The sequence below is a fragment of the Pinus tabuliformis genome, chromosome 3_1 (genome assembly GCF_031772625.1).
Source record: "Pinus tabuliformis cultivar Carrire ecotype Pingquan chromosome 3_1, CPIR1, whole genome shotgun sequence".
Classification (NCBI taxonomy): domain Eukaryota; kingdom Viridiplantae; phylum Streptophyta; class Pinopsida; order Pinales; family Pinaceae; genus Pinus; species Pinus tabuliformis.
This window is the reverse complement of record NC_142301.1, coordinates 54,727,335-55,880,767: the sequence shown is the minus strand read 5'-3', so window position 1 is coordinate 55,880,767 and position 1,153,433 is coordinate 54,727,335. Positions and strand designations below refer to the sequence as shown.

The 1,153,433-nt window shown below is 39.4% G+C and overlaps 3 protein-coding genes across 4 annotated transcripts; 2 read left to right on the top strand and 1 right to left on the bottom strand.

Moving 5' to 3' along the window:
• Nucleotides 1-54,553: 54,553 nt before the first annotated feature.
• LOC149185744 (uncharacterized) lies at nucleotides 54,554-93,294 on the top strand. The gene is made up of 2 exons (XM_089409134.1): nucleotides 54,554-54,608; nucleotides 92,522-93,294. The coding sequence occupies exons 1-2, from the start codon at nucleotides 54,554-54,556 to the stop codon at nucleotides 93,292-93,294; spliced, it is 828 nt and encodes a 275-aa protein (XP_089265260.1).
• Nucleotides 93,295-131,873: 38,579 nt separating this feature from the next.
• Nucleotides 131,874-137,407, top strand: LOC149185743 (uncharacterized). The gene is made up of 5 exons (XM_089409133.1): nucleotides 131,874-132,079; nucleotides 132,398-133,143; nucleotides 133,497-134,706; nucleotides 135,148-135,364; nucleotides 135,644-137,407. Exons 1-5 carry the CDS (start codon nucleotides 131,874-131,876, stop codon nucleotides 137,405-137,407), a joined length of 4,143 nt encoding a protein of 1,380 aa, XP_089265259.1.
• A 335,540-nt stretch (nucleotides 137,408-472,947) lies between these two features.
• Nucleotides 472,948-1,025,895, bottom strand: LOC149185742 (uncharacterized). 2 transcript variants are annotated; one of them, XM_089410788.1, is made up of 19 exons: nucleotides 1,025,097-1,025,894; nucleotides 1,008,104-1,008,190; nucleotides 999,525-999,659; nucleotides 998,642-999,043; nucleotides 940,927-941,016; nucleotides 908,016-908,072; nucleotides 907,814-907,885; nucleotides 907,491-907,574; nucleotides 863,291-863,410; nucleotides 863,032-863,175; nucleotides 862,865-862,945; nucleotides 791,919-792,009; nucleotides 733,496-733,572; nucleotides 664,954-665,009; nucleotides 664,759-664,854; nucleotides 643,902-643,986; nucleotides 567,809-567,910; nucleotides 473,399-473,574; nucleotides 472,948-473,315 (listed from the first exon to the last, which is right to left on the bottom strand). In XM_089410788.1, exons 1-19 carry the CDS (start codon nucleotides 1,025,556-1,025,558, stop codon nucleotides 473,198-473,200), a joined length of 2,535 nt encoding a protein of 844 aa, XP_089266914.1. In that variant the 5' UTR covers nucleotides 1,025,559-1,025,894; the 3' UTR covers nucleotides 472,948-473,197. The 2 variants fall into 2 exon arrangements, with proteins under 2 accessions (XP_089266914.1, XP_089266915.1); XM_089410789.1 differs by lacking the exon at nucleotides 940,927-941,016 and having other exon boundaries at nucleotides 1,025,097-1,025,895.
• Nucleotides 1,025,896-1,153,433: the final 127,538 nt, after the last annotated feature.

The following is a 1,153,433-nucleotide window of genomic DNA, read 5'->3' as shown; positions in this document are numbered from 1 at the left end:
GCAGGAAGAAACAAGGAATGAGAAAGAGGAGAATACAGATTCACCCCGGCCTACCCAAATTGCTATTGAAGAAGTAGTTACACAAGAATCAGGAAATGAAGAAGAAAATACAGACTCATCTCGGCCCACTCAAAGTGTCATGGAACGAGAGGAAGAAATAGAAGAAAATAAGGAAAAAGGTATAGACTCACCCCGGCCTACCCAAACTGTTATGGAGGAAGAAGAAATAGTTTCAGGAGGAAATGAAGAAAAATTGGACTCACCCAGCTCTATTCAAATTGCCAAGGAACGAGAAGAAGAAGAAGGAAATGAGGAAAAAGGCACAGAATCACCCCGGCCCACCCAAATCACCATGGAACAAAATGAATCAGTACAACAGAAAGAAGAGACACTAGCCAGAAATGAAGAAAAAGATGTTGGATCATCCCATCCTACTCCAACAGAGCAGATTATCCTTGTTGATGCCTTTACACAAACAGAGCTTCCCTCTGTTAGTGATGTATGCACAGAAACAGATAGTTTTCAAGCATTAAAAGGAAAGTGGTGGAGAGAATATGAGCAGGCACAAGGCAAAGCATTCCAACAGCAAAAAGGGATCTGGTTTAGTTATGCATACAAGAACTGGAAAGCACTTGAGCAGTGCAGAGCCCAGTATAAAGAAATCAAGGATCTAAAATCAGATTGACCCAGATGTTTGAGTTATTCCAAAGAATACTTGCCACAAGGAAACCCTCTTTTAATTATGCAACATTTTTGAGGGAAAGACTCACATTTTTATAGATAAAGGCTGTCAAAGAAGGTAGACCTCATCAGGTAGTTACATCAGAGCAGTTTATGCAAACCTTTGCAGAGGCACCTAAAAATGATCAAAATTTGTTATGCGAGCTCTATCTCCATAATGAAGCCATGTCCGAAGAAAGAAATATGAATATGATACCTGTAGTTGGTGACATACAACTGAGAGCCTTTATCTCCTTTTTAGCTAATCAACTTACATGGCAGAATGCCTTTGCTTCAGCTCAACATAATGAACAGAATTGTCTTCTGTGGATTAGAGCTGAACCGCAGAACGCAGCCACCTTCATTGCACAACACCTGAGAATGGTAAGTGATCCTAAAATGAAGGACCATGTTAAGCAACTGCAAGCAATGGTCCTGAAAGACTGTCAGCATTATGTAAATACTAAGGCATCCTTGGCTGTCAAGGCAAACAAACTGTTTTGGGAAAACTGCCCCAAGGAGAGGCAGGAATATCATCCTTATGATCCACCTAATTTGCAGGTAGAACTCTCAAGGGTACCTCATTATGTTAATTGCATGCAACACTGTGCTGGAAATTGGATGGGTTGCAGATTTAGATTTCCACTTTTATGGCTATCTGGTGAACAATACAAAGGATAGTTTGGATTATCCAACAGGGAAGAAGCAACAGCATGGAGGCAAATACAGACTGTCTGTGGATTCAGGAAGAAGTTTGATGCCACTTCCTATAACTATTGTCTCAGTAATCTACATTGTTCATCCCAGTACTCCGACTCAGACTCAGAGTAGGCATTGCATAGGGACATGCAATCTCTTCAGTTGGGGGGGATGTTAGGACTCAGAATTGACCAATTTTGACCTTATATTTTTGCCATAATATTATCCTTTTCAGTCATAAGTTGTAAGCTTTGATTACATAATGACTTAATCACCCCAAGGTACGAAGTAACTTTCCGCATATCTATATGTTTAATTGTTCATTGCATATTCGTGAGTATCTTTATATTTATCTTTGAAAAGCTGACTAAGTTGCCAAGTAATTGTCTTAAGCCTGCAGGAATTATAATTTATAGTTGCTGTAACACCAGAAACAACAACTACGCAGTTGCCGCAACACCAGAAACAGCAACTACGCAGTTGCTGCAACACCAGAAGCAGCAACTACACAGTTGCTACAGTCAGCAACAACAACCATCTAAATCAGGCTATTTTGCAACAGTTGGGAATAACAAACGGCAACTATCTGAAGAATGCTGACGCGGCATGATCATGCAGCTGTCTAAAGCGGGTAGAACACAGTTACCATTGCCTAAATCAGGAACAACATGGGGAAACGATAAAGGAATGCGAGGATCCCAAGAAGACGGTCGAAGTCGGTTATCAGCTGTGTAACAGCCAGAACCTAAGAAAGAATATATTATTATACTGTTGTAACAGCGTTCTGTAATTCTTATTTTTGATAGAATGGGTTAACTCAATGAACTGTAATAATATATTGTAATAGATGTCTCCTCTATAAAGAGGAGACATCTACATTAGAAGGGGGTTAAGGTGTGATCTGTAAGGGAGATTTTGAGAGACATCAGCAAGTCTGAACTTCATTGTACTTGAATCTTTTGGCAGATGAATAGAAGATTGTTCTGAGCACTTAATCTAGCCTTTGTGTTTTGGGGAATCTTGTGAGAGGGACTGGGCCCACCTTCCTCACAAGATTCACCCATTTACTTTTCTATCAAAGTGTGTAAGTGTGTGATAGATTCTTTCCGCTGGTACTATGTTTGGATTCTGTAGCATTACCTCTGGTATTTCCGTTTTGCTAGTACTCTGTTTCATTAATTGCTTGAAGTTGTGCAAGGATATTTCACCGGTGAATTAGAGTGCAGTGTGTGTTAGCAATCTGGTTACAGGGGCAGGTGCTGAACGTCCTCACCTGGAGGATAGGGTCCTGATCCTCTGCCAACAGAGCATCCATCACTTTGCTTTTCAGATTTGTAATCTTAATTAATTACTTGTACTGTGATAACTTAGCGTAAGAATCACGTATACTACAGCTTTTTAATGCTTTTAGAATTAAGTACATACAGTACGCGGTAGCCTTTGGAATAAAAAGACTTTCCCAGGTTGACAATTAATGTGGTACTTGATTGTTTAATCAATAAACAATTCAACTAGCCAACATTTACATGTATAATTGGTTAATTAGTTCATTATCTCTTTGATTATATGTTGTATGCTTTGATCTCTTGTTTTTCTTTATCTTTGTAGATCTATTTCAAAACGTTGCGGAGAAGCTGTTGGGAGTGACGAGAGGAAATTTGGAGCATCAAAGAGCACGTGATTGAAATCTTTGAGGGACTTCATCAATCAGTTTACTAAACTGGTAAGAGGCCTATTTCATTCTATTGCTTTCAAATGATTACAACTTAGAGAAAGGTAGCAGTTATTATGTGTTTGTTACTGGGGTTCTTAGAAGTCTAGGGAGATCGCTATTGTCCACAAGAGGGATTTGTCCTCATAACAAATTGGCGACTCCACTGGGGAATTATTTCAATCTTTGTCTTTTTCCTTGTTTGATCTTTTCAACCAATTGCACAAGCCTTGCTTGAGTGTTTGGAAATTTTAGAAATTCAGATTTTGGGTTGGATTTGATTATTTTTTCTTGAATTTCCTCATTGCGCGCACTTTTACTTTAGGCACAATGCACATATCTGCGCACTTAGCCTTTAGCAACATGGTGCATGAGCACGAGTTTACTATAGAGCTGACACACATGCCTGGAACTTTTGAAAAACTAACTTGTTTCCTTTTCAAATCCCAAATTTTTGTTTTTTCCTATTGTTTTACACCTGTTAGAACCTCATGTGAGTGTTTTCCAGTCTGAATGTTGTTTTGGTATTTTGCTTGTGGTTGGTCTTATTTTTCAAATTAGGGTTGAATCTTGCCTTATGAATGGTTGACCTATCAAGAGAGATATTTTTTGGTCCTTTTGAATTGATTGTCTATCTTTCTTCTGTCAATTAAATCAAGTTTTTAGTCCAGATTGCTCTTTTGCAAAAGTTTATTTTGAATGTCAAAGTGAATGATTTACAAGTTTAGGTTTAATTTATGAAAATACTTCATATACTAGTTTTGGAATGAAAAAAATATTTTTTTTCTATTTGCTGGAAGTGTTCATGAACTGAATTAGTTACTGCAAGCAAAGTTGTAGCATTCAATTAGGGAAAAGTTCATTTTTAGTCATCTTTGGTTTCTTGTTGCATTGTTCGAATTTTTTAGTGCTTGTATGAAAAGAGATATTTTTTGTTTACTTGTATTATTGGGAAAAGTGAAGATTTGAATTTGTTTTCAATATTCGGGAGAGTTGAAATTGGTTAGTTTCATTTTAGGGAAAAGGTTATAATGATATTTTGAGTTTCTGTTTATATTTTAGTTGAAAAAGTGAAATAATCTTTCCCTACCTTAGACAGATTTTCATTGAAACAAGAATATCATATCATCATTTTCGATTGCATTAGGATTGTGTCAAGTCATAATTTCATCAAGTTTCACGTCCATTACCTTTGTATAACAACAACTATTAAAATCAACGCTAATTAAAATCATTTTAGAAAGTTTTATTCTTAGGGCTCACCTCATTCTCCATTTAACAATACTGAAACTTTTGACCCAAGAGTTCCTTTCTCTCCTTTCTGACCGGACCCTTGGTATTCTACAACTTTGAGTTTTTTAGGTCAGAATTTGTCACCGCCATGCATTCCTTTTTATTCACCACAAGTAACTATGTCAAAAATTCCTATTGGGAACAAACCTATTGATTCATCCATGTTTACCAGCTCCCCAGAATCACTATTGTATGGTGGTCCATCAATTCCTCCTGGGTACCAGTCACTTATTGGAACTTTTTCAGGAGCTGCTTCTTCTCCCCAACCTTCTACTTGGTCATCTGGTTTATCTATGTCTACTGATCAGAGCATGACTTGGATGCCTGAAGCATTTATGGCATCAAGTCAACATATTCATACTGTGTCTGTTAATTCAAGTAACCCTCAAGTAACCCCGACTAGTGTTTATTACCAGTCTGGGGGGGAACCACCTTATCCTCCACTTGGAGGAAAACCTATTGCCGAGGGTCAATATTTTACCATAACTTATGGTCAGGTACCTCAACCTTGCCTAGGTCAACTTAATGTAAATCAACCTTTAATTGGTACTCCTTATCTTGGGATGAACACAATTTGGAATCTTTCTTTTAATCAATAGTATGGTCAAGGTGCTCCACAAGTGCCACTTTATCAACCCGTTCATCCTACTAGAAACTCTCTACCTCAGATTCCTATTCCAGGTATTGTTGAATCGGTCCAACAACTCGTTCAGGGAATTCCTGAAACAGTTTTCCAACAACCTATTCAAGGAATTCCTCAAACACCTGTTCAACAATTGATTCAACGGCCTTTTAAGAGTTCACCACAGACCCCTGTTCAAACAACTGTTTCACAGCTGCTCCCAAGTTCTCCTCAACCACCTATTCCAGGAGTATAAAAAATGACCATTCTAGTAACCCCTCAAATATTTTTTCCTCAGACTACTCAAGCAATCCCGTAGGCTTCCGCTTATCAAACGGTTCTTATGGTCTAGTCTATACCACATATTCCTATCGGGCAACTCATTGTCAAAATAGGGAAAAAAACTTTTCAAGGTCAAGCTTTCCAAAGCCTGCCTTTTCAAGGTCGAGCCTACTAGGTTCCACCTTTTCAAGGACAAGGTTTTCAAAGTTTGCCTTTTCAAGGTCAAGCTTTCCAAAACCCACCTTTTCAAGGTCAATTCATTCAAAGTCAACCTATCCAAAGTCAATTTGTTTAGGGTCAACCTTTGCAAGCGCAACCTCTGTAGGGGCAATATTACTTAGGTCAAATGGGTCAAGCTCAACCTTTGCAGAGTCAACCATACCCCTGTCATACTTATCAAGTCCCTATTCAACCTCAACTCGGTATGGTTCACCCCGGTTACCTTGGTGGAATTCCAATTCCAACTACTTAGGCTATTCTAGGATATCTTGCATATCCGCCTCCAGGAGTTGGTCTTAATCCGCAAGGTTATCAAACTTTACCGCAAGATCCTAGTCAACAGTTACCATTTATTGCAATGTTATATCTACCAGATTTATCCTGGTTAACTAACGATCCTATTTATTGTTATCTTGTTTGGCCGACGATTCCTACCAAGTGACCACGTGACATGCCTAAATTCGAAGGGAAATCAAGAGAGGATCCATCCAATCATGTGATGACATATCATCTTTGGTGTGCATAGAATTCTTCAATCGATGATTGCATCCGTTTATGCCTTTTCCAATGAACTTTAATCAGTTCGAAAACTAAATGGTACATTGAGCTACCTCGTGCCTCTTTCGATAACTTTAACTCCTTGGAAACAACATTTTTAACCCACTTTCAGCTACCAATTTGTTATGATATTGGTACCAAACTACGGACTTCTTTAAGACAATCGAAGTCGACACACATCTCTCATCACATCCATGAATGGAGACGTAGACGTTGCTTAGTCGAAGTTTTCATTCTAGATCAACTTTTAGCTGAATGGTTTACAACGTCTCTTCTTCCTGTTATCACAAAAGATGTTGACAAGGGAGGTGTCATCATGGAAGAACAAGTAATTTCTTGTACCCAGTACTTGAAGTTAGTCTACACTCAATCTGGCACTTTGTACGAAAAAATATCGAATTTACTTCACCCTACGGGTGAACCCATTATTACATCTCCTACATGACCATGATATAATGTTGTTGATGGCATTATAGGTTTTGTTAGCTAATAGTCTAAGGGAAAAAAGAAAAATTCTAAAAATACTCAGACTTTGGCCATACAAGATACACCATCTGAAAGCCTTCCTCCAGAAACTATTTCCGAGATCAACGTTGTAGAATCATCTACTGGAAAGATGAAATCAACTAGAAATAAGAAGAAAGGGAAAGGTAAATAGAAACAAAATGTTGCTTCAAAATAGAAACCTGCTAAAGCTGAGCCTACTGATGAAAAATAAAAACCTCGTTATCCTTGCCTTATTTGCAATGAGGATCACTATACAAAGGAATGCCCACATCGGGTAGAGGTTTCTAAATTCATTAAAGGTTCTCCAACTCCTGCTATTTTGAAGGATCCATTTCCTTCTTCAGACAGAAAAATGGTTTCTCATAACACATCTTCCTCTTCCACATCGCAAGAAATCCTGATGATTCCTTCGTAAGAAGTTTTGGTAGCTACGAGATCCAAATATTACGGGTCTAAGCATCCTGTTGAAAATGGAAATGAAGCTAGTTCGACTGGAAAACCTTCTAATTCAATCCATCCTTATCCTTCTGAAACATTACAGATTGAGAAGCTAAATCTCGATATGATGATCCGACCACCTCTCAAAGGTGTGCTTCGGAAACCAGCTTTCAAATCGCATGTTAGAGCTGTGCAAAATTACAACATTGTTGAAAACCTGGCTATGTCTCCTTCCACAATGTCAGCTATGGAATTATCACAAACATGCCTGACACAACGAAAGCTTTTATTGTCAGCTATAGGAGCTATTGATCCACATGATTCTAACTTAATAATATTTGATCTTGAGATTCATATCTCGAGACTCCCTCATCAACTGGAAATCCAAATTCCACTTTTTGTTAAAACTAGACGAGTATTTCGTACAATTGTTGATGAAGGAGCTTCTACGTGCATTATGTCAATTTCTTGTTGGAAAGATTTAGGTCCTTCAACCATCAATCAATCACCTACCACTCTGAAAGCCTTTGATGGAAAAGGCTTTCGTCCATATGCGATCCTGAACGATTTGCCCATAAATCTAGAGGGAAAAATGGTCGCAATTGAAGTTGAATTTGTGGATGCTCAACTAGATTACAACCTTTTGCTTGGTCGAAGTTGGACCTATGATATGTCAGCAGTGGTCTCGTCACTATTTCGAATGATACAATTTCCTCATAAGGGAAAAATTGTCAAAGTAGACCAGTTGTCTTACTACACTTCAGACCCTAACTCTGCGGGTAGCATACCTTTTGTTGGAAAAATGAATTCTCCTTATGAAGATATTGGTGTTGGTTTACTCAAAGACTCATCATTGATGGGAACCTTTACGATGCCTCCACTGAATTTTCCTTCTAATTTTGCCGAGGTAAACATGATTACATCAAGCACTATGCAATCTCTTGATCCGTGGATAGTGCCTTTAGAGTCTGAGTTATCCTCCTATGGCAGTGAGATTCCTTTAAGCCCTTTTGTGTTGGCTTACCAGGCAATACAATTGTTTTCTGACCCAGCATCTACAAATATTGATTGAGTGGATACGATCAATGAATATTAGTCTCCTTTTCCTTGGTTAGAACCCGTTTCATTCTCCGATCCTTTTAATCATATGTTTCCAACTAATGAAAGTATCATGGAAGTTATGACTTCGGATGAAGTTATGGTTGTGCGCACGCATGCAATCCAACCCATTCAGCGCTCTCACCAAGGCGAAGACAAGAAGCAAGTCCAATTGAAGCTGAACATGTACTTCGGCAATTTGATGTGCATGACCAACAGCACACACTTGAAGATCAACATGGATACTATGCATCAGTGTGTTGCCGGTTCAACCGCACCCAAGAAGACCATGCACATGTTAGAAGACGATTTGGATGAAGGGGCCAAACCAATGCACCGATTGCAACAAAGGTAAGAGTTCACTTCAGCAAGATGTCACCATGAGGTACATGCACACAATCACGGATGACCAAGCTTGGCATCAGTTCCACCAACTTTACCATCACAAGCATGTCAAAGAGTTGGTCTCACCACAGCAGACTGAGTGTCAGTGATGTCTTGCAAGGCTTGCTCAAGCCATGTTGTCTCACATAAGTACATGTGCATTGTAATGTTGATTCATGTCAAGTGTAAGTCAAGTGTCAACAATTGGATGTAATAGTCATAGAGTAGGTGAAGAGTCATGAGGGTAGTTGAACTGTCACAAAGGGGAATGTCAAGGGTCACCCCACCCTTTGCTATAAATAGTCCCTCATAACTCATTGTACATGATTTTGGTCAGCCAAGCTTCTACTAAGACTATTTTGAAGAAGGCTTGGACAATATTGTAACACACCTTGGCTTCTCCACTTCATGGAGCTAGTACATCTCTTTGGAGGAGCCGGTGGATGTGGCTATAACGTTCCACTGTTGGGGATAGCAGGTTTACATGGATGTATTGTATGATTGTGACTTACACTTCTTTATATAATAAGATCCAACACATTTTCATGCATATGTTGTTATTGTAGTTGAACTACTCTGGTTGCTTTAATGATATGTGTTGTTTAACTAACGTACTTGTGTATGAATAGATTCACATGAAATTATATGAATCTTGTTGTTAATGATGTCACCGTCTGCCAGACATTAGACAAAACTTTCACTTTAACCTTGCTATAACAACCGTCACACTCATCTCAGAATGATCCGTGAGTGTTGTACGTGTTATCTTACCTTGTATGATATGACTGCCGCATCTGAGTGGATTTCTCTGCCGGAAGCTGTGCATGTCCTTTGTGTTGTGTGTTCCTAGCCGAGTTTGGACCAATTCCTTTCAACCTGGAACTCACCTTCACCTCCTTCCCCTTTTGAAGTGTTGGAACCTCTCATACACCTTCCTTGACTCACTGCATCAGTTACACCCTTGTTATTGATAGAGTTATTCTACTTGCCTCTCTGCGACACCGTGGTCAAGGCATTACCTTATGACCCACTGTTAGGACTCCTACACCAAACAATTTGAGGTCTAATTGGGAATTCTTACCGGGGAGATCCCCTTGACATGTTGGCAGGTCTAGCACCATCAACAGGTTCGTTAAAAATACTTTGGAGGACTTGTCTAAAGGACGAGCTTACATGACAAGCATATGTTATCCTCCTCAAGCTTGTAAAAAATAAAGAGGTACTTTCCATTAATGGTGGGGGAAAAGTGAGAAATAATATTTTTTTTGCATTTGTAAAAGGCAGTATGTCACTCTTGAACATGACACTCCATCACTTTCGTGTCCGGGTTGGGAAATCCATTTGTTACTCAGTTGACCATACCTCATTGAAAGTATTCAGTTGGGTTGGGTTTTATTTTTTGAGTCAAATGTTGCCAAGTCATCATGTTGTGTCTCTGATATGTTCAAGAGAAGTTCAACCTCAGTCAAAATTACTTTTCCTGTCTTCGCCTTCAGTTTCATCAACCATCCCTGAGTCAGTACTGAATTACTCCAAACTGTTGTTGTTCAAAAATTGGCAAAAGTTTCGTGTCATAGGCCCTCCTGCGATGGATCACTTCCTATCAACTTAAACTCATTATCTAGGAAGTTGATCTAGAAAACTTCAGTACCTTGAAGCCTGCACGCCTTAATGGAAGGTTCCTCACCTTCGATGACAAGTTCTCATCAATGAACTTCAATTGAATGATTCTATGAGTGTTCGACATTAAATCATCTATTAATGCTTCATAGATTGTACTAGAGGTACCTTGAGAGCCATTTCCATTATTGGTGGTTTCTATCGCACTTGTTAACGGTTCTCATCATTGACTGATAATCAAGTGGTTTCTACCATATTTAACTTTGAGACATTCACTCATCGAAAGATGGAGATCAAGACCCTGGATATAGTTTCATCCATCCAGGCTGCATGGAGTTATTAAATATTCATGATTGTAAACATAGATCCATTGATGGTTGCATCCATACTATGTCGTCTTTTGACATGGATCTTCAGATGTATTTCCATATTGTGCTTTGAGACATTTATGTTCTGAGTATGGGAATTCCTACCTCAGCGATGATATTATATATTGCATTGTAACATTTGTTTGATTGTTTCAGGTCTCCAACTATAGTCTCTAACCCAAACCTTCACATGATAAAGCACTTCAGTCATCAAAATATTTCTTCTGACTTTGCGCTTTAGGGGGAAATCTGTTACACATCATTTTGTCGCATTAGGCAAATGACCATCGGTTTGGATCTCTTTCTATCCACACATGTGTTCTGGAGCATTACCCTACAAAGTTTGAAACTAAATTATCCCAAAGAAAGTGGAATTTCTATATCCTATGGTACAAAACCTTGATTTTGGCTATGTTCGCAGTTACCTAGTTGATTCTTTCACATACACAAGGAAGACCATTATTATCTATGCATAAGTATGCACTGTCTTCCACTATGACTTGCGAACATGAATTGAAGTACGTAAAAATAAAAAGTAAAGTCTAGAAGCATTGTTGGTAGCATCTATCCCAACCAAAAAGCTTTGAATGAGTGCCTATTCAGTTTTGATCCCTCCCATCATGGAGTAACTCCCCTTCCTTTGTGGTACCTCTATCCCACTAATAGTGGATCTCATCCCTTGGAGAATGGATCCATAACTTCTCATCCTTGGCCTATAAAGCCATTACAGGTTTGAGGTTTGAAAAAGGACTATTGGAAGTAGGTTTATGTTGTTGAGATTAGGTTGGAAGGCTTGTCTTGCAAGGGAGAGGGTTGGAGATTGTAGAAAGGGCTTGCTACATCAAGGCTACATGGTTGTAAGGCTTTTCTCTAGTTTTATGAATATAAGCAATTGTTCTTTCTTAGTTACATCTCTATTGATTTGATTTGTAGGATTCCTTGATCACCTACATGAGTTTTGGTTGCATAATTGATCAGTTTACATGTATAATTGGTTAATTAGTTCATTATCTCTTTGATTATATGTTGTATGCTTTGATCTCTTGTTTTTCTCTGTCTTTGCAGATCTCTTTCAGAACATTGCGGAGAAGCTATTGGGAGTGATGAGAGGACATTTGGAGCATCAAAGAGCATGTGATCGAAAGCTTTGAGGGAATTCATCAATAAGTTCGCTAAAGTGGTAAGAGGCATATTTCATTCTATTGCTTTCAAATGATCTGAACTTAGAGAAATGTATAAGTTACTGTGTGTTTGTTGCTAGGGTTATTAGAAGTCTAGGGGGATTTCTCTTGTCCGCAAGAGGGATTTGTACTCATAACAGAAGGTGAATAAATATTATCAAAGTTGATTCCAGAATATTGATTGTTCACAATATGTGTGCCGTTATTGTGTGATACATCCATTTTGTTTCCTTCTATTTGAAGTACATGTATGATTGCAACATGTTTTCTTATTTAAATGTGCAGATTTATCTATGTTTCTTAACAATTGCAAAAGATACCTATGATTTTATTTTCAGAAAACCTTAATAAGTGCTTCATTACTTCATTACTGCATTTTTCTTTTTATTTCACGAAGAAGTTTTCTTCTAGGGTTTGGTATATTGGATTCTACAAAGCCCAACATATAAAACCCTCACACTTATATTTTCTTCTTATTATTCTACAACTTCAGAAAAGGTTGTGATCATTAATATCAGGCCAATTTGAGTAGTGTTTCTAGCCTCCAAGATTAAGTTTCCATTACACCTAGGAGTATTCGTCAATGGGAATTTTTTTTAATTTTTATTATTAAATATGAAATCAATGTCCTAGGCATTGGTTCCATTTTAGCCAAGAACAGTCTCTAGGGAGACAACATGGATCTTTCGATGGAGTGAGTTATGAACATTTTATTTTGTGTGGCATTAAGAGTTTAGTCTATTTTTTAGATTATCATTATTTCATGTTCAAAGTTGGTCTTGGTTTAGGTTTAAACACTTTAGCAAAGTAAATGGATCTGAAGCTTCTACTATCCTTATCCAAGGAAAAACATTGTACTAGAACCTAACATTCTAGTGATTCCTATTTGGTGGTTAATTGTATGGGTGATATATGTGATTTATAAGATATTACATTTACTCCATTAGGGGAACATCTGAATATGAATTCTTCTTCTTTTGAATTTCTTTCCTTTACCTACAATTCAAATAACCTAATCAAGACGTTGATAAAATCTCAAAGGAATGGTTGCAAATTGAGGTTGATTTCTAGGTGGTTAAAGAATTCAAAGAAGGCATTCAGTCATACTCCCTAAGAAATTTTCATTAAACAATTTCTTAGAGAATAAATTTTGTTTTTCTTTCCTTTCTATTTAGTCATATTCATTTTTTGTTGGTCTTGATTTTGAAGCCTTAGAGCTTATGTCGCAACAACTTATTAGTTGTGTTTTCTATTAAGATGTAATATTTCTTGAATTGTGTGACTTTGTGGAGAAATAGTTATGGGGCGGTGGAATTTTTAATTCATTCTTTGTGTTGGAAGAACAATGTCTCTAGTTTTATAATGAAAGGCCTAGACTTTTTTTGGATACAATAGTGCTTAAGCACTTGAAGAATGTAACTTTGGTCTTTTTTTCCCCTTGGAAAAATCGTAATTTTCATTATATTAAGGAAAATTACATGTAGATGCTATTTGCATATGTAGTATATGAGGCTAAGTTCCTGTCAAGTAGAGGAAATACAAAAAATATAATTAGCTCTCCATGTAGGGAGGCTCTGCCATCAGTAGAGTTCATATAATGTTATAAAAAAAATACTCTACTCAGAGAGTATGTCTGTCTGTAAATAAAACTGGTAATATATAAACATGATAATATTAACATATAACAAAAATAACACAGGCTCCTGCTGAGCCTATACTATATGGTCCATGAAAGGGCGATGGTAGTACTGGTAGTGTGCTTCATCCCTCTGCTCCTGTATCAACCATGTGTCATGTGGCCTGACCGTTGCCTCCTTGGATAGCATATCGACAAGTGTGTTGCATTCCCTGTATATATGATGACAAGCAAAGTTGTCAAATAAAGAGATGAGTCTATGGGCCTCATCCAGGATAGGCCTCAGAGTGTATGCATGACAGTTTGATGATTTATTAATCCAATTGCAAACTATTTTTGAGTCCCCAAATAGTTGTAGATTCATGCAATGTTTTTCTAATGCAAACTGTATGAGATATTTGGCAGTGATGAGCTTTGCATAATTGTTTGTGCCCCCTCCAAGCCCCATTTGAATTTGAAAGTGATGGGAGTCTGACAGATATAGGATGGCACCGCCCCCACACCCTGCTTCTTGAGAAGATCCATCAAAAAAAGCCCATGGCTGGGTGTGGTCAATGGTTTCAGGGACAATATGTCTGGGAGGAGGATTATCATCGTCATCAGGAATGTTTTTAAAGTCTGCCAAAAGTCGAGCAGAGATGGTGGGCCAATGAGGAGCAATATCCTGAAATATGAGACAGTTACGAGTGATCCAGATTTCCCAGCAGATGAGGAGGGGAAGGTTCCTGAATTTTGTAGGGGATGCGGATTTCCACCATTTAGTCCAAGTTTCTCTGGCAGTCTGTCCCCTCCATGTGCACTGTGAAGGGATGTTTGAGAGGACAAATATCCAGAGGTCTATAGTGATAGGGTAGGTGAGGAAGAGGTGATCCGTAGATTTTGAGTTGTCTTTACATAAGCTGCACCAAAAAGGTCCGTGCAATCCTCTCTTGATCAGATTGTCTCCAGTGGGAGTCTTGTTTTTCAAAATTGACCACATGAGTAGTCTGGTTCTAGGGGGTGCTTTGAGTTTCCACATGCCTTTCCACCATAATTCTATAGGCTCAGGTCTATGATTGCTTTCTAAACAGAGGTATCCCTCTTTGGGAGAGTACCACCCGTTTTTTGCATGCGCCCAAATAATCTCATCCTCCCCTTCAACTATTCTGATATGAGATTTTGTTAAGGCAGCTGTGTAGTCTATCCACTGTTGATGCCACTATTGTGGAATGTGCAAACTGCGGGCATATTTCCAGGCCTGATGGAGAAAGGTGGATCATTCCATGTCAGCAATGTGATGGATGTGAGTAATGCCCGAGTTGGAAAGGAGGAGCTTAAGTTCTTCAGGGAGCTTGTGGGCATTACCACACCCAATCCATGGGTCCAGCCCGATGCGAACAAATGTACCAGCTTGAATTCTCCAAGTGAGTCCATCTCGGATGAGAGGCAAAGAATTTAGCACTGCTTTCCAGATGATTGAGATCCCTATTTTATTCCAGCTTGTCTATCTGAGCCAGTTCATCAGGTTTAGGGGAGCTATGTACTTGGAGGAAGCCACCATAGTCCAAAGGCTATTTGTTGTGATCAACTGCCAACCTAGCTTGGCCACCAGAGCTGATGAGAAGTCATCCAGTTTTTTTATGCCCCACCCTCCCCATTTCTTTGGGAGAGTAAGCAGATCCCATTTTTCCCATGCAAAAATCCTCCCTGTTTGATTTCCTTTCTAGAGGAACCTGCAACAGAGATTTTGTATTCTAGTAAGGATTCCTCTAGGTATCCAGGCTAGGGACATCTAGTACACCGGAGTGGCTTCAAGAACAGCTTTGATAAGAACTAGTCTTCCAGCCCTAGAAAGATACTTATGGTACCAGATATTGAGTCTTCTTTCTAACTTTGAAATTAACCATGTCCAGTCAGCTATTTTGTAGCCATGGGGCTTTAGCTTGTAACCTAGATACCTTAGTCCATCCTCCAACTGTAGAAGGGTGAAAGGGAAACAGTGAAGAGCAAACTGGATCTCATGAGGGGTGCAATCAAAAGCTGTGATGGTGGATTTAGAGTTGTTTATGACCATGCCTGTTGCAGATTGAAAGAGGGAGATGGTGTTTTGAAGGGTAGTCAAATCCCCAATTCCACCATTTAGGAAGATCAACACATCATCCACAAAGAGTAAATGAGTTATTATGCATCTGTCAGTGATCCTGATTCCCATGAGTCTTCCTCTGAGGTGCATATCTTTAATAAGTCTACTAAGTCCCTCCATAACCAACAAAAAAAGCAAGGGGGATAGGGGGCACCCTTGCCTGAGGCCTCTTTCAGAGTGAAAGAAAGGTGTTGCCACTCCATTGACCAAGACATTAAAGGATATGCTTGTGATGCAACACATGATCCATTTTATAAACTCATATGGGAATCCTAAATGAGTTAGGAGCATTTGTAGGTATAACCAACTTACCTGATCAAAAGCCTTTGAGAGGTCTGCCTTGATGATCATGCCTTTAATATTCTTCGTCTGGATAGAATGCATCACTTCATGAGCAGTACCAATCGCTTCATGAATCTGACGATCCTGTAGGAAGGCAAATTGTTTTGAGGAGATGTGGGTGGAGAGAAGGGGCCCGAGCCGATTTGCTATGATTTTTGCAATGATTTTATAAATGCAATTGCACAGGGAGATGGGGCGGAAGTGATCAAAGGAGGTCGGATTGTCTAATTTGGGAATGAGGGCGATGAAAGTGGAATTGATGGCCCCATGCATACGACCCGTGGTCCTGCATTCTTCAATGACCTTAAGTAGATCGTCTCCAAGAATTTCAAAAAAGGTTGTATAGAACTCCACCGACCATCCATCAGGTCCAGGACTCTTGTCTCGCTTAAACCATTTCAGAGTGGCCTCTAGTTCCCCTAGAGTGACTTCCCTGTTCAGCTCCATAACATTCTCCTGATCTACGAACCTAGGGAAGAGTTGTGCTACTCTGATGACTTCAACAAGAGTGGCATTGGGGGGTGCTTGATAGATCTGCTTGAAGTGAGATGTGGCTAGTGAGGCTAGTTGCTGGAAAGTATGCACTTCATCCCCCTACTCGTTTGTTAGTTGCCATATGGTATTGATTGCCTTGCGACCATTTGAAAATTTGTGGAAAATTTTTGTGTTGTCATCTCCCTCCATCAACCATATTGCTCTACTTCTTAATCTCTAGGTTTCTTCTCGATCTTTTAGTATTTTTCCTCTCTTCGATATTAACTCAGTGAGCTTATCCTTTTGATCTCTTGATATAAAAACCCCTCCTTGCTCGTCCTCCAAAGCAGCAATTTCTGATTCAATTTCTCTTAGGGTTTTCACTTCCTGTTCTCTCTTACTGTGAGCCCAGATTTTTGATAGCCTTTTCAGCTCTTTCAAGTTGCTAACAAAACCTTCTGTAATGTTCCCTCTAGCAGCAGGGGGTGGGACTTCCAGAAGTCAGTGACCAATCGAGTATAGGCGACATCCTTCAACCAGGTGGTATTGAATTTGAAGGGGGCTCTAGGTTTGCATATTCCTCCCCTTATGTCAAGGAATATCGGCAAGTGGTCAGATATACCACTTGATCCAACCCACTATCTGTAGATGAGGCCTAACTCCAGTAATCATTCCTTGATGAGGAATCGATCAAGCCTTCTTGCGAGGCTGTCCTCTCCAATCCTTCTGTTTCTCCATGTAGGTAGAATCTTTGCAGATGGTATATCAATAAAGTTGTGGTTCTCCAGGATATTTTCAAACAAAGTAGATAGGGGATCTACCTGGGCATGATGACCCCAAGATTTCGAGAAACCCATAGAGAAGTTAAGGTCCCCACCCAGGATAACGTTGTCAGGTTGCAATATGTTAGAGTTCAAAAGATGTTCCCAGAATACTTCATCTAACTTTGGTCCTTTATTTGAATAGAAATTACTTTTTCCTTGGAAAAAAAACATCAAATCCAAGGGAAATACTCTTAAAACCAAGGGTTATTATGAGAGTTTAGCGATGAATAGATTCTCAATACCTACAACATGTTAAAGAAAATGGTAAATATGAATCAATTTAGGGTTTAATAAATGATAGGAGGGTTGGTGGAACCCAATAATAAAGGGTTGGAGGGAGAACTTTATTTTCCATGTTTTATATTTATGTAGTTTAAATGTGTATGTTAATCCATGTGTAGGGTGTAAGTTGACATCTATTCCTCTATAGGTAAACATGCCCATCTAGAGAGGGAGTTTAAGGGGGTGAATACATACCCCCTAAGTGCAACAACTCTTCACTATAGTTTGACCATCCTTAGCACCATGCCATACATATATAAATAATCATATTCAGTGATCTTATTGGTCCTATGTACGACCTATCATAGGAAGGATCGACAACTCTCTCTATCCCTCCGTATACATGTGTGTGTGTGTGTGGAGTTTGCATCTACCAACAAGCAAAGGAAATATCCATAACAATGGGGGTATGGGGAACATAGAAAGTGATAGCAAAGCTAGTGGCAGAGAAGGGCGAGGAATAATTTATCAGCCAATAATGGAGGGTGAGGAAGAATTCCTCACACAACAATAGGGGGCGAGGAAGAATTACTCATCTTTAGTATAATAGCGAGGACAAATTACTCATATTTTGGTATAATAGTGAGGAAGAAGTAATAATCTTTTAGTACAAAAAGTGAGGAAGAATTGTTCATCTTCTAGTATAAAAGTGAGGAAGACTGGCTCATCTTTTAGTATAAAAGTGAGGAAGAATTACTTCTGACAACAAATGGGAAGGGATAATTTCTCATCTTTTAGTATAAAAGTGAGGAAAAATTGCTTGCGTAATTGTTTCTTTTGGCTATTGTTGGGTTGTACATGAGACATGATTTAGGGATCTTTTTAAGTAGAGCTTAAATAGCCCCATTTTTAGTGAGGCACATTAGAATCTCAGAGGAAAAGGGTACAATTATAATGAAATGGTAGAACAAAAGGTTCTAGCCCACATCATAATATAAAAATAGAAATGTAATAAATCAATATGTAGGGCTTAATAAGGGGTTTTAGGGTTAACATGTGGCTTTTATAGGGATTAACATGCCCCTCCCATTCAAATAATTGTTTTCCTCAACACTTGGCTAATTGCGATTTTTTTTGCATGAACAACTCATCTTCCCATGTCACCTCTTCCACTGGTAGGTTCTTCCATTTGATGAGATACTCAATGCTTGCTTAATCTCTTAGATGCTTAATATTTGTTTCCAATATTGTTTATGGTTCTAGTATGATTTCCCATTCTTCATTAATCTTTGGTAACACAGTTTGGACTGGGATCTTCTCACTAATTACCATCTTTGAGAAATAAACATGGAAGATTGGATGTACACATGAAGATGGAGGAAATTCCAATTTGTAAGCCATTCTTTTGATCCTATGCAACACCTTATAGGTGCAATAATACCTTGGTGCTAATTTATTGTCGTTCTTTTGTTGCTTGAGGGACATTTGTCTATGCGGTTGTAGTCACAAATACCCAATCCCCCACTTCAATTTCCCTTTCACTATGGTGTTGATATGCTTGTTGTTTCACCCTATTTTATACTACAACCAAGTGGAACTTTAATAGTTTGAGAACCTCTTGTTGGTGCCCTATGTGGACCTCCACTTCTTGGGTCTTAAGAAAGGGTAATGTGATGGATGGAGGATCAAAACCACAAAGTGCCATAAATAGGGACGTTCTTGATGAAGTATGGAAGGATGTTTTGTACTAATTTTTTTTCCAAGTGCAACCACTTGACACATTACATTTGTTTAATAGATGCAACACAATTCATATATCATTCTAAAGATTTATTCAAAATCTTAGTTTTCCCATTGGATTGAGGATGGTAAGATGATCTATGAGCCAATTGAGTACCCAAACAAGAACATAATTCATTCCAAACTATTAGAGTCTTATAATATAGTAATCAAATTCATTTTGGTCTTTCTATGTATTTTGGTCAAGTTGTGAAGTTTAGTCATGATATTATAAAGATCAAGTCTAAAGCATCATTTGCAGAAATAATTGATGTTATCGGGAAAACTAGTGTCTATACAGAGCTGCTAGTCCCACTAAGGCTGGTAGCTACCTTAGAAACAAACACACTAAAAACTACTTTCGTTTTCCTTTATGAGAAATAGATAAGAGAAGAATAAGGAGACCAACCTCTGTCTTGTGCTTGGTTCCTTGCTTGATTCCTCTCTCTTCTAGTAGGTCTTTGCCACTTGCTTCCTTATCTACCCAGCTTCAAGGAGTACCAATAGAATCAAAGCAACATAACACTATCCAAGAACATAGATCTATTATCATAAACAATATAGGATCAGATGTACATTGACCACACAAATGCATAAATCATCAATCATACAAGAATGTGGAGGAAAACTTGAATAGCTTTATTGATAATCAAGAAAGAGCAAAGAGGATTACAACCAATTGTTCTGACCCAGCATCATCCTCTCAGCAAGAAAGCCCTTCTTCACCTCATGAAAAGCTTAGATCACCCAACACTATGATATTGCACCAAGAAACCAACAACACTTCCTTACAAGATACAAAATTCCAGCCTCTGGATCTCTGGGATGAGGGATCCATATATAGATGTCTGCAAGGGAGGTGAGTCAACTTTTGAGATTTGATTAGTGTTTGCTCTCTGATAGTTCTTGATTCCACTTGGAGATTGATGATCTCTTACTCATCCCTGGTCGAATTCAGAGAGGCAAGTGTCACAGGAGAGGTTTCTGGAAGATTCCATGCTCCTCCACCTTGCGGATTGACCCTGCCATTTGTCCCTTCTCGCCCATCGCACCCCATAGAAGGGTTTTTTGACATGCATCGCACCTACTGTGTGTATTCAGGTGGGATGCAACGCACTTTGCCTATGGAGCAGGTGAAATGGTCCAGTTTTGACCAGTTCTGAGTAGTTTTTCATGGAGAACTTCTGGGAGATGCTGTAATCAGTTGACCTTGTTCTTTTAGGGGTTGGAACAACACCTTTAGGGACTTAGGAGCCCTTGGTTTATGGACATTTATGCTTGGGGTTGCAGTGCCCAAAAATGTCTATAACAGTTTCCCCTAAAGCATGAGGTCGTTAATCTTTTGATGTCGGGTGAAATGATTTATCATGAGGATCCGAAGTTTTTTCGAGCTGGAAGGCGACCTGTAATAAGATACAATACAATACATTATCTTCATATTATTTTCATGATCTAGCTGAGGTGGGCATTCCCATGCTCAGCTTTATAAATTCATTTTCATGTACATAGGACAGATAATCGTCTGAGTGTAGACTGATGATTCTGGTAGAGCCATCATCCCTTAGATTGGATGATTATCTGTGCAGCAATGATGTACATTTGATGTCTTCCTCGCAGCCTGGATGGATGAAACTAGATCTGGGGTCTTCAATCTCGTTCGATCTTCACTCAAAGTAAAAGTCGATCCATGTGAGAGATGTTCTGGGGTCGAACATGGACAGACATCGCCTGATTACCAGCCAATGATGTAAGCTATTAACAGGCACGAGAGGAATCACTAATAATGATAATGATCCTCAAGGTACTGAAGTACAATTCACGTGGTGTGAATAAGGGACTTGGAGTTGAACACCACACAAAATCTTTTGATCGAAGGCCATTGATGTAAACCTGTCGCCGGAAGTGAGAAACTTGCCATTGAGGCATGCAAGCTTCAAAGTACTGAAAGGGTTGTTCCTAGATCGACTTCTTGGATAATGAGCTAATGTCGACAAGAAGCGATCTGTCATAGGAGGGCCTTAGTGAATCCCACATCAATGACACAGAACGAAGCAAATGATTTTAATGGAGGTGAAAACGATCTGGTGATATACGGTTCAGGGTGGCGGTCATGAAAGAATGGAGCGAAAATGTATTATAGTGGGTGAGACACAGGTGAATTCTCTGAGCGACTTCTCTTGAACATATCGGCGACACTGACATGATGGATTGGTAGAATTAACCCCAAATTTGGATGGTGTGATGGAACCATGGTGATGTGACCAGTGAATGGAACAACCCAACCCGACTCGGATGTGGAGTGAAAGTGTCATGTTCAAGAGCGACTTGCTACCAACAAAGTTTCTTCAAGTTTTCTTCCCAATTTTTCCCCAGTCATTGCTGACCAGTACCTCTTTATTTTTGTCAAGCTTGAGGAGGATAACATATGCTTGTTCTATAATTTTCCCTTCGGGAAAACCCATCTCTATGTTTTAACGAGCCTAGCAATAGTGAAACTCGTTCTTGTCTGTTATGGACAAGTTTGTTGCTATTAGGTTTTAACGAGTTTAACGACAAAGATAACTCAATCCTTTTCAATTTTAGAGAGTCTGAAAAGGGACGTAAAGGAAACTCCAAAAATCCTTTTTCGTCATCTAATCCCTTAAGTCCGAAAAAGTATAAAATAATACAAAAGGGATGAATTTTCAGTAATTTTAACGAGCCGAACAAAACAAGCGCTCGATCTTTTTGTGTAATAATCCCTCAGGTCCAAAAAGATTAAAATCTAGAGGAGGGATAGCACTTCCGGTCACTTTAATGAGCTGGAGAGGCCAATGGCTTGGAAATCTTTTCATATTTTACGAATCAGTTGAAAAGAGCTTAAAGGAGACTCTTTTTTTGAGGAACGAGTGATAGATTTGGGTAGCAGTTGATTCCAGGTAAGGTTTGGAATTTTCAAATCACGACAGTGTCACAAGGATGGCTAACAAGATCACTATTCGCAGCTGTTCCTCAAAAGGGGTAAACAATCAAGTGGAGGTGAATGATCGGCCAATACAGAGTGGAGGTGATGATGAGAACACGACAAGGCTTCAAAGGCTGAAGTAATACATTCACGATGGTTATTTACCGGGAATTGGTTCATTTTTTATTTTAAAATGAGCTTAAACTCTGGAGGAACATTTGCTCATTGCTTATGTTTATTTTTTAACGAGCTTGAAGTCCGCGTTAAAACTGCTCAAGGCAGGTTTATTTTTTAACGAGCTTGAACCCTACGGTAACACTGCTCGTGATAAGTTTGCATGCCCCCAGCATAATAACACAAATCAAGGTGCATGCCCCCCAACCTTCATTGCATTCAACACGGTGGTTGGAATGAAGCGATTCTACAGGAGCTTCCAATGGCGGTAGACTAATTTCTGACGAAGAAGGATATAGAGTGATCCCGACTCCAAATCGCGATGGAGTACTCGATGGAGGATCCTCCACAATCTCTTCTATAGCAATCAGACCAGGTGGAAGAGGAAGACTGTCAGGTCCGTAAAATATTTCTGGTGCCGAAGAAGGTATAGAATCTGCAGCGACAGATGTTTGGGGAATAACACCCTCCGAATCAGCTGTAGATGGAGCTGGCTCAGTAACACAAGTGTTTACCTTCACACTAGGATCAGTTCTACTATCCTTTGGTGGCTACTGAACTTCTTCTGTAAAGGCAGGGATACCAGAAATGTTTGGAGTAACCGGAGTCTCCGATGGTGTCGGAACACTTGTTCTAACTTTACCAAGGGATTTGGAACCAGTTAAACGAGTTCGCTTTGTCCGTAACAGTTTCGACTCTGGAGACAAAGACGGTTGACTCGTAAGCCTCCGCGAACGACAGGGTTTCAATTGACTTTCTTCCACGATTGCGGATTACTCGATCAACTAAAAATCAAGGGGAAGTATGTTTCCGAATTAGATGAATTTTAAACGCTTTGACACAACTTGTTTTTTCAATTTTTAAGAGTCGAGAAAAAACAAAAGATGACTCTAGTCGCCTTCGATTTTTAATGAGCCTGAAGTGACAAGTGCTCAGATGGACCTTTTCCGTTAAGGAGTCTGAAAAGGAACGAAAGGGACTGCTCTGGAAATCTAGACAGAGGGATTACCAAACCAATCGCAAAACTACAGAATACTTTTTACGGTACGGCAGTCAATCTTCCCGAATGTTGTGTTCAGTGCATTGCGATCGATAGGGCGGCAGACACGGCTTCCTATGGATAAAGGATAAAGCCTATTGTGGTCTCCCAAAATATACTCGATGGTACGTGGGAGCACAAGTCCATACTGGCACTTATCGTCTCAAAGTGGAGGAATCACCCAACCAACAGTGAAAACAACAGTTACTAGGCTTTACGACGCCGGAATACGTCTCTAGCCTAGACTTCTAGATGTTGTGCGTTAGGTTCCAAAGCGTTTTTAGGTTCATTAAATTTATTTTATGGTTGATCTTGCTTAAGAAATTTGCCTTTCAGGTTCACCGCGTGATGTAGATGTACAATTCCTAAAATGCAATCTAAGATGATAAACAGTCGTTTAATCTTCTTTCTACAATGAAAATCCTAGCTACTAAGGAAAGAGAGATGGCATTCTTTCAACAAAGAGCACAGAGCACACACTATATGCACTATCCTAAATCAAGCCAACAAATTGTCTAAATGCAAATGCACATGCATGTATTTGTTTTCAGCCTTCTTAATGTTTGAATGATAAAAATAAAGCTAAGCGCAAATCTGAATTATTTTCCAAAGCGACAATTACTAACAAGTTTCTTTTCAAAACAAAATGAGGACAATGATGACACTTTGTTATTTGGAATTGAAAACTTGCTTTCGACACTTGGAAAACTACTAACTCAAATCAAATACAAGAGTAAAAGTGTAATCGACTATCAAGAACAATCAGATTCTCTTCTATGACTGGAAACGACACTTGCGACACTTTCAAATCAAGAAACGACAGTACAATTACGCTATATCTTTGTAAAGGAGAACTGAAAATGACTCAAAAATACATAAAAACATTTACAGTTCTTTGCACAATGGAGGCGGAATAACAGCAAGGAAATGGGTTTCAAACAGAGGTGTACTAACTACAGGCAGCAAAAATCCTAAATAGAGTTGAAAAGAGTGAACACAGAAACCAAAATTTAGGAACAAGGCCTTGTCTGATCAGCGCACCTATAACACAGTGAAACTGAAATGCAACGCACCTACTACACTTGGGAAGTGCGATGCATTTGAAGTTCACAGAACAGACAGTGCGCTGGACCAGGGACGAGACTTTGATTGGGTTCCGGGTCACAGGAAGCAAGTGGTAATCAGTAAATCAATCACAGGGGTAGATCTAAGGAGGTTACTAGAGCCACCACGAGGGCAATTAGAGAGCTTGTAAATCAATCGTTTAATTCATAAACAAAACCTGGAGATTGACTGAAGCAGCATTGATCTACTTTGCACTTGCATAGCAAATGCAGTTCGAAGGCTAGCTGGCTTGACTTCAGGTTCCGTCTGTAAGTTTATAAAGTAAACAAATGTAGATGAACAAACAATCTACTCGCTCCCCAGAGGAGTCGCCATTTTGTTATTGGGAAAACTAGTGTCTATACAAAGCTGCTAGTCCCACTAAGGCTGGTAGCTACCTTAGAAACAAACACACTAAAAACTATTTTCATTTTCCTTTATGAGAAATAGATAAGAGAAGAATAAGGAGACCAACCTCTGTCTTGCGCTTGGTTCCTTGCTTGATTCCTCTCTCTTCTGGTAGGTCTTTGCCACTTGCTTCCTTATCTACCCAGCTTCAAGGAGTACCTGTAGAATCAAAGAAGCATAACACTATCCAAGAACATAGATCTATTATCATAAACAATATAGGATCAGATGTACATTGACCACACAAATGCATAAATCATCAATCATACAAGAATGTGGAGGAAAACTTGAATAACTTTATTGATAATCAAGAAAGAGCAAAGAGGATTACAACCAATTGTTCTGACCCAACATCATCCTCTCAGCAAGAAAGCCCTTCTTCACCTCATGAAAAGCTTAGATCACCCAACACTATGATATTGCACCAAGAAACCAACAACACTTCCTTACAAGATACAAAATTCCAGCCTCTGGATCTCTGGGATGAGGGATCCATATATAGATGTCTGCAAGGGAGGTGAGTCAGCTTTTGAGATTTGATTAGTGTCTTCTCTCTGATAGTTCTTGATTCCACTTGGAGATTGATGATCTCTTACTCATCCCTGGTCGAATTCAGAGAGGCAAGTGTCACAGGAGAGGTTTCTGGAAGATTCCATGCTCCTCCACCTTGCGGATTGACCCTGCCATTTGTCCCTTCTCGCCCATCGCACCCCATAGAAGGGTTTTTTGACATGCATCGCACCTACTGTGTGTATTCAGGTGGGATGCAACGCACTTTGCCTATGGAGCAGGTGAAATGGTCTGGTTTTGACCAGTTCTGAGTAGTTTTTCATGGAGAACTTCTGGGAGATGCTGTAATCAGTTGACCTTGTTCTTTTAGGGGTTGGAACAACACCTTTAGGGACTTAGGAGCCCTTGGTTTATGGACATTTATGCTTGGGGTTGTAGTGCCCAAAAATGTCTATAACAATTGGTGTCATATCATGAGTTTGTGGTCATGAATTATAGTTTCCATTGAAAAATCAATTGTGTCATCAAGTCCTTATCATCACAAAAGGTGCATTGCGCAACTATGCTGCACTTTTGCTGCAACAAGATATTTTGAAGTTTGAAGGTTTGTGTTTGGCCTAGAAGATTTCTCACATGTTTACAACGTTGTATGGACCATTTCACACCAGCCCAGTGCTTTCAGCAGTTTAGAGGATGGCCGAAGGTAGTATAAACTTGGAGCATTGTGCTTTTGGAGAAACACAATGAATGTGTTGCGCTTTCACACGATCAATGTATTTTCACCAAATATCTTCAACACTGTACCTGTTTTCCATGAAATTTTTATAGGAGATGCATGGGGGTGAGATGAATAAACCCACTTAATTTTAGGTCAAAATGCTTCATGGTTTTTGATAAACAAGCCACTATCATCTACATCCATTTTTGGATTTTCTCAAAAACTGTGAGTTGGATTTAGCCCATTTTTTATGGAGAAGATTTATAATGATATTATCTTGTTGTCAAAAAATCAGCTCAATTAGGCTCACTATTTAGGAGATATTAAAAAAATATAAGTCGATGTACTTCTATGTTGCATTTTTGCCGAACTAGGAGGTTGCATAGCATCGACGTTGCACTTCGACATAGTCAGAATTTTAACTGATAAATTTATGTCTAAAATATATTTAATTTGTTTTTATCATCTTGGTTAATATTATGAGGCATATAAGGACCTTGGAGCTCGATTTAGGCTTTGAAATTAATGTAAATTTATTTTAGAAAGCCTTGGTCAAACAGTTCCTAGTTTTCTGAAAAACAGTTCTATTTTCACTACATTAGGTAGAAACAAAAATCCTATTAGGGAATTCAGTTCCTAGAGGTGGGAACTGATTTTTTTATTATCTATTTATGTTGTAATATGATGAAGAAAAGGGTTGGTTAGGTTTATAATAATATACATTTTGTACTGCAATTTTCTGATATATATTTTCAGTGAATGAAAAGACAAGGTCTGATTTTATAGGGATTCCTGTGTCAGTTTCGATGGAGATGTGCTTCTTTGTTTTGTAAGTTATCTTATGTTATCAATCATGTTTTGAATGTGTGTCTTCCTGTTTAGCTAAACAAAGTCTTGTCTCAAAATTCCCTTTAAAAAGTGTTATGTTTCAGTTTGTTAAAAAAATTATATTTTCATCCTGAATGGCATTTAGGATTCATCCCATTGTTTGATGATCTATATGGTACAACCTTCATGCATCTGATCAGTTTTCACTATCAATAATCAGATCTGAAACTTGATGGTTCTCTCCCGAGGAAGATGGAACCTTTCTGTCCCCAACAATGGTGCCACTATGTTAGTACTCTGTAATTCCTCCAAGTTGAGGAGAGGAACCCAAAGGTAACCACAAACCACTTCGAACCTAGAATCGAGCCCTTCCAGCTTCAAAGAGGGCTCTCTCTACCTAAAACTCCAGTCACTTAGATTTTAGGCTAGTTATGTGATCCAAAATGGATCCTAAAACCCTCTACGTCTTTCAATACTTAAAAACTATCGCAAAGGATAAACCTTCAAGAATGGCGGAAAACACTATCGCAAGGGAAAAACATGAAGAAATGGTGAAAACAGAGTTAAGCAGAGGCTTAAGGAACATCGCACAGGAGCCGTCAGATCTGGCCGATCAACGGTCCAGATCTAATTGGCATATCGCAATCGGAGGTCGCAAGCGGAGTCCATCAGAGGCGACCTTATGGGAAATTGCGAAAGTGATCAGCGCGATTAAACAAGGGTCGTTAATCAAGCGTGCAGATCAACAGTTTAGATCTACTCGCACTATCGCATCGCTAATACACACATAGAAGGACTTACCGGGGGCTCGTAGACCATGCAATATGCGATTTCGATATATCGCATTGCAATATCACATCACAACGATAAAAAAGAGCGGGGCGATACAAAGTGTGACATGCGATAAAGCCGGACCCGACGGGTTTTATGGATGCGAATATATAGATTTTGAGTTCCAGAAAAAAGGGTTTTTCTATGTAAAATTGCATTTTCGTTAAATAAACGAAATACAAAGGAAAGCACCTGGAGTGATAAAATGGACCCGAAAGGTTTATACATGGAGTGACATATATTTTTAGTTCTATAATGAGCGAGATTTTGGGCGGGCCTCAGGCGGTAAGTGGTATTGGATAGGCTCCACCCGAGTCCATACACTGGCTGACACGTGGCTTGGTGCCAGAGAGAGAAAACCTCCTTTTCGGGCAAGTAATCCCTATACGCATAAGCCTCCCAAAGATAAGTATCAACCGTTGGATCAAAGATCACCTAGATCAACGGTGGACTTGCGATAATGACCAAAGGTAGATTCGAAGATTTTTGAAGTCCGATAGAAAGAGTTTTCATGTGTTTTTAGTGTATTTCTCTATGTAAACATAGAACAATTGTTTTGGGATTTCAAACACACCGATGGTCCCATTCGTTTAATAGCAGGTGGCCACCATACCTGAAGACGTTACACCATGATTAGTTAACGCTTAGAGGGGATTTGAGTGGACAGAGGCCAGAAACCAGGGAGCCCGAAGGGGGAGATGAACAGACAAGCGCTGATAGGCTTAAAAACTAGTCAGTGGCAGAGACAGGGACAGGCAATGCTGAGACAGAGAGAAAACAGAGACAGAGAGCAAGAAGGAGAGTCTATGTACTCAGAAAGACTTAAGGGATTCAAGCAAAACTCTGTTGTTTGTTTCTGTTGTGTTGAGACTCAATTTGAGCTCACATTTTTAAAAACTCTTCTCTTGAAGACATAATAGAGAGGTCACCATTGAAAGATGGACCAGGAGATGTAGCCCAAGGTTTTGGGTGAACTCCTTGATTATTTTCTGTGTTATGTGTGTCTGTTTGTTATGTTTCTTTAATTGCTGATTGTCTATATTATTCGCAATCTTTTCGATCTATTGCACTAAGTAATATAGGCAAGTCCTACACATGAGTCTATAATACCTTAATATTAATCTAAGATCTCATTTACAAATCAAGTGGTGTCAGAACTTTAGGTTGCTAAGGTTAGACAATCTTGTGCTGGATTTTTGAATGCTAACTAGGTCAAAGCTCAAACTAGGAGAAGGAGAACTTGTTGAGGCTAATCCAGAGATTGGAAGAGTCTATCCTAGGAGGAGAATGGTAGAACAAACCCCATTGGAATCAGAATCTCAGTTCATGGACAATTTTATGGCCATGTGAGCCATGGTGGAAGAGATGTATTGGGAATTTAAGAAGGGTCGAGGTGAAAGCACTTCAACACCCAGAAAAGACAAAGGAGCAGAGGAACCTTCTCTAGATGCCCCTATAGAGGGAAAAGGGAAAGGGGAAAAGCTTCCTCCCTCATCTCCTCCACCATCACCTCCATCATCCTCATCTCCTAGCCCTGAAAAGAAAAAGAAGAAAACATCTTTGATTAAATTAGATGTGAAATTTGATTTGCCAATTTATGATGGAGAACTAAATGTAGAAAAGCTAGATAACTAGATTAGATAGATTGATGTATATTGCAGGGTGTAGAACATTGATTCAGAAAGGAGAAAGATTCAGCTGGCTAGCCTTCGCCTTGGAGGAACTGCACTAGTGTGGTGGGAAGGCAAGACACAAGCTGATCTGAAGAGACATGGTAAAATTCTTTCTACTTGGAATGAATTTGTTTCTACCATCAAAAAAAAATTCTATCCTCTAGCTTATATGCAGCAAGCAATGATGAGTTGGCAAACTCTTCGCCAATTAAAGGGCCAAAGTGTACAAAGTTATACCCAAGAATTTAGAAAAAGAGCTTTAACTCTAGGCATATCTCTAGACTCACCTAAAACTTTGTTGAAGTATATAGGTGGTCTGCATAGCTATTTGAAGCACACCATTCTCATGTTTAATCCCACTAGCCTAAATGATGTATCGGTTCAGGCTACACATCTAGAAGCTAGAGGCAAGAATGTGAACCCAGAGGTTTAGGGATCATCAAAACCCTCTGCAAGCAAGAACAAGCAAAAGAAGACGCTGAAGTGGAAGGAGAGGAATACAAAAGCTGTACAAAAGGACAAACCTTCATGCACTCACTGCAAGAAGGATGGGCACGATGATGAACACTGCTAGTCTTTGCATCCGGAGTTGAAACCTAAGAAGTTCGGTGGTAAGAAGAAGAATACTGCTGCTACTATTCAGAAAGACTTGGGGTCAGACTCAGGTGATGAAACAACAGTCACAACCACCGGTATAAAAGGTAAAAATTCTGAAGCATCTACAAGTAATTCTGCACAATCTATTGATAATGAAGATAATGAGAGGAAAATACATGAGCTTTTTCATATTAGAGTTATTTCCAAGCACCAAAAGATTGATACTTTATTTGATAGTGGATCACAAGTAAACTTAATCTATGAAACAATTGTAAAGAAGTTGGGATTACTAACAACACCTCACAAGAAGCCATATCCATTAGGTTGGGTACGTGATAAAGCAAAGCTACAAGTGACTAGACAATGTAAACTTAGGTTTGCTATTGGGTCAACATTTTTAGATGAGGTTGAGTTAGATATAGTTCCCTTGGATATATGTGGTATTGTTTTAGGAAGTCCTTACTTGTATGATAGAAAAGCCATTTTCTATAGAGATGAAAATAAGTATCAACTCATTAAAGATGGAATAGAATATACTGTAAGAGCTCATAAACTCAAAAATAGCTATTCACTCATAAACTCAGTGCAGATGAAAAGAATTGTAAACTCATGCAAGCAATTTTTACTAATGGTTGTAAAGGAAAATAACCCTCATAAAACCAATGTATTTGAAGGTTGTGATGCTAAACATAAAGTTTATTTAGTTAAAGTTGTTTCAGAATATGATATCCTATTTTGAGAACCTAAAGGTTTGCCACCCAAAAGGGAAATAGTACATGATATTTATTTGCAGCAAGATGCTCCATTACCTAACATTGGAATATACAGGTTATCCGCTTTAGAGAATGCAGAGATCAAGAAGCAGGTACATGAGCTTCTCGATAAAGGCTTCATAAAACCAAGGACATCGCCATGTGGATCTCCAATCGTACTGGTGAGAAAGAAAGATGGTTCGTGGAGGATGTGCATTGATTTAGAGCACTAAATAAAATAGTGATCAAGAATCATTATTCTCTTCCTCGCATTGATGATCTATTACATCAGTTGAAAGAAGCAGTTTACTTTTCCAAGTTAGACTTGCATAGTGGCTATCATCAGGTCAGAGTTGCAGAACAAGATGCATGGAAGACTGCTTTCAAGATAAAGCAAGGGTTGTATGAATGGCTGGTTATGCCTTTTGGCTTAACTAATGCTTTTGCCACTTTCATGAGAGTTATGAATGATGTACTCAGACCTTTTATTGATGATTTTGTAATTGTATATTTAGATGACATACTTGTTTTCAATAAAACACGGGAAGAACATTTGAGGCATGTAAAGCAGACTTTAGATATTTTGAAAAGAGAAAATCTCTATGTGAAGTTATCAAAATGTGAATTTGGCAAAACATCTTTAAATTATTTGGGTCATATTGTAGGGGGTGGTGAATTGAAGATAGATCCCTCTAAGGTCGAAGTCATTGTGAACTAGCCTAAACCCAAATTTTCTATAGAAGTTTATTGCAACACATTATTGGAGAAATTTTATTGCTAACTTTTCCTTGATTGAAGCTCCCTTACATGCTTTAATAGGATTGAACAAGGTGTTTCAGTGGGGAGGCAAACAACAGAAAGCCTTCGACACCTTAAAAGAAAAAATTAGTACAACACCAGTACTAGCACTACCAGATCTTCAACGACAATTTGAGATTGAAATAGATGCCAGTGAATATGCCATGGGAGCAGTGTTGATGCAACACCGTAAACCCATATGTTATCATTCTGAGACAATTACTTCTGCATTAGTTAATTATCCCACATATGATAAATAATCGTATGCATTAGTATAGAGTGTGAAAAAGTGGAAACATTACCTAATGGGCAAGGAAAAATCATACATACAGATCATCAACCACTTCAATATTTGCACTCACAAACTAAATTGCAGCAATCAAGACATTATAGGTGGATGGGTTTCCTACAGCAATTTCATCTTGTCATCAGATATAAGAAAGGCATACACAATAAGGTTGCAGATATGCTATCAAGACCAATCATAAATGCATCTACTATACTTAAGCATAACTCAGTAATGCATGAAAGCTACATTGAAAAATATGCTCAAGATGTAGATTTTAAAGATGTATATGCAACTTTAAGTCATGGCAAACAAGTAGAAGAATTGGATTATTATGTTAAGGACCAACTCTTGTATCATTTGGGAAAGTATCAGCAAAATGTGTATTTTGATACCTTGTAACAATCAGGTTACAACTGAACAGACAACGAAGTTGTTCTTTCAGCATGTATGGGTTCATTTTGGGTTACCAACTTCTATTGTATTTGATCGAGATTCCTGATTTGTTGGGAAGTTTTGGTCAAGTCTATGGGAGTTGATGGACGCCAGATTGAAGAAGAGCACAACATTTCATCCACAAATAGATGGTCAAACAAAGGTGGTCAACATGACAGTGATCCAGTTTCTCAGAGGCTATTGTAGCAAGCATCATAAGCTTTGGGATGAACATTTGCGTTATGTGCAACATGCTTACAACCGTGCCAAGAACTCTTCTACTCAGAGATCTCCTTTTGAGACTTGTTTTGGTTTTATACCAAAGTCTCCCTTGGATTTTGTCTTTAGTAAAGACATAGCAGTTGATGGACACAATGATGTGGACAAAGCAACCAAGTTCATTGAACAGATCCAAGAAATTCACCAGGCAGTGCAGGAACAGCTGGAAAGAAGCCAGGCCAAGTACAAGGCAAGGCATGACAAGCATCGAATTGAGAATAGCTTCCAAGTTGGTGGTCAATTCTGGCTGTACATCAACAAAGACAGAATGCAAGGTGAAGGTAAGAAGCTGAAACCAATAAGGTATGGGCCTTTCAAGATACTTGAGAAAATTGGTGAAAACACTTTTTGCCTTGATTTTCCAGCTTATATGCATATGTATTCAGTCGTTAATGCAGAGAACTTGAGACTGTATGTGTTAGAGCCTAAATCTACCTCAGGCTGAAGGAAGGCAGGTCTAGGGTAACATCAAACCACGCTTAACCAGGTAGCTAGCCCTACCAGGTCGGGAGAGGGCTCTCTCCTTGTCAATATCAATTAGAATATGACAAATAGGGCTTGAGATGACTAAAAATAATTGTTGATTTTAGGCTAGGTAGATTAGGTCAGAGAATTTTGTTTGATTTTGATGGTTGGTTGTTGGATCAAATGAAGAAGGCAGTTTTGGGTCCAGGAAATCAACTCAGATTTGCAAGAGGTTCTGTGGGGCGAGGTAGGTAAGTGTTTGGGCACTTTGAATTGACTATGATGGTGAGTCTAAGACCAGTGAGGAGTTGGAAAGGGCATGCAAATTTCATGAGTCCTCTTCAAACAACATAAAACATTAAAAACTAAATGTATCCTCAAGGCAGAGCACTGAATATCAATGGATTACACCTATTTATCTTGATTCATTTAGTTATGAAGAAAGAAATAGTTGCTGACACATATACACATAAGAGAAACTAAATAACAAAGGAAGAAACAATGCCAAGACACATTACCGCAAGAATCCCACAAAATGCTGCAAAACCCTGGTTCATTTCCTTGCCAAACTGCTGAAGTGATTTACAATGAAGCTCAAAACATCCACAAGAGTCCAACCTTTACAAATGACTAAGAAAGTACATGATATAGGCATCAAACCACCTATGCTAACCATCAGGGGTCGAATCCATGAGTCAAGGAGCTGTTTCAACAACATCTAAACTAGGAACTAGAAAATAGGCAATGGAACAGCTTGCCTCTAAAATTATGGAAACTGATTCATTCAACCTCAAACTACCTCTAACTGATGTATCTACCCCCTCAAGTAATTTTTCATCAAATTTACATCATCTTACATGATTTACCATTACAAATTTACCAAGGAGAAGAGAAAAAGTCAACTGATAGTCAAACTAGGCGAAATTCTGGAAAATCAGGCAAAACTGGCAAAATTCCTCCTATGTGCAGTGCTTTTTCTAGGCCACTTTTGGAAGGCTTCCCGAAGTCCAAATTAGGTGCAGAATAGCTCATTGGAAAGCTTGGTGAGTCTACTTTCTAGAAAAACTTGAATTTTTGGATTTTGAGTCCATTTTCCCCTCCAAAAATGGAATCTCCCAAGATTGCTTCCTGTGTGGCAAAAAAGTGGCAGAGATGGCACTTTTTGGGTGTTTTTTGCCCTTTTGGAGACCCAGAACTTGTCCAAAATTCTCAGCCATTTCTGAGCATGCATATTTTTTCATGCTGATTCCAAAAATACAAACTTTTTTGCAAATGGATGCCCCCAACAAAAGCACAGTGCCACCGGCTAAAAAAACCTGTTTTCTACTTCAAAAATTTCGAAAATGACAAAAAACGCTCCAAATTTCTTGAAATTTGGCATGAGTGATCATTTTTAGGTGCTTTACTGGGCCAATTATGCTTCAGCCAAGATCTTGAGCTTATATTGCTCTTTTTTGCTCCTCAAAACTCTTTTTATCTTATCCTTTAACCTCTTCACCCTTGTTTTGCAAATTTTGTTCCGAGTTAGATAGTGATAGGCCATATGGCGCAATATTTTCTTCACTTTGTTGGCTTTCTCAAGAAATTTCTCCAGGTGAATGTTTTCCCTCTCTAACCATGATTCCCGGTCATCCTCAATTTCTTGCTCAAGGGAGGTCATCTTGATCTTTCTCTTCTTTGCCATTTGTCTATTCTCCCTAATCATTTGCAGCTCCATAATAGTTTGTTTATCTGTCAGCTACTTGTTTTCCTGCACAAGAAAATTGATAATCCATTTGACCCTCTCAAGGTCAAGTGATAAGGCTTGTACTTCAGCCTCCTTCTCTTTGATAATCATGTCTTTGAGCTTTGAGCTTTGAGAACCTAAATCAGTGACATCCTCCTCAACCAAGACAAAATCCCTGTCTTGCCCTTTAGTAGGGCCCTCCTCATGCATCAGTTGCTTTCCTTTGTATTTACTCTTTGATTGCTGGCCAACTTGTATAGCTGGAGAAGAAGGCAAAGCCCCTTTCACCCCTGGTGAAGATAACATTTGCCTGTGGTCTGGTGAAGAAAACGAGACCCCTTCCACCTCTGGTGGAGATAGTACTCGCCTGGCAGCAACAAAAAGCCTCCTGGTGCCTCTCTCATAGGTGACAAACACTGGCACACCTATAGTTTTAGTCTCATGAACATCTAACTGTCTTGAAGGCCCTCCTTCCTCTTGAGGCACTGATGGAATCACATGAGTGCCTTTGAAAATCTCATGTGCAATGAAGGTATCCCATGGTATGTTCAGCAAGCTTAGCTGATGCAAGACAACAATTTTAATTAGTGAGAAGTGGTAAATGCTGTTGATGATCTGAAAATCACCCTATGAGTGACATCAGTTAAGATTTATTAAACAAAAGGTATTACAGACTCATGTGCTGGTGTGTGTTCTGTGTTATTGAAACAACGGATCGATCAGATTGACAATACATAGACGTTTTGAATGGAAAGACAGCAGAGAAATACAGTAAGAAACACAAAGACACAAACAATTTTAATAAGGATTTCACCCTATCCTCCAGGGCTACGTCTCCGGTCCAGCTTCAGTGGTGGCCTTATTTTATTGTGTCTTTCAATAGAGAAATTACAATGCAGGGACTCAATATGAGTTCTCCTGAAGCAGGGTTTGCTTGGTAGGGTGGTTCTTGGATTCCCCAAGCCACTTGGAGTACACAGACTCTTGTTCTTCCTACCAGATCTGTGACCCTCGGTCTACAGTGGAAAGAGCCAACTGTGATGCTCAATCTGGACAAATTCCTCTATGGGAAGGCTTGATTCTTCAAGATCTCTGGTGCTCAATGTTGCCTGTGGTCATCTCGGCCCTCTGTCTCCTCTGCCTGGCTTTACTGCTCTCTGTGCTCAGTCCTCCTCTTAGGGTTCACTGTTCACTGTCTCTCTTGGTCGCTTGGATTCTTCAATCTGAATCTCCCTTCTGATCCCCGTTCACTACCTTTGTTCTTGGCTTTAGCCATTCGACCTCCATGCCTGTTCGTTTCCTCTCCCGCCTGCGTGCTTGGAATTCCTTGTTCGGCGTCAGCATGAACGCTCAAGAAGTAGCCACGTGTCCTCACTGGAACGTGCCAGCCCACTCGTCAATTCGTTGCTTTCTCCACCGTGGCGGTCAACGGATTCCAAATCCTCTTAAATCGCGGCTTAATCCCTTTTCAATTCTGCTCTGTCTATCGGGCGAAATCTCAGCCATCTAATCTGGGCTCCTCCAAATCCAACATCATTCATACGTCGAGCGTGGTTGACTTGCTCGACCGATAACGCACGATCGCGACGGTTTTTCTCTCACGTTCACTGCCACGCGTCAATTGCTGAGGGTGCTCGCTCCGTTTTCTCCGCTTACCATTCAAGGGCGACCTGATCAATACCGCCGGTTTCCAGGTTGTGGGTCCCACCTTCGTACGATGGCGCTTTACCTTTTTCCACCCACAGTCCTCTGGCTCCCAACGTGACCGAGTGCTTAAGCTCTACCATTTCAGCCCTGTTTTCCCAGCGATGCGCATTAGCACTAAGCACTAACGTGCATCGAAAATCAGCTCCTTTTCCCGATCTGGGGCTCCCAGGGGCTATTTTGACCTCCTGCGCAGTCTACATGGGCCTCAGTCAACGCGCTTTGACCGAGGTCCTCGTCGTTCCATGCCGGTTGCAATGGCCACTGGTTCAGGGGGTTTTCAAGTGCTGTTTTGGATTCTTCAAGGATTTGTCTCGTGCCGATATGGTCATGGTTTTATGACAGTCGTTTGTGGATCCGATTCGGATCACGGCCTCCCAACTAAAAAGCTTTTGGACCACCAAAACTTGGTTTTTCTTCAAGCATCGACTAAGTGAGGAAACTGTTGTTTCACTTGTCCAATCTCAGTCCACTTCGCACTACTCGGCTTCGAACCTTTAAGCCTAATTCTGAGGTATTCCACCTGTCCACTATGCGTCATCTGTAGCTTCCTGTCCAGCACTGTATCTTCCTACAACTCATTAAGATATTCAGGTAGTAGGTCATCAACAAAAGGCAATTGACTCTACTCTTCAGGGTCCTCAATCATTGAAGGTTCAAACAATCTCAAGCAATCTGCGTTCACGACTGAGTAGATGTGCATGTAAGCTGGCAGATCAAGGCGAAAAGCATTTTCACCAATCTTCTCAAGTATCCTGAAAGGTCCATACCTGATAGGTTTTAGCTTCTTACCTTCACCTTGCATCCTGTCCTTGCTGATATACAGCCAGACTTGGTCTCCAACTTGAAAACTATGCTCCATCCGATGCTTATCATGCCTAGCCTTGTACTTGGCTTGGCTCTTTTCCAGTTGTTCCTGTACTGCCTGGTGGATCTCCTGGATCTGTTCAATGAACCTAGTTGCTTTGTACACATCACTGTGTCCATCAACCACGGTATCTTTATCAAAGACAAAATCCAGGGGAGATCTTGGTATGAAACCAAAACAGGTCTCAAAAGGAGATCTCTGGGTAGAAGAGTGTTTGGTTCTGTTGTAAGCATGCTGCACATAACACAAATGTTCATCCCAAAGCTTAGGATGTTTGCTGCAATATCCTCTCAGTAACTGGATCACTGTCCTGTTAACTACTTCTGTCTGTCCATCTGTTTGTGGATGAAAAGCTGTGCTTTTCTTTAATTTGGTGTCCATTAGTTTCCACAAACTGGACCAAAACTTTCCCACAAATTGGGTGTCTCGATCAGATATAATAGAAGTGGGTAATCCAAAATGAACCCACACATGTTCAAAAAATAATTTTACAGTTTGTTCAGCTGTAATCTGTTTGCTACAGGGTATCAAAATACACATTTTGCTGAACCTATCCACAACAACATATAGATAGTCACGACCTTTCCTAGATTTAGGCAGTCCTCCAACAAAATCCATGGAAATTCTCTCCCAAGGGTGAGAAGGAACTGGCAATGGAGTGTACAAGCCTAGTTTTTTGTTGCTGGGCTTGCTTTTAGCACACATAGCACACCCCTTTACATATCTAGAAATTGTCTCACTCATTCTTGGCCAATAACAAAACCTTTGCAGCTGTGCAACTGTTTTACTTACTCCGAAGTGACCTGATATCAGAGAAGTGTGTGCTTCCCTAATTATCTTTGCTCTCTTGGTTTGTGGAATGCAGAGTTTCCCACAATGATATAAGAGTCGGTCCTTCACATGATAGTCTAATTCTTCTACTCTTTTGCCTTGACTCAAAGTTGCATATACATCTTTAAAGTCCATATCCTGAGCATATTGTTCTATGTAGCTTTCATGTAGCACAAAATTATGCTTAAGTATGGTAGATGCATTTATAATGGGTCTAGATAACATGTCTGCAACCTTGTTATGTATGCCCTTTTTATATCTGATGACTAAATGAAACTGTTTTAGAAAACCCATCCATCAGTAATGTCTTGATTGTTGCAACTTAGTTTGGGAGTGTAGATATTGAAGTGGCTGATGATCAGTATGTATTACTGTTTCTTTGCCCATTAAGTAATGTTTCCACTTTTTCACACTCTGAACTAATGCATACAATTCTTTATCATAGGTAGGATAGTTGACTACTGCAGGATTAAAAGTCTCAGAATGATAACATATGGGTTTACCGTGCTGTGTCAACACTGCTCCCATGGCATAGTCACTGGCATCAGTTTGGATCTCAAATGGTCTTTGTAGATATGGCAGTGCTAGTATAGGTGCTTTACTAATTTTTTCTTTCAAGGTGTCGAAGGCTTTCTACTATTTGCCTCCCCACTGAAACACCTTGTTCAATCCTGTCAAAGCATGTAAGGGAGCTACAATTGAGGAGAAATTTGAAATGAACTTCCTCCAATACTGTGCTACTCCTAAGAAGCTTCTCACTTCTGTAGCAGACTTGGGTTTAGGCCAGTTTACAATGACTGCCACTTTAGAGGGATCTATTTTCAATTCACCTCCCCCTATTATATGACCCAAATAATTTAGAGAGGTTTTGCCAAATTCACATTTGGAAAGTTTAACATGAAGTTTTTCTCTTTTCAAAACATCTAATGTCTGCTTAACATGCTTTAAATGTTCTTCCCACGTTTTACTAAAAATCAGAATGTCATCCAGATACACAATAACAAAATCATCAAGAAAAGGTCTGAGTACATCATTCATTAATCTCATGAAAGTAGCAGGGGCATTGGTCAAGCCAAAAGGCATAACCAACCATTCATACAATCCCTGCTTTGTTTTGAAAGAAGTCTTCCATGCATCTTGCTCTGCAACTCTGACCTGATGGTATCCACTGTGCAAATCCAGCTTGGTGAAATAAACAACTTCCTTTAGTTGATCTAAAAGATCATCTATGTGAGGAAGGGGGTAATGATTTTTTATCGTTATTTTATTCAGTGCTCGATAATCAATGCACATTCTCCACGAGCCATCTTTCTTTCTCACCAAAATGATTGGTGACCCACATGGTGATGTGCTAGGCCTGATGAACCCTTTCTCGAGCAACTCATGCACCTGCTTCTTGATTTCAGCATTCTCTAAAGCAAATAACCTGTACATCCCAATGTTAGGCAAAGGAACATCTTGCTGCAAAATAATATCATGTTCTATTCCCTTTTGGGATGGCAGACCTTGAGGTTCTTGAAACAAGACATCATACTCTAAAGCAATCTTTTCTATATCAGCTTGCTGATCAGAATTACAGCCCTCAAATACATTGGTTTTATCAGTTTTCTTTTCCTTTACAACCATTAGTAAGAACTGTTTGCATGAATTTATCATTCTTTTCATCTGTCCTGAGTTTATGAGAGTATAATTATTCTTGAGCTTATGAGCTCTTACAAAGTATTCGATTCCGTCTTTAACAAGTAGATACTTGTCCTCAGCTCTATAGAAAATAGCCTTTCTATCATACAAGTAAGGAATTCCTAAAACAATTCCACATATATCCAAAGGAATTACATCTAACTCAACCTCATCTACAAATGTTGACCCAAAAGAAAACTTGAGTTTGCACTGTCTAGTCACTTGTAGTTGTGCTTTATCATTCAACCATCCTAATGGGTATGGTTTCTTATGAGGTGTAGTTGCTAATCCCAATTTCTTTACAATTGCTTCAGAAATCAGATTTACTTGTGAGCCACTATCAAAAAAAGTATCAATCTTTTGATATTTGGAAACAACTCGAATATGGAAAAGCTCACGCCTTTTTCTCTCATGTTCTTCATCAATAACAGATTGAGCAGAATTACTAGTAGATGCTTCAGAATTCTTACCTTTCATACCTGTGGCTGCAATGACTGTTTCATCTCCCGAGTCTGACCCCAAATCTTTCTGAATAGCTGCAGCAACTTTCTTCTTCTTGCCCTTGGACTTCTTAGGTCTCAGCTCTGGATGCAGAATCCAACAGTGCTCATCATCATGCCCCTCCTTTTTACAGTGGGTGCATGATGCTTTGCCTTTTTGTGCAGTGTTAGTCTTCCTTGCTTTACATTTCTGCTTTCTTTTCTCCTTTCTTTTGCTTACAGTGGGTTGGGATGGTCCCCCAACTTCTGGATTTCCACTCTTTCCTCTAGCTTCTAGATGAGTAGCTTGTACAGATACCTCATCTATACTAGTGGGATTAAACATGAGGATGGTATGCCTCATGTAGCTGTGTAGACCACCAATGTACTTCAGAAGAGTTTCTGGCGAGTCTAATGAAATACCCAGCATCAATACTCTCTTTCTGAACTCTTGAGTATACCCTTGTACACTTTTCCCTTTCAACTGCCGAAGAGTTTGCCAACTCATCATGGCTTGTTGCATGTAGGCCAATGGATAGAACTGCTTTTTGATGATAGAAGCAAAGTCACTCCAGACAGAGATAGTCTTACCATGCTTCTTCATATCAGCTTGGGTTCTGCCTTCCCACCAAACCAAGGTAGTGCCTCCTAGGCGTAGGCTTGCCAACTGAATCTTGCTCTTGTCTGAGTCTATATTTTGTACTTTGCAATACACATCAATTTGTCTTATCCAATTGTCCAAATTTTCAACATTTAACTCTCCATCATATATAGGCAAGTCAAATTTAACATCTAACTTAATCAAAGATGCTTTCTTATTATGCACAGGGCTACTAGGAGGTGTAGGGAAGCTTTCTTCTTTCCCCTTTCCTTTAGAGTGGTCATGGGAATGAGATTCATCTTCTTCTTTATCTTGCTTAGAGCCTGATGAATCTTCACCCTTATGCTTTCTAAAGTCCCTATACATTTCTTCCACCATGGACTTTATAGCTAGGAAACTTTCTATGAATTGAGAGTATGGCCCTATAGAACCTTCTTCTGACATTGTCTTTCGAGAATAGACTCTCCCAATTTTAGGATTAGTTTCCACCAAATCTCCTTCTCCTAATTTGAGCGTCGATCTAGTGACCATTCACAACTAAACCAACACAAGCTTGTCTAACCTTACAGCCTAGAGCTCTGATACCACTTGATCTGAAAATTACCCTATGAGTGACCTCAGTTAAGATTTATTAAACAAAAGGTATTACAAACTCATGTGCTGGTGTGTGTTCTGTGTTATTGAAACAACGGATCGATCAGATTGCCAATACACAGACATTTTGAATGGAAAGATAGTAGAGAAATACAGTAAGCAACACAAAGACACAAATAATTTTAATAAGGAGTTCACCCTATCCTCCAGGGCTACGTCTCCGGTCCAGCTTCAGCGGTGGCCTTATTTTATTGTGTCTTTCAGCAGAGATATTACAATGCAGGGACTCAATATGAGTTCTCCTGAAGCAGAGTTTGCTTGGCAGGGTGGTTCTTGGATTCCCCAAGCCACTTGGAGTACACAGACTCTTGTTCTTCCTACCAGCTCTGTGACCTTCAGTCTACAGTTGAAAGAGCCAACTGTGATGCTCAATCTAGATAGATTCCTCTATGGGAAGGCTTGATTCTTCAAGCTCTCTGGTGCTCAATGCTGCCTGTGGTCAGCTCGGCCCTCTGTCTCCTCTACTTGGCTTTACTGCTCTCTGTGCTCAGTCCTCCTCTCAGGGTTCACTGTTCACTATCTCTCTTGGTCGCTTGGATTCTTCGATCTAAATCTCCCATCTGATCCCTGTTCACTGCCTCTTTTCATGGCTTTAGCCATTCGACCTCCATGCTTGTTCGTTTCCTCTCCCGCCTGCATGCTTGGAATTCCTTGTTCAGCGTCAACATGAACGTTCTAGAAGTAGCCATGTGTCCTCATTGGAACGCGCCAGCCCGCTCGTCGATTCGTTGCTTTCTCCACTGTGGCGGTCAACGGATTCCAAATCCTCTTAAATCACAGCTTAATCCCCTGTCAATTCCGCTCTGTCTATCGGGCGAAATCTCAGCCGTCCGATCTGGGCTCCTCCAGATCCAACATCATTCGCACGTCGAGTGCGGTTGACATGCTCGACCAATAATGCGTGATCGTGACGGTTTTTCTCTCACCTCCGCTGCCACACATCGATCGTTGAGGGTGCTCGCTCCGTTTTCTCCAAAACTGCTTACCATTCAAGGGTGCCCTGATCAATACCGCCGGTTTCCAGGTTGTGGGTCCCACCTTCGTACGATGGTGCTTTACCTTTTTCCACCCACGGTCCTCTCGCTCCCAACGTGACCGAGTGCTTAAGCTCTACCATTTCAGCCTTGTTTGCCCCTAAGCGCTAACGCGCATCGAAAATATGTTGCTTTTCCTGATCCGGGGCTCCCAGGGGCTATTTTGACCTCATGTGTAGTTTCCATGGGCCTCAGTCAGCGCGCTTTGACCGAGGTCCTCGTCATTCCACGCCGGCTGCCATGGCCACTGGTTCAGGGGGTTTTTGAGTGTTGTTTTGGATTCTTCAAGGATTTGTCTTGTCCCGATATGGTCATGGTTTTATGATAGTCGTTTGTGGATCTGATTCGGATCAGTTGAACTGCTGAGGAAAAGGTTTCCTTTGCACATAGAGAGCCATCTTCTCAATATTCCTGCATATAAAGTATGGGAGGTTCATCATCCTCACTCTTGTGAAATGCATCAACAATCTGACATGATATGTATATAGGTGGGAAAACCTCCCTTCACAGGTGAAATACTTGATGATGAGTTTCATGAGAGGAGCATAGATGTTCTGCAAGTATTTGAAAGGAAAAACCCTACTGATCTGCCTGTGATATCCAACCTTAATGTAAGGCTCATAATGTTCTCTGCCCACATGCTGCCCCTTATTCCACTGTTCACCTACATTAGGGATGCCTGTTGCTGTTGCAATGGTTTCAGGTGTCAAGGTGAAAGAGACACCAACAAGGTTCACCTGGCCATTGTGAAGATGAAGAACAAACAACCTAGCAAGCTCATGATGATATTTCACCCTCTCTACCATTTCACAAAACTGATAACAAGACTGGTGTTTAAAGCAAGTTATAGCAAGAGGGCAAGCAAGTAATTTTGTGAGAGTGGTGGGCTCCTCCCGGATGATCTTTCCTCCTTTATGTGGCTTTCTTGGTACATGAGCTTCTTGGGAAGAATCACTGAGAGTTTCCTCTTCCCTCTCATAGTCTGAATCTGTCTCCATGCTTATGAATTTGAAGTGAAAGCTGATGAGTATGAAGAGATTTTAAAATATGAGGGTGAATAATGTGTATAGGAAGTGAATGCTAGTTTCTTTTGGGGAATGAGGGAAATGATTGGTATTATGATTGTGGAATGAAGGGTTTGGTAATGAAGTGAATGTAGTGAAGGAATAGGATGTGGGAATTAGGGTTTGGGAATAGGGTATAGGTTAGGGTTTGGTAAATGGGAGTGGGGTTTGGGGAGTGAGTGTTGATGATTTTGGGAGAGGGGATAGGATTTCAGGGAAAATAGATTAAGGGAATAGAAACAACAGCAAGCAAGTACCCTTGCAAAGTTATGAGATAGTTTGGAGGATGGCTAGGGTTTATGTTAGCAATTTAGCTAGGGTTTTGCTTAAAGGAAACCACAAACATCCAAGATACCAAACACAACTTCCCTGAGCAAGGAAGAATGCTTTACTTACTTGGAACAAGCTTTGATTTCATTTTTAGGAAGTTGAGATGAGTTTTGAAGCGTTCCTGGCTTTTGGAACAGATGCGCAACGCTAAGGAACAAGTGCGCAACGCCGGTAGAATGACTGTAATTTTCCTCTATTTTTGCCCTCTTTCTCCAAAAATGTGATTTTTCTCCCTTTAGCTCATTAAATTGCAACAATGAAGACTCAAACACGTGGATTGGCTTTTATATCCCCTTGCTTTTTAATTTTTCATTAACCAAACCCCCTTTTCTAATGTTTTGCTAGCTTTTTCACAAATGCCATGTTTCACTTTATTTTTTACTTTTGCCTTTTTTGCAGGTGGACTTTTACATTGATTTCTTGAATGGCAGGAGTTGGTTTTGTTACCAGGTCACCAGGAACAACTATTGAATACATATTACATATAGAAACATTGAAATTACATGAAATTTTTACAATAATGGAAGAAAACCCTATTTTCACCTAAAAACAGAGTTTTGAGGTAAAAAAGAGTTATTGAGCATAACAGAAGTAAAATTTATGATTTTATGAGTTTATTTATCCTCCTCATGTGCCTGCTAACCTTTTATTTAATTAAGATGACCATGATGACAAACCCTATGACCTAGTGAGACTAAACCCTAGAACTAATTTTTATAAATGAAATGAAATTGGATGACAGTAAACGACTAAAAAAAATGTGTGAACAGGTCAGCAGGTGAATGTCATGAGGGAAATTGACATGAAACCACTACCACGAGTTGATCCATGATCTAATGGAATGCAGCTGATCGGATGGGACACCTAATATGCATGCAAAAAGAGCAATTTGATCACTGATGGAAGTGTGAAGATACTAACACTAACAGTATGAAAATTCATTGATTGAATATCCCAAAGAGAAAAGTCAGTTGCCTTCTATTGATGATCTGTTGCCTGAATATCTCAATGAGTTGCAGGAAGACACAGTTTTGGACAGGAAGGTGAGAACTACACACAGAGGGGATGTTGAGTACCTGAGAATCAGACTCAAAGGTTCAAAACCAAGCAGTGCACGATGGATAGAGATTGGACAAGTGAGGAAGCTGTATCCTCACTTGATCGATGCTTAAAAACCAACTTTTGGTGGTCCAAAAGCTTTTTCAGTGGGAAGGCGTGATCCAAAATGGATCCTAAAACCCTCTAAGTCTTTCAATACTTAAAAACTATCGCAAAGGATAAACCTTCAAGAATGGCGGAAAACACTATCACAAGGGAAAAACATGAAGAAATGGCGAAAACAGAGTTAAGCAGAGGCTTAAGCAACATCGCACAGGAGCCGTCGGATCTGGCCGATCAACGGTCCAGATCTAATCGACATATCGCAATCGGAGGTGGTAAGCGGAGTCCATCGGAGGCGGCCTTATGGGAAATTGTTATAGCGATCAACGTGATTACACGAGGGTCGTTTATCAAGTGTGCAAATCAACGGTCCAGATCTACCCGCGCTATCGCATTGCTAATACACACACACAGAAGGACTTACTGGGGGCCCGAAGACCATGCGATATGTGATTGTGATATATCGCATCGCAATATCGCATCACAACGATACAAAGGAGCGGGCCGATACAAAGTGCGACATGCGATAAAGCCGGACCCGACGGGTTTTATGGATGAGAATATATAGATTTTGAGTTTCGAAAAAAAGGTTTTTCTATGTAAAATCACATTTTCGTTAAATAAATGAAATACAAAGGAAATGTGCCTGGAGCGATAAAACAGACCCGAAAGGTTTATACATTCAGCGAGATATATTTTGAGTTCCGTAATGAGCTAGATTTCAGGCGGGCCTCAGGCGGTAAGTGGTATTGGACGGGCTTCGCCCGAGCCCATACACTGGCTGACACGTGGCTTGGCTCCAGAGAGAGAAAACCGCCTTTTCGGGTGGGTAATCCCTGTATGCATAAGCCGCCTGAAGATAAGTATCAACCATTGGATCAAAGATCACCTAGATCAACGGTGGACTTGCAATAGCAACCAAAGATGGATCCGAAAGGATTATAGGGCGGATTCGAAGTTTTTTGAAGTCCAATAGAAACAGTTTTCATGTGTTTTTAGTGTATTTCTCTGTGTAAACAGAGAACAATTGTTTTGGGATTTCAAATGCGCCGATGGTCTCGTCCATTTAATAACAGGTGGCCACCTCACCTGAAGATGTTACACCGTGATTGGTTATCGCTCAAAGGGGATTTGAGCGGATAAAGGCCGGAAGCCAGAGAGCTTGAAGGGGGAGACTAACAGACAAGCACTGATAGGCTTAAAAACTAGTCAGTGGTAGAGACAGGGATAGGCAGTGCTGAGACAGAGAGAAAATAGAGATAGAGAGCGAGAAGGAGAGTCTATGTACTCAGAAAGACTTGAGGGGTTCAAGCAAAACTCCGTTGTTTGTTTCCGTTGTGTTGAGACTCAATTTGAGCTCACATTTGTAAAAACTCTTCTCTTGAAGACATAATAGAGAGGTCACCACTGAAAGCTGGACCAGGAGACGTAGCCCAAGAGTTTTGGGTGAACTCCTTGATTATTTGCTGTGTTATGTGTGTCTGTTTGTTATGTTTCTTTAACTGCTGATTGTCTATATTATTCGTAATCTTTTCAATCTGTTTCACTAAGTAATATAGGCAAGTCCTACACATGAGTCTGTAACACCTTAATATTAATCTAAGATCTCATTTCAGATCAGTATGGTGCTCAAAGGGATATAAATTTTAAAGGTTTGCTGGCAGGCGAGAAGACAGATCCATTGGGCAATACGGTCATATATGCTGATTTCTTTTTCAGTGAGAGGATGAAGGGAAAGAGGGATCTTCTACATGGGAAAGGTAGGAAGTATTTTTGGAGTTTTTTAGTCAAATTTTTTGTAGGAGGGTGAACCTGACATAACCATCAGCTCGGATTGAAGTGCCTCGACAACTTGGGAAAGTTCTAATTCACCAGAGGATGGGTCATCAAAGATCGGTGGCTTAGAAAGATCAACAGTGGAAAAATAAAAATCATGATCAATTGAGTCAATGAAAGATCAAGACAACCACGATCAGAAAGCTCAAGATTACAAATAGAGGCATCCTCGTGATCTGATGAATCGTAAAGAGGGGATGATGGAGAATGAGAAATTTCACCCTTTATGTTTTTAGAAAGATAAGATGAGATACTAGGAGGATCAGGGAAATAATATTTGTCCTCTCCGCATTCAGATGAAAAAATGGCATTCCACGTGTTCTGAGAATGATTGAAAGTAGTATTATCAAGAAAAACTAAAATTTCACAAGATTCAACAGGAATGACAGAATTGTGGAGAATGTCAGGATAATGCAGAAGAGGTGTAGACAGAAGGAGGTCATCCTTCACTGCATATTCTTGTTCAGATTCCCACACATACTCATCGAAAATGATATCGCAATTTGGTTGTTCAACACTAATTCCATCCAGAACTTAATCCTTGTGAACATCAAAAGAGAGATTCGAAATAGGTGAACACAACACATTACAATCCAGATAATCAGAGGGACCAAAGGATGGAGGATGAGGAGATAACACTTCATCACAACCATCAGACTCATAGTCCAAACCAACGCTGAAATTATAAGTATGTGAGGAGGGAAAAGATGGTAGTAGATCAACAGATGAACTCTCAACTTCTCCCACCTCAACTTGTGTAACTAGAGTTGTTTAATAAGAAGGGACAGAGGGTCACTTGGAACAACAACCTCATCCATCGTAAATTTAGAAGCTCTAACACCGAGGTATGTTGGGAGTGGTTCAGAGAATTCAAGCTCACATGGATTTCTTGAAATGTGAACAGAATATTTAAATCTCCCTAACAAGAAAGGCCAATCAACTTCATCTTTAGGAAATTCAAAACAAAAATTCATGAAATAATTGTGAAAACGATGTAGTGATTCATCAGGTGGTTTTCACAATTCTAAAATTTTCTTGCACAGATGTTTACGATCATACATATCAAAAGTGCGAAACAATTTTGTGACAAGATGTTCGAAAGAGTGTATGGAGGCATCAGGCAATGTGTGACACCATTCCCTTACGTGCCCTTCAAACATGAGAATGAACAACCTACAACCAACATCCTCACAGTGGATGTTGTGTTCTGTGCAAAATTCAAGAAAATGAGCAATATGCTCAAATAAGGTTGTTTCACCCTCACCATCGAATTTTAGAGTTGACAAGTCATCTATGATACTCACCAACACTTGCAGACTTACGTTTCTAGAAAAACATGTCGGGGTTATGATTGTGGAAGAAGTCATTAAATGAGTGCAGAAATTCAAAATAGACTTCAAGGGCTTAGCTTGTCATCTGTCCCTCCTTCTAGCACCAGAAATGTTGACGGTGTTGGACCCGCCAACATTCAGGGGATCTCCCTAATATGAAGTCCCAACTAGACCTCACACTGTTTGGAGTAGGAGTCCAAACATCGGGTGGTAATGTTACGCCTTGACTGCGAAAACACGCAAAGTGAAGTATGGTAACTTTGGGTGAGAGCAAGTGTGTGACCCTGCAGAAAGCCAAGTGCGATGCATGAAGGTTCCAACACATGAAGGGAAAAGAAAGTGTGCCCCTTGGAAGCTTGTAATAGTATGCAACTTGAAAGGAACACATGAGCATAATGACATCACAAGGTAAGATGTGGAATAGTCGGCAAGTTCAAGTGATGAATTAATACAACAAATAGAATTCAACAAGATTCATACAAATGCAAACGAAAAAGTTCATAAGCATAAGCATAAGTTCAATAACATACATTGCAAATACAACAAGAATAATCCTACTATATTCACAACATATAAATGAAAGCGTGTCAGATCTGATTTTTATTATAAGTGAAATTTCCATTCATACATACACCATTATTACCACTAGCCCCAATAGTGGAACATTAAATTCAAGAACACATACTCCTCCAAAGAAGTGTACTCGCTCTACACTACGAAGAAGCCAAGGCTCTTCATAATAACCCCAAGCTCCATCAAAGCTTAAGCCTAGCCAAAATCTTGGCTCCAAAAATCCCTTTACATGATTTATGAGGTTCTATTTATAACAAGAGGGCATGACTATTCAACTCCCCTTTGTGGACTTTGGACAACCCTCATGACCCTTCAACTTCTTTACAAAATGACTCATTACATTACATCATGACTCTTCATATTCCAATATTGACACTTGGAATTTCACTTACAACATAATTACAAATAATATTACTTTTTACACTTGTACCCATATAAGAAAAAATAGGGTAGAGACAACATAACAACCTAACAAGACACAACACTATGATGCTTAAGTTTGGGATAAATCTAGCTCAACAACCTCCACTTGCTGCTTCTTTGTTATGAGCATAATTCATATAAAAATAATAAATATAAATATAAATATAAACATAATAATAATTAATTAAATAATAGTTAGTTAGTTAGTAATGAAGAGACATGACCATTCATGAAAGGGCCCTCATTCTTACTTGTAATCATCGTACATCAATTCAATACACAATAAGAAATATACGGTTACATGTCTTACAATGGACATTTATGTATTTGAATAATTCTAAAGATTTCCTCTGCATATACGACTTTTGATCGTTACACTTGTATCAGAGTTGTTCGATCGTCTGGACTCTCTACCACTGCGCAAAGTCAGTCTGATCCGGCTTTTGGCCATCAACCTATCATCAACCTTGTTGTCATGTAATTGAAGCGTTTCACTTAGACTTTGGAGTTTCCCCATTTAGCAGTTTTGTCATTTAGGGCTTGGGCCATTTAAAAAGAAAGAAAAATAAGTTATCAAAAGTGTTAGTAAAAAAAATAGATTATTAAAAAAGAAAGAAAAATAATAATTAAAAAAATTGTTTAAAAAAAATATTAAAAAAAATAATATATATAAAAAAAGGAGATTAAGATTATACAGAAAAAGAAAGTTAAAAAAATTATTTTAAAAAAAAGTATTATATGAGAGTTATGAAAAAAATAAATTAAAAAGTAAATATAAAAAATAAATAAATAAATAATAATAATAATAATAATAACATCAAGACAATAACAGAAAAAAATGACAGCCACCACCCTGAATTCCGACGACTGGTTGAACCCACCACCTCCACGGCCTCCGATTGACCACTGTAACACCATCACCACAACAAGGCAACCAAATCTAGCCCACACTATGTTTCTAGCCCACAACCATTACTCCGCTATGTATACGAACCTTGTTCGTTACATTGGTATCAAAGTTACGTTGGTTGATCACCAGGCCTTTGGCCATCAACCTCATGTCAACCTTGTTGTTGTGTAATGGAAGTGTTTTGCTAAGAGTTTGGAGATTTTCCATACCGCCATTTAGGCCTTTGCACCCCCTCCCCGCCCAAAAAAAAAGGCCTTTGGCCATTGACATTTCAATGATTCTAGTAAAAATAAAATAAAATATAGTCCAGTGTAAATTTTGAAGGAGAACATTCATATATATAAAAGGGTTCTACATTATTGATAAAAGTGCATGATAAAGTCAAAAAAGAATCTTTCCAAATATCTTTAAAACTATAAGTAAGAGAAGGAAGAGTAGATAAGATTATCTTCATTCTTCATTAAGTGGTTTACAAGCTTGTGGTTTTAGCAACCCATGGTAATTTCCCATGGTATTTTCAAGGTATAAGAAGAAAAGAGGAATACAAAATCTCTTTTTGTGAATGGTAAGTTTTAGTTTTTATGTGGAGAAAATTAACCGAGTCAAAGGCACATAAGTGGACATATATTTTATATTATACCCCAAAGAGGTGAATAGCACGGTTCACTAGGGTTGTAACTTTTCAAAATGAGTAAAAAAAGATTATAAATATATATAGAAAAAAATAGTTTATAAAAAATAAAATAAAACAAAATAAAGTTAAAAAAGAAAAAGAAAGAGAGTAAAAAAAAGAGTTGTTAAGAATATCTATATATATCTATATATATATAGATATATTAAAAAAAAATTAAATTACCAATAAAGGTTATCAAGTCAAGAAAAATGGAGCCTAATTCGAAAATATTGAAGGAAGTAGTCAAGATTAGTCCCACACACAACAATCACTATTTTGGACTAACTATTCATTTTGTTTAGAAGAAATTGGATATACTTATATTAAAAAAAATGCAATTTAAGATGTCCAAGTTGTGGAAGATTATTTAGTACGGAAGAGAATAATGATAATGAGTAGATACAAATAAAAAAATGAAAGGAAAAAATCGCAAAACTTCAACAAAGGAAGGAATCATCAGAGAAGAAATATAAAAATCTCGAAGATCAATTCATGAGAAATCAACATAAAGTAATGGGGAGATTTTGTGCCTTAGAGACGATAATAAAAAATTACTTGAATAGGTAAAAAAGTCCAAGATTAAGAAGCAAAAATTAAAGCAAGAGAACGAAAGTTCTAAGGAGAAATTCAACGAGAATCTATCGAAGAAGGAAGAAGAAAATTTGCATTTAAAAACTCTGAATCAAAGGTTATTAGAACAAATCAAAAATAAAGAAAAGGATACTAAGGACAAAGTCGACAATTCAGAAAATGATGAACTTTCACGTCTAAGGAATCATAACCAGGCCCTACTTACACAAATTAAGAAGCTTAAAAGTGACAAGAAGTCACTAAATGACAAGTTAGAACAACTTCAAGAAGAAGTATTGAAGTCTCCAGTCGTTTCAGTCCAAGTTGAAGAAAAAGGAATAAATACCGATCCAGTTAATATCACAACTCAAGAGGATGAGAAACCAAAAGAAGTTAAAACATATTTAGAAGTTGCAGTTCAAATGATGGACATTCTAAATGATGATGCTAGCTCAACAACAACAACACTTGAAGAAAATTAGGGAACTCCCACTAACATGCTATGGGAAAGTCCAACCAAAAGAACTCATCGACATCTAAATCAAAAGGGCGGACTTTCAAATCAATCTACGTACTAGTATCACTCAGAACGAAAATAACAGATTTATGTTTCAAAGAATAATGAGGTTTGCAGAATCCAATCCGATGATAACAATCCAGTGAAAATTTCTAGTGACTAGAAGATTTCACATAGGATTAATCTAGGATGGTCAGATCCATTTTCTATTCAACAATTTTATTTATCGCTCGAAGGATCATATTGTCTTGTAACAATGAAGATGACATTTCCGCGACGAGTAGAAAAAGAGATCCAACCTTTCATCAGTAAGCTTTGAGGACAAAGATTTTTTAAGAGAAGGGCAATGTTATGAATATAATTCATATAAAAATAATAAATATAAATATACTAATAATTAATTAACTAATAGTTAGTTAGTTAGCAATGAAGAGCCATGTCTTACAGACATGGCCATTCATGAAAGGGCACCTGTCTAGGGTATATAAGCAGGTCCTCATTCTCACTTGTAATCAACATACATCAATTCAATATACAATAATCAATATACAACTACATGTATTACAATGGAAATTTATATCATTGAAGTATTCTAAATATTTCCACTGCGTATATGACTTTTGGTCGTTATATTCTCGGTCACATATTGGTGCCAAGCTCAGTACTATGTGATGATGTCCCAAAACTGTGTGATGGTTTCTAGTTGGAAGCAGACTCTCACCTCCATGGCATCCAGGTACAATGCCTTGGAACCAATTTCAAGTTCGTTCTAAAGCATGAGCAACATTGTTCTGATTTGCACAGGACCACTGATGTAATTCTGCATGTTTTGTTTGTTAAACTCTAAATCTTCCTTGGTGGCAATCTGTCTCAGCAGGTCCAAGTACTCATCGATCTCCTACCGGACTTGTCTCCTAGTTTTTTCTTTGATGAGTGAACCGAGTGATGGGATATGGTGTGTTTTCACCAAGACATCCAAACTGCTGAACAACCGTACATATGAGGATTGAATGCTACCAATAAATAAGGTGAACTGCTTGTTGTTTTGAATCAACATCTGAACTTTCGCTTTCTCCAGCTCTGCTTGTGGCTTCATTTTCTTCACTAAGTCAAGTGGTTCCCCTTTGTATCGTATTGTCCACTCTTGCACATAAGTAATGGAAGTTTGTATGTTCTTAAGAGTTTTAACAAACTCTTTGCTCTATTGATATGGACCATGCAAACAAACAATTACTTTATGTACGGTCATAAACCCCTCATAGAGCTTCCGCATGGTTTCTCTAAGTGTTGATAATTCAACAAGTATCGTTGCTCTCATCTCTTCCAAGTAAACCTGCATAGAAATTGCACTTTGTGCTGCTACGCGAAGTTGTTCTGCCTCTTTCCTAGTAGCCTGCAATTTCTATGCTAGTTGCTCATTCTCGACCGTCAAATACTAAATGTTTGATATCGTTGCTCTTGTAGAGGCCAAGTTGGCTTCGACAATAACATTTGGATGCTTCCTGGTGTCCCCCACTATCACCCTTTCTCTAACAAATGCAGGTGATGCATGATCATCTGGAAAACTCTTTCTCAGTGCTTGTACAATCCTCTTATGGAACTCATAAAATGAAAAATTGTACACATCCATTACCAGATCATCAACAAGGGGAATAACATCCCCTTTTTCGCTCGAGGTCGTCTCTACTGGTAGATGTGGTGGAGACCAAGTGGTGACCTATGGTGCACTGGGCATCAGATCAACATCTTCATTTTGCGACTCCTCTTCCATCTTCATGTCTATTACCTCAATCAAGTGCTCAATATGCTGAGCAAGCTCTCGATCCTATATCTGTTCACCTTCCTCCTCAGCTGCTTGTTGGTTATGTTCATGATATTCAACCTATATCAATGCTTTTTCTTCCATCATTGCGCCCTGCCTTTCTTCTTCCTCTTGCTTCCACTTCTCTTCTTGTTCCCTCCTTCTCAACTCCTGTTCTTCCTTCAGTTTCTTCTCTATCTCTTGTAACTTCAGTTATGCTTCTTGCAACCTCTTCTTTTCTCTCTTCCTCCACTCTTCTCTCTGTATCCTCTACTTCCTCTTCGCTTCTGCTGCTAAAGTTCCCTTCATGAGCATAGGATCTTCTTTCATTTTGAAACTTTGTTCTCCCTCTTTACTATCAACAATCTTCCTCTTTCTCTTGTCTTGCATGGGATTGCTGCCTTCTATTGTTGTTTCTTTCAGAATTGCTACTATCTGTGGAGCTGCCTGTGAAGTCCCTGCCAAACTGATCAGCTTATTGAGTCTGCAGGCATTGTAGAAATTCCTCCATGGGTCCTCCTCTGGCCAATGGAATTCCTCGCCAATCCATGTAAAGTAAACTCGCGCACAATGTTCTTTACAAATACCATGGGGATCATATGGATTAAAGTGCTGAGTACCAAATGGAAACCTGACTATCTCCTTTCCCTCGACATCTACGAGTTTCAAGTTCTTCATCTCATATAATCCAATTTGCAAAGGAAGAGTGGGCCATCGTGCTTTTTTCTTCTTGTGCAAAGCTGCTGACAACGATGTGGCGAGATAGTATGATACTTCTTGCATGACAAGCTTGTCAGTGGCATACCTGGTGTTATCACATTTTTCTTTATGAAAAGTTTTTAAGAAAATGACGCCATTTTTTGTGTCAACATCTTTCCTTTGTAATAAACAGGGAAATCTTTGTAAGAACAATGCACTGATAATGGGGTTATCAAAATTTTCGGGTTTGGTTGACAAGCCGACTATCAGTGCCAAAATAATTTTCAAAATTTGATTTTTCAAATTGCGCTGACCACATCAACATAGGAAATGATGGTTTTTGGAAACGTGCCATGTCCAACTCAAAAGAGTAAGTACTTGTTAAATCAATGTTTTCGACCGCCATAGGATATGGTTAATTCAATAATCATCCTGACTATAATTATTAACCCAACATTGTAATTATTCACCCCACTGTTAAGTCATTTCACGGTCAAGAATTTTTATCATTAGCTTTGAAATTGGTTGCCCCTGAAAAGATTTTCATCCGAGTTTTACACAAAAATCCAGGATCAAGTCTCGATAAATTTTCCTCCATTTGAGCACACAACAAAATAGGAAAAAACGGCAAGGCTAACATAACCAAGCTCAAGATGCCTGACCTTTAGATGGTCTATCCCGACAACCAACAACAATTTCAGCTGGCAGGGTGGGAGGAATTCTTCCACCGATGCAAAAACTAACAATGTCATAGCTCATGCGTTTGCTCAGGGTTTTGATGGAAATCGGTTGGACATAGATGAAATCTCTTTCCCAGTTATGAAGGAGTTAACTGCAGATGATACGGCCCTACCTGCAGATGGGGAAAGGCTATTCAGAAGCCATGTTCTCATTAGGATTGATGTCCCATTTTTCTTGAAGACAAAGTTCAAAGACAAAATTTGAAAGATAGGGGTGAAAATATCATAGCTAGAGGATAAATGGCACAACCTGCTTCATATTACTTAACATATGTGAAGGGCGTTTCAACTAGGTAAATATTTACCACTTTCATTTCCTAGCACATCTAGCTAGTCAAGTTAGGATGAAAACTTGTTTCTATTTACTGGAGAGTTTAAAACATATGGCCTCTTGTTTTAGAGCGAGAAATGACCCTTCTCCTCATTTTGTCTACCATAAAGCTCCGATCAAATAGTTGATTGAAAACTAACTGGCCAAAGTAGGGAGAACTTGGAGTTATTTCTTATTTTGGGGAGTTTTTCAACCTCAATCCCCTAAATCTCGAAGAGGAAGGAAGAAAGGTACTAAATAGGGGAGGAAGACTCATGTAGGAGCTCCCACTGAGCCAACCCCTAGCAAAAAAGACACAGATATCCCTTCATCATCCTCTAGTCCTAAAATCCCTAAATTTTATCAAAGGAGAAGTGTCAGGCTCAAGAAATTAGACCCTGCATCCCCTGAAAATTTACCCTTTGTTATCAGTTCTCCTTAGGCTGTAAGTCCACTCTTTGAAGCATCCCCTACATACAATAATTTACCAGAACATATTAAAGGCAAGGAAATTGAAATTGAGAGTCAAGTTGAAGAAACTCCATTGTTTGAAACTTTTAAAGGAGGCAAAAGACCCCATACAAGGCCAATAAACAAATTAAGGTTTAAAATAAAGCTGAGAAGCAATCCAGAATTGGCCAAGGAGGTAATTGATGTAGACAACATGCCATTAAAGGACCTTATAATCAACAGAAAAAAGACTGTAAGTTCTAAAAAGAACAAAGATAAAGCAACCAAGGGGAAAGGTCCTATGGAAACCAGGCAAAGCAAAAGATAGAGAATGGAGAAAGTAGATGTGCTTTTGAAGGCAACCAACACCCTCAACTAGGAGGAGAAAGTAGGTGTACTTCAGTAAGGGACCTATTTCTAGCATCAAAGGAGATATTATGAAAATAATTTTTCTTAGCCCAGATGTTAGCATATTTTCCATCAAATACTTTTATTTTAGAAAAACTTTATGTATTTAGATATATATTTCAGATACATGAACTTAGAAGACTTTACTATTTTTTTATTATTATTGTAATTAAGTGTGAAGCTATAATATTATCAGTGGTTGTTGTAAAGTCCATAAAGACAATTTCTAAAGAATGAAACAGGGTTGGATTTTACTTGAAAAGATAATATTCTGGTTTATTATTTGAATAGATCGTAAATATATATATCGTGTTTGATGAGCATTTGCAGAAAATTCTTGTGTTGTAGTTCCCTGTCCATTTTTCCTTTGTTTTAAAAAACCTTCTTCATGTATAGAAAACTTAGTATCTGAAATTGGGATTCTTTATGCTCCTGTTTCGTTATTTCTCAGGCATTAGTACTTGTTGTTTAGTTAGATAAAATATTGTTTTCTTCAGTTCTCTTCTTCCAAATTTCTCAAATTGTCAAAGGAGTTATTGCTACCCTGCTTTTTGTGTCTTTCTCATTAAATTTGTAACATCATCTGATAAGCCTAGACTCCATGCCCAATGGTTTATTTTCTATACAACCCAACCAAATTTCATCATTCTGTAGAAAAATATGGCCATAGAGCTTAAACTAAAACCTACTACTATAATGATTTAGAGTAGTTGTGTTTTAGGGAGAGATCCCTCTCCAGGTTGAAGGGCCAACTTTCAACCTCAATGAGATTAGAGGTTACCTTAGAGGTTTTACCACAACCAGGTTTCCTCTAAGAGATAACACCTGGGTAAAACATGCAGAGGTTTCTCTTCGCTAGACACTCTAAGGAAGGTGCCACTTGGTGAGGCATACCAATCTGTGATTACTGCCATCATCTCCATTGCTTCTCGTGACATGCAAGGTGGATCTTATTCAAAGATAAGCTTGTAAAGCAGGATGATGAATTGGTCAGTTAGTTGTGCCGTTACTCATCAATGACTGCAATCCAAAATCAACTTGCAATAAATATGCATGACAATTTCTCGTGGTGTCCATGTCCATTTCATGCTAGGAAACTGATGTTGTGCATAGATTTCATCTAGTACATATTGAGATATATAGAACCTCGCTTGCTCACCATTGGAAGGACTCCGAGCCTTTGCTACATGAGCTCTCACCTGTCGAGCCAACAAATATGTGTAGTTGAACGACTTCTCCTCGTTCACTAACTGGTTCAAAAAGACTTCCCACCCTTCAGGAAAGGTTTTCGTGCTCTGCTGACCATGGATCCTGCAAGCTAAGATAACCAAGAGATGGTAGGCCTTCCTGAGGGACTTTGTCTTATATACATGGGTGGGTGTCTGTCGAAACTTAAATGGACATTTCACCCAACTTTTGACAATGTATTTTGTGTTCACATAGCCGTGGGTGAAATAAAAAAGTGAGTCCATGAGCTGCACTCACTCGGGAAAGTGATACATGCATTGATAATCTTCTGCCCGGAAGGTGGAAAGATTTTGTCTGCTAACACTGCTTAATGTCATGGTCTTCTCATTAATGTGTGAGACAATCCAACTGATGACATCTGCACACAGAAAGGATGGATATCTGCATGCAACCTTGTGTAGTCCTGACTGCCAGTTACTGAGATAAACATGTCGGTACTCTAAGTCTGCCTCAAATTCATTTGTAAAAGAATATTTAACCTACTTCCATTATTTAACCTACTTCCATGTCAGTGATGATCCCTTTTCTATAAACAATTGAATATCTGCATACACTGGCAAGTCTATTGGTGTTTTCTAAACTGCTTCCCCAGTATTGCTTTCAGTGGTCTCTTTTGAAGAAACTCTCTTTGATGCCATGGTAATAATGACTACTGGAGATGTGCTAAAAAACTATTGTACCTATGGGAAAGAAAAGACACTCATGGCAAGAAAATATCAATCTTAAGCAAATCTACTTACAAGGCATGATAAAGCAGCAAACCGGGTATCTGATGGGGAGGATTGCACAATTTTCATTGACAAGAGGGACTAGCTGCCTATGGGGACTACGTAGTTCCAACAACCAGGGTTGAATCTTGCGGCTTGAGACTACGCAATGCGCAGTCCCAGCCTGGGTAGAGACTAGGAGAGATTGTGCATTGCGTAGTCTCAGTGGCCAAGGTGACAGGATGGCTCCTGGAAATGCGAAGTGCGTAGTTGGATCCAACCTGTACTGTGCACTACGCAGTTCCTGAGACCAAGTTTGTGGATTGAGCCTTAGGGTTGCGCAGTGCCCAACAGGGCAAAGTGAAAACCGACCAAGGAAAGTGCAGATCTTCCTAAGGGAAGTGTGGAAACGAGCAAATATGGGAGATAGTGTGAGCTTGAGTTCAAATATGACTAATTATGAGTAAATCACTATAGATCAAGTGCAATAACTAATTAAATAGAAGGAAAATCAAGCGTGTGAGGAGAGTCGCCGCAACAATGACCATCCATGAAAAAAACAAGAAAGTTGATGCGACACTTGTGAAAAGAAAACGAAAACTTAAAACAACAATTCTACAAGTTAAAACAAGTTGAAACACCATCAACCATGAAGAGAAATAATTAAAACAATACTCACACAAGCGAAACGACAAAAAGCGACAAAAAGGAGCAAAAGACAACAAAAGCGAAACTCACCCGAAAAAGCGACGACGACCGCACCGAAGGTTCCTTGATCTCCTCAGAAATTCTAGAGATCCAAGATCGAATGTGAAAATGAGCTTTAGAGGCATCAATTAAATAAATTTGAGCAAATTAGGGCTTATGATGTGCATGCCTAAAATCAAGGAAAAAGCGAGATTTGGTGGAATTTTCTAAAAGTAGCAAAAGTGTCTCCTTCAAGACACTAAAAATAGATCACTATTTTTAGGAATGATTTTTTATTTTTTAGCTTTTTTATTTTTTTATTTTCCCAAGGAAATTTTTGATGCACACTACTGGGACAAACTACGTAGTTTTGGGGAATTGGGCAACTTTTTAGCTCAGTGCATTGTGCAATTTTTGAGCTTAGTGAGGGATTCTGTAGTTTATGGGATCAGTGCTGAGCTGCCTTCCATGAAGGTGTAGTTTCTGAGCTCAAGGCTGACTTCCATTCAAAACTGCGGAATTCCCATCATCAAGGCTGCTTGCCCTCAAGGATTGTGCAGTTTTTAGAGGCAAGCCCAAAACTGCTGTGGAACCAAGTCGGGAGATCAACTTGTGAGCTAGAAAGATAAGCTAAGTGTGAAAACATGCAAACACAAGTGAAATAAAAAATATAAGTCTTGGTTAAAGCATGAATACCTAAATCATTGCAAGATGGGCTCCCGTGGATAGGAAGGAAGGCTCCAAAATCGAAGCATGGGAAAATTTTTGGAGGGTGGTTGTAGCTGCTGCAACACCCTCCTTTTTGCGCCAGAAATGTTGACGGATCTGGACCCACAAACATTGAGGGGATCTCTTTGATATGAAGTCCCAATTAGACCTCACACCATTTGGTATAGAAGTCCCATCTGAAATATGACCCGGTTGTCGATGCAGTGGGTTTAATGATGTGCCTTGGCTACAATAACATATAGAGTGGTATATGGTGACTTTGGTGGGAAAAAGTGTGGGACTCTGCGGAAGGTCAAGTGCAATGCATGAAGGTTCTAACACATGAAGGGAAAATGAGTGAGTCCCTTAGAAGCTTGTAATAGTACGCGGCTTGAAAGGAACACATGAGCATAAAGACATCACAAACTAATCTGCGAAATAGTTCACAAGTTAACAATGATGGAATTATACAATAACACAAATTCAACAATATTCGTACCAATGCAAAGAAAATAGCTCATAAGCATAAGCGTAAGTGAAATAACATACATTGCAAACATAACAAGAATAGTCGTACTATATTCACAACATATGAATGAAAACGTGCAGGCTCTAAGCTTTTATTAAGTGAAAGTTTCAATCATACATATACCATTGCCGGAACACTAGCCCCAATAGTGGAACATTGATCCAGGTGGCTCCAGAAACACTCAGTGATAAAAAAGGCCTTAGGAAAGGCTCAAAATTTTATCAAACTAGAACCAAGTTGTAGTGCTCTTCATTACGATTCCGATGGTGCAAACAACACACAAATTTGAGCCCATATGACCAACTTATTAAAATTTGAAGTTTGAGAAAGCAAACAAAAATAGGGGGCCCAAAGTGTGCCACATGGCATCCTAGTCAGAAAGTGGGACCCACATGGTAGCCCATCAACCATTGACACATGAAAATCCATTATTGGCTCTTTTCCTTTGCAGAAAAGACAAAAAATTAATAATATCATCTCAAATAAGACAAAAATTATTAAAAATAATAATGTAATAACCAAAAACAAATATAATAATAACAAGAGTGGTTATTGTATAAAATAATAGGGTTATTAAAATAATCATATAAATTCATATAGTTATATAAAGTCCAACCAACGAATATTAAAAAAAGAGAGGGTTTTATGGTTATTCAAACCATATTTGTATAGTCGTTGGAACAAACATTAAATATGGACATGACCTACGGTTTTTATAAACAATATTATATATAAAATATATGCTAAACCGACGGGATTTGTTATATAAAAAACAATCGTAGACGACTTGAATTCAAACGACATGATTGATATATATATTCAACAACGGGCAAAAGAATAAATGTTTTTTAGGTCCGTGGAGTTAAACCGATGACGCGCCTAACAATTATGTCTTCATAGTTAAGCGCCAACCAAACTGCCAATTAGCGAAATCTTGAAATGCTCATCGATGCTCACGTATAAAACGATTAATCATTTGCGAATCGAGGAGTGCGTGTGAAACCCTGAGGAGGAACTACTTCCAGGTTGGGCATGATTTTTGAGACAGAGCATATTCTAGGGGAATATTTTATAAAATATTTCTAATGCAAAATTAGTGAGGAATTTTTGAAATTTTTTGGAGGCCAAATTTTCGCAGTGTCAGATTCATGCCAACTTTATATTCATTTTCTCAGTTTTCTGTAAGGAATATGATGGTGTAATCAGTTTCATCATCTGAGTAGCAGATATTCAGTGAACTTGCAAAGAAGAATCTTTGTGGAATCATACGGTATCTAGAAGATTACCTTGAGGCCAAATTTTTATAGTGACATAATCATGCCAACTTTATACTTAAACGAACCAAAATTTAACTAAGAGACCGATGGAATGATTGGTTTTATGATATGAGCAATGAAATTTTAGTCAACTTGCAGAGAGGAATCTAAAAGATTCCCTAAGGGCCAAATTTTGACATTTTCAAAACTAGAACAACTTTATACTAATTTTACTCAGTTTTTCGCAAGGAGCGCAATGGCGAAGTTAGATTCGTCATCCGAGCAGTGTATTTTTCTCCCATCTCCAAAAAGGAATATTGAGGGGAATCTTTGAGATTCTCGAGTCCCTGGAATTGATGGTGTCAGAAAGGGGTCAATTTTACAACCATTTGACATGATTTCATACCACAAATTCAACAGTGTAGTCGATTTCTTTAGCAGAGTTGTACGTTTTTAGGCCATCCCCAGAAGTGGAGGTATATGATGTAGTGATGCCATGTCTTTCTTTTGATTTGCTAAGATGATGATTTTGATGTTGAGATCCTTGTTTACCACTTTGTTGGAGGATATTTGTATGCCACTTCATGTGAGAATTTGATATCTTGTCATGCTAAAGGAGGGCCCATGTGAGTGAGAGTTCCTATAGGAAAACGTCTCGTGGAGAGACATGCCACTCTAGTTGAGGGAGTTTATCCTTGTAATGACAAATAATACACCATGTACTCATCATCATCTTGCAACATTTAATGAAGCGACCTCCCCACTTTGAGCAGAGCTTGAAGATGTAGCCCACACTGGGTGAAATCTGTTATCAACCTGTTGTGCTTTGTTTCTCATGATTGCCTTTCATTTCTTTTTAGGTTATGTGTGTACATTTTATGGTTACATGCTCTTTTATATGTGATTCTGAATGCATCAATGAAGTAAAAAGATTCATATCAAGTTTGGTATCAGAGTGGTCTTCTTGCTGATGTGAATTGTGAGTGTGAATGATAACCAGAGATTGAACATGCAACAAGAAGGAAAATGGAGGATCACAAAGATCTCTATGAGGACCTCCTCAGGATGGCACACATGGTAGATATAATGTATGCATATTATGAGGAGAAAATGGAAAAAGAGGAACAAGAGAAAGAGAGAGTAGAGGATGATGCTCCATCTCCATATTCAGGTGAATATTCTTCTTCTTCATCTTCTTCTCATCATTCAAATGAAGAGATAAATGAGAGCCTTCAAGAAAATAATGTTGAATTGAAGAGAATTCTACAAGAAGCAGAAGAGGAGAAGAAAAGATTGCAGCTTCAATTATGAGCCATGGAAGAAGCCTTGGAAAAGTTGAAGCGCAATGAAGGCTTAGCGAAGCCATCATCACCAGCTTCAGAATCAACAACTAAGGTAAACAATGTTGATAGTTCTTCAGTTTCATTTTCACATGACACTATTTCTGTTGGAAGCCTTAAGGTACCCATTTCAGGAACCAACATGAGATTCCTTACCAAGATGGGATATAAAGGAGGAGGACTTGGTGTTAATGGCCAAGGAATGACTCAGCCATTGGATGTTGTAAAAAGACCTCGATTTGTAGGATTGGGATACCCTGAAGGAGAGTGCTCGAAGGTAGAAGAAACTTCTGAGGCATTGTCGAAACCATCAAGGAAAGAGGATGGTGGGAACACACCACAATCCTCCCATGACATTGCACATTGCAGAGGAAGAGCTAAGGCAAGTTCTCATTGCCAGGATGGCACCAAACACAACCAAGATATGTATAAAAAGTCTCAGTATTATAAAGCTCATTTTGATTACAAGCATATTGTTAATGATGAGCATAAATGATGGTGTAGAAAACCAAGTAGTTGTTGTGGCTTGCATAATCATGTGGTTTCGGAGTGTCGGAAGAGAATGCCAACAAGAAAGAGGATGAAACGTGAAAGGCCTTCTCCACATCAGGGAAGTAAGAAGGTTAAGCAGTTCTGGAGGAAGAAGGTTTTTTTAAATCATTACAATAGAGGTGGGCATAAAAGAGCCACATGTTGGAGGCTCTACCTAGAGCAGCGTCTCAAGGACAAAGCACCCGTGCAGGAACCAGTTGGAAAAACTGTTCAACAAGCAAATCAACTCCGGGATGATGAACCATTCACTTTGATGAGTGAGAGATGGTTTTATTAAATATAGTAGCTTGTCATGGCCGCATTTTGTAAATGATGTGTTGCGATATAATTGTAAAAGTGATGACGTGTTTTCCATCGCTTATTAAACCAAGGATGATGTTTTGGCCTCTTTTGTTGATCGCTGGGGTATTGGTTTTTATTATGATGTACACTTGACCAAAGAGTGTGTGTTATAAACTCTTGGAAAGTATGGGGATGCTTGGTCATGTAATCGAACATATATTTTGCAAAAATGTACTACAGGTTTGCAAAGAGTACATGTGTCAGTTCATCACTTATGGCCATGAAGAACAAAGGTGAAGGAGAAAGAAGTGGGGCCTATGAAGGCACTTGTGCAGATAAGGGAGTACAACAGATCACAAATCGTGTTCATGGTTTTGGAGGACCAAAATCCCCTCAGTGGAGAGGAATGATCGAGATGGCTCTAGAAACACTCAGTGATAAAAAAGGGCTCAGGGAAAGGGTAAAAAATCGAAGTTTTAAAATGTTTATGAAACTAGAACCAATTTGTAGTTCTCGTCGTTACAATTCCGATCGCGCAAACGACACACAAATTCGAGTCAGTATGACCAACTTATTGCAGTTTCAAGTTTGACAAGACAACAAAAAAGAGGGGCTCACAGTGTGCCACATGGCATCCTAGTCAGTGAGTGGGCCCACATGGAAGTCCATCAACCATTGGCACATGGTACTCCATCATTGGCTCCTTGCCCCTGCAGAAAAGACAAAAAGATAATAATATTAAATCTCTACTAAAAACAAAAATGATTAAAAATAATAATATAATAATCAAAACCAAATAAAATAATAACAAAAGTGTTTATTTTATTAAATAATATGGTTATTAAAATAACCATATAAAATCATATGGTTATATAAAGTCCAACCAACGAATAGTTCAAAAAAAAGAAAAGGGTTTTATGTTTATTCAAACCATATTTGTATAGTCGTTGGAACAAACATTAAATATTGACGTGACCGACGGTTTTTATAGAACAATATCATATATAAAACATATGCTAAACCAACAAGATTTGTTATATCAAAAATGGTTTAAGATGATTTGAATTAAAACAACATGTTTGATATATATATTCAACAATGGGTAAAAGAATAAATTTTTTTTGGGTCCGGGGAGTTGAACCCATGACCTGCTAAACAATTATATCTTCACAATTAAGCGCCAACCAGACTTCCAACAAGTAAAACCTTGGATTGTTCATCAATGCGTACATATAAAACACTTAACCATTTTCAAATCGAGGAGCACGTGTGGAACCAGGGGGAGGAACTACGCCCAAGTCATGTATGATTTTTGAGACATAGCATATTCGAGGGGAATATTCCATAGAATATTCCACGAAATTTTCTTCATGCAGAATCAGTGAGGAATTTTGGAGATTCCTTGGAGGCCAAATTTTCACAGTGTCAGATTCATGAAAGATATGTACTCATTTTTCTCAGTTTTCTGGAAGGAATCTGATGGTGTAATAAGTTTCCTCATCTGAGCAGCAAATATTCAGTGAACTTTCATAGAGGAATATTTGTGGAATCGTGAGGAATCTAAAAGATTCTCTTGGGGCCAATTTTTCATAGTGACATAATCATGCCAACTTTTTACTCAAACGAATCAGAATTTTGATAGGAGATTGATGGCGTGATCGGTTTTATGATCTAAGCAACGAAATTTTAGTCAACCTGCAGAGAGGAATATTTGTGGAATCGTGAGGAATCTAAAAGATTCCCTAAAGGCTAAATTTTGATAGTTTGAGAACTAGGCTGACTTTATACTCATTTTACTCAATTTTTTGTATGGATCACAATGATGAAGTTAGATTCATCATCCAAGTAGAGGATTTTTCTCCCATATCTAGAAAGGAATCTTGAGAGTAATCTTTGAGATTCCCAGGTGCCCAAAATTGATAGCGTCAGAAAGGGGTAGAGTCTACAGTGATTTGACACAATTTCACACTATGAATTCAACAGTGTAGTACATTTCTTCAACAGAGTTGTGCATTTCAGGCCATCCCTGGAAGTGGAGGTATATGATGCAATGATTCCATGTCTTTCTTTTGATTTACTGAGATGATGATTTTGATGTTGAGATCCTTGTTTACCATTATATTGAAGGATATTTGTATTCCACTTCATGTGAGAATTTGATATCTTGTTATGCTAAAGGAAAACCCATGTGAGTGAGAGTTCCTATAGGAGAACGTCTCGTGGAGAGACATGCCACTCTAGTTGAGGGATTTTATCCTTGTAATGGCAAAGAATACACCATGTACTCATCATCATCTTGCAACATTTAATTAAGTGACCTCCCAACTTTGAGCAAATACTAGAGACGTAGCCCACACTGGGTGAACTCTGCTATCAACCTGTTGTGCTTTGTTTCTCATGATTTCCTTTCATTTCCATTTATGTTATGTGTATGCATTTTATAGTTACATGCTCTTTTATATGCGATTTTGAATGCATCAATGAAGTAAAAAGATCTGGATCAAACATGAAGTCAACACTTTCTCCTCCAAAGAAAGATACTCCCTCTATGCTATGGAGAAGCCAAGGTTATCACAAACTCCCAAGCTCCTGATTCTAAGCCTAAGCCTAGCCAAAAGCTCGACTCTCAAAATCCCTTTACATGAGTTATGAGGGTCTATTTATAACAAAAGGGGTGATTGTTATACAAGATTTATGATCGTGGACAAAAGTATCTCCCCTAGGTTTGGTGGCTAACCTAAAACAACAGAGAGACAAGGAACCCAATGCTTTCCTTAAAGTAAATAGATGACAAAATGAAGCCTACCTGGAATTCGTCACGGGCTTCGCTCCTTCTTTAGCTTGAATGCTCCAATTCCAGCTCCGATTGCAAAAATTAGAACTTGCATAGTCAGATAACACAAGCCAAGAAACTATGAGATCTATGCAATATCATCTAAATACTCTATTCAATAGATCAACATGGTATTGAAATACATGAAATAACAACATCACATATAGGAAAACAAAGAATTATTTGCATTAATATAAATGGAAGGAGTTTACAACCATAAATAGGTGTTGATCTTGTAGAAGAGCTCCTCCAAGTTGACTTGTCCTTTCCTTGTCACAATGTGCACCTCCAATCACCCTAAATGCATGAAATGAAACCTATCACCACAACATCATAAGGGTAGAATCACTCTCCAAAATCCAACCCCTTGCATATGGAAGGCTGTAAATATATAGAGGAGTGGGGTAAGTTGGGAGTTCTTATCCAATTACCAATCTAAGGTTTTAGATCCACCTTTGATGGGAGGATGGGATCAAAGGATAAGGGATGGAAACTCCAAAGTAGGGTAGGATAGGATCCGAATACTTTATTAGAGGTAAATGGTTGTAAAATTTTTGGAAGCTTCTGGAAGAGGAGGCTTCTAGAATTGATCTATTTTTCTTGAATTTCTAGAACCAACGCAGGTGCAAAGGGGAGAAACCTATAAGTGATCAACATAGGCCACAATGGAGAACATTGTAGGTGAACGTTGTCCAACAAGAGGCCAAGGTGCGTTGGTCCTAAAACCAGCCAAGATGATGCAATTTTAGGAAGAAAATTTGGGGAATGAAAGATACATGCTTAGGGCTTTGTGAAAAATAATGACGAGGGAGAATATGATGTTTATTGATCCCCTCTGGAGGCCTAATGATCGGATGTGAAAAAATGGCCTATAACAGATCCCCCCCCTAAAGTGAAAAGTTAGAAATGACAACTAATGACTGAAGTGCTTTACCTTGTGATAAGTTGGGATCAAGAACAACTAGCTAGCTTCATCTACAATACATTTTCATCATGACATCTTTGTAGCTGAGGGAAGCATACCCATACTCATCACATAAGTGAACATAACATTACAATGATTAAAAGACGCATCCACAAATGACAAATGGTGGACCCATGACTGGATGATTCTCTGTATGATCATGGACATCATACATTGTGATCTCTGTATAACTCCTGAAATTGTAGCTTGGATGGATGAAACTAGATCTAGGGTCTTCTATCTCGTTCACACAACGAACCAATGTATGAGTCTATCCATGTGAATCAATGAGATGAGGTCGAACATGGTAGACTCCATATAATTATCGACCAATGATGTAAGCCGTTAACAAATGCGAGAGAAAACACCGATGATGTTAATGGCTCTCAAGGTACTACAATACAATTCGTATGGTGCGAAAAAATGATTTGATGTCGAACACCACACATAGTATTTCGGTTGAAGGCCATTGATGTAAACCTGTCGCCAAGAGCGAGGAAACTTGCCATTGATGTATGCAATCACCAAGGTACCAAGGAATGTTCCTAAGACAACTTCTTGGATAATGTGCTAATGTCAACAGGAAGTGACCCATCACAGGAGAGAATTGATGTATCCCCCATCAACGACACAAAATGGGTATCGTGATTGAGACATAATGATGTTGATATGAAATTGGATCAAGAAATGCAAACATGGAATGAAGGATTAAGAGTATTGTAATGAAAATTAACTAAATGACTTCTCTTGAACACACCAACGACACTGAATCGAGTTGGAAGCATTGACCCAAAACTAAAATGGAGGCTCTGAAAATGGTATGGCAACTAAAATACAAGCAAATTACCCAACCCAACAGCCATGTAGATGAAGTGGAAGAGTGTCGTGTTCAAGAGAGACTCGTTGCCATTAGCAAATGGAATATCCTGTTTTCCCAATTTCCCCAACCATACTGGTTAGTACCTAATTATTTTTTAACAAGCTTGAGGAGGATAACATATGTTTGACCTATAAGTTCACCCTTCAAATGAATCCCTCCGAGTATATTTAACGAACCTTAAGAATGATAGGTTTGACCTTGTCATGTTCAATAAGTCCATCGTTGTTTGATGTTTTAACGAGTCCAGTGAAGGTAAAAATCAATATTTTTTTCATGTTTAGAGACTTTGAAAAAGAGGCGAAAAAGAAAACTCCAAATATCCCTTTTCGTAGATAGTCTGTTAAGCTCGAAAAGGTAGAAAACAATACTCAAGAGAACCTCTTAGCCATGTTCGACTAAGGTATTCTTTTTTCGTAGATAGTCTATCTCAGTCCAGAAAAGGGTTAAAATTATACTGAGTAAACGCCTTTTCATTTGCTTTAACGAGTTCAAAAAGACAAGTGCTTGACAATATTTTCATATTTTGGGAGTCGAAAAAGAGTTGAAAAAGGACTCCTCTTGGAGAAATGAGTGGTATAAAAGGTAGAAACTAGTTCCGGTCATGATGGAACTGTTCAAAACATGCAGAGGGCAAGATGTTGGCTAATAAGCCCACTCATCACATTGGTTCCTCAAGAAAGGGTAAAAACCAAATGAAAGAGTATGATTGCCAAGAAAATGGTGACGATGGAATGAAAAAACCAAGGCTCATCTGGAAAAAATAGGTTGATAAAAATGGCAATCACGAGGGATAAGATAAGAATGGTTTCATTTTTACATAAGCTTGAAACATGAGAAACTAGGCTTGAAATTGGTTTCATTTTTACACAAGCTTTAAACAAAGGAAAATTATGCTTGAAATTGGTTTCATTTTTACACAAGCTTGAAACAAAGGAAAACTATGCTTGATATAAGTTTTCATGCCCCTAACATAATGACTCAATTCGAGGTACATGCCCCCCAAACTTCATTTCATGCACCTAAGTAGACTACTGGGTACTAACAGGTGGATGGAATGAAGGTTAATTTACGAGATCAAGTGAAAGAATCGAATGGGAATTTACGAGACCTAATCAAAGACTCTAATTGAAATGGGATTTGTTTCATTTTTTAACGAGCTTGACATAGGAAAAGAACTATGCTTATAGGAACCTATTTCATTTTTTAACGAGGTTGACATAGTAAAAGAACTATCCTCATAAGAGCTTGTTTCATTTTTTAACGAGATTGACACAAGAAAAGGAAATCTGCTCCGAGGATCTTGTTTCATTTTTTAAGGAGCTTGAAACAAGAAAAGTAACTCTAGTCCCGGAACCTTGTTTCATTTTTTAACGAACTTGACACAAGAAAAAGAACTCTGCTCCGGACCTTCTTTCATTTTTTAACCAGATTGACACAATAAAATGAACTCTGCTCCGATCCTGATCATGGCCTCCAAGAGACCATCACTTTCAAGAGGTTCTTGTCAGATGGGAGAACAACGCTCTGGAAGGGATATATATCAAGGGATCTAATGGAAATATTAAACTCCAATGCCCCTAGTAAATGACGTACTACATAACCTACTAGATCATTAGTAGACATAGACATGGAATAGGTTGTCACATAATTAATATGTGGTGGGGGAGATACTGATTACATATAAGGACCATTTAGGGAAACTGGTTTGATTGGGATTTAAATTAGGACCATCGAACAAAAGCTGGTCAATAGTCACGATTCTTCCTTCATGCGGGAAACACATCACACGAAAAAGCGAAGAGACAAGAGATCTCATGCAATAAACATAGTCACGACCAAGGAGTAAATTAAAATCCAAAGGGCCTTGGACTACCATCACATCAATATATACTATCTTTCCTCCCAAACTAATAGGAAACTTAGGAAGGATCCCTAACGGTTGAATCACTCCTCTATTAAAGGGAAACAGATTCTGGGTAACAGGCACAAGTTGCAGAGAACCTAAAGCTTGCCAAGCAATTGAGGACATAATACTAACAAATGCGATCTATGATGGTGCTAGGTACAACCACATTATAAGCTTGTACCATAATATGGAAGGGCACGTAAGGAGGAAGATGATATCCTATCAGTTGACTCCAATCAAATGAAGTGACCATACTACTTAGAGGGGTGTCATGGAAATGGGAGAACTGCCCCCTTGTGCTATGGGAACATGAGGTTTTCCCCTGAGTTCATGGGAATCTAAAGAAACAAGAAGAACCTGAGCGGTATTAAGTTCACTCTCTACAGGAAAGGTATGATCAACTGAAGGTGGAATCGAGTCAACCATTTTCTCAACCAATGTTTGGTTAGGAACAGACTCATGGGATTCATGTTCAGAGAGAGTGGGATTGATTGGATTCAGATTCTAATCAATCACTTCATCAACTAGTGGAGGATTGGGAGAAAGCTTTCGGTAACCAGTTGGAAGTCGTGGCTGAGAAACTGTAAGGTTTTCCAACACTTTTGAGGCTTCATCCATATAAGGAAAAAGGTGAATAGGATGATTTCCTTCACATAACTTACAGGGAAATTTAACTTTACCATTTTCCCATGGATCTTATTATTGTTAGTTGAGGGTTTGTCATCAACATGATCTTCATAAGTTGATGACCAAGGCTGATGTGAGCTTGTAGACCACACTTCTAATACCTTGGGAATACCAGGATGATCTCTAATAAGGTGGTCACCATTACATAACATGTAAGGGAATTTAACTTTACAGGGCTGATTGGAATATTTTCCCATACTATTCGCGTCCATAGCAATGGTTGCTTGGTTTCCCCCTTGCTTCTTCTTCTTCTTAGCTTCCTGGTTACTAGAATCAAGAATTTCACCGAGCGAAGAGGAAGAAAGGGACGAAGAAACAATAGGTGAAGAAGGAAAAGAGTCAACTTTAGGATCAACATGAGGTTGATGTTATTTAGGTGGAGGAGAACTTGATTGAGAAGAAGTTTGGACATTCGTAACCATAGGGGTCGAAAATAACCAAACTGGCAAACCAATGGTAAATTTGGGAAGGGACAATGTTTCCATATAAGGAGCACCAATATTTCCAAAAGAAGGAAAAGGACCAGGATTCTTGTCAGAGGGGTTCCCTTGATTGGTAGACTCTGGAACTGTTGCCATTAGTCTCAACCTAAGATCCACTAAGGAGTTGTTCCACGGGGAGGATGTTGTTCTGCGGTCAATTAATTGATTTTAGAAATTAAAGACACAAACAAAACAAAGGGGTAACTAGGCATAAAGGTTTACCAAGCAACCGTGAACTGCAATATACACCTTGGCGAACCAAGGACTTAACGTACATGTAGGCAATCTCCCCAAATGTTGTGTTCGGTGTATCACGGTATACAAGGCAGCTGACTTAGTTACCTATGGATGGATAGCAACCTATAGGGGACTCCTAAAATATACTTGACAATATGTGGGAGTGAATTCTGTAGTAGTGTTGTCTAATGTGCAACCGTTCAATGAGAGCGTTCCCATATACTTTACGTGCGTGAAGCGCCATCCAATATACCTAACGTTACATGGAGAACAATCATATACACTCACATACGTGGAACGAGATTTCCCCCGGGATGTAACATTGGAAAACAACGACAACTCCTACGTTTAACAACGTTGGAACACATCTCTAGCCTAGACCTCTAAATGATTGCGTTAGTGTTACAAATGATCCTTAGCTTAATTAAGGTGAATTTTAGAGTTTATCCTGAATTAGATTTCAGTTTCAAGGCTCAAAAATCGATGTCACCTGAACACACCTATGATGCAACTAATATGAGAAAAATAACTCTTTTCAATTTCGATGAAAGCTATCTAGTGTAGGGAAGAGGTGCAAACAATGATGCAACAAATAAGAGCTTCCTAACTAGATATTTCAATTTCACTATTCCAATTCAATTCAAAGCATTAAAAGATGCCAATCCATGCAATGTAATCTATGCATGATTCCCATGAAAACTATGCAAATGAAATCTATACACAATTTCCTTTCTTGCTGTGAAAATGAGAATTATAACTATGCAAATGATCTATGCAAGAGAATTCTTCAAACAAACACAAGAGGATTCCAATGAAATCAAAAGTAATCTAAGATTTCATGAACAAAGGACTCAAATTGAAATTGGATGAAAATTTCAAAAATCAAAAGAGATGACACTCAAAGGCGATTAACACTCATACACAATTAAGGCCCCCCTGGTGATTGAGGGGGATTTTTTTTTTTGAAAAAATGAAAGAAAAAACACATGATTTCATACTAGGGAATTCCAATTTCATACACAAAACCCTGGATGAAAATGCAAAGAATTTTCTTTTCAACACACTTAAATTTCGAAACGAGGAAAAATAAGATGCAACAATTTAATCACTAATTCAAATGCACTTTTCAGAATGAGGACTAAAACAACAATTCATCCAAGCGGTCAATGACCAAAAGAAATTAGTTTGCAAGCATCCAAATCATAAGAACAAAGAAAAATAAAAACCAATTCTTACCAAAGGAAATCAAACACGAATGCAAACCAAATGGAGAATTTAGAGAGACCATAAGACACTGAAGACTCAGGGAAGATCAACTAGAAGTAGGTTGAACAAAGAGACACTCAAAAACCAGGGCAAGTTTTGTGCAAAAGTAGGGGCCAATGCTAGTGTAGAAGAGGCACCAGTGCTTTGAAATGCAGGTACAAAAATTTCAAAATAGTTCTTGACTGGGAAAAGAAACAAAGGTCTATCAAGAAGGTAATTAAACAAAATGGACAAAGGAACCACCAAGGGAATACACTGTTCCCCAGTATGGTCGCCAATTTGTTATACAGGATTTACAATTGCGGACAAAAGTATCTCCCCTAGGTTTGGTGGCTAACCTAGAACAACAGAGAGACAAGGAACCCAATGCTTTCCTTAAAGTAAATAGACGAAATAATGAAACCTACCTAGAATCTGTCGCAGGCTTTTCTCCTTCTTTAGCTTGAACACCCCAATTCCAGCACTGATTGCCAAAATTAGAACCCGCACAGTTAGATAACACAAGCCAAGAAACTACGATATCTATGTAGTATCATCTAAATACTTTATTCAATAGATCAACATGGTATTGAAATACATGAAATAACAACATCACATATAGGAAAACATAGAATTCTTTGCATTAATATAAATGGAAGGAGTTTACAACCATAAATAGGTGTTGATCTTGTAGAATATCTCCTCCAGGCTGACTTGTCCTTTCCTTATCACAATATGCACCTCCAATCACCCTAAATGCATGAAATTAAATCTCTCACCACAACAGCATAAGGGTAGAATCACTCTCCAAAATTCAACCCCTTGCATATGGAAGGCTGTAAATATATAGAGGAGTGGGGTAAGTTGGGAGTTCTTATCCAGTTACCAATATAAGGTTTTATATCCATATTTGAGGGGAGGATGGGATCAGAGGATAATGGATGTAAACTCCAAAGTAGGGTAGGAGAGGATCCAAATGTTTTGTCTAAGGTAAATGGTTGTAACAAATTCGGGAAGCTTCTGGAAGAGGAGGCTTCCGAAATTTATCTATTTTTATCGAATTTATAAAACCAACACAAGTGCAAAGAGGAGAAACTTGTAGTTGATCAATGTAGGCCACATTGGAGCAACCTATAGGTGAACGCTATCTAACACAAGGCCATGGTACGTTGGTCCTAAAACTGGCTCAGATGATGCAGTTTTAGGCAGAAACTATGGGGAATGAAAGATACATTCTTAGGGCTTTGTGCAAGTTGATGGCAAGGGGGAATAGGATGTTGATTGATCCTCTTAGGAGGCCTATTGATCGGATGTGAAAAAATGGCCTATAATAGTGACTATTAACTTCCCCTTGTGACTCTTAGACTTCCCTAACGACTCTTGAACTTCTTTACAAAATGACTGTTTACATTCATTACATCATGACTATTCACATTCCAATATTGACACTTAGAATTCCACTTAAAAATTAATTACAAAATAATATTATAATACAATTGTATCGATATAAGACAAAATTGGGCAGAGCCAACTAAACAACCTAATAAAACAAAACAGTTAAGCTTGAGTTTGGGGAAACTCCAGCTCAACAACTTCCAGTTGATGTTTCTCGGTTATGTATCGGTGCATAGCTTTGTACTGCACGATGACATCCCCAAAATGTGCGATGGTGTCAGGCTGGAAGCAGACTCTAGCCTCCATGGCATCCAGGTACACTGACTTGGAACTGGTTTGTGTTTCCTTCTTGAGCAAGAGCAACATTGTGTTGATTTGGACATGGCCACCAATGTACTTCTGCATATTCTGTCTATTTACTTCAAGATCTTCCTTGATGGATATCTGTCTCAAATGTTCCAAGTATTCTTCAATCTCCTTCCTGACCTGATTCTTGCATTTGGTCTTCATGACTGAGCTAATTGATGGGATCCCGTGTGATTTCACCAAGAAGTCTAGGCTATTGTACAATCTTTCATATTAGGCCTCAGTTGTTGGCAATGAAAAAGGAAAGTTGTTTGTTATTCTAGATGAGCATACTAACCTTTGCTTTCTCCAACTCTACCTCGTGCCTTGTCTTCTTTCCCAATTCAAGCGATGCCCCTTTGTATTGCATTGACCATTCATGAAAGGCAACAATAGTTGATCGCATAACCTTGAGGGTTTTGACATAATATTTACATTTCTGCTGCAACCCATTCAAGTCGACAACTTCCTTATGCACGATAACAAGCTCCTCATAAAGTCTCTGCATGGTCTTTCCCAGTGTCGATACTTCACTGAGTATCGTTGCCTTCAATTCTTCTATATAGACCTATGCAGGGGATGTATTTTGTAACTCTGCTAGGCGTTGTTCAACCTCTTGCTTAGAAGCCTGCAATTTCTTTGCCAAATGTATGTTCTCGACCATTAGATAGTCCATGTTTGACTTTATAGCACTTGCAAAGGCCAAGTTGGCTGTGGCAATGACTGTTGGATTTCTTCTGGTGTCTGTCACGATCACCCTTTCTATGATAAATGCAATAGATGTGAGGTTGTCTGGAAAATGTTTCTTCCATGCTTATGCAATATTTTTCTGAAGCTTCTCATAAGTTATATTTTACGTGTCCATAACCAGACCATCATCAAGAGGAACAATTTCCTCTTCCTCACTTGGAGCTTGCTCTGTTGGAGGATGGGGAGATTGAATGGTGACCTGCTATGTACTTGGAATCAGATCAACATCTTGGTTCTGCAGCTCCATTTCCTCCTCCATGTCTTGTATCTCGATCAACTCTTCAATCTCTTGAGCAAGCTCCTTGTCCTGAATTTGTTTTCTCTCCTCCTCTAGATGCCAGTTCTGCCCTTTTTCTTAAATTTGTCTTTGTGCTGTTTATTCCGCTATTACTTTTTGCCTTTCTTCTTCTTCTTGCCTTTGCATTTCTTCCCCCAATATATTTTGATCTCGTTCTTCCCTCTACTTCTGTTCTATTTCCTGCATCCTTTGTTTCCTCTTCTTCTCTATTTCTATGGCTATTTGAGTATGATTTGGTCTGCTTTCATCTTGCAGCTTCGCTCTCCCCTTGGACTTTGCACAACCTTCCTCTTTCCCTTCTTGCGCACTCGGTTGTGCTCTTCTGCTGGTGTTGCCTCTGGAGTGATTTCCTTCTATGGAGTAATAAGTGAAATTCCTGCAAAACTGATGGGCTCGCAGGACTTGGAGGCATTATAATAATTCTTCCATGGTTTTTCCTCTAGCTAGTGAAAGGTCCCGCTTAGACACTAGAAATGATTCCTCACATAGTGGTCTCTACAAAAATTATGGGGATAGTACGGATTGAAGTCCAGAGTACCGAATGCAAACTTTTATATCGCCTTTCCTTCAGTATCCACGACTTTCATATTCTTGATCTCGTACAATCCGATTTGCATAGGAAGAGTTGGCCAAGGGGCTTTCTTCTTCCTGTGCAAAGATGCTGAAAACCCTGTGGAGAGATGATACACAAATTCTTGCATGAATAACTTATCGGTGGCATACATCGATAAAATATGTGGAGAATTCTGTCTGCTGAACAACCTGAGGAAAGTGCCATCCGTTGAGGCAAACCAATCTGCTATATTCGATACTGCTTCCATTTCCCCACGTGACATGCAAGGTGGCTCTTCCTCAAAGATCAACTTATACAATGGAATGAGGAAGTGATCAGTTAGCTTCTCCATTACTTCTCTGTGGCTGCACTACATGACAAGGTCTTGTGGTTTCCAAGTCCAATTCATGCCAGGGAATGCATTGTGTGTGTAGATTGCATCCAGTAGATATGTAGACATGTAAAATCTAGCTTTCTCGCCTTGGGAGGATTCAGGGCATTGACTACATAGATATTCAACTACTGGGTTAACAAGTCTGACCAGTTGAATGGTTTACCTTCATTCACAACCTGGTTCAGTAAGAATGCCCACCCTTCAGGAAAGGTCTTGGTGCTCTGCTAGCTCTAGTTTCTGCAACATAAAACTATCGAGATGATAAGCCCTCTTGAGATATTTTGTCTTGTAGGTATTAGTGGGTGTCTAAAAAAAATTTGTTGGCTCTTTCACCCAACCTTTAACAATATCCTTGGTGCTCAAGTAGCTGGGTGTCGCATAAAAATAAGAATCTATTAGTGATTTTGGCTAAGGAAAATGGTATATGAGATGATAGTCTTCTGCCAGAAAAGAAGCAAGCCTCTGTCCACTGGCATTGTTCAAAGTCATAGTCTTTGGATTTGTATGAGAAACTATCCAGCTGACAACGTCTACACATGGGAACGTCGGATACTTTCATGCAACCCTATGTAACCCTGACTTCTAGACATTGACATACACCTATTTTTCTTCTAGATCTGCTTTGAAGCTTCTTGCTGAGAATGCTTCATTCATTTTCTTCCATGTGATATATGATTAATTTTCTATAAACAATTGAGTATATGTGTAAATTGGCAAGTTCATTGGCATACTCTCAACTGCCTCCCCGGTGCTGCTCTCTGTGGTATCCTTTGAAGCAGATTTCTTTGGTGCCATGATGTCAGTGACTGATGAAGAGAAGTGCTCAACAACTGCAATACCTATGGGAGGAAAATGTACTCATGGAAAAGACAAATTAGCTTCCACAGATCAACTTACAAAGAAAGATCAAGCAACAACCACATGGACTAATGAGGAAAATTATGCAATTTTGAGGTGAACGAGGGAGACTGGTTGCTTGAACTGCTCATTGTACAGTCTCAATAGCCAATGGTACTGCTTGAGGCTAGAGACTACGCAATGTGCAATTATGCCTGGGTAGATTGAGGTTGATCCAGGTGGCTCCAGAGACACACAAAGGACAAAGAGGGCTTATGAAAGCTTCAAAACCAAAGTGATTATAATGTTTTCGAACTAGGACAAGAGTGTAGATCTCATCATCCTGATCACAACGGTGTGAACGGTTCGTCAATCCGAGCTTGTATGAGGGAGAATGAGCCAGTCAAAGTTCATGTCGGCTTTGGTGATTGGGCAGGCTTAAGGGGGTCGCAATTTGGACAAAATCCGACCAACAGATTTTGGCCAACCTGGGCCAGATTCCGGGCGAATTTGCGGCCTGATTAGTTTGTCTCCTTCGGCTTAAAATCCGAATTTTTAAGAATGGCCTTGTATTATTAAAAATAAAAAATAAAAAATAAATGTGGTGGCTAGCCACCACCCCCACCACCCCAATACCATATAAACAAAAATAAATAATTGGAAGGACTGATGGCCATGACCTCGCTGGTCCAACCGCACCCGTTACACAACGATAAATAAATATATATGGGGTGGGCACGGGCCACCTCTGGTGGAACCGACCCAAACCCCCCAACCTTTAACCAAGTGCCATGTATGGAGTGCAAGGCTGGCGAAGATCGAACCCGCCTGGCCCACATGGGCTGGCCCCCACCGGGCGGCCTCATGTCATTTGCCACCACCAAAAACGGTGCCAACACAATTAAATGTGCCCCATTAATACATGAACCTTGTACCATGCCCAATCACAAAGCACGCCATTCTGCGAGGAGTTATTGGGGGAGGGCCGCCCATGTGGACCCGACCCCTCCAAATACATTTTGGTTTCAAAATAAAACTGTAATGTAATAAAAATAGGAAGGGGCGGGATTTGATCCCTCGACCCCTCCTCAACTATTCTCCTTACCATTGTGTCAACCAACCCCACATGGGTTAATCCACCCAGGATTTAATATAAACACTCATTTGCACAGTGCGCCTAGGCAGATGGAGGAATGAGGAGCGGGCACAAAAAATGAGGCAGAGTTAATATTTAATTAAGTTTTATGCAGGTGGAACCATGATTGAGCAAAATTTCTAGGAGGGTGAAATATTTGCAGTGTCCAAATTGGACAAACTTTATGTCGATCTTACACCTCTCGGCGACGTGAACCCGATGGCGCACTCAGTTTCCTGATCTGAGCAATAGAATTGCAGAGGACCTAGAGGAGGGAATCTTTGTGGAATCTAGGGGGAATCTAAAAGATTCCTTAAGCCCCAGAATTCCACTTTCTCAGAATTCAGAAAGTTGACAGTCGATTTTGCACTATTCGACACCACAAATCTGATGGTGCGTTCAAATTTTCCATTTTTGCATTTCATTTTTTGGCCACTTTTCTAAGTGGAGTGCAGGTATTAGCATTCAGCGTGCAAGCAGTCATTCCATGAGATTCGACGTAGCGAGGGTGATGGTACGAACAACTTCAACAGTTTGACATCCTCTTCTTTAGATGGCCCATGGATGTGAGGTATATGCAGTGTGTTCATGTACTTCTTTTGCTATGCATTATGCTGCACAGATCCCTGTTTGATGTTTGATGTGGGATCTTGTTTTCATACTTGCTTCATGATTCTTGCTTGATGTGATGCAGAATCATCTGTGTGATGTACTTGTTGTCATGATTCGTCATGTTTTGTTCGAGATCCCTTTATCGTCATGTGGATGGGATACTCATGTTGTCACCATGTATGTTTGCATTGAGATCCCTTTTATGCCATGTTGGCAGGATGATTATCATGCCTGAGTTTTATGTCATACTGATAGGAGTCCTTTTGACTGTGAGTTCCTGTAGCGGAACATCTTATGGAGCCGCTCCTGCATGAGGGCATTTTTCCTTGTATGACAGTGACATCACCTCTTATGTACATCATCACTATTGGCAACACTTAATGTAGCAACCTACACCATCTTGACATCGAGGCCTAGAGATGTAGTCCCTCCTGGACGAACTTCGTTATCAACGACTTATGTTTTCATGTGCTGATGATTGTCATGTTCCTCTTCTTTACAACATGCACATGTATTCATTTATGTTCTTTTAAAAATGCAATTTAACACATCACGAAAGTAAAAGGTCTTGGAAGGGTCCTTTATCACACCCGGACCTGGATCAAGTGGTATCAAAGCGGTCTTTGTGTGGATGTGAATTGCAAGCGTGAACAATGGAATGTGCAGCGACAGAGGATGAAAAAGCGATGTACGAGACCATGCTCAAAATTTCCAAAAGGGTGGAAATAATGTATGAAACTCTACAGAAAGAGACAGAGGAAAAGGAGCGATTGCAGCTTTAGTTGCAAGCCACGGAAGAGGCCCTGGAAGAACTAAAGCACAACAAGCAAAATATTCAAACAGAGAATGTTGAATTGAAGATGCGTCTACATGAAGAGAAAGAAGAAAAAAAAAGTTTTCTACAACAATTGCAAGCAAAGGACGAGGCCTTGGAAAAGCTGCAGCATGACCCATGTGAGGTAAAATGTGATTCTCTGAATTCATGTATGTGTCCTAATGATGATTTCGCTATTTTTGAAAATCATACCACAAGAATTGGCTCCAAAATATTGAAGAAAATGGGGTATGAAGGGAAAGGCTTGGGCGTTAATGGCCAAGGCATTGTCAACCCCATCAAAGTAGAGGAATTACCGTGTCGAATAGGACTTGGGTATGTTAGAAAGGAACTCAGGGAATGTGCCACGACCGTTAGCGAACCACCAACAACAGATGATGAGCAGCCCTCATCAGTTCTTTCCAAATCAACATAGGAGGTAAAAGATGTTGATTTCCTTTCGGTTTCATCTTCACATAGTATGATTTCTGTTGGAGATTTGGAGATCCCAATTACAGGGACAAACATGAGGCTCCTTACAAGGACGAGGCATAAGGAGGAAGAAGAACTTGGTGTTAATAACCAAGGCATAACTCAACCTTTGGAGGTTGTGCATAAACATCGATTTGCAGGCTTGGGATACACCAAGGGAGAATGCTCGAAGGTGTCATATTCTTCTGAGACATTGTCGAAATCATCAAGGAAAGAGAATGATGGGAACACATCCCCATCATCCCATGGCAGTTTCCATTGCAAGGAAAGAGCTGAGGCAAGCTCTCATCGCCATACTTACACCAGAGACAGCAAGGAAAGGTATAACCACTTTCGACATTCGAATGTTCATTTTGATTATAATCATGTTGTTAATGATGGACGTAAAACATGGAATCGAAAAATATGTACCTTTTGTGGATTACATAACCATACATTTTCTAAGTGTTGGAAAAGAATAACAGCACAAACAAAGAAGAGGCGTGAAAGACCCTCTCAACAGCAGGTAAAGAAACATGTTAAACAGATCTGGAGGAAGAAGACGTATTGCAGTCATTGCGACAGAAGTGGCCATCAAAGAGCCACTTGTTGGAGGCTCCATCCAGAGCAGCACCTTAAAGACAAAGTGTCGGTGCATGAACCAGGTGAAATGATTGTTCGACAAGCAAAATCGCCACAAGGAGGCGACCCATTCACCTTGATAAGTGAAAAATGGTTTCTAGATATGTTAGCATCTCATGGTCGTGCTTTTGTAAATCATTTGTTGCATTTTAAAATGTAAAAGTGATGATGTGTTTTCCATCACTTGTTCAACAACAATGATGTCTGGTATTATTTTGAGTTGCATGATAAACTATGAAAGTGATGTCATGTTTCCATCACTTGTCAAAGAAAAACAATAATGTTTGGCCTTATTTTTGTAAATCATGTGTTGCAGTGATGATGTGTTTTCCATCACTTGTTGAAGCAACAATGATATGTTGGCCTTGTTTTCGTAGCTGGGGTATTGTGTCCATCTTGATGTAAACTTGACCACCGAGTATGTGTTATAAACTCGTGGCAAGTGTGGGACGCTTGGGTCATTAGTTGGTCATGAAAGTCAAGCATGTAATTTGCAAAATAATGTACTACAGGTTGCAGGTGTCGGCTCATCGCTTAAGGCTCCGAAGAACAAAGGTGAAGGAGATGGAAGCGAGACCTTTCAGGATGCTTGTGATGTAGACAAGGTACATAAAAGTTGCAGATTGTTTTTCATGCTTTTGGAGGACCAAAAGCTCCTCAGTGGGGAGGATTGATCCAGGTGGCTCCAGAGACACACATAGGACAAAGAGGGCTTATGAAAGCTGGAAAACTAAAGTGATCAAAATGTTTTCGAACCAGGACTAGAGCGTAGATATCGTCGTCCTGATCACGGCAGTGTGAACGGTTTGTCAATCCGAGCTCGTATGAGGGAGAACGAGACAATCAAAGTTCAGGTTGACTTTGGTGACTAGGCAGGCTTAAGGAGGCCGCACTTTGGATAAAATCCGGCCACCGGATTCCGGCCAACCTGGGCCATATTCCAAGTCAATTTGCGGCCTGATTAGTTTGTCTCCTTCGGCCTAAAATTTGAATATTTAAAAATGGTATTGTATTATTAAAAATGAAAAAAATAAATAAATGTGGTGGCGGGCCACCACCCCCGCCACCCCAATACCATATAAACAAAAATAAATAATTGGAAGGACCGATGGCCATGACCCCGCCGGTCCAACCGCACGCGTTACACAACGATAAACAAATATATATGGGGTGGGCACGGGCCACCTCCGGTGGACCTAGCCCACACCCCCCAACCTTTAACCAAGTGCCATGTATGGAGTGCGAGGCCAGCGGGGATCGAACCCGCCCGGCTCATGTGGGCCGGCCCCCACTGGGCGGCCTCATGTCATTCGCCACCACCAAAAATGGTACCAACACAATAAAATGTGCCCCATTAATACATGAACCCTGTACCATGCCCAATCACAAAGCGCGCCATTCTGTGGGGAGTTATGGGGGACGGGCCACCCAGTGCGGACTCGACCCCCCCAAATACATTTTAGTTTCAACGTAAAACTGTAATGTAATAAAAATAGGAAGGGGCGAGATTTGATCCCCCGACCCCTCCTCAACTATTCTCCTTACTTACCATTGTGCCAACCAACCCCACATGGGTTAATCCGCCCGGGATTTAATATAAACACTCATTTGCACAGTGCACCTAGGCAGATGGAGGAACGAGGAGTTGGCATGGAAAACGAGGCAGAGTTAATTTTTAATTAATTTTTATGCAGGTGGAACCATGGCTGAGCAAAATTTCCAAGAGGGTGAAATTTTTGCAGTGTCCAAATTGGACAAACTTTATGTCGATCTTACACATCTTGGCGACATGAACCTGATGGTGCAGTCAATTTCCTAATCTGAGAAATAGAATTGCAGAGGACCCAGAGGAGGGAATCTTTGTGGCATCTAGGGGGAATCTAAAAGATTCCTTAAACCCCAGAATTCCACTTTCTCAGAATTTAGAAAGTTGACAGTCGATTTTTCACTATTCGATGCCACAAATCTGATGGTGTGTTCAGATTTTCCATTTGCTCATTTCATTTTTCGGCAATTTTCTAAGTGGAGTGAAGGTGTCAGCATTCAGCGTGCGAGCAGTCATTCCATGAGATTCGACGCAGCGAGGGTGATGGTACGAACAACTTCAACAGTTTGACATCCTCTTCTTCAGATGGCCCCTGGATGTGAGGTATATGCAGTGTGTTCATGTACTTCTTTTGCTATGCATTGTGCTGCACAGATCCCTGTTTGATGTTTGATGTGGGATCTTGTTTTCATACTTGCTTCATGATTCCTACTTGATGTGATGCAGAATCATCTGTGTGATGTACTTGTTGTCATGATTCGTCATGTTTTGTTCGAGATCCCTTTGTCGTCATGTGGATGGGATACTCATGTTGTCGCCATGTATGTTTGCATTGAGATCCCTTTTATGCCATGTTAGTGGGATGATCATCATGTCTAAGTTTTATGTCATACTGATAGGAGTCCTTTTGACTGAGAGTTCCTGTAGTGGAACATCTCTTGGAGCCGCTCCTACGTGAGGGAATTTTTCCTTGTATGATAGCGACATCACGTCTTATGTACATCATCACCTATTGACAACACTTAATGCATCGACCTACGCCATCTTGACATCGGGGCCCAGAGGCGTAGTACCTCATGGACAAACTTCGTTATCAACGACTTATGTTTTCATGTGCTGATGATTGTCATGTTCCTCTTCTTTATAGCATGCACATGTATTCATTTATGTTCTTTTAAAAATGCAATTTAACACATCACGAAAGCTGGAAGGGTCCTTCATCACACCCGAACCTGGATCAGAGGTGGAGAATATGAATTGTGCAGTCTCAATGGCCAAGGGATGGGCTTGAGCCCTGGAACTGCGCAATGCGTAGTTGGGCTAGGCAAGTACTGCACATTGCACAGTCTCAGAGGCCAAGCAGATAGCTTGAGCCTTGGACTTCCACAATGCCCAACTAGACAAGACAAACACTGACCAAGGAATGAGTAGATATACTCGGTAAGAGTGTGGGAAACAAACAAATCTGAGTGATGGTGCAAGTTGAAGTGCAAATTTGACTAAGTATGGATAGATCGGTGCAAAACAAGTGCAGAAGATCAACATGCAAAAGGAAAAAAAACAAACATGCATGGAAAGTCTTCGAAACTCTGACCACTAATAGGTAAAAACAAGAAAACTAATGCGTCACTTGTAAAAGGCGAATGACAAACTGAACCAACACTTGTACAAGCTAATATACATTAAAATGCCAACATCCATGAAAAGAAATAAAAAAAATAACACTCTTAGAAGCCAAATGACAAAACGCGACGAAAAAAGTGACAAAAGATGATAAAAGCAAAACTCACCTGGAAAAGTGCCACAAACTCCACCGAAGGCTCCTTGATCTCCTTGGGAATGCTAGAGCTCCAAGATCGAATGTACAAATGAGCTCTAGGGGTGTCCATTATATAGATTTAGATCGATTAGGGTTTATGATGTGCATGCCTAAAATCAAGGAAAAAGTGACACTTGGCGGAAAGTTCCAAAAAGATTAAGTGTGTCACCTTCAGGAAACTAATTAATGAATCCCTATTTTCTAGGGATGCTTTTTGTTTTTTTTGTTTTTTGTTTTTGGGAAACTTGCATGCACACTGTCAAGAAGGATTGCGCAATTTTCGAGGATTGGAAAACTTTTTGATTCAATGCATTGCGTAATTTCTGAGCTCAAGGGATGCTTTGTGCAATTTTCATCATCAAGGTTGGGCTACCATCCAGAATTGCATAGTTTTCATGCTCAAGGCTAGCCTGTCAAGAAGAATTGCGTAGTTTCTAGAGGCAAGGTTGTCTTGCCTTCCAAGATTGCGCAATTTCTGGAGGCAAGTCCAACAATGCTGCAAAATCAAGTCAGAAGTTAGCTTGTGTTTGAAAGATATCAAACCGGGGTCATTGTATCACAAGCAAAGCATGAGAAGATAAGTCTTTTATCATAACATGAATACTTGACTACAGAAAAATAGAAGCTCTTGTGGACACAAGGAAGGCTCCAAAATCAAAGCACGGGAAAATTTTTGGAGGGTGGTTGTAGCGGCTACAACATGTTCTTATATGTCTATGGTTGAATGCATTGAGCGTTAGCTGTCACTTTCTGGTGTAGATCAATATCTGCCTTTTTTTATAATATGGGGCATATGGAAAAGTCAGAATGTTATCATCTTTGATGGTATAAATTATTACATTGACAACATAAATGCTTCTATTTGCGCCTTGTACAAATAATATGGTTGCAAGGTACATAAAGAAAAGCCTCAGAGGCATATCATGATACCACATTATGCTCAATATCTGGCTAGTTTCTTTGATGGGGCTGCCCAACATGAATATTGTGGTTGTTGTGCCCACATTGACATGTGAGAGATTATGAAGTATAACTTCTATTGGAGTGGAGGTATGGGTACAAACACTAGGGTAGAGGTGGTCGCACAATGGGGACTTCCTCTTTGTGCAAGGAGGCTTGATATTGCTTCTATCAATATATATGGTAATGCCAGGGTGATTATTGACTGGATTAGAGGACAAGTTGCTTTAACTCCACCTCTAATTCAAAATTGAGGGTGTTAAAAGGCTCTTTTCATAGGATCTCATTTACACATTTTAGCAGGAAGATAAAATGTCTATTGTTTCCCTTTCAAAACGAGGTCTCTCGTCTCATCCTGGAAGCATACGTTATGAGATATTTTATCAAGGCGTGCAAAGGCAGTCTGGCTCTTTTCTGCTACTATCCTATCAGACGAGCATAATAGGATGGAATCGATCTTTATCCAGTTGATCATTATTGTTAAATATCGCACTTTTATTTGTTAAGTGATTGTTGGCCATTCCATCTCTTATATCTTTGGCACCTATACGATTTCTATTGGAACCTCTGCCATCTGGATCCTTGTTCCACGAACTTGTGTGGTCATTTTAAAGATTGGTTGGTCTCAACGCAATCGCTTATTCTGCGCAGAACACTCCATTTCTTCTACACCATATTGTGTAATAGCTATATACAAAATCGTTGCAGACCCTTCACTCTAGTGATTCGATTTGATGGTTTTTTCTTAGTGAATTCATGTCTTAATTTTCTGGAATACGATTACACATTTCTGTAACCAATGGTGTTGTCATCGCGATTAATTGCACCTTGTCAGGTTTTACCCGGGCCTCTATTTTACGAGATGATCTCTTTTTAAGCAATTGGAAGGCTATCGAATATTCTTCTGTAGATATTTGTCTGGTATGTTATCACTAAACAAATTTCAAAGAAAAGGGGTAAGGTGAGGAAGAATTGGTCTTGGTCACTTTCATGTTCCTTTCATGCATAAGAAGCACTTGGCAAGCTCAGGGTCAGCATAGATCAAAGTTCTCCATTTCAATTCAAGCAAGGCAGTTAGCACTCAAGAAGAAGAATGTAGCTTTGAGGAAGTCAAAAAGGAAATTGATGTCTACCAACCTTGAGATTTCCCAATTCAAGGAAAGGGCAAGGAAACATGCAATTGAAAAGGCAAAATTGAAGATCTAAAAACACAGCTAAGCCAGTGGGAAAGGTTTCCTTAACTAAGGAAAGTCACGTAGCAAGTAAGGTTAAGTCCTCAAATTTTGATGATTTGCCTTGTTGAATTTTTCCTTGAAAAATGATGCCTCTGCATTTAGTTTTGAACAACTTTAGAACAGATGAAAGGGACATTCCAAGATAAAGAAACTCAAGACAGTCGGATTTCGGCATTAAGCTGTGTTTTTGAAATTACACAGCAGTTTCGCAGCGCGCTGCGAAACCCCTGTAGCAGCCTGTTTCAACAGAAAAAACTCTGTTTTCTGCGTTTACTAGTAAATGTCCAGAAGGGGTTCTGAGCAACTGAAAACTTAATTTTGAAAACTGAAAGAGGCTTTTATTCCTAACATACCAAACTACAAAAACCTCTTTCCGTTTCTTCAAATTCGTTCTGAGGTGGGAGGAATTTATGGTTAAAATTGCGCTACGAAACTGCTGAAAGTCAAGCTGTGTCTACTGGTTTTAGCAGTGTTTTTCAAAATCCGTTTTTGGTTACAGGAAGACGTATTTTGGAATTCTGAGGGAGGTTTCTCTTCATAAAATGTCCAGCTACAATAACCTATCTCACTTTATTCATAAGTGTTTTCAGTTGGGATATAATAAGCTTTCATTGAGACCCTAATTTCAGAAAACGGATTTTTCCTGTTTGCCACGTGTTTTTCAAGGACAGTTTCTGGACAGCTGGAGAAATGTTTTCAAAAACCAGGAGAGGTTTTTGTTCTATACAACATGAGCTACAAAAACCTCCTTCAGTTTCATAAAATGTGTCATGGATGAAGAGATAAAGGCTCTGAAATTTTCAAGGATCTAAACCTAAAAACAGGGAAACATGTTCCCTAATTTCTAGGGTTTGTCATCAGCAGTTGGGTGACCACGTGGGAGGCTTCATCAAATTCGACTCCTTGAGGTTGCAAGTTGTCAAATAATGCTTTAAATGCTTAGATAAGGTTGTTGAATCATGATAAGGAGTTACACTCCTAGTTGTATTAAGTCTCTAGGACTGCTAGTTAGGTGTCATTTGCATTTAATAGTTAGTTTTGAGTATCAATAGGTGTCATAGTAGGATGAATTCGAATTTCCCTCATGCTGGAGGAGGAATCTAAGTTGTGTAAAGAGCTCTATATATAGCAGAAGAGCTGATGTACAAAGGGTTGGAACATTTTATGGAAAAGCTTGTATTTGACCTATGTAAGACTCACTTTCAGTAATACATGCTTGACTTTACTTCTCAGGATTCATGAAGGGTTTTTTATGTTCAGAATATGTGATGTTGTCCTTTTCTTAATTCTTACAGTGGTATGGATGTATAATCACTCAGAACTCACTGAATGTGCTCTGACTTCCTGTATACATTTATAAACTGTGTGGTTCCATATGAGTTTATGTTCTGAATGTTTAAACGCTGAATGCCCTGACTTCCATGTAGGGTTGAGTTCATTGTTATATTGAGGTGTTGTTGACTCCATAAGCCCAATGGATGTTTACTGATCATGTTCAACCATTCATATTTTTCACTTGTTTCATAGAGTTAGCCATCTAATCTTTATCAAAATCATTAACCTTTGAGAGAGCCCTCTCAGGTTGAGGAGGCTAAGCCTCAGCCAAAAGTTGGTTTGAAAGAGTTACATAAGGTCTTCCTGATCAGCAGCCTATCAGGGTCATGATTTTGTGATAACATTTTGGTGCGTCTGCCGGGAGCCTGAAGATTATTCATTCCCGAAATCATGAAGCTGAACTTCTGAAGGTAGCAGGAGCTCAGAAGGTTTTCGAGGCTGCATTCTACCTTGGCGACTCCACACATCGAATAAGAAATTGGAAGGTGACTCAACTGCTAGAAGATCAGTAGCTTGATGAAGTTTCAAGATGAATTCCACTGCAAGAATGAATGCCAGGTATGCTCCTATGAATCGGTCTCATATCCCTGGTTTTCCAAATCCTATGCCAAAGGTTGATTGGTTAGAGGATCTTTCGATATTCAAAGATGAAAAGAAAGACAATGCTGCTCTTCATTTGGTTAGGTTTCATATGCGTGTACGCAATCTTAAGGTTCACTTTCCTGAGGATTGTCTCATGAGGATGTTTATGACCACTTTAGAAGGAAAAGCATGGTCTTGGTATAAAAGTTTGGAAAATGGTTCATTATATTCTCTTGCTGATTTCCATGATGAATTCTATGACATGTATAAAGAGTGTCATCCCTCCTTATTTCTGGTCAAAGATTGTTGTAAACATTCTACGAGTTTTATTCAATATTTGGAGGATTGTTATGATGATGATGAATTTATGGATGAAGAAATTTTAGAGGCTCTTCATAACAATGCATTTCAACACCAAGAAGAAAGTATAACATCTCATGAAACGCAACATGAAGATCAACAGGGGTTTACTTATGAAAATCATATTACATCCTCTGAGATTGATGTAGAGATGCAGCAGATTTGTCAGGCTTCAGATCATTATGAGTATGAAATTGATTGCAAACAGCGAGAAGAAGTACTGGAAGATAGCTTTTACGACCCTCAGGCAGAGGAAAAGGTTGGTTTTTTATGTCAAACTTCTCAGCAGCTTACATCAATAAATGATCATAAGAAAGAGGAAAATTACATTGTTTGTAGGCAGCATTTAGAAAAGCAGTTCGATAGCATATCGAAAGAATCTTGTGTGGTTGAGAATCAGTTGTCTAAAGATGTAGAATGTTATGATGATCATCAACATAACTATGTATTCTTTGACCCTATAAGTGAATATATGGACAAGCTTTGCACTCCGGTCTTTCATTTTCATTTGCATTATGAAGATCAAGTATATTATGGGTTGATTTGGTCATCTCACTACCATGGTTATTTTGAGGTTGAATGCAGTCAAGAGCCTCCAATATCAGAGAAGACAATTGATTGGCTTTATTGGAAATATCATGTTGCTTAAGCTACAAGTGGAGCTTGCAGCTGATAGGGTAGGTAGATAGGAAAATGCAAATAAGCTCAAGGTTGACTGAGCATTTTTTTTAGTAGATGTAGATTTCTTTTTCCTACAGTGATCATCAAGCTTAAGCCTGAGGTGAAGGCCCAAGAAACTTAAAGGAGATGTTTTTCAAATAAATTTTTGTTTATCATAAAAGGATAAGGCACTGGAACTGCAGGTTCTTAGTGTACCACAAGGGCACACTATCCCAAGTGGAGCCACTGTTATCACTAAACAAATTTCAAAGAAAAGGGGTAAGGTGAGGAAGAATTGGTCTTGGTCACTTTCATGTTCCTTTCATGCATAAGAAGCACTTGGAAAGCTCAGGGTCAGCATAGATCAAAGTTCTCCATTTCAATTCAAGCAAGGCAGTTAGCACTCAAGAAGAAGAATGTAGCTTTGAGGAAGTCAAAAAGGAAATTGATGTCTACCAACCTTGAGATTTCCCAATTCAAGGAAAGGGCAAGGAAACATGCAATTGAAAAGACAAAATTGAAGATCTAAAAACACAACTAAGCCAGTGGGAAAGGTTTCCTTAACTAAGGAAAGTCACGTAGCAAGTAAGGTTAAGTCCTCAAATTTTGATGATTTGCCTTGTTGAATTTTTCCTTGAAAAATGATGCCTCTGCATTTAGTTTTGAACAACTTTAGAACAGATGAAAGGGACATTCCAAGATAAAGAAACTCAAGACAGTTGGATTTCGGCATTAATCTGTGTTTTTGAAATTACACAGCAGTTTCGCAGCGCGCTGCGAAACCCCTGTAGCAGCCTGTTTCAACAGAAAAAACTCTGTTTTCTGCGTTTACTAGTAAATTTCCAGAAGGGGTTCTGAGCAGCTGAAAACTTAATTTTGAAAACTGAAAGAGGATTTTATTCCTAACATACCAAACTAAAAAAACCTCTTTCAGTTTCTTCAAATTCGTTCTGAGGTGGGAGGAATTTATGGTTAAACTTACGCTACGAAACTGCTGAAAGTCAAGCTGTGTCTACTGGTTTTAGCAGTCTTTTTCAAAATCCGTTTTTGGTTACAGGAAGACGTATTTTGGAATTATGAGGGTGGTTTCTCTTCATAAAATGTCCAGCTACAATAACCTATCTCACTTTATTCATAAGTGTTTTCAGTTGGGATATACTAAGCTTTCATTGAGACCCTAATTTCAGAAAACGGTTTTTTCCTGTTTGCCACGTGTTTTTCAAGGACAGTTTCTGGACAGCTGGAGAAATGTTTTCAAAAACCAGGAGAGGTTTTTGTTCTAGACAACATGGGCTATAAAAACCTCCTTCAGTTTCGTAAAATGTGTCATGGATGAAGAGATAAATGCTCTGAAATTTGCAAGGATCTAAACCTAAAAACAGGGAAACATGTTCCCTAATTTCTAGGGTTTGTCATCAGCAGTTGGGTGACCACGTGGGAGGCTTCATCAAATTCGACTCCTTGAGGTTGCAAGTTGTCAAATAATGCTTTAAATGCTTAGATAAGGTTGTTGAATCATGATAAGGAGTTACACTCCTAGTTGTATTAGGTCTCTAGGACTGCTAGTTAGGTGTCATTTGCATTTAATAGTTAGTTTTGAGTATCAATAGGTGTCATAGTAGGATGAATTCGAATTTCCCTCATGCTGGAGGAGGAATCTAAGTTGTGTAAAGAGATCTATATATAGCAGAAGAGCTGATGTACAAAGGGTTGGAACATTTTATGGAAAAGCTTGTATTTGACCTATGTAAGACTCACTTTCAGTAATACATGCTTGACTTTACTTCTCAGGATTCATGAAGGGTTTTTTATGTTCAGAATATGTGATGTTGTCCTTTTCTTAATTCTTACAGTGGTATGGATGTATAATCACTCAGAACTCACTGAATGTGCTCTGACTTCCTGTATACATTTATAAACTGTGTGGTCCCATATGAGTTTATGTTCTGAATGTTTAAACGCTGAATGCCCTGACTTCCATGTAGGGTTGAGTTCATTGTTATATTGAGGTGTTGTTGACTCCATAAGACCAATGGATGTTTACTGATCATGTTCAACCATTCATATTTTTCACTTGTTTCATAGAGTTAGCCATCTAATCTTTATCAAAATCATTAACCTTTGAGAGAGCCCTCTCAGGTTGAGGAGGCTAAGCCTCAGCCAAAAGTTGGTTTGAAAGAGTTACATAAGGTCTTCCTGATCAGCAGCCTATCAGGGGCATGATTTTGTGATAGCATTTTATGACACAGCTTGTATTTGGCTTATGTAAACACTCATTTCAGTAATATAATTTCAATTTTACTTCTCAGGATTCATGAAGGATTTCTATGTTCAGAATGTGTGATTTTATCCTTCCCTTAATGTTTTTTACAGTTGTGTAGATGTATAATCACTCAGAATTCACTGATTGTGCTCTGATTTCCTGTATGCATCTATAAACTGTGGTTCCATATGTGTTATGTTCTGAACTTCAAATGCAGAATGCCCTGACTGCCATGTAAGATTAAGTTCACTGTTACCTTGAAGTGTTAGTGACTCCATAGGCCCAATGGAAACTTGTTTAATATATTTCCAGCATTCATTTTTGTCACAGTTATTTCACAAAGAGTTAGCCATCTTATCTTAATCAAAATCATAAACCCCTCTAGAGAGAGCCCTCTCAGGTTGAGGAGGCTAAGCCTCAGCCTAAAGTAGGTTTGAAATAGTTACTTGAAGTCTTCCTGGTCAGCAGCCTTCCAGGGCCTGATTTTGAGATAACATTTTAAACAAATTTCAAAGATTACAGATGGCTGAGGCTGCCAACTCTTGAATTGCAGGAGACCCACTTTTGAGGAGAACTGTGAGCTGCTTAACAAATTCAGAGGACATCAAAAGGTTTCTAGAGAATATGGATTGTAAGAGACGCTGTGAATTGTGGTTTAGATGGTGTGAATTCCGCAACAGATACAACACGTTTCAAGTTTCATAAAGGATTTCGGGAGGAAGTGGCCAATAAATTGAACAAGGAGACAAGGCAATGTGTATCAGCAGTAAAATTCGTGGTCGTCAATAAACTCAATCTTCATCAGCGCGATTTAGAAATTCTGGTAAAGAGCGGGGTGTTGAGAGAATCCAGTAGCGCCATCGTGGTGTCGAGGCCGGGCCCCGGGGCGAGCAGGGACGATGTGAGCTTCTTCATGAAAGATCTCTTTGCGAGGCTTCAGATTGGTAATACCCAGCTCAAAGGGAAGGCCTTGATTTCTCTTGTACAAATTCTGCAGGAGAATGATAAGGATATTGTTAGAGATGAAGAGCTTGATATTGGATACTTGGTACATTTGTTGGATTCAAATATTGCTACTATTAGGGAATATTCGGTTCTTGCAGTATCGATTCTTGCTAAGTCGGATGCCTGCAAGGCTTGTCTGGTTGGAGAGGATGTTAATGTTATAGCACCGTTGATTAGGTTGTTGGAGTCCGGAACTTCTGTGGCCAGTGAAAAGGCTGCAGAGGCCTTGCTGGGATTGACTGTTGTGAGTTGGGAAGTGAATCACATAGATAGGGAGAATGCATGGGCGGTTTCTGCATATGGTGGGCTCTCGCCTCTCATCAAAATTTGTCGAAATGGGTCTTCAGAATTGCAGGCTTTTGGATCAGCAGTGTTGAGGAATTTGGGCGTTCGTGGAGCACATAAGAGGGAGCTATCCCAGTGTTAATTAATCTTGTGCAGTCCGGAACACCCCCTGCAGGTTTGAATCCCTTGTTCGGATGTTGGAAAAAGCACCGAATACCCACGTCCAAGAGATTGCACTGAGGACAATCCACAGCCTCTCGCAATCCATATTCTCTAGAAACCTTTTGATGTCCTCTGGATTTGTTAAGCAGCTCACAGTTCTCCTCAAAAGTGGGTCTCCTGCAATTCAAGAGTTGGCAGCCTCGGCCATCTGTAATCTATCACAGACAGATGAAATAAAGAGAGCATTAGGGGAGGCAGGGTGCGTTGGTCTGCTTGCACAGATGTTGGATGGCAAGCCTAGCTTCTCTCAACAACTTGCTGTAAGGGCACTCTCTAGTCTATTTGTTGTCGATACAAACAGAAAAGAATTCATTAAAAATGATGACCATGTATCTTGTCTGGTGCGGTTATTAGATCCTCAAAATGAAACAGTGACAAAGACATTCCCCATTTCTGCGTTGTTGGCCCTCTCCTACAGCAACAGTTGCAGGAAGAGGATTGTGTCTGCGGGAGCTTGCCAATACCTTAAGATACTGGCAGGGATGGAGGTTGTCGGAGCAAAAAAGACTCTTCGGAAACTAGCAGGGAGCAGGCTTCGCAAGATTTTTAGCGCCAGATGGTGAGACTGATCTAGTATGCAGATGAGTAGGGTTGAATATTAGGGACAGAAAAGAAAGTGATCTTCTAGTTATAATCGCATTGGAGCTACTCAGCATCTAAAATATCATATTATTACCACCATTAATCAGGTTCGCACCCTGTTTCAAACAGATGCTGGAGGAGAGGTAAAGGCATTTGTTGGAAGAGTGGATACAATATACAAAGTAACCATTGAAGTTTTCTTGCCACGAAGATTTAGTGATCTGGACCGTGATCTATGTTTGCATTGGGGTCTATATCTGTCAAATTCTTCAAGATTGGTAGTTCTAGATGTTGCTAGTGTACCTAATGGTACGACATCTGTGACTGTAAATAAACAGAAATTTATGAAAACTCCATTCCAGCAAGATCCTACAGGTTCCCATACCCTGGACTTAGCATTTGATTCAAGCCAAGCACCTTTATTTCTTACATTTGTATTAAAGAGTTCCAATGATCTTTGGGTCAGGACTCATTTGGGTAAGAATTTTTGTCTGCCTGTTGGTTTTGGTCGAGGAAAACCAGATCATCTTGGATTTTCAATGGGCAGGGATGGATCTGTCAACTTTGCTTTATATTCAAGGAGTGCAGAGAATGTTGTCTTATGCCTCTACAATGCCACAAGCACTGATACTTCTTTAGAGATGGACTTGGATCCTTATATGAACCGGACTGGAGATAGTTTTCTGTTTCATTTAAGGAGATGGGAGAACATTATCAGGTCCTAGAGTTGCAATTAAGGAAATGCATAAGCTCTTCAACCTTTTTGACTCTAACGACAAATGTTTTTATTTTTTGAAATTTCAAGTTCAGGGGAATTTAAAGTGATTACATAATGGATTCAAGAAGGTGCTGCAACAAACAAATTACAGCAATCTGCTTCGATTGAGTTCAAGATATATCAAACGGTTTGCCTGCAAGAAACTTTTGCCTGCACACATGTTCATGGACAAAGCTTACAACGCATCAAGAACGTGGCAGTTTTCCACATTTTGGGTAATTAAAGGCTAAAAGACATGCTTCTGTGCATTCGAAGATTTTGGAAAAACTGAAGCCGAGAAGCAAGGGTAACCTCCAAATATCTCTGAGCAGTTAAAAAGTTTCAACATTCCAGGTCAACATGGGGCATTAAATACCCATCTCAGCCATCTCAGCCAAACTAAAAGAGGACCAGGTGTCAAAGAACGAGGAGAAGTCATCATGCATACAATTTGGAGTTAGAGTCATAGTAGATTTAGAACTCTAAAAAAGCTCCAGTCAGCACTTTATTGTATTTATTAGTTAATTAAATAGTTGATAGGTGTCATTAGAGGTAGTTATCGAATTCCCCTCATGCTTGAGGAGGAATATCGATCAGTTAGAATAAGAACTCTATATATAGCTGAAACAGCAATGTAATCAGGGTTGGGAAATTTTATAACAGAGCATTGTTTTGGCTTATGTAAAGACAGAGTTTCAGTAATATAATTTGGCTGCTTTACTTCTCAGGATTCATGAAGGATTTCAATGTTCAGAATGTGTGATTTTATCCTTTCCTTAATGTCTTTTACAGTTGCATAGATGTATAATCACTCAGAATTCACTGATTGTGCTCTGATTTCCTGTATGCATTTATGAGCTGTGGTTCCATATGTGTTATGTTCTGAATACTCAAATGCTGAATGCCCTGACTTCTATGTAAAGGCAGTATCATTGTTTACTGAGGTGTTGTTGACTCCATAGGCCCAATGGAAACTTGATTAATGTTTTTCTAGCATCCATATTTATCACAGATATATCACAAAGAGTTATCCATCTTATCTTAAGTAAAAATCATTAACCCATTTAGAGAGAGCCCTCTCAGGTTGAGGAGGCTAAGCCTCAACCTAAAGTAGGTCTGAAATAGTTACTTGAAGTCTTCCTGGTCAGCAGCCTTCCAGGGCCTGATTTTGTGATAACACGGTATTTCAATGAAATTGTTACACAGTAATATTCTCGTGTCACAGCTGGTATTAAACAAAAAGCTTTTCCTTTGCGAATTAATTGCATCCTTCTGGGTTTTTTTCGTTACAGCATGACTGGGACCTTTACCTTTCTCTATTCTAGATAGTGAATTCTCTATTCTATAGTGAACTATAAATTTGTGGTATTTTTTTACAATTTTAACATATTTTTAATGACATCAGCATAGATCCATCTTTAAATGCGGATCTAATATGAGCCCAGAAAAATCCATTTTCTTCACAGGGAAGTCTTTTTTTATGAACTGATATTATTTAAATATTTTGTATATATATATATATATATATATATATATTTCATTTTATTTTTTTATTTGGGCCCACATGAGCAAAATTTCTACTTTGATGAAGGACGAGCAGTGTTACACATCATACTACACTGTAGAATGAGCCTCTAGGCTGAATGATTGAAGTATTTGTGTTTTGGTGGGATCCCCTATGGATTGCATGCCAATATTTCTCAACAATTTTCTCCTCAAAGACCCCGATTTTCTATTGCCAATTTAGAGAACTACTTTTACATTTTGATTACCTCAATTTCAGCAATTTTATGAGATCTCCATTAACGATTTCATCATATCAACAAGGCCTCATAGCTAGCATTCCCTTGCCACTTAGTTTAAATAAAATATTTGCATGTCATAATATGTTGTAAGAAGTGCTCCCAACAATGACAAAATTGTACAATGAATTATATAAATATTTGTTCAACTCTTTTTCCTTTTTTGACTTTGTAGGCATAAAGTGGCATTGTGCTTGACATCACACAAAATCAATCACTATGATGGCTATACTTTTTAATCTATCATGGGTATAACTACTTTGAAATAAAAAAAATTTGGTCAGTAACAACACAGTTGTAAATTCATACATTAGGGGTTTCTACATAAAGATTTGGGCTTCTAATGTTTCTAATTTCATGCTAATATGGTCCCTTAAAAATTTTATTTCATACATATATATAATGAACAAGGTGCCTTATATCCATGGTCTTTCGTGACCAAAACTTATGATATCAAAGGTGTCAAAGTATGATAATACCAAATTTAACATATATACATATTGTTGTAAAAGACATAACTTCCTTTTTTTTCCTTTATATTAAAATTGATAAGAAACAGAATCGTCCAAGTTTCATTATAATATACATTTTGATTGTTGCTCACCTGCAATAAAAATCTTAATACATATATAATATATATCAACATTCAGATTGTCATGACAAATTGTTACAGTACGTAGGCACATTAAATATGAGTTGGAGATGGAAGTGATGTTTAATGCACCAAGTTGTGGTTGGTGTGTCACATATCTCTTAATTTTATGAGCATTTCCCTGCAATCAAAAATCCAACTTGACAGCTCGACTAAGGGCTTTCCTTCTTGATATGGCTAACACGTAATTATGCAAAACAATTTCTTATGTATTTCTTGAAAATACCATAATTTATGGACATTTGTCAACATATCAATTGTCGAAAAATTAAATTTATTGTATAAAATTTAATGACAAGAAAATTGAGGTTATTTATTTTTTTAATACTAAACTTTCAAGAAACAATAAATGATCTTTGTAAAATTAAATTAAAAAAAACTTTGAATTTCCTTAGATTAAAATACGAAGATAAATGACGCTTGGAAAACTAAGTGATTAAAGAAGGTTGGAATTTTTATTTACTCGTCCATAATTCTTGAATCAATAATAAATAACACTTTAATATTAAATACAATTTAAAATATTTTTTATTGAGAAAAATATAAAATAATAAATAATTTAAATTTTTTTTTTTTTAAATAATTTAATTAATATATATATTTTTAATTTTTTATAATAATTTTAAATTAAATTTAAAACTAGACCTTACTTAATTATGACATCTAAAACTATTTGTTAACATTCTTCATTAGTGCATACAATTTACATGCAATGTGAAAATATTTGGAGTGAGCCCAACTAAATACCATGTGAGAATTAATTCAACATAATACATTTTATTTGATGTATTTAACCAACCTAAGTAGTAAATCGTAACTTCGGGTTACACACATGGAATTTGACAGCGCTAATTTCCCATTCGTCATTGGCACAATGATTAAACCATGCTATTTAAAGTCTACCCTTGAATTTGACAGAATATATAAAGATATTGCAGACCAGTGAACCGTTGGTAATCTACCTTGCTAACCCACAAGGAGGAAGCTCAAGTGCACTCCGTATATTAGGGTTGCTCACCAATTTTTATTTTTGCGTTGGGTTAACGATTGAACCTAGCTACCTCGGCACAAAATTATTTAATCTAAATCAGGTTGCGGGATATGATGTGCCACAAAGAGAGGGGTAAGTAGGACAATGCCAAAGTTTAGTCACTTTTGAAAATTATTGAAGTTACACGCAAATAATAATTATCATGACCAGGAAACTTTGATGAATAGGTAGTTAATAATTTGTTAAACATAATGCTGAAAAAGCAAGGTGTTAAATATTTCTTTTGAAATTTGTGAGGTGAGGTGTTGAATGCAACGACTCAACATCATCTGACTATACAACCTAAATGAATTGGACACAGGGAATGTAGAAGGATGATGGTGTCAATCACGTGGAATGATTGTTGAGCAACAAAGAATCCTTCTGTCGTTGGAGTCTTGTCCATACAAATACGGTACATTAATATCAGACATTATGTTTTCAGTACTCGAAATGTGGTACCATCTCCATTGAGTTTGCTGACACTGACTTCAATAGTGCAAAGTACAATGATTGCGCAATAAGCCATTATTGCTCTTGGCCAATAGAAATGTAAATAAATAAATTAAATTAATAATAAATAAAAATAAAATCAAATATACTAATGTTAATTGTGTAAAATCTGGTTTAATTTTTGGTCAGAGGTGGAACTAATTAAAAATCAACGCAAAATTGATTGCGTTACCACTGTCTGTAGAAGGGTAATAATGACATCCTTACAATCCATGTTGTGTACATTTTGATATAAATATGTATGACTAAGAACTATTAGATATGATGAATGTTGACCAATTTATAGAGAAGAAACAATGCCTCATTGTTTTGATGTTGAATGCTCATCTCATGAGAACCATTAATGAAAATAAACATTGTGCATTTTCATGTTTTAACTTTGATGACGGATTAAAAAAAAAGGCATTAAAATATTGGGTTAAAATATCCCAAAAACAATACATTACTCATTTTATGTTCATGGATGATGCACTGCTCCTGGGTTTAGGCATTGTCGCTGAATGGAAGGCATTTCATAGAATTATAAACTTCTTTTGCAGTGCTACTAGAATGGAGATCAATCTTAACAAAATTTTCCTTCCATCAATTTGTCGTGAGCCTGGACATCTTCTCGGATATTCAATCTTTCATGCATTTGCAAATTGTCTCATTGGAAAATGGTATTAATTATCTAGGGTTCTTTATAATACCAAATGACTATTATAAAGATGATTAGATGGGGATGATTAGAAGGGTGGAGCAGAAAATAAATTTATGGTGTTACAACTAGCTATTGTTAGGGGGAAGAATGATATTGGCTAAATCTGTATTAGAAAATATACTTGTTTATTGGTTGTCATTAGCTAAAATTCTTTGTCCTGTCCTCACCACTATTAGACAATTGATGTTCAACTTTCTATGTGATCCAGATCTTTTAACTTCAAGGATGCATATAAAATAACATGTAACCAAGTAATTTAAACACATGAAAAAGAAGCAGAAATCATAAAACAACCATGAGATCAAAGACACACAAACGATTTGATTACGGATTTCACCCAATGTGGGCTACGTCTCCGAGCCCTGCTCAAAGTGGGGAGGCCTTCTTTCATTAAATGGCAGCAAAGAAATGAATTACAATCAACTTTACATAAATGACCCTTATACCTCCACTTCTGGTGATGGCCTGAAAATGGAGACCTCGGCTGGAGAAACATACTGCATGGTTGGATTCCTGACGAGAAATCGTGTGAAAATGACTAAAAACTTGTGTCGTTCTGACACTGTCACTTCTGGACCCCAAGGGAATCATCTAAGCATTAACAAAGATTCCTCGTTGAAGGTTCTGCCCCCCTGGCCGCTCAGGATTCCGCTGGTTGGACCCACTCCGCTCTCCGCTAATTCCCATGGAAAATGATTAAGGGTTTTTATATAAACTTGTGAACAAAGATTTCAAAAACAAGTTGTTGGCTTGTTGGAAACTGATGGCAAGTTATATGGGGGTGGTCTAGGTTCAAAATCCATCCACCCCAAATTTGGTTCGGACTTGTTAAAATACGCGACAATGTTTTTTGATAGGTTTCGACATTTTTTTTATAATTGGGGTCGGCCCATGTGGGCCAAACGGGTTCTAACCCCACCGACCTCTTTCCACGTGACACCATTACATTGACAAGTTGGGTAGGTCCGTTGGTGGGCAGTCTGCTCACCACGGTTATATTAAAACATATATATATATATATATATATATATATATATATATAGATATTATGCTTGTTGGAACTGTTGGGGGGTGGCAACCCACCAACCCGAAATATGCTTGTTGGAATTGTTGGGGGGTGGCAACCCACCAACCCGAAATTATATATATATATATATATATATATATATATATATATATATATATATATATATATATATATATAATGGTTAAAATTTTTCTAGACGAATTAAGGAGGTGACAAATTCACCTTTTCCAACTTTTGTTTTCTGTGCGCTGTCCCTTCGCCAAATTTTTGCCTCGTTAGTGACTGCTACTTCACCTAGTTTGAATATAACTTTGACCAACTATAACTTGAGCATATGAACTCGTATTTGAGTGTCGTTCACACCATTGGAATCAAGACGACGAGCACTACGATTTGGTCCTAATTTCACTTCAATATGATGACTTTGATTTTTGAGCTATTTCAAAGCCAATTCTATTTATAGAGCCACCCTAATCATTCCTCCCCACTAAAGAGCTTTTGGTCCTCCAAAAGCATGCACACATCTTGCACACTACCCGTGTTCTTGTCAAGCCACACTTTCACATTTGCATTCCATTCAAATCTAGTACATTTTTCTGTAATCACATACAAATCCACACATGACTCAAACAATTCCATACTTGCCAAGAGTTTATAACACACACTCTTTGGTGAAGTTTATATCATAATAGAAACCAATACCCCAACTATCAACAAGAAGGCCAAAAACATCATCGTTTCTTTAACAAGTGATGGAAAACATATTATCACTTTTACAATTATTCGCAATGCATGATTTACAAAATGCGGCCATGACAAGGTACTATTTTTAGTAAAACCATCTCTTACTCAACGAAGTGGACCACCATGAATGTGGAGGATTTGTTTGTTGAACATATTCACCAACTGGTTTCTTTAACGGTGTTTTTTGGGCATGGAGTTACTGACACGTAACTCTTTGGTGTCCATCATCATTGTAGTAACTACAATGATTATTTCTCCTCCAAACTTTTCAGTTCGTCTTGGAATGCTTATTCCTGGTGCGCCTCTGATAAGTGCTCGTGGAATCCTCACTATCACTGGAATGTGATGAAGTGCTCTCATCATCTGTTGTTGGTTGGTCACTAGCTGTCTTGGAGCATTCCCTAACCTCTTTTCTGACATATCCAAGCCCTGCATAATGAGGCAATTCCTCCACTTTGATGGGATTCACAATGCCTTGGCCATTAATGCCGAGGTCCTTCCCTTGATACCCATCTTTTTCAACAATTTTGATCCAATTCATGTAGTATGTTTCTCAAAAGTAGTGAAATCATCATCATGAAAAGTACATGAAATTGAAGAATCACTTTTTACCTCAGGCTTGTTATGTTGCAACTTTTCCAAGGCCTCCTCCTTGGCTTGTAACTAATGCTGCAACCTTTGTTTCTCCTCCTCTACTTCTTGTAGGAGTCTCTTTAGTTCAACATTCTCTACTTGAATTCTTTGGTTTATTTCTTCGAGTTCTTGAAGCCATGTAATATTTGGTGCCCTCCTCATTTTTGGCACAACATCTACTGAAATCTTTGCCTCATCGCCCGAATCAAAACCCAAGTTGATAGGTCCATCTTTTGCAATCCCAAGAGCTGCAATCTTCATTTCATCACCTGAGTTTGATCCCAGGTCAATTGGCCCAACACCTGCAAATCCTGTAGCTATGATCTTCTCATCATCCTCTGATTCAGATTCTTGGTCTTGTTGCATAGTTGCAACTGCCTTTTGATTCTCTTTTCTGTTGTTCCTCTTTGGCCTCAACTCTGGATGCAATTTCCAGCAATGTTCCTCATCATGCCCCTCTTTTTCACAATGAGTACAAGAGGGATTTTCTTCCTTTCTCCTAGTTGTTGCTGTCCTCTTTGGGCAGTCATCTTGTTCATGCTTCCCCCTGCTTTCAAGATGTACAACCTTCACACTATCTTCATCAAGAGACTTAGGTTCAAATAATAACAATGAATGATGTAAATAACTATGCAAAGAGCCAATATATTTCATCAACGTCTCAGAAGTGTCTAGTGGAACATTCAATGCTAATGCTTGTTTTCTAAACTCCTCTGTAAAATTCTGAATTGTTTGACCTTTACTTTGTTTCAAAATTTTCCATTCCATCATGGCCTTTATTATGTATTCCAATGGGTAAAATTGTCCTCTTAAAGCATAAATAAACTCAGACCAAGATGAAAGAAGTTTATGACTACTCTTACCACCTTGCTGCAACTTGCCTTCCCACTAGACAAGAGCAGTGCCACTCAATCGAAGGGATGCTAGCTAGATCTTGGCTTCATCCTCTTTGATTTGTTGTATGCAACAATACACTTCAACTTGTCTTATCCAGTTATCTAGCTTTTCTACATTAGATTCTCCACTAAATATAGGTAAATCAAACTTGACATCTAGCTTGAAAAAGGGATTTTTAGATGCATTCCTCTAATTCCTGTTAGAATGATGAGAAGAGGAAGAAGAAGAACTTTCACTGGAGGATGGAGAGGGAGGAGGCTCTTCTCCTCCACCTTCATGATTTACTGAGGCATGATCATCTGGTTCTTTCTTCTTAGGCTTGATTGTCTTCTCATATTCTGCAAACAACTTGTCAACTTTCTTTGCCATGGTGAAAAAGATATTGTGATAATTTCATTCTTCCTCCAATCGAGCTTCCTCATCTGCTATATTCTGTCTTCATGCTACACACCCCGCTTCGAGATCAAAATATTTGAGTTTTCCTTCTCCTATTTGGAGCTTGTTCCTGGTTAGCATTCACTCATGCAACTCACATTGAGAAGACTTGTTTTGATACCAAACTAAATCCAAATATTTTAACTTCAAGGATGAATACAAAATTGCATATAAAAGAGCATGTAACCAAGTAACTTAAACACATGAAAAAGAAGCGGAAATATAACACAACCATGAGATCAAAGGCACACAAACGATTTGATTACAGAGTTCACTCAATGTGGGCTACGTCTCCGGACCTTGCTCAAAGTGGGGATCCCTTCTTTCATTAAATGAAAACAAATAAATGAATTACAATCAACTTTACATAAATGACCCTTATACCTCCACTTTTGGTGATGGCATGAAAATGGAGACCTCAACTAGAGAAATGGGCTACACGGTTGGATTCCTAGCAAGAAATCGTGTGAAAATGACTATAAACTTGTCCCATTCTAACACTGGCACTTTTGGACCCCAAGGGAATCTTCTCAGCATCAAAAAAGATTCCTTATTCAAGGTTGTGCCCCTTGGCCGCTCATTATTCCACTGGTCGGACTCGCTCCGCTCTCTGTTGATTCCCATGGCAAATGATTAAGGTTTTTTATATAAACTTGTGGGCAAAGATTTAGAAAACAAGCCGTTGGCTTATTGGCAATCGGTGGTGAGTTATGTGGGTGCGAGCTAGGTTCAAAACCCACCCACCCCAAATTTGGTTTGGACTTGTTAAAATATGCGACATTTTTTTGATAGGTTTTGGCGTTTTGTTATAATTGGGGCTACCTGTTGGGGGACGACTCACGTGGGTCGGTTGGGTTTGAACCCCGTCGACCTCCTTCCATGCGACGTCATTAAATTGATGGGTTTGGTTGGTTCGTCGATGGGTGGCCCACCCACCATAGTTATATTAAAACACACACACACACATATATATATTATGCCCGTTGGGACCATTTGGGGGTGGTGGCTCGCCACCCCAAAATTATATATATATATTTTAATACGATGATTAAAATTTTTCCGCCAGATTTTAAGGGTTACTAGACAAATTTAGGAGTCAATAAATTCACTTTTTCTGAGCGCCATTTTTGTGCACCATCCCTTCGCCAAATTGTTGCCTCGTTAGTGACTGCCACTTAGCCTAATTTAATCAGAACTTTGACCATCTATAACTTGAGCATACAAACTTGGATTTGAGTGTTGTTTGCACCTTTGAAATCAGGACAACGAACACTACGATCTACTCCTGGTTTCACTTCAATATGATGACTTTTATTTTTGAGCTATTTCAAAGCCACTTCTATTTCTGGAACCACCCAGATCACTATGGGTTGGTAAAAACAATAAAGAAGGTGTACATCTTGTCAACTGGGCCTCACTATCTATCCCAAAATGTATTGTAGGATGGGGATTTAAAAATATGATCCGGTTTGCAAAAGCTTTGGCTCTAAAAACCCTGTGGGGAGGTATATTCTGTGAGAGACTTTGAAACCAGGTTATAAAAGAGAAATATTTAAGAAGACTGACGATGGTGGATTGAATTAGAGGACAAGACAATAAACCTGCCAAAGAGGCTCCATAGTCTATAAAGCACTCATGGCCTCCTTTCTCTTCCTTTTCAATTAGTTAGTTTGGAAAGTTGGGGATGGAAAGCAAGTCATACTTGGAAAGGACCCCTTTGGCATAGGTGGTGCTCTTGTCTACAAGCTATCCTTTGAATTAATAGAATTCTTATATTGCAAGGGTATTTCTTACTTGCATAATATAAAAAAAGTGGACTCCTCTCAACACTCCCTAAACTACTTGTTGACCTCAGCCAAGTTAGCACTGGCTGGTTCACTTGCTAACGAATGGAATTTATTCATTAAAGAGATAAACCTCAATGGGGTGAAACTAAACAATTCCAAGGACACTTTGTTCTAGCGCTGGGACTTCTCATTTGGAGAGATTAGAACCCATTCTGCATATGAAGTGATAGCACATTATGAGGTTGTAGCGAATAACACATGGTGGAATAAACTTATTTGGAGATGGCACATTTCCAATAAGTTAAAATGCTTTGCTTGGTTGGTCCCCCACAACAAAATTTTGACCTGGGATAACCTTCAAAAAAGAGGCTTTGTGGGACCAAGCAAATGTAGTTTATGTAGACAGCACAAGGAAATTATTGACCACATATTAGTAAAATGCTTTTTTTCCCAGGAAATCTGGTCTACTATTCTACAGAGCCTGGGCATTAGAGAAGACTTGGGATAGACCTCATTTGAAGAAATGCTATACTTTTGGGTGAAGAAATATGAACATCTTTGTGCCCTGGCTATCTTTGTTGCGTGGGGCATATGACTACTAAGAAATAAGTTTATATTCAAGAATGAAAATAAATGTATCCTTCCTCAATCCACAAAGATCATTTCACTCATAAGGGAATATCTCCCTCTGCAGAGCTCTAAAATCCAGAGAAGAGTCCAAGTTCCTATTATTCCACAAAACCTTCCTGTAGGTTTCTTTGATGGAGCAATATTTGTGGATGAGGGGGACCAATAAAGATTCTTGAAAATAGATCGGTCCATTTCAGAATTGGCCTTGGTCTTTGGACAAACACCAAAGCAAAATTGATTGCAATCTAAGCCCTCATGACATCAACTAAGCTAAAAAAAACATTAAAAACATTTTAATTCTCAACGACTCGAAATGTGTTATCGATTAATTGACGAGTTATGCTCAGTTAAAAATCCTAAATCTAACAGCGTGGAAGCATCGATTGAAAAACAAAACTTCATTTCCAGAACATCAAATTCCAACGCATTTACAAAAATATAATAGAACAACAGACAAACTTTAATGAAGAATTTCCATGTTTTAACTTTGATCAGTTAAGAGAAGAAGTAGAATTAAATAGGAAAATAAAAACTTAAAGGAATAAAGTAATTTTATTTATTTATTTATATTTATGTTAACGTAAGTGGAACTTATCATTTGCAAGGGATAGTATGAAATATGCATTCTTATTCATTAATATAAAGTGTACCACAAACTATACTAGAGTAAAAGTTACATGCACAAAAATATAACTAATGTCTTGAAATGTAAGAGAAATAAAAATTTCAGATGTTAAATAATAAATTTGTCTTCTTACTTAAAATATAATTTATGTGCAAAATATAAGTAATGTGTTGAAATATAAAAAAGAGAAATGGCAAAGGTCACATAACAAATTTATTTTATTCTATGGTATTTTTTGAAATTTATTTATTATTTTTTACAAAAATAAAAAATTAAAATTAAATTATATTTAAGGAATAGATGCAAAGTTTATTGGCACATTAAAATAAAATGGAGTTTAGGTTTGCCTTTTATTCATTGTATTTGTTTTTCAGTTAATTTTGTAAATGTTGAGATTAATTGACAAGATCTTGAGTGCAAGAATACAATGATAAGCTTTTGATAGTAGACACGCATTATGGCATGGGAGAAAAATTATTAAATAAAAATACAAAATGTAGAAATCTTTTTTTTTTTAATGGAAGTGAAGACTATGTAAAATTTGATGCTTTGCCAAACTTGCAATCTTTCAAATTGCCTTCATTATCTTCTATGCATTCTTTTTAGATGCAAATTAATTTACACATGGCTAAGGCTTAATTGATATTTTTCAACTTTCCAAAGAGCACAAAAGAATGCAACAAATACATTGTTTCTCAACAAAAGTTGAAGGTTGGAAAAAAATGTTGCATTATTCAAATTGAAATTTATTTGCTTGTCTTTATTATTCAACAAGTACCCTTTCAACATGTGAATTAAACTTCTGAAGATTTAACCTTTAGTTAATTTATTTTAATCTTCCAATTACCAAGTTAACTTATTTATATATTGAAAAACAAAACTTGGTGAAAGTGTTGAAACACTATGATAGCCAATTTTTTTAGCAAACAAAGGTATGAAGCTACTTAAAATAAGTCTAAATGAGTGTTTGAACAATATTAAATGATTAGAAAACAAAACACAATCAAAAGCAATAGCCAATGGGAAGAAAATGCAATAAAATGGAAAGTTATTGTGACACAACTAAAATCATGATTGTTAAGTGACATGCATTAATCATTCCACTTCCATTCAAAACATGCATTTAATTAAAGTAATGACTTTATTTCAATCACATCAGTGGGTCACCATCCCATGAAAAAAAATTAAAAATTATGATATAAAATGTGCAAATCCAAGAAACCAAGAAAGGAAAGCCATCAGATTAGTTCTTCAAATCAAGCGAAACAAAATCAAATACAAGAAAAGAAACAAAATCAAATACAAGAAAATGATAGTGATTTCAAAAATTTAATAGGAGACCCTTTATTTTTGCTAAAAATAAAGAGGGGTTGTTGAGGGCTCAACAAGTGGTTTATTCCATGGTTTTCTAATTTTGGTTTAAAGAACTACATTGTATTCTAATCCAAGATTAATGGAATGGGAGTTTATGGATGCCATGGGATATACATATTGTGTTTTAACATTGTAAAGAAACAATACACTTGAAAATCTTTTTGGTTTTCTAAGTTTGGGCTTCTAGTGTAAAATATTTGTGTTAAATGTGTTTGTGTGTGTGTGAACGCACATGCATGTGCCATTATATCTCTTTTGTTTTATTAAGGATATATTTGTGGCAATTAATTGTACGTAGTTAAAACCAACAAACAAGATGGTCAATTACTTATTTAAGGTTGGTTTCAGGTATACATATGGGACATCCTCTGAAGGCACATGGAAATGAGATTCCATATATAGGAATCGTCTCCTGTGATACACCTCTAAAAGGTACTAGCACGGGTTATAGGAGTTTCTAGTCAAGTGAAAGAATGTGTAGTTCCTACACGTATTCCTCCCAACTATAGTTTTACCTAGTAAATGACATATCATTATGTTATTTAAATATGTATGAATATTTCTCTAAAATAAATTTGAAAATGAGTTTTCTAACCCCTAAACAATCTCTTAAAATAGCTAGTAGAAAACCCAAACTATTAAAAGATTTTATATATATATATATATAATGAGTCAAAATATGATTTTTTTTTCACACATAATTCACTGTGTCAACCCTAGATTCTTAAAATTTCAGCGTTTGAAACTTCACCAATAAATGTGACAGTGAAAATTACAAGGTGACTCTTTCATAAATGACTTCATATTGGTCACAAACCCTATCTTTCATAGAGTATATCTCTAAAGATATAACAAACTAGAACTTGGATTTTTTTACCATTTGTACTATGAGATTTCTTCTCAGAGTCCACAACATTTCACCAATTGAAATACCCCATTTAAAATAATTATATAAAAGATTCCATTATTACTTATCTAAAATTAATTTCAATATTAAGCATAAACCCTATCTTCCATGGGATATATCTTCAAAAGTATAATGAATCATAACTTAGAATTTTGACCACCTATACCTAATTTTGAAATTTGAAACTTCCCGAAAAAAGAAATTATAGCAAAAATGCCAAAAATGGTTTGGTTGAAGAAGAAAAACTCTAGGATCAAAACTCAGATACCAAATGTTATGAACCAACGTCTTCAAAATGGTAAAAATTCAATGAATAAAAAATAACTTCAAGGGGGAAACCTCCTACGATGAATCTAATACACATAACAAGATATGATACCTCCACAAATGAATCCCCTTATTATAAATAGTGTTGCACTTAGTGTTGTCATTGATGACAACCATTGTCATTGATATCAAAGGGAATGCTTAAGGAAGCAATTGTGTTAATTATGAAGCAATATGATAGCCTGACCTCTTACATGCCCTCATCAAGATGATTGAATTTTATTGAGTTTTTGATGTAGTTATGATGTCCTAATGATCCTATGCGTAGTATGGTTGTACAATTCTTGTTAAAACTTTCCAATGGTATATCACACTCTAGAAAACTCCTCCTAGATGAGAAGTTATGGCCATTTGAAGACCAGCATTTATGAAGGACCTAAACTATGGAGTAAAACCCAAAAACACCAAATTTGTTAAAAAATGTGCATCTTTCTGGCAGATCTATGGTTGAGTAATTGAATCTATAACTACTAGCAATTCAACTTGCAGGGAATTTAATGATGTTAAAATTCGATGATGTTTTCTCAGATCAGACATATTTGATAGTGCTGATGGCCAAAAATGACCTCATCAAATTTAAGGAAGGCCATCTGGTCAGAGTATCATATAATGGCTCCAACTAGTTCAATTGGGTCCAATTACCCCCTCTCTCTCATTGTTGGGTTATAGTTTGTCTATTGCTTATCAACAGAAAGAGAGAAATCAAATTTTCTCTCTTGCAACGCACATGGAATGAAGAAAATATTTAAGTTGACTTAATGGCTGAGCCAAGCCACAACTAAGGTCTTCCCCTATGTAAGGGGACTTCTAGAATGCAAAATTAAATCTTTATGGAAACTATTCCAAAATGAAAGTGATGAAAAAGAAAATCTAAACCTATCTTGATGAGACTCAGATGTAGATTTGATTCAAATCAAGAGCAAGATAATTAATTGTGTTGGGGATTAAACATGAAATATATAATTGTATCTAGACCATTGAAAAAGTTCTAACAATCAATATCTTTAGTATTATACATGCTCTGTTTGGAGATATAATAACAATGAATGATTAACTATCAAAACTAAGGAAACAATTCACATAATTTCAATAGTAATCTAATCAACTTAGATAATAGATTTCTGAGTAAATAGTTACTAAGAAATCTGATTCAAACAATTGAGAAAAAATAAATTAGATAATAAATATCTAAAATATTAGATCAGATAGCTAATCTAGAATGAAATGATTTCATATCATACAAGAATGCAAAAATATGAAACATATGTTGGAAATAATACTAAGAGGGGGGGGAGGGCGAATCAGTATTATCAGATCAATAATTTTATTTCCCAAACAGATTTGTATACGCTACTTCAGCTAAGTGAACTAGCGTGTACACAAGATTGTACTTAAAGAAACCAACCTATATGCAGAGAACTTCTAATTTAGCCAATTTATCATGCATTGAACTTTAACCAGTATATTAGAGATTTATTAGACAGTGCCGTAAAAGCAGAATAAAGCATCACACGTAAGCAACACACATGAACACAAGATATAAGGTGGAAACCCAATGTGGGTAAAAACCACCTGCTGCTGTCGTCTCTGTCTTCTTTTAATAATAAGAAAATCTGTGTACAATCTTGTACTGGTGTAGACTCATACCAGTACGTAGGCTTCTACCTGTAGAAGGTTACAACCTTTTCTCGTTCTCCAACTTCTACTGGAAGGGAGCTACAACCCCCTAGCTCTTGTACTAGCCGATATGTTTACTAGTACGTAGGCAACGACCTACAGAAGGCTACAACCTTCTTTCTTCCTCCAAGGACCACATTTCATAAATTTTCAGACTGGATCCATCAACAACATCATAATAATCAAGTACATCTGCATCAACCAGTCACTGAAACTCAATCATCACTTTCTGAATCATCCACAACTGAATCAATCAATCACTTTGACAACCCATTGCCACTGTAGTAGATCACAATCAATCTGATCATTCAGAATACTGTCACCAGAATACAGTGACCAGAATCCAAAGCAGAACCCAGAACTCTGCAACAACAAACAAAAACCAACTGAAACATAATTCATAAGGTATACGCTACTTCCATGTGTCGAACCAGCGTGTATACATGCTTTTATCAAAGCCAACCAAAGTACACATCTGCAGATATTAATTCATAATTCTGCAGCTATTCCAGACTTCAGTTATACCCATATCATAATATTTATAGAATAACACATGCGTTAGTATTCAGATCTAGACTATACATGATCAAACCACATAATGATAATTCATTTCAAGCCTTAAGATCCCGATCCATCATTAGATCTTATCCTTCATCAACTGCTAAGGTTCATCCTTGGTTCAGATCAAGCAAAGCACAATAAGCTAATAACTTGCATACTAGATCTCACACTTCATCAGATATTCGATACTTGCACACCTGGCCTAATGATCTTCTCCTCCTTATATAGTTTTAGGCCTTTCTCAATACCATGGACCAAAACCACTTAGGACCAACACCTTGGACCAAATACCTAGGGTCAATACCTTGGACCAATACCCTGGATCAAAATACCTTGGACCAAATACCTCGGACCAAAAAATTAGTTTTCCAAGATATACACGCTTTTCCTTCTGTGAAAGTACGTGTGTACATATACGCTACTTGTGTTTAGTGAACCTGTGTGTATACACAGATTGGTTAAGGTGAACCTGCATATATCTCTCTTTCTTCATTCTTTGTAGTATGATCTGTAATTCTTTGCTGTTGACATGCTGTACTGTGATCTTTCATCTGAGTGAGTTGCCATCAAGGACAACACCTGTATCATAATGCCAACAATCTCCCCCTTTGGACTTGATGGCAACAACAACACCAAGTCACTCTCCCCCTTTGACATCAAGGGCAAAGGGTGGACCAAGATAATTTCTCCCTTTGACATACATTATGTTGGTCATGCTCCCCCTGAGTACATGTTGAATTCTCTGATTGAGATCCCCTTTTGTACATGCTGAGATGCACTGAAATCGTCCATGCTCTTCCTGAGCACAAGCAGAGTCTGCAAAAAAAAAATATTTTCTAAAAGAATAACATGACTCTATAACTCAACTATGTGAGGATGACCTTCCTATCACCAATGACTCATACATACATCCATCTCCCAACCAAGTGGGGATATACCAATTGTTTATACATGACAGAAACAAGAAATATTACATCATCCATCCCATGTAAAGTGGGGATACAAATTACATCATTTGTCCAAGAGGACTCATTCAAATGTATGAGAAGACATATCACACCCTAGACTTTTACATGAATTGAGCAACAAATGGTATAAATATTTGAAGCCATAGTTGGACTCAGTAACCATAATGCCAACAATGCTGAATGTATGTGAAGGCTAATGCTCCCCCTGAACCGATGCTCCCTGTGCATTGTTAACAAGTCAATGATCAAGGCATCTTTGTCAATCAGATAAAATTAATTAACAGAGCATATTGATAGACATTAATCATCAATATCAGTCAAATCACCCATATCGGAGCCTGCCCCACTGTTTTCTTGTCTGAAAAACATATACGCTCTTTGAACCACAGAAACCCGCAGGTGTACGCGACTAAACTTCATGAAATATGCGTATAATAACCTTTCTCAGAAAAATTGGATTTAACAGCAAGATGATGCAGCAACTGCTCCCAGCTTTTGTCTGAGATATTCAAATGTCTCTTTGGGCAGTGGTTTAGTGAATATATCAAGAACCTGTTCTTTGGAGGGAACATACTCCAATTTGACCTTTTGTTCAAGCACTTGTTCATGTAGAAAATGGTATTTGATGGGTATGTGCTTGGTCTTGGAGTGCATGACTGGATTCTTGAAATACTGATGGCACTTGTATTATCACATAGAATAGAGATGGGTGGATTACATGTGATCTGAATGTCTTGCAGGGTTTGCATCATCCAAAGTACTGTGTACAGCAAGATGCAACAGCCACATATTTTGCTTCAGCTGTAGATAACGCAATTGAACTTTGTTTCTTGCTAAACCACGATACGAACCTGGAACCCATGTAGAATTCACCACCACTAGTGCTTTTTCTGTCATCAACACTTCCTGCCCAATCTGCATCTGTATATGCATGAAGAGTGAGATCTGTATCTCTAGGATACCATAAACCAAAGTTCTGTGTTCCTTGAAGATATTTGAAAATTCTTTTGACTGCCTGAAGGTGTGATTCCTTTGGATTTGCTTGGAATCTTCCAACTATTCCTACTACATGCATGATTTCAGGTTGGGTACCTATTAGATAAATTAGACTGCCAATCATGGATCTATAATTCGGTTGATGTATTTTTGTTGATTCATCATTTGAGTTGAGACTGCATCCCATTACCATTGGGGTACATATAGGTTTAGAATCTTCCATGCCGTACCTTTTCAAGATTTGTTTGAGATATTTGGTTTGTGAAAAAAAAATACCATCTTTATTTTGTTGAACTTGTAGACCAAGAAAATAGGTAAGTTCACCAAGCAAGGACATTTCAAATTCTTGCTGCATTACTGAAGCAAAATTCTAACTCATGGATTCTTCATTGCTACCAAAAATGATATCATCAACATAAACAACAATAATTAGCAATTTATCAGTGTCAATCTTTGTATATAGATTGCTATCTGCTGAACCTTTTGAAAAACCTTGTTGGTGTAGATATTTGTCAAGGCGATAATACCAGGCCCTTGGAGCCTGTTTCAGACCATAAAGAGCCTTTTTGAGTTTGCATACAAGTTTTGCATCAATTTCAAGAATGAATCCTTCTGGTTGTTCAATATAAAATTCTCCTTCTAAATCTCCATTAAGGAAAACAGATTTTACATCCATTTGGTATACTTTGAATTTCTGAAAGCTAGAAAGAGCAAGAAACATCCTTATGGCTTCAAGTCTAGCAACATGTGCAAAAGTTTCTTCAAAATCTATACCTTCTTGTTGAGCATACCCTTTACAAACAAGTCTGGCCTTGTTTCTAATGACTTCTTCATTTTCATTCAACTTGTTTTTGAATATCCATTTAGTTCCTATAATATTTTTATCATGAGGTCTAGGAACTAATTCTTAAGTATTATTCTTTTCAATTTTCTCAAGTTCTTCATTCATGGCCTTGACCCAACATTCATCTTTGCATGCTTCATTTACATTTTGAGGTTCGGTGGAAGATAGTAATGCTAGATAGCTTGAGGTTTCTATAATAGTTCTTCTTGTCTGTACACCTGCCTCTTTTCCCCCTAAATTTGAGTTTCTGGATGATTTTTCTGAACATACCTGGACGAAGTCTTTTCTTTTACTGTTATCTCTTCTTCTAGTGCTTCATTGGTTTCTTCTTCAGAATCATTGTGGTTTGATGTGGGAAAATCCCCATCTTCTTCATTGTTATAATCTTCAGTTTTTATCGGTTTTGGATTTTTGCATGCTTCATCAACTACAACATCAATACTTTCAACAATTTTCCCAAGTCTTTTATTATAACATTTATATCCTTTACTTCGGGAAGAGTAACCAAGAAGAATACCTTCATCTGCTCTGGGCTCAAACTTACCAAGTTTTTCATTAGTCCTTTTGATATAACATTTGCTTCCAAAAACTTTAAAGTATTTTACAGTAAGAGTCTTACCATACCAAAGTTCATGTGGAGTTTGAGTGTTGTTTACTTGAACATTTGCTTGGTTGAGAATAGTTACGACGACGAATGCAGCTTCACCCCAGAAGGTTGCAGGAGTTCCAGATTCATCTAGCATAGCTCAAGCCATTTGTTGAATAGTTCTGTTCATTCTTTCTACCACTCCATTTTGTTGAGGACTCCTTGTGGCGGAGAATTGCCTTTTTATTCCACGTTGTTCAAAAAAATCAAAAAATTCATCAGAGGTAAATTCCCCTCCTTGATCAGATCTGAGGCATTTGATTTTGTGATCTGATTCATTTTCAACCAAAGCTTTGAAGGCTTGGAAATTTTCAAATGCTTCATCTTTATGCTTTAGAAGACCTATCCAACACATTCTAGAAAAATCAACAATGAAAGAAATAAAGTATTCTTCTCCATGAGGTGACTTTTTCCTTGATGGTCCACATAAATCAGTATGGACAAGTTCAAGAGGCTTACTAGCTGACCCTTCTTTTTCAATGAAGTGAGCTCTGGTTTTCTTACCGAATTGACATGGTTTACATATTGTATTTTTAGGGATGCTGATATTAGGAAGATCATGAACTGCCTTGAATCTGCATGCTTTTCTTATTTGAGAAAATCTTAGATGTTCCAATCTTCTATGCCACAACCAATTTTCATCATTTTTGCTTAGATAGCACTGTTGTTGTTCTCCCTTGAGTATGTATAAGTTGTTTGGAGTTCTTGTACCTTTGATCACGGTCTCCCCTGTATCAAGCTCACGAACAACACATCCGTTTGATCGAAACACCACTTCATTTCCTTGATCACACATTTGACTGACACTCAACAGGTTATGCTTTAAACCGTCTACATACATAACATTTCCAGCTTTAACCTTTTCTTTCAAGAAAACAAATCCTTTACCTTTTATGACAGTAGGAGTGTCGTTTCCAAATGAGACATTCTTTTCCTTTTCTAAGGCATTATATGAGTGAAATTTTTCTTTGTCACCTGTCATGTGTTTTGAGCATCCCTTGTCGATGTACCATTGATTTTCTTGTCATTTTGCATACAAGGCTATACCACATATTTCTGTTTGAGATTCTTTCCTTCTCCATATCTTGGGATTTAATGGAGTTTGCTCCTTTTGAGATGTTTTCCGAAATTTTCTCCTGCATTCAGATTCTTCATGACTAAAGTTGTTACAGATTGAGCATTCTATTTCATTTTCAAGAAGAGAAAAGATATTATAGGAACTTTTCTTGACCCCTGTTACATTCCTTTGATTTTGTGCTTATTTATTCATGATGGTTTTATAAGCAACACATTTAGTAGCTTTGTGTCCAAAATTATGACATGAAAAACATTGCCCATTAAAGAAGTTCTTGCGACTATCGAATCCATTGACTTGGTGATTGTAGTCTCTATTGATATTCATCTTTGGATCAAATTGAGTATGATTTACCTGAGGTTGGTTGTGGCTTCTATTCATCCTTGGAATAAATTGAGTCTGATTTATCTGGTGATCTGCTTTATGCCTTTGCTGATGATTGTCATACTGTTCACTGGTCTTTGCTGCATCAAGGTATCTTTTAGTGGAGGTTGACGACTTCTGTGATTGAGATGCTTCTTCAGTATATCCAAGACCTATCTTTATCAGAGGAGAACGCTGCACTTTGATAATTTCATTTAAGGTTTCTGATCTTTTAGCAAATCTAAGATTGAGAGATTTCGTTTTCTCAAGATCATTTCTTAGACCCACAATTTCACATGCTAGTTTTTCATTATGTTTTTCTTTTTCAACAAGTTGGCATGTCAAGCTATCTATAATCATATTCTTTTCTTCTAAACAGATTTTGAGTTTAGAGATTTCTTCATGAAGGTCATCTTCTTCTAAAGCATCCCAAAAATTATCATCGTCATAAGCCATTACAAGTCTATAGTCATTACTATTTTCATCTTCATCACTATTTGATAAACCATCGTTGTCTTCATGAGTATAGTAACTCCTTTTATGTTAAACACACATGGACAGTAAAACAATGTGAAAGATAAATCAATGAGTTCAATTTTTTATTAACAATAGATATACATTTATAGTACAGATGTGTGACTCTTGGGATTCAGATCCCAAGGTCTCTTGGACTGCTTTTGTCCATTCGAATTCCACACTAACCCTTTAGGATTAGGTGTCCAACATTCCCCCCATTAATCCGAAGGGTTATGTATGGGTCCAAGAAGAGAGCTGTAATACAAAATGTGCAAAAAATGCATGGCAGCACTAGGCTGAATGTGCTCTATGAAATGTTGGTAAAAAGGGCGGTGGTTTAAGGATGACCACCAACACTGGAACGCTTAGTGCAGTTCCCGGAACTCTTCCAAACTGGTGAGAAACTGAAGTTTTCTGCTAGAGGAAGTGATCCTATTGTTCTAAAGAGGGAAACCTTCAACCATAAAAGGGAGGTCTCACCCCGCATAAAAGGTAAAACTTCAACCTGAAAAGAGAAGTCTCAACCTGTGATGGTTTAAGGATAACCAACAACTCTGGAATGCTTAATGCAATTCCTGGAACTCTTCCAAAACTGGCAAGAAGCTGGAGTCTTCTGCTAGAGGAAGTGTTCTCAATCTGTGTTCACGGGCATCTTTGTCTCCGGCTGCAACTCTGAAACTGGTGTGGCAGGTTGTGGCTCAGGCTCGCTTGATGTGACTTTGAAGCTTGTAGATGACCATCATTTCCCCCCCTGTCAGGTACAAGGTGAGAAGATGGAGAAAACTCAACTGCAAGACTATTCAATACTCTGGAACAAGTTCTGACATGTGTTTGGAATATCTTCTTGGCTGTTGATGCCCATTGCCAAGAAGCGATCCATCCAAGATGAATCTTTGTTCTTGCAGGACGTTTGTTTCTGAAGCATCTGTGTGAAGAATGACTGGTTTTATGACAGTGCTTACATGGATGAAGATCAAAACAGTGATCTTTCAAATGGCCAACTCGGTCACAGTGTTGGCATTTCACGATCTGTTGTTTTTGTTGTTGTTGTGGAAGAGGGGCAGAATCTGGAACAGCTGAAGCTGAACTGTCATGAGGAGCAGGTGAACTGTCATCAATGAATCCGGCACTCTGAAACTGAATGGGCTTTGAGTAGTCTGGAATATGAAAGGACAAGTCCTTGTCATATCCAAGACCAGTTTTGTGCTTGTTGTGGACAAGCTGTTCCCAAGGTCTGATGATGGGTTTGGGAAGTGCAGACTTAGTTTCTGCATCTGCATATACAACTGTTGCTTTATTTGATTCTGGATCTGATTCAACCTTAATCTTACTAATTTCACCACTTGCTGGTTTAACCTTGAACACCATATTGTTTTGAGCATAAAACAATTTGGAATGACAAATCTGTTGAAGCTCATCTTGCTGGAACTGAGATTGTAGTTGCAAAAAATCAATCTTTTCTTGTGCATCATGCAGGCAGGTCTGAATGTCACAAAGAGTGTCTTTGCTAACATTTACCTTACCACCAATAGTGGTGTGTATTAGTGTATTGAGTAACTCTAATACATCATCAAATCTAGCCATTGTCTCAACAAAGAAATGAACACCCAGCAAGAATGAGAGGCTCAAAGTCCTTCCAACACAGATACAATAGATATGTTTCACCCTTAAAATGCTCAGGTATACCAAGATACGCTTTGTATGGATGCACAGCTAAATGACTTCTTCCTTCTTTGAAATTCGAACTTCAACTACAGGAATGGATTACATATACCTCTTGACAACTCAAATAATAACAGAGATTGGAAGCAGATGAACAGCTAATATTTCAGTGAAGATTTGCTCAAGAGATTATTAGAGACTGATGAACTAATAACTCCAAACAGATCAATACATCACTGAAGTTTGTGTTGCAACCCTCATGAAGATGGAGAATAGCCCATCTTAAAGATGTAACAGGACAGTTCGCTCTTGGGAGGCCGCTTCTAGCTCTGATATTTACACTGGATCGATGAACCACGCAGAGGTATTTAAACCTTCAAACACCATAAACTTTCCTGGGAAGAAGTGCAAATGGGCGGAATTATACAGCACAATATGTAATTTAGCGTGGATGTTTATGAAGAAACCAAAAAAGACTAAGGAACCAAGTTTATAGTCTTTCTGTTCTGGAAAGGAAAGAAACCGAAATTGCAACAAAATAAAGTCAGCCTGTATCTGTAACTTTGACAGCTATCCATAAACAAGAGACAAGGAAAACTCTGATACTATTAAGACTATTATGACAATTCTATTTGAGCTTCTTTGATCTTTTAGGAAGTTGACTGGGCTTTGAATCTTCTTCTTCAGATGAGCTCTCTTGGACTTCATCAGGTACATTGCTCTGAGCCAAGTGACAGACTAGCTTTAACACACGGTTGGGGTGCCTTATTTAAATCCTGACTGTCCATTGCATCGAGAGTAGTAGCACACAGCTATTTCTTATATGTGAGTGGGCAAATATGCTGTGTCGACGCAGTTGGTTGAGATCAGTTTCTGGAGTGAAATAGTCCAGTATTTCCGCGTTCGTCCCCAGTAGAAAACTCAGCCTTCAGAAGAAGATATGGCCCTTGCTATATTGCTCCCTCAACATAGAGAAAATTAATACAATGTCTCAAGCCCAGAAAACGCTCAGATTATTCTCCTTAACGAGTTCAGTCTCCTTTCAACGAGCTGCTGCAGGTAGGAAAAAGGAGTGCCTTCAAATCCGGAATTCTGGATATATTAGTGGCTCCTCCGATTCAAACTCAGTTCCTTTCGAACATTTTCAAGCAAACCTTTTTTTTTTTTTTACGGTGCAATGTACTGCTCGGCTTCTGCAATTTCACGACCAACGTGCAACATTATGCTGTCAATAGCATCAGGCGTCTTGCGCCTGCTCTGTCACCAATGGGTGAGCGTTAACCTCTTTTTGAAGTCTGTTCTGCACTGGTATCGGTTTTAGCGTCCTATTCAACACACCAGCAAACAAAAAGAGGGCTCACAGTTTTAATCAGCGAGCAATAGATACTCGCACAGGCACCTGCAGAGACACAAACTCCTCCACAAGGATGAAACTCGCGTCCCAGATCCCCTGAACTTGTTCTACCCAACAAAACTGGGAGAGATTCTCGCGGTTCTTCAACTGTAAGAATGGCTTCAGATTTTGCACACTCCTGTTCAAAATTGAGAAAAGTTCCTCCAATAGTTGCTCAGGAGGTGTAACAAATACCAATTCCTATTGAAATATTTGGCCTTCACAAATCGATCCTCAAAATGGTTATCCTCTAGAAATTTACTTCACGACCCAGATAAACATTTGTCTTTAATATATGCTCACGGGTGACTCAAAATTCGTGAAATTTGCGTTTTTGAATTGACCCTGGCCCTTCTAAATATTGAAATAAGTCGGCCCCATCCACGAATCGCAGCGTTGCTACGTTACACAGCGGCCCTTTCATTCACAGTGAACGACTAGGAGTGCCTCTATGAGAATGTCGGATACGAAGGAGATAACGTCTCTGGCAATTTCGTCGTTGTCGACCACGAGATCTTCTGGTCTTCCGATCACCCTGGAATTGACTTCACGGTAACAACACCTGCAGGCAATGTTGTGTATTCCTTGAAAGGAACATTTGGAGAAAAGTTTCAGTTTGTAGCACCACGGAGGGGCATGTACAAATTTCGCTTTCATAACAGCTTTTCAGCTCCAGAGACAATTTCCTTTTACGTACATGTTGGCCATATCCCTAATGAACATGATCTTGCTAAGGATGAACACCTCAATCCCGTCAATGTCAGAATCGCAGAATTAAGGGAGGCGTTGGAATCTTGTTACAACTGAACAACAGTTTCTCAAAGCTTGTGATGCTCGACATCGTCACACAAATGAGAGCACATTCAACGTGACAGAGGGAGGAGGCTGAGTGCAGTCCAAAGGATAGCGTTACAACCTGTGGTGTCTTTCTATAATGGCATGTTATAATTGTGATTGTTATAATCGAAACTGAAATGTTTTCATAGGATACCAGCGTTACAACCTGAATAGCGTATGAGAAGCGTAGGGAAAATTTCAGACCATTAACTGGAGCATGTATTCCAAGTGTTACCCATTATCACACAGAGCGCAGATTGCTGAGCAGATTCAGAATGGTAGAGACAGCGCAGGTCAGAGGAGCGTAATCAGGCCAGAGGGCGCTGACTTCAGAGGCGCAGTCTTCAGAGGGCGCAGTCTTTAGAGGCGCTCAGGACAGAGGCGTTATAAGGCAGCGGCAGCATGTCAGGAGCGCTGGAAAAGAATATGGCAGAGGGCCAGAACTGTCATGCACATAACAGGCCACAGAAAAACAAGTGGCTCTGATACCATGTTAAACACACATGGACAGTAAAACAATGTGAAAGATAAATCAATGAGTTCAATTTTTTATTAACAATAGATATACATTTATAGTACAGATGTGTGACTCTTGGGATTCAGATCCCAAGGTCTCTTGGACTGCTTTTGTCCATTCGAATTCCACACTAACCCTTTAGGATTAGGTGTCCAACATTTTATTTACAACCTATTTTCTATTCCATTTTGCATATTCCTTCCCTTTTTCATTTTTATCTTTATGAGGACATTTGGTAGCATAATGACTGACTCTGCCATAGGCAAAGCATTTGAAGGGTAGCTTACCTCTAAATCTTCCGGAACCCCGTTGAAGTTTCTTGACAAAGTTTACCTCATCTTCTTCTTCTGAAATATGTCCTAATTCATTGTGTCCTTCCTTTCCTTTTGCTGAAGCTTTAAATGTGGCTTCTCTCATAGCTGATGGACCTCCTTTTCTCATCTCAAAGGTAGTTAAGATTCCGTGAAGCTATGTCATAGTGATAGTCTGCAGATCATGTTTTTCTTCTATGGCAGGAACTTTTGATTCAAATTTAGCAGACAAGGATCTCAAAACTTTCTCAACTAAGGTAACTTCCTTTATATCTTCACCCAGATTCTTCATACAATTAACAACCTCATCTATACGTAAGAAGTAACTAGCTATACTTTCATCACTGTGCATCTTAAGAGTTTCATACTGAATTCTGAGAGTTTGAAATTTAGCATGTTTTACCTGAAAATCTCCTTCGTAGCTCAGAACGATTTTGTCCCATATTTCTTTGGCTAATTTGAGCTGCATGACTTTGACAAACTCTGATTGTGATAGACTTCCCAATAAAATATTGACAGCCTTGGCATTGGTTTCATATTGCTTTTTACCTGCCGTATCTATAGGAATTGCTGTTGGAAATGTATATCCTCCTTCCACAATTTCCCAGACATCTGTTCCAAGTGATTGTAGATAGGTTGTGGTTCTTATTTTCCAATAAACAAAGTTGCTCCCATTAAAGATTGGTAGTCTGATGGATCCCACGCTTTCTTGATTACTCATGATGATGGATCTCCCTTCAAACGATCAAGATTCTTCTGAAGGATCTGCTCTGATACAAATTGTTGGAAATAATACTGAGAGTGGGGGTGAATCAGTATTATCAGATCAATAACTTTATTTCCCAAATAGATTTGTATACACTACTTCAGCTAAGTGAACTAGCGTGTACACGCTACTGTACTTAAAGAAACCAGCATATATGCAAAGAACTTTTGATTTAGCCAATTTATTATGCATTGAACTTTAACCAGTATATCAGAGATTTATTAGACAGTGCAGTAAAAGCATAATAAAGCATCACACATAAGTAACACACATGAACACCAAGATGTAAGGTGGTGTTGTAGCCAGCAACACCCCCCCCCTTATTCAATTAAGTATCAACCATGATACTGAATGAATGGGGACCCTTAGTTAATTTTTAGGAAAAGCAAGAGTTTCTTTTTGAAGTCACAATCATACGCTTAGAAAAAGCCTCTTGGATATTTAAAGCCTAAGTCTATGATAAAAGAGAAAACCTTTAATGTCGCGTTGCAAAAGGATAGGAAACACCTTCATTTCCCTTTTTATGCGCACCATCCTCGTGTTAATAATGATATCGTATCGCAAATTAGTAACGCTCATGAAGAAAACTTAAAGATTCGCCGATCTGCGATAACGCCGATCGCTAGATCGCATATCGCAGAAATGAGCCAGCCAAGATTTTGTGAACATCAAATTCCTATGATCTGCGATATTGCGATCGATGCGATGCCACATCCATGCGATTTGCGATGATGCGATTAGCGATCACGCGACATGCGAGGTTACGTCAGCAAATCATAAATCACTTCGGTACGAATCCTTCGGGCGCGCCATTCAAAGAAAAGCCACTTATATAATCTGACCCGAAATCATGCGCTTTTAATGATAGTAAATGAATTAGTTGTCAGTTATTAAATGGATTAAAGACGCGTGCCTTGGTAGAGATTTGCTTCACGTAAGGTAGCATATTTGATTTATCTCTTGCATTTAAAACTCTCCCATCACCTTTCTGGATCAGTCATTTCTATTTCACTCGTAATCTGCAGGAACAAAACGCGAAGACGACTCAGACAGGAACGCAAAGCGAAATGGGAAAGAAGAACAAAGCTCAAAGCTCCGAAGCAAGAGAGAAGACCAAGGAGATGGCGCCCCTGTACACAGACACAGCCCGCAACAAAGACGCTGGGATATCAACATGGGAAGGCATATACAGGCTGCTAGAGGAAGAAAAACCTAGAATAATGAAGGTGACTGCTGTCGCGGGCGCACCACGCTCTTCTGAGGCGTCCTTGGAGGACCTAGCATGTTCATTCCTTCACAGAATAGCGGAAAGACCCAAAATTCTACCATACACAGATATGATCAAGTGGATATTGGATGATGCAGAATTGAAAGGCAGACAATTCAAAGTTCATGGACATGGGCTCGTGGGATCGTTTGCTGCCCAAGATCTGAAGCTTATGTATCATCTTCCTGAACCGCAAGCGACCTATAATGCATAATTTGTTAAGAAGTTCGCGGTAGAGAATCCAGATCTATCATACACCACTAAATAATGGTCTAGAAGAGACGAGCCGTTAAAAAAGGATAAAAACGGTATGTACAACACTGGTTCCCTTACCTCTCCATATTGTTTTGCTGCAGCCATGCTCTGTAGGTTATTTGGTATGCCCGATATCAACAAGTTTTCATCTGAATGGCTGCCATTAATTGATGCTGCCACTAGCGCCGACATCCTAGATTGGGCCAAAATCCTTTCTGATACTCTATACACGGCTGTTCTCAATTACCGGTCTAAGAGATCCTTCTCTCAAAGGGTCTACCCTCCTTTTTATCTGTCTGCCTATATTATGGATTCTGTTTGTCTTATATCTAATTTTCCTACTATGGGTTGGAAATGGACTACCCAAGACCCATTACCCATCCATGTTTATCATAAAATCTTATGGGATTCCCAGTTTGCCCCTCATTTTTACCAGATTTTCCATGGGGTTATTTTGCCCCTATATAGAATGATATACGATAAGGACCCCCCAAGGTGCTCCCCCGAGGCCCAAATTGACATCATCCCCGTCGCAAGATGGTTTGGGGAAGAATGGTTTACTTACATTAGAGTTTTTGGAAGCACTGTACCTCCGCATGTCCTACCCCTATATATCCCTGATAAACTTTTGGCCCGGGAAATCGCTTATCAAACCTGTTCTGAAGGCGGCTTGACCAAGGACCTAAAGGACAAGAAGAAGGCCATTTGGCCTCAATTTCCCGTCACTTGTGGGGCCTTCTCTTTGTTCGATGTAGGACACGCTTTTGGCGAAGTGGAGAATGTGACATGTCTTCAATTATTTAAGTTCCCAGCGAGGCCATTCGACCCAAATAATGTGGCCCAAGAATTCACAACGAATGTCAAGATAAGAGTGTTCTCTGAAAAGAAAGATCTGTTTGATGATCTCTTTCAGAGTAAGAGCTCGCTCAAAGAAATTTTGCGGGAAGCTCAGTCGAGGTTGTCTTCAGGTGACCTCCAGAAATTCACATTATACAGAGAAAGAAGGCTGGCTAGTATTCCACTAGAGAGGCTACGAATACCTACAAGAGAACCGACTCCGAGCATCAGCCTCAGTGAAAACTCCAGCACTTCCAGATCTAAGTCCAACGCCGCACAAGAAGTATCTGAGCATCCTGAAGAGTCTGGTCACGAACAAGGAAAAAACGAAGAAACAACCAAAGACACAGCTCAGTCGAGTACAATGTCTCAGCAGCAAGTTATTGCCTCACCACCAAGAGATGTCCCCCCTCATGTCATCGAAGCACCACTCGTCACGACAGAGCTAGATAAAGAGTGGGAAACCTTCAATGAATTGATCAATCTTGAAGGGCAAGTCCCGAAAACACCTGTGAATAATACACAGGTGGTGCAAGAAGTCGTTTCGACCATGGTCAGTAATGCCACAGAAGCTGAACACCTTCCTATCACTCCAACCTCAGAACTTCTACTTAACGTAGAAGAAATTCCTCCACTGGATGTATTCTACAGTCCCCAACACAAAGCAGTTGTAAGGAGACAGAGAAAGAAGAGAAAGCTTGAGAATACACTGTCTCAAAATGCTGAACATTTGGACGTCTTGTGGAAAGACCCAAATAATAATCCGACCGAAAATCTCACGAAGCTGTCTCAGATTGCAGGAGCATATGCTTCTGCAACTATTGACAAGGCCTCTGAAGTTCAACAACTTTTAAAGGAACAAGAAAATCATATACAACTGCTACAACAATAGTTGCAACAAGCCAACGCGAACACTGAAGCTTCCAGACAGCTCGAAAAGCTACAGGAAGACTTTCAACAGATGCAGATAGGCTATCAAAAAAGTCTTGAAGAAAAAGAAAAACAACTGCAGACGGTGCAAGAAATGCATAAAGATGAGCCTAAGCTGGCAGAGTTTATTTCAGAATCCATCGGCTTGAATGAGCAACTACTGCAACAACAAGAAGAGTTGGGATGTAAAATATCACAGTGGAGGCATTTTTTTGAGCTGAGCGACAAAATCACCAGTCAGGTGGTGGAATTGCGGAGCGACTATGATCAGAACGACAAGAGGGTGACAGAATATCTGACTTGGCAAGATGATGAGGAAGGGAAAAGAGCAGGGGCACCCAGGATTAATGAAAATCATAAGGAGCTTCTCTTTAATAAATGGGACGAACAAATCACGCAGGCGGAGCAAGCAGCAGAGACAGCGGCGACACAGGCAAGCATTCTTATCGACTGTGTAAATGAGAATTTACACAGGGCCAATTTAATTACAGAGACCACCCCGGGGTACCTACCAAACAAGTTGCAACTGGAGGCAGAAAGCGCAGGCAAAAGGGAAAGCAATCCAAGCATTGGCTAGGATGAATTGGGAAGGTTACTGGACGTACTTGGTTAAACCACACAGCCAATGGATGACGGTGAAGTGCATTACGAACGCAGCCGAGAAGGTAGCGCCAGCTCTCATAGATGCCATTTTCGCAGCCCAGCTCAGCGCAAAAATCAGCCAGCCGACTCTTCTCAAGCCTATGCTGGACACTTGCAACTTCAAAGATCAAGTTCACAAGTGATTTCATTTAGAATGTTGTTTTTTCCTTTTTAACTAAATTAGAAAAAGGACGGTCGTTTGAAAACCGTATCCTAAAATTTTGTAATGATACTATTATTAGAATTAGGAAGTAGTATTTTAACCCTTCTCATTGCATTGGAGAAGGGTCCAGAAATTTGTCAAAAACTTGTCCTCGGAACATGCACTTCTGCACCCTCAGAGGAGGTTTTGATGAATGGAAGGATCGAGATTTATTTATGTTTGCATTTTAATATCTTCTACTGATGTTGCACTTCTGTACTCTTGGTAGATGTTAGAAGTAAGTAGAGATGAATCGTTATTGCTTGAAGTTTGTGAGTGAAAATCAGTCGGACCCGCTACACCAAACGGGCAAGGAGCCGCCAACCAGGTTCCGGACCGGGTGGGTATCCCCCTTGTTGTTGACCCGATTTCGGGGCCCTCAATAGGTGGAAACCAAATGTGGGTAAAAACCACCGGCTACTGTCGTCTCTGTCTTCTTTTAATAATAGAAAATCTATTCCAATCTTGTACTGGTGTAGACTCATACCAGTACGCAGGCTTCTACCTGCAGAAGGTTACAATCTTCTCTCGTTCTCCAAATTCTACTGGAAGGGAGCTACAACCCCCTAGTTCTTGTACTAGCCGATATGTTTACTAGTACATAGGCAGTGACCTACAGAAGGCTATGACGTTCTTTCTTCCTCCAAGGAACACGTTTCATAAATTTTCAGAATGGATCCATCAACAACATCATAATAATCAAGTACATCTGCATCAACCAATCACTGAAACTCAATCATCACTTTTTGAATCATCCACAACTGAATCAATCAATCTCTTTGACAACTCATCGTCACTGTAGCAAATCACAATTAATCTGATCATTCAGAATAGTGTCACCAGAATACAAGCACCAGAATCCAAAGCAGAACCCAGAACTTTGCAACATCAAATAGAAACCAACTGAAACATACTTCATAAGGTATCCTCTACTTCCATGTGTCGAACCAGTGTGTATACATGCTTTTATCAAAGCCAACCAGCATTCACATCTGCAAATATTAATTCATAATTCTGTAGCTATTCCGAACTTCAGTTATACCCAAATCATAATATTTATAGAATAACACATGCGTCAGTATTCAGATCTAGACTATACATGATCAAACCACATAATGATAATTCATTTCAAGCCTTAAGATCCCAATCCATCATTAGATCTTATCCCTCATCAACTGCTAAGGTTCATCCTTGGTTTAGATCAAGCAAAGCACCATAAGCCAATAACTTTCATACTAGATCTCACACTTCATCAGATATTCGATACTTGCACACCTGGCCTAATGATCTTCTCCTCCTTATATAGTTTTAGGCCTTTCTCAATACCATGGACCAAAACCACTTAGGACCAATACCTTGGACCAAATACCTAGGGTCAATACCTCGGACCAAATACCTTGGACCAATACCTTGGATCAAAATACCTTGGACCAAATACCTCGGACCAAAAACTTAGTTTTCCAAGATATATGCGCTTTTCATTCTGTGAAAGTACGTGTGTACGTATACGCTACTTGTGTTCAGTGAACTTGAGTGTATACGCATCTTGGTCAAGGTGAACCTGTGTATATCTCTCTCTCTTCATTCTTTGTAGTTTGATATGTAATTCTTTGCTGTTGACATGCTGTATTGTGATCTTTCATCTGAGTGAGTTGCCATCAAGGACAACACCTGTATCATAATTCCAACAACATATCTGCTATTAAAATAAAATTTTCATTTACAAATATAAATATTTGAATACAAATTTATTAAACCTGAATTGCTCTTTCTCTCAAACGAATCTCCAATGATCTCCTCAAAACAATCTGCTCTGCTAGAAATAAGAATTACAAAAGTGAAAGCTATGCCCCACTAACATAGATCAAATTATGAAAAGAAAATCCCCTAATACCCTCAGATCTGAGTATTTTCCATCTTCACCTACATATATAATCCCCTTTATAAAAGTTTTTCAGAGCATAAAGTTGCAGAGAAAAGGAACCCTGAACATCAATATCAAATATGATATTTAATAATTACAAGAAACTCCAAAAATGTAGAACTGTTGAGAGTGGTTTTCTAGATCCTCAATTAGATATGTAAATTCTTCATTCTTCTCTTTGCTAGTCTCTTTCCATTCTTCCAAAGTGCCTTAGGTTCAACTTCTCCAACTGATCTCCTGCTGCAAACCATTCAAAACCAAAATAAAAATAAATTAAATTGCATACTAGAAATCTAAAAAATAAACTCCCATGAAATCACTAAATCAAAATAAGTAAAATCCAAAGAAATTCCCATGCTACGATTATTTCAAATGGATATAATTAGCCTTTGAGTATCGGCGGAGAATGAATTAGTGATAGTAGTTTTCCCAAGCCAATGAAATTTTCCGAAAACAAAATTGGGAAAACCATTTTATTTTAATCACAAATTCGTCACTTTATTTTATGCTAAATTTTTGGGTCATTAAATGATTAAATCTACTAAATTTAATATTCCCAGATTGTTCTCCTCGGTCTTAGCTTTCCAATGAGCTATTATGGGCTTCATTTGGCCAAATAAATCTCTAGATATGCCTATCCAAAGCCAAGAACCAGAATTGTAAAAAGGAGTTGTCTTTAATGTGACTTTTTGGACTTTCCAGTGCTGGAATCCGATGGAAAAATTTGAGGTGAAATCTTGATTTTTGTTATTTAAACTAGTTTTTTTACTGTATATATGGATTCGGCACCCTTAAAAACCCCTAGGGCACTTCGATTGCACAGGATTACCCATAAAACTTGTGATTTCAATAAATTCTTGCCGGATTTTAGAGAAATTATGTTAGGCCCCTATACTACTAGTGTAACCCCTTATTGTATTAGTATAACCCACTTATTATATTGATGTACCCATGTAGTGCCCATATTGTTACTATTGTGCCCCATAGAAGCCCATTATTGTTTTTATTGTGCCCTTACATTATTATTGTTATGTCGGCTCTGATTATGTTATGACCCCTTAGACTCCTATATATAGAAAGGAGGTCTTTTCATTTGTATCATCCAAGAATTGTTCATTTATGTAATTTAAAGGAGGTTTCCCCCTCGAAGATGCTGAATTCTAAGGCGTTGATCAATCTTTTCTATCTTTTCTTGAGCTGGTTTCATAACATTTGGTATCAGAGCTTTGGATTCTAGGGTTTCACTGCTCCAAACAGGTCATTGTGGAATTTTCGCTATAACATTTTTCTGTGACGTTTCAGAAGTTGCAAAAAAAACCCATTTGAGAAGAAATCGTGCTGAACCTTGGGTCCGAATTTCAAAACTTTTAGCACGATATTTGCGGATATAGGATCTGAGGAAGTTGGTCTTTTTGCAGACTCCTAAATTACATTCCAAACAGGTGACCTGGGGAAAATCATCATAACTTTCTCTCTGGGGATCAGATTGAAATTTCATAAGAAGGTACAGAAAGAGGATGGACTTTAGTTTCTTGTATGCATTTTTCAGATCCAAATGTCGAAAAAGTGACACGTGGCACTTCATACAAGTTCGCTCTTCTGGAAAGGTCTATAATCAAGTCATCTTGGGAGATTGTGCATAACTCTTTTTTAGAGAATCCAATTTGGATCATACTGGTGGCATTGGAAAGAGGACACAGAGGGCTACTATAGGTCACAATTTCAGAACTTAAAGATTTGAAAGTACAGATTTACAGTCGTTTCAAGGTCGAGCTCCTAAAATCAAGAAAAAGCAAGATGAGGAAGTTTGATGGCAAGGATCCGGTAAATTGGATACTTCAGATGGAGCAATATTTTGATCTACATGGTGTACAACTGTTACAAAAGGTATGTATTGCATCTTCATATTTAGAACCAGATCAATTTTTATGGTACGAAGGGCTTTGTTCTCGTAAACAACTTGTTACGTAGTCAATTTTCAAGGAGGAAATGATAGCACATTATGAGGATACAAAGAGCAACACCTTCTTTAGAGCAACACCACAATAATTGGAAAGAGTAAAAGGGCTTTGTGACATAGTGGAAAGAAAAATTATGGAAACCAGGAAGCGTACCCGTCACAACTATAAAGCTGGAAGTGTTGTTTCTCCTAGCCTTCCACAACCTACAAGGGTTACACCACAACAATTGGAAGAAAAAAGAGAAAAAGGGCTTTGTTACAATTATGATAGCAAATGCACTAAAGGTCATAAGTGTGCTGAGAAGAAATTATTTTACATAGAATATGAAGAGGAGGAAGAAAAGGATCAAGAAACATCAAAACAAGAAGATATACGCCAAGACCCCACCCCAGAGAAAGAAGAAATGAATCAGACCATATCTTGTAAAGCATTGGCAAGAATTACCACTCCTAAAACTCTCAATATAGAAGGACATATCAAGAAGAAAAATGTGCAAGAAGTGAAAGATCACATCGAGAAAGAAGAAATGAATCCAACCATATCTTGTAATTCATTGTTCGAAATTACCACTCCTCAAACTATCAAGATAGAAGGACATATCAAGAAGAAAAATGTTCAAGAAGTGAAAGATCACATCGAGCATCAAGAAATGAATTCGACCATATCTTGTAAAGGATTGGAAGAAATTACCACTCCTCAAACTCTAGAGATAGAAGGACATATCAAGAATAAAAAGGTTCAAGCAGTGAAAGATCACATCGAACATCAACAACAAGTTCTCCAACTTTTAAAGGATAACGCCACTTCGGTGCAAAATCAAACGAAACAACAGGTAGATAAACATCGTAGTGAAAAATGTTTTGATGTAGGTGATTGGGTATTTTTACTGCTACATCTCAAGCAAGCTATTTATGAGAAGGAAATGTTGGCAATACTACATGCACTTAAAAAATGGCGACCTTACCGAATGGGAAGACTCTTCAAGGATGAGGATGTGGAAGCATTATTTTGTGCTATTTATATTATCCAACCAGATTGGATAAACGAAGCAAGGGATGAATGGAAGAAGGACGAAGAAGTATGGCCACTTATTCAAAAGTTGCAAAAGATCCCAATTCAAACAATATTTCCAGAAATTGAAGAGGAAGGAAAAATCATATTGGAACCTGGAGCAGTCATAGAAACAAGAACCCGACAGATACGAAATCGATCAATTTCAGAGTATCTCATAAAGTGGAAGAACTTACCCGCTGAAGATTCCACATGGGAGGACAAGAATTTCATACACAAGCATCAAGAACTACTCAAGCGTTGAGGACAACGCTTTTTGAAGGAGAGGGGCATGTTAGGCCCCTATACTACTAGTGTAACCCCTTATTGTATTAGTATAACCCACTTATTATATTGATGTACCCATGTAGTGCCCATATTGTTACTATTGTGCCCCATAGAAGCCCATTATTGTTATTATTGTGCCCTTACATTATTATTGTTATGTCGGCTCTGATTATGTTATGACCCCTTAGACTCCTATATATAGAAAGGAGGTCTTTTCATTTGTATCATCCAAGAATTGTTCATTTATGTAATGTAAAGGAGGTTGCCCCCTCGAAGAGGCTGAATTCTAAGGCGTTGATCTATCTTTTCTATCTTTTCTTGAGCTGGTTTCATACCAAATTACACCCGAAAACTCACCGTAAAAGCTTCCAAAAAGTCACACTAAAGACAACTCCTTGTAAAAATGCATGCTTGGGTAAAAATTAACCGTTTTTAATTAAAAATTCTAATTTTAAATTAGATTAATAAATATTTATTAATTAAAAAATAAAAAATTAGAAAAAGAAGATCGACCGCAGCGTGACCTAGCTCCCGCGCCGCCCCGTGCTGCGATCGCCTGCTCCTTGCTGCTGCGGCCCTCCTGGCAGCCATGCCTAGCGATGGGGAGGCGGATCCCCCCCCTCTCCCTCCTGAAGTCATTGAATTTCAGAAAATGATTGATGCATGCAGCAGACGCCCTCCATCTGCTCAACAACAGAAATTTGTCAAGAAAAAAGACTGCATCCCCATGGTGGCCCTCCCTGAGGAAGAAACCTATCGCTCTGCACTGAATCTAGCTGATAGAGGGCTCATTGGGTAGTTCACTGGCCTCTGGCCATCACCCAAATCTGTAGAAGACTGGATCAAGAGAAACTGGACCCCTCTGATCAAGGAAGGGATCAAATCATATTTTGTAGGTAAAGGCTTCTTTGTATTCGTCTTTGAATCAACAAAAGACCAGAGTCTCATCTTCAGGAATGGGCCATATTTCATGGGGCCATAGGGATTATATTTCAATAAATGGTCTCCAGATTTCAACCCGACCCAGGATGTTCCTTCTGCGGTTCCAGTGTGGGTGTGGCTCCCCCATCTCCCCTTGCATTGCTGGAGTCAGAAATCTCTCCAAATCATCAGCAACTCCCTTGGTAAATACATTGATCAGGCCATAAGGAAAGATCAGTACTCCCGTGCCCGAATATGCGTGGAAGTAGATCTGGAAGAAGGATTACCTGAAGCAATAAAACTCACAGTGGCTGGATGGTCCCATATTCAAGAGCTGGATTACGAGCAGATCCCCTTTAAATGCAGACACTGCCATGGCTATGGACATTTCGCAAAACACTGTAAGAAAAAAACGGAAGAGCAGAGCCACACCCCCAAGGGAGATCAATGGACCTCAGTCCAGAAAACGGGCCATGCAAAAGCATCAGGGAAAGGAGCCACAAAGGGGAATAATCAAGGAAAACCCAGCAATGAAAATGAAACCCACCAGAAACTGGACGAGATCCCAATCCCCGAAGAAGCCTCTCCATCAGAACCCCCAGTTACGGATCTGACCATTCCAGCACAGGTCGAAGAACCACAGGCAAATAAAGAGGGAGGCGGAGATGTATCGCTTGGTTCTCCTCAGGGCAGCCCCTCCATGCCTTCGTATGCAGATATAACAAAGAAGAAAAAAGTGCCAGAACCTTCAGACTCCTCAGAGGAAGAGACCTATGAGAGACCCTCGAAGAAAGCAGGTAGGAAGACCCACAAAGCAGTCAGGGAGGAGGAGGCAGAGCGTCTCAAAATGCAAGGCAGCCAGTCCACAATAGAGATGACTATAGGAAGAAATACTAGAGGAAGATCCACCAAGGGAGGAATCCCAAATCCCTCGCCAGGTAAATAATGTGTATAGTCTCTTGGAACTGCAGAGGCCTGGGGACCCAACCAAAAATTGAAGCTGTCAAAGATCTGATGAAAATAGAACCCTCAAACATCCTCTTGCTCCAAGAGACCAAAATCGAAGGGCAAGCCCTTAAGGATATCAGCAAATCTAAATGGAAGAAGAACGAAGGCATAACAGTCAGCTCAAGGGGAACCTCGGGAGGCGTTGCAACTCTCTGGTCGGAAGATCAGTTCCACCTGTTAAACTCCCATGAGACCCAACACTGGATCTTCACGGAGCTCAAGCATCTTGAAAGTAAGTTAACTATAGCCTTATTCAATCTATATGTTCCTGTTATTTATGCAGAAAAAAGAGACTGCTGGAATACTCTCTCGGCCTTCTTAGATCACCACTCCCTAAATAACATCGTCCTGGGAGGAGATCTTAACTTAGTCATGAAGCCAAAGGAAAAAAGGGGGGGAAACAGCAGCAGAGATCAGCTGCTGCCTTTGGTAGAGGAATTAATGCAGCAGAGGGATCTTCTAGACTTTGCCCCGGTGAGAGGCAAATATACTTGGACCAATAACAGAACTGGGCCTGACCACATCGCTGCCCGGCTGGACAAATTTCTAATTCAAAGCTCCCTGCTGATGGAAAATCTCCTCATATCAACAAAAATTCTCCCCAAGCTCTCCTCGGATCACAAGCCAATTCAACTCCTTTTGGCCCCCGAAGAAGACCTTGGCCCTATTCCCTTTAAATTCAGTCCACTTTGGATTGAAAAAGCAGGGTTCATGGATACTATCCAATCGGCTTGGGATATCCCCATCAACGGATCCCCAAGCTTTGTGTGGGAGCAAAAATTAAAAGCCACCAAAAAAGCCTTAAAAGAGTGGCTAAGGAAACTCCACAACCCCTCTACCCAGCAGAGAAAAGTCGATGTTCAGCAGCTGGAAACCTTGCAAATTGGTATGGAAGGGCTTCACATCACCCCGGAAATTTTAAACAAAGAAGCAGCCTATCAAAGAAATATCCATCAATCTTTCAGAAGGGAAGAAGAGCACTGGAGACTTAAATCTCGCAGCCTTTGGTTAAAGGCAGGAGACCGAAACACCTCCTTTTTCCATCGACAGTACAAAGCCCGCCTATCTCGGAATCACATCACTGAGATAAAAAATGATGAAGGGCAGATCTGCAACAAATTTGACCAAATAAAAATTGCAGCTGAAAATCATTTTAAAGATCTATACGGCACAAGGCATGAAGGCAGCAAAGAAGATACTGAAGATCTCCTCTCTCATATTCCCCACCTCATCACCCATGAGGACAACCAGGCTTTACTGAAACCCTTATCTGAAGAAGAAATCATCAAGGTTATTTGGGCAATGGAATCAGATAAGGCCCCTGGGCCAAACGGATTCACAATACACTTCTACAAAGTCTGCTGGGACATCATCAAAATAGATTTGCTGAAAATGATACAAGGTTTCTTTGGAAAATCCAAGGTTGGGGGAGGCATCAACTCCACCTTCCTTGCTCTAATTCCAAAAGAGGCCAATCCGGAAACTTTCGGCAGGTTTAGGCCCATCTCTCTATGCAACGCCTCCTATAAAATCTTGTCTAAAATTATTGCAAATAGAATCAAACCCCTTCTTGACAAACTAATATCCAATGCCCAAGGGGGCTTCTTCAAAGGCAGACACATCTTAGACAACATCATCCAAGTGCAGGAAGATATCCATTCCAACAAACAGAGGAAAGAGAAAGGGATGCTGATCAAGCTTGACATGGCTAACACATTTGACAGAGTCAACCATTCCTTTCTCCTCCAAGTCCTCCGATCCTTCGGCTTCCCTCCTCAGTTTATCAATCTCATCAAAGCTTGCATCTCAAACCCCTGGATAGCCCCCATGGTCAACGGTCACCCAACATCCTTCTTCCAAGCTCATCGTGGACTAAGGCAAGGCTGTCCACTCTCACCTTTCTTGTACATTCTCATGGCTGATTCTCTTAGCAGGAAGCTGGCCACGGAAATGAACTCTAGAGATCTCCCAGGAATCCGAATTGCAAATGCTCTAAAGCCAATAAATCATGCTCTCTTTGCAGATGACTCCATTCTCCTAGGCAGAGCCTCTACTAGAATAACAACTAATTTCGATGCTGTGCTAAAAAGTTATTGCAGAGCTTCAGGAGCTGTGATAAATGACAGAAAGAGTTTGATCTTTGGATGGAATGTAAGTCAACACAATCTCAATATCATATCCCAGACCCTTGGATTTGAGTGCTTCGCACATTGGGACAACATCAAATATCCCGGCTTACCCCTCACATCTGGAGTCAACAATAGATCTCTATGGCATGGCATCATTTGAAAAATTAAAGACAATATCACTTCCTGGGGAGGTTATTGGCTAACCAAGGGAGGGAAAATTATCCTACTTAAATCTGTCTTATCTGCTCTCCCCATTTATCAAGCCTCTTTCCTTCTGGCCCCGAAACACATTATGGAACAGATCTCTTGTCTCCTGAGAGACTTTCTCTGGAAAGGAGGCAGAGGCAATCACAATAAAATGCATTTGGCAAACTGGGAACTAGTCAAGCGGCCAATACTGGACGGAGGGCTACAGATCAGAGACCCTGCTCTTTCTAATCTGTCACTTGGATGCAAGCTCCTATGGAAAATATATTCAGATCCCTCACACCCGGTCAGTGAAACGCTCACCTCCAAATACGCGCAGGGGATCTCTCTCAGGCACCTGTCAGCAAACAATACAACCGCAGGCACACACACCTGGAACCTCTGCAGGAAAAGCATCAGCAGTTTCAGGAAACATCTGTACCGCATTCCGGGCAATGGGGAGAAGACCCTTCTCTGGAAAGACCGCATCATGAACAGTCCCCCTCTCAACTCCCACGAAGAAATCCGGGACCTCAGAGATTGGCTCCACGAAGCAGGAATAAGAAAGCTGAATGAAATCTCAGCTTGGGATAGTAAAGGGAACTGGATCGACTGGGTGATCCCACCTGTGCCGGCGCAGTTCCAATACCAAATCGTAATTCTCAAATCGCTGCTCTCAAACGCAACGCCGGTCCACCGCAACAACGCAGACAGATGGGGGTGGGGTGATACTGGGTTTTACACGTCAACTTTGGGTTATTCTGCCCTGCAGATCAAAAAAGATAGACTTAGAACGCCATCGCTATGGAAACATGTATGGAGCGCCAAGGGGCTACCCAAAGTTAACTTCTTTTTTTGGATCCTCATGCAGAATAAACAACTCACAGGGGATAACTTGTCAAAACGAAATTTTGTTGGGCCTCATAGATGCGCAATGTGCAGAAACTCTGGAGAAACAACCTCCCACCTGTTCATTGACTGCGTTTTTGCCAAAGAAGTTTGGAAACTAACTCTCCTTGGACTGCCCGCCTCCCCTCCCCATCACAGCTCCGTGGCTGATCTATTTTCTGAATGGTTTCAATATTACCCTCAAATCATCCCCAATAAATCCCTGTGGTTTCACATTTGGCTCTCCATTCCCAAATTTGTATGCTGGGAAATCTGGCTTGCCCGGAATGACTTAATCTTCAACAATTCCTCTCGCTCTCCTGCTAAATCCGCCTCAATTGCAAAAGCTCTTCTTATCGAATCTGTCCTCCTGCATTCCCAAATCTCTGACTTCTCCCTTCTCCCCTCTGAAAAGGCTTGGCTGAACCTTCATAGCCCTCATCCCATAAGCAAAGCCCGTCCCCTTCCCCCTCCCCTCCCCTCTCCATCTTGGAAAATCAGAGAACCTGAAGCTGCCTTTCAAACCTGGTGGAAGACCCAAAACACAACTTCAATCTTCTTCGATGGTGCCTCCAAAGGAAATCCGGGGGTTGCGGGAGCTGGAGGAGTCATCTACTTCTCAGATAACCCCAGAAAAGTCCATTTTTGCTGGGGGCTCGGTATTCGCACAAACAATCAGGCAGAGCTCCTTGCTCTCACAAAAGCCTGCCAAATAGTTCGGGATAAAGGCATCAAAGAATGCCAAGCATTCAGAGACTCCGAAATTCTCATTAAGAAGATCAACTCGGATGACCAGTTCAACAATGCTATTCTCAACAAGTCTCTGAAAAGGTTAAAGCTAATTCTGCAAGATTTCACCTCCTTCAAAATATACCATATCCTCAGAAGTCTGAATAGGGAGGCGGACGAAATGGCAAACAAAGGCTGTCTCTTAAATGGAAAACAAAGGCTGTCTCTTAGCACCGGGAACACTCAACAACAATGGCAATAGTGCTAACTCATATTGCATTCCTTAACTCAAGGGCAGAATAGAACAAGAAACAGGAAGCATGGATTACAACATATTGAACATTCTTGAGAGGATTATGACTGACAATTTCGGCACATCAACTGTAACAGTGTATAGCATGATGTGCACAGGTAAATCTGGGGACCTTTCTCCATCTTAAAATCAATCAGACTGTGTAGTAGCTGCTTGATAAAGACGACGGCCTGCAATTGCTTCGTCAAGGATATCGGAACAGAGGAGCCATTCATTGTTACTGCCAAGTCTTTCTACCTCTGATACTGAAGGCGGTATATGCACTTTACCATGGCACTCATATGGACACTGTTGGTAACCACTCTGTCGACGACTCTGCATTCAGATTGGGCTCGGATGGAGGACTTCTTATAAGGACACTGTTGGTTAGTTCTTTACCGACGCTTCTGCACTCAGATTGGGTTCGGATGGAGGACTCCAGCTTTGACATCAACTGATGGTAACAGCCTGATTCTGAAAACAATAGCCTACAGTGGATAGTAACTCATCACGCGCCAGAACCTCCAGTGGTTTCCAGCTAAAGCCACTGCAAACCTTGTCATCATGTCGGATAATGAGCAGAGTTCTGAGAGGTACCCTCTAGTGTATCGTCCAGGCATTCCAGACTTCTTAGGCATGTGGAATCTTCTTAATGGCGGAAAAGATGTAAGGAAAAGCTATGTAAAAATGGTTGATTAGGCTTAGGCCCAACCAGACTTCATTAATAAATTATATCCGTTACAGTTAAAAAAAATAAAAATAAAAATAAAATAAAATAAAAATTAACAGCAATTAATATATACAAATTAAATTAACAAGATTAAATTACTAACAAAATAATTCAATTACAAATTAATTAAAAATTAAATTAGATACATTATTAATTAAATATTACATTAAAAATTATATTATCTAATTACAAGATTAATATATATATATATATATATATATATATATATATATATATATATATATATATATATATATATATATATATATATATATATATATATATATATATATATATATATATTTTAAGTGAGTGGCTATTTGGGCTTCTCATTAAGAGGCCTGAGAATCTTTTAATAAAATGAAATGAAATGATATTTTTACGTCCGCGAGACTAAAAATAGTCTATGGGACTATTAGTTCCCTGCTTTTTGTATTTTACAATTCAATTATTTTCTTGTTCAAATTCATGGTGAGTTGGCCCAACTTTCCAACAATCCCCTCGCTGAAAAGACAATGCCAAGAAACTGATGCTAGCATATTCTCATAACTTTCTCTGATGTCTTTGAAATCATCACATCCCAAAATGAAATGTTTTTCTGATTCCACTGCCCCATATATGCAAAATGTACTCACCCGTTCTTCCCAAGCTTCTTTAGGCCTTTTCCACCATCTTGTTTCACACCAAAGTTGATGCAAGTTGTTTATTAATTAAGCAATAAGAACATTTTCCCTCCACAAATTGCTAGCTCCAATGAACTCTTTTTTTGGTAGATCACACGTAGGGTTGAATTCCTCAATGTAGCATTTCTTCTTTCTACCCAGCTCTTTTCCCCATACCCGTTTATGAAACTTCTCCATAACAAAATCCTTTAGCTCCTTGCTATTTGTGGGATAGGCATTGACGTAGATATTCCATTTTTTCATCCATATGTAGTTTTGTTTCATCCATTTTTTCTTTCTTTCACTCATGCCTCCATTGAAGATAACACTAGACCATCTGCATACTCCCATTTGCACAATTCTTTTTAGATATCTTATGAGCCGCACCATAGCAATTTCTTCGATGAGAGTTGCTCCTGTTTCAATCAACATTATCTCATAAGATACCAGACTTTTTATTTTGAACTTGCTCATGATCAAACGTTTTTGGATTTCCTCAATTTGTTTCCATTTTGAGATGGGGGTGCTGCTAGCCCACAATTCACACCCATATAACATCATTGGACAAACTAGGAGTCCAAAAAGTGCTTTAGTAGTTTTCCAATCCCATAACTCTGCCTCTCTACATTTGTTTTGAAGAGCATATAATGCTTTCCACCCTCCTAAAATTCTCTTCTTTCCGCAATCCTCCCAATTAAGTTTATTGTTGAAATCAATCCCAAGGTACTTGTACTCATTTAATTTTTCAAGAATGTTGCCTTCAAAGAAGAACATATGTTGGAGCTGCTTCTTTTTATTAGAGAAAATCATTATTTTGGTCTTGCTGGTATTGATTTGCATCCCCATTGCTCTACAAAAATGCTCAAGGACATATAGTTTCATTTGCAATCCATGGGCCGATTTAGAAATCAATACAAGATAATCCACATATAAAAGAAGCTTTATCACAAACTCCCCCAACAAAACACCATCTCCACCTTGGAAAGGGAGGTTTTGGAGTGATAAGGGGGAAGTAATAAGGATGAAGGAGATCTCGTGGCTCGAGAGATATAAGGGTCTTGGGAGTTATAAGGAATTGAGTTACGAGAAATGCAGGAGCCAAGATGGGGATGGTTCGAGGTAAGGTGAGAGGCGAGGAGGGAGGAGAGGAGGGCCACATGGGGTTGTCCCTCTTTCCAAAATGAAACATCAACCACTATTGAATGTTATGTGAATTAAAAATAACAACAACCATTTTTTTATTATGTGGTATTAGAATGGCAAGAGTTTATAAATTTTGGAGTTTAAATTAACTTATGAGCTGTGAGACTCTTATTGAATATATATATATATATATTATTTTAAATATTTTAAATTATATATAATACAAGATTCATATTATATAGTTTTAACTATTATAGAATCTCTGCCATGGTGGTTCTCTAGGAAAATTAGCAAAATAAAATAATAATTAATAAAAATTAGTATTTACATAAAATTAATTAATTTACAAAAATCAAAGTAATATACATTTGGTACAGTTTTTAGCCTAGGTGGTGAAAATCACTTAACTTCGGATAACCGCCATTTGTAAATCGTGAGTCCAAATGAGATGAAACGAGAACCAATGGAAAGCTAGCAAAAAATTGAACGCAATGATGCAATCATAATGTAAACCCAAAGAAAATAAAAATCTCACAAAAATGTCGCACAATTAACCAAAATAAAATATTAAAGAGCGATATGACCATAATTTGTGTATAAGGTCCCCATTTTTTTTTAACAAAGTCGGATATTGGAATTACTTTTCAAAAAAGGGGAGGGAGCAAGCTCCCATTACAAGATTTTTGGAGCCAGCCAAATTCTAACATACTGCTCTAGAAATACCTGACATTTACATTTCATGATGCAAGAAACTACTTAGTTACAATGCTTGAAGTACTAGAGCTGATGCAAGGTTAAAAAACCACAAAAAAGATCCATGAAAGACTGAACACTGGTTCATCCTATTGCTGGTTTACAATGGGCTCTTCTTTTGGTTTGTTCTTGCTGCTTTTGTCTCCTGTGACTGAGTTTTCCCCAGTCTTGTTGGTGAGGATACCTTTCAAAAATGTTATGGAATTTTCCAAATGTGCACACTTATTGTTCAGAGCTTCGATTTGTGCATTCTGGTTGGAAAGTCGGCCCATTAAGAAAGCATTCTCTGACTTCGACTGACGTCATATTTATTTTATAGTTTCCCTCAGCTGATCAATCATAAACTTGTTAGCTCGACAATAGACGCATGCCTCATTCTTGGATGCACGTTTGAGGGGATCCATTTGCCCTGTGCTGCGATTAGAAACCTTTGCTGAATTTCGATTGGAGATAGGATGAGAATGATACTTGGACAAAGATAAGCGCAACTCAGAAGGCCTTGATAGTGACAGGATCAACACAAAAGTGTTAATTCCCTATAATACTAGTGATTTCCCCATTACTATTGTCATTGTAGCCCTTATTGTTATTGTTGTGCCCCTATTGTCCCAATGTTGTTATTATTGTGCCCCATAGAAGCCCACTATTGTTATTGTTGTGCCCTTATATTATTATTGTTATGTCGGCTTTGATTATATTGTGACTCGTTAGAATCCTATATATAGAAAGGAGGTTTTTTCATTTGTATCATCCAAGAATTGTTTATTTGTGTAACGTAAAGGAGGTTTCCCCCTTGAAGAGGCTAATTTTGAAGCCGCTGATCTATCTTTTCTTCTATTTTGTGAGCTGGTTGCATAACATTTGGTATCAAAGGCTTTGGATTCTAGGGTTTCGCTGCTCCAAATAGGTCATCATGGAATTTTCGCTATAAGTTTTTTTCTACAACGTTTCAGAAGCTTAACAAGAAACTCATTTGAGTTGAAATATCTCTTAACCTCGGGTCCAAATTTTAGATTTTTCGCTATATTTTCAGAGATATGATCCAAGGAAGTTAGGGTTTTTGCATTATCCCTAATTATATCTCAAAAAGGCGACCTGGGGAACATCGTCATAACATTTCGTCTAAGCATCATATTGAAATTTCGTAAGAAGTTACAGAAAGAGGATGAACTGTAGTTTTTTGTGTATCAGTTTTAGGTCATAAGGTCGAAACAATGACACGTGGCACTTCATACAAGTTCTCTCTACTGAACTAGTCTATAATTAGGTCATCGTGGGAGATTTGGAATAACTCTCCCTTGGAGAACCAATCTTGATCATACTTGCGAGGTTAGAAAGAGGACTCAGAGGGCTACCACAAGACCCAATTTCAGACCTTGGAGATCTGAAATTATAGTGATACAAAAGATTCAATATCGAGATCCCACAAAGTGAAAAAGGGTGTGTAGTTTTTTTTTTTGAAATTTTGCATAAGTTTGGTTTGAAAAATTAGTTTGAAGGAATTCAAAGGGCATAGTGAAGCATTATTATCATTAATTGATGCCCCAAAGAAAGAAAATGGAAACACCTAGTAAGCAAACTGAAAGCTCTAGCACGACTCATGAAGAAGAGGAAGAAATGCATCATGATATATCAAAATTACGAGACCAAGTGCAACATATTTCACTCTCAGAAAAAGCAATAGAAGCTAAGATGGACGGTTTAAAGAAAGACATGGAAGCTAAGATATATGGTATGAAATAAAACATTGAAGATTGGAAGAAAGACATGGAAGGTTGGATGGAAGGTTTGACAAAGTTTCTACAAGGAAGGCTTCCTAATGGCGAAAAGGCAGTAGAGGAAACTCGTAATGAGAAAAAAAGAAGTGTTAATCATGATTCAAAGAATGACAACATTGAATATTTGAAGAAAGACATGGAAGTTTTGAAGGAAAGTTTGACAAAGTTGCTACAAGAAAGACTTCTTAATGGCGAAAAGGTAGTAGAGGAAACTTGATCTGAATTTGAAACTACTTGTAAATTGTTTGCAAGGTATTCAATTCAGAAATATACATGTTTAAAAGATTTCCATGTCGTGCAGAAAGAAAACAAATGAAATTTTCAGCTGTTCATGACCCATTTAAGCATAGCAGATTTATTTCCTTTTACTGTTTAACACACTAAAATGAATTTGTTCTGCTGGGTCCAAAGCTCCTAAATGGGCTTGTCCTTGTTTTCATTAAATGCTAAAATTGAATATATAGCTGAATAGAAGCATCTACAGGTGGAATAGATGGTAAAAATGGATTTAGAACACTTGAATCCTTCAGGATTGACTACTGGTTCACCTCCAATGGATACCTACAACCCTATACAGTCTTCACAATCCTGGGCCCTAGTGGCTCCTAGAACTTTCACGGCTCCAAAAACTCAGCAAATGACCTCTGATGGCTGTAAGACCTGCACCAATGGCTTCAGAAGGTCGAAAATACCCAAAATAAAAAAAACATTCGTCCAAAACCGCCTTTCCTAGCCAAAGTTATGGCCAATTAAAGTTTTCCTCCAGTTATGCCTAGAAACACTCCAGCTAACTTTAGTTGGAGTCCTGTTAGGCCCGCCAAATATGGCGGGCCCACCAATTTTGGCGCTCCTGCCAGAATCTCCGCCAAACGAACTGCAGTTACATTAAATGCTGGCAGTTTATCTCGGATTTCATGCCCAGCGGTTAGGGGGTTGTGCCCATGGTTATGGGCCCAGGGGTGGCCCCCTTCGGGCCCCGCCCAACAGAAAGTTAAATTTAAATAAACTTTGGTCCGCACTCCTTTCAACATCCGTTGTTGTGGCCCAACGGTAAGGTAGTTTGCTTGTAACATAGAGGTCCCGTGTTCAAATCTTGCCAATGCTAAAATTTTAGATATGCGCCCATATAATGCCTGCTGACGTCATCTTATGCCACGTGGTGGCCTCTGGGCCTGCCACGTGGAAGCCTGTGATTGGTTGCTGAAAAGGAATATTCCTCAGAATTTTTTTTTTTTTTTTTTTCTAAAATTCAAAAATTAGGGGTTATTGGGTGATTTTGTTTTTGGCATAACTTTCTCATACGACGACCCTTTTTCGAACCGTTTGTGGCACCGGAATCAGGAAGACGAGCACTTTCCAGTCGTTCAACTTTGAACCAGTTCTCAACATTTTAAATTTTGATAATTTTACGACACTTAGGACATGAGCACCTGATCACGCCTCCCCATTGGGAAGCTTTTGGACCCCAAAAGCCTTCAACTACCTGTTAAAGAGGTGAGGGTACAGCTCCCTCACTCTATCCACCTCCATCCACTTTGCCTTGTTCGGTTTGCCACCTTTGAAACCAACCCGAACATAATCTACACTGCCCCTCCTTGAAGTGCGTGTCCTTCTGTCAAGGATTGTATCTTCTTTCAGCTCATCTAAGAATTCTGGCGAGAAATCTTCTATAGATGGCAGCTAAATAGCACTTTCATGATCAACAATCAAAGGAGGTTCATACAAACGTAAGTTCTCCACATTGACAACATAATACATTTGCATGTAGGAAGGCAAATCTAATTGAAAAGCATTATTTCCAACCTTCTTGAGGATTTTGAATGGACCATAACAAATAGGCTTCAGCTTTTTACCTTCTCCTTGCATCCTTTCCTTACTAATGTACAGCCATACCTCATCCCCTTTTTGAAACTTGTGATCGACTTTATGCTTGTCGTGTCTTTCCTTGTACTTGCCTTGACTCTTCTCAAGCTGTTCTTGATTTGCTGATGTATTTGCTGAATTCTTTCAATGAATGAACGAACTTTGTCAATATCAATATGTCCCTCAATGGCAACATCTTTCTCAAGAATGAAATCAAGAGGTGATTTTGGCAAGTAACCAAAACAAGCTTCAAACGATGAGGTGTTTGTGGAAGAGTGCTTGGCACGATTGTAAGCATGCTGTATGTAGTGCAAATGTTCATCCCACAGCTTGGGATGCTTGCTGCAATATCCTCTCAAGAGGTGCACAATGGTTCTGTTCACAACTTCGGTTTGTCCATCTGTTTGCGGATGGAAAGCAGTACTTTTCTTCAACTTTGTGTCCATCATCTCCCATAGGTTGGACCAAAAATTCCCCACAAATCTGGAATCCCTGTCACTAATAATGGAAGTAGGAAAACCAAAGTGAATCCATACATGATGAAAAAATAATTCAGCAGTTTGTTCAACAGTTATAGTTTTCTTACAAGGCATAAGTATACACATTTTGCTGAAACGATCAACTACTACATATAAATAATTATGCTGCTTTCTAGATTTTGGCAAACCTCCTACAAAATCTATAGAGATGCTCTCCCATGGTCTAGAAGGTACCGGCAAAGGAGTATACAAACCAAGCTTCCTATTGCTAGGCTTTCTTGTACCACATAATGAACATCCTCTTATGAACCTTGAAACAGAATCTACCATGCGAGGCCAATAGCAATACCTCTGTAGATGTGCAATTGTTTTGCTTACACCAAAATGGCCAACAATAACAGAAGAATGAGCTTCTATTATGACATTTATTCTCTCCCCCTGTGGTATACACAACTTTCCCAAATGAAACAGCAAATTGTTATGCATGTGATAGTCATTTTCCTCTACATGATTCCCTTTACTCAAGTTAGCATACACATCTTTAAAGTCATCATCAGATGCATATTGTTCTATGTAACTATCATGTACAATGGAATCATTCTTAAGTAAAGTAACAACACCAATAATAGGCCTTGAAAGCATATCAACAACTTTATTCATAGTACCTTTCTTGTACCTTATTACCAAATGGAACTGTTGCAAGAAGCCCATCCATCTGAAGTGTCGTGACTGTTGTAACTTGCTTTGTGATTCCAAGTACTGTAAGGGCTGATGGTCGGTATGTATAACAGTTTCTTTGCCCATCAAATAGTGTTTCCACTTTTTGACGCTTTGCACCAACGCATACAACTCCTTATCATATGCATGATAATTTACAACAACACCATTAAAAGTTTCAGAATGAAAAGCAATAGGCTTACCATGCTGTAGAAGAACTGCACCCATGGCATAATCACTAGCATCGGTTTGTATCTCAAATGGCTGTCTCAAATCCGGTAATGCAAGGACTGGAGCTAAACTAATCTTCTCTTTCAAAGATTCGAAAGCTTTTTGCTACTTGCCTCCCCATTGGAAAGCATGCTTCACACTTGTCACTGCATGCATAGGAGCTGCTATAGAAGAGAAGTTAGAGATAAACTTCCTCCAATATTGAGCTGCACCCAAAAAACTTCTTACCTCTGTTATGGATTTGGGAGTAGGCCAATTCACTATAGCCTCTATTTTAGCAGGATCAATTCTCAAAACATCTCCTCCTACTATGTGTCCCAAATAAACCAAAGAAGTCTTTCCAAATTCACACTTTGACATTTTAAGAAATAACTGATTCTTCTTCAAAACATCAAGTACTTTCCTAACATGCATGACATGATCTTCTCTAGACTTGCTGAAAATTAAGATGTCATCTAAGTAGACAATAACGAAATCATCAAGAAAAGGACGCAAGACATCATCCATTCCCCGCTTGAAAGTTGCAGGTGCATTGCACAAACCAAACGGCATCACAAGTCACTCAAAGAGTCCTTGTTTGGTTTTAAAGGCTGTCTTCCAAATGTCACTTTCTTCAATTCTTACTTGATGATATCCACTGCGCACGTCTAGCTTAGTGAAATATCGAGAATCTTTCAGTTGGTCTAGCAAATCATCTATCCTTGGGAGTGGGTAACGATTCTTTACCGTTATCTTGTTCAAGGCCCTGAAATCAACACACATACGCTAAGTACCATCTTTCTTTGGAATCAATACAATCGGTGACCCACATGGCAAAGTACTTGGCCTTATGAAACCCTTGTCCAACAAGTCCTTAATATGCTTCTTTATTTCAGCATTCTCCATAATAGACATGCGGTACATGCCTATGTTTGGAAGAGGACAATCTGGATGCAAATGGATTTCATGCTGAATCTCCCTCTTAGGAGGCAAACCTGTTGGCTCCTGAAACGTCTCATGATATGCATCAACTACATCATACAGTTCTGACTTAAGTTTTGGATCACAATTGTCAAATGACTCATGATTCACATCAACCTTGGGCTTAATCATAAGAAGAACAAAATTCTTACTTGAATTGACCAGCCTTTTTACCTGTCCTGCATTCACCATCGCTATATTTGTCTTCTTGCGATGAGATCTAACAATGAACTCCTTGCCATCTTTGAAAAGATGATATTTGTTTTCATGGCGATGAAAGATAGCTTTCCTGTCAAACAAGTAAGGAATTCCCAAAACAATTCCTGCTATATCAAAAGGTACCACATCAAGTTCAACTGTGTCAATAAAATGTGCAGTAATTGCAAAGCGCAATGTGCACTTTCTTGAAACTTGTAAATTTGCATCCTTGCAAATCCATCCAAGTGGATATGGCTTCGGATGTGGAACGGTCTCAAGTTTAAGCTGCTTGACCAAGTCCTCTGATATAAGGTTTGCTTGTGACCCACTATCAAAAAGTGTGTCAATTTTAGTATGTTTTGAAATCACCCTCACATGAAACAGTTCAATTCTTTCTTCCTCATTAGGAGCTTATACATGGCAGTTTGAGGTACTAGTGCTGGCTTGAGTTTCAATTTGTTTTCCCTTCAAGTTTTTCAAACGCATGGCTGCAATTTTGGTTTCATCACCTGAATCATCCCCTAAATCCTGTGGTGTAGATGTAGTAGCAGCAGTTTTCTGTTTCCCTTTGGATTTATTAGATTGAGGTCTTTTTTCAGGATGTAATTTCCAACAGTTTTTCTCCTCATGGCCTGGTTTAGAACAGTGTTTACAGATCACTTTCTCACTCTCCTGTTTGACATATGCATTCTTTTTTCCCTTTTCCTTGGAGGTTTTCTCTTTGTTTTTCCCCTTGGGGGGCTTGTTTCTACCCTCTTCAAATGTGTTTTTTCCCCTTGCCTCTAAATGGGTAGCTTGGACACAAACCTCGTCCAGGCTCGTAGGGTTAAACATCAAGATGGTGTGTCTAAGGTAGCTATGCAAGCCACTAATGTATTTCAACAAGGTTTCCTGGGTCTATAAATCTACCCCTAACAAGAGAGCTCTTCTCCTGAATTCTTGGGTGTAGTCTTAGACACTCTGACCCTTAAGTTGTCTGAAATTTTGCCAATTCATAATGGCTTTCTGCATGTGAGCAAGAGGATAAAACTGTTTTTTAATGGCTAACAAAAATTCAGGCTATGTTAAGGTAACCTTACCAAATTTCTTGATCTCCTCTTTAGTCTTGGCCTCCCACCAGACCAATGCTGCTCCATCCATTCTCAAAGAAGCCAACTGAATATTTGTGGCATCATCATGCATATTCTGGATCCTCAAGTAAACTTCCAACTGCCTAATCCAGTTGTCAAGATTTTCTGCATTCACTTCACCATTAAACATAAGTAATTCGAATTTTACATCAAGCTTCAAAAAAGGACTTTTTCCAGAGGATCTATGCTTATGCACTGAAGAAGAAGACGAGGATGAAGAGGAAGAAGGTGACGATGGGGGTGGTGGATCACCATTTCCTCCATGTCCTTTCTTGGAATGATCATCATCCTTCTTACCTCCTGAAGAGCCCTCTCCTTCATGTGGATGTTTGGACCCTTCTCCAGCCAATTTCTCATTTCTTTCTTGGTACAATATCCTCACCATTTCAGTGAGGTCCAAGAAAGCCTTTCTGAAGACTTTTTCTTCTTCTTTTGGATCCATGTCTGCAGGAATTTCTCCTTCATGTGCAGACATTCTTGAAGCTTCTGCTGAGACTCTTGAGGGTGAAATTGAAGGTGGAGATGATGGCTCTCTGGCCTTCCTTGACTGAGGATTCTCTCGTTCTCTAGTCAATTGTCCTTCCCCTCTTTTAAGTTTCAACCTGGTAAGCATCAATACTTGCAAGACAGTTAGAAGATCTTTGCACAAAACCCTGAGCTCTGATACCAGCTTGATCTGAATTTGAAACTACTTGTAAATTGTTGCAAGGTATTCAATTCAGAAATATACATGTTTAAAAGATTTCCATGTCTTGCAGAAAGAAAACAAATGAGATTTTCAGCTGTTCATGACCCATTTAAGCATAGCAGATTTATTTCCTTTTAATGTTTAACACACTAAAACGAATTTGTTCTGCAAAGTAAATCAACCACAGATGCAAAAGAAGTTGATAAAGCAGTTCACCCCTCCTGGGCTATGTCTGCTGGGTCCAAAGCTCCCAAAAGGGCTTGTCCTTGTTTTCATTAAAAGCTCAAATTGAATATACAGCTGAATAGAAGCATCTATAGGTGGAATAGATGGTAAAAATGGATTCAGAACACTTGAATCCTTCAGGATTGACTACTGGTTCACCTCCAATGGATACCTGCAACCCTATACGGTCTTCACAACCCTGGGCCCTGGTGGCTCCTAGAACTTTCACGGCTCCAAAACCTCTTCAAATGACCTCTGATGGCTGTAAGACCTGCACCAATGGCTTCAGAAGGTCGAAAATACCCAAAATCAAATTTTTTTTTGTCCAAAACCGCCTTTCCTAGCCAAAGTTATGGCCAATTAAAGTTTTCCTTCAGTTATGCCTAGAAACGCTCCAGCTAACTTTAGTTGGAGTCCAGTTAGGCCCGCCAAATATGGCGGGCCCGCCAATTTTGGCGCTCCTGCCAGAATCTCCGCCAAACGAACTGCAGTTACATTAAATGCTGGCGGTTTATCTCGGATTTCGTGCCCAGCGGTTAGGGGGTTGAGCCCACGGTTATGGGCCCATGGTCATATGGGATGGGGGGGCTGGCCCCCTTCGGGCCCCGCCCAACAGAAAGTTAAAATTTAAATAAACTTTGGTCCGCACTCCTTTCAACATCCGCCATTGTGGCCCAACGGTAAGGCAGTTTGCTTGTAACATAGAGGTCCCGTGTTCAAATCTTGCTAATGCCAAAATTTTAAATATGCGCCCATATAATGCCTGCTGACGTCATCTTGGGCCACGTGGCGGCCTCCGGGCCTGCCACGTGGCAGCCTGTGATTGGTTGCTGAAAAGGAATATTCCCCAAAATATTCCAAGGAATATTCCGTGGAATGTTCTTTTTAAATTTTTTTTTTTTTTTTTAAAGTTCAAAAATTAAGGGTTATTGGGTGATTTTGTTTTTGGCATAACTTTCTCATACGGCGACCGTTTTTCGAACCGTTTGCGGCGAAGGAATCAGGAAGACGAGAACTTTCCAGTCATTCAACTTTGAACCAATTCTAAGCATTTTAAATTTTGAGCATTTTACGACACTTAGGACATGAGCACCTGACCAAAACTCATGATGAGAAGAAAAGAAATGTTAATCATGATTTCATAGAATCTAACATTGGAACAAAGACCCACCACATTCCAAAGATCAATATGAGGTAGTTTGATGGCAAGGATCCCGTAACATGGTTACTACAGATGGAACAATATTTCGATCTCCATAATGTGCAAAACATACCAAACGTATACATTGCAACTTTATAATTGGAACCAAATCAGTTTGTATGGTATCTATAGCTTTGCTCTCGTAAACAAATTGTCACTTGGGAAATCTTTATGGAAGAAATTATATCACATTATGAGGATACAAAAATCAACACCTTTTTTAGCCAATTGATAAATCTCAAACAAAAGGGTTCAATGATGGAGCACATTGAGGACTTCCAAAAATTGAATATAAGGGTAAAATATATTCCAGAGGAGCATAGGATTGATGTGTTCATAGGGACTTTAAAGGATAACATCCAACATGAGGTTCACCTTTGGGAACCTGATTCATTGGAGAAGGCATTCAGGTTGGCAAGAAAAATGGAAAGAAAAATTATGGAAAAAAGGAAGCCTACCACTCACAACTATAAATATGGAAGTGTTGTTGCTCCTAGCCTTCCACAACCTACAAGGTTGACACCACAACAATTGGAAGAAAAAAGAGCAAAAGGGCTTTGTTACAGTTGTGATAGCAAATACACTAAAGGTCATAAGTGTGTTGAGAAGAAATTATTTTACATAGATTTTGAAGAGGAGAAAGAAAAAGAACAGGAAACATCAAAAAAAGAGGATATACACCAGGAACAAACCCTAGAGAAAGAATAAATGAATCCAACCATATCTTGTAATGCATTGGCCGGAATTACCACTCCTTAAACTATCAAGATAGAAGGACATATCAAGAAGAAAAATGTAATAGTGTTGATTGATTCAGGAAGTACACATATTTTTATTCATTATAAGATAGCCAAGGAATTGAATTGATTCCTATATCCAGCACCAAAGTGTCAAGTGATGGTTGCAAGTGGAGGAGCCATAAATTGCTCTGGAAAGTGCCATAATATCAAGCTGTCCATGGGAGAATATGTATTGAATATCCCAATGCTTTCCATTCCACTGGGTGGTGCTGATGTTGTACTAGGAGTCCAATAGCTACAATCCTTGGGTACAATAGATTTTAATTTTCAAGAACTTTTCATGAAATTTTCTTCAGAAGGAAAGGAAGTTGAATTAAGGGGTATCACATGGAAACCAAGAAAGACAATCATCTATAGTGGAATGAAAAATCTTCTAAATAAAGAACAACGAGGAGTAATTGCACAATTATGTTCACTAGAGGTTCCCACTTCGAAATCATGTATTTCTCCAGATCTCCAAAAAGTCTTGGACAATCATTCCAAGGTATTTGAGACTCCCAAAGGCCTCCCACCTATTCAGGATCATGATCATGATATTTATTTGATTCCACGAAGTTTTCCTCCAAATATGAGGCCTTACAGATATCCCTATGCCCAAAAGAGTGAAATTGAACGTATGGTTGTAGAAATGTTAGAGGCTGGTATAATTGAACCTAGTCAAAGTCCTTCCTTTGCTCCAGTAGTATTGGTGCACAAGAAGGATGGGTCATGGCGCATGTGTTTGGATTATATGGAGATCAACAAGCTCACTATTAAAGATGAGTTTCCCATTCCTATCATTGATTAATTATGGGATGAATTGCATGGATCAAGATATCATCAAATCAGAATGAAGACTGAAGACGTTCCGAAAACAACATTTAGAACTCATGAGGGTCATTATGAATTTTTGGTCATGCCTTTTGGCCTTACCAATGCACCTTCTACATTTCAAGGTTTGATGAATTCCATTTTCAAACCCTTCCTTAGAAAATTTGTGTTAGTATTTTTTGATGATATACTAATCTACAACAAGTCTTGGAAGGATAATGTTCAACATGTTGAGAGGGTTCTCAAACTATTGGAGGAGAAACAATTATATGCAAAAATCTCCAAATGTTTCTCTGGAGTACAAGAGGTGGAATATCTAGGTCATATTGTATCTCATGAAGGTATTAAGGTAGACCCTAGCAAAATTGAAGCCATTAAGGAATGGAAAATCTCCACATCCATAAAGCATCGATGAGGATTTCTCGAGTTGACAGGGTATTATCGCAAGTTTGTTAAGAATCATGGGAGAATAGCAACACCTCTAACAACGTTATTGAAGAAAGATGCATTTTCATGGACTCCAAAAGCAATGAAAGTCTTTGAACATGTTAAAGAGGCAATGTGCCAAGCATCGGTCTTAGCTATGCCGGACTTCACAAAAACCTTTATTGTGGAATGTGATGCCTCAGGAAATGGAATTGGTGTTCTTTTAATGCAAGAAGAAAGACCCATTGCTTTCCAAAGTTGTCCAATCAAAGGAAAGTATTTACACAAAGCTATTTATGAGAAGGAAATGTTGGAAATACTACACGCATTTAAGAAATGGCGACCCTACCTAATGGAAAGACACTTCAAGGTAAAAACGGATCATGATACTCTTAAATACTTTTTAGAAAAAAAATTATCTTCAGAATAGAAGAAAAAACGGGTCACAAATATGTTGGGTTATGACTTTGAAATCATCTACAAAAAATGGAAGCAAAATGTTGTGGCAGATGCACTCTCAAGAAAGCATGAGGATGTGGAATCATTGCTTTGCGCCATTTATATTATCCAACTAGATTGGATAAACGAAGCAACGGATGAATGGAAGAATGATGAAGAAGTGTGGGCACTTATTAAAAAGCTACAACAAGATCCCATTACATCTAATACATTTAGCTGGAAAAATGATTCATTATGGTACAAAGATCGCTTATACCTATGTAAGAATTCCCAACTCAAACAAAAGATTGTTATGGAATTGCACTCTTCTCCCTTAGGAGGGCACTCAGAATTTTTAAAAAACTACTACAGGGTTAAGAATGATTTTTTTTGGGATGGCCTTACATCAGATATTCAAAAGTTTGTGGAGGAATGTTTGGTTTGCCAACAAAATAAAGTTGAAACAATTAAGATCCTAGGTCCACTACAACCTTTATCCATTCCAAGCCAACATTAGGAGGAGGTTTCAATGGATTTTATCACAGGGTTACCCAGGTCCGAAGGAAAGAGTATCATCATGGTAGTAGGTGACAGACTTACCAAGTATGCGCACTTTTGTGCATTATCGCATCCATTTAAAGCAAATATAGTTTCTACTACATTTATGGAAACAATTCAAAAGCTACATGGAAACCCAAAGATTATTGTAAGCGATAGAGATCCCATTTTCGCTGGAAATTTTTGGACAAACTTATTTTCTTGTCTTGTTACTCAGTTAGCTCATAGCTCATCTTATCATCCTCAATATGATGGCCAAACTGAGATACTAAACAAATGTTTGGAAGGATATCTTCGTTGCTTTGTATATGATAAACATACATAATGGGTTAAATGGTTACCTCTCGCTGAATGGTGGTATAACACTTCCTTTCATACTGCATCAAAAATGACCCCATTTATGGCACTTTATGGATATCATCCACCGTCCATCAAATAATATTTAAGAGAAAATTCTAAGGTTCAAGTAGTGGAAGATCACATCGAGCATCAACAACAGTTTCTCCAACTCTTAAAGGATAACCTCACCTTGGTGCAAAATAGAATGAAACAACAGGGATATCAACATCGCAGTGAAATAAGTCTTGATGTAGGTGATTGGTTATTCCTATGGTTACAACCATATAAACAAATGTCCCTCAAGCAAGCTAAGAAGGATAATAAATTATCATCAAAGTATTATGGTCCGTACAAGGTGTTGCAAAAGATTGGTAATATGGCATACAAATTGGAGCTTCCTGCATCTTCTCGAGTGCACCTAGTTTTCCATGTTTCATGCTTAAAGAAGGTTATAGGTGACAAAATTCGAGTTCAAACAATATTGCCAGAATTTGACAAGGAAGGAAAAATCATATTGGAACCTGAAGCAGTCACAGAAACAAGAACTTGACAGCTATGAAATCGATCAATTTTGGAGTATCTCATCAAGTGGAAGAACTTACCTGCTGAACATTTCACATGGGAGGGTGAGAATTTTATACAGAAGCATCCAAAACTACTCAAGCGTTGCAGACAACACTTTTTTGAAGGAGAGGGGCATGTTAATTCCCTATAATACTAGTGATTCCCCCATTACTATTGTCATTGCATCCCTTATTGTTATTGTTGTGCCCTTATATTATTATTGTTATGTCAGCTTTGATTATATTGTGACCCGTTAGACTCCTATATATAGAAAGGAGGTTTTTTCATTTGTATCATCCAAGAATTGTTCATTTGTGTAATGTAAAGGAGGTTTCCCATTGAAGAGGCTGATTTTGAAGCCGTTGATCTATCTTTTCGTCTATTTTGTGAGCTGGTTGCATAACAAAATATCTTGACAAAGATGGAGGTGATTGTATTGGTCTTTGGCCTGACAAATGGAAGCCCGACTTATGCTGGAGGCCAGAGAAGAAAAGAGGCCTGAAATGAAGGAAGCTACCCAACCTCGTTTTGAAGAAAAGGGAGAAGGGATAAGGGGAGCGCTTTGCAAACACGCAACAGGGACACAATGCGAAGGGAGAGGTCGGGGAGGGAGTGGAGAGAACTGCGGGGGGAGGAGAGAATAAATAGAAATACAAGAGGGATGGGAACAACATGTGGGAGGAGGACAGGAGTTGGTCATGGGAGAAAGGAGAGGGACGATCTTTCAAATATATCGATATTGGGCAGAGAGCTGCAACGAGGAAGATTTGTAAAAGATTATGCACCTGACATGAAATGATAGGTGCAAGATTTAATGTATGCCAATCCAAATTATGAGGTGACTGTATTTGGATTGAGAGGATGGACCAATGATTATGGAATTGGAATAAAACAAGTTTCATTTTCAATCCACACTTCTCCTGGGGATCGTGCCACTACTTTATTTGCTTGACTGTCTGCTTTTTTATTGTTTTCCCTTAAGATATGCAGGAAGGTGGTTTGTCCCAAATCTTTTAATTGCTGACTGATCCTGGTTATGATTTGGCCTAGTGTTGCGTTTTTCAGTTTGGTCTTCTTGACCATTGCTTGGATGAGGATGGAGGAATCACCCAAAATGACTGGGTTCATTAGATTTCTTTTTTTTAAGATTTTGGCTCCCAGAAGGAACCCATATGCCTTTACCTTATTGTTTGAGACCGTGCCCAATCCCCACTCAAAAGAGATAGTGTTTTTCCTGTCTTGGTCGAAAATAATGCCTCATGCACCTGCTTTTCCTGGGTTAGACTTTGATGCTCTATTGAAGAAAATACATGGTCTGTTAAGTGCATTCAACCATAGTATGAATTCTTCCTCCTTCAAGCGAATTTTCTAGCTTTTGTTGACCTCTTTTATTTTAGGTATATTTGGCAATTTTGGCATGCTGTCTACATAGCTAATCCATGCTCTTTCTTCTTGTTGTAGTTGATTGAAATCTATTGTTCTTGTTCCTTTGGTTGATAGAAATTTTGTTGCTAGCCCCCATGTTTTTGAGAGCACCTTGCCAACTTCTGGCTTAGAGTTTTGAAAGATTTGATTGTTCCTTGCAAGCCAAATTTGCCAGTAGAGGAAGGAGGGTAAGCTTGTCCAGAATCTTTTGATGGTGCTCTTATTTTTAAGAGAGTAAGGATACTTGTTTTTCCATGCTACATAGAATTTAGTGATGGGACGAGATAGATTCACAACTATGTCCAAAGGGCACACAAGAATATTCCAACATTCTTTTGCAAAATTGCACTCAAGAAAGAGGTGTTGGATGTTTTCTTCTGCATTGAGACACATAGGGCATCGAGAAGGTCCGATGAAACCTTTTTTCCTGAGATTTTTAGCTGTAAGGATTTTCCCTTTTAAAAGTGTCCATATATATTTTTATTTTTATTTTTGGGAGGTTTTTTGTTTTCCATACCGATTTCCATGGAGACCAGTCAAGGTGCCCTTGTTGTTCTTGCAGTTTTAGATATCCAAATTTCACTTAGTAGTCCCCTCTAGATGGGTCCCAAATGAAAGAGTCTTGGATTCCTTGTTTGATTGGGGCTGCTCCTTTGAGGAGGGAGATTAGAGAATCCCACTGATGTTTAAGATCTTGAGGGAAATCTGGTGTCTTCCAATCTTTCCATGAGTTGTCCTCTTGATCCCATTGTGATATTGACTCCAATGTACATAGCCCTTTTGAATTCATCCACCTCCTTATCCTTTGAACTTCTTGGTGGCTGGATAATGGGGGATTTCCCATTATACTATCGTTCCATATATTTATATCTTGACCATCACCTGGAAACCTTGATGTATTATCCTTGATGAGAGGTAGAGCCTTTTTTATGAGTTTCCACATTTGGGTGCAGGGTCTAATTGGTGTTTTCCCTGAGAGAATGGAGAAACGAGAGTCATTCAAATATTTGGATTCCAACACCTGCTTCCACCAGAAATTATCCCTAGTGATGAATCTCCATACTATTTTTCTCCAAAGGCCAAGTTCATCAGTCTCGGAAGTCTAATTGAGAGCCCTCCTTTCTCATAGGGAGTGTGATAAAGGAAAGTGTTCCCTCTGTGGACAGAGGCAACCCCTCTAGCCCTAGAGTGGGTCTAGTCATAGCAAAGACAAAACAACAATCGATTCCCTTAAATAGTCATCGTTGGAGGCCTACCTCAAACCGGTGGTTGATGAAGTTTCCGTTGCGCTGCTCCAGCTTCCGTTTCTTTCTCCTCAATGAGCAATCAACCTGAAACACCACAAGAAAACAACAGAGCACATAACCAAGAACAATAATGATCTATTTACTTGTAAAGTCAAGGAGTCACAAGCTATCAAGTATATTATACACAAGATATAGGAAATCATCACTACTTGTATTAAAAATGAAACAAGAGCAAACTTACAACCATGCCTTAACGTCACAAGTCTTCTCGGAGGGTCCAGTCAGTAAGTTCCTTCAAGCATTCACTCTTAAGAATGGGTCTCCCAATAGGACAATAACTCTCTCTCTCTCTCTATCAAGCCCTCATGCAAAGCTAAGATACTCCACAACCTCTTATCAAACTATTAGCAATCCCACACTTTCCACACTCACACCAAAGCTATCTACTTAGTCTCAAACCAAACTCAAAAGAACTAGCAAGCACTAATTCCAGCACTAAAGAACTAGGAGATCATAGCAATGGTGAGTGATTTTATAGGAGAAGGAGTCTCCATGAATTGAGGGAGAGGGAGCTTATCTTCAAGGGAGGTTGCACAAGAGGTGGAACCACCATCCCAGAGGAGGAAAGGCGACCCAAATTGACCCAAAAACTAGCTCTAGAAACACCCAGAAGGCCGACTGTTTAAACAAATTCACCAAATCTGGATTGTCGCAGGTAATGAACTAAGGCTCAGTGATGACATCACAAGGAAGCAATGAATTCAAACCAATTGTCGCAATAAATAGCTGGGAGCCTCACGCCGAGCCTTAAAATTCGACCGTCGTGGAAAACACGTGTACACCAATGACAGTGTCGCAATGAGACTGTTCATGACAAGGGATCGTTGCACATTTTGATGGCTTATTAGCGATGATGTAGAAACTTAGGAAAAAGGGTCAGTCTTCAGCATCAGCGAGCACTGTTTAATCTTTCTGCATAAGTGGGAAAATATGGATGTGTTTATTTGCTAAATGACACAACAGAGGGACTGAGATGAGGATAATGACAAATTACTATGTAACAGATGCCCCCTAAAGCATGAAGCCCGAGCGAGTGGGAGGGGTAAATTCTTTACGAAACCATGACCGTACTGGAACACCACCTTGAAGAACCTGCAGGTGCAAGTACAACTGATATCTCTGATAGTGAAATATATGTAGTCTAGGCATGGGCGCAGCCATCCAAAATACATATGAAAGTTGGTCTGTGGTATGGACGCAGCCACCCAGTTGATAAGACCATATATAATGATAAAGGTATGGTCACAGCCATCGATAAAGACTTAGGTATGGTCGCAGCCATCCAATCAAAGAGTCATGTATGTAATCACGAACCAATCCACACAGCCCGAACATAGGTAATCTTAGTATGGGGTCTTGAAACCCTAATCTATCTTAATACAAATTCTAGCATGCGAACAAATGTGCTGAAGTTGAGCACGATAGAAAGTCGCTTGATTACTGTTCAATAATGAAAACCGTTAACAAGCACGAGAGAAACCACCAATAATGCCAATGGCTCTCAAGGTACTACTAGTACAATCCACTAAGTGTGAAAAATGGTCTAAAGTCGAACACTCGTGAAATCACCCAATCGAAGGCCAATGATGAAAGTCTATCGTCAGGCACGAAGAACTTGCCATTGAGGCATGCAAGCTCCAAGGTACCGAAAGGGATCTCTAGATCAACCTCTTGGATAATGAGCTGATGTTGACAGGAGATGATCCGTCACAGGAGGGCCATAATGTTTCCCCCATCAATGACATGAGACAAGGAACAAGTGGTAGATGGTGAAACAGAGAATCAGAGGAGGAGGTAAGGGTGTAAACTGCAAAAGGATTATACTCTTGAACATATTGGCGACACGACTCCGGAATGCGGCAGCATTTTGGTACCAAGGGATCGGAGGTCTGATGGAGACAACATGGATCAGATGGAATGAGGCAAAAATGGCAACCCAAAACCTCGGAAGGCCAAATGACGAAGTGGATATCCCAACCCAACGAGAAGCAAAAGTGTCGATGTTCAAGAGTGACTAGCTACCGTAGGTAACTAGTGACGACTTCCAAATTTCCCCCCACCATTGCTGGCGAGTACCCCAATTATTTTTGAAAAACAAGCTTGAAGGGGATAGCATATGCTTGTGATATAAGTTCGACCTTCGGACGAATGCAACCCAGTAATAGTTTAACGAGCCCTAGGGAGGAGAAGCTCGAGTCTCGTCATGGTGACGAGTCCAATGTCGTTATGGTTTAATGAGTCCGACATAGGTAAAACTCAGAGTCTTTTTCGTGTTTAGAGAGTTTGAAAAAGACACGGAAAAGGAAACTCTAGGGGGGTCCTTTTTCATAAATTTGTGTCCCTCGAGGCTGAAAAAGTAGAAAACAATACTCGAGAGAATTTCTTGACCATTACGATCAAGGGGTACTTTTCATAATTAGTGGTCTCGATCTGAAAAGATAAAAATGCGACCGAAGATACATCACTTAATAACCATAATCGAACTCGAAGTGACAAAAGTCCGGCGATCTTTTCACATTTATATGGTAAAAGAACTATCCTCATGATATTTGTTTCATTTTTTAACGAGGTTGACACAAGATCAAGAACTTTCCTCAAGACTCCTTGTTGCATTTTTTAATGAGCTTGACACAAGACAAGGAACTATGCTCAACACCCTTGTTTTCATTTTTTAACGAGGTTGGCATAGGAACAAGAACTCTCCTCGGGACTCTTGTTCAAGGGCCATACGAGAACATGGCTCCCAAGAGGTCTTCACTAGATGGAAGAACCACGCTCTGGGAGGAATACATGTCATTAGGCACCAACAACAGGTCGAGTTCCAATGCCCCAAGTACATGATGTACGAGACCATCCACATGATCATCAAAAGATGTGGAGATGAAATGGGTAGCCACATAATTGACCTGTGGCGAGAAAGGCACTGCGTGCGAGCAAGAGCCGATAGGGGATGATGGTTTTACATGAGGCACCGGGTGACCAAAGAACGGCAATTGATCTATGGTCACCATTCTTCCATCATGTGAAAAACAAACCACACGAAAAAGTGAAGAAACAAGAGCCCCCATGGCATAAATATAATCACGGCCAAGGAGAAGACTGAAATCTAAAGCACCTTGGACAACCATCACATCTATATAGACAGTTTTGCCTCCCAAAGTAACAGGGAACTTTGGAAGGATCCCTAAAGGTTGACGAGTTCCTCTGCATGCACCTTCATCCAAGAGAGTGCCCGGTACGGCCTTATCATAGGCGAGTACAGTAATTTGGAAAGGCACATAGGATGGCAGGTGGAATGCGGTCAAATGGCTCCAGTCAAAGGAAATGACCGAACTACTTGGTGGGGGTATCGTATGATTGCCCCCTTACTCTACAGGAACCGGAGAAGGACTCCCTTGATCAACAGGAATAAGAGAGTTGTTCGCGGACTCAGTAGGATCTAACGAGATGAGAAGAACATGAGCAGTGTGATCATGACGCTCTTCCGGAACAGAGTGATCAACGGGTGGTGAACCCAAGTCGAAACTCTCTCCAACCAATGGTTGGTCAGGAACAGGCTGAGGACAACCAGGTTCGGGAAAAGGAGGATGGACAAGAGAAGAGTCTAAGTTAATCTATTTGTCAACCAGGAGAGGGTATGAAGAGAGCCTTTGATAACCAACTAGAAGTGGAGGTGAAGAAGCTCTAAGACGTTCCAAAAACAACGGAAGCTTTATCCATGAGCAGACAAAGGTGAAGGGGATGGTTACCTTCACATAGCCTACAGGGGAATAGAATCTTCCCTTTCTTCTTACCATTGCCAATTAAGGATTGAACATTGACATGAGCTTCAGAGGACGATAAGGGACGAGCCAGATTGTGAGACCATACTTCTAAGGTCCTAGGAATGCCAGGACAATCATGAAGAAGATGGTCACCGTTGCACAATTTACAAGGAAACTTAACCTTCCGCGGAGGAGCAGAAGGTTTTCCGACCTAAGATGTACTCGGGGAAATAGTTGCATGGGTGGCCTCGCGCTTATCTATCTTCTTCTTCTTAGTCTCCTGGTTACTAGATGTGGAACTTTCACCAAGCGAAGTAGGAGATGAAGACGAAGAAACAGGGGAAGAAGGCGCAGGCTCAACCTTGGAATCACCGTGCCGTGATTTAGACGAAGGAGAAGGTGGAACAAGATTCATGACACTCGGGACCATCGAGGTTGAAAACAACCAAATGGGAAAATCGGTGGTTAACCGAGGCAAAGACAATGGTTCCATGTACGGAGCACCGATATTTCCAAAAGAAGGAAACAGACCAGGGTTCCCATCTGGGAGAAGACCTTGGCCAGTAGACTCGAGGAATGTTGCCATCAGGAACGAGCCTGAAAAACACTTGCACTGTAATCAAGAACTCGAACTGTTACCAAGAATATTTCGTGGGTAGTAAAATTTATGACACAGGAACAAAACTTGAGCTTTTCATTTTTTAAGAGTTAAGAAAAGGACGAAAAGGTGACTCTATCTCTTTCGAGGTTTAAGGAGCCTGAAAGAACAAGTGCTCAGATGATCCTTTTCTTTTAGGGAGTCGAAAAGGAATGAAAGTGACTACTCTGAAGAGCTAGGCAAAAGGTTTACCAAACAATCTGTAAAACTGCATATACACCTTGGTGATCAAATGAAAGAAAAAATGACCAAGGACTTTCTGTACGACAGTCAATCTTCCCGAATGCTGTGTTCAGTGCATTACGGTTTGTAAGGTGGCAGACACGGCTTCCTATGGATGTAGGATGATAACCTAGTGGGGTCTCCCGATATATACTCGACGGTATGGGGAGCACAAGTCCGTACTAGCAGCCATTGAGTCGCAGAAGGAGGAATCACCCAATCTTAAACGAAAACAATAGTGACTAGGTTTAACAACGTCGGAGTACGTCTCTAGCCTAGACCTCTAAATAATATGCGTTAAGTTCCAATGCGTTGTTAGGTTCATTTAATTGATTTATAGTTGATTTTGAATTAAATTTCAGTTTTCAGGCCCTACTAAATGTATCTCAACAATTCCTAGGATGCAGCTACAATGAGTAAAGCATCAATTGTTTCAATGAACACCTACTTTAAGGAGGGTAGAAATCTCATTCCCAAGCAAACACAAGCGAATCCAAACACTAAGAAACATAATGCATCAATACACTAATCTTACGATGCATCGATACCACTAATGAAAGATTTAGAGTTCGCTTTTCAATTTCTCAACACATGAAAATTTGAAATGCGCATATACTTTCACTTTCGTATATCAAATGAATGCAATCCCTTAATTATTTTTGTTTGTTTTGAATTTATAGAGACAAATAAGCAAGTGTAAATCTGATCGATCCAAACAATTATGATCTATGCTTCGTAGTGAAGAAATTGAATCAATATGAAAAATTGGTTCAACAATCAACACTAAAATCGACCAGCAAAACAAGTGGCAAAAACTTCAAGCAAATCAATAAGACGGTTGTGGATGAACCTTGGATAGACAAGAAACCCAAGCAAACGGTTTGAAATGCTTAAGAGAGCTAGGTCACAGGGTCTAAAAACACAATATTCACTCAAATGAAATCAACGAGACAGTACCTTAACCAAAAGCAATCAAAACAAGCTAATGAGAGACAAGAAACAACAGGGGATGAACAAGACTGATGGATTCAGGAGGTAAAGTTGTAAAAACAACTTTACAGGAATCGTTGCAGGTGTTACACTGACAACTAGAGACTAGTTGCAAGAATACACCTATTTTCAGAGATGTCGTCGCAGGTGCTACACTGACAACTAGAGACTAGTCGCAAGAATACACCTGTTTTCCAAGACGGTCTGATTTCAGGACTCGTCGCGGGGATTAAGCTAGCAACCTGAGACGAAAGCCGAATCATCGCAGGCACAAAGCTAGAACATCAGCGACGTCGTCGCAGCTGTTAGGCTATCTTCAGTGACGATCTTACTTAAGAAAAAGACAAAGTAAAATCACCTAAATGACACCAGATTGATCTTCCAAACAGTAAGGGGAATTCCCAGATTGACCCAGGTAACCCAGAAAACTGATGGTTCAACCCCCAAAATTCAAGAAACACTAAATCAAAAGGCAAACTAAAAGTAAACAAGAAGAAAACATACAAAGGACTCCCCAGTGGAGTCGCCAACTTGTGATAAAGGAAAGTGTTCCCTCTGCGGACAGAGGCAACCCCTCTAGCCCTAGAGTGGGTCTAGTCACAACAAAGACAAAACAACAATAAATTCCATTAAATAGTCTGTTAGCGCTTGAAATTTCACCTCAGGCTGAGAAAGGTAAACCTCAAGGCAACATCAAACCACTTAGCCTCGTAGCTAGCCCTACGGGGCTGGAGAGGGCTCTCTCCGGTCTATCTCGGTAAAGATCTTCAATGGGCGAGATAACCAATAGGGTAACACTGATTTTAGGCTAGTAAACTGATCAAAAGGGTTGATTTGGGATTTTTAGGGTTTTTGGTGGCAAATTGAGGAGTGGCAATTTTGGGTGCGGGGATAGGACACAATTTCTGCAGGGGGTTCTTTGGGGCGAGATAGGATACAGTATTGATGCCTTAGATTGAGGTGAATGGATGTGAAAGACAGGTGAGGAGCTAAGGAGAGCAAACAATAACTTTGAATTCTCCTTAAACAGTAGAAAACATTGAAATTAAACAAACTTAAAAGCAGAGCATGACAGTCATGAATTCTACTTTAACACTTCATTTGTTTAATGTGCAGAAGGAAAAGAAAGGAAATGATTCACATAACACACTTACAAGTACATAGAGAAACACACCATCAATACATGTAACCACAAGAATCCCAAAAAGGACTGCAAAACCCTGGTCTTCCTTAGCCAAAAATTGCAGAGATACAGTGAATAATACAATGATAGCTTCTCCCTCAAGAGTCCAACCATGAAAATGACCAAGAAAGTACATAATATAGGCAATCTAACATCTTTCCTTGCCTCTAGGGGTCGAGCTCATCCTTCTAGGAGCTGTTTCAACCAATTCTAAACTGAGCACTAAAATCTAGGCAGTCAAAACAACTTGCCTCTATAAGCTAGGAAACCAATTCATTCATTAAATGTTTGCTATTTCATGAATGAATCTTCTAGAATAGGTAAATAAGTGTCATGTCAACATAAAAATACATAAATTACATCAAAGAGGGTGAAAAAACCCATCAAAAGTCAAAACTAGTAATAGCTGGGCGAATCCATGAGCTTTAAGTGAAAAATTATGAAATTTCCCTGATGGGTCGCGCGCCAAATCCTGACGGGTCGCGCACCTTTGAGAGCACTTTTGGGGAACTTCCAGGTGTCCAAATGAGGCAAGAGTAGGCTTGTTGGAAAGGTCTATGAGTCTACTTTCCAACCCAACTGTAATTTCTGAATTTGGTTGTCATTTTCCCCTCCACAATTTCAATCTCCCAAGACTGCTTTCTGTGTGTCAAAAATGTGGCAGAAAGTCATTTTTTGCTTGTTTTTTGACTTTCTGGAGGCCCAAAACTTCATAAAATCTCTTGTCCATGGATGAGAATATGTAAATTCTCATGAAAAATCTAGAAATGCTGAGTTTTTGCAAAATGGAGTTGCCAAGATAAAGGGTCGCGCGGAGGGTGAGACCCGTTAATGGAGAAAACCTGTAAATTGCCTGAAAAAAACCAAAATTTACCCAAAATGCCCAAAATTTCTTGGGATTTGTGATATGGCTAGGCTATTTAGTTCCATGCTCAGTCAAAGAGGCTTTGGCCAAAATTTGGAGTGGATCGGGCCTTTTCCGTCGTTTTAGTGCCTTGGCCAACCTCCTTGGATCTGGCGATTGCAATTTTGACATTTCTCTAAAACCATGACACCTGTGCAAAAAGTGAAGGAGTTTTTTCTTCTTTGGAATGTTGTGGACAAAAACCTCTCTCAGTTTTCAAAAATTCATCTTTTATTGCTCTGTAACATCATTTGAGTGCGACTTGTCCCGATGTGTGAAACAAGGAATTTTGCCGAAATGGAGCGAAATGAAGGGGATAGGGGGCTTCTAAATTCTTGAGGAAATTTTGGGGAGTGGGGAGGGATGTTAGGAAGCAGGGGAAAGTGGAATCTCAGGGATTGAGTGAGGGGAAGGGGTCCAAAAGGGAAAAACACAGGCCCAACCTAGAAAATTGCCAGGTTGTAGCTAGAAACTAGGGTTTGTGCAAAAATGAGGAATTTGGCGGATCTAAGGGATGGGAAGCATTTGATAGGGTATTTTAAGGATAGGGGAAGGTGTATGAACATCAGGATACAAGTTTCGCTAATGATTTGACTGTCCAAGAGATATTGCGATCAAAACCCTAGGAGAAGGAAATGACCTTACCTAGGCGCAACTGAAGCATGAACAAGGTGTACAATGACTCATTAGACACTGAGATGATAATGAAAACCCTATGAATGATGATAGACTCATCTGAATGATGACATGGACTGACATTTGGAAAACTTTAAAAGGAGTGAAAGCAAACCCTAGACCTAATGCCTAGTGACCAAATTTTGCTTGAAAACTCACTGAAATGACAAAATTTGACCTTGACACTCTGAGACCACTTTGTAAGAGCATATTTGATCACTGGAGGAAGGCTGGAAAGACTGACACTAACATAGTCATCACTGGAGGTCTACCTCAAACCGATGGTTGATGAAGTTTCTATTGCGCTGCTCTAGCTTTCGTTTCTTTCTCCTGAATGAGCAATCAACCTGAAACACCACAAGAAAACAACAGAGCACATAACCGAGAGCAATAATGATCTATTTACTTGTAAAGTCAAGAGGTCACAAGCTATCAAGTAGATTATACACAAGATATAGGAAATCGTCACTACTTGTATTAAAAATGAAACAAGAGTAAACTTACAACCATGCCTTGATGTTGCAAGTCTTCTCGGAGGGTCCAGTCAGTAAGTTCCTTCAAACATTCACTCTTAAGAATGGGTCTCCCAATAGGAAAATAGCTCTCTCTCTCTATCAAGCCCTCATGCAAATCTAAGATACTCCACAACCTCTTATCAAACTATTAGCAATCCCACACTTGCCACACTCACACCAAAGCTATCTACTTAGTCTCAAACCAAACTCAAAAGAACTAGCAAGCACTAATTCCAGCACTAAAGAACTAGCAGATCATAGCAATGGTGAGTGATTTTATAGGAGAAGAAGTCTCCATGAAATGAGGGAGAGGGAGATTATCGTCAAGGGAGGTTGCACAAGAGGCAGAACCACCATCCCAAAGGAGGAAAGGCGACCCAAACTGACCCAACAACCAACTCTAGAAACACCTAGAAGGCCAACTGTTTGAACAAATTCGCCAAATCTGGATTGTTGCAAGTAATGAACTAAGGCTCAGCGACAACATCACAAGGAGGCAATGCATTCAGACCAATCGTCGCAATAAATAACTAGGAGCCTCACACCGAGCCTTAAAGTTCAACCGCTGCGGAAAACATGTGTACACCAGCGACGATGTCACAATGAGATTGTTCATGACAAGGGATCATCTCACATTTTGATGGCTTATTAGCGATGATGCAGAAACTTAGGAAAAAAGGGTCAGTCTTCAGCATCAGAGAGCACTGTTTAATCTTTTTGCATAAGTGGGAAGATATGGATGTGTTTATTTGATACATGACACAGCAGAGGCACTGAGATGAGGACAGTGACAAATTACTGTGTAACAGGGAGTTGTAACTTGTTCCCATTTTATGAGACTTAATTTTTCTGTCTCAGTTTTTCCTCCCTACTAAAGGAAGCTTCTTATGATTAATTCGAGTTGCTTGTGCACACTTGCCAGAGCTAGAATTGTAGCAAATTGGTAGAGGGGAAGAGCTGCAAGGATTGATTTGATTAGTATAACTCTCCTTGCTAGATTAAGCCAAATCATTCCCTAAGTTTGTATTTTTTTTTCATTTTCTCTATATAGTTGGTCCATAGTTTTGCTTTCATATTTTCTTTTGATATTGGCAAACCCAAATAGAGGAAATGGTTCCAATGTTCTTGGAGGGGAATATCAAGGATTTGTGATATTCTTTGAAGGGTACGGGAGGGTGCATTCCATCCATATATTCTTCTCTTACTGTTATTGAGCAAACAACCTGAAACTTCCATAAAACTGTCAAGCACTTTTTTGAATCTTTGAGCCACTATACAAGATGCTCCTCCCATTAGAAGAGTGTCATTTGTGAATAGGGAGTGGTTTATACTCTTGGTTCTAGAGCTTATTGAGAGACTTGTTAGAGTGCGATTTCTTCTGCAATACTCTAGGTTTCTGCTCAACAAATCAACCATTAATATATAAATGAAGGGAGACAACAAGAATCCTTGTCTCAATCCTCGAGAGCTTTGAAAATATTCACAAGGCCTTCCATTGATGAATGGGTCTATCTAAGGGCTAACAATACACGAATTTATAATTTCTATAAACTCGGCAAAGAAGCCAAATTTGTTTAGGACATCTGATAAGAAAGACAAGTTGACTCTGTCGAAGGCATTTGACATGTCAAGTTTGAGAATGAATCCCTGCTATTTTCTTGCTAAACTAGAGTGTAGTGCCTCTTGAATAATCATGATTTTGTCCATGATCTGCCTTCTTGGAACAAAACCACCTTGGTTTTCTAAGATTAAGTTAGGTAGTAGAGGTTTGATGCGATTGGCAAGGATCTTGGAAATGATTTTATATGATGAATTGCATAGAGAGATAGGCTGAAAGTGGTTGAATGTTAAGGGTCTTGCTTCTTTTGGGATGAGGGCTAGGAAGGTCGAATTTGTGTATCCTCCCATCTTCTTTTTTCGAAAGACATTTCTGATCATTCTTATTAGATCTTTTTTAATAATGGGCCAAAAGGAGCGGAAGAAATCTATAGAAAAACCATCCAGTCCTGGGGATTTATCAGGTTGAAGGCCCCACACTGCTGCCTGGACCTCATTTTCTTCAACTTCTTTCAAGAGATCTAAGTTTGTTTCTTCATTTATCCTCTTAGGAATGTGCTTTGTGAAGCTCTCATAATTTGGGTTTACTGGCTTAGCTGTTAATAAATTTTTGAAGTGGTTATATGCTTCATTTTTTAGTGCCTCTTGTCCTTTGATCTCAGAGTCTCCTTCACCTTTTATTGTGTCAATCTGATTTGTTATTCTTCTAATATTTGTTGTGTTATGGAATAATTTGGTGTTTTTGTCCCTCACCTGGATCCATAATTTGTTGGATTTGAGCCTCCAGTCTTCTTTCTCTCTTTTGTTGTTCCCATAGATTTCCTAGTGTAGCTCTTTCTCTTTTAAATGGTTCTCTTTTGTGTCTTCCATGCCTTCAATCTTTTCTTGAACTTTTTCCATTTCTCTCTGCAATTCAACCTTTCTTTTCCTTGTAATTATTTTTTGCCCAAATTTTTAGACTATTCTTGACACTTTTTAATTTTGTTTCCCAAACATAGCTAGGCGAGCCCGTGATATTTTGATTCCAAGTTGTTGCTATAATTTGATTGACCTCTTATTTATTGTTCCATAATGGGTTGTATCGAAATGGGAGAGGACCCAAGTTTTCGATTGCTCCTAGACTGATAACCACTGGTTTATGATCAAAGGCCGCTGAGGGAATAATTTTTGAAGAAACAGAGCTGAATTCTGCTATGATGCTATCTTGTATTAAAATTCGGTCCAGACACTCTTTTATATTTCCTTTCCCAATCCTCTTATTGTTCCAAGTGTATTTCCCATTCTTTGGGGGAATGTCCATTAGGTTATGATACTCTATTATGTTTTCAAGGGAGTCTCGAGATGGATCAACATGAAAAATACCCCCTGATTTCTCATCAACATTTAGAACCAAGTTTAAATATCCTCCTACTATTAGGATTTTTCTTTGGACTAGCAATAGGTTCTCATTGACAGATCTCCAACTTGGTTCTAAATGTAAAGGAAGATTTGTAGATCAAATATTTTGTTTCTTAATTCGGTTTTGATCCAATGTAGATCTATTTGTTGGTTTTGTAGCTCCCATTTATCCTTCCTCCACATTGTACAAATTCCTCTCGATGCCCCAATTTCCTGAAGAATTGAGCCATCATAATTCCTTAGTTTTTGGATCATTTTTTTCATTTCTTGTTCATTGGTTTTGGTCTCCTGGATCATGAATATATCAGGTTTTTCCATTGTTAGGAGGTCTTTTGCTGCATTAAATTTTGTAGGGTGTCCCATAAATCTACAATTATAGGAGACCAAATTCATTACTTGCTTTGGTTTGATGCAGAGGGACCTTTCCCTCGGATAGGTTGCTGACTGTTCTCCTTGTTTCCTAAGATTTTTTTCAAGGAACGAGTCCATTGGTTGTTGTGTTCCCATTGCCATTCTTTCTTCCTTGTCTTTTGTGGTGGTTTGAAGAGAGGAGGGATTCTCTAGACTAATTTCTTGTAAGGATTCTATCAAAGGTAAGAGGAGGGGGGCTAAGAGGGAGGGTGGGGGTAGAAAGGATAGGAGGAAGGGAGGAGGGGCCAAGAGGGTGGGGGGGGGGGGGTGAAGAAGGATCAACAACGAGGGGGGCATGAGAAGCAAGAGGGGGGTCAGGAGGAGAATCAAGAGGTCCAAAGGGATTGGAGTCAAGGAGGGGATTAGATGAATGAGATTGGGGAATAGATGATTAAGATATAGGAGAACTCAAGGGAAGAGGAAAAGACGAGGATGGAATTGATGGGGCAGTTTCTTTATTCACAGTTTTATTTTTATTTACTAATTCCCATTTTGTTTCTTGAGCTTCTACTACTTCCATTTCTTATTTTTTTGGACATCTATTAGCGAAATGACCATACTCGTGACATACCTTGCATTTGAATGGGATCTGCTCGTAGTCCAGTTGCTGAATATGCGTCCAACTATCCACCTTGATATTTACTACTTCAGGGAGTCCTTTTCCTAGGTTGACTTCAATGCATATCCTTGCGCATGCATGCATATTCTCCTTTGGCTCGCTTCTATCTATGTATTTTCCCACTGCATTTCCTATTGCTTTTACTGACTCATCTCCCCAACAATGAAGAGGGAGGTGAGGAAGGCAAACCCAGACTGGAACAACACTTGGGACATCCAGCTCAGGATCAAAGTATGGCATCCACCTATTTAAATATAGGCCCCTTGTATCCATGAAATAAGGCCCATTCTTGAATATCAGATCTTTGTCCTCTTTGGTTTCAAAATGGAAGGTAAAAAAACCTCTTCCACAGAATCGAATGGAGATTTTCCCATGGGTTGAGTGAGACTAGTTCCTCTCAACCCATTTTTGCACAGTTTTTGGAGAGGGCCAAAGGCCAGTAAACTGACCCACCAAACCTCTTTCTGATAATGAGAGAGCTGCTCGATGGGGCAAGGAAGGAGGTAGAACAATTTTAGGGATATCTTCTAGTTTTTTTACGAATTTGGAGACAACAGGGCGAGTTCGAGGAGGACCCAGAGTAGAGATAAGACTGGTGAAGGTTGAGTCAATTGCGTACGAAGGGTGCTGAGCTGAGAGATGAGGGAGAACAGGAGGATGAACCCCTCCTAGATCCGACTTCGGAGGGGCCATGCCGACGACAGGAGGCCACGACAATGGGAAGTTGTGCAGGGGGATGGCTCAGGCAGCAGAGCATGCGATTTATGAGTAAGAGGTATAGGGTCCTCATTATTATTATAAAGATAATAAATTAAAAATGGGGAGGTTGTGATTTTACCACAACAATGGTGACACACGGGGAAAACCATTTATCTTTGGTTAAAAGATGATGAGTTTAACTTTGCCCCAAAAGGATAAATTGAGGAACTCTATTAAGCCGTCAAACATTAAAATATTTTCCATGGGACCCCCGTTAATTGATCAAGCAATATAAGTTTGGAAAGATAAGTACTTGGAACAAATATGAGTTTAAAACCATGCATCCAAATTTTGGGGAATATTATAAAATTTAAGATTGCCTCGTATGAGCGATAGAAGAAGGTACCGATAAGGAGTTTTTGATAAAGCATATATTCATCGATATAGATAATCTCCTTTTACCTAACATCGCTTCACTCCCATGGAGCTTCCATAGCCTCGATGAAGTAGTCTTATTACCACACAAGCATAGCCCTGATGCCAGTGAGTGTCCATAGGCCTGATGAGTTTACTTGTGCTTCCCACACATATGTGCTTTCAACCCTCTTTTACCACCCTTTTGATTAACTTTATTTAGAGAATTTCTCTTTCCCTACTACAATCAATCTAGAGGCTTTTTATGTGAAGTGGGGAAAAATGGGAAGATTCATTGAGTTAGACTACTACCAGTTTTTTCCTTAGAAATATGAACCCTATCACTTGGAAACATGCATGTTATTCCATGGAAAAGATTTAAGGCAAGAGGGATTTATAAATCCAAAAAGATAAGGTAAATGAAACCCATGAAATTGACCAAGTAAAAATTTCCCATGTCTGCCAACCAATGTTGGGTAAGAAAAGCCCTTTTACATAAATCTTGGTAATATCAGAAAAATCAATCCATAACCAACAACAAAAGGAAAAATAAATCCAAACTAAAGTGAAAGAAAAAATCAACATACTCCAAAAATGTCAAACAAAGAAAGAAAAATGAAAGAAAATCCCAAATTAAAAAGACAACCCCAACAAGACTAACTAAAAAATGTTTCAACAAAAGAGAAAAATAAGAAAACCATGTGAGTTCATCTTATGTTGATATTTTAATAAATTCTATCTTGTAGAGTTATAAGAAATTAGGCTCTCAAACTGTAAAGTGAATAACAATCATGAGGTAAAATGAAGCCAAAAGAGAGGTTTCTACCCTTTGCAATTTTTTGGTTTCAAAACAAATATTACATGAGAACATCTTAACCATTTTCCTAATAAAAACAAGGCTTGTGAAACAAATTGAAGGTTCAAAGAATCCCCGATTTAATTGATTTGTTGAAAATCGTTACCACTCTTCCAAAACTAAAAAACAAACAACAAGGAGAATGAGTGTCAAATATGAGCTGGTAGGGTTGTGAAAAAATTCTTGAAGACCTGCAAAACAAAGATTTATATCAACAAAACTAAAAACAAAATTGAAACAAAAATGTAAATAAATGGAAAAAGGATGAAAATGGGCATATGAGACTTGTGATTAAAAGAATTTTGTTAAAATTTTACTTGAGAGATATCAATTTTCTCCATCAAAAGAGGTTGTATTCTATGAAGTTCTCATTGACCCAAAATCACCACTTGTTAAATCTAAACTACAACAAGCAGTAAAGCTAAGAAAATAATCTTTCATGTTCAAGGAATCAGAAGCAAACAAAATCAATCAGAAGTAAGAATGAAGATGTGCTTCTTTATGAATTGCAGCGGGAATTGTTCTCTTTGTTTTTTTAGATTTCATGTCAACTCCAAGGTTTTAATAAAATCTAATAAATTAAGACCAAGCCCCAACCTAGGTAACACTTATGTGTATATGGAGAGGACTTAAATCTTTTGCAAGATAAGTATTGAGTGATATATATAAAAAATGAAAATCATAAGAGAATTCAAACATAAGTTTACCATGATCCACTGCCTTTGAGTGTTTTGTATTTGCTTACTAATTGGCCGCATTACCATAGTGACTTCTCAAGAGTGACTTGATAAGAGGAGTATCCAGTAGAGAAATAAAGAAAAAAATTCAAGTGAGCCACATGTGATGAGATTTTTGTTAGATCGGAAGATTGTCGTGAAGAGTAAAAAGATGCCCGACTATACATTTGAGGATATATATATATCTAATGAAAGCACAATGATAAAATCCATATGCATACACCATGAAGAATGGATATTCAAAAAGTCATAACTTAGTTATCCTGAGGAATGAATGCTTGGGGGTTTGATGAAATTACAATTGAAAATACATCCAAGCTCTCGAATACCAGGGTAACATGGAAGTTAGGATTGAATAAAGCATAAAGATATAGAGAGGTAAGCAAAGAGAGGTCTCCGTGTAGGCATGACGAATAGGACAGAATGTCAAGTAATGAATGAGTTGGCCAAAGACCTGTGAGATTAAAATAGTTTGATGCCTCACGGGTCCAAGATATTAAGATGCTCAATATAGAGGGAAATAGGAATCTTGGAAGGAAATTTCGTATTGTATTTAAAATAAGCTGATGAGAAAAGGAATATGAGATTCAATAATATGATTGAGGGGGAATAAATTAGGTATCGTAAGTCTCAAAAACCATTTTAAAAGCTTTGGGGAAAACGATGAAGTGGGACCATTTCCTTTATTAAGAGTTTTATTGCAAAAACGTATGAATTGGGCGTGATAATTGAGAAAAAAGGCCACATGGATATCAAGATAGAAATCTCAGAGCATATTTTAAAATGCTTTTGATATAAAATGGACTCGAGAGTCCGATAAGCCTTAAAGTTCAAAGTCTCGAGGGAAAGATCTTGGAAAGGTTATTCTATTAAAAAGGAAATGAGAGAGCGGTATCCTGAGATTCTGAAGGTTTGTTATTTAGAATTCTTGGCATTATTGTTAATGTGTTGTCCTTGATGGAAACCTACTTGATAAATATGTCAACATTACGATAACACGATGATTATGGAGGTTAGAATAGATGCTACATAAGTGATGAACATAGAAATGATAGTTCAGATACAGATGGATGTTGAATATAAAATTTGGGAAAGTATATGCATATCCTATGCAGAAAGGTCATGCACATACACAGGTATTGTGAAGAAAAGTCATTTGCAAGAATCCACATGACGGTAACTTGAATACTAGGGGTCTTTACCATGGTATTGGCACATAGTAATGAGTGCGACAATGATTATTTGATCCCAGTAAAGAATACCAACACCATTATTAAGGTATTTTCCTAAGGTATTGGCTAAAGCTAAAGCTATATAAGGTGATGGAGATCAAAGTGTTAGGTGTGCAAGTATTATGTTGTCTATGAATGATTTGATATGAAATAGGTGTGCACCAGGGAGCAAAGAGAAGACTCAGGTTTGAAAGATTTGAAATATGTTGACATGTATGCTTAATTGATTACTTGTTGCAAATGTCTAATATTGTGAAATTGTGATACTATGATCTAAACAATTTATTCAAATGTTTGTAGCATTGATAGTCAAGGCTGCAGAAAGTGAAATTTTGTTTACATCGAAAGTTTTCAAATCTATATGCATGTATGTTTAGGTATAGTCATGTACATACACAGATCCACCTCTAAAGGGTCACGTATATATTTTACGAAATAATTTTTCAGTATGTACAAATCTATATGCGGGTGTTGTGTATGGAAGTGTGTATATACACTGATATTCCTTATGGAGGTCACATACATAAAACAAGGTTTGATATGTTGATATATGCTTACAGATATGATGATTGATGTTTACATTTGATGTTATTTGGTTTACTTGTTGCTGTCTTTATCATGATTAAGGTGAATTGGTTGATTTGTTCAAGTTTAATGGCACAAAAGTGTGACTGTGTGTATGATCTGTAATTGGTTCAGAAATATGTGATTGATTTTATGATCTGTAGCTGGTGAAATGGTCTATGAATGGTTCAGTTATTAATGATTTAAGTTTTCAATATTCTAAGATCTGTATGGGGTGTTATACAGAGAAAGCGCGTATATACGTGAGTTTTATTCAACATAGTTGTGTATATATTAGGGGAATTTTGAGGTCTAAAATGGGCCTCCTAAGGAAATTATAAAATAATAGTGTAAATAATAAAATAAGATTACATTACATCATCAAATTTTAGAGGAAAAAAGGAAAAACTATTTTTTTTCAACTCGTATTTTCAACTTATCTCCCTATGGGTTTACTCAAATTTCGAGCGGAAACACTCATTGGATGAAAAATTTGATTCCTCATCTAAGGAGTACCCATGTTGCATACTTTCGATGGACCCTACCACATGAAAAATGAGAAATACATGAGAAACGTGAGTGCAATCACATTTTTTCATGTATTTCTCATTTTTCGTGTAGCAGAGTCAACCGAAAGTATGCAACACAGTTACTCCTTGGACGAGGAATTAAATTTTGCATCCAATAAGTACTCCCACTCAGAATTTGAGTAAAACCTTAGTGAGATAAGTTGAAAATATGAGTTGAAAAAGTAGTTTTATTATTTTATTATTTTTTAATAATTTTACTTTTTTACTCCAAAAATGGTGAATCATCCCCCATGGTTGACATAATCATCTTGAATACTATTGGTTCGTATAAAGTTTATTTTGGTTGTACATTTGTCTTAGGAGGCCCATTTTATACCTCAAAAGTACCCTAATATGATCATTTGATATTTATTGTTTCTGGTTGGGTTCTGCATTCAATGACTTGAGAGTTCATAATTTCAGCTGATTTATAGTGTGACAATGTATCAAATTTAGTGCTTAAGTTTGTTTGGGTTTATGGTTTATATGGGTCCAGTTTGAAAATTTGATGAAAGGTGGCCTACAGGTTGGTTTGATGATTGTTTGATAGGTGGATCCAGTTTGAAACATTATGAAAAGTGGTCCACAAGGAGCTAAGGGTAAAATCCTTCAGAAAAGGGGGTAGGATCTCCCTTCTGGTAGGAGTCGGTAAACAGGTTCAGGGGTTTGTAACTCCCTCTATTAGGTGCTAGAGAATGAGAGAAGGTTGTAGCCTTCTGCTGGTGGGTGCCTGCGTACTAGTTAGAGTTTACACCAATACAAAATTGTAAGCAGTTTACCTTTATAATAAAAGAAGAAGACAAAGATGACGGCAGTGTTGGTTTTCTCCCACATTGGGTTTCCACCTAAAATACTAGTGTTCATGTGCATTGATATGTTTCTTATGTGTTGATATGTTTCTTGTGTGTTGATGATCTATCTTCTCTTTATTACTGCTTAATGAATGAATAATGAAGTAATGATGCATTGGTTAAAGATGAGCAGTTAATGAAATTAATGATAAACTAGTTATATGGATATACACGGGTTACATTAATCACAGTCACGTACATACACTTGTTTCCTTAATGAAAACAACGTACATAAATCAAAATAAGAAATTGAAAAATTGAAGTGTGTAAAATATTGATTTACCCTCCCACCTCTTAGTATGTTTTCTTAACAATTAGTATCAAGGAAGGTCCCTTAGAAGAAGCTTGATCTCTTAAAGGGAGATCCATCAAGATGAGAAATAAAGAGGGAGTATATTCTATCTAGCCACCCTTATTTAATGGAACTAACTTGGTTTTCTAGAAAGTTAGAATGAGAGCATATTTGTAGTAACTTGGAGCTAATGTTTGGGCAATCATGAAGGAGGCTATCAATATCCATCCTCCATTCCCACAGATGATGCAGGGAAGAAATAATATGAGACCAATGCAAAGGCAGTCAATGCTCTCTTAGGAAGCTTGGAAGAATCAGAATTTTTGAAGGTTATGCAACTGAATACCAAAAACGATATATGGGAAAATATTATCCAGAGCTATGAAGGTGACACTAAGGTAAAGAGTGCTAAACTTCAAATGTTTAGAATTCAATATGAGACTCTCAAAATGCATAATAATGAAAGTATTGCATGTTTTTTCCTTAGGGTAGATGAGATCATTAACTCAATGACAAATCTTAGTGATGAAGTAAAAGTTTCAATTTTTGTTGAGAAAATTCTAAGGTCTCTAATGCAAAAGTTCGATTCCAAAGTCTCTACCATTGAAAATGCAAGATTTAAAGAACCTCACTATTGAACAACTCCATTGGATCTTAGCAACTTATGAAATGAGAAAATGGGGTCCATCAGATATCAAAGAAGAAACATTCAAAGCTACATACAAAGGAAAGGAAAAGGGAGAACTTAAGTAAATAGGTTACGTTTCAGATGAAGAAGAATGAATTTCGTGAAGAATCTCCAAGTAGGAACTGACAAGTTTAGAAGTAGGAATTGACAAGTTTCGAGGTAAGCTTCCTTTCAAATAGTTTGTCTGTGGAAGGGTTGGTCACTATGCTTCTAAATGTCCTTATAAATAAAACCATGAGATAGGGAAGAATTCTTCAAAATGGAATGTTAAAGGAAGGTTTAATAATAACAATTTTTTTTCTACTCATAAAGATAGTGAATATTCTTCCAATAACGAGGATGTTGAATTTGATCAAGATTGTCAATTACTTATAGCATTTGAAGAAAAATGTGTAGATGAATATGATGATGTTTTTATGGATGCTCTAGAAGAAAAGGATATCTGTAAGGAAAATACTCTTATTGAAGAAATAACTTAGCTAAAAATCCATATAGAAGAAGCTAAATTATTTGAAGAAGATTTGAAGAAACAAGTTCTAGAAAGGAAAGACGCAGTGAAAGTTTAGAACTTGAAATAGTGGGTCTAAGAAAGGAACTTGAGAAAACAAGGGTTCTAAATATTAGATTTTTTAAAGGATCTGAGACTTTAGAAGAAATCATCAAAGTGAAACACTATCCTCTAATTAAGATAGGTCTTGGATACAATTCAAATGGTGAATCATCAAAAACTATAAAATATTCTGAAACAGGTACAAGAAGCTATCTCAATGCAATAAAAGGAAGCAGTCATCAGAATTCAAACTCTCAACAAACGAATGAATGATAAAATATGTCTCAAGCAAAACAACCTTACCACAATCAAATGGGAAGCTAATCAAGAAGGTATGATACTCCCAAGTACTGCTACTTCAATGGTCAATGTTTTACTTGTCATAATTTTGGTCACAAAGTTGTTCAGTGTGTCACTTATAAAATCATTATGACTAGAGAAGTAGGAAAACAAACAATGAGATTGGGGCAAAGAATCTTCTTATAATTTTTTCTCACCTCTTCAAGGTGAAATTGAGTGTTCTCTTTGCAATAAATTTGGTCATAAAGAAACTGAATGTAGAAGCATAATGAGACCATCTTACCAACATGAATAAAAGACAACAACACCCAAGGTATGGAAACATAAAACCACAGAATCTGAAAATTGTGATCCAAATTTATATGCAGGAGATCAAGAAAATATGTGGTACATTGACAACTGATGTTTGAAGCATATGACAGGTGACAAAGATAAGTTTATGTCTTTTAATGAAATAAAGAAAGAAAAGAATGTAACTTTTGGCAATAACTCACCTTGCTATCAAAGGGAAAAAAACCATGTTGTTAAAGAAAAAGGTCAAGGTTGGAAATGTTTTATTTGTTGATAAATTAAGACATAACTTTTTGAGTGTTAGTCAAATGTGTGACCAACGGCATGAAGTTGTTTTTAGATCAAAGAACTACGTGATAAGAAATATGGACACATGCAACATCAAAATAAAGGGAACAAGAACTCCAGGCAAAGTCTATGTCTTGGAAGGTGGCTAAGAACATTATTACTTAAGCAAATATGAAGAAATATGGCTTTGGCACAAAAGTTTGGGACACCTTATCTTTTATCAATTATATAAATCAAGCAGAATGGGAGCAGTTAATGACTTTCCCAACATCTCTCCGCCTGAAAATAACATCTGTAAATCATCTCAATTTGGTAAGCAAACCATGGTTCATTTTAATGCTAAAGAAGGTACTTCAAGTAAGCCACTTGAAATTATTCATATTGATTTATGTAATCCTATGAGAATTAAGTCTCCTCATGGTGAATAGTACTTCATATTATTCATTGATGATTTTACAAGAATGTATTGGATTGTCTTACTAAAATATAAAGATGAATCATTTGATAAATTTAAAGTATTCAAGGCTCTCATAGAAAACGAGTTAGACTTTAAAATCAAAAGTATTAGATATGATAGAGGAGGAGAGTTTATATTAGGTGATTTTTTCAATTTGTGTGAACAATAGGTGTCAAAAGACAATTTTCTATAGCTAAGACTCCTCAACAAAATGGAGTAGCAAAAAGAATGAACAAAACAATCCAACAAATGGCACGTGCCCATGCTTGATGAGTCCAGAACACCACATACCTTCTGGGGGGAAGCAACACATACAACCATGAATATTCTTAACAAAGCTCACTTTCAGTAAACAATGATAAAAATCCATATGAACTATGGTATGGTAAGTCTGAAACTGTCCAACCTTTTAGAATTTCTGGAAGAAAATGTTACATAAGGCACAATGATGATAAGATTGGAAAATTTGAATCTAGAGATGATGAAAGAATCCTTCTTGGATACTCTTCTAGAAGCAAGGGATATAAATGCTATAATAAAAGGATTCAAAATATTATTGAATGAAAAAATGTTGTAATTGATGAAGCATCCACAAGCACCAAAAAATAACCAACAAATGACAAACCTCTCCCTACTACAAGCCAAAAGGTTGTAGGAGAAGAAAATATAGAAGCACCAGAAGAAAGAAATGAAAATACAGATACATCAGTAAAGACTCCTTCAAGGTATGTTTAGAAAAATCATCTTAAATCTCAAATTATAGGTGAAAAGGATACATGAATACAAACTAGAAGAATTCTTGTTGGAACTTCTAGTTACTTAGCCTTACTATCCACAATTTAACCACAAAATGTGAATTAGGCAAGTAAATATGAATTTTGGGTTAAGGCAATGCATGAAGAACTTGTTCAAATTGAAAAGAAACATACATGGGAATTAGTACCAAGGCCTCATGATACAAATATTATTGGGACGAAATGGGCATTCAAAAATAAACTGAATGAAAATGGAGAAGTGATTCGAAACAAGGCAAGACTTGTATGCAACGTCTATTCTCAATAGGAAGGGATAGACTTTGAAGAAACATTTGCACCTGTAGCTAGAATTGAAGCCATAGGAATGTTTCTTGCATTTTCAAGTTTTCATAGCTTTAAAGTATATCAAATGGACATCAAATTTGCATTCTTAAATGGGGATCTAGAAGAAGAGGTCTATAAAGAGCAACCTGAAGGGTTCATTCCTGGAAATGATAAAAATCTTGTGTGTAAACTTAATAAGGCATTGTATGGATTGAAACAAGCTCCTCGTGCATAGTATTATCTGTTGGTGTTCAGATATGAATCATGAAATTCACCCAATTCCACATTAATTGTCAACCTAGGGATTTATGAGTTATTTCAAGGCTATCATGCAAAGTATATGTAGGCCACAGTTTCCCTACCTAGTACTGAACGTTCAAGTATAACTTAACAATGTGTAACAACAAGTGATAACTGCAACATCGAATAAGAGTAACATCAGTAATGACTGTGACAAAAACAAGAGTAACATCAAGGCAAAATCACAACAACACACTGATAATCATTCACAACGATAAATAAATTAACTGAAATAAACCTATGAACACATCTATCCAATAGAACCTGGTCAGGAGAGTGGGCCCAACCCCCTTATCAGGGCTGTGGCAATATCAAGAAGTCATGAAATGATCAGAAGATCAGAATTTCATTAATAAAAAGGATAACACATGTATGCTATTACAAACTCAAAGTTAACATAATTCTTTTCAATCTTAACTGCTAGCTTTCACAACCCCGTAACTCTAATTATACAATTTGTTAAGACTAATAGCTCCTAGAATTACAATAGATGTCTGCCTACAATTACATAGTGGTTTCTTAAGCAAAACAAAATATAAAGATAACAGTGCGTTGATTGAAAGATTGATCCATCATTGCAATTGATGTCTCAAGATAGCGCTACCAACTGGATGGTCACCATTTGTTGAACCATGACCTTGATCATACTTCCTCCAAATCTGCAAGAATAATTGAATTAACAAGCCTCTTAGGAAACAATCCCTTATGACTATGCTTTATTGGTTAATGATTCATAATGACATGAAAAGAGGTATACCTGTGCGGTTTAGAATGTAAATTGACCAACAATGGTGTAAAATGGATACAGGAAACAAGGTAAAAAGGTGGGTAAAAACATGCAAATTTAGCCACCAACATCTCCCCCCAACTAGTCTTTCTGCATGTCCTCATGTAGCCCGTCGCCTGCGCAGATCTAGGTTGGAGTTGCGATGATCAGCATGAAGCTATGCAAGATCATATTTTGTAGCCATTTCTATCCTCGGAGGCTTATATCCATATGTCTGGAGGACTTCCTTCCACCAATCCTCGCCTACCTCATAAGATGGAGTATACTGATTAGCTGGCAGCCAGATAATGGGGAACCGAAACCTCAAACCCATCCATCGGACCCCACGAAGCTGCATGCATGAAATATATTGAGGTACCCTGTTTAAAGCTCGAGCAAAATTGGGGGCCCCAAAAGGTTCATGTATCCTAACGGCTAATGACGATAGCGTCCACCATTTCTGGCAACTGTCCCGGGCCTCCTCTTGACAAGTAAAAATTTGTTTTGTGCATATGTCAACGCACCATTTCTGGGTTTCCAACATCTATCCTTTTCATCCCTCGATCCCTAAGAAGGTTTGGTGTCTGTTATAGACGTTCACAAACTGACAATTCTCCATTTGAAGGACAAGTGGCATGTTTGCTTGATTCTCTTTGAATGTGTCGAAGGCCTTCTTCCATTTAACCTGATTAACTGTGTAGGAGGTAAAGGCTCTCAATTGAATATCTCCCACGTATGGCACTGGGTTGAATGATTGATCATTGCCCAGAAAGTAATCATGCATATAGAGTTCACACATCAAGTGTTGATTCAGAATATTGTGGCTTCTCAAGATGCGCAAAAACTGTATTGGGTCGTCTATCACATGGTTGATTTCCTGGCGGACACTTTCTAAACAAAATAATAGATATTGTTCATGGAGGAACAAAGCATAGCTGTGGGCAGGGGGTCAACAAGCCATTACCTGTTGTGCCAGAGCAAACATTTCTTCCTTATCAACCTTTAGTAGCTGCACCTGCCCTTCCAGTTCCTTGATTTTCTTCTGCTGCTTCTCCTGCTTTCATTTCTCTTTCTCTATTTGCTCCATGTAATTGATAACTATTTTCATGGCTTTCTCACGAACTCCCTTCACTCCTTCCCGGTGGGCTTCTAAAGGAATGGTCCCCTATTGAAGGCGAGTTGCAGCAACTTGCCACTTTTGAATTTTTGCAGTCATGAAAAATTCTCATGCCTCGATCACATGCAAAAACGACTCGGTCTATGTAGTCATGGAGATTGTGGGTATTTCTTTGGTCTACACGGATAATGAGATGGTTTCAGCCCCAGGTTTCACAACATTCTTCTTATGCCTCCTCACTTTCCTTCGTAAGCACTGTACCTACTTCCTTAGCTTGACAATTTCCATTTTTAGCTGCATGTTTTCCCTAAACTATGACTGGTACCTTTCTTTAAGAGGAGGCCTTATTTTTTCACATTGCTCAATGAATTCTTGTTTGAAAGCAACCTCCTTGACTAGTCTCGCAGCTGGTGTGGGGTTTGGTGGATTGATGTTGACAAATTCGTCAACCGGCTCTTGCTTTACCCTGACCCCCTCTATTTGTTCCTCAACTCAGGGAATAGTCCCAACGTCTTCCCCTTCGGGTCTCGAAATCTCCATATCTTCCCTTGGTGGTTCTGGAGTCACTACAAGCCCTTGCAGGGTAGTGTCTTTGACACCCTTTTCTTGTGACTACTCTGCTTCCCGACCGTTTTCTCCTTCGGGTCTCGAATCCTCCACACCTTCCTTTGGTGGCTTTGTAGCCACTGCAGGTCTCTGCGGGGTAATTTATTTGACATCCTTTTCTTGTGACTGATCCACTTCCCAACCATTTTCTCCTTCAGGTCTCGAATCCTTGAAAGCTTCCTTTGGTGGCTCTGTAGCCACTACAGGTCTCTGTGGGGTAATGTTAACAACAACATTCTCCTCTAATGGCCCTGTGGAAACAGTATTGGACATAATCTCTTTAGTTTATTCTTTGGTTGGAACTGGTTCTTTTGTGATAGTGTTGATCACCAATCCCTCAATTTATACAAATTGTTCACCATTAGACACTGGTTCTTGTGTAACAATGTCGACGATGGTGCCTTTAACTACCCCAACAAATTTTAAGATCGGGGGAGAGGCTTTTTCCTTCACTAAGCACCTAGGGGAACGAAAATTCCTTTCCCCTATTGGTAAGGATGTAAGAAGTAGAGAACGAAAAATTATTTCTTCAGTGTCCATTCTCTCAGTGCCTACTATCTTAGGTCCTCCTTCCCTTATGCTCACTGGCTGGTCTGTGCTCCCTTTTTCTTTTTTTGCCTGTGCTTCTTTTAGTTTGTCCTCCTACTCAACAGTCGACACTGGTTCTTGTGGAGCAGTGTTGACTGTGACCCCTGCTTCTTTCAAGGGTTCCTTAATCGCTTGAGCAGGTGATGCTAGTTCTTGTGTATCAGCACCACTTGTAACCTCATCCAAAGGTTCCTCATTTTCTTGAACAAGTGATGCTGGTTCTTGTGTGTCAGCACCACCTGCAATTTCATCCAAGGGTGGCGATTCTCTCCTCAAAGTGGCAGTCACTGCTGGTTCTTGCGGAACAACGTCAAATTCATTTTATTCTATCTCCATTTCTTCTACTCCCATTGGGCCAACAGGCGACGCTGGTTCTTGTGGAGCAGTGTCAGCTGTGGCCTCTCCTGTCTCCATTGCTTCTACTCCCATTGAGCCAGTAGGCGATGCTAGTTCTTGTGGAGCAGGGTTCTCTGCAGCTTTTTCTTCTTCCATAAATTCTTTCTCATCCTCCCTTGCAGGCATCATAGCCACAAGTTCTTCCTCTGCTAGCTCGGTGAATTGTGGCCAAGCCACAAAAGTTTGGGACAGAGCATGCACCACTAATAGTTTGACCAGCCCATGATTTGTAAGGACCGTTAATTCTTGTTGAGACCAACAAGTAGACTGTGCCATTAGCTAAAGACTGTTCCATAGAAAATATGGCATGTCTAGAGAATGAATCCGTGCATGCTGAAACCGAAGGCATGTAAGAATATTAAAATGATACTTAAACAAAGTAGCAAACTGACCTTCACAAGTAATGTACCTCATGAAAAAATATGAAATCTCGGCCCATGGGTGTGGCAAAGACTTTCGATCATACCCCCTACCCTTCTGGACTACTATTTCTCCAGCTTGCAAGAACAATTCTGGGAACTCTAGCAAAGGAGATTTCCTTGAAAACCATTTCTGCCCTCCTTGTGGCAATCTGCTGACAGTCAAAATTACTTCCTCTGTGACGGGAATATCTAATCCACGAACTCTGGAATGATTTCCATCCAAATTCAATGCGAATTCAACTATGATGGCTTCGTCAAATCCCTACAGCCTCTCAAAATACACATGCCATCCTGCATCTAAAAAGACCTGCCATACGTTTGGATTGCTTCGGACCTACACTGTATTCTCTGGTTCATGCCTAACGGCTTTCCCACCCATTCTACAGTTGCTTTGTAGCAGCAATTGGAGTAACAACAAGATTGTTGAGGAGGAGTGTCAACAGGTAAAATTGCAGTGACAAGGTTGTGGTGGTGATGGGGTGCGTGATAGTGAAATCCAGGAAGATAATGGTAAAATATGGAAAAATCCATAACAAATTATGGTAATAATGAGTGATAATTATGGTAATCGTTTCACAACATTGGAAAGGATTGTCCATTAACACAATCGTACTTATTCAAGTCCCAATGCATATGGATAACCGTGTGAAGTATGGTGGGGGTCGTGGAGTGTACGCACTTAGCATAGGGTTCAATAGTGATATGACAAGTCATTACTTCATTTTAATTATGGCATCTTCATATTTATTATAATACCTCCCCCCAACTAAGGGATGACCATCCACGGTCATATCGAGTCATGTCAAATGAATTATCGATCAAATCCACAAAGTCGATCGGGGACATACCTGACAACTTACCTTGACGGAGTAACAACAACAGAGGAGTAACAACATTTGGGGAGTAACAACGCCCGAGGAGTAACATCACTGCTTGAACACTTAGTCGGAATCGTGACAGAGTAACAACACCAGAGTACTTAGATGAAATCACCATTGCCATGGAGTAACAACACCGGAGGAGTAACAACACCAGTGAGATACCTGCAAGAAAAAGAATGATAGAGTAGTAACAACATTTTATTTATTATATATATATATATATCTATATATATATATATATACCAGTGAGATACCTGCAGGAAAAATAATGATAGAGTAGTAACAACATTTTATTTATTATATATATATATATATATATAGATATATATTATTGTTTTTTTTTTTAGATCAGAGGTGCAGAGGAAGAGTTCTCTGCACTAATAATTTCAAAACCAGAATTATCAGAGAAATGTTTAATAAAGGAGTCTTTAGAAGCTGGACGGTGGTATAGTCTGAGGTGATGTCCATTTACAAGCAAAGGAGTATGTGCCTCATCAATTGTTATAAGTCTAACAGTCCCGTTATCAAACACTGTGTCAACTTCATATGGTCCCATCCATATGGAGCAAAGTTTTCCTTTAAAATCTTTGAATCGAGAGTCATAGAGCAATGCCCAATCTCCCCTTTGAAACACCTTTTTCTTGATAAATCTGTCATTCCATTTAGTTCGCTGCTATTGAATTGCAACAGTATTCTAGACAACTACCAAATGAATTTCATCCAACTCATTTAACTATTCCAGTCGGTGTTTCTGGGCTTCTGAAAGATTCAAACCTACTTCAAGGGTTGTCCTAAGTGTCTTAATTTCAAATTCCACTAGAAACAAAGGGGATTTCCCATAAACAAGCTCATATGGTGAAAATCATTTTGTGTTCCTCCATGTTGTTCTATACGCCCACATTGCCATAGGAAGTTTTTCAACCCAATTTCGGCAATGGTTTGCCACAATATTTGTAAGAATATTTTCCAATACCATGTTTGTGTTCTCAACTTGGCCATTTGCTTGAGGGTGGTATGGAGATGTTACCCTATGCTTGATCCTATATTTCTTCATAAGCCCTGCTATCAAATGTAATGTAAACTTCACCCCTCCATATGAAACTATCTCTCTAGGAGTGCTAGAAAAATTTCTTCAAATAGGAAGTCCACGTTGGGTGTGGAGCCTGATTATCTTCTGTATTCAAAGGTCTCAGCTGGATTTATACCCCAGGAAGATTGTACACCCCTCCACGCGGGGGGGTGCGGGGGGGACTTGTCCCCCCCGCGGGGGTTCGAGGGGGCCGATGCCCCCCGACTGGGGGGTCCAGGGGCCAGCGGGGGTTCGGGGGTAGCCCCCCCGAAGCTAAAAATAGATGTAAAATTGCCTTGTGAAAGTCTAGTAATTTCTAGTCAAATCTGGGCCGTTCATTAGGCAGATGATTTGGCGGTAGAAGTTATGTTTAATTTAGGGCTTTTTGCCCTAGAAGGCAACCCCTCACTATATATGAGGGAATTTTATTGCATCTATATATATCTGTATTCTGAGTGCGGAAGAGAGAGGAGATTGAGAGCGAAGAGGGTGTTACAACGGATTTGCTGTAGGTTGTATCTCTTCAGTTTGCTGGATAATATAATAAAATAAGGACTGGCTGTTTCTCCGTGGATGTAGCCCAAACTGGGTGAACCATGTATATCTGTGTCTCTCTTCTTTTATGTGTTTTCTGTGTTTATATTTCTGCAATATTTTATGTGTTCCATTGCTCCGTAATATATAATTTTCTAACAACTGGTATCAGAGCCGAAGGTCTATTTGGCTGATAAACTCGCAGGAGAGAGAAGGGTTCCCGGTTCGAGTGGGAGAAATGGCGGAAGATGGTAGGTTTAGGGTCGAAAAATTTAATGGCCAAAACTACCAGCTATAGAAGATGCATATGGAAGATTATCTGTATCAGAGAGATCTGTACCTACCATTGAGCAAAAAGACAAAGAAGCTGACGAGTATGACAGACATAGAATGGAACATTCTTGATAGAAAGGCACTTGGAACAATACGGCTGTGCCTAGCGGCATCGGTAACGTTTAATATTTCAAAGGAAACGACAAAAAAGGGTTTAATTTCGACATTGGCCAAACTATATGAAAAATCCTCGGCCTCAAATAAGGTATTTCTTATGCAGTGTTTGTTTAATATGAAGATGTCAGAAGGTGAATCTGTTGCAGACCATTTAAATGATTTTAATACAGTTACAGGTCAGTCAAGTTCTGTAGGGGTAACTTTTGATGATGAAGTTAGGGCTCTGTTATTTCTGTGCTCATTGCCAGAAAGTTGGAATGGTTTAGTTATGGCCATTAGTAACTTTGTCTCTGGATCTAGCACTTTAAAGTTTGATGATGTTGTCGGTGTAATCCTTAGTGAGGAAATGTGACGAAAAAGCTTCGGTGAGATATCAGGTAATTCTTTGACTGCAGAGACTAGGGGAAGAAAAATGGAAAGAGGAAGAGCCTAGGATATTGCAGTAAGTCAAGAAAAGGCAGATCCAAGTCCAGATCAGGGATAGTGTCCTGGAAATGCGGGAAGGAAGGACACCTAAATAAAGACTGCAAGTCTTGGATAGGAAAAGAAGGAGACGTGCAGCAAGAAACTAATCATGAAGCAAATGTAACAGGTGATGTGTTGCAAGATGATTTGATTCTTTCACTAGAAAATATTATTGATGCCTGGGTGTTAGATTCAGGGGCCTCATTCTATGCCACACCTGATAAGAAACATTTTCATGATTATGTTCAAGGAGATTTTGGACAGGTTCGATTGGGTGATGATAAACCCTGTAAAATCATTGGAATGGGTACAGTTTTTATAAAACAGCAGAATGGAAATCAATGGCTATTGAAGGAGGTAAGGCATGTTCCAGGAGGTAAGGTAGCAACTGAAGATTTGCATCTTGAGCAGTTAGATGTAAAGACAACCTTTCTCCATGTGGATTTGGAGGAAGAGATATATATGCACACAAGGTTATGAGGTAAAAGGGAAGGAGAAACTAGTGTGCAGGTTGAAGAAGAGCTTGTATGGTTTAAAACAGGCTCCAAGGCAGTGGTATCTAAAATTTGACAGGTTTATGTCTGAACAAGGTTATACTAGGTGTCACTCTGATCATTGTGTTTATCTCAAAAGGAAAAATTATGGCAGCTATATTATATTGTTATTGTATGTAGATGACATGCTTGTTGCAGGTTCTAACATGCAGGAAATAAATGTGCTCAAAAGGAAATTGGAAAAGTCATTTGTAATGAAGGATTTGGGTGCTGCAAAACAAATCCTTGGTATGAGAATAACTAGAGACAGGAAGAATCGCAAATTAACATTGTCTCAAAGTGAGTACATAGAAAAGGTGTTGAAAAGGTTTAATATGCAGAATGCAAAACCAGTTAGTATACCTTTGGCTAGCCATTTGAAATTAAGTAAGGAGGCGTGTCCCAAGACTTAGGAAGAAATGGCTCATATGTCTAAAGTTCCATATGCATCAGCAGTTGGAAGCTTAATGTATGCAATGGTCTGCACAAGTCCTAATATTGCACATGCAGTGGGAGTTGTAAGCAGGTACATGAACAATATAGGAAAAGAACATTGGATGGCGGTGAAGTGGATTCTCAGGTATTTGAGAGGTACCACAAATCAAGCATTATGCTTTGGTGGTTCAAACATTGCTCTACAGGGATATGTTGATGCAGATATGGCAGGTGATAGAGATAACAGGAGGAGCACTACAGGATATGTATTTACTATAGGTGGAACAACTGTCAGTTGGGTTTCAAAAATCCAAAGTGTTGTTGCACTTTCAACAACAGAAGCAGAGTATGTTGCTGCTATAGAGGTTAGAAAAGAAATGATTTGGTTACAAAGGTTTCTAGATGAATTGGGTAAGAAGCAGGAGTTGGGCAGGTTATACAGTGACAGCCAGAGTGCCATACATCTTGCAAAGAACTCTGCATTTCATTCTAAGACTAAACATATATAGCTCAAGTACCATTTCATATGGTCAACATTGGAAGATGGATAGTTGAAGCTGGAAAAGATACACACTAGCCATAATCCTAAAGATATGCTAACAAAAGTTGTAACCAGGGAGAAACTGAGAATTTGCTCAGTTTCAATTGGTCTTCAAGTATGATGAAGAAGATGAGAAACAACCAGGTCCAAAGTGGAGTCATTGTCTAGCAAATGAAGCAGCGGTGGAGTTGCTATAATCAGTCTCCAAGTGGGAGATTGTTGGGTGTGGAGCCTGATTATCTTTTGTATTCAAAGGTCTCAGCCGGATGTATACCCCTCCACATGGGGGGGTGTGGGGGACTTTTCGCCCCCATGGGGGTTCGGGGGGTCCGATCCCCCCTAGATGGGGCGTCTGGGGGCCAGTGCCCCCGAAGCTAAAAGTAGATGTAAAATTGCCTTGTAAAAGTCTAGTAATTTCTAGTCAATCTAGGCCATTCATTAGGCGGATGATTTGACAGTAGAAGTTATGTTTAATTTAGGGTTTTTTTGCCCTAGAAGGAAAACCCTCACTATATATGAGGGAATTGTATTGCGTCTATATATATATATAAATATATATATATATATATAGGTATTCTGAGTGAGGAAGAGAGAGGATATTGAGAGCAAAGAGGGTGTTACAGCGGATCTGCTGTAGGTTGTATCTCTTCAGTTTTCTGGATAATATAATAAAAGAAGGACTAGCTGTCTCTCCGTGGATGTAGCCCAAACTGGGTGAACCACGTATATCTATGTCTCTCTTGTTTTATATGTATTCTTTGTTTATATTTCTACAATATTTTATGTGTTCCATTGCTCCATAATATATAATTTTCTAATAGTCCAAAACAACATGTTTTTTTGCTTTCACAACAGCCTTGGCCTCTACCCACTTTGTCACATAATCTGTGCAAACCAGAATGTGAAATTTCTAATGTGAAGGCGGATTGAATGGCCCAATGAAATCAATAGCCCATTTTTCAAAGGGCTCAAGAACTAGTTGAGGCTGTAGCAACATCTCATCTGCCCGACCAGGCTGACCCATTCGTTGGAAACTATCGCACCCTCGAACATATTTCCTTGCATCATGAAAAATAGAGGGCCAATAGTACCCCATTTGAAACACCTTATGACTTGTCCGCTTATCTGCAAAATGTCCCCTACAAGGGCCATCATGAGCAACTTTTAGGACATCATAGATGTCATCCTCACTTATGTAGTGCCAGATTTGTTGGTCAGGTCCCGTGTAAAAGAGATATCCTTCTATCCATGAATAACAGGCACTATGATGGATAATCTTTCACTGTTCTTTATAAGGTAAGTGTTGAGGCACTTTTCCTGTAGCAAGATAGTTAGCAATATCTGCATACCACGAAGTGTGAGTAGAAATTGAAAAAAGATGTTCATATGGAAAACTATCCTCTACAGGGGTACCTTCATCACTAGTATCCATCCTAGACAGGAAATCTACAACCACATTATCTTTCCCTAGCTTATCTACAATGGTAATATCAAATTCTTGAATTAACAACAACCATCTTGTAATACGACCAGGGGTTATTGGTTTATTCATCAGATACCTGATAGTTGTATGATCAGTGTGCACGAAAGTAGGATACCCTGTAATATAATGCTGAAACTTATTAATAGCATAAATAACAACCAAGAACTCTTTTTCAGTTACCGTATAGTTCAGTTCAATAGGAGTCAAGTTCTTGCTGACATAATAGATTGCATACAGTTTCTTATCCTCCTGTTTCCCCAGGACCACCCCTACTACTGTTTGAGAAGCATCTGTAGAGATGTGAAATGGGAGCTTCTAGTTAGGACCTCGTAATATCAGAGCTTTACAAACTAGTTCTTTGATTTCTTTAAAGGTTGCTTCACATTCATCTGTCCACACAAACTCTGCATCTTTAGGTAACAATTGAAAAAGTGGGAATGTTGTCTTAGAAAAATTCTCTATAAACCGCTTATAATAGCCAACATAACCAATAAATCTACGTACCTGTGTCGGTGTCTTAGGTGTAGGAAAATTCAATATTACCTCTACCTTAGCAGGATCAACCTGAATTCTTGTAGCTGAAAGTAGGTGTCCCAACACTATTCCTTCCTCCATCATCATATGAAATTTTATTGTACGAAGAGAAAATTGTGTCCGAATACATCTTTTACATACTTTATCTAAGTTTTCTAGACCTTCTTCAAAAGAATCCCCATATGGGGTGAAGTCAACCATGTAGATTTCAACACTATCATTGATTAGATCAGAAAAAATTCCTACTATTTCCCTTTGAAAGGTAGCATGTGTGTTATAGAGACCAAATGGGAGGACTCGGTAGGAAAAGGTCCCCCAAGAACATGTGAAGGTGGTTTTATCCTGATCCTTAGGAGCTATTTGTATCTAGTTGTATCCACTGAATCCATATAGAAAGGAGAAAAACTTCTTTCTAGCTAATGTATCAAGGACCTGGTCAATAAAGGGTAGGGGAAAATGATATTTTAAGGTTTCTTTATTTAATTCCCTGTAATCCACACAAATCCGCCACTTGCTATTCTTATTAGGAACAATGACCAGAGGGGAAAACCATTGACTGTCCGATATCGGATAAATGAAACCCACGTTTACTAGCTTCTATAATTCATCTTTGACAATGTTTTTTAAGCAAGGATTCATTCTTCTCTATGGCTGCCTAACAGGTCGACATTATTCTTTAATATATATATATATATATATATATATATATATATATATATATATATATATATATATATATATATCTATAGATATATATCTGTGTGTGTGTGTGTGTGTGTGATGAGTGCATAAATCAGCAGGGATGCCTTTCATATCTGTATACTCCCAAGCAAAGGATCCTTTATGTTCCTAAAGGACATTCAATAACCGTTCAGTTTGGGAGGGAGAAAGGCCAGGATTAATATTCATGTTTTCCCTGGTTTAATTTCTAAAGAAGTGTTGTCATGGGGTACAATTATAGGAATACTTCCAACTTTTGTTTTTGGTTCCATATTTTCCTGAATGTTGCAACTCATGAAAAATTCGAATAACTGGCGGATTGGGCCAGAAATAGAGTTGGGACTACTGAGAAAGGTGTTAATGGTGTCATCCTTCATTTCATCCTTGAAACAAAGAGCCTCACTAATGGTAATGATAGGTATAACTTCTTCATTCTCAGATTAAGACTCTTTCGTAGGTAGATATTTTTGCATCAAGGTAAATCCTGGTTTTTCTTACGAACTTGGTTCTACAGGGGGGTAGAGGATAATATTGTTTGTAACTTCCCCATTGGATATTTCCATATTTCCAGACTAACACCCAATGTAAGCATCTGTGATCGCAAACCAAGGTATTCCTAAAATCAAAGGGTGTCCATCGACTGGGGATTGAGTATGTAAAACCAAAAGATTGACAGGGTATTGCCATGAGTCTACTAAAATAGTTATATCTTCCATCTTCCCTATTGGTCTTATAGTAGACCGATCTGCCAATTCTAGGACAGTGGGAGTTGGTTTAAGGTTTCACAGACCCAAGATAATCACAGTTGCAGAGGTTATAACGTTAATTGCTTCCCCCAAATCTACTAGTACATTTGGGATATCAACCCCATTAATCTGTACTATCAGAATCGGGTTCCCTGGATCCTTGTATTTAATAGGTATAGGCTTCCCCAACATTATGTCTGATAATTTTCCCATAACGTGAATAGTGAGTGGATCCTTTGGTTTTCTGCTAGGTTTCTTAGAGCAATATTATTTAATTATTTTTGGCATAAATCGGTACTCCTTCATAGCCTGAAGTAATGGGATTTTGACAAATAAATTCTGTAGCTCCCCTAAAATGTTGAATTCAGGACGAGGACTTGGTTTTCTCAATGATAATCTCTCAAGATAAGGTGGACCAGTTTGACATCCTCTAGTAACAATTGTTTGTGAAGGGGTTTGTTGTTTCATAGGAATTTGTATTGACTCATCCCCAGTTGTTCTAGTAGAATCTCTAGGTTCTGGTTCTGAGACTTCATCATCGATATGTTCAACAATTATTGGTGAAGTCTAAGTATTCACCACTCGACCGGACTGAAGATTCAATTCGTTACATTCCGTGGTGGCAATACTATATGCAGGGAGGTTGAGTGTCTCAACCTGCTGAGCCCCTCGATTGTTTGGATTTGGATTGGATTGAACAGGCAGTTGCAGACGAAGAGGAGGATTACTAGTGGATGCATTAGAAGGTAGTTGTAGCTGCTATTGTGGCATAGGTTGGGAGAATTGTCCTAAAGGAGGAGGAGGAGGTCCACGCCAATTCTGGGACCATGAAGGGTTTGGACCAGATTGAGGGTACCATGGTTGCCAGGGCATTGGATATTGATAAAACTATGGCCATGAAGGTGAAAAAGGTACAGACTGAGGCCCAAAATTCAAATTATTAAAATACCAAGAGGGGTCTTGAGGCATACCTTGATTCATGTTCTGTGGCTGTGGTTGCCATGGATTATTTGATCCCATAAAATACAATTGATCCATTTCTTCATTTGTTCCTTGAAAACTTCTTTAGCCCAGGAATACATGGACAGGTGCTAGTGGAATGACTCTCTTCACATATCACACAAGTCTTGATGGAATTCAATGGGAATTCCTTCAACAGATGCTTCTTCTTGCATTGAGGATAGAAAATGGACATAGCCTTCTCTGCTTCTATTTGCTTCTGTTTTGCCTGTAACACGTCCAACTGTGATGACAATGTGCTCAGGATATCAGTTCTCAAATTATCCAGCAAGTTCCCAATCTCTACTTTTGTAACTCCACGATTGGATGCCTTGAGAGTTCATATCCCCTACTTATGCCTCGCAACCCCTCATGAAAACTTGATGCATAATTTGTAGATGGCATCAAATTCATCCTGTGATATGTCTCCTTTCCCTACTACATTTAATACTTCCAAATATTCCTCCCTCGATGCTCGGAGAAAGATTGTTTTCAAAATATTTTTATCGAGATCAAGATGGCCTGATCTGCAAACTATATTGAAAGTGCTCCACAAAGTCCTCCATGTTCTCATCCTCTTTCTGCATAATCTTAAAGATTTCTTCCTTCACATCTCAGGATTTGCAGTAATGTTGATATTTCTTGATGAAAATTGTCTTCATATTGTCCCATGTAGAAATAGATTTCCCCCTAAAACCATAAACCATCTCAAATCTATGCCCTTCAAAATAGCGGGGAATACCTTCAATTTCTGAGCATTATAAATATAAACATACCCCCAAAAAACAACGTCGAATTCGAAAAGGAATTTGTCCAAATCCTCAAAAGAAAGATCATATAAATTAGGTAATGTTGTCAAAGGAATAGGCTTCATAGGCACATCACCTCTAATATCTCCAATTGGAAATTCGATCGAAGAGGTTATAGGAGCCATGAATATCTGCCAATACCCACTTGGAATCTCAACAGGTTTTGGCTCTGGTTGTTCTATAACAGGTGGTTGAGGTTGTTTAACAACACTCCCTTGATCAAATGGTGCAGAGAATTATCTCAAATCTTCTTCCTCTGAACTTGCAATATGCAGTTCCTCAGATCCTCTACTTGCTACTTATTCTTCCTTGAATTTCACTTCTGTTATTGGGGAGGGTTCTGGTTGTGAAACTGATTTCCCTCCAGATCTTGTATGAGATCTCACCCTAACAACAACTCATAATGATGCTCCTGACTCATCTCTTCAAATGATCTCTTAGATGTAGGTATTTCTGCCTAGAACTCTCCCTCTTCTTTTCGGGGGTCTTCCTCTGCCCCTTTTATTTGTATCTCTATTCATACAATCAAGAAATAAAAGGAAAACATTCAAGAAAATTGAAATATCAGGACTTGGAGTAGGGTAGGAAATTCCCTTCCAAGGACGAGAGAGTGGCCTCTAAAAAGAAAGCAAAGAAAGAAAATAAATTAATCATAAAATTAAGCTCATGACTTGAAACAAGGTGACATAAAAAATTCCCTTCCTAGGACAAGAGAGTGGTTCCTATGAAAAAGAAAACAAGACAATCAAAGCAACAAAAAATGATCTAATGCTTAGGACTTGGAGTAGGGTGAAAAATTCCCTCCCCAAGATGAGAGATCAGTCTTATGATCAATATTGGTTGTACTTTGGCACCCTTAATAGCCTCCCCGACAATGACACCAAAATGTTGGTGTTCAGATATGAATCATGCAATTCATCCAATTCCACATTAATTTTCAACCCAAGGCTCTACGAGTTTTTTCAAGGCTATCATGAAAAGTATATGCATGCCAAAGTTTCCCTACCCAGTACTGAACATTCAATTATAAATTAACAATGTGTAATAATAAGTGATAACCGTAACAACAGTAATGACTGTAACAGAAACAAGAGTAAAAACAAGAAAGACTCACAACAACACACTAATAATCATTCACAGTGATAAACAAATTAGTTGAAATAAACCTATGCACACATCTATCCAACAACACCTGGTCAGGAGAGTGGGCCCAACTCTCTGATCAGGGCTGTGGCAAGATCAAGAAGTCATGAAATGCTCAAAAGATCAAAATTTCATTAATCAAAAGGATAATACATGTATGATGTTACAGACTCAAAGTTAACGTAATTCTATGTGATCTTAACTGCTAGCTTTCATAGCCCCGTAACTCTAATTATACAATTTGTTAATACTAACGACTCCTAGAATTATAGTAGTTGTCTGCCTACAATTACATAGTGGTTTCTTAAGCAAAACATAATATAAAGATAACAATGCATTGATTGAAATATTGATCCATTGTTGCAGCTGATGTCTCAAGATAACACTGCCAGCTGGATGGTCACCATTTGTTGAACCACGACCTTGATCATACTTCCTCCAAATCTGCAAGAATAATCGAATTAGAAAGCCACTTAGGAAACAATCCCCTATGACTATGCTTCATTTATTAATGATTCATAACAACATGACAAGAGGTATACCTGTGTGGTTTAGAATGTAAATTAACCAACAATAGTGTAAAATGGATATAAGAAACAAGGTAAAAAGGTGGGTAAAAACATGCAAATTCAGCCACCAACATTATTGTCTTGATAGGTACCCTCAACAATAAGGATTCAAAAAGGGGTCTACAGATAAAAACCTATATATCAAAATGGATAAAGATAAACTTTTGATAGTTGTTGTTTATGTAGATGACATCATATTTGGAAGTAATGTAGAATCTACTAGTCATGGATTTGCTTCAGTTATGAAGCAAGAATTTGAAATGTCTCTACTTGGTGAACTAACGTACTTTCTCGGTATTTAACTTCAAAAAACTAAGAATGGTATCTTTCTTTCTCAAACCAAGTACCTCAAACATATTTTGAAGAAATATGGAATGGAATATTACAAGCCGGTATGCACACCAATGGTAACATGATGCAATCTTAGTCAAAATGATGATTCTCCTTCAATAAATCAACCAAAATATAGATCTATGATTGGTAGCTTGCTCTACCTTACAGGTACAAGACCAAACATTATGCATGCATTTGGAATTGTTGGATGATTTCAAGCCAATCCTAAGGAAACTTATCTCTAAGAAGTTAAGATAATATTCAACTATCTACAAGGAACTCAAGATTTTGGCCTATGGTATCCCAAAAATGCAAACTTTGCACTTCATGCTTACATAGACACAGATTGGAAAGTGTTACACAATATTTTCTCACACCTCATGCACTTCCATATGTTATACCCCAGAGTGCCAAAACCTTGAGAACTATGGAGTGTACCCATCCTGATATGCAGTCCAGATCCTCCCTGAAGAACTAATGAAAAGTTTCCTTGAGCCTTTTCTGAGAAAATGAGCTCAAAACCCTAATTTCTGGGTCAATGTGATTGTGAAACTGCCCTCTCGTGCTGATCGAAGGTTGCACCATATGAGCCTCGAACTGCCAGTGCGACTTTTACCAAGATACTCATGTTGAACCCTAAAAAGCAAGTTTTCCCAAAGTGGAGGAGAAGCTTCGTGATCTAGAGGCTTCTAGACCGACGAGCTAGGTGATGTTCATTATGGATGTGGTCGAATTCTCCCAATATTACCCTTTGATCTTATCCCTATGAGATTCCTCCTTGAGATGAGGACCTTCCCCTATCTTTAGTGAGATCCTAACTCCCTCTCCATGCCTATAATAAATTCACCCCCCTCCATTCCCAAATGGTTGGTCTCTGATTATTTTCACCCTTATTCTGAGATAGTGCCTACATGCTATTCACTTTGGCTTGGAGAAGGAGTGCTTAGAGAGCTTGAGCTTGGACTTGGAAATTCACTCAAGGAGTGCTACTAACATCAAGGCCTGGGTTGTATGCTTCCTCTTTTGTTTATCAATATATACAATCGCTGGTTCACTTTCCATAAATGCTTATGTCAATGTTTCATTTATCTTAATTCTCCTTGATCTGTTAAGTGGATTACAATTGATTATGCTTGTTGCACTTTCATTCTTTGTTGTGTCTTTGGCCTCTTGTGCAGATATTCAAATGCTATGAGCAACAAGGACTAAGCCTGAGGAGAAAGTGATCAAGATCATCAACAAATGAGTGCACTATAACATCAGATCAAAGTAGGTCTCCTTCCTCTTATCTTATTTCATTTGTAATATAGGAAAATTTCTTGCAGATTGTCCCATTTGTTGCTAGACCCACTCATTGGGCTAGAGGGATCGTCTTTGTCTGCAAAGAGGATTTAACTACACAAAAAAATGGCGACTCCACTAGGGAAGCTATAACCTTTCCATGCATTTCTTCAATTTGATCCTTTCATTAGTTTGACCAACCGTGGATTTCTCGGCTTGTGTGAGTCAGTATAGGTCTGCACAATCACTAATTACTTCCTTAGAGTGCTAAGTCTGGATTTTTTTTTTGGAACCTTTTTGTTTTTCCCATATTCCTCTCTCAACGCGAATTTTATCAGTGACATTCACATTGGCAGCGCTAGTTTTTACCTGTACAGTCGTGCTGAAAAACCTGTTTTCCACTATTTTCTCGCACTAAAAATCATCACGGGTTTTGCTATATATAGTAGTGCTGATGACCCCACGCAACGCGAGTTTTTCTATGAAAATTAGCAATGATGACCAAATCAACACAAATTTTGCTAAAGTAGCATTGATCTTTGAATGTGAGAATTTTTAAGGTTCGTGCCTTAGAATCTAGTGTGTCTTGGCCCCTAAGGTATTTTCCCATCCTGTACCCTTGGATTTGTCAGTATTTTTGATTGATTTTCTTGATTAATTTGAAAAATTTGCTTCATTGGATTTGAAGTGAAATCTGATTGAGTTCTAGGGTTTCTAGTCAATTGGTCATTACTTGCTGCTTGTTGGTGTCATTGAGATGCTAGTTTTTTTGATTGATTGAGTGTTGTTTTTAATGAAAATTATTGAAATCATCATTGTGAATTGATTTTAGCTTGTCTTTCGAAATTTATTTTTCATGAAAATTCATTACATTAGTTGCATTGAAAAGTTATTTTTTTGAGATTCATCATTGAAAATAGATCACATTTTTTCGGTGATTGAAAGCTAAAAATTGTATTAGGTGCATCAAATAATTCAAAATGAAAAGAAAAGCAAAATTCATATAAGTGCTTTCTTTCGAAAAAGTTGCATTTAGGATAGTGAAAAACAAAAATCTTTTTTACTTTTGGCATCACATTTGGAAGACGAAAGTGAAAGTTAGTGAATAATTTTGCTTGATGCATTTTGTTTGATGCATTATTGATTGAAATTTCTTCCCTTGTTTAGTCTAGCTTTCATTGAAACAATTTGTTTTCCTTTTCTCATATACTTGCATCTTAGGTGTTGAGGTGACATCATTTTGAGCCCAAAATTCAAACCTAAATCAATAAAAACTTTAAAATTTACCTCAATTAACCTAAGGAGCATTTAGAACTTAACATAAATAATTAGAAGTCTAGGCTAGAGATGTGTTCCGGTGTCTATAAACCTAGTAGCTATCGTTAACTTCCTGCATTGTATTATGGGGGTGAAATCCCATTCTAGTATAGAAGTATATCAAAGGTTCTCCAGTACTTTCGGGTATATGAGAGGAACTTCAGTATGACAAGTATATGGGAACACTCTCACCGAACGGTTATGCATTCGACAACGCTAACACGACTTGTGCTCCCCGTACCGTCGAGTATATATTGGGATACCCCACCAGGTTTCTATCCTTTAGCCACATGTAACCAAGTCAGCTGCCTTGTAAATGTGATACACTGAAAAAAACATTCAGGGAGATTAAGCGTCGTATGTTAAGTCCTTGTTTCGGCTAAGGTGTATATAACAATTCATGGATACTTGGTAAATCCCTCTTTTATTTTGTTTTGTTAATTTCTAAAATAAATTAATTGGCTGCGGAAAAACATCCTTCCTGTGGAAATAATCCTTAGTAGATCTTAGGTTGATATTGATGGCAACATTTCCGGAGTCTACCAGTCAAGGAAACCCCTCTGACATGAATCCTAGTTCTTTTGGAAATACTAGTGCTCCCTATATGGAAATGTTGTCCCTTCTTGGATTGACCATTGGTATGCCTGTTGGGTTTTTTTCGACCTCAGTGATTCCAAGTGTCCAAAATGATTTTCAACCGAGTTCTCCTCCACCTCAACAACATCAACCTCATGTTGATCCTAAAGCTAACCCCTCACCTTCTTCACTTGTTTCTTCACCCCATTCTTCCTCTTTGCTTGGTGAAATTTTGGATTCTAGTAACTAGGAAGCTAAGATGAAGAAGAAGAAGAAAAATAAGTTAGGGGGCAACCAAGCAACCATTTCTACGAATGCAACTGATGTAGAAAAATCTTCCAACCATCATTAGAAAGTAAAATTCCCTTTCATGTTATGTAAGGGTGACCACCTTCTTCGGAATTGTCCTAGTATTCCCAAGGTCTTAGAAGTGTGGTCTATAGGTTCACATCAACCTTTGTCATCAGCCTCTGGAAATCATGCTAGTGATAAAACTTCAAAAAGTAATAATAAGGTCCATGGGAAAAAAGGAAAAGTCAAATTTCGTTGTAAGTTGTGTGAAGGTAATCATCCCATTCACCTTTGTCCTCTTCTGGATCAGGGTTACAAGGAGTTGGAAAACCTTACAACTTCTCAACCTCGTCTTCCGACTGGGTATCGAAAGATTTCCCCTGATCCTTCACTAGTTGATCCAGTGATTGATCGAAATTCATCTTTGGTCAACCCCTCTCTCTGAAAGTGAGTCTCATGAGTCCATTCTTGACCAACCATTGGTTGAGAAAATGGTAGAATTGGCTCCGACTTTAGTTAACCATACCTTTCCGGTAGAGAGTGAACCTTGTAATGCTCAGGTTCTTCTGGTTTCTTCAGTTTCGAATGAAATGAATGGAAATCCTCCCATTCCCAAGGTGTGTGGGAGCATTTCTCCTGCTCCCATAGAGCAAGAAGGTAGTTGTCACATTCCTACGACACCCTCTCCTAGTAGTTTAGTCACTTCATTTGATTTGAGTCGGCTAGCAGGATATTGTCTTCCGTCTTTTGTGCCTTTCCAGATTATAGTATAGGATTACACTATGGTTGTACCTAACACAGACATAGACAAGGGTGCATCTATTAGCATTCTGTCCTCAACTGCTTGACAAGCTTTAGGTTCTCCTCATCTTGTCCCCATCATCCAAAATCTGTTAGATTTTAATAGAGGAACCAATCAACTGTTAGGGATCCTTCCTAAGGTACCTATTACTATGGGAGGAAAGATTGTATATATAGACGTGATGGTTGTCCAAGGCCCTTTATATTTTAATATACTCCTTGGCCATGACTATGTTTATGTCATGGAAGCTCTTGTCTCTTCTCTCTTTCGTGTGATGTGTTTCTCGCATGAAGGAAGAATTGTGATCATTGATCAACTTAGATTCATTGGTCCTGAATCAACTCCCAATCAACCATCATCCCTAAATGGTTCTTATGTGGAAGTGGTATCATCCCGGCCACAGGTTAATTATGTGGCCACCTGTTGCATGCCCACATCTACTGATGATTTAGTAGGTGATGTAGTACATCATGTACTGGGGGCATTGGAGCCCAATTTTTCATTTGAATCCATGGACATATATCCCTTCCAGAGTGTTTTTGTCCCATTTGATACGAACCTCTTGGAAGCCATGGCCTCTTTTGGTTTGTTATCAAGGTCTTTGGAGTAGAGTTCCTTGTATTGTGTCAAGCTCGTTAAAAAATGAAACAAGCACCATGAGGATAGTTCTTTTACCATGTCAACCTCGTTAAAAAATGAAATAGGTCCCACGAGAAGAGTTCTTTTACTTGTGTCAAGCTCGTTAAAAATGAACTAAGGTGTCATGAGCATGGTTCTTTCCCTGTGTCAAGCTCATTAAAAAATGAAACAAATCCCCTTCCAATTCGAGTCTTTGATTAGATCTCGTAAAATCCTTGTCGAGTCTTTCACTTGATCTCATAATTGAACCTTCATTCCATCCACCTATTAGAAACCAATAGTCTACCTGGGTGAATGAAATGAGGCTTGGGGGGCACGTGCCTCGAATTGAGTCATTATGTTGGGGTCATGCAAACTCATCTCAAGCATATTTTATCTTTGTTTCAAGCTTGTGTAAAAATGAAACCAAAACCCAAGCATAGTTTTTTCTCATGTTTCAAGCTTATGGAAAAATGAAACCATCTTCAAGTATCCTCAAGCATAGTTTCCCATATTTCAATCTTGTGTAAAAATGAAACCTTTCCCACTTTATCTCTCATTATTTCCATATTTATCATCCTGTTTTTCCATATGAGCCTTGTTTTTTTCGTTTCATCGTCACCATCTCTTTGGATGATCATATGCTTTCACTTGGTTGTTTTACCCTCACCTAGGGAACATCTACAATGAGTGGTCTTATTATTCAGTCTCTTGACATTTACATGTTTTTAGTAGTTCCATCATCACTGGAACCAGTTTCTATCCTTTTATACCACTTTTTCTTCTAGGCGGAGTCACCTTTCAGCTCCTTTTTGGCTCTCGAAAATGAAAATATTGTCGAGTACTTTTCATTTCAAAATTGTAAAAGTAAATGAAATGATGTCTACTTAGTATATGTTTAACCCTTTTCTGGACCGAGATAGACTATTGTAAGAAAAATGAACACCTTAGTCGAAGATGGCTAACAAGTTCTCTCGAATATTGTTTCTACCTTTTCGGGTTCAAGAGACAAATTACGAAAAGGGACTTGATGGAGTTTTCTTTTTCGTCTCTTTTTCAAACTCTCTAAATATGAAAAAGACATTGAATTACTCTTCTGTCAGACTCGTAAAAATTAAACGGCAAAAGACTTGTCACCATGACAAGACCGAGTTTCTCCTTCCTAGGATGCGTAAAACTTATTGGGATGGATTCATTCGAAGAATGAACTTATACGACAAGCATATGATATCCCCTTCAAGCTTGTGATTAAAAATAATTGGGGTACTCACTAGAAATAGTGGGGAAAAAGTGAAAGTGAAACATCTCTTGTACAAGCAACATGTTTCTCTTGAACATGACACTCATCTGTTTCTCGTGTCGGGTTTGGGATATCGTCACTCAGTCACTTGTCCTTACGAGTTTGGGATATCCTCACTCAGTCACTTGTCTTTTTGGGTTTGGGATATCCTCACTCAGTCACTAGTCCTTTCGGTTTTGGGTGATCCATTTTTCCTCTCATATGACTATTCCACTTCGTCCTCATGACCCTTGGTCCTATGTTGAGTCAAATGATGCCACACTCTGGAGTTGTGTTTCCGACATGTTCAAGAGAAGTCCTATATGCAGTTTACTACCTATACATTGTTTGACCTTTTACCACAGTCTTGGATCATACTCGTTTATTCCACTTTATTTCTTGTTACTGTCAATGATGAGGGAATCATTATGGACCTCCTTCGAGGGTCATTTCCTGTTGACTTCAGCTCATTATCCAAGAGGATGACTTAGAAACTCCATTTTAGTACCTTAGAGCTTGCATGCTTAATGGAAAGTTCTTCGCATTCGACGAAAAGTTTTCATCATTGTCCTTCGATTGGATGAGTCCACGAGCGTTCAACTTCAGCTTCATTTTCACATTTATGGATTGTACTGTCGTACCTTGAGGGAAATTGTCATTATTGGTGGTTTCTCTCGTGCCTGTTAATGGTTCACATCATTGGCTAGTAATTAGGTGGTTTTCTAGCATGTTCGACTTCGACACATTCATTCACATGTTAGAATTCATAATTTGATAGGGTTGGGATGGAGCACAAGACCCTAAGTTTTGTATGATATAACTCAGGCTGCGTGGAGTTGTGTATTATTCATCATTGTATACATGATCCTTCTATATCAGGTGGCTGTCTCAATACTGTGGATCTTAGATTTCCACATGATCCTTTTCATTCGGATGGCTATATCCATACCGTGGATATTTTCACATTGTCCTTTCTGTCCAGATGGTTGCATCCATATTGTGGATTCATGTTTTGATATATATAAAATAGAGGTATTCGATATGTATATGTGTATGCATCCTTGATTTGTAGGTCTCCTGACAATGCTTCTTCTAGTCCTTGCACTACCTCGTAAAGCATCTCAACCATCACTCCCTGTTCTGCCTTCATGCTTTAGGGGGCATTTGTTACACAATATTTTATCACACCTCCTGCACTTCCCTATGTTATACCCCAGAGTGCCAAAATCTTGACAACTGTGTAGTGTACCCATCCTGATATGCAGTCCATATCCTCCCTGAATAACTAATGAAAAGTTTCGTTGAGCCTTTCCTGAGAAAATGAGCTCAAAACCCTAATTTCTAGGTCAGCGCGACTGTGACACTGCCCTCTCGTGCTAATGGTAGGTTGCACTGTATGAGCCTCATGCTTCCAGCGCGGCTTTTGCATGGATACTCACGCTGAACCCTAAAAGTCAAGTTTTCCCAAATAGGAGGAGAAGCTTCGTGATCTAGAAGCTTCTAGAACGATGAGCTAGATGATGTTTGTTGTGGATGTGGTTGAATTCTCCCAATATTACCCTTTGATATTATCCCTATGAGCTTCCTCCTCGAGATGAGGACCTTCCCCTATCTTTGGCACGATCCTAACTCCCTCTCCCTGCCTATAAATTCATCCCCCTCCATTTCCAAATGGTTGGTCTCTGATTATTTGCACCCTTATTATGAGATAGTGCCTACATGTTATTAACTTTGGCTTGGAGAAGGAGTGCTTGAGCTTGGACTTAGACATTCACTCAAAGAGGGCTACTAACATCAAGGCCTAGGTTGTATGCTTCCTCTTTTGTTTATCAATATATACAACTGCTGGTTCACTTTCCATAAATGCTTGTGTCAATGCTTCATTTATCTTAATTCTAGTTGATCTGTTAAGTTGATTACATTTGATTATGCTTGTCACACTTTTATGCTTTGTCGTGTCTTTGGCCTCTTGTACAGGTATTCAAACATTGTGAGTAGCAATGACTAAGCTTGAGCAGCAAGAGATAAAGATATTCAACAAAGGAGTGCACTATAACATCAAAGCGAGTTAGGTCTCCTTCCTCTTCTATATATTTCATTTGAAATCTAGGAAAGTGTCTTGTAGATTGTCTTGTTTGTTGCTAGACCCACTCATTGGGCTAGAGGGATCGTCTCTGTTCGCAGAAAGGATTTACCTACACAACAGGAAGGTAATATTGACGATCACAAGAGTACTAATGGAGGAGCATTTTATTTGGGACCCCGCTTGGTGTCCTGGTTTAGCAAGAAACAAAGCTCCATTGTTTTATCTATTGCTGAGGTAGAATATGTTGCTACTACATCTTGTTGTACTCAACTTCTATGGATGATCCAAAAATTACAAACCATTCAAATCACTTATCCTCAACTTTTACCTATTCTCTGTGATAATAATAGTGCCATAAGTATCTCTAAAAATCATGTCATGTGTTAGGGTCCTATAAATTATAGGATCTCAAGGTGATTGAGTATTTTGTATTTTTAATTTCATATTGTACATAAATTTCAATATTCAAATGATTTCCAAAAATATGAAAAAAGAAAATGAAAAGAGGGCATGTTAAAAAAAAGAAAAAAAAGGAGGAAATAAGAACCCCACAAAAGAAAAAATAGAAAATAATACAGAAAGCGTTGCAAGTCTAAATGCCACTATTGATAAGTTAGTTCTTTTAATTCAATATCAAATACGGTTGTGTGAAAATTATTTTTTAGTGCCACAATGACTAAAGTCTTGTTCAAATCATACAATTTAATCATGATTGAACACATTTAAATTTCTGTTGAATAGGTCAGTGAATAAAGATTTACCAAAAAATTTAATCTTGGTAAATTAGTAGCTAGGTAGAAATCAAATTGATTCAACAGTTTAATCTGAGTCAATGGTGAAATAAGTGATAGGATAAGGTAGATTTTCATAAAAAAAAGTGATTTGGGTCTGCTAGTTTAAATGCACCCTGCAAAGCAAGAAGAGAAAATGTTAGCTTAGAAAAAGAATTGAAATGAAAGGGTAGGTAGAAGCACTATGGTGATTTCAGGAAAAGCATGTAAATTTTATCCTAAGTCAAATGTTAAAGGTATTTTCATGCGGATGGGAGAAGCAAAGAGATAAAGGTTTATTCTAAGGTTATGTATATTAAAGCACCTTTGGTGCATTATCCCATTATTCCTAAGTTTCATCACCCGACCATCACTCCCCCCACTTATACATTTCATTCATTTGCCTATCGCGCCATGCGTCTCATCATATTTCATTAAATTCTACCCCTACCCCACCGCACTTCCATCACATCACGATAATGCACCGTCACCTTACCCATCATCTGAAATCCCCATTTGACATCCAACGACCAATATCATGTTTCGGCCCCCCCTCACCATCCGAACTTTAATTTAGATGGGGGGGGGGGGGGGGTCCGAAATGGGTGGTATTGAAACCCACCCTCACCGCGACATGGCGCCACTCTGTGTTTCTGCCACCCCTTGCCCGAAACCATTAACCACCTCCCCCTGCTCTGAAAAATGGGTTTTCCGCCATGCAAGACCATTGCCCTATCCGTTACGCTCCCACCAATCCCCCTTCGCCACCTCATCTCTCCGTTTCTCCCGCCAATCACATCCACTCCCTCCAAAATCAATCTGTTAAGTAATTTAATTACTTGGTAAAGGTTTCCTTTCTATTTTCTCTGCAGATTCCAAGCCCTCCATCTTGTTCAACTTCAAACAATTTTTTGCAGATTCCATCCATGAACAATTTGTAAAATTCCAAACTGAGGAAGTATTTAAATATGCTTCTGTGTTATTATACATGTTTCTATATTTTTAGGGAGACAACCTCAAGATTGCCTTACAAAATTTGGATGAAGAGGGAAATCAACAATCAATCATCTTCTGGACTACGCTGGTAATGAAGGAGAAAAAAGAGTATTCATACAAACAATTCATAGAAATGTTTGTACATCCAGCACTCAGTCTCCTAAGTAGCACTCTAGAGCCAAGAATCAGTGAAGAAATCAGGAAAATTTTGCAGTTATCATACCAAGTCCAGACAGAAGATTAGTACCTTTATCAGAATTACCTAGAGCTAAGGGTATTTGGCTGTGAACTTGTCTCTTACAAATCGCCAAAATTCCTCCTAATGAGGATTTTTGCCTTAGAATACATCAGGAAAATGCTCAATGTTGATGAGATTCATTTTGTATCTGCCAAGAAGAAATCTCAATTCAAAATCAAAACTCAAATAGGACCTTTCATTTGCAACAGCAGGGCAACAGGGGAAGAAGCAGACAAATTGCTAAAAGAAATGCAATTCAACCTCAGTTTCACATGGTCATATGATCCATTAGGGGTCATCTCCAAGTTAAGGGTAGAGAACAAATCTACTGCTTATTTTCATACATCCAGACCAAAGATTGAAAAATATAAAAACCAGCTAGAATGGACTGAGAACACTCTACAAGAGGCAAAGGAGCAGTTGGTGTCAACTTCAACAGTACAAACTCCTATCACATAGGAGAAAACAGGAAAAAGGAACAGAGAAGAAGAGTCACCTTCAGTGACTGAGATTTCTAGTGAAGGCTTCAAAATCATGTACAGGAAGAAGACCAAGCTCAATTCCAAACTAAGCCTAAGCAAGGATTCAGATCAAGAGAATATTATCACCACCAAAGAGCCACTTATTTCCTCACTAGTAGGTGATCAGAATACACTTTCTCCTACTACTTGTCAGCTTCACAGGATCAGCAGAAGGTTATGAAAACCAACACATCTACCACAGGAAAGACATAAAAGAGTATATTTGATATTTTTAAGGAGATTAAAGTAATAAATGAAGCTCTGAAGATTAATACATATAATCAATTCTAGAAGCAAACTTCTAGTTCTCAGAGTAGACTTCTATTAGCCTTTGACTCAGAGAAAGGAAAAATGCAGATGGCCTTCCTCCAAGCACAGATCCCATAGCCCAAGGCAGCATCAGATTACAAGAAAAATTCATTTGAATTTGATGTAAAAGACATACATCCCATTGACCAAATGGAGATGCACAAACAAACTGGTCAAATGATTTCATCTACTCTCACTAACACTGCTATGAGTTTGTCTAAATTGCAAGTTACTTTAGCTAATGTTCAGTCACAATTGAAGATGGAGAAAGTCTCTTCACTAGCTAAAGACACAAGGATCAAATATTTGGAGGACTTGGTAATCAAAGTAGGATATGATCCTGCAAATATCAATGCTGTAGAAGAGCTCATAAGAAAGAAGAATACTAACATAGCAGCATTAAGAAAGCAATTGAAATTACCAGCCACAGAAGATCCTCTAGCCAAAGACATTGAAGAAACAGAGTCATAAAAGGCAGACATGATGAAGCTCATCATGGAGCAAAATGCACAGTTGAAACAAATGGAAACAGAAATGGAAAAAATAATCAAAGAAAAGGAGCAAGCTTCCAGAATGTCTATTGTCCCTTTGCAAGCAGTGCCTCTTACAACAATTCCTACAGCTACATCTTCTACAACAAACACAGGGACTACTGCAGATCAGTTGGCTAGTGTAGTGGAGAATATGTCTCTCCAAACTGAAGAAATTAAAAGATTGTAGGCTCAAGTTAATATTCTGCAAGACCAGAAGACAAAGACTGAAACTTTCCATGCAGTAGAGCTACAGAGAGCTCAAAACCAGATAGAAGCATGGAGGAAATCAGCAACCGAGTCCTCTATTGGCCACACACTAGCCCAAGTTAAAGAAATTATATGGAACAATATTATTGAAGCAATGGATGAAATCTAGCCTTGTATCCAGATTATATTTGAACAGAAAGAGTTGATTGAGAGAGCCAATCAGGCCATTTCCACTATTAACACTGAGTTGGGAGATATGCCTACCACAACCAACAACATCATCAAATTTCTCAATTCTAAAAACATATATGAATTGGATGATTTGGGAGTAGATGATAAGACAAAAACAATCTTAGAAGTGAAGAAAGTTCTAACAAAGAAGAATTTGATTGTGCAGCTTACAAAAAAATGTCACAGTTTGGAGGTAGCAGTCAACATATTTTTCACCAGAATAGAAGCATTAACTAAGAAGGGCCTACCTTCTTTATTTGTAATCAATGACAAACTGATGACCAAGGAAGATTATATGAAGAAGCTTAAAGACATTGCAAAGGATACTGCCAAGTCTTCCCACATTAAAGGTGCTATGACAGGGAGAGCTTTTTTCAAAGCTATCAACAACATGAGTTTCATCCAGCACAAGATAAGTATATTTTTGTAGTAAAACCCACATTTGCTTGATATACTGAGGTAGATGAGATCTACTGCATGGCAACAAAAATCACCATTCCAGATGAGGAGCGGTGAGATAAATTGTGTGAATTTGAGGACTAAATAAAATATCAGTTACACCCAGCGCGACACTTGAATAGTGGCAACTCAACAACTGTTCTCCACAAAAATAGTGCCAGTCATCCAGATCGCTTCACCAAATTCACCTCTTTTAGTCACATTATTCAATTCATCTATTTTGTATTTAACAATATATTGCCATGTCAATGTGGCATTGATTGTAATATTTTTGCAAATTTTGTTTAAATACTTCATTCATTCGAAGTATTGAGCATCAGTTCCTGATCATTGTAACTCTTTTTATCAAGCACTGTACTTTTTCCACGCTGCTGGAGCATCATTAATAAAAATACTTTTCACAGGATTCTTGTGTTGCAATTTATTGGTGATGTTTTTCTTATTGTAATTGTTGTCTTCACTGTTATTCTCTGCATGTTAATCATTTGAAATCTAATTGTAAAATAGGAAATGTGAAAAATAAGATTTGTTAATTGAACACCTTATTTGGATTGTTTTTACAATCTGTATGTTTTCTTCTGAAGTCTGATTGAAAAATTCTTAAATTCTTTTCAATCACTACTGAAACACACCTTTTCTCCATTTCATAATTCAATTTAAAGATCCAGTAAACGTAACTAGCTTGCCCTGTGATTACTCTTTTAAACATTTGATGTAACATCCAACTTTATTTGACTCCATAGCCCAATGGAAAGAAAGTAATTTGATCAGATCAACCAACCAAACCAATCAACCAAATTCAAACAAACAACCAAGCATAATCATAACTAGCCTAAAATCAACTTAAAAACCAAGCTAAATCATAAAGCGAGATCACTCTCTGAAGCTGGCAAGGCTAGATCCCAATTTCAAAAGTGGTTTGACATTGTCCAGTGTATTTACTCGCTCAACCTCAAAAATATAGAATGATAACATCATGCACTCAAAAACTAAGCACATTCCATTCAAATATCATTTTCCGATAGAACAGGTGCTTGAAAAAAAGGTTTAACTAGAGTATGTTCTTTCAAAGGAACAAGTTGCAGATATATTTACAAAGGAACTTCCATGTGATTTATTTGAAATTCTCAAATAGAAATTAGGAATGATTCCTGCTTCACCACTCTACTAATTATTATGATAGGTATTTCATGTTTAGGGGGAGCTAAGATTGTAAATTACTACAATTTAATTTCTGTATGCGGATGATGTGAAGGGAAATCACATATGTACATGGTTTCCGAGTTAGACAAATGCATATACATATCAATGATTGGTAAAAATGGCACAAATTCAGGGGGAGCCTCCTATATGCATTCATCATTATGGTCTTCTGTTGCTAACATTGGTTTTCTGTAGTCTGTTGGTTTAGGGGGAGAAACTATTATAACTCTAAAGCTCCTTGTTGGAATTATGGTTCCATAAGCATGTATTGTTGCATATATTTTCTCATGTCTGGATACTTCTACTGTTACTGCTGTAAATTTCTGTGTTGTTTTTATATTGTTGTTACCAAATATTCATGTTAGAGGTTTATATATATGGAGGTTTCTAATAACTATCATTGTTGAGGTCCTGGTTATTGGTTATATATGTCATATATGTCCCTTGATGTAAAGTTCATGTGAAGAGCCATGATGTAATCATTGCAATATTCAATCATGTATGGGTTATTGGGATCAAATAATGCTTTGCATGTAAACCCATTAGTTTGGGAAATTAATGTAATGATGAGTAAAAAATGTAAACCCAAATGACTGGGTATCTGATGTAATAATGAGTCATTGGTGTTAGGAAAGGTCATTTATTTGAGTCCTTTGGATATCTTCAGCACATGCTCAGGGGGAGCATGGTCAGTATGCAATTTCTACAAAGGGGGTCTTCATTCAACATTGGTCAACCCTTTTCCCTTGATGTCAAAGGGGGAGAGAATATTGGTGTTTGGGAGAAGAATGTTTGGAGGCACTTGGTAAGAAGCCTTGGTATTTGCAAGTGTGTTTGCATGTGCTTGCAAATGGTTAGATGGTGACCAAACACCAAAGTGGTTTCCATCAAGTACAAAGAGGGAGATTGTTGGCATTATGACTAATGTGTTTTCCTTGATGGAAACATACTTGATAAAGATGTCAACATTACAATAACATGATGATTATGCAGGATGAAAAAAATACTACATAATTGATGAACATAGAAATGCCATTTCAGAGACAGATGTATGTTTAATATAAGTTTGGGAAAATATATGCGGATACTATGCAAAAAGGTCATGTACATATGCGGGTATTGTGAAGAAAAGTCACGTACATAATCTACACCATGGTAAATTGAATATCGGGGGTCTTTACCATGGTATTAACCCATAGTAATGAGTGCGGCAATAGATATTTTATCCCATCAAAGAATACCAACAACATTACTAAGGGATTGGCCTAAGGTATTGACTAAGGCTAAAGCTATATAAGGAGATGAATATCAAAGTGTTAGGTGTGCAAGTATTGTGTTGTATATGAATGATTTGATCTGAAACATGTGTGCACTAGGGAGCAAGGAGAAGACTCGGATCTGAAAGATATGAAATATGTTGACATGTATGCTTAATTGATTTACTTACTGCAAATGTCTAATATTGATGAAACTGTGATACTATGATCTAAAAAATTTATTCAGAAGTCTGTAGCATTAACAGTCAAGGTTGTGGAAAGTGAAATTGTGTTTGCAGCGAAAGTTTTCAGATCTATACGCAGGTATGTTTGGGAATAGTCATGTACATATGTGGATCCACCTCTGAAGGGTCACATATATATTCTGTAAAATAAATTTTCAATATGCACATATCTGCACATGGGTGTTTTGTGTAGCAAGCACGTACATACGCTGATATTCCTTATGGAGGTCACGTACATAAGCAAGCATTTTATTTATTGATATATGTTTACAAATATGATTATTGATATTTACAGCTGATGTTATCTGGTTTACTTGATGTTGTTTATCGATGATGTCTTTATCATGATTAAGGTGATTTGGTTGATTTTTTCAAGTTTAATGGCACACAAGTATGACTGTGTGTATGATCTATAATTGGTTCAGAAATATGTGATTGATTCTATGATCTGTAGTTGGTGAAATGGTCTATGAAATGTTTAGTGATTAATGATTTAAGTGTTCAGTATTATGATATATGTACGCAGATGTTATATAGAGAAATCACGTATATACGTGAGTTTTATTCAACATAGTCGCATAAATAATTGATATTTATTGTTTCTGGTTGGGTTTTACATTCAGTGACTTGATACTTCAGAATTTCAACTGATTTAAAATGTGTGTGATAGTGTCTCAGATTTAGTGCATCAGTTTGTTTGGGTTTATAGTTGATATGGGTCCACTTTGAAAATTTGATGAAAGGTGGCCTACAGTTTGGTTTGATGATTGTTTGACAGGTGGATCCAATTTGAAACATTCTAAAAAGTGGTCCACAAGGAGCTGAGGGTAGCAACATTCAGAAAGGGGGTATGAGATCCCTTCCGGTAGGAGTCCATACACAGCTCTAGGGGGTTATATCCCCTTTTTGGTAGGAGTTTGTACACAGGTTCAGGGGGTTGTAGCTCCCTTCCATTAGGTGCTGAAGAACGATAGAAGTTTGTAGACTTTTGCAAGTGGGTGCCTATGTATTGGTTAGAGTCTGCACTAGTTGACGCAGGCGGAAACAATGGCTTCAGAAATATCAACAATCACACCGTGGTTCACCCTTTCTTTACAATTCTGACTTTTCCTTTATTACTGGAATGCCTTTGGAAAAAAGGCCAAAACAATGCTTTTCCCCTTTATAAATAGAAAGGTTCGTGATTCACCGGAGATCGCGATCTAAATGAGCCAACGGTCTAGATTAAATCGCAAGTCACAAGTCGTCGATGTAATGTTTCCCCTTTTTAAAAGTCCCGATACGATATATTGTGTTGATCGCGTCATATATTGACAATCGCTATTTTCCCCGGCTTAAGGCCTTGTCGCTCCCACTCAAATTCTTCGATGCGATATATCATCAGTTGTATGTCACAAGGTTTCAAGGGTGGTTTTTTACCATATGCCACTCCACTATTGCGATGTGATATTTCGGGAGTCACTAATTGCAACTCTTGAAGACTTGGGTTCACCTTCTTCTTAAATAAACTTGCAATGCGATATATGGTGATCCAACGTTCAAGGATAGTTGCTTCGTTGGTTCAAACGGGAATCAAAAATTGAGATCTGATCTGGCTCAACACTAAAAAAATAAATACAAAATCTCACATTTTTTTCTGTTAAGTCTGTGTTTTCTATTGCAAAGCGTGAAAACAAAGAAATCATCAATTCTCTCTCGAATACAAAGAAAACAAAAGAAATGGACTACTTTGGTCTGTCCATCTATTTGAGGATGGTATGCTGAACTAAAACTAAGCTTAGCTCCCAGTTTTTTCCAAAGAGTTCTCCAGAAATTCCCTACAAACTTTGTATCTCGATTAGACATAATACTTACACGTAACCCATGTAATCTTACAATTTCTAAAAAAAATAGATTAGCAATATGTGTTGCATCATTAGTCTTCTTACATGCAATGAAATGTGCCATCTTGAAAAATCTATCTACTACAACATAAATGGAATCATTCCCTCTCTAGGTTTTTTGTGATCATAAAACAAAATCCATACTAATTGCATCCCACGGTCGGTCTGGTATTGGCAATGGATGATACAATCCTATATTATGGCTCCTTCCTTTAGCATGCTGACATATCCTGCACTTCTCAACAAATTTCTTAACATAAATCTGCATTTTTGGCTAATAATAAAATGCATTCACCTGAGCAAAGGTTTTATCTTGTCCAAAGTGACTAGAAAATCCTCCACTATGTTTCTCCTTTATTATGTCTTCCCTCATAGAACATTTGGGAATACACAACTTTTTGCTTTTAAACAATAAGCCTCCTTGAATGAGATAATCCAACCACTGACTTCTGTTATGAACTATTGGATTCTAAACTGTTGTATAGATATCTTTGAAATTTGCATCATCTTTGTACATTTCAATCATTTCCTCAAATCCTACAACACCCACTTTGAATTCTTGCACAATAAAACTTACCCTGCTCAATGCATCAAAGACTTTATTTGACTTACCACTCATGTTTTATCACAAAAGTAAAGCTTTGCAAAAATTCTACCCACTTGGCATGTTTCTGGTTCAGTTTCGGCTGGTTATTGATGAACTGTAAGGCATGATTGTCCGAATACAATATGAATTCTTTTGGCAGCAAATAATGTCTCCATTTTTTCAAGGCTTGTACAATAACGTAAAACTCTTTATCGTAAGAAGAATATTTCTTCTTTGCTTCATTCAATTTCTCACTGAAGTACGTTATCGGTCTTTGTTCCTGACTCAGAACTGCGCCAACTGCAACTCCACTAGCATCTGTTTCAACTTGAAATACTTTTTCAAAATCAGGCAAAGCTAAAATTGGTTCCTCTGTGATTTTCTTCTTCAACAATTTAAAATTTCCATCTGCTGCTTTAGTCCACTTGAACAGTTGATTGATCTCCTTAATTGTTTCAAGAATTGGTGCACAAATCTGACTAAAGCCTTTGATAAACTTTCTGTAAAAAATTGCAAGACCATGGAAGCTCCTTACCTCAAATATATTTCTGGGAATAGGCCAGTTCCAAATTACTTGGACTTTCTCTGGATCCATTTTCAATCCTTCTTTAGAAACTACAAATCCCAAGTAAATTAATTCTTCCTTCATGAAACTACATTTCTTCAGATTTATCAGTAGTTTCTCTTTCTGCAGAGTTCTTAGAACCAACTTAAGATGCTCTAGATGTTCTTCTTTACTTTTACTAAAAACTAGAATATCATCAAGATAAACAATAACAAACTTGCCTACATATTCCTTCAAGACTTCATTCATTAATCTCATGAACGTGCTAGGTGCATTAGTGAGTCCAAAAGGCATCACTAACCACTCATACAACCCACTGTTTGTTTTAAATGCAGTCTTCCATTCATCGCCTTCTCGAATTCTTATTTGATGATATCCACTCTTCAAATCTATTTTAGTAAAATATTTTGATCCACTTAAACAATCCATTAAATCATCCATGCGTGGCAAAGGAAATCTATACCTGATAGTGATCTTGTTGATGGCTTTGGAATCTATGCACATACGCCATTCTCCTCCTTTCTTTGGAATGAGTACTGTTGGTACATCACATGGACTAAGAATTTCTCTAATTAGCCCCTTATCGATCAGCTCCTGCACTTGTCTTCCAACGTCTGCGTTCTCTTGAGGAGTTAATCTGTACGCTGCTTTATTTGGCAAACTTGCTCCTAGCATTAGATAAATATGATGACTAATACTCCTGATTGATGGTAACGCATTTGGCAACTCATCCACAATAATATCAGCGAAATCATCTAACAAAATTTTAACTCCTTCAGGCAAATCATCCAAGTTTGTGGAAGTTAAAATTACCTTTGGTCTTCCCATAATAGCAAAATGCAACTCCTCGTTTTTCACTACCTCCTGTAGTAGCTCCTTTCCACTTATCAGCATAATACTACTTCCAGGTGTTCCTTTGTCAGCGTCATCCTTCAATGGCAGCAATGTATGTTTAGTTCCATCCTTCTCCAGAGTATAAGTGTTTCTCCTCCCATCATGAATAACTTTTTGATCAAATTGCCACGGTCTTCCCAGTAATACATGGCATACATCCATGGGCATTACATCACATAATATCACATCTTTATATGTACCAATTTGTATCTCAACCTTGCATTGTTCTGTCACAATAATCTGATGTCCTTTCTGTAACCATGACACTTTGTAAGGAGTAGGGTGTATTGTCTTTGCTAGTCCGAGCTTGTCCACCATCTCTGTAGAAACAAGGTTGTCAGTGCTTCCACTGTCAATTATTACTTTACAACACTTACCTTTTGATTTACAAGTAGTTCTAAATAAATTCTTCCTTTGTGTTGGTTCTTCAATCTCCTTTTTTGTCTTAAGCAAGGTCCTTCTCAATAACATGGATTCTCCTCCTTTAGGGGATTCTTCCTTTTCCATAAGTTGAGGTGGTTTTGGCTTTGCCTTAGCCACATTCGCATTCCTCTGACTTTCTTGTTTATTATGAGGATAGTCCCACGACACATGTCCCCATTCTCCACATGTATAACACCGAATATCTCTTCCTCGGCCTCTTCCTCTGGGCACAAATCTTCCTCTGTTAAATTCTCCTCTCTATGGTGGTCTGCTACTTGAACTTCCTACTTCATGCTGATGTTGTTGTCCCCTTGGTCTGGTAGTTCCTCTACCTCTTACTGAGCTTATTCCTTTATTCCTCTGATTCCGTTTTCTCAATATCTTCTCTTCTGCCTTCAAACTTGCTTGATAGGCATCTTCAATAGTCTTCAGACTCAACAAGCTGATCTCATCCTGGATGTAATACCTTAAGCCATTGATATATATGGCTACGTTCTCCATGTCATCCTCTGCATGTCCTGCTCTAATACTTAATCTATAAAACTCTTCTGTATATTCTTTAACAGACATTCCTTTTTTCCTTAAACTCTGCAATTGTTTGAAAAGATTTAACTGACAATCTTTAGGCATAAATTTAGCTTTCATTTTACTCACCATTTTATCCCATTGCTTGATCTTGGACTTTCCTTTTCTCGTTCTGGATGTTTGTAATTCAACCCACCAAATAGTGGCATGACCCTTCAATCTGGTAACTGCAAATTTCACCTTCTTTTTTTCGTCAGCTTCCTCTTCATAGTCAAAATATTTGTCCAATGAACTGATCCAAGCCATTAGCTCTTTTGCATTGAGACTCCCTTCATACGTAGGAATTTCCATCTTTGGTTTTCCTCCTACTTTCGCCAACATCTTGATAACTCTGGTAGTTTTATTTTCCTCCTCTTCTTCTTCCTCAGTAGATTCTTCTTTAGCATTGTCAGTTCCTTCATTAGGTGTTCTTCTCTGAGCAGTCTCAATTGTTTCCATTCTCATACATAAACTCTGGATCTCTTTTAGTAGAATTCTATATGCTTTAGGTCTTCCTCGACCAATGCCATCTCCTCTCTTTGGCGACATTTTTCTGCAATCAACCTTAACTTCTGCTCTGATACCACAAATGACGTAGGCGGAAATAATGGCTTCAGAAATCTCAACAATCACCCCACGATTCACCCTTTCTTTACAATTCTGCCTTTTCCTTTATTACCGGAATGCCTTTGGAAAAAAGGCCAAAACAATGCTTTTCCCCTTTATAAATAGAAAGGTTCGCGATTCACCGGAGATCACGATCTAAATGAGCCAACAGTCCAGATTAAATCACAAGTTGCAAGTCGTCGATGTAATGTTTCCCCTTTTTAAAAGTACCGATGCGATATATTGTGCCAATCACGTCACATATCGGCAATCGCTATTTCCCCTAGCTTAAGACCTTATCGCTCCCACTCAAATGCTTTGATGCGATATATCGGCAGTTGTATGTCGCAAGGTTTCAAGGGTGGGTCTTTACCATACACCACTCCACTATTGCGACGCGATATTTCAAGAGTCGCTAATCGCAACTCTTGAAGACTTGGGTCCGCCTTCTTCTTAAATAAACTTGCAATGTGATATATGGTGATCCAATGGTCGGGGATAGTTGCTCCGTTGGTTCAAACAGGAATCAACGGCTGAGATTTGATCTAGCTCAACACTATAAAAAAAATACAAAAGCTCACGTTTTTCTTCTGTTAAGTCCATGTTTTCTATTGCGAAGCGTGAAAACAAAGAAATCATCAATTCTCTCCCAAATACAAAGAAAACAAAAGCATAATGAGGATTTCCACAGGCTTGATAAATAATCACGCGCAAAACAACAATTTATTCATAATAACAAAAGTTACAGAGTCTCAACCTTGGCTCGATTACAACATATGAAAAGACCTCTGTTTCAACGGAAATCCACATGCTAATTCTTGGCTCTCGCTCACTCAATCCCTCTCTCTCTTGGTCCCTCTGTCTCTCTCTATATTACATTTTTTCTTCCTTTGTTCAATTGAAGATTATTCTAACTGTGCTTAACAACTCAATCTCTATTTTTAATCAATCTAATAGTAAATCTCTAATTCATAGCTCTACCACACACCTATGCTAACAACTTATCTTTGAACCTAAAATAAGACAATTTCTAACTATTACAATAATGAAATACAACTCATTTCTTGAGAGATCCAACCCTCTCAGTAAAACTGACTTTTGACCAATCAAGTCAATGAAATTCAACTTGTTTAGCCACAACATGTGAACAAACTTTCACATTGCTGGCTAAGTCTGGATGCTCCTGCATCACTAGTACAAGTTTGTAAGATTTTTTCCTTTATAATAAAAGAAGAAGACAAAGACGACGACAACGGTGGTTGTCTCCCACATTGGGTTTCCAGCTAAAATCCTGGTATTCCTGTGTGTTGATGATCTATTTTCTCTTTACTGCTACTTAATGAGTGAATAATGAAGTAATGATGCGTTGTTTAAAGATGAGCAGTTAATGAAATTAATGATAAACTAGTTATCTATAGGTACATGGATTACATTAATCACAGTCATGTACATACACTTGTTTCCTTAATGATAGTAGAATACATAAATCAGAGTAAGAAACTGAAAAATTGGAGTGTGTAAAATATTGATTCACCCCCTGCCCTTTCAGTGTTTTTTCCTAACAAGAATCTCAGATGGAAAATATCGAGAGCTTTTATAAATATAATATGAAAAAGGAGAGGCTCGAGATTTCAAGATTCACGAGTTAGAGGCTCTGAGTCATCTCAGAAGAAGGAAATGTGACTAAAGTAGATACATGATGAATGAGTGCAATGCAGAGGTTCAACTCAACTCGACAAATGTAAGATTCATAATGGGAAGAGGTAAAATCACGGACAAGAAAAAATTTACAACTTGCTGCAAGATTTTTTTTGTGATTTTTCTTTGCTTGTGATCCTTCATAAATTCAACATTCAAAATGTGAGAAGCTGTAGACCCATGGAAAATATGAACAAGAAATAGATAAGCATCCCATTTCATCTGCATCAACGAGAAGTGGAATACAATTTTGACTCATCTGACAAATTTGCAAGGAAATGAAATATGAAGAGAAGCACCAATACAAAGTAAAAAAAATTCAGATGAGAAAGCAGATACTTCCTTGAACATGTTTATGACTCAGAAAAAGTTAGCTTCTCGCTTTATTCTTCTACCTATATTATTAAAAGAAGAAACAAACAAAACAACAAACTAACTAAACTAATTCTAACCCTATCCTAACTGGATGAAAGGAAACATGACTAAGTATAGTCATACTTCCAATGTAACCATTCAAGCATTTTATTTTCTGCATGTTTGTACATGTCAAACATCAGTAACAAAATTAAGGTTAATATCAAACTAAGAGAAATAAATATGAATGCAATATGTACATTTTCTGACAACATATTTACAAAAAGAAGCTTATTTGCAATCACCCTCTCTTGAAGATTTTCCTCCAACCAAATCGCTATGGGATCATAAAAATATGGATGAATATTTGATAGAGAATGGAAGAGGTAAAATGAAAAAGAGGTTGAGCAATCATTATTATTATGTACACAAGACAAACTATTAGCAATCTTACATGATAGTAAAGTTTCCAAATAACTCTCAAATGGATCAATGAAGTGTGGATGGAAATTTAATGAATTCGACAAAAGATCATTAATTATATTAGATGGATGGTCATATTGTGAATGTACACTCTCGAGTGCTAATTCTTGTTGGCAATTCCTTTGAGAAGAAAGAGACAACTAATATGAGATGAACATCAAATGAAATTGGAAGAGAAGAAGCTCTTTATGTTCGCGATTATGATTTGGAATTTCATTTTCCAATTTAGGAAATGCATTAGGTGAGTGTTCAATAGTTGAATTTTTAATATGCTAGCATAAGATATCTAAAAACTGAAAAATGATAGCAGAAAACAAATATGAAATCAACCAAAATGAGGGAAAAATAACAAAAACAAATCATAATTTACACTATTGTTACAATTAATGTTACAAGGCAATTAGGGTTGATTTGAGACAACTTCTTTTTCACAAGAATTAGCAAATACAATACAATTAGAATGGTCATCGACATCAACTTGTGAAAGAGGGAAAGAATAAGGACTATGAACATGAGCGAGAACTTGATCATAATAAGATTCATAAATTGGGATGGATTCTTGAATGCTGAAATTATTAAAATGATTAAATGTTTTTAAATGAGAATTTATGGGAACAATTTATGAAATAAATTTTCTTCATTTTCAAAAATGGTTTGTCTTGGAACATGAGGATTTAATGGAGAGTAAGATAAATCAACATCTTCAATGTCAAATTAATCATCATAAATGACTTCATGACATTCACTAGAATTCTCTTCATTCTCATATGATGCATCAAAACAAGAACGAGCATTGAGCACATTTTCATCAATATTGAAAGAATGATCGTGAGATGTCTCTTTATCTTGACAAAAACTAATTGGAAATTCATTTATATCAATATCTCTATTTTCTGGAATAACATTAACGCAAATAGAAGATGAATTGATATCAACAAAACTATCAGGATAAAGAGAGAAATGAGAGCTAGAAACCATGAACACGAAAATATCTCCATTTGCAAACTCTTGTGTGTTTTCTCCATTGCAAAATTTAGATTCTTAATCATTCATTTGCTGTTACACTTCCTTGAAGACTGTTGTTTGACTGCCTTGAATTTTGTATTTGATCAACATGATAAAATTCAGAAATTTCTATAGCGAATTGTACATTATTGTAATTTTCAATTTGCGCTTGTACTTGCTGATTTATTAGTTGATTTTTTGATTTCATTTCATGTTGATTTTCAGATTTTGAGGTAGCTAGTTTTTCAAATATGTTGTTGGTATCTTCTTTTAGTTGATTAACATATTGTTTCATATTTGTGATTGTGATTCATTAACATGTGGGAGCACATCAAAGTCATTATTAACGTTGTAAGAAGTGTGCACTAAATGAAGGAATTTATCATACATGGCTAAGGAAACTTCATCATGATTAGCATGCACCTCCATATCAGAATTTTCAATCATGTTAATAGAAGCTGAAGAAGATTCATCAAAGCTTGAAATTGTCTCATATGGATTAGGAATGCAAGGGAAGGAAACTAGTTTTCTAAACCATCCTGCTAATTGAAACTTAGGAGACAAATATTCAGATTGAAATTGAAAACAAATTAATTTAAATATAATGAGAAAGTCATCTAAAGACTCACCTTCAAATCAGCAGAGTGCTTGAAGTTGTCGCATACCTTTTCGTAGTCGTAATCTGAAGAGCGCGTAGGAAATTTTTTATGAATTTGTCCCAAGTGCGAATGGAGGCAAATGGTAAAGTTTTACACTGGTTTTTAGCCATTCCTTTTAAAGTGAGAGTAAAAATCCCGCAAATGACACCTTCATCAATATCAAAATTATTACAATTTAAAATAAATCAAAGAACAAAGAACATGTTCATAAGCAAAGACATTTTTCTTACCATTGAACTTTGTCTTTGAAAAAGGTTTTACTACATGACTTGGAGTTGAAGTAGGTGGGGGTCCAGTAAAGAAACTCCAAAGTGGTTTCTTAAAAGGAGCCATTCTAAAAAGATAAAACTTTATAACACAAAATATTTAAAGTGTTGGGAATCACGTTTACAGTTAGACCAAAACCCAAGGTGTTAGTCAACGATCGCATCGCCAGAGATAAGGATCCACGAGAGGCGATTAATGCATGTCATGAAACACATGGGGATCATTGGTTTATCCAATGTCCAACAATACCCCCCCAACATGATCCGGGTGTGTATCGAACTCATGACATACGCTCTGATACCACTTGTTGGGAATCACGATTGTTGTTAAACCAAAACACGCCTGTGTTAGTAACAATCACATCGCCATAGATAAGGATCCACGAGAGGCGGTTAGTTCATGTCATGAAACAAATAGGGAGCACTGGTTTATCTAATGTCCAACATAAAGAAACAATATATTGCAGGACCTCCTACTAGTGCCAAAAATGTTGATGGCCAAAAATGACTTCATCAACATTAGGGAAAGTCACCCGGTTAGAGTCTCAAATCAGACTCTTATTCATTTGTATAATGGCTCCAACTGGTTCAATTAGGTCTAGTTACCCCCTCTCTCCCTCTTGGCTTATAGTTTGTCTATTTCTTATCAACAGAAAGAGAGAAATCAAATTTTCTCTCTTGCAGTGCACATGTAATGAAGAAAATCCTTAAGCTGACTTAATGGATCAACCAAGCCACAACTAAGGTCTTCTCCTATGTAAGGGGACTTCTAGAATGCATAATTAAATCTTTATGCAAACTATTCTAAAATGCAAGTGACGAAAAAGAAAATCTAAACCTATCTTGATTAGAATCATATGTAGATCTGATTCAAATCAAGAGCAAGATAATTAATTGCATTGGGGATTAAAAATGCAATATATAATTATCATCAGACTGTTGAAAAAGTTCTAACAATCAATATCTTTAGTATTATACATGCTCTATTTGGAGATCTAATAATAATGAAAAATTAACTATCAAAACTAAGGAAACAGTTCACATAATTTCAATAATAATTAAATCAACTTAGAGAACGAATTTATGAGTAAATAGTTACTCAGAAATATGATTCAAACACTTGAGAAAAAAAAATAAAATAACAAATTTCTAAAATATTAGATCAGATAGCTAATCTAGAGTGCAAAAATATGAAACAAGTATGCTATTAAAATAAAATTTGCAATTACAAACATAAATATTTGAATACAAATTTATTAAACCATAATTCCATTGCTCTTTTCTCTCAAACAGGTCTCTAACAATCTCCTCAAAATAATTTGCTCTGCTAGAAAGAAGAATTACAAAAGTGCAAGCTCTGCCTCACTAACAAAGATCAAATTCTGAAAAGAAAATCCCCCAACACCCTTAGACCTTATTATTTTCCCTCTTCACATACATATATAATCCCCTTTACAAAAGTGTTTCAGAGCATAAAGTTGCAGAGAAGAGGAACCCTGAACATCAATATCAAATTTGATATTTAATAATTACAATAAATTCCAAAAATGGAGAACTGTTGAGAGTGATTTTCCAAATCCTCAATTAGAGTTGTAAATTCTCCATTCTTCTCTTTGTTGGTCTCTTTCCATTTCTCCAAAGTGCCTCAACTTCAACTTCTCCAACCGATATCTGGGCTATGATGGTTCTGTAAGAACGGTATTAAAATAATAATTAATAATAATAAATTAAAAATTAAAAAAAATATTTATATAAATTTAATTAATTTATAAAATTTAAGTAATATATATTTTGTAAATTTTTTAGTTTATGTGATGAAAATCACCGAATTTTGGAATTTTGGATAATCGTCATTTGTAAATCATGAGTTCAAATGAGATGAAATGAGAATCGATGGAAAGCCAATGAAAAATCGAATGTAATGATGCAATCAGAGCACAAATTCAAAGAAAATAAAAAACTCACAAAAATGCCGCACAATTAACCAAAAGAAAATATTAAAGAGCGATATGACCAGAATTTGTGTATAGGGTCCCCATTATTATTATGAAGATAATAAATTAAAAATGGAGGGGGGAGGGGTTGTGATTTTACCACAATAGATAGCTAAATGAGAAATTTAATGACAAATGGAAAAATAATTTGCATGAAGTTTAACTAGGGTCATTGGCCTATCTTGCAATGACATGTGGCAGATTATCAGTAAGTGACCTAGTACATTTAGGGTCCGCTATGTGGCAAGCATATTTGGGGCATCTTGATTGGTGAAAAGAAAAAAATTGGAGAACAAGTGGGACCTATCATGGGCTACCATGTGGAATGATGACCTTATGATGATGCCATCATAAAACTGACCACTAACCCTTGAGGTCCTGCTCATGGGGTATGGTCATATGGGTAACTTAGCCTTTTAGCACCAAAACCCTAAAAGTTTGGACATGATCATTTTGGCAAGGTCATATGGTTCATTTCCATATTATTGTGGGTTCTCAAATGATACATTACATTGAACGTCGGTCGACTATGAGGTCAACCCTCATGAGCCTTGGGTTCACATGACCAATATAAATACACAGTTCACACCGTGATTCAAAAAACACATTCATTTGATGAGAATTTCTATAGTGAGGTGATAGTTATGGAATATTTGGCATGATGATTGGTAGCACCCAAATATTTTTTTATGCTATATATACATAATACAATTCCTGGTTGATGGCTTGAAGTGGTTGGAGATCTATCTTAATTATATATACGTAACACAATTTTGGAACTTGTTGATTAGTGAATTATTAGCATTGTAAAGTATCGGTACTATGAAGTCTCGACACTGTGTGATTAAGTCTCAATTGTGGTAAAGTCTTGGCGCAATGAAGTTTTAGGATTGTGGTTGTGAACTCTTGGCACTATGAAGTCTTGACACTATAAAGTCTCGAGATTGTGAAGTCTCAACATTGTGCAGTGAATTCTTGGCACTGTGGTGAAGCATTGCTACTATGGTTGGTCAATGGTTCGACACACTTGGAGGCCAATCATTGGTTCATATAAGTACCACAAGTTTTTTGTAGGCACGAGACTGTGGTTTGGTCATTTGAGGTGCATGTAGGTTTGTCTGCTATATACATATTTGCATGTAGCCATAATCAATGACTCGTCAAACTAGTTAGTTGGTTGTTTAATTTGGTTTGTACTGTGAAGGTCATGGGTTCAAGTTTAAACAAACTTGTTCAATTTATTTTTATATGTGGAAATTGGTGCACCACACTTAACCATTTTGTAGAATAGTTAGACTAATTTGTAGATGCTATAAAATTCCATTTTGTATAATGCACCTCGAATATGTCATTTTGTTGAATGATTATTTTTTGTATGATTTGGTTTAGCCTTATATGGTTTCTGGAGGGTTTTGGTCTCATTATAAGTCCAAATTAGATTCTATAAGAAGCATGGCGACCAAGGTTCATTTGTGAATAGTCCTAGAGGCATGAAATGTCTTGATGATATATTTTTGATGTGTAGAATTAGTGTTATATGGTTTGAGGGTGTATGGGTAGGTTGTGGTTGGTTTTTGGTATATGGCAAGAACAAATTCTAAGAAGGGTTTTATGTGACCATATTGGTGAACATGTTGGAACAAAATATAGACAAAGTATGACTGTAATATCCCTAGGTTAAAAGTTCATGTATTAAAGTTAATAAAGGTAAAATAAGGCCAAGATCATGGGACAAGTATTTCAACCTAAATGTTGGACAAAGTATCCTGGTGGGCACCACTTGTTGTTTATTATGGCTAAGGGAAATTGAAAAAGGAAATGGCAAAGGCTTTGAAAAGGAAAAAATACATTATTGGCATTTATTTATGAAAATAATGGAAAATAGGAGAAAAGGAAGGTGAAAAGTCACATGTTGCATGTGAGGAGGGAATTGAAGGTAAACAAACGAAAGATGAAGAAATTAGAGACATCAATAATAAAAAGGCTTTTCAGGATCAGTTCACAACATTTTGTTAGTTTTGTTTTGGATTTAATCTCAGAGATGAGAAGAGCAACAAGAGGAGAAAACAAACAAGCAAGCAAATGAAGGACAATGAAAGCAAAGGAAGCAAGGATCAAGCAAAGAAAAGTTGGATGAAGTGGCTTCAATGAGAATACTTACAGGTAACCGGTTGCATGTATGATTTCCTATCTGGTTTTGGCATGCATGGTATATGCATGTGCGTATTTGGTTCATATGCTATAATTGGCATGGTGTTTTCCTGGTTTAACGGTTGTTTCAGTCTTGCCTTGTCATTTCTGGATAGCCATGGTGTGATGGGATTCATTCTTCGTTGAGATTTGGATTGTCGTAAGGTTTTGGATCTAGGTGATGTGGTTTCAAGAAAATCCCAAGGGTTGGGGGTGGAGATGGTTTTCTTTTGGAATCCGTTAACATGTGGGTGGAGACAGGAAAATTCCACCATGGATGGTGAAGGAATTATGAGGCATCCAAGCTTGGTTTGGTTTTGTGATCTCGGGACCGATTTAGATGAGATCATGATAATGTAAGGGTGGAGGTGGTTTATACCACGAGATCCCACATTCATGCTTGGAATATGGCACAGGGGTGATTGGTTGAAAGATAGGTTTGGTTCAACCTAATTTATGGTCGGGTGGTACGTGGAAGTCCTTGACTTGGTTAGATTTTGCATATGATGGATAAGAGATCTTTCCCTTGTAATTCATGAGTGTTACACAAAAATATCGTCACCATGATCATTTGCAGTTAGTATGGGTCTATCATCACTTGTACTGTCCTCCTAAGCAAGTCTCAGACCTCAGCTCTTCAAGTCAAGCTTTGAAAATGGGAGAAAGACATTGAAAATCAATGAAACTCTGGTTCCGCACTTTCTCTCACTGTCACTTGCGGTCCCGCACCTTCTGTGTACAAAAACTGCGTACATGCCCGCTCTGTCCCTAAAGGTGTGGGTGCGGACCCCTGTGAAAGTCAAAAGGCGCAAGTTTTATCTTAAAAAACTCACTTTGGGTTAATTCTAGAGAATTCTAGAAGGAATTTTGACGTGGATTGTTCGCTCTGAGGTGGTTCATGCATCCCAAAAGAGAAGGAGCTAATCCCTTGATGAGAGGAGCTATCCCTTTGAAGGAGGGCTTTATCCCTTTGAAGGAGGACCTAGTAACCTCCCTCCATTGCACTATAAATACAGGAATTGGGCTGGTTGCTGAGGAGGTTAGAAGCTGAACATTTTTGAGGGTAAATGCTGGTGAAATCAAGACTTCCTAGTTGAGCTTAAGAGGAGAGATCACATACCTTTTTGGCTTCATTGGGGAGTGAGTGAAACTTGTCAAAGTAGAGGAGACTTCTTGCTGGACCCTGGGAGGAGCTTATACAACGTCAAGGCACAGGTTGTAAAGTTCTTCTTCTTTTGAATCAATACAATCAAACTCATTTTTCTCAACAAGTATCTCATGTTATTTGTTTCATGGACTCCTTGACTTTCATGTTAAATATGTTTTATGATATTGGCTTTTCAGGTGCTATTTAATTTGTTTGCCTTGTTTGTGTTTGCAGATTCGTGACAAAGGAGCTCATTTGGATCAAAGGAGCGAGGGCATCCACAAACTTGCGTTGGACCTAAGGTAGGCCCTAAAAACACTTGTTTGCCATTGTTTATAAAAGCATATTTAGAGAAAGATAGTGTCTGGTTTGTTTGCTTGTCATTAGGTCTTCTTTAGATTCTAGGAAGGTCTATCTTGTCCGCAAGATCGACTTATTCTGTGTGACAAAATGGTGACTCCACTAGGGATTTGACTGTTTTCCTTGTTTTTACTTTGACCTGAGAAACTGTGTTTTTGTTTCTGTTTTTGGCTTGTTGTGTGTAAAATTGGGTAAAGTTTGTAGATCCAGGTTTATTTTTCATTTTTCATAGCTTTGGGAGAGGACCACACCCTAACCCTTTGACACAGTGCGTACCTACCCGCAGCTTGGCTTTTAGCACAGAGCGGGACCGCACCTGTGTCAACTGTGGGCCTGCGGACCCTGTCAAAATTTTGAAAAACCTAGGATTTTCTCTGTTAGTCAGCTTAGTTTTTGTTTAGAAATCGTTATCCACTGCCCAGACCTGCATATAACTTGTCAGAAGCTTTCCTTAGGTTGATCTCATTAGTGTTAGGGTTTTAGGTGAAATTACTAGGAGTTTTGCTTGTTGGGTTTGTTTTTCATTTTGGTTGTGTAGTGGCTCTGAGTTTAGAAGCTGTAGGGACTTTAGATCACCTTAGTGCCTACCAGCCTTCTTATGAGTTTGACCATTTATGAAATCTCCCCTTGTTGAGGAATCTGCTTTGAGTTTTCTCTTTACAAAACTTCGAAAAGCTTGTATTTAAAAGTTTGGATTTTCATTTTCAAAAAGAAAACAAAATTGGCTGTTCTTGACTGATTTGTGATTCTGCATAAATTAGTCCTTAGCTTACATCTAGCTGAGTAAAACATCCTTAAAAAGACATTTAGTAGGCTTTGACTTCAAATAGGTTTTTGTAATTTATAGATCTCAAAGTTAGTCATTTCCATAGTTTTGAGTGTTTTATAAAAAATATAAAAAATCTCTTTTGAAAAAAGTTTGTTTTGTAGTGGTTGAGTGCTTTGAAACGAAAAAGGGAAATTTTTGTGAAATAACTAGTTGTCTCGTTTTGAGTGCATTGGAAAAAGCAAAAACTCTTCTTTTAATTTGTTTAATTGAAAAAGATTTGTGTTTACAAAGTATTTGCATTCTCAAACTCTTTCTTAGTTAGAAGTTCATCGAAGAGAAAAATATTGTTTAAATCATCTTAGGTGCATTTTTAGTGATTTTGAGTCGAGTCTTCATACCACGAGTTTCATCTCCGCACCTTTTGACTTAAACAAAAACCAATAAAAAATAACGCTTAAAGTAAATTCATCTAGTAACATTTTATTTCTAGGGCTCTGATCCACCAACTTAGCTTAGGCTAGTGTCTTGGAGTAGGAGAGTAATTAACTCTCCAAGACTGTAAAAACAAACAAGTAGCTGTATCTTGTGGTAGGGAAGAAATCCAATTGTTGCATTTATGCTCTGGGAAAGCTCCTCTTAAAGGAGAAGCACGAGATCGTGTCCGAACCAGTGTGGGAATCAATCCTTCCTCATTGGGAACGATGCCAGATATTCACGTATTACAAACGGTAAACCTCGGATTAACCATTGTCGAGGAGCCTAGGGTCACTTGTTGGTAAACCTTGGATTATGTCAAGGAGCCTTCAAGGGGATTGAGCTTGCTACTCTACCCTTGCGTGCGTATCGGATTGTAGACTGTTCCCCCAGGTATATTTGTTTTAGTTGGTAACCTTAGTGGCCATATTCTTTAGGATTCTTCTTGAGGTGACAGTGGTGGGAAGATCCCACTGTACCTGGAGCAGACGTCAGCTAGACTCACTTGGATTTTCTGGGGGGTTCTCTTCGCTCGGGACGGTTAAGTGGAGGAACTTGTGCCAGTCTATTCATTAAGCAGGTTGTCGGGGTAACTGTTCCAACCGCCATTTCTGTATTGAACTCTACGACGTTGGATTTCATCACCAACTAGTGTTTTCAGTATGGAAAGTTACTGTTTGTGTGTGTTTGATCTCCTAGATTCTTTAGGCGTGTGATTCAAATTTGTTTGGTTCTTTAGAGACTTTAGGTGGTTTTCATTGAGATTTTACTTTGTTTGCGTGTGAAGTAGTTAAAAGTTTTTAACTGTGGCTGAATTACCAAGGCAGTCCCGTAGACTTCGGGGCCAACCTCCTGAGTTTGTAAACGTGGCTGAGTTACTGAGGAAGTCCCATAGACTTCGGGGCCAACCTCCTGAGGAAGTACCGAGCCAGCTTGAAGGCTTGAAAGTCCTCGTAACTCCTAGAGACAATAGAGTTGGGTCACCTGAAGAAGGAGAATCTTCTTTGATAGTACATCCTGATTTTCAAACGTCAGTGGCAGATTATAATCCACAGTCAGTGTCTGTTTCCGAAGTTACCGGTAGCTTTTTATCTACTAGTGATATAGGTGAGGAACCTGAAATATCCGAGCCTGAAAGTGAATTTGCTGCTACTCCGACATCAGGGTTTGTTTCTCCAGCTTCTAGTGGTCCTGGTTCACCTAGGGTAGAAAGAGTAATCACCCAATATCTTCCTTCTGGACTTATTTCTATTGAAGAACTTGCTTTGGAAGAAGAAGTAGGCATCCCTATCCCTGAAAATCAACCTGTTATTGAGCTAAGGGAGCGTGAATCAATTTTTTACAGTCCACCTAGGAGCAGTTCTTGGTATCTTTCTTTGACTAATTTTTTAGAAAACGCAGGGTTAAGTTTTTCACCACCTCGCGCTCCTTATCACCCAACACCTAGAGGTTATTATACTCCCGTAAATATGTCAGGACAGTCATCCATGTTTACTCAATTGCCTGAATCTTTTTTGTATGGTGGTCCTTCTGTTCCCTCTGGGTATCAGTCCCTTTCTGGTACTTTTTCGGGAGCATCTCCTCAACCCATTGAGCAAGGGTTATTAACTGGAAGCAATGGTACTAAGCCGTTGAGCATAGAAGACATTCTTATGATGTCAAGTTCTATTCCCAATCCTCAACCTCAAGGTGGCCAGTTACCGCCTGGGGGGCAGCCTCAATTCTCGCCTGGGGGGCAACCTCAAGGTACACAATTTGCATCTGGGGGGCAACCTCAAGGACAGTACATACCTATGGGACAGTACGTTCCTCAAGGTCAACCCCAGACTCAATATGTACCCCAAGGTCAACCCCAGTATCAATTTATACCTCAAGGTCAACCCCAGTATCAGTACGTGCCTCAAGGGTATCAACCCCAAGGTCAGTACTCGAACCAAGGTTTCCAACCACCCTCCGGTCAAACGTATGTTCAAGGAATGGGAAATGTACCTTTCAATTATCAATCCTACCCTCAACCCGGTTATGGTCCTCAATATTCTCAACCTGTTATGGGTCAGTACCCCGGAATGAATATAGTGTGGGATCCATTGCAAACTCAACAGGTGTTGCAGCCAAATGTACAGTTGTCATCTCAAACTGGACAACCCTTAGTTTCTGGTTCACCCCAGCAACCAGTCCAGTCTAACATTCAAACTTCTGTACCTTCGGTAGTTTCTCAGCCTGGGCCTAGTACACCTCGTACTCCGCCTCAAACGACTGCTACAACTGCCGCAACATCTGTTCAATCTACCCCACCTACTTCTGGAGTATCGACAGCTCCGGTTTCTACTGTTCCTGTATCTACTCCTCAGACATCTTTACCACCGTCTGGATCTACGATTCAAACTTCGGTTCAGATACCTATAGGACAACCTGGTTCAAGTACGGTTGTCACAAGTTAACCACAATTTACTTATCAACCGTACCAGGGACAATACCAATTCAGTCTTGCTGTGCAGCAGCTAGTCTATCAGTATCAACCGTACCCTGGGTACACTTATCAACAACCTCAACAACCCCAATATGGTCCGGTTAATCCTGGCTTTCCGGGAGGATACAATATCCCAAACACAATTCCTATTCCTATTTATCCTAGATATCCTCGTCCTGGGGCTGGTCTCATGACCCAGAGTTTTAGGGATCCTAATCGGCAGTTACCGTTTATCGCAACTTTGGACTTACCTGACTTGTCGTGCCTAACAAACGATCCCATTAATTATCTTCCGTTTTGGCCGCCAATGCCGAATAAGTTGCCCAGGGACATTCCTAAGTTCGAAGGTAAATCAGGAGAGGACCCGTCGAACCATGTGATGACTTACCACCTCTGGTGTGCGTCTAACTCCATTTCAGATGATTCAATCTGTCTTAGACTTTTCTAGTGCACTCTAATTGGTCTCGCGGCCAAGTGGTACATTGAGTTACCGCGAAGCACTTTTTATAATTTTAGACAGTTAGCTACCTCGTTTTTAACTCATTTTTAGTTGCCGGTCCGATATGACAATGGCACGGAATTGTTAACTTCGTTAAAAAAATCGACATCCACTTACATTTCAAATCATATCCATGAGTGGAGACGTCGACGGCGTTTAGTGAAGGTGTTTATTCCGGATCAGATCTTGGCCGAGTGGTTTGTAAAATCTTTGTTGCCAAAGATCACTGAAGATGTTGCTAAAGCCGGAGTTGTTACTGAGGAGCAAGTAATTGCTCAAGCACAATACCTTGACTTGGTCTATACTCAGTCAGGTACGTTACACGAGAAAATCCCCGATCTTCCCAAGCAAAATCAAATCGCTGCAGCGCCTTCAGGATCTCATGCCGCCGATGGTATGATTGGCACGGTTAACACTAAAAGTAAGAAGAAGTCTTCCAAGAATTCTTCTCCCATCATAACCTTGCCTGATTCCCCAACAGGAGATTCTTTTGCATAGATTTCCGCCGATATTCACGTTGTAGAATCATCTACAGCCAAATCAAAATCCGATGGAAAGAAGAAAAATAAAACGGACAAAAGTTCAAAGGAGAAACCTGAAAAGGCAGAATCCAATGATGAAAAGCGCAAACCTCGTTATCCTTGTCTCATTTGTGACGATGAACATTTTACAAGAGACTGCCCTCATCGTGCAGAGGTTGCGAAGATTGTCAAAGGTTCCCAAACTCCTGCTGTTTTGAAGGATCCTTTTCCAGCTCAAGACAGTAAGATGATAGGTTCGTCCTCGAGTGCCAATGAAGAACCCATACTAATGATGTCCCATGTTAGGATTGCGACTCGATCGCAAGATTATGGTAGTAAAAGTCCTGTTGATGGTAAAGAAGCAGAATCTTCTCATTCTAATCCATCAACCTCAGCTCCCGGTTCCGATCCACTACAGATCGAGAAACCTAATCCAAACTTGGTAATCAAACCGCCCGCCAAGGGTATACTTCGAAAGTCAGCTTTCAATCCACATGCGAGAGCGGCTCAGAATTATAACATTGTTGAGGGTTTAGCTGTTTCACCCTCAGCAATGTCGGCTTTGGAAGTGCTGCAATCATGTCCAGCACAACGTAAATTACTTTTGTCGGCTATAGGAGCTGTTGACATTCAGGACTCGAACCTAATAATTTTCGATCTATAAAATAGTACACCACGTTTGCCTCATCAAATGGCTTTCCAGATTCCAGTGATAGTCAAAAACAGGCCTATTCATCATACTGTAATTGATGAGGGAGCCTCAACGTGTATTTTGTCGATACAGTGTTGGAGATCGCTTGGTTCTCCTTCGCTAAATCATTCCCCGGCGATTCTAAAGGCCTTCGACGGCCGTGGGTTTCATCCTTTTGGCATTCTACAGGATTTGCCTATAGGGGTTGAAGGAAAAACCGTTAGTCTAGATGTGGAGGTGGTTGATGCCCCTCTAGATTACAACGTTCTCTTGGGTCGAAGTTGGTCTTACGCTATGACAGCGGTCGTTTCATGGGTCTTTCGAGTAATAAAGTTTCCACATAATGGAAAGATCGTAACAATAAACTAGCTGGCTTACTTTTCATCCGACCCAGCCTCTTCTGAGAGTATTCAGCATGTTGGTAAAACGACTATCCCATATAAGGATGTTGAAGTAGGATTAGTTAAAGATGCCGGTTTACTGGGAACTTTTCCTTTTCCTCCGATCAACGCATCGTCTTCATTTGCAACCATTCATATGATTACATCAGACACCATTGTTTATGATGATCCTTGGATCGTTCCTTCTAAATCTGAGATAGACTCATTTGGTAATGCCATGCCTTTGAGTCCATATGAAATTGCCTATGAAGCCGTGCAGTATTTTACCGACCCATCTTCAACCGAAATTGACTTCATGAATGTGGTCCGTGAGGAATCACTTTTCACATCAACCTCGGATTTAATCATGTTTTCTGAACTTTTTCACTCTGACGAGAAAATTCGTGAAATCCTATGTGTAGATGATTTAACATGGGAAGATCTCCATCACAGATCTTCGTTTTTACCCGAGAATGATCGTCTTGAAAAATATTTCTCATCAATTTTTACGACTGAATATGTCAAGGAACCTCAGAATCCAATGAAACATCCCGATTCAGAGTTAAATTTGGGAAACATCTCTTGAACTATTCCTATTGTCATTTTGGTTAAGCCCGAAATTGTTGAGAACATTCATATAGGTGCCTCGTGTACAAATGATGAAATTCAACTATATAAGGCCCTATTTCAAGAATCCCGCGACGTGTTTGCCTGGTCCTATGAGGAAATGCTAGGAATTGATCCCGCGATTGTTGTTCATGAGATCAAGACTTACCCAGACGCTAAACCCATCCGGCAACATTTGCGTCAGATTCACCCACGAAAAGCTGCTGCAATTAAAGCAGAAATTGAAAAATTATTGAAAGCAGGTTTCATTTATCCGATCCTGTTAACGGATTGGGTATCGAATATTGTTCCGGTTAACAAAAAGCAGGGAACAATAAGAATATGCATCGATTATAGGGACATTAATCGAGCCTGTCCAAAGGACAATTACCCAACTCCCTATATTGATCAAATTATTGATGATTGTGCCGGCAGCGAAATATTCTCCTTTATGGACAATTTTTCCGGATACAATCAAATCAATATTCTACCTGCCGATCAACCAAAAACGGCTTTCATTTGTCCATGGGGGACATTTGCTTATTGGAAATTACCTTTTGGGCTCAAGAATGCCGGAGCAACTTTTCAAAGGGCGATGTCTTATGCGTTTCATGACATCAAGCACATTGTGCAACCGTATCTCGATGACTTGCCTGCTCATTCATTACATCGAGCTGATCACCTCGTCCATTTACGAGCAATCTTTATGAGGTGTAGGCATTATCGGATTCAGTTGAACCCACACAAATGTGTCTTCTGTATAGAAACGGGTCGATTGCTGGGGTTAGTAGTTTCGAAAGCCGGCATTCACGTCGATCCATCGAAGGTCGAAGCTATCATCAAATTGCCTCCCCCTTCGAGTCTTCGCCAACTCCAAAGTTTGCAGGGGAAAGCAAACTTTTTACGACGATTCATTCCTAACTACGCTGAGTTTACAAAGGGTTTTACCCGGTTGTTGAAGCAAAATACTCCATTCTATTGGGATGAGATAGCTCAGAAATCTTTGATGCACTCAAACACGCGTTGACCCATGCACCGTTGTTGCATCCTCCCAACTACAACCAAGATTACTTCTTGTATCTCGCCGCCTCTCATTCCACCATTGGAATGGTCTTAGTTCAGGAAGATGAATTCGGAACTGAACATGTGATATATTACCTTAGTCGAACTTTAAATCCAAGTGAGCTAAAATACTCACATGTGGAGAAATTGGCATTGGCATTTGTTCAAGCTGTCCAACGTTTTCATCACTACATTTTACTACGTAAAACTACAGTAATTTCGGATTGCAACCCTATGATCTACATTTTGACCAAGAAATTGCTAGGGGGCAAGTACTCTAAATGGATTGTTATCCTGCAGGAGTTCGACTTGGAGTTTGAGAAATCCAAGTCTAAGAAATCTTTAGTTTTTGTGGAGTTAATGTGTGACTTCCCGCACGCTGACACGGAAACTGTGGCGGAGGAGCCCATTGCGGACGAATCCTTGTTTCTAATCAGCACTTTAGATCCGTGGTATGGGGATATCATCGTTTATCTCTAGGCCCAATCTTTTCGGCCAGAAATTTCAAGGTCAGAACGTCGAAAAATTCGATTCCAGTCCCAACAATTCAGGATTATTGGAGATACTCTTTATCGCCGTGGGGTGGACTCTGTGTTTCAACGTTGCTTAACTCACGAGGAAGCTGAAAGGGTTCTAAATGACTATCACTCTGGAGCGTGTGGCGGTCATATGTCTGGGTATGCCACAGCCCAAAAGATATTGTGTGCTGGCTACTTATGGCCGTCTTTATTTAAAGATTGTATTACGGCGGTCCGAAAATGCCACAACTGCCAAATTTTTGATCGAAAGATGCGCGCTCCACCTGCTCCTCTCCACCCTATAATTTCTGTTGGTCCTTTTGCCAAATGGGGTATCGATTTTATTACATGTAACCCTCACTCGGCCAGGGGGCATGCATATATCATCCTTGCGGTAGATTATTTTACCAAGTGGGCCGAGGCGATGCCTACATTTGAGGCAGACGGCAAGACAGCTGCAATTTTCATGTTCAATCATATAATTGCTAGGTTTGGTGTCCCACAAGCGATAATCACTGATCATGGGTGTCATTTTCGAAACGTTATGATGACCGAACTTACAGGCCAGCTTGGTTTGCGTCACGATAGTTCAACCCCTTATTATCCACAAGCTAATGGTCTGGTTGAATCCATCAACAAAGTTTTAGTTATCATGATCCAATGAATCATTGGGATTCATCGGTCGAATTGGCATAACATGCTATTTTCAGCGCTTTGGGCGTACCAAACTTCAGTAAAAACATCAACAGGGTTCACTCCTTTCCAACTAGTCTATGGTCTGGAAGCTGTGTTACCCATTGAATGTGAAATCCCGTCACTGCAAATGGCCATCGAGTTACTTCCAGCTAATTCCAAAGAGGAAAAGCATTTTTTATACTTGGCTCAATTAGATGAGAATCGACGTGATGCTGCATTGGCGATCGAGGCTCACGCAAAACGCATGAAAGCTCAGTATGATCGAAATGTGACCCCTCGAAATTTTTCGGAAGGAGATCTAGTCTTAGTTTACGATCAAGCTAATGATAAATTAGGCGCTGGAAAATTCTTTCCTATGTGGCATGGTCCCTATGTTGTGAAGCGAAAGCTAGAAAAAGGGGCCTATGAATTGGTAGACTTTGACGGGGACTCTTTGGGTAAACCCAGAAATGGTCTTTACTTGAAAAGGTATTATGCTTAAAGAATGGGTAAGGAGATTTTTTAGTTAGGATAGTTTTTCTTTCTAACTGGTGTGTTTTGGTTTAAACAGTGTGCTTAGCTTAAGAGAGTGTTTTTTCGTCATTATTCCTGCTTATCTTGGTTTTACTCTCGATATTGCAGATGTCGATGCCTCTCCAAACATACATTGGTTTCGCTGATGGTGCTTGTCGTAATACACGGAACATTTCTTCCATAGCTTGGGTTATCTATTCGCCCTCTGACGAGTTAGTAACTATGCATGGGGTAAGCCTCAGTCAAACAACGAACAACATTGCCGAGTATAGTGCAGTGATTGAGTTATTATATGAATCTATTTCATTTGGGATTCGGAGTTTGATAGTGAGGTTAGATTCTGAACTCGTTGTATTACAGCTTAATAGAGTGTATGCCATTAGAAATCCAGTGTTATTAAGATTATTTTTGAGAGTGCGTCTCTTGGAACGTGAATTTTATTATATTGAATATCAACATATTCCAAGATATTTAAATACATTAGCAGATGCAATTGCTTCTCGAATGTTAAATAGACATTTGCAATAATCATACATGTAAATTTAAAACCATTCCATAACATGATTTACAAGATAAGCCGGTAATAGTGATATATATATAGGAGTGTGTCAAAAAATACATCGTCTTCAATCATAGGTTGAAAAACACCTTATGATCGACAAAAATGATAAGTACAAAAAACAAAAATGTCATATGTGCCCACAATAGGCGATCATCCTATCACTGGTGATGATCTCTATAAGAAACCACTGCACGGGCCACCTTGCAAAGGAACCTCCTAAAAGGTCTTGGGACCCAAATCACATAGCGCTGAAGTCGACGAGGAATGTCATCTATAGTGGTCTCCGGAATATCTCCTGTCAAGTGCTCGAGATGACCCTCCAACTCGGCCAAAACCTCTGCTGATTCGTCCTGTGGGGCTGGCGCGGGTGCAACTTGTTGTTTCCTCTCGTAAGGCCGAAGAGCGGCTGGTCGCTATGGACCCACATTTGCACTTGAAACTTTTGCTATCAGTTTTGAGACGATGGAACAATAATAAAAAAAATTATAATAGGAAAAATGTTGAAAATGATTTTACCTGAATCATCCCACTGCTCTCCTGGTGGAAGAACCATGTCTGGGTCACCACGAAAATCTATCCCAGCGTAAGGGAAGTCCTGAATAGAAGAAACCTGGTTTTCCAGCCATTGGAAATACTTAGGTTTGAATCGAGCAACCTCTGTCCTCTCGTCCGGGTGACGGGCCATAACTGCGACCCATCGCATCAGTTTGGGCTCTCGAGGAAGCCCAGCTCCAACAGTAAGGTGCTGCGGGATCAACATAGGAACCCTCTCCAGGCCAAAACTCACAACCAAAGCCCCATAACCAAAGGTCTTTAGTTGTCCGTTTTTGGCCCTGGTCAGTTGGCCTTTCAGATTAGCCAACACGGCATCGCACTAGTTGAAGATGGCACCTCGGAAGTAATCAACTACCGTACGCATCTGGGATCTGGTGGCAATATGTAATGTGGCAGCCCCGCAAAGTCTAGTGACAGTAAACGCAATCACCATGAGTTCAGGACGGGATATGGTCTTTATGTCTATCCCTTTGTCTCTAGCCTGGCTGTTGCAGTACTCTAGCCAGAGGCTATCGACAGACTGGCCACCTGACCTAGCCCCAAACAGAGTCAAGTATTCGCCTCTCTTAGGAAAACCAGTCAAGAAATATATGTCCGCCGGCTCGATTTCGAGCTGGTGGCCACCAATGAAGAAGCACTGGTCCTGTATGCTCCATCTGTCAACCAACCACTGTAAGAAATCCACCTGAGCCCTCATGCCAGGAATGGCCCAGAATTTGTACAAGCCGCACGCCCTCAAAGCATCAAGTGAAGGCTGATGATTCCATGCGGCAGCATCCACATCCTCATGCTCTCATTCACGCCAATCTAGCATGATGTACTCTCTGCATCAAGCATAAGGATAAATTAAATTGCTAGAAATTATTTTGATTGGTCCATTTTTGAGAATTTTTGGGTTAAAAACCCTTGCGACGGGGACCGCACCCTCCGGGTTAGACACAGTGCGTGGGACCACACCTTGTCTACACGGAAGGTGCGGACCCCGAGCTTTTTCCCAATGGAGAAAAAGTCGGGGTCTACAGGCCAGCAGTGGTAAACCTGCGGGCTTCCGCGCGCGGGTTTTATGCCTAAAAACCCTCCCAAAAATGAAATAAATGACTAAAACAAAAAATGAAACGGTTAAAAATGAAGAGTAGGATGATGTGGATTACCTGGAGAAGACGACGTTCGATTCCGACGGTTGGATTTTCCGCAATCTTCACGGGAAGTTTTCTGAGCAAAAGCACTATTTTCTCACCCAAAACTCAAACGGTAAAAATGAATTGACAAAGGCCCTTTTTATAAGTTTTTTGAGTAAATAAATTGCAAATTTGTTTATGTTTCACTTTGAAAAGGTATTTTTGCGACATTTTTATCCATTTCAAACAGGTATGAGTAATGTTTGTGTTTTTGTGCAGGATAACGGATTATTCAGGCGAAATCTATCGTTTTCGACGAAAAAAACATTTAGAGTCACCTTTAATCTCTTTTCTAACTCCTGAAACATGAAAAGATTGCCGAGTGTTTCTTTTAAACTCGTTAAAATGGAATTAAAAGACTGTCTACTTACAGCTCTTTTCCGACCGTAAAAACATGAAAAGATTGTCGGATTTTTGTCGTTTCAAATTCGATATTGGTTATAAAACGACGTGTCATTGATCGCTTTTTTACTTTTACGGATCAAGGGCACTAATGAAGAAAAGTACTCCTTGGTCGTGAAAGATCAAGCGATTCTCTCAAGTATTATTTTATACTTTTTCGGGCTTGGCAGACACAAATTTATGAAAAAGGTCAACCCTGGAGTCTTCTTAAGTTTTTTTAGACTCTCTAAAATTGAAAAACGCTGAGTTTCTCCTATACTGGACTCGTTAAAATCTCACAGTAAAGGACCTGTTCAATTACAAATAGGAACGAACCTCTCCTTCTTAGGGTTCGAATTTAAACTAAGTTGGACTCATCCGAAGGAAGAGCTTATAATCAAGCAAATGTTATCCTCCTCAAGCTTGTAAAAATAAAGAGTTACTTGCCAGAAATGGTGGGGGAAAAGAGAGAAAAATGAGCCTGTTTGTCATACTTTGTAACCACTCTTGAACACGACACTTTCATTCACCTGGGTTGGGAAATCCTTTGCCTAACAGTTGATCAAACCACATTGAAAGTCTTCAGCCGGGTTCTGGGTATTAACTTTGGGTCAATTGTCACCAAACCATCTGTCGTGTCATTATGTGTTCAAGAGGTCACTTCCAATAAGCCATTCATCTGAAAAATATCTGTCATCCATCTTGACCATTCTTGAGTCAGTCCTTGCAACTAAATTTCTTCGACTTGATCTATGATTTTGTGTTATGGACTTGCCCTACGACGGATCGCTTTCTATCGACTTTAGCTCATTATCTAGAAAGATGATCTAGAAATCGTCAGTACCTTGAGATCTGCATGCCTCAATGGCAGGTTTCTCGCCTTTGACGATAGGTTGCATCATTGACCTTCGATCAAAGGATTCCGTGACATGTTCGACATCAACACATTTATTCGCATCTCATGGATTGTACTGGGTACTTTGAGAGCCATTGACATCACTGGTGGTTTCTCCCACACTTGTTAACAATTTACATCATTGACTGGTAATCAAGTGGTTTCTACCATGTTCGACATCAACACATTCATTCGCATGGATAGAATCGTACTGTTTCGGGAAATAGAAATGAAGACCCTGGATCTAGTTTCCACAATCCAGGCTGCGAGGAATTTTGTGTTCATTATATAATGGACTATTCATAAACAGATGGCTGCGTCCATACTGTGTCCACCTGAGTCTATACTTGTGATGTTTTACAAGATCATTCCTATATCAGAGCAGTAGTTAGTTTTTCTAGTCAGTTTTGATCTGAGTATGGGAATGCCTACCTCAGCGATGATATGATCTCATATATATATATATATATATATATATATATATATATATATATATATCTTGCATTGAACGTTTTTACAAGTTCCAACCGGGCTCTCCACAAGATGATCCTCGAAATGATAAAGTACTTCACTCTTCCTAAATGATAAATGAAATCCTCATCTACTACAGTCTTCGCACTTTAGGGGGCAATCTGTTACACAAAAATATCGTCACCATGATTATTTGTAGTCAGTATGGGTCTATCATCACTTGTACTGTCCTCCTAAGCAAGTCTCAGACCTCAGCTCTTCAAGTCAAGCGTTGAAAATGAGAGAAAGACATTGAAAATCAATGAAACTCTGGTTCCGCACTTTCTCTCACTATCACCTACGGTCCCGCACCTTCTGTGTACAAAAACTGCGGACCTGCCCGCTCTGTCCCTAAAGGTGTGGGTGCGGACCCCTGTGAAAGTCAAAAGGCGCAAGTTTTATCTTAAAAAACTCACTTTGGGTTAATTCTAGAGGATTCTAGAAGGAATTTTGATGTGGATTGTTCGCTCTGAGGTGGTTCATGCATCCCAAAAGAGAAGGAGCTAATCCCTTGATGGGAGGAGCTATCCCTTTGAAGGAGGGCTTTATCCCTTTGAAGGAGGACCTAGTAACCTCCCTCCATTGCACTATAAATACAGGCATTGGGCTGGTTGCTGAGGAGGTTAGAAGCTGAACATTTTTGAGGGTAAATGCTGGTGAAATCAAGACTTCCTAGTTGAGCTTAAGAGGAGAGATCACATACCTTTTTGGCTTCATTGGGGAGTGAGTGAAACTTGTCAAAGTAGAGGAGACTTCTTGCTGGACCCTGGGAGGAGCTTGTACAACGTCAAGGCACAGGTTGTAAAGTTCTTCTTCTTTTGAATTAATACAATCAAACTCATTTTTCTCAACAAGTATCTCATGTTATTTGTTTCATGGACTCCTTGAATTTCATGTTAAATATGTTTTATGATATTGGCTTTTCAGGTGCTATTTAATTTGTTTGCCTTGTTTGTGTTTGCATATTTGCGACAAAGGAGCTCATTTGGATCAAAGGAGCAAGGGCATCCACAAACTTGCGTTGGACCTAAGGTAGGCCCTAAAAACACTTGTTTGCCATTGTTTATAAAAGCATATTTAGAGAAAGATAGTGTCTGGTTGGTTTGCTTGTCATTAGGTCTTCTTTAGATTCTAGGAAGGTCTATCTTATCCGCAAGATCGACTTATTCCATGTGACAATGAGTAATTATATTTTTTATTATGTGGCTTTAATAGATGTTCTACATGATTTCTATTTATCTGGTTATATGCTGGTTATAAGCATGGTTTTATGACAGATTCAAGTTATGGCTCTTAACATGTCTTTACTTGTAAATGAAGGGTTATTAAATGCATGACCTAATAGATGTTATTGCAACTTTTGTGAGAGGGAATTAGACCTTCTTGATGATTATCAAATTAGTTTCAGATCTCTATGTTTAAATATGCATTCATGACTTGTAGATTTCATATTCAACATGTGTTTGAAGAAATGACTGTCATGGTCAGACTGGGTTAGATCAAGTCCTTGTCTAAGTTTTTCTTTAAAGGCTTTGTTTATGTGTTATTCATCATTTTGTAAGTTTCATTAAGTTTTGGGCAGAGGTTTGGCTCCTAGCCCTGAAAAAGTGGCATAGATCTCGCGGTCACTAGCACAGAACTGGGTGAAAAAGACTACAGTCGCTCCCTTGCAGGCCCATGCATGTGATTGGAGGGTTACTGCCAAATTCAGGCAATGTTATGTTAGCATCTAGGGGTCCTGATTAGTAAAAGGGCAAGCTAACTCAAGATTTGGTCACTTGGAAGGGTGATTTAGCTCTTTGGGGTCCTATAGCACCTAAGGGAAGTTAATAAGGTCTTAGTTTGTCGAATCCATTTCCTTAAGGTGATTTAAGAGGTTGAGTCATGTTTACCCTTGCAGGTCGATGAAAGTGGGTAAATGTGGGAGGGGGCGTTACATAGTGGTATTAGAACATGGTTCAAACACTTGGACTAGATGGGATAGATGCATGTTGTTATGCATGCATTTTCATGGTTAAGGTTGTCATGCATGAGGTCATTGTATTCCGTTTATGTCGTCATGATGTTGTTGGTATGATATGATGCTGATATGTTGGTTGAGATGAAGCAAGAGATGCAAATTATTAGAGTGAGGGTGCAACACTAGACCTCAGGGTAAGAGTAGACCGTCATACAAGTTTATATGTTTGGCATGCATGTATGATAGTTAATGGTTGTTATATGCATTATGGTTATGCACATGCATGTCATTATATTGTTGTTGTGGTTAGATGATAATTAATCAATGCAGTCATATGCGTATGTGTCAGATAGTCATGAATGGTAGTAACTTCTTGTTGTATGCATTGCGGTCATACACATGATGATTATGGTTATTGTATTTAAGATATTGATATTGTATGTAGCGTGCTAATCTATACCGGCCCATGCATATGGTTATGGTTATGGTATTCAGGTATTAGTCAATGTACTTGTGATATTGTGTCGTACTAATCTGGATTGAGTTGTGCAGATGTGATAGCCTCCCCTGAGACACATTGAGGTATGAGTTTGAATGTTGGATTAATTGCACGATATGATTATGTGTCTATAAGATTGCATGAAGGAATGATCTTGTTTTAAGATGGTTGTACTAATACAATATGTGTTGAGATAACTGATATATACTTGAGTGTAAGTAGGTGAAGGTTGTAGCATTATGACCATGACTATGAGTTGATTGTGGATTATGATATGACTATTAGTATTGGTAAATGATGATTTCAAACTAATAGACATGATGTTTTGATCCTTGGAATATGTGGTTAACATTTGTGAATAATTGTAGGGAAACATGCTTGACATTAGCATGAGAAGGTAACAATTGATTTGTTTATATGACTAACAACTGGGTGATGTGACAAGACATAATAAGACTCAATTACAGCAAGGTAAAAGGTGAAAGAAAGGAACAGGGTGAGAATTCCTCTGGCTATGTTTGGAAACCACAATTCCAAATGAAAGAGTGCTTCACATGCATACAAGAAGTTTTCTTAACCTTGATTTTTTCTAACACTATGTGGATATGTGCTATATTCATGAACATGATATTGAAAGGTATAAAAATTGGCTTCCAATTATAGATGGATCCGTTAAGGGAATTGGAGTGCCTTGAGAGATGGCATGGATGTGTTCATTTACAAGGCATAGTGCTTGGCACAACAAGGTAAGGCAACTGGTGTATTGTTTTGTTTGCTTATACACTGAAATTTGTGTGTTTCTGGTAGTATGATGTAGGAAGTTGCATGGAAAAAGAGTCTACCATGAAATCTTGAAGAATGCTCAGGTTGAGATTTTCGTGCGAACCCACGGGGATTGAGTCATGGTGTTTGTTGCAAGTTTTTTCTTTTGGTGCCTTGTTATTTGTCTGTGCTTTATTTTTAGTTTTTTTTTTTTTTAAAGTCTAGTGCATGGCCATGCCACTTTGTTTGTGGTGTCATATTACTATTGGTTTTCATGGTTTTCTTCTTGTTGTCTTTCTTGTTCTTTCCTTTTATGTTTTGAGAGCCTTGAAATTAGTTGGGGAAAGAGGAAAGTTAATGGAGCTCAGGGAGAGTTGGATGAAGACCAATAGGTAATGTAAGATCTGGATGAAGCGTGTGCATGTATAAGGGCAACTAAAGGAAAGAATATGACAGTCAATTGGATTGGTTGGGTCCATTGGGATAAATGAACAGTGGTAGGATAGTCATGAGAAAGGTAACATGAAAAATGAAGTAAATGGATCTGAGGCATCAAATGACTTGGCTATGTTGGGAACCATTGTTCTCAATGTTGTGCATGCTGTGCATGGATAAAGGGAGTTCTCTTAACCTAGACCTTACGATATCTGGTAATTATGTTGTGATCACGATTATGATGGTGTCTATATATGTATGTATGTCATTGTCTGAAAGGGTCGTTAAGGATTATGATTTATTTATGCTAATGTTTATATGTATATATATGTATGTATGTCATTGTCTGATAGGGTTGCTAGGGATCATCCTTGTGGAGGAATGATTGCTTATGCAAGTGAATGGCATGAAGAGTTTCATGGTTTATGAGGAATCAAGTGGGAAGAGTAGCCCTAACAAATCTATGAGGTTTGTATCATGTGGATATGAATTTATATTATGTGATTATACTATGTCTATGATTATGCTATGGAAGGAAATGCTGAGGGATATATCAACTGAATGAAAGTAGTGCAATCCACGACATGCTGGGACGAGCATGGATATTGGAAAGACACTAGATGTAACGATGCTTGGTAGAGACATCGTGGTCTTTGGATGTGTAGTACTACTGTTGTGTATATGTTTTACATGTTGTACCTATGGCATTGCGTACATGTGGTACAATGTGCATGTTATATATGTGGTGCTATGTGCATATGGTGTTGTGTACATTTGGCATATGCATTATTGTGTACATATAGTGTTATGTGCATGTTGCATATGCGATGTAATGTACATATGGTGTTGTGTGCATGTTGTACATGTGGTGTTGTGTGCATGTTGTACATGTGGCATTGTGTGCATGTTGCATATGCAGTGTTGTGTGCATGTTGTGCATGTGGTGCTGTGTGCATGTTGTACATGTGGCATTGTGTGCATGTTGCATATGCGGTGTTGTGTGCATGCTGTACATGCGGTGTTGTGTGCATGCTGTACATGCGGTGTTGTGTGCATGTTGAATATGTGGTGCTGTGTACATATGGTGTTGTGCCCATGTTGTACATGTGGTGATGTGTGCATGCTATACATGTGGTGTTGTGTACATGTTGTACATGTTGCGTTGTGTGCATGTGGTGTTGTGTACACATTGTGTAGGTGTTGCTATGTACATTGGGTGTTGTGTACACGTTGTGCATGTGCCACTGTGTACATGTGGTATTATGTACACGTCGTAGATGTTGTGTTATGTATTTTTGGCATTGTGTTACAGGTATTGAGTAGTCATTGTATCGTAACATGTGTATTTGTGATATTGTACAGTGTGTACATATGTGTATTGTGTTGTACACTGGGTGTAGGTGTATGTGTTTTGTTGTACATCGGGTGTAGGTGTATGTGTCGTGTTGTACACGAGGTGTAGGTGTATGTGTGGTGTTGTACACTAGGTGTTGGTGTATGTGTTGCGTTGTACACTGTGTATGTGTATGTGTTGTACAGTGTGATGGGTTAGGCAAGTATGGAACTATTTGGGCCCTTGTTGTTGATATTGAGGGTTGAGACAGTTTCGTCTTAGGATACCTTGTTTCGATTGAGTGTTGAGTCAGTTTACTTTCTGGACGCCCTTGTTGTTGATATTGGGGATTGAAGTGGTTTAGTATCAGGATACCCTTGTTGCTATTGAGGGTTGAGGCAGTTTATTCTCGGGATACCCCTGTTGCTATTAAGGGTTGAGGCAGTTTAGTCTCAGGATACCCTTGTTGCTAATATTGAGGGAGGAGGTGGTTTTGTCTCTAGATTCCCTTTTTACTTAAAGAGAAGGCATTGGGTGCTTGTTAGATTTGTAAATCAATTAAGTGTGTGCAAATAAAGGACAAAGAACAAAGGCATAAGCAAAAGGATCATTTGAAAGATAAGTATCAATATGTTATTTCAGTTTTAATTATGCATGTGATCCATGACTCTAATTTATGATGGTTGCATTTCGAGCTAATCAGATGTGATATGTTTATACATGATGATTTGGTCAAAGATCTGGTTTGACATGTTATGACATGAAGTAAACAGAATTGCAAGTGTACCTTATTGATGGGCCACCAATGAGGTATGATTTGATTGTTTTTCCTTTCATTTTGAATCTAGTGGAAATTATGTGCTTGGTACAAGAAAGCATGATAATGCTCGGTTTGGGTGGTTGAAATTAACTGCAAGAATTAGCAACGACAAACAGAATGGAAACATGAAGCAGTATGCTGGTAAATCATTTAGGAGTAGGGCCATTATGGGACATTGGTACCCAATAGTGTCCATTGGTTTCCATGAAAATGCTATGACCAATATGATGGTTTTGAGGTAAGGATATGCCTTGGTTTTTGGACCTTCTAATGCAAGGAAACCTTACCAAGGGATGGATTGCCCAGGATAGGGGATGTCAGGGAAATTGGAAGGTGAGTGACTGAACAGAAGGGGGTGACCAGATTTCCCAAGAGACTGTGTAGCAAATAAGGGAAGGCCGTGGGATGGATTTTTTTTGGTCATTAACATTGCCAGATGGAATCAGATGCACATTGGGAGTCTGCTCTAGAAAATTGAGCCAGGAACTGTTCATTGAGGGAGCAAGTAGCACAAGTATTGTAGTGTTGGACATTGGATGCAGGTTTGAATTTGGCAGTGGATTCTAGACTTCTTGGGAAGGAGGTGAATCTTGGTACTACTTTTGAGGGCGGAGGTGTGAGCCTATGGATTCACTTGTTACGGATGAAGGCACCATATCCTTTTATTTGCTGGTTAAAGAAAATGCACATATGTATATGTCTATGTTATTGTAAATACCGTATTGAGCTATGGTTATAAATCTCCATAGACCATATGATTATTTGTTGGTTGAATCAAATGTGCGTGAGTATATATGTGGTTGTTATTGTAAATACCATAATGAGTTGTGTTATAAATCTCCAATAAGTAGTATGGTTGTCATGTTTTCATGTTTTTCATCATGGTTTCTCTTTTGAGCAGGTTGTTCATCGTAAATACTTCATCGAGCTAAGTTATAAAGCTCCATGGGCAGTATGTTCTGGCTTCAATGGTTTTGTTAGTTATAGGTGTAATAGAATAGTGAGGACAATGTTCCCATAAGGGGGAGGGTTTTGTAGCAACCTCGGGTTAAAAGTTCATGTAATAAAGTTAATAAAGGTAAAATTAGACCAAGGTCATGGGAGACATATTCCAAACTGAATGTTGGGAAAAGTATCCTTGTGGGCATCACTTGTTTTTTTATTATGGCTAAGGGGAAATTGGAAAAGGCAATGGAAAAGGCTTTGAAAAGGAAAAAGGAATTATTGGCATCTATTTATGAAAATAATGGAAAATAGGAGAAAATGAAGTTGAAAAGTCATAGGTTGCATGTGAGGATGGAATTGAAGAAAAATAGATGAAAAATGAAGAATAGAGGCATTAATAATAAAAAGGATTTTAAGGACTAGTTCACAACATTTTTCCAGTTTTGTTTTGGAATTATTCTTAGAGAGGAGAAGAGCACCAAGGGGAGAAAACAAACAAGCAAGAAAATGAAGGACAAGGAAAGCAAAGGAAGCAATGATCAAGAAAATAAAGATTGGGTCAAGCGACTTCAACGAGAATACTTGTAGTTAATAGATTGCATGTATGATTTCCTAGATGGTTTGGGCATGCATGGTATATGAATGCGTGTATTTGGTTCATTTGCTGTCACTGGCATGGGTTTTTCTTGGTTTGACGGTGGTTTCAGCCTTGCCTTGCCATTTCTAGATAGCCATGGTGAATGGGATTCATTCTTGGTTGAGATTTAGATTGTCGAAAGGTTTTGGATATGGGTGAGGTGGTCTCAGGAAAACACAAAGGGTTGGGGGTGTAGATGGTTTTATTTTGGAATCCCTCAATAGGTGGGTGGAGACATGAAAATTCCTCAAGGGATGGTGAAGGAATTCTGAGGCATCTAAGCTTGGTTTGGTTTTGTGATCTCAGGACTGGTTTAGGTGAGATCACAATAGTGTGAGGGTGGAGGTGGTTTAACCTCTAGATTCCCTTGGTTGTTTATGCATTGTTTTATCCCATGATATCCCACATTCATGCTTGGAATATGACATGGGGGTGATTAACTAAAATAAGGATTTCATTCAGCCTAATATATGGCTAGGTGGTACGTGGAAGTCCTTAACTTGGTTGGATTTTGCATATGATGGATAAGATCTCTTTCCCTTGTAATTAATGAGTAATTATACTTGTTATTATGTGGATTTAATGGATGTTATATCATTGTTATTTATCTGGTTATATGCTGGTTATAAGCATGGTTTTATGATAGATTCAAGTTATGGCACTTAACATGTTTTTACTTGTAAATGAAGGGTTATTAAATGCATGGCCTAATATATGTTATTGCAGATATTGTGAGAGGGCATTAGACCTTATTGATGATTCTCAGATAAGTTTCAGATCTCTATGTTTAGATATGCCTTAATGAATTGTAAATTTCATATTCACCATGTGTTTTACGGAATGGTTGTCATGGTTAGACCAAGTTCGATCATGTCCTTGTCTATTTTTTGTGTTAAAGGCTTTGTTTGTGTGTCATTCATCATTCTGGAAAGTTTCATTAATTTTTGGGCAGAGGTTTGGCTCCTAGCCCTGAAAAAGTGGCTTAGATATCACGGTCGCTAACACATATTTGGCTGAAAAAGACTGCAGTCGCTCCCTTGCAGGCTCATGCATGTGACTTTAGGGTTACATCGAATTCATGTAGTGTTATTCCAGTGCCTGGAGGTCCATATTAGTAAAAGGGAAAGTTAACTCACGGTTTGGGCACTTGGAAGGGTGGTTCAACTCTTGGGGGTCTAGTAGCACCTAAGGGAAGTTAGTAAGGTCGTTGTTTGTCGACTCCATTTCCTTAAGGTGATTTAGGAGGTTGAGTCATATCATAGTATCCCTCTGCTCATGTTTACCCCGGTAGGTCGGTGAACATTGGTAAATGTGGGAGGGGTCATTAAAATGACAATAGTATCACAATAGTGGCATGATTAATTTGAAGACCTATATTGAAGAACAGGTGGATCCATTTTGAAAATTTATGAAAAGTGATCCATAAGAAGTTGAAGAAAGAGGTGGGTGCCTCCAATGGGGTGTTGAAGAATGTAACTATGACGTCTTCATAATTGTACTTGTCAAAAGAAAAAAATATTATTAAATAAAAGGACTTATTAAAGCATGGGTTTCATGTTTGGATCAATGTTTTCTAGGTCAAAGCATCCATTGAAGGCTTATAGCTTTTTTCCTTAGTCATTAGATTCATTATCATTTTAATTAAACCCTTGGGATTTTGTATCATGTCCAAAAAAATATTTTTGAGTCAAAAAGGTTATTTGTCACCTACACACCAAGTTGGCCCTGTCCAAATGAAGTCAGCCTACATTAAGGCAATTCAACCCAACAGAAAGGGTATATATAGAGAGGCAATTTAACCTATTTGGAGTATTTTCATTGAACAAGTTTGATCTTCAAGGAAGAGAAATGGAAAAGAGAGAAAAGTAGCTAGAGAAGGACAAAATTTGTTGGGAAGACCTAATTCGAGTTTTTGGTCTATCTATCTCTCATATGTGTGAAGTTTCTAGGCAGTTTCTGGGGATGAGAATTCTATTTCTATTGCAAGTCTGAAATTTTGTTGCTTGGGGTTGAAGTTCTACTATTGGGGTGCTGAAATTCTGGATTGAAGCTATTGCTGGGGAGTTGTTACTCAGAGACTTTGACAAGTATCATGTATTGAAGGGAAGGGTTGACTTGGTGGTTGGAGGAGGTATTTTTTTAGGTCTAAGAGGTCTTGAAGAGTCTCATCTTGATTTGAATCTACCAGTGGAAGAGTTGGACTGGGTTTTCCCCTTAAAGGGGTTTTTCCTTAGCTGAGCACCTACATCTTGTGTCTCTTGTTCTTGTAGTTTTCATATACATATAATTTGGTAATTTCTTGATGAAATATAAAGTAATAAATAAGTAAAAGAAGCCAACAAAATTCACAAATAATTATCAAGAAAGAGGAATCAAACCCTAATTCCTATATGCATTGATTTCTCAACATTGTTTCAGAGCTAAGGTGGAAGAAGGTTGAAGATCACTTTCTTGAATTGGAAGAAAATGTTACTCCCTCTATGGAAATCTACTTGAAGATGCGATTCAATATTGTAAGAATTCTGGAAGCTAGATTGGAAGAATCATCTACAATCTATCTAGGAAAATCAAGAGTGAAGGATTCTTGGTTGCACTTACAAGTAATCTTGATGATGACAACACATTGATCTTTGATAGTGGAGCCTCAAGACATATGACGGGAGAAAGTGGAAAAATTAATACACTATCAAGGGAACCATCATCACATGCAATGTAGCTAGGAGACAACAACATTTATGCAGTCAAGGGCCTTGGATCTACATCACTAAAGCTAGAAAGTGGAGCAAATATACACTTCAACAACATACTCTATGTCCTAGGTTTGAAAAAGAATTCACTTTCTATTTATTGTTTAGAAGATAAAGGAGATAGGGTTGCCTTTGTAGATGGTAAATTTTTGGTTTGGGGCAAAGATTCAAGTATTGAAAAGGAAAAAGTTATTGGAGTTCATAAAGGAAAACAATATAGAGGTATAACACCATCTCCTCAAGTCCTAGTTCACATTGAGATCAATCCTATCAAACTATGGAATAGAAGATATGGGCATATTCATTACAAGATAATACCATCACTTAGTCAAATGATAAAGGGAATCCAAAACATCAAGGAATATCATGAAGGAGTATGTAAGGGATGTGCTTTGGGAAAGAATGCAAGGAAACCTTTTACAAGTAGTGATACAAGGTCTAAGGAGATATTAGACCTCATTCATTCCGATGTGTGTGGGTCAATGTCTAACAAATATCTTGGAGGCCATATTTATTATGTAACCTTCATTGATGATAATTATAGAAATACATGACTCTATCTTATCAAAACAAAGGACAGAGTATTTGAAAAGTTCAAGGAATTTAGATTCGAAGTGGATACCTTAACCGAAAGAAAAATAAAGAGGTTGAGATCCGACAATGGAGGGGAATACACTTCAAAAGAATTAATTGTATATTGCAAAGGAGAAGGAATTAATAGGGAGTTCACTGTTCCCTAAAACCCCAAGCATAATGGAGTTGCAGAAAGGAAAAATAGAACAATTGAAGAATGTATTCGAACTATGATATTTGATCAATATCTACCAAAGTTTTTATGGGGAGAAGCAACAATGACACCAACATATACAAAAAAGAAGTCCTCATATAATCCTTGATAATATCACATTTGAAGAAACATTCACAGGGAAGAAGCCATGTGTAGACCATCTCTGAATATTTGTGTGTCCCACATACATCCATGTTCCAAAAGATAAGTAAAAGAAATTGGATTCTACAAGTATAAAAGGGATCTTTGTTGGTTATAGTATTTCTTCAAAGGTATATATAATCTACATCAAGGAAGGAAGAAAAATTGAAGTTAGAAAGGATGTTATATTTGATGAAAATCATGCCTACAAAAGATCCAAGCATATACCAATCAAATCTGATGATGAAGATGTTCCACTATTTAAAAAACAAGAACATCATGACAAGACAACTACAATCCAAAAATAAGAAGAAGAAGAAGAAGGACTGAGTGATCCTATTCAACTTGTGATCATTCCTGAAAAAAAGAAGAGGTCAAATTGGTTAAAATATACATTTGAGGATGCTGAAAGACATTGAGCTACTAAAGGAACTTTTCAAGAAAGAAAAAGAGCAAAGAGATATTCAGGATATTCAACATACATGAATTTTTTTATAGAAGTTGAACCAACTACATTTGAAGAAGTTGCTCATTAAGAACAATGGAAGAAGGAAATGAAAGAAGAATATCAATCCCTCATGAAGAATCAGGTCTAGGAAATCGTTCTATTGTAGTGGCTATAACCACCCTCCAAAATTTTTCCTTCACATCATTTTGGAGTTTCCTCCCGTGAAATCATAGTAGCTATCTTGCATTGATCGGGTACTTGTGTTTATTTAATGTTATCAGTCGCTTAACAACTTGTGTTCACTCACTTGTTCCATCGACTAACCACAAGCTGACCCAGCACTTGGTTCACATCCGGTCTTTGTGTTGTCGGGAAAAACTGCACAATCCTAGAGGTTAGTCTATCTTCCCCTCAGGAATTGTGTAGAGTAGCCCAATAAATACCATCCACTCAAAAACTGCGCAAAGCAGGCTAGCCAACCTTGCTCTAGAAAATGCGTAGAGCAGGCTAGCCAGCCTTGCTCTAGAAAATGTGTAGAGCAGGCCAGCTGGTAGTCCTCTCCAGAAATGCACAGAGTAGGCCAGCCAACATTGCTCTACAGAAATGCACAAAGCAGGCCATCAACACTGCTCTGGAAAATTGTGCAGAGCTAGCCAACCAACTAGGGTCAAAGCCCAGAAATAGTGCAAAAGCTTTCCCTCAATGATTATCTGTTGCATGTGCCGGTAGGTAGACTAGTTCCCTCCAGAACCGCACAATCCTTCCTTTCATGCGGGGCATCTTTTCCCGAAAAAGAAAAAATAAAAAAGAAAAAAAAATTCCTATAATTTAGGGATCTATTTTTAGCATCGGGAGTTACACGCAAAGACGATTTTAGAAACTTCTCACAAAGTGTTGCTTTTTCCTAGATTTGTGGTATGCGCATCATAAACCCTAAGTTTGCCAAATCTATTTAAATGATGCCTCATAGCTCATTCTTCACATTCGATTTTGGAGGTTTGGTATTCTCGAGGTATCTAGGAACCTTCGATATAGTAGACACAACTTTTCCGGGTAAGTTTTGCTTTTCATGCCTTTTTCCACTTTTTCTGTCGCTTTTTATTTTTCGGCTTGTATGAGTGTTGTTTCCCTTGTTTTATTTAAATACCACTACCTTTTCAATATGTTTTAACTTATAGAAGTGTTGTTTCAAGTTTTACATTACCTTTCCTTAGTGTCGCATGCATAACACTATTTCACCATTGATAGTCGACGTTGCGGCGACTCTCTTCTTGAGCCTCATGGTTTTACCTTTTGAATGATTTATGAACTTGTTTGAATCACATGCACGTTTATTCACTCAGACCTACACCAGATTTGCACACACATTCAGTCCTTCGTGTTTTTAGGTTACCCTTGGGAAAATCTACATTGTCTTGGCCCAGATCTTGTTTCTCCCAACATGCACTGCACATTCCTGACATTCAAGGCTCTGCCTTGCCTCCAAGAATTGCATAGAGGCTACCCACACTAGCTCCGAGCTGTGCTCTACACAATATTGGAAGGCAGTGCCCTAGTCCTGCCCACTGGAATTGCATATTGCGTAGTTCCAACCAGTAACCTGACTTGACTAATATGCGCATTGCATAGTTTTAGTGAGCAGTGAGCCTCACTGGATTGCACATTATGCAGTTCTAGTTAGTAGTGAGCCTCACTGGAAGCTGAGACTATGTAATGCATAGTTCCAGCTGATAGTCTCCCAGCCTCCTGAAGTCGATGCCGCACAATCTTTCCTAACAGTGACCAATTTGTTTCTCAATCGATTCTTGAGTTGCTTTACGTTTTTAGTTGACATTGTCTTTCCATGAGTGTCTTCTCTGTCTCCAGGTACCATAGGTTTTTGAGCAACTTCTCAGCAGTACATGTATCATGGCCTCCAAGAGAGCTGGATCAAAAGGCACAGTTGAAATCAATACTAGAGATGTGGTTGAGCAGGGGTCTATGAGCTTTCCCATGTACATAGACACACACATGTTCATTGAAAAAGACATCAAGGTCACATGGCAAGACATCAACACTATATTCGTGGGAAAATTTGAGGAGAATCTGTAGGACTGACAAGTCTATGCCAATATTCATAAGTCAGGATTATACAAGGTTGCATGAAGGTATCCCAACTTCTCGTGCGCAGACATGATCCACTGGATTGTCTCACACACTGATCCTAAGACAATGATACTGAGCTGTAATAATGGATTAGAGATTGCTTCCTTTAGGATAGAAGATTATCAGCAAATGTACCATTTTCCACAGTCGGTGAATAGGATGGATGCATTGTTCTACACTCCCAACAACATCATGAATACAAGAGACATCTTGAAGCGTTGGGTAAGGGAGCCATCACAGGTTAGGATGACATCCAACCTGATCTACAAGACAAAGACACTCAGGAAGGCTTATCAATTCTTGGTCATCTTTGCATGCCGCTTGTATGGCTAAGGGAGTATGGAGACCTTCCCTTAGATTTGGGTTGTTATGTTGGATCAACTGGTAAGCAAAGGAAAACCTTTCAATTGGTCTAACATGTTGGATCTCCAGCTGAAAGTGCATGTATCCAACGCCTAGAGTCTACCCAAGGATCAACAAGCAAGATTCTTCATGTCTGCCTACTTTCTCAATGCAATTTGTGCCCATCAACAATTTCCTGGCATGGGTTGGGCATGGACACCTTTAGAGAATGCTGTGAACGTATATTGCAAGTTTCTCTCAGACTGCAGCTATCAAGGAGTCATGGCTAGACTATTTGACCATTTCATCGCCCCTCTGTACACAATGATCTTTGAACAAGATCCACCTTGCATGTCCCAGGTAGCAATGGAGGCGTTGCTAAACATTGCAGATTGGTATGCCTCACTCGATGGCACCTTCATCTCGATGTACAACACAAAGAAAGCTCTGCATGTGTTTCTGAGGTTTGCCACAGACAAGCTGGCCATGCAAGAGGTTGCATACCACATCTTGACAGGGTTATCAACTGGATTTCATAGGAAGAAGAAGGCACCATGGCATATGCTTCCTTTGCAAATTGGGTTGTACGCGATTAAGAGCTTGAAAGAAAAATATGTCGAGGTCGAGGACTTCAAGAATTTTAAGTTCGACACCAAGATTTTCAATCTGTACGATCCACATGGCTTATGCAGTGACCACTATGTGAGAGTATACTATTATTTGATCCATGAGGCATGTCATTATCCAAAGGAAGACCCATGGAGATATTGTTATAACTCCTCTAGGCTCAATGAACCGGTCAACATGGAAGTAGAGTGGCTAGTAGCACTAAACGCAACATCACCACAAGGAGAAGCAATGACAACTAAAGCAAGAAGAAAAACTATGCAAGACAAAGGCAAAAGGAAGATTTATGAAAGCACAGAGACAGAGCAAAGCTACAAGTTTAAGGAAGATCCACTTGTGGAAAGAGTAGATTTGGAGATAGATGCAAAGAGGCGACAACATGATAGGAGAGTAGCACAAAGAAAGAGGGAGAAGAAAAGACTGGAAGAAGCAGAGAGGAAGTTGTAGGAAGTAGAGCAGAAGCTCAAAGAAGAACAAGAGCTGCACAAAAGAGAGAAGGAAGCACAACATGAACAAGAATAGGAACATGAACAAGAGGAAGTGCAAGGCGCACAAATAGCTTAATCTACACCGATATAGGTTGAAGAATCTGAACCAATTGCAGATGAGGAACAGGGTGAGAAACCATAGGAATAGGAACTTGCTCCACAGGATGAACCGATAGTAGAACATATGGACATGGATATGGAGCAACCGGAACAGGATCAGGACACTGACCTCATGCCAAAAGCAACCAAGGTCACCCCACAGGCTTCACCAGCTCCAATAGTAGAGCAAGTCCTGAGTGAACAAGGGGATACCATTTTCCTTGAGGATAATCCAGGAACAGATGTGTACAACATAGCCTTTGATGAGTCACATCATAGAGTTGTACAAGCACATAGAGCGCACACCCCGGATGAGCATGCATCACCTGCGCACTTTGAAGAACAGGTGATTGTGTCAGATGTACGAAGACATCCAGCTGCCTTGGCTAATGCTACAAAGGATTATGCTGAAGCCACAAGCTCGAGTGTGAAGTTCTTGATAGTAGAAAACAAGTGCATGGCTAAGGAGTTGCAAGAAGCCAGGCAGAGAGAGGAACAATCAACAGGATCCACCAGAGCAGAGATGAAGAAAGCGATACTTGCTGAAGTATCAGCTCTTGAGACAGTCACATAGAGACTGTATGATAGGTTCATCACCATGCACAAGGTAGTTGTCCATCTACATGGTCATTAGTAGCGCTGCACCAAGATAGCACGAACACTCACAAATATACATGTCGTTGTTAATCATGTACATATATGGAAAATGAGGTATAAGGGAGCCCCGCTTCACTTGCACAAGATGATGAAGCCACAAGTAGAGTTGGACAAAGCACACATTCAGAGTATGATCCAGAACTATGAATAACTCCTGCCACTCATCACCAATTTTGAGACTTTGTATGCACGATTGTTCAAGAGTTTGGATGTCATGGTGAGAAATTATGGCACCCCGTCAATTAGTACACTCACCAAGGCCAAAGAGAAGAACCAAGTCAGACTGGAGCTCGATGCGTACTTTGATCAGTTGATTCTCATGGCCACCAACATAGATTTTCAAGTCAATGTAGGTAACATGTGAATGTACATCGCCGGTCCAACCTTGCTCAGGACTAAACTGCACATGTTACAGGATGGACAAAGGTTCCAAATCAGTATACCCAGAAGCAATGGAGGCAAGAGTTTATTTCCAGGAAGACATCATCAAAGAGTATGTGGAAACGATTGCGCACCATCAAGCATGGCATCAGTTCGTCACTGAGGATCATAAGAGGATGTCGATGAGCTAGTCTTTCTACAGCCGTCCGAATCTTAGTGTTGTCTTGTCTGGCTGACTCAAGCCTATTTTTTTCCCACATGGGTATATGTGGAAAATGTATTATTATTGTAAACGTGATGTAAAGTGAATTCCGAGTGTCATTAGTGGAATGAAAATAGTCATATGTAATGTAAAAGGTTATGTAATGAAGTTGAAGAGTTATGAGGGCAATCCAAGAGTCACAAAGGGGAGTGTCAAGGGTCACCCCGTCCTTTGTTATAAATAGAACCTCATAACTCATAGAACAGGCTTTTGGGAGCCAAGATTTTTCTAGGAATTTCTTAGATAGGGCTTGGAGAGTATTGTAATGAGCCTTGGCTTCTCCACAGTGCAGAGCGAGTACAGCCCTTTGGAGGAGCAGGCGGTGTTGACTGTAACGTTCCACTATTTGGGCTAGTAGTTGTCATGTTTGTATGTATGGATGAAACTTTCACTTTTATATAATATAACAAAGCCAACACGTCTTCATGCATATGTTGTTATTGCAGTTCTACTATTATGGTTACTTTAGCAATGTGTGTTGTTCAACTTACACATTTGTGTACGAACTATTTCATATAAAATTGCATGAATCTTGTTGAAGTCATGTTGTTGGTTTAACACATCACTTTGGATTGTCGACTATTTTTCTTTCCAGCTTTTGATGTCATTCAACTTGTGTGTTCCTTTTATGCTATATACTATTACAGGCTTCCAAGGGGCACACATCCTTTTACCCTTCACATGTTAGAACCTCCCCATGCATCTCTCTTGACTCACCGCAAGGTCACACACTTGCTTCCGACAAGGATATCTTGCTTACCTCTGCACGCTATCATAGTCAAGGCATAACTTTACTACCCACTGCTGGGAATCCTACTTCAAATGGTCTGAGGTCTAGTTAGGACTTCTTATCGGTGAGATCCCCTGACATGTTAGCGGGTCGAGCACCATCAACACATTCTTAGACCAAGTGACAAATTGGTTGTCACCTCAAAATGGATTTACAAAATCAAACACGTTGTTGATGGAAGAATAGACAAATACAAATCTAGATTCGTTGCAAGGGGTTTCTCACAAAAGGAAGGTATAGACTATGAAGAAACCTTTGCTCCTAATGTTAGGTATACTGCTATAATTTCTTTGGTTTCGCTAGCAGCTACTATGGGATGGAATATCCATCAAATGGATGTCAAAAGAACATTTATAAATGGAACCATTGATGAAGAAGTATACATTGAAAAAATGGAAGGCTTCGAAATAAATAACAAAGATACACATGTTTGCATACTTAAGAAAGCCCTATATGGCTTAAAGAAAGCTCCTAGGGCATGGTATGCAAGGATGTATGCATATCTCTTAAGAATTGGGTTTGTCAAAAGTTATTCCGGTGCAAAAATCTACATTAAGGTAGTGAAGACTGAACCATTCATTATAATACTATATGCAGATGATTTGTTTATTACAGGTGTGGAGCACATAATACTAGAATGTAAGAAAATTCTAGCAGTTGAATTTGAAATGAAAGATCTAGGACTCATGCACTATCACTTTGGCTAGGAAATCTGAAAAAAAACCCAATGATATTTATTTGGGTCAAGGTAAATGCATAATCAAGATGTTGCATAAATTCGGTATGATGGATTCCAAGCCTATGGCTACTCCCATGATCACTAATCTCAAGAAGTTGAGAAGCTTCGACTCTAGTCTCGTCGATCCTATTAGATATCGTAAGTTGGCAGGTTATCTGATGTACTTGGTGAATATGAGACTTGATAAATATTTCAATATAAATTTTCTTAGTCAATTTCAATTGGAGCCTCATCATGACCATTGGATAACTACTAAGCATATTTTTAGATACCTATGTGGCACAATACATCAATGTCTGAAGTATGATGGAAATAAAGTAAAGTTAACAAGTTTTAACTATTTCGACTGGGGTGGCAGTGAGATTGATGGAAGATGCACTATTGGTGGGTGTTTCAGTTTGGGATCTGCAATGATTTCATTAACAAGTAGAAAAAAATATCCTGTTGGGTTAAGTAGTGCTGAAGCAGAATATGTTGCTGCATGTGAAGTAGGAAAGGAAGTTGTTTAGTTAAGAAAACTCTTGTCAAATTTGTTTGGAAAGCCTCTAGATCCTATAGTAATAAATTGTGATAATCAAAGTAGCATCAAGATGTCTGAAGACCCTGTATTTCATGCAAGGTGAAGCATATCAACAAAAAGTACCACTACATTATGAGTTTGGTACAATATGGGGTCGTGAAGCTACAATATATCCCAATAGATGAACAGGTAGCTGATGTGCCAACAAAATCTCCTCCGAATAAGAAGTTTGAATATTTTAGAAGAATGCTTGTATTGGTTGATGTTATATATTTAGTGATAGGGAGAGATGAAGCATATGTTAGGTCCCGCATAATGCTTGGGAGGACATCTACCTGGCTTATGTGTTTATGTCTATATAATGAAGTAGGGAAGGTGGCGTTGGTCATGGAGCTCCGACTTTGGATACACACCTAAATCCATGGGTTTATGTAGAGCTTAAAATCCTAATGGTACCTGTAGTGGCTAAAGCTTGAGTCCATCTTAGTTCCACCTGATTAGAATACCCTGGTGAAGTATCTAATCTGTAACAATGAGTGTGCTAGAACTCTTTGTAGTTCATTTCATTTTGAGATCTTCCATGTACTCTTATTTGTATGCAATTATGAATATCTCCCTAGTTAAGACTGAGTGTTGAACAATGTAACTAGTGTTGGTCTTCATAATTATACTTGTCAAAAGAAAAAATTATTATTAAAGAAAAATGAATTATTAAAGCATGGGTTTCATGCTTAGGCCAATGTTTTCTAGGTCAAAACCTCCATTTAAGGCTTCTAGGTTTTTTCTTGAGTCATTATAGTCATTATAAATTTTATTAGATCCTTCTTGGGATTTCGTATCATGTAAAAATAATTATTCTTTATTAGAAAAGGTTATTTGTCACCTCCACACCAAGTTCGACTTGTCCCCATGAAATCAACCTACATTAGGGCAATTAGACCCAACAAAAAGGCTATATATAGAGAGGCAGTTCAACCTATTTGGAGTATTTTCATTCAACAAGTTTGATCTTCAAGGAAGAGAGGTAGAAAAGAGAGTGAAATAGCTGGAGAAGGAAAAAAAAATTTGGGAAGACCTAATTCAAGTTTCTGGGCTATATATCTTTCACACGTCCGAAATTTCTGGGAAGTTGTTGGGGCTGAAAATTATATGTCTACGACAGGTCCGAAATTCTATTACTAGGGGTTGAGATTCTGCTGCTGGGGTCCGAAATTCTGGATTGAATTTGTTGTTGGGGAGTTGTTACTTGGAGACTTTGACATGGATCATATATTGAAGGGAAGGGCTAACTTGGTTTTTGGAGGAGTTATTCGTCTAGGTCTAAGACGTCTTGAAGAGTCCCATATTGATTTGAATCTACTAGTGGAAGAGTTGGAATAGGTTTCCCCTTAAAGGGGTTTTTCCCTGACTGAGTGCTTTTATCTTGTGTCTCTTTTTCTTGTGGTCTTCATATACATATAATTTTGTATTTTCTTGATGAAAGGTAAACTAATAAATAAGTAAAAGAAGCCAACATAATTCACAAGTAATTATCAAGAAAGATGAATCAAACCCTAATTCCTATAAGTATTGATTTTTCAACGTGGGGTTGATCCCTCAATCAATTTGTTCCATATAATGAGTAGCTTCTTGCACATTTTTGAGGTTGGTGCCTCAATCAGGTTGTAGCCTAATGCAAGTAGTTTCTTGCATATCTTGGGGTGGTTGCCTCTAGTAGGTTGGTGCCTACAAATGTATGTAATGAATTGAAGAAGAAGAAAAATTTATGGTTTTCTCCCATAAGAGTTTCCATGTAAAAAGCTTGTGTCCTCTTATGTTGATGTGATATATTTTTGATGCATTGTTGATGTGATGATGAATTCTTGATGCATTGTTCTATTTATTGATATGCTGCAAATGGTTAAGGTACATTGCTACATAAGTGCTTATTAATAAGATGTATTAAAATGATAAAATTTCCATCACAATAATTCACCCCATCTCAATGCGTTCTTTAGTTTAACAAGTAAGAGATAAAGTGACATGATGTAACAAAACACTAACTTGACCTAACCATAATGAATAGACCTTAATATGCGCTCTAAAGCCTTAACATAAACCGAATATAATAGAAATGACACTTAGATTTAAAAACTTAAAATATCACTTATATGATGCATATTTCATGGACTCATAATAAATGCCATTGTTAGGCTCAAACAAGGTAGCTCTTAGAAGTCTTTGTGATGTCATTGTATCTCAAACCACACATCTTAATGAATAAATATATTTTGGAATTTCATAAATTCCAAATATCATAAAATATTCAAATCTTGGAAATGCAAATTAAAATAAGAGATATGAATCCAAAATATTTTCGTAAATGCTAACTAGACATTTTTAGAATAACTTTCCCATATTTGATGTTACACTTTTCAGTTCACAATTTTCCTTTTACAAGGGTGTAAGGCATTTAAGCATAATATTTGTTTCTAATCTCACAAGGGTTCTGATAATTAGATATGATCGATAATTAGATATGATGGTTATTGGATATGATATTGCTTACTATTTACCTTTGATATAATTACAAGTTCAACCATCATGTAAGGCCATGGAAATTATTTGTAACTAATTGTTTGGACCTTTATTAATGCAAGTACATGAAGGAGACATATAATATTAGATGTAATTCTTGAGAATTAACACCCATGGTTGATATGGAAAAATTCATTCAAATCATAAGATGCATTTTTTATTTGGAAACTGAGGTTTGAGGTAACCTCAAGCAGAAATAATGTTTAGGTTCATTGCACTTAGTGCAAGGATTGTACTAATTCAGAGACGTAGCCACATAACACATATGCATCATTTGGAATTTAGCATGGCAGATTGTACCAAATATGAATTGTTGCAAAAAGTGCTATTTTTTATGCATGGCACATTGTACCAAATATGAATTGTTGCAAAAAGTGCTCTTTTTTATCCAATGAGAGAAAAGATAGGTTCTTGAAACTCATAGATTATTAAACATCAGACACTATTCTTCTAGAGGACATTCTAAACAAAAACATGCATATTTAGGTTTTAAGGCTACATACTAAAGAATTTTACTCCTTATTCTTTGTTATGTTGAGTTGTTTTGAGTATATTTGTATGATTTTATTTTATTTGTGATGCAGTTTTATTGTCACCAATATACATGATTTTCTATTATCTAAAGTATTATATATTTTAATATAATGTTCCTATTCATTTAAAAAAGTCATAGATATAACTTCATTTCAAAGTCAAAGTCTCCTTTATGTTTTTAGGTTGCAACTCAAAAGCATTTATTCAAACATAAGGTAAGAATAATGGTAACCATCTGTAATATATTCTCAGATACCCACTCCACTTTTCAAGGACTGAGTCGCAAACACATGAAATATATCAAAACTACAATAATGAAGAAAATAAAATCAAACCTCAACATATAGTATATGGCCTATTGATTAACACCCCCAAAATAAATCCAAATATTCCAACTTTCACAGACCCAAGGTGCACAATCTAAAAACACTTTATCATATCTTTTAATCTCTATGCATCCCATGTATATGAGCTTCCATTCCAAATATATAAGGGTCAACCTGTGAAGTTGGGTTACACTTTTGTAAGAATTGCTCGCGAAAAATTCATAACTTCACTTTTTTGGCCTAACCAACCAGTATTTCGACCGAACTATTTAAAATTTTTCGACTGAACTATTTTTTTTCAGCTAAACATTTGAATTTCAAGTTTGACTGAAAATGTTTTCATTTAAATTAACGACAATGTGCGATGTATTTTTTGATGGAGAGGGGAAATTCTGGCAACTAGGTTTTTTGGCCACAAATTGTTTTCGACCGAAAAGTTATTAGATCGAACGATTTTTTTGGCCGAAAATGTTTATATATTTATATGGTTTGTTTGAATTTTCAAGAGTTTTCACACTGTTTTGTTTTCGCTTGTCCGCCGAGTTTTTCTATGTCGACTCGTCTGTTGAATTTGTTTGAGTTTGTTTGTGTCCATTCGTCCACTAAGTGTTTATGATGCAGGAGCATCCAGCTCAACAATTTCATTATATTCTAGTTAACTTAGGGGAACTTGTGTTTTCAAGGAAGTGGGATTCCTATGTATCAAATTAATGTAATTATTAATGTTTTGAGTGATTGGAATAGGAATTAATTAGATATTGTGAGGATATTTGTAAATGCTCTCGAATGTAGGAGAACATGAGTGATGATGAGTGATTAGTGAGGATTGAGAGATTTTGAAATATTGTAAATCTTAGATTAGGAATTGGTTTCATGATTTTGGGGATTAAAGAGGATCCTTAGGGATTAGTTGAGTCAAAAGTGGACTTAGAGGATATTCAAGATTTTGTTGAGAAGGTTATGGAACTGAACCAGAATTGGTTAACAAAACCTTTTGTATAAATGTAAGCCTAAAAGGCATAGAGAGAGTTAGTTAGTTAGAGAGTTAAAAGATTAGATAGGGCTTTACTGTAAGCCAACGAGCAGGAAAGGAAAGGCCAGCAGAATATCAGGTCGAGAAGGAATTCATTATGTAAATATTTATTTATTAATACAAAAGTGCAATTTCTGAGTTTGTGTGGTGTGTATTGAGTAATTTAATTATAAACTGTGCGTGGATTAGAGTAATTCTGTAAAACATAAGTGTGCAGGGAATTCAAAAAGAATCTGAGAGAGGGGACAATGCTTAGAGGAGTATTGCGATGATCAGACAGTGTTGGAGTCTGATTGAATAACCAAATCAAAGCTCAGGAGTAGTAGCGTTTAAATAATATGCAGAACAAAGTTCATGAAGGAGTCAAGCAAAAGAGAAATCGAAGATCGAAATTAGTGAAAGGAAGAAGTAATGAAGCAACAGTGCACAGGAACCATTGGATCAGTCGGATCAACGAACATGATTAATGGAAGATGAGTGGCAAAGATCTTATCGCAGGAGATTAAGTTAATAGATGGATGGATCACATCAAGGCACATGTCGACAGAAGGGTGGAAAACATGCAGAATGATGGAGCAGTCTTCGTAGGTGGTAAGCAGTATCTCACGTGCCCTAAAAGTTGTAAGTGGTATTCTAAAATTTCATGCGATTACCCTTAGCGGCCGACACGTAGCATGAGAAAACTACTTTTCTCATGCGCTCTCGACCTGATATCGGTCGTGCACGATTTCACGTGAGATTGCGTGATAGCCGTTGGATCGAGCGGGATTGATCAATGGTGGAGATCGGCCAAGCTAGTTGGCGAGTGGGTGACGTGATAGCCATTGGATCAAGCAAGACAGATTGACGATGGAGATTCGGAGCACTTAAAGTCAAATGTTGAAATGAATACGTCAGCTATGCGACACGCGATTGACGGTGATTGGTCAGGGTTGTTGTGGATCAGACGGTAAGGAAATCCATGGGTGAATTTGATTAATATATAATTAAATAGCTTCCGCTTAAGCATTCAATTAAAAGACTTAAACTTTGGTTTAAGAGGGTTTCACCATTGATATTGGTGTTCAACTTGGGACATGACATAGACATAGTGTGACATGCAATTTTATTTGCATAATGTGGGTATGTGCAGCTTAGGTTGCATCATTTTTGGTATCAGAGCTGAATAAGGAAATTCTGCGTGTAAGAATTGTTTGAGAAAACTTAGAAAAAAGTTATGTTTTGAAGGTATGTATACAAGCAAGAGGAGATCAGATTTTAAATCTGACAAATAGTAGGCACACAGAGATAAAGTGTAGCAGAATTTGCAGATGCAAAAAAACAGAGAACAATCCATTCAAAGTGTAGGTGAATGGTAGAACAAGATCATGCAGAGGTCTTGAAGGTAGCGGTAGAAGAAGGTGAGAAGATTGCAACAACCTAGAGCAAGGAGTGCTCAATTGGTTCCAGAGGAGAGAACCATAAAGATACCGAAAGACTGAGCTCAGAGGAGAGAATCTTAGTGAGGTATCATGTAGCAAGGGGGACTTGTTACTGCAGAGGTTTTTTTGCAGCTCACAGAAGGATCATAAAGGAAATTCCACAGAGGATGTGGGTAGAATTGATAAGGAATGAGGAAAGCTGGTAAGAATTTTTTAGTGAAAGAAGAGCTGCTAGAACCTAGTATTTCATTTATGAATGAAATACAACAGGATAGTTGTGTTCTTAAAAGGTGCAAATGAGTTGAAGCCTAGGAGTAGAGAGAAGTGCTCAAAGAGGTTCGAGAGAATAGAGAACCAAGTGCTTGCAAAAGTCCAAGTACAGAGGAGGGCTTGGTGAGGTAAGTGACAACAGGGAGGACTTGCTGTTGCAGAGGCTTTAATACAACTCATAGTAAGTGAGTGAGGGACTCATGAAGATAGAGAAGAAGATGATTACTGATAGTCATAACAGAGATAATAGAGGTTCTGAGGAAGACCATAGCAAAAGAAAAGTGAAGAAGGAGGATGCCAAGGAAAATGGAAAGAGAATGAGTCAAGAGGAGCTTGACAAGGAGATTGTGGAGTTAAAATAACAACTCGATGTATTAAGGATGCTACTAGAGGAAAACCAAAGACAAGGTTGGGTCTTGAGGAAAAAGGTAGTGAAGTGGCCTAAGTTACAGAGAAGGCTACAATAGAGGCAAGTGAAGTGGTTGGTGGAAAAACTCAGAGAAGCTGAGTTGGAAATGGAAGTTTCCATTTGTGAAGCAGAACAGGGTGAAGTTCTGGGTGAAGATGAAGAATGGAGATCAGTTAAAGATCTCATGAACTATTGTGATAGTTCAAGGCATCATGAAGATATGTGGACAAAAGGTAGCAGAAGACACTATAAAACCTTATATATTTGAATCTAATAATTTTGATGTGATTACAGGTTTTGCAGAAGATGAGCAGTCTTTTGAAGCTGTCAAAAGTATGGAATTATTACAGCAGAAAGAATTTAGTAATACATTGATGTTTGAAGCTGTTACAACACAAGAACAATTTCTTGTGAAAGAAGGAGATGAGATTCAGTCTGAAGAATTGATATGTGAAGCAACAATTGAGACTGTAAAACCTTTTAATTCTCAAATTCATAAATTGTGTACAGATGTAGGAATTATAATTGATGATGAAATACTTATGAAGTGTCACAGAGAACTTGAATTATTGGAGTATTTGTTGGAAAACTCAGAGTATGATAGTATGGTTGCAGAAGGAGTTCACTATAGTGGACAAGAGCAAAAAGACATCATTAAAGCAGATTCTGTGGAAGAGAGATTCGCTAACAGTCTTGAGAGTCCTTTGGAGAATTCTTTAGAGAGGTTGAATCAGTGTACTGATGTGCTGATAGAGGAGGAAAATTTAGAACAGCATACTGAGATGTTGCTAGAAATGGAAAAGGTAATGAGGCCTTATATTTTTAATTCTAATAATTATTTTATGATTACAAGATTTGGTGAAAATGAGACAGACATGTTTCGAGTTGAAGAGTCAGTTTTAGAACTGAAGAAGACTGCAAGTTGCCAGGTCGGACATGCTGATGAGGAAAAAGAAAAGCATGAAGATACCGTGATTAGAGAAGTTAAATTGATTGTCAGAATTAGTCAAGGAAGTGAAGGACAATTACTGAGGGTTGTCAAGGAAGAGGAAAGAGAATATGATGGAATCAATGAACAACATAGTGATGTATTTGAGAGGAATCAAGTACAAGGGGAATTGGAGGACAATTTATTTTTTGAAAGTAAATTTACAGATACTGAACAAAGGTTGTTTGAAAAGTTACAAGAGGGTAAGGATGAAAGGGCGGTAGTAAGAATCCAACAACTTCAAAGAGAAGGCAGTAAACAATAGGTTGAAGATGAGTGGACAAAGTACAACAACAAATGGCAAAGTAATTATCAATCAAAAGATAAATTGGACATAAAGATTGAAAGAATAATAAGATTGATGACGAAGGTGCCTCAAAAGAAAGCAACAGTAAGAAGGCCAAGCAACAACAAGAGAAAGACAACAACAGACTGTGAAAGCATAGCTAGTGGGGCAAAGAAACATAAATTGTGGAGACCTGGAGAACAAAAATAAACAACAGCAACAACCAAAGAAAAATTACAGAACAAATTATGGGATCCAGGAGGACAAAGGTTGGAAGCACATGATCAGGAGATCATGATTATTTTAACCTTGGGAGTTTGATGCAGGAGCATCCAACTGAGCAATTTCATTATATTCTAGTTAACTTAGGCAGTCTTGTGTTTTAAAGGAAGTTGGATTCATATGTATCAAATTAATGTAATTATTAATGTTTTGAGTGATTGGAATAGGAATTAATTAGATATTGTGAGGATATTTGTAAATGCTCTTGAATGTAGGAGAACATGAGTGATGATGAGTGATTAGTGAGGATTGAGAGATTTTAAAATATTTTAAATCTTAGATTAGGAATTGGTTTCATGATTTTGGGGATTAAAGAGGATCCTTGAGGATTAGTTGAGTCAAAAGTGGACTTAGAGGATATTCAGGATTTTGTTGAGAAGGTTATGGATCTGAACCAGAATTGGTTAACAAAACCTTTTGTATAAATGTAAGACTAAAAGAGATAGAGAGAGTTAGTTAGTTAGAGAGTTCAAAGATTAGATAGGGTTTGACTGTAAGCCTATATGCATGAAAGGAAAGGCCACTGATATAGAAGATCATGCTGAGAAGGAATTCATTGTGTAAATATTTATTTATTAATACAAAAGCGTAATTTCTGAGTTTGTGTGGTGTGTATTGAGTAATTTAATTATAAACTGTGTGTGGATTAGAGTAATTCTGCATAACATAAGTGTGCAGGGAATTTAAAAAGAATCAGAGAGAGAGGACAATGCTCAGAGGAGTATTGTGATGATCAGACAGTGTTGAAGTCTGATTGAAAAACCAAATCAAAGCTCAGGGATGGTAGCGTTTAAATAACATGCAGAATAAAATTCAGGAAGGAGTCAAGCGGAATATCAATCGAAGATCGAAATCAGTGAAAGGAAGAAGTAATGAAGCAACAATGGACAGGAATTGTTGGATCAGTCGGATCAAGGAACAAGATTAATGGAAGATGAGCGGTGGATATCTTATCGTAGGAGATTAAGTTAATCGATGGATGGATCACATTAAGGCACATGTTGATAGAAGGGTGGAAAACGTGCAGAATGATGGAGAGGTCTTCGTAGGTGGTAAGCAGTATCTCGCAAGCCCTAAAAGTTATAAGTGGTATTCTAAAGTTTCACACAATTACCCTTAACGGCCTACACATAGCACAAGAAACCTACTTTTGTCGCGCGCTCTCGACCTGATATCGGTCGTGCACGATTTCACGCGAGATTACACGATAGCCGTTGGATGAAGTGGGATTGATCAATAGTGGAGATCGACTAAGCTAGTTGGTGAGTGGGTGACGCGATAGGCATTGGATCAAGTGAGACAGATCGACGGTGGAGATTTGGAGCACATAAAATCAAACTTTGAAATAAATATGTTAGCTATGTGACACGCGGTTGACGGTGATTGGTTAAGTTTTTTGTGGATTATACGGCAAGGAAATCAACAGTTGAATTTGATTAATATATGATTAAATAGCTTCCGCTTAAGCATTCAATTAAAAGACTTAAAATTTGGTTTAAGAGGGTTTCACCATTGATATTAGCGTTCATCTTGGGACATGATAGAGACATAGTGTGACATGCAATTTTATTTGCATAATGTGGGTATGTGCGGCTTAGGTTGCATTAGTTTAGGAGTAAGTTCATGTCATCGTAATTTGATTCAGGTTTAATCTTTATTGTTGTTTTTCCAGATTTTTGTTTGTGTATATTAATTTTTTGTTTCTTTTTACAAGACTAGTTGGAGTCACAGGAGTTCTTGCACCTCGTCGTCGCTAGAGGAATTCTGTTGGCCTCCTCATCCGATTGCACAACAACAAAAAACAAAGTAATTCATTAAATATTGCTATGAGGTTGTTTGATTACTTTAGCTTGATTAAATGAAATGGCCAATCAAAATTTATTGCAAGGATGTTTCAAGGATGTTTGGTGATAATTTGATTGCATATTTTGGAATATTTTAAAATTTTTATGATTGAATTGAATTTAATTGTAAAGTTCGAGAATATTTTAGAATATGAGGGTACTGACATAAGTGATTCAGAGAATCAATAATTAGATGCATTCATTTTAAGAATTTAATGAATTGCCCTGGCGAATGAACAACTTGAAAATTCATTTTCCTAGCTGGAATACCTTCATGGAAGTCAAATTTCCTCTTGTTTACTTTGAAAAATCCAATGCCAGCATGTGCAATCTAAATTGCCAGTTTTTATGAGTTTGTTTTCCTTTTCAACAACATATTGAGGGTAAGAAAATTACAACATCTCAGTGTGTGATGAAAGTGGTTGTCAACAACATCACGAGAACTATAATTACTAAGCATCATATTCTTGACATTCTAGAAACCCCAAAGTACATCTTTCCTAAATTTTATCATTGCCAATACCTTAGACATCTCTGGAAAAACCGGTCTATCTTATATTTGTTTCTTTTACTACTGACTTCTACATTTATAGTGCTATTTTATCCATAAGTGACATAGAGACATGACTTCATTACAAACTCCGTTGGAATACACTCTAAAGACAAATATATAAAGTTAAGGGCTTTCCTTATCGTAACCATTGTTGGCACCATATTCTCTGTTGCCATTGCCAGATCTAGAGCCATAGCTAGCTTCATAGCCTTTTTCATCACGAGATCCAGTGACGTAAATTCCACCACTATAACCTGAACCATAGGCACCACTCTTTTCGAAATGCCCACCTTATCCCAAGCCATATTTACTACCTTCTCCATATCCACCATTAGAGTTAGGTGGGTGTGTCATATAAGAGTTTCCAGGCGACTAGCGATAGGCATTGTCGTCCTTAGAGCCTCTAAAAACTGGTGATAACATATGTCGACTTTTGATAACATTTGGCGATTGGCGATAACATATGGTGACTTGTAATAACATCTGGCAGCTGGTGATAACATTTGAATATATATAGCTTCAGATGTCTAAAACCCACCTAAAGCTTCAGAATGCCCCTTAGCTTCTCTATTCTTAAATGAACTATACCCATTTAGATTGGTTGACTGATCAATTACCCATCATATCAATGATCAACTAGCATTCAACTTATGTAACTCTCAACACCTGGTTGGTTTGGGGAGTGGACCGATTGAGTAAAGTCTGTATGACAAGGCTAAACAAGTGAGGATATGCTACTTGAACTTGTAGTTGACATTAATATCAGTTGAATAACATTACACTTATGCCTTATGTTAGTCAAAATAATTTGATTAATTATTGATGATGATGATGATGATTAACGTCCACTAAGATCAATATGGTCTATTGGACCTTAAGAAAGAAGCAATTAATTGAGATTATTTAAGATTTTATTTCTATGATCAAAAAGGAGGGAAAGAAGCGTTTCAAGGTCACTATAGTTTTCTTGACTCAACAAGTCAAGGAGGTTGGTAGTGGGGAAAATGTTATGGAAATGAGAACAGATGTGAGTAAGGGCTAAACAATCCAAGAGAAAGTGTTTTTCATCTTCAACTCTCTTAGTATCGCAAAGGAGGCATATTCTTTCATCCCAAGGAATCTTGGGAATAAACCAACGCCTAGTTTCACTTCGGAGCTCATGAGAATTAGTTATGATCCTTGCAATATTCATTCGCTTCTTAGCACTGGTTAATACAGAAAGGTATTTCTGGTTAGTAAGCATGGGGTTGATTAATATGGGTTTCTGTGTATATTTCCACAACTGGTAATTATATTTAATGTTAATTTTTGGAATTTTGTTGTGTGTAGGTTTAGGGTTTTCCACGTTTCAAGTGGTTTCACCACCCATGATCGAAGACTTAAGCAGATCATAGTGGATAGGAAAAAAATTATGAAATGGTTATAAAGGAAGAAACGACAATGTGAACGTTAGTATGTTAATATCAATGTTAAACAAATTTAATAATAGAGAAAAATTATTAGGAAATTTGACCTCAAAATATTGATAATGGTATAAAATTTTCTAGGCTTTATAACCCTGGAACTCTTTAAATTTAATTGAACTCTCCAAGTCTGTGAAAGTAACAGGCTCGTTATGCCCCTCGAAAGGTGTGATAGAGTGTTTCAAGTAAGGTTCTAATTCTACCTGGATTTGGTTATTCCTACCCTTTTATGGAAGTCACAAATGCGACCAATCGGTAGAAAAATACCCATGTAATTTGTTAGACCAATCTCTACTTAGTAATACACTGAAAACTTTAGGAATGTCCACAATTAGTTTATGCATTGGTGAACCCGATGATTAGATGATAATTGAATACGAACATTCTTGAGTTCACTAATATCTTGGACAAGAGACATGTCCAACTGAAAAATATGTGCATCAATTTTATCCCATTAGGCATTAATTTTCTTGACCACAGATAATGGAATTACATTCACAAATGCACCCGAATCGACTAAATAATTATGGACATTATAATTGAATATTTTGAAAGTCAATAAAAATGGAGGATATAGAGTGTTGGATTCTAATGTTACAACATTAACAATTGATTCTAGGGGACCAGAAGACTTACCAGACACCTTTTGTGAAAAAGAAGCATAAGGGCTCAAACAAGCAGTTTCCCTTGGATTTCTATCCTTGTATGCTTGAAGACTGAGATATTTGCGTGAGATTTCTTCATGTCTTCCACTGTATTGTAATCTATTGTTTCATATGCAACAAGCATTTTCGATGTGTCTGGAGGAGTGAATTTGCTTGATACTTCTAGAATGGTATACTTTCTTTTACTATTGGCGAAAGTGTTAATGTTGTAGCAACATTTCCAGACTTGTTCTGTGTATTCTTAGCCGGGTTGATAGGTGGTGTTATTTTTATTAACAAGTGTTCCTTAAATTGTTTCTTCGTCAGCTCGTGTTCAGAAATAGGCCCTTGAATTCTCAACTTGTATCGACTATTTTGCGTCTAAACTGGAATCTCATTTAGCGGTGGTTCTTCAACAATTTTCTTTTCAGAAGTGAATAAACAACTGAAAATATTCACTGCATGTCCAATACCCACAATATCTTCAGCCGCAACGGGTTCTTCCTTTTATTCCATCTGCTGAGCCTGCTTATCTGAAAGTACCATGTTAATGATGTGCACAAATAGAGTGTTCATGTTACGGTTCCATTGTGGGCATGCATTTTCTAAATGATATTCTTGATTAAAAGAACTGGAGTGGTCCATGCCCATGCTTTCAACATTCAACACAACATTCGAGCTTTGTGCAGATTTACCTGGATGATTACTGCTATTATTGTTATTATTCCTTCTCAAGAAGTTGCACTTGGGAGGCTTGCTGCTGACAATGGTCTCGCTTGTACTTTGTTTTAACTCTACCAACTCGTTGGACAAAGACTTGATTGTCTTTGTCAAGCTTTGAAGATCAATAGCTTCTTTCTCCTTGGCCTTGCTTGAAGAGGCTTGAGACCTTTTACCAACTTCCTTAGCATCTTTAGACGATTCCTCATCAATAATGACTCCAATAGCATGCAAGTCCTTTTATACTGTGATGCCTTCTTCAAAATTCTGCACTAAAGTTTCTTTCACAATTCTCTTCACCAATTACGCGATGCTTGTTGGCAAGGCAGAAGTGTAGTAGTTAATCATGATCGAGTCATGAGGCTTCATATTCGAGGGAAATTTGTTCAGTATTCTATTGAACCTCTTATTAAAATCCTTAACCTTCTCCTTTTCCACGATCTTTAAATTTACTAACTCCTTTAATAACATGGTTGGGGTTTGATTGTCAACAAACTTTTCGAGGAACAACCTTTTAAACCCCATCCAATTTTGAATTGAATTTATAGGAAAACTATGATACCAGACAACTGCTCTACCATCTAAGGTACAAGGAAAGAGTCTACATGCAACATCATCATAACGTACCTCGAGCATCTGTAGGTGTAGGTAGAAGTTATCCAAATGGTCTTCCGCTTTGATTGACTTTCAGGGTCATATTTCATTAACAAATTTTCCAGGTGTCTTGGCATCTTATGTAAAATGCCCAAAAGAGCGAGTGGGCCTTGAGTCATTCAATCCATATTTTGGTTTTCCATGTTCTCATCTTTGTATTTCTCCTCCTCTTCAGAATCTAAGGAATATTCACTGTCTAATATGTCGAAGAGATCATAAAAAAGAACCACGATATCATCTCTATATCCTTTGTTAAGATGTGAAATTTGTTCTTGATCTTCAATATCGTCTGTAGATTTTGCCAACCCCTCAAGAGTGGAAAAAACCAAATCTTCCACTATGGAAATTAAGATACCGGTACCATTTGTCTCTCTTTTCTTTAGAAAATGTGGAATCGCTGTGCTTTGGGAATTAATTCGATAACCTTTGTGAGCTGACAGGTTATTGGTCGAATTGCCCCGATCTACTCGTAAGTAACTTCGCAAGTGGGTTCTGGGCCCGACTGAGAAGATCATCCTACTTCAGGAATATGAGTTGGAGAGGTGATGGGAATGTTTTTTCCTTTTTTGGAAGAAGAATGATGTGGCTTTGTGGAGTTATCAGCCATAAAAAAAATTCCTTCCCTCCTTCTAGCGCCTGAAATGTTGACAGTGCTTGACCTGCCAACATTCAAGGGGGACTCCCTGATATGGGGTCCCAATTATACCTCACACTGCTTGGTGTAGGATCCCCATACGGAATATGGGCTGGCTGTCATTCACTTAAATATTTTCCTTGGCTTTAGCTATCAACAAGAGAGTGAATCACATATGTGCCTTTGTAAAAGCAAGCAAGTGTGCTTGGTGAATGTTCGGTTGATGGTGTATCAAGGTTCTTCTACTGCGGAGGGAGAGAAAAGTGAGTCTCTGAGAGAGAGGTAATAGTACCACCCTAGAAGAGATGACACAAACAAGAGAGATTCATCTAACACCCAACGAAATAGTCCACATAGATGTGATGATCGTTATAACCGCTAAAACACATTCTCAATATGATAAGCACTAAAATAAATGAAATAGTTCAACTACTTTAGTACAAGTGAAAGAAAACATGAATCATAAACATTTATATAACAATCTTACAAATATTCATAATCCATGCATGAAAAACATGTTGGCCATCAGGCTTCAAGTATTAAGTAAAAGTCTTAATATACATGAATACAATGAACATCACTAGCTCCAATAGTGGAGCTTTGGATCCACTGCTTGCTCCCAAAAAGTACTGACTCTGTCTCTTTGATTCCTTATGGGAGAAGCCAAGGTGAACAGTCCCTTTCTTTTACAATGAGAGTGTATATATAACAAATGGGATGATTATTCACCTCCCTTGTGATTCTTAGACTACTCTCACAACTATTTGACTTCCCTATGACTTTTCAACTCTTACATGACCCTTCAAATTCTGTACATGTCCTTTGGACTTTCACTTTACAATACATTTCAAATAAGAATTTACACAATCCACAAATGATGTTTCACATGATGACTCATGACATGACATGACATGACACTGATGACATGGAAATGTCAAGACATTCTTTGTTGTTGCTTGCTTTGTGTCTTCTTGAAGATAGAACATGATTTCTTCCTTCACCTCCATCAAGGAAAATTATAAGAACCACCCTAAATTTATATGTATAATAAATGGGTGAATCCCCATGACACATAAGAAAAATGGGAGGCGATTTTATCAATAATATAATATGTATATATAATTTTTTTGACGAATATCTCACCAAATTATATTATCTTGTGAAGTCATGGCGAATCTTTCACTGAATTATAAAATCTTGTAAGATCTTTGAGAATCTTTCACTGAATAATAAAACATTGTGAAGTCTTGGAAAATGTTTTGTTAAAGTATGAAACCATATATGATAATAGGAAAACATATTCATTAAACTGTAATATACTAACATACATGTTTGGAAAAAATAAACATAATTTTCTCTTCCTACAAACAATGTTGCAAGTTTCAGTGGCTGTGTTTTTCAAGGTTCTTAGTGTACACTCTTTCATATCCTTCTATTAATTTTGATAATATTCCACAACAAAGTTCTTGTAGGTGATGATATTGACTATCGGTTCTGTCAAGGTAGGAGAGATTAATCTTTTCACTACCACTTTCGTCAAGCTATCAAATTTAATTTTTATTCCATAGACTCCAAATGTGAGATAAAAAAAAAACACATCAAGTTTCTTTATCCCAACACGCCAACAAGTAGCAATCCCCAACTATATAACATAAGAAAATAGTAGGTATCCCAAAGGTCTGAAGGGGATCTAATGGAAAGAAGTGACCATTTTCAGAAGCTTCCAATCAATATATAAATATATAAATGTAGATTTATTATTATTTTAAATAGAAATATTCAATTAAATAATAAAATTTAATTACATCTCTCCAAATCTAAATTGCTTATTAGCATAATTCACTACCTTCATACTTCTTGCATTTTTTAACAACGTTGTAACATATGGATTAGTTTCCTTTTTGGTGCACAATCTCTGCCTTTTAGGACAATATGGTGCAGTGGCCCAACCCCTACAGATGATTACGACAAACTAAGAATAACAGAGAAGATGAAAGGTTGTACAAACCAACATATTTTTCAAACAACTAATCCATCATCAGTATCTTAACATTTTCATGAATATATCATATTGAGAACGTTTGAAAAATGGTGGGAAATCTGGGCAGGGACTATCTCTCTTCTGCGAGGGTGATGTGGAAAGAGTGATAAGATTCCATTGTTTTGAATTTTTTTTTTGTTAAATCAGAAAAGCCAATATTAATGGAGATATTGGTATCTTTTACTAAATTTTGTGAAGTGACTAAATGTAGCTTTAACCATTATTTTTTTGCTAATGTAAGAGTCGGTCCTTCTATTCATTAATCAGCAGTTTAAAATACATATAATACAACCATCCTTGGTGAAATGAGTACCAAGGAGAAAACCTACAAAACCAGCGAAAAGGGTGAGAGGAACTAGCCCCAAGTTCAACGTCTCACCTTCAAAATTCTCAAAAGAGAAACAAAGAGGCAGCCAACAGACCAAAAGAAAAACCAAGTACCAAAGTACCACTTAACACATTCCCGGAGTAACAGAGGAGGAAAAGGAAAGGCGCTTTCCTCAAAGAACAAAAAGCGGCCCGACCAGTGAAAAAGAGACTGACTGCACCCGCCAAAAACCTGACAGATGCCAAAAACGGCCCCCGTACAAGGTGGAGGACGCACCCACAAAGCCTGACGAATCACAGTCAAATGATAGCCTGCCTCCACAATCTGCACCGTTGATATAGCTGACCCGATCCGACGGTAGTAATCAACCCCGCAAATGAGAGAGGCACGACAAATAACCCGCCCGTACATCAAACTGCACGATCCATCCCCGCCGTCGGTTCGCCTCAATTGATCGGACGGACAAGGATAATATCAGACCCCCAACAAGTTCGAACTATAGTGCGCGGGGAGGGTGGTATTCCCACCGACCCCACCGCCACGCGTCATACATTGATTGTGATCACTGCCAATTCTGGAAAACCAGAAACCGCCTTCGGGCCTTGCGATCGCCCGAAAACCATGTTTGCTCCTGTAAGCAACTTCTGGACTGAGAACAACTGGTTGCACGACCCCTTCATCCAGAACCCAAATACAAAGGAGACACCCACCCGAGAGCCAACGAGGGATGCCTTTGAGCCAGTCGACAGGCAAACCCTTGAGGAGATGATGGAGAATGAGATGCTGCATCCTGCGGACAGGGCGTCTCTGACGACCACCATGGAGAGGAAATCTGATTATTTTCAATATATTTGCTAATCTTGGCATATCTTCCCTACTGAACCTTTTGTCCAAATTTAGGCAGCCCTCAGCCCTCCATCCGTTACACATTGGTTTCTGTCATTTTGCGTCTATACCCCTCTATATCTTCCTCCACCTGGTTTTGACAGAGCTTTTTCAGGTTGCTCTGTGCCATTGTGTTCCACCTCCATAAGATCGTACTGTTCTTGCAGCCAACACCATGGTTGGCTAGAATGTCTGCCAACTTATTTTCTCTTCTTTTCACATGAATAAAATTGAGGGTACGAAGCACCTGAAGATGAACTTGAATTCTCTGAAGAACCCGAGTTAACCTCCAATGTTTTGTAACCTTATCTGGCCCTGTTCCATTACTAATTCTCCTGGCTGCGTTGATGACTAACTCTGAATCCACCTCTATTATGACATTTTGGCAATTATTCTGTATCAAAAAATCTAAACATTGTTCTAAAGCCATTAGTTCTACCATGTTGTTGGTAGCTTTTCCAAGGTATCCATGGAAGAGGGTAATTATTCTACCTGTTTCATCCCTTAGAACTCCCCCAAAGCCAGCCTCCCCCGGGTTGCCTTTGGAAGCTCCATCTATGTTGTATTTTAAAAATCCTTCCAGGGGAGGGTGCCAGAATTCCTCTATCTCCTCCCTCATGCCTGCTTTCCTGCCTAGGCCTTGAGGAATAAGCCCCTGCAAGTCTAGTAGCTGGAGGATTCCTAATTCTCCCACTAAGGGAGGATTTTTGGGGAGATTCCTAACGGTGGTACCAACTGTTTCCTTAAGTTGTTTTGCAATCAGCTTCACCAGGCTGAGAGAGTCAGTTTTTACCCCTTTGAATATTCTTTTGTTCCTTTCTTTCCACACATTCCATATAATGAAGCCCGACAAGAGCTCCCAGGCAGAATTGAGAACTTCATTATCAGAAACCTTACTTCTCCAGTTGTTGAGGGTGTTACCAATACTTTCTTTGTCTCTATCAGACTGTTTGAAGATGTTTGTAAAGAAATCCCAAATCTTATCAGTGAAAATGCAGCTGTTGAGAAGATGCTCGCTGGTCTCCTCTTGGGTCTCGCAGAGCTGGCATCTGGAGGGTCCCAACATGCCCCTTTTTTTGAGGTTGTCCCAGGTTAAAATTTTCCGGTGGTTAACTAACCACATGAAGAGTTTGATTTTCATCCAGCCTTTGTGATTCCAAAGCTTTTGCCAAGTTTTGTTTGGAGCTTGTGGTTCCAGTTCAAGGAGAAGGCCTTTAGCTTCCTTGATATTGAAGTTTCCCTCTTTGTTGTTACCCCACCTCAGTTGATCCTGCCCTGTCATTACTAGAATTATTCGCTGATCCAGAATTCTCTTCAGGGACTCAGCTTTATTGTTGAGGATCCTGTCCTCTCTACTCTCTATCTTTTTCCAAATTCTCCACTTACCTGCATTTTGCGGATTCTCCCAAAAGCATTTTACCTTAACTAAACCTAGATTGTCAGTCTCTTGCTTGAGGCCTAAAAATTCTTCCCTTAGAAGATTAGGTTCTTGTCCTCCTGGAACAGTGCCTGATCTCCCTCTCTAATTTCCCAGAAACTATTTTTTTTGAACCACTTCTCTGTTCTCCCAAGCCTTGTTCCATATGGGTGAGCCTTTCACTGTGCCTGTCATTTGGATTATGTCAGAAGCTAGCCAGGCATTGGCATATTTCTCCTTCCAGATGCTTGCCCATTGAGCTTGAAGATCCTTAACCCACCTCCAACAAAGTTTTGCTCCAAGAGCTTTGTTGAGAATCTCTGGATTATCCAAACCTAGGCCTCCTTGGCATTTGGGTTTGCAGATCTTTTCCCAAGAGACCAAAGCCCATTTTTTCCTTGTTTCCTCTTTGCCCCACAGAAAGTCTCATTGAATATTGCGAAAATGCTGTAAGACTCCAATTGGAGATGGGAGAACTGATAGCATAAATACTGGGATAGCTTGGAGAACTGCTTTAGTAAGCACTAGTCTACCAGCTAAATTTAGAGATCTGTTTGTCCATTTCCTGACCTTGTCTTGCATTTTGGTTGCAAGAGTATCCTAGATGCTTTTGTGTCGGGGTTTAGCTGTAAGAGGAACCCCCAAATACTTGGAAGGGAGGGAATCTCTTTGAAAGCCTAAAATTCTGGAGATATTTCTCTGGATTGCGATGTGTGTTAAAGAAAAAAACTTTAGATTTGGTAAGGTTAACTTCCATACCTGTTGCTTTCGTGAAATCCTTCAAAATTTGTTTGTAAGCCTGTGCTTCTTTAACTGTGGGAATACCCTGTAACATGGTATCATCTACAAATTGTTGATGCGTCAGAACCTGCCCATTCTCCGAAAGTTGGAGACCTTGAATTCTTCCAGTTGCTCTTGCATGATTGATAGAACGGCCCAGTCCTTCCATCATGAGGATGAAGAGAAAAGGGGAAAGCGGATCTCCCTGTCTAAGACCCCTGGAAGGGATAAAAAGTTTAGAAGGAGAGCCATTTACCAAAATTGAAAAGCTGGAAGAGGTCACGAGGGCCATGACCCATCTGATCCAATTATGATCAAAACCAAACGCTGTGAGCACTTTTCTAATGTATATCCAATTTACTTTGTCATAAGCTTTGGCTATATCCAGTTGCATGATCATACCCGCTCTCTTGTTGCAAGTTAACGAGTGAACCACCTCGTGAGCTTGAATTATATTGTCCAGAATTTGTCTTCCTTCTACATACCCTATTTGTTCCCTGGAGATGAGCCTGGGTAGCAGGGGTTTAAGTCTGTTAGCCACCACTTTGGAGATTATCTTGTAAATAACATTGCATAAGGTGATGGGTCTATATCTTTCTAGAGTTTGTGCATTATCCTGTTTTGGAATGAGAGCAATAAAGGAGGTATTGAGAGCTTTCAAAATGGTTTTGTTCCGCATGGAGTCTTCCACCATCTCCACAATATCCCTTTTGACTGTATTCCAGCAAGCTTTAAAGAAATCCACGTTAAATCCATCCGGCCCTGGTGCCTTGCTATTTTGCATTTCCTTGAGGACCTCACTGATCTCTGATTCAGTTACAGGTCTGTTGAGGTTACCATTGTCCTCTCTGGAGACCAGTTTAGGAATGTGTTTAGTTAAGTTCTTTATAAAAGGTTCTCTGTCTGAAAAGTTTTCCTTGGCTATGTCCCGAAAATGTTTCACTAACACTGCATCTATCTCCTCGTGGGAGTGATGAATTTGGCCATTTTCATCCTTGATTGAAGAGATTCTGTTGTGGGTTCTGTTCGCAATGGTAGATCTGTGAAAAAATTTGGTATTACGTTCTCCTTCTTTCAGCAATAGTACCCTGGATTTTTGTTTCCAGAAAATTTCTTCTTGTTTGCACAACATTTCCCAATCTTGTTGATATTTCTCTGCTTGATCATTTATGTCTTTATCAAAGCCATTCCTGATCATAGTTTGATTAAGCTCTTGCATTTTGTTTTCTACCATTTTTTATTCGTGAACAGATTACCAAATTCCTTCTGGTTCCATTCCTTTAGCTTCTGCTTGATGTATTTTAGTCTTTTATGTAGCAGGAACATAGAAGATCCTTGAATGTGCAGATCTTCAGCCCACCATTTTTCAATATTGCTGTTAAAATCCGGGTGTGACAGCCATATGTTTTCAAATCTGAACGGTTTGTTTCTTGGGGTGCCAATACCCTTGATCTCCATTTGAATCGGCCAGTGATCTGAGCCTCCAAAAGGAAGAATGTCTGCTATTATATCTTTGTTTAGAAGCATGAGCTCTTCAGAGATCATGAATCTATCTAGCTTGGAAGCTACCTGGGAATCCCCTCTTCTTTTGTTGTTCCAAGTGCAAAGGCCATTGGTAGTCTCAATGTCCACCAGCTTCATGTTTTCATAAAAACATTGGAAAGCTAAGGAATCTTTGTTAAGAGCTCTTGTGCCTCCTTTTTTCTCCGAGAGAGATCTGATCATGTTGAAATCTCCTCCTATAACCCACGGTAGCCCTGCAAATCTGTTCGAAGGTCCACTAAGGAATCAATAAACCTAATTTTGTCTTCTAACCTTTGAGGGCCATAGACATTCGTGACAAGAAAGGAGTCTCTGTCGCCTACAAGCTGAATAACAACTGATAAATAGTTTCTTGATGCCTCCGCATCTATAATCCCTATTTTTTTGGGATTTCAGAGGAGAAGGATACCCCATGCTGAGTTTTCTGCTTTGAATTCTATGAATTCATAATTGCTAAGCCATTTACTATGGATTTGTTTTATCTTTTGAACCGAACTTTTTGTTTCTTGGACAAAAATTATATCCGGAGTTACTTGCTTCATTCTATTATTCAGTAATCTCTGCTTTCTTTTGCTACCTAGACCTCTGATATTCCAAGTGGTAAACTTCATTATTACAAATTGGTAAAGGAGTAACTGGTTAGATCTTTCATCTTACCTGAGTTTATCATGAGCTTTCCACACTCCATTAATAGCTCGTTCTGCTTTTTTCTCCCCCTTTTTTTCCCCGGGTTTCTTGGAGCTAATTCTGGTGTTGATTTTACTGCTTTTATTCCATGAGTGCCCTGTCTTTCCATGCTATTTTCTTCACTCAATCCCTTTGCCTGAGTTTTCCATAAGAATAACTGTTGTACCCGAACGCATTCTTCTTGTGGTAGAGATTCTACCCCTCCCATTGTTCCCTTGCTCAGGAACCCTTCTAGATCTAGGTTTTCTTTGTCCAGAATATCTTGCAACTCATTATCTTCCATTTCCATCTCGCTCTGAGTTATTTCCTGATCCATATCCATCTCTGATTTGCTCATCATGCTTCCTTTCTGTGTTTCCTTTGCCTTTTCTTGATCCTGTTCTTTCTCTTTGTCCTGCTTTTCATATCCATCTTTCATTACTTGGTTTTCGACTGTTGTAACTTCCTCTTCTTCCAGAACTTGGAACGGGTTCGCCCTCACTCTTTGGTCTCCGCTTTGGTGTTGTTTCGGCCCTTTTTTTCCATTCCGACCTTTATGCACTACTTTGTGAAAGCCTTTTGTTTCTTTCATTATGTTGGGATTGCTTTTGCTCTCTGCCATGCTGAGAGGGCAGTCTCTGAGGAGGTGCCCATGTTCGTGACATTTATGACATCTAAAAGGAATATGCTTGTAGTCAATCTTCTGCGCCCATTCCTCATCATAAACCTCCAAAATAACTTCATCTGGAAGAGCTCCAGATAGGTACATCTCTACACAAATCCTAGCAAAGGAGGTATATTTTCCTCTTCTCGTGGCTTCAGATGTTTTGACATACTTCCCTAATTTGTCTCCTATAGCTTTTAGAGATTCTATTTGCCAATAGTCTAGAGGTAGCGAATAGAGTCTTACCCAAACTGGAACTGAGGTAAAGGTTTCCCGCTCTGGCATGAAGTTCGTCGTCCACGGCTGCATATAGAGCCCTGCTGCTGCAAATAAGTAGGGCCCCCCTTCAAACACTCTATCTTTGTCCTCAATGTTTGTAAACACCACAGTGAAAAAACCCTTGGATCCTAGATGAAGATCAATGCTTCCTTTAGGCTTCCATTGGTATTTGATCCAAGTTTGTAAAGCTTTTTCGGTGGGCCATAGTCCCATGAATTTGCATATGACGACATAAGTCTAAATGTGCTCCCTGTGGGCCTGCAGCTCTGGGTTATTTAAGATAACTCTGGGAGCGATTTTAGCTCTAGGCTTGCATGGTCCCTTTTTCTTTCTGTCTGGAGTGCCCTGTTTTTTGTCATTTTCCTCCATGTCTTTTGTGCCAGCATTTTCCTTCTCATTGTTACTTGTTGTTTTCTTGTCCCTGTTTTCTTCTTCCCCCCTCGAGTTACCTCTTCCTGGTTCCAGGGGTGTCTTGCCCTTGTTAATCACTGCCTCTCTGTAGGAGGGAGAGGAGCTCCCTTCTTTGCAACCTTCCATGGTGATTCACGCACTCAGAAACCCTCCGCCGTGATGAACTGCAGCCTCCTGCGCTCCGTCGCCTTGTTTTATGATGTTTTCATTCCACTAAATGTAGCTTTAACCATTCACCCTAAGATGTTTTTTACAATATTATTTCCTAAGTCCATTTAATATCTTCATTATCATAAAAACCAACCTATATCCATCTTAACTCCACATCTACCAGTCTTAGAGGGATGAAATCTATTTATCCCTCTCAGCACTTGGTAGACCCGGAAGACCCGGAATTAAGATGGATCCAAGCTGATAGAATTTCCCCTTTAAATAGTATATGCTCACATGAATACCATGGTATTACCTTGGGTCAATACCATGGGTTATCATAAACCTGGAGCTTAAAAACTATTATTAGCAATTTATGAAAATTAATAAAATTAATAATTGTTTTTTTTTTTTTTTTTAACAAAGTTAAAATGTTTAAGTGACATTAAATTACAAGATCCATTTTTACTCTTGATATACCAAGCCCCGAGAGGGATCAAATACTTTTTTCACTCTATTCTAGTTTTCATATCACGATATTTGATCCCTCTCATGCTTAGTAGATCCAGAGTAAAGATGGATCTATGCTGGTTTAATTCCCCCGTTTAAATAGGCTACATTCCACCTGAATACCATGGGTCAATACCAAGTGCCATTTTTATTTTTATTAATACTAATATTAGGGTTAATAATGTTTTTTTCATGGTATTAATACTAATTTGGCCCATGGTATTTGGCTCATAGGCTTCACCTAAATATAACACATTTTTTGGGTGTTCCTAAATATACAGTGACTTGTGGAGTAAATATAAAAAAATGTTTTATTTATTTACATACCTCTAGTTTATTTATATTTTTATTAATTTACCATACCTCTTTTATAAATATGGTATTTGGCCCATAGGATTCACTTAAATAAAACCTTTTTTTTGAGCCTTCTTAAATAAAAAGAGGGTTATGGACTAAATATAAAAAGAGGTTTTATTTATTTACCATACCTCTACTTTATTTATATTTTTATTTATTTACACCCTTGCGTGTTCGTAAATATAAGGTGACTTATGGAGTAAATATAATTTATTTATTTACCATACCTCTCGTTTATTTATATTTTTATTAATTTACCATACCTATTTTATAAATATGGTATTTGGCCCATCGAATTCACTTAAATAAAACCTATTTTTTGAGTCTTCTTAAATAGAAAGAGGGTTATGGAATAAATATAAAAACAGGTTTTATTTATTTACCATACCTCTAGTTTATTTATATTTTTATTTATTTACCATACCTTTGGAGTAAGTATAAAAAGAGGTTTTATTTATTTACCATACCTCCACTTTATTTATATTTTTATTTATTGGGACCAAATACAACCTCCCAAACCAGAAAATGGGCAATTGCAAAAGAATTTAACATTACAGAGCATAAAATCGAGTGATTCTAATGGAATATAACCTTCCAAACCAGGCAAATCGGGTCAAATGAGTCTTTTCATAGTTTATCGCCCCTTTTTTGGGCTAAAATGAAAAAAATAATTATTTTTTAAATAAAAGTTGTGCTACATATATGAAATGTGTGTTTTATAAAAAATTTGCCCCTCTGAAATGAAAAACCCCTTAAACTTCGCCCTTGGCCTAAAATTCACCCCTAAAATTCACCAGGTCCTCCATATGGCTTAGAGATGATGAGTATTCATTGTCATCTAGATCTTAAGCTATTATCGCAATATGATGTCCCTTTGCTTCCTCTTAATTGATCAACATGTACTTGCAACTACAAAGGTGTCTTCTAGCATGGTCTCCTTCTCCATCTCCTTCATCATCATCTTGTCATAATATGATAGAATACCTACAACTACAATTCATTCATGACAAGATGACATCAGTCCGATAAACCCCTAGTCTAAGATGCAAAATGATGATCCATTGATTGAGCTAGAACTGGGTAGCAGGCTGAGAGAAAGACTCAAGGACTATTCTGTTGTGAAACTCAGGCAGTCAAGGGTGAGGATTGAGCCTTGAGACTACACAATTTGTAGTTTAGGCTAGATTGGACTTGACAATTGCACAGTTGAGGGATTCAAGAAGCTAGGATGAGGGTTTCAACATTGAGTTTTTATTCTACATAGTTCTGGAAGAACAAGAGGCTAGGTTATTGCGAAATTTTGTAGCTTAGGAGCTCAAGGCTGAGGCTTGAGGATTGAGACAACATAATGCACAGTTCAAGCTTGGTTGGAGGGAAATATGACACATTTTTGGAGCTCAAGGGCTGGGCTTTAGCACTGAGATTGCACAATGCGCAATTATGGGAGGTAGAGAATACCCATTACACAATTCCAAGAGGCAAGGATGTTGCTTGAGGACTGAGACTACACAATGTGGAGTCTAGGAGGGTTGAATGAGGCTAAGTGGCATGGTCAGGGAGCTTTCCAGTTTTGATTAAGTGTTGGATCAATGAGTTGAGGATGAATAAAAACAAGACTTGAACATGATCACACACTTGGATTAATTTCTGACATAAAAAATAACAATAAAAACCCATAAAGGACATACTTTTCCTCAATGTGACAACTTTGTGACAACCTATACCAAGTACGAAACCAAAGATACACTTTGCAATGATAGTGATGACACTTGTGCGATGGTGCTTGAAACTTTGGAAATGAGTGCGATAGATGTTTTTCGTTATAATAACAACTCATTTACACAAGGATTACCCCCTAAAACACACTAAAACTAGCTTGTGTACCATGCACGACACTTAACATGCTAGAAGACAACACTTTGACTTTCTCACAAATGGAACCAAAACACTTAAAGGAAACACATGCAATGACTCTTAATATTTGTGACAACAACATGCAAAGTAAAAGTAGGCTCCAAAATTTGGATGCAGGCCAAAATGTTGGATGGTGTTAGCAACAACAACAGTCCCTCACCTATATAGAGTATTTTGTTTTTTTTTTCTTTGTTATTTTTTGTCCTGTATATCTCATGTCATTTTCTATTTTCATTTTGTTTTCCATGCTTTTCAATTTTTAGATAATCGTACCTACATAAGATCTTTTGTGAAAGAGTGCCTTGTTTGTCTCAATGAATTTTTTTTAGAGTTTAAGAGGTCATTATGGCAACTGTACCTTTGGAAAACTTTAGACCTCCTTCTTTTGTTTGGTCCTAAATATGTCTAAATATCAATGATGTATAGATGGAAAATATGAGTCATTCCGAAGAGAAAACTCTAGTGGAACTACGACACCCACATCTATTATAAGATCTTCGTTCCTTAAATCGGTGTTTATATCAAGTGTTGTTTTGAACATGTTAACCCAATCATGTAGAGAACGGAAAGGAGAAAACTCAAGTGAGAAAATCTATTTCATAGAACATATAAATCCCTGCAAAACAAGGAACAACCTCTCTTTCCCCTAAAATAAGTTAGAATCCTTCTTCCACCTTGGAAAAATAAATTCCAACAAAATTCGAATGAGCATAAATGAAAATAAAATAAAGGGTGAGAGAAGAGAAAAGATTCTTGCGTAGAGAGGTGAATCAAGCAACTTTGTCACGATACTAAACATGTGTGTTGGAAGCGAAGCAATCATTGTTATTTCTTGAGTGACTCCGTTGGGGTACTAAACATGCATGCTAGCAGTGGAGCAACACGTGTGATAAGTAATAAAATATAAACATTTTAAACTCATGAACATATACTATCCTTCCCCCTAATCAAAATAATTAGGGTTTGACTAGTTTTGTGAAATGTCTTTGAACTGATAAGAGGAACATAAGAGACTACATCCATAACTAGGGCTAAGTAGTGAAACTGGCATAATTCATAGGATGAATCAATATTTCCTAAGGACTATAATTCAAGCATAAGTAAGGCCTAAATATAGAAGTTGAGGTACGACCATTAAATCACTAAGTGTTGTAGTTGCTAGAACAACCCTCCACAATTCTCATCCTCATCCAATTTTGGAGCCCCTATTAATCTATATAAATTTCATCCTCTCAAAATTTTTCTACGTGTTTGGAATCATCACATGATTTCTTGAAAACACCCAAGTGAAAGCGCACTTACTAGTCACATGCCTAACACACTTTCTTTCACTAGCACAATCGTAGCTTTCAGTGACATACCTATCGCATATCCTTGCGCCTAATGACATGTTGAAATGTGAGTGCTCACAAGTGTGGGGTAAGATATATAAGAAATCGACACCTAACTTTTAGTTCCACTATCTCATTTCAGCCTTTTGGAGCTTCACTCACATTTTCTTCATAGGAGTTGTCTCCCTATCCACAATTGCACCACGTGTTAGATCCAGGTAAGCCTCAACCTTTCACACCTAAGATTTGTGACTGTTTTCTTGTCATTTCAATTCTTTGAGTTTGTCTAGATGCATCTCTTGGGATTCCACATCTCTTCGTATTCCTTTGGGTGGATGAATGCATATATATGGGATTTTTTTCATTTTGAATAACACTTTTGTGCTCTCTTGTCTTGACCTTTCCTATACTTAGCTAATTTATTAAATTTTCATTCAAAGCTAGATTTCGTCGTGCCCGTGCAAGGTATAACAATAACATTACTTTTCTACCTTTTTCAAACCCCAAATTTTGCTACAACTTTACCTAGCCTCTTGGTGTCACGCCCATGTTGACCTTCCTCCTGAATTTGTGTACCAACTCAAGACAAAGACATAACGCCGAAAGTCCTAGCTCTAGAAAGCTCGATAACACCCATAACTTGGGTTTCCAGTCTTCTAGTCGCGCCCATGCATTCCTTAGGCTTAGCTTCTAACCATTGTATCTAGAAACCTCACTTATGCCAAGTATATGTGCTCTCAACCTTGCTAGCACACTATGCACTTCTAGTCCCTAGTTGACCAATCCTTGCCTCTGCCCTATGTGCTCGCACCAAGCCCAAGACACTATATTTTTATAGTGAGAATCACACACACATAATATAGATATAATAGGGATTTTCTTGGACTAATTGTGTATCTTCTCCATGAATGATTTTGAGTTTTCAAGGACAAGATATATTCAATGTATCAATTTTTCATCTTCAACAGAAAGCATGCCTCCCATTACAAGAAAAGGACCTTTAAGAGAAACAATTGAGAGTAGCATCAAAGGTGTAGTGAATAGTCCAAAGCCTAAAGTTCCAATACTAAAGGACACATCATGTTTCATCGACAAGTCGATAAATTTATCTTGGCCAAAGATATTCAAAGAATTCACTAGGAAAGTGATTTCAAAAGATGAAGAAGATAGAGGGGTGTACCTTGTTGTACCCTGGAGACAACCCCTGGTTATGGGAGGGGTCAGGACATATAACAGAAACTAATAGAAAGTTTTAAATGTTTGGTTGGAGTTGAGCTTCGATTAAATTCAAATAATAACTCTAATTCAAAAATCCATCAATTACAACTAGATTGGCCATGTAAAGGAAGTTTGTAGGTATTTAATTTTATGTGATGATAGGAAGCAATTTAAAAATAACATGATTAAAACTTGAACCTAATTGAAATCAAGCTCTAAAACCTGTAAGAGAAATTAATGAAAGAAGCAGGAAATATGAATGAATTTCTGGAAAAAAGGTAGAGTGCCCATTAAGGTAACTTAAATTAATTGAGGGCACTGTTTGCACCACAAAGAAGCATAGGTAAATCCACAACTTTCTTAAGAGAACCTACTACTACATATTCCATATTCTAGCAAAATAAATACACATTATGAAATGGTAGACACATAGTAATAAAAACAATACTACAACTTACTCAAAATATTGGAATCAAAATGATTTTCTTTAATGGTTTTCTACGATAATTTCTTCATTACATTTTGATCTCCACCTCGAACCCTTACTTTGTCCCTCTATTGTTCTTTTATTTCCCCTCATAATTAGCTAACCAAATCAATTTTAAAACTAATTCTGTGTCCGTACCAGTGAAATATAAATAAACTAGCGTTTTAAAATGAAATGAAGTTTGCGCGAGCTAATTTTATCATGTGCACTAGAAAACCGTTAATGGTTTTTTGAAAACCAAAAACAACATGCGGGGACCCATGTAGTGGTTTTGAAAATGAGGGGTACCCCTCAAATCCAATCACAACCATCAATCTTGTACACTAATGGGTTTGGAAAATCATTTAATGTGGGACCTCCCCCCACATTAAACTTTGACAAGGTGATAATCCTCGCAGATCGTCAGATTTTGATTGTGAATTGACCATCATGAACCATTGATCTAGCTTATCATAAACAAAAAATAGTTTGTATCAATCATTTGCAAACATTGGGCATATATCTTCTAGGAGAATCATTGAGATCTCTCGAATCGCTCATAATTTCTTGAATACACCCATGTGAAATTCAATTGGAGCCATTTTGCCAAAAACCATGTCGTGATTTTAAGAAAATTTCCTTCGTTTATTCATAAAATGCATACATAATATTCTATCTGATACCTCGACATTTTCTATCAAAAATTTTGTCTTCAATTTTCTACTAGATTCATGTTCTCGATCTGTTCCACACACTTCTTTGAGAATACTACGTTAGGAAGACACACAAAGTAAGATCATTGATATCTCCCCTACAAAATGTATAACTCATAGCATACTCATCAAGAATGTGATGTGTGGAATGTCTCTGTAGTTTTGGCATTTGGAGTGATTTCTACTATAAGCATACCAAAATAAGTGAAGTAGAGGAATGTGTTGAACATCATATAGATTTATACGAAAAATTTAATTGTAGAAAAATAATTTTCGATTGTTGAGTATCTGATGATGTCGAATGAGATATGGGAGTTCTATGAAAAGTACTGTACAAGCCCGAATAAACTCCATAAGATACACAAAACAAAAACAATATCAAGTAGCATGTGCCATCACAAACATACACATGGTGTACCTAAGATCCCCTTATTCAATTTCGGGCGGATCTAGGACACAATCACCACCAAAAATATATGTTTTTATTTAAGTATGGGAGTACATCAATCTTCACCTTCACAATATCATGAATTAAATTTCTCCAACAATGAGAATGCCACGCTCACACAACCCCTTGTCTTCAAAAATAAAAGTACACTGCTAAAAAGATTTCTTCAAAATACAACAATGAGCTTCCCTTTTAAAAATCTTCACTTATCACTCCAAAATTACAAAATATGCACCTTATGACTCCACAAAAGCACTTATAGCTCCATTACATAAAAAAATACAAATACTCCTTATCTCTCCAAAACTTATCACTCCAAAATACGAAACACTTATTTCTCCAAAAATAAATTACCAACATTTCTTATCTAAAAAAAGCCTTCTCTCTCCAATTAAATTTAGCAACTTCCGATTTGGATTGCGCAACAAAGAAAAGCAGAGAGAGGGAAATTTTAGTACACCGAGGAGAAATATGGACCAAAAGGCTGTGCAACAGGCCCTTGAAAATCAAGTGCTAGGTGTAGCAAAAGTGTTCGAGGAGAAGCTAGACGAGGAGATAGATCGGTTTAATGTAGATCGGCTAGATGAAGATGATTTGGAGAAACTAAGGGAGCGAAGACTGCAGTAGATGAAGAAAATTTCTACAAAGAAGCAACATTGGTTCTCTTTGGGTCATGGAGAGTACTAGGACATTCCTTTAGATAAAGAATTCTTCTCCATTGCCAAGGAAAGCTTTTGATATTCCTTGTCTATTGCTAAGTTACGACTGGATGTATCCTATTGGTTACTACGAAATTAAATATTCTTAACTATTATTTATTCCATTTCTTCCGGAGTCCTGTAATTTTATTTCCTACATTTTGAGATCGAGCATTCGTTTTCTCAGAAATATTGCATTTGTGTGGACCATGTTCTAGCCACCTGAACCCAAAATGGTATTCACCAGAGCTTGCAACTTGTATGGTGAGATGCCTCGGGTTAACTCTCTTTCCCTTTGAAGCAGAAATGGTGGGAACCCTCCCATTCTGTTTCAGCGGCACTAGCCCTGAGAACGCTGGGGAGATATGGCACAACCTTTGGGGATTGCCATTGCAACTCTCGGATCCATCCCTCAGCCATAATTCTCTTCTCTTTAAGAGTATTTGAAGACATCACGCCTTCGTTAACGACCAACAGAAAGAATTTTTTTTAAATATTTTTATGATTTTTCTCTTGTAACGAAGAAGTCTGTCAGAACCTGTATTGAGCCAAGAAGACTCGGTGAAGGCTACAATGAAATTGAAGCGATTGTGTATACGGGTGAGCTTGGAATTGAGAACTGGCATTATCCTAGTGGAAGGGGCACACTCCAAACTCCATAATGGAAAACTTCTTTGCAGCATCCTTGAGCTTTGAGTATCGCACATTGAATGTGTCCAATTCAAAATTCTCTCAAGAAATCATGGTATGAGATTTCCACGTTTTAGTTCTCACAATTTTTCATCAATTAACCATTGCAATATACTGTAGATTGGTCCGGTGTCTCCCCAGATTGAATGGTTTCCCTCAATTTACCCTATAAATTAGAGATCTCTCAATCGCAGTGTTTTATCCAGAGCGTGCTTCTGATAGAAATTTTTTGTTTCAAGAGAAAAATCATAAAAATATTTAAGCAATTTTCCTTCTGTTGGTCGTTAACGAAGGCCTAATGTCTTAGAATACTCTTAAATAGAAGAGAATTATGGCTGAGGGATGGATCCGAGAGTTGCAATGGCAATCCCCAAAGGTTGTGCCATATCTCCCTAGCATTCTCAGGGCCAGTGTTGCGGAAACAGAATGGGAGGGTTCCCACAGTTTCTGCTTCAAAGGGGAAGAGAGTTAACCCAAGGCATCTCGCTATAGAAGCTGCAAGCTCTGGCAAATACCATTTTGGGTTCAGGTGGCCAGAACATGGTCCAAGCAAATGCGATATTTCTGAGAAAACGAATGCTCGATCTCAAAATGCAGGAAATAAAATTACAGGACTCCGGAAGAAATGGAATAAATAATAGTTAAGAATATTTATTTTCGTAGTGACCAATAAGATACATCCAGTTGTAACTTAGCAATATACAAGGAATATCAAAAACTTGCCTTGGCAACGGAGAAGAATTATTTCTCTGAGGGAATGTCCTGGTACTCTCCATGACCCAAAGAGAACCAGTGTTGCTTCTTTGCAACCATTTTCTTCATCTGCTGCAGTCTTCGCTCCCTCAGTTTCTCCAAATGATCTTCATCTACTCGATCTACATCAAAACGATCTATCTCCTCATCTAGCTTCTCCTTGACCACTTTCGCTACACCTAGCACTTGATTTTCAAGGACCTATTGCATGGCCTTTTGGTCCATATTTCTCCTCAATTTACTGAAATTTCCCTCTCTCTGCTCTGCTTTTCTGTGCAACCCAATCCAAATCGGAAGTTGCTAAATTTTATTGGAGAGAGAAGGTTTTTTTAGATAAGAAATGTTGGTAATTTTCTTTTGGAGAAATAAGTGTTTTGCATTTTGGAGTGATAAGTGAAGATTTTTAAAAGGGAAGCTCATTGTTGTATTTTGAAGAAAGCTTTTTAGCAAAGTGTACTTTTATTTTTGAAGACAAGGGGCTGTGTGAGCGTGGTATTCTCATTGTTGGAGAAACTTCATTCATGATGTTGTGAAGGTGAATATTGATGTACTCCCATACTTAAATAAAAACACATCTTTTTGGTGGTGATTGTGTCCTAGATCCGCCCGAAACTGAATAAGGGGATCTTAGGTACACCATGTGTATGTTTGTGATGGCGCATGCTACTTGATATTGTTTTTGTTTTGTGTCTAGTTTTGACACTAACCTTGATGTGGTATCCTTCTAATATGGTACACATGTAGCACACGAAAAATTAGCGAATTGCATGCACATAATCATTTTCATTCAAGCTCCTGTACTCAAGCTTAAGTACATAAGCACAAAGCGTCACATCATCAACTTGATAAGATGATCTTCCAAGTAAGCACATTTCACATCATGTAATCAAAGAAATCAAGTTAAGGATGCTACAAAATCAAGCATTTCAAGCCAAGATGACATCAACACTTTTGTATCACTTGTAGATAAATATTTTTTAATTGAATTGTATGGGTGCATTCTCAGTTGTAACCGACACCCTAATTTGAATTTTTAAGGTGAATAAATTAAGTCAAGTAAGTATTCAACTGAGTCATCAAGATTGAACTTGTCATTTGTCTCTTGGGTGCATTTTCAACAGTGTTCGACACCCTTCCTTTTTTAAAATTAGCACATTCAGTGAGTACATTCAAGAAAGCACAAAGTGTTAGTAATCAATCAAGTAAATTCAAGCAAGCCATCTAACAAGAAATCATCATCAAACGAGTGTGAATTATAGTATTCTATTCTTTAAGTGAGCATCAAATCAAGCCAGTGTTTAATGCAAGTGCAATAAGAAATAAATCAAGGGAGTGTGTCCTTCAAATAAAAAAGAAAGTGAGCGTGTCATTCAAACAACCAAGCAAGCGAGCGTGTCAAAATCAAGTGCAAATGTTCAAAGCACGACATCTACAACAAACAAGCCAGTGTGAAGTTGATTGAAGCATTCACAAAGTGTCAGTGAAGCATTCAAGCAAAGCGATCATCATCAAGCGAGCATGAAATCAAGAGTTTAAGTAACCAAGTTATAAAACTCTAGCAAGTGTTTAACGCATCAGCAATAAGCAACAGTACAAGCAAGCCTGAATTCAAAGTGAGCAAGCTAACATGGAGACACACATTCAACTATCCCAAATTCTTAACAATTTGATTTTATCATCATCTAGCGACATGTTGAACATCAACAAAACAACTCTTGCTGATATTCAAGTGCATCTTCAACATGCACATGAAATGATTGAGTTCCTTCAACTGGAGTCACAACTACAAATAACTAAGTTGCTAGAGAAGAGTGATGCTTCCAAGCCTTTGAACAATACAAATACAACTGATGATTCCAAGTCATTGTTCCAACCAACTTCAATTGTCGAAGTGGTCTCTGATCCAGTTCAACTTTCTTCCAAACCAATCATCAAGCCATGGGAATAACTTCAAAATAACAAAAATCAACGAGGATTAGGATATGACAAAGATGAAACCAACTTGCATATCCCCAATTATTCTAAGCCGATCAAGTTCATCAGTGTAGGGTTTCTTGATCAAATAACATCAACAAGCCATGAGAAAGTTGCAAACAAACAGACATGTGCGCAAACTGAAGTTGTAGTCAAACCAACTACCTTCATTTTCAAAGAACCAGTCATCTGGAAGATCAGTGTTTTGATCTCCATCCTTGTCACCATTGTGGCAAATCAAATCATTCATCAACACAATTCAGTACACAACAAAAATCAAGTAGATTGAAGATCGATTATTCATGGGTTGATCCTTGGGAATGGTCATCCATGATCAGAAGATTGTATAAGTTTTACAATCGAATTCACTCACACATATTGCAGCCAACAGTAAAAATGAAGATGGTACTCAAGTGCAGTTGAACGAGGGAGTACATCAGTGAAACACTTCTACACCTGAAGGGGGGGAGTACATAAATAATTTGAAGAAGATTGTCTCTCCTTTCAACTGATAAAGGGGGGAAAATGTCAATGAAATTGACAGTGGTTGTCAGACTAAAAATCTCGACAACATTAGTGAAGCAACTAGTGGGCATTTTCATCAGCGAGTGAGCATCAACAAATTTTCCATTAGGCGATCGACAACAAAGTCAGCAGTGAGCAGTTTTTAAACACAGCAAAAGCAACAGTGAGTTGTTTTTCAACGTCATCAGCCAGTGGGCAATCATCATCAACAAATTTTCCAGTGGGCGTTCATCAACATCAAATTCGCCAGTGGGCATCATCAACATTTTGTCAGTGGACAAAGGATGTTGATTTCAAGCAAAGGACAGTTGGATCCTTTTGCAGCTTGGCACATGATGGAGTTGTCAAGTGACATTTAGAGATGAATCAGACATGCAACTGACTCATGGTCTCTTCATATTGCAGTTTCTTCAGCATCCAGCTTTGGCGGTTTTTTAGGCAAATGTTTTTTGAGGATCAACTTGAGAACTTAGAGGAGGGTTCCTTGTTCTTATTTTGGATATATCATTGAGGGGGGGAATGTTAGCCTCACTCTCATAATAAAACAATTATAAACCCAAAATTATAATTAAATAACTCAAATCTTGAGAATTAGGAGTTAGTTCCTCAAACTAGGGAGTTTAGTTAGGATGAGAGATTCTCGCCAACTAGTTCTCCTAGATTAGTGTTTTGTTGAGAATGTATCTCAACCAAGTTTGTTCAAGATAGATGCACTATCTTGAGACAACTTGCTCATGTATTTATATGTATCATAAACATTATTTAAAAATAAAATTCATGAGAATGAGAGACTACAGGAAAGTCTCTCATGCCTTTTCCGCCATATCTACATTTATGTATCTTATCATTTAGTGTGTGTATTTATTAAATTCTCTTCAGAAAGAGCATCGTATTAATGATAAAATCACTTATTTATACATGTGTAATCTAGGTGTGAGACGTTTGTGTGTCGTTAACTTATTAATTGTAAAAATAGAAAGTAAAAACAATTACATATTATACAATAACAATCTCGAAGGATTAGTTAACATTCCCCCCTTAATCCAAAGGGACATTTGACATGTTGAGCAACATTCTAAACTTTTCAAACTTTTCATGTCCCAATGGCTTTGTAAATATGTTTGCAATCTGCTCTGAAGTAGGACAATGTGTCAGATAAATAACTTTGGCCTCTACATAGTGTTGAATCAAGCGATATTTTGTGTTAGTATGCTTGCTTTGATCATGAAACTTGGGATTCTTGGCCAACTAAATTGCATAAGAGTTGTCAATGAGTAGTGGAGTTGAAGCCTTTTGTTTCTCCTGTAAGTCTTCAAGTATTTTGTGAGGCCAAATGATTTCTTTTGTAGCTTGAGCTACTACAACATATTCGGCTTCAGTTGTAGAATCAATAGGAATAGATTGCTTGAATTTTATCCAACTGATGGCTATTGATCCAAGACTCATCAAATAACCAAAAGTGGAGACTCCAATCTCCTTATCTCCATCAAAATCATAATCTGAATAGACGGTGAGATGGAAATATGCAACTTTGGAATATTTGATGCCATATGTTTGAGTGCCTTCCAAATACTTGAGCACTTGCTTTGCTGCATTCTAATGAGCTTCACATGGCTGATGCATGAAACTGGAAAGTATCCCTATAGAAAATGCTATGTCAGGTCGAGTAGTAGTTATAAAATTCAAACTTCCAACAAGTTTCCTATACTTTGTTGAATATTCGAACATACTTCCTTCAGTGGAAGTAAGCTTCAAATTATGCTCCATAGGAGTAGCGACAGTATTACAATCCTGTATCCCAAATCTGTCTAATAGATGTCCAATATACTTTTTCTAAGAAATGAAAATGTATTTGGGTTTCTAATCAACTTCAGTCCCTAAATAATAATATAATAAACCCAAACCTGTCATGTCAAAAACTTTCAATAATTCTCTTTTAACAAACATTATATAGTCATCATTGTTTCATGTGATCATCAAATCATCTACATACACAACCAAATATACAACTGACTTTCCAATTTTCTTAACAAAAAGAGTTGCATCATCCAGATCAAATAACTTATAATTCAACTTGATAAGGTATTCAATTAATTTTTCGTACCACGCATGAGATGCTTGTTTCATTCCATATAAAGCCTTCACTAACTTACATACTTTTTTCTCTTTACCTTTGACAGCAAAACCTTTTGGCTGAAACATATAAACATCCTCCTTCAAATCACCATTCAAAAAGGTTGTTTTAACATCCATATGGTGTATCTTCCATCTATTATGAGCTGCAAGAGAAAAAAATGTTCTAATCGTGCCCCATTTTTCTGTAGGAGCAAATGTCTCTGTGTAGTCTATTAGCGCTTGAAATTTCACCTCAGGCTGAGAAAGGTAAACCTCAAGGCAACATCAAACCATTCAGCCTCGTAGCTAGCCCTACGGGGCAGGAGAAGGCTCTCTCCGGTCAATCTCGGTAGATCTTCAATGGGATGAGATGACCAACTAGGTAACACTGATATTAGGCTAGTAAACTGATTAAAAAGGAGGATTTGGGGTTTTTTGGTGGCAAATTGAGGAGCTGCAATTTAGGGTGCGGGGATTGGACACAGTTTCTGCAGGGGGGTCTTTGGGGCGAGGTAGGAGCCTGTATTGATGTCTTTAGCTGAAGTGGATGATTAGGAAGAAAGATAAGAAGGCTAAAGAGAGCAAACAATGAATTTGAATTCTCTTTAGATAGTAGAAAACATAGAAATTAAACAAATTTAAAAGCAGAGCATGGCAAGCATGAATTATTAATTTAACACTTCATTTGTTTAATATGCAGCAGTATAGAAAGGAAATGAATCACATAACAAAGCTTACAATAACATGGAGAAACACACCATCAACACATGAGTCCACAAGAATCCCAAAGATGACTGCAAAACCCTGGTCTTCCTTAGCCAAAAATTGCAGAGATACAAGTGATAATACAATGATAGCTTCTCCCTCGAGAGTCCAACCTTCCAACCCAATTGGAATTTTTCAATTTGGAGTTCATTTGACCTGTCAAAAATCAAATCTCCCAAGACTGGTCAAAAAGTGCCAAATGAGGCTGCCTCAAGGAAGAGTGCTGTTGTAGTCAGCTTTTGAATGCCTTCCTCAACCCCAAATTGAGCTCATGATAGCTCATTGAAAAGATATTTATGTCTAGTTATCATTTTACCCATCAAGAAAATCATTTGGCCAACCAAGCTAGGAGAAAACTTGATTTTCCCAATGTCACTTCAGAGGTGTCTTTGATTCTCCTGAGGCAACGGTATTCTTGACATTTCTCTCAAACAATGACACCTGTGCAAAAAGTGAAGGAGGTTTTTCTTCTTTGGCATGTTCTGGACAAAAACCACTCTCAGGTTCCCAAAATTCATCTTTGATTGCTCTGGAACATCATTTGAGTGCGACTTGTCCCGATGTGTGAAACAAGGAATTTTGTCGAAATGAAGCGAAATGAAGGGGATAGGGGGCTTCTAAATTCTTGGGGAAATTTTTGGGAGTGGGGAGGGATGTTAGGAAGCAGGGGAAAGTGGAATCTCAGAGATTGAGTGAGGGGAAGGGGTCGAAAAGGGCAAAACACAGGCCAAACCTAGAAAATTGCCAGGTTGTAGCTAGAAACTAGGGTTTGTGCAAAAATGAGGAATTTGGCGGATCTAAGGGATGGGAAGTGTTTTATAAGGTACTTTAAGGATAGGGGAAGGTGTATGAACATCAGGAAACAAGTTTTGCCGATGATTTGACCGTCCAAGAGAAATTGCCTTCAAAACCCTAGGAGAGGGAAATGACCTTGCCTAGGCACAACTGAAGCATGAATAAGGTGTAACATGACCCAATGGAACCTAATATGATGATAGCAACCCTCTGAATGATGATAGGCTCAGCTGAATGATGACATGGACTGACATTTGGGCAAACCCTAGACCTAATGCCTAGTGACCAAATTTTGCTTGAAGACTCACTGAAATGACAAAATTTGACCTTGACACTCTGAGACCACTTTGTAAGAGCATATTTGATCACTGTAGGAAGGCTGGAAAGACTGACACTAACATAGTCAACACCTTTTAGCGTAGCCTTTTGCTACAAGCCTTTCCTTGTATTTATCAAGTGAACCATTTGCTTTGTATTTTATCTTACACACCCATTTGCAACCAATGGGTTTGACACCTACAAGAGGATCCACTAACCTCCAAGTTGCATTCTTAATAAGTGTGTCATATTCCTTTTTCATTGCATCATTCCCTTCATCATACATGGTTGGAACTTTTCGAGCACGTGTATATCTTCATAAATTTTGCTGAAGTGGTGGTGATGGTTGTTCATCCTGAAGTACAGGTTCTTTAGGAACACTTTCCGACCCTGCAAAAACAATACTATCCTCCTAGTTTTCTTCAGTATAAACATCATCATGAGTCAAAGATGGAAAAAACACAGACTAATCCAAAATGGGAACCCCCCCTTCAGTGTGTGGAACATCACTATTAGATTCAAAATAGAACTTCTTAGATGCAAATTTCTTCAAATGAGCCAGTTGCCTATCAATAGTGGAATTATCTTTATCTGATTCAAAGAAAATAACATCTTTGGAAAGAATGAACTTTTTATTTTCTTCATCATACAACTAGTATGCTTTAGAAGTATTAGAATAACCCAAAAATATACATTTTTGACTTCTTGCTCCTTATTTATTTTGTTGTTTCTTAGGAATCAAAACATAACATTTTGATCCAAAAAATCTGAAATGCTGAATAGTTGGGAGTCAATCATACCAAAGTTCATAAGGAGTCTTTTTGTTAATAACGGGAGAAGGACAACAATTTCTAATATAAGCTGCACAAATAATTGCTTCTACCCAAAATATTAATTTCACATTCTTGAAGAACATCATAGATCTAATCATATTAAGCAAAGTTATATTCATACGTTTTGCAATTCCATTCTGTTGTGGATTATAAGATATAGTAGTTTGATGTTTGAATCCATTTTCCTTCAAATATTGTTCAAAGACATGAGAAGTATGCTCTCCACCGTTATCGGTTCTCAGAATGCCTATATTCTGTTGAGTTTTATTTTTAATCATCAAATGAAAAGTTTTAAAAACTTCAACACTTGTGACTTATCTTTCAACAAATACACCCAACACAATTTTGAGTAATCATCAATAAATGTCAGCACATATTTATTTCCATTTGCAGTTGCAACAGGGATAGCTCCACATAAACATGAATGTATGAGACCTAATTTTCATGAAGATCTGAAAGAAGAACTATGAAAAGGTTGTTTACAATTTTTTCCCAAAATACAAGCATCACAAGGTGTAAATTTTCCTTGGAACTATAGGAAGACCTTTAATACCTTGGTTTTTCATAATTATGATGCTGCCATAATTTATGTGACAGAATCAAGCATGCCACAACAAGTTGGGAGACATGATATCACTTTGTTGTGCCTAAAAAGTGGATCTTTCACGAGAATTAGTAGATGAAGTACCATTTAAATTTAAAAACGTACCTTCTTCCACACCGGTCATAATAACTGCATGATCAGATGCTCTTCTTATCTCAATGATGCCATCAAATATATGAATAAAATGCCACTGCTGCCGAATATGGATAAGAGACATCAAATTTTTCTGAAACTATGGAATACAAAGTACATCATGTAGAACATAATCTGCAAGATTCTGTATCTTCAAACGAATAGACCCAATGCCAGATAGTTTAATTTGAGACTTGTTAACAAAGTAAATAACACCATCAATATCATCACTGAATGTTTCAAAAAAATCTCCCCTAAATTTCATATGACAAGTGGCTCCTGAATCCAAAATCCAACTATCTCGCCTTGAAGAAATGATGCATTGTTGAAAACATTGTTAATATTAAAATTACAGTGAGCAAAAATTTAATGTGCAGACTCTGATGATTTTCCCTTATCTAGTGGTGGTTGATATTTCTTTTCATTCCACTGTTCTCTCCTTTCACTGACTTTCTCCAAGGTGTTATAGCTCCAAATCTCACTCTTATGGTTTGTGATGCTGCACTTATGGCCTAGGGCAACCCCTCCTTCCAGACCTGGTCCAAAAATTTAAAAAACAGTGTTTTATTCCCTGTACGCGACTTTGCCCTGTGTTAAACGCGTGTACACGCGGGTCTGTCATACCCAACCCGCGTGTATCTATTAAAACACTTAAAAAAATATAATTTCCTCTTTTTCGGGCGGTGATCGCGGGTTTACCTGCTGGATCACCTGTTAGTGCCCGTGGCCCAACTGTTCCCAACCAACTCCTAACTAAAAAACTACTTTGGAGAGGGTATAAAAAGACATCAAAGGGAAGGCCAAGGGGAGAGAGAAAGGAGAGCAAGATTATTATGCTGAGATTTTTCCCTTAGACCAGGTCTGAAGTCCTTGGTGCATCCTGCACTTCCCCCATTTTGCATAGGAAACCCTTGTTTCCATGTGTATTGGTGATCATTCATCCTTGACATCATCATTGAGTAAGACTTGGAAGGAGCTCTTGTTGAAGGCTGGAGGCTGGAACGAATCCGGGAGGAAGCTTGCTTGGAGCCTGCTGAAGGTGTTCAGGTGATATCTTTCCGATATATGTACTTTATTTGCCTTTATATATAAAGAAACACGTCTTTGTTCCCGAATAATCTTTCTTTATGCTTATGAGATTCTTGTGTTGAATTCTTATGAAAGTAGTTACTTAAAGATTATTTATAACTAACTTTATAGCATAAAGATGATTTATACATAAACTTCTATACATGTACTGTTGTATTCTTTGATTTGTTTGTCTTGCAGATCAGAGAAAGAAGAAGGGAACTCCAAGAAGGGTTTGCACCCTAACGGTCTTCTCGGACGTAGGACCTTAGGTATGTACCCTAAACATTAGGATTTGCTTAAAAGTAAAAAAGATGGCTGTGTGTGTGTGTTTCTTTGTATAAGCAATTTTCAGTCTGGTAGAGTCTCAGCCCAAAGGACTCTAGGGGTACTTTCCCTTCAACCAGAATTGGCGACTCCGCTGGGGACAACATTCTTGTTGTTCCTAGTTTGGGTAGTCCTCAAGCCAATCTAGGCTCAGTCCCTCTGTTTGTTGGTTCTGACTGTTTGATATTTTCTTGAACTCCAAGCTGTTCCAGTTTTTCAGTTTGTGTTTTTTATTTTTCTTGAAACACTTCATATACGCACTTTTTCTGGATTACAGAAGCGTATATACGCAAGTTGAACTAAGTAAACCCGCGTATACGCAGGTTTCCTTAGTTACAGTAGCGTGTACACGCATTCTGCAAATAATTGCAGGCGCGTATATCACATAATTTTCAAGATTTATAATTTTTCTTTTGGCTGAATGTCTGTCTGGTGGTTTGGGTCAGTTTAAAGCAGTCAATTCCCAGTGACAGTTCTCTGTTTAACAGGGGGCATCTTGTTTCGAACTCTCTCTAGGAGTGCTAGTCTTGTTTTTCGTTGATTGCAAGCGTCATTGATTTTTGACACACAAGGTTTCTGTTTAAGAATCTTGATTGCTCTGTTTCGGCAGAGTGGGAAGATTGTCTTAAAATCTTTGTGTCCATTTTGTTTTCATGACATTTGTGTTTGCTTAACGAAATCATTTTTATGACCATTTGCTCCTTCGTTTCGGGAAAGTTGTTTGTTACCATTTCCTTGAAACTTGTCTTTTGATTTCTTGGACTTTCATTGCTGCTTTTGATTGTCAAAAGCGACTTCGAACACATTTTATTTTTGTTGAGTTCTCATCATTTCATTGGTGTCAATTCACAAAAGTGTTTGGTTGCTTGTTTATCAATCATTGGTGTCAGTATTTTTGAGAGTTTTTCCTTTGAAAAAGACTTTTTGGTTTGATTGAAAGAAAATCTTTTGAAAGTTTTTGAGTTTCGCTTTCTTAAACTTGCTTCTCATCTGATTTCCTTTTTTGCGAAGTGAAAGTGCTTTGTTTTTTATCTTAAAACTTGTTTTTATTGTTTGGACGAAATGATTAGTAACAAATCATCTTCTATCTAAGCATTTCAGTGGCAAGACAAAATTTGGTAAAGCAGCAACTTTCCTTCTTTGTTTTTAGAGTAGTCTTTGAATCGTGCATCCACATTTAGTTCTTGCATTAGGGAAAGATTTGCATCTCTTTTTAGGCATATTTAGTTTTGTTAGTTTTTGTGAGTGTGGAGTCTGAAAAGAAAAAGGAAAAATTTTTGTTTATATTACAAGTGCCTTCTGAACCTCATAGAAATTGCTATTCATCGAAAACAAAAGTGCATGTGCATGTAGCTAGGTTTTATTAATTTCTTTTGCGTCCATAAAACACCACAAGTTTCACCTACATTACCTTTGACTTAAAGAACAGCCTAATAAAATCAAGCGCTTAATTAAAATCCACTAGAACTTTTTGTTTTAGTTATTACACCAACAAGTTTAGGATTTTAGGGCCTTGGATTAGGCGAGTGGAGAGTTAACTCTCCAAGGCCACACAAAACGTCAAACATAAGAGTCTGATTAAAGAGAGTAAATCCAATAGCGTTAGGGAGACCAGGAAGACTCCGGATCTGGGAGTTAAGCACGAGGGTCTGTGAAGACAGGGAAGAGAGATACCCCCTCTCCTACTTGTCCGAACTTACCTCACGACTGTTCCGCCTGGCTTCTGCGACGAGTTGGTACCCTTAGTTGCCTCTCCTAGGGATCTGCATAGGTGGCTGCGGAGGGGAATCCCGTGGCACCTGAGGTCGACGTTGTATCACTCTCGACAGTACTTCCGGAGGGCACCCTTGCGAAGCTTGGGGGCTTGCACCGGCGCAGACTGTTGTTAGGAGGTCAGCGTAACTTCCTCTGATACCTTCGCTGATAGGACTGGGCCCTCATCATCCCAGACTATCCTCGGAAGGCCCTTTGATTCACTTTCTCGTATTTTGGTGTCCGGTCTCAATCACCCGGAGCGGAAATACTTGAAAGTTGTTTGACTGGCTGTATCTTTAGGAACTTTATACTGTGTGCTCTGTGCTCCTAGTCGGCTTAGCTTTTAATTTTTTGAGTCTTTAGATAAGATCATAACAAAAAATTCAAAGTGGCTGACCGGTCTCCAAGACGGTCTCGAAGACTTCGTGGTCTCTCGCCACCTAGTTTAGAGCCTTCTCCTAGAAGGCGCAGAGGGAATACTACCGGTGGGGTCCGTCCCACGCCGGCTGACGCATCGGGGATTGATCCTCCTCTCGGGGATATTAGCGGCCAAGCAAGGCCTGGTACTTTTGAACAAGAGAGGGACGCTCCAGTCTTTTCTCAAGTTCGCTTTCAAGCGGAGGATAACGTAGAGGTAGAAGAACTTTCAGAATCATTAGTGATTCCAAATTCTCCACTACCATCTAGTTACCCAGACGTATTGCAATACGTTGGGCCTCCATTATATAGACCAGCGAGTCCAGGTTACGCTACGCGCTTACCATTTATGATCACTACTGGAAGCATGGCTTCCACAAGTGCTGCGACTATGCAAACCCCAACATCGGTGCAAGGGGGAGGAACCATTTCCATCCCCTCCGCTTCCTTGTTTGGATCGTTTGCTAGCACATCTTTGGTTGGGTCTACCTCCATTCCGTCCACGAGTGGAAATGCCCAAACCAATGCTTTTAGTACTGGTTCCTTCCTTTTTGGCACCCAATCACAGGGTATTCCGTCAGTTCCGTTCAATGCCGCTACGTCCATGATGGGCGGATCAGCTTCATTTCAGGGTTTTCCTTTTGGAAGTGGTCATATTCCACATTCCAACCCAACGGTAGGATCCATGCCTTTTTCTTCAATAGGACAAAGCAGCAATCCTTTCCAAGGTTGGAATAACCCTGGGGCTAGTAACGCAGGAACTGCGAATCCATTCATCGGTCAACAAGGAAGTAGGCCGTATTCCACGGTTAGCATGTTTCAAAGTATTCCTCCCCTCGCTTCGGCTTGGAACCCATATCAGGGGTTATCGACTCCTTACAATTCTTTAGGAGGAAACTTTGCAAGCTATGGAGCTTATACGGCAGGAGTTGGTCAAACTCCGAATTTTGCTGGACCACAAGGCTTGCCCTTTGGTTCAGCTGGTTCTACTGGTCACTTGGGGCAGCCTGGTGCCTCTCAAATCCCAGGACAATCTTTTCAGAACTTGGGGAGTTCTGCCCAGTCTGGGTGGAATCCCCTAGGTCCTCCTAGGCTTCCATTTCTGGCAACGTTAAACTTGCCAGATCTCACTAAGCTAACGAACGACCCTATCAGATACAATCCAGCCTGGCCTCCGGTCCCAACCAAACTCCCTTCGGACATCCCAAAATTCGAAGGGAAGAGTGGTGAAGATCCGGGCGATCATGTAACCACATTCCATTTGTGGTGCTCATCTAACTCCCTCATCGAAGATTCGGTTAGGTTGAGACTTTTTCAGCGCACCTTGACTGGTAATGCGGCTAAATGGTACATAGAGTTGCCAGGGGGAGCTTTACATCGTTCGCAGACTTAGCTAATATCTTCTTGAATCACTTTCAGTTGCCTGTCCGCTATGATGCCGGAACTGAACTTCTGGCTACCTTTCGTCAGGATAAGGCAACCCACATTTCTGATCACATACAGGAATGGAGACGGAGAAAAAGGCTCATTAAAGCCGAAATCCCTCCGGAGTACCGTCTAGAGTGGTTTTTGAAGTCTTTGCAACCTGAGATCTCCAAGGATGTCTCCATGTCTGGGGTCTATTCTGAGGAGCAAGCCATTTTCAGGGCCCAGCAATTAGAACTGATCTACTCTCAGTCTGGGATCCTCCAAAAGTACTTGCCAGATGCTCCTGGATCTAAGGTTGATTTAGCTAAGCCAAAGCCAGGTCCGCATGCGGATGGTATCGTGGGGTCTGTAGACTCGACTACAGTGAACTTGTTGAATCAATTGCAGCAGTTGTCATTACAAACTGCTCCTAACAACCAAGTCACAATGTCTAATCCTCCTGCTTCCCAAAATTCTTCCATTAACGCCGTCCAATCCAATAACCCCAAAGGAAATCAAAATTCCGATGGGAAAAAGAAAGGACGTGGTAAAAAGAAGAACTCGGATGGGAAGCCCGATGCAAATAAATCCGGCAACAACGCTGGTGGTGGTAAGGGTGAGTCGAGAAAGAAAGTCAAGTTTCCTTGCAAGTTATGCAGTGGAGACCATCTAACTCATCTTTGCCCTAAAATCGAAGACGCTCAGCGCTTGTTAGCACAGCAAGGGACTTCTAGTTCGCAAGCTGTGTTGACTAACCCGTTTCCCCAAGGGCAGCAACTTCTTGCTGGCGCGAATTCGAATCCTGGGACCTCCTCAGGGGGCAACCAGGAAGGGGAAAAAGCATCAAATGTTTTTATGATGGGTTCAAACGTTAACGTGACTACTCGGTCACGTGATTATGGTGAAGCCGAAACATCTAAGGATAAAACGGTTCCCGGAAGTAATGACCTTCATATTGAGCGACCTCCTGTTGAGACTGTACCTAGGATACCGAAAGGTTCCGCCAAACGCGCGACAATTAACCCCAATGCTAGAGCTGCTCAAAATTACTCCATTGTGGAGGATTTGGCTCAAAGCCCATGTGCTATGTCCGCTTTGGAAGTTCTCCAGTCGTGTCCGTCTCAGAGAAGTGCTTTACTCTCCGCCATTGGAGCAGTCGATTCAGCTAACTCTCTAGTGCTCTCTTTTGACATGTCAAATGTCAAAAAGAGACTCCCTCATCATATGGCTTTTCAAGTAAAGTCAACATACCGGAAAATCAATATTTTTCGCACCGTTATAGATGAAGGAGCTTCCACATGCGTCATGTCCATGTCTTGTTGGAAGGCTATTGGTTCACCTTCGGCTGTTCCTTCACCAACCGTCTTAACTGCATTTGATGGCCATTCTCACAAGCCGCATGGGATTATCCCGGCCTTTCCTATATGTGTTGGAGGGAAGGTCGTTAATATCGAAGTTGAAGTCGTAGATGCTAACCTAGACTATAATCTCCTATTAGGAAGGAACTGGGTGTACGAGATGGAAGCCGTTGTTTCGACTTTGTTTCGTGTCATTTGCTTTCCTCATGAGGGGAAAATCGTTAAGGTTGATCAATTGGACTATGCTCCAATCGATCCTCAAGCAACCTCCGACTCTACTGTTCCTTTGGTGGATAACCCTCGCCCGCCGACTGAGAATTTAGGAGTAGGGATGTATTCCTCATTGATGGGTACGTTTGATCTTCCCTCTCCTTTTGCAAGAATCAATGCTATTTCATCATCCAAGGAATCTTCTCGAGAGGGGTTCTTCCGAACTCATCATTTTTCCGACCCTTGGACCTTGCCTTCACCTACGACCACATTAGTTGAAGGGCAAGTTAATGGAATGGCGTTTCCTATATCTGCAGCTGAGCTTAGATATCAGGCTATCGTAGACTCTGCAGATAACCATTCTACTCCCTTTTCCGAAGAGGAGCTAGATGGTCATGTGGCCCCCGCTTGGAGCTTTGATTCTAACTCTGCCTTGGACTGCTTAGATTCGGTTCTACCTTCTGAAGAAGCAATCCTCGAAATTATGATGGGTATAGATCGACCTTGGGAAGACTTACACCATCGCTCATATTTTCTTCCTCCATTGCAGGAAGTAGAATCTAGATTCTCCGAGCTCGTTGGTAGTGATGTTTGTACGGTATCGAACCCTTTGGCTCCAACACACACACGTGCTGAAGGTAATATGTCGGTAATCTCAAAAACGATACCTATAAACATCTCTAAAAATCCTAACATCATCGAGAATATCTTCATCGGAAGTGAGTGTTCCCCTGAAGAAATTCAAATTTACACCGACCTATTCAAGGAATATCGTGATGTATTTGCTTGGTCTTATGAGGAAATGCCCGGCATTGATCCTTCTATAGTCCAACATGAGATCAAGACGTACGAAAACGCAAAACCGATTCGTCAAAGGCTTCGGCCGGTTAACCCTAGGAAAGCAGCGGCTATCAAAGCTGAGGTTGAGAAGCTGCTAAGGGCAAGTTTTATATACCCTGTTCCTCTTACGGATTGGGTTTCGAATCCAGTCCCTGTGGACAAAAAGCAAGGAACAATCCGCGTATGCATCGATTTTAGGGACTTAAACAAGGCTTGTCCAAAAGACAATTACCCCACGCCATTTATTGATCAAATTATTGACGAGTGTGCGGGTAATGCGATTTTCTCCTTTATGGATGGTTTCTCAGGTTATAATCAAATCTCTATTCGTCCTGAGGATCAGCATAAGACTGCCTTCATATGTCCCTGGGGTACCTTTGCATATCGAAAGATGCCCTTCGGTCTTAAAAATGCTGGAGCCACCTTCCAGCGGGCCATGTCTTACGCTTTCCACGACATCAAACATATCATCGAGGCATACTTAGATGATCTCGCTGCTCGTTCTCGAAAGAGAACTGATCATCCTAGTCATCTTCGATTAGTCTTTGAGCGATGTCGTTTTTACAAAATCCGGTTGAATCCTAATAAGTGCGTTTTCGCGGTTACATCAGGTCGGTTGTTAGGGTTTATAGTTTCCAATGAAGGGATTCGGGTTGATCCCTTCAAGGTTGAGGCAATAGTTCAGTTGCCTCCCCCGTCTTCAATTCGTCAACTTCAAAGTCTTCAAGGGAAGGCCAATTTCTTAAGAAGGTTTATAGCAAACTATGCCGAGATCACTAAAGGGTTCATGCGTTTGCTACGGAAAGGAGTTCCATTCCTGTGGGACGACTTTGCGCAGCGGTCGTTTGATGCTTTGAAAAAGGCATTAGTCTCTGCCCCGCTTTTGAGTCCACCGGATTACGGTAGAGACTTCCTTTTATATCTCGCTGCAGCAGAATCTACCATTGGTATGGTTCTAGTTCAGGAAGACGATGCTCTTGTCGAGCACGTGATTTATTATTTGAGCCGAGGCTTGATAGGCCCTGAACTCCGCTATTCTCCAGTTGAGAAGTTGGCCTTGGCAGCAGTCCATGCTGTCCAGAGGCTCCGTCATTACATTTTGCTACGCAAAACTTTTGTCTTAGCGGCGGTCAATCCATTCCAATTTGTCCTCAGTAGGCGAGTGATTGGGGGCAAATATAATAGATGGATAGTCATTTTACAAGAATTCGACCTCGAGTTCTTGTCCGCCAAGTCTAAGAAATCTATGGTCTTCGCGGAGCTAATTTCTGAGCTTCCTTGTGGAGAGGATGTTGTTTATGAGGAAAGTTTACCCGACGAACATATATTCCTCATCTCTTCACAAGACCCTTGGTATGGAGATATCATTGTTTATCTCCAGACTTCGAAGTTTCCCTCTACTTCCTCCAAGGATGAACGTCGCAAGTTACGTCACCTGGCTAAAAACTATGTTATCATTGGTGACACTTTAATCACAAGTACATTATCGTGGCTGTAGACTACTTCACGAAGTGGGCTGAAGCCATGCCTACTTATAAGAACGACAGTGACACAGCAGCTTTGTTTCTTTTCAATCAAGTTATCTCAAGATTCGGTATCCCAAGGGAGATTGTCACTGACCATGGCAGTCATTTCCAAAATCAGCTAATGTCCGAATTGGCTTTTAAATTAGGTTTCCGTCAAGAGCATTCGTCTCCTTACTATCCTCAGGCCAATGGACAGGTCGAGGCGGTCAATAAAACTCTTAAGACGATACTCCAACGGACAATCGATAAAAATCGGTCCAATTGGCACATTATGTTGTATCCGGCTCTTTGGGCATACCGAACCTCCGTTAAAACGGCTACTGGTTTTACTCCTTTTCAGTTAGTTTACGGGGTGGAATCTATCTTTCCGGTCGAATGTGAAATTCCATCTCTGAAATTGGCTGTCGAGCTTCTTCCTGAGACTTCGAGTCTCGAAGAGCGCCTAGTTCATCTGGAACATCTCGATGAGCAGCGTCGAGATGCCGCCACGACGAATGAGGCCCATAAGAAAAGGGTCAAAACTCAGTATGATAAGTCTGTCAGACCTCGTGTTTTTTCTGAAGGTGACCTTGTCTTGGTCTATGACCAAGATAAGGACGCCTTGGGGGCAGGCAAATTCAAGCCTATGTGGTACGGTCCTTTCATTATCAAACGAGTCTTAGAAAAAGGATCGTATGAGTTAATTGATTTCGAAGGAAACAAGCTGGCGGAGCCCCGAAATGGGCTCTATTTAAAGAAGTATTTTGCTTAGTTTTAACAGGCAATGGCTTCTTTGTATTTTATGTATATTTGTACATATCTTATCGAGCGTTTTTCTGATATCAGCACTTTTGGTCTGCTTTGGCAGGTGTTGATGGATGATTTGGTTTATTTTGGATTCGCCGATGGTGCTAGTCGGCACACTCGGAATCTTGCTTCCGCAGCTTGGGTACTTTATTACCCAACTGGTCAGTTGATGACATCGAGAGGCGTGTGTATCGGTCCTGCTTCAAACAATATGGCCGAGTATACAGCTGTTATCAATTTATTATCCGAGGCAATCTCTTACGGGATCGACTCGTTGGTAGTGTATCTTGATTCTCAATTGATAGTGTCTCAGTTAAATAACATTTATCGGGTTAGAGATCCATCATTATATCGCCAATATTTAAGGGTGAGGTTGTTGCAAAGATCATTTATTTACATTAATTATTTGCACATTCCAAGATCTCAAAATTGGTTAGCTGATTCTATCGCTAATCAAGCATTAGACTGGCATATCAATCATTCATCATCATAAAATCATGCATCAAAAAGTCAAACTGTATATATATATATCGCAAAGCGTCTCGAGTGTACATATGTGTGTCCAAAAATATACAAAATTGGGACTCAAATGCCCATAATCATGTCAGGCATATCTAATGCCTCGGCTCTGGATGAGCAGCTAAATAACTAACTATAGCATTGGCCACGCGCCGAAAAACGCGAACCCAGTCACGTGGCATCCCAACCACATGACGCTGCATATCTGGAGGAAGGTCCTCTATCTCGGCCATCGGTACTTGATAGCTCAATCTCGCCAAGTGTCGCTGGACGTTGGCGAGGGTCCTTTCCGCATCCGCAGCCGCCTCTTCGGCTCCTCGGCCACGCCGTCCGTGCCGTGGGAATCCATCTGGTCGCACAGGCCCAATGTCTGAAACATGATCATCATATCAGTCATTTGAATCTCATCAAAAAAATATATTTTTCAAAGTTCATCATTATGCTTGAAAAATCCTAAAAATCATAAAATCATAAAAATCAAAAAATCTTACCGATCTCGCCCCATGCTGCATCTGGTGGCAGCACTAGGTCAGGATCTCCTCGGAAATCCAGTCCAGCATAGGGGTAGTCGTCTATGGCGATGATCTGTTGCTCCCACCAAGCAAAAAAGTCGTCGTCGAATGCATTCCTGGGCACTTCCCCACCCCCCAGACGTTTCATCAAGTCAGCCCACCGGCCCATACGTGGATCACGTGGACTACTGATGGGAACTGCTACCCTGGGGCGGAGTGCGGGAACCTTCTCGAAGAAAAACGTGCATAAAATGGTTCCGTACCCAAAGTTCTTGGTCTGTCCCTTCCTGATAGAAGCAAGCTGCTCCTTCATGTTGGCAAGTAGAGGAGTACACCAGTCAAACACCGTGGTGAGACAGTCCACTGCTACGCTCATGTTTACTCGTGATGCCTGATGTAGCGAAGATGACCCGTTCACTCGAGCTATGGTGAACAGGATTATCCGCAGTGACAAACTCGCCACGTGTGGGATCGAGATCTGACTCCCGACCTTCCGATGACCTGGGCAGTAAATTTGTACATAGTCGTCTACGCTGAGACTATTCCGGGTCCTGCCCCGGGAGTGCACTACCTCTCCCCTTCGGGAAAGGCCAGTGATGAAATATATATCTTCCACTTCTATCCTGAGTGGCATTTGATCAATCATAAAAGCTTCTTCCTCGACATCCCAGTAATCAATAAGTCTCTCGAGCAGACGCACATTTGCTTTCATATTCGGCAACTTAAAGAATTTTAACAATCCGCATCCCCGTAAGGCATCTAATGCCTCATCATTCTCCATAACTTCATTATCTACAGCTGAGTGCTCTCTTTCACGCCATGTGAGAGTCATCCTGGAAGAAAAAATCAATTTCATCCATTAGTTTTTCGTATAAAAATTTTTCGCTGCGCACACGCGGTTTACCCTATACACAGTCGCGTGTAGGGCCGTCGTATACGCGATTTATATACATCCAACCCGCGTGTACGCCGCAGAGCAATTTTTTGCAAAAATCTAACGGTGAAACATTAATTAAACTTCCTAAAAACTATCACAATTGATTGCAAGACAAGTTTAGTGCTTACCTGGAAGTTTTCGGCAAGTTTGAACGGTTGAATAAGTCACGGGGAAAGTTTGCTCCTTTTGCTCCACAATTTGCTCTCCAAGTCAAACGGTGAAAATGGTAAGTCCAAAATTTCTTTTTATAAGTTTTGAAAATGCAAAATTTTTTCAAAATTTTATTTTGTTTGGTTTCATGTCACTTTTAACTTGGGAGCTTGGAATGTCGAGATTGAGTTGTTTTTCAGGACATTTTGGACATTTTTCGACGGTTCGAGACGGTTCCATGACTGCTGACCCGTCATGGCAGGTATCGTGTTCTCACTGGCATATAGGTTAGGGACACCATTTTTCCGTTGCATTATGCATACTAGCCTCCATTTGACCGATACATCTGCCGTAGGGTCGACCCCATCATGTTATGGTTCGCAAGCCATTTTCACTCGCCGATTCTTTAAATCATGACATGATGGTAGAGCCATCCTTTTACATGGGCATCCTAGTTAGCACCTCACTGACATTTGTTGCCCATGCTGCTTCGTTTTGAGTAGGCTCGGGAGTCCTCTGTAGTCCCGCCATGACTTATGCGTTGAAGACTCATTCTTCCTTGCTTCTTCGCTTCGTTCTGGCCTTATACCCTAGAGGCTCCTATGTGTGTTGAGTTGTACTTCTGCATTGCATGTTGACCATTTGCACCTTTTGGCCTATAGCCGGCTTCACTTGGACTCGTGTTTAAGCCCACTTTTGACCATGACGTCTGCAAAAATCAACCTTGCATACCCTTGACCTCTGCAGCTTGACATACCCAGATCCGTGGAAGGGACATACCTCTGAGTGTCACTGACCAGTTTTTCACCTCCCTGCATTGAGCATAGGAACGTTCCTTTCCCAGGAACTAGAGCATCTGTTTCACCGACACTCGTTCTTTCCACTGTACCATAGCATTCTTTTATTCTTTTTCCGGCTTATCAGAAAAAGACAAAAAAATTAAATATTCCAAAAAGAGCGGGAACAGGGACATTACTTCCATTTATTGTTGGCAGCTAGAGTCAGTCGTGTCGCCCTTGAACAAAGCACTCAAAACAAAGTCTCCTCCGCATGGGTGGGATTTAGTTTGACTTAGGTAAGCCATAACCTTGTTATCGAGTCAGTTCTCCCCCGATTGGTTATCTCTTCCAATCATATGGAGGGTTCGTTCGTGCCTCCTGCATGACGAACTTATACAGATTCATTATATGCTGCCACATAGTCACATTGAGTCGTGCTTTTGTTCAAGGGAAGTTAGCCTGAGTCGGCCTTTCTGCGGTGTCTCTTGACTCATTTTTCAGTCGGCCATCCCTGGTTGTCAGTGTCATGTCTATCATCACATCAGTTATATTGGTCCTTCACTCGTGCCGGTTTGAGAAGGTCCCCATTGACTTCTTGCTGGCGGGTCTTGTCCTTATCGACGACGACACATTGCTCTGAGGGCAGACCTAGAGACCGCACCCTGGCCCTATTTTCATTATTGATAGGTCACCTTGTGCTCAGCATCGATCAGTATCATGGGTCTTTGACTGAGTGGTTTCCCTTGTGTTCGACATCAGCATACATTATCACACATTGGGATTCGTGCAGTACCTTGGTTTCCATTTGACCCTATTGGTGGATACCTCGCCTCTGTGTCAGCTTTCATTATTGGTTGGTTCAGAGGGTTTCTGCCGTGCGCTAGCCACATCTTGTGTACGCCGGAAACGTACTTCGGTTGGGTTACTACATCTTTTTCGTCCGATTCCTTCCACATTATTGGCCTACGGGTTACACTCGCGCTAGATTGATGGAGGATGCCTTAATGCCTTCCTTCTAGCGGATCTTTCCCTATCGACTCCGACTCATTGCTCTGGGGCAAAGATCTAGAGTCCATTTGGCAGTACCTTGGGGTTTGCAGTCATTAGTAGCAGATTCCTCGCTATCGACAGTGGGAAACCATCATTGTCTCCTGATTGATAGATTCTTACAGGTGTTCGACTTCAGCTCATCTATTCACACTTGTTAGATTGTACTGGGTACCTTGACGCTCATTATCATTATCGGTGAGTAGTCTCGCGTTTGTTAACGGTATACATCAATGACCGGTAATCAAACGATTTCTCACATGGTCGACTTCAGATCATTTATTCCCATGGTGTAGAAATGTACCACGGCGGTCGGTGAAGACCTCAGGTTGTATCAGCATTCATTGGTTCACTTGACAGTTGCTCCTGTTACTGCTAGTTGATACCATTCCACCTTATATGTTGCAGTCAGTCATGGCGACATTCTATATGCTGGCACCTGAGTTTGCAGTGTAGTACCATCCTATTCCATCATGTTCAGTTGGTACCTTATGGGATCAGTCTTTGATTTCAGTGATCCGTTGCATCTTTCAGCATCATTGACAGTTTTATATGTGATATTCAGACATGTACTTACTCATTATGATCAGATGATCCATTATGTATTTTTACAGTCATTTATACTTGTATACTTAGTGGATCCGCTTGTACTTGATATGCGGACATGCTTTACTTTTCCTGAGCATGGGTATGCCCGCCTCAGACAGTGTTTCTTTCTGATCTCCTTTCGGTGGCTTGGCAGGCTGAATTCTGGTGAAGTCCTCCTCGGTTTTTCGGCAGAGTTCCTTTCCTTGTACTTACTTAATGTATTTCGGCCATCATGTTCCCCTTCTGACCTCATACATTAGGGGGCATCTGTTATAGCTCCAAATCTCACTCTTATGGTTTGTGATGCTGCACTTATGGCCTAGGGCAACCCCTCCTTCCAGACCTGGTCCAAAAATTTAAAAAACAGTGTTTTATTCCCTGTACGCGACTTTGCCCTGTGTTAAACGCGTGTACACGCGGGTCTGTCATACCCAACCCGCGTGTATCTATTAAAACACTTAAAAAAATATAATTTCCTCTTTTTCGGGCGGTGATCGCGGGTTTACCTGCTGGATCACCTGTTAGTGCCCGTGGCCCAACTGTTCCCAACCAACTCCTAACTAAAAAACTACTTTGGAGAGGGTATAAAAAGACATCAAAGGGAAGGCCAAGGGGAGAGAGAAAGGAGAGCAAGATTATTATGCTGAGATTTTTCCCTTAGACCAGGTCTGAAGTCCTTGGTGCATCCTGCACTTCCCCCATTTTGCATAGGAAACCCTTGTTTCCATGTGTATTGGTGATCATTCATCCTTGACATCATCATTGAGTAAGACTTGGAAGGAGCTCTTGTTGAAGGCTGGAGGCTGGAACGAATCCGGGAGGAAGCTTGCTTGGAGCCTGCTGAAGGTGTTCAGGTGATATCTTTCCGATATATGTACTTTATTTGCCTTTATATATAAAGAAACACGTCTTTGTTCCCGAATAATCTTTCTTTATGCTTATGAGATTCTTGTGTTGAATTCTTATGAAAGTAGTTACTTAAAGATTATTTATAACTAACTTTATAGCATAAAGATGATTTATACATAAACTTCTATACATGTACTGTTGTATTCTTTGATTTGTTTGTCTTGCAGATCAGAGAAAGAAGAAGGGAACTCCAAGAAGGGTTTGCACCCTAACGGTCTTCTCGGACGTAGGACCTTAGGTATGTACCCTAAACATTAGGATTTGCTTAAAAGTAAAAAAGATGGCTGTGTGTGTGTGTTTCTTTGTATAAGCAATTTTCAGTCTGGTAGAGTCTCAGCCCAAAGGACTCTAGGGGTACTTTCCCTTCAACCACAAGGGATTTTATAGTTAGCAGCAATATGACCAATTTTACCACATCTAAAACATTTGATAACTGGTTTATCATTAGAATTTCTTTGTTGTCTATCATTTTTTTGTTTGCCCCCCTAATTTCCCCCTCCCCCCCCCCCCCCCCCCACTGCCTCTATAATTTCTTCTACCACGGCCTCTACTACTTTTATCACCTCTAGAAGTTTCAACATGAGACTTTTGATCCTTTTGTGCAAGGCACAAAGTTTCTACATTAGAGTTAGATGGGGCCTCTTTCTTCCCAAAGGCCTTTTCTCTCTCAACTATTTTGTTTACAAGTTTATCAAATGTAATGTCTTTTAATTGCCCACTAGCTTGGAGAGATTCCAAATAGTGTGAATAGACAGGGTGAAGGACTTTTATAAAAGTTGTAAGCTGTAAATCTACTTCAATTCCAGTGGCTTTTATATCATGAAAAATGGCTTTTATTTCAGAAGCACTCTTCAATGGATCATTATCTTTCATCTCCAAATTGAACAACTTCAACAACAACTGAATAATTTCAAGTTCTGAGTGCGAATCATACAATTCTTTCAACTTATTTAAAGTTTCGAATGCAGTATCACGGGAAACGATATACCATATTACCTCTTCTATCACTAATGCAATTATTAACGCATATTCCTTATTGTCCTTTGTCTCCTAAATTGCATGCTGCTTCTCGTTATCATGTGGCTCCAGTGCAATTTATTTTCTGTCACTATCCTTCTTGCCTTGACAAACTTCCCATAAATCATTAAAAACAAGGGCACTTTTAAGCTTTCTAAACCACTCTTGATAATTTTCCTTTCCATTAAGAACAACTCCAACTATGGAGACTATTGAAGTCATAAATTTTTTTGAAGCCATATAAATTCTTCAAATCCTTTTCAAATCATCAAATATGTGCAATACCCTTTAAATAAAATATAAGTCCCTTTATCCTTTTATTTAAATAAGAATTTGTTGTGGTGTGATGATAAGCTTAAAAAATAACCTAGTTGAGAACTAGGTTCAAATCTCGTTATTTCCTCCTTTGAAAAACACCTAATGGCTAAAAAAATTCAAGAATTTCCTTTCTAAAAATTTAAGGTAAAAAGGAAACATAAATGATTGACCTTCATATGTATTCATACTCTCTTAATTTAAAAAAAAACTTTTATGGAGTGCTTATCATTTCTTTGACCAAGTTAATATTCATGTATGCACATACCAGCACAACTCTCCTGTGAATTTCCACAGAGAACCCTTCACTGTGCACTGTGCCTGCTTCACATACAGTCCACTTCCTCCTTTCTATAATTTTAAAACACTTATGTTCATTCCTTCTTTTATTTGATAGCAAGAAATGCTACACCCTACAGACATGCCCGCTGATTCCTGCAACACTTGGGATAATATGGGATGTAGCAACTTTCGCTTCAACAAAGACTCGCAACTTCCGCTTCAGAAAAGACTTGCAACATTCAGAATTCAAATTGACTATCTCGTGCCTCTCTTCTCACACGATCAAGGCACCATTCTCGTTCATCTCCTTAACAACACGTTTACATCAAATAAGTAAAGTTTTGATCCAACGTCTCCTTTAGCCAATTATCGCATGAACACATGGTTTTATGAACAACATAATCGAGGCTCTGATACCACTATACAATCCCGAATAAACTCCACAATAAAATAGAACAATGAAAGAGCATCGTATTAATGATAAAATCACTTATTTATACTTGTGTAATCTAGGTACACGACAATTGTTTCTCGGTAACTTATTAATTGTAAAAACAGAATGTAGAACTAATTACTTGTACAATAACAATCCCAGAGGATTAGTTAACATAACAACCTAGGTAAGAGCATATAAAATAGGAGAACACATCCCATATGTTTTTCTCTATAGAAGGCATAACGCTCGACATCCATAAATGGCTTCAAAGTGGAGCAATTTCTTACTCCTATAAATAGAATAACACTATACATCATTACTCCCATTACGATGAACAAGCTTTGTTGGTAATCTATTTCTGTCCCTTATGGCTAATAGATGGTGCCAAGCATTATTACTAAAATTAAAGTGAAATATCAACCAACCCAATTATAATGAGGACTTCCAATATGCCCAATATTTCATCCATAGATAGGTTGTAAATTGCCTCCAAGAATTTTGCGCAAACTGAGGTGAAAAATGAAAGTCCTTCCCATTTGTAGCTACAGTACATAAATCCTTCACTAATTCTTCATTCAGTTGAGGTTTAGGTCTTTGTAAATCTGAGAAAATTATATGTCAAGATGTTGTTCTACAATAATAGAGGTAACATATAATATCCACATTGTAGGATTGTATTTATATGTGATATTTGGCACACCTAAAATAGCCTCAAAAGACTTTATAACCTTTTCAAAATGGTGGCCTAATCTTCTAGTATATATGATTTCACCTCCTAGTTTCACTAACAACAACTCATCAAATGCTTCAAAAATGTCAATACTTGGCCGGTGAATGGTACAAACTACAGTCCACCCTGTATCTACAGTGTTCCATATTGCACACATCATGATAGAAGCAATATGTGCATCTAAACCGAAGGTTGGCTCATCCATGAATATTATAAAAGGATTTGCAACAAGTTCTATTTCACTTGTTAGTCTTTTGCATTTCTCTATAGAAAGGCCATTGAAACTCGACATTCTCATTAGAGTGTTCTTTAAGTTATCAAGTTCAAATAACTGCAAGAATTCATAAACAAAATATTTCTAGTTTGTGCATCTATTTCAGGTGCTAAACACAACCATGTTGAATAAATTATGTAGGGATTTACAAGGTAAGTTCCTTAGACAGAACACCAAAGGACACCGCTCACAAAAAGATCACAGATCAATACACTAGTATTGTTGATGTGGTTAAAACCCTCAAAGATGGAAACAGTCCACGGCCTGAGCCAACATGGCCACTTCAGGCAATTTCTTAATAAAATAATGAAAATTTACATAAGCTTCTCTCATGAATGGTTACCATACAAATGACCTTCCATGCTCTTTAAATAGAGATCATGGACCAATCGGGTGTTAAGCCACAGATCAAGTGTCGGTAATACCGAGGAGAGAATGAACCATCAGATCACTTCATGTCTAGAACATATCGTGACCATTGGATTGTAAGTTACAAAAGTACATAGTAAATAAACACACTTTACCTAACTCTACGCTAGACCAAGTTATACTTAACTATTTCCTATGTGTCAGAATATCCTAACATCCCCCCTTAAGAACAACTTGGGATAGGATTGAAGGATGTAAAAATATGACACAATAGGAGAAGGAAGGAGGCATTAGAGCCTATCCCCCCTTAGTGACAACTTCCTGAACTCCAACCATAAATCAAAGTTTAGTGAACTTCACCTCTGTGAGAGCATTTGTAAAGATGTCTGCAACTTGATCATCTGTTGAACAATATTGCACTTCAAGAACATGGTCATGAATAAGATTTCTGATGAAGTGCATGTGCAGTTCAATGTGCTTGCTACGCTGATGTTGGACTGGATCTTTGCATAGTTGAATGTAACTTTGATTATCACACCAAAGTGTAGTCAAATGCTATTGCTGAAAGCCAAACTCTGACAGGATCTGACGAAGCCACAGGGCTTCCTTACTAGCTTCTACAGCACCATGATACTTTGCTTCTGCTGAAGAAAGAGAAATGGCACTTTGTTTCTTGCAAGCCCATGTAATAGTCCTGAACCAAGAGTGAACACATAACCTACAGTAGAATTCCGATCATCAAGGTCACCAGCACAATCAGAATCTGTGAAACCAACTAATAGAGGAGATGCTTCTGCACTGTAATGAATCCCAAAATAAACTGTACCTCAAACATAACAAAGTATTCTTTTAGCTGCTTTCCAATGACTTTCATGTGGGTTTCGAATAAACTGAGCAATAAGGCCAACAACAAAGGAAACGTCAGGATGAGTATGAGGGTCAGATACAAAATTTTTCCTACAAGTTGACAGTATAAGGTAGCATCAACTTCAGGGGAAGTACAAGTGACTGAAAGTTTGGATCCAAATTGAAAGGGAGAGGGGGTTGGTTTACAATCTTCCATGTAAAAATGGCGTAGAAGATCACAGGCATACTTGGACTGGGAAAGGGAAATACCTTCCTTGGATTGTAAGACTTGAAGACCAAGAAAATAATGCAAGTGTCCTAAGTCTGTCATTTCAAACTTCTTTTTAAGGCTGGACTTCACATGGTTTATAAGGTTGGGATCACTGCCAGTAAGGATAAGATCATCAACATAAAGAACAAGAATGATAAGATACTTTCCCACTTTCTTGGTGTAGACAATATTGTTAGAATGACACCTAGAAAAGCCAGTTTCTAAAAGAAATCTATCCATTTTGGCATACCAAGCCCGAGGAGCTTGCTTGAGACCATAAAGGGATTTCTTAAGTTGACATACAAGGCTGGAGTTTGTTTATATAAAGCCAGTAGGTTGTTCCATATAGATTTCTTCATGCAAGTCCCCATGCAAGAAGGCAGATTTAACATCCATCTGATGGACTTCCCATTTGAAAGAGGCAGCAAGGGAAAGAAAAAGGTGGATAGAGTTCATTTTGGTAACAGGGGAGAAGGTTACAGTATAGTCAATGCCTTCAACTTGTGAAAAACCCTTAGCAACAAGACGAGATTTATGTTTATCAACTTTTCCATCTGGTCCATACTTGGTTCTGTAAACCCATTTGCATCTAACAAGTTTTTGTCCCTTTGGTAGAGGAATAAGATCCCATGTATCATTTACCAATAATGAACGATATTCTTCATTCATAGCTGTGTCCCAATCTGGATGGCTTGAAGCTTCTGCAAAGGTGTCAGGAGCATAATTCGCTGAAGCTTGAGCCAGTAAAGAAGAGGCTCTATCGAACTAAGAACATGTACGTCCTGATCTGTAGGATCACTGGCAAGAGCGCCTGCTACATCTCGAGTAGCACAGACCCATTTTGGAAGTTGAGGAGACAAAGAAGGATCCTGAGAAGGTGGGGGAGGATTGTCATCCTCACTTTCATCATCTGAAGAAGAAATATTTTCAAAAGTAGAAGAGATAGAGAGAGGTGGCACATCCGTTGAACTAGGCTCGTAGGCCGATATATTTTCAGCAAACTTTACATCTCTTCTAATGATAACATTTTTTGACTTAAGTGGAATAAGTCTATATCCTTTGACAACTTCAAAATATCCAACAAAATTACATCTTTCACCCTTAGGTTCTAAAGCTTTATGTTTCTCATCTGGAATATGGGCCCATGCTTCACTTCCAAAAACACGAAAGTGACTTACATTTGGTTTAATTGAGCTCCATGCTTCTTCTGGAGTGATATTATTTAAAACTTTAGTAGGAGTGCGATTTATTATGTAATTTTCACAGTTAATTGCTTCTGCCCAAAAATTAAGACTAAGTCCTTTAGATTCAAGCATACAATTAGCCATTTCCTTTAAGGTGTGATTCTTCCTTTCAACCACACCATTTTTTTGTGGAGTATATGGAACAGTATGTTGCATTTGAATTCCATTCTCAGTGCAAAAGTTGATGAATTTTTTGTTAAAATATTCTTTGCCATTATCAGATCTTAGCTTAAGAATTTGATGTCTAGATTGTTTTTCAGCAAAGGCCTTAAAGGTCAAGAAAATGTTAAATACTTCACTCTTGAGTTTTAAGAGGTATACCCAAGCACGTCTAGAGAAATCATCAATGAAAGTTAAGAAATACTTGTAGCCAGAGAATGAAACAACTGGAAGTGGACCAAATAAATCACTATGCACAAGCTGTAAAGGGGTTGAGGCATGCCAAGAGGCACGTTGTTCAAAACTATCCCGATGATGTTTTCCGAGTACACATCTAGAACAAACACCATCTCTGCAAGATACCATTGGAAGACCTATCACCATATTTTCTTTACATAGATTCTAAAGGGAGTGATAGTTTAAGTGACCAAATCACTCATGCCAAAGTTTGCTCACTTCATCATTATGAGCAACAAATACCGAGGGAATATTTAATGACCCAAAGTTGTTAAACTTATACAACCTTGTAAAATCATCAGCAATGCCAGTAGCTAAAATCTGTCTAGGATCTCTTAGGTCCTTAATTACAACATCCTGAGGTGAAAATTCAACGATTTTACTTTCACCTGAATGAGTTATCTGATATACAAATAGAAGGTTGCAGGATAAGGTTGGAACACATAATACATCATTAAATTGACCATTGTCTATATGAACAGTTCCAGTCCCTACCACACTAAGAGATCTATCATCACCAACATATCTATTTTTGGTGTTACAATCATTTAAAGAAGAAAACATGGCTTTATTTTTGGCCATGTGATAAGAAGCTCCAGAATCAACGAGCCACTCATAAGAATTAGAAGAAGATACATTTAGTGCATATCCAGACCGAGATGTTGTCATCCAGACCGAGATGTTTGACAACCACATGTAGAAAGTGCTATTCTTGAACAACCAAAGGACACTGCTCACAAACAGATCACAGATCAATACACCAGTATTGTTGACGTGATTAAAACCCTCAAAGAGGGAAACAGTGCACGGCCTGAGCCAACACGACCACTTCAGGAAATTTATTAATAAAATAATGAAAATTTACATAAGCTTCTCTCATGAACGGTTACCCTACAAATGACCCTCCATGCTCTTTAAATAGAGATCATGGACCAATCAAGTGTTAAGCCACAGATCAAGTGTCGGTAATACCGAGGAGAGAATGAACTGTCGGATCACCTCATGTCTAGAGCATATCGTGACTGTCATATTGTAAGTTACAAAAGTACATAGTAAAGAAACACACTTTAGCTAACTCTACACTGGACCAAGTTATACTTAACTATTTCCTATGTGTTGGAATCTCCTAACAAATTAGTGATTCATGTATAGTTACTTGTGGAGAATGTATGTCATTTTGTTCACAGTTACCTGAAATTATGGAAAATGTTTTGTACACCTTTGAGAACTAAGATATATATGTATATATTTCCCTCAATATAACCTCTTGTATTTCTTCCAATAGGAATGTGGTCTTTCCAGCTCCACTGACACTGATTAGAGTTGTTAAAATTCCTGACCTAAAAGCTCCAGTAACATTTCACAATAGTTGAAGTCTTTTTCTGTCACCCCTTTCTATGTCCTCTGGCATGCCTACAAATACCGGATTTCATGGAAAGATATTGCTAATGGATTAAAGGGTAAAAGCATTCCTTGTTTGGAGTTGTTAGTGGCGGTATCTTCATCCCTCCATCAGAGATCAAATCCTCTTATTGCATTGCATATTAGGTGTCCTGCCCAGTCACCTGCATTCCATTAGGAGCATGGATCATCTGATGGTAGTGGCTTCTCCTACAGTTTCCCTCATGTCATTTACCTGTTGGTTCATGTTTTTTCATAAAAAATTGTACACAGTCACCTTTTTGTCTTAAAGATTGCAGAAGTCTTTACTAGGGTTTCATTGTCATTTTGGTCTAGGGTTTTATTAGGGTTTCGTCAAAAAGGGTTTCAAAAGGTCCAATAAAAACCAGCAGGTTCAAGAGGAGTTTCCAATACCAATAAAATTCATAATCAATTGCTTAGAAATTTATTTTTCCTAAAAACTCTGTTTTGAGGAAAAAAAGAGTATTCTAGGTTTTTGTTGTATAAATTCATGTAATTTTAGTTCTCTTGTATGTAATAACTTCAGTGGCAACCCTGGTCACCTTGCCAAGCTTCAGCATCTCCAACACCTGCAAAAAAAGCAAAGCTCAGGTCATTTAGTTCATCACAAAACTCAAATGAAGTGAAGAAGTCCAAAAAACAGAGTTTGAAATAAAGTCATTTGCAAAACATTATGAAAGTGGGTTTGGAAAAAATAAAATTTAAAAGCTCCATGTATAAATCATTTCTCCAAATTTTTGAAGTTCATTTGTACTCCAAGAGCAAAGAGAAGCAAGGCAAAACAATTTTGGTGAGTGAGTGTGAAGTTTGGGTGAAAATCGATGTAAGTTGCTGGTGTGGCGCACTATGCAGGAGGCACAGTGCACTCACCAAGCGCGGTGCACTGGGCCTCAGAATCCTGTGTTATTTTCCAAGGGCACGGTGTATACGTGGGGCATGGTGCATTGGGTTGTATGTGCGGCGCACACAGCTAGAGAGCCCGAACATTGCCCGAACTTGCTCCAATCGCCCCAAATCACATGGATCGGTCTTGATACAAGTAGGTAGAGCCTTCAATGTTGTTTTCTATCCAAGTTTGATGATTGTTTGATGGTGTGTCTTACATGGTGAGTGTTTAAAAACAATCAAACCCTACCATTTGAAATACCTCAAAGAAACTTGCTGCTAGGGCTTTGATTGATTTCTTTGCCACCAAGTTCACTCCCTTACCCCATTTTTCATTGATTCCCTTATTCCCTAAGTTCCCCCTACCCCCTAAATTCACTAATCCCCTATCCCAAATTCCCTTTTCCAAACTCTCAAATGTAAAACCCCAAACCCTAATCCTATACAAAAACTCCCAAAACATCCCATATTTCCCTAACTAAAATCTATCCCAACAGTCCCTAAATTCTCCACTATTTTTCCCTCCCCTTACAGTCCCTCATTTCACTGTTTTCCCTTGGTGGCAAAGGTCAAACACATCATCAAAGGCAGTCCAAGACAGTTTGACATATCAGCACCTATTTCTCCAAGACAATTTACCTACCAGCAGAAATGGCATCTGATCCTTCATATGATTATGAAGAGGAAACCCAAAGTGACTCACCCATAGAGGGACATGCACCCAGGAGGCCTCATAGAGGTGGCAAACATATTAGAGAAGAACCAACCACTCTTGCTGAGTTACAGGCCTGCCCTCTTGCCATCTTCTGTTTCCAGCATCAGTCATGTTATGAATTTTGTGAGAAGGTTGCTAATATTCAGTTTCATCATGAGTTGGCCCGCTTGTTTGTACTGCATTTACATGGTGATTAAGCCACTCTTGTTGGTGTCACTTTCACATTAACACCAAAATCAATTTCATTAGCAACCGGAATACCTAACATTGGAGAACCATGGAACAAGAGGTAGAAAATTGACTGGCAACACTATGAACCGTATATCAAGCTCGGCTTTTTGAGACAGCTCAAGAGAGTGTTTCCTTTTCAGTACCTCAAAGATGAATATGCTCCTCTAATGAAACTCATCATGAAGTATTTCAACTGTGAGGGCCGGTTTTCCCACTTATATGCTTATCATATCAGGCTGCTGATGCATTTTACCCGGGTACGGATGATGAACATTCCTTACTTCAAGTCCCGAAACATAGAGAAGATGACCACTCTTGTTCAGCACAAGACCCCTCAGCAGCAGTTCAACAATATTTATCATTTTGCTCTCATCAAAATTGTGGTCGTTCATCAGCTTGGTTTACAGGGCATCACTTTGGATGACTTCATCTCTCATGAGTTTTTCAGAGCTTCACAAGGACCATCAGAGGCTGGACATGAGACAAGTGAACCTTCCTATCAGCGTGAGGGCCATGAGACACAGACCGCTAGTGTGCCAGTGTTCATCACCTATCAGAAGGGTACTACACGGTTGTTTGCAGCAGAAAAGTGAGTGTTATCTCCACCTGGGGTGGAAGGGGCCTCGCTTCCATCGTCAGCACAGCAGGTTCAGGACCGAGGCAAGAGGCCACTACAGGAGGAAGGACCATCAGGTGAGCGGGAGACTGATTTCATCCTCATTGAGGGTGATGATACCGATATGGGCACAAATCTTAGAGAAATCATTAAGGAGCAGTAGGCAGACATTGATGCCTTGTCTACCAACTTTGATAGAGCCAAATGGACTATACAGTACCTAGAGCAGAGGAACAAGCAGCTTGAGGACCAGCAGGTGATTATGGAGTTGCAAAACATTTGGGAGAATCACCAAGCTGCCCAAAGGAGGAGGGTGGAGTTCACTTCATTGGAGCAAGAAATAAATGCCGATAGGGAGTCATGGCTTGAAAGAGTCAATTTCCACTTGGAGAGGAAGCTGGAGAAGGCCGTTAATGAAAAGAATATGCTTAGAAACCTGCCATATCATTACTTGTCCCGGAACTTGGTGTGCCAAGCGAGAATCAAGAGTTTGAAAGCAAAGTTGAAGAGAGCATCAAGGAGGCAAAAAGAGGATGAAGGACTTCAGATCTTGGCTAAAGCTTCCTTGGCCCAACATCATGCTTGATAGAGAAGACTCAGCCCAAATTTCAAGAAATTTGGAGCAATTTTTGGCACAAAAAACAGGTTTTTCTGCCCTATGCGCCGCACCACGTGGTGCTCGCTTTTGCTAGAGGCCTCCAAATCACAAAAACTCAGCATTTTTGGATTTTTCATGCAAAATTACACTTGCCTACCTATGGCCAAGAAATTTGGGCAAGTTTTGAGCCCTCAAAAAGGTCAAAAACACTCAAAAAATGACCTCACTGCCCCCTATTTTGACACACAGGAAGCAGTGTTGGGAGAATGGACTTTTGGAGGGGAAAATGGAGGCTAAAGTGAAAAATTCCACTTGGGTTGGAAAGCAGATAGGCAAACCTTTCCAACAAGTACATGTGGAGAGAATTCAGACACCAGGAAGGCCTTCAAAAGTTGCTCCAAATAGGCGCTATGCATAGAGAATCAGGCGCAGCGCATAGAGGAAAAATTGCCAGTTTGACCAAGTTTTGCTCTGTTTTTTGCCCAGTTTTGCCTAGTTTGACTTCTTTACTTTCTTAATGGAAAATTTGTGATATAATTTGATGAAAATTGATGGATCATGATGTCAATATGTTAGATTTTCACTTGTAGATGTAGATTCATCAGTTTAGAGGTTGTTTGAAACTGAATGAATCAGTTCCCTTGTTTCTAGAGGCATGCTGTTATGTTGCCTAGTTTCTAGTTCTCAGTTTAGAATCAGTTGGATCAGCTCCTAAACATGTGAGCTCGACCCCTAAAGGAAAGGATGAGCTATGTTTGTCTATATTATGTTTTTTTTCAGTCATTAGCATGGTTGGACTCTTGAGAAAGCATTGAGCTTCATTGTACACTCATATTTTAATTGGCTAAGGAATTGAGACCAGGATTTGCAGCACTCTTTGGGATTCATGTGGCAATTTGTCTTGGTACAATGCTTCTCTTTGTAATTGTGAATTTTTTTATGTGATTGTATGCCATTATCTATCTTATTTCTTCTAAACTAAACAAACAAGAGTGTAAGTAGAATCCATTGAAAGTGCAGTGCTCTACTTGAAGTTTGCTTTAGTTATTTGATGTTTTCAGCTGTTTGGGGAGGATTCGTGATTGCTCTTGCCCTCTTCAACACCTCACCTATATATTCCTTCCATATCACTCAAATTTAAGTGCCAAACGATTTCCTATCTTGCCCCATTGAGATTTTTGCAAAACTGAGCCTCAATCCCCGCACCCCAAAATGTGCCTTTCCCTCTGAGCCAACAAAACACTATTTTATAAAATCAAACTCTCTTATACTCATACCTAGCCTAAGATCAGTAGTATAATCAGTCATCTCCAGCCTTTAGTGATTATAATTTGCTGAGATTGACCCGAAGAGAGCCCTCTCCTGACCTGGTAGGGCTAGCTACTAGGCTGAGCGTGGTTTGATGTTGGCCCTGGATCTTACCTTTTCAGCCTGAGGTAAATCTAGGAACTAACATAGTGGCGACTCCACTGGGGAAGAAATTGTTTGTTTGTTAGTGTTCTTCGTTTTATAAACTATAGACGGAGTCTGAAGATTAGCCAGGTAGCCTTCGAAATGCTTTTGCTTTGCATTAGCGCAAGTAGATAAAAGCTACTTCTGTCAATCTCTGGTCCAGTCTTATAAATGGAACATCTAACTTGAAAATTGCCCCAGTAACATGTATCAAGTTCAGATCTGATTGTTGATGGTGGACAGCAGTCAGACAAATATGAAGGTTGAAATCACTCACCTGCCGACTCCAATGTCGAAGAATCCCAAGGTTCTGAATTTTTATGGTGACTCTGCTCTTCAAGAATTAGTAGCCTGAAGAATTTCTTGGTCAAATCATTGTTATCAAAATGGTTTTGCTGGATCGAAGGTATGCTCCCATGAGCCGAGATCACATTCCAGGTTTTCCAAATAAAATTCCTAAGGTATATTGGCAAAGGAATTTGCCTATGTTTAACAATGATGATAGGAAGGATGTTGCTTTACATCTGGTTAGATTTCACATACATATTCGCAAGTTGAAGGTTGATTTTCCTGAAGATTGCTTGATGAAGATATTCATGGCCACTCTAGAAGGTGAAGCCCGATCTTGGTATGAAAGTTTGCCGCCTGCTTGTATTTATTATTTGAAGGATTTTCATACCATGTTCTTTGAAAGGTACAAAGAATCTTATCCATCATTAAATTTAGTTCAGAACTGTTGTAGCCATGTTCATAGTTTTATTGAAAATCTTGAAAAAGTTTATGAAGATGATGACTTCATGGATGATGAGATCATGGAGGCCCTGTATGAAAATCCATTTCAGCAGCATAAAAAGAGCTTAGAAGATACTCATCAAGATGCTCAAGAAACTTTGCAGCAGGATCAAGATCTTCACACAATGGAAAATGATGAAAGAGAAGGTTTTATTTCAGATCTGTCCATAGAAGAAGACAGTATGCAGGGAAGTCAAGTTTCAATTTCAGAATGTGATAAAGTCAAGTCAGCTATTTCAGATCTAGATTCAGATCATGATGATGAAGACAACCTTGTTCTGAATCCCATGAAGGAGAGCTCTGCTGTTGAGATCATCTGGAATGAAGAAGACAGAGTTATTGAACAAAGCCTTCATGAGGAGGTAATCCAGTCATTTTATGAAAAACAAGATGAAACCTTTGTTCGAGTAAGTGAAAAATCTTCTTTCGATAACTCAGTGGTAAATGATAATTTGGATAGTTTGATTGCCATGTCATATGAAGATGATCAACAATGTTTCCAAATTTCAGAAGATCAGGATTGTCATTCAGATTTTTCATGTTTTGAAATGTTATTTCAAGAAGACAAAAATCACTTGAGAAAAACAAAACAGAAAGTATTATCTCCTCTGTCTGAAGATGAGATAGATCGACTCTTGAAAGGTCAAGTTACAGCCAAAGCTAATGCAGATCTGCAGTGTGCACATGGTCAAAATGGTGTTGGTGAAACTTCTTCTTCTTTTGAAAATGATGACAGTGTTGACATTAGCCCTATAGATCAGCGAATAGATAATATTCTCTTTCATGAAAATGATAAGGTTGTCATGTTTGATAATCTTGAAGATTGTTTTCTATTTAAGAATGACCTAGACCATGAAATTGAGGAATGTGAGTCTGAGAGACATAGTAAGCCAGAATTCAAGTCAGTTACTATCAATCAGCAACCCACTGTTCTTTCAGATCAGAATAAAGGGAGTACTTGTATTTTTGCTGCTAGATCTCAAGACAAGATAGTGCTTCAGGATTATCAAGATCCCTTTGGCATTTTTTTGAAAGCATTAGAGAAGATAAATGTTGCCTAGTTCGTTATCATAAGCCTTGGTTTCAATGGTTATTGTGAGTTGCCTACATGTACATCTTTTTGCCCGCTCGGGGAAAATCAGAGCAAAATTTCAGTATGTAGCCATCTGCTGGATTGGTTACATGGAAGGCCCACTTCACATGATTGTACATATTTCATCAGTAAGTAGGTAGTCGTCATCATGATTTGAAGTTATCAAATCTTGATGGTCTGCTGCTATTTAAAATCTTTGTAAGGACTTGTTTCAGTTATGTCAGTCTTGAATCATTTTTTGTTTCAGTCAGTTTAAAGATAGTTTCAGCTGAGTGTCCAGTTTTAGCTTTTGAGAGTCTTGTTTCAGTTTTGGATTGGTCAGTTCAACTATGAGTCTTGAGTCAAAGTTTCATAGTAATTGGTTTTTGGTTTTTCGAAGTTATTGACTCCATAGCCCAATGGATGAAGGCACTGCCTACTTTCCCAGAGATCTGTAGTTCTTGGCACCTCTAAGGAGCTACCATCCCCATTGGAGCCAATGTTAGTGTTGGTATCTTCATCCCTCTGTCAGAGATCAAATCCTCTTATTGCATTGCATATTAGGTGTCCCACCCAGTCAGCTGCATTCCATTAGGAGCATGGATCATCTGACGGTAGTGGCTTCTCCTACAGTTTCCCTCATGTCATTTACCTGCTGGTTCATGTTTTTTCATAAAAAATTGTACACAGCCACCTTTTTGTCTTAAAGATTGCAGAAGTCTTTACTAGGGTTTCGTTGTCATTTTGGTCTAGGGTTTCATTAGGGTTTCATCAAAAAGGGTTTCAAAAGGTCCAATAACAACCAGCGGATGCATGAGGAGTTTCCAATACCAATAAAATTCATAATCAATTGCTTAGAAATGTATTTTTCCTCAAAACTCCGTTTTGAGGAAAAACAGAGTATTCTAGGTTTTTGTTGTATAAATTCATGTAATTTCAGTTCTCTTGTATGTAATAACTTCAGTGGAAACCCTGGTCACCTTGCCAAGCTTCAACATCTCCAACACCTGCAAAACAAGCAAAGCTCAGGTCATTTAGTTCATCATAAAACTCAAATGAAGTGAAGAAGTCCAAAAAACAGAGTTTGAAATAAAGTCATTTGCAAAACATTATGAAAGTGGGTTTGTCAAAAATAAAATTTAAAAGCTCCATGTATAAATCATTTCTCCAAATGTTTAAAGTTCATTTGTACTCCAAGAGCAAAGAGAAGCAAGGCAAAATGATTTTGGTGGGTGAGTGTGAAGTTTGGGTGAAAATCGCTGTAAGTTGCCGGCGCGGCACACTGGGCAGGAGGCGTGGCGCACTGGGCCTCAGAATCCTGTGTTATTTTTCAAGGGCGCGACACATACGTGGGGCATGGTGCATTGGGTTGTATGCATGGCACACACAGCCAGAGAGCCCAAACACTGCCCAAATTCGCTCCAATCGCCCCAAATCACATGGATCGGTCTTGATACAAGTAGGTAGAGCCTTCAATGTTGTTTTCTATCCAAGTTTGATGATTGTTTGATGGTGTGCCTTACATGGTGAGTGTTTAAAAAACAATCAAACCCTACCATTTGAAATACCTCAAAGAAACTTGCTACTATGGTTTTGATTGACTGTTTTGCCACCAAGTTCACTCCCTTACCCCATTTTTCATTGATTCCTTTATTCCCTAAGTTCCCCCTACCCCCTAAATTCACTAATCCCCTATCCCAAATTCCCTTTTCCAAAATCTCAAATGTAAAACCCCAAACCCTAATCCTATATAAAAACTCCCAAAACATCCCATATTTCCCTAACTAAAATCTATCCCAACAGTCCCTAAATTCTCCACTATTTTTCCCTCCCCTCACAGTCCCTCATTTCACTGTTTTCCCTTGGTGGCAAAGGTCAAACACATCATCAAAGGCAGTCCAAGATAGTTTGACATATCAGCACCTATTTCTCCAAGACAGTTTACCTACCAGCAGAAATGGCATCTGATCCTTCATATGATTATGAAGAGGAAACCCAAAGTGACTCACCCACAGAGGGACATGCACCCATGAGGCCTCATTGAGGTGGTAAATACATTAGAGAAGAACCAACCACTCTTGCTGAGTTACAGGCCTGCCCTCTTGCCATCTTCTGTTTCCAGCATCAGTCATGTTATGAATTTTGTGAGAAAGTTGCTAATATTCAGTTTCATCATGAGTTGGCCCGCTTGTTTGTACTGCATTTACATGGTGATCAAGCCACTCTCACTGGTGTCACTTTCACATTAACACCAAAATCCATTTCATTAGCAACCGGCATACCTAACATTGGAGAACCATGGAACAAGAGGCAGAAAATTGACCAGCAGCACTATGAACCGTATATCAAGCCCGGCTTTTTGAGACAGCTCAAGAGAGTGTTTCCTTTTCGGTACCTCAAAGATGAATATGCTCCTCTAATGAAACTCATCATGAAGTATTTCAGCTGTGAGGGTCGGTTTTCCCGCTTATATGCTTATCATATCATGCTACTGATGCATTTTACTCGGGTACAGATGATGAACATTCCTTACTTCATGTGCTGAAACATAGAGACGATGACCACTCTTGTTCAGCACAAGACCCCTCAGCAGTAGTTCAACAGTATTTATCATTTTGCTCTCATCAAAATTTTGGTCGTTCATCAGCTTGGTTTACAAGGCATCACTTTGGATGACTTCATCTCTCGTGAGTTTTTCAGAGCTTCGCAGGACCATTAGAGGCTGGACATGAAACAGGTGAACCTTCCTATCAGGATGAGGGCCATGAGACACAGACCACTAGTGTGCCAATGTTCATCACCTATCATATGGGCACTAGATGGTTGTTTGCAGCAACAAAGCGAGTGTTATCTCCACCTGGGGTGGAAGGGGCCTCGCTTCCATCGTCAGCACAGCAGGTTCAGGACCGAGGCAAGAGGCCACTACAAGAGGAAGGACCATCAGGTGAGCGAGAGACTGATTTCATCCTCATTGAGGGTGATGATACCGATATGGGCACAAATCTTAGAGAAATCATTAAGGAGCAGTAGGCGGACATTGATTCCTTGTCTACCAACTTGGATAGAGCCCAATGGACTATACGGTACTTGGAGCAGAGGAACAAGCAGCTTGAGAACCAGCAGGTGATTATGGAGTTGCAAAACATTTGGGAGAATCGCCAAGCTGCCCAAAGGAGGAGGGTGGAGTTCACTTCATTGGAGAAAGAAATCAATGCCGATAGGGAGTCATGGCTTGAAAGAGTCAATGTCCACTTGGAGAGGAAGCTGGAGAAGGTCGTCAATGAAAAGAATATGCTTAGAAACCCATCATATCATTACTTGTCCCGGAACATGGTATGCCAAGCGAGAATCAGGAGTTTGAAAGCAAAGTTGAAGAGAGCATCAAGGAGGCAAAAAGAGGATGAAGGACTTCAGATCTTGGCTGAAGCTTCCTTGGCCCAACATCATGCTTGATAGAGAAGACTTAGCCCAAATTTCAAGAAATTTGGAGCAATTTTTGCATTTTGCAAATTTTTGGCACAAAAAACAGGTTTTTTTACCCTATGCGCCGTGCCACGTGGTGCTCGCTTTTGCTAGAGGCCTCCAAATAACAGAAACTCAACATTTTTGGATTTGTCATGCAAATTTACACTTTCCTACCTATGGCCAAGAAATTTGGGCAGGTTTTGAGCCCTCAAAAAGGTCAAAAACACTCAAAAAATGACCTCACTGCCCCTATTTTGACACACAGGAAGCAGTGTTGGGAGAAGGGACTTTTGGAGGGGCAATTGGAGGCAAAATTGAAAAATTCCACTTGGGTTGGAAAGCTGACAGGGAGAATTTTCCAACAAGAACACTTGGAGTGAATTTGGACACTGGGAAGGCCTTCAAAAGTGGCTCCAAACAGGCGCAACACATAGAGGAAAAATTGCAAGTTTGACCAAGTTTTGCTCTGTTTTTCGCCCAGTTTTGCCTAGTTTGACTTCTTTACTTTCTTAATGGCAAATTTATGATGTAATTTTATGAAAATTTATGTATCATGATGTAAATATGTTATATTTTCACTTGTAGAGGTAGATTCATCAGTTTAGAGGTTGTTTGAAACTGAATGAATCAGTTCCTTGTTTCTAGAGGCATGTTGTTATGTTGCCTAGTTTCTAGTTCTTAGTTTAGAATCAGTTGGATCAGCTCCTAAACATGTGAGATCGACCCCTAGAGGCAAGGATGAGCTATGTTTGTCTATATTATGTTGTTTTTCAGTCATTAGCATGGTTGGACTCTTGAGAAAGCATTGAGCTTCATTGTACACTCATATTTTCATTTTGGCTAAGGAATTGAGACCAGGATTTGCAGCACTCTTTGGGATTCATGTGGCAATTTGTCTTGGTATAGTGCTTATCTTTGTAATTGTGAATTTTTTTATGTGATTGTATGCCATTATCTATCTTATTTCTTCTGAACTAAACAAGCAAGAGTGTAAGTAGAATCCATTGAAAGTGCAGTGCTCTACTTGAAGTTTGCTTTAGTTATTTGATGTTTTCAGCTGTTTGGGGAAGATTCATGATTGTTGTTGCCCTCTTCAACACCTCACCTGTCTATTCCTTCCATCTCACTCAAATTTAAGTGCCAAACAATTGCCTATCTTGCCCCATTGAGATTTCTGCAGAACTAAGCCTCAATCCTCGCACCCGAAAATGTGCCTTTCCCTCTGAGCCAACAAAACACTATTTTATCAAATCAAACTCTCTTGTACTCATACCTAGCCTAAGATCAGTAGTAGAATCAATCATCTCAAGCCTTTAGTGATTATAATTTGCTAAGATTGACCCAGAGAGAGCCCTCTCCTAACTTGGTAGGGCTAGCTACCAAGCTGAGCGTGGTTTGATGTTGGCCCTGGATCCTACCTTTTCAGCCTGAGGTAAATCTAGGCACTAACTGGAGTGAACTTGGTAGAATTAAACCATTTTCAAAAGCTTTCTTATGTATTTAATATGCTGGCCTTATCCTGCATCTACACTTCAACAATAGTTTTGAATTCCATCGTTGGCTGAGATGTTGTGATGTTTGGTCCAAGTTGCATATCAATAACAATATCTTCTTGACTGTTGTGGATTCGAACTTGCTTTCCTTTAGAAATATTAGTTTGATACTTGCCAATTGGTTCGGGTCTGTCAAAGCAAGGGTGTAGCCCAAATTGATCAATAATATAAACCTTATCAAACCTTCGAAGCCTACCCAATATAAGTAGTCTCCATGGAAATCTCACAATTCTCCAATATCTATACACCAAGATTTGTTTTTTGAGAAGACATCTTTCTTATATATCGTGGAGCCAAAAAATTCATTGATTGTAATCAAAGTCTCTGCATATGAAAAAGGTGAGATCCAGAATGCCTATTTCCACCATTTTGACATTGAAGTTGCATGATAAAATGTATTCTTTACATCTCTTTTTTCCAATTGTCTATAGTATTACGCCTAGGAATAACAAAGCCACCAAGTGCCAAGACAATAAATATTGCCAGAGAACCTACTGTGTTGGTTATTGTTCCCTTGCTTCCATTTCTTCCTTTCTTCTTTGTTTCCAAGTCAGTGGACCTGACCCCAACATCAACGAATAAACCTTCAATAATAGTAGTAGGTGTGGAAATAAATAGTTTTTGATGATGCCAGATACCCCCTGTAGAAAAAACAATGGATACATCTTCAATATATTGAAACTGAGGCCACAATGAATTAAATACGATATAAGCTTATATGAAAAAGCACAATACTCTACTATTTGGTCCCATGTAGTGCATTCAAATTGGGGAAGAATCCCACTAGTCAGTTTAAATGTTCCCAATTGTAGATGAAAGTTGGTTTTTGCTTCACCAATTGGATTAATTCTGGCCATAAATGCTCCATCATCAACAACTGAGTACAATGAAAGAATACCATCTGCATTTGGAGCTTTTTTACCCTAACAGGATTTTAATTTCATTTTCTTGCTAGAATTTGTTTGGAAAGACCTTCAACATTATAACTTTGCAGAGTTCTGCTACAACATACCCAACATTAAGAATTCCATATTTCACAGGGTTGGTTGCCACTATCCTATGCTACCTTGTGTAGAGACAATAGGATGGATCCTATAGCACATTGACCCTGAAAACATGATCATTAGAAGTTCAAAGGGAGAAATTTGGCCACATATCAAGATCATGATATCCATATGTGTTATAAACTTCCCAAGCCTAAGGAATACCTCAATTCACTATTCTATGCCAGTTTCGGAAAATTTAAGGATATCCTAAAATCTTACCGGTAGGAGTGTTGGCCCTCATTTTCCATCAAATTTTGCTTATTAAAATACACCTAATTTCTAGCGTTTTCAACCACATGCCATCCATATACACCTCATTTTGACCAATTTATGCATATTCATCTATATAAATTATGTTTTCCAATTTTTAGATATTTATGAAAAAATTGGGTTTTTAGTGTATTTTTGGACAGAACTGAAAATTCCCGTAATGGCTCCATTGAAGTCATACTTGAAGGACACCTGGGCACAAGTTGAGCATAGATATGGAAAGATTGGGAACCAAGGATGGATGTGTACCTATTGGTTCGGTCAAACCGAGCTAAAACAGGCCCGATCAACTCTGGTCAAACATGACCTGCTGTTCAGAAAATCCCTAGTAAATAGGCCAAATTTAGTATTTTTGGGGATTTTCGAAATTTTGTGTAATTAAATGGATGGATTCGACCAAGATAGATGGGATTAGGATAGATATGACTGTTAGAGACATTTTAGTCAAGTTTGTTTATTATTTCTCTATTTAAGCCAATACTATTGAAGGCTTGGGTATGTAGAATTTTATGTAATTTGATTTTGAGACTCTTTGAAGATTGGAAGTTAATTGAAGAACCTGTTTCATTTCATTTTCTGTTCATGCTTGAGTGAGTAACTGAGTTTTCTGTAGCTGAGATCTCTTCAAGTGTGCAAGGCAAGGGTGGAGGGCCCCCACACCAAGCTAAGTGCACTTCTTGGTTAATTTAGCATAATTTTTATAAACTAGTTTTTGCTTCAGATTTCTTTAGATGTATGAAGATTTATTATGATTTTTGAATGAATATTGATTTAATTCTAATCTGCATATGAAGGGACAAACAAGAATTCAAGTTAAATTCTCCTTCTATTTGATTATGAGCTATAATTGAAATTCATTCTCATTTCCTTGTTGAGTTATTTCTGAATTCTAGTTTCAATGCAATAGTAATAATGATGGAATAAGATTGTAAGGAAGGACAATATGGACCTCCTTAGTTAGGAGCCACTTCTCTCTACATTTTATGCATCATAAACTATTGTTAATCAGTTAATTTTTGTTTCTCTTCATGAAAGTAATATTGTAGGAAAGGACAACTTGGATCTCCTTAGTTAGGAGCCTCTTTCCTCATTTACTATATATTGAATCAGAAACTATTAAGTTAGATTTTATATTTGTAATATGCACTTCCATCAATATTTATATTTCATCTTCTAAAATTGATTGCAACTAAAATCCTTATACTTTGGACATGCTTCCAAGCTTACAAGCTCGGATTGATAATTAAATACTTGTGTTAATTTGCATAATAAATTGACCAAACATTTTGGCATCGTTGCCGGGGAAGCATACTTAGCCAGAGTCAAATAGGAAGATATATATATATATATATATATATATATAGATAGCAAAAACAACAAAAATTAAGTTTTTTTAGTTATGTTTCTTTATGCCTAGATATAGAGATGAAAAGGGTAGATACATTAAGAAAAATCCCCAAACAACTAAACCATTGGTAGAAGCAGGACTACCTCCATTAGAATTTACCACACCAATTGTTGGAAGACCAACTCCGAAACAATTAGAGGAAAAACAACATTCAGGACAAAGGTTAACTCTTGTAGAAAGACAAACTTTGTTAGCCTATGAAGTGAAAAGAAGACAAAAACAAACAGAAATACCTTCCATAGAAAAACAAAAAGAAGCAAGAAAACAAATTGATCAGCCCATTCTTGAACAAATAGATCAACCTATTTTTGAAAACAAACAACAAGTTGAATCTCAAATTGCTATTGAAATAGTTGAAACTACTGAAAAAGATATGACAGAAGAAGGGCAAGGATCTACCATCCTCACTCCTGAACAAAGGCTTCAATATGAAAGACAATAGAAAGAATGGAAAAGATAAAGAGAAGAAGAGGCAAGGAGAGAAGCAGAAAGAAAAAGAGAAGAAGATGCTAGAAGAGAATACAATTTAACAAATTTAGGCATTATGTAATAGGCTATCAAGTATTTATTCATACAGATCATTCAGCCATTAAATACTTAATGAGCAAAGCAATTACCAATGACAAAATTACTAGATGGCTATTATTGATGCAAGAATTTAATATCACTGTTCTAGATCAACCATGCAAAGATAATCAAGTGGCAGATTTTCTGTCAAGACTTCATTCACCTGGTGATCAAATCCCTGTTTCAGACAATTTTCCAGATGAACATTTATTTTCTATTACAACTAAAACCCCATGGTTTGCAGACATAGCCAACTATTTATCATCTGGAACATTACCATCCCATTTCACCAATAAACATAAAAGAAAAATAATTAGAGAAAGTGTTAGATATAGTTGGATCAATGGTGAACTCTTTTATACTAGTTATGATCTATTGATAGGAAAATGTGTTAGAGAAGACAAAATTTTTGATATTTTGAAAGCATGTCATGACGAACCATGTGGTGGCCATTTTGTAGACAAGCGGACAACATATAAGGTACTCAAACTTGGCTACTACTGGCCAACCATCTTCAAGGACTCAAAGGCCTATGTTAAAAGATGTGATAGCTGCCAAAGAACATGAAGACCTACAATATCAGATGAAATGCCATTAAAACCACAGGTACTGATAGAGCCATTTGAACAATGGGCTCTTGAATTTGTGGGACCAATTAACCCACCTTCAAATGGAAAGAAGTACATTCTAATGTGTATAGATTATGTTACAAAGAGGGCAGAAGCAAAAGCAATGGTAAGAGCAGCAAAAGACATAGTGGTTTCATTCCTTTTTGAGGAAATCTTTGTCAGATTTGGAGTTCCGAGACATATTGTTATAGATCAGGGAACACAGTTCACATCCAAACTTGTTCGGGATCTTATAGAAAAAATATAAAATTAAACACAGAAAGTCTACTCCATATCATCCTAAAGCAAATGGACAAGTAAAGTCCACTAACAAAGTCCTAGAAAATATCACGACGAAAACAATGCAAATGAACAGGAAAGATTGGTCAAAAAAGTTAAAGGATGCACCATGGGCATACAGAATTACATGGAAGAATACAACTGGATTCAGTCCATATCAGTTAGTATATGGTAAGGAAGTTATGTTACCTATTTAATTTCAAATTCAAACATTTAAACTTGCAGTAAAATTGGGAATGGATTTGATAGAGGCACAACAACAAAGAGTCATGCACTTGAATGAATTAGATGAAATAAGACAACAAGCAGTAGAAAACACATCACTAGTGCAACATCAAAGAATTAAATGACATGATAGATTTATTAAGAGTAAAAATTTGCACAAAGGAGACTGGGCACTACTCTTTGATTCCAAGTTCAAGGATTTCAAAGAAAATTTTACAACTCATTGGCTTGGGCTATATGAGATAGAAGAAATTTTCGACAATGGTGCAGTTAAAATAAAAACAATTGATGAAAAAATAAATTCATTTATAGTCAGTGGACATAGGCTGAAGGTCCATAACAAGCCTATCAAAAAAGAAGAATTTCTGAAAAGAGTCTCAAGAAACAACAATATGGAAATAATAGAACAACATAGTGATATACCTTCCTTACTTCCAGAAGAATAAAAAATAAAATAAAATAAAATAAAAAATAATAAAGGAGTTTGGTTGTGAAAATCCAAGAAAATGGCACAATACAAACTCGAATTCATATTGGAAAACCAACTAGTTTGGCCAATATGAATTCCGCATTTTATTTTACCTTTTCTTTAGTTTATTTTGCAAAAATTATCCTCCATCCTTCCAAGACTTGAAGACAAGGCTTAAAATAAGCAAGGGGGAAGATTCGTAATAAAACTGTGCAAATAGTTTGGAGCAGTTTTATTGCAGAAGGAACATGAGATGTCAACATTGCAGAAGGGATCTAAAACAACATTCAAAATCACATTGCAGAAGGGACCTGAAAAAATCAATAAAAGGGACTTGAGTCAATATCAGATGTGGAAACAAATAAGAAAATACTAGTGTTTATATTCCATCAGAAAATATCCTTGAAGAACCATCATCAAGAATTAAAGACGAACCAACAAAGAACATCATCAGTTAGTATTGACATCAAGATATTATGGAAATACAAGTATAGTAAGTGTAAAAAAATTACTCTTAGAACCTTTGTTTTTTGAATTTTTTTCTAGAAATTGATAAAAACTAGTTTAACTTGATATGCATTCCATTATATTACCATTCTACATTCCACATTTATCCTACTCCATTAACTTCATCATAATAATCCTACCATACAATAATCCTATCCTTGTAATAATCCTATCCATTACAAACTATCATGACATTACCATACAATAATTCTATCCATCCCTATATATTTTATAAGCATTTTTTATTGAGAAATAGGGACTTAATGTTTTTCCCCGTAATTTTTTTTTGGTTGACCTATACAAACTATACAAAGGTTAATGTCATAATGGTAATAAGTTGATTTTTAAAAAATATCCTCTGGTCATTTTAAAAACAAATTAAAGAGATAAGTAATAACTGTCAAACCTAAAGTATGACATAAGGAGCACAATATTGTAAAATGCATGATTAAAAAAGTATAAGGTATATGCCTAAGATATATGCCTAAGGTATATGCAAAGGAATGAAATCAAAACATGAAAGTGGAAAGACATAAACAAAGGTGGGCATATGAAATAATGAAGGCGGCCATGAATGGAAATGATATGGTGTAGCAGTGATTAGATAGGCCTGTACACCGTGGAGCCACGAGAATGCAACCAAGGGGAGGACGCAGTCATGGTAGGTACAATATGTAGGTCAGAAGGTGAGTTGGCATATTAAAATGATCAAACGAGTTCAAAACCATGAGAAAATCTATTTGCAAAGCTCTGTATTACATTTTTTTTATAACTCAGACCTGTATTACGAAGTTCTTTCACCATCATGGCCTTATTTAAGCTCAGGGAAAGGATGATAATGCTGTGCAGACAAATGCACGCATTCAACACCTTGTGAAAGAAGCCGGAACTAAAAAAAAACGCAAAGAAAAGCACTAAAAGAGAGAAGCCAAAGATAAGAAAGAGAAGTGTATAAATAAGCGAGGAAGTTGTGGAGAAATAAGGAGGTTAGGCATTGGTTTTAACGTTGAGTTGAAGACCGAGTCCTTTGTTCACCGAGTGGATTGAAACACTCCAACAAACCACAGGAATTGTGTAGGAGAATCAGGTAAGGATCGATTCTGGATTTTTCTGAGTCTTCAACGGATTTAGTGGTTAAGTAAACTCAGGATTGTTTTAAGAGGTGTCACACAGAATTCCAGTGACAAAACGAGTCTCTGTCACTATTTAAAAACATTGCCACTATTAAGCCCAAACTGTGCCTCCATTCAAAACGATTTTGCCACCTATGAGAAGAGCGAATCCTCCTCGACAAAGATTCAAAAGGAGTCCTAATTGAATTTTCTTTGTGTCAACACAAGAAAAGTTATTAACTCAGAGTCATCACAAGACCACTCCGAGATTAGGTATCTTCATTAAATTTCAAAATGTCTCCATGTAGATTTGATGTGTACAACAATGAGCATATCTTTTATAGATAGTAAACATAATTTTCATACACCATGAGCACATTTTTGTGAAGAATACTATGCACAATGAACACATGTAAAATGATTTTCGAAGAAGAAAGGCAGGACATGAATTCATGAGCATTGTAAAACGATTTTTCTCTCCATCTTTTACATAGTGATTTTTTTTAAAGGGACAGAGAACTTGTTTTTCTTTCAAAACAGAGAATGATATTTTTGAGAATTTGACAAAAAAAGAGATCGAGTACATGGATTGTAGATCAATAAAAACATTTGTTAAAATGTTTTTATGAAATTTGCATGAATTTTGTTTTGTTTTGATAAGTAGATCATTCATCTTTACAGTAGAACAGAGGAAGATGAGAGCAAGGGAATCATTTTGTTTTTTTCAAAATATCAAGTAAGCCTTTTGACATAATCCATGAATCAAAATTACTTGAATAAGAAGGCAGCAACACACACACACACACACACACACACATGTGATTTTGTTTATAATGAGGATGCTGACTGTACAAGGGTACATAAACTGGTATACAGAGAACATGTAAAAATTAGAGCCAACTGAACTCAAGGTAGAAAATTGGGGAAAAGAGACCATATAGAAGCTATATCAGGTAGGGTTGATAGGATTCCTTCATAATTTCAAAGGGAATAATGGCAGGATAACAAAAGAGTTCATAAACAATTATAGTCAAGGTAAAAAAAAGGGGTAACCTATCTATTCCACTAAGCCCAGAATTCATTTCCAAAGCTCTAGATATTCCATTAGAAGGTGAAGAATACCAAAAAGGCTTGCATTTTAAAGACAAAGGGTGGACTTTCTTTTTGGAAAAACATAGAAAATGATCATTTGATACGACAAAATTCATTTCAAGGGATTGGTTGAATGAAATTTGGGTAGAGTTGGTGATAATGATTTAGAAGTACTTTACATGTGATAATAGGTTCAATATAGTTTACCTCTACCATATTAGACTACTTCAGCATATCAAGGGAGAATCAAAAATCAATCTACCCTACTTCTTCTCTAAAAGTTTGATCAAAATGATAGAGAGTGTGAAGAGTAAAACTGAAACTAAGGAGACACACATCTACCATCAGGGGCTTATTAGAATATTGGTAGAATATCAAATAAAAAGTAAAGGTTTGACATGGAAGGAATTTTTAGCCCAACATCAGATTGAAGAACAAAGAGTAGAGGAGAAATTTGAACCAATACATAAGACAAGAAGCATAATGAATTCTCCCTTGAACATGAGGACTAGGTCCAAGAAACAACAAGACGATATCATGATTGAGAAGGATAATTTTTTTCTATATATTCCTAGGAGGCCTAGGAGGAAAATCCTAGAAGAAACAAGTGGTAAGGGAAAGGATCCTAAAGTGAAAATTGTTGAACCTCCTCCCACTTCAAAAGAAATTGATGAAATCTTTGAGAGAATGCAAAAGGAAATCTATGAGGAACCTCAGGAGAGGGATTTATACTTTGACAATGTTGAGGTAGGAGCTATCTCATCACACTCATTTTCCAAAGATACAAAAGAAGAGGAAAGAGAGCTGCACCTCAAGAAAATCAAAGAGTTAACAAAGGAGTTGGAAGATAGCAAAATTTTAGAAAGACATTTGAAAAAGGAAAACAAAATGTACAAGAAAAACAACAAAAAGATATTCAAAGAGAATAAAGAGTTGACTGAGAAGGTTAACAAACTTGAAAATAAAAACTCCCTCATATCTAAACAAGCTTACAAATGGTTGAAAGAGAAAAACACATGGAAATATAAGTATGACAGGCAGAAAGTCAAAACCACCATCTATAAGGAAGGGAAGTGTGAAGGAATTGATTATCTTTTACAGGCTGCAAAGGTTGAGGCTTCAAGATCAAATTCACCAGAGACATCAGCACTCAGAAGGTCAAAAAGGAGAAAGCAAGCATGAGGACATGCTTGCACATCAGCAAGGGGGAGATGTTGGCCCTCATTTTCCATCAAATTTTGCTTATTAAAATACACCTAATTTCCATCATTTTCAACCATATACCATCCATATACACCTCTTTTTGTCCAATTTATGCATATTCAGGTATATAAATTATATTTTTCAATTTTTATATATTTTTGCAAAAATTGGGGTTTTTAGTGTATTTTTGGACAGAACTGAAAATTCCCGTAATGGCTCCATTGAAGTCATACTTGCAAGATGACTGAGCACGAGATGAGCATAGATATGGAAAGATTGGGAACCAAGGATGGACGTGTACCTATTGGTTCGGTCAAACCAAGCTAAAACATGCCCGGTCAACTCTGGTCAAACATGACCTGCTGTTCAGAAAATCCCTAGGAAATAGGCCAAATTTAGTATTTTTTGGGATTTTCCAAATTTTGTGTAACTGAATGGATGGATTCGACCAATATAGATGGTATTAGGATAGATATTACTATTAGAGACATTTTATTCAAGTTTGTTTATTATTTCTCTATTTAAGCCAAGACTATTGAAGGCTTGGGTATGTAGAATTTTATGTAATCTGATTTTGAGACTCTTTGAAGACTGAAAGTTAATTGAAGAACTTGTTTCATTTCATTTTTTGTTCATGCTTGAGTGAGTAACTGAGTTTTTTGTAGCTGATATCTCTTCAAGTGTGCAAGGCAAGGGTGGAGGGCCCCCACACCAAGCTAAGTGCACTTCTTGGTTAATTTAGCATAATTTTTATAAACTAGTTTTTGCTTCAAATTTATTTAAACGTATGAAGATTTATTATGATTGTTAAATGAATATTGATTTAATTCTAATCTTCGTATGAAGGGATAAACAAGAATTCAAGTTAAATTCTCCTTCTATTTGATTATGAGCTATAATTGAAATTCATACTCATTTCCTGTTATTTTTGAATTCTAGTTTCAATGCAACAGTAATAATGATGGAATAAGATTGTGAGGAAGGAAAATCTGGACGTCCTTAGTTAGGAACCACTTCTCTCTACATTTTATGCATCATAAACTATTGTTAATCAATTAATTTTTGTTTCTTTTCATGAAAGTAATATTGTAGAAAAGGACAACCTGGATCTCCTTATTTAGGAGCCTCTGTCCTCATTTATTGTATATTGAATCAGAAACTATTAAGTTAGATTTTATATTTGTAGTATGTACTTCCATCGATATTTATATTTCATCCTCTAAAATTGACTGCAACTAAAATCCTTATACTTTGGACATGCTTCCAAGCTTACAAACCTAGATTGATTAAATACTTTTGTTAATTTGCATGAAAAATTGACCAAACAAGGAGCTAAGTAAATTTCACCAAAAGCCTAGAGGTATCTACAAAACCAAGGCGTTGAGGAAAGTGTACCAGTATTTAATGGCCATATGCTAGAGATTATATGGACACGAGAACACCAAATTCTTTTAGGAAAAATAGGTCTTTATGGTGCACCCATGCACTACCAAAGGAACTATTTTCAATTGGTTTGACCTCATAGCTACGTCATTGCAAAAGTGTGTTGCAAAAGAAAAGAATGTGGCAGAAGGTGAGCAACCTGAATTCTACATGTCTTCATATTTGATAGACGGTATATGCACAAAGAACAAATTCCCAAGGTTGGAATGGAAATGGTCCTATGCTAAAGATATACCACTAGTGCATATATATTGTAATATAATTTTGGAGATGAGTTATAGGGGAGTATATGCAAATATAGTTGAACTCTTTATCTCAGTATTATATCAGATGTTGTTTGGAACCGAGGCACCATGCATGTCAGATAAGGAGAGGGAATATCTATCATACGTTGTAGATTGGTTTGCATTACTTCAGGGAACATTTATCAGAGTCTTAAGAGCATATAAAATCCCACATATTATACCATTATTCATGACAGATAAGGTTGTCATGCTAGAAGTTAGCTATCAGCTTTCTACAGGGTTGTCTAGATCATTGAAAAAGTCAAAGAAGTCTCCATGGCCAATCTTCTCTCTATGCATAAGATCATATAACATCAAGAAATTTAAGGTGGTGGAAGAATAAATTGTAGAACTAGAGTGCCTAAGGTTTGGTGAAATGGGATATCATTGGTATGATCCTAGAGGTGTAACTACACAAAATTATGCGAAGATAAGATATACATGGGCATATGCCTTAGTCTCCTGGAAAGAGGAGGAGGAAATCAAGAATCATTACAAGGCCTCTAGAGAAATTGGAACAAGAGGAGAAGTAGGACCTTAAAACCTAGAAAATGCTCTAGATGAACCAGAAGGAGGAAACCAAAAAGAGATGGACAACCAAAATAATGATGAATTGAAGAGAAAACAAGAAGAGGAAGCTTCACAAGAAAGAAGTAGATGGCTCAACGCTGATAAAGATGCTAAGAAGGAAACTGAAGAGGAGAAGAAAAATAAAGAGCACAAAGAAGCTCAAAATAAGAGAGATTAATAGGGGGGAATACAAAAGGAGGAACAACAAAAGCACAAGAAAGAGACCATGTGGAAGAAAAGAAAGAAATGAGGAAAAATAAAGAATAAGAGGCGTTGAAGAAACAACAAGAGGAAGCCTTGACAAAGAAAAATGAGGAGGAAGAACAAAGAAGGATGCAACTTGAAGAAGAGAAGAAGAAACAACAAGAGGAAGAAGAAATGTCCAAGAAATTGGAAGAAGAGCTAATAACCTAGGAGTTAGATGATGAGCAAGCAAAAGAGAACATATCAAAGGAAGCTGAGCCAATTGTAGCCACTCTAAACATCTGGCCTCCAACTCCTCTAATAGGTGGGCATATTCCTCTCAGTGAAATGGGTATCCTACCACCAGGAGAAGATAGAATATTAGATACCTCCAATTTCTTTTTTTTTGCTAGTGCAAGAGACGATCCTTTCATTAAATCAAAATTGCTTTACATATTTACACACCCCCACGAACAGAGTGGGCCCCAAACCATGGTGAAGTCAACCAATCATGCGGAGAAAAAAAATCAACCAAGACCAAAGGATTACAAACTCGGGAAAAGAGCCACCTAAAGTGCTCAGTTAAAATTAAACCGACCCGGTTCTCGTAACAGAAAACTAAAAAAGCCAAACATTAAAATAACCTGACGGTCCGCCCTAAACGCCAAGGCCCCACAAACATGCACGATGAAAAGTGACCGTAGATCTTCATCGGCAGATCCAACGGCGGAGATGGATATCGCGGAACCATAAATGTCGCCATTTAGCGTGCGATCATGGCGGTTTTTCAAACCGTCCTGCTGCCACGCGTCCATCAGTGATTGTGATCGCTGCGAAGAGGAAGATACCACTTACCACTCGCGGGGCTAGCGAAAACCACCCAGGAAACTGGAAAATGGAAAGTCGGGGGCGTCAAGAGGCCTCTGCTCCCATCCACACGCCAAACCAGATTGCCGGAGATAATGAGAGAAGAGGCCTTGGTTGGTCTGTCTGAAACCCTGATAGAAGAGCTACCCGCTTTGTCGTCACAGAGGCTTTGCGTGAACTTGCTTCTGCGACCAATAGACCGCCAAAGCATGCTAAACCCTGTAAAACTTAAAGAGTCCATTTCTCTACTTATGCCACCTCTGGGTTGTCAGTATTACCTTCCAGGGTCCTGTTTCTGAACATCAACCTATCTTCTTCGGCTTGATCATGGAATTTCACCTTAAGAACCAGACCAGTTAGCTCTTGCCAATTTGTTGCAAACTTTTCCTCTGCGCAATTCACTCCTTGATTGGCCAAGAGGTCCGCCAGCTTGTTGGCCGTCCTTCGAACATGTTTGAAGGTGATGGTACGGAGGCCTTGAAGGTGGTTGTGGATCCTTTGAAATATCTGATTGAGCCTCCAGTTCTTAGAGACTTTTTCCGGAGCAGTACCCCAGCTGATCTTCTTGACTGAGTTTATGATTAACTCAGAATCCGCTTCCACAATCACATTGTGTCGATTATCTAGAAGCAAGTATTCTAAACAATGTTCCATAGCCATAATTTCTGCCACATTGTTGGTGGCTTTTCCAAGATGGCCATGGAAAATAAACAAGATATTCCCTTTTTCATCCCTAAGAACTCCGCCATGACCCGCAGAACCCGGGTTGCCCTTTGAGGCTCCGTCAATGTTGAACTTTAAAAATCCTTTGGGAGGAGGCTGCCAAAATTCAAGCTCTGAGTCTTTGAAAAGATTCTTCCCTCCCAGGCTTTGAGGAATCAACCTTTGTAGACCAAGCTGGCAGAGAATCCTCCACTCAGAAGCCGAGGGAGGATTCACAGGAAGATTCCGGACAATGGAGCTTACAGTCTCCTGTAGTTGTTTTAGGATCTGATTATGAAGGTACAGGGGCGGTTTTTTCTCCTCCTTGAATATCCTATTATTCCTTTCTTTCCAAGTGTTCCAGATTATGAAGCCTGGAGTTAGAGCCCAGGCAATGCTAAGAACTTTGTTATTTGTGAAATTGCTTCTCCAATTGTTCAGGGTGTTGGTGATGCTTCCAAGGTCTCTGTCCGACTGCTGGAATATGGAGGCAAAAGAATCCCACAGCTTGGAGGTAAAGGAGCAGTTGTTGAGGATATGCTCCATTGTTTCCTCTTGCATTTCACAAAGCTGGCATCTGGAGGGCCCCAGAATACCTCTTTTCCTAATATTGTCCCAGGTCAAAATTTTCCTGTGTTGCACCAGCCATGTGAAGAGTTTAATTTTCATCCACCCTTGTTGTTTCCAAAGTCTTTTCCAAGCTTTATCCGGAGCTTGGGAAGCCAAACCAAGGAGAATTGTTTTTGCCTCCTTAAGATTGTAGGCACCCTCATTGTTATTGCCCCATCTTAGCTGGTCATTCCCTTCAGAAGCTAAAATTTTCCTTCTCTCTAACTCTTGCATTATAACATCAACTTTGTCTTTTAAGGGGTTGTCATCTCTAATATCTAAATTCCTCCATTGTCTCCACTTTCCTGCATTGTTGGTTCGATCCCAAAAATCCTTAACTTTGATTAATCCTTTAGTGTCTGTCTCTGCCTTCAGTTCCTTTAATTATTCTTTTAATAGAATGGGTTCCTGTTGCCATCTGTCCTCCCAAAACAGAGCTAAGTTTCCTTCTCTAATTTCCCAGAAGCCATTCTATTGAACTAGACATCTATTGTCCCAGGCCTTGTTCCATATGTGTGATCCCTTGATATTACCATCCATTCTTATGTGATCCTCACTAGGCCATGAACTGGCATATTTTTCTTTCCAGATTGTAGCCCATTGAGCCTTTGGTTCTTTTAGCCAGCACCACCATAATTTAGCCCCTAAAGCTTTGCTTAGAATTTCAGGATCATCTAATCCTAGTCCTCCATAATTTCTGGGTATGCAGATTTTTTCCCAAGCTACCAAGGCCCATTTTCTCTTTGCTTCCCCCTTTCCCCAGAGGAAGTTTCTTTGAATGCTTCTGATAAGCTGCAGAACTCCTTTGGGAGCTGGGAGAACCGAAAGCATAAAAGCTGGGATTGCTTGTAGAACAGCCTTTGTGAGAACTAGTCTGCCTGCCAGGTTTAAGGATCTAAACGTCCATTTTCTGATTTTGTCTTGCATTTTGTTAATAATTGGCTCCCAGATGCTTTTGTGTAGTGGCTTAGAAGTAAGGGGTATCCCCAAAAATTTAGAGGGAAGAGAATCTCTTTGAAAGCCCAGAATTCTGGCAATGTTCTTTTGAATGGCAATATTAGTATTAAAGAAAAAGATCTTGGATTTGGTGAGATTAACTTCCATACCTAAAGCCTTGGAAAATTCATTTAGAATCTATTTGAATGCATGAGCTTCTTTGACGGTAGGGATTCCTTGTAGCATCGTGTCATCCACAAATTGTTGATGCGTCCACGCCTGGCCCCTGTCAGTAAGTTGGAGACCTTTGATCTTTCCAACTTCTTTGGCATGATTGATAGATCGACCCAGTCCTTCCATCATAAGGATGAAAAGGAAAGGAGAGAGTGGGTCCCCCTGTCTGAGGCCTCTTGAGGGAAGAAATGTTTCAGAGGGAGAGCCATTGACCAGAATAGAGAAACTTGAGGAAGTAACCAGGGCCATGATCCATCTTACCCAGTTGTGATCAAACCCAAAGGCAATAAGCATTTTCCTGATATAGTTCCAACTTAGTTTATCATAGGCTTTAGCAATGTCCAATTGCATGATCATACCAACCTTTCGGTTGATAGTCAGAGAATGAACCACCTCATGAGCTTGAATAATATTGTTGAGAATTTGCCTTCCTTCCACATAACCGGCTTGTTCCACAGAAACCAGAGATGGAAGGAGAGGTTTTAGTCTGTTGGCCACCACTTTTGATATTATCTTGTAGACCACATTACATAAAGCTATTGGTCTAAACTTGTCCGGAGTCTAAGCAATCTCCTGCTTGGGGATAAGAGCAATGAAAGAAGTGTTCAGAGCTTTCAGAATAGTTTTATTCATCCTAGAGTCTTCTACCACATTTAAAATATCCTTTTTAACAATGCTCCAGCAGGCTTTGAAGAAATCAACATTGAAACCATCTGGTCCCAGTGCTTTACCATTTTTCATCTCTTTGAGCACCTCGCTGACTTCCTCTTCGGTTACTGGCTTGTTGAGGTTGAAATTGTCCTCATTGGACACCAGCCTAGGAATGTGTCTTGTGAAATTTCTGATGGAGTTCTCTCTGTTATAACAAGTTTCTTTGGCCATGCCTTGAAAGTGCTTGACCAGAGCTTTTTCAATTTCAGCATGAGAGTTGTGAAGAATACCTTCCTCATCCTTGATTACTGAAATTCTGTTATGAACTCTGTTCGCCATTGTGGATCTATGGAAGAAGCTAGTATTTCTTTCCCCCTCTTTGAGCCATTGAACCCTCGATTTTTTCCTCCAAAATATTTCCTCTTGTTTGCACAATTCCTCCCATTCTTGATGGTATTTGGTGACCTACTCATTCCTGATTTCATCAAAGCCATCTGTGATAAGGGCTTGGTTGAGTTCCTGCATTTTTCCTTCTACTGCTTTTTTGGCTGCAAAAATGTTGCCATGTTCCTTCTTGTTCCATTCCTTGAGCTTAAGCTTAATGTGTTTTAGTCTTTTTTGAAGAAGGAACATATTGGTGCCTTGGATATTCAAATCTTCTGCCCACCATTTAGCAATATTGCTATTGAAATCTGGATGAGAGAGCCAGATGTTTTCAAAGTGAAAAGGTCTATTTCTTGGAGTACCAATACTCTGCACCTCTAGATAAATCAGCCAGTGGTCAGATCCTCCAAAGGGTAGGATTCTTGCTGAGATTTCCTTATTATTGAGCATAAGATCCTCAGATATCATGAATCTGTCCAGTTTTGAAGCCACCTGAGACTCTCCTCCTCTTTTGTTGTTCCAAGTAAAAATTCCATTACTGGTTGTAATGTCCACTAACTTCATGATGTCTGTGAAAGACTGAAACCTCAGAGAGTCTTGACTTTGAATTCTAGTTCCACCTTTTTTCTCTGAAAGTGATTTAATCATATTAAAATCTCCTCCCAATATCCAAGGCTTACCTGCATGTCTATTCCTTAGCTCTTCCAGAGAATCAAGAAACTTTTGTTTTCCTTCCAATCTTTGGGGTCCATACACATTGGTGATTAGATAAGTTTCCTTATCTCCGATAGGCTAGATGACCACCGAGAGATAATCTCGAGATGCTTCAGCATTTAAAAATTCTATTTTCCTAAGATTCCAAAGGGTGAGAATACCTCCTGCTGTGTCCTCCACTTTGACTTCCAGAAACTCATAGTTATTGAGCCACTTGCTGTGAATCTCTTTTAATTTATGAATGGAACATTTGGTTTCCTGAATGAAGATCACATCCGGAGCTATTTGTTTCATTCTGTTACTAATCAGTCTTTGTTTCCTTTTACTGCCAAGACCTCTAATATTCCAAGAAGTAAACTTCATTATTAAAGATTAGTGAAGGAGTAGCTGGTTAGATCTTTCATCTTACCTGAGTCTATCATTAGCTTTCCACATTCCATTAATAGTTCGTTCTGCTTTTTCCTGCCTCTTCTTTTTCCTGGGTTTCTGGGTGCTAATATAGGTATGGGTCTTACCATTTTTACCCCCTCATTGCTCTGCTTTTCCTTGTTCCTTTGCCTCTCTGGTCCTTTGTTTTGGGTTTTCCATAAATATAGCTGCTGGACTTTGTTGAACTCCTCTGGAGGTAAAGAGTCTATCCCTTCTTTAGTTCCTTGAATCAAGAAATCTTCCAAGTCAAGATTCTCTTTCTCAAGAATTTCCTGTAGTTCTTGGTCTTCCGTTTCCATCTCACTAGGGGTCATCTCCTGATCCATTTCTGTTTCAGCATCACTCACCATCGCTTCTGTCTGCATAATCTTATTTGGTGTTTGTTCCTTGTCCTCTACTTTCTTTTCTTCCATTAGTTCTTCCCCTTTCATCTATTCTGCTGTGTTATCTTCTTCTTCCACTTCCAAGACTTGGAACCTGTTTTGGCTGGTTTTTTGTCCTTCAGATTTCTGTGCTTTTGTTCCCTTCTTGTTTCCTTTCCCTTTGTATGCCATTTTGTGAAAGCCTTCGGAGTCTTTCATAGCATTAGCTTTACTCTTATTCTCTATTTTGGTGAGAGGGCAATCCCTAAACAAGTGTCCATGTTCATGACATTTGCAGCACCTGAATGGAATATGTTCGTAGTCTATGGTTTGAACCCATTCTTCATCATGAACTTCCAAGATTATCTCATCTGGAAGAGCTCCAGAGAGATCCATCTCCACACAAATCCGAGCAAAGGAAGTATACTTTCCCCTCCTAGTGGCTTCAGAAGCTTTAACAAACCGACCTAGCTTATTTCCTATGGCTGTTAATGATTCTGTTTGCCAATAATCAAGCGGAAGAGAATAGAGCCTTACCCAAACCGGGACTGAAGTAAAGGTCTCACGTTCAGGGACAAAATTCATGATCCAAGGTCGCATATAGAGACCTGCAGCAGCAAAGAAGTATGGCCCTCCTTCAAAAACTCTGTCCTTGTCTTCGATATTCGCAAAAACCACGGTAAAGAATCCCTTTGAACCTAGGTGTAGGTCAATGTTTCCTTTTGGTTTCCAGTGGTATCTTATCCACATTTGTAAGGCTTTTTCAGTGGGCCATAAACCCATGAATTTGCAGATGATTGCATAGGTTTTCATATATTCCTTGTGCTCCTGCAGAGCAGGCTCATTTAACGTGACTCTGGGAGTTACTACAGATTTGGGCTTACATGGACCCATTTGTGGTTTGATTTGTGTTCCCTGTTCCTTGTCTTCTTCCTCATTCTCTTTAATAATACTTTTCTCCTTGGATTCCTGTCCATTTTGTTCCCCTTCACTATTCTTATTCCTTCCCATTGAAGGTCCTTTGTCATTTTACATGGGTTTTTTTCCTTTGCTGATCATAGCTTGCTTGAAGGAGGGAGTGGAGCTCCCTCCTCTACGCCCCTCCATGGAACACTGCCGCCGTAGCAACTCAGAAACCCTGCTAATTTTTCCTGCCCTCGCTCCCGACGTCGTCGTTCTTGCCCCGCTGGTACTCCCTCTAGATATCTCCAATTTCAAATTCGAGTAGCTCAAGCATAAAATCACTCAAGAAAGAAGGAATACTTCCCAAATAATCCTGATTATACAATTTCAACAAATATCAAGAAGGAGATTGTTGTAGATATGAGAACGAATCTGAAAGCCATAACTTTAGTAGGAAGTCCTTTCACAACAACTACAGAGAGAAATATTGGTTATCTCATTGTTGATGTTGAGAGATTGAAGAAAGAGTTGGCTGGTGAAAAACAACACAATGAAAAACTCCTGATTGAAAATAAAAGTGTGACTTCTGTAAGTTCCACTAGAGAAGGTTTTAAATTCACAATAATTTAAGAACTTAAGGAGTTAGAAAACATAATGAAGTAGGTTTATGATGAAATGATGACATTGCACAAAGTAGTGGCCCCTTTATATGAAATAAAAAAGGATTTGTAGAAAAAGAAGATGATTGTAAAGCTAACTCACATGGCTATAGACCTTATTCAAGAATGGGGCACCAAATGTCTAAATGCACCAGAAAAATTGCCCAAGAAAGGAAGAGTTGAGATTGAAATAGATAGAGTAGAAGTAAAAATACTAGAGAAAACTTATGATAAACTAAAAACAACATAGCCAACACTATATCAGCCTATATGCAATCACATGCCAGATTGGAGGCTTTGGTCCGAGTGCACAAGATATCTTCAATTGGTATACCTGAAGAGGTGGAGAGGTAAAGCAAAGATAAGTTTTCAAGCGAGAGGTAAAGGATGCCTTAGATGTTATAAGACATGCACCTACTCGATAAGACTTGGAAATAACTAAGGATATTGTTCTTCAATATGTTTCCGAACCAATCATGTTGCACACTAGGTTGACTATGCTATGGAACAATCACTACAAATGGGTTCGAAGACAACATTGCCAGATTATTTAGAGGGAAGAATGAGGTTTGAGTGAGATCTATCACAAAAGGATAAATATATAGTAGCAGAATACAAGGCTTGGCTTGAGTACATTATAAAAGAGCTCAATGTCATAGTATTAGAACTACAAATTACTCAAAATTTCACATAAATATGTTTTATTTTATTTTCATGATTTTGGTCACAAATTTATGAAAGGATACATTTTGTAATTAGAAAATACAAAGAATTGAAAAGACATTTTGAAGTTGAAAAGTCAAAAGGAACTCCAAAGTGTTGGGTTGTGTAATATTCTTTCCACAACTACCCCACACGTGGGGGGTGGTATCCCCCCTCCACAGGGTCCAAGGCAGTGCCCCGAGAAATTTTTTTTGGACTCTATTTTAGGTGGGCGGACCTACCTATGGTTTTGTGCATGAATTTCACACATCGTTTTGGGCATGATGGTATTTTGTCCATGGTATTTTGTAGATCCGATCAAGGGAACTATGATTATGTTCTAATCCAGGGTTAATGGATTGGGGTTTATGGATGCTTCGACATGTATATATATGTATTGTAACATTGAAAGGAACATAATGAAAAATCAATTTGGTAGTCTCGGTTTTGGGATCTCTGTATATATCTGTTTTATGTTTTATGCTCTCGCCATTGTTTATTTTTCTGTTTTTTTTAGAATTCATATGCAAGTAATTTCTATATGGGGTTAAAACCTACATTTGGTATAAGGGTTGTTTTGGCTTCAAGGGGACACCTTTACTATTGAAAGGTTTTGCTCGGGCCTGTGGTAGACCCTGTTCAGTGGGAGATTTGCAGGATCGACTCTTGTGGTGAAAGAATATGGATAGTATTGGAAAGATAGATATTGAGAAATTCCATGGTTTGAGTTTTGAGTTGTGGAAGCTTAAGATGGAGGATCTGCTGGTGGATAAAGATCAGTGGATCGTGGTAGATCTAGGTACTAAACGAACAACAATGTCAACTGAAGACTGGGTGAAGTTGGATCTGTAGGCAAAGAGCATAATACGATTGTGTGTCTTAGATTTAGTATTGTTGAATGTATCAGGGGAAGCTTCAATAAAGGATTTGTGGGACAAGTTAGGGACTTTGTACCAATCTAAGTCTTTGGTGAATAAACTATACCTACGGAAAAAGCTATATAACCTGAGGATGAAATATGGAGACTCAGTGGCAGAGCATTTGAACACATTTAATACTATGGTAAGCCAGTTATTATCTATTGATATTAAAATTTTAGACGAAGATAAGTGCATTGGTTTGTTGTGTTCTCTACCAGATTTGTGTGATAGTCTGGTTGTTGCAATAGGTAGCAATGCAACTGCCTTGCAATTTGATGAAATAGTCTCATCCTTGCTATTGGAGGAGATGAGATGGAAAAATATTGAGGGCTAGAATGGTGATGCCTTGTTTGTACGAGGACAATCCCAGAACATAAACAAAAATAAGTCCACGAGTGGGAGATTTAAATCTCTAGGAAAACCTGTAAAGGTGTGATGGAAATGTGGAAAGGAAGGGCACTTCAAAAAGCATTGTAAATCTAAAGCTCCTGAGAAAGGAAAGGGATTTTAGTTTCATGATTTTGGTCATAAATTTATGAAAGGATAAATTTTTTAATTAGAAAATACAAAGAAATCAAAAGACATTTAGAAGTTGAAAAGTCACAAGGAACTCCAAAGGTCACATGGAAGTTGAAGAGTTATGAGGAGAACCCAAGAGTCACAAGGTAGGTGAAGGGTCACCTCACTTCTTATATATAGACCCTCATAGCTCAAGCAAATGGAATTTTAGCCTTAGCTTCTCTTGTTAGCATATGAGAGAGAGTTTGCTATTTTGAGAAGAAAATAGTAGCTTTCATGTTCCACTAGTGGGTTGAGTGAAGTGTATTTGTGATATTGCATCTTGGTACTTCTACATAATCATCAGAAGCTCTTTGATAATTACATCCTTTTCACGCATATATCAAACACATTGTAATACTTCTCTTGTAATGGTTATGGTATGTGTTTTTATTCACATGTGTTGAAGGGAATGAACTATTTTGTTGTCTTTAATACAAATCTCAATTGAAATTGTATATATTTATGCTTTCATGATCATGTTTAAAAACTAGTTTCCAGTCAATTAACGATTCTTTCTGTATATGCATCTTTATTAGAGTAGTTCTATCAGTGTTCTTATAAAGGGTCATGTTATTTATTTTATTTGTGGAAGTATTTTATGCACATTATAATTGCACATTTCATGAAGCTAATGTTCCTTGCATGTCTCAAAATTTATAATCCTTCTCTCATATGTTGCTGATTTTTGCCAAGGTATATCATAAGTCAAGAAAAAATGGTAGTTGGGCTGACATTCTAGATTGGAATCCCATTCCAAACAATGCAGATTCTAATTGGGACTTTATACCTCGTAGATTCCCGGTTGTTGAAAAAAAATCCAACATCGTTAACAAATAGGTTAGTCCTGCAAGTCACAAACATGCTAACAAAAACTACTACCATAATCTCAACCTTAAATTAATTTAAATAAAGACTTCATTTGATATATATAGGTAAAACTATCTAATTTCTATATGGACATTTTTTTTATCTCAAGTATAACAACCAAAAAAAACACACAAGTAGAAATGAGGTGACAATAAAAGTAAGAGTTGAGACAAATAGGGTGATAAAATTTAAATTTTATTCAAATATTTCACTTTCAAAATTAGCAAATTCCCATTAAATATTATTTAATTTTTTTTTTATTAATTTGAATTTTTCCTAACATAAAATTTGATGGTTATTAAATAATTTTTGAGAGATTTCACAATTTTTTTATTTTTCTAAGACAAAATCAAAAAATATATTTGTTGCATCTTGACTATCAACTTCATAGTGTTTATATAATCAATATCATCATGAAACAATTAGATAAAACATTGATGGAAAAATGATACTTATATAGGTTGTGTTAACATTTCATAGTAATTAAGTATATATGTTTGTAGTTAGAGATATGCTTATAAGTATTTATGTTCTTAATAGGAATAAAATTTTAAATGGAACATATGAACAACTTGTATTCAATCTTGGATGTATGATAATGACTAATTGCAGGGACTAGGTTCATCTTTTTCTCTAAAAATAAGTGGTGGTAGTAGGTTTCTTTAACATTTGCAGGAGAAGTCACCATTGCGATGAGTATAAGGGTTGGGGGGGGGGGGGGGAGGGTGTCCCTCCTTCAGAAACGCCCTTGTTGGTAAATGTATTCAAGTAGAGGTTAATCATGCCCTTCAGGGAGGGTTTCCTGGCTCTTCCAAGGTACCAATTGTGGGTGATAAATGGAATATGGGTCTGCGAGGGGTATCCCAAAGGCTGCTTCAAACCTAGATTTATCATACCCACAAAATGCCTCGAGGACCACATAAAGTGTATCAGATATCACACTTTATGAGAGGTGGTGTATGAGAGATCACCATTGGACAGGTGCTTGGTCATTTTTTCAAAGTCTCTGAGGTGACTAAACAAGGAATAAATATGTCTTATGCATGCTTATGTGTATTTATGAACATATTGTTAGCTACCTATACCAATAGGTTTCATATTTCATGATTGGCAAAGAAAGGTCCAAATATGCTCTGCTTTGATGATGCAAAGATCCCATATTTCCAAGAGAAAACAATGTGGGTACATAGCTTGAGTTTGACTAAATTTTGATGGATGGTCCAACAGCCTAATCTGGACCATGCCATGTTTCAATTTTTTGTTGTAGAATAGAGAAAGAAGTATGTCCAAACTGTTTAATCTTGGCAGACCAGTAGCTTAGGTAGAGAATTAAGGTTACCAACTGCTTAATCTGGGACCTTGGAAGCAATAAGGGTAGTTCTAGATAGAAAATCAAAAGAAAAGCCAAGAGAAAAGAAAAGGCAAATAAGGGTCTGCAAGTCTAAGTGCACCCTCCAAGAAGAAACAAAAAATGCTAGGCAAGTACATGGGTAGGCAGATGGGGTTGCAGAAATGTCATTCCTTACAAGTGAAAATGTGCTAACCTATTCACAAAGGAACATCAATGGATTGAGAAGCTCTTCTTCTCCATCAGGTGGCAGCAAAGCAAAGGAGCATGTCTAACATTCCATTTTCCCTTTTCCCATTCATAACTAACATCCCTTCATCAGTTGTGTTCATGAGAGAATTTGAGGTTTTATGTTGGTGCTTATTCCTTTAAAAGCCACATTTCTTGTCTAAAATTCTTTTCATTTTCATCTACTCCCTAAACTAAGTGGTTTTCAAATAAACTTAGTGATTTCACTCCTCATTCACCTCTTTCATCCATATTAACCCTTAATATTTATTATCTAAATCCCCTATGTCCCCCTTTCCCTACTATTATAACACTATGGTGTATAAATCCCAACATTGTATAAATATCCTCCCTCTTTAGCACTATAGCTAAGTAAGTTAGTCTTGGGGGACTTTAGTCCAACAGGGACTATGGTCAACCCTGTAATGGGATTGCTTCAACCTCTAGTTGGAGTGATAACCTCCTCCTAAGCCCTCACCTTCCCTCTGCTCAAAAATGCCATAGAAAACCCCCTTCCCCCTGCTAAACTCACTCTTAACCTCTTTTTCCTAATAAAAAACCCTTGAAAAACCAAAAATCCTGAAAAACCCACCAAAACCCTTCTATCCTAAGGTTCCGCGCATTTAAATTAAATGGAATATTTTAATAATGGGTGGGACCCAACCCAGAAAGCTGCACGACCGTCAGCATTACCCGCCAGCCGTCCGATCTCCGCCGCCCAGATCTAACGGTGGGCGGTCGATTTCGCTCCCCGACCTGCCTCCCTTTAACATCCGGGGAAAGGCGGTATTGGGCGCCGTACCCGGGAGGCGCCGTACCCGGGACGCGTGGCAGGCGGCGGGGTTGTTCGGAGCCCCCCTCCCCGATACCGCCTTCGCCCAAAGGTGGTGCGGGGAAACCGCTTACCACCATCCCCGTTACCACCTCCCCCTTACATCATGCATACGTCATCATGACGTAGCACCCTCCCCCGCCCCCGCGCCGTGTGGCCCTCCACGTAGCCCTGCAACCCTATCCGCCCACCACCGTGTCAGTCCACTCTGGCCGCCAGCTCAGCGCCCACGTCACCTCCGTACCCGGGCCCGCCATGACATCATCGGCGGAAAGGCGCCAATTACTCTATTTTTCCGAATTTGTCGTTAAAAGCCACGGTTTGGGCCGTTTTATGTCATTTTCGAGCGAAAAAGACATAGCCGTTGTCACTGGTTCACTGCCAAATCGCCTTCGGACCTCCAAATTCAAACTTGCGACCGTGCCAACTCATCAACCAAGCTACATTCAGCCTTCACAGTTCGGCCCGCAGGCTTTCTAAGCGATTTTTACAGGTATTCACCATAATTCCCCTATTTCGCCCATGCATACCATTTCTCTGCAAATTCACCATTAAAACACCTGTCAAGTTCCACAATTAATCATTGTCTGCTAGTTAAATAAGAGCTAAAACAACCTGCATTGCCACAGCCCTATAATTCGACATTGAAACAGTCAAATTCGCGCACCAAAATTGCAAATTCGTCCCCAAGGTGCCTAGCATTGTTCCCTTTTGTCGGGTGTAGACCAGCTGCAGTTTCTTACCAGAATAAACCTTACATACCCTCTGAAAGTTACCCCTAGCAATTCACAACCCCTGTGAATTTACCAAAAACTGCAGAAACAAGCCTGCTTTTCCACTGTAAAAAAACATTTCAGACACTGTCTGCAGTTGGCCTATCATTTAAGCTCTGAAGAACTTTGCAAACCATTGCACTCACCTTATTCAAAGTCAGATCATACAATGGCTGCCCCTGCACCCACAGCTCTCAGTGTTGCTCCATTAAATCCACCCAATAAAGACCTGCAGTCCTTGCCTCTTGCTGACAAGGACTACCTTATTGAAGACTGTGTGGGAAACAGGGACTTTCTGCAGACCTTCAGGCAGTTAAGAGAGGACTACCTGAATGGTCATGATACATATGGGATATGGGAGTCAAACCTGCCATACTATTGCCTCCCATCTGTAAATGTCTTCCCTGAAATCATTCACCTATGTGCTGAAAACTATGATGTGCAGCACAGAGCTATTAGCACCCCATCTGGGAGGATCCTCTTCTACATTAATCCTGAATCCATCAACAAAATGCTACATTTTGATCAGACAGAGCTGCTAATCCCATTCTCCATGAACTATCTGCTGGACACTGGTGCCAAGATGACCAGTGAGGAGATTCAAAAGGTCACCAGGACATTCATGAGACCTGAGTGCCAGCCTGCAGGGCCACCTCCTTATTTGGATGTCTACTTCACTGAAGTAGGCAGATTACTCCTGGACATGATTGCTTATGTGCTGGGATATAGAACCAGTGAGCATGTGGATGAGACAATGCTAGTATTACTAGCTGTTTACAGCCCAGGCCAACCCCCTGCCCGCAAATATAACTTTGCCAAGTTTATAGCTAACAAAATCCATGATCAGTTGGGTGCAGTGGATAGACAGGGGGTCTTCAAGTACTCGGCCTATATCTATCACCTCTTCATGTACTATCAGTCTGAGGCTTTTCCATGCTATATAAAAAAGCTGGATTATAGAGGGGAAAGAAGATCTGTGATCTTCTGGACCTCTGTCTATCACAAAGTCACAAACTCACCCTATTCCTATTGTGATTTTGTTGACCAATTTGTGTATCCAGTCTCTTGCCTATTGATGAGGTCCCCTCCTCCCAGAATGTCAACTGAGATACAGAAGGCTCTGCAGCTTTCCAAAAAATGTAAAATAGGTGATTGGTACCTATATGAGGATCATACAGTCATCAGAGTCTATGGCTGTGAGCTCTGTCCATACAGGCTCCCAAAATATGTGCCTATGAGGTTGTTTGCCTTGGAGTATTACAGGCAGCTGATTCAATCCGACCTCACCCACTTCCACAGCGCCAAAAAGAAGGCCCACCTCAAGTTCAAACACCAGTTGGGCCCCTTCATCATGAATCAGAAAGAAGGGTGGGAAGATGCTGACCTCATCCTCAAGGACAAATATAAACTATCATATAGTTTTCGGTGGGTCCCTTATGACCCTGAGGGCTTCATTACTGCCAGAAGAAACAAATACAGGCTTCTAGGTTATAGGCATTGTCAATACCCACACATTGAAAGATATGCCAACCAGCAAGAATGGCAGCAGGGTACTCTAGTTGAAAAGCTAACTGAAGAAGAGATAATGCTAAAGAATATGAAGGAGCTTGAAAAAACCATTGACCTAGACTCTGTGCAGCAGGTACCTTTCAAGCGGCCTTATTCAACAGGAGAAGGAACCTCGGCCTCAAGGACTGCACCAGTCACACAAGCACCTTCCACAGCAGCACCAGCTGCAGACAAAGGCAAAGGGATAATGGGTGCAGAGGAGGAAACAGTGAAAGAAAAGCCTGCCCCTGCAAATGAGCAGCATCAAGAGCCCCAACAAGGGCAGCAAACAGAACAGCAGCAAGAGCAGACTGCCCCTCAACAAACGGAGCTACCAGCAGCTCCAGTAATGCAAACTCCACCTCCACAGACTGAGCCATTGACTGCTCCAAGTTTGCAGACCCCAGCACATGAAGAAAGGGGTATGAAAAGAGATAGAGAAGAGTCCACTCCAATTAGTGGATCCTCCCAACAACCAGGAGCCAAAAGGCAAAGGCTAGACTCCCCAGAGGTAGAAGACATCACTGAAGAATTCCTTGACAGCTCAAGGAAAAACAGGGAGGGCAGCCAGCACACAGGGACAAGCTCCTTTCAGCAGGAGCAAGGATTGCAACTTGGTTTGGAGGTGTCTTCCTCCTCCCAGCAGAGCAAGAAGCCCAAGAGCACTAAGGCTTCTTTCAAACAAATAAAAGCTCAGAATGATCTGCTGAGGGCTGAGGTCTACAAGAAATTTATAGATGCAACACCAGCCCAGCAAGAAAGGCTAATGTCTGTGTATGACATTAAAGAGGAAAAAATAATCCTCAGTCACTTTAAGCCTACAATACCGCAGCCTAAGTCGGCTGCAGATTTTGTGAAGACAAGGGTGGAGGTCATGGCCAAAGACATCCATCCCATGGACCAAATAGAACTCCACAAGCAAGCTGGAGAAATGGTTTATGCAACCTTGGTGGAGAGGGCAACCATGGCCCATGAGCTAAAAGAGTCCCTGAAAAACACCAATACACAGTTGGATTTTGAGAGAATGTCCTCCTTGGCCAAAGACAATAGAATAAAGTCTCTTGAGGACATCATCATTGATCTAGGACATGATCCTAGTGATCCAAAGGGTGTGAAGGCCCTTATGAAGAAGAAAGATGATGACCTGAATGCATTAAAGAAGAGGTTGAAGCTGCAGCCCACAGAGCACCCTCAAACCGCAGAGCTTCAAAAGCAAAAACAGGTTGATGACCAATTAGACCTCATAATGCAGCTAGACCAGAGGATCATGGATTTGGAGAAAGAGCTGGAAGGAGCATTACAAGATAAACAGGGAGAATCCACTTCCCAAGCTCCTCCAACTACTTCAACAACAGCAACAACTTCAGGGGCAGCAGTGGCCCCCACAACAGAAGCAGCAGGAACAACAGCAGCTCCAGATGCCAGCGCAAGTATAGAAGAATTGACTAAGGCCATCAAGGAAATGGAGCTCCAGGCCAATGAAATAAAGAAGGCCAAAAAAAAATTGGCAGAACTGGATGCCAAATATGACAAGTCAAAAGTAACTGTAGCGGAGCAGGGCAGAGAAATAAAGGCCCTAAAAGACAAGATAAAGGCCTTAGAGAAGGAACTGAATCTAGAGACTGCCATGGCCGACATAAAGAGGATTCTATGGGCCAAAATTGGCCATTCCATCAGTCAACAATGGAGGTCAATCAAAACAATACATGAACAGATGGACTTAATGGGCCAAGCACAAGCAGAAATCCATAAGGCCAAGACAACACTGGGAGATAAGCCAGAACAGGCCAACAGGATGATAGACTTCCTGAACAGGCAAGAAAAGGAGGAACTGGCAGCCATAGGCATTGCCAACAGAACCGAGGCTGTCCTCACTGCTAAGAAGGTACTAACTCTCAGGAACTATGTACAAACTGTGGAGAGGAAGTGCTATGAGATACAAGCTGAGGTGGAGGAATATAAAGTTAAGATGGCAGTGCTACAAGCAAAGGGACTGCCCAGCCTCCTAAGTGGTGCAGGAAGACTGATCTCTCGAGATCAATTTGCCAACAGAATGGCAACCTCCATTGAAAATCAAATTATTGCATCTGGCAGTACATCTGAGCAAACAGGGCCCCCCACAGGACAGAGCTTGTATGATAAACTTGAAGGCCTGTTCTTCATTGAAAATGAGGTAAATCATCTGTTTGAAACTCCTCCTAACTTTTATAGGTATACAGAGGCCGATGAGACCTTGATTAAAATTCGGAGACATCAAATGCCTAAGGAGGATTGGTGGCAAGCGATGCTTCAGATTTTGCCACGGTAGCCTCAGTTGTTCGGCCACTGCCAGCTCCAGGTCACTACAAAACAAACAGCATGACAAAGTCAGAAATAAAGGCAGCTGAAAGGGTGACTCAGCACAAGGACAATGACAGCTAGCCTAAAGGATAAGCAAATGCGCATATTTGGACAGCTTAGCCTCAGCCGACTTCGACACCCACCAAGTCATCAATTTCTGACTATTTTTGACAGCTAAAAGCAATAAAAAGTTACTGCAGCTTTTACTTTCTCAGCTACCAAGCTCCAGGAGTTGGCATAACATTTATGAGCCATTAACTCCTTTTCTTGATCTTTTTACATGTAAATTTTGTATAAATACTCCCCTTAGTAACGCATAAGGGGTTGGTGATTTTTGACTCTAAGGAGAATCTATTGTATACTTTCAGTTTATCTAATACAGAGGGCTGGACCAGCTCAGTGATTTCCTGAAGTATTTGATGTATGGATGATGCTAGATGTGCTGATGCAGAATTCCTGTGCTGTCTGATGAAATAACAAGTTTTCCTCAATCTCTGTTTCTTGTCTTCTTATGTTTATCAAACCATACTCATGTTGTACTAAGCTAGCAGTGAAGAAAAAGAATAGTACAGGATTTGTTTTATTACACCTTGTGCTCAATTTTTACTGCTGTGAATGTTTGTCTTCAGGATTAACGATGTACATGAATTCTTAACTGCTCATGTGTCTATTAATTCTATATGTGTCAATGTTAACTAGAAATTCTTCATTGCTTCTAGATTGATATTCTTACCATCTTTTCTTTAGCAGTTTTCTGTGAGATTCTTAATTGCCTTACACAAACTGGATACACCCCACTTAATAACTATTATGAACGTTTTTCCTCAGACACAAATCTGGCTCTGCAGCATCACTAAGGTATCACACTGTATCTCAGACAAACTAAAGGACCACTGACTCCATGCCCAATGGACTAGGACATACTAGTGAGAACATATACATCTTAACTAAAGTCATCACCAAACACATTCCGAAAACAAAAGCCTGAATATCATAGCTAGCCTAAAATACTATCAAAACAGAGCTAAACTTTAAAGAGAGAGCCCTCTCTGATTACAGCTTGGCTAGAAGCTGCAATCCAAAGACTGGTTAGTGGTTACCCCGGCCGTATTCCCTTGGGAGTCATAGGGAACAACCTGGGTGTTAACATAAATGGCGACTCCACTGGGGACCTGAGCATATTGTTTTTCAACTGTTGTCTGCTAAGACAGTGGTTTTTAAAAAGCTTGAGCAGTCCCTTAAAACAGTCCTAAAAAATATCTTAAAAATACCAAAAAGAAGTTCAGAAGCTGGCTCCTAAAAAGGAAATCAGGCACACTAGGTCAAATCCTGACCCTAATCCACCAGCTATTTTTGAAAACCCCAACACAATCCCCAAAATTATCAGGAGGAAACAAAGGCAGGGAGATCCTACTGATTTGAGCCCTGAGACAGCTAACCCTGAACCGGTTCTAACTCCAATCAAGGTTCTATTTCGTTCTACTCTTGATTCCCCCAGTTCACCATCAACCTCTCAAAGTCCTTCTTTCACACCTCCATCCACTGCACATATCCCCTTGACCAACACTGTGGTTTCCACTGTCCCCATCACCCCTATAGTACCGGTCATTCATACTATCCCAGTTGTCCCAATAAATCCTATAAATCCTATAAACATGGCTAATAGATATGCACCCCTGCAGCTGCCTGCTAATGCAGCAGCTCTGCCTCATGAGTACCAATCCAAGATCACATATTTTGACTCCACTGGCCCTTTCTCAGCAATTCAGCATGCCAAGAGGATGCAAGACCATTTTGAGAACTATGAAATAGACGATGATAGTATAAGAATGAGAATCTTTGTTCAGAGCTTGACAGGGGATGTAAGGACTTGGTTTAGATCCCTGGCTGCAAATTCCATCACAACTCCTGATGAGCTTTATCAAGCCTTTACTAACAGATGGGAGAAGAAGAAAGATCCCTTGCACATACTTGGTGAATATGATACAATCAAAAGAGGTCCCCAAGAGACTGTCTTGGAGTATTGTGCAAGATTCAACAATGTATATAATGCAATACCACAAAATTTAAGACCTCCTCCTGATTTGGCCTTGTACAAATTCCCTGATGGTTTTGACCCTGATATGGCATATCAGTTAAAGGAAAGAGCCCCTGAAACTCTTGAAGAAGCCCAGAAGGTTGCTGTCACAGTGGAGGCTAACCTAATTGCCAAGAGAAACAGGGCAAGATTGGAAAAGAGAACCACCTTCAAAGATGAACCCTCAGCCTTTGATCAAAAATTGGATGCAATACTCACTGGTATGAAGAGGTTGGGAGATAGAGTAGAATCAGTTGAGAGAAAGTCATCATGGGAAGCACCACAAAACAACCCTAACAGAAATCCAAATTTTAGGAGAAATCAAAACCCAAATGTTGGCAAGACCGGTTCTGACCCAGACATAAGACCTCCTTTTCAGGAAAACTATACTGAGGCATCCACTTCAGATGAACAAATAGATGACACCCACATCAACCTGATGGGCCTGAATGAAGAGCAACAAGTCTTTCTAAGTCAAGAAGATCATGAGGATGATGATATTCAACAATTCCAAACTAGGTCAGGTGAGTCATTTGACTTTAAACAAGGCTATGATACAGCTGTTTATGAAGTTCATAAACAATATAAGCTAAGGAGTAGAACTATAAATGTAACACAGCCTGAAAAAACAAAGGATAGCCAGCAGCCGAAGCAAGCCATTGTCACAGAACCAAGTAACAAAACTGGTCCAAATACAGATGAGGTAACCGTTGAGGAAATAGCTGAAACCTTTTCCTCAAAACAGCAGCCAGTAGATCCCTCACCCTTGCAGCCCAACCTAAGTAACACCTCTCAAGAAGTGAGTAAGAAGGACAAGCTTCCAGATCAAGATAAGAAACAAGAGGAAGACCTGGTTAACAAGGAAAAGGCTGCCACTCACAACACCAAGATCCAATCTGATAGACCCTTTGACTTAGAAGCTGAAATTGGAAAATTGAAGGTAGTTGTTCCCCTCTCAGAACTGGCCAAACATGACATTTATAGGCAACAAATCAAAAAGTCCCTTCAGCTAACTCGTAATAAAGATAATGTGAATGTGTTAGATGACACCCCAGAATTGCTTTTCGGTCCAGAAGTTGATGGAAAAGCAGCTGTTGCAGGTATCTTACCCTTTTATGTTAGTTTACATGTTCATGATAAGATATTACACAATGCAATGTTTGACTCAGGTGCCTCTCACAATTTGATGCCTAAATCAGTCATGGAAAGATTAAATCTAGATATAACAAGGCCATATAAGGACCTTTTCTCATTTGACTCCAGCCAAGTTAAGTGTTTAGGTCTCATAAAAGATCTCTGTGTCTCACTCGTCCAATATCCCAATAAAACAATCCTGATGGATGTTGTAGTGGCTGACATCCCACCCAAGTATGGGATGCTGTTATCAAGGTCATGGGGGGCAAAACTCCAAGGTTCTTTGCAGTTAGACATGTCATATGCCACTATCTCTGTCTTTGGGCAACCAAAAAGACTATACAGAGAAACACTTATGAAATACATGGTCAGCAGTGAAGAAAAACCTCAAAATTTTCCTATATATGCTGTTCATTCTGATATAGACTCATACATTCTCTTCAATGACAACACAGGTCTTATAAACAATGAAGAAACTGAGACACCTAAACAACAGCAGGACATCAATCAACCAAATGTTACCCCAGAAATAATGGCTGATCAATCATCAAACAAAACTGCTGCTCTAGAAGTCAAATTGATCCAATCAAGAGATGAGACAGTCCTAAAAGACAAACCAGAGGGCAAACCAGAACTTCAACTTACAATTCCAGCTCATGAAGAGGTCATCAACTCTTCCCTAGAACAAAATATCCTGTGGTTCCTTGAATTTGATGGGTCAGTAAATAAACTAGGGGCAGGAGCTGGAGTTTGGATACATAATAAACAAAACAGTCATGCAGAAGGCCGAGCCTATAGACTAAATTTCAGATGCACTAATAACATGGCAGAATATGAAGCTCTCTTACTAGGCCTTAAACTAGTAAAGTCCTTACAAGCCATAAAGGTCTCAATTATGGGAGATTCAGATTTAGTCATCCAACAAGTAAAGGGAAATTTTGTCACTAATGACAAAAGATTGAGGTCTTATAGGACTACTGTTGCTGAAATACTCAACTCCTTCACTGAATTTCAGATTACCAAAATTCCTAGAACCCATAATCTGCATGCCCATAGCTTGGCCACGTTTGCAAGTACCTGCAAGCTACCTTTTGAGCCCCACCATTGCTTCACAGCTGAGGTAAAACACAGACCTTCTGTCCCAAACAATGTCAAGGACTGGCAAGTATTTGAAGATGATGCACAAATAAATAATTTCTTGACCTTGCAACAAGAATTTGTAGGACTAAATATTGACACTGAAAGAGCAAGTCAATCACAAATACTTGAAAGAGCAAGTCAATCACAAATACCTAATCAACAGAATCATAAGCCAATATCACCCAAAACAGCTAACCAAATCCTACATCCAACAATTTTCAACAAAGACAATATACTACAAATTCAACAAATTGGTTGTGAAGAAATGGCTGATGCTGAGGCTGAAGTTATACAATTGAAAGACAACTTTCTACCAACAGGCCTAGCTCCACTAGAGGATATTTTTGATTCAAATGATGTCCCTAGGAAGCCAAAAATGCAGCCCCTTAACTCTGCTATTGAAGAATGCAACATAGGAACCGTGGAGGAACCCAGGATAATAAAATTATCTGCATCCCTACCTCCTGATCAGAAGCCCAAATACATTGACCTCTTCAAAGAATTCCAAGATGTCTTTGCATGGAGTTATGAGGACTTAAAATCCTATGACACCTCTGTTATCCAACACACAATCCCTCTCAAGCCAAATCAAAAGCCATTTAAGCAAAAATTGAGAAGAATAAACCCTATACTTCTCCCTGCAATTGAGAAAGAGGTACAAAAAATGTTTAAAGCTGGTATCATAGCACCACTCAGGTTTTCTGATTGGATCTCCAATTTGGTGCCTACAAGAAAGAAAACTGGTGAAATAAGACTTTGTGTTGATCTGAGAAATCTAAACCAAGTGTCCCTCAAAGACAACTATCCCCTACCTAAGATGGATCACATTCTCCAAAGAGTGGTAGGAGCATCAAGGATCTCATTACTTGATGGATTCTCAGGTTTTAATCAAATCCTTGTGCACCCTGATGATCAGGACAAAACTGCATTCACAACCCCATGGGGAACTTTCAAATATGTGAAAATGCCTTTCGGATTGAAAAATGCAGGGGCAACATTTCAAAGAGCAATGGACATTGCTTTTGCCAAGGAGATTCATGACTTTCTTGTCATTTACTTAGATGACCTTACACCTTTCTCAAAATCAGACCAAGAACACTTGAAGCACTTAAGGCAGATCTTCCTAAAATGCAGGAAATATGGAATTTCATTGAATCCAAAGAAGTCCCTGTTTGGTATGGAAGAAGGAAAGCTCTTAGGGCACATCATTTCAAAGGATGGCATCAGAATTGACCCAGATAGGATACAAGCTATCCTGCAAATGCCCCACCCTAGAAACATTAAAGAATTGCAAGCCTTCTTAGGGAAGATTAATTTCTTAAGAAGGTTTATCCCAAACTTAGCAGAACTAATCAGATTATTAAACAACATGCTAAAAAAGGATTCAAAAGTGAAATGGACAGTGGAAGCAAATCAAGCCTTTGAAGGTATAAAATTGGCCCTTACCCAAACCCCAGTCTTAACAAATCCTCAATTTGATAGAGAGTTTATCATTTTCTCTTTTGCCTCTCAGCATACTATTGCTGCTGTTCTATTACAAAAAGATGACCAAGGAAATGAGAAACCAATTGCTTTCTTCAGTAGAGCTCTTAGAGATGCACCTCTGAAATATCAGATCATGGAAAAACAAGCTTATGCTTTGGTCAAAGCAATTAAAGACTTTAGGATTTATATCCTCTATTCCCATGTTATAGCTTATGTGCCAAGTCCAATTGTAAAAGACATACTCACTCAAGAAAATTTAGAAGGCAGAAGAGGAAAATGGATTGCCAACATTTTGGAATTTGATATTGAGATTAAACCTACAAAACTAATAAAAGGGCAAGGTTTGGCCAAACTAATGACAGAAGCAAATTTCCAAGCCTTAGACATAAACCAGCTGGACAATGAAATGGAGCTGGCGACTCCAAAGATCAATATAGCCTTTGAACAATCCCATTGGTATTCTGATATATGTTATGTATTACAAAACCTGTGTGCTCCACCAGGATTGTCCAGAACTAAGTGTAGGTTCCTAAAAATGAAAGCTTCTAAATTCTGTGTTATGGATGGAAATTTACTTTGGAAAAACCATGAAGGGATATTGTTAAACTGCTTAATTGAGAATGAAACTAACAATATCATAAAAGAATTTCATGCAGGTGACTGTGGTGGACACTTGTACTGGAAGTCCACTGTGGATAAAATACTGAGGGCTGGTTACTACTGGCCCACCATGTTCTCTGATGTCAAGAAATTCACCACCTCATGTCATAAATGTCAAGTGTTTGAGGGAAAGAGACAGTTACTGCCACTTCCCTTGAGGCCTATTGCAACAGAGAGACCTTTTCAACAATGGGGCTTGGATTTCATTGGGGAAATTCATCCCTCATCTTCAGGACAACATAGATGGATTCTGACAGCTACGGACTACTTTACTAAATGGATTGAAGCTGTTCCATGCAGACAAGCAAATGATTCCACTATCATTCAGTTCCTTGAGACCAATATTCTTTCTAGATTTGGCTGTCCTGATAAAATAATAACAGACAATGCTGCTGCCTTCAGATCTAAGAAGATGGTAAATTTCTGCCACAAGTTTCACATTACCTTGGGCCATTCAACTGCATACTATCCTCAAGGAAATGGCCTTGCTGAATCATCAAATAAAAGCCTGGTAAACATCATAAAGAAGGTATTGGAGGAAAATAAAAAGAATTGGCACAAGAAGCTTGTGAATGCCTTATGGGCAGATAGACTAACAACCAAGAGATCAATTGGGGTCAGCCCATATGAGTTAGTCTATGGACTAGAGGCCAAATTCCCTTCATCACTAGGGGTTCCTGTTATGAAACTACTGCAAGAAAGTCAAGCTGAACCAAATGACATGCAAAGAAGGGTAAATCAAATAATATGTTTGCAGCAAACTAGAGAACAAGTTTACAGCAGAGTGCAAGTGTTACAAGAAAAGTTAAAAAAGGCTTTTGATAGAAGGACCAAGGCAGAAGATTTCAAAGTTGGTGACAAAGTCCTTAAGTGGGATTCCAGAAGGGAAGATAAAGGAAAACATGGAAAGTTTGATTCCCTTTGGAAAGGACCATTTGCTGTTCAAGCAATACAGGGAAATAATACTTACTTTTTGGAAAATTTGGATGGCACTGACTTAGGTGAAGGTCCTGTGAATGGCAGGATGCTGAAGCACTATTTTGACTACCATCCATGAGTGCAGCCTAATTGTCCCTTGTACATAATCAGCTGTATATATTTTCTTTCAGCAGATAAATAGTTCAGTTTGAGAAGTCACTATAAATAAACAGAAAGGGGCTTTACATGCCAGAAAGTCCACAGAGGTGATAGCTTTTAGTTTTGAAATACAAAAGGGAGAATTTTCAAATTTTGGCAAGAATGGATCAAGGGCCAAGGCATTCTGACCTGCTGTTCTTGGTCTTTCAAGAAGAAAAACCATCCCCAAGTGGAGCCACTGTTAGCTACCTATACCAATAGGTTTCATATTTCATGATTGGCAAAGAAAGGTCCAAATATGCTCTGCTTTGATGATGCAAAGATCCCATATTTCCAAGAGAAAACAATGTGGGTACATAGCTTGAGGTTGACTAAATTTTGATGGATGGTCCAACAGCCTAATCTGGACCATGCCATGTTTCAATTTTTTGTTGTAGAATAGAGAAAGAAGTCTGTCCAAACTGTTTAATCTTGGCAGACCAGTAGCTTAGGTAGAGAATTAAGGTTACCAACTGCTTAATCTGGGACCTTGGAAGCAATAAGGGTAGTTCTAGATAGAAAATCAAAAGAAAAGCCAAGAGAAAAGAAAAGGCAAATAAGGGTCTGCAAGTCTAAGTGCACCCTCCAAGAAGAAACAAAAAATGCTAGGCAAGTACATGGGTAGGCAGATGGGGTTGCAGAAATGTCATTCCTTACAATTGAAAATGTGCTAACCTATTCACAAAGGAACATCAATGGATTGAGAAGCTCTTCTTCTCCATCAGGTGGCAGCAAAGCAAAGGAGCATGTCTAACATTCCATTTTCCCTTTTCCCATTCATAACTAACATCCCTTCATCAGTTGTGTTCATGAGAGAATTTGAGGTTTTATGCTGGTGCTTATTCCTTTAAAAGCCACATTTCTTGTCTAAAATTCTTTTCATTTTGATCTACTCCCTAAACTAAGTGGTTTTCAAATAAACTTAGTGATTTCACTCCTCATTCACCTCTTTCATCCATATTAACCCTTAACTTTTATTATCTAAATCCCCTATGTCCCCCTTTCCCTACTATTATAACACTATGGTGTATAAATCCCAGCATTGTATAAATATCCTCCCTCTTTAGCACTATAGCTAAGTAAGTTAGTCTTGGGGGACTTTAGTCCAACAGGGACTATGGTCAACCCTGTAATGGGATTGCTTCAACCTCTGGTTGGAGTGATAACCTCCTCCTAAGCCCTCACCTTCCCTCTGCTCAAAAATGCCATAGAAAACCCCCTTCCCCCTGCTAAACTCACTCTTAACCTCTTTTTCCTAATAAAAAACCCTTGAAAAACCCAAAAATCCTGAAAAACCCACCAAAACCCTTCTATCCTAAGGTTCCGCGCATTTAAATTAAATGGAATATTTTAATAATGGGCGGGACCCAACCCAGAAAGCTGCGCGACCGTCGGCATTACCCGCCAGCCGTCCGATCTCCGCCGCCCAGATCTAACGGTGGGCGGTCGATTTCGCTCCCCGACCTGCCTCCCTTTAACGTCCGGGGAAAGGCGGTATTGGGCGCCGTACCCGGGACGCGTGGCAGGCGGCGGGGTTGTTCGGAGCCCCCCTCCCCGATACCGCCTTCGCCCAAAGGTGGTGCGGGGAAACCGCTTACCACCATCCCCGTTACCACCTCCCCCTTACGTCATGCATACGTCATCATGACGTAGCACCCTCCCCCGCCCCCGCGCCGTGTGGCCCTCCACGTAGCCCTGCCACCCTATCCGCCCGCCACCGTGTCAGTCCACTCTGGCCGCCAGCTCAGCGCCCACGTCACCTCCGTACCCGGGCCCGCCATGACGTCATGCTGACGTCATCGGCGGAAAGGCGCCAATTACTCTATTTTTCCGAATTTGTCGTTAAAAGCCGCGGTTTGGGCCGTTTTATGTCATTTTCGAGCGAAAAAGACATAGCCGTTGCCGCTGGTTCACTGCCAAATCGCCTCCGGACCTCCAAATTCAAACTTGCGGCCGTGCCAACTCATCAACCAAGCTACATTCAGCCTTCACAGTTCGGCCCGCAGGCTTTCTAAGCGATTTTTACAGGTATTCACCATAATTCCCCTATTTCGCCCATGCATACCATTTCTCTGCAAATTCACCATTAAAACACCTGTCAAGTTCCACAATTAATCATTGTCTGCTAGTTAAATAAGAGCTAAAACAACCTGCATTGCCACAACCCTATAATTCGACATTGAAACAGTCAAATTCGCGCACCAAAATTGCAAATTCGTCCCCAAGGTGCCCAGCATTGTTCCCTTTTGCCGGGTGTAGACCAGCTGCAGTTTCTTACCAGAATAAACCTTACATACCCTCTGAAAGTTACCCCTAGCAATTCACAACCCCTGTGAATTTACCAAAAACTGCAGAAACAAGCCTGCTTTTCCACTGTAAAAAAACATTTCAGACACTGTCTGCAGTTGGCCTATCATTTAAGCTCTGAATAACTTTGCAAACCATTGCACTCACCTTATTCAAAGTCAAATCATACAATGGCTGCCCCTGCACCCACAGCTCTCAGTGTTGCTCCATTAAATCCACCCAATAAAGACCTGCAGTCCTTGCCTCTTGCTGACAAGGACTACCTTATTGAAGACTGTGTGGGAAACAGGGACTTTCTGCAGACCTTCAGGCAGTTAAGAGAGGACTACCTGAATGGTCATGATACATATGGGATATGGGAGTCAAACCTGCCATACTATTGCCTCCCATCTGTAAATGTCTTCCCTGAAATCATTCGCCTATGTGCTGAAAACTATGATGTGCAGCACAGAGCTATTAGCACTCCATCTGGGAGGATCCTCTTCTACATTAATCCTGAATCCATCAACAAAATGCTACATTTTGATCAGACAGAGCTGCTAATCCCATTCTCCATGAACTATCTGCTGGACACTGGTGCCAAGATGACCAGTGAGGAGATTCAAAAGGTCACCAGGACATTCATGAGACCTGAGTGCCAGCCTGCAGGGCCACCTCCTTATTTGGATGTCTACTTCACTGAAGTAGGCAGATTACTCCTGGACATGATTGCTTATGTGCTGGGATACAGAACCAGCGAACATGTGGATGAGACAATGCTAGTATTACTAGCTGTTTACAGCCCAGGCCAACCCCCTGCCCGCAAATATAACTTTGCCAAGTTTATAGCTAACAAAATCCATGATCAGTTGGGTGCAGTGGATAGACAGGGGGTCTTCAAGTACTCGGCCTATATCTATCACCTCTTCATGTACTATCAGTCTGAGGCTTTTCCATGCTATATCAAAAAGCTGGATTATAGAGGGGAAAGAAGATCTGTGATCTTCTGGACCTCTGTCTATCACAAAGTCACAAACTCACCCTATTCCTATTGTGAGTTTGTTGACCAATTTGTGTATCCAGTCTCTTGCCTATTGATGAGGTCCCCTCCTCCCAGAATGTCAACTGAGATACAGAAGGCTCTGCAGCTTTCCAAAAAATGTAAAATAGGTGATTGGTACCTATATGAGGATCATACAGTCATCAGAGTCTATGGCTGTGAGCTCTGTCCATACAGGCTCCCAAAATATGTGCCTATGAGGTTGTTTGCCTTGGAGTATTACAGGCAGCTGATTCAATCCGACCTCACCCACTTCCACAGCACCAAAAAGAAGGCCCACCTCAAGTTCAAACACCAGTTGGGCCCCTTCATCATGAATCAGAAAGAAGGGTGGGAAGATGCTGACCTCATCCTCAAGGACAAATATAAACTATCATATAGTTTTCGGTGGGTCCCTTATGACCCTGAGGGCTTCATTACTGCCAGAAGAAACAAATACAGGCTTCTAGGTTATAGGCATTGTCAATACCCACACATTGAAAGATATGCCAACCAGCAAGAATGGCAGCAGGGTACTCTAGTTGAAAAGCTAACTGAAGAAGAGATAATGCTAAAGAATATGAAGGAGCTTGAAAAAACCATTGACCTAGACTCTGTGCAACAGGTACCTTTCAAGCGGCCTTATTCAACAGGAGAAGGGACCTCGGCCTCAAGGACTGCACCAGTCACACAAGCACCTTCCACAGCAGCACCAGCTGTAGACAAAGGCAAAGGGATAATGGGTGCAGAGGAGGAAACAGTGAAAGAAAAGCCTGCCCCTGCAAATGAGCAGCATCAAGAGCCCCAACAAGGGCAGCAAACAGAACAGCAGCAAGAGCAGACTGCCCCTCAACAAACGGAGCTACCAGCAGCTCCAGTAATGCAAACTCCACCTCCACAGACTGAGCCATTGACTGCTCCAAGTTTGCAGACCCCAGCACATGAAGAAAGGGGTATGAAAAGAGATAGAGAAGAGTCCACTCCAATTAGTGGATCCTCCCAACAACCAGGAGCCAAAAGGCAAAGGCTAGACTCCCCAGAGGTAGAAGACATCACTGAAGAATTCCTTGATAGCTCAAGGAAAAACAGGGAGGGCAGCCAGCACACAGGGACAAGCTCCTTTCAGCAGGAGCAAGGATTGCAACTTGGTTTGGAGGTGTCTTCCTCCTCCCAGCAGAGCAAGAAGCCCAAGAGCACTAAGGCTTCTTTCAAACAAATAAAAGCTCAGAATGATCTGCTGAGGGCTGAGGTCTACAAGAAATTTATAGATGCAACACCAGCCCAGCAAGAAAGGCTAATGTCTGTGTATGACATTAAAGAGGAAAAAATAATCCTCAGTCACTTTAAGCCTACAATACCGCAGCCTAAGTCGGCTGCAGATTTTGTGAAGACAAGGGTGGAGGTCATGGCCAAAGACATCCATCCCATGGACCAAATAGAACTCCACAAGCAAGCTGGAGAAATGGTTTATGCAACCTTGGTGGAGAGGGCAACCATGGCCCATGAGCTAAAAGAGTCCCTGAAAAACACCAATACACAGTTGGATTTTGAGAGAATGTCCTCCTTGGCCAAAGACAATAGAATAAAGTCTCTTGAGGACATCATCATTGATCTAGGACATGATCCTAGTGATCCAAAGGGTGTGAAGGCCCTTATGAAGAAGAAAGATGATGACCTGAATGCATTAAAGAAGAGGTTGAAGATGCAGCCCACAGAGCACCCTCAAACCGCAGAGCTTCAAAAGCAAAAACAGGTTGATGACCAATTAGACCTCATAATGCAGCTAGACCAGAGGATCATGGATTTGGAGAAAGAGCTGGAAGGAGCATTACAAGATAAACAGGGAGAATCCACTTCCCAAGCTCCTCCAACTACTTCAACAACAGCAACAACTTCAGGGGCAGCAGTGGCCCCCACAACAGAAGCAGCAGGAACAACAGCAGCTCCAGATGCCAGCGCAAGTATAGAAGAATTGACTAAGGCCATCAAGGAAATGGAGCTCCAGGCCAATGAAATAAAGAAGGCCAAGGAAAAATTGGCAGAACTGGATGCCAAATATGACAAGTCAAAAGTAACTGTAGCGGAGCAGGGCAGAGAAATAAAGGCCCTAAAAGACAAGATAAAGGCCTTAGAGAAGGAACTGAATCTAGAGACTGCCATGGCCGACATAAAGAGGATTCTATGGGCCAAAATTGGCCATTCCATCAGTCAACAATGGAGGTCAATCAAAACAATACATGAACAGATGGACTTAATGGGCCAAGCACAAGCAGAAATCCATAAGGCCAAGACAACACTAGGAGATAAGCCAGAACAGGCCAACAGGATGATAGACTTCCTGAATAGGCAAGAAAAGGAGGAACTGGCAGCCATAGGCATTGCCAATAGAACCGAGGTTGTCCTCACTGCTAAGAAGGTACTAACTCTCAGGAACTATGTACAAACTGTGGAGAGGAAGTGCTATGAGATACAAGCTGAGGTGGAGGAATATAAAGTTAAGATGGCAGTGCTACAAGCAAAGGGACTGCCCAGCCTCCTAAGTGGTGCAGGAAGACTGATCTCTCGAGATCAATTTGCCAACAGAATGGCAACCTCCATTGAAAATCAAATTATTGCATCTGGCAGTACATCTGAGCAAACAGGGCCCCCCACAGGACAGAGCTTGTATGATAAACTTGAAGGCCTGTTCTTCATTGAAAATGAGGTAAATCATCTGTTTGAAACTCCTCCTAACTTTTATAGGTATACAGAGGCCGATGAGACCTTGATTAAAATTCGGAGACATCAAATGCCTAAGGAGGATTGGTGGCAAGCGATGCTTCAGATTTTGCCACGGTAGCCTCAGTTGTTCGGCCACTGCCAGCTCCAGGTCACTACAAAACAAACAGCATGACAAAGTCAGAAATAAAGGCAGCTGAAAGGGTGACTCAGCACAAGGACAATGACAGCTAGCCTAAAGGATAATCAAATGCGCATATTTGGACAGCTTAGCCTCAGCCGACTTCGACACCCACCAAGTCATCAATTTCTGACTATTTTTGACAACTAAAAGCAATAAAAAGTTACTGCAGCTTTTACTTTCTCAGCTACCAAGATCCAGGAGTTGGCATAACATTTATGAGCCATTAACTCCTTTTCTTGATCTTTTTACATGTAAATTTTGTATAAATACTCCCCTTAGTAACGCATAAGGGGTTGGTGATTTTTGACTCTAAGGAGAATCTGTTGTATACTTTCAGTTTATCTAATACAGAGGGCTGGACCAGCTCAGTGATTTCCTGAAGTATTTGATGTATGGATGATGCTAGATGTGCTGATGCAGAATTCCTGTGTTGTCTGATGAAATAACAAGTTTTCCTCAATCTCTGTTTCTTGTCTTCCTATGTTTATCAAACCATACTCATGTTGTACTAAGCTAGCAGTGAAGAAAAAGAATAGTACAGGATTTGTTTTATTACACCTTGTGCTCAATTTTTACTGCTGTGAATGTTTGTCTTCAGGATTAACGATGTACATGAATTCTTAACTGCTCATGTGTCTATTAATTCTATATGTGTCAATGTTAACTAGAAATTCTTCATTGCTTCTAGATTGATATTCTCACCATCTTTTCTTTAGCATTTTTCTGTGAGATTCTTAATTGCCTTACACAAACTGGATACACCCCACTTAATAACTATTATGAACGTTTTTCCTCAGACACAAATCTGGCTCTGCAGCATCACTAAGGTATCACACTGTATCTCAGACAAACTAAAGGACCACTGACTCCATGCCCAATGGACTAGGGCATACTAGTGAGAACATATACATCTTAACTAAAGTCATCACCAAACACATTCCGAAAACAAAAGCCTGAATATCATAGCTAGCCTAAAATACTATCAAAACAGAGCTAAACTTTAAAGAGAGAGCCCTCTCTGATTACAGCTTGGCTAGAAGCTGCAATCCAAAGACTGGTTAGTGGTTACCCCGGCCGTATTCCCTTGGGAGTCATAGGGAACAACCTGGGTGTTAACACATATCACAACCTCTGCTAGAATCAAACAATTGACAATGAACATGTTCCATTTATATGCCACCTTTGCCATGTGCATGGTCACCTCATTCAAGATTTTCCAATGCGAAGGAAGGAGCAAGAAATAGGGAGCCTTTTGGGAAATGATGATTTCACAAAGGTCTCTACAAGGACACGTAACCAGAAGAATCGAAACCCTCTAAATGTTAAGTCAATGGAAGACAAGAATTCATTCTCTGCCCTATATTACATGGAGGAAAACCAAAACAAAATGGAGGACACACAAATGGTAGATAATCTGGAAAAGTTTGTCTCTGACAAACAAGCCCAAAAGCAAAAATTGGAGGACAAAGCTATTCAACAAAATGATTTTTAATTTTTTGACTTACCAAGTTTTCAAGAAGTCGCCCTGTTACTCACACAAGACCCTAAGGAACTCTAAGGAGAAGAGAGGATTCTAGTTAGTATGGTGAGTGAATGGCATGAATAGGATCTTGGGGAGTTAACGAAGGAACATCAGGAACAATATGCTAATGCTTACCTTAACTAGAAAACCAAATGTTGGAAGTATCTAGGAATTGCTCAAGGAGATAGGTATTTTCAAGCCTTCAAGGAGAAAGGAAAGGAAATCCTCCTTAAGGACCTAACCAAGGAGATTAAAAAGAAAGGAAGGAAGCATAGAAAGGAATCAATGCAATCTATCGAACAAAAATTAGCAAATTTTGACCAGGTAAAAACCTTGCTAGAGGAAATCTCATAGCAACCTAGTTTTTCATCATGAAGTTGTTCTCATGGAACATCAGAGGACTTAATATAAAAGGGAATCAACATTATCTGCAAGTCCATATTAAGAACGAAAAATCGACAATTGTTATTCCCTAGGAAACAAAAATAATGGGTGATACAAAGACACAAATTACATCGTAGTGTTTGAAACGCTGCCAATCAATGACCTTGGAAGCTAGGGGGTAGTGCTGGGGGTTTAGTGGTATGGTGGAACCCTAGTGAGGTATTTTTCTAAGATTGGATGATTGATTCTATATTTTTAATGGGAAGGTTCTGCTATGTAGGAACCAAAGAGTTATTTTTTTAACAACAATTTATGGTTCATCCTCTATGGGGGACACAATCATTTTTTTGTAGCAACTTATGGACACTAAAAAAATAGTTGGGGATTCCTTATGGATTTTCGATAGAGACTTAAATCTCATCAGATCATTATAGGAGAAAAAAGGAGGAGTAATAAAGTTGGACCAAGTACTGACCACCTTTGATGGATACATACAAAAACTGTAATTGGTGGACATACCGACAATTAATGTTTTATTTACATGGAATAACCATTGGGGAGGTACACATAAAATCACTAGCTATTTGGATAGATTTATCGTCTCAAAAGGCATCTTACAAAATGATATTTTCTTTGAAGCTACAATTCTTACATGCATGGGATCATACCATTATTCTATTAGACTAGAGCTCAACTTGAAGGAAGTACCCCTCAACCACCCTTTCTGGTTTGAATACTTTTGGTTTTAGGCTCCTGGGTTTTTTGACCTTTTAAATAAATGGTGGTTGGAGATGGATATCAGAGGTAAGTGTAAAATGAAAACCTTTTAGCTTAAGTTGAAGGCTTTAAAGATTAAAATCAAACACTGGAACAAATAAGTTTTCAGTAACATTTTTGAGGATAAGATAGATTTAGAAAGGAAAATGGAAGTGATACAACAATGTGTGATTCTTGAAGTGAGTTCTTCGGAGTTGGTGGTAGAGGAGGGAACAACTCTTCTCAAATTGGAACAAAGGTGACAACAGGAGGAAGAACTCTGGAAGCAGAAATCGAGGGTACAATGGCTCAAGTAAGGGGAATGAAATTGAAAGTTTTTTCATAACACCATGATACATCGATGCCACATCAATAGAATCTTCTCTGTTATTTCAAATGATGGGGAAAGGAAGATACAACATCAGGAGATTGAGCATGAATTGATAGTTTATTATAGCGACATTCTAACTGAGAGCCCCTCATATAGGAAACAAGATATTAATGTCATTCTTCAGCGTATCCCAAGGTTAGTTAGTAAGGACCATAACATTGCCTTAATGAGGCCAATTTCATTTTAGGAAGTAGAGATGGTGGTCATGCATATGCCCAAAAATAAGGCACTCGACCCTGATGGGTTTACCTCTTGCTGGGGGTTCTTGGGTAAGGAGATTCACAAATTAATAGAAGAATTGAGACAAACCAAATATTTGCACCTCGCACTCAATGCTACTATCTTCACTCTCATTCCCAAATAAGGAAACTCATAGAGTCTTAAAGTATTTCAAATGATTACGATCTGTAATGTGATATACAAAATTATCTCATCAATGATTGTCAATCGGTTGAAACCAATTCTCCCACTTCTAATATCGCCCACTTAGACTAGTTTCATGGAGGGTCATCAGATTACAGATGGAATAATTGTGGGACAATAAATTATTCATTCCCTTAGGGTGACTAAGCACCTAGGTATGATCATTAAACTCTATTTGTTTGATGCTTATGATCACATCAATTGGACTTATTTGTTTCAAAGTCTTCGAGCATATGGCTTCTTTAGACAATGGATATCTTGGGTTCCATCTCTCATATCTACCATTTTTTATCTATTCTAATCAATGACTCTCCTTCAACCACGTTTACCTCCTCCATAGGTTTGAGGCAAGGAGATCCACTATCACCTTTCCAATTAATATTATTGATGGAAGGGCTCGGGTTAATTTTATAGAAATCCTATGATTTGGGGCACATGCATGGTTTATGTTTATATGGAAAAGACCTTCCTATCTCACATCAACAATTTGTTGATGATGTAGTCCTCTACAGGCTGCCCATAATGAAAGGTGCTAGAGGTATAAGAAAAATCCTACAGATTTTCATGGATGCGCCTGGAACACTTGTAAACAAAGATAAAACAAATACTTTTTTCTTCAACTATCCGGAGGTTCTTCAAGAACAATTGACTTGAGTTTTAGGCTTTAAAAAGGGTTATCTACCTTCAAAATACTTGGGGGTACCTCTTTTATACACTCTAATTGGATGACAAATTGGGAAGATATCATAGAAAGGACCTAGATAAAGGTCAACAATTGGAATTTCAGGGCTCTTATATTTTCAAGTCACCTCATATTACTCAAAGAAGTACTTCAAGTATGTTGACCTAGATTTTCATTGATTTCAATATGGAAATATTCTAGGATGCTAAATGATGATATGAAGCCAAGGAGAAGCAGAGTAGATCCATGAAGAAACAGGAGCAAGAATCCAAGGAGCAAGGCCATCAGGAAAGCTAAGCCATGAGTAAGAGTTTGTTAACAGAGGAGTTAACAGAAGAGGCATATCAAAGCTATTGCTTATGCTTAAGAGTATTACAGAGTATCAGAGGAGTTAACACATCAGAGGAGTATTGTAGAATATCAAAGCAAGAGAGGCATATCAGAAAAGATATCAGAAGCCATCAAGGTATGAAGGTATCAGAGAAGTTCATTGAAAGAAATTGCAAAGCCAAAGGAAGACCTATTGGAGAAAGAGGAGCCATATCGGGAGTATCGCATGTATTATATGCCCAAGAAGTCCCACAAAGACGAATAAGTCATCAAAAGAGAAGGAACAAAGAGGAACACACATCAGGAGGAGAAACCACCGGAAAAGAAGTTAATAGAGGAACCATATCATGAGATATCAGAGGAATATCAGAGAAGAGCTATTGGAGCAGTGTATCGGAAGCCATAGGAGCGACAAACCAAGAGAAGATAAGAGCATATGAGAGCGGAGCAGTATATATATATATATCAGAGAAATCACATCGACAGGGTCCACATAGAAATCATTAGTCGCAAAGGAAGGCGGTTTTATAAACAAAAGCGGGTTATTAGGTGAGAAAGAAGTTGTAAGTGGTATTTAGGGCTGATCACCCAATACCATTCATCGACCGATGCATGGCAGGTGACTGGAGAGACAAAACCGCTTTATCGGGCGGGTATTCCTCTTGCAAGTTATCCACCTGAAATCAATATCAATCGTCAGATCAAGCAGGGTTGATTGAACGGCAAAGATATTTTGAGCAACTTTGTTGGTCGGGTGTAATACCAATTGTTGGATGGGATGGTAATATCTACGGTGGAGGATTGATCCAAAAAAGGCAAACATCGAAAAATGTGCAAAGGCTATAAAAAGGTGGAAAAGGTAAGTTACGCATGATTATTGTGTAGTTCTATTATATAAACATTATAATAGAAATAGCGCGGATATAAGGATCTCATGGTGTTAAATTCTATATAACCAATGTTATAGAGTGGGAAGGTTATATATATATATATATATATATATATATATATATATATATATATATATATATATATATATATATATATATATATATATATATATATATATATATATATATATATATATATATATATATATATATACGAACCCGACGGATGTATTAACTTCTTTGTATTGAAACATCGCATCCGCCATATTGCAAGACTCTTGTAAATCCTTGCCACATTGAAAGTGCTAATTGTGATAATACACTGACCCGAACAGGTTATAGTAAAGAGCAGAAGAGTATATAATATATATATGCGGACCCACTGCACCATTATAAACTGCCCTATTGATATATCGCATCCACCTATCGAAACTCTCATATTGCAAGTTATAAAGGGTTGTCCCCCCCGAAATCTCTGATTGCGATAATATATGTGGACCCACGGCTCTATTATAAACCGCCCTAATGTAATATCGCATCCGTTGTGTCACTAGTCTCTAAGGGATGTTAAATCCACCGATTGTGATGGAGCTATGGACTCGACAGAGTTATTAACAACAGTTTATAATCATATCTCATCCAGTAGGGGCAATCAATAATTGGACATCGGCAATGTTATAGACATGACTTATAAAAGACCTCCTGAAAGTTACGATTGTGATTGCGATTGTGATGTGGCATGTGGGACCTCCCTATTGGTACAATCTCTCCAATGAAATCCTCTGTAAATAATGAAGTGTAATGTATGAATATTATTAAAGGAAAAAGGACCTCTCTGATATTTTTTAATTAGCAACATTTCTTTGTATTTCGGCCTCTCTTCCTCTTGAACATGTCCTGTGAGTATTGGAACACTCGAATAGACAGAGGAAGCCATGGATCGGGAAGCTGAAGTGTCAAGCGAGCATAGATGGTCGAGTGAGCACAAAGGAAGCTAAAGTGACCCGAGGAGGGAAGCCAGAAGGTCGAATGAGTGTTGAGGAAGTTGAAGCTCAAGCGAGCGAAAGGGAAGCCAAAGGTCAGGCGTATCAAGATAAGAAAATAGAGAAATGTGTTTATGCTATTGTTGTTGGTGAATTGGAAGAAAGAAGGAAGCCAAAGTTCCAGCAAGACAGAAGGAAGACGAAGGTCCAGCCGGACAGGAGGCAGTCGAAGGACAAGCAAATTTGTTGATCGTGTTACCCTGTGAAAGACTCATACCTATGATGAATTAATCAGGTACATAATGCATACTGAAGTACAATTTTGTGATATAATAAATAAAGTTTCTTTTGATATTGCTTGAAGGGAACAGTAGCCAGCACCAGTATTGAAGCATATGTGAATGTATTTTTGGGAAGTAAGAGATTGCAATAGCAAGAACAATGCACAATAGTCACGCTGGAAGCATTCACCATGACAGTGAGAACAGAGGCTTGAAACAGAGAGTTGGTTCTTGTGCAGAGCTTAGTGCAGCTAATAATAGACTCACTAAAGCTGTGTGGAGACATTATCAGAGATCATGTTGGCTATTTGATATCATCATGAGATAACTTTTGTAGACTCTGTGTGGACAGTATGAAGAGTTGTAAAGACTTCTTCATATGAAGACTGGTTGCCATTGATGCTGTAGCATGGAGACTACAATGAAGCTGTAAACAGAAAAAAAATTAGTAAAGAAGAGTTTTGGGAGCAAAACATTACTATCAAACATGCCTTGACAAGATTGGGTCGGAGCCTTTGGGGTTGGAGCCTTAGAATTGGAAGGATTGGTGTCCTTGAGGTTGATGCCTTAGAACTGGAAGGATTGGCGTCCTGGGAGTTGGTGCTCCTAAGTCCAAGGTTGGTGCCTTGACAAAACAGAGTTGGTGCTCTGGAGGTTGAAGCCTCACAAAAGTCCAAGTTGGTGCTTCGCAATAGATTGGAACCATCTAATATATATCTATATATATATATATATATATATATATATATATATTGTATCTATTTTATTGCAAAGATTATATTAATAAAAGCATTTATTCTTGTTGTTCATCTTGTGTTTTGAATATAAATGTATTGACTGGAAAAATAACAATTGAAAAGAAATACTAATTCACCCCCCTCGCCCCCCCCCCCCCCCCCTCTCAGTATTTCCAACAATTGGTATCAGAGCTAGTACCTTCACTTAGAGCCTAACAGCTTGAAGATTGATCTTTAGAACACAAATGGCGAAGTCAAGGAAGAAAGTCTTCAATCCTCCTAAGGATGTGTCTCCCTCTACCACTAAAATAGAAGATAATCAATTTGAGGAGGCTCCATGGTTCAATGGGAACTTTAATATATGGGAAGCAAGAATGAGGAATTTCTTAAAGACTCAAGGCATTGAAATCTATAAATAAGTAATTTTTGATAGCATGATGGATGGAGAATCCAAGGAGTACAATGAAAAAGCAATAAAGGAAATCTTGAATGGGCTACCTGATTCTATAAAGAACAATTTAGGAAAATGTTCGTCAACAAAGGGTATATGGGACAAACTTCATGACCTTCACTCAAAAGGAGCATTGACCATGACCATCAGTTAAGAAGATGATGGAAATCAAGAAGAAAATCCAGAACCCATCACAGAAGCTGAAAATGAGAATGATGATATCAAGGCTAAAGAAGATCTAGAAGATGAAGAGAATGAAAAAGATTTTGTAGAAGATCTCCTCGCTCAACTTACAATTGCCATGGAAGAGATTATCAATTTGAAAAAGGAAAACAAGGAACTTAAGAAGAAAGCACTAGCTAGTGACCAAGACCAAACAAGGAAGAAATTTGACCTTGTCCAGCTTCAAATACAGGAAAGGGATGAAGAGCTTGTCAAGCTTAAGAAGGAATTTCATCAAAGAAAAAGAAAGCATCATGAAGAAGTCATATCGATGACAAATCAATTGGATAAAGCAAAGAAACAGAAGATACCTTGTCAAGTCAACTACAAGAAGTAAGAAAGTTAGCACAAGGAGCTGAGAAGACAATGGAAGCATTAACAATCATAGAAGAACAAGTCGATGAAACATAAAAGGAAATAAACACCATGATATGTCAACTAAAAGCAAAGGATGAAGAAATCTTCAAATTAAAATCTAACATCAAACTTCTCAAGGCCGAAACATGTAAAGCTACGAGGATCAAGGAAGAAATGGAGAGTAGTCTAGCAAAGGAAAATGAAGAAATCTTCAAAATGAAGTCAAATATCATCACCCTTAAAATAGAAGCCAATGAAGCTGCTCATATCAAGGAAAAAACTAAGAAACAACTTGCTAAGAAGAATAATGAGTGTGAAAGATTGGAAGAAGAGATTGTCTTCCTCAGGAAAAAGGTTGAAGGGATGAACAAAACCTTGAAGAGCTCTCAAGCCTTGGATGACATGCCCAGCCATCAAAGACGTTCATTTGATAAATCAGGTCTCGGATATGCAGGTGAATCCTCAAACAAGAATGATAATGCTTCAAACAAAATGGATGTGAAGAAGCCAGAAAGAAATGGTGATGCTCCCAGTTCCAGCAAAGGAAAGGAGAAAAATCAAGGCAACAATGGAAGAAATCCTGCTCCCAGAAGAAATTTAGATAATGTCAAGGATGCTAGAAGAAATGGTTATCATCAAAGGATATCAAGACAAGAAGACTTCAGAAGTACATCAAGGAAATCTCCATCTCCCAGGCACCAAAGTTTATTTCTTGGTTATTGTTATTCTTGTACAAACTTTGGTCACATGGAAAAATATTGTAAAGCATATCATAAAGATAGATGCTATGGTCCCCAACCATATCATAAAGATAGATGCTATGGTCCCCAACCATATCATAAAGATAGATATTATGGTCCCCAACAATCTCCAAGGAACAATTTTGCGGGAAGAAATCATGAATTCTTATTCATGAACAATGTAGAATGCTTCAAGTGTCATAACATTGGTCATATGGCACGTGATTGTAACTTAACTTGGGCTCTTACACAAGCTAGAACCATGCAAAAGAATAAAGTTACACAATTATGGAGAAGGAAGCAAATACAATTCGAAAGTACCTTGAACTCTCCAACCAACAACACATGTTGTTGACCTGATCTTTGTCAATCTGAGCATTTGATAGGAAGATTTTGCCAAAAGAGAAGATGCATACAGTTAGGGGGAGCCTATGATTCTTGATCATTATTGTAGAAGCTATTAGTGAAAGGGTCCTTATGAAATCCTTGTTGAGCTATATTAACAATCATTCATTTATAAAGATCATTTCTCAGGAGCATTCCATTGAAGAACCTGATCTCTTAACTATTCTTTGGATTGGTGTTGAAGATGTTTTCCACTTGATCACTTAGCAAAAATTGGAGTAGTAGAGAAGGCCATCCAATACTAGAGAAATAGGGAAAATAACCATGTTGTTTTTATTACAGAAGTTTACGCCTCAACTCAGGGATTGAATGTGAGAACAGGTAAATTATGGACACAAATAAAGGCAACCTTCAAACAAACAGATACATCTGGGAATGAAGTATGAAGCAAGAGTAGTTGGTAGCATCTAACAAAACTGAAGCATTGTTGAAGTCATGATAAAGTAGTTCTGAGACATAAAGAGGAGATAATGTGCTAGTTGCAGCAATCCTTCTATCTTGAGTAAAAATAAGAGCACTATGACAGGGGGAGTAACAGACCCATGAAGATCTACTATTCATGAAGAAGAGTAGCAGTTCGACAGGGGGAGTCCCAGAGAATTCCTTTTCCATTGATGTCCAAGGGGAGAGAAGAAGAAAATTTCCATCAATAACAAAGGGGGAGATTGTTGACCTAGATTTTCATTGATGTCAATATGGCAATATTATAGGATGCTAAATGATGATATCAAGCCAAGGAGAAGCAGAGTAGATCCATGAAGAAACAAGAGCAAGAAGCCAAGGAGCAAGGCCATCAGGAAAGCTAAGCCATGAGTAAGAGTCTGTTAATGGAGGAGTTAACAAAGGAGGCATATCAAAGCTATCGCTTATGCTTAAGAGTATTGCAGAGTATCAGAGGAGTTAACACATCAGAGGAGTATTGTAGAATATCAGAGCAAGAGAGGCATATCGGAAAAGATATCAGAAGCCATCAAGGTATGAAGGTATCAGAGAAGTTCATTGAAAGACATTGCAAAGCCAAAGGAAGACCTATTGGAGCAAGAGGAGCAATATCGGGAGTATCGCATGTATTATATGCCCAAGAAGTCCCGTAAAGAGGAATAAGTCATCAAAAGAGAAGGAACAAAGAAGAACACACATCAAGAGGAGAAGCCAGAGGAAGAGCAATTGACAGAGGAACCATATCATGAGATATCAGAGGAATATTAGAGAAGAGCTATTGGAGCAGAGTATCGGAAGCCATAGGAGTGACAAGCCAAGAGAAGATAAGAGCAAATAAGAGTGGAGCAGTATATATATATATATATATATATATATATATATATATATATATATATATATATATATATATATATATATATATATATATATATATATATATATATATCGGAGAAATCATAGTGGCGAGGTCTGCATAGAAATCATTAGTCGTGAAGGAAGGAGGTTTTATAAACAAAAGTAGGTTATCAGGCGAGAAAGAAACTATAAGTGGTATTTAGGGTTGATCACCCGATACCATTCATCGACTGACGCGTGGCAGGAGACTAGAGAGAGAAAACTGCTTTATCGAGCGGGTATTCCTCTCACAAGTTATCCACCCGAAATCAATATCAACTGTCAGATCAAGTGGGCTTGATTGAATGGCGGAGATCTTTTGAGCAGCTTTGTTGGTCGGGTGTAATACCAACCGTCGGATGGGATGGTAAGATCTACGGTGGAGGATTGATCCGAAAAAGGAAAACATCGGAAAATGTGCAAAGGCTGTAAAAAGGTAGAAAAGGTAAGTTACGCATGATTATTGTGTATTTCTATTATATAAACATTACAATAGAAATAGCGCGGATATAAGGATCTCATGTGGCTAAATTCTATATAACCAATGTTATAGAGTGGGAAGGTTATATATATATATATATATATATATCTATCTATCTATCTATATATATATATATATATATATATATATATATATAGATAGATAGATATATATATATATATATCTATATATATATATATATAGATATATATATATATATCTATCTATATATATATATATATATATATATATATCTATATATATATATATATATATATATATATATAGATATATATATATATATCTATCTATCTATATATATATATATATATATATATCTATATATATATATATATATATATACGGACATGATAGGTGTATTAATTTATGTTTATTGAAATATCGCATCCGCCATATCGCAAGACTCTTGTAAAGCCTTGCCACATTGAAAGTTCCAATTGCGATAATACACAGACCCGAACATGTTATAGCAAAGAGCAGAAGAGTATATAGTATATAAATGTGATATATATGTGGACCTGCTGCACCATTTTAAACCGCCCTATTGATATATCACATCCGCCTATCGGAACTCTCATATCGCAAGTTATAAAGGGTTGTCACCCCCGAAACCTCCGATTGCAATAACATATGTGAACCCGCGGCTCCATTATAAACTGCCCAAATGTAATATCACATCCGCTGTGTCACTAGTCTCTAAGGGATGCTAAATCCACCAATTGTGATGGAGCTATGGACCCGACGGAGTTATTAGCAACAATTTATAATCATATCGCATCTAGTAGGGGAAATCAATAATCGGCCATCGGCGATGTTATAGAAATGACTTATAAAAGACCTCTTGAAAGCTTCGATTGTGACGTTGCATGTGGGACCTCCCTATTGGTACAATCTCTCCAATGAAATCCTCCATAAATAATGAAGTCTAATGTATGAATATTATTAAAGGAAAAAGGACCTCTCTGATATTTTTTAATAAGCAACATTTCTTTGTATTTCGGCCACTCTTTCTCCTGAACGTGTCCTGTGAGTGTTGGAACATTCGAATAGACAGAGGAAGCCATGGATCGGGAAGCCGAAGTGTCAAGCGAGCATAGGTGGTCGAGCAAGTGCAGAGGAAGATAAAGTGACTGGAGGAGGGAAGCCATAAGGTTGAATGAGCATTCAGTGTAGGTTTTAACCCCGTACAAAAATTACCTGTATACGAATTCTAAAACACAGAAAATAAACAATGCGAGAGCATAACACATAAAACACATATACACAGAGATTCTCCCCTAGATCCCAAGACCGGGACTACCAGCTTGATTTTTCATTATTTTCCTTTCAATGTTATAATACATATTTATACATGCCAAAGCATCCAATACCACGGACCGAAAACCATTGCATCCAATACCATGGACCGAAACCCATCGCGTCCAAAAACATGTGCGAAAATCATGCACAAAAACATAGGTGGGTCCGCCCATCCTAACATAGGGTCCAAAACCAAAATTTTCTAGGGCGCTGCACTAGACCCCATAAAGTGGCTTTACGGGTATGCCTCAAACCCCCTGTGACCCCCCCCCACCACCCCCCCCGCGCTACACAATCGGCGCGACGAAGGGGGGCTCTGCCCCCCCTCTAACCCCCCGGTTAACTACATGGGCTAGTCGTGGAAATAATATAACGCAACCCAACATTGTCCCACTTGTTGTTTTCTTTCCACAGGGGGCCACAAGAGATCTTAGTCATTTTTCCAGCCCTGAAATGCCCATTGTCTTTCTACACCAAGAGAACTTCTCAGAGCTCACAGATTTTGTCAACGCATCTGCAATATTCTTCAAAGTGTCCACCTTTACCAGCAACACCTTTTTGTCTTCTATCATATCCCTCACAAAGTGATACTAAACATAAATGTTCTTTGTCTTTGAATGATATGCGGGGTTCTTTGCCAATAAAATTTCACTTTGGCTGTCACAGTCTATCCTTATAGCCCCCTATACTAACCCCATACTTGAACACAATCTCTGCAACCAAACTGCTTCCTTGCTTGCTGATCTGAAAATATCTTGTGAGTGACCTTAGTTAATTAATTAATAAATGAAGGTATTATAGACTCATGTGCTGGTACGTGTCTATGTTATTTTAGGCAACAAATCGATCAGATTGCAAAATACACAGACACTAGAAGAATGGAAAACAACAAGAGAAACACAGTAAGCAAATGCAAGAACACAACAGATTTAATAAGGAGTTCACCCTATTCTCCAAGGCTACGTCTCCGGTCCAGCTTTCAGTGGTGGCCTTCTTTTATTGTGTCTTTAAAGCAGAGATTTACAATGAGGAGCTCAATTTGAGTCTCCTGAAACAGATAATGCTTGGTAGAGTGGTTCTTGGATTCCCGAAGCCACTAGAGTGCACAGACTCTTTCACTTTCCAAGTCTTGACCTCTCTGGTTTTTAATGGGAGGAGCCCAATGTGGTGCTCAATTCTCGACAGATCCTCACAAGGATTTGCTTGAACCTCTCAAGCCTTCTGTCTGCTCGATGCTACCTTAGGTCAGCTTGGCTCTCTGTTTTCTGCTTCTTGCTTCACTGTCTTTTCTTTGCTCTCGCTCTCTCTGTCTTCGTTCTCTTCTTCTCTCTTCGTCATGTTCTATTCTGTCTGTTCATGGCTTAAAGCCAATCTATCCTTGACTGTTCGATTCCTCTTCCGCCCCTTCGGATCGCCTGCTGTTGTTCACTTGGAGTTCCCTACCTCTGCATCATTGCCATCGTCCACAGGGAAGTGGCCACTTGTCCTCTCACGAACTGCGCCAGCTCTTCCTCGACAGTTCGGTAATTCAGTTACACTATGGAATGACTCATCCGCCAACTCAGCAGTCAAATCAGACTTCAGAATTTTACATGTTGTGGCTTAATTCCCCTGTCAAATCTGGTTTCTCCATCAGGCACAATCTCTGTTGTCAGATCTAGAGCCCCCAGATCCTATGTTATTCGCTCATTTTGCGTGGTTGACTTGCTCGACCATTAGCGCGTGATGAGAGGTTGTTTTCTCTCTCATCCACTGGACATGCGTCGTATGCTGAATGGAATCGTTCGTTTTCAGCCAAATCCACTTGCCACCCAAGGATGCCCCTAATATACCGCCGGTTTTGGAGCGCGGGACCCACCTTTCATTAACTCTTTCCCCACGGTTTCCCGGCTTCCCATGCGACCCAGCGCTCGGGGCTTTTCCTTCTCGAGGGGTTTTTCCTAGCGAAGCGCTAATCGCGCATCAGAAATGGCCTCCGTTTCCCGATCTGGGCTTCCCAACTACCAGTTTTTCCTCCTGCGCGGTCTCCATGGGCCTCGGTCAGCGCACTTTGACCGAGGTCCTCGTCGTTCCTTGTTGGCTGCAAACTGCCACTGTCTAGAGGTCTTCCTGATCACTCTTTGTTCATAAATTTCTGAGGTCTGTCTTGATTTGATACGGTCATGGTACTTGATAATTCTTCATAGATCTAATTCGGATCACGACCTTCCCACTGAAAAAACTTTTGGACCACCAAAAGTTGGTTTTCAAGCATCGACTAAGTGAGGGTACAATTGTCTCACTTGTCCAATCTCTATCCACTTTGCACTGCTCGGCTTTGAACCCTTGAGACCAATTCTGAGGTACTCAACATCTCCTCTGCGCGTCGTCCTCACCTTCCTGTCCAGAACTGTGTCTTCCTGCAATTCATTAAGATATTCAGGTAGCAGGTCATCAATAGAAGGCAATTGACTCTGCTCTTCGAGATCTTCAATTAATGAAGGTTCAAACAATCTCAAGCAATCTGCATTTACGACTGAGTAGATGTGCATGTAAGCTGGTAGATCAAGGCGAAAATCATTTTCACCAATCTTCTCAAGTATCTTGAGGGGTCCATACCTGATAGGCTTTAGCTTTTTACCTTCACCTTGCATCCTGTCCTTATTGATATACAGCCAGACTTGGTCACCAACTTGGAAACTATGCTCCATTCGATGCTTGTCATGCCTTGCCTTGTATTTGGCTTGGCTCTTTTCCAGCTGTTCCTGTACTGCTTGGTGGATCTCTTGGATCTGTTCAATGAACCTAGTTACCCTGTCCACATCACTGTGTCCTTCAACTGTGGTATCTTTACCAAAGACAAAATCCAAAGGAGACCTTGATGTGAAACCAAAACAGGTCTCAAAAGGAGATCTCTGTGTAGAAGAATGTTTTGCTCTATTGTAAGCATGTTGCACATAACACAAATGTTCATCCCAAAGCTTAGGATGTTTGCTGCAATATCCTCTGAGTAACTGGATCACTGTCTTGTTAACTACTTCTGTCTGGCCATCAGTTTGTGGATGAAAAGTTGTGCTTTTATTCAGTTTGGTGTCCATCAATTCCCATAGACTTGACCAAAACTTCCCCACAAATTGGGTGTCTTGATCAGATACAATGGAAGTGGGTAATCCAAAATGAACCCATACATGTTCAAAAAATAGTTTTGCAGTTTGTTCAACTGTAATCTGTTTATTACAAGGTATCAAAATACACATTTTGTTGAACCTATCCACAACAACATATAGATAATCATGACCTTTCCTAGATTTAGGTAGTCCTCCAACAAAATCCATGGAAACACTTTCCCAAGGGTGAGAAGGAACTGGTAATGGAGTGTACAAGCTTATTTTTCTATTGCTAGGCTTGCTTTTAGCACACATAGTACACCCTCTTACATATCTAGAAACTGTCTCGTTCATTTTTGGCCAATAACAAAATCTTTGCAGCTGTGCAACTGTTTTACTTACCCCAAAGTGACCTGATATCAAAGAAGTGTGTGCTTCTCTAATTATCTTTACTCTCTCAGTTTGTGGAATGCATAACTTCCCACAATGGTATAAGAGTTGGTCCTTTACATGATAATCCAATTCTTCTACTCATTTTCCTTGACTTAAAGTTGCATATACATCTTTAAAGTCTATATCTTGAGCATATTGTTCAATGTAGCTTTCATGTAGCACAGAATTATGCTTAAGTATAGTAGATGCATTTATAATGGGTCTAGATAACATGTCTGCAACTTTATTGTGTATGCCCTTTTTATATTTGATGACTAAATGAAACTGTTGTAGAAAACCCATCCATCTACAGTGCCTCGATTGATGCAACTTAGTTTGGGAGTGTAGATATTGAAGTGGTTGATGATCAATATGTATTACTGTCTCTTTGCCCATTAAGTAATGTTTCCACTTTTTCGCACTCTGAACTAATGCATACAATTATTTGTCATATGTAGGATAGTTAACTACTGCAGGAATAAAAGTCTCAAAATGATAACATATGGGTTTGTCGTGCTTTGTCAACACTGCTCCCATGGCATAGTCACTGGCATCTGTTTGGATCTCAAATGGTCTTTGAAGATCAAGCAGTGCTAGTACAGGTGTTGTACTAATCTTTTCTTTCAAGGTGTTGAAGGCTTTCTGCTATTTGCCTCCCCACTGAAACACCTTGTTCAATCCTGTTAAAGCATGTAAGGGAGCTGCAATTAAGGAAAAGTTAGAAATGAACTTTCTCCAATATTGTGCTGCTCCTAAGAAGCTTCTAACTTTTGTAGCAGATTTGGGTTTAGGCCAGTTTACAATGACTGCCACCTTAGAGGGATCTATCTTCAATTCACCACCCCCTACTATATGACCCAAATAATTTAGAGATGTTTTGCCAAATTCACATTTTGAGAGTTTAACATGAAGTTTTTCTCTTTTCAAAACATCTATTGTCTGCTCAACATGCTTTAAGTGTTCTTCCCACACTTTGCTAAAAATCATAATGTCATCCAGATACACAATAACAAAATCATCAAGAAAAGGTCTGAGTACATCATTCATTAATCTCATGAAAGTAGCAGGAGCATTAGTTAAGCCAAAAGGCATAACTAGCCACTCATACAATCCCTGCTTTGTTTTGAAAGCAGTCTTCCATGCATCTTGTTCTGCAACTTTGACCTAGTGGTATCCATTGTGCAAATCTAACTTGGAGAAATAAACAACTTCTTTCAATTGATCTAAAAGATCATCTATGCGAGGAAGGGGATAACGATTTTTTGATTGTTATCTTATTCAGTGCTCGGTAATCAATACACATTCTCTACAAACCATATTTCTTTCTCACCAAAACGATTGGTGACCCACATGGTGATGTGCTAGGTCTGATGAACCCTTTCTTGAGCAACTCTTGCACCTGCTTCTTGATTACAACATTCTCTAAAGCGGACAACCTGTACATTCCAATGTTAGGCAATGGAGCATCTTGCTGCAAAATAATATCATGTACTATTTCCTTTTTGGGTGGTAGACCTTTAGGTTCTTGAAACAAGATATCATACTCTGAAACAACCTTTTCTAAATCAGCGTGCTATTTAGCATTACAACACTCAAATACATTGGTTTTATCAGGTTTATTTTCCTTTACAACCATCAGTAAGAATTGTTTGCATGAATTTATCATTCTTTTCATCTGCCCTGAGTTTATGAGAGTATAATTATTCTTGAGCTTATGAGATCTTACAAAGTATTCGATTCCATCTTTAACAAGTAGATAGTTGTTCTCAGCTCTATAGAAAATAGCTTTCCTATCATACAAGTAAGGAATTCCTAAAACAATTCCACATATATCCAAAGGAATTATGTCTAACTCAACCTCATCTACAAATGCTGACCCAAAAGAAAACTTTATTTTGCACTGTCTAGTCACTTGTAGTTGTGCTTTATCATTTAACCATCCTAATGGGTATGGTTTCTTGTGAGGTATAGTTGCTAATCCCAACTTCTTTTCAATTTCTTCAGAAACTAATTTTACTTGTGAGCCACTATCAAACAAAGTATAAATCTTTTGATGTTTGGAAATAACTCGAATATGGAAAAGCTCATGTCTTTTTCTCTCATTTTCTTCATCAATGGTAGATTGTGCAGAATTACTAGTAGATGCTTCAGAATGCTTACCTCTTATACCTATGGCAGTAATGGTTGTTTCATCTCCCTAGTCTGACCCCAAATCTTTCTAAATAGCTGTAGCAGTCTTCTTCTTCTTGCCGTCGAACTTCTTAGGTCTCAGCTCTAGATGCAAAATCCAACAATGCTCATCATCATGCCCATCCTTTTTATAGTGAGTGCATGAAGCCTTGCTTTTCTGTGCAGTGTTAGCCTTCCTTGCTTTCCACTTCTACTTTATTTTCTCCTTATTCTTGCTTGCAGTGGGTAGGGATGATCCCTGAACTTCTGGACTTCCATTCTTTCCTCTAGCTTCTAGATGAGTAGCTTGTACAATTACCTCATCTATACTAGTGGGATTAAACATGAGGATAGTATGCCTCATGTAGTTGTGTAGACCACCAATGTACTTCAACAGAGTCTCAGGTTAGTCTAATGAGTTCCTAGAATCAATGCTCTCTTTCTAAATTCTTGAGTGTACCCTTCCACACTTTTCCCTTTCAACTGTCAAAGAGTTTTCCAACTCATCATGGCTTTCTGCATGTAGGCCAATGGATAGAACTTATTTTTGATTGCAGAAACAAATTCACTCCAGAAAGAGATGGTCTTACCATGTCTTTTCATGTTAGCTTGGGTCCTGCCTTCCGATAAAACCAAGGCAGTGCCTTGCCAGCTGAATCTTGCTCTTGTCTAAGTCGATATTCTGCACTCTGCAATAAACATCAATTTGTCTAATCCAATTTTCCAACTTTTCTGCATTCAACTCTCCATCATCTATAGGTAGATCAAATTTAACGTCTAGTTTGATCAAAGATGCTTTCTTTTTAGGGCTATTAGGAGGTGTGAGAAAGCTTTCCTCTTTCCCTTTGCCTTTTGAGTGGTCATGGGAATGTGACTCATCTTCTCCTTTGTCTTGCTTAGAGCCTGATGAATCTTCATCCTTATGTTTTCTAAAGTCCCTATACATTTCTTCTACCATGGACTTTATGGCTAGGAAACTATCTATGAATTGAGGGTCTGGCCCCATAGAACCTTCCTCTAACATTGTCTTCCAAGGATAGACTCTCCCAATTTCAGGATTAGTTTCGACCAACTCTCATTCTCCTAATTTGAGCTTTGATCTAGTTAGCATTCAACAGCTAAACCAACACAAGCTTGTCTAACCTTAATAGCCTAAAGCTCTGATACCACTTGATCTGAAAATCACTCGTGAGTGACCTCAATTAATTAATTAATAAATGAAGGTATTACAGACTCATGTGCTGGTGTGTGTCTATGTTATTTTAGGCAACGGATCGATCAGATTGCAAAATACACAAACACTAGAAGAATGGAAAATAGTAAGAGAAACACAGTAAGCAAATGCAAGAACACAATAGATTTAATAATGAGTTCACCCTATTCTCCAGGGCTATGTCTCCGATCCAACTTTCAGTGGTGGCATTCTTTTATTGTATCTTTAAAGTAGAGATTTACAATGAGGAGCTCAATTTGAGTCTCCTGAAACAGATAATGCTTGGTAGGGTGGTTCTTGGATTCCCCAAGCCACTAGAGTGCACAGACTCTTTCCCTTTCCAAGTCTTGACCTCTTTGGTTTTTAATGGGAGGAGCCCAATGTGGTGCTCAATTCTTGATAGATCCTCACAGGGATTCGCTTGAACCTCTCAAGCCTTCTGTCTGCTCGATGCTGCCTTAAGTCAACTTGGATCTCTGTTTTCTGCTTCTTGCTTCACTGCTTTTTCTTCTCTCTTCGTCATGTTTTGTTCTCTGTTTGTTCATGGCTTAAAGCCAATCTGTCCTTGACTATTCGATTCCTCTTCCGCCCCTTCAGATCGCCTACTGTTGTTCGCTTGGATTTCCCTCCCTCTGCGTCATCGCCATTGTCCACAGGGAAGTGGCCACTTGTCCTCGCACAAACTGCGCCAGCTCTTCCTCCTTGGTTCGGTAATTCAGTTACACTGTGGAATGACTCATCCACCAACTCAGTGGTCATGTTGGACTTCAGAATTTTACATGTCGTGGCTTAATTCCCCTGTCAAATCCAGTTTCTCCATCGCGCACAATCTCCGCCGTTAGATCTGGAGTCCCCAGATCCTACGTTATTCGCTCATTTCGCACGGTTGACTTGCTTGACCATTAGCACGCGATGAGAGGTGGTTTTCTCTCTCATCCACCGGACACCCGTCATGCGTTGAATGGAATCGTTCGTTTTCGGCCAAATCCGCTTACCACCCAAGGATGCCCCCGATATACCACCGGTTTTGGAGCACGAGACCCGTCTTTCACCTTAGCGCTTTCCCCACGATTTCTCGGCTTCCCATGCGACTGAGCGCTCGGGGCCTTTCCTTCTCAAGGGGTTTTTCCCAGTGTAATCGTGCATCAGAAATGGCCTCCGTTTCCCGATCTGGGCTTCCCAACCACCAGTTTTTCCTCCTACACAGTATCCATGGGCCTCGGTCAGCGTGCTTTGACGGAGGTCCTCGTCGTTCCTTACTGGCTGCAAACTGCCACTGTCCAGAGGTCTTCCTGATCTTTCTTTGTTCATAAATTTCTGAGGTTTGTCCTAATTTGATACAGTCATGGTACTTGATAATTCTTCATGGATCCAATTCGGATCACTTGCATGAGTGGCTGCCATGTATTTTTCCTCTGTAGTTGATAGTACCACTACAGATTGTTTCTTACTCATCCAACTGACTGCACCTCCAAATAGGTTAAACACATACCCACTTGTAGATCTTCTCTGATCCAGATCTCCAGCCCATTCTGCATCAACAAAGCGACGAATATCCAACATTCTGTCCAATCCTAATCTTCCTTGGTAGCACAAACCATAATCACTAGTGCCATGTAAATACCTGAAAACCCGCTTCACTGTTGTCCAGTGCTCCTTCCCTAGTTTTGACATAAACCTGCTCAATACTCCCACTGCATGTGCAATGTCAGGTTTAGTACAGACCATTGCATACATCAGGCTACTGACTGTGCTTGCATATGGAACACGGGACAAATCCTCTTCCTCTTCTTGTGTCTTGGGACACTGTTCAACAGATAAATTTACACCTATGGGAATAGGAACCTTCACCGGGTTACTATCTTGCATATTAAAGCTCTGCAGTATTGTCTCGACATACTTCCTATGGTTTAACCAGAGCTTCCTCTTTGCCTGATCTCTTTTAATTTCCATGCCCAAAATATTGTTTGCAGCACCAAGATCTTTCATGTCGAATTTGGAGGACAATTGGGTCTTCAAATCCTGGATAATTTCTTTGTCATTTCCAACCAGCAACATATCATCCACATACAAGACCAGATAAATAACACGGTCACCAATTAATTTAAAATACACACAATGATCTGCTTTGCTTCTGGTGAAGCCAAGTCCCCGTATAAATGTATCTAATTTCTGATACCACATCCTTGGTGACTGTTTTAACCCATACAGAGACTTATTTAACTTCCATGCTAGTTCTTTCTTACCCTTCACTGCAAAGCCTTCAGGTTGCTTCATGTAGATCTCCTCTTCCAGATCCCCATGAAGAAATGTTGTCTTCACATCCATCTGTTCTACCTCAAAATCAAAAGAAGCAACAACAGATAAAAGTAACCTAATAGAAGTTACCTTGGCAACAGGAGAAAAAATATCACCAAAATCAATTCCCGACACCTGGGAATAACCTTTTGCTACCAACCGAGCTTTATATTTCTCCACCTTTCCTTCTACATTTGTCTTCTTCTTGAATACCCATTTGCTGCCAATGGGTTTCCTTCCAGCCGGAAACTCCACCAGATCCCAAGCCTCATTTTTTTGCAAAGATGTCATTTCATCAACCATGGCCTCTTCCCAAAGTTTTCCATCCTCTGAATCTACTGCTTCCTTCATAGTTATGGGATCATCATCAGTAATAGATAAAGAAAAATTTGAACAAAAAGTAGATGGACTATACCTTTTTGGCTGCCTTCTTTCTCGAACTGATCTTCTTACACCCAGAGTTGGTGGCTCTTCATCTTCTGATTCCTCCTCTGCTGTAGAGTCAGATTCTTCCTCCTTTAGCTCAAACTCTATCTTCTCAGGTTCCTTTCGTTGGACTTCATGTTTAATAACATCTTTCACCTCTTTGAACACCACATTTTCACTGTACACAACCTTCCTTATTGTTGGGTTCCAAATCTTATAACCCTTTAAACCATCTTTATACCCAATAAAGATGCACTTTTCAAATTTACTATCTAACTTGGTTCGTTTCTCCTTTGGAACATGTATATATGCATCACATCTAAATACCCTCAAAGGTGAAAGAGAGGGTTTCATACCAGGCCATACCTCTTATGGAGTCTTATCCTCCAACACTGATGAAGGTGATCTGTTGACGAGGTAACATGCTATCTCCACTGCCTCTACCCAGAATTCCTGTCCTAACCCGGCACCACTGAGCATGCTTCTTGCCCTTTCCATTAACGTCTTGTTCATTCTTTCTGCAACTCCATTTTGCTGAGGTGTATATGGAGTAGTCTTCTACTGTGCTATACCACACTTCTTACAAAATTCTTCAAATTCCTTACTACAAAACTCTCCACCGTTATCTGTCCTTAGCACCTTTATCTTCTTCTCTGTCTAGTTTTCCACCAGAGCCTTAAATTCTTTAAACCTGTCAAAGACTTCAGATTTCTTCTTAAGGAAATATATCCATGTATTCCTTGAGAAGTCATCTATAAATGATACATAGTACACAGACTTACCCAGTGATGGAACCTTCATAGGTCCAAACACATCACTGTGCACAAGCTCTAATATTTGTTTCGCCCTCTTACCACCAGAGGAGAAACTCACCTGATTCTACTTCCCATATACACAATTTTCATAGAAATCAAATTCCAGAGAGCTATTACTCATACCTTCTACCATACCTTTATCATAAAGTATTAGAAGGCCTTTCTCTCCAATATGTCCAAGCCTTTGATGCCACAACATGATCTTTTCTCCAGAGACCACTAGGTTTTCTGCTCCACTTTCAGGAACCACGAAACTGTTTCACCCATCAACAACAGTGCTACCTTGCAGCTTGTACAAAGTTCCAATTCAAACTCCCTGCATCAATACCGGTGCCCCCTGAACCATCTTGCAGGTATCCTTCTCGAACACTGTTTTTACACCTGCATCATCCAGCTTGCTTACAGAAATCAGATTTCTAGCTAATGCAGGAATATGTAGAACACTTGGAAGTGTTCTAACCCTTCCACCTTGCAACTTCAACTTTACTTTTCTGCGACCAATGATTCTAGCCTTCTTGTCATCCCCCAAGAAGACATCACCACCATCATATTTCTCATATTAGAAGAACCACTCTCTATGGGGAGTGAAGTGAAAGGATGCACCTGAGTCAATCAACCATGACTTATGATCTACATGTGTACTTGAAGAAGCCAAGTACACATCCCCACCTTCATCTGAGGTGGTTTTCGCCTCTGCAGAAGGAGCATCATCAGATCTCTTTCCTTTATCAGGAGCTTTAGATTTACAGTCCCTTTTGAAGTGCCCTTCCTTTCTGCATTTCCAACACACCACCTTTATAGGTTTTCCTGGAGATTTAGATATCCCTCTAGATTTAGATCTCCCACTCGATGACTTATTTTTGTTTCTGTTCTGGGACCATCCTCGTACAGACAAGGCATCACCATTCTAGCTCTCCATATTTTTCCGTCTCATCTCCTCCGTCAGCAAGGCTGAGACTATTTCATCAAACTGCAAGGAAGCTGCATTGCTACCTATTGCAATAACTAGACTATCCCACGAATCTAGTAGATAACACAACAAACTGATGCGCTTATCTTCATTTGAAATTTTAATATCAATAGATGCTAACTGACTTACCACAATATTAAATGCGTTCATATGCTCTGTCACCGAGTCTCTATCTTTCATCCTCAAGTTATACAACTTTTTCCGCAAGAACAGTTTATTCACCAAAGACTTAGATTGGTACAAAGTCCCTAACTTGTCCCACAAAGCCTTCGTCGTAGCTTCCCCTAATACATTCAGCAATACTGAATCTGAGACACACAATCGTATTGTGCTTTTTTCCTTCCGATCCAACTTCTTCCATTCTTCATCGGACACTCCCATTTGTTTAGTACCCGGATCTACCCAATCCACTGATCTTTATCCACCAACAGATCCTCCATCTTGAGTTTCCACAACTCAAAACTTTTACCATTAAATTTCTTGATCTCTATCTTTCCACTGCTCGCCATCTTCTTTTACCACCAGAATCAATCTTGCAGATCTCCCACTGAACAGGGTCTACCACAAGCCTGAGCGAAACCCCTCAGCAACAAAGGCATCCCCTTGAAGCCAAAACAGCTCTGATACCAAATGTAGGTTTTAACCCCATACAGAAATTACCTGCATACAAATTCTAAAACACATAAAAATAACAATGCGAGAGCGTAACACATAAAACACATATAGACAAAGATTTTCCCTTGGATCCCAAAACCGGGACTACTAGCTTGATTTTTCATTATGTTCCTTTGAATGTTATAATACATATTTATACATGCCGAAGAATCCAATGCCACGGACCGAAAACCATCACGTCCAATACCATGGACCGAAAACTATCGCGTCCAAAAACATGTGCGAAAATCATACACAAAACCATAGGTGGGTCTGCCCATCCTAACATAGGGTCTGTTAGCGCTTGAAATTTCACCTCAGGCTGAGAAAGGCAAACTCCAAGGCAACATCAAACCACTTAGCCTCGTAGCTAGCCCTACGGGGCAGGAGAGGGCTCTCTCCAGTATATCTCGGGAAAGATCTTCAAAGGGCGGAGATAACCAATAAAGAACACTGATTTTAGGCTAGTAAACTGATAAAAGGTTTGATTTGAGATTTTTAAGATTTTGGTGGAAAATCGGGGAAAGGAAACTTTGGGTGCGGGGATTGGACACAGTTTTCGCAGGGGGCTCTTTGGGGCAAGATAGGAGACTGTATTGATGCCTTTGAAAGAGTTGGATGGATGAGAATGACTGGTGAGGAGCTAAGGAGAGCAAGCAATCACCTTGAATTCCCCTTAAACAGATGAAAACATTGATATTAAGCAAACTTAAAAGTAGAGCATGGTAATCATGAATTCTAATTTAACACTTCATTTGCCTAATTTGCAGAAGGAAAAGTAAGAAGATGATTCACATAAAAAACTTACAAGTACAAAGAGAAACACACCATCAATACTTGTAACCACAGGAATCTCAAAAAAGAACTGAAAAACCCTGGTCTTTCTTCCTTTGCCAAAATTGCAGAGATACAATGAGTAATACAATAGAAAGCTTTCTCCCTCAAGAGTCCAACCATGAAAATGACTAAGAAAATACATAATATAGGAAAGCTAACACCTTTCCTTGCCTCTAGGGGTCTAGCTCATCATCCTAGGGGCTGTTGCAACCAATTCTAAACAAAACACTACAATCTAGGCAGTCAAAACAACTTGCCTCTATAAGCTAGGAAACCAATTCATTCATTAAATGTTTGCTATTTCATGAATGAATCTTCTAGAATAGGTAAATAAGTGTCATGTTAACATGAAAATACATTAATTACATCAATGAGGCTGAAAATCCCATCCCAAGTCAAAACTGGTCAAAGCTGGGCGAATCCCTGAGCTGTAGATGAAAAATTGAGAAAATGTGCTGATGCGTAGCGCCCCAATCCTGAACGCATAGAGCGACTTTGAGCCAACGTTTGAGGCACTTCCCGGAGTCCAAATGAGGAAAAAGTGGGCTTGTTGGAAAGATATGGATGTCTACTTTCCAACCCAAGTGGAATTTCTGAATTTGGTGACCATTTGCCTCTCCAAAATTGCAATCTCCCAAGACTGCTTCCTGTGTGTCAAAAAGGTGGCAGAAAGTTATTTTTTGCTTGTTTTTTGACCTTCTGGAGGCTCAAAACTTGATGGAATCTCTTGGAAATTGCTAAGAAAGTGTATTTTTGCATGAAAAATCCAAAAATGCTGAGTTTTCATGAAATGGAGTTTCCCATCTTCAGGGTAGCGCGCGGCGCGCTAAGCGTTGAGGGCAAAAACCTGTGTGTGGCACAAAAAATTCACAATTGACAAAATTTTCTCCAAATTTCTTGAAATTTGGGCTGGGAGTCCTCAATCAAGTACCATGCTCAGTCAAAGAGGCTTTGGCCAAAATTTGGAGTGGATCGGGCCTTTTTCTCCGTTTTAGTGCTTTGCTCAACCTCCTTGGATCTGGCGATTGTATTTTTGACATTTCTCTAAAACCATGACACCTATGTAAAAAGTGAAGGAGGGTTTTATTCTTTGGCATGTTGTGGACAAAATCCTCTCTCAGTTTTCGAAAATTCATCTTTGATTGCTCTGAAACATCTTTTGAGTGAAACTTATCCCGATGTGTGAAACAAGGAATTTTGTTGAAATGAAGCGAAATGAAGGGGATAAGAGGCTTCTAAATTCTTGGGGAAATTTTTGGAAGTAGGGAGGGATGTTAGGAAGCAGGGGAAAGTGGAATCACGGAGATCGAGTGAGGGGAAGGGGTCCAAAAGGGCAAAACACAGGCCTGTTATAGACATTTTTGGGCCTTACAGCATTGAGCATGAAATGTCCATAATCTAAGGGATCCAAAGTCCCTAAACATGTTGTTCCTACCCCTAGAGGAACAAGGCTAACAAACCACAGCAATTCACAGAAGTTCTCCACCAGAAACTGCTCAAAAACAAGTCAATTCAGGATCAATTCAGTGGCTCCACTAGCTAACTGCGCTGAATGTCAAAGCCAACACTGGCTACCTGCGCTGAATGTCAAAGGCAACACTGGCTACCTGCGCTGAGCGAGAGTTGACATGTGGCAAGTTCATTCCACGAGGTGTCAAGACCTAGGAAGCTTCCAAAATCTTCCTCAATGACACTTGCCTCAAGGAATTCGACTGGTGATGAGTAAGAGGTTCCAAATCTCCAAGTGGAAGCAAGAACCTCCAAGTGGAATCAAGAACTGACAGAGGGAGAGGACACTAGTCAGATCTCAAGCTGACTCATCCTCTCTCCAAACATCTATATATGGATCTCTCCTCCATGAGATCTAGGGGCTGGAATTTTGTTATTGCAAAGAATTGCTGTTGGTTTGAGATTGGAATCATTGGGTGCTTAATGCTTTGAAGGGGGTGAAGATAGGAATTCCATTTGCTGGGAAGGAGATGCTGGATTGGAGCCCTCTAGGTTGTATCTCTTCCTGAACCTTGTTATTCATCAATAAAGCTATCTTGGTTTCTCCTATATACTGATGTATCTTTGATGTATGATTGCATTAGTATGTTTAGTTTATTTCTAATCCTGAACTAGTTATGAATATGAATCCATGTCTTGTGTAGTGTTCTCTTCTTGTGATCTTGCAGAAACCTCTTGAAGCTGGGCGAGCGAGAAGGCAAGTAGCTGGGAACTCTCAAAGAGAAGAGAAACCGGATCGAGGGACAAACGATTTAACGAGCTTAAACGCGGGTGGAAACATTTGCTCAATCTTATGTTTATTTTTTAACGAGCATGAACTATGTGTTAAAACTGCTCGGATCTTGCGTTTATTTTTTAACGAGCATGAACTGTGTGCTAAAACTGATCGATTACCCAGTCATATGATAAGAGTGTCTCATCAAGATTCTATTTTTTATGGAGCTTCATCTCACTAAGCTTTGCTCCGTATCCTTTCTTTACGCAAGTTCGGAAACGGCTAACCCAAAAAACAGATAAATAACCACTCTTTTCTTGCACTCCAAAAGGTTTGCATGCCCCCAGGCATAAAGTACGATTTCAAGGTTACCTCTACTTCATTTCCGTCAAAACATTTGTTTCACCGAGAGAGGCCTACCTCTTTCAGGTTACCCAAAGATTGTCTCGTTAATCTTTCAAACGAAAATATGTTGTTCAGGTTTATTTCTAATCCTGAACTAGTTATGAATATGAATCCATGTCTTGTGTAGTGTTCTCTTCTTTTGATCTTGCAGAAACCTCTTGAAGCTGGGCGAGCGAGAAGGCAAGTAGCTGGGAACTCTCAAAGAGAAGAGAAACCGGATCGAGGGACAAACGGAAGACACCGGTTAGTCCATCCATCTCTCTTCATTCTTAATTCATAAAGGAAGAATACTAGAATAGCTGTCTCTGTTTGTTGCTAAGGCACTGTCACACCTTAGGTGGATAGGATCGTCCTGCATAGGCATTTTTCCCCACAACAAATTGGCGACTCCACTGGGGAAAAATTGGGAGAAACTCAAGAAAACTTTGATGGTAGCAAGTCGCTCTTGAACATGACACTTTTCCTCCGTACCACAATCGGGTTGGGTTGTTTCATTCACCGGTCACATCCATGGTCTCGCCATACCATCCACATTTGGGGTAATGCTACCGATCCATCGCATCAGTGTCGCCATATGTTCAAGAGAAGTCATTCAGAAAAGTCAACCGTGTCCCATCCACTGCCGTACATTATCCTTCATCCTTTCATGACCGCCACCCTGAATCATATGTCACAGATCATTTTCACCTCCATCAAAATCATTAGCTTCGTTCCGTGTCATTGATGTGGGATTCATTAAGGCCCTCCTTTGATGGATCGCTTCTTGTCGACATCAGCTCATTATCCAAGAAGCTGATCTAGGAACAACCCCTTCAGTACTTTGAAGCTTGCATGCCTCAATGGCAAGTTTCTCACTTCCGGTGACAGGTATACATCAATGACCTTCGACCGAAAGATTTTGCGTGGTTTTCGATGCCAAGTCCTTTATTCACACCACGTGAATTGTACTACAGTACCTTGAGGGTCATTATCATTATCGGTGATTCCTCTCGCGCTTGTTAACGGTTTACCTCATTGACCGGTAATCAAGCGATGTCTTTCCATGTTCGACTTCAGAACATTTATCACATGGATCGACTTGTACTTAGAGTGAAGATTGAACGAGTTTGAAGGCCCCGGATCTAGTTTCATCCATCCGGGCTGCGATATATGTTCAGAAAAGATAAAGACATTGACATGTACATCATTGCAGCAGATAATCATCCTACTCAAAGGATGATAATTTCATCAAAATTATCAGTCTACCATCAGACGATTGTCTGTTCTATGTACAGAAAATGAATCTATAAAGTTGAGCATGGGAATGCCCGCCTCAGCTAGATCATGAAAGTAGTATGAAAAATAATGTATTGTATTGTATCTTATTACAGGTCTCCTCCCAGCATTGGATGAACTTCGGATCCCCCTGATAAAGCATTTCACCCGATAAACGGCCTCATACTTTAGGGGGCAACTGTTATAGAAATTTTTGTGCCTTACAGCATTGAGCATGAAATGTCCATAATCTAAGGGATCCAAAGTCCCTAAACATGTTGTTCCTACCCCTAGAGGAACAAGGCTAACAAACCACAGCAATTCACAGAAGTTCTCCACCAGAAACTGCTCAAAAACAAGTCAATTCAGGATCAATTCAGTGGCTCCACTAGCTGTCTGCGCTGAATGTCAAAGCCAACACTAGCTACCTGCGCTGAATGTCAAAGGCAACACTGGCTACCTGCGCTGAGCGAGAGTTGACATGTGGCAAGTTCATTCCACGAGGTGTCAAGACCCAGGAAGCTTCCAAAATCTTCCTCAATGACACTTGCCTCAAGGAATTCGACTGGTGATGAGTAAGAGGTTCCAAATATCCAAGTGGAAGCAAGAACCTCCAAGTGGAATCAAGAACTGACAGAGGGAGAGGACACTAGTCAGATCTCAAGCTGACTCATCCTCTCTCCAAACATCTATATATGGATCTCTCCTCCATGAGATCTGGGGGCTGGAATTTTGTTATTGCAAAGAATTGCTGTTGGTTTGAGATTGGAATCATTGGGTGCTTAATGCTTTGAAGGGGGTGAAGATAGGAATTCCATTTGCTGGGAAGGAGATGCTGGATTGGAGCCCTCTGGGTTGTATCTCTTCCTGAACCTTGTTATTCATCAATAAAGCTATCTTGGTTTCTCCTATATACTGATGTATCTTTGATGTATGATTGCATTAGTATGTTTAGTTTATTTCTAATCCTGAACTAGTTATGAATATGAATCCATGTCTTGTGTAGTGTTCTCTTCTTGTGATCTTGCAGAAACCTCTTGAAGCTGGACGAGCGAGAAGGCAAGTAGCTGGGAACTCTCAAAGAGAAGAGAAACCGGATCGAGGGACAAACAGAAGACACCGGTTAGTCCATCTATCTCTCTTCATTCTTAATTCATAAAGGAAGAATACTAGAATAGCTGTCTCTATTTGTTGCTAAGGCACTGTCACACCTTAGGTGGATAGGATCGTCCTGCATAGGCATTTTTCCCCACAACAAGGCCCAACCTAGAAAATTGCCAGGTTGTAGCAAGAAACTAGGGTTTGTGCGAAAATGAGTAATTTGGCGGATCTAAGGGATGGGAAGCATTTAATAAGGTACATTAATGATAGGGGAAGGTGTATGAACATTAGGATACAAGTTTTGCCGATGATTTGACCGTCCAAGAGAAATTACCTCCAAAACCCTAGGAGAGGGAAAGGACCTTACCTAGGCGCAACTGAAGCATGAACAAGGTGTAAAATGACTCATTCGACACTGACATGATAATGACAACCCTATGAATGATGATAGACTCAGCAGAATGATGACATGGATTGGCATTTGGGCAATTTTAGAAGTAGTGAAAGCAAACCCTAGATCTAATGCCTAGTGACCAAATTTTGCTTGAAGACTCACTGAAATGACAAAATTTGACCTTGACACTTTGAGACCACTTTGTAAGAGCATATTTGATCACTGGAGGAAGGCTGGAAAGACTGACACTAACATTGGCTCCAATGGGGATGGTAGCTCCTTGGAGGTGCCAAGAACGACAGATCTCTGGAAGAGCTAGACAGTGCCTTCATCCATTGGGCAATGGAGTCAAAAACTCAAGCTGAAATGCATGACTGAAAACTGATGACTTGACAACACAAATTGACTCTCACTCAACTAAAAACTGACTCAATACTTAAACACAACCGACAAACTAGAAATGATGCTCAAAGGGGAGCTTATTCATCAAAACCTACTCTAACAGTTTCATTCATCACCTGATCAAGTGAAATGAAACAACCAATGCAACCAAGTAAGTATCATGTTTGTTGTTCGAAGTCTCCGCATGTGCTCACTTATGAACAGCAAGAGAGAACTACTGAACGGTAACTCCCATGATAACTTAGAAACAGATCCATTGAATGATATGAATTCTCTATCCGCCTCCAAAAACACTGCATAAGGATCTTGAAGTTCATGCACACTGGAACTTAGCTCATCCAATGGATTACTTCTCTTCTCTTCATACCATGAATGCAAACTTTGATTTGAGCCTTGTGACGAGACCTCTGTTGAAAATGAGAAAGAAACCGGCTGCCGGATCAAATTCATATCCGCACATGTTTCAAGCTCACATGTAGTCAATGGAGAAAGACTTTGACTGCAAACCTCATCCAAAACATCAGCTATTGGATCATGAAAAACTTGAAAAGACTGTTGTAATGTATCCATTGAAAATGTATGACATCCTTCTAGCTGTTCATCTTTTTCTTGAGAGATTTTATGAAGATTCTACCTTATAAACTGAAATGCTTCGAAACAAAAGGGTATGGAATCTTCCTGCATCATCAAATCATGTATTTCGTCTTCCACAGCTTCATCTGTAATCTGCCCTTCAATTTCATTTGGTGGCTGAAAATCTGATGCTACAGGCTGCTCAAGAATTTTGTTATCTGTCTCATCCTCAACATTAACACTAAGAGATTGCTGATTTGTGATAGGCTGTTCATTTGAAGATTTACTATGCAATCTACCCTTCAAAAACTGAAATGATTCAAAACGGAATGGTACGGATTCACCTTGAATCATTAAATCATGTGTGTGCACTTCCAAGTCTTCATCTGCAACTTGACAATCAATGGCTTTCGGGGGTTGCAAATCTGAATATGAGAAGTCTTGAACAAAATTTTCATTGCTCTCAAGATGATTCAAATCAAGACTTGTTGACATTTGATTTCTGATTGCATGGTAGTTATCTCTGATGAACTGAAACGAATCAAAACAAAAAGGCAAAGATCCTTCACTTACTTCAAACTTTGCTGCACTTTCCTCGTCAATGTCATAGCTGATATGCATCGGTTGATCATTGTACTCGAGCTGTTGTAAGTGAACTTCTTCCTCCTCCCACAAACTAGCTGCTGATTTGTCTGCAAGATTAGCTTCTATTTGGAGAACATAATCATCATCATACTGATCAAACTGAGGAAAATCATCGGTATAAAACATATCATCAAGCATGCAGGTCATATCAACAGTTCTTTCTTTACCAAGGTGATCTACAAAACAATCATTATCCGATCTATGACAACTAGGATAAGAAACAAAATCTTTTGGATCAGCCATTTGTTCTTCTTCATTCGACAAGCCATGGGATTGAACATCATAATCATTCCTTGCGTTGATCTTGTCCATCATCTTTTCCACTACACTTACCAAAATGTCAAGCTTCACTTCTAGAGATGTTGATTCTTCCGGATCTATGTTTTTCATCTCTTCTTCTTTCAACCTTGCCCTTCGGATCAGCAGATGAGCTTCTACATTTACTGCATTGTTTTGCATCTCGTGAAGTGTTGCAATATCCCTTTCTCTCAGCTGAAACTCCATCTCTGGATCAAAGGCACCCGGATAGTGCAAGAGAGCCGATCTAGGAGTAGGCCTTATATCAACTGGCATCGAATAATAAACTTGATTAAATTTGGCCGAAAACTGTTGTACTGTCTCCCCTGGTAATCTTTTCAGCTGGTTATACTCTTCTACAATCAAGAAAAGGTTATGCCCGATCATCCACCTATCGAGAAAAACTTTGACGAACTGCTGGAAATCTGAGATGCTCGCATCAGGCAGGGTTTTGAACCAACTCTTCACTTTGGCTTGCAAAGAAAGAGCAAAAAGCCTTATACTAACATCTTCGCTATCAACTTCAAAAAGATCTAGAAAAGATTCAAAATTCTGCACATGTTGCTCAGCGTTGACATTCTTACTTTGACCATCAAACCTTGGCAAGTATAGATCATAGTTTTTGGGGAAAGCATGAAGAACAGAAGGTAAAACAAGAGGTTTATACCGATCTGGAATTTTACAAGGTGTAGGGGTATGTACAGCAGGTATAGAATCAGTCTTGGTCTTTTGAGGTTCATCAATCTGAAGATGGTCATCACAAAATTTAGAAGAAAGGTCTTGATCAAGCTCAAAGGTATGCAAATCTTTGGAATTCACAATCTTCAAAGGGAAAGAATCAACTGCAGGCCGAGGATTTCTTCTCAAATACAGTATACTTTGCAAAGCCTTGTTGACATTCTTGGGAAAAGAGAAGAAATAATTTATGACAAAGAACAAAATGTCTTGGATGAAATTCCAACTTGAATACCTGATATTTCCATATTGTCCTTTCATGTTTTTGCTGGTCGGGATCATCCTCCAGTGGAGTCTTTGGATCTGATCTCAAAACTGATTTAGAGTCACCAAGTGAATGATTTCAGCCTTTCAAGTGTCTGATCGTTGTCCACCATCAAAAATCAGATCTGAACTTGATACATGTACTGGGGCAATTAACAAGTTAGATGTCACGTTTACAAGCTAGACCGGAGATTGACTGAAGCAGCGTTTATCTACTTTCGCTAATGCAAAGAAAAAGCGTTTCGAAGGCTACCTGGCATAACTTCAGGCTCCGTCTGTAGCTTATAAAACAAATGACATCAACCAGCAAACCATTTGTTCTTCCCCAGTATGGTCGCCAGTATGTTAGCGCTTGAAATTTCACCTCAGGCTAAGAAACGCAAACTCCAAGGCAACATCAAACCACTTAGCCTCGTAGCTATCCCTACGGGGCAGGAGAGGGCTCTCTCCGGTATATCTCGGTAAAGATCTTCAAAGGGTGGAGATAACCAATAAAGAACACTGATTTTAGGCTAGTAAACTGATAAAAGGTTTGATTTTAGATTTTTAGGATTTTGGTGGAAAATCGGGGAAAGGCAATTTTGGGTGCGGGGATTGGACACAGTTTTCGCAGGGGGCCCTTTGGGGCAAGATAGGAGACTGTATTGATGCCTTTGAAAGAGTTGGATGGATGAGAATGACTGGTGAGGAGCTAAGGAGAGCAAGCAATCACCTTGAATTCCCCTTAAACAGATGAAAACATTGATATTAAGCAAACTTAAAAGCAGAGCATGGTAATCATGAATTCTACTTTAACACTTCATTTGCCTAATTTGCAGAAGGAAAAGTAAGAAGATGATTCACATAAAAAACTTACAAGTACAAAGAGAAACACACCATCAATACATGTAACCACAGGAATCCCAAAAAAGGACTGCAAAACCCTGGTCTTTCTTCCTTTGCCAAAATTGCAGAGATATAATGAGTAATACAATAGAAAGCTTTCTCCCTCAAGAGTCCAACCATGAAAATGACTAAGAAAATACATAATATAGGCAAGCTAACACCTTTCCTTGCCTCTAGAGGTCGAGCTCATCATCCTAGGAGCTGTTCCAACGAATTCTAAACAAAGCACTACAATCTAGGCAGTCAAAACAACTTGCCTCTATAAGCTAGGAAACCAATTCATTCATTAAATGTTTGCTATTTCATGAATGAATCTTCTAGAATAGGTAAATAAGTGTCATGTTAACATGAAAATACATTAATTACATCAAAGAGGGTGAAAATTCCCATCCCAAGTCAAAACTGGTCAAAGCTGGGCGAATTCCTGAGCTATAGATGAAAAATTGAGAAAATGTGCTGATGCGTACCGCCCCAATCCTAAACGCGTAGCGCGCGTTTGAGCCAACTTTGGAGGCACTTCCCAGAGTCCAAATGAGGTAAAAGTGGGCTTTTTGGAAATTTCGGGATGTCTACTTTCCAACCCAAGTGGAATTCCTGAATTTGGTGACCATTTGCCCCTCCAAAATTGCAATCTCCCAAGACTGCTTCCTGTGTGTCAAAAAGGTGGTAGAAAGTCATTTTTTGCTTGTTTTTTGACCTTCTGGAGGCTCAAAACTTGATGGAATCTCTTGGAAATTGCTGAGCAAGTGTATTTTTGCATCAAAAATCCAAAAATGTTGAGTTTTCATGAAATGGAGTTGCCCATCTTCAGGGTAGCGTGCGGCGCGCTACGCGTTGAGGGCAAAAACCTGTGTGTGGCACAAAAAATTCACAATTGACAAAATTTTCTCCAAATTTCTTGAAATTTGGGCTGGGAGTCCCCAATCAAGTACCATGCTCATTCAAAGAGGCTTTGGCCAAAATTTGGAGTGGATCGGGCCTTTTTCTCCGTTTTAGTGCTTTGCTCAACCTCCTTGGATCTAGCGATTGTATTTTTGACATTTCTCTAAAACCATGACAACTATGTAAAAAGTGAAGGAGGTTTTTCTTCTTTGGAATGTTGTGGACAAAAACCTCTCTCATTTTTCCAAAATTCATCTTTGATTGCTCTGAAACATCTTTTGAGTGAAACTTATCCCGATGTGTGAAACAAGGAATTTTGTCGAAATGAAGCGAAATGAAGGGGATAAGAGGCTTCTAAATTCTTGGGGAAATTTTTGGAAGTAGGGAGGGATGTTAGGAAGTAGGGGAAAGTGGAATCGTGGAGATTGAGTGAGGGGAAGGGGTCCAAAAGGGAAAAACACAGGCCCAACCTAGAAAATTGCCAAGTTGTAGCAAGAAACTAGGGTTTGTGCGAAAATGAGGAATTTGGTGGATCTAAGGGATGGGAAGCATTTAATAAGGTACTTTAAGGATAGGGGAAGGTGTATGAACATCAGGATACAAGTTTTGCCGATGATTTGACCGTCCAAGAGAAATTACCTCCAAAACCCTAGGAGAGGGAAATGACCTTACCTAGGCGCAACTGAAGCATGAACAAGGTGTAAAATGACTCATTCGACACTGACATGATAATGACAACCCTATGAATGATGATAGACTCAGCAGAATGATGACATGGATTGGCATTTGGGCAATTTTAGAAGGAGTGAAAGCAAACCCTAGATCTAATGCCTAGTGACCAAATTTTGCTTGAAGACTCACTGAAATGACAAAATTTGACCTTGACACTCTAAGACCACTTTGTAAGAGCATATTTGATCACTGGAGGAAGGCTGGAAAGACTGACACTAACAGGGTCCAAAACCAAAATTTTCCAGGGCGCTACCCCGGACCCCATAAAATGGGGTTACGGGTATGCCTCAAACCCTCTGTGACCCCCCCCCCCCAATCAGCGCAGCAAAGGGGGGCTTCGCCCCCCCTCTAACCCCCGGTTAACTACGTGGGCTAGATGTGGAAAGAATATAACACAACCCAACATTGAGGAAGCCGAAGCTCAAGCGAGCGAAAGAGAAGCCAAAGGTTAGGCTTATCAAGATAAGAAAACAAAGAATTGTGTTTATGTTGTTGTTGTTGGTGAACTGGAAGAAAGAAGGAAGTCGAAGGTCCAATAGGACAGAACGAAGATGAAGGTCCAGCTGGATAGGAGGTAGTTGAAGGACGAGCAACTCTGTTGATCGTGTTACCTGGTGAAAGACTCAGACCTGTGATGAATTAATCAGGTACATAATGCATATTGAAGAACAATTCTGTGATATAATAAATACAGTTTCTTTTGATATCGCTTGAAGGGAACAGTAGTGAGCACCAGTATTGAAGCATATGTGAATGTATTTATGGAAAGTAAGAGATTGCAATAGCAAGAACAGTGCACAATAGTCACACTCGAAGAAGTCACCATGACAGTGAGAACAAAGGCTTGAAACAGAGAGTTGGTTCTTGTGCAGAGCTTCGTGCAGCTAATAGTAGACTCACTAAAGTCATGTGGAGACTTTATCAGAGATCATGTTGGCTATTTGATATCATCATGAGATAACTTTTGCAAACTCTGTGTGGACAGTATGAAGAGTTGTAAAGAGTTCTTCATATGAAGACTAGTTGCCATTGATGAAATAGCATGGAGACTACAGTGAAGTTGTAAACAAACAGAATTCAATAAAGAAGAGTTTTGGGAGTAGAACATTACTATCAAACATGCCTGGACAAGATTGGGTCGGAGCCCTTGGGGTTGGAGCCTCAGAATTTGAAGGATTGGTGTCCTGGGAGTTGGTGCTCCTAAGTCCATGGTTGGTGCCTTGACAAGACAAAGTTGGTGCTCTGGAGGTTGGAGCCTCACAAAAGTCCAAGTTGGTGCTTGGCAATAGATTGGAACCATATATATATATATATATATATATATATATATATATATATATATATATATATATATATATATATATATATATATTTTATCTATTTTATTGCGAAGATTATATTAATAAAAGCATTTATTCTTGTTGTTCATCTTGCGTTCTGAATATAAATGTTTTGACTGGAAAAAATGACAATTGAAAAGAAATACTGAGAAGGGGGAATACTGATTCACCCCCCTCTCAGTATTTCCAACAAAGTAATCCCACATTATTAGCTAGCAGTTATGTGTTTCCCAATATCATTTAGTCAATGCCTTAGTTATTATGGGGTGAATTTTTTGTGGAGGGGCACCACCAAAATGCGTAAGTGGGATTTTGTAGGTTGTGACAAATTGACGAAACCAAAATCGATGGGGGGATTGGGTCTTCGGGATCCACATTTGACCAACTTATCTTATGGTATGAAACTATGGTGGCTTTGGGTTTAGGGAGACCCTCAAATCTGGAAGAAATTTTGGCTAAGGAAATATTCGCCTCTACACATCGAGGAGGAGAGATTACATTTTGATGGAAATATCAAGGGATCTAGTCTCTGGAACTGGGCTCTAGAAGGTATCGACCTCATTAGATGACATGCATTCTAGGATGTCAAAGGAGGTACAATTGCGTTTTTCTGGGAGGACTCTTGGTAGAAACTACATCGCTTGGGTGAGATCCAATGACTTTAACCCATAAAAACTCTTTCAAAAAGTGTTGGTGCTCACAAGTTGGTAGATTTTTGGAAACCTCTAAAGGAGAAGAAATAATGGAGAATATGGAACGACAAAAACGATTGGCCACACAAGAACGATGACTGACCCTGGGAGGAGTTTCAAGAAATACTATATAATAGGAAAATTCAAGTCTCTCAACAAAAATATATTTTATGATGGGGGCATCAATCATCTGGCACATTCTCGTTAAAATAAGCCTACTCTATACTTGCAAGGCTTCAACCAAGTGATAATGCAACTTTCTAGAAGTATTTTTGGGATGATTCATGGTGGCCAAAGATAGCATATTTTCTCTAGCTTATCACATGGTGTTGTACCCTTACATGGGATCACCTACGAAGAAAAGGGTATGAGGGGTCATCTTCATGTTCACTGTGTCTCAAAGTGGATGAGTCAATAGATCATATTTTTATTACTTGTTCCTTTGTAATATTTATTTGATAAATTATCCCACAAATTTTCCGATGTACATTACCAAACTCGAGAGATGTTAGAACCTTGTTAACTCATTGTTTTGATAGACGTTCAAGAATCCTGTTGTTTTATGAGCCTGGAAACTAGCCCTTAGCTTCACCGTATGGAATTTGTGGAAAGAAAGAAATCTCAGAGTTTTTGAAATGAATAAAAGGAAAACTTCTATTTTAAAAGCAATCATCCTCTGCAACATTCAGGAGATGGTTTTTCTATCCTCATTCACAAAATAAAATTGGTCAAATGACAAGTCTGAAGATTATATTTTAAAAACCCTAGATTTGCATCCCTTTATGTTGACCTCCTCTCCCATGATAGAACTAGGTTCAAATTTTAACGACGTCAATTCATTTACACCTCCTCCTCTACACTTCATGATATTGAGCTTCGACGATGCCTCTAAGGGAAACTTGAGAGCGATAGGCCATGGAGGGATTTTCTGTGATGAGAATTACCGCCCTTTGCATGTATATGAATTCTCCTATGGCGCCACAACTAATAACTTGGTTGATTTATTTCCCTAGATAAATGATTACAAATTGCTACCAGAGAGGGGTATCACTTGCTACAGGTACATGGAGACTCCCACCTTATCATACAATTTTTATGCAATATGTTACATGGCCACCCAATTGATAAATTAAACTGCTACTGACACCTTTAGGAAGTGATTTTACATATTAAAAACCTTCTTTTACACTTCGATTATGTTATTCCTCAACATATGCAGCAGGAAGGAAATATGGTGGTGGACACATTGGCTAATTGGGGAAGCCTCAAATGACACCTGGCCTTTGATGAGCTTTGGAGGACCACTTCCCTCATAGAAGACATATAACAAATTCAATGGTCGATACAACAAGACAAGTTCATAGAAAAGGGTAATGTCCTCGATGGGGGCGGTATTACGGGTCCCAAATTAGGGAGGTAGCATAATTGACATGCTTGACATTCAAATGGTGAATGGGATGGCAGACCTAGCTTTGAGATCCATGCTCTCCACCTGTCTTTCTCCCATCCATACGTGGCGTCCCCACCCTCCTCACCATCAAGATCATCTACCCTCATAATGTCATTTTAAATGTGGGCGAATGGTAGCAGTTGGGTTTCAGTACGACATTCCTTTTGTTAAATGGATATGTCCCACAAAAACTATTATGGCTTGCCTTTATCATGGAGGATTGGTTATGGGAGGAAGTGACCTTGACACACATAAGGCACAACTCATTCATGAACACATAATTTGGGATTTTAATGAGCCTGTTAAAGCGTGTCCCATGTTATACACTTGTCCCTTAGTGGTTTTTGCACATTCTGGTATTCTCTCCCATCTGCTTGATCCTTTCACGTCTTCACCCCATTATAAATATATGGGAAATGTCTTAGGGTGGCATCTTCTTTATGCTATTAGTTCAAATGAGGAATGGTTCCAACTATTGCACTACTCCTAGATACCAAGGTTGGACTCTCTAGTTTCTAAGGAAAGTCTGTCTTTGTATTGCTCTACACCACAATTTGGTTCTTGTTTATTATATTTTAGTTTACTTGTGGTATATCACCTCTGTAGTTTTTCTATTCTTCGCAGGAGTCAATGTTCTTCGTGTTTTTTCTCCATAGCACAAGGATGGGTCCCTTTTTGAATTGGTCATTGTGCTGCCCACCTCATCACCCCAAATATTAGACTCTGCGAGCATTTCATTTTCCTAATATTGGTCTATGGAGTGTGGTATCCTAGTACATTCTATATTTGGTTCTGATATCGTAAAGAGTCGGGTTATTGTCAAATCCACCTTAAGTTTTATGGGCTCATTTTATCCTTATCCTTCACAATTTTTTTTTTTTTTGTAGTATCCCTAAATTTTTAAATACTAAGGAGGACACCTAATTTTAGCACAATTTTGGCTTCCCAATTTAGGAGAGAGGAAAAAATTAAAGTTTTGGACAGTTGTAGGACCACCCACAAGGCATATGCACCCCTTGGAGGCAACATACACTTGAGGAAAGAGGAGATTGAGGGAAAAATCGAGCTAAGTGGAGAATGGGCCCCACAAGGGAGAAGGGAAAGGAAACAAGTATAAGTATGAGGTGAGGGCCATTATTTGTGGATTTTGACAATTTACAATTGAACTAAATTTGTCTTGAGCTTCTTATCCAGGAAAACACATTGTTGTTCAACATAAGGGGATTCCAAGAAAAAATATCCACTCTAGATTCAATGGAATTTGAGTGCCATCCCTAAGGGAGCTTCATTCACCTTCAACAAGCTCCTCCTAGAGCTATTTTAGGAGTTTTAACAACCAGTTCATCCAGTGAAGGACATAGTTAGAGAAATTCACACCACTTGGAGGAGCTGAATTTGAGGAGGAGAAATTCTAGACTTTCAGGGGCATATTGGCCTAGTGGTTCGCTAGAGATTTTGGGTGGTTTCAGAAATGGAAAGTCGGGAAATTATATAGGTGGAATTTGTGGTTTTAGGGCCTGTGCAGGGGCCATTCTGGACAAATTTATAAGGGCTTGAGGGAAGACAATTTTGCTGTGAGGAGGGCTAGAGTTGGAAGGGATGTTTTTGAGAGAGCTTTCTCAGGAGTTTGAAAAAGTTTCTTGGTGGAATTGGGGGGCACTTACAACTATTTTCCAGAATTGTGTACTTCCTGTCTCACCGGAAAATTCACATTATTTTGTGGGTCAACAGGTGCTTGGGAGTTGATCCATTTCCCTTCTGGGTTTTGCTGAGTAATTTTGGGAGAAGCTACAAATGCATTTTTAAGGGAATTCCAGGCACTACAGAGGGACATTCTTATCATTCTTAGTGTATATGCAGTTGTAATTTCTTAGGCCTAAGCAAAGGAACATTGAGCAGAGGGTTTCAGCTCTTGGGGACATTTATATCACCTGGGTTTTGCTTATGGAAGCCCAGGTGCACCTATTGCATGCTATATGTGCTCCATTCAACTCAAATTTTAATAAAATTGCTCAACAATTGTTATGATTTTGTGTGGTGTACTTGTATATTGTGTTTGTGCTTATTTTCTCTACTATTGTCTAGTGAATGCTTCTGTTATACACTTAATATTTCCACTAGGAATATTACAGTGGTATCAGAGCATGTTCTTGGCCTGTGTGGGGAGATAAAAAAAGGTGATTCCACGTAGGTACCAAGGAGCCTTTTTTCAAAGAGGCTAAGGTAGTAGAAGAGGTATAGGCTGTGGTAGAGAAGGAGGGCAAGACCCATTTTCTGATACTAAATAAGACAATTTCCTAGAACACATGGAGAAGCAAGAGGGTCCATAACATCCTAGACAAGGGGGCCATAATCAAGTTTTGGAGGAGCTACTGAGGAAAAACTAGCAGATGTTGAGGCAAGGCCAACTCATGATGGATATGATGCAACAAGTGATGGGCTTAGATGTGAGCAATATAAAAGAGCCAAAACCTCAAGGTGATGGGGGTTCTAGGGAAAGGGGAGGAAGCCTCACACATGAGCGTACATATCAACAACCACACACCCTTGCATGGCCAAAAAATCCGCCCCACGATGCCACATTTTGTGGATGAGCCAGAGGATGAGAGTGAGCCAAACCCAGTTGCGGATTTGGTGAACTCGGTTGCATTAGGTATTGATGAGTATGAGGGGATAGACCCAAGGATATGGAGGGTGATTTCCTTTGGGGAGTACATTCACATCAAGGAAATTCGTACTATTGGGGCTAAAGTTTATCACATAGGAGGGCACTTGAGTTAAGAGGTCTAGAAGGTACTCGAGAAGGTCACACTTCCCAACTTTGATGGGGCATCCAAGAGCTCAGCTAGGGCGTGGGTTCAGAAGTTAGACACTTACCTCCACCCGAACCCCATGCATGAGACATACACCATCGGGTTTGGTACATTTCACTTGGAGGGTGATGCACAAGAGTGGTGGTACCATGGCCTAATCATGTTAAGGCACATTCATATCACCTTGTACACAAACTTTACTATGTAGCTAATTGAGAGGTTTGATGGGAAGGACCCCGAGTTTCATTTTAGGGGGTTGGCACATTTGAGATAGACGAGAAACACAAAGGCTTACATATCAAAGTTCCAAAGGCTGACAGTGATGGTATCAGATATCTCTAAGGCCTAGTTGATCATGTTGTTTATAGAGGGATTATCTGATCCCTTGTGTGGGTGGCTAAGGGCCTACAAGCCCATGACACTAATGGATGTTATTTCCAGCATGATTTTCGCAGTACCCAAGACCATAACACCTATACCCACCAGACCTTTGGTACCTTAAGGGAGAAAAGGCACTCGTCAACCTCAGAGGGAGAGTGGGCGTAGTGAGTTGGATGATGAGACTGGAGGGACCTACGAAGGAGGAAGTTATGTTTCACATGCCATGAGCCATGGGCACCAAGGCACAAGTGCGCCAAGGGCAAGGCCCATTACATAGAGATGTACTCAAATAGAAAGCTAGAGGATGAGGCGGAGTAGGAGGTAGACCATGGAGATGGGGGAACACAATTTCTAGGAGGACCACCACCACCAACATCTCCTTAGGGAGGAGGCCCATTTTCCCCTTATTGGGGAATTCTAGCTTCATTTTGGAGAGTTTTGAAGTACTTGGTACTTCGGATCAATGGCATATTGCAGGGGAAACATGCGACAGTACCAGTGGAGAGTGGGGCTACCCACAACTTTATCGATGCCCAAATGGTGGAGCAAAGGGGAATACATACATACATACATACATACATACATATACATATATATCTATCTATATATATATATATATATATATATATATAGATATATATATATATAGACATATACATATACATATATATATGTATATATATAGATATAGACATATACATATACATATATATATGTATATGTATATGTCTATATATATATATATATATATATATATATATATATATATATATATATCTATATATATATATATATATATATATATATATAGATATATATATATATATATATATATATATATATATATATATATATATATATTCAAAGGCTTCTCGGTGCTGGTGCTAGGAGATCGGAGAATGTAGTGCATGAGATATATTCTCAGTATGAACCTGACTATGGGGAAATATTCCGTCACTGATAATTTCTTTGTGGTTGATGTTTAAGACACCATCATGGTGATGGGTGTCCAATGGTTGTACTCATTGGGGCGGGTTACCACTGATTGGAAAAAAATTGGAGATGGAGTTCAAGGGCCCAGATGGGAAGTTAGTAATGTTGAGGGGTATGCACTCCTACCCACCTAAGACAATATCCAACCATTGAATGGAGGAATACTTGTGATGTGGGGATATAGAGTGGGTAGTGTAGCTCAAGTTTTTAGAGACGGGGACTCAGGCACAACATGTTCACCTAGACATCCTTCCACTGTTAGAGAGGCATCAAGCGGTTTTAGGGAAGATTCCACCAAGAAGGCCACTAGATCGGGGTTTGAGAACACCATTGAGTTGGAGGATGGCGTGCATGCTATTATCACCACCCTCTATAGGCACCCTAAGGCCTACATGGACAAGATCGAGAGGGTCATCCAAGAGTTGTTGGCATTGGGACATATGAGGCATAGTACTAGCCCTTTTGCTTCATTAGAGGCGCTAGTGAAGAAAAATGATGGGACCCTTCATATGTGCATCGACTACTGATCCCTGAACAAGAAGACTCTTAATAATCGGTACCTCATACCCTGTATACATTAGCTGATGGATGAGATTAGAGAAGCCAAGTATTTCTCTAAGATAGACTTGCGCTCGGGGTACCATGAAATCTAGGTGTGTGAGAAGGACATTCTGAGGACAACACTCAAATGCATTATGGGCACTTTGAGTTCCTAGTGATGCCTTTTGGGCTTACCAACACCCTGACCACATTCCAAACTTGCATGAACCACATCTTCCGCAAGCATCTATGCATATTTTTCCTGGTGTTCTTCGAAGATATAATTATTTACAACAGGGCATGAGAGGAACACCTACAACACTTGGAACAAGTTTTGAGCATCTTGGAGGAGTAACAATTTTATGCCAAGATGTCTAAGTGTGAATTTGGGTTGACTGAGATGTTGTACTTGGGGCATGTGATAGGAGAGGATGAAGTCAAGGTCCACTAGGAGAAGATTCACGCCATCCTTGATTGGCCCACACCCATGAACATGTATGAGCTGAGGGGATTCCTAGGGATATGCACATACTATAGGCACTTCATGAGGGTATTTTCCGAGTTGACCACACCCCTTACAAACCTCGTGAAGAAGGGGGCATTCAGTTGGTCAGATACAGTGCAGGAGGCCTTTGAGCACCTCAAGGTGGTCATGAGTACTTGCCTAGTTTTGGCGTTACTAGATTTCTCCCAGCCCTTTGTATTGGAGTGTGAGACATCAAGGGAGGGAATTTGAGAAGTATTGATGCAAAGGGGCCACCCCATATCTTACGAGAGCATGAAGCTTTGGTACTATGAGCAGTTGTAATCTATTTATGAAAAATAGATTCTACTCATAATCCATGCGCTAGCCAAGTTCCGGCAGTACCTCATGGGCAATAGGTTCAAAGTGAAGACTGAACACAACAATCTTCACTTTTTCCTAGAGCAGAGGGAGTTACAAGAGAGACAACAAAAGTGGGTCAGCAAGATCCAGGCGTATGACTTTGAGATAGAATACGTTAAGGGAAAATAAAACATAGTGGCAAATGCATTATCCAGGAGGCTCGCGACACTATCTCTGATGGATATTACTTAGGGCTGGAAGGCTCAACTTTTGGTTGAGTATTCCAAGGACAGGTAGGACTGCTAGATGCTAGACGGAACCTTCAGGGATGACAAGTATCGAGTGATGGATGATGTGATATATTATAAGGACATGATCTACTTGGTGCCGGGGTCACAAATCAAAGAGAGGATTATGCAGACAACACATGATTCACCCATGGTGGGACACCTTGGATTCCTCAAGTCATATAGGGCTATGAAGGAACGTTTCTCCTGAAGAGGTATCAAGGGGGATGTGTTGAAGCATGTACATGAATGCACAGTTTGCTAGAAGAAAAAGGGAGAGCCAACACTCCCGACAGGCCTTCTACAACCTCTCCCTATTCCTGAGAGGAAATGGGAGAGCGTGTGAACGGAATTCATGACAGGTCTTCCGATTGCATAGGACATGACTATATCTATGTGGTGGTGGACAGGTTGACCACATTCACCCATTTATTTTCTATACTAGCTAGATCCTTCGCTTCATAGGTTGCAAAGATTTTCTTTAGGGAGGTATTCAGACTACATGGTTTCCCAAAGACCATTGTCAGTGACTGAGACAACAGGTTCATGGGGACATTCTGACAGGATATGTTCAGGCTAGTTGGGATGAAGCTCACTCCCAGTACCAGCTACCACCCCCAGACAGATGAGAAGACCGAGTTTGTAAGCAAGTCACTGGAAGGGTATCTACTCAATTATATGACCGGGAAACAATGGGCTTGGGTAAAGTGGTTGCACCTTGGAGATTTCTGCTACAACACCACTTACCACATGTCGATTAGTATGTCTCATTTTTGTGCCCTCTATGGTTATGATGCATTTTTTTTTACATGATTTTGGGAGTTAGCAGGGTCCCAGGGGCAAAGTATTGGATTTGAGAGAGTGAAGAGATCCTCAAGGCCTTCAGGGACAATTTGCAGGTGGCACAAAATCAATAAAAAGTGTACACTGATAAGAGTAGGGTTGAGAGACAGTTTGAGGTAGGAGACATGGTCTATTTACGTCTCCAACCTTATTGACAGTCCTCACTAAAACAAAAGGGTGAAGAGAAGCTCACACCCCGATTCTATGGTCCATTTAGAGTAAGCCGACGTGTTGGGGAGGTGGTCTATGATTTGGAGCTTCCGCGAGGAAGCAAGGTGCACAATTTATTCCATGTCTCATGCCTAAAAAAGGCACTAGGACAACAAGTCACGACCACCACAGAGCTGCCACCATTGGATGATGAGGGCCATCTAGAGTTGGTTCCAGAGGCCATCTTGGAGGTAAGGGAAAGGAAGCTCAGGAACAGAACAGTCAGGGAGGTTTTGGTCAGGTGGAAAGACCTTCCTAAGGAGGATGCCACATGGGAAGGGGAGCATGTGTTGCAACATCCAACACTGAAATTGCTTAAGGGAAATAATTTTTTTGCAGGGAGGACTATAATATCCCGAAATTTTTAAATACTAAGGACACCCAATTTTGACAACTCAATTTAGAAGAAAGGAAATAATTAAAGTTTTGGTGGGTTGTGGGACTACCCACAAGGCATACACATCCCTTGGAGGCAACACACACTTAAGGAAAGAAGAGATGGAGGGAAAAATCAAGCTAACTGGATAATGGGCCCCACAAGGGAGAAAGTGAAGGCAACAAGTACAGGTATGAGGTGAGGGAATTTGTTTGGGGCTTTTTAAAAATTGACAATTGAACTAAAGTTTTCTCAAGCTCCTTAGCCAAGACAACACGGTGTTGTTCAACACAAGGGGATTCCAAACAGGAATCTCCACTCTACCTTCGGTGGTCTTTGAGTGCCATCCCTAGGGGAGCTTCATTCACCTTTAGTAAGATGCTCCTAGAGATATTGCAGGTGTTCGAATAATCAGTTCAGTTAGTGAAGGATGCAGTTAGAGAAATTAACACCACTTAGAGGAGCTACATTTGAGGAGGAGAAGTTCTGGGCTTTCAGGGGAATATAGGCTTAGTGGTTCACTAGAGATTTTGGGTGGTTGCACAACTGGAAAGTGGGGAAATTCTACAGGTGGAATTTGTGGCTTTAGAGCCTACGTAGGGACCATTCTGGAAAAATTTGGAAGGGCTTAAGGGAAGAGAATTTTTTTGTGAGGAGGTTTGGAGTTGGAAGGGATATTTTGGAGAGATATTTCCCGGGAGTTTGGGAAGGTTTCTTGGTGGAATTAGGGGATACTTACAACTATTTTCAAGAAGTGTGTACTACCTGTCTCACTTGGAAATTTACACTATTTTGTGGGTCAATAGGTGCTTGGGAGTTGAGCCATTTCCTTTCTGGGTTTTGCTGAGTATTTTGGGAGGAGCTACAACTGCAATTTCAGGGAATTCCAGGCACTACAGAGGAAAATTATTATCATTCTTAGTGTAGCTGCAACTACGATTTCCTGTGCTTGCATAGAGGGATGTTGAGAAGAGGGTTCATTCTCTTAGGGTCATTTCTATCACTTGGGTTTTTCTTCAACTTGTTTATGCAAGCCCATGTGCACTTATTCCACACTATATGTACTCCATTCAGCTCAGATTTTAATAGAATGACTCAGTAGTTGTTCTGATTTTTTGTGGTGTACTTGTATATTGTGCTTATTTTCTATAATATTGTGTAGTGTGTTGAAGAATGTAACTAGGTTCAGTCTTCATAACTTGTACTTGAGTCAAAATGTAATATTTGTCAAAAGAAAGCAAAATAATTTTTTATTATTAATTTAATTGTCTTATTAAAGCATGGGTTTCATGCTCTGGTCAATTGTCTTAGGTCAAGCCTCCAATGTAGGCTTTAGGTTATTGTCAAAGTCAAGTTTTTTTGGTCAAATAATCCTCCATAAAATTCAAATAAATCCTCATCAATTCATCCTCCTCAAAGTCTCCTTCAAGTCGGCCTCAAAGGAATTATCATCAAAAGAACTCATGCCGGCCTACACATAGACACATATCTTTGTAATAATCATGTCATATTATTTATGATGGATGAACCACTATATATACAAACCTAGGACTTCAAATAAAAACATAGGACATAAGCTTGAATTTCAAATATGATTTCGGTGATCACAGTGAGATCATTTTGGTGAATTTTAGAGACAGATGTTTTGGTATCAATCACAGAAGTTGGGATCTCAAAAAGGAAGTTTCAGTGCCATCTCACAGAGGAAGTTTCGGGCTATTACAGTGACCATAGTTTCAGGCTATTACAGTGATCAAGGTTTTAGTGCCATCACAGTCTCGCTGCTATCAAATTTTCAATGCTATCATATTTTAGTGCAAACATAGTGATGAAGTCTCATCACAGTGTCATAGTCTCGGTGAAATATTAGTAAAGGATTTCCATGCCATGTTATCACAGGTCTCGGTGTAATTACAATGGTGAAGATCTTAGTATTTTTATAGTGATGAAATCATGATGAGATCTCGGTGCATTATAGTAATGAGTTCCCAATGCAAGTACAATGGTGAGATCTCAATATAATTACAATGATGAGATCTCGGTGCAATTAACAATGATAAAGTATTTGATTCCAACACAGCGACAAGAATTCAGTGCTAACACAGTGACTTGGATCTTGGTATGCAAACACAATGAAAGGAATAACAAACAAGCATGACTTGATGGAGGTTGTCTAGAGTCTAAGTTGTAAGGGTCTTTGTCGTCTCATCTTGAATCTATTGAAGGAAGAATTTTGACTAGGTTTCCCCTAGAGTGGGGGTTTTGACCTAGACACGTGCCTACATCTTGAGTTCTCTTTTACTTGTTTCTTGGCATTAGTCTTGATGGTAAGAAAATATAATTCAAAAACACAAATAATAATAATGAAAAACATCACAAGATAATGCCATATTAAGAGAAATCGTTTAACTGCCACTCTTTGGATTTCTCAACATGGCATCAGAGCTATGGTAAAGGGAAAAGGAAATTTGAAAAAGGGTAGTTGTAGGTTAATGAACCTAATGGAACTAAGATTACAATGAGCATATTAAAGACACTAAGAAGAAGAAGGATTTCGAAATATTTCAAAGAGACAGAAAGCAACAAAATTTCATAGTGAAAAAGTCAAATCATTTTAGAGAGAAAGATGATCTCACAGTCTAGAAGAAATGTAACTTCACTCCTCAGGACAATGATATAATCCACAGAAACAAGTGAAGTTCAGACCAAAATTTCAGTGAGGAATTCGTAAAAGTTGTAGTAATGAAGTATAAGGTAAACACAAGTCTCAGGAAGACAATTTGAATCAAGTTTCGATGAAAAATCATAAGGAGACAAACACGTATCATTGAGTACGCATAATCTCAGAAGTAAATAAGGATTACAGCATGATGTAAGCTAAAAGGAAGGGTTTGATATGTTAAAGCACTAAGTGCTGAAACAATGATAAGGTCAAAGCAGTGAAAAATATTTTGTCTTCCACTCATTGAAGGGATGGAACTTGGTACAACTGCCTATGAAGATCTATTAAGTACAAGCACAAGGAACCAACTTAAGAAAAAACAAGTATTTCGTATTCAACAAGATGCACTTGCAACAAGTATAATAAAATCAGAGGTATGCAATTCACAAGGTACGTATGTTCATAAGCATTTAAATTTCTATTATCTCTAATGGTTCATATTATCCTTGTTTATAACTAGTCTAGGATAAAGAGTGTACTCTCTAGATAACACATTAAAACCTTAATCCTCTTCCTCTAGGATTTTACAAGTAATCTAGGATTTCCAAGCAAAAGTCCTTCATTAAAAGAAGGAATAACTTTTCATAAGATTCCATCCTCCATAGTTATGTAGGAAATCTAACCCGAGAAATTAAATCATGTTCTTGGTATCACATGTTTTTCTTGAAAGTATGCATTACATGTATAAAATATATTGTCTTATACTTCAAGAAATTACTACAAGGTTTTTCAAGAAACATCTCCAGGTATGTCTTAAACTATACACCTTATTAAATCCTCTTAAAAGTACGTTCATATTATTTTGATGAATCTACCCTCCCTACATCCTCGATTGTTCTTATAGAACCCTAGACAGGTTTTCTGGAAAGCCCTAACCTAAGGTTATGTTGAAAATGAATAAAAACCTAATCTACTTAGGGTTATTGATGGAGTCTAAAGAAATTGCTATTATGTTTGATATTTTGATGATGTTATGTTTGGGGTTTTGGTATAATCATGAAAAACCTAACTTGTTAGGGTTGAAATGTTGTTTCTTGAAATTCCAAACCTTTGAAGTTCTAGTAAAGTAGGGAGTTTCTATGTTATGAATTGAAACCCTAGATCATGAGGGTTTGGATAGGACTATAATAAAAACCCTTGCTATGTACTTAAAGGTCCTAGGAATGAATCCCTAGGTATATGTGTCCATTTGATCGAAACCCTAGCTTGGTCTAGGTCAATGTATGTCTAATGTATTAATGTTGTCTGACATATGATATGACTATGCATGATGATGAATTACTAGATATGTATGTTGACCTAATTATTGTTGGTCATAAGTCTTAGGTTTTAATCTAAGTCCTTGTCTAAGTTTTATGTTCTAGGATGATGTTGTTTGGTAAATCTAGGGTTTTGTAGCTAAACCCTAGTAGTTAAATTATCTAAGTATGTGTGATAGGACAATCTGGAATCTATGAATCTATATAGTGATTGTTGAGATTGTGCAAATGAGAAAATATAGGGTGAATATCAAGCCCTAGTAGAATCTAGTTATGATGTTGATTGAGCTGTGATTGATTTTGATTGTTGAGTCTATTGCATGAAATCTAAGATATGTATGAAATCCTAGCGAGGAGTCTAACATATGAATTCTGATAGTTGTTAGACACATTACTTGTTTGAATTGTTTCTAGGATTTTCTATATGAAATAACTTGTCATATCGTTGATAGAATTTTGAAACCCTAGATGAGTTTAATATTTTGAGTTATGGATGTGATTTAGGGTTTGTAACTAAAACTGGGCAAGAAGTTGAAGTATTGAAGTATAGTCTCTTGCTGATTATGTTTCTAAAGTATAATTCTTCCGCTATTATAAATGTTTGATATAGCTAACTTCATGTTTCTATAGTTTTGGTTGTGCTTGCTGTCTAAATTGTGCAAGTACATCATCTTCAAAATGGTGAAGATGATCGCAAGTAAAAGTTGATGTGATAAGCATGATATATAAGGATGGAAGCCATGAAAGATTATAAGAAGAAGTAGATCTCCCTAGGTTAAGAGGGATCCTAGATAGAAGAAATCTCCTGGAGGTTAAGAGGGAGCCTGGATAGAAGAAATTTCCCTGGTTAAGAGGGAGGGTATAACATTGATTGGAGAATTCATTTTGAAAGATATGTTGCTGCATGTGAAGAAATAAAGTCAAGTGTGTTTGGTCGAAGAATCCTCCATCAAAGTCAAATAAATCCTCATCAAGTCATCCTCCTAAAAGTCTCCTTCAAGTCGACCTCAAAGGAATCATCATCAAAAGAACTCATGCCAGCCTACAAAGAGACACATCTCCTTCATAATAATCATGTCGCCTTATTTATATACAAGCCTAGGACTTCACATCAAAACATACAAGCCTAGGACTTCGCATCAAAACATATAACAAAAGATCACATTTCAAAGATGATTTCGGTGATCAAAATGAGATAATTTTGGTGAATTTTAGAGAAAAATGCTTCAATGTCAATCACAAAAGTTTGGATCATAGAAAGGAATTTTTGGTGCCATCTCAGAGAGGAAGTTTTGGGTTATTACAATGACCACAATTTTAGAATATTACAGTGGTCAAGGTTTTGGTGCCATCACAATATCGCTTCTATCACACTTTCAGTGCTATCATATTTTGGTGAAAACACAATGATGAAGTCTCATCACAGTGCCATAGTCACAATGAAATATTAGTACAGGATTTTAGTGCCATGTTATCATAGGTTTCAGTGTAATTAAAGTGGTGAAGATCTCGATATTTTCACAGTGATGAAATCATGATGAGATCTTAGTGCATTATAGTAATGAGGTCCTGGTGTAACTACATTGGTGAGATCTCAATATAATTACAATGATGAGTTCTCGGTGCAATTAAAAGTGATAAAGTATTCGATTCCAACACAGTGACAAGAATTCTGTGCTAACACAGTGACTTGGATCTTGGTATGCAAACACAGTGAAAGGAAGAACAAAAAAGGATGACTTAATGGAGGTAGTATAGAGTCTAAGTTGTAAGGGTCTTGCTCGTCTCATCTTGAATCTACTGATGGAAGAATTTTGACTGGGTTTTCACCTAGAGTGGGGTTTTTCCTTGGCAGTGTGCCTACATCTTATGTTCTATTTTATTTGTTGCTTGGCATTAATATTGATGATAAGAAAAGATAATTCAAAAGAAAAAATAATAATAATGAAAAACATCACAAGATAATGTCACAATAAGAGAAATCATTTAACTGCCACTCTTTGGATTTCTCAACATAGTGCATGCTTTTGTTATATGCTTACTATTTCCACTAGGAATATTACAGTTTTTGGGATGTAGGGTTGGCAAGTCGGCTTGAGCTCCATCGTTCTATGTTGTATCCTCCGCCGAAAAAAAATTATTTTTTCCTTTTCATGGTCGATGATGTATTCATTATCCTTGGGGTCGCGACTCTAGTAATGCTATTTGTTCACTGCTATCTCTTGTCAGTCTCTCCATCTTTCACTATCCTATGTTTTGTCTATACAAGGCCCCAGGCAGTGTCTACCCAGCCGTCATGATGGCACATCAGGCTCATCATCATCTTGTTGAAGACGTATCTTTGGCTGGGATTTAGTGGTTAATCACTTCGATTTAGTTCCCTCTGAAGTGAGGAATGGAATTCTTCATCTAGAGGAAAAGGAGTTTTGGGATTGTTTATATTTCTCTGACTCTAATATTATTGACAACTGCCTCAGGTGGATTCCTAACCCAGGTAAATTTCGAAAGAGGAGGATCCACTTCCTTTATTCATTGTCTATGCATCATCAGCTAGAAACATTACTCCATATGGTCATTCACGATAAACAAGTCGACAACTACAAGCTATTTGTAGGGCAAGAGGAAATCAAGAGAATTCTTCAGGATATTCGCTATAATTTGGATGATATCGTGTCTAGGATAACAAGGGTAGATCATTTTGTTGTGTCTGACTCAAATACTGAGTCTGATGCGCAACTTGAAGTACCAATAGTCATCAATGCTCCAGCTAGGATTTCGCCCCAAGGAAACTCTACTCCACTCTCCCTAATCATCATTTCATATTAACAATTTTTTATGGATATTGCACTTCTTTTGCAGCTGGTCACTATAGGTTTTTGTTCTAGTTTGTCATAACGGTTGATGGCATGTCACTTTGAAACACTAGGTATCATCTTTTTGTATGTTTTACTCATAGTAAAATGGATGCACTGTCATTGTAAATGGGTAGTTGGCACAGTACTACTCATAATGTCTCTGCAAGTTCTATATTTCTAGTACTGACTTCTTTAAGTTTTGTAAAAGTATTTGGGTAGTTAAATTATGGTACCTTAGGACTTCATTGTCAGTAATGTTGAATCTTTGTTTAGTACATGTTGAAAATATGGGATCCTAGAGTGCCTTTTTTATGAAAAGGAGCTATCAATGTAATATAAGTTATCAGTAATGGAAATATATTTATGAAGCTTACAAAAAAAGTATTTATGTTATTAGTTATTTAGGATAATTTGTTCATAACTAACTCTTAGAACATCTAAGAGACTAACCCATGGATACATATACATGTGGGGTTGGGCGTATTTAGCCTCTTACATATTTGAAGAGTCCTTTCCAAACAAATTTACAATATTGAAGGGTTAATGTATATTCATTTTGGGAATATTCCACAATAATTTCATTACTTTTCTGATATAATACTCTTATTCATTCATAATTTCAATTTCCTCAAACTGTCTCACTTCTCATCTCACTTACTTATTTCCATAACATGATTGACAATTTGAGCATTTTGTATTGTGCAAGCCCCTGCAACACCCACCAATGACAAAAAAGACATCTTAGAAAAAATATTATATTTTGTTGATTGCATTTTAAACTTTTATAATTTGTTTTGCATAGACAATTCACATACTAAGCCTATAGAGTAGCATAATATAGGAGCATAGTCCAAGTCATGCCGACATAAGGTACTCTGTAGATATGTTTGGGTGAACAATAAGATGGTTTCATAAGTTACTTTTGTCTAGAGCATGTTTGACAAGCAAATCATTTTGTATAGGACAACTCCCTTCCACACTTACCAATAAGAAAAAAAATGTTAAAAAACATATTATATTTTTGTTAATTGCATTTTAAGCATTTATAATTTGTTTTACACAAACAACTGAGACATTGAGCCTATATAGTAGCATAATATAGGTGTGTGGTCGAAGTCATGCTAACATAAGTACTATGTAGATATGTCTCTATGAATAACAAGATGGGTTCATAACATAACACATACTCATTTCATATGGAAAAAAAGCTTAAATACAAGGAAAACATTTGTATTTGTTTTTTCTAGGGATAGTGGGTATTGTGGTTTTTCCCATATTATGATGGATCTTTGGTGATCGAAATCTAAAGATATTATATGCGGTTAAGACCATGTCACATTCCAAAGAATTGTGTTCAAAACATAGATGTACATATGCTTGGTCCTCACTTCAAAGTGCAATATATTCTAAAGACATCGAATGTGGTTGAGACATGTCACACGCAAAAGAAAATAATTGTGCTTATAACATAAATGTATGGATGGTTGGTGCTCACTTCAAAGTAAAATATATTCTAAAGACATATGATGTGGTTATGACGTATGTCAGATGAAAAAGAATTACACTTACAACAAAAATATATGGATGTTGTGCTTACGTCAAAGTGAAAGGTGTTAAAAGTGCGACAACTAATAAATTTGTAGAGAATGGAAACAACGTTTGGAAACTGCAAGGTGTTAAAAATGCGAAAACTAATAAATTTGTAGAGAATGGAAACAAATTTTGGAAAGGAAATATTATCTCCAACCCATGATTTTGGAATTACTTTAAGAAGGGCATGGTATATTCAACCATGATGTATAATTTCAATGAATTTTTTCCATAACTTCTTCCTAGAGAGAGAAATATTTTGTGCATATATCTATGACAATTACCACACATGAAATATAAACAGTGGTGGACACTAGTACAATATTCTTCCTCTATCTAGCCACTAGGGACATTGGTTGGTGCATGTTTCCATATATATGATTAAGTTATCTATAATAAAATGTTTGTCGCTAGAAATTAGCACTAAATCTTTTGTTGTAAAGAGATCTTGTAGTGGCCTAAACTTAAAGCATAATTAAATACGAAATTACTTACATAAATTCAAGGCCATTAATCATTAAACAGAAGAAAGATTTAAATTAATTAGTACATAACCCACAAGAGTAATGCATAGTGAGAAACTAATCGGTAGAATTAAGAACTAGCTTATTTGTAATTTTAGAATTGTTGGCTACTCTAGTCTAGCTGATTTCAACCAACGTGTTGGGGAACTCTCCACCCAACCATAGGCTCAACTGCACTATATTTCTACAATTGACCACCCTCGATACCTCAATCAATTACATCTACTAGTGAATCTCTCCTCTCCCAGTATTCTCCTAGGAAAAGAATGCTTCACATCCTCCTTGTCATTCATTAAATAACACTTGTTCTAAAAATGGAAGGAAAATCTTCATGCACATAATCCATGTGTCATCATGACATTTTTATTTTTACCTTATGTTTTTCCATAAATTTACTCTTACTTATTTTACCCATTTACTTTTTAATAAAATAATTTATTTATTTATTTATTATGAACTTCATTTTATTATTTATCTATTTACTATTATTATCTTCACTTCATTATAATTATCTAATTAATTTATTAATAATTATTCTTCTTTTTTAATTATTTTTTGTCACTTTTGTTATAAATTGAATCATCTATTTTATTATTATTATTATTAATATAATAAATGAGGTACTACATACTCTCCCTCTTCAAGGTATTTTGTCTTGAAGTTAAATTTATTAACATATAACTTATAAATTATTTACTTATTTATTTCCTTCTCTTCTACACAACACCCTCTGCTATAACTAGTATAAGGGCAACCTAAGTGGTCATAACAAGCATCAAAAGTTACAAGCAACACTGGGGAAAGGAGAGATACTCTAAAGCTCTTTTGTTTTCAACTTTCAAATTAGGCTTAAAGCCCCATTGGTTTATACCAATGCCCCAAGGCTCAAACCTCATTTTCCCCCAAGGCATACATCTAGTCTAGTACTCGTGTGCCCTAAGCATCTCGAAAGGTTGATCCAAAGTCCCTCCATAGCTCCTAGTAGGTATAGCCCCATGCATTGAAGTTATACATAAAACTTCGGCCCATTTTGTACTTTGGCATCAAAACTCCAATATTAGGCATTCGACCTTCTCAACATGGTCCCATATCTGATTATGAATTATGCAAGGAAAATGAAACATTGACATAAATTGTTGATCGAATTTGTTTCTAGTTGACAAGGTGTTACATATTCTCCCTCCTAAGTATGAGCTCCCACAAGATCATCAAAAAAACCAACCCTTTCTACCCACTAGTGGATTTCTTATCAATCACCACCTCACAACATGCAACCAATGCATTAGTTATAATCATAACATCACTATCTCACAAAAAATAATCCACATTCTACATATCACATGTCATCATGAGAACACTACATCATTGCTATCACAATATCCTAAAATAGTAGGACACCACATGCTACATAATTGACACATACCATCACATCATGAAATACTATCATAGCATTATAACATCAACATATATCTATCAAATACATAATATTACATCCACATAATAAATAGAGCCACATGTTAATATAACAACATAACTAAACATCATAAATATGATAATCATCTCAATACCTCTCACACATGAATCCACAAAAGCACTATTAGTGTCTTTATCATGTTTCATCAACAAAATCAAATTCGTTGTTATGCAGAACTAATTAACACTAACTATTGTTAAAGAATTTAGGGAAATCAGGTGTAGAGTGATTCTTCGGGACTAGATAACAATTTGTGATGTCTTTTTACTTTTCTTGTTAGCTTAATATTCTTCTTTTCTTATTAATGCATGTGTGTGTGCTTCATCAAACTGCTATCAAAACATAGAACAAGAACACAAGATGTTGGCTCTTTGCCAGGGCCAAAACCTCTCTTCTCTTGAGAGGAAAACCCTTTAGTAAGTTTCTCTTATTGAAGCTTCTTATTGACCAATGCCAAACCCTAGACCCTTGACAAGAATATCCTCCAAGCACAAGTCAAGTCCTTTCAAGATTACTTCTTCTTGCAACACTTCATCCTCCTCCTTCTAGCACTTAGTCTTTCTTCCTTCGACACTTCTTCTGGAAACTGTAGAGACCTTTGATTGTATACTTTAGAGTGACCCTTGATCTTTTCTTCCCTTGCTAGTGATGGAGCCTTTCAAACTTAAGGATATGATATTGTTGCTTCCCAATCGAGCTTTCTTCTCTTTCACAGATATTACAGACTTTAGAGTAGCAGTAATGCAACCCTAGTTCTTCGCACATGTGAGGGAATACCATCACAAGAATTATGTTAGACTTCTCCTTCTAGCTTCACTTGAATAACCTTATTCCATGCTTGAGAGAGAGACCTTATAGGCCTAATGATCTAGCCCAACCAACGAAATTATATGACTGTTATAGTGGTGTTGTTCTGACTGTTGGTAGGGCTTCCTTTCTTCACACGTGTGACTGTAACAACCCTTTAAGACTTTGGTTTTTACTTCCTCCTTTCTTCACTGCCTTGGAGACCCTTTACTTGTCTTCTTATTACCCTTTTCTTGACTTCCACCTTCGCTGACTTCAAAGGTTATGAATGCGTTATCTCTAGAGGAGTGGAGAACCTCTATATATAGAGGATTGTCCCCCCTTTAGGCCAAATTATTGCTTTGAGGCCAACTTGTCTTCCTTTGCTACGATAGGTGATTTTAATGGTGCCATTGCTTCTTTTTATGGTGTCTTTGCTAGGATAAGACTTGACTTTGCTTGGAGGTATTCTCTTGACCCTGTTAGTATCAGTCTTTCCAGCCTTCCTCCAGTGATCAAATATGCTCTTACAAAGTGGTCTCAGAGTGTCAAGGTCAAATTTTGTCATTTCAAAGAGTCTTCAAGAAAAAATTGGTCACTAGGAATTAGGTCTAGGGTTTGCTTTCACTCCTTCTAAAGTTGTCCAAATGTCGATCCATGTCATCATTCAGCTGAGTCTATCATTGGGTCATTTTACACCTTGTCATATGTCATATGTCAGGTTCCATTGGGTCATTTTACACCTTGTTCATGCTTCAGTTGCGCCTAGGCAAGGTTCATTTCCATCTCCTAGGGTTTTGGAGGTAAATTCTCTTGGAGGGTCAAATCATCGGAAAAATTTGTATCTTGATGTTCATACACCTTCCCCTATCATTAATGTACCTTATTAAATACTTCCCATCACTGAGATTCCCCAAATTCCTCATTTTTCCACAAACCCTAGTTTCTTGCCACAACTTGGCAATTTTCTAAGCTAGGCCTGTGTTTTGCCCTTTTGGACCCCTTCCCCTCACTCCATCTCTAAGATTCCACTTTCCCCTACTTCCTAACATCCCTCCATACTTCCCAAAATTTCCCCAAGAATTTACAAGCCCCTCATCCCCTTCATTTCGCTTCATTTCCACAAAATTCCTTGTTTCACACATCGGGATAAGTTTCACTCAAAAGATGTTTCAGAGAAATAAAAGATGAATTTTGGAAAACTGAGAGAGGTTTTTGTCCATGACATTCCAAATAAGAAAAACCTCCCTCACGTTTTACACAGGTGTCATGGTTTTAGAGAAATGTCAAAAATACAATCGCCTCGGGAGAATTGATGCACCTCTGAAGTGACCTTGGGAAAATAAGGTTTTATCCTAGCTTGGTTGGCCAAAAAACTTTCTTGATGAGTCAACGGATAACTAGACAAAAATATATTTCTAATGAGCTATCATGAGCTCAATTTGGAGTTGATGAAGGCATTCAAAAGTTGACTGCAACAGCACTCTGCCTTGAGGCAGCCTCATTTGGCACATTTTGACCAGTCTTGGACGATTTGAGTTTTGACAAGGAAAATGAACTCCAAATTGAAAAATTCTAGTTGGGTTGGAAAGTAGACTCAAAGACCTTTCCAACAAGCTATCCTGCACCCAATTTCGACACCGGGAAGACCTCCGTAAGCCTCCTGTAAAATGCACTATGAGGCGTGCGGCGCGTTGGGCAGGCACGCGGCGCATATAGCCAACAAGCCCAAAAACTTCAAAATTTTGCTCCAAAATTGCCCAATATGCTTGGATAATCATTTGTACAAGTAGGTAGGGCCTCCATCTCTATTTTTTTTATCCAAATTTGGTGCTTACTTCATGGTGTTTGATGAATGGTGATTGTTTAAGAAATCAAACCCTACTTCTTCATAATTTCCAAAGCAACAGTGCTAGGGTTATGATTGACAGTTTTGCTACCAAGTTTATCATTCCTCCATCACTCCCTTATTCAATTTGTCCATTCATTTCCTTATTCCCTAAGTTCTCCCACCCCCTAAATTCACATGCTCTAATCCTATACCCACTGTCCCTATGTACCACAGCCCCTTCCTACTTGGCATATTTTGATAATTGAAACAAAAGGCACCAAATTCTCATTTCATACACATGGAAATTGGAGATAAAGGTACCAATTTCTCATTTTCAACGAGCTGAACATATCATTGGCATAGACTGGTAACACCATGGAGACGGACACCGACACATCATACAACCGAGACAGTGATTCTACCACAGAACTGCATGTACCAGAAGGGCACTAAAATGTCGAAAAAGGGAGGATAGACTTCGAATTTTGGCCGAAGCCTCTTTGGCTGAGCATGGTACTTGATTGGGGACCCCCAGCCCAAATTTCAAGGAATTTGGAGAAAATTTTGTCAATTTTGAATTTTTGGCTCTAAAAACAGGTTTTTTGGCTCAACGCGTAGCGCGCAGCGCGCGACCCATAAGATTGGGAGGTCCAAATCACAAATGGTTTGCATTTTTGGATTTTTCATGATGAAATATACATGCTCAGCTATTTCCAAGGCATTTCATCAAGGTTTGGGTCCCCAAAAGCCCAAAAAACATGCAAAAAATGACCTCACTGCCCCTTTTTGAACACACAGGAAGCAGTCTTGGGAGAATGAACTTTTGGAGGGGCAAATGGACACCAAATTGGAAAATTCCACTTGGGTTGGAAAGTAGACATCTAGGGCTTTCCAACAAGCCAACCTGAGCTCAATTTGGATGCCGGGAAGTGCCCCAAAAGCAGGTGGAAAGGCGCACGACGCATAGGGCTCAGGCGCGCGGCGCATCAGGGTTTTTTTTGGCACAATTTTCATCTTCAGCTCAGGAAACGAAGCCAGTTTGACCAGTTTTGACTTGTGATGTTATTTTTCACTCCTCTTGATGTAATTAATGAAACATGATGTAATTTTGACACTTTATTACTTGTTCTAGAAGATTCATTCACTAAAAAGTGAAAATTAAATGAATGAATCAGTTTCCTACCTTATAGAGGCAAGTTGTTTTGACTGCCTAGATTGTAGTGCTTTGTTTAGAATTGGTTGAAACAGCTCCTAGGATGATGAGCTCGACCCCTAGAGGCAAGGGAATGAGTTAGCTTGCCTATATTATGTATTTTCTTAGTCATTTTTAGGGTTGGACTCTTTGGGAAGAGGCTTTGAGACTCTATTGTGCATTTTACTTCAGCATTTTGGCAAAGGAAAGACCAGGGTTTTGCAGTACTGTTTGGAATTCATGTGGCTTTATGTCTTGATGGTGTGCTTCTTTCAGTACTTGTAAGTTTTTTATGTGTATCATTTTTCTTCTCTCATCTTCTGCAATTGAACAAATGAAGTGTTAAGGTAGAATTCATAATCTGTAATGCTCTGCCTTTAAGTTTGTTTGATCTCCTATGTTTTCATCTATTTAAGGAGAATTCTTGAGGTTTCCTTGCTCTCCTTAGCTCTTCACCTGTCTGATCTACTCACCTCATTAGCTTTTAAGGCATCAAACAATTGCCTACCTTGCTCCAATCAGACCTCTGCAGAAACTGTGTCTCATCCCCGCACCCAAAATTGCTTTTCCCTTTGATTCAACAAAAACCCCAAAAAATCACCTTTAAACCCCTGCACTTAATATCTAGCCTAAGATTAGTTACAATTTCAGTCATCTCGAGCCTCATTGATTATATTTTTCCGAGATTGACCCGGAGAGAGCCCTCTCCTGTCCTCGTAGGGCTAGCTACGAGGCTGAGCGTGGTTTGATGTTGCCTTGAGTTTTGCCTTCCTCATCCTGGGGAAAATTTGAGCGTTAACAGACCCTAATACATAATCATACATGGTGTAACATGCCCTTAAGGCCTTCAACATTTCCTTTTGACTATTTGACTCACCTATAGCACTTAACATGTGATAGACCTATTTCAATGAGTAAGAAACTCATTGACATACATTATAAAAATAATATTTCTTTTCTTGAATAAGTACAAATATCAAAAGTACATTTATGAAGACTGAACCTAGTTACATTTCCTTCAACAAGTATTACATTTATTGCAATAATATAATTGAACATCCCTCTAAGATCTATTTTGGTTATGTTTGATAGCTTGGGAGATATCATTAATAACACCCAAATTCTCATCAAGATACCGATTATTTTTTTATAATTTAGGAAATAGATATAGTCACATTAATTGTATCAGCTTAAGTCCAACTTTCAAGTAAGCCTTGCCATGTTGAGCCTTAATCTCTAAGTCATATATTCTTTCTCGCCCATGGAAATTTGGTGAAATCAAGTTATTTCTAGCCTTATTATGATTCTTTAAATCATCAATATCAAAATTGAAATTCTTAGCCTTGTATATCCTTTGATTTTTACTTCTTGTTCTTACATCACCTTACATCTTTTGCTTATCTAATTCAAGACCACTATAGCACATAACCACTAGGTCATCCAACAACATGTTCATACCCTTAATTTTTTAAAGTAATTATCAATTAACTATTCATGTTTCTTAATCCACTCAGAAATATCCTAAGAGAGTTTGCCACTTAAGAGAGAGACACCCCTCAGTATCATCACATAAATTGGCCCTACACTTTATTACATTTTCATAGTTTCCTTAGCAATTCAATGCTATCCATTAGCTATACACTTTACAAGTCGTATGAACTTTAATTAGTTACTCTAATTCTAAAATTTCATATTCTTATCATTCAAATTGGGCACCCTACTGAGCTATAAGTAGATTGCTAGGAAAATGTTGCCTTTATGCTAAGGCATTTCCCTTTTCTCCTTTGTGAATTTTTCATTATTTCATGTTCCGTTTTTTTCATTCCCACCCTGTAAGAACTCATGGGTTTATTACCCCTTAATCTAATGTCACCATACTTCCTCATTAGTGCCTTAAAATAAATTTCACCATTAACCATCATTTATCTTCATTAGTTGATTACCATATTTTCTTCCCGATAGACATCATCTTTATTTATACCTTATAGTGATTTTTATCATGTTCTAATAGAGAAATGTTTTTTTGATTTTGCAACCATTTGCCACAAAGTTTTTTTATTCATGAGATACCTTGAGTGATAAATATTTTCATCATGATTGTTCCCTAAATCCAAAAATCTTCCATCATGTTCTAGGATAGGTTATTAATTCTTGTTGATTACTTACACTTGCTTTTGAAACTTCTTACTAACTTTAGGTGACCATATATTATTTTCCTTTGTTAATATCCTCATTCCAAGGTAGTCATGGTTACAAGGGATTCCATTCATTCTCATTAATAACAAATTTGTAAGTTCCTCCTCTCTAGATAACTTTTTCAAATGTATTCCACTAACATTGGAGATCAATTTGATAAACTTTCCTATATTTCTTTAAACCCTTGTCTCTTTATACTTATTTTATGTCTTCTCATTTGAACAATAAGTTTATAGAACCCAAACATATGATAATTGTCAACATTAATGTTCCAATGTTGTATTATTTTCCTTTTACTCTTTAAGAGGTGACATCCTGGAAGAAAAGCCAATAATATCCATTTGATTATCCTTTAAACTACTCATATTCAATAATTATCAACATTTCTTCTTATAAAATTCAATCACTCCACTTCGTTAGTTTGACATAAAAAATATGAAAAGCCATATTTACTTAAAGTAGATTTAGTTAACTTATTTTAAACCCAAAGCAAGGAAACTCCAAATTTGTAAATAATAAACATTGACAGATATTAAAAACATCAAAATTACACACACCACTAGGGAATCAATTTCGATATAACTAAATAACCAAATGTTAATGCTATCATTTAGGTTGTAAATTTCCACAATGAAAATATTTAAAATTACTATTCATAGATTGCAATTTTATTATGAAAAATCAATTTCAATTTTAATCTAAAAATTGTGCTTTCTAAATAACAATCCTTCCAAGAGAATTTGAATTTCTTCATGATTCACATTCAAAACAAATCCTTGAATTTCTTCACGATTCACATTCAAAACAAATCCTCGCATAGGATGCATTTCTTTAGGATATCTTTAATATAGCTTTAAGGATCAAGAAATCAATTCTAATTATGAACAAACCCAAAGAATTTATAACAAAAATGTGGTTGAGTGATTTTAACAAACACATTGATTAGGAAACTTGTTTACACAATATGCCTTTAATGGCTGCAAAATAATATGCCTTTAATAGCTGCAACTTTCTTCCATGTAAAACTAATTATATTGAGATTTTAAATTAAAGTTTCTACCCTCGAAGTGTCAGTTTCTCTTTGGCCTTCATACAAAAGAAAATGCCCACAATTTTACCCTCGGAATGCCAATTTCTCTTTGGCTTTCCTGCAAAAGAAAATGCCCACAATTTCTACCTTTTGTTCATAGATATTTTTGGCATCACAAATTCATCAATTGTAACCAAACAACGAAAATCTTAGCTAAAACTAAACCTACTTTCCCATTTAATTTTGTGGTCGAGGGATTGAATCAAAACACTTTCTTTGCGTGATATTTTAAGTCCAAATTTAAAAAAAAAATATTGACATGGGGTTTTGCTCCCATTGATGGGAAGTTAAAGATGGTTTTAAAATATTGGAAATTTCTGATTGATGGAGAAAGATGGTTGGGTTTGGCACCAACTTAGCCACCCCTTCAAAAATGAATTCGTTGCAATGATATTACCCACACTAAAACACTCTAAATGAAATAGGTTTGCTCCAACGATAAAATATTCCAACCAACAGATGTATGGAAGGCTATGAATTCATTCATACCCAAGATAGACTAGAATATAAAGATTGCATGGCTGCAATCAACCATACAATTTCGCATACTTTGCTGAACTATCCACACAAATGTATATACTCTACGCATAATTATCAATCAGTGGATTGATTATTAACATACTACAATACATAGTCGGTTGATTATTAACTTACCATAACACTTATTGAATGGAAGCAAATCGATTTAGTAGGAATGCTTAGACATACCCACAATTGAAAGAATAATATGGTTAGGTTATTCATTCATATGTTTTGGACATCCCAATTTATCATCCGAAATCCATAACAATAATTGTTTTCATATGAAAACCTCCCTTGTTAGGATTAAGATTTGAGATAATTCACGTATGTAAATGGTTTCCATCCAAATTAATGTTATGCTAATTTTCCACAATGGTGAGATAAATCTAGAGTTTTGGACAGAACATATTACAATGGAAGAAAAGATGGAAGAAAAATCGATGCCAATTTTGATTATGCTCAACGATGGAATATAAAGGATGACAATAATGGTTGAGAATGAGTATTATTGGTAGAAAGTGAAAATAATCTTAAAAGAAAGAAAAATAAATCTTTCATTATAAAATATCAAGAAACTTGATGATGTATTTATTGTAGAGTATGTAAGATCCCAAGTCCACCTAGAGCCAACAAGTGCAAAATTCTCATAATGTGCTAGTTGGGGAGAATCATTGAGTCTATGATGTTGCACAATGAGAACAAGAAAGACATGGAAAAACACTAGGAGAAGAAAAAAAATGACTTTTGGAAAATCAAGAATGTCTCTCTCTCTTTATATATATATATATATATATATATAGAGAGAGAGAGAGAGAGAGAGAGAGAGAGAGAGTTGTTCCACAAAGCATAACACAAGGATTGCCCATGTCTAAGAATAAACAATATGTGCATTCCCAAAACTAAACTAAACTAACAATTGAACTAAAAAGTAATAAAAGCAGAACTGGAACTACTAAATCTAAACAATATGCAAACCATAATTCACTAGAGGTGGTAAAATTAGAATTATACTAAGATTGAGGTTGATTCCTTTTAGATGTGGGGCCTTGAAGCTGTTGATTTTTCACATGTCTTCTACTAGTAGTTACTTCTAATGATATTCATTGTAGATTCTTTAATATTCACATTAATCATTAAGCAATTACACAAAATATTTTCAACAATAGACATTAAGATCATAAAGAGAGCCAAATCAAGAACACAAGCATTTACCCTGGGAAAACCCACATTGGGGAAAAACCCAACAACCTTTTCCTTAGAAAATTTCTTTTGTTCAACAAGAGACACACCTAGATCTTCTAGTCATTCACAAGGTCAAACTGACCATTAAAGAGACTTGGTCAAACCTGATCCAACTCCTTCCTAGTCAGGTCATTTGCACATCGATCTAGTACTACCTTGGTATGTCTTAGAAAATTCAGTTAGTTACAAAGATAATGAATTTGGTCTTCCTCAGTTTGGTCCTGCCTTAGCTTGGTTTGCCTCAGAATCAATTCGTCTTTCTTTATCAGAGATGTGCCTTAGATTTTCCTCATCCTCATACCTCAAATGATTCGAATTATCTTTGAATAGAAGAGATATGAATTCTTGCTTTGGGAGGAGGTCTAATGTGTAACGAACAAGGTTCGTATACGCAACTGAAATCTTTAAAATACTTCAAAGACATAAATGTCCATTGTAAGAGATGTAACTATATATTGATTATTGTATATTGAATTAATGTAAGATATGAGATGATTACAAATGAGAATGAGGACTTGCTTATATACCCTAGCTAGGTGTCCTTTCATGAATGGTCATGTTTCTAAGACATGCCTCTTCATTACTAACTAACTAACTAATAGTTAATTAATTATTATTATATTTATATTTATCATTTTTATATGAATTATATTCATAACGTTGCCTTTCTCTTCAAGACACTTTGTCCTCAAATCTTACTGAGAATATCATCTCGTCTCTTAACTTTCATCTTCGTTGATACACGATGATATAATACTTTGAGTGACAGACAAAATTGTCGTACTGAGAACGGATCAGACCATCCTAGATTAATCTTTCGTGGAATCCTCTGATCTTTGGATATTTGTGATGAATAGTTATCGTAAGACTGGATTACACAAACTTCAGTATTCTTGGGAACATAATTTTCGTTTATGTTCTAAGTGATACTAGTGCGTAGACTGATTGGAAAGTGTTCTCTTGTGATTCAGATGCCGATAAATAGTTCTTCTAGTTGGACTTTCCCTTATCATGTTAGTAGTTGTTTCTTGATTTCCTTCAAGCGCTATTGTTGTTGTGTTGGCTAAATCATGATTTGGAATGTTTATCATTTGAACTACAACTTCTGCATGTGTCTCAATTTCAGTAGGTTTATCCTTTGCTTGAGTTATGATTTTGACTAGATTAGTATTTGTTTCTTTATATTCAACTTGGATTGAAACGACTGGAGACTTTGATACTACTTCTTGAAGTTGTTCTAACTTATCATTTAGTGATTTATTGTCACTTTTAAGCTTATTTATTTGCGTAAGGCTTGGTTATGTTTCCTCAAATGTGAAATTTTTCCATTTTCTGAATTGTTGACTTTTTCCTTAGTTTCGTTCTCTTTATCTTTAATTTTTTTTATTTGCTCTAATAATTTTTTATTAAGGGTTTTTAGGCACATTTTTTTTTTCTCTGATAGATTCTCCTTTAGTTCCTTATTAGAACTTTCATTTTCTTGTTTTAGTGTTTGTTTCTTAACCATAGAATTTTTATCTATGAAAGTAATTTCTCATTGTGGTCCCTTAGATGACAAATTTTTTCATTCATTTCTGTTGATTTTTCATGAAGCCGATCTTCGAGATCTTTATATTTCTTTTCTAATGCTTCGTTCTTTTGTTGAATTTTTGTGATTTCTTCCTTTAATCTTTAGGTATTACTTTGATATTATTCCAAAGTAAACAATCTTTGACATTTTGGACAAGGTATTGTGCGATTTTTAAAAATCGATAAATATTGATCTTTTGTTCAACAAAATGGACATTTGGTCCAAAACATAGAATTATATATGGAATCCTTAGTTTCTTCGTTCATTTTCAAATTAAACTCCATTGCTCGACCTTAGGGTTCTATGGTAACCCTTTTATTATTTTCTTCTTTATTATCTTTGTCAAACTTCACTTCTTCACTTCTTGTACCACAATATTTAAACTTAAATGAATATTGCTCTTTTTAATACTTTTATAAAAGTATTGTTTTATAATATATATATATATATATATAAGTTACAATCCTAGTGAAACATGGTTATTCACCTCTTTGGGTTATAATATAAAATATATGTCCACTTATGTGACTTTGACTCAATTAATTTTCTCCACATAAAAACTAAATGTTATGAAACTAGCTCAAGAAAAGATAGAAAAGATAGATCAACGCCTTAGAATTCAGCCTCTTCGAGGGGGAAACCTCCTTTACATTACATAAATGAACAATTCTTGGATGATACAAATGACAAAACCTCCTTTCTATATATAGGAGTCTAAGGAGTCACAATATAATCCAGCCAACCTAACAATAATAATATAAAGCCACAAAAATAACAATAGAGGGATTCTATGGGGCACAGAAATAACAATATGGGGGTAATAGGGGCACAACAATATAAATAAGGGGTATAACTACAATAGTAATGGGGTAATCACTAGTATTATAGGGACCCAACATGCCCCTCTCCTTCAAAAAAGTGTTGTCCTCAACGCTTGAGTAGTTCTGGATACTTCTGCATAAAATTCTCATCCTCCCATGTGGAATCTTCAGCGGATAAGTTCTTCCACTTGATAAGATACTCTGAAATTGATCGATTTCGTAGCTGTCGAGTTCTTGTTTCTGTGACTGCTTCCGGTTCCAATATAATTTTTCCTTCCTCGTCTAGTTTTGGCAATATTGTTTGAATTGGGAGCTTATAACCTTCTTTAAACATGAAACATGGAAAACTGGGTGCAATCGAGAAGCTGCAGGAAGCTCCAATTTGTATGCCATAGTACCAATCTTTTGCAACACCTTGTACGGACCATAATACTTTGGTGATAATTTATTATCCTTCTTAGCTTGCTTTAGGGACATTTGCTTATATGGTTGTAGCCGTAGGAATACCCAATCACCTACATCAAAACTTCTTTCACTGCGATGTTGATCTGCCTGTTGTTTCATTCTATTTTGTGCCAACACGAGGTTATCCTTTAAGAGTTGGACTTGTTGTTGATGTTCGATGTGATGTTCCACTGCCTGAACCTTAGAATTTTCTCTTAAATATGATGTGATGGATGGTGGTTGATACCCATAAAGTGCCATAAATGGGGTCATTTTTGTTGCTGTATGGAAGGAAGTGTTATACCACCATTCAGCCAGAGGCAACCATTTGACCCATTGTGTCTGTTTATCAGATACAAAGCAACGAAGATATCCTTCCAAACATTTGTTTACTATCTCAGTTTGCCCATCAGATTGAGGATGATAAGATGAGCTATGAGCTAACTGAGTACCAAGACAAGAAAATAATTCTGTCCAAAAATTTCCAGTGAAAATGGGATCTCTGTCACTTACAATAATCTTTGGGTTTCCATGTAGCTTTTGAACTGTTTCCATAAATGCAGTAGAAACTGTACTGGCTTTAAATGGATGTGATAATGCACAAAAGTGTGCATACTTGGTAAGTCTGTCAACTACCACCATGATGACACTCTTTCCCTCAGACTTGGGTAAACCTGTGATAAAATCCATTGAAACCTCCTCCCAACGTTGGCTTGGAATGGATAAAGGTTGTAATAGACCCGGTGTCTTAATTGTTTCAACTTTATTTTGTTGGCAAACCAAACATTCCGCCACAAACTTTTGAATATCTGATTTAAGGCCATCCCAAAAAAATTCCTTCTTAACCCTGTGGTAAGTTTTTAAAAATCCTGAGTGCCCTCCTAAGGGAGAAGTGTGCAATTCCATAAGAATCTTTTGTTTTAGCTGGGAATTCTTACAGAGGTATAAGCGATCTTTGTACCATAACGAATCATTTTGCCAGCTAAATGTATCAGAAGTACTGGAATCTTGTTGTAGCTTTCGAATAAGTGCCCACACTTCTTCGTCATTCTTCCATTCCTCCCTTGCTTCGTTTATCCAATCTGGTTGGATAATAGAAATGGCACACAACAATGCTTCCACATCCTCATCCTTTCTTGAGAGTGCATCTGCCACCACATTTTGCTTCCCTTTTTTGTAGATGATTTCAAAGTCATAACCCAACATCTTTGTGACCCACTTTTGTTGCTCTTCAGAGGATAATCTTTGTTCTAAAAAGTATTTAAGGCTATCATGATCCGTTTTTACCTTGAAGTGTCTTCCCATTAGGTAGGGTCGCCATTTCTTAAGTGCATGGAGTATTGCCAACATTTCCTTCTCATAAATAGCTTTGCTTAAAAACTTTCCCTTGATTGGACGACTTTCAAAAGCAATGGGTCTTTCATCTTGCATTAGAACAGCACCAATTCCATTTCCTGAAGCATCACATTCCACAATAAAGGTTTTTGTGAAGTCCGGTGTAGCTAAGACCGGTGCTTGGCACATTGCCTCTTTAAGATGTTCAAAGGCCTTTGTTGCTTCCGAAGTCCATGAAAATGAATCTTTCTTCAATAATGTTGTTAGAGGTGCTGCTATTCTCCCATAATTCTTAACAAACTTGCGATAATACCCTGTCAACCCAAGAAATCCTCGCAGATGCTTTATGGATGTGGGGATTTTCCATTCCTTAATGGCTTTAATTTTGCTAGGGTCTACCTTAACTCCTTCATGAGATACAATATGACCCAAATATTCCACCTCCTGGACTCCAAAGAAACATTTGGATCTTTTTGCATATAATTGTTTCTCCTCCAATAGTTGTAGCACCCTGTCAACATGTTCAACATGATCCTTCCAAGACTTGCTGTAGATTAGTATATCATCAAAAAATACTAACACAAATTTTCTAAGGAATGGTTTGAAAATTGAATTCATCAAACCTTGAAATGTTGAAGGTGCATTGGTAAGGCCAAAAGGCATGACCAAAAATTCATAATGACCCTCATGAGTTCTAAATGTCGTTTTCGGAATGTCTTCAATCTTCATTCTGATTTGATGATATCCCGAACGAAGATCCAACTTGGTGAAGTAAATTGATCCATGCAATTCATCCAGTAATTCATCAATAACAGGAATGGGGAACTTATCTTTAATAGTGAGCTTGTTGAGCTCCCTATAATCCGGACACATGCGCCATGATCCATCCTTCTTGTGCACCAATACTACTGGAGCTGAGAAAGAACTTTGACTCGGTTGAATTATACCAGCCTCTAGCATTTCTGCAACCATACGTTCAATTTCACTTTTTTGGACATAGGGATATCTGTACGGCCTGATGTTTGGAGGAACACTTCCTGGAATCAGATGAATAGCATGATCATGATCACGCATAGGTGGGAGACCTTTGGAGTCTCAAATACCTTGGAATGATTGTCCAGGACTTTTTGGAGATCTGGAGAAATAGATGATTCCAATGTGGAAACATCTAGCGAACATAATTGTGCAATTACACCTCTTTGCTCCTTTTTTAGAAGCTTTGTCATGCCATTAGAGCTGATTATCTTTCCTGGTTTCCCTGCAATACCCCTTAATTCAACTTCCTTTCCTTCCGTAGAAAATTTGATGAAAAGTTCTTGAAAATTAAAAGCTATTGTACCCAAGGATTGTAGCCATTGGACTCCTAGTACAACATCAGCACCTCCCATTGGAATGGAAAGCATTGGGCTAGTCAATACATATTCTCCCATGGATAGCTTGATATTATGGCACTTTCCAGAGCAATTTATTGTTCCTCCATTTGCAATCATCACTTGACACTCTGGTGCTGGATATAGGAAGCAATTCAATTCTTTTGCTACCCTACAATGAATAAAATTGTGGGTGCTTCCTGAATCAATCAACACTATTACCTTTTTCTTCTTGATTTGTCCTTCTATCTTGATGGTTTGAGGAGTGGTAATTCCCGCCAATGCATTACAAGATATGGTCGGATTTATTTGTTCTTCATCTAGGCTTTGTTCCTGGAGTATATCTTCTTCTTTTGACCTTTCTTGCTCCTTTTCTTCTTCCTCTTCACAATCTATGTAGAATAATTTCTTCTCAGCACACTTATGACCTTTAGTGTATTTGCTATCACAACTGTAACAAAGCCCTTTTGCTCTTTTTTCTTCCAATTGTTGTGGTGTCAACCTTATAGGTTGTGGAAGACTAGGGCAACAACACTTCCGTCTTTATAGTTGTGAGTGGTATGCTTCCTGGTTGCCATAATTTTGCTTTCCATTTTTCTTGCTAACCTGAATGCCTTCTCTAATGAATCAGGTTCCCAAAGGCGAACATCATGTTGGATATTATCCTTTAAAGACCCTATGAACACATCAATCCTATGCTCCTCTGGAATATCTTTTACCCTTATGTTCAATTTTTGGAACTCCTCAATGTGCTCCATTATTGAACCCTTTTGTTTGAGACTTATCAATTGGCTAAAAAAAGTGTTGCTTTTTGTATCTTCATAATGTGCTATCAATTCTTCCGTAAAAATTGCCCAAGTGATAAATTGTTTACGAGAGCAAAGCCATTGATACCATACAAACTGATTTGGTTCCAAATATACAGTTGCCATACGTACCTTTTGTGTGTTTTGCACATTATTGAGATCGAAGAATTGCTCCATCTGTAATATCCATGTGGCGGGATCCTTGCCATCAAACTTCCTCATATCGATTTTTGGAATATGGTGATTCTTCGATCCAACATTAGTGTCTATGGAATCATGATTAACATTTCTTTTGTTCTCATCATGAGTTTCCTTTACTACCTTTTCACCATTAGTGACCCTTTCTTGTAGCAACTTCTTCAATTCTTCCATGTCTGTCTTCAAATCTATCTTCAAATATGCCATGTCTCTCTTCAAATCTGTCTTCGAATCATCCATCTTAGCTTCCATGCCCTTTACCTTAGATTCCACGCCACTTATCTTAGCTTCTGTTAGCTTTTGTGAGCGTGACATTTGTTGCACTTGTTCTTGTAATTTTGATATATCATGTAGCATTTCTTCCTCTTCTTCATGAGTCATGCTAGAGCTTTCAGGTTCCTTACTAGGTGTTTGCATTTTCTTTCCTCGGGGCATCAGTTACCGATAATAATGCTTTACTATGCCCTTTGAATTCCGTTAAACCAAGCTTACACAAAAATTAAAAAAAACTACACACCTTTTTTCACTTTATAGAAGCCTGATATTGAATCTGATGTATCTCTGTAATTTCAGATCATCCAGTTCTGAAATTGCTACCTGTAGTAGCCTTCTGCGTCCTCTTTCCAATGCCACAAGTCTGAGCCAAATTGGATTCTCCAAGGAAGAGTTATGTGAAATCTCCCACAGTGACTTGCTTTTAGACTGGTTCAGTAGAGCGAACTTGTACGACGTGCCACGAGTCACTGTTTCAACCTTTGAATCTGAAACACACACACAAGAAACTACAGTCCGTCCTCTTTCTGTACCTTCTTACGAAATTTCAATCCGATCCCCAGAGAGAAAGTTATGACGATTTTCCCCAGGTCACCTGTTTTGAATGTAATTCAGGAGTCTGCAAAAAGACCAACTTCCTCAGATCATATCTCCGCAAATATCACGCAAAAAGCTCTGAAATTCGGACCCAAGGTTCAGCGCGATTTCTTCTCAAATGTTTTTTTTTGCGACTTCTGAAACGTCACAGAAAAAAAGTTATAGCGAAAATGCCACGATGACCTGTTTGGAGCAGCGAAACCCTAGAATCCAAAGCTCTGATACCAAATGTTATGAAACCAGCTCAAGAAAAGATAGAAAAGATAGATCAACGCCTTAGAATTCAGCCTCTTCGAGGGGGCAACCTCCTTTACATTACATAAATGAACAATTCTTGGATGATACAAATGAAAAAACCTCCTTTCTATATATAGGAGTCTAAGGAGTCACAATATAATCCAGCCGACCTAACAATAATAATATAAAGCCACAAAAATAACAATAGAGGGATTCTATGGGGCACAGAAATAACAATATGGGGGTAATAGGGGCACAACAATATAAATAAGGGGTATAACTACAATAGTAATGGGGTAATCACTAGTATTATAGGGACCCAACATTAAAACTTCCCATTCACATAAATAAATTTTGTATTCATTTTGTTCTTCTTTTACCTTGAAAATACCATGGGCAATTACCATGGGTTCCTAAAACCATGAAATTGTAAACCACTTAATGAAGAATCAAGATAATCTTATCTACTTTTCCTTATCTTACGTATAGTTTTAAAGATAGTTGGAAAAATTCCCTTTTGACTTTATCATGGACTTTTCATCAATAATGTAGAACATTTGTATACATACGAATGTTCTTCTTCACAATTTACATTGGACTTTTTTTTTACTAGAATCATTGAAATGTCAATGGGCAAAGGCCTTTTTTTTATTTAATTTTTTGGGGCCAAAGGCCTAAATGACGATATGGAAAATCTCCAAACTCTGAGCGAAATGCTTCAATTACACAACAACAAGGTTGACAGGAGGTTGATGGCCAAAGACCTTGTGATCAACCAATGTGGCTCTGATACCAATGTAATGAACAAAGTTCGTATAAATAAAGAAAATCTTTAAAATACTTCAAAGACATAAATGTTCATTGCAGGACATATAAATGTATATTGATTATTGTATATTGAATTGATGTAAGATATGAGATGATTACAAATGAGAATGAAGGCATGCTTATATACCCTAGGCAGGTGCCCTTTCATGAATGGTCATGTTTCTAAGACATACCTCTTCATTAGTAACTAACTAACTATTACTTGATTAATTATTATTATATTCATATTGATATTGATATTTATCATTTTATATAAATTATAAAAATTTGTGTACACAATGGAATAATTGATACCATTGTAAAGAACAAAGTTCGTGTACATAACAAAGTAATCTTCAAAAGACTTGGAAGACATACGCATCCATAATAGGATAAGTAGTTGTATATTGTATAAAATAATTGATGTGAGATATGAGATGATTACAAATGAGAATGAAGGTCTGCTTATATACTCTATGCAGGTGCCCTTTCATGAATGGTCATGTTTCTAAGACATGCATCTTCATTACTAACTAACTAACTATTAGTTAATTAATTATTATTATATTTATATTTATCATTTTTATATGAATTATATTCATAACATAATTCCTCATATATAGTAAATTGACTAGATGAATGGGTGCCTTTATGACTAGATCGATTGAATAGGAGGAGGGTTGAATTGGCTTCTTTCATAATGACTATCTAGATGCTCTCATGTTGAAAAATTTCTCTAAGAAAAGGTTACAACAATTCATCATCATCAGTATCGTATGATTACCATAATCTAGTCAATAATTGTGACATATGGTAAAGCAAATTACCATACTCTGTTCACCAATTCTGACACATGATAAATCAATAACATCAACAAGTTACCACAATCTAGTCAAAAACTGTAACACATGGTAAACCAATAGCATCAACACGTTACCATAATTTCGGTGGGTACCTCTAACCTAAGGTATATTCTCACCATAATCCTAGTTGGTACTCTCGATACATGGTACATCATTTAACATCAACTAGTCACCGTAATTATGGTCTATCTAACACATGGTATATAGACTAGTCTTGGTTTGCCATCATTCCGGTCATCGTAGACACAATGAATCTCTAAAGGCCACAATCTATCTGAGTAATTTGGGGCCTGATGTTAAACAAGCCTGATGCTACAAGACCATTCTTCCTAATTAGTGTCAACATACTTGACAAAAGAAGAATGACAATCCTCTTATGGACCATTCTCCCTAATTCTAGTCAATATACTTGATACAGGGAGAATGTTAGCCCATGATGCTATCAATACACTGGACTATTTTACCTAATCTAGTCTTACTTGACACAGGGAAAATGTCTGTCCTTGATGTTGCAATTTCATCACTCCCTCTTGCTGAGATGGACATGTTCAATCACTCCAAGCTCGTCCTCAAATTATATGTAGACTTCATTTTGGGACAAAGGCTTTGCCAACAATCTACTATAATGTATAATAACATTGAAGTCACATTGCTTCCTTCTATACCATGTCTCAGTTCTGGATCTCACTATGCTTCAACCTGTCATCATGGTCGTCACCTATGCTTGATCAAGATAGTCCTGCAAGTAGCCTTTGAAGCCATACTACTCAACTTACCAATTCAACTGCAATATACTCGGCCTCTGCAATACTGAGTGTGACAGATGTTTTCTTGCTGCTCATCCAAGAAATCATAATGGAACCTAAACTAAAGAAATATCCTGATGAACTCTTTCTATCTTCGCACTCTCTTCCCAATCTGAATCTGTGAATCCCTGCAGTTATACTTCATCGTTTGAGAGATATTTCAAACCATGATTGATTGTGTTATAATTGTATCCTACTCGTACTTCAATACGTGTTGAGCTACATACCTTGGTTTAACCAAAACTAATCAACTACTTTCTAATTACCCTAATTGGGTGCTGAAACAACTTCTGCTTTGGCAATCTTGGCTGCTCCCTCTTCCATTGCTGCTTTATAGTATATACACCATCTAGCTTCACAATGTCAATGACAGTCTATCATTTTGAACTTAAAGGTAAACTGCCTTTGGAGCTAAAGCAAGACTCTTTGACTGCTCCCTTTGTTACAAAATAAATTCTTTTTGCCACAACTGCTCCTCTAACATATGAGTCCTACTTTCGTCAAAGACAAATAATAATAAGATCAACCAAGACTTATTGGATATCCATCAATCCAAGAATACCAAGCCCAACGTGTCTGCTTGTGATCATACAAAGCCTTCTTCAATCATGAGACTTCTTCTCATGTATTTCAAAGCCTTGAGGTAGCTTTATGTACACTTCTACTTCTTCAATTATTCCATTCAACAACCTTTGCATCCACCTAGTGAAATTTTCAAAGCAATGATAATAGTTCTAACATAAGTGTACCTGACAACTAGAGAAAACATCTTGTCATGATCCTCTCCCTCTTTCTAGGAGAACCTTCTATTCTTAACTCTCACTTTGTACTTGTCTATGTTGCCATCTATTGCATGCTAGATCTTGTAGATCCATTTGGAAGTCACCATTGACTTCTCTTAGGCACAATCAAGGTATACTTCAATTTTTTTTATCTGCCTACTCTCACTTAACTCAGATCTCATATAGTATAATATCTCTCAACACAAATCATCAATTCTAGGAAGGTCCTTTTGTCACATGCTTTTCTTCATTCTTCCACTACTTCTGTCTATTGTCAGAGTCTAGGCAACCTTTATGATGTACCTGCAATCCTCACTAGAAGCCATGGAAGAACAATTACAACCAAGCACAGGTTACAAAGACAAGAGACTAACTAATAGTAAAACAAAAGCAATAATCAAGGAAGAGATATAATACACTTATATTTTGAGGAATATAGATGTCAGCTCCCTTTTGATATTAGCTTTCTTACATTTATATTGCAACTTTATTATTCTCATTCTCCTCATTAACATGATGTCATTCCTTCCTTGCATGTGCTAGGGTTTCTTCTTTCAGCGGAAACGTTAAACTATGTTTAGTTCTAGGGTTTTGTCCATAAACCCTAAAGCTTTCTTATTCAAGCCCTTTTAGCTAGCTAGGGCTTTCTGAAAAAAAATCCAATTTTAATATCCAAATTTCAATACCCTAGAATCGATATGCTCTTTAAACATGCGATGAACACCATTAATGCCATAAATAAATCAGGCATGTTTCGTCCAAGATTTTCCTTGATTTCTCCAAAAAAAGTAATTCAGCTTCCCCACAATCATTGTAGTAGCAACAATATTTTTTCCTTAGAGATTTGGTCTTCATTTTAATGTGCAAAGAATAAGCTTCATAATTCTGGGTTGAGCATTGTATAGATCTCAACACGTAATTACCCATAGTAGTAGATGTAAGATATTCCACGACATCTGTTGATTTGTGGTAGCATCGGATGTGATCTAGCCATCAAAATTGGTGGAGAGGCTAAAGCACATGAGCTCTCCAAGACCCAGAAATGGTTTGGGGAAATTCCACTCGGTTAGAGAGATATTAAAATATTTAATATTTTTATTGGAGTTCCTAAGTCTAAACTTAGGAAAATTAAAATATTAATGGGTATTAATATAAAACTAGGTGAGAATGTTCTAAATGACATGGATCAAGCCAAATGTAATATTAGCCATTGATTAGAGACTTAATCTCAGCAATTGAAGACTCAATAGGAAAAGTATAAGAGGAGGCTTGAGGGTTAGTTGGAGATACACCAAGATTGATCAGTCAGTTTGATTTTCTGGAGCAGGGTTTGCTGAGAAAATTTGAACAAGTGATCTGAGTTGCAGTGAGGGGCAGTGAGTACATAGTACAGAGGCAAATATAGTGCCTGAGGGTCAGCGAAGTGATGCAGAGGCTACACAGAGGCAGCTAGAGCTACGCAAAGGTAGCAAGAGCCACACAGAGGTAGCTAGAGACTGCGCAGAGGCTGAGGGGCCTACATGGGTGATGCAGAAGGCTAGAGAACTGACCCAGAGAGGCAGAAGGGTAACGTAGAGGGTTCCAGAGCTACGCAAAGGCTAGCAAGGATGACACAGAGCCTTGGAGAAGTGCCATAAGGATTTTCGTGGGGTAGACTAGCATTGAGAAGCTGAATATCTGTCTTCGAGAAGAGGTATTACTGTCGTGTAAAAATATTTTTTGGGTGAGCCAATTTGGCACCCTAGTTGTACTCAAGAAATCTGTATAATAATAAAACCCTTAGAATTGTTGCACCAATTTTCCCGCATTGGGTTTTTTCGGGGACGATTGTCCAAAAATAACGGTGTCCCTTGTGTGTTTGTCTAGTATTTCAGTTGCTGATCTGTATATGAGTTAAGGATGCAATTGTGTTTATTTTCAATATTTATATGAATAAATAACTTGTTAAGGAATAAACAAGTAGGTGAAATAAAACAGATAATGTAGTAGGGATTTCTAATGGGTAACATTTAGAAATTTCAACATGGTATCAGAGCGTTGCAGATCATAGGAGGACTGAAGGCACCAACATAATCAGAAGTATTTACAGCAATAGCATCTGTCTCGAGAGATAGAGCTACTCCTAAGCAGAAGTAGCAGAGAAGGAGTGACGCAGAGGAACTGCATCATCATTTTGAGCCAGAGAGAGGGCCAACGTAGAGGTAGAGAGAGGTGGAAGAGGCTCATGAAGAGACATGCCAACCTACTCAGTTAGGTAGGCTTGACGCAGTTGGCCAGAGGAGTGATTCAGCCTTTGCCGGGATTGTGCAGAGCTGGAAGGCTCAATTTCTTCAGTTGTTGGGGCATAGGGGGCTATGGGAAGATTGTGGATTAGGAATATGGTGGGGTGATGTTACTGTCGAAGAAGAACAACACCTAATGGGACAGAACCAAGCTAGAGGGAGTCATTGCCTTGATAGATTTCTAGCTAAAAAATCTAGATCCGAGTTGCAGTTGCAAAGAGGATCGAAGAGGAACGGATCGACAGTTGGCAGGAAGGTTTCCAGCAGGGAAATCAGGACTTAGAGGGAGATTTCCAAGAGGGAAGTCGAATCTTAGAGGGAGTCCACACGAGGAGTGGAGATGGCAATGAATGGATTGATGGATCAGGATAGATTGGACGGGGCCTCCAACTTTGTCATCTGGAAGGCCAGGATCTTGTTAGTTTTGGATATACATTGCATCAAGGGCTTCGCCTTGAGAACCGTGGCTATCCTAGTAGACCCATCTGATAATGAGAAATATGAGGATGCAATGGCGAAGTCACAGTGCATAATCCTTGATGGGGTCAAGGATCATGTCGTACCACATATTGCCGAAAAGAACACGACAAAGGAGATGTGGGATACTTCGACGACATTGTATCAGGGCACTTCCATGCAGAGAAGATGCTATTGGAGAATAAACTGCGGTCGTATCAGATGTAGAAGGGGGAGAAGATAGATTTATACCTCCTCAGATTGCAGGAGATTCGAGACCAACTTACTTCCATAGGGGCCACGTCGGATCAGGAGTTCATGGTGAGGACCACCCTGAATGCAGTCTCCAAGGAGTGGGAGACATTTTTCCAAGGCATTTTGGGCAGAGCTATTCTTCCAAGATGGGAAGAGATGTGGGCAGCTCTTTGCCAAGAAGAGATCAGATGACTGACCAAGGCGGGAAGTAGCAACAAGGGAAGTCAGATCAAGAAAGAGGAGCATAAGGATGCGGCTCTGGCATCTGTGGGACAACAGGGGAAGAGGAAGAAGAAGGAAATCTCCAAGGTGAAGTGCTTCCATTGTGGGGAGCTAGGTCATTATGTAACCCAGTGGCCCAGGAAGAAGAATAAGGGAGAGGCCAAGGAAACTCCGGCCAAGGCGAAGAAAGAAGTCGAGACTGATGATCACTGTGTCATGAGTGCTCATGCACCTCTAGAGAAGAGGTGGGGTGACATCGAGTTGTAGTCAGGAGGACTGCAAAAGATGAGGGGCAGGATCCTTGAGGTACCCAAACTCTTAGATCATATCTGGCTATGGGAGCCCTGAGTGACAGTAGCAAGATGACAGATGTCGGTAGAAGCGATGAAGCGACAAGGCAGTGATAGAGTACAGGGGTCTATAGCAACGCAGTGGGGGTTGTAGTAGTGCGAGATTCACAGAGGTGTTTGCAGCAGTGTAGAGGCACATAGGAGGTTGCAGCAGTGCAAGAGGCACAAAGGTGCTTGCACCAGTGCAAAGGCAGCAGAGGGAGCACATGACAGCAGAGGTAGCTTCAACATCAGGAGGCTTCCAGACTGACAAGGATGTCAGAATTGGGGAGATCAGTTACTTACTTCTCGGTAACTAAGTTGCAGTGCAACAGTTAGCAGTGGTAGTGCTATGGGCATCATGATGCATCATTTGAGAGAGAGTTTCATTGCAAATGCAGCGTTGGGAGGAAGGACCAACAACAACACAGATGCAGAGGGAGCTGCAATACAGATGTAGTAGTGGCAGTGGAAGAGCCATGGGAAGCAGTACAAGAGGCAATAGTGCAGTGGATGTAGGGCAACAAACCCAGCATCAACACAGGTACCGGTGCTGGAGGATTAGTGTGATGTTCAGCAGTGGAGCATTACTAGAGCACATTCCTCGCTAAGAGGGAGTGTTGATTTATGGTAGAATCAAATGTGCTATAACCATGAAAAATGGTGGAGAGGCTAAATCACATGAGATCTCCAAGACCCAAAAATGGTTTGGGGAAATTCCACCTAGTTAGAGAGATATTAAAATAATTAATATTTTTAATGGAGTTCCTAAGTCTAAACTTAGGATAATTAAAATATTAATGGGTATTAATATAAAACTGGGTGAGAATGTTCTAAATGACATGGATAAAGCCAAATATAATCTTAGCCGTTGATTAAAGACTTAATCTCGGCCATTGAAGACTCAATAGGAAAAGTATAAGAGGAGGTTTGAGGGTCAGTTGGAGATACACCAAGATTGATCAGTCAGTTCGATTTTCTGGAGCATTATTTGCTGAGAAATTCGAACAAGTGATCTGAGTTGTAACGAGGGGCAGTGAGTACATATCAGAGAGGCAGAGATAGTGCCTGAGGGTCAACGCAGTGACATAGAGGTTATGCAGAGGTAGCCAAAACTACATAGAGGTAGCATGAGACACACAGAGGCAGCTAGCGATTGTGTAGAGGCTGAGGGGCCTGCGTGGATGACACAGAAGGCCAGAGAGATGACGTAGAGAGGCAAAAGGCTGATGCAGAGAGGTAGAAGGCTGACACAGAGGGTTCCAGAGCTACACAAAGGCTAGCAGGGCTGACACAGAGCCTTGGAGAAGCTCCGAAAGGATTTTCGTGGGGCAGACTAGTGCTGAGAAGCTGAATATCTGTCTCTGAGAAGAGGTATTATTGCTATGCAAAAATCTCTGTTGGGTGAGCCAATTCAGCACCCTAGTTGTACTCAATAAATATGCATAAGAATAAAACCCTCAGAACTGTTGCATCGGTTTTCCCGCATTGGGTTTTTCTGGGGACGATTGTCCAAAAATAATGGTGTCCCTTGTGTGTTTGTCTAGTATTTCAGTTGCTAATCTATATATGAGTTAAGGCTGCATTTGTGTTTATTTTTAGTATTTATATGAATAAATAAATTGTTAAGGAATAAACAAGTAGGTGAAATAAACTAGATAATGCAGTAGGGATTTCTAGTGGGTAACATTTAGAAATTTTAACAACATCAATACTTTAGAAGCTCATACCTTTGCAACAAAACCTTCAATCCAATATTTTTTCATCAAGAGAGATAATATGACAAACCTTATGGATCTAGATGAAACAATAATCTTAGAACTTTTCAAAACACTGCCAAAACCCTAATGGCATGTACACTCAAGTTTCTCAAAACAATTTTTGGCTCATCATACATATAATGAGACTGCCAATCTTTAGTAGTAATCTCTTTTACTAACAACTTTATATTTGACCATTCTGTAATAAAAAATTGAATCCAAATGTACCCTGCAACACACCTCTAACTATCAAACAATAGTATATTCTCATACATCAAACTCCATTTTGCGACAACATCTGCATATTTATAATATGGACATACAAGTTTTAGATATCATTTTGGGATTCAACTGCGTTAAGTAAGTCATTCACGTATGACCATTTCCATGAGAGGTGGTCGTAACTGACTAATTTCTCATGATTTTTGAATAGTTCACTTAGCACTCATTGCATCGGGTGATGCTCACAGGGGTGAAGAAGTGGAATTGAAACTAGTGAAATGAATCACATAGCATCAATCATCACTTCCGGGGCTTGCACCCAGTAACCAGGACTTCCCAGGAGGTCACCCATCCCAGATCTCCTCTGGCTCAAGCGCGCTTAACTGTGGAGTTTTCCCCCACAATCAAGCCCACTTAGCTTGCTACCCCATTTGCAAAACCTTAGCAAGTATTGTGCCTCATGAACCATTCAAGTAGAGATCCCTTCACTCTTTTTGAATTTAAGTATGGGGGTTTACGCAGTGCATTATATTAGATATCATTTTGGGATTCAACTGCGTTAAGTAAGTCATTCACGTATGACCATTTCCATGAGAGGTAGTCGTAACTGACTAATTTCTCATGATTTTTGAATAGTTCACTTAGCACTCATTGCATCGGGTGATGCTCACAGGGGTGAAGAAGTGGAATTGAAACTAGTGAAATGAATCACATAGCATCAATCATCTCAATATATTAACATATTCAAGAGGCTGTCCATTCATACTTTGGAACCATATTTGCCTCATATATCATATATCAACAAATAAACTCTTATTTCATTGAACTATGAATTTGCCATGGTTCCAGAAACCATATTGGTTTGCAACTTCTTCTCTTTATTCCTTTTATCAACATGAGTATCCAAGCATCTTTGTATGTGGTACACTTTGACTGTGACTGCATATAGAATTTCGTGACATCTGAACATATATTCATATAATAAGAATACTCCTTAGAATTCTATCGTGACTTGGCCTGCAACCTTTCTAAATCTTGAGTTATTTCGAATATTTAATAAATGGATTGTGTCCTCCATAACTTAGAATTTCTTTTGAAATAGAGGTTTTCGGCCTCTTTAAGAATGCCCTTGATGGTTTCTTCAGACCTTTGATACATTCCTATGATCACAACTTTGATACAAGACATATATTCCAAGCATCAAACTTTAGAATTTGACAAACTTTTGTTGGCCTTTTTCCAAAACCTCATACTCGTTTTGAACAACTCATCACTACTTTGCATGGAAACAATGTGCTTTCCTTGGAACCAATATGTAATATGTTTTGCATGGAAACAAAAGCCTTTAGATTAGCCATAAAATATCTTCAAGATAGCATTCTACTTTTGAATTACAAGACAACATGGATAGCTAACCTCACAGGTCATTTACAACATTTCAAAGGAATATAATCAAACCAAGTTTTGGACCGCCATTTGCACAACTTAGAATTTAACCTCTAATATTTTTTTGAATAATCCTTGCATGTAACGGTATATGGAGCAAACTTATTTCCTTTCCTCGTATGGAGCTATAATAAAACAAGACTTCAAAGATCATATGTTCACCTTGACCGGCCTATTGAGACATTTAGATTTATACTTAGAGTTATGGGCTTCTAAGCTTCATGTCGTTCATCCCGAGGACACTTTTAGCCTCTTGTAACATCCCAAGGCTTTTTGGCCATTTACAAACAAATCTCCGAGGCTTCTTTGTCCACTCCCTAAGGATACATGTGCTTTTTCATAGAGATTTAGTATACTTCCGATCATGTTAATACAAAAACATCACAAGTTTATGCTCAAGACTTTGCCTTGTAAGTAATGTATCATCCAATGATTTTGTCTTATGACACAATAATAAAATAAAAAAAGAATTACACGCCAAAACCAATTGTAGGTTAACCGTGCTATTATGGGTTGAGGACATTTGTTAAGTCACTTGGCCTTCTATCATTAGACTTGAGGCCTTCATATAGGTTTGAGATTTAAAACTTAAGTTTCGACCTTGCTACAACTTGTTCTAGGCCTTCTCTGAACATTATCATGATCTTCAAGAATGAATCCCAATAATATAAATATCGGCTTCAAAAGAGATGCAATTTCAGTCTACAAGATGTTACTTGAAAAATAGATTGATGGCATTTGGCCTTAGGACATCGACCTTTAGCTCAGACCTAGATAGATTTGTTTTATATGGATCACAAATTACAAGAGAACAAATTTAGGCATCTTGGAATATTTTGCAACCTTTTTTCATCCATAATAGTAACCGAGTTTTAGGGCTAGAACAAACCCTAGTAACTTGAGATAGAGAACTTCTTTCAAGGCTATTGTCAGTCCAATTTATTGGGATAAACTAGAGCATGTATTTTAATATCAATTCGGGTTGGTAAACTTAGAAACACACCTAAGTATATGGATCTTAGATCTAGCTAGTTTAGAAAGTGATTGTTTGGATGCTCAAAAATGAATACATGCTATAGTCTAAAAAATAACAAGATTCTTTCTACTAAAGCAAGAAAACTATTCTAGAAGAGCATATAAGGAAAGCATTCAAATCTAACCTATGAAAGCATATGGAAGAGTGATCAACGATACTATTTTGGTTTAGAAAACAAGGAATAGGTTCTTGTCTCAAAGGTCCTGGTTGTCCTTCCTTATTCCTTCTTTTCATTCAACAACATCAAAATAGTGGAATATGTATGGTAAAAAAGGGTCAAAACTGAGGGTTGACAGCCACTCTTTCACCCAAGCTCTGATACCATGTTGATTTTTCATAGGTCTTCTACTAGTAATTGCTTGTAATGATATTCATTGTAGATTCTTATTCACATTAATCATTAAGCAATTACATAGAAGATCTTCAACAGTAGAGATTAAGATCATAAAGAGATAACCAAATCAACAACACAAGCATTTACCCTTGGAAAACCCACATGGAGGAAAAAGCCAACAACTTTTTCCTTAGAGAAATTCTTTAGTTCAACAAGAGACACACCTAGATCTTTTAGTCATTCACAAGGTCAAACTGACCATTAAAGAGACTTGGTCAAACCCGATCCAACTCCTTCATCTAGTCAAGTCATATGCCCACAATCTGTTGTTGCCTTGGTATGCCTGAGAAAATTCGATCTGTCACAAAGATAAACAACTTGGTCCACCTCAGTTCGGTCTGCCTCAAAATCAGTTCGTCTTTCTTTATCAGAGATGTGCCTTAGAATTGCCCCGTCCTAATACCTCAAATGATCTGAATTATATTTAAACAAAAGAGATTTGAATTCTTGCTTTGGAAGGAGGCAAAATGCCTCATATATATATAGTAGATTAACTTGCTGAATCAGTTCCTTTATGACTGGGCCAAATTGACTCGGAGGAGGGTCAACTTGCTTTCTTTGGAGCCAAAAATTCAGATATCAAAAATTCAAATTTTCTCTTTCAAAAACAGGCATGAACATGTCATATATTTCTTCTTTTAACAAGGTCATGAAGAACATGCTTTATTTATTATTTCGAATACATCAAGAGTTAAAATATTAATTATGAAGACTAACCATAGCTACAAAATTCAACAAAATCTTGGATTAATTGCTAAGAAATTTATTGACTTTGTTGCTAATCTGTGTTGACAGAATGTAAACCAATAACAGTTGAGGAGATTGAATTGATTTATAGGAAAGTCATAGCCGGTACATTGTGGACATGAAGAGCATGGCATTGTATATAATACATGTATTCAAAAACTACTTTTTAACAAATTCAATTTTGTTAAGGATTAGTACATTATTGTTGAAGAATTCATGAAGCATACAAGGATGAAAAGATCCATTAAACACTTTTTGGAGAATTTTGATATTGACATTTTTCTTGAATTTCAAAACTATTAAAGCTACGATCTACTACTAGGTTAAGGCAATGGGTAATGAGTATTCAATGTTTTAAATAAGATTTACATGTCACTTCTAATGATCGTTAAACATAAATTCAAAGTTTTGCATTGCAAGTATGAATTCTTAGTACATATACTCAAATCTTTGAAAGTTATTGATAATTGTAACCTACAAGAAAAGAAAAAGCTTGCAGCTTTTGAACAACACCAAATTGCACCCACTTCAAATTGTTTTGTTTTTGGCCCATGACCTTTCTACACAAGGAGATATGTTTTAGCAATGTATTAATCCTTAGATTAAGCATTCTAATTATAATAAAATTTGCCCTATTCTGGACAATCAATCTTGGGCCAAATTAAATGAAGTAAAAAGTCATGCAATCAAAGTGTTTGTTAAAACACGTCAACTAGAATGTTTTTATATATGCATATAAGGTGTTTCAAATAAGTCTTAATCAATAAATCCCTCCCTAAAATTGTCTTATTATTGTACCTAATTATCATGACTTTAAATAATAAGTGACTTGAACTCATAAATTAGTTTATAAATAAACAAAAATAAAATATTTACCAAATTAAAAATATATTTTTGGAACAAGGGTTCTATATATTTTTAAAATTAATTGGAAATAACCTAGGAGGCGTAGAATATACGATGATGGGTTGTAATGTTAAGTCACTCCATGATGTGAAGGTCACTAGTTAGAAATTTTCGGGGCAAAAATCCAACCGTGTAAAGCGTTGGTGTGGCCCAAATCAGGTGCGATCCCCGGGTGATTTTGACGGCTTAGATACCTTTGGGTCGCGGTTTCTCAAGCCATTGGTCAAGCCTGATGTAATCTCTAGAAAACTCAAACAACTTGAAAAAAAAATTAGAAATAAGTTCTCACTGTTTGAAAATTATTGAGTTAAAACAAAATAAAAACTTTCTTTTCATAGAATCAAGTTTCAATAATTCAATTTATGCAACAAATTTTGGTAAGCTTAAATATGCATAAGATGGATAAGAGCTCATAAGTCTAAAGGATTGCAACGAGGCTTTTATACCATATTTAATGGCCCAAACTTCAAATATAATTAAATACATAATTACTTACCTAAATTCAAGGCCAATAATCATCCAACTTAAAGAAGATTTCAATTAAATACTACATAAACCACGAGAGTGATGAGTAGTGAGAAAATTACTGGTAAAATGAACTAACTTGTGATTTCAAAACTATTGTGTTACTTTGGTCTAGCTAACCACAATCAACATGTTGGAGACAACTCTTCACATAACCATAAGTTCAATTGTACTCTCTTTTTACAAGTTGCCACCCCCAAACCCTTAATCAACTATCTTTCCAAATGAATCCCTCTCCCATAATTTCCCAATTTCCCTAGGAAAAGAATGCCTCTTATCCTCCTCATTCATAAAATAAAACAAATTGTTTTAAAAATTAAAAGAAAAATCTTCATAGACATAATCTCTCACCATACAATTTTTACTTTTCTCTAAAGTTTTCCCATAAATTCACTCTTATTTTATTCTTTTATTTTTTAATAAAAATAAATTATTTATCATAAATTTCAATTTATTATTTATTTATTAAGTCTTTACACTTTTGCTAATATTAATTCATTATTATTACTATTTATTAATTCAAATAATATAGGAAATTACAAATTTATATTGTAGAGATAATATTATATGAATGTGTTGATATGTGTAGACTTTGCTTATTAGTCTCCAAACTAAAATCCCAACAAGTGCTACATAGTAACTAGCACTTGCGGCTTAGTTTAAATATAGGTAAATTAAAGTGAAAAATTTGTCTCTGGAATGAGTATGATAAACTGACATCTAATCTAAAAACAACCTCTAAGCCAATTTTTGTAAACTTTTTCGTCTTTTAAAAATTCATAGAACTTTTTGGTTTATGAATTAACATAAATACACTTAATACCATGTATAAATAAAAGTTTTAAAAGTATATATATTTATAATTTATAATTGTGATTTGGTACATAAATATAATTTCTAAGTGTAATTTGTTATAAAATATATCACAAAATATAATTTTTAGAAATATGCAATATTTTTAAAATTTATTTTTTTAAAAATATATATTATTTTAAAAATTTATTAAATTTAATATGAATTTTAAAATTTTAATAAAAAGTTATTAATTTTCATAAACTTAGAAAGTTAGGAGTTATATTATTCTTTAATTTTTTAATAAAATAATTTATTTATCATAAATTTCAATTTATTATTTATTTATTAATTCTTTACACTTTTTGCTAATATTAATTAATTATTATTACTATTTATTAATTCAAATAATATAGGACATTACAAATTTATATTGTAGAGATAATATCATATGAATGTGTTGATATGTGTGGACTTTGCTTATTAGTCTCCAAACTCAAATCCCAACAAGTGCTACATAGTAACTAGCACTTGCGGCTTAGTTTAAATATAGGTAAATTATAAGTGAAAAATTTGTCTCCGGAATGAGTATGATAAACTAACATCTAATCTAAATACAACCTCTAAGCCAATTTTTGTAAACTTTTCCTTCTTCTAAAAATTCATAGAACTTTTTGATTTATGAATTAAAATAAATATACTTAATACCATGTATAGATAAAAAGTTTTAAAAGTATATATATTTATAATTTATAATTGTGATTTGGTACATAAATATAATTTATAAATGTAATTTGTTATAAAAATATCACAAAATATAATTTTTTAGAAATACGCATTATTTTTAAAATTTATTTTTTAAAAATATATATTATTTAAAAATTTTATTAAATTTAATATGAATTTTAAAATTTTAATAAAAAATTATTAATTTTCATAAACTTAGAAAGTTATGAGTTATATTGGACAAGGGCAAGGTAACTTAAATGTGGTGGAGACTTCATAATGAAATATGTCTCTTGGATGTGGATGTCAGTGTACTCTTTCCACCCAAAGCACTGTTATGCTACTATAGTCCACTGCATTTGAAGGGTGTGTATTTGAGGCTACATGCAATTCGCCCTTAGTAAGCTCAATTGTTGTGTTGTACATAGTCCACTACATTTGAAGGGTGTGTATTTAAGGCTACATGCACGTTAGTTTATTCACCCTTAGTAAGCTCCATTGTTGTGTTGTACATCATCGGAAGGAGCGATGGAAAATATCACGAGAAAAATATTAAAATAACTGTTTATTTATTTGTACATTGTACTCAGCTCATTGTATTACTCAGTCTGGAGGAAATGTGCTAGGATGTAAGCATAGAGGAACATACATCATAAATATTTTGAAATATAGCTAGATTTAATTTTATTTGAAGGTACAAATAAAATATTATGAAAATAATTTTTACCAATTTAGAAAACAAAATTTTAACAACAAATAAAATATTATGAAAATAATGTAAAATAAACCTACCTTGTGGGAAAAAAAATCTAATAACGCTTTTTACGTATTAACAAGTTTTAGACATCGAATAAAACAATATCACAAGAGAACATAAAATATCACAGCATTTTAAAAAAGTCAAAGGCATTGCATTAAAGTTGAAAAAAAACTAGTCATTGCATTAAAGTTGGTGGGGAGTTAGGGTTTAAAATAGACACATGGATGATTGAGTGAATAAGATCATTAAAGTTGATAAAAAACCAATCATTGCATTAAAGTTGGTGGGCAGTTAGGGTTTAAAATAGACACGTGGATGACTAAGTGAATAAGATAGTCACATGGCATGCATGGCTAGATAATATGAGGCAATGGGAGAAAGTCGACGGCTTGGATGGGTTGTTTTATGGAAATATCATATTTTAAATTCAGGAGCGCAAGGGTAGGGGGACTTCATTGCTTTGCAGTTTTGTGAAATTACAGAGAAAGAAAGCTCCAAGTTCGATCCATTGTAAAGAGCTCGTTCAAGCACAATCATCCTCCAGGTGTGGCCGTCGGAAGGGAATTCTAAAGTCAAAAAAGGCGTTTGATTCAAAGGCACCGTGAACACAAGTAACAGGCAGGCAATGTGAACACAGGTAACAGTTAGCCTGAACAGGCAGTGTGAACAGGCGGGCAAGCAGAGGACAAGGTTTTGTGAGCACAATGGACAGACAGCGTGAATAGGCAGCGCACGGACAAGGTTTTGTGAGCACAGATGCAGAGGTAGTGTGAGCGCAAAGCAGTGAGGTAGTTAACTAGGGGACTTCATTGCTTTGCAGTTTTGTGAAATTATAGAGAAAGAAAGCTCCAAGTTCGATCCATCGCAAAGAGCTCGTTCAGGCACAATCATCCTCTAGGTGTGGCCGTCGGAAGGGAATTCTAAAGTCAAAAAAGGCGTTTGATTCGAAGGCACCGTGAACACAAGTAACAAGCAGGCAATGTGAACACAGGTAACAGTTAGCCTGAAAAGGCAGTGTGAACAGGCAGGCAAGCAGAGGACAAGGTTTTGTGAGCACAGTGGACAAACAATGTGAACAGGCAGCTCACGAACAAGGTTTTGTGAGCACAGATGCAGAGGTAGTGTGAGCGCAAAGCAGTGAGGTAGTTAACTTCTAAATAAGTAAACATTTGGAACATGGAAAACGCTTAGAAGAGCCAAGCCGTAAAGAGCAAGGAAATTTCAGATTTTGTGGAAACAAATCATTTGGGTCAAGTCAAAATTGCTTCAACAGACAAAACAAGAAGGTAGATTTGGGTAAACGCAAAGAAATATGAGGGCATTTTAAGGCGTAGGATTGCTTGCCTTAAATGGAGACCAATGAGAAGAAAACCTATCAAGATCAAGAAAAAGAAAAAGAAAATAAATAAGAGAAACAAAAATAAAGAAGAATCAATCATTTATAGTCCCACATCTACACCTCTTATTTGGTCATCAAATCTATATGTCCAAGAACTGATGAAGGTCAGAACAAGGCTGGAGATTTTGGAAGCCAGAGAACAGGAAAGAGACCACAAAATTTCAGAGATCACAGTTGCAAACCAATGTCTAATGGAAGGCAATAGAATTTTAAAAGAACAGGTAACAATGTTACAAGAGGCTCTAGAGACAGGAAAACAAGAATGGCAAAACATGAAAGAAGTAATAACAACAAACAGAGATGTGATAATTTCTAAACAAACTCAGGTAGATACACAGGTATCTCAACAAACAGACATTTCCAAAGAGAAGGCAAAAATGAACAGTGGGAAAGATAGTCCAAAAGAAATCAAAGCTAGAGCTGAAGACGCTAATGGTTACATAAGGACAGAGGAAGAAGAAGATGCAAGTGATCGCAGAGCACAGGAAATAGAACAAAAAGAAAGACAGGACAGAAAAACAAACTTTATTATCAGGGGAATAAGAGATTATGGGAAGAATGAAAGTACTCTCAATTTGACAAGAGACTTTCTGAAAGAGAAACTACATTGGAAAGGGCAAATTTTCCAAGCAAGAAGGGTTGGGAGGATATGTGAAGAGAGGCCTCGACCCATAAAAGTCACCATGGCAAGCGTACAAGAAAAACGACAACTTTTGGGCAAAAAGAAACTCTTGAAAGGCTCATACTTCTTCCTCGATGAAGATTTAACCAAAAAACAACAAGAGGAGAGAAGGGATGAAGTGGAGAAAATTAGAACAGCAAGAAATGAAGGGAAAAGGGCATGGTTGTACAATGGGAAAGCCATTATTGCAGTGTTTGGGCCTCCAGGCAAATCAGGGCAACAAGCTGACAGTAAAGAAAAAATAGAGAATTCAATAATAGAGACGAAAACAACAAGAGAAGCATGGACAAAAAGGGGTGAAGACTCAAATTTGAGTCTTATGTGCCAAACTGTGTAGTAGTCAAATCCTACCCAGGTCTACCTAAGTTTAGTTTGTTGGAATTGTAGAGGTTACCCTTGGAGGAGGGGACCTGGGTTAGGGCCTATTGTGGAAGGTAGAGACATAATTTGTCTCATGGAAACTCATGAGCATGATGGTTGCAAAACTCCTGTGTTTGATGGTTATTTGAAGTTGGCAGTTTGGAACAAGGTAGCAAAAATTGGTAAAGGGTATGGAGGAATACTAGTTTCAGTGAGAGAAAAAGAAGGGCGTCACATTCAGTTAATTAAAGAAGATGCAAATAAACAATATTTATGGTTGAAAATATCAAAGAATGAGAATCACATAAGAATTGCAACATGTTATTTTGCTCCTCAAGTCTCAAAAACTTACAAAAATAAGGGGCTCGACAACAAAGATCCATATGCAGCTTTAAAACAAGATATTGCCGTGTACTCTTAGCAAGGAGAAGTTCTTTTAGTGGGAGATTTCAATGCTATAACAACAAATAATCAAGCTAGCATCCTTTGTTGCAAAGAAGATAACAATCCTATTTGGCTCACCGAAGAGGAGAATCCCCAATGGGTGAGATCTTCAAAAGATGACAAAGTTAGCAATCATTTTGGAGATGAGTTGTTTACACTGTGTGGGGCTTTCAACTTAATTATTTGCAATGGTCTAGATAGATGGAAAAGGTCTGGGAACTTCACTTACAACACATACAATGGGGCAAGTGTCGTTGACTATGTGATGTGTTCACAAAGCTTAATAGAAAAGATAGATGAAGTTAGTATTGGAGAGCATATTTGGGACTTAAAATCAGACCATAACCCAATTTTTTAAGATTATCATGGTTAGAAGAAAGGCAACATAGGAGGAAAACCCCATGCTCTCGATAATCACTATCAAGGGGCAAAATTCTTCTAACACAAGAAAATGGTACTATACTCAAGACAATGTTAGAGAGATTAATTTAGAAGGAGAAAACTAGTTTCAAACGCTTCAGCAGCCATGAATTAATAAATATAATCCAAAGTGCACTTGAGAAGTGCAAAAGAGCAAAAAATAGGAAATCATAATCAAATTGTTTTCCTGTAAATGCTTGGTTTGATGAGGAATGCAAAATGGCAAGGAGAACCTTGAAAAAGACAGGAAAAGAGAAGATGAATGTAAAGTTATATAAGTAGATACTAAAAAGGAAAAAAGATGAGTTCATGCAAACAAGGAGAGAAGAGTTAATATATTTAAGCAAGAATAATCCAAAGCTTTTCTGGCAGGAACTGCAACCAAGGAAGAAGCAAATTGAAAATAATATTACAGCCAATCAATGGTTTGAATATGCAAGGCAACTCTATGAGAAAAAATCTGAGGCAGAGTCTCCCCCTAGGATCAACACAAATTCAAAGCTCTTCACATTATAGGAGGTGGAGAATGGAATTAAGAAGCTGAAAACAAGAAAGGCAAAGGACTTGGTTGAACTTCAAACAGAGTATCTAAAATGGGGAATGGGGAATGAACGCTCTTGCATCGCACATCATGAAAAATATTCAACATCATTCAACAAGGATTCCCAAGAGATTAGACAACTAGCCTAGCAATACCCCTTTTTAAAAGTGGAGACATTAATAATCCATCCAACTATAGAACAATTATGATCAATCCTTTGTTTGCAAAGCTTTTCGGCAGCATAGTAGAAGACATAATTAGCAAGTGGGCAGAAGTAAAAGAAAAGAGGGCAAAAGGACAAGCAGGTTTTAGGCCGAAACATTCTACAGTGGATCATGGCATCACGTTGAGACACATTGTTGAAAAGGTTTGGGAGGACAAAGAAGTATGTTGCTGCTTTGTTGACTTCAAAAAAGCATTTGACACAGTGCCTAGGGATAAGTTGTGGTGTAGAACGAAAGAACTTGAAATTCCTGTGCATTATAGAGCTGCTGTCCATAGACTTTATGAAGAAGTGAAAGTCAAAATTAGAACCTTAGCAAGTATTTCAGAAAGCTTTAAAAGTGACATTGGAGTCAAGCAAGGTTGCCCTCTATCCCCCACTCTTTTTGGTCTATATATTGATAAATTGGAAGAGTGGCTAAATCTGCAAGGTGGAGATGGTGTTTGGTTGGGGGAGTTTGTGATAAAACTTCTTTTATATGCTAATGATATTGTATTGATTTCTAAATCAGCCCATGGATTGCAAATGCACTTATATGCCCTTGAGCATTTTTGTAGAGCAGTGGGGATGAAAGTCAATACTAGCAAGACCAAAATAATGATTTTTTCTAATAAAAGGAAGCAGAGCCAACATACTTTCTTCTTTGAAGACAACATTCTTGAAGTAAATGAGTACAAGTACCTTGGGATTGATTTCAACAACAAACTCAATTGGGAGGACTGCAGAAAGAAGAGAATTTTAGGAGGGTGGAAAGCATTATATGCTCTTCAAAACAGATGTAGAGAGGCAGAGTTATGGGATTGGAAAACGATTAAAGTGCTTTTTGGACTCCTAGTTTGTCTAGTGATGCTATATGAGTGTGAATTGTGGGCTAGCAGCACTCCCGTCTCAAAATGGAAACAAATTGAGAAAATCCAAAAATGCTTGAGCATGAGCAAGTTCAAAATAAAAAATTCGATACTTTATGAGATAATGTTGAGTGAAACAGGATCAACTTCCATTGAAGCAATTGCTATGGTGCGGCTCATAAGATACCTAATAAGAATTGAACAAATGAAAGTAGGTAGATGGCCTAATGTTATCTTCAATAAAGGCATCTGTGAAAAAAGAAAACATGGATGAAACAATACACATGGATGCAAAAATGGAATATCTACCTCAATGCCTGTCCCACAAATAACAAGGAGCTAAAGGGTTTTGTTACGAAGAAGTTTCGTAAAAAGGTATGGGGAAAAGAGTTGGGTAGAAAGAATAAATATTACATTGAGGAATTCAACCCTACGTGTGATTTACAACAAAAAGATTTCATTGGAGCTAGCATTTCGTGGAGGGCAAAGGTTCTTATTGCTCAATTAAGAACCAACTCACATCAACTTCGGTGTGAGACAGGATGGTGGAAAAGGCATAAAGAAGCTTGGGAAGAACAGGTGTGTACATTTTTCACATCTGGGGCTGTGGATCGGAAAAACATTTCATTTTGGAATGTGATGCATTCAAAGCCATTAGAGAAAGTTATGAGAACATGTTAGCATCAATTTCTTGGCATTATCTTTTGTAGCGAGAGGATTGTTGGAAGGTTGAGTCAGCGCATCATCAATTTGAATCGGAAAAGGACTGAATTGCAAAAAGCGAAAAACAAGGAACTAATGGTCTCATAAACTATTTTTAGTCTCGTGGATCTTAAAATATCATTTCATTTCATTTTTTGTAGGTTTCTCACCCAAACACTGTCCAAGAATGCGTCTCCTAGTTCATCAGTTTCATTACTAGCCAGTGATCTTCCAACGTCATATCACTGTTTTTTGTCCCTTAGTCAGGGGTTAGAGTACTCTGTTAATGTACATTGAAATTCTCATCTCATCATTATAAAATAAGGTGTGTAAGATTTTAACCAATAAAATAAAATTCCTATAAATAAAATTAAATATTATTTAACAATGTTAAATTTCATTTAATAATTTTAAACTTTGCATAAGTTTTAATTTTTTGGTCAAAGGGAAACTAATAACTAGTCAATACAAAACTGCAAAACGGAAACTAATAGCTAGCCAATGCAAAACTGAATGCATCATACACATACACTGCTGCGGCAAGTATAATAAAAGTAAACAAAATGTACATAATATAAAAAAATTCTGCATTACATTATTGGTATGATTTGATTTTCTGTTTACATAAGCACTAGAAAATAGGCATCGCAGTTGGCTACAAAGTTGAGCTTCCATTTGTTCAACTTTGCACATTAACATTAATTTCTGTTACAAGGGCATTTTCTTTCTACAATAGCTATTTTACATCAATTGCAGTAGGATTTTAATCCAATCTACACTTCGACAGGAGGGAACCAAAATAGAAGCTAAGGACAACATTCTAATCAAATATGCATTTTATTTTAGCTTCAGACCCTTCAATGTCATCGAGAAATCTTGACCGGCTTGCTTTAAATTCCTTTCCATGTATGAAGTTTGACTCTGAAAATGTCATATACCTGTGCATTTTATTACCATTAGAAAATAGTTACGTAAAATTTAAATGAATTGAACAACAAAACTAAACTTCCGCAAGACTTACAGACGTTGCATTGCCCTAGTTACTCCAACATAGAAAAGGCGACGCTCTTCACTTAAGTTCTGACCAACCATTGGAAGTAAACTCTCTTGCAACCCAGCAATGAACACACAATCAAACTCCAAGCCTTTGGCAGCATGAAGAGTCATAAGTTTTATTGTGTTCCCCCCTTCTTCACCCTAGGAAAAAACAAAACACCTCAGTTAAATATACTCGATAGATCTGTTAAACATGATGACTCTTTATTGCCTCGCTTTAAGGGCTAACTTCTACATATAAGATTCAATTGGAGTAAGCAAAGGTTTTTGAAGCAAGAACAACTCAAAAAAAAGGCACATGTAAAACTGGAAGAGTTTCTCCCTCTTATAGGGCTATTTAAAGCATGGAAGAGTTAAAACATGTGCTCCCATGGCAATTGGAGTAGATCGCTAAAGACTCGCCAAATCACAAAATTGGCATATTGTGGATCCCAATCAACGGATGGGATAACCTACAAGGCTTGAGCTCTTAAGCTGTCAAGCAGAAATATTTACAAACCTTGTACAGTTAATATTAAATAATGGTCATAACATTAATGTATATTATAGTTTGAGTTACCCATGTTTTATAAATAAATGACTCAACAAAAGTGACTTAGTGACTAATTAATCCACATGCCCTGACTTAGGCATGTATAGTTTTAGGCATCTTTTATAGATAAATAACAACAAAAGTGACTGCGTTACTAATTTACTAACATGCATTAATTTAAACATTGGATAATACACGGAATATCTCTCTTCTCTCTTTAAATATTTTTGTGCTATTGTGTATATGCATGTTTAATGTGGTATTAGAGTCAAGGAAGAGCATAATTTTGGACGATCTTCAATAGTATCTTATCGAGCCTTAAAATATTCTTAGCTTGGAATGGTTATTTGACTTGGGGCATTCTGTAAATTTGACTTGCATCTAACTTCACCCATTTGATATCACATGAACTAAATAATCTATTCTACCAAAAACACATTTAACATTTTTGCATAAAACTGATTTTCTTCCAAAAAAGAGAGTACTTGTCCCAAGTGTTGAGATGTTCCTTCCATGTTTACCACATATGAGAATGTCTTTAAAAAAGACTAGTCCAAACATCCTTAGGTAGGGCTGAAACAATTCACTCATCACTAGTTGAAAAGTGGTTGGAGCATTTGTTAATCCAAAATGCATCACCTTGAATTCATAGTGTCCTTCAGGAGTTTAGAAAGAAGTTTTTGCCAGATCTTTATAATCTGATCTTGATTTGATGGCACCCTGATCTAAAGTCTTCGAGAAGTACACGACTCGATGAAATTCATCCAACATTCTCTAGGAGATGTAAGTGGACTTTAACATCAAAGAAGAAAATGACACTTAATCAAGTGCTATTCAAGACTCCATGCCTAATGGCAATGTTAACCACCACCACTGGGTGACCCCACATGAGAAATTTTCTCACAGATTTGTCTCCAGCCAGCAACCAACAACCCCTTGCAACTACCTGATAGCTTTGATGTGTTACTTTTCTCTGCCACTTGAGCTAGTTGTTGTGTACCGTTACTCCTCTGTCATGATCATATGTTTGGAGGTCGGTCATCCAATTCCAAAAGTATGATTTTTCATTATCTAATTGGGTGTTTATGCTTGTTTTTTTTGGGCACACTTGAGCATAGATTATTGCGTGACTTCGAAGAAGGAAGGGCTTTGATTGTACTCTTGTTCCCTTACCTCAACTGGGGGGTTTATCCTGAATCCTAGTCCTGTGGGATTTCCTTTATTGGCTTCTAACTCTATGAGTGGCACTTCATGGAAAACTCAAATTTTGGTTGCATGGTCTCACTTCCCGATACCATATTTCTCACTCCCCTCCACTCATTACAAACCCTTTTCACATTTGTCCATTGGGTCCACAAGGTGTTAGCATCCCCTTTCCCTTCTCCACACTTTGGGTTGGGTCTGAAATGATGCCCCAAAAGTTGATGCAGCTAAAAAGAAATATAAAAGCATACTATGGCCACATACAACAGAAAATGTACCACAAAATGCAAAAGATGGCCAAGACATAAGAATTTAGCAAGTGGGCAAAAGCCAAGCATGAGCTCTACCCCCTATCATTATGGCCATTACCCTGGTTTCTAAGGCCCCTATGAGTACCCCTTGCATCATTAAGGAACCCATGAATGTCCCAACCCCTTGTGGGCGATGCACTGCCTTGTTACCCTCCACTTTGTGGGTGATCTCCATAGGAGAAACTTTTATCCTAGATAGTTCTCCGCTGACAACCAACAACCCCTTGTAGCCCCCCGATAACTCGATGTGCCACTATCTTCGCCACTTGAGCCATTCATGTGGTCCCTTGCCCATCTGTTATGATCGTACGTTTGAAGTGGGCCTTCCAACCCCGAAAGTATAGTTTTTCATTGTGTATTTGGATATTTTTGTTTACTTATCATGGACACTTTTGGGCATGGATTAGTGGGGGTATTCGGTGGTCTGTACTCATGTATCCTTTGTCTAATTTGATGGTTCATTGTAATCTAGTCCCGTGAGATCTCCTTTATTGGCTACTAGCTTTAGGGGTGGCACTACATGGGAATCCTCGATTTTGGTTGCATGGTCCAGCTTCCCGACACCACATACATCACCTCTTTCGATTCATTATAATCCCATTCGACATATTTCCCATTGGGTCCACATTTGTCCATTGGTTCCATAAGGAGTTAGCCTCCGCTTCCGCTTGTCCACACCTTGGGTCGGGTTGAAACGATGCCTTGGAGGTTGATGCAACTAAAAGAAAAGTAAAAAGCATAGTTTGGTCACTTTCAACAAGAATTGCACCATAAAATGCAAAAGATGGTCGGGACATAAACATTTAGCATGTTGGCAAAAGCCAAACATGAGATCTACCCCTATCATTATGGCCTTCACCCTGGTTCCTAGGGTCCCTCATATTGACCCCTTTCATCATTAAAGAACCCATGATTGTCCCAACCCCTGGTGAGTGATGAACTTCCCCACCTTAAAGGGGTAATAATTGCTATATCCTCTACACGTCGTGCTCTCATCCGTTGGAGCCCCGAACAGTTATGGAGAAAAATCAATCCCAACCCCTGTTGATTTTTGGTAGCATCATATGTGCTCTAAGCCTCAAAATTTGCAAGGAAGCTAGGACACATGTATTCCATAATACTCAAAAATCGTTTTGGGAAATTCTACCTAGAGAAGATTTTATTATTAATTATTTTTAATGGATGCCTAAGTCTAAACTTAGGAAATTAAAATAATGAAAGGGTATTAATTAAACTGGGGGTGAAACTTGTAGAAGAAAACGAGAATCAAGCCAAAATGATTTGAGCCATTGATTAGAATCTAATCTGGGCTGTTGGTTACTCAATGAGAAGATTATAAGAAGAGGCTTGATGGGCATTTGGAAGACACATCGAGTGAGAGATCAAGAGATCGATTTCTGAAGAAAGCAACGCAACAGTTGCCAGAGAAGTGATTTCTTGCAGTGAGGGGCGAAGATAGTTTTTTGGTTGGAAAGTTTTCTTGATCCAGGGATACATTGCAGAGGAGGCAGAGAGAGATCCAAAAGAGGCAGCACAGAGCCACGCTGAGGCAGCGCAGAGCTTGAGAGGAGATTCGAAATTCGCTGGACAGTCGAGTTCTAGTGCCAGAAGCTGCAGTAGTGATTTACGGATTTCTCGAATTTTCACATGGTATTAGAGCGTAGGTGTAGCAAGAGAGCAGACCGAAAGAGCCCAACTTTGAAGAGGAGGGAGATCGAAGTGCTATGTAGGCAGCGGATCGAATCCCCAGAGGGATTGTGCAGTCCAGGCCAAGAGGGCAAGATTCTTGAGGAAAATCTCTCTCTGAGTGAGTTGATAGAGAGATAAGATTTTCGGTTTGTGATTTGTCAGTGGTAGATGGAGCAGCGGAGGAGCAGATCCAACGCTAAGCAGTGTTCTGGTGAGACACAATTTTCTGCAGTAGTTGCTAGGGCAGAAAAACGTCAGAAGAAGGAAGGAGACACTTTTTGAGGGAATTTCTTCCTTAGAGAATTCCTAGCAAGGGAATTCGATTTCTCATTTGCTGAGCAGCAGAGAAGAGCATATCTACTAACTCTAGCAAGGAGTGCGTAGGCCAGCCCAACAACAATGCAAAGGAGAGAGGAGGCAGTTCGACATTTTGTTGACAGAGATGGCAGCTAATGGGCTGAGAGATCAAGATCGGTTGGATGGAGCATCCAACTATGTGATCTGGAAGGCTAGGATCTCATGCCTTTTGGATGAGCATAATCTCAAAGCCTATGTCGATAGTGTAGTAACTGAACCTACAGATCCGGATCCACTCAAGAAGTCAACACTGAAATGGTGAAGGCTAAGCAGTTGATCCTCGATGGAGCGAGGGATCATGTTGTATGTCACATTGCTGGCAAAGGGACTACCAAAGAGATGTGGGATGCCTTGGCTATGCTATATCAAGGATCTTCTGAGCAGCGAAAGATGTACTTGGAGGAGAAGCTGAGATCAACAAGGATGGAGAAAGGGGAACACATTGATCCGTTCCTATCAAAGATTCAGGAAGTCCGAGATCAGTTGGCAGCTGTAGGATCAACACCTCAACCTACAGAGATGGTGAGGTTGGCCGTGAATTAAGTCTCAGAAGAATAGCAAGTATTTTTCTAGAGTACTCTGGGCAGAGAGCGATTGCTAGATTGGGAAGGAATGTGGGCCACTCTTCAGCAAGAAGAGATGAGGTGAGAATTAGTCAAGTGCAAACTTGATGGCAGCAACAACAGTGGGACAAAGCCCAAGGAGGAGGAAGAGAATGCAACCCTTGCATCAAAGGGGCAGCAAGAGTAGCGGAAAAAGAAGAAAGATGTCTCAAAGATCAAATGTTTCCGGTGTGGTGAATTGATCACTACGCTACGCAATGTCCTCTCAAGAAGAAGGACAAGAACGAGAAACATGATCTGTAAGCTACAACCACAAAGATCGAGGAAGAGGAGTTTGCCATGATTGCCTAAATACCTCCAGGGGAGAGGTGGGGTGATCTAGTACTGTAGTTCGAAAGAACTGTAGATGGGCAGGATCCTTGAGGAGTCCACCTCTTGGATCAATACCTTGCTATGGGAGCCCATATCAGAAGTAGTAGGATGGACTAGTGTCAATTGGTGCAGAGGAGTGTCAGAGTGATAGTTGAAGTGGCTAGGAGTGTCAGAGACTGAGCAACACAGAGCAGAGTTGGCATAGTGCAGAGTCAGCAACACCGCAGATACTTCAAAGGGTCAGCGCAGAGACTAGCAGCAGTCAGAACTCTAGCAACAAATACATCACATTGAACACTTGTTCAGTAATTTTGGATGCTTTTCTGTTGTTGATGCAGTAGCAACAACAGTTGGAGAAGGATGCAGTGTAGATCAGTGTTGGCAGTGGCAGGGCCAACTGCAGCACAGATGCAAAATTTGCGAGGGTTGCAATACAGATGCTGTTAAAATTGGAAACTAGGGCTAAACTCCATGTGGGTCATCTTATTAATGGCAACTGATATTTTTCTTGGATCCCTATCATCAAGAGGTGTAGGATTGATCTAAAGATCATCCGATTCCGATAAGTATTCATGGAGATATGAATTTATTTGTGTTATCGGACAATTCGTCAAGGTCGGCCAACAACCAAATAAACCCCACATGTGTTCAACATTTTAGTATAAATAGAGGTGCCTTGAAAGTCATTTGCACACACTCACTTGGGATCTCTTTCTCTCTACTTGTCTATGGGTTTTGGTGGGAGGAGAGATCCTAAGGGATAACGCTGCCTTAATGAAGAAGCCCTAATTAGCCTTAATGCAATCCTAGGAGGAGACATCTCTATGCAGTCAAGAAGGGTTCCATACACTGTCTTAATGGTGATAAGATGCCCTAGCCGCAGTCCAATCTAGGAGCTCAAGTTGTTGTTCAGGTGTGCCCTAATCAGCTATCAAGGAAGGGCTAATGCTGCCCTATACACAGTCCTAAAGAGAGGTAGATCTTGCCTTACCTTAGCCGCAGTAAGGAAGAGTCTTAGCCGCAGGCAAGGGAGAGATTTGGCCGCAGTTAAAGGAGAGCCCTAGCAGCGTTAAGGAGGAGATATATCCACAGTCTTCAAGGTTCCCTAGCCACAGTCTAAGGAGGCCTAACGAGCAGCAAGTAAAGGCCCTAATCCGCAGTCCAATCAAGGATACCTAGCTGCTGTTTTATGCAGCCCTAATCAGCAGCACAAGGAGGCCTATCCATGGTCTTCCATACGCTGTTCAGAGGCTCCTATACGCTAGCAGAAAAGGCCTTATACACTGATGCCCTAATCACTGTTTGTGAAGACCTTATTCAACAGCAAGAAGACACTTAGAAGGAGAGTCTTAGCAACTGTTATAAAGCCTAGTCTAGGCCGCAGTCAAGGAGGCATCATACACAGGCCTAAACCGCAACAAGAAAAGGATGTTAAGGTCTCTACCTATGGACAACAAGGGAATCCTTAACCGCAGCATAGATAGCCCTTGAACGCAGCAAGAAAGTGATGAAATGCATGACTAAACAAGCGTGTGTGTTGTAGGTGACAGCATGGAAATCTATGTGTGCTGTAGGTGTTACAAGGGGGACAGCAGTATAGCTGTACATAGCAGCAATACATGGACAGGAAGTACATAATGCACAAGGTGTAGTGGGACAATAGTATCGTTGTACATAGCAGCAATACATGGACAGCAAGTACATAATGAACAAGGCATAATGGGACAATAGTGTAGCTGTACATAGCAGCGATGGTTCATGGTGGATACATGGGACAACAAGTAGATGATGCAACAATCATAGTACAACAATGGTACTTGGGTCAGTATGGTACTTGGTGCAACAAGTACACAAGCAACTATGGTGCCGCATGCACTGCAATGACAACATGGTGCAACAGTGGCACAAGGTATAACAGTGTCAAACACTGGGACAATAGTGCAGAAGTATAAAGTCTTCTCTTGAGAACACAATAGGGCAAAGTTTGAGAACTTTGTGAAGCAGCATATTGAAGATTTGTGGAGATCATTGAAGACCATGATGCATTGAAGCCATCATGAGGTGACCTTGAAGAAGTTTTGTTTGGGTAACATGAAGAGTAGTGGTGACACTTTCATGTGAAGAACAAGGTTGTCATTGATGATGTGACGTGGAGACTAAGTGAAGGCGTAGCTGAAGATTGATAGGGTTTGTTGAAGAAGACATTGGGAGCCGTGAAGTATAACCAAACATATCTTGATGAAGTAAAGCTATGGGTTGGAGCCCAAGGGGTTGGAGCCTCAAAGACACAAGGTTGGTGCCTTGGAAGATAGGGTTGGAGCCCTAGAGGTTGGAGGCTCAAAGAGACAAGTTTCGTGCCTTGGAAGATAGGGTTGGAGCCTCAAAGAGACAAGGTTGGTGCCTATACCAGAGATAGGATTGGAGCCCTAAAGGTTGGTGCCTCAAAGTGACAAGGTTGGAGCCTTGGGAAGTCCAAGTCAGTGCTTGGCAGAATACAGGTTGGAGCCTGGGGAATTGAAGATCGGTGTCTTCATCTAGGGTTGGAGACCTACATATATTGTATTTGATTTATTGTAAAGAAGAAATTAATAAAAGAATTTGTTCTTATTGTTCATTTTGTGTTCTAAATATAAGTGATCTAACTGGTAAAAAATAACAATTGAAAAGAAATACTGATTCACCCCCCCTCAGTATTTCCAACAATTGGAATCAAAGCCAGTACCTTCACTCAAAGCCTAACAACTTGAAGGTTGATCATTAAAACACAAATGGCGAAGCTAAGGAAGAAAGTCTCAAATCCTCCTAAAAATGTGTCTCCCTCAACCACCAAAATTGAAGTCAATCAATTTGTGAAGGCTCCCTTGTTCAATGGAAACTTTGAAAAATGGGAAGCAAGAATGAGGAATTTCTTAAAGACTCAAGGCATTGAAGTCTGGAAATCAGTGATTGCTGATAGCATGATGGATGGAGAATCCAAGGAAAATAATACAAGAGCAATGAAAGTAATCTTAAATGGGCTCCCTAATTCTATGAAGGCCAATTTTGAAAAATGTTCGTCAGCTAAAGGCATATGGGATAAACTTCATGATCTTCACTCAAAAGGAGCATTGACAATGATCTCTAGTCAAGAAAATGATGGAAAACAAGAAGGAAATCTAGAGCCCATCAAGGAAGCTGAAGATAAGAGTGATAACATCAAGGCTAAAGAAGATCTAGGAGATGAAGAAAATGAAGAAGATTGTGAAGAAAATCTCCTCACTAAACTTATGGCTGCCATAGAAGAGATTAACAATTTGAAAAAGGAAAATGAGGAACTTAAGAAGAAAGCACAAGTTGTTGACCAGGACAAGACAAGGAAGGAAGTTGACCTTATCAAGCTTCAAGTACAAGAAAGAGATAAGGATCTCGCCAAGATTAAGGAAGAATTTCATCAAAACAAAAGAAAGCATCATGAAGAAGTCATATCTATGACAAATCAATTGGATAAGGCAAAGAAACAGGAAAATACCTTGTCAAGCCACCTTGAACAAAGGCACAAGAGTTTGAAGAAACTTGAAGTAGAGATTGGTCAATACAAGGAAGAGGTCTCCTCCCTTAGATCTCAACTAGAAGAAGCAAGGAAATAAGCACAAGGAGCTGAGAAGGTGATGGAAGCTTTGACATTCATAGAAGGACAAGTTGAAGCATAAAAGGAGAGAAACACCATGATATGCCAACTAGAAGAAAAGGATGATGACATCACCAAGTTAAAATCAGAAATCACTTCGCTTAAGGCCCAATCGTGTGAAGTAACCAAATGAAGAAGAAATGGAGATCATTCTATCAAAGAAGGATGAAAAATGCAAGAAAATGAAGGAAGAATTTGTCTTTCTTCAAAAGGAAGTTGACTTACTGAATAAGAACTTGAAAAGTTCTCAAACCCTAGATGACATCCTGAGTCATCAAAGGTCTCCCCTCGATAAATTAGGTCTTGGCTATGCAGGTGAATCCTCAAGCAAGAATGATGCAAACCCTAATGTTTCAAACAACAAGGATGTGAGGAAGCTTGGAAGAAATGTTGATGCTCCCAGTTCCAACAAAGGCAAGGAGAAGAGTCAAGACAACTATGGAAGAAACCCTCCTCCAAGAAGACAAGCAAATGGTGTCAATGATGCAAGAAGCAATGGTTATCATCAAAGGATCCCAAGGAAAAAAGACTTCAAAAGTATGTCATGGAAACTTTCTTCGCCCAGGTACCAAAGTATATTTCTTGGTTATTGTTATGCTTGTACAAACTTTGGACACATGGCAAAAGATTGTAGGGCATATAATGGTCCCCGTCAATCTCCGAGAAGAAATTTTGCAAGAAGAAGTCATGAATTCTTATTCATGAACAACATAGAGTGCTTCAAGTGTCATAACATTGGACATATGTCACGTGATTGTAACTTGACTTGGGCCCCTACAGAAGGAAGAACCATGCTAGAGAAGAAAGTTATACAAGTATGGAGAAGGAAGCAAATTGAATTTGGAAGTCCCTTGAACACTCTAGCCAACAACACATGTTGTTGACTTGATGAAGTCATCCTTGATATTCCAAGTATTTGATGGGAGACTCTGCCAAAAGGAAGACCATGCATATAGTTAGGGGGAGCTTATGATGATTAAGCATTCTTGCAGAAGCTATCTATGAATGGGCCCTATGAAATCCTTGATGAGCCACATGGACAATCATCCTTTGATATATCGTCTCTCGGGAGCATTTCTATTGAAGAACATGATCCCTTATTCATCCATGAACTACTATTGAAGATCTCTTCCACTTGATCACTAAACAGGTAATCTTTCATGAGCTAGAGGAGGTCATGCAGACAGGGGGAGTTGGTTCATCACATGAAGGAATTTAAGCACATCTATCATGGACCACATTACCAGAAAGAAGAGCACCATGACAGGGGAGTAACATACCTATGAAGAACTACTATTCATAAAGAAAAGAAGCACCTTGACAGGGGGAGTACTTGGGCACCTCGTTTGCCATTGATGTCAAAGGGGGAGAGAATGTTGAAAGGGCAAGAATATTGCTATCAATGACAAAGGGGGAGATTGTTAATCTAGGTTGTCATTGATGTCAATATGGCACTAGTCGAGATGGAAAATATTGTTGAGGTGCCTGGTTCCAAATGATGAAGAAGTCTTAAGAAGTGCCAAGTATTTCGAAGCCCTTGATTACATATGGAGGACTACATTTGATGATGTCATATTCTTGATAAATGATCACAATTGATGATGGCACTTGATGAGGTCTTGATAACATGGTTGGAGATCATTTGATGGTTGGGAGATTATTTTGGAGTTCTCCTAATGATGTTGCACTATGACTGCACTAGTATATAATGACATTGTTCTTGTGTCATGCTACATGGATGTTGCACTCCTACATAATGACTCTATGATCCTATGATGACATTGATAACAATGAAGAAGCCAAAGAATGAAGAAGCCACGTTGTTCCAAACATTCCTCATGCTGTCCCAAACTTTTTATGCATAAAATTTAAGGACAGTGACAAAGAAAAATTATTTTGGACACCTTGGAGGCATCCTTTCAAAATGGATCCTAGATCATGTTAAAGAGGATTTTTTCCTCTTTCTAACGAGCCTTTATTTGCCTTGAAACTCCCAATGGTTTGTGAGATATTGAATTTTTTAAGTTAAGAAAACTATTCCTAGCAGTGAGCCGACCTACACTCAGTCATACAAGTCGGCCTCACTTCAAATAGACGTGTCCCTTCAGTTATAAACGAAATCTCTATAAATAAATGTCTAAACACTTCATTTTGATCAGCAATTCGGGCAAGAATTCAAAGATACGAAGTACAGGAGAAGACAGAAGGCCGAGGAGAACAAGGAGACTATTGTTTAGGACGAAAAAAAGGATAATTCTGTTTGGGCATAAAATCTTGGTCGAAGCTACCGTATTTGTCGTGGTCAAAGCTGTCGTAGTTTTTGTGGTCGAAGTTGTCGTAGTTGCCGTGGTCGAAGCTGTCATAGTTGCCGTGGTCGAAGTTGCCGTAGTTGTCATTGTCGAAGCTGCGTAGTTGCCGTGGTCGAAGCTCCTGTAGTTGCCGTGGTCGAAGTTGTCGTAGTTGCCGTGGTTGAAGCTGCCGTAGTTTCCGTGGTCGAAGCTACCATAGTTGCCGTGGTCGAAGCTGTCGTAGTTGCCGTGGTCGAAGCTGCTGTAGTTGCTGTGGTTGAAGCTGTCGTGGTCGAAGTGTTGATTTATTAGGATTGGGCAAATAGAACTTGTTGAAGTCTTCTCTTGAGAACATAATAGGGCAGAGTTCGAGAACTTTGTGAAGCAACATATTGAATATTTGTGGAGACCATTGAAGACCATGATGCATTGAAGCCATCATGAGGTGACCTTGAAGAAGTTTTGTTTGGGTAACATGAAGAGCAGTGGTGACACCTTCATTTGAAGAACAAGGTTATAATTGATGATGTGACATGGAGACGAAGTGAAGGCATAGCTAAAGATTGATAGGGTTTGTTGAAGAAGACATTGGGAGTTGTGAAGTATAACCAAACATATCTTGATGAAGTAAAGCAAAGGGTTGGAGCCTCAAAGACACAAGGTTGTTACCTTGGAAGATAGGGTTGGAGCCCTAGAGGTTGGAGCGTTAAAGAGACAAGGTTGGTGCCTTGGAAGATAAGGTTAGAGCCCTAGAGGATAGGAATCCTCAAGAGACCAGGTTGGTGCCTATACTAGAGATAGGGTTGGAGCCCTAGAGGTTGGTGCCTCAAAGTGACAAGGTTGGAGGCTTGGGAAGTCCAAGTCAGTACTTGGCAGAATACAGGTTGGAGCCTAGGGAATTGAAGATCAGTGTCTTCATCTAGGGTTGGAGCCCTACATATATTGTACTTGATTTATTGTAAAGAAGAAATTAATAAAAGCATTTATTCTTATTGTTCATTTTGTGTTCTAAATATAAGTGATATAACTAATAAAAGTAACAATTGAAAAGAAATACTGATTCACCCCCCGTCTCAGTGTTTCCAACATTTGTATCAAGTTGCAGGAAGTCCATTGGGGACCATGTCAGTTGACACAACATCGAAGGTCTGTGAGTCAGATAATGACAAGGGTGTCTGAATTCAAAAGGAGCATGAAGGTACATGTCTGAGACATATCGAAGGAAAATTTTACAAGGGGACCATTCCCCTCATGTAGTAGGTCCACAGGTTTGGAACAACCCAAGGAAGTTTGAGATTCATGATCGGGAATTTCATGTGTGTAGGTGGAAGAAAGCCCTCTATGGCTTGAAGCCAATCACCCCGGGTTTGATATGAGAGGATTAATAGCTGTCAGATGAAGTTGAGATTCACTAAGAGTGAAGCCGATCCAAACCATTGTTTGAAGGTTGTGGATGATAGACATCTCATACCAACACATTCTAAGGACGACCTATTTCTAACAGGTGCATACCCTCTCATTTGAAGAAGTAAGAGGGAGTTGGATTGCGGATGTGGAATGGTAAATTGCAAGCCCGTGACTACCTCGAGGATCTTAACTTTCAGAAGTTATATGGTGGTGATAACGGACTAGATTTTGGAAATGTCTCTGAGTTTCATAAACTCATTTGCATTGATGTTCTTGGTGAACTTCCGTCCCGATATATGTTTTGCAGTTTGCATGGTGAGCTCATATTTGGTTGAGCCTCACTGGATTGGTGCCAAGAATCTTCTGAGATATCTTCGAGACACAATCTCTCATGGATTGAGATACACTGCTGGAAACATGAAGTTGCATGATTATTCGAATGCTGACTGGGCAGGCAGTGTGGAGGATCACTAGAGCACTTCTCAGCGCTAGTTCTTTTTGGGTTCTGCTTCAATATCATGGATGAGTAGGAAGCAGAAGTCGGTTGCTATAAGCATTGCCGAGACCAAATACATAGCCACGAGTATGATCTCGTATGAAGCTGCCTGGTTGTGGAAGCTCTTTAGTGAGCTGTTTGTACCCATGATGAATACCACCGTGATCCTCTGTGACAACCAAGGGGGGATTCGATTATTGAGGAATCCTGTATTCGATGATTGCTCCAGTGGACAGACATCAGATACTACCTTATCTGGGATATGGTAAGTTGATGAGCGAAGAGGCTCCATCGCGTTGAGACTGATGTACAGGGCGCAAACATTTTGTCAAAGCCCCGGGGAAAGATCAAATCTGTGACTTTCCTGAATGACTTGGAGTCGTTGAGAGACCTTCTTATAAGGGTCCTGCATGTCGCATGCATTGAGCTCTGGGAGCTCTGGGGGGCTTGGGGTACTTACTGGAGCAACACACGACCATAGGGCGACTCACCCTCCCCTAATGGTGCGCTGTGTACAAGGTGAATGTCTCAGCCTTCCCCTGTGATACCCTGAGGCGACTTTGGGACAGGATGATTAGTTCTCCTGTCAATGCATCCTACCCATGTAATCTGGGACTCATGGGAAGTAACTCTCATCTTATCAATGAGCAAGGAAATGGGGTTAGGGACTATTGACCACCACGTGTCAATGACCCATAGTAGTACACCCCCTTTTTTTGCAAAAGGGATAGTGCATGATCAATGTGTTCGTGCCCTCTAGCTATCATCATCAGCTTGATCATCTTCTTATAATGTAAACTCAGTCTGCATATGTATAATGTAAATAATCTCAGCAGATCTGTGTCCTGTATGTAATTACCTAGGTAAACCTACTTTTCTAGTGACGATCTACATTCCGGGAGGTTTTTTGTCTCACCCAGTGTTACTTGGGAGCGGGGAGCGGGAGCGGGAGCGACCATTTTCAGAAGCTCCCGGTTTGGGAGCGAATCCCGGAGCGATTTTTTAAAAATATATATATTTTTTATATTTTTTAATTTTTGATACATATATGTCAACAAAAACATGTAGAATGATGAAATAGACATAAAAAACATAAAAAAACATAAATTGATCATTGAACCATATCACATCAATCATCTAGAAATTATAATCGTCATCAACCTTAGTAAAATAATAAATTAAAATAACATTCAATTCAATAACATTTATCATCATTGATCACCAAAGTAACAAGTTGTACTTGTAAGCCAAGTTTAACCATTACAAGAAGTAATATCGAAGATATTTCTAAGTCCTAACTTCTAACTGTTAACATGATATGAAATGTTAAAAATTTATAAAATGAAACATGAATAATGAGATGAAATGAAACAACTTTAGTCTTTCACAAAGCATCATATTCATAATTCACAATCATTACCAATGAGTTATAATTGCCAAGGCCCAACTTCAAACTTCAAATTTTCATTGTCACAGTGATATAATGTTTACAAAAAATATCATAATGTCATAATGATATGAAAGAGTCAAGAGTCAAGAGTCAAGGACTCAAAACTCAACACTGAACAGTTATGAAAACTAAAGTGACAAGTCTAATAGAAACTAAAAAAGACAAGTAAAGTGTAAATCTACAAGTGGCCCTTGCCACGAGAGTCTCCAGGAGTATAAGTAGGTCTTGGCGGTCTTCTAGGAGTCTCCCTCCCAGACCGACGACCAGAACTCGAGCCTCCACGCGAGGGTGTCGATGGAGGTGGCGACAGCAATGGAACAAGACTCGGGCCCCGAGAACTGCTACTGGATGGTGGAGGTGGAGGTGGCATGGCTGCTGCAGCTGCTTCAGCTTCATCCCGTACAAGCTCATCTTCTAGTTCTTCCATATGTACAATGCCATCCTCTAAATTGTCGTCCTCAGGGTGACTGTCCCAAATTTTATATGTGGGATCTTCATTGGCCCGATCACAGTAATGGCTCAACAACCTCAAATTGTAGTGCACATAAACCAAGCTTTCTGCTCGGTTTTCGTTGAGCCTGTTTCTTTTCACATTATGTATATAACTGTAGGTGCTCCAACACCTCTCTGCAGAAGAAGAATTTACAACCTGTGCAAGAACTTTCAATGCCAATTTTCGCAAAAGTCCGTCGCCGCCATATGTTTCCCACCATGTGAGAGAATCAAATTTATCTTTGTCATCCATTGCATGGAAGTTACCATACAAACCACTGCCAGTGAAGTATCTGCCTATTTCAAGGCGCACAGCTGCACATTCCTCCCTGTCAGGCACCAACTTTTCTAATGCATCCAGATATCCTTTAGTTACCTCTCGATCTAAATGGGGTTTGGTCCTAACACCACCCCCTGCTGCAGGTTTGCCCAACCAAGAATCTGAGTAGTATTTTGGCGTAAGGATATACGCCAAGCAATGTAGTGGAAGGTTAAGCTTTTTCCACCGTTCACACACAATCGTGAATCAGATTGTACAAGTCGGGATCTCTGTTATTAACAATGTCTTTTATTTCCCCCAACATGGTATCCATTTGCTCATACACCTCGCCAATCACCGGTTTGTCTGTATCTGCAAACCGAATCATGTTATAAATTGGCTTGGTGAAATCCAATACCTGTCTCACAGCTGTCCAAAACTGCCCATCAAGAGCGGCCTCCTCCACCGTATCAAAACCTGCAATGTCAGCTACATTTGTAGCCCTTTCCTTTAACACCTGCCAATTTGGACTTGATACCATGCTAGCTAAACCCTCTCTTACCTTCAAAAGGCGCCTGAAGGTGAGGTAATAGCTACCAAATCTAGTCCTCGCAATCTTCAGCAACTCCAATCTCGAGTGACTGCAGAAAAGGCCATGGGTATTGCTATGATTTGTAATAAATTTTATCATTTTTTTTCCTCTCTTGTACAAATCCCCAATCCATTGGTATTGTTCATTTTTGTTTTTGACAATATCATGCAACAGAAGGTTCAATGTGTGAACCAAACATCCAGACCAAAATATGTTCGGGTATCTATCCTCAATAATTGCTCCCGCTGCCTTACAATTAGGAGCATTATCAGTGATGACTTGGATGACATTGTATGGGCCAATACGCTCAATTGTTTCAAGCAATGCTTCTGCAATGTTGATAGCGGTCTTGAACTTGTCTGAGTAATCATGTGCAGCTAGAAAAATGGGACCACTTCGGGACACAGCAAGAACACTTATCAATGGCTTGCCTTTTACATTTGTCCATCCATCAGATACAATGGACACCCCATTGTCAGTCCAAGAACTTGTCATTTTATTCAAAGAATGTGATATTTTTGCTTTTTCATGATCAAGGCCAACTGTTCTTGCCTTGTCATACCCAGGGCTCTTGTATCCTTTAGGGGCATCATTTATGGCAGAAACCATTTCGTGCCAATAAGGTGAGCGTAGAACATTGAATGGTATCCCATTTGCATAGAGGAACCTGTAAATTTTTGAATCCACATCATTCCTACACCCCTCATCAAGGAAATCTGATATGCTTCTACGGCGTAAAGATGATGACCCTGAGCCTCCATGTCCATATCCACTGCCTTGGGAGGATGCTGAAGGAGTTCTTTGTGAGCTTGGTTCAAAGAAACCCCTTGATCTTTTTGCTTTGTATTGGGCGTCCTCCTCTTCCTTTATGTATTTGGCTCTATCAACTGTTGACACCCCGTTGCAAGTTCTGATTCCTATTTGTTTCTCTCCATCCCATGCCCTTTTCCCGCAAAGGTGTCTTCTCAAACGGGTGTATGAGCCTGTGAAATCAGTGTTGCAATGGGGGCAATGAAATTTAGTGGTTCCACCCCCTCTCCTGTTTCAGGCCTCTGAACATATTTCCACAATGGAGTTTGGTCTTGTTTAGTTTTTTCACCCTCATGTTCACCCTCCACATCCTCCTCACTGGGGTTTTCACCTATTTGACTTCCTCCGGCTTCTTCATCCACCTCTTCAGGGTCAGGCCCCCTCCGTTTCCTACTCTCCACCACCATAATAACCAGAAAGGGGACCAGGAAGAGGAAAATGCCAATAAAAATGCTCAGGTCCATCGTGTTTGATGTTTGTAGGGTTTGAGTCTTGAATCTGCAAATTAATTTAGTTTATTGGGATTAATTCATTTAATTTATTAATTTAATTTAAATTAATGATCTTTAAACTCAAACAGGTAAATGAAACTAACCAAATTAACTACCTAACCAGCTAAACTAACTAAATGATTAAGTTACATACCTCTGCAAGCTTGCTCCTCGCTCCTTGGCACTTGCTCCTCGCTCCTCAGCTCTGGCTCCTTGCTCCTCAGCTCTTGCTCCAGCTCTCAATCTCTTGCTCAAGCTCTCAATCACTTGCTCAACAAAGTTGTAATGACAAGTTTTTGGCCCATTGGGCTTATAAAACAAAAAAAATTAGCTAAATTTTTTTAATTTTTCGGGTCCGGCGGAATTTTTTTCCGCCGAACCGCTCCCGGCCGGTTAAAAATCGCTCCCGGAGCGTTTTTTAATGCCCGGGAGCGATTAGGGAGCGATCGCTCCCCTATCGCTCCCGGGCATTAAAAAACGCTCCGGGAGCTCGGGAGCGATCGCTCCCTGAAACGCTCCCTATCAGAGCAGGGAGCGTAAATTTTTTTAAGGGAGCGCGCTCCCGAAAATCGCTCCCGTCCGGGAGCGATTTTGGGAGCGCGCTCCCGACCCGCTCCCGAGCCGCTCCCGCCCGGAGCGCGCTTCGGGAGCGGGTTCGAAGGGGGGGGGGGCGCTCCCCCGCAACACTGGTCTCACCGATCCATTCTTGGATGGTTGGCAGAGTTTTCCTTTAGCCTTACTACAAAGCCAGAATGGATTTTGTCACTGGGATCTTAGGGGAGTCCTAGTGTTCTAAATCGAGTCTATGTAAAAGTGATTTGGGAATAATCCTAACTATTTGGTTAGGTTATTTTATTACAAATTGTTTAATTTGCTAGATTGTATTTGTGTCGCAAAACTGGGTAGTCTGTGAGGGTTTTTTGCAAATGGGTTTTCCCTTTTGAGATGTAAAAAATGTAAAAATCATGATGTAAAGTGTCTTGAGGGTTAGAAAAATAATTTATCCCCTCATAGGTTAATTAATTAAATTTTCTGGCCAAAATTAATTAAAATCCTAAGCCAGAAATTTGATTAATTCTTGATCCTAAGTAAATTTAATATCTCCGAAGGCAAAATTCGTTGGTCCTAAAAAAATTAAATTTTAAGAGGTCTAGGGACTAAAGTAAATTAATTATTTTGCTAAATTTTAAGCCTTTGGTCCCTGGGGTTAAGTCAAAGTCAAAATTTTGAGGAAATCAATTCAAAAATTTAGTTTTCAAATTAATTACAATGCATTTAATTGAAAAATTCGAATTTCCTCAATAATTTAAAATTTCGACGGATGAGATTAAAAGAAATTTTAATCTTCATCAACGGTTGAGATTGCTTTGATGAGGATCACTCAAACTAGCCGTTGGCAGATTTATCTTTGAATAGGAGGTCATTTATCAGTCAAATGCTCTGATCTTTGGATCGTGTGCTAAGCGAAAAGCTCTCTTGTAATCTTTTTATGAGCAATAAAGAAAGACTTTGGGGTTAATTTCTATTGGTGTTACTCTTCGTGGAAACACTGTAAGATGTGTCATTTTCATGCATAGATTTATTTTTAGCCATTGATGATAGCTTTCTGAAGAGTGATTTGAGTACAGGTATCTTGCTCAGTCGCTGGGGTTTGAATGATAATTTAAGTTTTGAATATAATAGCAGGTATCTCTATTTATCTGAATTTTATTATCGTTTTCTCGCTCTATGTTGATGGTTGAATTGAGTTTTGCAGGAAATTCTTGATTATTAGATCATCGGGCATTCGGGGAAGTTTTCGGTTGAACCAGCCAACTCCCGATCTGTGTTTTCTGAAGAGCCCAACTTAATTTGATCCCGGGCTTATCATAAGATATTTTTTTATGGGTGATGCATGAAGGTTTTGAGCTCAGTACCTCCTTTAAAATTAAAAAAAATTAATCTTTTTTGTGCTAAATCGATAGATCTTGCTGTTGAGAGCCTCAAATTATCAGATTTGGGAGCGGAGTTGGACTCACACTCCCTAGATTTGATAGATCTGTAATTATTTTCAGTTTTCTGACTTGGGTTTTTTGGGTTTTAGTTTTTTGGGTCATTGTATATATCGTTTGCATGTTTTTTGTTGTCTTGCAACTACAGATTTGCAAGATAGAGTCCAGATCTAGGCCCTGGAGGGTAAGATCTGGATCTCTGGGGTTCATCAACATAATTTTGCAGGGAGATTATTCAATTAATTTTACAGTCTAAGGGTTTAAAGAGTTTTAAATCTGAAAAATTCTTAGATCTAGAAGATTTCACCAGGGTTTCATTAATAAATTTGAAGCAAGTGGATTCAAAATTTTAAATTAAGATTGCTGAAATATTTTTTTTTAGAGGTTCTTGTGGATTTAAAGAAGTTCTGGGCCATCATTTTGCAGATTGATTTGTTGCCTGGTCTTAGGGTTTACTGTGCATTTCGATTTTTTTTACAGGGCTCACAGTCTTTTGCTGCTACTTGCATTCTCTATAAATCTGTCTGCTATACTCGTGGTTCCCTGCTCAAGCTCCATCCTCCCTTTGCGTTTGCCTCATCTGGCTCCCCACACAGCATCCATTTTCAGGCTGCCTATCCGTAGCCCTTATGCCCATCAACTCGAAGCGTATAACCCTCACCCTCAAATCCACAACCCTCCATTTCTCCTACACTGCGCATCGCTCATTCTTCATAGCTTGGCCTTCAATCTCCGTCACGTGTTTTTTTGCTCCCTCATCACTTGTCTGCGTCCCTGCAGCAAACACACATCAAACCCTCACCTCGCGTCTATCCCTCAACTCCCTTTGATCTCACTAATCCCGTGGCTCCCTTCTGCTGTTGCCTGCAGTGTGCAACGATATATCTGCAACATCAAATCGAGCCCTTGGAGTCTTCCCTTTCCATCGAGCTTCCTCATTCTCCCTCTGCGGCTACCATCGAGCTCTCTCCTGTCGTCAAACCTGCATGACACAACAAAACAACGTATTTGATTTTCCTCTTTTTCTTTGTTATGAATTAGTCTAGTGTTAGGGTTAGTTTATATTTTCGATTTCCCTTTTGTATTATATGTACATTAGTTTAGTTAGGTTAGTGTATTCAATTTTTTTTTTAGTTTCGACTTAGGTTAGATAGATAGTGTTATTTTTTTTTTAATTAATTTATTTATTTTATGTAGTTTGTTTTGTCTTAAAAAAAAAAATTCAAAAAATTGATTTTGGTTTCATTTTGTTTTATTTTGACTTTGAATTTTTATTTTTATTTTTTTTTTAAAATTTAAAATTAAAAGCTTTAAAAAACTTAAAAAATTAAAAAATCATAAAAATAAAAAAATCCTAAAAATAAAAAAATCTAAAAAAATTCTTAGAAATTGAATTAAAAGAAATAAATTAAAGGGATTTGCTTTCACATTAATTTTTTTTATGTGGCCTATGGCCCATTAAAATTTTAATTTGTTTAATCCTTTGATTCGCTTCGAATTTTTTATTTATTACATTGAAGTTATTGCCTAAGGAATAATTAAAATTAAAATTTGAAATTCCTTAGTATTATTTGGTGATTAAGTGCATTTTTCTCTATTGTCAAGTGCGATAAACGTTTTAATTTATATTGGCTATAGGAGAAAGTTGATTAAATCTAGATCTGGGTAGTTAACGAAAATCATTTTAAATCTAGAATATCTTGCATGATAAAGTTTCGGGCGTTTATATTGATCATTCATGATTGTCACTATTCGTCACATATTGGAAAATTATTCTGGATGACTTGTTTTCTTACTTAATCTATGGTTAATTCAAATTAAAGGCACTGGTCTATAATTATCTCTAGTTGGTGGTTGTGTCTTGGTTACATTAGCGTTTAATCTATTCATCTGAGTTAATCGAGATTCATTTAAATTCATCAAGTTGTTCATCATTAAAATCTCCTAGAGCCCGTGTTCCACAGGCTTTCTCATCCATTTACCTCAGGGACTACCCGCCTTGGCTTGCCTAGGGAAGAGTCTAAACGAAGTGAGTAAGGATCAAGAGTGACAACCCTTACTCTGAGGGAGCGGGCGGTTCACGCGAATTTTTTTATTTTTTTTTAATAAAAAGAAAAAATAGTTTTAAAAACTATTAAAAATTTTAATTTTTTTTTTTAATAATTTTTTTAATTTTTTTGAATTTTAAATTAAAAAATTAAATTTGTTTAAATTTTTTTTTTTTTTTTAATGATTTGCGTTTTTAAATAAAAAATAAAAAAATAAAAAATTTAGTAATTTTTTTTTAAGAAAAAAAATTAAATTTATATCTATATATCTATCTATATATATATTTTAATAAAAAATACGCATTTCTTTATAGACTGTAAATGTTTTTTTTTTTATTTTTTTATTTATTTTTTTCATTTGAAAAGACATATTTTAAACCATTTTCATATATATATATATATATATATATTTTTATTTATTTTTAACTTGAATTTATTTTTGTTTTTTTAATATTAATTTTACTAGTTTTTTAATTTTTTTCGTTAATTTTCTATTTTTTTTTGAACTAGTTTGCTTTTAATTTTTTTCCTAGTTTTTGCTAATGTTTTTTTTTTAATTTCTCTATTTTTACTTATATATATATATATATATATATGTTTTATTTATTTATTTATTTATTTTATTTATTTTTTTTTTCCAAATTCTTTTATGGTTTATGAGATAATTTTTTTTTTTAATATATATATATTTTCGTCTTTTTTATATACATTTTTATATTTGTTTTTTAGAGACAATTATTTCATGTGGATTGAAAATTTAATTAACAATGTATAAATATGTAGAATATCGAAAATGCAAATATCGACCTTTTTCTTTAAATATGCAAAACAATAAAAACTTTACTATAAAAAAAATAAAAATAAAAATAAAAACAAGAAAATATGAAGAAGACCATTTTCAAAATTATTAAATTTACAAATAATTATTTACATTTCATACATTATAAAATTAAAAGTAAAGAAAAAAGCCTTTTAAAAAAAGGGCATGGTGTAGAATTACCACTTTTTAAAATCAACATCAAAATCACCACCATTCTAAAACACAATGTACATAAAAAAATTTATAGTGCCAAAAACTATGCTTTAAAAAAAAATGTGTGTTCTGCATCACCCTTTTTTAAAATCGGGTCACTTTTTTGCTATCTCTACAAAACGGGTAACAGTATCAGTTCTCGTTTCAAAGTTTACGTTGTTTTCTCAAGCTAGATGAGAAAAGTGGGCTTATCTCTCTATCGACCACGCTTATGCTTGGAAGTAAATTTATTAGTGCAAGAGGCTAATCCTAGAATGCAAGTGCAAGAGATGAGTGCTCTTAAGGTGAAATTATTTAGTTACTTAAGTCCTTAATTGCAATGATCTTCAATGAATAATGAAGTACCTACACAATAGATAAATGACAATCTCAACCACAAGAGAAAGTGTTCAAAACCAATTGTGCCAAAAAATGTGACAAATAATACCAATAGATAATTGCTTAAAAGACAAGATCAATGCTACTTTGACACAATTAACAACTTCGAGATTATGTCAATAACTTACCAATATGTCAATTACACACAATTAGATTAAACTTGATTATGAAGTCCACAAGAGATATCCAGTTTAACAAAGAGCAATGAATCTACTTATCCAATGACAGTAACAACAATGGGAATTTAAGAGCATTAATCCACAATGTCACTTAGAGCAATTAAACAATTAAATACTTATCAACTTGATTAAAACACTTGTGTTAATGCAAGAGTGTAGAAAGATGTCAGTGACTAAAATTAAGCCCAAATCACTTCAACCATGAATAAGAACTCTTTAGCCAATTTTAGAAACTTATATGTGATTTATTATCGCTGCAACTTTATATTCAGAGGTCTGCAATTTTATATCAGCGATCAAGAAATGATACTAACTACCAAAAATAAACTAGAAAACCAATGCATTCAACCTCCAATGATATTCACTTGATTATAGGACTGCTTGGACACTATAGATCAGATTTATTATTCTCAGATCAGAGCTTAAAATGATGTATGCCAGACTTGAAACAACTTAGAAAATTAGTGATTCAGTCTTTCAATAAACCAACAAGGTGCCAAATTCTTAAAATGCCAAATAAGCTCCAATGATTAGCTAATCAATTTCATTGTTTTTTAATGATCTTTAGTCAATTTTAATGAATTTATTTGAGCTATATGACTGCATAAAATGGCTATAGCAAAACAGAAAATGAAGGGAGAAGAGACAAACCAAGAGGCCTAAAGGCCTAGTTGAGAGCTAGTTTGACCTCCAATGACCTTGGCTATCTGCAATCACCAAATTATCTCTAATGTTGTCGCAAAACCACAATGTTAGCACACTAAAAGTAATGCAAAATCAGAAAAGAAAAAACACGAGGCTAGGGCAAAGGCTAGAAGGTTAAGAAACCCCAAGATTAGGGCTCAAAGAAGCTCAACGCAAGGCTAGAGGCTAAAGAAGGGCAAAGGAAGGGCCAAAAGACCTGGAAAAGGTCACGACAAGGGGGCGATATGCCCAAAAGGGTTGATGTCAAGCCTAGAAAGGCTGATGTTGGGGTAGAAAAAGCCCTAGAAGGGCTAGCGGCGAAGGGAATAACCCTTAAAGAGTTGCGGCTAGGGCTTAAAGGGAGGTCGAGAGGGAGAACAACCTCTTAGAGGCCACGACAGCGCACGAGGAGGAGGGCCAAGGCCGTTTTAGGGCTGGACCACTCCTCGAAAGGGGGGCCGAGACCTTTTTAGGCCCACGTAAAGGGTTTACAAGGGGGTCGAGGGATTAATAAGTCCTTTGGGGCTCACGACTAAGGCAAAGAGGCTGCGCTTTGAGGCCTAAAAAAAATTTGAAACCACGCAAATAAAAATTCCTCCAAAAATTCAGTGCAAAAATGCTAGACGACTTCCTCTTCAGGCTGGATGTTGAGCTTGGAGGCTAGATCTTGTCTTCCTAGGCCTAGATCTGCCTCAAAATCCCAACAAAATTCCTTTGATCAACTTGAAGCTCACATGCACAATTGAATAAAAGAATGCCAAACCCCATATATATATACAAAATTATAAAACCCCAAAAAATAATAGAACCCCAAGTGCTGCAAAACAAATGGGTTAGAAATAATTTACAAATTTTAATCTTTTTGGAGAAATAATTTTGATAAATAGCAATGGATGAGCAAATTTTGAAAAATAAGTATTGGTTGAAACCCTCCTGCAAAATCAAATACCATAAAGAAATCTCAGAGCCCAAACATAATTAGCTCTTCCCCACAGTGTGTGAACTTTGAGTCAAAGGGCTAGCGTACTTGTAAATCTCTATAATATTCTTAAGAAAATTGTTAGATCATATTGTGAATCAGATCACCTAAGATAACACGTACCAGTAGAATGTTCTTATCACCAACAAATGGAATAACAATTATTTAGCAATATTCAACACAATATAGGATCACACATAGCTAACACATACCAAAGATCAATGGAAGAAAAACTCTATCAAGTGAACCCAAAGTCTTTCTATTATGATACAAAATGTTCCATGCAGAACAACAACTCAAGACCAACGTTCAAGAATTACATCATCCAAAGATACCACATAGAAGCAAAATGACTTCTATTTATAGAGAAATCCCACTAAGTGGAAAATAATGGCTAGTTGGCTCGATCCCTTTCAAAATAATCTTGATCATTGAAAATAGCTTGATGATATTTTAATCTCCACCGTCGAATTTTTAATTTCAAGGAAAAGTTCGATTTTTTCTTAAAACCCACTTTTAATTAATCCAAAAATAAATATTTTGGATTAATTTTCTCAAAAAATTGACTTTGACTTAACCACCAAGGCCCAAGGGCTCAATTGTTCTTAAAATATCCATTTTTTCCTTGGTGGGTGTTGGCTTGAGGGGGCTTGACCTAGGTTCAACGTTAATTAGCCAAACAAATCCCTACACTACTAGCCCTTTTAGCATCAGCCTACAGATCGAAGTCTCACCCAAAGCAGTATGGGGGGATGCTGGAACCAAGTTTTCACACCTTGAGATGGTTGTGATGTCGTTTAATTTCTTGTATCCTTGCCTTCGCGCAGGTCGTTTCGCTCTAGGGCTTACAAGACAAGCCCTCTATTCCGTCCTTCAGTACCTCCACGAAAGGGTATGATTGACCTTCGCGCAGCCCTAGCCTGCTGCTCAAGTACTTTCGCGCTGCTATGGCAACGTGCCGTGCAAATTCCCCAATTAATCTAAGTAACTTGCTTATCTTATCGAACAATTATAGTTAACATCGCGTAAACAGATATTCGTAACTGCGTTCAGTTATTCAATGTATTTGCATTTATTTGCGCATCACATAAGCATAATAAAGGAAATTCATACATAACATATCAAGATGCATCAACAGAACAAAGACACAAAAATTGCAGAATATCTCTCTTTATTAATATCTTCCAAGTGTTTACAACTTCTGTCCACTCTGTGCACATAGCTGCAGGGGCCTGTGCACTCAACTGTGGATTTCTACCATAGGCCTTTGCGCACTTAGCTGTAGAGCCTCTACCTACGCTACAACCCAAGACTTAGACCTTTTACTTTAGAGCTACGACTCTCTTACATAATTCCTTATTGTCTCCCCCCCCAAACTACTTGGAGCTTAGCTCTTTTTATACAATCTACATAATTCCTTATTGTCTCCCCCCCCAAACTACTTGGAGCTTAGCTCTTTTTATACAATCCCATGGTCCGCGGACCATGGGTAGATTTCTTATAGCCGAATTTACGTTACAAAACTAAGGGCGAACTACCCTTTATGACACGACACCTTCGCACTCCGCGACCACAAAATGTGGAGTCTTTACAATTTTATTACAAAATTTGATTCAAACATGGGCTTTTAGCCTCAAAATTGCCCTTGGGGGATCCCACTCCCAATAGTGGGGTACCTTCAAAATTGACTTTTTTTTGACCCACGATTTTTTTATTATTTTCCACGTGGAGAGAAATTTATTTCTCTATAATTATTTTTTGACTCTAAGTTAATTAATTTTCTAGCTTAGGATATAATTTTATTTTTGCCAGAAAAATTAATCAATTGACACTAGAGGGGATTAATAGTTTTTCCACCCTCAAATACTTTAGCTATGGTGTCTAAGTATGAGGGACCATACACTAAAATATGTTTTATATCATGATATTACAATTAATTCAACCCTCAAAGGGGGAATACACCTTTACATATAGATTATTATGAAATTGTCCAATTCTGCGACACAATATAATATAGTATAGACCAAGTGGTTTGTAATCAAATAATTTACCCAAATGTGCTTAAATTATCCACAAACACACTTTTACAAAGACTAGATATAATACTAGGACTCACCTAAAACCTTGTCAAGAGATTCCACCCTAGCTTTGGGGTTTTAAGCTGGAAAAAAAACTTTGTCGATTATCCATGTTTAGAAATACACATAATTCGGTGAAGTTAAAAAACTTCCTAGGATGAAATCCATTTCCAAAATTAGAGGCCTACCTAGGCGTTGTTACATAATTAAATGGTCATAATAGCATCATTTACATTAGAACTTGCAGAAATTGGGCTTACACTGATAAAACTGTGCTGGTTGATGACTTTGAACTTTGAAAAAACTTCATGTCTTTGAATTTTGCTTCCTTGGACTATTGAAAACCTATGGTGAACAACTCCTTTATTGATCTTGGGGACACCTCTACATGCCAAAGCTCGCTATGGAAGGGCATGGCACCATGAAGTGCCCATTTATTTTGTGATTTGTAAACTCTTTTACTTGATTACTCTAATGATTTGTTGTATTGGAGGGCAAGGGGACGCATTGGATCTCATGCAGGATTGCAGGTGGGCCTCCATTTTGGGTTGGGTATCCCTATACGGGGTCCAAGCCCTTCAGAGGGTCACATTGGCACTTGTAGGGTGAGCATTGAGAGCCATGGGCCTCCACCATAACAAAGAGCACGTCATGGATCCCCAACACCATTCATTGTCCAACCAGCTTCACACTTGTACCATACACTTGATAGTTGTTCCAGGGTCCAGATGAGGATGTGTCTCGCCATGGGAGACAAAGGGAGGGTTTATATCATCATTATGGCCCTTATAGATGGTATACAAGCAATATCGATCCACTTGGAGACCCATGAAGATGTCATTGTGCCCCCACATCCACTTAAAGGCACCCTAATTGATTTGCTTGGATATTAAGGGGCCACCCCCTTGATCACTACGCTTGGAGCCTATTCTTTCATCTTGGCCCAACGACTCATCAAGTCTACTATGTTCCCCACATGAGAGGTTTATCTTTCTATTTTGAGCTATCTTGGTGGGCTTGCCACCAAGGAATGTTATTATTGCACATTATTTTATTATTTGGGGCTTAATTAGGCAAATCGAACTCTTTAGGAAGGATATAAAATTTAAATAGATGAGAGGCTCATTCATTCTTCTCATCATCACTTGTATTTGGGATATATCTTTCTAAAGATTTCGGACTTGCAATTTGTGGAATGATTTGGATGAATAGATGCATTTTGATGTGTGGAATGTTTTCGCTATCTCTCTTGGAGCTTCTATTTGGCAAGTTTATGGATGGATATACTATTTTTGTCATGTAAGTGCTCCTTTCATGCGAAATTCATATTGTTTCATGTCTAATGTATGGAATGCTATGTCATGATTTTACTTGTGCCCTAAAAATTAATGCGATTTTATGAAACACTGTAATCTTGGCTCGTTGCATACATTATTCATCTTGGCAAGAAGAGTGAACTTTCATAGGGGTAGGTTGTGCACCCTTTACCTTGAAACTCCATCAAATCTTGCATATCGAAGTATAAAAGTTTAAAGTCTTTGCCCTTCTAAACTCAAGTAATGATCCTAAGCCTTTACTTGAAAAATACAATAATTGGTTACCCAAGTTTAATTGTGATGCTACCATAAGTGTCGTGACCATGTTGAAGAGTTATATTGAGCCATTTCTCCTAGATTAGTATTTGATGAAGACAAGATCATGATGCTTTTTGCATTATCCTTTGAAAGGCCAACTAGGGAATGGTACCTAATTCTTCCCCCAGGATGTGTAGAAAACCCTGACCAATTTGAGGATATGTTCATGAGAAGATGGTCATGTGATGCACATGGAACAATCAACATTGACAACTTCTACCAAATAAGTAGGGGAAGGGAAGACATCAAGGAATTTATCCTAAAATTTGACAGGGTAATTAGGGATATCCCTGACCATTTGAGACCCCTTGATGCTAACATACTTGACAAATTCATTAAGGTTGTAGGTGGTCATTTAACATATGCATTGAGGGATAAGAAACCTAAGACCTTGGCTAAGGCTAAAGAGTTAGTCATGGAAGTTGAACAAAACCTACGAATTTCCAAAATGGATGTGGATGAACACCCTAAAGCTAAGGTTGAAGTCAAAAAGGGAAAATCCAAGGACCAAACCGAAGAGACCCTTTTAGTGCTCCTTAAGAAAGTCGATAAGCTAACTGAGGAGATGAACTCACAAGATAGACTCTACATGAACAAGCTCACCACCTTGGAAAGGGCCCAAAATCAAATTATATTCCCAAAAGTAAGCCTTTCCCTAGGAAGCAAAATGACGAAGACAAGCCAAGCTCATCTCAAGTCCCCAACACTTAGGCTCCAACAAACACTGCGGAACAAGAATCATCCTCTAAGGATGAACAAAGTGATGAAGTTGAGAGTAAAGATGAAGAAATCAATGAATAAGCCAATATTGTAGAATCTGAAGCCTTTAACATTTTTCTAGGTGGTTCAAACACCCATCCTCCCATTAATGAAGTGATTGTTAAGGAAGAGAAAAATGAGCCAAACCTCAACGTCGACGATAGTGGAAGATTTAAAGGGATCCAATATTCACGAAAGAACAATGACGAGAATGCCACAACCTCCAAGGAAACCAACATGAATGAATCCTTTCTTAAGCAAACCTCTCGTAAAGAACCTCTCCTTAAAGAATCCCTTAAGAAGGATCCTCCAAAGAAAGTCAATTCTAAAAGGAATCCCCAAAAGTTAGAACCCACAAAAAAGGACAAGTGGCGCGTGTGCACTCATGGCATAGTCATCGTCTGTCAACACTTCCTTCTCTGCCCTTGGCCCCTGCCTTAGTCTTGGAAGACTCTCCCTTACTCTTCTTCCTTGGACACTGGGTAGCATAATGACCCAGGTCCCCATAGTGGAAGCACTTAATCTTGGAGAGATCCTTCTTCTTTCGCTTTTCTTGCTTTCCCTCAGATGCTAGGGAAAAATCTTCCTCCTCCTGCTTGACTTTGATCCCTTTACTGCTGCTTCCCACCTTTGACTACCGTCTGATCTCTTCTTGGTGAAGAGTCGCCCACATCTCATCCCAAGGTGGAAGTGTCCCTCTGCCTAGTATGCTCTGGACAAATACATTCTAGTGTTCTCAGACAACATTCAGGGCTGTCCTCACAATCAATTCCTGATCCGACGTGGCTTCTATAGCAATAAATTAATCTCGGATCTCATTCAGTCCTTCGAGGAAGGTGTCAATCAGTTCTCCCTTCTTCATTTGAGACGACCGCAACTGATTTTCTAGTAACATTCTTCTCTGCATAGAAGTATGCTGGTACAATTTCTTAAGGGCCTCCCACATCTCATATGCCGTTTCCTTCTTGGCAATGTGTGGTACTACATGGTCCTTGACCCCGTCAAGGATGATGCTCTTGGCCCTCGCCATTGCCTCCTCGTACTTGTCGTTATCATTTGGGTCCACTGGGATAGCTATCATCTTCAAGGCGGACTGTTTGACACAATTTCTATCAAGTATGGATAAGATTCTGGCCTTCTAGACAGCGAAGTTTGATGCTCTGTCCAGTCTGTCCTAGTCTCTTACTCCATGTAGTGCCATCATGCTCTCCTACTTCCCTCTTGGAAATTCTCGATTTGACTCCCTTTGAGTTTCGATTTCCCTCTTGGAAATCCTTCTATCAATGTCGAGATGCCCCCTACTTTGATCTTCTGTGCAACCGCACTACTGATCCAGGTTTCTCAGCTAGAAACCCTCGGTAGCAACTCCCTCCTCTTGGCCTTGCCCTGTTAGGTACTGTTCTGACTACAGTACCTCACTAGCTTCACTTTGCAATGTTCCCACAACCTTCTAAACCCCAACAACCTAAAGGCGAGAGCTCCTAGGCTCTGCACAATCCTGACCTCCTCAGCCAACTGCGTTAGCCCTCTTAGCTTCTGTGTGGCTCTGCGTGAGGCTCCCTTTGCCTCCCTTAGTCTCTGCGCTGCCTCTTCCTGGCTCACCCTTGATGATGCAGGCATTGCGTCACCCTTCCCTTGTTGCTGCTCTGCTAGAAACAACTTCTATCACTTGGGACAACTGTTTTCTGCTGCTATTGCTCCGCTCGACTGATGTTCTCAGTTCTCCTGTGATCTGCAACCACGCTCTGATACCATGTTGAAGTTTCCAAGTCTACCAGTTAGAAACCCTCCATGCATTTTATCTGATTTATTCCTACCTACTTGTTCTGTTACTTCACAAGTTATTTACAATGTAAATACTGAAAATAAACACTGGTGCATGTTTAACATATTACAAATCAAAAATTGAAGGAAACAGAAACAATCACACCAAATGACACCATTATTTTTGGACCAATGTCCCCGGAAAAACCCAATGTGGGAAAACCGGTGCAGCTATTTGAGGGTTTTCTTATTAAGCAATTTCAGAGTACAATTTGGTTGCCAAATCTGGCTTACCCAATAGAGAATTTCCTTGGAAGTAATACCTCTCAGTTTGAGACAGATATCCCCGCTGAAACCCTGGATAATCCTTTCGGCAACTCCTCAGCTCCAATCTGCCCTGACAACCCCAGTGTCTGCTTTTCTGGATTGTGTCAACCTCTCTTTGCCCAGCGCTGGCCCTGTGTCACCCTGAATGGGCCTGCGTCAGCCTCAGGAGGCCCTGCGTTAGCCTTCTGGCACTCTGCATCAGCAACGTTGGCCTCTCTGTAGCACTGCGCAGCTCCCGGCTGCCTCTATGTGGGTCCTGTGTGAGCCCTGGCTGCTACTGCGTCACTCTCTCTGGCTCCTGTGCTGCTCTCCCGGCACTATCTCTGCCTCTCTGTCTCTCTGTACTCAATGCCCCTCAACTGCAACTCCGATCACTAATTCTATCTCTCTTAGCAAACTTCGCTCTAGAAAATAGAATGACTGATCATCTGGTGTGTTCTCCAAGTGACCCTCAAGCGTCCTCTTATACTTTTCTCGTTGACATGTCAATGGCCGAGATTAAGTCCCTAATCGAGAGCTAAGATTAGATCAAGCTTGATCCATGTTATTTGGACCATTCTAACACAGTTTCATATTAATTCACATTAATATTTTAATTTCCCTAAGTTTAGACTTAGGGACTCCATTAAAAATATTAATTATTTTAATATCTCCTAAACTGTTTATAATCTGCCCAAACCCTTTCTGGGTATTGAAGATCTCATGTGCCCCAACCTCTCCACCAAATTTCGTGGCTAGAGCACATTCGATGCTACCCCAAATCAACAATATCCAGCTTCCCGATTTAAACCTAAGGAATGAGCCATTCCTCCTCACCTTAGTTGTTAATGACCTCCTATTGCATAACTGCATGTTAGATTCAGGGGCTTCTGCAAATATTATGCCATAAAAGGTCATGAAGCAATTGAATCTTAGCATCACTTGTAGCTACAAGGTGGTCTGTGGGCCTCATAAAGGATCTCAAAGTTTCTTTGGCCATGAATCTTGATATATCATTACTCATGGATGCTGTGATCATAGATATTCATGATGTATGGGGGATGTTGTTATCAAGGAAATGGGGTGCCACTGTGGGTGGTCAACTTCAAATGTACTTATCTTACGTCACCATTCTGCAGTTTGATGGTACACCTTTCATTCTTTATAGAGAACCCGCATACGCTACCCATGTGGTGAAGCTTGGACCTATTCCTTATTATAAGGTGCCCAAGACTGAAAAACCCTCTCCCATTCTTCCTTCCCAAGAAGTCTGTATCCTTAGAAGGCCTAGTTACAAACAAAACAAGAAATAGAAGCCTAAGAAAGGATACAAGGTCAGGGATGTGGTCCTGGTAGATAAAAACCTTGTGTCTATCAAAATTCATGGAAAGGTTGGAGAAGATTATTATTATATTGCCAAACTTAATGATGAACTTTGGCCACAACTTGTCAAATTGAGTCGTATCACCCCTTTCCTTGACACTTGACATTGTATCATATGCATGTTAGGGTAGGATGCATTTATCTCATTATCATGATAATTTAGCTGCATTTAGTTGAAAATTGCATTTAGGATAAATTTTATTTTCTTGTTGATTTTATGGCATAATACTAAGCATGGGTGATCATAAGACACCACAAAAACATGTTGCCCCATGTGCTTGGTCTTTTATATGTGCAGATAATAGGTCTGTGGTCCCAAGAGATTGTTGGTGTTCTCATGACCTCTTGTTGGAGTACGTTCGTGCACTCTTCTGAGAGCTCATGTACCAGTTGGAGCCAGATGTTACCCACCATCCATGGGTAGTGTTGTCGCCCAAACTATATAAGCAAAATGCGACAATGCTGAGGACGGGGGCTATCACCCTGATCCTGGCCCTCTCCGTTCTAGCAGTGTCCCTACAACAAGCTAGGGGGCTAGTCCTTATGAAACGTGAAGATGGGAGACTTGTTGGCAACCAACAAGTCCAGGAGACACAACTAAATGGCCTAGCAACTTGGTTGAATTAACAAGTTAAAGGATTTTGATTAAATTATCGTGGAAGACCAGTGCCCTAGATGGAGTCAATTACTTGCTTATATTATTTACCAAGTTGGAATTAACAGTTGTTGCTTGAGGACACTCCTCTATCCTATATGAAATGCAAATCCTACAATCTAGGTGAGATGCAAGATCTTGGTTAATTTTAGATTATATGCCTATACTAAGTATGTCCTTTCTCTTAACTGTTTTGAAGTTAGTCTCTACACTAGGTTGTGAGAGAGAAATCGAGGGGAAACAAGCTGAGGCTTGGTTAACGACACTGTGAAAATTTTCTGAATCTAACACATCAGAAACCCCTACTGCAATATCTAGTTTACTATCTCCTACTTGTTCTTTACATTAGCAAGTTATTTATTAACATAAACATCAAAGTAAACACAATTGCAGCCTTCACATATATACAAATCAACAACAGAAATAAAATGAGACAACACAAGGGACACCGTTATTTTTGGACAATCATCCCCGGAAAAACCCAATTCGGGAAAACCGGTGCAACATATATGAGGGTTTTATTATTAAGCAGATTGATGAATACAACTAGGGTGCCAGAAATAGTTCACCCTTCAATGAATATCTTCGACAGTAGTACCTCTATCCGGAGACATATTCTGACAAATCAACAACCAGATGAACAATGCCACAGTGACTCTGGCTGTTCCTTGTGCTGGACAACAAATGCTGCTCCAAGCACTCCTCTGGAACTGCGTCACCCTCTCCCGGATGATCTGCTCTCAGTCTGCCCCACAAAACCTCCTCAGCGTCAACTTCTACAGCGCTTTGCATCCTCTGCGTCTGCCTCTGCAACTTCTTGTTGATTTCGGGTAGGATCAGATGTGCTCTAGCCTTGAAAATTTGTGGAGAGGCTAAAGCACATGAGATCTCCAAAACCCATAAATGGTTTGGGCAGATTCTAACCGGTTTGGGAGATATTAAAATAATTAATATTTTTAATGGAGTTCCTAAGTCTAAACTTAGGAAAAATAAAATATTAATGGGTATTAATATAAAACTGGATTAGAAGGTTCCAAAAATGATGGATCAAGCCAAATCTAATCTTAGCCATTGATTAGAGATTTAATCTCGGCCGTTGAAGGACAACCAAGAAAAGTATAAGAAGAGGCTTGAGGGTCAGTTGGAGAACACACTGAGGGAGACCAGTCAATTTGATTTCTGGAGCAGGGTTAGCTGAGAAATTCGAACTAGTGGTCTAGAGAGCAGCAGGAGGTAGCAAGTATGGAACAGAGAGTCGGGAACAACATCAGGGGAACAACGCAGAGGTTGGAAAGGTCGACACAGAGCCTCTTAGGCAGACGTAAAGGCAGCAGGCTGCACAGTCACTGGAGGGCCTGCGTGGGTGATGCAAAGAGGTCCAGTGCTGGTGCAGAGAGGCAGGGGCTGACGCAGAGGGTCTGGGAGCTACACAGAGGTCAGCTAGGCTGACGCTGAGACTGCGAGAAGTGCTGAAGAATTTTCTCCCTGTTGGGTAAGCCAATTTAGCACCCAGTTGTACTGAAGAACTGTTGAATAATAAAATCCTCCCTTGCTGCACCGGTTCTCTCACATTGGGTTCTTCCGAGGATTGATTGTCCAAAATATTTGTGTTGATGTGTTAATTCTTGTGCATGTGTTTGTTTTTGTATTATGATGTGATATCTGCAACATAATTTATTTTAATGTTTACTGAAGGATTTTCATAAATAACTTATTGGGAAATAAGTAGGTAAAATAAATCAGTTGTTGCAGTGATAGAATTTTCACATGGTATCAAAGCAAGTAATCAGAGACAGGAAGGGAAAATCAATTATGGGTCGAGACCATGATGCAGAGGCATCTACGTCAGGAGACTCGCATAGATTTTTAGAAAATTGCACAAGAGGAAGTGATTTCAATTTCTTTATGTTGGTTTCTAGATTGGAAGAAGAAGTGGCTTGTGTGACTAGCTCTGCATCATCAGAGGTATGGTATATAGACAGTGGGGCCTCTTGGCATATGATAGGAATCCAGGAATGTTTCTCAGATTATCGGGAGGAGAAGATGAACTTTCAGATCACCATGGGGAACAAGGCAAAATGTACTCCAGTAGGGAGGGGTACCATAGTTTTTCAAACAGAAATAGGAGAGCGATTCCGTGCTACCAATGTGCTGCATGTACCAGGATTGGGGATGAACTTACTTTTCGTGTCGCAACTTCAAGGCAAAGGCTATGACATTTTCTTCATCAAGGAGAAAGTATACGTCAAACACCTGAGCTGGAAAAAGAAAGTGCAGATCGGGATCAAAAGTAACAGGTTGTACAGACTACAACTAGAATCACCAATGGCACTAATAGGCAGTCATGGAGACAAGGATTTGAACGAACTATGGCACAGAAGAATGGGACATTTGCACCATGGGGCTCTGAGAATTCTCAGGAGCACTGTAACAGGGGTTCTGGATCTTAGTACGGAACAAGACGATGTATGCAGAAGATGTGCCTTAGGAAAGCATACCAAAGCAGCATTTCCTAGAAGTAAAAACATGGCCAAGAGTGTACTAGGATTGATACACTTAGATATCTGCGGACCCATGTCCACTAAAGCTCTTAGTGGTGCCGAGTACTTTCTTAGCTTCATTGATGACCACTCAAGGAAAACTTGGGTTTATTTTTTGAAAACCAAGGATGAGGTTTTCTGTTGATTCAAAGAGTTCAAGGCTCTGGTGGAGAATCTAACTGGGAAGAAAAAAAAGTTTTGCGCTCAGATAATGGTGGAGAGTATGTCGATAGGGACTTCACTGATTTTTGCGCTAAGGAGGGCATCATAAGAGAGTGGACAACTCCTTACAATCCAGAGCAGAAAGAAAGAACATGACTATTGTAGAAGTAGCTAGGGCCATGATGTATGATTAGGATATGCCAAAATTCCTTTGGGTGTTGATTTGGGGTAGCATCGGATGTGCTCTAACCACGAAATTTGGTGGAGAGGTTGGGGCACATGAGATCTCCAAGACCCAGAAAGGGTTTGGGAAGATTCTAAACAGAGCAAGAGATATTAAAATAATTAATATTTTTAATGGAGTCCCTAAGTCTAAACTGAGGGAAAATAAAATATTAATGTGTATTAATATGAATCTGTGCTAGAGTGGTCCAAAAGACATGGATCAAGCCAGATCTAATCTTAGCCGTTGATTAGGGATTTAATCTCGACCGTTGATATGTCAACAGGAAAAGTATAAGAGGAGGCTTGAGGGTCGCTTGGAGAGTACACCAAATGATCAATCATTCTATTCTCTAAAGCGGGGTTTGCTAAGAGAGATAGAATCAGTGATCGGGAGAGTAGCTGAGGGGCATTGAGTACAGAGAAACAAAGAAGGTAGAGATTGTGCCGGGAGAGCAGCGCAGCAGCCAAGGAGGGTGACATAGAGCCAACAAGGGCTCACGTAGGGCCACGGAGAGGCATCTAAGTGCTGCGCAAAGCACCAGAGGGACTAGCGCAGCTGACGCAGGGCTAGCGTGAGACAGAGAGGGGCTGACGCAGTCCAATTTGGGCAGAAGTTGGGGTTGCAAAGCAGTTTTGTGCTGAGGAGCTGCTGGAAGGGTTTTCCAGGGTTTCAGCCAGGAGATTTCTCTCAAACTTGAGGTATAGCTGCTAAGGAAATTCTCTATTGGGTAGGCCAGTTTCGGCACCCAGATTGTACTCTGATATTGCTTAATAAGAAAACCCTTAAATAGCTGCACCAGTTTTCCTGCATTGGGTTTTCCGGGGACATTGGTCTAAAAATAATGGTGTCATGTGGTGTGTTTGTTCTTGTTTCTTTTAGTTTCTGATCTATAATATGTTGAGCATGCATTGGTGTTTATGTTTAGTATTTACTTTGTAAATAACTTGTTAAGGAAAAATAACAAGTAGGTAGGAATAAATCAGATAAAATGCATGGAGGGTTTCGAAGCTAAGTAAACTTGGAAACTTCAACATGGTATCAGAGGGTGATTGCAGATCACAGGAGGACTAAAAGACATCAGCCGAGCGGAGCAATAGCAGCAAAAAACAGCGGTCCCGAGGTGATAGAAACTGTTTCTAGCAGTGCAGAAGCCAATAAGTGTGACGCAGAGCTAGCCAGAGCCACGCAGAAGAAGCCAGGAGCTGCAGAGAGCCTCTGAGAGGCCAGCGCTGCTGACGTAGAGGGATAGAGGGCTGACTCAAGGCATCCCAGGGCTGACGCAGACCCATCTAGGGTGACACAGAGAGGCACTGACACAATTCACAGAGAGGCAGTTGTTGGAGCCTAGAAAGCTGTAGAAATATCGCAGAGTGGAGCTGGTGAGGTATTGTAGTCAGAACAGTCCCTGACAGAGCGGGGCCAGAGGAGTTGTTACCGATGGTTTCTAGTCGAGGAACCTGGATCAGTAGTGCAATTGCACAAGACGATCAGAGTAGGGGGCATCTCGACAAGCGACAGAAGGATTTCCAGGACGTAAATTAGGACTCAAACAGAGAACTTCCAGGAGGGAAGTAGAGGAGCATCATGGCACTACACGGGGTAAGAGACCAGGATAGACTGGACGGAGCATCGAACTTCGCAGTCTGGAAGGCCAGAATCTTATCAGTGCTTGACAGGAATCGTGTCAAGAACTTCGCCTTGAAGGTTATAGCTATCCCAGTCGACCCAATGATAACGACAAGTATGAAGAGGCGATAGCAAGGGCCAAGTGCATTATCTTTGAGGGGATCAAGGATCATGTGGTACCACATATAGCCGAGAAGGAAACGACAATTGAGATGTGGGAGGCTCTCGAGAACTTGTACCATCATACTTCTATGCAGAGAAGAATGCTGCTCGAGAACCAGATGAGGTCGTATCAGATGAAGTAGGGTCAATCGATTGACACCTTCCTCGAAGGACTGAATAAGATCCGAGACCAATTCACTGCTATAGGAGCGACACTGGGTCAGGAACTTATGGTGAGGACAACCCCGAATGTTGTCTCAGAAGATTGGGAAGTGTTTTTCCAGAGTATCCTTGGCAGAGGGACTCTCCCACCTTGGGACGAGATGTGGGCAACTCTTCGCCAGGAAGAGGTCAGACGACAGTGGAAGACAAGTAGCAGTAGCAAAGGGATCAAGGTCAAGCAGGAGGAGGAGGATGTGGCCCTAACATCTGAGGGAAAGCAAGAGAAGCAGAAGAAGAAAGATCTCTCCAAGATCAAGTGCTTCCATTGTGGGGAGCTGGGTCATTATGCGACCCAGTGTCCAAGGAAGAAGAGTAAGGGAGAGTCTTCCGAGACTAAGGCAGCGCCAACACGGGCAGAGAAGGAAGTTTTGACAGACGATGACTGTGCCATGAGTGCACACACGCCACTTGAGCGGAAGTGGGGAGACATTGAGTTATAGTAAGGTAGATGCGATGAGGGGTAGGATCCTCGAGGTACCCAGTCTCTTGGATTAGACCTTGCTACGGGAGCCCCGACAAGGAGTAGCAAGATTGGCCGAGTGAGTAGAGACAGATGCGGATGGAGCTGTAGAGAGAGCTACAGTGCAGGAGTCCCGAGACAGAGCAGAGCTAGTAGACTACAACAGTGCGAGAGACACAGGAGTGTTGCACCAATGCAGAAAGGCACAGTGAGGTGTGCAACAGTGTGAGATGCAGGGAGTTGTTGTAGCAGCACAAAGGTTAGAGAGAGGGAGCACTTGTCAGCGGTAGAGGGAGCTTCAGCATCAGTGGGTGTTTCTAGCCCAACAGGGAAGTTAGTTGGGAGATTAGTTACTTACTTCTCAGTAACTGAGTTGCAATGCAGCAGTGGGAAGCACGATGCAACATGAGGAGAGGAGGTTTAGTGCAGATGCAGTGTTGGGAGGAAGGACTAGCAGCAGCACAGATGCGGAGGTAGCTGTCGTACAGATGCAGTAGTGGCAGTGGTAAAACCATGGGCAGCAGTACAGGATGCAATAGTACAGAGGATGCTGGGCAGGAAGGCCTAGCATCAGCACAGGTACCGATGCCATATGATCAGAGTAATACTTAGTGAGGAGTATTGCTAGAGCATAGTTCTCGCTAAGAGGGAGTGTTGATTTGGGGTAGCAATGGATGTGCTCTAGCCACGAAATTTGGTGGAGAAGTTGGGGCACATGAGATCTCCAATATCCACAAAGGGTTTGGGCAGATTCTAAACAAATCAAGAGATATTAAAATAATTAATATTTTTAATGGAGTCCCAAGTCTAAACTTAGGGAAAATAAAATATTAATGTGTATTAATATGAATCTGTGTTAGAGTGGTCCAAAAGACATGGATCAAGCTAGATCTAATATTCGCTATTGATTAGGGACTTAATTTCGACCGTTGATATGTCAACAGGAAAAGTATAAGAGGAGGCTTGAGGGTCACTTGGAGAGTACACCAGATGATCAGTCATTCTATTATCTAGAGCGGGGTTTGCTAAGAGAGATAGAATCAATGATCGGGAGAGCAGCTGAGGGGCATTGAGTACATAGAAACAGAGAAGGCAGAGATTGTGTCGGGAGAGCAATGCAGCAGCCAAGGAGGGTGACGTGGAGCCAGCAAGGGCTCACGCAGGGCCATGCAGAGGCAACTAAGTGCTGCGTAGAGCACCAGAGGGGCCAATGCAGCTGACGCAGAGGCCCCAGATCTGACGCAGGGCCCCTCGGGGTTGACACAGGGCTAGCGTGAGACAGAGAGGGGTTGACGCAGTCCAGTTTGGGTAGACGCTGGGGTTGTAGAGTAGTTTTGTGCTGAGGAGCTGCCAGGAGGGTTTTTTGGGGTTTCAGCCAGGAGATTTCTCTCAAACTGTGAGGTATAGCTACTAAGGAAATTCTCTGTTGGGTAGGCCAGTTTCGGCACCCAGATTGTACTCTGATATTGCTTAATAAGAAAAATCTAAAATAGCTGCATTGGTTTTCCGGCATTGGGTTTCTCCGGGGACATTGGTCCAAAAATAAAGGTGTCATGTGGTGTGTTTGTTCTTGTTTCTTTTAGTTGCTGATCTGTAATATGTTGAGCATTCACTGGTGTTTATGTTCAGAGTTTACTTTGTAAATAACTTGTTAAGGAAAAATAACAAGTAGGTAGGAATAAATCAGATAATGTCCATGGAGGGTTTCTAAGCTAAGTAAACTTAGAAACTTCAACAGTGGGCAGAAGCATGCAACACAACAGTCTATGTTCAGAATAGAACTCCTCATCAGGCATTGGGCAAGATTACTCCAGAGAAAGTCTTTGCAGGGAAGACGTCTGAAGTCAGTGATTTTAGGATATTTGGGAGTTTAGCATATTGCCGCATACCCGAAGAAAAGAGGAAGAAGTTGGATCAAACTGCAGAGAAAGGATATTTAGTGGGATATAGCGAGAACGCTAAGGCATACAGAATCTATCTTCCAGGGAGCAGGAAGGTAGTAGTTCGACGAGATGTGAAGTTCATGGAGGACAGGGCTTTCAGAAAATCTCGAGAAATGCCTTCCAAGGAGCAATGAAAAGAGGAACCGTTGGTCAAACCTTTTCAACCAACGAAGAAAATAATTCTTCCTCGGGTCAGGAAGAATCACAGGATGAGGAGGAGCTAACAAAAGCATCTACTAGCAGAGGAAGAATGAGCAGGGAACTTCGTTAGATTCTGCGAGATGCAGAGGACTTCATTCGTGCGCTAAGGAACAATAAGAGGGAGCGAAAATAGTCAGATAGATATCAGGCATTAGTAGCTCAGGATGGGGAGCCTACCAACTTTCAGGAGGCAGCTCAACATTAGGTTTGGCTGGAGTACAACTCCATAATGGTAAACGATGTCTGGGAGGTAGTGCCAAGGCCTCAAGACAGATCAGTGGCAGGTTCGAGATGGATCTACAAGATCAAATACGCTGCAAACGGTAATGTTGAGAAATACAAAGGTAGGTTTGTGGCTAAGGGGTATGCTCAGAAGGAAGGAATTGACTACGAAGAGACCTTTGCCCCGGTAGCCAGGTATACATCTATTAGAACCGTGATATCTCTTGTAGCACAGATGGGGTGGGAGATCCATCAGATGGATGCCAAAACGACATTTATGAATGGAGTGATAGAAGAAGAGGTATACATTGAACAACCAGAGGGCTTTGAGACACATGAGAAGAAGTCTCATGTATGCAGATTGAAGAAAGCCTTGTATGGGCTGAAATAGGCACCTAGAGCATGGTATGGTCGATCGATGACTACTTGCAGAAAATAGAATTTGTCAAGAGTGACGCAGATCCAAATCTCTACTATCTGGTTGTAGAGAATGAGCCTCTAATCTTAGTATTATATGTGGATGATCTATTCCTAACAGGATCATCCAGGCTCATCAGGGACTGCAAGAAGAATCTAGCCACGGAATTTGACATGAAGGATTTGGGACGAATGCATTATTTCCTGGGTTTGGAAGTTTGGTAGCAAAAGGGGGAGATTTTCCTTGGGCAAGGGAGATATGCTACAAAAATCCTGAAGAGATACAGGATGGAGGACTGTAGACCCATGGCTACTCCAATGATCACCAACTGGAATAAGATTGATGCATCAGAAGACAAGGATTTTGATCCCACTTTATATAGGCAGCTCATAGGGTCCTTGATGTATCTGGCCAATACTAGGCCAGACATTTGCTACGCTGTCAACACCCTCAGTTAGTTCATGGTGGAGCCGAAGACAGCACACTGGGCAGCAACCAAACATGTTTTCAGATATTTACAGGGAACAGTCGATTATGGACTCTTGTACACCAGGAGTAAGAATATCAGATTGAGTGGATTTATTGATGCAGATTGGGCAGGAAGTTCAGTGGATCAGAAAAGTACCTCTGGGTACTGTTTCAACATTAGATCAGGGATGACTTCCTGGTGCAATAGGAAACAAAAATCCATGGCTTTGAGCTCAGCAGAGGCAGAATATATGGCCGCAAGCACAGCTTCGTGCGAGACCATATGGCTTAGAAAACTGCGCGTGAACCTATTCAGAAGAAACATGGAGGCGACCAGGATCATGTGTGATAATCAGAGTTGCATCAAGCTCTTTGAGAATCCAATGTTTCACGATCAGTCAAAGCATATTGATATCCAGTGTGACTTTGTCAGAGACTATGTCTAACGAGGCGCTGTACAGTTGAGCTACACTCTTACAAGAGAACAGGTGGCAGACATCCTTACCAAGGCCCTTGGAAGAACCAAGTTTGATTATTTTAGGGAAAATATGGGGATGATAAAGAATCCATTTCAGTAGCAGAAATGGGTATGATGTTGCAGTGCAGTAGCATGATACAACATGATGAGGAGTTTGTAGTGCAGATGCAGTGTTGGGAAGAAGGACAGCAACAACACGGATGCAAAGGGAGTAAAAGTGCACATGCAGTGTTGGGAAGATGGACCAGTAGCAGCGCGAATGCAAAGGGAGCTGCAGTACAGATGTAGTAGCGGCAGTGATAAAGCCATGGGCAACAATACAAGATGCAACAGTGGAGAGGATGATGGGCAGGGAGGCTTAGCATCAACACAGGTATTGATGCCGTATGATTAGAGTAATGCTCAGTGTGGAATATTACTAGAGCACAATCATTGCTAAGAGGGAGTGTTGATTTGGGGTAGCATCAGATGTGCTCTAGCCTTGAAAATTGGTGGAGAGGTTAAAGCACATGAGATCTCCAAGACTCAGAAATGGTTTGGGCAGATTCTAACTAGTTTGGGAGATATTAAAATAATTAATATTTTTAATGGAGTTCCTACATCTAAACTTAGGAAAAATAAAATATTAATGGGTATTAATATAAAACTGGGTTAGAAGTTTCCAAAAGTCATGGATCAAGCCAAATCTAATCATAGCCGTTGATTAGAGATTTAATCTCGGCCGTTGAAGGATCAACAGGAAAAGTATAAGAAGAGGCATGAGGGTCAGTTGGAGAACACATTGAGGGAGACCAGTCAATTCTATTTCTGGAGCAGGGTTAGCTAAGAAATTTGAACTGGTGGTCTAGAGAGCAGCAGGAGGCAGTAAGTACGGAACAGAGAGTCAGGAACACCACCAAGGGAACAACGCAGAGGTTGGAGAGGCAGAAGTAGAGGCATTAGACTGCCCAGTCACTGGAGGGCCTTCGTGGGTGATGCAAAGATGTCCAGTGCTGACACAGAGAGGCAGGGGCTAACATAGAGAGGTAGGGGCTGACACAGAGGGTCTGGGAGCTACATAGAGGTCAGCCAGGCTGACGCTGAGACTGGGAGAAGTGCTGAAGAATTTTATCTCTATTGGGTAAGCCAGTTTAGCACCCAGTTGTACTGAAGAATTGCTGAATAATAAAATCCTCCCTTGCTGCACCAGTTTTCCCACATTGGGTTTTTCCGGGGACTGATTGTCCAAAATATTTGTGTCGACGTGTTAATTCTTGTGCATGTGTTTGTTTCTATATTATGATGTGATATTTCAAGCAGAATTTATTTTAATGTTTACTAAAGGATTTTCATAAATAACTTATTGGGAAATAAGTAGGTAAAATAAATCAGTTGTCGCAGTGATAGAATTTTCACACTTTTGCGTCCTCTATAATGGCCTCCATAGCCTCTGCGTCAGCCGTGCTAGGCTATGCGTTGCCTCTTCCGGTACTTTGTTGCCTCTCTGATATGTATTCTTCAGCCTTGGATCAAAATCCCTTGTTGAACTGCCCCTCACTGCAACTGATCTCTAACTCAATTTCCTCGGCAAACCAACCCCAAAAAATCGAATTCTTGATCTCTCTTGGTGTATCTCCAATTGACCCTCAAGCCTCCTCTTATACTTTTTTCTGTTGACGATTCAACGATGGAGATTAGGTCCCTAATCAACGACTAAAATTAGATATGGCTTGATCCTCGTTATTTAGAGCTTTCTCACCCATGTTATATTAATACACATTAATATTTTAATTTTCCTAAGTTTAGACTTAGGAACCCCATTAAAAATATTAATTATTTTAATATCTCTCCATTTGGGTGGAATTTCTCCAAACGATTTCTATGTTTTGGAGATCTCATGTGCCTTTGCCTCTCCACCAATTTTCATGGCTAGAGAACATCCAATACTACCAAAAATCAACACTCCCTCTTAGCGAGGAATGTGCTCTAGTAATGCTTCACCATAGAAACATCACACTGATCTTCCACATTGGTACCCGTGCTGATGCTTGGCCTACTGCCTCACATCCCCTGCATTGTTGCTTCCTATATTGCTGCCCATGACACTGGCACTGCCACTGCTACATCTGTCCTGCAACTCCCTCTCAAAATGCTGCATCATGCTGCCCATAGCATTGCCACTGCTAACTGCTGCACTGCAACTCAGTTACCAAGAAGTAAGTAACTGACTTCACCCAAACACTAACATCCTTGTCAGTCTGGAAGCCTCGTGATGCTGAAGCTACCTCTGTTGCTATCCTGTACTCCTGTTGCCACTACGCTGCTGCAAACACCTATGTGCCTCTCGCACTACTGCAACCTCTACTGCACTGCCTCATATTTCTACACTCTAGCCCTGCCTTGCCGCTCCACCACACTTTGTTTCACCCGGCACCTGTCATCATGCCACTGTCGTTAAGGGCTCCGTAGCCATATGTGATCCAAGAGTTTGGGTATCTCAAGGATCCTGCCCCTGTATGTAGTCCTCTTGACTACAACTCGATGTCTTCCCACCTCTTCTCTAGAGGTGCATGAGCACTCATGGCACAATCATCATCAGTCTTGACATCCTTCTCTGCCTTTGTTGGAGCTGCCTTTGAGTCAGAAGCTTCTCCCTTGCCTTTCTTACTAGGGCACTGAGATGCATAATGTCCCAACTCGCCACAGTTGAAGCACTTGACCTTGGAGATGTCCTTCTTCTTAAGAACCCCTTGTTCTCCTGCAGATGTTAGAGCCGCATCCTCCTCCTCTTCCTTGACTTGAACTCCCTTACCGCTACTCCCCGCCTTGGTCAACCTCCTGATCTCTTCCTGTCAAAGAGCTGCCCACACCTCCTCTCAACTGGGGAGTCTCTCTGCCCAAAATGCTTTGGACAAACGTCTCCCAGTCCTCGAAGACTGCATTCAAAGCAGTCCTGACCATAAACTCTCGATCTGGTGTAGACCCCACGGAAGTAGGTTGGTCGCGAATTCCTTGCAACCTGAGAAGGAAGTGATCTATCTCCTGTCCTTTCTGCATTATATATGACCTTAGCTGATTTTCCAATAACATCTTCTACTGCACAGAAGAGCCTTGGTATAAGGTGGTCAGCATCTCCCACATCTCCCTTGTTGTTGACTTCTCAACAATATGTGGTATTACATGATCCTTGACTTTGTCTAGGATCATGCATTTCGCCTTCGCCTTTGCCATGGCCTCCTCATACTTCTCATTTGCATCAGGGTTAATTGGGACAACTACAGGTTTCAAGGCATAGTCCTTGATGCAATGTTTATCCAGGATTGCCAGGATCCTAACCTTCCAGATGACAAAATTGGAAGCCTCGTCTAATCTATCCTGATCCCTCAATCCGTTTACTGCCATCTCTGCTCCTCTTCTAGACACCCTTTGAGTCTTGACTTCCCTCCTGGAAATCCTCTGGCCAATTGTTGAATCACTCATCTCCAATCCTGCTTTGCCGCTGCAAGTCAGATCTAGAGTTCTTGGCTAGAAATCTGTCGAGGTAGTATTTCCCCCTACCTTGGTTCCGTCTCCTTAGACACTGTTATGCACAGACAAAAACAAAGTCCCACCATCTCCTCAAATGACAATCTATACAACTCCCTTAGCCCTGGCAACTGAAGAATCTGAGCCCTTCAGGCTCTGCGCAATCACGGCTTGAGCTGGATCTACTCCCAGCCAACTGCGTCAATCCTTCCTGACTGAGAAGGATGATGTGGCTCTGCGTGAGCCTGTTCTGCCCCTCTACTTTTGCACTAGCCCTTCTCCTGGCTCAGAATGTTGATGCAGGCTTTGCGTGAGCCTCTGCATCACTCTCTTTGCACTGCATCACTCCTCTTGCCTCTTCAACTCTGGAATAGTGCTGTCTCTCGGGACAACTGCTTCTTTGCTGCAAATTCTCAGATTTCTTCAGCTGGTGTCTTCAGTTCTCTTTGATCTGCAATCGCTCTGATACCATGTGAAAATTTCTGAATCTAACACATTAGAAATCCCTACTTCAATATTTGGTTTACTATCTCCTACTTTTTCTTTACATTAACAAGTTATTTATTAACATAAACATCGAAGTAAACACAATTGCAACCTTCACAAATATATAGATCAACAATTGAAATAAACTGAGACAACACAAGGGACGCCATTATTTTTGTACAATCGTCCCCGGAAAAACCCAATTCGGGAAAATTGGTGCAACATATATGAGGGTTTTATTATTAAGCAGATTTCTGAATACAACTAGGGTGCTAGAAATGGCTCATCCTTCAGAGAATATCTTCGGCAATAGTACCTCTATCCGGAGATAGATATTCTGGCAAATCAACAACAGGATGAACGATCCCACAGTGACTATGGTTGTTCCTTGTGCTGGACAGCGAAAGCTGCTCCAAGCACTCCTCTGGAATTGTGTCACCCTCTCCGGCTGATATGCTCTCAGTCTACCACACAGAAGCTCCTCAGCCTAGCGTCTTCAGCCTAGCGTCAACTTCTACAGCCTCTGCGGCTTTCTACGTCAGCCTCTACATCCTCTGTGTCTGCCTCTACAACTTCTGTGTCAGCCCTTCTAGGCTCTGCACTGCCTCTTCCGACACTTCGTTGCCTCTTTGATATGTATTCTTTAACCTTGGATCGAAATCCCTCGCTGAACTGCCCCTCACTGCAACTGATCTCTAACTCGATTTCCTCAGTAAACCCAATCCCAGAAAATGAATTCTTGATCTCTCTTGGTGTATCTCCAACTGACCCTCAAGCCTCCTCTTATACTTTTCAAGTTAACGATCCAACGGCCGAGATTAAGTCCCTAATCAACGACTAAGATTAGATCTAGCTTGATCCTCATTATTTAGAACTTTCTCACTCATGTTATATTAATACACATTAATATTTTAATTTTCCTAAGTTTAGATTTAGGAACCCCATTAAAAATATTAATTATTTTAATATCTCTCCATACGGGTGGAATTTCTTCAAACAATTTCTGGGTCTTGGAAATCTCATGTGCCTTAGCCTCTCCACCAATTTTCATGGCTAGAGCACATCCCATGCTACCAAAAATCAACAGATACCTCCCCTTGGGTTCTAACCACCCGATGCTTCCGGCACTATAGAGATTGTGGCTCTGACGGTTGTAAGATCACTGTATTAACCACTAAAGAGGTGCTAAACTCCTCAAGCTAGATGAGAAAGGTGGGCCTATGTTTCTATCGACCAAGCTTATTCTTGGAAGTAAATTTATTAATGCAAGAGGCTAATCCTAGAATGCAAGTGCAGGATATGAGTGCTCTTAAAGTGAGATTATTTGTTAAGTATTTAACGACAATGATTTTCAATTAAGAACAATAAGGTACTCAAACAATAATTGAATGAGAATCTCAACCACAAGAGGAAAAGTGCTTAAACTTAACGGTGCCATAAAATGTGACAAGTAATACCAATAGATAATTAACTCAAGAGATAAGCTAGACAAGATCAATGCTACTTAAGACAATTAGCAACTTCAAGATTATATCAATAACTTACCAATATGCCAATTAGATTCACAATTAGATCTCTTATCACTATTATGATTAAACTTGATTGTGATGTCCACAAGAGACGTTCAATTTAACAATGAACAACAAATCCACTTATCCAATGACAATAATAACAATGAGAAGTTAAGAGCATTAATCCACAATGTCACTTAGAGCAATTAGTCAATTAAACACTTATCAACTTGATTAAAGCATTTATGTGTGAATGCAATAGTGTAAAAAGATAACAATGACTAAATTAAGCCAAAATCACTTCAACTTCAATGATTATGAATTGTAAAATTTCCTTAACCAATTTTAAAGACTTCTGTGTGATTTATTATCGCTACGACTTTGTATTCAAAGTCCTGCAAATTTATATCAGTAGCCAAGAAATGATGCAAAATGCCAAAGATAAGCTAGAAAATCAACGCATTCAACTTCTAGTGATATTCACTTCATTATAAGACTGCTTAGACACTGCAGATTAGACTTTTAATGCTCAGGTCAGACCTCAAATAATGTATACCAGACTCTGAAAATTAGTGATTTAGTCTTTCAATAAACCAATAAGGTGCCAAATTATTAATGCCACAATAGCTCTAATGATTAGCCAATCAATTTGAGTGATTATTAGATGATCTTTAGTCAATTTTGGTGATTCTCATTTAGTTTATATGACTGCATAAATGGCTGTAGCAAAATAGAGAAAATGATGAAGGGAAAAGAGGCAAACCAAGACGCCTAGAGGCCTATTTGAATTTTGAGGGCTAGTTTGACTTCCAATGAGCTTGGCCACCTACAACCACCATATTAGCTCTAATATTTCTGCAAAACCACAATGTCAGCCCACTCAAATAATATTAAAATGAGAGATGACTGAATACTAGGCTAGGGCAAGGGTTATAAAGCTAGAAAACCCCAAGACAGGGCTAGAAATGACCAATGAGAAGCTAGGATGGGCAATCAAGGGCAAGGAAGGCCCAAAAGGCCCGGAAAAGGTCACAGCAAGGGGAGACAAGGCAAACAAAATATACAAAATATAAAACCCCAAAAATAATAAAACCCCAAGTATTGCAAAAAATGGGTTAGAAATTATTTACAAATAATTTACAAACATACAATATTTACAAAATTTAAATTTTTTGGAGAAAACAATTTTAGATAAATAACAATGGGTGAGCAAATATTTGAAAAATAAATATTGGTTGAAAACCCTCCTGCAAAATCAAACACCATAAAGAAATCTCAAAGCCCAAACATGGTCAGCTCTTCCCCACAGTCTATGAACTTGGAGCCCAGGGGCTAGCATACTTGTAAATCTATTTTATATTCTCAAGAAAACTGTTAGATCATATAGTGAATCAAAGCACCTAAGTTAGAATATATCAATAGAATGTTCTTATCTTCGACAAATGAAATAAAAATTATTAATCAATATTCAACTCAAAATAGGATTACAAATAGCTAACACATACCATAGATCAGTGGAAGAAAAACACCATGAACTGAACTCCAAAATCTTTATATTATGATACAAAATGTTCCCAGCAGAGCAACATCTCAATATCAGCTTTACAAAATTTTACATCATCCTAAGATATTCAATAGAAGAAAAATGACTTCTTTATATAGATAAACCCTATAAGTGGAAAACAATGGGTAGTTGGCTTGATCGCCACCAAAATAATCTCGACCATTGAAAATAGCTTGATCAATTTTTAATCTCCACTGTCGAATTTTTTATTTTGAGGAAAAAAACGATTTTTTCTTAAAACCCACTTTTAGTTAATCCAAAAATTAATATTTTGGATTAATTTCCTCAAAAATTTGACTTTGACTTAACAATACCACCAAGGTCCAACAACTCAATTTTCCTTAAAATATCCATTTTCCCTTGGTTGGGGGTCTTCAAAAATTATTTTTCTCTGACCCACGAATTTTTTATTATTTTCCACTTGGAGAGAAATTAATTTCTCCATAATTATTTTTTGACTCAAAATTAATTAATTTTTTGGTTTAAGATTTTAATTTAATTTTGCCAGAAAAATTAATTAATTGACCCTAGAGGGGATTAATTATTTTTCCACCCTCAAATATTTTATCCATGGTGTCTAAATATGAAGGACCATGCACTAAAATATTTTTTACATCAAATTATTACAATATCAACCCTTGATAGGGGAAAACACATTTAGACTCATACCTTCAATAATTTACCCAATTATGCAACACAATATGATCTAGTTTGTAATAAAATAATTTAGCAAAACGTGCTTAAATTATTCCCAAACATACTTTTACAAAGACTCGATATAACACTAGGACTCATTGAAGACCTTGTCAAGGAATTCCACCCCAGCTTTGGGGTTTAAGCTAGAAGAAAAACTCTGTCGATTGTCCGTGTTTAGAAACACACATAATTTGTTGAGGTTAAAAAACTTCCTAGGATGAAATGCTTTGCCAAAATCAAAGGTTTACCTACGTGTTGTTACATAATTAAATGGTCATACTAGCATCATTTACAATACAATTTGCAAAAATTGGGTTTACAACGATACCATAGTGCTGGTTGATGACTTTAATCTTTTGAAAAAAATTCTCCACTTTTTTATACTCAGCTTCTTTGGATTGTTGACAAAGTGCGATCAACAGGTGGTATCCATGGGAGAAAAAATTACTCCTAGATGATCCTCGGTCAACAGTCAACCAGTGTTGCACACATCGCGATAAAATCGCGATAAAATCGTAAAATCGCGATTTTTTAATTTTGCCGATTCAAAGCGCGATTTTTATCGAAAAAATCGCCCCTTTTTTTTATAGCGATTTTTATCGAAAAAATCGCGATTTTTTGAAAAAATCGGGAAAAAATCGGAAAAATCGGGAAAAAATCGGAAAAAAGCGGGAAAAAATCGTTTGGCACAAAAATATTCATTTTTTTTCAATTTTTTTTCAATTTGTGCCAAACGATTTTTTCCCGCTTTTTTCCGATTTTTTCCCGATTTTAACGATTTTTTCCGCTTTTTTCCCGGCGCCGATTAAATCCCGATCGCGATGTGTGCAACACTGCAGTCAACAGCCCCCTACAGCCACTAGATAGCCCAATGTGCCACTATCTTTGCCACCTGAGCCAACCATTTGGTTCCTCGCCCATCTGTTATGATTGTATGTTTAAAAGTTCGAAGGTATGAATTTCCATTGGTATAGTCAAGTAATTTTGTTTACTTATCATGGACACTTTTTCGCATGGATTGGTGGGGGGATTCGACAGAAAGAGTGGGCTAGGTTTGTACTCTTGTCTCCTTTGTCTGATTTGGTGGTTAGCCTTGTATCCCAGTCCTGTGGGACCTCCTTCACTGGCTATTAGCTTTAAGGTTGGCACCAAATGGGAAATCCAAATTTTGGTTGCATGGTCCTGCTTCCCAACACCATATACATCACTCCCCTCCGCTCATTTTAACCCCATTTATCACCTTTCCCATCCGAGTCCACATTTTTCCACTAGTTCCACAAAGGGTTAGCCTACTCGTCCCATTGCCCACACCTTGGGTCGGGCCTGGAATGATGCCCCAAAGGTTGATGCTGTTGATTTGGGGTAGCATTGGATGTGCTCTAGCCATGAACATAGGTAAAGAGGCTAAAGCACATGAGATATCCAAGGCCCAGAAATGGTTTGGGTAGATTCTTACCGGTTTAGGAGATATTAAAATAATTAATATTTTTAATGGAGTTCTTAGGTCTAAACTTAGGAAAAATAATATATTAATGGGTATTAATATAAAATTGGGTTAGAAGGTTCCAAAAGTCATGGATCAAACCAAATCTAATCTTAGCCGTTGATTAGAAATTTAATCTCGGCTGTTGATGGACCAACAAGAAAAGTATAAGAGAAAGCTTGAGGGTCAGTTGGAGGAAACACAAGAGTGATCAGTCATTCATTTTGCTAGAGCAGGGTTACTAAGCAAAAATGAATCAGTGATCAGCAGCAAGGGGCAGTGAGTATGGGTAGAGAGGCAGAGACAGTACTGGGAGACCAGCATAGAAGCAAAGAGAGCCAGAGCAACAGCCAGTCCAGGCTATGTAGAGCCCAGAGAGACTGCGTCATCCATGTAGAGGGCAGAGGGAGTGACGCAGAGGCTGCGCAGTGCCTCAGAGGGCTAACGCAGAGAGTCCTGGGGCTGACGTAGGTCAGCAAGTGGTTGATGTAGAGGCCAGAAGGGCCAGTGCTGAGCTTCAGTTGTGCCGGAGAGGGTTTCGTGGGACAGGTTTTCTGAATACCTGTTTCCGGATATAGAGGTATTGCTGCCGTATATTTTTCTCTGTCAAGCCGATTTAGGCACCCAATTGTACTCTGATAAACTGTATAATAATATAACCCTCTGAATAGCTGCACTGTTTTTCTCGCATTGGGTTTTTCTGGGGACATTGGTCCAAAAATAATAGTGTCACTTGTGTGCTTGTTTTCTTTCAGTTGATGATCAGTAGATGTTGATACTGTACTTGTGTTTATTTTCAGTATTTACATGGTAGATAACTTGTTAAGTAATTAAACAAGAAGGAAGAAATAAACCAGATAGTACGAGAAGAATTTCTAACTGGTTAAACTTAGAAATTCCAACATGGTATCACAGCATGGTTGCAGATCACAGGAAAACTGAAGGCATCAGTCGAGTAGAGCATTTGCAACAGATTCTGCTGTCCCGAGTGACAAAGCTGATCCTCGTAGAAGGCAACAAAGGAAAGAGTGACGCAGAGGGACTGCGTCATCATTCTGGGCCAGAGAAAGGCAGCGCAGAGGCTAAGGGAGGCAGAATCAGGCTCACGCAGAGGCCAGAAGGGCTGACGCAGTTGGCTGGGGGAGCTGATCTGCCAGTGCTGGGATTGCGCAGAGCCAAGTGGCTCAATCCTTTAGTTGCTGGGGTATAGGAGGCTGTGGATAATTTGCGAAGCAAAGTTGGTGGGGTACTGTGGTCAGAACAGTACCTAACAAGACAAGACCAATGTGGAGGGAGTTGCGGCCGAGGCGGATTTCTAGCCAAGGAATCCGGATTAGTGGTGCAGTTGCGCATATGATCGGAGTGGGGCAACTTGACGTTGGTAAAGGGATTGCTAGAATGGAAATCGAGACTTAGAGGGAGTCGAACCGAGAACTGCTAGACGGGAAGTTGAGAGACTCAGCAGGAGTCGAACAAAGGACTTCCAGGAGGGAAGTAAAGAGACTCGGAGGAGTAGAAAGAAGAGTAGTGAGATGGCTGTGAATGGGCTGAGAGATCAGGATAGGCTGGACAGAGCGTCCAACTTTGTGGTCTGGAAGGCCAGGATCTTGTCCATTCTAGATAGACATCGCCTCAAGGGCTTTGTCATGAGAGTGATAGCTATCCCAGTTGCTAATGAAAGGTACGAGGAGGCAATGGCGAAGGCTAAGTGCATCATCCTTGATGGGGTCAAGGATCATGTGGTACCACATATTGCCGAGAAGGAAACGACAAAGGAGATGTGGGATGCCTTGAAGACATTGTACCAGCATACTTTCGTGTAGAGGAAGATGCTCCTGGAGAATCAGCTAAGGGCATACCAGATGCAGAAGGGAGAGTAGATAGATGTCTTCCTCGGTCGCTTGAAGGAGATCCGTGACCAGCTAACTTCCATAGGGGCCACGTCGAATGAGGAATTGATGGTGAGGACTGCACTGAACGCAGTTTCCAAGGATTGGGAGGTATTTTTCCAGAGCATACTAGGCAGGACAAGTCTTCCAGATTGGGAAGAACTTTGGGTGACACTTCGTCAAGAAGAGATCAGACGGCTGACCAAGGCGGGGAGTAGCAGAAAATGGGTCAAGATCAAGAAGGAGGAAGAAGAGGATGCAACTCTAGCATCTGTGGGAAAGCAGGAGAAGAGGAAGAAGAAGGACCTCTCCAAGGTCAAGTGCTTCCATTATGGGGAACTGGGTCATTTTGCAAACTGGTGTCCTAGGAAGAAGAGCAAGGGAGAGGCTTCGGACTTGTTGACCACTATGTGTCAACTACCCATAGCAGTACACCCCCTTTTTCGCAAAAGGGATAGCGCTTGATCGATATGTTCGTGCCATTCGACTGTCATCATTAGCCCAATCATGCTATGTTGTAAACCCAGTCTGCATGTGTAAATAATCTTAGTAGATTTGTGTCATGTATGTATTTGCCTAGGTAAACCTAATCTTCTAGTGATGATCTACGTTCCAGAAGGTTTTTTGTCTCACCGATCCATGATCAGCAGAGTTTTCCTTCAGCCTAACCCCAAAGCCGGAATGGATTTTGTCATTAGAATCTTAGGGGAATCTTAGTGTGCTAGGTCGAGTCTATGTAAAAGTAATTTGGAGATAATCCTAACTATTTGGTTAGGTTATTACAAATTGCTTGATCTGCTAGATTATATTTGTGTCGTAGAACTGGTGGTCTATGTCTAAATGGGTTTTCCCTCTTGAGATGTAAAAATGTAAAAAATCATGATGTAAAGTGTCTTGAGGGTTAGAAAATGTTTAATCCCCTCATAAGTCCTAGGTCCTAGGTGATTTTTCTAAAGGCTAAGTTCGAGGGTCCAATAAAAATAATAAAAAATAAAAATAATAAAAAAAATATAAAAAATAATAAAATTAAAAAATTAAAAAATAATTAAAAATAAAAAATAAAATAAAATAAAATAATTTTAAAAAAACAAAATAAAATAAAATAATAATAAGTCAAAGTTTTGAAGAAATAAATGCAAAATTTTAATTTTTAATATATTAAAATGCATTTAAAATTTCGACGGGTGAGATTAAAAGAGATTTTGATCCTCATTGACGGTCGAGATCACTTTGACGTGGATCACTCGAACTAGCCGTTGGGAAATTTTTCTTTAAATAGGGTGTCAGGAGTCATTTGAGATCATTCGATCTGTGAGTCTTGTGCTAAAGAAAGCTCTCTTGTAGTCATTTTTCATGTGCAATAAAGAAAGACTTTGGGGTTGAAATCTTGCTGGTCTTACTCTTCCGGAAATGTTGTAAGATGTTTTATTTCTGTGCATGATTTTTAATTTCAGCCATTGATGATAGCTTTATGAAGAGCGATTTTAAACAAAGGTATCTTGTTTAATCGCTAGGGTTTGAATGGTAGTTAAATCTCTGGGTATGATGGCAGGTATCTCCATTAGATTTGGATTTTAGTATCATTTTCTCCCTCTTTGTTAATGGTTGAAGTAAGCTGTGCAGGAAAATCTTGATTTTGAAGATTAACGGGCGTTTGGGGAAGTTCTCGGCTGAACCAGCCAACTCCCGAGAAAGCATTTTCTAAAGAGCCCAGCCAGTTTGATCACGGGCTTATCATTTGAATTTTTCTTGTGAATGCATTAAGGGTTTTCTGAAGCACCTCATATCGAACTTAAAATCTTGAAAAAAAATATATTTCTGTGGCATACTAATAAATCTGGCTATTTAGAGCCTTTACACTATGAATACTGTAATTATTTAGCTGGTTTTAGGGTTTTTAGTTTTGTTTCTTGCACATTTTATTTCTGGGTGTTCGGTTTTTGTTATTGCAGGTTGCAGGTCGGAAGAAAACATTTTGTCTGAAGCCAAATCTAGGCCTTGGAGGGTAAGATCTGGCCTCAAGATCAGCTTTGACAGGAATATTTACTTTAGATCTAGAAATTTCTTGTGGGGTTTTCATCAAGGAAATCTGAAGCGAAAAGATTCAAAATTTTTTAAGGTCCCTGAAGAAATTCGAGGTTTTCGAAGCCATTTGTCTATTGTCTGGGGTTTTATTTTCGCAAGAAATTTTTTGAATTTTTTTTTAGGCTATGCGTTGCCTTGGGCCTGCAACAAACCCTCAGTGTCCACACTGTAGAACTTTAATCCGCTGCCATTTCTGTGTTCTCTGCTCCACACATATCCCTCAGCCGATCACTTGCGTTCCCTTTTCTCCAAGCTACCTCACGCAGTCCTACGCCATCAGCGAACCAACCCACTCCTCATCGTCTTATCGTGCTGCCCACTTACTCACTGCCTCCCCACGTATACCTCACGTTGCGTTTCCAGCTCCATCTCATCCCTGCAGCCGCATACTCCTCTCATCGCTGCCCTTCGAAACCCTTGCTACCTCGTTGCCTGCATGTTGCTACTCCAACGCCCTCAGCCCACGTCCATCCTCACGCGACCCTCGCTGTTTTCAAACCTTCCTTGCCCTACGCTGGCCATTTCTTCACCTAGCCCTAGCTCCCTCCACGACTCCACCACTCCTTCGACCCGCAGCTTCTCCTATCCCTCATCTGCTCAAGCTCCTCGCAAACCCGCAGTCTCCTCTACCTCCGTCGAGTTGCCATCTCCGCCTGCGTCCTTCACTCTCCTCTGTAGCCTGCCTCCACTGTCATAGCACCTAAGTCACGCAATAAGCTTCTCGATTTCGATTTTCTGCATTTTGATTTTATGGTTTTATGTATATGCAGGGTAGCGTATTTTTTTTTTATATAGTTTCATTTTAGTTAGAATTATAATTTTTGTTTTAGATTTATTTCCTTTAAACTTTGTTCTATTTTGATTTTAAACTTACAATTTTATAATCATCAAAAAAATAAAAAAAAATAAATAATAAAAAATAAATTTTGGGTTTTCTTTTCAGTTTGTATATATTCATGTGTTAGGCCCATTTTGTTAGGTCTTAGTTTCGATTAGATTTAATTTTGATTTTGTTATATTTTAATTTTAAACTTAGAATTTTATAGCATAAAAAATAACAAAAAATTAAAAAATATAAAAAAATAAAAAAATCATTAAAAGGTTTTTAGTTTTTTTGGTTTGGTCTTAGTTTAGAATTTAGTTTTTATTTCATGATTTTGATTTTAATCATAAAATAAAAAATCATTAAAAAAAAAATATTTAAAAATTAAAAAAAAAATTGAAAGAAAAGTTTTTTTTCGTGGTATAGCTAAAAGTGCTTAAAGATTTTATTTGAAGATTAGCTATCTGAAAGTGGTGATTCATATTATAAACAGGTTAGCATTTGAATTTCATGGTTGTGTTAGCACTTGAAATTTCACCTCAGGCTGAAAAGGCAAATCTCAAAGCTACATCAAACCATTCAGCCTCGTAGCTAGCCCTACGGGGCAGGAGAAGGCTCTCTCCGGTCAATCTCGGTAAATTTTCAATAGGAAGAGATGACCAATCAAGGTAACACTGATATTAGGCTAGTAAACTGATTTGAAGATTGATTTGGGGGTTTTTGGTGGCAATTTGAGGAACTGCAATTTAGGGTGCGGGGATTGGACACAGTTTCTGCAGGGGGGTCTTTGGGGCAAGGTAGGAACCTGTATTGATATCTTTAGCTGAAGTGGATGATTAGGAAGAAAGATAAGAAGGCTAAAGAGAGCAAACAATGGATTTGAATTCTCTTTAGACAGCAGAAAACATAGAAATTAAACAAATTTAAAAGTAGAGCATGGCAAGCATGAATTCTGACTTTATCACTTCATTTGTTTAATATGCAGCAGTATAGAAAGGAAATGAATCACATAACAAAGCTTACAATAACATGAAAAAACACACCATCAACACCTGAGTCCACAAGAATCCCAAAGATGACTGCAAAACCCTGGTCTTCCTTAGCCAAAAATTGCAGAGATACAAGTGAAATATACAATGATAGCTCCTCCCTCAAGAGTCCAACCATGAAAATGAGCAAAAGAGTGCATAATATAGATGATCTAACCTCTTTCCCCACCTCTAGGGGTCGAGCTCACTATCCTAGGAGCTGTTTGAACAACTTCTAAACTAAGCACTACAAAATAGGCAGTCAAAACAACTTGCCTCTAAAAACTTGGAAACCAGTTCATACAGTCAATTTTACCCTTTTACATGAGAGAAACTTCTAGAAGAGTAAAACAAGGGTAAAAGTATCCAAAAAGTGCCACAAGTACAGTCAAAAGGACCACCATCGACCTCAGAAAGTCAAACTGGAGCTAAACTGCAAATTCTGGGCTGAACTGGTCAAATCTAGCACAAATTCCTCAACGGGTCGCGCACATCCTCCTCAACGGGTCGCGCACTTTGGAGCCCTGTTTGGAGGCCTTCCCGGTGTCAGAATGAGGTGCAGGATAGCTCGTTGGAAAGGTCTCTGAGTCTACTTTCCAACCCAACCGGAATTTTTGGATTTGGAGGTCATTTGCCCAGTCAAAAGTCAATTCTCCCAAGACTACTTCTGCAGCTCAAAAAAGGGGCAGAAAGTCAAAATTTGGTTGTATTTTGACCTTTTGGAGGCCCAAAACTTCATGAAAACTCAAATCCATCCATAGACATGTGTAACTTTGCATGACAAATCTAGAAATGCTGAGTTTTCGCAAAACGGAGCTACGATGACAAAGGGTCTCACCAGGGGTGAGACCCGTTGAGAAGCCAAAACCTGTAAATTGCCTAAAAATGTCAAAAATGAACCAAAACTTCCAAAATTTTTTGTGCTTGGTGCTGTGAAGAGGCTAGTGGGTGTCATGATGAGTGAGAGAAGCCTCGGCCAAGATGCGGAGGGGATTGGTCTTCTTCTTCCTCTTAAGAGCCTCGGTCAACCTTCTTTGGAACATTTTCATTTTAGCCTTGCAAACATGCATCCTTGCCCAATAGTGATTTTTCATGTTCCTTAGCAGCTTTTTCTCTTGGTTGGCCTTAGCCAACAGCCTCTCCAAGTGTGCATTCACCTGGATGAGCATGGACTCTCGTTCCGCAAGCAATAGGTCATCGGGCCTCCTCCTTTTCAAGATTCGGTCTCCTCGAATCCTCCATAGCTCATCAAGGACTTTCTCATATCTCCCCAACATTTGGAATCCCTGTAGCCTGTGCAATCACCTCGGGTGTCAAAGTGAAATCCACCCCGGCAAGGTTGACATGTCCTTCATGCAAGTGCAAGACAAAGAACTCATAACAGGACATGTACTGAAAGCAAGAAACTGCCAAAGGACAAGCTTGTAGACCTGCCAAAGAAGTAGGCTCCTCCCTCTTATGATGGCCTCCCTTACCTCCTCTACGAGGCCTCCTCTGTTCCTCAATCTCTGTAGATGATGAATGGTCATCACCTTGCTCATAAATCTCGGTATATGACATGGTTTTGGAGCAAGGTGGGCAAACTGAAGGACAAATTGAACTGCTGCCTCTGCCTGCAAAAGTACTGAACTCTATGTTGTTTCAAGGGGAAAAAACATGAGGGGAATGTTAGGGGAGGGAACTTTTTAACGAGGAATGGGAATATATGAAAATAACAGGGAATTTTCAAGGGAAACTTTACAAATTGTCATGCATATAGGAACACATTTTAACATTGGGAAATCATTTGCAAAGAACATCTCATATGGGACAAAAACATGTATGATAATGAACATGGTAGGGGCATACATGTATCAATAGGGACATAGGGACACCATACACCAAATTTGCTTATAGGAGTTCATGTGTGTCATAAGGCAAATTTTTGCTCTTTTTGTTCTTAAGGAGTACATGCACATTGTTTTCACATAGAGGGAAGGTTTTCATGTACAAGGGGATATCAAGGGTATATAGGGGTTATGTACATGCCTCTAGATATACAACAGCATTTATTTTCACATGACTCTTTCTTTGTTTACAAATGTATCTTTTCTTTTTGTTTTATTTTTTGCATGTGTATGGTAGAGGGAATTAGGGTTTTGTGTGCATGTGAGAGGGGTAGGGTTTATAGCTTAGGGATGGGGGAAAAAGTCAACATTTTATGTACAAATAGTATGGGACAGAGATGCAAGCATGACTATGAATGAAAGAGGAAAAGAGGGAAGGGACCAAATGGGACAAAAACACTTGAAACAGTCACAAAACCCTAGCATTTTACAAACATTAGCAAGCAGCCATATTAATCCATTCATTTGCAAATTTAGAAGATGAAATCATAGCATACATCCTTATTTTCACCACCAATATCAACAACCATGCATTAAGAGCCTACCTCGACCGATTGAGCAAATTTGAAGTGGAATGAAGGAATTTGATTGAAGTTTTGGTGGCAGACAGTTGAACGGGTCGCGCACGCTCCCCAACGGGTCGCGCACGCTCCCCAACGGGTCGCGCACAGCCCAACGGGTCGCGCCCGTTATAATTTTACACTGCCGGAGTGCGCTGGACGGGTCGCGCACCGCCCAACAGGTCGCGCACAAGCCTGGACGGGTCGCGCACCTGCAAACTGCCCGAAACCGTTGCAATTTCGCCTCCTTCGCCTATCACTCTCTCACAATCTCTCTTGCAAGCTTGAAATGCACAATGAGAGTGAAAGGAGGGAACATTACCTTTTATAATCTCATTTGAAAAAATTTCATCCATAAACCCACTTTATAAAGTCTATTTTGACACTTTTTAAAACACTGATTTTCTTGGTTTCCTTTATCCTGAAGTTGACTTTTTGAGTGCTTTGACCTGATTCTTTTTGCAGGTAGATCATCTGAAGGACTGTGGCAAGGGGACCAGGGTTGTTGCTGCCTTTTTGAAGACATTTTGGAAATTTATTCTTTTTACAAAAATTATCATGACCTTGGCTTTAAAAACAGGGTTTTTAAATCCAAGGTTAAAAATGAACTGTACATGATGAAAATTTCAAAGGAACATGTTTACCATCCTCCCTCTGGCTTGCTGGTCACTCAAGGACTTTCAGAGACATGACCTTGCTAAGACAACTGACCAAAACCCTAGACCTAGAATTTTGACATTAAGACCAAACAAGAGCAGCTTGACAAACTCAATGACTGATATGACCTGATCCAGCAAAGCCAAGAGGGGTATGAATAGACCAGCTCCTCCATCAGGATTATGGCATGCCTAACGGGATGCAAATTTTGACACTGATGAGACACCTACTAATGCAAATGCAAAGAGCTTTGATCACTGATGGAGGGCTTTCAAGACTGACACTAACAGGTTGAATAACGAATTTTGATCCTTTAAAATTTAATTGCTGGAGCAGTGTTAAGGCATTGTGCATCTATTGAATATTTTGCAACTGGTGAAATTAATTATTGTTTGATTGTTTTAATGCTTATCGTATGCTAAACACTTTAGTAAGTATTTTCAAGCTATTGTTAAAGGGTTTGTTTCCATCTCTATTTTCTAAGCAGCAAACCAATTAATCAGTTTTCACTTCATCTAGCAAAGGCACTGGCCTTAAAATACTTAAAGGGATAATCATTTTTTTTAAATCAATCAAGTGCTTGATTCCCTTGTGTCTCCCAACCTAGTTGGTTCCTAGTTGGTCTTCCTTTATCCCATAGGGTCTACCCCCCTTTGCCTAGGGTGACGGCTTAAACGGAGAGATCGGGGATCAGGGTGACAGCCCCCGGTTTGAGTGTTGTCGTGGTGCTTAGACATTCTGTGCGACAACATTTTTTGGCGCCATTGCTGGGGATAGAGTTTTTTCTATCCTTGGTTTATTCGACATTCATCATTCATCTTTCATCTTTCTCATCTCTCATTTGAGCTGGCAAAGTCAACATTTTTTGGCATCATCTCATCTTTTCCACCATTCATTAGCCTGTCAAATGGCCAACATTTTTTGGCATCATTTGATCTTTTCATCGCTGTATCTTTCATCATCTTGTTAATCATTTCATATGCTCCTTTAGCACTTGGACATCTCGGTTCGTTTCTTGTTTGGGTGGCGACTCCATTTCTTTTCATTTATTTTTCCCAGACAAGAAGCCTCCATTATATCTGGTTGTTTGTTGCCTTTTGGATCCTATAGTTAGATTCATGTTCAAGTGGCGACTCCACTTCTTTCATCTCTTGATTTTCTTGAGCAAGAGATCTCTCTCTATCATCCATTTCGTCCCTCATTATTCATCATGGATTATTCGTTTACCCCATGTCATTTCACTGATGTTCTCCATGATATTCCGGAAGTGGCCATTTCTAAATTACCTTTGTTCTCGAGTGGTGATTCAGTCACTGTTAGAAAGCATTTATGGAGTTTTACTCGTATAACGTTCATATATTGTAGATCTCCTCAGTATGATCATGAAGATGTCAAAATGCGTCTATTTGTCTTTTCTTTAGAGGGTGATGCCTTGAATTGGTTTAATAATTGTCCTAAAGACTCTTTCACTTCTTTACAAGATATTGTCAATGCTTTTAAAGATAGATATGGTTATCCAGATAGCTCGCCTTGTGCCCCTAAAATTGTGCAACAGGATGAAAGTAATCTTATGAAGGGACCAACTATTGATGAAATATTTTAAGACAATTCTTCATATCAGAATGTGCCATCCACCTATACCATTGCAGATCAAATCCATGATAGTGGAAAAGCAAAGACAAATTGTAAAATCAGTGTCGACAATGAAAGGGAAAATCAGAAGCAAATTATAGAAGAACTAATGCGGCTGGTAAAAAATATGGAGATCAATCAACAAAAATTTGTAACTGATTACATGAGAAATTTATGCACCCACCTAGACAAACGTGATAAGGAGATGGAAATCATGAAAATTAAACACTTTGATCACGTAACCGACATGCAAAGTCAGCATGCTAAAGAAATTGAGACCACGAAAGCTAATCATGACAGGGAAATTAATTTTATGCAAAGCAAGTTATCAGGCTTAGAGGAAAATATGACGATCACGGAATTCAATCATTCAAATCAAGTGACTGCCATGGAAGCAAGTTTTCAGGAAGAAATAAGTGCTATTCAGAACAAGTTGTCAACTATGGATGATGAAATGACCATCATGACATTCGATTATAATAATCAGTTGGCTACCCTGCAAGTAAATCATAAGAAAGAGATAAACTTTATGCAACATTGCTTGATGACCATAGAGGCAAAGGACGACAAAGTAATAGAAGATATGGAAGCTAATCAGATATGTCTTCAGAATAAGTTATTGACCATGGAAGAAGACCATGCCGGGGAAATCAGTGCTATGAAGGTTGAACACTCTAGTAAGATGGATGCCACTACAATACAGGTTCAGAAATTTCAACAGCGGTCAGAGGATGAAAGAAACCAGGGAACGAAGCCTCCTTATCTACTGTAGCAAGCTCCATCTTATTATGAGGTCCTTTTTTCCATTGAAAAGTGGCTAATTGAAGGTGACCTGGGTAAAAGGGAAATTAATAATCAAGTTGATGCTCACACGGTTAATCGACCAGTCATAGAAGATCAAGTTATAACTCATGACACTGATCCATCATCCTTGACATAGCAGATGCAGAATGAAGAAAGACATGTCATGCATATCTTACATACTTCATCTGAGAGTTCTGAAGCAGAATGTTCCACATCATCAGTGATATAGCCTGCCACGAAGAAAAAGTGCAAGAGAAAGAGAATGAGAAAAAGATTTGATGCATCAGATGGCCGCGACCAACTTGATTTTCGGATAGGAAAAAGTCCTACTGTATGCAGAATTGGACATGGCACATCCGAGAAGCAGCCGATAGATTTGCCTAAAAGCAGGCAAATGCTCAGTATACACTATATTGAATGCATCTGATGCCATGGGGCATCCTCTGTATTTCTAACCTTACTCCTTGTCATTTCAGCATTTTATTTCTGTTTTAGGATTAGATTTACTTTTCATGTTACTAGATAGTTAATAAATGAAGAGCTTATATCTTTCCTGTGCTTAATGTTATATGATGATTTTTGGATGGACGCTACTTATGTTTTGTTGTGTGTTGCGTGGATGCAAATTTTGGATTCTCACATTCCTACAATGCAACGTGTCCCCAAGTAGAGCCAGATGTTGACCACTACGTGTCAACTACCCATAGCAGTACACCCTCTTTTTCGCAAAAGGGATAGCGCTTGATCGATATGTCCGTGCCATTCGACTATCATCATCAGCCCGATCATGTTATGTTGTAAACCCAGTCTGCATGTGTAAATTGTAAATAATCTTAGCAGATCTGTGTCATGTATGTATTTGCCTAGGTAAACCTAATCTTCTAGTGATGATCTACGTTCCGGAAGGTTTTTTGTCTCACCGATCCATGATCGGCAGAGTTTTCCTTCAGCCTAACCCCAAAGCCGGAATGGATTTTGTCATTAGAATCTTAGGGGAATCCTAGTGTGCTAGGTCGAGTCTATGTAAAAGTAATTTGGAAATAATCCTAACTATTTGGTTAGGTTATTACAAATTGCTTGATCTGCTAGATTATATTTGTGTCGCAGAACTGGGTGGTCTATGAGGGTCTATGTCAAATGGGTTTTCCCCCTTGAGATGTAAAAATGTAAAAAATCATGATGTAAAGTGTCTTGAGGGTTAGAAAATGTTTTATCCCCTCATAAGTCCTAGGTCCTAGGTGATTTTTTCAAAGGCTAAGTTCGAGGGTCCAATAAAAATAATAAAAAATATAAATAATAATAAAAAAATAAAAAAAAATAAAAAATAATAAAATTAAAAAATAATTAAAAAATAAAAAATAAAACAAAATAAAATAATTTTAAAAAATAAAATAAAATAATAAAATAATAATAGGTCAAAGTTTTGGGGAAATAAATGCAAAATTTTAATTTTTAATATATTAAAATGCATTTAAAATTTCGAAGGGTGAGATTAAAAGAGATTTTGATCCTCATCGACGGTCGAGATCACTTTGACATATTTCGACGAGTGAGATTAAAAGATATTTTGATCTTCATCGACGGTCGAGATCACTTTGACATGGATCACTCGAACTAGCCGTTGGGAAATTTTCCTTTAAATAGGGTGTCAGGGGTCATTTGAGATCATTCGATCTATGAGTCTTGTGCTAAAGAAAGTTCTCTTGTAGTCATTTTTCAGGTGCAATAAAGAAAAACTTTGGGGTTGAAATCTTGCTGGTGTTACTCTTCCGGAAATGCTATAAGATGTTTTACTTCTGTGCATGATTTTTAATTTCAGCCATTGATAATAGCTTTATGAAGAGTGATTTTAAACACAGGTATCTTGTTTAATCGCTAGGGTTTGAATGGTAGTTAAATCTCCGGGTATGATGGCAGGTATTTCCATTAGATCTAGATTTTAGTATCGTTTTCTCCCTCTTTGTTAATGGTTGAAGTAAGCTATGCAGGAAAATCTTGATTTTGAAGATTAACGAGCGTTTGGGGAAGTTCTCGGCTGAACCAACCAACTCTCGAGAGATCATTTTCTAAAGAGCCCAGCCAATTTGATCCCGGGCTTATCATTTGAATTTTTCTTGTGAATGCATGAAGGGTTTTCTGAAGCACCTCATATCAAACTTAAAATCTTAAAAAATATATATATTTTTGTGGCGTACTGATAAATCTGGCTATTTAGAGCCTTTAAACTGTGAATACTGTAATTATTTAGCTGGTTTTAAGGTTTTTAGTTTTGTTTCTTGCACATTTTATTTCTGGGTGTTCGGTTTTTGTTATTGCAGGTTGTAGGTTGGAAGAAAACATTTTGTTCGAAGGCAGATCTAGGCCCTGAAGGGTAAGATCTGGCCTCAAGATCAGCTCTGGCAGGAATACTTCAGATCTGAAAATTTCTTGTGGGGTTTTCATCAAGGAAATCTGAAGCGAAAAGATTCAAATATTTTTAAGGTTCCTAAAGAAATTTGAGGTTTTCCAAGCCATTTGTCTGCTATTTGGGGTTTCACTTTTGCAAGAAATTTTTCGAAATTTTGGGTATGCGTTGCCCTGGGACTGTAGCAAACCCTCAATCTCCAAGCTGCCAGAACTTTAATCCACTGCTATTTCTGCGTTCTCTGCTCCACGCATATCCCTCAACCGACCACTTGCATTCCCTTTTCTCCAAGCTGCCTCACGCAGTCCTACGCCATCAGCAAACCAACCCACTCCTCATTGTCTTATCGTGCTGCCCATTGACTCACTACCTCCCCACGTATACCTCACGCTGCGTTTCCAGCTCTATCTCATCCCTGCAACCGCATACTCCTCCCGTCGCTGCCCTTCGAAACCCTTTCTACCTCGTTGCCTATGTGTTGCTACTCCAACGCCCTCAGCCCATGTCCATCCTCACACGACCCTCGCTGTTTTAAAACCTTTCTTGCCCTATGTTGGCCATTTCTTCACCTAGACGCAACTGCCTCCACGACTCCACCACTCCTTCGACCTGCAGCTTCTCCTATCCCTCGTCTGCTCAAGCTCCTTGCAAACCTGCGGTCTCCTCTACCTCCATCGAGCTGCCATCTCTGTTTGCGTCCCTTGCTCTCCTCTGTAGCTTGCCTCCGCCGTCATAGGACCTAAGTCACGCAATAAGCTTCTCGATTTCCATTTTCTGCATTTTGATATTATGGTTTTATGAATATGTAGGGTAGCGTAATTTTTTTTTTTATATAGTTTCGTTTTAGTTAGAATTATAATTTTTGTTTTAGATTTATTTCCTTTAAACTTTGTTCTATTTTGATTTTAAATTTACAATTTTATAATCATCAAAAAAAAAATAATAAAAAAAAAAATTTGGGTTTTCTTTTGAGTTTGTATATATTCATGTGTTAGGCCCATTTTGTTAGGTCTTAGTTTAGATTAGATTTAAATTTTGGTTTTGTTATATTTTAATTTTAAACTTAGAACTTTATAGCATAAAAAATAATAAAAAATTAAAAAATATAAAAAAAATAAAAAAATAAAAATATCATAAAAAGGTTTTTAGTTTTTTTGGTTTGGTCTTAGTTTAGAATTTAGTTTTTATTTCATGATTTTGATTTTAATCATAAAATAAAAAATCATTAAAAAAAAAATTAAAAAAAAAAAAAAAAAAAATTGAAAGAAAAGTTTTTTTTTGTGGTATAGCTAAAAGTGCTTAAAGATTTTATTTGAAGATTAGCTATGTGAAAGTGGTGATTCATATTATAAACTGGTTAGCATTTGGATTTCATGGTTGAATAACGAATTTTGATCCTTTGAAATTTAATTGTTGGAGCAGTGTTAAGGCATTGTGCATCTATTGAATATTTTGCATCTGGTGAAATTAATTATTGCTTGATTGTTTTAATCCTTATCTTATGCTAGACACTTTAGTAAGTATTTTCAAGCTATTGTTAAAGGGTTTGTTGCCATTTCTATTTTCTAAGCAGCAAACCAATTAATCAGTTTTCACTTCATCTAGCAAAGGCACTGGCCTTAAAATACTTAAAGGGCTAATCATTTTTTTTAAATCAATCAAGTGCTTGATTCCCTCGCTGTGTCTCCCAACCCAGCTAGTTCCCAGTTGGTCTTCCTTTATCCCATAGGGTCTACCCCCCTTAGCCTAGGGTGACGGCTTAAACAGAGAGATTGGGGATCAGAGGGACAGCCCCTCGTTTGAGTGTTGTTGCGGTGCTTAGACATTCTGTGCGACAACAGGACTCAAAGGAAGCGCCTGCAAAGGTGGAGAAAGAAGTCGAGGAGGAGGACGATTGTGCCATGATGCTCATGTGCCACTTGAGAATAAGTGGGGAGACATCGAGTTGGAGTCAGGAGGACTACAGGCGATGAGGGGCAAGATCCTTGAGGTACCCAAACTCTTGGACTATACCTTGCTATGGGAGCCCCGAAGAGGAGTAGCAGGACTAGCGAATGGAGCGGCAGAGAGTGCTACAGTGCAGGAGTCCCTGGACAGTGCGAGGCTAGCAGGCTGCAATAGTGGGAGAGGCACGGGAGTGTTGCACCAGTGCAGGATGGCACAAAGAGGTGCGCAACGGTGCGAGATGTAGGGAGTTGTTGCAGCAACGTAGAGATCAGTAGAGGGAGCACTTGTTAGTGGCAGAGGGAGCTTTAGCATCGAGAGTGTTACTAGCCTGACAGGGATGTCAGAAGTTGGGTGGATCAGTTACTTACTTCTCAGTATCAGAGTTGGAGTGCAGTAGCACAAAGCAACATGATGAGAGGGGATGCAGTGCTGGGAGGATGGACCAACAGCAACACGGATGTAGAGGGAGCTGCTGTACTTGATATAGAATCTATACTAACTGATGTTGGATACTACAAGGTTCCTTATGTAGCCCAATTATATCAACAGTTTGTTGGATATATAAATCAAGGTAGCTCGAAGGTAAAGAAAGCAATCTTCCTATCAAGGATCTGTTAGAATTTCTAAGTCTAACCGTTAGAAACCCTTCATGTACTTTACTGATTTATTCCTACCTACTTGTTCTATTAATTAACAACTTATTTACAAGTACATGCTCAACACATTACAGATTATCAACTGAAGGAAACAAAACAGGCACACAAGTGACACCGTTGTTTTTGGACCAATGTCCCTGGAAAAACCTAATGCGGGAAAATCGGTGCAACTATCTGAGGGTTTTATTATTATACAGTTTTTGAATACAATCTGGGTGCCAAAACCAGCTCACTCAACAGAGAATAATCTCGGCAGTAGTACCTCTTAGTCGGAGATAGATGTTCTAGTCAAAACCCCGGGAATCACTCCGGCAGCTTCACAGCTCCAATCTGCCCCATGAAACCCCAGCGTCAGCCTCTAAGGACAATGTCATCCATTTTTGGCCCAACGTTTGCCCAACATCACTCTGGCTTGGCCCGTGTCAGCCTCTAGAGGCACTACGTCAGCCCTCTGGCCCTTTGCGTCACCCACGCTGGCCCTCTGAGGCACTGCGCGGCTCCTGGCTGCCTTTGCGATAGCCCTGGCTGGCGCTACATGAACCCTTGGCTGGTTTCGGCGTCCCTCACTCTCGGCTACTGTGCTGATCCTCCTGGTGCTATCTCTGCCTCTTTGCTTCTGTACTCAGTGCCCCTTAGCTGCAACTCTGATCACTCTCTCGACTTCCTCGGCAACCCCATCCCCAGAAAGTCGAAATCTTGATCCATTCGGTGTGTTCTCCAAGTGATTCTCAAGCCTCCTCTTATACTTTTCTCGTTGACAAATCAACGACCGTGATTAAGTCCCTAATCAACGGCTAAGATTAGATCTGGCTTGATCCATGACTTTTGGAGCATTCTAACACAATTTTATATTAATTCACATTAATATTTTATTTTCCTTAAGTTTAGACTTAAGGACTCCATTAAAAATATTAATTATTTTAATGTCTCCCAAACTGTTTAGAATCTTCCAAACCTTTTCTGGGTATTGGAGATCTCATGTGCCTTAGCCTCTCCACCAATTTTCGTGGCTAGAGCACATCCGATGCCACACCAAATCAATAGGATCTCATCCGAAGGAAGCATCAATACATCTGTCCCAACTACTACCAACACGATCAAGGTGAAGATTTCATCTTCACAATCAAATAAGTATCTTTTCATTCTATAATCAAGTTTGGTTCTATGAGTTCATGATTGCAAGAAGATCTATAAGTTGGATGGGTCATCAAAGGTTCTTGCATGGAATAAAAAGGATTGTCATAATCCTTATGGAGAAGAGAAGTCAATGAACATATCAAGGTCTCCTTTGAATTAATAAGAACTCTTAAAGTTCTCTCTTTCCTATGTAGCAAGAAAGAAGACATAAAAGGGATACATGAAATGTTAGAAGATATACTCTCTGAAATGCAGTAAAGAAGGTATCAAAGAATAAAGAAATATCTTCATGAGAAAGATGATAAGAAGATAATCATCTATGTTCTTAATAAGCAAGATGGCAAGTGTCCTTGGGACATGGAAGTTTCCTCATGCAACAACTTGTGGTATCTATGCAAGATGGAAGAAGGACAAGTTATGGACAAAAGTGTTGAAGGTTAAAAAGACTTAAACATGTGTAGAAAGGCAATGGAAGTTTTCAAGACAAAATAGTATAGCTAAGATTCAATGCTATGGAAAGAAGCTCATATCGTCGGAAGGATGGAGGAAGCTGAAGAAAAAGGCCAAGGAAAGAGGGAGTAGCAGACCTCTACTATGAGTGAGATGGTGTCCCTCACAAAAGGGTCCTATCACAAGCTCCAAATCTTTTGCAGATATGATCATGATGATAAGATGCATCGTGGCATCATGGAAACAAGAGCTTGTAATATCACCATGGGAATCATGAAGGACAAAATCCATGGCAGTTGAACATGAAGGACATAGCTCTTGGGAATCTCATTGGATATCAAAGGAAAGGACAAGAAGTCAAAAGGGAAAACATTTTCCAGATGGAGACATGCAAGATCCTCAAGATTCTCTGATAGAAACCTCAACGGAGGATCCACTAATCTGGGAAGGCAGCAAGTGTTTCATCAGGAAATCCAACTTATGGAATTCATGAGATGAAGGTCTGATGACATGAGAAATGAAGCATATCAAGGGATTGAAGATCTTTTCAATCAAGGAAGCTGCTAGAAGGAGCCTAGATGACCTAAAGGTAAAATGAGGTATGTATGCTTGTGTTTAATATTGTAATGTCATGTCATATGGTTGCAGGTAACATGGATCAAGCATGATCAAGAGAAAAAGGATCTCCTCCTCTGAAAGGATGCAGGAAGGCTTAAGTCACACTAGATGAAATCAACATAATATGTCCTCATATGAAGTATGAGGTGGTTGAATACAATTAAGAAACTCTGATTGAAAGCTCCTAGGAATGGAAGGTGTGAGGATGGAAGAAATCATGAAATACGCAACCATGATGAAGGCAATAAACATCCAAAGGATCAGGAAGATTTGACTAGGAAATCTCCCGAAAAGATATGAAGAATTTGATGGAATTCTAAAAAGATGAAGACCCTTGACAACAGATATCTTTGGGAGATGTGTCAACATGTATGCAGGGTGTTGATACCTACAAGAAGATGTCACTGGAAAAGGCCATCACCAAAAAGGTAATATGTGATTTGTTTTTGGTTTTTGACCTCTTGGAGAAAGTTTGGGTATGTGTGCAGGGCCAAGGTAAGGAGAGTTGTGAAGGATGTCACAACTATGTACCTTGTGATCTAGAGCAATCACCGTTGAAGGAAAAGTGAAGATAGATGGCCCTATGAAGGAAGCCCCAGATGTAAAGCCAAGGAGGATACTTTCCAAGAAAGAAGGAATGACATGATGAAGGAAAGTGATGGATGGCTGAACCCTACATATGAAGAAATTGATGACATTGAGGTCTTGGATCATCAGTCAACTAGAAGATCCTATAAAGTATTGATGATAGAGTCCTTGTTTAAGAGGGAGCTCTGGGAGGTTCCTATGAGTAAAGGAACTCAAGTAAGTTTCTGAGTGAAGAGAAACTTGGAACTCATCCCTGGTTAAGAGGGAGAGTTAGACACGACATTCTTGTCTTCAGTTTGGAAGAAAGAATGGAGGATTGTGTAATCATCTGGCATCTGAAACTCTATGAGGATGTGGTAGGGCATCCAAGACAAGAGTGGGCAAGAGGATTGTTATTCTTAAGGGTTGGGAACCCAAGATGAGAATAGTCCTAGTAGGGCATACTCGGAGAACACCCGAGTGGGTATGACCTATGTTGTGGGGGAGCGCCCCCCCCCTCGCTCCTGCTCCCAATCCGCGCTCCGGGCGGGAGCGACTCGGGAGCGCGCTCCCTAAATTTTTTTTCGCTCCTAGCGTTTTCGGGAGCGTTTTGCCTTTTTTGCATTTTTTTTTTGTAGTAATGTTCGAAATGCAATTTTTTTTGAAAGAAACAAATAGTTTTTGAGTGGGGCAGCTTAATGATCAAGTCCAGGCCCTAGTATTGATATGCTATTCATGGTAATGTTAAGTGACATTCTCCTTAATCTTCATTTTCATCCTTTTACTTAAATTTTTAACATTACCATGAAATGACTCAAGATGTTTGAGAGTGGTTCCGTCCTCATTGGATTTCATATGGAGAAAGTAGAATTTTAGATTTCATTCAAAATCCAGCAGACTTATCAGTTTTTCAGGATTTCAGGATTGGGGGATTGCAATGTTTCCATTGAATTTTGTCATGTATTAGGGTATGGAACTCATATTTAATCAAGAGCACCAATCCCTCTATGTACCTTGATCTTAGTGACATTGGTTGTCGAACTCCTCTATCATGACCCTCCTAAAAATGTACGCATCACTCAAACAAAATCTTGACTTGACATGCTATGCTTTTTCTATCTTATGTTAATGCTTAGAGGGTGATATTAATGACAAAGATCCCTATACAGATACAAAGGTAATGACAAAGATACCTCTAGATATTAATGCTTGGAGGGTGATATTAATGACAAAGATCTTGATTTTGCAACAAGACTAAAAAATTAGACATTTCTCGTGGTGGCAAGAGGCCCAAGCATAAGAAATAGATAATAGATTTACTTCTCTTTTCTAGTTTCTAGTAGCTTTTATAACTATTGACTCTTTCATATTTATTATGATATTTATTTAAACAATATATGACAATTTAAGTTTGAAGTTGGCAATTATAACTCATTAGTAATGAATTATGAATATGATGCTTCATGAAAGTTGAAAGGTGTTTCATTTCATAACATTTCATTTCATGTTAGATATTATTTGTTGTAATGGTTACACTTAGCTTACAAGTACAACTTTGGTGATCAATGATGATAAATGTTATATATTGAATTTTGAAAGCTTAGCTTACAAGAACAACTTTGGTGATCAATGATGATAAATGTTATATATTGAATTTTGAAAGCTTGAAACTTTAAGATTGATGAATCATGAGACTCAATATGTTGTATGTTACTATGTTACTAACTTGCGGACGTAGTTGATGAAGATTATAACTTCTAGATGATTGTTGTTATATGGTTCAATCTATGTTTTTTTATGTTTTTTATATCTAATTCATCATTCTACATGTTTTTGTTGACATATATGTATCAAAAATTAAAAAATATATATATTTTTAAAAAATCGCTCCGAGATTCGCTCCCAAACTGGGAGCTTTTGAAAATGGTCGCTCCCGATCTCGTTTTCGCTCCTGCTCCCCGCTCCCGCTCCCGCTCCCAAGTAACATAGGGTATGACCCTAAGAGAGACAATGATGATGCGTGTCTATCAGTCATTGGTCTCGCCAACATTGTGTGCTCTGATCGAAGTGAGAGATAGAGCTATTAGTCAAGGCCTTGGTAAATGAAAACAATGTTGGTTGAAATGATGCTATAGCAGATGGATTGCAAATCCAATTCTTCTTATGAAAAATTCTTCAGATTGAGAATGACCAAGTACCATTATGAATACCTCCCTAGTTAAGAGGGAGTGTTGAAGAAAGTGTAACTAGGTTTGGTCTTCATAATGATTTGATCTTTGTAAATGATGTAATAAAAGAAAACAAATTTATTTTGTATGCCCTGCTGCATGAGTTTCATGAGCAAGAAGTGTCATTAGGTCAAAGACTTCTTCTTGATGTCTTTAGGATTTATTAATACGTCAAAGAGTCAACTCATGTATGAAGGAGCTCCTCATGAGCCTATGTAAAATATATTCAAGCCTAGAGCAACCCTCCAAGACCAAGATCAATCCTCCAAGAGCAAGCACAACAAAGTTTGCAAGCAAAACGACAAGGAGATCACCATGTCGGCTTCAAAATTGAATTAAATGTATAAAAGACAGTCATGTCGACTCAAGGAAATAGACACAACGTTTCACTTGACAAGTCGGCTTATTTTTGAGGACAAACCACTATAAATATGTGGCTAGGGTATCGCAAAACACAAGTACAGAACTCGCATTCTCCTCTGAAATTTCAGATGGGTATGAGGTGTAGGAAGAAGATCTCGGTTGGGTACAGGATCTCGGAAAGCCTCATCAACCTCGGTGATGATCACAGTGAAGAAAGATGATAGTCCTCTCCTCCTCAGTGGTGTACATCTCAGTGAAAGGAAGCACAGTCATTATCTTTCGGTGGTGAAGATCTCCAGAATCCTATAGGAGCACTGATAGTCTCGGCATGATTAGAAGTCTCAGAGGATACCACAATAAAGGGTTTGGATTCGTTTCTAGTAACCTCTGCATACTCTCTAAGCACTGTTATAGTCTCGACACACTAATAATGAAGAGAATCTAAGTAGTATCTCTGTAGCAGTCTCGACATAATGAGAGGAAGCCTTAATGACAGTGACAAGGGTTATAGCTTCGACATAATGAGAAGCAGTGACAAGGATTACAGTCTTGGCATAAAGAGAAAAAGGTGATAAGGATCATCACAGTCTCGGAATACACTCTCGGCATGCTCACAGCGAATGTAATGATGATCTCAGCAAGAGTACAATGATGATCTAAGTACAAAAGGAGATACAGTGACTGTCATAATGAAGGTCTCGGTGCATTGATAAAAGCATAGAATCAAGGTCACAGTGAAGACCTCAATGAAGACAAGAGACCTCATTGACATGGTGAAGAAGCATTAATGAAGATCTCAGTGATGCAGTAGTGACAGCCTCAATGGTGCAGCAATGAGGATGATCTTAGCAGTGACAGAGAAGAGGATTGGTGTCTTGGTCTTGGAGTGGCCTAGGAAGTCAAGGGTCATGGTCTTAGTATTCGTCAATTGGAATCTCTATAAGAAGAATTTTGTGCGGGTTTTCCTCTCCAAGAGGGAGAGCTTTTGGCCCTAGAAGAAAGCCAAATATCTTGTGTTCTTGTCTCTTTTTTTTTATAGCAGTTTGATGAAGTAATCACACACACTAATAATAATAAGAAGATCAAGCTAAGAAAATTTGCAAAAGAACTTCACAAATTGTTATCATGCCAAGAAGAATCACTTTAATTTTGATTGCCCTAGATTCTTCAACAAATATTCCTAAGCCCGAGGTCATCCTTCATTGATCTGAAATGGGGCACTAAAGGCTTCTTGTCAACTTACAAGAACCTCTCCCACTCCAAAGATTATATATTCCCAAGATCTATGCTTATGATTGACAATTTGCGGAATTAAAGGACTTGAAATAGGTGTATGCTTTTGTTTGCCTTTAACTGTTAAGTGCTTATGTTCATTTGCTTATCTGATATTGAAATTCATATAACAGTAAATAAAGCAGCAAATAAGCAAACCACAGGAGACAACAATATAATATGGAGTTCATCCTGATATCTTGGGCTACGTCTCCTTGAGCTTTAATCAACTCGATTAGGCTCTTTGAGATTATGGTTTGAATTCTTTTACAAGTCTTTGACTCAACTCCAATGGTTTACAATTGAACCATTGGGCTTAGAATACCATCTTACCCTGGCTATCCTTACTCTGCAGACAGATCTGGGCTTCTCTGGACTAGACTCCTTCAATTAGTGCTCTGAGCTATTTTGAGCTCTAGCTTGCACCAACTCCCTCAGAATTCTGTTAACTTTCTCTAGAACTCCTTCTTCTGCCTTCAGCACACTTTGGACATCAATAATAGCTTGATCATTTGATCACTTCGCTGTTCTTTGGCTCCATCCCCCTTCTGGCTCTCTAGCTCTCAGCTCTTAAGCTTCTCTGGCTCTGCGGCCCTTAAGCTTCTCTGGCTCTCTGGCTCTCAGCTCTTAAGCTTCTCTGGCTCTGCGGCCCTTAAGCTTCTCTGGCTCTGCGGCTCTCAGCTCTTAAGCTTCTCTGGCTCTGCGGCCCTTAAGCTTCTCTGGCTCTGCGGCTTCTGTCCATTCACTTGTCCGCAATCATGAGGAATCATTCCTTTCTGTCTCTGTGGCTCTCTGCGTTTTCCATAACACATTCTTGTTCCACAACGCCCCTTGATAGAATGGCACAATGTGCTCTAAGAATAGGAGCAGTTTTCAATTGAAAAGGAACCGACGACCTTTCTTCTACCTTAATCCCGGAAATAAAAATATAATGGAAACACACAGGCAAACACACTCAAAATATATGAAATCGCCCCTATAATCCTCTCGGGTCCATCATTCTATCGCAATATCGCAAATCGCATTGCGTATGGCCAAAAACCCAAATACATGGAAATACAAAGAAATCCCGTAAATCCGGATTTCAAATTATATGAAATCGCGCTTATAAACTTATCAGGTCCGTGCTCTTTATTGCATATCGCAATCGCATGTGCATTGGCCCTTTGTATTGGGGATTCACCGATCTTCGATCGCCGATCGCATTGGCGTATTGCTATCGGCCCAATCGCATGTTGCATATGTCAATGATCCTTTTTATTTGGGATTCACCGATCGCCGATCCAATCACAACTGTTGATCCCTTTTATCCATCCGACGGTTATGATGGAAGTGCTTGTCGCAAGTCTTTAAGCTATGGGTCCTGGTTCTTCTCCCTTGGTTCATTGCGATGCGACCTAATCTGGTCCATCGATTTACCTTTTAATCTGATGGTTCGCACTAAACCCAAAACATCAAGCAGTCCGCTCAATCTCCACCGTTGATCTGCGATCTCCAATCCAACGGCTGTTAACCATTTCGGGTGGCCCACTTGCATGGAGATTACCCGCCCAAAAAAGCGGTTTTCTCTCTCCTGTGGTGTGCTACGTGTCGGCCAGTGTATGGAATCAGGTTCAACCCCTCCAATACCATTTACCGCCTGGAGCCTGCCCGAAATACCGTTTACCGCCTTCCTTCCGGAACTCAAAGGTTTTAGCTCGTTTTATATAAATTCTTCAGATCCGCCTGGCCGAGACTGCCCACGTGTTTTTCAATGTAAAACGCGCTTTATAAAGGTTTAGCGCTTAACAAAGGTTTTTAGCGCATAAGGCTAATATTAACCCTTAGGCCAAATTTAATAAGAAATGCCTCATTTTCTAAGGACATTGGGCAAATCTTCTTTTTACAATAACTCCTTCATCTGGAGTTCGTTTTGGCCCGTTCAAATTGCGTTGGATTCAAAATGAAACAATCTACGAAATGAGACTATTTTCAAAATCATCCAATGACTTTCATTTTTCCTCTGTGAGGAAAATTCATAGACTTAGAAGTCTATGTTAGATCCATTTTGGATCACGCCTTCCCACTAAAAAGCTTTTGGACTCCAAAAGACTGATATACTGATCTGAACAGTAAATGAGAGTAACAACACCCTCTTCTTTCAGCCTCCATACACTTGCCTTGCATAGTGCCTCTGAACCAAAGCCTTTGAACACTTTCCTTCTTGGATGTGCTTGTCCTCCTGGGAAGAACTGTTTTCCTCCTTGACTTCATGCAAAACTCCTACTGAGAAGGTTATAGAAGGTAGTTTGAACTTCTCTTCCTTGATCATTGATCCAAGGTGGCTCAAACAAATGTGAAGTTACATCTTCTTCACAAAAATTTACATTTGTATCTGTTTGACATATTGTCAACAACAACTGTTAACAACAACAGAATTACAGACAACAACTGGATGGCCTAAACTCTTGCTTCATCAAAAGAAACAGATTTCACATCTTGTGAACACCTCCATGTCTTTACATCTGCATACAAATGATTGACTAGATAACAAGCCAACAAAACATGCCTTTAAAACAATTGACCCTTCAAGTCAAGCATGTAGAAAAAGAACTTTAGGATTCTTTTTCAAAGATGAAACACTTCATCATTATCTCCATCTTGGAGACCAAATCAACTTTTTCCAAGTCAACATTGACATTACATGCATGCTTAAAAACAAGGCAATCGACCCTTCAAGTTAATTACACATACATGTTCAAATACAAGGAAATCATCAGCATCCCTGTGTTCATGCATATCAAGCTTATGCATGCATTTCATCTTTCAACTTTCGCTTAAGTACACTATACTTTCGAAGCTGAAATGAACATAATGTTGCAACAATAAAATGAGTCTCCTACTCAACTTTTCCATTCACCTTCTTGGTAAAACCCTGCAACTTGCATTCCATTCACAAAGAAATGAAAATAGATGCATTATATCAATAGACATGCAATTTTAATTGGATAAGAATTCTAACCATTTCTTACCAATCCATTTCAAAGGTCATTCCTTTGTCTGCGCATCAACATCAACATGTGAATCATCTTGAAACACATCATTCATGGAATCTTTCTTTCCATTCCTGCCATTTTCTCTTTCCACCTTCTTCAAGTTTTGTGGGAGCATTGTCGGATTCAGAGTCCAACATTTTGCAGCAATATGTCCTTGTTTATGGCAGTAAGTGCAACAGATGTGCATCCTCTTGATAGCATGATTTTCCTTGTCCAGTGGACCTTTGGCTTCTTGCTTCTTTTCCTTCAAAAGTTTCCTGTATGTGGCCATTCTCTTCCAACATCTAGAAACACTATGGTTATTCAAACCACAAAAGGAACATGCAATCCTTTTCCCATGCTTATATGGAAATTACCATGCTTAACATAATCCAAAGGAATATGATTAGAACCAGATTTATACCTTTCTTTTTCACCTTTATTACCTTCATGAGGAGGTGAATTGAATGAAGAAGTAGCTCCCTTTGGAACACCATCAACCTCTTCAATGGTTTCAGAGTTTCCACAACTCTCTGGTTCAAGTGTATGCTTATGAACACCTTCTTCCTGAAAATGATGTTTCAAGCTATTGCATTTCCCATGAATACAATCTTTACACTCTTGAGGTAGAAGGCCTGCAATGAAACTCCTTCTTGGAACTGTTTCAATGGTCTTCATGGCAGCTTTGGAACTTTCTTCATAAGACTGTCCATAGCCAAGACCCAAATACTTAGGCCTTTCCTCAACCATTATTGGCTCAACAATACCTTGTGCATGTTTGCCCAAGCCTTTTCCTTCATAGCGCATCTTAGACATTAACTTGGACTCTATGCCTCTGGTATGTTTTTCAAAAGAACCAACATAAATATTCTTAGAAGAATTTGAAGACAAACAGGATTGTTTACCTCTTCTTAACGCTGATACTTGACCAAGGCTTCTTTGGCAACAAAGAGTTGTGTCTCCAACTCATGCATCCTTTCCAGGTTCATATTTGCAATATGAAGTTGCCTCCCCATTTCCTGCAATTTGTCAAAAAGCAACTGCTTCTCTTCCTTCATGGAATTCAACTACTCTCGAAGTATGATGCTCTTCCTTCCATCCTCATACATTTCTCTCACCATATCCATCATGATGAACAAGTCTTGCTTCATGTCTTCATCAAAGACTCTTGTGAAGAAAGAAGAATTTGAGGACTCACTTGTAGAAGTTGTCATTATCAGAATGAACAAAAGAACTTCAAACAAGATTAACAAAGAGCTTATTCAAGCAACCTTTTGCAACAAACCTCTTGTGCTTCAAGGATTGCTTTGAAGCCCTTTGGGAGAAGGAGAATGCCTTTAGCCCTTCTTCCTTCTTGTCCTCTCCTGGATTTAGCTTATCAATAGCTTTCCCTTCACCTCTGCAAACTCAAACAACAGTCAGTTTACAAACAATCAAACAACTAAATTCTTTCTACTATTTGAACACCTTTCAAGTCAAACAAGCATATAGATTGCTCTGTCAATCAAGCATCCTGATCTGATATCACCTGCTCTGGTATAACTTGAGTTTTGATATCACCTTCTTTGAAGGTGGGGTTAATCAACTTGATGCTCTAATATAACCAGCTCCGATACCACCTGATCTGAAATGGGGCACTAAAGGCTTCTTGTCAGCTTACAAGAACCTCTCCCACTCCAAAGCTTATATATTCCCAAGATCTATGCTTATGATTGACAATTTGCGGAATTAAAGGACTTGAAATAGGTGTATGATTTTGTTTTCCTTTAACTGTTAAGTGCTTATGTTCATTTGCTTATCTGATATTGAAATGCATATAACAGTAAATAAAGCAGCAAATAAGCAAACCATAGGAGACAACAATATAATATGGAGTTCACCCTGATATCTTGGGCTACGTCTCCTTGAGCTCTAATCAACTCGATTAGGTTCTTTGGGATTATGGTCTGAATTCTTTTACAAGTATTTGAATCAACTCCAATGGTTTACAACTAAACCATTGGGTTTGGAATACCATCTTACCCCTGGCTGTCTTTACTCTGCAGACAGATCTAGGCTTCTCTGGACTAGACTCCTTCAATTAGTGCTCTGAGCTATCTTGAGCTCTAGCTTGCACCAACTCCCTCAGAATTCTGTTAACTGTCTTTGGAACTCCTTCTTCTGCCTTCAGCACACTTTGGATATCAACAATAGCTTGATCATTTGATCTCTTTGTTGTTCTCTGGCTCCATCCCCCTTCTGGCTCTCTGGCTCTCTGCTCTTAAGCTTCTCTGGCTTTGCGGCCCTTAAGCTTCTCTGGCTCTGCGTCTTCTGTCCATTCACCTGCCCCCAATCATCAGGAATCATTCCTTTCCATCTCTGTGGCTCTCTGTGTTTTCCATAACGCATTCTTGTTCCACAACACCCCTGATAGCGTGGCACGAAGCACTCTAAGAATAGGAGCAGTTTTCAATTGAAAAGGAACTGGCGGCCTTTCTTTTGCCTTAATGCCGGAAATAGCAATATAACAGAAACACACAGGCAAACGCACGAAAACATGTTCATTAGCCGTGAGTCGGAACTCAAAATATATGCAATCACCCCTATAATCCTCTCGGGTCTGTCATTCTATCGCAATATCGCAAATCGCATTGCGTATGGCCAAAAACCAAAATACACGGAAATACAAAGAAATCCCGTAAATCCAGATTTCAAATTATATGAAATTGCGCTTATAAACTTATCGGGTCCGCACTCTTTATCGCATATCGCAATCACATGTGCATTGGCCCTTTGTATTGGGGATTCACCGATCGCCGATCACATCGGCGTATCGCTATCGGCCCAATCACATGTCGCATATGTCAACAACCCTTTTTATTTGGGATTCACCGATCGCCAATCCAATCACAACCGTTGATCCCTTTTATCCATCCGACGGCTACGATGGAAGCGCTCGTCGCAAGTCTTTAAGCTATGGGTCTCGGTTCTTCTCCCTTGGTTCATTGCGATGCGACTTAATCTGGTCCGTCGATTTACCTTTTAATCCGACGGTTCGCACTAAACCCGAAACATCAAGTAGTCCACTCAATCTCCACCATTGATCTGCGATCTCCAATCCAACGGCTGTCAACCATTTCGGGTGGCCCACTTGCACGGAGATTACCCGCCCGAAAAAGTGGTTTTCTCTCTCCTGTGGTGTGCTACGTGTCAGCCAGTGTATGGAATCAATACCATTTACCGCCTGGAGCCTGCCCGAAATACCGTTTACCACCTTCCTTCTAGAACTCAAAGGTTTTAGCTCGTTTTATATAAATTCTTTGGATCCGCCTGGCCGAGACTGCCCACGTGTTTTTCAATGTAAAACGTGCTTTATAAAGGTTTAGCACTTAACAAAGGTTTTTAGCGCATAAGGCTAATATTAACCCTTAGGCCAAATTTAATAAGAAATGCCTCCTTTTCTAAGGACATTGGGCAAATCTTCTTTTTACAATAACTCCTTCATCCGGAGTCCATTTTGGCCCATTCAAATTGCGTTGGATTCAGAATGAAACAATCTACGAAATGCGACTATTTTCAAAATCATCCAATGACTTTCATTTTTCCTCTGTGAGGAAAATTCATAGACTTAGAAGTCTATGTTAGATCCATTTTGGATCATTCATAGGTCTTTCTTGGGGAGCCTTTCAACTTTTCTTTAAGCATTTGAACCATTAATTGAGCCTCTCCTTTGAATGGGCCTTGGAAATCACGTTATACCTTTCCATTGATCCTATCATTCAAGTGATTTCCTCCATACTAGAATTCCTCCCATCGGTGAAAATCCGTAAAGAGCAGGTGGCATTGACTAAGGTGACAATGGGTCCTTGTTCTGTTGTTGCCATTTGGTCTAGTTGTTGTCCGTTAGGTACTCCTCCTAGGGCCCCTGCTAGATTGGGTGGTAACAAGGCCAAAACCTCTCCTCTTGAGAGGAAAACCCACAAGAATTCTTCTCTTCTTATAGAATCTTCAAATGACGAGTTTCAAGACCTAAGACCCTTGACAAAGACCCCTCCATGACCAAATCAACCTTCCTTATTGATGAGCTTTCCTTACACAACTTATAGCAACAAACTTTGACTTTCTAGCAGCAACTTCGACCCCAACAACTTTTCCAACAACTTTGACTTCTAGCAACTTTCCAACAACTTCGACCTCTAGCAACTATCTAGCAACTTCAACTTCCAACAACTTTCTAGCAACTTCGTCCTCCAACAACTTTCCAGCGACTGCATCCTCCAACAATTTTCCAACAACTTTTACCTAGCAACTTCAGAATTTTGTTGCACCTAAGAGAGAGAGAGAGAGACCCAAAAACCTCGACTCTAGCTTTCTTCTTGAATTTCGCTTGTTGTTGGGCTTCAAAATGTCATACAAATATCACTCATTACCATACATTTTTCACCTATGCTTCCATTATATCACTCATTATTCACTACCATGTCACTTCATTTTCCTATTGTTCATCATTAATGGGTCTCATTTATATCTTCCAAATATTATTTATTTTCAAGCATTTTTAAGAAAAAATCTTGATTAAATATTAGAAAATAATATATTTTACTTCATATATGGAGAGTGGATTGTTTTTGTGACATGTGTAGGCACAAAGGAAGCTTCCAAGATACCTTTATGTGGCCTTGAATGATCAAATTCGAATTTGATAAGATAAGCCTCATGGAGAAGATCAAGGACAAAAGGTGGTTATGTGTCTAGATGGTTGAGAGATGTATGGAACTAAAGAGAGATTAGTGGATCATCATTAAGAGTTTGTTATCTCATCCCATTGTATAAATAGGAGTACAATCTCCTCCATTTGTAATCTTAGAGTTCAATTTGTAATCTTAAAGTTGGTTTGTACATCATGATGGAGATTTTGAAATAAAGAATCATACTTTGATTTTGTTGCTTCTACATTTGAGTCTCCTTTGAAGTGGTGTGCTTGTGGAGTTATGGAGGGCCCCCATGGCCTCACTTGCATGCTTATTTTAGGTATTATCTAATTTATGTTTTTATTTCATTTCAGCTTTTAAGTTTTTGTTAGATGTTCTAATATTGGAGGGAATCCTAAAATTCATGTGCTCTTGTAAGAGAACCAATAGATCTTGGACAAATTAGGAATCTCTCTAGTCTGTTTAGTTGTTGAAAGAGATCTTGGCAAATGTGTTCTTGTAAGGGAACCAATAGATCTCAGACAAATTAGAAATCTTTCTAGACCTATAGGTGGTACTTCTAAGTTTACCTTCCCGGGTTGACATTAATTGAACTCTGATTTGCATCCGCATTTTAGACCAAACACTTGCCTTAGGACTTCTTCCTTTCAAGATCGAACTCTTTTTCTTGCTTCTTTGCATGTCTTGGATGTGTGCCTTAAATGAGGTCAAATGCCTCTTATATATAGGTTTTCCAGGGGTACGAATTACCTCTATGAGGCCGACTTGTCTGACAAGGTCTTGGAGGGTCTTTATGACACTTTTGACTTTACAAGATACAACATGCCCAAAGGGGTCTTACATGTATGACAATGACTCTTTTAACTTGTTGACTCAATGACAAGCCCTAGAAGCACTCAATGGATGCTTGACCTATAAATGAATTCATCTTGAGCATGAAACCCCTGCATGAAGAATGACAATAATAATTTTTTTTTCTCTTTAATATCAAATATATAAAATCATGATTACAATAGACATTATGAACACCGAACCTAGTTACACATTTCAACAGTATGAACCGCATAACTCCTTTTCTTTGCTTGTTTGAATAGATTCAAACTTGCTTGAGAAAGTGACTTGATATTCTCCTTCTCGCGTCTATTTATAGTGCATTTGGGGTCTATATTGGGCCGACTTGTCCACTGGATAGATTGGCTTGTGCAACTGGCATAATGTATAGTGAATATTTGAAAAATCATTTCTCCTCAACTATGAGGAGTTAGAGGGAGTGTCATATACCATTGGAAAGGTCTTAGAATAAGCTTTCCAACCATATATGTTATGCTTCCATTTGAGCTAGGTAAATGGAGTAAAAATGCATTCAAAGATAGGGTATCCAAATGGGGCATCAAAAATCCAAAAACAATATTTCAAAATGTGCTATTTGAATATGTAACTTTCTCTTTCATTTGAACAACCTTTGACATGAATGACAACTTCTTTCAACACCTAAGCCTTAGTACAAATGACAAGGTCCTAAGAATGATCCCAAGCCCAAGTGGTGGAAGAGTTTTCCCCCAATAAAGTATACCTAAAACTCTTGCCCCAACTAACATGATAAATCAGGAAGGGATCCCTTGGTGTCCATATTGCAATGACTTTCACAATGAAGAAGATTGCCCTCACCACCAAGTTAAGGAGGAGGAAAGATTAAAGCATTTGAATTTCATAAATGACTCTTGTCCTTTAACTTCCTTTCCAAATACAACTTTCCCTGTTGCCCAACGACAACATCATGAGATGATTAGATGAAATGCCAGGAATCCTAAAGAACATGTTAATGTTGTTGAGACAAGGGATAGATTTAAGGGTGTGTAGTATGCTATGAGAAACAAGCAATCAGAAAACATGGAGGAAAGTAGCAATGAGGTCCCCCCAAAGAATTGGGCAAGAGAACCTTTGTCCTTTAGTAATGGAAACCCCAATCCCAAACCAACCCAAAAGACTAATGATACCTCTTTGAGTGTTGATTTGGGAAAGGCATTAACTAAAGTGAATGTTCCTATCGCTTTCTTAGAGCTGGCAAAGTTATTGCAAAATAAGGGAGGAAGGGATTGACACTGTTGTCGCGCGGATTGACACGACAACGCTCAGACCGGGGGCTGTCACTCTGATCCCCGATCCCTCCGTTTAAGCCTGTCTCCCGCGGCTAAGGGGGGTAGTCCCTGAGAGATGATGAGACCAACTGTCGACCAGTTGGTTGGGAGACACGAGACGCGATATGAATAGCACTAGAATGATTTGATTAATTTAGCAGACCAGTGCCTTAAGAGATTGTGGTTAAAACGATTACTTGTTAAATGATATAAAAAATATGGACCATGAACAACAATCATCTATCATCAGCTAAATCACAATGCTCTTAGAATGACCAAAACGATATCCAGCAATTGAGAATTTTCAAAAAAAAATAAATGCTTTAAACCACCACGAATCATAAACCATTAACCAGATATCAATTTCGCATCTCGACCTGAAAATCTAGATCTCAGCATGAAAGATATGACAATTCCCGAAAATGACTAGATCTGACGAAGAGAATTTTCCACAAAAATTTTTTATACTTTTTCAAAATTTTTTAAATCTTTTTTTTTAATTTTTTTATTTTTTATGTCATAAAAAAATCTAAATCTAAAATTTATGAAAAAAATTTTAAACATAAAATCTAATTAAAACAAAAATTAAAACTAAGCTTAACTCTAAACTAAACTTTAAAAAATAAATTGAAATCTAAGAAAAATCTAAAACATAAAATAAAAATCTATTTTAAATGAAAACTAAAACGTTAATTATACAAAAGCATAAACCTAAGTCTAACATAATAATTTTTTTTTTTTGTTTGTTTTTATATGCACCCAACTCAAATCTAAAAAAAAACGCTGAAATATAACCTAACGAAAACAAAAAAAAAACGCACAGTCGAGTTACGCTTATGACTCTACACGCATATTACATTCAAACGATTGCATGAGAAACTGAGTCAAAATTTTAAAGAGACAAACCGCGGGGGACATGAACAAAACCTTCGATGAAAGCACGGTCGACAGCAGAGGGATTTACCTGATATGTAGTGATATGCAGTCGTGGCGGCTTTGAATCAATTTTTTGTAGATACGTGAAAGAAATTACCTGGCTTACCGTGAAGACAACATACCTCTGCAGAAAATCGACAAATTCTTGGTTGCCACCCGCGCTAGAGCCGGCTCATCTGCGTGAATGAGACTGCGAGATTTTCCGCTGATACTCACACCGGCATTCGCAGAATGAATGAACCTCTGCGTATGCATCTGAGTCGAGGCCGTCCTCAGTCGATGGTAATGTTGTAGCGGCAGTTTAAGGAGCTTCTTGCATGAATGCAGTGGCAACTTTCACTGATACCACACCGAAACCCTTTACTCGTCGGCTGCACGTAGTCACGCCCTTCTCTCTGCGTGTTTCTCTGCCCAAAAATCCAGCGTATAAATTACGCCATTTGCTGTGCGACTGACGGCTCAGGTAAAATAAATCTGCCACAGTTAAATATGCAGCGAATCTGCAATCACATCATGAGATCTGTCTGTGACGCATCATCCTTGAGAAAATGGGTGGGTGCAATCTGTCCAGATGAATTCTACAGCCTGGCTACGCAGTCTCATGTGGATGTCAAGCAGGATCCTCTAAAATGCATGGTGCTACACCCCCAGTCTGGACCACATGATGCTTTTCAGAACATAGATAAATTGTTGCTTGACGGGATTACGCAGAATGACTCATGCAACAATAAAAAGATGGCAGTCTTGATGAAGAGCCTGCAATTTCAAGGAAATAAAACCCTATACCTGCAAAAACAAAAGAAAACAAAACCTTAATTAAATCTGCATAAAGCAAAAAATTGAAACCCTAGATCAGCTGATTAATGTACAGATTTGGCCCCTTAACAGCCAGATTCAGCAATAGGCACGGAAATATTTTGAAGAAACAGAAATTTTAGGTTTTCACCGTGAAGAACTTCAGAAAAATATCTCATGCAAATCAGCTAAATAAACCGAATGATAGACCCAGGATCAAATCCAACTGGGCTCAGCAAAAAATGCTTGCGGGAGTTGGCTGGGTCAGCCGAGAACTTCCCCGAACACCCACAAAAATTTCCTTCAATGATGTTTTCTGCACAGCTCAAAACAACCGTCAATAAAGAGGGCAAAAATGTTGCTGGATCTCAGAAAGTAATGGAAATACCTGCCATTACTTCAGAAACCCTAACGACACTCAAACCCCAGCAAGTGAACAAGATACTTGTGCTCACAATACTCTACAAAAAGCTATTATTAATGGCTGAAAATAACATATGCAGAAAATGAAATGATCTCACAGCATTCCAAGAGAGTAACACCAGCAAGATATGGACCCCAAAGTCTTCCTTTATTAACCAGAAACAGATTTACAAGAGAGCTTCTTCAGTCTTAGACTCACAGATCCAATTGATCTGAAATGACCACCTAAGACCCTATATAAAGGAAATGATCCCAACGGCTAGTTCGAATGATCCATGTAGAAATGATCTCGACCGTTGATGAGGATCAAGACATCTCTTGATCTCATCCGTCGATTTATTCACTTAAAATATTATTATTTTATTAGTTAGGGTTTTTGCTTTATTTTTTTAATTTTTTATTATTTTTTTTTATTTATTTCATTTTTTAAATTTTTTATTTATTTCATTTTTTAAATTTTTAAATTTTTTATTATTTATTATTTTATTTCATTTTTAAAATTTTTAAATTTCTTAATTTTTATTTATTTTATTATTTTATTTCATTTTTTAAATGGATCATCGAACTAAGCCTTCGGAAACATCACCTAGGACCTAGGACTTAGGACTCACGAGGGGATTTAAAACATTTTCAACCCTCAAGACACATTTCATGATGACTTTTTACAATTTACATCTCAAGGGGACAAACCCACTTAATACAGACCCTCACAAAACACCCAGTTCTGCGACACAACTATAATCTAGCAGATCAACACACTAGGATTCTCCTAAAGCTCTAATGACAAAATGCATCCCGGCTTTGGGGTCAGGTTTGAAGGAAAACTCTGCCGATCCATGGATCGGTGAGACGAAAAACCTTCCGGGACGTAGATTACCACTAGAAAGTTAGGTCCACCTAGGCAATACACATACACGACTCATGTCTGCTAAGATTATTTACAATTCATACATGCAGACTGGGTTTACAATCAAAATGATCAAGCTGCTGATGACTGCAGGATGGCACGGAAACGCTGATCAGGTGCTGCCCCTTTTTGCAAAGAAAAGGGGGGTGTACTGCATGGGTAGTTGACCAGTAGTGGTCAACATCTGGCTCTACTTGGGGACACGTTGCTGCTTGCAGGAATGTGAGAATCCAGAATCTGCATCCATACAACACAAAAATAAGTAGCGTCCATCCAAAATCATCATATACATTAAGCACAATAAAGATAAAAGCTCTTCATTTATTAACTATCTAAAGCAGAAACGAAAATGCGGAAAAAACAAGGAGTAGGGTTAGAAATACGATACAAAGGATGCCCCATGGCATCAGATGTGTTCAATATAGTGTATACTGAGCATTTGCCTGCTTTTAGGCAAATCTGTCGGCTGCTTGTCGGATGTGCCATGTCCAATTTTGCATATGGTAGGACTCTTTCCTATCCAAAATTCAAGCTGCTCACGGCCGTCTGATGCATCAAATCTTCTTCTTATTTTCTTTCTCTTACGTTTTTTCTTTCTGGCAGGTTGAATTACTGATGACCTGGAACTTTCTGTTTCAAAACTATCAGATGAAGTATGCGTGATATGTCTTTCTTTAGCCCGCATCTGATCTTTATCATTCTTAAGTCTATCCGGATCACCTTCAATTAACCATCTTTCAATCGAATCAATAACCTCCTCATAATAAGATGGAACTTGTTGTAGCAAATGAGAAGGCTCCCGATCTGTTGATGTCCCCTGGTTTCTCTTATCCTCTGACCATTGTTGAAACTTTTGAACCTGTATTTTGATGGCATCCATCTGACTAGAGTGTTCAACTTTTATAGCTCTGATTTGTCTGGCATGATGTTCTTCCATGTCTTTTATCACTTTATTGTTCTTTTCCTTAATGTCCATCAAGTAACGCTGCATGAAATTTATTTCTTCTTTATGATTCGCTTGCATGTCAGCCAACTGATTATTATGATTGAACGTCATGATAGTCATTTCCTCTTCCATAGTTAGTAACTTGTTTTGCATAGAGTCAATTTCCCTATCATGATCAGCTTTCATGGTCACCATATTTTCCTCTAAGACTGACATCTTGCTATGCATGTTTCCAATTTCTGTTTCATATTTAGTTTTCATGGCCTCAATTTCTTTAGCATGCTGATTTTGCGTGACCTCAATCTCCCTATTACGTTTTTCCAGGTGGGTGCATAAAATTTTCACATCATTGACATAATTAGTTTGATTGATTTCCATATTTCTCACCAGCATCATTAGATCTCGTAAAATTTGCTTTTGCTCTTCCCTTTCATTGTCATTTGTCCCTGATTTTTCACTATCATGAACTTGATCTGTAATATTTCCGGGGGATGACACATTCTGACATGATGAATCGTCTTCAACAGCTGGATTTTTTACAAGATCACTTTCTTTCGTTTGCACAATTTTAGAGGTAGAAGGCAAGCTGTTTGGACTATCATATCTATCTTTAAAAGCATTGAGAATGTCTTGTAAAGAAGTGAAAAAATCATTAGGAAAATTATTAAACCAATTCAAGGCATCACCCTCTAAAGAATGGACAAATAGACGCATCTTGAAATCTTCATTATTATATTGAGGAAATCTACAATATAAGATCATTACACAAGTAAACATGTTTAAATGTTGTTTAACAGTGACCGAATTACCACCCGAAAACTTAAATAATTTAGAAATGGCCTCTTTCGGAAGATCATGGAGATTATCAGTAAAATGACATGGTTTACATGAATAATCCATGATGAACAGTAAGGGATCAAATGGATGATAGAAAGAGATTTCTGCTCAAGAAAATTAAGAGATGAAAGAAGTGGAGTCGCCACTTGAACATTGAATCTGGTTCTAGGATCCAAAAAGTAACCACAAGCAAATATGAGGAAAGCTTCTTGTCTGGGAAAAATGAGAAAGTGGAGTCGCCACCCAAACAAGAAACAAACCGAAGAGATGCTACTGATATGGCGAAAAATAAGGCAATAAAAGATCCAAATGATAACCCAAAAGGTTGAATTTGCCAGCTCAAAATGAGAGATGGGAAATATAAGAAGATGAATGTCGATGAAACTCCAGGAACAGAAAAACTCTGTCCCCGGCAACGGCGCCAAAAAATGTTGGCGTTGCCGGGCCAGATGAAGAGATAAGAAATGAGAAAAATGATTTGTCGTTTGAAACACCGAGAAAAAGTATCCCCGGCAACGGCGCCAAAAAATGTTGGCGTTGCCGGCTCAAACGAATGATAGACAGATGAACGATGAATGATGAAAAGATGTTGAAACACCAAGGACAGAAAAACTCTATCCCCGGCAACGGCGCCAAAAAATGTTGTCGCGCGGATTGACACGACAACGCTCAGACCGGGGGCTGTCACTCTGATCCCCGATCCCTCCGTTTAAGCCTGTCTCCCGCGGCTAAGGGGGGTAGTCCCTGAGAGATGATGAGACCAACTGTCGACCAGTTGGTTGGGAGACACGAGACACGATATGAAAAGCACTAGAATGATTTGATTAATTTAGCAGACCAGTGCCTTAAGAGATTGTGGTTAAAACGATTACTTGTTAAATGATATAAAAAATATGGACCATGAACAACAATCATCTATCATCAGCTAAATCACAATGCTCTTAGAATGACCAAAACAATATCCAGCAATTGAGAATTTTCAAAAAATAAAAAATGCTTTAAACCACCACGAATCATAAACCATTAACCAGATATCAATTTCGCATCTCGACCTGAAAATCTAGATCTCAGCATGAAAGATATGACAATTCCCGAAAATGACTGGATCTGACGAAGAGAATTTTCCACAAAATTTTTTTATACTTTTTCAAAATTTTTTAAATCTTTTTTTTTAATTGTTTTATTTTTTATGTCACAAAAAAAATCTAAATCTAAAATTTATGAAAAAAATTTTAAACATAAAATCTAATTAAAACAAAAATTAAAACTAAGCTTAACTCTAAACTAAACTTTAAAAAATAAATTGAAATCTAAGAAAAATCTAAAACATAAAATAAAAATCTATTTTAAATGAAAACTAAAATGTTAATTATACAAAAGCATAAACCTAAGTCTAACATAATAATTTTTTTTTGTTTGTTTTTATATGCACCCAACTCAAATCTAAAAAAAAAACGCTGAAATATAACCTAACGAAAACAAAAAAAAAACGCACAGTCGAGTTACGCTTATGACTCTACACGCATATTACATTCAAACGATTGCATGAGAAACTGAGTCAAAATTTTAAAGAGACAAACCGCGGGGGACATGAACGAAACCTTCGATGAAAGCACGATCGACAGCAGAGGGATTTACCTGATATGTAGTGATATGCAGTCGTGGCCGCTTTGAATCAATTTTTTGTAGATACGTGAAAGAAATTACCTGGCTTACCGTGAAGACAGCATACCTCTGCAGAAAATCGACAAATTCTTGGTTGCCACCCGCGCTAGAGCCGGCTCATCTGCGTGAATGAGACTGCGAGATTTTCCGCTGATACTCACACCGGCATTCGTTGAATGAATGAACCTCTGCGTATGCGTCTGAGTCGAGGCTGTCCTCAGTCGATGGTAATGCTGTAGCGGCAGTTTAAGGAGCTTCTTGCATTAATACAGTGGCAACTTTCACTGATACCACACCGAAACCCTTTACTCGTCGGCTGCACGTAGTCACACCCTTCTCTCTACGTGTTTCTCTGCCCAAGAAATCCAGCGTATAAATTACGCCATTTGCTGTGCGACTGATGGCTCAGGTAAAATAAATCTGCCACAGTTACATACGCAGCGAATCTGCAGTCACATCATGAGATCTGTCTGACGCATCATCTTTGAGAAAATAAGTGGGTGCAATCTGCCCAAATGAATTCTACAGCCTGGCTACGCAGTCTCATGTGGATGTCAAGCAGGATCCTCTAAAATGCATGGTGCTACACCCCCAGTCTGGACCACATGATGCTTTTCAGAACATAGATAAATTGTTGCTTGACGGGATTTAAGCAGAATGACTCATGCAACAATAAAAAGATGGCAGTCTTGATGAAGAGCCTGCAATTTCAAGGAAATAAAACCCTATACCTGCAAAAACAAAAGAAAACAAAACCTTAATCTTAAATCTGCATAAAGCAAAAAATTGAAACCCTAGATCAGCTGATTAATGTACAGATTTGGCCCCTTAACAGCCAGATTCAGCAATAGGCACGAAAATATTTTGAAGAAACAAAAATTTTAGGTTTTCACTGTGAAGAACTTCAGAAAAATATCTCATGCAAATCAGCTAAATAAACCGAATGATAGACCCAGGATCAAATCCAACTGGGCTCAGCAAAAAATGCTTGCGGGAGTTGGCTGGTTCAGCCGAGAACTTCCCCGAACGCCCACAAAAATTTCCTTCAATGATGTTTTCTACACAGCTCAAAACAACCGTCAATAAAGAGGGCAAAAATGCTGCTGGATCTCAGAAAGTAATGGAGATACCTGCCATTACTTCAGAAACCCTAACGGCACTCAAACCCCAGCAAGTGAACAAGATACCTGTGCTCACAATACTCTACAAAAAGCTATTATTAATGGCTGAAAATAACATATGCAGAAAATGAAATGATCTCACAGCATTCCAAGAGAGTAACACCAGCAAGATATGGACCCCAAAGTCTTCCTTTATTAACCAGAAACAGATTTACAAGAGAGCTTCTTCAGTCTTAGACTCACAGATCCAATTGATCTGAAATGACCACCTAAGACCCTATATAAAGGAAATGATCCCAACAGCTAGTTCGAATGATCCATGTAGAAATGATCTCGACCGTTGATGAGGATCAAGACATCTTTTGATCTCATCCGTCGATTTATTCACTTAAAATATTATTATTTTATTAGTTAGGGCTTTTGCTTTATTTTTTTAAATTTTTATTATTATTTTTTTTATTTATTTCATATTTTAAATTTTTAAATTTTTAAATTTTTAAATTTTTTATTATTTTTTATTTATTTCATTTTTTAAATTTTTAATTTTTTTATTATTTATTATTTTATTTCATTTTAAAAATTTTAAAATTTCTTAATTTATATTTATTTTATTATTTTATTTCATTTTTTAAATGGATCATCGAACTAAGCCTTTGGAAACATCACCTAGGACCTAGGACTTAGGACTCACGAAGGGATTTAAAAATTTTCAACCCTCAAGACACATTTCATGATGACTTTTTATAATTTACATCTCAAGGGGACAAACCCACTTAATACAGACCCTCACAAAACACCCAGTTCTGCGACACAACTATAATCTAGCAGATCAACACACTAGGATTCTCCTAAAGCTCTAATGACAAAATGCATCCCGGCTTTGGGGTCAGGTTTGAAGGAAAACTCTGCCGATCCATGGATCGGTGAGACGAAAAACCTTCCGGGACGTAGATTACCACTAGAAAGTTAGGTCCACCTAGGCAATACACATACACGACTCATGTCTGCTAAGATTATTTACAATTCATACATGCAGACTGGGTTTACAATCAAAATGATCAAGCTGCTGATGACTGCAGGATGGCACGGAAACGCTGATCAGGTGCTGCCCCTTTTTGCAAAGAAAAGGGGGGTGTACTGCATGGGTAGTTGACCAGTAGTGGTCAACAGACACCTCTCTAGCACCTTGAAGAGGACATCCAGCTCAGCATGAGAGCACTTATGGCCTTGCTGCAACAACGTAGCCTACAGAGAGATGAGTGTTGGGCATTGAGCACTCCTCACATGGATTGATGACACCTCATACACCTCCAAATGTTGAAATGTTGAGCTAGAAAGTCGGGGTATTAACAGGATTGATGATGTACCCTAGAGTACCCAGGACGCCCCCAGGCTGGCCTTGCTCCTTCCTGATGGACGTTGTCTTGTAACTTGTACCAAAGCCCAGACGGGGATGATGATGACTTGAAACATCATCATCATCATCATCATCATTTCCAATGTAGATAGCTAGTGTGAGTTGTAAACTCACGTAGGAGTCTTTATCCTCCCTAATGTAATATTTATCCACTGCACCTTTTCCATTGCTATATATACGAAATACTTTATGTGTTTGATCCAATAGCAGATCTAATAAAATCTCTCCATTGTAGAGGATTTTTAATTTGCAGTGTTCTTGATTTTTCTAACTCTGTTATTCTCATTATGAACCTGTTCCCTAATTTTATAATTAAGTATAACATAAATGTTACTCGTTACATATGACTTACTTTATTATATTATAATTAATATATTAATGAAATCATCATTACAATATCTAACAGGTTCTCCTCCAAGATGATCACAACAATATTACCCTGACCAAGCGTCCATACAAAGGAGCAATATCATGAAGCACTAGCATAATCATCAAGTGAGCACTAAAGATCATCATCATCATCATCCAGCACCACCAAAGAGCACATTATCACCAAGAAAACAACCAAGATTACCAAAAGCATCAACCATGTGATCCATCAAGAAGGACCAATTTGCTCAACCATTCTCAAGCAAAGGAAAAAAATAAGGTGTGTACCTTTGACATCCCTGTAAGTTACCCCTGCAAATATGTCTATAACCACAAGAATTTCTAGCAAACAAATATAAACCATCTGGTCAGTGTTCAGTTGGAGCTCAATGATGACTAGCAAACATAAAAGGAATTACTTCCTGACCACATAGGAAGTTATGAACATGTGAATTGATTCTTAGATCCTTGCCATAATCTGTTTGTTGAAACTTGATGTCCATCTGTTATTCATGTGTTTTGAGAATGCCAGAGTAGACATATTGCAATGCTGATCCATTTTTAAATGCATAAAAGGGATCCCAATCTGATAATTGAGAATTGAGTTTCATTTACTATTATTAACTCTATTTTCCATTTTTCTATTTCTTGGAAACCTAAAGACTGAAACATTTTAGAAGCAACTGAATCTCAAGAATTTCAAGTTTTTATTCCACCTAAAACAGCTTTATGTGTGCAAAATAAGATCCCTAATCCACCCAATTTTTAGTTTACTCTAAACACGATAAACTTGCCTCCACCTTAAGATAAATTTCAGAGCATACACTAAGAAGCTACAAACAAAGAAAAGAAAAGCAGTCCCAAATTAAGAAGGTTGAATCCCCTTACCATCTCATCCTCCTGACCAGGCACAAAAGAAATTTCTTGAAGAAATCTTACAAGGGCCAATGGCCCAGTTCCATACTTGTAATCTGATGAATCTGAAATATTCTTCAAACACCAGCATAGAAGTCTTAGCATTTTCCCATATGTATTTAATGAAACTAATATACTAACAAGCATTAGATATTGAATTTGAAAACATTCATCTCTAACAATTCACTTTCCAAACATGAACTGTAGCTCAATTCATTAGTGTTAATTACACCCAAAGTATGACATGATTTTTTGCAGTTTTCAGATGAATAGATCTTTCTTGTCAGTCCATTTGAAATGAACATTATGAGCTACACCTGACATACTGAAATTTTACAGGCAAGAAAGTTTCTTCTATTCATTCAAAAAATCTCATACAAGCTCTCACAAAATGAGCATGACAAGAAAATTCTCAATCATAACATACGATAATGGAGTAAACGAGCCTACTTATACAAGTGTGGAGAATCCAAGGGAGGGACTGTAATTCAAGTGATGTAATTTTCTATGTCATTTTGTACTTATTTGCTTTATTAAGTAATATATACAACATTTTCAAAAGATAAAGAAAATTTGACAACAAAACTCCAACTCATATCAAATGACAATGAAGTATATGAGCCTATTTATACAACTGTGGAGAATTTAAGGAAGGGGAGCGTTATACCTACAAAAATGACACCTAAAAAGTAACTTTTTGGCCTCTTTAGGGTGAGATTTTTACTAGTACCCCTGTTGTTCAAGTGATGTAATTGTCTGTGCCCTGTTGTATTTATTTTCTTTATGAAGTCATATATTCAGCATTTTCAAAACCCAAAAAAAGAATTGATACCTCACAAGTGGGAGTTGCTCACGTGTGTGAAATATGCTAGATATGGAAAACAAGGGCACCTATGAAAAAAGAACACATGAATGGTGGTGTTGCTACAAAATGAAATAATATATGTACAAGACTTTCATAACCCATTAACCCAATTAAAAGTTCCTATCTCATATCTACGAAAAAGGACAAATGCTAGGAATACATAGCAATTAAGCATTATTCCTTACACCCCCACATAATGTTTAATTCATTATCTCAGACAGGGTTGCGGGGGCGCGCCCCCCCGCCCTCACGCCCCCGCTCCCAATTCGCACTTCGGGCGGGAGCGACTCAGGGGCTAATCGGGAGCGTGGTCCCGAGATCACTCCCGAAAAGAGAGTGATTTCGGGAGAGCGCCCCCTGCGAAAAAAAACACTCCCTGGTTTTTCGGGAGCATTTAGTCTTTTTTGCAAAATTTTTTTGAAGTAATATTCCAAATGCAAATTTTTTTCAAGGAAACAAATAAGTTTTGAGTGGGGCAGCCCAATGATCAAGCCTATGGCCCTAGTATTGATATGTGATTCATGGTAATGTTAAATTCTTAAAGTAAATATTACCATGAAATGACTCAGGATGTTTGAGAGTGGTTCCGACCTCATTGGATTTCATATGGAGAAAGTAGAATTTTAGATCTCATTCAAAATCCAGTAGACTTATCAGTTTTTCAGGAATCAGGATTGCAATGTTTCCATTGGATTTTGTCATGTATTAGGGTATGGAACTCGTATTTAATCAAGAACACCAATCCCTCTATGTACCTTGATGTTAGTGACATTGGTTGTCGAACTCCTCTATCATGACCCTCCTAAAATTGTACGCATCACTCAAACAAATTCTTGACTTGACATGCTATGCTTTTTCTATCTTATGTTAATGCTTAGACGGTGATATTAATGACAAAGATCCCTATACAGATCCAGAGGTAATGACAAAGATACCTCTGGATATTAATGCTTAGAGGGTGATATTAATGACAAAGATCCTGATTTTCCAACAACACTTAAAAATTAGACATTTCTCATGGCGGCAAGAGGCCCAAGCATTACCAAAAGATAATAGATTTACTTGTCTTTTCTAGTTTCTAGTAGTTTTATAACTATTGACTCTTTCATATTTATTATGATATTTTTTGTAAGCAATATATGACAATTTAAGTTTGAAGTTTGAAGTTGGCAATTATAACTCATTAGTAATGAATTATCAATATGATGCTTTGTGAAAGTTGAAAGTTGTTTCATTTCATTTCATTTTATAACATTTCATTTCATGTTAGATATTATTTGTTGTAATGGTTACACTTAGTTGACAAGTACAACTTTGGTGATCAATGATGATAAATGTTATATATTGAATTTTGAAACCTTGAAACTTTAAGATTGATGAATCATGAGACTCAATATGTTGTATGTTACTATGTTACTAACTTGTGGACGTGGTTGATGAAGATTATAACTTCTAGATGATTGTTGTTATATGGTTCAATCTATGTTTTTTGTGCTTTTTATATCTAATTCATCATTCTACAGGATTTTGTTGATATATATGCATCAAAATATAAAAAATATAAAAAAATACAAAAAAATATATATTATATAAAAAACACTCCCGGAATCGCTCCCAAACCGGGAGCTTCTAAAAATTTCGCTCCTGCTCTCTCTCCCTGTTTTCGCTCTCGCTCCAAAGTAATCTTGATCTCTCACACAACGAAGCTGTCTGAAATTCTGAAACTTCTTTTGCACCTTTGACATAAAGTCAGCAATCTAACCCTGAATTTGGGAATACACTAGCTCAACCTTTTTGCACCGCACTTGCTCCTGAATGAAGTAGTGATGCACTTCCACATGACTTGTCCTAGCATAGAACAATGGGTTCTTTGAAAGTTGATTTGCATTTTGATTATCACAAAACAATTGCACATAATCATCTTATGTAAGTCCTGTTACCACAAAATCTAGCAAGCCTTGGAGAGGGAAACCCTACAAGACAATAAGCTAAACTAAGTGCGAACAATGGGGCCATGGCCCTCCATCACCACAGCCAAGGTCCCCTACTCTTTACAGATTTTCACCGATGGGAGGAGTCCCGATAGGATAGGATCACCTATGAAGGGTATTCTAATGTTAAGGTATAAGGTGATAGACTAGAATCACTCAAAAAAGACTCAAATTTCAGGTATAAGGCTTCACAAAGAAGCAATATACTTTCTATAACAGACCTAGGAATAAAATGCACAAGACCTAGGGTTTGTTGATTTTGCTTGAGTTTACATATTCCCAAGATCAAGGCAATAGAGAGAAAAATCTTCTTATGATATACTTCAACAAGTACTATGCTCATACAACCTTCAAGAAAGCCCTCAAGTTGAGGAAGAGAAACTAGGCCTAGGGCAAGCAATTTTAAGGATAAAACTTAAGTTGATGCCCACCAAATTTGGAGGTCAAGTAGCCAAGACCCTTCACTTGTTGTTTAGTCTCTCAACTTCCCACAAAACCTCTCCAAAGGAATTTCGCTCCAAACATTCTAGCCTTAAAAGGGCCGAAAATTTTACAGGAAGAAATTATTGATGAAAATGAGTGTATCACCAAGGAATTGGACTAGTGCCTTGTCCCTTGGGCATATGGAGTCTAGGATGTGCTAGATAAGCTTAATTTGTTTCTAAGGAGGCTTAAAATTGATGCCCTAGGTATCAACTTTAAACTGTTGAGAAATCAATAGGGAAACAATTAGGGTGATTTCTCTTATACTTGATAAAGGCTGGTGAAACTATATTGGCTTCTTTTACTTTATTATGTTCTTTTCATCAAACAATTACCGAAAACCATAAACCATGAAGATCACAAAAGAACAATGAACACATGATATAGGCTCCAAGCCAGGGAAAAACCCCTCCAAGGGGAAAAGTTGAAAACCTAGAAAATTCTTCTCTTCTTATAGAATCAGATCAAATGAGTAATCGAAGACCCAAAATCCAAGACCAAGACCTCCCATAAAACCCAAGTCAGCCCTTCTTCCAAACTCTTTCAACAAGTCAAAGTCCAACTAAGTCAACAATAGTCCAAGCTCTTCAAACTAGGGTAAACCTTAGATTTTTGGACCTGCAATTACTTTAGAAATTTCGGCCCCTGCAGTAGCTCCAGAAACTCATATGTGTGAGAGAATTATGTCAGAAACTCAACCTTTTGTCCTTTGCTTTTCTCTCTTTTGGCTTCTTTAGAACTTCACTCTTCCTTCTAGCTTCTTCATTGGTTTTCTCTCTCTTTCTTGGCACAGAAATTGAACTTGCTTGATTGTCTCCAAATGATGTCGAAGTTTCCTCTATTTATACACATCTAGGAGGACGAATGGGTCCCTTCCATGTTTGACTTGTCTAGGTAGGGCAAAATTAACATTTTTGACTCAAATAATATTCCTTTTCCACTTTCTTTTCAAAGTTCAGATGGGACTTGACTCTTGAACAATATTTTGACTCGTTTCAATTATTCTTTTGACTTTGAAAACCTCAGAAGCATGAAGAACATGCTTGACCTAATTGACAAATTGACTTGAGCATGAAACCCATGCTTGAAAATAATATCTCTTTCTTTTTTTCTTCTTTTTACATGAAATATACAACAACATAAGTACAATGTCAATTATGAAGACTGAACCTAGTTACCCACTTCTATGGAAAATGGAATTTGATGGAGAGTTTTACAAATTCCTCCACTAGGAACGTTCATTACATGTTATACAATGAGTAACATATGCAATTATCAACTAGATAACTTTCCAAAAATTATCTTCAACAAATAAGGGAACAAATAAGCATTATTTAGAAGCAACAAATCCATACTTTAGACAATAATAGAAAGATCTTCAACAATAGGAACTTACAAGATACCATGTAGTATATCCATCCATTCACCAAAGAAATAGCTCCAAAGAAAATCCAAAATAGCTTCCAAACATCAAAATGCATCCAAGATAGTCCAATAGCCAAGAAGAAGCAAGTACAAGTTCCCTCTATGAGGTCTAAATTCTACAAGTGATGATGATGAGAGGGTGAAATAATCTCTCTCTTATTTAAACATGTCCAATGATCTCTAATTTAGCCTAAAATCCCCTCAAGTTATAAAATAATGGGAAAAGACAAGGTGAGGTTACAAGCCAACCTCATAGCCAATGTAAAAACATAAGAATTAACTCACAAAGTGACCAAAATGTTGACACCATGCATGTGGAGGCCCTTCTAGGGCATGCATTGGGCTCCTCCAATGCCAAGTCGAGTGTAGAGGGCTCCAAAAATTAAGATCTATGGGTTGGCCCCTAAATCTTCATGCAAATCATCCTGTGGACCCCAATTTTGAGTTTGGGGTGCAAAATGGGTCTTATGTGTCTCTTGGTGATAAAATAGCTTGGTTATGCTCCAAATTGAGGGGCTCAGAGGATGGTGCTAGCCCTCCCATGTTTTGGGCCTCGATCAACTGCCAAACCATGTGTACACTACTATGTCAGCTGGGGCATGTTGGTCAAGTGCATCATCTGATGAATAATGTGGGGCAAAGTGCAGACTGTTGGGGTGTTGTAGGTTCCCATGGAATGGAATGATGCTCTGAAAGTGATAGGAGTCCCATTGCTCTCAACGCTTCACTTGTGAGGTATCATCATGCTCCTTTAGTGGACTTGGGCCCAGGTTAAGTTGCCCAGGCCATGATGAAAACCACCTGCGAATCACACATAATGTCTAGTGCTGCATCTTCACCATTGGGTAGAATAATCATTAGCACATCTAAGTGAACCAAGCTTGTTAATCAAGGGAAAACTACCACCTCATACGGGGCTTCCCTTCCAAATTTAGGGCTTTGATCACATAATAGTGTTACCTCCTGTTGAGAAACCAAGTGTTGGATAGATTAGAGCTTGATTCCTCTTACTTGATAATTACTTATGAATGTTAGTTGTCTTCTTTTAATTTATATTCTTCTTCATCACGCAATTATACAAAACTTCAAAGCATAAAGATCCTCTTCTTATAGAATCGGATCAAAGTGAGATATCCAAGACCAAGACTACCACAAAGACCCAAGCCAACCCTCCTCAAAGTCTCCTCCAACCAAGTCAAAGTCAATGAAAGTCAACACTAGTGAAACATTCTCAAATCTGGTCAAATTAGAAATTTCAAACCTGAAGTTCGGACTTGTAATTTTTCGCAAAGTTGCCCCAGTACCTTCACACATGTGATTAGAAACAAGCTAGAAACCCAAATTTTCTCTCCTTTGACTTTTCTTCTCTCTTTTGACTTCGTTGGTTTTTCTTCTTATCTTGACACAAAAATCAATGTGATGATGATGAGTGATAATGGTTCTCCAAGTGGTCGAGTTGACTTGTATTTATAGATGTCCAGGAGGGTCGAATAACTGCCCCTAAGGATGACTTGTCCAAGGAGGGCCGACTTGGTATTTGGGTTGACATTTTGACATTTTAACAAAAAAATAAACATCTTTCTCTTTTCTTTTACAAAAGTCCAAATGGGACTTTCAAATTACATTTCTCTTGACTCATAAAAAATCTTTTTGACTCAATTGACCCTATAAGCATGAAGAACATGCTTTGACTAAAAATAAAATAATAATAACGAATATCATCAATGATAAAAATGATTTATTATATTATGAAGACCAACACTAGTTGTTGATTTGGGGTAGCATCAGATGTGCTCTAGCCATGAAAATTGGTGGAGAGGCTAAGGCACATGAGATCTCCAATACCCAGAAAGGGTTTGGGCAGATATTAAAATAATTAATATTTTCAATGGAGTCACTAAGTTTAAACTTAGGGAAAATAAAATATTAATGTGAATTAATATAAAACTGTGTTAGAATGGTCCAAAAGTCATGGATCAAGCAAGATCTAATCTTAGTCGTTAATTAGGGACTTAATCTCGGCCGTTGATTTGTCAATGAGAAAAGTATAAGAGGAGGCTTGAGGGTCACTTGGAGAACACACCAAGAGATCAAGATTTCAACTTTCTGGGGTTGGGTTTGCTGAGAAAGTCGAGAGAGTGATCAGAGTTGCAGCTGAGGGGCAGTGAATACAAAAGTAGAGAGGCAGAGATAGCACCGAGAGGATCAGTGCAGTAGCCGGAGAGAGGGATGCATAAGCAACCAAAGGTTCACGCAGAGGCAGCCAAGAGTTGCGTAGTGCCTTAAAGGGCCAGCGTGGGTGACACAGAGGGCCAGAGGGCTGACGCAGTGCCCCAGAGGCTGAGGAAGGCCAAGCCAAAGTGATGCTGGGCTAATGCTGGGCCAGAGAGAGGCTAACATTAGGTTTCGTGGGGTAGATTGGAGCTGCTGGAGTGTTTATCCGGGGTTTCAGCCAAAATATCTGCTTCCGAGTAGAGAGGTACTACTACCGAGATTTTTCTCTGTTGGGTGAGCTAGATTTGGCACCCAGATTGTATTCTGAAACTGCTTAATAAATCAAACCCTCAGATAGCTTCACTGGTTTTCCCGCATTGGGTTTTTCCGGGGAAATTGGTCCAAAAACAACGGTGTCACTTGTGTGCTTGTTTCTATTCCTTTAGTTGATGATCTGTGATGTGTTGAGCATGTACTTGTATTTATTTCCAGTATTTACATGGTAAATAACTTGTTAATTAACAGAACAAGTAGGTAGGAATAAATCAGTAAAGTGTATGGAGGGTTTCTAATGTGTCAGACTTAGAAATTCCAACATCGTATCAGAGGGTGGTTGTGATCACAAGAGAACTAAGGACATCGGCCGAGCAAGAACAACAACAACAGAAAACAATATTGAAGTTTCTAAGTTTACTTAGCTTAGAAACCCTCATGCACTTTTTCTGATTTATTCCTACCTACTTGTTATTTTTCTTTAACAAGTTATTTACAAAGTAAACATTGAAAATAAACACCAGTGCATGCTCAACATATTACAAATCAGCAACTAAAAGAAACAAGAACAAACACGCGACATGACACCATTATTTTTGGACCAATGTCCCTGGAAAAACCCAATGTGGGAAAACCGGTGCAGCGATCTGAGGGTTTTCTTATTAAGCAATATCAGAGTACAATCTGGGTGTCGAAACTGGCCTACCCAACAGAGAATTTCCTTAGCAGCTATGCCTCACAGTTTGAGAGAAATCTCCTGGCTGAAACCTAGGAAAATCCTTTCGGCAGCTCTTCAACACAAAATTGCTCCTGCAACCTCAACGTCTACCCATTCTGGACTGCGTCAGCCCCTCTCTGTCTCACGCTGGCCCTCGTCAGCCTTTCTTAGCCTGCGTCAGCTCTGGGAGCCTCTGCGCCAGCTGCGCTGGCCCCTCTGGTGCTCTACGTAACACTTGGCTGCCTCTGCGTGGCCCTGCGTGAGCCCTTGCTGGCTCTGCATCACGCTCCTTAGCTGTTGCGCTGCTCTCCTGACACACTCTCTGCCTTCTCTGTTTCTCTATCCTCAATGCCCCTTAGCTGCTCTCCCGATCACTGATTCTATCTCTCTTAGCAAACCTCGCTCTAGAGAATAGAATGACTGATCATCTGGTGTGTTCTCCAAGTGACCCTCAAATCTCCTCTTATACTTTTCCTGTTGACATCTCAATGGCCGAGATTAAGTCCCTAATTAATGGCTAAGATTAGATCTGGCTTGATCCATGTCTTTTGGACCATTCTAACACAGATTCATATTAATACACATTAATATTTTATTTTCCCTAAGTTTAGACTTAGGGACTCCATTAAAAATATTAATTATTTTAATATCTCTTGATCTGTTTAGAATTTGCGGAAACCCTTTCTAGGTATTGGAGATATCATGTGCCCCAACCTCTCCACCAAATTTTGTGGCTGGAGCACATCCGATGCTACCCCAAATCAACAAACAGCTGTCCCGAGTGACAAAAGTTGTTCCTAGTAGAGTAGCAGCGAGGAAGGGGTGACGCAGTGCCTTGTCATCAATATTTAGCCAAGAAGAGACTACGTAGAGGCTGAGGAAGGAAAGAAAGGCTCACGCAGAGGCCAAGAGGGTTGACGCAGTTGGCTGAGGAAGCCGATTCGCTGGTGCTGGGATTGCACAGAGCCTAGGAGCTCTAACCTTCAGTTTGTTGGGGTTTAGGAAGTTGTGGGTAAGTTGCAGAGTGGAGTTGGTGGGGTACTGTAGTCAGAACAGTACCTAACAGGGCAAGGCCAAGGAGGAGGGAGTTGCTACCGAGGGTTTCTAGCCGAAAAATTTGGATCAATGGTGCAACTGCACAAATGATCAGAGTGGGGGCATCTCGACATTGGCAGAAGGGTTTCCAGGAAGGAAATCGAGGCTCAGAGGGAGTCACACCGAGAACTTCTAGGAGGGAAGTAGAGGAGCAGCGAAATGGCACTACACGAAGAGACGAGGACAAACTAGACGGAGCCTCAAACTTCATAGTCTGGAAGGCTAGAATATTATCCGTACTTGACAGAAATCATGTCAAGCACTTCGCCTTGAAGAAGATAGCATTCCCAGTTGACCTCGCTGATAAAGATAGGTACGAGGAAGCAATGGCGAGGGCTAAGAGTATCATCCTTAACGGGGTCAAGGATCACATAGTACCACATATTGCCAAGAAGAACACGACACAGGAGATGTAGGAGGCCCTGACCAAGTTGTATCACCATACTTCGATGCAGAGGAAGATGCTACTAGAAAATCAACTGCGATCATAACAGATGCAGAAGGGAGAACAGATCGATCCATTCCTCGGTCAATTGACGGAGATCCAAGATCAGCGGACTTCCATAGGGGCAATGTCGATCCAGAATTGATGGTGAGAACAACCCTGAATGCAGTCTCGGAAGGCTGGGAGGTATTTGTCCAGAGCATACTGGGCAGGGCGACCCTTCCAGATTGGGAGGAAATGTGGGCTGCTCTTCGCCAAGAAGAGATTAGAACGCTGAGCAAGGTGTGAAGCAGCGGCAAGGGGATCAGAATCAAGAACGAGGAGGAGGAGGATGTTGCCCTAGCATTTGAGGGAAAGCAAGAGAAACGGAAGAGAAGGACCTCTCCAAGGTCAAATGCTTCCACTATGGGGAGCTGGGTCATTATGCAATCCAATGTCCAAGGAATAAGAGTAAGGGAGAGGCCTTCGAGACCAAGGCAGCGCCAGCAAGGGTAGAGAAGGAAGTGGAGACAGACGATGACTGTCACACACCACTTGAGCGTAAGTGGGGAGACATCGCGCTGTAGTTAGACGGACTAGAGGCGATGAGGGGTAGGATCCTTGAGATACCCAAGCTCTCGGATTATACCTAGCTACAGGAGCCACAAAGAGGAGTAGTAGTGATGGCAGATGTCAATAGAGACGGATGCAGATGGAGCGAGAGAGGGAGCTACAGTGCACGATTCCCAGGACAGCGTGAGGTAGCAGCGTGAGAAGCACGGGAGTGTTGCACCAGTGCAGGATGGCACAGAAAGGTGTGCAACAGTGCGGGTTGCACAAAGTTGTTGCAGCAACGCAGAGGTCAGAGAGGGAGCACTTGTCAGTGACAGAGGGAGCTTCAACATCAGGAGTGTTTCTAGCCTGACAGAGATGTCAGAGTTGGGAGATCAGTTACTTAATTCTCAGTAACTGGGTTGTAGTGCAACAGTTAGCAGTGGTAGTGCTATGGGCAGCACAATGCAGCATGGTGAGAGGGGTTGCAGTGCAGATGCAGCAGTGGCAGTGGCAGGGCCATAGCACAGATGCAGAGGGAGTTGCAGTACAGATCCAACAGTGGCAGTGGTAGGGCCATGGGTAACAGTATAGGATGCAGCAGTGTAGAGGATGTTGGGGAGTAGACCTAGCATCAACACAAGGACCGATGCCAGATGATCAGAGTGATGCTCAATGAGGAGTATTACTAGAGCATAGTCCTCGCTAAGAGGGAGTGTTGATTTGGGGCAGCATCAGATGTGTTCTAGCCACGAAAATTGATGGAGAGGCTAAGGCAAACGAGATCTCCAATACCCAGAAAGGGTTTGGGCAGATTCTAAACAGTTTGGGAGATATTAAAATAATTAATATTTTTAATGGAGTCCCTAAGTCTAAACTTAGGGAAAATAAAATATTAATGTGAATTAATATAAAACTGTGTTAGAATGGTCCAAAAGTCATGGATCAAGCCAGATCTAATCTTAGCTGTTGATTAGGGACTTAATCTCAACCGTTGATTTGTCAACGAGAAAAGTATAAGAGTAGGCTTGAGTGACACTTGGAGAAGATCAAGATTTCAACTTTGTGGGGCTAGGCTTGCTAAGAAAGTTGAGAGAGTGATCAGAGTTGCAACTGAGGGGCAGTGAATACAAAATTATAGAGGCAAAGATATTACCGAGAGGATCAGCGCAATAGCCCGAGAGAGGGACACAAAAGCAGCCAAGGGTTCACGCAGAGCCATCCAGGGCTCACGCAGAGGCAGCCAGGAGTTGCACAGTGCCTCAGAGGGCTAGCGTGGGTGACGCAACGGGCCAAAGGGGTGACGCAGTGCCTCCAGAGGCTGATGCAGGCCAAGCTAGAGTGACGTTGGGCTAATGCTGGGCCAGAGAGAGGCTGATGCAGTCCCTAGAGGCTGACACTAGGGTTTCATGGGGTAGATTGGCGCTGTGGAGCTGCCGGAGTGTTTATCCGGGGTTTCGTGGGGTAGATTGGAGCTGTGGAGTTGCCAAAGTGTTTAACCGTGGTTTCAGTTGGAATATCTGCTTCCAAGTAGAGAGGTACTACTACAGAGATTTTTCTCTGTTGGGTGAGCTAGATTTGGCACTCAGATTGTATTTTGAAACTGCTTAATAAATCAAACCCTCAGATAGCTACACTGGTTTTCTTGCATTGGGTTTTTTCCGGGGACATTAGTCCAAAAACAATGGTGTCACTTGTGTGCTTGTTTCTATTTCTTTCAGTTGATGATCTGTAATGTGTTAAGCATGTACTTGTTTTTATTTCCAGTATTTACATGGTAAATAACCTGTTAATTAACAGAACAAGTCGTTAGGAATAAATTAGTAAAGTGCATGAAGGGTTTCTAACGTGCCAGACTTAGAAATTCCAACACTATTTACATTTTTCAACACTCCCTATTTACTAGGTAGGTATTCATAATGACATAACAAGATACTCCCAAGATGAAATATTCATATAAGAAAGGATCCATATTGATAAGCATCAATGATGATTTTTCATCATCATAACCAGCATTATAGACAATAGCAAGGCCTTGACTTTCAAGCTCTGTCTCTCTCCACTAGATCATAACACAATAGTGGGAGGCATAGATTTGGACACCACTGCCTCTCTAGACACATGCCCCATCCAGATGTTCACCAAGTATGTCCTCATAGGACTATTTCCTAATCCACCAAGAAATATCGGTCCTCATGACTATTCTTATCTTGGATTTAAATCTGTAATGTTCCTATTAGAAAGTTAACAATGATATTTAAGCAAATTAAACACCCATAAAATTGCACCAGAATCGTGCCAAACTGAGCCATTTTATTATCAACGGAGAGTACAATGCATGGAATGTGTGCGCGTGATCTTACCAAAGCAAGCTGGATAATCCTAGTCAAGAAAAATGCTTCCCGGATGCAAGGAAATGACTTCTCCTCAATGTTCTGCGTTGGCCTTGGAAATTTTGCAATTGTTGGCTAGAAGAAACTCCTGTTTGAGCCCTTTAGAGTTCTCAGAAAATTCTGCCAAATTAATCCTGGGCTCTCCATCACAAACCCACAAAAACCCAGGAAGTGTTTGGTCTAGTTCCAACCTTCCAAAATCACCCCCAATTCTTCTGAGCTCCTCCACTCGCTGGAAAATCCATCCTACAGGAAATAAGCCTTTGTAACCCCCCCAAAATGCTAAGAAAATACCCTCAATGATCCTTCTGGCACCTCCTAAAAAGCCAGCTCTAAAATCCCTCTGCCATGTCTTCCCCACAATCAACCCCCACAAGAATAGCGCAGTCCAAAACTCCCTCTGCGCAAGCCCCAGGAAGAATATTTCAACCTGGGCAGTATTCACAACCTCAACCCACAAATCCACCTAAAATTTGCTATAGAATGCTCAAGGATTAGACCTGCAAAAACCTAGAACTAGCTCAGCTCGGAATACCTCTCCACAAGAATTTGTGGTCCCTTTTTCTGCGTCGTGGTTAGTCCACAGAGCAACTCAATTTCCTTGTAATTCTCTCCAAGAGGCCTCCAACGATTATGGCAATGCTCCCTAAGGGTGGCACTCAAGGTCCACCAAAGGAGTGAGATTTCCCCTTAGAAATCTCTGGTGTTGAACAACACTTTGTGACCCAACTAAACAACTTGAGCAACAATGGTTTAGAAGTCAAATTAGCAAAATGGTGCTCCAGTGAGTGTTACATCTTCCATTTATAATTTCTGCCCTTTCTCTTGTTAGTTGTTGTAGCATCGAATGTGTTCTAGCCACAAAATTTAGTGGAGAGGCTAGAATACATGAAATCTCCAAAAACCAGAAATCGTTTCTGGAAATTCTGCCTAGAAATGACTTAATTAGATTATTTACTAGTTTTTAAATATTTCCTAAGTCTAAACTTAGGGAATATGGTTAATTAATCAGTATTAATTAAGTCAAGGTGTGAATCATTTAGAAACTCACACAGATCGATCCAGAGATGATCCTAGCAATCGATTATGTTTTAATCTTAGTCGTTGATGCTCCAACAAAGGATTATGAGAGGAGGTCGATGTGGTGATGGAGAGCACACTTCATCAGTTTGATTTCTGAGCAGATCAATTTCCAAAGTAGCAGCAGTCAGTTGCTAGACAAAGAGCTAGACATCAGAGCAGTGAGAGAAGGGAAAAGGCAGTGAAGCTGGAGGAGGCATTTCAGATCCAACGAGTGCATTCGCAGAGAGGCAGAAGAGCCACAGAGACGTTGACGCAGGGGCAATGCAACAGTCTTTGTTGAAATTTCTAAGTCTAACCCGTTAGAAATTTTCCTTCACTATCTGGTTTATTTCACCTACTTGTTTTATTCTTTAACAAGTTATTTAACCATATAAATATTGAAAATAAACACAAATGCAGTCTCAACCATCTACAAATCATCAACTAAAAGAAATAGACAAACACACAAGGGGCATTGTTATTTTTGGACCATTGTCCTCGGAAAAAACCAACTTGGGAAAACCAGTGCAGCAGTTCTGAGAGTTTTATTATTAAGCAACTTTCTTGAGTACAACTAGGTGCTAAACTGGCTCACCTAACAGAGAAATCAATCTAGCAATAATACGTCTCTTCGGAAGAAGATATTCGGAAAGTGTGCTCCACGAAAGTCGCTCCAACGCCTCTCTGAGGCTCTGCATTAGCCTAGAACCCTCTGCGTCAGCCTACAGATGCTCTGCGCCAACTCTCCGGCCCTCTATGTCACCCACGCATGCCCTCTGGCCCTCTACGCAGTCACTCTGGCCCTCTGCGTGGCTCCTGCTGGCTCTACGTCTATCTCTCTACCTTTGCACTGGTCTTTTGACACTATTTTTGCCTCTCTGTTATGCACTCACTGCCCCTCGCTGCAACTCTGATCACTGGTTCGATTTCTCTCAGCAAACCCTCTCCAAAAAATCGAACTAACTAATCAACTTGGTGTATCTCCAACTGACCTTCAAGCCTCCTCTTATACTTTCTCTGTTGAGTCTTCAACGACCGAGATTAAATCTCTAATCAACAACTAAGATTAGATTTGGCATGATCCATGTCATTTAGAACCTTCTCACCCAGTTTTATATTAATACCCATTAAAAATATTAATTATTTTAATATCTCTCTAACCGGGTGGAATTTCCCCAACCCATTTCTAGGTCTTGGAGATCTCATGTGTTTTAGCCTCTCCACCAATTTTCATGGCTAGAGCACATCCGATGCTACCCCAAATCAACACTCCCTCTTAGCGAAGAATGTGCTCTAGTAATGCTCCACCACTGAACATCACTCTAGTCATCCAACACCGGTACCTGTGCTGATGCTTGGCCTACCGCCCAACATCCTCTGCATTGTTGACTCTTCCATGGCTCTACCACTGCCATTGCTACATCTGTATTGCAGCTCCCTCTGCATCCGTACTGCTGCTGGTCCTTTCTCCCAACACTGCATCTGCACTACAACCCTCTCTCATCATGTTGCGCATAGCACTACCACTGCTACTGCTGCACTGCAACTCAGTTACTGAGACAATGGTAACTAGTCTACCCAACTACTGACATCCTTGTCAGGCTAGAAGCCCTCCTGATGCTGAAGCTCTCTCTGCTACTATCCTGTGCTCCCTCTGTTGCCTTTGCGCTGCTGCAACAACTCTGTGCCTCTCGCATTGCTGCAAACACCTCTGAGCCTTCTTGCACTGTTGCAACCTCCTTTGTGCCTCTTGCACTGTTGCAACCTTCTCTACGCTGCCAGGGATCCCTGCACTCAAGCACTGTTTTGCCGCTCCATCCGCATCTTACTTCTACCGACATCTGTCATCCTGCTACTGTCTCTCGGTGATCCAAAATGGATCTTAAACAACCCTTTTAAAAGTCTTCAAATATGTTAAAACCACAGAAAACAACATCGGGGTTAAATCGCAGCAATAAAGCATTGATATCGCATCGGAGAAAGCCAAGCAGTGTTAACGGGCCTTAGCCTTAAGAAAAATGCGATAGTGATACAAGTGAGACAACGTGAATCGTTGATCGAGTGCGTAGATCAACGGTCCAGATCAACTACCAATATCGCATCACATGAAACCAAAGGGAGGACTTAACACATGATGGCAGGCTTAAGCGATATGCGATGGCTGCTTTATCGCATCGCAATGAACCAAGGGAGAAGAATCGAGACCCATAACTTAAAGACTTGCGACGAGCGCTTCCATCGTAGCTGTCGGATGGGCGAAAGAGATCAACGGCGGATATCGCATCGCAGATTCCTAAAGGGAGGACTTAACACAGGCAGACCCGAAGGAGTTATGAAATAAAACAGCGAAGGATTTGAGTTCTGTGGTAAGCGGTATTTCAGGCAGGCTTTAGGTGGTAAGTAGTATTGGAGAGGCTCCGCCCGATTCCATACATTGGCCGACACGTAGCACGCCGCAAGAGAGAGAAAACCGCTTTTTCGGGCGGGTAATCTCCGTGCAAGTGGGCCACCCGAAATGGCCGTCAGTCGTTGGATTAGCGATCACGGATCGGACGGTGAAGAAGGCATGAGCTAGTTGGATGATCCGGTTGGATGCGAACTGTCCGATTGAAGGCAGATCAACGGTGGGCTTGCGACAACAATAAAACACGGACCCGAGAGGATTATAGATGCGGCACTATAAAATTTGAAATCCGATATGTGGCGTTTTGTCGAGTTTTTCTGTGTTTTGGTGTATTTCTGTTATAAAATCAAAATACAAAAGAATTCTTGTGCCTTAAGCGTTTTGTCTTAACAAGACGTGTCCAACGCCGAGAGGAAGGTGAATGGACAGAAGAGGAAGACAGAAAGCCCGAGGAGGGAAGGCAAACAGACAGGGCCGATAGGCTTAAAAGCCATCCAATGGCAGAACAGAGAAAAAGGATAGACAGAGAGAGAGCAAGAGAAAGCAGAAGACAGAGAGCAAGAGGAAGCGATTGTGTACTCTTGTAGACTTGAGGATTTCGAGTAAATCCCTGTTGTTTTTGTCACTGTTGTGTTCAGACTCTGTTTGAGCTCACACTTGTAATATTCTTCTCTTAAAGACATAATATAGAGGTCGACACTGAAAGCTTGGACCAGGAGACATAGCCAGGGGGTCTGGTGAACTCCTTCATTATTTTGACTGTGTTGATGTGTGTTTATTATGTTTTATAATTGTTCATTGTATATATTATTCGCAATTTTTTCGATCCGTTGCACTAAATAATATAGGCATTCCTGCATAGTCTGTAATACCTTTTCTCCTTGATTTAGTATCCATTTCGGATCAAGTGGTATCAGAGCATTTGGTTTTGGTTTTATTAAGGTTAGACAAGCTTGTGTTGGATTTTGAATGCTAACTAGATCAAAGCTCAGACTAAGAGAAGGAGAACTTGTTGAGGCTAATCCAGAGATTGGAAGAGTCTATTCTCAGAGGAGAATGGCAAAAGAAGCTCCATTAGGATCAGAATCTCAATTTATAGAAAGTTTTATGACAATCCGAGCTATGGTGGAAAAGATGTATCTGGAGTTTAAGAAGGGTTGAGGTGAAAGCACTTCAACACCCAAACTAGACAAAGGAGCAGAGGAACCTTTTCTAGTTGCCTCTCCAAAAGGCAAAGGGAAAGGGGAAATGCCTCCTCCACCATCTCCTCCATCATCACCTTCATCATCCTTATCATCTTCTTCACATAACACTAGCTCTTCTAAGAAGAAGAAGAAAACTTCCTTAATCAAATTAGATGTGAAGTTTGATTTGCCAATTTATGATGGAGAACTCAATGCAGAAAAGCTAGATAATTGGATAAGACAAATTGATGTATATTGTAGGGTACAAAACGTTGATTCAGAAAGGAAAAAGATTCAGTTGGCTAGTCTTCGACTTGGAGGAACTGCACTAGTATGGTGGGAAAACAAGACACACGCTGATCTACAAAAACATGGTAAAATCATTTCTACCTGGAACGAATTTGTTTCTGGTATCAAAAAGCAATTCTATCCTTTAGCTTACATGCAGCAGGCAATGATGAGTTGGCAAACTTTTTGTCAATTGAAGGGTCAAAGTGTACAGAGTTATACTCAGGAATTCAAAAAGAGAGCTTTAACTCTAGGTATATCATTAGATTCACCTGAGACTTTATTGAAGTATATAGGTGGCCTTCATAGCTATTTAAAGCATACTATTCTCATGTTTAATCCCACTAGCTTAGATGATGTATCAGTTCAAGCCACAACAATATTCTGTAAGCAAGAGCAAAGAAAAGAAGAAACTGAAATGGAAGGAGAGGAAAGCAAACATTGTAAAGAAGGATAAACCTTCATGCACTCATTGCAAGAAAGAAGGACACGATGAGGCACACTGCTGGTTTTTGCATCCAGAACTGAAACCTAAGAAGTTCGGTGGAAAGGAGAAGAAGAATGCTGCTGCTATTCAGAAGGACTTGGGATCAGATTCAGGCGATGAAACAATAGTTACAACCACAGGTATTAAAGGTAAAGATTCTGAAGCATCCACAAGTAATTCTGCATAATCTGTTGATAATGAAAGTAATGAGAGGGAAAGAAATGAGCTTTTTCGTATTAGAGTAATTTCCAAGCACAATAAGATTGATACTTTATTTGATAGTGGATCACAAGTAAATTTGATTTCTGAAACAATTGTAAAGAAGTTGGGATTACAAACAAAACCTCATGAGAAGCCATATCCATTAGGTTGGGTGTGTGATAAAACAAAGCTACAAGTAACGAGACAATGTAAACTTAGGTTTGGTATTGGATCAACATTTGTAAATGAGTTTGAGTTAGATATAGTTCCATTGGATATATGTGGTATTGTTTTGGGAAGTCCATACTTGTATGATAGGAAAGCTATTTTCTATAGAGCTGAGAATAAGTATCAACTCACTAAAGATGGAATAGAATATATTGTTAGAGCTCATAAACTCAAAGGTAACTATTCTCTCATAAATTCAGGGCAGATGAAAAGAATTGTGAATTCAAGTAAGCAATTTTTACTAATGGTTGTAAAGGCAAAAGATCCTGAAAAATCAAATGCATTTGAACGCTATGATTCTAAACAGAAAGTTGATTTAGTTAAAGTTATTTCAGAGTATGATGTTCTATTTCAAGAACCAAAAGATCTGCCACCCAAGCGAGAAATAGTACATCATATTTATTTGCAGCAAGATGCTCCATTACCTAACATTGGAATGTATAGGTTGTCAGCTTTAGAGAACGCAGAGATAACGAAGCAGGTATAGGAATTGCTCGATAAAGGGTTTATACGACCAAGCATATCACCATGTGGATCTCCAATCGTGCTGGTGAGAAAGAGAGATGGTTCGTGGAGAATGTGCATTGATTATAGAGCACTAAATAAAATAACGATCAAGAATCGTTATCCTCTTCCTCGTATTGATGATTTATTAGATCAATTGAAAGAAGCAGTTTACTTTTCTAAGTTAGACTTGCGAAGTGGTTATCATCAGGTCAAAGTTGCAGAACAAGATGCATGGAAGATTGCTTTCAAGACAAAGCAAGGACTGTATGAATGGTTGGTTATGCCTTTTGGCTTAACTAATGCTCTTGCTACATTTATGAGAGTTATGAGTGATGTACTCAGACCATTTATTGACGAATTTGTAATTGTTTATTTAGATGACATTCTTGCTTTTAGTAAGACATGGGAAGACTATGTAAAGCATGTAAAGCAGATTTTAGATGTTTTAAAAAGAAAAAATCTCTATGTAAAACTGTCAAAATGTGAATTTGGCAGAACATCTTTAAATTATTTGGGTTATATTGTAGGGGGTGGTGAATTGAAGATAGATCCCTCTAAGGTTGAAGTCATTGTGAACTGGCCTAAACTCAAATCTGCTACAGAGGTTAGGAGTTTCCTAGGGGCAACACAATACTGGAGAAATTTTATTGCTAACTTTTCTTTGATTGCAGCTCCATTACATGCTTTAACAGGATTGAAACAGGTGTTTAAGTGGGGAGGCAAACAATAGAAAGCCTTCGACACCTTAAAAGAGAAAATCAATACAGCACCAGTACTAGCACTGCCAGATCTTCAACATCCATTTGAGATTGAGACAGATGCCAGTGACTATGCCATGGGAGCAGTGTTGATGCAACACGGAAAACCCATATGCTATCATTCTGAGACATTTACTTCTGCAGTAGTTAATTATCCCACATATGATAAAGAATTGTATGCATTAGTACAAAGTGTGAAAAAGTGGAAACATTACCTAATGGGTAAAGAAACAATAATACATACAGATCATCAACCACTTCAATATTTGCACTCACAAACTAAATTGTTGCAATCAAGACATTATAGGTGGATGGGTTTTCTATAGCAATTTCATCTTGTCATCAGATATAAGAAGGGCATACATAATAAGGTTGCAGACATGTTATCAAGACCAATCATAAATGCATCTACTATACTTAAGCATAACTCAGTAATGCATGAAAGTTACATTGAACAATATGCTCAAGATGTAGATTTTAAAGATGTATATGCAACTTTAAGTCATGGCAAGCAAGTAGAAGAATTGGATTATTATGTAAAGGGCCAACTCTTATATCATTTGGGAAAGTTATGTATTCCACAAACTGAAAGAGTTAACATAATTCGAGAAGCACATACTTCTCTCATATCAGGTCATTTTGGTGTAAGTAAAACAGTTGCACAATTGCAAAGGTTCTATTATTGGCCAAGAATGCATGAGATAGTTTCTAGATATATCAAAGGGTGTACTATGTGTGCTACAAGAAAGCCCAATAATCAGAAATTAAGCTTGTACACTCCACTTCTAATTCCTTCTCGTCCTTGGGAAAGTGTTTCCATGGATTTTGTTGGGGGATTGCCAAAATCTAGGCAAGGTCATGATTATTTGTATGTTGTTGTGGATAGGTTCAGTGAAATGTGTATTTTGATAACATGTAACAAGCAGGTTATAGCTAAACAAACATCGAAGTTGTTCTTTCAGAATGTATGGGTTCATTTTGGGTTACCCACTTCTATTGTATCTGATCGAGATTCTCGATTTGTTGGGAAGTTTTGGTTAAGTTTATGGGAGTTGATGTACACCAGGTTAAAAAAGAGCACAATATTTCATCTACAAATAGATGGTCAGACAGAAGTGGTCAATAGGACAGTAATCCAGTTGCTCAGAGGCTATTGCAGCAAGCATCCCAAGCTTTGGGATGAGCATTTGTGTTATGTGCAACATGTTTACAATCGTGCCAAGCACTCTTCTACTCAGAGATCTCCTTTTGAGACTTGTTTTGGTTTTATACCAAAGTTTCCCTTCGATTTTGTCTATGGTAAAGACATAGCAGTTGATAGACACAGTGATGTGGACAAAGCAACCAAGTTCTTTGAACAAATCCAGGAAACTCAACAGGCAGTACAGGAACAACTGGAAAGAAATAAAGCCAAGTACAAGGTAAGACATGACAAGCATCGAGTTGAGCATAGTTTTCAAGTTGGTGATCAAGTCTGGCTGTACATCAGCAAAGACAGAATGTAGGGTGAAGGTAAGAAGCTAAAACCAATAAGGTATGGACCTTTCAAGATACTTGATAAAATTGGTGAAAATGTTTTTCGCCTTGATTTGCCTGCTTATATGCAGATCTATTCAGTCGTTAATGCAGAAAACTTGAGATTGTATAAACCGTCATTGATTGAAGATCCTAAAGAGCAAAGTCAATTGCCTTTTATTGGGGATTTGTTGCCTGAATATTTCAATGAGTTACAGGAGGACATAGTTCTGGACAGGAAGGTAAGAACTACGGGTCAAGGGGATGTTGAGTACCTGAGAGTGGGACTCAAAGGTTCAAATCCAAGCAAAGCACGATGGATAGAAATTAGATAGGTGAAGGAGCAGTATCCTCACTTGATTGATGCCTAAAACCAACTTTTGGTGGTCCAAAAGCTTTTTAGTGGGAAGGCGTGATCCAAAATGGATCTTAAACAACCCTTTTAAAAAATCTTCAAATATGTTAAAACCACAAAAAACAACATCGGGGTTAAATCACAGCAATAAAGCATTGATATCGCATCGGAGAAAGCCAAGTAGTGTTAACAGGCCTTAGCCTTAAGAAAAATGCGATAGCAATACAAGCGAGACAACGTGAACCGTTGATCAAGCGCGCAGATCAACGGTCCAGATCAACTACCAATATCGCATCGCATGGAACCAAAGGGAGGACTTAACACATGATGGCAGGCTTAAGCGATATGCGATGGCCGCTTTATCGCATCACAATGAACCAAGGGAGAAGAATCGAGACCCATAACTTAAAGACTTGCGACAAGCGCTTCCATCGTAGCCGTCGGATGGGCAAAAGAGATCAATGACGGATATCGCATCGTAGATTCCTAAAGGGAGGACTTAACACAGGTGGACCTGAAGGAGTTATGAAATAAAACATCGAAGGATTTGAGTTCCGTGATAAGCAGTATTTTGGGCGGGCTCTAGGCAGTAAGCATTATTAGAGAGGCTCCGCCCGATTCCATACACTGGCCAACACATAGCTCGCCACAGGAGAGAGAAAATTGGTTTTTTGGGTGGGTAATCTCCGTGCAAGTGGGCCACCTGAAATGGCCGTCAGCCGTTGGATTAGCGATCACGGATTGGATGGTGAAGAAGACACAAGCTAGTTGGATGATCCGATTGGATGCGAACCATCCGATTGAAGGCAGATCAACGGTGGGCTTGTGACAGTGATAAAACACGGACTCCAGAGGATTATAGATGCGGCACTATAAAATTTGAAAACCGATATGCAGCGTTTTGTCGGGTTTTTCTGTGTTTTGGTGTATTTCTGTTATAAAATCAAAATACAAAGGAATTCTTGTGCCTTAAGCGTTTTGTCTTAACAAGACGTGTCCAATGCTGAAAGGAAGGTGAACAGACAGAAGAGGAAGACAAAACGCCTAAGGAGGGAAGGCGAACAGATAGGGCTGATAGGCTTAAAAGCCATCCAATGGTAGAACAGAGGAAAGGGACAGACAGAGAGAGAGCAAGAGAAAGCAGAAGACAGAGAGCAAGAGGAAGAGGTTGTGTACTCTTGTAGACTTGAGGATTTCGAGTAAATCCCTGCTGTTTTTGTCATTGTTGTGTTCAGACTCTGTTTGAGCTCACACTTGTAATATTTTTCTCTTAAAGACATAATATGGAGGTCGACACTGAAAGCTTGGACCACGAGACATAGCTAGGTGGTCTAGTGAACTCCTTCATTATTTTGACTGTGTTGATGTGTGTTTATTATGTTTTATAATTGTTCATTGTCTATATTATTCGCAATCTTTTCGATCCGTTGCACTAAATAATATAGGCATTCCTGCACATGAGTCTGTAATACCTTTTCTCCTTGATTTAGTATCCATTTCGGATCACTCAGGGCTCCCGTAGCCAGATATGATCCAAGAGTTTGGGTACCTCAACGATCCTGCCCCACATCTCCTGTAGTCCTCCTAACTACAGCTCAATGTCACCCCACCTCTTCTCTAGAGAAACATGAGCACTCATGGCACATTGGTCATCATTCTCCACTTCCTTCTTCGCCTTAGCCGGCGCTGCCTTGGAGTGAGAAGCCTCTCCTTTATTCTTCTTCCTTGGACACTGGGTTGCATAATGGCCCAACTCCCCACAGTGGAAGCACTTTATCTTGGATATGTCCTTCTTCTTCCTCTTCCCTTGCTGTCCCGCAGATGCCAGAGCCGCATCCTCTTCCTCCTCTTTCTTGATTCGACCTCCTTTGCTGCTACTTCCGGCCTTGGTCAGCTGTCTAATCTCTTCTTGGTTAAGAGCTGCTCACAATTCTTCCCAATCTGGAAGATTCGCTCTGCCCAAAATGCTTTGGACCAATGTCTCCCACTCCTCGGAGACTGCGCTCAGGGCAATTCTCACCATTAACTCCTGATCCAGCGTGGCCCCTATGGAAGTAAGTTGGTCCTGAATCTCCTGCAACTAGCTGAGGAAGTGATCTATCTGCTCCCCCTTCTGCATCTGATACAACCTAAGTTGCACGAAACGGGGAAACGGGGAAGCGACACGAAACGCGGAAGCGAAACGAAACGCGACCTCCCCGAATTTTGGAAACGGGGAAACGCGAATATATATAATAATATATATATATATTAAAAACATTTAAAAATTATTAATATATATATGTGCAAGACTGCAATCATAAAGCATTAATGATACATTTACTTAAACATTTTAACATTAAGATTAAATTTACATCACAATGATCACATTTACTCATGACTCATCACATAATGAAAATAAAAATATAGGAACTGGAAAATCCAAAATCAGCCTTTATTTATATTAGTATATGAGGCTGCAAGTACAATAAAGACTATAAGGCTGCAAGAACTATAGAGACAAGTCACAAAAGACTAATCCTCATCATAACAATCCTCATCAAAAATAGAAGCAGCAGAATGCTCAACAGTGGATGGTGGTGCTGAAGAAGATGATGCACCAATTCCACTTCCAGAATCCTCCTCAATATTCAGGGCAGCAAGAGAGAGATCCAAATCAGGATTTTCTGCATCCACATCCCATTCTTTAGAAGGACCACTGTTGTATTCTGGACCCCTACGAGATGCAAGGCGAAGGTTGGAGTGCACATAAACAAGATCCTCTGCTTTCTGTGAGCCCAACCTATTGCGCTTCACAGAATGAATAAAACCATAAGTGCTCCAATTCCTTTCTGCTGATGAAGAGCTTGCCACTTGTGAAAGAATACGAATGGCAAGGCTTTGCAAATGTACACCATTTGCTCCATGACAAATCCACCACCTAACTGGATTCATGGTGCTTCTCTCCGCCAAAGCTGATATATCTGCATAATCATCTATTCCTGCAGCAAAACTGGCAAATTCCTCCTTTACCTCCCTATGTAGGTGAGAAGGAAACATTCTCATTAGTGCTTTTTTCACCCCATTAGCCACCTCTCTATCCTTATGGGGTGCCTTCCTCTTCCCATTGCTTTTAGCAATAAGCTCCTCATCATAAAATTTGGGGTTCAAAGCATGTGCTAAAGTGTGCAATGGTGTATTGAAATTGTTCCACCGGTCAACAATGATTTTCTTGATCAAACCAGCAAAATGATCATCAACAAACAGAAGTTGTGGAGACTCCTGCGAAATGATTTCCATAGTTTTCTCAACCATGGAATCCATGCCATCATATACCTCTCCCAAGAAAGGTTGGTCAGTGTCAGCACTCCGGAGAAGCTCAAATGCAAGGGTTGTGAACTTTAGCAAGAAATCTACCTTGCTCCACCAATCCTCATCAAGGCACAATCTACGCACCATAGATCCCCGCTCTGAATCTGCTTGTCTCCACTCAATCCACAGTTGACTCACCACCATAGAAACTAATGCATGCTTAACCTCAACAAGGCGGCGCAACATCACGAAGTTTGAGGCATATCTTGTCTCAGCAACTTTTAACAACTCCAATTTGGAGTACTCTCGAAATATGGCCTGAGACTGGTGGTGGTTGGTGATGAATTTGATAATCTCCCTTGCATCCCCTGTGACTTCCTTTATCCAGGAAACTTTGTTGTCGATCTCCTCTAAGATCAGATTCAGATTATGGACAATGCATGGTGTCCAAAATATGTTGTCATACCTCCCCTCAATAATCAAACCTGCAGCTTTGCAAACTGGTGCATTATCCGTGATAACTTGCACCACCCTGTTAGCCCCTATTTGTTCAATAGCTTTTATAATAATATCAGCAATGAACTGTGCATCTTTCACCTCTCCTGAGCAGTCTTCTGCCTTGATAAACATTGCTCCTTTGGGGGAAGTGGCAATGATATTTATCAATGGTCTGCGCCTCATATCTGTCCAACCATCTGAGACTATGGTAACCCCAGAGCTACTCCAGGAAGAACGAATTGGAGCTAAAACGTCCTCCACAAGTTCCTTCTCATTTTTGAGAAGCTGGGTTCTGACTTTCTCATAGTTGGGCCCCTTGTACCCTTGAGGAGCTTTGTTAACTGCCCTCAACATATCTTGCCAGTAAGGAGAGCGAACAACATTGAATGGGATACCACATGCATAAATGCACCTGGCAACTCTGGAATCAGCTTCTTCTCTTGCTTGCACATTCACCAATCTAGCAATTCTGCTATCCTGAACTGATTGGGATGCCCCTGAGCCTCTGGTATGTTTGGGTGCTGCTTGTTCATGTTCTTGACTGTGACCCAGACCACCTCTCCTCTTTCTTGCTTCAACTACAATCCTTGGCTCAACGTTAGATGTAGCCTGAGTATGCTCATCATGCCTCCTCTTAGTACCATCCGCCTCATCTTGCTCTCTTTGATATGCCCTCCTAACCAACGGGTCTACTGTTTTTGAGCAACCCACAATCCCCTGTCCTCCTCCATGCAACAGATGCGCCTTCACTCTTGGGTAGGAGCCCTTGTACGTAATATTGCAAAGAGTGCATCGCCATTCCCATGAGCCACCACCTCCACATTTTTGAAGCTTCACCACATGCCTCCAAAGAGGATAATATTCAGCCCTTGGGTTGGCCCTAGGGTTTGAAGTTGCAGCTGCACTTTGGCTGGAAGCCATTGCTGCAAAAATAAATTAAAAAAACAAATCTGTAAATAATAAATTTATAAAAACGTTTTTCATATTTTTGGCTGTATAAACCCTAGAAAAATTAAAGAAATAGTAAGGAAAAAACTAAGAAATAAATGTGGCTTACCCAAATGAATTATCTGTGGCTGAATCTACCCTAAAATGCCAGAAAAGAGGAGAAATATGGCTGTAGCTGAGCCAAATCTGCTGCAAAAATAAATTTAAAAAACAAATCTATAAATAAAAAACGTTTTTCAGCAATTTAGCTGCATAAACCCTAGAAAATTTGACGAACTAGTAAGAAAAAACTAACAAAATGAATGTGGCTTACCCAAATTAATTTTCTGTGGTTGAAACTACCCGGAAATGCCAGAAAAGAGAAGATAAATATGGCTGTAGCTGAGCCAAATCTGCTGCTACAGAAATCTCTTGCTGAAATCTCCTTCTCTTGCTGCTGAAATCTCTTTCTCCCGCTGCTGAAATCTATTTTGCTCAATGCTCAAAACACCAGCTACTAAAACAACTGCCAATCTCCAAGAGAAACTCAGAAACTCCTTGCTGAATAGTGTGATGAGAGAATGAGAGGCCCAGCTCTTTTATAACTTTAGAAACGCTTTCTAGAAGTGATTAGAAACCCTAACCTAAACCCTAAAGTAATTAGAAATTTTTTTTTTTAACCGACAAGTGTTTTTTTAAAGGAAACGGGGCCCGTACGGCGGGGAAACGAGTTTCCGTCCGTACGGGCGCGTTTCCATCTCGAGAAACGCGCCCGTACGGACGGAAACTCGTTTCCCCGCCGTACGGTACGGGGAAACCCGTTTCCGTTTCGTTTCCTGGAGGAAACGGCCCCCTGCCCAGCGTTTCCTGCAACTTAGGATACAACCATAGCTGATTCTCCAGTAGCATCTTCCTCTGCACAAAAGTGCCCTGATACAATGTCGTCAAGGTATCCCACATCTCCTTTGCCATATTCTTCTCAACAATATGCTAAACTACATGATCCTTGACCCCATCAAGGATTATGCACTTTTCCTTGGCCATTGCATCCTCATACTTTTAGTTATCAGTTGGGTCGACTAGGATAGCCACAGTCTTCAAGGCGAAGGCCATGATGCAATGTCTATCCAAAATAGATAGGATCCTAGCCATCAAGATGACAAAGTTAGACGCCCCGTCCCGCCTGTCCTGATCCCTCAGTCCGTTCATTGCCATCTCCGCTCCTCTCTTTGACTCCCTCTGAGTCTCTACTTCCCTCCTGGAAGTTCTCTCCTAGACTCCCTTTGAGTCTCGATTTCCCTCCTGGAAATCCTCTCTTAGACTCCCTCTGAGTCTCGATTTCCCTCCTGGAAATTCTTCTGCCAACAGTCGAATTGCACCTCTCCGATCCCCTTTGCTCCTGCAACACTGATCTGGATTTCTTGGCTAGAAATCTACCTAGGTAGTGACTCCCTCTACTTTGGTTCTGTCCCGTTAAGTATTGTTCTACTTCGACAGCAACAACACACCACCAGCTTCACAATCCACATTCTGCCCACAACTCCCTAGGACCCAGCTAAAGAAACTGAGCCTCTTGGCTCTGCGCAATCCTGACAGTGGTTGAATCGCTCCTCTGGCTAACTACGTCACTCCTACCTGGCTGAGCACGATGACGTGGCTCTTTGTGAGCCTCTTCAGCCTCTCACTGCTTCTACGCTGACCCTTTCTCTGGCCAGGACTGATGATGCAGGCCTCTGCGTCACTCCTTCTCTGCTGCTTTCTGTTTAGGAACAACTTCCGTCTCTCGGGACAACTGCTTCTGCTGCAAATTCTCTGATTTAGCTGGTGCCTTCAACTCTCTTGTGATTTGCAACCCTCTAATACCATGTTGAAATTTCTAAGTCTAACCCGTTAGCAATTTTCCTGCACTATCTGGTTTATTTCACCTACTTGTTTTCTTTTTTAACAAGTTATTTAACCATATAAATATTGAAAATAAACACAAATGTAGTCTCAACCATCTACAGATCATTATCTGAAAGAAATAGACAAACACACAAGGGACACCGTTATTTTTGGACAATTGTCCTCGGAGAAAACCAACTTGGGAAACTAGTGCAGCAGTTTTGAGGGTTTTATTATTAAGCAACTTTCTTGAGTACAATTGGGTGCCAAACTAGCTCACCTGACAGAGAAATCAATCTGGCAGTAATACCTCTCTTCGGAAGAAGATATTTGGCAAGTCTGCTCCACGAAAGTCTCTCCAACGCCTCTCTTAGGCTCTGCGTCAACCTACAGATGCTCTGCGCTAGCTCTCTGGCCCTCTGCCTCACCTACACAGGCCCTCTGGCCCTCTGTGTGGCTCCTGCTAGCACTGCGTCTGCCTCTGTCTCTGCACTGGTTTTCCAGCACTATCTTTGCCTCTCTACTATGCACTCACTGCGGCTCGCTACAACTCTGTTCACTAGTTCGAATTCTCTCAGCAAACCCAGCTCCAGAAAATCGAACTTATTGATCAACTTGGTTTATCTCCAACTAACCTTCAAGCCTCCTCTTATACTTTTTCTGTTGAGTCATTAACGGCCGAGATTAAACCTCTAATCAATGGCTAAGATTAGATTTGGATTGATCCATGTCATTTAGAACCTTCTCACCCAGTTTTATATTAATACCCATTAATATTTTTATTTTCCTAAGTTTAGACTTAGGAACCCATTAAAAATATTAATTATTTTAATATCTCTCTAACCGGGTGGAATTTCCCCAAACCATTTCTGAGTCTTGGAGATTTCATGTGCTTTAGCCTCCCCACCAATTTTCATGGCTAGATCACATCCAATGCTACCCCAAATCAACAGCCTCTAGAGGCAAGATCGATTTGCTGAGGGAGAGACATTTCCAGTTGCAAAGGCCGGGAAGGAGTCCCAGTGTGTCGGAGAAGCATCTCTCAATTAGCAGAAGGTAGAACGACTTCATTTGAGACCGGTCTGAGGCTAGAAGTCCAGAAGGCTAATGTAGAGGGTCAGAGGGCCGAATTTCTTAAGGCAAGTCGTGTCAGGAGTTTCCCTGTGGGGTGAGGAAAATTCATCACTAGATTTTTTGCCAGTATTTTTCTCTGTAGAATTGCTAGATTTCGGCAACCAGTTGTACTCAGAATTTCTCACTGCTGCTTAATAATAAAACCCTCAGTTGTTGCACCGGTTTTCCCAAGTTGGGTTTTTTCCGGGGACTTTTGTCCAAAAATAATTTTGTATTTTGTGTGTGTGCTAGCATTTCTCAGTTTCCACCGCATTATTTTTTTCGCGGTATTTTATTTGTTAAGCTTGCAGTGTATTTATTTCGATATTTTCCGTAGCAGATAAATTGTTAATGAATTAACAATTAGGATTAATAATATCAGTTGCTGCAATAGGATTCCAGTTTGGATTTTTCACATCTTTTGCCTTGTGGGCTCCACCCATCGAATTCCCTTTTCCCTCCTCTCTCCAAGTTGAGCTCTCCAAGGGTGCGTGTTCCCGCATGGAGTGGCCCCCACCTTCCACTAGCTCCACGATTTCCCCCTTTTCTCTAAAGTGGGTCCTTCTCTTTACCCAAAAATCAATCTTCCTTTGATTGAGCCATTTTCCTAAGTTGTGGGCCAAAATATCTCCCAATTGCCAAAATTGCTAAAATGGAAACTCTTCTTAACAAAGTTAATTAATTTAGGGACATTACAATCCTCACCACCAAAAATTGCTTGTCCTCAAGCAATGCCTGAACAAGCACCCTCTCGATCAGTTGACCTGACAACCATTGCAAACAATCCCAGGGTCCCAAAAGTGCCACCGAATCATCCCTGACCTCTGCACTATCATGCTATGGGGGAATCCCTCCATACCAGGATCCCAAGCCATCATGATCAGCATGAGGCATTCCTAGCTCCACTCGTTGTCCAGCTTGGCATGGGCACCAGACGCCCTCTGCATGCCACCATTAAGTAGAGCATCATTGTAGTATAAAATCTTGATCATCTCCTCATGACACTGCTCCATTGAATAGTCCCTCTCGTGCACATCAGGACTAGACTCCTGAAGATGCAATCTGTTAGCGCTTGAAATTTCACCTCAGGCTGAGAAAGGTAAACCTCAAGGCAACATCAAACCACTTAGCCTCGTAGCTAGCCCTACGGGGCAGGAGAGGGCTCTCTCCGGTCTATCTCGATAAAGATCTTCAATCGGCGAGATAACCAATAGGGTAACACTGATTTTAGGCTAGTAAACTGATCAAAAGGGTTGATTTGGGATTTTTAGGGTTTTTGGTGGCAAATTGAGGAGTGAAAATTTTGGGCGTGGGGATAGGACACAGTTTCTGCAGGGGGTTCTTTGGGGCGAGGTAGGAGACAGTATTGATGCCTTTGATTGAGGTGGATGATTAAGAATGACAGATGAGGAGCTAAGGAGAGCAAACAATAACTTTGAATTCTCCTTAAACAGTAGAAAACATTGAAATTAAACAAACTTAAAAGCAGAGCATGACAGTCATGAGTTCTACTTTAACACTTCATTTGTTTAATGTGCAGAAGGAAAAGAAAGGAAATGATTCACATAACACACTTACAAGTACATAGAGAAACACACCATCAATACATGTAACCACAAGAATCCCAAAAAGGACTGCAAAACCCTAGTCTTCCTTTGCCAAAAATTGCAGAGATACAGTGAGTAATACAATAAGAGCTTCTCCCTCAAGAGTCCAACCATGAAAATGAGCAAGAAAGTACATAATATAGATCCTCTAACATCTTTCCCTGCCTCTAGGGGTCGAGCTCACTATCCTAGGAGCTGTTTCAACCACTTCTAAACTAAGCACTGAAAACTAGGCAGTCAAAACAACTTGCCTCTATAAGCTAGGAAACCAATTCATTCATTTAATTTTCACCTATTTCATGAATGAATCTTCTAGAAGAGATACATAAGTGTAAAAGTATCAAAAAATTACATTATTTACATCAAGGAGGATAACAATCCACTCCAAAAAGTCAAACATGGTCAAATCTGCGTTTTTCTGAGCTGTACAGTGAAATTTTGAGAAAATTGCCTGATAGGTCGCGCGCCTTTGAGGGCACTTCCAGGTGTCCAAATGAGGCAAGAGTAGGCTTGTTGGAAAGGTCTGTGAATCTACTTTCCAACCCAACTGGAATTTCTGAATTTGGTTGTCATTTGCCCCTCCAAAATTGCAATCTCCCAAGACTGCTTTCTGTGTGTCAAAAATGTGGCAGAAAGTCATTTTTTGCTTGTTTTTTTACTTTTAGGAGGCCCAAAACTTCATAAAATCTCTTGGCAATGGGTGAGCATGTGTAACGTTTCATGCCAAATCCAGAAATGCTGAGATTTTGAAAATAGAGTTGCCAAGTGAAAGGGTCGCACGGGGGGTGAGACCCGTCAAGCGGAAAAACCTGTTTTTTGCCTTAAAAACCAAAAATCACCCAAAATGCTCAAAATTTCTTGGAATTTGTGCTAGGGCTGAGCTATTTAGTGCCATGCTCCTTCAAGGAAGCCTCGGCCAAGATGTGGAGGGGATCGGGCCTTTTTCTCCGTTTTTGTGCTTTGACCAACCACCTTTGGAGCACCTTCATCTTTGCCTTGCACACGTGCATCCGTGCCCAATAATGGTTCTTCATGTTTCTCAACAATTTCTTATCTTGGTTGGCCTTAGCCAACAGCCTCTCCAAGTGAGCATTGAGCTGGATAAGCATAGACTCTCGCTCAACGGGCAATGGATCACCGGGTCTTCTTCGATTCAAGTTGCGGTCACTACGAATCCTCCACAACTCATCAAGAGCTTGCTCATCCTCCAACTGTTTGTTGCGCTGCTCTAGATATGAGATTGTCCATTGTGCCCCCTCTAATCTCCTTTGCAATGCATCATTTTCAGCTCTAAGGTGCTGAATGATCTCCTTTGACTCTCGGCTAGGAGAACTGACATCAAGGTCAATAAGCTCTATATCTGGAACACCTGATGGTCCCTCATCAATCTTGGGCTGCTTGCCCCTCTGTGCTGCTGAAGAAAGCGAGGCCCCTTCCACCTGCTGTGGAGATAACACTCGCTGAGCTGCTGCAAATAAGGCCCTTTGGCCTCTCTGATAAGTGACCAATGGTGAGGAGCTGACATGTCTAGTCACGGGGATGTCATGCTGCTGTGATGGTCCTCCCTCCTCGTGAATAACCTCAGGATGTGGCGGTGGTGGTGCTGTGAAAAGCTCACGAGAGATAAACTCCTCCCATGAGATGCCCTGCTGAGCCAACTGATATAATACCACAAGCTGAATCAAACCATAATGGTAAAGGCTCTATACTGCTGTGCCGGGCTCTTCCTCTGCATCATAGATACCATCCTCTCAATGTTCTGATAGAAGAAAACAGGGATGTTCATCATCCGTACCCGTGTGAAGTGCATCAATAGGCGAATATGGTACGAATATACTTGTGAAAATCTGCCCTCACAGGTAAAATAGAGCATGATGAGCCTCATCATGGGAGCATACTCACTCCTGAGAAGTCTGAAGGGAAACACACCTGTCAAGTGTCTCATGAGTGCTAGTCTAACGAAAGGCTCAAAATGAACATTGTCCAACACCTTGCGCTTATTCCATACCTCTCCCACATTAGGTATCCCTGTGGCCTGTGCAATCATCTCGGGTGTCAATGTAAAGTCCACCCCGGCAAGGTTGACATGTCCATCATGCAAATGTAAAACAAATAGGCGAGCTAACTCTCTGTGATGCTGAATCCGAGAGATCCTCTCGCAAAACTCATAACAAGACATATACTAGAAACATGAAACTGCCATAGGACAAGCCTGTAAATCTGTCAAAGAAGTGGACTCCTCTCTCTTATGATGACCGCCCTTTCCACCCTTGTGAGGCCTCCTCTGTTCCTCAAACTCTGAAGTTGATGCATGGTCATCACTTTGCTCATAGGTTTCGGTTTCTGACATTGTTTAAGGAGCAAAGTGGCCAAAATGTACTGCTGTTTCTGCCTTGCAAAATGCTGATCTATATGCTGTTTCAAGGGGACAAGGAGCACGAGGGGAATGTTAGGGGAGGGATACTTTTAAAGGGAAAATGGGAGTAAATATATAAAACAGGGATTTTAGGGAAAAAACATTGCAAAATAATTGCATATGCATCATTATATACATTTGTTTACATGGGTATTATGAGAGGTAGGATTAGGGCTTGATTTTTTTTTTTATTTTTTAGGGAAGAGGGGTAGGGTTTAGTTTTTCTTCACCAATTTAAAAGGGAAATTTACATAGGAAGACAAGGAAAATGAAATGGGAAATGGGGAAAAATGATTACAAGGGAATACCCTAAAACAGCATAAAACCCTAGGCATATTTACAATTTTAAACCACAGCCACATAGAGCTTTTTCTCTTGCATAATGAGATCTTTAAAAATGTATTCATGATGTCTTTAATCATAACAAGCAGCAATTTGTAAGTTGGAGGGCCTACCTTAGGCAATTTGGCGATTTTGTTGGCTCTTTGGATGAATTTGCAGGCGATTTTATAAGGAGGGCACTGACGGGTCGCGCGCTTCACCCAACGGGTCGCACGCCACTGACGGGTCGCACCCGTTAGAAATTAACACTGCTGGAAGGCGATTGACGGGTCGCGTGCCTCTGACAGGTCGCGCGCCTGATCTGACGGGTCGCGCGCCTGTCAAGCTCCCAAACTCAGCTCGAAATCACTTGCAAGCACTTGCTCAACGACTTGGATACACAATGAGGGTCGATGGAGGGAGATTGGGCTTTTATAACTTTGATTTGAATTAATTTCATGCCCAAACCCACTTTATAATGTTTTTCTTTGACACTTTATAAACTTGACTTTTTCTTGGTTTCCTTTGTCCTGAAATTGACTGATTTGATGCTTTTCTTTGATGCTTTTTGCAGGGATAGCATCTGAGGGATCTTGGCAAGGGAGCCAGGGTTACATGCTGTCTTTGGAAGTCTTTTGAAATTTTACCATTTTTTACAAAAATTTGAAAAATGACCTTGGCTTTAAAAACAGGGTTTTTAAATCCAAGGTGAAATTTAACTGCACAAGATAGAAATTTTCGAAAAAACACTTTGAAAATCATCCCTCTGGCTTGCTGAGCACTTATTGACTTTCAGAGGCATGACCTTGAAGACAAACTTGACCAGAACCCTATACCTAGGAATTTGACCTCAAGACAAGACAAGACAAGCTTGAAAGAGATTAAGGACTGAAATGACTTTGATCCAGCAATGCCAAGAGGGGGACAAAGACACCAGCTCCTCCATCAGGGTTATGGCATGCCTAATGGAATGCAAAAATTGACACTGATGAGACACCTACTTATGCAAATGCAAAGAGTTTTGATCGCTGATGGAGGGCTACTAGACCGACTCTAACACAATCCAATCCCTATGGGGTTAAGTTTTTGTTCGCATGGGCTTCCCCTAATCTCCTCCTACTGATCACCTTGCCACACTCTATGGGTAGTTGAGCTGCTAAGCCCTGCGATGCAAGAATCTCCTGCTCATTGCAAAATGAACCTATCCTACTGACATCACGACACCCCGATCATGCCCGACAACTACATGCTCGTACCAAATCCTCCTCTCCAGTAACGCTCGACCACTTAGCAATGCTTGAGTCCACCACTCCACGGCTAGTCTCGATCCTGATCAACAACCTTCCTCGCCATATGATGAGGGTCTCTATGATTCTGCATGTGTCGGCCTAAAAAAGAATTGGATCACTCCCCATCGTAACCATGTCGATCAAGAAGTGCAGTGATCCACTCACAAATTAGATCCCTGGTCCCCCAACCATACTAGGAGCTCACAACTCCCACACCTCATGGGTTGCTGCTGCGTACCACTGCTACCTGCTAGAGCCCATCTGACCTGTTACCCACCACTTTGTGGGTGATATCAATAGGAGAAATTTTTTTCTCCAAGATGATCCTCAGCCACTAGCCACCAGCCCCTTGCAGCCACCAACTAGTTTATTGTGCCATTTCTCCACCACTTGAGCCAACCATGTGGTCCCTCACCCATCTGCCATGATCGTATGTTTGAGGGTGGGCCTCCCGAACCTAAAGCTATGCCTTGTCATTTGGTAATTGAGTATTGTAGTTTGCTTATCATGGATACTTCTGGGCATGGATTAATGGGGGGATTCAGCAGAAAGAATGGGTTAGGTTTTTTCTCTTGTTCCCTAGACCCCTTTTGGATGTTACCCTTGGATTCTAGTCCTGTGGATATCTTTTACTAACCATTTGGCTTTAGGGATGGTATTTCACGGGAAATTCTAATTTTGGTTGCATGGTCCCGCTCCCCCATCCGCATATATTACCCCATTTCCACTCATTATTACCCCATTCATCATTTCTCCCCCATGGGTCCACATTCCTCCACTAGGTCCACACAGGGTTAGTTCTCCCCTTCCCCTTGCCCACACCTTGGTTTAGGCCTGGAATGATGCCCCAGAGGTTGATGTAGCCAAAAGGAAAAGAAAAAGCATAAGTGGCCACATTCAACAAAAAAATGTGCCACAAAATGCAAAAGATGGCCGGAACAAATGCATTTAGCATGAGGGCAAAAGCCAATATATGAGCTCTACCCCATCATCATGGTCATCACCCTGGTTCCTACAAGTTCTATTAGCCTCCTTCGTCATAAAGGAACCCATGATTGTCCCAACCTCTGGTGGGAAATGAACCGCCCTACCTTAAAAGGGAGTATCCACTGCTACATCTCACACATCATGCTCTTACCCCTTGAGCCCCGAGCAGTTAATCAAAGAAAAATCATAAAAAGGAAAAAGGCATATAAAGGAGGGTGGAAAAACCAAGGTCGAGGCAGCTCATGGATCATGATTGCTCCCTCCTATACATTATATACCCATGTGTGGGCTTCCCTCTAAATAGCTACCCTTGTACCCCAGCATGTGGCGCAGGGTTGCCCCTTCTCATCCCCTACTTCATTCACCTCTATCATATATCACCACCTTTTAAAGGATGTACCTTAAACATATTATTCCCTTTAGAAGTGGAAACCACCTATTAGGACACTTGGCTAACTCCATTTGGAGTTTGAGAGACATTGGCACATCCCGAAGCCCATTATGGAAGGGTAGGCCATTATGAAGTCCCTACTTGTGGTCCATGGTTGGTAAGCTCTTTTACTCGATTTCTCTAATGACTTGTTGTATAATAAGGCTAGGGGACGCATTGGATCTTATGCAGGATTGCAGATGGTCTCCATCTTGCTGCAAATAAGGCCCTTTGGCCTCTCTGATAAGTGACCAATGGTGAGGAGCTGACATGTCTAGTCACGGGGATGTCATGCTGCTGTGATGGTCCTCCCTCCTCGTGAATAACCTCAGGATGTGGCGGTGGTGGTGCTGTGAAAAGCTCACGAGAGATAAACTCCTCCCATGAGATGCCCTGCTGAGCCAACTAATATAATACCACAAGCTGAATCAAACCATAATGGTAAAGGCTCTATACTGCTGTCCCGGGCTCTTCCTCTGCATCATAGACACCATCCTCTCAATGTTCTGATAGAAAAAAACTGGGATGTTCATCATCCGTACCCGTGTGAAGTGCATCAATAGGCGAATATGGTACGAATATACTTGTGAAAATCTGCCCTCACAGGTAAAATAGAGCATGATGAGCCTCATCATGGGAGCATACTCACTCCTGAGAAGTCTGAAGGGAAACACACCTGTCAAGTGTCTCATGAGTGTTGGTCTAACGAAAGGCTCAAAATGAACACTGTCCAACACCTTGCGCTTATTCCATACCTCTCCCACATTAGGTATCCCTGTGGCCTGTGCAATCATCTCGGGTGTCAATGTAAAGTCCACCCCGGCAAGGTTGACATGTCCATCATGCAAATGTAAAACAAATAGGCGAGCTAACTCTCTGTGATGCTGAATCCGAAAGATCCTCTCGCAAAACTCATAACAAGACATATACTGGAAACATGAAACTGCCATAGGACAAGCCTGTAAATCTGTCAAAGTGGGCTCCTCTCTCTTATGATGACCGCCCTTTCCACCCTTGTGAGGCCTCCTCTGTTCCTCAAACTCTGAAGCTGATGCATGGTCATCACTTTGCTCATAGGTTTCGGTTTCTGACATTGTTTAAGGAGCAAAGTGGCCAAAATGTACTGCTGTTTCTGCCTTGCAAAATGCTGATCTATATGTTGTTTCAAGGGGACAAGGAGCACGAGGGGAATGTTAGGGGAGGGATACTTTTAAAGGGAAAATGGGAGTAAATATATAAAACAGGGATTTTAGGGAAAAAACATTGCAAAATAATTGCATATGCATCATTATATACATTTGTTTACATGGGTATTATGAGAGGTAGGATTAGGGCTTGATTTTTTATTTTTTTTTTTAGGGAAGAGGGGTAGGGTTTAGTTTTTCTTCACAAATTTAAAAGGGAAATTTACATAGGAAGACAAGGAAAATGAAATGGGAAATGGGGAAAAATGATTACAAGGGAATACCCTAAAACAGCATAAAACCCTAGGCATATTTACAATTTTAAACCACAGCTACATAGAGCTTTTTCTCTTGCACAATGAGATCTTTAAAAATGTATTCATGATGTCTTTAATCATAACAAGCAGCAATTTGTAAGTTGGAGGGCCTACCTTAGGCAATTTGGAGATTTTGTTGGCTCCTTGGATGAATTTGCAGGCGATTTTATAAGGAGGGCGCTGACGGGTCGCGCACCTCACCCAACGGGTCGCACGCCACTAACGGGTCGCGCCCGTTAGAAATTAACACTGCTGGAAGGCGATTGACGGGTCGCGCGCCTGTCAAGCTCCCAAACTCAGCTCGAAATCACTTGCAAGCACTTGCTCAACGACTTGGATACACAATGAGGGTCGATGGAGGGAGATTGGGCTTTTATAACTTTGATTTGAATTAATTTCATGCCCAAACCCACTTTATAATGTTTTTCTTTGACACTTTATAAACTTGACTTTTTCTTGGTTTCCTTTGTCCTGAAATTGACTGATTTGATGCTTTTCTTTGATGCTTTTTGTAGGGATAGCATCTGAGGGATCTTGGCAAGGGAGCCAGGGTTACATGCTGTCTTTGGAAGTCTTTTGAAATTTTACCATTTTTTACAAAAATTTGAAAAATGACCTTGGCTTTAAAACCAGGGTTTTTAAATCCAAGGTGAAATTTAACTGCACAAGATAGAAATTTTCGAAAAAACACTTTGAAAATCATCCCTCTGGCTTGCTAAGCACTTATTGACTTTCAGAGGCATGACCTTGAAGACAAACTTGACCAGAACCCTATACCTAGGAATTTGACCTCAAGACAAGACAAGACAAGCTTGAAAGAGATTAAGGACTGAAATGACTTTGATCCAGCAATGCCAAGAGGGGGACAAAGACACCAGCTCCTCCATCAGGGTTATGGCATGCCTAATGGAATGCAAAAATTGACACTGATGAGACACCTACTTATGCAAATGCAAAGAGTTTTGATCGCTGATGGAGGGCTACTAGACCGACTCTAACACAATCCAATCCCTATGGCGTTAAGTTTTTGTTCGCATGGGCTTCCCCTAATCTCCTCCTACTGATCACCTTGCCACACTCTATGGGTAGCTGAGCTGCTAAGCCCTGCGATGCAAGAATCTCCTGCTCATTGCAAAATGAACCTATCCTACTGACATCACGACACCCCGATCATGCCTGACTACTACATGCTCGTACCAAATCCTCCTCTCCAGTAACGCTCGACCACTTAGCAGTGCTTGAGTCCACCACTCCACGGCTAGTCTCGATCATGATCAACAACCTTCCTCGCCATATGATGAAGGTCTCTATGATTCCGCATGTGTCGGCCTAAAAAAGAATTGGATCACTCCCCATCGTAACCATGTCGATCAAGAAGTGCAGCGATCCACTCACAAATTAGATCCCTGGTCCCCCAACCATACTAGGAGCTCACAACTCCCACACCTCATGGGTTGCTGCTGCGTACCACTTGCTACCTGCTAGAGCCCATCTGACCTGTTACCCACCACTTTGTGGGTGATATCAATAGGAGAAATTTTTTTTCTCCAAGATGATCCTCAGCCACTAGCCACCAGCCCCTTGCAGCCACCAACTAGTTTATTGTGCCATTTCTCCACCACTTGAGCCAACCATGTGGTCCCTCACCCATCTGCCATGATCGTATGTTTGAGGGTGGGCCTCCCGAACCTAAAGCTATGCCTTGTCATTTGGTAATTGAGTATTGTAGTTTGCTTATCATGGATACTTCTGGGCATGGATTAATGGGGGGATTCAGCGGAAAGAATGGGTTAGGTTTTTTCTCTTGTTCCCTAAACCCCTTTTGGATGTTACCCTTGGATTCTAGTCCTGTGGATATCTTTTACTAACCATTTGGCTTTAGGGATGGTATTTCACGGGAAATTCTAATTTTGGTTGCATGGTCCCGCTCCCCCATCCGCATATATTACCCCATTTCCACTCATTATTACCCCATTCATCATTTCTCCCCCATGGGTCCACATTCCTCCACTAGGTCCACACAGGGTTAGTTCTCCCCTTCCCCTTGCCCACACCTTGGTTTAGGCCTGGAATGATGCCCCAGAGGTTGATGCAGCCAAAAGGAAAAGAAAAAGCATAAGTGGCCACATTCAACAAAAAAATGTGCCACAAAATGCAAAAGATGGCCGGAACAAATGCATTTAGCATGAGGGCAAAAGCCAATATATGAGCTCTACCCCATCATCATGGTCATCACCCTAGTTCCTACAATTTCTATCAGCCTCCTTCGTCATAAAGGAACCCATGATTGTCCCAACCTCTGGTGGGAAATGAACCGCCCTACCTTAAAAGGGGGTATCCACTGCTACATCTCACACATCATGCTCTTACCCCTTGAGCCCCGAGCAGTTAATCAAAGAAAAATCATAAAAAGGAAAAAGGCTTATAAAGGAGGGTGGAAAAACCAAGGTCGAGGCAGCTCATGTATCATGATTGCTCCCTCCTATACATTATATACCCATGTGTGGGCTTCCCTCTAAATAGCTACCCTTGTACCCCAGCATGTGGCGCAGGGTTGCCCATTCTCATCCCCTACTTCATTCACCTCTCTATCATATATCACCACCTTTTAAAGGATGTACCTTGAACATATTATTCCCTTTAGAAGTGGAAACCACCTATTAGGACACTTGGCTAACTCCATTTGGAGTTTGAGAGACATTGGCACATCCCGAAGCCCATTATGGAAGGGTAGGCCATTATGAAGTCCCTACTTGTGGTCCATGGTTGGTAAGCTCTTTTACTCGATTTCTCTAATGACTTGTTGTATAATAAGGCTAGGGGACGCATTGGATCTTATGCAGGATTGCAGATGGTCTCCATCTTGGGTTTGGTATCCCTATACGGGGTCCTAACCCTCTAGAGGGCTACAATGGCACATGTAGGGTGTGTGTTGAGAGCCATGGGCCTCCACAGCAGTGGATAACACTCCATGGATCCTCGAGGATGTTCAGAGATTGCTCGAGATTCACCTATTGGAAGAAGAAGATGCACCTGGTTCACCTTTTCCCATCGAGCCCCTTGGATGTACCATGCACTTGGCAGCTGACCCAAGATTTGTAGGATGATGTGGCATCACCTACACCATCATCGGAGCCCTTACAGGTGATCCACATGTATCTTCGACTCATTTGGAGACCCATGAGGTTACTATTGTGCACCCACACCCACTGGGAGCACCATAGGTTTATCGTTTGGAGAACAAGGGGCCAACCCCCTATCCATCACTTTTGAGGGTCCTATTCTTCATTATGGCACCTATGGACCTCATCAAGTCTCTTGGAGGGTCCTATGACATGTATTATTTATCATTTGACCTCTTAAGAGGCTTATTATTTCATTTGTGAGCTAGTTTGGATGAATTGGAGCATGGATGAATTTGGATGTTTGGATTTGGTTTATCTTATCTTGGAGCTTCTCTATTGTCAAATTGTTGATGGTTGGATATGTTCTATTACATGTAAGTACATGTTTTTAATGCTTTTCTTACTTTACTTTGTCATATACATTGGATTTGGAATTTTACTACTTTTAGGGCTAAATGTTGCATGCATTTATTGCTTAAATTGTGGAATTTTGTCTCTATATAGCATATCTCAATGTATGGGCCATGTAATTTTGAATGAAATTTCCTAGCAATAATTCTATCACTGAATTCATCTTGATAAGCCATCACCTTTTGCAAGTCGAAGTATAAAGCTGTAAGGTTGCTTCCCTTTGCCCTAGAAGACAAGTGAAGTAGTCTTAAGGCCTCCTTGACCAAGAAACAAGGTCCTCATTCATATTTATCCTAGACTCCATTCTCCCAAGACTAAGGCACTGATCTACCAAGAGGTGGTCACTCAAAAATCAACTCTTTTTCACCTTCTTCTAGGTCTAGCCAAGTTGGGTCACCTAGGGCATCACTTTCCCGACAAAGTAGCCCTCCAAAAAGTTCGATCTCCTAGCCTCTCCTGCGCTGGTGTGTCCTCAAGGCCTCCTCCAATTTTGAAGCCATTCCAATGGTGGAGTTGTGAGATAACCCAAGCCCTAGCTCCGAGATCAAACTTTGCCCTGGCATCCCCAAGGCTAGTGCCTCATAGGATCAATTTGACACCTTTAAGTGAAAATTCTTGCTTTGATCCTTTCCCCCTCCTTGTCTAGGTTAAGAACATCATTGGTTGCTAAATTTTTGCCCCTTAACCTAAGCTGGGTCCACTTGGTCCCACACCTTTGAAAAGTCAAATCTTCAAGAACCATTCGGGAAGTCAAGTTCAATAAGGATTTTAGGATTGGGAAACTCCTTCATAAGGCATATTCCTCTAAACCTAACCCTCAAGTCCTCACCTCCTTTTCCTTGAAATCTTTGTACCTTGCTTAATAAGCAAGAAAGATTTATTCTTAAAACCCCTTCTAGGAAAAGGATTATAAGGGTGACTTCATATCCATTGCTTGATTCATCCTTCACAAGTGACCTTCTATATACTGAGTCTCCCCTAATGGGTGAAAGTTTGTACAGAGTAGGGAGTCTTAGCTGAGGTGACAGTGGGCTAAGCCTCCATCATTTCCCTTTGATCTAGCAGTTGCCTTTTAGGAATCCCTCTTATGCCCCCTGCTAATTTGAGCAATAACATTTTGGCGTCGTTGCCAAGGACACAAAACGTGTGCTTTGTTCCCTATATGACATATTAACATTCATTATTGGCGACTCCATTGGAAGAACGAAGCCCTAGTTCTTCATTGAGCTTCAAATTTAATGCTTGTAGGGTGAAGCGAGTATTTATGAAGGCACTTCAATTCACCCTGGCGACTCTACTATAATCGTAATATGCAAAATCATAGAGAATGGAGATTTCCCTTGGTCCTATATTTACAAAACTCAATAACCAAGAGATTCAGGAACTACAAAAGAAAGCGGTGGAATATGTATAATCTTATCAAAATATATTGGAAAATAGGGATATGGAATTCATGCTCAGATTTTATAGGTCGCAAGAAGCACAACTCAACATGGTAAGGTGTGATTATGAGAAAGATCCTAGTCCTCTCCTTGACCTTGCTCACATAACCTGTGCTGTGAATATTCTAGATAACCTGATCAATAACAATGAGAAAGGGAATACCTCCTCTGAGGATGACAAAGAGTTGGATCCTGTGAGCCTCCAAATCACGCAAGAAAGAATGTATGAATATAGGTAGGTAATGCAAGGTGTTAGTAAGGGAATGTAATTCTAATGAAGTATTCTCTCGTCTATATGATTAAGATGTGAAGCTTCATAAGATGAAATGTGAATATAAAGAGAACCCTACTAATGCTCTCCTCCTGGAGGCATATTACCAAAATCATTTAACAAATACCTTAGCCATTATTCTTCAAGAGAAGAGAGAAGAAGAGAGGTCCCACTTGTCATCCAACCAAGATAAAGATGACTTCAGGATCTCAGTGATGAGCAGGGAGATGAGTCCTCGTTGGGCCCACAAGATGGACAAGATGATGTTGAGAGCACATGTGCTGAGGAGAATAAGGCTATGGAAAGTAAGGCCGAGACTGACCCTAACTTCCTCAAGGGTATCACTCTTGATTACTCTCCTTTTGAGAACCTTGAGGAAAGTGTTCCCATGAGCTCCTTGGAAGATGACATTGGAGATTATTTCTGCATTGAAAAGGAAAAATGGGAAGTGATTGATTCCCCTTTTAACAAAAACCCCAGTGTGGAAAAAGTTTGCAAAAAATCCCAATTTAATCCTAAAAACGCGATTTTTTGAACTAAACGATTTAATCCCCCGACTTTTTGGCGACTTTTTCCCAAAGGAAAAAATCGCATTTTTTTCCTTATACTCCCAATTTAATCGGAAGTCGACCCAAAAAGTCTGCCTCCCTTCCCAGGCCGCGGATAAAGAGGCCGCAAAGGTGAAAAAACTTTAAATTGAATCATCCATCCATGCATTTTCAGGTTATTGCATTGTATTGTTTGTCATACTTCTTGCGAGCATAGCAGTCTCATTTGTAATCTGTTAGTTTTGAGGTTAAGATATGTTTTTGCTTTCCAAGGAAAAACAAATCTTTATACTTCATATTTTTAGTTAGAAAGCAAAGTATACATTGGCTAAGCCTCCAGGATTTCAGTGATCCGGTCTCTACCAGCCACTGCCCCTTCAAAAGATTACAAAAGTACTAAAAGGACAGGCATACAAAAGTCTTCTGTAGAAAGAACCCCACACCATCAAAAACATTGTTATAGTTGTTGAATGCTTGCAAAAGAAACAACAAAGAGGAGGTCATGAAGATCAAATAGCAACAACCTGTCCAAAAACAAAACCAGTGCCTCAAAAAAGAACCCATTTTTCAGACAGGAACAAAGTACTTGTGAAATCTTCTGACAACAAAGATCCTTCCTGCAATGAGAGCACGTTTTGAAAGGGAATCTTCTTTAGTGGTGAACTCCCTGTAAATGTGGGGAAAGGTTATGTATCAGAAGTTGATTTTACCTCCAACAATTTTTGAATAATAAATGCCAAGGCTAGGTTAGTAATCTGACATCTATTGTTTTCTCACAAAATAAGCAGCTTGGAGTTACCAAGCGTTAATTTTCACATCTACTGTGATACTCACTGTTAATTTTCATTCGACCCACCACCTGACACCTTATTACCCAAGCAGATTACAATCTACTGAATAAATGCATGACTTATTTCTTAATACAATTAGCGGAAACAAAAATTAAAAGGGGAAGAGGATCTCAGTGACTGATTACTTGATGACTTTTCGATGACTCATGATATACACTTATTATATTTTTTGTTGATATTTTGACTCTTGAGAGTTGAGATTCAGACAGGACTCAAAATTTAGGAGTTGTTTCAATATTTTGATATGTGATGTAGCACTAGACTTCATATACATATTATATATTAGCTTTCTTTACATGTTTATGTGGAAATGCATTTATTTGATGTTGTGGATACTCTAGATGTTAAAAAAAATAAAAAACGAATAATTTTTTGTTTTTTAATTTTGCCGACCTTTTGCCGACTTTTTCAAAAAACTCCCAACTTTGACGAGTTTTTCAACTTTTGGATCCTTGCCGAATTAATCCCAACTTCGACTTTTTCCACATTGGAAAACCCAATCTTTGATGCTTATAATGAGGAAAGCAATGAGGCTCATACCTACCCACCTTATGATTATATATTCAAATCACTTGAGCTTTTAGATAATGGGGAAGGAAAACCCGTTGAGTATGACACTTCACCCTCCCCTTTGCCTTTCCCTCTTGTTCATCATTTTGAGTCTTCCTCAACTGAGTCCCTAATCCCTTTGGGTATGACCTCGAGTGACCATGCCCCTTTTCCCCTTTCTGAATATGGTGTCAGGGAAAAACCCTTCATTGAATATACTTTATCCCCTTTGACTCATCCTTAGGACTATGATCACTCGGTGACCTCCCCTCCCCAATGTGACCATCACCATGGGAGACCTATACATTATATACCCATGTGTGGGCTTCTCTCTCAATAGCTACCCTTGTACCCCAACATGTGGCCCACGACTGTCCCTTCTCATCCCTTATTTCATTCACCTCTCTATCACATACCACAACCTTTTAAAGGATGTACCTTGAACATATTATCCCCTTTAGAAGTAGAAACTACCTAATAGGACACTTGGTTAACCCCATTTGGAGTTTGAGAGACACTGGCACATCCAAAAGGCCATTATGGAAGAGCAAGCCATTATGAAGTCCCCACCTCTGGTCCATGGTTGGTAAGCTCTTTTACTCAATTTCTCTAATGACTTGTTGTACTGGAAGGCTAGGGGACACATTAGATCTTATGCAGGTGATCTAGGTGGATGTTGGTGGCCACCCACCTATCCCACTTGGACCCCCACAACTGTCTCTTTCAGCTTTTCAGTTCCCTTAATTGTAGCACAGTTTACTATTTTTAGCAGTTTTTCAGGTCCTTAACTTCCGAAGCCATTTTGAGGCCCTAAACGACGTTTTTTGGGAAAATTGAGAGTAGATGTTGCTCTTCCCAAAGTTGTAGTTCTCGGATAGATCTTTTTAACGAGATATTGTGCATGTCAAACGGAGATTGTATGCCAAAGTTACGACCCCGGGAAGTTGACATACCAATTTACCCAAACAGGGCCCACAATTTGGCGTTTCATCTTCTAGGGTTAGGTTTTTGGATGTTTAGGGCTTTTCCATTGTTTCTCAACAATAAATAGGCCTTCGAACCTCATTGTAACATAGTTCAGAGGCATGTAGCCTCCACATCTCTTCTCAGAGATAAGCTACCATCGCCATAGCTGGTTTATTTCCATTTCTGTTTGTAAGCATATTTTAGTATTTTACATTAATGAAATGAAGTATTATTTCCATTGCATCTCTGCATTTATGGTTATCTCTGTAATTTGTTGTGTTCCTATTTAAATCCGGATCAACAAGATTGCAGATGGTCTCCATCTTGGGTTTGGTCTCCCTATACGGGGTCCTAACCCTCTAGAGGGCTACATTGGCACATGTAGGGTGTGTGCTGAGAGCCATGAGCCTCCACAACAATAGACCAATGTTTTAAAACTCTGACTCCAACTCCGACTCGGCCGAGGGTCGACTCCGACTCCGACTCGATATCGACTCGGCCAACTCGATTTCAATGACTCGGTCGTTGTAAAAAATACATTAAATATTTACTTTTTATAAAAACACATAATTTTAAAGATTTTCATTCATGTTTCCAAACACACAGCATTAAAATATAGATAGAAGACAACATATGATCAAAGTAGGCTCATGAATATATCCATTATATCAAAATGGCACCCAGTGCACTGTCCAATACATACACGATGATGATATAGAGATCAAAACAAAAACACATAACCAAGGAGGTTAGAAATGGCCTCTACAACAAAAGTCTGTGACCAGTACTACTGACTGCTGCTAGAGTTGCCAACATCATCTGGGTCAGTGTTACTTGGGAGCGGGAGCGAAAACGGGAGCGGGAGCGACATTTTCAGAAGCTCTCGGTTTGGGAGCGAATCCCGGAGGAGTTCAACAACCAATGTCACTAACATCAAGGTACATAGAGGGATTGGTGCTCTTGATTAAATACGAGTTCCATACCCTAATACATGACAAAATTCAATGGAAACATTGCAATCCTCCAATCCTGAAATCCTGAAAAACTGATAAGTCTACTGGATTTTGAATGAAATCTAAAATTCTACTTTCTCCATATGAAATCCAATGAGGCCGAAACCACTCTCAAACATCCTGAGTTATTTCATGGTAATGTTAAAAATTTAAGTAAAAGGATGAAAATGAAGATTAAGGAGAATGTCACTTTTACTTTAAGAATTTAACATTACCATGAATAGCATATCAATAGTATTAAATAGGGTTTGGGAGAGGGGAATGGACCCCAAAGACCAACAAACCAAGTCATAAAATCATTTGGAGTCCCCCACACTCAGAAAAAACATAAAAAAATAAAAAAATTGCGTTTTTGGGGGTTCACTGGCCGCTGTCCGTGACCCGGCCGGGTTGATACGGACTCGGCTGAGCCGGCCGGGTTAATACCGAGCCGGCCGAACCAGTCTAGAGGCCGAGTTGAAATATTTTTTACCGACTCAGACCAACTCGACCGAGTTGGTTCCGAGCCGATCGGGTTTTAAAACACTGCAATAGACAACACTCCATGGATGCTCTAGGATGTTCAGAGATTGCTCTAGATTCACCTATTGGAAGAAGAAGATACACCTTGTTCACCTTTGCCCATCAAGCCCCATTGAAGTACCATGCACTTGGTAGCTGACCCAAGATTTGTAGAATGATGTAGCATCACCTACACCGTCATTGGAGCCCTTACAAATGATCTATAGACATCTTCAACTCATTTGGAGACCCATGAGGTTATTATTGTGCCCCCACACCCATTAGGAGTACCATAGGTTTATTGTTTGGAGAACAAGGGGCCAACCCCCTATCCATCACTTTTAAGGGTCCTATTCTTCATTATGGCACCTATGGACCTCATCAAACCTCTTAGAGGGCCCTACGACATGTATTATTTATCATTTGACCTCTTAAGAGGCTTATTATTTCATTTGTGAGCTAGTTTGGTGGGCTTGTCACCAAAAGTTAGGTTATTAGCACATTATTTTATTTTTGGGGCTTATGTAGGCCTAGGAGACTGATTCGAACTCCTCATTAGTGTATAAACACAAGTGAGATGAGTTCATTTGCTCATCATCACTTTGGATTGGATCTCTTTTCCCTCTTCAAAATTTCACACTTTTTCTTGGAGGATGAATTGGAGCATGGCTGAATTTTGATGTTTGGATTTGGTTTATCTTATCTTGGAGCTTCTCTATTGTCCAATTGTTGATGGTTCGATATGTTCTTTTACATGTAAGTACATGATTTTAATGCTATTCTTATTTTACTTTGTCATATACATTGGATTGGGAATTTCACTATTTCTAGGGCTAATTGCTGCATGCATTTACTACTTAAATTGTGGAATTTTGTCTCTATATAGCATCTCTTAATGTATGGGCCATGTAATTTTGAATGATATATCCTAGGGATAATTCTATCACTGAATTCATCTTGATAAGTCATCACCTTTTGCAAGTCGAAGTATAAAGTTGTAAGGTTGCTTCCCTTTGCCCTAGAAAGCAAGCAAAGTAGTCTTAAGGCCTCCTTGACCAAGAAACAAGGTCACCATTCATATTTATCCTAGACTCCATTCTCCCAAGACTAAGGCACTGATCTACTATGAGGTGGTCACTCAAAAATCAACTCTTTTTCAGCTTCTTCTAGGTCTAGGCAAGTTGGGTCACCTAGGGTATCACATTCTCGACAAAATAGCCCTCCAAAAATTTCGATCTCGTAGCCTCTCATGCACTAGTGTGTCCTCAAGGCCTCCTCCAATTTTGAATCCGTTCTGACAATGGAGTTGTGATATAACCCAAGCCCTAGCTCTGAGACCAAACTTTTCCCTGGCATCCCCAAGTCTAGTGCCTCATAGGATCAATTTGACACCTTTAAGTGAAAATTCTTGCTTTGATCCTTTCCCCCTCCTTGTCTGGGTTAAGAACATCATTGGTTGCTAAATTCTTGCCCCTTAACATAGGCTAGGTCCACTTGGTCTCGTGTGGTCCCGCACCTTTGAAAAGTCAAATCTTTAAGAACCATTCGAGAATTCAAGTTCAATAAGGATTTTAGGATTGGGAAACTCCTTCATAAGGCATATTCCTCTAAACCTAACCCTCAAGTCCTCACCTCCTTCTCCTAGAAATCTTCGTACCTTGCTTGATAAGCAAGAAATCTCTATTCTTAAAACCCCTTCTAGGAAAAGGATTATAAGGGTCACTTCATATCCATTGGTTGATTCATCCTTCACAAGTGACCTTCTATATACCGGGTCTCCTCCCATCGGTGAAAGTTTGTAAAGAGTAGGGAGTCTTAGTTGAGGTGACAGTGGGCTAAGCCTCCATCATTGCCCTTTGATCTAGCAGTTGCCCTTTAGGAATCCCTCTTATGCCCCCTCCTAGTTTGAGCGGTAACACAACCGTGATCTCTGACCCCAGTATGTATATCATAGGTGGACCCCAAGTATCAAGAATTTGTCCCCAGCGTCCCAATCTTCCTTGCTCCTGCGAGATCATACACTGAAATCTGTTATACCAACTCCTTATGATACACCTGGACACTACTTGGAGTTTGGATACCCTCATGTAGATGAATTCTACCATCCATTGTCCCTCAAGTTCCTGGAATGCCTCAGACTGTCTCGTCAAAAGTGCATCATGCAGCTCCCTCGCAATCATCTCCCCAAGTGTGAGCCAAGGGGTAGAACATATGCTACCTCGACAATAAACCACACCATCCCTAAGCCTATATCCATCAGCTTGTGCATCCACCAAATGTCTCAACTGGATAGTCTCCTTCCCACCCATGACACGCAGTGTCTCATCCAATTGCCTAGGGTGGGCCTCCCATGTTCTGATGCCTGAACGGAGAGCATCAAGGGGCAACAACCAAACGTTTTGTGAATGTAAGCAAGACTGGAGGGTGATGGTTGGGTAGGTCCCCAAGGGTATCGAAGACCCGTCTCCGCTAAACATGGTGTCCCCAAATGCTCAACAATGTCCTCATTGGTCATATGTGAGCTGCAGCCAATGGTACACCTAGTGTCCCTGTCCATAAGTCTCCTTAGAGGCAACACTCCAAAAGCCCGTTGTGTTGCATCATATGCCATTTCATACAACCAAGTATCACCGCACTCCTCGGCATGCCAGTGTATGCGCGACATGTCCCTGTACACCATTGGATCACCCTACCTATTGTCGTATCACCTTGTATCGTCGAGTGTCCCATATGCACCAACACATCCATCACCCCACTAACAAATCCAATGTCGTGTGAGTCACTACACCTACTCCATGGTGTGAACCCATGCACCGCAGCACACCACCATGCACCTCTGTGCTCACCTGCAAGTCACTGCCCAATGTTATATGCCCCTACACGTCATTGGATGCCATGATCTAAAGCCAATATAGTACGCGTTAGCCCGTACCCTACCGGTATCACCACCTCCATTGTCGCATCACCATTCCCTCTGATGCATGGGCCTTGCCTCCAAATCCTCTCTGAAAGACACGAGAGGTGAATCACCCTACGTACCAATGGCAATGCCACCACTATGTTGCTCCTTCGTGAGCTGTGCCCCACATAACTAGGGAGAACCCTCAGCTCCATACAGGGTACTGTTTGGTGGCCTACCAGTGCCACCTCCTCCGACAAATTCCTACCAAAGTATGTTGATCATTCTGTGTTCCCATGTACAATGATCATACCAAGACAACCTAAGGAGTCTGTCCATAAAATGGTTGGCCTCTGGTGCTGACCGAAACTCCCCTAGTGAATGCGTGCGCTCAACCATACCACCAATGTCATAGTCAATCGACATATCTAGGAAATGATAGGTGGTCCTACCTAGATCCCAATGCCAATTTGGGCTTCTGGAATCCCCACTGCCTAGAAGCTCCTGCTGAAGCCTGAGATTCACCGCGGTCCACTACCATCTCCATATCCCACTTGATCGGGTACCAACTCAGAATCTCTCATCATCCAACCCCAAGAGAGGGATCGAATGTACAAACTCCTGTACAAAGAATAAGCCCTCCATCCTGCAAATGTTGCGCCTTGTGCAACTCGTGTCACCTTATATTACCATCTTGGTCAACACATAAAATCTGTCGAGGTGACTCTGCTTCTCCCTCTCCAATGTGCAGAGGCAACCTACTAGTGCTACCAGCCTCATCTATGTATGTCTGAGTAGGCCTGCTCCATTGCTCCAATGTGCACTCCAACTAAACCATTAGGGAACCCAATTGTTTCCCAACGCAAGTCAGTTTGGCGCCTAACTCAGCATAAACCACTCTCATGCCCTCCGAGTCCTCGTTTTGATGCAAAATGGCCTCCCGCACTGTCATGGCCTTCTTTCTCAATGATAGAAGGTCAACTTGGAATTGATGAAATTATCGAGGGCGGCTATCATCTGTAAACTCAGTCACAACTCTAGACCCCTTTGTCTCTTCTGATACTTCATCAACGATAGGTATGCCTCCAGGCATCTCATCAATCTGTTGTGGGGGCCATCATCTAAAAACTCGGTCACAACACTGGGTACCTCATTAACTGTTGGCATCTCATCCATAGGTGGCACCTCATCAACAAATGCTCTCTGAGTGTATTCTCTACTCCTTCCACCAAGGTGTCAGTCGGAGCTATCGAGGGAATCTCCAACAAGGGTGACTCCTGCACCACGTTGGGTATATCTGCATGCTCCTCATAACCTTGCGTGTTCTCAACCTCATGCTCAACCTCCTTCTCAGGCTCCTAATGTCCAAAACCAGGTCCTCCACTAGATGATTCAACCCCTGAGCTATGCTTCTCCTTCTCCTGTTCACCTAGGAAATGAGGCATGGTAGGATGTTGGCCATACGTATGGGTGTTGTACTACTGGGATGTGCGAGCATGTGCTTGGCTTCTCTGTTGGTTATGTATCATTTGTTGCATCCCCTCTAGAACCTGCGTGTTCTGCGTCACCAATTGTTGACTCTGCCTCATTAACTCCTCCATGATCTTCCTAGCCACCCCATAGCTGGCCAAGATCACGCTTTGATACCACTGTAATGTTCCTACTAGAAAATTAACAGTGATATTTAAGCAAAATACACATGCAACATATAAATATTCTGTCAGTAATTAAACACCCATTACCAAATTGCGCCAAAATGAGCCATTTTATTATCAAGGGAGAGTACAATGCATGGAATGTGTGCACCTAGGCTTGCCAAAGCAAGCTAGACAATCCCAGGTGAGAAAAATGTTTCCTGGATGCAATGAAATGACTTCTCCTCAATACTCTGTGCTAGCCCTAGAAATTATGCAATTGCTAGCTGGAAGAAACTCCTATTTGAGCCCTTTAGAGTGCTCAAAAAATTCTGCCAAATTAACCATGGGTTCTCCACCACAAACCCAAAAAAACCCAAAAAGGGTTTGGTCTAGTTCCAACCTTCCAAAATCACCCCCAATTCTTGTGAGCTCCTCCATTCGCTAGAAAATTCATCCTACAAGAAATCAACTTTTGTAACCCCTCCAAAATGCTAAGAAAATACCCTCAATGATCCTTCTTGCACCTCTTAATAAGCTAGCTCCAAAAATCCTTAGCCAAGTCTTCCCCACCATCAACCCCCAACAAAAACTGCGCAGTCCAGAACTCCCTCTGCGCAAGCCCAGGGAAGAATATTTCGACCTGGGTAGTACCCACTCCCTCAGCCCATAAACCCACCTGAAATTTGTTGTAGAATGCTCAAGGATTGGACTTGCAAAAAGCAGGAACTAGCTCGGCCCGGAATACCTCTCCACAAGAGTTCGTGGTCCCTTTTTTGTGCCTAGGTTGGTCCACAGAGTAGCTCGATTTCCATGTAATTCTCTCCGGGAGGCCTCTAATGATTATGGCAATGCTCCCCTAAGGTGGCACTCAAGGCCTGCCAAAGGAGTGAGATTTCCCCTTAGAAATCTCTGGTCCTGAACAACACTTTGTGACCCAACTAAACAACTTGAGCAACAATGGTTTAGAAGTCAAATTAGCAAAAAGGTGCCCAAGTGAGTGCGCCCATCTTCCATTTATATTTTTGCCCCTTCTCTTGCATTGTGGGCTCCACCCATCAAATTTCCTTCCCCCCCTCTTCTCTCCAAGTCGAGTTGTCCAAAGGTGTGTATTCCCTCATGGAGTGCCCCCCACCTTCCACTAGCTTCCACGATTTCCCCCTTTTCTCTAAAATGGGTCCTTTTCTTTACCCAAAAATCAAACCTTCCTTCGATTTATCCATTCTCCTAAGTTGTTGGCCAAAATATCTCCCAATTGCAAAAATTGCATAAATGGAAACTCTTCTTAAAAAAATTAATTAATTTGGGAACATTACAAAATCCTCAAAGAATATAAGTCCTAGATGCTTATCTAATCCACCATTCTCCTTACCAATGCCTTTACTATGGCTTACTGTTGTTAGTCCTGGCCTAATACATGACACATGGAGAATAAAGTGTCCACCCTCACTCCCTCTCAACCAAGGAGGAGATATATACAAGCCCAAGCTTGTCTCACAAATCCTCAAGCTTCCTGTTACAAAGAGACTTCGTCAGTATGTCTGCTACCTATTCATCAGTGGAGATGTACCGTAGCTTCACAACCCCATCCTACCCCAAGCTTTGAATGTAGTTATATTTGATATGAATGTGTTTCGTCCTTGCACGGAAAACCAGGTCCTTTGTCAACCATATGCAGCTCTAGATGTCACAAAAAATGATGGTAGAGTCCAAACGTCCTTCAAACAAATCTGCAAGCAACTTTGCAATCCAAACTACTTCTCGAACAACTTCACTGGTTGCTATATATTCAGCTTTAGCAGAACTTAATGCAACTAAGTCTTTTTTTTTTGCTCATCCATGAAATCATAGAGGATCCCAAACAAAAACAACCACCTGTAGTACTTTCTCCATCTGCATCACTACCTACCCAATTCGAATCAGTGTAGCCTAATAACTAAATCTCATTACCTGCAACGTATCACAAGAAATAGTGTATGGCCCCCATTACCGCTTTTTGTCACACAGAATGTCTAGGCACCGCGAGAATGACTCAGAACGGGGGTTGTCTCCCTACCGCAGGTTAAGGGGGGTAGACCCTACGAAAATGGAATGAAAGAGAACTAGTTGGAAACCATCCAGTTCGGGAGACACAGTGAAGCGACCAAGTACTTGATTTAGATTTAGCAAGATTTATAAGATTTGATTAGATTTTAAGCAATTGATGCCAGTGCCTTATGGAGTCAACTATATTGCTAGGAAATTTAGGACCAAGTAATTGATTTGCAACTGCTGCTTGGATGAATGACTATCTTATATGAAGTGCAGATCCTAAAGCTAATATGAGATGCAAGAATTTTGGTTAATTTTAGTTAAATCCCTATCTAAGTTTTAACCCTTCGATCATTTCTATATTGAGCTTGATTTCGTAGTAATTGGCAGAAAGAAGATAAGGTGAAGCACACTAAGGTGTGATTAAGGATACCTCTCTTGAAAATCTAACATACCCGGTGCCTCCGACGTTGCAGATAGTTGTGGTTCTGACGACTGCAAGGTCACCGTTTTAAGTAATATTAAAAGCAGACTTCGCGAGCAAAGATGGATGGATACCTATCTCTCTATCAACCAAACTTATGCTTGGAAGTAAATTTTATTTATGCAAAACTAAATTATATGCAAATGCACCAAATGATGAGAATCTAGACCTGAGGATTAGAAATACTTGTGTCGCAAAAGCCCTTAATCACCAAAATAAAATGTTCGATTTATTGGATGAAGACTTAAAAATAAGCCAGTGTTGTGAAAATCGCGATTTAATGAAAAAATTGCGATTTTTCAGCTTGCCAATCAAATCGCGATTTTTATACGAAAAAATCGCCTACTTTTTTTTTGCCGATTTTTACTGAAAAAATCGCGCTTTTTTCAAAAATCAAAAATCGTGCGGGGTCAGGGCAACACGATTTTATAAACTTTTTTTTTGGTTTTTCAGTTGCTCATTTGGACAGTGGCGCGCGCGGAGGGAAGAGGAGCTCTTGGAGAAAAGGGTTTTTACTATTTAGCCAAATCTAAGTGCTTAGAGGAGAAAATCAAGAGGAGACCACCGATTTCTCCATAGAAACGGTATGAGGATTAATTTATTTTTTTGTTTTCATTGTTTAAAAACATTGTTTTTGTATGTTTTTCATTGTTTTTGGTTGGGAAACTTGGTATGGGCACCATTTTTTTTTTGTTTTCAACTTTTCATTGTTTTAAAAAAAAAATTGTATTTCTTCATTGATTTGGGATGGGTAACTTGGTATGACTATGGGAACCAATTTTTTTTTTGTTTTCATTTTTTTTAAACATTGTTTATGTTTTTTCATTGTTTTTGGCATTTGCCATTTGGTTGGGTAACTTGGGTTTGGATTCTGGAATGGTTGGGTAATTTGTGTTTGAAACTTTGAACTTTGGAATGGTTGTCTTAGGTTGGGTTATGGGCAACTTGGATTTTCATTGTACCATCATTAACATAAAAATTAAAAATTAAAATACTAAATTGTAATTTGTAAATTTGTAACTTGTAATTTTGTAAATGCTAACTTGTAATCCTAATTCTTATTTTCCCATAGGTTCACAACTGCACCAAAACACCATTCAAGACTTCAAGTTTGCAAATTCAAAGTTCAAAAACAAACATGCCAAGGAAATTGGATCCTTTCTGGGAATATGGTGAACCCAAAGCTCCGAATGATAGACAAAACTTGAGTTGCAAGTTGTGTGGAAAGGAGATATACAGGGGGGTGTACAGGTTGAAGTTTCACCTTGCACAAATCCCTGGACATGATGTGGGGCCCTGTATAAATAAAAATGCTAAAATTATCCAAAGAGCCATGAGAGCATTGGAAGAATTAGAGCACACTAGAGAGGCCAAAGAAGAACTCAAAAGGCAACTAAAAAGGTTAGCTGAAGGAAGTGGGCCAAGTGGCAATGGTTCTACTGCAGCATCAGTCAATCCGGTAGCTACATCATCATTTTTTGTTCCTCGAACCACACTTGGTTCACAACCATCTATCGGTTCAATGCTAAAAAGAACTGATAAAGAACAAGCTGACAGGTTGATGGCAAAATTTCTCCGCTGGAGTGATATTCCTTTCAGCGTTGTAAGGAATAATCCATTTTTCCAACCTACTGTTGATGCTATTGCCAGTGTTGGCCCAGGGTACAAAATCCCTTCTTATCATGATTTCAGAGGCCAGATTCTTCAAAATGAAAAGTGTGACTGCACCCAAAGGTTGGAGGATTTTAGGGCATCATGGGCACAAACAGGATGCACTGTTATGTCAGATGGTTGGACTGACCAAAAGGGGAGAACCCTTATAAACTTCTTGGTTAGTTGTCCCAAGGGGACTATGTTTATCAAATCTGTTGATGCATCTCATCAAATCAAAGATGCAAGAACTTTATGTGATTTGCTGGATGTGTTTATTTTGGAGGTGGGTGAACAACATGTTGTCCAAGTCATAACGGACAATGCTGCAAATTATGTTGCTGCTGGTAGAATGCTTATGGACATGCATCCTACTTTATTTTGGACACCTTGTGCTGCCCATTGTATTGATTTGATGTTAGAGGACATAGGGAAAATTACCTTTGTCAAAGATATTGTTGACTCATCAAAAAGCATCACAAAATTTATATATAATCATACATCTGTGCTTAGCTTGATGAGAAGATTCACCAACAACAAAGAGTTGGTGTGCCCCGCCATTACACGGTTTGCCACGAGTTTCATATCTCTTCAATCCCTCTTGAATTCTATGTGGGATGTGAAGAAAATGTTTCTTTCAGAGGAGTGGCGTGCTTTGTCAATGAACCGCAAACCAGAAGGAGAGGCCGTATGTAGACTAGTTTCATACCAGGAAGACCTATGGGCGGGAGTGCAGGAGGTGTGCGCTGTTACTGAACCTTTGGTAAAGGTTCTTCGGTTGGTTGATGGTGAGAAGCCCGCAATGGGCTATTTGTATGAAGCCATGGACAGGGCCAAAGAAGCCATTCGGGCCTACTATGATGATAAGGGAGATGATGGGTTTCAGAATCAACTCCTTCTATGGGGAGTGATTGATGAGTGATGGAACAACACACTCCATCGTCCCATTCATGCTGCTAGACTTTTCCTGAACTCTGCATTTTCTTATGCATGTGGGTTTGATTTTGATGCTAAGATCATGGATTGATTCTTATCCTGTGTCCAGAAGATGGTGCGATCTCCAAACAACGTATAGAGATCTTTAAACAAATTGAAACATATAAGATGGCAGGTGGCACATTTGGCTTTGAGATGGCTATCACTGATAGGACGATTAAAATGCCAGGTATTTTTTAGTTTGTAACTTTGTTTCAAATTTCATTGTCTCTTCAAATTCCATTTTTTTCTTATGTTTATTTAAAATTTTATTTGTAATTTTGTTGTAGATGCATGGTGGAAAATGTATGGTGGCAGGGTACCCCTTTTGCAAAAGCTTGCCATTCGCATTCTCAGCCAAACATGCAGCTCCTCGGGATGTGAGCGCAACTGGAGTGTATTTGAAAAAATACACAACAAGAAGCGCAATAGGTTAACACTTAAACATTTAAAATATTGCAAATTTCCAAATAAATTTTTGAATTCATTAAACAATATTTTTTTTATAATATTAATTATTAATTATTATTTCATGATCTTTGTATAGGTTGGAGTCCCAGTGACTTAATGACATGGTCTACGTCTACTACAATCTTCGATTGTGGGTGAGGCAACTTGAGAGGACACTTGATGTGGATGCCATCTCATTGGATGGGATTGACACCACTGCTGCATGGAGGGTTGAGGCCGAGAGGCCTCTCATGGATTCTACTGATGATTGGTTAGTGCAGGATGTAGTGGAGGGGGAGGAGGAGCAGGAGCAGGAGGAGCAGGTGGAGGAGGAGGAGGAGGAACAGGAGGAGGAGGTGACACCGCCTACCCAGGCTACCACTGCCACCAGTAGAGGACGTGGTCTACCTCCTATAGCTCCTACTTCTAGTTCTTCAGCTTCTAGAGCACATCAAACTCCACTGCCATTTCCACCAGCACGGGCACCAGCATCTACATCTAGAGGGAAAGGGAAAGCTATGGCATTTTCTCGCAAGAGGGGCAGAGGAAATCAATAGGATTAGACTTTCATTTTATTGTATATGACATTATGACATGATGAGATACATTATCATATTTTTTGTTGATATTTTGAGGCTGAGTTGGGACTCAGGAGTCAGGACTTACTATTCAGGACATGATTCAATGTTATGTGTAATTTTAGCGCTAGAAATGATATTAAACATCTTATATATTAGTTTTTTTATCATATTTATGTGTCAATGTATTTATTTTATGTTGTAGATGGTTTAGATATTAAAAAAAATGAAACAAAAATGAAAAAAAATGAATATTTTTGTACCAAACGATTTTTTCCCGATTTTTTCCGATTTTTTCCTGATTTTTCCGATTTTTTCCGATTCGTTCCCGGCGCCAATTTAATCCTGATCACGCTTTTCACAACACTGAAATAAACCTCTGAAAATATTACAATTAAACCACAAGCTTATTTCAAATCTTTTTTGATACAATTATAGCTCAAAGAGAACAAAAATTTCTTTGCAATCAATGTCAACAGATGCTCAAAAAATACTCGGTTTGTGAAATAAAAGATATGCATTTTATCACAATTCCATGCCAGAGTACTTAATTTTCAGAAATTAGTTTTTAGGACAACAGTAAGAAAAACTTTATGACAACAGCAATATGAGAATAAAAATAGTAAGCTATCAATGATATCTTTATGCCAAAAATTTACCAAAATTTTTCCTAACTTGCCCACATGAATTATAAAAAAAATTCAGCCTGTTATGATGTGATTTCCAGAATTATATCAGAGCTGATACACTTATTACAACCAGCAATTAAAACATGAAACAAGTCTAATGATTGTAGAAATTCTTCTCTCTACACATCTTGTAGAGAAACTGTAGATTAAACTGATTATGCAATGTAACTAAAGCAAAATACTTGATCTACTTCTACTATCAAACTTTGCGGAAGCTTAATCAATTTGAGCAAGATCAATTGGAACACATATAACAGAGAAGAAGAAATCATACACATGAAACATAGAAGAATACTCTGGGGAAAGCCTCAGCTAAAAACCCCACTATCTGTATTATCATACAAGTGGAAATATCTCAAGATTACACAAAGCTTTAGCTCTCAAGCTATCCAGCTCTCAGTACAATCCCTCACTGCTGCTCATAGATAGAATAGAAAACACATGTGCCTTCCTTCAGTCCTCCAAGCCTCCTATTTCCTTGCGCAGTTTCTCCTGGGTCCTCCAGCTGCAACCTGTGTGATTCTCACCTCACACACAACACTGACCTCTAAACTAACTGCACAACCCTGAAGGAGATAATTCCTTCTGCATGGATGAGTTTCCTTTATAGGAAAATTCCTCCAACTGATAGTACATTGTCCCTTCCTTTAATCTCAACTGGGTCTTTCTCTGAACTAACATGCATGAGTTATTTATGAGAGAATATTCAGTTATCTAGAGAACACTAGTTGCATGCATGCATGCATTAACTGACTGAACTCACAATTAGTTCCTCCAACTGTTTGGAACTAATTTAACTGGACTTAACTCAGTTAACTGAGCTAACTAATTACAACTCAAATACAACTCATCCTTATCTCCTTAATTAAGGGATAACTTCCTCAATCAAATGGATAACTGTTGCATGTCTTCACAAAGGCTTCATGTTTGAATTTCTCCAACTAATTAACTCAAGATGAATTAATTAATTATTTTTCAAACAGTTAGTGAGACTAAATTCGAATTTTAATTCTCAACTTTAATTCAAGGACTAATTAAAATTGGAATCTATCCTGAAATGCTATTTTTAGCATTTCTATTTTTTGCTATTTCCAACAGAGTTGGAGTATATCTTGAAATGCTATTTATAGCAATGTTATTTATAGCATTTCTTGTTGCTATTTTCAACACTCCCTCTCAAAAAGAAAGGCATTCAATTCGAACCCGATCCTGGCCCTTTGGAATGTTCTGCATGCAACACTTCTCTCAAGTGTTGTTGCTCCAGCAGCTCTAGAAACAAAAAATATCCAACTTCAATCAGAATGATGCCTCTGTCAACAAAGACTCTGACTGTTATTGCCTCTGTCCACTGAAAACTCTGCACCTCTGTGCCCTTCAGTATCTGACTGCTCTAGCCTCTGTCACTTTGATCTCTGACTGTATCAATCACACTGATTCCTTCTGCTGCATCCGTGTTGATGCTGGTCTTATCTCCCAGCACTGCATCCACACTGCACCTCCTCTCATCATGTTGCATCGCGCTGCCCACTGCTACACTGCAATTCAGTTACTGAGAAGTAAGTAACTGATCTCCCAACTGACCTCCCTGTTGGGCTAGAAACACCCTCTCATGCATAGTTTTAAAATTCGGCCGATTCGAAACGGAAACGGCCGAGTTGATCTGTTTCATTGCCCAGAAATGTGACTCGGTGGAGGAAACGGTTCAGTAGGCCGAGTCAGCCATGACTCGGCCGAGTCATTCAATGACTCGGCCGAGTCATGGCTGACTCGGCCAACTCGGCCGTTTCCGTATTGACTCGGCCGAGTCATAACCAGTGGCCTGTAACCCCATCAAAACAGCGATTTGACATTTTTTTAATGAAATTTTGAAGTGTTTGCTGATTGGTTTGGACTCCAATGTGTTTTATGAATTAGTTAAATGTTATTTGGGGTCCATTTCCCCCTCCCAAACCCTATTTAACACACTCAAATGCTCTCTACTATTGATATGCTATTCAAATTTCATGGTAATGTTAAATTCTTAAAGTAAAAGTGACATTCTCCTTAATCTTCATTTTCATCCTTTTACTTAAATTTTTAACATTACCATGAAATGACTCAGGATGTTTGAGAGTGGTTTCGGCCTCATTGGATTTCACATGGAGAAAGTAGAATTTTAGATTTCATTCAAAATCCAACAGACTTATCAGTTTTTCAGGATTCCAGGATTGGAGGATTGCAATGTTTCCATTGAATTTTGTCATGTATTAGGGTATGGAACTCATATTTAATCAAGAGCACCAATCCCTCTATGTACCTTGATGTTAGTGACATTGGTTGTCGAACTCCTCTGGGTTCGCTCCCAAACCAAGAGCTTCAGAAAATATTGCGGTTCGCTCCCAAACCAGGAGCTTCTGAAAATATCGCTCCCACTCCTATTTTCGCTCTCGCTCCCCACTTTCGCTCCTGCTCCCAACTTCCAAGTAACACTGAGCCAGATGATGTTGGAAACTCTAGCAGTAGCTAGTAGTACTGGTTACAGACTTTTGTTGTAGAGGTCATTTATAGCCTCCTTGGTTATGTGTTTTTGTTTTGATCTCTATATCATCATCGTGTATGTATTGGACAATGCATTGGGTGCCATTTTGATATAATGGATATATTCATGAGCCTACGTTGATCATATGTTGTCTTCTATCTATATTCTAATGCTGTGTGTTTGGAAACATGAATGAAAATCTTTAAAATTATGTGTTTTTATAAAAAATAAATATTTAATGTATTTTTTACAACGACCGAGTCATTGAAATCGAGCTGGCCGAGTCGATACCGAGTCGGAGTCGGAGTCGAAGTCGACCCTCGGCCGAGTCGGAGTTGGAGTCGGAGTTTTAAAACATTGCTCTCATGCTGAAGCTCTCTCTGCCGCTGACAAGTGCTCCCTCTCTGACCTCTGCGCTACTGCAACAACTCCCTGCATCTCGCACCGTTGCACACCTTTCTGTGCCATCCTACACTGGTGCAACACTCCTATGCCTCTCGCATTGTTGCAGCCTGCTAGCTCTGCGTTGTCTTGGGACTCTTGCACTGTAGCTCTCTCTGCCGCTCCATCCGCATCTATCTCTACCCACTCAGCCAATCCTGCTACTCCTCGTCGAGGCTCCCATAGCAAGGTCTAATCAAAGAGGCTAGGTACCTCAAGGATCTTGCCCCTATTTCAGCCTTCTTGGGACTATGACTTCACGTCGCCCCACCTCACCCCTGGAGGTATGGATGCATGTGATCCCTCTGCCCACTTGGCTTGAAATTTCCCCCTACTGGAGGTCTCTGCATGAGTGGATGCCTCCACTCGGTCTCCTCTCGGCTTCTCTAGTTGTGGCTGCTCCACAACCTCCTGAAGCTACTTCACCAATTGTGGCTCCTCCACAGTTATCTAAGAGTTCTTTTGGCGTTGCATGTTGAGAGGTAATATACTCTCCCTCTCAACCACCAAGTCTCCAACATTTGCCTTGCTCCTCAAGGTTTTACATGCATCTTGAACCTCAAGAGCATACAGGTTCTTGACTCGTGAACCGATCTACTTCACCTGTCTCGTGGTGATGTGTCTAAGGAAAACCTTTCCCTTACTGAAGACAACATCGTAGCCTTTGTCCTCCAACATCGCGATCAATACCAAGTTCTTCTTCAGTCCTGACACATACTTCACATCTGTCAAGGTGATGTGAGCTCCATGCTCCCTCTAAAAAGCAACCATACCTTCACCTGAAACACGGTACCTTTCATCGTCACCCATCTCTATGAGTATCTTGAGGTCTTTCTCCTCCAAGGTACTGAACAAACTCTTATCACCGGTCATGTGGAATGAGGCTCCACTGTCAAGAAACCAACCACAACCCATCATCGATGAAACCATGCATGCGATGAGGGTAAAATCCAATTCAAACTGAGAGGCCAATGCCTCACCTTCAGATCCTTCCGAGGATCCCTTCTTGGATTTCTTCAATGGACAATTAGTTGCATAATGGCCCACCTCATGACAATTAAAGCATATCACTTTAGATTTTTCAATCTTCTTCCCTCCATGAGAAGAACTCGATTTGGGATGAGAATCCTTCTCCTTCCCTTTCCTTGCCTTACTCGCTAAGGCGAAATTTTCTTCATCCTCCTTGGATGAAGAACCATCTCTAGTGCTCCTCCTGATCTCCTCCTACATCAGATCCGACCACAGTCGTTCCCAATCTGGCAGTTTCTCTCTTCCATTCACTGAGTCCTGGTAGCTATGCCAGCTCTTAGGAAGACCGAGGAGAGCAAGACTCACCATTGCTCCGATACCTTGTAGAACTTTTTCTACAAAACGTCGCTCTGATACCATGTAGAAATTCTTCTTTCTACACATCTTGTAGAGAAACTGTAGATTAAATTGATTATGCAATGTAACTAAAACAAAATACTTGATCTACTTCTACTATCAAACTTTGCGGAAGCTTAATCAATTTGAGCAAGAACAATCGGAACACATATAACAGAGAAGAAATCATACACATGAAACATAGAAGAATACTCTGGGGAAAGCCTCAGCTAAAAACCCCGCTATCTGTATTATCATACAATTGGAAATATCTCAGGATTACACAAAGCTTTAGCTCTCAAGCTAACCAGCTCTCAGTACAATCCCTCACCGCTACTCATAGGCAGAATAGAAAACACATATGCCTTCCTTCAGTCCTCCAAGCCTCCTATTTCCTTGTGCAGTTTCTCCTGGGTCCTCCAACTGCAACCTATGTGATTCTTACCTCACACACAACACTGACCTCTGAACTAACTGCGCAATCCTGAAGGAGATAATTCCTTCTGCATGGATGAGTTTCATTTATAGGAAAATTCCTCCAACTGATAGTACACTGTCACTTCCTTTAATCTCAACTGGGTCTTTCTCTGAACTAACATGCATGAGTTATTTATGAGAAAATATTCAGTTATTTGGAGAACACTAGTTGCATGCATGCATGCATTAACTGACTGAACTCAAAATTAGTTCCTCCAATTGTTTGGAACTAATTTAACTGGACTTAACTCAGTTAACTGAGCTAACTAATTACAACTCAAATACAACATATCCTTATCTCCTTAATTAAGGGATAACTTCCTCAATCAAAGGGATAATTGTTGCATGTCTTCACAAAGACTTCATGTTTGAATTTCTCCAACTAATTAACTCAAGATGAATTAATTAATTATTTTTCAAACAGCTAATGAGACTAAATTCGAATTTTAATTCCAAATTTTAATTCCAAATTTTAATTCAAGGACTAACTAAAATTGGAATCTATCCTGAAATGCTATTTATAGCATTTCTATTTTTAGCATTTCTTGTTTCTATTTTCAACAATGAAGAATGCCCAACTCAAGAAATTAATTCCTTAATGTATTAGACAACTTAAGAACTGATTTTAGGCTAAGTCACATGAAATTTTGCCACTGTTATATTTCAGACTTCAGAAACAGAATTATTTAGAGATAACAGTCACTCAAAATGCAGATCTAGGCCAAATTTTTGATACACAACAAACGTAAATGACTTATTAATGTATTTAGCAATTTTTTTAGTTAATTTCAGACCACTTAAATGTGTTTTTCACAACTACTACAAAGGTATATGACTGTTGTAGCAAACAGTGAGAAAACAAATGGGTTAAAGATCAAACCCTTATTCCCTAGGCCTTAAAGATCACTTGCCCAAGTTGCCAAAAAAAATTTCAATACCTGAAACACAAATTTTTACCAAATTTTCTGCAAAAACCCACCAATGATTAGCTTCAGAAAATTAAATATTCAAATCAGAAATGGAGCAAGGGGAATCTAGGGCCAATGAGAGCTAGCACAGGGCCAATAGAACTAACGTTGGGCTAGGAGAAGGCAGATCTGGGCTTAGGAGCCCCAAAACTTGAAACTCTTGTTCTGAAAAAATTATTTTGCTTCAAATCTTCAGATTTATTGCAAAATCTTTAATGGCTGTCCCTGCAAACAAATTTTTGAGTCCAAATCTTGCCCTCCAGGGTCTAGATCTGGCTGAGACTTGAAGATCTCTTTGGATAAAATTTCAGATCTATGCCTGCAAACAATCTTTGAGCCCAGATCTTACCCTCTTGGGTCTAGATCTAGCTCAGATCTGAAGATTTTCTTGGCTGATTTCTCAGATCTATTTCTGCACAAGTGAAAAGAGAAAAACCCAATACCCAATATCTACAAAAATAGAGAAAATCTCAAAAACTCAAGTGTTAAAATTCAAAATTATGTTACAAAATTTACAGATCTATATATGTAAATAACATATCTATACAAACAATTTACAAATCTATCAGATCTGAGGAGTATGAGTCCAACTCCGCTCCTAGATCTGATAATCTAAGGCTCTTAATAGCCAGATCTATCAAAATTTCTACAAAATATTTAAAAGATTTTGAAATTTCAGAGAGGTACTAGCCCAAAAACACCCTGCAAAAAAAAGAGATTATCGTCAGATAAATCCTGAGGCTTATATGAAGTAGGCTCTTCAGAAAATATGTGTTAAGAGTTTGCTAGTCCAACTGAGGACTATCCCCAAACGCTCAATAAGAACCTGAGAGATCTTCTGCAAACACTAGATCAACCATCAAATCAAGTAGAGAAATAGAACAACAATAAAATTCTGAAGAAATAGAGATACCTGCTACTTCAATCAAAATTAAAAATGTTACCCTAGATCCAACAAACTAAATAAGATACCTGTATTCAGATTATTCTAAGAGAGCTGTTGATTTAATTTTCACATAATATTAAGCAGAAATTAAAACAACGTTACCATAAATTCATGAAGAGAAACACTACAGCAAGTTGAAACCCCAAAGACTTTTGCATTAATTCAAAAAAGTATACAAGAGAGCTTGAAAGCTTGGTACACGATTCAGAGATCAGATGGATCCACTGACAAATGACCTCCTATTTAAAGATAAATCTTCCAACGGCTAGTTTGAGTGATCCTTGTCAAAGCAATCTGAACCGTTGATGAGGATTAAAATTTATTTTAATCTCATCCGTCGAAATATTAAATTCTTGAGGAAATTCGAAATTTTCAATTAAATGCATTTTAATTAACTCAAAAATAAAAATTTTGAGTTAATTTCCTCAAAAATTTGACTTTGAGTTAACCCTCAGGCACCAAAGGCTTACAATTTAGCAAAATAATTAATTTACCTTAGTCCCGGGACCTTTTAAAATTTGAATTTTAAGAACCGATGAATTTTTCCTTTGGGGAATTTAAGTTTACCTAGGACCTAGAATTAATTAAATTTCTGGCTTAGGATTTTAATTTATTTTTTGGCCAGAAAATTTAATTAATAAACCTATGAGGGGATAAATTATTTTTCCAACCCTCAAGACACTTTACATCATAAGGGGGAAACCCATTTGAAATAGATTCTCACAGACTACCCATTTCTGCGACAGAAATATAATCCAGCAGACCACACAATTTGTAATAAAATAACCGAACTAAATAGTTAGGATTATTCCCAAATCACTTTTATATAGACTCGATCTATAACACTAGGACTCGCCTAAGATCCCAGTGACAAAATACATTCTGGCTTTGGGGTAAGACTGAAGGAAAACTTTGCCAACTATCTGAGAATGGATCGGTGAGACAAAAAACCTCCCAGAATATAGATCGTCACCAAAAAAGTAGGTTTACCTAGGCAATTACATACATGACACAGATCTGCTGAGATTATCCACATCATATACATGCAGAATGGGTTTACATTGTAACACGATAATTAGGCTGATGATGATAGCTGAACGGCACAGACACATCAACCAGGCACTATCCCTTTTGTGGAAAAAAGGGGGTGTACTGCTATGGGTCGTTGACACGCAGTGGTCAAAATCTGGCTCTACTTGGGGACACGTTGCTACACCGTAGGAATGTGAGAATCCAAAATCTGCATCCACCCAACACACAACATAACATAAGTAGCGTCCATTCAAAAATCATCATATAACATTAAGCACATGAAATATATAAGCTCTTCATTTATTAACTATCTAGTAACATGAAAAACACATCTAACTACAAAATGAAATACTGAAATATCAAGGTATAAGGTTAGAAATACAATACAAAGATGCCCCATGGCATCAGATGTGTTCAATATAGTGCATGCTGAGCATTTGCCTGCTTTCAAGCAAATTTGTTGGTTGTTTCTCAGATGTGCCATGTCCAATCCTGCACATGGTAGGACTTCTTCCTATCCAAAAATCAAGTTGCTCGCTGCCATCTGATGCATCAAATCGCTTTCTCATTCTCTTTCTCTTGCGTCTTTTCTTTGTGGCGGGCTGTATGACTGATGATGTGGAACATTCTGCTTCAAAACTCTCATATGAAGTACGTAAGACATGCATGACATGTCTTTCTTCATTTTGCATCTGCTCTGTCAAGAATGATGGATCAGTCTCACAGGTGTCATGAGTTATAACTTGATCTTTTATGACTGGTGGATTAACCATGTTAGCATCAACCTAATTCTTATTAATTTCCATTTTATCTGAGTCATCTTCAATTAGCCACTTTTCAATGGAACAAATGACCTCATAATAAGATGGAGCTTGTTGTAGCAGATAGGGAGGCTTATGATCTATTGACATTTCCTTGTTTCTTTGATCCTCTGGCTGATGTTGAAGTTCCTGTACCTGTATTGTTATGGCATCCATCTGGGTAGAGTGTTCAACCTTCATAGCACTAACATCCTTGGGATGGTTTTCCCCCATTGTCAATAACTTATTCTGAAGACATATCTGACCAGCGCCCATATTTTTTATTACTTTGTCATTATCTTCTTTTATGATCATCAAGCAATGTTGCATAGAGGTTATCTCTTTCTCATGATTTGCTTGTATGATAGCTAACTGATTATTATAATTGAATCTCATGATGGTCATTTCTTCATCCATAGTTGACAATCTGTTTTGAATCGAACTTATTTCTTCTTGATAACTTGTTCCCATGGTAGTCACGTGATTTGAATGATTAAATTCCATGATAGTCATATTTTCCTCCAGGGCTAATAACTTGCTTTGCATAGAGTTAATTTCCCTGCCATGATTAGCTTTCATGGTTTCCATTTCCTTAGCATGCTGACTCTACATGTCGGTCCTCATATCCTCCATATTCTGAGCACACTTTTCTACTACGTTGGCTACGTGATCAGAGTGTTTAATTTTCATGAGTCCATCTCCTCATCACGTTTTTCCAGTTAAGTGTACAAAGTTCTCATATCCTTGACATAATCAGTTATAATTTTTTCTTAATTAAGCTCCATATTTTTTACTAGCTGTGTTTGACTGAATTGCATGTCTTTAACCGACTGCTTTAGTTCTTCTATAAGATGCTTATCATTCTCCCTTTCATTGTTGACATTGATTTGATAACTTGTTCCTGATTTTCCACTATCATGGATTCGTCCTGCAACGGTACAAATGGATGGCACATTCTGATATCGAGAATTGTCTCGAAATCTTTCATTGACAGCTGGATCCTTTACAAGATCACTCTCATTCTGTTGCATAATGTTAGGGGCACAAGGCAAGCTAACTTGATCACCATATCTATCTGTAAAAGCATTGATGATGTCTTGTAAAGAAGTGAAAGAATCTTCAGGACAATTATGAAACCAATTCAAAGCATCACCCTCTAAAGAAAAGGCAAATAGACGCATTTTGACATCTTCATGTTTATATTGGGGAGAACTACAATATTTGATTATTGTATGAGTAAACTTGCATAGATGCTTTCTAACAGTGACTGAATCACCACCCGAGAACAAAGGCAATTTATGAATGGCCTCTTCCGGCATATCATGGAGAAAATTAGTAAAATGACGCAGGGTAAACAAGTCATCCATGGTGACTTGCTTAAAGGGATAAGGAGGGACCAAATGGATGCTAGAGAGAGACCCCTGCTCAAGAAAATCAAGAGATCCACAAGAAGCGAGCTTTTAGTAGAAATTCTTGTAAGAAATGAAAGAAGTGCACTCGCCACTTGAACATGAATCTCACTCTAGGATCCAAAAGGGAAAAACAACTGGATATTAAGGAGGGCTTCTCGTTTGAGAAATAATAAATGAAAGAAGTGGAGTCACCACTCAAACAAGAAACGAACCGAAATGTCCAGGTGCTAAAAGTGTAGATGAAACGATTAGTGAGACGACGTAAGATAAAGCGATGAAAAGATCAAACGACACCAGGAAATGTTGTGCTGCCGGCTAAAATGAATGATAGAAAGATGAAAGATGAATGTCGTAGAGCCAAGGCCCAATAAATTGGTCCCTGACAACAACGCCAGAAGATGTTGCCGTTGCTGGCACAAATGAAAAGATGAGAAATGAGAAGAATGATGAGGAAATGTCGTTGAAACGCCGAGAATAAAAAATCCCCGACAATGACACCAAAAGATGTTGGCGCTGCCAGTAAAAATGCTAAAGATGATATGAGGAGAATGAAGATAAAATGTCGTTGAAGCACCGAGAATAAAATATCCCAGGCAATGGTGTTAAAAAATGTTGTTGTTGGCAGTAAAAATGATAAATATGATATGAGGAGAAAGAAGATAAAATGTCGTTGAAGCGCTGAGTATAAAATATTCACGGCAACGACACCAAAAAATGTTGTCGCATAGAATGTCTAAGCACCGCGACAACGGCTCAGATCGAGGGCCGTCACCCTGATCCCTAATCTCTCCGTTTAACTTGTCTCCCTACAACAGACTAAGGGGGGTAGACCCCACGAAAATGGAATGAAGGAGAACTAGTTGGAAACTAGCCAGTTCGGGAGACACAGTGAAGTGATCATGTACTTGATTTAGATTTAGCAAGATTTGTAGGATTTGATTAGATTTTAAGCAATTGATGCCAGTGCCTTATGAAGTCAACTATCTTGCTAGGAAATTTAGGACCAAGTAATTGATTTGCAACTGCTACTTGGATGAATGACTATCTTATATGAAGTGCAAATCCTAAAGCTAATATAAGAAGCAAGAATCTTGGTTAATTTTAGTTAAATGCCTATCTAAGTTTTAACTCTTCGATCCTTTCTATATTGAGCCTGATTTCGTAGTAATTAGCAAAAAGAAGATAAAGTGAAGCACACTAAGGTGTGATTAACGATACCTCTCCTGAAAATCTAACATACCCGGTGCCTCCGATGCTGCAGAGAGCTGTGGCTTTAACGACTGCAAAGTCACCATTTTAAGTACTATTAAAAGCGGGCTTCTCAAGCAAAGATTGATGGATACCTATCTCTCTATCGACCAAGCTTATGCTTGGAAGTAAATTTTATTTATGCAAAACTAACTTATATGCAAATGCACCAGATGATGAGAAGACTTAAAAATAAAATCCTGAAAATAAAATTTTCGCTTTATTGGATGAAGGCTTAAAAATAAACCCCTGAAAATATTACAATTAAACCACAAGCTTATATCAAATCTTCTTTTATATAATTAGAGATCAAAGAGAACAAAAACTTCTTTGCAATCAATGTCAACAGATGCTCAAAAAATACTCAGTTTATGAAACAAAAGATATGCATTTTATCACCATTCCATGACAGAGTACCTAATTTTCAGAAAATAGTTTTTAGGACAACAGTAAGAAAAACTTTATCACAGTAGCAATATGAAAATGAAAACAGTGAGCTATCAATGATATCTTTATGCCAAAAATTTACCGAGATTTTTCCAAACTTGCCCACATGAATTATCAAAAATTTTCAGCCTATTATGATGTGATTTCCAGAATTAATCAGATCTGATATACTTATTACATCCAGCAATTAAAATATGAAATAAGCCTAATGATGAATGTCCAACTCAAGAAATTAATTCCTTAATGTATTAGACAACTTAGAAACCGATTTTAGGCTAACTCACATGAAATTTTGCCACTGTTATATTTCAGACTTCAAAAACAAAATTATTTAGAGATAACAGTCACCCAAAATGTAGATGTAGGTCAAATTTTTGATACACATCAAACATAAATGACTTATTAATGTATTTAGCAATTTTTTTTAGTTAATTTCAAACCACTTAGATGTGTTTTTCACGACTATTAGAAATCTATATGACTGTTGTAGCAAACAGTGAGAAAAAAGATGATTTAGAGATCAAACCCTTATGCCCTAGGCCTTGAAGATCACTTCTCCAAGTTGCCAAAAAAAATTCAATACCTTTAACACAAATTTTTACCAAATTTTCTGCAAAAACCCACCAATGACTAGCTTCAGAAAATTAAATATTCAAATCAGAAATGGAGCAAGGGGAATCTAGGGCCAATGAAAGCTAACACAAGGCCAATAGAACTAAGATTGGGCTAGGAGAAGGCAGATCTAGGCTTAGGAGCCCAAAAACTTGAAACTCTTGTTCTGAATAGATTATTTTGCTTTAGATCTTTAGATTTATTGCAAAATCTTTAATGGTTGGCCCTGCAAACAAATTTCTGAGTCCAGATCTTGCCCTCTAGGGTCTAGATCTGACCCATATCTGAAGATCTCTTTGGATAAAATTTTAGATCTATGCCTGCAAACAATCTTTGAGCCTAGATCTTGCCCTCCGGGGTCTAGATCTAGCACAGATCTGAAGATTTTCTTGGCTGATTTCTCAGATCTATTCTTACACAAGTGAAAAGAGAAAAACTCAATACCCAATATCTATAAAAATAGAGAAAATCCAAAAAACCCAAGTGTTAAAATTCAAAATTATGTTACAAAATTTATATATCTATACATATAAATAATAGATCTATACAAATAATTTACAGATCTATCAGATATGAAGAGTATGAGTCCAACTCTACTCCCAGATCTGATAATCTAAGGCTCTTATTAGCTAGATCTATCAAAATTTCCACAAAATATTTAAAAGATTTTGAAATTTTAGAGAGGTACTAGCCCAAAACACCCTGCAGAAAAAAGATTATCGTCAGATAAATCTAAGGCTTATATTAAGTAGGCTCTTAAGAAAATGTGTTGAAAGTTCGCTGGTCCAACCGAGGACTATCCCCAAACGCTCAATGAGAACTTGAGAAATCTTCTGCAAACACTAGATCAACCATCAAATCATGTAGAGAAATAGAACAACAATAAAATTCTGAAGAAATAGAGATACCTGCTACTTCAATCAAAATTAAAAATGTTACCCTAGATCCAACAAATTGAATAAGATACCTGTATTCAGATTATTCTTAGAGAGCTATTGATTGATAATTTTCACATAATATTAAGCAAAAACTAAAACAATGTTACCATAAATTCATGAAGAGGAACACTACAGCGCATTGAAACCCCAAAGACTTTTGCATTAATACAAAATAGTATACAAGAGAGCTTGAAAGCTTGGTAAATGATTCAGAGATGGGATGGATCAACTGACAAATGACCTCCTATTTAAAGATAAATCTTCCAATGGCTAGTTCGAGTGATCCTCGTCAAAGCAATCTCGACCGTTGACAAGGATTAAAATTTCTTTCAATTTCATCCGTTGAAATATTAAATTTTTGAGGAAATTCGAATTTTTCAATTAAATGCATTTTAATTAACTCAAAAATAAAAAAATTGAGTTAATTTCCTCAAAAAATTGACTTTGACTTAACCCTCAAGGACCAAAGGCTTAAAATTTAGCAAAATAGTTAATTTACCTTAATCCCGGAACCTTTTAAAATTTAAATTTTAAGGACCAATGAATTTTGCCTTTGGAGAATTTAAGTTTACCTAGGACCTATAATTAATTAAATTTCTGGCTTAGGATTTTATTTAATTTTTTGGCCAGAAAATTTAATTAATTAACCTATGAGGGGATAAATTATTTTTTCAACCCTCAAGACACTTTACATCATAAGGGGGAAAACCCAACTGAAATAGACCCTTACAGACTACCCATATCTACGACCCAAATATAATCCAACATACCAAGCAATTTGTAACAAAATAACCAAACCAAATAGTTAGGATTATTCTCAAATCACTTTTACATAGACTTGATCTATAACAATAGGACTCGCCTAAAATCCCAGTGACAAAATACATTCCGCCTTTGGAGTAATACTGAAGGAAAACTCTGCCGACCATCCGAGAATGGATCGGTGAGACACAAAACCTCCCAGAATATAGATAGTCACCAGAAAAGTAGGTTTACCTAGGCAATTGCATACATGACACAGATCTGATGAGATTATTTACATCATATACATGCAGAATGGGTTTACATTGTAACACGATAATCAGGGTGATGATGAGAGTTGAACGACACATACACATCGATCAGGCGCTATCCCTTTTGCGGAAAAAAGGGGGTGTACTGCTATGGGTCGTTGACACGTAGTGGTCAACACTGCTCAAACTAGCAGGGGCCCTAGAAGGGGATCTTAGAGGGCCAACTTCTAGGTCAAGGGAAACAATGGAGCAATAGCCCACTGTCACCTCAGCTAAAGCTCCCGACTCTTTACGGACTTTCACCAATGGGAGGAGACCCAATATGAAGGCAATCACCTAAATAAATGAGTCAATAAAGGGAAACGAATGATTCCTAAAGGCCTATTCACAAGAGAGACTCAAATTGTGGTTTGCTTACTTGAAAAACAAGGTGTAAGTCTCTCTAAGAAGGGCCATGGGGATTTTAAGGGCTAGGGTTTTGCAAATGAGCTTTGTAGAGGAGGGACCTAGTCCTAAAAACCCCTGTGAAGATTTGGTTTCCAAATGGTCTTTGTAAGATTATCTTCGAAAAGTTGCGGGACCACACGGGACCAAGTACTTGCATTAGGCAATCTTTTACAACACATGTAAATTTTTTTTTGATGCAAGTATTTTACACTTAATTAGCAAGCTTAAACTAGTCTAATTTATCATTCCATTTTGGTTTCACAAGTCTCTTGAGCACATTGCCTTAACATTGTCAATTCACTTTATGTGGCATCTTGGTTACTATTGGGCATTCTTGTCTCATTTTTTTAAAGAAATTTGGAATTAGTTTTATTACTTGCAAAGCAATTTGGAACTCATAGAGCTACATTGGGTTAATTGTTTCACTTTCATTTCCATTTGAAGATATTGGTATTGTTTACTTAAGCATTGTCGATTACACTCAAGCACCAATACCTTTTTTGGAATCAACAACATTCACTCAAGCATCTCACTTAGGCACATTTTTTAATGCTAATTGGAATTTCTAAAACTAACCTCCAACTTAAGTTGGTTGTACAAACATTAGGAACCCTCCACCCCTATTGACTCCTCACTGTGAGAATCAGATTTCAGACGAGGGTGAGGTCTGGGGGAAGGAGTTAAATTGAAACTTGCTTTAGGATGATATTAATAAAATAAACTAAGAGAACCTCCACATCACAACTTTACTTCACTTGCATTACATTCTCATGCATAAGCTATCTTGAGTTTATTGAATTTTATTTGCAAGTCCTTCTTTCAAGTAGCACTTTCTTTATTTTGCAAGTATTGCAGATCTTTTCATTTGCAATCTTTACTTTACTTGAAATTCCGCTATCTCATGTACTTGTGTGGTTATTTAGCTCATGATTATTTAATGTCATTATCTTTTGTTACTTGAGTAGTCTCTTTACAAGTACCTTTTCCTTTATTGCAAATGATGTTTATGTGCTTATCTTCGTCTAACATTTGCTTTGCAAGATTATTTATCATTGTATCTTGAATTTCATTTTGAGCAAGCACTTGTCATTTACTTTGAACCACTGTCTATACTTTGAATATATTATTTAATATCGCTCATATATTTATGCGCTTGTTTACATCTTGGAATTAAGTCATCTTTGACAGGTATCTCCTTCTAACTTTAGTCTCCTAGAACCTCACATTTCCTTTACTAACCTTCTTTATGGACCACCCCACTTAGCTTAACTAGTATAGAGCTTTAACGTAAAGATTTGGGATTAGGTGACAACTCCTTCTCTTAGTTTTCCACCAAGATCGCACCTTGTGGAGTTGAGGAACTTTCCCACAATAACCTAGGTGTGCAAGCAAGGCAGCAACATTCACAGGCAATCCCAGCTCAGTCTACCCACTTGCACTGGCTAACTCAAACCCCTCTACGCAACTTTTGCTCAAGCCTTGCGCAATTACTCACATGCTCTACCTAGATTTGCCTCAAATCAATTTTTGATTGGCTGTTGCTACTCAGGGGTGAATTCTCTGGCCCTTTGGAAAATTATTCCAACCTCTGGCAACCAAATCCTTCTACTGCTCAACCAAATCGAACTGCCTTGTCGAGGCTACTGCGCAACCTCCTGGAAAAATAACTCAACCTCCTCTCTTGACTCTCTGGAACTGAAATCCTCCTCTGGAATCACTGTCTCTACCCCTATTCATCCCTTTTCGCTCAAACTCTCTTCCTTTGTTCAACTTCTGAAACTGGATAGCTCGATTTGCCAAGGAAATTGCATTAATGGCTTCTCTCTCGTGTGTCTAGCTCCAACCCTATCAACCTCCTCTTATAATCTCTTGTTGGCTCACCAACGGCCATGATTAAGTCCTCATCAACGGCTAAGATCATCTCTAGGTTGATCTATGTGAGTTCTAGATAATTTTCACCTTTGTCAATTAATTCCGATTAATTCATCGATTTCCCTAAGTTAGACTTGGGCATTTCTAATTATAGATCAATTAATTTAATTGAGCTGCCTCTAAGTGGAATTTCTAGAAACGATTTCTGGGCTCTAGAGCTCTCATGTGTTTTAGCCTCTCCACAAAGTTTGAGACTAGAGCACCTGTCTAATGCTACAAAAATCATCAGGTGTAAATCGACCCTCTAATCATGTCAAATCAGCTCCAAATTGTGACCAAAAGGTCAACATTCTCAATTCTTCTACATGGCATGCATTGAAGGTGTCTAAGTGTCCATAAATAGCCCCAATAGTGCCTCGAAAGGTGTGACCAATGCCTCAACATATGTGAAACTGTCTAAAAATCAGAATGCCATCAAAATTCTCTACTTATTAAAATGCATAAGAGCACCCCTACTGGAAGGATGAGTAACATGTCCCATCAATAGTAGTCTAAATGAAATGATGGGTTAGATGGAGTGAAAATCAAATTGTAGAGCTCAAAAAGAAGCTCATCATATCACTAAAAGGTGAATGATTACAAATAAAAGAAACCTAAATTTTTTCCTTTAGAGAAGATCTCAATGTCTATTCATTTGCAATATATTCCTTTAATCAACTCTAACCAACCAAGTATATTCTAATCTAACCACATTCTTAGCAAAAAAAGATATGATACCTGCAAAACGGAAAGTCGTTCTATTCGTCTTTTACTGCTTTTCTCACTATTATCAAGTCTTTGGACATAGCTTTTCAAATCAGTCCTACAAAAAGGATAATAGAATCAATAAAAGGAATAAATAGCAAACATATGAATATCTTAATGTTGTGCTAAAGAATAAATTATAATAATTGTAAAATGCCTATTCAAAACACAAGTGCTTACTGGATTCTGAACCAATTATAGACAACATACACATGAGAAGTTCTACGAAAAAAGGAAAGACTGCAAATGCATGGGTTTATCCTAACCCTAAGATCTACTTCAACATCTAAAATTGTTACAAATTTAGGGGTTAGATGAGATTTACAATTCAAAATTTGTAATAAGACCATAAACAAATGTTAGTTACAAATGCTCACATGATATATAAGCACAATACCAGAAATTGAAAAAGGGGCTCAAATACAAGTGCATAACAAAGACAACTATGCAAGTAGAAGAGAATTGCAAGAATGGTACACATGTTGTACACTCATTTGTATTACTACATATAAAGTAGAAAATTGTGGGAGAGATCAAAGTTGACCAAGTCACCCAAAACTGGATAAGGACAAAGTCCAAAAGTCTACTCAAGTATAGAATAGATGAAGCACACTTATGATACGTGTTCACACATATTTACTAGATTAAGTCCCATCAATTCTTCCCTATCTAGAGGAAATCGTCCCAGATTCTTGTTGATCTTGTCCAAAATCTGGAGCAACTACGTGCTACATTCACTTTACTCAAATAAAGAGAAGTAACGTTAAAAATAAAAGATCATATATGACAATGAAATAGAATGCCTTTACAAAGTGAGCACCCCCAATAAATAAACCTAAGGTAACTTTTAATGAAAGGTTATGATTATTCATTAAATCATTTGATTATATTTATTATTTCTTATCTTCTATTACTTTATTGACATTTTAATTATCTCTATTATTTTCTTTCATTACCAGCTTATTAATTTATGTATGTTACATTGCTTTCCCCTTTTGAAATCCTTTGTCTCCAAATAAAGGAACAGAAAGTTCTTCCACTTAATGTTGTACCCCTTAATGATTCTAGAGTGAAATTTCTTCTCCCTCTTGATGATCATAGCTTTTGGTTCTAAAATGACTCTTCCTTCATCATACTATAAAGAAGTACTGTTCCTGCTAATTGATGCAGCCCCAACATTGTCTTGACACATAACATGTGAAAAGCATTGTGGATGTATGTTTTATCTAGTAATTCCAAACCACATGCTACTTGACTGATCCTTTTTTTTAATCTAATAAGGCCCATAAAACTTGTGAGCCAACTTGTTATTTCTTTGTTGTTTAAGAGCCTAGTCTCCAAATTCAAATTCTCTCTGTTCTATGTTGACCTACCTGTTGCTTCATATGTTTCATACAGTGGTTAAGTTCCCCAAGTATTTGGATGACTCTCCAACTTTCATCTAGTTGATTTCTTACCATTGAACTTTCACCTCATTTAGAGCAAACTCCTTCCACTTTGGAGGTTTATAATAGTACAAAGCTTCAAAGGAAGTAATTTTGGCAAATGTGAGATCGGTAGAGCTATGACACCATTCTGCATGATGTAACCATTAGAACCAATCGTTCTACTTGCTGTTCAAAAAGCTTTCGAAAAATTTGTTGACAAAACTTTGTTTCCCCATATATTCGAGGATGGTAAGTTGAATTCACATTAAGAGATACCCCAATTTTTTTGCGAAATTCCCTCCAGGAATTAACTTTAAATTTGGTATCCCCATTGTTACCCACCAAAATGGGTAACCCCACAGGAGAAATTTTTCTCCTATCTTGGATAGCCAATTGGCCAACACCCCTACACATTTGCTTATTGATGATGATATGCCAGTTTCTTTACCATCTACGTCGATCATTTACCACTCACCATCCATAATTCCTCTTGGACAAAGGTGGCTACCACTCAACAAGTACTTTGACCATTTTGCAATCGAGTGCTTTTACTTAATGTTTTAGGCATTTAAACATGGATAGAGGGGTGATTGGATCATTGACCGATCTTGATTGTAAACTTGTTCTCTCACCTTACCAGGGAGGTTAATTTTTAGCCCTAGTCTAGTTGGACCTCCCCTAAGGCCTTAGGATCATAAGAGAGGCACTACTTTGAAAACCTAGATTGAAGTAGTGTTTCCATTACTCATTTCCATACTTCACATTTTCCATATCACATCATTCCTTTGATACCATCTCCATCCTTCAAAGTTAATTGTTATTAGTTCAATGGGATTTGGCACTCACATATACACATCCTTGGGTTGGGCTGGAAAATTTTTCCCTGGAGGTTGATGCAGCTAAAAGAATGAAAAACCATAAGATAGGCACAATGAAAGAAAAAGAAAAGGTAAAATGCAAAAGATGGCTAGGACATAAGTTAGCACGTGGGAAAAATCCCAGCATGAGCTCTAACCCCCTCATTAGCCATCACTTGATTCGTGAGCACTCGATGCTCCATCTCATCATAAGGAACCCTTGCATGTGCCAACCCTGATAAGCGAGAAACTACATAATCTTAAGGGCTAAAACAAATGCTACATCATAAAGAGAAAGCATTGATCCTTGAACTATGCACCATTTAAAAGCATTATCAAAAAGAAGTAAAATGCGCACAAGAGGGGTGGAAAAAGCAAGTCGAAAAGGGTAACTTATGCCTCCACAATCGCTCCCTCCATTACATCTATACACTCAAGATGTGGACTCTTGTTAGTTGGTCCCCTGACCATGGTACTTGGCCATCAAGTCCTTCCCCTCATTGCCACTATTCTCACTAACACGTACGGATTGAAGGGTTGACCTTTGAAATGGCACCTTCCCTTGGGGTTGGAAGCAATTAAGAGGGTTGACTACTTAGCCAACCCGACAAAGGTTGGGAAAACTTTTACAGGATTTGATCTAGTTAGATATTCGAAGGAGATCCTAGTTTGAAGTATTAATATGCCCTTAACACTTAAGTATGATCCACTTAGATGCATTTATGGTTTTAGTTTCTAATGAATGGTTTCTTTCACTTGATTTTGGGGTGTTTTTGCCACGTGGTCCAGACTCCAAAGCAACTGAGGCCTTGAGGGAACCTTATTCCACTCTCACTCCACATGATGCTTGCTGCAAAATCTAGCAATTCTTGTAGAGGGATACCTTAGAAGGCAAGAACTAGACCAAGTTACAACAATAAAGTAGCTAATTGTCACCACAGCTACTGCCCCGTATTCTTTATGGATTTTCACCAATGGGAGGAGCCCTAGTAGATAGGTCACCTACGAGGTTTTTTATGCTTAAAGGTATACATTGACTAAGAGGCTTCTAAGTGAAAAGCATAATTTAGGTACAATGCTCCAACAATGAAGGAGCAATTCGCTTTCCAAGTAGAGGCCAAATTGAGGCAATGAAAGACCTAAGGTTTGATTGATATGTTGTGTGTTGGGATGACCCAAGGTCAAGATGCCAAGAAAAGGTTTCCAATAATAGGTATTAGCAAGATAAAGGCACATGAAACCTTCAACAAGCCCTCAAGTTGAAGCTATAACCAAACTAGGGTTTTATCCTATGGAAAACAACTAGGGCAAGAGAAATTATGGATGAAAATGGAAGGAATGGCCACCAAAGGGGAATGATTTTGCAACAACCACTTGACCCTAGATGTTAAGACCTTCCACGTTAAAATTGGCACCTAGGGCCAAACTCCATGTGGGTCTACCTATTCATGGCAGCTGATATTTTTCTTGGATTCCTCTCGTCGAGAGGTGTAGGATTGATCTAAAGATCATCCAATTCTGACATGTATTCATGGAGATATGAATTTATTTGTGTTATGGGACAATTCATCAAGGTCGGCCAGCAACCAAATTGCCCCCACTTGTGCTCAACATTTTAGTATAAAAAGAGGTGGCTTGCTAGTCATTTGAACACACACTCTTCTTGTGATCTCTTCCTCTCCACTTGTCTTTGGGTTTTGGTGGGAGGAGAGATCCTAGGAGACAACATTGCCCTAATGAAGAGATGCCCTAGATTTGAAAGTTGCCATAGGAAAGAAGGATATACGCAACCCTAAAAGAAGATGACCTAGCTTCTAAAGCTGCCCTAAAACGCAGTCATGGTGAAGCTGCCCTAAAACGCAGTCATGGTGAAGCTGCCCTAAAACACAGCCATGGTGAAGCTGCCCTAAAACGCAGTCATGATGAAGTTGTTCTAAAACGTTGTCATGGTGAAGCTGCCCTAAAACGCAGTCATGGTGAAGCTGCCCTAAAACGCAGTCATGATGAAGCTGTTCTAAAACGCTGTCATGGTGAAGCTGCCCTAAAACACAGTCATATTGAAGCTTTCCTAAAATGCAGTCATGGTGAAGCTACCCTAAAATGTAGTCATGATGAAGGGGTTCTAAAATGCTGTCATGGTGAAGGTGCCCTAAAGTGCAGTCATGTTGAAGCTTCCCTAACAGCAAAGAAAGAAGGGGCATAATGCAGTCCATGGAGAGGCATGTCTCAGCCCTCATGACTGTGCAACAATAAGAGGAAGACACTATTGTTCAAGGGTAAAGATAACTCAACCTTACTTGTTGTTGGGCTAGGCCGCAGGCCATAGCCAGCAGCATAGAGGACTGAACACAATGGAAGTACAGTGCAACACAATGGACAGTATGGTGCAACATAGTATGGTGCAACACATGATGTAATAAGATGCAGCATGGTTGTATTGTCAACATCAACATGGTTGTATTGACAGTATGTTTAGATGCAACATACTTGGATGGATGCAACATGATAAATGCAGTGACTGTTGTGGGCAACATGGATGCAGTACAGTGCAGCACAATGGTACAACATGGTGATGATGGGCATGTAGATATAGCAACAACTCAATGCATTGCAGCAACTAGTTGATGATGAGTACAACATGATGATGTGGTACTGCTCAGTGATGGGAGCAACATAGTGATGAGAGCAGCTCAGTGATTGGGTGCAACACAATGTCAGGTGCAACATGATGATGAGGTGCAGCATGGTGATGGAGTCACCTTGGAGGTTCAGTTGAAGCAATATGCCTTCACTTGAGATCAGATCAGCTACCTCATTATGTTATCTTCATGGTGAAGATCTCTGCTCTTATCTTGTCAAGTCAAAGTGGTGACTTCTGATATATATGTACTATCTCTCTCTTCGCTGACCTATTGAAGAATACATAAGAAGAATTGATCAAGGGTTTCCCCACATTGGGGTTTGTCCCTGGCCAGCACCACATCTTGTGTCCTCGTCTTGGCTTGTTTTCTGTGATTTATGTTTATGTTATATCTGCATTTTACTATCATGCTAAATGTGATTGCTAATTTGGAATTGATATTGAGCTAATATGGAAATTTGAAGTAACTTTGCTCTCAGCAAAGAACATACCCAAATCTTAACATGGTATTAGAGGTGAGGTGAAGACAAAGCCCAAGCAAGAGTGAAAGAGCAATCACCGAAGACAGTTGGAAAGGACAAAAAGGCTCAATGGGTTCCTCATCCCTCTTCAAATTCACCAAGGGTGAAGTCAAAGCAGAGAATATTATCCGAGTGACACAGTGGAAGCATCTAATGGCCCTAAAGATCACTTCAATGGGAAGTCCAGATCTAAGGGTGGAAGGAAAGGCAGATGCCTTGCTTGCAATAAGTTTGGCCATTATGCGAAGGAGTGTCTGAATGGTAGGGACACATCACTTGATGATGATAACAATCATTCCAGGGACATTTTCAATGATCAGAGGAATGACAAGTAATGCAGGTCATCAAGGAAATGGTCGACTCTTCAAAGAAAGCAAGGAACTCCGGGTATGAAGAATCAAATGTTGTTTCTGATAAGCTAAAGAAGTATGGCCCTCTCCACTACTTCTCCTCCAGACTCTTTGTCAATCTGGCTTATTGATTGAAGTGCTTCAAGGCACTTCATCGGATAGAAGGAAGCTCTCTCTAATTTGGTAGAGATGGAAACAATTGTGGAGATTATACTTGGAGTCAATGCCACCTATCCTGGAAAGGGTGTAGGGAATGCTACCCTTCAATTGAATAAGGGTAGCACGATTCATTAACAAGAAGTTCTTTATGTACCTGATCTCAAGAAGAACCTGGTGTCCATTTCGGCAATGGAAATCAAAGGTTTCAAGGTGGCATTCATCAATGGAAAGGTACGTGTTTGAAAAAGGAATTTTTCAAGATGCTTTTATTCTTGGGTTCAGGGTTGGCAATTTGTATCAAGTTGTAGGAAGTCCATTGGGGACCATGTCAGTTGACACATCTCTTCTATAGCACCGAAGGTCTGCTTATTATGGGGCCCTACCCGATATGAGTCAGATGGTGACAGGGATGCTTGAATTCAAGAAGAGCATGAAGGTACATGTCTGAGATGTACCCAAGGAAAATCCTACCAAGGGACCATTCCTCTCATGTAGCAAGTCCACAGGTTTGGAACGACCCGAGGGGTTTGAGATTCATGATCAGGAACCTCATGTCTACAGGTTGAAGAAAGCTCTCTATGATTTAGAGCTAACACCCCGAGCTTGATATGAGAGGATTGATAGCTGTCTGATGAAGCTGAGATTCACTAGGAGTGAAGCCGATCCAAACCATTGCTTGAAGGCTGTGAAAAATAGACCTCTCATACTGGCACCTTATGAGGACGACCTCTTTTTGACAGGTGCAGACCCTTTCATTTGCAAAAGTAAGAGGGGGTTGGATTCCGGATTTGGAATGGGAAACTGCAACCCCGTGACTACCTCGATGGAGCTTAACTTTCAGAAGTTATGTGGTAGTGATGCCGGACCTGATTTGGAAAATGCCTCTGAGTTTCATAAACTCATTCTAGCATTGATGTTCTTGGTGAACTCCCTTCCAAAAATATGTTTTGTAGTTAGCATGTTAAGCTCATATATAGTTGAGCCTCACTAGATTGGTGCCAAGAATCTTCTGAGATATCTTCGGGGCACAATCTCTCATGGATTGAGATACACTGTCGGAAATGTGAAGCTGCATGATTATTTGAATGTTGACTAGGCAGGCAGTGTGGAGGAGCACAAGAGCACTTCTGGGTGTTGGTTCTCTTTGGGTTCTGCAACAATATCCTGGATGAGTAGGAAGCAGAAGTCGGTTTCTTTGAAAACCGTTGCGACTGAATCCATAGCTATCAGTATGACCTCGTGTGAAGCTGCTTGGTTGAGGAAGCTCTTCAGTGAGCTGTTTGGACACATGCTGGATACCACCGTGATCTTCTGTGACAACCAGAGGGGGATTCAATTGTTGAGAAATCTCGTATTCTATGATCGCTCCAAGCATATAGACATCAGGTACCACTTTATTTGGGATATGGTACATCGATGAGCAAGAAGACTCCATCGCATTGGGACTGATGTGCAGGTCGCTGACATTCTGTCGAAACCCCTGGGAAAGGTCAAATTTGTGACTTTCCGAGAACGACTAGGAGTTATGGACAGACTCTCTCCTAAAGGTCCTGTATGATATGGACATTGAGCTCTGGGGGCTTGGGGGTACATCTTGGAGCAATGAGCAACCATAGGGTGAGTGGTTCAACCTTTCCCTAGTGATTTTTTGTGTACAGAGTGAGTGGTTCAACCTTCCTCTGGGATACCCCTTGCGACATGTAGGCAGGATGAGTGGTTCATCCTTCTCCTGCTGAGACATCCTACCCATGCAGTCTGGGACTCATGGGAAGTACCTCTCATCTGGCCAATGAGCAGGGAAATGAGGATAGGTACCATAGTAATACCGATGGACGCATTGTGTTACTACTGTACTCCCTATGCTAGGATGATATTGATCTAGGATCAATTGGAACTGACTTCGGGTCAGTAAGAGTGATATAACTCACTCTCTTTTGGAACTAACTTCAAGTCAGTTAGAGTGATATAACTCACTCTCTTTTGGAACTAATTTCGGATCAGTAAGAGTGGTTTGACACACTCTCTTTATTGGAACTGACTTCGGGTCATTAAGAGTGGTATGAGACACTCTTTTATATGGGACTGACTTCGGGTCAGTAGAGGATGGTATGATACATTCTCGATCATTTCTTCTTCCTCATAGTTCAACAGAGCAGTGCAGGGCACTGATGGCAGAGATAGTACAGTTTGGCAGATGGATTAGCAAATGGAGTTCTCCCTTGTTGGGAAGGAGTGTTAAAATTGGCAACTAGGGCCAAACTCCATGTGGGTCTACTTATTCATGGAAGCTGATATTTTTCTTGGATTCCTCTCGTCAAGAGGTGTAAGATTGATCTAAAGATCATTCGATTCCGACATGTATTCATGGAGATATGAATTTATTTGTGTTATGGGACAATTCATCAAGGTTGGCCAACAACCAAATTGCCCCCACTTGTGCTCAACGTTTTAGTATAAAAAGAGGTGGCTTGCTAGTCATTTGAACACACTCTTCTTGTGATCTCTTCCTCTCCACTTGTCTTTGGGTTTTGGTGGGAGGAGAGATCCTAAGAGACAACACTGCCCTAGAGCAGATGGACTTCCAGCTCACAATGGGAAACAGAACAAAGTGTACTCCAGTAGGGAGAGGCACGATAGCGTTTCAAATAGAAGCAGGAACCAGTATAAGAGCCACTAATGTACTGCATATGCCGATGTTAGGAATGAATTTGATTTTAGTGTCCCAATTACAGGACAAGGGGTACGATGTATACTTCATTGGAAGGAAAGTGTATGTCAAACATCCCAGCTGGAAGAAGAAGAGACAAATTGGAGCTCAAAGCAACAGATTGTATAGATTGCAGCTCGAATCTCCAATGACACTGATAGGCAATAATCATAATGGGGAAAATGAACTAAATGAGATATGGCACAGGGGAATGGGACACTTACACCATGGAGAATTGAGAATGCTCAAAGAGGCTGTTACAGGAGTTCCAGTTCTCAGTACTGAGCATGATGATGTATGATGGGGATGCGTACTAGGGAAGGGTGAAAATTCCTAGATCTAACAATCTCAAGAATCCTACTGCAACCAACTAAACCTACTTCACCTAGATTGTAAATTACATTACAAGCTTATTTTAGATTTCTACTTGAGACATTGAAGTAAATTACTGAAGCAACCTACACCAATTAAATATGATTCTGAAACATAGAAATTGAGCAAGGAAAATAGAAACACATAGGACACCGTTATTTTTGGACAAACGTCCCTTGAAAAACCCAATGCGGGAAAACTGGTGCAGCAGCTCTTAGGGTTTTATTATATTTCGCAGTAGCAAATTCAGAATACATCACTGAATACCTCACAGGGTTATTAATTTACATAGAGAAATAATGGCAAAAGCTTTGTGAGTTTACCTCACACAATCACTGACAAAAAGTCTCGTTGTTCCAGTTGCTAGATGAGGTGCCCCTGGCAGGCACTGTGTTGCCTCTACGTTGTCCCAGCGTCGACCCTTTCAAGCACTGCATCACCCAAATGGGCAATTGATAAGTAGCCCAGAGTCACTGCTCTCAGCCTCCCAGTCCCACACCCTGGCTTCCGACCACTGAAACTGACCCTCTACTCTGACTTTCGACTTTCTTTCTTTCCCTCTACGCTGCTTTTGTGTGGCCCTTCTAGCCTTGCATCAGCCTCTGCATCAAGGCTTTTGGATCACTCACTGCCTCTCTCTGTTGATGTACCTCCTGCTGAAAATCTCTCTCTCTTTTGCTTGGTTATAATTGTTTCTTCCATGGCCTCCTAATTTATGTTACAAACTTATTTCAGATTTCTTCATGAAATATCGAAGCAAATTACTAAAGCAACCTACACCAAATTAAATATGATTCTAAAACATAGAAATTGAGCAAGGAAAATAGAAACACATAGGACACAGTTATTTTTGGACAAAAATCCTCGGAAAAATCTAATGTGGGAAAACCAGTGAAGGGACTTTGAGCGTTTATTATTATTAAGCAACAACAAATTCTGAATACGTCAATCAATACCTCACAAGGTTATTTAGTTATAGAGAGAAATACTAGCAGAAGCTTTGTGAGTTTTACCTCACACAATCAATAAGAAAAAGCCCCAGTTGTTCCAGTTGCTAGTTGAGGTGCCCCTGGCAAGTTCTGCGCTATCATTGCGCTATCACTATGTTGTCCCAACGTCAACCCTTGTAGGCACTGCTTCACCCAACTAGGGAATCAATCAATAGCCCAAAGTCATTGTTGTCAGCCTCCCAGTCTCACACCAATGATGAATAGATCATCCACATATATTAGAACAATGACGAGCTCATTCACAACCTTGATGTAGAGATTTAGATCAGAAGAACTGTTCACGAACCCAATTCTAAGTAGATATGCATCCATCCTTGCATACCATGCCCTAGGTGCTCGCTTCAAGCCATATAGGGCCTTCTTAAGTCTGCAAACATGAGATTCCCTGCTATTTACCTCAAAGCCCTCAAGTTGTTCGATGTACACTTCCTCATCAATGGTCCCATTCAGAAATGTGGTCTTAGCATCCATTTGATTCCACCCCATTGTAGCAGCGAATGAAACCAACGATATAATGGTAGCGTACCTTGTTGTAGGTGCAAAGGTTTTTTCATAATCAATGTTGATTTTTTGTAGCATCGGACATGCTCTAAGCCTCAAATTTGCAGGGAGGCTAGGACATATGTATTTCATAATACCCAAAAATCGTTTTAGGAAATTTCACCATGAGATAGTTTCATTAAAATAATTAATTATTTTTAATGGATGCCTAAATCTAAACTTAGGAAATTAAAATAATTAAAGGGTATTAATTAAACTGTGGGTGAAACTTCTAAAAGAAGACGAGGATCAAGTCAAAATGATCTGAGCTCCTGGTTAGAATCTAATATGGGTCGTTGATTGATCAACAAGAGGATTATAAGAAGGACTTCGACGGGCATTTGAACACACACAAGGCAGATACTCAGTGGCCCAAGTAGATTGATTTTCTCACTGGCTGAAGTTCGGCCAAAGGAAATCAAATCAAAGGGTGAGTGGCAGGAGAGAGGGAGAGGGTATCAGCAATAGTTGAGAGCGTAGGAAACAACAGGAAGAGGCAGCGCAGAAGAGGGACAAAGATCACCCATGCAGAGGCAGTGACGCAGGGACAGCTCAGTCACTCCACAGAGGGTGACGCAGGGACAGCGCAGTCACTCCACAAAGGGTGACGCAGTGTGGCTAATGTGAGGGCAACAGGTCCTCTCAGGTGTCAGAAAATCACTATGGAGTGGAGAAATTTGTTTGTAAAATTTCTCTCAGTGATTCTTTTCTATTCTGCTATTCGTAGATTGTACATGAGATTTTGTTGAAGAATAATAAAAGAAACCCTCATCTGCTACACCAGTTTTCCCACATTGGGTTTTTCCGAGGACAATTGTCTAAAAGCAACTATGTTAATGTGTTATTACTGTGTTAGTATTTTCCTTACATTTATTTTACGCGATAATTAACTTGTGAAGACTGCAGTGTATGTATTTCAATATTTGTCGTAGACAACTGCAAATAATTTGTTTCAATAAATTAACAAATAGAGGAAATATTATCAGTTGCTGCAGCGGGATTTGGAATTTCCAGATTTTCACATGGTATCAGAGCGAAGGTAAAGCAAGAGAGCAGGTCGAAAGAGCCCAACGATGAAGAGAAGGAAGGAGATCGAAGTGTTGCATAGGAAACAGATCGAATCTCCAGAGGGATTGCGCAGTCAAAACCAGGAAGGAAAGATTCTCGAAGAAAATATCTCTCTGAGTGAGTTGACAGAGAGGTAAGATTTCCAGTTCTTGATTTGTCAGTGGCAGAGGGAGCAGCGCAGCAGCAAATCCAGCACAGAGTCGTCTTCAGGAGGGACGCAGTTTTCTACAACAGTTGTTGGGGCAAAAAAACGTCAAGAGAATGACAATAGCACTGAACAACATGGATAGTCAAGATGTATTATCTTCCAAATTGGAAGAAGAATTCACATGTTTGTCAAGATCAGCATCAACAGGTGTTTGGTACATTGATAGCGGGGCTTCAGCTGTCATGACTGGAATACGAGAATACTTCTTTAACTATCAAGAAGAGCAGATGGACTTCCAGATCACAATGGGAAACAGAACAAAGTGTACTCCAGTAGGGAGAGGCACCATAGCGTTTCAAACGGAAGCAGGAACTAGCATAAGAGCCACTAATGTACTGTATGTGCCGAAGTTAGGAATGAATCTGAATTCAGTGTCCCAATTACAGGACAAGGGGTATGATGTATACTTCATTGGAAGGAAAGTGTATGTCAAACATCCCAGCTGGAAGAAGAAGAGACAAATTGGAGCTCAAAGCAACAGATTGTATAGATTGCAGCTCGAATCTCCAATGGCACTAATAGGCAGTAATCATAATGGGGAAAATGAACTAAATGAAATATGGCACAGGTGAATGGGAAACTTACACCATGGAGCATTGAAAATGCTCAGAGAGACTGTTACAGGGGTTCCAATTCTCAGTACTGAACATGATGATGTATGCAGAGGATGCATACTAGGGAAATGTGAAAATTCCTAGATCTAACAATCTCAAGAATCCTACTGCAACCAACTGAACCTACTTCACCTAGATTGTAAATTACATTACAAGCTTATTTCAGATTTCTTCTTGAAACATTGAAGTAAATTACTGAAGTAGCCTACACCAATTAAATATGATTCTGAAACATAGAAACTGAGCAACGAAAATAGAAACACATAGGACACCGTTATTTTTGGACAAAAGTCCCTGGAAAATCCCAATGCGGGAAAACTGGTGCAGCAACTCTGAGGGTTTTATTATATTAAGCGGTAGAAAATTTTGAATACATCACCGAATACCTCACAAGGTTATTCAGTTATAGAGAGAAATAATGGCAGAAGCTTTGTGAGTTTACCTCACACAATCACTGAGAAAAAGTCTCTGTTTTTCCAGCTGCTGGATGAGATGCCCCTGGCAGGCACTGCGTTATCTCTGCGCTACCTCTACGTTGTCCCAGCGTCAACCCTTTCAGGCACTGCGTCACCCAACTAGGGAATCGATCAGTAGCCCAAAGTCATTGCTCTCAGCCTCCCAATCTCACACCCCAGCTTCCGGCTACTGAAACTGAACCTCTGCTCTAACTTTCGACTTTCTCTCTCTCCCTCTGCACTGCTTCTGCATGGCCCTTCTGGCCCTGCATCAACCTCTGCGTTAAGGCTTCTGGATCACTCACTGCCTCTCTCTACTGATGTATCTCCGGCTGAGAATCTCTCTCTCCGAAAGCTACTATCCCTGAACCTCAACTGCATGAGATCTCCTCAATCGATTTTTCCTCCTGAGAACTTCTCGCTTCATAAAATTGATTTTCTCAATCTCTCTGTGTATTTCCCAAATGACCCTCAAGCCCCTTCTTATATCTTCCTGTTGGACAACCAACAACATAGATTAAATCTTATTCAAAGGCTCAAATAATTTTGGCTTGATCCATGGCTTTTTCTAGAAGTTTCACACCCGATTAGATTAATACTCATTAATATTTTAATTTCCCATTTTAGTCCTAGGAACCCCATTAAAAATATTAATTATTTTAATAAAATCACTTCTGGGTGGAATTTCCCAAAATGCTTTCTGAGTTATTTGAAATGCATGTGCCCAAGCCTCCCTACAAACTTTGAGGCTTATAGCACATCCAATGCTACCCCAAATCAAAATGGATGGCATCAAAGCAGGGCATCAAAAGAGAGTGGATAGCTCCATATAATCCACAACAGAATGGAGTAGCGGAGCGGAAGAATAAAACAATTGTTGGGGCATCAAAGGCTATGTTATATGACCAGGACTTTCCTAGATTCTTATGGGTTGAGGCATGCAACACATGTTGATTTGGGGTAGCATCGTATGTGCTCTAGCCATGAAAATTGGTGGAGATGCCTATCTATCCTGGAGTACCAAGCTCTGGGAGCTTGCTTCAAGCCATAAAGGGCCTTCTTCAGTCTGCACACATGGGACTCCTTCCCATGCACCTCAAAGCCCTGTGGCTGCTCAATGTACACCTCCTCCTGTATGAAGCCATTGAGAAATGTAGTCTTCACATCCATCTGGTGGATCTTCCAACCCATCTCTGCTGCTATCGATATAATGGAGCGGATCGAAGTATATCGAGCCACGGGAGCGAAGGTCTCCTCATAATCAACTCCCTCTACCTGGGAGAAACCTCTAGCCACAAACCTTGCTTTGAATTTCTCAATGCTGCCATCTGCAGCATGCTTTACCTTGTAAAGTCATCTGGAAGTAACCACGGATTTGCCCTCAGGCCTTGGCACCACCTCCCAAACATCATTCTTCATGATAGAAGAATACTCCTCCTGCATGGCCTCTCTCCAGACTTGCTGGCTGGCTGCCTCCTCATAGCTAGAAGGCTCAGAGTCAAGGATATTGGTAACCATCGCCATATAGCTACAAAACCTCTTAGGTGGTCTACTCTCTCTGACCGGCCTCTTCGACTCAGCAACAGATGAGGCATCTCTCAAGGTGTCCTGAAGCCACTTGGGCTTCCTCTTCCCTGAGCGCACTTCTCCCACCGGAGAATGAAACTCCTCCTCATCATCATCATCAGGACCCTGAACTCCTGACTGTCTGTCTGCTGTCCTCCGGCCTGCACCTGAACCTGTAGAAGCTGAGGTACCGTGTGAACTGTCCATCAGTGGACTCCCTAGTGAACTGCTCTGTGAACTGCTCTGCATGCTGCCCGGAGCACCACCCCTCTAGCTCGGTGAGCCACTGCTCACTGACGGACCTGACATCCTCATAGATGTACCTCCTGATCCCTGCCCACTGGATCCCTGCGACTGACCCAACTGCTGCTGAGGGTCTGGCTGATCCAGATACTCTAACTCCCGTGACCTCCTAAAGGCCCTGTCCTCCTCGAACTTCACATCTCGTCTGACAACAACTCTCCTCTGTGCAGGAATGTAAATCCGAAAGGCCTTTGAGGTCTCACTGTAGCCCACAAAGATACCCTTCTCTGCAGTGGGCTCTAGTTTGGTCCTCTTCTCCTTGGGTATATAGGAGTATGTAATGCATCCAAAGATATGAAGATGACCAATATCAGGCTTCTTCCCAGAGAAAGCCTCCTCCGGAGTCATGTGCCCCAAGGCACGATGCGAACTCCTGTTCTGCAAGTAAACAGCTGTGTTGCAGGCCTCTGCCCACAAGAACAATGGCAACCCCTGATCATGTAACATGGCTTTGGCAGCCCCTATGATGGATCAGTTCTTCCTCTCTGCAACCCCGTTCTGCTGGGGGTTGTAAGGAACAGTGAACTCCCTCCTAATGCCTACCTCCGCACAATAGTCAACAAACTCTCCAAGGGTGTACTCTCCTCCATTGTCCGACCTCAAGGACTTGATCTTTCGACCTGTCTGTGTCTCCACAAGAGCTCTAAACTCCTGAAACCGCTTGAAGACCTCACTCTTGGTCTTCAAAAAATAAATCCAGGTCCTCCTGGAGTGATCATCAATGAATAAAACATAGTACTCATATCCACTCAAGGAAACATGAGACATCCGACCGCTCACATCGGAATGAATCAAATCAAGTATCCCAGTCGCTCTGCTGTCACTACTGGGAAAAGGGGATTTGGCAAACTTGCCCATCGCACAACCTCTGCAAGTATCAATGTGATCAGCACTGAAATCTGGCACACCTGTAGTGATCTCCCGCAATGTCCTCAAGGCTCCATGATACATATGTCCCATCCTGCGGTGCCAAATCTCACACAGCTCAGAACTGCTAGCTCTACTGTCAGTACTACTGCTCAATGCCAAAAGGGGCTGAAATGCAAACTTGTACACCTTTGCATGGCATACACCTATCACTCTAGCTGAATCAGCTGGAGTGCCCCTGGGATACATCAACACCTGTCCTCCCCTGAACAGTACCTCATATCCTCTGTCCTCCAAAGCTGAGACGGATATGAGGTTCTTCCTCATCCCTGGCACATAAAGAACATCTGACACTTTCAAGGGAGGTTTGGACTCCCTCTGAAATGTCAGTGTCCCCACCCCGACTGCTCTAACAACTCTATCATCAGCGAGTACTACCTCTATATCAGTGCCACTCTCTGAAAGCTCTGAGAAGTACTCACGGACTCCTTTCATGTGACGTGAAGCCCCACTGTCCACATACCAGATACCTGAAGATGCTCCACTAATCGAGGGAAAAGCATGCTCCCTCTGAACCTGTGTGGCAGGTGATCCTGCACTAGAGGACTCACACGTAGTGAACGCAAACTCCCGGTCAAAACGACCTGCAAAGTCCTCAATCTCTGCTGAAGCCACCACGTCCTGGTTCTTCCCCTTCTTCTTTTTCTTCTCTGGACACACAACTACATAGTGTCCCATCTTTTGACAATTCCAACACTTCACCTTGGAATAGTCCTTCTGTGTGTTCCCCTGTTTACCTTTACCTTTGCCTTTTCCCCCACCACTGCTTGTGGAAGCCTGCTTCTTCCCTTTGCCTTTCTTGCCTCCTGCCACCAGTGCTACATCCTCATCCTGCTCAACTGGCTTGGCTACCCCAAGCTGACCTTTCCTGATCTCTCTTTGAATGCAATCATCCCAAAACCTCTCCCATGTGGGAAGGGTCTCACGTGCACAAACCCCATCAGCAAAGTTCAACCATTAATGGGGGAGGCCATTCACTGCAATCCGCACCAACTCAGTGGGTGGAATGGCCTCTCCAATCACTGCCAACTCATCTCTCACATTAGTAATCTTTGTGAGATATCCAGCTGCACTATCATTACCCATCTTAATGTTCTTCAGCTTCTCCTTCAAGACCATCTTTCGGTTCTCATTGGTACTCTGGTAGAGATTGGACAATGCTGTCCACATCTCATGGGCATTGCTCTTTCCTCTCACATGAGGAATGCAATGGTCTTTGATTCTGTCTAGAATCAGCCTCTTACGAAGAGAGTCAGGATTAGTGTGACAGCCCCTTCTCTGAGTTCCCTGCCACCAACCACACCTTGTGGGGTTGAAGGCTTTTCTCACTAACTTGTACGTAGGTGCAGGTCGCAGGGTCAACAGGACTCTTCACAGGAAAAAGAGTCGAAGGTGAGTCATCTCAGGATATTCAGAAGTGCCGCATATTGTCACATTCTAGACGAAAAGCGTAGTAAGCTGGATCAGACTGCAGAAAAGGGATACCTCGTAGGGTATAGCGAGACCTCAAAGGCATACAGAATCCACATTCCAAGAAACAGGAAAATTGTAATAAGACGAGATGTAAAGTTCATGGAAGATAGAGCTTTCAGAAAATCTCGAGAGATGCCAGCAGAATGTCAGTGAGCAGATGTTCCATTAGTCCAACAGCAGCAGGGGCAGTAGGAAGGACAAGCAGGAGGACAGATATCAAGATTGAGTACTGTAACCAACACTAGTATTTCTTGGGGAGTAGGAGATCCAGGCAGTTCTCAACAGATGGAACAGCAGGAACAGCAGGAGGATTTGATTGAGCCTCCCACCACCAATGGTAGAACCAACAGGGAAGTACGGCAGACGCTGAGGGATGCAGAGTAGTTTGTCGGAGCTCCTAGAACTGACAAGAGGCAACGTAGATAGCCTGACACTTACGAAGCCTTGGTAGCACATGTTGAAGAGCCCTCCAGTTTTCAGGAAGTCGTACAACACCAACTTTGGGTGGATGCCATGGTAGAAGAGTATAGTTCTATCATTATGAATGATGTCTGGGAAGTGGTACCTAGACCACAAGATAGATCAGTTGTAGGAACAAGGTGGATCTACAAAATCAAGTATGCTGCAGATGGCAGTATAGAGAAGTACAAGGCTAGGTTTCTGGTAAAGGGGTACGCACAAAAGGAAGGAACGGACTATGAGGAGACATTTTCCCTGGTAGCTAAATATACCACTATCAGATCAGTTATATCCCTAGCAGCTCAAATGGGATGGGAGATTCACCAAATGGATGTCAAGACAGCATTCTTAAACAGGGTGATAGAAGAAGAGGTGTATATAGAATAGCCCGAAGGCTTCGAAACTCATGAAAAGAGAACTCATGTATGCAGGTTAAAGAAAGCCCTATATAGGCTCAAGCAGACACCCAAAGCATGGTATGGTCAGATTGATAGTTACTTGCAGCAGTTGGGATTCATCAAGAGTGATGTTAATCCCAATCTCTACTATCTAATTGTGGAGAATGAGCCACTTATTCTTGTATTATATGTGGATGACTTATTTCTAATAGGGTCATCTAGGCTCATAAAGGACTACAAGAAGAATCTTAAAGCAGAATTAGACATGAAGGATACGGGGTTAATGCATTATTCTGTAGGGTTGGAAGTTTGGCAGAAGAATGGGGAGATCTTCCTTGGGCAAGGAAGATATGCTACAGAGATTCTGAAGAGATTCAGAATGCAAGATTGTCGACCCATGGCTACGCCTATGATCACCAACTAGAAGAAAATAGATGCATCAAGAGAAAAGCAAGTGGACCCCACCTTGTATAGACAGTTCATTGGGTTGCTCATGTATCTGGTCAACACTAGGCCAGACATTTGTTTCGCTGTCAACACCCTTAGTCAGTTCATGGTGGAATCGAAAAGTGTGCATTAGGCAATAGCTAGGCAGTAGGCACATTCTTAGATATGTCTGTGGAACAGTCGGATATGGGTTTTAATACACACGACGAGATGACGTCAAATTGAACGGATTCACAGATGCAGATTGGGCAGGTAGTTCAATAGATTAGAAAAGTACCTCCGGGTATTACTTCAACATTGGATCAGGAATGATCTCTTGGTGCAGTGGGAAGCAGAAGTCGGTAGCTCTGAGCTCAACAGAAGTAGAATATATGGCGGCCAGCACAGCTTTGTGCGAAGCTATATGAATTAGAAAACTGCTTGTGAGTTTGTTCAGGAAGAGGATGGAAACGACCAATGTTTTCTGCGATAATTAGAGTTGTATCAAACTCTCTGAGAATCTAGTATTTCATGATCGGTCGAAACACATTGATATCAGATGTCACTTTAACAGAGACTGTGTTAAGCGTGGGGCAGTACAGTTGCAGTATGTCCCCACAGGAGATCAAGTAGCAGACATACTCACAAAGGCTCTAGGAAAAGCTAAGTTCATCCAGTTCAGGGATAAGATGGGTATGGTAGAGAACCCATTTCAATAGCAGAAACAGATGGTTTCTCAGTTGCAACAGCAGCAAATGAGAGGGAGTTGCAGTGCAAATGCAGTATTTGGTGGGCAATGATGTCAAACATTAGAAGTGCAAAGCGAGATGTTATAGAGTCAGGGTGATGCTTTAGCATGTTGCAGTACTAGATCACATTCCTCGCTAAGAGGGAGTGTTGATTTCTAGTAGCATCGGATGTGCTCTAAGCGTCAAAATTTGCAGGGAGGCTAGGACACATGTATTCCAGAATACCTAGAAATTGTTTTGGGAAATTCCACCCGGAGATAGTTTTATTAAAATAATTAATTATTTTAATGGATGCCTAAGTCTAAACTTAGGAAATTAAAATAATTAAAGGGTATTAATTAAACTATGGATGAAACTTCTAGAAAAAGACAAGAATCAAGTCAAAAGTATCTGAGCCATTGATCAGAATCTAATCTGGGTCATTGAATGATCAACAAGAGAATTATAAGGACCTCAATGGGCATTTGAACACACACCAAGTAGATACTCAGTGGCCCAAGTAGATCGATTTTCTCACTAGGTGAAGTTCAGTAAGAGGAAATCAAATCAGAGGGTGCATTGCAGGTGAGAGGAAGAGGGTATCAGCAAACGGCAGGAAGAGGCAGCACAGAAGAGGGACGAAGATCACCCACACAGGAGATAGCTCAAACGAAGAGAGTCAGGATTAGTGTGACAGCCCCTTCTCTGAGTTCCCTACCACCAACCACACCTTGTGGGGTTGAAGGCTTTTCTCACTAACTTGTACGTAGGTGCAGGTCGCAGGGTCAACAGGACTCTTCACAGGAAAAAGAGTCGAAGGTGAGTCATCTCAGGATATTCAGAAGTGTCGCATATTGTCACATTCTAGACGAAAAGCGTAGTAAGCTGGATCAGACTGCAGAAAAGGGAAACCTTGTAGGGTGATCAAATTGGTGAAGCCTTAACTAATCTAATTAACATCATAATCTCCTAGATCTTGTTATCCTTAAAAAGTTTTCCTTTACAGTTTTCCTTAGGGACCACCGCCGTTGACTTAGTTAGGAGAGAGTCTAAACGGAGAGAGTTGGGATCAGGTGACAGCCCCTTCTCTAAGAATTTCACTTTAAGGCCAAACCTAGTGGGATTAGGAACTTTTCCCACATTCATCTAAGTGTGCATCCTAGGCGACAACAGGTCTCTTATCTTGACTGATTCTGTTTAGGATCTCAGAGTCAGCAAGAGTGAATCTATAATTACTTTGCTGAGTTCCTTCCTTTTCCATCTTCTCAAACACCCACTTGGACATGGCACCAGTCACTTATGCTCCACGCTCATATCTTTTGCAAGCTTCAAGTGCAAATTTTGAAGAATTGTTATCAGATTTGAAGAATATGTACTTTTATTGTTGATATGGAGCTCTGGTTTGTAACTTAAATGTCTGGATTGCCAAAAAATAAATAGAGGAAACAGAAAAAAATTGGGAGGAAAATATAGGGAAAGAATAGACACTCTTGATACAATACATTGTGGACCACATGTCATTACCGACCATACAGAAAGAGCTTGCAAACAGACTTCCAGAGACAAAAGATGTAAATTTAAAAATTAAAATCTTTTTTTAGTTAAATGGTTAGTTAAATACCTTTCAATAACTGCTTCCATAACCTTGCCAACTGTCTCACTATTTTGTAGACCTCTAAGCCCTTCGATCAGTTCCCAGAATTGCAGCAAAGCATTTCTACAGAAGATAAGTCATATTTTTTGAAAATCACAGGTCACACTTATGCTTGACATTCATAAAAAACTGATCCCAAGACGAAGAATGCTGGAGCATAACCTTGATTTGGATGTAATTTTTAGCTCCTTGTGACTGATTGTCTCTCGATGAATGAACTGAAAGATATAGGATTGTTAGAATGCATATCAATAATAGCATATACCATATATATGTAGTGTACGAAAATTCTTAGCATGGAAACATATATTTTCATCATACATAGTTCATAAGTAAGTAGTTGTTCAAGATTCAATCTGTTGCCAGTAATATGAACACCATGATACAAGAAAACAAATAAACTAGAAGTGAATGTCACAGATAAAAATGAGATGTTTCACGTTAAGGACAAAGATATGTTGAAGAGGAGACTAGATCACTTGTCAATAGGGTAACGAGGTCATAATCCAGTATTGGGGGCCTAACTCAGCCCCTGGGGGCAGCTCAATTGACGATGGCTGTGTTATGTAAGTATTATGTGAGCTATGAGATCTGAGGTTCAAATCCCGCCCCGATTAACCTGTGTGCAGAAGGGGCATACGTAGACACCTAAAGGCTATAGTGATAGTGGCTGGAATTGAACCCATGACATGCAAGTATGAAACCAGCCCAGTTGAGATAATAATAAAAAAGGTATTGGGGGCCTAGCTCAAGGTTTGCCTCAACATGGCATCTAATTAATAGGTTATAGACACCTGAAAGTTAGAATGATCTAATAAATACAAAGTTTGGGCCTTTAGCTGCCAGGATGGATAATAGTATATGTTAGATTTAAGACTTTTGTGATCCATAATGTAGATAGATGTCTTTCCGATTAATCACATTATCAAGATTTGGTCGACGTTTCGAACCAACTAACGTGGCCCATCCTCAGGACAAGGTTGTGAGAGCAAATTCAGTCAGATGGATGACATAAGAACCAACATGACCATCTTAATTCCAAACCTAAGAAAACCTGTATCTTTTTTGTAGAAATACATTCTGTTTGACATGTATGCAACCATACCAATTTTAAAAGTAACCAATACGTGAACAGTGGTTGATTCTTAAACAGTTGTCATCCATATTCTTTCTTATTGAAAAGTGATCCCTGTTAGCCAGATAATGGTGACTATATATATTCCTGCCATGTTGTTTATATATCCACAAATCTACCAAGAATTTCCACTTCCAGCTTAGAAGCGAAACCAAGAAGGTTGCATATTGTAAAGAGATGCATTTGCAATTCTGCAATCCCAAAGAAATGGTTTCATTGTTTCCTCTCTGTTTTATTATACACCGCAAAAACAGTTAACCCGGGCATAGATAGCCTAGCCTTGAAAGAAATGGTTGGTTGATTATCATCTAGCCTAAAACTCAGGACTTGAATGCAATTGTTTCATTCGATATTTCATAAGACCTATCTTATGTATCTTGTCCCCATCCTCTAACAAGGCTTTTTTCTATTGAAACTTTAGTATTTATGTTCATACAGACTACTGTCGACCAGCAGAACAGAAGGTTACCATATGTCCAGCTCAGACCCTTAAAGATAGAAACTCTCTTGTAGGTGCATCTTATTAAGATGGCACCCTCAACAAATTTTACAATGTTTCAAGAAAGGTAATTTTGTCTATGTTGCATCCTAAACCTACACTCAAGAGATAAAGCCCTGAAATATGAGAGGCATCCTAGGGGAATGTCGGAAGGTTGCTCCTTGTCACCATCACAATCCTTCCTTTCACTTTATGCCAGCTCTCCTGCAGCACAAGGGGACTTCCCCTGTAAAAATGAAAGATGAATTTAGAAATAAATTGATGATGCATTACAAAGACCAATGTCAATCCGATAGGTGATGGATACATGGTTAACAAGCAAGAGAGTTTGAACAGTATGGAGAGAGGTGTAGTTAAGCTGTTACAAACATGCCCTAACCAACAATGTGAACACTTAAATATGCAGAAATTAAAAAAGGGGCCTGTTTCCCTTCATACGAACAAGTGACAACTATACTTTAGGGTGGTAACTTATAGAGAATTTTCTTGGCTTGACGATGGAGGGTACTAGTGGTCATTCCTTTCATGAATTTAATGTTCTTGGGAATCTTGGGTATTTTGTGGTGATAACATGCTCTTCGGTGTTGATTGTTGTTAACTGGCTGTCATGATTAAGTTGGAATTGCATTCTCATTACCACTTGATGTACTCCTCAATATTTAGATGGTGAAGGCTCACAAGTGCTATGATGTGATGCCTTTGATCAATTTGCTTGATGGTTCTAGCTCCTTCCCTAATGGTTTTGTTACCACAAAATCTAGCAGGTCTTGAAGAGGGAAACCCTACAAGATGAAGAGTGTTGTAGAGGCACAGAGTGATAAAATAACAGTAATATTTATATTTATTTTATTATATATGAATATGAATGGTGGTGTTACAGTTGATGGCTCCTGGCATAAATGTAGCCTCAGTGCCTTTACCTAAGGGGCCATGATCTTTTGATCGTGCCCCTTCTTCGTAAATTAACCTAATTAATACATAACAATTTAATTATTTGATTTTTATACATAACATTGTCTTCCCCTCATGAAATGCTTTGTCCTCAAAGCATAGGCAACGAGGGGTGTTGCTGACGAAAATCTTATGTTTCACAAGAAAAATCTTCTTTCGGTAGGCTCTTCCACTTGATGAGATACTCTTTAATTACTCGAGAACGTAATCACTTTTCTCTTGTGGCAATTATAGCTTCTGGTTCTACTACAACTTCCCCTTCATTATTCAATGTAAGAAGTGTTGTTTGCGTTGTTTGATGTTTTTCCAACATCTTTTTTAAATAGGAAACATGGAAAACGTTATGGACATAGCTTGTTTCTGTTGGATGGTGTTGTCATTGATGTCAACCCATGGAGTTGACTGGGTTTGACTTTGACCAAAAACACCAGTCATTGATGTCAAATGATTAATGAACGCTTCTTAGTAATTGTCGGATTACATCAAGATGGAAGCTATACAGTTGGATGGTTGAAAACCCAAGTTCTAGGGTTTGGGTTCCTTGGACTAAGGATGTGCCCCGACTTTGTCGAAGGTTTTTGGTAGGTCAAATCATAGAGTTTGGGTCGGAGACCTATGTCATTAGATTCTCCTCGAAAATATGTTTTTGTTGATATGTGGTACGCCCCGAGAGGCCTCCTAGTTTGAGAGATATTCACAATTGAAGTTAGTGACCCAATTTCTAGGCTAAAAACCCCAGGGGTAGTGACATGACACCTCCTCCTACAATTGTCAACATATGACATTGTTTATCACTGTAATCTCACCCCATATAAGTTACATAACTTCAAAACCAAAGACAATAAATCAATCATTGACTTAATACACTCATATGTCACCTACAAAACACACAAAAGAGGGTTAGTGTACAAATTCCTTAGAACTTAAACAAACAAATTTATAATACTTATAAAATAAATTAACCATACCTTAAGGAATCTTAAGAAAAGTATTAAATTATTTATTTATTTTATAAAAGGTATCCCTCATATTGTAAAGGCTAATATCTTTCACTCATAAGACTCACGGCCTTTCTCACTCATAAGGCTCACGACCTTTCTTACTTAAGACACAAGACATGACTTAATTAAAATTTTAATAACTCCTTCATGAAGCCCTTTCCTTGTCCTATAACGGTCACTTATGAAGTCCCTCTACAAACTATAAAGGAAGACCCATCACTCCTCTAAAGACATAACTTCTCACATGTCTTCTGAAATTTTCGGCCTAATTTTAGGAAAAGTACAACGAATAGGGCTCCCTCTCAAGCGAAATACAAGGTAAGTTCTTGTAGATTTCTTTAAGTTGTTTTGGTTTAGTGTAAGGTTAGGCCGCAAGCCTGTTTGAGCATTTTTCTTTTGCTAGTAATGAAGACTATACTATGGTCTAGGGCATCAAATTTTAAGGTCTGTTTATGTGGCCTAATTTGAAGTTGTAGTGGAGTACTAAAGTCTTCATCTCTGTGGCATTATTTGTAGGTACCGGTGACCTTTCAAAACTAGTCTTGAATCCTTTTAGGACTGCGTATTTCTGATCATCTCTAAGTATACATGACTGTGGTTCTTGTGGAGTACTTCAATGCTTGATGCTTGTGCAAAATTCTTATAACTTCAGGATAGTATGGTCTCTCATCTGAAACACTACAAACAGTACTCTAGTATATATACCTGTGAATACAACTTAAAGTTAAGCCAACCTGTTGAAGTCACTTAAGTAAAGAAGCCAACTTTACTATCATTCTAATAGCAGTCCAAATTAAGTTCATTATAGTAACAGTTTTGCATGAAAGAAGATATCTAACAAGGTATGATCGTGTGATGTTTGATCCTTGTAGTCACTGTGTGAGTAGGTTGATCTAAAGCACATCTTTCTCAATTATCCAGAGAGTTGAAAACTGAAGTCTCTAGCAAAATTCTGAGGGTAAACACATATGTTGTGGCATGCACTGAACCACTAATCAAAGACGTTGAAGGGCTGATACTTAAATAATTCACTGTGCAAAGTCTTGAGACTGATGCTGCCCTCTTTTCGATGCTATTCTTGCAGACCTTAGAACAGTGATTTGGCATTTTGATATAACCTCTGTAATATGATGACTTTTTGGCAGCAGCAGTAACACTAATGACAAAATGACATTCATCATCATGTGTTAATAATTGTGATAACAGTCCTCAAGTGTATAGATAGATTTAACAGAGACTTAGAACCTAAGTGATGTGACAATCTAAGATATTACACCTAGATATGACACAGTGATTTAAAGACCTAGGACTGTAATTACAGTGGCATGCGTAACCTACAACACATTAACAAGAAGTAAAGCAACTAGACAAGATGACAAATGACACAATAACCCTATGTAGTAGTGCATGAGAATTTGTGTTAACATAGCTGCATTACAGTGTTTTGGCCTCTTGACTATGACCTTTTTATAATCACTGTACCTTGACTGTGACTTGATACATTGACCTACTTGACACAACAATGACTATGAATTTTTACCAACAGTGACCTAAGTTATGATGGCCATCTATGAAGCAACAACACCTTTGGAATATGCTATGCAGAGAACTTGATCCATATACTATATGACTTTTGTAGTATCGGGTATTGAGCTATGACAAAACTGAGAAGTGTGAATTGAATTAACACCTAGACATAACTAATGGACCTGACATGTAAATGACTTAGCAATGACATATGGTCGACTATATTAATAAAACTATTATGATTGTGATGTGATACATTGACACACTTAGATCCAAACTATAGGTTGCAGTAATACTTGACATAGTGAGTAGGTTGTCTATGACAGATGGTTGACACTACAGTAATACTTGACATAGACTATCATGACCTAGGGATTTGTCTTGTAGTGATGACCTAGAGAGTTTACAGTGACACAACTGTAACCTTGCAGGGCAGCAGATCTTTGAGGGCAATATCATTTTATTGTACAACAGATTGACGTAAAGATGGATAGCAGTGTATGAGCAGTGCTCAATAGTGAAAGGAACATATGTTGGTAGCTCTCCAAGGACAGAATTTGAGAGCATTTGAGGCAGGTCATAGGGATGACCTGAGGCACCTTGGTTTGTGCCATCATTTGATAGCAGTGCCAAATGGTTGCAGCATCGTGTGCAACTTGATAGTGTGGCAGCATGATATATTGAGTCTTGATGCTTATTCATTCGTGAGCAGCTCAGTGTAGTGACATGCAGTGGCAGCCAGCAGATGTGCAGTGATCTATGTGTGCAGTGACAGTGGTTGTGCATTGATGACTATTCATTCATGAGCAGTGACATGTAGTGATAGCCAGCAGTTGTGCAGTGATTTGTAGTGACAGTGATATACAGTGTGCAATGACAGTGATGTGCAATTGAACAGTGATAGCTTGTTGTGTAGCATCATGCAACAACTAGTTTGTGGGCACAGTGATCAACGACTACCAGGATTCGATATCTATTCTACATTTTCCTTACAGCTATTCTACATTGATTCAGAGTACAAGGGATCCAGTCTGAAAATTGTGAAACGTGGTCTTTTGGCTCGTCAAGGCAGGTGATTGGAGTCACCTTCAGGTTGTGGCCTGAGAACACTTCAGGGTGGCAGGGTGGTGCTAGGGCAATTTGTGGCTTGCACATGGCATTGTGGCGTCCATTTAGTTGTGGCTGATAAACTAACAGGGAAGCAAAGCATCCTTTCCAACAGCAGCCAGTAAACAAAGTGTTGGGGCACTCATCAAGTTCTGGCCTGATCTACAGGGCGTTGGGGTGTCCTTCTAGTTGCAACAGGATATTAGGGTTTAGTAGCATCCTACAGGCTAAGTTACCAGGATTCGGATACGGATACGGATACGGATACGGATCCGGATCCGGATCCGCTAGTTATTTGAAAATCTAAGATCCGGATACGGCAAGGATACGTCACGTACAATATATATATATATATATATATATATATATATATTTTAAATTTTAAAAAACACCTTAAAGCTAAAAAATCAAATACTCCATGAAACCATCAAACATTTTTAGAACACTGAATGATAAAATCATAAATATGAAGATTAAAACATTGAAATGGTGCATTGTCCCTCATACAAAGTAACAAAAAGGATCATGATTCATAATATCATGAATGATAATAGTAAATACATTTACATATCCTCAAATGGATCTATATCTTCTGCATATTGCAACTCTACATCATGAATAGATGATGGGGGTCCCGGAATGTAGGAAGTTGCATCAGTAGACTAGACTGGTGGTGGAACAATATCCTCAAGTAGGTTGAGGTGAGTCATGGCATTCAGTGTCAGGTTCAAGTCAGAGATCTCAGGCTCCACATCCCACATCCTGCTCGGACCCTTTTTATACTCTGGTTCAACATGTGATAGAAGACGGAGGTTGGAATGAACATAAACAAGGTCCTCAGCCTTTGTCGCTCCCAACCTGTTTCGCTTCACTGAATGGATGAAGCCATATGTACTCCAATTCCTCTTAGTTGATGAGGAACTAGCAACCTGTGATAACAACCTAGTGGCTAGAGTAGAGAGATGAATGCTATCCCCACCATGGAAACCCCACCAAGTAATAGGATCAAGATGTCCTCGATCATCCATAGCTACTCGATCTGAAAAATTACCAGTCGACTATACAAACCTTCCAAATTCTTGGCGGACTTCCATTGCAACTCCCATATCTCTATAAATTTTCTTCAAGGTTGTCTTGTATCCTTGTACCACTTCAGAATCTTTGTTTGGTGCTGTTCTACCAGGTAAAGACAAAATTTTAGAATGATAGTATTTAGGGTGCAATGCATATGCCAGAAGGTGTAATGGCGTGGTCATTTTGTTCCACCTTTCTGTAACTATGTCCTTCACTAAATAATAGAATGTTTCATGAGGGTCATTTTCACTTGCCCTGATAATTTCCCTTATCCTCTCCAACATACTATCAATGTTTTCATAAACTTCCCCCAAGCAAGGTGTATTCGTATCAAATGCCCTGATCAAGGTCAAGATTGGTTCAGTGAACTGTAGAAGATATTGAACCTTGTCCCACCATGCATCATCAAGAATGATGGACTTGATTTTTTGCCCTCTATCAAAAGTGGAAGTCCTCCATGATTCCCAAAGAGGGTCAATGACCATTGCTTGTAGTGCTTGTCTCACCTCCACAAGTCTCTTTATGACAAGAGTGTGGGAGGCAAAACGAGTTTCAGCAACCTACAAGTTTCAAAAGGCCAAATCTCAAATGAGAAACCATATATAAATTTGTAATTAAAAATAAGAATTTCTAATACAAATAGTATTGATTAAAAAAATTACCTTTAGTAGCTCCAACTTTGCAAAACCCCGATAAATGGCTTGGGACATTGAATGATTTGTTATGAACATTTGGATTTCTTTTGATGCTACATATATTTCATTAATCCATTCAATCTCACCAATCTTGGCAAGCATAAGGTTCAATGAATGGACTGCACATGGAGTCCAAAATATGTGATCATATCGACCCTCCACAATCAAACCTGCAACTTTACAAACCTGTGCGTTGTCTGTAATGACTTGGACAACATTATGTGGCCCCACCTAAGTTGCACGAAACGGGGAAACGGAAACGAGTTTCCAAAACGGGAAGCGAAACGAAACGCGACCTCCCCAAATTTTGGAAACGGGGAAACGCGAATATATATATATATATATATATATATATATATATATATATATATCTTAGGAATTTAAGAAATATGTGCAATCATAAAGCATATATGATACATTCTAATTTATTACATTATGATAAAATTGTCAATTGTCAATGCATAGACTATAAGTATCTAAATTTACATCACATTTACTCATGAATAATCACATAATGAAAATAGAAATATCCAAAATCAGCCACGAGAAATTTCTAATTTTTTGTCTCGTGGTTGATTGGGAGTCTCCTCCTACATAGTCGAATGACCTTAGTGCTCTTGATTAAATACAAGTTTCATACCCTAGTACCCTACATTCTCTTGATTATTGGGAGTCTCCCCTGCATAGAGGGCTTTGTTCTCTCGATTAAATACAAGTTCCATACCCTAGTACATGATAAAATCCAATGGAAACATTGAAATCTCCCCAATCCTGAAATCCTGAAAAACAGATAAGTCTGCTGGATTTTGAGTAAGATCTAAAATTCTACTTTCTCCATATGAAATCCAATGACGGCGAAACCACTCTCAAACATCCTGAGTCATTTCATGGTAATGTTAAAAATTTAAGTAAAAGGATGAAAATGAAAAATAAAGGAGAATATCACTTTTACTTTAAGAATTTAACATTACCATGAACTGCATATCAACACTAGGGTAAACGAATGTAAGAGATCTACATTAGAAAAAAAAAAATTAAAAAACAAATGTTTTTTTGGGGGAAACGTGGCCCGTACGGCCTGGAAACGCGTTTCCGACCGTACGGCCACGTTTCCGTTTCCGTTTCGGGAAACGTGGCCGTACGGCCGGAAACGCGTTTCCAGGCCGTACGGTACGGGGAAACGCGTTTCGTTTCGTTTCCCCTGGAGAAACGCCCCCTAGGGCCACGTTTCCTGCAACTTAGGGCCCCACACTTTCTATTGCATCAATAAGAATTGTGGATATGAAAGATGCATCTTTCTCTATTCCACTGCAATCAACAGCCTTCAAAAACATTGCCCCTTGGGGGCAAACTGCAACAACATTAATTAATGGGCGGTTTCTTTGGTCTCTCCATCCATCAAAATGATGGACACCCTTGTTTCTGCCCATGTATCCCGGATTGCCTGTAGCTGTCTATCCACGGATTGTCTCTCTGATGCCAACAAGGTAGTGCGGACCTTTTCATATCCAGGACTTGTGTACCCTTTTGGCGCTTCATTAACCGCCTTAATCATTTGTTGCCAGTAAGGGGAACGCACCAAATTGAATGCTAGCCCATTTGCATAGATGCAACGAGCTACATGTTCATTAGCGATGTCTCTACCTTGATTATTGAAACACACTTCAAGAGGGCCTAGAGTGGCCCTTTTATTAGATGTAGCAGCAAGCCTAGATGGCAATGGAGGCCTAGTTGTAGAACTTTGCACAGGGTGTTTTCCCTTAGCAAGTTTCCTATCAGCAGCTTCTTGCAAAGATGCATAGAATTTCATTTTTCCAGGACTCAAACCTTGGCCAGGTTTGCCATTTGCATCTTTTGGCCCGGTGCATACTTGCACCCTTGTGTTAGTTTGACCGGTGAGATGGGCCTTCACTCTAGTATATGAGCCATTTTTTATATCTTGGCATTCATTGCACTTCCATTTAAATGAACCACCTCCGGGATTTTTTCCAATAATCTCCACATACTGCCATAGAGGAGATTTTGGGTCTGTTTTGATGATTTCCCCTTCACTATGCTCATGTTGTGAATCTTGTGATGGTTCCATTATGATAATGGTATAGACTCTATTGGTTACTTGCAACTGCATATAAAAGTCAAATTATAATAGATTATCAATAAACAATTAAAAATTAAATTGTAAATACATTAAAAAAATTAAATTTATAAATACTAAAACTAAAACTAAATACTAAATACTAAATACTAAAATAGTAAATTTTTATATTGACTACACTATATGACAATTATGTAATTATGTATGGGAGAGCTACTCATGTGCTAATGACAGGGATATATGGCTGTGACAATTGTGCTACTAAAGGTAATTTTTTTAATCAATACTATTCCTGCTGCCTTATAAATTTATAATCACAGTATATAAAAACTGGACCACAGACTATTCAATGTATGGCAGTGAGCCTATTTGTAAATATAACATAAACATATAACATAAACATATAACATATAACATAAGTTTATAACATATATTAAATATTAAATTTTAATATATGAATATATTAAATATAAGTTTATAACATATATTAAATATTAAATTTTAACATATGAATATATTAAATATAACATATATAATATATATTACATATTAAATTTTAATATATGATTAACGGTGCATATATTAATATATGAATATATTAGTTATAACATATATTAACCGTAACGTTGTCATATATTAATATAACAGTGAACCACACAGTCCCTGTTAATATATTAATATAATATATTAATATAACAGTGTTGTTAATATATTAATATAACAGTGAACTACAGCGCTTACACTATAAAACTGTTGAAATAAATATTAAAAGTTTAATTACCTGTTAAACCCTTGGTTTGTGCGGGCGTGAACGGTGAACGGTGCCAGCAGCCTGACCAGTGAACGGTGCTGCGTGCTGCGTGCAGTGGGTCCGGCGGTAAGCCCGCAACAAAAAACTTAAAAAGCGTGTGCAGGAGGGGCCGGCACTTAACCCGGAACGAATACTGTGCAGGAGGGGCCGACTGCTAAATGGCGACAAAGGAATAGCGGACAAAGCAAAGCAGAGTCCCGACAAAGAAAATGCTTTAATATATATGGGGACCACAAATTACAATATTTAAACCTAAAGCGATATATGAAAGTTAACCTAAAAAATTTCTGCGTTTTTTAACTTTTGCGGCTACCCTATCACCGCTTCCGGCAGCCACCAGCGGGATCCGTATCCTGTAAAGGCTGCCCGTTTCCCAAAAGCGTTAATTTAACACATATGTATTTTAACCATTTTTTTGGAGTATCCGGATCCGGTAAACATAGCCTACAGGTTGTGGCCTATGAATCAGGGGGTTGACACTTCCCTCAGTTGTAGCTGAAATCTTGATATAATGAATTTTCTTTTAACAGGGAGAAGACAATTACTAAAGAAGCATTTGGTGGCTTTTGACCCGGAGGGGGTTTTCCACCTAAAAATCTTTGTGTCCATTGTTTTATCTTTCTGCATTGTTCTGTGGTGTTGTCTATTGTTGATTATTGTTTATGATCATCTAAAGAAGAACAATAATAATCACTGAAGATTAAATAATGCTCTGAAAAAGATTAAAAAGTGCTAATTGCTAAGAAATACCGATTCACCCCCCTCTCAATGTTTCCAACAGTTTATGGTAATTTAAAACCATAAGCTACTTGATTGATTTTCTTGATGATTTGATATGGTTCATAGAACTTAGGAGCTAGCTTGTTTTTTCCTTCTTCTTTAATGATAGCTGTTTGTAAGGTTGGAGTTTGACATATACCCAATCTCCTTCGCTAAACTCTCTTTTTGATATGTGTTGGTCAACTTGTTATTTCATACAGTTTCTTGCAATATTGAGATTCTCCTTCAGTGTTTGAACGACTTTTTGGTTCTCCTCTAGTTGATCTTTTACTGCTAGAATTTTTATATCATTTATGGCTAATTCCTTCCATTTTGGAGGCTCATAACCATAGAGAGCTTGAAATGGCGTCATTTTTGCTAAAATGTGATAAGTGGAGTTGTACCACCATTCTGCCAGATGTAACCAATCAAACCATTTGTTTTGCTTGTCTGTTACAAAACAATGAAGGTATGCTTCCAAACATTTATTGACAATTTCAATTTGCCCATCTGTCTGGGGGTGGTACGCTAAGCTCATGTTAAGGGATGTCCCAATTTGCTTGAAGAACTCCTTCCAAAAGTTTCCCTTAAACTTGGCATCTCGATCACTAACAATGATTCTTGGAAACCCATGAAATTTATAAATATTTTTGCAAAATATTTTAGCAATTTGTTTTGTTGAATCTAAAATTCTTATGCCCATGAAGTGTGCATATCCAGTGAGTCAGTCTACAACCCCTTTCTCTTTATGGACTTTCACCAATAAGAGTCCCAGTATGAGGTCACCTATGATAGATATCCTAAGTATAAAGGTATAGGGTGACCAATAGGCTCCTAAGAGAAAAGCTTAATGTAAGTATAAGGTTCCAATTACCAAATGGAGGCAAATCACTTTTCCAAGAGAGGTAGAATTTATGAGCCACAAGAACTAGGGCTTGATTAATAGGTTGAGTGTTAGGATGGCCAAAGGTCAAGGCAAGGAGAAAGGTTTTCCAACAATGATTTTCAATAAGACAAAAGCACATAAAACCCTCAAATTGGCCCCCAAGTCGAAGCAACACCAAACTAGGGTTTACCTAGGGAAGACAACTAGGGCAAGAATGTTTATTGATAAAAATGAAGTGAATGCCTACCAAAAGGGTTGATTTTAAGGCAACCAACTATGCCCTTGGCATTTAGGCTCTCCAATCCCAAAAATCTTCCTTGCCTAGAAATTCACACCAAGCCCTAGCTTGGACGCTTGGCCTTGTTGGGGCCGAATTAGATTAAGAGGAACAAAAGATAAAATCTATGGATGAAAAGTGAGTTTGATCACCAACAAGGTAGGTCAGTGCCTTATTCCTTTTAAGGATGGAGTCTATGAGTTGATTGGATGGCTAAATTTGCTAAGGAGTAAGGATAATTGATGCCCTAGGATCAAAAACCTTAGTGATTATTATGTAATGGATCAAGGAGTTTTATGGAAGAGCTAATCAAAGTTCACCACTAGGATTATCATTCACATGTTATTCATGAGTGATGCATGCAATAATGATATCCAGATTCTATCCAATAGATTTTCAATAAATTAGGGCACAATAGAAAACCATAGATTCAATATCTTCCATACATTAGACATAAAGAAAAGATTCATTCAACAAAATGGTGCCTAGTCTCAGAGTAGAAGACAGGTTGGATGGTACTACAAATTTCAAATCTCGGAAGACCAAGATACTCCTTGTCTTGGATGAAAATGATATTCAAAATTATGTGAAGGAAAGTGTCTCAAAACCACAAGATGTTGAGGAGAAAGCCAAGCATAAGAAGAATGAAGCAAAGGCTAAGAGGATCTTGATAGATTCATTAAAGGACCATTTGATTCCACATGTTGTTGACTTCAAGAGTAAGAACACTAGCAGGAAGTTAGCCTTGAGGCATTGGCTTCGTAGTGTCATGATGTCTAGATCATATTCAGTTGCTACTTATCTCATGAGAGTCTCCCAATTGAGAGATCAACTTATAGCCATTGGAGATACCATTTATGATGCAAAGCTTGTTACAGTGACTCTTAATGGATTTCCTTCATCATGGGATCTATTTGTACAAGGTATTTGTGCATGAGTTGAGATGCCTGTTACTGCCAAAACTAGCAGGGCTCCTAGGAGGGGTTCCTATAGAGCAACTACTAGGTCAAGTGGCAACAATGGCAATAGCCCAATGCCACCTAAGCTAAAGCTCCCTGCTCTTCACAGACATTAACTGACGGGAGGAATCCCAATATGAGAAGAATCACTAGGAAAGATAGGTCAATGAAAGGACATAAAGTGATTCCAAAGCCTATTCACAAGAGAGGCTCAGATGAAAGCTTACTTGCATTAGAAGCAAATGTATGGCTCTCTAGGAAGGGCTAAGAGGCTACTTGGGTCTAGGTTTGAGAGGTATGTCTTGATAAGTGGTGCCCTAAACCAAAGAATCCTAGAAGAATAGGGTTTTTAAGCAATCCTTATGGAATTTGAATGTCAACGTTTTGGGACCACAAAGAAGCCCTAGTGGACCTGTTGCACTCATTTTGTCACACGTCCAAGGAAGCAATGTACAAAATTTTTCAAAGTTCAGAATCATCAACCAACACATTATTGTATCATTGTAAACCCAAATTCTGCAAGTTGTAATGTAAATGAGTAGTATGACCATTTAATTTTGTAACAACACTTGGGTAAGCCTCTGATTTTGGTGACAAATTTCATCCTAGGAGGTTTTTTAACCTCACCGCATTATGTGTGTTTCTAAACACAAATAATCGGTAGAGTTCTTCTTCCAACTTAAACCCCAAAGCTAGGGTGCAATTTATTGACAAGATCTTAGGTGAGTCCTAGTGTTATATCGAGTCTTTGTAAAATTGGTTTGGGAATAATTTAAGCTATTTGGCTAAATTATTTTATCACAGATCACTTGGTCTATAATAGATCATATTGTGTCGAAGAATTGGGTAGTGTCAAGAGGGTCTATAACGAATGTGTATTCCCCCTTTGAAGGTTGAATTTGTAATATTTGATGTAAAATATATTTAGTGCATGATCCCTCATATTTAGACACCATTGTTAAAGTATTTGAAGGTGGAAAAATAAATTAATCCCCTCTAGTGTCAATTAATTAACTTTTCTGGCAAAATAAAATTAAATCGTAAGCCAGAAAATTAATTAATTTAGAGTCAAAATTAATTTTAGAGAAATTCCTCTCTAAGTGGAAAATTCATGGGTAAAAGTAAAATACTTTTTGGAGGTCCCCCACCAAGGCAAAAATGGATATTTTAAGAAAAATTAAGCCCTCAGACCTTGGTGGTTAAGTAAGAGTCCAAATTTTGAGGAAATTAATCCAAAATATTAATTTTTTGATTAATTAAAAGTGGGTTTTAAGAAAATTTCGAATTTTCCTCGAAATAAAATATTCGACGATGAAGATTAAAAGATGATTAAGTATTTATCAACGATCAAGATTATTTTGACGAGAATCAAGCCAACTAGCTGTTATTTTCCACCTAGAGGGATTTCTCTATAAATAGAAACCATTTTGCTTCTCAAATGAGAATGATTTTGGACGATGTAATTTTGTAACGTTGGTATTGAGCCATTGCTCTGCTAGGAACATTTGATATCATAATAAAAAGACTTTGGGGTTCAGGTCATGGTGTTCTTTGTCCATTGATTTGTGGTATGTGTTGGTTATGTGCTTTCCTATATTGTGCTAAAAAAACATTATAAGCTTGTTATTCCATTTGTCGATGATAAGAACATTCTATTGTTAAAATTTGGTTTTATCTTAGGTGATTTGATTCACCATATGATCTACCAAGTTTGCTTGAGGAAATATATAGAGAATTGTACATACACCGGCCCTTGGGCTTTGAGTTCACAAACTTTGGAGAAGAGCTGACCTTGTTTGGGCAATAGGCATTTTTGTGTGGTCTTCTTACTTTGCTAAAGATTGTGGCCAATATTCTAACTTTCAAAAAACACATTGATCCATTTTCATTATTTAAAAAATTCTATTTTACAAGCATTGCACATTTGTGAATCTTTTGTATATAATTTTGTAAAATAATTTTGTAAATATATTTCTAACCCTTCTTCTGCAGTCTTGGGGTTTTGGGGGTTTATCTTGAATTTTGTATATATTGGGCTTTTGGGGAAATTTTATTTTCATTTGTGCAGGTAATTTCTCAAACCAAATTTGAAATTTTGGAAGGGTTTCAAGGGTTTCTAGCCTCTGAAAAAATTCTTTGGGGTTTTAGAGGTAATTTTAGGCCTGGGAAGGCAAGATCCGCTCTCTAGTTCTCCTCCAAGCTCAATGCTCAAGCAAAAGAAGGAAGTTGCTAGCCCTTTGTGATATTTTCATGGTGACTTTTGCCGATTTTGGATATCTGAAGTGAAATTTGATTTTTTGCAGGGGTTCGCAAATTTTTTAGGGCTTCTAAGCCTAGCGTTAAGCCTCCTTGACCCTAGCCGCAACCCCCTTTTCCTTCCTTAGCTAGACGCAAGCTTGAATAGGCCGCCAAAACCCTTGTCATGGGCCTCCCTTGCCCTCTTTTCCCTAGATGGCCGACCTAAAGGCCATTTCTCCTCAAGTCGCAGGCCTTAGGGCCTTTCTCTAGCCCTCTATCGGCCTCTAGCACTCCTTTGTGGCCTCCTTACCCCTACCACGGGCCTAACTCGACCTTCCCCTCCTTTGTTTCTCTCTTCTCCTACTTGGCCAACCTTTTCAGCCTTTGTCGTAGGCCTAAAGCCTCTACCTCTCTTTGTCGCAGCCCTTAAAGGACTTGGTCCTTGGCCACAACCCCCTGTGGGGCCTCCATGCCCTCTTGGCCCTCCTTCTAGGCCTTGACGACAGGCCTAGAGACCTTCTTCCTCCTTATTGCAGGCCTACAAAGCCTTCCTCTCTTAGCTGCTTCCTTCTCCTAGGCCTCTAGCCCTCATCGTTGCCCTATTTTACCTATCTTTTCCTCATTCATCTCTGATTCGGGTTATCATTTGATTTTTCCTCTAACACTTGGTGTTTGCAGCAAATTTCAAGCTAATATTTGTGCTTGCAAGTGGTCACTCCATTAGAGGAATTTTGGGCCAGTTCTTTATTCATCTCCAAGGGCAAGAGGCCTATTGGTTTGCTTCCTAAACCCTTTACTTCCTCACGGTCTTGCTAGCAGAATTGATCACTTGCATAACAGTGCTAAAATTTTCATCTAAGTGATATTAATCTAATACCTAAGTTATCTACAATACTCACAAGTCACTTGCATCATTTGGGCATTCACTGTTTGGCTTGTTTCATGAAAATTTGATGACTGCCATAAGCATAATAAGGTCTGATCATAACAATGCAATTGTGTTATGAATAAAACTATTCATATATCTTTAATTAAAAAAAATAAATATTAAATACTTCAATTAATTAATGTCTCATTTAATTGTAAAGAGACATGAGTCAAAATTTGTGACCTTCTATCTTCATGGCCAGTCAATGCCTATAAAGGCACACCGCCACGAAGATTTGTAAACCACCAATTCATATTTTTATCAATAATACTACTACTTACTTACTTATACTTAAAATCTACATCCAGATATTGCTATGGCATACTATACAATGTACCAATGGTATCAAAGCCAGCAGAAAACTCGTCTGTCAGGCATCAGTCTGGATCCCTGGTTGTGCGTTTGGCTACACTACCTGTTACGCTGCCCTCCATTATGCTTTTTGTGGTGTTCCATTGTACCTACAATCCCTTGCCATCGTGAACGGTCCATCCCTGTCGCTGCACAGATCTGATCTCCTGCCGCTCCTCTGTCCCCGCGTTCCCCTGTTGTTCCCAGCCTATGTCCACTCCCCGCTGTTGGCATTATGAGACAAGTGTTGTCCTTGATGGCAAATCACACAGATGACAGATCATAGTGCAGCAGGTCAGTAGCAAGGATTTGATGATCAGACTACAAGAATGAAGAGAAAATATATATACGCAGGTTCATCGTGACCGAGCCGCGTATACACGCGGGTTAGACATTACAAAGGCGCGTATGCGTATACACGCACTTTCATGCAAGGAAAAGCGCGTATATGTTGGAGAACTTACTTTTGGTCCGTGGTAGTTAGTCCTTGGTATTTGAACCTATGGTTTTGGACCATAGTATCTCGTCAAATGTGTTGATCCCAAGTATTGGGTCCATGGTATTGGTTTGTTATGGTTTTGGACCATGGTATTGAGCAAGGCCTAAGACTATAAAAGGAGAAGAAGATCATTAGGCAAGCGTATCGAAAAAGTCTTGAATATCTGATGAAGGATGAGATTCAGTATGCAAGTTATGGGTTTATGATGCATTGCTTGATCTGAGCTAAGGAGGGATCTCACCAGTTGATGGAGAACAAGATCTAAGGATAGATCGGGATCAAATGGTTTGAAATGAACTATCTCTATATGGTTGATTATGTTTATTCTAGATCTGTATACTGACGCATGTAATGATCTAAACTGGGTAAACTTAAGTTTGAAATCGCTGCAAGTCATGACTGAATATTTATAGATATGTACGCAGGTTGGCTTTGGTGAAAGCGCGTATGTACGCGGGTTTGGGTCATTGTAGTAGCGTATACCATTTGAGCTATGATGTTTGAAGTTACAGGCGGTTCTGGTTGTTGATGAGTTCTGGTGACTGTTTAATGGTGTCAGTATTCTGCATATTTAGTTTGATTGATTGTGTTTAGCCTCAGTGTTGATGGATGAGATCTATTGATCCATTTTTAGATCTGATGGAGAGAAGTCAAAAGTTATAAAAACAAGTCAAGACCCTAATCGAGACAAGATCATTTGATAAATAAAACAATTAATGGAAATAAAATAAACTAAATTAAAAATAATTAATGGAAAATTAAATAAAATAAAACAATTATATACACAGGTCAAAGAAATATATATATATAAATAAATATAAAAATAAATTATATATATATATATATATATATATATATATCCACTGAAAAGTAATCAATAAATAAAACAGGGTCAACAATAAAATATGGGGCTGAGGCCCATTAAACAAATAACAAAAATACTAAAAGGAGATAAGAAAAAATAGGATTAAGTATTGGGGAGTTTCGCAGTGCATTATATTAGATATCATTTTTTGGGATTCAACTGCATTAAGTAAGTCATTCATGTATGACCATTTCCATGAGAGGTAGTCGTAACTGACTAATTTCTCATGATTTTTGAATAGTCCACTTAGCACTCATTGCATCGGGTGATGCTCACAGGGGTGAAGAAGTGGGATTGAAACTAGTGAAATAAATCACATAGCGTCAATCATCACTTGCTAAGGTTTTGCAAATGGGGTAGCAAGCTAAGTGGGCTTGATTGTGGGGAAAACTCCACAGTTAAGCGCACTTGAGCCAGAGACGATCTGGGAGGCGTGACCTCCCGGGAAGTCCTGGTTACCGGGTGCAAGCCCCGAAAGTGATGATTGACGCTATGTGATTTATTTCACCAGTTTCAATCCCACTTCTTCACCCCTGTGAGCATCACCCGATGCAATGAGTGCTAAGTGGACTATTCAAAAATCATGAGAAATTAGTCAGTTACGACTATCTCTCATGGAAATGGTCATACATGAATGACTTACTTAACGCGGTGGAATCCCAAAAAATGATATCTAACTAATAGGATGATAAAATACATGAAAAATACTTAGGATCAAGAAAATAAACTCTATTGAAGAATAAATCAACAACAAAGAATTCATTAGAGTTTATTTTCTTGATCCTTCGTGTTTTTTATGTATTTTATCATCCTATTCGTTCTTAACTCCTCTTAGTATTTTTGTTATTTGTTAATGGGCCTCAGCCCCGTATTTTATTGTTGACCTTGTTTTATTTATTGATTACTTCTCTATATATATATATATATATATATATATATATTTCTTTTGACCTATGTATATATTTGTAAAAATAATATATATATATATATATTTCTTTTGACCTATGTATATATTTGTTTTAATTAATTTAATTTTCCATTAATTATTTTTAATTTAGTTTATTTTATTTCCATTAATTATTTTATTTATCAAATGATCTTGTCTGGATTAGGGTCTTGACTCATTTTTATAGCTTCTGACTTCCCTCCTTGTTTAGAGTTTGACTTTTATTTTATTTATTTATTATTATTATTATTTTCTTTTTTTCCTTTTATTAAATTAATTTAAATATTATTTCTCAAAAACTAGTTGTTTAATATTGTGGTTACTTATTAATATTTGTTTTTAATAAATTAATAAACTAATATCATAATTCAAATATTATTTTTCAAAAACTAGCCGTTTAATATAGTCATTACTTATTAATAATTTTTAATAAATTAATACACTAATATCATTATTTAAAAATTATTTTTCAAAAACTAGTAATATTTATTTTAATAAATTAATTTTAAAATTCTTTTTCAAAAACTAGTCGTTTAACATAGCCGTTACCTATTAATATTTTTAATAAATTAATAAAATAATATCATTATTTAAATATTATTTTTCAAAAACTAGTCGTTTAATATAGTCGTTACTTAATAATATTTGTTTTTAATATATTAATAAATTAATATTATAATTTAAATATTATTGTTCAAATATAGTCGTTACTTGAAATTATGTCTCTACATTGCTCTCTATTTAAGCCTTTGCCATGGTCTGCCTCTTCATCTGGTCCTAATGATGAACCACACTTGTTGGTTCGAAACGCGTCGGCCAAAAATTTCTCTTATGTGATTTCTACCAAAAGACTTTGCTTAATTCATTATGGATCACAAAAGCTTGAATACAGAAACAGTGACGATGTGAAAAAAATCCAAGAACTCAATAAGTTGCATAAGCACCTTGACAATGTCGAGAAGAAGGTTAGTAAACAAGACAAAATGGTCGATGATATCACAAAATTAAAGAGCATGATGAGCCAGTTTATGGGAAAAGACAATCCACCCTCAGCCACACAAAGTCCCAAAACTCCGAAAGACAAAAATTCTCCAAATCATGATTTCCTAATACACGAGAAGCCACGATTACTGCAACTACACTTCAAAGAAAGTTAGTACTACACGAAGTTTCCCAAAAGAGACCCCCTTAAAATTAAAAGAGAATTACCAAAATACGATGGTAAGGACCATAAAGGCGCCATTGTATGGGTAAATAAGATGGACGCCATTTTTGGAGCAAATCCACCAATAGGTGAACAAGAGAAGGTCATGACCACATCCAAATCCCTGGAAGCAGAAGCATATGATTGGTTCCTATGGTGGTCTAACAAATGCGCAACTTGCTCGTTCAATTGGCAAAATTTTAAAAACGCCTTGTTAAAACAATTTCACGACGAAAAAGAAGATGATGTTTACGAAAGATTCGTTCATCTCAAACAGAAGGGATCAATAAGTAAATACACGCATGAATGGAAGTGCTAGCGATAAGGCAAAGGGGATTCTTAGACGAAAAGATATTAAAAATGTATCGTTGTGGCCTTAAGGATTACATTCGGGAAAAATTAAAATTATGTAAACCCCAAACCATTGAAGATGCTAGACATGCAGCCATAATTATTCAGAGAAAATATAAGTTTAGAATGTCATCATTCAGGGAAGACAAAGACCAACAACAACACTCGGGAAGAAAAGAAACTAACAAATGTAGGTATTGTGGAGACAAATGGACATCAGGACACAGATGCCTTAACAAGAAACTGTATACTTATGAAGTCGAGAAGGAATCAAACACTTCAAGTAACGATCTAGAAAAAAGGATAGAAAAAAAATAGTTGTCACAAATGTGGAGAAAATTGGATGCCATGTTGAAGAATCTAGGCGAATTATGTATAGTAGGATTCTTTGTTGATAACAATATGTGGAGTCTTTTTACTTTTGCTTGTTAGCTTAATCTTCTTCTTATTATTATTAATGCATGTTTGTGTACTTCATCAAACTGCTACCAAAACACAAGAACAAGAACACAAGATGTTGGCTCTTAGCCAGGGCCAAAACCTCTCTTCTCGAGAGGAAAACCTTTCGATAAGTTTTCTCTTATTGAAACTTCTTTCGTGATCAATGCTAAACCCTAGACCCTTGACTAGAAGATCCTCCAAGCACAAGTCAAGTCCTTCCTTTTCTCTGCACTATGTTCCCCGGCACTTTGTCTACCTCCTTCCGGAACTTTGTTCCCAGGCACTTCGTCCTTCTTCCGGAGTGTTTTAAATGACTTGATAGGCAATGAATAGTGTTTCGTACTTGTTTGACAACAATCTCGGAGTCTCCGAAGACTTGAAGATACTTGACGTTCAACCCGATTGCTTTGTATAGGCCTTGCACCAAGGCCTCATATTCTGCTGTATTGTTTGTGCAATCGAATTCAAGTCTGCACGTCAGCATGGTCTTATTTCCTTCTGGACTAATCAGAACGCATCCTGCTCCTGCTCCTTCGTTAGATTTAGAGCCATCAAAATATAATTTCCAAAACAAAAATGTATTTACAGGTTTATCTACAAAATTAACACACTTTGAATTATCAGTTTGGGAAAAAATTTCGACTTGGGACAAAACTTAATTTTCTAAGTAAGGTGATGTATGAGCATTGAAATTGCCGAGAAAAGAATCTACCGAGTAATTGCCTATGATACTGCTGTTATACGCTACTGCTTCATTTTCTCCCTCCAATTCCGTTACTATGTACTTCTGGTGTAATTCTCGTTCAACCTTTATTTGATTCGGTTTACCATTGTAGGGTAACCACATGTGTGACCAGTCGGTTGAAAAGTATCCATGGAGTTTCTCGGACCAATCCCTGCTAAGAATCAAGCCATAGAATTCTGGGATATCAGCCACTAGAATGTCAATAACCTGACATACCTTTGGGTTGGATGACAATCTTATGGTTACTTGATTAAGTTCACCAATCACTTCGACTTGAGATCGATCAAGCTGAACTATGCGCACTGCGGATTTTTGTGGTTGAACATTTAACTTGGCACATATTGATCTGGGTAAAATATTCGTTGAAGCACCAGAATCTACCAAACAATTGTGCACATTTTTATTGAAAATTTCATAAGTGAGAAGGAAAGGGGGAGTGTGAGACCTTGATCTTCCTCCAATCAAGGCGATGTCATTAGGATCAATCTTATTAATCGTGTTGGTTGGAGGTTTTCCCATATTGTGGGAAGCTACAGTTGTAGGCAAAGATGTAATAGGCACGGCATGTAATTCTTTCATCATTATCTTCTGTTGATGTTTCAATTTGCTCAATTCGTAAAGGGTAATATTAGCCCTAGTCTTTTTCATGTCGTCAATAATATTGTATTCCATCTCATCCGACACTATTAGTGTTTTTGATGGAGTTGTTTGATCTGATTGGACCGGGCTAGGTTGAGTCGCTTTAGTGGTTGTTTGTTTTGCTGCGATTTTATCTTTTGCTGCAGAGCTTGTGTTCTTCTGCTTAGGGGTAGTTTGGGGAGGATCAAGTTGATTTTTGCTTCGTGTGCTAACCAGAAATGCTTCTTGATCTTCTTCTTGTGGGAGGATGAAATCCCACATTCCTTGTAATTCCACAACTTCTTCGTCATCAGTCTGCCCTTCAGTGGTATTATCTTCTTCTTCCTCTTCTTTGGATTCGACATTTGAAATAGCGTTGGGTGGTTTCACATCCATTGAAGGACCTCTTTTAAAAGCTCTGTAGGGTTTTTTCGAAGAAGTTTCTGCTACTTGTTTTTTTATGTCAATCATCTCATTGGACATGGCTTTTAATACTTTTTGCCATCCTTCCAAATCGAAAGGGTCTTTCGTTTTTTTCTTCTTGGAGTCTTCCTTGAAGGTGACTTTTTTAGACTTGCGTTCCTTTATCGCAGATCTCTTTTCCAGGGCTATTATGCGTTTCTCTACTGCTATCGCCTCTGTCAAGTTTTCAACTAAGGTTGTTTTATTTGCCCTATCCACGAAGATTGCTAAGTTTGATGGTAAGGCCGTAATATACCATTCACAGCGTACTTCTTCGCTGGGTTGGGAAGCAGTGGGAATTTTGTTGAGGATCTTATTGAACCGTAAATTGAAATCTTTGATGGGTTCTCTAGCCTCGGCTTTAAGATTGGATAGGTCATTGATTAACGTTGCCGTTGATCTGTCATCACCAAACTTGGTAAGGAATTGACTTTGGAAAATGTCCCAACTTGTGATAGACCCGGAGGGTAATGAAAAGTACCATGACCCGGCTGTTCCTTGCATTGTGTAGGGAAAAAGCCGAACAACAGCATCTTCGTTAGTAACTCCGTTGAGATTGACAGAAAGCATGAAATTGTTAATGTGTTCTTCAGCTAGCATGCCTGCTTCTGGATTGAATTTGGGTAGCCATTTCTCAGGATGGGCCGGTATTTGACTCAAGGGTGGAGGCATTAAAACTGCCCCAGGATTATTCCATGGAGACTGGGCCATCGTTGAGTTGCTAGTGAATGAAAGTGCAGAAGATGATCCCTGTGGCTGGGAAGATGAGGACACTATGATCGTAGATGATTGAAGAGGGGTTGTGGGAGTTCCAGTAAGTGGATGGATGATGGTTTGGAATGAAGATGTGGGTGGCTGACTTCGCGGTGAGGGAGTTGAAATGGAGGATGTAGATGAAAGAGTCTCACTGTCAGACTCTTGTGGTGTTTTCCTCACTCTTTTCCTGGTGGGGAGAGGCAATTCAGTTGGCTGGATGCCAAATTTTTCACTCTTTAATCTGGTCAGGGGATGAGCAGGATTGTACTGCGAAGTCACGCTGCTTTGAGATTTATCAGACCTCTGAGTAGAAATGGAAAATCCCTGGAGTTTGTGAATCAAAGTTTGAACTTCAGGGGGTTCAATGGTAGATTGGTCTGAAAGATTAGGTTGTGTAGCAGCGGTTGATACTCGAGCGACTTCTGACTCTGGATTTAAGCATACTGGGGAAGTCGGGGGAGTTGATGAGGGCAATTTACTCTCAGAATGGTATTTAGATTTTGATTTAGGTGCCATTCATAGTTCGGGCCCTCCTTCTAGCGCCAAATATGTTGAAGCCCCGAAAATCGGGTCGACAACAAGGGGGATACCCACCCAGTCCGGACCTTGGTTGGCAGCTCCTTATCCGTTTGATATAGCGGGTCCGACTGGGGATAATGGGACCAGTTTCCCAATCTAAGGGTGTGTGTGTGTGCAGAGTTGGATGTTGTTGATCTAGGAATACTTAAAGCTAATCTAATTCAAACTTTTAAACTAAATCTATGTTATTGTAATCTAATGAAAAACAGCACATCTAATCTATGCTAACCCGGGGTGTACTTCTTCTATTATGCGATCTAAAAAGATTTCAGACAATAACTGGTAATAAAGATCATTCAGCTATCATAAGAATAGAAATCAATTAAGATGAACTACTTTGCATAAAAAGTTAGGCAAAAAAGTTGTGAACAGCATATCGCATAATAAGTTATTCATATATCAGACATAAATAAATGGCTCCACCGTACAAAAGTGCCAAATGGTAACTCACACATTCATGCAATAACATATAAACAACTAAAACTGTATATCACTTTAAGAATATAAGCAGAAATGGCCAAGAGATAAAAGTACCATTTATGATTGATTCTACTCATAAGCTTCAAGCAACAATGATTTATCTCTACTTGTTCTAACATCTACTAAGAGTACAGAAGTGCAACATCAGTAGCAGACATCGAATGCAAACATTAATAAATCTCGATCCATCCATTCATCAAAACCTCCTTTGAGGGTGCAAAAGTGCATGTTCTGAAGACAAGTTTTTGACAAATTTTTGGACCCTTCTCCAAATGCATCAGAAGGGTTTAAATACTGCTAACTAATTAACTTAATTACATAAATTTAGGATACGGTTTAAATGACCGCCCTTCTTCTAAAGAAAAACTATTTTTAAAAACTGAATCTAATTCCTAACTTTTTCTGCCTTTGCTCCTTAAATGTTGCGAGCATTCAACATTCGACTGGGAAGAGTCGGCTGGTTGCCTTCTGCTTTTGTTTTGAGTTACGCAAACAGAAATGGCAAGCGCTGGCACCACTTTTTAGTACACTAGAAGATATTTTTGAGAATTATCTTCTGGTTGGGCGAATTTACTGCGTATATACTTGGCAACAACCCAAATTTCCCTCAAACTGCTTCTGCTTTTGCTATTTCAGTTTCCGGACTTGCAAATGACTAAGCAAGTTAGAGACTTTGCTTTCTGAACAATTTTCTTAGCGACGGGCTTTTCTGGTGCGTTTTCCTTCCATCGAAAACTGCCTTTGTTCTTTGATCCGGGCTTTTCTGGTGCGTTTTCCTTCTTTAGCACCTTTTTCCTTTACCGGGTAGAAGTTTCAGGATTTTTCGTAAACATGCTGCTTTTGTGAGCTTTCTGACCCTGAATGTTGAATCACCTATCGACCTCAGCATCTGTTGAGTGATACTCTGGAATCTATGGTTCTATTGCATGCGGCATCTGTTCATGAAGGCATCTCTTCTCTATTCTCCGAGCATTGACGCTTTCCCCTTTTCCTTAGCTGTTTCTTGCTCATTGCTTCATATTGTTTCCTGTTTTTCATTCCTGCAGTTCACGCAAAGGAAAAGAGTAATGATAATAAATACTGATACGAAAGCTCTAACCTCTATGAATGTATAAAATCATGACACCCATCGTGAACTGACTCTTCGAAAAACACAAAACCGTCCTTCATTAACACTTTGGCATATGTTCATTAATTTCTTTTAAGGCGCGCGCCTAATTTTTGGTTTACGGACAGCTTTTCTTGAATGTTGAGCCGAGGAAATTTGCGATGGGCGATAGCAGCATCGCGTCATCGCATTACCTAGATGTGTCATCGCAAGCTTTTTCAGATCGGATTATCGCAGATCGCATTTATCGCAGATATCGCCAGATCGCAGCATCGAAGATCGCATGAGTCATTAAATCATTGTGTGCTGCTTATGCGATATTGCGATATGCGACGTCGCACATCGGCCGTCGGAGATTTCTTAAGATTTTCATTTAAGAGCGCTTCTTAATGTGTGCGATGCGATGAATTTCGCGTCACTTCTTCGCAGTTTTTATTATGTTCATAAGGGGATGTTTTATCTTCTCCACGCGACGCGACATAATTTCAAGGAGTAGAATACAAAAAGTTTTATAACATGTTTTTTGAATTTTTTATTAAAGGTCCCCATTTGCTTAGTGTTATTGCTAATACTAACAAAGAGGGGGGTTGTTGGTGGCCACAACACTACCCTATAAAATTTTTAGATAAATTCCTTGATGTCTTCGCTTCCCCTACTTATTTGGTAAAATTTCTCAATGTTGAAAGTCCCATGGGCATCACACGACCATCTTTTCATGAAAACATCCTCAAATTGGTCAGAGTTTTCTATGCATCCTAGGGGAAGACTAAGGTACCATTCCCTAGCTTGTCCTTCAAAACATAAGGCAAATAGCATCATGATCCTGTCTTCGTCGAATACTAACCTAGGAGAAATTTCCCAATAAAATTATTCAACATGGTCACGGACACTTATGGTAGCATCACCCCTAAACTTTCGTAACCAATTGTTGTATTTTTCGGGTAAAAGCTCAAGATTGTCACTCAAATTCAAAGGTGCAAAGACACTAGCCAAATGCCTCTTACTTCGTGAGATTTTGGGTTGGTCTTGGTTTTGGTCGATGCTAGAATTTGTTGCCATCTTGGGGGTGAGATCACCAACCTTTTCAAATTCAGGGAGAAGGCTAGTTCTAACGGGTGATGGAGTTCATTCTCCCCTTCTTGCAGCAACCCTAGTCAAAGGAGGAATGTTGTCACCTTCAAGTAAACTAGGGGATTGGACAATGAATGGAGTCACCAGAGGAATACTTGAAATGTAGTCTATGAATCAACTCCTAAATGATTCACTACGGACGCAGACCTGCTTCCTCCCAAGCAACAGCGCTAAAAATGTTACCTCTCAAACTAGCTGGGGTCCTAGGAGGGGTTCCTATAGAGCAACTACTAGGTCAAGTGGCAACAATGGAGCAATAGCCCAATGTCACCTCAACTAAAGCTCCCTGCTCTTTATAGAGTTTCACCAATGGGAGGAGTCCCAATATGAGAAGAATCACTAGGAAAGATAGGTCAATGATAGGACATAAAGTGATTCCAAAGCCTATTCACAAGAGAGGCTCAGATGAAAATTTTACTTGCTTTAGAAGCAAGATGTATGGCTCTCTACGAAGGGCTAAGAGGATACTTGGGCATAGGTTTGAGAGGTATGTCTTGATAAAAGGTGCTCTAAACCAAAGAATTCTAGAAGAATAGGGTCTCTAAGCAATCCTCGTGGAATTTGAATGTCAAGGTTGTCGGACCACAAAGAAGCCTTAGTGGACCCAAACAAGGTCAAGGGTGCGAAGTAAGACTTCAAATAGATGAACTTGACCAAGTAAGGGAGGAGAAAAGGATCAAAACGGTAAGATTTGAATTGAAATTTCGATGTAATGATCCTTGATGAAACCACTAACCAAAGGGCACCTAGCAGAGAAATGCTCTCCGAGCTAGGGCTTGAGATATCCTGAGATTCCACTGTCGAAATACCCTCAAATTTGGAGGGCCTCAAGAGGACTCACAAGCGTAGACCAATTTTCATCAATTCTTGATGCTATAATAGAATTTGTGTGATGCCCTAGATGGCCTTCTAGGTTAGGGCTTAGAAAAGAGAAGAGGGAGGTGAAAGAACTCTTCATTTTGATGATCACCTAGGACTAGACCAGTGCCTAGCCTATTGGGAGAATGGAGTCCATGTAATCTAATGCTTAGAGATGACTTATACCCAATCAAGGAGTCTCCTAGCAACTTCACATGGCCTAGAGGCAACAACTAGGTCACTAGGAAAGTTTATACTTCTTTAGGTGCTACAATTGGTGACCTATCGAGGTAAATATGAGCAATCATATACCACTAGGTCAGTTATTCATTATACTCACAAAAGGGCATAGACATATAAAAGGCCCTCACAAAGACTAGATCAAACAAATTTTGCATTTCATTAAGGCAGCTACACCAACTTCATGAGTGAAAATTTTTCATACATTATACAAGTGCAATACATGAAAAAGAAACAATGTAAAGTCACAAGACTAGCAAAATTTTCCAATCACAAATCGAGACGAAAATCAAAGCTCCAAGATAAGAAATAAGTCCTTCCAAACATCGAAATGCATTAAACTTCCAATTCGTTCATCAACAAGGCCAGCGAAATTCCTAGAAGAAACAATGATCCAAATCCAAGTGATAATCTAATGAAATGATCATAACATGAATATATATCCTCCCTAGGGGATTCGATTTACCTAATTAGGCCTAATAATGCCCCAACTAATAAAATAATGTGCAAAAATAACCATAGTTTTAAAAACCAGAACCGATTACCGGACTGGTCCACCTAATAAACCGAGTTTCCAACCGGAATCGGTCAAATCGAGACTGGTCAGATCTCAGTGAACCAATACATTAAATAATTATGTTTTAATGAAAAAAAACTATTTTTAAGATTTAAAACCATGATTCCAAGCCAATAGAGACAAAATACGCAAAGTTTTCTTATCTATATACCATGTAAATGTGAATAGATCAAAATGGAACAAAGTGCAATACATATCATTGACAAAATACATAAGCAATGAGGCTCTAAATGGCCTATAAAGTCCAAAAACAATGCTACAAGCTATGAGGCCATTCGCCTACTAGACGACTACAAGTCTACACATGATCAATCCAATGTTTTAAAAACTGGAACCAGTGACCGGGCCGGTCCACCTAATGAACTGGGTTTCGAACCAAAACCGGTCGAACTGGGACTGGTCAGGTCTAAACGAACCGGTTTTAAAAAATACATTAAATAATTAATTTTTAATGAAAAAAACTACTTTTAAGATTTAAAATGATGATTCCAAGCCAATAGAGACAAAATATGCAAATATTGCTCTTTTATAAACCATGTAAAGGTGAATATATCAAAATGGCACCGAGTGCAGTACATATCATCGACAAAATACATAAGCAATAAGGCTCTAAATGGCCTCCAGAGTGCAGAAACAAAGCCTACAAACTATGGGGCCACTGGCCTACTACAAGTCTACATATATGATAATAGTGATCAACATTATCACTTGAAACTTCTCATGAGTCATCATGATCAAACTCAGTTGGTTGAGTCTCGACTCCCAAACTTTGCAACTGCTTGAGTCACAAACTTCTCTATTGGTTTAGTGGCTTGAGTCTCAAACTTCTGAAGATATTCTGCCCTAATATGCCCTATTGAGTCATTTGGTGCTTCACAAGGCTTTACATGGCCTCCTATCCCAGCCAAGTGTTGCTTGAACCTATTAATACCCCCTCCAATAGATTTTTGGCAATATTTATAGATCATTTTCCCATCAATCATATCAGAATGAGCCCATGCAATATCCTGGGCTTTTAGAGGCATGATGACTACTACTTAGCTCAAACTCTTTGTTGCTCCACTATTCTAGCAAAAATTCAACACTCTCCAAGCTCCCAATCAAACTCACAAAAACTCTAAATAAGATGTGTGAGGCAAATGATGGGATTGAGCTCCTTTTAAAGGCTTGGAGAGGGTATTTTTGGAGGGAAAGAACCCTTATTTTCCTTCCAAACACCCTACAAACTTGGAAAACCGCGTTGTGTGGATCCTCTGTGGCCTTGGAAGCTAACCCGCCGATTAGGACTGTTTTTCCCTTTTTTGGGCAAAATAAAGGGTCAAACCGGGTTTTTCTGCTACTTTGACCCGGTGGGCTAGCTAACCGGCCAGTTTGACCAATTATCAGTTCAGACCGGCCGGTTTTTAAAACACTGGATCAATCATCAAATTCATCACCACTATTAGAAACAGGATCATCAACGGGAGCTACATAGACATCATCTGGATTAGAGTCTAAGGATACCTCAGCCTCATCTGCAATCTCAGTAGTAACAATGCCACCAATAACTATAGAAGTGGACCTAAAGGAAGCACAAGTTGGTCGAGTTGCACGTCTAGTGCCTTTCATTGGTTGTTTGTCTTTGCTTGATGTAGCTACTAATCCTAGTTCTGATGGTGCTACCAAATCTGCTTCATCCCCACCTAACGTCATGTCAATGTCAAAATCAGCATCAAACTCAGGATCTTCAGTCTCCTCCACCCATTCTGACGTTGGATCAAAATCTTCCAACACAATGGGATCTAGATCAGGTCTTATGTTCATCATTTGGTTGCGCCTTAGTCAAAGGTTGTATTGCATGAAGACAAGAGCATTTAACCATTTTTGTTCCAACTAGTTTCTCTTCTTTATGTCTGCGCTCAAAAACAGAACAATTGCGCTCACAATCCGAAGCACTGCAAGTTTGGCTAAGAACTCTAATTGCAAACTTTTGCAATTGTGGACATTGGCCGCAAAATGACTCCCACCAATGTGTTGCAAAGAAAAAGACATTAATTAGTAACTTAGTTCATTTCATTACTTATTTACAAATTACAAGTATTTATAGATAATTTGAATCGTAAATTTGTAAACAATTTATCTTGAAAAGAAAAACAAAATGGAATTGCTTACCTGGTTGATCCACATCTCTTGCCATCTTTGCCAAGCTTTTGCCAAAGGTTTTAGCTGCCATACTGAAAAGAGTAAGATATCTATGTATTTCCAACTGGTCTGCATGGTCAGGGACCATGCACTCCAAGCAATCAATCAATCCATCTCTGACCTCCCCATCCTGTAGATCTCCTAGCCGAGCTTTATAATGATACTTTGGGTTCAAAAAATACCCAGCTACATGTATAGGATGACAGAGTTGATTGTTCCATCTATTATCACTGATCTCCCATATACGGCCATATTTAGTTAACTTATCCTTGTAAGTTGCCCATATCTGCTCCTTTACCTGATCCATAGCCTCATAAATTTAGCCCATGGCCAATTTTTCCCCATCCACCATCCTTAGCAGCTTAACAAGGGGCTCGGTAATTTTCGTAAGCTCTGCAGACCTTTTCCAAAAATAATTGTCAAAAACTTTATTTTTGGTGTCTTTGCCTTCTTGTCTAGGAGCCCACCAAGATCCAATCCAATCATCAGAGGAAAACATTTTCTGCAGGTTTTTTTGTTGAGAATTGAGACATTGCAACGTGAGCGAGTTGTAAATCTCGTAATTGCAAGCCTAACAAGCTCTTTGCCCCCAGTGTTTTTCCTCATTAGACTCAATACCCATGAGTCGTTGTAGATGTATTTTGTAACGCACTTGGCATGCTCTACAGTGTCTTTTACCCACTCCACTTTGCCTATGTCCTCAAGCATGAGGTCTATGCAATATGCAGCGCATGGAGTCCAAAATATGGTCTTATATTTGGACTCGAGCATCTTTCCAGTAAGAACATAGTTTGAGGCATTATCTGTGATGACCTGCACAACATTCACAAGCTCAAATAGAAGGGTTGCATCCTTCACCTTATCAGATAAATCAACCCATCTCAAAAACATGATTCCTTGAGGGCAAGAAATAAGGAAATTAATGGTAGTGCGGTTCTTCCCATCGGTCCATCCATCTGACATGATCGAACAACCTATTTTGAGTCATGACTCGTTATACTCATCCAAATACTCATCAATGGAGGAAATCTCTTTTTGCAAAAGAGCTTTCCTCAAGTCATGCATAGTAGGGCCTTTGAAGCCCTTTCCTGCAGCTATAACAGAGTCCAATGTAGCTTGGAAATAAGGTGAGCGAGCAGCATTAAATGGGATATTTGCATCATACCACCATCTGGGGATGTATCGATAAGAAGAATCTTTGCATTGTTTTTTCCAATGTTCATCCAAAGTGGGTTGGCGACTTCACTAGGAGGAAGTGGGATTAGCAAAGGCAATGGTGGCAGGGGATGAGAAATAACTTTGGATGTTTGTTCTCTTTGTTCTTTTAGATTATTGGCCAAGAGCAGGAGGAACTTAGTGAAAGGGGTCATTGGTGGAAGAGATAAAAGAAGAGTCGTGAATCTCATAATCATCATACCCACTCTCTTTCATGGCTTGTAATAATTCCCTCTTCCTTGAATCTCTTCTTGGATGGCCTTCTCTCTAGTTGTTATAGCATCATTTAGCACTCCTGTAGACTTGATGCTCTTGTATGGCCTTGGGCAGCCTTTTCCCATGCAAACTTGATCTTATATTAAAAAACAATATTTTAAATTCCATATGCGACTCTACCCACACAAAAGCATGTACATACGTGGGTTCTATAATTATATCACCGTGTATACCTTTTAAAATATGAAAAAATAAAATAATATGTTATTTTTTGGGCAAGGTTCATAGGTTTTACCGAGAGCCCACCTACAAGAGCCCGTAGCACAACTGAATTAACTAATTTCAGGTGGTATATATACACCCCTTGGGTAGGCCTAAAATATATAAGAGAAGGGTTATTGACATTATACCCATTTTTCTCCTAGATCAAGTCTGATTTTCCCGTGCCTCCTACACTCCTAGTCTCTATGGAAACCCTGGTTTCCTTTGCAAAGATGTTCATCATCTTTATAGCATCTCCTTGCATTTGTTAGAGAGGTTGTCTTCGTGGCTCGGGCTGGACGGATCCGGAGGAAGGCTTCGTCGGTGCTTTGGCTTGGATCAGGTTGTACCTTTCCTGTACCTATTGTTGTTAATCAATAAAGAAGCTCATGTCTTGTTCCTGATATGTTATTGTCTCATGAATAGTAATTTGTATGCTTATATATGATGATCTAACATATATTTTATGTATGCACATTGAATTATCTATCATGTATATGCTTCTGTGAATTGACTTGTAGGCCTGCTCATTCTGGAGGAACCAGAGGGTTTGGACCCTACACGAACATCGTCAAACATACGACCTATGGGTATGTTTCCAAGCCCACATTTAGTAAATCATATCTTTGGCATGCTTGTTGTTGATTTGGGGTAGCATCAAACGTGCTCTAGCCATGAAAATTGGCGGAGAGGCTAAAGCACATGAGATCTCCAAGATCCAGAAATGGTTTGGGCAGATTCTAACCGGTTTGGGAGATATTAAAATAATTAATATTTTTAATAGAGTTCCTAAGTCTAAACTCATGAAAAATAAAATATTAATGGGTATTAATATAAAACTGGGTTAGAAGGGTCCAAAAGTCATGGATCAAGCCAAATCTAATATTAGTCGTTGATTAGAGATTTAATCTTGGTCGTTGATGGACCAACGAGAAAAGTATAAGAGGAGGCTTGACGGTCAATTGGAGAACACACCAAGAGAGATCAAGAACTCGATTTTCTGGGGTAGGGTTTGTTGAGGAAATTGAGTGAGTGATCTGAGTTGCAACTGAGAGAGACTGAATACATAGCAAAGAGGCAGAGTTAGTACCAAGAGGATCAGCGCAGAGCCGGGAGAGGTTGGTGCAGAGCCAGCTAGAGGTCATGCAAAGGTAGCCAGGAACTGCGCAGAGCCAGACAGGCCAGTGTGTGAGATGCAGAGGGTCTAGGCGCTGACAGAGAGACTCCAGAAGCTGACGCAGAGGCTCCAGAAGCTGACACAGAGGCCAGAGAGGCTGACGCAGGGTCTAGAGGCAAAGCTGGAGGATTTCGTGGGACAGACTAGGAGCTGGAGAGCCGGATAGGGTGACACAATCCCCATCAGAGTGACGCAGAGCAGCAGAAGTTGCATTGTTGTTGTGGTACCGTTCATTCAATGATTTAGCCGGAATATCTGTCTCCGACTGAGAGGTACTACTGTCGAGGGCATTCTCTATTGGGTGAGCCATTTCTGGTAACCAGGTTGTATTCTGAAACTGCATAATAATAAAACCCTCTGAATAGTTGCATTGGTTTTCCCACATTGGGTTTTTCTGGAGACATTAGTACAAAAACAATGGTGTCACTTGTGTGCTTGTTTATTTTCAGTTGATGATCTGTATGTGGTGATATTGTACTTGTATTTATTTTCAGTATTTACATGGTAAATAATGTGTTAAGTAATTGAACAAGTAGGAAAAAATAAATCAGATAGTAGTGGAAGAATTTCTAACAAGTTAAACTTAGAAATTCCAACATGGTATCAGAGCGTGGTTGCAGATCACAAGATAACTGAAGGCATCAGCCGAGCAGAGCAGTAGCAGCAGAAACAGCTGTCCCGAGTGACAAAAGTTGTTCCTAGCAGAAAGAAGCAAGGAAGGGGTGACGCAGAGGGTTTGCATCATCAATTCAAGCCAGGAGGAGGATCAACGCAAAGGCAGAGAGGAGCAAACCTGACCTACGCAGTGCCCGGTCATCTTTCTTAGTCAGGAAGGATCGACGTTGTGGCCAAGAGGTGCAGATTTTACTAGTGTCGGGATTGCGCAGAGCCTAGAGGCTCAATCCTTCAAGTTGCTGGGGTATAGGAGGTTGCGGATAATTTGCAAAGCAAAGCTAGTGGGGTATTGTAGTCAGAACAGCACCTAATAGGGCAAGACCAAAGGGGAATCGAAACTCAGAGAAATTGAACCAAGGACTTCCAGGAGGGAAGTAGAGAGACTCGGAGGAGTCGGAAGAAGAGCAACATAATGCCCGTGAATGGACCGAGAGATCAGGATAGGTTGGACGGAGAATCCAACTTCGTGGTCTGGAAGGCCATGATCTTGTCCATTCTAGAAAGATATCGTATCAAGGACTTCGCCTTGAAAACAATAGCGATCCCAATTGACCCAGCTGAAAATGAGAAGTACGAGGAGGACATGGCCAAGGCGAAGTGCATCATCCTTGATGGGGTCAAGGATCATGTGATACTACATATTGTCGAGAAGGACACTGCAAATGAGATGTGGGATGCCCTGAATAAATTGTACCAACATACTTCCATGCAGAGGAAGATGTTACCTGAAAATCAGTTGTGGTCATACCAGATGCAAAAGGGAGAGCAGATGGATGTCTTCCTCGGTGGATTGAAGGAGATCCGTGACTAGCTAACTTCCATAGGGGCCACGCCGGATCAAGGACTGATGGTGAGGACCGCATTGAACGCAGTCTCAAAGAATTGGGAGGGAGCACTTGTTAGCGGCAGAGGGAGATTCAACATTGGGAGAGTCTCTAGCCTGACAGGGACGTCAGGGTTGGGTGGATCAGTTACTTCCTTCTCAGTAATTTGGTTGCAGTGCAGCAGTTAGCAGTGGCAGTGCTATGGGAAGCACGATGCAGCGTGAGAAGGGGATGCAATGCAAACGCAGTGATGGGTGTATGGACCAACAGCAACACAGATGCGGAAGGAGTTGTCGTACGGATGCAGCAATGGCAGTGGCAGGGTCATGGGCAATAGTACATGATGCAGCATTGCAGAGGATGTTGCGCGAGAAGGCTTAGCATCAGCACAGGGACCGATGTTGGATGATCAGGGTGATACTCAGTGAGGAGTATTACTAGAGCACAGTCCTCGCTAAAAGGGAGTGTTGATTTCAGGTAGCATCGGATGTGCTCTAGCCATGAAAATTGGTGAAGAGGCTAAAGCACATGAGATCTCCAAGACCCAGAAATGGTTTGGGCAAATTCTAACCAGTTTGGGAGATATTAAAATAATTAATATTTTTAATGGAGTTCCTAAGTCTAAACTTAGGAAAAATAAAAAAAGAATGGGTATTAATATAAAATTGGGCTAGAAGGGTCCAAAAGTCATGGATCAAGCCAAATCTAATCTTAACCGTTGATTAGAAATTTAATCTCAATCGTTGATGGACCAACGAGAAAAGTACAAGAGGAGGCTTGAGGGTTAGTTAGAGAACACACCAAGAGAGATCAAGAATTCGATTTTCTGGGGCAAGGTTTGCTGAGGAAATCGAGTGAGTGATCTGAGTTGCAGCTGAGAGGGAGTGAATACATAGCAGAGAGGCAGAGTTAGTACCAGGAGGATTAGCGCAGAGCCGGGAGAGGTTTACACAAAGCTAGCTAGAGGCCACGCAGAGACAGCCAAGAGCTGCGCAGAGCCAAAGAGGCCAACGTGTGAAACGCAAAGGGTCTAGGGGCTGATGCAGACGCTCCAGAAGCTGACGCAAAGGCCAAAGAGGCTAACACAGGACCTAGACGCAGCGCTGGAGGATTTCGTGGGACAAACTAAGAGCTGGAGAGCCGGATAGGGTGACACAGTCCCTATCAGAGTGACGCAGAGCAACAGAAGTTGCATTGTTGTTGTGGGATCGTTCATCCAGTGATTTTGCCGGAATATCTGTCTCTGACTGAGAGGTACTACTGTCGAGGGCATTCTCTGTTGGGTGAGCCATTTCTAGCACCCAGGTTATATTCTGAAACTGCATAATAATAAAACCCTCTGAATAGCTGCACCGGTTTTCCTGCATTGGGTTTTTCCAGGGACATTAGTCCAAAAACAACGATGTCACTTGTGTGCTTGTTTACTTTCGGTTGATGATTTGTATGTGTGGATATTGTATTTGTATTTATTTTCAGTATTTACATGGTAAATAATGTGTTAAGTAATTGAACAAGTAGGAAGAAATAAATCAGATAGTACAGGAAGAATTTCTAACAGGTTAAACATAGAAATTCCAACATGGTATCAGAGCGTGATTGCAGATCATAGGATAACTGAAGGCATCAGTTGAGCAGAGCAGTAGCAGCAGAAATAGTTGTCCCGAGTGATAGAAGTTGTTCCTAGCAGAAAGCAACAAGGAAGGGGTGACGCAGAGGGCCTGTGTCATTAGTTCGAGCTAGGAGGAGGATTAGCGCAGAGGCAAAGAGGAGAAGACCTGACCTATGCAGTGCCTGGTCATCTTTCTTAGTCAAGAAGGATCGACGATGTGGCCAGGAGGTGCAGATTTTGCCGGTGTCGGGATTGCGTAGAGCCTAGAGGCTCAGACCTTCAAGTTGTTGGGGTATAGGACGCTGCGTATAATTTGTGGAGCGAAGCTGGTAGGGTACTGTGGTCAGAATAGTGCCTAATAGGGAAAGACCAAGGAGGAGGAATTTCCAAAAGGGAAATGGAGACTCAGACAAGTCGAACCGAGGACTTCCAAGAGGGAAGTAGAGAGACTCAAAGGAGTCGAAAGAAGAGCAGCATAATGGCCGTGAATGGACTGAGAGATCAGGATAGGCTGGACGAAGCATCCAACTTCGTGGTTTGGAAGGCCAGGATCTTGTCCATTCTAAACAGATATTGCATCAAGGACTTTGCCTTGAAAACAATAGCGATCCTAGTTGACCCAGCTGAAAATGAGAAGTACGAGGAGGCAATGGCCAGGGCGAAGTGCATCATCCTTGATGGGGTCAAGGATCATGTGGTGCAACATATTGCCGAAAAGGACATGGCAAATGAGATGTGGGATGCCCTAAAGAAATTGTACCAACATACTTCCGTGCCGAGGAAGATGTTACTTGAAAATCAGTTGCGGTCATACTAGATGCAGAAGTGGGAGCAAATAGATGTCTTCCTCGGTGGATTGAAGGAGATTCTTGACCAGCTAACTTCCATAGGGGCCATGCTGGATCAGGAACTGATGGTGAGGACCGCACTAAACGTAGTCTCAAAGGATTGGGAGGTATTCGTCCAGAGAATACTGGCTTCTTGGCAGCTGTTTGTTGGTTGTACGACAGTTGTTTGACGGCTGGAAAATGGCAGTTATTTGTACAACAAAACAATAAAAAAAATAAAATAAAAAAGTAACAGCACAGGAATTGACTGTTGTTTCGTACAATTCCGTAGTACTAGTTTTAAAACCTAAAAATCACTCGATTGACCCGAAAATCTTTTGGTTCTCCACTGTGCTACGATGGTGATCCCTCGATCCTTCACTGCCGGCAGCAGTCCCTCGAATCTTCATGCTCTCACAATTTCGTGGCTCGATAACCTCGCTCTGATACCATATAAAGAAAATACGAGCATAGAGAAAGCCAAGAAATAACTCGAAAGAGTTCTTTGTATTCAGTGTACTTAATAAGAGAGCAAACACTTTCTTATATAGGTTACATTAACACTGAGTCAATCCACTTTATGAATGTGGGATTGATCAATAAGACAAAAAGCAAAAATATAACATAAAGTTAAATGCCTAAGTCAAATTTATTATTGACCATTATTAGACGATTTAATAATTTATTCCTAGTTTTCCATTTATATGTGCCTTTTATTGTAGACAAAAGCATATATACGCGTTTTCTTCCAATGAAACCCACGTATACACTAGTTTCTTCAAACGCAGTCGTGTACATATGCAGTTCTGGAGTCACATAGTCGTGTACAGATTCGAAAAATTGATTTTTTTCATTTTTGGCTTTTGTTGGGGGTTTGACTAGTTTGTTTATGTATTTCTGGTTCAAATGAGGCTTGGAATTATCTTTTTTCAGTTGTTGTCGGTTTCTTCCATCTCTTTTGTGAAAATCCTATGTTAACCTAGGGTTTGTAGTTTTTGAATCTTTTTATACTTAAATTTGGGTTTCAGAATTTCTTTAACAAGTGGCTGGTTGTTTTGTGCTTTTGGGACAGTTGGTTGTTCTTACAACTTGTTTATAACCCAGTATTGTTGATTGTTTCTTTTACATTCTTGAAGTTAGCATGTTTTTTGTTTTTCATTGTTTGTTTGAGAAAAGAGTTTGCAATTCTTGACTAAACGAGAGATTTCAGTTCTCTTGAATCTTTCTAATTTCCAGAATTCTTTGTATCTTCTTGACCAAATCATTCAAGGTGTTTTAGTCTCTTATTCACATTAGTCTTTTAATTTTTGGGATTATTAATGACTAGTGGGATTTGAGTCTGTTTCTTGTTGTTGGTCTTGAATTTGATGCTTGCTTTCACTTTCTAAAACTTTTAGTCTTTAAATCTTTTAAAGAAAAAGAAAAACATTTGTTTTGGGTTTCTTTTCTTTGGTTTTTTGACTTTTGAGTTTTTGACAAAGGTGTGAATTCTTGTTTTAAGGCTAAGAGTCTTTTTGCTTTAAGAAGTGTTTCTTCTTTGAGATTTGCTTCTTGTTGCTTGATAAATTGGCTTTTGATTTTGAGTTCACCTTTGTTTGTTTTTGAGCTTTACTTGAATCTTGCATTTTCATTCTAGTGTGCATTAGGGTAAGTTGCATTGTAGACATCATTTAGTTTTTTCGTTAGGTGTTGAATATGTGAGTGCTTAAAAAGAAAAATAAAAAGAGTTTTGCTTTCTTAGCTTTCTCGTAGAACCTGTGTAGAAATTGCTTTCATTGAAGAAAAAAAAGTGTTGCATTTGCATGTAGCCTAGGTTTTCTATTAATTTCTTTTGCGTCATAACATCATCAGTTGCAATTCCACTTCCCTTGTCTTAAATAACAACCAATTAAAATAAGTGCTTAATTAAAATGAACTAGACTCTTGCTTTCTTAGCTTTCTTGTATACCCTGTGTAGAAATCGCTTTCATTGAAGAAAAAAAAGTGTTGCATTTGCATGTAGTCTAGGTTTTCTACTAATTTCTTTTACGTCATAATATCATCAGTTGCACTTCTGCTTCCCTTCTCTTAAATAACAACCAATTAAAATAAGCGCTTAATTAAAATGAACTAAACCTTTTTATTTTTGTCATAGCAACATCAACTAGTCTAGGGCATTGGCGCCTTGGAATAGGTATGTGGAGAGTAAAATCTCCAAGGCCACTTGAACTAAAAGTATAGAGGTTTACTAAAGAGTGGAAATCCAGTCTCGTTAATGTTGATTTGGGGTAGCATCGGATGTGCTCTAACCATGAAAATTGGTGTACAGGCTAAAGCACATGGAATCTCCAAGACCCAGAAATGGTTTGGGCATATTCTACCCGGTTAAGGAGATATTAAAATAATTAATATTCTTAATGGAGTTCCTAAGTCTAAACTTAGGAAAAATAAAATATTAATGGCTATTAATATAAAACTGGGTTAGAAGGTTCTAAATGACATGGATCAAGCCAAATCTAATCTTAGTCGTTGATTAGAGATGTAACATCGATCATTGAAGGACCAACAGGAAAAGTATAAGAGGAGGCTTGAGGGTCAGTTGGAGAATACACCAGAGTGATCAGTGATTCGATTTTCTAGAGCGGGGTTTGCTAAGAAAAGTCGAATCAGTGATCAGTTGCAGCGAGGGGCAGTGAGTATGAGATAGAGAGGCAGAGATAGTGCCGAGAGACCAGCGCAGAAGCAGAGAGAGGCAGACGCTGAGCCAGAGGGAACACGGAGAGCCCAGCGGAGACAACGCAGGGGCCAGAAGGGTCTGCATCATCCACACAAAGGCTGCAGGAGTGACGCAAAGGGCCGTAGAGGCTGCGCAGTGCCTCAAAGGACTGACGCAGAAGGTTCCAGGTTGACGTTGAGGCTAGGTGGGCTGACGCTAAGCTTCAGAGGTTGCTAGAGAGGATTTCATGGGCCAAATTTTCTGAATATATGCTTCCGAATAAAGAGGTACTACTGCCGAATTATTTTCTTTGTTGAGTGACCCAGTTTGGCACCCAGTTGTACTCAAGGATAGACCGCATAATAAAATAACTCTCAGAAATGTTGCACCGGTTTTCCCAAGTAGGATTTTCTAGGTACGAGTTGCCCAAAAATAACAGTGTCACTTGCGTGTTTGTTATTTCTTTCAGATGTTGATCTGTAGATGGTTGAAACTGTATTGTGTTTATTTCGATATTTATATGTTTAAATAACTTGTTCGTAATTAACAAGTAGGAGAAAATAAACCAGAGAATACAGATAAAATTTCTAACGGGTAATACTTAGAAATTTCAACATGGTATCAAAGCGTGGTTGCAAACCACACGAGAGCTAAAGGCACCAGCTGAAGCAAAGCATTTGCAGCAAAAACAACTGTCCCGTGTGAAAGAAGTTGTTCCTTGCAGAAAGCAACAGAAGAAGGGTTGACACAGAATGATTGCGTCATCAGTTCCAGCGTAGAGACTGAGGAGGGTAGAAAAGGCTCACGAAGAGCCACGTAGAGACCAGGAGGGTTGACAAAGTTGGCTAGGGGAGCATTTCAGCCAGTGTCGGGATCACGCAGAGCGTAGAGGTTCAGTCCTTCAGTTGTTGGGGCATAGGAAGCAGTGGGCAGGTTGCGGGGAATGAAGTTGGTGGGGTGTTGTTGTTGCCGAGTCAGAACAGTACCTAACGGGCAAAACCAAGGTAGAGGGAGTCGCTACCAAGGCGGATTTCTAGCCAAGGAATCCGGATCAGTGTTGCAGGTGCATAGGAGATCGGAGAGGTGCGACTCGACAGTGCGCTGGAGGATTTCCAAGAGGGAAATCAAAACTCAGAGGGAGTCTAGCAGAGAGCTTCCAAACGGGAAGTAGAGACTCAGAGGGAGTCGAAGAGAGAACTTCCAAAGGGAAGTAGAGACTCGGAGGAGTCGAAAGGAAGAGCAGAGAGATGGCCATGAATGGACTGAGGGATCAAGACAAGCTGGACGGGGCGTCCAACTTTGTGGTCTGGAAGGCCAGGATCCTATCCATTCTAGATAGACATCGCATCAAGGCCTTCGCCTTGAGAACAGTGGTTATCCCAATTGACCCAGCTGATAATGAGAACTACAAAGAGGCAATGGCCAAGGTGAAATGCATCATCCTTGATGGGGTCAAGCATCATGTGATCCAACATATTGCTGAGAAGGAGATGGCAAAGGAAATGTGGGACACCTTGAAGACATTGTACCAGCATACTTCCGTGCAAACGAAGATGTTACTTGAGAATCACCTACGGTCATACCAGATGCAGAAGGGCGAGCAGATAGATCACTTCCTCGGTAGGTTGAAGGAGATCCGAGACCAACTGACTTCCATAGGGGCCACGCTGGATCAGGAGGTGATGGTGAGGACCGCACTAAACGCGGTCTCCGAGGAGTGTGAGACATTTGTCCAGAGCATATTGGGCAGGGCAAATCTTCCAGATTGGGAAATATTGTGGGTGGCTCTTCGCTAAGAAGAGATCAGACGGTTGAGCAAGACAGGAAGTAGCAGCAAATGAGTCCAGATCAAGAAGGAAAAGGAAGAGGATGCAGCTCTGGCATCTGCAGGGAAGCAGGAGAAGACAAAGAAAAAGTACCTCTCCAAGGTTAAGTGCTTCAACTATGGGGAACTGGGTCATTATGCGAACCAGTGTTCGAGGAAGAAAAACAAGGGAGAGGCGTCTCACTCCAAGGCAGCGCAAGAGAAGGCGGAAAAGGAGGTAGAGGAGGATGACAATTGTGCCATGAGTGCTCACATACCTCTAGAGAAGAGGTGGGGAGACATCGAGCTGTAGTCAGGAAGACTACAAGCGATGAGGGGCAGGATCCTTGAGGTACCCAATCTCTTGGATCATACCTTGCTACGGGAGCCTCGAAGAGAGAGTAGCAGGATTGGCGGATGTCAGGTAGAAACAGATGTGGATGAAGCGGCAAAGAGTGCTACAGTGCAGTAGTCCCAGGCAGCGCAGAGCTAGCAGGCTGCAGCAGTGCGAGAGGCACAGAGGAGATTGCAACAGTGCAGGATGGCACAGAGAGGTTTGCAACGGTGCGCGAGGCAGGGAGTTGTTACAACAATGCAGAGGCAGTAGAGGGAGCACTTGATAGCGGCAGAGAGAGCTTCAGCATTGGGAGCGTTTCTACCCTGATAGGGATGCCAGTAGTTGGGTGGATCAGTTACTTACTTCTCAATAACTGAGTTGCAGTGCAGAAGCAGTTAGCAGTAGCATGATGCAGCATGATGAGATGGGGTTGCAGTGTAGATGCAGTGTTAGGAGAAAGGACCAGCAGCAACACGGATGCAGAGGGAGTTGTCGTGCGGATGCAATAATGGCAGTGGCAAGGCCATGGGCAGCAGTACAGGATGCAGCAATGTAAAGGATGTTGGGCGAGGAGGCCTAGCATCAACACAGGTACTGCTACCGTATAATCAGGGTAATGTTCAGTGTGGAGTATTACTAGAGCACATTCCTCGCTAAGAGGGAGTGTTGATTTGGGGTAGCATCGGATGTGCTCTAGCCACGAAAATTGGTGTAGAGGCCAAAGCGCATGAGATCTCCAAAACCCAGAAATGGTTTGGGCAGATTCTACCTAGTTAAGGAGATATTAAAATAATTAATATTTTTAATGGAGTTCCTAAGTCTAAACTTAGGAAAAATAAAATATTAATGGGTATTAATATAAAACTGAGTTAGAAGGTTCTAAATGACATGGATCAAGCTAAATATAATCTTAGCAATTGATTAGAGATGTAATCTCAACCGTTGAAGGACCAACAGGAAAGTATAAGAGGAGGTTTGAGGGTCAGTTGGAGAATACACCAGAGTAATCAGTCATTCGATTTTCTAGAGAGGGGTTTGCTAGAAAAGTCAAATAAGTGATCAGTTGCAGCAAGGGGCAGTGAGTACGAGATAGAGAGGTAGAAATAGTGTCGAGTGACCAACGCAGAAGCAGAGAGAGGCAGATGTTGAGCCAGAGGGAACACGCAGAGCCCAGCAGAGACAGCGCAGAGGCAAGAAGGGCCTGCGTCATCCACGCAGAGGCTGCAGGAGTGACGCAGAGGGCCGTACAGACTGCGCAGAGCCTCACAGGGCTAAGTAGAAGGTTCCAGGGTGACACTGTAGCCAAGGGGCTGACGCTGAGCTTCAGAGGTTGCTGGAGAGGGTTTCATGGGGAAGATTTTCTGAATATCTGCTTCCAAATAGAGAGGTATTACTGCCGGATTATTTTCTCTGTCGGGTGAGCCAGTTTGGCACCCAGTTGTACTCAAGGATAAACTGCATAATAAAATAACCCTCAGAATTGTTGCACCGGTTTTCCCAAGTTGGGTTTTTCCAGGGACGAGTTGTCCAAAAATAACGATGTCACTTGTGTGTTTGCTATTTCTTTCAGTTGTTGATTTGTAGATGGTTGAGACTATATTGTGTTTATTTCAATATTTATATGTTTAAATAACTTGTTCATAATTAACAAGTAGGAGAAATAAACCAGAGAATACAGATAAAACTGCTAACGGGTAATACTTAGAAATTTCAACAGTTAAGCTGTCCAGGAAAGCTCTTCTAACACATGAGCTAGGCCCAAAGATGTGTGAAGATAAGGAAAGAGAGACACCCCCTCCTATTTCTTGGATCACGCGCCCACAACTGTTCCGCCTAGCTTCTGTTCACAAACTGGTGACCTTAGTTGTCTTTCCTAGGCACCACACATGTGACCTACGAGGGGGGAATCCCTGTGCTACTTGAGGCAGACATTGCATCACTTTCATAGTACTTATGCAGGGTGCCCTTGCAAAGCTTGGGTACTCACGCCGACAAAGGCTATTGTCTGGAGGTCAACATAACTGCTTTTGATACCTTTGCTGCTAGGCTTGGGCCCTCATCATCCCAAACTAACTTCAGGAGATCCTTATCTTCACTTTCTTATATTTTGGTGTCTGGTCCTAATTGTTGATTTCGGGTAGCATCAGATGTGCTCTAGCCACGAAATTTGATGGATAGTTTGGGGCACATGAGATCTCCAATACCCAGAAAGAGTTTGGGCAAATTCTAAACAAATCACGAGATATTAAAATAATTATTATTTTTAATGGAGTCCCTAAGTCTAAACTTAGGGAAAATAAAATATTAATGTGTATTAATATGAATATGTATTAGAGTGGTCCAGAAGACATGGATCAAGCCAGATTTAATCTTAGCCATTGATTAGGGACTTAATCCCAGCAGTTGAGATGTCAACAGGAAAAGTATAAGAGGAGGCTTGAGGGTCACTTGGAGATCACACCAGATGATCAGTCATTCTATTCTCTAAAGCGGGGTTTGCTAAGAGAGATAGAATCAGTGATCGGGAGAGCAGCTGAGGGGCATTGAGTACAGAGAAACAGAGAAGGAAAAGGTTGTGCTAGGAGAGCAGTGCAGCAGCCCAAGGGGGTGACGCAGAGCCAGCAAGGGCTCACGCAAGGCCACGTAGAGGCAGCCAAGTGTTGCGCAGAGCACCAGAGGGGCCAACACAGCTGACGCAGACACTCCCAGAGCTGACGCAGGGCCTCTTGGGGCTGACGCAGGCCTAGAAAGGCTAATGCAGGGCCAACGTGGGACAGAGAGGAGCTGACACAGTCCAGATTCGGCAGACGCTGGGGTTGCAGGAGCAGTTTTGTGCTAAAAAGCTGCCAGAAGGATTTTCCAGGGTTTCAGCCAGGAGATTTCTCTCAAACTATGAGGTATAGCTGCTAAGGAAATTCTCTGTTGGGTGGGCCAGTTTCCGCACCCAGATTGTACTCTGATATTGCTTAATAAGAAAACCCTCAAATAGTAGCACAGGTTTTCCCGCATTGGGTTTTTCGGGGGACATTGGTCCAAAAATAATGGTGTCATGTGGTGTGTTTGTTCTTATTTCTTTTAGTTGTTGATCTGTAATATGTTGAGCATGCACTGGTGTTTATTTTCAATATTTACTTTGTAAATAACTTATTAAAGAAAAATAACAAGTAGGTAGGAATAAATCAGAAAAAGTGCATGAAGGGTTTCTAAACTAAGTAAACTTAGAAACTTCAACATGGTATTAGAGCGTGATTGAAGATCACAGGAGGACTAAAAGACATCAGCCGAGTGGAGTAATAACAACAGAAAACAGCGACCCCGAGATGACAAAAGCTGTTTCTAGCAGCGCAGAAGCCAAGTAAGTGTGATGCAGAGCCAACCAAAGCCATGCAGAGGAAGTCGGGAACTGTGCAGAGCCTCAGAGAGGCCAACGTTGCTGACGCAGAAGGCCAGAGGGCTGACGTAGACCCATCTGGGGTGACGCAGGGCCAGCGTTGGACAGAGGGGCGGATGCAGTTCACGGAGAGGCAATTGTTGGAGTCTAGAAGGCTGCAGAAATATTGCAGAGTGGAGTTCGTGAGGTACTGTAGTCAGAACAATACCTGACAGAGCAAGGCCAGAGGAGTTGTTACCGAGGGTTTCTAGCCAAGGAACCTAGATCAGAAGTGCAGTTGCACAAGATGATCAGAGTAGGGGACATCTCGACAAGCGGCAAAAGGATTTCCAAGAGGGAAATCAGGAATCAGAGGGAGTCCAGAGAACTTCCAGACAGGAAGTAGAGACTCAGAGGAGTCGAACCGAGAACTTCCAGGAGGGACGCAGAAGAGCGTCATGGCACCACACGGGGTAAGAGACCAGGATAAACTGGACGGAGCATCGAACTTCGCAGTGTGGAAGGCCAGAATCTTATCATTGCTTGACAGGAATCGTGTCAAGAACTTCACCTTGAAGGTTATAGCTATCCCAGTCGACCCCAATGATAACGACAAGTACGAAGAGGCAATGGTGAGGGCCAAGTGCATTATCCTTGACGGGGTCAAGGATCATGTGGTACCACATATAATTGAGAAGGAAATGACAGTTGAGATGTGGGAGGCTCTAAAGAACCTGTACGAGCATACTTCTGTGTAGAGAAGAATGTTGCTCGAGAACCAGATGAGGTCGTATCAAATGAAGAAGGGTCAATCGATTGACACCTTCCTTGGAGGACTGAATGAGATCCGAGCCCAGTTGACTGCTATAGCAGCGACACAGGATCAGGAGCTTATGGTGAGGACAGCCCTGAATGTTGTCTCAAAAGATTGGGAAGTGTTTGTCCAGAGTATCCTGGGCAGAGGAACTCTCCTACCTTGGGACGAGGTGTGGGCAGCTCTCTGCCAAGAAGAGATCAGACGGCAGTCAAAGACAGGTAGCAGCAACAAAGGGATCAAAGTTCAACAGGAGGAGGAGGATGTGTCCCTAGCATCTGAGGGAAAGCAGGAGAAGCGGAAGAAGAAAGATCTCTCCAAGATCAAGTGCTTCCACTGTGGGGAGATGGGTCATTATGTGACCCAGTGCCCAAGGAAGAAGAGTAAGGGAGAGTCTTCCAAGACTAAGGTAGCGTCAGCACGGGCAGAGAAGGAAGTTTTGACAGACGATGATTGTGCCATGAGTGCACACACGCCACTTGAGCGGAAGTGGGGAGACATCAAGCTGTAGTCAGATGGACTACAGGCGATGAGAGGCAAGATCCTTGAGGTACCCAGCCTCTTGGATTAGACCTTGCTATGGGAGCCCCGACGACGAGTACCAGGACTGGCTGAGTGGGTAGAGACGGATGCAGATGGAGAGGCAGAGAGAGCTACAGTGCAGGAGTCCCGAGACAGCACAGAACTAGCAGGCTGCAGCAGTTCAAGAGGCACAGGAGTGTTGCACTAGTGCAGGAAGGCATAGAGAGGTGTGCAACGGTGCGAGATGCAGGGAGTTGTTGCAGCAATGCAGAGGTTAGGGAGGGAGCACTTGTCAGCGGCAGTGGGAGCTTCAGCATCAGTGGGTGTTTCTAGCCCAACAGGGAGGTCAATTGGGAGATCAGTTACTTACTTCTCAGTAACTGAGTTGCAGTGCAGCAGTGGGCAGCACGATGCAACATGATGAGAGGAGGTGCAGTGCAGATGCAGCGCTGAAAGGAAGGACCAGCAGCAGCACGGATGCAGAGGGAGCTGTCGTACAGATGCAGCAGTGGCAGTGGCACAACCATGGGCAGCAGTACAAAAAGCAGCAGTGTAGAGGATGTTGGGCAGGAAGGCCTAGCATCAGCACAGGTATCGATGCCGAATGATCAGAGTACTACTCAGTGAGGAGTATTGCTAGAGCACAGTCCTCGCTAAGAGGGAGTGTTGATTTGGGGTAGCATTGGATCTGCTCTAGCCACGAAATTTGGTGGAGATGCTGGGGCACATGAGATCTCCAATACCCAGAAAGGGTTTTGGCAGATTCTAAACAGATCAGGATATATTAAAATAATTAATATTTTTAATGGAGTCCCTAAGTCTAAACTTAGGGAAAATAAAATATTAATATGTATTAATATGAATCTGTGTTAGAGTGGTCCAAAAGACATGGATCAAGCCAGATCTAATCTTAGCCATTGATTAGGGACTTAATCTCGGCCATTGAGATGTCAACAGGAAAAGTATAAGAGGAGGCTTGAGGGTCACTTGGAGATCACACCAGATGATCAGTCATTTTATTCTCTAGAGCAGGGTTTGCTAAGAGAGATAGAATTAGTGATCAGGAGAGCAGCTGAGGGGCATTGAGTACAGAGAAACAGAGAAGATAGAGATTGTGCCGGGAGAGCAGCACAGCGACCAAGGAGGGTGACACAGAGCCAACAAGGGCTCACGCAGGGCCACGCAGAGGCAGCCAAGTGCTGCGCAGAACACCAGAGGGGCCAGTGCAGCTGACACAGGGCCTCCTGGGGCTGACGCAAGCCTAGAAAGGCTGACGCAGGGCCGGCATGAGACAGAGGGGTTGACGCAGTCCAGATTGGGCAGACGCTGGGGTTGCAAGAGCAGTTTTGTGCTGAAGAGCTGCCGCAAGGATTTTCCAGGGTTTCAGCCAAGAGATTTCTCTCAAACTGTGAGGTATAGCTGCTAAGGAAATTCTCTATTGGGTAGGCCAATTTCGGTACCTAGATTGTACTCTGATATTGCTTAATAAGAAAACCCTCAGATAGTTGCACCATTTTTCCCGCATTGAGTTTTTCCAGGGACATTGGTCCAAAAATAATGGTGTCATGTGCTGTGTTTGTTCTTGTTTCTTTTAGTTGCTGATCTGTGATATGTTGAGCATGCACTGGTGTTTATTTTCAATATTTACTTTGTAAATATCTTGTTAAAGAAAAATAACAAGTAGGTAGGAATAAATCAAAAAAAGTGCATGAAGGGTTTCTAAACTAAGTAAACTTAGAAACTTCAACACTAATCACCCAGAACGGAAATACCTGGAAGTTGTATGCTTGGTTGTATATTTAGGATCTTTTTAGTGAGTGATTTGTGCTCCTAGCTTGTCATAGGTATTTTGAGTCTCTAAATTCTCTTAATACATAAAAGTGGCTAACAAACCATTCCGCGTTCTAGAAGGCTTCGCAGGCTTTCACCTGCAAGTGTCGAGCCTTCACCTAGAAGGCATAGGAGTAATTTTGCTGGTGCTTTTGAACCAGTGTTAGCCTACGCAACTGAGACATATCCTTCTCCGAGGGCTCTCATTTCACAGGGTGAATCTAGTCTAGTCCCTAATCCGAATGGTAACGCTCTAGTGCTTACTAGAGTAATCTTCCAATTGGAAGACGAAGTAGAAATTGAAGACGTTTCAAAGCCTTCTGAAACTCCTACAGAACCTCTTCCTTCTCATCTTCCATACATTGTTTATGTTAGTTTTTGGTAGCATCGGATGTGCTCTAGCCATGAAAATTGGTGGAGAGGCTAAGGCACATGAGTTCTAAAGAACCCAAAAACCGTTTGCTGAAATTCCACCCGAATTGTATTTTATTGAAATAATTAATATTTTTAATGGGGTTCCTAAATTAAACTTAGGAAAATTAAAGTATTAATGAGTATTAATCAAAATATGGGTGAGAATGTTCTAGAAAGCGGATCAAGTCAAGTTTTTAATCTTAGTCGTTGATTAGAGACTTAATCTCGATCGTTGAAGTCTCAACGAGAAAAGTATAAGAAGGAGGCTTGGGGTTCATTCAGATACACACTGAGAGAATGAATTGATCTACAGTTTGAAATTTTTGGGGCTTGGAAGCTAAGAAATTCGAACTAATTGATCATTTTGCAGCAGAGGGGCAAGGATAGTTTGAGAATACTGGGCAGAGAGGCGGAGAGCCACCAGTGGAGGCAGCGCAGCACCTAGAGGGACTGATGTTGGGCCAGTCTGGGCCCACGCAGGCTTGACACAGAGCCAAAAGGGCCAGCGCAGAAGGGAAGTTTCCTTCATGCAGAAATCCGACACTGTCGGGTAGCTGCCAGAACATCCGATAGAGGTTGACGCAGAAGCTCCAAGCGGCAGAAGAGACAGCGCAGGGCTGACGCAGAGTTTTTGAGGCTGACGTCGGGCCAGTGCAGAGATAGTCGAGGTTAGCCAATTCTGTTGTCAGATCAGACAGAAACTGTCAGGTGAAGTTAGGTAATCTCACTCAGTTTTCCGCCAGTATCTTTTTCTGTGTAACTGGACTATCGGGAGGGTATCCAAAATTGTATTCAGAACTACTGCTTAATAATATAAAACCCTCAGAGCTGTTGCACCGGTTTTCCCCTATTGGGTTTTTTCGGGGACTAATTTGCCCAAAAATAGCGATGTCCTATGTATCTTGTTCTTTGCTCAGTTTCTTGTTTCATGTAATCAAATTAAATTGGTGTAGGCTGCAGAAGTAATTTACTTCAGTATTTTTCATAAAATAACTTCATAATGTATATTAAAATCAAGTAGGAGAAGAAAATTCAGTTTTGTTGCAGTATGGGTTCCTGGAGTATACGAATTTTCACAGTTCCATACATGGGTACTCTGACTCATAGGCCGGCTAGCCCTATTCGCTCTCCTTCTTTCTTCTCAATGGCCAATCTTAGTGACTCTACCGATACTACTGGTTTACATACTCCTTCAGTTTTAGGACGAGGTACTATTCATATATCTACTATTACACCTAGTACGGTAGTTGTTGGCTCTACCTCCATCCCGATTTTGAGTGGTGGCACCCAACCTTCAGCTCCTTTCACGGGAGCTATCCTTTCGGAATGCCATCTAGTGGGATTCCCTTTGTGTCTTTGACTTTACCCTCTGTTGCTTCTACATCTATGACTTCGATGGCTACTAGTTCAGTGCCTTTACAAGGTTTTCAATTTGGAAGTGGACATGTTCCTCCTTCCAATCCATCGTTGAACTTAGGATCAATGCCTTTCTCTGGTCATGCTCAAAACATTAATCCTTTTCAAGGGAACCAGGGCTTGGCACATCCTTCTGTGAGTGGTTTTGGGTCAGGGAATTTTTCCCATTTATTTGGTCAACAGGGGAGTATGCCCTTCCCTACTGCTGGTACTTCTCAAGTTTTTCCTCCTTTAGCTAGTGCATGGAATCCTTATCAGGGGCTTTCCCCTTCATATAATGTTCCATTAGGAGGAAGTTTTCCTATGACAAGTAACCCTGCAGTAGGGGGTGGATACCCTCCGTATACCCTTGGACTACAAGGTTTTCCTTATGGTTTAGGTGTTTCTACGAGTAATTCATGGCAACCTAGTGCCACTCCAAATCCAGGATACTCTTTTTAGAATGTTGGAAATTCCACTTGGAATTCGAATTCTTGTTCCTCCGTGCTTACCATTCCTGGCAACGCTTAATTTTCCAAATCTTTCGAAATTAATGAATGATCTGATCTGTTATAACCCAGCTTGGCCTCCAATCCCTACTAAAATTCCATCTGATATTCCTAAATTTGAAGGGAAGTCTAGTGAGGATCCGACCAACCATATAACCACTTTCCATTTATGGTGCTCCTCTAACTCCCTGATTGATGATTCAATTAGGTTGAGACTATTCCAACGCACTTTAACTAGAAATGCGGCTAAATGGTACATCGAGTTAAGGGGGGGGACGTTTTCTACGTTTGGTGATTTAGCCACAATGTTTCTAAACCATTTTCAGTTGCATGTCCGTTACGACGCCGAAACTGAGCTTCTGGCTAATTTTGAGCAAGACAAGGCTACACATATTTCTAACCACATTCAAGAGTGGCGCAGAAGGAAGAGAATGATCAAGGCCTATATCCCTGATGAATTTCTTCTGGAATGGTTTTTTAAATCATTGCAACCGGAGATTTCTAAGGATGTGTCACTTTCCGGGGTGTTCACTAAAGAACAGGCTATCTTCAAAGCCTAGCAATTAGAGCTCATCTACTCCTAGTCGGGAGTTCTTTATAAGATTTTTCCTGATGCTCCTAGGTCGAAAATTGACCTTGCCAAGCCGAAAGCGGGTCCCCATGCCGACGGAGTTATAGGATCGATCGATAGCAATGCGACTAGTTTATTGAATCAATTACAGCAGTTGTCTTTACAATCTGCTTCTGCAACACAAACTACGTCGTCTGTGTCTGCTCCTTCTCAACCTTTAGCAATTAACATTGTCCAATCCTCAAATCCCAAAGGAAATCAACAATCCGATGGGAAGAAGGGACGTGGAAGAAAAAAGATAAGGGAGGGAAGGGAAATGCTAATAAACCCAGTGATGACACTGGTGAGGGAAAAAAGGAATCTAAGAAGAAGGTTAAGTTCCCATGTAAGTTATGCAGTGGGGATCACCTTACCCATATTTGCCCCAAGATTCAAGACGCTCAACGCTTGTTAGCTCAGCAAGGTTCTTCTAGTTCCCAGGTTGTGCTTACCAACCCTTTTCCCCAAGGGAAGCAATTATTTGTTGGCGTGAATGCTAGTGCTGGAACCCCTGCAGGGGGCAACCAAGACGAGGAATCTACATCGAATGTATATATGGTTAAGTCTCACATTGATATTTCAACAAGAGCTCATGATTATGGAGAGGCAGAACCTTCTAAAGCTAAAATTGCTTCTAATACCTCAGAACCTCTACATATTGAGAGGCCCACAGTAGAGCCTATACCTCGGATGTCGAAAGGCTCCTCAAAACATTCGACCTATAATCCCAATGCGAGGGCTACTCAGAACTACTCTATTGTCGAAGATTTAGCTCAAAGCCCCTGTGCCATGTCAACATTAACAGTACTCCAATAATGTCCTGCACAGAGGAGTGCTTTGCTCACTGCGATCAGAGTAGTAGACCCAAAGAATTCTATGGTAGTCACATTTGATATGTCAAATGTTAAGACTAGACTCCCTCATCACATGGCTTTCTAGATTAAATCTACATATCGGAAGAAGAGCATCTTTCGAACCGTAGTTGATGAAGGAGCTTCTACATGGGTCATGTCTATGTCATGTTGGAAGGTTATTGGGTCACCTGAAGCTATTCCTTCTCCTACTCTCTTAACTGCATTCGATGGCCATTCTCATAGGCCTCATGGGATTCTACCTGCCTTCCCTATTTGTGTAGGGGGCAAGGTCACTAATGTGGAAGTAGAGATAGTTGATGCTAATCTCGATTACAATCTTTTGTTGGGTCGCAACTGGGTTTATGCAATGGATGCCATTGTCTCATCCTTATTTCGCATCCTATGCTTTCCTCATGAAGGGAGAATTGTTACGCTTGATCAGTTAGCTTATTCTCCTAATGACCCCAATGCATCTGTTGACTCCATTGTTCCCTTGGTAAAGAATACCAAGCAGCCTATCAAGAATTTAGGAGTTGGAATGTATTCTTCTTTGATGGGAAATTTTGATCTTCCATCTCCTGTTGCTCATGTCAATGCCATTTCATCTTCCAGGATCGTTCCTCGACATGGTTCTTTCAGAACTCATTATTTTCTGATCCTTGGCCATTGCCCCCTCCTACTGCCACATTAGAAGAGGGGCAAGTAGGTGGAATGGCTTATCCAATATCTGAAGTGGAAATTGTGTATCAATCTATTGTGAGTTCTGTAGACTCTGATCCAATCCCTCTCCCATCAGAGGATGAGGATGCGGATGTGGCTCCGGTCGCGACAGTTGATTCTACTTCGGCTATGGATTGCCCTGATATTGTTTTACCATACGATGAGGCAATTCTAGAAGCAATGACTGGTATAGAAATAGCATCAGATGATTTGCATCATCGGTCCTATTTTCGCCCTGATTTGTGTGAAGTTGAATCAAACTTGTCTAGTTGTAGTTTCAATAGATTCTCAGCAACAGCAGTTGAGAGGGAGTTGCAGTGTAGATGCAGTAGTTAACAGCAGTTCAGCAGGGTTAGCAACAAAACGGATGCAACACATATGAGAGTTACGCAGTTGTTGGTGGGCAGCAGCAATCAGACATCAGCAGAGTGATAGGAGATGATGCAGAGATAGAGTGATGCTTCAGTGGGTTGCAGCACTAGAACACATTCCTTGCTACAAGGGAGTGTTGATTTTGTAGCATCGGACGTGTTCTAGCCACGAAATTTTGTGGAGCGGCTAGAATACATGTATTCTCCAAATCCTAGAAATCGTTTCCAGAAATTCCACCTAGAGACGACTTAATTAAAATAATTAACTTTTTTTTAATGGTTCCCAAGTATAAACTCGGGAAATTTGGTTAATTAAAGGGTATTAATTAAATCATGGTGAGAATCTTCTAGAAGAAGGCATGGATTGATTTCTAGTTAATCTTAGCCATCAATTATGATTTAATCTTGGTCGTTGGTGCTCCAATAGAAGACTATAAGAAGAAGTCGATGGGTAGATGGAAAATACACCAGAGCAGATACTCAGTTGCTCAAGCAGATCGATTTTCTCAGTGGCTGAAGTTCGGCAAGAGAAAATTGAGTCAGAGAGTGAGTTGCAGGTGGGAGAGAGAGGGCATCAGCATAGTCTGAGAGTGCAGGACAAATATGGAGGAGGTAGCACAGTGGAGAGATGCAGATCAACAATGCAGAAGGATTGACGCAGGGCCTACGCAGTCACTGCACAGAGGGTGACGCAGAAAGGTTAGCAAAAGGGACAGGAGGTTCTATTTGGGGTCAGAGAAACATTTTGGAGTGTGAGAAATTCACCAGCAAATTTCTCTCAGTGACTCTTCCTCTATTTTGTCTTGTACAGAAATTATTGTTGAAGATTAATAAAAGAAACCCTCATCTGCTACACTAGTTTTCCCACATTGAGCTTTTCTGGGGACAATTGTCCAAAAATAACTGTCACTGTGGTTATATATGTGCTAGTATTTTCCTTGTATTTACGTTCCGCAGATTTTTATTTCTCAGGCTGCAGTGTATGTATTTTGATATTTTCCGTAGAAAACTGCAAATAATTTGCTTAAGTAATTTATCAAATAGAAGAAATATTATCAGTTACTGCAGTAGAATTCGGGATCTCCGAATTTTCACAGCCGCTACACTTTGTGGCCCTCAAAACCCTAACGCAATCTCTGGAAGGCTCAGCTATCTCATTGCAATTGGATTTTGAACTAATTGTTTATATTCGCAGGCCTAACCAGAAATTTGACGAGGTTTGGTGGTGACTCTCCATTGAGAAATTGGCATTACAAGTCTGACCCATTGAAATTTATTAGTTAATTTTTGTTGCAGGCCTGTGGATGGCTTTTTATCCTTTGGTTTTGGGACTTGGGGATTCATTTCTAGCCCTCTAGGCCTAGCCGCAAGCCTAGAGGCTTCCTTTCTCCCTTGGCCGCATTCAAATTTCAGGGTTTGACCTCTTTGTATCTAGACTAGGTATAGTCCTTTGTGATTGCAGGTATAACAGTGGATTTTGAAAGGTTTTAGTCACCTTTCTGTGGCTTAAACGTTGATTCTTGAGGCTTCATCCAAGTGTACCATCTCGAGGGCGAGCCGCACACCTTTTAGGTCTTCTTGCTCTCATTTGTAGCCTCATTCATGGACTGTCTCCAATCAGAACTGAAGTAAATCTATTGCAAAACCTACTGTCAAGATTGACACCCAATAAGACCCTAATAACACTCTAAAATTAATTCATAACAATCACAATAACATTCACAGTCATCTTAGCTCTTATGACTGATCTGGGTTGTTGAATGACTGATCATAGGCTAAAGAAATCTGATTTCTCTTTGCAGTGACTGATATGATCATAGCAAGAGGCATCCATTGAGTGCGTTTGGTATCAAATTGTATACTGGCTGTCGTTCCTTGCATTAAGGTGGTTGATCTTGACTGTGACATCTTTTTTGAAGGCTGATATTCCTGATTAACAGTGGTCTGATTTGAAATTGCAGCAGCCTTCTTATGTTATAGCATGAGTATTCCTGGTATCTAAATTTCTATTGTGCATTAGTTTCTCTCTATCTGAATTTGACAGCTGATATTAGCATCCTGTGGACTGCTATTCATTAACAATAAGCTACAGCAGTCTAATGCTTCATGACAGTGGCATGTTTGTGACATTTGGTAGCCTAACAAGTTGATTGGTAGTAGAAGTATCTAATGATCTATTCAATGTATATTTTTGATATAGATTAATTCCTTGTTGCTTTTCAGATCTTTGACTGCTTCTCTCATTTATCACTGTTAGCTAATCTCGTCTGTCCTTAGCTATTCGTATTTGTATTATTTAAATCTCACTTGTTTCTAATAGATACATCATATAAGCAAGGAGCTCCTAATAAGCACTGTAAATAAGGCATTCGATTCTGCTGTCTCTATTGTCCACCATTGGAAATCCTGTGTTATGGAAGCAATATTTTATAGCTGGTCTGATATCTCTTGTGGAGCATAAGTGCATCTCATCTTTCTGACTTTGTAAAATCTCATGAGCATCTTAAATTTCACTTGCATTTTATATTCTTGAACTTGTCACTTGTGTTTCATTTATGATCTTTACTAATATCTCTTTAAGTGAAGTTACTCTTTCATCTTGTATTGCAAGTCATTATCATTGCTCATATTTCAATCTTCTATCCTGTACTAACCTTTTTCTTGCAGCATTGTTTTCTTGTAGTTTGTCATTTGTATCTGAGCAAGTACCTTAATTTGGGTATTGTATCAAAGGCACTGGTCTCTGAATATTAATTTCATAAGTGTCTTAACCTCAACATCTAAATTGCCCCTTAATAATTCAACGTGCCTTCTAATCCTTTCAAGTTACCAAGATAAGCAATTGCATCTCCTATAACTTCTTGTTTCAACAAGTCTCCCCTTTCCATCTTCCTTCAGGGACTACCCCCTTAGCTTGCCTCAGAGATAGCTTAAACGGAGTGGGCAGGGATCAGAGTGACAGCCCCTACCCTGAGCCTTGTCGCATTGCATGTATAACTCGGGAGACAACACAACTGATGCAGGGAGAGGAGATAAAACAGCACATCACATCGGCTACGAGGTGGCTCTCAAGGGCTGCTGGCTGTCGGCTGAAGAAGATGAATAGGAGCAAAGCTTTCCTAGGGGCACCTACTTTTGGTGGTTAACAGCACCTATTAGAGATATAAATATGGAGCCAAAGGAGAGGCTAGACATAAGTGTGATGGACTGCACTTGTGTAAGGAGATCTGCCCTAGAAGGAGGATCATCCTAGAAGGATAGTCGCAGGAGCAATATAAGAGGACTAAGGATGTCACAAGTTTGGTAAGAGAGGCCGCAACAAGGGACAGCTAAGGCCAAGTTCTATGACTGAAGAAGGGCTGAATTGGAGGGCTATTTTGTGTAGAACAAAGGTCTGTTTTGGAAGTCTAAAGGATCAGCAAATGTCTGAGGGTTTTCTATGCTTACAAGAGGTGGAGTAGTACCTTCTTGGAGGTCTGTAATAGGCCAAGGTTTAGCTGGAAAGAGACCACAGGTAAAATAATTATGTCCAAGGGTTGTGAGGCCAAGGGCCGAGCCAACCACAGCCCAGAATAGAAGCAAGGGCCTCACGGATTGTTTCAACAAGGGGGCCGAGATCTACTGTGAAGAGGTCGTCAGCCTAGGAGGACCAGGAAGCCTAGCTAAGCTCTAGAACAGCAGAAAGAAGTCTAGTTATAGGACTGTTGCAGCCTGGTAAGGGCTAAAGGAGGTCTAAAGGACTTGACCACAGTCAAGAAGAGAAATCGAAGGCAAGATGGTCTGAACAGAGGCTGGTATATAGGGTCGAAGTGGGACAGTCAGGGTTGAGGGCCTTTGCTTGGCCATAATCTGTCAGGAGTACGCTGGGGTTAGAAGGAGAGTTATCGAGGCTGAAAAGATTGTGCCTAGGGCTGCCAGGTGGGAAACTAAGACTGGCAGAAGGTGGCACGGGGTCTAGAGGAGCATACCTAGTGAGAAAAAGAAGTTTGTACCAGCGAAGGAAAGAAATTGCAGCAGGGACATCAAGCTGGCATGAGGACTGTGAGCTGAAAGAATAGTGCATGTGAGTCAAGTTCTTGTTGTTTGTGATTTTGTAGGCAAAGGACAGTTGTTTGTCTTTAATTGTTAGGCAGGCAAGAACCTGATGGACTAGGCCTCAGCCCTAGTTGGATTGATCAAAGGATTGATTGTGTATATTAGCTTTGTACAGGGGTTTCTAAAGGGCCATGATCTGGTACAGGAGCCCTACGGTTTTCTTATTGAAGGACTAATAAGGAACGTGTTTGGGCCATAAATTATTGTATACTGTTATTGATCCCATTGTTGTTATATTCCACTATGCAAAGTTGTTTTTGTTTGGGCATCTCAAATGTGTTTGTGTTCCTAGGTAGGGCATAGACCAAACGTGGGGTGCATGGAAATTCCAACACCATTAGTGAAGGGGTTTCTTGTGATGAAGAGCCACCTTGATGGGTCTCCACTCAACATTAGAGCCCTATATAAATAGACAAGCATGTGAGAGGCAAATTATCAACATAGCAAGCTCATTGACCTTTTCTAATGGAAGTGAAATTTGACCCAGGAGAAATCTGTTGTTGGAGATCTTTATCATCTTTATCATTTTGCTGGTGATCATCTTGGAGGCCACGTTTGATCGAGTTTGACCAAGACGTGTTTGACCGAGTTGACAAAGTTGTTGACCAAGTCGATCGTGCTGTTTGACTGAGTTTTGGAGGCCACACGTGCGGGTTTGACCGCAAACCTTGACTGCAACAGCACGTGTCGGTTTCACCGCAGTTCATACAGATTTGCATGTGTGAATTGATTTCAGGTCGCACATGTGGTTTGACCGCAAATCTCGACCCCAAGGTTGAGTTTGACCAAGCCAGAATATGACCAGAGAGTTGACTTCTTAATTGTTTGACCAGTGTTGTCCAAACAACATTTTGACCAAGTTTCGTTGATATTTGACTTGTATTATTAGCATAGACTAGACAAATTTATGATGTGTAAACCTTGCTGAAAGACAATTTCTCCTCAAGAAAAAATTGTTCAGTTTTCTCCCAAGCTTGGGTTTCCCAGGTGAAAATATTGTGTCGACTTTGCATGGTTGTCTTTCTATGATCTTTATTGTTTCCATTGCACTTACTATTTAGATTTTCTATGTATAATTATTCAATGATATCTATGGCATAAGAAAAATTGCTTGAAAATCTTCGCATAGTTATTAGATAAGAAAATTGTAATCTACTTCACTTGCCATAGAATTTCAACACTTTTTCCACCCATCTAGTGCGCCTTTTACTTTTTCTTGATGATGTTTTGTATTAAGGTACACAACTCAAGGGTTAGAGCTTGCTCTTTATCATGCAGCATTGCATATTACCCCTTAAGATGGGACAGTTCATCGCTCATCAGGGTTGGGACATGCAAGGGTTCCTTTTGATGTAATGGAGCATCATCTGCTCAAGAACCGAGTGATGGCCAAATGAGGAGGTCAGAGGTCATGCTAGGCTTTTGCCCATGTGCTAACTTATGTCACTTCCATCTTTTGCGTTTTGATTTTCTTCTTTTTCTTTTGCCGTGGCCATGATATGCTTTTCCATCCCTTTTGTTGCATCAACCTCCAAGGCAATGTTTTCCAACCCTACTCAAGGAGTGTGGACATGAGGCTGCCAAATCCCAATGAACAAATGACAAGTTAGACCTAAAGAATGGATGTGCTATATGGGGCTCGTAATGTGGCATGGAAAGTGTCAAGTATGGTATAAGGGATAATAAACACACCATCTCAATCTAGGTTTTCCAAGTAGTGCCCTTCCTATAACCCAAGGCTTCAAGGAAGCTCCCATTGGACTAGCGCTAAAAATTAACCACCCTTGTAAGGTAAGAGAACAAATTTGTAGTCAAGATCGGTCAATCTTTCAGATTGTTAGTGTCAGTCTTGTTAGCCTATCACCTAGATCAAAAATGCTTTTACTATGTTTTCCCAGGCTTTCAAAATCAAATTTTTCTGTTACTAGGTTTATACAGCAAATTTGGTCATTGTATGATCAGTCTAAAGATGAAGTCATTGTTTGAAAATTCACTCATGCTGGTCACCTATCACACTTTATGAAGGTTTCACAATGAAAATGGGTCAATCATCATCATCATTTCATTAGGTCTTAGGTCATCCATTAGGTCACTAGGGTCTCCAAGGTCCATCATTTCCATGAATAAAACCAACAGTGAGTCAAACATGACAAAGCAACTGTTGAAGAATTGATCTTGATTATCCACACACTCCTCATATTCTCATGATATCAAAGGTTCCAGAAAAAGAAGCTCCAGCACTCAGGAAAGCAAAAGGACATCTCAGGTTTGCAATGGTAAAGGTAAAATATGTCTTCATAAAGTGAAAATCAGTTCCTAAAGGAGGGTGGGTCCCATTTCTTTTTGAAAAAGTGAGGAAATTTTCCCTATATAAACTCAAAAAGCCCCATAACTCTTTCATTCATATCCTATTCACTCTTTACCATCAAGCTCTCTCGCCCAAAAAAGCAAAAAACTTGTCTTCCTAGGAGAAATTAGCAAAAACTTGAAGGTGTTGTGCGTAGAAACACTGTGCTACGCTTAGGAGACAAGCGTTGCGCTTCTGTGAACTGCGCTGCGCTTTGGCGCTACACGTAGGAACAATGCACTGCGCGCAGGACAGAGTGCCCCGAAATTCATAAAAACTCTCCCAAACTTCAATTTTTCACTTGCAAGCTTGGTTTTATTGTCTTCTAAGCTAAGGAACAAGTAAGTACACCATCATCCTCCATCTTTTGCTTTCCCAATTTCATTTCATGTCAATAATTCTTCAAGTTAGAGTTTGTAGCAAATTTTGCATGGGAAATGTTAGGGTGAAAATGGCCATCATAATTTTTTATTTCCAAAACATGTAAAATGATATCCTACACCTGCATACATGTTTAATGAGTCATTTTGACCAGTTCATCCACCTCAAAACAAAGTTTAAACACTCAAAAAGCAAAACCCTAGCTCATTCCTAGAGTTTTTTTGGCAAATTTCATCATAAATCCTCTTGTTTTCACTTGCAAGCAACAACATCTTTCCACTATTTCTCCACTCATTTTCATCAGCTTTCAAAGTCATCTCACCTTTCCTAAGACCCCTCCCATCATTTTGTCAAAATCTCCTACATATCACTTCATTTCCATTCACACCTCACATCTTATTTTCACTTCCTACTGCTAGGACTTTGTGTCATCATGGACGCAGAATCTTCACCAGAAAGAAAGAGAACACAAAGTAGGGAGGATCCTCAGATATGAACCATCAGACTGCAACACAATCAACTCCTATCCTTTCATCAAATAGTGCTTTGAGGATGTCCACTACTTGGAATTTTGCAAAAGGGTGAGCAAGGCAGGGTTTTATGAGCAACTGACAGATTGGGTAGCAACACAACTGAAAGGAGAGACTGCTATCCTCGCTGGTATTGAGTTCAGTTTCTCAGTGGCCTCCATTTCAATAGCAACTGGGTTACCAGACAATGGCGAATATTGGTTCAAAGGAATGAACCTAGATCTTGAAAACTACAAGCCTTTCCTAAAGACGCCATACAGAGATACACATACTCACCTCTTTCCTTTCAGATATTTATTGGAGAAATATGCCCCTTTAATGAAAATTGTCATGAGGTTCTTCACTTGTGAAGGTAGATTCTCCAGGTTGTATGCCTATCATATTCGCCTCCTGATGCATTTCACATCTCAAAAGCCACTCAACATGTGTAATTATCTATTCAGGAGCATTTCAAAAATGTCTGAAAAAATACAATTAAAGGACAAGGAACACTCCCTATGCTTGTTCCATCACAATCTCATCAAAACCATTGTCCTTCACCAGCTGGCAAAGAGAGGTATGGCTTGGGAAGCCTTTTTAGAAGCAGCTTTGAAATGGCATGAGGAAAATGCAGCATCTTAGTCTCCAAGTGCACCAAAACAACAAACAGAGATGGGGTCATCTAGCAAAACAGTGGAGAAGACTCAGCTACCCAAACCTGAGGTGACCAAAGTGTATAAGAAAGGGCAGAGGCTTGTGTTTTCTTCTCACAAAGAGAAAGGGACCAAGCCTTCTTCATCGACAAAGCAGGAATTGGCAGCAAAGGATAAAGACACAGTAGAACATGAGTTTGAACTAATTTATCCAGAGACTGAGGATCAGACCACAAACATGAGACAGACCATTAGGGATAAGGACTACCAAATCAAGGAGCTAGCGATCAATTTGGAAAGGGAAAAGTATGTTATATCATTCCTTGAACAGGAAAACAGTCAACTCAAAGCAAAGGAGTTGATACTGGAAAAGGAAAAAGCTAAGTTAATGTAGCACGTCGACAAAGGTAAGGAGATCATGACATCAAGTGAGCCTGAAGCATCAGAGGTGAGAGGAAAAAGGAAAATAACAAGAACAAGAGGCCTCAAGAAAGCTTTGCAAGAGGAACAAGAACAATTTCTGCTTAATGAAGACCTTGACCTAGAAGAAAGGATTGCCCTAGAGGTTCATCAAGATCAACAATATTGGCTTAATAGGGTGAATGAACACTTGGAGAAGCTCCTTAGGAAGGAAAACAGAGACAATCAATTGCTCAGACACATGGCGCATCACTATCAAACTCAAAACATGATTGCCAATGTCAAGGTAAAGCAACTTGAAAACAAGCTCAAGGAGGCCAAAAAACACCAAAAGGATGAGGGAAACTTGGAGATGCTTGCTGAAGCATCCATGAAGCTATAACAAACCTATTTTTACACCTTCCCTCCAATTTTGAGCAAATTCTGAGCATTTTGAGTTTTTTGACAAATTTTGGTCTAAGTTCAGAAATTCAGCTGCTCCAGGCGCTGCACTTTTTCCTCAGGCCTCCATTTGAGGAAAGGTCTATATTTTTGGAAAGGTATTGACATCCTCTAAAAACCCATTTGCCCAGATTTTGCAGAGGTGGCTTAGTTTTGGAGAAAAATGCAAAAAAGTGGCAAAAAACTAGCATTCTGGACCATTTTTTGACAGGTGCTGCGCTTCTGGAGTGACCTTGGGAGAATGGATTTTTGAAGGTCTTCCCATGCTCCAAATTCAGAAATTCAAATTGTTCTAGAAACTAGACTTGAAGGGCTAGTTGACCGTTCTCTCAGATTTGCATTTTGACCCCTAGAAGGCACCTAAAAATCAGCTCAAATTCGGCGCTGCGCTTCTACACTTTGTGTTTTTATTTGGAAAATTTCACTGTGTAAAATTTCTAGTTTTTAGTCTGACTTGGTCAAAGTCAAGATTCTCTATGTAATGGCACTAGTTACGAGGCTAGGTGATGTAGGCATGAATAAATGTACATCATAGGTTGTTTTTGATGTTTATTAGGCCTCATAAAAGAAGCAAACTCCTAAACAAACTCTTCATGAAGTGTTTGAGTTGCACCTTCTCACTCTCACCTGTTGGTTGAGAGAATCTTGGAGTCAGTTCCTCCACCAAGGAATTCGACTCCTGAAGGTGGGCAAGTGGTCTAGGAGAGTCTATAAGTATCATTTCTCCTCAAGAGAAGAGGGTTGAACTTTTTGTGAAGGAGGCTTGCATGTAATCATCTTTCAGCTAATACAAAGACAGGTTGCAGCTATTTTCAAGGAACTCTAGCCAGTGAGTTCATGGTGCTTGTACTTCATTCTTTTTGTTTTCTCATGGTCTAAACATCTTTATCTACATTATATCTCTTCTTTCTATGAATGCCTTGTGATAAAATACTCAGAATTCTTGTTTTTCAAGCTCTGTTATCTGGTTTTCATAGTTATGTGTTTTGTCTTCCTAAGCTAATGAAATCATGTTTATTTATGTTCATTAGTTTCTTCCACACTATATCCTCTATACTACACTGACAAATTCTCAAATGACACCATGGCTTCTGATATCTAGCTCCTTCTTATGTTTGCCGTTGCATTCCCACAGCCTAGACCTACTTGTGGCTCCAAACCCTAAGTTCAGCAAATCCTTAAAAACCGAATTTTCACAAACAAACAAACAAATACTCATATCTAGTCTAAATCCATTTGACTTAAAGTCGTATCACTGATAAGAGACTTAGAGAGATCCCTCTCATGCTTTGTATGGCTAGCTACTAAGCTGAAGTGGTTTGAGGTTAGCCTTCTCGATTTCCTTTTCAGCCTAGGAGATTGTAAGGACTAACACAGATCACCCCCGTATCCATACTAAATGCCCAAAACGAACAAGTATAAGCACCTAATTGCAAAATGATCAAAGTACTTTTTGAATAGCATCCCACATTCATCCAAATGGTAATGTTGGATGGTGAGAGGTATGTGGCTAATGCAGATGGCGAAGGCTCATGGCATATCATCATCAAATAGTGACTATCAATGGTTGTTGGCTAGCTATCTGACTGGCTATCTAATATAGGAAAAAAAATCCTATGGGGTTACCCATTTTGGTGGGTAATAGGCAACATGTGTAGGAGTTGAACATGTGTGCTCTCAAGGCCTTTGCTACTATGTGCAAAAGCACTTGGAAAAACCATCTCAAACTCAAGTGAAACCACCCACTCATTAGAGACAATAACCATAGATGCATCATAGTGGTCCATACTTAACTGTTAAGGGCATATTAATACTTCAAACTAGGATCACCTTCAAATATCTAACTAGACCAAGTCCCGTAAAAGTGTTCCCTAACTTTTTAGAGGTGGCTAGATAATCAACCCTATTAGGTGTTTCAAGCCTTAAGGGGAGGCGACATTTTCGAGGTCAACCCTTCAATTAGTAGGTGTTAGTGACAACGAAGGGTAATGACATTATGTCCAAGATCCATGGCAAGGGGACTAGTTGATGGAGGCCACATCCTAAGTGTATAGATGTAATGGAGGGAGCAATCATGGAGGCATGAGTTACCCTTTTCCTCAACCTACTTTTTCCACCCCTCTAGTGCACCTTTTACTTCCTTTTGATTATGCTTTTATATCGAGCATAGCTCAAGGGTCCAAGCTTGTTTTTTATGATATAGCATTTATTTACCCCTTTCAAATGAGTTGGTTTCTTGCTCATCGGGGTTGGGATATGAAAGGTTTCCTTATGGTGAGATGGAGCATCTAGTGCTCATGAACTAGGTGATGGCTAATGAGGAGGGTAGAGATCATGTTAGGATTTTTCCCACACACTAATTATGTCTCAGCCATCTTTTGCATTTTAACCTTTCTTTTGCTTTTGTTGCAGTCATATTATGCTTTTATCTCTCTTGTAGTTGCATCAAACTCCAAGGAAAAATATTTCAGCCCTACTCAAGGATGCAGATATATGAGTGCCAAATCCTAATGAACCAATGACAATCAACCCAAAGGATAGATGTGGTATCAAGGGAATGATGAAAGATGTTAAGTATGGAATGGTTATGGACACGCTACTTCAATCCAAGTTTCCCAAGTAGTGCCCCTCCTATAACCCTAAGGCATTAGTGGAGGTCCCATTGGACTAGGACTAAACACTACCCCCCTGGTAAGGTGAGAGAACAAGTTTACAGCCAAAATCAATCAATCATCCAGATCACCCATTTATCCATGTCAGAATGCCCAAAATATTAAGTAAAATCACTTGATTGCAAAATGGTTGAAGTGCCTACTGAGTGGTAGCCCGCCTTCATTCAAAGGGAATGTCGGATGGACAAAGGCGTATGACCCATGCAAATGTTGGAGGAATGTAGCATATCATCATCACTATGCAATGTGTAGGGTTGTTGGATGGCTGGCTGTCCAAGACAAGGGAAAAGTTTTCTCCTATAGGATTACCATTTATGGTGGGGAACACTGACCATTATGCGGCTATTAGCTGGCTGGCTGTCAAATGAGGAGAAAAAAATTCTCCTAAAGGGTATCCACTTTTGGTGAGCAATATGGACTAAGCCCACTTCTCTAACAAAGTGCAATATCAACTAAGGAGGCGTGTGTTTCGCAACCCGGCAAGTGATGTACATTTTGATACATGGTATAATTGGCAACAACCACTATATTTTAAAAACCTTAAAAATTTTATATTTTGTTTTAGTTAGGATTTTACTTGCTGATTTTTATATTTGTTATATGATTAACAGCAAGAAATTAGCCTTGGGTTACTGAAAATAATGCTAAATTTTGACCAAGGATTGATACAATGCTTTAGTATTGAATATTCTTACCCTCTTGCATCAAGTGATTTATGTGCAGATCTGCACATTTTGCTGGCTGTGACTCAAGAAATATGCAACAAATATTAAGGTTTCTAGCTTGCAACAACTAAGTACACTTCTTGGAACTTTGCCCTTTGACTCTGCATTGATTTTACCTTGCTGATTTATTATTTGACTCTAAAATATACATTTTTAGCCATATTTAATCTTTAATCCAAATCTATAAATTTCTGGGCACTTTGCCTAGTGGAACTTGATCCCTATTGGCAGAAATGACAATTTTCAGCTTGTTGGGAATTGACATTTCCTGCAGTCCTAGATTTGAAATTGGTCTCATAAGACTTATTTCTCACCCTCCAACCTTCTCACCCCTAGGTCTATGATCTAAGAGTGTTTGGGCACTCATTGGGTGGTCAATTCCAGTGAAATAGATTGTTGCCCTTGTTGTTTACTGGAGATTTTGTAATCTGATCTAACCAGCAACTTAAACAAGCTGATTTACTCTGCTATCCCTCTATCCAGCAACCTAAATTTAAAAATAACATCATTATTGGTTAGGATTGGAACAACACAGAAAATTGGTTCCAGCAACACAGCAGAAAGGGAAATGGGTAGTCATTCATAAACTCAGGGCTGTCATCTGAATACTGTGCTGGAATCACTAGGGTTTCTTGGATCTTTTTGGAGCAACTTCAATACTAGGGCTACGGTTTCATCCCTTGGAGCCTTACAGATTAGGGATTTTTGATGAACCCCTAAGCTGTACTTGTTGAAGTAATGAAGAAAAGCAAATATTTTGCCTTGGAGGACATCCTAGTGTGATGCTAACATGTTGGAGCTCATAGTTGTGAGCTAAGTTTTCCATTGTTTTCCTTAGCTAGGGTTTTAGAGACATAGAAGATTGTACTAGCCTTAGGATAAGGCTATGATGTGTACATGAATTTTATATTTATGCATATTAATGAACTTTCTAACAATCCAATACTTGTGTAAGTGTAGAATTGATTGTCATCCATATCTTTCTTCATGGTTTTGTAATTTCCAGCACTTATACATGTTAATTTGGCATAAGCTAAGGATGCAATTGCTAAGTCATTTAACATTTATATTGAGGAAAATAGGGGAGATTTCTGTTGTATTTATGGCTATCACAAGTGATTCTCAGACATGTTATATACATAATAAGAGTGCCCTGGTAGCAGAAACTTATTGGCACACTTTGGTATTTTATCTCTTGAATTGCCTACTTGATTGGTGTTGTTAAGAGATGAAATATTGTCCATTGTCGTTATTGTTTTGTTTATGTTCCACAACAGCCCTAAGGATCAAAATTCAGAGGCTTAAGATTCAAGAAATCTCTAGTTAAGAGGCGAAATTTTTATTTTACATTAAAAGCCGTCTTTTTAAAATATTCTACACAATAAACAAATATGTATGCAAATATGCCAGTAAGAGCTCCCAAAGGCATAAATCTGCCATATGTGCCACCATGCATCAAAATCTGTAGTGATGCCTTAAAAGATGATCCTCAATTAAGAATTCGAATCAAAATATGAAAATAGGGCTCCAAAAGCCACATCATCCATGTACAACCTGCTGAAAAAGGCCTTCAATACTAGTACAAGTCTCTATGCATCATGAATGCCAACAGTTTAATCCGCAGAGCATTAGAGAATGATCTGCACTTTGCAAATCCAACCAAACTATCAACATCTCCACTTGCCTCAGAAATCCCACAAGCTTGAAATCATATTGTCAGACCTAGTAGTCTAGGAGACTCTAAATAGAACAAAGAGGCTGCAAAGTCCCTGCTTAAACCTAATCCATCAATGGACATATCAATATCAGTTGAATGACCTTTCTATTAATATGCCTGGACATGTAGAGAAATCTTTTACTTTTCTAACAAAATTTTAGAGGGACTTATTTGCCTCACTAGTCCACAAGTGTTGTTATGTGAGCTTTCACACACACATACATCCCATCAAGTATACTTGACCAGGAAATTATGCCCACCATTCAAAAGAAGATAAAACTTTAGTAAACAAAAGAGCCAAATCACATTGAAGCCATCAAAATGATTTGGGAAAGTCCCCAAAGTTTCAAAATGACCCTACCTGCAATGCTCCTGAGAGGGTCATTTTTTTAGCAGATGCCCATTTTTTAATTTCAGCTAATGTTCGCTCCCCAATGCCTGCAAAACAACACAAGTAACGCTCATTACCAAGCACTAAAACTAGAAGCTATATATTTCCTCATAGCATCAAACCATGATAATATAAACTACGAATAGATAAAACAATGCAAAGTTGATATCTATTTCATTGAAACAATGAATGGTATCAAAACTTTATATCTAAAACACTATTATCATAGTCAGCTAAGTCAAATTGCATCAGCCAATTTGACTTGGTCATTTGGTCAAACCACACCAAACTAGTTGCTAAATCACCTAGGTCAGTGTCTTGCTAGGCCGCCTCAAACCACAACAAGTCCGACAAGATGACTGGGATGCCTGCCTACAAACCTGGTTAGCCATAAAAAAAATTAAAACCCTAAAATACCCCAAAAGAACCCTCTCTCTTATCTGGCCTACGGTGCTCCATGTTCCTAAGATCGCATATTAGATTCTATCCTTGAATAAAAATGAAATCTAAAAATTGAACAATGAAATCTAAAAATTGAACCCACCTTGATTGTCTCCTTGCTCACGTATACTCTACATTTTGGCATTGAATTTCATCCTCCTCAAATTTCCCACCACTATCAATCCCTGTCCACCACTATTTCTTTTATTTTCTTTCACACTACAAAACACAAAGAACAAGCCACATGCTTCTACTTGCCATAGTTCGAGAAGAATAATTTGTTGTGGTGATGCCTAAAATGGGTAGGAAAATCCCTATTGTGTGACTAGAGGGATGGCATTTGCAATTGGTTTTTAACACTCCTCATGACTCCACAGATTCTATCCACCTACTTGTGGTTTTTATTTTGTAACTCATGTGCACCTGCCACATCCACTTGCTCGGTTCCACAACTTTCCATTAAAGGTTTGTTTGAAGCCCTTGGAGACACAAAACTATTAAAGATGCAAACAACAACAAGGAGGTTGCAAATGGAGTCAAAGGGGTGAATAAATTTAGGGTAGAAGATAAGGATAAAGGACGATAGCTCTTAAAGACAAGGAAGTTTGAAACAACAATTGGAAGAAGAGCTTGTGATTGTTTGCAGGCTACACTTAGCAACTAGAGGCCTTGTAGCCATTCAGAGCACAAGAAATCTCTACATAAGACAATCAAACACTCTTGCCCTAGAACCAATCAACATATCATCCTCACACATCTCCTAAAGGATAGTGAACAAAAATGATTGAAGTGTAGCTTGCACTCAGACATCTATTAAGGATAGAGGCCTAGTAGCTTTTAGAAGACAGAACTCTTTATAAAACACTAAGAACAAAGTTTGGAAGACGCTTCTGCATGTTGAAGAATCTAGGGCAATTAGGTTAATAAGATTTTCTTCATGATGAAAACTATTTGTGAGATACTTTTTACTTTTTCTTATTAACAAAATTTTCATTTGATATTATTAGAGTGTGTTTTCTTACTTCATCAAATAGTTACCAAACAAAAGAGACAAGAACACAAGATGTTGGCTTTCTGCCAGAGCCAAGACCTCTCACTCTTTGAAAGAAAAACCCACACAAATTCTTCTTATAGAGATTCCAATTGATGAATACCAAGATCAAGACCCTTGACCTAATAGCCACTCCAAGATCAAGACACGCATTCTCTTGACAGTCCTCTTCAAGATCTTCATCATTGTATGGATACTAAGATCTGCCTTGAAAGTTGACACTGAGATCCTTCATTCATGACACCGAGATCTTCATTTTTGCCTTGTGTTGTCGCACAAAGTGTCTAGGCACCGCAACAACGCTCAGAGTAAGGGTTGTCACTCTTAAATCCTTACTCACTCCGTTTAGACTCTCTCCTAGACAAGTCAAGGGGGGTAGTCCCTAGGTAAACAGATGAGGGTAGCCTGTGAAAAACAAACTCTAGGAGATTTTAGCGATGGACAACTTAATGAATTTAAATGAATCTCGATTAACTCAGATGAATAGATTAAACTCTAATGTAACCAAGACACGACCACCAACTAGAGATAATTATCGACCAGTGCCTTTAATTTGAATTAACCATAGATTAAGTAAGAAAACAAGTCATCCAAAATAACTTTTCCAATATGTGACGAACAGTGACAATCAGGTATGATTAATATAAACGCCCAAAACCGTATCATGCAAGAGAATGATTATCGTTAATGACCAAGATCTAGAATTAATTAATTTTCTCCAACAGTCAATATAACTTAAAACATTTATCGTACTTTGACCATAGGAAAATCATAAAAATGCATTTAATGACCAAAAAAAACACTAAGGAACTTTAGGTTTAAATTTTAATTATTCCTTAGGCGATAACTAAAGAAGTAAAACAACTCAACAGGTTAAAAAAATCGAAATTTTTAATGGGCCATAGGCCACATTAAAAATTTTAATGTTTAAGCGAAAACCCCTTAATTTATTTCATTTTCCTTAGTCAAAAATTAAAAATTTAGAAAACAACCAAAAAAAAAAAATAATGTTTAGGATTTTTAGGTTTTCTCAAAAATGTTATGAGTTTTCAAATTCATAAGAAACTAAATGTTTTTAGATTTTTTTAAACTTTATATATATATATATATATATATATATATATATATATATATAAGTATTTTTAGATTTTTTTTAATGTTTTAAAATGAATAAAAATGTTTTAGATTTTTTTTTATTTTCTTTATTTTTTTATGTTTTTAGATTTTATATTTTTTAAATGTTTTTTTGATTTTAGAATTTAAAATTTTTAGGATTTTAGATTTTTTTTTTAATTTAATAGAATCAAACTAAAAAATATAAAATCGAATTTAAGAATTAAATGGAGCCTAACCTAAGTCTAAAACCAAAAATAAAAAAGGAGTACCTACGCTAACCCTAACCATATACAAACTTAAAAGTAAATTAAAAAAAAAAGAATTAACAAAAGTAAAACCTAACCAAACTAAACGCATACATAGAATAGAAAAGAAAATCGAATTTTTTTGTTTTGTTTTGGTAACTGCAGGTGAGACGGAGGGAGCTGGACGGCGACGGAAAGGGAGAGATCGCAGAGGGGAGATGAGGCTGCGTGGAGGGGGTTTGCAGGACGATGGGAGCACTCGACGGAGGAGCTGAGTGATGGAGGAGAGGCAGCAAAGGACTGCGGGCTACGAGTTTCAGAGTTATGGAGAATGCAGGAAGGGAGCCACAGTTTAGCTGAGGGTCTAGGCGGCTGCGGAAAACAAATGGGCAGCGTTGGATGTGCGGTTTGGATACGCAGCAAGGGAGATAGCACACGGATGGAGGTTGCGGAGATGATAGCGGGAAGGGGATTTACGCAGAAGGAGAGCTGCTTGGAGGGAGGAAGGGTTGCGGGCTTACTGATCTGCGGCCTTGGTGTATGTGTCTGCAGGTGAAGCTGGAGCAGCGATGGAGTGGAAGGCTGCGAGGGAGGATAGCTATGGCAGCGGAGCTATGGCAGTGAGGAAATTGAACGGAAGGAAGAAGGAATGAAGGAGAAAAACGCAGGTCAGAAAAACGCTGAGAGGGAAGCTGCAGGTGGAAGGCTATACGCAGGTTTGCAGGTGCAGCGTTTGAGGAGTTGGACGCAGAGGGAAAGGCAGTCTTTTGCAGGCAACGTATGGGTGGCCAGAGGCCAGAGGAAGAGCTAGAGGCAGGACAGCGCATTTATTTTCTTTATTTTTATTTTGTTTGCAGGTTTAGGGTCAGAGTTTGTTTGTTGTGTATGCAGGTTTGCTGGAGCAGAAGCTTGGACTTGAGCAGCAGATCAAATGCAGAAGACAGAGGAAAAACTTCAGGCAAACAAAAATTTCCAGATCCTAAAAAAAATTTTAAAACCCAGATAAAAAAAAAATCGAAATTTTTCCAAAAAACCCCAGGCAGCAAAAGAAATGCATCCAGCAATTTAAAATAAACCCAAGAAAATGAATTTCACACTAATGTGTTTTAATGCCTCAGATTATATGAGTGAAACCCGGTGAAATTATTTCTAGATTCAAGAAAAGAATTTAAAACTCTGGACTGCAAAATTCTTTAGAATAACATCCTTGCAAAAGGATATTGATGAACCTCAGAGATCCAGATCTTATCCTCCAGGGCCTAGATCTAGACTCTACACGTTTTCTCCTTCAGATCTATAGTTGCAATACAACAAGAAACACCCAAACGATATGTACAATGACCCAAAAGACACCCAAGTCAGAAAACTAAAATTAATTACAAATCTATATACATAAATGGCAGATCTATCAGATCTTGGGAATGCGAGTCCAACTCCACTCCCAAATCTGATAATCTGAGGCTCTCAATAGCCAGATCTAACGATTTAACGCAGAAAAATTTATTTTTTTTTGAATTTTAGAGGAGGTACTGAACTCAAAACCTTCATGCATCACCCATAAAAAATATCTTATGATAAGCCCAGGATCAAATTTAAGTTGGGTTCTTCAGAAAACACAGATCACGAGTTGGTTGGTTCAGTCGAGAACTTCCCCGAATGCCCAATGATCTAATAATCAAAGATTTCCTGCAAAAACTCAATTTAACCATCAACATAGAGCGAGAAAACAATAATAAAATTCAAATAAATAGAGATACCTGCTATTATACTCTAAACTTAAATTATCATTCAAACCCCATTGAGTGAGCAAGATACCTATACTCAAATCACTATTCAAGAATCTATCATCAATAGCTAAAAAGAAATCTATATATGAAAATGACACATCTTACAATATTTCCATGAAGAGTAACACCAACATAAATTAACCCCAAAGTCTTTCTTTATTGCTCATAAAAAGATTACAAGAGAGCTTTTCGCTTAGTACAGATCCTGAGATCGGATGAACTGACTGACAAACGACCTCTTATTTAAAGATAAATCCTCCAACGGCTAGTTCGAGTGATCCTCGTCAAAGCAATCTCGATCGTCGATGAAGATTAAAATTTCTTTTAATCTTATCCGTCAGAATATTAAATTATTAAGGAAATTCGAAATTTTCAATTAAATGCATTTTAATTAATTCAAAAATTAAATTTTTGAATTAATTTCCTCAAAATTTTGATTTTAACTTAACCCTAGGGACCAAAGGCTTAAAATTTAGCAAAATAATTAATTTACCTTAGTCCCTGGACCTCTTAAACTTTAATTTTTTAAGGACCAACGAATTTTGCCTTTGGAGAATTTAAATTTACCTAGGACCTAGAATTAATCAAATTTCTGGCTTAGGATTTTAATTAATTTTGGCCAAAAAATTTAATTAATTAACCTATGAAGGGATAAATTATTTTGCTAACCCTCAAGACACTTTACATCATGATTTTTACATTTTTTACATCTAAAGGGGAAAACCCATTTGCAAAAGACCCTCATAAACTACCCAGTTCTGCGACACAAAATATAATCTATCAGATCAAGCAATTTGTAATAAAATAACCTAACCAAATAGTTAGGATTATTCCCAAATCACTTTTACATAGACTCGATCTAGAACACTTGGACTCCCCTAAGATCTCAATAACAAAATCCACTCCGGCTTTGGGGTAAGGCTGAAGGAAAACTCTTCCGACCATCTGAGAATGGATCAGTGAGACAAAAAACCTCCCGAAATGTAGATCGTCACCAAAAATTAGGTTTACCTAGGCAATTACATATATGACACGGATCAGCTGAGATTATTTACAATTTACACATGCCGAAAAGGTTTACAACATAACATGATGATCAGGCTGATGATGATAGTTGAACGGCACGGACACGTCGATTAGACACTATCCCTTTTGCCAAAAAAGGGGGTGTACTTCTATGGGTGGTTGACACATAATGGTCTACACCTTGACACTAAGATCTTCATTGTTGCACCATTGAGATCATTACTGTTGCACCATTGTTGCTGCTTGATTGATCGAGATCATGACCTTGTAACTATGTCTCCATTAAGATCATGACTGTATCTATACCGAGATCATGATTACATCTATGTTGAGATCATGACTGCATTTAGAATGTATGCCGAGACACAGTGTGTTACTATGGGATCACCGAGATCCTATTCAGCACAAATATGTCAAGACTGTGTGTGTTGAAGTTTCTAAGTTTACTTAGTTAGAAACCCTCAGTGCACTCTATTTGATTTATTCCTACCTACTTGTTATTTTTTCCTTAACAAGTTATTTACAATGTAAATACTGAAAATAAACACCAATGCATGCTCAACATATTACAGATCAACAACTAAAAGAAACAAGAACAAACACACCATATGACACCATTGTTTTTGGACTAATGTCCCCAGAAAAACCCAATGTGGGAAAATCGGTGCAACTATCTGAGGGTTTTCTTATTAAGCAATATCAGAGTACAATCTGGGTGCCGAAACTGGCCTGCCCAACAGAGAATTTCCTTCGCAATAATACCTCTCAGTTTCTAACAAATCTATTGGTTGAAACCCCGGATAATCCTTCCAGCAGCTACTCAGCGTCAATCTGCCTTTGAAACACTAGCGTCTGCCCAATCTGGACTGTGTCAGCCTCTCCTAGCCCAGCGTTGGCCCTGCGTCAACTCTCTGAGCCTCTACGTCAGCTACACTAGCCCCTCTAGTGCTCTGCGCAGCACTTAGCTGCCTTTGCGTGGCCCTGTGTGAGCACTGGCTGCTCTACTGCGTCTCTCTCTCGGCTGCTCTACTGCTCTCCGACACCTCTGCCTCTCTGTCTCCCTGTACTCAATGCGCCTTAGCTGCTCTCCCAATCACTGATTCTATCTTTCTTAGCAAACCCCGCTCTAGAGAATAGAATGACTAATCACTGTGGTGTATCCTCCAAATGACCCTCAAGCCTCCTCTTATATTTTTCATGTTGACATCTCAACGGCCAAGATTAAGTCTCTAATCAACGGCTAAGATTAGATCTGGCTTGATCCATGTCTTTTGGACCATTCTAAAATAGATTCATATTAATACACATTAATATTTTATTTTCCCTAAGTTTACACTTAGGGACTCCATTAAAAATATTAATTATTTTAACATCTCCTTATATGTTTAGAATCTGTCCAGACCATTTTTGGGTATTGGAGATCTCATGTGCCCCAACCTCTCCACCAAATTTCGTGGCTAGAGCACATCCAATCTTACCCCAAATCAACACTCCCTCTTAGTGAGGACTGTACTCTAGCAATACTCCTTACTGAGTATTACTCTGATCATCCAGCATCAGAACCTGTGTTGATGCTAGACCTTCCTGCCCAACATCCTCTGCATCTGTACGACAGCTCCCTCTACATCCGTGCTGCTGTTGGTCCTTTCTCCGAGCACTGCATCCGCACTACACCTCCTCTCATCATGTTGCATCGTGCCGCCCACTGCTACACTGCAACTCAGTTACTGAGAAGTAAGTCACTGATCTCCCAACTGACCTCCCTATTAGGCTAGAGACACCAATTGATGTTGAAGCTCCCTCTGCCGCTGACAAGTGCTCCCTCTCTGACCTCTGTGTTGCTGCAACAACTCTCCTACATCTCGCACCGTTGCACACCTCTCTGTGTCGTCCTGCACTGATGCAACACTCTTGTGCCTCTCGCACTGCTGCAGCCTGCTAGCCTCCCGTTGTCTCGGGACTCCCCCACTGTGACCATCTCAATCGCTCCATCCGCATCCATCTCTACACGACTCAGCCAGTCCTGCTACTCCTCTTCGGGGCTCCCGTAGCAAGGTCTAATCCAAGAGGTTGGGTACCTCAAGGATCCTACCCCTCATCGCCTGTAGTCCACCTGACTACAGCTCGATGTCTCCCCACTTCTTCTCAAGTGGCGCGTGTTCACTCATAGCACAGTCATCGTCTGTCAAAACTTCCTTCTTTGCCCGTGCTGGCGCCGCCTTAGTCTCGAAAGACTCTCCCTTACTCTTCTTCCTTGGACACTGGGTCACATAATGACCCAGCTCCCCACAGTGGAAGCACTTGATCTTGGAGAGATATTTCTTCTTCCACTTGTCCTGCTTTCTCTCAGATGTTAGGGCCACATCCTCTTCCTCCTGCTTGACCTTGATCCCTTTGCTGCTACTACCTATCTTCGACTGTCGTCTAATCTCTTCCTGGCGAAGAGCTACCCGCATCTCGTCCCAAGGTGGAAGAGTCCCTCTGCCCAGGATACTCTGGACAAATACTTCCCAATCTTCTGAGACAGAGTTCAGGGTTGTCCTCACCATAAGCTCCCAATCCAGTGTCGCTCCTATAGCAGTCAACTGGTCTCGGATCTCATTCAGTCCTCCGAGGAAGGTGTCAATCGATTGACCCTTCTTCATCTGATACAACCTCATATGATTCTCGAGCAGCATTCTTCTCTACAGAAAAGTATGTTGGTACAACTTCTTGAGAGCCTCCCACATCTCAAATGTCGTTTCCTTCTCGGTTATATGTGGTACCACATGATCCTTAACCCCGTCAAGGATAATGCACTTGGCCCTCGCCATCGCCTCCTCGTACCTGTCATTATCACTGGGATCGACTAGGACAGCTATTACCTTCAAGGTGAAGTTCTTGACATGATTCCTGTTAAGCACTGATAAGATTCTGGCCTTCCAGATTGCGAAGTTCGATGCTTCGTCCAGTCTATCTGGTCTCTTACCCCGTGTAGTGCCATGATGCTCCTCTACTTCCCTCCTAGAAGTTCTTTGTTCAACTCCTCTGAGTCTCTATTTCTCGTCTGAAAGTTCTCTTCTGGACTCCCTCTAATTCCTGATTTCCCTCCTCGAAATCCTTCTGCCGCTTGTCGAGATGCCGCCTACTTTGAGCATCTTGTGCAACTGCACTGCTGATCCGAGTTCCTCGGCTAGAAACCCTCGGTAACAACTTTGGCCCTGCTCTATCAGGTAATGTTCTAACTACAGTACCTCACCAGCTCCACTATGCAATATTCCTACAGCTTTCTAGATCCCAGAAACTACCTCTCTATGAACTGCGTCAGCCCCTCTTTGCCTCACGTTGGCCCTGCGTCACCTTGGATTGGTTTGCATCATCCCTGGGATGCCCTATGTCAGCCGTCTGGCCCTCTGCGTCAACAACGCTAGCCTCTCTGAAGCTCTACACAACTCCCAGCTTCCTCTGCATGGCCCTGGCTGGCTCTGCGTCACACTCCTTGGCTTCTGCGCTGCTAGAAATAGCTTCTGTCACCTCGAGATAGTGGTTTTCTGCTGCTACTGCTCCACTCGACTGATGTCTTTTAGTCCTCCTATGATCTGCAATCACCCTCTGATATCGTGTTGAAGTTTCTAAGTTTACTTACTTAGAAACCCTCCATGCACTCTATCTGATTTATTCCTATCTACTTGTTATTTTTTCCTTAACAAGTTATTTACAATGTAAATACTGAAAATAAACACCAGTGCATGCTCAACATATTACAGATCAACAACTAAAAGAAACAAGAACAAACACACCATATGACACCATTGTTTTTGAACTAATGTCCCTGGAAAAACCCAATGTGGGAAAATCGGTGCAGCTATCTGAGGGTTTTCTTATTAAGCAATATCAGAGTACAATCTGGGTGTCGAAACTGGCCTACCCAACATAGAATTTCTTTCGCAGTAATACCTCTCAGTTTCTAACAAATCTACTGGTTGAAACCCCGGATAATCCTTCCGACAGCTACTTAGTGCTAATCTACCTCTGAAACCCCAATGTCTGCCCAATCTGGACTGCGTCAACCTCTCCTAGCCCAGCGATGGCCCTGTGTCAGCCCCAGGAGGCCCTGCGTCAGCTCTCTGAGCCTCTACGTCAGCTACGCTGGCCCCTCTGGTGCTCTGCGCAGCACTTAGTTGCCTTTGCGTGGCCCTATGTGAGCACTGGCTGCTCCTGCGTCTCTCTCTCTCACTGCTCTACTGCTCTCCAACACTATCTCTGCCTCTCTGTCTCCCTGTACTCAATGCCCCTCAGCTGCTCTCCCGATCACTAATTCTATCTCTCTTAGCAAACCCTGCTCTAGAGAATAGAATGACTGATCACTCTAGTGTATCCTCCAAGTGACCCTCAAGCCTGATCTTATACTTTTCCTGGTGACATCTCAACAACTGAGATTAAGTCCCTAATCAACGTCTAAGATTAGATCTGGCTTGATCCGTGTCTTTTGGACCACTCTAACACAGATTCATATTAATACACATTAATATTTTATTTTCCCTATGTTTAGACTTAGGGACTCCATTAAAAATATTAAATATTTTAATATCTCCTGATCTATTTAGAATCTGCCCCAACCTCTCCACCAAATTTCGCGGCTAGAGCACGTCTGATGCTACCCCAAATCAACAGTGTGTGCTACTGTGGAATCACTGAGATCCTCCTCATCACAAATATGTCGAGACCTCACCTTTGTGGTACCCATCCGAAAGACACAAAGATGCTTGTCTGAATCCTCTGAGATCTGCGAAGTATAGTTACTGTAATTACCCATTGAAGTTGCAAAGGTATCCGAGATTGTGTACTGTGGACAGACCTCTGAAGTGACATCCGAAATCCTTCCTGTGACTGCCCTTAGAAACATCAGATGAATCTAAGTTTTGCACTGCCCTTTTGCGAAGACTACTGTAATTACCCATTGAAGTTGCAAGGTATCCGAGATTGTGTACTGTGGACAGACCTCTGAAGTGACATCCGAAATCCTTCCTGTGACTGCCCTCAGAAATATCAGATGAATCTAAGTTTTGCACTGCCCTTTTGCGAAGACCCTAGATGGGTATTTATAGTAGTTCGACCCACATATTAAGCCAACATGACAGTGTCAAGAGATGTGTCTATTGATGCAAGCCGACATGATCTATTTAATTCATCTTGCAAGCCGACTTCAAGAGGAGATTTGTGCTTGTCTTTTGGAGGGCTATTTAGACATATTTATATACATTGACTCATGCTCAAGAAGAGCGTCTTCATACATGACATTGACTCTTTGACATAATAATAGACCCTAAGGCTCTCAATGGGAGCCACTAACAAATAAACCTCTTGCTCATGAAACCCATATAGCAAGGCATACAAAAATATTTTTATTCCTTTTATTTCATCATTTACAAAGATCATGTCATTATGAAGACCGAACCTAGTTACATTTTACAACACTCCCTCTTAACTAGGGAGGTATTCATAATGGTACTTGGTCATTCTCAATCTGAAGAATTTCTCATAAGAAGAATCGCATCGGTAATCCATTTGTATAGCATCATAGTAACCAACATTGTTTCCACAGCAAGGCCTTGATTGATAGCTCTATCTCTCATTAGATCAGAGCACAATGTTGGCGAGACCAATGACTATAGACACCTTCATCATTGTCTCTCAAGGTACATACCCACCCGGGTGTTCACTGAGTATGACCTTCTAGGACTATTCTTATCTTGGGTTCCCAGCCCTCAAAGAATATTGGTCCTCTTGCCTACTCTCATCTTGGATGCCCTACACATCCTCAAAGAGCATCAAATGCCAGATGATTACTCAATCCTCCATTATTTCTTCCCAATTGAAGACAAGAATGTTGTGTCTATCTCCACCTCTCAACTAGGGAAGATATGCCCATTCCTTTAAAGGATTGTACGCAAGTTCCTTCTAACCAGGAACTTGCCCAAGTTCCCTCTTAATTAGGGATTTGTCAGAGCTCCCTCTTCAACTAGGGACTCTCCTTATCCATCACCAACTTCTTCTTGTGGGTCCTTTCGCCGTTTGATCACTTTCTTTCCTTGATGTCATGAAATTCAATTGAGCTTCTTCCTTGTACGGCATCAGCCGTCGATCACTTTCCTTCCTAGTTCGTCATGTCATTCTTTTCTTCATGGAAAGTGGCCTTCTTGATACATATTTGGAACCTTCGTCATATGACTACTTTTTCTCCATCATGTTTCTTTCAGGAATTTCCATCCACCACATGAATGCTTGTTGTACTTACAACCCTTGTTCTAGTAGCCCTGCATGAACTCATCCAAATATTATTCAAGAAATCAAAAATAACATTAAATCAAATAGTATTGTACGAGATGGCTCTTCATCATGACATCTTCCTATAGGTATCAGCATCTTGCATAATGTTGACACATCTCCCAAAGATATCCATTGTCAAGGGTCTCCATCTTTTCCATCAGAGTCTTCATATCTTTCGGGGAGATTTCCTAGTCAAATCTTCTTGTTCTTTTGGATGTTGATCGCCTTTATCATGGTTGCATATCTCACGATCTCTTCCTTCCTTACACATTCCATTCCCAGGAGCTTTCAATCAGAGTTCCTTAATTGTAGTCAACCACCTCATACTTCATATGAGGACATATTATGTTGATTTCATCTAGTGTGACTTATGCCTTCCTGCATCCTTTCAAAGGAGGAGATCCTTTTCCCTTGATCATGCTTCTCAAGATAGAAGTAGTGATCCATGTTACTTGCAACCATACGACATGACTTTATAATATTAAATACAACCATACATACCTCATTTTACCTTTAGGTCATCTAAGCTTCTTCCAGCAGCTTCCTTGATTGAAAAGACCTTCAAGCTCTTCATTTGCACCATTTCGCATGTCATCCTACCATCATCCCATGAATTCCACAAGTTGGAGTTCCTGATGAAACACTTGCTTCCTCTCTAGATTAGTGAACCCTCTTATGAGGATTCCATCAGAGAATCTTGAGGATCTTGCATATCCCCATCTGGCAGATGTTTCCTTTTTGACTTGATGTATGATGAGCCTTGTCCTGGATGACTTCATCCTTTCCTTCAATGTCCAATGAGGTTCCCAAGAGCTATATCCTTCATGTTTGACTGCCATGGATTTTGTTCCTTCTGTCCTTCATGATTCCCATGGTGATGTTACGAGCTCTTGTTTCTAATGCTTCCATGATGCCACGATGCATCTTATTATTTATCATGGTCATATCTATATGATCTAAAATGACCATAAACTAAAAATTGATGTAGAATTGATTAACCATTAATGATTTGAATGTTAGCTGAAAGCACGTAAATCGAGGAAAATTGCTCGATAAGAACACTTTACGATATTTGATTAAACATAAAATCGATGCATAACAGAAGTGCAAACAGTAAAAACACAGCGATACCAGACAGAAAAATTGATTATGGAGTTCGTCCCTGATGGACTACGTCTTTGGGTCTGCTTTCAAGATGAGCAACCGCTTTATTAGGATTGAAACAAGAGAAGTTGATTACACAGAGAAAAAAACCAGACTGAATGTGCACGCAGGCACTTCTGATCATTTTCAACAGATAGCCCTCTGAACCAACTTTCCAACGCTTCTTACGGTTTCCAAAACCGACCCCGGATGCCCCTGTTACACTAAAAACAAAACTGCCTATGACCTCCAGAAACTGCAAATGAAAAACCAAAACCACTCTAATGTTTTCAAAGAAGCAAATCCGCCTTTTAAAGGCCTCCAGGTTCATCAAAACCACCTTTGTTGAATATAGGGTGAATTTGGTTGCTCCTGGATGAGTTTGGAAACTTGATCTGGTTGTTGTTTGCCACCTAGGGTAAGTTGCTTGGTCATCGCATTAGTTTTAAAAACAAACTGAACCAAAAAACCCATAAATAACATTAGGATAAACCATAACCGCAGGCAGTCAGGCTAACTGGGCGGAGGCTAACTGCTTCCATGTGAACGTCGACAGTCAACTGTCTGTCTGCCATCTGGTGGTTTTCCCGACGGTTTCGCCAACTATCCGCATGTGACAACTACCAACTTTTCCCTGGCGGTTACCTCCACAGTTGCCGGTTGTAAACCCAACATTCACACTATCCGCGCGGTGATCTCCTCTAACGGTGAACTCCCACACTGGTCACATGCAAACCTTTCTCCGACGCGGTCAAGTGTCTGTGCGGTGTTATGAAACCCCGATGGTCTATCCATCTTTGGTCACATGACCATGTGGTTCCGTTGCGGTTTACAATGGCGGTTAGGGACTGTTTCATAATACATTTGCATTGTTTATAAAGTTCATGGACCAAGGGTGTATTAACTTATGTTTTTAGGGGTTTAGTCTTAGGTATGTGATGCTTGGATTACGTTTTTAGGTTTAGGATTAATGTGGTAGGTTAGGCTTAGGTTTTTAATAGATTTTGAATCATATTTATATACCATAGCTCATGTCCTTTTAAATGAACCATATCAAACCAATTTTTCACATTGTGACATTTCACCACGAAACCTTATCAACGAAACAACCCTGAGAGAACTGAAAACTCTGGCGACAATTGATGAGACTGACGACAACCTAACTTCTCTAGATGCATTAATTTGATAGATCCTCCTAGATCACTATAACAAAAAATTTAGGAGCTTATCATAAGACCCTTTTGTGAGGGATACCATCTGAATCATAGTAAAGATCTATTACTTCCTCTTTCCTTTCTACAAATGTTTGAGTGATGCACACAATTTTAGCTATTGACAGCCATGATAAAATATTTTATTAATAATTGAATATATGATGATTACATTTTGTGAGAGGCCCTGGCTATATACCGCCTTAGGTGCCTCTTGGTGAACATCATGCCCTTCACCTAATTTTTTACATAACATTGCCTTCCTCTCAAAAGAATGCTTTGTCCTCAAAGCATACGTAACGATGGATGTTGCTGGCAGAACGCTTCAGTCTCCCAAGAAGCTTCTTCTTCTGGTAAGTCCTTCCACTTGATCAAGTATTCCTTGATTGTACAAGATCGAAGCTTCCTTTCTCTAGTAGATAAGATACCTTCTGGTTCTAGAATGACCCTTCCTTCATCATCTAGAGATGGAAGTGTTGTTTGGGCTGATTGATGGTCGCCCAATGCCGTTTAAGGCAGGAGATATGGAAGACGTTGTGAACACGACTTTTCTCTGGAAGGCTTAAACTATATGCAACTTTGCTGATTTTTTTATTGATCTGATATGGTCCATAGAGCTTTGGTGCCAATTTATTTTTTCCTTTTTGTTTCAAGGAAAATTGTTTGTATGGCTGGAGCTTGACAAATACCCATTCTCCGACTTCAAATTCTCTTTCAGTTCTGTTTCGGTCTGCTTGTTGCTTCATACGGTTCCTTGCATTATTCAAGTTTTCTTTTAGGGTTTGGACGATTTTTTGGGTTTCTTCTAGTTGGTTTTTAACAATAGGTAGATTTGTCTGGACGGTAGCTAGATCCTTCCATTTTGGGGGTTCATATCCATACAAAGCTTGGAATGGCGTCATTTTTGCTGACGTGTGATAAGTAGAATTATACCACCACTCAGCGAGATGCAACCATTGAGCCCACTTATTTTGTTTTTCTGTAGCATAACAACGTAGGTAGGCTTCCAAACATTTATTGACAACCTCTGTTTGTCCATCTGTTTGAGGGTGATAAGTGGAACTCATATTTAGGTAGGTTCCTATGTGGTTGAACAATTCCTTCCAGAAATTACCCTTGAATTTGGCATCTCTATCACTCACAATGACTTTCGGAAAACCGTGTAATTTATATATATTTTTGCAAAATATTTCAGTGATTTGTTTAGCTGAGTCTGATTTCTTTATTGCCATAAAGTGAGCATATTTGGTGAGTCTGTCGACCACTATGAAAATCTTGTCCTTGCCTTCAAATACGAGTAATCCCTCAATAAAGTCCATTGATATTTCTTCCCATTTCTGATTCAGAATGTTTAAGGGGTGAAGTAATCCAGGTGTCATAATATTTTCACTTTTGTTTCTTTGACATGTGTCACATTCTGCTACATACTTCTGAATATCGCGACTCATCCCCTTCCAAAAGAATGATTGACGTGCATTGTAGTAAGTTTTAAAGAATCCTACATGTCCGGCTGATGGTGAATCATGTGACTCCTTGAGTATCTTGGATTTAAACTTGGAGTTTGCATTCAGATAGATTCTTCCTTTGTACCATAGAATATCATTCTTCCATTCAAATTTTGAGTTGTTTGGAAGGTTATTGATTATCGCAGTTATTTCTAGATCCTTGGCATACTCACTTCGAATCTCATTAAGCCATTCAGGCACAACAACCGAGACAGCAAGTAGTGTTGGTTCTTCGGCTTTCCTAGACAGGGCATGTTATGAAACCAGCTCAAGGAAAGATAGAAAAGATAGATCAACGCCTTAGAATTCAGCCTCTTCGAGGGGGCAACCTCCTTTACATTACATAAATGAACAATTCTTGGATGATACAAATGACAAAACCTCCTTTCTATATATAGGAGTCTAAGGAGTCACAATATAATCCAGCCGACATAACAATAATAATGTAAGGGCACAATAATAACAATAGTGGGCTTCTATGGGGCACAATAGTAACAATATGGGCACTACATGGGTACATCAATATAATAAGTGGGTTATACTAATAACAATAAGGGGTTACACTAGTAGTATAGGGGCCTAACATGCCCCTCCCCTTCAAAAAGCATTGTCCTCAACGTTTGAGTAGTTCTTGATGCTTCTGTATAAAATTCTTGTCCTCCCATGTGGAATCTTCAGCGGGTAAGTTCTTCCACTTGATGAGATACTCTGAAATTGATCGATTTCGTAGCTGTCGGGTTCTTGTTTCTGTGATTGCTCTAGGTTCCAATATGATTTTTCCTTCCTCTTCAATTTCTGGCAATATTGTTTGAATTGAGATCTTTTGCAACTTTTGAATAAGTGGCCATACTTCTTCGTCCTTCTTCCATTCATCCCTTGCTTCGTTTATCCAATCTGGTTGGATAATATAAATAGCACAAAATAATGCTTCCACATCCTCATCCTTGAAGAGTCTTCCCGTTCGGTAAGGTCGCCATTTTTTAAGTGCATGTAGTATTGCCAACATTTCCTTCTCATAAATAGCTTGCTTGAGATGTAGCAGTAAAAATACCCAATCACCTACATCAAAACATTTTTCACTACAATTTTTATCTACCTGTTGTTTCAATTGATTTTGCACCAAAGTGGCGTTATCCTTTAAAAGTTGGAGAACTTGTTGTTGATGCTCGATGTGATCTTTCACTGCTTGAACCTTTTTCTTCTTGATATGTCCTTCTATCTCTAGAGTTTGAGGAGTGGTAATTTCTTCCAATCCCTTACAAGATATGGTCGGATTCATTTCTTGATGCTCGATGTGATCTTTCACTTCTTGAACATTTTTCTTCTTGATATGTCCTTGTATCTTGATAGTTTGAAGAGTGGTAATTTCGAACAATGAATTACAAGATATTGTTGGATTCATTTCTTCTTTCTCGATGTGATCTTTCACTTCTTGCACATTTTTCTTCTTGATATGTCCTTCTATCTTGAGAGTTTGAGGAGTGGTAATTCTTGCCAATGCTTTACAAGATATGGTCTGATTCATTTCTTCTTTCTCTGGGGTGGGGTCCTGGTGTATATCTTCTTCTTTTGATGTTTCTTGATCCTTTTCTTCCTCCTCTTCATATTCTATGTAAAATAATTTCTTCTTAGCACACTTATGACCTTTAGTGCATTTGCTATCACAATTGTAACAAAGCCCTTTTCTCTTTTTTCTTCCAATTGTTGTGGTGTAACCCTTGTAGGTTGTGGAACACTTCCATCTTTACAGTTGTGAGGCGTATGCTTCCTCGTTTCCATAATTTTTCTTTCCACTATGTCACAAAGCCCTTTTACTCTTTCCAATTGTTGTGGTGTTTCTCTAAAGAAGGTGTTGCTCTTTGTATCCTCATAATGTGCTATTAGTTCCTCCGTGAAAATTGACCACGTAACAATTTTTTTACGAGAACAAAGCCCTTTGTACCATAAAAATTGATCCGGTTCTAAATATGAAGATGCAATACATACCTTTTGTAACAGTTGTACACCATGTAGATCAAAATATTGCTCCATCTGAAGTATCCAATTTACCGGATCCTTTCCATCAAACTTCCTCATCTTGCTTTTTCTTGATTTTAGGAGCTCGACCTTGAAACGACTATAAATTTGTACTTTCAGATCTTTAAGTTCTAAAATTGAAACCTATAGTAGCCCTCTGTGTCCTCTTTCCAATGCCACCAGTCTGATTCAAATTGGATTCTCTAAGAAAGAGTTATGCACAATCTCCCAAGATGACCTGATTATAGACCTTTCCAAAAGGGCGAACTTGTATGAAGTGCCACGTGTCACAATTTTGACCTTTGGATCTGAAAAAGATACACAAAAAACTACAATCTGTCCTCTTTCTTTACCTTCTTACAAAATTTCAATCCGATCCCCAGAGAGAAAGTTATGACGATTTTCCCCAGGTCACCTGTTTTGAATGTAACTCAGGAGTCTGCAAAAAGACCAACTTCCTCAGATCATATCTCCGCAAATATCACGCGAAAAGCTCTAAAATTCGGACCCAAGGTTCAACGCGATTGCTTCTCAAATGGGTTTTTTTTGCGACTTCTGAAACATCACAGAAAAAAAGTTATAGCGAAAATGCCATGATGACCTATTTGGAGCAGCGAAACCCTAGAATCAAAAGCTCTGATACCAAATGTTATGAAACCAGCTCAAGAAAAGATAGAAAAGATAGATCAACGCCTTAGAATTCAGCCTCTTCGAGGGGGCAACCTCCTTTACATTACATAAATGAATAATTCTTGGATGATACAAATGACAAAACCTCCTTTCTATATATAGGAGTCTAAAGAGTCACAATATAATACAGCCGACATAACAATAATAATGTAAGGGCACAATAATAACAATAGTGGGCTTCTATGGGGCACAATAGTAACAATATGGGCACTACATGGGTACATCAATATAATAAGTGGGTTATACTAATAACAATAAGGGGTTACACTAGTAGTATAGGGGCCTAACAGGGCATCTGCTACTACATTGTCTTTTCCCCTTTTATGTAGTATTTCCATGTCAAAGGCGGCAATTTTTTCAATCCATTTTTGTTGTTCTTCGGAAAGTGTTTTTTGTTGAAGGAGGTGTTGGAGACTGTTATGGTATGTTCGAATGGAGAACTTACTTCCCAAAAGATATTGTCTCCACTTAGCCAGTGCATGCATAATAGTGAGCATTTCCTTGTTGTATGTGGACTTGAGACATTCTCTTTTATTGAGCTTCCTGCTTTCAAAAGCTATTGGATGCCCTTCTTGCATTAACATTACGCCTATACCGAATCTGGAAGCATCACACTCGATGATAAATGGTTTAGAGAAATCTGGAGTTGCCAATACTGGGGCATTAGACATAACTTCCTTCAGTTCTTCAAAACACCTTCCTGCTTCCTCATCCCATAGAAATGATTTCCTCTTTAAAAGGTTTGTTAGAGGTGCAGTTATATGTGCATAGCTTTTAATAAATCTTCGATAATATCCAGTCAATCCTAAGAACCCTCTTAGCTTGGATACATTAACCGGTTTGGTCCATTCCTTTATAGCTTTGATTTTATTAGGGTCCACTTTTACGCCTTCCTGGGATATAATGTGTCTGAGGTATTCTACTTCTTTCTTTCCAAAGGTGCATTTGGATTTTTTTGCGTAGAACTGATGCTCTTTTAGTAGTGTAAGAACTTTATCTAGATGTTGTAAGTGCTCCTTCCAAGTTTTACTGTAAATTAAAATATCGTCAAAGAATACTAATACAAACTTCCTAAGATATGGACGAAATAATTCGTTCATAGTGGCTTGGAACGTTGCTGGTGCATTGGTTAACCCAAACGGCATTACTTTAAATTCATAGTGACCTTCGTGTGTTCGGAATGTCGTTTTTGGTATGTCTTCCAACCTGATTCTGATTTGGTAATAGCCTGACCTTAAGTCCAATTTTGAGAAGTATTTTGCGCCATGTAGCTCATCCAACATTTCGTCGATAAAGGGGATTGGGAATTTGTTTTTAATCATTATTTTGTTTAATCCTCTATAGTCAATGCATAGCCTGAATGAACCATCCTTCTTCCTTACCAATACCACTGGAGCAGCATACAGACTTTTACTTTTCGAGATGATCCCACACTTTAAAAGGTCTTGGATTAATCTCTCAATTTCCGTCTTTTGGTGATGTGGATATCGATACGGCTTGATGTTGACGGGGTCTGACCCTGCTTTGACTTCTATTGTATGCTCAATTTCCCTGTTAGGAGGCATTTTCATAGGCAGGTCTTGAAATACCTTTTCATGCTTCTGAATTAGATCTTGTACCTCTAGTGACTCTTCATTGATCATATTTGCAGATAACATTTCTAATTGGTGACATTGTACTACATAAGTGGGTGCTCCTTTTCGAATCATCTTCATCATCTGAGATGACGATACAATTTGATTCTCTGGTGCTTGGAATCCATGTAATTTGTACCTCTGCCCTCCCCAGTGAAATCTTATGAACTATACTTTATGGTTGGCAGCATAAGTGCCTAGATTTCGTAGCCATTGGAAACCGAAGACCACATCTACTCCACCTAATGGTACAGTGAAGAACAGAGATTCTAAATTGAAGTCTTGAATTTGCAATTTGACCTTATGGCATTTCCCTACCTTTTGAATCTTCTTACCGTCAGCTACCATCACCTTCATGTTCGATAAGGGAAATGCAAAAATGTTGAGTCTCTTTCCCACGGTTGCATCTAAAAAATTGTGGGTGCTACTAGAGTCGATGAGAACCACTACGTTGTTCTTCTTTATATGTCCTTTCAACTTCAAAGTCTGAGGTTGTGATATACCTGTCATAACTAATAGTGACACTTGCAGAATACTTCCGTCATCTAATTCTGGAGAGAATTTTGGGGCATCCTGTGTTTCTTCTATGTCAGAATTCTCACTGTTTGAATCATTAGTTGCTTCACAGTTATATAGGTTCTTTGATTCTTTTCCTTTAACACACCTATGTTTAGGGTCCCACTTCTCGCCACAGCGTTTGCATTTGCCTTCTTTTATCCTTTGTATTTCCACATTAGATTTTTCACCTTCACAACAATGTGGTGGAACATATCTTGTATTATTTGAATCCACAGACTGGGGCATTCTTCGTCTCGAATATACTTTTTCCGGTTTTGACCATAGTATCTGTTCAAATTTCTTTTCAGCAGTTTTTGCTTTTCGTCTTGCTACTTCTATTGACGTAATGTCATGAAGCTCAAGTTCTACTTGTAGATGAGTTTTAAGTCCGGAGATGTATGATTGAATTAGACAAGATTCTGATAACCCAGGTACTCGTGTTACTAAGGTCTCCCATTCTCGAGTGTACTCATCCACACTTCCTTTTTGTCGTAATTTGATGAGTGTTGAAAAGAACTCTTCTTCCCTTACACCTTGGAATCTTTTAAAGAATGCATCTTTAAATTTTCTCCAACTGATGGCGATTGTCGTCTTCTTCCACCACATATACCAATTATATGCTTCTCCTTCCATTTTCATGGAAGCGTGCCTAATCTTTTCGTCATCATTGTCGATGTCGTAAATCTCGAAGTATTCTTCTGCTTTATTCAACCACGCAACACTGCATTTTTCGTTCCCATCGAATTTAGGCATCTCGACTTTTGCCTTTCGCTGATACGTTGCTAACGGTGGAGCGAAAAGAGGGTGTTGATTGGTGAATGTATCCCAAAGTTGCTTATTTGAAAAAGTCGCGTTACTATTTCCTTGATGGGGCGTGGCTGATTTTTTTGGAGATTCTGCTTTTTCGTGAGAATCTGCTGACTTTGTTGAATCTGATGAATTGTGCTCTTGATTACCTCCATCATCTTGGAATAGTTGTTCGGGTGTAACCTTCATCCTTCCACACAAGGTGTTCAGTAATGCTAATGTCTGATTATGATTCATTTCAGATTGGATCTGGTTCTGCCCAAGCTATAGTTCTATCCGATTTGTCGTATCCTGAAACTTCTTCATATCATCGGAATGCCTGATAAATTTAATCTCAAGATCGACTAATTTTTTGTTTAAATCATCGAAGTGGCTAGTAATCCTATTCTCCAAGTCAATCAATTTTGTGTTGAAATCGACCATTGACATCGACGACATTGAACGAGTTTGTGGGGGTGTATATTTGTTAAGTTATGGTATGTTCTATGCTTATAACAGTTTACTTCTTTTTCTTATTATATTCCACCGATTAGCAATCACATGTACATAAAGTAAAATGCAGAAAGAACATTAAACGATCGACAGAAAACAAGCCAAGACAAGAGACACAAGATGTGGCGGCTAGCCAGGGACAAACCCCACAATGTGTGGGGAAACCCTTTGATCAAATCTTCTTTTATCTTCAATAATTCAGCAGAGAGAAATAGTACAATAAATCTGATTCATAGTAGCAAACCCTAGATCAGCACCATCAACATTAGCGGCTTCATTATCAAACTAGGGCAGACCATATCTCACAAACCGACCGTCGGATTGACTTCATTCCACCACCAAAAGTTTCGGCTTCCAGAGGAGGTTCAGATGAACCTACAGCGCAGTTCAGATGAGGAGATCTTCTAGGCCACGCAAGTCAATCTTTACTTCTGCAGTTGCAGCTTCAGTTTTAGCAGTTTCCGGCTTCAAACTAGGGCAGTCGATATCTTGCAAACCGTTCGTCGGATTGACTTCATTCCACCACCAAAAGTTGCGGCTTTCAAAGGAGGTTCAGATGAACCTACAGCGCAGTTCCAAAGAGGAGATCTTCTAGGCCACGCAAGTCAATCTTTACTTCTGCAGTTGCAGCTTCAGTTTCAGCAGTTTCCGGCTTCAAACTAGGGCAGTCGATATCTTGCAAACCATTCGTCGGATTGACTTCATTCCACCACCAAAAGTTGCGGCTTTCAAAGGAGGTTCAGATGAACCTACAGCGCAGTTCCAAAGAGGAGATCTTCTAGGACACGCAAGTCAATCTTTACTTCTGCAGTTGCAGCGTCAAATTCAACAGCTTCCGGCTTCACATGTGTGAGAGAGAGAGACCCTTTTCAGCGCAGTAGAGAAGAGACTCATATATGCGCAGAAGAGAGAGAGAGATGTGATGAGATGAGTGAGTCTAAATGAGGAAAATTTCTCTTATATTTATACACAACGTTGGTGGGTGAATAGATGCAACTGTTGGGCTTCTGAGCCTACATGAGTTGTAGGTCGGCTTGATAATAATTCCATAATCAAAATAAATTCATATCTCCATGAATACTTATCGGAATCGGATGATCTTTATATCAATCCTACACCTCTCGACGAGAGGAATCTAATAAAAATATTATCAGCCATGAATAAGATGACCCACATGAAGTTTTGCCCTGGTTGCCAATTTTAACAATATTTGTCCGCCAACTTTTTAATTAAATAACTTTTTTTTAAATTAGTTATATATATATATATATATATATAAATTTTTTAAAATATTAATTAATTAATTAATATTAGAACTGTATAACAAATAAATATAACTAGTTATACATATATAGACTATATGCAAATCAAATAACTAAAGGAACGTGTTTGAACAGGTTTGAAGGCCGAGAGAATGCGACGCGACTGTCGAGGTCAACGAATGACGGATCAGGTGAATGGAAGAAGCCAGACAGATAGGACTGGACGATCGTGATAGACAGGGGAAGGGAATGTTGGAAGACTGGTTGTGGCAGAGACAAACAACGACTAGACGTGAGCAGAGATAGCGAAGAGTGGGGGGGCTGGCAGCACAGGAGTCTAGACCTGTTAGACCTTAGAAAACGACAAGGCGAGCGCGATAGACGACGGTGTGGTCAGATGGGGAAAACAGATGCAACGGGTTGGCGATGGTGGATGACCACGGGAAACACGTAGAGAACGAAGGTGAACAACAACTGAATAGGTGAAAGTGGAATAGTGAGTAACAGCGGCTAGAAGCGATTGTTGGCTGGAACGACTGCTCTGATACAAGATGAAGCACACAATTTTAGCTATTGACAGCCATGATAAAATATTTTATTAATAATTGAATAGATGATGATTAAATTTTGTGAGAGGCCCTAGCTTTATACTGCCTTAGGTGCCTCTTGGTGAACGAGCATGATCTTTGATCATGCCCTTTGCCTAATAATCTATAACTAACTAATTTTTTACATAACATTGAGTCCTTTAACCTTCAACACTTTTGCCCTAAACTTGTCTTTTTCTATCTAACATAGAGACCACAAGTTGTTGAATGAGGTAACTTTCTTGTCATTTGTTACCTTCCTTATTAGTTAGTGCATTGATGATTATCTTCTTATCATCTCTCCCAAATCTTCCAATTGAGATCTTATGAAGATATCCCTTCATTCTTTGATACCTTCAACTTTTGTGTAGATCAAGTCTAAGTGATATGACCGTATTTCTTACATTTTCATAGATTATAGCTTCTAGCATTTCGTATATCTCTTTGATGTCTCCTCTCTTGCTACATAGGGATGAGAGGACCTTTGACAGATTTCATAAGAATCCTATGAGTCCCTTGATACTTTTCCATGCATTCAAACAATGCTTGATCTTCAGAGGCTTTTCCATATAAATCAATGACTTCTCTTTCGAGGACTTATATCTATCCTCCTTTCTTATGCAAGGAATTTCGATGACCCAACCAATTTATAGATCTCCTTGCAAACACAAAGTCATTTAACCAAACTTGATTATAGAATGAAAGATACTTACTTGACAAGTGAAGATGAACTCTTCTACTTGATCACTTTGATGATGGTTGAAGAAGATGTATTAGAGCTTCCTCTTGGATGATCTTCTTTCAAATGAGAAAGCCTTTCTTCAATAGAAAAGGTTGCTCCTTTTGATGAGGATGACTTTTTTCTGCCTAGGATGATCTCCTACGAAGGCAAGGAGATGATTCTTGCTTGATTTATAAAGATGGTGGCAATGCCTTCTCACCTTCAATATGCTTCGCCTTCTTTTGTAATGTAGATCAGAACTACTTCTAGGGTTTTGACTTTTTTGAAGATGATGTGATCTTCATTTTTAAGGTCCTTCGAGTTACCTTGCTTTGTAGACAACTAGATGAGGGTCTTGGTGGCCTTTTAATTATGACTACAAAGACAAAAACTCTTGCTATTGTACACTGCTTCTTCGAACTAGGGATTGATCGAGGGTTTGATTCTTCAATGTAGATCTTGATCCTTTTTCTTTGATATCCTTCAACTTGCTTTGATGCCCTTCTTGAAACTTGATCCTTGAATGTCTCTTTTGGCTGCCCTTCCTTTGACTTCAGCACCTTAGCTCTGATTCCATGTTGAAGAATCTAGGGCAATTATGTTAATAAGATTCTTCCCATAATGATAACTATTTGTGAGATACTTTTTACTTTTTCTTATTATCAAAATTTTGACTTGATATTATTAGAGAATGTTTCTTACTTAATCAAATAGTTCCAAACAAAAGAGACCAGAACACAAGATGTTGGCTTTCTGCCAGGGCCAAAACTTCTCACTCTTCGAGATGAAAACCCACACAAATTCTTCTTATAGAGATTCCAATTGTCGAATACCAAGACCAAGACCCTTGACCTAATAGCCACTCCAAGATCAAGACACACGTTCTCTTGACAGTCCTCTTTGAGATCTTCATCATTGTCTGGATACTGAGATCTGCCTTGACACTGAGATCCTTCATTCTTGACACTGAGATCTTCATTGCTACCTTGACACTGAGATCTTCATTGTTGCACCATTAAGATCATTACTGTTGCACCATTGTTGCTCCTTGATTCATCGAGACCATGACCTTGTAACTATGTCTCCATCAAGATCACGGTTGTATCTATACTGAGATCATGATTACATCTATTTAGAGATCATGACTGCATGTAGAATGTATGTCGAGACAGAGTGTGTTACTATGGGATCACCGAGATCCTGTTCATCACAAATATGTTGAGACTGTGTGTGCTACTGTGGGATCACCAAGATCCTCCTGATCACAAATATGTCGAGACTTCATCTCTATGGTAACCATCCGAAAGACATAGAGATGCTTGTCTGAATCCTTTGAGATTCGCGAAGTATAGTTATTGTAATTGTTGAAATTTCTAAGTCTGACACGTCAAAAATTCCTACTACATTATCTAGTTTATATCACCTACTTTTTTATTCCTTAACAAGTTATTTAACCATATAAATACTGAAAATAAACACAAATGCAGTCTCCACTCATATACAGATCATCAATTGAAATAATAGACAAACACACAAGGGACACCGTTATTTTTGGACAATCATCCCCCGAAAAACCCAATGCAGGAAAACTGGTGCAGCAGTTATGAGGGCTTTATTATTAAGCAGCTTTCTTGAGTACAACTAGGCTGCCAAACTGGCTCACCCAACTGAGATTTCTACCCAGCAGTAATACTCTTCTCAGAGACAGATATTCAACAAGTCTACCCCACGAAAATCCTTCCAGCGCTTCTCCAAGGCTCTGCGTCAGCCCTGCTAGTCCTAGCATCACCCCTGAACCCTCTGCGCCAGCTTTCTGCCTCTCTGCGTCAGCTCTTTGGCCTTCTGCATCACCCACACAGACCCCTCAGCCTCTATGCAGTCTCTGGCTGGCTCTGCGTAGCTCCTGTTGCCTCTGTGTAGCCTCCTCAATCGTTGTGTTGGCCCTCTGGCACTATCTCTACCTCTCCACTATGTACTCACTGCCCCTCGCTGCAACTCAGATCACTTGTTCGATTTCTCTCAGCAAACCTCGCTCCCAAAAATCAAACTGACTGATCAATCTTGGTGTATCTCCAACTGACCCTCAAGCCTCCTCTTATACTTTTTCTGTTAAGTCTTCAAGGGCCGAGATTAAATCTCTAATCAACGGCTAAGATTAGATTTGGCTTGATCCATGTCATTTAGAACCTTCTCGCCCAGTTTTATATTAATACCCATTAATAATTTTATTTTCCTAAGTTTAAACTTAGGAACCCATTAAAAACATTAATTATTTTAATATCTCTCTAACCGGGTGGAATTTCCCCAAACCATTTCTGGGTCTTGGAGATCTCATGTGCTTTAGCCTCTACAACAATTTTCATGGCTAGAGCACATTGAATGCTACCCCAAATCAACACTCCCTCTTAGCGAGGAATGTGCTCTAGTAATGTTCCAGTACTGAACATTACCCTGATCATCTAGCATCGGTACCTGTGCTGATGCTTGGCCTGCTGCCCAAAATCCTTTGCACTGTTGTTTCCTATACTATTGCCCATGGCTCTGCCACTACCACTACTACACCTGTACTGCAGCTCCCTCTACATCCGCGTTGTTGCTGGTCCTTCCTCCAACCACTGCATCTGCACTGCAGTTCTCTCTCATCATGCTGCATCGTGCTGCCTATAGCACTACCACTACTACTGCACTGCAACTCAGTTACTGAGAAGTAAGTAACTAATCTACCCAACTACTGACATCCTTGTCAGGCTAGAAGCCCTCCTGATGCTGAAGCTACCTCTGCTACTATCATGTGCTCCCTCTATTACCTCTGTGTTGCTGCAACACCTTTGTGCCTCTCGCACTACTGCAACCACCCTTGTGCCTTCCTACATCGCTGCAACCACCTTTGTGCCTCTCGCACTGCTGCAACCCCCACTATGCTGTCAGAGACCATTGCACTCTAGTACTGCGTGCCGCTCCATCCGCATATTGCTTCTACCGACATCCATCATCATGCTACTGTCTCTCAGGGCTCCCGTAGCCAGATCTGATACAAGAGTTTGGGTACCTCAAGGATCTTGCCCCTACATATTTTGTAGGCCTGCTAACTACAGCTCGATGTCTCCCCACCTCTTCTCTAGAGGTGCATGAGCACTCATGGCACAGTCGTCATTCGTCTCAACTTCTTTCTCCACCTTAGCCGGAGTTGCCCTGGAGTCAGAAGCCTCTCCCTTATTCTTATTCCTGGGACACAAGGTTGCATAATGACCCAGCTCCCCACAATGGAAGCATTTTACCTTGGAGATGTCCTTCTTCCTCCTCTTCCCCTGTTGTAACACAAATGCTAGAGCTGCATCCTCCTCCTCCTCTTTCTTGATTTGACCTCCTTTGTTGCTACTTACCGCCTTGGTCAACCGTCTGATCTCTTCTCGGCAAAGAGTTGCCCACATCTCCTCCCATCCTGAAGACTATCTCTGCCCAAAATGCTTTGGACAAATGTCTCCCAGTCCTCGGAGACTGCATTCAGGGCGATCCTCACCATGAACTCTTGATCGATGTGGTCCCTATGGAGGTAAGTTGGTCCCAAATCTCTTGCAACCTGCTGAGGTATAGATCTATCTGCTACCCCTTCTGCATCTAATATGTCCGCAGTTGATTCTCCAAAAGCATCTTCCTATGCACGAAGTGCCCTGATACAATGTCGTCAAGGTATCCCACATCTCCTTTGTCGTGTTCTTCTCGGCAACATGATCCTTGGCCCCATCAAGGATTATGCACTTTGCCTTCGCCATCGCATCCTCATACCTTTCATTATCAGCTGAGTCGACTGGGATAGCCACGGTTCTCAAGGCGAACCCCTTGATGCAATGTCTATCCAGAACAGACAGGATCTTCGCCTTTCAGATAACAAAGTTGGACGTCCGTCCAACCTGTCCTGATCCCTTAGTCCGTTAATTGCCATCTTCGCTCTTCTACTGGACTCCCTCTAAGTCTCGACTTCCCTCCTAGAAGTTCTCTCCTAGACTCCCTCTAAGTCTCAATTTCCCTCCTGGAAATCCTCCTACCAACTGTCGAACTGCTCCTCTCTGATCCTCTTTGCAACTGCAAAACTCAAATTTGGATTTCTTGGCTAGAAATCCCTCAAGGCAGTGGCTCCCTCTACCTTGGTTCTGTCTTGTTAGGCACTGTTATGTTTCGACAGCAAAAACACCCCACCAGCTTCCCAAACCACAATCTGCCCACAGCTCTCTACGCCCCAGCAGTTGAAGAAATTGAGCCTCTTAGCTCTGCGCAATCCCAGCGAAGGCTGAATCACTCCTCTGACCAACTGCGTCAAGCCTACCTGACTGAGTAGGATGACGTGGCTCTTCGTGAGCCTCTTCTGCCTTCCTTTGCCTCTGCGTTGGCCCTCTCTCTCTTCTCAAAATGATGACGCAGGCCCTTCGTGTCACTCCTTCTCTACTGATTTCTACTTAGGAACAGCTTCTGTCTCTCGAGATAGTTGTTTCTGCTGCAAATTTTCTGATTTAGCTGGTGCCTTCAGCTCTCCTGTGATCTGCAATTCTCTGATACCATGTTGAAATGTCTAAGTCTGACGCGTCAGAAATTATTACTGCATTAGTTGGTTTATATCACCTACTTGTTTATTCCTTAACAAGTTATTTAACCATATAAATACTGAAAATAAACACAAATGCAGTCTCAACTCATATACAGATCATCAACTGAAATAATAGACAAACACACAAGGGACACTGTTATTTTTAGACAATCATCCCCGGAAAAACCCAATGTGGGAAAACCGGTGCAGCAGTTCTGAGGGTTTTATTATTAAGTAGCTTTCTTGAGTACAACTAGGGTGCCAAACTGGCTCACCCAACAGAGATTTCTACCCAACAGTAATACCTCTTCTCGGAAATAGATATTCAGCAAGCCTGCCCCACAAAAATCCTTCCAACGCTTCTCCAAGGCTCTGCGTCAGCCCTGCTAGTCCTAGCGTCGTCCTAAACCCTCTGCGTCAGATTTCTGCCTCTCTGCATCAACTCTCTAGCCTTCTGCGTCACCCACGCAAGTTCCTCAGCCTCTGCGCAGTCTTTGGTTGGCTCTGTGTAGCCCCTGTTGCCTCTGCGTAGCCTCCGCAATCACTGCGCTAGGCCTCTGGCACTATATCTGCCTCTCTGTTATGTACTCACTGCCCCTCGCCGCAACTCAGATCACTTGTTCGATTTCTCTTAGCAAACCCTGCTCCAGAAAATCGAACTGACTGATCAATCTTGGTGTATCTCCAACTGACCCTCAAGCCTCCTCTTATACTTTTTATGTTAAGTCTTCAATGGCCAAGATTAAATCTCTAATCAACGGCTAACATTAAATTTGGCTTGATCCATGTCATTTAGAACCTTCTCACCTAGTTTTATATTAATACCCATTAATATTTTTATTTTCCTAAGTTTAGACTTGGGAACCCATTAAAAATATTAATTATTTTAATATCTCTCTAACCGGGTGGAATTTCCCCAAACCATATCTAAGGCTTGGAGATCTCATGTGCTTTAGCCTCTACACCAATTTTCATGGCTAGAGTACATCTAATGCTACCCCAAATCAACAGTAATTACCTACTGTAATTACCCATCAAAGTTGCAGAGGTATCCGAGATTGTGTACTGTGGACAGACCTCCGAAGTGACATCTGAAATCCTTCCTGTGACTGCCCTCTGAAACATCAGATGAATCTGAGTTACACATTGCCCTTTTGCGAAGACCCTAGCTGGGTATTTATAGTAGTTCGACCCACATATTAAGCCGACATGATAGTGTCAAGAGATGTGTCTATTGATGCAAGCCGACATGATCTATTTAATTCATCTTGCAGGCTGACTTCAAGAGGAGATTTGTGCTTGTCTTTTGGAGGGCTATTTAGACATATTTATATACATTGACTCATGCTCAAGAAGAGCTTCTTCATACATGACATTGACTCTTTGACTTAATAATAAATCCTAAGGCTCTCAATCGGAGCCACTAACAAATAAACCTCTTGCTCATGAAACCCATGTAGCAAGGCATACAAAAATAATTTTATTCCTTTTATTTCATCATTTACAAAGATCATGTCATTATGAAGACCGAACCTAGTTACATTTTACAACACTGCATAGTATCCATGTTGGTTAAGCAAGTGGGCTATAAGTCCCACAATTACATATCATTAGATCTCCACCTTCATTTTAAACATGTGCTAAGAAGATTGGTTACTTGAGACCCATTTTCAAGCAATAGTTCTTCCTTCTCTTCCATTGCCTCCCCATGATATTTTTTTTTCTCATTAGACTTGGAATTTTTGAAAAGGGATCAATATTTTCCACAAGAATGGCCATGAGTAAGCCCTTAGAAATATTAACTACTTGAGCTTCCAAACTCGTGAATCCTCGTTCATGTTCATCAACAAGCCTTTCCCAATATTAATCTTCTATACTTGCAAAATACAATCGCTCCTTAACCTTTCATTTGCCAATTTTGTGATGCATAAAGTATTTTTACTCGCCAAAAATTGGTAACCCATACGAGAAAAATGTTCTCCACTTTGGTCAGCCAGCTAGTAGCCCTATGATGATCTATAGATAGCTTTACTTTAGAGCTCTCCACCTATGCTCCAACCAATGCTCTCTCCCATGTAGCATGCTTCTTTCGGAAGGTAAGTTATCTATTAGAAGGTATACTAATCATTTCTATAATCATGTGTTTTCATTTAATGTTAAGCACATTTTGATATTAATCATAGGTTAAGCTAATGATTGACCGTTCACAATTGTACCCTTGTTCCCACACTTCACTTGGGAGGTTATCCTTTGGCCCTAGTCCAATGTGACTTCCCTTGAGGCCTTTTCTTTCACCTATATAGGAGAAGCATGAATAGGAGGCACTAATTGATATAGCATTCTCAATGTAATCCATATCTTCATTTTCATTCTTTGGGTTATTTGTCTTCTGTTGTTGGTAGTAGCACCCTGTTGTCGCACAGAATGTCTAGGCACCGTGACAACGGCTCAGATCGGGCACTGTCACCCTGATCCCCAATCTCTCTGTTTAAGTTGTCTCCTAATAGCAGACTAAGGGGGGTAGAAGCTACGGAAATGGATAGAAGAAGAACTAGTTGAGAACCAACCAATCTGAGAGACACAGTTAAGCGACCAAATACTCGTTTTAGATTTAGCAAGACTTAAAGGATTCAATTAGATTTAGACGATTGATACTAGTCCCATATGGAGTCAACTATCTTGCTAGAAAATTTAGGACCAAGTAATCGATGGGCAACTGTTGCTTGGATGAATAACTATCTTATATGAAATGCAGATACTAAAACTAATGTGAGATGCAGGAATCTTGGTTAATTTTAGTTAAATGCCTATCTAAGTTTTAACCCTTCGATCCTGTTAGTGTCGGTCTTGAAAGCCCTCCATCAGTGATCAAAGCTCTTTGCATTTGCATTAGTAGGTGTCTCATCAGTGTCAAAATTTGCATCCCGTTAGACATGCCATAATCCTGATGGAGGAGTTGGTCTATTCATACCCCTCTTGGCTTTGCTGGATCAGGTCATATCAGTCATTGAGTTTGTCAAGCTGTTCTTGTTTGGTCTTAATGTCAAAATTCTAGGTCTAGGGTTTTGGTCAGTTGTCTTAGCAAGGTCATGTCTCTGAAAGTCCTTGAGTGACCAGCAAGCCAGAGGGAGGATGGTAAACATGTTCCTTTGAAATTTTCATCATGTACAGTTCATTTTTAACCTTGGATTTAAAAACCCTGTTTTTAAAGCCAAGGTCTTGATAATTTTTGTAAAAAGAATAAATTTCCAAAATGTCTTCAAAAAGGCAGCAACAACCCTGGTCCCCTTGCCACAATCCTTCAGATGATCTACCTGCAAAAAGAATCAGGTCAAAGCACTCAAAAAGTCAACTTCAAGATAAAGGAAACCAAGAAAATCAGTGTTTTAAAAAGTGTCAAAATAGACTTTATAAAGTGGGTTTATGGATGAATTTTTTTCAAATGAGATTATAAAAGGTAATGTTCCCTCCTTTCACTCTCATTGTGCATTTCAAGCTTGCAAGAGAGATTGTGAGAGAGTGATAGGCGAAGGAGGCGAAATTGCAACGGTTTCAGGCAGTTTGCAAGTGCGCGACCCGTCCAGGCTTGTGCGCGACCTATTGGGCGGTGCGCGACCCGTCCAGCGCACTCTGGCAGTGTAAAATTATAACGGGCGCGACCCGTTGGGCTATGCGCGACCCGTTGGGGAGCGTGCGCGACCCGTTCAACTGTCTGCCACCAAAACTTCAATCAAATTCCTTCATTCCACTTCAAATTTGCTCAATCGGTCGAGGTAGGCTCTTAATGCATAGTTGTTGATATTGATGGTGAAAATAAGGATGTATGCTATGATTTCATCTTCTAAATTTGCAAATGAATGGATTAATATGGCTGCTTGCTAATGTTTGTAAAATGCTAGGGTTTTGTGACTGTTTCAAGTGTTTTTGTCCCATTTGGTCCCTTCCCTCTTTTCCTCTTTCAGTCATAGTCATGCTTGCATCTCTGTCCCATATTATTTGTACATAAAATGTTGACTTTTTCCCCCATCCCTAAGCTATAAACTCTACCCCTCTCACAAGCACACAAAACCCTAATTCCCTCTACCATACACATGCAAAAAATAAAACAAAAAGAAAAGATACATTTGTAAATAAAGAAAGAGTCATGTGAAAATAAATGCTGCTGTATATCTAGAGGCATGTACATAACCCCTATATACCCTTGACATCCCCTTGTACATGAAAACCTTCCCTCTATGTGAAAACAATGTGCATGTACTCCTTAAGAACAAAAAGAGCAAAAATTTGCCTTATGACACACATGAACTCCTATAATTAAATTTGGTGTATGGTGTCCCTATGTCCCTATTGATACATGTATGCCCCTCCCATGTTCATTATCATACATGTTTTTGTCCCATATGAGATGTTCTTTGCAAATGATTTCCCAATGTTAAAATGTGTTCCTATATGCATGACAATTTGTAAAGTTTCCCTTGAAAATTCCCTGTTATTTTCATATATTCCCATTCCTCGTTAAGAAGTTCCCTCCCCTAACATTCCCCTCATGTTTTTTCCCCTTGAAACAGCATAGAGTTCAGTACTTTTGCAGGCAGAGGCAGCAGTTCAATTTGTCCTTCAGTTTGCCCACCTTGCTCCAAAACCATGTCAGATACCGAGACTTATGAGCAAGGTGATGACCATTCATCATCTACAGAGATTGAGGAACAGAGGAGGCCTCGTAGAGGAGGTAAGGGAGGCCATCATAAGAGGGAAGAGCCTACTTCTTTGGCAGAATTACAGGCTTGTCCTTTGGCAGTGAATTGTTTCTGGTACATGTCATGCTATCAGTTTTGTGAGAGGCTCTCTCAGATTCAGCATCATAGAGAGTTGGCCCGCTTGTTTGTCTTACACCTCCATGATGGACATGTCACTCTTGCAGGGGTGAATTTCATATTGACACCCGAGGTGATCTCAGAGGCTACAGGGATACCAAATGTGGGTGAGGTGTGGCCTAAGCGCAGATTACTTGATTTTGTTCACTTTGAGCCTTATGTCCGGCCATCATTTGTGAGACTGTTGACGGGTGTTTTCCCATTCAGATTTCTTTGGAATGAGTATGCCCCCCTCATGAGACTTATCATGCATTATTTTACATGTGAGGGAAGATTTTCACAGGTGTATTCATATCACATTCGCCTGTTGATGCATTTCACCCGGGTGAGGATGATGAACCTCCCGGTCTTCCTGTTTCAGAACATTCAGAGGATGGTGCCCATGTTGCAGAGGAAGACCCCGGCCCAGCAGTACAGGAGCCTTTGTCACTATGGTTTGATCCAGCTTATAGTCTCTCATCAGTTGACTCAGCAGGGTATCTCATGGGAGGAGTTCATCTCCCGTGAGTTTTTTAGAGTGCCACCTCAGCCACATCAGGAGGCTATTCATGAGGAGGGAGGACCATCTCAGCAGCCTGATGCTCCCATCACCCGACATGTCAGCTCCACTCCTATGGTCACCTATCAGAAAGGCCCAAGGGTCTTATTTGCAGCAGCTAGGCGAGTATTATCTCCACAGCGGGTGGAAGGGGTCTCACCTTCATCTTCAGAGCAGCGAGTGTTATCTCCACAGCAGGTGGAAGGGGCCTCGTTTTCTTCGCCAGCACAGGTATTGCAGAGGGGCAAAGAGCCCATGGTTCATGAGGATCCGGTGATTGATCTTGAGGTCAGTTCTCCTAGCCAAGAGGCAAAGGAGATCATTCAGCAGCTCAGGGCCGAGAATGATGTTTTGCAGCGGAGACTTGAGGGTGCCCAATGGACCATCACATATCTAGAGCAGCGGAACACACAGCTGGAGGAGGAGAAGGCACTTGATGAGATTTGGAGGATTCGTAGTGACCGAGTCCTAAACCGTAGGAGGCCCGGTGACCCATTGCCTGTTGACCGGGAGTCATTGCTTATTCAGGAGAATGCCCACTTGGAGAGGCTGTTGGCTAAGGCCAACCAAGAGAAAAAGCTGCTAAGGAACATGAAAAACCACTATTGGGCTAGGATGCACGTTTGTAAAGCAAAGATGAAAATGTTCCAAAGAAGGTTGATCGAGGCTCTTAAGAGGAAGAAGAAGACCAACCCCCTCCGCATCTTGGCCGAGGCTTCTCTCACTCATCATGACACCCACTAGCCTCTTCACAGCACCAAGCACAAAAAAATTTGGAAGTTTTGGCTCATTTTTGACATTTTTGGGCAATTTACAGGTTTTGGCTTCTCAACGGGTCTCACCCCTGGTGAGACCCTTTGTCATCGTAGCTCCGTTTTGCGAAAACTCAGCATTGCTAGATTTGTCATGCAAAGTTACACATGTCTATGGATGGATTTGAGTTTTCATGAAGTTTTGGGCCTCCAAAAGGTCAAAATACAGCCAAATTTTGACTTTCTGCCTCTTTTTTGAGCTGCAGAAGTAGTCTTGGGAGAATTGACTTTTGACTATGCAAATGACCTCCAAATCCAAAAATTCCAGTTGGGTTGGAAAGTAGACTCAGAGACCTTTCCAACGAGCTATCCTGCACCTCATTCTGACACCAGGAAGGCCTCCAAACAGGGCTCCAAAGTGCGCGACCCGTTGAGGAGGATGTGCGCGACCCGTTGAGGAATTTGTGCCAGATTTGACTAGTTCAGCCCAGAATTTGCAGTTTAGCTCCAGTTTGACTTTCTGAGGTCGATGGTGGTCCTTTTGACTGTACTTGTGGCACTTTTTGGATACTTTTACCCTTGTTTTACTCTTCTAGAAGTTTCTCTCATGTAAAAGGGTAAAATTGACTGTATGAACTGGTTTCCAAGTTTTTAGAGGCAAGTTGTTTTGACTGCCTATTTTGTAGTGCTTAGTTTAGAAGTTGTTCAAACAGCTCCTAGGATAGTGAGCTCGACCCATGGAGGCAGGGAGAGAGGTTAGATCATCTATATTATGTACTTTCATGCTCATTTTCATGGTTGGACTCTTGAGGGAGAAGCTATCATTGTATTATCACTTGTATCTCTGCAATTTTTGGCTAAGGAAGACCAGGGTTTTGCAGTCATCTTTGGGATTCTTGTGGACTCATGTGTTGATGGTGTGTTTCTTCATGTTCTTGTAAGCTTTGTTATGTGATTCATTTCCTTTCTTTACTGCTGCACATTAAACAAATGAAGTGATAAAGTATGAATTCATGCTAGCCATGCTCTGCTTTTAAATTTGTTTAATTTCAATGTTTTCTTCTGTCTAAAGAGAATTCAAATTCATTGTTTGCTCTCTTTAGCCTTCTTATCTTTCTTTTCTAATCATCCACTTCAGCTAAAGACATCAATACAGGCTCCTACCTCGCCCCAAAGACCCCCCTGCAGAAACTGTGTCCAATCCCCGCACCCTAAATTGCAGCTCCTCAATTTGCCACCAAAAACCCCAAAAACCCCCAAAATCAACCTTTATAACCAGTTTACTAGCCTAATATCAGTGTTACATTGTTGGTCATCTCATCCTATTGAAAATCTACCGAGATTGACCGGAGAGAGCCTTCTCCTGCCCCGTAGGGCTAGCTACGAGGCTGAATGGTTTGATGTAGCTTTGAGATTTGCCTTTTCAGCCTGAGGTGAAATTTCAAATGCTAACATACTGGCGACCATACTGGGGAGAACAAACTTGTCTGTTGATTGATGTGTTTGTTTCATAAGTCTTAGACGGACCCTGAAGTTATGCCAGGTAGCCTTCGAAAACGCTCTTGTTTTACATCAGCGTTAGTAGATAAACGCTGCTTCAGTCAATCTCCGTGAGCTTGTGAATACAGCACTTCATTTGCATTTTACCCCAGTACATGTATCAAGTTCAGATCTGATTGTTGATGGTGAACAACGATCAGACACTTGAAAGGCTGAAATCATTCACTGGCGACTCCTTCACTGAAAAAATCCAGAGATCAATGCTTCATGGTGACTTCACTGCAAAGAGATCAGTAGCTTTGAGCTTTTCACAATGGATCGGATTGCAAGAAGATATGCTCCCTTGAGCCGAGATCACATTCCAGGTTTTCCAAATAAAATTCCGAAGGTGGATTGGTCAAGGAATTTGCCTACATTTAATGATGATGGTAAGAAGGATGCTGCTTTACATCTAGTTAGATTTCATATGCATATTCGCAAGTTCAAGGTCGATTTTCCTGAAGATTGTTTGATGAAGATATTCTTGGCCACTCTAGAAGGTAAAGCCCAATCATGGTATGAAAGTTTGCCACCTGCTTGTATTTACTGTTTAAAGGATTTTCATGCTATGTTCATTGAAAGATATCAAGCATCTTATCCATCATTAAATTTAGTTCAAGACTGTTGCAAGCATGCCTATAGTTTTATTGAAAGCCTTGAGAAGTTTTATGAAGATGATAATTTCATGGATGAAGAGATCATGGAAGCCCTGTATGAAAAGTCGTTTCAGCAGCACATAGAAATCTTAGAGGATACTTGTCAAGATCAGCAGGTTGAAGATGGCCATATGGCTGTAATTGATGAAAGAGAAGAGCTTATTTCAGATCTGCCCACAGAAGAAGACAACATACAGATTGAAGAAGACAGGACAGCTACTTCAGTTCTAGATTCAGATTGTGATGACCAAGCATACCTTGTGCCGAATCCTGAAAAGGAGAGTTTTGTTGTTGAGATCATAGACAAAGTTCTTGATCCAAATGTCCTTATGCCATCAAAACAGAGCCTGCATGAGGAGGTAATTCAGCCAGCTCATGAACATCAAGATGAGATCTTTGTTCAAGTAAGTGAAAACGCTTCTTTCAATCATAATTTGGATAGTTTGATTGCCATGTCATATGAAGATGATCAACAATGTTTCCAAGTTTCAGAAGATCAGGACTGTCATTCAGATTTTTCATGTTTTGAAATGTTATTTCAAGAAGACAAGACTTGTTTGAGCAAAGGGAAACAGAAAGTCTTATCTCCTTTGTCTGAAGAGGAGATAGATCAGCTTTTGAAAGGTCATGCTACAACCCAAGCTAAAGCAAATTGGCAGTGTGCACATGATCACGAAAGTGTTGGTGAAACTTCTTCCTCTTTTGAAAATGATGACAGTCTTGTAATTAGTTTTATAGATCAGCAAACAGATAATATTTTCTTTCATGAAGATGATAAGGCTGTCATGTTTGATGATCTTGAAGATTGTTTTCTGTTTAAGAATGACCTAGACCATAAAGTTGAGGAATATAAGCTTGAGAGAGACAATATGTCAAAATTTCTCACGGTCAAGGAATTTACAGCTAACACTCATATGGCAGAAGCTTATACTTCTCTGTGTCTTCCTATCAATCAGCAACCCACTGTTCTTTCAGATCAGAATGAAGGGAGTACTTATATTTTTGCAGCTGGATCTCCAAACAAGGTAGTGCTTCAGGATTATCAAGATCCCTTTGGCATTATTCTGCAAGCATTAGAAAAGATAAATGTTACCTGGTTCATTATCATAAGCTTTGGTTTCAGTGGTTATTTTGAGTTGCCTACAGGTTCATCGTTTCGCCTGCTCGAGATAAGCGAGAGCAGAAATTTGGTATGTAGCCATCTGCTGGATTGGTTACATTGGAAAGCTCATTATACATGATTGTACATATTTCATTAGTATGCAGGTGGTTGTCATTATGATTCCAAATCTTGATGGATTGCTGCCGTTTTTCCAAAAGCTTTGTAAAGTTTTGTTTTAAGTCGGTCATGAGTCATTTGTGTTTGGTCTGTTGAGTGAGTTTTTCAAGTTATTTCAGTTTGCTATCGAGTCGGTTTGAATCAAGTTCCAGTTAAGTTTCAGTCAGTTTTCAGTCAAGTTTTCATTCAATAAATGAGTCAAAGTCTTGTGTCGTTTGCCGAAATAATGACTCCATCGCCCAATGGTTGCAAGCACTGGTTTGCTATCCCAGAGGTCTGAGGTTCTTGGCACCTCCAAGGAGCTACCATCCCCATTGGAGCCAATGTTAGTGTCGGTCTTGAAAGCCCTCCATCAGTGATCAAAGCTCTTTGCATTTGCATTAGTAGGTGTCTCATCAGTGTCAAAATTTGCATCCCGTTAAGCATGCCATAATCCTGATGGAGGAGCTGGTCTATTCATACCCCTTTTGGCTTTGCTGGATCAGGTCATATCAGTCATTGAGTTTGTCAAGCTGCTCTTGTTTGGTCTTAATGTCAAAATTCTAGGTCTAGGGTTTTGGTCAGTTGTCTTAGCAAGGTCATGTCTCTGAAAGTCCTTGAGTGACCAGCAAGCCAGAGGGAGGATGGTAAACATGTTCCTTTGAAATTTTCATCATGTACAGTTCATTTTTAACCTTGGATTTAAAATAATTTTTGTAAAAAGAATAAATTTCCAAAATGTCTTCAAAAAGGCAGCAACAACCCTGGTCCCCTTGCCACAGTCCTTCAGATGATCTACCTGCAAAAAGAATCAGGTCAAAGCACTCAAAAAATCAACTTCAGGATAAAGGAAACCAAGAAAATCAGTGTTTTAAAAAGTGTCAAAATAGACTTTATAAAGTGGGTTTATGGATGAAATTTTTTCAAATGAGATTATAAAAGGTAATGTTCCCTCCTTTCACTCTCATTGTGCATTTCAAGCTTGCAAGAGAGATTGTGAGAGAGTGATAGGCGAAGGAGGCGAAATTGCAAAGGTTTCGGGCAGTTTGGAGGTGCGCGACCCGTCCAGGCTTGTGCGCGACCTGTTGAGCGGTGCGCGACCCGTCCAGGCTTGTGCGCGACCTGTTGGGCGGTGCGCGACCCGTCCAGCGCACTCTGGCAGTGTAAAATTATAACGGGCGCGACCCGTTGGGCTGTGCGCGACCCGTTGGGGAGCGTGCGCGACCCGTTCAACTGTCTGCCACCAAAACTTCAATCAAATTCCTTCATTCCACTTCAAATTTGCTCAATCGGTCGAGGTAGGCTCTTAATGCATAGTTGTTGATATTGATGGTGAAAATAAGGATGTATGCTATGATTTCATCTTCTAAATTTGCAAATGAATGGATTAATATGGCTGCTTGCTAATGTTTGTAAAATGCTAGGGTTTTGTGACTGTTTCAAGTGTTTTTGTCCCATTTGGTCCCTTCCCTCTTTTCCTCTTTCAGTCATAGTCATGCTTGCATCTCTGTCCCATATTATTTGTACATAAAATGTTGACTTTTTCCCCCATCCCTAAGCTATAAACCCTACCCCTCTCACAAGCACACAAAACCCTAATTCCCTCTACCATACACATGCAAAAAATAAAACAAAAAGAAAAGATACATTTGTAAATAAAGAAAGAGTCATGTGAAAATAAATGCTGCTGTATATCTAGAGGCATGTACATAACCCCTATATACCCTTGACATCCCCTTGTACATGAAAACCTTCCCTCTATGTGAAAACAATGTGCATGTACTCCTTAAGAACAAAAAGAGCAAAAATTTGCCTTATGACACACATGAACTCCTATAATTAAATTTGGTGTATGGTGTCCCTATGTCCCTATTGATACATGTATGCCCCTACCATGTTCATTATCATACATGTTTTTGTCCCATATGAGATGTTCTTTGCAAATGATTTCCCAATGTTAAAATGTGTTCCTATATGCATGACAATTTGTAAAGTTTCCCTTGAAAATTCCCTGTTATTTTCATATATTCCCATTCCTCGTTAAGAAGTTCCCTCCCCTAACATTCCCCTCATGTTTTTTCCCCTTGAAACAGCATAGAGTTCAGTACTTTTGCAGGCAGAGGCAGCAGTTCAATTTGTCCTTCAGTTTGCCCACCTTGCTCCAAAACCATGTCAGATACCGAGACTTATGAGCAAGGTGATGACCATTCATCATCTACAGAGATTGAGGAACAGAGGAGGCCTCGTAGAGGAGGTAAGGGAGGCCATCATAAGAGGGAAGAGCCTACTTCTTTGGCAGAATTACAGGCTTGTCCTTTGGCAGTGAATTGTTTCCGGTACATGTCATGCTATCAGTTTTGTGAGAGGCTCTCTCAGATTCAGCATCATAGAGAGTTGGCCCGCTTGTTTGTCTTACACCTCCATGATGGACATGTCACTCTTGCAGGGGTGAATTTCATATTGACACCCGAGGTGATCTCAGAGGCTACAGGGATACCAAATGTGGGTGAGGTGTGGCCTAAGCGCAGATTACTTGATTTTGTTCACTTTGAGCCTTATGTCCGGCCATCATTTGTGAGACTGTTGACGGGTGTTTTCCCATTCAGATTTCTTCGGAATGAGTATGCCCCCCTCATGAGACTTATCATGCATTATTTTACATGTGAGGGCAGATTTTCACAGGTGTATTCATATCACATTCGCCTGTTGATGCATTTCACCCGGGTGAGGATGATGAACCTCCCGGTCTTCCTGTTTCAGAACATTCAGAGGATGGTGCCCATGTTGCAGAGGAAGACCCCGACCCAGCAGTACAGGAGCCTTTGTCACTATGGTTTGATCCAGCTTATAGTCTCTCATCAGTTGACTCAGCAGGGTATCTCATGGGAGGAGTTCATCTCCCGTGAGTTTTTCATAGTGCCACCTCAGCCACATCAGGAGGCTATTCATGAGGAGGGAGGACCATCTCAGCAGCCTGATGCTCCCATCACCCGACATGTCAGCTCCACTCCTATGGTCACCTATCAAAAAGGCCCAAGGGTCTTATTTGCAGCAGCTAGGCGAGTATTATCTCCACAGCGGGTGGAAGGGGTCTCGCCTTCATCTTCAGAGCAGCGAGTGTTATCTCCACAGCAGGTGGAAGGGGCCTCGTTTTCTTCGCCAGCACAGGTATTGCAGAGGGGCAAAGAGCCCATGGTTCATGAGGATCCGGTGATTGATCTTGAGGTCAGTTCTCCTAGCCAAGAGGCAAAGGAGATCATTCAGCAGCTCAGGGCCGAGAATGATGTTTTGCAGCGGAAACTTGAGGGTGCCCAATGGACCATCACATATCTAGAGCAGCGGAACACACAGCTGGAGGAGGAGAAGGCACTTGATGAGATTTGGAGGATTCGTAGTGACCGAGTCCTAAACCGTAGGAGGCCCGGTGACCCATTGCCTGTTGACCGGGAGTCATTGCTTATTCAGGAGAATGCCCACTTGGAGAGGCTGTTGGCTAAGGCCAACCAAGAGAAAAAGCTGCTAAGGAACATGAAAAACCACTATTGGGCTAGGATGCACGTTTGTAAAGCAAAGATGAAAATGTTCCAAAGAAGGTTGACCGAGGCTCTTAAGAGGAAGAAGTAGACCAACCCTCTCCGCATCTTGGCCGAGGCTTCTCTCACTCATCATGACACCCACTAGCCTCTTCACAGCACCAAGCACAAAAAATTTTGGAATTTTTGGCTCATTTTTGACATTTTTGGGCAATTTACAGGTTTTGGCTTCTCAACGGGTCTCACCCCTGGTGAGACCCTTTGTCATCGTAGCTCCGTTTTGCGAAAACTCAGCATTGCTAGATTTGTCATGCAAAGTTACACATGTCTATGGATGGATTTGAGTTTTCATGAAGTTTTGGGCCTCCAAAAGGTCAAAATACAGCCAAATTTTGACTTTCTGCCCCTTTTTTGAGCTGCAGAAGTAATCTTGGGAGAATTGACTTTTGACTGGGCAAATGACCTCCAAATCCAAAAATTCCAGTTGGGTTGGAAAGTAGACTCAGAGACCTTTTCAACGAGCTATCCTGCACCTCATTCTGACACCGGGAAGGCCTCCAAACAGGGCTCCAAAATGCACGACCCGTTGAGGAGGATGTGCGCGACCCGTTGAGGAATTTGTGTCAGATTTGACCAGTTCAGCCCAGAATTTGCAGTTTAGCTCCAGTTTGACTTTCTGAGGTCGATGGTGGTCCTTTTGACTATACTTGTGGCACTTTTTGGATACTTTTACCCTTGTTTTACTCTTCTAGAAGTTTCTCTCATGTAAAAGGGTAAAATTGACTGTATGAACTGGTTTCCAAGTTTTTAGAGGCAAGTTGTTTTGACTGCCTATTTTGTAGTGCTTAGTTTAGAAGTTGTTCAAACAGCTCCTAGGATAGTGAGCTCGACCCATGGAGGCAGGGAGAGAGGTTAGATCATCTATATTATGTACTTTCATGCTCATTTTCATGGTTGGACTCTTGAGGGAGAAGCTATCATTGTATTATCACTTGTATCTCTGCAATTTTTGGCTAAGGAAGACCAGGGTTTTGCAGTCATCTTTGGGATTCTTGTGGACTCATGTGTTGATGGTGTGTTTCTTCATGTTCTTGTAAGCTTTGTTATGTGATTCATTTCCTTTCTTTACTGCTGTACATTAAACAAATGAAGTGATAAAGTATGAGTTCATGCTAGCCATGCTCTGCTTTTAAATTTGTTTAATTTCAATGTTTTCTTCTGTCTAAAGAGAATTCAAATTCATTGTTTGCTCTCTTTAGCCTTCTTATCTTTCTTTTCTAATCATCCACTTCAGCTAAAGACATCAATACAGGCTCCTACCTCGCCCCAAAGACCCCCCTGCAGAAACTGTGTCCAATCCCCGCACCCTAAATTGCAGCTCCTCAATTTGCCACCAAAAACCCCAAAATCAACCTTTATAACCAGTTTACTAGCCTAATATCAGTGTTACATTGTTGGTCATCTCATCCTATTGAAAATCTACCAAGATTGACCGGAGAGAGCCTTCTCCTGCCCCGTAGGGCTAGCTACGAGGCTGAATGGTTTGATGTAGCTTTGAGATTTGCCTTTTCAGCCTGAGGTGAAATTTCAAATGCTAACAGATCCTTTCTATATTGAGCCTGAATCTGTAGTAAGTGGCAGAGAGAAGATAAGGTGAAGCACACTAAGGTGTGATTCATGATACCTCTCCTGAAAATCTAACATACCCAGTGCCTCCAGTGCTGCAGAGAACTGTGGCTCTGACAACTGTAAGGTCACTGTTTTAAGTACTATGAGAAACAGGCTTCTCAAGCAGAGATGGATGGGTACCTATCTTTCTATCAACTAAGCTTATGCTTGGAGGTAAATTTTAATTATGCAAGACTAACTTAATATGCAAGTGCATGAGATGATTAGAAGATGGAGCGAGATGAAGCTAGATCAAGGATTGAAAGCGGTTATATCACGATTTATTTATGAGTTATATGCCAAAGCCTTAATTTCCAAAATAGATATTCACTCACAAGACATTGACTGAAAGATAAACTTCTTTAAATATTCAGCGCAGTGTTGTGTTCAAAATATCACAGTATAATGTCCAATATGAAATTAAATGACAAGCTTATCACTTCAATTTATGCAATTATAGCTCAAAGAGAACAAAAACCTTTTCACAATTCTTCAAAATCACCCTATTCTTAGGAATTTTCCAAGATAGTGCCAATTATATAGATGCTCAAAATACTCAAAAACTGAAAGATATACAATTTTCCACGACTCCACGATAGAGTATTCAACAATTACTTGAAAATTTCTCAAAATTAAATATGCAAGAAATATCTAATAATTCAAGTAAACAAACCCACACTTAGAGTGATTAAAAATATTTAAAATCCAATTCCAATGATCATGAAACTTAGCTGAAGCATGCAAAAGGCTCAAGCACTTAAATTTCAAAAATTAATTACCAGGAAAAACCATGAAATTTAAATGCTAATCAAATAAATACTTCCCAGCAATTCTAGAATTAAATGATTTTCTTAAATAACTCCAATCCAGAAAATATTTATTTTCCTCTTATAGTCAAACTTAGAAATAATTTAAAATTTAAGTTACTTTGACGATAGGAAAAATTTAATTTTTTTACCACAAATTTTTTTAAAGATTTAAAAGCCCCTAAAACCCTTATCACAAAAAATCCAAAAAAAGAACTTTAGTCATACATTTATTGAATGTAATTGAATTTAATGTGATAAATGATTTAAATGTGAAAAATCAAAGAATTAAATTTTTTGAAGGGGCAAAATGAATGTTTTTTAAAGTGAGCGTCAAAAATTTAATTTTTGATTTTTCAAAGACCAAAGGTGAAATTTTATGATAAAGTTGAATATAATTTTCGTTTTTAATGGGCCAAAGGCTACACTTAAAAAATTAAATTAAATCGAATTATGAAGAGAAAGCGAGGATGCAGGGAGAAAAGTGGGCTGAGAAGCGAGGAGCAAATGGGAAGAAGGAGGACGAGTGCAGGGCGGGGAGATGAGACAGGGGTCCGCAAAGGAAGCCGCAGAAATGAGAGGGGGCAGCGAGGATGAGGGATGAGTTAGGGTGCAGAGGGAAGAGGGAGGAGATAGGGCCATGTAAGCAGGCAGAGGAAAGAGGAAGGACTGACACAGAAGGGAGAAGGGGTTGTGAGGCAAAGGAATAGAACATGCAGGGAAAGCAAGGGAATGGAGAGCGAGGGCTTGCCAAGAAGGGTAAGACACGGGTAGAAGAGTGAGGCAGCGAGGGAGATGAGGTTAAAACCACAACAGAAAAAGGAGACGGAGAAAAAAAAAACGTAGAGGGCAAAGGAAGGCTAGCAGCAAAGAAAAAAAAACGCAAGGGAATGGGGCAGTAGCAGGAAAGCAGGAAAAGAAGCTGAGAAAGCTAAGGATCCAACAACAAAAAGATAAAAATTAAATAAAAATTCTTTGCCCATAATATTTGTTTGAAACTGATATATTTCTACATCGAATTTGCTCCCAGAAATTACTATGAAAACCTTCGATCTGAACATTTAAATAACTGATTTAGTCACTTGATCCCTGCAAACAAAGGTTTGAGGCTAGATCTTGCCCTCCAAGACCTAGATCTACCTCAAAACCCCAAATTTTCTTTGACAAGTTTTAGATCTGAACTTGCACAAAACAAAGATAAAAACCCAGATCCCACATGTACAGAATCTTAAACAAAAACCCAAATCTCAAGTTAGAAAACTAAAGATAAAAATTTAATTTTTCAAATCTATACACTTATATTACAGATCTACCAGATCTAAAGAATATGAGTCCAACTCTGCTCCCAGATCTGTAAATTTGAGACTCTTTCGAGTCGGAATTAATGAAGCACCACATTTGCTTAGAGGATTCTAAGGTCCTTGTGAGGATTGAGCATTTTCATCAGTGGAAATTAAGAGATGCCATTGAAAGTGAAAAGAGGAATAAAACTCTTAATAGGGATGATGGGTGGAAGTTAAGCAGTTCATGGGTCCCTTCTCTTTGTTCTTAACCCCGTGTTTTCCTTCCTCTGTATTGGTTTGTGGCCTGTGCTTTGGCTTTTAATTGTATTGTTTTTATTTTATTTTAATTTTTTTTTTTGTATAATACCGAATAATAAAATAATATAGCACATATTAGTAAATAGTATTATTATTAAGATATTATTATTTTTATTAACTTTTTATTAATAATATTTTGTAGTGACTTCCTATTTTCCTTTATTATTATTTTTAAATCAATTAAAATTAATATATTTTATTTATAAAATAAAAATAATAAATACTATGATGGTCTTATAATATTATGATTATGAATAAACTATAAAAATGAATTGTAATTGTTTGGAATAAATTATAAAATAATTTGAAATAAATTAAATTAAAATAAAATGTCAAAAATAACTATTAAAGATATTAATTTTTAACGTTCAATTTTAGTAATTGTTCGTGTGAAAATTGGATAATCACTGTTGAATCTCTGAGATATATTTTAGCACTCTGTTGATCTTGCTCCTCATCCTAGTCCGGATGATGAACCTAGATTGAGGTTCGAAATGCGTCGACCAATAATTCTCCATGTGATTTTTTGAAAGATCTTAAACATCATATCATGAATCACAGAAGTATCCAATTTGAAAATTTGGCACAATATTTTGAAGATAAATAAAATTTTAAGTTTTAGATACTAACTCAGGACACCCCTGCAAGATATAATTCGTTAGTTAATCTAGGAATTTTAATCCGGAAGGCTCTCTAGATCTTAAGTTTCGAGAATCGGCTGGTTCAACTGAGAACTTCCTCAAACACCCAAAATTTCTGAATCAAATGATTTATGCACACTTATAAAATAAGTCATTAAACCAATAGAGGTATAAAATAGCTATTAAATCTTTAAAAATTAGAGATACCTACTAATCAATTAAAAATCTTAATGCTATCTTAAAACCCAACGACTTAAGCAAAATACAAAACTTTAAATACAAGTTACCATAAAATACTGGAGAGGAAAACTGTCATCAAGTAAAACCCCAAAGACTTTGTGTTGTATTATTCCAAAAAAGTTTACAAGAGCTTCAAGAGCTAGTACACGATTCAATGATTGGATCCTTTCAAATGACAAATGACCTCTAATTTATAGATTAATTCTAAATTAATTCTACAAAGGCTAGTTGGCTTAATCCCCGTCAAAGTAATCTTGACCGTTGAAAAATATTTAATTATCTTTTAATCTCATTCGTCAAAACTATTTTATTTTTTTGAGGAAATTCGAACTTTTCATTTAATTGAATTTTAATCAACTCAAAATTAATTATTTTGAGTTGATTTCCTCAAAAATTTGACTTTGACTTAACTACCAAGGCCCAAGGGTCCAAAACCTCTTGAAATTTTCAATATTCCCTTGGCCGAGGACCTCCAAAAATAATTCTTCTAGAACCCACGAATTTTTTAATTTGGAAAATTAATTCTTCGTAAGACTTGAAATTAATTAAATTTCTGACTTGTAATTTTAATTTGCTTTTGCCTGAAAATTTAATTAATTGACTGATGAGGGGATTAATAATTTTTCCAACCCTCAAATAATTTAGCCATGGTGTCTAAATATGAAGGAGCATGCACCAAAATACTTTTTACATCAAGATATTACAATTTAATACATGAAGGGGGAACACTCGTTCATTATAGACCCTCAATTATTTACCCAATTCTGTGACTCAAATATGATCTAGTAGACTAAGTAATTTGTAATAAAACAATTTAGCCAATTAGTTTAAATTACTCGCAAATTACTTTTACAAAAGACTCGACTATAACAATAGGACTTACCTAAGATCTTAACGACAAAATCCACCCTAGCTTTGGGATGAGGTTGGAGGGAAAAACTCTGTCGACCATCCGTGTTTAGAAACACACATGAATCGATGAGACAAAAAACCTCCTAGGATAGAAATCGTCACCAAAAGGTAGGATTACCTAGGTCGTTACATACATAGATGGTTTTACTCAAATAATTTACATTATAAACTTGCAGAATGAGTTAACAACTTTTACAAAAAGATCGTTGAGGATGATGATGAAAACTGGATAATCTTCATTGCCTGAGCATGATGGAATCTGCTTGCGAAAATGTACATTGTTGTAGGGTAGTTGACACAGAGTGGTCAACACACCCTATATCCACATCTCTAAGTCAGGGCCCAAAAACACTGCACTGAGAGGTTGATGCAACAAAAGAAAGATAAAAGCATATATGTCCACAACTAATTGAAAATGAAAAATGCAAAAGATGGTCAAGACAAACAATAAGCACGGAAACAAAATCCTAGCCAGAGTTCTAACCCCTCATTAGCCATCACCTAGTTCCCAAGCATCCCATGCTCTATCTGTTAATCTAGGTTGTCATTGATGTCAATCATTGATGTCAGTGGTCGGGATGGCAAATATTCTTGAAGATGCCGGAGGATGATTACAACTCTTGTTGAAGATGTCAAGACACAAATGAGGACTACATAATGATGCTGCATTTGATTGATGAAATATCTCTGCACTATTGACCCTATGTTGAAGAAGGCAAGGACATGATGATGGTGATCCTATGTTGAAGAAGGCTAGGACATGATTATGAAGACAATCAACGAAGAAATAAAACCATGAAGAAGCCCTACACTCAAAGGCATTCTACTTTGCCTCCATTTCTGCACTCAGAAATAATCAATCACATTAAAAAATAATTTTTGCTACCTTAGAGGCAAAATTCCTTAATGACACCTACACCATCTTGAAGAACATAATTTTGCCTTTCCAACGACCTATTACTCAACCCGAAACTCAAGCGGTTTGAAAGTTATTGATTTTATAAGTTAATGATGTAATTTTGGTCAGTAAGCCAACCTGAGCTTCTGTCCCATGTCGGCCTGCCCTTAAGAGACATGTCTATTCGGTTTGGTGAGCGAATTGGTGTATAAATATGGCGTGAAACACTTCATTCTTATCAATTTTTTGGTGATCATTTCAGAGAAAAGATACAGAATAGCAAGGAGGCCGAGAGGACTTAGTATTCTACTGATTGGGCAAAATTTAAGGAGGCCGAGGAGGAATATTGTTGTGATAAGCTACCTGTGTAAAGGAACAGTGGACAGAAAATTACTTCGAACCTGTTCTCATTTACCTTACAGCTCGGATTTGTTGTTTAGGACTGTGGATAGCTCAGATCATGGTCTCCAAAATCCTGTAGAAGCTTGGAAGGCTGAACAGTGTCCTATTGTAGCTCTTACACCACAGAATTTCAGTCTTTTGGAGCTCAGATTTTTGGCACCAAGTTACAGACTTGTCATCCATATAGCAGACTTGGAGAGGATCTTGAAGGGCCTTGAAGTAAAGTTTTGGAGCAGCATAAAAGGCATTCAGAAGCAGATTTGAAGCATTTTGCAACAAACTTTGGAGAGCAGTTGGTGGACAGTCACATTGCTTTGAACAATCATCACTCACCTTGAATTTGTTGATTCAGATTTGTTGGATTGGTAAGCTTATAACACATTCTTTGGACCTGTTTGGAGGATAGAGGCATAGCAGCTAATGGGCATCATTTATAGACCTCTGAAGTAAAGACCTCAGTCTATAAGCTAATATAGACCAAGCATCTTTGTCTATTGAGGGCAGCCTTGAAAAGCACTATTGGAGTCAATCCTGGAAAACATCTTGAAGTACTATTGAAGGGTGTCTTGTGAAGACATCTTTGGAGCCTATCTCTTGGCTCCTCTTGAGCAGCATTCTTGAAGTCTCCTTGTAGCACCATTAAATACATTTTGGAGCAATATTGTAGACACCTTTGAGCAGCTTGAAGATCCTTGAAGCAGAAGTAACTTGAAGAAAGTTGTTGAAGTTATCTTGGAGCTGTTTGGAAGACCTGGTGCAGAACTTGAGCAATTTATTGAAGACACCTTTGAGGCATTATTGAAGACATCTAAAGACACTTGTAGAAGTTGATCTTGAGACACCCTTGGAGACCATGATGCATTGAATCCATCATGAGGTGACTTTGGAGATCTTTGCTTGGGTAATATGAAGAACAGTGGTGACACCTTCTGAGAAGACAAGGTTGTTATTAATGAAGTGATTTGGGGGAAGCATTGTTGAAGATAGACAGGGCTCGTTGAAGAAGACTTGGGGAGTCGTGAAGTACAACCAAACATACCTTGACAAAGTGAAGTTGTAGGGTTGGAGCCCTTGGGGTTGGTGCCTCAGAATTGACAAGGTTGGTGCCTTGGAAAGTCCAAGTTGGTGCTTGGCAAATATAAGATTGGTGTCTTTGGAGTTGGTGCTCCTAAACTCAAGGTTGGTGCCTTGGATAAGATAGGGATGGAGCCCTAGAGGATCGAAGTCCTCAAGAAACCAGGTCGGAGCCTGTACGAGATATAGGGTTGGAGCCCTTGAGGTTGGTGCCTCAGAATTGACAAGGTTGGAGCCTTGGAAGTCCAAGTTGGTGCTTGGCAATAGGTTGGAGCCTGGGAGTTTGAAGATCGGTGTCTTCATCTAGGGTTGGAGCCCTATATACATTGTACTTGATTCATTGTAAAGATTATATTAATAAAAGCATTTATTCCTATTGTTCATTTTGTGTTCTAAATATAAGTGATCTAACTAGTAAAAGTAACAATTGAAAAGAAATACATATTCACCTCCCCTATCAGTATTTCCAACACTATCTAAATCAAAAGAACTTGTAATATCCCAACCTTAATGAGCAATGAATTGCTACATCTTCAAGGGGTATTTGAAAAAGCATACAACAAGTTCGTCACACAAGCTATGCAAGAAAGCAAAGAAAAGCATTGAAGTAAAAGGTGTTGGAGAACGCAGTAGGGCAGTTATTAATTCAATTTCTCCTTAACCTTAATAATTGCTTGTGAACTTTATTTATCTTCTTGTGTTTTTGTTACCCACCACCAATGGGTGACACCCATAAGAGAATTTTTCTCCGTTATATGCCTTCAGTCGGTAGCCAGCAACCCCTTGCAGCCACCAGATAGCTCAATGTGACACCATTCTCTGCCCCCTGAGCCATCTATTATGTGCCCTCACCCATTTGTTATGATTGTATGTTTGAAGGTGGGCCTTCTAACCCGAAGGTATGGCTTTCATTATGTAGTTGGGTATATTTGCTTACTTTTCTTGGTCACATTTGGACACGGATTAGTGGGGGGATTTGGCAGAAAGAATGGGTTTGGTTTGTAGTCTTGTTCCCCTTGTCCCAACTTGGCGATTAGTCTTGTATCCTAGTCCTGTGGGATCTCCTTCATTGGCTACTAGCTTTAGGAGTGGCATTAGATGGGAAACCCCAATTCTAGTTGCATGGTCCCGCTTCCCGACACCACATATATCACTCCCCTCCAATCATTATTAGCCCTTTCTACATGTTTCCCATCTGGGTCCACAAGGAGTTGGTCTCCCCCTCCCCTTGTCCACACTTTGGGTCGGACCTAGAACGATGCCCAAAGGTTGATGCAGCTAAAAAGAAAGTTAAAAGCATGATTTGGCCACTTACAATAGGAAATGTACTATAAAATGCAAAAGATGGTCGAGACATAAAAAATTAGCACGTGGGCAAAAGCCAAACATGAGCTCTACCCCTTATCATTATGGCCATTATCCTGGTTCCTAGGGCCCCTATAAAATGCAAAAGATGGTCGGGACATAAAAAATTAGCACGTGGGCAAAAGCCAAACATGAGCTCTACCCCTTATCATTATGGCCATTACCCTGGTTCCTAGGGCCCCCTATGTGTGCCCCCTGCATCCATACCTCTATACACCCATGTGTGGGCTTCCCTCGTTATAGTTACCCTTGTACCATGGCATGTGGCTTGGAGCCTTCCCTATTGCCCCACTCCATCCCACCATTATTTCATACTTCGTCCCACCATTATTCCATACGACACCTGTCGTTTAACAGATGTGCCATAGACCCGTCACTCCCTTAGAGGTTGAAACCACCTAATAGGGTCATGTTCACCATGTACATGTCAACAGTTCCAAGAAGCATAGTATAAGCAATGGATAAAAAAATTCCAATCATTGTCGTCATTGTAATCCCAAATTCTGCAAATTTATGTAAAAATGACTATAGTATGTCTATTAAGCCATGTAACAACACCTAGGTAAGCCTTTGCTTCTTGTCAAAGGGTTTCACTCTAGGGAATTTTTTAACCTCCCTAATTATTTGTATTTCTAGACACGAATAATTAGAAGAGTTTTTCTCCCAAACATACCCCAAAGCTACAGTGGAACTCATTGATAAGGTCTTAGGTGAGTCCTAGTGTTATCAAGTCGATGTATTTTTATCATACTAGATCATGTGTCTTGTGTCGCAGAATTTGGTTGAATCTGAGAGGTTGTGTCTATGTGCAAATTTCCCCTTCTAAGGGCTTATGATTGTAATATCTTGATGTAAAGAGTTGTCTAGGAATATTTTTGGTAAACGGTTCCTCGTAATTAGAACATCATTGCCAAAATATTTTTTTGACCCACTTAGAGGGTGGAAAAATATTTGTAATCCCCTCCTGAGTCTATTATTCAATTTTCTAGCAAAAATAAAAATAAAATTAGCTAGAAATTGTCAAAAAAAAATGAGAAGAAAAATTAATTACTCTCCAAGTGGAAAAATTATTAAAAAATATTGAGGCTATTTTTCAAAGGGAAAAATTCAAGTCAAAATCAAAAGCCTCATTTCCAAGGCAGAATGTCCTAGTTCAAAAATTTGTTGGACCCAAGAAGACTACTTTCCTAGTAAATCGAATCTTTTGGACCAAGCAGTTATTTATTTTGCACAAGTAATGACGATTCTATTTCTGAAGATTCTCGAAAGGACCAGATGCACCTAGACGTTTGATTTTCTCAAGGGGTCGAAATTTTTGGAAATTTGTGCAGCGATTATCAAGGACCAAAATGTTAGTTTTTGTAGCATCGTAGGTGTTCTAGTCTCGAAATTTGTGGAGAAGCTAAAACATAAGGGTTCTCCATAAACCAGAAATCATTTTAGGAAATTCCACCTAGAAGTGTGTTAATTAGATTATTAGCCTATTTTTAAATATTTCCTAAAGTCTAAACTTATGAAAAGGGATTAATTAATCAATATTAATTGAGAAGGGTGTGAATAATCTAGAAACTCACATGGATCCACTATGAAATAATCTCAGCGATTGATTAAGATTTAATCTTGGCCATTGGAGTCCCAACTGGAGATTATAAGAAGAATTTGATGGGTATGTTAGTGTCTGTCAGTCCTGTCAGTCACCAGTGATCAAATATGCTCTTACAAAGTTTTTGATAGGGTCCTACTGCAAATTTTTATTGTTTCAAATAGGTTTTCAATAAAAATTTGGTCACTGGTTAGGTTAGGTAGGTCATCACTACTCCTTTGTCTTCTCCAGCACAACAAGAGGTGGCTTCCACAAGTAGACCTATCACAAGAACTCCTAGGGCAGAAGTGACCAAGACCTACACAAGAGGGAAAAGGCTTGTGTTTGCTCCAGACATTGTTGAAAGGGCCAAGCCTACATCATCACAGCAGCATGAGACACCATTGGATGAAGAAGCACAGATTCATCTTGACACTGATATGGCAGATTTAGAAGTGCATGAGGAGGTCAAATCTTCAAAGCAGATCATCCAGGAGAAAGAGGCTAAGATTAGAGAGCTGAAGAGTAGGTTGTCCAAGGCAGATTTTTTGATTTCTTTCCTTCAACAAGAAAACAAACAACTCAAAGTCAAGCAACTTTTTCTTGATAAATCTAAAGCAAATTTGGAGAAGGATGGTGCCAAAGGTAAAACAATGATAAACTTGGAAGAGATTGAAGCCATTGGTTTTCAGCTCAAGCCTAGAAGACCTAAGACAAGAGATTTGAAGAGGAAAGAAGAGCAAATCACTGAAACATCCTCTCCACCGAGGCAGCAAAACATTGACAAGTCCATTGAAGAAGATTTTGAGGAAAATAGGGAAAATTGGCTTGATAGAGTCAATTGCCACTTGGAAAAGCTCCTTAAGAGGGCCAACAGGGCCACTAAACTTCAGAGGCATATGGCCATGCACTACTATACTAGAAACAAGGTCTCCCAAGTTAGAATCAAGCAGTTGAAAAAGAAGTTAAGGCAAACCCTAAGGAGGCAAAAAGAGAAAGATAAACTTGACTTGCTAGTTGAGGCCTCCCTCCTTGCTTGACATTTCATTTCAGAGCTTCATGGACCAAAACTTGAAGCAATTTTGAAGAAATTTTGAACAATTTTGAGTTTTTGTGACTTTTGGCATAAACAGGAAGAACAGTTCAACCAAAAGTGCAGCGCCTTGGCGCTGTGCTTTTTCCTCAGACCTCCAAATGCCAAAAAGTTTATATGGATGGATAGATAATGACTTATACATGCCATCTATCCACTTTTGGTACCTTGTCAGCAAGCAGGTTTGAAGAAAATGCCCAAAATTAGGTCCAAAAACCACTTTTTGCCACCTTACTGGACTAGGCACTGCGATTTTGGAGTAGTTGTGGGAGAATGAGTTTTTCTTGAACTTAGAGTGTCCATTTTGTTTGCTTGACATGTCTAATGACAACTAGACATCCCAAGCTTTCCATTGGTATATTCAAAGTTGGATTTGGAGCAGTGGAAGGCCTTCAAAAACCTCCTCAAAGTTGGCGTTGCACTTATGCCTGATGGCGCTACGCTTTTGCCTGTTTGTCCAAATTTCGAGTTTTCTTCAGTCAAACTTGGATTTTATGATGTAATTCCTCATGTTGTGAGTTGAATTGATGTAATAGAAGGTAAATGAGCTTGTTAGAGTGATTTTGATGTAATTTTAGGCCTCATTTATGAGAAACAGTTCAGTGAAAGTCTAAATGGAGGGTTTGTTCCAACCTCCCTAGTCATTAGGTTTTGGTTGATAAATTCATGTAAGTTGTTCCTATACTGAGGGATTCGACCCTTGAGAGTGGGGAAGTTGTTTTTTGGTCTATATGTATCTAGTTTTCATTCAGATTCAAGGTTGGACATTAGAGAGTGGAAATCTTGTAGCTTGTACTTCATCATATTTTTACAAGAAATCAAAGGCCAAGTTGCAGCTATTATTCAAGAATTCTTGTGGTGTGAGTTTGTGGTATTGTTTTTCTCCTATTAAACATTTATATGAATGATAAATTAGTTTCCTTTCCATATCTATGCTTTTCAGTTAAACAGAATTCTTGTAATTAAGCTCTATTTTGTTAGGAATCTCATTTTATGTGCTTAGTCTTTTGATAGATGAATTCATGGTTCACATGCTCATCTTGATTTTCTTACCTATTCAACCCTACACTACATCGACCAACTCCTAAGCTATCACAAAAGCATGCCTACCTTGCTCCTTTATATCTCATGCAACTAAACCTTTGAAGACCTGACCTAGTTCCCTGATTTGTACCTCTGATCTAGCAAACCCTAAATCTGCAAAACCCTAGTGTTGTAATAACTAGCCTAACATCTTTTCCCACTCCAGTCATCATTGGTTGTGAGCTCATAGAGAGAGCCCTCTCTAGTTTAGCAAGGCTAGCTGTTGAACCCTAAGTGGTTTGAGGTTACCTCCGTCGATCTCCTTTCTCAGCCTTGGGACATTGTGGAGGATAACAAGGTAGATGGAGAAACACACTTGAGGCACAAGAGATCGATTTCCTTGGGCAGTTTGACTTTCCAGAGAGTAGAAAATGGAAGAGTTTGAGCGAGAGAAGGGAAGCAGTCACAAAGGGGCAGAGAAAGTGAGTCCAGAGGAATTTCTTCTAGTTCTGGAGAGTCAGAAAGAGGAGATCAATATTTTCTCCAAGAGGTTGCATAGAGCCTCAAGAATCTAGCTGAAGAGGAAGACGTTTTCAGTTCCAAAGGCTGAAAAAGTTTTCTAGAGGGTCGAAGAAGCATTTTCCCAATCAACAGCTGGCAAGACAGCTAGATTGGCAGTTGTTTCAGGAATAGTGTTTGAGGCACTGTGGTAGGGTGATACAGGGTTTGCGTAGAGCTGGTTGGATGGCTAGCTTTTTAGGGGCAGTGAAGTGTCAGGATTGCTCAGAGAGAGGGTAATTTACCTCGGAGAATTTTGGCGAGTATTCTTCTTGGATAGATTCGCCAGTTTGGCGATATTTATTATACTCATAATTTCTCACTACTGCTTAATAATAAAAACCCTCAGTTACTGCACCAGTTTTCCCAAGATGGATTTTCTAGGGACTTTTGTCCAAAAACAACTGTCATATTTTTTGTGTGTGCCAGTATTTTCTCAGTTTCCAGTTTCTCTTCCACCGTGTTTTTATTTGTCAAGATTGCAGTGTGATTTATTCAAATAAATTTCTACTTAATTTATAGTTAGAAGAATATATTCCAGTTGTTGTAATAAAAATTTCAGTGGGGAAATTTTCACATAATTAATTTGACAAGGATCAAGCCTCGAATCAAGTCAAACTAGTTGTTTTTCCACTTGGAGGGGTCTAGAACTCTCATTGTTTCTATATAAGGAAGCCTAAGACTCCTCCAAACTCAGGGATTTGGTAATCATCTGATGTACTAAGCTAAGATTTGCTAGATTTTTTGATAATAAAACATGGATGGATGCTACTAAAGAATCATCATCATCATAGGTGCATCATCATCATCAAATAGGTGGAACACGAGCGAGCAAAGGATAGTACTAAAGGATCCCATGGCATGGCTATTTGTTCTCTGCTATAGTGGAGGCCCATTGCTCTCAACGCACACCCTACAAATGCAAATATGACCCTCTAGAGGGCTTGGACCCCATATAGAGAGACCAAACCCCAAAATGAAGACCCACCCATAATCCTGCATAAGATCCAATGTGCCTCTTCACCCTCCAGTACAACAAATCATTAGTGTAATTGAGAAAATAAGCTTACAAATCATGGAACAAAGTGGACACCTCATGGTGGCATGCCCTTCCATAATGGGCTTTAGAGTGTACAGGTGTCTCCAAGTTCAAGAAGGGAGTTAACCAAGAACCTTATTAGATGGTTTCAACCTCTAAGCGAGAGGCAAGCACATGGTATATCCATCAAGCGGTGGGTGTCATGTGATATGATGATGGAACGGAGTGGGGAATCAAGGTAAGGCTCCAAGCCACATGCCATAACAGAAGGGTAGCTAAAATAAGGGAAGCCCACACTTTGGTGTATGAATGTAGGAGGGAGCAATCATGGTACATGAGTTAACTCAGCCTTTGTTTTTCCACTCTTCTTCATATGCCTTTTGCCTTTTATTGATTTTTCTTTTAAAACAGCTCGGGGCTCTAGGGGATGAGAACATGATGTGAATGATATAGCATGAATACCCCCTTAAGGTTTGGCAGTTCATCGCCAACCAAGGGTTGGGACAATCATGGGTTCCTTAATGATGCAAGAGGCCAATATGAAGGACCTTAGGAACCAGCGTGACGGCCATGGTGATATCTGCTTCAATTCTTGAGAAGCTAATGTATGTTCCAGATGGGTGAAATTTTTCCCCATAAATCCAAATTGATTCTATAACAAGCATCATTCCCACATAGTATTCCCAATGATTTTTCCAAGTGTCACATCATCCAAGGATAGTAAATTTGTAGTAAAGGCAGGAGATCCATTTGAAAGCTTGCTATCACATACCCATCTGAACATTGGTCAATGTTCTTTAAATAAAAAACCATGACCATGGGGGCAGACTTTTATGAACAGTACAAAAAGATTGTCTTGAGTCTCAGAAACTGGGCTGATTTAAGTGTTCCTAAATGGTAAATTGTGAACTGCCGACTTGGGGAAGAGATGACAGGATGCTTTTGTCAGTAACATCAGTAGTTGGTCAAGCAGTTGGTAAACTCAAGGTCCACAGTGCAAATCAATCCACCCTATCTGTGCTTTATCAAGAGAGATTTACATTTTAACTTAGTCCATAGTATGTAAAAGATTATCTCCACTAATCACATTAGAACTTTAAAGTACAAAGTCATATCCAAACTTAGTTTCAGCTACAAAAATATGACTAGTATACATACCTCGAGGAGGGACATTGATAATACACTCCAAGGCCATCTCATTTTCTTGATTGCTTATCAGATGTAGATATGCAAGGACATATTGTATCTCCTATTCATGACAACAGAAAAGTGTTAGACAAGCGACCACTGACAGCCCCTTAAGTATAATATTGATTAGATATATAAGCCATACCTGGAATTAGAATATACAGAAAAGTAGCAATATTTATATATCAATAAAAATATGGAAAACATTAAAATAAATTGCCAGATTAACCAAAACATAATAATGTAGATCAATCCTCGCCCCTGACTCACCACAAATCAGAAAAACTAAAGCCCTTGGATAATCCCAAAGATACACTATGGTTCTTTGGATTCTTGTAGTATTTCAGCCTGCGAATTGCAGATGTAGTCTTGGACATGTTTGAATCACAATGTGCATTTACTATCATGCCACCATAAAATTGTTTGATGCATGTACCTGGTTCCAATCTTGGATAAATGGGACTTTGCCCTTACCCTAGATCAAATCATGTCACATCTTGCTATGGGAATTTTCCTATTACCTGATGTTGATGCTTGGTTAGTCATGCATATAAGTAGATGCTTATTGATCAGGGCTAAGTTGCTGACTGCATGCAAGAAACATTCTTTGGCTGCAAGGCCTGTTGAGTATTTAGGCACAGATGTCTATGCCATTAACAGCACAATGATCAGTTTATCTTTCTATTGTAAGCACGTGCAACAGGATATCTGAACTCTGCTTAAACTAGTATGTATAAATTAAAAAAGCAGGAAGACCTAGATATATTATTCCTTTATGGTTAGCATTTCACCTGCAAGTACATCTATTTATGCGATGATTTAGATCATTCACTAGTTATATCTGGCACTTATTGTGTACCCACCCACAACCAAACTAAGGCTCTCGCAATATATGATCCGTAATGGAGTTTTCCTGTTTTGTTTATACTATCTGCTGTTGCAAACAATGGCCTCAGGATAAAATCGACAAGAGTTTGGAAAACCAAAAAACCAGGAAAATCGAGAAAATATTGGTAAAAGTCAGCAAACATCGGCAAAATTAAATAATACAAAAATTAAAAATTACGACAAAAAGAATTATTTAAATCAATATTTTTTCCATCAAAACATGAGTTTTTTCGCCGAGTTTACAATAAAATTGCGACTTTTTCGGACGATAAAATCAGATAGGCCAAGCCCACGGGGCTTTGGATTGACGGTGAATGGGTGTGTTGTTAAGGCACTCCTTGCGATAGGTCACCGGTTCAAATCCCCGTGGGTACTTAGGTTAGTATAATAGATTAAAAAAAAAAAAAAATCAGATAGGCCAAAAAATTGTGATTTTCGCAATTTTTTCGTCACAAAATCAGGATGCTTACAACATTGATACTATCACTGTTGGGAATACAAAGTGAGAAGCAAAAGCATGAAGCACCAATTTCCAAAAGCCTCTAAGAGCAAAGCATTCTGGGACCATTTTTTAAAGAGTAAAAAAGTATGCAGGCAGCAGAATGGCAAATTAGTTGTCAAAAATATGAAAACATGCATCTTCGTAGTTGATTAATGATAATCAGTAAAGCATCAGCCATTTAGTACACAAATAGCATCAAAGATCTAGCAGTTAAAACTTGTAGCATTGTCATCAACTAATCAATCATAATACCAACCTTCAAGTTTCAACAGAAAACATTTGTCACTGACAAACTGTAAGAAATGTTAGTTTTTTGTAGCATCGGATGTATTCTAGTCACAAAACTTGGTGGAGAGACTAGAATACATGAGATCTTCAAAACCCAAAAATCATTTCTGGAAATTCCACCTAGAGATGACTTAATTATATTATTAACCTATTAAATAATTGACCGGAGAATCCACAGTTTTATCATTTTTGGATCGACGTTTCGAATCCCAAGTGGGATCCATCATCACTATTTATTACCTCTCCGCTGCTCTTCTATCATCATCATTCTCTCATCCTGAAGATGGATCCCACTTGGGATTCGAAACGTCGATCCAAAAATGATAAAACTGTGGATTCTCCGGTCAATTATTTAAAAGATTCATCCCACAGATCTCTAAAATCCATTATTAACCTATTTTTTAATGTTTAATTAACCAGAATTAATTAAGTCAAGGTGAGAATTCTCTAGAAACTCACACGGATCGACTCTGATATGATCCCGACTCTTGATTAAGTTTTAATCTTGGTCATTGGAAGACCAACAAAGGATTATAAGAAGTCGATGGGCACTTGGAGAATACACTTGAGACACTTGGAGGATTTGATTTTCCAGAGTAGCTACAGTCAGTTGCTGGAGAGTTCGAGCTTCAGTGAGGAAGCAGAGACACTGAGGCTGGAGGAACATTTCCAGAACCAGCGAGTGCATTTGCAGAGAGGCCGAGATTTCCTATAAGGCAGTGCAGACCCTCAAAAAGCAATTCGATTTTTGCTGAGAGGAAGACGTCTTCAGTTCCTAAGGTCGGGCAGAGGTTCCAAAGTGTCGGAGAAGCATTTTCCCAATCAGTGGCAGGCAAGACAGCATGATTAACAAACGATTCAAGCAGCATGTGTGGCAGCCAGCTTCAGATTGACGTAGAGCCTGTGCAGGCCTAGTGGGATGGCTTGCTTTTCAATAGCATTCGAGAGTCGGGATTGCTCAGAGTGAGGGTAATTTCCCTCAAGATATTTTTACCCGTAATTTCTCTGTGGGATTGCCAATTTTCGACATCCACATTGTACTGAGATTTCACTGCTGCAAAATAATATAACCCTCAGCCGCTGCACCGATTTTTCCAAGTTTGGTTTTTCCGAATTTGTCATATTTTTTGTGTGTGCTAGATTTTCTCAGTTTCCAACATTATTTTTCTTCCACAGTTTATTTGTGAAAATCACAGTGTGAATTATTTGATATTTGTCGTCGCAGACAACAGATGAATTGTTAAATAAATTAAAAATTAGAAAAATAATTTCCAATTGTTGTGATAGATGAAATCTTGACATTGTACTAGAGCGTGAGTGATCAACCGGGAAGCTCAGAAGAAGAGAAGGGAATTTCGTTGTTCAGAGGGAGCAGTAGGCCGAAATTCTCAAAGGTTGCACAATACCCAGACAAGTAGTTCGAATTGCTAGGCAAGGGTTCGATTTTCAGTTGGATTGAGAGATCAGGATAGGTTGGAGGGAGCCTCCAACTATGTCATCTGGAAGGCCAGGATGTACTTTCTGTTAGATTAATATGGCCTTAAGCTCTACATAGACAACATTGTGGCAGTTCGCCAGGATGCGGATCAACTGAAGGAATATAGGAAGGAAACGGTGAAGGCGAAGCGGTTGATCTTAATGGAGTTCGAGACCATATCGTCTCGCATATATCTAGCAAAGATACTGCCAAACAGATGTGGGATGCTCTCGCCTAACTATATCAAGGTACTTCCAAGCAACGGAAGATGTTCCTGGAAGAAAAGTTTAGGTGCATCAGGATGCAGAAAGGGGAAGGCATAGATCCCTTCCTCACCAAGAATCAGGAGGTCCAAGATCAACTTGCAACTATTGGGGCAGTGCCTCAACCAACGAAGCTAGTAAGGTTGGCACTGAACAGTGTCTAAGAGGAGTGACAAATTTTTATCCAAAGTATATTGGGCAGAGACAAGCTACCAGAATGGGACAGGACGTGGTATGACTTGCACCAAGAGGAGTTGAGGCGAGCTCTTCTAAAGAACTCCATTAGTGGCAGCAGTAACAGCGGATCGAAGGGGGTGAAGGAGGAGGAATATGTGGCCCTCGCATCAAAGGGTCCCAGTGAGGGGCAGGGGAAGAACAAGAAGATGAAGGACCTATCAAAGGCCAAGTGCTTCAGGTGTAGCGAGCTTGGCCACTACAATATGCAAGTCTTCTCAAGAAGAAGGACAAGCAAGAGAAGCAAGACCAGTAAGCAGTGTCAGCTAAGATCAACAAGTTGTCCTTCGGGTTGGAGAAAGACTTCATGATGATGGTAGCCATACCCCTAGGAGTGAGGTGGGGTGACTTGGAGTTGTAGCCCCAGAGAGCTACAGAGATGGGCAGGGTCCACTAAGGTGTCCACATGGATCATTACCTTGCTACAGGGGTCCACAGAGTTCAGTAGCAGTGTTATCACTTAGAGAAAACCCTAGCTGCGGGAAAAACTCTAAGGTAACCTCTAACCAATCTTTTGAATCAAAAACTAGCCCTTTCAATTTGAAGGGGAATCCCTTTTATAACTCAGTCAAATCCAACTGGTTATGTACTCAGCACATCGACTAGATTTGATTGGTTTTAAACAACATTGGTATGCAAAGGACAGGAAAAACCATTGGGCATGGAGTCCACTTGACAACAAATTACTGCTTACAGGCTCTATGAACAAACTACAAAGGCAAGGTAGCAACAACTTTCTTAGACAATTTCCCATTTAGTTGTGATAGAAGCAGATAGAGATAAACACTAAAAATAGAGCAACTAGTGAATTATGTTAAAGATATTTAAGCTGAAAACATATAACACTTTGGCAATGGTAAATCTAAGTTGACAAGAAGAGTTCAGTTTTAATAACTTGCTATCCAAAATGTAGAAGACATATCAAAAAGATTACAAAACATAAGAGATGACAAACACTAGAAGACAGACAGGAAACCCATTACACAAGAATCTCTGTAAATCTGAGCAAATAACGCCGAACAATGTAATTTATATTGATGTCCAAATGTATACACTGTACCAAAGGTTTTGCAAAAAATTCCAACCCTTTCTCATTCTTTAGAAACTGTGTTTATAGAACATATCATAACTTACAACAATTTTTTAGCAAAACTTTAATCACAAAGTCTGAAAATAACAGCGTATATGTCAAACACATGCATATAAAACTTTCTAATCCTATTTGTATCTACATCATAACAACTTGCTATAAATCTGGCTAAAAACAAGGACCAAAATGTTGACTGATCTTCTGCCTCCTTTGCTGGAAATTGTGCTTTGTCACCCCTTCAAAAATGGCCTTTTGTTGAACAGTTCCTCCTTTCAGGCTTCCTTTCCTAAAATCGCTGACAATCTCGTTGTCATCCTTTCATAGCCGAAACCTGGCAATTTTGCTGACGGGTCAACGGTCAACGCATTTCTCTAAACCGTTTGCCAAAAATGCACTGACAATGAAACTATCAGCACATATCGGCCTTTTCCTCTACAAAAACGCTGATAGGCATGTTGTCGGTTTGAAGATAAAAACTGAGCAATCAAAAATGTGTGGTTAAAACTAGCTAGCTAAAGTTATTAGTTACCTCTAGAACGATATCTACATTGAACCTCCTTTGTCTCTTCCTCTTTTGACTCTCGACAGAAACCTTTTTCTTTGATCCTTTGTTTTTCTTTGGTCTTTTTGAATTGGTAGCCTTCTCCTTGTTTATAATCAGGTCCCTCTGAGGAGTCTCATCCACATCTATAACCTCCTTGGCTACTTCAAGGTTTTGTTTTAATTTGATAATTAATCTTAGCTTGTTCCATGGCCTGGTGTGAGGTTTCTTTCCACCTTTAAACATTTCAGCCAAGGTGCGTTCCTTCTTAAATGAGATTTGTCCAGCTTCAGGCTCAATTATTTTGCCCTTAGCTTTCTCTGTCAGTTGGTTATCTGTAGGTGGGGATTTAGTAGGAGGAGAGGTCTCCTTCGTTTTCTTTAATCTATCATTTTTTTGTTATAAACCCTAGGTAACTAAGGAACTATAGGGGGAAATACTTTATCTTTTTCTGACTCCTTGTCTGTACACAGAATATCCTATGAGATGAAACTTCTCTGCTTCAGGGTTTTGTGTTTGCCTAGCTTTCTTCTTACTACCCTTTTTTCTATCCCTCTTTGGTTTTGCAAGCTGAGGTTGAAACCCTCCCCAAAACAAAAAATGCTCCCAAGTTCTTCCGGCTTTCCTTAATTGACTTTCAATTAATAATTTTATTAGACTCATATGGTAGATAAAATGAGAGGATGCATTTGTTCTAGCTTGGACTCTAGCAGACATGTGCTTTAACCTTTCCAATAGAAAATAAGAAGCGTTGATTTTCAATTGCCCTGCCAAATGAGACAAAAATCGGAAATTATACAAGTTGACACGATTGTAGCGCCCTTCATAGGTAAAATAGGACTGTGTAATTCGAAGCAAACAGTGTCGTTCAACTTTTAACCACGACCTCTGCACCCCTGATCTCCAATTCATTTCTTTAATTCATCCTTCAAGAACAAGGTTACGTTAACACCAGCTAAGACATGGCTTTTGAAGGCTATCTCTCCATCAGTGAGCAGACTTATAACCTCAACAATCAATTCCTCTGTCGCCTGAAAGGAAATTCCCCCAACAACCACTTGTTTGTTGGAATTTCTAAGTATACCGTCAAAAATTCTTCTTGTACCATCTGATTTATTTCTACCTACCTGTTCATTTACTTAAGAAGTTATTTACCATGTAAATACTGAAAATAAATACAAGAACAGTCTCAACACATACAGATCATCAACTGAAGGAAAAAACAGGCACACAAGTGACACCGTTATTTTTGGACTAATGTCCCTGGAAAAACCGAATGCAAGAAAATCGGTGCAACTATCCGAGGGTTTTATTGTTAAGCAGTTTCAGAATACAATCTGGGGCCAAAAATGGCTCACCCAACAGAGAATGCCCTCGACAGTAGTACCTCTCAGTCGGAGACAAATATCAACCCCAATCTGCCCCACGAAATCTCCCAGCGTCAGCCTCTCGGGGCTCTGCATTGGCCTCTGGAGCCTCTACGTCTCCTACGTTGGCCCTCCTCAGGCTCTGCGCAGCTCCTCGCTGCCTCTACGTGTGGCCTCTGGCTGCTTCTGCGTGGCCTCTAACTGGCTCTGCGTCAACCCTCTCCGGACTTCTGCGATGATGCTCCCTGTACTATCTCTTCCTCTCTGCTACTGCATTCACTGCCCCTCAGCTGCAACTCAGATCACTCCTTCGATTTGCTCGGCAAGCCCTGCCCCAGAAAATCGAATTCTTGATCAACTCGGTGTGTTCTCCAAGTGACCCTCAAACCTCCTCTTATACTTTTCTCACTGACAACTCAACGGCCGAGATTAAGTCCCTAATCAACGACTAAGATTAACTCTGGCTGGATCCATGACTTTTGGACCCTTCTAACACAATTTTATATTAATTCACATTAATATTTTATTTTCCCTAAGTTTAGACATAGGGACTCCATTAAAAATATTAATTATTTTAATATCTCCCAAACCGTTTAGAATCTGCCCAAACCATTTCTGGGTATTGGAGATCTCATGTGCTTTAGCCTCTCCACCAATTTTCATGGCTAGAGCACATTTGATGCTACCCCAAATCAACACTCCCTCTTAGCGAAGACTGTGCTCTAGTAATACTCTTCACTAAGCATCACCCTGATCATTCGACATCGGTCCCGGTGCTGATGATAGGCCTGCTGCCCAAAATCCTCTGTACTGCTACCCATCGCCCTGCCACTGCTGCTTCCGTACGACATCCCCTCTCATCATGCTACATCGTGCTGCCCATTACACTGCCACTACTACACAGCAACTCAGTTACTGAGAAGTAACTGATCTCCAAACTCTGACATCTCTGTCAAGCTAGAGACACCCACGATGCTGAAACTCCTTTTGTCGGTGACAAGTGCTCCTTCTCTGACCTTTGCGCTGCTGCAACAACTCCATGCATCTCGCACTGCTGCCTCACGCTATCCTGGGACTCCTTCACTGTAGCTCCCTCTATCGCTCCATCTGCATTCATCTCTACTGACATCCGCCAGTACTGCTACTCCTCTTCGAAGCTCCCCGTAGCAAGGTATAATCCAAGAGGCTGGGTACCTTAAGGATCCTACCCCTCATCGCTTGTAGTCCATCCTACTACAGCTCAATGTCTCCCCACTTCCTCTCAAGTGGCGTGTGAGCACTCATGGCACAGTCATCATCTGTCTCCACTTCCTTCTCTGCCCTTGCTGGCGCAGCCTTGGTCTCGAAGACTCTCCCTTGCTCTTCTTCCTCGGACACTGGCTCGCATAGTGACCCAGTTCCCCACAGTGGAAGCAATTGACCTTGGAGAGGTCCTTCTTCTTATGTTTCTCCTACTTTCCCTCAAATGCTAGGGCAGCATCCTCCTCTTCCTCCTTGATTCTGACCCCCTTGCTGCTACTTCCCGCCTTGGTCAGCACTCTGATCTCTTCTTGGTGAAGATCCACCCACAGTTCCTCCCAATCTGGAAGGTTTAACCTGACCAGTATGCTCTGGACAAACACCTCCCAATCTCCTAAGACTGCGTTCAGGGTTGTCCTCACCACCAATTCTTGATCTGGCGTGGCCCCTATGGAAGTCAGTTGATCCTGGATCTCCTTCAATCGACTGAGGAAGGTGTCGATTTGTTCTCCCTTCTGCATCTGGTATGACCGCAGCTGATTTTCTAGTAGCATCTTCCTCTGCACGGAAGTATGTTGATACAATTTCGTCAGGGCCTCCCACATCACATTTGTCATGTCCTTTTCGGCAATATGTGGTACTACATGGTCCTTGACCCCGTCAAGGATGATGCTCTTGGCCCTCGCCATTGCCTCCTCGTACTTATCGTTCTCAACCGGGTCAACTAGGATCGCTATCGTTTTCAAGGCGAAGTCCTTGAGACGATCACTGTCTAGAATGGACAAAATTCTAGCCTTCCAGACTACGAAGTTTGAGACTCCGTCCAGTCTGTCCTGGTCTCTTACCCCATTCATTGCCATTCCACTGCTCCTCTACTTCCCTCCTGGAAGTTCTCAGTGTGACTCCCTCTGAGCCTCGATTTCCCTCCTGGAAACCCCTCTGCCAATGTCGAGATGCCCCCACTCCGATCGTTAGTGCAGCTACACCACTGATCTGGATTTCTTGGCTAGAAATCCTCGGCAACAACTCCCTCCTCCTTGGTCTTGCCCTGTTAGGTACTGTTCTGACCACAGTACCCCACCAGCTTCACTCCGCAACTTACCCACAACCTCCTATGCCCCAACAAACTAAAGGTTAGAGCCTCTAGGCTCTGCGCAATCTCGGCACCAGCAAAATCTGCACCTCCTGGCCACGGGCGTCAATCCTTCCTGACTGAGAAAGATGACCGGGCACTACGTAGGTCAGGTCTGCTCCTCTCTGCCACTGCGTTGATCCTCTTCCTGGCTCGAACTGATGACACAGGCACTACGTCACCCCTTCCTTGCTGCTTTTTCGCTAGGAACAACTTCTGTCACTTGGGACAGTTGTTTTTGCTACTGCTACTCTGCTCGGCTGATGCCCTCAGTTATCCTGTGATCTGCAACCACGCTCTGATACCATGTTGGAATTTCTAAGTCTATCCGTCAGAAATTCTTCCTGTACTATCTGATTTATTTCTGCCTACTTATTCGTTTACTTAACAAGTTATTTACCATGTAAATACTAAAAATAAATACAAGTACAGTCTCAACACATCCAGATCATCACACCGTTATTTTTGGACTAATGTCCCCGGAAAAACCCAATGCAGGAAGGTCGGTGCAACTATCTGAGGGTTTTATTATTAAGCAGTTTCAGAATACAATCTGGGTGCCAGAAATGGCTCACCCAACAGAGAATGCCCTCAGCAGTAGTACCTCTCAGTCGGAGACAGATATCAGCCCCAATCTACCCCACGAAATCTCCTAGCGTCAGCCTCTAGGGTCTGCGTCAGCCTCTCTGGCCCAACGTCAGCCTATTTGGCCCAGCGTCAGCCTCTCGGGGCTCTGCGTCAGCCTCTAGAGCCTCTGCGTCTCCTACGTTGGCCCTTCTCAAGCTCTGCACAGCTCCCGGCTGCCTCTACGTGGCCTCTGGCTGCTTCTGCATGGCCTCTAGCTAGCTCTGTGTCAACCCTCTCCCGACTTCTGCGTTGATGCTCCCGGTAGTATCTCTGCCTCTCTGCTACTGCATTCACTGCCCCTCAACTGCAACTCAAATCACTCCTTCAATTTCCTCAGCAATCCCTCCCTAGAAAATTGAATTCTTGATCAACTCGGTGTGTTCTCCAAGTGAACCTCAAGCCTCCTCTTATACTTTTCTCGTTGACAATTCAATGGCCGAGATTAAGTCCCTAATCAACGGCTAAGACTAATTCTGGCTTGATCCATGACTTTTGGACCCTTCTAACACAATTTTATATTAATTCACATTAATATTTTATTTTCCCTAAGTTTAGACTTAAGGACTCCATTAAAAATATTAATTATTTTAATATCTCTCAAACTGTTTAGAATTTGCCCAAACCATCTCTGGGTATTGGAGATCTCATGTGCTTTAGCCTCTACACCAATTTTTGTGGCTAGAGCACATCCAATGCATATGCAAAAAGGCCGAGATTTCCACCAGCACAGGCACCAGCTTCTACATCTAGAGGGAAAGAGAAAGCTGTGCCATTTTCTCGCAAGAGGGGCAGAGGAAATCAGTAGGATTAGACTTTCATTTTATTGTATATGACATTATGTCATTATGACATGATGAGATACATTATCATATTTTTTGTTGATATTTTGAGGCTGAGTTGGGACTCAGGACTTACTATTCAGGACATGATTCAATGTTATGTGTGATTTTAGCGTTAGAAATGATATTAAACATCTTATATATTAGTTTTTTTATCATATTTATGTGTCAATGTATTTATTTTATGTTTCAGATGGTTTAGATATTAAAAAAATTGAAAAAAAATGAATATTTTTGTGCCAAACGCTTTTTTCCCGCTTTTTTCCGCTTTTTTCTCGCTTTTGCCGATTTTTTCCGCTTTATTCCCGGCGCCGATTTAATCCTGCTCGCGCTTTTAACAACATTGGCGAAAACCCTCAAAGGGCAGTTCGATTTTCACTGAGAGGAGGACGTCATCTGTTCCAAAGGTCGAACAGAGGCTCTAGAGTACCAAAGAAGCATTTTCCCAGTCAACAGCATGCAAGACGGCTTGATTAGAAGACAATTCAGGCAGCACATGTGACAGGGGAGCTTCAGATTGACATAGAGCCTACTCAGGCCCAGTGGGTTGGATTTCTTTTCAGTAGCAGTCGAGAGCTGGGATTGCTCTGAGTGAGGGTAATTTCCCTCAAGATATTTTTGCCAGTAATTTCTCTACAGGATTTCTAGTTTTCGACAACCAGATTGTACTCAAATTTCACTGTTACATAATAATAAAACCCTCAGTTGTTGCACCGGTTTTCCCAAGTTAGGTTTTTCCGGGGACATTGTCCAAAAATAATTGTCATACTTTTTATGTGCGCTAGATTTTCTCAGTTTCCAGTGTTATTTTTCTTCCGCAGTTTATTTGTAAAAATCAATGTGAATTATTTGATATTTGTCGTAGACAACAGATAAATTGTTAAATAATAACAATTAGAAACATAATTTCCAATGTGATAGATGAAATTTTCACATGGTATTACAGTGTGAGTTATCAGCCGAGCAGCTTAGAAGTGGAGAAGGGAATTTCGTTGTTCAAAGGGAGCAGCAGGCCAGAATTCTCAGAGGTTGCATAGTACCCAAACAAGTAGTTCGGATTGTTCGGCAAGCGTTCAATTTTTAGTTGCGAGATGGCAGAAATTTTGATTTGCCCAGAATAGTGATTCCAGCAGGCAGAGAGAGCAGCAACAACTCATATTTTCGCTGAGCAGATTCCTTGGTTGGACGCAGAGGGTTTTGCAACAGATTGCAGACGCAGAGTCTGTGTTGCCTGGAAGAGAAAAGCACACACAGCAGAGGGAAATTTTCTCTCAAGAGGGTTTATAGCCAAGAAATCTAATTTTCCAACTCTAGATTGGCAATAGCAGCTAGCAAATCTGCACATTCCCGAAAGGACTGCGAGTAGAAAAGTAACAGCGAAGCAAAGGGAAAGAGGGAGTTTTCGACAGATTCAGAAATGGCCACAGCTGGATTGAGAGATCAGGATAGGTTGAAGGGAGCCTCCAACTATGTCATCTGGAAGGCCGGAATGTCCTTCCTGTTAGATGAATATGGTCTGAAGCTCTAGATAGACAATGTTGTGGCAGTTCCCCAGGATGCGAATCAACTGAGGGAATATAGGAAGGAAATGGCGAAGGCGAAGCGGTTGATCCTAGATGGAGTTCGGGACCATATAGTCTCGCATATATCTGGCAAAGATATTCCCAAACAGATGTGGGATGCTCTCGCCTAGCTATATCAGGGTACTTCCGAGCAACAAAAGATGTCCCTGGAACAAAAGTTGAGGTGCATCAAGATGCAGAAAGGGGAAGGCATAGATCCCTTCCTCACTAGGATTCAAGAGGTCCGAGATCAACTTGCGTTTGTTGGGGCAATGCCTCAACCAACACAGCTAGTTAGGTTGGCACTGAAAAATATCTCGGAGTGGCAAATTTTTGTCCAAAGTATATTGGCAGAGACAAGCTACCATAATGGGACAGGATGTGGTCTAACTTGCAGCAAGAGGAGTTGAGGCGAGCTCTTCTAAAGATATCCATTAGTGGCAGGAGTAACAATTGATTGAAGGGGGTGAAGGAGGAGGAAATTGTGGCCTTTGCATCGAAGGGTCCCAGTGAGGGACAGGGGAGAAGAATGTTGATTTGGGGTAGCAACGGATGTGCTCTAGCCATCAAAATTGGTAGAGAGCCTAAAGCACATGAAATCTCCAAAACCCAGAAATGGTTTAATATTTTTAATGGGGTTCCTAAGTCTAAACTTAGGAAAATTAAAATATTAATGGGTATTATCATAAAATTGGGTGAGAATGTTTTAAATGACATGGATCAAGCCAAATCAAATCTTAGCCATTGATTAGAGACTTAATCTCGGTCGTTGAAGACTCAACAGGAAAAATATAAGAGGAGGCTTGAGGGTCAGTTGGAGATACACCAAGATTGATCAGTCAGTTCGATTTTCTAAAACGGGATTTGCTGAGAAAATTCGAACAAGTCATCTGAGTTGCAGCGAGGGGCAGTGAGTACATAGCAGAGCGGCAAAGATAGTGCCAGAGGGCCAATGCAGTGATTGAGGAGGCTACGCAGAGGCAGCCAGACACTGCGGAGAGGCTGAGGGCCCTGCGTGGGTGACGAAGAAGGCTAGAAAGTTGACGCAAAGAGGCAGAAGGTTGACGCAGAGGGTTCCAGAGCTATTCAGAGGCTAGCAACGCTGACGCATGTTGAAGTCTCTAAGTTTACTTAGTTTAGAAACCCTTCATACACCTTTTCTAATTTATTCCTACCTACTTGTTATTTTTCTTTAACAAGTTATTTACAAAGTAAATAATGAAAATAAACACCAGTGGATGCTCAACATATTACAGATCAACAACTAAAAGAAACAAGAACAAACACACTACATGACACCATTATTTTTGGACCAATGTCCCTGGAAAAACCCAATGCAGGAAAACCGGTGCAGCTATCTGAGGGTTTTCTTATTAAGCAATATCAGAGTACAATCTCAGTGCCAAAACTGGCCTACCCAACAGAGAATTTCCTTAGCAGCTATACCTCACAGTTTGAGAGAAATCTCCTGGCTAAAACCCCGGAAAAACCCTTCCGGCAGTTCCTCAACACAAAACTGCTCTGCAACCCCAGTGTCTATCCAATTTGTACTGCGTCAGCCCCTCTCTGTCTCACACTGGCCCTGCGTCAACCTTTCTAGGCCTGCGTCAGCCCCAAGGGCCCTACGTCAACTCTGGGAGCCTCCGTGTCAGATGCGCTGGCCCCTCTGGTGCTCTGCACAGCACTTGGCTGCCTCTGCGTGGCCCTGCGTGAGCCCTTGCTGGCTCTGCGTCACCCTCCTTGGCTGCTGCGCTGCTCTCCCGGCACAATCTCTACCTTATCTGTTTCTCTGTAATCAATGCCCCTCAGTTGCTCTGCCGATCACTGATTCTATCTCTCTTACCAAACCTCGCTCTAAAAAATAGAATGATTGATCATCTTGTGTGCTCTCCAAGTGACCCTCCAGCGTCCTCTTTTACTTTTCTTGTTGACATCTCAACGACCGAGCTTAAGTCCCTAATCAACGGCTAAGATTAGATTTGGCTTGATTCATGTCTTTTGGACCACTCTAACACAAATTCATATTAATACACATTAATATTTTATTTTCCCTAAGTTTAGACTTAGGGACTCCATTAAAAATATTAATTATTTTAATATCTCCTTATCTGTTTAGAATTTGCTCAAACCCTTTCTGGGTATTGGAGATCTCATGTGCCCCAACCTCTCCACCAAATTTCCTAGCTAGAGCACATCTGATGCTACCCCAAATCAACACTCCCTCTTAGTGAGGACTATGCTCTAGCAATACTCCTCAATGAGTACTACTCTGATCATCCGGCATTGGTACATGTGCTTATGCTAGGCCTTCCAGACCAACAACCTCTGCACTGTTGCCTCTTGTACTACTGCCCATGGTTCTCTACTGCCACTGCTGCATCTGTACGATAGCTCTCTCTACATCCGTGTTGTTGCTGGTCCTTTCTCCCAGCACTGCATCCGCACTGCACGTCCTCTCATCATATGTTGCATCACGCTGCCCACTGCTCCACTGCAACTCAGTTACTGAGAAGTAAGTAACTGATCTCCCAACTAACCTCCCTGTTGGGCTAGAAACACCCACTGATGTTGAAGCTCCCTCTGTCGCTGACAAGTGCTCCCTCTCTCTGACCTCTGCGCTGCTGCAACAACTCCTAGCATCTCGCACCGTTGCACACCTCTTTGCGCCTTCCCCCACTGGTGCGCAATCTTGTGCCTCTCGCACTGCTGCAGCTTGCTAGCTCTGTGCTGTCTCAGGACTCCTGCACTGTAACTCTCTCTGTCGCTCCATCCGCATCCATCTCTACCCACTCAGCGAGTCCTACTACTCCTCGTCAGGGCTCCCGTAGCAAGGTCTAATCCAAGAGGTTGGGTACCTCGAGGATCCTGCCCCTCATCGCCTATAGTCTTCCCGACTACAGCTCGATGTCTCCCCACTTCTTCTCAAGTGGTGCGTGTGCACTCATGGCACAGTCATCGTCTGTCAAAACTTCCTTCTCTGCCCATGTTGGCGTTGCCTTAGTCTCGGAAGACTCTCCCTTACTCTTCTCCCTTAGGCAATGGGTCGCATAATGACCCATCTCCCCACAGTGGAAGCACTTGATCTTGGAGAGATCTTTCTTCTTCAGCTTCTCCTGCTTTCCCTCAGATGTTAGGGCCACATCCTCCTCCTCCTGCTTGACTTTGATCCCTTTGCTGCTGCTACCTGTCTTCCATTGTCGTCTGATCTCTTACAGGCGAAGAGTTGCCCACATCTCCTGCCAAGGTGGAAGTGTCCCTCTACCCAGTATACTCTGGACAAATACTTCCCATTCTTCTGAGACAACATTTAGGGTTGTCCTCACCATCATCTCTTGATCCGGTGTCGCTCCTATAGTAGTCAACTGGTCTCGGATCTCATTCAGTCCTCCGAGGAAGGTGTCAATTGATTGACCCTTCTTCATCTGATACGATCTCATCTGGTTCTCGAGCAGCATTATTCTCTGCACAGAAGTATGCTGGTACAAGTTCTTAAGAGCCTCCCACATCTCAACTGCCTTTCCCTTCTCGGCTATATGTGGTACCACATGATCCTTGACCCCGTCAAGGATAATGCACTTGGCCCTCGCCATCGCCTCTTCGTACCTGTTGTTATCATTAGGGTCGATTGGGATAGCTATTACCTTCAAGGCGAAGTTCTTGACACAATTCCTGTCAAGCACTGATAAGATTTTGGGCTTCCACACTGCGAAGTTCGATGCTCCGTCCAGTCTATCTTGGTCTCTTACCCCGTGTAGTGCCATGATGCTCCTCTACTTCCCTCCTGGAAGTTCTCTGTTCGACTCCTCTAAGTCTCTACTTCTCGTCTGGAAGTTCTCTTCTGGACTCCCTATGAGTCCTAATTTCCCTCCTGGAAATCCTTCTGCCGCTTGTTCAGATTCCCCTTACTCTGATCGTCTTGTGCAACTACACTGCTAATCTGGGTTCCTCGGCTAGAAACCCTCAATAACAACTCCTCTGGCCCTACTCTGTCAGGTACTGTTCTGACTATAGTACCTCGCCAGCTCCACTCTGCAATATTCCTGCAGCGTTCTAGACCCCAACAACTGCCTCTCTCTGAACTGCATCAGCCCTCTATGCCTCACGCTGGCTCTGCGTCACCTCGAATGGGTCTGCATTAGCCCTGGGATGCCCTGACTCAGCCCTCTGTCCCTCTGCTTTAGCAGCGCTGGCCTCCATGAGGCTCTGCACAATTCCCAGCTTCTTCTGCGTGTCTCTAGCCAGCTCTGCGTCACACTTCTTGGCATCTATGCTGCTAGAAACAGTTTCTGTCACTTCGAGACAGTTGTTTTCTACTGCTATTGCTCCGCTCAGGTGATGGATTTTAGTCCTCCTGTGATCTGCAACCTCACTCTGATACCATGTTGAAGTTTCTAAGTTTACTTAGTTTAGAAACCCTTCATGCACCTTTTCTGATTTATTCCTACCTACTTGTTTTTTTCTTTAACAAGTTATTTACAAAGTAAACACTGAAAATAAATACCAGTGCATGCTCAACATATTACAGATCAGCAACTAAAAGAAACAAAAACAAACACACCACATGACACCATTATTTTTGGACCAATGTCCTCGGAAATACCCAATGCAGGAAAACCGATGCAGCTTTCTGTGGGTTTTCTTATTAAGCAACATCAGAGTACAATTTGGGTGCCGACACTGGCCTACCCAACAAAGAATTTCCTTAGCAGCTATACCTCACAGTTTGAGAGAAATCTCCTGGTTGAAACCCCAGAAAACCTTTCTGGCAGCTCTTCAACACAAAAATGCTCTTGCAACCCTAGCGTCTGCCCAATCTGGACTGCGTCAGCCCCTCTCTGTCTCATGCTGGCCCTGCGTTAGCCTTTCTTGGCCTGCGTCAGCCCCAAGAGGCCCTGCGTCAGCTCTGGAAGCCTCTGAGTCAGCTACGCTGGCCCCTCTGGTGCTCTGCGCAACACTTGGCTGCCTCTGCGTGGCCCTGCATGAGCCCTTGCTGGCTCTGCGTCACTCTCCTAGGTTGTTGCGCTACTCTCTAAGCACAATCTTTGCCTTCTCTATTTCTCTGTACTCAATGCCCCTTAGCTACTATCGCGATCACTGATTATATCTCTCTTAGCGAACCCCGCTCTAGAGAATAGAATGATTGATCATTTGGTGCACTCTCCAAGTGACCCTCAAGCCTCCTCTTATACTTTTCCTAATGACATCTCAACGGCCGAAATTAAGTCCCTAATCAACGTCTAAGATTAGATCTGGCTTGATCCATGTCTTTTGGACCACTCTAACATAGATTCATATTAATACACATTAATATTTTATTTTCCCTAAGTTTAGAGTTAGGGACTCCATTAAAAATATTAATTATTTTACTATCTCCTGATCTGTTTAGAATCTGCCCCAACCCTTTCTGGGTATTGGAGATCTCATATGCCCCAACCTCTCCACCAAATTTCGTGGCTAGAGCAAATCCGGTGCTACCCCAAATCAACAAGCAGCAATGCAGTGGATGTTGGGCAGCAGGCCAAGCAACAGCACATGTACTGGTGCGAAAGAATCAGTGTGATGTTCAGTACTAGAGTATTACTAGAGCACATTCCTCGCTAAAAGGGAGTGTTGATTTGGGGTAGCATCGGATGTGCTCTAGCCATGAAAATTGGTGGAGAGACTAAAGCACATGAGATCTCCATGGCCCAGAAATGGTTTGGGGAAATTCCACTCAGTTAGAAAGATATTAAAATAATTAATATTTTAATGGAGTTCCTAAGTCTAAACTTAGGAAAATTAAAATATTAATGGGTATTAATATAAGACATGGTGAGAATGTTCTAAATGACATGGACCAAGCCAAATCTAATCTTAGCCATTGATTAGAGACTTAATCTCGGCCGTTGAAGACAAACTCAACAAGAAAAGTATAAGAAGAGACTTGAGGGTCAAGTTGAGATACACCAAGATTGATCAGTTAATTTGAATTTCTAGAGCAGGGTTTGCTAAGAAAATTCGAACAAGTGATCTGAGTTGCAACGAGGGGCAGCGAGTACATAGCCAACAGGCAGAGATAGTGCCAGAGGGCTAGCACAATGATTGAGGAGGCTACGCAGAGCCAACTAGAGACTGCACAGAGGCTGAGGGGCCTACGTGGGTGACACAAAAGGCCAGAAAGTTGACGCATAGAGTTCCAGAGCTACGCAGAGGCTAGCAGGGTTGACGTAGAGCCTTGGAGAAGTGTTGGAAGGATTTTCGTGGGCATGTTAGTGTCAGTCTTTGCAGCCTTCCTCCAGTGATCAAACATGCTCTTACAAAGTGATTTTAAGGTGTCAAGGTCAAATTTTATCATTTCAGTGAGTCTTCAAGTAAAATTTGGTCACTAGGCATTAGGTCTAGGGTTTGCTTTCACTCTTTTCAAAGTTGTCCAAATGTCAATCTATGTCACTATTCAGCTGAGTCTACCATCATTCAGAGGGTTGTCATCATGTCAGGTTCCAATGGGTTATTTTACACCTTGTTCATGCTTCAGTTGCGCCTAGCTACAGTCATTTCCCTCTCCTAGGGTTTTGAAGGCAATTTCTCTTGGATGGTCTAATCATCAGCAACACTTGTATCCTGATGTTCATACACCTTCCCCTATCCTTAATGTACCTTATTAAACACTTCCCATCACTGAGATCCCCCGAATTCCTCATTTTTGCACAAACCCTAGTTTCTTGCTACAACTTGGCAATTTTCTAGGTTAGGCCTGTGTTTCGCCCTTTTGGACCCCTTCCCCTCACTCAATTTCTGAGATTCCACTTTTCCCTACTTCTTAACATCCCTCCCTACTTCCCAAATTTCCTCAAGAATTTAGAAGCTCCCTATCCCCTTCATTTCGCTTCATTTCAACAAATCCCTTGTTCCACACATCGGGATAGGTTTTACTCTAATGATGTTTCTGAGTAATCAAAGATGAATTTGGGAAAACTGAGAGAGGTTTTTGTCCACAACAAGCCAAGGAAGAAAAACCCCCTTCACTTTTTACACAGGTGTCATGGTTTTAGAGAAATGTTAAAAATACAATTGCCTCGGGAGAATTGATGCACTTCTGAAGTGACCTTGGGAAAATCAAGTTTTCTCCTAGCTTGGTTGGTTAAATGACTTGCTTGATGAGTCAAATGATAACTAGACACAAAGAACTTTCCAATGAGCTATCATGAGCTCAATTTGGAGTTAAGGAAGGCATTCAAAAGTTGACTGTAACAGCACTCTGCCTTTAGGCAGCCTCATTTGGCACATTTTGACCAGTCTTGGGAGATTTGATTTTTGATAGGGCAAATGAACTCCAAATTGAAAACTTCTGGTTGGGTTGGAAAGTAGACTCAAAGACCTTTCCAACGAGCTATCCTGCACCCAATTTGGACACCGGTAAGGCCTCCAAAAGTCACCTGGAAAAAGGCGCGGCACACAGAGGGAGCGCGGCGCATTGGGAGAAATTTTCCAGTGCAAATTTACACTGGCGCGATGCACATGGGAGGCGCAACGCACAGGGCTAAAAGGCCTGAATTTCATTAAAATTTGCCTCCAAATTGCCAAGTAGGGTCTAAATCATGGCTTGCTCATCAAATTTTATAGATGATATGGTGGTTCTTGGCTATGTCCAATTGCCACAAAACTCATAAGACCAACCACTCAAAAAACATCAAAACCATGGTGGCTAGGGTTGCATAATTGAGGTATTGAGGCCAAGGTTCTGTTTTCCTACCATTTTTCCCTCTCCTCCCTTTCCCATTTTTCCTATTATCCCTACCCTAAAATACTACCAAACCCTATCCCCTATCCCTCCTCTTATTTGTCAACATAACACCCCAAAACCCTACCTTGTCAAAACCCCAAAACCCTACCTTATCAAATACCCAAACCCCCTACATATCCCTAAACAAACTTCTCCCCATAACCCCTATTCCCATCACATTACTCCCCTCCTAATACTCCCTTTTTCATTGTTCCCCTTGGTGGCAGATATCACAATAACACCTAGTTTCACACCATCACCAAAAGGGCAACCCAAGTACAGTACACACAGCAGTCATGGCATCACAGCATTCATCAGAGTATGATATGGAGACACAAAGTGACTCATCCTCAAAAGAGCAGGCTCCCAGGAGACCCCTCAGCAGCAGCTTAACAGTGTTTATCACTTTGCTCTTATCCGGATTTTGGTGGATCATCAGTTGGGATTGCAGGGCATTGCTTGGGAGGACTTCATCTCCCGTGACCTCTTCAGCACTTCTCAGGTACTATCAGAGCCAGAGCATGAGATAGGTGGTCCTTCTCATCAGTATGAGCGCCATGAGACCACGATTATGCCAGTATTCATGACATATCAGAGAGGCAGTAGGCACTTGTTTGCAGCAGCAAAGCGAGTGTTATCTCCACCCGGGGTGGAAGGGGCCTCGCTTCCGGCATCGACTACACAGGTACAGGACAAGGGCAAGAAGCCCATGCATGATGAGGGGCCATCAGGTGAACAGGAGGCCGACTTCATCCTCATTCAGGATGATGATGCAGAGGTGGAGAATGCCAAACTCAGGATGACTATTCAGGAGCAGAACACGGAGATCCAAGACTTGTCACTCAATGCGGAGAGGGCCAAATGGATCATCAAGTATTTGGAGCAGAGAAACAAGCAGCTTGAGGACCAACATGAGATCATGGAGCTGCAAAACATCCGTGAGAATCGACAAGCTGCCCAACAAAGGAGGATCGAGCTCACTACCTTGGAGCAAGAGATCAACAATGACCGTGAGTCCTGGCTAGAGCAGATCAACATCCACCTGGAGAGACTGCTAGAGAAGGCCGACAGAGACAAAGCCATACTGAGGAGGATGGTTTATCATTACAGGGCACGGAACATGAGTGCAAAGGCCCAGATAAGGAGCTTGAAGGCAAAATTGAGCAAAGCAACAAAAGAGGCAAAAGAGCAAGATCGGCTTCGAATCTTGGTTGAAGCTTCTGTGGCCCAGCATAGTGCCTCTTAGAGAACCTCCAGCCCAAATTTCAAGAAATTTGGGGCAATTTTGATCACATGGTAATTTTTTGGTCAAAACACAGGGTTTTTCAGTGGCGTGGCGCTAGAAATCTAGAGCTCCAAATGAGGAATGGTTTGCATTTTTGGATTCAGCATAGAAAATCACGACTACTGGTGCCCGGACAAGAAATTTGGGAAAGATCTGAGTCTCCAGGAGGTCAAAAACACCCAAAAAATGGCCTCTCTACCCCTTTTTTGACACACAGGAAGCAGTCTTGGGAGAATGAAGATTTGGAGGGGCAAATGAGCACCAAATTCAGAAATTCCAGTTGGGTTAGAAAGTAGACAGGACAGGCTTTCCAACAAGCCCACTTGGGCACATTTTGGACACCTGCAAGTGCCCCAAAACAGACCCCAAAGTAGTGCGGCGCACAGAGGAAAAATTGCCAAATTTGCTTCCGTTTCGCGAAATTTCGATTCGCGACTTCTCCAAGTGGGCCCGCTCATCTACACTTCGGTTTTTTGGCACCAAAGGCAGCATTTAAAGCATTTTCTTTCCAGATGGACTTCTATCCAAGTGGCGAAGGAAGGCAAATGGTCACCCAAGCCAAATGTCATGTTTGTAGCGCTGCACCTGTCGCTGATGGTTGGCTCTTCATCTCCATTTTGTAATGATTCGAGTAACTCCCCAACCCTTGGGCGTTCTATCTCTTCATGGCACATTCTATATATTGTATGTAAGCTATTTGCAAAGGGTTGGTTAGTTTGTAACTTCTGGGAGACTGTGGGAAAGAAACTCTGTTTCTTCACTGTGTATTTTTGACAGAGAATTAATGAAAGGCAACGGCTCTGTTTCATGAGATTCTTGTGGTTATGAATGTAGCAAATGTGTCTCTTATGTTTTCATATGTATTTCATTATGTTTCATAATTCAATTCATGTTCATTTCCAGTGAAATTTTCTGAGTGAGATTAGGTAGAATTCAATTTTATTGCTCTGCCTGTGGGAAAATTTCATGTTCAGTGTTCTTCTTCTGTTGAAAAGGATTCATGTTCCTATGCCCTTTTCACACTCCTCAGCAATCTCTCCGTTCCACGTTATTCCAAACTAAATTGCTACACTTTCCGCCTGCCTTGCCTCACGACGTAATCTGTGCCTTTGTATTAAACTCTCTGTTCTGACCGTTGGTCCCATACCATCCCAGAAGCTCGGTCATTCATAAAAATTGTTTCTTGTATCCATATTCACTTACTAGCCTAAGATCAATATTTCATTGTAAGTCATCTCAGACCGTTTTTTGCTTATCTATTCACTGAGCGTGACTCGGAGAGAGCCCTCTCCTGTTCTGGTAGGGCTAGCTACCAGACTGAGCGTGGTTTGTGGTTACCCTGAATTTTGCCTTCCTTCAGCCTAGGGCAGATTTAGGTGCTAACAGGGCAGACTAATGCTGAGAAGTTGAATATCTGCTTCCAAGAAGAGGTATTACTACCGTGTACAAATCTCTGTTGGATGAGCCAGTTTGGCACCCTAGTTGTACTCAAGAAAGTTACATAATAATAAAACCCTCAAAACTGCTGCACAGGTTTTCCCGCATTGGGTTTTTCCGAGAACGATTGTCCAAAAATAACAGTGTCCCTTGTGTGTTTTTCTATTATTTCAGTTGATGATCTGTATATGAGTTGATACTGCATTTGTGTTTATTTTCAGTATTTATATGGATAAATAACTTGTTAAGGAATAAATAAGTAGGTGAAATAAACCAAATAATGCAGTAGGAATTTCTGACGTGTCAGACTTAGAAATTTCAACAAAGAAAAAGATGAAGGACCTGTCAAAGGTCAAGCGCTTCAAGTGTGGCGAGCTTGGCCACTACAGTACGCAAGTCCTCTCAGGAAGAAGGACAAGCAAGCAGCATCAGCTGAGATCGACAAGTTGTCCTCCAAGTTGGAGGAAGACTTCGTGATGATGGCAGCCATACCTCCAAGAGTGAGGTGGGTGTTGATTTATGGGTAGCATTGAATGTGCTCTAGCTCCAAAATTTTGTGGAGGGGCTACAACACATGAGATCTCCAAGACCCAGAAATCATTTGGAGAAAGTCCACCCGGAGTGCATGTTATTCAAATAATTAATTATTTTTAATGGTACCTAAGTTAAAACTTAGGAAATTAAAATAATTAAAGTGAATTAATATAAATATGGGTGAGAAGCTTCTAAGTGACGAGGATCAAGTCTAATTTAATCTTAGCCGTTGATTAGAGATTAGATCACGGTCATTGATTTCTCAACAGGAAAAGTATAAAGGAAGGCTTGGGGTCAATTGGAGAATACACACAGAGAGAGCAGCACTTGAGCTAAAGCGAAATTTTGGTGCATGGTTTGTTGAGAATTTCGGAGTAGGTTTCTAGTGCAGAGAGTGACAGTTCGGCAACAGGACTTTTGTCCAAGGCCGAGAATACATAACAGAGAGGCAGTGTAGCACCAGGGAGAGAGCGCAGCTCCAGGAGGGCGACGCAGAAGCTAGAGGGGTTGACGCAGTCACGTCGAGGCAGCGCTAGGGTTTCTGTGAGGCAGATCGGGCATCAGTGCAATAAATCAATTTCTGAGGCGGGAAGGCTCACTGGGAGCGTGACAGAGCTCCTAAAGGAGGTGACACAGCTCCAGCACAACACTGGGAGCAGCCATCGCTGCACAGCACTAGGGACAGTGCGGTCACCTGTGGGGTTTGCTCATCCAGTCGTTGGATTCGCCAAAATATCTGTCTCCGAATAGAGGTACTTCTGCCAGGTTTATTCTCTTTTGGGTGAACTGGATTTGGCACCCTATTTGTATTCAGAAATATGCTTAATAATAAAACCCTCATATCTGTTGCACCGGTTTTCTCGCATTGGGTTTTTCCGAAGACGTTTAGTCCAAAAATAAGTGTCCTTTGTGTGGTTGTCTCATTTATTTTTCAGTACTTGATCTATATATTGGTGTAGACTACAGTGTATTTGCATTAATATTTTCTGAATAATTATGAAAATAACATGTTAAAATGAAGAACACAAGTAGGTAATGAAAATCAGTTTACTATAGTAGGATTTCTGACTTGTTAGATTCAGAAATTTTCACAATGGGGTGACTTGGAGTTATAGCCCCAGAGAGCTACAGAGATGGGCAAGGTCCAGTGAGGTGTGACTTGGAGTTATAGCCCCAGAGAGCTACAGAGACGAGCAGGGTCCACTGAGGTGTCCTCATGGATCATTACCTTGCTACGAGGGCCCCCAGTATTCAATAGCAGGATGGATCAGTGTCAGTGATGTAGTCAGTTTTAGAGTGACAATTGCATACTAGTGGCAGTCAGATGTTGAGGAGCAAAGTGCAGTGTTGGCAGCAGTGCAGTGTGGCAAAGTAGCAGAGTCAGTAGCAGCGCATATTCTTCAGTCACACTGCAGATGCTAGTAGCAGTGAGAGACTCGAGAGACAGATGCATCATACTGAACACATTTGATTCAGTATTTTGAATGTTTCTCAGTTGCATTTGTTGTAGTTGCAGCAACAATAGATGAGAGGGAGTTGCAGTGCAAATGCAGAGTTGGCAGCAGTACAACAGTGTCAACAGCAACACGGATGCCACATCAAAGTTGCGCAGTAGTTGGTGGGTAGCAGCAGTGAGACATCAGTAGAATGATAGGAGGTCATACCGAGATAAGGTGTTGTGGCAGCGCATGCAGCACTAGAACACAGCCCTTGCTAAGAGGGAGTATTAGTTTTTTGTAGCATTGAATTTGCTCTAGTCACAAAACTTGGTGGAGACTAGAATACATGACATCTCCAAAACCCAAAAATCATTTCTGGAAATTCCACATAAAGATGACTTAATTAAATTATTAACCTATTTTTTAATATTTCCTACGTCTAAACTTAGGAACACTGGTTAATTAATTAATTCAAGGTGAGAATTCTCTAGAAACTCACACAGATCGACTCCAATATGATCCTAGCACTTGATTAAGTTTTATTCTTGGCCATTGGAGGACCAAAGGAGGATTATAAGAAGTCGTCGATGGGCACTTTGAGAATATACTTGAGCCACTTGGAGAATTAGATTTTCCAGAGTAGCAACAGTCAGCTGTCGGAGAGTTCGAGCTTCAGTGAGGAAGCAGAGACAGTGAGGCTGGAGGAAGATTTCCAGATCCAGCAAGTGCATTTGCATAGAGGTCGAGATTTCTCCAGCAGGTTGCACAGAGGCAGTGCATACCCTCAAAGGGCAATTTGATTTTTGCTGAGGGGAAGATGTCCCAGTCAATAGCAGGCAGGACGGCTTGATTAGCAAACAATTCTAGGCAACGCGTGTGGCAGGGAGCTTCAGATTGACACAGAGCCTGCGTAGGCCCAGTTGATGGCTTTCTTTTCAGTAACAGTTGAGAAACAAGATTGCTCGGAGTGAGGGTAATTTCCCTCGAGATATTTTTGCTAGTAATTTCTCTACATGATTGCTAGTTTTCAGCATCTAGATTGTACTCAGATTTCAATGTTGCATAATAATAAAACCCTCAGCTGTTGCACCGGGTTTCCCAAATTGGGTTTTTCTAGGGACAATTGTCCAAAAATAATTGTCATATTTTTTGTGCGCTAGATTCTCTCAGTTTCCAACGCTATTTTTCTTCCGCAGTTTATTTGTGAAAATCGCAGTGTGAATTATTTGATATTTGTCGTAGCAGACAATAGATAAATTGTTAAATAAATTAACAATTAGATAAATAATTTCCAGTTGTGATAGATGATGTTAGTTGTGTTATGATGATGTTAGTTGTGATATGATGCTAGTTTTTAATGACAAAAACAACATGTAATGCATCCCATTCTACCATGCAGATGATACAATATCAAGTCTCAAGGAAAGAGGTGATACGACTTAATTTGACTGGCTCGGGCCAAAGTTCATCGTTGAGTTTGGCAATGTAATAATAATCCTCCCCAACCTTTCCATGAATCCTGACAGGTATTGGGTCTCTATCAACCAAGACTAAATCCCCAGCCTTATACTCTTTTTTAGGCTTCCACCTTTTGCTTGCTTTAGAGATTGGCCGCTTGAGGATACAGACTTCTTGAGCCAAGAGAATAGGAGAAGGCTTCTCGATTTCACATGTTTCATAGTATGGTCCAGGCTTGATCACATGAGGTAAGTAGGTAGGTTCCCTATAAAGGATAAAAGGGGTGCCATCAGATTGCGGAATGGTGGCATATGATAAGTCCATTTGAACATGACCCCCAACGATAGCCCCCCATTTCCTAGATAATAGCATCCCCCACACATTAGGAATATCAATGACAATAACATCCATGAGGAGGGATATATCGAGATTCCTAGCCAAAGAAACCTTAAGGTCCTTGATGAGACCTTCCACTTCCACAGGTTTGGAGTTAAAACCACACACCTTTTTGTACAGTCGAGTGATGTTGAGACCCAATTGCTTCATAACTGTTAAAGGCATGATATTTGCGGAAGCCCCTGAGTCTAACATACAATTGTGTAAGAAGAGGTCATTGATAGCCAAAGTGAGCAAGAATGGTTCATGCCCAGGGTTTCGGTCAAGAATATGGATGTTTTGCAATTCTTCAGGTAATTCTTCTTCCTGAATTCCCAGGGACTTCTTGATTTGTTGTTGTTGCTCGGGAAGTTTAGCAATCTCTTTCAAAGGAACGGGTATAGTCATTCTTCCTACAGAAACTCCTATGTCGATGTCAAGTTTAACCTCTTTCCCTTTTTCCTTCTTCTTGATGTTTTCTTTCCTTGGAGGATCCCTTTTCTGAATTGGCTTAGGTGATGGATCTTCTTTAGATGGCTCCTTAGGAGTTGTGGGGTCTTTGTTATTTTCTTTTCGTGAGTATTGGACCCCTTTGAACCTTCCCTTGCTACCAGAGTTAAAAATGGATTCTTCCTTTTCCTCTTCAAGGGTGACCTCGCTGATGGGAGGATGTGCATACGACGCCCCCAGCAAAATGTTGAAGATGTCAGATTCCACAAGGTTGGCCTGCTCATCAGTTTGTTCATCCTCACACTCTTCCCCTTCACTTTCCTCATCCTCAGATGAAGGGTCTGGCTCAACAGCATTAGTTGGAGCCAAAGTGTTTGGGAATTGAGAAGAGCTTGACCTATCTTCTTCACTTTGCTTTTTGGGAAAAGGCTTTCCTTTTGGGATATAACTAGATTTTTGGGCCCTTTCCAAGGCGGTGATTTTGTTCATGATAACCCTGTCACGTGCATTGGCTTCTTCAGTGAACTTCTCCATCCTCTTGAGGATGGCAAGGAGAGTTTCCTCATGTTGATCTTTGGACTTCTCCTTCTTGACCTCAACTCTAGCTCTAGGGTGGTCATTGATATCAACCTTCGAGATTCGTATGTTTTCTTCAACTTCCATTGCTATCTCTTTAGCTTCAGCCAAAGTGGAAGGTTTCTTATCCCTTAACACATAGGTGAAGTGGCCACCCACCGCTTTTATGAACTTATCAAGAATATTGGCTTTGGATGGCTTCAAATGATCAGGTATATCTTTGACTACCCTATCAAATTTTTGAATGAATTCTCGTACATCTTCCCTTCCCTTGGTTATTTGGTAGAATTTTTCAATATTGAAGGTCCCTTGGGCATTGCATGACCACCTCTTCATGAATAGGTCTTCAAATTCATCGGAGTCTTGTATGCATGCAGGGGGGAGGCTAAGGTAACAATCTCTTACTTGTCCCTCAAGTGATAAAGCAAAATGCATCATGAGCCTATCTTCATCAAAGATCATTCTAGGGGACATTTGCCAATATAATTCTTCAATGAAACCATGGGCAGTCCAAGTAGCATCCCCTTTGAATTTGGGTAACCATTGGTTATATTTTTCAGGTAGTGATTTGGGATCATCACTCAATTTCAAAGGGGCAAAGACACTATCCAAGTGTCTTTCACTCTTGGTCATCTTGGGTTGATCTTGTTTTGGGTCAATGTTAGAACTAGATGGCATCTTTGGAGAAGGATCACTGACCTTCTCAAATTCAGAGAAAAGAGCGGTTCCAACAAGTGATGGAATTCACTCTCCCCTTTTTGCGGCAGCCCAAGTTAAAGGAGGAATGTTGTCGCCTTCAAGTAAACTAGGGGTTTGGACAATAACTGGAGTCGCCAGAGGAATGCTTTATAGATGTCCTCAATGAATCAATTTCTCAATGCTTCACTAAGGAGGTAGACCTTCTTCCTCCCCGACAACAGCGCCAAAATGTTACCGCTCAAACTAGCAAGGGTCATAAAAGGGATTCCTAAAGGGAAACTGCTAGATCAAAGGGCAACAATGGAGACTTAGTCCACTGTCACCTCAGCTAAGACTCCCTACTCTTTATGGACTTCCACTGATGGGACAAGGCCCAGTATATATAGAAGGTCACTTGACAAGGATAAATCAACCAATGGATATGAAGTGACCTTTATAATCCTTTTCCTAGAAGGGGTTTTAAGAATAGAGCTTTCTTGCTTGTCAAGCAAGGTACGAAGATTTCTAGGAGAAGGAGGTGAGGACTTGAGAGTTAGGTTTAGAGGAATATACCTTATGAAGGAGTTTCCTAATCCAAAAATCCTTATTGAACTTGACTTCCCAAAAGGTTCCTGAAGAATTGACCTTTTAAAGGTATGGGACCACACAGGACCAAGTGGACCCGGCCTAGGTTAAGGGGCAAGAGCTTAGCAACCACTGATGTTCTTAACCCAAACAAGGAAGGGGAAAGGGTCAAAGCAAGAATTTTCACTTAAAGGTGTCAAATTGAACCTATGAGGCACTAGCCTTGGGGATGCTAGGGAAAAGTTTGATTTCGGAGCTAGGGCTTGGATTATCTAACAATTCCACCATTGAAATGGCTTCAAAATTGGAGGATCCTTGAGGACACACCAGCTTTGTCGGGAAAGTGATGCCCTAGGTAACCCAACTTGGCTAGACGTAGAAGAAGGTGAAAAAGAGTTGATTTTTGAGTGACCACCTCTTGGTAGATCAGTGCCTTAGTCTTGGGAGAATGGAGTCTAGGATAAATATGAATAAGGACTTTGTTTCTTGATCAAGGAGAACTTAAGACTACTCTTCTTGTCTTCTAGGGCAAAGGGAAGCAACCTTACAGCTTTATACTTCGACTTGCAAAAGGTGATGGCTTATCAAGATGAATTCGTTGATGGAATTATCCCTAGGAAATTTCATTCAAAATTACATGGCCCATACATTGAGAGATGCTATATAGAGACAAAATTCCACAATTTAAGCAGTAAATGCATGCAACAATTAGCCCTAAAAATAGTGAAATTCCCAATCCAATGTATATGACAAAGTAAAATAAGAATAGCATTAAAAGCATGTACTTACATGTAATAGAACATATCCAACCATCCACAATTTGACAATAGAGAAGCTCCAAGATAAGATAAACCAAATCCAAACATCAAAATTCATCCATAAAGCTCCAATTCATCCTCCAAGAAAAAGTGTGAAATTCTCAAGAGAGAAAAGAGATCCAATCCAAAGTGATGATGAGCAAATGAACTCATCTCACTTGTATTTATACACTAATGAGGAGTTCGAATTAGTCTCCTAGGCCTACATAAGCCCCAAAAATAAAATAATGTGCTAATAACCTAACTTTTGGTGACAAGCCCACCAAACTAGCTCACAAATGAAATAATAAGTCTCTTAAGAGGTCAAATGATAAATAATACATGTCGTAGGGCCTTTCAAGAGGCTTAATGTGATCCATTGGTGCTATAATGAAAAATAGGACCCTCAAAAGTGATGGACAAGGGGTTGGCCCCTTGTTCTCCAAACAATAAACCTCTGGTGCTCCCAGTGGGTGTGGGGGCACAATAATAAGCTCATGGGTCTCCCAATGAGTCCAAGATGCCTGTACATCATCTGTAAGGGATTCTATGATGGTGTAGGTGATGCCACATCATCCTATAAGTCCTGGGTCAGCTGCTAAGTGCATGGTACATTTGTGGGGTTGGCTCGGCAAAGGTGAACTACGTGCATCTTCCTTGTCCAATAGGTGAATCTTGAGCAATCTCTGAACATCCTCGGGGATCCATGGAGTGTTGTCTACTGCTATGGAGGCCCATGGCTCTCAACGCACACCCTAAATGTGCCAATGTATCCCTCTGGAGGGTTAGGACCCCGTATAGGGATACCAAACCCAAGATGGAGACCATCTGCAATCCTGCATAAGATCCAATGTGTCCCCTAGCCTTCTAGTACAACAAGTCATCAGAGAAATGAAGTAAAAGAGCTTACCAACCATGGACCACAGGTGGGGACTTCATAATGGTCTGGCCTTCCATAATGGGCTTTCGCATGTGCTAATGCCTCCAAGCTCCAAATGGATTTAACCAAATATCCTATTAGGTGGTTTCTACTTCTAAAGGGGATGATACGTTCAAGGTAACTCCTTTAAAAGGTGGTGGTATCTGATAGAAAGGTGAATGAAGTGGGGGATGAGAAGGGGAAACCATGGGACACATGTTGAGGTACAAGGGTAGCTAATAAAAGGGAAGCCCACACATGGGTATATAATGTATAGGAGGGAGCAATTGTGGTACATGAAGTGCCCTCGCCTTGATTTTTCCACGGGACTAGAACCCAAGGTTAACATCCAAAAGAATTCAAAGGGACAAAAGCACAGACCGAACCCATTCTTTCCGCTAAATCCCCCCATTAATCCATGCCCAAAAGTGTCCATGATAAGAAAACTACAATACTCAATTATCAAATGACAAGGCATACCTTTAGGTTCAGGAGGCCCACATTCAAACATACGATCATGGCAGATGGGTGAGGAAACACATTGTTGGCTCAAGTGGCGGAGAAATGGCACAGTGAACTCGCTAATGGCTGTAAGGGATTGTTGGCTGCCAGCTGAGGACCATCTTGGAGAAAAAAATTCTCCTAGGGATATCACCCACAAATTGGTGGGTAACAAGTACCAAATCCTTCATTTCAAATTATGCTTCCAGGTTCCTCTTGCAATCCCCTATGAGCCCTGATGACCCTATCAAGAAGAGGTCATCCACATACACCACTAGGATGAGAGGCTCACCCTCTACCATCAAATAGTAAAGGTTGGAATCCGCATCACTCTTCACGAATCCCATATGCTGCAAGTAGTTGTCAATCCAACCATACCACGCCCTCTATTTAACCCGTATAGTACTTTCTTCAGCCTGTACACGTGTGTGCCCCTCTCATGTGTCTCGAAGCCCTTAGGTTGTTCGATGTATACCTTGTCCTTTATCACCCCGTTCAAGAAAGTTGTTTTGACATCCATCTAGTGAATCTACCATCCCATCTGCGCTGCTAAAGATATTACTAACCGGATGGAAATCTATTTGGCAACTGGGACTAAGGTCTCCTCATAGTTTATGCCTTCCTTTTGCGCATACCCCTTTGCCATGAACCTAGCCTTGTACTTCTCCACATTTCCATCTGCAACGTACTTTATCTTATAGATCCACCAAGGGCCCACAACTAACCTATCCACAGATCTTGGAACTACCTCCCATACATCGTTTGTCATGATGGAGCAATACTCCACCATGGCATCCTACCACACTTGATGTTGTGCAGCCTCCCAATAGTTGGAATGTTCAAAAACCTGTGCCACCAATGCCTGGTACCTGTCTAGTTGTCCGCATTCTCTCTTGCCCGTCCTAGGAATCTCCATGAACTCTTGTGCATCTCTCAATGTTTGACGAACTTCTCTGCTAGTTTGACCGCTAGTGGTGGGTGGTTCGACCAACTCCTCATCCTGCCTCTGTTGCTCCGTCCGTTGTGAACTCGTTGGATCCCCTGCATCTAAACTAGTGCTTATAATGGTAACTGTACTAGAACCCTACGACTGTCCCTACGGATATCCCTGCTACTAGACTACTGGAGCTTATGCTGGCTCACTCTTATCATCTTGTGAGATCTCTTGAAAGCCCTCTCGTCCATGAACTTTATGTGTCGTCTCACGATAAACTTCCTGTTGCTAGGACTATAGATCTCGTATGCCTTTGACGTTTCGCTATACCCATCAAAGAACCCCTTCTCTATAATCCAATCTAACTTAGCACGTTTCTCATCTGGTACATGATAGTAAGCTATACTACCAAAGATTCTGAAGTAGCTGACCATTAGTTTCTTCCCTGAGAAAACCTCCTCTAGTGTTATCTACCCCAATGCCCTATGAGGAACCTTGTTCTGTATATACATCGTTGTCTTGCATTATCCTCATCATGAAGCATAGCCTTTGCTACACCAACTAGACTTGTTTCTGCTCCGCTAATCCATTCTATTGTGGATTGTATGGAGTTGTCCACTCCCTCCTGATGCCCTCCTTCGCACAGAATCCTATGAAGTCACTATCTATGTACTCTCCACCATTGTCCATGCGAAGCACCTCGATCTTCTTCCATGTCGCGTTTTCCACTAGAGCCTTGAATTCTTGGAAACGACTAAAGACCTCATCCTTGGTCTTCAAAAATAGATCCAGGTCTTCCTAAAGCAGTCATCTATGAAGGTGACAAAGTATTCTTACCCTCTAAGAGATCAAGTGGACATTGGGACTATTACCCACCACCTGTGGGTAGTGTACAGAGGAGGAAATTTTTCTCCTAGATTGTCCTCAGTCGATAGCCAGCAACCCCTTGTAGCCACCAGATAGCTCGATGTGCCGTTATCTTCACCACCTGAGCTGCCCATGTGGTCCGTCACCCACTTGTTATGATTGTATGTTTGAAGGTGGGCCTCCCAACCCTGAAGTTATGGCTTTTCATTGGTAAAGTTGAGTAATTTTCCTTACTTGTCATGGGCACTTTTGGACATGGATTGGTGGGGGCATTTGGTGGAAAGGGTGGGCTAGGTCTGTACTCTTGTCTCCATTGCCCGATTTTTTGGTTAGCCTTGTATCCTAGCCCCGTGGGATCTCCTTTACTGGACATTAGCTTTAGGGTTGGCACTCCATGGGAAATCCTGATTTCAGTTGTGGGGTCCTGCTTTTCGACACCATATATGTCACTCCCTTCCACTTATTTTAGCCCCATTCATCTCTTTTCCCATCCGGGTCCACATGTGTCCACTAGGTCCTTGTTGGCACGCTCACTCCATGCCTACTCTGCATAATGCCTAGGTCATACTACACTTTCACAGAGCAGTGATGAGCTTGCAGACGTAACGTTTCCCCTCACAACAAAGCGTTGGGCCCTTTGATGATTCTAGTAGTTGATTGACACCTCAAAGCACCCCCAGATATTGAAATGCTAAGCTCACTTTGCTTAGTGTTGGAGATTCTTGATGATGTACCCAGTGGACCCAGCGTGCGCCTAGGCTGGCCTTCACATTGGTCTATGGGCATGCCTTAATCTAGAGTCCAAATGATGATGGTCATCCCTAGGATGACTAGGGAGGGTTTGTACCACCTCATGGAGCCCTAATGCTTGAAAGATATTCCACCATGTTGTCTTAATGGCCCCCATGGAGATGATGCAGGACACCCAGAACTAGATTTTGAAATATGGAGACATTTTGAGGCTTGGTTTGAGGACTTACCCTCAATCACTTGACTCATTATGATGGTTGGAGATGCATCCAGCCCATTTCTTGCATTTTTGGATCTTTATTAGCCCTTAAAAGGGACAAAGTCTTGTTTGGGAGGAGTTTCAACCCACACGCGTGGGCTATTAGTGGCTTATTTTATTGTATTGAGCTATTGGGTTGCCTGTAACCCATTTTCTTCATGTACACACAAAATTGGACTCGCCACTTTTAGACAAATTAATGGAAGTGATTGACCTCATATAAATAGAGGATCACTCCATTCTCTTTTTTCATCAATACTCTTGGATTTCAAGCCTCCTTTAGAGCGCTCGACTTAGCCTAGTGTAACTCACTACTTGGGGAGATGCTATCTTTTTTGAGCTATTGCTATTGGAGAACGATTTGTCTTAGAGATCGCTTTTGGGGATTGAAAGAAGGATATTTCTTGGAAGAACTGTAAGTTTAATTACATATTTTTATTGTTTTTCATGTGATTAATTAATGCTAGGTTTTTTCTTATTTCGTGACTAAATGCATACTATTATGGAAAACCTTGCTTGATTGGTGCATGTTAAATGTATCTTCCTTTAAATCCATAGGGGACCTCTTAGAGAGCTTCCCATATTTAATTTCTCCTTTCACAAAAAGATAGCTAGGGTTTATCAAGTGAAGACTAGGGTTTTCCCCTTTACTCCAAGCATTAATTCATAATCCCTTAAATTTAGCCCTATAGACTCCATTGTCCAAGTAGGAAAAGGCACTGGGAATCCTTGTGTCGATCAAAAACTACAAAAACTTTTATATTTTATTTTCCTTTATCTTTCTAAGCAACGTTGCTTGGAAGTGGGAGCGGAAGGAGGGAGCAGAAGCGAAACGAGTGCAGGAAGCAATAATTTTCAAAACCTTCCAGGTCGGGAGCAAATCGGGAGTGAATTTTATATAAAATATATTTTTATATATTTTGATGCATATATGTCACAAAAGCACGTAGAATGATGAATCAGTTATGAAAAGCAACAAAACATGGATTAAACCAATGTTACTTGGGAGCGGGAGCGGAAGTGGGGAGCGGGAGCGGAAGCGGGAGCGGGAGCGACCATTTTCAGAAGCTCCCGGTTTGGGAGCGAATCCCGGAGCGATTTTTTAAAAATATATATATTTTTTATATTTTTTAATTTTTGATACATATATGTCAACAAAAACATGTAGAATGATGAATTAGATATAAAAAACATAAAAAAGCATAGATTGAACCATATAACAACAATCATCTAGAAGTTATAATCTTCATCAACCACGTCCGCAAGTTAGTAACATAGTAACATACAACATATTGAGTCTCATGATTCATCAATCTTAAAGTTTCAAGCTTTCAAAATTCAATATATAACATTTATCATCATTGATCACCAAAGTTGTACTTGTAAGCTAAGTGTAACCATTACAACAAATAATATCTAACATGAAATGAAATGTTATAAAATGAAATGAAATGAAACAACTTTCAACTTTCATGAAGCATCATATTCATAATTCATTACTAATGAGTTATAATTGCCAACTTCAAACTTAAATTGTCATATATTGTTTAAAAAAATATCATAATAAATATGAAAGAGTCAATAGTTATAAAAGCTACTAGAAACTAGAAAAGAGAAGTAAATCTATTATCTATTTCTTATGCTTGGGCCTCTTGCCACCACGAGAAATGTCTAATTTTTTAGTCTTGTTGCAAAATCAGGGTCTTTGTCATTAATATCACCCTCCAAGCATTAATATCCAGAGGTATCTTTGTCATTACCTTTGTATCTGTATAGGGATCTTTGTCATTAATATCACCCTCTAAGCATTAACATAAGATAGAAAAAGCATAGCATGTCAAGTCAAGATTTTGTTTGAGTGATGCGTACATTTTTAGAAGGGTCATGATAGAGGAGTTCGACAACCAATGTCACTAACATCAAGGTACATAGAGGGATTGGTACTCTTGATTAAATATGAGTTCCATACCCTAATACATGACAAAATTCAATGGAAACATTGCAATCCCCCAATCCTGAAATCCTGAAAAACTGATAAGTCTGCTGGATTTTGAATGAAATCTAAAATTCTACTTTCTCCATATGAAATCCAATGAGGACGAAACCACTCTCAAACATCCTGAGTAATTTCATGGTAATGTTAAAAATTTAAGTAAAATGATGAAAATGAAAATTAAAGAAAATGTCACTTTTACTTTAAGAATTTAACATTACCATGAATAGCATATCAATACTAGGGCCTAGACTTGATCATTAAGTTGCTCCACTCAAAAACTATTTGTTTCTTTCAAAAAAAATTGCATTTCGAACATTACTACAAAAAAAAAATGCAAAAAAGGCAAAACACTCCCGAAAACGCAGGGAGCGAAATTTTTTTTAGGGAGCGCGCTCCCGAAATCGCTCCCCGACCCGCTCCCGAGTCGCTCCCGCCAGGAGCGCGGATCGGGAGCGGGAGCGGGAGCGAGGGGGGGGGGGGGGGCGCTCCCCCGCAACACTGGATTAAACCATATAACATGAATCATCTACTAGACATGGGATCATCAACATGGAATCCCACTACATGGGATCATCAACGTGAGCTACATAAACATCATCTGGCTCAAAGTCTAAGGACTCCTCAGACTCCTCTACAACCTCAATAGTAATAGTAACAACAAAACTAGACATCAAAACTGCAAATCACTGAGCAACATGATCACTCATGAAACTCATCATTGATTCAGCACTACTAGAAATGGGATCATCAACAAGAGTTACATAAGCATCATCTAGCTCAAAGTCTTCAGACTTGGATTTCTCAACCTTATAATATGGCAGAAATTGAAAAAGTTTAACATGTCTAACCAATGATTTTGGTTTGAGAGAAGGGTTCATCTCCTCAACCTTATAATATGGTATAAAAAGATTAGCATGACCAACCAATTATTTTCCTTTGAGTGAAGGGTACATTTTAGTTAAGGCCATGGTAGAGGAGTTGAACAAGCAAAACCACCAACATCAGTGAAGTTCAAAAATCAATGACACCAACATCAAGGTACTTAAAGGGCTTCATGCTCTCGATCAAATGCCAATCTCATACCGTCATGCATGATAGAATCAATTGGAAACATTGCAATCCCCTAAATCTTGAAATCCCAAAAACCATTAAGTCTATTGGATTTTGAGTGATATCTAAAAATCTAGTTTTTCCGTATGAAATCCAATGAGGTCGAACCCACTCTCAAACATCTTGAGTCAGTTCATGGCAATTTTTAAATTTTAAGTAAAAGGGCGAAAATGAAAGGTAAAGGAAATGTCACTTTTACTTTAAAATTTTAATATTACCATTGATTACCAACATTGCTAGGGTTGAGTATCTTAACCACTTGTGAAAGCACTAGGGAGGAAGCGTATTTTTTTGGCGAGAGCACGCTCCCTGGATCGCTCCCTAAGCGCTTTTGTTCAGAGCGCGCTTCGGGAGGGGGTGCGAGGAGCGGGGAGCGCTCCCCCGCAACCCTGTTTGTAAGTCCTTCAAGGCAAGTTGCTTGGGCTAGTTGGTAGGGTCGAATTCAATTAGAGCAATTTTTAGATAGACGTTGGGGCATTATTGGCTTGAAATTTACCTCATTGATCCTTTTAACTCAAAAAATAGCATTCTACATGGTTGAATTTGCCCTAGTACGGCTAATATCATCCACCCTAAGTAATGTGTGCCCCAGAAAAACCCTAACATTAGCTAGGGCTTCAACTCAGGGCTTAATATGAAGGTTTTCCTTCTCTCTTTATTGATTAACCATTTGCAAACCTTTTCCTTTGTGCTTGTATGCCTAGGCATTCCTTTGTTGATATATATCTTGAAACCCTAGACCACACGTGCCTCTTTTAGGGCTTAGTATATGACACGTTGCTCCTACACAAAAGAGTTGTGTCCTTGTCCATTAAAGAAGTATCTCTACTTAGCCTTTTATTTATATCATCTTAAGCCATCCAACCTAGAATATCCTTTAGGTGATCACTAGGAAGCCTCCCTTTGGTGCAATTCCACTAAAGAGTAGGAGGAGGAATGTTGAGGTGACACTGGTAATCCACCTCAATGTTGCAAAAAGGCCTGGTCATTGCTTGTGAGCCCTCTCACAAGGCCTGCTTGTTGGCATTATGATGCATGTGTTGTACTTGATGGCAACCCACTCGTAGAAGAACAACTCACTTATATATATATAGATGAATCTACAGAAGAGATATCAGATGTGACAGAATGCATGGGATGCAGGACAGCACAAAGGAATCAGATGACAGTTCTCAGTATGACAAGTTAGCTTTGTCATCAAGTCCAAAGGGGGAGATTGTTGGCATTATGATAGAAGTGTTGTCCTTGATGGCAAGATGACAGATTATAGTGTAGCAAGTCAGTAGCAAAGAATTGATGATCGGACTACAAAAAATGAAGAAAGAAGAGTATATACGCAGGTTCACTATATACCAAGTCGCGTACATATGCAGGTTATACGCAGGTTCACTATGTACCAAGTCGCGTATATATGCAGGTTCGCTATATACCAAGTAGGGTATACACGCAAGTTATACACGCAGGTTCACTATATACAAAGACGCGTATACACGCGAGATTGCAGATCAAAAGTCACGTATGCGTATGCACGCACTTTCATGCACGGAAAAGCGCGTACATGTGGGAAAGCTTATTTTTTGGGTCCGTGGTATTTAGACCTATGGTTTGGTCCTTGGTATTGCGTCCGAAGTATTGAACCTGGGTATTGGGTCCCTAGTATTGGTTTTAAATGGTTTTGGACCATGGTATTGAGTAAGGCCTAAGACTATAAAAGGAGAAGAAGATCATTAGGCAAAGGCAATTTTTGAGAAGTGATGAATATCTGATGAAGTGTGAGATCTAGTATGTTGGTTATGGGTTTGTGATGCTATAATTGATCTGAACCAAGGATGCACCCATGTGAATGATGATGAACGATGGATCGAGATCTTAAGGCTTGGAATGTTCTATCATTATATGGTTTGATTATGGATAGACTAGATCTGAATTATTTACGCATGTTTTATTGTATGAATGTCATGATTTGGGTATGATTGATGTCTAGAACAGCTGCAAAGTTATGAGTAAATATTCGCAGATCTGTACACGGGTTGGCTTTGGTGAAAGCGCGTATGTACGCTGGTTTGATTCATCATAGTAGCATGTACATTATGAGACATGATATTTGAAGTTGCAGTTGGATCTGGTTATTGTTGCAGAGTTCTGTTGTCTGTTTTGTGTTCTGGTGATTGTGTTGTTGACAGGGTTTCACTGTTTCAGTATTGGGTGATTCAGAGATTGATGATGCAGCTGTAGTTGATGAGTGTTTTGCAATGGTGATTGATTTTGTGCTTCAATGTTGTTGATGGGTCTAGTATGAAAATTGGATGAAACGTGACCTTCAAATTATGGTGTTGTGCTTTAGGAGTATCCAGTCTGAAAATTTATGAAACGTGGTACCTGGAGGAAGAAAGAGAAGGTTGTAGCCTTCTGTAGGTCGGCACTTACGTACTAGTATATCAGCTAGTACAAGAGCTAAGGGGGTGGTAGCTCCCTTCCAGTAGCAGCTGGAAAACGAGTGAAGGTTGGGGCATTCAGTAGGCCGGCACCTATGTACTAGTAAATGGATCGGCTAGTACAAGAGCTAAGGGGGTTGTAGCTCCCTTCCAAGAGAGTCTGGAGAACGAGAGAAGGTTGTAGCCTTCTGCAGGTAGAAGCTTGTGTACTGGTATAAGACTGCACCAGTACAAAACTATTGTATAAAGAAGTTTCTTATTAAAAAGAAGATTGAGACGACTTGCAACAGGTGGTTTTCACCCACATTGGGTTTCCACCTTACATCATGGTGTTCATGTGTGCTTCTTGTGTGTGATGATCTGTTCTATTTTACTGCTCCTGTTTACTGTTCATATGGTTAATAATGTTCTGATGCACTCATTAAGGATCAACTAATTGAATCATAAGTTTACTGGATATACGCTTGTTGCATTACACACAGTCGCATATACACGCGGTTTGCCTTAACTGAAGTAGCGTATATGAATCTTATTATGGAAATGAAAAAGTTTTATTGATTTAATAATACTGATTCACCCCCCCTCTCAGTATTATTTCCAACACTGCTAGATTTTGAGGCAACACTGACCATGTTTGTTAGTACATGTTAGTAATATAATTGTTAACATCACTTTAAAAATGATGGTGATAATTAGTATTAAGGTTAGTCAAGCATTTACACCACCTTAACCATCCTAGTATACTATATGTAATGTGTGATGAGATGGTTGAGAGAGTGGTACATCTATTCAACATACTTGGGAAGCATACCACGGACTAAAACTTCCATGTACTCTTCAACATCATATCAGCAATATGTGTCATATACCCAATTAATCACCATAATAAAGGGTCACAATTATTCATCATGACCTCGCCCCTTTACCCAGATAAATAACTATACTCTATACATTGTATCCACAGTCTATCTATATTCAATTATTATGTGTTTTCGTGTATATATTTCCAAGTCTCTAACAATTGGTAGTAGAGTAGTTCATCCTGCTAGTTGTGAAAACCCAAAACATCAACATTGCAACACCATTGTACTCATGTTACCTATATCACCACTATAACTTTATTATGTATTTGTTGTGTTACCCCTCAGGTTGCGTATGGCTTAAGGATCGCGAAATTTCTGTTTTCCCACCCCGGTTTTCAGTTTCTCCTTATTTCTCCCATGTAGTTAAATGCCCATTCCCATAACCATACATTTAACAGACTGAAAAAAAAAATATTGCTGAAAACACAAATTCTGGAAATTTTTCAGAATGCTGGAAATTGCAGAATTAAAAATCAGCAATCAAAAACAGCCATTAAAACATATTAAAACACTGATATTTTTGGTCAACTTGACCCTGGAAAAACCCCCTACAACTCTTGGGGAAAACCAGTTTGAGAGCTCTTCTTTATTTCTGAAAATTGCCTTTTTACAGTGAGAATTATTCAGCAAAAAATCAGCAAGCAAATTTACAACTTATCTCCTTTCCCGTGCCTCACAGCAATCTGGAAATTACAGCAAACAGGACAGCAATAAATGCTGTACGGCCTCCGTTTTGTGTGCAGAAAAATCAGCACACTGCTCCTCGATTTTTGTGCAAAAATCTGCCTTTCACTATGTGCTGAATCAGCTGTACAAATCTGCTCAACTTCTGCCTTGGAATGTGTGCCAAGCTGCTGTCTCCTTCTCCTCCCTGCTCAGAGATCTCTCTTGCTCTCTTGCTCTCCTTCTTCCAATCTGCTCATGAAAAAATGAATGACCTTTTCCTCATTTTCCTCCTTTAATATAACTCCAAGTGACTTTTGGGTGATCCAAGTGACTTTTGGGTGATCTCTAAATCCAATGGCTGAAATAGATTTAGATCAATGGCTGAGATTAAATGCTCATTTAAATCTCACTTTCTATTTTTTAATTCACCCCACTTTAATAAAGACCCACTTAGTCATTTATTTCCAAAGTCACTTTTCCTTTCTAATTTTTCATTGACTTTATAAAAGTCACTTTAAAATTAGACTTAATAACTTTATCACTTAAAGTCACTTTTAAATTAGATTTAACTTTATAAAATTATAAAGTCACTTTAGGAGAAAAATTAAATTCTTTTGGACACTTTTCCCTTGGCCAAAGATCAAAGCCTAAGGGAACCACCTGTCCTCCGGTACCAAATTTCAACACTCCCTCTTACCGAGGAAGGTGTTCCTCACCACACCCATCTTGTCCCTGAAGTAGACATGCTTGCCCCGTGGTAAGGCTTTGGTAAGGATATCTGCAACCTGCTCATCAGTGGAAATATACTCAAGCTTCACAACTCCCTTCTGAACATAGTCTCTGATGAAATGATATCTGATCCCGATATGCTTTGTCCTGTCATGAAATACTGGATTCTCCGTGAGTTTAATGCAACTCTGATTATCACAGCAAATCACTGAAAGTCTCAACGGCTGACCAAATAAGCCAAACAACATCTTGCGAAGCCAGATGGCCTCACAACTAGCTAGACTGGCTGCCATATACTCTGCTTCCGCTGAACTCAGTGCTACTGACTGCTGCTTCCGGCTGAACCATGACACTACTGCTGAACCCAACCCAAAACAACACCCTGAAGTGCTCTTCCTATCAGAAGCACAACCTGCCCAATCAGAATCAGTGTATCCTGCCTGTTGACCTCTACTGGTCAACTACCCATGCAGTACCCCCCCCCCCTTTTTCTTTGCAAGAAAAGGGCAGCACCTGATCAGCGTGTCCGTGCCATCCTACAGTCATCAGCAGCTTGATCTTCTTGCTTGTAAACCCAGTCTGCATGTATGAATTGTAAATAATCTAAGCAGATCAGAGTCATGTATGTAAAATTGCCTAGGTGGACCTAACTTTCTATGATAATCTATGTCCCGGAAGGTTTTTTGTCTCACCGATCTATGATCGGCAGAGTTTTCCTTCAAACCTGAACCCCAAAGCCGAGATGCATTTTGTCATTAGAACTTTAGGAGAATCCTAGTGTGTTAATCTGCTAGATTATAGTTGTGTCGCAGAACTGGGTGTTTTGTGAGGGTCTGTATTAAGTGGGTTTGTCCCCTTGAGATGTAAATTGTAAAAAGTCATCATGAAATGTGTCTTGAGGGTTGAAAATGTTTTAAAACCCCTCGTGAGTCCTAAGTCCTAGGTCCTAGGTGATGTTTCCAAAGGCTTAGTTCGATGATCCATTAAAAAAAAATAATAATAATAATAAAATAAATAAAAATTAAGAAATTTAAAAATTTAAATAAAATAAAATAATAAATAATAAAATAAAATTTAAAAAATAAATAATAAAAAATTTAAAAAATTAAAAATTTAAAAAATAATAATAAAAAATTTAAAAATTTAAAAAATAAAATAAAATAATAAAATAAATAAAAATTTTAAAAATAATAATAAAAATTTAAAAATTTTAAAAATTTTAAAAAGTAATAAAATAAAATAATAAATAATAAAAAATTTAAAAATTTAAAAAATAATAATAAAATAATAAAATAAATAAAAATTTAAAAAAATAATAATAAAAAATTTAAAAAATTTAAAAAATAAAATAAAATAATAAATAATAAAAAATTTAAAAATTTAAGGGAATAAATCGACGGGTGAGATCAAGAGATGTCTTGATACTCATCAACGGTCGAGATCATTTCTACATGGATCATTCGAACTAGCCGTTGGGATCATTTCCTTTATATAGGGTCTTAGGTGGTCATTTCAGATTAATTCGATCTGTGAGTCAAAGACTGAAGAAGCTCTCTTGTAAATCTGTTTCTGGTTAATAAAGGAAGACTTTGGGGTCCATATCTTGCTGGTGTTACTCTCTTGGAATGCTGTGAGATCATTTCATTTTTTGCATATGTTATTTTCAGCCATTAATATTAGCTTCTTATAGAGTATTGTGAGCACAGGTATCTTGTTCACTTGCTGGGGTTTGGGTGTTGTTAGGGTTTCTGAAGTAATGGCAGATATCTCCATTACTGTTTGAGATCTAGCAGCATTTTTGCCCTCTTTGTTGACGGTTGTTTTGAGCTGTGCAGAAAACATTTTCTGAAGGAATTTTGTGGGCGTTCGGGGAAGTTCTCGGCTGAACCAGCCAACTCCCGCAAGCATTTTTTGCTGAGCCCAGTTGGATTTGATCCTGGGTCTATCATTCGGTTTATTTATTTGATTTGCATGAGAAATTTTCTGAAGTTCTTCACAGTGACAAATCTGAAATTTTCGTTTCGTTAAAATATTTCCATTCTTATTGCTGAATCTGGCTGTTAAGGGGCCAAATCTGTAAATTAATCAGTTGTCTTAAGGTTTCAATTTTCTCTGATCTAGGGTTTCAAATTTTTTGCTTTATGCAGTTTTTATCATGGTTTAGGGTTTTTAGGTTTCATTTTATCACATAAAAAATTTGGAAAATCATTTTTGCCAGTTTCAGTTGTTTTTCATGTTATATCTTAAGATCTGAATTTTTCAAGTCGAGATGCGAATATGATATCTAGTTAATGGTCTAGAATTCTCGTGGTGGTTTAAAGCATTTATCTTTTTTCAAAATTCTCAGTCGCTGGATATCGTTTGGTTATGTGATTTCGCTGATACCTTTTGATGACAAATGATTGCTGTTTTCGGTTTATTTTTCTATATCTAACAAGTAATCATTTTAACCATAATCTCTTAAGGCACTGGTCTGCTCAATTAATCAAATCCATCAAGTGCTTTTTACATCGTATCTCGTGTCTCCCAACCAACTGGTCGACAGTTGGTCTCATTATCTCACAGGGACTACCCCCCTTAGCCGCGGGAGACAAGCTTAAACGGAGGGATCGGGGATCAGAGTGACAGCTCCCGGTCTGAGGGTTGTCGTGTCAATCCGCGCGACAACATTTTTTGGCGCCGTTGCCGGGGATAGAGTTTTTCTATCCTTGGTGTTTCAACGACTTTTAATCATTCATCGCTTATCTTTCTATCATTCGTTTGAGCCGGCAACCCCAACATTTTTTGGCGTCGTTGCCGGGGACACTCTTTCTCGGTGTTTCAAACGACAAATCATTTTTCTCATCTGTCTATCTTTTCATCTGGCCCGGCAACGCCAACATTTTTTGGCGTCGTTTTCGGGGATAGAGTTTTTCTGTTCCTAGAGGTTTCATCGACATTCACCTTATCATCTTTCTCATCTCTCATTTTGAGCTGGCAAATTCAACCTTTTGGGTTATCATTTGGATCTTTTATTGCCTTATTTTTCGCCATATCATCAGTATCTCTTCGGTTTGTTTCTTGTTTGGGTGGCGACTCCACTTTCTCATTTTTCCCAGACAAGAAGATTTCCCGCATATCTGTTTGCTGATTACTTCTTGGATCTTAGAATCAGATTTATTGTTCAAGTGGCGACTCCACTTCTTTCATCTTTTGATTTTCTTGAGCAGAGATCCAGTTCTATCATCCATCTGATCTCCTATTATTTATCATGGATTATTCATTTAAACCATGTCGTTTTATTCACCATCTCCATGATTTTCCAGAAGAGGCCATTTCTAAATTACCTATTTTTTCAGGTGGTGATCCAATCGCTGTTAGAAGGCATCTAGGCTTGTTTGATCGCATCATGATCATATATTGCAGATCCCCTCAATTTAATCATGAAGATATCAAAATGCGTCTATTTGTCCTTTCTTTAGAAGATGATGCTTTGAATTGGTTTAACAGTTTTCCTGAGGAATCTTTCACTTCTTTAGAAGACATTATTGATGCTTTTAAAGATAAATATGGTTATCCAAACAGCTTTCCTTCTGCCTCTAAAATTGTGCAACAGAATGAAAGTAATTTGATAAAAGTTTCAGCTGATGGTTGAAATGTGTCATCCACCTGTACTATCTCAGAACAAGTCCACGGGAAATCAGGGACAAATGACAATGAAAAAGAAGAGCAAAAGCAAATTATACGAGACCTAATGATGCTGGTGAGAAATATGGAAATCAATCAAACTAATTATGTCAATGATGTGAAAACTTTATGCACCCATCTGAAAAAACGTAATAGGGAGATTGAGGTCACGCAAAGTCACCATGCTAAAGAAATTGAGGCCATAAAAACTAATTATGAAACAGAAATTAGAATCATGCAAAGCAGGTTGTCAGTCTTAGAGGAAAGTATGGTGACCATGAAAGCTGATCATGATAAGGAAATTGACTCTATGCGAAACAAGTTATTAACTATGGATGAGGAAATGACTGTCATGACGTTCAATCATAATAATCAAGTGGCTGACATGCAAGCGAATCATAAAGAAGAAATAAATTTTATGCAGCATTGCTTGATGGACATAAAGGAAAAGAATGTTAAAGTAATAAAAGACATGCAAGAACACCATGCCAGACAAATCAATGCTACAAAGGTTGAACACTCTAGTCAGATGGATGCCATTAAAATACAAGTTCAAAGGTTTCAGCAACTGGCAGAGGATAAGAGAAACCAGCAAACATCAACAGATCAGGAGTCTTCTCATTTGCTACAACAAGATTCATCTTATTATTGGGAGGTTATTGATTCGATTGAAAGATGGTTGATTGAAGGTGATCCAGACAGACTTAAGAATGATAAAGATCAGATGCGGGCTAAAGAAAGACATATCATGCATACTTCATCTGATAGTTTTGAAACAGAAAGTTCCAGGTCATCAGTAATTAAACCAGCCAGAAAGAAAAAGCGCAAGAGAAAGAAAATGAGAAGAAGATTTGACGCATCAGACGGCCGCGAGCAGCTTGATTTTCGGATAGGAAAGAGTCCTACCATATGCAGAATTGGACATGGCACATCCGACAAGCAGCCGACAGATTTGCCTGAAAGCAGGCAAATGCTCAGTATGCACTATATTGAACACATCTGATGCCATGGGGCATCTTTTGTATCATATTTCTAACCCTACTCCTTGTTTTTCCGCATTTTTATTTCTGTTTTAGGATTAGATTTGCTTTTCTAGATTAGTTAATAAATGAGGAGCTTTTATCTTTTTTGTGCTTAATGTATATGATGATTTTTGGATGGACGCTACTTATTTTTGTGTTGTATGGATGCAGATTCTGGATTCTCACATTCCTGCAAGCAGCAACGTGTCCCCAAGTAGAGCCAGATGTTGACCTCTACTGGTCAACTACCCATGCAGTACCCCCCCCCCCTTTTTCTTTGCAAGAAAAGGGCAGCACCTGATCAGCGTGTCCGTGCCATCCTACAGTCATCAGCAGCTTGATCTTCTTGCTTGTAAACCCAGTCTGCATGTATGAATTGTAAATAATCTAAGCAGATCAGAGTCATGTATGTAAAATTGCCTAGGTGGACCTAACTTTCTATGATAATCTATGTCCCGGAAGGTTTTTTGTCTCACCGATCTATGATCGGCAGAGTTTTCCTTCAAACCTGACCCCAAAGCCGGGATGCATTTTGTCATTAGAACTTTAGGAGAATCCTAGTGTGTTAATCTGCTAGATTATAGTTGTGTCGCAGAACTGGGTGTTTTGTGAGGGTCTGTATTAAGTGGGTTTGTCCCCTTGAGATGTAAATTGTAAAAAGTCATCATGAAATGTGTCTTGAGGGTTGAAAATGTTTTAAAACCCCTCGTGAGTCCTAAGTCCTAGGTCCTAGGTGATGTTTCCAAAGGCTTAGTTCGATGATCCATTTAAAAAAATAAAATAAAATAATAAAATAAATAAAAATTAAGAAATTTAAAAATTTAAATAAAATAAAATAAAATAAAATAATAAATAATAAAATAAAATTTAAAAAATAAAATAAAATAATAAATAATAAAAAATTTAAAAATTTAAAAAATAATAATAAAAAATTTAAAAATTTAAAAAATAAAATAAAATAATAAAATAAATAAAAATTTAAAAAATAATAATAAAAATTAAGAAATTTTAAAAAGTAATAAAATAAAATAATAAATAATAAAAAAATTTAAAAATTTAAAAAATAATAATAAAATAAATAAAAATTTAAAAAATAATAATAAAAAATTTAAAAAATTTAAAAATTTAAAAAATAAAATAAAATAATAAATAATAAAAAATTTAAAAATTTAAGGGAATAAATCGACGGATGAGATCAAGAGATGTATTGATACTCATCAACGGTCGAGATCATTTCTACATGGATCATTCGAACTAGCCATTGGGATCATTTCCTTTATATAGGGTCTTAGGTGGTCATTTCAGATTAATTCGATCTGTGAGTCAAAGACTGAAGAAGCTCTCTTGTAAATCTGTTTCTGGTTAATAAAGGAAGACTTTGGGGTCCATATCTTGCTGGTGTTACTCTCTTGGAATGCTGTGAGATCATTTCATTTTTTGCATATGTTATTTTCAGCCATTAATATTAGTTTCTTATAGAGTATTGTGAGCACAGGTATCTTGTTCACTTGCTGGGGTTTGGGTGTTGTTAGGGTTTCTGAAGTAATGGCAGATATCTCCATTACTGTTTGAGATCTAGCAGCATTTTTGCCCTCTTTGTTGACGGTTGTTTTGAGCTGTGCAGAAAACATTTTCTGAAGGAATTTTGTGGGCGTTCGGGGAAGTTCTCGGCTGAACCAGCCAACTCCCGCAAGCATTTTTTGCTGAGCCCAGTTGGATTTGATCCTGGGTCTATCATTCGGTTTATTTATTTGATTTGCATGAAAAATTTTCTGAAGTTCTTCACAGTGACAAATCTGAAATTTTCGTTTCGTTAAAATATTTCCATTCTTATTGCTGAATCTGGCTGTTAAGGGGCCAAATCTGTAAATTAATCAGTTGTCTTAGGGTTTCAATTTTCTCTGATCTAGGGTTTCAAATTTTTTGCTTTATGCAGTTTTTATCAGGGTTTAGGGTTTTTAGGTTTCATTTTATCACATAAAAAATTTGGAAAATCATTTTTGCCAGTTTCAGTTGTTTTTCATGTTATATCTTAAGATCTGAATTTTTCAAGTCGAGATGCGAATATGATATCTAGTTAATGGTCTAGAATTCTCGTGGTGGTTTAAAGCATTTATCTTTTTCCAAAATTCTCAGTCGCTGGATATCGTTTGGTTATGTGATTTCGTTGATACCTTTTGATGACAAATGATTGCTGTTTTCGGTTTATTTTTCTATATCTAACAAGTAATCATTTTAACCATAATCTCTTAAGGCACTGGTCTGCTCAATTAATCAAATCCATCAAGTGCTTTTTACATCGTATCTCGTGTCTCCCAACCAACTGGTCGACAGTTGGTCTCATTATCTCACAGGGACTACCCCCCTTAGCCGCGGGAGACAGGCTTAAACGGAGGGATCGGGGATCAGAGTGACAGCTCCCGGTCTGAGGGTTGTCATCTCAAACTCCGCCGCAAGATCTCTCTTGCAGTGCTCTATGAGTCTCTCTGCACCTGTAATGATCAAGTCATCCACATACAGCACCAGAATGAGAGGCTCCTCACCAATCACAATAAAGTAAAGGTTCGGATCTGCCTCACTCTTTGTGAAATCCATCCCCTGCAAGTATGCATCAATCCTGTAGTACCAAGCTCTGGGAGCTTGCTTCAGGCCATAAAGGGCCTTCTTCAATCTGCACACATGGGACTCCTTCCCATGCACCTCAAAGCCCTGTGGCTGCTCAATGTACACCTCCTCCTGTATGCAGCCATTGAGAAATGCGGTCTTTACATCCATCTGGTGGATCTTCCAACCCATCTCTGCTGCTATCGATATAATGGAGCGGATCGAAGTATATCGAGCCACGGGAGCGAAGGTCTCCTCATAATCAATCCCTCTACCTGGGAGAACCCTCTAGCCACAAACCTCGCTTTGAATTTCTCAATGCTGCCATCTGCAGCATGCTTTACCTTGTAAAGCCATCTGGAAGTAACCACGGATTTGCCCTCAGGCCTCGGCACCACCTCCCAAACATCATTCTTCATAATAGAAGAATACTCCTCCTGCATGGCCTCTCTCCAGACCTGCTGGCTAGCTGCCTCCTCATAGCTAGAAGGCTCAGAGTCAAGGATGCTGGTAACCATCGCCATATAGCTACAAAACCTCTCAGGTGGTCTACTCTCTCTGACCGGCCTCTTCGGCTCAGCAACAGATGTAGCATCTCTCAAGGTGTCCTGAAGCCACTTGGGCTTCTTCTTCCCTGAGCGCACTTCTCCCACCGAAGAATGAAACTCCTCCTCCTCATCATCATCAGTAGCCTGAACTCCTGACTGTCTGTCTGCTGTCCTCCTGCCTGCACCTGAACCTGTAGACGCTGAGGTACCGTGTGAACTGTCCATCAATGGACTCCCTAGTGAACTGCTCTGCATGCTGCCCGGAGCACCACCCCTCTGGCTCGGCGAGCCACTGCTCACTGACGGACCTGACATCCTCATAGATGTACCTCCGGATCCTCCTGATCCCTGCCCACTGGATCCCTGCGACTGACTCAACTGCTGCTGAGGGTCTGGCTGATCCAGATACTCTAACTCCCGTGACCTCCTAAAGGCCCTGTCCTCCTCGAACTTCACATCCCGTCTGACAACAACTCTCCTCTGTGCAGGAATGTAAATCCGAAAGGCCTTTGAGGTCTCACTGTAGCCCACAAAGATACCCTTCTCTGTGGTGGGCTCTAGTTTGGTCCTCTTCTCCTTGGGTATATAGGAGTATGCAATGCATCCAAAGATATGAAGATGACCAAGATCAGGCTTCTTCCCAGAGAAAGCCTCCTCCGGAGTCATGTGCCCCAAGGCACTATGCGGACTCCTGTTCTGCAAGTAAACAGCTGTGTTGCAGGCCTCTGCCCACAAGAACAATGGCAACCCCTGATCATGTATCATGGCTTTGGCAGCCCCTATGATGGATCTGTTCTTCCTCTCCGCAACCCCGTTCTGCTGGGGGTTGTAAGGAACAGTGAACTCCCTCCTAATGCCTGCCTCCGCACAATAATCAACAAACTCTCCAAGGGTGTACTCTCCTCCATTGTCCGACCTCAGGGACTTGATCTTTCGACCTGTCTGAGTCTCCACAAGAGCTCTGAACTCCTGAAATCGCTTGAAGACCTCACTCTTGGTCTTCAAGAAATAAATCCAGGTCCTCCTGGAGTGATCATCAATGAATAAGACATAGTACTCATATCCACTCAAGGAAACATGAGACATCCGACCGCTCACATCGGAATGAATCAAATCAAGTATCCCCGTCGCTCTACTGTCACTGCTGGGAAAAGGGGATTTGGCAAACTTGCCCATTGCACAACCTCTGCAAGTATCAAAGTGATCAGTACTGAAATCTGGCACACCTGTGGTGATCTCCCATAATGTCCTCAAGGCTCCATGATACATATGTCCCATCCTGCGGTGCCAAATCTCACACAGCTCAGAACTGCTAGCTCTGCTGTCGGTACTACTGCTCAATGCCAAAAGGGGCTGAAATGCAAACTTGTACACCTTTGCATGGCGTACACCTATCACTCTAGCTGAATCAGCTGGAGCGCCCCTGGGATACATCAACACCTGTCCTCCCCTGAACAGTACCTCATATCCTCTGTCCTCCAAAGCTGAGACGGATATGAGGTTCTTCCTCAACCCTGGCACATAAAAAACATCTGACACTTTCAAGGGAGGTTTGGACTCCCTCTGAAATGTCACTGTCCCCGCCCCGACTGCTCTAACAACTCTATCATCACCGAGTACTACCTCAATATCAGTGCCACTCTCTGAAAGCTCTGAGAAGTACTCACGGACTCCTGTCATATGACGTGAAGCCCCACTGTCCACATACCAGATACCTGAAGATGCTCCGCTAATCGAGGGAAAAGCATGCCCCCTCTAAACTTGTGTGGCAGGTGATCCTGCACTAGAGGACTCACACGTAGTGAACGCAAACTCCCGGTCAAACCGACCTGCAAAGTCCTCAATCTCTGCTGAAGCTGCCACATCCTGGTTCTTCCCCTTCTTCTTCTTCTTCTCCGGACACACAACTGCATAGTGGCCCATCTTTTGACAATTCCAACACTTCACCTTGGAATAGTCCTTCTGTGTGTTCCCTTGTTTACCTTTACCTTTGCCTTTGCCCCCACCACCGCTTGTGGAAGCCTGCTTCTTCCCTTTGCCTTTCTTGCCTCCTGCCACCAGTGCTACGTCCTCATCCTGCTCAACTGGCTTGGCTGCCCCAAGCTGACCTTTCCTAATCTCTGTCTGAATGCAATCATCCCAAAACCTCTCCCATGTGGGAAGGGTCTCACGTGCACAAACCCCATCAGCAAAGTTCAACCATGAATGGGGGAGGCCATTCACTACAATACGCACCAACTCAGTGGATGGAATGGCCTCTCCAATCGCTGCCAACTCATCTCTCACATTGGTAATCTTTGTGAGATATCCAGCTGCACTATCATTACCCATCTTAATGTTCTTCAGCTTCTCCTTCAGGACCATCTTCCGGTTCTCATTGGTACTCTGGTAGAGATTGGACAATGCTTTCCACATCTCATGGGCATTGCTCTTTCCTCTCACATGAGGAATGCAATGGTCTTTGATTCCGTCTAGAATCAGCCTCTTACCCTTATTGTTCTTCTTTTTATACTCAGCCAACTGAGTAACATCAGTGGGCACAACAACAGGGTTTTGTGCGGTATGCACCATGATATCCCAGACTTCTGCCTCCTCAAAGATACTCTGCATTCTCTCCTTCCAAACACTGTAATTTGTATGCCCATCCAACCTATCCTCCACCCTCAATCCCAATGACATCCTGCTGTCCTAAAACTGAAAAATAGCACTGCTGTAGTAAAGATAAAGCTGTTGTTTATGAAAAAATCAGCTTGCTGGAATTTTCTGAGTGAAAAATCAACAACTGTAATTTTTCCTTTTGTTGTCCCAAACTGCCCTTCAGCACTCAAGCTCTGATACCATGTAGAAATTTCTGTTTTCCCACCCCAGTTTTCAGTTTCTCCTTATTTCTCCCATGTAGTTAAATGCCCATTCCCATAACCATACATTTAACAGACTGAAAAAAATAAATATTGCTGAAAACACAAATTCTGGAAATTTTTCAGAATGCTGGAAATTGCAGAATTAAAAATCAGCAATCAAAAACAGCCATTAAAACATATTAAAACACTGATATTTTTGGTCAACTTGACCCTGGAAAAACCCCCTACAACTCTTGGGGAAAACCAGTTTGAGAGCTCTTCTTTATTTCTGAAAATTGCCTTTTTACAGTGAGAATTATTCAGCAAAAAATCAGCAAGCAAATTTACAACTTATCTCCTTTCTCGTGCCTCACAGCAATCTGGAAATTACAGCAAACAGGACAGCAATAAATGTTGTACGGCCTCCGTTTTGTGTGCAGAAAAATCAGCAAATTGCTCCTCGATTTTTGTGCAAAAATCTGCCTTTCACTATGTGCTGAATCAGCTGTACAAATCTGCTCAACTTCTGCCTTGGAATGTGTGCCAAGCTGCTGTCTCCTTCTCCTCCCTGCTCAGAAATCTCTCTTGCTCTCTTGCTCTCCTTCTCCCAATCTGCTCATGAAAGAATGAATGACCTTTTCCTCATTTTCCTCCTTTAATATAACTCCAAGTGACTTTTGGGTGATCCAAGTGACTTTTGGGTGATCTCTAAATCCAATGGCTGAGATTAAATGCTCATTTAAATCTCACTTTCTATTTTTTAATTCACCCCACTTTAATAAAGACCCACTTAGTCATTTATTTCCAAAGCCACTTTTCCTTTCTAATTTTTCATTGACTTTATAAAAGTCACTTTAAAATTAGACTTAATAACTTTATCACTTAAAGTCACTTTTAAATTAGATTTAACTTTATAAAATTATAAAGTCACTTTAGGAGAAAAATTAAATTCTTTTGGACACTTTTCCTTAGGCCAAAGATCAAAGCCTAAGGGAACCACCTGTCCTCCGGTACCAAATTTCAACAATTGCTAGATGTTTTGAGGGACAACGGGTGCATTTCTGTTTTGGCTTATAGATGATGCTTTTTTTGTGGTATGTTACCATTGATATTGTACGTAAATGGTGAAATCCCTAATCCACAAGGTACAATCCAAGGGCAACAACTAGGAAGGTCACCCTTGTCACCTCAGCAACCTATCCTCTACTGCTTTAGGCTGACTCTCCTCTAGTTCAAAAAGGGTATTCCCTACTAGTATTATTAAGATCAAGCAATGAAGCACTAGGTGAAGTCGAGAGTAGCCATAGTAAAACAAGGTTTGGATACTTTTAGGGTTTTTTAGAATCGCTGATGGAAATACATCATGATCAATGCCAAATCCAACTAGGGCAAAGGAGTCAAGTGAATCAAATGGCAGATGGGGCCAAATGAAAACCCTACAAGGAGTTGGCTTATTTCTTTCAAATATTAGGGTTTAAAACTTGAATTAAAGAGGCAAAATAATCCCTCACCCAATTAAGATGAACAACTCATCCAAGATCTACAAGAAGGGGCTTCAACGGAAGACAACCTTCATCATCCAAAATCAACTATGGCTAGATATATCACTTAATACTTGGGCTACAGAACCATAAACAAGAACAAAGCATGGTATCAAATAATCAAAAAATCAACAAAGGAAGAATGAGGAGAAACCCAAGGTCCCTAAGCTTATCCCTTCCACGTGATAATGTTTATCCCTCAATGGATTGATTTGAAAGGCTTTTAGAAGACTTGAAAATGAAACCAAGTAGGAAACATTTTAAGAATTGAGAGCATTCACCACAAAGAAAGAACCTTTAACACCATAAATTCATATAGAAGGATATATCGACAAGGCCACAAAAAGAAAGAGCTCACAAGTATCCAACCATAAGTTCAAATAAAGAGGTGCATCTCTTTATATAGATGGTGTTAAACCTCATTTACAATAAAAAAATAATATCTCAAGTGATTCCCTAGATCTAGTCTAAGTAAATAAAAATTTTCACTAAGCAATCTAAATAAAAATAAAATAAAAGTGGTCAAGCTACATGTAGAACGAATAAAATGAAGTAAACCCCAAAATAGAGGTTGTCTCCTCCAAGTAACTAAAATGATGTCCTAAAATTCCATGTTGGCCTCCAAACGGCCCCCCTAACATATGTAGATGCTCAATGTCCTTCTCAAAAGTGTAAATTACTCTTCCAAATGGTGACACAAAACCTCCAAATGGAAGATAGCACGGCAGTTGTGGAACTCACATTATTGGCAACGCAAAGTAACTATTGAACATTGTGCAAACCCTACCTGTGAAAGAGGCCAACAAGCAAGAAAACGGCCCCATTTAACTTCCTATACTTTATACCTAATTTTTCTTTCGCACACTTGGTTAAGTTGTACTTTCGGTAATAAGTGATAAGTACCTTGTTTTATTCATAGATAAGTAAGATTCATTCAAGGAGCAATGGCTTGAATGGTAATCAATCAAAGACCCAGTGTCCAACACTTACAAATAGGGGAATTGCAATGTTTTGGCCAAGCTCACCATGTGAATGCACCATCAAACAATTCAAGGCACTAATGGACATAGGTGAGGGTGAGCATCAAGGGACATCAAAGACAGTTGTTGCAAGAAAAGAAAGTGGTCAGTGAAGGAATTCAAACAGATATATGTGAAAAATCAATACTCTAGAAACAACCAATAGTGGCCAAAGTTGTCATTGGTGACGGACTTGAGACAAAGAAGAGGGCTCCAAGGTGGGCAAGAGGAAGAAGTCAAAGAATAAGGAGAAAGGGAGAATAGTTGGACAACATGTTGAATGATACGCTGGAAAAGGTTGGTAGTACAATAATGGTTTCAAACATTTCTTTGCAATTTTGCAACTCACAATTCAACTTAAACTCCTCAATATCCCTGTTTTGATATTTTGCATTCATTTCATGTTTATAATAGTATTTGTTTAGTTCTTGTTGGAAATTGTAACTAGGTTTGGTCTTCATAATGACTTATGTGTAATCATGACATTGTATATTTTGTATAGAGAGAAAAATAAAGAAAAATAAATTTTATTTTTATGTAAAGCATGGGTTTCATGCTTAAGTTTATGTCAAAAGCATGTTATCTATGCTTATAGGTCTTTCTAGGACAAAGAAGAAATTATGTCATGATTTATAGTCCCATTTGGACTCGTTGTAACAAAGAAAAATATTTATTTTGTCAAGAAAAAGCCATGTATTACTCCAAGACCAAGTCAGCCCCAATCAAGGACAAATCAGCCTAAAGGGAGGGCTATTCAACCCCTCAAGAAGGCTATAAATACAAGGAGCTCAACCTCATTTGACTCACTCACTCATCACAAGTTCGATCTGCAATAGCAAAGGAGAAGAAGAGCTAGAAGGACGAAGAAAAGAAGAATCGAAGTTTCTTGGGATAATCTCTCTCTCTCTCTCTCTGTCCACACGTCCAAAGTTAGGGTTTTTGGGTTGCTTCCAGTTGCGGGGGAGCGAAATTCTAGGGAGTCGTTGCAAGGCCGAAATTCTAGAGCGAATTTGTAGAAGGTCGAAGTTTGGAAGTTGCCTTGAAGAAGATCTTGCTGAAGGTTGACTTGGTGCTTGGGAGGTCTTTGAGCTTTCGTCTTTGGGACTTGGAAGTCTCATTGTAAGAAGATTTTATAAGAAGAGAAGCATCATTTATGGGTTTTCCCCTGGGGGGGTTTTGCCTTGGCTTGGAGCCTATATCTTGTATACTTTGTCTCGTTGTAATCTTCATTGTTTTGGTACTTGCTTAATGAACAAAGATTAATAAGTAATAAAAGCCCAACTAACATCACAAGTGATTATCAAGTAAGAAAAGTCAACTATAATCTACAAAACCATTGATTTTACTGTTGGAAATACTGAGGGGGGGGTGAATCAGTATTTCTTTTACAATTGTTATTTTTAACCAATTAAGATCACTTATAGACAAAACACAAAATGAAAAATATAGAATAAATAATTTTATTAATCAGAAATAACGAGGACACCAATCCTCTTCACAATGAATCAAGAACAATAATATTTAGGGCTCTAACCCCAAATGAAAACTCCAATCTTCAATCAACCAAGCCCCAACCTGTATGTTGCCAAGCTCCAACTTGGTCTTTATGAGGCTCCAACCTCTAGGGCTTCAACCCTATCTTCCACAAGGCTCCAACCTTGTCTTTACGAGTCTCCAACCTCTAGGTCTCCAACCCTCATCACTAGCGCAGGCTCCAACCTGGTCTTCTTGAGGAATCCTATCCTCTAGGGCTCCAACCCTCTGTTGCAACTCTTCAAGACAAGTACAGTGGTTCTTCAAGGCTTCCTATGTCTTCTGCAACAAGCCCTGATAGTCTTCTTCAACAATGCCCTCAAAATACACTAGCTCATCAATCACAACCTTATGATTCTGAAAAAGTTTCTCCACCGCTCTTCATGTGAGACAAGAAACTTCCTTACTCCATGACAGCTTCAGTCATGCACCAAATGTTTCCACTAATGCTTCCAAGTCATCTTCTAAAAGGGTTTTTAACAATGTTTTGCCCCAACAAAATTGATCTTCAATATAGTAACAAGTTCAAGTCTTCAAGACAACAGAAGTGACTACTCAAGGTCTCACGAAAAGATCTTAGAGATGATTGTTCGAAAATGTCACCAAAATTTGCTCCAAAACGTCTTCAATAATGCTTCAAGGAGACTTCAAGAAAGTCTTTTGTAAAGCCCAATAATGCATTAAGATGCTACTCAAAGGTCCAAGGGATAAACTCCAAACAATACTTCAAAAGTGCTACAAAAAGGTCTTCAACCAACTATTGATTTGGGGTAGCATCGGATGTGCTCTAGCCATGAAAATTGGTGGAGAGGCTAAAACCCATGAGGTCTCCAAGACCCTGAAATGCTTTGAGCTGATTCTAACTGATTTGAGAGATATTAAAATAATTAATATTATTAATGGAGTTCCTAAGTCTAAACTTAGGAAAAATAAAATATTAATGGGTATTAATATAAAACTGGGTTAGAAGGTTCCAAAAGTCATGGATCAAGCCAAATCTAATCTTAGTCGTTGATTAGAGATTTAATCTCGGTCGTTGAAGGACCAACAGGAAAAGTATAAAAGGAGGCTTGAGGGTCAGTTGGAGGATACACCAGAGTGATCAATCATTCGATTTGCTAGAGTGGGATTGCTAAGCAAAGTCGAATCAATGATTAGCAGCGAGGGGCAATGAGTATTGGACAAAGAGGCAGAGATAGTGCCGAGAGACCAATGCAGAGGCAGAGAGCGAGACGCAGCAGCCAGAGCAGGCCACACAGAGCCCAACAGAGACAGCGCAGAGGCCAGAGGGCATACGTCATCCACGCAAAGGGCAGCAGGAGTGATGCAGAGGGTCCCAGAGGCTGCGCAGTGCCTCAGAGGGCTAACGCAGAGGCTTCTGAGGCTAACGCAAAGCAACAAGAGGCTGACATAGTGCTTCAGAGTCATTGGAGAGGGTTTTGTGGGACAGGTTTTCTGAATACCTGCTTCCGAATAGAGAGGTATTACTGTCGTTGTTTTTCTCTATTGAGTGAAACAATTTGGCACCCAGTTGTACTCAACGAAACACTTCATAATAATAAACCCTCAGAATAGTTGCACCAGTTTTCCCACGTTGGGTTTTTTCGAGTACGATTATCCAAAAATAATGGTGTCACTTGTGTGTTTGTTTTCTTTCAGTTGTTGATCTGTAGATGTTGAGACTGTATTGTGTTTATTTTGTTATTTAAATTGTTGATTTGGGGTAGCATCGGATGTGCTCTAGCCATGAAAATTGATGGAGAGGCTAAAGCACATGAGATCTCCAAGACCGAGCAATGGTTTGGGCAGATTCTAACCGGTTTGGGAGATATTAAAATAATTAATATTTTTAATGGAGTTCCTAAGTCTAAATTTAGGAAAAATAAAATATTAATGGTAATAATATAAAACTGGGTTAGAAGGTTCCAAAAGTCATGGATCAAGCCAAATCTAATCTTAGCAGTCAATTAAAGATTTAATCTCGGTCGTTGAAAGACCAACAAGAAAAGTATAAGAAGAGGTTTGAGGGTTAGTTGGAGAACACACTGAGGGAGACTAGTCAGTTTGATTTCTGGAGCAGGGTTAGCTGAGAAATTCGAACTAGTGGTCTGGAGAGCAACAGGAGGCAACAAGTACAGAACAGAGAGTCAGGATCAGCACCAGAAGACCAGCGCAGAGGCAGAAGAGGCAGACGTAGAGCCTCTCAGGGAGACGCAGAGGCAGCAGCACACTGCGCAGTCACTAGAGGGCTTGCGTGGGTGACGCGGAGAGGCCCAGGGCTGACGCAGAGTGTCGGGGAGCTACGCAGAGGTCAGCCAGGCTGACGCTAGGACTGGGAGAAGTGTTGGAGAATTTTTCTCTCTGTTGGGTAAGCCAGTTTAGCACCCTTTTGTATGAAAGAATTACGGAATAATAAAATCCTCCCTTGTTGCATTGTTTTCCCACATTAGGTTTTTGGGGGACTATTGTCCAAAATAATTGTGTCGATGTGTTGATTCTTGTGCATGTGTTTGTTTCTGAATTATGATCTGATATTTGCAGCGGAATTTATTTTAATGTTTATTAAAGGAATTTCATAAATAACTTATTGGAAATAAGTAGGCAAAGTAAATCAGATGTTGCAGTGATAGAATTTTCATATGGTATCACAGCAAGTAATCAGAGATAGGAAGGGAAAATCAGTTATGGGTCGAGACCATGATGCAGAGGCATCCACATCAGATGACTCACAGATTTTCAGAAATCTGCACAAGAGAAAGTGATTTCGATTTCTCTATGTTGGCTTCCAGGCTGGAAGAAGATGTGGCTCATATGACTAGTTCTGCATCATCAGAAGTATGGTATATAGACAGTGGAGCCTCTTGGCATATGACGGGAATCAGGGAATGTTTCTCAGATTATCAAGAAGAGAAGATGAACTTTCAGATCACCATGGGGAATAAGGCAAAATGTACTCCAGTAGGGAGGGGTACCATAGTTTTTCAAACAGAATTGGGAGAGCGTTTTCGTGCTACCAATGTGTTGCATGTACCAGGATTGGGGATGAACTTACTTTCCGTATCGCAACTTCAAGGCAAGGGCTATGACGTCTTCTTCATCAAGGAGAAAGTATACGTCAAACACCTGAGCTGGAAAAAGAAAGTGCAGATCGGGATCAAAAGTAACAGGTTGTACATATTACAACTAGAATCACCAATGGCACTAATAGGCAGTCATAGAGACAAGGACTTGAACGAACTATGGCACAAAAGAATGGGACATTTGCACCATGGGGCTCTGAGAATTCTCAGGAGCACTGTAACAAGAGTTCTGAATCTCAGTACGGAACGAGATGATGTATGATCAAGATATACCAAAATTCCTGTGGGCAGAAGCATGCAACACAGCAGTCTATGTTCAGAACAGGACTCCTCATCGAGTGTTGGGCAAGATTACTCCAGAGAAAGTTTTCACAAGGAAGACACTTGAAGTCAGTGATTTCAGGGTATTTGGGAGCTTAGCATATTGCCATATACCCGAGGAAAAGAGGAAAAAGTTGGATCAAACTGCGGAAAAAGGATATCTAGTGGGATATAGTGAAAACGCTAAGGCATACAGAATCTATCTCCCAGGGAGCAGGAAGGTAGTGGTTCGACAAGATGTGAAGTTCATGGAGGACAGGGTTTTCAGAAAATCTCGAGAGATGCCTTCCAAGGAACAATCAAAAGAGGAGTCATTGGTTAAACCTCTTCAACCAACGGAAATAAAGAATTCTTCCTCGGACCAGGAAGATTCACAGGATGAGGAGGAGCTAACAGAAGCACCTTCTGGCAGAGGAAGAACTAGAAGGGAACTTCATCAGATTCTGCAAGATGCAGAGGACTTCATCAATTCGCCAAGAAACAATAAGAGGGAGTGAAAACAACGAGATAGATATCAGGCGTTAATAGCTCAGGATGGGGGAGCCTGCCAGTTTCCAGGAGGCAGCTCAACATCAGGTTTGGCTAGATGTGATGGTAGAGGAGTACAACTCCATAATGGTGAACGATGTTTGGGAGGTAGTGCCAAGGCCTCAAGATAGATCAGTGGTAGGTTTGAGATGGATCTACAAGATCAAATATGTTGCAGACAACAATGTTGAGAAATATAAGGCCAGGTTTGTGGCTAAGAGGTATGCTCAAAAGGAAGGAATTAACTACGAGGAAACCTTCGCCCCGGTAGCCAAGTATACATCTATTAGGACAGTGATATCTCTTGCAGCACAGATTGGGTGGGAGATTCATTAGATGGATGTCAAAACGGCTTTTCTGAACGGGGTAATAGAAGAAGAGGTATACATTGAACAATCAGAGGGTTTTGAGACACATGAGAAGAAGTCTCACGTATGCAGGTTGAAGAAAGCCCCGTATGGGCTGAAACAGGCACCTAGAGCATGGTATGGTCGAATCAATGGCTACTTGCAGAAGATGGGATTTGTCAAGAGTGACACAGATCCAAATCTCTACTATCTGGTTGTAGAGAATGAGCCACTAATCTTAGTATTGTATGTGGATGATCTCTTTCTGACAGGATCATCTAGGCTCATTGGAGACTGTACGAATAATCTAGCCACAGAATTCGATATGAAAGATTTGGGACGAATGCATTATTTCCTAGGGTTGGAAGTTTCGCAACAGAAGGGAGAGATCTTCCTTGGGCATGGGAGGTATGCTACAGAAATCCTGAAAAGATTTAGGATGGACAACTGTAGACCCATGGCTACTCCAATGATCACCAACTAGAAGAAGATTAATGTATCAGAAGACAAGGATGTTGATCCCACCTTATACAGGGAGCTCATAGGGTCCCTGATGTATCTGGTCAATACCAGGCCAGACATTTGCTATGCTGTCAACAACCTTAGTCAATTCATGGTGGAACCAAAGAGGGCGCACTCGGCAGCAGCCAAACATGTTCTCAAGTATTTACAGGGAACAGTCGATTATGGACTCTTGTAAACTAGGGGTAAGGATATCAGATTCAGTGGATTTACTGATGCAGATTGGGCAGGAAGTTCAGTGGATCGAAAAAATACCTCTGGGTATTGTTTCAACATTGGATCAAGAATGACTTCCTGGTGCAGTAGGAAACAGAAGTTCGTGGCTCTGAGCTCATTTGAGGCAGAATATATGGCGGCAAGCACAGCTTCGTGTGAGGCCATATGGCTTAGAAAATTACTTGTGAACCTATTCAGAAGAAAAATGGAGGTGACCAGGATCATGTGCGATAATCAAAGTTGCATCAAGCTCTCTGAGAATCCAGTGTTTCATGATCGGTCAAAGCATATTGATATCCGGTGTCACTTTGTCAGAAACTGTGTCCAATGAGGAGTTGTACAGTTGAGCTACACTCCTGCAGGAGAACAGGTGGCAGACATCCTTACCAAGGCCCTTGGAAGAACCAAGTTTGATTATTTCAGGGAGAATATGGGGATGATAAACAATCCATTTCAGTAGCAGAAATGGGTATGATATTACAGTGCAGTAGCAGTCTGCAGTAGCACGATGCAACATGATGAGTAGGAGTTTGCAGTGCAGATGCAATGTTGGGAAGATGGACCAGCAGTAGCACGGATGCAGAGGGAGCTACAGTACAAATGTAGCAGTGATAGTGATAGAGCCATGGGCAGTAGTACAGGATGCAGCAGTGCAGAGGATGTTGGGCAGGGAGGCTTAGCATCACAACTGGTACCAATGTCGTATGATCAGAGTAATGCCCAGTGTGGAGTATTACTAGAGCATAGTCCTCGCTAAGAGGGAGTGTTGATTTGGGGTAGCATCGGATGTGCTCTAGCCATGAAAATTGGTGGAGAGGCTAAAGCACATGAGATCTCCAAGACCCATAAATGGTTTGGGCAGATTCTAACCGGTTTGGGAAATATTAAAATAATTAATATTTTTAATGGAATTCCTAAGTCTAAACTTAGGAAAAACAAAATATTAACGGGTATTAATATAAAACTGGGTTAGAAGGTTCCAAAAGTCATGGATCAAGCCAAATCTAATCTTAGCCGTTGATTAGAGATTTAATCTCGGTCGTTGAAGGACCAACAGGAAAAGTATAAGAAGAGGCTTGAGGGTCAGTTGGAGAACACACTGAGAGAGACCAGTCAGTTCAATTTCTGGAGCAAGATTAGCTGAGAAAATTGAACTAGTGGTCTGTTAAGCAACAGGAGGCAGCAAGTACGGAACAGAGAGTCAAGATCAGCACTAGAAGACCAGCGCAGAGGCAGCAGCAGATTGCGCAGTCACTATAGGGCTTGCGTGGGTGACACGAAGAGGCCCAGGGCTGACACAGAAAAGCAGGGGTTGACGCAGAGTGTCGGGGAGCTATGCAGAGGTCAACCAGGCTGATGTTGGGACTGGGAGAAGTGCTAGAGAATTTTTTCTCTCTGTTGGGTAAGCCAGTTTGGCACCGTGATGTATGAAAGAATTGCTGAATAATTAAATCCTCCCTTGCTGCACTGGTTTTCCCACATTGGATTTTTCCGGGGACTATTGTCCAAAATAACTGTGTCAATGTGTTGATTCTTGTGCATGTGCTTGTTTCTGAATTATGGTATGATATCCGCAGCAGAATTTATTTTAATGTTTATTGAAGGAATTTCATAAATAACTTATTGGAAATAAGTAGGCAAAGTAAATCAGATGTTGCAGCGATAGAATTTTCACATATATGTTTTAAATAACTTGTTTAGAATTAACAAGTAGAAGAAATAAAATAGAAGAATACAGATTAAATTTCTAATGGATAGACTTAGAAATTTCAACATGGTATCAGAGCGTGGTTGCAGATCACAGGAGAGTTAAAGCGTCAGCTAAACAGAGCATTTGTGTTAATTTTAGGTATGTTCTATGCTTAGAGCAATTTATTTCAATTTTCACAACTAGCTCCATATCTTTTCCAAATTAACAATCACATCAGCATTAAAGTAAACTGCAGATAGAACATAAACATAAATCGCAGAAGACAAGCTAAGACAAGAGGACACAAGATGTGGCGCTAGCCAGGGACAAACCCCAATGTGGGGAAACCCTTAATCAATTCTTCTTATATGTTCTTGAATAGTTCAGCAGAGAGAGAGAGAGATAGTACGTTTACAACAGAAGTCAACACTTTGACTTATCTAGATAAGAGCATAGATCATCTCTAAGAAGATGATACATGAGATCAGTTGAAGACATGCTACTTCAACTAATTCTCCAAGGTAACTCCTTCACCTATTGTTGCGCTGCATTTCGTCATCATGCTGCACCTCACCGCGCTGCACCATGTTGCACCTCACCGCGCTGCACCATGCTGCATCTCATCACGCTTCATTAATCATGACTGTACCCATCACTGTACTGCATTATGTGCCATTGCTGCACCATGTTGCCATCCTGACCTATGTGTTGGCTGCACCTTGCTTGCTTGTTGTCCCTTGCTTGCTTGTTGTCCCTAGCATGCTTGTTGTCCTTAGCATGCTTGTTGTTGCATGCTAGTTGTCCCTTGCATGCTAGTTGTAACATTACATACTTGGTGTATTTGCTGCTAAGTACCATACAACTGTCCCAATGTTAGTTAGTTATCTCTTGCATGCTACTCTCCTTCGGAGACAGAGGCTCCCACTGTTTCAGCAGTTCCCGGCAGTTCTAGCAGTTCCCATTGTTCCCAGCAGTCCCGACTTTTCCAGCAATTCCGGCATTTCCGGCTTTTCCAACAGTTCCGGCTTTTTCGGCTTCTTCGGCAGTTCCGGCTTTTCCGGCTTTTTCAGCAGTTATGGCTTTTCCGGCAATTCCGGCTTTTCCGGCAGTTCCGGCTTTTCCGGCTTTTCTGACTTTTCCGACAGTTCTGGCTTTCTCGGCTTTTCGGGCTTTTCTGGCAGTTCCGGCATTTCCAACATTTCCGACAGTTCCGGCTTTTCCGACAGTTCCGGCTTTTCCGACAGTTCCGGCTTTTCCGGCAATTCCGACTTTTCCTGCTTTTCCAGCTTTTCAGGCATTTCCAGCTTTTCCGGCATTTCCAGCTTTTCCAGCAGTTCCGGCTTTTCCGGCAGTCCTGTCTTTTCCCGCAGTTCTGACTTTTCCGACAGTTCCGGCTTTCTGCACTCTGGATCAGGGGCAACGTTATTCCTTAGGATCTCTCCTCCTACTAAAACCCAAAGACAAGTAGAGAGAGGAAGAGATCCCAAGTGTGTTGAAATGACTTGAAGGCCACCTCTATTTATACTAAAACGTTGAGCACATGTGGGGTTTATTTGGTTGTTGGCCAACCTTGACGAATTGTCTTATAAAGCAAATAAATTCATAACTCAATGAATACTTATCGGAAACGGATCATCTTTAGATCAATCCTACACCTGTCAATGAGAGGGATCCAAGAAAAATATCAGCTGCCATAAATAAGATGACCCACATGGAGTTTAGCCCTAGTTGCCAATTTTAACAATTTGCAATAGTATCAACTGTCCCCAATGACAGAAGTTGATCCTTGCAGAAAGTGACAAAAGAAGGGTTGACGCAGAGGGACTGCGTCATCAGTCCGGGCTAGAGAGAGGCCAGCGCAAAGGCTAAGGAAGGCGAAAAGAGGCTCACGCAGAGCCACAGAGACCAAGAGGGTTGACGCAGTTGGCTGAGGGAGATGTTTTGCTAGTGCAAGGATTGTGCAAAGCCTAAAGGCTTAGTCCTTCAGTTGTTGGGGCATAGGAAGCTGTGGGAAGTTTGCGGGGGCAAAGCTGGTGGGGTACTGTGGGCAGAACAGTACCTAACAAGGCAAAACCAAAGTAGAGGGAGTTGCTACTGAGACGGATTTATAGCCAAGGAATCCGGATCAGTGTTGCAGGTGCACAAAAGATCGGAGAGGTGCAACTTGACGATTGGCAAGAGGATTTCCAGAAGGGAAATCGTGACTCAGAGGGAGTCCAACAGAGAACTTCCAGGCGGGAAGTAGAGAGACTCAGCAGGAGTCGAAGAGAGAACTTCCGGAGGGAAGTAGAGAGACTCGAAGGATCAAGACAGGTTGGACAGGGCATCCAACTTTGTGGTCTAGAAGGCCAGGATCCTATCCATTCTAAATAGACATTGCATCAAGGCCTTCGCCTTAAGAACAATGGCGATCCCAGTTGATCCGACTGATAATGAGAAGTACGAGGAGGGAATGGCCAACGTGAAATGCATCATCCTTGATGGGGTCAAGAATCATGTGTTCCAACATATTGCCGAGAAGGATACGGCAAAGGAAATGTGGGACACCTTGAAGACGTTGTACCAGCATACTTTCGTGCAGAGGAAGATATTACTTGTGAATCAGCTGACATCATACCAGATGCAGAAGGGGGAGTAGATAGATCACTTCCTCGGTCGGTTGAAGGGGATCCGGGACCAACTGACTTCCGTAGGGGCCACACCAGATCAGGAGTTGACAGTGAGGACCGCACTAAACGCAGTCTCTGAGGAGTGGGAGACATTTGTCCAGAGCATACTGGGCAGGGTGAGTCTTCCAGATTGGGAAGAATTGTGGGCGGCTCTTCACCAAGAAGAGATCAAACGGCTGAGCAAGATAGGAAGTAGCAGCAAAGGATTCTGGATCAAGAAGGAAGAGGAAGAGGATGCAGCTTTGACATCTGCGGGAAAGCAGGAGAAGAGGAAGAAAAAGGACCTCTCCAAGGTCTAATGCTTCAACTGTGGGGAACTGGGTCATTATGCAAACCAGTGTGCGAAGAAGAAGAGTAAGGGAGAGGCGTCTGACTCTAAGGCAACGCCAGCGAAAGCAAAGAAGGAGGTCGAGGAGGATGACAATTGTGCCACGGATGCTCATGTACCTCTAAAGAAGAGGTGGGGAGACATCGAGCTATAGTCAGGAAGACTACAGGCGATGAGGGGCAGGATCCTTGAGGTACCCAACCTCTTGGATTATACCTTGCTACAAGAGCCCCGAAGAGAGAGCCGCAGGACTGGCGGATGTCGGTAGAGACGGATGCGGATGAAGCGGCGAAGAGTGCTACAGTGCAGGAGTCCCCAGGCAGAGCGAGGCTAGCACGCTGCAGGAGTGCGAGAGGCACGGAGAGTATTGCAACAGTGCATGATGGCACAAAGAGGTTTGCAACGGTGCGCGATGCAAGGAGTTGTTGCAGCAGCACAGAGACCATAGAGGGAGCACTTGTTAGCGGCAGAGAGAGCTTCAGCATCGGGAGTGTTTCTAGCTTGACAGGGATGTCAGTAGTTGGGTGGATCAGTTACTTACTTCTCAGTAACTGAGTTACAGTGCAATAGCAGTTAGCAGTAGCATGATGCAGCATGATGAGAGGGGGTTGCAGTGCAGATGCAGTGTTGGGAGAAAGGACCAGCAATAGCACAGATGCAGAGGGAGCTGCCATACGGATGCAGCAGTGGCAGTGGTAGGGCCATGGGCAGCAGTACAAGATGCAGCAGTGCAGAGGATGTTGGGTGGGGAGGCCTAGCATCAGCACAGGTACCGGTGTCGTATAATCAGAGTGATGCTCAATGTGGAGTATTATTAGAGCATAGTCCTCGCTAAGAGGGAGTGTTGATTTGGGGTAGTATCGGATGTGCTCTAGCAATGAAAATTGGTGGAGAGGCTAAAGCAAATGAGATCTCCAAGACCAAGAAATGGTTTGCGCAGATTCTAACCGATTTGGGAGATATTAAAATAATTAATATTTTTAATGGAGTTCCTAAGTCTAAATTTGGAAAAAATAAAATATTAATGGGTATTAATATAAAATTAGGTTAGAAGGTTCCAAAAGTTATGGATCAAGCCAAATCTAATATTAGCCGTGATGAGAGATTTAATCTTGGTCATTGAAGGACCAACAGGAAAGGTATAAGATGAGGCTTGAGGGTCAGTTGGAAGATACACCAGAGTGATCAGTCATTCGATTTGCTAGAGCGGGGTCGCTAAGCAAAGTCGAATCAGTGATCAGCAACGAGGGGAAGTGAGTACTGGACAGAAAGGCAAAGATAGTGCCGAGAGACCAGCGCAGAGGCAGAGCGCAAGACGCAGCAAACGGAGCAGTCCACGCAGAGCCTAGTAGAGACAGCGCAGAGGCTAGAGGGCTTACGTCATCCACGCAGAGGGCAACAGGAGTGACACAGAGGGTCCCATAGGCTGCGTAGTGCCTCAAAGGGCTAACGCAAAGGGTTTGAGGCTGACGCAGAGCAGTAGGAGGCTGACGCAGAGGGTTCTGAGGCTGACGCAGAGCAGTAGGAGGCTGACGCAAAGGGTTCTGAGGCTGACGCAGTTCTTCAGAGTCACTGGAGAGGGTTTCATGGGACAGGTTTCCTGATTACTTGTTTCCGAATAGAGAGGTATTACTGCCAGTTGATTTTCTCTATCGGGGGAGCCAGTTTGGGACCTAGTTGTATTCAAGGAAATACTACATAATAATAAACCCTCATAATCGCTGCACCGGTTTTCCCGCATTGGGTTTTTCCAAGGACAATTGTCCAAAAATAATGGTGTCACTTGTGTGTTTGTTTTTTTTCAATTGTTGATCTGTAGATGTTGACATTGTATCGTGTTTATTTCGTTATTTATATGTTTTAAATAACTTACAAGTAGAAGAAATAAATCAGAAGAATACAGATTAAATTTCTAACGGATAGACTTAGAAATTTCAACACTAACTTCAACAATGATGGCTTCAATACTACTTAAGGAATGTCTCAAAAATGTCTTCAAAGTTTGTTTTAGAGATGACTACTTCAAGTGATGCACAATGCTCCAACAGATCTTAAGGATGTCTGCTTTAAGGACTGAAATCTGAGATGCATATTCTAATATAACAGCCCCAAACTCCAACTAAAAACACAGAAGTCGGAACTCCAAAGTTCAACAAAACTCCACAGAAGTAACTGATCCAGAAACTACTGAAATATATGTTTTAAGGTAGAGCTCTGTTACACCAAAAAAAAGGTCTAGGTCTGCATTTTTGTGGTCTGTACCAAGCCTACAATAGGACCGAACTTTTGCACTTTTCCAAGCTTACAACAAGACCAAACTTCTGCACTTTTCTGTGATCTGTTCCAAGCCTACAACAAGGGCTGAAGTCTGCAAATTTTACAGATCTGAAGCAATATTCTCCACAGGTTGAAAATTCACAGGTTCAGGTCTGCAACTGGAGTGAGTTCAGTCCAGATCCGAGTTCTTTTCTCAAGTGAGCAAAGGTTGAGATTTTCCTCTTGTCACAAGTCTGTAATAACAATCCACAGGTAAGTATCACAGGTTTGAGCAGTCTTGTTCACAGAATCAATGATATATTTCAGAACCCTATCCACAAAAAAATCCAAAACAAAATTTGTCCAAAATAATTATCTTCAATTTTCCGTCCCTCTTTGCCTCTTTTAGCACCTCAGATCGGAACTTTTCTCTCTGTACTTGACCGAATTGCTTTCCAAAACGATGAGCTTAGTTTGGTATTTATAGTTGTTTGTGTTTATGAACAGACATGTCTTTTCATTGGAGCCGACTTGTATAAGTAGGCTTAGGTCGGCTAAACACATTAAGTTTTACATTCAAAAATTCATATCTCTCTAACGACAAGGAGTTAGAGGACGTATGAATACTTGTTGGAAAGGGCTTGATGCCCTCTGCAAGTTGATGCAAGAAACATTGCAATATAATGTGTCTAAGGTCAAAAAATAAATTTTCTTTTATGACAGTAAGGTTTCATATTTTGAATAGTCAAGGGTTTAGAGATTTATGACAGCCTTTAGGATTTTATGTGCATGGGATTAGGGTATGATTATTTAGAATAGGGCTTTAGGAACCCCTATGATCCAATGTTGCACGAAGCACCCCCCCCCACGGTTCCAAGCCCCGAAGCGCGTCCCGTACGGAAGCGCCTAGGAAGCTTGGCCGGAAGCACGCTTCCAAAATTCAGAAGCACCGCTTCTGAATTTTTTGCCGCTTCCTGGAAATTCGGAAGCGTGGTACGGAAGCGCCGCTTCCGAAGCACCGAAGCGCGCTTCGTACGGCGCTTCGGGCGTCGGAAGCGTGGCGCTTCGGGGGAGGAAGCGTACGCTTCCGGAAAAGCTTTCGGAAAAGCATTTAGAAAATCGTTTTTTTTTCAATTTTTTTTTTAATTTTAGGTGAGTTTGCTTGTTGGGGGTGGGTCCACCTTGGGTTAGGGTGACGAACGAAGGCAAAAAAAATATAAATATAGCAGATGCTCCCTCATGGTAATGTTAAATTCTTAAAGCAAAAGTGACATTCTCCTTTATTTTTCATTTTCATCCTTTTACTTAAATTTTTAACATTACCATGAAATGACTCGGGATGTTTGAGAGTGGTTCCAGCCTCATTGGACTTCATATGGAGAAAATAGAATTTCATATCCTATTCAAAATTCAGCAGACTTAACAGTTTTCAGGAATTCAGGATCAATGGGATTGTGGCATTTCATTAGATTATATCAAGTATGAAGGTATGCAATTAGCATTTAATCAAGAGCACCAAGCCCTATATATACTCTAGTGTTGGTGGTGTTAATTGTTGAACTCCTTTGTCACGCGGCACGCCCTTAGCAAAAAATTACCTTTCAATCAAGTCAAAATCATCGATCAAGCATGTTAAGCTTTTTCTACCATATTTTAAGTCTTGAATTAGGTAGTTTGATCAAAATTGGGCAATGTTGACTAATATCCCTAGACAATAGAGGTAGAGGCAAAGGCTAGACAAGAGGAGAAGAATCTAGATTCTAGATGGTTGATGCATCTAAAAGGTTGATGCTCGAATAATTAATCATTAATGTACAATGGATGTTATTCTATCTTGATTTATGCAAAAATATGCATGTTTTCATGTCTTCTACAATTAATTTGGTATTTGGGATGTTTGTTTTGAGTATAAATGTGAAAAAATAAAAAATAAATATATATATATAGCAAACGCTTCCGAGGACGCTTCGCTTCCTAGATTTTTGGAAAATGACGCTTCCGTGTCCCCGCTTCCAAAAAACACTTCCGCTTCGCCCCCGCTTCGTGCAACATTGCTATGATCTAATCCTAATAAGGAACAAGGACTAGGAACAAGGATTAGGGTTTCAGTAGGACTAGAGAGCTAGGGATGACATCATGGGACATGAACTAGAGTGCTAAGGCTTTTCAACAAGGCTAGCTTTGAAGGAATTCATCATCTTAATGGACCTAGGGCAGCTTTTTCATCATAGACCTAGGACTTCATTGAATGAATGAATCATGTTAGGATTTCATTGTTCTTTAATTAGAGCTTCAACAATGTTAGGGCATAGCATCTAGGGTTTCATTATGTACTTCATATGTCATCATGGAAGGAGCTCCTTCATTTATTCATTACTAGGCCATGCTTCAACAATCTCAGGCTTGCCATCATATAGATAGGGATTTCTTGCACATTAGGGTTTTCTACCTAGGGTTTACACAAGATCTTATCTAGGGCAAGCCACCTAGGATGTCATCTTATTGACATCAATGAAAATTTTATCCAACATTTCCAACAGTTCTATGTCCTAAATATACTAGTAGTCTGTGGTTTTCAACCAACATGAATTGTCACTAAAATTTAGTAGATATCATCATTTATGATCCTTTAACATGACAGCAGTCCCGTCTAGTTTACCAAACATTATGAAATGACTTAGGTAGATTCGGATCTAGATATATGGGGAGAGGGTAAAGAGAGAAACCCATACCTTGTGTGAGTATAAGGGCCTGGACCCAATAACTGAATAAGGAATTTGTAAGCTTGAAAGAGATGATTCAATAAAAAATGACTGCATCAAACAGCAAAGCCAACATCAGATCAGATAAAAAATAAATTAACAAAGTCTATACCATTGAATTGCATGTGTAAATATACCTGAACATGGGTACGAAACAATATTGCAAAGCTACACCACGTAGCTAAGTTGGTGTTCACAAGTCTCTGAATCTCATATGCAATGAAGTTTGCTTCCTCAACAGGGCTCCGTAATTTCTGAATGCAAATAGGCTCCCCAGGAGGCTGCACTCAGTGAAATAACAACAAAAAGACAAATTTTTAAATATGCTGCAAATATTTCAGGCATAAATGATTTGTACAAAATAAGAGAGAAAAGCGTCTAATAAATGCATCATACCTTCATGGGAACAAGATTCAAGACCTTTGTTGATGCCATTTGCCAATTGTTTGGATCATTTCCTAAGAGTGCTGATGCAGCCTTCAGAATATTACTTGAGGAACGATAATTTCTGATTAGCTGCAAGATGTAACGTCATTAATAAAAGAAACTTGTTACCATCTTTTAGTTATAATCTACCTCAAGATTACAGTAGTATAACAACCTGCCTTGTGGATAAATAATCTTATTAGACAATCAATCATAATCAAACACAATTTAACCTCATTGTCAGTCCAACCGCCTTACAAACAGGACTAATGATTTCAAATTCACCAAGCAGGTTCATCTTTCTGTAGATTAGAATTATTCTTGGCAGATAATTAAACTAACAACAACAGCAGAGAATATAAAAATAAATAAACTCGGGTCATTGAATAACTTAATGAAAAAAATTGAAATGAAACGAAACAAAATCTTAATAATGTGCACAAGTGACCAAGAACATTTGACGTCAATAATTAAGAATAGAGATTGATTCAGGATGGCATTAAGCACAACAAGCCACAAGCTAGTCGTAGAGCAAAAAGGAATTCTCACAAAAACAACAATCAATCAAACAAGATTCTCAATTTTGCTGTCTGAGAAGGCCAGCTTCATTAGAATAGCAGCATGCTGCCTACTCCATTAAAGAAAATAATAATAATAAAATAGCAATTAAATTGTAAAGCATATTTCTTAATAATAGAAAAAATAGTAATTACATTCATCAAGCATCAGATCAGATATAGCATCTCATCTGTTATATTGCCAAACAGTGTTGCAATATAACTCCATAGTTATCTTTGATTATCAGTATATGCATCATATGCTTTGAACCTTAATGTGGGAAAGAGGGGTGACCCTCATTGATCTGAAATCACACGTAAATGACCTCAAAAAGCTAATGAAGATATTACAGACTCAAGTGTTGGGGGGTGTCTATGTTATTTTATGCAACGGATCAATAAGATTGCGAAATACACAGACACTGAAACAGTAAGAGAACACAGTAAGCAAACACATAAACACAACAAATTTAATAAGGAGTTCACCCAATCCTCCTGGGCTATGTCTCCTGGTCTAGCCTTTAGTGGTGGCCTTTCTATTGTGTCTTAAAAAGCAGAGTTTTACAACAGTGAGCTCAAATTGAGTCTCACTTAACAGATAATGATCAGTAGGACTATACTTGGATTCCCCAAGTCTCTAGAGTACACAGACTCCCCTTACTGAATCTCGACCTCAACTGGTCTCAGTGGTATGAGTCCAATTTGGTACTCAATACCTGACAGGTATACACAGAGGAGTTGCTTGAACCTCTCAAGCCTTCTCTGGAGTTCACAGACTCTCGGACTCTCTCTGTCTCTGTCTGCTCGATGTTGCCTTTGCTCTGCAGGTCAGCTCGGCTTCTCTGTTCTCTGCAATTTTTGCTTCTCTCTCTCTCTGCTCTCTTTTCCTGCTTCCCCCTGCTTTCTCTGTCTGTTCGTGGCTTAAAGCCAATCTGCTCCATGACTGTTCATTTCCGCTTCCCGACTCTCTGGATCTCCTGCCTCTATCCGCTTGAATTCCCCTGCTCTGCGTCATCATCATTGTGTAACGCTTCACAGAGAGGTGGTGTTGGGTCCCTATAATACTAGTGATTACCCCATTACTATTGTAGTTATACCCCTTATTAATATTGTTGTGCCCCTATTGCCCCCATATTGTTATTACTGTGCCCCATAGAATCCCTCTATTGTTATTTTTGTGGCTTTATATTATTATTGTTAGGTCGGCTAGGTTATATTGTGACTCCTTAGACTCCTATATATAGAAAGGAGGTTTTGTCATTTGTATCATCCAAGAATTGTTCATTTATGTAATGTAAAGGAGGTTGCCCCCTCGAAGAAGCTGAATTCTAAGGCGTTGATCTATCTTTTCTATCTTTTCTTGAGCTGGTTTCATAACATTTGGTATCAGAGCTTTGGATTCTAGGGTTTCGCTGCTCCAAACAGGTCATCGTGGCATTTTCCCTATAACTTTTTTTCTGCGACGTTTCAGAAGCTAAAATAAAACCCATTTGAGAAGACATCGCGCTGAATTTCAGGTCCAAACTTCAGAGCTTTTTGCGCTATATTTGCGGAGATATGATCTGAGGAAGTTGGTCTTCTTGCAGACTCCTGAATTACATTCCAAACAAGTGACCTGGGGAAAATCATCATAACTTTTTCCTTGAGCATTAGATTGAAATTTCGTAAGAAGGTGCAGAAAGAGGACAGACTGTAGTTTCTTGTATATATTTTTCAAAGCCAAAGGACGAAACAGTGACTCATGGCACGTCGTACAAGTTCGCTCTACTGAACTAGTCTATAATCAGGTCACTGTGGGAGATTTTGCATAACTCTTCCTTGGAGAATCCAAATTGGATCAGACTGGTGGCATTGGAAAGAGGACACAGAGGGCTACCACAGATTGCAATTTCAGAACTGGATGATCTGAAAGTACAGAGATATATCAGAGACAATATCGAGCTCCTACAAAGTGAAAAAAAGGTGTGTAAATTCTTTTAAATTTTTGCTTAAGAGTGGTTTGAAAATTTATTTTGAAGGAATTCAAAGGGCTAGTAGAGCATTATTATCGGTAACTAATGCCCCAAGGAAAGAAAATGCAAACACCTAGTAAGGAACCTGAAAGCTCTAGCATGACTAATGAAGAAGAAGAAGAAATGCTATATGATATCAAAATTACAAGAACAAGTGCAACAAGTGTCACTTGCACAAAAAGCAACAGAATCTAAGATGGATGGTTTAAGGAAAGATGTGGAAGCTAAGATGGATGGTTTAAAGAAAAGTGTAGAAGCTAAGATGGATTGTTTAAAGAAAGGCGTAGAAGCTAAGATGGATGGCATGGAAGCTAAGGTGAATGGCATGGACGCTAAAATTGATGGCATGGATGATAAGATGGAAGAATTGAAGATAAATATGAATAAGTTGCTACAAGAAATGGTCACTAATGGTGAAAGGGTACTAAAGGAAACTCATGATGAGAACAAAAGAAATGTTAATCATGATTCCATAGACTCTAATGTTGGATCGAAGACTCACCATATTCCAAAAATCGATATGAGGAAGTTTGATGGCAAGGATCCCGCCACATGGATATTACAGATGGAGCAATTCTTCGATCTCAATAATGTGCAAAACCCACAAAAGGTACGTATGGAAACTTTATATTTGGAACCAAATCAGTTTGTATGGTATCAATGGCTTTGCTCTCGTAAACAATTTATCACTTGGGCAATTTTTACAGAAGAATTGATAGCACATTATGAGGATACAAAAAGCAACACTTTTTTTAGCCAATTGATAAGTCTCAAACAAAAGGGTTCAATAATGGAGCACATTGAGGAGTTCCAAAAATTGAACATAAGGGTAAAAGATATTCCAGAGGAGCATAGGATTTATGTGTTCATAGGGTCTTTAAAGGATAATATCCAACATGATGTTCGCCTTTGGGAACCTGATTCATTAGAGAAGGCATTCAGGTTAGCAAGAAAAATGGAAACAAAATTATGGCAACCAGGAAGCATACCACTCATAGCTATAAAGACGGAAGTGTTGTTGCCACTAGTCTTTCGCAACCTATAAGGTTGACACCTCAACAATTGGAAGAAAAAAGAGCAAAAGGGCTTTGTTACAGTTGTGATAGCAAATACACTAAAGGCCATAAGTGTGCTGAGAAGAAATTATTCTACATAGATTGTGAAGAGGAAGAAGAAAAGGAGCAAGAAAGGTCAAAAGAAGAGGATATACTCCAGGAACAAAGCCTAGATGAAGAACAAATAAATCCGACCATATCTTGTAATGCATTGGCGGGAATTACCACTCCTCAAACCATCAAGATAGAAGGACAAATCAAGAAGAAAAAGGTAATAGTGTTGATTGATTCAAGAAGCACCCACAATTGTAAGGTAGCAAAAGAATTGAATTGCTTCCTATATCCAGCACCAGAGTGTCAAGTGATGATTGCAAATGGAGGAACAATAAATTGCTCTGGAAAGTGCCATAATATGAAGCTATCCATGGGAGAATATGTATTGACTAGCGCAATGCTTTCCATTCCAATGGGAGGTGCTGATGTTGTACTAGGAGTCCAATGGCTACAATCCTTGGGTACAATAGCTTTTAATTTTCAAGAACTTTTCATCAAATTTTCTACAGAAGGAAAGGAAGTTGAATTAAGGGGTATTGCAGGGAAACCAGGAAAGATAATCAGCTCTAATGGTATGACAAAGCTTCTAAAAAAGGAACAAAGAGGTGTAATTGCACAATTATGTTCGCTAGATGTTTCCACGTCGGAATCATCTATTTCTCCAAATCTCCAAAAAGTCCTCGACAATCATTCCAAGGTATTTGAGACTCCCAAAGGTCTCCCACCTATGCGTGATTATGATCTTGCTATTCATCTGATTCCAGGAAGTGTTCCTCCAAACATCAGGCCATACAGATATCCCTATGTCCAAAAGAGTGAAATTGAACGTATGGTTGCAGAAATGCTAGAGGCTGGTATAATTCAACCGAGTCAAAGTTCTTTCTCTGCTCCAGTAGTATTGGTGCACAAGAAGGATGGATCATGGCACATGTGTCCGGATTATAGGGAGCTCAACAAGCTCATTATTAAAGATAAGTTCCCCATTCCTGTCATTGATGAATTACTGGATGAATTGCATGGATCAATTTACTTCACCAAGTTGGATCTTCGTTCAGGATATCATCAAATCAGAATGAAGACTGAAGACATTCCGAAAACAACATTTAGAACTCATGAGGGTCATTATGAATTTTTGGTCATGCCTTTTGGCCTTACCAATGCACCTTCAACATTTCAAGGTTTGATGAATTCAATTTTCAAACCATTCCTTAGAAAATTTGTGTTAGTATTTTTTGATGATATACTAATCTACAGCAAGTCTTGGAAGGATCATGTTGAACATGTTGACAGGGTGCTACAACTATTGGAGGAGAAACAATTATATGTAAAAAGATCCAAATGTTTCTTTGGAGTCCAGGAGGTGGAATATCTGGGTCATCTTGTATCTCATGAAGGAGTTAACGTAGACCCTAGCAAAATTAAAGCCATTAAGGAATGGAAAATCCCCACATCCATAAAGCATCTACGAGGATTTCTCGGGTTGACAGGGTAGTATCGCAAGTTTGTTAAGAATTATGGGAGAATAGCAGCACCTCTAACAACATTATTGAAGAAAGATGCATTTTCATGGACTCCGGAAGCAACAAAGGCCTTTGAACATCTTAAAGAGGCAATGTGCCAAGCACCGGTCTTAGCTACACCAGACTTCACAAAAACCTTTATTGTGGAATGTGATGCTTCAGGAAATGGAATTGGTGTTGTTCTAATGCAAGATGAAAGACCCATTGCTTTTGAAAGTCGTCCAATCAAGGGAAAGTTTTTAAGCAAAGCTATTTATGAGAAGGAAATATTGGCAATATTCCATGCACTTAAGAAATGGTGACCCTACCTAATGGAAAGACACTTCAAGGTAAAAACAGATCATGATAGCCTTAAATACTTTTTAGAACAAAGATTATCCTCTGAAGAGCAACAAAAGTGGGTCACAAAGATGTTGTGTTATGACTTTGAAATCATCTACAAAAAAGGGAAGGAAAATGTGGTGGCAGATGCACTCTCAAGAAAGGATGAGGATGTGGAAGCATTGTTGTGCGCCATTTCTATTATCCAACCAGATTGGATAAACGAAGCAAGGGAGGAATGGAAGAATGACGAAGAAGTGTGGGCACTTATTCGAAAGTTACAGCAAGATTCCAGTACGTCTGATACATTTAGATAGCAAAATGATTCGTTATGGTACAAAGATCGCTTATACCTCTGTAAGAATTCCCAGCTAAAACAAAATATTCTTATGGAATTGCACACTTCTCCCTTAGGAGGGCACTCAGGATTTTTAAAAACTTACCATAGGGTTAAGAAGGAATTTTTTTGGGATGTCCTTAAATCAGATTGTCAAAAGTTTGTGGCGGAATGTTTGGTTTGCCAACATGTTGGCGGAATATCACAGCGAAAGAAGTTTTGATGTAGGTGATTGGGTATTCCTACGGCTACAACCATATAAACAAATGTCCCTCAAGCAAGCTAAGAAGGATAATAAATTATCACCAAAGTATTATGGTCCGTACAAGGTTTTGCAAAAGATTGGTACTATGGCATACAAATTGGAGCTTCCTGCAACTTCTCGATTGCACCCAGTTTTCCATGTTTCATGTTTAAATAAGGTTATAGGCGACAAGCTCCCAGTTCAAACAATATTGCGAGAACTTGATGAGGAAGGAAAACTTATATTGGAACCGGAAGCAGTCACAAAAACAAGAACTCGACAGCTACGAAATTGATCAATTTCGGAGTATCTTATCAAGTGGAAGAACTTATCTGCTGAAGATTCCACATGGGAGGATGAGAATTTTATACATAAGTATCCAGAACTACTCAAGCGTTCAGGACAACACTTTTTTGAAGGAGAGGGGCATGTTGGGTCCCTATAATACTAGTGATTACCCCATTCCTATTGTAGTTATACTCCTTATTAATATTGTTGTGCCCCTATTGCCCCCATATTGTTATTACTATGCCCCATAGAATCCCTCTATTGTTATTTTTGTGACTTTATATTATTATTGTTAGGTCGGCTGGGTTATATTGTGACTCAGACTCCTATATATAGAAAGGAGGTTTTGTCATTTGTATCATCCAAGAATTCTTCATTTATGTAATGTAAAGGAGGTTGCCCCTCGAAGAGGCTGAATTCTAAGGCGTTGATCTATCTTTTCTATCTTTTCTTGAGCTGGTTTCATAACAGGTGGCCACTTGTTTCTTCACGAACTGAGTGTCAGTTCTCTTTGAACGATCGTTATTTCCGTTGCTCCAAGATTGCCAGTGAAACTGATTCCTCTGTCAACTCATCGGTCATGCCGGACCTCAAATCTTGTATGACTCGGCCTATTTCCCCGTCGAATCCGGTCATCCATCGGATCAGTTCTCTGCCGTTGATCTAGAGCCTCCAGATCCTACAGTCTCCGTCCATATCGCGCGAGTAAGTAGCATGACCTTTACTCGCGCAATGTGAGTGGTTTTCTCTCTCATCCGCTGGATGCGTGTCACCCAGTGTATGGCATTGGGCGGGACTCGGTCGAACCCGCTTACCGCTTGAAGCCCTTCCGATATCCTGTCGGTTTTAGCGCAGGACCTGCCTTCTGACAGAATCAGCGATTTTCGTACGGTTTTATGCTTTTCCTCGTGACCGAGCACTTGGGGGCTTTCCTTCACTGAGGGGGACACCCTGCGAAACGCGATTAGCGGTTTAGCGCACGCTAATCGCATATCAAAAACTGCCTCTATTTTTGGATTTGACCTCCCATTTGTCAATTTGTGCCAGTGCGCGGTCACCATGGGCCAACGGTCTGCGCGCTTTGACCGAGGGTCCTCGTTGTTCCGTGCTGACCACAAATTGCCATTGTTCAGAGGTAATTTCTAATAAGCTTCAACATCCATAATACTTTGAAACTTCGGTATGAGTTTTATAGAGTTCAGGGAACTTTAAGAGTGTTTAAGGATCCAATTCGGATCACGACCTTCCCACTGAAAAAGCTTTTGGACCACCAAAAGTTGGTTTTCAAGCATCGACTAAGTGAGGGTATAGCTGTCTCACTTGTCCAATCTCCATCCATTTTGCACTGCTTGGCTTTGAACCCTTGAGTCCAATCCTGAGGTACTCAACATCTCCCCTGCGCGTCGTCCTCACCTTCCTGTCCAGAACTGTGTCTTCCTGCAATTCATTGAGATATTCAGGTAACAGATCATCAATAGAAGGCAATTGACTCTGCTCTTCGAGATCTTCAATTAATGAAGGTTCAAATAGTCTCAAGCTGTCTGCATTAACGACTGAGTAGATGTGCATGTAAGCTGGTAAATCAAGGCGAAAAGCATTCTCACCAATTTTCTCAAATATCTTGAAAGGTCCATAACTTATTGGCTTTAGCATTTTACCTTCACCTTGCATTCTGTCTTTGCTGATATACAGCCAGACTTGATCACCAACTTGGAAACTATGCTCCATCCGATGCTTGTCATGCCTTGCCTTGTATTTGGCTTAACTCTTTTCCAGTTGTTCCTGTACTGCCTAGTGAATCTCTTGGATTTGTTCAATGAATTTGGTTGCCTTGTCCACATCATTGTGTCCATCAACTGATATGTCTTTACCAAAGACAAAATCCAAGGGAGACCTTGGTGTGAAACCAAAACAGGTCTCAAAAGGAGATCTCTGTGTAGAAGAATGTTTTGCTTGGTTGTAAGCATGTTGCACATAGCACAAATGTTCATCCCAAAGTTTGGGATGCTTGTTGCAATAACCTCTGAGCAACTGGATCACTGTCCTGTTGACCACTTCTGTCTGGCCATCTGTTTGTGGATGAAAGGTTGTGCTTTTCTTCAGTTTGGTGTCCATCAGTTCCCACAAACTCGACCAGAACTTCCCAACAAATCAGGTGTCTCGATCAGATATAATGGAAGTGGGTAATCCAAAATGAACCCATACATGCTGAAAAAACAACTTTGCAATTTGTTCAGCTATAATCCATTTGTTACAAGGTATCAAAATACACATTTTGCTGAACCTATCCACAATAACATATAAATAGTCATGACCTTTCCTAGATTTAAGCAGCCCTCCAACAAAGTCCATGGAAACACTTTCCCTAGGATGAGAAGGAACTGGTAGTGGAGTGTACAAGCCTAGTTTTCTATTGTTGGGCTTACTTTTAGCACACATGGTACACCCTCTTACATATCTAGAAACTGTCTCATTCATTTTCGGCCAATAACAAAATCTTTACAGTTGTGCAACCGTTTTACTTACCCCAAAGTGACCTGATATTAGAGAAGTGTGTGCTTCTCGAATTATCTTTACTCTTTCAGTTTGTGGAATGCATAGCTTCCCACAATGATACAAGAGTTGGTCCTTAATGTGATAATCCAATTCTTCTACTCGTTTGCCTTGACTTAAAGTTGCATATACATCTTTAAAATCTATATCTTGAGCATATTGTTCAATGTAGCTCTCATGCAATACTGAGTTATGCTTAAGTATAGTAGATGCATTTATAATTGGTCTGGATAACATATCTGCAACTTTATTGTGTATGCCCTTTTTATATCTAATGACTAAATGAAACTGTTGTAGAAAACCCATCCATCTATAGTGTCTTGATTGCTGCAACTTAGTTTGGGAGTGTAGATATTGAAGTGTTTGATGATCAGTATGTATAACTATCTCTTTGCCCATTAAGTAATGTTTCCACTTTTTCACATTCTGTACTAATGCATACAATTCTTTATCATATGTGGGATAGTTAACTACTGCAGAATTAAATGTCTCGGAATGATAACATATGGGTTTACCGTGTTGTATCAACACTGATTCCATGGCATAGTCACTAGCATCCGTTGGATCTCAAATGGTCTTTGAAGATCAGGCAGTGCTAGTATTGGTGTTGTACTAATCTTTTCTTTCAAGGTGTCGAAGGCTTTCTACTGTTTGCCTCCCCATTGAAACACCTTGTTCAATCCTGTTAAAGCAGGTAAGGGAGCTACAATTAAGGAAAAGTTAGAAATGGACTTCCTCCAATATTGTGCTGCTCCTAAGAAGCTTCTAACTTCTGTAGCAGATTTGGGTTTAGGCCAGTTTACAATGACTGCCACCTTAGAGGGATCTATCTTCAACTCACCACCCCCTACTATATGTCCCAAATAATTCAAAGATGTTTTGCCGAATTCACATTTTGAGAGTTTAACATAAAGTTTTTCTCTTTTCAAAACATCTAGTGTCTGCTTAACACGTTTTAAATGTTCTTCCCATGTTTTGCTAAATATAAGAATGTCATCCAGATATACAATAACAAAATCATCAAGAAAAGGTCTGAGTACATCATTCATTATTCTCATGAAAGTAGCAGGAGCATTAGTTAAGCCAAAAGGCATAACCAGCCACTCATACAATCCCTGCTTTGTTTTGAAAGCAGTCTTCCATGCATCTTATTATGCAACTCTCACCTGATGATATCCACTACGCAAGTCTAACTTGGAAAAATAAACAACTTCCTTTAACTGATCTAATAGATCATCTATGTGAGGAAGGGGATAACGATTTTTTATTGTTATCTTATTCAGTGCTTGGTAATCAATGCACATTCTCCACGAGCCATCTTTCTTTTTCACCAAAACAATTGGAGACCCACATGGTGATGTGCTAGGTCTGATGAACCCCTTCTCGAGCAACTCTTGCACCTGCTTCTTGATTTCTAAATTCTCTAAAGCAGACAACCTGTACATTCCGATGTTAGGCAATGGAGCATCTTGCTGCAAATTAATATCATGCACTATTTCCTTTTTGGGTGGCAGACCTTTAGGTTCTTGAAACAAGATATCATATTCTGAAACAACTTTTTCTAAATCAGCTTGATGTTTAGCATCACAGCGCTCAAATACATTGGTTTTATCAAGTTTCTTTTCCTTTACAACCATCAGTAAAAATTGTTTGAATGAATTTACAATTCTTTTCATCTGCCTTGAGTTTATGAGAGTGTAATTATTCTTGAGCTTATGAGCTCTTACAATATATTCGATTCCATCTTTAACGAGGAGATACTTGTTCTCAACTCTATAGAAAATAGCTTTTCTATCATACAAGTAGGGACTTCCCAAAACAATTCCACATATATCCAAAGGAACTATATCTAACTCAACCTCATCTACAAATGCTGACCCAAAAGAAAACTTAAGTTTACATTGTCTAGTCACTTGTAGTTGTGCTTTATCACTTAACCAACCTAATGGGTATGGTTTCTTGTGAGGTGTAGTCAGTAATCCCAACTTCTTTACAATTGCTTCAGAAATTAAATTTACTTGTGAGCCATTATCAAACAAAGTATCAATCTTTTGATGCTTGAAAATAACTCGAATATGGAAAAGTTCATGTCTTTTTCTCTCATTTTCTTCATTATTAGTAGATTGTCCAGAATTACTAGTAGATACTTCAGAATTTTTACCTTTTATACCTGTGGCTGCAATGGTTGTTTCATCTCTTGAGTCCGACCCCAAATCTTTCTGAATAGTTGCAGCAGTCTTCTTCTTCTTGCCCTCGAACTTCTTAGGTCTCAGCTCCGGATGCAGAATCCAACAGTGCTCATCATCATGCCCATCCTTCTTACAGTGAGTGCATGAAGACTTGCTTTTCTGTGCAGTGTTGGCCTTCCTCTCTTTCCATTTCTGTTTTCTTTTCTCCTTATTCTTGCTTGCAATGGGCTTGGATGATCCTCCAACTTTTGGGTTCCCATTCTTTCCTCTAGCTTCTAGATGCGTAGCTTGAACAGATACCTCATCTATACTAGTGGGATTAAACATGAAGATAGTGTGCCTCATGTAGCTGTGTAGACCACCTATGTACTTCAACAGAGTCTCAGGTGAGTCTAATGAAATTCCTAGAATCAAAGCTCTTTTCCTAAATTCTTGGGTGTAACCTTGTACACTTTTCCCTTTCAATTGGCGAAGAGTTTGCCAGCTCATCATGGCTTGCTGCATGTAAGCTAGTGGATAGAACTGTTTTTTATTGCAGAAACAAATTCACTCCAGACAGAAAGAATCTTACCATGTTTCTTCATGTCAGCTTGTGTCCTGCCTTCCCACCTTAGTCACCAGGTTCGAGTTCGAGTTCGAGTTCGAGGACCATGAAATTCGAATAAAGTTCGGCAACTCAAATTTTGTCGATAAAATTCGACATAAAATTCGACATATAGAAATTCGAAAAAAAAAATGTATATTAAAGATAGATATATCATATGCATATGAGAAATGGTATGGAGTGAATTTTATCATGATTATCCTTATAATCAGACTATTAAATGCTTAATATCAAATTTTATATCAGAATAGATCAATTTTTCAATAGCTGCACTCACCAATTGTTAGCTCAAAACCAAATATCAGACCTTTATGACTGCTGCAACCACAGTTTGTTAGCCCACATACACATGCCAATAACAGATCAGCCTTATAGAGAAATAACTAGCAGAGCTAGGGAATGAAAATTTGGAGATTTGACCACAAAAAAGTGATGTTTAATGCTTGATACTTGGTGACCAACCCTTGAAGGTCTGTAAAAACGCCGAATTTCCCTTGAAAAACGCCGAATATGTTCGTTTTCCCTTGAAAAACGCCGAATTTCGAATTTAATGCTTCAAATTCGGCGTATCTGGTGACTAAGCTTCCCACCATACCAAGGCAGTGCCTCCGAGGTGTAGGCTGGCCAGCTGAATCTTACTCTTGTCTGAGTCGATACTCTGCACTCTGCAATAAACATCAATTTGTCTGATCCAATTATCCAGCTTCTCTGCATTCAACTCTCCATCATATATTGGTAAATCAAATTTAACATCTAATTTAATCAAAGATGTCTTCTTTTTATGTTCAGGGCTATTAGGAGGTGTGAGAAAGTTTTCTTCTTTCCCTTTGCCTTTTGAGTGGTCATGGAGGAGAGACTCTTCTTCTCCTTTATCTTGTTTGGAGCCTGATGAATCTTCATCTTTATGTTTCCTAAAGTCCCTATACATTTCCTCTACCATGGACCTCATGGCCAGGAAACTATCTATAAATTGGGGGTCTGGTCCCAAGGGACTTTCTTCTGACATTTTCTTCTGAGGATAGACTCTTCCAATTTCCGGGTTAGTTTCGACCAACTCTCCTTCTCCTAATTTAAGCTTTGATCTAGTTAGCATTCAACAACAAAATCCAACACAATCTTGTCTAACCTTCAAAACCTGGAGCTCTGATAACACTTGATCTGAAATCACCCGTAAATGACCTCAGAAAGATAATGAAGGTATTACAGACTCAAGTGTTGGGGGGTGTCTATGTTATTTTATGCAACGAATAGATAAGATTGCGAAATACACAGACACTAAAACAATAAGAGGATACAGTAAGCAAACACATAAACACAACAAATTTAATAAGAAGTTCACCCAATCCTCCTAGGCTACGTCTCCTGGTCCAGCCTTCAGTGGTGGCCTTTCTATTGTGTCTTAAAAAGCAGAGTTTTACAACAGTGAGCTCAAATTGAGTCTCACTTAACAGATAATGATGAGAAGGGCTATACTTGGATTCCCCAAGTCTCTAGAGTACACAAACTCCCCTTACTAAATCTCGACTTCAACTGGTCTCAGTGGTATGAGTCCAATTTGGTACTCAATACCTGATAGGTATACACAGAGGAGTTACTTGAACCTCTCAAGCCTTCTCTGGAGTTCACAGACCCTCGGACTCTCTCTATCTCTGTCTGCTCGATGCTGCCTTTGTTCTGCAGGTCAGCTTGGCTTCTCTGTTCTCTGCAATTTTGCTTCTCTCTCTCTCTGCTCTCTTTTCATGCTTCCCCCTGCTTTCTCTGTCTGTTCGTGGATTAAAGCCAATCTACTCCCTGACTGTTCGTTTCCACTTCCCGGCTCTGTGGATCTCCTGCCTCTGTCCGCTTGAATTCTCCTGCTCTGCGTCATCATCACTGTGTAACACTTCACAAAGAGGTGGCCACTTGTTTCTTCACGAACTGAGTGTCAGTTCTCTTTGAAGGGTCGTTATTTCCGTTGCTCCAAGATTGCCCGCGAAACTGATTCCTCTGCCAACTCATCAGTCATGCCGCACCTCAAATCTTATATGACTCGGCCTATTTCCCTGTCGAATCCGGTCATCCATCGGATCAGTTCTCCACTGTTGATCTGGAGCCTCCAGATCCTACAGTCTCCGTCCATATCGCGCGGGTAAGTAGCATGACCTTTACTTGCTTGATGCGAGCGGTTTTCTCTCTCATCTGCTGGACGTGTGTCACCCAGTGTATGGCATCGAGCGGGACTCGGTCAAACCCGCTTACCGCTTGAAACCCTTCCAATATCCTGTCGGTTTTAGCGCGGGACCCGCCTTCTAACGGAATCGGCGATTTCCGTACGGTTTTATGCTTTTCCTCGTGACCGAGCACTTGGGGGCTTTCCTTCACTGAGGGGGACGCCCTGTCGCGTATCAGAAACTACCTCTTTTTTGGATTTGACCTCCCGTTTGTCAATTTGTGCCAGTGCACGGTCACCATGGGCCAACGGTCCGTGCTGACCACAAATTGCCATTGTTCATAGGTAATTTCTAATAAGCTTTGACATCCATAATACTTTGAAACTTCGGTATGAGTTTTACAGAGTTCAGGGAACTTTAAGAGTGTTTAAGGGTCCAATTCAGATCACTCATGGACCCTGTAACCCACCAAAAGTGGGTACCCCTAGGAAAACTTTTCTCCTAATCATCTTCTTCCAGCCGGCAGCCCCTGACAGCCACATTGTAGCTGATGTGATGTGCCACTTTATCTCCGCCACCTGCATCAGTCATATGTTTCCTGCATCAGTCATATGTTTCCTGGCCCATTTGTCAAGAGCACATGTTAGAAGGTGGGATATCCGATCAAAAAGGTATGTTATTCATTGTGCAATTGGGTGCTTATGCTTGTTTTTCATTGCCACCAAAAGTGGGTACCCCCAGGAGAAACCTTCTCCTATTCATCTTCTTCCAACCAGCAGCTAGCAACCCCTGACAGCCACCCTGTAGCCGATGTGATGTGCCACTTTCTTACCACCTGCATCAGTTGTATGTTTTCTCACCCGTTTGTCAAGAGCATATGTTAGAAGGTGGGCCATCCAACCCAAAAGGTATGTTTTTCATTATGCAATCGAGTGCTTATGCTTGCTTCGCATTTGAGCATTTTAGGCATGGATTATTGGGTAACTTGGAAGAAGGAAGGGCTTTGATCGTGGTTTTGTTCCCTCACCTTAAATGGGGGTTTAATCTTCAATCATAGTCTCGTGGGATCTCCCCTATTGGCCTATGTCTTTAGGAAGAGCACTACTTGGGAAACCCCGATTTTGGTAGTGTGGTTCCATTTTGCCATTCCAAGGAAGGGCACTACTTGGGAAACCCCGATTTTGGTAGTGTGGTTCCATTTTGTCGTTCCTAGGAAGGGCACTACTTGGGAAACCCCGATTTTGGTAGTGTGGTTCTATTTTTCCATTCCATATTTTTCACTCCCCTGCACATTACAAGCCCTATTTCACCATTTCCTTCCTCTGGGTCCACAGGGCACCGACACACCCCCTCCCCTTGTCCACCTATCTAGGTCAGGCCTGGAAATGTTGCCCCGGAGGTTGATGCAGCTAAAAGAAAGTTAAAAGCATATCATAGCCACAAGCAAGAAACAGAAGAAAAAGAAAATCATAAAAAGCAAAAGATGGTCAAGACATTTAATATAGCACGTGGGCAAAAGCCAAACATGAGCTCTACCCTATATCATGGCCATGAGTATGTCAACCCGCAACCACTAATGTTAACTCCAAAATCACTTGAAACACCTGCAAAACAAAGTATTAGTCCAAACACCAATGCTTATGATCAAAATGAGACAAGGAGTGATAGATTAGGGCTAGAAGAGCGGCAGCGATGAGGGTAAGAGGGCTTAATGAGGGCTCAACCTACGCTTCAAGGCCTATGGTAGCAAGGAGGAGAGGCCTATAGGCCTAGGGCAAGGCAGAGAGAGGCCCTTAGGGCCTGTGGCATATCAAAATGAGGTGGATAGGGGTTGTCGTAAAGGGTAGAAGGCCTCTATAGGCTTGTGGTGGCTAGGACGAGGCCCAATTAGGGCTACTGAGAGGGTGGAAGAGGCCTTAATGGCCTACGACACTCAGAAACAATCCTTCTAGAGGTTGTCGCACAGGAGATAAGCCCCCTTAGGGCTCACTGTAGGGGAGAAAAGGAGCTCGGTTAGGCCTTGGAGGCTTAAGTTTCGGAGCCCTGCAAACACAAATAGAGTTAGGAAAACAACAAAAAATTACCACAAAAAATCTCAAAATTTACCTTATAGGGCCTACGGCCTCTCTTCTTGGCTGAGCGTTGAGGTTCTAGGGCCTTGGGAGGCTAGATCTAGGCCTCTAGGGCTTGAATCAGCCCTTCTCAATTGAGCAACTTGGACAAATGAGTTAGACGACCCCTCTTGGAGGTGAGAAACCTTTGAAACCCTAGCCATAGGGCTAGTTCCTCCAACCAAATTTGAATTTCCTTGGAGCAGTTGAGAATTCACTTGTACAAATGAAGAGAGAAAAATTCCCAAAACCCCAATATATACAAAAATAAAAAATAAAACCCTAAAACACAAAATTATTTACAAAACCTCACAAATAAACAAGGGTTAGATTTATTTACAAATAAACACAATATTTACAAAATTTAAATATTTTCTCTCATTAGCCAATTAACTCTTTATAGTGAAAAATAAATAAAATTTTGACATTTTAGAGTAGATGATAAGGATGAATAATTCTGAAAAATTAGTGGCCAAAACCTCCTGCAAAATCATTCGTCAAAATGAAATCCCAGAGCTCAAACAAGGTCGATCCTTGCCACAGCCTATGAACTTGGAGTCCAAGGGCTAGTGTACCTGTAGATCTCTATTTAATCTTGAGAATAATTGTTAGATCATGGGGTGAATCAAGTCACCTAAGGCAAGATAATTGTACCAATAGAATGTTCTTATCACCGGCAACCAAAATCGCAATTATAAATTTAGCACAATATAGAGCATGAAAGAACAAAATACTAACACATACCACAGTTCAGCAAATAGAAGAACATCGTCAACTAAAACCCCAAAATCTTTCTATTATGCGAAAAATAATTCCAACAAAGCAAAGCTCAGTACATCAGTTGAAAATTACTTCATCCAAAGACAAAAAATAAGATTTTGATACCTTCCTTATATAGAGAAAACCCCGCAAGTGGAAAATAACGGCTAGTTGGCTTGATCCTCATCAAAATAATCTTATCCGTTGAAAATAACTTGATTTTCTTTTAATCTCCACCTTTGATTTTATATTTTTTGAGGAAAAATTCGAATTTCTCTGGAAAACCATTTTTTATTAATCCAAAAATTATTATTTTCAACTAATATCCTCAAATTTTTGCCTTTGACTTAATCACAAAGGTCCAAGTGGTCAAATTTTCTTAAAATATCCATTTTTCCCTTTGTGTAGGACCTCCAAAAATTAATTTCTTTTGACACACGATTTTTTATTATTTTCCACTTGGAGAGAATTTAATTCTTCTCTAATTATTTTTTACTCAAAATTAATTAATTTCTGGAGGGGATTAATTATTTGTCCACCCTCAAATATTTTAGTCATGGTATCTAAGTATGAGTAACCATGCACTAAAATATTTTTTACATCAAATTATTACAATATCAACCCTTAGAAGGGGAAAATACATTTAGACATAGACCCTCAAGACATTACCCAATTCTACAACACAATACGATCTAGTATGAAACCAATTGTGTTTATAATAAAATAATTTGGCCATGCATTACCCAATTCTACAACACAATACGATCTAGTATGAAACCAATTGTGTTTACAATAAAATAATTTGGCCATGGTATCTAACTATGAGTACCCATGCACTAAAATTACTCCTCAAACATAGACTCGATAAACACTAGGACTCACCTAAGACATTGCCAATGAATTCCACCCTAGCTTTGGGAAAATATTTGGAAAAAAAACTTTATCGATTATCCGTGTTTACTAACACACATAATTCGGGGAGGTTAAAAAACTTCCTAGGATGAAATCCTTTGACAAAAATCATAGGCTTACCTAGGTGCAATTACATGATTCAATGGTCATACTAGCATCATTTACAATAAACTTTTTAAAAATTGGGTTTACAAAGATATAACTGGAAGACGAATGATGACATTGACTTAAAAAAAATTGATCTACTGCTTTGTACTCTGCTTCTTGGATTGTTGACAAAGTGTGGTCAACATGAGCTACACCTCATCTTCCCTAGTAGACCTGAGTGGCCTAATTGCTCACATGCTATTGGGAATAACACTATTATGTTGATTCTCAGTAGCTCTTGTGCCCAACACACCAATGAGAGAGCATTGTCTCCATACAATGCCCCATCTGGTGGCCTGTCGATGCAACCTCCTTCTACAGGCTCCCGCTAGAGTATGTTGATCATCCTGCGATCCCATGCACAGTCAACATGCCAAAACATCTCATGAGGTCTGTCTGCTCCCCTATCAATCCATCCTGTCAGTAGTGTTGTCCCGGACTCTAATGGAGATTTGAAATTGTGTGTGCGCCCAACCACCAGATCCATCACGCAGCTACTACCATCCCCTATCGTCTCCATGATGTGATGGAAAATCCCACCCTAAACCCAACAATAGTTTGTCCCCTGAGCTCCTCTGATAACCCACAGCCTTTGTTGAACTGCGGCCATGGATGTATCCAACCACCTAGCTCACTCCATCGGGTACCATCTCAGTACCTCTTGTTACTCTTGCCGCCTACACCTACCTACAAGTTAGTGAGAAAAAGCTTTCAACCCCACAAGGTGTGGTTGGTGGCAGGGAACTAAGAGAAGGGGTTGTCACACTAATCCCGACTCTCTCTGTTTGAGCTATCTCCTAGGTTAGCTGGGGGGGGTCCCTAATGAAAACTTAAGTTAAAAGCGATATGAGCTTCTAGAAGGAAAGTTAATTTGGATTACTTGTCAAAAAACATTTGTGTCCAAGAATTAAGCAAGCATATAAATGCGCAAATTTCAATGATATATTCAAAGTATAGACCAGTGCATTCAAGTAAATAACAATAGCTTGCTCAAAAATGAAATCAAGATACAATGATAGACAATTCAAATGTTAGACCAGAATAAGCATATGAACACCAATTGCAACTATAAAGGAAATAGTACTTTGGAAGAAAATGCCCCAGATAACAAGATACATCAATTACTCATGAGCATAATGATCATCAAAGCAATAACATGAAATAGAACTACACCAATGATCAATATTCTAAGTACAAGAAAATTAAATTGTTGCAAAAGTAAAGGACTCACAATACTTGCATCATAAATGCTTCTTGAAATGAAAAGAATGATATTTGCAAATGAAACTCAAAACACATCAAGATAGCAAAATGGGAAATTGCAAGTAAAGTAAAATGATGATGTATTAGCATGAGATGCATTTATACTAAATTTGGATGCAATTATTCTTGGTTATTTTTAATCTAAAATGCCTACGCTAAGTGAGAAGTCTTCCTCTTGAGCTCTTACCAAAGGGTAAAAATTGGGGTGACTATAAGAAAGAGGGGGTGAGGGCACAGAGGTGTCATTAACGATACCTGTCCCCTGAGTCTTACGAGCCAGCGTGTGCCTTCATTCCCACAAGGGGACAAGCCATCTTCATAACTGCAGGGTCACAACGCCTTTACCTTACTTCGTACCAAATGGAAGAACTTTCGAAGAAATCATTTTTTCCTGTACTTTCTATCAACCAAGCTTATGCTTGTAGGTTAATTTTAGTGAGGCTTGGGCCCTTCTTATACTAAAATGCCTAGATGAAGTGCAAGTTGTGTTAATTCCCCAAATTAAAGCGATGCTACATGTGAATGCTTCAATGAGATTGCTTTGCAATGCTTGAAAATGGAAGTGTTCAACATAAGTTGCAATTATAACTTCAATTGGAGGAACAAAATTAGCTTACAAATGTTGCGTGTGTCTCATCAATGAATTAAAATGATACAAGTAATTTGCTTGAACGTAAAATTTGTTTCAAAAAGACAATGACAATAAATTGCTCCAATATTCAAGATAACAATGTAGCATAAAAATGAAGCATGTATTCAAGTGCTCATGAAACAATTTACCAAGGTAAATGGAAATAAATCAAAGTTTGTTAAGAATATAAAATGTTTGCATGTGAAGGATGAATTGCCCAAGGTAAAGTGTAAGCTTGTGGCTCCAAGCAATAATGAGATAGAGAATGCAAAGCTCAAATGAAATTGTAACAAACTTTAACTTAAAAATGAAATGTAATAGTGAGGTTGTGTTAATTTTCAATTAAAGCATGCATGTAAGTGAATGAAGTGTGAAAATTTAAACCAAGCAAATGTCAATCCACCCAAGAGAAGCCTACCTCTAAATGGGGAGATAGGATACCATGGGAGAAATCCCAAGCTCCCACAAGCAAATTAGATATTTTATTAATATTACAATGAGAAGAGGGCCCTTCAAAGTCCTCAACTAAACTTCAAGGAGAGTCTTCACAATAATTGCTTGAAACTTGGACACTAGACCTCCTTTCTTGAGAAAGTAATGACAAGATTTCACAAAAACTTATGCAAGGGAAACAACGTGAAAGCTTCCTCCAAATGCCCATGCCTTAGAGAGGAAAATGGGCAGCCCTCCTGTGAACTCGACTTGGCCAAAATAAGCCTCAAAAGGGCTCACGGCATCCTTGGAAATCAAACCCCCAACACTTGCCAAAGGTCCTGCAAACACTTGTTAGATGTTGCGGAGGTTGCTCTTCAAAATCTGCCACACAAGAGTTAGCAAACAATCCATGCAAAATAAGTTAAGTATTAGTGGAAAAATCAACAAGATAAAATGTATATGTACAATTATAATTCACAAAAGGCTAAGCTAAATAGTGAGAGTAAACTCTTGTTCTTTGCTTAGCCATCTTTCAAAAACCCCTGCAAAACAGTTTGTAAGATAAGACTATGAAGGCTCAAAGAACAAATGAGATCTCCTTTAAGAATGTATCAAGAGCGGGTTGGTCTCTCCAAAGACTTCCCCTCATGGTTGATTTTGTGATCCCAACAAGATGTTCCCTCTACAAAACTTTAATCAATAATTAGTTCCATATAGATTTAGCAACAAATAATGATAAGAAACTCTAGAGATTTATTTAAAACCAACTAGAGCATTCTATAATTAGAGCATACTTCTAAATCAAATGTCGATGCAAGATAACTCTACATTAACAAATCTACAAGAGCATATGGAAACAAATTAGATCAAAGCATGAGTAAAAAGAATTATACCAATGATCAACAATTCATCACACTCCCAGAGGAGGAATACCTCATGAATGAAACCCCAAAGTCTTTATTGATATTTTTGAAAGTGTACAAGGCATCAGCGCTTCCACACGCACAATAGCTAGTAACAATATTTTCTAAATGAGAGCTCAAGAATCTATTATATACAACTATGGGAGCCAATCCCAATAAAATGTGTAATGACAAGTGTAGCAACGGTGAAGATCCCAATATAGAAGAGAAATGGCAAGTGGCATGTTGATGATGATCCAAAGGAAATTCGAATTTGATAAGTGGAGCTCCAATGCCAAGTGTGTAAGTTGATTTCTAAGATGTGGCCACGTTTTTCTTAAGGCTAGACAACATACTCATGTGCCAAATTCAAATTTCCTTTGATGGCTGCCATGTGTGGAGTGTGAGAGCTGAACATGGAGCACATTCCCCTTCATTTCTCACCAAATCCATCAAGGGAATGACACCTCTACTCAAACTATTGTTTGTACCCTGTTCTGGACTGCATTTAGTTGTGCGTTGAGCTACTTGTAGCTGTGTAGATGTTGAAAGTTACAACTGCGTACAAGTGTGAATATTTGTTGGAGTAAGTGGAGACCACACTCCACGATTTTCTCAATTAAATTTCCCCTCATATCCTTCATGCAATAGGCTGATTTTTCCGTGTTGATTCGTAATGTGCGTATTTTCCTTTGACTGCGTAGAACCTTCTTTCAACATGTGCGTATTGAACTGCGACAAGTGGGAGACAAACTCCCTTTAAACTCTACTCGTTACCTTAGTTAAATGCCACCGAGAATGTGCTAATTGACTATTGTTGCGTATAGGCTTGATGGTTGTCCCACCGTTTGCATGTATGTTGTAGACTAGGCCTGCGTGGATCTCTTTTATGGCATGTACTTATTTGCTTTTGGCTATACGTAGATTATGGAGAGTGAGTGGGGTCCATTCCCCACTCATTTTATTAGAATCTGAACATTAATCTCCAACAGCGATTAAATCAATAACTTAACTTTTCACCGTATAAAATATTTCAACATGGCCTCTTTAACTCATCGTGGAACCTTTTGACTTCCTTTGACTTGCTTATTTGGCATTTAGAATTTGAGTTGTGCTTCATGTGACTCCACATGGCTGCCACATCACCTTTGACTTCCCTTCAATTTGCCTTGCCACTTGTTTGACTTTATTTGACTTTGGAAAAAAAATTAAAAATTCCAATTATTGAACTTTTTTTTATTTTTTCCTCATTTTTGCTACTATTATTAGGAAAATCGGCTTTTGAGGGACTATAAGTCGTTTTTTGACCCCCAAAGTGGGTCCTAGAATAATGTTGGGTCTCTGAGGATGAATTTCGAGTAATCACACACCCCAGACATTTCCTAAGGCCACTTATTTACATCATTACATAGAAAATAATTAAAAAATCTCGTTTTGCAGGAAATTTTTAATTATTAAAAAATCCTACTTATACCTAGCCAAATTGCATGAATTTGTTGTGTGATCTAGTATAGTAATATACATCAAATCTAGACACTAAGATGTGTTAGGGGTTCAACTGTCAAACCGTCACCCCGGCTTTGGGGTAAAAAATGAGTGAAAAAACCCAAAAATTATTTGCCTCTGAAAAAGAAGGGATAATTAACCAGATAAAAAAAACACTCCAAGGTGTACTCGTTTTTTGATCGAGTCCCAACATCCTAGGCCTGTTACAGACTCAAAAACTCATCATTACTAGTATCACTTATTACAATTCCCCGCAGGATGTGGAATCTGGGTACAAGAAAGATGATGAGAAGATAGAAGTAGAGTTAAAAAACTCTGTTGACTGATGATATTTGATGGTACAAGTGTCCTTTGGATCATCCTTGGGCATGCAGTCTTTCATTTAATCATTAGGTGTCACCCCAGTGGTCAACACCTCTCACCATCCAATCCCAAAGGAGGGATCGAATGCACAATCTCCTATGTATAGAACAAGCCTTCCATAACGATGTTGTGCCATACTCGACTCATGTCGCTCAATCCTGTTGACCTGGTTATATCCTATGGCCTATCTAGATAACTCCACCTCTCTCTATCCAATGCCCAGAGGTGAGGTAATAATGTTGAAAGTCTTGTTAATGTGCCTCTGAAGTGAATTGTGTTGAAGTCCCAACATGTGCTCTCTTCGTTGCCCCTTATCAATGGCTAGACCAAAAGACGATTGTGCATCTTCCTCCATCAGGGGCTCAACATGAGCATCCAACTGCTCCTCCATAGATTGTTGATCAGTGGTTGTCATTGATGTCAACCCAAGCAGCACCAGGGGCTATCCCGATCTTGCAAGGGCATTTTGACTTGACAACTCACATTATTCTGCGTCAAAGATCTTCTCGATGGATTCTACTCGTCGAGATGTTTCCGTTGATATATCGTATGCCTCCCAGTTCTTCACGGTTTGAGAGTTGTTTGTGTTTGAAGTTAGTAACCCCCGTTAGTGGGCTAAAACAGTATGGGGTTGTGGCATGGCACTCATAATTGGTTGTGGTCATTGAATAGTCAATAAGTAATAATATTTTTTTTGCTCCTAAATCCCTCCAACGTTCACTTGTTGAGAACCCTCTCAACTCAAGACATTCATATAAATAATGACACTCATATTCTCCTCTTGTAGGGATTTTGTGGCTTCAAACAAGTCATCGTGGCATTTTCGCTATAACTTTTTTCTGCGAAACTTCAGACGCTGAAATTAAAATCCATTTGAGCCGAAATCTTGATAAACCTCGTGACCAAATTTCAGATCTTGGTTCGCTATATTTTCGGAGATATGATCTAAGGAAGTTAGGGTTTTTGCAGGCTCCTGAATTCCATGTCAAACAGGTGACGTTGGGAAAATCGTCATAACTTTCTCTCTAAGCATTGGATTCAAATTTCATAAATAGTCATAGAAAGAGGACGGACTGTAGTTTGTTGAGTAGCATTTTCAGGGCCAAAGGTCGCAACAGTGACACGTGGCACTTCATACAAGTTCACTCTACTGAACCAGGCTATAATCAGGTCATCGTGGGAGATTGGGCATAACTCTTTCTTGAAGAATCCAATCTTGATCAGACCTGTGGGGTTGCAAAGAGGACTCAGAGGGCTACCATAGGACAAAATTTCAGACCCTGGAGATCCAAAATTACATAGATACAATAGATTCAATATCGATCTCCTAGAAGGCAAGAAAAAGCATGCATTCAAGGATCACTACAGTAAGGACCACACATCAACAATCAAGGGTAAGTCTCCTACAGCAAGGTATGTATGATTAAGTGTTTACATTTGAATTTTTAGTATCATCTCTGACATATGTTTTTGCAGGACAACGTAAGTATATACAGGGTCTCGGTTATATCTCTATGTCTCTATATGTCACAGTTAGTTTTGATACCACATTTCAGATGTCCTATTCTTGATACTACACATTTGATGCTACACCAAGTCTGCTAAATCTATATGATGTTGTAAGTTCATGTTACTTGTCTTGTCATAGTTGATAGAATGGTCTTTGTTGTTGTACTTAGAACTTGGTTCATCACAAGTCTAGGGTCTGTCATCAGTTTCTATTGTATATATCTTTAGGTCAGTTTTGGATATAGTCTTGCATAGAGTCCAGGCCTATATCAAGAGTGGGAGGTTTTTTCTACTGCTGCAACAAGTCAACAACAAAAGTGACAAGCACACTTCAGGTACGCATTGTAATTTTAATTTGTATATATTCATTATTATGCACTTACATGTGTTTTGCAAGCAAAGGTAAGTTGAAGGGTATTTGTTTTGTTTTGGGATTGGTTTCGCCAGGCAAATTTTGGCATGTAAGTAGAAGAAGATTCAAGTACAACTTCAATCAAGAATTCAAGAGCTGAAGTATCAAATCAAAGGAGGCATTGCAGCGAGAAATCCTTTGAAGACATGACAACCATCTACATATTGTGAAGAAGTGTCAAGGCCAAGAGTCATCATTGTAAAGTTGTAAAGGAGTCATTTGTAAAAGTGTCACATTGGAAGAGTCATTATTGTAAAAGAGTCAATCTGCCTACAGTCGAAAAGGCATTATTAGGAGGTATAGGCATCTTTGTTGGGATGATGTCATGGTTGAGTTGCAGGTTATAGTGTGATTGGATGTTCGGTCAAAATCACTGTAAATCATATTGTATCGTTGATCATTGTCCATGGTAGGGGAATCCACACTCTTATCTCATTTCAGTCATTATAGGGTGGCAGGGAGGTGCTAGGCTGGTGCATGAAGTCACCTACAAGTTGGAGCTTGTGAACACTTCAAGGTGATAGGTTGGTCTAGGATGTTGGGGTATCCATTCAGTTGACTATTGAAGAAACCAGGGCGTTGGGGTGTCCTTCTAGTGGGAGCTGGAGAAGAATGCTTTTCTAGAATTCTAGGAAGTTGTTGCTTTCATTTCAGTTGGGGTTGAAGATTAAAGAATTTATTAGAAAATTGTTCGGTGGTTTTTGACCCGGAGGGGGTTTTCCACCTAAAATTTTTGTGCCTACTGTGTTCTTTTATTTACTGTTATTACTACATAAACATTAATAATAATTGAGGATTAACCAATGCTCTAAAAATATTTAAAAGTGCTAATTGCTAAGGAATATTGATTCACCCCCCCAGTGTTTCCAACAATTGGTATCAGAGCTTGGTTCCTTCAATAGCAGTCTAACAACTAGAAGGAGATCATGGAGTATACTAAGAATAGAGTTCCTTTGTTCAATGGAAATAACTATGCACTTTGGAGTGGAAGAATGCAAGTTCATTTGCTGGCACAAGGATACGAAGTATGGGAAATCGTTGACAAAGGCTTCACACTGACCCAGGATGAACAAGGTAAGAAAAATATGGTATATGATGCAAAGGCTAAAGATCTTATTATCAGTGAGCTTATCGAATTTGTTTATCTTAAGGTATTGAGTTGCAAAACTGCTAAAGAGGTATGGGGAAAGCTTGAAAATATATATGTAGGTGACTCAAAGGTGAAAGAAGCAAAGCTTCAAATTTTCAGGGCAAAATTTGAGCAACTCAAAATGAGGGAAGATGAAGATATTGCTGCATACTTTCAGTGTGTTGATGAAACAACAAATACATTGGAAGGTTTGGGAGAACCTGTTGAAACGAAAATTGTTGTCTAAAAGATCCTCAAAACCTTGCCAGCAAGATTTAACCCTAAGGTATCTGTTTTGAAAGATAGATCGAATCTAACCAATCTCATCATAGATGAATTGCATAGAATTCTTACGGCATATGAAATGAGGATTGAAGAAGAGGATAGCACATTTCACTTAGAAACATCATTTGCCACATCCAAAAAGAATATTAAGGACAAGTGGACTCTGAAAGCAAAAACTTGCAATTGTAAGGATGAGGAATAGGAAGAAGATGAAGAAGAATTCTCAGATAAAGAGTTTGCCTATTTCACGCGGAAAATGAGAACTGGTACGGGAAAATTCAAAGGTAAACTTCCATTAATATGTTTTGATTGTGGTGAGGTTGGGCATTTTGCAGCCAAATGCCCTCACAAAAATGAGGTTGTTACGAAAGGAGAGAAAAGTCCTAGGAAGTTCAACAAGCAAGGCAAGAAGCAATGGTTTAAGAAAAATTTCTTCTCCAAAGAAGATAGTTCCTCATCCGAAGAAGACAGTGATAACGAAGAAGAATTCAACAAAAGAGTATTGTTTATGGCCAAGCACAATAAGCAAGAGGCACCTGACGAAGAAGGAGACGAAGAAGAAGAAATGACTGAGGTTGAATTTCAAAATGAAGTGATCAGGGTTATCAAAGAGCTCAAGGCCGAGAAGAAGCACGTCAACACTCTTGAAGACGAATTAAAGATAGAAAGGGAACAGGTCCTAAATCTTAAAATCAAGGTTGAAGAATACAAACGAATTGAAGAATCGCTCAGGAAAGAATTAAAGGAAAGCAACAAGGAAAGAGAAGAATTGGAAGCTGAAATCGTTTCTTTACGAAAGGAAGTAAAAAATGGAAAAACTCTTCAAAACTACGCCAACAACTCAAAGACTTTGGACGAACTCATCAGCAACCAGCGATCATGCAGCGACAAGACTGGTCTTGGTTACAAATAAAAAACTGAAAAGGAGTCAATTCCTTCTATGACAACTAAAGAAGATGGATATGCAAAATCTACCAAGCAGGTAGATCTCCCAGCTAGATCGAGAGATCAAGACTCACAGGAAGAACCTTGGAAGACAATTCCTCGAAGAAGATTTCCTCCCAGGTATCAACCTATCTTTTATGGTCATTGTTATTCATGTGGAAGGTTTGGACATAGAGCTGCAGAATGTCGCATGTATGTTTGGAATGAATATAATTCCAGGAGATCTCTCAGAAATGGATATTCCATAACTTAGCAGAATATCAATAGATTTGATCATTTGAGAGATGATGTCGAATGTTACAAATGTAACAATTTTGGACACTTGGCCAAAGATTGCAGACTTGGAAGTTCTTTAAAGGAATTCTCACAAAATCAGAATGAACAAGTATGGAAAAGGAAGACTGAAAGGTGTGCTCTCGCTCTTAAAGCTCAAAGCAACAGAAACGTATGGTATGTTGACAGTGGTTGCTCAACGCATATGACTGGAGATAGAAATAAGTTCATATCCTTGAAAGAAAAGAAGGATGGAACAATGTCTTTTGGAAATGACGGGTCTTCAAACGTCATAGGAGTAGGTACGGTCACTCTTGGAAGCAAGGATGCATTAGCAAAGGATGTGTTGCTGGTTGAAAATATGAATCACAATTTGCTCAGTGTTGGACAGATGTGCGATCAAGGACACACGATGTTATTCAACTCGAAGAAATGTGAAATCAGGAAAGGCAAGTTTGGTAAAATTGTGGCTACAGCAAGCAGAGCTCCAAACGACATATATATTTTGGATGAGACACCTAAAGGGTGTTTCTTAGCAAAAGAAGATGAGAGTTGGTTATGGCACAAACGAATGGGACATATAAATTTCGACAATTTGGTTAAGATCAGCAAAAAGGAGGCAGTTAGAGAAATGCCGAAAATCTCAAAACCTACCAATACGATATGTGAATCTTGTCGGCATGGCAAACAAACAAAAGTCGAGTTCAAGACAAAGGAACATTTTGCGTCACGTCCATTGGAATTAATACATACTGATCTATGTGGTCCTATGAGAACAAAATGTTTAGACGGTGAATTATACTTTATGTTAATGATAGATGATTACACCAGAATGACAACCGTCAGTTTCCTAAAGAAAAAGTCTGAGGCATTCGAATATTTCAAAATCTACAAGGAATTGGTCGAAAATGAAACAGATTTGAAGATCAAATGTCTAAGATCAGATAATGGTGGAGAATTCACATCCAAAGCATTTCAGCAATATTGTGACGAACATGGAATAAAAAGGCAATTCTCAATAGCCAGAACACCACAGCAAAATGGAGTGGTTGAAAGAAAAAACAGAACCGTACAGGAAATGGCTAGAACCATGTTAAAAGACTCAAACTTAGACGATAAATTATGGGTTCAAGCAAATTGATACTGTCGTATTCATTATAAACAGAGGCCTGCTCAGGAACAATTGTAACATGACTCCGTACAAATTATGGAAAGGAAGACTAGCTAACGTCAAATACTTCAAAATATTTGGAAGTAAATGCTACATCAAAAGAGAAGACCAAAAATTGGGCAAGTTCGATTCCCGTGTTGACGAAGGTATTTTCATTGGTTATTCACACAAAAGAAAGGCTTATAGATGCTACAATCTAAGGCAAAAACAAATAGTTGAAAGTATAAATGTTACTTTTGACGAAGACTGTGTTCTAAAGGATAACAATGAGATCGTCTCTTCAAGCAAATCTGAGGGGCTTGAGGCAAAATCTGTGAAGGATGAAGAAGAAGCTCCAAAACAAGACCAATCAAATAAGGAAACACCAGTCAACCAAGAAGAAATAAGAAATGATCAGCAGGATGTACAAGAAGTTTCTCCAAAAGGTTCAAAAGAATGGTATCAAAAGAATCATCCATCAAATCAGATCATCGGCAACATAAATGAAGGAATTGGAACCAGAAGAAGTCGACAGCTTCGTTCATCACAGCAAGCCCATCTTGCCCTTTTAGCAACTTTTGAGCCTAGCAATTTTGAGGAAGCTAGTCAAAATGAACACTGGGTAAAAGCTATGAATGAAAAACTGGATCAAATTGAGAAGAACGACACTTGGGAATTGGTTCCACGACCAAAGGATAAAAATGTTATTGGAACTAAATGGGTCTTCAGAAACAAATTGAATGAGTACGGACAGGTTACCAGGAATAAAGCAAGATTAGTTTGCAAAGGATATGCACAAGTTGAGGGAATCGATTTTGAAGAAACATTTGCTCTCGTTGCCAGAATGGAAGCTATCAGGATGTTTCTTGCTTATGCATGCTCGAGAAAAATCAAGGTCTACCAAATGGATGTTAAGTCAACCTTTCTAAATGGTGAATTGGAAGAATAAGTTTACATTGAACAACCCGAAGGCTTTCTGCTCACTGATAAAGAAAACTACGTTTGCATATTAAAGAGGGCACTATATGGTCTCAAGCAAGCTCCTAGGGCTTGGTATGATCGTCTTGATAGGTATCTACATCAACAAGGATTCAAGAAAGGAAGTGCTGACAACAATCTCTATGTGAAAGTGGATCAAGATAACCTAAAGATTATCGAATTATATGTGGATGATATAATCTTTGGAAGCAATGATGACAAATTAAGTAAAGACTTTGCCACAAAAATACAAAGTGAGTTTGAAATGTTTATGCTTGGCAAGCTGACATACTTTTTGGGGCTTCAGATTTCTTAGCAGGATAAAGGAATATTCATATATCAAACCAAGTACATCAAGGAAATGGTCAAAAAAATCCAAATGGAAGATTGCAAGCCAGTCCTTACCCCCATGATAACAGGTTGCAAGTTAAAGTTACAAGATTTGTCAAAGAATGTGGACCAAAGATTGCATACATCCATGATTGGTAGTCTCTTATATGTGACAGCCTCTCGGCCTGATGTGATGCAGGCAATTGGACAAGTAGCAAGATTCCAAGCAACACCAAAAGAATCTCATATTATTTCCGTCAAAAGAATTCTTCGATATATTAAGGGCACAGCGAAATATGGTCTACGGTATCCCAAAGGAAATGATCTGGTTATCCAAGCTTATAAAGATGTAGATTGGGCAGGAAGTGTTGATGATCGTAAGAGTACCAGTGGAGCAGCATTCTATCTAGGTGGTTGTCTTGTTTCATGATTAAGTAAAAAGTAGTCTTCAATCTTGTTATCCACAACAGAAGCAGAATATATTGTAGCAGTAGCTTGTTGTACACAAGTTCTCTAGATGAAGCAAACTTTGCAAGATCTTCAAGTCAAGTTTGATGAGCCTATTCCCATCTTTTGCGATAACACCAGCGCCATCAGTATCTCCAAGAATCCTGTGATGCATTCCAAAACGAAGCACATTCTGATTAAATATCATTTCGTTGGAGAGTAGGTCACCGAAAGCAATATCAAGCTTGTGTATTTTGGCACAAAGGAACAAATTGCTGACATCTTTACCAAACCATTACCTCGTGAAGCATTTGAGTATCTTCGCCAAAAGCTTGGGATTCTCCCAAGTTTTCATTAGACTCTTTCTCTTATCTACTCAAGTAGAAAGGGGGAGTGGAGGTGTGTACAGGTCCGCAGGATGGCTATTTGTCAGGGGGAGTTACCCTTTGCCATTGATGACAAAGGGGGAGAGAAGGCAGTAGGAAGAGGTGTCATGATCGCAGGGGGAGTACTTGTGTTGCCATCAATCCAAAAGGGGGAAATTGTTGATCAATGGTTGTCATTGATGTCAACCCAAGCAGCACTAGGGGCTACCCTGATCTTGCAAGGGCATTTTGACTTGACAACTCATATTATTTTGCGTCAAAGATCTTCTCGATGGATTCTACTCGTCGAGATGTTTCCGTTGATATATGGTACACCTCCCAGTTCTTCACGGTTTGAGAGTTATTTGCGTTTGAAGTTAGTAACCCCAGTTAGTGGGCTAAAACCCTATGGGGTTGTGGCATGGCACTCATAATTGGTTGTGGTCATTGAATAGTCAATAATTAATAATACTTTTTTTGCTCCTAAAATCCCTCCAATGTTCACTTGTTGAGGACCCTCTCAACTCAAGACATTCATATAAATAATGACCTTCATATCCTCCTCTTGTAGGGATTTTGTGGCTTCAAATAGGTCATCGTGGAATTTTTGCTATAACCTTTTTTTCTGCGAAGCTTCAAAAGCTGAAATTAAAACCCATTTGAGCCAAAATCTTGATGAACCTCGTGACCGAATTTCAGATCTTGGTTCACTATATTTTTGGAGATATGATCCGAGGAAGTTAGGGTTTTTGCAGGCTCCCGAATTCCATGTCAAACAGGTGACGTTGGGAAAATCATCATAACTTTCTCTCTGAGCATTGGATTCAAATTTCATAAATAGTCACAAAAAGAGGACGGACTGTAGTTTGTTGAGTAGCATTTTCAGGGCCAAAGGTCGCAACAATGACACGTGGCACTTCGTACAAATTCGCTCTACTGAACCAGGCTATAATCAGGTCATCATGGGAGATTGGGCATAACTCTTTCTTGAAGAATCCAATCTTGATCAGACCGGTGGGGTTGCAAAGAAGACTCAGAGGGCTACATAGATACAACAGATTCAATATCGAGCTCCTAGAAGGCAAGAAAAAGCATGCATTCAAGGATCACTACAGAGAGGACCACACATCAACAGTCAAGGGTAAGTCCCCTACTGTTGAAGTTTCTAAGTCTACCAGTTAGAAACCCTCCATGCACTTTACTGATTTATTCCTACCTACTTGTTTTGTTACTTAACAAGTTATTTATAATGTAAATACTGAAAATAAACACTAGTGCATGCTCAACATATTATAGATCAACAAATGAAGGAAACAGATACAAGCACACAAAATGACACCATTATTTTTGGACCAATGTCCCCGGAAAAACCCAATGCGGGAAAACCGGTGCAACTATCTGAGGATTTTCTTATTAAGCAATTTCAGAGTACAATCTGGGTGCCAAATCTGGCTTACCCAACAGAGAATGCCCTTGGCAGTAGTACCACTCAGTCTAAGACAAATGTCCCGGCTGAAACCCCGAATGAACCCTCCGACAATTCCTCAGCTCCAATCTGCGCCAGAAACCCTAGCGTCCACCTTTCTCGACTGCGTTAGCCTCTCTTTGCCCAGCGCTGGCCCTGCGTTACCCTGAATGGGCCTGCATCAACCTCAGGAGGCCCTGCGTCAGCCTTCTGGCCCTCTACGTCAACTACGCTGGCCTGTCTAAAGCACTGCACAACTCTTGGCTACCTCTGTGTGGCCCTACGTGAGCCTTGGTTGCTACTGCGTCACTCTCTCTGGCTCCTGCGTTGATCTCTCGGCACTCTCTGCCTCTTTGTCTCTCTGTACTCACTGCCCCACAAATGCAACTCCGATCACTAATTCTATCTCTCTTAGCAAACCCCACTCTAGAGAATAGAATGACTGATCATCTGATGTCCTCTCCAAGTGACCCTCAAGCCTCCTCTTATAATTTTTTCGTTGACATATCAACGGTCGAGATTAAGTCCCTAATCAATGGCTAAGATTAGACCTAGCTTGATCCATGTCTTTTGGACCATTCTAGCACAGTTTTATATTAATCCACATTAATATTTTAATTTCCCTAAGTTTAGACTTCATTAAAAATATTAATTATTTTAATATGTCCCTAACTGTTTAGAAACTGCCCAAACCCTTTTTGGGTATTGGAGATCTCATGTGCCCTAACCTCTCCACCAAATTTCGTGGCTAGAGCACATCCGATGCTACCCCAAATCAACACTCCCTCTTAGTGAGGAGTGTGCTCTAGTAATACTCCCCACTGAGTATCACCCGCATCATTCGACATCAGTCCCTGTGCTGATGCTAGGCCTATTGCCCATCATCCTCTGCATTGTTGCATCCTGTACTGCTACCCATGGCTTTGCCTCTGCCACTGCTACATTCGTACTGCAACTCCCTCTGCATCCGTGTTGCTGCCCATGGCCCTGCCACTACTGCATCTCCTCTCATCATGCTGCATCGTGCTGCCCACTGCTGCACTGCAACTCAGTAACTGATATCCCAACTCTGACCTCTCTGTTGGGCTAGAGACACTCGGTAATGCTGAAGCTCCCTCTCTGACCTCTGCGCTGCTGCAACAACTCCCTGCATCTCGCACTGTTGCACACCTCTCTGTTCCATCCTGCAATGGTGCAACACTCCTGTGCCTCTCACACTATTGCAGCCTGCTAGCCTCGCGCTGTCTCGGGACTCCTGCACTGTAGCTCTCTCTGCTGCTCCATCCACATCCATCTCTACCCACATCAGCCAATCCTGCTACTCCTCTTTGGGGCTCCCGTAGCAAGGTCTAATCCAAGAGGCTGGGTACCTCGAGGATCCTGCCCCTCATCGCCTGTAGTTCGCCTGACTACAGCTCGATGTCTCCCCACTTTCGTTCAAGTGGTGCGTGTGCACTCATGGCATAGTCATCGTCTGTCTCCAATTCCTTCTCTGCCCTTGCTGGCGCTGCCTTAGTCTCGGAAGACTCTCCCTTGCTCTTCTTCCTTAGACATTGGGTTGCATAATGACCCAGCTCCCCACAGTGGAAGCACTTGATCTTGGAGAGATCCTTCTTCTTCTTCTTTTCTTGCTTTCCCTCAGATCCTAGGGCAACATCTTCCTCCTCCTTTTTGACTCTGATCCCCTTACTATTGCTTCCTGCCTTTGTCTATTGTCTGATCTCTTCTTGGCGAAGAGCCGCCCACATCTCATCCCAAGGTGGAAGTGTCCCTCTGCCCAGTATACTTTGGACAAATACCTCCCAGTCTTCTGAGACTGCATTCAAGGTTGTCCTCACCATCAATTCCTAATCCGGCGTGGCTCTTATGGAAGTCAACTGATCTCGGATCTCATTTAGTCCTCCGAGGAAAGTGTCAATCGGTTCTCCCTTCTTCATTTGATTTTCTAGTAACATCCTTCTCTGCACAGAAGTATGATGGTACAATTTCTTTAAGGCCTCCCACATCTCATTTGTCGTTTCCTTCTCGGCAATGTGTGGTACTACATGGTCCTTGACCCCGTCAAGGATGATGCTCTTGGCCCTCACCATTGCCTCCTCATACTTGTCGTTCTCAACTGGGTCGACTGGGATAGATATCATCCTCAAGGAGAAATGCTTGACACGATTTCTGTCAAGTACGGATAAGATTATGGGCTTCCAGACTGGTAAGTTTGAGGCTTCGTCCAATCTGTCCTGGTCTCTTACTCCGTGTAGTGCCATGCTGCTCTTCTACTTCCCTCCTAGAAGTTCTCGATGTGACTCCCTCTGAGTCTCGATTTCCCTCCTGGAAATCCTTCTGCCAATGTCGAGATGCCCCCTACTCTGATCGTCTGTGCAACCGCACCACTGATCCGGATTTCTCGGCTAGAAACCCTCGGTAGCAACTCCCTCCTCCTTGGCCTTGCCCTGTCAGTATTGTTCTGACTACAGTACCCCACTAGCTCCACTCTGCAACTTTCCCATAGCCTCCTAAACCCCAGCAACCTAAAGGTGAGAGCTCCTAGGCTCTGCGCAATTCCGGCACCAGCAACTCGACCTCCTCAGCGAACTGCGTCAGCCCTCCTAGCTTCTGCGTGAGTCTCCCTTTGCCCCCCTTAGCCTCTGCGTTGCCTCTTCTTGGCTCACCCTTGATGATGCAAGCACTGCGTCACCCTTCCCTTGTTGCTGCTCTGCTAGAAACAGCTTCTGTCACTCGGGACAGTTGTTTTCTGTTGCTATTGCTCCGCTTGGCTGATGTCCTCAGTTCCCCTGTGATCTGCAACCACCCTCTGATACCATGTTGAAGTTTCTAAGTCTACCAGTTAGAAACCCCCCATGCACTTTACTTATTTATTCCTACCAACTTGTTCCATTACTTAACATGTTATTTACAATGTAAATACTGAAAATAAACACTAGTGCATGCTCAACATATTACAGATCAACAACTGAAGGAAACAGATACAAGCACACAAAATGACACCGTTATTTTTGGACCAATGTCCCCTGAAAAACCCAATGCAGGAAAACCAGTGCAACTATCTGAGGGTTTTCTTATTAAGCAATTTCAGAGTACAATCTGGGTACCAAATCCTGCTTACCCAACAAAGAATTCCCTTGGCAGTAGTACCTCTCAGTCTGAGACAAATGTCCCGGCTAAACCCTCCAGCAATTCCTCAGCTCCAATCTGCCCCAAAAACCCAAGCGTTTGCCTTTTTGGACTGCGTCAGCCTCTCTCTACCCAGCGCTGGCCCTGTGTTACCCTGAATGAGCCTACGTCAGCCTCAGGAGGCCCTGCGTCAACCTTCTGGCACTCTGCGTCAGCGACGTTGGCCTCTCTGAAGCACTACCCCGCTCCTGGTTGCCGCTACGTGGCCCTGCGTGAGCTCTGGATGCTACTGCATCACTCTCTCTAGCTCCTGCGTTGATCTCCCGGTACTATCTCTGCCTCTCTGTCTCTCTGTACTCACTGCCCCTCAGCGGCAACTCCGATCACTGATTCTATCTCTCTTAGCAAACCCCGCTCTAGAGAATAGAATGACTGATCATCTGGTGTCCTCTCCAAGTGACCCTCAGGCCTCTTCTTATACTTTTCTCGTTGAGATATCAACGGTCAAGATTAAGTCCCTAATCAACAGTTAAGATTAGATCTGGCTTGATCCATGTCTTTTGGACCATTCTAACACAGTTTTATATTAATCCACATTAATATTTTAATTTATGTAAGTTTAGACTTAGGGACTTCATTAAAAATATTAATTATTCTAATATCTCCCTGACTGTTTAGAAACTGCCCAAACCCTTTCTGGGTATTAGAGATCTCATGTGCCCTAACCTCTCCATCAAATTTCGTGACTAGAGCACATCTGATGCCACCCCAAATCAACACCTATAGCAAGGTATATATGATTAAGAGTTTACATTTGAATTTTTAGTCTCATCTCTGACATATGTTTTTGCAGGACAACATAAGTATATACAGGGTCTCGATTATATCTCTATCTCTATATGTCACAGTTAGTTTTGATACCACATTTCGGATGTCTTATTCTTGATACTACACATTTGATGCTACACCAAGTCTGCTAAATCTATATGATGTTGTAAGTTCATGTTACTTGTCTTGTCATAGTTGATAGAATGGTCTTTGTTGTTGTACTTAGAACTTGGTCCATCACAAGTCTAGGGTCTGTCATCAGTTTCTATTGTATATATCTTTAGGTCAGTTTTGGATATAGTATTGCATAGAGTCCAGGCCTATATCAAGAGTGGGAGTTTTTTTCTACTGCTGCAACAAGTCAACAACAAAAGTGACAAGCACACTTCAGGTACACATTGTAATTTTAATTTGTATATATTCATTATTATGCACTTACATGTGTTTTGCAGGCAGAGGTAAGTTTAAGGGTGTTTTGTTTTGTTTTAGGATTGGTTTCCCCGGACAAATTTTGCATGCAGGTAGAAGAAGATTCAAGTACAACTTCAAGCAAGAATTCAAGAGCTGAAGTATAAAATCAAAAGAGGCATTGCAGCAGGAAATCCTCTGAAGACATGACAACCATCTACATATTGTGAAGAAGTATCAAGGCCAAGAGTCATCATTGTAAAGTTGTAAAAGAGTCATTTGTAAAAGTGTCATCATTGGAAGTGTCATTATTGTAAAAGAGTCAATCTGCCTAGAGTCGAAAAGGCATTATTGGGAGGTATAGGAGTCTTTTTTGGGATGATGTCATGGTTAGGTTGCAAGTTATAGTGTGATTGGGTGTTCCATCAAAATCATTGTAAATCATATTGTATCATGGATCGTTGCCCCTGGTACGGCAATCCACACTCTTGTCTCATTTCAGTCATTATAGGGTGGCAGCGAGGTGCTAGGCTGGTGCATGAAGTCGCCTACAGGTTGGAGCCTATGAACACTTCAGGGTGGTAGGTTGGTCTAGGATGTTGGAGCATCCATTCAGTTGACTACTGAAGAAACCAGGGCGTTGGGGCGTCCTTCCAGTGGGAGTTGGAGAAGAATGTTTTTCTAAAATTCTAGGAAGTTGTTGCTTTCATTTCAGTTGGGGCTGAAGATTAAAGAATTTATTAGAAAAGTGTTTGATGGTTTTTGACCCGAAGGGGGTTTTCCACCTAAAATTTTTGTGCCCACTGCATTCTTTTATTTACTGTTATTACAGCATAAACATTAATAATAATTGAGGATTAACTAATGCTCTGAAAAGATTTAAAAGTGCTAATTGCTAAGGAATACTAATTCACCCCCCCTCTCAGTATCTCCAACATAAAAAGCCCATCATACAAAACATCCTCCCCAACTAGTCGTGGGTGGCTGCCGTCTAGAAACTTTGTCATGTATCCAGATGCCTTTGTGCCCACTGGCACCTCGTCAATGGATGGCCCCATGGGTGTGTGCTCTACTCTCTCTGCCACTGTCTCAATGTGTACCATCAATGAACTCTCCAATAATGGTGACTCTGAAGTCACACTAGGCTGATCTATGTCCTCCTCACAACCACCGAGGTTATCTTCCTCATGTGCACTCTCCTCCTCATGCTACATGTCCAAAATCACCTCCATGTAGTGGGCCTTGCCCTTGGTGTACCTGCGCCCTGGGGTCCACGGCTTCTGACCTCCCCTATGTGGTGTAAATGGTTTCACTCCCATGGTATGTGCACCTCTAGGGTCTCTGTCATGAAAATGAGGATGGTTCTGGTTTACCCTCTGACTGCTACACAACCGGGCTAACATTTCTATCATCTTCTCATTGTTCCTAAGGATCTCTTCCATGATTTCCTATGTACTCCTTCCTTGTGTCACGGGAATGTCTATAGCCCCATCATTCACTTTGCATGCATGCCTAACACCTCCATGATCTTGCTAGCTTCCCCACAGTTGGCCAAGATCATGCTCTGATACCACTGTAATATCCCTTTTGGAAAATGTCCTCAAACACCACTAATTTCTCTAAGTTAATGAGGTTTCCCAATGAGATATTTTGTCAAATGGTTTGCGAGTAAACTGTTGTAGGTGTATTTATGTCTTTCCAATAAATTGACAGAATTATTTCCAGTTGATTTCAAGCAAATGTTTCCAAAAATATCAAGACTTCTTTTAACACCTTTTTACAAGCAATTGGAGTGTTAATTCTGAAAAAAATCACTTCAATGATTATCGCATGCATTTTGTCAAACAATTGGTAAACAAGCTGAAACGAGAGCAATCTGAGGCAAGATTGATTTCTATTGAAGACAAATATCAGATTACAAAGCCACTGGAAGAGTACATCTGGAATGTGTTCCCCATTGCTTGAATTCGGCCTTCAAGATACCTGTGCTGCTACACCTCTAGTTTGTTAAACCTTTGAAATGAATTCGGCCTCCAGGATACATATGCTGCTACTGGCATAGATCAAAGACCCAAATCTGGACTGTAGATGTACACAATTAACAATTTCTTCATCTTCAGTCCATACACAATCCCCCTTTAAAAAATCTGGAATTTTGACACCAATGGAGAGACCTTGAATGTCTTTGAAACCAACACATCATCTTCAAAATAAGTTGCTACAGGGATAATAAATATGGTTCCAAAGAGAAACTTCAGATCTGGATCATAGCAACTAGTGACTCCATTGAATTCGGTCTCCTCTTGATCTGTGATGGTCACAAATACTACTCGGCCCTCTTCAAGTACATTGTTGTAGACTTCAAAAAAATCGGCCTTTTTCCCTTAAAGACAGAGATGGAAAATTGAGAGATGATTCAACCGACTTCTGAAATAATGAGTCTGCTATTAAACCTGAAATAAAATATCAGTCCCACAGGTAATCGGCCCTTTGTATGATGCAATAATTCAGCCTCATAAATTCACTGCTGGAGCATAAAATGACTCAGCCTCTCTCCCTGAATATAGCTTGGACTTTGTTGATGGATTACTAGAAATTTCGGGGCACTCGATCCCTTGATCCACCTGAAGAGAGAACATGGCCTCAAGCTGAAACAACTGATCTACAAGTTGGTTGATCGATCTGGCCTCTAATGTTGCAAGGACAGCGAATACTCTGCGTCTCTTTGTCTTTCCCTTGGCTCCAAAATAGAAAACTCAGCCTCCTAATCTTGCAACTCGCACTTGCTTGGAAATAATTTTCAGCCTTCTAAATCCTTTGCATTTCGTCCCTTCCTGAAGATAAACTCGGCCTCTGGGTGTAGGAATGATCCAACAATCAAATTAAACCCCAATGTTGGAGCCTCCTGCAAACAATGATAATTAGATCTTTGTAATAAGCACAATGGAAGATCTGAAATAATCTTCCCAAAGAGCTAACTAGGGTGGCACTCAAAGTCCACCAAAATTAGCTTTGAGTTTCACTTGAAACTCTTGAAACTCACTTGAACTTTTATTCTATGTCAAGAATCAGATAGGAATAGAATGATTTGCAATTGAGTCCATTCTCCATTCATAATTCTCCATTGAGACTCCTTCTAGCTTCTATATTCTCCTTTTTCCCTATTATTTTATCGGTGGGTCCTGTTACCCACCCCCTGTGGGTAGTGTATATACGAGAAAAAATTTCTCCTAGATGGTCCTCAGCCAACAGCCACTAGAGAGCTCAATGTGCCATTGCCTCTGCCACCTAAGTCAACCATTTGGTCCCTCAACCACTTGTCATGATTGTATGTTTGAAGGTGGGCCTCTCGACCCCAAAGGTATGGCTTTTCATTGGTATAGTTGAGTAATTTTCCTTGCTTGTCATGGGCACTTTGGGCATGGATTGGTGGGGGGATTCGGCGGAAAGAGTGGGTTAGGTTTATATTCTTGTCTCCACTGCCTGATTTCATGGTTACCCTTGTATCCTAGTCCCGTGGGATCTCCTTTACTAGCCATTAGCTTTAGGGTTGGCACTACATGGGAAATCTTGATTTTGGTTGCATGGTCCCACTTCCCGATACCACTTACATCACTCCCCTTCCACTCGGTTTAGCCCCATTCATCTATTTTCCCATCCAGGTCCACGTGTCCACTGGGTCTTCATAGGGTTAGCCTCCCCCTCCCTTTGTCCACACCTTGGGTCCGACTTGGAACGATGCCCCGGAGGTTGATGCAACTAAAAAAAATGAAAAAACATAATTTGGCCACTCTCAATAGGAAATGTACCACAAAATGCAAAAGATGGTCGGGACATACAAATTTAGCATGTGGGAAAAAGCCAAACATGAGCTCTACCCCTTACCCATGGCCATCACCCTGGTTCCTATGGGCCCTAGATGAGCCCCCTCCATCATTAAGGAACCCATGATTGTCCCAACCCCTGGTGGGCGATGAAATGCCCCACCTTAAAAGGGGGTATCCACTGCTATATACCACACATCATGCTCTCATCACCTAGAGCCTCGAGCAGTTATGAAGAAAAATCAATAAAAGGCAAAAGGCATATGAATAAGGGTGGAAAAACAAAGGTTGGGGTAACTTATGTACCACGATTTCTCCCTCCTACACTCATATACCCAAGTGTGGGCTTCCCTCATTACAGCTACCCTTTGTCCCATAACATGTGACCTAGATCCTTCCCTTAACCCCCACTTTGTTCCATTACTATAGTTCTTGCCACCTTCCACTTGATGGATGTACCATGAACATGTCACCCCCTTTAAAGGTCAAAACCACCTAATAGGACCCTTGGTTAAACCCCTTTATTGAGCTTGGAGACACTTGTACATGCCAAAGCCCACTATGGAAGGGCATGCAACCATGAAGTGCCCTATTGATTCCATGATTTGTAAACTCTTTTACTTGATTATTCTAATGATTTGTTGTGTTGGGCAAAGGGCCGCACTGGACCTTATGCAGGATTGCAGGTGGGTCTTCATTTGGGGCTTGGTCTCTCTATATATGGTCCTAGCCCTCCAGAGGGCCACATGAGCACTTGTAGGGTGAGCGTTGAGAGCCATAGGCCTCCACCATAATAGAGATTACTTCATGAATCCCTAGCATTGCTCGTTGATTGCTCGTGTTCCACCTTTTGGATGAGGATGATGCACCTAGTTCACTATGCCCAGTCGGCTCCACACTTGCACCATACACTTGGCAGATGTTCCAGGTTCCCGAGGACGTCTCCCGTTGTAGAAGGAGGGCTTATCCCATCATCCTAGCTCTTACAGATGGTCTACAAGCATTTTCGATGCACTTGGAGACCCATGAGGATGTCCATGTCCCCCAACACACAATTGGGGGGCACCACAAGAAAACAAGCAGCCAAACCCCTTGTCCACTATGATGGGAGTCTAGTTTCACATCATGGCACCATTTGAACTTCATTAGGCCTCCTCAAAGGCCCAACGACTTACCATGTTCATCATCCAGCCCTCTTGAGAGGCTTATCTTTACATTATTGAGCTATTTGGTGGGCTTGTCACCAAAAGTATTGTTATTATGCACATTATTTTATTTTAGGGGCTCAATTAGGCCAACTTAGCTAAATCGAATTCATTAGAAAGTATATAAATAGAAGTGAGATGATTCATTTTCATCATCATCACTTGGATTAGCTTCTTATCTCTTGTGAAATTTTTGCTATCCCTTTTGGAGGACGATTTTGGATGTAATGGATGAATTTTGATGTTTGGATATCTCTCTCTTTTCTTGGAGCTTCATTATTGGCATAATTTGGTGATTGGATATACTCTTTACACATGTAAGTAATTTTTTCATGTCCATTCTTGTTATTTGCTTTAATACATTGATGTTGTTGGGATTTTTGCTATACTAGATCTGAAATTTACTGCTTTTCTTATGCGAAATTGTGGAAATTTAGTCTTTTGTAGCATTGCATCATCTCATGTATCATGTGTGAAAGGGTGAATGTTCCTAGAGATTGTTTCTATTGAATACATCTTGATAGTCATCAATTATTGCATGTTGAAGTATAAATTCTTCTAGCAATTCTTCTCATGCCCTAATTGCCATGCGAATTTGTTTAGGAGGCTCCTTGATTGGGTGTAGTTCCTCTAAATCACAAATATCATCTTGACTCCATCTTCCCCAAAGGATAAGGCATTGTTCCCTCCATAGGTAATCATTTAAAAAGCTTATTTCTCTCACCTTCCCCTCTTTTCCTAGGTCTAGCATCCATAGGTCGCCTAGGGCATCACTTTTCTCACAACTTAGCCATCCAAAGAATTAGACCTCTTGCCCACAACTACATTGGTGTGTCCTCTAGAGGCACTCCAAATTTCACGAAATTCCGATGGTGGGATCTTGAGGTATTTCAAGCCCTAGCTCAAAGATCGATTCTTGCCCTTGGTTTCCCATTGGCTAGTAACTTCATTGGGATCATAGCATCAAATCATCAAAAGAAGATTATTTCTTTGATCCCTTTCCTATCCCTAATTAGGTCAAGTACATCCTTGGTTGATCAACTCTATACCCTTGACCTAATTTCGGGTCCAATTGGCCCTTTGTGGTCCTGCAACTTGTTGACTCCAATTCCACAAATATCACTTAGAAGCCAAGCATCCATTAGGCCCTTTGAGACTAGGGTCTTCCTTGACAAGGCATACTCTCAAACCCTATCCTCAAAAGCCCTCTTAGCCCTTCCTAGAAAGCCCATCACCTTGCTTCTAAAGCAAGCAACCCATTTAATTGAGTCTCTCTTGCAAATAGGCTTAGGAATCACTTCCTTATCTTATCACTGACTATATATATCCTCTTGATTCCTAATATACCGGGACTCCTACCATCGATGAAAGTCTGTAAAGAGAAAAGAGCCTTAGCTGAGATGACAGTAGGTTATCGCTCCATTGTTGGCATCGACCTAGTAGTTGCTCTATAGGAACCCCTCCTAGGACCCCTGCTAGTTTGAGTGGTAAAAGGGCCCATTTTCCACTAGGAGACTTTTTGCTGCCATTTTATATAAAATAATAATTTGCCTCATTTCTCAATAAAATATTATTTTGTCGCCATTCTCCAATAAAATAATAATTTTCCTCCATTCTCCAATAAAATATTATTTGTTGCCATTCTCCATTAAAATAATATTTTCCGCTTTTCTCCCACAAAATAGTATTTTCCCCTTTTTAATTAATATTAGCAAAACTCCTTAGCGATTTTGCATTCACAAAATTGGGAACATTATATCGTCAAATCTCTCTTTCTCACTCCCTCTCTTGACAGGATCTTGAGTTGTCCACTTTTCCAGTTTTCTCTAGTCTTGAACAAACTCACTCAGTATTTTATATCACCATACCTTTGTCATAGTTATATACATGTATTTTGCGGTTGTACCACTACAGGTTTTTTCTTTATTTATGTTATTCTAGGCATTCTCTAGGAGATTTGCTTGGTCATTGCTTAGACATAATAAGATTATCTTATCTTCCAGCATCCTACAATCATGTGGGTGTTTAAGTAATGTCCACTTGTTTGATTACAATGGTTCACTCTGTAGCTGCACTTTCTATTGGATTCTTTTGCCAGCACACCATGACCTTGCAGTAAGCTGAAGAGCTGTATTGATTAAATCAAGCAGGCTTCAAATATGGTTCTTGTGTGATGTAGAATAGATTTCCTATTTGAATTCTGTGACTTACCTTCAGTGCTGTGATTTACTTTCAGTAGATTCAATCAGTTTAATTAGTGTAGCTGCATCAATAGCTCTATAGTATTTCAGAAACTAAGATAATTTCAGCAGTACTTGAGGGCTAAGGGGTTTTGCTTATATAGTGCAGAGCATCTCACAAGCTCCTGCACCATCGTTTATAATTTAAGTAAAGCTTAGAGGATTCAGCAGCTTTAATCCCATATTCTACTGTTATCATCCATACATTTCTTCTTCACAAAATTAATTCATCTAAACATACACATGACATAAGAAGATGCAGAAAGCAGGAATCATACAGAATATCTTGAAAAGTGAAATTAAATAATTACAAGGCATTGTGTGTAACTCCAGACCTTAAAAGTGATGATTTGAGGAAAATCACGGTCTAAAGCATACTGCATGAGAGCAGCATCTGCACCACGCCATCCATAAATAGCCTGACAAAATTCAACCATTTCAGCATACTTTTTACAAATATCAATGCTCAACTTTCAGTGAGTATTGCTGGGAAATTGCCATGCCTAACTACTTTGTGTATGATCACATCATTGCCACTCTTATGGACAGGACAGTGCTAGATGTCAGTCCACGTACAGACCAATCTCATATGCAGGATTGCTGCAAACAATATTAAATGTACAAGCTACAGAAGAAATGTTTCCCAAGACATACTGACCTGATCTGTGTCACCAACAACAAAAAGGCTTGAATTTCTAATTGAGAAAAGACGAACAAGCTCATACTGTATCTGCAAAGCAAGAAAAGTCCAATGAATCTATTTCCCCATACATGTGCAAAATAAAACCTATCTAATCACCATATCTGAACTTCTTTCAAATGAGCATAAATATCAACTAGAAAAACGTGTAATATCTTACTCCATCGATATCTTGAAATTCATCCACCAATACATGTCTCCATTTGTTCCGACATTCCTGTCCTACTAGACATATCTAAAGTTAGTAATGAAAACACTACTGTAAATATCAATACCGAGATTCAAGGTCATATTCAATTGGGTCATAATAGGTAAATATAAGGAATAGCCAAATCTAAGCTATACTTTTGCATCAGGTACAACATTTGTGTGGAAATCAATACCAAACCATCCAATAGGCAAACTGAAATAAATTTATATGAAACTTCATATTTAAACAACTTGAGTTCAATAAGTTCTAGTGACAAGTAGACATGTCTGGCTGCTTGGATGCCGCTTACACATTAGTTTTTAATACTTTTTGTAATTAATAATAGTAGCCATGTTGGTGAAGCAAAAGCATGGAGGAGTGATGTGAATGATACTTGTAACTTTACATCACCATATTATCCCTTTAGATCCAAATCATTGGAGAACAAATTATCACAAACAAAGCATCCAAGCCTTCAGAGGTAACAACCCAACTTGAAGAAAAGGGAGCAATCACTGATCTAGATAGTATTACGATTCAGAAAGATTCCAGTCCAATTGAAGTGAAGACATACTCAGATGCAGGAGTTTAGACAATAGGAATTCCATGTGAAGCTCAGTAACTAAGCCAGCAACAACAGTACGCGATGAAGATCATCTGCCAAAAATAAGTCAAGAGAATGCTACTAGTACGTTAAAAGAAAATCAGGTCACAAAAACTCCTTATCGACATCCCAATCACAAGAGAAGATACATTAATCATTTAGTGCATCCAATTCAATCAAAAGGAAAACAATCAAGATATCTTCCAAAGAAAACTGATATCAATACCATTAAGTCTCACGATAATATTTCATCTTGGAAGGCCTATATGTGCAACATTCCCCAGAAGATTGATTTGGGATGGTTAGATCATTTCACAGTATGACAATTTTGTACCACACTCAAAAGTTCATATCATCTTGTATTGTTATGAAACCAGCTCACAAAAAGATAGAAAAAATAGATCGACGACTTAAAAATCAGACTCTTCGAGGGGGCAACCTCCTTTACATTACACGAATGAACAATTCTTGGATGATACAAATGACAAGACCTCATTTCTATATATAGGAGTTTAAGGGGTCATAATATAATCAGAGCTTACATAACAATAATAATGTAACGGCACAACAATAACAATAGTGGGCTTCTATGGGACACAATAATAACAATATGGGGACTACATGGGCACAACAACATAATAAGAGGGTTGCACTAATAACAATAAGGGGTTACACTAGTAGTATAGGGACCTAACATGCCCCTCTCCTTCAAAAAATGTTGTCCTCAACGCTTGAGTAGTTTTGGATGCTTCTGTATAAAATTCTCGTCCTCCCATGTGGAATCTTCAGCAAGTAAGTTCTTCCACTTGATGAGATACTCTGAAATTGATCGATTTCATAGCTATCGGGTTCTTGTTTCCGTGACTGCTTCAGGTTCCAATATGATTTTTCCTTCCTCGTCAAGTTCCGACAATATTGTTTGAACTGGGAGCTTGTCACCTATAACCTTCTTTAAGCATGAAACATGGAAAACTGGGGGCACTCAGAAAGATGCAAGAAGCTCCAATTTGTATGCCATAGTACTAATCTTTTGTAGCACTTTATAAGGACCATAGTACTTTGGTGATAATTTATTATCCTTCTTAGCTTGCTTGAGGGACATTTGTTTGTATGGTTGTAGTCGTAAAAATACCCAGTCGCCTATGTCAAAACTTCTTTCGCTGCAATGTTGATTTGCTTGTTGTTTCATTCAATTCTGCGTGAAAGTAAGGTTATCATTTTTCTTATTGATATGTCATTCTATCTTGAGAGTTTGAGGAGTGATAATTCCTGCCAATGCATTACAAGATATGGTCGGATTCATTTCTTCTTTCTCTGGGGTTGGTTCCTGGTGTATATCCTCTTCTTTTGACGTTTCTTGATCCTTTTCTTCCTCCTCTTCACAATCAATGTAAAATAATTTCTTTTGAGCACACTTATGACCTTTAGTGTATTTGCTATCACAATTGTAACAAAGGTCATTTTCTCCTTTTTCTTCCAATTGTTGTGGTCAACCTTGTAGGTTGTGGAAGGCTAGGAGTAACAACACTTCCATCTTTATAATTATGAGTGGTAGGATTTCTTGTTGCCATAATTTTGCTTTCAATTTTTCTTGCCAACCTGAATGCCTTCTCCAATGAATTAGGTTCCCAAAAACGAAACTCATGTTGAATGTTATCCTTTAAAGTCCCTATGAAGACATCAATCCTCTACTTCTCTGGAATATCATTTACCCTTATATCCAATTTTTGAAAGTCCTCAATGTGCTCTGCCATTGAACCCTTTTGTTTGAGATTTATCAATTGGCTAAAGAAAATGTTGCTCTTTGTATCCTCAAAATGTGCTATCATTTCCTCCGTGAAAATTGACCAGATGATAAGTGGTTTACGAGAACAAAACCCTTTATACCATAAAAATTGATTCGGTTCTAAATATAAAGATGCAATACGTACCTTTTGTAACAGTTGCACATCATGTAGATCAAAATATTTCTCCATCTGTAGTATCCATGTTATGGGATCCTTGCCATCAAACTTCCTCATATCGATCTTTGGAATATGGTGGGTCTTCAATCCAATGATGGATTTTATGAAATCATGATTAACATCTATTTTTTTCTCATCATGAGTTTCTTCTGCTACCTTTCCATCATTAGGAGGCCTTTCTTGTAGCAGCTTTGTCCCACCTTCCTTCAAACCTTCCATGTCTTTCTTCAAATCTTCCATGCCTTTCTTCAAATCTGCTTCCCTACCATCGATATTAGCTTCCATGGCACATATAAAACTATTTATCTTAGCTTCGATCGCATTCTTCAAATCATCCATCCAATTTTGCTTACTAGGTGTTTCTATTTTCTTGATTCGAGTCATTCTTTTTCTTGCTTTTAGCAGCTCGATCTTGAATCTGTTGTATCTCTGAAATTTTGGATCTCCAAGGTCTGAACTTGTGACCTGCAGTAGCCCTCTGTGTCCTCTTTCCAATGCCACCAGTCTGATCGAAATTGGATTCTCCAAGAAAGAGTTATGCCCAATCTCCCAAGATGACCTGATTATATACTTTTTCAGTAGAGCGAACTTGTACGAAGTGCCACGTGTCATTTTTTCGACCTTCAGACCTGAAAACAATACAAAGAAAAGTACAGTCCGTCCTCTTTCTGTAACTTCTTACGAAATTTCAATCTAATGCTTAGAGAGAAAGTTATGACGATTTTCCCAAGGTCACCTGTTTGGGATGTAATTTGGGAACCTGCAGAAACCCTAAATGTCTTGGACCGTATCTCCAAAAATATAGTGAAACAAGATCTGAAATTTGGGCCCAAGCTTCACCAAGATTTCGGCTCAAATAGGTTTTAATTTCAGAGTCTGAACCTTCGTAGAAAAAAATTATAGTGAAAATTCCACAATGAACTATTTGAGATGGAATTTTGGAGCTTGCAAAAGCCCTAACTTCCTCATATCATATCTCCGAAAATATAGCAAGACAAGATTTGAAATTCGGACCCGAGGTTCAGAAAGATTTCGGCTCAAATGGGATTTTTTTTTAGCTTCTGAAACTTTGTAGAGAAAAATTTATAACGAAAATGCCACGATGACCTGTTTGGAGCAGCAAAACCCTAGAATCCAAACCTCTAATACCAAATGTTACGAAACCAGCTCTCAAAAAGATAGAAAAGATAGATCAACGACTTAAAAATCAGCCTCTTCGAGGGAGAAACCTCTTTTACATTACACAAATGAACAATTCTTGGATGATAGAAATGACAAGACCTCCTTTCTATATATAGGAGTCTAAGGGGTCATAATATAATCAAAGTTTACATAACAATAATAATGTAAGGGCACAACAATAACAATAGTGGGCTTCTATGGGGCACAATAATAACAATATGGGGACTACATGGGCACAACAATATAATAAGGGGGTTGCACTAATAACAATTAGGGGTTACACTAGTAGTATAGGGACCTAACATGTATCATCGAAGATGACAGTTCTGAGAATTGAGAAGAAGAGAAGACATCATGAAACAGAAAAGATATCAAACATTTTCATCAATAAGCTTTGAGGACAAAGCTTTTCTAAAGGAGAAGGCAATGTTATGAACATAAATAAGTATAAATAATAGTGAATAATAGTTAACAATAACAATTAATAATTCTGAAAAGGCATGCCTCAAAGGACATGATTGTTTGTGGAAGGGCACCTTCCTAAGTATATAAACAAGCGCCCTCATTTCTAACCAACCATATCAATTGTACATTCAAATATTTATATAAAAATATTATTTATTTGTCCCGTTACAAATTTTCTCCCATTCTTCACATCCAACTGGCCAACCATGCAGCCCTTGATAACCACCACTAGCTAAAAACGTGTCATTTTATCTCCGCCACCTGCATCAGTCATATACTTTCTCACCCATTTGGTGAGCTTCCGATCAAAATGTACTTTATTCATTTTGCAATCAGGTGAGTATGGGGTGACCTAGAAGAAGGAAGGGTTTTGACCGTGATCTTTTTCCCCCGCCTCAAAAGTGGGGTTAATAATCCATCTTAGTCTAGCGGGACCTCCCATAATGGCCCAATGGGTATAGGAGAGGCACTACTTGGGAAGCCCACGAGAATTATATTAACACCCACAAGTGAGCATTGAGAGCCTTGGATCTCTAAGCAGCAGCAGTACATCACACCTACCCACGAGCATCTCCTACATCTAGGACATTCTGCAACATTGCATTATCTTTGACAATTCTTCAGTATGATACACCTAAACTAGCATGCCCCCAGGTTCGCCTTAGCACCTTCTAAGGGGTGGCAGTTGATTCAAGGCCCATAAGAGGATGGTCTCGCCTTCAAAGACATGGAAGGGCTACTAGCTCCTGGAAAGCCCTCAACATTGGAGCAGAGATGGGAATTTTGAGTAGTTGGAGACCAAAGAGACCACCTTCTACCACCCTAACTAGATTTTGGGGACCACAAAGGCATATAGATGGAGATTTGATGGCCAACCCTCAAAAGATAATTTTTAGAGGCTTATGCACCACACTTAGCACTCAAAAGCCTCAACATTGGCATTTGGAGCTCCTTTCTTGCATGACGCCAGCCCTAGTATGCTCACATGTGTGGGTTGTTGAATGTTGTTGCCATTGATGTTAATATCACTCTGTGAACGCTTTTAATATACGTCATTAGATTTCGATAATTGGAAGTACCAATGGACAAGAAGCCCAGAAAAAGAAGGAAAGGAAGCCCAAGTCTAGATGCCCTGTATGTTGAGGTAAATGAATGGGAAGAACAGTGAATTTGCAAACAAGACCATGATAGGTTGATAGTACTCGTCGTTTTGTTTCGATCGTAATGTTGATTTGGGGTAGCATCGAATGTGCTCTAGCCATGAAAATTGGTGGAGAGGCTCAAGCAGATGATATCTCCAAGACCCAGAAATGGTTTGCATAGATTCTAACCAGTTTGGGAGATATTAAGATAATTAATATTTTTAATGGAGTTCCCAAGTCTAAGCTTAGGAAAAATAAAATATTAATGGGTATTAATATAAAACTAGGTTAAAGGTTCCAAAAGTCATTGATCAAGCCAAATCTAATCTCAGTCGTTGATGAGAGATTTAATCTCAACCGTTGAAGAACCGACAGGAAAAGTATAAGAACAAGCTTGAGGGTCAGTTGGAGAACACACTAAGGGAGACCAGTCAGTTCGATTTCTGGAGCGAGGTTAGCTGAGAAATTTGAACTAGTGGTCTGGAGAGCAGCAGGAGGCAGCAAGTATGGAACAGAGAGTGTGAATCAGCACCAGAAGACCAGCACAGAGGCAGACGCGAGGCAACAGCAAACTGCACAGTCACTAGAGGGCCTGCATGGGTGATGCAGAGAAGCCCAGGGCTGACGCAGACAAGCAGGCCGTTGATGAGAGATTTAATCTCGGCCGTTGAAGAACCAACAGGAAAGCTATAAGAAGAGGCTTGAGGGTCAGTTGGAGAACACACTGAGGGAGACCAGTCAGTTCAATTTCTAGAGCGGGGTTAGTTGAGAAATTTGAACTAGTGGTCTGGAAAGCAGCAAGAGGTAGCAAGTATGGAATAGAGAGTTTGAATCAGCACCAGAAGACCAGCGCAGAGGCAGAAGAGGCAGATGCAAGGCCTCTCAGGCAGACGCAGAGGTAGCAGCAAACTGCGTAGTCACTAGAGGGCCTGGGAGAGTGACACAGAGAAGCCCAGGGCTGACGCAGACAAGCAGGGGCTGACGCATACAAGCAGGGAGCTATGCAGAGGTCAGCCAGGCTAACGCTGGGATTGGGAGAAGTGTTGGAGAATTTTTCTCTCTGTTGGGTAAGCCAATTTGGCACCCTGTTGTACGAAAGAATTGTTGAATAATAAAATCCTCCCTTACTGCACCGTTTTCCCACATTGGGTTTTTTCGGGGACTGTTGTCCAAAATAACTATGTCGATGTGTTGATTCTTGGGCATGTGTTCGTTTCTGAATTATGATCTGATATCTGCAGCAAAATTTATTTTAATGTTTATTGAAGGAATTTCATAAATAACTTATTGGAAATAAGTAGGCAAAGTAAATCAGATGTTGCAGTGATAGAATTTTCACAAGGTATCAAAGATAGGAAGGGAAAATCAGTTATGGGTTGAGACCATGATGCGGAGGCATCCACGTCAGGAGACTCAGATTTTCAGAAATCTACACAAGAGAAAGTGATTTCGATTTCTCTATGTTGGCTTCCAGGTTGGAAGAAGAAGTGGCTTGTATGACTAGTTCTGCATCATTAGAAGTATGGTATATAGACAGTGGAGCCTCTTGGCATATGACGGGAATCAGGGAATGTTACTCAGATTATCGAGAAGAGAAGATGAACTTTTAGATCACCATGGGGAACAAGGCAAAATGTACTCCAGTAGGGAGGGGTACCATAGTTTTTCAAACAGAATCGGGAGAACGATTCCGTGCTACCAATGTGCTGCATGTACCAGGATTGGGGATGAACTTACTTTCTATGTCGCAACTTCAAGGCAAGGGCTATGACGTCTTCTTCATCAAGGAGAAAGTATACGTCAAACACCCGAGCTGGAAAAAGAAAGTGCAGATCGGGATCAAAAGTAAAAAGTTGTACACATTATAACTAGAATCACCAATGGCACTAATAGGCAACCATGGAGACAAGGACTTGAACAAACTATGGCACAGAAGAATGGGACATTTGCACCATGGGGCTCTGAGAATTCTCAAGAGCACTGTAACAGGAGTTCCGGATCTCAGTACGGAACGAAATGATGTATGCAGAGGATGTGCTCTGGGAAAGTATGCCAAGGCAGCATTTCCTACAAGTAAACACAAGGCCAAGAGTGTACTAGGATTGATACACTCAGAGATCTGTGGACCTATGTCCACTAAAGCTTTGAGTGGTGCCGAGTACTTCCTTACCTTCATTGATGATCACTCAAGGAAAACTTGGATTTATTTTCTAAAAACCAAGGACGAGGTTTTCGGTTGATTCAAAGAGTTCAAGGCTCTGGTGGAGAATCTGACTGGGAAGAAAAGAAAAGTTTTGCGCTCAGATAATGGTGGATAGCATGTCGATAAGGACTTCACTGATTTTTGTGCTATGGAGGGCATCAGAAGAGAGTGGACAGCTCCTTACAATCCAGAGCAGAATGGAGTAGAAAAAATGAAGAACAGGACTATTGTAGAAGGCTGAAGCAGCTAGGGTCATGATGTATGATCAGGATATGCCAAAATTCCTGTGGGCAGAAGCATGCAACACAGCAGTCTATGTTCAACACAGGACTCCTTATCGGGCGTTGGGCAAGATTACTCCAGAGAAAGTTTTCACAGGGAAGAAACCTGAAGTCAATCATTTCAAGATATTTGGGATCTTATCATATTGTCACATACCCGAGGAAAAGAGGAAAAAGCTGGATCAAACTGCGGAAAAAGGATATCTAGTGGGATATAGCGAGAACGCTAAGGCATACAGAATCTATCTTCCAGGGAGCAGGAAGGTAGTGGTTCGACGAGATGTGAAGTTCATGGAGGACAGGGCTTTCAGAAAATCTCGTGAGATGCCTTCCGAGGAGCAGTCAAAAGAGGAGTCATTGGTTAAACCTCTTCAACCAACAAAAGTAAAGAATTCTTCCTCGAATCAAGAAGATTCACAGGATGAGGAGGAGCTAACAGAAGCACCTGGTGGGAGAGGAAGAACTAGCAGGGAATTTCATCAGATTCTGCGAGATGCAGAGGACTTCATTGATGCGCCAAGAAACAATAAGAGGGAGCGAAAACAACCAGATAGATATCAGGCATTAGTAGCTCAGGATGGGGAGCCTGCCAGTTTCCAGGAGGCAGCTCAACATCAGGTTTGGCTAGATGTGATGGTAGAGGAGTACAACTCCATAATGGTGAACGATGTCTGGGAGGTAGTGCCAAGGCTTCAAAACAGATCAGTGGTAGGTTCGATATGGATCTACAAGATCAAATACGCTATAGACGACAGTGTTGAGAAATATAAGGCCAGGTTTGTGGCTAAGGGGTATGCTCAAAAGGAAGGAATTGACTACGAGGAAACCTTTGCCCCGGTAGCCAGGTATACATCTATTAGGACCGTGATATCTCTTGCAGCACAGATGGGGTGGGAGATTCATCAGATGGATGTCAAAACGGCTTTTCTGAACGGGGTAATAGAAGAAGAGGTATACATTGAACAACCAGAGGGCTTTGAGACACATGAGAAGAAGTCTCATGTATGCAGGTTGAAGAAAGCCCTATATGGGATGAAACAGTCACCTAGAGCATGGTATGGTCGAATCAATGGCTACTTGCAGAAGATGGGATTTGTCAAGAGTGACGCAGATCCAAATCTCTACTATCTGGTTGTAGAGAATGAGCCGCTAATCTTGGTATTGTATGTGGGTGATCTCTTTCTAACAGGATCATCCAAGCTCATTGGGGACTGCAAGAATAATCTAGCCACAGAATTCAATATGAAGGATTGGGACGAATGCATTATTTCCTAGGGTTGGAAGTTTGGCAGCAGAAGGGAGAGATCTTCCTTGCGCAAGGGAGGTATGCTACAGGCATCCTGAAAAGATTCATGATGGAGGACTGTAGACCCATGGCTACTCCAATGATCACCAACTGGAAGAAGATTGAAGCATTAGAAGACAAGGTCGTTGATCCCACCTTATACAGGGAGCTCATAGGGTCCCTGATGTATCTGGTCAATACCAAGCCAAACATTTGCTACGCTGTCAACACCCTCAGTCAATTCATGGTGGAACCAAAGAGGGTGCACTGGGCAGCAGCCAAACATGTTCTCAAGTATCTACAGGGAACAGTCGATTATGGACTCTTGTACACCTGGGGTAAGGATATCAGATTGAGTGGATTTACTGATGCAGATTGGGCAGGAAGTTCAGTGGATTGGAAAAGTACCTCTGGGAACTGTTTCAACATTCGATCAAGAATGACTTCCTGGTGCAGTAGGAAACAGAAGTTTGTGGCTCTGAGCTCATTTGAGGCAGAATATATGGCGGCGAGCACAGCTTCGTGTGAGGTCATATGGCTTAGAAAACTGCTTGTGAACCTATTCAAAAGAAAAATGGAGGCAACCAGGATCATGTGTGATAATCAGAGTTGCATCAAGCTCTCTAAGAATTCAGTGTTTCACAATCGGTCAAAGCATATTGATATCCGGTGTCACTTTGTCAAAGACTATGTCCAACGAGGAGTTGTACAGTTGAGCTACACTTGTACAGGAGAGCAGTGGCAGACATCCTTACCATGGCCCTTGGAAGAACCGAGTTTGATTATTTCAGGAAGAAGATGGGGATGATAAAGAATCCATTTCAATAGCAGAAATGGGTATGATGTTGCAGTGCAGTAGCAATTAGCAGTAGCACGATGCAACATGATCAGTAGGAGTTTGCAGTGCAGATGCGGTGTTGGGAAAAAGGACCAGTAGCAACACGGATGCAGAGGCAGTTGCAGTGCAGATGCAGTGTTGGGAAGATGGACCAGCAACTGCACGGATGCAAAGGGAGTTGCAGTACAGATGTAGTAGTGGTACTGATAGAGCCATGGGCAGCGGTACAATATGCAGCAGTGCCAAGGATGTTGGGCAGGGAGGCTTAGCATCAGCACAGGTACCGATGCCGTATGATCAGAGTAATGCTCAATGTGGAGTATTACTAGAGCACAGTCCTCGCTAAGAGGGAGTGTTGATTTGGGGTAGCATCGGATGTGCTCTAGCCATGAAAATTGATGGAGAGGCCAAAAAACATGAGATCTCCAAGACCCAGAAATGGTTTGGGTAGATTCTAACCAGTTTGAGAGATATTAAAATAATTAATATTTTTCATGGAGTTCCTAAGTCTAAACTTAGAAAAAATAAAATATTAATGGGTATTAATATAAAACTGGGTTAGAAGGTTCCAAAAGTCATGGATCAAGCCAAATCTAATCTTAGCCGTTGATTAGAGATTTAATCTCGGTCATTGAAGGACCAACAGGAAAAGTATAAGAAGAGGCTTGAGGGTCAGTTGGAGAACACACTAAGGGAGACCAGTCAGTATGATTTCTAGAGCGGGGTTAGCTGATAAATTCGAACTAGTGATCTGGAGAGCAGCAAGAGGCAGCAAGTACGGAAGAGAGAGTCTAGATCGGCACCAGAAGACCAACGCAGAGGCAGAAGAGGTAGACGCAGAGCCTCTCAGGGAGACGCAGAGGCAGCAGCAAACTGCGCAGTCACTAGAGGGCCTGTGTGGGTGACGCAGAGAGGCCCAGGGCCAACGCAGAGTGTCGGGGAGCTACGTAGAGGTCGGCAAGGTTGACATTGGGACTGGGAGAAGTGCTAGAGAATTTTTCTCTCTGTTGGGTAAGACAGTTTGGCACCTTGTTGTACGAAAGAATTGTTGAATAATAAAATCCTCCCTTGCTGCACCAGTTTTCCCACATTGGGTTTTTCCGTGGACTGTTGTCCAAAATAACTATGTCGATGTGTTGATTCTTGTGCATGAGTTTGATTCTGAATTATGATGTGATATCTGCAATAGAATTTATTTTAATGTTTATTGAAGGAATTTCATAAATAACTTATTGGAAATAAGTAGGCAAAGTAAATCAGATGTTGTAGTGATAGAAATTTCTCAGACAGGTGGCACATCACGCGGTTCCTCTCGATTGAAGAGATATGCTCACTTGAAGATGGTGTGCCCCAATGCATGGGCTATTCCACCCAATGCTAGTAAAATTATTAAATATATGGGTCAAAGAATGATCCTCACCCATGCATTGACTAAAAGATATTGGCGTGACTCCCCAACAAAAAATTATAATGCAAAGGAGGTCCAAGTCAGCCCTCTACGTAGCTTCTGCTACTCGGTGTCTGCCTCTCTACCTCTGCGCTGGTCTTCCGGCACTCTCTCTGCCTCTCTGCTATGCACTCACTGCCCCTCGCTGCAACTCTAATCACTTGTTCGATTTCTCTCAACAAACCCCGCTCCAAAAAATCGAACTAACTAATCAACTTGGTGCATCTCCAACTGACCCTCAAGCCTCCTCTTATACTCTGTCTGTTGAGTCTTCAACGGTCAAGATTAAATCTTTAATCAACAGCGAAGATTAGATTTGGCTTTATGCATGTCATTTAGAACCTTCTCACCCAATTTTATATTAATACCCATTAATATTTTTATTTTCCTAAGTTTAGACTTAGGAACTCATTAAAAATATTAATTATTTTAATATCTCTCTAACCGGGCGGAATTTCACCAAACCATTTCTGGGGCTTGGAGATCTCATGTGCTTTAGCCTCTCCACTAATTTTCATGGCTAGAGCAAATCTGATGCTACCCCAAATCAACACTTCATACTTGGCCACGTTGTTGGTTGCCTCAAATTCCACCTTGAATGAGAGCGGTATCAAGCTACCCTCAGGGGATACCAGCAATACCCCTGCTCCATTTCCCTCTTTGGAATTCTCCCCATCAAAGTATAATTTCCATACTTTGCCTTTATCTTTGTGTTGGTCACCTAACTGCATCGTTAGATGTACTTGTGTTTCTTCTGGAATGATCTCAACCTGTTTTCGCAGCGGGCAAGAGAGGTCACTTTCTTTCCCATACACGAGGGAATTCTTGGAACCTTCCGCTTGGGTCATTGTTTTTATGAATCTTGACTCTCTATACAACCTCCTTTCTTCACCTCCAAAAGTGGGAATAGTGGCATAAGTCAGATCTAACTTGATAGAACCCCCCACTTTGGAACCCCAAGACCTGGATAGGAGCATGCCAAATCAAATAGTGATATCTTCTACCACTATATCCATTACTATGCTCTTCACAGGGATCTGAGCCAAATTCACCACCAAGTCTTTTATCATTCCCAAGCATTTTACCCTCTTAGAGTCGAAGGAGTAGAGGTCCTTGTAAGGTCTGGTGATTTGTAAACCAAGTTGTTCCATCACAACTAAGGGCATGAGGTTATGCGAGGCTCCAGAGTCCAGCATACAGTTATGCAATAAGAGGTCATGAATTACCAGGGTCACATAGAAGGGTGCAATGGAAGGATCTAGTTCTTCAACATGAGGCCCAAAAACAACCATTGGTCTTTCTTCTTGAAGGTTTAAACAATCATGAGAAGGTACTGAGGTGGATGGAAGCATGAACTAGGAGACTTGGGCTTTATAAGTGGGTTGTTTTAGAAGTTCAATTAGAGGAACAGGGATCTTTACCTTTTCGAGTTCCCTCTGAAGATTAAATGCAGATTGGCCTTTCTCTATGCCTCCTGATTCTACTTCTCTTTCCTTTTCACAGGTAGTTTTTATCAGAACAGGTGCCTTCTCCTCTGTGTGTTCCTCAGAGCTATTGCATTCCTTATTTAAGGGGGCTTTTACCTTGGATGAGCCAAGATTCAGCTTCCCTTTCCCTTTATCTAGTGCTGGGGGAGTATCTTGGGGAGAGGCTCCCTCTTGTTGTTCAGGTTCCCTCGACCTCTTCCTTGAAGATCTGAGATCATACCTTCAGTGTAGTTGTGCTTGCATGAAATCAGCGAATTGTTTACAATAGTCGCCTATGTCCTCCTCGTTTACTGTTGCTTCCCTGTCATGACCCATCTCATGATGAGTTATGTTTTCCTGTTCTCCTTCAGAGAAGGAGGAGTACAAGTTACCCTGCATCTCATGGGTATCTTGTGGTTGTTCATCTGGGTCATCTTCTATGTATAGAGGAGGGGGAATCTAATCAAGTTGATCTTTTCTTTCCCTTTGAAGTATCTGCAAAGGTGGCCTTCTGTACTGTGGATTATAGCCTTGGTTGTTACCTTGAGCATTTTGTTTTGGGAGACTTTTGTTCTCGAGCTCAAGCTTCACCAACTTATGTGATAAACTCTTAATCAGTTTATCCATTTCTTCCCACTTCAGATCTGGTGATTCTTTAGCTTGGCCAGAGGAGGATGTTTCCTCTTTCCCCTTTTTCTTCTCAGTAGAATCATTCTTTCCTCTTGACTTCCCTACCGAGGTGAAATTTGCTTCTACCTCAAGAGCATCAACCTAGAGTTGATCCAAAGTGCGAGACTTCCTCTCTCTTAGGGTAAAACCAAAAAATATCCTTATGGCTTCCTCCTTGTAGCATTGAATTCTGTGAGGAAATATTCATGATCTCTCTTTTCACCCCACTTTCGTGTGAAAGAATTTTCAAGTTCTTCCCAAGAGGTGATGGAAGCATCAAGCAAGGCTTTAAACCATTTTCTAGCTTCATCGTCAAGGGATTGAACAAAGAGCCTTAGGGCAACATCTAATTGTTCTACATTTAGATTCTTGGCAAAAGTACAAAATGTTTCAATATGTCTCTGTGCACTGTTCTTGTCCTCCCCATTGAACCTAGGCAAAAGCCTTAGATAGTCTTGAGGCATGGCACTCAAGGGTTGGGGAAAATCAAGAGGGGCATACTTATTCAGTAAGAAACCCGAAACAGCCATCTGAATTAATGGGGGAGGAGTGAGATTTGCTAGAGGAACACGGGTCAGAATAACAGTGGTTGGAGTAGCTAGACTGGGAGCAGTGTGATTGAATGCACACTGAATATCGTTATTAGTGAGAATAGCTTTACCTTTTCCAATCTCAGGAGGAGGAGGAAATGAAACAAAAGGAGTTGTAACTGAGATTTCTTCTTCCTTAACTTCTGATTGGAGGATATGATGTCCTAGGTCGTCTTCTGCAGGGTATGTTAGGACCTTAGGACTAAAATTTGAACAGTGAATGATAGCATGTTGGGAGATGGATGAGGAGGCTTCGAAGAATGATGAGACAGTAGCGTTTGTAGAAGGGGTTTTCTCCTTCCAGACTCTTTTGAAAATCAATTTCCTTGGGTCAGATAGAAATAGGGTTCTCTATTTAGAGGTATCTAAACGAGTGTGGGGCTTTCTAAAAACCAGGATGATAAATGAGGGTGAGATTTGTGGAGTCGCCAAGGTGATGAAGGTGCAATCGGGACGTCTTTGTTCACCTACACAAAGAGTGCCTGAATGTCGTATCCCAAGGGAAAAGTCCTCTATTATGTTCCCCGATGACGGCACCAAAAGGTGTTGTCGATTCTAGAGACAACCTCGAATTGCTACAAGACCAGTGCCTAGAACATCTAGATCTTAGGTGTCTCAGATAGTTCTTCGAAGACTGGAGACATCACATATATTTTCCTTATACACATATATACATATATCATAAACAACATTTGATTGGTTCATTCATCAAAAAGACATAGTCCATGTATTCCTTGGTACATTCTCATACATATGTAACACACATAAATATATATGATAAATCGTGAAGGCCGAGCAGCTCAAGGATTTACAGTTCAATTGCTTTAGCAGAGAGATGAAGGCAGATAAAGAGAAAGGATAACTCATCACATAGAGCTTGAAACATCAATAATTCTATACTTTTCTGAGTTAAGAAAGACATAATGGATTAGTAAGGAATGGGTGCGATGATTCATGGAGCGCAATTAAAGATTTAGTTTCGAAGATTCATACAGACATAGGCATTAATACTTTAATACAAATGAACCTGTAAGAACACATGAAACACTTCTGGCAGCTACAATAACGTGAAATCAGAGAAGAAAATGAACATAATGGAATTTCAACAGAGAGATAACATATTGTAGTACTAGAACGAGGAATCACCATGATTTCATTAACATTCTGAGAGATACATCTTCCAAAGTAATACATTCTCAAAAATAACATAGAGTTTCTTCTTTCGGATTCTGAACCTGTTTTCCTTTTTCAGGAATGTATATATACCAAAAAGCCTTTGAAGCATAGGCCGTTAAGAAGATATTCCTTCTTGATCTTTATCATCATTACAAAAATCACAAATCAAAATTTGAGCATGTGCAAAGGCACAACTCTCTTAACCATAATAGAATGTCTTGTTAAAAGCATAACAAACATAAGGTAAAAATAACTGAAAATTAAAATCAAAGGCCATCACTGGTGAAATAAACATGATATTCATGGTCGACGAGACGATGTGGATGCTTGGTGCGAAGCTGTAGAACCCCATGGGCGAACCATTTGAAGCATGGGAGGATTGGAAAACTACTCGCATCGTTGCCACATGGCTAGAGGAGGAGGTGGAATAGAATTGAATTCTGATAGTGGAGTCGAAGATTGATCACCCCAGCATAATCCAGTTTGCGCTGAGAGATACTTTTAACCATCTTGAGAAGGTGAAATTCCTTCTCTAAGAAGTTTGTAATGGTTATTCCTTTAAGGATTGTTGTTCTTTCGGGAGCTGCACCTGTCCTGCTCTTAACCTCAGTCAACTTCTGGTTATACACCTCCTATGTGAGAAATTCTCCATTTTCTCCCCACCAGTTAGGTAACCCGACCTCTAGAAGTTGATTGAACGTGACCTCAAATCTTGACAGCTCTTTTTGTAGCTTTTCCAGACTTTGTTTTGCCTTAGCCCTGGCTTCCTCTTTCGAGATAACTTTAGAAATCTCAACTATTGTTTCCATTCTATCCGATATATCAAGTGGCCTTAGCTCCCTAATCGTTCTCTCTGTCAAAAACTGAATGTACTTCTTAGCATATTGGGAGTTGGTAATATTGGCTTGCTTGTCATTTTGGAGAGAAGGGGAATATTCATTGCAAAGCTTCTTTTGATCATGTATCAGAGCTACTTGCTCCCAGCATTGATCAACTTCCTGGATGATCTTGTCCCACACCCCTTGCCTGGCTTCTATGAGGGCCAAATTTCCTTTTAGTTTGGTCTTCAACTCCTTGATCTCTTGAGTTGCACTATGTAAATCTTTTGTGAGCTTGTCGATGTTCGAATTTGCCGCTTGGAGTTGTCTCTCTTTCTGGGTCACCTGGATTTTGGCTACATCCAACTCCCTTTGAACTCTCCCCAACTCGTTCTCAGAAAGTTTCAATTCTGTTAATGCCTTAGTAAGGCGATCAGTGGGGTTTTGAGAATCATCTAGGACGATTACAGTGTAGACATGAGCATCGATCTGGTTCTATAAATCGTCCACTGTCCGTTCCAGTACTACAACTCTTTCGTTGCTTGCGTTCAATTCCTGTATTACTACCTCCTTTTCCTTTTCACTTTGGATTAGCTCAGGGGTTTGAATATGCTCACCTCCAGGCATCTTTAGCTGCCGTCTCAACACTACGTTCTCCATCTTGGTTTCCTTTAGTACTACTGCCACTGCTGCGTCGTCTGCAAGATCCAGTCCCATTTTCATGATCAGTTCTTTATAATATTCCTTTTGTTTAAAGAGAGCATGAGACTTGACCTTCTCAACCTTTACATTCTCAACGATCTTGTCTATGTAGACTTGGGCCCGATCAATAGTCATCTGATTCTTATTGATGTCATTGTATAGCATTTCTCCCACCTGCTTGTGTAGGTTGACCTTGTCTTCCAGAGGGACACTGGTCAAATCCAGAGACACATCCAGGTCCTGAAACTGGGAACCCGAAGGCAGGGTTTGGACAGATGGGTGCTTCAACCTGATTTTCATCTCTTCTCTCTCTAGATCCATTGCAGCTAATAATCGAGTGTGTCAAGGAGTGATCTGTGAAGTCATGTCTTGATGTAACTTCTCCTTTGCTCTCCTGTTTCTCACTTGGATGTTCTTGCCCTATGCCCAACCTGTTCCTGTTGCATAAAGACTTTCCTTAGACTCTGGGATGGCTACCTCAGTCGAGGATGTTGAAACTTCTGGAGGTATTTCCAAATTAACCTAAAAGCATGGGTTCTCGGACACTTTCTTTTGGAGTTAGATGCTTGGTTCTTCCTCTTCTTGTTCTTGTTCATATTCTTGCCCCTGTTCCTGTTCCTGCCCTTGACTTTTGGGATGTTTAACTGGCATACGAGCTGTTTCATCTTATGTAAACAGTCGAGAGCCACCCTGCTTAATTGCAGAGTGGTGTGTCCACCCAAACGACCAATGATAGCGGCTGTTGACCACTACATGTCAACTACCCATAGCAGTACACCCCCTTTTTCGCAAAAGGGATAGCGCTTGATCGACGTGTCTGTGCCATTCCACTGTCATCATCAGCCCGATCATGTTATGTTGTAAACCCAGTTTGCATGTGTAAATTGTAAATAATCTTAGCAGATCTGAGTCATGTATGTAAATTGCCTAGGCAAACCTAATTTTCTAGTGATAATCTACGTTCCGGAAGGTTTTTTGTCTCACCGATCCATGATCGGCAGAGTTTTCCTTCAGCCTAACCCCAAAGCCGGAATGGATTTTGTCATTAGAATCTTAGGGGAATCCTAGTGTGCTTAGAGTCTATGTAAAAGTAATTTGGAAATAACTCTAACTATTTGGTTAGGTTATTACAAATTGTTTGATCTGCTAGATTATAGTTGTGTCGCAGAACTGGGTGGTCTATGAGGGTCTATGTCAAATGGGTTTTCCCCCCTTGTGATGTAAAATTGTAAAAGTCATGATGTAAAGTGTCTTGAGGGTTAGATAATGTTTTAATCCCCTCATAAGTCCTAAGTCCTAGGTCCTAGGTGATTTTTCCAAAGGCTAAGTTCGCGGATCCAAAAATAAAAAATGAAAATAATAAAAAATTAAAAAATAAAAAAGGCATAAAGAATTTTTTTAGAATTAAATTTTAGATTTAGATTAGTTTGATATTTGATTTTTTTAAGTTAGGTTTTAGTTTTAGTTTATTTTCTTTTCATTTAGTTTAGTTTAGTGTTAATAATTTTAAGTTTCATTTACTTCAGTTTTTAGTCTAGTTTTGTTTTATTTTAAAAAATTAAAATATATAAAAATTAAAAAATTTTGAAAAGCTTAACTGAAAATTGGAATTTCATTTTTGGTGTCTTTTGTGGTATCTATGTTCCACTTCTCTATAGTTAAATGCGCTTAAACGTTTATTTAAAGATTAGCTGTTGAAAAGTGGTGAATTTTTTCGTGAGCTGGTTAGCATTTAAATTTCGTGGTTTAATGCATTCAATCTTTAGAAATTTAATTGCTAGATCATTATTAAAGCGTTGAGTTTATTGAATAGCCTATATCGCTTGGATTTTCGATGATAAATGATTGTTTTACAAGGTTCATATTTCTGCAACATCTAATAAATAATCATTAACTCCATAAGGCACTAGTACATTAATTTCTAAATCAATCAAGTGCTAAATTGCCTCGCTGTGTCTCCCAACCCAACTGGTCCACAGTTGGTCTTCATTCATCCCATAGGGTCTACCCCCCTTAGCCTCGGGAGACGGCTTAAACGGAGAGATCGGGGATCAAGGTGACAGCCCCCGGTCTGAGCGTTGTTGTGACAATCTATGCGACAACATTTTTTGGCGCCGCTGCCGGGGATAGAGTTTTTCTATCCCTGGCGTTTCAACGACAATCATTCTTCTCATTTCTCATCTGTTCATTTTAGCCGGCAACGACAACATTTTTTGGCGCCGTTGCCGGGGATAGAGTTTTTCTATCCCTGGCGTTTCAACGACATTTCATCTTCATTCTTCTCTCTCATCTGGAATCTGAAATATTTTCATTTGAGCCGGCAAGGTCAACATTTTTTTGGCATCATTTGGATCTTTTCATCGCCTTATCTTTCGTCATATCAGCAACTATTCTTCAGTTCGTTTCTTGTTTGGGTGTCGACTCCATTTCTTTTATTTTTTCCCAGACAAGAAGCCTCCCTCATATCTGCTTGTTGGTTTCTTTTTGGATCCTAGTATTAGATTCATTGTTCAAGTGGCGACTCCACTTCTTTCATCTTTTTCTTTAGCAGAGATCTCTTTCTATCATCCATTTGGTCCCTCGTTATTCATCATGGATTATTCGTTTAAACCATGTCATTTTACTGATGATCTCCATGATGTTCCAGAAGTGGCCATTTCTAAATTACCTTTGTTCTCAGGTGGTGATTCAGTCGTTGTTAAAAAGCATCTAGGCAGGTTTACTCGTATAATGATCATGTATTGTAGATCTCAATATAATCATGAAGATGTCAAAATGTGTCTATTTGTCTTTTCTTTAGAGGATGATGCTTTGAATTGGTTTAATAATTGTCCTGAAGATTCTTTCACTTCTTTACAAGACATTGTCAATGCTTTTAAAGATACATATGGTGATCCAGATAGCTCGCCTTATGCCCCTAAATTTGTGCAACAGAATGAAAGTAATCTTGTAAAAGGTCCAGCTGTCGATGAAAGATTTCAAGACAATTCTTTATATCAGAATGTGCCATCCACCTATACCATTGCAGATCAAATCCATGATAGTGGAAAAGCAAGGACAAATTGTAAAAACAGTGTTGACAATGAAAAGGAAGATCATAAGCAAATCATACAAGAACTAATGCGGCTGGTAAAAAATATGGAGATCAATCAAACTAATTACGCCAATGATGTGAGAACTTTATGCACCCACCTGGAAAAACGTAATAAGGAGATGGAGATCATGCAAAATCAGCATGCTAAGGAAATTGAGGCCATGAAGACTAATCATGACACAGAAATTAGTTTTATGCAAAGCAAATTATCAGGGTTCGATGAAAATATGACGACCATGAAAGCTAATCATGATAGGGAAATTAATTCTATGCAAAATAAGTTATTGACCATGGAAGAAGACCATGCCAGGGAAATCAATGCTATGAAGGTTGAACACTCTAGTCAGATGGATGCCATTACAATACAAGTTCAGAAATTTCAACAGTTGTTAGAGGATGAAGGAAACCATGGAACGTCAATAGATCAGGATCCTCCTTATCTGTTACAGCAAGCTCCATCTTATTATGAGGTCCTTTGTTCCATTGAAAAGTGGATAATTGAAGGTGACCTGGATAAAAGGGAAATTAATAATCAGGTTGATGCTCACACTGTTAATCCACCAGTCATTGAAGATCAAGTTATAACTCATGGCACCTGTGAGATTGATCCATCATTCTTGACAGGGCAAATGCAGAATGAAGAAAAACATGTCACACATATCTTACATACTTCATCTGAGAGCTTTGAAGCAGAAAGTTCCATGTCATCAGTGATACAGCCTGCCACGAAGAAAAAGTGCAAGAAAAAGAAAATGAGAAGAAAAATTGATGCATCAGACGGCCGCGAGTAGCTTGATTTTTGGATAGGGAAAAGTCCTACCGTATGCAGAATTGGACATGGCACATCCGATAAGCAACCGACAGATTTGCCTAAAAGCAGGCAAATGCTCAGTATACACTATATTGAACACATCTGATGCCATGGGGCATCCTCTGTATTTCTAACCCTACTCCTTGTTTTTTCAGCATTTTCATTTCTGTTTTAGGAATAGATTTACTTTTCATACTACTAGATAGTTAATAAATGAAGAGCTTATATCTTTCATGTGCTTGATGTTATATGATGATTTTTGGATAGACGCTACTTATGTTTTGTTGTGTGTTGTGTGGATGTAGATTCTGGATTCTCACATTCCTATAGTGCAACAACATGTCCCCAAGTAGAGCCAAATGTTGACCACTAGGTGTCAACTACCCATAGCAGTACACCCCGTTTTTCGCAAAAGGGATAGCGCTTCATCGACATGCCCGTGCCATTCGACTGTCATCATCAGCCCGATCATGTTATGTTGTAAACCCAGCCTGCATGTGTAAATTGTAAATAATCTTAGCAGATCTTAGTCATGTATGTAAATTGCCTAGGCAAACCTAATTTTCTAGTGATAATCTACATTCCGGAAGGTTTTTTGTCTCACTGATCCATGATCGGCAGAGTTTTCCTTCAACCTAACCCCAAAGCCGCAATGGATTTTGTCATTAGAATCTTAGGGGAATCCTAGTGTGCTTAGAGTCTATGTAAAAGTAATTTGGAAATAACAAATTGCTTGATCTGCTAGATTATAGTTGTGTCGCAAAACTGGGTGGTCTATGAGGGTCTATGTCAAATGGGCTTTCCCCCCTTGAGATGTAAAATTGTAAAGTCATGATGTAAAGTGTCTTGAGGGTTAGAAAATGTTTTAATCCCCTCATAAGTCCTAAGTCCTAGGTCCTAAGTGATCTTTCCAAAGGCTAAGTTTGAGGATCCAAAAATAAAAAAATAAAAAATAAAACAAGCATAAAGAATTTTTTTAGAATTAAATTTTAGATTTAGATTAGTTTAATATTTGATTTTTTTAAGTTAGGTTTTAGTTTTAGTTTATTTTCTTTTCATTTAGTTTAGTTTAGTGTTAATAATTTTAAGTTTCATTTACTTTACTTTTTCGTCTAGTTTTGTTTTATTTTAAAAAATTAAAATATATAAAAATTAAAAAAATTTGAAAAGCTTAACTAAAAATTGGAATTTCATTTTTGGTGTCTTTTGTGGTATCTACGTTCCACTTCTCTATAGTTAAATGCGCTTAAACGTTTATTTAAAGATTAGCTATTGAAAAGTGGTGAATTTTTTCGTGAGCTGGTTAGCATTTAAATTTCGTGGTTTAATGCATTCAATCTTTAGAAATTTAATTGCTAGATCATTATTAAAGCGTTGAGTTTATTGAATAGCTTATATCGCTTGGATTTTCGATGATAAATGATTGTTTTACAAGGTTCATATTTCTGCAACATCTAATAAATAATCATTAACTCCATAAGGCACTAGTACATTAATTTCTAAATCAATCAAGTGCTAAATTGCCTCGTTGTGTCTCCCAACCCATCTGGTCCACAATTGGTCTTCATTCATCCAATAGGGTCTACCCCCCTTAGCGTCGAGAGACGGCTTAAACGAAGAGATCGGGGATCAGGGTGACAGCCCCCAGTCTGAGCGTTGTTGTGACAATCTATGCGACAACAGCAGCCAAGATTGGTTGAACAACGGGTTTAAAAAGAGCTAATGGGAGCTGAATATCTGAAGGCAAGGTTTTAGCTTCGAGAGCGAGAATTTTCTCTAAGAAGGCCTACAGTTCTTTCGCAGGGAGTGCTGTAAAATGCCCATCTAGGGTTGAATCAGTGAAGGTGCACATAAAGGGAGATGTGAGGAAATTGAGAGCTCTCTGAATTAAAAGAGGGGTTATTTCAAGGATTACCCTTCTTGAAGGAGAAACAAAACGGTTCTTCTCACTTTGGTAAGAATCCATTAACCAGGTTACGAATTCAGGGAGGTGATGAATTGGGGAAGCAATTTGGTAGTATAACCCAGAAGCCACAACTCTAAACGGATCCTCGTTCTTCACGTGGTTTGAGAATATCTCGTAACGGAGGTCAGCAAGAGAAAAGGGACAGACAGGGTCAGTAATATGGGCCTCAGTGTTGGTTAAAAGACTAGCACTAGGGTTCTTTACCTCATGAGTGTTGGGGGTTACAAGGGTCACATGCTTCATCCCTTTGAATAAAACAAAACAAGCAAACAAGGAGGCTGGGGGGTGTCGGGTTACCTGGAGCCCACAGGGGAATGAAAGCGACTTGGGAGGGCGCCTGTGACCTTTGGGAGAGTGTACAGAAGGCTCCTGTGCAATTGTCCAGGCGAGAGGTTCTTTGACCAGGACGAATAATCATTGTCCGGCAATAACCTTAGGGCTTTAGGTATTTTATGTAGAGACAAGGACGTGTGCCCAGGTGGCGAGAGACGAAGGTGTGAGGGAACGACACGTGACAATAGCTGGTACGTTCGGGAGGACAAGGGACGAACTCATACAATCAGCGAGTAGTTTTACCTTTCATTGTTTACTCGTACTTTACCATCATACCTGATACCTGAATCTTTGAGCAGCGAATGAGAGGAGACCACTTGTCGGGTGGTCCCCACCTGTTACGGTAGAGTGTACTGTGGAGTGGAGGAAGCCTTTGCCGTGAGCCAAAATTGATCTGGGTCGTTCATCAAGCACTAGCTATTCAATGCTTGGGGCATGTGGCAGTGTTAACCCGCTTGTACCTTTGTTGCCGAACATCTACTTGGATGCCATTGTGTTTAGATTACGGGGAGGGGGACCAAGCCCTAAGTGTATAGTCTTTAAACCACGGCTCATTCTGAATCACAACTTTAAACCTTCACTCATCACCCGAGTTTGGATCTTTGTATTCTCCGCCTACGGACACGTGATTCTTAACCTTTATAGGTTAAGGTGCTCACTTCAAAACCTTGCTTGCCACCTTTGGGCATTCAGCGTCTCCTCTCGTTTCTATGAAGGGGCCTTAGAGCGAGATGGTGATAACACACCAAACCCTAAAGATCTAGGGTTTCAATATTTAACTTAGACATTAACAGCGAAACCCTAAAGAACTAGGGTTTTTATCATAACAATTACAGAACCCTAAACATGAAAAAGAATAGGATTTCTAGACCACATCAACAACCCTAAGAAGACTAGGGTTTCATACTCAACATTGTTATACCCTTAGCAACAAGAGGCTAGGGTTTTATAGCGAAGCCTTAGTGGTTTGGGTTTCACAAGAATGATCAAAATGATAGTATAACGAGGGTAGATTCAATCTAATGATTAATCACCCTAATAGTAATCTTTAAGATTCAAGACCCTAGACATAACGATGTCAATAATGCAAAGCAAATTTCAAAAGAGAATGAACATACATTTTCTATAAAGAGAACCTTGTACCAAAACTTGTAATCTAAGGCATACCTTGAGTTGTTCTTTAACAAACCTTATAGGACTTCAGTTCTTGAAGGGCTTCCTTTGGAACAGAACTTCTTCCATGCTTCAAGTTTGTCCTTTGAAGTCTCTTCCATAACCTTTGTGCATTCTGCAAGCTTTCCTACCCAAGGAAATATATATAAAGAAAAGGTTATTAGCATACAAGACAAACAAATCTTAACATGAGGAGGAAACCAAAAATGAAAAGATGAAACAACAAACAAAATACTTATCTTTGGTAAAATGGTGAGAGCTCCCTTTTAATCGAATCTCGAGGGATACCTATAACTTATCAAAATAATTCAAAAATGTTCTAATAAGACATGTTAGATCTGCAAACTTCAGAAATCAAAACATCAAGGAAAACAATTCAAAACTTAAAATAGAAGACTAAGAGGGATATGTGAGAGAGAGGACTTAGTAGTATAAGTCCTTGACTTCCGATTCTTCAATTTTGTTCTTCTTAGGTGGAGCTTCATCGGTAACATTTGCTTGATCCCTATCTCTCTTCTTATTCGTGGATTCTCTGGACATTGATTTTTGTAATGACCCATCTTATGAAAATTGTAGCATTCAATCTTGGACACGTCTACTTTCTTCTTTGGTCCTTTGAATTTCTTTAAAGTTCCTTTCTTATTGTGATGAGCAAAATAAGCATTGTAAGTGTTTTATTCTTCATCCTCCTTGTTGATTACTAATGATATTGAGCTTCTTCTTGACACCATGCATTCCACATTTGTTCAAATGTTGGAGTATCCTTCCAACTGTTAAGTCCTGATGCAAAAGCACTCCAGAATTTTAGTAGTCCTATAAGAGCAGTACTTACTAGTACTTACTAATAGAGTCCCCTAAGATCCCAGTGACAAAATCCACTCCGGCTTTGGGGTAAGGCTGAAGGAAAACTCTGCCGACCATCCGAGAATGGATCGGTGAGACAAAAAGCCTCCCACAATGTAGATCGTCACCAAAAAATTAGGTTTACCTAAGCAATTACATACACGACACGAATCTGCTGAGATTATTTACAATTTACACATGCAGAAAGGGTTTACAATATAACATGATGATCAGGCTGATGATGATAGTTGAACGGCACGAACACGTCGATCAAGAACTATCCCTTTTGTAAAAAAGGGGTGTACTACTATGGGTCGTTGACACGTAGTGGTCAACGGGCCTGGCAAGATCAAGTTGGGCCAAATGAACAAGGCTTCGAGACAAGGTGACAATGGGACTTTACCCTATGTGAGCCCATCCTAGCAGGTTGCATAGATCTTTGCAACCCTACTAATTGGATCAGTAACAAGAAACTTCTTTTCCTTAGCCATAAAGTGAAAGGCAACGCTACCAAGGTGAGATTATTTACAATTTACACATGCAAAAAGGGTTTACAATATAACATGATGATCAGGCTGATGATGATAGTTGAACGGCACGAACACATCGATCAGGAACTATCCCTTTTGTAAAAAAAGGGGTGTACTACTATGGGTCTGTTATGAAACCAGCTCAAGAAAAGATAGAAAAGATAGATCAACGCCTTAGAATTCAGCGTCTTCGAGAGGGCAACCTCCTTTACATTACATAAATGAACAATTCTTCGATGATACAAATGACAAAACCTCCTTTCTATATATAGGAGTCTAAGGACTCACAATATAATCCAGCCGACCTAACAATAATAATATAAAGCCACAAAAATAACAATAGAGGGATTCTATGGGGCACAGAAATAACAACATGGGGGTAATAGGGGCACAACAATATAAATAAGGGGTATAACTACAATAGTAATGGGGTAATCACTAGTATTATAGAGACCCAACATGCCCCTCTCCTTCAAAAAAGTGTTGTCCTCAACACTTGAGTAGTTCTGGATACTTCTGCATAAAATTCTCATCCTCCCATGTGGAATCTTCAGCGGATAAGTTCTTCCACTTGATAAGATACTCTGAAATTGATCGATTTCGTAGTTGTCGAGTTCTTGTTTCTGTGACTGCTTCCGGTTCCAATATAATTTTTCCTTCCTCATCAAGTTCTCGCAATATTGTTTGCACTAGGAGCTTGTCGCCTATAACCTTCTTTAAACATGAAACATGGAAAACTGGGTGCAATCGAGAAGCTGCAGGAAGCTCCAATTTGTATGCCATAGTACCAATCTTTTGCAACACCTTGTACGGACCATAATACTTTGGTGATAATTTATTATCCTTCTTAGCTTGCTTTAGGGACATTTGCTTATATGGTTGTAGCCGTAGGAATACCCAATCACCTACATCAAAACTTCTTTCACTGCGATGTTGATCTGCCTGTTGTTTCATTCTATTTTGTGCCAACACGAGGTTATCCTTTAAGAGTTGGAGGACTTGTTGTTGATGTTCGATGTGATGTTCCACTGCCTGAACCTTAGAATTTTCTCTTAAATATGATGTGATGGATGGTGGTTGATACCCATAAAGTGCCATAAATGGGGTCATTTTTGTTGTTGTATGGAAGGAAGTGTTATACCACCATTCAGCCAGAGGCAACCATTTGACCCATTGTGTCTGTTTATCAGATACAAAGCAACGAAGATATCCTTCCAAACATTTGTTTACTATCTCAGTTTGCCCATCAGATTGAGGATGATAAGATGAGCTATGAGCTAACTGAGTACCAAGACAAGAAAATAATTTTGTCCAAAAATTTCCAGTGAAAATGGGATCTCTGTCACTTACAATAATCTTTGGGTTTCCATGTAGCTTTTGAATTGTTTCCATAAATGCAGTAGAAACTGTACTGGCTTTAAATGGATGTGATAATGCACAAAAGTGTGCATACTTGGTAAGTCTGTCAACTACCACCATGATGACACTCTTTCCCTCAGACTTGGGTAAACCTGTGATAAAATCCATTGAAACCTCCTCCCAACGTTGGCTTGGAATGGATAAAGGTTGTAATAGACCTGGTGTCTTAATTGTTTCAACTTTATTTTGTTGGCAAACCAAACATTCCGCCACAAACTTTTGAATATCTGATTTAAGGCCATCCCAAAAAAATTCCTTCTTAACCCTGTGGTAAGTTTTTAAAAATCCGAGTGCCCTCCTAAGGGAGAAGTGTGCAATTCCATAAGAATCTTTTGTTTTAGCTGGGAATTCTTACAGAGGTATAAGCGATCTTTGTACCATAATGAATCATTTTGCCAGCTAAATGTATCAGACGTACTGGAATCTTGTTGTAGCTTTCGAATAAGTGCCCACACTTCTTCATCATTCTTCCATTCCTCCCTTACTTGTTTATCCAATCTGGTTGGATAATAGAAATGGCGCACAACAATGCTTCCACATCCTCATCCTTTCTTGAGAGTGCATCTGCCACCACATTTTGCTTCCCTTTTTTGTAGATGATTTCAAAGTCATAACCCAACATCTTTGTGACCCACTTTTGTTGCTCTTCAGAGGATAATCTTTGTTCTAAAAAGTATTTAAGGCTATCATGATCCGTTTTTACCTTGAAGTGTCTTCCCATTAGGTAGGGTCGCCATTTCTTAAGTGCATGGAGTATTGCCAACATTTCCTTCTCATAAATAGCTTTGCTTAAAAACTTTCCCTTGATTGGACGACTTTCAAAAGCAATGGATCTTTCATCTTGCATTAGAACAGCACCAATTCCATTTCCTGAAGCATCACATTCCTTGGCACATTGGCACATTGCCTCTTTAAGATGTTCAAAGGCCTTTGTTGCTTCCGGAGTCCATGAAAATGCATCTTTCTTCAATAATGTTGTTAGAGGTGCTGCTATTCTCCCATAATTCTTAACAAACTTGCGATAATACCCTGTCAACCCAAGAAATCCTTGCAGATGCTTTATGGATGTGGGGATTTGCCATTCCTTAATGGCTTTAATTTTGCTAGGGTCTACCTTAACTCCTTCATGAGATACAATATGACCCAAATATTCCACCTCCTGGACTCCAAAGAAACATTTGGATCTTTTTGCATATAATTGTTTCTCCTCCAATAGTTGTAGCACCCTGTCAACATGTTCAACATGATCCTTCCAAGACTTGCTGTAGATTAGTATATCATCAAAAAATACTAACACAAATTTTCTAAGGAATGGTTTGAAAATTGAATTCATCAAACCTTGAAATGTTGAAGGTGCATTGGTAAGGCCAAAAGGCATGACCAAAAATTCATAATGACCCTCATGAGTTCTAAATGTCGTTTTCGGAATGTCTTCAATCTTCATTCTGATTTGATGATATCCCGAACGAAGATCCAACTTGGTGAAGTAAATTGATCCATGCAATTCATCCAGTAATTCATCAATGACAGGAATGGGGAACTTATCTTTAATAGTGAGCTTGTTGAGCTCCCTATAATCCGGACACATGCGCCATGATCCATCCTTCTTGTGCACCAATACTACTGGAGCAGAGAAAGAACTTTGACTTGGTTGAATTATACCAGCCTCTAGCATTTCTGCAACCATACGTTCAATTTCACTTTTTTGGACATAGGGATATCTGTACGGCCTGATGTTTGGAGGAACACTTCCTGGAATCAGATGAATAGCATGATCATGATCACGCATAGGTGGGAGACCTTTGGGAGTCTCAAATACCTTGGAATGATTGTCCAGGACTTTTTGGAGATCTGGAGAAATAGATGATTCCGATGTGGAAACATCTAGCGAACATAATTGTGCAATTACACCTCTTTGCTCCTTTTTTAGAAGCTTTGTCATACCATTAGAGCTGATTATCTTTCCTGGTTTCCCTGCAATACCCCTTAATTCAACTTCCTTTCCTTCCGTAGAAAATTTGATGAAAAGTTCTTGAAAATTAAAAGCTATTGTACCCAAGGATTGTAGCCATTGGACTCCTAGTACAACATTAGCACCATTGGACCTACATCAGCACCTCTCATTGGAATGGAAAGCATTGGGCTAGTCAATACATATTCTCCCATGGATAGCTTGATATTATGGCACTTCCAGAGCAATTTATTGTTCCTCCATTTGCAATCATCACTTGACACTCTGGTGCTGGATATAGGAAGCAATTCAATTCTTTTGCTACCCTACAATGAATAAAATTGTGGGTGCTTCCTGAATCAATCAACACTATTACCTTTTTCTTCTTGATTTGTCCTTCTATCTTGATGGTTTGAGGAGTGGTAATTCCTGCCAATGCATTACAAGATATGGTCGGATTTATTTGTTCTTCATCTAGGCTTTGTTCCTGGAGTATATCTTCTTCTTTTGACCTTTCTTGCTCCTTTTCTTCTTCCTCTTCACAATCTATGTAGAATAATTTCTTCTCAGCACACTTATGACCTTTAGTGTATTTGCTATCACAACTGTAACAAAGCCCTTTTGCTCTTTTTTCTTCCAATTGTTGTGGTGTCAACCTTATAGGTTGTGGAAGACTAGGGGCAACAACACTTCCGTCTTTATAGTTGTGAGTGGTATGCTTCCTGGTTGCCATAATTTTGCTTTCCATTTTCTTGCTAACCTGAATGCCTTCTCTAATGAATCAGGTTCCCAAAGGCGAACATCATGTTGGATATTATCCTTTAAAGACCCTATGAACACATCAATCCTATGCTCCTCTGGAATATCTTTTACCCTTATGTTCAATTTTTGGAACTCCTCAATGTGCTCCATTACTGAACCCTTTTGTTTGAGACTTATCAATTGGCTAAAAAAAGTGTTGCTTTTTGTATCTTCATAATGTGCTATCAATTCTTCCGTAAAAATTGCCCAAGTGATAATTTTTTTACGAGAGCAAAGCCATTGATACCATACAAACTGATTTGGTTCCAAATATACAGTTGTCATACGTACCTTTTGTGTGTTTTGCACATTATTGAGATCGAAGAACTGCTCCATCTGTAATATCCATGTGGCGGGATCCTTGCCATCAAACTTCCTCATATCGATTTTTGGAATATGGTGGGTCTTCGATCCAACATTAGCGTCTATGGAATCATGATTAACATTACTTTTGTTCACATCATGAGTTTCCTTTACAACCTTTTCACCATTAGTAAGTATTTCTTGTAGAAAATTTGTCAAATCTGTCTTCAAATCTGCCATGTCTCTCTTCAAATCTGTCTTCGAATCATCCATCTTAGCTTCCATGCCCTTTATCTTAGATTCCACGCCATTTATCTTAAATTCCACGCCATTTATCTTAGCTTCTGTTAGCTTTTGTGAGCGTGACATTTGTTGCACTTGTTCTTGTAATTTTGATATATCATGTAGCATTTCTTCCTCTTCTTCATGAGTCATGCTAGAGCTTTCAGGTTCCTTACTAGGTGTTTGCATTTTCTTTCCTCGGGGCATCAGTTACCGATAATAATGCTTTACTATGCCCTTTGAATTCCGTTAAACCAAGCTTACACAAAAATTTTAAAAAAACTACACACCTTTTTTCACTTTATAGAAGCCTGATATTGAATCTGATGTATCTCTGTAATTTCGGATCATCCAGTTCTGAAATTGCGACCTATAGTAGCCTTCTGCGTCCTCTTTCCAATGCCACAAGTCTGACCCAAATTGGATTCTCCAAGGAAGAGTTATGTGAAATCTCCCACAGTGACTTGCTTTTAGACTAGTTCAGTAGAGCGAACTTGTACGACGTGCCACGAGTCACTGTTTCAACCTTTGAATCTGAAACACGCATACAAGAAACTACAGTCCGTCCTCTTTCTGTACCTTCTTAAATTTCAATCCGATCCCCAGAGAGAAAGTTATGGCGATTTTCCCCAGGTCACCTGTTTTGCATGTAATTCAGGAGTCTGCAAAAAGACCAACTTCCTCAGATCATATCTCCGCAAATATCGCGCGAAAAGTTCTGAAATTCGGACCCAAGGTTCAGCGCGATTTCTTCTCAAATGGGTTTTTTTTGCGACTTCTGAAACGTTACAGAAAAAATGTTATAGCGAAAATGCCACGATGACCTGTTTGGAGCAGCGAAACCCTAGAATCCAAAGCTCTGATACCAAATGTTATGAAACCAGCTCAAGAAAAGATAGAAAAGATAGATCAACGCCTTAGAATTCAGCCTCTTCGAGGGGGCAACCTCCTTTACATTACATAAATGAACAATTCTTCGATGATACAAATGAAAAAACCTCATTTCTATATATAGGAGTCTAAGGAGTCACAATATAATCCAGCCGACCTAACAATAATAATATAAAGCCACAAAAATAACGATAGAGGGATTCTATGGGGCACAGAAATAACAACATGGGGGTAATAGGGGCACAACAATATAAATCAGGGGTATAACTACAATAGTAATGGGGTAATCATTAGTATTATAGGGACCCAACAGGGTCGTTGACACGTAGTGGTCAACGGGCCTTTCAAGATGAAATTGGGCCAAATGAACAAGGCTTCAGGACGAGGTGACAATGGGACTTTACCCTATGTGAGCCCATCCTAGCAGGTTGCATAGATCTTTGCAACCCTACTAATCGGATCAGTGACAAGAAACTCCTTTTCCTTAGACATAAAGTGAAAGGCAAGGCCACTAAGGTGACAATGGGTGGCCTAGGAGTTTCCTCTTGGAATTAGGACTTTTCCGTCTAAGAGAGAGTTTGAGTGACAACACGACCAACTTCCACAAAACATTCAAGGATTTCCTCTTCCAAACACTAGGACATAAACCGCAAGACTAGTAGACAAAGTAGGTTAGGAGGTCCCAAAGCCAAACTCTCTCCGTACAAACTACTATGCTCAAGGTTTGATCAAGCACCCAATTCTCCAATGACAGACTCTTCCCCCTTGCCTTGCATGTTAGGAGTGATGGACCTCCTCAATCTAGCACTCCTCCTAGAATTACACAGTCAAGCCCCCTCAGCACCAAGTATTGTCTGAATACATTATTATTAGAGAGTGCATCCCTTCACATGATTGATGACTCAGATGAGGAGCCTTTTTCTCTCTCCCCTTATTTGGCCTCAACTTCTACTTCCAACACCCTTTGACATCCTTTATAGCCATCATGATTTTCTATTTGAACTTGTTTTATACTTCTTTTAGTGAGTACTTAGCCTCTTTTCCACTTTTGATAGAGTAACAGTAGGAGTTGCTTTTGCAATGCTAATAGGTACTTACATTGGATGCACTTTTGAGTCCCATTGACCTACTTATTGTGGTCATTGGTTGAATGTTAATAAAATTATCTTATCTTATTTAATAATGCAATGTAAATGCCGAAGTGTAACATATTCTCTCAAATATTTGCCTTCATTCGTATTTTGGTAAATCCTATCTATAAATAATTGAAATTTTTTAATTACACCTTTTTTTCGTTTTTCTTTTAAATGAAACCAGATTTACTTTTTTCTCCAAAAATAGAACATACATACAATAGTAGAAAGCAAATTCAAAGAAGCCATTGTCCTAATGACTTAACAGAGACAACCTTCTAAAAAGTGCTGGATTTATGAAGCAGATCAAGAGTGCCACAAATGATTTCCGAGTAAAACAATTCATTAAAAAATGAATAGATTACTATAACATGAAGTCAATAAGCTTGTCAAATTTTGGTTTTCCATTTATCAATTTTCATTATAAACAGTAAAAGGGGCTTCCCCTACAGTATCCCATATTTACATGAACTAAATTTAAAACCCAAAACTCTATTTAAACAATAGAGTGGGACTTACCTGTAGTATGTGTGGATTGTTGTGCAAGAGACGAACTACCAGGTACATAAGATCATCAAAATCTGCAGCATTGGATCTCCTAAGCTCAAGCTTCAAACAAGAAAGACAAAAGGTTAGTTTAATTATAAAGGTATGACAGTTACACAAAACCATAAGGCTACATATGCTTCCGCTTTCTTCAGATATTTGCATCCCACTATCTTATGTTTTCCTTATTCCACTTGAACCAGCTGTCCAACCATCTAGACTACTGCCTAGCCAGCTAAACACATAACAAACAATAATAAAATTGGGGTTTCAAAAGAAGCATAGTGACAAAAAACTAGACAAGACCCACACCCACTGAATGCACTATATGTGAACTGATTGCAAATGCTTAACAACATTGTCTGATTATCCCATGATTATTACCATAGTACCAAGTTGGACCAAATTGAAGAAAACAATTTGGAAATTAGGGAATAATTCAGTTAAACCAAATAATTCAGCTCAGTTTGGATTCAGCATGGTCGACGAATCATTGACCATACTGAATTGAACCAAATTCAAATTTCAAAAAATAAATTCCCCAGAAACTTGTTTGCTTGAAAACCCTTAAAGATATAAAAATAAAAATTGCTTTCAGCAGGCCTGATTCCCACTAAAATCTGTGAGTTTGGACTCTGATGCATTTATCAGTCCAGGGCTCTACTTTATGCAACTATGCCTGGAAGATCAACCTTGGAACTTGTAAGAGAAGTAGGGTGTAATTTACATAATATATACATACATACATGTATGTATGTATGTATTTCCTGAAATTTTGGGCATTGGGGACTGACCAGCGAAAGAAATCGGCCTCCCTCTCAGCCCGAAGGCAAGAGAGAGGTTGCTGGTACCTGGCCAGCCTACAGTATATACCAACTTAAGAGCATCACATAGTTACTCTATTCCAAAGCTTAAACATATCAACTTACAAGACTTGAACCTGGGTGGGGCAGACCACAACAACTCTGCCCAATCACCTGAGCTAAGCTCAATTGACATACATATGGCATCAATTTAATAAATAATAATTAATAGTAACTGAAAGGACACATCCTAACTAGAAGACATGACCTAACGAAAGAATCCGGTTGGAAAAGCCCTTGGGGCTTTCTGGTTTGGTTAATGGGCTTTGCACCCAAGATTGGGGTTTTGGACCCAAAAGCGTGGGCTTGCAACCCAAGGAAAAGAATTTAATAATCTAATTTAATTATAAGCCGGCTTAAGGGTCAAGTTGGCTCAGTCGGCCAGCAAGGCCAAGAGACATACCGCTTGGGGTTTCACACCCCTTGGAAAGGAATAAATACAAGGCGAGGCATCATTTTTCTTGTGTGGTGAAAAAGAGGGCTAAAAGGACTTAGCTGCATGCAGCAAAAGGAGCCACAGGAGATGAAAGCAAGGAGGCTGAGTATCTGTGGTTGAATAGGGCTGCTTTTGAGCATTAAAGGAGGCTGCAGCCAGGTAAAAGGCCATAGGCCTAAACAAGCTAGCCACAGCAAGATAGGAGGCTGCAGGAAGGCTACAGACCAGCCGCAGGCAGGAGCAAGAAGCTGCAGAGACGTAGCAGACAGAGCTAGCCGCAGGCCTAAAAAGGGCAACTGCAGGTGAGTTGAAGCAGCCGCAACAAAGGAGAATAGGCTGCAGGCCTGTTCTGGCTGGTAAAGGGCTGTTGTAGCAGCTTGCAGAAGCAAAGGGTGGCCTGTTAGGGCAGGCCGTAGGCCAAGAAAAAGAGGTCAAGAGCTGCTGAGCATGCTAAGGTCTACAGGGAGCTGTCTAAAGGAGAAAAGTGTTGGCTGCAAGGGACAGCAAGCCAACTGTGAAGGAAAACAAGGGGCAGCAGAGGACCATGTGCTAAAGGTGTATGCCCAGGTATGTAATTTGTTGTTTAATAATTTAAGGAGGGTTGGTTAGGCCTTAGCAGTGCTACAGCAGTGTAGTTAACTGTTGTAGGTGTTGATATTTTTGGGCAGGAAAGGCTTAGAGGACAAAGCCTCAGCCCTAGGTATTTCGTCAAAAGATAGACCTTGTATTTTGACATCTGTATAGGGATATAAAGGGCAATTATCCCTAGAACAGGAGCCCTGTGAGTTTTCTTATTGAAGGACTAATAAGAAACAAGTTTGGGCATTAATTCGTGTGTACTATTATTGATCTAATTGCTGGTATATTCTGTTGTGCAAAAGTTGCTTTTCAAGTTAGGCACTGCTAGTGTGTTTATGTCTCCTAGCTAAGGCATAGACCAGACCTGGGGTGCGTGGATTTCTAACATGGTATCAGAGTGACTTTGGAGAGCAGTTGGATCAGAGTGTTCACAAGTGGCAGCTCTAAGAGGGAGTTGTGGGACTATTGGAGGAATCAGGAGTGTTGCCAAGAGAGTTGGCTAGGTATGCCTTATGAGACATGGAGCAGAATCTTTAGACAAAGAGTTGTGGATTATTGCGGCTCAGGGTGGTAAGATGGGAGTTTTGGTGGATTGGTGGAGAACTCGGCGCATGGCAGTATGTTTAATGGTGGGTTGTCGCTACTATTGATGGACTTTCATTGACTTGTCAAAGTAAGTTGCAACAGCTCAAGCACCTTGGCAGGGAGTGTTTTGGCATGGATGAGGTAGCTTCATATGGATTGCAGTTTGATGAGTTTCGTGAGATAGTATCTTCATTGGGTTGCAGAGTTGCACATCCGATAGTAGAGCCATGTGCATATGAGGTGTTTGACCCAAGAGGATGAGGACACTTGTAGAGTTGAGTTTCGGTGGTCTAGAGTGGACTAGGCCAAGTGTTCAACTGCAGTTCAAGACTGACCTTGAAAGGACACAAGTTTAGTTGCAGCATGTGCATAAGTTTTCATGAGGTTACTTTCCAGGAGGGAACGCAGAGTAAGCCAAGGGAAGGTTGTGTAGGCTCAAAGGGAGTCTAGCTTCAAAGGGAGATTGTGGGCTAAGAGGGAGAATCACCCACCCAAGGGAAGTCTAACCTTTAGGTTCAAGCGAGAGAGTGGAATCTTCCAGGCTATGCAAGGAAAGTCACGGACCATGCAAGGAAAGTCACGGACCATGCAAGGAAAGTCGTCGGCCATGCAAGGAAGTCATGGAGCACGCAAGGAAAAGTCATGGTACATGCAAGGAAATCATGGACCATGCAAGGAAAGTCATGATCGTGCAAGAAAAGTCATAGCACATGCAAGAAATTCATGGCCATGTAAGGAAAAGTCATGGCACATACAAAGAAGTCATGGCCATGCAAGGAAAAGTCATGGAGCTAGAGATTTCTAGGAACAAGGAAAGTCATGGTTTGGATGGCCATATAATATGCTCTGAAGCGAGAGGCTTCTAGGAGCATGGTGCATTCAAAGATCCAGGTCCTCTAGCACGATGTGGTTGTGGATCAGATTGAGAGGTAGGGCCACTTCTAGGTGGTGGTGGAAATACCTTCTTCATTAAGTGATCTGAAATCACCCCTAGGTGACCTCAGGAAATTAATGAAGGTATTACAGACTCATGTGTCGGTGTGTGTGTCTATGTTATATTGTGCAATGGATCAATAAGATTGCGAAATACACAGACACTTGAAACAGTAAGAGATCACAGTAAGCAACACATAAACACAACAAAATTTAATAAAGAGTTCACCCAATCCTCCTGGGCTACGTCTCCTGGTCCAGCCTTCAGTGGTGGCCTTTTTATTATGCTTTTAAAGCAGAGTCTTACAATAAGGAGCTCAATCTGAGTCTCACTTGACAGAAGATGATTAGTAGGATGGCACTTGGAATTCCCAAGTCCTTAGAGTTCACAGACTCCTCTTACCAAATTTCGACCTCAATTGGTCTCTGTCTGCTCGATGCTGCCCTTACTCTGATGGTCAACTCGGCTTCTCTGTCCTCTGCAATTTTGCCTCTCTTTTTGTGTCTCTTGGCCTTCAACTTCTTCACTGCTTCTCTACCTCACTTTCTGTCCTGCCTCTGTCAGCTCGTGGCTTTAAAACCAGTTCGTTCCTTCAACTGTTCGTTTCAACTTCCCGGCTCTCTGGATCGCCTGCCTCTGTCCGCTGGGACTCCTCTGCCCTGCATCATCATTGCTGCGTAACGCTTCGCAAAGAGGTGGCCACCTGTCTCCTTGCGAACTAAGTGTCAGTTCTTCCCGAATGGTCGTTTTTTCCGTTATTTCCCAGATGTCTGCGAAACGGATCCTTCTGTCGATTCATCGGTCAAATCGGACTTCAAATCTTATGTGTCGTAGTTTATTTCTCCCTCGGGTCCGGTCATCCATCGGGTTGAACCTCCGTCGTTGATCTGGAGCCCCCAGATCCTACGGTCTTCGCTCCTATCGCACGGTTGAGTTGCTCGACCGTTAATCCGCGATGTAAGCGATTTCTCTCTCTCCCCACCGGACACGCGTCACTTGGTGTATGGAATCGCTAGGTCCTCGGCCAAACCCGCTTACCGCCCGAAATGCCTCCGATATTCCACCGGTTTTGAGCGCGGGACCCGCCTTGTCAATTTTAGCGCTTTCCCACAGTTTTCTGGTTTCCCTTGTGACCAAGCACTCGAGGCCTTTCCTTCTCGAGGGGTTTTGGAAACAGCTTCCATTTCTGGGTCTGAGCTTCCCAATTGCCATTTTTGCGCCATGCGCGGTCTCCATGGGCCAACGGTCAGCGCGCTTTGACCGAAGGTCCTCGTTGTTCCATGCTAGCTGCAAATTACCATTATTCAGAGGTTATTTCTGATAGCTATAAGATTTTTTGAAGTCTGTCATTCATTCTTAACAATCATGGAATTGTTTGAGGATCCAATTCGGATCACGGCCTTCCCACTGAAAAAAGCTTTTGGACCACCAAAAGTTGGTTTTCAAGCATCGACTAAGTGAGGATACAACTTTCTCATTTGTCCAATCTCTATCCATTTTGCACTGCTTGGCTTTGAACCCCTGAGCCCAATTCTGAGGTACTCAACATCTCCCCTGCGCGTCGTCCTCACCTTCTTGTCCAGAACTGTGTCTTCCTGCAATTCATTAAGATATTCAGGTAACAGGTCATCAATAGAAGGCAATTGACTCTGCTCTTCAAGATCTTCAATTAACGAAGGTTCAAATAGTCTCAAGTTGTCTGCATTGACAACTGAGTAGATGTGCATATAAGCTGGCAAATCAAGGCAAAAAGCATTCTCACCAATTTTCTCAAGGATCTTGAAAGGTCCATACCTTATTGGTTTTAGCTTTTTACCTTCACCTTGCATCCTGTCTTTGCTGATATACAGCCAGACTTGATCACCAACTTGGAAACTATGCTCCATCCGATGCTTGTCATGCCTTGCCTTGTATTTGGCCTGGCTCTTTTCCAGCTGTTCCTGTACTGCCTGATGGATCTCTTGGATTTGTTCAATGAACCTAGTTGCCTTGTCCACATCGTTGTGTCCCTCAACTATTGTGTCCTTACCAAAGACAAAATCCAAGGGAGACCTTGGTGTGAAACCAAAACAGGTCTCAAAAGGAGATCTCTGTGTGGAAGAATGTTTGGCTCGGTTGTAAGCATGTTGCACATAACACAAATGTTCATCCCAAAGCTTGGGATGCTTGCTGCAATATCCCCTAAGCAACTGGATCACTGTCCTGTTGACTACTTCTGTCTGGCCATCGGTTTGTGGATGGAAAGTTGTGCTTTTCTTCAGTTTGGTGTCCATCAGTTCCCACAGACTTGACCAAAACTTTCCCACAAATCTGGTGTCTCGATCAAATATAATGGAAGTGGGTAATCCAAAATGAACCCATACATGTTGAAAGAACAGTTTTGCAGTTTGTTCAGCTGTAATCTGTTTATTACAAGGTATCAAAATACACATTTTGCTGAACCTATCCACAACAACATATAGATAGTCATGACCTTTCCTAGATTTAGGTAGTCCTCCAACAAAGTCCATGGAAACACTTTCCCAAGGATGAAAAGGAACTGGTAGTGGAGTGTACAAGCCTAGTTTCCTATTGTTGGGCTTGCTTTTAGCACACATAGTACACCCTCTTACATATCTAAAAACTGTATCGTTCATTTTTTGCCAATAACAAAACCTTTGCAGCTATGCAACTGTTTTGCTTCCCCCAAAGTGACCTGATATTAGAGAAGTGTGTGCTTCTCTAATTATCTTTACTCTTTCAGTTTGTGGAATGCATAACTTCCCACAATGATACAAGAGTTGGTCCTTAATATGATAATCCAATTCTTCTACTCGTTTGCCTTGACTTAAAGTTGCATATACATCTTTAAAGTCTATATCTTGAGCATATTGTTCAATGTAGCTTTCATGTAATATAGAATTATGCTTAAGTATAGTAGATGCATTTATAATGGGTCTAGATAACATATCTGCAACTTTATTATGTATGCCCTTTTTATATCTGATGACTAAATGAAACTGCTGTAGGAACCCCATCCACCTGTAGTGTCTTGATTGCTGCAACTTAGTTTGGGAGTGTAGATATTGAAGTGGTTGATGATCAGTATGTATAACTGTTTCTTTGCCCATTAAGTAATGTTTCCACTTTTTCACACTCTGTACTAATGCATACAATTCTTTATCATATATGGGAAAGTTAACTACTGCAGAGTTAAACGTCTCAAAATGATAACATATGGGTTTACCGTGCTGTATCAACACCGCTCCCATGGCATAGTCACTAGCATCTGTTTGGATCTCAAACTGTCTTTGAAGATCTGGCAGTGCTAGTACTGGTGTTGTACTAATCTTTTCTTTCAAGGTGTCGAAGGCTTTCTACTGTTTGCCTCCCCACTAAAACACCTTGTTCAATCCTGTTAAAGCATGTAAGGGAGCTGCAATTGAGGAAAAGTTAGAAATGAACTTTCTCCAATATTGTGTTGCTCCTAAGAAGCTTCTAACTTCTGTAGCAGATTTGGGTTTAAGCCAATTTACAATGACTGCGACTTTAGAGGGATCTATCTTCAATTCACCACCCCCTACCATATGACCCAAATAATTCAAAGATGTTTTGCCAAATTCACATTTTGAGAGTTTAACATAAAGTTTTTCTTTTTCAAAACATCTAGTGTCTGCTTAACATGCTTTAAATGTTATTCCCGTGTTTTGCTAAATATAAGAATGTCATCCAAATATACAATAACAAAATCATCAAGAAAAGATCTGAGCACATAATTCATTATTCTCATGAAAGTAGCAGGAGCATTAGTTAAGCCAAAAGGCATAACCAGCCACTCATACAATCCCTGCTTTGTTTTGAAAGCAGTCTTCCATGCATCTTGTTCTGCAACTCTGACCTGATGATATCCACTATGCAAGTGTAGCTTGGAAAAATAAACAGCTTCTTTCAATTGATCTAATAGATCATCTATGCGAGGAAGGGGATAACGATTTTTTCTTGTTATCTTATTCAGTGCTCGGTAATTAATGCACATTCTCCACGAGCCATCTTTCTTTCTCACCAAAACGATTGGTGACCCACATGGTGATGTGCTAGGTTTGATGAACCCCTTCTCGAGCAATTCTTGCACCTGCTTCTTGTTTTCTGCATTCTCTAAAGCGGACAACCTGTACATCCCAATGTTAGGCAATGGAGCATCTTGCTGCAAATTAATATCATGCACAGTTTCCTTTTTGGGTGGCAGACCTTTAGGTTCTTGAAACAAGATATCATACTTTGAAACAACTTTTTCTAAATCAGCATGATGTTTAGCATCACAGCCCTCAAATACATTGGTTTTATCAGGTTTCTTTTCTTTTACAACCATCAGTAAAAATTGCTTGCATGAATTTACAATTCGTTTCATCTACGCTGAGTTTATGAGAGTATAATTATTCTTGAGCTTATGAGCTCTTACAAAGTATTCGATTCCATCTTTAACGAGTAGATACTTGTTCTCAGCTCTATAGAAAATAGCTTTTCTGTCATACAAGTAAGGAATTCCTAAGACAACTCCACAATTATCCAAAGGAATTATATCTAACTCAACCTCATCTACAAATGCTGACCCAAAAAAAAACTTAAGTTTGCATTGTCTAGTCACTTGTAGTTGTGCTTTATCACTTAACCAACCTAATGGGTATGGTTTCTTGTGAGGTGTAGTCAGTGATCCCAACTTCTTTACAACTGCTTCAGAAATGAAATTTACTTGTGAGCCACTATCAAACAAAGTATCAATCTTTTAATGTTTGGAAATAACTCAAATATGGAAAAGCTCATGTCTTTTTCTCTCATTTTCTTCATCAATAGTAGATTGTGCAGAATTACTAGTAGATTCTTCAGAATTCTTACCTTTTATACATGTGGCTGCAATGGTTGTTTCATCTCCTGAGTCCGACCCCAAATCTTTCTGAATAGCTGCAGCAGTTTTCTTCTTCTTGCCCTCGAACTTCTTAGGTCTCAGCTCCGGATGCAGGATCCAACAGTGCTCATCATCATGCCCATCCTTCTTACAGTGAGTGCATGAAGATTTGCTTTTCTGTGCAGTGTTGGTCTTGTTCTCTTTCCATTTTTGTTTTCTTTTCTCCTTATTCTTGCTTGCAATGGACTTGGATGATCCTCCAACTTCTGGGTTCCTATTCTTTCCTCTAGCTTCTAGATGCGTAGCTTGAACAGATACCTCATCTATACTAGTGGGATTAAACATGAGGATAGTGTGCCTCATGTAGCTGTGTAGACCACCGATGTACTTCAACAGAGTCTCAGGTGAGTCTAATGAGATTCCTAGAATCAAAGCTCTCTTCCTAAATTCTTGGGTGTAACTTTGTACACTTTGCCCTTTCAATTGGCAAAGAGTTTGCCAGCTCATCATGGCTTGCTGCATGTAAGCCAGTGGATAGAACTGATTTTTGATTGCAGAAACAAATTCACTCCAAACAGAAAGAGTCTTACCATGTTTCTTCATGTCAGCTTGGGTCCTGCCTTCCCACCAAACCAAGGCAGTGCCCCCAAGGCGTAGGCTGGCCAGCTGAATCTTGCTCTTGTCTGAATCGATACTCTGCACTCTGCAATAAACATCAATTTGTCTGATCCAATTGTCCAGCTTTTCTGCATTCAACTCTCCATCATATATTGGTAAATCAAATTTAACATCTAGTTTAATCAAAGATGCTTTCTTTTTATGTTCAGGGCTATTAGGAGGTATGAGAAAGCTTTCTTCTTTCCCTTTGCCTTTGGAGTGGTCATGGAGGAAAGATTCTTCTTCCCCCTTATCTTGTTTGGAGCCTGATGATTCCTCATCTTTGTGTTTTCTAAAGTCCTTATACATTTCTTCTACCATGGACCTCATGGCCAGGAAACTATCTATAAATTGTGGGTCTGGGCCCACAGAACCTTCCTCCGACATTGTCTTCTGAGGATAGACTCTTCCAATTTCAGGATTAGTTTTGACCAACTCTCCCTCTCCTAATTTGAGCTTTGATCTAGTTAGCATTCAACAGCTAAATCTAGCACAAGCTTGTCTAACCTTAACAACCTAGAGCTCTGATACCACTTGATCTGAAATCACCCCTAGGTGACCTCAGGAAATTAATGAAGGTATTACAGACTCATGTGCTGGTGTGTGTGTCTATGTTATCTTGTGCAATGGATCGATAAGATTGCGAAATACACAAACACTTGAAACAGTAAGAGATCACAGTAAGCAACACATAAACACAACAAAATTTAATAAGGAGTTCACCCAATCCTCCTGGGCTACGTCTCCTGGTCCAGCCTTCAGTGGTGGCCTTTTTATTATGCTTTTAAAGCAGAGTCTTACAATAAGGAGCTCAATCTGAGTCTCACTTGACAGAGGATGATCAATAGGATGGCACTTGGAATTCCCAAGTCCTTAGAGTTCACAGACTCCCCTTACCGAATTTCGACCTCAATTGGTCTCTGTCTGCTCGATGCTGCCCTTACTCTAATGGTCAGCTTGGCTTCTCTGTCCTCTGCAATTTTGCCTCTCTTTCTGTGTCTCTCGGCCTTCGGCTTCTTCACTGCTTCTTTGCCTCACTGTCTGTCCTATCTCTGTCAACTCGTGGCTTTAAAGCCAGTTCGTTCCTTCGACTGTTCGTTTCAGCTTCCCGACTCTCTGGATCGCCTGCCTCTGCCCGCTGGGACTCCTCTGCCCTGCATCATCATTGCTGCGTAACGCTTCGCAGAGAGGTGGCCACTTGTCTCCTTGCGAACTGAGTGTTAGTTCTTCCCGAACGGTCGTTTTTTCCGTTATTTCCCAGATGGCTGCGAAAACGGATCCCTCTGTCGATTCATCGGTCAAATCGGACTTCAAATCTTATGTGTCGTAGTTTATTTCTCCCTCGAGGCCGGTCATCCATTGGGTTGAACCTCCACCGTTAATCCGGAGCCCCCAAATCCTACGGTCTTCACTCCTATCGCACGGTTGAGTTGCTCGACCGTTACTCCGTGATGTAAGTTGTTTCTCTCTCTCCCCGCCGAACACGCGTCACTTGGTGTATGGAATCGTTGGGTCCTCGACCAAACCCGCTTACCGTCTAAAATGCCTCTGATATTCCGCCGGTTTTGAGCGCGGGACCCGCCTTGTCGATTTTAGCGCTTTCCCATAGTTTTCTGGTTTCCCTTGTGACCGAGCGCTCGAGGCCTTTCCTTCTCGAGGGGTTTTGGAAATAGCGTCCATTTCTGGGTCTGAGCTTCACAATTGCCATTTTTGCGCCATGCGCGGTCTCCATGGACCAACAGTCAGCGCGCTTGGACCGAAGGTCCTCGTTGTTCCGTGCTGGCTGCAAATTACCATTATTCAGAGGTTATTTCTGATAGCTATAAAAAAAAATTGAAGTCTGTCATTCATTCTTAACAATCATGGAATTGTTTGAGGATCCAATTCGAATCATTAAGAGGGGGTGTTGAAATATTGGTATTTTAGAAGGTATTTCTAGTTGGAAAAGCCCTTGGGGGCTGACTTGACATCTTGTGGTGTGTAAAATCTGAATTTAAAAATTCAATTTCTCACTTTTGGAAAGGCCATGAAGAACATGCCTTATAGAAATATTCTTTTGAGAAATCAATAAATAAATTCTCTTTTATCACAAGCATGAAGAACATGCTAAATACAATTTTTCTTTCATCACAAATATAATTTATATTTTATCTTCACAAGTACAAATAGTACATTATGAAGACCGACCATAGCTACAAAATTAAACACTAAACAGGTGTATTACTATCCTTGCATATTGGGTACTGTAACATTTCCAAGTAGTGGATTTATGTACGTTGTAAACTGATATTTACTGTTGGTATTACTAAAATACTCATTCAGTTGTCTATTGTTGTGCATTCAATGCCTTTTTGTTGAATTGAATGAAAAACACTGTGATATCAGCACGATATTCTTTATATTCTTAAAACCCTATGGGAAAAAATTCCCTAGGGATATTACAGTGTTATCAAAGTTAGCTCCTTCTATCCCGGAGGGTTTGTTTGGAAATGGAGCTACTGGAATCAATTTTGGGAAGGGGTACCCTGAGTCTTTTCATAAGTGTGAAGAGTATCACAGGAACCTAGCAAGAGAAGTTGAAGTATGGTCGAAGGCACGCTGAAACAATTGGTCATGGCTATACCCTACTAAAAAGAATAAAGGACCTCAATCTTTTGAATTTGGTGGTATGGTGTTGATTTGGGTATGTTCTATGCTTAGAGCAATTTACTTCAATTTTCATAGTTAGCTCAATATCTTTTCCAGATTAGCAATCATATCAGCATTAAAGTAAACTGCAGATAGAACATAAACATAAATCGCAGAAGACAAGCCAAGACAAGAGGACACAAGATGTGGCGCTAGCTAGGGACAAACCCCAATGTGGGGAAACCCTTGATCAATTCTTCTTATATGTTCTTCAATAGTTCAGCAGAGAGAGAGAGATAGTACATTTACAACAGAAGTCATCACTTTGACTTATCTAGATCAGAGCATAGATCATCTCCTAGGATGATGATACATGAGATCAGTTGAAGACATGCTGCTTCAACTGATTCTCCAAGGTGACTCCTTCACCTCTCATAGTGTTGCATCTCGTCATCATGCTGCACTTCACCATGTTGTACCATGCTGCATTTCATCATGCTTCGCTAATCATGACTGTACCCATCACAGTACTGCATCTCCTCATGCTGCAGCATGTTGAGCTCTTCATTGCACTAAGTTGCATCCAAATGCATGCTACAATACCTCATCATCCTGCTGCTTCTCACTCCATGCTGCATCTAGATCATCATGCTGCTGGACCATATCATCATGTTGCTGGACCATATCATCATGCTGCTGCACTAGCTGTCACCTACAGCCAACCAAATCAGCTTTTTTTCCTTACCTTAAAACTGCCCACACAGACCTGCGTCCTTCTTTTTTCAAACTAGGCCTAGCTGTAGCATTTAACAACCCTCCACACAGTCATTAAGAAACCCTTGCTATGATGCTATGGCCTATGGCCTAGCACATAGCAACTCTGAAGTAAATTAACACAGCAACACAAAGGAGCAGACTTCAACACTTTCCTTCACTGTATAACTGTGACCTAATGTCTACACTCCGTGCTGTGATCGAGGAAGCACGCCACCGGTCCTCGAAGGTGTACTGCTGCTTTGTGGACTTCCGGAATGCTTTTGATTCAGTCCCGAGAGAGGATCTTCTACAGCGACTCAAAGACACCAATACCCCAAACTCCCGGCTGATTGTTGTTATGCGTCTATACGAGTCTGTCCTGGGCCGTCTTCGCACGGTGGGGGGACTATCTGAGTTCATCCGGAGCACGATTGGAGTTAAGCAGGGGTGCCCACTCTCCCCCACCTTATTTGGGATATATATTGATGAGCTCGAAGCCTTTCTGCGGGAACACATACAGGAGTCTGACGGTTGCTATCTTCATCAGGTTTTGATCTATATCTTACTCTTTGCAGATGACATTGCACTCTTATCCTCATCACCAGAAGGTCTCCAGAGGCAGCTGGATGCGTTAGCCCTATTCTGTGATCTCCGGAAATTGTCAGTGAACCTGAGTAAGACAAAGGTAATAGTCTTCAACGGGACGAAGAAGTCTCAGGATCTCCGATTTCTCTTCAAGGGAGAGAGAGTGGAGATTACCAATAGCTACACATACTTGGGAGTACAGTTTTCGGGCCCCCGGTTCAGTATGCGGCCAGCTCTGCAACCTCGGATCAATAAGGGGTATGGCTCTCTAGCCATTTTAGAGAGACAATGTTTCCGCCACCACTTCCAGGACATCTCGTCCAAATTGAGCCTTATGGACGCCCTGATCCGACCCACGGTCCTGTACGGATCGGAAATTTGGGGCCCCTCCTTGCTTGAGTCTGATTGGGCAGCAGTTGAGAGAGTCCAAACCCTTCTCCTCCGACGTATTATCCGTTGCAAGCATACTATCCCACATCAAATCATACTGGCCGAGTTTGGTGCGCAGCCCTTCCGCCTTGAGACAGCCTTCAGACTGGTCTCTTTTCTTCACCGAGCCCGGAGCTTCGCAGATACATTGAAAGGACGCGAAAGGTACCCTTATCTAGCCTACTGCTCTTCTGAAGCCATCGACCGCACCCAACCAGGAAAAGCCAAGTGTTGGTATACAGGGGTCTCGAAGTTCCTCGAGGCAGTGGGACTCCATATAGATCATCTCCCCCCCTTTCGGTATTCCCTGAATGCCCCCAGAGGACTCCCCCCCAGGCAGGAACTAAACAAGATCATCAAGGAAGACATCTACAGGCAGTTTATCCAGGTCACATGGATTAACCCCCCGGGGGGCCTGCGCCCAAAGATGGCGTTCTATGCAGAGCACTTCTTGAGTATCAGAGACGGGCTTATAGTTCGCCCCCAGTACACGCTTCGACATTGGATGCATGCTCTTCGGATCCCCCTCGGGCAGTTCAGAGTTGGATCACATAGGCTTCGGGTAGAGACAGACCACCAGATAGAGAGAGTTGACAGGACTTGCCGGCTATGCCATACACAGGAGGTGGAAACTGAATGGCACTTCATCTTCGGTTGTCCGATATATTATGAGATCAGAGGTCGCTACCACTGTCTGTTCAGAGGACCACAGAACCTATCCAGCTTCTTCAGCTACACGGACCAGAGATGTGTCGCACTTTACATCCAGGAGACTCTAAAGCATCAGGAGCATTTCCTCCGGCCTCCCGTCCGACCCAACACTACTCGTCAGATCACCTCTTTCTTCAGCATACTCCCCTCAGCCCGAGGAGTCAAGAGATCAACCAGTCCGAGTACCGATCAGTCCGGCTCACACAGATCGACAGACCCTCGTTCAGTTAAGAGGAGAGGCCCCTTACTTACGAGGGCCCAGCAGCAGAACCGTTCCAGGCATCTCCCCGAGAGGCGGCCCAGGATCATTAGATCACAGAGACAACACAATGGGAGGCAACCAGCGCCCACCGCTTCAAACCAGCAAACCTTGCTGAACTACCCACAGCTCTTTTCTCTCGGCCTCGGATGCTAGGAGTAGCGGACTCCCACATCCGAGTCCCCAGGGTCTTCTTCACCAGTGAGACTACGACGCAGTCTAGAGATCAACAGGCGTGGCTGGGATCGGAGCTCCATACGCTCTTCCCAACCCGCCTCGTTTTTAGTTTCTATCTTCCTTTCAGCATTTGTCTTTCTGAGGAGACCGACTGGTTCTCCTACTGGGCACGGCCCCCCTTATGTAACCGACAGTCCCTTTGACCTACTTTGTGGTCATTCGTTGGACATTAATAAAATTATCTTATCTATATCAACTTCCTTTAACACACAGTCACCTATAGCAAACATTGCCGTGTTTGTTGCTGAATTAGGACTTTATTGACACTGAATGAGTGCTCCCTTAGCACTGCGGATAAGGGCTATTTCAGGCAGCGTATTAGGGCCTATGTTAACAGCATATTAGGGCTCCTTCTGGACTGCGTATGACTTCCTTCTGGACTGCGTATGACTTTCTTTTGGACAGCGTATTAGGACCTTTCCTAACTGCAAATTAGGGCCTCCACTTGGCTGCATATAGGGCTCCCTCTTTGCTGCGGATTAGGGCCTCCACTTGGCTGTGTATAGGGCTCCTTAGATCTGCGGATTAGGGCCTCCACTTGGCTGCGTATAGGGCTCCCTCTTTGCTGCGGATAGGGCTGCGTATTGGAGCTCCCTTTGACTGTGGATTAGAGCCTTCCCTTTGCTGCGGATTAGGGCTCCCTTTGCTGTGCATTAGAACTCCTATTGACTGCAGCTAGGGCTTCTTAGATCTGCGGCCAGATCTCCTCCAAGACTGAAGCTTGATCTTCATTAGGGCAGCGTAGAGGTCTCCTTCATGACAGCATATAGGATAGGGCATCCTCTAGGGCAACGTATCCTCTTTAGGTCTCTCCTCCCACCAAAACCCAAAGACAAGTGGAGAGGAAGAGATCACCAAGAAGATGAGTGTCTAAATGACTTGAAGTCCTCCTTTATTTATACTAAAACGTTGAGCACAAGTGGGGTTTATTTGGTTGCTGGCCGACCTTGACAAATTGTCCCATAACACAAATAAATTCATATCTCCATGAATACTTATCGGAATCGGATGATCTTTAGATCAATCCTACACCTCTCGATGAGAGGGATCCAAGAAAAATATCAGTTGCCATTAATAAGATGACCCACATGGAGTTTGGCCCTAGTTGCCAATTTTAACATATGGGCAACTCAAAATCTTTGCCTTACAATAGTGTTGGGGAGTCTGAACAGTGTTTATCAAATGGCCAAAATACAGCCAGTAATACTGACTTTCTGTATTTAGTTGATGAAAACCATGAGTTAGAATCTTAGGGTATCAAACAGAAGCTTGAATTATCACCCTCAGTTGAGGTGAAGTGCAAAATCAAAGAAATAGAAAGTGTGGTGGGTGAGGAGAACAAGCTGGAAGAGAATTACGAATTTCAATCCCAGGACATTGAGATTGCAGATGGCATTATAAATGCCTTAAGAGTCCTTAACTATGGAACTGGAACAAGGCCACGAAGATGCTCAACACAAAGGTAGCAATCTTGGAGCTTCTGGCTCCACTGTGCATCAATGCCAGAATGAAAGAGAGAATGAAGAATAACCATCAGCAGATGCAATTGCTCATTCTCAGCAGAATCAAACAAAGTCTAACCAAATGGAATCCTCCCATGATGCAATGGCCTCTATCCAAACTGTTAGAAATTTGATAGTGGAGTCAGAAGAGGATTTTATGAATGAAGGTGGTGAAGATATCTCAAGAAGTGAGTCTGGAAATGGTGCTGGATATTCACATGAAGGTAATGAAGAGGACATTGATCATGAAGATAATGAGTGGAAAGCAGAAAGTGAAGGTGAGGTTGGAGAAATGGTTGATGCACTTGATGCTGAAGAAGGTGATTCATTTGCATTATTGAATCATTTTCTATCCCTGGCCAAACCTTTGTCAAAGCATGTCCATTCTTAGGCTGCATCAGACTTTATATGAACAAATACTCTCTACAAAGAAGAATGCATTAACTGCAGTGCAGAATTGGAAGGATACAACACTTCCCAAATTTTATGCAAAATTCATGAGTGCATTATACAGTTCGCTTGATGGATAAGCTGACAATGCGAAGTTTTCGGTTGGAACACAGTCATATATGTTGTTTACTTTGGATAAACTTATTTTCAAACTTGTAAAGAAGCAACATATAATTGCATCAGATGATATGGCAAACAAGTTGTTTCAATTAGAATTGTATGAGAGAGCAATATCACCTTCAAGGTTTATTGATTCAATTTACCATGCAAATACTTGCACACTACTGGATGGTGAAAATATTTATCGGTTTGAATTTTCATCTAATGCTTATTGACAATTCAATTAATGGAAGGGCTCGAGAAGCTTGAAGTCATTCCTAATGCACTGGAACCTACATTTTCAAGTTATTTGTATAATGAATCTCTTGCAATAGATAATTACACAAAGGAAAGGCAATAGTTCTTCCTTTCAAGAAACATTCCTAAGTATGCTAGTGGTAAGGAAGTCAATATATGTCTAAGGCGATGAAGGGTGTTGGAATAGTGAATGGCCTTGAGCATAAAATATCATGTGACACATCTAAGGCTTCATATGTTTCGAAAACAGAAGATGTCCTGTAGGGCAAAAAGCAAGCTAGAGCAGATCATGTTATGGAAACGAGTCCAGAAGTTTCCCATAGCATGATGGATGAAGGTGGAGGAATAAGGGTCATGGAGAAAAATTTGAGCTCATAAATTGGGGATGGTAATGTTGAAATTTGTTCCTTGTCTAGTAGTCTAGGCCCTCAATTCTCTTACTGCCTTGGGGAGTTTGAGAAGTAAAATGGGGCAATCAATGCATGTAACAAATTTGTGTCATGTAGCCCCACCCGGTTTCAAGTCGTTTTGCACATCAAGTTTAATACCCAAACCCCTTTGTTTAACTTTAATATAAATACAATTAGAACACTAGAAGCTACCACTACTTTTCACAAATCAGCTGATAAATTTCACAAGCATAAACAAAATTTAGACACTGATATTTGGTCAATCAGACCCTAGAAAAACCCCAAAGGGAAAACCAGTAGGAAGAGGACTTTTATTTGCTTTTTATCATAGAAATTTACAGCATTAATTATACAACGGGGGTACTTATCTCCCTCCTAGAAATTTGGGCCAGCTCCTTGAAAACCGTGCTGGTCTAGAAATTTGTGCCATAGTCCAGCATCTCTGCCTTTGAAATTCATGCTATTGTCCAGACTTCTTCCCTCGAATTTTGTGACACAGTTCAGCACTTCAGGCCCTCGAATTTCGTGCCATCAGTCTGACTTTTCTTCCCTCGAAATTCATGCCTCAGACCAACAATTTCCTCCTCAAAAATCATGTTGTCAGACTAGCAATAAATGTGGCCTGACTCCCTCGAAATCAGCATTGTACTTCCTCAAAAAATGCACTAGGGTGAATTGTTGTACCTCTTGTACCTTCTCAATTTGCGTGCCACACTTCCAGACTAGAATTTCGAGTTGTTGTACAGTCTTTCCTTGCTGCAAATGCATGCTATTTTAGCCTTCTCCAACTTCTCCTCTCCTCCTCACCTCTTCTCCAAATCTACACAAAGAATAATTGAGCCTCCATTTGCCTTTTTCCCCCTTTTTGGTCTCCATAAGGATGAGAAGACCTATCCCTAAGATCAAGGATTGAGATTAGATCTCAGATTCCCTTGATCAAGGGTGGAAATCTAATCTCACACTAACCCCCACTCATGTCTCCCCTTTCGTTAATGACCCCCTCTAGTCACTTTAATAACTTGTTGTACCATGTACTTTTTGCCTCATAAAGTCACTTATATATTATAAAGGTACAATGTACTTTTAGACCTCATAAAGTGACTAAAAAGTCACATGACTTTAATGATCTCATAAAGTCACACTAAAAAGGTGGGTTCATTTGTTTTCCTAGGCTTAGGCAAAAAGCACAAGGAAACACCTCCTTGGTACCTTTTTCAACAACGCAAATACAATATCGACAACTACAAAGGTAGCTGGCCTACATGAACTTCTAATGCTAGCAGAGGAGTTTGAATCTGAAGAGGCCGCAAAGAGAAAACAAGCAGAAGAGAAAGCAAGTGTTCAAGATAGTACTGAGGTATATGGTGAAGCATATGATGACCACAAACGTTAGTCTGAAATAACTGATTCAACTGCAAGCCAATCTAATGTGGCACATGAGAAAATGGGGTCTAATGGAAGTATGTCTAGCCAGCATTTGACAGAGTTGAAATCACATAGGCTCAGTTCAAGTGTGCTTGGTAAAGGTGGAAATTGATATTCTTAAATGCAGAAGTCAAGACCATTTCATCTAAGCACTTCTATCAAAGGGGTTGCAAAGGTTGCACCAAGAGGTAGCATTGACTTGAGTTCACATGGAAATAAGGGAGAAAAGTTTCAATTGGAACATATGGAAGTCACAGTGTCAGCTACAAAAAGTTCAGTTCATCAGCCAACAAAAAATGGAACTACAACGTTGAAGTCATAGTATTCAAACTGGTCGGCTTGAACCATAAAATGGCCAAACCAACCGGTTAATTAGCCCAAGTCATCGAACCAGTTGAAAAACCAGGTTATCTGAGCGACCCCAACGGTTTTTGGGTTTGACCAGCCATAAACCAGCCGGTTTATTGCCAAGCCAGCCACGGATCCCACAAAATGCAGTTTTGTGAGTTGGGGTTGTTTCCCTCCAAGAAAGGCATGCCTCCCCTCTCATTTGCCTCACACGTCTCAAACCTAGCAACACTAACAATCAATGGTAATGTTAAATTCTTAAAGTAAAAGTGACATTTCATGTATCTTTCATTTTCATCCTTTTACTTAAATTTTTAACATTACCATGAAATGACTCGGGATGTTTGAGAGTGGTTTCGACCTCATTGGATTTTATATGGAGAAACTAGAATTTTAGATTTCACTCAAAATTCAGTAGACTTAATGGTTTTCAGGATTTCATGGTTTGGAGGTTTGCAATGTTTCCATTTGATTCTATCATGCGTGAGGGTATGATATGGAATTTGATCAAAAACATGAAGCCCTTTAAGTACCTTGATGTTGGTGGCATTGATTGTTGAACGTTGTTGATGTTGGTGGTATTGATTGTTGAACTCCTATACCATGGCCTTTAACAAAAATGTACCCTTCACTCAAAGGAAAATAACTGATTATGCATGTTAAAATTATTCTACCACATTATAAGGTTTAGGAGATGAACCCTTCACTCAAACCAAAATCATTGGTTAGTCATGTTAAACATTTTCAATTTCTATCATATTATAAGGTTGAACAATCCAAGTCTGAAGACTTTGAGCTAGATGATGTTTATGTATCTCTTGTTGATGATCCTATTTCTAGTAGCCCTAAATCAATGATGAGTTTCATGAGTGATCATGTTGATTAGTGATTTGTAGTTTTGATGTCTAGTTTTGTTGTTGCTACTACCACTACTACTGAGGTTGCAAAGGAGTTTTAGGTGTACTCAAACTCTGAGCCAGATTATTTATGTAGCTCATGTTGATGATCCCATGTCTAGTAGTGGTGATGAGTTTGATCATGATGATGAGCGATCATGTTGATCACTGATATGTAGACTTGTGGTAGGCCAATGGCCCTGTTACTGCTCAAACTAGTAGGGGCCCTAAAAGGGGATCCTTGAAGGGCTACTACTAGGTCAAGGGCAACAATGGAGCAAAATCCCACTGTCACCTCAGCTAAAGCACCCTACTCTTTACAGACTTTCACCAATGGGAGGAGCCTCGTTATAGTAAGGATCATGAAAATGAATGGATCAATGATAGGATGATAGGTGATCCTAGAAGCCTATTCACAAGAGAGGCTTAGATATATGGCTTGCTTCCTTTGAAAGCAAGATGAAAGGCTCTCTATGAAGTTAGGGGAATTCTAAGAGCTAGGGTTTGAGTATATGACTTGTCAAGAAGACTCTTAGCTCCTAAAATCCTTGAGGAAACATGGATTCCAAGTGGTCTTTGTGAAATTGGCTTCAATAAGTTGTGGAACCACACGGACCAAGTGGACCCAGAGTTAGGTCAAGGGGATGGAATTTATCAACCAAGGGTGTCCTTAACCTAATTGAGGGGGAGAAAGGGATTAAAGGAGAGATTTTCTTTGAATTTCATGCAATAATCCCAATGAGGTCACTAGCCAAAGGAAACCTAGGGCAAGAAACGGTCCTCGAGCTAGGGCTTGAAATATCTCAAGATACCACCGTTGGATTTGCCTCAAATTTGGAGGGCCTTTAGAGGAAACTCCAGCGCAGTTGTGGACCAAAAATCGAAGTATTTGGATGGCTAGATTGTGAGATAAGTGATGCCCTAGGTGACCTATGTAGGCTAGGCCTAGAAAGAAAGAGAGAAGGTGAAGGAAAATATTCTTTAAAGTGATCACCATTGGAAGACCAGTGCCTTTCTCTTTGGGAGAGATGGAGTCATGGATAAATTAGGGTTTCGCTCGATTTTAACTTATCAAGGAGACCTAAAAGACACTTCGCTAGGCTTAGAGCTAGTTTGAAGCAGCGTCAAGGTCTTTATACTTCGTTAACCATGATTCGATGACTTATCAAGAGAAATAGTTATCCATAGGAACATTCATTCATTCATTGCATGGCCCAATCATGATACAACACCATTTAGAAACTTAATTTCCACAACTTCGCATAAATTGATGCAGTAAATAAGCCCTAGAATAGCAAAATTCCCAACATCATGATGCAGCAAAATTACATAACAAAAATAGCATTTAAAAGGTACTTACATGCAAGAAGAATATATCCAATCATCAAATTTTCCAACAAGAGAAGCTCCAAGACAAAGAAGATTTAACCAAACATCAAAATTCATCCATTCATCCAAAAAATCTCCTCCTCCAAAGAATGTGAAATTCTCACAAGAGCTAATGATCAATCCAAGTGATGATGCTAAAATGAAATCACATCACTTGTACACTTCTAATGAGTTCAATTTAGCTAATTAGGCCTAATTAGCCCCTAAAATAAAATAATGTACAAAATAACTAACTTTTGGTGACAAGCCCACCAAACTAGCTCATAAACAAAAGAATAAGCCTCTCAAGAGGTCGAATGATCAATAGTACATGTCGTTGGGCCATATAAGAGAACTGGTAAAGTCCATAAGTGCCATAATGAGAAATAGGACTCCCAAAAGTAGTGGACAAGGGGTTGGCCCCTTGTTCTCCAAATAATAAACTTGTGGTGCTCCCAATGGGTGTGGGGGCACACAAGTAACCTCATGGGTCTCCAAATAGATCGAAGATGCCTGTAGACCATTTGCAAGGGCTCGGATACTAGTGTAAGTGATGCCACATCACCATACAATTCTTGGGTCATCTGCCAAGTGTATGGTACAACTGTGGGGCCAGTTGGGCATGGTGAACCAGGTGCATCTTCCTCATCCAATAGGTGAATCTCGAGCAATCTCTGAACATCTATAGGGATCCATGGAATGTTGTCTACTATTGTGGAGGCCCATGGTTCTCTACACACACCCTACATGTGCCAATGTAGCCCTCTGGAGGGTTAGGACCCCGTATAGGGAGAGCAAACCCAAAATGGAGACCATTTGTAATCCTGCATAAGATACAATGCATCCCCTTGCCTTCCAGTACAACAAATCAATTAAAGAAATCGAGTTAAAGAACTTACAAACCATGGACAACAGGTGGGCACTTCATAATGGCATGTCCTTCCATAGTGGGCTTTGGCATGTGCTAATGTCTTCAACCTCCAAGGGAGGTTAACCAAGCACCCTATTAGGTAGTTTCTACCTTTAAAGGGGGCAGTATGTCCAAGGTACATCCTTCAAATGGTGGTGGCATGTGATAAATGTTGATTTGGGGTAGCATCGGATGTGCTCTAGCCATGAAAAATTGGTGGAGAGGCTAAAGAACATGAGATCTCCAAGACCCAAAAACGGTTTGGGGAAATTCCACCCGGTTAGAAAGATATTAAAATAATTAATATTTTTAATGGGTTCCTAAGTCTAAACTTAGGAAAATAAAAATATTAATGGGTATTAATATAAAACTGGGTGAGAATGTTCTAAAAGACATGGATCAAGCCAAATCTAATCTTAGCCGTTGATTAGAGATTTAATCTCAGCCGTTGAAGACTCAACAGAAAAAGTATAAGAGGAGGCTTGAGGGTCAGTTGGAGATACACCAAGATTGATCAGTCAGTTCGATTTTCTGGAGCAGGGTTTGCTGAGAGAAATCGAACAAGTGATCTGAGTTGCAGCGAGGGGCAGTGAGTGCATAGCAGAGAGGCAGAGATAGTGCCGAAGGACCAGCGCAGAGGCAGAGGAGGCTACGCAGAGCCAGCAGGAGCCACGCAGAGGGCCAGAGGGATTGCGCAGAGGCTACCAGGGCCTGCGTGAGTGACGCAGAGGGCCAGAGAGCCTGCGCAGAGCATCAGAAGGCTGACGCAGAGGCAGGAGGGTTGACGCAGAGCCTCAGAGAGGCGTTGGAGAGTTTTTCGTGGAGCAGACTTGCCGAATATTTGCTTCCGAAGAGAGGTATTACTGCCAGATTGATTTCTCTGTCAGGTGAGCCAGTTTGGCACCCAGTTGTACTCAAGAAAGTTGCTTAATAATAAAACCCTCAAAACTGTTGCACCAGTTTTCCCAAGTTGGGTTTTTCCGGGGACGATTGTCCAAAAATAACAATGTCCCTTGTCTGTTTGTCTATTCTTTCAGTTGATGATCTGTAGATAGTTGAGACTGCTTTTGTGTTTATTTTCAGTATTTATATGGTTAAATAACTTGTTAAGAAATTAAACAAGCAGGTGAAATAAACCAAATAGTGCAGGAAGAATTTCTAACGAGTTAGACTTAGAAATTACAACATGGTATTAGACCATTGTAGATCACAGGAGCTGAAGGCATCAGCTGAAATCAGAAAATTTGCAACAGAAACAGCTGTCCCGAGAGACAGAAGTTGTTCCTAAGCAGAAAGCAGCAGAGAAGGAGTGACACAGAGGGCCTGCGTCATCAGTTCGAGCCAGAGAGAGGGCCAGCGCAGAAGCAGTGAGAGGCAGAAGAGGCTCACAAAGAGCCACGTCATCCTGCTCAACTAGGTAGGAGTGATGCAGTTGGCCAGAGGAGAGATTCAGCCTTGCTGGGATTGCGCAGAGCTAAGTGGCTCAGTTTCTTCAGCTGCTAGGGCCAAAGAGCTATGGGCAAATTGTGGATTGTGAAGCTGGTGGGGTGTTGTTGCTGTCGAAATAGAACAGTACCTAATGGGGCAAAACCAAGGTAGAGGGAGTTGCTGCCTAGGCAGATTTCTAGCCAAGAAATCCATATCAGTGTTGCAGGAGCAAAGGGGATCGGAGAGGAGCGATTCGACTATTGGCAGAAGGATTTCCAGGAGGGAAATCGAGACTCAAAGGGAGTCCAGGAGAGGATTTCCAGGAGGGAAATCGAGACTCAGAGGGAGTTTAGAAGAAAACTTCCCGGAGGGAAGTAGAGACTCAGAAGGAGTCGAAGAGGAGCAGAGATGGCAATGAACGGATTGAGGGATCTGAACAAGTTGGACAAAGCATCCAACTTTGTCATCTGGAAGGCCAGGATCCTGTCTGTTCTGGATAGACATCGCATCAAGGCCTTCGCCTTGAGAACTGTGGCTATCCCAGTCGACCCAGTTGATAACGAAAGGTATGAGGATGCAATGGCCAAGGCAAAGTGCATAATCCTTGATGGGGTCAAGGATCATGTAGTTCAGCATATTGCTGAGAAGAATACGGCAAAGGAGATGTGGGATACTTTGACGACATTGTATTAAGGCACTTCTGTGCAAAGGAGGATGCTACTGGAGAATCAGTTGTGGTTGTATCAGATGCAGAAGGGGGAGCAGATCCGAGACCAACTTACTTCCATAGGGGCCACACCGGATCAGGAATTCATGGTGAGGACCGCCCTGAACGCAGTCTCCGAGGAGTGGGAGACATTCGTCCAAAGCATTTTGGGCAGAGCGAATCTTCCAGGTTGGGAAGAGATGTGGGCAGCTCTTCACCAAGAAGAGATCAGATGGTTGACCAAGACGGGAAGTAGCAGCAAAGGAGGTCGAATCAAGAAAGAGGAGGAAGAGGATGCGACTCTGGCATCTGCGAGACAGCAAGGGAAGAGGAAGAAGAAGGACATCTCCAAGATAAAGTGCTTCCATTGTGGGGAGTTGGGTCATTATGCAACCCAATGTCCCAGGAAGAAGAATAAGGGAGAATCTTCTGACTCCAAGGCAGCGCCGGCTAAGGCAGAGAAGGAAGTAGAGAATGATGATGATTGTGCCATGAGTGCTCATGCACCTCTAGAGAAGAGGTGGGGAGACATCAAGCTGTAGTCAAGAGGACTACAAAAGATGTAGGAGCAGGGTCCTTGAGGTACCCAAACTCTTGGATCATATCCGGCTATGGGAGCCCCAAGAGACAGTAGCAGGATGACGGATGTCGGTAGAAGCAAGATGCGGATGGAGCGGCAGAACAGTGCTAGAGTGCAGGGATCTGTAGCAGCGCAGTGAGGGTTGCAGCAGTGCAAGAAGCACAGAGTTGTTGCAGCAGCGCAAAAGCACAGAGTTGTTGCAGCAGCGCAGAAGCAGCAGAGGGAGCACAGGATAGCAGCAGAGGGAGCTTCAGCATCAGGAGGACTTCTAGCCTGACAAGGATGTCAGTGGTTGGGTAGATTAGTTATTTACTTCTCACTAACTGAGTTGCAGTGCAGCAGTAGCAGTGGTAGTGCTATGGGCAGCATGATGCAGCATGATGAGAGAGAGCTGCAATGCAGATGCAGTGTTGGGAGGAAGGACCAACAGCAGCACGGATGTAGAGGGAGCTGTAGTACAGATGTAGCAGTGGCAGTGGCAAAGCCATGGGCTAGGAGACAGCAGTGCAGAGGATGTTGAGCAGCAGGCCAAGCATCAGCACAGGTACTAATGCTGGATGATCAGGGTGATGTTCGGTGGTGGAGCATTACTAGAGCACATTCCTCGCTAAGATGGAGTGTTGATTTGGGGTAGCATTGGATGTGCTTTAGCCATGAAAATTGGTGGAGAGGCTAAAGCGCATGAGATCTCCAAGACCCAGAAATGGTTTGGGGAAATTCCACCTGGTTAGAGAGATATTAAAATAATTAATATTTTTAATGGGTTCCTAAGTCTAAACTTAGGAAAATAAAAATATTAATGGGTATTAATATAAAACTGGGTGAGAATGTTCTAAAAGACATGGATCAAGCCAAATCTAATCTTAGTCGTTGATTAGAGATTTAATCTTAGCCGTTGAAGACTCAACAAAAAAAGTATAAGAGGAGGCTTGAGAGTCAGTTGGAGATACACCAAGATTGATCAATGGGTTCAATTTTCTCGAGCGGGGTTTGCTGAAAGAAATTGAACAACTGATCTGAGTTGCAGCGAGGGGCAGTGAGTGCATAGCAGAGAGGCAGAGATAGTCCCGCGGGACAGCACAGAGGCAGAGGAGGCTACGCAGAGCCAGCAGGAGCCACACAGAGGGCCAGAGGGATTGCGCAGAGGCTACCAGGGCCTGTGTGAGTAACGCAGAGGGCCAGAGAGCCTGCGTAGAGCATCAGAAGGCTGACACAGAGGGTTCTAGGCTGACGCAGAGGCCAGGAGGGCTGACGCAGAGCCTCAAAGAGGTGTTGGAGAGTTTTTCATGGAGCAAACTTGCCGAATATCTGCTTCCGAAGAGAGGTATCACTGCCAGATTGATTTCTCTGTCAGGTGAGCCAGTTTAGCACCCAATTGTACTTAAGAAAGCTACTTAATAATAAAACTCTCATAACTGCTGCACCGGTTTTCCCAAGTTGGGTTTTTCTGGGGACGATTGTCCAAAAATAACGGTGTCCCTTGTGTGTTTGTCTATTGTTTCAGTTGATGATTTTAGATGGTTGAGACTGCATTTGTGTTTATTTTCATTATTTATATGGTTAAATAACTTGTTAAGGAATTAAACAAGTAGGTGAAATAAACCAGATAATGCAGGAAGAATTTCTAACGGGTTAGACTTAGAAATTACAACAATAAAGAGATGAATGGAATAGGGAATGAAAGGGGCAATCCTAGGCCACATGTCAGGGTACAAGGGTAGCTAATAAAGGGAAGTCCACACTTGGGTATATAATGTATAGGAGGGAGCAATCGTGGTGCATGAATACCCTGGCCTTGATTTTTCCACACTTCTTCATATGCCTCTTGCCTTTTATGATTTTTCTTTGATTAACTGCTCGAGGCTCCAGGGATAAGAGCATGATGTGTAAGGTATAGCAGTGGATATCCCCTTCAAGGTAGGGCAATTCATTACCCACCAGGGGGTTGGGACAATCATGGGTTCCTATATGATCAAAGAGGCTCATCTAAGGCCTATAGGAACCAGGGTGATGGCCATGGGTATGGGGTAGAGCTCATGCATTTGGCTTTTTCCCACGTGTTAAATGTGTTTGTCCTGACCATCTTCATTTTGTGGTACATTTTCCTGTTGAATGTGGCCAATTATGCTTTTACTTTTCTTTGAGCTGCATCAACCTCTAGGGCATCGTTTTAGGCCCGACCCAAGGACTGGGCAGGGGAAATGGAGATTAACCCTACAAGGACCCAGGTGGGAGAAATGATGAATTGGGTTATAATGAGCGGAAGGGGAGTGATATATGTGGATGAGGGAGCGGGACCACGCAACCAAAATTAGGGTTTCCCATGTAGTATCATCCCTAAAGCCCAAATGTCAATAAAAGAGATCCCACGGGACTAAGATCCAAGGGTAACATCCAAAAGAGGTCTAGGGGACAAAAGCACAGACCTAGCCCACTCTTTCCGCCGAATCCCCCCATTAATCCATGCCCAAACGTTTCCATGAGAAGTAAACTACAATACTCAATTACCAAATGACAAGGCATATCTTTAGGTTTGGGAGGCCCACCTTCAAACATACAATCATGACATATGGGTGAGGGACCACATGGCTAGCTCAGGTGGCGAAGAAATGGCACAATGAGCTAGTTGGTGGTTGCAAGGGGTTGTTGGCTGTCGATTGAGGACCATCTTGGAGAAAAATTTTCTCCTAGGGATATCACCCACAAAATGGTGGGTATCAGGCCCTACATCTTGTAGCATTGTTTTTGGATTGTAGAGGCCATTTAGAGCATCATTGATTATGTATTTTGCCATTGATATATATTGCGCTCAGCGCCATTTTCATATATTCACCTTTACATGGTATATAGATGAGAAAACTTTGCATACTTTGTCTCTATCGGTTTGGAATCATGGTTTTAAATCTTAAAAATAGTTTTTTTCAATTAAAATTAATTATTTCATGTATTTTTTTAAATACCGGTTCATTGACATCTAACAAGTCCTGGTTTGACTACTTCTGGTTTGACAGGTGGACTAGTCCAGTCACCAGTTCTGGTTTTGAATACTATGGTTGAAGTATATTGTTCCACAACCATTTTCTCCTGCAACTGACAAAAGGGCTTTTATAGGAGTGTGACTTGTCGATGTATTAGCTAGTGACATGAACAAGTGTATGGGTATAAGAGGTACCCCCTCTTCTTTAGTTCCTAAAAAGGAGAAGATATCAGTGAAACTGGATACACATGTTGCTTGCAATCCTTTGCTCTCTGACAATCTGCAACTACATGACCAGAATGTGAATCCTCCCATGTAAGTGAATACAAACCTAGAGGAAGATGCTTATTCAACCTTTTCCTCAACTGCAAGTGTAAAACCGATTAGAGACTCTAAGAAAAAGTTTGGTAGTGCTCTGTAATGTCCCTTCTCAATAAATTTTGCTAAGTGAAGGGCTACAATTTTGCAATTTTGGAACCAGCGCAATTTTGGGACACCAACTTATGAAAAGTGGGTCAAATGATTTAGTTGGTGGAATGGGGGGCCACCCCTTGGAAGAAAATCGACTTTGCTAAGGTAAAGTCTAAATATTTGGTGGAGGGACCCACATGGGGAAGGAAGGCAACAAATATAAATAAGAGGAGGATCACAATTATTGGGGCCTTTTTGTTAACTTGTCATTTACCATTGTTGCTCAAGTTGTTCAACTAAGTCACAAGTGTTGCTTAGCACCATAGTATTCCAAGAAAAAACTCACCCTTTCTTTGGTTGACCACGAGTGCCACCCTAGGGAGGTCTCACCATAATTTCGCGGAGGCTTGGGGAATTAAGAAACAGGTGGTACGAATTATTTTGCCTCGGGTTGGACGCAGGACAGAGAGACACACAGTCTTGTCGGGAAGCATTCCGGAGACAGAAGCAATGAACCCTTGCTAGTCATTCCCTTGGCTAATTTGCAGTGTATTTCCTGAGGATTTATAGGCTGGGAGAGTGTACTTTGCTCAAGTCGAAATTCCCTTGCAGAGGCTTGCACAATAGCTGACCTAGGTTGCGCAGTTCATGGTGGAGAAAATTGTGGTGAAGGCTAGGGGAAGGATTGTGGTGTTGAATTGAGCTGGGGGTGCAAGTAAGTTGTTGTGGGGAGATTTCTCAATATTTTGGAGAGTTGCAGACACAGTATTTCTACAAGACGTAATTTCCTGGCAATGGAGGAGTGCTTGGAATTTGGGGGTGATTTTGGAGCATCAAAACTAGAGAAAAAACTTTCTAGGTTTTTATGGGTTTTGGGTGGGGAACTCTAGATTAATTTGGTAGAATTTTCTGGGCAATTTTGGAGGCTCAAATAGGGATTCCACTCAGCTAAAAGTACAGAAATTCTAGGGCCAGCGCAACAACTTCCGGAGGAGTCTTTTCCCTTTCATCCGAGCATCATTCTCTCACCTAGGATTATTTAGCTTGCCTTAGCAAGCCCAGTTGCACACATTCATGCATTGTACTCCTCTCATATATAAAATAAAATGGTTGATTTTGGAACAATTCTAGTGTAATTTTTGCGTGTTTAATGGTTAGTTGGAATTTTTTGTTTGCACGTGTTTTTGCTTAATATCACTGTAAAATTTTCCTATTAGGAATATTACAATGGTATCAAAGCATGTTCCTAGCCAGTGTGGGGAACAAGAGCAGGTGATACCACCAAGATACCAAGGAGTGGTTTTCCAAAGGGGTCGTGGAAAAGAAAGAGGCAGGGGTCGAGCTAGAGAGGGAGCACTAGACCCATTTTCTAACACAAAGGTAAAGAACATAAGAGGGGATATTGAGAACCAAGAGGATAATGAACAGCCCAGACAAGGAGATCAAAATCGGGTTCTAGAGGAATTGTTGAGGACTAACAAGCAGATGCTAAGGGAGTATCAGCTCATGATGGATATGATGCAATAGGTGAGGGGCTTGCAGGTGAATGGGAAACCAGAGGGAGAGCCCCAAGGTGGTGGGGGTTCCAGAGGAGGGGGAGGTAGCCATACATTCCAGCCCCCACACACCCCTTTGCGTGGTCAGGCGGGTCGTCCCACCATGCCTCATTTTGTGGACGAGCCAGAGCATGAGAGGGAGCCAAACCTAGTTGCGGATTTAGTCCACTCAGTTGCATCGAGCATTGATGAGTACAAGGGGCTAGATGCCAGGATTAAGAGGGTGATGTCCTTTGGGGAGTATATTCACCTCAAGGAGAGGCGTACCACTAGGGTCGGGACTCACTATAGAGGGGGCAGTCTAGCTAGGAGGTACAAAAGATAGCAAGGAAGGTTACACTCTCCAACTTTGATGGGTTGGCTAAGAGTTCAGCCAAGGCATGGGTTCAAAAGCTAGACACATACTTCCACCTCAGCCCCATGCATGAGACAGACACTATCCAATTTGTACGTTACACCTGGAGGGAGATGCACATGAGTGGTAGTACCACGAGTTGATTACATTGGGGCACATTCACATCACCTCTTACACCGAGTTCACCCGGAGACTGATTTAGAGGTTTGAGAGGAAAGACCATGAGCTACATTTCAGGGAGTTGGCCCACCTGAGACAGACAGGCAGCACAAAGGTTTATATTTCGGAGTTCCAGAGGTTGGTCGTGATGGTGTTCAAACATCTCGAAGGCACGATTGATCATGTTGTTTGCAGAGGGGCTTGTTGAGCCATTACATGGATGGGTGAGGGCCTATAAGCCTACGTCCTTATTGTACGCTATTTCCAAGACCTGGGATATGATTGACGCAGTGCCCGAGACCAGGGCCTTAATACCCACTACCCCACAGGGGAACCGAGACAGTCGATTGTTCCAGAGAGATAATGGACGTGGCCCTTTGGATGAGGAGACCAGGAGGGATCTCAAGAGGAGGAAGTTATGCTTCATGTGTCGGGAGCCTTGGGCACCCGGGCACAAATGCACCGAGGGCAAGGCCCATTACATTAAGGTATACTCAAACAATGAGCCGAATGAGGAGATTGAGCTAGGTGAAGATCAAGGAGATGATGGAGCCCAGTCATCAAGAGGAGCAACAACACCACCCAATGGGGGAGGGCCATTCGCTCCATCTGGGGGAGTTCTTACTTCACTTCGGGGAGTTCGGAAGTACTTGACACTCAGGATCAGAGGGACTATGCAGGGGCAGAGGGTGTCAGTTCTAGTGCACAGTGGGGCCACCCACAACTTTATCAATGCGCACATAGTGGAGCGGAGCGGCATCCGCATGGAGACATTTGAGGGGTTCTTGGTGTTGGTGCACGAAGTACGTTCTCAGCTTGACTCTAACAATGGAGAACTACTCCTTCACAGGTCATTTCTTTGTGGTGGATGTTTTAGACACCGTGGTGTTGGGTGTCCAGTGGTTGTACTCGTTGGGGAGGGTCACCACTGATTGGCAGAAGCTGGTGATGGAGTTCACCGACCCAAATGGGAAGCAGGTTGTGCTAAGGGGAATGCACTCCTACCCACCCCAAACTATCTCCGCTCATCGGATGGAGGCAGATTTGCGACATGGGGACATAGAGTAGGTAGTGGAGCTCAGGATTTCAAAGACGGGGTCTGAGACATGGCCTGTGCATCCTAACATATTGGCCTTGCTGGAGAGGCACCACGGGGCACTTGGGGAAATTCCTCCAGGAAAACCACCGGACAGGGGATTTGAGCACACTATTGAGCTGGAGGAGGGAGTGCACGCAGTCATTACCACTCTCTATAGGCACCCCAAAGCTTATTGGGACGAGATTGAGAGGGCGATACAGGAGCTGCTGAGATTGGGGCATATCAGGCCCAGTTCAATTCCCTTTGCTTCTTCAGTGGTGTTTGTAAAGAAGACGGACATGACTCTTTGCATGTGTATCAACTACAAGGCCCTCAATAAAAAGACACTAAAGAATAGATACCCTATCCTGCGCATTGATGAGCTGATGGACGAGCTTAGAGGGGAGAGATACTTCTCTGAGATAGATCTACGCTCTAGGTATCACCAGATCCGAGTGAGGGAGCAGGACATCCCCAAGACTACCTTTCGTTGTCACTATGGACACTTTGAACTTTTGGTGATGCCCTTCAGGCTAACCAACGCTCCAGCCACATTCTAGCCCTATATGAACCACGTGTTCCGTGGCCAGTTGCAGCGTTTTTTCCTTGTCTTCTTTGACGACATTCTTATCTATAGCCAAACTTGGAAGGAGCACCTCCAACACCTAGAAGAAGTACTGCACATACTTGAGGAGCAACAGTTGTATGCGAAGATGTCCAAATGTGAGTTTGGATTGACTGAGATGTTGTACCTTGGGCACGTGATAGGAGAGGATGGAGTGAAGGTACATCAGGAGAAGATTAGTGCCACGTGATAGGAGAGGATGGAGTGAAGGTACATTAGGAGAAGATTAGGGCCATCCTAGATTGGCCTACGCCCAAGAATGTGACTGAGTTGAGGGTATTCTTGAGCATTTACACATACTATAGGAGATTTGTGAGAGGATTCTCACAACTTGCAACACCCCTCACGGATTTGACGAAGAAGGGGACCTTTGAGTGGACGCAGGTAGCACGGGAGGCATTTGAGTGCCTCCAGAAGGTCATGAGCAGCTATCCTGTTTTGGCTTTGTTGGATTTCACACGGCCATTTGTGCTCGAGTGTGATGCCTCTGGTGAAGGAGTTGGAGCCGTGTTGACGCAGGGAGGCCACCCTAATGCGTTTGAGAGCCAGAAATTGTTGCCCCATGAGCAGTTGTACTCCATTTATGACAAAGAGATGTTGGTTGTGATGCATGCCCTAGCCAAGTTCAGGCAGTATTTGGTGGGCAACCAGTTCAAGGTGAAGACTGACCACAACAGTCTTCGGTTTTTCCTAGAGTAGTAGACATTAGAGGAGAGGCGGAAGAAGTGAGTGAATAAAATCCAGGCCTACGACTTTGAGATTGAATACGTCAAGGGCAAGCAAAACGTAATAGCAGATGCACTTTCTCGAAGGCCCGCAACATTATCTCTGATGGACATCACTCAAGATTGGAAGGCTCAACTTTTGGTTGAGTATTCCAAGGATAGTGTTGTAACTTTTTCTGACACCTTTAAAAAGTTACAAAAAAAATTGAAATTTCCCAGTTGTTCATAGCTAAATTCTCTGAACAATTACAAAGTTGTCAAGGTAAATGGGGTTATTTTAATAAAAGTTTTAATTTTAAATAAATTTAAAATTTATAGAAATATTATATATATTTTTATAAATTTTATTCACTTATTATTAAAAACTTTTGTAAAAGTATCAGGTCGAAAGCCCAATGATATATATGTCATCAAATTGCACCAATCACAAGCGACAAACCATCGCACCAACACACAATTAAATCCCTTGCAGTTTTTAACAGTGAAGATGGCGTGCCCCCATATCGACGGCGATAGAACAATTGCGAACCCCCCGTGCTTTCCGAAGTTTAATGCGGCAGGAGCCTCCGCAATTTCTGGTTTTATGAAACCACATTTTATATGTGGCAACCCCAAAACAATTGTGGCACCACTGCATCTTGAAACCACTTATGTAAAAATTTCTCATTTCCCACCCCGGTTTTCAGTTTCACCTTATTTCTCCAAAATAGTTAAATGCCCTTTCCCATATCCATACATTCAACAACTGGAAAATAAATTTTGCTGAAAACACAAATTCTAGAAATTTTACAGAATGCTGGAAAATGCAGAAATATAAAAATCAGCACATACAAACAGCCATTTAACTCATTTAAACACAGTGATTTTTGGTCAAGGTGACCCTGGAAAAACCCCCTACAACTCTTGGGGAAAACCAGTTCGAGAGCTCTTTCTTATTTCTGGAAAATGCTTTTTACAGTGAGAAATATTCAGCAGAATCAGCAAGCAAATTTTTACAACTTATCTCTTTTCCCGTGCCTCACAGTGACTGGAAAAACTTGCAAACAGCAAAATCTGAACAGCAATAAATGTTGTACGTCCTCCTCGATTTCTGTGCCAATTTTTAGCCTTAAATTCTGTTGTACGGCCTGCCTAGAAAATCGTGCAAGCTGCCAAAAATTCTGCTGTACGATTTCCTTGATTTCTGTGTCGAAAACTGCTATACGGCCTCCTTGAAAATCTGTTGTACGGCCTCCTTGAAAATTGTGCCAGCAAACTTAGATTTCTGCTCCTCGATTTCTGTGCAAACTGTTGTACGGCCTCCTTGAAAATCGTGCCCAAAAATCTGCCTTTCACTGTATGCTAACTCAGCTGTACGGACTTGCTGGAATGCTACCTTGGAATGTGTGCCAAGCTGCTGCCTCCTTCTCCTCCCTGTCCAGAAATCTCCCTTGCTCTCTTGCTCTCCTTCTCCCAATCTGCTCATGAAAGAATGAATGACCTTTTCCTCCTTTTCCTCCTTTAATCTAACCCTAAGTGACTTTTGGGTGATCTCTAAATCCAATGGCTGAAATAGATTGAGATCTAGGGCTGAGATTAAATGCTCATTTAAATATCACTTTCTATTTTTTAATTCACCCCACTTTAATAAAGACCCACTTAGTCATTTATTTCCAAAGTCACTTTTCCTTTCTAATTTTACATTGACTTTATTAAAGTCACTTTAAAATTAGACTTTAGTAACTTTATCACTTAAAGTCACTTTTAAATTAAATTTTACTTTATAAAAATTATAAAGTCACTTTAGGAGAAAAAATAAACTCTTTTGGACACTTTTTCCTAGGCCAAAGATCAAAACCTTAGGGAACCATCTGTCCTCCGGTACCAAATTTCAACACTCCCTCTTACCGAGGAAGGTGTTCCTCACCACACCCATCTTGTCTCTGAAGTAGTCATGCTTGCCCCGTGGTAAGGCTTTGGTAAGAATATCTGCAACCTGCTCATCAGTGGGAATATACTCAAGCTTCACAATGCCCTTCTGAACACAGTCTCTGATGAAATGATATTTGATCCCGATATGCTTTGACCTGTCATGAAATACTGGATTCTCCGTGAGTTTAATGCAACTCCGATTATCACAGTAAATCACTAAAGGTCTCAATGGCTGACCAAATAAGCCAAACAACATCTTGCGAAATCAGATGGCCTCACAACTAGCTAGACTGGCTGCCATATACTCTGCTTCCGCTGAACTCAATGTTACTGACTGTTGCTTCCAGCTGAACCATGACACTACTGTTGAACCCAACCCAAAACAACACCTTGAAGTGCTCTTCCTATCAGAAGCACAACCTGCCCAATCAGAATCAGTATAACCTGCCAATCTCACTCCATCCCCCCGCCTGTAGTCCAGACCATAATCCACTGTCCCCTGCAAGTACCGCAAAATGTGTTTTGGAGCCACCCAGTGAACCATCCTAGGCTGACACATAAACTGACTTATCGTGTTGACTACAAAACAAATATCTGGTCTAGTGTTGACCAAATACATCAAGGAACCAATCAGCTGCCTGTACAATGTGGGATCCACCAACTCGGAATCCGAAGCATGAAGCTTCTTCCAGTTGGTGATCATCGGTGTCGACATGGGTTTACAATCCTCCATGTGGAATCTGCCAAGGATGTCCACAATATACTTCCCCTGCCCCAGGAAGAAATGCCCCTCCTCCTGCCACACCTCCAAACCCAAAAAGTAATGCATCAAGCCAATGTCCTTCATCTCAAACTCCGCCGCAAGATCTCTCTTACAGTGCTCTATGAGTCTCTCTGCACCTGTAATGACCAAGTCATCCACATACAGCACCAGAATGAGAGGCTCCTCACCTATCACAATAAAGTAAAGGTTCGGATCTGCCTCACTCTTTGTGAAACCCATCCCCTGCAAGTATGTATCTATCCTGGAGTACCAAGCTCTGGGAGCTTGCTTCAGGCCATAAAGGGCCTTCTTCAGTCTGCACACATGGGACTCCTTCCATGCACCTCAAAGCCCTGTGGCTGCTCAATGTACACCTCCTCCTGTATGAAGCCATTGAGAAATGCAGTCTTCACATCCATCTGGTGGATCTTCCAACCCATCTCTGCTGCTATCGATATAATGGAGCGGATCGAAGTATATCGAGCCACGGGAGAGAAGGTCTCCTCATAATCAACTCCCTCTACTTGGGAGAACCCTCTAGCCACAAACCTCGCTTTGAATTTCTCAATGCTGCGATTTGCAGCATGCTTTACCTTGTAAAGCCATCTGGAAGTAACCACGGATTTGCCCTCAGGCCTCGGCACCACCTCCCAAACATCATTCTCCATGATAGAAGAATACTCCTCCTACATGGCCTCTCTCCAGACCTGCTGGCTAGCTGCCTCCTCATAGCTAGAAGGCTCAAAGTCAAGGATGCTGGCAACCATTGCCATATAGCTACAAAACCTCTCAGGTGGTCTACTCTCTCTGACCGGCCTCTTAGGCTTAGCAACAGATGTGGCATCTCTCAAGGTGTCTTGAAGCCACTTGGGCTTCCTCTTCCCTGAGCGCACTTCTCCCATAGGAGAATGAAACTCCTCCTCATCATCATCAGGAGCCTGAACTCCTGACTGTCTATATGTTGTCCTCCTGCCTGCACCTGAACCTGTAGAAGCTGAGGTACCGTGTGAACTGTCCATCAGTGGACTCCCTAGTGAACTGCTCTGCATGCTGCCCGGAGCACCACCCCTCTGGCTCGGCGAGCCACTGCTCACTGACGGACCTGACATCCTCATAGATGTACCTCTGGATCCTCCTGATCCCTGCCCACTGGATCCCTGCGACTGACTCAACTGCTGCTGAGGGTCTGGCTGATCCAGATACTCTAACTCTCGTGACCTCCTAAAGGCCCTGTCCTCCTCGAACTTCACATCCCGCCTGACAACAACTTTCCTCTGTGCAGGAATGTAAATCCGAAAGGCCTTTGAGGTCTCACTATAGCCCACAAAGATACCCTTCTCTGCGGTGGGCTCTAGTTTGGTCCTCTTCTCCTTGGGTATGTAGGAATATGCAATGCATCCAAAGATATGAAGATGACCAATATCAAGCTTCTTCCCAGAAAAAGCCTCCTCCGGAGTCATGTGCCCAAGGCACGATGCAGACTCTTGTTCTGCAAATAAACACTGTGCTGCAAGCCTCTGCCCACAAGAACAATGGCAACCCCTGATCATGTAACATGGCTTTGACAGCCCCTACGATGGATCTGTTCTTCCTCTCCGCAACCCCGTTCTGCTAGGGGTTGTAAGGAACAATGAACTCCCTCCTAACGCCTACCTCTGCACAATAGTCAACAAACTCTCCAAGGGTGTACTCTCCCCCATTGTCCGACCTCGGGGACTTGATCTTCCGACCTGTCTGTGTCTCCACAAGAGCTCTGTACTCCTGAAACCGCTTGAAGACCTCACTCTTGGTCTTCAAGAAATAAATCCAGGTCCTCCTGGAGTGATCATCAATGAATAAAACATAGTACTCATATCCACTCAAGGAAACATGAGACATCCGACCGTTCACATCGAAATGAATCAAATCAAGTATCCCAGTCGCTCTGCTGTCACTACTGGGAAAAGGGGATTTGGCAAACTTGCCCATCGCACATCCTCTGCAAGTATCAAAGTGATCAGTACTGAAATCTGGCACACCTGTAGTGATCTCCTGTAAGGTCCTCAAGGCTCCATGATACATATGCCCCATCCTGCGGTGCCAAATCTCACACAGCTCAGAACTGCTAGCTCTGCTGTCGGTACTACTGCTCAATGCCAAAAGGGACTGGAATGCAAACTTGTACACCTTTACATGGCGTACACCTATCACTCTAGCTGAATCAGCTGGAGTGCCCCTGGGATACATCAACACCTGTCCTCCCCTGAACAGTACCTCATATCCTCTGTCCTCCAAAGCTGATAAGTATATGAGGTTCTTCCTCATCCCTGGCACATAAAGAACATCTAACACCTTCAAGGGAGGTTTGGACTACCTCTGAAATGTCAGTGTCCCCACACCGACTGCTCTAACAACTCTGTCATCACCGAGTACTACCTCTATATCAGTGCCACTCTCTGAAAGCTGTGAGAAGTACTCACAGACTCCTGTCATGTGACGTGAAGCCCCACTGTCCACATACCAGATACCCAAAGATGCTCCGCTAATCGAGGGAAAAGCATGCTCCCTCTGAACCTGTGTGGCAGGTGATCCTGCACTAGAGGACTCATACGCAGTGAACCCAAACTCCCGGTCAAAACGAACTGCAAAGTCCTCAACCTCTGCTGAAACTGTCACGCTCTGGTTCTTCCCCTTCTTCTTCTTCTTCTCCGGACACACAACTGCATAGTGTCCCATCTTTTGACAATTCCAACACTTCACCTTGGAATAGTCCTTTTGTGCGTTACCATGTTTACCTTTACCTTTGCCTTTGCCCCCACCATTGCTTGTGGAAGCCTGCTTCTTCCCTTTGCCTTTCTTGCCTCCTGCCGACAGTGCTACATCCTCATCCTGCTCAACTAGCTTGGCTGCCCCAAGCTGACCTTTCCTGATCTCTGTCTGAATGCAATCATCCCAAAACCTCTCCCATGTGGGAAGGGTCTCACGTGCACAAACCCCATCAGCAAAGTTCATCCATGAACGGGGGAGACCATTCACTGCAATCCGCACCAACTCAGTGGGTGGAATGTCCTCTCCAACTGCTGCCAACTCATCTCTCACATTAGTAATCTTTGTGAGATATCCAGCTGCACTATCATTACCCATCTTAATAGTCTTCAGCTTCTCCTTCAGGACCATTTTTCGGTTCTCATTGTTACTTTGGTAGAGATTGGACAATGCTGTCCACATCTCATGGGAATTTCTTTTTCCTCTCACATGAGGAATGCAATGGTCTTTGACTCCGTCTAGAATCAGTCTCTTGCCCTTGTTCTTCTTTTTATTATACTCAGCCAACTGAGTAGCATCAGTAGGCACAACAACAGGGTTCTGTGTGGTATGCAACATGATGTCCCAGACTTCTGCCTCCTCAAAGATGCTCTGCATTCTCTCCTTCCAAACGCTGTAATTTGTATGCCCATCCAGCCTATCTTCCACCCTCAATCCCAATGACATCCTGTTGTCCTAAAACTGAAAAATAGAACTGCTGTAGTAAAGATAAAACTGTTGTTTGTGAAAAATCAGCTTGCTGGAATTTTCTGAGTGAAAAATCAGCAGGCTGTAATTTTCCTCCTTGCTGTCCCAAACTGCACTTCAACACTCAAGCTCTGATACCATGTAAAAATTTCTCATTTCCCACCCCGGTTTTCAGTTTCACCTTATTTCTCCAAAATAGTTAAATGCCATTTTCCCATATCCATACATTCAACAACTGGAAAATAAATTTTGCTAAAAACACAAATTCTGGAAATTTTACAGAATGCTGGAAAATGCAGAAATATAAAAATCAGCGCATACAAACAGCTATTTAACTCATTTAAACACAGTGATTTTTGGTCAAGGTGACCCTGGAAAAACCCCCTACAACTCTTAGGGAAAACCAGTTTGAGAGCTCTTTCTTATTTCTGGAAAATGCTTTTTACAGTGAGAAATATTCAGCAAAAATCAGCAAACAAATTTTTACAACTTATCTCTTTTTCCATGCCTCACAGTCAACTGGAAAAACTTGCAAACAGCAAAATCTGAACAGCAATAAATGTTGTACGTCCTCCTCGATTTCTGTGCCAATTTTCAGCCTGAAATTCTGTTGTACGGCCTGCCTAGAAAATCGTGCAAGCTGCCAAAAATTCTGCTGTACAATTTCCTCAATTTCTGTGCCGAAAACTGTTGTACGGCCTCCTTGAAAATCTGTTGTACTGCCTCCTTGAAAATCTGTTGTACGGCTTCCTTGAAAATCGTGCCAGCAAACTCAGATTTCTGCTCCTCGATTTCTGTGCAAACTGCTGTACGACCTCTTTGAAAATCGTGCCCAAAAATCTGTCTTTCACTGTATGCTAACTCAGTTGTACGGACTTGCTAGAATGCTGCTTTGGAATGTGTGCCAAACTGCTGCCTCCTTCTCCTCCCTGGCCAGAAATCTCCCTTTCTCTCTTGCTCTCCTTCTCCCAATCTGTTCATGAAAGAATGAATGGCATTTTCCTCATTTTCCTCCTTTAATCTAACCCTAAGTGACTTTTGGGTGATCCCTAAATCCAATGGCTGAAATAGATTGAGATCTAGGGCTGAGATTAAATGCTCATTTAAGTCTCACTTTCTATTTTTTAATTCACCCCACTTTAATAAAGACCCACTTAGTCATTTATTTCCAAAGTCACTTTTCCTTTCTAATTTTACATTGACTTTATTAAAGTCACTTTAAAATTAGACTTTAGTAACTTTATCACTTGTCACTTTTAAATTAGATTTGACTTTATAAAAATTATAAAGTCACTTTAGGAGAAAAAATAAACTCTTTTGGACACTTTTCCCTAGGCCAAAGATCAGAGCCTTAGGGAACCACTTGTCCTCCGGTACCAAATTTCAACAACTTACTGTTATCTACCCCCCCGCAATACCATTCATGGTTCCAACGTGCACAGCGGTAAGTACAAAGCACTGGCACGAGAATGAATTTCAACTGCTAGTTTGCCATCGTAGGGTCGAATTGCTCTAATTTCATCGATGTCAATTGGACACGCTTGTTATATGTTCTATGTTGAAACCGCCAGATGTGGCTCAGATTTAGTGTACAGACGATGCCATTTGTGACAGGATGCAGGGCAGTTGTCATCAAACAAGAAATTCCTCTTACTCCAGGTCAATCAGTGAAAGGATCAATGTTTATACTTATGATTTTTGTTGTGGCTGAATTCCAATGGAAAGCGTCTGCCTCTTTCTTCAAGTTTGTAATGGAGAGTTGTTGCAGTTCTTTATTAGTGAAGGTCATCCAGTTTCAACTGTAACTCTATGTATTAAAAAGGAAGGAGAGGAGTTTGTCTTTGGTGATATTTTCTGAAAGCCCATTTCCTTTTATGCTATGCAATTACCATGCCTCTCTACGTCTTGTGTTAAATACACTGAGCAAATATTTAGAGAGGAAAATTCCTAATGCAGTTGACAACTTTAGCTACAACCAGCAATGATAAAATAAGGTTTTGGAGCTGCCTCTATTTTATTGAATGGATTGTCTGCACTAGTAAAAGAGTTAATGACCTTTTGAGGGATTCTCAAACAATAAGAGCTTTATTAACAAAATAGATTGCGGCCTTTACTCATTAATGTCTCCAATGATAAAATTATTCGAAATTCGAACAAAACAAATTATTCAGGAATTATGTCATGGGGCATTATATAGGTCTTCTTGAGAGTAGTATAAGGGACAGTATGAGTACTGTATGACCCAGTTCATTGTGTGCATTTTGCTCTTAATGGCAAATCTTATTCATTCGCAAGTTCAGAAGAAGGTCGACGGCTTGGTCTATTATACAAAATTCAAACAAAATTTGTTATTTTCAGCACTTCAGAAACAAGTTTTATTCATATGATTGACAGTGGGTCAAAATTTCGTGGGCATTTACAGACAGTGAATTTCGGGCTCAGATCCTGCGAAAATGGAGACGAAATTCAAAAATCCAACACGTGGGTTTTGTGCAGAATGGCGTCAATTAGGAGCAAAACAGGAATTTCTGGCAAATTCTGAGCGGTTTGGGAGATTTCCTCGGATCTCTAAAGGGTATATGTCCAGATTTCGTGATGGAAGAGACAGTGGATCAATTTTTCAGTTTATAACTGCCTATAGGAGTTCCATAGTTGAATGGCTTTGTCAAGTAGTCTTCACAATGCACTACAAGCCTACACTCAGAGGGTTGTTAGTTAACTAGTGGATAAACAAGATCTTATACCACCTGTTCCAATTTTAACAAGATACAGAAAGGAAGCTAGTATGAAGGCATTTGCTAAAGAAACGCTGAATGTGCATGAGGATAGCATTCGAGAACAAAAGAGACCTCAAGGAAATGTTATGGCAGGTTGAAGCTTAGTTGACAGTGATCTCAAGCCAACGCATGCTTTTGCTGACATATCAATGTATGTACTTTCTATGGGTTTTGATGGCACCAAAAAACTGTGAATGCAGCCATTAATAGAATATGTGAATTCACAGGCATAAAAATAATATTTTGGGATATGAGGAAATCTTTTATCGATGGTTTTTACAAAAATACTGTCTCACAAGCAACATATTCACGATATGGACTTGCTGTTGGAGAAAATTTTGTCTAGGCTATGTGTGTTCTTATGATCATTTGTTATCCCATTGCTTATCCTGTTGAGAAGGTCCTAGACTGTGTTCTTAGACACAATGAATCTACTCTGGTCAAGAAGGCATCTGAAATATTGCTTAGAGACAGGGAAGCAATTTGATAAATGAAAATATTCATAGTGGTCCTCAGCTTGGTTGTGACATTGCTAATGAAGCACTGATTGTTCAGTCTACAGTGGAAATTGATCAAGTCTTGTTGTGGAGCAAGGGCAAAATTCATGTTTTCCAATTTGATGAAGATTTGAGTTATTCAAACTAATCATACAAATTTATCTCAAAGAAAGAGCATATCATTCTGATATTTTCTTGACTATCGTATGGAATGAAATGAATGAAACGAACTGGGTTCAATGTCAGTTCTATCGGCTACATAAAAGATGGTAGGCATCATTTTGCAACACTCTTCATTATGTCATTTTTGTCAGGGGCTAATGCTGAGAGGAAACATCTTCAAAGAATGGACAACAACAGTTTCTCTAGAAATGCAGAGATCAGGCATTAAAAGATATATGGTGGTAGAAAGGTCAACACCAGCAACAGTTAACATCCCCTGAGCATCGAGTTCACCAAATTCACATTTGCAGTAGAATATTCAAGACGAAACATCAGCATTTGGATTATTTCCAGATCCATAAAAGTAGAGCATCTGGCAGTATTCAAATAATTTTCCAGATTTTAGATATTAAATAATTATGTGGAGATAAGAAATGAAATTTCACTTGGTCTATTCAAAATATATTGCAACTATTTCCAGGGGTTGACCATTTTTTTTTAAAGAAAGTTGACAAATTTCAGGGGACAACTGCACATAGTTTCAGATTTCCTGCCAAGATATTTGCAATCGAAGAATGTTATTCCAGATTTTGTGGCAAAGAATGATGCATTTTATTGAATCATATATCCCTAATCTCCATAATTATGAAGGAAAGTCAATGTGTTGAAGATCACCTCGAATTTCTAGTTGGCAGTATATCATAGAAAGTCAACCCAAATTTTCAAACATCAATGCAGTAAAATACAAGTGAAGGAATTGACTAGCATTGGAGGAAAATTATAAGGTTTTAAGGGGGCAGTTTTAGCAAATTCAGTTTTCAAAACAGTCAAAGGCACTTGGCAGCAGGGTTCATTTTTTAAGATTTGATGAACATATATTGGGTTTTTTTTATCATATCTAGATTCCAAGCAAATAATCAGCAGTCAAAAAAGCATGATCCAGACTTAAAGGCAGAAGACTTTCTGCCATTTCCAGATTTTCTACAGCATATTGTATTTTTAGTTTATTTGATAGGATTTGTTTCCTATATACTAGTGACAGTTTGAGGAAGATGTTTTCCTATATATTGTTTTATTTTTAATGTAAAAGGGTTGGCTTTTGATGCCAAATCCCTGCCATTTTTGTAAAGACTTCTATTACAGAATTTTAATTAAAGTATTATGGCTTTAGTTTCATGACAGAATTTGTTCCTCATGTATGTATTTCCTTGTGAATTCATAATCTGTTTCTGCATATGTTCAAGGTAACATAGGAGTTAGGGCAAGGCTAGGTTTGAGTATCAACCTCCCTGACAGCCCACTGCAAAGTTATCATCTACACTGAGATTAGCTAATTGAACAGTCTGTTTAAATCAGCTCCTCTGCATCATTTAATTATTGTCTTTTGTCATCTCTTGAATGTATATTTGTTTGGCTGTAGAATTCTTCTACACACATCTACTATATTTGGTTGATTAAGTATTCAATATGAATACTTAATTATCTGATTTCTCTTCTATTCCTCCACCAAACTCTTTAAGCTATGTTTTTTTGTCGGAACTAGATGTTGGCACTTTGATCAAGTTTCAGCAAGAGAGGGCTTTATTTCTGAGCAGAGATTGGATATTCATCAGCAACCACCTACAACAAATAATAGATCTGGCCATTTTGCTTCAAAGGCTATTCTCCAATGACAGTGAACAGCATTAAAAAAAGCCTTGTAACACTTGAGGGAGCCCCCTCTGGTTTGAGGGTCAGCTTGAACCTAAAGTTTGGTTGAGTTGGTTTCTCAGTGCAGTTTCACAGCCAAGAACTGCCTTCGAGAAACAGATACAGCAAATAGGCAAGCTTGCAAAATACTGGATGGCACATGTGGGGATGACATGTTCAGAGCGATGAATGATGTGATATATTATAAGGACAGGATTTACTTGGTGCCAGCATCTCGGCTCAAAGAGGATTATGTAGGCAGCTCACGATTCCCCTCTAGCAGGGCACCCTGGATTCCTCAAGACGTACCATGCCATCAAGGAGCGTTTTTCATGGAGGGGTCTCAAGGGAGACGTATTGAGGCATGTGCAAGAGTGCATAGTCTGTCAGAGGAATAAGGGAGAGCTATCACACCTAGTCGGGCTACTTCAGCCGCTCCCTATCCCAGAGAGGAAATGGGAGAGTGTATCCATGGATTTCATCACGGGACTCCCAGTTGCACAGGGACGAGATTGCATTTATGTTGTGGTGGATAAATTGACCAAGTTTGCTCATTTCTTCACCATCCCTTCGAGGTCTTCTGCCTCTCAGGTAGCAGAGTTGTTCTTTAGAGAGGTATTCCGACTACATGGTCTTCCAAAGACCATAGTCAGTGATCAAGACAGCAGATTTATGGGGGCTTTTTGGCAGGAGTTGTTCAGATTGGTGGGGACAAAGCTTACTCCTAGCACTAGTTATCACCCTCAGACGGACGAGCAGACCGAGATTGTGAATAAGTGGTTGGAGGGGTACCTGCGTAACTATGTGATTGGGCAACAGAGGGCGTGGGTGAAGTGGCTTCACCTGGGAGAATTCTGCTACAACACTACCTACCATATGTCGATTGGTATATCCCCTTTCCGAGCTCTTTATGAGTATGATGCACTTTCTTTCTCTAACATGATTTTTAGAGATAGCAGGGCCCCAAGGGCAAAGGATTGGGTCCAAGAGAGCCAAAAGATCCTCAGGCCTCTCAAGAACAACTTACAGGTGGCACGGAACTGTTGAGAAGTGTAACTAGGTTCAGTCTTCATAATGACATGTAATTGTGATTTTTATAAATGATTAAAAGAAGAAAATAAAATTATTTTTGTGATGCTTGCTTCATGGGTTTCATGAGCAAGAGATTTTGTTTAGATGGCTCCCATTGAGAGCCTCAGGATTTGTCATTAAAGTCAAAGAGTCAATGTCATGTATGAAGAGCCCTTCTTGGGCATGTGTCAAATGTATATGAGTCTATATAGCCCTCCAATGACAAGCACAAAGTCCTCCTCTTCATGTCAACTTCAAGACAAAGCAACAAACTCATGTCAGCTTCTCATTATGGAGACACACCTATTCATAAGTTCATGTCAGCTTAATATGATGGACATACCACTATAAATAGCCACCTCGGCCTATTCCACAGTCAGAGAAATTCAGACATCTCTCTGAGTTTTTCGGATGGGTAGAACAAAAGATGAGTTCGGATCTCCAGTACAGAGAACAAGATTCGGATGGGTAAGGACAACGAGGAGATTTAGGGACAAAAGTTCGGATGTCTTTGTGATTTCTGGATGGACAGTGGCAGAATGAAGTTCGCATATATCTCTGATATTCAGATAAGGATACACAGTCAGTTTATGATTTGGTGCCACCACTACTAGGAGAATTCGGTGCCTCACAAAAGGAAGGTCACAAGTGTGTAATAAAAGATCTCAGTGTTGTTACAAGGAAAGAAGGTCTCGATGGTATCTCAGAAGGCAGCAAATATGGTTCAGTGAATTCGGTGTTACATCTGAAGAAGAGGTTCAGTATCCTTGACTAACATAGTGACCATAGTTCGGTGTCATCACTTATGGTACAAAGTCTGAAGTAGAAGGAACCCAGAAAGAGTAATTGAGAAGGTGGAAGAGGACTTGTGTCTTGGTCTTGGAGTGGCTAATAGGTCAAGGGTCTTGGTCTTGGTATTCGTCAATTGGAATCTCTATAAGAAGAATTTGTGTGGGTTTTCCTCTCAAAGAGTGAGAGGTTTTGGCCCTGGCAGATAGCCTACATTCTGTGTCTCTTGTCTATTTATGTTCATGCATTGGTAACTGTTTGATGAAGAAGAACACTAATAACTTAAGCAACTAGAAGATCCTAATCTAATGAAGAAAAAGTCACTCACAAGCAGTTACTAATTGAGAGAAATCACCTAATGCTAATGCCCTAGATTTCTCAACAAGAACCAACAGAAAAGGGACACTGACAAACACGTGGTGGAGAGGCAATTTGAGGTGGGGGATATGGTTTACTTACGCCTCCAACCTTACCGACAGTCATCATTGAAGCAGATGGGGACCGAGAAGCTCAAGCTCAAGCCTTTTTTCTATGGGCCTTACAGGGTGGTCAGAAGAGTTGGGGAGGTAGCATACGAGCTGGAGTTACTGCCAGAGAGCCGGATTCACAATGTGTTCCACGTCTCATGCCTAAAAAAGGCTTTGGAACAACAAGTCACATCAGCCACTGAATTGCCTCCTTTGGATGATGAGGGGCACTTGGTACTGACACCAAAAGCCTTCTTGGAGACACGAGAGAAGAAGTTGAGGAGTAGGGTCATCCGGGAGTACTTGGTCGAATGGAAGGACTTCTTGGTTGAGGATGCCACATGGAAGAGTGAACAGATCTTGTGGCATCCAGCACTACAATTTCTTGAGGACAAGCAACATTTGGGGGGGAAGGACTGTGATGTCCCTTCTCAATAAATTTTGATAAGTGAAGGACTACAATTTTGCAATTTTGGAACCAACACAATTTTGGGACACCAACTTAGGAAAAGTGGGCCAAATGATTTAGTTGGTGGAATGTGGGGCCACCCCACATGAAATACGCACCCCTTGGAAGAAAATCGATTTTGCTAAGGTAATGTTGAAATATTTGGTGGAGGGGCCCACATGGGGAAGGAAGACAGCAAATATAAATAAGAGGAGGATGGCAGCTATTGGGGCCTTTTTGTTAACTTGTCATTTACCATTGTTGCTCAAGTTGTTCAGCTGAGTCACAAGTGTTGCTTAGCACTAGAGTTTTCCAAGGAGAAAACTCACCCTTTCTTCGGTGGACCACAAGTGCCACCCTAGGGAGATCTCACCATAATTTAGTGGAAGTTGGGGAAGCAGGAAACAAGTGGTACGAATTATTTTGCTTCATGCTGGACGCAGGATAGAGAGAGACACAGTCTTGTGGGGGTGCATTCTGGGGACAGAAGCATTGAGCCCTTGCTAGTCATTCCCTTGGCTAATTTGCAGTGGATTTCCCAAGGATTTATACGCTGGGAGAGTGTACTTTGCCCAAGTCGAAATTCTCTTGCAGAGCCCTGCACAATAGCTAACATAGGCTGCGCAATTCATGGTGGAGAAAATTGTGGTTAAGGTTAGGGGAAGAATTGTGGGGTAGAATTGAGCTGGGGGTGCAAGCTGTTGTGGGGAGATTTCTCAATATTTTGGAGGGTTGCAGAGACAAAATTTCTACAGGTTGTAATCCTAGCAATGGAGGTGTGCTTGGAATTTGGGGGTGATTTTGGAGGATCAAAACTAAAACAAACCCTTTCTGGGTTTTTCTGAGTTTTTCTGGGGAGCTCAAGATTATTTTGGTAGAATTTTCTGGGCAGTTTTGGAGGCTCAAATAGGGGTTCCACTCAACCAGCAATGCAGAAATTCTAGGGCCAGCATAGTACCTTCTGGAGGAGTCTTTTCCCTTGCATTCGGGCAGCATTCTCTCACCTGGGATTGTCTAGCTTGCCTTTGCAAGCCCAAGTGCACACGTTCATGCATTGTACTCCTCTTAGAAATATTACATGCTCCTTCTAGAGTTGCTTTAAGCTTTAGATGTAATGAGAGAGCTAAGCGTAAAGAGTTTTTTTCAAAATTAGAGGCAAAATTGAATGCAAAGGAAGCGGAGAAAAACCAATTGCAAGTTAAAACAAAGGAGCTGCAAGAAGCTGAGATAAAGATGCTTAGGAAAATTTTGACATTTAAAGCATCTCCCATGCTATCATTCTATCATGAAGCAAGTAAACCGAAGGTTAAGTTGAAGAAGATACCTCTAACCCGCCCAAAATCCCCCAGGTTAGGGCAGAGAAAGAGCTACGCTGGTGTAGAATTTGAAAGTGACCAAAAGGAAGGATACAAGACAAGTGAGCAGTTTTCCTTCTTGAAAGCAAGGGGGCAATTGTCTGAGGACAAGCAATGTCAAGAAAGGGGGATTGTAATATTCCCCATTAATTAATTGCCCAAGGGAGGATGAAATAGCTTATCCAACCCTATAGGCTATAATCATTGATAAAGGGGAAAACCCATTATCCAATGTTTTGGGGTGACATTGGATAAATTTGGGGTAGCTGGGTCAAAAATCCAAAATTTGGGGCTACTCTTGTAACCCCACATTAAATTAAGGAAAAGAGACCCCCATGAGGAATTTATAAATAAGAGAGAGATGGAATCATTTTTTATCATTGATTGGATTGGATTGGAATATCTTTGTTTCCTTTGAGCTGGGGCTTGTAGAAAATTCTTAGTTCATGTAGCCCCACCTAATTTCAATTTGTTTTGCATACAAGTTTAATGCCCAACCCCATAGTTCATTGCATATTTAATTCAATGTTTTAAAACTCCGACTCGGGTTCAGAACGGGCCGAGGGTCGACTCCGACTCCGACTCGGTATCGACTCAGCAGATTTAATTTCAATGAATCAATCGTTGAAAAAAATACATTAAATATTTATTTTTTATAAAAAAAACATAATTTTAAAGATTTTCATTCATGTTTCCAAACACAAAGCATTAGAATATAGAGAGAAGACAACATATGATCAAAGTAGGCTCATGAATATATCCATTATATCAAAATGGCACCTAGTGCATTGTCCAATACATACATGATATAGAGATCAAAACAAAAACACATAACCAAGGAGACTCTAAATGGCCTCTACAACAAAAGTAAACTGTAAAACATCACTAGGCACCAGTACTAGCCACTCTATCCTTGTATGTTGCCTTTATTTGCTCCTTTGCTTGATCTATAGCCTCATAAATGAAGGCCATAGTCAATCTTTCCCCATCCACCAACCGCAACGCCTTAACAAACCGGCCAGGGGTCCGGCTCAGCCGGTTCGGTAACAAACCGGCCACCGAACCAGTTTTTCTACCAAGCCAGCCTGGCCAGGGGTCCAGCTCGATTGAGCCGAATTTTAAAACACTGATTTAAACATGAATACAAATTGCAATTAAAACACTGCAAGGCTTCCACTACTTTTTCACTCACTTTCAGCTGATAATAAAATTTATGCAAGCATACATAGAATAAATGGACACTGATTTTTGGTCAAATCTTAGACCCTGGAAAAACCCCAAAGGAGAAAACCAGTTTGAAAGAGGATTTAATTTGCTTTTCTCGGAGAATTTATTACAGTATTAAATACACATCAAGGGTACTTATCTCCCTTGAATCTTGTGCCAAGTTCCTAGAAAATCAAGCCACTGTCTGAAACTCATGGCACTGTCAGCAATCTCTGCCCCTCTAACTGTGCCACTGTCAGACTTTTTCAGCACCTAGAATTTTGTGCCACTGCCCAGAAATTTCTCCTCGAATTTTGGGCCAGCAGATTTTTTCCCTCGAAATCTGTGCTATCAGTCCAGTAATCTCTCCTAGAAAAACGTGCTGACAGACCTTTGTTTCCTCCTCAAATTTCGGGCCTGTCAATCCTAGAAATTTGTGCCTCAGACTGATAGTTTCTACCGTCGAAATCTATGTTGAAGCTCCTTGATTTTCAAGTTGATAATACCGTCTTTTCTACATGGAAACTCATGCTGGAAACCCTGCCTTAACATTGAGATGCGCACTGCTATCTCAGCCTGGAAATGCATGCCTATTCTCCTGGGAATTCGAGCCTCACTTATAGCCTTCAAACTCGGCCTGCTGTTGGTTCTTTCCTTTAGCAAAATAGGTCTCACAGCCTTCCTTCTCCTTCTCTTCCTCTTCTCCTCTTCTCCAACACTTGCACATGAAGAATGAATGTCTCCTTTGCCTTTTTCCTCCTTTTTAGTCTCATAATGATGAGAAGCCCTATCCCTAGCATCAAGGGCTGAGATTAGATATCAGCTCTCCTTGATCAAGAGTGGAGATCTAATCTCCCATTGACCCCCTCTTATGTCCCCCCCTTCATTAATGAGCCTCCCTAGTCACTTTAATGTCTTTTTGTACCTTGTACTTTTTTCTCATAAAGTCACTTTAAAAACATAAAGTAACTTTAATATAATAAAGTACCATGTACTTTTTGTACCTCATAAAGTGACTAAAAAGTCACACGACTTTAATAACTCATAAAGTCACACTAAAAAGTGGGTCTCATGTGGTTTCCTAGTCCAAACAGAAAAAGCACTAGGAAACACCTCCTTGGTACCTTTTTCAACACGGCTTTGAGGGTTTTAAGACCCCTCCTTCGATTAGTTTCGGTGGAGGTGATCCCACTCTAGCTAATCCTCTATCTTCTCTAATCTTCTATCTTTTATCTAATTCTCCCATTGACCCCATCTTATGTCCCCCCCTTCATTAATAAGCCTCCCTAGTCACTTTAATGTCTTTTTGTACCTTGTACTTTCTTCTCATAAAGTCACTCTAAAAACATAAAGTAACTTTAATATAATAAATTACCATGACACCATGTACTTTTTGTACCTCGTAAAGTGACTAAAAAGTCACACGACTTTAATAACTCTTAAAGTCACACTAAAAAGTGGGTCTCATGTGTTTTCCTAGTCGAAACAGAAAAAGCACTAGGAAACACCTCCTTGGTACCTTTTTCAACACGGCTTTGAGGGTTTTAACTTTTAAGACCCCTTCTTCGATTAGTTTCGGTGGAGGTGATCCCACTCTAGCTAATCCTCTATCTTCTCTAATCTTCTATATTTTATCTGATTCGGAGATATATGTAGGAGAATTGGTTTTGGAGGGCATTATGGGCATAACTTTAAAGTAGCGTGGCAGTCTGAGGTATTGTGGAAGAAATGAACATCATTTGAGGTTGCATCCTCTTTCTGAGGCTCAATCTGGGAACAGGGGATCTCTCATACGGGTTTCATTTGTGGTGGCGAATTGCATTTTTTGAGGTAGCACATGTTGGAGGAAATTCCATCTAAGGCAGCGAGATTTCTTCCTGAGTAAAGTCTGGGTGGAACCCCAGATCGGGTTGCAACAAAGACTGAACAGGCTCGCTCTGAACAGTGGATTGGGTCTCCTGAGATCAACTCGGGCTGGAAAAAGCCCTGCTGTAGCAGCGAATTATCTGTTCAAGGAAACGAAGGATATCTCAGTGAATTTCCTTTGTCTTTCCTGACCACCAAAGTTCGGGCAGCATAGCTGTGGCACCCAAGCCTGGCTGGAGCATCGTAGGACAGCAAGGTTCTTAACCAAATTAAGAGGAAGGGTCGAATTAGGGCACAGAAACTCCTATTTCACCTTCAGTGCCCACTCTGTAATAATAGTCGCTGGAGTAACTGACCATTCTTGAAGGGTAGATTTGGAAGTGGATTCTGCTAAGCTCCCTCCAGAGATAGCAAGCAACTTAATCTGGTCCCCCCATAGCAGAAGGGCCGAAATCAAAGTTAAATTGGCAGTGGGAGTCTATCTGAAGGTTGAGGATCACATTCAAATAAGGTGGTGACTCTCATCACAGCAGTTTACAAGGTAGCGGATAGTGAAAGGGGTTCAAGCAACGTTGCGAAAATCGCGATTGGGATTAAATCGGCGAGGGGAAAAAATCGGAAAAATCGGTAAAAATCGGGAAAAAATCGTAAAATACAAAAATATTCATTTTTTTTTCAATTTTTTTCATTTCTAGTGCAACATCACACACAACAGTGAATCATGTCATGAAAAATAAGTCCTGACTCCTAAGTCCCAACTCAGCCTCAAAATATCAACAAAAAATATAATAATGTATCTCATATCATGAGTCATAATGTCATATACAATGAAATGAACCAAATAACTAATACTACTGATTTCCTCTGCCCCTCTTGCGATAAAATGCAATAGCTTTCCCTTTCCCTCTAGATGTAGATGTCGGTGGAGTTGGCAGTGGACTCTGTTGTGCTCTAGAAGCTGAAGAACTAGGAGCTACAAGAGGTAGACCACGTCCTCTACTGGTGGCAGGGGTAGCCTGGGTAGGTGGTGTCACCTCCTCCTCCTGTTGCTCCTCCTCCTCCTCCTCCCCCTATACACCTTCCACTACCTCCTGCGCTAACCAATCATCGGCAGACTCCATAAGAGGCCTCTCGGCCTCAACCCTCCATGCAGCAGTGGTGTCAATCTCATCCAATGAGATGGCCTCCATATCAGGTATCCTCTCAAGTTGCCTCACCCACAATCGAAGATTGTAGTAGACGTAGACCATATCATTAAGTCGTTGGGGCTCCAACTTGTACAAAGATCATACAATAATAATTATAAAAAAATATTATTTAATGAATTCAAAAAATTAGTTAGAAATTTGGAATATTTTAAATTTTAAGTTTAACCTGTTGCGCTTCTTGTTGTGTATTTTTTCAAATACACTCCAGTTGCGCTTGCATCCTGAGGAGCTACATGTTTGGCTGAGGATTCGAATGGCAAGCTTTCGCAGATGGGGTACTCTGGCACCATAGCGAGTCCACCATGCATCTACAACAAAATTACAAATAAGATAAACATAAGAAAAAAATGAAATTTGAAAGTTGAAGCAAAGTATGAAGTTATGAACTTGAAGAGACAATGAAATTTGAAACAAACTAAAAAATACCTAGCATTTTAGTCTTCCTATCAACCACAGCCATCTCAAAGCTAAATGTGCCACCTGCCATCCTGTATATCTCCATTTCTTTGGAGATTTTTGCACGTTCTGCTAGAGATCGCACCATCCTCTGAACACAGGTTAAGAATCCATCCATGATCTCAACATCAAATAAGAACCCACATGGGTAAGAAAATGCGAGGTTCAAGTAGATCCCTGCAGCATGAATGGGACGATGGAGTGTGTTGTTCCATCGTTCATCAATCACTTCCCATAGAAGGAGTTGTTTCTGAAACCCCTCATCTCCCTTATCATCATAGTAGGCCCGAATGGATTCTTTGGCCCTGTCCATGGCCTCATACAAATAGCCCATTGCGGGCTTCTCACCATCAACTAATTGAAGAACCTTTACCAAAGGTTCAGTAACATTGCACACCTCCTGCACTCCCGCCCAGAAGTTTTCCTAGTATGAAACTAATCTGCATATGGCCTCTCCCTCTGGTTTGCGACTAAATGTCAAAGCACGCCACTCATCTGAAAGAAACATTTTCTTCACATCCCACATAGAATTCAAGAGGGATTGAAGAGATATGAAACTAATGGCAAACCGTGTAATGGCGGGGCGCACCAACTCCTTGTTGTTGGTGAATTTTCTCATCAAGCTAAGCACAGATGCATGGTTATATATAAATTTTGTAATGTTTTTTTACGAGTCAACAATATCTTTGACAAAGGAAATTTTTCCTATGTCCTCCAACACCAGATCAATACAATGTGCAGCACAAAGTGTCCAAAATAAAATAGGATGCCTCTCCATAAGCATCTTGCCAGCAACAACATAATTTGCAGCATTGTCCATTATGACTTGGACAACATGTTCTGCACCCACCTCCAAAATAAACACATCCAACAAATCACATAATAATTTTGCATCTTTGATATGTGAAGATGCATCAACAGATTTCATAAACATTGTCCCCTTGGAACAATTAACCAAAAAGTTTATAAGGGTTCTCCCCTTTTGGTCGGTCCAACCATCTGACATCACAATGCATCCTGTTTGTGCCCATGATGCCCTAAACTCCTCCAATCTTTTGGTGCAGTCAACCTTTTCATCTTGAAGAATGTGGCCTCTAAAGTCATCATAAGAAGGGATTTATACCCTAGGCCAACAATTGCAATAGCATCAACAACAGGCTGGAAAAATGGATTATTCCTTACAACGCTGAAAGGAATATCATTCCAAAGAAGAAACTTGCCCAACAACTTGTCAGCTTGTTCTTTCTCCTTTTTTTTAAGCATTGAAGTGATAGATGGTTGTGAACCAGCCGTGGTTCTAGGAACAAAAAATTATGAGGTAGCTACAGGGTTGGTTGTAGACATTGATGCTGAAGTAGAACCAGTGCCACTTCCATATTCACATCCTAACACACTCCCTGCTAGTTGCTTCTTCAGATCTGCTTTGGTCACTTTGTCTTGCTCTAATTCTTCCAATGATCTCATGGCTCTTCGGATGATTTCTGCATTTGTATTGGTGCAAGGCCCTACATCATGTCCAGGGATTTGTGCAAGGTGATACTTCAATCTCTAAACCCCTTCTGACATATGTTGCCCACACAACTTGCAAGACAAGTCTATTGTTAATTTTAGCTATGTTCTATGCTTAGAGCAATTTATTTCAATTTTCACAGTTACGTCAATACCTTTTCTAGATTAGCAATCACATTAGCATTAAAGTAAATTGCAGATAAAACATAAACATAGATCGCAGAAGACAAGCCAAGACAAGAGGACACAAGATGTGGCGCTAGCCAGGGACAAACCCAAATGTGGGGAAACCCGTGATCAATTCTTCTTATATGTTCTTCAATAGTTCAGCAGAGAGAGAGAGAGATAGTACATTTACAACAGAACTCAACACTTTGACTTATAATAGCATAGATCATCTCTAATAGGATGATACATGAGGTAGCTGAACTCAGTTGAAGACGTGTTGCTTCAACTGATTCTCTAAGGTGACTCCATCACCTATCATTGTGTTGCACCTCGTCATCATGCTGCACCTCACTGTGTTGCATCATGCTGCACCCATCATCACTATGTTGGACCTCATTACCATGCTGCACCTTCCGATACTGCAACATCTTGTTGTACCTTATCATCTTGCTGCACTTACCAGTGTTACCTCATCCTGTACCTTACTGTGCCCATCATGTTGCATCTCATTGTAGCATCTAATATCATTGTACTATACTAGCAAGTGCTGCACACAACATGCTACACTTTACATTGTCATGATGCCCATCATTGTGTTGTAGCATTTCACATCATGCTGCCCCTTATCACAATGTTGTCACTGCTCATACTGTTGCACCATGATTGCTTGCTGTCCCATGCAAGCACCATGTCCTTGCTGTCCCATCTACCATGCTCCACCATGATTGCATTTGCTGCACCTTGTTGTTGTTGCTGTCCTGTTGTGCCATCATTGCACCATGCCATTGTTGTTGTCCCATTGCACCATGCCATTGCTGCACTGTGTGCTTATTGCACCTTGCCCGATGTGCTTGCAACACCATGCTTGGCACCATGTGCTTGTTGTAACTTGTACCTTGCTTACCGTACTACTGTCCCAATTGGCTATTGCTATTGCTTGGAGAGAAATCAAGAGTGAAGTGTGTGTGAAATGACTCTCAAGTCATCTCATTTTATACTAAAATGTTGAGCACGTGTGGGGGTTATATGGTTGCTAGCCAACCTTGACGATTTATCTTATAACACAAATAAATTCATAACTCCATGAATATTTATGCAATCGGATGATCTTTAGATCAATCCTACACCTCCTGATGAGAGGGATCCGAGAAAAATATCACCCTCCATCCATCAATTTGGTCACTTGAAGTGGCCTGCGACTAGGGCACCATGGACCTGCAATTAGGGCATCATAGTAACCCTTCTTGACTGTCTAGGGCTTGTAGAGACCAACATATAGGGCAGCGTGTAGGCTTCCTTTTTTATTGTGTCTAGGGCTCATAGAGACCAGCGTGTAGGCTTCCTTCTTGACTGCTTTCAGGGCTCATACTAGAGCTTCCTCTCTTAGATTTCTCTTCCACTAAAACCCAGAACAAGTGGAGAGAAATCAAGAGTGAAGTGTGTGTGAAATGACTCTCAAGTCATCTCTTTTTATACTAAAATGTTGAGCACATGTGGGGGTTATATGGTTGCTAGCCACCTTTGACAATTTATCTTATAACACAAATAAATTCATAACTCCATGAATATTTATCGGAATCGGATGATCTTTAGATCAATCCTACACCTCTTGATGAGAGGGATCCAAAAAAAATATCAGCTGCCATAAATAAGATGACCCACATGGAGTTTGGCCCTAGTTGCTAATTTTAACATTTATTCTATCAAACCCTCCATCAGGTTCACCAAATTCCCACAGAGGGTCCAATTTCCTTGGCATGTTTGTAACTTGGTCGAACTCTTGAGTTTTAATATAAGATGAAGTTTAAAGTTGAACCTATGGCACAATAAGAATTGCAAGTTACCAAAAAAAAAAAAAAAAAAAAATTACATACATGACACAACACATTGAATTTTTGACAAACAAACAAAAAAGCATCAACTCAATCCAATAATAATAGAAAAAAATGCACATTCAAATCCAATAAAAAATGATGCAAAAAAATAGAGCACAAGAAAAAATTAAACTAATAAATCTAACAATCAATTTTTTGCATTTTTGACCAAAATGAACCCTCTCCACTCTATGCAACAAAAATGGAAAAACAACAAAAAAAAAAACCATCAAATCCACTTAAAAATCATTGATAATCAATGGGTTATAAAAACCCAAGCAAAAACAAGAAAAAAACCAAAACAAAATGGCCAAATTTGGTGCCCATACCTGGAAACCACGGTTTGCCGAATAAATTTGGTCCAAACACGAAGTTCTCTAGCTTGAGATGCTAAAATCTCCCGTTTTTCTCCTCCTCTACCCTAGTAGACGCCTTCCTCTCCTCCTCAGCTCTCAAACAAGTCCGATGTCTGCTAAAAATGAGAAATAAAACTCATCAATTTGCTTATAAAACGCGTTGTCCCAATGGGTCACAATTTTTTCTATTCGAATCGCGATTTTTTCGGGGATTAACCAAAAAAAAAAAAACTTTGTAAAAATCGCTCGATAATATCGGCTGAGTCAAAAATCGCGATTTTCGCAACACTGGGTTCAAGAACCCCCTGATAAGAATAGGCAGCGAAGGAGCCGGATAGCACAGGTACTCAGAGCAGTAGCAGGAAGAAAACGATAAGCTAGTAGTTGGCTGTTAGATAGAATTATAAACTCCTGAAGAGGAATATTACTGTCCTTGCGTATTCGGTACTGTAACATTTCTAAGGAGTAGATTTATGTATGCTGTAAACTGATATGTACTGTTGGTATTACTAAAATACCCATTCACTTGTTTATTGCTGTGCATCCAATGCCTTTTTGTTGATTTGAATGAAAAATACTGTGATATTAGCACAATATTCTTTATGTTCCTAAAACCCTGAGAGCAAAAATTCCCTAGGGATATTACACTTTGCTTAGAAAATTAAAGTCATACACAAATGGTTTCAGAACATGATAAATATTAATAAATTGTGTTTTAGTTGACATCTCGTTGAAGCAACAATTAAACTAACTTCAATTTTGAAACATAAACCACAATATGAAAACAAAAATAATATATGAAACATAGAACCTATACCTCATATATCTCTGCCATCTTGAAAGCAAATGCATCAAGTGAATCTGGGGTCAGGGGTAAATCTCTTCTATTTTTTCTTGCTATAAATGCTCGCATATTGTGTAGTCTGGCCCTTCTTATAATATGTAACAACTCTTTCACAGCATCTGATGGAACTGTCTTCCTCTTGTTTTGTTCAGGCTTCTTTTTATTGTACCTTGCCAGAAAGTCCAGTAGCGCTAATCTTGCAGGTGCATTCTCCGCCAGAAAATTACATCGAGAAAGACCTTCACAGTTTGCAATCTGAGACCTTTGCATAACACTTTCATCCAAAATTTGAGCAGCGATCCTTTCCAAGTCTGCATCATCATTAAAACATTCCCTTCCAATAGATACATTCATTACATCAGAAGTGTCTAGTGCCTGTACAGACATCAGAGGAAAGACAAAGTAGAAAAGAAACTGTTAGAAATCTATTAAAATGTTTTGAGACAAGGATCTACGTTGTGGTTAAGTAAATCTCAATACTCACGAGATAAAACAGAACTTCCTGTATTCCTTTAGATGTTGCAAACCTTCAAATTTCATGCCTTAATGTTCAAAAACATGAAACTTTTGAATAGCAAAACTATATTGTGACAAAATAGCATGCTTGTAGTACAATTAGCAGCTACAGTTAAGACTTTCTGAGTTGTTTGAGATTTTATCCTTCATGCCAAATATGAGACATCCTACAAGAAGAAGCATGATAAATTCAATTTGATCCAGATTCCAGTGGGCAAGTGCTTGCCTTTTTGCAAGGCAGAAAAGAATGGAAGTAAAATGTCTCCTGAAACATAGGCTGGACCGTAAGTATAAACAACTAGAGAGAAATGTTAAAGCAAATGCAAAAGGCGGTACTGACCTCCTGAAGAATCCTTTTCACAACTTGTTGTGAGTTATTCTCATCATAGATTATGTAATTACCATTCAAACTATAATCAGATATTTGTGGGGACGATCTTAAAATCCTTGCACAGACACTATGAATAGTCCCAACCTGGAAACATATTGGAAAAACCAATTAGAGCTCAGAAAAAAACAGAATCATGATGCAAGTAAATTACAAATCCCATAAGAAAAGCCAAGTTCTCGAGTATTTCCTTCCGCTAAGAAATTAACAAAAGCACACTAAGAACTTACCACTTATCAGTAAAATTAAGATTTCCAAGAACCTGGTTACACAAAACCAGTAGACAAAGCAGTTTTCTTCAATAACAAAGAAAGCGTCCTAGAGACAGGAGCAATATCAGGGTGTTTCACATATTTTTAGAAACAATGAATGCTCGTTGTTACCACAATAAGGTAGTTAGGGATATTATAAATTGTAATGTCCCCAATTTCAGTTTCCCTTATCACGTGGCTAGGATGGATTTCCAGGATTGGTGACTGCTTGATCATGAGAACAAGATTTCTTTATCAGTGGACCTAGAGGGTTTTGGAGGAGTTGTATAGGGTCTGACAGCGATCGCTCACAGCATTTCATCATCAGGGCCAGTTCAGAACAGTTTATTCTTGGTTTTGCCACATTCCGACAATTCCCGTAAAATAGGGTTATTATTGAGCATATTTTAATTAAATACGCTTAATGTGTCATTTTGGGAAGAATATTTGATGAAACACCTTAGTGTAATAGCTCATTGGAACCAAAACGAAGAGATCTACAGGATGGGATGGTGAAAAGTGACTTTCAGTGGCCTGAGAGATCGTAGAGGCAGATTTACCATTTTCCTAGATTAAAAGTGACTTTAATTAGTCACTTAATTAAATAAAAAGGGGAAATGCTTAATTGAGGAAAAAGGCCAAGTGACTAAAATGAAATAAAATAAAAGTCACTTAAGATAAGGATAAGAGGAGAAGCTTCTAGAGTGGGAAATAAAATAATAAAATAAATTGCTTCTAGAAGGTTGGAGAGGGATCCAACCGATCTTTAAAAGGAGTGGAAGAAAATCATTTGGGACATCTTGGATTTGTGTATTTGCTTTTGGTAAGATTTGGAGAACCTAGTTCTCAGCTTCAGTCAACCCCAAGACGAGAACCCTTGGGTTTCCATTTCTTGTGAGTTGGAGAAGAACCCAACCCACTGTTGATGAGATTTCATTCAGAAATATCATGAAGCTTTAGCGATATCAGTTGGTGAGCAGATATGTACTTTGGAGTGGGGATCACATAGATCTCCAACCTGTGCTACATCTTCGGTGATTTGAGGAGCTACTATCAGCCATTATTATTGTTGTAACAAACTATTATATTAATATAATAAGGCTGAATCTAGCCGAGTTTGTGGCTATCTATCTTGTGTATTTTGTGATTGAAGTATTTCTGGGTTATTTTGTGCCCGTGTTTTTGTGTTATTCCTATTAAGAAAAAAATTATGGCAAAGTTTTTCCTAAAAATAATAATTAAAATAATCCGGGATATTACAGTGGTATCAGAGTGGTTTTTCTGCCAGCCTGAGGGTATTTTTATTGGAGATCGATTTTGAAGGCCAAGATCGAGGGTTTCAGGGGGAATCCTCTCACTGGTTTCAGTGGACATTATTTCCACCCTAATTGGTTCATCCCATTTCAATGGACATCATTGCCACCCTAGTTCGAGTTTCTATTGACCACCAATTGCAGGTCTATTATTCTTCAGGAGTTCAAGAGTTATTTCTTACAGAAGAATTATTTTACTACAGCAAGCAGAGTTAAACATTTGCCAGAGTGTTGTCTGCAGAAGAAATTGTTATTGTACCAGGGCAGAATTAGCATTCTATTGGGGACATTTCCACATATTACCAAGACTGAAGTTTTGGGCTGAATCTCTTTCCCACTTATTAGGCAGAGTTCAACTAGTTCTTCTAAGCATGGATATCTTTATTAGTGGGCTGTGATCCATCCTTCCTGGGCGTGATTATTCTGTCTAGTAGGCTGAGATCTATTGTTGATCCTCGTTTGACAGGACAAGATCCTTCATATTTCTGGGCACGTTCCTTATATGTTGGCAGGTCGAAATTCTTGGAAAACTGGGTGTGTTCTTCTATTTCTTGGTAGGCCAAAATTCTTTATATACCTGGGCAAAATTCCTTGTATTTTCTAGGCGGGTTTTATTGCATTTATGGGCATGATTTCATTGGTTGGCAGGCTGAGTTTGTGGTAACTTTGGGTGTGTTTCTCTCTTTTATTGGCAAGGCCGAGAGCATCCGCACCAAGAGTAATTTAGGAGGACCGAGAGCATGATTACCAAGACCAAGTTCACATCATCATTCAGGTCCAGAGTCTTCTTGCGTTTGGAAGCGAATCAGTAATTAATTGAGGAGGCTGAAAGCACTTTATTGCAGGGGTCGAGGATTCTCTGTATCACAAGCCAAGAACACCAATTCTTGGAGGCTGAGAGCCTCAACGTATTCCAGGTCCGTATTCCAAGTCAAGAATAATTAACCACTGAAGGCTAAATTGCTCAACACTTGTGAGGCCGAACTGCTAAAGAGGAGTTGAGTTTATCCTTCTAAGAGATCGAGTTTACTTGCCCATTTTGGGAAGGCCAATTTCACCTTCAAGAGGCCAAGATTAATACTTATTGAGGGGCCGAGTTGATCAATTCTATTTTGTGGTGATCGAGCTCACATTTGAGAGGCCAAAATATTAATTTCGTGGAGGCCGAGGAGCATCAACAAAGGGGACGATTTGCTCAGTATCTGAGAACATTAAAATATTTGTCATAAGCCTTGTATTTGTATATTTGTAAGGATATTACCTTGTATTGTAAACCTGTGAGTATTGTGTGGCTACAGCATTGGTGTCTTTATGTATCTATAGCCATGTATAATGAGCTGGGTGAGAGGATACAGTGAGGCTGCATGAGGTGTTTAAACCTCCATGTAATTGCTGAGTGTAATTTGTAAAGGTTGAATATGTCTTGATATGGGAGGCCTATTGCTGGTTTGTATTAAGTCAAAGTTTTATTGTATACTGTCGGTGAAGTTGACAGTCAGAGTTATGTGTATACTGCGGATTTAAGTTATGAGTCAGCTTTATGTATTTGTCAAAAGTAGAGTCTTGTCACCATTGTTGGAATATGGATGATTGGGAGAAGACCTTCATAAATGCCCTTAATAACTTAGCAGCCGTTGGTTTTTTGGGCCACAATCCTTCCATGGGCCAAAGAACAAAACCAAACAGCAGACCCTTTTCAAAGGGGGTATATGCTATCCTACAGGCGGAAAAAATAAGGGATTTGCAGAAAGAACTGGAGGTAGGGAATTGGCTCTTTGCACTTGGATCAGATTTGAAGAACATGAAGATGACTGCGAAAACTCTCCTTAATCTTGAGAAATTGGATTCACACCTTTCTAAGGTGAGCCAGTCAGATTTGAGGGTTCTAAATTGGGCACTCAAACCAACAATGTTTGCCTTGATCCAGCAAAGATTCTTGGAGCACCCTTGTGAAGGGGTCAAACTTATCGTTGCCTCCTGTCCCAGTGAGATTATCAGAATAACTTCACCTATGCTCCCTTACAATGATGACATTATGAAGGAAGTTTTCAAGCTAATTGAAGAAAGTCTTTAGGGACTACATGACACCTTGGGTCCTACCCTTGGGAAGAGGCTCAAGATATTAGAGATCATGGTTGGAGTTATGGTTAACCATGATGCCATTTGTAAGATGCTGCAGTCCAGATTGTTGGCCAATTGGAGGAATGAACAGGTAGTATCACCTGTTGCTTATGCACAATTCAATTGAAAGATCTATTATGTGAGTATGTGAGGAAATCAATGTTCATTTTTGTCTTCCCATTATTCAAAAATAAATAAATATCTAACCTAAACAAGTCTTAAATTGACTCTTTTGAAACACATAATTTCTAACTTAAATATGTAAAGTATTAGATAAGACCATTCCACATATACTCCAAAACTCTCATCCCATTGGGATTACCAAAAAACACAAGTCCTTTCCCTAATCTTCTCAAACAGTTCTTGGTCCCAAATTCAGCCCACACTTTGATACCCTATTTGATTTCAGAAGATGCATCAAGTAGTTTAAAAAACCGGCCGGCTTGAACCGGAAACCAATCAAACCAGCTGTTTCATTGGGTGACCGGATCAAACTAGACAAAAAACCGGGTTTAATGGCCTATTTCACCCAAAATCCACAAAAACTGGCCCAACCGGCCGATTTAGGATGGAACCAGCCGGTTTATGGTCAAACCGGCTGGTTCCGTCCTAAACCGGTCGGTTCATTGCCAAGGCCACGGTGGACTCACACGGCATAGTTTAGGAAGCTTCCTAGGTGTTTTGGAGGGAAAGTAAGGGTTGTTTCCCTCCAAAAACACCCTCTCCAAGCCTTTAAAAAGAGCTCACACCCCTCATTTGCCTCACACATCTCATTTGGAGTTTTTGTGAGTTTGATTGGGAGCTTGGAGAGTGTTGAGTTTTTGTTGGAGTAGTCATCTTGGAGGCTTGGAGTTGGAGTTGGAGCAATTTTGGAGATAGTTTGGAGTTGTTAGTAGAGTTGGCATCTTCAATGGGAGGTTAAGGAAGCTAATTTGCATTTCTAGGTAAGGATTTTCACTTGAAAAAATCCTCATTTCACTGTTGTCCATGTATTAAACCTTTTTATGTGTTCTATGCTATCAAATCTCTAGTCTATGCTATCAAATTTTGTAGGCTACATATGCATTTATTTTCCTAAATTTATCTTAGGTTTTCCATTTTTCTTAGTTGCAAATTTTTTTTAAATGGCAGATTTCTTTGCAAATTTTAATTATTTCAAGCCATCATGGCTCCAAAAGCCAAGGACACTGCATGGGCTCATTGTGATGTGATTGATGTAAAAATGATATGCAAATTTTGCAATAAACCTATTGGAGGTGGGGGTATTCTCATATTGAAACACTTGGCTGGGATAAGCGGTCAAGTAAAGCCATGTGAAGCACCAAATGAAGTGTTAGGCCTTGTTAGGGCATAATACCTTTCCAAGTTTGAAAAGTTTGAGGAGAATAAGGCTAGGGAGAAGGTCATCCAAGATGAAATTTCAAGGAAGAGAGAATTATTAGAAGCCATGAAAGAGAGTGGGTATGATGATTATTAGATTCAAGACTCCTCTTTTATCCCTTCCACCAATGACCCCTTTCACTATGTTCCTCTTGCTCTTGGCCATCAATCTAAAGGAACAAAGAGAACAAACATCCAGAGTTATGTCTCATCCTCTGCAAACATTGACTCTGCTAATCCCACTTTCTCCCAGCCAAGTCGTCAACCCGCTTTGGATCAACATTAAAAAAACAATGCAAAGAAACTTCTTATCAATACATTGCTAGATGGTGGTATGATGCAGCTATCCCATTTCATGTTGCTCGCTCACCTTATTACCAAGCTATGTGGGACTCTATTATAGCTGCAGGAAAGGGCTTCAAAGGCCCTACTATGCATGACTTGAGGGGAGCTCTTTTGCAAAAAGAGATTTCTTCCATTGATGAGTATTTGGCTGAGTATAGAGAGTCGTGGCTCAAAACAAGTTGTTCCATCATGTTAGATGGATGGACTGATGGAAAGAACAGCACTATCGTTAATTTCCTTATTTCTTTCCCTCAAGGAACCATGTTTTTGAGATCAGTTGATGCATCTGATAAGGTGAAGGATGCAACCCTTCTATTTGAGCTTTTGGATGAGATTATTCAGGAAGTGGGGGAGCAAAATGTTGTGCAGGTTATCATAGATAATGCCTCAAACTATGTTCTTGCTAGAAAAATGCTTGAGTCCAAATATAAGACCATATTTTCGACTCCATGTGCTGCACATTGCATAGACCTCATACTTGAGGACATAGGCAAAGTGGAGAAGGTAAAAAACATTGTAGAGCATGCCAAGTGCATTACAAAATACATCTACAACCACTCATGGGTATTGATCCTAATGAGGAAAAACACTAGGGGAAAAGAGCTTGTTAGGCCTGCAATTACAAGATTTGCAACTCACTTCCTCACATTGCAATGTCTCAATTCTCAACCAAAAAACCTGCAGAAAATGTTCTCTTCTGATTATTGGACTGAATCTCGGTGGGCTCATAGACAAGATGGCAAAGACACCAAAAAGAAAGTTTTTGATAATTATTTTTGGAAAAGGTTTGCAGAGCTTGTGAAAATTACCGAGCCCCTTGTTAAGGTGCTAAGGATGGTGGATGGGGAAAAATTGGCCATGGGCTATATTTATGAGGCTATGGGTCAGGCAAAGGAGCAGATACGAGGAGCTTACAAGGATAGGTTAGCTAAATATGGTCATATATGGGAGATCATTGATAACAGATGGAACAATCAACTCCATCATCCTATACATGCAACTGGGTATTTTTTGAACCCAAAGTATCATTATAAAGCTCGACTAGGAGATCTGCAGGATGGGGAGGTCAAAGATGGATTGATTGATTGCTTGGAGTGCATGGTCCTTATCCATGCAGACCAGTTGGAAATACATAAACAACTTACTCTTTTCAGTATGGCAGTTGGTACCTTTGGAAAAAACTTGGTAAAGATGGCAAGAGATGTGGATCAACCAAGTAAAAATTCCAATTTGTTTTTCTTTTCAAGTTAAATTGTTTACAAATTTACAATTCGAATTATCTATAAATATTTGTAATTTGTAAATAAGTAATGAAATGAATTAAGTTACTAATTAATTTATTTTTCTTTGCAGCACATTGTTGGGAGTCATTTGGCAGCCAATGTCCTCAATTGCAAAAGTTTGCAATTAGAGTCTGCAGCCAAACTTGCAGTGCTTCAAGTTGTGAGCGCAATTGGTCTATTTTTGAGCACATACACACAAAGAATAGAGAAATTGTTTGGAACAAAAACGATTAAATGATCTTGTCTTCGTGCAACACAACCTTCGACTAAGGAGGAACCAAATGATGAACAGAACACCTGATCTAGATCCCATTGTGTTGGACGATATTGATCCAACATCAGAATTGGTGGAGGAGACTAAAGATCATGTGTTTGATGTTGATTTTCATATTGACATGGCATTAGGGGGGGATGAAACAGATTTGGTAGCGCCATCAAAACCAGGATTAGTAGCCGCATCAAGCAAAGTCAAACAACCAATGGAAGGCACTAGTCGTGCAGCTCGACAAACTCGTGCTTCCATTAGGTCCACTTCTATTGTTATTGGTGGCAATGTTACTACTGAGGTTGTAGATGAGGATGACGCATCCTCAGACACTAAACCAGATGATGTCTATGTAGCTCCTATTGATGATCTTGTGTCTAGTAGTGGTGATGAATTTGATGATTGATCATGTGTAGACTTGTAGTCTTGTAGTAGGTCAATGGCCTCATAGCTTGTAGCATTGTTTTTGGACTTTATAGGCCATTTGGAGCGTCATTGCTTATGTATTTTGTCAATCATATGTATTGCACTTGGTGCCATTTTGATATATTCACCTTCACATGGTATATAGATGAGCAAACTTTGCATATTTTTTCTATTGGCTTGGAGGCATGGTTTTAAAATGTAAAAATAGTTTTTTTTCATTAAGAAAATAATTATTTAATGTATTTTTTAAAAACTGGTTCATTGAGATCTGACCAGTCTCGGTTTGACCAGTTCCGGTATGAAACCTGGTTTATTAGGTGGACCGGTCCAGTCATCGGTTCCAGTTTTTAAAACTATGTCATCAACACATATATAGGAGAGAAATAGATTGATAGAAACTTCCATTAAATGTAGGAATTAATTCACCATCCCCATTGGGGTACATTCACTATAAACTCACACCCTACAACTATGTGTTTTCTATTAGTTGTGACTCCTACCTACGTGTCATATTTTTATACACACACTATTTACAAAGGGATGTTTAAAATTGAGTCAATTCAGATTTGTTTTCATGTTACTATTCTTACACATTGTATACAACTGCATTTTGCTCCATTGTTGCTATTCTCGTTTGCACTTTTTAAATAATGTTTTTAAGCTATATATGTATCCACCTTACCATGACACTTCTAAATACAAAATGCCCATGAAACATTCAATATAAAGAGACCAAAAAAAAAATTTAAGCCACAAGCATAGCTACAATGAATCTCATTTCGATTATTCAAATACCCTTCAAATATATTTTAACTTTCAATGGATTCAAGGATCTTACTATAAAATCTTTCAGGAAAGATGAACATAAATAATTCTCTCTCAGAAAATTTAATTTTTGCAAAGACATTTATCTAGTTAACATGTCAAAGTCATAATTGTCAAACAGTTCCCAATTGCCCAGGTAATAATATATATTATAAAGCAACTTCAATCTTCTGCTTGTTTGTTAGAAAAATAATAATACCAAATTTGTTATTTAAATAAGAACAGGTCTCCTCAGAAAATTACAGCCCCCTCTATTTCAGTTATCAACATCAATATCTAACCATTTAAACATATGCAAATGTAATTTATAAAGATAAGGTACCATAAGCTGACTTGAAACATCCTCATCGAGCAGGTTATTAAGCCTTTCACAAAGTTCCTGAGCCGCTTTGTTTGTGAAGGTTACACACTGGAAAAACAAACTAAAGTTAATGCGTCATCTTTCAACTCATTTATGTGCATTTAATCAAAAAGACAATGTATAGAAATCAATGGCATGGACTGCATATTTGAAACTAAATGCCACTCCAACAAATCTCTCTTTCAATTAATGAAGAAAATTCTGTGTAAAAATTAAGAGGGATATCAATGCAAGTTATCTTAAAAAGCTTTTAATGACCCTAGATTTTGGATACTACATCTATTTACAACCATATAAAATATAGACAATGAACATAACTACACTTTCTAGGTATGCAAAGACACTCAAAATTGTTGAAAATTTGAATAGCAACGGACGGTATTTTTTATTTGAAACCATAAAGAAAATTCATATTTGTCAACTCTACAAGTCGGCCCCACTTAGGGCTAATTAGCCCACGTCACACCCATACATATTAGGCATCGTTGGCATTCATTTGATCATCCATCTATCATCAAGTTCAATCTGCAATTGGAAGTGAGATACCACACGTGCGAAGATCAGAAGGAAGACTAGTTTGAGCTAACTTTTCTCTTGGAGCTGTATTCACCGAGATTGTTTTTGGGTATATTGGCATCTGTTCAACCTCTGTTTGATCATTTGGGAAGGCCGAAGATGTCAGGAGTGCATTGTCTTTTGTTGACTGAGATTTAGCTCATCTATTTGGCATGTTGACTTGTGTTGACAGCATCACTGGACTGGTGGTTTGACCAAAGGTTTGGACTGTTTCTTGTTGACTGTTCTGTGGCTACTTCAGAGCCAAATTTCGGCCTTCCATCTCAGTCACCTCAGGGCTGAAATTCAGCCTCACTGTGCAGACTCTTACAGTTGACCAGAAGTTGACTTTTCTCTCTCCTGTTGACTGGTTTTGACTGGGACTCTATTGAAGTCAGATTTGGATTTATTGGAATATTCTTGATGTACTTTTGATGGACAGAATCTCTCTCTCATAAGGAAATAATTTTGGTTGGGTTTTCCCCTTGTGGGTTTTGCCCTGGCTGTGAGCTTGGTGTCTCTTGTCTACTGTTTATGGTCTACTGTGATCTCTGTTTACTGCTCTAATTGAATATTTGTATGGTTGAAGTTTTTCATGTGTAACTACTTGATGATTGGAAAATAAAATGAGGACTGTTAATATCATTAGAAGTGGTTATCAGTTGTGAAAAACTATTCTAGTCCTAGCTTCACTAGAAATTCAACAAAAAGACACCCGCACCATAACAATAGAACTAGAAAGGGACCTATTACCACAAAATCTAGCAGGGCCCTAAAGGGAGAAAACCTACGGGACAACTACTAGACTAAGTGACAACAATGGGACAAAGGCCCACTGTCAACACAGCCAAGGTCCCCTGCTCTTTACTGACTTTCACCAATGAGAGGAGTCATGGTATGATTGTGATCACCTATAATAGATATTCTAGGTTTGAAGGTTCAAGGTGATGGAGCTAGCGCTCATTTGAGGAAAGGCCCAATAAAGGAATGACGCTTCAAAGAAGCAAATGCTCTCTAAGAAAAACCCTAGAGAAGAAGTTACAAGACCTAGGGTTTTGAGGTTTCTCGATGGTAATAGGTATTCACAAGGTCAAGGCCCGAGAGGAAAAAGGGCTTCTTATGATTTATTCCAATGAATACTAAGCTCATACAACACTAAAATAAGTCCCCAAGGCGAGAGAGAAAGACCTAGGTTTTCCCTCTTAGAATAGCACCTAGGACAAGAGATTTTATGGATGAAACTCGGGCGGATGCCCACCAAACTTGGAGCATAGGTAGCCTAGACCCTGAGCTTGATGTTTGGACCCTCGTATTCCCAAAAAATCACCTACCTAAAATTTTGCTGCAAGCCCTAGAATTCTGCCCTACCTTTAGGGGGTCGAAATTTAGGAGAATAGTGCCTAGTCCTTTGGGCTATGGAGTCCTATATGCATTAGATTGGCCAAATTTGTCCTCAAGGAAGTCAAAAGTTGATGTCCTAGCTACCAACCTTCAACAATTACCTACTATAACAATATGGAGTTTCATGAATAGGAACATTCATTGCATGTTATATCATGAGTAACATATGCAAGAGCCAACCAAATAGCTCCCAAAAAATTTCTTCAACAAAATTAGGACAGAATAGCATTTACATTAGTTGCAGCAATTACATACATTATGTTGGAATTTCTAAGTCTATCCATTAGAAATCCTCCATGTACTTTCTGATTTATTCCTTACTACTTGTTTTGATTAATTAGCAAGTTATTTACCATGTAAATACTGAAAATAAACACAAGTACATGCTCAACACATTACAGATCATCAACTAAAGGAAACAGAAACAAGCACACAAATGACACCGTTATTTTTCAATTAATGTCCCCGGAAAAACCCAATGCGGGAAAACCAGTGCAGCTATCTGAGGGTTTGATTTATTAAACAGTTTCTGAATACAATCTGGGTGCCAAATCCGACTCACCTAACAGAGAAAAATCTTGGCAGTAGTACCTCTCCTTCGGAGACAGATGCTCCAGCTAAAACCCCGGATAAACACTCCGGCAACTCCTCAGCTCCAATCTGCCCCACGAAAAACCCTAGCGTCAGCCTCTTCTACCCTCTACATCAGCCTCTTCTACCCTCTACGTCAGCCTCTTCTACCCTCTGCGTCAGCTTTCACGGCAGTCCCAACAGTTCCCGGCAGTCCCGGCAGTTCCGGTTGTTCCCGACAGTTCCGGCTTCTGCCCTCTACGTCAGCTTTCCCGGCAGTTCCGACTTCTGCCCTCTGCATCAGCGTTCCCGGCTGTTCCAACAATTCCCAGCAGCTCCGTCAGTTTCGGCTTCTGCCCTCTGCGTCAGCTTTCCCGGCAGTTCCAGCTTCTGCCATCTGCGTCAGCTTTCCCTGCTGTTCCAACAGTTCGGTTATTCCCAACAGTTCCGGCTTCTACCCTCTGCGTCAGCTTTCTCGACTGATGCGTCGATCCTCCCGACACTCTCCTCTGCGCTTCTGTATTCACTGCCCCTCCGCTGAAACTCCGGATCACTCTCTCAACTTTCTCAGCAAACCCAGCCCCAGAAAGTCGAAATCTTGATCTCTTGGTGTGTTCTCCAAGTGACCCTCAAGCCTCCTCTTATACTTTTCTCGTTAACAGATCAACAACCGAGATTAAGTCCCTAATCAACAGCTAAGATTAGATCTGGCTTGATCCATGACTTTTGGACCATTCTAACACAGTTTTATATTAATTCACATTAATATTTTAATTTCCCTAAGTTTAGACTTAGGGACTCCATTAAAAATATTAATTATTTTAATATCTCCCAAACTATTTAGAATCTACCCAAACCCTTTCTGGGTATTGGAGATCTCATGTGCCTTAGCCTCTCCACCAAATTTCGTGGCTAGAGCACATCCGATGCTACCCCAAATCAACACTCCCTCTTAGCGAGGACTGTGCTCTAACAATACTCCTCACTGAGTATTACTTTGATCATCCGGCATCGGTCCCTGATGTTAGGCCTGCTGCCCATCATCTATACTGTTGCATCCCATACTGCCACCCATGGCTCTGCCACTGCCACTGCTGCATCTGTACGACAACTCCCTCTGCATCTGTGCTGCTGCCCATGGCCCTGCCACTTCCGCTGTTGCATATGCATTGCATCCCCTCTCATCAAGCTGCCCATAGCACCGCCACTGTAACTGTTGCACTGCAACAAAGTTACTGAGAAGTAAGTAACTGATCTCCCAACTCTGACATCTCTGTCAGGCTAGAGACACTCCCGATGCTGAAGCTCCCTCTATCGCTGACAAATGCTCCCTCTCTGACCTCTACGTTGCTGCAACAACTCCCTGCATTTATCACCATTGCACACCTCTCTATGCCATCCTGCACTGGTGTCTCACACTGTTGCAGCCTGCTAGCCTCACGTTGTCCTAGGAATCCTACACTGCAGCTCTCTCTGTCGCTCCATCCTCATCCGTCTCTACCGACATCCACCAGTCCTACTACTCCTCTTCGGGGCTCCCATAGCCAGGTATAATTCAAGAGGCTGGGTACCTTGAGGACCCTGCCCCTCATCGCCTATAGTCTACCTGACTACAACTCGATGTCTCCCCACTTCTTCTAAAGTGGCACATGAGCACTCATGGCACAGTCATCGTTTGTCTACACTTCCTTCTCTGCCCTTGCTGCGCTGCCTTGGTCTCGAAGGCCTCTCCCTTACTCTTCTTCCTTGGACTTGGGTTGCATAATGACCCAGCTCCCCACAGCGAAAGCATTTGACCTTGGAGAGGTCCTTCTTCCACTTTTCTTGCTTACCCTCAGATGCTAGGGCAGCATCCACCTCCTCCTCCTTCTTGATTATGATCCCCTTGCTGTTGCTTCCCGTCTTGGTCACCCTCCTGATCTCTTCTTGGCAAAGAGTCGCCCACATTTCCTCCCAATCTGGAAGGGTTGCCCTGCCCAGTATGCTCTGGACAAACACCTCCCAATCTTCTGAGACTGCATTCAGGGCTGTTCTCACCATCAACTTTGGATCTAGTGTGGCCCCTATGGAAGTCAGTTGATCTCGAATCTCCTTCAATCGACCAAGGAAGGTGTCGATCTATTCTCCCTTCTGCATCTAGTATGACCGCAGCTGATTTTCTAGGAGCATCTTCCTCTGCACGGAAGTATGCTGATACAACTTGGTCAAGGCCTCCCACATCTCCTGTGTCGTATTCTTCTCGGCAATATGTGGTACTATATGATCCTTGACCCCGTCAAGAATGATACTCTTGGCCCTCGCCATTGCTTCCTCATACCTGTCATTGTCAGCTGGGTCAACTGGGACCGCTATCGTCTTCAAGGCGAAGTGCTTGACATGATTTTTGTCAAGTACGGATAAGATTCTGGCCTTCCAGACTACGAAGTTTGAGGCTCCATCCAGTCTGTCCTGGTCTCTTACTCCATGTAGTGCCATTTTGCTGCTCTTCTACTTCCCTCTTGGAAGTTCTCGATGTGACTCCCTCTGAGCCTCGATTTCCCTCTTGGAAATCCTTTTGTCGATGTCGAGATGCCCCCTACTCTGATCGTTTGTGCAACCGCACCACTGATCCGGATTTCTCAGCTAGAAACCCTCGGTAGCAACTCCCTCCTCCTTGGCCTTGCCTTGTTAGGTATTGTTCTAACAACAGTACCCCACCAGCTCCACTCTGCAGCTTATCCACAGCCTAAACCCCACAACCTGAAGATGAGAGCTCCTAGGCTCTGTGCAGTCCCAGCACCGGCAAACTAGCCCCCTAAGCCAACTGCGTCAGCCCTCCTGGCCTCTGTGTGGCTCTGCGTGAGCCTGTCTTTGCCTCCCTCAACCTCTGCGCAGCCTATTCTTGGCCCGAACTTGATGACGCAGGCAGTGCATCACCCCTTCCTTGTTGTTTTGCTGCTAAGAACAGCATCTGTCACTCGGGACCGTTGTTTTCTGCTGCTGCTGCTCTGCTTGGCTGATGTCCTCCGTTCTCCTGTGATCTGCAACCACCCTCTAATACCATGTTGGAATTTCTAAGTCTATCCGTTATAAACCCTCCATGTACTTTCTGATTTATTCCTTCCTACTTGTTCTGATTAATTAACAAGTTATTTACCATGTAAATACTGAAAATAAACACAAGTACATGCTCAACACATTACAGATCATCAACTGAAGGAAACAGAAACAAGCACACAAATGACACCGTTATTTTTGGACTAATGTCCCCGGAAAAACCCAATGCGGGAAAACTGGTGCAGCTATCTGAGGGTTTGATTTATTAAGTAGTTTCAAAATACAATCTGGGTGCCAAATCCGGCTCACCCAACAGAGAAAAATCTCAGCAGTAGTACCTCTCCTTCGGAGACAGATGCTCCGGCTGAAACCCCGGATAAACACTCCGGCAACTCCTCAGCTCCAATCTGCCCACGAAAAACCCCAGCGTCAACCTCTAGGGACTGCGTCAGCCTCTTCTGCCCTCTGCGTCAGCGTTCCCTGCAGTTCCGGCTGTTCTGGCTTCTGCCCTCTACATCAGCTTTCCCGGCAGTTTCGGCTTCTGCCCTTTGCATCAACTTTCCCGGCTGTTTCCGCAGTTCCGGCTTCTGCCCTCTGCGTCAGCTTTCCCGACGGTTCCGGTTGTTCCCAACAATTCCGGCTTCTACCCTCTGCGTCAACTTTCTCGGCTGTTGTGCTAATCCTCCCGACACTCTCTCTGCCTCTCTGCTTCTGTATTCACTGCCCCTCAGCTGCAACTCCAGATCACTCTCTCAACTTTCTCAGCAAACCCAGCCCCAGAAAGTCGAAATCTTGATCTCTTGGTGTGTTCTCTAAGTGACCCTCAAGCCTCCTCTTATACTTTTCTCGTTAACAGATCAACGGCCAAGATTAAGTCCCTAATCAACAGTTAAGATTAGATCTGGCTTGATCCATGACTTTTGGACCATTCTAACCCAGTGTTATATTAATTCACATTAATATTTTAATTTCCCTAAGTTTAGACTTGGGGACCCCATTAAAAGTATTAATTATTTTAATATCTCCCAAACTGTTTAGAATCTGCCCAAACCCTTTCTGGGTATTGGAGATCTCATGTGCCTTAGCCTCTCCACCAAATTTCATGGCTAGAGTACATCTGATGCTACCCCAAATCAACACATTAACATTTTCAAGAGAAAGATTTCATCAACAAAAGAACTTACAAGATAATCATGCAATATATCCATCCATATTCAAAAAGTAGCTCCAAGACAAGATCAAAAATCAGCTCCAAATATCATATGCATCCAAGATACTCCAATAGCTTCCAAAGAAAAGGTGTGAGTTCTTTTACAAGAGAAAAATTCAAGCGATGATGATGAGTTCTCACAAATACAAGTGATGATGATGAGTTCTCCTTTACTTCAGCAATCATCATTTGCTAAAATCAAAAGTCAGTCTGGGCAAAGGAACAAACAATTTCATTGAGCTATTATCTCTTAAACTTTTGCCATGTTGGGCCTTGGAAAAGGAATGCCGCTCTCTCCAAGTTTTTGGAGATTCACTCAATGTCATCAATTGGTTTAATATTATCCAGAGATGTCACTCCCACACTTTGTCTCCTATTCTTGATGAAATATTTCGTTTAAAACAGTCCATTGATTTCATTACATGCTGCCACATTTACAAGGAACGAAATGTTGATGCAGGTCGCCTTTCTAAGGAGGTCGTGCAGCAGGCTTATGGATTATGGCAGGTCAGCGAGTCAATAGACGGGATTGTTCAAACATACCAACGTCCTCCATATTGAGCTATGATACATACAGTTACAGTTTTATTTATATATGCTTTTAGATTGTTTTTTCTGTTTTCATCTACTCTTGGCAACGGTTTCAGTTTTGCCAAGTTTTTTAATATGTATATCTGCTATGATGGAATTATTTATATTTTTTTTGGTATTTTCTCCTCGCGTGAGGAGGAACTGTTTCCTGATGCTGGATGATCACAGGGTTGGTTTATACGGAGCCAGGATTTTTTAGTTCCACTTGAGTGACTGATAGGATGAATGCCTTATGGCATGTGCACATGTAACTTTTTATTATCTTAATAAAAAGTTGTGATTTTTTCATTGGAAAAAAATGATCCTCTTCTAAATCGAATTAGCATAATGAGCCCCCAAAATTATAAAATAATGTGCTAGATACAAGTCTTGGTGACAGACCCACCAAGTAGCTTCCATAAAAAATGAATAAATAAACCATCCCATGCAAGTCGAGTTTGATAAAGTTGCGGTGATGACAGGCTCTTGGAGGGCCTCGTTGAGTCCTCTAAATGCCATGATGTGAGAGAGGGCTCCAAGAAAGATGAATAAGGGTATAGCCCCTAATTTTCCACGCAAGTCATCATGTGGTGCCCCATAGTGGGTTTGGGGCACAAATGTTGGTCTCACAGGTCTCTTGGTGAAAGATAGACCTGTAAACTGCTCCAAACGAGGGCTCTAACAATGGTGCATGACCTCCCATGTCTTAGGAATGAAACAAACCTCCTTTGGGCCTTCGATCAGCTGCCCTGACCATGATAAGTCGATTGGGTCATGTTGGTCCAAGTGCACCATCTCATGAATAATGTGGGGCAATGAACAAATTGTTGAAGGTGCTAAGGGTGCTAAGGGTGGTCCAAGTACATCAACCTCCAGGGCAACATTTCCAGGCCCAACCCAAACATGTGGACAAGGGGAGGGTGTGTACCTAGGGCTTGTAATGTGCGGAAGGGAGTGAAAAATGTGAAATGGGAAAACGGGACTGCACTACCCAAATTGAGGTTTCCCAAGTAGTGCCCTTCCTAAAGCCATAGGCCAATAGTGGAGATCCCACGGGACTAGGGTTGAGGATTAACCCTCCATTTAAGGTGAGGGAACAAAACTACAGTCAAAATCCTTCTTTCTTCCAAGTCACCCAATAATACATGCCCAAAGAGCCCAAGGAAAAACAAGCATGAGCACCCGATTGCACAATGAGAAACATACCTTTAGTATTGGATTGCCCACCTTCAAACATATGCTCTCAATAAATGGGTGAGAGGACATATGACTGGCTCAAGGAGTGGAGATCAAATGGCACAATACATTGGCTACATTGGTGGTTGTCAGGGGCTGTTTGTTGTCGGCTGAAGACAAATTTAGGAGAAAAATTCTCCTATAGGGTCACCCACTTCTGGTGGGTAACAGGACCATTAAATCTATTAGTTAGTCTCTGGAAAGAATGTGTTAATGAAATCCAAAAATGCAATGCCACAATGAGCAACAATTTTGACAACCTAGCAACAATATTACATGTCATATGATAACACTTGAAAGATTCGCCAAGACTCCTTGAAAGTGGACCACACAAACATGAAAGAAAAATGTCAACACTAATATATGTTGGCCCTATGTTGGTCTCATAATTTATGTTGATATTCACAAGAAATAGCAAGGATTGAGTGGAACCAACAAGCAAACTAAAATTCTGCAAAGAGAGAAAACAAATAACAGCACTAGGGTAGCAATAGAATAGTGTAGCACTAGGACAAAGAAAAACCAACTGCAAGAGTGTTAGAGAGAAAAAGAACTCAAGAACAAGAGAGCACCTAAGAAACATGGCATGCTCCCAGGGCCTGTGTGTCTCTATCCCATGTGTCAAACACTAGACACGCTAGGACAGATGTCAGATATGTGTTTGACACATGTCAAACACGCATTATCCCCAGACATGTAAGAGTAACTAGAGGGTTTTTCTTTGCTTGTGATTTTTATCACAATCAGCAGTTCCACAAATGCAATCTATGGTTATCCATGGATATTTGCCAGAGATTGTTCCTAACTTTGTGTGTTTCCAAGTGAACCCCAAGCCTCCATCTTATACTTTTCCTGTTCACTCTTCAACAACTAAGGTTAAGTCTATAATCAACAACAAAGATTAATACATGACTTGATCCGCCTTCTAGATCATTCTCACCCATATTAATACCCAGTAATATTTTAATTTCCCTAAGTTTAGACTTAGGAACTCCATTAAAAATAACAATAATTTTAATAAAATACAATTTGGGTGGGATTTCACCAAGCGATTTCTGGGTTCTTTAAAACTCATGTGCTTTAGCCTCTCCACCAATTTTCATGGCTAGAGCACTTCTGATGCTATCAAAAACTAACACTCCCTCTTAGCGAGGAAAGTGCTCTAGCACCAATGTCCACCTACATGCTGCTCTGTTCTTGAAGCACCTTCTTTCTACACTGTTGCTGCCACCAACACTGTGTTGTTACTGCTTCTGTACTGTTGCCCATGTCACTGCCACTGTTGCATCTGTACTACAACGCCCTCTCAAACATTGCATCATTCTATTGAAAGGGATTTTTCAACATACCCATCTATTCCCGAAATTGAACAAACTTTGCTCTTCCTAGAGCCTTGGTGAGTATGTCTGCCACCTGATTTCCTGTGGGAGTGTACTCCAACTGTACCGCTCCACGCTGAACATAGTCTCTGATAAAGTGACACCGAATATCGATGTGTTTGGAGCGATCATGAAATATTGGATTTTCAGAGAGCTTGATACAACTCTGATTATCACAGAAGATCCTTGTCGCTTCCATCCTTCTCCTGAATAGATTTACAAGTAGTTTCTTGAGCCATATAGCTTCACATGTTGCTTTGCTAACTGCCATGTACTCAGCTTCAGCGAAGCTCAGAGCTACAAACTTTTGCTTCTTACTGCACCAGGAGGTCATCCCAGATCCAATATCAAAGCAATACCCAGTGGTACTTTTCCTGTCTATTGAACTTCCTGCCCAATCTGCATCAGTGAATCCACTCAATTTGATATCATTGCCCTTGGTGTACCTTAATCCAAAATTGATTGTTCCCCGCACATACCTGAGAATGTGCTTTGCTGCTACCCAGTGCGCCCTTTTTGGTTCCACCATGAACTGACTAAGGGTGTTGACAACATAACATAAGTCTGGCCTGGTGTTGACCAGATACATAAGCAACCCAATGAGTTGTCTGTATAAGGTGGGGTCCATTTCCTTGTCTCCTGAAGCATCTATTTTCTTCCAATTGGTAATCATAAGTGTAGCCATAGGTCGACAATCTGCATTCTGAATCTTTTCAGAATTTTTGATGCATATCTTCCTTGGCCAAGGAAGATCTCACCATCCTGCTGCCAAACTTCCAATCCCAGAAAATAGTGCATTAGCCCCAAATCCTTCATATCAAACTCAGTTTCCAGGTTCTTCTTACAATCCTCTATGAGTTTGGATGATCCTGTCAAAAATAGAGCATCCACGTACAACACTAGAATTAACGGCTCACTTTCTACCAGCAGATAATAAAGATTGGGATCGGCATTGCTCTTGATGAATCCCAACTGTTGTAAGTCGCTGTGAATTCAACCATACCAAGCTCTGGGTGCTTGTTTTAGCCCATACAAGGCTTTCTTCAACCTACACACATGAGTTCTCTTTTCATGTGTTTCGAAACCTTCTGGTTGTTCGATATATACCTCTTCTTCTATCACCCCATTCAAGAACGTTGTCTTGACATCCATTTGGTGAATCTCCCATCCCATTTGTGCTGCAAGGGATATAATGGATCTGATAGAGGTATATCGAGCTACTGGGGCAAAGGTTTCCTCATAGTCTATTCCTTCCTTTTGTGCATATCCTTTTGCGACAAACCTAGCCTTGTACTTGTCTACGTTGCCATCTGCAGCATACTTGATCTTGTAGATCCATCTCGAACCTACAACTGATATGTTCTCTGGTCTTGGTACAATTTCCCAAACATCATTTGTCATGATAGAATTGTACTCTTCTACCATGGAATCCACCCATACCTAGTGTTGTATGGCTTCTTGAAAACTAGAGGGTTCTTCGACCTGAGCTACAAATGCTTGGTACCTGTCAAGTTGTCTACGTTGCCTTTTCTCGGCTGTAGGAGTTCCAACAAATTCCTCTGCGTCCCTCAGAGACTGTTGTACTTCTTGGCTAGTTCTTCCACTGGTGGCAGGAGGTTCCATCTGTTCCTCTTCCTGTTGTTGTACCTGTTGTGACACTCCTGGCTCCTCTTCTCTTGAGGAGATGCGAGTACTGGTTACCGTGCTTGAACCAGACGCTTGTCTTCCTGCCAGATCTAATCCTTGTTGCTAGACTAGAGGATCATCCTCAACCTGTTCTTCAAACAGCATCTCACGAGATTTCTTGAAGGCTTTATCTTCCATGAACTTTGCATCCCGCCTTACTACAATCTTCCTACTACTCAGAATGTAGATCTGATATGCCTTTGAAGTCTCGTTGTAACCTACTAGATACCCAACGTCGGCAGCGTGCTATAACTTGCTCCGCTTCTCTTTTGGAATATGGCAATAAGCTACACTTCCGAATATCCTGAAGTGACTTACTTTTGGCTTCTTTCCCATGAAAACTCCCTCTGGTGTCTTCTTTCCTAAAGCCCTGTGAGGAGTCTTGTTCTGAATGTGTACAGTCGTGTTGCATGCTTCTGCCCATAAAAACTTGGGTAGATTCTGATCATATAACATCGCCTTTGCTGCTCCAACAATAGTTTTGTTCTTCCTTTCTGCGACTCCATTATGTTCTAGATTATAAGGTGTTGTCCATTCTCTTTGGATCCCTTCTATTACACAGAAATCAGTGAAGTTCTTATCCATGTATTCTCCGCCATTGTCTAAGCGCAATATCTTGATCTTCCTTCGTGTCAGGTTTTCCACTAGAGCCTTAAACTCTTTAAACCGATCAAAGACCTCATCCTTGGTTCTCAAAAAATAGATCCAAGTTTTCCTGGAATGGTCATCTATGAAGGTAAAAAATACTCAGCGCCACTGATGGCCCTTATAGGCATTGGACCGCAAATGTCTGAGTGTATTAACCCCAATACACTCTTAGCTCTATTGTTGCTTCTGGAATATGCTGCTTTGGCATACTTGCCTAGTATGCAGCCTCTGCATGTATCATCATGCTTGGTAGTAAGCACTGGAACCCCCGTAACAGTTTCCTTGAGCATCCGTAACACCCCATGTTTTTTGTCCCATCCTCCTATGCCATAACTCATTTAATTATTTTTCTCCATCGACATCACTGCTTATCAGTGCCATAGGAGACTCGAGTTGCAACTTGTATAATTTGTTGCTTCGAGTTCCAATCTGGGCCCTCTTTTTCCACTTTAGATGCTTGACATATACTCTATTACCAATGATGTATACATCATATCCCTTATCTTGTAATTGAGAGACAGAAATCAAATTCTTTCCCAAACCTGGCACATGCAATACATTCATGGCCCGAAGGCTATCTCCTGCTGCTGTCTGGAATATAACGGTTCATTTTCCTACTGGGGTGCATTTCATCCTGTTACCCATTGTGATTTGGAAGTTCATTTGTTCCTCCTGATAGCTCAAGAAATATTCTCGTTCTCCAGTCATATGAGTTGAAGCCCCGCTATCAATGTACCAATCCTCGGCTGATGCAGAACTTGATAAGCAAGCAAACTCCTCTTCCAGCCTAGAAGCTAATTCGGAAATATTCTGATCCCTACTGTTCTCCATGCCCTTTTTCTTTGCTTCCATCTTGCCTGGACCTTGCGCTGATACAATGTGAAAATTTGCTGTAGTAATTGATTTATTTCTCCTACTTATTTATAATAAGTTATTCACCAATACTTCAGTAAATACCAAAATAAATTCAGTTGCAGACTTCACAAATTAGGAACTGAAAATTAAAAGGCAAGAGAAACATCAGCATATGAACAATCACATTGACACACTTGTTTTTGGACAATCGTCCCCGGAAAAACCCAATGTGGGAAAATCGGTGCAGCAGATTTGAGGATTTTTATTATTGGCAATAAATATCTGAATACAATTTGGATGCCCTAGAGAAAAACGGAAATCCACTCAGAGAAGATAACTGAGAATTCTCTCACACTGATTCTGGAGATTTTGCTCTGTCCCCAGCTCCTGGATGACCCACTGCACAGTCCTTGTGTGAGCCTACACAGGCTTTGCGTGATTTCTGCGTGGAGGCTCCCTCTGACTGCGTCAACCTGGACTGTTGTTGCTTCTGCTGTTGAGAAATCGAGATTTCTCCTACCAATCAACTACTGTGATTCCCAACACTGAACTCTGCTCATCCCCAACACTTCTGCGTCAACCTCCTCCAGATTCTGCACTGACCCTCTGCGTCAATCTCCTTCAGCTGCTGCGTTGTCCCTTCTTGGACCAACGCTAGCTCTATTATCCTTCTCTGTATGTATTCACTGGAACTAGAAATCACTTCCTTCCAGTACTGCCTCCGATCCTCACTACTTGATCACTGATTTGAATTCCTTAGCAACAATGTTTTTAAAACCGGAACCGGTGACCGGACCGGTCCACCTAATGAACCGGTTTACCGACCGGAACCGGTCTACCTGGGACTGGTTTGGTCTAAACGAACCAGTTATAAAAAAATACATTAAATAATTAATTTTTAATGAAACAAAACTATTTTTAAGATGTAAAACCATGATTCCAAGCCAATAGAGACAAAATATGCAAAGTTTGCTCATTTATATACCATGTAAAGGTGAATATATCAAAATGGCACCGAGTGCAATACATATCATCAACAAAATAGCAAAATACATAAGAAATGAGGCTCTAAATGGCCTATAAAGTCCAAAAGCAATGCTGCAAGCTATGAGGCCATTGGCCTACTACAAGTCTACAGTGTACACATGATCAATCATCAAGTTCATCACCACTACTAGACACAAGATCATCATCAGGAGCTACATAGACATCATCTGGTTCAGAGTCTGAGGATGCCTCAGCCTGATCTGCAACCTCAGTATCAATGCCACCAATGACAATAGAAGTGGACCTAATGGAAGCACGAGTTTGTCGACCTGCATGACTAGTGCCTTCCATTGGTTCTTTGCCTTTCCTTGATGCCGCTATTGATCCTGGTTCTGATGCCACCACATAATCTGCTTCATCCCCTGCCAAAGCCATGTCGATATCAAAATCAGCCTCAAACACAGGTTCTTCAGTCTCCTCCACCCATTCTGATGTTGGATCAATATCGTCCAACACAATGGGATCTAGATCAGGAGTTTTTCTCATCATTTGGAGCTCTAATTGCATTTATTGTTTACCCCCAAACCATGAAATCCTGAAAACCATTAAGTCTGCTGAATTTTGAGTGAAATCTAAAATTCTAGTTTCTCCATATGAAATCCAATGAGGTCGAAACCACTCTCAAACATCCTGAGTCATTTCATGGTAATGTTAAAAATTTAAGTAAAAGGATGAAAATGAAAATTAAATGAAATGTCACTTTTACTTTAAGAATTTAACATTACCATTAATTGCCAACATTGTTAGGGTTGAAACACCCTTAGTTCCCCCCCAAAACCCCTCAAACACAATCAAAAATATGTTTTTAACTTTATGGTGGGTGTGCCTAAAACCGGCCGGTTTAGGACAGAACCGGCCGGTTTGTTACAAACCGGCCGGTTTCGTCCTAAACCGGCCGGTTTTCACCGGTTAGGGCAAAAAAATGGAGAAATCAGCATTTAAACCGGGTTTTTTGGCCGGTTTAGACCGGCGGGCTTGCTAACTGGCCGGTTAGACCGGTAACCGGTTTTTAAAAACGGTTTTTAAAACACTGCTTAGCAAACCCCGCCCTAGGAAAATCGAACTGACTAATCAACTCTTTGTAAGTCTCCAAGTGAACCCCAAGCCTCCATCTTATACTTTCCCGTTTGAGTCTTCAACGGCCGACATTAAGTATCTAATCAATGGCTAAGATTAAAACATGACTTGATCCGCCTTCTAAATCATTCTCACCCATATTTTGATTAATACTCATTAATATTTTAATTTCCATAAGTTTAGACTTGGGAATTTTATTAGTTATTTTAATAAAATACAATCCGGGTGGAATTTCACCAAACGATTTCTAGGTTCTTTAGAACTCATGTGTCTTAGCCTCTCCACCAATTTTCATGGCTAGAGCACTTCTGATGCTATCAAAAACTAACATATAACAGCCCTTGCAATAAAACGGTTGGTTTATGATGTAACCAGCCAATTTGACCATAAACCGGCCAATTAGGATTGGTTTTTCTAATTTTTTGGCGAAGGGAGGGGTCAAACCAGGTTTTTCTGCCTGTTTGACCCAATCGGCTATTGAACCGGCCGATTTGACCAATCACCGGTTCAAACCAGCCAGTTTTTAAAACACTGCACCATATAGAACTAGCCAGTTCAATACAAAAAGGTTGGTTTGGTATTGAACCAACTAGTTTCATAGCCTTTTCCAATAAATGACCATGGTTTGAAATATTTTTTGCGTGAAACCAATAGGACCAACGAGTTCAATCCACTCCGATCCAATTCTGATAACACTAATTTCAAATAAAAGTTATGCATATACAAACATCATTCAATTTCATCAAAGATGATCGTACTTGAAGCTCTTATCCATTTGAGTGGGCGCATATGTCCATATCAAGCAAAGGCCAAAGAAGTGGTTGAGAAGAAGTAACATGGTCAACCTACTCTTTCATCCTCAAGTTTTGGTGACAAAGCTTCTCATGATGGATAGCATGTTGTGTAACAAAACACATCATTTTTATTTATACAAGAATATCCATGTATATGATTTATTTTGTATAGAAACTCACAGTTTTGTAATAATGATTTAGTCATTAATCCTTTTAGGACAGGGCCACTTATGTTAATAAAGCCTCAAATAAATAATCTCAAAATGATATATAATCAAAAGCACATGTTAGAGACATGGGAAACTTATAGTATTATTACTTTTACATTCAATCTTACTCTACCTAGTAGAAACTCCCTTAGAAGAATTAGTATCGAAAGTACTTGGGAGTCATTTAAGGTAGGTCTACGCATGTTGGTAAAGCCTCAAATAAATAACCCCACGTTCATATATCGTGAAAAACACATGGTAGAGGCATGACAAACATACAAATGTACTCGTCTTACATCCACTCTTACTAGTAGAAACTCCCTTAGAAGAATCAGGTCGAAAGTGCTTTAAGGTTCATTTTCAGATAAGTCTTCCATACGTAAGTTACGAGAAACCTGACCAGGAAACCCGTTTCTTTGTTCCATTTCTATCTTGACACAACATTAGGACATTTAATCTTATGTGCACGATATACGCTGGTGGGAGGTTGGATTACATTACTAGTTCACCAAAACACCCTACCCCGTACCTGTTCTGTTTCCATGTTTCCCATTTCTGGTAGCAAGAATCAGAACCCCGTGGATAATGCAATTCTAGCTCAATTTTTTAGTCCAAGTAATTGTAACTAAATAGATTTCCGTTTTTCTATAATAACAAGGGTAACAGAGTATACTTATGTACCAGTATGTTACAAGGTGGCGCCTTAAATTGGCCTATCATATGCGCAATTCGATGGGTCAAGACTCTGGTCTTGCCGGAACCAGGGCCAGCTACAACCCTCACATACGCCGCATCCGCCTCGACCGCAGCAAGCTGCTCCTCATTCAAACCCCACCTCTGCTTCGCTACAACATCCGTCGCTTGAACAGAAGAAGTTGTTGATGCCGATAGAAATGCAGGCCCTCTTGGTGCTACTGCTCCTCTCGAGCTTACCCTCGTCTTCTTTGACTGGACTGCTGATAATGCACCTTCGGCTGAAAACACCCCCACACTGCCTCCTCCAACAGTTTGTGCACCATTTGACACCTTCACCGTGCAAGAGCATTGACGTCTCCATTGACAAATTAGTCGTATTAATTGTTTCTTGCCCAAATTTAGGACGCAGAGAGAGCCTGGACGAAACGACGAAGTCGTGGAAACCATAATCTCTTTAATTAATGTAAAAGGGAACTGCTATGGTCCAATGGAGATTCTATTGCAGTCATAGCCGCTGTTTTGCATTTCTCTTCGGGCAAGGCAGAGAAGAGTTGCTCATTCTTACATTCAGTTCACTGCTCACAGCAAAATGGATAATAGACCTTCGTGTTGCAGCTTCAGCTTTGGAGTCCACTACAAGAGCCCGCCAACCAGCGTTAAGCATGTGTAGCTGGTCGGAAGCTTGTTAGCCCGGGAAATAAGAGCATGTGTAGCTGGTCGGAAGCTTGTTAGCCCGGGAAACAAGAGCTAGCACCTAAACCCGAGATGTCCTCAAGCTCCCACTTCCCTAGGCCAGATAAATAGGACATATTACTAATTTCCCTTGGTTGGAGGCATGAATTTTCTAAGTTCACCATTGGCATATCATAAAAGCCCAAGGTATAAGGTGGGTTAAAAACTTAAATTATCATTAAATAAGTTATTAGAGCTTCATTTTTTTTTGTTATTAAATAGGTTAAAGTGTTATTTTTTTTTTTCAAATTTCAAGATTAAGGTTTATAATGTAAGTAGATTTAATGGTTAAGAATATGTGTTTCCTCTTCGCAAGTTATGGGTATAAAATTAAAAAGGTTAGAGTTTCTAAATGTTGCATGATTAATAATGGCTTATTGTGATGAGGCTCCAAGGGTGGATATCACCCTAGAGTGTAACCCACATACAGAAGTGTCTTCAGACTTCTCAACCCTTGCCAAGTCACAAGTTCTTGCTAGCACTAGCTTGCAAGCTAGTGATGCTAGCTACACACAATGTTATGGTTAAAAAAAAAAACCAAGGTGGAGGTGAACAATGGATGATGATTCTTAGGACATCGAACATTGTCAATATATAACACAGTGATTTTGCATTAATGAATATAGGGTTTTCTAAGGCGATGAAAATGGTTGGAGAAAGCATTTGTAGTGATGTTACCCATTATTGTTGTTCCTCTAGGCTTCATCTTCTCCTGGTGTCATATGGACTATGTGATTGAGGCTACATGAATATTAGTCACTTGGTAAGGGGGTTTTATGTACTAACTTTGAAAGCCAATTAGGAGGGGATGGGATTTAGGGTTTTGCAATTTAAAATAAAAATTAAATTCTAGCCACAAGATGGATGAAGACTAGTGCCTTCGCCACCTAGGGCAATGGAGTCTAGGATATAAACCATAACCTATGGATTCTAAATGGGAAAACCTAATACGAACACTCGAGGGCAAATTAACCTATTTGCCCTAGGGTTTAAATTATGGTTCTTAGTTCTCAAGAAATTCAAGGGAGGAGAATTAACCTACTTTCCTCCTCAAATATATGGAAAATGAGGACAATCTCAACAAAGGACATGCACAAAATTGCCAAATTAACCTACCTAACAATAATAGCAACAATTCATGTGATAATTATCCATGCCAAAGAAATAAACCTACTTTACATGCATAATCCAAGATTCACCATGAAAAATCTTTTAGAAGAGCTCAATCCACTAAAAGAAAACCCTTAGCCTAGTTGCTCAACCAAGCCTCCATTGTGCACCAATAAAACGAGAAGTCAAGAAATGAATTCTAATGTGTGATAAGATGATTTAAGGAATCATTAGTTGCTTCATAGTTATATAGGCTCTTCGATTCTTTTCCTTTAGCACACCTATGTTTAGGGTCCCACTTCTCGCCACAGTGTTTGCATTTGCCTTCTTTTATCCTTTGTATTTCCACATTAGATTTTTCACCTTCACAACGATGTGGTGGAACATATCTTGTATTATTTGAATCCACAGACTGGGGCATTCTTCGTCTCAAATATACTTTTTCCGGTTTTGACCACAGTATCTGTTCAAATTTCTTTTCAGCAGTTTTTGCTTTTCGTCTTGCTACTTCTATTGACGTAATGTCATGAAGCTCAAGTTCTACTTGTAGATGAGTTTTAAGTCCGGAGATGTATGATTGAATTAGACGAGATTCTAATAACCCAGGTACTCGTGTTACTAAGGTCTCCCATTCTCGAGTGTACTCATCCACACTTCCTTTTTGTCGTAATTTGATGAGTGTTGAAAAGAACTCTTCTTCCCTTACACCTTGGAATCTTTTAAAGAATGCATCTTTAAATTTTCTCCAATTGATGGCGATTGTCGTCTTCTTCCGCACCAATTATATGCTTCTCCTTCCATTTTCATGGAAGCGTGCCTAATCTTTTCGTCATCATTGTCGATGTCGTAAATCTCGAAGTATTCTTCTACTTTATTCAACCACGCAACACTGCATTTTTCGTTCCCATCGAATTTAGGCATCTCGACTTTTGCCTATCGTTGATATGTTGCTAACGGTGGAGTGAAAAGAGGGTGTTGATTGGTGAATGTATCCCAGAGTTGCTTATTTTAAAAAGTCGTGTTACTATTTCCTTGATGGGGCGTGGCTGATTTTTTTGGAGATTCTGCTTTTTCGTGAGAATCTACTGACTTTGTTGAATTTGATGAATTGTGCTCTTGATTACCTCCATCATCTTGGAATAGTTGTTCGGGTGTAACCTTCGTCCTTCCACACAAGGTGTTCAGCAATGCTAATGTCTGATTATGATTCATTTTGGATTGGATCTGGTTCTGCCCAAGCTGTAGTTCTATCTGATTTGTCGTATCCTGAAGCTTCTTCATATCGTCAGAATGTCCAATAAATTTAATCTCGAGATCGACTAATTTTTTATTTAAATCATCGGAGTGGCTAGTAATCCTATTCTCCAAGTCAGTCAATTTTTTGTTGAAATCGACCATTGACATCGACAACATTGAACGAGTTTGTGGGGGTGTATATTTGTCCGCCAGCTTTTTAATTAATTAACTTTTTTTTAATTAGTTATATATATATATATATATATATACATATATACATATATACATATATACATATATACATATATACATATATACATATATATATATATATATATATATATATATATATATAAAATTAATATTAGAATTGTATAACAAATAAATATAACTATATATACATATATAGACTATACGCAAATCAAATAACTAACAGAACGTGTTTGAACAGGTTTGAAGGCCAAGGGAATGCGACGCGACTGTCGAGGTCAACGAATGACGGATTAGGTGAATGGAATAAGCCAGACAGATGGGACTGGGCAGTCGTGATAGAGAGTGGAAGGGAATGTTGGAAGACTCGTTGTGGCAGAGACAAACAACGACTGGATGTAAGCAGAGATAGCGAAGAGTGGGGGGGCTGGCAGCACGGGAATCGGGACCTGTCAAACCCTAGAAAACGATGGGGGGAGCACGATAGACGACGGTGTGGTCAAACGGGGAAAACAGATACAACAGGTTAGCGATGGTGGATGACCACGGGAAACACGTAGAGAATGAAGGTGAACAAAAACTAAATAGGTGAAAGTGGAATAGTGAGTAACAGCGGCTGGAAGCGATTTGTTGGCCAGAACGACCGCTCTGATACGAGATGAAGCACACAATTTTAGCTATTCACAACCATGATAAAATATTTTATTAATAATTGAATAGATGATGATTACATTTTGTGAGAGGCCCTGGCTATATACCGCCTTAGGTGCCTCTTGGTGAACGAGCATGATCTTTGATCATGCCCTTTGCCTAATAATCTATAACTAACTAATTTTTTACATAACATTGAGTCCTTTAACCTTCAACACTTTTTCCCTAAACTTGTCTTTTTCTATCTAACATAGAGACCACAAGTTGTTGAATGAGGTAACTTTCTTGTCATTCGTTACCTTCCTTATTAGTTAGTGCATTGATGATTATCTTCTTATGAAGATATCCCTTCATTCTTTGATACCTTCAACTTTTGTGTAGATCAAGTCTAAGTGATATGACCATCTTTCCTGCATTTTCAGAGAATATATCTTCTAGCATTTCATATATCTCTTTGATTTCCTGCTACATAGGGATGAGAGGACCTTTGACAGATTTCATAAGAATCCTATGAGTCCCTTTATCATTTTCCATGCATTCAAACAATGCTTGATCTTCAGAGGCTTTTCCATATAAATCAATGACTTCTCTTTCGGGGACTTATATCTATCCTCCTTTCTTATGCAAGGAATTTCGATGACCCAACCAATTTATAGATCTCCTTGCAAACACAAAGTCATTTAACCAAACTTGATTATAGAATGAAGGATACTTACTTGACAAGTGAAGATGAACTCTTCTACTTGATCACTTTGATGATGGTTGAAGAAGATGTATTAGAGCTTCCTCTTGGATGATCTTCTTTCAAATTAGAAAGCCTTTCTTCAATAGAAAAGGTTGCTCCTTTTGATGAGCATGACTTTTTTCTCCCTAGGGCAAGGAGATGATTCTTGCTTGATTTATAAAGATGATGGCAATGCCTTCTCACCTTCAATATGCTTCGCCTTCTTCTGTAATGTAGATCAGAACTACTTCTAGGGTTTCGACTTTTTCGAAGATGATGTGATCTTCGTTTTTAAGGTCCTTCGAGTTACCTTGCTTTGTAGACAACTAGATGAGGGTCTTGGTGGCCTTTTGATTATGACTATAAAGACAAAAGCTCTTGCTATTATGCACTGCTTCTTCGAACCAGGGTTTGATCGAGGGTTTGATTCTTCAATGTAGATCTTGATCCTTTTTCTTTGATATCCTTCAACTTGCTTTGATTTCCTTCCCGAAACTTGATCCTTGAATGTCTCTTTTTGTTGCCCTTCCTTTGACTTCAGCACCTTAGCTCTGATTCCATGTTGAAGAATCTAGGGCAATTAGGTTAATAAGATTTTTCTCACAATGATAACTATTTGTGAGATACTTTTTACTTTTTCTTATTAGCAAAATTTTCACTTGATATTATTAGAGTGTGTTTTCTTACTTCATCAAATAGTTACCAAACAAAAGAGACCAGAACACAAGATGTTGGCTTTCTGCCAGGGCCAAAACCTCTCACTCTTTGAGAGGAAAACCCGCACAAATTCTTCTTATAGAGATTCCAATTGACGAATACCAAGACCAAGACCCTTGACCTAATAGCCACTCCAAGATCAAGACACACATTCTCTTGACAGTCCTCTTTGAGATCTTCATCATTGTTTGGATACTGAGATCTGCCTTGACACTGAGATCCTTCATTCTTGACACCGAGATCTTCATTGCTACCTTGACACTGAGATCTTCATTGTTGCACCATTAAGATCATTATTGTTGCACCATTGTTTCTCCTTGATTCATTGAGACCATGACCTTGTAACTATGTCTCCATCAAGATCACAACTGTATCTATACCGAGATCATGATTACATCTATGTCGATATCATGACTGCATTTAGAATGTATGTCAAGACAGAGTGTGTTACTATGGGATCACCGAGATCCTGTTCATCACAAATATGCTGAGACTGTGTGTGCTACTATGGGATCACCAAGATCCTCCTGATCACAAATATGTCGAGACTTCATCTCTATGGTACCCATCCGAAAGACACAGAGATGCTTGTCTGAATCCTTTGAGATTTGCGAAGTATAGTTACTATAATTGTTGAAATTTCTAAGTCTGACACGTCAAAAATTCCCACTGCATTATCTAGTTTATATCACCTACTTGTTTATTCCTTAACAAGTTATTTAACCATATAAATACTGAAATAAACACAAATGTAGTCTCAACTCATATACAAATCATCAATTGAAATAATAGACAAACACACAAGGGACACCATTATTTTTGGACAATCGTCCCCAAAAAAACCCAATGTGGGAAAACTGGTGCAGCAGTTATGAGGGTTTTATTATTAAGCAGCTTTCTTGAGTACAACTAGGCTGCCAAATTGGCTCACCCAACTGAGATTTCTACCCAACAGTAATACCTCTTCTCAGAGACAGATATTCAACAAGTCTGCCCCACGAAAATCCTTCCAGCGCTTCTCCAAGGCCCTGTGTCAGCCCTGCTAGTCCCAGCATCACCCCTGAACCCTCTGCGCCAGCTTTCTTCCTCTCTGCGTCAGCTCTCTGGCCTTCTGTGTTACCCACGCAGACCCCTCAGCCTCTACGCAGTCTATGGCTGGCTCTGCGCAGCTCCTGCTGCCTCTGCGTAACCTCCTCAATCACTGCGCTGGCCCTCTGGCACTATCTCTATCTCTCTACTATGTACTCACTGCCCCTCGCTGCAACTCAGATCACTTGTTCGATTTCGCTCAGCAAACCTCACTCCCGAAAATCGAACTGACTGATCAATCTTGGTGTATCTCCAACTGACCCTCAAGCCTCCTCTTATACTTTTTTTGTTGAGTCTTCAAGGGCCGAGATTAAATCTCTAATCAACAGATAAGATTAGATTTGGCTTGATCCATGTCATTCAGAACCTTCTCACCCAGTTTTATATTAATACCCATTAATAATTTTATTTTTCTAAGTTTAGACTTAGGAACCCATTAAAAATATTAATTATTTTAATATCTCTCTAACCAAGTGGAATTTCCCCAAACCATTTTTGGGTCTTGGAGATCTCATGTGCTTTAGCCTCTACAACAATTTTCATGGCTAAAGCACATCGGAAGCTACCCCAAATCAACACTCCATCTTACCGAGGAATGTGCTCTAGTAATGTGCGATAAGATGATTTAAGGAATAACTTGACTTCCTTATTTATACGATGCTAAGCTGAGTTGATTCCCTCCAAAAATAGGCTAAAGAGCCCCATAAACTACATAATCCATGAAACACGCTAATAAGGTCATACACTTACCTCAAAAATAGCCATCTCAACTTTAAAGCAAAACATAATGCCTCTAAATGACCCAACATTGAGTAAAAGGTTAAATGGTAGGATGCCATGCTCTAAATGAGCCTCTCTCTCATCAAACGGTACTCATCATCAACATGCCACCTCCATCATCATGGAAAAGTGCTTTGTCATCAAGAATCCATCCTCATCCAAAACGTCATGCTCTAGGGTTAACATGTTACATCTCCAAGCCAAACTAGGATGAATTAATGGGCGATGAAGTAGTGACCTCATCCAAGAAGGTGTATTAACCCCTCCAAAGGAGTCCAATTGCATCACCATCATCAAAAACATCATCCATAAGGTAACATCCATCAAGAAGGGCACAAAGCTGTAGAACTTCCCATTGTGGATCAACAGATTATGCAATATACTAAAGCAAAATACATGATCTACTTCTACAACAAACTTGCGGAAGCTTAATCAAATATGAGCAAGATCAAATAGAACATATATAACTAAGAATGAGAAAGCAATCACACATGAACACGGAAAAATACTCTGGGGAAAGCCTCATCCTAAAACCTCAATCTCTGTAGCATCATACAAGTGGAAATATGTTTAGATTACACAAAGCTTCAGCTCACAAGCCATCCAGCTCTCAGCACAATCGAACAATACAGCTCACAGACTGAATAGACACAACATATGCCTTCCTCCAGCCCTCCAAGCCTCCTATTTCCTTGCGCAGTTTCTCTTGGGGTCCAATGCTGCCACCTGTGTGAATTGGCCTCATCACACAACCATCAAACTCAAAAGTAACTGTGCAATCTCCAAGGAATGAATTCCTTCTGCATGCAAGAGATATCCTCCATGGAATATTCCTGCAACTGATAGTACATTGTCCCATCACCTGATCTCAACTAGGTCTCTGATTGAACTAACATGCATGAGTTAGTTATGAGAGAATATTCAGTTATCTAAAGTGCAGCAGTTACATGCATGCATGCATTAACTAACTGAACTCACAATCAGTTCCACAAACTGTTGGAACTAATCTAACTGGACTTAACTTAGATAACTGAGCTAACTAATTACAACTCAAAGTACAATTCATCCCGATCTCCTTTAATCAAGGGATAACTTCCTCAATCAATGGAGAAACTGTTGCATGTCTTCACATAGACTTCATGTTTGATTTCCTACAACTAATTAACTCAAGATGAATTAATTAATTATTTTACAAACAGCTGCTAAGAACAAATTCGAATTTTAATTCTCAATTTTAGTTCAGGGACTAACTAAAATTGGAATGTATCCCGAAATGCTATTTATAGCAGTGTTATTTTTAGCACTTCTATTTTTAGCATTTCGTGTTGCTATTTACAACACTCCCTCTCAACAAGAAAGGGATTATCAGTAACCCCAATCCTGTCTCTGTGGAATTCGAACTTGCATTTTGACAATGCCTTCATCAAAATATCTGCATCCTGTTCCTTGGTCGAAACACATAGCAACAACATGATCCTCTTGACCACCCAGTCTCAAAGATGGTGATACCGGATATCAATGTGCTTGGACCTATCATGAAAAACTAGATTCTCAGAGAGTTTGATACAACTCTTATTATCGCAGTAGATCACAGTTGGATCCATCCTCTGACCAAACAATCCCATTAGAATCTTCCACATCCAAATGGCCTCACATGCAGCCTGACTGGCAGCCATGTATTCAGTGTCTGCTGAGCTAAGTGCAACTGACCTCTATTTCCTGTTGTACCAGGAAACTGCAGCTGAATCAAGGTTGAAGATTCCTCCAAAAGTGCTCTTCCGGTCTGATGGACTCCCTGCCCAATCTGCATCTGTGAAGCCCTTAAGCTTCACTTCCTCTGTCCATCTGTACCACAATCCATACTGAGATGTGCCTCTGAGGTATCTCAACACATGCTTCGCTACCTTCCAAAACAGCTTGGTAGCTTGACTCAGATAGTTCACAGCAAAGCATAAGTCTGGTGGTGTGTTCACTAGATACATAAGTGAACCCACAAGTTGCCGATAAACGGTAGCAGCTACTACCCCACCTGAAGTAGCAGCCTACTTCCTCCAGTTACCAGCTGGAGGAGTTTGCATGGGCTTGCACTTCTCCATGTGGAACCGCCTAAGTATCTCATTGGCATACTTGCCTTGAGATACAAAAGCTTCTCCATTCTTCTGCCACACTTACATGCCTGGAAAGTAGTGCATAAGGCCCATGTCTTTCATTTCGAACTCTCTTGCAAGGTCCTCCTTGCAAGACTTGATCAGTTGATCATCACCTGTCAAAATCAGATCATCGACATAAAGAACAATGATTAATGGCTTACCTTCTACCATGATGTGGTAAAGGTTCACATCTGCTTCACTCTTGGTGAAGCCCAACCCAGTGAAATAGTTTTCGATCCTGGTGTACCAAGCACGGGGTGCTTGCTTCAGCCCATACAAATCCCTCTTGAGTCAGCACACATGCGACTCATGATCGAAGGTCTCGAAACCTTCTGGCTGCTTAATGTACACCTCCTCCTCAATCTTCCCACTGAGAAACACTGTCTTCACATCCATCTGATGGATCTTCCAACCCATCTGAGCTGATAGTGCCAACATCGATCTGATAGATGAGTACCTTGCTATAGGAGCAAAGGTCTCATCGTAGTCGATCCCCTCGACCTGTGAGAAACCACGGGCAACAAACCTTGCCTTATGTTTCTCAACACTGCCATCAGCTGCCTGCTTTACCTTGTAAAGCCATCTGGAACTCACCACTGACTTGTCCTGAGGTCTTGGGACAACATCCCAAACACAGTTCCGAACAATGGAGTCATACTCCTCCACCATTGCATCAACCCAAACTGGTTGTTGCACTGCCTCCTCAAATGAAGAAGGTTCGGACTCTACACACTCCCCAACCAGGGCCATGTAACTAATGTACCGCTCGGGCAACCTCCTCTGTCTGCGTTGAGAAGATGGCTATCCCACATTCTCCCGCGCATCTAACATCAACCTGTCAGCTTCCCTTGAGCGTTTCCACCCATCTCTAGAAGACTCAGCATGAGTGGATGTCTCCACTCCTGGATCCTCTACATGCGGCTACTCCGCATAAATCTGAGGCTCCTCCTCCTTAGGAACTGAAAGTTCCTCCTTTTCATGCAACTTGAGCTACCTCTCAAGTGATATTCGCATGGCTTTCTGCTCGTCGAACTTCAGATCTCTACGTACCACTATCCTCTGACTGGTAGGTAGGAACACCCTATAGTTGTGAGGTGTATCAGTGTACCCCACAAGTATTCTCGGCTTAGCTGTTGGATCTAGCTTCTTCCGGGCATCTTTGGTCACATGGCAATAAACCGATGATCTAAAGATCCTGAAGTGACTCACATCTGGTCACTTCCCAGAAAAGGCCTCCATAGATGTCTTCATTCCCAGTATAGAATGTGAGCTTCTATTTTGCAAGTATACTGTTGTATTGCATGCCTCAGCCCACAAATGAAGTGGTAGGCTTTGGTCATGTAACATCGCTCGAGATGCTCCCACAATCGATCTGTTCTTCCGTTCAGCCACCCCATTCTGCTGTGGGTTATGGGGTGCCGTCAACTCCCGTTTAATTCCTTCTGCAGCACAAAAGTCCTTAAACTATTGGGAGACATACTCTCCACCATTGTCACTACGCAAGGCCCTTATTTTCTTTCCAGATTCTTTCTCTGCCAAGGATTTAAACTCACAAAACCTCAAGAAGGTTTGATCCTTCTTTTGCATAAAGTAGATCCAACATCTACGAGAAAAATCATTAATAAAAATAATATAGTACCTTTGTTTAGCGGTGGAGGCTGTAGAAAATGGTCCACAAACTTCTGTGTGAACTCGCTCCAGGATTGCTCCAGCTCTACTGTCTCGATCCTGAAAGGAATATTTCACATACTTACCCAAGGTACAACCTTTGCATGTATCCGTCTACTCCAATTTTCCCTTGGGAAGTCCGGTAGAAATCTGTTGCATGATCTTCAGGGCTCCATGGTGCAAGTGGCCCAATCTTCTATGCCATAGCTCACCAACATCTTGGCTCTGCACCAACTCAGCTTTGGAACTCAATGCAATGCAGTTGTCTACCTTCAGCTTGTAGAGATTCTTTACTCGAATCCCGATCCTCTTGGTCTGTCCAGTGCCGATATGCCTCAGGAATACCTTTCCTTTACTAAAGACTACATCATAGCCTTTATCTTCTAGCATAGCAACGGACACAAGATTCTTCTTTAGACCTGGTACATACTTTACATCAGTCAGGGTGAGAGGAGCTCCATTCTCCCTCTGAAACACAACCGTACTGTAGAAATTTTGAATAATTTAACACATATTCAATGGAGATTATCCTGATCATGTACTAATGCGGAAAACATACACAATACATAAGCTCCTCTACGTTGATCAACAATATAGCAGCATCAATAACAATAAAACATCAAGAGCATTCACACATTAACACAGTATGTATCATGGGGAAAGCATCTCGCTAAAAACCCCACACTATCTGTATATTAATGATTGAGTCATGTAACATTACACAGCATAATACTTCTCACAAGTATCTCCACCTCTGTTACACACAATACAGCTCAGATCTGATCTCCAAATCTCTTCCACTGCTTGCTTGCCTCCACTGCTCAATACCTGCTCAAGAACTGATGAGAATTGCTTCCCAAACTCGATTTTCACCTGCAAAATAGTCACTCACTCTTTGTGGACGTGAGCAAAGGCTAAAATGCGGGCCAAATACGTGAGCAAACTCATTGGCATACTCAATCCTTTGATTGTGCAAGATCTGGTGCACAACTATAGTCACAACTGATAGCAATCTGATTCTCTACCACCTGTCCCTGTTGAACTGAACATGCACTGACATGCAACTGAGTTAACTGATGTATTCTTTAGTTGTATTATGAGTTAATAATTAGTTTAACAACTCATCATTAGCCTATCTGCAGTTAGACTAACTACAACCAGTTTAACTAAGTTAAACTGAACACAACTCCATCAACTGTACCTCCAGTCCACTAAACTCAACTCACTTGAGTTCTAACTGAAGTCATGCATGCAACAACTCAACTGACTCATAAGAAAAACGAATTTCCTTCTGACATTTGCATGTGCCACTTCCGTAGCTCAAACTGAAGTGCTCCAAGAGAATAAGATTAAGTTTATAGTCCAAATATTATTGTGAGATAATAATATTTGACTTTTCTATTTTTGACAGCCAGTCTAAAAATAGACTTGATCACTCACACTGTGATCACTCACACTTTCATCAAAAATAGAAGTCCATCTATTTTCCCAACTTGATCAATCATCCATAAACATAGACATGATCCATATGTCTAAAAATAGACATAGTCTAAAAATAGACTTGCGCCAAAAATAGCCTGCGGGCCCACTTAGTGAAGGCGACTCTTTTCACTAAGCTCCATCATCTTGTTGCAATCTCAACACTCCCTCTCGACAAGATATGGATTATCAGCAACCCCTATCCTGCCTCGGTGGTACTCGAATTTGCTCCTGGTGAGAGCCTTCGTCAGAATATCAGCATCCTGATCCTCCGTTGGAATGTACGAAAGTAACATGATCCTCCGCTGCACACAATCTCTGATATGATGGTACCTGATGTCAATATGTTTAGATCTATCATGAAATACAGGATTAGCCGAGAGTTTAATGCAACTCTGGTTATCACAGTAAATCACAGTAGGATCCAAATGAGAACCGAACAAACCAACCAGGATCTTCCTCATCCATATAGCCTCGCATGCAACCAAACTTGCTGCCATATACTCGGCCTCCGCTGAACTGAGTGCCACAGATCTCTGCTTCCTGTTGTACCAAGAAACTGCTGTCGATCCGATTCTGAAGACCCCTCCTGATGTGCTCTTTCTGTCTGTTGGGCTCCCTGCCCAATCTGCATCCGTGAAGCCACATAGCTTCACCTCATCCTCCTGTCTGTACCACAAACCATATCCCGATGTGCCTCTCAAGTAGCGCAATACATGCTTGCCCGCCTTCCAGAAGAGCTTGGTAGGCTTAACCATAGCTTGTGAAAGCTGGTTAACTGCATAGCATATATCGGGTCGTGTATTGACCAAATACATCAGCGACCCCACCAATTGTCGATAAACAGTGGCATCCACTTCTTCTCCCGAAGTGGCATCCTCCTTCCTCCAACCTCCAGGAAGAGGAGTATCAACAGGCTTGCAGCCATGCATGTTGAACTTCTCCAGTATCTCCCGAGCATACTTGCCCTGAGAAACAAACAGTCCACCACTGCGCTGCCATATTTCCAATCCTAGGAAATAGTGAAGGAGGCCCAAGTCCTTCATCTCAAACTCTGTAGCAAGATCCTTCTTGCATGACAGTATCAACAGCTCATCACCCGTTAGAATCAAATCATCAACATACAGTACAATGATAAGCAACTTACCCTCCACCACAATCAGGTATAGGTTCGGATCCGCCTCGCTCTTGGAGAATCCAAGTCCTGTGAAATAGCTGTCTATCCGTGTGTACCAAGCACGTGGTGCTTGCTTCAACCCATACAGCGCTCTCTTGAGCCTGCACACATGCGACTCGCTGCTGAAGACTTCAAAGCCTTCGGGTTGCTCAATGTACACCTCCTCCTCAATGACTCCGTTGAGGAACGCAGTCTTCACATCCATCTGATGAATGTGCCATCCCATCTGCGCTGAGAGAGCAAGAATCGTCCGTATGGAAGAATACCTTGCGACAGGTGCAAAGGTCTCCTCATAATCGATCCCCTCAATCTGTGAAAAGCCTCGGGCAACAAATCTTGCCTTGTACTTCTCCACACTCCCGTCAGCTGCCTGCTTAACTTTGTAGATCCATCTCGAACCTACCACTGATTTCCCTTCCGGTCTAGGAACAATCTCCCATGCACTGTTTCTGACAATAGAATCATACTCTTCCACCATGGCGTCTACCCATGTGGGATCCTCCACAGCTTCCTCGAAAGAGGATGGCTCAGTCACAACACACTTGCTCATAAGAGCCATGTATCCAGTGTACCGATCAGGTGACTGTCTCTGCCTGCGTTGGGCTGTAGGTGGTCCTACAACTTTCTCTGCATCTTGAGCCAATCGCTCAGCTTCTGTCAAGCGCTTTCGCCCTCTGATGGTTGGCGCTGCATGAGTGGTCTCTTCCACTCCATGAACCTCGTCCTGTGGCTGATCCACGTCCTGAAGCTCATCCTTAGGAACTAATAGCTCCTCATCTGCATGCAAGTGTAGCTCCCTCTCAAGCGAACACTTCATGGCTTTCTCCTCCTGAAATTTTATATCCCGTCGCACAACAGTTTTACCACTATCTGGCAAATACACACGATAGTTGTGTGGCATATCAGTGTACCCCACAAATATCCCAACCTCTGCAGTCGGTTCCAACTTCTTTCTGGCATCCTTCGTCACATGCATGTAAACGTTAGCACCAAAAATCCTCAAATGAGAAAGATCAGGCTTCTTACCAGAATAAGCCTCCTCGGGTGTACTCATGCCAAGTATCCTATGAGGACAACGGTTCTGCACATAAACTGCTGTATTGCATGCTTCCGCCCACAAGTGAAGGGGTAGGCCCTGATCATGCAACATTGCCCGTGCAGCACCCACAATCGTTCTGTTCTTCCGCTCAGCTACCCCGTTCTGCTGTGGGTTATGGGGAGCTATGAGCTCTCTACGAATCCCTTCTGCCTTGCAGAAATCCTTGAACTCGTCCGAGATGTATTCACCACCATTATCGCTCCTAAGAACCTTCACCTTCTTCCCCGACTCCTTCTCGACCAGTGCTTTGAATTCACAGAACTTTGAATATGTCTCGCTCTTCTTCTGCATGAAGAAGATCCAGCACTTACGAGAGAAATCATCAACAAAAATCACATAATACCTGTGTTTTGCTGTTGAAGCAACTGAGAAAGGTCCACACACGTCTGTGTGAATTCTCTCAAGGATCGTCGTGGCGCGACTATCCTTCTCGTGAAAGGTGGCTTTCACAAACTTCCCCAAAGTACACCCCTTGCATTGATCTGACTGCGCAAGTGTGCCTTTAGGAAGCCCTGTAGTGATCTGCTGCAGTATCTTCAAGGCTCCATGGTGAAGGTGACCCAATCTCCTGTGCCACAACTCGCCATCATCCCGGCTCACCAATCCTTCTGCCTTGCCTGCCATTGCTGCGCATCCATCTACATGCAACTGATAAAGGTTCCTCACTCGAACCCCTATCTTCCGGGTCTCACCAGTTGTCTTGCTGCGCAGGAAGGCATTTCCCTCACTGAAAACAACATCATACCCCTTGTCTTCTAACATCGCCACTGAGATAAGATTCTTCTTCAATCCTGGAACATGCGTGACTTCCTTCAATACAAAGGGTTTACCAGACTCCCTCTCAAAGGAAATGGTACCGATACCGGTCGCACTGTATCTACCATCATCGCCCATCTCGATGTGCACTCCAAGATCTTTGTCCTCCAGATCAGAGAACAAATCTCTATCTCCCGTCATGTCAAAAGACGCACCACTGTCCAGGAACCACACTAATCCCATCACACTTGAAACCAAGCATGCGATCAATGAAAAATCAAGCTCAAACTGAGAAGCTAAAGCCTCTCCCCCTGCAGATCCAGCAGCTTGCTTGTTCTTCTTCTTCTGCGGACAATTTGTGGCATAGTGTCCATGCTGGTGACAGTGAAAACACTTCACTTTGGACATATCCTGCTTCTTGCCTTTCGCACCAGACTGAGAAGCTTTCTTGCTCTTCCCTTTCTTTGCTTTGGCAGCCAAAGCACAATTCTCTTCATCAGATACCTTAGATGAAGATCCATTCTCACCTTTATTGTTTCTGAGTTTATCCTTGAGCGCCAGGTCGCTCTTGCTTTGGAATAACATTTGCAATCTGTTGAAAGACATTTTCAACAACACTGCTGCAAATTCGAATTCCACCAGCAACCAACTCAACTGCTTCCGATCAACCCTCGCTTGATATCCTGTAAAAATCTCTTCTACAAATCAAGCTGCTCTGATACCATGTAGAAACTTTTTCTACAATTATCTAGCTCTGATACCATGTAGAAATTTTGAATAATTTAACACATATTCAATGGAGATTATCCTGATCATGTACTAATGCGGAAAACATACACAATACATAAGCTCCTCTACGTTGATCAACAATATAGCAGCATCAATAACAATAAAACATCAAGAGCATTCACACATTAACACAGTATGTATCACGGGGAAAGCATCTCGCTAAAAACCCCACACTATCTGTATATTAATGATTGAGTCATGTAACATTACACAGCATAATACTTCTCACAAGTATCTCCACCTCTGTTACACACAATACAGCTCAGATCTGATCTCCAAATCTCTTCCACTGCTTGCTTGCCTCCACTGCTCAATACCTGCTCAAGAACTGATGAGAATTGCTTCCCAAACTCGATTTTCACCTGCAAAATAGTCACTCACTCTTTGTGGACGTGAGCAAAGGCTAAAATGCGGGCCAAATACGTGAGCAAACTCATTGGCATACTCAATCCTTTGATTGTGCAAGATCTGGTGCACAACTATAGTCACAACTGATAGCAATCTGATTCTCTACCACCTGTCCCTGTTGAACTGAACATGCACTGACATGCAACTGAGTTAACTGATGTATTCTTTAGTTGTATTATGAGTTAATAATTAGTTTAACAACTCATCATTAGTCTATCTGCAGTTAGACTAACTACAACCAGTTTAACTAAGTTAAACTGAACACAACTCCATCAACTGTACCTCCAGTCCACTAAACTCAACTCACTTGAGTTCTAACTGAAGTCATGCATGCAACAACTCAACTGACTCATAAGAAAAACGAATTTCCTTCTGACAGCTGCATGTGCCACTTCCGTAGCTCAAACTGAAGTGCTCCAAGAGAATAAGATTAAGTTTATAGTCCAAATATTATTGTGAGATAATAATATTTGACTTTTCTATTTTTGACAGCCAGTCTAAAAATAGACTTGATCACTCACACTGTGATCACTCACACTTTCATCAAAAATAGAAGTCCATCTATTTTCCCAACTTGATCAATCATCCATAAACATAGACATGATCCATATGTCTAAAAATAGACATAGTCTAAAAATAGACTTGCGCCAAAAATAGCCTGCGGGCCCACTTAGTGAAGGCGACTCTTTTCACTAAGCTCCATCATCTTGTTGCAATCTCAACACGTACCTTCACCATGGTACTTTCCAACATCGCCCATCTCGATCCACATCTGGAGATCCTTCTCCTCCAAGGTACTGAAAAGATTCTTGTCCCCGGTCATGTGGAACGAAGCTCCACTGTCCAGGTACCAAACACATCCCACCGTGGATAAAACCATGCATGCGATAAGAGATAAATCCAACTCAAACTGTGAGGCCAGTGCCTCACCATCTGATCCCTTCGAGGATCCCTTCGAGGATTTCTTCTGTGGACAATTTGTAGCATAATGGCCCACTTCATGGCAATGAAAGCATCGCACTTTCGATTTGTCAAACTTCTTCCCACCCTGGGAAGAACTGGATTTGGAATGGGATGCCTTCCCTTTCCCTTTCCTCGCCTTACTCGCTAAGGCTATATTTTCCTCACCATCTTGCTTTGATGAGGATCCATCTCTGGTGCTTCTTCTTATCTCCTCCTGCATCAGATCCGACCAAAGTCATTCCCAATCTAGCAGTTTTTTCTCTTCCATTTACCGAGTCTTGCTAGCTATGCTAGCTCTTAGGAAGACTGAGGAGAGCTAGACTCACCATGTCATCATCGGCTGTCGTGATCCCTACACTTCCAAGCTCATCCCTGCAGGTGGTGAGCTTGTTCAGATATGTAGAGATCGTGTCGCCCTTTTCACACTTGATTTTCCGAAGCTTGTCTTTCAGCGCCAGCTTCCTCTGATCGTTGTTGTTCTGATATAGATATTTCAATGTTTTCCACATTGAAAACAGTGTCTCCTTCCCATGGAGACTCGAGACTATGTGGTCTTAAACTCCCTCCAGAAGGATTCTCCTTACTTTAGCCACACATTTCTTCCATTCCTCCAATTCTGTAGCATTAGCCGTTGTCGGCTTGGGGACTTCTTGATCAATGAAGTCCTTTAGACTGTTATCCTCTAATACTGCTTCCATGCAATCCTTCCAGGCTATATAATTCGAGCTGCCATCAAGGGCATACTCGAGTCTTAAACCATTGAACGCCATTGGTGAAATTGAGATGTGATAAGAACTCGATTTCTATATTCAGGAACTTCAAACTTCTCCCTTCTCCCTTCTTGTATACTGTTCTTCGCTTTGATCACCTTTGCTCTGATACCATGTAGAATTTCCCACTGTAGATCAACAGATTATGCAATATACTAAAGCAAAATACAAGATCTACTTCTACAACAAACTTGCGGAAGCTTAATCGAATATGAGAAAGATCAAATAGAACACATATAACTGAGAATGAGAAAGCAATCACACATGAACACAGAAGAATACTCTAGGGAAAGCCTCAACCTAAAACCCCGATCTCTGTAATATCATACAAGTGGAAATATGTTCAGATTACACAAAGCTTCAACTCACAAGCCATCCAGCTCTCAGTACAATCGAACAATACAGCTCACAGACTGAATAGACACAACATATGCCTTCCTCCAGCCCTCCAAGCCTCCTATTTCCTTGCGCAGTTTCTCTTGGGGTCCAATGCTGCCACTTGTGTGAATTGGCCTCATCACACAACCATCAAACTCAAAAGTAATTGCACAATCTCCAAGGAATGAATTCCTTCTGCATGCAAGAGATATCCTCCATGGAATATTCCTGCAACTGATAGTACACTGTCCCATCACCTGATCTCAACTAGGTCTCTGACTGAACTGACATGCATGAGTTATTTATGAGAGAATATTCAGTTATCTGAAGTGCAACAGTTACATGCATGCATGCATTAACTAATTGAACTCACAATCAATTCCACAAATTGTTGGAACTAATCTAACTAGACTTAACTCAGATAACTGAGCTAACTAATTACAACTCAAAGTACAACTTATCCTGATCTCCTTTAATCAAGGGATAACTTCCTCAATCAATGGAGAAACTGTTGCATGCCTTCACATAGACTTCATGTTTGTTTTCCTACAACTAATTAACTCAAGATGAATTAATTAATTATTTTACAAACAACTGCTAAGATCAAATTCGAATTTTAATTCTCAATTTTAGTTCAGGGACTAACTAAAATTGGAATGTATCTCGAAATGCTATTTATAGCAGTGCTATTTTTAGCAATTCTATTTTTAGCATTTCTTGTTCCTATTTTCAACAAAAGCTAGCCTAGGGGTGTCATGTAGGTCCTAGGGTACATGTTTTGTGCAAGTAACATCCTTGCTCCAATGATTAGCATCCAAGGTGTTGGAGAGAGGGGGTGTCATCATCAATGTAGTTGAATCATCCCATGGCCCAACATTCCTCAAAAAGTGGGTAATGACTTGCCTTAAAAGTCCTTTGGTTAATACACAAGATGGGTCAGACGTCCTCTTTGAAGCGTTGAAGAAGCATGTTGAGGTTCCTCAAGGGATGGTCAATGAACATAGAATATGTACCTAACACAACTCATGGAATCAAGTGAGATCATCATCAAAGGTACCTCAAACCATAAATGTATCAAAGTGGGGCATATTTAATGGAAGAAAGCATTAAAGTACATCACAGAAGTCTCGTCTTCAAATGTCTTTCTAGCTTAAGACTTGTATATAAGTTGCCCTGCTTACATCTTCTCAATAATTAGATTAAGTTATTTCATTTCTTGCAAAGTTATAATTTACAATTCCTTTCATTCAAATTAGTAATTTATTTTCCTACAAATTAGATTAGCATTTTACTTCTTACAACCAAGTCATTAGATTTTTCTTTTAGTCTATGTGATGTGTTTTATTTTTAGCAAAGTGTGATGATGATCCTCGCAGGTGGTTGAGCGCAGGAGGTCGACACAAGCCACCTACAAATAGTTAGGATTTTCTTTTCCGCAAGTGTGTTTCCTCTTTGTAGTATGCTTCCATTATGAGCATTGACAATGACACCAAAAATGACAAGGCTTTTCAATTACCTTCATGATTTCTCAAAAAAGATAGTTAGAAAGACTATGCACTTAATTACCAATATGGGGCTTTTATGGAACTTGTGAGTTATTATGCATTATATATGAAAATCACACTTTCTACTTCCACTAGTTTGTTTTGTAGATTATACTATCAAATGGTGAGTGATGAGCCCCAAATTTTGGTAACAATTTGGGCTCATTGGGCCTACTTACCTTGCTCAACCCTTCATTTTTTATCACTTATGCATCATTTCTTAGTATATTCGTGTTATTTGTAGGGAGAAGGGCAGTCATTATGCCTACGTAGCTAATACATGATGATTTCAGGTTTTTTGGCATTAAATGGAGCAAAGATCATGCAAATGGAGACAAGGAGACAGCCAAGGTGGCATTGCGGGTTTACAGGGAGGTTGTCCACAGCTTTGAATGACCTCCCTCGTGATCTCCACCCCAACTCCGAGCTCCAACAGCTATCACCACTGAGCTAGAAGGCAGCCAACAGATTCTACAGGAACATCAGTTCACTTTCAGTTGGACAGCCAAGCTCCACTAATTGAGGAGGCCAGCTTGGCCCTCATCATGTATAAATATTAAGGCTGTTGCCTTCGATGAGACTCTTGAACTTTTGTTGTAGATTTTGGATTACGAGCTGTAGCTCTGTTTTTGCTCTTTGTAAGCCAGTTTTGGCATGTTGTTAGACTCATGATTATGATATTTTAATAAAGGCAGTCAGATTTGGATTCGATTCTGAGTTCTTAGGGGAGCTATAGCTCTCAGGTTAGGGCCCAACCTGAGAGCAATAGACCTCCTTTCCTTTGTATTGTTACTTGTTTTTTTTTCATTGCATTTCTTTCCTTTACTTGCACTTGAAAAATACAGTTTGCTGAGTTGACTGTTTCGGTTTGGTTATGTAGGTTAGTTTCATGAATGCAGTTGCTTCATTAGTTCTGAATTAGCGTAGGGAGATTGAAGTTAAGTTGAGTTCAAAAAGGTTGAATGCATGCTCACTTTCACCTCTGTTTGGGGACCGGAAGTGTAGACCGTGCCAACTGCCAAAAAAACATTGTTTTAACATATGCATGCAAGTATTGTTGTAATGTTTTCGATTGAAGAGTTGTCCATGCGATTTTATCTTGAGTAATGACTCTTTGGTTCAGTATCATGCACGAATTCCTTTCAACTTACATTGCTGTTCTTCGATTCCTAATAAAGCAGTTAGAATAGGTTGGTGAACTTTCGTTTACATGCAAGATAAAGGTGATTTGTTTCATTTACACTGCGCAACACCACTTCATCGTGTTCTTATCTTTCTGAACCGTGCCTAAGCCACCTACTCATCCTCTGTTCAGCTCATTTGCCTTCCAACCCTTCTTCTGTCCACGTTGCTCAATCTTTTTGGCCTTCCATTGCCTCTACCCTTCTATCGACCAACCAGCTCTATCCACTCTCTCTCCACCTCATCTCTCTGTCCATAGGCCATCTCAAGCTCCTCTTTCATCTTACCCATCCATCCATACAGTTCCTTCACTCCTCCATTACCCAAAACTCCGACTGTAGGACATCTTGTAGAAGTTAGCAGACTTCCTGTAGAAATCCCGAGTTTCCTGTAGGATCCCCTGCAGACATCCTGTAGAAGCCTGCAAACACGGTTACCAAGCACCTGAACGTTGTGGACTTCTGTGGAATGACGTGATGGATCCCCTGGAACCTCTCAGAGACCTCCTGACCTTTCCCAAGCCTTCCTCCCTTTGAACTACCCCTGCACAGTCAAGACCTAGTAAGAAGCACAATCACAATAACTCCACCCACTTGAGCAAAAATACAAAAATGTGTTCTCTTCAATGAAAGTAGTTTAAATTCATGCATCTCATCTCACTAGAAGTAATGGCATCATTTCTAGAAGTTTGCACTCCCACCATTGCATCATAGAGATTGAACTAGTCAGATTAGGGTTTACTAGGGTTTCCATGTTTGGTTGGCTTTCAGTTCATTCTTGCAAAGTAGGTTAATTTCCTTTGAGATAGCCTTCGTCCATCATTTAGAAAGCTTCTTCTGAGAACATATAGAAGTTGGCTTGAGCCCTAGCGGACTTGTGCCAGTTGACCAAGTGACAGCTGCGACAAGAGCTAGTACTTGTGCATACAGCACCGTCGCTTCCAAGTTTGTTACGAACTACCGGGTTGATAAAATTAGAGATAGGAAGCTCCAGGAGTTGTAGCATTATTGCTACAATACTGGAGCCCACCAGTGAGCACTATGGTTGGGTACATAGGTGTCTCGATAAATGAGAATGTGTCTATAGGATGACTAATGGTTCAGTTCTTACATCAAGGTTGATGTTTGTCCATGGAGTGCAACAGGTTCGCTGTCAACCTATACCAGTGCTTGGCCCAAAGGTATGGTCGGTTCCCTACTAGTATATTATTGCTAGTCATAGACTTGCAAATGAATAGAGGAGTATAATCATCTGATAAATTTAATCCAAGCTCCCTCTATACAATTTCATGTTTCATCTTCTCTAATTGTTCTTGTTGAGTGATTGTTTATGAAGAATATAGGATCAACATTGGTGCATCCCATATCTACACCATTCGCTTATAGAATTGGAAATCACAATGGTTGGGTACCTAGGTGTCTCGACATATGGGAATGTGTCCATAGGATGACCAATAGTTTAGCCCTTGCATCAAAGTTGATATTTGGCCCTCGATCACAATTGGTTCCTTGTCAGCTTATACTAGTGTTTGGCCCAAAGGCACAATTGGTTCCCAACTAGTATATTGGTTTAAATCACAGTATTATAGATAAATGGTAGAGAAAACATCATTCCAAAACAAACTTTGTACTTACATGAAAATTCCAAACTTTTTATGCAACATCTTTTTTAACAAATTCCCTAAAAATAGAGTTCAACAACATATTTGGCACTTGTAAATAGACTAGTATTTATTTTCTTGCAATCTAAATTAGCATTCTAATCCCTACAAATTAATCATTAGATTTCCTTTCAGTCCATGTGGTGTGTTTTATTTTCAACAAAGTGTGATGACAATCTCCGCAGGTGGTTAATGTTGAAATTCCATTGCAAGATTGAATTTCTAGTCATGACAATTACTTGTGAAGATGTTTAGTGTTTTTCCAGGTCTTTATTCATCAAGCAATTACCATTAAAATACAAGAAAATAGAGATTATAGTGCATAAGAGACAAGAGACACTAGAGATTAGGCCAGAGGCCGGGGCAAAACCCACAAGGGGAAAACTCATGAATCCTTTCCTTATAGATTCTTCATCAACAAGAGAAATCCAAGTCAACTAACTAGTGGTCCAAGTGCCAAGATAGCCCTCCAATAATAGCCCAAAACTTAATCATAACTCTGTCAATAAATCCGGTCACAGGATGTCATATTTTTGTTCTTAGTTGCCACATTCGCTGAGATAAAATGTATTCGATAGCTCTCATTCCACAATAGGAATAGAGTCATGTTAAACTAGGATACCCATAAGTAAGTTCGAATGCCACATAAGATATGTTGCCATAGTAGTTCAAATCCACATAAAATATGTTGCCATAGTAGTTAAAATGTCACAGAGGATATGTTGCCATAGTAGTTTGGATGTTGCAGAGGATATGTTGCCACAATAGTTCGAATGCCACAGAGGATATGTTGCCATATTAGTTCATATGCTATAGAGGATATGTTACCACAATATTTCAGATGCCATAGAGGATATGTTGTCTTCCTACAACTCATATCACATATATGATATGTGTCTTGTATCTTGTATTTAGATAGATAGAAGGTGCCACAAATAACTCGTTTTATGTGCTTCAGATTCCATGCCACATATCTGAAATTGCCTTTTTCAGAAGATATCTGAACTGGCTTGCTAAAAGGTGGAGGAATGATGCCAATATATAGTTGTTTCATTTTTACATATAATATGTATTGATACAATGGCATTTATGAAGACCAAACCTAGTTATGATTCCAACAATTAAGAGCAAGAAGTTGACACAAGCCTCCCACAAATAGTTAGGATTTTCTTTTCCAACGTGCACATTTCCTTTCAGCATGAGAGGATTTTATTCCTTGGAATTAGTTTGTCACTTATGAATTTGTAGAACCTTACCAAGCTTCTGAGATGTTTATATCCCTATGAAAAAGTAATCAATGATAATACAACTACAAAATAAATCAATAGAAGTAGAAATTACGATCTAGATATACAGTGGACAATAACTCGCAAGTTGCATACGAGACCTAGATTTATAATTAAATGCACAGTCTTTCTAACTATCTTTCTGAGAAATTAGAAGGTAATTAAAGAACTCGTCAAAGCTCACACAACTCAACTGGGTGCTTAATTTGCAAAAGTGGCGAGAATGGTGCAATGAGCGACTTTTTGTTTAAGCTTTTAGGCAAGCTTTGTTCATTAATGTAGTGTGTTCCCCCAAACTTTCACTATCTAGTCATATGTAGCGTGTTCCCCCAAAAATCATTATCCAGTCATGATGAATGCAACTGTATAAAGGCTACATGATGGATTATGGGGTCTATTTAATGCAGAGAGTTGTTGATTCGATTAAGACATGTTTATAGACTCCTTTTCATGAATTTTTCTATGGTTGATTCCTTTTTGATAGACTTTGACAATTCTATTGGTTTTTCTTTTCTTGTCAACTAGTTTTTTTTTTTCGGGTTCATCATGTAGATATACTTTATCACAGCGTTGTCGATACTTGTGTCTTCACTCCTTTCTTATAAAAATTCCTATCTTAATTATGCATCTTTGATCCAACAATTTATACTGTTCTTTCTTTTGCTCCATTTGTTGCTTTGGTTGTAAGTACTTATTGCTAAAGTTGGTTGTTATTGCACCTACTTTTGTAACCAACTACTTTATTGCTACTCTTAAGACTAATACTTGACTTAATTAATGAAAATAATAAAAAAACTAATATACATTGATCGATCAGATTAACTGCCACAGAGTGGTTTTCAATCTAATTTGTGCCTACTAGCACCTCGGGGGGTTTTCACCAGCAACCATCCTAACAACATCATAGATTGTACTTTTTAAGGCGAGATCCATTAATGATTGAATTGAACAACTTCCCTTGTAATGTTTTTAGTTGGATTGCACCTAAAGGTAGGATATCTCCCACTCTACAAAGGGGCCTAACCATGTTGTTTCTAATTTTCCTGGCTTCCTTTAGACCCAACTATGATAGAGTAATGTGAGATATATAGTCTTCAAGTATGTAGATTTAATATTCCAATCATTCCAGGTTTTTTGTTAATTTTTTGGGCCTCTTGTCATTGTAAAGCACAAAATAAATTTTATTCAAGTATTTGTAACTAATGGATGCATTCTCTTTCTGCATTATCTTTATCACACTTAAACATAATCAAAACTTTAGTTTCATTTGATGTGAATGTATAGGGATGATAGCTTCCTATCCATAGATTAATGTAATTGGTACGTGACATGTTGACCTTTTATATTCTATCATATAAACCCATAGAACCATTGCCACTTTGTCATCCGAGTTATTTCAGTCAACTTTACAAATCTTTATAAGCCCTTTATGAAGTTTCTTTTTGAAATATTTGACCACGCCATTAGATTAAGGATGGTAGTTTGTCATCCTCTTATAGTCAATCGTTATTTTTTGCGATAATGCATATATTATTACATTGAAAATGATCTGAATGGAAAATAACATGGTATTGACCCATGGTATCTACCCATCGTATTATAATGGGAAGTGGCATGGTAATGACCCATGGTATCCATCTATAGTAACTACCCATGGTAATTGCCCATGGTATTGTAACTTACAAAGGCTATAAATAATGAGCCTCATTTTGTAAAACAGGGCCATAGATTCACAAGACGTAGATGTAACAACGTTTTCCCTCTCATTTAATAAATAATTGAGTTTTATGGTATATTTTGTTCTCTCTTCATATTTTGTTTTGGATGTATTCATTTTATGTATATTTTTTTTCATCGATGTTATGGTGTTGGGTTCTCTCCTTTGCTCTCAACATTATTGGTTTTAAATCTAACCTCCAGATTTAGATCTAGATCAGAAAAAGTGAGTGCCCTATCATTGATTGATATCACAAAGTCTTTTACTAATGAACATGTTAGCATAGTGCCAACCATCCACCTTGATTTCTCCATATAATTCATGGAGTACGACTTTAATAAGTTTGGCAAATAGCTTGTCACTATTCATGGTGTTAGGCTTATCTGATTCATCCATTTTTTACCACCTTAGTTCTAAGTTACCTTGGAATCCCCAAGTGATTCTTAATGCTAAGTCTAACTATGAGACTTTGTTGCAATGTATTGACTTTTGGGTGCTTGCCCATGCACTCTAGGTGTGGATTTCCATCAAAATTTCATTTTTTATTTTTATTTTAATTCAATTTCATTATGAGAACTTGATCAACATTTGCTTTGTTAAGAGTAGGAAATTCACTAGTATGGGAAAGATCATAAGGAGTTTTGCCATGGGAACTGTATTTAGCATTGCACCACTCTTCCCATGCTGATTCAAATGGTTGTTTTGGCTTTTCACCATCTGCATGCCTTGACCTTTTACTACTCGATCCTTCCTCTTCTTTTACCATATTGATTTCTGCCTCTTCATGATGTGGAAGATCTATAACAGGGATCTAAGACTAGACCAAAGACAACTTTTCTTTGACAAGTGTTATAACCTTTTCAAATTGTAAAATCCTAGGGTTATGTACATAAAATTACTTAAGTAGCAGTGCAAAATCTTTATTTTCATGTTTTTCTCTTCGAATTAAAATGTCTAGCTATAAATTTCTTCTACACTCGATGTTTCTTCTATTTCAGGGTTTTCTTTTTCGAGACTCAATTTTAAATCAACTAGTACTTCCATGATTTTACCAAGTTTCATATTTATTTCTTTAAAATTGTTATTATGAACATATGCTTTAAGACTTAATTCATCTAGGATAGAATGTAGTCGTGACACATGAGACAAAACCTTGAGCACATCTTGTGTTAAGTCATTTAGGTTCTAAGTTACATAAGTCAACTGGTAATTATTGTAGTTATGTAGCCTTACTATGTTATGCAACTAGGTCACAAAATAGAAGAAAAGATAAGGAAATTAGCCTCTTCAAGGGGGGAACCTCCTTTACATAACATAAATGAATGATTCTTGGATGACACAAATGATAAGGCCTCCTTGGTATATATAGGATTCTATAGGGTCACGATATAAGTAGGGCCCACATAGCAATAGTGGGCTCAACAATAACAATAGTGGGATTCTATGGGATGCAACAATAACAATATGGGGGCTACCTAGGGCACAACAATAACAGTAATGGTGAGGGGGGGGGGGGGGCTACACTAGTATCATAGGGGCCTAACATGCCCCTCTCCTTCAAAAAAGTGTTTTCCTCAACACTTGAGTAGTTTTGGATGCTTCTATATAAAATTCTCACCCTCCCATGCAGAATCTTCAATTGGTAAGTTCTTCCACTTAATGAGATACTCTGAAATTGATCAATTTTGTAGTTGTCGGGTTCTTGATTTCGTGACTACTTTCAAATTTTCTTGCCACCTTGAATGCATTCTCCAATGACTTAGGTTCCCAAAGGCAAACCTCATGTTGGATGTTATCCTTTAAAGTCCCTATGAAGACATTGATCCTATGCTCCTTTGGAATATCATTTACCTTGATCTTCAATCTTTGGAAGTCCTCAATGTGCTCCTTCATTGAACCCTTTTGTTTGATATTTATCAATTGACAAAAGAAGGTATTTCTCTTTGTATCCTCATAATGTGATACCAAATATTTTTGTGAAAATTGTCCATCGATACCACACAAACTGATTTTGTTCTAAATAAAAAGATGCAATGCGTACCTTTTGTGTGTGTGGCACGTCATGTAGATCAAAGAATTGCTCCATCTGTAGTATCCATGTTACCATATCCTAGCCATCAAACTTTCACATATCGATCTTTGGAATATGGTTGGTCTTCATCCCAAAGTTGGAGTCTCTAAAATCATGATTCACATCCTGTTTGTTCTCTTCATTAGTTGCATGAAATACCTTATCACCATTAGGAAGCCTTTCTTATAGCAACTTTGCCAAACCTTCCAAGTCTACTTTTAAACCATTCATGTCACCTTTTATTTCTGCTTTAAAACCATCCATGTTGCCTTTTATTTCTACTTTTAAACCATCCATGTCCCCTTTTAGTTCATCTTTGTGAGAGAGAAATTTGTGGCACTTGGTCCTGTAATTTTGATATATCATGTTGCAATTCTTCCTCTTCATGCATCATAGCAGAAATTTATGAGGGCTTAATAGGTGTAGAATTCTTTTGTTAAGGAGGCATTTTAGAATCAAACACTGATATCTATACTTCAATATTCGCTTTAAATCAAATTTAATTTTCAAACAAAAGTTACGAAATTTAAAAAAATACACACCTTTTTCTTGCTTTCAGGAGCTCAATATTAAAATTGTTGTATCTTTGTAATTTCACCACTCCAAGGTCTAAAATTTTGTCTTGTCGTAGCTCTCTGAGTCTTCTTTCCAACACCACAAGTCAGACCGAGATTGGATTCCTCGAGATAAAGTTATGCCCAATCTCCCACAATGACCTAGTTATGGACTTGTTCAGTAGAGCGAACTTGTACAGAATGCCATGTGTCACTGTTTCAACCTTTTGCAGCCTTGAAAATGATAAATAACAAACTTCATTCCATGCACTTTTAGTTTCTTTCTACGAAATTCAAATCTGATGCTCACAAAGAAAGTTATGATGATTTCCCCTAGGTCACTTGTTTGACACAAAATTTTGGAGCATGCAAAAACCCTAACTTCTTCAGACCATGTCTCTGAAAATATAGCAAACCAAGATCTGAATTTTTACATAGAGTTCATCAATATTTCATCTCCATGTGGTCGAAATTGCAACTTGTGAAGCCTAATATAAAAAAAGTTATAGCGAAAATGCCAAGATGACATGTTTGAAGGAGTGAAGCCCTAGAATCCAAAACTCTGATACCAAATGTTATGCAACCATATCAGAAAACAAAAGAAAAGATAGATCAATGACTTGAAAGTTACCCTCTTCAAGGGGAAACCTCCTTTACATCACATAAATGAACAATTATTTGATGATACAAATGACAAGACCTCCTTGGTGTATATAGGAGTTTAAAGAGTCACAATATAATCAAGGCCTACATAACAATAATAATGTAAGGGCTCAACAATAACAATAGTGGGCTTCTATGGGGCACAACAGTAACAATATGGGGGCTACACTAGTATTATAAGGACCTAACATACTATTTATTGAGATTTTTCATCCATACGTTTCCTATAATGTAAGAAATCCAAATCAGGTACTACATTACCATCTTAAAACTTCAAAGCAAAATTGCGAGGGGCTAATTTTCTTTCTAGAAGCATATGTTTTTATGGATCTTATCCTGCTTTTTCTCTGGGTAAGTTATATCTCATTCATTTTATATCTCTTGGAGAAACTATTTGTAAGCATTCTTGACATTCAACATGTTGTCTTAAGTGTTCTTCTTTGGTCATTGCCTGGGATCTATGGAAGACCTAGAACTTTCTTTCATAATTAAGGCTTCTAGGGGCCAAAAAAATATTGCACTATGAAGATGATTCATACTTACACTTTGTAACATGCCTTGTAAGTTCTTCATCCCTTGGAAACCAATCATATAATAGTATTGTGAATCAGGGTGACCATTGATTGTAGGGATTACACAAAGAGCTACATTCAAACACCAACCACACCTCCTTGGTGTGTTTGACATATATAATTATATTACAGTAGTCCGTGTAGGTTATCTATGGTTCATATAAACAAATATACCTTTGTTTTACAAATGGTTCAAACCTAATAGTCCCTTGGTACATTTTGGGCGACTCACTAAAATACATGATATTACTTTCATTACTATGGCTACCATTGATCCAATATTCAATAATACATTCATATGTAGGACTTCCTTTGACTCTATCTACAAGACAATCAAAACAATAATTTGTTGGAAATAATACTGAGAGGGGGGGTGAATCAATATTAGTCAAATCAATAATCTTTTTCTTTTCATACTCAAATTCATATACGCTACTTCAGTGAAGGTAACTCGCGTGTACACGCAACTGTGTTTAAGGAAACCAGTGTATATCCAACAAACTTATGATTCAGTTAATTCATCATATGTTGATCTTTAATCAGTGCATCAATACTTCATTAACCATATAAACAGTAACCATGTGCAATAATATCAGAACAAACCATCACACATAAGAAACACACATGAACACCAAGATTTAAGGTGGAAACCCAATGCGGGACAAAAACCACCTGTTGCTGTCTTCTTTTTAATATAAGAAAAACCTGTTTACAATCTTGTACTGGTGCAGACTCATACCAGTACGCAGGCACCCACCTGCAGAAGGCTACAACCTTCTCTCGTTCTCCAGCTTCTACTGGAAGGGAGCTACAACCCCCTAGCTCTTGTACTAGCCGATCTGTTTACTAGTACGTAAGCGTCAACCTACTGAAGGCTCCAACCTTCACTCGTTTTCCAGCTATTACTGGAAGGGAGCTCCAACCCCCTGGCTCTTGTACTGGCCAATATGTTTACCAGTACGTAGGCACCGACCTATAGAAGGCTACGACCTTCTCTCTTCCTCCAGGGACCACGTTTCATAAATTTTCATACTGGATACTCCTAGAACATAACACCACAATCTAAAGGCCATGTTTCCTTCAATTTTCATATTGGACCCATCAACAACATTGAGGCTCAAAATCAATCACCACTGCAATACAACCATCAAATACATCTGCATCAACCAATCACTGGAACTCAATCATCACTTTCTAAATCAACCAAAACTGAATCAATCAATCACTTTGACAACTCATCATCACTGTAGCAAATCACAATCAATCAATCTGATCATTCAAAATATTGTCACCAGAACCCAAAGCAGAACCTAGAACTCTGCAACAACAAACAGAAACAACTGAAACATACTTCATAAGGTATACGCTACTTCCATGTGTCGAACCAGCGTGTATACGCTCTTTTATCAAAGCCAACCAGCGTACACATCTGTAAATATTAATTCATAATTTTGCAGCTATTCCAGACTTCAGTTATACCTAGATCATAACATTTACAGAATAATACATGTGTCAGTATTCATATCTAGATTATACATGATCAAACCACATAATGATAATTCATTTCAAGCCTTAAGATCCCGATTCATCATTAGATCTTATCCCTCATCAACCGCTAAGTTTCATCCTTAGTTCAGATCAAGCAAAACACCATCATCTCATAACCTGCATACTTGATCTCACACTTCATCAGATATTCAATACTTGCACACCTTGGCCTAATGATCTTCTCCTCCTTATATAGTTTTAGGCCTTTCTCAATACCATGGATCAAAACCACTTGCCACCAATACCTTGGACCAAATACCTAGGGTTAATACCTCGGACCAAATACCTTGGACCAATACCATTGATCAAAATACCTTGGACCAAATACCTCGGACCAAAAACTTAGTTTTCCAACATATACGCACTTTTCCTTCTGTGAAAGTGCGTGTGAACGTATACGCTACTTGTGTTCAGGGAACCTGCGTGTAAACATAGATTGGTCAAGGTGAACCTACGTATACCTCTCTTTCTTCATTCTTTGTAGTCTGATTTGTAATTCTTTGTTGTTGACATGCTGCACCGTGATCTTTCATCTGAGTGAGTTGCCATCAAGGACAACACCTGTATCAGAATGCCAACATAATTTGCATAACAATATTTACATAAAATAACCCAATGAAAACCTTTTAGAGTAGGAGGTGGTGTTAGAGTAGATGTTGAAACTGAAACCCCTATGAGAAACTAAACATCTTGATCTCTCTAGGTGTTGCCTCCCTTGTGAGAATATCTACTAGACAATTATCTTTGCCTTTTTATATTCAATTTCAAAAACAAAATACATTTAGTTGTAAGCTCCATCTCAATATCATGTTGTTTCCTTGTCCAAGCAACCTTTTGTTTAGAAACACTCCTGATAGGTGTTTTAGATTTGTTCTTATAGTGAATTTGACTAATTTGAGGAACAATTTGAATCTTTTGATCCCATTTTGTATAACAATAATTTATTTGTGAGATGAGTGATATTTTAGTTCAATTCCACTAGAGCATTTTGATGCATAAGAGCATACTTCTTCTCTTTTAGCGTGTTTTTGCATCAAAACGCTTACCCAAACTTCATTTAAAGCATCCAGATTCACTATATATGGTAATTTATGTCGTTGAAGAACCAACCTTGGTAAATTCTAGACCTTTTCTTTGATGATTTTAATTTTTTGTGCCATAGAAGGTGTCCATTCATCTCCTCCGAGCCTTTTATGTAATACTTTAACATCCGTAGCTTGGTTTTCATAGAATTTTCTTATGTAGTTGAGACTACTTAAGAATCTTTGAAGCTATCAATGATAATGAATTATATCTAGAAATTCTGATAAGGTCTTCAACACATGATCCTGTAATTCAATTTTTCCTTGAAATAAGATCAGTATTAAATATTCAATTATGGATTTGGCAAACTCAAGTTTAGGTTTACTAAGGACTAATCCATGTTTGAAAATTTTGTGATTAACTATCTCCACATGCTTTCTATGTTCCTTCAAATCAAGTGAAAATTTTAACAAATCATATATACACACAATTACAAATTGTAAATCACCAAAAAGATCCTCCACCCTCTTCTAGAATTTTGAGGGAGCATTCTTAAATCTAAATGGCATGACTCACCATTGTAATTGTCCATGAAACACCATGAATCTTGTATTATATCTATTATAAGGATCAATTCCAATTTGCTAGAATCCACTCTTTAGGTCAAATTTGTTGAACATATTGTTATTTTTGATTTTATGGAATAATGCTTCACTTGATGGAAAAGGATACATGAAAGGTAAGAGAGCATCATTGGGTGCTATATAATTGATGACCATCTGAGGTTTTCCTCTTTTATTCTCTATTTATTTACATAGAATGTTGGATAAGCCCAAGGGCTATGGTTGGGTTCAATTAACTTTCTTCCTGATAACTCAACCATATTTTCTTTACAAAGTTATAGTTCTAATGGCAACATTTGAGACTAATGCGTTTGGAGTCTATAACAAGGGGCAAATGTTTTCTCACAAAATCCTGTCCTAGCAAGACATCATTACCTATGTCGAAATTTTACAAATTTACTGAAGTTGCAACTCCATTCAAGAGGATTGGAAAATCCGGAGCCATTGCTCAAATGCTCATCAAGGTTTTGTTCACTGCTCTAAATTTCAAGTTTGTGGGCTTCCAGTAGTATTCTAGTATTTCATTATGATTTTCACAAATATTCATGGCTCCTGTTATCCTCCACAACGCCCCAAGGCTTAGAAAGGAGATCGATGGAGGTAACCTCAAACCACTTAGGGTTCAACAGCTAGCCCTGCTAAACCAGAGAGGGCTCTCTCTATGAGATCACAACCAATGATGATTGGAGTGGGAAAAGATGTTAGGCTAGTTATTACAACACCAGGGTTTTGCATGGAGACTTGGAAGAAGAAGTGTACATTGAACAGCCAGATGGGTTCATTCTTGGAAATGATCCAAATCTTGTATGCAGATTGAAAAAGGCTCTCTATGGTCTCAAACAAGCTCCAAGGGCTTGGTACTACCGTTTGGACAAATATCTTCATCAACAAGGTTTTTCAAAAGGTTCAGCAGATAGCAATCTTTATATAAAAGTTGAAAATGACAAATTGCTAATACTTGTTGTGTATGTAGATGACATTATTTTTGGCAGCAATGAAGAAGCTATGAGTCAAAGCTTTGCCTCGGTCATGCAGAAAGAATTTGAAATGTCCTTGCTAGGAGAACTGACATATTTCCTTGGTTTGCAAATCCAACAAAAAGAAGGAGGAATCTTTTATCTCAAACCAAGTATCTCAAACAGATTTTGAAGAAATATGGCATGGAAGATGCAAAACCAGTATGTACACCCATGGTCACAGGATGTAGTCTCAGTCAAATGATGAATCTGCAGCAGTACATCAACCAACCTACAGATCTATGATTGGAAGTTTACTATATTTGACAGGTACCCGACCAGACATCATGCATGCAGTTGGAATAGTTGGAAGATTTCAGGCAAATCCGAAGGAGACTCATCTTCAGGTAGTGAAGAGAATTTTCAAATATCTTCAAGTGACTAAAAATTATGGCTTATGGTATCCTAGAGATACAGATCTTACTCTTCATGCTTATATAGATGCAGATTGGGCCGGAAGCATGGATGACAGGAAAAGCACAAGTGGTGGTGCGTTCTTTATGGGTTCCAGACTGGTATCTTGGTTCAGCAAGAAACAGAGTTCGATTGCCTTGTCTACAGCTGAAGCGGAATATGTTGCTGCTGCATCTTGTTGCACCCAACTTCTTTGGATGATGCAGACTTTGCAGGATTTTCAAATCACTTGTACACCACCTATCCCCATCTTATGTGATAACACAAGTGCAATCAGCATCTCAAAGAATCCGGTTATGCATTCAAAAACCAAGCACATACCAATCAAGTATCATTTTCTCCGGGAACAAGTGCTTGAACAGAAGGTCAAGTTGGAGTATGTTCCTTCTAAGGAACAAGTTGCTGATATTCTCACCAAACCATTGCCCAGGGACACTTTTGAATACCTCAGGCAAAAGCTAGGGGTTGTTGATGCATCATCTTATTGTTGAATCTTTTCTGATTAATGGTACAGGTTCAGGGGGAGCATATAATGCATTGTTGGCATTATGGAGGATGGTCAGAAGGAGATCTTGGAAATAGCTGCAATATGTCTCTATCTCTTTCATGGAGGATTATGGTTCTTTGTTGCAGATCTGGCTCAAGGGGAGCATGATCTTAGGGGGAGCATACCCTTTGCCCTTGATGTCAAAGGGGGAGAATGAAGCAAAGTTTGTGAGGTTGCCATCAAGTCCAAAGGGGGAGATTGTTGGCATTATGTTTCAGGAATGGCTATATATGTTACAGATGTTGTACTTGATGGCAACTCCCCTGGCAAGGCTCTCTTTTTATTAAAAATAAAGAAGGACGCAGGAAATCAGTTCAGAAGATGCGTACCCGCAGGTACACCATGCAGAGGCCGCGTCCAGAGACGCAGGCCAGCCGTTCAGGAGGTGCGTCCACCCAGTGCACACATTTCAAGGTCACGTGGGGGTTTCTTGTGTTTTACTCTTGGTATCTAGCCGACGGTATTGTGTTATTATGGTGTCGGCTCGTGGTATTGTTCCATGATTTGAGGAGGAGCTTGCCTATATAAAGCAAAGGAGATCATTTGGTTTGTGCAAGTCTTTGGTTGAATATCTTATGAGGCTAGATCTGGTCTAGATCTAAAAAGGCGAATCTTCTGAAAGACTGAGATCTCTTTGGCGCATGATCAGATCTATAGATCTGACTGTTTGGGTTACTCTTAAAGTCTTGAAATCATTCATACCCGAAGGTACGCAGGTCCAGTGAAAGGCAAGTGCGCCGGGACGCAGTGCAGTAAGAAGAGACCTGCGTGGGGACGCAGGGCAAAGCAAGATTCAGGTGCGTCTGGGACGCAGTACAGTAACAGGCGCACTGCGTGGGGACGCGGAGCATAATAAGGATCAGGTGCGTCTCGGAGCAAAAAGACGCGGCGCGATAGTATTTCTGGGTGCGTCCCTGCAGCAAAAGAACGCGGTGCGATAATGTTTCTGGGTGCGTCCCTGCAGCAACAGGACGCAGTTCAGTTGAAGGAACAGTGCGTGGGAACGCGGCGCAGCAGAAGGATCTCTGCGTGTGGATGCAGTAGAGCAGAAGGTTAACTGCGTCTGGTCGCAGGCCACAGAAGGGAAAACTGCGTCTCTGTCTTAAGATGTTCTGTTGATTGAATTTCTCTGTTGATAAGGTGTTCTGGGTTAGTTATGTTATTACTGATCTGATAACTGTAGTGGACTGTAACTGTTATGTACTTGATGATCATTTGATGCTTTATGAAAAGAAGTAGGGGGTTGTAGCTCCCTTCCAGGAGAAGACTGGAAAACGAGAGAGAGTTGTAGCTCTCTGCATGTTGCAGCCTGCGTACTGGTAAAGGACTGCACCAGTACAAAATCATTGTAAAAGGAGTTTCTAATTTGAAAGAAGATAGAGACATATTGCAGCAGGTGGTTTTCACCCACATTGGGTTTCCACCTTACATCTTGTGTTCTTTGGTGTGACTATCTGTTTTCCTTGTTCATGCTCATTATTTTATGGTACTGACATGCAAAAATAATTCAAAGTTCAAATAAGGAAGATTTATTAAATTGCTAGATAATACTGATTCACCCCCCCTCTCAGTATTATTTCCAACAGCATGATGATCTTCTCCCAACCTATCCACCTTCTATGTGTTATGCAACAACTCTCAAAATAGAAGAAAAGATAGATCAACGCCTTCAAAATCAGCCTCTTCGAGGGGGCAACCTCCTTTACATTACACAAATGAACAATCCTTGGATTATACAAACGACAAAACCTCATTTCTATATATAGGAGTCTAAGGGGTTACAATATAATCAAAGCTGACATAACAATAATAATATAAGGGCACAACAATAACAATAGTGGGCTTCTATGTGGCACATTAATAACAATATGGGGACAATAGGGGCACAACAATAACAATAAGGGCTACAATGACAATAGTAATGGGGGAATCACTAGTATTATAGGGACCTAACGTGCCCCTCTCCTTCAAAAAAAGTGTTGTCCTCAACGCTTTAGTAATTCTAGATGTTTTTGTATAAAATTCTCACCCTCTCATGTGGAATCTTCAGCAGGTAAGTTCTTCCACTTGATGAGATTCTCTAAAATTGATCGATTTCGTAGTTGTCGAGTTCTTGTTTTTGTGACTGCTTCAAGTTCCAATATGATTTTTCCTTCCTCGTCAAGATTTGGCAGTGTTGTTTGAACTGGGAGTTTTTCACCTATAGCCTTCTTTAAGCATGAAACATGGAAAACTAGGTGCACTCAGGAAGCTGCAGGAAGCTCCAATTTGTATGCCATAGTATCAATCTTTTGCAACACCTTGTACGAACCATAATACTTTGGTGATAATTTATTATCCTTAGCTTGCTTGAGGGACATTTGTTTATATGGTTGTAGCCGTAGGAATACCCAATCACCTACATCAAAACTTCTTTCGCTGTGATGTTGATTTGCCTGTTGTTTCATTCTATTCTGCACCAAAGTGAGGTTATCCTTCAAGAGTTGGAGAATTTATTGTTGATGTTTGATGTGATCTTCCATTGCTTGAACCTTAGAATTTTCTCTTAAATATGATGTGATGGACGACGGATGATATCCATAAAGTGTCATAAATGGGGTCATTTTCGCTGCAGTATGGAAGGAAGTGTTATAGCACCATTCAGCCAGAGGCAACCATTTGACCCATTGTATCAGTTTATCAGATACAAAGCAACAAAGATATCCTTCCAAACGTTTGTTTACTATCTCAGTTTTCCCATCAGATTGAGGATGATAAGATAAGCTATGAACTAACTGAGTACCAAGACAAGAAAATAATTTTGTCCAAAAATTTCTAGTGAAAATGGGATCTCTTTCGCTTACAATAATCTTTGGGTTTCCATGTAGCTTTTGAATTGTTTCCATAAATGTAGTAGAAACTATATTGTCTTTAAATGGATGCGATAATACACAAAAGTGTGCATACTTGGTAAGTCTGTCAACTACCACCATGATGACACTCTTTCCTTCAGGACTTGGGTAAGCCTGTGATAAAATCCATTGAAACCTCCTCCCAACGTTGGCTTGGAATGGATAAAGGCTGTAATAGACCTGGGGTCTTAATTGTTTCAACTTTATTTTTTTGGCAAACCAAACATTCCACCACAAACTTTTGAATATCCGATTTAAGGCCATCCCAAAAGAATTATTTCTTAACCCTGTGGTAAGTTTTTAAAAATCCTGAGTGTCGTCCTAAGGGAGAGGTGTGCAATTCCATAAGAATCTTTTGTTTGAGTTGGGAATTCTAACATAGGTATAAGCGATCTTTGTACCATAACAAAACTTTTTTCCAGCGAAATGTATTAGATGTACTAGGATCTTGTTGTAACTTTTGAATGAGTTCCCACACTTCTTCGTCATTCTTCCATTCATCCCTTGCTTCGTTTATCCAATCTAGTTGGATAATGGAAATGGCGCAAAGCAATGCTTCCACATCCTCATCCTTTCTTGAGAGCGCATCTGCCGCAACATTTTTCTTCCCTTTTTTGTAGATGATTTCAAAGTCATAACCCAACATCTTTGTGACCCATTTTTGCTGCTCTTCTGAAGATAATCTTTGTTCTAAAAAGTATTTAAGACTATCATGATCCGTTTTTACCTTGAAGTGTTTTCCAATAGGTAGGGTCGTCGTTTCTTAAGTGCATGTATAGTATTGCCAACATTTCCTTCTCATAAATAGCTTTGTGTAAATACTTTCCTTTCATTGGACGACTTTCGAAAGCAATGGGTCTTTCTTCTTGCATTAAAACAACACCAATTCCATTTCCTGAGGCATCACATACCACAATAATTTTTTTTGTGAAGTCCGGCGTAGCTAAGACGGGTGATTGGCACATTGCCTCTTTAAGATGTTCAAAGGCCTTCGTTGCTTCCGGAGTCCATGAAAATGCATCTTTCTTCAATAATGTTGTTAGTGGTGCTATTATTCGCCCATAATTATTAACAAGCTTGTGATAATACCCTGTCAACCTAAGAAATCCTCGCAGATGCTTTATGGATGTGGGGATTTTCTATTCCTTAATGGCTTTAATTTTGCTAAGGTCTACCTTAATACCTTCATGAGATACAATATAACCCAGATATTCCACCTCTTGTACTCCAAATAAACATTTGGAGCTTTTTTCATATAATTATTTCTCCTCCAATAGTTTGAGCACCCTATCAACATGTTGAACATGATCCTTCCAAGACTTGCCGTAGATTAGTATATCATCAAAAAATACAAAAACAAATTTTCTAAGGAATGGTTTGAAAATGGAATTCATCAAACCTTGAAATGTAGAAGGTGCATTGGTAAGGCCAAAAGGCATGACCAAAAATTCATAATGACCCTCATGAGTTCTAAATGTTGTTTTTGGAATGTCTTTAGTCTTCATTCTGATTTGATGATATCTTGAATGAAGATCCAACTTGGTGAAGTAAATTGATCCATGCAATTCATCCAATAATTCATAAATGACAGGAATAAGAAATTTATCTTTAACAGTGAGCTTGTTGAGCTCCCTATAATCCGGACACATGCGCCATGACCCATCCTTCTTGTGCACCAATACTGTTGAAGCAGAGAAAGAACTTTGACTAAGTTGAATTATACCAGCCTCTAACATTTCTGCAACCATACGTTCAATTTCACTCTTTTGGGCATAGGGATATCTGTAAGGCTTGATGTTTGGAGGAACACTTCCTGGAATCAAATGAATAGCATGATCGTGATCATGAATAGGTGGGAGGCTATTGGGAGTCTCAATTACCATGGAATGATTGTCAAAGACTTTTTGGAGATCTAGATGATTTCGATGTGGGAAGCTCTAGCAAACATAATTGTGCAACTACGCCTCATTGCCCTTTCTTTAAAAGCTTTGTCATTCCGTTAGAGCTAATTATATTTCCTGGTTTCCCTGTGATACCCCTTAATTCAACTTCCTTTTCTTCTGAAGAAAATTTCATGAAAAGTTCTTGAAAATTAGAAGCTATTGTACCCAAGGATTGTAGCCATTGGACCATTGGAATGGAAAGCATTGGGTTATTCAATACATATTCTCCCATGGATAGCTTGATATTATGGCACTTTCCAGAGAAATTTATGGTTCCTCCACTTGCAACCATCACTTAACATTCTGGTGCTGGATATAGGAAGCAATTCAATTCCTTGGCTATCTTACAATGAATCAAATTACGGGTACTTCCTGAATCAATCAACACTATTACCTTTTTCTTATTTATATTTCCTTCTATCTCGATAGTTTGAGGAGTGCTAATTCTGGCCAATGCTTTACAAGATATGGTCGGATTCATTTCCTCTTTCTCTAGGGTTTGTTCCTGGTGTATATCCTCTTCTTTTGATGTTTCTTGTTCCTTTTCTTCCTCCTCTTCACAATCTATGTAAAATAATTTTTTCTCGGCACACTTATGACCTTTAGTGTATTTTCTATCACAACTATAACAAAGCCCTTTTGCTTTTTTTTCCTTCCAATTGTTGTGGTGTCAACCTTGTAGGTTGTGGAAGGCTAGGGGAAACAACACTTCCATCTTTGTAGTTGTGAGTGATAGGCTTTCTTGTGGCCATAATTTTTCTTTCCATTTTTCTTGCCAACTTGAATGCCTTCTCCAATGAATGAGGTTCCCAAAGGTGAATCTCATGTTGGATGTTATCCTTTAAAGTCCCTATGAACACATCAGTCCTATGCTCCTCTGGAATATATTTTACCCTTATATTCAATTTTTGGAAGACCTCAATGTGCTCCATCATTGAACCCTTTTGTTTGAGATTTATCAATTAGCTAAAAAAAATGTTTCTTTTTGTATCCTCTTAATGTGCTGCCATTTTTTCTATAAAAATTGCCCAAGTGACAATTTGTTTACGAGAGCAAAGCCATTGATACCATACAAACTGATTTGATTCCAAATATAAAGTTGCAACGCGTACCTTTTGTGTGTTTTGCACATTATGGAGATCAAAACATTGCTCCATCTGTAGTATCCATGTTACGAGATCCTTGCCATCAAACTTCCTCATATTGATCTTTGGAACATGGTGGGTCTTCAATCCACCATCAAAGTCTATGAAATCATTATTAACATTTCTTTTGTTCTCCTCATGAGTTTCCTTTACTACCCTTTCGCCATTAGTAAAAATTTCTTGTAGCAAATTTGTCAAATCTGTCTTCAAATCTTCCATGTTGCCTTTAAGTTTTTCTTCTATACCATCCATCTTAGCTTCCATGCCTTTCTTTAAACCATCCATCTTAGCTTCCATGCCTTTCTTTAAGCCATCCATCTTAGCTTCCACGCCTTTCTTTAAACTATCCATCTTAGCTTCTGTTACTTTTTGTGAGAGTGAATTTTGTTGCACTTGGTCTCGTAATTTTGATATATCATGTTGCATTTCTTCCTCTTCTTCATGAGTCATGCTAGAGCTTTCAGGTTGCTTACTAGGTGTTTCCATTTTATTTCTTCAAGGCATCAATTAATAATGCTTCACATGCCCTTTGAATTCCTCCAAACTAATTTTTCAAACCAAACTTATGCAAAATTTATACAAAAAACTAAACACCTTTTTTCACTTTGTAGGAGCTCGATATAGAATATGTTGTATACCTGTAATTTTGTATCTCCAAGGTCTGAAATTGTGTCTTGCGATAGCCCTCTGAGTCCTCTTTCCAACCCCGCAAGTGTGATCAAGATTGGATTCTCCAAGGAAGAGTTATGCCAAATCTCCCACAATGACCTGATTAGACACTCGTTCAACAGAGCGAACTTATACGAAGTGCCATGTGTCACTGTTTCGACCTTAGGACCTGAAACCGATACACAAAAAAATACAGGTCATCCTCTTTATGTAACTTCTGACAAAATTTCAATCTGATGCTCAGTAAGAAGGTTATGATGATTTTCCCCAGGTCGCCTGTTTGAGATATATTTTGGGATCTTGCAAAAACCCTAACTTCCTTGGATCATATATAAAAAAATATAGCGAGACAAGATCTGAAATTTGGACCTGAGGTTCAGAGAGATTTCGTCTCAATTTTTTTTTTTTTAGCTTCTGAAACGTTGCAGAAAAATATTTATAGCGAAAATCCCACGATGACCTGTTTGGAGCAGCGAAATCCTAGAATCGAAAGCTCTGAAACCAAATGTTGTGCAACCAGCTCTCAAAATAGAAGAAAAGATAGATCAACGCCTTAAAAATTATCCTCTTCGAGGGGGAAACCTCCTTTACATTACACAAATGAACAATTCTTGGATTATACAAATGACAAAGGTCCTTTCTATATATAGGAGTATAAGGGGTCACAATATAATCAAAGCCGACATAACAATAATAATATAAGGGCACAACAATAACAATAGTGGGCTTCTATGGGGCACAATAATAACAATATGGGGACAATAGGGGCACAACAATAACAATAAGGGCTACAATGACAAGTAATGGGGGAATCACTAGTATTATAAGGACCTAACACTCTGCCATCTTAACCATGCTTCAGTAAAGGTAATGAGGTAGGTTGTGAACTTTTTTACCGGTGAAATGCATCAAAAGCCTCACATGGTATTGATACAATCTTGAGAATATACCCTCACATGTAAAATAATTCATGATCATTTTCATGAGAGGGGCATACTTGTCCAGCAGATGTCTGGAAGGGAAGATGTGCTTTGGAGCAGTTTTATATGGAGGTTTCAGATATATCTTGTAATTCTCAAGGTCGAGGTCTCTCTTCTTGAACCAAAGTTCTCCAGTGTTTGGGATCCCTATAGCTGTAGCAATGGTCTCTGCTGAAAGAGTGAACACCACTCCATCAATGGTCACCTTATCTCTCCTCAAACTAGTGGCAAAAGTGCTAGTGAGTTTGTCATTAAAACCAAGTTCTTCAATCCTTTGGAAAAAGGCAAGGAAACCAACATCCTGGAAGGATTTCTTGAGAAAAGGAGAAGACATGATGTCATGTGCTGAAGTTGACTCATACCTGCTGATTAGACCTCCCTTATGCCTCCTTTGCTCAGTAGTCTTAGAATCCATAGCAAACCCTAGCTCAATGGGAGGGGAAATTAGGGTTTGGTTTAGGGAAAAACATGGGATTTGGGCAGTTTTTGAAATTGAGAGAGATGAAGGGATTAGGGGGTCTCTAAATTCTTAGGAAAATTTGGGGAGATAGGGGTCGGTGTTGGGAAGTGGGGGAAAATGAAATTTCTGGGAATAAATGAGGGTAAGGGGTTTACAGTTTAGGCTATGGTTTGTGGAAAAATAGTGTAAATGAGGGATATGAGTGAGGGAATGTGTCTATGGAGGTATATGGAAAGTGGGGGAGGTGAGCGAGATATGATTGTGAGGGTTCTTCTAAAAAAATACAATCAAAGAGACTATGAAAGCATGAAACCCCTAGGAGAGGGAAACCTGATCTTCAAGCATAAGCTAGAGTACCAACAAGCAAGAAGATGTCTCACTTACTTGCAAATGATAGCCTAGAACCTGCTTGTCGATGTTGAAACCACTGGAATGAAGTTCCCCTCCCCGAAGAAAATGTAGCACCTCTGACAAAAGCGCAGCGCAACAAATGATGAGGCACTTTAGGAGCACATAATTGTTGTATTGAGGGCAGAAGAGCTCTTTGAAGGTGAAGAGATTTATTTATTTTTGTAAGTTAAATGAGCAAATGATAAGCTCTTTTGGTCTTTTGTAGCTTTGGAAATTGATTTTCTCCTTTGATGGTGTAGTGGCCCCACCATGTCATTTCACATTTTATTTTGAATTTGCAGCTTTAGAACCTTTTAGGATATATTACATCATAATGGAGATATAAAATCACTTTAGAACCTTTATTGAAGATTTTTCCCTATCACTACTCCTTCAAATGATGATTTTGGTGGTGAAATGACTTATTTTCATGCTTTTGACCCTATGACCTAATGATGACACTACATGAATGAATGAGCTGAATGATGACATTGATGACTATGACACCATTTCAACAAGGGATGACCTGACCATGCTGATGTCCATTGATCATAAAGGTGAAAGGAGTAGTGATGACTCACCTAACCTAACCAGTGATCAAATTTTTGTTGAAAACCTATTTGAAACCATAAAAATTTGTAGTAGGACCCTCTAAAAAACTTTGTAAGAGCATATTTGATCACTGGTGATTGACAGGACTGACAAACACTAACAGCTCCTATGTCTACTTGGGCATCCAATGAACATTGTTTATAACAATTGACTTTTGTACCTATCCTTATTACTATTCTATCTCCAAATCCTTTCATTTGTAGGATAGACATAGCTTGTGTTGGTTGTTGTTCCTCTAGTTTGCATTGCAATGTGTGTTGTTCTCGATCTTAGTCATTTGCTTCATTCAGTAAATCCTCGAAGTTGTCGATCTTCATAGAATCTTTTAATTCTGATAATATTTTATGTTTTTCATCTAATGTCTTTTGATCTAATCTCATACTAGTTAGAATTTATTTGACCAGTTTTCTCTTTTCTTTAATTTTGGTTTACATATGCAATATTTCTACCTGCAATTTACTACTTATGTCAATTTCTTCTTACTCTTCACCTAATAATATTTCTATGATTGGAGTAGCCTTCTTGAATCCATATGGTTTTCTTGATGAAGGAAACTTACTTCATCCCTACTCCTGATAAAGCAAAGATAAGAAGGTCTTCTCAAAGGAACAAAGGGCACAATTATAATAAAATGGGACCATGAGAGGTTCTAGCCTACTTAAAAATATACGAATAGAAATGTAATCATTCAATATATAATACTTAATAAGGGATTTTAAGGTAGCATCGGGCTTACATAGGTTTTAACAAGTTGATCACTCATATTTCCTTGCTCGTATTTTCTATACTAGATAGAGGATGGTTATGTGTCAAAATGCAACCATTGATTAAGGAATTCTTGTATTCTTGGACTTGTTATAGTTAATACATGAGGTTGTCCTATAATAGGTATATAGTTGTCAACTTCAATATAGTTAACTTGCCTTTGGGCTCAAACAAAGCTAGAGAATTTCAAACCTTTACAGAGCTGTTAGAGTTAAGTTGTGACAACTCCTAGTCAAATTCCCCTATTATAATCATTGTAACAATTTTTATTAAAAATTAAATGATCGATAAATTGGGACACAAATTTTATAGCTTGGGGAAGGGATATTTAATTTCAGCATGGAGGTTGAACTGCCTACCTTAATTGGGCTGACTATACAGATTTACTCAGCTGGTGGTCAACGGATGAGAGGCATGCTTCCTTGGGAAGACTTAGAAGAAAAGAGGACAAGGATTAAATTTCTAGAGTGGGTTGTGCATGCTAGCAAACCTACTTTGAGCAGAACACGTGACAAGAGGGGCAGTCATTGGTTACAAGCGCCGTAATGGAAAATGGCAAGAGGAGGATGTTGAGAAATCAGTTTGACTGTAAATTCGTGTAGATTTCTCTTCTTTGATAATTGTTTGTGAATGTTGTTAGCTTCGTATTAATGTTTATTATGCCTTATTCGTCAAACAGTTACCAAATGCACAAAACTTGAAGATCACAAGAATACAAGGAACACAAGATATAGGCTTCAATCCAGGGAAAAACCCCTCCAAGGGAAAAACCCAAAAAATCGTCTTCTCTTCTTATAGAATCATATTAAAGTGAGACATCCTTGACTCAATACCACCACAAGAACCAAGTCATCCTTCCTTCACCTTCTCATAATCTTGGATTAGATGATCATCACACCACAATATCTTCAACTAGAACATGACTTGGGTATCAAGCTTTTTTTCTTGAAGCAAAACTCGAATATTATTCTCCCATAACAGGACTTGGTTCCCTTCTTTATTTGAAGCAAAATATAGAGCCTTCATGAGAATTCAGGTGTCCTTCTCTTGAATCTCAAACATCCTTCCAAAATTTGGGCAACACTTAGTTATACTTCCATAATAACAGAGCTCGTGTATCTCTCCAACATAACTCAAATATCCTTCATAGGAACTGAACTTCGAGTATGCCTCCAACAGGACTTGGTTATCACTTCAATAAAACTTCAGATAATATATTTATTATAGAGCTTTCCACAAAACGAAACTCAAACAACCTTTTACAGAAACAAGACTTGAACAAAATATGTCTTTCACTGGAGAGAAGAGGTAGAGTTCTGATGCCTTCCACATGAGCATATTTCAGATGCCTTTCCATAGATATACAATTGAGATGTCTTCCACAGATATATAATTCAGATGCCTTCATTCCTAAGATAAATCGCACATATTATAGTCATTTATCTCAGAAGAAACTCACATTTCTCTGAGTCCATGAACTACCTCCTTTAGTGAAGAATTTATACCAATATATAGTGGTTTGCACATGCGAAAAGTTGCGACCTTTAGGCAAGCTGACCTGATCATCTGGAGGGACGACTTGGTCTTGAGGGTACAATTTGACTCTTTCCACAAAAATAAAAATATTTATTTTTATTTACAAATAGTCCAAATGAGACTTTGACTCATGACAATTTTTTCTGATTGACTCAATAAACCTAGGGGCATGAAATGCATGCCTAGTCTAAAAATTTTATTTTTCTTCTTTTTGTCTTTTACATAAAATATACATTGACAATTATAAAGACCGAACTTAGTTACATTTCAGCACTCCCTCTTAATTAGGGAGGTATTCATAATTCCACAACTGGTACAAAAACACTCTCAAATTGAAATATTTTGTTGAGAAGAGTGAGATTGATAAGCCATTTTTAAGCATTAATATCATAACCAACATTGCAACATAGCAACATAGCAAGGCCTTGACTAACAAGATTTACTCTACACTAGATTAGAGCACAATTCTAGGAGGCTTTATATGATACTCCACACTACCTCTTAAGGCACATACCCCATCCAGATGTTCACCAAGTATGTCCTTAGCACTATTCTTATCTCAGAATCCCAATCCTCAAAGAATATCAGTCCTCTTGACCCTATTTTGTCTTGGATACCCTATCCAATCCTCAAAGCATGTCTATCCATGAGATTACTTCTATCTTGGATTCCCAATCCTCAAGAAATATCGGTCTCAGATGCTTATTCAACCCTCCATTCCTCCTCCATGGCCTTCACTAAATGTATGGTTGTTAGTCCTGACCTAGTGCATGACACGTGGAGAAGAGAGTATGAAACTCATCATCACTCCCTCTCAACCAGAGAGGATATGCTTTTCCACTTTTGATTAGGGAATAGACCATAGGGAGACACAACCACAAGTCTAAGCTTGTCTTATACTTCGCCAATACATCAACTACTTCTTCTTCAATGGAGATCTTCAATAGCTATAAGGCTCCTCCTTTCCTTTGCATCATCATATCATACATGAGTTTCAATATTTTTGGATGCCAAACATTCTATCATACTTCTTGACATGGTTTCTTTGGATCCTAACAGCATCTTACCATATTAATCTGCAATTTCCCTGGATCTCGACAATCTTCATGCAACATTATCATTAATTGATTCGTCAAACATCTATCATCTTCAAGGACCCAAAACTTTCTCACAACTACTAGTAGATTCCAACTTTCTTACTTAATAGAGTTCTACCTCATATTCATTAATAAGTCATATCAACTTTCCAAATGTCAATTCTGCTTTCAAACTCTTCTAAGTCATCAAGAGTGTTGCTCACACACTCCATGTACTTTCAAATCAAGCAAGCTCTCCTTCCAACTTTTTCACTTGCTTTTGCAATATGTCGAATCACGGAGCCAAGTCATATCCTATGTAAATTGTCAATATCAGAGTTGCCAAATTATGATATCCTTTATTTAAAGTTTCATACCAAATCTTGCTACTTCCTCCCTATTGTGGCAAAACCACAACCCCCCCACCCCCCATTTTAATTTATTATCTTCATAATAACAATGGGACCCTCTATGTAAATTATGGTCATATCACCCTTTAATACTGTCATTTGGTTAATTGTGCGACATTTTTGTTTTCTTTGAATTTATGTTTTGATTGCTTTATTATATACGGTTTCTTGTTAGCTTTCCATCAATTCTCATTTCATCTCATTTGGACTCACAGTTTGCAAGTGGCGTCTATCCAAAGTTCGGTTAATTTTCACTCCCTAAACTATAAAATATACAAATTGTATATTTCTTTATTCTTGTAAATTTAATTAATTATTATTTTATTATGTATCCTACAAAATCACCAAATTCAAAAAATTTGTATATTTATTAACCAAATTATATAATAACATATTTTAAAATAAAATAAAAATTCCTCGATCCCAAAAGACCAATTTAATCCCAATTTCATAAAACTTATGAGAAATGGAAATCTCGATATTTATGTTTTAAAGTTGTTGTAGTTATTATCCCTGCCGCGGCAGGGATATATCGCATTCGATTTTTTGTTGACCGGCTATTAAACAACTATTTGACCAAAAATTAAACAAAGCAATATAATGTTAACTTTATAGCATCAAAATTATTATTATTTTTTTAATATTTTTGTTTTATTTTTCTGAATTGTGATTGGTTGATTTCGGTGAGCTCTTATTTGGCAATGATGGCTCTGTACTGTGCAACGTTGTAAAACCTAACAAGATAAGACGTCAATTTAATATACCCGCGGTACAAGTATTTCGGCGGTAGGCATTTAAAATTAATTTTCCATGCCTAGGCCCATTTTCTACTTACAATTTTGAATTTGACAATTCACAAAAGCCAACTTCGGGGAGGGTAGGTGTGTTGTTGAAGTTATAATTCGAATTTTGGGAGATTGTTTTTTTTAACGGTGGGAATGGTCTGTGGGGGCCGTGGATCAAACATCTGATATAATTAGACAATTCAGAAAAGCTATTTACCGTTCACAAAAGCTAATCCATCTTCTATTTATTCTGTCTAAATCTCTCGCTCTCAACTCTCTGTGCTCCTCTGCGCTTTCTCAAATCTATGTGCTCCTCCTCTCTGTCTCTCAGGCAGGGCTGTGATGTGTTGTGGAGCGCTCTTGGTTTGTTTTGTGATGTTTCTTTGATATGTTTGTGTAATTTATGTCATCTTTCTAGGTTTTTGTTTGAACATTCTGTTTGCATTTGATGTTAAATGACGAGTCTGAGAGATGGAGACAGATATATCTTTAGTCTTTGAATGAGCAAAATCAGAGGTGGACAATAGATGCACGACGTGGTGATCATTTATGCTGGCCTCAATGGTGATGGACAGTCTCTTGTCAAATGTAACTTGAATTTCAATTAAGGGAGTAGGGAGATCTGTATTTTTCTCGGTTGTGTATTTGAAATGTTACCTATCATGAGAATAAACTAGGTTAGTTTGTTTCTTTTCATTCTTTAATTATTACAAGTTGGTTAATCTAGAAGGAAAATTCTGATCAGTTTGATTTTTGACAGGGACAGACGGACTTATACCAGAGAAGCAATCATAAGAGGAGAGTAATGCAAGAAGAACTAGATGATCATCTGTAAATGATCATCTAATTCTTCTTGCTTTACAGATGATCATCTAGTTCTTCTTGCATGTTCCTCGGAAACAAAGTAGGCGTTCTCTTGTGCAAAGAAATGGTGATGGCTCCAGCGTTGAAGGATTCAGGTAGGTACCTCTCTTAACCAATGCTAGGTACCTCTATTAATCAATCGTACTTACAATTTATTGGGCTTTCCATTTTCTAACATGAAAAGGTCTAAATATATGTGTTTATATAATAACTGTAGAATAATCAGAATGCTAAAAAATGTTCAAGAAAATATCTACGCATACACTGAAATTCTTTACGTATATAATCTGTTTTTTTATTAATCATGGAATTTCTTTTACTTCTGTTTTTTTTTTCTTTCTAACTTAACCTAATTCAAGCATTTAAACATATCATAATTATTTCCATAATTCTTTACTTATATAATCTATTTTTTTATTAATCATGGCATTTCTTTTACTTTGTTTTTTTTTTTTCTAGTTTGAATTAAGCTAATTCAAACGTTTAATCATATCATAATTATTTCCCTAACTAGAATGGATTGAACACTGTATAGATTGGTCATTACTATTAAGTATTGATATCACTATGGTCGTATTAATGGCATTGAATCTAATCAACAAGGACATGAAACCTCATTAAGCAATGAGTATAATGGGTATAAATGATAATGTTAATATCATTTATACGAGGTATTTTTTGCTTTTTTCTTTGTTTGGTTCTCTAGTATTTATCTTTAAGATCCGTCCGTCTGCCAGATAAATGACAATTGTTCCAAGCGCACTATGACAACATCAACATCAAATTCCGGGAACCGTGGACAGATTTCGGTGGGTACCTATATTAACTAGTTCTACCTGCAATTTATTAGGCTTTTCTTTTTTCAACATGAATAAGTCAGTAGATATATGAGTTTAAACTTTATACGAGCATAGTTGGTATAAATTTTACTGGAGAATATGTGCACTGAAATTCTTTACACATATATAATCTATTTTTTAGAATTTCATTTACCTCTACTTTTCTTCTTATTTTAGCATAGGTGTACAATCCCTCCCCACTTAATGACTCCATATATAAATCCCGCGCCTCCAATGAATGACGATGCGTACCATTCTTCCCACGCCTCCCATGAATGACGAGGTGTACTATCCCTTACCACCAATGCTTCCATAATGCGACTTTTTGGAGATTCCGGTGACAGAATCCGGTGGAAAAAATTGAGGTTAAATCTTGATTTGTTGCAGTTAAAATGGTTTTTTCACTGCATATTTGGATTCAGCACCCTGGAAAACCCCTGGACGCTTTGATTGTGCAGAAACTAGCTATCAAACTTGCGATTCCAATAAATTGCTGCCGGATTTTGACCAGAAAAACCCACCGGAAAGGCATCCAAAAAGTCGCATTATAGACAATTGCTATATAAATTGCACGCCTCAATCAATGACATGATCCTTGCCGCTTGACCGACTATTAAACAACTGTTTGACCAAAAATATATATATATATATATATATAAGGTTAACTTTATAACATCAAAATTATTTATTTATTTTAATATTTTTGTTTTATTTTTTTGAATTGTGATTGGTTGATTTCGGTGAGCTCTTATTTGGCAATAATGGCTATGTATTGTGCAAACTGTAACAAAATAAGATGTCAATTAATATACCTGTGGTAAGAGTATTTTCGTGGTAGGCATTTTAATAGCCGTAGTCTTTAACGCGACTTTTTGAAAGCTTTTCCGGCGATTTTTTCCGGTGAAAATCCGGCAGTAATTTATTGAAATCCAAGTTTGATAACTACTTTCTGCACAATGAAAGCGTCCCAGGGGTTTTTCATGGTGCTGAATCCGAATATGCAGTTAAAAAACCATTTTAATTGCAACAAATCATAATTTCATCTCAATTTCTTCCGCCGGATTCCGTCACCGGAATCTCAAAAAGTCGCATTATAGACAACTCCATTTTAATATACCCGTGGTACGAGTATTTCGGCGGCAGGCATTTTAAAGTAATTTTCGATGTCCGAGCCCAATTTTTTACTTATTTACTTACAATTTTGAGTATATAAACATACCGCAATATGAAACAAAATGGTGTTTGGGGGAACTCTGGGTGTCACTAACCGTCAAACTGCTTCGACTGCTTCTACTAATGCCACTGCTGCATAAATCACTTTCATGCGTATTTTGTTCCATTTGTATTACTTTTCTTTGTCATGTAATTAAACAACTGATTGCAGCAAAAATGGTGGAGAGAATGAATTACATTCAATTTGTATGATCTACGCGTAGAAAAAAACAAGCATCTTGCCATTGATGTTGTATATATGTATAGATGCTTCATTGATGTTGTGTATATATATATATATGATTACCACTAGAAAAACCTACACGTACCCTTTTAATTTACTAAGGATGGTGTCGTGCACGATATTATTATTGGTATTGATGTATATATATAGATGCTTCATTGTTGTTATATATATATATATATGACAACCACCGAAAAAACCTCTACGTACCCTTTTATTTACTAAGGATGGTGTCATGCATGATATCATTATTGGGACAATATTTCTAATAATATTTTAATATTAATATTGGGATATATTTGAATATACTGAAAATGATTTTCTTCAACGTATTTGTGAAAAATGCATTTATGTTTTTCACAAATTTCCAGAAAATATGTACACTAACAATGCTATAAAATGCCCTAGTCTCCTTTTTTTTTGGTGAGGTGACTATTATGATGGCTAAAATATAAAACAAGGTTTTATTTATGTGAGGTGACCATTATGATGGCTAAAATATAAAACAAGTTTTAAAGATATGATTATGGTAGCAAATAAAAAATATTAAAGATATGATTATGCTCATTGATGGCTTAATATCCAAGTAAATATGTACTTGTATGAAATTAAATGTATAGCTCCAATCTCAATCTTTTCAACTTTAATAATGGAGACCACTCACCCAATCTTCTTATGGTCTTCGTCATAATGACTTTTTTTTTCTTTCATTGGAAGATAATTCCCATATATTTTCAGTTGTTGTGATTTTGTTTGTCCATTTATATATGTTTTTATTATTATTATTTTATTTTAATTTAGATATAATTAAACTAAGCAAGAGTATCTAGAATGTAATTTTTGTTTAAATGTCAGAGCGAATTCATATTTTTCAAAATTCAATAATTAAATTAAGCGGCAGAAAACACTAAATATGTTGGCTTGTTTTTATATGAGAATCATAATTTAAGAGTAGTAGTAGTTTATTATAAAAAAGATCCCACCTCTCACCTCATCCTTCCCGGCTCTCATTTCAAATTTCCCACGATCCGACCTCTTTATATCCCCTCTCCCTTATAACTCTGGTGCACTACCTTACCCCCGCTCCTCCTCCCTCTAATATTCCCATGACTCATGTCAAATAGCCACTTGACACATAATTTAATATTTTATTATTTTTTTTTTTAATTAAATAATTTGATGATGATTAATTAAATTATTATTATTATTATTATTTTACATAATAATGATTTTGTTTAATAATAATTTTCAAATTATGTAATTAAAATTATTTGAATATATAGTTTAAAATTGGGTTTTTAATAAAAATGCACATATTTTGTTTAGGCATGCATTTTCTAGCATGCTGACAATTTTGATATCTTGATTTTGGAAGCTAATATCTTGAGTTTTACTTGGCTAAATGAGGCACAGGATGGCTTGTTGGAAAGCTAGAATCATCAAGAATAATCCAGGAATGAAAAATCAAGAAAATATAAACATATAATAGCCCAAAAATTTAGCAAAATAATTTATAACAAAATTTGTTTTTCTAAGTTGAATTTTGGGAAAATTTCATTGGCTAAAAGTGTTGCTATTGCAAAATCATTCGAAGGCAACGTTCTTGGGCCAAAGAGATCATTATAGGAACTAATAGAAGGCTCAAAATTCTTTTTATTTTATTTATTTAATTAAGATTTAGTTGAAGAGTTTGTTTTCCCAATTTTGACATTTTGATTTTTATGTGCAAAATTGAGTCATCTTTATTTTAATTTCCATTGGTTTTGCAGGAGATCCGTTGATGTTCCGAATTTAAACAAGAACGTAAGAAACTACAGATAAAACCATAAATATAGAGATGCAATAGAAATAACACTTCATTTCATTAACATCAAATACTGAAATATGCTTACAAACATAATGGACATAAGACTAGCTCGGGCGATGGTAGCTTATCTCTGAGAAGAGATGTGTCGACTACATGCCTTTGAATTGTGTTACAATGAGACTCGAAGCCCTATTTATTATAAAGAAACAATGGAAAACCCTAAACATCCAAAAACCTAACCCTAGGAGATGAAGCACCAAAACTATGGGCCCCGTTTGGGTAAATTGGTACATCAACTTCTCGGGGTCGTAACTTTGGCATATGATCTCCGTTTGATGCGCACAATACCTTGTTAGAAAGATCTATTCGAGGACTACAAATTTCGAGTGGCCAAAATCAAACAATGATTCATGTTGGCCCCCATTTTCCCCCAAAAAAAGTCGTTTAGGGCCTCAAAACAGCTCCGAAAGTTCAAGACCCGAAAAAATACCAAAATATTCAATTATGCTACAATTAAGGAAACTAAAAAACTGAAAGAAACAGTGGTGGGGGTCCAAGTGGAATAGGCGGGTGACCACCAAAATCCACTTGGATCAGTTGAAGAGAATGAAGATAAATCATCTTGGAGCATTTCTATTGCACCAACAAAGGAGAAGAAGAGGGTTTGCAACTTGAAAAGAGATGGATCTAAAACCACTTCCAACAAGTCTCCATTTTTGAAGATTTTTGTAAATTATAGATATTAGTTTTCAATAACGCGGCAAAGATTTCTCTTCTCTGCAATTTGAATGCTTTGAAGCACTTTTGTAAAGGCTTTTTAGCTGTATGAAGCAGGGATACTCAAATATTGGTACTTTGGGGATTTTTCTCTCAGTATTTAAGTTTTGTTAGTGAGACACAGCTTACACTTTTGTAATTTTTCTTCCAGCTAGTAGAGCTAATCACTTTGGGAGAATTGTTTGAGATCGAATTAGGAAATAGAGCAAAGAGACCAGGTTTAATCAATTTGTATTTAAATACTATTATTTGTAATGCAAATTTTATTTTTTGATAGCAAATTTGTGTAAATTGATTCATATTGTGCACTATTGTTAATATAGATGGGTGTCTTTTGAATTAACTATCTAATTCATTAGTGTCATAGATCTGCTATCGATTTTCGTATTTTCTCAAGTGATTAAATCATATTTCTGAATAACTATTTACTCATAAATCTGTCATCTAAAAATGCTTTAATAACCATTAATATTAAGTGAATTATTTCCTAGTTTTGGTGGTCAATCATTCATTGTTTTAATCTCTAAATAGAGCATGCATATAAATCCTAATATCAAATGTTAGAACTTCTTCAACATTGAGAATTCATTATTAAAAGCGTGTTAAATCATAATTTGTTTAAAGTCTTGCAATTGGTATTTGGGAGCTATCTCCTAAATATTGAGTTAGGTTAGTTTCATTTACTTTTCACACTACATTTAGATTAGATTTAGAGTTAGATTAATTAGTTTTTTTTTCGAGGAGTCCTCTTTACGCAAGGCTCTGCAAGAGAGTAGATCCAATATCTCTCTTCTTGTTGGTAAGTAAATGGATTACCACGAGTGAGCAGGGAGAGAGAGGGTAACTGGACCCAATAGAAACAATCGGAACCACCAAATCAAATAGATAAGGGCTTGGTTAGTGCTTTGGCCGGGTGGTCTCCCTCACATGTTGATGAGGTCATTTTTGGCCATCAACATTTTTGGCGCTAGAAGGAGGGCTGATGACTTGTTGCCTTTTGGAGTTTTTGATTTTAAAGTTTTTAATTTAATCACAATGAATCCTCCCAAGCTTCTAATTTAGAGTTGTATCTCTGGACGTGCATCTATCACTACTCCACTAAAAATAATAGGACACTTATCGACGATAAAATTTAACGGTAAGAGTAATGCTTTTGCATTTGATCACGCTTTGAAATTTATTCAAAATTTTGCAAATTACAATTTTCATGATATTGATATAGGTATTTTTACTCTTACATTCTCGGGAAAAGCCAAAAGATGATGTTTATCTCTCTTAGTTGCCTCTATTCACAGTTGGGACCAATTTATTACAAATTTCCTTTATGAATTTGATGGTTATGATTATGAACATGTCTGTGATGAAATTGAATATTTATGAAGGTTTGAAAACGAATCTTCCATATATTTTACCATTAGATTTCAATTAATTTGCTTAAGATTCAAAGCCGAAGATGAAATTTCAGATATTGAATTGATGGAATGGTTTTTATATGTTTGTTATCTTTCTTGCATTCCAAATCCATATGAAATTATTTAAAGCTTTAATGACTATTTTTCAGGTTCTATTAACATGACTAAAAGTTCGCCTATGGGGGATGCACATGCTAATCATGATGATATTGCGTCAACCATGTATGATAAATTCCTACAATTGGTGCCTAATTCCTTTAGTATTAACGGGGATCGCCATACTCTCTTTCATGTTACTAATTCACAATCACAAAGCTTGGAATAATATTGGCAATCAACTTCAAGAAGATATTGACAACACACTTAAAGAATCACCCACCCATAAATATTAAAATCAACATTTAATAAAATTAGAAACTCAACAAGTTATTCAACAAGTAAAAGCACAAATTGAAGAATTCAACAATTAAAAATTTGCTACAAGAATTTCTGAATTTCCTCATGTTGATCAACTACAAAGCTTAAGGCAACCAAACATCAGCCTTCAAGAAAGTTTGATCAACCACATAAATGATGTTGAATCCAAAATTCACATTGGAGGAAATACACAAGAACCTGCTGCAAGAGTAAATTTCAGGTTCATTTCTTCTAATTCTCATTCTCTCTTTATCCTGATCTTTGCACAAATGTTATTACAAAGAATAGAGGAGTTGACATAAATGAATTGCTAATTAGTTTTGACCAGGGCAAAGAGACATACAATGATCATTCTTTCAATACTGCTGAAAATATGCTCAATCGTGCTTCTTGTTTTGACTTCTTATGTAAAGGAAGGGAATTCTAATGAAATTAGTCAAGTCATTTGTGATGATTATTTAGACTTGGATAACAATGAGTCATTTCAGTCCTTATCAATTTCTCCCACTCTTGATAATTCTTTTATGTTTCAAAATGATGACTCTCCACTTAATAATATCTCTATTCAAGAGCCTCACTTTGAAATTCCATTAAATCATGATGAATTTTCCATTCCTATTTATGATTTTGACAATCTTCAAGTTTCCATTTCTGATCATAGTATTGAGCCTCTCTTTTACTCACAATTTGATGCCGGTAACTATTCTAATTGCATTATTATGGCTAGTTATTATGAGGATAAAATCATTTCAAACAAGTCTCAATTGTCTTGTAACATTGATGTAAATAATGATCTAATTTTGTTAGATTTGCTTCATTTGTTATGGTTATTTTCAGATTTATTTCATTCTTTTATTTTGCAATTCTTGGATATTATATACTGGCATATTGAACAATTAGTTGTTAATCACTTGCAAAGATAATTACAAGAAGAATGTAAAGATGTAATTCAAAGCCTTAATCATGAACATCAAGAGCTATTATTTTTCCAATTTCATTTGATCTTCATGTCTTATTACCTCTCCCTTTCTTCTAGAATGCATTTTTCACAAGAATCATTCCATGTAAGTTCATTAATACAATATGACCAACCATCTAACCCAATTGATGATCTTCTGATAGATTTCGTAAACTTCCATCCTCACTTCATTAATCCATTTGAAAGTTGTTTAGAAGCTTCATTTACACAGAAGATTTCTAACTATTTGTCATGTGTACATAAAACTAACAATTTTTTATAGGTTATTGCATCTAAAGGTACATTTTCACAATCTGGTGTGTTATCCTCTCCTTTGGACCTCTTCCAATATCTAACCGAGATTCATCCATACTTTTATGACCCCATGGAGATTTGGTTGGCATAAACGTTTCAAGAAAGAATGGTTATAAATAAATTTTTTTGTACAAACATTAGCAATAAATTTACATATTGCATTCAAATTTATTTGTTTAATCATATGTGTACTTTTGTTACTCACATTTGACATGTACATTTATGTAGAAAACAAGGTGCTCAAATGGTTACATTCGAAGTACGATTTCACCTAGTTTTAGTCTGCTTTTTAGATTAGGATTAGGAATATATTAGTTTAAAATTAGATTGATTTTTTGTTTGTATTTGTATTTCAATATTACAGATTTTCAATAAGCAAGTAATGAGCCCAAGTCATTTCCTTGGTATTCCCTTTCATTTCTTGACAAAGAGTGGCTTAGAACATATCAATGTTCTTATATTGTTGGATCATACACACTTGTGATACGCTTGATTGTATTTTTTTGCAAAGCTTCATCATATTTTTGAAAATGTTTTTATAAGAAAATCATAGATGGTGAAGTTCCAAAGAATTGCTAAAACTTGCCACTTTTGAAAATGATAATCTTCCAATTCACAAGCATTTATAAATGGTGGCTTTTCGCACTCTAATTTCTCAATGAAAATATAAAGTGGATGCAAATTAATAGCTCATTACTAAGATTGAATAAATAGATGATTTTGAACATTTTACAAATTATAAAGAAAATGCATGGGAGAAGGTCAAGATTCATGAGGTAAATTGCTATCAAATTCTTCTAGGTATGTGTATAAATGTTCATCCTCATCTGTTGTTTATTTGTATTTCAGCGATGTTATTCTCATTTATCCATTTATTTTCTTACTTTTGTTATTCCCATTTCTACAGGTCTTCACAAACCTAATGATCCAAGATCTTTTACTTACAGATGCATCAGAATTACATATAATAGAGTTAATTAACCATGGAACTTAAAAAAAACACATAACAATGTGGAAATAGTCAGAAGAACACAAAAACCATGACACAATGATTTGATTACGGAGTTCGTCCAGTTTGGACTACGTCTCTGGGCCTTGCTCAATAGTGGGGAGGCCTTCTTTTTATTAGTGGCATAAAAGAGATAAAAGTACAACAACAAGAAATTACAACCCTTATACCTCCAAGCTAATATATGGGCAGAGAATGGAGAGCCCAACTTTGAAAACAGATAAAACCACTGAACTCTTGGTGAAAAATAGTGCAAAAACGCCTATCCAAACTCCCAATTTGGATAATCGAGCCTTTTGCAACCTTCTCAGAACCTCCCTGCTGCTCAAGGCGAGGTTTCGGCTTGCTGCCAGGGGTCAGGGTCTGCTGTATACAATAGAATCTGAGTTTCGCCCAGTCCTCCCTGCTTTCTTCGACACAACTGTCATATATATAAGATCATGTCGACATCCCTCAAAATCGGGGCAGTTCCAACATAATACCCAAGGTTAGCAAGCGGGAGCAGACCTGAAGGATTCACGACAACCACCCTTCCACAATACTAAGCCACCATTCAACAACCCATTTCAACGACGCACGACTCTCAGCGGCGGGTTCATCGGCAGTTATAGCTTATTGGCGGACAATCCAATGACCAGACACAAAATCCTGCGATAATTATGGACCCGACAGGAAGATTCACGATATAACATAATGTCTTTGCATTTGAATCTCCCATCGCATTATCGCAATTGGCGTGAAACCCTTGATGTAATGCTTAGCACTCTGCAACACCTGCGGACCTGTCAGGTTTGTTAATCACACTGTATAACATTTCGGGTCCGGGCCTCTTATCGCAGTATCGCAATCGGTGCCTAACGCGAAATCACAATCAACACTTTTCCCCCGAACCACATCGCAAGCACCTTTTCGTGCGATTGCGATATGCGATGTATATCGCATCGCAACTAAGTCTTGCTGGGGCCAATTCATAACTCCTCTGACCTGCGATATGCGATATCGCAATCGCAGCCGGGAACGCCAGGGGCCGATTCTTCCTTAAGTGCTCCTCCTTTTCGCCGATATGCAATATGTGAGGTCCAGTGGCATCCTGCCACGTGGCGCTCCCTTATTCGCTGAAACTATGCCATGTCATCTTCTCCCTGCTACTTGGACAAGTCAAACTCAAACTTTGACTTGCTCTAACTTTGTCATCTGGACTCAGATTTGAGTTTCGTTCGCACCGTTGGAATCAGATGACGAGCACTTCGATCTGATGCTAAGCTTATCCAGATTCTGCCACTTTGAGTTTTGAGCCTTTTTTCATGCCACTGGTACTTTTTTGAAGATCCACCTAGATCAATCCTCCCCACTAAGAGCTTTTGGACCACCAAAAGACTTTTTAGTCAATTGGTAAGTGAGGAAATTGCTCCCTCACTTTTTCCTTCTCCATCCATCGAGCTTTTCTTGGATGCATTCCTTTGAAGCCAACATGGATGTACTCCACATCTCCCTGTTGTGAAGTTTTGGTCCTCTGGTTGAGTATGATATCTTCGGGCAACTTATCTAGATACTTGAGTGCAAAATCATCCACTGTAGGAATCTGTGCAACCTCCTCGGTATCCATAATCAATGGAGGTTCATAAAGCTTCAGGTTTTCCACATTTACCATGGAGTACATTTGCATATAAGTAGGCAAGTCAAGACGAAAAGCATTGTCTCCAATCTTTGCCAATATGGTGAAGGGACCATATCTAATGGGTCTCAGTTTCTTCCCTTCTCCCTTCATCCTATCTTTGCTGATATGGAGCCATACCTTGTCCCCAACTTGAAACTGATGGTCAACTCGGTGCTTATCATGTCGAGCTTTATACCGAGCTTGACTCTTCTCCAACTACTCCTGCACTGCCTGATGAATTACCTGTATCCGCTGAATGAAATTCCGTGCTTTGTCCCTATCATCTCGTCCATTGCCATCCTCCTCTTTCCCAAAGACCATGTCCAAGGGATCTCTGGGTAGATAGCCAAAACATGTCTCAAACGATGAGCTCTATGTAGATGAATGTGTTGCTCGATTGTATGCATGCTGCACATAAGGAAGTTGTTCATCCCACAACTTGGGATGTTTCCCACAATAGCCTTGCAACAAGTGTACCACGGTGCAGTTGACAACCTTTGTCTGTCCATCGGTCTATGGATGAAATGCCATACTTCTTTTCAGCTTGGTGTCCATCATTCTCCACAAGCTGGTCCAAAACTCCCCAAGAAAGTGGGAGTCTCGATTTGACACAATAGATGTGGGCAACCCAAAATGGACCCAAACATGCTGAAAGAAAAGAAAAGAATTCGTCTTAGCAGTGACTTCTTTTTACAAGGCATTAAAATACACTATTTATTAAACCTATCCACAACGACATACAAATAGTCGTGACCTTTCCTAGACATCGGTAAACCTCCTACAAATCCATGGACACACTTTACCATGGTCGACTTGGGATGGGGAGTGGTGTGTAGAGCCCAAGTTTTCTATTAAAGGGCTTTTAAACATAACACAACACATAACCCTTTACAAATCGAGTCACAATGTTTTTCATATGAGGCCAAAAACAAAACCTCTGCAAATGACATAAAGTTTTCTCAATGCCAAAATGACTAGACACCAGAGAGGTATGAGCCTCTTGGATTACATGAACCCTTTCATTACTGGGTATACACAGTTTTCTAAGGTGGTACAATAGATTTCCCTACAAGTAATAATTGGCCACCGACATTCCACGAGTTAGTTTTGCATAGATTTCTTTAAAATCATTATCGTTAGCATACTGTTCAGCATAACTTTCTAACGACAAAGAAACATTTTGCAAAAATACAAATGCAGAAATAGGAGGGAAAGAAATCATATCTGCTACTTTGTTGTTGGCGCCCTTCTTATATTTTATTACCAAATGAAATTGTTGGAGGAATCCCATCCATCTGAAGTGACGGGCTTGCTGAAGCTTGGTCTGTGACTGAAGATACTGCAAGGGCTGATGATTCGTGTGGATGATGGTCTCCTTGCTGATCAGATAGTGTTTCCACTTCTTTACACTCTGGACCAAGGCGTACAACTCCCGGTCATACGTAGGATAATTCACAACAACCTGGGAGAAAGTCTCTGAATGGTAACAAACAAGTTTTCTTTGCTGCATCAATACAACACCCATGGCATATCCATTGGCATCTGTTTCAATTTTGAAAGGCTGCTGAAGGTATGGTAAGGCAAGCACCGGTGCCATGTTGATCTTCTCTTTCAGTGTGTCAAAGGATTTCTGTTGTTTTCCTCCCCACTGAAAGGCCTGCTTCACACTAGTCAAGGCGTGCAAGGGGGCTGCGATAATGGAGAAGTTCGCTATGAACCTTCTCCAATATTGCACCGCGCCCAGAAAACTTCGAACTTTTGTGACATTCGTGGGTTCAGGCCACTTCATTATCGCCTCCACTTTAGAGGGATCTATCCTTAATTGCCCATTACCGACAATATGGCCTAAATAAATCAGAGAAGTCTTTCCAAATTCACACTTTGATAGTTTCAAATATAATTTCTCTTTCTTCAGAACATCAAGCACTTTCTTTATGTGACACATGTGTTCCTCCCATGTCCTACTGTACACAAGAATATCGTCTAGATACACAAGAACAAAATGATCAAGAAATGGCCGAAATAAGTCATTCATTACCCTCATGAATGTGGTTGGAGCGTTGCACAGTCCAAATGGAATCACCATCCATTCGAACAACCCCTGCTTGGTTTTGAACGCAGTTTTCCAGACGTCCTGCTCTGCAATTCTAACATGGTGATAACCACTATGTAAATCCAGCTTGGAAAAATAAACAACATTTTTTAATTGATCTAACAATTCATCAATGCGAGGGAGAGGGTATCGATTCTTCACCATGATCTTGTTCAGTGCCCTGTAATCCACACACATTCTCCATGTGCCGTCTTTCTTGGGCACCAACACGATTGGTGAGCCGCAAGGAGAAGAACTTGGTCTGATGACTCCCTGATTTAACAGTTCCTACACCTGTTTCTTGATCTCCTCCATCTCGATAGAAGCCATCCTATACATGCCAAAATTTGGTAAAGGGGCATCCTGTTGCAAATGGATCTCATGTTGGATTTCCCTTTTAGGGGGCAATCCTCTCGGTTCCTGAAACAATTCATCATAGTCAGAAACAATTTCAAATAATTCCTTCTTATGATCAGGATCACAACCTCTAAAAGCGTCAATCGTCTCAGCTTCTTTCACCCTCACTACCATGAGCATGCACCCTTTACTGGAATTAACCAGTCTTTTAATTTCTCCTGCACTCACAAGGCTAGCACTAAATTTTGTGTGATGAGCTCTGACTATATACTCTACCCCATCCTTGGTGAGGTGGTATTTGTTTTCATGCCAAAAGAAAATGACCTTTCTGTCATATAAATATGGGCTTCCCAAGATGATTCCACAGATGTCCAAAGGTACTACATCTAACTCTACCTCATCAACTAATTTAGAAGCGATTACAAATCTGGCCCTACACTGCTTGGTGACCTGCAATTTGGCTTTATCGCTTACCCAACCAAGTGGGTATGGACTCGGATGAGGTTTAGTTTCAAGGCCTAGCCTTTTCACTAAGGACTCTGAGATTAAGTTTGCTTGGGAACCTGAATCAAACAAAGTTTCCACCTTTGTGTGCTTTATGACAACTCTAATGTGGAACAACTCAATTCTCTTTCGCTCACGACTCACAGGCTCATTCAAATAACTAGTGCTTGCAACCGAATCATAACTATCATTAATAGAAAGAGTACCTCTTGCACCCACGACTGTGATCAATGTCTCATCGCCGAAATCCGATCCAAGGTCTTGCGCTGTTGCCATTGTCTTCTGCTTCCCCTTTCCACCGAATCTCTTTAGTCTCAAGTCCGGATGCAGCTTCCAACAGTGGTCCTTGCCATGCCCATCCTTCTTCCAGTGAGTGCCAAATGAGGCCCAGGATGGCTCGTTAGATAGATAAAATCACAGAGAATATTTCGAAATTGGTTGCATGTCCAGATTAGGTCATTAACTGAGTCTATAATTTAGCAGAAAATTAAGCTCAAAATTTGTAACAAAAACTAATTTTCTGCATTTAGTTTTTTCATTTTCATTTGCCCAAAGCCTCTGTTGATTGCAAATCCGTTCGATTCTATTCTCTTTGATCAACAAGATATTTACAAGGATCAAATGAGAAGCTCATGTTTTTTTTTTTCTTTTTATTATTTATTTAATTAAATTTTGATTGGAGATGTTTGTTTTCCTAGATTTGGTATTTCTGATTTTGATTTGCAATTTAATTTACTTTTTTGCAAGAGAGTAGTTGAGGAAATGAGGAAGAAAATATTTTGAACAATGGAATTTCTCCCACAACTCTCTCATTTTGGTTTTCATCTTGTAATTATAAATATGGCTTTTATAGAATGCTTTGGAAGGGTTCAATATTTGAAACTTGGGGAGGAAATTCTCTGCAAAGAGAGGGATTTTTGCACTACTATAGGGAGCACAATTTTTTGTAGAGAATTAGCTAATTTTGGACCAGACTTATGGAGATTAAAAGAGATGTATTTCAACTCTGAAAATTTCATGCTATCATGAAATTTTCTGAGAACTTCATGCACTCAATGGCTATAATTAGGTCTTTAATTCTTGTACACTATTGTAAGAGATAGAGGCTAATTGGTGGCCTACATTTAATAAAATTTGAGACAATTTTTTATCTAAACAAGTATGTATTTTTGAAGTTTTGTACTATTGTAAATTCATTTAATACATGCTTGTTTTAATCATTTGAAAGCTATCTTTTAATGATGGATCTAATTTCTATCAAGTTAAATTATGAATTTGAATAGATAAACATGACATACTTGTTAACTATTTAGCAAATTAATGTCAAGGTTATCTTGGTTTTAATAATGATTATTTTAAGAGAACTATTTCCTTAACACAATCATATGTGTTTTAGTTTGAATTTAGTTTATTTGAATTTGGATGTATGTGCATCAAAGATCTGATGACTATTCATCAGATAGATGAATACATATACTTGCTTGAACTAGTAATAAATCTTGGAATTATTTCCTTGGATTATTTACTTCATTTATATTCCAAATTCAAAGCTGGTCCAAATCCCCTTTTTACCTTACTCTTGGTTGAGAGGGGGACTAATATTTCCTTCAATCGAGATAGATTTAGGATTTATTTTTTGTTACTTAGAGTATATTTTCATTTAGTTTTAATTATTGCATTCTAGAAGTCCTCTTACATAGAGGCAAACTTTAAAGTGGTATGGCTGAGCCATTAATTCAACTTAGGATCACTTTCTTGCATGAGCTCCATTAGAGGTAAGATCTGATGTATCTTTCCTATTGGCAAGTAATAGACATACTATAAGCCAGCAGAGAAAGAGAGACGGTAACTGGATCCAGTTTAACTAGTTAGAACCACCATTCCAAACAGACAAGGAGATGCTTTAAGTTCCCAACCAAGTGGTATCCCTTATAATGTTGACATGGTCATTTTGGGCCATAAACATTTTTGGCGCTATAAGGAGGGCCTAAGGAATTTTTATCTTTTGTAGCTTTTGTATTTTAAAGTTTTTATTTAATCATAATGGCTCCTCTCAAACTTCCCATTTGGAGTTGTGTTAGATTCCTATAATACTAGTGATTCCCCCATTACTATTATCATTGTAGTCCTTATTGTTATTGTTGTGCCATATTGTCCCCATATTGTTATTATTGTTCCCCATAAAAGCCCATTATTGTTATTGTTGTGCCCTTATATTATTATTGTTATGTTAGCTTTGATTATGTTGTGACCCATTAGGCTCCTGTGTATAGAAAGGAGGTTTTGTCATTTGTATCATCCAAGAATTGTTCATTTTTGTAACGTAAAGGAGGTTTCCCCCTCGAAGAGGTTGATTTCTATGGTGTTGACCTTTCTTTTCTATATTTTTGTGGGCTAGTTTCATAACATTTGGTATCAGAGCTTTGGATTCTAGGGTTTCACTGCTCCAAATAGGTCATTGTGGAATTTTCGCTATAAATTTTTTTTCTACGACGTTTCAGAAGCTAAAAAATAAATCCATTTGAGCCGAAATCATTTTGAACCTAAAGTCCAAATTTCAGATCTTGTCTCGCTATATTTTTGGAGATATGATATGAGGAAGTAAGGGTTTTTGCAGACTCCCGAATTACATTCCAAACAGGTGACCTCGGGAAAATCGTCATAACTTTCTCTCTGAGTATTAGATTGAAATTTCATAAGAATTTACAAAAAGAGGACGGGCTGTAGTTTTCTGTGTATCTTTTTCAGATCCAAAGGTAGAAATAGTGACATGTGGCACGTCGTACAAGTTCGCTTTACTAAAAGATTATATAATCAAGTCATCTTCGGAGATTGGGCATAACTCTTTCTTGGAGAATCCAATTTTGATCAGACTGGTAGCATTAGAAAGACGACTCAGAGGACTACCTCAGGAAGAAATTTCATATCTTGGAGATCCGCAATTACAGAGATACAACAGATTCAATATCGAGTTTCTACAAAGAAAAAAGGGTGTGTAGTCTTTTTAAAATTTTGCGAAGTTTGGGTCGAAAAATTAGGTTGAAGTTCAAAGGGCACAATGAAGCATAATTATCATTAATTGATGCCCCGAAGAAAGAAAATGGAAACACCTACTAAGCAACCTGAAAGCTCTAGCATTACTCATGAAGAAGAGGAAGAAATGCAACATGCTATATGTTAGGCCCCTATACTACTAGTGTAACCCCTTATTGTTATTAGTACAACCCCCTTATTATATTGATTTACCCATGTAGTGCCCATATTGTTACAATTGTGCCCCATAGAAGCCCACTATTGTTATTATTGTGCCCTTACATTATTATTGTTATGTCGGCTTTGATTATATTATGACCCCTTAGACTCCTATATATAGAAAGGAGGTCTTTTCATTTGTATCATCCAAGAATTGTTTATTTATGTAATGTAAAGGAGGTTGACCCCTCGAAGAGGCTGAATTTTAAGGCGTTGATCTATGTTTTCTATCTTTTTGTGAGCTGGTTTCATAACATTTGGTATCAGAGCTTTGGATTCTAGGGTTTCACTGCTCCAAATAGGTCATCGTGGAATTTTCGCTATAACTTTTTTTCTGCGATGTTTCAAAAGCGAAAAAAAAAACCCATTTGAGACGAAATCGCATTGAACCTCGGGTCCAAATTTCAGAGCTTTTCGCGCTATATTTGCAGAGATATGATCTGAGGAAGTTGGTCTTTTTTCAGACTCCTGAATTACATTCCAAACAGGTGACCTGGGGAAAATCATCACAACTTTCTCTCTGAGCATTGGATTGAAATTTCGTAAGAAGGTACAGAAAGAGGACGGACTTTAGTTTCTTGTATATAATTTTCAGAGCCAAAGGTCGAAACAGTGACACATGGAACGTCGTACAAGTTCGCTCTACTGAACTAGTCTATAATCAGGTCACTGTGGGAGATTCGACATAACTCTTCCTTGGAGAATCCAATTTGGATTAGACTGGTGGCATTGAAAAGAGGACACAAAGGGCTACTACAGGTCACAATTTCAGAACTTAAAGATCTAAAAGTACAGAGTTACAGTCGTTTCAAGATCGAGCTCCTAAAATAAAGAAAAAGCAAGATGAGGAAGTTTGATGGCAAGGATCCAGTAAATTGGATACTTCATATGGAGCAATATTTTGATCTACATGGTGTACCACTGTTACAAAAGGTATGTATTGCATCTTCATATTTAGAACCGGATCAATTTTTATGGTATAAAGGGCTTTGTTCTCATAAACAACTTGTTACGTGGTCAATTTTCATGGAGGAAATGATAGCACATTATGAGGATACAAAGAGCAGCACCACAACAATTGGAAATAGTAAAAGGGCTTTGTTACATAGTGGAAAGTAAAATTATGGCAACAAGGAAGTATACCCCTCACAACTATAAAGATGGAAGTGTTGTTTCTCTTAGCCTTCCACAATCTACAAGGGTTACACCACAACAATTGGAAGAAAAAAGAGAAAAAGGGCTTTGTTACAATTGTGATAGCAAATGCACTAAAGGTCATAAGTGTGCCCAGAAGAAATTATTTTACATAGAGTATGAAGAGGAGGAAGAAAATGATCAAGAAACATCAAAAGAAGAGGATATACGCCAAGACCCAACCCCAGAGAAAGAAGAAATGAATCAGACCATATTTTGTAAAGCATTGGCAAGAATTACCACTCCTCAAACTCTCAAGATAGAAGGAAATATCAAGAAGAAAAAGGTGCAAAAGTGAAAGATCACATCGAGAAAGAAGAAATGAATCCAACCATATCTTGTAATTCATTGGTCGGAATTACCACTCCTCAAACTATCAAGATAGAAGGACATATCAAGAAGAAAAATGTTCAAGAAGTGAAAGATCACATCGAGCATCACGAAATGAATCCGACCTTATCTTGTAAAGGATTGGAAGAAATTACCACTCCTCAAACTCTAAAGATAGAAGTACATATCAAGAAGAAAAAGGTTCAAGCAATGAAAGATCACATCGAGCATCAACAACAAGTTCTCCAACTTTTAAAGGATAACGCCACTTTGGTGCAAAATCGAATGAAACAACAAGTAGATCAACATCGTAGTGAAAAATGTTTGATGTAGGTGATTGGATATTTTTACTGCTACATTTCAAGCAAGCTATTTATGAGAAGGAAATGTTGGCAATACTACATGCACTTAAGAAATGGCGACCTTACCCAATGGGAAGACACTTCAAGGTAAAAATGGATCATGATAGTCTTAAATACCTTTTAGAACAACTATTATCTTTAGAAGAACAAAAAAAATGTGTCACAAATATGTTGGGTTATGACTTTGACATCATTTATAGAAAATGGAAGCAAAATTTTGTTGCAGATGCACTCTCAAGAAAGGATGAGGATGTGGAAGCATTGTTTTGTGCTATTTCTATTATCCAACTAGATTGGATAAACGAAGCAAGGGATGAATGGAAGAAGGACGAAAAAGTATGGCCACTTTATTCAAAAGTTGCAAAAGATCCTTATTCAAACAATATTGCCAGAAATTGAAGAGGAAGGAAAAATCATATTGGAACCTGGAACAGTCACAGAAACAAGTACCCGACAGCTACAAAATTGATCAATTTCAGAGTATCCAATCAAGTGGAAGAACTTACCCGCTAAAGATTCCACATGGGAGGACAAGAATTTTATACAAAAGCATCAAGAACTACTCAAGCGTTGAGGACAACACTTTTTGAAGGAGAGGGGCATGTTAGGCCCCTATACTACTAGTGTAACCCCTTATTGTTATTAGTACAACCCCCTTATTATATTGATTTACCCATGTAGTGCCCATATTGTTACAATTGTGCCCCATAGAAGCCCACTATTGTTATTATTGTGCCCTTACATTATTATTTTTATGTCGGCTCTGATTATATTATGACCCCTTAGACTCCTATATATAGAAATGAGGTCTTTTCATTTGTATCATCCAATAATTGTTCATTTATGTAATGTAAAGGAGGTTGACCCCTCGAAGAGGCTGAATTCTAAGGCGTTGATCTATGTTTTCTATCTTTTTGTGAGCTAGTTTCATAACACTATATTAAAATTATGAGACCAAGTGCAACAAATTTCACTCTCAAAAAAGGTAACAGAAGCTCAGATGAATGGCGTGGAAGCTAATATGAATGGCATGCAAGTTAAGATGGATGGCGTGGAAGCTAAGATGGATGGCATGGAAGTTAAGATGAATGGCATGGACGTTAAGATGAAAGATTTTGTTGGCATTATGATACAGGTGTTGTCCTTGATGGCAACTCACACAGATGACAATTCACAATGTAACAAGTTAACAACAAAGGATTACAGATAAGACTCCAGAGGTTGAAGAAAGAGAGGTATACGCTGGTTCACTTTGTCAAAGTAGCGTATACATGTGGGAACACAGAACAAAAAGAGCGTATACGTATACACGCACTTTCACAGAAGGAAAAGCGCGTATGGGATGGAAAATCAAGTTTTTGGTCCAAGGTATTTGGTCTGTGGTATTGACCCTAGGTATTTGGTCCAAGGTATTGGTCCTAAGTGGTTTTGGTCCAAGGTATTGGTACTAAGTGTTTTTGGTCCAAGGTATTGACAAAGGGCCTAAAGCTATATAAGGAAGAGAATATCATAAGGCCAATAGTGCAAGCAATAAGATTCTAAGGAATACTTCTATATGAAGTAGATTTTATGTTGCAGGGTTATGTTTGGGATTGGGTCTAAAATATTCATTGCCACCTTGAGTTCAATATTGGATCAGGAATCATGAGACTTGAAATGACTTATTCTTGAATGATATGATATTGGCTGAGACTAGATCTTATGTTTTGCGCCTGTTCTATTCGTTATCTATCATGATTTGGGTTTGTCTGAAGTCTGGAATTGCAGCAAAATTCTGAGTCAATATTTGCAGATCTATACTCAGGTTCGTCTCAGCCAAAGAGCATATACACGTAGTCTTCTTAGATCTGAATGTAAAACTGAATGCATAAGGAGGCTGGCACTTGATTGATTGATTGTATAAGTGAGAAGAAGTGATCTTTGTCCCCGCCTATGTAAAGCTCTGTAAGTTGATAGTAGATGTTTAGTATATTGATGGTTGGTACAGAATTGATTCAAAAGTTTATGTTTGCAGTAGTTTTGAAGGTATACGCAGGTTTAATTCACGGAAGTAGCGTATACACGCAATTTGGGTTCAGCCAAGTAGTGCATACACTCTAATGCATGATTTTTGAGGTTATAGCTGGTTCTGAATGATGATGCAGGGTTCTGGGTTCAACACAGTGTTCTGGTGCCACTGATCTGATTATTCAGATTAATTGAATATTGGTTGATGTAGTTCAAGTTTAAAAGTTTTGATGGGTCCAGTGTGAAAATTTGATGAAACACAGCCTTTAGATTGTGGTGTTGTGATCCAGGAGTATCCAGTCTGAAAATTCATGGAACGTGGTCCCTGGTGGAAGAGTGGAGTTTTTTCTGTAGGCTAGCACCTACGTACTAGTAAACATATTGGCTAGTACAAGAGCTAGGGGGTTGTAGCTCCCTTCTAGTACAAGCTGGAGAACGAGAGAAGGTTCTAACCTTCTGCAGGTAAAAGCCTGTGTACTGGTATGAGTATGCACCAGTGCAAGATTGTAAACAGATTTTCATATTATTAAGAGAAGACAGAGACGACAGCAACATGTGGTTTTTACCCACATTGGGTTTCCACCTAAAATCTTGGTGTTCATGTGTGTTGCTTATGTGTGATGCTTTATTATGCTTTTACTGCACTGTCTAACAAGTTATTGATGAACTGGTTTAAGCTCAATACATGATAAATTGTCTAAATCACAAGTTCTCTGGATATACGCTAGTTTATTTAATCACAATAGTGTGTACACGCTAGTTCACTTCATTGAAGTAGCGTATATAAATCTGTTTGGAAAATAAAATTATTGATATAATAGTACTGATTCACCCCCCTCTCAGTATTACTTCCAACAATTGGTATCAGAGCAGGTCCTTCAGAAGAAGCTTGATCGCTTGAAGGGAGATCCATCAACATGAATAATAATATTAGCATGGGATCCATCAGACCGCAAATCTTCGATGGGAGCAACTTTGTTTATTGGAAAATAAGAACCACAACCTATCTACAATCTCTTGGAAAGGATGTCTGGGAAATAATGGAAGGAGGATATACATTTCCAACAACAATTCCTATAGATGCGGCAGGTAAAAAGCAATATGAAACCAATGCCAAAGCTGTCAATACTTTATTGGGAAGTTTGTCACAATCAGAGTTTGTCAAAGTCATGCAGCTCAAATTAGCCAAAGAGATATGGGACAAAATTGTTCAGAGCTACGAAGGAGACTCTCAGGTAAAACGTGCTAAGCTTCAAACTCTCAGAATTCAGTATGAAACTCTTAAGATGCATAGTGATGAAAGTATAGCTAGTTACTTCTTACGTATAAATGAAGTTGTTAATTGTATGAAGAATCTGGGTGAAGAAATAAAGGAAGTTACCTTAGTTGAGAAAATTTTGAGATCCTTGTCTACCAAATTTGAATCAAAAGTGTCTGCCATAGAAGAAAAATAGGTTCTAAAGAATATCACTATGACATAGCTTCACATAATCTTAATTGCTTTTGACATGAGAAAAGGAGGTCCATCAGATATGAGAGAAGCCGCATTTAAAGCTTCAACAAAAGGAAAGGAAGAACACAATGAATCAGGACACATTTCAGAAGAAAAATATGAGGTGAATTTTGTCAAGAAGCTTCAATGGGGTTCTGGAAAGTTTAGAGGTAAGATACCTTTCAAATGCTTTGCTTGTGGCAGAGTCGGTCATTATGCTGCCAGATGTCCTTATAAAGATAAATATGAAAATGGAAAGGAATATGCAAAAGGGAATATAAAACAAGTTGTGAATAAAAGGAGTTACTATACTCATGAAGATAGCGATGGTTTATCTAATAGTGATTGTAGTGGCCAATCTAGGGTGCTAGATTAGACTAGATTTATTATCAACCAGGGTAAGTAGACTTTTAGGCATGTGTCTAAAGTATATAGACATAAAGGATTCCTAACTAAGTGTTTATTGTGATAGGCTACAGTACTCCTTTACAGAAGGTTAAGATATGTTTCCTCTCACACTTTAGCACTCAGATCATCTAGTTTATCTAACTGTCCTAAAGATACATCGTATTGCTAGACTGAGCTTTCAACCCTCTTACAAGGATGTTATGCACGAAAGCTCTTTCTGGCTAACACACTAAGCATTCATGAAAATCAAAAGCACACTGAATTTTAAATGCATGGAAACAAAGTCTATGGAGATGCTTTAAAATATAACGATGGATCAAATCTCTTACAAGATATGGTTCAATGATCTAATGATAAAATTTTCAAGCTATCACCATAAATACCATTTGTGAGAATTTCTAATCAAATCGACAAAGTCATAAACATGGAAATAACACTAAACACTATGCGTTCTATTCAAATTCAAAAACTGCTAAGGAAATGAAATTAACAGTATACCAATCCACGCAGGGCCCGTCCACGTTTCAATGGTACACTGAAGTAAACTCAAGCAATGAGAGTATTAACGCATAAACACTGCTGGAGTAAAACCGTGACTATATTTAAGTGCTGAAGATTGCAATCACATACAAGAGTTTTGTTCTCAAACGATGCACAGAGATAATAATCGTAATTGTTCTTGAAAACAAAAATAATACGTAGTCTTTTTCTGCTTGTCCCTATCTGAATCGAATGTACATTCATTAAGCAGATGTTTCTGCTTTTACAATGGAATGATTTTTGGTCATTTCTAATCTAAACCGATTTCCAAAAAAAAACAAAACAAAACCGGTTTGGGAAACCATGGCTTTTATTGCCTTTGTAACCAAAAGGTTGGGGTTTGACCAGCATTGACTGCATAACCAGGAGCTTTTGATTTGCTGTAGAATCGATTTTTCACCATGCATGTACATTCTAGGTCTTGTTCCTATCCATTGCTTTGGCTTGCCTGTCATGCCACGTGTCAGATGATAAACCATTTACAGGAAGTTATGACATCCTGTAATCTTTTTGTTGAAAATTCCTAATTTCTAACATAAAAATTCATAAATTAACTTTAATGCAAACTAACAACTATAATGCTATTAATTAATCAATTTCGATGGATATAAGGGGTATATGGAGGAAAAAGGTAGACAAATGATGGTGTTTCTAGAAGAAAAATATGGTAATGGAATGGTACCAACATCTCCCCCAAGCTCAATGACTTAGCATGTCCTCATGCTAATCCTGATGTGTTGCCTCTATACTCTGTTCCTGCCTGTACCTCTGCTGCTTTTAACAATGCATCTATGTTCTTCTTAGCTTGGAAATCTTTCTGAATGTGGAGCTTATGTTTCAAACTCTTATATTTCTCCTTGAGGGCTTTCTTTTGGGTATACCATTTGGTTGCCCACTTGCAAATGTCAGTTTTTTCAGCCTTGAGCTCTTTGATTTGCTCCTTAAGCTTCTCATTCTTCTGCTGGGTTTTCTTACTTTGAGTTCTTAACATTTCGTTCTCCCTCTTAATGACTTTCTCCAGCATGTTGGCCTCCATAAGTTCTTCTTTTAACTTTTCAATTTGCTTTTCCAGCCTCCTTTGTTTCTTGATTGCAGGTGGTGACTCTTTTCCTTGCCTATTGTTGCTCTCAACCTCCATTTCGGCTTCTGGTCCAGGCTATGAGTGAGCACTGCTCTTGATGTCCATCGGTGCATGTGCATTTGATTCTGGTTGATCTTCTTGTGGCTGGGTCTTTTGTGCTCTCCTGGATCTTCTTGTATACGTAGTGAAAATTTTATATTGCTCCATTTTCTGGGCAGCCTCTTGTCTCATCTTTCTCGTCCTCACACTACTACTGGGTGGAGGGACATTGCTTGATTTGCGCACAAGGATCTCTTCATCAATGTCAAGCATAAATCCTGAGTGCTCTTGCTGTTCTTGCTCATCCTCTCCATCTTTGATTTGATTGGCAACCAGAAATTCCTTCCATGTCTTTCCCTTTTTCTGCACTTCAAATTCAATGAGAATTTTAATTAACCCGAAATGATACAAGCTTTTGTCCTCATTACCTTTTTGCTTTTGGATAGTTTTTGACATCTTGGTCAAGCTTTGCAAGAGGAAATATGGTAAACTAATGGTGCACTGCCCTTTTAAATGTAACAGGAGTTTGATGTGGTATAAATAGACTATGTTGTAACGACCCTCACACGTAACAAATTTTTGAATGATATACACCATTTCATCCCATGGATGCATCAGCCAGCTCCTAGGGACACCCTTCTTCCAGTTAACAGATGAAACCCTCGACCTGGACATGAATTGGGTCCATGATTTTTCTTTGAATTGTTTTGTTTTGAAGTATTTTTCTCCTTCTGGGCTGATCCCCAAGGATTGTGCTATGGTGTCTTCTGAGATCCTAAATGAGAAATTGCCTATCAATGCTTTCTCCCCATTAAATGTAAAGGCAAACTGTTTAGTTACTTCCTCATTGCTCCCATTAAACTTCTCCAAGAAGGGTAGCCATTGTTTTTCTCTTAAAATTGCAATACAGTCATCGTGGTACTGAGAACTATCAAATGTGTTTGGCTCTACTCTATTAGTCATTTTGACAGAGAAACTCCTGCTCTAACCCTCTTCGTTTATGCTTACTAATTTAACAAGGGTATTTTGGTTTGTTACCTTTGCTTTTCGCTCCACACAACTGACCTGGTGGCACCCTCTGTTCTTCGATATCAGCTCTTTCAATGACTGAAGCAGTGACCAGATGACTGTCCTTGAATTATGGCGGAGGTGGAAACTTGTGAGCCCAATTACTGTGCTTTCCTTTCGTAGCACTTGTTGTTCTCGGCCTTTGTTTTTGAAATCACAGCACTTGAATTGCTAGTATGGAACGCCCTTTTTACAACTGAGAATGAAATGGAATTTTAACAACCGACTTGACCCAATTCACTATAATAATAACAGAGCGTATTCATATTTCAATGACAGAGGAGTAGCTGTACTGGGTTGTATGAGTACCATCATGAGAACGCCGTAAGCATGTATGGAGTACTGGAGTATAATAACGGATAGTTGTTTGCATGAGTCGACTTGGTCGAACGATCATGTTATAACTTAGCCGATTCAAAAACAATGAATGAAACCGTGTAACATTTGGATTTCCAATAGTTCACCACTTGTCCCTTGCTCATTGGTACTTGGTCGAATAGGGAGATGTTGGACCGATAATAAGGTTTGATGGCCGATAAGGAGTTAATAACAAGGCTGGGAGGGTGGTATAATAGAGGATTTAAAAATCATAGGAGTATGGGGATAGGCTAGAGTGTTGGGAAATGATACGAATTAGGAATATGACAAGGGTGATGGATATGTGGGTGTTTTTGAAATTGATCATAAGCAATCATAGTCATCACATTTAACACTAAAATAATCTAAGAATTTAAATGTTAAAAATAAAAATTACAACAATACATTACACTTTTATTGGTTGATCAAGAGTTGAGTTGGCATGCATAGGTAGGACTGGTCTTTCTTGTTCAGATATGACTAATCTTTGCTGTCCATAACAGGTCCCTCTGAGATCTGGAGAATGTTTGTGCAGCTTCTTTGAAATCTGGAAAAGAACTATATGTGTGCAGCTTCCTTGATCTTTGGTGTTTGATGGAGCCTCGGTGACGAGCAACCTTTGAATCTCTGTTGAAACTTTGTTGAAGCTTTGCTGAAGTAACTTGAGATAACAGTCTCTAACAGGTCCCTTTTATGTTTTTTGAACAGGTCCCTCTAATGTTGGTGCTTGTAACATGGTCTTCTGAACAGGTCTCACTGCATAGTGCTTAAACAGGTCCCTCTGATTAGATCAAAGACAAAAACAAGTTCTTTATTGAAATACTGAAGTGCTGAAACAAACTTTTTGAGAATTTACAATGAGGAGATGAGATAAGAAAAACAAAAATGCTGATGTTTCTCCCCCACTAAAGCTTTGACTTGTCCTCAATTCATTATTGAATCGATGAATCAAACAGGAAACAAAAAGAAAATGAATTCTTACCAGCCAAAGAATTGGTTTTCAAGTAAGAATTCTGGGTTAGAGTGTGCCAGAGTCTGGTTTTCACATCTAAACCATTATTATTATTATTTTTTTTTTTTTTTAATTATTTAATTATTTATTTATTATTATTATTATTTGTTTTGTTTTGTTTTGTTTTGTTTTTTATTTTATTTATTTATTTAGTTTTTTTATTTTTATTTTATTTTTTTAATTTCTAAATTGAAATGAAATGAACTAAGGTAGAGATACTACAACGGAAGGCTGCAATATCTCAACCTCCCTTTGCTGAGATACAGTTTGAAGAAAATATTCCTTGCTGATGGGCTTATGGTAAAGTTTCAATCGATGGCCATTGACAAGAAAGGGGTGGCCTTCTCCATCAATGGTAATAAGCTTAACTGATCCATTGTCATAAACTTGAACTATTTCGTATGGGCCCATCTAATGTGTGGTAAATTTGGCTTTATGATCTCTGAATTTAGAGTCAAAGAGTAAAGCCCAGTCTCCTTCTTTAAATTGTTTCTTCTTGATATGTGCATCATGCCACTGCTTCCTTTGTTTCTGCATTAGGAGTGTTGTCTCCTCTGCTTGCTCCCTCATTTCATCTAGCTAGTTCAAGTGCTGAATTCTTTCTTGTTGGGCTTCATTAAGATCAATTCCTAAATCTGCAGCCATCTTATAAGTGTGTATTTGAAATTCAATAGGAAGCATTACCTCTTTGCCATACACCAACTGATATGGTGTAAATCCTGTAGTATTCTTCCACGTGATTCTATAAGCCCAGAGTGCATCTTTGAGCTTCTCCTCCCAATTCTTTCTGTTCATTGCTACGGTCTTAGTGATAATTCCTTCCAATGTTTTATTTGTGGATTCCACCTGGCCATTGGCCTGTGGATGGTAAGGTGTACTTCTTCTGTGCTTGATTTGATATTTTTCTGTGATGTCCTTAACTAACTTTGAAGTAAACTGAGTACCTTGATCTGTTACTATCTCCCTTGGTACTCCATACCTTACAAAAATTTCTTCAAAAAGGAAGTTTACCACTGTTTGTTCAGTTGCCCGGACTAGTGCTTTGGCTTCAGCCCATTTTGTCACGTAATCAGTACATACTAGGATGTACTTCTTACCATTGGAAGTTGGATTAATGGGTCCTATGAAATCTAGAGCCCATTTTTCAAATGGCTCTAGGTGTACTTGAGGCTGAAGTGGCATCTCATCTGTAGCTGTTGGCCTACCCATTCTTTGACAGCTATCACAACTCTTCACGTACTTCTTGGAATCCTTAAAAATAGATGGCTAATAGTATCCAAGACTAAGAATCTTGAATGCTGTTCTTTTAGCTGCAAAATGCCCACCACACGGTTCATCATGGCAAGATTTTAAAATATCAATTATTTCATCATTTATTACACATCGTCTAATAATCACATCATAACCAGTGTAAAATAAATCGCCATTAACCCATGAGTATCGAGCACTTTGTTTGACTAGCCTCTTCTTTTCCTTTGGAGTAAAGTATGGAGGTGTTCTTCCCGTGGACAAATAATTGGCCAAGTCAGCATACCAAGGATTCACTATTGAAATTGCAAATAAATTTTCATCTGGAAAAGAATCTTCAACTGGAACAACCTCACCTTGATTTTGCAGTCTAGAAAGAAAATCTGCCACCTGATTCTCCTTACCTGGTCTATCTAACACTGTGATGTTAAATTCCTGTAACAATAACAACCATCTGGTAACTCTGCCACTAGTTACTGGTTTATTCATTAAATGCTTAATGGCAGAATGGTCAGTATGTACAAAAACCTCATAACCAGTTATATAATGTCTGAATTTATTCATAGCATGTATGACTGCAAGCATTTCTTTTTCTGTGACTGTGTAGTTTAATTTTGCAGGTGTTATATTTTTGCTAATGAAATAGATGACATAATGACAAGACTCCTCTTTTTGGCCTAATGAGGCACCTACTGTAGTATCAGATGCATCTGTAAAGATGTTAAATGGTAGGTTCCAGTTAGGTCCTTTTAAGACTGGTGTGGTTGATAACTTTCCTTTGAGTGTTTCAAATGCTTGCTGACAATTATCATTCCAGTTGAAAGGTGCATCTTTGGCTAGAAGCTTAAACAAAGGTAAAGCTATTCTACTAAAATTCTCAATAAACCTTCTGTAATAGCTTGCATACCCAAGAAAACTTCTTACCTCTTTTTGAGTCTTTGGTATTGGCAAATCAACAATGATCTGGATTTTTGATGGATCAACTTTAATGCCGTGAGAAGAAATATAGTGTCCTAATACTATCCCTTCATTTAACATCATAAAACATTTTTCGTTGCTCAGGGACATATTAGCTTCAATACATCTCTTCAAAACTTTTTCAAGATTCGTTAATGCATGCTCAAATGAATCAACATACACTGAAAAATCATCCATGTAAACTTCAACACAATCATGAACTAAATCAGCAAAAATAGCTAATACATCTCTCTGAAATGTAGCTAGAGCATTGCAAAGTCCAAATGGCAAAAAATTATAAGCATAAGTGCCCCAGGGACAAGTAAAAGTGGTTTTGTCCTGGTCCTCTAAGGCTATCCTGATCTGGTTATAGCCACTGAAACCATCAAGAAAAGAGAATGATGATTTCCCAGCTAATGTGTCTAGCACTTGGTCAATAAATGGTAGTGGGAAATAATCTTTGAGCGTTGCTTTGTTCAATTGTCGGTAATCAACACAAATCCGCCACTTGCCATTTTTCTTGGGCACTACTACCAATGGGGATACCCACTGACTGTCAGAGATAGGATAGATAAAATTGACTTTCAACAGTTTTTGTAATTCCTCTCTAACAATATCCTGAAGCATGGGGTTCATTCGTCTCTGCGGTTGCCTCACTGGTTTGATATTACTATCGGTATAAATATGGTGAGTGCATGTTTCAGGGTGAATCCCGTGCATATCGGTGTAGTCCCAAGCAAATGCTTTCTGGTATTTTCTCAATAATTGAATCAATTTCTCTTCCTGAGATGAGTCTAGGTGAGTGCCAATATTCAAAGTTTTTCCTGGACTAATCTCTATGGTCTTACTCTGTGTGTTTGTGATGGATTGGATAGGAAAAATGTTGTGAAATGTTGTTTGCAAAGAATGAATGGTGCATGTTTCCTGAAAATTTTGTGTCAAAAGTTCATCTGCAGCATGGTATTGGTCATTTCTCAAATCTTCGGAAACATCAGGTTGAGAAAGGAACAACTCTACCAAATCATCATTATTATGTTCTTGAAAATCATAGATTTGGTTGATGCTAAAAACAGATTGAACTTCTTCCTTGTCATTATATTTATCATCAAGCCATAAATTGTGTGCTACTGCTGGTGATTGTGCTGACGGGTAAAGAGTGAGTTTTTTCCTTTCAGTTCCTCGTGAAATGGTCATATTACCCGATCTACATCCTATGAATGCATCAACAGTTGCTAACCATGGTCTACCAAGGATGATAGGGTGTCCTCCTAAATTGGATGTTGGCTGAAGAACTAAAAAGTCCACTGGATACTCCCAAGAGTCCAGTGAAACAATTATGTCCTCCAAAATCCCTTTAGGAATCACTTTAGACCTATCAGCGAGTTCTAGAACAATTGTTGTGTGCTGCAAGTTTGTGAGCTGGAGTGTTTTCATGGTTTCAAGAGTCATCACATTTATTGCGGCCCCAAGATCAATTAAGGTGTTTGGAATATGTATGTTGTTAATGATTGTAGTGACTCTGGGAATACCAGGATCAACATACTTTTCCATTGAGATGGTGTTTGTCATAAGGCCAGCTAAATGTCCGATAACATGAATGGTTTGTGGATCAACTCTTTTCCTAGTAGGCTTCTTAAGGCACAATTCTTTGATGGCTTTAGTATATGTGGGAATGTCTTTTATGTCTTGTAGTAGCAGAATTTTTATATAGACATTATTTAGCTCATCTAAAACATCAAACTGTGGTATAGACATGGGAAGTTTTGTTTGGACCAATTGGTTTGGAAAAGGTGGTGGATGCAACGGTTGCATTTGTTTGTGTTTGATGTCATCATTTGGTTTCCTTTGAATGGGAGTTTCATTTTAATTTTCTTCGTTTTCTCCTTGTTTTTAAACTGCTGGAGATTCTTCGTGAAGTACCTTACCAGACCTCAAATTGATATTTTGCAAGGATAATGTGGGATATGAGGTTCCCTCATCTACATTGTAGGCTGGTTTCTCTGCTCTGTTATTTGGATTTAGTACAGGTTGAGCAGGGATTTGAGTAGGTCTAGGAGGTTGTGGGTTAGATGGAAGTTGTAATTGTGGTGGATTTATTGGTGGAGGAGCAGGTAATGCTTGTTGGGTGGGTTGGGGTTGATGTGGGTAAACAACTTGCTGTTGAGGATATTGCTGATATGATTGAGGATATGGCGAATATCTCTGATGGTATTGTTGATATGGCTGTGAATATGGTTGGTATGGTTGATATTGTTGAGAGTATTGCCAAGATGGTCTCCATTGTTGTTGTGAGTAATTTTGGTGCTGCCATGGCATGGGTACATTCCACGAATTCTGAGCATACATCTGATCATGTGTAGGAAATTGTAAATTCTGGTTTGGGAACATACCTTGAGGTGGAGGTCTTGGCTGCCATGGTCTCTTTGCGCCCATAAAATACACATTCTCCATATCTGTATTACCTGCCACATTACAATTATGCAAAACCTTGACTTTAGAGCAATGAAATATATCATGATTTTCAGTACAAAAGGCACAAACTTGAATGTTTTCTAATGTGCAGTCTTTTAAGGCATGTTTCTTCCGGCATTTTGGACAAAAGATAACCATCATTTGATCTTCCTCTTCTTGTCTTTTCTTAGCTTTGAGAGTGTCAATTTGAGTTCCTAAGGTACTCAATAGATCTGTTTTAAATTCCTCTAACAGGTTTCCTATTTCAGCTCTTGTGACACTTGCTGAAGCAGATTTTGTGGCTTTGGATGATATGGTTCTTTTTCCAATTTTGGCTTTGCTCCTAGAATACTTTTCACATAACTCAGCAATTTCTTCAAAAGGTAAAGTGGAAATATCACCTTTGCCCATAAAATTAAGATCATCTAAGTATTCCTCTCGAATGCCCTTCAAAAATATTGTTCGAATCAGATCAAGAGGCATGGTTCTGTGTTTTGATTTTTGTAAATTGTAAACAAACCGCTCTAAGTACTCTTCTAAATTTTCATCCTCTTGTTGGTTCATCTTAAAGATATCGTCTTTGGAATCTTTCGATCTACAATAAGGCTGGTATTTCTTTAGGAATATTCTTCTCATGCCATCCCAACCAGTTATTGCATGTTCACCAAGCCCCATGAACCATCTTAATGCTTTTAATGTTGCTGGGAAGAGTCTAAGCCTATGGGCATCATCTGTGTAACCATATGTTCGACATACAATGTCAAACTCAAACAAGAATGAATCTGGGTCTTCTGAAGCCATGCCATAAAAGTTTGGTAGCACAGATGGAGGTATGTTTTTCATTTTTATTTCGTCATCCTCTTATGGTTCTTGGATAGGAAATTTAAAGGTTGACTCTTCCTCTTGACCTTGATTTGGTGGTCCTCTTTCTGATCCATGTCCTTCTTCAGCCATTTTGATAAGTTCCTCTGTTGATTTAATTTCTTGTTCAATGACACTTGTTTCAAAGAGAAGTTCAAGGAAAGATTGTTGAGTTACTGTGCTACTTTATCTTTTTATAGAGGATTCAGGGAGATGTTTCTTCTGTGATTCGTGTGCCAATAGAATTTGCCTCTCGATGAGTGTGAGTCTTTGCCCTGATTTCTGTTCATCCTCTAACGTTTGTATGGTGACTTTCCCAGCTGATGTTGTGTGTTCAACTTTTCCTAAAGGGTCTGCTCCAAGTGGTGAATTAGTTTTTGGATGGGGGGTTTTTATGAATCTACCTTTATTATCTCTAGATCTAGGCATAAGCAAACATGACTTCTAAAATGATAATTAAATCTATGTTGTGTTTGTTTGTTTGTTTTTGTTTATTTAACTTTTTTTTTTTTTTTTTTTTATATTTTGATTTTTTTCGAAATCCTCTAACTATGCCTCCCCGGCAATGGCGCCAAAATGTAGTGGCCAATCTAGGGTGCTAGATTAGACTAGATTTATTATCAACCAGGGTAAGTAAACTTCAAGGCATGTGTCTAAAGTCTATAGACATAAAGGATTCCTAACTAAGTGTTTATTGTGATAGGCTACAATACTCCTTTACAGAAGGTTAAGATATGTTTCCTCTCACACTTTAGCACTCAGATCATCTAGTTTATCTAAATGTCCTAAAGATACAGCGTATTGCTAGACTGAGCTTTCAACCCTCTTACAAGGATGTTATGCACGAAAGCTCTTTCTGGCTAACACACTAAGCATTCATGAAAATCAAAAGCACACTGAATTTTAAATGCATGGAAACAGAGTCTATGGAGATGCTTTAAAATATAACGATGGATCAAAGCTCTTACAAGATATGGTTCAATGGTCTAACAATAAAATCTTCAAGCTATCACCATAAATACCATTTGTGAGAATTTCTAATCAAATCGACAAAGTCATACACATGGAAATAACACTAAACACTACGCGTTCTATTCAAATTCAAAAACTGCTAAGGAAATGAAATTAACAGTATACCAATCCACGCAGGGCCCGTCCACGTTTCAATGGTACACTGAACTAAACTCAAGCAACAAGAGTATTAACGCATAAACAACGCTAGAGTAAAACCGTGACTATATTTAAGTGCTGAAGATTGCAATCACATACAAGAGTTCTGTTCTCAAACGATGCACAAAGATAATAATTGTAAATGTTCTTGAAAACAAAAATAATACGCAGTCTTTTTCTGCTTGTCCCTATCTGAATCGAATGTACATTCATTAAGCAGATGTTTCTACTTTTACAATGGAATGATTTTTGGTCATTTCTAATCTAAACCGATTTCCAAAAAAAAAACAAAACGAAACCGGTTTGGTAAACCATGGCTTTTACTGCCTTTGTAACCAAAAGGCTGGGGTTTGACCAGCGTTGACCGCATAACCAGGAGCTTTTGATTTGCTATAGAATCGATTTTTCACCATGCATGTACATTCCAGGTCTCGTTCCTATCCATTGCTTTGGCTTGCCTGTCATGCCACGTGTCAAACGATAAACCATTTACGGGAAGTTATGACATCCTGTAATCTTTTTGTTGAAAATTCCTAATTTCTAACATAAAAATTCATAAATTAACTTTAATGCAAACTAACAACTATAATGCTATTAATTAATCAATTTCGATGGATATAAGGGGTCTATGGAGGAAAAAGGTAGACAAATGATGGTGTTTCTAGAAGAAAAAGATGGTAATGGAATGGTACCAACAGTGATGAAGATGAAATTGGACAAGATTACAAACTTCTCATGGCTTATGATAGCAATGATTTTTGGGATAGTTTAGAAGAGGATAGTGATGGTTTATCTAATAGTGATGATTATAGACTTCTCATGGCTTATGACGATGAAAATTTTTGGAATGCTTTAGAAGAGGAAAACTTTCATGAAGAAATCTCTAAACTCAAAATCTGTTTAGAAAAAAGGAATATGATTATAGATACCTTGACATACCAACTTGCTGAAAAAGAAAAACAAAATGAAAAACTAGAATGTGAAATTGTGGGTCTAAGAAAAGATCTTGAGAAAACAAAATCTCTCAATCTTAGATTTGCTAAAGGATCAGAAACTTTAAACGAAATTATCAAAGTTCAACATTCTCCTCTGATAACGACAGGTCTTGGATATATTGAAGAAGCATCTCAATCATAGAAATCGTCAACCTCCACCAAAAGCTATCTTGATGCAGCAAAGTCCAGTGAACAATAGGACAATCGTCAGCAAAGGCATAAAGCTGATCACCAGGTAAATCATACTCAATTTACTCCAAGGATGAATAGAAGTCACAACCAACCACAGGCAAATCATACTAAATTTGCTCCAAAGATGAATATCAATAGAAACTACAATCAATAGGTAAATAGATTCGATAGTCGCAGAATTGTTTTTAATGGGTAATGTTTTTCATGTCATAATTTTGGGCACAAATCTGCTCAATGCATTTCTTACAAAACCATCATGACTAGAGAAGCATGAAATCAAAGGAATGTAATAGGGTTCAAGAGAAGTTCCTATAATAACTTTTCTCCTCTTGAAAATGAAATAGAATGTTCAATCTGTAACAACTTTGGTCATGAAGAATCTGAATGCAGGAGAAAATTTCGGCAAAAGGAGCAAACAACATTAAATTCCAAGATATGGAGAAGAAAAGAATCTCAAACAGAAAGATGTGGTATATCCTTGTATGCAGAAGGACAAGAAAATCAGTGGTACATCGACAGTGGATGCTCCAAACACATGACAGGTGACAAAGAGAAACTTCTCTCATATAATGCCTTTGAAAAGGAAAAGAATGTCTCATTTGGAAATGACACTCCAGCTATCATAAAAGGTAAAGGTTTTGTTTTCTTGAAAGAAAAGGTTAAAGATGGAAATGTTATGTATGTAGACGGTTTAAAGCATAACCTGTTGAGTGTCAGTCAAATGTGTGATCAAGGAAATGAAGTGGTGTTTTGATCAAACAGATGTGTTGTTCATGAGCTTGATACAGGAGAGACAGTGATCAAAGGTACAAGAACTCCAAACAACTTATACATACTCAAGGGAGGACAACAACAGTGCTATCTAAGCAAAAATGATGAAAACTGGCTGTGGCATAGAAGATTGGGACATCTAAGCTTTTCTCAAATAAGAAAAGCATGCAGACTCAAGGTTGTTCGTGATCTTCCAGATATCAGCATCCCAAAAAATACAATATGCAAACCATGTCAAATCGGTAAGCAAACCAGAGTTCATTTCATGGAAAAAGAAGGGTCAGCTATTAAGCCTCTTGAACTTGTCCATATTGATTTATGTGGACTAACAAAGAAAAATTCACCTCGTGGAGAAGAATACCTTATTTTATTCATTGATGATTTTTCCAGAATGTGTTAGATAGATCTTCTAAATCATAAAGATGAATCATTTGAAAAGTTCCAAGCCTTCAAAGCTTTGGTTGAAAATGAATCAGATCGAAAAATCAAATGCCTCAGATCTGATCGAGGAGGGGAATTTATATCGGATTAATTCTTTGACTTTTGTGAACAACATGGAATAAAAAGGCAATTCTCCACCACAAGAACTCCTCAGCAAAATAGTGTGGTAGAAAGAATGAACAGAACAGTTCAACAAATGGCTCGAGCGATGCTAGATGAATCTGGAACTCCTGCAACCTTCTGGGGTGAAACTGCATTCATTGCTGTGACTATTCTCAACAAAGCATATGTTCGGGTAAATAGCACTCAAACTCCACATGAACTTTGGTATGGTAAGACTCCTACTGCAAAATACTTTAAATTTTTTGGAAGAAAATGTTTTATCAAAAGGACCGATGAAAAACATGGTAAGTTTGAACCTAGAGTACATGAAGGTATTCTTCTTGGTTATTCTTCCAGAAGTAAAGGATATAAATGTTATAATAAAAGACTTGGGAAAATTGTTGAAAGCATTGATGTTGTAGTTGATGAAGCATACAAAAATCCAAAACAGATAAAAGCAACAAAATATTATGACAATGAGGAAGATGGGGATTACTTTCCCACATGAAATCAAAATTATATTGAAGAAGAAACCAATGCAACACCAGAAGAAGAGATAATGGTAGAAGAAAAGACTCCATCCAAGTATGTTCAGAAAAATCATCCAGAAACTCAAATTTTAGGGGAAAAAGAGGCAGGTGTACAGACAAGAAGAACTATTACAGGGACCTCAAGCTATCTAGCATTACTATCCTCCACCGAACCTCAAAATGTAAATGAAGCATGCGAAGATGAATTTGGGTTAAGGCCATGGATGAAGAACTTGAGAAAATTGAAAAGAATGATACTTGGGAATTAGTTCCTAGACCTCATGATAAAAATATTATAGGAACTAAATGGATATTCAAGAACAAGCTGAATGAAAATGGAGAAGTCATTAGAAACAAGGCCAGACTTGTTTGTAAAGGGTATGCTCAACAAGAAGGTATAGATTTTGAAGAAACTTTTGCACCTGTTGTCAGAATTGAAGCCATAAGGATGTTTCTTGCTCTTTCCAGCTTTCAGAAATTCAAAGTATACCAAATGGATGTAAAATCAACCTTCCTTAATGGAGATTTAGAAGAAGAAGTTTATATTGAACAGCCAGAAGGATTCATTCTTGGAAATGATGCAAAACTTGTATGCAGACTCAAAAAGGCTCTCTATGGTCTGAAACAGGCTCCAAGGGCCTGAGATTACCGCCTTCACAAATATCTACACCAACAAGGTTTTACAAAAGGTTCTGCAGATAACAATCTATATACAAAGATTGAAACTGATAAATTGCTAATTATTATTGTTTATATTGATGATATCATTTTTGGTAGCAATGGAGAATCCATGAGTCAGAATTTTGCTTCAGTAATGCAGCAAGAATTTGAAATGTCATTGCTTGGTGAACTTACCTATTTTCTTGGTCTACAAATTCAACAAACTAAAGATGATATTTTTCTTTCACAAACCAAATATCTCAAACAGATCTTGAAAAGGTACAGAATGGAAGATTCTAAACCGGTATGTACCCTAATGATAACAGGATGCAGTCTCAGCTCAAATGATGAATCAACAACAATACATCAACCAACTTACAGATCCATGATTGGTAGTCTGCTTTATCTAACAGGAACCCAACCTGACATCATGTATGCAGTAGGAATAGTTGGAAGAATCCAAGCAAATCCAAAGGAATCACACCTTCTGGCAGTCAAAAGAATTTTCAAATATCTTCAAGGAACTCAGGACTTTGGACTATGGTATCCTAGAGATGTAGATCTTACTCTTCATGCATATACAAATGCAGATTGGGCAGGAAGTGTTGATGATAGAAAAAGCACTAGTGGTGGTGCATTCTATATGGGTTCCAGCTTAGTGTCTTGGTTCAGCAAGAAACAAAGTTCAATTGCTTTATCTACAGCTGAAGCAGAATATGTGGCTGCTGCATCTTGCTGCACACAACTACTTTGGATGATGCAAACTTTGCAAGACATTCAGATCACATGTACTCCACCCATTTCCATTCTATGTGATAATACAAGTGCCATTAATATTTCAAAGAATCCAGTCATGCACTCCAAGACCAAAGAAGAAATGAATCCGACCATATCTTGTAATGCATTGGTCGAAATTACCACTCCTCAAACTATCAAGATAAAATGACATATCAAGAAGAAAAAGGTAATAGTGTTAATTGATTCGAGCAGTACCCATAATTTTATTCATTGTAAGATATCCAAGGAATTGAATTGCTTCCTATATCCAACACCAGAGTGTCAAGTGATGGTTGCAAGTGGAAGAACCATAAATTGCTATGGAAAGTGCAATAATATCAAGCTATCCATGGGAGAATATGTATTGAATAGTCCAATGCTTTCCATTTCAATGGGTGGTGCTGATATTGTACTATGAGTCCAATGGATACAATCCTTGGGTACAATAGCTTTTAATTTTCAAGAACTTTTCATGAAATTTTCTTCAGAAGGAAAGGAAGTAGAATTAAGAGGCATTGCAGGGAAACCAGGAAAGATAACCAGCTCTAATGAAATGACAAAGCTTCTAAAGAAATAAAAACGAGGCATAATTGCACAATTATGTTCGTTAGAGGTTCCCACATCAAAATCATATATTTCTCCAGATCTCCAAAAAGTCTTGGACAATCATTCCAATGTATTTGATACTCCCAAAGATCTCCCACCTATTCGTGATCATGATCATGCTATTCATTTGATTCCAGGAAGTGTTCATCCAAACATCAGGCCTTATATATATCCCTATGCCCAAAAGAGTGAAATTGAACGTATGGTTGCAGAAATGATAGAGGCTGGTATAATTCATCCTAATCAAATTTCTTTCTCTGCTCCAATAGTATTGGTGCACAAGAAGGATGGATCATGGCACATGTATCTAGATTATAGGGAGCTCAACAAGCTCACTATTAAAGATAAATTTCCCATTCCTATCATTGATGAACTATTGGATGAATTGCATGAATCAATTTACTTCACCAAGTTGGATCTTCGTTCAGGATATCATCAAATAAGAATGAAGACTAAAGACATTCCAAAAACAACATTTAGAACTCATGAGGGTCATTATGAATTTTTGGTCATGCCTTTTGGCCTTAGCAATGCACCTTCTACATTTCAAGGTTTGATGAATTCCATTTTCAAAACCTTCCTTAGAAAATTTTTGTTAGTATTTTTTGATGATATACTAATCTATAACAAGTCTTGGAAGGATCATGTTCAACATGTTGATATGGTGCTCAAACTATTGGAGGAGAAACAATTATCTGCAAAAAACTCCAAATGTTTCTTTGGAGTACAAGAGGTGGAATATCTGGGTCATATTGTATCTCATGAAGGTGTTAAGGTAGACCCTAGCAAAATTAAAGCCATTAAGGAATGGAAAATCCCCACATCCATAAAGCATCTGCGAGGATTTCTCAGGTTGACAGGGCATTATCGCAAGTTTGTTAAGAATTATGGGAGAATAACAACACCTCTAACAACATTATTGAAGAAAGATGCATTTTTATGGACTCTAGAAGCAACGAAGGCCTTTGAACATTTTAAAGAGGCAATGTGCCAAGCACCGGTCTTAGCTACGCCGAACTTCACAAAAACCTTTATTGTGGAATGTGATGCCTCAGGAAATGGAATTGGTGCTATTTTAATGCAAGAATAAAGACCCATTGCTATTGAAAGTCGTCCAATCAAAGGAAAGTATTTACACAAAGCTATTTATGAGAAGGAAATGTTGGCAATACTACATGCACTTAAGAAATTGCGACCCTACCTATTGGGAAGACACTTCAAGGTAAAAACAGATCATGATAGTCTGAAATACTTTTTAGAACAAATATTATCTTCAGAAGAGTAGCAAAAATGGATCACAAAGATGTTGGGTTATGACTTTGAAATCATATACAAAAAAGGGAAGAAAATGTTGTGGCAGATGCACTCTCAAGAAAGGATGAGGATGTGGAAGCATTGCTTTGTGCCATTTCTATTATCCAACTAGATTGGATAAACGAAGCAAGGGATGAATGGAAGAATGAAGAAGAAGTGTGGGCACTCATTCAAAAGTTACAACAAGATCCTAATACATCTGATACATTTCACTGGAAAAATGGTTCGTTATGGTACAAAGATCGCTTATACCTATGTCATAATTCCCAACTCAAACAAAAGATTCTTATGGAATTGCACTCCTCTCCCTTAGGAGGGCACTCAAGATTTTTAAAAAGTTACCACAAGGTTAAGGAGTTATTTTGGGATGGCCTTAAATCTGAAATTCAAAAGTTTGTGGCAGAATGTTTGGTTTGCCAACAAAATAAAGTTGAAACAATTAGGACCCCGAGTCTGTTACAACCTTTATCCATTCCAAGTCAACGTTGGGAGGAGGTTTCAATGGCTTTCATCATAGGTTTACCCAAGTCCGAAGGAAAGAGTGTCATCATGGTGGTAGTTGATAAACTTACCAAGTATGCACACTTTTGTGCATTATCTCATCCATTTAAAGCCAATACAATTTCTACTGCATTTATGGAAACAATTCAAAAGCTACATGGAAACCCAAAAATTATTGTAAGTGACAGAGATCCCATTTTCACTGGAAATTTTTGGACATAATTATTTTCTTGTCTTGGTACTTAGGTAACTCATATCTCATCTTATCATCCTCAATCTTATGGGAAAAATGAGATAGTAAAAAAATATTTGTATCTTCGTTGCTTTGTATCTAATAAACAAACACAATGGGTCAAATGGTTGCCTTTCGCTGAATGGTGGTATAACACTTCCTTCCATACTGCAGCAAAAATGACCCCATTTATGACACTTAATGGATATCGCCCACCGTCCATCACATCATATTTAAGAAAAATTCTAAGATTCAAGCAGTGGAAGATCACATCGAGCATCAACAACGAGTTCTCTAACTCTTAAAGGATAACCTAACTTTGGCACATAATAGAATGAAACAACAGGCAGATCAACATCACGATGAAAGACGTTTTGATATAGGTGACTGGGTATTTCTACGGCTACAACCATATAAACAAATGTCCCTCAAGCAAGCTAAGAAGGATAATTAATTATCACCAAAGTATTATGGTTCGTACAAGGTGTTGCAAAAGTTTGGTACTATGGCATACAAATTGGAGCTTCTTGCAGCTTCCTGAGTGCACCTAGTTTTCCATCTTTCATGCTTAAAGAAGGTTATTGGTGACAAGCTCCTAGTTCAAACAATATTGCCAGAACTTGACGAGGAAGGAAAAATCATATTGGAACCTGAAGCAGTCATAGAAAAAAGAAATCGATAACTGCGAAATCGATCAATTTCGTAGTATATTGTCAAGTGGAAGATTTTATCCGCGGAAGATTCCACATGGGAGGATGATAATTTTATACAAAAGCATCCATAACTACTCAAGCATTGAGGACAACACTTTTTTAAGGAGAGAGGCATGTTAGGTCCCTATAATACTAGTGATTCCCCTATTACTATTGTCATTGTAGCCCTTATTGTTATTATTGTGCCCTATTGTCCCCATATTGTTATTATTGTGCTCCATAGAAGCTCGCTATTATTATTGTTGTGCCCTTATATTATTATTGTTATGCCGACTTTGATTATATTATGACCCCTTAGACTCCTATATATAGAAAGGAGGTTTTTTCATTTGTATCATCTAAGAATTGTTCATTTTTGTAACATAAAGGAGGTTTGCCCCCTTGAAGAGGCTGATTTCTAAGGCGTTGATCTTTCAATTCTATCTTTTTGTGAGCTGGTTTCATAACAAGTTGTATCTCTGGACGTGCACCCGCCATTACTCCACCATAAATTGTAAGATACTTGTCAAATGTAAAATTTAATGGTAAGAGTAATGTTTCCGCATTTGATCACGCCTTATAGTTTATTCAAAGATTTGCAAATTCTACTTTTCATGATATTGATGAAGGTATTTTATGCATAATTTTTACTCTTACATTCTCAGGAAAAGCCAGAAGATGGTGTTAATCACTTCCAGTTGCCTCTATTCAGAGTTGGGATCAATTTATCATAAAATTCCTTTATGAATTCGATGGTTATGATTATGAACACGTATGTGATGAATTTCAAGATTTACGAAGGTTTAAAAATTAAGCTTTCATAGATTTTAATGTTAGATTTTGATTGAATTACTTAAGATTCAAAGTTGAAGATAAACCTTCACAGATTGAATTGATGGAATGATTTGAATGTATTTGTTCTCTTCCCTACATTCGTAATCCATATGAAACCATTACAAGCTTTTATGAATCTTCTTCAACCTTTATTAACATATTTGAGAATTCCAATATGAAAGTGCAAACCAACCATGATGAAGTTTCATATGTCATGTATGATCAATTCCTTCATTTGGTGCACATCTCTTATAGCATTAATATGATCACGATGCTCTCTCTCATGTTAATAAAACACTATCACAAAGCTAGGAAAAATTTGATCATCAATTGCAAGAAGACAACAATAATAAAATTGAAGAAATAACTGCCACGAAATCAGAAAATTAGCCTGAAATTAATTCAGAAAATCAGTCAATAAATTAGCAAGCACAAGTAGAAATCAACGATTCCAATATGCAGTATGCTGCAAAAATGTCTGAATTTGATCATGTTGATCAAATGCCAAAGTTAGGGAAGCCATGCAACATTCTTCAAGAAAGCGTAAATAGACAAATGAATGGTCATAAATAAAAAATTTGCAATGGAAAAAATGTACAAGAGTATGCAAACAAAGATATTTTCAGATTCATAATTTTTAACTCGCATTTCTCTCTGTATCCTGATATTTTTGTTGATAGTAATTTGTCTCCTCTTTGCATTAATATTGTTCCAGAAAATAGAGAGGTAGGTATTAATGAATTGCCAATTAGTTTTTATCAGGATAAAGAAGAAACGGCTCATAAAATTTTGCGGAGCACAAGGTAATTTCAATCATAGGATTCAGACAAAAATGAACCAAAATAACCATTTGTTGAATTATTTTGAGCATGTTAACTAATAAGATTAAGTTGCAAAATTACAGGGCGATTACCATATCATTTGAGACCATTTGACAACATAAAATTAAGATTTAATCACCTGTAAAAACCAATATCGGCTCAGTTGGAATTGAACGGAATGGATGTCTCATAGTTTGGATCCATTAAAAACTGAAAATTAAATTCATTTGTGGCCAGTGTGTGAATTCACTTCTCTTTATCTTTTCTTCATTCATAATTATTCCTGTATAGATGCATACAGACTAAAAAACACAATATTAAGCTAATAACAGAAGCCCCAAAAAACTCTATTAACAGAACATCAACCAGCTAAACATGTGCTCAATATTCCTTCTTGCCTTTATATATCATATGGGAATAAAGGGAATCCTAATGAACGTCGTGAAGTCATCTATGATGACTACTCTAACATTGAGGATGTTGATTTATCTTCCTCTCCATTAAACCCTCATGATCAAAGTCATATCATATTTGAGAATGAAGAAAACTTAAATTCTGAAATTGTTCCAATTAATTGTCATTCTTAAACAATAACTCATTTTTGTGATTTCAACATTCAAGCATCCATCCCAATTTATGATTCTTATGATGATGAAGTTCTCACTCTTGTTCATAATCCATAATGGTTCTCTCTCCCACAAGTTGTTTCCAATGATACGTCTAATTCTACTATTTTGACAAGTGCTTGTGAGAAGGAAATTACTTCAAATCAATCCCAATTGTGTTGTAACATTAATTGTAACAATAGTGTAATCTATGATTTGATTTTATTGTTTTTTCTTCATTTATTTTGTTTGTTTTCAGATTTGTTTTCTATTAGCATTTTTCACTTTTTAGATGTCACTTGTTGGCATATTAAGAAATTAAGTGTTGAAAATTCTTAATCTGCATTGTTGGAATGTGGAGAAGAATCTCAAAATTCAGATCATGTCCATCAAGGGCTGTTGATTTTCCAATTCCATTTGATGTTCATATCTTATCTGCGTACTTTACCTTCTAGAGTGCATCTTCAACATGAGTCAACACTTGTGAGTGCATTGATCCAATATGATCAGCTATTTGACGCAATAGAATATCTTCTGACATATGCACTAAGGCTCCATCCACATTCACCGATCCATTTCAAAGATGTTTGGAAGCTTCATGTTCTCAAAAGATTGCTAATGGTTTATCTTATGTACATAACACTAATGGTTGTTCAACCTATCTTTCATTTAACCTCTTCCATTCTCTATCAAATATTCATCCTTATTTGTATGATCCCATAGAGATTTGGTTGGAGGGAAATTATCAAGAGAAGGTGATTGTAAATAAACTGCTTTATGTAAATATATTAGCAATAAATGAATATTATGCATTCAAATTTATTTTTGTTGGGTTAATTGTAATTGTATTGTTGTTATTGATGTTGGACTTGTACATATATGCAACAAATAAAATATTTGTTTGGTTACATTGGAAGTATGACTATACCTAGTCATGTTTCCTTTCATGTAGTTAGGGTTAGGGATATATTAGTTTAATTTAGATTCCTTTCGTGTTTGTAGTTATTTTGTTACTGCATATTTTTAATAAATGTATAATGAGCCGATGATATTTCCTTGTTATTTACTCCGTTCTCTAACAAAGAGTGTTTGAAAAGTATGAATTCTTAAATTATGCTTACACAATGCTTGCTTATTCTTCTTAGTGAAGCTTCATCACATTGTTAAAAATTTATAAAGAAAATTAAGAATAATGAAGTTCCAAATAATCTCATAACCAAGCGCTCTTGAGAAATTCAATTTTTAATTCATTAAGCATTACTATATGATCACTTTTCTCACTCTTGTTATTATGAAGTAGATGCAAATCAATATCTCATTACTTAATAATTATTTTAGATTGAATAGTAGATGATTTTGAACATATGAAAATTTTGAGAAATGCATGGGAGAACTTGAATATTCATGAGGTAAACTTGCAGTCAATATTCTTCAAGGTATGCATTGACGTGTTCATTTTCATCTGTTGTCAATTTATCTTTTCATTAGTTTATTTCTTATTTCTATTTTACTGCTTTTTGCAGGTCTTCATGGGCTTGATTTTGGATACTTGAGATAAGCGAACAATCAACCCTTACCAGACCATAAGCATGTTTAGGGAAGTATTTTTCTTTCTCATCAGAAATACTTTTACTTTGTGCTTTGAATTAATGCTTTTCTACATATTTTCCTTTCTTTGCAAATTTAGCAATATGAGTCAATAATCATATTTCGCCTCTCGTTGATGCAATTGAAATTAACTTCTTGACTCTCTCTTATTCTATTTTGTCATAAGCAAAGGAAAATCACACGAATTGATTTTTGCAGCAAGTTATAAGATGCCCCTATCCACCTTTTCCTATTTCGAATCTTGCATTATCTAAGTTGAGTTGAACCTTTGCACTGCACTTATCCACTTTAGTTACATTCCTTTCTTCCGAGATGATTCATAGCCTCTACTGAGTAAATATTGGAATCCCGATCCTCTGTTACTCATTCTTCCGAGATTTCCATCTCCCTCTGAGGCTTTTAATTTCTCGGATTAGTGAGATATCATACTAGTATAATCTTGTTGGCCTCTCGTCAATTCATCCATTAATATATAGTCCAACTTACCATAATATTCACAAGGAGTCCTCTTTGCTTATCTTTGTATCTTTAGGTTGACTTTCATGTTAATCGGGTATTCGAGAACCTAGATGCATTTTTAATTATAATTTAGACCAACATCCAAACATTAATTTCTCGGGATGTCTAAGTGACTTTGGGGATATATATTCTTCAAGATTCTCATCCCATCATCCATATCATCTTTTAGCATGCATCTTTTATTTTCTTTTCAAAGATACTTTTGAGCGGCCGCAATAGTTGGTAAGGATATTTGAAACATGTAAAGGTAATGGATCATGGTTAATTCATGTTTGAATTCTCTTATATTTGAGTTTTGATATATCACTTTATAAAAAATCATGCAAAATTTCAAGGCCTCTCCATACACACATAAGTACTACATATATTTGGGACTTGGTCTTGATTTTAGAGAGTTTAAAACCATGGAGTGGATATGAAATATGAAAAACAAAGAGAACAATTGTCGCTACAATTCTTAAAGAAGCATATCCTCATTCTCATTTATGATGGATTTGGTTTACTTATGATTCCTTGAATGTGAGACATTATTTTCTAGTTTTACTGCTCGCCTTAATTTAGATTTAATAAATGATGATTTTGGGTCAATGAGATTTCAAAGGGCACAACTTCTTGATGCTTTTACTTCCAATTAAAATAAGAGGTTATCTTTGTTGGAGAAAACAATACCTCTTCGGTAAAATTAAAAGAAATTTTCCAATGGTAAGTTTCATATGCCCAATGTCATCCTTTTCCACTTTTTTATATTTTGTTTTCAGTTTTGCTTTTAGTTTTTGCTGATATATATATCTCGGTTTTGCAGGGCTTCAAGAAATTGTTTCATACCCCTACTAGCTCATATTTGGAACTCATTCTCCTTATTTGCTTTCGAGTTCTTGAGAGAAGCAATAATGATGTTCAAATCAACTAAATTGGGGAGTCCCTGAACCTTTTAGTTTGTTTCTCAAGCACCGTTTTGATCAAAAAATTGTTAAGATTCTTTCATTACACGCTTTGTTGTGAAACAAGAAAATTTACAATAGGCAAATACTTCTCATTTGGTTTAATTTCACCACATGACTACTTTTCACCTTTATGGTTTGAGAGCCTAATTGCTTATAACTCTGCAAGATAAAATTCATTAAAATCTCAACATAAGATGAACACACTCATGGTTGTCTTATTGCATTATTTTGTTGAGACATTTTATAATTAGTCTTGTTGGGGTTTATATTTTAATTTGGGTTTGTCTTTTATCTTTTCCTTTCTTTTTTAACTTTTTGGAGTTTGTTGATCTCTTTGACTTCAGTTTGGATTTTTTATTTTTTTATTATTATTTATTTATTTATTTTTGTTTATTTTTTCCATTGGTTATGGTTTGATTTTTGTGATACTGTCAAGATTTATGTGAAAGAAATTTATTTTTCCCACCCAACATAGGTTGGTATACATGGAAAATCTATACTCTATTTATTTTAATGTGTTTCATTTTTTTTTTTTTTGCATGTGGTTCACGAGCACCCTGGTCAGTGAGTGATCGCTACGTCCACGGAAAAATCTGGGCGATAGCTGGGCTAAATCGCCCCTCGGCCTACTGCAAGACCTGACCCCAAGGGCTTCGGGTGGATTCGACCCTGTGACCTCCCGATGGCGAGGCACTGTTTTTGACCAACTGAGCTAACCCTTGGGGCTTAATGAGTTTCATTTACCTTAAAGGTATATCTTAATGAAATCATAAAGCCCTCTTGCTTTAAATATTTTTCATGGAGGAACATGCATATTTTCTAAGTAATATAGTTCACCTTTTCAAGGAAAGAACTGATCTGAGTTTAACTGAATGGATCCCTTCCATCCCTCCACTTCATGTAAAAGCCTCTGATTGATAGTCACAGGGAAAGATTCTGGAGTAAACATTATGGAAGTATTATATCCATTAGAATAAGTCTCTTTTACCATCCCACCTCTTTCACTCAGGTACATCATACACCAAGCTTGCAAATGTGCTTATAAAAAGGGTGATAAAAAGGGGAAGCATGGGGAATACAAGTAAACTCGTTAAGGCTATGGATGTTATCTGGCAACGGGGCCATGCTTGTATGGTATACAAGACAATCTCGCCGGGATATTGACTAGGCTCGCTGGTAAAGAAATGATGTCAGAGACCATTCATATCGATGGATATATGCTTTATAAAAAAACTCCTATCTGTAACTCTTTTTATTTTTATATGAGGTAATCTTAAAATAAAATATTTCCTAAAATTCAGATTCATGATTTTAGACTGAGTCTGCTTTGAGTACTTATCTTTTTGAGCTTATATTTCTTGAATCACTAACGTGGGACCCATGGGAAATGCTTTACTGTTTGATTACTTAATAGAATCCTCCCCTTTCAACCTTTTGGGTAAAACAAATTTCATCATATTTTAACAAGAGATAACTGGTTCTTCCCCGTGTGTCGCCATTGTTGATGTGAAAACACAACACCCCCATTTTTTACTTATTTATTTCAAATAATGGGGACCCTTTCCGTAAATTTTGGCTAAATTGTCTTTTAGTATTTTTCATTTATTTAAGTGTTACAATTTTGCTAGATTTTCATTTTCTTCGAATTTTCCTTTTGATTACTTCATTATATTTGATTTTCCACTCGCTTTCCATCGATACTCGTTTCATCTCATTTGGTTGCATAGTTTGCAAATGACACTCCTTCGAAGGTTGATAATTTTTATCGCTCGGGCTAAAAAATGTACAAAATGTATATTATTTAATTTTTGTAGATTAATTGTAAATATTGTTTTTTTTTTTTTAAATTAATTTTTACTAATTAAATTAACGATCCTACAAAATCACCATAGCCAAATTGTAGAGCAATTAAAATTACGTGTTTTTGGGATCTCGAAAGTTTATTCCAAATTCCAATTTCAAAAATTATAAAGATTTGAAATTTCGAAATTACAAAGTGGCTATAGTTCTTTTTGTCAGAGTTTTAAATTATAAAATGGTTGTAGTTTTTATATGAGAGAGTTACCACTTCACCACATTCCTCACCTCATCCACCTCATCTCATCGGAACTCCTAAATCTCGTATCTTTATTTAAAAGGACCTCCGATATTACAAACTCTCCAATGCTACAAACACTTTGATGGTTCGTATAAAAGATGGTGTACTAGATTTATGGATTCATATAAAAATTGACATATCAGAGTATCGAGCCTTTGAAAAACGAAGTTCCTTTAAAGAAACCTCCGAATTTCAAAACGCCGATACCCCATACTCTCTCATATATCGGGACCTCGAAGAATAATTATATCGTAACTTTAATTCAACGACGCTCCCATATTTATGCAAGGTGTGAAGGGGCTATAACACGTTGACTCTTTTTTTGAGAAGGGTTAAGTGTTTATATGTTTGGAATAATGTTTTAAGTTTGTTTAATAAAAGGGACCCTCTTTAAAATAAAATGTCTCCACTTTATAATATATAATAAAGCCCCTTATGCCTCCACTTATCCATCATGGCCCATGGTAATGGGACCAAAAAGCCAGTAAGGCCCATTTGTGGAGCCAACAATGACTTAATAGTTGGCATGCATCACCATGTGTTTTTAATATTTAATTAATTAATTTTAATTTGAAATACTGTGATTTTTTGTTATAAAAATTAATTTAATTTTTATAATTGGTAAATATATTATAATTTTAATTAATTAATTTAATATTTGTAATTAAATTGTATATATTTAATTAATGAAATAATTTTAATTAATTAACAATTAATAAGATTTTTTTAATTTAATTTTAGATTAAGATTTTTAATCAAAATTTTCTTAATTTTGGCCCAAGCAAAGATTTTTCCAGAACTCTGGCAATTAAGACACTTCAACTTTGGAAATTCATAAGTTGAGTTCTACTTGGCCAAATGAGGCCCAAGATGACTAGTTAGATAGATAAAATCATGGAGAATAGTGGTTGCATGACTAGATTCAGTCATTAATTGAGTTTAAAATTTAGCAGAAAATTAAGCTCCAAATTTGTAACAAAAACTAATTTTATGAGCCTAGATTTTGCATTATCATTTGCCTAAAGCTTCTGTTGATTGAAAATCCATTCGATCTTCGATAAAAAAAGATCTTTACAAGGATCAAATGAGAAACTCACGTTTCTTTTTATTTATTTATTTAATTAAATTTTGATTGGAGATGTTTGTTTTCCCAGATTTGGTATTTCTAATTTTGATTTGCAATTTAATTTACTTTTGATTGGTTTTTGGCAGGAGAGCAGTTGAGGAAGAAAAGATTTTGAACAATGGAATTGCTCTAGCAAGAGAGGAAATAGAGTTTTGGCAAATCAATTTGTTGAAGAAAATTTATTTCTCCCACAACTCTCTCATTTTGGTTTTCATCTTGTAATTATAAATATGGCTTTCAGAGAATGCTTTGGAAGGGCTCCAGATCTGAAACTTGGGGAGGAAATTCTTTGCAAAGAGATGGATTTTTGCACTATTGTAGGGAGAACTATTTTTTGTAGAGAATTAGCTATGTTTGGGCCAGACTTATGGATATTAAAAGAGATGTATTTCATCTCTAAAAATTTCATTCTATCATGAAATTTTTTGAGAATTTCATGCACTCAAAGGCTATAATCAAATCTTTATTTTTTGTACACTATTGTTAGAGATAGAGGCTGATTGGTGGCCTGCATTTAATAAAATATGAGGCAATTCTTGATCCAGATAAGTATGTGTTTTTGATGTTTTGCACTATTGTAATTTTATTTAATACATGTTTGTTTTAATCATTTGAAAGTTATCTTTTAATGATGGATCTAATTGCTATCAAGTTAAATTATGAATTCAAAGAGATACACATGACATACTTGTTAGCTATTTCGTAAATTCATTTTAAGTTTATCTTGGTTTTAATAATGATTGTTTTATGAGAACTATTTCCTTAATGTAGTCATATATGTTTTAGTTTGAATTCATTTTATTTGAATTTGGATGTATGTGCACTAGAGATCTGATGACTATTCATCAGATAGATGAATACATATACTTGCTTGAACTATTAATAAATATTGGAACTATTTCCTTGGCCTATTGACTTCATTTTTATCCCAAATTCAACGCTGGTCCAAATCCCCTTTTTACCTTGCTTATGGTTGAGAGGGGGGCTAATCTTTCCTTCAATCGAGACAGATTTAGGATTTATTTTCTGTTACTTAGAGTAGATTTGCATTTAGTTTTAATTATTGAATTATAGAAGTTCACTTATGATCCATGTGGATATTGGTGGCCACCCACCTATTCCACCTAGACCCCCCAGTCAGTTTCATATGTTTCCTTAATTGTAGCACAATTTACTATTTTTGGCAGTTTTTCGGGTCGTGAACTTCTGGAGTTGTTTTGAGGCCCTAAACGACGTGTTTTTGGCAAAATATCAATTAATCAATAGTTTTAGTCCTCAAAGAGATCTTTTTAATGAGGTATCATATGCATCAAATAGACATAATATGACCAAGTTACGACCTCGAGAAGTTGGCTGCCCAACTAACCCCAACGAGGCCCATAAACTCTTGGTTTTACATCTCCTTGGGTTAGGGTTTTGGTTGTTTAGGGTTTTCTCTTGTTGTTAAATAATAAAAAGGCCTTTGACCCTCATTGTAACTCAGTTCAGAGGTATGTAGCCGCCACATCTCTTCTCAGAGATAAGCTACCATTGCCCGAGCTATCTTATTTCCATTTTGTTTGTAAGCATAGTTCAATATTTTTCTATTAATGAAATGAAGTGTTTTTCTGCTGCATCTCTGTGTTTATGATTATATCTATAAGTTGTTGTGTTCTTGTTTAAGTTCATATTAGTGGTATGAGAGTGGTTTGCTCTTTTTATGTTTTTCTTTACATGTCCCCAACGAGGTAAGGGTATAAGGAGTTAGGGCTCGATCTGGTTGAACCATTGGAGGATCAACCTGGCAAAAACTGACGACCTCGATGGCAAAAGAAAAGAAAGACAAGGGGGTAGGAGATCCTTTCAAAATTTTGCTCGAGGAAGCCCTCAAGTGATAGAGGGATGCGATGATGGATAACTTTGCCCAGATTCTTTGACGGCTACCCACAGGTGATGCATCTTCATCCAACAATGACTCTGGAGGTGACACTCCTTTCAAGGTACAAGTTAACTTTGATATTCCCATATTCGAAGGCATGATAGATGCAAACACTGTAGATAAATGGTTAAATCCATTGGAAGGATATTTTTTAGTTCATGACTTTTCCAATTGGGAAAAGATTACATTTGCACTTCTCGAAGCCACCCCACATGTCAAGGACCGGTGGGAAACCTACTGTTGGGTGTGACTTTTTACCTATTTCCTACACCTTATTTCCCCAGTTTTGATCCTCTTATCCTCCAGGCCCATGAAACTTTATATGATTAATCACCCTTTTTCTCACTTTTACAACCTATTCCACAGTTATGTTATTTTTCCATATTTTGTTGAATAATGCGATACTTTATTCCTTTTTGTGGCTAACTGGGGTGAGCATTGGAGGAGAGTTTTGGAAGTTGTTCTCCTTTTCAGGAGTTTCTCGTAAGAATAAGGCTATGAAGTAAACATGCATCGCTGATCAATTTCAGAGCAGGGTAGAGCAGTTCGCTGTTACACCCGACATGCTATTACATGTTGCTATTACACAATGAATGCTGTTATAGGTTGCTGTTACACTACGCGCTGATACAGAGGACTGTTGTTACACCAAGGGTGTTGTCGCCAGTGATTGCCGTTACATCCCAAACCGCCATTTACTTGCAGGATGCTAATGCACCGTAGCTGGAAAGTTGTGGGTACTATTCCACATAATAGCTATCGGGCATTAGGAATTGTTTATTTTAGAAGCAACATACCCAAGTGGTTGCAATCCTAACTGATATATTTGAGAGTTTTTGTATTTAGAAATAGGTTGTAACTACTTTTATTTTTGACCATCATGAGAATCGTGAGATTCTCATGACTGATCTATTCCTAATTTTGGGCATGTAATAATTATAAAAGAAACTCGATTTCCTATGTACAAGGACGACATATATAAAAGAACTGCTACTTTGCTTCTGTAACTTTGAATTATTTTTAATGTTAAATCACTATGCTGATGCTGTTACTGCTCTTCATCTGATTCGTTAATTAATCTCGTGTTATTCCTGCGCCCCTGCTAGGGAGGAAGGGCCTCCTCTTTAGCAAGGACTGTAGTAGTAGATGTAGTGTACATTATTGCTTCATTTATTGTCATATGGTTTTCTGCTATTGCTGTACAAATTGTGAATTATATCCGCTTCTGTTCTAGATTATATTGTGCTATTACACCAGTTTAATTAAACAAAATGATAATGACCAACTGGTGTAGTCATTAGTTACTGTGTGTTGCGCCCTTACTCTGGTAGTTGCAAAGTGTGATTTCAATTTTGTGGAGTGTTTTTATTTCTACAAGAATGATTTGAGTTTTGCAATTTGATTTAGCGACATCTTTTACTACGCTTTCTATTTTTTTCATTCTTGGTTGTAGTGTATTAGCACAAACAATGTGAACTCCATTGAAATAGCAATACCTACCCTGGGTTGACAATTAAATGTTGTAGTCTTGGTCAATTAGGATTGATTAAAACATCACTACATTTTGGCGCCGTTGCCGGGGATGGAAGTTGACGATATAGTTAGCCAAGTTGTTTGTTTGATGATAGAGTTTTCCTAGTCCACACTTGTTGGATGGTAAGATGAGAGGTAAGAACCTGCACATCGCTCTAACATACTTGGGCGGGCTCACCGTTGTGATCACTAGGGCACTTAGGGCATGGTATTTCGGTGTTTTCTTTAGCGCGTCTTCAAATCTTCAGTTGGTGGGCGGTAAGATGAGAGGTAAGAACCTGCTCATCGCTCTAACATACCTAGGCAAGCTCACCACTGTTGAAGACTAAGACACTTAGAGTGTGAATCAATACACATAGGGTCCATGTGTGCAACTGTAGGAACTATAGAAATACCAAAACTACCCCGCCACTCTAATAAGTCATAGGAAAAACAGGTTGTAAAAAGGAAAGGAAGAGTGTAGATTTGGGAAGGAAAACATTTATTCAGGAACTAATCTCTAAGGAAGAAAAAGAAAAATCAAGCTCTCAAAGGGATGCAAGGAAAACAGGGCCACAAAATGCTGTCACTCCCATAACTAGGGCAGAAACCTATGATTCCTCTATCTCGGGGCCATGTTAATCTAAATCTAGCACCCACACTCCCAAGATCAAGAATCCAATTCAGGAGCAACAGGGGGAAGCTAGTAGCCAGAACTTTAGGACTGAGGGACAAGGGGAAATTGAGGGGGAACATCAAACACCTGAGACGGGAGAGCACCTGTTGGTTTATCAATATCCAGATTCAGATAGTGCAGTTAAACAGTCAGCCCTGGGGATATTTGAGCCATCAATCACACCTGCAAGACCATCAAAAGAATAGTTTGAAGAACGTCTGTTACAACAAGGGTTAGAGGGATTAGCCATGGGGGATAACAATGACAACAATGCTAAAACATATGCTACTATTACCACCTTTGAGTTCCCAATCAGGGATATCGGAGGTGAAGCTCCTATGAAAAATATTCCTCTATCATCCTTACCATCCTTCCAAGGGATGACTGTGGAAGATCCAAACACCTTTTTATTTGAATTTGATGTCTTATGCAGAAGTTATGACTATATCTCAGATGCTCAAAAACTGAAATTATTTCCTGCTACTTTAAAAGGGGTAGCCTTGAGATGGTTCATGGGATTGGGCTTCACTTCTATTCGAACATGGAGCGATATGAAGGAGATGTTCTTATCAAAGTACCAAGACTATTGTAGAACCAGAGACTTAAGGGAGGAAGTATTCAGAATGATGTAGAAGGGGAATGAGAGCCTAGAAGACTATGTAGAGGGGTTCCACTATAATCTACAGAGGTCTAAACACAACGATTTAGACCATGAAATATTGAAGACCATATTTATTAGAGGAATGAGGGACAAATGCCTTGACACCTTGAACCTACTAGGGAAAGGGGATATATCATAGGAACCATTCGCTGAAATCGTAAAGATCTGTCTAAGTTTCTCTAGAGGATCGTCTAAGGGGAGAAGCACAATTCGAGAGGCCTCTGCCCAAATACAAAAATATGCAGGAGGAGGAGTAACTGTAGCAGAGATCGAGAATTTGTTCGAAAATTTCAAGACTGACATCCTCAGTACTCTATCTGCCCAGATAATGACAACATAGATCAAGAAGACACAAGCAGAAGCTGATACACCTTTGGCTGTGTTCTGTCCGAATTGCCGGAAGAAGCATCCCTTGAGGGAATGCGAATTAAACATCATCATCTTGTGCAATATTTACACGCTGGAACATTCAATAGGGCAATGTCCGGAGCTTCCTTGGATGAAGGCAGTACTTAGAGAGTCAAGCGAGGGGAGGTAGTCCTCTTATTTCATCGCACCAAGGAGGCCATGGCAACCACGACCTCCAGGTATGTGTCAAGATTTTTCCTCTTTCAATTCATGGAACAACGCATATAATACTAAGCAATATCCATAGTAATATCCTGCTCCTTCTTCAGAACAGTTTCCTTCACCCTGGAACCAGTGGTCTCCATCTCCCTCTATCCAATATCCTTAATCTCAACCATACCCTTGGAACCAAAACTAGAGAGGAAATGCCCAAAATACAACTTTACATGAACTACCAATGCAGAAACAACTACAGTTACCTCATTTCCAAGCTGCTGCTCCTACACCTCCTGTGCGACCCCAACTACCTGTGCAACCTAACCCAAACCCGAACAGTAAAGCAACTCAAGGCATAGAAGCTTCGCCTACCTTCCAAACTTACCTCATTACCCCCATGGGGCTTAATGAAATTCAATTGCGACCGGGTAAGGTAATTAAACCAAGTCACTCCCCTATCATTATAGAGGAGGAATGTGAACCTTCCAGAGGAGATATCGTAGGCTTTGAGGCAACTGCTGTACCTATAACAACTGATACAGAGGAAGCTGTCACGTCTATAACAGCCAACCCGCGAAGGACTGTTACTGCTGTAACAACCAGCTCGGGAAAGGCTGATACACCTATAATAGCCGACTCGACTGCTGTAACTCAGAACCCTCCATATCCTTAGAGATTGACTGAGCCTGGAATGACTTCACAGCCTGAATATGATTTTCTTAGGGAGTTGCAAAATTTGCATGTACGAATTCCTCTACTACAAGCCCTTAAAGAAGTACCTATTTATGTTAAAACAGTGCGAGACTTGTGCATCAAGAAACCTGGGAGGAAGCCTAAAGACCCTGCTACCATACATGTGATGGGGAAATTATCCGAATTAATGTCCACACAACCTCTTCTGACTAAGTATAATGATCCGGGAAATCTTACGGTTACTGTCTACATTAATGATCAGCCCATAACTAACACATTGATTGATCTTTGGGCTTCCATTAATGTAATGACAAAGGACCTCTTTACCACCCTAGGGCTACAGGGGCTTAGACATACTCCTCCTGTACTTGAATTAGTAGACAGATCCCGTGTTAAACCCGAGGGGGTGTTAGAGGATATAGTGATTCTATTCGGTTGAATTTCTTACCTTATAGCCCAAATCCAATTTGGGGGTACATCCTTAGATCTTAGGGAGACCTTGGCTGGCCACTGCAGATGCATTTATAGGCTGCAGATCTGGATCTATGGTGATCTTGGATGGCCACGCAACAAAGAACCTTAACCTTTACCCCCCAAAACCAAATGTGGATATATACAACCCATGGTGGGATGATTTTTAGCCTGAATCAGAGCTTTCACTACCACTCCTCAATCTGGGGAAAGCCCAACATTTCAAGGATGAGGCAGAAGATGATATCTTTAATGGTTTTATTAGTAACTCACTTTCTGTCGCTTCCATAAAAAATTAAAATGAGGAAGAAGAGGTAGAAGATATATATTTTGAACAAATGAGAACCACTCAGAATATTGACAACAGTCCAACTGAAATAGAACTAGGAAAGTTTCTAAACATTAACCCCAACCTGACTACTGAGCAAAACCAATTGCTGTTATAGCTATTACAGAAATACAAAAAGGCATTTGCATGGGACTATACAGATATGAAAGGGATCCACCCTAACTTGTGCACTCACCGAATTTATTTGAAGGATGGCTGCAAACTTGTCAGATAACCACAGCGCCGCATGAACCCTGCACTAAAGGAGGTGGTGAAGGAAGAATTATAAAAACTCTTGAGTGTTAATTTTATTTATCCGATATCTGATAGTCAGTGGGTGTATCTACTTATCATCATTCTTAAGAAGAATGACAAGTGGAGAGTCTGTGTGGATTACAGAGAACTCAATAAGGCCACTCAAAAGGACCATTTTCCTTTACCATTTATAGATCATGTCCTTGATACCCTTTCCGGAAAAAAATTCTCTTCATTTTTAGACTGGTTTAGTTGCTACAATCAAATACAGATTGCTTTGGAAGATCAAGATAAAACAACCTTTACTTTCCCTTGGGGATCTTTCGCATATAGAGTACTCCCTTTTGGACTCTGCAATGCACCAACAACCTTTCAAAGGGAAACACTAGGATTTTTTTTTTTTTGAATGATTGTCTTGAAATATTAATGGATGATTTTACACCGTATGGAGATGCTTTTGAAACAACATTAGCTAATCTGGAAAAAGTGTTGGAACGTTGTGTACAGACTAATGTTGCTTTGAGCACTGAAAAATTTCACATGATGATGACTGAAGGGATCGTGCTAGGACACTACATTTCTACTGACGGGATCAAGGTAGACCCTGCAAAAATAGAGGTAATTCTGAAAATTCCAACCCCCAAGATGCAAAAAGAGGTACGTAGTTTCCTGGGGCATGCAGGGTATTACAGGAGGTTTATAGAAAAATTTTCAAAAATTTCATTACCATTATTCTCTTTGCTCATGAAGGATGTTGACGTTTTGTGGACAAGAAAGTGTGAGCAGGCCTTTTTGAAGCTAAAATGTTGTGTATCAGTAGCGCCAGTCTTACGAGGACCTAATTGGGAACTGCCATTTCACATAGCTATAAATGCATCTGATATTGATGTAGGTGTTGTTTTGGGCCAACTGGAGTGTAGGAAACCTTATGCTATTTACTACATAAGCAAAAATCTAACTCCGACTGAGCTCAACTATACAGTGGCTAAGAAGGAATTATTAGCAGTTGTGCACGCCATCAATAAATTTTGACATTATACCATCAGGTATCAAGTATTTGTGCACACTCACAACTCTACCATTCATTTTTTAATGAATAAGCCAATTACCAATGATAGGATTATAAGCTAGTTATTGTTGTTACAATAATTTGATATCACAATTGTTGATAAACCTGGAAAAGATAATGTAGTAGCTGATTTCCTTTCTAGGTTAACTATTGATGACAATTGCATTCCTTCAAAAAAGTGTTGTCCTCAACGCTTGCGTAGTTCTGGATACTTCTGCATAAAATTCTCATCCTCCCATGTGGAATCTTCAGCGGATAAGTTCTTCCACTTGATAAGATACTCTGAAATTGATCAATTTCGTAGCTGTCGAGTTCTTGTTTCTGTGACTGCTTCCGGTTCCAATATAATTTTTCCTTCCTCGTCAAGTTCTGGCAATATTGTTTGAACTGGGAGCTTGTCGCCTATAACCTTCTTTAAACATGAAACATGGAAAACTGGGTGCAATCGAGAAGCTGCAGGAAGCTCCAATTTGTATGCCATAGTACCAATCTTTTGCAACACCTTGTACGGACCATAATACTTTGGTGATAATTTATTATCCTTCTTAGCTTGCTTTAGGGACATTTGCTTATATGGTTGTAGCCGAAGGAATACCCAATCACCTACATCAAAACTTCTTTCACTGCGATGTTGATCCGCCTGTTGTTTCATTCTATTTTGTGCCAACACGAGGTTATCCTTTAAGAGTTGGAGGACTTGTTTTTGATGTTCGATGTGATGTTCCACTGCCTGAACCTTAGAATTTTCTCTTAAATATGATGTGATGGATGGTGGTTGATACCCATAAAGTGCCATAAATGGGGTCATTTTTGTTGCTGTATGGAAGGAAGTGTTATACCACCATTCAGCCAGAGGCAACCATTTGACCCATTGTGTCTGTTTATCATATACAAAGCAATGAAGATATCCTTCCAAACATTTGTTTACTATCTCAGTTTGCCCATCAGATTGAGGATGATAAGATGAACTATGAGCTAACTGAGTACCAATACAAGAAAATAATTCTGTCCAAAAATTTCCAGTGAAAATAGGATCTCTATCACTTACAATAATCTTTGGGTTTCCATGTAGCTTTTGATATGTTTCCATAAATGCAGTAGAAACTGTACTGGCTTTAAATGGATGTGATAATGCACAAAAGTGTGCATACTTGGTAAGTCTATCAACTACCACCATGATGACACTCTTTCCCTCAGACTTGGGTAAACCTGTGATAAAATCCATTGAAACCTCTTCCCAACGTTGGCTTGGAATGGATAAAGGTTGTAATAGACCCAGTGTCTTAATTGTTTCAACTTTATTTTGTTGGAAAACCAAACATTCTGCCACAAACTTTTGAATATCTGATTTAAGGCCATCCCAAAAAAATTCCTTCTTAACCCTGTGGTAAGTTTTTAAAAATCTTGAGTGCCCTCCTAAGGGAGAAGTGTGAAATTCCATAAGAATCTTTTGTTTTAGCTGGGAATTCTTATAGAGGTTTAAGCGATCTTTGTACCATAACGAATCATTTTGCCAGCTAAATGTATCAGATGTACTGGAATCTTGTTGTAGCTTTCGAATAAGTGCCCACACTTCTTCGTCATTCTTCCATTCCTCCCTTGCTTCGTTTATCCAATCTGGTTGGATAATAGAAATGGCGCACAACAATGCTTCCACATCCTCATCCTTTCTTGAGAGTGCATCTGCCACCACATTTTGCTTCCATTTTTTGTAGATGATTTCAAAGTCATAACCCAACATCTTTGTGACCCACTTTTGTTGCTCTTCAGAGGATAATCTTTGTTCTAAAAAGTATTTAAGGCTATCATGATCCGTTTTTACCTTGAAGTGTCTTCCCATTAGGTAGGGTCGCCATTTCTTAAGTGCATGGAGTATTGCCAACATTTCCTTCTCATAAATAGCTTTGCTTAAAAACTTTCCCCTGATTGGACGACTTTCAAAAGAAATGGGTCTTTCATCTTGCATTAGAACAACACCAATTCCATTTCCTGAAGCATCATATTCCACAATATAGGTTTTTGTGAAGTCTGGTGTAGCTAAGACCGGTGCTTGGCACATTGCCTCTTTAAGATGTTCAAAGGCCTTTGTTGCTTCCGGAGTCCATGAAAATGCATCTTTCTTCAATAATGTTGTTAGAGGTGCTGCTATTCTCCTGTTTGGTCAATTTAGTGTATTCCAAATCGCTATTTAAAATGTCAATCCGAGATTTGTAAATTGACGAAGTGAAGTGTACTATATGTACTAGATAACCATTTCCTTAGTCTTTTGTCGTTTTTGAGTTTTCTAGTTTGTTTTTTTGAATTTATCTTTTCCTAATGTGTGATGGCGAAAATGAAAGTTAAGTGTGGATGGTGATGGTGATTTCTACAGTGATTTCCCCAAACTTAAAAGTGATCAAAGAGAAAGCTTTAAAACAACTGTAATGAAATCAATTCTTAAGAGGAAGTAAATGTATCAAACAGTGAACTAATGACAATGGCCCAGTATCCTTGCTGCTGAATGAAAAGAAAGTAAAAACTGAACTTAAAGCAACTCAAATTAAAAGCAAAGCAGCTAATTCACACTACTTCAACTCTTCAGATCCTTTACCCTTCAGCTCAATCTACCTTGTGGGAAGCAATCATGAACAAGTCAAGTAATATGATATCTAAATGGCAAGAAATTAAATTGCATAAAAGAAACTAATCACACTACTTCAACTCTTCAGATCCTTTACCCTTCAGCTCAATCTACCTTGTGGGAAGCAATCATGAACAAGTCTAAGCAATATGATAACTAAGTGGCAAGAAATTAAACTGCATAAAGGAAACTAATCACACTACTTCAACTCTTCAGATCCTTTACCCTTCAGCTCAATCTACCTTGTGGGAAGCAATCATGAACAAGTTTAAGCAATATGATAACTAAATCACACTACAATAAGTAATATTCTGATTCCTTACTAATAGAGTCACTTGACTATAGAAAGAAACCATAAACAAATGAGTAGTATGATGTCTAAGTAGCAGAAAAAGAAATAAGCAAATCACAACTTGAAAAAGGACAGTGCTGGAATTAAACTTCAGAAAATGGAAATTAGCAGGAAGGACAAGATGATCTCATATGTCAATAGTTATCAAAAAGATGAAAATTTGCCCGGGCTGCCTAAGAAAACCTGCAGAAAAATGTTGATCAGCTGACAGCTATAAGAAAACAAAAGTGAAAATATAAACAACAGTGAATTAAAAACATCAAAACAACATGTTATATACAAGCTAGTAATTATAAAAACAGAAACATAATAAAATCAAATGACAACTATACAGGGCTTTAGTGCGCAGGGGCCCTCTGCCACCTCAGCCAGTCAACGAACAGTCACGAGAACGAGCTCAAGAAAGTAGTCTTCTCATGTATTAAAGCAGCAGCAACATATAAAACAGAGTACAGTGGGGTGACAATAGAAAACAGTTCAAAAATTACATTCCAAAAAGCTTCTTTACAACGTTCATCAACGCGTTATTTATAATGAAAAAGTGCTGAACTGACTAACTGAATCCTATGCTATTAACTGCGTTGCCAAAGACACGTAGATCTCCTCAGCCGAGATCTAGCGTAACTGTCATCATGCCTATTAAATATTTGGAGTGGTAGCTGTTGGATTCAGGTTACGGGGATGATCTCCAGGTGTGCCGATGTCTCCGTGGGCTGAGGACTGGGCCACATAAACTCTCACGTGCTCCAAACAGAGACGTGCCACCGCTAAATACCTTGGTTGGCTTTGCCTTTGACCCTCGTTGACCGTGACCTTCTATGGATGATTTGGCAGATTTGAAGGGACACGTTCCATGTACCCGTCACCTGTAGCTTGCCCATGTGGCTCGTTTCTTCATAGGACACCTGTAGCATAGCTTTTAACAAAATAGCTACGGAATCCTATGCTGGCTGCGGAAACCTGTGCTGGCTGCGGAAACTGACAAGTTTCCGCAGCTGCCTGAACAAAAATCTAAACCAAACAACAGTCATAAGCATAGTTAGAAAACCATGTCAGAAGCTCTTTTTAGACTATAATGCAATGATTTAACAGCTTGATGGATGAAGTAAGTGGGAAAAAGAAGGCTGAGAGGGTGTATAGGAAGATGTAGGTTTGAGGCTCAACATACCCCCACTATGAAGGTGTTGCATGTCCTCATGCAACCAAAATTTAGTTATTTCCCTCTAATCCATATGCTCTGAGGCTTCTGCTAGGACATATAGCCCTCTTTTCTTCTTCTTTGATGCTAACATCATCCTTGGTTTCCTGACTAGATATTTGAACTTGAGATTAATCAATGCTCTGCTTAACTTTTTGCACTTCTTCTTCAGTTTCCTGTTTTTCTTTTGCCACAGTCCTAAATGGAGCATAGTGTTATCATGGACAATCTTGTCTACTTTGCTCTTTGAGTGCTTCATTTTCCTGTTTGATATGCCTATTTAGGACTTCTAGTTCAAATACTTCCTGTTTCAAAGATTGAACTTGTGCATCTAGTGGCAGAGTGGTACTTGGTCCTGCAGCTGATTGTTCTAAGGACTCCAGGTTGTTATATGCCTCTTGCTGATTAGGAACTACCTCAGGTGTCTTTCTCGGACTAGGCTCAAAATCTGGTGGAGGAGGAGGACTGTTCTCTCTTTCCGGCCGAAAGGGGCTTTCATCATGTGGAGGACTTGATTCAATGCTTGGCTGGGCTGGAGATTTCTCAATTGTCTCTTCACCTAAATCAATAAAGTGAGACTATTTTTCTTGGGTTTTATTCACTTTTCCTTTTAGCCTAGTGCTCCTCCTTAAGTATGGACTAGTACTCTTGTTGGGTCCCTATAATACTAGTGATTACCCCATTACTATTGTAGTTATACCCCTTATTTATATTGTTGTGCCCCTATTACCCCCATATTGTTATTTCTGTGCCCCATAGAATCCCTCTATTGTTATTTTTGTGGCTTTATATTATTATTGTTAGGTCGGCTGGATTATATTGTGACTCCTTAGACTCCTATATATAGAAAGGAGGTTTTGTCATTTGTATCATCCAAGAATTGTTCATTTATGTAATGTAAAGGAGGTTGCCCCCTCGAAGAGGCTGAATTCTAAGGCGTTGATCTATCTTTTCTATCTTTTCTTGAGCTGGTTTCATAACATTTGGTATCAGAGCTTTGGATTCTAGGGTTTCGCTGCTCCAAACAGGTCATCGTGGAATTTTCGCTATAACTTTTTTTCTGTGACGTTTCAGAAGTCGCAAAAAAAACCCATTTGAGAAGAAATCGTGCTGAACCTTGGGTCCAAATTTCAGAGCTTTTTACGCGATATTTACGGAGATATGATCTGAGGAAGTTGGTCTTTTTGCAGACTCCTGAATTACATTCAAAACAGGTGACCTGGGGAAAATCGTCATAACTTTCTCTCTGGGGATCGGATTGAAATTTCGTAAGAAGGTACAGAAAGAGGACGGACTGTAGTTTCTTGTGTGTATGTTTCAGATTCAAAGGTTGAAACAGTGACTCGTGGCACGTCGTACAAGTTCGCTCTACTGAACCAGTCTAAAAGCAAGTCACTGTGGGAGATTTCACATAACTCTTCCTTGGAGAATCCAATTTGGCTCAGACTTGTGGCATTGGAAAGAGGACGCAGAAGGCTACTACAGGTAGCAATTTCAGAACTGGATGATCCGAAATTACAGAGATACATCAGATTCAATATCAGGCTTCTATAAAGTGAAAAAAGGTGTGTAATTTTTTTAATTTTTTGTGTAAGCTTGGTTTAACGGAATTCAAAGGGCATAGTAAAGCATTATTATCGGTAACTGATGCCCCGAGGAAAGAAAATGCAAACACCTAGTAAGGAACCTGAAAGCTCTAGCATGACTCATGAAGAAGAGGAAGAAATGCTACATGATATATCAAAATTACAAGAACAAGTGCAACAAATGTCACGCTCACAAAAGCTAACAGAAGCTAAGATAAGTGGCGTGGAATCTAAGATAAAGGGAATGGAAGCTAAGATGGATGATTCGAAGACAGATTTGAAGAGAGACATGGTAGATTTGAAGATAGATTTGAAGACAGACATGGAAGAATTGAAGAAGTTGCTACAAGAAAGGGTCACTAATGGTGAAAAGGTAGTAAAGGAAACTCATGATGAGAACAAAAGAAATGTTAATCATGATTCCATAGATCTAATGTTGGATCGAAGAATCACCATATTCCAAAAATCGATATGAGGAAGTTTGATGGCAAGGATCCCGCCACATGGATATTACAGATGGAGCAATTCTTCGATCTCAATAATGTGCAAAACACACAAAAGGTACGTATGGCAACTGTATATTTGGAACCAAATCAGTTTGTATGGTATCAATGGCTTTGCTCTCGTAAACAATTTATCACTTGGGCAATTTTTACGGAAGAATTGATAGCACATTATGAAGATACAAAAAGCAACACTTTTTTTAGCCAATTGATAAGTCTCAAACAAAAGGGTTCAATAATGGAGCACATTGAGGAGTTCCAAAAATTGAACATAAGGGTAAAAGATATTCCAGAGGAGCATAGGATTGATGTGTTCATAGGGTCTTTAAAGGATAATATCCAACATGATGTTCGCCTTTGGGAACCTGATTCATTAGAGAAGGCATTCAGGTTAGCAAGAAAAATGGAAAGCAAAATTATGGCAACCAGGAAGCATACCACTCACAACTATAAAGACGGAAGTGTTGTTGCCCCTAGTCTTCCACAACCTATAAGGTTGACACCACAACAATTGGAAGAAAAAAGAGCAAAAGGGCTTTGTTACAGTTGTGATAGCAAATACACTAAAGGTCATAAGTGTGCTGAGAAGAAATTATTCTACATAGATTGTGAAGAGGAAGAAGAAAAGGAGCAAGAAAGGTCAAAAGAAGAGGATATACTCCAGGAACAAAGCCTAGATGAAGAACAAATAAATCCGACCATATCTTGTAATGCATTGGCGGGAATTACCACTCCTCAAACCATCAAGATAGAAGGACAAATCAAGAAGAAAAAGGTAATAGTGTTGATTGATTCAGGAAGCACCCACAATTTTATTCATTGTAGGGTAGCAAAAGAATTGAATTGCTTCCTATATCCAGCACCAGAGTGTCAAGTGATGATTGCAAATGGAGGAACAATAAATTGCTCTGGAAAGTGCCATAATATCAAGCTATCCATGGGAGAATATGTATTGACTAGCCCAATGCTTTCCATTCCAATGGGAGGTGCTGATGTTGTACTAGGAGTCCAATGGCTACAATCCTTGGGTACAATAGCTTTTAATTTTCAAGAACTTTTCATCAAATTTTCTACGGAAGGAAAGGAAGTTGAATTAAGGGGTATTGCAGGGAAACCAGGAAAGATAATCAGCTCTAATGGCATGACAAAGCTTCTAAAAAAGGAGCAAAGAGGTGTAATTGCACAATTATGTTCGCTAGATGTTTCCACATTGGAATCATCTATTTCTCCAGATCTCCAAAAAGTCCTGGACAATCATTCCAAGGTATTTGAGACTCCCAAAGGTCTCCCACCTATGCGTGATCATGATCATGCTATTCATCTGATTCCAGGAAGTGTTCCTCCAAACATCAGGCCGTACAGATATCCCTATGTCCAAAAAAGTGAAATTGAACGTATGGTTGCAGAAATGCTAGAGGCTGGTATAATTCAACCGAGTCAAAGTTCTTTCTCAGCTCCAGTAGTATTGGTGCACAAGAAGGATGGATCATGGCGCATGTGTCCCGATTATAGGGAGCTCAACAAGCTCACTATTAAAGATAAGTTCCCCATTCCTGTCATTGATGAATTACTGGATGAATTGCATGGATCAATTTACTTCACCAAGTTGGATCTTCGTTCGGGATATCATCAAATCAGAATGAAGATTGAAGACATTCCGAAAACGGCATTTAGAACTCATGAGGGTCATTATGAATTTTTGGTCATGCCTTTTGGCCTTACCAATGCACCTTCAACATTTCAAGGTTTGATGAATTCAATTTTCAAACCATTCCTTAGAAAATTTGTGTTAGTATTTTTTGATGATATACTAATCTACAGCAAGTCTTGGAAGGATCATGTTGAACATGTTGACAGGGTGCTACAACTATTGGAGGAGAAACAATTATATGCAAAAAGATCCAAATGTTTCTTTGGAGTCCAGGAGGTGGAATATTTGGGTCATATTGTATCTCATGAAGGAGTTAAGGTAGACCCTAGCAAAATTAAAGCCATTAAGGAATGGAAAATCCCCACATCCATAAAGCATCTGCGAGGATTTCTTGGGTTGACAGGGTATTATCGCAAGTTTGTTAAGAATTATGGGAGAATAGCAGCACCTCTAACAACATTATTGAAGAAAGATTCATTTTCATGGACTCCGGAAGCAACAAAGGCCTTTGAACATCTTAAAGAGGCAATGTGCCAAGCACCGGTCTTAGCTACACCGGACTTCACAAAAACCTTTATTGTGGAATGTGATGCTTCAGGAAATGGAATTGGTGCTGTTCTAATGCAAGATGAAAGACCCATTGCTTTTGAAAGTCGTCCAATCAAGGGAAAGTTTTTAAGCAAAGCTATTTATGAGAAGGAAATGTTGGCAATACTCCATGCACTTAAGAAATGGCGACCCTACCTAATGGGAAGACACTTCAAGGTAAAAACGGATCATGATAGCCTTAAATACTTTTTAGAACAAAGATTATCCTCTGAAGAGCAACAAAAGTGGGTCACAAAGATGTTGGGTTATGACTTTGAAATCATCTACAAAAAAGGGAAGCAAAATGTGGTGGCAGATGCACTCTCAAGAAAGGATGAGGATGTGGAAGCATTGTTGTGTGCCATTTCTATTATCCAACCAGATTGGATAAACGAAGCAAGGGAGGAATGGAAGAATGACGAAGAAGTGTGGGCACTTATTCGAAAGCTACAACAAGATTCCAGTACTTCTGATACATTTAGCTGGCAAAATGATTCGTTATGGTACAAAGATCGCTTATACCTCTGTAAGAATTCCCAGCTAAAACAAAAGATTCTTATGGAATTGCACACTTCTCCCTTAGGAGGGCACTCAGGATTTTTAAAAACTTACCACAGGGTTAAGAAGGAATTTTTTTGGGATGGCCTTAAATCAGATATTCAAAAGTTTGTGGCGGAATGTTTGGTTTGCCAACAAAATAAAGTTGAAACAATTAAGACACCGGGTCTATTACAACCTTTATCCATTCCAAGCCAACGTTGGGAGGAGGTTTCAATGGATTTTATCACAGGTTTACCCAAGTCTGAGGGAAAGAGTGTCATCATGGTGGTAGTTGACAGACTTACCAAGTATGCACACTTTTGTGCATTATCACATCCATTTAAAGCCAGTACAGTTTCTACTGCATTTATGGAAACAATTCAAAAGCTACATGGAAACCCAAAGATTATTGTAAGTGACAGAGATCCCATTTTCACTGGAAATTTTTGGACAGAATTATTTTCTTGTCTTGGTACTCAGTTAGCTCATAGCTCATCTTATCATCCTCAATCTGATGGGCAAACTGAGATAGTAAACAAATGTTTGGAAGGATATCTTCGTTGCTTTGTATCTGATAAACAGACACAATGGGTCAAATGGTTGCCTCTGGCTGAATGGTGGTATAACACTTCCTTCCATACAGCAACAAAAATGACCCCATTTATGGCACTTTATGGGTATCAACCACCATCCATCACATCATATTTAAGAGAAAATTCTAAGGTTCAGGCAGTGGAACATCACATCGAACATCAACAACAAGTCCTCCAACTCTTAAAGGATAACCTCGTGTTGGCACAAAATAGAATGAAACAACAGGCAGATCAACATCGCAGTGAAAGAAGTTTTGATGTAGGTGATTGGGTATTCCTACGGCTACAACCATATAAGCAAATGTCCCTAAAGCAAGCTAAGAAGGATAATAAATTATCACCAAAGTATTATGGTCCGTACAAGGTGTTGCAAAAGATTGGTACTATGGCATACAAATTGGAGCTTCCTGCAGCTTCTCGATTGCACCCAGTTTTCCATGTTTCATGTTTAAAGAAGGTTATAGGCGACAAGCTCCCAATTCAAACAATATTGCCAGAACTTGACGAGGAAGGAAAAATTATATTGGAACCGGAAGCAGTCACAGAAACAAGAACTCGACAGCTACGAAATCGATCAATTTCAGAGTATCTTATCAAGTGGAAGAACTTATCCGCTGAAGATTCCACATGGGAGGATGAGAATTTTATGCAGAAGTATCCAGAACTACTCAAGCGTTGAGGACAACACTTTTTTGAAGGAGAGGGGCATGTTGGGTCCCTATAATACTAGTGATTACCCCATTACTATTGTAGTTATACCCCTTATTTATATTGTTGTGCCCCTATTACCCCCATATTGTTATTTCTGTGCCCCATAGAATCCCTCTATTGTTATTTTTGTGGCTTTATATTATTATTGTTAGGTCGGCTGGATTATATTGTGACTCCTTAGACTCCTATATATAGAAAGGAGGTTTTGTCATTTGTATCATCCAAGAATTGTTCATTTATGTAATGTAAAGGAGGTTGCCCCCTCGAAGAGGCTGAATTCTAAGGCGTTGATCTATCTTTTCTATCTTTTCTTGAGCTGGTTTCATAACAACTCTTCTCTTGTGCACTATGTTTTCCTTTTTGCTTTTTCTTTGCTATACCAGCAGCTTGAAGATGTACTAATCTTTCTGACAGAGGTTGATAATCGTCCTCTATGGATTGCTCAGGGGATGGATAGACTTCTTGAATGGTTCTTTTGCCTTTTTCTTTCTTCTGTTTCTTATTTTTAGCTCTATCTTCTTCTTATTTTTGGACAGTTTCTTGAATTTCTATTGTAGGTGAGTCTTGGACTGTAATGTTCTTTTCTTTCCTCCTACTTTTCCTTGGAATCTTTGGTGGACTGCTTCCAGAGGCCTCAGACGGCTCTTGGAAGTAGTTTCTTGTCAGAAATTGCTCCCAAGTATCCTTAGTTTTCTTTAACTGGTCCTCAATAAGAATTTTTATGAATCCATGATGGTAGAGATGAGATTCAATGTTGCCTATTTGTTTTTGAACTGTAAAACTCATCTTTTTCAAACTCAATAACAGAAAATGAGGCAAATTAAGAGTGTGACCCTCTAAGAAATTCATCATAAGTCTAGCATGATACATATACATAGAACCAAAACGGCCTTCACATGTGATAAATTTCTGGATGACTAACAGTAGACTAGACCATTCCTCTTTTAGTGCATGAACAGGGATGCCTCTTGTAAATACGGTGGTATCCATACCTTGGTTTTGTAGCATGATTCTCCATATTTGACCGTCCACACTTCTATTTTTAAACCACCTTTCACCTTCTTGAGGTAGGCCTGTGGCAGCTGCTACTGTGGCCTCAGTCACTGTAAACTTTAAGTCTCCAATCTCCACAGTTTCTCCATCAAAAGACCGCGCAAAAGCTTTGGTCACCTCCTTGTTATGCCCTTTAAACTTTTGGATAAATCGTAGCCATCTGGCTTTTTTCAGCAATTCCTTAGTTTGAGGATAACCCTCCAAGTATTTCGGTCCTTTTGGCTCGGCTCCTAGTAATTTTCCCATCTGATGTTTTAAATTCCAACTGAGAGTTCTTCTGCGTGTGAGGGTTCGGAAAAAAAACGGCTCTGTTACAGGGTTTAGGATAGACTGTAGTGACTGCAGTCGGGGTTTTAGGATGACTGTAGTGACTGCAGTCGGAAATGGAGAACAAACTGTAGTGGCTGCAGTCGGAAATGGAGAACAAACTGTAGTGGCAGTACCCGAATTACCGGAGGAACAGAGGGTGAGCAGCAGTGAGCAAGTTCAAAATAAAATGCGGATGCATGCGAGAGGTATGGTATTAGTGGAGTGGTAAACGAATGGAATCAGATTGATGACTGTGTATGAAATTTTTACACGTCTCAATAGACGGCTGCGGAAATTACGGCTAAGAAGAACCGTAACACAATAGGTCACGTCTCAAGAGTACGGGTAATAAATAGAAGTGCAGTCAGTCTTGAGTTTAAACTCGGAATAATCATGAGACCGTTGGAGAAATGAATGCAAGGTGTGTGGAGTGATATCATGGAATAGGAGTGGTAGTGGAGCTATCGTATCAAATCATTGCACATAGTAGAACTTGTTATGGTTTGATAACTATGCGTAATTATGACTTGAATTGTTATTTGATAAAGATTTTTGATCATACCTTTGGAAACTTTGTCAATTTTTTCCTCAAGGCTTCTAACCAATTGCTCTTTCTTGATGTCTTGGAGATGCCCCATGTCTTTAGCTCAATTACACCTGCATTTCATGATTATGGCACTAACAGTTGACTGTAAATTTGAAAACAGAGTGATGCTGGCTGCGGAAATCGTTTCTGGCTGCGGAAACTGCTTCTCGCTGCGGAAACTGTGTCCAGCTGCGGAAACTGAGACAGCACCCCCTTAACTGCATAAAGATAGTTAGAGAAGAACTAACTGAATGAAAATAGTCTTGGACTTTTATTGATGAAGTGAAATGGAATGTGGAATGAAATGAAAATGAAGTGGAGTGAAGTGAAATGGTAATGAGAGTGAGATGGAGGTGAAGTGAGATGGAAAATGAAATGGAGTGAAGATGGAAAGAGAAGGAGAGGAGATTTTTTTTTTTGGAAAATATATAGTGTCAGGTGTCCTTGATTTTCACTCTACATTTTCTGTATAAGACTGCCAATCTATGATTGGTTTTCAGGCTTATACGATTTTTCTTTCTCTCTTTTTTTTTTTTTTTTTTAACTGAAAGAAACAAAGACTAGGCTGATGGGGGAGAAGGATTCTTCTCCACCAGCCTTATTGTAGAATTCTCCTGGAACATTTTGACAAATTCCTCTTTTGAGAGTGGCTTATGATAAATTTTCAATCGGTGGCCATTCACAATGAGAGGATTTTGAAATTCATCAATAGTCTTGATTCTTACTGCTCCATTGTTAAATACTTTGTCAATCTCATATGGCCCAAGCCAATGAGTCTGAAATTTTCCTTTGAAGTCTTTAAACTTGGAGTCAAACAGTAATGCACAATCTCCTTCTTGAAACTTTCTCTCTTTGATGTATCTGTCATGCCACTTAGGTCTTTGATGTTGAACTAGATCAGTCCTTAAAATTGTATCTTGTCTGATCTCATCTAGCTCGTTCAGCTGCTCCATTCTGTGCTTTTGGGCTTCTGATAGATTCATCCCCAATTGGACTGCCATCTTGAAAGTCTTGATTTGAAACTCAATGGGGAGCAGGACCTCCTTCCCATAAACAAGTTCATAGGGAGAATGTCCTGTTGTATTCCTCCATGTATTTCTGTAGGCCCATAAGGCTTCAGGAAGCCTTTCTGCCCAATCTTTTCTGTGTAGATGAACAGTTTTGGTGATGATGCTTTCAAGAACTTTGTTTGTAGATTCCACTTGGCCATTTGCTTGCGGATGGTAAGGAGTAGATTTTCTATGATTGATTTTATATTCTTCCATCAGCTTCTCCATCAAGTTAGATGTAAATTGACTTCCCTGATATGTCACAATTTCTCTTGGGACACCAAAACGAGTAAAAATATCCTCAAAAAGAAATTGAACAATTGAATTTTCAGTGGCAGAAGGCAATGCTTTGGCTTCTACCCATTTAGTGACATAATCAGTGCATACCAATATATACTTCTTTTGTTTAGATGGTGGATTAATGGGTCCAATGAAATCTAAAGCCCATTTTTCAAAGGGTTCGATGAGTACCTGTGGTTGTAATGGCATTTCATTTGAAAGAGTCGGTCTCCCAACTCTTTGGCAGCTGTCACACCTTCTGACATATTGTTTTGCATCTTTGAAAAGGGAAGGCCAATAATATCCTAAAGAAAGGATTTTATAGGCCGTCCTTTTGTCAGAAAAGTGTCCACCGCATGGTTCATCATGACATGCCTTGAGGATGTCAGTTATTTCATCTTCCCGAACACATCTTCTGATCACACAATCTAGCCCTGTTTTAATCAATTCATTAGAAATCCATGAATAACTTGAGCTCTCCTGAATAATTTTCCTTTTTTCACCAGGAAATAGATGTGGAGGTAGCTTCCCTGTAACCAAGTAGTTAGCAATATCTGCATACCAAGGAGTCTTAGTAGTTACTGCAAACAAATATTCATCTGGAAACTTATCCTCTATAGGAGAATCTTCGTTAGTATTTTGGATTCTAGACAAGAAATCAGCTACTGTATTTTGTTTTCCTGGTCTATCCAACACAGTAATATTGAATTCTTGTAAAAGTAAGAGCCATCTTGTAACTCTGCCATTAGTAACAGGTTTATTCATAAGATATCTAATTGCAGAATGATCAGTATGGACAAAAGTTTCATAGCCGGTTATATAGTGTCTAAACTTATTTATTTCATGAACAACAGCTAAGAACTCTTTCTCAGTCACAGTATAGTTTAACTCAGTGGGAGTCAAATTTTTACTGGTGTAGTAAATGGCATAAGGAACTAAATCCTTTTGTCCTAACACAGCTCCTAGAGCTGTATCTGAAGCATCTGTGGAAATATGGAAAGGAAGTTTCCAATTTGGACCTCTCAAAATGGGTGCTTCAGATATTCTTGTTTTCAAAGTTTCAAATGCAGATTGACAATCAGGATCCCATTTGAATACACAATCTTTCGTAAGTAATTTGAAGAGTGGAGATGCTATTTTGGTGAAGTTTTCAATAAATCTTCTATAGTATCCAGTAAATCCAAGAAAACTTCTAACATATTTTTGCCAATTTGGAATAGGCAACTTGGAGATGACTTCAACTTTTGATCTATCAACTTTAATCCCATCTCCTGAAATATGTTGTCCTAAAACAATCCCTTTAGTAAACATCATAAAGCATTTTTCATGACTTAATGATAGGTTTGTTTCTTTACATCTTATAAGGACTTTTTCCAAATTCTCTAATGACTCTTCAAACGAATTACCATAAACTGTAAAATCATCCATATACACCTCTACACAATCATGGATTAGATCAGAAAATATTCCTAGTACTGCCCTTTGAAATGTTGCGGGTGCATTGCATAATCCAAAAGGAATTACTCGATAAGAAAAAGTTCCCCATGGATAGGTAAATGTGGTCTTGTCCTGATCTTCAGGTGCTACCTGAATCTGATTGTAACCACTAAAACCATCCAAAAATGAAAAATACTTTTTGCCTGCTAAAGTATCTAATACCTGATTGATAAAGGGTAAAGGGAAGTGATCCTTCAAAGTTGCTTTGTTCAATTCCCTGTAATCAATGCATACTCTCCATTTACCATTCTTTTTAGGTACTATAACCAAAGGAGAAACCCATCGGATATCTAAAATTGGATAAATGAAGTTCACATTAAGTAACTTTTGGAGTTCTTCTTTCACTATCTCCCTAAGGTTTGGATTCATCCTTCTCTGAGGTTGTCTGATTGGTCTACTGTTTTCCTCAATATAGATGTGATGAATGCAAGCATTAGGGTCAATACCTTTCATATCGGTATACTCCCATGCAAATGCAATAGAATGTTTTTGCAAGATTTTGGTTAGTTCTTCCTGTTGTGATCTTTCCAAATTTTTGTTGATATTCAATGTTTTTCCTGGAAAGATCTCAATGGCGGAACTACCAAATTCTTCCATAGAGAAAAGAGACATTTGTCTAGATGATAGATACTCAATGTCAGAATCTAACTGAAATTGTGTGTGGTCATATTCTGAAGATGTTTCAAAATTTTCTAATGTGTTCAGAATTTGATTATCTTCACTATCTTCAGAGATGGTAAGGACCGGTTGTATAGTATCTTCATCATCAATCCATTCATTATCTCCTATTTCTGTGAGTGCTTTTGCTGGAGGATACAGATTGAATTTCTTTGTCGAATTACCATCAGAAATATACATATCCCTCGACCTACAACTGATGAAAGCATCGGCTGTGGCTAGCCAAGGTCTTCCTAAAATGAGAGGATGTCCTCCTAAATTACTCTTGGGAGTTAAAATCATGAAATCCACTGGATATTACCAAGAGTCTAAGGAGACTGAAATATCTTCTAATACACCATCTGGTTTAATAATTGATCGATCTGCAAGTTGCAGTAAAGTAGGTGTAAAGAGAAGATTAGGAAGTTTCAACTGTTCCATAGTATGTCTACTCATAATGTTGATAGCAGCCCCTAAATCAATCAAAGTGTTTGGAATTTCAACCCCATTGATATGTGTTTTGACAATTGGACTATCAGGATCTACATACTTCTGCATAGCAATTTTTCCCATCATGATGTTTGCAATTTTCCCTACCAGGTGGATTCTTCTTGTGTCTCTAAGTTTCCTTCCTGGTCTTTTAAGACTCAACTCCTTTATTGTTTTTGCTAGAATAGGAATCTCTTTAATGGCTTGTAACAAGGGAATCTTGATACAAACATTCTTCAATTCATCTAGAAAATCATAGTCAGGCAACAAGATTTGTTTTTCCACCCCTTTGTCAATTTGTAATCTTTCAGGAAAAGGAGGTGTGGATGAAGATACAGGTTGCTCAACTATAGGAGTTGTAGGGGTTAGTTCTTCTTTTTCTTTATGAGTGTTTGGGTTTTGAAGAGATGCTTCACAACCCTTATTGGCTTCAAGAGATTCTTCCTCAGAAATGCTTTGATTTTGGGCATCTATAGAAGGTTTATCTAGAACTCTACCAGATCTGAGTTATACATCATTGAGAGGAACAATCATATAGGCAAGAAATTGTTGACCTTCTATCATGTAAGCATTTTGAGGGTTTTTATTATTGGGGTTTGGCAATGGCTGAGAAGGAAGATGATTTGACTTCTGTTAGAATGGAAGCAAGAGTTGAGAATTTGGATTTTGTTGAGAAGGTTGTTGTTGTTGAAATGGCAATGATAGTTGTGGGTTTTGATTTGGAAGTTGTGGAGCCTGTTGATTTTGAAAAGATGGAGGATATTGATAAAATTGAGCAAATCTTCCATAAGGATTTTGCATGCCTTGTACCCATGATTGAAAAGGATTTTGAGGTTGGGACCAAGGTTGTTGCCAAGGATTCCAATTTGGTGAGGGTTGAAAGTTCATAGAGTTGTTAAACCCTTGATTTTGTTGCCCCTGCCAAGGTCTCCTTCCAACAAAACAAAGAGATTCAATTGTATTTGGATCTTCTTGAAAGACAACTTTGAGCCCAGGAATTGAAGGACAATCCTTGGTCTCATGATTCTCTGAACAAATCACACATGTTTCTACAACTTTTGCATCCAAGGGACATTCCCTGAGAGCATGTTTTTTTCTACATTTTGGGCAAAAGATGGCTAAAGCTTCAGCTTTTGCTTTCTGCTTATTGTGGATCTTAAGAGTGTCTAGTTGTTCACTAAGACTCCCTAAGATATCAGTTTTGAATTCATCAAGAATATTGCCAATCTCAGCCCTACTTACTGATCCAGTTGCAAATTTGTTTGCTCTGATGAGAGAAGGATCTCTAGGCCCTTTTCCAGTTTTAGATTTTCCTCTTGAGAGATGGACACATAGTTCTGCTATGTCATGAAGTGGAAGTTGAGATATGTCTCCTTTTCCCATCATGTTCAAAATATCTATCCATTCATCTCTAATGGCTTTTAATAGAAGGGCTTTCAAGGTTTCCTCATCTAAATTACTCATCTTTGCTCTTTTCAGATTGTATTGGAATCTTTCAAGTAAATCCTCCAAGTTTTCATCTTCTTTTTGTACCATTTTAAATACTTCATCCTTGTGGTTGGTAGGCATACAATAATCCATGTATCTATCCAAGAATGTTTGTTTCATATCATTCCAAGTCCTAATGGATTGAGTGAGTAATCCCATGAACCATTTCAAAGCAGCTCCTTTCAATGTTGAAGGAAACAATTTGAGTTTTTGAGAGTCTTCCAGATAATCATAGGTTCGACACACGACCTCAAACTCAAATAGAAATGTTTCATGATCTTCATTTCTTAACCCATGAAAGTTTGGGAGGACAGATGGTGAAATATTTTTCATTGTTGCTCGAGAATCCTCATTGACTATAGGGAATCGAAATGAGTTATCTCCATCTCTATTTCCCCCATTGTTACCTCTACCTCCTCCATTATTTCCTCCTCCTCCTCCTCTACCTCTACCTCTACCTCTACCAAATCCGTTAACTCCCTCTTCTGTCATGGTAGTTTTCTCAAAGATTTCAGAGTCCTCTAGTTCTTCTACTAATGGCGAACGAGGAGGAACTTCTCCCTCTTCTTCCTCAGGTGATTCTACTTCTTCAATTACAATGTGTCTCCCTGTAGAAGAAAAGAAAGAATCTTTTCCTAATTCAGATTCAATGGATGGTGAGGAAGAGTCTCCTAACTCAACTATTGTCTCTTGAATTCCAGGAATCCTAGGGCTAGGAGTGTAGGTTGGAGATGATGGAGGTGTCTCTTGTCTATTCCTTGAGGTAGAAGGAGTTGTAAAAATCGAACTCTTGGCTCTAGCTAAAAACCTTCCCCTAGAATCTCTTGCTCTATGCATGTCATTTTTATTTTTCTTCAAGTCGGGCTAATAATTCTCTTTCTGATCTTCCAGGTCACTCTAGGTGCAAGAAGAGAGCATACTCAAGAAACTATTAAACCAATAACTTTCTCTTTTCTGATCCTCCAGATCACACTAAGTGCAAGAGGAGAGCATACTTTGAGAGGTTATCAATTTTCCTTCCTTGAAATTTTCTTGTTTTTTTTTTTAAGAAATTGGCTACCTAATTTCACTTCCCCGGCAACGGCGCCAAAATGTTTGGTCAATTTAGTGTATTCTAAATTGCTATTTAAAATGTCAATCCAGGATTCGTAAACTGACGAAGTGAAGTGTACTATATGTACTAGATAACCATTTCCTTAGTCTTTTGTCGTTTTTGAGTTTTCTAGTTTGTTTTTTTGAATTTATCTTTTCCTAATGTGTGATGGCGAAAATGAAAGTTAAGTGTGGATGGTGATGGTGATTTCTACAGTGATTTCCCCAAACTTAAAAGTGATCAAAGAGAAAGCTTTAAAACAACTGTAATGAAATCAATTCTTAAGAGGAAGTAAATGTATCAAACAGTGAACTAATGACAATGGCCCAGTATCCTTGCTACTGAATGAAAAGAAAGTAAAAATTTAACTTAAAGCAACTCAAATTAAAAGCAAAGTAGCTAATTCACACTACTTCAACTCTTCAGATCCTTTACCCTTCAGCTCAATCTACCTTGTGGGAAGCAATCATGAACAAGTCAAATAATATGATATCTAAATGGCAAGAAATTAAATTGCATAAAAGAAACTAATCACACTACTTCAACTCTTCAGATCCTTTACCCTTCAGCTCAATCTACCTTGTGGGAAGCAATCATGAACAAGTCTAAGCAATATGATAACTAAGTGGCAAGAAATTAAATTGCATAAAGGAAACTAATCACACTACTTCAACTCTTCAGATCCTTTACCCTTCAGCTCAATCTACCTTGTGGGAAGCAATCATGAACAAGTTTAAGCAATATGATAACTAAATCAAACTACAATAAATAATATTCTAATTCCTTACTAATAGAGTCACTTGACTATAGAAAGAAACCATAAACAAATGAGTAGTATGATGTCTAAGTAGCAGAAAAAGAAATAAGCAAATCACAACTTGAAAAAGGACAGTGCTGGAATTAAACTTCAGAAAATGGAAATTAGCAGGAAGGACAAGATGATCTCATATGTCAATAGTTATCAAAAAGATGAAAATTTGCCCGGACTGCCTAAGAAAACCTGCAGAAAAACGTTGATCAGCTGACAGCTATAAGAAAACAAAAGTGAAAATATAAACAACAGTGAATTAGAAACATCAAAACAACATGTTATATACAAGCTAGTAATTATAAAAACAGAAACATAATAAAATCAAATGACAACTATACAGGGCTTTAGTGCACAGGGGCCCTCTGCCACCTCAGCCAGTGAACGAACAGTCACGAGAACGAGCTCAAGAAAGTAGTCTTCTCATGTATTAAAGCAGCAGCAACATATAAAACAGAGTACAGTGTGGTGACAATAGAAAACAATTCAAAAATTACATTCCAAAAAGCTTCTTTACAACGTTCATCAACGCGTTATTTATAATGAAAAAGTGTTGAACTGACTAACTGAATCCTATGCCATTAACTGCGTTGCCAAAGACACGTATATCTCCTCAGCCGAGATCTAGCGTAACTGTCATCATGCCTATTAAATCTTTGGAGTGGTAGCTGTTGGATTCAGGTTACGCGGATGATCTCCAGGTGTGTCGATGTCTCCATGGGCTGAGGACTGGGCCACGTAAACTCTCACGTGCTCCAAACAGAGACGTGCCACCGCTAAATACCTTGGTTGGCTTTGCCTTTGACCCTCGTTGACCGTGACCTTCTATGGATGATTTGGCAGATTTGAAGGGACACGTTCCATGTACCCGTCACCTGTAGCTTGCCCATGTGGCT

Bases quoted from the DNA above. Each gene is read 5' to 3' on its own strand.
- LOC149185744 (XM_089409134.1), top strand. From the start codon at position 54,554: ATGACGCCATTTTTTGTGTCAACATCTTTCCTTTGTAATAAACAGGGA. The intron at 54,609-92,521 runs GTAAGAACAATG...ATTGTGGTTTAG, and splicing joins TAATAAACAGGGAAATCTTT to ATGGTGTGAATTCCGCAACA.
- LOC149185743 (XM_089409133.1), top strand. From the start codon at position 131,874: ATGCCTAGCGATGGGGAGGCGGATCCCCCCCCTCTCCCTCCTGAAGTC. The intron at 132,080-132,397 runs GTAGTTCACTGG...CCAAATCATCAG, and splicing joins GCTGATAGAGGGCTCATTGG to CAACTCCCTTGGTAAATACA. The intron at 133,144-133,496 runs GTAAATAATGTG...TTATTTATGCAG, and splicing joins AATCCCAAATCCCTCGCCAG to AAAAAAGAGACTGCTGGAAT.
- LOC149185742 (XM_089410788.1), bottom strand. From the start codon at position 1,025,558: ATGGTTTCCACGACTTCGTCGTTTCGTCCAGGCTCTCTCTGCGTCCTA. The intron at 999,660-1,008,103 runs GTACCTTATCTT...ATATGTTTCCAG, and splicing joins ATGTTTCAAGTCAGCTTATG to GTTGGGACTATTCATAGTGT. The intron at 863,411-907,490 runs GTCTGGAGTTAC...TACATCTTGCAG, and splicing joins CTCAAATCATCACTTTTAAG to CTAATCAGAAATTATCGTTC.